The sequence below is a fragment of the Anabrus simplex genome, chromosome X, assembly GCF_040414725.1.
Source record: "Anabrus simplex isolate iqAnaSimp1 chromosome X, ASM4041472v1, whole genome shotgun sequence".
NCBI classification, from domain to species: Eukaryota; Metazoa; Arthropoda; class Insecta; order Orthoptera; family Tettigoniidae; genus Anabrus; species Anabrus simplex.
In genome coordinates this window covers 177,187,365-178,330,417 of record NC_090279.1, presented here as the reverse complement: position 1 = coordinate 178,330,417, position 1,143,053 = coordinate 177,187,365, and the positions used below count along the sequence as shown (strand labels likewise).

The following is a 1,143,053-nucleotide window of genomic DNA, read 5'->3' as shown; positions in this document are numbered from 1 at the left end:
CAAGGGAGGTGTTCAATACATTTCCAATTTCTTTGCAATTATTTAAGAAAAGACAACGTGAACATCAGATAGGGAATCTAACACCTGGGCGACTGTCGTAAATGTAGATCAATATTGACTGAAATTTAAAATTGATTGCAATGTTATCGATCCTGAGATTACCGAGGAAGTGGAGGCGCGGTTTCTATCACGTGACTGTCAGCTTACATTCGGGAGATAGTGGGTTCGAACCCCACTGCCGGCAGCCCGTTATTTCCCATTTTCAGCCCAGGCAAATTCTGGGGCTGTACCTTATTAAAACCACGGCGGATTTCTTCCCATTCCTACCTCTTTCCTGTCCCATAAGACCTATCTGTGTCGGTGAGACGCAAATTAAATTGTAAGTAAACATCAACAACAAAAGAGTTCATTACTCACTTCGATGAGGAAAGCAATAGCTAACTACCTCACTCCTCATCTTGCCTAGTATGCCTCGTTTTGGCGCAGCCATTGGTTTATGTATTTCTCCCATGACTGCACAGCCTTTGGTGGTGCTATCTGAGGATCCAACCAGCCTCTGGGGTGATGAACTGACAGACTCACTTCGAAAACTGTGTAATAAAGTAACCTTCTACAAACCTTATCCTTATTTTCTGAAATCTGTATCCTTTGAGAGCGAGGAGACATATTGCTTCTAATCTGGATGGACCTGCGATCAGAGATTAGGTGAATCAAAATCCTCAGCCTGTTTCCAATCATCCGACAGGGTCAGGAATGAAATGAATAAAAAACCGATCTAGCGGCCAGGATAGGAATTGTGCCGGCTGCCGAAGCCTGTTGCACTCCTCTAGGGCAATGATTAGTGACTGAGAGATGACATGAAGTTATATTAAATAGTGTTGTTGGAATGAAAGATGACAGAAAAAACCGGAGTACCCGAAGAAAAACCTGGCATACCTCCACTTTATCCAGAAAAAAATCGCGCATGGAGTGACTGGGACTTGAACCACGGAACGCAGCGGTGAGAGGTCACCTACTCTGGTAGGTACACAATCATATTTCAGTCAAGTTGTTGAAGTGCCAAAGTACTAACGTACAAATGCATGCTTGTTAATGTCGTTTTTAAACTAGGCGAGTTGTAATTATTCGTTTGTGGATTCACTTTAAGTGTTAGAACACCATGCAAAGCTCTCCATTGAAGGAACATTACTTCACAATGCGGCGAGGAAATTATTTTTACGTGCGGTCAGATACCTTTCTGAAATGCGAAGTGAAAATGGGAAGCAGATGAAAGATTTACCATTCAGAAACATGTGGATCACTACAGATACGCGGACATATAATTTATTCTTATAAATTATTTTCCACCTATTTAATACAGAAATAAAGAAAAAAGAATGTATACAATTTTTCCCACCTATTCAATACAGAAATAAAGAAAAATAAGAATGTATTGAATGGGTGGAAATTTTTATAAGAATAAATTATATGTAATCTCAATTCAATACAGATCAATCATAAATGAAATGTATTACCCTTCAGGTACGTGGTATCCAGAATATTAGTGGAATGCAACGATTAATTTATTATTATTATTATTATTATTATTATTATTATTATTATTATTATTATTATTATTATTATTATTATTATTATTATTATTATTATTATTATTATTATTAAGTAGTTTCCGTGGTTCACAGAGGAATAGGAAGAGCCTGACTTGAATGGCTGGACAAGGGATTACTTAAGGCAACATTTAACATAACAAATCTGGAAATTTTATTTCTTTCCTTTCTTAAAATTGAGAAATAGAAAATCTGATAGAATAACAAATTAAGGTAATAGGTTAATAATGAGCTCGTCGGCTCTAACAGTATATTGGATTTAGAAGTCCTGAAATCAGGTACAAAATCTAGTTGGTAATTTGTATAGAGAAGAGCATTATTGCTCCTGGCAGGTACAATATCTTGAAAGAGCAAGATTTGCTCCGAACAGGTACACTTCACAGGAGTCTGAGCTCAAAAATACGAGAGTCTAGCCTCGAAGAGACGATCAGTTTCTTATGGCGCACTTAAAATTGCACTAGGCTACTCATCGGGTGACACCACTTCAAAGTTTTCATCATTGCTCAACAATAGTAGTAGTCACTGTTCAAAAGTAGGAACTAAAACGAAGAACAGTTACCTTATGGATAATACAGAATAAACAGGGGCATAATTGCCCATACTACATGGCCTTAAGAGTAAAAGAAAAGGCAAGGAGACGAAACACCAGTACTCCTTATAGAAATTACTAAAAACCTAAGTGGGCTTACGGCCCGAAGATATAGAGGTTAATCCCATACTACAAGGGGGTGACTAAAGAAGGAACAAGATTTACAAAATTTAGAGTTTGAAAACTTTAGTCACCCAATGGCAAGTTTGAATGGGAGATGGCAGAGGGTCACCACTCTTCTTTCCCTTACATTACATATTTCCAGGCAGGAAATAGAAATAGACTCCGCAGACATCGCCGAAAATCCTACATTTAAACCACCAGTTTACAAAATTACATTAAAATAAAACGGCTAAAACCTCAAACCACCCGCAGACGTGTCACATGTTTAGGTAAATTCTGCCATTACCTTGTATCACTGAATGTTATTCAAGCAGGCCGCGCCCCTGCCTCCTAGGCCTCCGTCAAGTCACACTCCCAAGCACTGGAGCAATTGAGACAAGAAGGCGCTAAAGTTCCCTGCTCATGTAGTTCCGTAAGGGAATGCTTCCCGCTTAAATTGAATTACACTTTGCTGATAAGCCGAATTCCTGTACACAACCCAGGTTTTGACTCACTAGAGAACATATTTAAAAGCATTTGATATTTAGATTACAGTAGAGGAGGAACCAGCTGAAGTGTTGACTACTTCGGTCCATTTAAAAGAAAACAGTCTTCAGAAAAAGGTTTACCAATACCAAAATTGAAATTTCCTAAGTTCTAGGTTTGTTTCTAGCGCGTGAGAGTGAACTAGCAAACCGAAGTTAGAGTCACCTAACTGTAGAAGACAAAGTTATTTGGGAGTTTACAAGTTCAAGTCCGTTGGCTTAGATGGCCGTAGAGAAGGCGCGCAGTTTAAATAGCCGGGAAACCCCTGGTACAATTATTATTATTATTATTATTATTATTATTATTATTATTATTATTATTATTATTATTATTATTATTATTATTATTATTATTATTATTATACCATCATACACGTCATATACACAAAACACATCACACTACCATCCACCACAGAAACATGTAATACTGATGACGTCCCATCACACAACGTTGGCGTCAGGAAGGGTATTCAGCCGTAAAATTAGACCTAATCTACGGTACGAGCTGACTAATTAGTAATAGGACAGGAATACAAATGGCAATAATAATGTTACTTTCCCCGCGTGGGTGGGGCCGGTAGGTTATACTCATGGTATCTCTAGTCTGTCGTAAAAGGCGACTGAAAGGGGCACCAGAGGCTTTCATTTTTGTAGCCTGACATTGCTTCCACTTACTTGTGTCAGGCTATTCCCTTTCATAGTTCTTATCCGACCTCCCTTGGTCAATTGTTGTTCTTTTTCCGTCCCGACGGTATTAGGTTTCCAAGGCCTGGGAAGTCTTTCATTTTCAAGCCCTTTGTGTTGCTTGTATTTCTTTGGCCAATACATTCATTCCAAGCATTGTTATAACTTTTCAAATTGTCCCTCTACTTAGGATGGTTGCCCAGATGTACTTCCCCTTGCGGCCAGGCCCCGATTTCAAGTAGTTAGCGCCCTGGGCAAACAATATTTAGCCGCCCCTCTGCTCGTTTTCCTGTGCCTCTAAACAATAATTGTTTACAAATCAAATATTACAGTTTTCAAGATTATGAGTTTAAAAAAAACACATTATGCAAATACAGTTAATAAGAATGAGGCTGTTTTTATTTTTATTTAAAAAACCCGTTGGTTCAGTTTGATAGTTTGTATGTAAGTGAATAATTTTAGAAATAAGACACGTTTTCTTCACAAAATTTAAATATATCGATTAAATTCAGTTTTTAAAGTTAGAATAGTTTGAAGTGTGTTATATAGTCTAATAAAATAATTGGAATAATTTGTGTACTGTAAAAGTATTTTGAGTGTAATGAATTTAAGACGTAATTCACTCAGGCCATAATTACTCGATCCGCCGGCCGCCGCCCTCAAAAACTGGCGTCCTGGGCAAATGCCCAGTCCGCCCATTTGTAAATCGGGGCCTGCTTGCGGCCATGCCTTATAAGCTGTAGCGCTCCAGCACATTCTCTATTTGAAAAATAAACTACTTTAATAATATTATCTACAATCAAATACGATGCATTGAAAAAGACGTCAGCCAAAGAATAGGAAGTCGTTCATCTCCCCTCACAATTCACAATCACGTACCTCGTGCGCTCCTCGCCGGATGTTGTGCAGATCACAGCTCAGAGAGAATTTCTAAGCTTTTTTTTGCCAGAAAGCAGGAACTCTGCCTTTTACGCATGCATGCGTGCCCAACTTTTCCGATGTGCTGTGGAAACAACAGCCAAGACATCACTTCACAGCGATTCGTTCGACCACAGAGAGGCAGCACTGGTCACACTTGCATTTCGACCGAAATGAGGACGTGGCAGGCGACAGGCACCCTCTTGACTCAGCGATAGTATTTAAGAGGGGATCGCTCAAAGCAAACGGGAAAACAAGATACTATACAGGAAGCCATCAGCTGTTCCCACCAGGTCTTTTAATACCCCCAACTTGCCTATTCCGTAGCCGCATTTGTAATTAGTTTTGTATGAGGAATATGTATATGTGTTGAGGTTGTTCAGTATGGAAAACTCAGTGGAGAGCCTCTTGAAAACCGATATGTTTCTAAATATTTATATTTTTAGAGGGGGGGGGGGGCTACAGCACACAACTGATTTTTCTGCACCAGCCGCCACTGCCCTTAAGTCAACAGAAACTTGATAAACTACATTCCTTCAGACCATTTACAAATGAAACCGACCAATTACAGGGTGATGTATATGAAATACACGCATGAGTGTAAGTATCCATGAAACACACACTGTCCTTGAAATATACTGGTGATTCAAATTTTGCACAATGAATGATGATGTCATTACATAAATAATAATAGTCTGTATGAAGATACGATAATACGCTTCTGGGCTTTTCCTCGCAGAGAATTTTGCTCCACGTCTTCAAAAGATAATCTCGTCTGTTCATCCGTAAGACTTCTCTAAAAATGAATGAAAGTTTGAATCACTTGAACCGGCCTTGACAAACGGATCGACGCACTGTAATCACGGCCGACTGGATCCCTCGGTGCGCTCCCTTGCTAGAGCGACGCATCAAGTCGGCCGTGCTGTAATCGGAGTAGTTACACAGCACGACATGTAGCCCTGGCGGCCTAACTATTTGCGGTAGAAATGCATACTTCTTTATGGAAAAGTTATTGACTTTGTTGTCGATTTATCGTACTTTAGAGTTATGGAGAATGTTACACAGGTTAATACTTTTAAAATTATTAATCCTAAAGGTTACTTTCGTTGATATTTGCCAAAATAATGTCGTGAAATGAAACTACGGAGCTGACGTTCTGATATTGACTCTGATTGTCGATTTATCTTAATTTATGGAATAAAGGAATAATAAATAATAATAATGTTATTTGCTTTACGTTCCACTAACTACTCTTTTTACGGCTTTCGGAGACGCCGAGGTGCCGGAATTTTGTCCCGCAGGAGTTCTTTTTACGTGCCAGTAAATCTACCGACACGAGGATGACGCATTTGAGCACCTTCAAATACCACCGGACTGAGCCAGGATCGAACCAGCCAAGTTGGGGTCAGAAGGCCAGCGCCTCAGCCGTCTGAGCCACTCAGCCCGGCAGGGAATAAATGAGCATGCTACATTGGCTAATACTGTTAAAATAATTAATCCTAAAGGCTGCTTTCATTAGTATGTGCTAAAATAACGTCGTGAAATGAAGCTGCAGAGAGATAGAGTAGTCCAACTGACGTTCCGTAACTGTGAGGAATAATAGTAGGCCCAATCGCCTTTATTATCATGGCATTTAGATACGTAGCATAACTTACCACAATACGTTTGTCTCCTGATGTTAATCTTGAGATTAAGAGTCATTGTTCAATTAGAGTTTTAAAATTCTTCAAGTGCTGCTGTCAGGAAGAGGGCTGGACAAAACATAAAAGTCTTATTTTTTTTCTTTCTATATTTGTTGTATGGAAAACATAAATGATTTTGACTCAAACATGTTTAAATTTTAATTTCAATATATATTTTTTAAGATTACATTTCATTCATACCTTGTACTAGAATGTTAAAAACCGGGCGAGTTGGCCGTGCGGTTAGGGGCGCGCAGCTACGAGCCTGCATCCGGAAGATGCACTGTCGGTAGCCCTGAAGATGGTTTTCCTGGTTTCCCATTTTCACATCAGGCTATACCTTAATTAAGGCCGCGGCCGATTCCTTCCCACTCCTAGCCATTTCCTATCCCGCCGTCGCCATAAGACCTATCTGTGTCGGTGCGACGTAATACAAATTCATTGAGAGAAAGTATTTCGAGTAAATACAATGTAAACTGTTCATTGCTCAGGTAACAACACTTCATACGTTGGCCTTACCGCAGCGAGGGATCCAGTCGGCCGTGGTCTATAGTAAGTGGTACTCTCGTTCGCCACTAGATGGCTCCCTGTGCACAGTGTGAAACATCACGTGATGAGGAGAATACGAATTTGGAAAAAAAAAATCGAAACGAAACAATAACAGTGAAAGGACATGGCTGGCATCCACGTATTACTTAAGTGATAGATAGTGTCCCTGTTGAAATGTTCAGGACTTTTATGTATTTCCACAGATTCCCGTATAATCCCAGACCTGTAGCGTTTAGTGTGGGTAAGAGCTCGAACATCTGGTCGGCGGATGCAGGGTGAGTCTGGGCCCACAAGTGGCCACGGCTGGTCCGTGGTCCGACAGCTCTGCACTCTGACCGGCCAACTGAGCAGAGGAGGGGTGGCCACGGCTCCACCATGACTCTACGCCTCTGTATTCGGGAGACAGAGAGGTGCTAGTCCCCACCTTCGGCTGTCCTGAGAATGGTTTTTCGTGGTTTTCCATTCTCCTGCACTAAGCCGAATGCCGAGGCAATTCATAGTATAGGCCACGAACGGCAACCGCTCACTTTCTGCAAGCATTTCCTGCCCTGAGAGACGGCGTCACCGTCTAAGGCATCTCGTCCACTGGAAGCGGAAAAAAACTGCGATATGCGAGTTCGGATGAATCTGTGCGAAGCCTGTTCGTCCAAAATCGTGTGCGTAAGCTATCGTCCTTTGGCTGCTTATTCGGCCGATTTATTTAGTAGGTGTATGTGTGAGAGAGATGATGACGTCTCCTGTAGATTTGTATGATCTTTATGCATTAGATACACCTCTGCTAATGGGAAGAGGATCTCAGAAAAGGAGACGAGAGTGGGTAAATGATGTTATCGAAAAGACTAATGTTTGGTGAATTTCCACATATATGGGCTGATCTGGAAAAGGACGAAAGGCAGTACTTTGGTTATGTTCGCATGACATGTGAAACATTTCTATACATATTACAAAAAGTACAATATTAGCTTTTTTTAAAAAAGTACAGTAACTTTCGAGAAACTGCTTCATGCAATGTTCATTTTGAAAAGGAAAGCTGGAGAATTTCTCCCCTTCTGCTTATTTTTTCCAATTTTAACATTCATTTCCTAATTCCCAACCAGGCAGAGGAAATCTTCTCTTATCCCAGAGTATGTTTTGAAACAGCGAGAGGTAATAGAAATAGCGGAAATGATTCTCTCTCATCAGTGCGATAAAGCTTGTTTCTAGCGGCTACAGCACTTGGGAGTATGTGTGGAGTTTCGTTGTCAAGTCACAGAATGATAACATTTATCTGAAATGAGGAACTTAATCTTTATTTACTATAATTCGAACACTGGAGACAATGATTTATTATATACGACACTTTTAGAACATATTTTCAAAAAATAATCAGACGTAGGTATGAAGTGATCGGACGAGAAAATATAAATATTGCTGGAGTTTAAAAAAAATGAAAATTACACTCTGAACTTGTGTTGTAAGTGGTATAAAATGAATAAACCATATAAAATTAAATCTACCTGGCTCATCCATTTCTCTCGCCACCTCACTCCCTAACAACTTCTACACATCCCGCATGTGCTAATTAAACTCTCGCTGGTCCCACAAATACCTCCCATCTTGTACCAGAAGTATGAGCTTTTCAGCATCGATGATAAAATGCAGTTCTTCGGCCAAAAAATCCAAACCAATCTGGATAGTTTGCAGTTCACAGGTGTTTCGTGCGTTCACTGACGAAAAACACCGGTTCCAATGGACACAGTCTCGCTTGAATTTAGCGGTTTGGATCGTTCGGCCGTTTTCGTGCGTGTTCGTACGAATACGTCATCGCAGCTTTTCGCAGGTTTCCGCTTCCAATGGACGAGAGCCGTAAGGGGCCCGCCACCTCCTTCAAGGAATAATAATAATAATAATAATAATAATAATAATAATAATAATAATAATAATAATAATAATAATAATGGCGCCTGGTCTCCGGAGAGGTCTGGTGCGGGTCTTTTTCTCGTAGACGGCCTTTTAGGCGACCTGCATGTCTGTGAAGATGAGGGCCCTACCTAGGATGATTTCTAATGCTGAATATGTCACACATACCCAGCCCCCGAGCCATTGAAATTTAATAATTAAGGTCAAAACCCCCAACCCGGCCGAGAATCGAAACCGGGACCCTCTGGACCAAAACCCAGCACGCTAACCATTTTGCCATGGAGTCGGACAAGGAAGGAATGAAAACATGTCAGTAGTAGTCAAACATCTTGGAACGCAACATCACGACCCGTTGATAGGGCGTGATCAGCTATTGTTGATTTGTCTGGCTGGTTGAGACGGACATTACGTTGGTATTCCTTGATACGAGTACCAATGGAACCGACATGTTTGGCCAATGTATATCTTGCCGCAAGTACAGGAAATTTTGTACACCCCAGGGTGTATTTTATTTTGGCTTATTAGTAAGAGTGGTCCAGCCTTTGTAAGATAGACTCTTCAACGATGACGGGCATCATCTGTTATGTCCGACTCGTTGGCTGAACGGTCAGCGTACTGGCCTTCGCTCCAGAGGGTCCCGGGTTCGATTCCCGGCCGGGTCGGGGATTTTAACCTTAATTGGTAAATTCCAATGGCACGGGGGCTGGGTGTATGTGCTGTCTTCATCATCATTTCATCCTCATCACGACGCGCAGGTCACCTACGGGTGTCGAATAGAAAGACCTGCACCTGGCGAGCCGAACTTGTCTTCGGACACTCTCGGCACTAAAAGCCATACGCCATTTCATTTCATCATCTGTTATAAGAGTTGGCCGTGAGGTTAGAAGCGCGCAGCTGTGAGCTTGCATCCGGGAGATGGTGGGTTCGAGCCCCACTGTCGGTAGCCCTGAAGATGGTTTTACGTGGTTTCCCCATTTTCACACCAAGCAAATGCTGGGGCTGTATCTTAATTATGGCCACAACTGCTTCCATCCCACTCCTAGCCCTTTCCTATCCCATCGTCGCCATAAGACCTATCTGTGTTGGTGCGAGGTAAAACAAATTTTTAAAAAGTCTGTTATAAGTACAATGTACTTGCACGGAGAAACTTTATTTTACAGGAAAATAAAAGAGTACATAGTTGTATAACATTGATACACATAACTATTCAACATACTCACTATTCTTATCCAGGCATTTGTTCCTCTACACCAAAAAATCAATGTAGCAAAAAGAAATATACTTCCAGTCTCTGAAGCCACATCATGACGTTCAATTGCTTACTATCCTGATGCTTCATCAACGATCCGAAGAGATGGAAATCACTGGAGGCCTGGTCGGATGGTCATCGCTCAGCCCAGCTCGACAAGGTTTGCCTCTTTCTAGGTGAGCTGGAGAGAATAGAGCTATGTCAGTGTATGTCCTTGTTTTGTGTTGGGGTGCCGTGAGGCTCCGCCCCGCCTCACAGCCCGTGGTGACCTACCTGTTTGGACAAATGACCGACAAGCGAGTACTAACGCAGGAACATAGCCTAGTACAAGAGTACAGAATAACTTGAGGTGCAAAGGCTGGTCTTCTGCCAGCTACTTCCACCCCTCCGTAAAGGAGAAGTTATGAGAAACCTCCCTAAACCCACCAGGCAATCCCATATCTCCTTTCGGCACTGGTTACCCTGTCGCGGTCGTACCAAGTCATCCCCGGCGTTAGACCACTGCCGCTCAAGAGCCACTGTCACCCCCGGTCCATGGCCGCCTGCAAGGCTTTCAAGGTAGAAAATGGAGAAGTTAATAAAATAAAACAGAAATTTTGACGCGCGGCCGAGAGAGAATAAATAAAAAGTAGTCTTGCAAACGACCATGCGGATGGCCAGTAATGCGAAAACTCTTCCCAAAGAAGCTACTTCGCATACCCCCTTCAAATTAGGATATTAATGCAGCCACCACTTATAACATTAAGGACGGACCGCATAGAGAATGTGGTGCCGCTCGATTGTTGTCACAGCGATGGTGTGGTGAATATTGTTTTAAGAGGATGTACAACTGAGCAATCATCTCCGATAACACTAATCAGAGGGGGGAGGGGAAGTAGAAGGAATCCGACAATTAGAAAAATGAATGTATCGGCCAAAGAAAGACGAGGGCCACGACGGACGTGAAAATGAAAGACCCGCTAGAACTCGTGACCTAATACCGTCGGGGTCCGAAATGAACAAGAGTTGATCAACTGAGGTCGGGTAGAACAGATGAAAGTGATGAGTCTGGCACAAGCAATGCCAGGGCTCAGCTAAAGATCCCGTGGTCGCCAACCCCCGCTCCCAAGTTGAGTCCCTGGAGCTCCTTTTAGTCGCCTCTTACGACAGGCAGGATATATCGTGGGTGTTATCATTGACGGCTGGTGGTATCTGAAGCTGGGTATTGCGCCAAAATTTTTATTGTCACATTTTTATTTAAGAAGCTTATAAAAATAACAAGAAACTATTAAGTAATGAACTATATTCCTACTAGAACTGAAATTTAACTGGCAATTACAACACAGGAAATAAGAGGCTAATTTTACACTATAACTACAGTTACTCTTAATAATGTTATTGGCTTTACGTCCCTCTAACGACTTTTTACGGTTTTCGGAGACGCCGAGGTGCCGGAATTTAGCCCCAAGGAGTTCTTTTACATGCCAGTAAATCTACTGACACGAGGCTGATGCATTTAAGCACCTTCAAATACCACTGGATGGCCAGCCCCTCAACCGTCTGAGCCACTCAGCCTGGCACAGTTACTCTTGCCTCACTTGAATTGAAAATTTGGCCTCCTGTTTATCATTAAAGCAAGATGTTGAAAAAAATGATAATATTGTGGGTGGTCTGGTATGGCGAGCGATTTGGCCGTGCGGTTAGCGTCGCGTAGCTGTGAGCTTGCATTCGGGAGATAGTGGATTCGAAGACAACTGTCAGAAGCCCTGAAAATGGTTTTCTGCGGTTTCCCATTTTCACATAGGCAGACAAATGTTTTGGCTGTGTCTTAATTAAAGCCACGGTCGCTTCCTTCCAACTCCTACCCCTTTCCTATCCTATCGTTGCCGTAAGACATATCTGCGTCGGTGCATCATCGTAAAGCAACAATTTTAAATTTAACAAATGGAAATGTAATTACCTTTGCTAGAGGAGAGAAAGTAGGAATTAAGTAAACTCCGCAGAGTGGCGCAATCTAACGGGGATATTTGGAACTGTTTCTCGATAGGGGCTTGCTAGTCTCGTGCAACTCCCCGAGACCGATACTGGCGAGCATGCTACCTGATGCTGTGCCGGCTTAGGCTCGTCCCTGCTGAGGTACTTTGCGCCGCGCTGTCCGCTAGGGAGTGCCATAGGAAAGCAAACCCCCTGAGTTTGATTCGAAGCCGGCAGCGTTTATTGGTGCGCTGCGAAGCATTAGTACAGTGAACGACCAAAGAGGGTTGATTTTAATATGTTTTAGGATATATGACGTTTATTAAACTAAAACATTAGAAGAAAAGACGACAAATGAAGTGTAAAATTATTGGGAGTTGTGCAACACTGCAACAATACCACCGGCCCTGGGTGTTATTCTACTGCCCCCACCCACAAAGCAAGTTAAAGTATATTAAAGCTCCCACAAACTTTACGTTTGGTAGTAGAGAAATAGCCTCTGTGGTGTAGTGGTTAGCGTGATTAGCTGCCACCCCCGGAGGTCCGGGTTCGATTCCCGGCTCTGCCACGAAATTTGAAAAGTGGTACGAGGGCTGGAACGGGGTCCACTCAGCCTCGGGAGGTCAACTGAGTAGAGGTGGGTTCGATTCCCACCTCAGCCATCCTGGAAGTGGTTTTCCGTGGTTTCCCACTTCTCCTCCAGGCAAATGCCGGGATGGTACCTCACTTAAGGCCACGGCCGCTTCCTTCCCTCTTTCCTTGTCTATCCCTTCTAATCTTCCCATCCCTCCACAAGGCCCCTGTTCAGCATAGCAGGTGAGGCCGCCTGTGCGAGGTACTGGTCATCCTCCCCAGTTGTATCCCCGACCCAAAGTCTGAAACTCCAGGACACTGCCCTTGGGGCGGTAGAGGTGGGATCCCTCGCCGCGTCCGAGGGAAAAGCCAACCCTGGAGGGTAAACAGATTAAGAAGAAGAAGAAGAAATAGAGAAATAACTGATATGGCGAGCATCACATCTCGATTAGCATTCATCTCGGGCCTTCTGATTGTTTGACTATAAACTAACGAATAACATAGTGCAAGGTATATTGCGGAAATCATATTAAGAATGTTGTCAAGAAAGGTTACAGATCTCTTCACATAATTGTGAGAGTATTTAGGGAGGTGTAGTAAGGATGTAAGCCGGCCCCGTGGTGTAGGGATAGCGTGCCTGCCTCTTACCCGGAGGCCCCGGGTTCGATTGCCGGCCAGGTCTGCGATTTTTACCTGGACCTGAGGGCTGCTTCGAGGTCCACTCAGCCTACGTGATTAGAATTGAGGAGCTATCTGACGGTGAGATAGCGACCCCGGTCTAGAAAGCCAAGAATAACGGCCGAGAGGATTCATCGTGTTGACTACACGACACCTCGTAATCTGCGGGCCTTCGGGCTGACCAGCGATCGTTATTCTTGGCTTTCTAGACCGGGGTCGCTATCTCACCGTCAGATAGCTCCTCAATTCTAATCACGTAGGCTGAGTGAACCTCGAACTAGCCCTCAGGTCCAGAAAAAATCTTTCACCTGGCCGGGAGTCGAACCCGGGGCCTCCAGGTAAGAGGCAGGCACGCTACCCCTACACCAGGGGGCCGGCATTATTATTATTATTATTATTATTATTATTATTATTATTATTATTAGCCAGATCTGTGGTGTATTGGTAGCGTGCCTATCCTTCACTTCAAGGCCCCGGGCTCGTTTTCCGGCCACTTCAAGGATGTTAATTTTGGAGTGAGCAGTAAAGGTAGGAGATTTTCTCAAGCTCTTAGTTACAGGAAGAAAGCGCACGGTGAGAAGATGTCGCTATTGACGTAGTATACATAGACGAACACTGGTTTCCATGGTAACAGTGGTGGCAAGAAATTGACGACCTTAATTGCAGATAGAACCCCTGTCAAAAACCATATCCATGGTAAAACAAGGTCTGGATAAACTAGTGAAGATACCCAGGTGAAGGAAAGCATGAAAGACTTCAAGCAACGACGTTCTCAGTCTTAAATTCAACTTCTAAAGACTCCCTTATAAAGCTGCAGATCAACATGCATCGCCAATTGCCGCATAAACCAGTCGCGGTGTTAAGCCTTTTCTTATCGGTTTTATAGGCTTGAGCTATGTTATTACTGTCCTTGGAATGCCAACAAATGTCTTCTACTTAAAGAAACCTAGCGATAATGTAAGAGAAGGAAGGAACTCCGTTTACATGCTTGAATAAGGCCTCAATTTTGTTGAAGTGCTGCCTACGTGATGTGCTTACTTTATTCAAAAGAACAAAAAACTTCGATTTCCAAACAGGAAGTCGAAAATTTAAAAACAACGTGTCTTCTTCTGAAAGAGCAAGTTGATGCTGGAGTCACTTAGTCTACGTCATAAATGTCATACATACATCAACAATCTTCATTATAGACTCTAATGCCTTTCAGCGTTCAGTCTGCAAGCCTCTGTGAATTTACTAACCGACGTCACAATCATCTATTTGTAAATAGGTCTGTGGCCTCGCTTAGTTCGCTATCTCTTATCTTTAAATCGTTAGAAACTGAGTCTAACAATCGTCGTCTTGGTCTCCCTCTACTTCTCTTACCCTTAATAACAGAGTCCATTATTCTCCTGGGTAACCTATCCTCCTCCAATCGCCTCACATGACTTCAACATCGAAGCCTGTTTATGCGTACAGCTTCATCCATCGAGTTCATTCTTAACTTAACCTTTATCTCCTCATCCTGACTACACTCCTGCCATTGTTCCCACCTGTTTGTACCAGTAATCATTCTCGCTACTTTCATGCCTGTTACTTAACTTATGGATAATATATCCCGAGTCTACGCAGCTTCCACTGCAGTAAAGCAAAGTCTGTTTTCAGACCATGGAAAGACTGACTTCCTTCTCACTGTTAATCGCAACTGCGAGCTCGCTGCATTAGCTTTATTGCACTTTGATTCAAACTCACTTACTTGGGAGAACACACATCCTAGCAGTTGAAGTGCTCTACCTGTTGTAACTTTGTAGGCCTATACTAAATCTGACAAACATTTCACGTGGGTTTCTTACCTACTGTGTCATGTTAATCCCTGGGGGTAATAATTTCGTCGAGCACGGAGCTAACAATTGTGTTCCATATAACATCGATGTTGTGGATATTGGGAGACTTTACTTTCTTTTTAGCAAGTTTTTATTCTGTACCCTGAAGGGATACGGCGGGCCTCCTAGAGGGTAAAGCACTCTCTCAGGCCAAGGAGATTTAGAGATGATTTGAGGCGTGGAGAAGGTGAGTGGGTAACGGTCTACAAAAGGATCTGTCCCAGCATTCGCCTTGGTGCAGGGGAATGGTAAACCATGGAAAATCCTTCTCAGGACAGCTGACGGTGGGGACCAGCCCCTCCGTCTCTCGAAGGGTACTAGGTATTAAAACTAGCCACTGTTAAGCCGAAGCTTAGTCTACACTGTGGTACCTTACCTTTCATTCTTGGGGCCTTCATGCCTTTACCGTACTTTGCTTTCGGTCACAAGATGACTCACAGTTGCCATCCACTTAGATCTGAATTAGCCTTGCGCGTGAGGAACAGAATATAATTACGGTATCCCCTGCCTGTCATATGAGTTTTTTTTTTTACATACTTATTTATTTTATTATTTATTTAATCCTTTTACCCTCCAGGGTTAGTTTTCCCCGGACTCAGCTAGGGATCCCGCCTCAACGACAGTGTCTTGGAGCGTGAGACATTTGTTCGGGAATACACCTGGGCAGGAGTACCAGTACTTCGCCCTGGCGGCTTCACCTGCTATGCTGAACAGGGAGACCTTGCAGGGGGATAGGAAGATTGGAAGGGATAGATAGGGAAGAGGGCCTTAAGTTAGGTACTATCCCGCCATTTGTCTGGAGAAGAAGTGGGAAACCATGGAAAACCACATCGATGATCAATGAGGCGGGAATCGAACCCCTTTCTACTCAGTTGACCTCCCGAGGCTGAGTGGACCCCGTTCCAGTCCTCGTACCACTTATCAAATTCCGTGGCAGAACCGGGAATCGAACCCAGGCTCCCGGGAATGACAGCTAATCACACTAACCGCTACACCACAGGGGCTGACTATTTATTTATCTATACGTATATAACAGAGACGGCTAATTTTATTTTAACATTTTGTTTCCCGTTCTCAATACAATATTCAAATAAAATTAATAGAAAAAACTAACCGTAGGAACAGAAACAAAATTGTTAATAAATAATAGAATCATCACCATCATCATCATCATCAACAACAACAACAACGACGACAACAGCTCCCTCTGTGGATCAATGGTAGATTGTTGGCATCCGGTCGACAGAGGTATTGCCCCCTTCTTACCGGGCATAGCTCAGAAGTAGTGACCTGCGACACCTTAATTTCAGCGATTACTCCCCTTTCTACCTGTTTGATGGTTTCGTAGATGCCAGTAAATTTCTTACCCCAGTCTGATTTAGTAGCCGCGAGGTCAGCTGTATTATCCTCAATTTTCTCCTCAATGCTGTGGAAGTTTTTCTCTACCTCCTCCTTGTATCGGTCGAGTCCTTGTAGAATACCTGTCTGCACAGTCTGCCTCTCACTACATTCATTGGACATTGTTGACATGGATTTGGTGATGCCCGCTTGAATTTCGCCTTTCAGGTTGGAGAATTTCTGTTGAACGGACACGAGCTCGCTCTGAACAGACGCAAGTTTTCCGCTAAACAATTTAACATCCATGTGCAGCTTCCCTATATTTTCATCAGTCCTAGTCTGAATTTCCTCTAACGCAAGCTTGAGGTCCTGTTTCAGCTTAGCCTGATTTTCATTTAATTCGTGTTTTAGACTGGCCTGATTCTCACTTAATTCGTGCTTTAGGCTGGCCTGGTTCTCACTAAGTGCCTTTGTCACGTCCTGTTTCAAACTAGCTTGGTTTTCCTTAATTTTCACTTCTAATTGAGCCTAATTTTCACCAAGTGCCTCAGTCATGTCTAGTTTCAAACTATCTTGGGTTTCTTTAATTTTCACCTCTAATTTAGCCTGATTCTCATTCAACTCCTGTTTTAGTTGGGCCTGATTTTCACTTAGTTCTTGTTTTAAACTGTCTTTCAGATTAGCCATAGCCTCCTGGCTCCGGCGTTCCATATCTAACAGTAAATTCCGCAAATCCTCCATGATTACTAAATGATACAGACGGCAGTTCTGACAATGGGGAGCAGATTTCCAAAGATCCAGTTCATCAAACATGTGTGGACCCGGTTCACAACCTTAGGAGAAGATTCGACTTCAATTAAAATAATACTTGACTGTCTAAATTTAAGATTTTAGCTCAATATCACCTGAAATAAATTTCCCTATCCTTCATCAAGATTTTGTTCTGAACAATACAATACGGCCCTATTCTACCTTTAACACATGTGCTGTTACCCACAAACATTTGGGCAAATAAATGTCATGAAATTAACCTGTATAAAATTAATTTGTCGCCGCATCTTGGTCCTGCCCAACATGGGACACTACAAGATCGAGTCCTTGTATTGGAAAAGCCAATATCGGGCCCCTAAAGTTGGCCGCCAATCTTAACCTGCCCCCTTCTTACCGGGCATAGAAAAATATTTTACGTCCCTCAGGAATGTGATGAAGTCTGGATAATCACTTAATTAAAGAAGATGAAATTAACAACGTTGATAATGATAATATCGGCGGTTGATGTCTGAAGAAATTTGTCGACTACAAAAATGCACATAGAACAGGTCAAATATAAGCATTCGCCTTCATGGTTCATGAGTCACGACATTATTATTACTCAACTCCGCGTCTATTAATTAACACGTGCTCCACTTGAAGAAATTACGTTCAACAACACGTATTCTCCAAAATAAGACTCAATAAATGGATTTATGTCACAAACACACAGTAAATAATCCATCCTCAAGTCAATCAAATATAATAAATGATCCGACGAGAATCTGCCATATTCCAGGCTCATATTCATCCTAACTGAGCACACATTAACATCATACACTCAAGATCAAGCAATATTTAAACTCATGACCCTTATTCATTTATTTAACCCGAGATGAAAATTCGTTATTATTATTATTATTATTATTATTATTATTATTATTATTATTATTATTATTATTATTATTATTATTATTATTATTATTATTATTATTAGATGTGCGAGGTCTAAAATTCGCGGAAACTGGGATTCGACAATATGTCAGATGACACTAACACGCCTTAAATTACACATTAAGAAACTCTTACATAGAAATCCGGCGTAACACAATATGCCGTAAATCTGTCCCACACGACTTCCAAAAATATATTTTCAAAAACTAAATTGTTAATTATCGGTGAGGACAATGATTTTTAAACACACTAGACTATGAAATGGGACAGCAAGAATAACCGTAGAAGACACACACACGTTCTAGCTAAACTCATAGAGGTCAATAATCATCCACACACAAATGACAAAACTACCATCTCCCATATGAAAGAAGAGTCAAAATATTCAAATCTACTGCAAGACCAGAAGAAATATTATCACTAATGAATAAGAAAGCATTATGTCTACAAAGATGAACAGATAAACATTAGTAAAGTGTACTTAAATGAATGATGGAACTGGATCTTCGTCGATGGTCTGGAACATGTGGACAGCTATCTGCCCCTGGTCGCTCTCTCCCCATGCCGGAGATTGCCTACATTTTTAGCAGATCATCGTAGCCTCGGTGTTCCAAGTAAAGTTGTGGCAGGCTTCCTCTTCACAATGTAACAGCATCTTGAGACACTCGTTCCAACACGTGGCGATTTCTTCTTTCTTCTCGTGGAGTAGAAGCTGAAACTAACAAACAGTTTTAAAATATGCTCCACACACACACACGCGATGAAATTAGTGATGGAAAAATACGTAACTTGTATTAAAGAAATCTGCCGGGCTCGTTGATCCAACTATAAGCGAAAGGTGGCTGGTTTTACTGTCAAATAATTGATTTAAGAAGTAACCATCCCGGAGTAGACAGTGAATATCACGTCGAAGTTCACAGCACAACACAGCAAGATAAGAGCACAGCCAAAGAACGTAGAGAGCGTTTCTTCTGGAAACACGGGTTTTTATGCATATCCAGGGAAAGGGGTGTGGCACCATAATTGTCCGTAATTGGTCGACGTCTAACGTTCACTTCTCGAAATTACTTCTGCTTGAGATTTGACATGTGCTGTCCGCGTGTCCAGACGACCTTGGCCTGCACCCCCAGTGTGTCACGCGGGCCAGCTGATAGCTCCACAGAGAAAAATCAATGCATTTCTCCCCTGCCAATAAGACTGGTTTTGAACTGTTGGAGCTGTCCCCGTCATGCAGACTGGAGAATATTGCTCGCACTAATGAAATAAAATCTTACACATGCAAATACAATAAATGCTTATTGTAGGCCAAATTTGAAGGGGACAGTATATAGTCGGATATTCGAAGGGGGGAAAAAAGTTCATTCGACACTCCACGTCATACGATGTCGGCCAGTAGCGGCGATTGGAAATTAGAAGTGGGGGAGGGGTTGGGGTTTGGGGCACAAAAGTGTATAGACAACAAAAAGTACCCGGATCTTTGAGATATAGGAGGGAAGGGTGTTAGACTTCAAATTTCGTGGCAGAGCCGGAAATCGAACCCGGGCCTCCGGAAGTGACAGCTAATCACACTAACCACTACACCACAGAGGCGGAACAACCTTTACCTCTTTATAGAAATTCGCTCAGATAGCATAAAAAGTATCATTTTGTAGCTGTTTTTATTTTTATTTTGAAGTGGTACGAGAGCTTGAGCGGGGTCCACTTAGGCTAGGGAGGTCAACTGAGTAGAGGTGGGTTCGATTCCCACCTCAGCCATCCTGGAAGTGGTTTTCCGTGGTTTCCCACTTCTCCTCCAGGCAAATGCCGGGATGGTACCTAACTTAAGGCCACGGCCGCTTCCTTCCCTCTTCCTTGTCTATCCCTTCCAATCTTCCCATCCCCCTGCAAGGCCCCTGTTCAACATAGCAGGTGAGGCCGCCTGGGCGAGGTACTGGTCATCCTCCTCAGTTGTATCCCCGACCCAGAGTCTGGAGCTCCAGGACACTGCCCTTGCGGCGGTAGAGGTGGGATCCCTCGCTGAGTTCGAGGGAAAAACGGACCCTGGAGGGTAAACAGATTAAGCAGATTAAGGTAAAGGTTGACAGTCTACCAACTTTTATGCGATAATACAACAAAACTTTCACCAAAGGAACAATAAATACACATGTATTACAATTAAATAGAAATACGGTGTGATTATACAATTAAAAAGTCACTTAGTATTCGACTACACACTAACAAAGTAACAGACACTAAACAGTCCGGCTCCATGGCTAAATGGTTAGCGTGCTAGCCTTTGGTCATAGGGGTCCCTGGTTCGATTCCCGGCAGGGTCAGGAATTTTAACCACAATTGGTTACTTTCGCTGGCATGGGGGCTGGGTGTATGTGAAGTCTTCATCATCATTTCATCCTCATCGCGACGCGCAGGTCGCCTACTTGTCCTCGGACACTCCCGGCACTAAAAGCCACACCATTTTTTATTATTATTATTATTATTATTATTATTATTATTATTATTTAGTCACTAGATAGAACTGAACTCACATGGACTGGGTGAGACTGTCAGACTGTGCACAGCAAGCGCGTGAATTATTCCTACAGTATGTCCTAGATCTGTCCAGCCCCGCGGTGTAAGGGGCAACGCGTCCGCCTGTCACCCGGCCGGGTCGGGGGTTTTTAATTGTAAATTATTAATATCCCTGGCCTGAGGACTGGGTGTTTGTGTCGTCGTTGCTTTTCTCACGTTCAACACTTCACACTTCCGCCATTTACATAATATACGCAAGTTCCTTACATATGGTGCAAGTAGGGGCAAAAGATCTTCCTAGGTCGACACCCCGAAGAAATAGTATTTTTTTAAATGTCCCAGACCTTGGCGAAAATATACCCTTCCTGACATCGTTCCGCGGGTCTCCACTGCTTGCTGTGGCGCTGTACGAATCGGTTAGCCGCGATAAATGACATTTTCTACATATTTCCGCTAGTTTTTCTTAATAATTAAAGAAATTAAAGGAAGGAATAAGCTGAAAGAACAACAGGGTTTATATAAATTGATAGTTTCAAGCAGTTTCTTAATAACTGTTTGGTTTCTTCAGTCTGTCGATACTAAACAAAAAGTTTCAGGTGGCTAAATTGAATTTAAAATGTATCTTCTTCTCCACAAAATAGGGGGAGGAAACTGCCCCCCCCCCCCCGTCCCCACCTCTAATCGCTGCTACTGGTGTGGGCATGAAACACATCTCTGGTGACACATTTGGTGTTTACTCGACAAAAGTCATTAAAATTCAACCATAGACACCCAAGATAGATCCTGTTTACTCTGCAGATGCCGTCAAATTGAACTACTTGCACGGTAGCTGAGGCCATGCGATTATTATTAATGTTATTGTATTTACGTACACTAATTACTTTTCACGGCTTCCGCCAAGATGCCGGAATTTCGACACGCAGGAGTTCTTTTACGAGCCAGTAAATCTACCGACACGACGCTGACGTATTTGAGCACCTTCGAATACCACCGGACTGAGCCAGGATCGAACCTGATAATTTGGGGTCAGAAGGCCAGCGCCTCAACCGCTCAGTCCGGCTATTATTATTATTATTATTATTATTATTATTATTATTATTATTATTATTATTATTATTATTATTATTATTATTATTATTATTATACGAAGGCTTAACAGCACCCTTGAAAACGTTAGATTCGCCGGTTGGGGGCAAAGATAAGATAGTGTCTGGACTCTAGCTGAGACGATCTGCATCCATTTTTCGAGTTAATCAGTGTTCTTAAAGTGATGACATTGCCAGACAATAAATTACAGCTTCACGATTTTTTTTGTCTCGTTTTGCTGGCTTCCTATCCCACATGTATATCTTACTTTGATAACGAAACAGTCTACTTTCGCTTAACAACCTGCATGATGGTATAGAGGGCTTGATTATTATGTCACAAGTGTTTTGTTAGCAAGATAGCAGGGGAGCAGTGCAGAAGTATCCATTGCAGAGACAGCATCGTTCGATTTCCAGGTGAGTAGTAGCTATACATTCATACAGAGTTATTAAGAAGTTCCATAAAGAATTGAAATACCAATATTTTTCTCACAGTGATGATCATAATTTGAGTCCAAATGTTTAGGTTGTTAGAGGTTAGAATGCAAAAACATTAAAGCAAATAACAAGTATACTCTATCCGGACAACAGTTCTGCTATGAGATTTGCATAAACAGTAGGGTCCCAGCCTGTTAGTACCCCTAAAACTTACGTTACACTCGCTATACTATTGAACAGCGGGTAGACGACAGTTCCTACCATGTAAGTTGGTTTGCATTCTAACCTACAAATGCCAAAACAACCGATTCTAATCATAATCATCGCACGGCTCCTTGGCTGAATGGTAAACGTACTGGTCTTCGGTTCAGAGGAATGTGAGTTCGATTCCCGGCGGGGCCAGGAATTTTAGTCACGTCTAATTAATTTCTATAGATTGGGAGCTATACTCCGCACGGCCTTACTTCTAAATTGAAGTTTCGCAAAACAAATGAGCATCGCCTTCCCTCTGTTGCCAGCGCGCTACGCCTGCGAGAACAGCCGATGGAATATGACCGCGGTAAACAGCCCTTTTAAACTGTAATACAGTACTCAGAAAAACGAATGAATATGGATTGAAAACAAACTCACAAGACCTACACTTTCTAACAATATCTGGCACTAAAAGAGAATATATCATTAACAATAAAAGAGAATGAGGAAATAACACATCACTAACGGCTAATGGCTGGCACAGAAAGGAGGTTATGGCCTACAAGGGGAACACACTACTGATCTCAGAGTCACTGTAACCCTCCAACAATATGGAAAACACACTAAATACTGAAAGAAAATGCAAAAGATCGCGAACGGTACCGAATACCATACACGCTGAGCGAGATAGGTTAACCACGTGGCGAATGTAAATATTAGAGTTGGCAACTAGGTTTCGAGATCGTGCTCTGCCGATATAAATCGATATGAATGGCAGCTTGGGATTGGTTGGATGTCTATGCTTCAGCGCATAACCACCAGACAGAGCCAAAATCTGCTTAAACGTCAATTTAGAAGTAGAGCCGTACGGAGTATAGGCGTCTTCGTTCAATTCGCATGTACACTCCCGTATCCGAAGTGGGATAAGCAAAGACATTCATAAGTCAGCATTTGTGGGTCAAAGACCTCGTTCCCACGTGCAGGGAAACGATACGATTGCAGTAGTCAAAATGAAACATTCCTCGTGTTTGACAGCCATGTGCTCACATTGACATGACCCAGGGGCATAACGTTAGGGCCTGAAATGAAAGCAGGCCCGGGCATTTAAGGGGCCCCACAGACTCCTTGCAATATATGCCTGCATAATTGTGGTGATTTTAATTTATGACTTGATAAATTAGGTGAATCAAGTAAACACTTGCAATACAATATTAATCTATACATTTCCTAAGTAATAGCATAATGAGTGCATGACTCATTCACACACATGATTTCATGTCATTTTTGGAAGGCTTATCACTAGAGCCCGGATTTCCATGCACTATCAAATCTCAAAATATGCATGAAATTAATGCACTATCATATAGCAAAACATGCACGATAAACTGGAAAATATGCACCATCAGAATTCAGTTCCTTTTGAAACATTGTAAAACAACTAATTTGTCCAAATTGTCTTGATTTAAGCTCATCCGTTTATCTGTCAGCACATTCTTGAGCACAGAACATGAACTTTCTACGCCACAAGAAGTGACAGGTGCATACTGTCTGCGCACCTTTTCTGGATTTGGTCGACCTCGGCAATCTTCGAGATTCGTACTGGCAACCTTTGAAACACAAACTATGAATCGCTTATGCATCGCTGTACGACATCTGGCGTACACTTTACGTACTAGTACTGTTGTTATTTACACAGCAAAGCCGAACTATAGAATTCACTCTAGGAATGAGATTCGCATCCAGAAATGTTATATAATATTATGTAATGTGTGTGTGACACAGTTGTTGGCTTAAGATAACAAAGGTTTAGCAAAATTCATATCGATCGATCATATTATCGATTCAATTCAGATTTCATTTCCATTCAGTTGGCAGTACTACTGGAACCGGAATTGCTCCCTTCTTACTCCTCAAACCCGTACACAAATCTATCGATAAAAAGTGCGCAGATAATACTTAAATGAAGACGTTTGGGACAAAGTGAGGTTAAATTGTACGTCTTTTGCATTTCCACCATAATACGTCTTATATAAGCTTGACGAATTCAAAATCGGGATCACTTTGTTCAACTTATCTCTAGCTGCCGCAGCTACTTTTACGTGGGATGATGGCAGACACATTTGAATGTCCTCAATAACTGGTAATGATTGCCTGCTGCGATAACAAAGAGATGTGTGAGAGTTCCGGGTAGGAAAAACCAGGATAACAACAGAAGAGGGTTCAGTGCAACAAGTTTTGTTTTGTTCGTCTAACATAGACCAAAAAATGAGCCGTCAAATAATAATGCACAATTTACGATTCGATTTGTAACAGTCTATAACTGGGACAGCTTATTCCTAAGAATTGCATAGATCGACGTGGGGCCTTCCAGCTTACGTCAATGTTTACTCCAGCAATAGACAAGAAAGTGGTTGGTTAATTGGATTATAGGACCTCTACCTTATGTACTAAATTTCGTTGTCACATAGGATGTCAGGAATTCATTGTATCCGTCTCTCAGTAATAGACAAACTCTATAACGTGGAAACAGGGTCCTAAATTCTGCAAACCAACATTCATAAGTACACTATCATGCAAGTTAACATTATATATGTGCCAAAGTTAGAATAAAATCATATTATGCATTATTAAACGTCCAAATATTCGCTATTAAATCAAAAATCTTAAAAATATGCATTATGCATGAATTTACTCCTAAAAAGGTCAAAACATGCCGGGGAAAAAGAACGGATATTTGGAGTCCTTAAGCCACAAAACGAATATTTATAAAGTTTGAGGATTGTAACCAGATTATTTAAAAACAGGCATTTGCATAGAAATCTGGGCTTTACTTATCACTTATCAGAGACCGATCGTCCCACGCACACACGTCATATTTTTTAAGCCTGTTAGGGAATGGAGATTGGTAATTTTAATTTAATTTCCCTGTGATGTTTATTGATGAGGTGATGGCACATTTGGATGTTCTGACCATGACGGCATCAACTCTTATTAGGCTAGGTCACACTTGGCGATTTTATAGCAGCGAATAAGCTAGCAACGAGTATTCGGTGTTTAAATCGCTCAGTGTAATTAAAAAAGTCGCTACTCGTCGTTAGCCCAGCGAGAAGGAAAAATCTCTGCGAGAAGAGTTGGACATGTTTAACTTTTCTCGCTGCTAGCTAGTCACGTGATCGTCATGCAGCGACTCATCGCCTTGTGTGACAGCGTAATCGCTGATACAGGAAGTGCACAGTAGCTAGATGTTTTAGCTGAAAACACCTTATAAATATGCTTTCCAATGTTATCATTTAAGATGAGTAATATAAAATGGTCAGATGATCAGATAATACAATTTCTGGAGGTTTTACGGAAGTATGAGGCCCTAGCCGTGTTGATACACCGGATTCCGTGTGACCTCCGAACTTAAGCAACATTGGGCGTGGTCAAGATTTGGATGGGTTGCCATGCGCTGTTGGTGGGGGGTACGGGAATGAAGGAGCGGAAAGGAACTGGCCACCCAACCGTACGCAGACTCCGGCTCAAGCACACCTCTGCGGAGGTTCGGGCAGAACACACCCTTAACTTACCATAGGGTAAAAATATAAACAGTTTCACTGTAGCAAAACGGTGGCATATCAGTGTAATTTGAAAATAAATTTTATATTTCACGCCGTTGTCATTTAATCAGCTGCTGAAGTTAGCCAAACAGATTGCTTCGAGGAAGAATCCAAATGGGTTTTGCGAGGTGGTGTTGCTGGAAGCTCAGTCTGCATCCGAATTTCTGTCAAAATTCGTGAACTTCTCTTCAGCCATCACTGAAGGCTTAAGAATTCCAGTTCTACCCTATATGGATCAGACTCAAAAATGACCATACACACACCGGACGACTCGGGAGACAGTTTGGTCTTCCATTCACATCACAGCGAATAGCTAGATAAGGCAGCCTCAAATCAACGTCATAGAGCAGTGTTGCCAGGTCTACAAGTAAAAATCGGTAGATTGTACGTAAACAACTCGGGAGTTTTAATAAAAATTTCGGTAGTTTCTCGAGCACCGAAGTGTTGTAATGTAACTAAATTAAAGGAAGCAATAGTCATTTGAAGTTTTTATGAGAAAAATATATCATTTCACTCACTCGTACTCTCTAGCTATTCTATTTTTCTTATTCTCTTTCTCCCCATCTATTCATCAAGCGTAGAAATGATGTGCCAATTCTTAAGTTGTAGCAGGATGCAGATTTTATATTCTATATACGGGTCGGTGATTTCCCTTCGAATGATGCAATCAAATACAGTAGAGACAATACGCGACACTAAGCGAGATATCGAGGGGTAGCTATTAGAGCTCCCTCTAGCGTGTAGACCTGAGAACTACTGATTCTGCCATAAGAGCACGTGTATTTGTGTGTGAAGTTTTTGGTGTTATTTATGCGTTTTCAGTGAGTTGACATAATTAAATAGTAGCGTGTGTCATTCCTTGATATCTCCTCTCAACATGAGGGGAAAGGTATGTGCTGTGATTGGCTGCAGTAACTATGAAGTAGAGAAGAATGCGCGGTCTTTCTTTCGCTACCCTTGTGACAAGAAAATGTAAGTAATATTGTGTTTGCACATATATTCTTCCAGTGACAAAGATATTTTTGTAGTACTTCATAATCTTCTGACCTGTTCGACCCATATTTTAACTGGCTTAAAATATAATACGCGTATTTTATTGTATAGTGCAGCAGTTAACCTTCAATACCGATGTGGTGTTGAAGGTGTGATCTGTGGGTTTTGAAATGTCACAGAAGTGATTTGGATAAGGTGTACAAGAAAGAAGGGACGTTACGCTTATATAAGAATTATAGGATCTGTTCAGATCATTTCCAGGCCAGCGACTTTAAAAATCCTCCACTATACAGCCAAGGGTATGTTACATTTTTACTCTAATTGTACGCAAATATTCCTCAAAGCATCACTATCGACAACATTTCCATACTTTTCTTTCTTTTATCCCTCTTCTCAGATTAAAGCCGGGATTTTATAATTTTCTTTCTGTTAGTAGGCTTCATGTTAAGAGGAAAATTGTCCAGCTATTAAATGTTAATTCATTGCATCATGTGTGTAAGGAATGTGCCGATATTTTTATTGACAAGTGTCTTAATGTGATGATACAATGTTTTTAAATGAAAAAAAAACTCTAACCGTAAAAGTACAGGCAGGAATGCTAAAGCAAAAAAGTAATGCATAAATGAAAGATAAACCCATTTCACAGCAGTCCATTTCACATCTTGTTTATATGTCTAATTTCAGTCTTTAAATAATAACCTTTTAAATAATTCTTCATTCATTTATTCAGAATTGCTTTAGCAACTTCGAAGTTAATATCTCAATAATACTTTCTTTCTAGACGTATTTTATTTATCCATTTTCGTATATACATTTCCATTTATATTTGAATTCAGCGCGACTTTTCAGGTCAAGTCACTAGGAGCGCCACCGTCGAAATGTCTCCCATTTTAACAAGGCTAAATCTGTAAGTGTCGCGTATTCTCTTACTGTATTTGATGCAATCAAGCGTGAGTTTTGAGTTCAATAAGAGGGGAGAGATTACGTAATTCGAGCCTAAAATGAATGCGGGGAAGTACCTGACGAGTGATGTTATCAATAAAACGCCACGAGGAAAGAAGTTTTCGGCACAAATATATTATGCACCATTAATCGTTATTATTAATTTTCCTTAAATTTGGATCAGAAGAAATTTCGGAAGATTTTTTCGAGGTTTTTGGTGTGTTGCAAAAAAATCGGAAGATTTCCTGAAATTTCGGGAGACCTGGCAACACTGCCCTAGAGTGCCCTACCGTCCAATATTGTGGAGTGGGTGCTGTGCAGCAGTGCCGGCCCGTCGCATTTGTGATAATTATTATTGCTCTTACTTATGCAAATTAACTTTACACTAATGTTAACATTTAACTTACCATGCGTCCTGAATAATGTTTCTTATTTTGTTTTATGGTTCTTATAGACGAAAAACACACTAATATAAGGGTGGTACATAAAATTCAATCAGCGGTAATTCTAAAATTACGCTCGAAATCTAAACTGACGGGTGTTTCCTCAATAAGGACCAAAAAACCTAAATAAGAATCAACTGCCATTATACCAATTATATTTTTAAAGCATTCAACGAGTTTATAAATAAACAAAAGTTCTCAGCTCATCGGATAAAGAGGCAAATGAGGCAAGAGCCAGAAAATTAGACCTGGCTTACAAGGTAACACAAACGGCCGATATCCTACAAGGCCAAAATCCGACATTATATCTCAACAAAATCGGAAGGATTGTACGCTTCAAAGTGCCTTATATTTTTTTAAAGGGGAGCAGGGGAGCTGCAAGAACTCGAGAAGGAAAGGAAGATTTTGAGAAAAATTCTGGCACCGCAGAAGATTACTGATGGGACTTGAAAAAAAAAAAAAAAAAAAGAGAGAGAAATAAGGAGCTCTACAAGTACAGTGATTTCAGCCCCAGCTTACATTCTCTCTCTCTCTTTTTTTTTTTTTGCCATGTCTCTTACAGTCCGCGAAGAAACTTTTAGTGATATTTGGTTTTATGGGGGTGAGGAGTAAGATCAATCAATACCTATCTGCATTTAGGGCAGTCGCCCAGGTGGCAGATTCCCTATCTGTTGCTTTCCTAGCCTTTTCCGAAATTATTTCAAAGAAATTGGAAATTTATTGAACATCTCCCTTGGTAAGTTATTCCAATCCCTAACTCCCCTTCCTATAAATGAATATTTGCCCCAGTTTGTCCTCTTGAATTCCAACTTTATCTTCATATTGTGATCTTTCCTACTTTTATAAACGCCATTCAAACTTATTCGTCTACTAATGTCATTCCACGCCATCTCTCCGCTGACAGCTCGGAACATACCACTTAGTCGAGCAGCTCTTCTTCTTTCTCTCAATTCTTCCCAACCCAAACATTGCAATATTTTTGTAACGCTACTCTTTTGTCGGAAATCACTCAGAACAAATCGAGCTGCTTTTCTTTGGATTTTTTCCAGTTCTTGAATCAGGTAATCCTAGTGAGGGTCCCATACACTGGAACCATACTGTAGTTGGGGTCTTACCAGAGACTTATATGCCCTCTCCTTTACATCCTTACTACAACCCCTAAACACCCTCATAACCATGTGCAGAGATCGGTACCCTTTATTTACAATCCCATTTATGTGATTACCCCAATGAAGATCTTTCCTTATATTAACACCTAGATACTTACAATAATTCCCAAAAGGAACTTTCACCCCATCAACACAGTAATTAACACTGAGAGGACTTTTCCTATTTGTGAAACTCACAACCTGACTTTTAACCCCGTTTATCAACATACCATTGCCTGCTGTCCATCTCACAACATTTTCGAGGTCATGTTGCAGTTGCTCACAATCTTGTAACTTATTTATCACTCTATAGAGAATAACATCATCCGCAAAAAGCCTTACCTCAGATTCCACTCCTCTACTCATATCATTTATATATATAAGAAAACATAAAGGTCCGATAACACTGCCCTGAGGAACTCCCCTCTCAACTATTACAGGGTCAGACAAAACTTCACCTACTCTAACTCTCTGAGATCTATTTTCTAGAAATATAGCAACCCATTCAGTCACTCTTTTGTCTAGTCCAATTGCACTCATTTTTGCCAGTAGTCTCCCATGATCCACCCTATCAAATGCTTTAGACAGGTCAATCGCGATACAGTCCATTTGACCTCCAGAATCCAAGATATCTGCTATATCTTGCTGGAATCCTACAAGTTGAGCTTCAGTGGAATAATCTTTCCTAAAACCGAATTGCCTTCTATCGAACCAGTTATTAATTTCACAAACATGTCTAATATAATCAGAAAGAATGTCTTCCCAAAGCTTACATACAATGCATGTCAAACTTACTGGCCTGTAATTTTCAGCTTTATGTCTATCACCCTTTCCTTTATACACCGGGGCTACTATAGCAACTCTCCATTCATCTGGTATAGCTCCTCCGACCAAACAATAATCAAATAAGTACTTCAGATATGGTACTATATCCCAACCCATTGTCTTTAGTATATCCCCAGAAATCTGATCAATTCCAGCCGCTTTTCTAGTTTTCAACTTTTGTATCTTATTGTAAATGTCATTGTTATCATATGTAAATTTTATTACTTCTTTGGCCTTAGTCTCCTCCTCTATCTTGACATTATCCTTGAAACCAACAATCTTTACATACTGCTGACTGAATACTTCTGCCTTTTGAAGATCTTCACATACACACTCCCCTTGTTCATTAATTATTCCTGGAATGTCCTTCTTGGAACCTGTTTCTGCCTCAAAATACCTATACATACCCTTCCATTTTTCACTAAAATTTGTATGACTGCCAATTATGCTTGCCATCATGTTATCCTTAGCTGCCTTCTTTGCTAGATTCAATTTTCTAGTAAGTTCCTTCAATTTCTCCTTACTTCCACAGCCATTTCTAACTCTATTTCTTTCCAGTCTGCACCTCCTTCTTAGTCTCTTTATTTCTCTATTATAATAAGGTGCGTCTTTACTATTCCTTACCACCCTTAAAGGTACAAACCTGTTTTTGCATTCCTCAACAGTTTCTTTAAACCCATCCCAGAGTCTGTTTACATTTTTATTTACCGTTTTCCACCGATCATAGTTACTTTTTAGAAACTTCCTCATGCCTGCTTTATCAGCCATATGGTACTGCCTAACAGTCCTACTTTTAAGACCTTCCTTTCTATCACATTTATTTTTAACTACCACAAAAACAGCTTCATGATCACTAATACCATCTATTACTTCAGTTTCCCTATAGAGCTCATCTGGTTTTATCAGCACCGCATCCAGGATATTTTTCCCTCTGGTTGGTTCCATCACTTTCTGAATCAGCTGTCCTTCCCATATTAACTTATTTGTCATTTGTTGGTCATGCTTCCTGTCGTTCGCATTTCCTCCCCAATTTACATCTGGCAAATTCAGATCTCCCGCTACAATCACATTTCTTTTCATGTCGTTTCCCACATAGCTGACTATCCTATCAAATAATTCCGAATCCGCGTCAGTGCTACCCTTTCCCGATCTGTACACTCCAAATATATCAAGTTGCCTATTATCTTTAGATATGAGCCTTACACCTAGAATTTCATGTGTTTCATCTTCAACTTTTTCGTAGCTTACAAATTCTTCTTTCACCAGAATGAACACTCCCCCTCCCACCATTCCTATCCTATCTCTACGATACACACTCCAGTGCCGTGAGAAAATTTCTGCATCCATTATATCATTTCTCAGCCATGATTCAACTCCTATTACAATATCTGGTAAATATATATCTATTAAATTACTTAATTCTATTCCTTTCTTTACAATACTTCTACAGTTCAACACTAACAATTTTATGTCATCCCTACTTGATTTCCAGTTCCCTGTTCCCTTATCACCGCTCCCTAGGCCATCCCGTTTCCCTGAATGTACCTCCCTATTACCCTACCAAACAAATTTCCTAACTTATATGTACCACTGCGGTTTAAATGAAGTCTATCTGAGCGCAGATCCCTATCTCCTACCCACCCATTAGGATCTAGAAATTTCACTCCCAGTTTCCCACATATCCACTCCATAGCTTCATTTAAATCCCCAATCACCCTCCAGTCAGTATCCCTCCTACACAGAATTCCACTAATAACAATCTCCGCTTTCTTAAACTTCACCCGTGCTGCATTTACCAGATCCCACACATCTCCAACTATATGTTGGTACTTATATCAGCTTGCCTTACGTTGTTGGTACCAACGTGAAACACTACCACCTTCTCCTTCCCCTCCTCCCTCTCTTCTACTTTCCTCAACATCTGCCTCAACCTAATTCCTGGATAACATTCTACCCTGGTTCCTTTTCCTCCACACACTTTGCCCACATGTCTAACGATGGAATCCCCCATGACCAGAGCCTCAACCCTCCCCACCTTATCTGATCCCCTCCCCTCCTGGTCAGCCCTATCTTCTCTCACTGCTGCAGAAGCTACTTCCTCCTCCTCAGCTACCCCAGTTCCGGTAATACTGCCAACTGAATGGAAATGAAATCTGAATTGAATCGATAGTATGACCGATCGATATGAATTTTCTAAACCTTTATTACCTTAAGCCAAGAACTGTGTCACACCAAGGTCACACACACGCACACACACGCGCGCGCGCGCGCGCACACACACACACACACACACACACACACACACACACACACACACACACACACACACACACACACACACACACACACACACACACACACACACACACACACACACACACACACACACACACACACACACATTATATAGCCCAACATTATATAACATTTCTCGATGCGAATCTTGTTCCCAGCATGAATTGTACATTTTGGCATTGGTGTGTAAACAACAAGGAGCTAGCTAGAGCGACGCATAAAGTCGGCCGTACAACAAAAGTACTTTTTTTTTTAATAGTTGCTTTACGTCGCACCGACACAGATAGGTCTTATGGCGACGATGGGACAAGGAAGGGCTAGGAGTGGGAAGGAAGCGGCCGTGGCCTTAATTAAGGTACAGCCCCAGCATTTGCCTGGTGTGAAAATGGGAAACCACGGAAAACCATTTTCAGGGCTGCCGACAGTGGGGTTCGAACCTACTATCTCCCGAATACTGGATACTGACCGCACCTAAGCGACTGCAGCTATCGAGCTCGGTAACAAAAGTACTAGTACATAAAGTGTACGCGAGATGTCTCACGGTGATTCATAGTTTATGTGTCAAAAGTTGCCAATGCGAATCTCGAAGATAACCGAGGTCTACCGATTCAGCACTAGAGAGTCGAAGCATCGCCAAAAGTTTCGCGGACAAGCGAACTATCATCGTGCATGAGGTCTTTACTCCGAGCACGACATTAGGATCATTAACAAATAACATCATGTATACGTTATGGATTAGACGACCCATAACTTATCACATTTTTTAACGTTTTAAAACCTGCCAAAGGTGATAGTTAATACTATCCCACATTATTATGCCACACCATTTCATGAGGTGAAAGTGAGTATTATTAAACTGTCACAAAAATGCCGTAATGGACATGTCACTGAAACACGACACTTTCCCTCTTGTAGCATCGGAACAGGGTGCCCTCATATGACACAATACAGTAGTTGTATCCAGTCTATTGTATTTTGTCTGTTCTATGGATCAAAGAATGACAGGAGAAAGTCTGTTCTCATAAATGCCTTGAGTATGGAAGTGACTTTATCTGCAGGTGGCCTTGGATACATGTAACCGTAGGTTGCTTTCTATATGTCAAGAAAACGACCCGTTGTTTGAGCCTATTCGTAATTTCACAGCTGCGCGCCCCTAACCGCACGGTCAACTCAATCGGTTAGTTTTTACCTAAAATAATGAATTATTTATAGTAAATTCGAACTGAAGAGGTTGGTGTTGTCGTCGTAAAATCAGCTTGAATTCGAGAGAAAGTGCGTTCGAATCCCACTGTCGGCTGCCCTGAAGATGGTTTTCCGTGGTTTCCCATTTTCACACCAGGCGAATGCTGGGGTTGTACCTTAATTAAGGCCACGGCCGATTTTTTCCCATTCCTAGACCTTTTCTGTCCCATCGTCACCATAAGACCTATCTGTGTTGGTGTGATGTAAAGCCAGTGGTTAAAAAAAGGTAATACAATAATCAGCACCACCACTTGGATGGTTGGCTTTCTGTTTGTCGACAATCATCACCTTTGTCTTTCTTCAATTCATCTCCAGGTCGCATACGGCATTATTATTGATTTATTGTTTAACTAGCTGATGTACCCGTGCTTCGCTACGGGATTCTCAGAAAGACTGACTTTGTGGTTTTCCTAACCTGAAATCAACATAGGTCATTACAAAAACGTAAGTATGAATGTAGCGATTAAAAGCAATGCTATCATATAAAATACTCGATCAAATTGAAAGCCGCACGTTTTATCACTTTTAACGAACAGTGCTGCGATTGCGATTACATTGCGGTGCCAATCTAATAGTCCAAAGTTCCAGAGCTGGGATGACCAGGCCGCAGATTGCCATGAACACTCATCTGCCATTATTCCGCTAAATATGCACACTGTTCATTCCAATCAGTGCCTCAGAGTAGGGATTGAATAGCCCGAATGCTATGATGATACAGTGTGTTACGTACCAGTAGTATCAGAAAATTTATAAACCAGGGGAATGGCGTGCTAAAGAAGAAAGTTATCTAACTCCCCACCTACTTCCCATCAATATTCAGACAGGCTGTTACACTCTGTACGACTGGGTGAGTTGACCGTGCGGATAGCGGTGCGCAGCTCTGAGCTTACATCCGAGAGATAGTGGATTCGAACCCCATTGTCGGCAGCGCTGAAGATGGTATTCCGTGGTTTCCCACTTTCACACCAGTCAAATGCTGGGCCTGTACCTTAATTAAGGCCTAAGGCACTCCTAGTCCTTTCCTACCCCATCGTCACCATAAAACCTATCTATGTCGGTGCAACGTAAAACAAATAAAAAAAATACTCTGTACGCAGCAGTAATCCTATCTACCGGAGATGAGGGGCAACAGAAGGCACAAAGCACATCACGACAAACAATGGTCAATATAATGTTATTGTTGATCAATGTTATGAGCTTTCTATATTGTAGGTCTTCACATTTAGTTTTCTTTCGACTCTGTGATTTGTAAAATATTTTATACCATAAACTGTAGTTTCTTATTCTCCGACTTTACATACCAATTTTCATTAAATACTGTTTACCCATTTTCTCGTTACTCGGCGCTGATATGGACTTAGTAACAAAAATACAAATTCATGAATATCTTTGTGATCATAGCCAGTACGGTAACAATGCATAAGACATGAATAATAGGAAATGTAATACTATATAACCTTAGTTATGTAGCATTCATCGATTACACCTCTAATAAGAAATATTTGAGAATTACATTTTAGGCCTTCCCTAAACTACCATTTCACTCAGCGTGAATAAAATAATTTACAGCCTAGACTATAGCGACTTACTTGCTGACTTTGCATACCGATTTTCATCAAGATAGGACTACTAATAACAACAATATTTGATAATTAAATTTTAGGCCTTCCCCTAAACTACCATTTTTCTCAGCGTGAATACAATTATTGATAGCCTAGATTGTAGCAACTTATTGCCCAACTTTGTATACCCATTTTCTTTAAAATACGACCATTAATAACATAAATAGTTGAGAATTCAATTTTAGGCCTTCCCCTAAACTACCATTTCACTCAGCGTGAGTAAAATGATTTATAGCCTAGATTGTAGAGGCTCATCCCCCGACTTCACATACCAATTTTCATTAGACCACTAATAACATAAATAGTTGAGAATTAAATTTTAGGCCTTCCCTTAAACTACCATTTCACTCAGCGTGAGCAAAATGATTTATAGCCTAGATTGTAGAGGCTCATCCCCCGACTTCACGTACAGACAGAAATTACGGAAAAGTAAAAAATGCATTTTCTTGTTACTATGGACATGACTGATACAGAAATACCATTATTTTCAAATTCTGAGCAATGTACAGACAAAACTCTTATTTTATATGTATAGATGAGCTCCCCCATTCTCCACTTCAAATTGTATGCGACATTAAACAATTAGCAAAAGAAAAAGTCCTGTGTTAGTATTTAGATCCGATCATATTTAGTGTTAGACCAGTGTGCATTCTTTATGATCTCTATAATCACTAAAAACTTCAAGTTGAAAGTTAAGGTAAGCATAACATTGTTTTATTGGTTTCTAGTGAATGTTTTCTTCAAATATTATTTTTTCTCCTTTATTTAGGGCAACACTACAATGTGGTTCCCTGTGACAGTATTGCTTTTATACATTCCACAAACACTGAGCCAACAACAAAATAGCCTATCAGGAGCTACTGCTACAACTATACTGACAAGAAATAACTGTTCTACGATCGTCGCACTGGAACCACCAACCCTCAACACAGTGCTGGCATTCCGTGTTCTTCAAGCACCGCTGTTACGGTGCACCATCACTTTCCATGGGCCACAGAACGGTGGAGATTACAGACTACTCATTCAGCTGCTAGAGCTGGATCTGAACCCTGGTCCATTTGACTGTGAGTTGGGCGCGGTGAGACTCTACAGCCTGAGTCACGGGCAGCCTACACTCATGAGAAGGTGAGATAACAGCGGTAACTATTTCTATACGAGACCAGAATTGTAAATTATTATTATTATTATTATTATTATTATTATTATTATTATTATTATTATTATTATTATTTCTGAAACGTACACAATAATTTGATTTTTGGAGTGTTATAAGCTTACTGTGTATCACTGTATCATTTTAATATCGGAGATACCGAAATAGAATAATGTGTACTCGTCGTTGGCGAGTTATAGTTTCTGTAATTGTAGCGGGAATGCCATTACCATCTGGTGGAGATTAGTGGCAGCAGAAGCGACATGGCCCACTAGATCTCTCGCTGCGCTAGCTACAGCAGCGACGCATCAAGTCAGCCGTGGACAGAGCCAGTGCCGTCTGAATTATGACAGTTCAAACTGCGGTCAACAGAGCACACCTCAATATTAACATCGATATCAGTCATTGTATTCGCCTCCGTGGCTCAGGCGGCAGCGCGTCGGCCTCTCACCGCTGGATACCGTGGTTCAAATCCCGGTCACTCCATGTGAGATTTGTGCTGGACAAAGCGGAGGCGGGACAGGTTTTTCTCCGGGTACTCCGGTTTTCCCTGTCATCTTTCATTCCAGCAACACTCTCCATTCTCATTTCATAGCATCTATCACTCATTAATAAATCACTTTGGGAGTGGCGACCCCATCATACTAATAGCCTATATAAGATTCATTTCATTTCATCCCTGACCTGGTCAATGACTGGAAAACAGGTTGTAGGTTTTCATTTTTCATTTTCATCAGTCATTGTAGTGTTATCGTTAATACATTTTAGGGGCCTGAGCAGAGCCATCTACAGTTAAAGCCGGATGGTACGCTTGGCAACGCAGTACCTATGTGTCAAGCGGAGGCCGAGAGAAAAGGGGGTGTGTCCGACTTTGAATTACTTCATCCATATTCACCACATTTAGACCAATACGATGATCATGATAAATGCACACTTTTCGTAAAATGGTACTAAGAAACACACACATCAGTAAATGCATTCACTGAAGTTAGAAATACATATATAATATAAATAAAAACAAAACACTTAAGAACAGTACTCTCAAGCTCCATTATTGTGGAGCGTTGACAGCTTCCTCCGGTTAATGTTTTCATCCTCACTGCTAACATAACTCGTGTTCTTCATCTGCTTTCAACACTTATTTAACACGACATTGGAAAATGTGGACAATACACAATCTGTCGCACCATTATTGTCATGCCCACAATGACGGCGTTCAAACCAGAACTGTTGATTGTCACCTCTTCCCAAAACAGCTCAGGATAGAGAGAACAGAAATTCTTTATAATTTTCACAATCCAGGTAGTCTTCATATACCACTGTTCTGCAGACACACACAACACAATGTGATGGCACCACTAACCCGCCTCTCTGAAATACTTCAAAATAGGGATTACTCGTTTCATTACTCTGCAGGAGACCTAAACAAGTGTCACGGCTTATCCTTCTGGATATTGTCCTTAGTGTATACCTAGAAATGTACAGCATATCACCTCTGACATCTCAAAATGCTCACAAAAAAGTCACATGATAAAAGTGAGTCTAACTTGTTTATTACTTCCGTACTGAGCCCAATAGAATCTGTCTTGATGGAATCAGACACTTCTAATTGGCTACAGCCGAACCTCACTTTTCCATACCATCACCCCCACCACCGCAACCCTAGAACACCCTTAACCGTTATTTTCATCTCACTTTCTAGAACTTGAAGTGCAGTAACATTGTAGTTACAATAAGCTATAAGTACTGACTAAACCTTCTTTTTAAGTTATCACTTTGAAACTTTATTGACAGTAAATAATTTGCTTTCGCAGTTCCAAACGAAACTTTTTGAGTAACTCTTCTTCCTTTTAGTGCAAATAATAATAATAATAATAATAATAATAATAATAATAATGCTATATGCTTTACGTCCCACTAACTACTTTTACGGTTTCTGGAGACGCCGATGTGTCGGAATTTAGTCCCCCAGGTGTTCTTTTTCTTGTCAGTAAATCTACCGACACGAGTCTGACGTATTCGAGCACCTTCAAATACTACCGGACTGAGCCACGATCGAACCTGCCAAGTTGGGGTCAGAAGGCCAGCGCCTCAACCGCCTGAGCCACTCAGCCCAGCCCTTTTAGTGGAAAGTTGGAAATGTTCCCTTAAAATTATGAAGTAAGACAAAGAGTGGGCTTACAATGCTTACCTCACGATACTGTATGACATTGTGAAGCATTAACATTACAAGAATTGAAAACCAAAACCAAACCCCCTAGCACTACAGCCCTTGAAGGTCCTTGGCCTGCCAAGCGACCGCTGCTCAGCCCGAAGGCCTGCAGATTACGAGGTGTCGTGTGGTCAGCACGACGAATCCTCTCGGCCGTTATTCTTGGCTTTCTAGACCGGGGCCGCTATCACACCGTCAGATAGTGGACCTCGAGCCAGCCCTCAGGTCCAGATAAAAATCCCTAACCTGGCCGGGAATCGAACTCGGGGCCTCCGGGTAAGAGGCAAGCACGCTACCCCTACACCACGGGGCCGGCCCTTACAAGAAGTGGTTCCTACATAATTTAATAAATGCATTTAGTTGAGACCACTTTGATATTTTAATATTTAACCATCTGTTAAACATGCCATTTCTTTTACCAACACCTGATAACTATTAACATATACAGTGGCATTCATATCTTGGTGAATTTTGAGTAAATGGGTTACGTTTGGCATATCTTGTTTACCCTACTCTACATTTCCAGGCTCCTACCATCAGGATCTCTTCTTTTAACACTTTTCGATGACAAATATTTTGGCAAATTTGGGAAAATAATTGGACATGCATCAGGGAGAAGCTCATTAAATTTAGGTGGTAGTATGGTTACGTTGACTTTACTATCGCAAATTTTATCCCCCGTTGAAAAACTTTCGTGTGGGACATGTTTTAGACATGCGACTGAATCCTTCCTAGGTTCCCAATTATCTCGTTTAAAATGATAAATCCATTCTTGTTTTAATTCCTCGTCTGAAGGAAACCTAAACGAGGAAACAAAACCTTTTTTTAATGCTATAGTTGTTACGATACATGGGAACACATTTTCTGGGCATCTGCATAACACGAAACGTTTTATTAATAAGCCAAATTCAGTCCGCAACTTCACAGATAACGTTATTGATTTAACGTCCCACTGACTACTTTTACGTTTCTTTTGGAGACGCCGAGATGCCGGAATTGTCCCGTAGGAGTTCTTTAATGTGCCAGTAAATCTACCGACACAAGGCTGACGTATTTGAGCCTCAAATACCACCGGACTGAGTTGGGCTCAGAAAGCCATCACTACATATGCTTGTTCTATCACTTATCTTGTTATATATACTCGAACATGTCTGTCTGTTAGGTCATCAGCCCAGAGACTGGTTGGATCCTCAAATAGCACCACCAAAGGTTATGCGGTTATAAGGAAACCCCAAAAACCAATGGCAGCACCAAAATGAGACGTACTAGGCAAGATGAGGAGTGAGGTAGTTTGCCATTGCTTTCCTCACTGGATCAGAAAGTACTATTGCAGCACGACTGACCCTATGAGCAGCACCTTTCATAACACTCAGATGCACTAGTCATGCTCTGAATGTCATTACTCAGCACTACCCATACCCCAGCAACTTCCATATTGTCACAGCCATGGATGTTGACTGGGACTTCGGTGGAAGCTACACTTTACTCTGGCCTGTGCCAAGAGATGGATGCAAAAGTACTGCATCCATCAAGAAATGACAGCAGGCAGTACTCGAACATATCCGTGAAAAATTAAACGAAACACGCGACGAAGTTCACCAGACATCAACATGCACGGATAGATCCCGCGCTTTCACCTTGGCCTCCACTGGACGTTGCCAAACTTACATGACTCCAGCTTGTAACTGTAGTCGGCTATGGCTTGAGGCATTTTTGGTCATCACATTTTGTTTTCTTCCGACACAGCAATATTAGTGCATTCGAGGCCTGCGGTTTCAACCCCACCCCTCCTCACATTTTTGATTATTTTCCCCCTCATACCGAGCGAAACTGCCGTGCGGTTAGGGCCGTGCAGCTGAGAACTTGCATTCGGAAGATAGTGAGTTCGAACCCCACTGTTGGCAGCCCTGAAGATGGTTTTCCGTGCCTTCCCCATTTTCATACCAGGCAAATGCTGGGGCTTACCTTAATTAAGGCACGGTCGCTTCCTTCCCACTCCAATCCCATCGTCGCCATAAAACCTATGTGTGTCGGAGCGACGTAAAGCAACTTCTTAACAAAAATCTCATTTCGAATTTCATCCTCATGAACTTCCGGATCAATACAGATGCTGGTGATCATGCGGTTTGATCTTTTTTAAATCACAAAAACCAATAAAATCGCCAGATAGTTCGTTAAACATATTTTGCCGTCAGCGATGCTTGACGTTGATGAACTAAATAACAATCATCATCTTAGCATTTATCCCGCCTAATTGCATGGTCTGCTGACTTAACAACAAAATATAACAATCTGAATTCGTGAACATTTCCGTTACGATAGCCTGTGCGGTTAAATGTGTTAGATAGAAAAGACTGGAAATGAGACTTTCTATATTTTTGGTTATGTACACGTTAAAGATAGAACCAATATTTCTAAAGATAGCCTATGTGGAAGTTTGTGAAAGATAAACGCGAATAATTTATTATTCCTCTTATGTAAAGAAGCATGAATCATGAAAAATTGGAATTGTAATTTTCACAACTTTTGTCATGTACATTTCCTACACTGCATAGTGTAGCGTTTTCGCTACATAATCTTCTTCTTCTTGTAGTTCAGTAACATGTTGAAAGATGAGAAACCTAACTAAGTACGGTACATAATTATGTTCCAAAATTACTTGCTCCCTTGAGACAAGACTTTCACAACACAGAAGTAGGTACTGGTACGCGAGGAACGACTGTAATCTAGGCCTACTTAACTTTTTTGTCCAAGTCCAACATTCTGATCCATAGGTCAATATTGGCAAATAATATAATGTATAGGCCTGTATCATAATTTTTGCTTTGGTAGGATTTTTCCAATTCCTAATTATGTCTGATACAGACTAGGCCTACAAAGTAATAACATTTTGAGCAATTTCCTATCCTCTCCAAAATTTCTTCCTTGATGTTTCCTTTCCCAGTTAGCTTTAAATATTTCTTTAAAATACCAGTAATATCAATATTGGTGATAGTATAAGGTTATACAGAGTGGTCAGAACAAATATGTAGCCTACCGGGTTGGTCTTGCTGATAATTTGAAAAAATAATTTGATATCTTGTGCCGTTGTCATTTCATCAGCTGCTGAAGTTAGCTAATCAGATTGCTTCACAGGCGAATTCAAATGATTTTAGATTTTGATTTTTCATCATACTGTGTGCGGTAGATTTCTATTTCAGGTCTCCATTGGAAAAATATGTATATGCAGTTTGTGCCCAAGAAATATCTTTTTATGTCCACAGTTTGTTCCAATGATTTTTATAATTTTGTACTATTACTTACTGCAGTTCTGTAAATTTCCACGTGTCTCAAGCCTCCCATACATGTGTCTCAAACCTCCCATACATGTGTCTCAAACCTCCCTTACTGATATATTTGTCCTGAATGAGTAAATTAATATCATTATCATTATTTCCCCTTGTTCAGCTACTGCTGGGTCGGGGCATTTATGGCACTTCTCCACCTTCCCCTTTCCTTTTCCACTACCTTGTCCAGTCTAAATTTAGTCTTCTAATGCCGCTCTTCACTGATTCAATCCACCTTGTTCTAGGTCTTCCTCTTGCTCACTTTGCCTCCAGCATCTGTCTTGGAATTTTATTCTCTTCCATCCTCTCATTTAGCTTCCCTGCCACAACTTCCTTCGTAACATCTTCATTTCTCACTCTGTCTTTCCTATCATACTTCTTAGGAATTTCGTCTCACTGGCTTGAATTTACTCTCTTGCCTGCTAGTCAAGTCCAAGTCTGAGCTGCATAAATCAGTATGGGTACATAGTAGGTACATTTTGTACAATATCTCTTTAATTTTTCTTGGTACTTCTTTCCTCCAAACAAGTTTGCTTACACTTTGGTACCCTCCTGCTACTCTCCATGTCCATCCCAGCATTTTGCATTAATTCACTTCCTAGGTATTTAAAGCTGTCCACAATTTCCAGACTCTGACTTCAAATATTCACAGTACCCTTTCCTTACCTTTCCTCTCTCAACATAACCATAGTCTTGCTCTTATCTGTACGTTACTGATTTTCATGCCATACTTCTCAATTTTTTTGTTCAGTACAAAGGGCACTAGGAAAGTTTTGCAATGCGAGTGAAAGCTTTAGAAAATAACTTCCACCACACTCAATACACTTCTCCATACGTCGAAACCAGACACTGAACCAACTCTGCCACTTTTCTTCGGTTACATTTTCACATTCTTGATCCCATGTTGCCAGGAGCTCCTCGTCAGATGCAAAACGCCGCCCTTTCAGCTTCATCTTCACTTCTGGCAAGGATGCGAAGATCACATGGGGCAGGATCAGGACTGTATGGAGGGTGATCAAGCGCAGTCAACCTTGATCTGGCAAGAAAATCCATTGTTACACTAGCATGATGTGCTGGAGCATTGTCGTGATGCAAGAGCCAAGACCTTGGACGGAGCTGCTTGAGAGCCTGGATGACCTGAGGCAGACAAGTCTCACTGTACCACTTCGCAGTAACTGTCCTTTGTGTTTCTAGCACAACCCGAATCAGGATGCCCCGTTTAGTGAAGAATACTGCAATCATCCTTTTCTTCACTGACCCCGACTTTTGCACAGTCACAGGAGTACCCTCTTCAAACAGCCACACCTTGTTCTGGGATTTTGTTGGGACATCATAATAATAAAGCCAAGTTTCGTCATCTATCGATGCTATTGATGTTATGCGAAGTCCCATTTTCAAACTGTTTTAGCATTTTTCGGTACCATTTCATTTGATGTGCCTTTGTTCCTCTGAAAGTGAATGGGGCACCCAAAGAGAACAAACCTTGCTAACATGGAGATGGTCATGTAGAATTGAATGAATAGATGGTGCAGGGATGTGGAGGGTCTCTTCTACCTGCCGATATGTCAACCGCCTCTCTTGCTGCAACATTTTCCTCACGGCTTCAATGTTTTCCTCAGTCACTGATTCAGACGGTCGCCCAGAACGAGGATCGTCTTCAACCCCAAAATTTCCCCTCCGGAACTCTTTGTACCAGTGGAAAATTGTTGTCTGATGTGGACAGTCTCTTCCCAGCACAGGAGTCATTTCCTCCAGGCACTAATCAACAGTTAATCCATGAGCAAAACTATAGTAGATAATTGCGCGATATTCACCTTTAGACCACACTGACAACTTGCTTTCAATCCCACTGCTTGGTAACAACTGGTGTGAAGGTCGCGCCTTGATGTCTTCTAGACTGGTTTTCACCCCTTACCATAATAGGGGTGTCCAGCCAACCATTTTTGCGTATTGCAAAACTTTCCTGGTGCCCTTTGTACATCTAGTTGTTGTTGCACTTCTTTGCTGTTCTTTCACCACATTACATCATCATCTGCAAATAGCAGTATCTTCAGCTCTTCATCTCCATAGGCTTCCTTTACAATTTCGTCCATGACCATAATAAAAGAGGTAACACAGTAACACACACTCCCATCTTATTCCTAAACCATTCTGTCTTTCCAACTGGGGTCAGTACCCTGCTAACACAGTTGTCGTACATTGCTTGCACCATTTCTAACATTTCTCTTCCAAGTCTCTTTTTATCCATGTTTCCCAAACCTTCTCTCTGGAGACACTATCATATGCCTTTTCTATATCTATGAAAGTCATGACCAGATCCTTTTCCATCAGCTGTATCATGCTAAAGATGCTACAGATCTACCACTCCTGAAGTCGTACTGTTCCTCTTGTAACTCTCCTTCAATCTTTCTTCTCATTCTTCTTTCTAGTATCCTTTCCAGTATTTTAACTAGCTGCGATATAAGTGTGATTCCTCTATAGTTACCACAAACTTTCTTGTCCCCTTTCTCGAACACTGGTATTATCCCTTTTTCCCAGTCTTCTGGTACACATTTGTGTTTCCACATACACTTTAGTAGTCGGTACAACCACTGCATACCATAATTCACAATTACAATATAACTGGTTTGTTTTTGGACATTATAAATCTTCCCGCTAACTCATTCTTGGTTGCCAGAGTTTCGCCCCAGTGTGCCAATTTGGGTTCATCAGTTGGTAACTAGTCGTGCATCTCCGTAGGTGTGAAAGTTACCAAGTGATGAGCCCAAATTTGCCCATTGGCAACCAAGAAAGAGTTAGCTGGAAGATTTATAATGTTGAATAATGGACTAATTATATAGGTGAATTCAAATTTGCTTTGCGAGGTGGTTTTGCCCAATCTGCACATGGCCTAATACCAGCTCAAGAGCCATGCTGATAAATCAGTGTCAAACACAAACACAAACACCCTGGGTTTCAGCCGATGTCACTGTAGCGCACTTGCTATGGAGTGATCCTGTCATCTCAGAGGTCCATGTTCAAACCTCCTACCCTGGTAACATTTTTTCTTCCACTGATGCTCTCAAGCTGGTCTTAAGCCACGTGCAGATTTAGGAACACCGGCTTGCAAAACCCATTTAAATTTGGCCGTGAATCAATTTGATTGGCTAACTTCATCAGCTGATAAACTGACAACAATGTGAAATGTCAAATTACTCGTATTTATCAGAATGATCAATCCTCTAATGCTCATATAACCGGTTCAGGTTTTATCCAACCACCCTGTATAATCCAATCATTTGTGGACAGTATTTTCTTAAGAATTGTATGTTATCTATACTCATCCTTATTTCTTTTGTTTCAGTGTTTGTGGGGCTGAGAATTTCACTTCTGCTTTCTTACCTGATGAGAACGCTGCCATCCTGACGTACAGCTCAGACCGTCTGGCTGCTGGTACAGGGTTCACTGTACTCGTTCAAGTCATCGGACCTCCGCAGAATCAGAATCAGTATGGCAACAGTCAATATCATCATATAGCAAACAACTATTTGCTGCCAGCCCAAGGACAGCCTGCAAATGTACAGCCACAAACAAGTGTGCCAGACAACTTACTACCTCCTTCAGTGGTGAATCACACCCAATCTTCACAACAGTACCAAGGAGACTACACAACACCCGGTGGATATTATGTCCAGCCAGGGTATAGACCTACATCAGCTGAAGTACCTCCAGTCATACATCAAGCCCAAGGGAATCCATATTATGCATCATATAATAATTATTACCGCCCAACATCATCAGCACCAGAAATTAACTATCAAACATCAGTACCACTCACTTATCAACCTCAGGGATTTTATGGTAATAACACATTGCCATCTGGGAATTATTTTCAACAACTGATCAATTACTTTCAAACTTTAAGACAGGACAATTTACCACCCTCTAACTACCAGTCCACTCCAAGTTACTATCAATCACCAATAGGAAATACTTATCAGAAACCTACCCCTGCTAATTCTCAATACCAAAGTCCAGGGAATGATGAGGCCAGTACTCCAACAGGTAAACCATTTTATGTGACAGCGACTCCAGTTCCAGTGATAAACTACCAGTCAACCACTACTGGTTATTATCCAAGTTCTATTTCACGGAAAGATGACAGAGTTATTTCAGAGAAAGATTACAGTATCACTCCCCCATCAGGAAGATATTACAATATTATAACACTGCCAACAATAAGGGATTTTTACTATCAAAACTCTTACCAGCAAATTGGAAATTCCTACTCGAGTACAGTACCATCGTCTTATCAGAGTATCACATCTTCAAAAGATTACAGTATCCCATCAGTGTATCAGAGTACAGTATCACCAAATGGTTACAATATTCCCTCATCCTATCAAAGTACATTATCATCAAAAGATTACAGCCTACCATCTCACACCACCATTTCCCCACCAACGGTGACAACACCTAAATTTTATTATTCTAATTCAATTAAGGATTATAGTGTTACTCCTCCATCAAAGATATATCCAGACATAGTAACACATCTACCTTACTACCAACCATCTATCAGTTCAGTAACAATTAATCCATTATACCAGCCGCCAAGCAACCAGTATCAAACAGCGAAACCATATTACTTCCCTCCAGAAAGTACACCGACACCCTCCATAGAGACTGGATACTATCAGCCACCTTATCTATCTACCAATGGATATCAAACAATAACACCCAAGCCTTATTATGGTACCCCAACTCCAAGTTCCAACTACAAGCCAACAATTGGGTATGATAAAGACTGCAATGAAACTCAGTGGGTACCTGGGAAGTTAAGTCTTGGCAATTACTGGTCTCAGCAAGTTCCCCAGATTCACACGGCATATCATTTGTGACTGGGAAAGAATTCAAAGAACAGCTTATGATTAACTTACTGTAGTTGCCAATCTTATTTCAGTGTAGTACCAAGCATAGTGAAAAGAAGAATAAGTGTGTGAATTTCCTAGCGTTTACCAATGCACTATGGTTGTCTGACATGAAGCCGCGTCCACGTCGGGTAAGCATGGCTGCTGCGCTTACGCCAATCTCAGGTCTCAAGGCCTGACATGAAACATCGGTTCCATCCATGGTGATTATTGTGAACTAAGGTGCTGCTGTGAAGTTTCAAATCGGTAGTGCAATTGCTCTTTAGTTACACATTTACTGTATTGCATAATGAACAGTTTAATAATGAACACGCATCTCTTTCAGAGAGTTCGCACTCTTTATCACAAATATTGTTTGTAGCTTAGTGTAGTATCTGTTACTCGTGCTGTACCTACAAGTAGCTGCAACTTCTCGTGAGATGCAGATAGTAGCAATGGTGAGAGTCCCCACTGTGGGGAGTGGCGCCACTATCGTAACAGCTCTAGCCAGGCTTCAGTTTAGCCTGTCTTTTTGTGGAGAAAGTAGGTTCTTTTTGGATTTAGTATATTTGAAGTGTAAGACTGGGTTGCATATATTCTTGTAAATCCAATGGCAGTGAAAATGCTGAACTGTTTCATGCCATAATGTAAATATGGATATAAATCAAACAACAGTAAGCATTTTATACATATCATCCAAGGATGAGAAACTCTACAAGGGCTACAGCTATTTCAAGAAAATACACTGATGTGTAAATCGATTTGTGACACTTTGTGAAGGATCCTTTACTTAAAGACGACTCATCCGTTGCCATTTTTTTGTATGAACACTGTGCAATTCGAAATTATTATTTGTCATAGTTGTTAGTAGTAGGAAGTTTTAATTTTTTAAATTTTCTTGAATTTCCCCAACTAAAGGCTATTAGGTGCCTTACCGGTAGCCCATAATTAAAGAATTCTCAAATAAATACACACAAATCTGTATTAAAGGAAATAATTTTTCAAATAATGTCGCAATGTTTACCATCATTATCCTTTTTCTGGTCCCGCAAACTGGGCACGGATGTTTACGAGCCTCCTCCAGTTTTTCCTGCCCATCCACAGCTTCTACTTTTCGCTGCAAGGTCTTTGAAAAAAAATTTTCTCAACCATCATGATACCTCCTGTTGCCATAGGATGGGTAGCATAGAGATGTCCAATACTGCCTGATAGGTTTTGGCATTCATGGCTTGAAAAATTAAAAACCAGGGAACAAAAACCAAACCACAATAAACCAGCCCACACCCTAATGCCTCCTTTCACAGAAGGTGCAATTCGTTCCGATAAGCAACATTCACTTGGCATTTGCCAGGTTCATACACGTCCGTCTGACTGCTACAATGTGTAGTGTGATTCTTCACTCTACATGACGCTCTTCCATTGTTCTAGAGTTCAAAGGAAACATGTTTTGCACCATTGTAATGAGCAGTGAGCATTCAGTTTAATCAACCTGGGTGCATGTGTGCATTGCAGTGTCAATACTTGCCAAAGAAAGGTATAAGTACATGCCAACAGGAAGTCCATGGGTATGGTTTGTAATAAATCTTGCCAGTTTGATGTTGCTGCACATTGAAGGACTGGCAGTCCCTATCTGTTTTGGATCCCTTGGTCAAGGTGGGTTTCTCTTAACCCATAGGAGTTTCCTTTTCATCACTACATCACCCACTATGGTATCCAAAACTTGCCAGAAATCACATGGGTGGAATGACTGAATTGATGAGCTATGATAATCAAGCCCCTTTCAGCCTCACCATGTCAATAGAATACCTAGTGTGATCACTCCGCTTTCTTAAGCCCTTAACTGGGGAATAGTTTCATAATATCAACCAGCCAGTGGGTAATTATTCAACGCAACATGCACTTTGGGAAGGTTACAGCAGCGTGCATCAGATGTAAATACTCAACAGAAAAATATATTTTACTTAATTTACTTAAATTATTAGTGATATAGTAGAAATTCAATAGCATTATATTATTACCGTTATTCTTGTAAACCCGTAAATATACATATATATATATACACTGTGTGTTCATACAAAAGTGAATATAAAAAGTGTTCCTTTCATTATTATGACAACATTTTTCAAGTTTTCAGATATGCAACAATAGGTTATACATACTTTCTGGTTCATAGGTCATTTAGAAATTGCACACAGTGTGGTAAATACAGAAGCACGGGAAAGCACAAAGTGCCACGTCACATTCCTCACAGCAGTAGACAGTTTCCCGCCGCCTCTGGTTTGACAGGAACACAACATGTTTTCTTGAGTGATTCCTACTTCCGGTCTGTGGGTTCTAAGATATGAAGTGACGTGCGGTTAGTCGAACTGGATTTCCAGAAGTTCTCTCTGGAAGTTTTGGTTTCACTGTTGAATCACAGTACTTCTATGTCAGTTTTGATACCAGATTGAGACGAAAACTCAGTTGAGAATCAGTCCACGTTTCTTTTTGAAGAGACCAAATTAATTGAAAACAGCAATGTCCAATAAGTGCTGGAACATTTTCATGTAGTACTTCTTTAGTCTCCTCCGTGCCAGAGTAACTGGCGACGCACTAGTCAGACAAATCGACTCCTCCCGTTCCTTTGCTGTACTCTATACTCAGAGCAGGCTTGAAATTATTTCCTCTCTTATCTCGTAAAAGTTGAACACAGTTGTCATGGATGGTCCTGATCATATGAACATCTTTCATGTCTGCCCACTTCATTATCATCAGTTTGTTCTTGTACCTGACTGTAAACTCTCCCTTTTGTAACTTTAGAGTTGTCAGATCTTTGGGTACATCCTCCTTGTTTACATGTAAAGTGCCTGTGGCGTCTGTTTTCTTTTCAACCAACAAATCAAACAGTCGTGGAGAACAAGAGTAATTGTCCATATATAACCTATACCCTTTGCCGAGTAGGTCACCCATTAGTGACAGCACGACTTGGGAAAGCTTGTCAAGATTCTTTAGTTCAATACTGCTTCAGCTTGAACCTGTGTACAATTCGCAAAAGTTGAAGGACTCCATCCCAAACCGTGTACTTTTCTTTGGAATAAACTTTTTCCAGCCAAGGCGACCTTTCCACAGCAGACTCTCATCAATGGCAATGTTATGTTCAGAGGTGTAGGATGCTTGAAATGGCTTAATATTTTTCTTTTGCTAGTTGCTTTACGTCGCACCGACACAGATAGGTCTTATGGCGACGATGGGGCAGGAAAAGGCTAGGAGTGGGAAGGAAGCGGCCGTGGCCTTAATTAAGGTACAGCCCCAGCATTTGCCTGGTGTGAAAATGGGAAACCACGGAAAACCATTTTCAGGGCTGCCGACAGTGGGGTTCGAACCTACTATCTCCCGAATACTGGATACTGGCCGCACTTAAGCGACTGCAGCTATCAAGCTCGGTTTAATATATTTCAACACAAACCAAATTTTGTAGAGCTTTGGATTAGGGGCACTTTTCGGATCAAAACTTGCACTGTCGCTGAAGAGCAAGAATTTCGCTAAACAAATGAAATCATGATTCAGTCATGATCTCGGTAAAGAATGGAGTATAAACCAGTTTGTTTTTACTGAAAAACACCCCCATTGTTGGCTTCTGAACTATGCCTTGTAGTAAAAATAAGCCTAACAACAGTTTTATTTCTGAGCTATTAGTTGGTTCCCACTTTTTGTCATGACTTCTATTCTTCATTTTCCCAGCTTGAGTTTAAAAAAAAATTGATTGTGTGGCATATAAATTTGTTTGATCAGCAATTCGAGTACATAGTTCGCCAGTGAAAAAGCGGAACCCATTCCAGTACTATGTGTATACCTGCATCTCCAATGATAGGAAATCTAGACCTAGGCTTACTTGGAATGTCAGTCCATACAGTGTCACTTTCCACCACTTCTTCAGGATCGTCGTTTTCTGTGTCACTTTGCCCATCAGTGGACGCGTCACTGTCAGTATCTTGTAATAAATGTTCCACTATTTCGTCACCGATATAATTCAACATCTTTCCTAACCAAGCCATGTTCATGTCACACTGAATAGTTTACCACCATACACAATAAGTTATCAGAACATGGACAATGGAGTTCGCAGAACAACTGTATTGTAACGACAACAATTCGCAAATTTAGTAATTTCAATGTACACATACACAGATTCTTCAAAAATTTGGCGCGGCCCGTACGAGGCAACACGAGACAGCTGTCGGACTGCTGCCTAGGCGTGAACTACCCGACTGGCATGAGACCGGATAAAAATGAATAGGACCGCAATAATCACATCTAATATGAATGGAATAGTTTTAAATTATGATAGTAGATGGCAGAAGTGATTAAGAATAGCCAGACGCCTATAGGCAGCTAAACCCAACATAAGAACACATTTAGAATTACAAGAATGCCTAAAGGCATCAAACCCAATACTCGTGCGATAGCTATTGACGCCTTTAGGCGTCAAACCCAGTTAAGGGGTTAACATTGACGTTCGTGGCTCCGCCAGAGTGTGGCGCTGCAGTCACAACGAACCAAACGTAACAACACGGGCCAAATTGTCGACGAAGGTAAAACAGTGTGTGCGTTAAGTTAGGGTAACAATTTTAATGTCTATCGAGGTAATTTTTTATGACATTTTCCAAAAGTCCGTATTAATATCTGTACAGTGCTTTAAGTGTGCAATCAACTAGTTTTCTATTATTTCGAGAAAATTTCGTACCTGGTTGTAAATCGGGTTACGGAAGGAAGTCTGATCGTAGACTATTTTTTATACCGCCAAACAAAAATAATCTGTTTGCTAAGTGTACGAGAGTTTTTTTCCTGGAAAGATAAGCAATTGTCAGCGAAAAGCAGAATATGTGATCATTTTTCAGCAGATTTAATTAACTTATAAAGGCGGACTGTTTTGTTGTGAACAGTAAAAACACTGAATTTTGTGAGGTGGGAATTAAAACCAGGAGCAGGGCCTGATACTTTTCCAAATTTACCGAAATACCTATCCACCAAGGTAAAATCGCGAAAGGCACCCAATAGGAAAAGGAACAAAGGAAATATCGAGAGCATAAAGAACAAGAATCACGATCTGAGTGTAGCAGCAATGGCAACAGTGAGCGGTACGGTTTAAGGTCGGCCGAGTTGTAGTCAAATTTACGGCCAATCTAGTTCTCTTACCAATGCCCAAAAGCCAAGTCTCTCTCAAAGGGAGACTAAAGAATGCAACTTGTAATTTAATGCGAGCTATATGTCCCTTTCCTCAGTCAAACATAGGTTAATTTCCTACAGGGGCAGATCAAGAACACGGAATGTTTAATGTGCTCTGTTTAAAAAGTATTTTTTAAAGTATGTAAAGCACAATATTGCTTTCGCTTTTTGTAATGTTCCATTTATCTCGTGTCCAAAGATATTTCTTCGTGGGGACTGAGAACTCTCCGACAGTAATAATAAGTCTAAACAATTGGGTGTTGTATTATTTGCGTATGTGTAACGTCCACTAAAACAGCTGACCGTGTAGCATTGGTGATTGGCTCCACTAGTGCCGCTCTGCGGGAGCGACTTGAACTCTGCGAGTGATCTCACTCTGTATTCTATTCGTCATGGCCTCACTGAGCTCTCGTACATCCATTTCAACTGCTACATATAGTAAACATTTCTACCAAGCACCCACAGCCTTATACAGTATTTCACGACATCCTTGAGTGCCATACGGGATCACTCTACTTTCCTTTCAGGGGGTGCCTAGTCATTAATGGCAATACAGTGTTTCTACACACTCAGCTCTATGTTTTCATCATGATTTCCCATAGGCCAGTTTTAGCTGGGCTGAGAAAAATAAGGCTTCTTTTAACTTTATTCTATTTTTCGACCACTCCTCTGACATCAACATGTTCTAGTTCAGGTTGCATTACCTTACACCATCGTTCAAGAGGTCCCTACATAATACTCTGGGCCTTCCTCAATCTCTTTTCCTTTTCATTTACCACGCAAGCCTGAAGTGCATTTGTTATGTTACAACTGCTGCTCTGAATGGATCTTTATAGGGAAAAAATAAATGAAGAAATAAAAAGGAAAGGTTTTTACTAAAGGATATCAGTTTAGGAATATAGGGATTAACATTTCACTGATAATTCAGTAGAAAATAATTACACAGTGGAATTTCCATTATTTTCCTAGTCGAGATCCAATTAGTATTTCAAAATCTACAGAAGCATTAAAGGTCCAGATTTTGGTAGTGCTTCTCTAGTCATGGACAATATATTTTAAAAATGAAGGAATATTCTGAATGGAGATTTCACTGTATTTAACATTTCAAATGGGACAATTTCTGATCTTCACAATAAATATATTGGAGTAGCCATATTTTAAATATAATACAAATTACACCTCTGGCGCAACACGAAAAGACGATTTATTATAATACAAGACAAATGGATACTGGTTCATTCACACTTCATTTCCGAATTGACAAAATATATACACACATGATACACATACATTCTCACATTCGCTATCACATTATGGCGTCACTTTCTATCACAAAAAGTCAATGGCCTACTTTTCAGACCAACGAAGCAGACCTCTTTCTTTGATGTACTGTACACTTGAACCGTGCCCTTGAAGATTCTACTTTTGGGTCCCATGATCTGCAGTGAATATAGACTATAATAGATCCCTCACACTAAAGGCTATATTATGGCCCCATGAAGACATTACAATGTATACAATGAGACAAGAGGGTTGTAGGAGTCACAGTAGGTGAGCACCAGGGTTGAGCATCCTGCCTCACAGTTGACCACAAATACTACAATTGATTCTCTGATAAATGACAATTCTTGATTAATCATCTTCAGTCCCAGAATGATGAAAATTAATGTACATACAGAAATATTCTATGTGTAATTTTTTAAAAGATGGCACTGCAAAATGTGAGTGTATTGGGATAAAGTCATTATCACCCAAATAATACCTGAACTCCATCAGAACAATTCAGAGCTACACATGGTGCCAGTTACCTAGTTAGAAGAGAGGTGTAAATGTGTCAAGTATGGCTGCAAGTGCAGTAAGTTCTTGTTTTCGTTTGTACATGGCTACAGAAAAGCTGTGTGGTACTGAAGATGCAAAAAATTCAGGAAATACAGTGGTAAGAAAATACATCAGCTAAAGTTGAATTCATGACCGGCAAAAGAAGCAAAACTAGACTTTAAGAAAAAAATATTTCATGCTGGGCATTTTGCAGCCAAAAAGCGAAGCATCCGACCAACGAAAATAGGCTGCTCGATTATGTGAATAAAGAGAAGCAATATGGATATGCAGTTAGAAGTGAAATGTGCTACCTAAGAGCTTTACACGTAGCCCGGAAACAAGGCACGACTGTCATCTAAGCGAGCCAGAGCAGGCTAACATTTCACAAACTGGCAAAGCAGATCAGACACTAGTCTATTTTGAAATGTAACTTGGGAACACTGAAAGCAGTAAAAGGGAATCCAGAAGATTATGCCACGTTGCTTTAAAACAATATTTTACGTAGCATTCATTTTTGTAAATTTAACATTTAATAAAGCTAATTAAAAAAAAAAATCCCCTGCTAAGATAAGCATGTCTGGATTATTTTGCTTTTGGTAATTTAAAGCCTCCAATGAATGGTCCTCTGAAATTCTCTCTCTCTCTCTCTCTCAAATAATCACTACCCTTAATTCATTGAACAGTTATGTAAAAGATAAGACTCACAAAACGTGAATTAAGATCAGAGGTTCAAGCAGCGACAATCCTCAAATACTGAGGGTCAGGTGATCGTGATGCACAAGATACTTTCTTGAAAACAATGAAGAAAACCAGAAACAAACCACCAAGACGTAAAGACAATTATTAGACGTGGCACTATTTTAGTAGTATAATGAAGTAAAAGTCGTGTTACTGAAGAATGCTCAACTATTAGCCCAGAATTTTAATTTAGATGAACTTTGGCCACTACATTTAGATATGTTAATAGAACAGAAACAGTCATGTAAAGACCATTTTTTTCAGTCAGTTCAAAGTCGTTAATCAGAAACTCAATTGTAGTTTGGCCATGATGTGTTGAGGCTGCAACGTTGCATTCTAGGCACCCAAAAAGCCACCCCCTAGTGACCCCTCTCACTCAGAAGATAGGAACATAAAACGAAGGAGGTTATCGTGGATACTGAAAGGTACCAAAGCCCAATCCAAGGCCACGGTGAGTGTGAGTGGCAACTCGTGCAACTTCATATTGCATTTCCATTGAATTGAACAGTTCTTCTTGCTTCTTGAGAATGTCACTTCCTTCAGGATTTTGGGTACCGTTTGCTCCTCCACTACTGCTTGCTCCACCACCTGCAACAAGAGAAGTTCTTTCCTCAAATGTTTGCAAAGGGACAGAACTACAAGAAAAACACCTTGTTTCCGCATACTATTTAAATTTCTCAACGGTTTGAAGATCAACAAGGAAACAAGCAAATCTTAGCATAGACACCATTTCTCAAAGTTACTGCTCCTCAAAAATTTTTACGGTACAGAAGAACCCTGCTTATCTGGCTGAAACGGGGCTGGGTACGATCCAAATGACCATAAACACAAACTTTTTGAAAAAAACCCCCCACACAGTTTAGATACTTTTACAAATGCTATTAACAATAAAATGCAACAGATGTATCTAAATTTAATAACAAATCAGTACCTACAGTAGCTGCCTCTGTGGATCAGCGGTAGAGTGTCGGCCTCCGGATCCCAAGATAGCGGGTTCAAACCTGGCAGAGGTAGTCGGATTTTTGACGGGCGGAAAAAAGTCCATTCGACACTCCATGTCGTACGATGTCGGCATGTAAAAGATCTCTGGTGACGCATTTGGTGTTTACCCGACAAAATTAGTTAAATCTCAGCCACAGACACCCAAGAGAGTTTCGGTTTACTCGGTCTGCCATCTAGTGGGCCTAGAGTAAAATGGAACGTTGAAATTGACGAGCAGACAGCCAGAAGGCGTCAAATTGAAATGTCTGCACATGGTAGCTGAGGCCATACGATTATTAATATTACCTACAGTATAAATTTGACGTCATTTACAATACTGTACATCATTTTAATTAACAAAGGGGGGTTCTTGCCTACACCAATGGAATATCATCATCCTCCTCCTCTCCCGTTATCCACCTCCTGCTAGGTCAGGGCATTTATGGCATTTCTCCACCTTCCTTTTTCCTTCCACCATTCCTGTTTCATAATTTTGTCCCAGTCCAGATTTCTTCGTGCACTCCTCTTTATTGAATCAATCTACCTTGCTCTAAGTCTCCCTCTCACTCTCTCTCGAACGTCATCTCCCATCATCTGTTTTGGTATTCTTTCCTCTCTGTCTTCCATCCTCTTTACATGCCCAAACCATCTTAGTTTACTCCTATCAATTCTACTCTCCTAACGAAGTACTTGTCATTGCCCAGGTCTAGGCCGCGTAAGTCAATATGGGTGCATAATACTTTTTTTACATTATCTCTTTATTCTTCCTTGTTTCCGACAAAGTTTCTTACGCTGGTAGAATGCATTGCTCTGTTGCACCCTCTTACTAATTTTCACATCCAGCCTTGTATTCTGCATTAATTCACTCCCTAGATACTTGCAGCTGTCAACAATTTCAAGGCTTTGACCACCAATTTTCACAATGCCTCTCCCTTACCTACCCCCCCCCCCCCCGGCCCCTCCCAATATCATCATGGTCTTGCTTTTTTCTGTGCTGATCTTCATACCATACTTTTCCATTTTCTTCGTCGGTGCACCAAATTGTTCTAGTACTTCCTAGCTGTTTCTTTCCCGTATCACAATATTGACTGCAAATAGTAGTAACTATCTCCCTATTCCCATATACTTTGTCTCCTTTACAATTTTGTCCATAACCATTAGAAACAAAAGAGGCAACAGCACACTCCCCTGTCTTAGTCCAGTTTCATTTCTAAACCATTCTGTCTTTCCAAACTGAGTCAGTACGCTGCTGACAGAGTTTATGCATTGCTTGTACCATTGTTTGTCTCTTTTTGACCGTAGCTTACAGCTTGCTGCGCTGTCTGTAAGCTAGAGTTTGAACTATTTGCCATCATATGGAGTAGTAGGATCACTGATGCTGATGCCGATACTTTTTTTCCTTCCACTTTTACATTCACTATAACCATAAAAACAACCCATATACATGGGTGATCTTACGCGCATTTAGAAACAATCGTCAAAATGGCGTGCCCATGGCAAAGTGCCTTGTGTGGTGACAAAGTAAACACTTATACGCAGATTCATTTTTTGATGTACCACATGGGTGACAAGCCCTGGGAATTGTCATTCTGATCTAACAGTAGGCGACGGAATTTATAATCTTGACCATTTTTATAGGTCAACTGGTCGTATTGACAAAATACGATTTGTTACATGGGTCTACCTAGTCAATACTTATTTGTGACAAATTGTTATCTACACTTGTTCGCTGCCGTCGGTAGACGTTTATATGAGCTTCATGTATATTCGCTGTCATAGAGTTGGGTGGGAAGCCTGGCTGACTGATAATGGGAATATGGATTCGCCTTACACATTAGTACACCAATAGAAGAACATTTCAATGGACTGATACAAGAACAAAGCAAGGGACCGTGCAATAGAGAAGTGGTAAGACTATAAGAATTTTAAAATAGTGAACAAGTAAGGTTCTGATAGCGAACTACTATCTTATACCACGACAATTGTGTCTAATGACAAGCACAACATGCAATATAATATTATAACAGTGTACTGGTAATCAATATTTTAAAGGTCATTTATTTCAATTATTTTAGGAAAAGTGTTAATAGAATGAAAGGTTTCAATATGCTAAGAGTATTTCGTAAGAAGCCTGATGAAGGGATTAGAACAGAATCCCAAAATAAGTACTGAAGCAAATAAAATATAGATAATTTGTTGTGACAAGTATTGACTAGGTGGAGACACACATAACAGAAGTTATTATAGTAGATGACGGGTTATGAAAATTCTTGCTTTTATGCACCTTGCAATTCTTTGATCATTGATACAATAAAATTGTCGGCGAGATTATGAGTTCCAAACAGTATAGTCATGAAATATGAACTATCGCTAGATCTTTATTTCTTTAAACCTCATGTATTTAACAAAACAATATCGGACATGTAGAAGTCTGACTCCTTGGCTGAACAGTCAGCGTTGAGGCTTTCAGTTCAGAGGGCCCTGGGTTCGTTTCCTGACCGGGTCTGGGATTTTAATTGTGTCTTGATTCATTTCTCTGGCTTGGGAATTAGGTGTTTGTGTTTGTCCCAACACTCTTCTCTTCATATTCACAGAACACTTCCAACTACCACAGAAAAACGCAATGATGATTACATCCCTCCACATAGTGTTGGCGTTAGGAAGGGCATCCGGCTGTAAAATAGGGCCAAATCCACATGTGCAACACAGTTCACACCCATGACCCCCCAGGTGTGGGAAAAGCGGAAGAAATAGAAGAATATCGGATATATAGAACTATTCTTATCTTCATGGCGTGACAATTTCACTTGCTGATGGATACCAATATCTGCGATTAACTTCCGCCATTTATAACTAAAAATTGACAAAGCATTACACTCTGTATGTATACATAAGACAATGACAAAACTTATACATTAAACGTTGGGTGATGTGTTCATGAGCTATGTTGTGAAGTTTGATGTGTCATAAAAAAAGGAAAATTTTGTATCTGGTGATGTGACAACAGGTATGAATTCTTAAAATTAAAATTACTTCTAATGATGTTCACATTGGATGAAATAGTATTTTGATGAATATTAAATTTAATTAGTTGAGTCTGTGGAAAGTGCATCTATGAGAATTTCAGCATTCACATAATCATGTCACATGGGTGCTATCAGTTGAAACCCACAAATTGGGTATTAAGATGTTGCTGAGAAAATTGGCAGTTTTTTTCTCTGGAGAACTTAAATCGAGTTGATTGCCTGTGTTTAATCTGTAAACTTCTATCGTCTTCTGGAAATTTGAAAACTAGGTATGGTTAATTTACATTTGTTGAACCTCGTAGATGTATATATATTTCCGAATTGTGCCAACATGGGTTGCTGAAGATAGCTAACACATTCACTCCTGTATCTGACTTAAGTCTGATAACATTTTGCCAGTGTCTTAAGGTGTTTGGTGAGAAAAATTCCAAGCTTCAAAGTTCAGTATACGTCTTAGTTTACCAATAATTCGTATTTGGAGCTAATACCTCGACACTCATATGTGATATATATTTGAATTATTGCGATTGCTACGCTAAGCTTTTAACAATCAAAGACCGATCATTACTCATTTGCCTGGTGTGAAAGTGGGAAACCACGGAACCCAAATTACACGTAATGAATGTCCGGAGTTGGTGCTGGTTAGTTTTGTTTTAACAGTTCGGGGTCCTCGATCTCAGTTGGACAGCGTTAATTTTCTGTTCTGGTCCTATGTCGGAGCAGATCCAACAAGTTTAAGGTTATATATTTCGTACACTAGACCAAAAATGGCGGCAAGCTTTACGCAGTATACAGCCTGAGCAATTCCCTGTTACGTGCTGATATCTGTCTTGAATTTGTTTTAGCTGAGTTGCTTTTTCTTTGCAGATAGTTTGTCGCTGTTTCTCATTTGTTTACATATTTACTATCAACAAAGCATCCACCAGTTACGGCATGGAACCTGATGGTATTTACAAACAGTTGCATGACTGTGGTGATACTGATGATTTGTTGATGGATTATGAAAGTGACAGTAGTGTTCCCGAATCAGAAGGATTTTTCGAGTGAGGAGGAGGAATGATTGTCATTAATTCATTAAAGAAAAACTTTTTAGACTAGTTTCGATCGATTATACGATCTTCAAAAGTTTTTACAAGATAAAAATCTGAGAGAGAGACATGGCAAACTTATGTACAACTTAAAACGTATACACATGGAATTAAAATCTCGATCTTGTATGTATAGTCTATGAATACCGTATAATCCTGAATACCATCCACACTTTTCCCCTCCCGAAAATATTGCTTCTAAAAATTGGGTGTGGCGCGATACTTTACGCGTCTTAGGGAATGTTATATTTTTTAGTCTATTTTAGTTTTAAAGGTTGGCACTGGATTCAACCATGTCTTCCAACATCATTCGAAAAGAGTAAGTGGACATGTGTGTACCGTATTCTTCTCTGTTATCTATTTCATGTGATAGCGGAGATTTGTTCTATAACAAATGTGTGTAAAACTTTCCTAAAAGTCGGCTACAGTTTATAAGCTCAGTAAAATTATTTCTAAGTATGGAACAACCGTGAAATCGCACATCGGCACACTCTTGGTCGCCGTGACTTGGCAAGCAAGCTTCTCAGCGAGTGCTCCCCCAACCCCAAATACAATTTCACTTTTCTTTTACCAAAAGCGCTTGGCGGCAGTCAGTCTGCAGTCTTTTACTGTTAAGTGAAAAACTGAAAGTTATAAGCCGCTGGTAGGAAATAAGATATAGATGAATCTTTTATTCGAGATTGAAGAAAAGATTTTCTTTTAAACTTTTTTTTTTTTTGCTATTTGTTTTACGTCGCACCAACACAGATAGGTCTTAAGGCGACGATGGGATAGGAAAGGCCTAGGAATGGTAAGGAAGTGGCTGTGGCCTTAATTAATGTACAGCCCCAGCATTTGCCTGGTGTGAAAATGGGAAAATATGGAAAACCATCTTCAGGGCTGCCAACAGTGGGGTTCAAACCTACTATCTCCTGCTCACAGCTGCGCGCTCCTAACCACATGGCCAACTCGTTCGGTTTCTTTTAAACAGTAACGGGCAGAATGCACAGTTTCCTGAAATTGAAAGGATTCTGTACAACTATGAGGGCAGATCGGAAAGTAAAGCACAATAATATTTATCCCAAAAAGCTTAATATGTACCAAAACCGAACAAATCATAGATGAACTTACATCTTTGACCTACTTCTCTACATAGTCACCAAGTTTCCCAACAGATTTCTCCCATCGTGGTACCACTTTTAATATGCCCTGTTCGTAGAAGTCCGTTTGGTTGGAGTTTCGCCATCTGCGGACTGCTGATTTCACTTCAGCATCTGTCGCAAAGTGTGGCCGGCCAGGAATTTGTTCATGGGACTAAACAGATGAAAGTCCAATGGTGCCAGGTCCAGACTGTATGGTGAATGCTGGAGCACCTCCCACCCAAATTTGGAGAGTTTCTCACGAACAGGAGCAACAATATGGGGACAGGCATTGTCATGAAGAAGTTTGACACCGCCAGCATTAATGTTGCAGCGCTTGTCACAAAGGGCACGACGCAACTTAAAGTTGGCTGCAGCATACACAGTGGTCCCATGTTCAGCAAAGTCCACCAATAACACACCAGACATGTCCCAAAACACCATCACAAGCATTTTCCTATCAGATTGAGTCACTTTAAATTTTTTCGTACTGGAGAACCCGCATGTTTCCACTCCATAGAGGCCTGCTTGGTTTCGGGCGTGTAGTGGTACGCCCACGACTCGTCCCCAGTGATGATTCCTTTCAGAAAACAACACGTTAAGTGATCCATGCTTGTCATCATTCGCTGGCCCTTGTGGTTGTCTGTCAGCTTCTTAGGCACCCAGCGAGCACTAACTTTACGGAATTTCAACGTGCCAGGAACAATGTCATACACCGCACCATAGAAAATGCTGAACGTCTGCGATAAGGTTCGCAGGTGCACATGCCGGTCGTTCAAAATTGCTGCCTCAATGGCACGGACATTCTGCGAAGTTGAAGCTGTTACCGGCCACCTGGAGCGTAGCGAATCACTAAGGTTTACACCACATGGAGTCATTGCTACGGTCCAGGCAGTCATCCCCATAAATGCTGTGCATGTCCCTGTGAATTTCACTCGATGCATACCCTTTGGCCCACAAATATCGAAGTACAATTCGCTGCTCTTCACACGTGGATGACAGTAACATGCGCGCCATGTTTGTTTCGCAGTTAAGGCTTCTCTTGCTAGAGCTACACATGAAAACAAAGTACCCTCTGTAGTGCAAACTTCAAACTATATCGTTGTGAAATTTCAACATTCCACCTGAAATACCAGGGGAGAAAAAATATGATTGTGTCGTTAGTTTCCGATCTGAACTCGTATCTCTTGATAGCATTGTAATGCTTGCCTTTGATGAGCTGAGTTGTTGCCCAGTGATTCGACCATTCTTTGCAAGCCTGTTCCTTGATGTGGCTTTAAGTCTCGTATGTAACAGAAAAGTGGGAATTGGGATACGGCGTGTCTACCAAAATGCGCCAATTAAAAGAATTAGAAATCGCAAAAGAACTTTCTACGCCAGAGTTTAAAGCAAGCCGAGGGTGGATCAGAAATTTCTATAAGAGGAATGGACAGAGCATTAGAAGGCATACTACAATTTCATACTGTGTTCCTACTGCCAATGAAGAGCTTTTCCTTCCAGTGCCATATAATTTGGCAAAAGAAAAATTTACACCTGCTTTTCCAAATTGGAAATGCAGATGAGAAGCCTGTCTATTTTCAAATGCCACTGGACAGTACTGTGAGTGTTAAGGGTTCAAAAAGTGTTACCATCAGAACGGGTGGTAATGAAAAACAGAGGTGTAGAGTATGTATACTTATGTATGTATACTTGCTGATGGAACTAAACTTCTACTGGACATTGTCTTGAAGAAAGATGCTGACTGGCTGAAACGTGTTTGGCAACGTTGCTCTGGTGCATAGCTTGGATGGAAAAGCTTGCTTGTTATGGACAGCTACTGCAGTCACACAACAGAAGCTGTGAAGAAGCAAACAAAGGACGCAAAAACCAATCTAGCAATCATTCCGGGTGGACTGATATCTATGTTACAGCCATTGGATGTCTGTGTAAACCGTCCGTTCAAAGCAGCCTTGAAACAGCTGTATACCAAGTGGGGGGTGGCTGACAATCAAGCATCGACGTCAACTGGTCGTATTAAGCGCCCAGAAGTTCAACAGCACTGTTCGCAGGTAAGACGGCGTGGGATCGTATCTCTGGTGATCTTGTCCGGAAAAGTTGCCAGACTTGCAGTATTTCTAATGCTATGAATGGCAGTAAAGACGATATTGTGTGGGAAAGTAATGGTCAAAGTGATAGTGAAAGCTTCAAAGTTGGTACTGCTGATGACATGCTGACGATCTTTCTGTGATTGGCAACTTTTTGTGTGTGTGTGTTAAATAATTTATTGGGTATTATTTCAAGGACACTTAAAAACTATCTGAAACTATATTAAATTCGTGAAACATACGTAGTGAAATGACATTCTTGTTCTGTAGCAAATACTGTAAATAAATTTGAGTGAAACTTAAAAAAAAAAAAATTTGTCCTTTAAAATATAGGGTGCGGGTCTTATACAGAGGCAGGTGGTATGGTACGTTCAGTCTTGTATCTTGATGAACCATTAATGATAAAAATAATATTAACACTCAATCCACTGGACAAGTGTAAAAATGTGTCCAGGAACATGAGATGTGTGGACATGCAAAAATGCAGCTGAAGCTGCTGATCGTTGTGCTCCGGGTGGAGCGTCGAAGGATATCCTTAATGCATTGTCCAACACCTAGATATGACTATACTACTTTCAAGACCAGGATATCCCTTAGATTAATGCAGCAGCATTGTACTTTTAAAGAAGACTGCATCTTGACAAATCGACTGTAAGTTTCGAGAACCATGTCCTCTTCAAAATGAATAATCCACAACAACCTACAAAATGGGGGATAATGTTACATATCATTACCGATGCATTGAATGAGTTATGTTTTGTCCACGATTCCTTATTTTGGCTTGCTTACTACGCAAAATTTACGTTTCCCTGGTTTGACATTTGGCAGTAGAATAGTCTTTCTGCTGGTGACAGACATACTTCAAGTTACTCGAGCTGTAGGATATGCTGTGTTTACTGGCCGATTTTATACTAGGACGAAACTGGCAAACAAACTTTCGAAAAAGAAACTTCACTTTACTGAGAATATGCTATTGAAATGAAAGGGACTACTATCTCAATGATAGGAGCCTAAAATTGAAGAAGCATGAAATCCGTGCTCTATGGAATGAAGACAAGTTTATGGCATTTTCGTGTAAAGATTAAGTGCAGTGTGTCACTTCTTATTACATGGCAAAACCCAGCAATAACGGAGGCAGTAAGACAACAGGAATGGACAAGGAGAAAAAAGAATTTTGAAGCCTGTGGCCATTGTAGATCACACAAACAAAATGGGAGGGGTCAATCGTGCTGACTGCTCATCATAAGGTTTTGTTGTGGAGGAGGAAACTGTTCTTCTAGGAGTTGAAGGTAGCTTTAGTGAACAGTTCTCGCCCATTTAATTTCCAACCAAACAAAAAACCACCACTTAAAGTGAGTTACAAGTCTCAGGGATCAAGTTATCGTGGGGCTTGTGGGGGACATTAGGAACAAAAATGCTGGAAAACAGGGGCAACGGCAATGAAGAATTTCGACTGAATAGGCAGATACCCATCACAGATGCTCATGAGGACAATTGAAACTAAGGACTGTGCTGTGTGTTCAGGCATGAAAGTGAAAGGAGACAACAAGGAGACATTTTATTGTGAGATCTGCCCAGGGAACCCTGGACTGTACCCGGAAAAATATCAATGGTAATGTGTGTAACGTGATGGATATAAATTAATGTGCAGTTCATATTTTCGATGTAAAAATTCAGATTTTTACTTACGTATTTCTTTCCCATACTTGCCTAATGTTAAATTGGACCCCAGCTAGGTAACCATCCATTAAAAACAAAGTAAGTGCAAACAAAACTAAAGATAAAATAACATTCATTCAACAGGTGAATTTGAAAATCACTTTGAAAAATATGTTACTTGACAAATATTTAATTAAGCCAAAACAGGCACAAACATATCAAAAGTGAGCATGTTCCCTGAGTAAGAAAACACTCAAAATTTATATGCTCTTGATTAATCCACTCTCACACATAGTGCGACTAACGAGATCAATAGTATCATTGGTAATTATGAGTTCGAGTTTCTCCTACAGCCTAAGGTTCCGTCTTAGGTCAGGGAGATCGGCACACCTCAGGACTTCCCGGTTAATGTTCTTCTGCCCGAGTGCACTAAGCTCGGTAATTATCAGCCTTTACGAAAACGCGATTTTTTCTGTTACCGATATTTATGCACCCCAGCGATTATGTTGCATGCGATTGATCACCTTCGGTATCGTTTCCTCACTCTGTCCAGTAGCGAGTTCTCTCGTCAACATTCGAAGGAACTTCTGTTCTGTAAAGAAAATTCAGAATAAAAGAACTTTTTGCGTAATAAATGCATAAATAACTAGTCCAACAACAGTTGTACACTCGTTAAAAATAAAGACTGAGAAAACGATCACTTAATTTTGATGCTAAATACAGTAAAATACCAGTATAACAAAATTTTGGGGACCTCTGAAATTAATTTGTTATACTGAAATAAGTCAATTCTTAAGAACTCACATAGTATTATATCCATTAGTTATTGTTGTTTTTAGGGGTGGAACTACGAGGTCATCTGCCCTGTTATATCAGCTGCAGGATCTATATAACTTCAAAATACCATTATAATAATAAGAGTTACAGTACCCGACAGATGTTTTCAGAAAATCTATTTTTACATTGTACCAGCAAGTCTACACATTGTTCCAGAACATCATTTTTTGAAAAAGTCTGTGATTTTCTTCTGAACAGATCCAGACACAAAAGCTCGTTCCACCAAATAGTCACCAACCACTGCACATGAATTTAAAACAGAGTCTGGCACATCACTTCGTGACACAAGAAAATCTTGAAGGCTATGTGCCATGTTCGTTGCCTGCTAAAGAGTCAAGCTCTGTCGATCACAATCATTTTGGGGGTTGTCTTCCTCTTCCTCCTCATCACATGGATCTGTATCATTCATAATGTCCTCCACAATCTCCTCACTGGTGATTTCTTTGTGGACTATTACATCACTATCTACATTGATGTAGTCGCCGACTTACCGTAGATGGCACATCCAACGTTGTACACAAACGCTTCCAATTCTCCTCGGTTTCCACATAATCCAACACTTCACTTTCTGCGACGTCTTCTGTAAAAACTAAAGCAGTTTGTGATGATGCCTGCATTCAAGGATTTTCATGTAGCATTAAACATCTACATTGCTTCCAATATATTGATGTTAATGTCTCTATTCGTGGCAACGTTGCACAGCATTCGACGGACCACACGAGCTCGGTAATGCCGCTTTACTGCAAGAATTATACCCTGATTCAGCGGCTGTAGAATTGAAGTTGTATTTTGAGGCAAAAATAAAACTCTTACCTGCTCCAAATGGAGAGGCACACAATTATGAGAAAAGCAATTGTCCAATAATAGAAGAATTCTCCTCTTTTCGGCCTTCATCCGAGGTTCCAAGTCCAACAACCACTCTTTGAATAGCACAGATGTCATCCATGCCTTAGAGTTGTGCCTGTATTCACAGGGCAAATGTTGCACCCCCTTGAAACACCTTGGCTTCCCAAACTTCCCAATTATGAGAGGCTTCAGTTTGTCCGTCCCTGTGGAATTGGTGCACAAAAAAGCTGTGATACGTTCTTTTGAACGTTTGCCCCCAAAACACTTATTTCCCTTAAAACCAAGGGTTTTGTTCGGCATTAGTTTATAAAATAACGCAGTTTCGTCTGCATTATAAATGTCTGCCGGCGAATATTCTTTCAAGGCATCCTTTAGAGTCTCCAGCCGCCATGAAGACGCAACTTCCTTCGGGGCATCATTAGCTTCACCACTTATAATTTTGTGGGATATGCCATATCTCTCCCGGAACCTATGAAGCCAACCAGCACTACCCATAAACTCAGGTGACCCAAGCGAACGTGCGAAAGATCACGCACGCTCACATAACAGTGGGCCATTTATTGGAAGGTTTTTACTCAGCATTTCCACAAACCACGTATAGACGGTTTGGTCCACCTCTTCTTACGCTGTGGACCTAGGGCATTATTTAGACCGGTCCAGCTGTGGTCAATCATAGCATCAGCTGAATAAAAATCCAGGCTGATTTCTGCTTGTTTTCTCTTTCTCTCTTGGAGAACTACTACTTCTTGCTGCATATGTGAAAGCTGCATTCTTATTTTCAAATCTTCCAGTAAAAAAGGTTATTTTGGATAAATCTTGGAGATGCCCAGTGTTCGTTTTAGAAATCTGGCCTTTACATTTTCAATAGTTCGAAGGTCGGACACCGTTAGTATTTTCCAAGTAAGTTCCATACCATATGTGAGAACTGGGCGAAGCTTATTGGTTACACAAAAGCGATTGCCTTCTCGATCGCGTACGGTGCATATATGGAAAATGGCGATCATATCGTCTGAATAACGAAATAATGTAACAAGAAAAATGTTGCATAAAACAGGATGAATTTTGGTTTTAATTTGAGAATTATGGTCAAACTGGTAAAGAAAAGAGCTCAATTTTAACTCGTTAAACTGAAACTACGAAATTTGTTAAAACGAAATATTTTTAACATACAACAGATAGGGAAAAAGGAAGGGACCAAAAAAATTTTGTTATTCTGAAAATTTCATTATACTGGTGTTTGTTACAGCGGAATTCTACTGTACTGCAATTAAGTATGGAATACACCTCAAGATATGGCAGCGTGCATCATTGATTTCAAAGGTTAGTTTCCATTTTCTCGCGTCTGTTAAATTTCAGACAGGCTATTATCATGTAAATTTATAGCGAGAAGGGTATTTTCTACTAGCACCAGAAATACGTACGTATGTATTCACGATAAATATAGTACGGTTAAATTATGTTAGGCGACACTGTTTGAATACGAAAAACTGAAATGTTTGCCACAAAATGCGATCGATCATCTTCAGTGCAGTATAGTTTCTCGCTATGTGCAATTGCGAGATCTCTTGTAGACATTCAAAGGCGATGTTAGAGTTGATCAGTAATACCCGTCAACTGCTGTTCTCAAAAGGAAATTTGAAATGAAAGAGGATAACAAGTTTTCGTAATAAATGCATAAATAACATGGCCAATAGCAGTTTTTTACTTGTTAAAAATAAAGGCTAAAGTAAACAATCTCTTAATTTTAATGTTATATACTGAAATTTAGTAAAAATATGATACACCTCTAGATATGGCAGAGTACATCATTGATTTCAGAGGATAGTTTACATTATCTCGCGTTTGTTAAATTTCAGAATGGCTATTCCCATGTAAATTTTAGCGACGAGGTTATTTCTCTATTGCGTTCGAAGAAGAAAACAGAAATGTTTGCCACAGAAGCCTGTGAAGTGATACCGTATTTCTCCAAATCCAAAACGACAATTTTTTTTCTCAGAATCTCATGTGAAAAATCAAGGGTCGTCTTGCAGTCGCGGCCTTCGTAACTGCCGTAATAACCACGCTGCTACTTTTCAAACCCCCCCCCCTCCTTGCGCATGTACACAAAACTCTATATGTGACCGTCTCTTTATTATACATCGCTAGCCGTGACAACCGGTTGTACAGTGCCCTGTATAACGTCACTGGATCTCGGGAAATAGTGGAGAGAGAATGACATTCTATTAGCCTCTACAAAAACGCTTCTCAAATCTGCAGAATGGCATCAAAATATGCGAGCCATCTAATTCTTAGACAGGCCAGGCTACTCAGTGGCTAACTTATAATGCGTCTACTGTACCTGACTTAGTAAAATTAAGTTTTATAGATAGCAGGAATATTTTTGTGATGGATAGTCTTAAAGATACGTGGAACAGGTATTGCCAACAAATTTTCAACGGGTTCTCATTATGATGCAAATTTTAATTTAATGGTTATTAAACACTCGAAAATATATAATAATTGTGCAGCCGCACGAAAATATGGCATAGGCCTAACTAAAGCCAATATTTGGCGTCAGCGTGAAGGCAAAGATAGCTAAACATAGGTGTACTGTACAAAAGATGCATTCAGTGATCCGGAACAAGGACGCTTTACAGAAGTCTAAAATGAAATTGTGAGGTATGTGCACGAAAAACGCAAGGGCGGAATGGCCATACTGTGGTGCAATAAACTAGTTCATTGACCTTCAACGTCCACGATTAGGCCTATACATCGCTAGCCGCTGAAGTTGGCCGAACCTGCCAAGCGAAACGTGCGTGTAGCGGTAGCCGGTTATATCTGATGCTGACGAAAGTATCGTTACAGTTTTATAGACAGCAAAGAATATTTTCCTCACGGATCGCCGTATTGTAGAGATGCATGGAATAGGTATTACTGGCAAATTTTCAACGGATTCTCTTCGAATTTTAAGTTAATGGTCATTAAACCCACGGAAATAAAGAATAATTGTGAAGCCGCCAAAAAAAGGGGGGGGGGGGGAGAGGGGGCATAACGAAAGCCAATGTTCGGCGTCTAAAAATGCGTACTGTACAACAAAGGCATTCATATGATTGTACAAAGCACTTTTTGAGCCTGATTTAATTTTTTTGAAGGAAAAAGCAGGACTTGTCTTGGGATTCAGAAAAATACGGTACTGTAATTTTTTCAGAATGAAATTAAACACACACTTTCATGTAGCATCGGATTTCGAAAAATAACAAACAAGTAAGCCATAGTGTGGATATCATCCGCGGAAACACAAGTTTTGAACAAACTGATTGCCGTTTCATACCGATACAAAAATCGAATATAACGACAATCTGCTATAGCGAGTAAATTTTCAGCTGTGAATTCTCGCTACAATGGACTTCTCCTGTATTTTATTTATGCGTTCACAACCCAGAATACTAGAAATGATAAGACGTTTGTTATTGTTCTACATGAAAGGAGAAACTACAGGAAAATATCATGCTTGGAGACCCTGCTTCATTTTCTCAGAACTAAACAATAAGAGTTTTAATGATTAACATGCCAAGTAGTCAAAAATGTACTTACTTGGAGCTGGATCCTTGATTCCCATAAGTCTTTTGAACTTTGCTGTCATTCTTCCATCTTGGTCCTGTGCAAAAGTAGTTCCTTCCCATTTATTGTTTGATGCCGGAGCTGCAGGTTTGCTGGTGTCAACAGTAGCCGTTTCTGTCTTTGTACTCTGTGGACAAGAAAACTCCACGTAATCAATAAATTCCACTTGATGCAACATTAAAAACAGGATGAGCAAGGAAAGAGAGGTTATGCCACAATTTCATCACTCAACTTTATTATTGTATAGTTGAGCTTATTGTTTAAAGGGAATATACAACTGGGCAACCATCCCTTTCTAAACAATTATAAAAGGAAAATAGGGTAGTAACACACTTCAGAAATCAGGGCATCAGCAAAGGAAAGCGAACGGCTATGAAGGGTATGAAAATGCTCCAAGAGAATATAATAATATTAATAGTAATAATATTTGTTTTATGACCCACTAACCACCTTTTTAAAAGGATTCTGGAGATGTCAAGATACCAGAATTTTGTTTTGCAGGAGTTCTTTTACATGCCAGTAAATTTACTGACACCTTCATATTCCACCAGACTGAGCCAGGATCAAACCTACTAACTTGGACTCAAATGGTTAGTGCTTCTACCATCTGCATTACTTCGCCTAGCATTTTTTCTTTTTCATTTGCTTTATGTTGCACCAACATAGATAGGTCTCTCGGCAACAATAGGATATGAAGTGGAAAGGAAGTGGACGTGGCCCTAACTGAGGTGAGAAAACAGGAAACCATCTTCACAGCTGCCGACAGCGAGATTCGAACCCACAATCTCCCAAATGCATCCTGACAGCTACGTGACTCCGTTCCTAGCAAAGAAGGAGACTGGTGCAAATAAGGTATGCCAGATTGAAGAGTGGTGGTGGTGATTCCTGTTTTAAGTGGAAGTACAACTAGGCAAGCAATCCCTCTTAACAATAACTAGAGGACAAAATTGAAAGAATTCCACCCTTAAGGGAAAGGCCACAAGGGGCATGGAAGTGAGACTTCCTAGGCCTAGCAAATATAACACCCCCTGGGTTTGAAGAGAAAAAAGTCAACCAAGGGAGGTCAGACAGGAGAGATGAACGTGACGAGACTGGTACAAATGGGTGAAGAGCTGCCAGATGACTACGATCACCAACACATGCTTACCAAGCAGAGTATAAGGAGGTTCCTCTTACGATAGGCAGATGATACTAATGATGTGTTCCAGGGTACCAACCGTCTTAACAGTCAGTACTCTTTGTGTAACATTTGTTGGTTACTCTTGAGACATGGTCCAGGTCATTTCACCGTTATATTACTAACTGACGATATATCGTCAATGCCATTTCATGTTATAACTACATATCGCCAATGACCACACTAGATAAGACCAACTGGTGATATTTCACAAATGAAACGATCCTAAAATGTGTTTTAAAATAGTTGTTTATTCTGAAACATCATTTTTTGAGCTTTCTGTGATAGTTTATATAAATATAGCACCGATAGTACAGAACATACAGAAAGCAAGACTGGAGATGGTTCGGACATGTAAAAAGAATGGGAAAGGAACAGGTAGCAAGAAGGGAATTGGGAAGAGAAGTTAAGGGAAAGAGACCAGTTGGAAGACCGAGAAGAAGGTGGATGAATCAGATTTGGAAGGACATTAGAGCTGGATTGGATGTGGTGGAAGTAATGGAGCAGGAAAAGTGGAAGGATAGAAAGGAGTGGAGGAGGCTTGTTAACCACACCCGGCAACTGGAGTGGAACATTGATGATGATGACGTGTGAGTTATCTCGACAATTCAAGGAGGGGAAAACCTACCGTGCGAATATCAGAAATTTTTCTTCAAAATTTGGTAGCAAAATTTTGGTGTGTGGCTATTATTTGCATCAAAATTGGTACAGTGCTCTGGACCTACAGAAATCTGGAAGTTGACATTTATCCACCTGTTGTGTTCCCCACATAAGCAAAAAGCTTGCTAAATTGCTTTTGGATGTCTCTCACACCTGTTGCTTTAGTTCTTGGCCTTGCTCTCTACTTTCGCATGGAGTTCAAAACTAACATCTAGGTGTATTTTTTTCCACAAGTAGCACAAAAATGAACAGTCTCATGCAACCACCTTTGATTTTCCCATTGGAACAAATTGCACAATCCTGTGTGTTTCTGTCCTCCTAAAATATGGATTCCTACATAGTTTTTCACATGTATTACATGATGGACAACTATGCTTCACCGACTCTTGCACAGAATCTCTATCGAATTTCCTCAACCAATTATTCCCTTTCAAACTCCACATCAGAATAACACCCACGGTACTCCCTGCCTATCATAAGAGTCAACTAAAAGGGGTCCCAGGAGCTCTTGTTAGCGTGGACTGGCAACCACAGGGCCCTTAGCCAAGTCTGGATCGCTTCATAAAACTAACTAATAATATTACATAATACCAGAACTCATAAAAATAATTATTAGTTAATCAAATTCTGTTTCATAAAGATTTACACATGACTAATAAAATATCTTCACTCATAATATTAGTTCATTAATCAGCTGATACAAATTAAGGTTAGAATCTGTCTGTTGCATATGCTCTTGGTTTGTTTGTGTTTGTTCGTAGCAGTCGGCTAGTGCTTGACTACAACCGGCTATTAACCCATATGTTCAAAGAGGCTCACTTGATATTTTCATTGTTGTGACTTTGATACATACGAGAATGGATAAAAGAAGTGAAAATAATGTGAGAGAAGAAAGTTTCTTTGTTTAAAGGGATTGAGTTAAAGCCTCAACTATTTTGCACACTATATTTCACTCAGCGTAAATCAAACTATTTATGGCCTAGATTGTAGCGACTTATTCCACGACCGATTTTCGTTAAATTCTCTTCAGCCGTTTTCTCGTGATGAGCCTATATACATACAGACGGACAGAAATTACGGAAAATTAAAACGTGCATTTCCCCCTGTTACTGTGGTCACGACTGGTACGGAAATAACATTCTTCTTAAATTATGAGCAATGTACAGACAAAACTCTTATTTATATTGAGATAAATTACAATTAGTCAGAATTGTCTCAAATAGCTCCTAAAATCTCTAGAACAATCACTAGTCGTTATCATTGTAATTCTGTCACTAAATGACTAGAAAAGACTCCCATATCTAGCGACTAGTCTCTAGAATAGACTAAACTGATGCAAAAAGTTTCAAACAAATTTATTAAAAACCACCTTTCCAATACTTTACAATCTTTAAGTTTAAGATATAAATGTTATATAGATGTTAAAATGGGACATGTTTCGCTTAAACTTTGTAAGCATCTTCAGCCACACTTAATCTAAAGCTAAGTCAGGGCCCTGAACTGGGTTCCTCGTTAAATTATAATACATGCATTAATACAAGATAAAACAGTCATAAGAATCTAGTCTATGGAGAAAGCGATGCTTAAATGTAACAAAAATTCAATAATAGTATTATACGTACATGGAATGGATATTAGTGTTTGTCTAAAAATAATACAAGTTGATTATTTGTAGAATGATACAGTCAAAATGATCAAACATACAATTGGATGGTATAAATATGTTGATATTAATGAAGCGTGGATTAATTAAAATATTGAAAAATAATTCTTCGAACGTTGTTGAATGAGAATAAAGTACGTAGAATTACAGTAGAGATGTTAGCTCCAAGTAGTTGCGTAATAAGTTCAAAAGGCGATTGAAGCATCAGTGTGTAGAAGTGTTGTGATGTCTCTTTCGTAGAATAATTTTTTTTTTTTTTGCTAGGGGCTTTACGTAGCACTGACACAGATAGGTCTTATGGCGACGGTGGGATAGGAAAGGCCTAGGAGTTGGAAGGAAGCGGCCGTGGCCTTAATTAAGGTACAGTCCCAGCATTTGCCTGGCGTGAAAATGGGGAAACCACAGAAAACCATTTTCAGGGCTGCCGATAGTGGGATTCGAACCTACTATCTCCCAGATGCAAGCTCACAGCCGCGCACCTCTACACGCATGGCCAACTCGCCCGGTAGAATAAATAATCTTTGTATGAGATTGTAGTCATGAGCTGTCTTGCGTAGATTCAACAAATAGGGTGTTCAATAAAGCCTTAGAGGTGGAAGAATTCGTAATGTGACACGTGTTGAAGACTGAAATGTATAGGAAAAATAAATGTAGGTTTTGGAAACACAGAGAACATTCTAATAATGAATGGAAGTTTAGCAACGCTTACCCCCAGTGTTGTCAGAGAGGTGACTAGCCTTGTTGGTTGTTTGAGACGATCTGGCAGTCATTCTGCTACTACGTGTAATGTAGGGGTGTGTTTGTGAAGGTAGAGAATGAGTCGGGAGAGAGAGAGAGAGAGGGGGGGGGGTAGGCGGAGCTTTGAGGACATTAGGAGTAGGTGGAGTAGCGTGAATCGGTGACTTGGAAGTGGCTACTACTGCGGTAGGGAAGTTGTTAACGTGTTTATAATAAAATATTTTCATGAAATTATTGGTATTTATATTAAAGGCATCAGTTTACCCTGGTTGATGTATTTTATAATATGAAGGTCTTGTTCAATTGTGGTAAAGTTATGGCCAGTATCCTTCATATGATTGCTCATAGCAGAATATTTTCTCATAGTAGAATATTTTCTATGTTTTGAGGCATTGTAGTGTTCCAGATATCTAGTTTTGAAACTGCGTCCGGTTTGCCCTATGTACGTAAAAATACATTGGGCACATTCGGGTCTACAGATTCTGGAATTCGAAAATTTATTATGTATATTGAATTTGCGGTATTGGAGTTAAAAAATATATTACGATTTGTGTTTCAAGTTTTATACGCAATTTTGACATATTTCTTTAGCGGGTTGGTTATACGACATATAGTTCGGGTTAGTAAAGGTAAAGGCAGCGAAACGTGTTTTTTTATTTTTCAGGGGTTAATTTTGAAGCGGTTCTTAGTTTAATTTTAACTATAATTTTATTGACCATATCAGGTTTGTAGCCATTAAGTTCAGCTAAATCTTTAATATAGGCAAATTCTTTTTTTCTATTAGCATTAGAAAGTGGGATTTTTAGAGCCCTGTGAATTAAGCTGTAGAAAGTTGCTTGCTTATGAGAATGAGGGTGCAAAGAATCATTCTTTATAGTCAATGGAGCGGGCGAAGGTTTCCTATAAATTTGGAATATAAATTTATCATTAGCCCTTGTTAAATTTAAATCCAAGGAATTCAAAGAATTATTGGATTCATCTTCTTTAGTGAATTTGATATTGTCAAGGCTATTGAGGTACTTTAATATATTATCACTGTTATTTTGACGTTTGTCGATGATAGCGAATGTATCATCTACAAATCTCAGCCACAACTGAAGACCATTGATTCTGTTAATTATCTTATTAGTTTCTAATTTGTCATTGAAAATATTGGCAAGAATACCCAAAATTGGGTCACCCATTGCAAGGCCCTTTTGATGGTAGATTTTGTTGTTAAATGTGAAAAAGTTATTGTTTAGAAGAAATAGTAGATTGATGAATTCTTCTATTTCGAATTTACTTAAGTTATTCTTATTCGAAAGATTAGTTTTAATGATACTGGTAGTTTCGTTTATAGGTATATTCGAATACATGTTGACTACGTCATATGAAACCTTTATATGATTTGCTGTTAACTTAAATTTAGAGAGTTTTTTTTTTTTGCAAAAATCAATGGAATTTTTGACATCGGATGGTTATTAAACTTGAAAGTGTTTTGTCAAGAAACCACGTAAGATATTCTGAGACATTGTAGGTGGGGTTGTTACAACAATTTATGATAGCGCGCACGGGTACTATGTTTTTATGAATTTTTGGTAAGGCTTTGGCAGCTGGTCGCTTAGGATTCATTACTATAACTTTGTGGCATTCATGTTCTTTTAAAAGAAAGGAAGAATTTTTCAATAAATTCTTTAAACCTCGTTGGATTTTAGTGATTGGGTCTTTATTTACTATGGTATATGTGTTAGCAGAAAAGAAGTCTTCAGTTTTTTGATGTAATCATCTACTGTTGTGGAACCTTTATCTGCTTTTGTAACGATTATATTATTATTCTTAATTTTACTCTTTATCTCGTTAGCTGTTTCTCAAGAATCGGATCGGACTTGGACCTTAGTTCATTAGCTAAAGAAGAGAGTTTCTTTTTTATTTCGTATTCGACGTCATTTTATGAACGGGAAGTTTTGAAATATTGGACTCAATTTCGGCAATTGTGGTGATTAAATAGTACGTATTGTTAGGATGCTTCAAACGCCTTTTGACACTACTTGGAGCTAACAACTCTACTGTAATTCTACTTACCTGATTCTCATTCAACAACGTTCGAAGAATTATTTTTCGATATTTTAATTAATCCACACTTCATTAATACCAACAAATTTGTACAATCCAACTGTATGTTAGATCATTATGACTATGTCTCATTCTACAAATAATCAACTTGAACTATTTTTAGACAAACACTAATATCCATTCCATGTACATATAATACTATTATTGAATTTTTGTTACATTTAAGCACTGCTTTCTCCATAGACTAGATTCTTATGACTGTTTTATCTTGTATTAATGCATGTATTATACTTTAAATGAGGAACCCAGTTCAGGGCCCTGACTTAGCTTTAGATTAAGTGTGGCTGAAGATGCTTACAAAGCTTAAGCGAAACACGTCCCATTTTAACATGTATGTAACATTTATATCTTAAAGATTGTAAAGTATAGGAATGGTGGTATTTAATAAATCTGTATGAAACTTTTTACATAGCACGCGGGAACGAGAGATTGACAATCGATATACACGCCTCGATATACAGGTTTCAATAAACATCGCACATTCGCGCACAACTCCTGCATTAATAAACATCGATATTTCACTTGAAAGCGGCCAATGAGCAAAGGACTTCCAGACACTGGCGTGAAATATGTGAAATGGTGGGATTTTTACCCAATGAGTGCTACGCCCGCCTATAGGCGGGCTGACGCGGCCGGTCCACCAGTGCTACGCCCGTCTATAGACGGTGCGCGCGAATTTTAACTTTTTTGAGTTTCCCGGTTCATTTTCGAGTGCGAATTTGAACTCTGACATGTTCTGCCATCTATTGGGACTTATGTAGAGCTAACTGGTCAGAGATTATAGCTTCGGGAAGTAACTTACAGAGCTTTTTGTAGACGTCTGGAGTTCATCTGTGATGTAAACAAACATGGCGGAACAACAATTTATTTGCTGTTGCAGCAATGTTATTTCGGATCACAGAATCTTTCAGTTATTAACCACAGCGGAAAGTGATGATGGAGATAATCATTTTAAGGAATTGTTAAGCGATGTTGAAAGTGAGAGTGCCAAAAATTTTGTATGTGAGAAAGAAACAGAGCCTCCTAAACAAAAGAAGAAAAACACATTGAGTACAAAAGCTATTTTATCGCTAATTTTGTGGTGGATGGATTACTTTTCTTCACCAAAGTTTCAGGTAACTGAGACAGGCTCTGAGGGCCAAGCAGTGTTTGATGACAACCTGAAAATCATCATTTTAGAAACTTTTATGCCAGTGGAGTTGGTGCAGATAGGTGAACAAATCGGCATCACAAACAACCAGTAGAAAACATTTAACTATCACCACATTCCAGGTTTGGAAAGTATTTTAAATATCAACTTATATACTTCCAAGGAGTTACATGTATTAGTTGCCTACAGATTTTAGAAAATAATATTATTTTGGGTTCTTTACTTTGTATAAAGACAATGTTCGCATGGGCACATAAGTGTAATTTTGTTTTCTCTCAAAATAATATTGAACATAAGTGTAGGATTTTCCACTTGTATTTAGACTGATAAACAACCAACATTTATAAACATTTTAAGCTAATCCTCCCACTGACAAGTTAAAAATTGAGGCTTCTACAAAATTTTTACATGCGAATGTAAAAAATCAGCACTGAGGTACCAAACAGTCGTGTGGTAACTCAGCACTTAAAAGATTAAAACAAATGTTTGAAATTCACCAAAAAATAAGCTAAAAATCGGGAGAAATAATAGAATAATCGGGAGGTGGGAAAAACTGTCAAAAACTGGAAGTCTCCTGCCTAAATTGAGGAAGTTGGCAGTTATGCAGATGAAATGAAACGATATTGGAGAGTGTTGCTGGAATTAAATATAACAGGGAAACCGGAGTACCCGGAGAAAAACCTGTCCTGCCTCCGCTTTGTCCGGCACAAATCTCACATGGAGTGACCGGTATTTGAGCCACGGAACCCAGCGGTGAGAGGCAGGTGCGCTGCCGCCTGAGCCACGGAGGCTCTATTCTGCTATAGGTATGCCATAAAATTACTTATGGCACTACGCATAAATAAGTTTTAAACACTCTTTCAAACTTTTCTCAATCCAAACGTATGGTGCTTTGCAATTTATAAAATAAATATTATTCCACTGTAAGGCCTGTATTCACCAATGCGAGTAAAAGCTTTTAGCCTGGTTAAAAAAAAAAAAAAGCTAACAGTTAAATTTGTGTTTACCAACATCATGTCGGTTTAAAATTTTACCGGAGAAAGGTTGGCTGGTAAAACAGGAAATCTAAGGTAACAGCCTATCAAGATGGCACCTCGTACGCGACTGGAATATTAACTGAACGAGAAAATCACAGCGACTAGGAATATGAATAAGATTATGCAATAAAACGTCCTAGATGGATAAAAAGGATTCTGAAATACATTTTTGGTTATCTAAAGCTTTGACACTAACCATAATTGAACATAACCTGGAATTCCCAACACATAAGTAGCCCTGAGATGAATTCTCACCAGGTGAGTTGGTCGTGCAGTTAGGGGCGCACAGCTGTGAGCTTGCACCCAGGATACTGGGTTCGAACTCCACTGTCGGCAGCCCTGAAGATGGTTTTCCAGAGTTTTCCTTTTTCACATCAGGCAAATGCTGGGCTGTAAGGCCAAGACTCCTTCCTTCCCAATCATAGGCCTTTCCTACCCCATAGTTGCCGTAAGACCTGTGTTGGTGGGACGCACAGCAAATTGTATTTTTAAAAAAAAAAAGAAAAATAAATTCTCAATTATGGCTTTTATATAATATGGTAAGTGATTATGATTTTTTAATGAAGAACTAAAGAATGTTCCTTTTTTGAGTGAAATACACAATGTGTAGGCTATAATTTATTCTCTATGATATTAATGTTTCTGCCACAAAATTCAGTAATAATTCCTTCTTTTGGTTTAGTCAGTATAGCTCTGATACACACTGTATACAAAGCATACTGGAACAAGGCCTCATCTCAAATTCCTCTATCCATCAAACACATAATATGGCAGTATTACATGCTATTATAAATTGATACACATCAGATGCGGTTATAAATCGATGTACAATACTCATGGAACTACAAACAGCATCAGCATTGTTGTTATCCGTAAAGTCTGACTGACCTTCTCGACAGACCTTATCAGAAAACCACCTCAAGGCCTTCTGAAGGCTATCTCATTGTCGCTGGTAATCTCAATGTACATGTCCAGCACAGGAAGGAAAATAGTGTAGCCTATGATGGACATGGATATGGAGAAAATGATTTCAGCAAATCCTTAATTAGGGAGAAATACATAATCTAGACATCAACACAGGGTTAAAAACAGCGATTCACATTTCGTTATGTGCTAGAGTGGCACAATGGCAATATACACTGAGACCATGTGCAAGGGATTGCAAGCATTTGAAATGTGGACATACCTAAGTATGCTGAAGATACCTCATACACATAAAATGACCAATACAAAAGTTCTGCACTGTATGAACAAAGAACCAGAAATTCTCACTACCATCAATAGAAAAAAAACTACAATGCAATACTTTGATCATACGATGCAAAACAGTAAATACTACTACCTTCTACAAGTAATACTCCACGGGCAAATTTATCGTAAACATGGTCGGGACGAAGCAGAACATCAATCAACAAACAGCAGATAATGCTACTAATCATCAGCATTCTAGGAGAACATGGCACATGAAGAAGAATGATGGCAATACAAATCAACTACTTCCTTGTCAGACATTGAGATCTCAAAGATGTGTTAGATGTTTGAATTGTACTGTACAAATTATTTAGTTCCTTTTCCGGGTTGAACTACGTTGGTTTTTTTCTGTACATTTTGTAGCTTGCCGACGTTTCAAATACATTGCAGTATTCTTTGTCAAGGCAAACCCAGAAAGCTGCCTGGGAGACTGATTACCTCGGATCGAATAGGGGTATTTCAGTCGCCTCGACAAAGAATACCGCAATGTATTTGAAACATCGGCAAACTGAACGGAATGTACAGAAAACAACAACACGGTTCAACCAGGAAAAAAAAAAAAACCTAAATAATTCTACACACCGCGGAAGCTTCACTTCTAATGTACTGTACAAAAGTTGTGCTGCACTAACTACCAATCGTCTGAAAGTTAGAAAACGAGTCATCAAAAAACAAATAAAACCAATGAGAATCAAATTATGGCACTTCAAAGAGGAGGAGGCTGATGTCATAGCATGAATCACATTCCCACCCATTACCATACTTAATGAAAGCCAGAAGAAAGTGAAAGAGGCTGCTCACAAATCTGCAAATGCCACTCTTTGAACAATGAAGCCACATTAATGAAGGATAAACACCTCTACCTGTTCACCTGCCCTCTAAAGGAGGCTCTTGGCACTTGGTAGAGGGGAACCAATTATACTGGCGTTCATTCAGTCCGTGGACATGGTTGAACGTCTTACATTGTATTGTGCCAAAAAACTACCCAAGGTTTTCCTTGATGAATGGTTTAATTATGCTTCTATTTTGCAATACAAAGATCCTTATCTACTAAGTCGACAATATGGTATCATCTTCAGATGCACTTACGTGACACAACTAAATCACATTTGTAACACTGAAGCACAAGAAGTTTCTGTGTTAGTAGACCAAAAATTGTGTCCACATCAGACATGGAGTACTGTGTTTAGTGGACGTAATTTAAGATTGTGAAACAGAGGTTATGCATTTATTTGTATAAGTACTACAGAAACTGGAATGCAGACTTTTTAGTGGTTAGATTTTTCATCAAATTTGGTCAGAGTAGCCACTGATGTGGAAAACCAACACACTCCAACAAATATGCAAATTCTCATAAAAATCTTTTAGGTGCTAGTCAGGTAAGAAAAGTTCTGACTATGAGGTTCCTCTATCGGGTGTTTTTTAAATGATGTTAATGATAAGATATTTTAAGGTTACTTGTGTGTTTTTTCTTAAATTTATTTTTAAGACACATTTGTGTATTGACTAATGTGGACCAAAAGTATATTTTTCTTATACCCCACTTCTATCAAATAACACCAAGGGGTTTGCCAAAGGCTTAACATCTCAATTTGACAGATGAATTACCATCAACAGTGTCAAGTGACCTCACTCCATATGAACACTGTGGAGTTTTGGAATTGAATCCAGGCTTTTTTTGCTAGTGGCTTTATGTCGCACCGACACAAATAGATCTTATGGCAACGATGGGATAGGAAAGGGCTAGGAGTTGGAAGGAAGCGGCCGTGGTCTTAATTACGGTACGCCCCAGCATTTGCCTGGCGTGAAAACGGGAAACCACGGAAATCAAACCATCTTCAAGGCTGCCGAAAGTGGGATTCGAACCTACTATCTCCCGGATGCAAGCTCACAGCCGCGCGCCTCTAACCGCACGGCCAACTCACCCGGTGAATCCAGGCTTTTGGCACCCAATCCAGTGACTAGAAATTTTATACCATCACCTCTCCTAACCTGCTTGCCAATATTCTGATGGTGAATTTTTTTCCACCAACTCTGAACTGAATCTGCTAACCACACTGTCAAACCATACAGGGTTATTCTAAATGATTGTCGGGGTTTTGTGAATTTTTTTTTTGAAAACGTACCATTTTTATTGCTACAGTAACGGTTAGACAACTCTCAAAGTTTTCGAAACCGACTTTCAACCTATTAGGTCGTGTTACGTACATTTAGTACGTGTTGAAGAGATGTTAAGTACAGAACAAAAATGGCCAACCAGACACCAGTGGGATCCGAACCCACAACCTCCCGATTTCGCGTCGGTTGCTCTACCAATTGAGTTATGGTGGCCTAGGCATCGACTCTAGTACATAAGTTACCACCAGATGGCAGTAATAGCAGTGTTTAACAAAATGGCAGTTAGTGATAAGGAGAAAGCTTTTTGTACTCTTGAATTTCATCAACACCGATCCGTTACCAGAGTCCAACGCCATTTTCGGACAAAATACGGGAAGGAGCCTCCTTCCAACAACTCTATTCGCAGATGGTACGCACAATTTGTGGATACAGGTTGTTTGTGCAAAGGGAAAAGCAGTGGGCGTCCCGCTGTGTCAGAAGCGGATGTGAATCGGATTAGGGACGTTTATCTCCATAGTAATAAGAAATCAACTACGAGATGTAGCAGGGAACTGCAAGTTCCTCAAACCAGTATGGCGTGTATTACGAAGGCGCCTAAAGGTAAAGCCATATCGCCTACAATTGCATCAAGCTCTAACAGCTAATGACAAAGCCCTACGTTTCAAGCTCTAACAGCTAATGACAAAGCCCTACGTTTCAACTTTTGCATGGCATTGCAGGAACGGATTGAAGAATATGATGGTTTTCTTAACAGAGTAGTTTTTAGGGACGAAGCTACTTTTCATGTAACAAACAAAACGTTCGCATTTGGGGTGCAACGAACCCCCATTGTTACGTGGAACATGTGCGAGACTCTCCTAAGGTGAATGTGTTCTGTGCCGTTTCAAACACGAAGGTCAATGGCCCGTTCTTCAATGAACAGACAGTAACAGGGCTGACTTACCTGGACATGCTCACAGAATGGCTGTTACCCGAGTTAAGTGACGACAGGGATGATTACGTGCTGCAACAGGATGGTGCACCACCTCATTTCCACAGAGAGATTAGAGCATTTTTAAACCAAGAACTTCCACAACGATGGATGAGACGCGGAACGGAAGGTGATCTGATGCTCAACACTTTCCACCACGTTCACCAGATCTTACACCATGCGATTTCTTCCTGTGGGGATATGTTAAAGAACAGGTATTTGTTCCTCCTCTACTGGTGGATATTCAGGGAATGAAGCAGCGCATCCAAGCCGCCTTCGAAAGCATCACCGCTGCCATGTTGACTTGTGTGTGGGAAGAGATGGACTATTGAGTAGATGTGTGTAGAGTAACACAAGGCGCACATGTCAAGCTTTTGTAATGTATGCCAAAATAACTTTATGAGTTACAGTACACAATAAAACAAGATTCATATTCCTATGTCAATTGCACTGAGAGTCGTGAATTTTTCTAACCCCGACAATCATTTAGAATAACCCTGTACAGACTAAACGCATAAACAATTATGACCACCAGATGGGCTTTTAAACAGACAAAGCATGGATTTAAATCCTGCTCATTTTCTTGCTTACGTGCTCAACCTAATGGAAATCAACAACCTAGAGCTACTGCAACCAAGTCAAAATGAGAAGAAATTTAGACTTGATACTGACTGAGCAAATGTCATGGGATAGCAGAGCACTGATGAGCAGGTGTGTTGTCTGCGCACCACAGGTATAACGTGGAACGTCGTCGTAAGCCGACACTGCTTGAATGGAGTATGGTGGTCGGTGCCCGACGGATTGGAAGTGCAATTTCGAAGTGGAGCAGGAATTCGGATTCACACGATCAACTGTGTCCAACTGTTTCCTGGACCAGCCGTCCAGCCACCCTCGATATTTGAGACGGATTGTCAATAGTGACAGACGGGCAACCGTCCAACAAATTACGGCTCAATTCAATACGGGCCATGCTAGACACGTCTCCCAGTGGATAATCCGTAGAAACATGGGTACTATTGGGTGTGGAAGCCGGCGCCGCACACGGTGCCACTATTAACCCAATGACGCGCATTTGTCGCCAGTCACCAGGGATGGACACTGGAACAATGACGTAACGTGATATGGTCGGACGAATCACGATTTCAACTGCACAATGGTGATGGGAGGCACCATGTATGGCGCAGACCACATGAAGCGATGGATCCCACCTGCCTTGAAGGTGTGGTCCAGGGCGCTGATGTCTCTGTTATGGTGTGGGGTGCATTTTCCTGGTATGGAATGGGCCCCCTAGTTGTTCTGGAAGAGACTTTGAATGGTACGCGGTACGTTGAGCTGCTCGGAGACCATCTCCACCCATTTTTGGCCTTCCAGCACCCAGAAAGTTCTGCGGTGTTTCAAAATGATAACGCGCCGCCAGAACGCCCCCACGTCGCCCGGGAATGGTTCCAGGAACAAGCAGCGGAGGTCCAACGACTGCCATGGCCACCCAGGAGCCCCGATATGAACCCTATCGAGCATATCTGGGATGTAATGGAACGCAGGCTCCGTGCCATAGATCCTGCACCCATGAACAGACCAGCATTGGCGACCGCTCTGCAAACGATTTGGTGTCAGCTGCGTCCAGAGGACCTCCAGGGACTTGTCGACTCACTTCCATGGCGTCTCACTACAGTTCACAGGGCCAGAGGAGGCCCCACACGCTATTAAGTGACTACCCCATGACATTTGCCAAGTCAGTGTATAAATTAAGTTCTTTACTACCACTGATAGTGAAGTTCCAGGCACAATCCCCAGCATTTTATGAATGTAAAAGTGCAACCGAAAAAGTTCATCCTAATGTATTCCCCAATTACCAAATAATCTTGTCATCCAGCTTTAGCTAGTGGACATTATTTTTTTCTTCCTTGTTTCTTTTTCTTCTTAGTTCGTTCATTCAAAGCTTTTGGGAACTGAAAAGGCCTCCAAACTAGTATGTTCGAAGCGTTTAATCCCTGTGATAATACTTTTTTTTGGGGGGGTTCACAACAAAAACCTTTGCATCAAAAAAAAACTTCATCAGCTTGGTCTCATTGCAACCTATCTACAAAATACAATTTATTAATAACAATAACAATAATATCAGTAACATTAAATTATTAGTAACTGAAGAATCTGTTTTAATTTACTGATGTCATTAAGTGCAGTATGAAAGTTACTGATGTTGGCATCTCCATTAAGTTTGTAGATGGCAAGACAAATAGAATGTGCTGGATATAAATTGGAGAATGGTATTTCAGTTTTTTCTTCTCCCCCTCCCGTATGAAGGAATAAGCAAGCTTAGTATGTCCAGGTTTTAGACAAGTGTGTTTCTATTGCATTTTGTATTACTAATTGAACAGATTTAATCAATTTTAAGTATGACTATTGTTTAACAATGCTTTCTAATAGGCTTACATTAAATGTGTCACAGCATCGGTATATTAATATGAAAAGTAAGACTATTTTCCACCATGAAATATCAATGCAGAAAAAAGGCAGAACCAAAAAAAATTTAGTTTTAAGAAAAACAAAAAAGTTTTAAAACAAAGTGATTTGTTTTTCCAACCCTGCCACACTGTCACCTCACGTCAGTCAAATTTTTCACTGTGGGCAATGTACAGGCTCGTACGAACCATTTGCCTGGCATTGGCCATATCCAAACCCTCCCATCCGACTCCTCATATCTCCCAGCAGTCGTAGTGCTGGCTGGCTGGTTTTGTTTGCCTGGCAATTGCCACACCCAAACCCTTCCATATGACTATTCGTATCTCCCAGCACAATCATAGTGCTACCTGCACAATTAGTAGCAATATGGAATTCAGCAGGTTGATGGTATCACAGGATAATGTACAGTTTTTCTTTACCACATTCTTCAATGCTCGACAGTCCCTGTTGGTGGACACACACGGTTTTCTCACCCATGGTTGTTCTTTCCCATTTCCACTTCACAAATATAGGATGTCCCCAACAGTTGACTTGGGCATTTTGAGGGGGTGGAAAATGCCCAAACTGATTGCTTACGGACCTGACGACGAACAGCTATTCAATGTTGAAAGTCTGTAAGCAAACTTACTTCAGCCATAATGCAGATATCTCATAACAATGAAAAACATAAAGCAATAAGTCGGCGTTATAGCAGCAGCAGCATTTGTAGTGTCATCTAGGTTTGATTTTACGAGTAGAGAAGGTAGTTTGTATACTTTGATAACATAAAATTGAGAAACACTTCAAGAGCGTTTGAAACACTTCACGAGTGTTTACGTGCCCCGATCTCTGTCTCTTTACTATACACATATATTTTGCTCCTGTTAGCTTTCATTTACTTTAGTCTAGGAATTAGAAACTAGTTTTGCTATTCTAGACAATTTACTCTGAAATTATTTTGAGAACAAAACTCATGATTATTTCATGATGCTATAGATTAATTCATTCTATCACTTTTGTATCGAGCTGCAATAGTGAGCCTAACATTCAGAAATGAAAGTCTAATCCACAATTCGTAGTGGTTGCCTGTATGTATCTGCATTTCCTTACACCATCTTTCTAAATAAATGGAACTGTAAAACCATCACCAAGAAATCTATTAAATCTTTTCTCTATTTTAACTTCAATAAGAGAAGCAAACTCCTCTTAAAAAGACAAAATGCACCTAAGGAACTTACCGTGCAGGATACATAATCAAACACATTGTGACACGGTGCGAGCTCTCAGCCAATGGGGAATCCACGGCTGACTTTGCCTTGGAACAATGATGATGGGGCTGGTGTGCTAATGCAGGAGATATAAATAAAAGAGAAAAGAGATTTCAATTCAGCCCAAACCATTACATATAACATAACCCCTGCTGTGACACTGAACTAAGCAAGGAAAAACAAGCTACACTAGGGATAGTTACAGAAATTTCACTGGTTAAAATCACAACAACAAAAAAAAATCATGCAAGTCTTTCTAGGATGGAGGGAAGGAACAGTTTGAAAATTAGAGGGAATTAAAAAACAGGAAGGTTTCTTCGAATAAAATAGCCACTGAAAGTCTCCAAGCTGAATAGTCATCTGCATTCTTTAACGTAAACAACACATATTACAATTAAATAATTGTCTTATACGTCAACTTATATTTACTCGAGAATAATCATCCACATGGTTTGAATGCAGTATCAATTGGATAAAATCTTCTGTTGCATTACGCATAGTTTTTACTAAAATGCCAGGTATTAATAAAGAATATAATAACAGGTCACAATGAGGCACTGAAATCAGGTTTCAGATGACTAAGACGACAACACGGAACCTACAGAAGATGATGTGATCAACTCTGCATGACAGGATAACAGCGAGTCATCATGACAGATATTTGTCAAATAAAAACAAAAATATGTCTTTTGGGACATCAACTGTGTCTTCTCAAGTGGCTGATTAGTCCAATTCTAGATGGACAGACTGTTATAGTGACAGCGCACGCCAGTTGTATCAGTAGAGAATTGTAAGAGAGCACCATTGTTTTTCTTGCTCGTTCTATCCTGCGATTCCGTCTTTCAGACTCTAAGCTGCTTCCATTCTGCTCAAATTTTCAACTCCATCATATAAGATTTGGTGCCATTTTGCCTTATCTTTGGCTACAGTTTCCCAGTTGACAGAGTCAATTTGACATTTATTTTAAGATAACATTTCAAAATATCCTTATATCGTTTTAGCTGCCTTCAACAATTACACAGGCCATTCTTTAGTTTGCTTTGGGAAGAGTCTTTATGGCATGCGAACGATACGTCTAGACCAACGTAGTAGATTCCTAATTATCTTTGCCGCCTCCATACTTATACTGTAGTTATATTATAGTATTATATATATTATTATATTATAGTTATATACTTATATTCTTTGAGGATACTGAAGTTCATCCAATGATCTTACCATTTCATTTTCAATACCTTCTTCAAGCATTGTTGATGGTACCTCTCCAGGCATTTTAGGCGTCTTCTATAAGCGGTCCAAGTTTTGCAGCCATAGATAAGAATTGAAAATATAACAGCATTGTAGACAGAGCTTTGTTCCAACATTTATACCATGATTATGAAACAGTCCTTTTTTTAATTTTATATATTCAGCAAAATCTGATTACTAATCGTGATATTTGAGGTATTCTTATTCGAATTTGGCGCAGGCTGGTGTAGTATCTGATTCTTAGCAATACAGTAAAATGTCATTGTAACGAACGCCTTTCGTTGACGAGTTATGAATGGAAAAAAAAAAATGTATTGAGGTATGACAATCAAATGTGGTGTCATCAAGATTAAATGCAGAGTCACTGTCGCTAGGCAACGTACATAACATAGGTAGAGAACAAAATTCAAGGAGCCATTTTACGTTCAGGGCGTAGAAAGCCGTTTTTGGTCTTATATGGTGTGAGGACATAAGACGCTGTTCATGGTGATTCGTCCGTCGGATCGGGATGCAAAGTCTTGAGCTATTCGAGAGGAGTGGGCTATGTGCCGGCGCCAGGTATCATCCTCTTCATTCTTACCATCATATATCATTTATTTCATCTGATTAGGTTGACGTCATGAAAGTCATCCGGACGTAAAAACTCGCTACAAAGATTCATCTCACTTCATACCCAAACCCCGTACAGAAAGGGGACAAGGGCTGTACACGTATACATTTAGAGAAAACTAACGAATCTGCAAATTGTCAAGAGGTTAGGAGAGCTGAAAGAAGTTGTGATTACTCACATAAGATCAATTTTTATATTTAATGATTGGTTTTATGTGTTAGGCATACAGAACAAGCTGCAGATGCGAGACTTTGTCAGAGGGTAGACAATATATAAATAATGAAATATATAGACCAAAACTTGAGAACTACAGATTTCCTAGTTCGTTACTTTCGCTAGTTTGCCAGAGTGGAGACGATATAGGACACAAGATAGACGATAATAATAAACAAGGAATAATACATATATCAGTCAAGATGCCATTTTAAGTCCGTGGAACAGGAAGCCATTTTCCTTCGATCCATGATGCCTGTCTCTCTCATAGGTGGACACAAGTTTTCACCTATGACGCATGGCTGTGTCTAAGAGCAATTCTTGCACCAAGATATGAAGCTGTCAATGTCATCAACAAGCAACACTCTCATGACTTATCCGGTTTTCTATAAATTGAAAAGTCTATTGACACGTCATACAGATGAGGCTGTCAACTACACGACAGAGATTTTGAACAATTTGGAGTCACCTGGAGTACCCTCGGAACATCTTGGGGTGGCCGATTGTGGCACCGATTATCCTTCTCAGGAATATGAATCCTTCCCTCTGAAAAGAACACGGCTCTGAAACTGATGACGAATATTACTGAAGCCACCATCATGACTGAGCATGCCGCAGGCGAAGTAGTATTCCTCGGACTGCAAGTCCATTGAGTAGGAAGCCATTTTTGGTCCACGACACTAGGAGCAATCAGCCCGTAATATTTGGAAGGGAGAGAGAGAGAGAGAGAGAGAGAGAGAGAGAGAGAGAGAGAGAGTGTGTGTGTGTGAAGCCCAGTCAAATCTACGGCACACAGAGGTCTGAAATTTTGACATAGGACAATCGCTTAAAGCAGTAGGACTCCATCTTCGAAAACGGTGCTTTTGCCATTGTCAACTGTAGGTGGATTGCTCGAGAGTTCAAAAGGCAAACACAATACAGTATACATCTTACCTCCAAATGGAAGGACATTAATATAGTTTATCATTTTGCATTATATAACAGTCTTTTATATTGTTTTAATATTATTTGTATCATCCATCAACCTAGTATCTTAAGCATTGAAAGTAACAATACAATAAAAATAAAATAATGTATTTCATGCAATTTACGTCAAAACGATGTGAGTTAATAAATATGTTTTAATTTGCTTTTAAATAATAATTTAGAAACATCTAACGGTTGAATTAATAAATGCAGGCAAAGCCGCGGGCACATATTAGTTGATTATATGAGCCATGTTTTTCGCCATCTGTCACCATCCCCAGTGTTCGCGGATTCTGCTTCTCCATACACTGCCTGCTGCATGATATTGTGGCGTTCCTAAAAACGCTGAATACACGAGTAATTACAATTCACTCAAACCTAGCTAATATGAAGCACACTGAAGTGAGTGAAAGTGTGGAAAGCTACCCTGTATGTTCTGGAAACAGGTTCTATCATGTCGTGGATAAATGTTCAACTTAAGTTACTCTTGCAAGTTATGAATCTCATTAAGTTACTCTGTAAAATACTATTTTTTTTAAATGCACAGGCAGTTTTGAATTAAATCTGTGTTAAATTCAAGTGCAGTGGTTGCTGACTACCTTGAATATTCGTTTTCTGTCTGGGAGTGTTCAGGAGAAAATCACAGACTGTTTCAAAAAAAATAAAGTCAAGGAGATAATGTACCGATACAGGGTAAAATTTGAGATACTGAAAACTTCTTGCCAGTATCTGTACTTTATATCATTACTTCATGTAAATATATGTATCTTAATTTTCCTCTCATTTAATAAATACAGTATTAAGCTGTGTCAAAGATGGATCTCACGTCTTCTCACCGATGAACACAAGGGACATTTCCAATCCTCCCTGGCATTTTTGCAACGTTATGCCGCAGACGGCAACAGATTTCTGCGGCGAATCGTCATAGGCGATGAAATGTGGGTCCATCACTTCACCCCCGAAACGAAGAGAACATCAATGGAATGGGTGCACCCCTCATCACCACAACGAAAGAAGGCCAAGGTTCAACCTTCAGCCGGTAAGGTTATGGCGACATTGTTCTTTGACATGGAGGGTTTGCTGCACGTGGAATTCACGCTGAAAGGAACGACGATCAACGCAGCGTCGTATTGTCAAACGCTGCACCGGTTGTGTAAAGCGATTAAAGAGAAGCGTCGGGGGAAATTGAGCACCGGTGTGATTTTGTTGCACGATAACGCAACAACTCACAAGGCCCGCCAAACGAGAGAACTGCTGCAGCGTTTCAAGTGGGAGGTCTGGCAACATCCACCCTACAGTCACGACCTAGCGTCATGTGACTTTCATCTGTTCGGTAAGCTCAAAACGGAGCTTGGTGGTCGACGTTTTCAGACCGATGAGGAGGTGAAGGCCGCTGTCTCAGAGTGGTTGCAGAATGCTGGAGGAAATTTCTATGCATCCGGCATTGACAAGTAGGTTGTGCATTTGCAGAAATGTTTGGGGTCTCTTGGAAACTATGAGGAAAAGTGACGTTACAGTGTATGTCGTTATAGTCGTGTTGCTGTTGTATAGGTGGTGTAATAAATGGCTATAACTGGGAAGTGCAACTTATTTTTTGATCTGTCCTCGTTAAGACGTTTCTGCAGGGGACAACAAAAATGAACGTGTTAAGCGAGAAAACTTACTACCGAATATACTAATAAAAACTAACCGACAGGGATATGGAAACACTAGATATGATTTTTTCCGACATGAAGGAATTTTACATCGTGTATCCGCGATATAGTGAAAACTATATCCACCATTTTTCAAGATGAAAGGTAAGTATTAAAAGGTGTGAAAAACATGAGAGAACAAACGGAAACAATGTGTGACTGCGACAGAATGACTTTGGCCGTCATTTAGAAAAACATCAATCAACTTTTATTATAATCTGGGTCCACCTTCTTCAATACATATTTATGTATAATAAAAGTTGTAATCTTGGTTCAATACGGAAAAACAATGAAGTTTATTTAAACATCGACCAAGTCGGCTGATGATGACCTGGACTAGGGTCGAAACCGGTACCATTTCTAATTATTATTAAATGAGAATGTAATTCACTACATTTCTTATTCTTTGGTATTGAATAGGTGGAATCTCTTTATCAATTATTTCAATTTTAATCAAGTCGACCTCTGCGCGCTTAAAGATGCGGATGCCAGTCCACTTTCTAAAGGATTTTAAGTTTTCTTGATTAGAAAGGAATTTCACTTTTTCCGTATCCATACCCAGGCAATCAAAAGACAAATATGCACCACGCTACCCAATTTCACATGATTATGTTCCTGATGATGATGATGATGATTGTTGTTTAAAGGGGCCTAGCAGCTAATCCAGATATAGGCTACTGTATCACGTGCAAAAAACTTCACTGTAACACTCAACACAATATCAATTTCTAACTTCTGAATGGAATGTGAAATATAAACACAAATAGACTCACTGTGTTATTCATCAAACTTGCTGCTAACGGGCAAGCAAAATTGAGCATTCCTGAGGCTAACAGCTTGCTCTCCGAATGTGCAACTTATCCTGTGAAGTTCAAGAATTTATAGCCTTTTCCATAATCACGCAACTGTGGCGAAGGATCATACCAGAGTTGGAAATCACGTTTGCTTTACAAGGGATAGCAAATAACATTTTCAGGGCTAGGAAAAATGCGATCGTACTAAGCGGCAATATCGAAAATTTGTGACGCGGTAAACGAGGAATTTTTTATATAGATTTAATAAGATGAGAATTGGGACTTCGAATTTACGATGTGCTAAGCAGGAAAACAAGTTAATGAAGAACGTACTAACGAGGTTTCACTGTATAGCCTATTACGGAACTTAATTTAGTTTATACGTTGAATGCATAAGGTATAGACAGGGTACATATACTGTATTTTAAAAATAGGGGGACGGGCTTCAGTGCAGTAGTTACGTGCTTGATATGTTGTTCTTCTCAGACAGCCACCAAATAGGAAAAGTATAATCAATAATAACCATACGAATAAACAAAATGGCCACCATGTAGGGCACAATTTGAACTTCATCTACACTTTTAGAATCTTAATCTTAAAAAAAAAAAAAGCACCTGAAGATTACACCATCCAATATTTTAAAAAATTCATCAATCAAACATAAAATCACTTCACAAGCTTTTAAGTATAACTTGTTTAGAAGATCACAAGGGGATATGGAGATCTCATAAAACAAGAGTCCATAACAGCAATTAGGGGTAAATACAGCAGAACCTTATTTTTCCATCTCTCTATTACTTGCTCATTGGATTATCCGACAGCCTTTCCATTCTTTAACAATATGTCGTAATGTTGTCTCCCATGGTGACCACTCCATCAGAACCTTATGTTCAGTCGGATATGTTACTAGCTATGTGGCCTGCGCGTCTTCACCTAAACTTGCCATTTGCTCCATTATGCTGGTGATTCAAGTCGTCGTCCTGAAATCTTCATTTCAGACTCGCTATCCCTCAGACTGCACAGAGCATTTATTCTATGCTGCTGAATTACATTTTGACGCTGTCAAGGAATGTGTTAACATTTTCAGATCAAAGAGAACTACTGTTCTTAGGAGATGTATATAAACAGCAAGTCACCTAAGATAGTCACTAAAAATAACTTTTAAACCATTAAGTAATGTAAAGGACAAACAAGGCCCTTAGAGATATCGAAGATACAGTTTTTCTTATGTTATCACGGGTCTCATTATCGAAGTTGCAGGAATATTCCACAGTCAACATCTGCCGACATAACTGTACTAACTCAAAAAAGGGAAGCCACACTGTTTTTTATGCTACGCATTGGTCATCGACAATGAAAATTCAGAAGTGTAATTATTTGCAAAATCTGACAAGTATTTTAAGAAGAAAGATGTCTCAATCCAACAAGTACCTCAGAAAAAATTGAGTATCTTTAAATGTGTTTGATTGACAGCCAAAGGCTGTCCCATTCAAATGAAACAAGAGTTTCATCCTCCCTCTAATGTGCAGATAAATACACTACAATTTAAAACCTGGCATATATTCAATGTCCAGAACATCTGAAATTAAACTAAAATTGTATTTATTCGGTAATAACGAGCACGCATGCAAGACTTAAGTACATGATAACCAGGAAAATGCTTAATACTACATGTCAAGATAAAGTTGTCCTGTGTAAGCCATGGCAAATAAAGCTTTCCTTTACCCATTACCCAAGATATTATGAAATGTTTTAAATCGTACAAATACCCAACTACTTGCCTTCTACAGTCCGTAGTGCATTAATGAAACTTCAAGAGTTGCTAACTTAAAGAGAACTTCTGCATTAACGGAATATTATGAACATTCATGAGAAATTAAATGTGATGGTAATTTCAGAGAAGTGAAAGATGCACAAAGACAGATTTTAAGGAGCGAGACAAGCATGTTTGATATAGATGTTGATTTCCATAGGGAATCTGAAATATTTGTCCCGAATGAGTAAATTTATAATACCAATATAAGTGGTCCGTTATTGGACATTATAAATTTTCCAGCTAACTAATTCCTGGTTGCCAGCGTTTCGCCCCCGTGTGCTAAGTTGGGTTCATCAGTTGGTACATAACCCACTCACCAAGACGCGTGGTTAGTGCATAGCGTGGAGGCCACTGAGTAGGCTACTTGGAGCAAACGGTGAAACGCTGGCAACCAGGAATGAGTTAGCTGGAAAAATGTCCAATAATGGACCATTTGTACAAGAATGTTTATCAAATAGTGATGCGAATTATTCAGGGAATAATACCTGGAACGGACTAAGAAAATAAAAACCCCTAAAGCCCAAATGCATCTAATTTTCAAGGTAAAAATTCCCATTTAAGTAAATTTGCTGTTCACAGAGAACAGCTGGTGCACAGCACATATCATAAATGGTATTTCAAATTATCTTTAAAATGTACTGCGTTTATATGTTATGAAACCCTTCCCCATGTTCTTTGTTTCTGCTGTAAAGGGGGTCTATTGATATCATAGTGATAAACAGAAAGAACATTGTTGGCTTCAATAACGATCCAACTGTGAGGTTTGGAGGGAATACATAAACAGAAGAGGTTGATGCTGAAAAGAAGACACTACGAATCGTACCTGGAATATCTAGAGGAGAAATATAACATCCTGTTCCAAAATTGGGAGGCGAATGGTGAGCTGCTCGGTTCTCTAATAGTATCTAAACTCTGAATGAACTTCTTTCGGAGTTTTGGCATTAAGATTTTGGAACTAGACTATACTGCCACTAATATTCTCAGAATCTCTCTCAAAATTGTCAGTCACCATTTGAACAGCACCACATTACAAATGAAATAAAATGTCTCCATTTGGGGATGGCTGCCTCTTCAGCGAAATTTTGAAAAAATGATTCAATAAATAGACATTATGTTTACAAAATTAATTATGAGGCTGTACCTTCACATTAACCTTTGTCAAGGGAAGTTTCCCTTTTGGGATTTTCTCTCTATTTTATTAAAAGAAAACAACTGATTAATACATAGTAATAATACTTATAGTACAAAACAAAAACAAGGAGACTGAATTCTCCTGCGACAGTTTACGTCCCCAATATTTATAAATACTGCAGCCTACAATGCATATGAAGAAATATAGTAATTAAGTTCGGAACCTTCTCTGGAACGAACAAGTTCCCTTAAGATCAAAGCAGATTCTATTCCAATCATACTTCACCCCCATAATAACATATAGCCTAGAAACCTCCACAACAACCCAACAAGTGGACAGCAAACTACAAGCCGCAGAAATGAAGTTCCTACGAACTATGGTACAGAAGACAAAAAGGGACAGGGTAAGGAATGAAAGAATAAGGGAGCAAGCTGGTGTGTACCCATCCCTGAATGAAAAAGTGACAAGGGCCCGTTTGAAATGGTTTGGCCATGTCAAACGAATGGACGATGGAAGGACAGCTACACACAGTCGTGGCCGGAAAACGACCGGTAGGAAGACCTAGGAAGAGGTGGCTGGACCAAGTGAAAGAGGACATAGGAACAAGAGGAATCAGCTGGGATGTCGTCTTGAGAGAAGAGTGGTACATGGACAGACAGAAGTGGAGAGTGCTCGTAAACCACACCCGGGCAACTGGAGTGGAAAACTGATGATGATGATGAATTTTTGCAGAAAATAGCAGCACACCAGACGAGTAAATGTGTCATTCAGGGATGAATTACGTAGGTTCACAATACCATCCTAAACCTACAGTACATGGTGGTAGTGTCAGCTTCTGGATTCCATCATTTGAAGTTCAAACCTGGCAGTAGTATTCTATTTTTCTTAAGGGCAGAAATTACCGTATTTAACCATGTAACGCCTGCCCCCATATAAGACACGCAAGATGTTTTATCGTGGGGTAACAAATTAAAAAATGCAAAGTCTGTATTTGTACGATCTGTAAATGAACGCAGCTGATTTCCTTTAATGGTATATTCATTTCAACTTACAGTTCTTTATTGTATGCAAAACACCACATACAAAATGTACATGAAAATCACATGTTAACCAAGCATGGAAAGTATGAACACTACAACAACAATGAGAGGTAAAAGTGTTTATCTCTCTGTCTTGGCAATCTCTGTGATCTCAGAGAGTGTTAGGATGCTGTGGTTGAATCAACTGCAGTCTTATATTCCAGGATCCTAGTAAATAATTATGTCACAGGTTTTAACAGACCTTATGATGGATGCTATAATTCTGGACAATGGTGAACTTTCTGTTGTGCAAGCTACCCCTTAGTGTTGCCAGATATACAAGGCATGAGTGAAAACTTATTCTGATATTAAAAATATTAACCTTACATGTAAGCCCGCACCTTAAATAATTGTTAAAATTTTCTGAAGGAAAAAAAAGTGTGGGAGTTATAGGTAAATACTGTACTCCATTCTACACTTCACATTATACGCCTCAGTATGTCGGAAATATCTATCGGCATAATGTGGTATTTCATCAAAATTAGTTAAAATCTTAGCAACAGGTATCAAATACATTCCAATTTCTCTATAATCCATCGAGTTAAGCTGAATAAAAAAAAGCTTGTCCAGAGCAGCTTAGGCAATATTATTATTATTAATAAAAGGTAGACTTTCAGAACCACTGAATGACATTTTGGGAATGTTAAGTCATTACAATATATGACATTTTAGCCCGTATTGTCAACTTTGAACAGTTTAAAGATATTAACATTAAAAGTTCCCAGCGTTAACAGCCTAATTTTACCACACAATGTTTATTATCCCTTAAACAATTAATGGAACACATTTTAAGATTAGCAGCATAGAACCAAAACTGAACTGATAGTCATGTAAATGAATGATTCTTTTTTACTTGAACAACGATGAGATGTTTCAAATGGATTTCATGTCACCCCTTTGTTGTCAAATGGCACACTAAGACCATGTAAATTTGAGTTGTAGACATGTATACCACACCTGAAGATGTCCCCAAGAGGGACGAAACATGTTCCTATAACCTTGCTTTAATAATAAAAACTTACTGTAAAGGTAAAACTTTAAATGTTAATATATTTATGTTCGATGTTAGGTCATGTAATAATTACTGTACACAGATGCATTTCAAACCTGCAACCAGGATCCTCTTCAGAGCAATAACAAAGTTGAATGAAAACTGTTCATGACGCTGTCACTCCATAGTAACTAGACTCGAGACAAACACACTGGTAGAAGTGTAGTTCATTCCAGGGCCTTCTGAGTCAAGGAGAAAGATGCTGAGTTAACTATGGAGGGTAGCCATGATCTGCTCAGTATACAGCCAGCCGCCCCGTTGGCTAAAATTATTAGGGTGTTTAGCAATTTCTATCGCCTCATGAATGATTCTATGTATACATTCCTCATGAAAAATGACAGATGCTGCATCAAAAAAGATTTGATGATCATTATTTATGGCATGTACTGCCAGAGCAGACTTCTCTGGCTAGCAAGTACCTGCGATGTTCCTTAACCCCTTAACTGGGTTTGACGCCTAAAGGCGTCAACAGCTGTTGCACGAGTACTGGGTTTGACGCCTTTAGGCGTTCTTGTAATTCTAAATGTGTTCTTACATAGGGTTAGCAGCCTATAGGCGTCTGCCTATTCTTAATCACTTCTGCCATCTACTATCGTAATTTAAAACTAATTCCATTCATGTTAGATGTGATTATTGCTGTCCTATTCATTTTTATCCAGTCTCACGCCAGTCGGGTAATTCGCGCCTAGCCGGCAGCCCGACATCTGTCTCGTGTTGCCTCGTGCAGTCCGTGCTTAATTCTTCGTAAAGATTTAATTTGTGCATATGTGCATTGAAATTACTAAATATGCGAGTTGTTGTCGTCGTCGTTGCTGTTTCGATACAGTTGTTCTGCGAACTCCACTGTCCATGTTCTGATAACTTTTTGTAAATTGGTCTGTGTATTGTAGTAAACTGTTCCGTGTGATGTGAACATGGCTTGGTTAGGAAAGACTTTGAATTATCTGAGAACCCGCCAACCGGAAGTAGGAATCACTCAAGAAAACATTGTGTTGTGTGCCTGTCAAACCGGAGGCGACGGGAAACTGTCTACTGCTGTGAGGAATGTGACGTGGCACTTTGTGCTTGCCCATGCTTCCGTATTTACCACAGTGTGCGCAATTTCCGAATGACCTACAAACCAGAAAGTATGTAGAACCTATTGATGCATATCTGAAAACTTGAAAAATGTCATAATAATGAAGGGAACACTTTATATTCACTTTCGTATGAACACACTGCGTATATATGTATATATTTACGGGTTTACAAGAAAAACGGTAATATCATAAAGCAATTGAATTTCTAATTTATCACTAATAATTCAAGTAAATCAAGTAAAATATATTTTTCTGTTGAGTATTTTCATCTGCCGCACGCTACTGTACCCATTCCAAAAGTGTACGTTGCGCTGAATAATTATTGGGTTTACATGAAAAACGGTAATATCATAATGCTATTGAAGTTCTAATTTATCACTAATAATTCAAGTAAATCAAGTAAAATATATTTTCTGTTGAGTATTTACATCTGCCGCATGCTACTGTACCCATTCCAAAAGTGCATGTTGCGCTGAATAATTACCCACTGGCTGGTTGACGTTATGAAACTATGTTCCAGTTAAGGGGTTAACCCTAATTGCTACCTTCCTACATGTTTGATCAAAATACACCGATCCAAACCAGAAAATATATATATTTATTCTAACACAGTTTAAACCAATATGATCTTAAACAGATTGCAAGCAAGTGCCTATGATGAAGAAAGGCTTAAAAGATAGTCCTGATAGGGTGCCTACTGAGAATATTGCCAATATTATCAGTGACAGATCGTATGTATGGCAAGAAGGCCAGTCTCAAAGGAGAAGAATCATGTGACAATCTGCCTTTTTGCTTAGGATATAGCATTTCATCAATCTGTTTCATTGAATAGCACTTAGGAATGTTCTCTAGGAATTCAACTTTACCGGTAACTTATCCTACTCACTAACCTCCCTTGCTCAACTGATAAGGGTGTTAAAAGCACAGCACACTTTTGACAAAGATGGCAATGAGAAGTCCCATAAAGATACCGACCGTATCTATTAATATGGCTAAGTTTACGGTAAACGGAATGACCCAAAGTTCCGTCTAATTTCCTAGAAACCAAATCATCGAAGAGCGGCAAACATCCTCAATGCTCAGTCCCCATGATAAATTTAATGTTTGGAAGTATGCTGTTCAAGTGATCCAAAAGTATGGATAATTTGTATCCAACACGGGGCCAGATAACAAATGTGTCTTCGACATATCTCAACCAGATGGAAGGCTTAAGTAAGCAAAATAAAAGACAGCGCTATTCAAAATACTGCACATAGAAATTAGTGATGACGGGTACACACGCCAATCCCATGACAACACCATCCATTTGTTCATATATTGTACCATGAAAACAAATATGTGGTGGTCAGGACAAGGAGAAAGAATAGCAATGTCACCAGGGAAGATTTTTATCTGACAGAGACAAGGTGTCCATGATTGGAATCCTAATGAAGAAACAACATATCACCAGAACAGGCATGCAGATAGGATAAAATGCCAATAAATTGCAATGAATTTCTGATGGATGCATAATTACCCATTAATTGCAATTTTAAAAAGTAAACTTGAATTCCTAAAGAGGACATTCCTGAGCAATGGCTATTCAATGAAGGAGACTGATCAAGTGATCCCGAGCAAAAAGAGACAGATTGCTGGAGCCACCTGGCTTATCTTAGTTTAGCCAGGTTTTAAGGCCAGATGCCCTTCCTGACGTGATTTTTCAGCTGAAAATTGCAACCCGCGATCAACCAGAAAACCTCAGCTGTTTGGGTGGAAAAACAAGCCTCTACCTAAATCATGCCCCCTGCAGCCAGGAAACGGAAATACAGCAGTTATACCAAACAAATTTTTAAAATCACCAAGAAACTTTTCATTAAGAAAAGTGAACATAAAATATGGAATTACCATCATTTGCTATCATACAACAAATGCTGCAATGGCAATAACCTGATGTTATTGGTACCCAGCATGAAGTTACCACAATATTTTGAGGCAAAAGAAAACTACCCTGTTATCAAGTCACATTTTTGTTAGAAAAGTGACAACAGGATCACTGGGCAAAAGTTTGTCATTCATGCAATATACATTCCAGGACCATAACATTAGAACTAAACAGAATCAAACCACCCCATATTTTATCATGCATGCATGCATTCATTAAAACCAGAACTTGTAGTACCTGATGTGAATGACTCACCTTGTTTCCCCACAGTAATTTCCTCTTCTGCATCTGCTCTGCATAACGTGCAGGGTTCATAGCTGCCGGGTTGTAATACTTGGGAAGTTCGATGCCAGTATTTGACTTCACCTGTTGCACCTGTGCTTCAATTGAGCGCTGTAACAATTGCTGTGGGGTTACAGCTGGGGGCATCTCTGGAGCTCTGAGCTCAATGCCAAGCCGCTCTAGTACTGTAAAAGAAAGAAAACAATAAACATACATCTTCATTATAGACTGTACGCCTATCAATGTTGCGCCTGTAACCCTCGAATCAACTATCTGTATGCACCTCTATTAGCAAATAGCTCCGCGGCCTCATTTAGTTCTTCTCCTATCTCTAGATCATCATGATCACCCTTGGCTTTCCTTGCCCCCTATGATAAGAGTCCATTATCCTCCTAGAAAACCTATCCTCCTCCACCCGTCTCACATGACCGTAAAACCAAAGTCTGTTTATATGCACAGCTTTATCCATCAAGTTCATCCTTAGTATCCTCACTCGGAGTACCCCTTGCCACTGTTCCATTTGTACCAGCAATCATTTACACGACCAGAGTAAGGGAACTGGCTTCAGTCCAAACGTTGTTGTAGGAGGTAATGGACAATCCTTAGGTTAAGTAGAGAAAACTTTCTCAAAAATACTAAGGTGACAGTGGAGGACTACTACAATTACAATTTTATTTCACTTGTTCATACCATCACCATTATACGATCACTGAGAATTTTACACAAACAATATTTATATATACAGTAATATATACAGTGAAACCTCATTAGTGCATTCCCCATTAACACGTTTTTCTGCTTAACACGTCGTAAATTCGAAGTCCAGATTCTCATAGTATTAAGTCTATATAAAAAGAAAATACCTCACTTATCGCATCATGAAATTTCGCTGTAACTGCTTAGTACGATCACATTTTTCCTAGACCTGAAAAATGTTACTGTATTTGTCATCCCTTCTGAAAGAAACATGATTTCCACCTTGAATAAGAGACGGCACCAGTTGTGTGATTACGGGAAAAGGCCTGAACTTAACAGGATAACTTGTACGTTCATGCAGCAAGCCGTTAGCCTCAGGAATGTTCAGTTTTGCTTGTCGGTTAGCAGCGAGACTGCTGAAAAACAGTGATCCTATTTGTGAACGTATTTCGCATTCCATTCAGAAGTTAAATTTTTTTTGTCTGTTGAATTGTACAGTAAAGTGTAGTGAATATTTGTCGCATGATATAGTAGCCTATATCTGGATTAGGAACATAATCGTGTGAAATTGACTAACGTGGTACATATTTGTCTTGTTTATTTATTTACTTGTGTCCGAAGCATACTTAATCATACAGTTACAGAAAAGTAATAGACTATTTACAAAAATTAACAAACAAAGGAAAATTGACCAAATTTACTGTACATCTAGATGGTGTTTCTCCAAAACTGAGCCACACCTATGGCATTGTCATCAGCAAGCATTAAATCTTGCACTGAGCATGAAAAAGGGCAGAGAGGACATTGATACATGTGGTTCACTGTTTGTTCTTCACCACAGTCGCACTTGCTGTCCTCCGATGTGAAGCCCCATAACTTAAGTGAGGACTTAGCCCTGCCGACACCAGTTCTTAATCGGTTAAGGGACCTCCAAACACTCCAGTCTTCATTGTAGCCAGCCGGAAGATGTTCACGCGGCTCCATCCATTCTTGCTGCTTAGATTTCCACAAGGAAAGTCTTGCCCTATCTGGTGGTCCTTTCAAGGGCTTTGATGTCTGGAGAAAACTTTTCCTGGATTTCAGCCTACATTGAGATTGATGATGACCAAACACCGGGTGAGCTTCAACATTCTCAACCTTCAGTCGTTCTTGATCAGCAGCGACTTCTCGATGAATACTTGGAGGTGCAACGCCAGCAAGACAGTATAGCTTCTCAACAGGGGTAGGTTTCAGGCATCCTGTGATTAATCTACAAGCTTCATTCAGGGCAGGGTCCACAGTCTTGGCGTGGGATGATCTATACCACACAGGCGATGCGTATTCTACAGCAGAGTAACACAGAACCAATGCAGTGGTTCTAAGAACTTGTGCCTTTGCATCCCAGTTTGTACCTCTCAGCTTCCTCAGGATGTTGTTTCTGGCACTGACTATGTGTTTGATGTTGGAACAGTTTTTTCTCAAAGTGAGAGAGCGGTCCAGCGTTACCACTAGGTATTTTGGGGTGAAAGAATGTTCCAAGATGGTTCCATTCCAGGAGACATGTAATTTCCTTGATGCTTCTCTGTTTTTGAGGTGGAAAGCACAAAGCAGAGATTTTGACGGATTCGGCTTTAGGTGGTTAGCTTTGTAATATGTGCCTAATTCCTTCAGAGCGCTGTCAAGAGTGAATTCTACCTCTTCAAAAGTTTCACACTGGCAGGCTAGTGCAAGGTCATCTGCATATATGAAACTTCTTGTTTTGTTAGGGAGTGGTTGGTCATTATAATATGCTTACAATATTGTGATTTTTATTCCACCTTTTCGATACAATTTGTTTTATGTTGTTAGAAAATCTTAATGCTACAACACTATTTTATAGGGACATGTTTCGCTTGATTTCAAGCATCCTCAGCCTATATACTCATCTCAAGGTTAAGACCTGTCATTTTTGATTTGCTTTAACAAATTTTTGCTTAATTAATTCTAAAAGTAAGTAATAAAATACGTAAACAAAGGAATTTGTGAATACGTTAATAGCTTAACAATATGAATGACTATACTAAAATTGGAATATCCGTTAATTCTAAAGACATTGACGTCCAAAACACATTATCTTCAAAATGTTGAAAATTTGGCTAAAATTGTTTTCCTGAAGTTCTAGTTTATTAAAAACAATTGTAATTTGACTTCTATGTTAAAATTTGAGTCGTAATTTTTGTTAAAACTTATTGGTGTCTGAAGATTAAAATCTTGGATACATTGGAATTCTGCTTCAGGTATTAATTTTGAGGCTTGCTACTGTAATTTATTAGTTCTGAACAGTAAAATGCTGAATTAGGTAGTTCATCAAACTAGTCTTGTTTTGAAAATCAGATATTCCTTTGGTAGTAGTTTGTATTTATATGAGGGTTTAGTCAAAAGGGACGTCAATCCAAAATCTTGAGGTGTTGATTTGCTTCTTTCACAATATTTGAATGATGGTGCGTCCCTTTGACTGCTACTACAAAACTTCGTGGTATTTCTTACATTACGGTGACTTATCTGTTGTGGTTCAGCTCCTTGTGTTATACACATGGAAAAGCTTTTCCATATGTATAACACAAGGAATAGATAACAGTCACCACGTGGTTAACCTATCCCGCTCAGCGTGTATGGTATTTGGTACGCTTCGCGATCTTTCGCATTTTCCTTCAGTAATTAGTGTGTTTTTCATATTGTTGGAGGGTTCTAGTGACTGAGATCAGTGGAGTGTTGCCTTTGTAGCCCATAACCTCCTTCCTGTGCCAGCCATTAGCAGCGAGTGATGTTTTATTTCCTCATTCTCTTTTATTCTTAATAATATATTCTCCCGCCTTTGCTGGCAGGACCTAGAGTTTACAGTGCACTATGTCTTCTGGAATGGGCTAGAGCAATTTTGTTACTTTCATTGATCTGTCTCTGTCTTATCCTTGACTTTGACAATGTGAAAGTGACTGAGGTATGAGCGATGCTAGTAATGCCATTCCTTATGCAGCCAGTCCCTGCTATGAATGGTGTGAAAATGTTGCTTATAGGGTCGGTTGGTGCATGCATTTCTGTGGGCTTGGCAGACTGATTGTAACAGCAACTTATGGCTCGGCGAGGAAAGCAACGGGAAACTACCTCACTCCTCATTTCCCTATTACGCCTCTTCAGTGATGCCTAGGCCATCTATGACAGCTGATGGCAGAGCTGTTGAGGATCCAACCATCCTTCGGGCTGAAGACTGAACATGCATACAATATATTCCCTTATTAGTGTCAGATGTTAGTAAGTACGGTTTTTGTGAATTTGTTTTCAATCCATATTCATTAGTTTTTCTGAGTACAGTATTACATTTTACAAGGGCTGTTTACCGTGGCCGTACTGCATCAGCTGTTCTTGCGGGTGTAGCGCGCTGGCAACAGAGGAAAGGCGATACTCATTTGTTTTGCGAAACTTCAATTTAGAAGTAAGGCCGTGTGGAGTCAATTACTGAACAGGCTTCTTGAGAGTCAACTGGCAGTGGGAATTAGCTAAGAGCACATTGTGCTACAGCAAAGGTTGTGTCAACCATGCCTTGTGGGTTGGCACCAAGTCCTGCCAGAATATCCAGTGGATACACACACAAAACGTGGCGACTACATAATTTTTTCTTGAATGTTGCTTTGGTAATTGTAGGCACAAGTTTTCACTCCCCTTTCACAGAAATGCCATGGTGTGACTTCATTAACACTTCTCACAAAACCATCAATGACAGACATGAAAGTTCACAGTGGCTTTCCAAGAGCTGGGAGCATTCATTTGATTATTCCAGCAATTCAGTTTTTCTTCCGTAGTGAAAATTTTCAAGTCGGCAAAGAGAATTTGTTCGTGACTGCCATTTGTATTATTCTCCAACAGTCTCTCAAAACTTTGTCAAAAGGAAAACTGCTGACAGTTGCTTTCTTGCTCTTCTTTGGTACGTTCCAAATCTAAAATATTTCTAATGGTGCATGGCATCGTTTGAGGTAAGAGTTTAATTTCCTACGACAAAATTCTTTACTCGTGGAATGGATTTCTTTCAACATCTGATGAAAGCTTTGAATTGATGGTTTCTGGTGCCATTCTCACACATTGTTGACTACTCCCACAGAGGAAGTTGCATTGTATTGTTTAAAGGTTCATTATAAAAATTTGGTTGTTATTTACACCAGTCTGGACAAGTATATTCACTAGATTCTTGTTTCAGTCGTGTGGCAAGATCACAGCGATAAGGTTTCTTTGCATTCCCCATGCCAGGATGACTGTGCGACAACGGACCGTTGACTGCTTCTTTTCAAGACTTCAGATTATAATGTTGCCTCGCTGTACCCACTACACACGGGATTTCAAACGTGTTTAATTTCAAAAATGGAAATTTACAAAGATCAACATAAAAGAAAGTTTATCACAGTACTCAATGAAATAAGGTAAACTTACCTGTCAGTTTATTGGGTTTCTTGTCATAGCCTCTCCTACGATGATCCTTACTAGGCCTGTCCCGGCTACGGGACCTTCTATCCCTGCTCCGTGATCTCCTGTCTCTGCTACGAGATCTCCGTTGATCCCGGCTCCTTGACCTTCGGTCACGGCTGTGAGATCTCTGCCGATCCCTGCTCTTCGAACTGCGACAGCGCTCACGATCCTTTTCGCTACTGCCGCCTGATCTAGAGGAGCGAGACAGGTCAGAATGTTTGGAGTAACTTGAAAGAGAAGATGAATGACGGGACTGAGGGCTACGAGATCGATGCCTGTGGTCAGGAGAACGATTTCGCCTGGAAAATAAACAGGTTGGCAAAGTGAAGATATTTCTGCATTTATGTTTCAAGGAGTCACAAAGATAAGAATGTTTTGAACTTTCGAGTGATAGTGTTTACAGATGAGATGATCCAAAGGATTAGCAGCTAGTGTCCACCCGGGATCGCAGCACCTTTTCGCAGGGATTTTCATCACAAAATATTATATTTTCTGTGACCTGAAATCTCTGCAAAATATCCATCATCTGACAGACCTTTGTTATTTACTATGTTACATGAAAAATGTACACTCTTTATGAACACAATTATACACTTACACTTCCTTAGAAATAACACAAAGGAGGGAGTTGGCCATATTGTTAGGGTCACGTAGCTATTAGCCTGCATTACTGGGTTTGAACCACAATGCTGGCAGCCCTGGAGATGGTGTTATGTGGTTTCACATTTTCGCACCGGGCAGATGCTGGGGCTGTTCCATAATTAAGGCCATGGTCGCTTCCTTCCCGCTCCTAGCCCTTTCCTATTCCATCATCGCCAAAAGACATATCTGTGTCAGTGAGATGTAAAAAAAAATCCACACCACAAACAGAATGATCAAATATTATTACTGAATATAAATACCACCCCACCCAATAAAATATCTAATGCATTTGCAAATATATTTGAACAAATAAGGGATGATGTGTAAAATTTCGGGCAAATAAGCTTCCCCCTGTAGCAATTTTGAGTACCGTATAATCCCAAATAACACCCGCACTTTTTTCCCAAAAACATTGGTTCCAAATCTTGGGTGCGGGTCATAATCAAGCCGTTCATTCTCTTAAATATTTACAACGTTTACATGGAGAATTGAAATATATATTGAATATGGTTACCATACTCAATATACCACGTATAAACGGGCATTCAGGTCTTATTGTGTTTTAGTTGCGTTCTAGAAAACAAGATCGATTTTTTCTACATACGGTTACAGTGGCATGTAAACGCAAAACTTAATGTAATGAAATATGGTAAATCAAAGAATATGGGCAAATATGCAGTAAATATGAAAGCCGCTGCCGCGGATGCTCGATAGTCATTTGTTTCACAAGTGTTGCTGGCGCTGGATGCGCAAATGGCTATTCTTGCGGGATATCGTACTTTGCGAGAGTCGAGAGTGTTGGTTACGGAAGTCTACCTCGCTCGCATTTGAGTTCCGTATCTGTCCCATGAAAGTGCTGTCTCGATAGTAAGCGATGGATGCAAAACGGCGCCTGCGCTGATTTACCGTGCGACAGAAACTTAAAGTTGTAAGCGAAGCTGAAATATACAGAAATTGTGCCGTTGGCAAAAAGTACAATATTGATGAATCGTGTATTTGTGATTGGAGGAAGAAGGAAAAACTTCTAAAAAGTAACGGCGGTCACAGAGCGTTCCGCGGGTGGAGTGCAGTGTTTCCGGAAATTGAAGAACGACTCCACACATTTGTGATAGAAAAACGTGTTAGGATATGGTGTGTCTATACTGAAATGTGTCAAGTGAAAGCACTGGAGATCTCAAAAGAACTCAGAACACAGGGTTTTACTGCAAGTCGCGGATGGATCCGAAACTTTTATTGGAGAAAGGGGAGACGGCCTACGTCTATTTCACAACGTCTCCCTGGGGCGTATGAAAAAAAAAAATTAACGGCCTTTCAGCGTTACAATATTCATTTGAGGAAGCAAAATTCTTATTTGCTGTCGCAAATTGGGAATGCTGACCAGACCCCTGTCTATTTTGAAATGCCGTTGGAAAATACAGTGGATACGAAGTATTCTAAAAGTGTAACCATCAGAACAGGTGGTAACGAAAATCAACGATGCACGGTAATGTTGTGCATATTAGCAGATGGCACCAAACTCCCTCCATATGTGGTTCTGAAAAGGAAAACGCTTCCGAAAGGAAACTTGCCATCCAGTGTTATTGTTAGAACACGAGTCCGGCTGGATTGACAGTGCGTTATGTGAGGACTGGGTGAAGTGCGTTTGGCAACGTCGCCTGGGAGCTTTGTTAAAGAAACAAAACATGCTCGTGGTGGACAGTTACCGAGGACATACAACTGATGCCGTAAAAGATACGAGGAGGAAAGGAAAAACTGATTTTGTGATAATACCCGGAGGACTCCCTTCTATTCTACAGCCGTTGGCTGTGTGCGTGAACCGGCCTTTCAAAACTGCAACAAAACAGTTGTACACCGAATGGATGTCTGATGGTGATCAGGCGTTAACACCAACCGGACGAGTGAAGAGGCCTGAAGTGGGACTAATATGCAGCTGGATCAAGACCGCATGTGCGTGCATTCCCAACGATCTAGTGTCCAAAAGCTTTAAGAAATCTGGAATTTCAAATTCAGTGGACAGTAGTGAGGACAACTATTTGTGGAAAGATGCCACTGACGAAGGTTCTTATGGTGAAACGTCAGTATTTTCTCTATATCTCTTGACGAATGGAACAAAATGCACCAATAAGCCATTCCATTATGACCACCTCAACCTGGGAATATTTTGCACGCCTGGAGCGGGGAGACTAACACGTAACATGTTGGTGGTATAGTATATATGCAGCAGAGGCTGTCGTGCATCATCCGGAGTGACTGTGAGACCACAGTTTGAGAAGTCACCAATGGGTACAATGGTGATGAAGAGCCCAACATGTCTCAGCGCAAGGTTCATCGAACACCACTGTGCAATGGACTGCTGGAGTCGACCCAGTTGTAGCCCAAGGCTAAATGTGCTCCACTGAATGCAGGGCGAGGCAAGAGCAAAATCATAGCCACTGGACCGTGAATGATTGTAGAAAGGGTGTCCTGGACCGATGAGTCCAGATTCCCGATTTATCACATTGACGGCCAAGCACGTGTACAATGATTTCCATCTGAGTATACGGCACATGGTTGCACAGTAGAACAGGCAAGCTGATGGAGGTGTGCTGGGCAATGTTTTCAAGGGACACACGGGACCCATTATTCAGGTACACCAATCCATAACAGCTATCCAGTATCTATATGCTGTTGGGTACTAAGTTCATCTGTTCATGTCAGCAGTGTTAGTTGATAGTGATGGCCACTATCAACAGGACAATGTGCCACTCCACACTGCCAGGATCGTGAAGGACTGATTTGAGGAAAATGCTAGAGCATATGCTTTAATGCTGTGGCCTCTAATAGCCTCCATATGAAGCCCATTGGACATATTATGTGATTCGATTTGGAGGAGGAGGTTCGTGCTATATTTCCACAGTCCAGCAGTGTACGCTAACTGTAGGACCTGATGTTGCGCTTGTGGTACCAAAACACTTGAGGATACCTTCCACCACCGGAACTTCATCGCGCAATTATATGAAGTCCTAAAAATAGGGGAAATTGTAAGGTGAAGTTCTATATTATTATGCAATATAATGTATTGCTTTATTTATTCTATCATTTTACTTTGTCGTGTGTTGTTCCACCGCATTAATATAAGGTTTCTTTAGTCTTTAGAAAAAAACGTTCATATTTTATATCAATATTATGCAATATAATATATTGCTTTATTTATTCTATCATTTTACTTTGTCGTGTGTTGTTCCACCGCATTAATATAAGGTTGAAAAATACTTTCATATTTTATATCAATATTATGCAATATAATGCATTGCTTCATTTATTTTATCATTTTACTTTGTCGTGTGTTGTTCCACCGCATTAACATAAGGCTCTTTAGTCTTTAGAAAAATACTTTCATATTTTATATCAATAGTATAGGAGATTAGATAAAACTGTAGAATATAGTTTAGATATAAGTTTCACCATGTTAATTGTAGCTTATCTATCGTAGTTGCCACTGTAATTGGGATACTAAGTCCTGTAGTGTGCAATAAATAAATAAATAAATAAATAAATAAATAAATAAATAAATAAATAAATAAATAAATAAATAAATAAATAAATAAATAAATAAATAAAGTAAATGCCTCACCGAGCGGCCATGGTTCTGGAAGCAAAAAGTGGTCCTATATCGTATTATAGAGGCGGTCATAATATAAAGGCTCACCATTGTACATTAAACCTAAAGACTGCCGAGATCCAATGCGAGTCAATGCTCTGTGAATCATAATGCTGCCATGATCCGATCCTGTAAGGGCTTGTTTCCAAATGCAGTTTGTTCAGGTTTAACGCAACAGATGACTCGCATGTGCATGTTGGCTGATCCATGGTATCTCTAGCAAAAAGTAAAAGCCACTTCCTCTCTGACAAAGATATATAACATTCTTATTTTGTATTTTTTTGTGAGGTTGGCACATGTTGGCCATGTTGCCGAGCAAGTTTGTTTGGCGCAAGTATTGCTTTTATCGTGTTTTTGCGTATTATACTGTAAATTTGTGTACGGTAAGATAGTAAAATATTATTCCACGTGTGTGATGCAGACTTGGAATCAATGTTGTTAGGAAGTGACAGCGATATTTCTTCTAGCAAAGATAAAAACTGTGAGACAGTTAAAGTTCACGACACAGATACTAGGCCTACAGGTGTTACCCCTCCTCAAATCACTACTAATATTATTATAACTGATGCTGCTACTACAAATGACGATGGTGAAGATGAAGATTTTAGTGTTAAGTAAGATGCAGGTCAACTTGACGAACTTAACTTCAAATTTCAATTTCAAAAACTAAATTCATTTGGACAGTTTTAAACATACATATTTAAAACTTTTAACATTAAAAGACAACACAGTTAACTGATTCAAACATTTATGTGAAATAATTAAGAAAATGAAATACTATGCCAGTCAAATTGAGAAATTTAATTATAGAAACTGGAAATGGATAGTTCATTAATATGTTTTGAATATAAAGACCTAAGCGACAACAAAGTAAATCCCAGGATGTATACATGGATATATTGTGAATCATTAGAAGAAAATTCACCAATATAGCTTCAAAAGTGAGGAGAGTATAAAATTTTCAGTAAAACCTTACATTCGACCTGAATTTAGGTTGGCAGTTTTAGCAGTACTACATTATTTTAGTTTGGCAGGGAAAGGGTTAAACATCTGATGTTCTGGCAACACTTGCTATATTTACTCGCATGTATTTTGCCATCACATATATCACACCCTAATTTTTGAAATAATCTCCGCTTATATCACACATTGCTCTTCTTTCATGTGCAAGTATAAATATGACAAGGTACACCCAACAGCATGCAGGCCGGTTCTTGACTCAAAGGGCAAACAAAATCAAACCCCATGGCTCAACAGCCTCGAAAGGCTATGTCCTACCAAGCGGCCGATGCTCAGCCTGAAGAATTTCAGATTATAAGGCCAGGAATTGAACCTGGGGCCCCCAGGTAAGAGTCAGGCATGCTACCCCTACACCGCAGGACTGGCATTCAAAGTGCAACAGTCTCCTTAATCACCTGTAGCCTAATGAGTTAGATGGAATACGACACTATTGAACTGGATGCAATTTCAGTACAAGACCGAGTCCAGAGTCCCTCCTTTGATTTCAAGCACGACTTCGCCTATAAGTAGCTATGGAAAAGCACTGAAGGTTCAAAATTTGAGCATTCAATTTGTGGAGGAACGCTAAACATGCCACGGTCCACAATTTACTGTGAAGGAGTTCAATGTATGCTACAGGCGGAAACAAAAAGTTGCTCTTGAAAATGCCAACAAATCATGGGAAGCATTCCTTGGACCGAAAGAATGTTAAAATTAAATACATGACGACTGCTGATAGTAGGCAGCGCAGCTAAATGAAATCGGAAATGGCAGGGCAGCGTGGAATACTACAAACTTAAAAATACTAAAAATACTTTATGTTCAAGAACACGTTAAGGAACATAATAAATTGCCATCTACTATGTGAAATCATGAGACTTTTTTATCTTTAAAAAGTATTTTAATTCTAAACAATATCCGAGAAACCGGAACTGTGAAATGATGACTTAATTCTAATCAACTGACTTACTAATTTCTTGCATATACCTTCCACCCAGATTTTTAAGCAAATATGGTATTATAGCCATTAAAGTGCGCCTTCTTAATTGTAACTCCTGCCCTCTCGTTTGCACCATGCAAGATTTGGTGAAGGCCACACCAAATGATCGAGATCTCACCAAATTCTGGTCCGATATGATATAATTGTTACTTGAATGTACCTCTAGTATGTTTTCATCAGTTAGGCCCATTAATTATTTCTTATTCTTAATAATTCATATCATGTACTGCTTCTGATACGAATAAATAAATAAATAAATAAATAAATAAATAAATAAATAAATAAATAAATAAATAAATAAATAAATAAATAAATAGCCATTAAAATTGCGTTTATCCTTGTAGTAGTTAAATCTGACAAACTCACCACCGCTTGACCTATACAGATATAAACCTATTCACGAAAGTTTAATTTTAAGGTAAATGCAGTAAATCTTAACATTTAAATCTTCAATAAGAGATCTGTTAAGATGATCAGTTTCTCCTGTATGTTCTTCTAAAAGTCTAAAATCTAGACGAAGACAATGCACTTAAACCTTGCCCAGTACTAAATGGCATTGTTTCTTCCTAATAAAACACAAACCAACAAGTTGTGCAGTAATATCACAAAAAATAAATTCCCCTACCTTATATCTAAGTCTTTACTCCTTGACAGGTTCTTGCTCTGCCTTTCATGACTGCCACTCCGCCTGTCACGACTCCTGCTTCGTCGATCTCTCTCAGAGCGTCCACTCTTGTCTCTGTTGGGTCTGTCCAGGTAACGAGACCTCTCCTTGTCCTTGTCCCTGCTACAAGTCAAACCTCAATTCACCTTAAAGGGAAGATGGGCAAAGGACACTAAAGTACAAGGAAAATTGAATTACACTGCTGAAAGGAAAACATATAAAATTTAACATTACCTAGGTGAAGATCAAAGTGCCATGTTGAGAGATGCATAAAATCTTGCTAAACAAAGAAAGAGAATGCCAGACAGTTCAATTCTTTTAAATAACAGTCTCGATGGACTCAGTAAATGATAAAAGATGACCAAGAAAATTCTATCCATTTTTCACGCGAGGAAGACGAGTTCACAGATGCCGGCGGAAGACAGCCACGTAGTGGGAATGCAGCCAGAGGGAGGAGAGAGGCTTTATCCTTGGCCTGGGAATGCGAAGTGTGCAGTTATAGCTCGAGCAATGGCATAAAGAGATGGAAGTGTCCATGCAGTTGTTTATAATTAGTCATAGGATATAAATGTGGTTTTGATCCATACTGAATTGTGATCACAATAATAATAATTAATGTTGTATGGTCAATATAGTATTGAAAAAGGTGGACCATACGACATTAATTTAATAATTATAATAATAAGTAGTTCCTGTCGCTGCCACCCGTAATTGCTTGTCAGACTCCTAAAGCTTGTTAACACTTGCAGGCCCCTACTGGAATGTGTGCAACGTGTATTGAAGCAGAAGCAATCAGCATTGATCAATCGCAAGGGTGTACTGATCTTGCATGATAACACTTAGCCACGTAGCGCGAGTGACTGAGGAGACCGTACAGTGACTTGGCTGGGAGACCCTGTGCCATCAACACTACTACCCAGACCTAGCACCAACTGATTACCAACTTTTCATTCCGTGGACAATCACCTTCATGGGAAATCATTCCCCAATGAGGCCTGAGGGAGGAGGCATTTGTGGACCTTTTTGCAACCAAGACCCTGATTTTTATCGCCAGGTCATTGCACAGCTGGAGACACGCTGGCAACAGGAGCTGGATGCCGATGGGAACTACTCTGAGGATTAAAGGTACGCAACACTTGCTCTGTACAGTCTTGTGCCTGATGCTTAATGTACGGAACTTTATTGTTACCTTGTATTTTCAATGACAAGTCTGCACTTGTCCAAACAATGGTTACCAATGGAAATAAGAATGACAAAAGGTTGACATAAAATTCAGGTGTAATATCAAGTATGGTCAATTTCATGATATAGTCACATTGTTTCATTTCCATAAGAAGCAACAACTTTGAGGTAGAAGTTCATGAACACCAAGTAGTTACATAGGCTGGTTAAGACAGGGGAGAAAGAAACTATGAGATTATCAGCCAGGCGAAAAGTTCCAACCACTCGAAATCTGAGGTTATAAGCCAAGAAAAACAGAATGCATAGCATTTCTTAGCCCTCAAAATCAAATACCGTATTAATTCGTGTATTGGACGCCCCCCGCCCCGGTCTTTTCGAGACATAGAAAATGAAAAAAATAAATCTTGCATAGAAGACCCCCCTAACGTAATTAGTCAGAGAAGAGCAACAATTCTACTTCAAAGCGGCTACAAGCCTTATGCAACTCTGATGACATCACACAAATTTGTGAATAGTTTCAACCATACGACCCAAGAAATAAAAATATGCAAATTTTTATACAACACTTTTTCGCCTTGTCAATACTTTACGTATTTTATTATAACTAATTACTGTACATGTTTCGAGAGCTAACTAGCCAAAACATCAACATGGTGAAAACAATCAATTATGAAAATACATTTCGAAGTCACGCGGTACATCTGTATTTCATAGTTATGAAATGTCCGCCTCCGTAACGTAGGCCTACAATGTCTGCCAGCGTAATGGTTAGCACAATTATCTGCCGTTCTCAGTAGCCTCAGTTTGATTCTCGGTACCGTACTGCCAGATATTTACGAATGGCAGAAAGGTGGATTTACGGTAAAAATGGTACATGCAACTCCCTTCCACTGGGGGCCTGTCTAAAAAAGAGCTGCACCACCTCGGGATGAGAAAACAAGTTTACTTTAGTTAAAAAATATTCACAGTGGTTGCTAGGCCTATTAGTGGTGGTGGTGATTGTTTTAAGAGGAAGTACAACTAGGCAACCATCCTCTATATAACACTAATCAGAGGGGTCCGAAACTTCGAAAAATGAAGTTATCGGCCAAAGAAAGACAAGGGCCACGAAGGACGTTAAAATGAAAGACTCCCTAGCCCTCGCAAACCTAATAGCGTCGGGGTCGGAAAAGAACAAATGTTGACCAAGGGAGGTCGGATAGGATAGATGAAAGTGAGGAGCCTGGCACAAGTAAGTGGAAGCAATGCCAGGACTCAGCTAAGGCCCCCGTGGTCGCCAGCCCACGCTCCAAAGTTCAGAGCGCCTGGGGGCCCTTTTAGTCGCCTCTTACGACAGGCAGGGGATACCGTGGGTGTTATTCTACCGCCCCCACCCACAGGGGGATGCTAGACCTATTAATATAGGCAAGCGAGATCATTAACAATGTAATCGTTTAATACCTCGTAACTCGGGCCAATATAGGGTTTTTGGGAGAGAAGTAGGATTAAAACACGATAAAAACAATCCAATCACAATTGTTTTACTCGCCAACAGACCTAACAAATAATAATAATAATATCGATTTTTTTATGTCCCGACTTACTTGGAACGATTTTTGGATATGCCAAACAAAACATACTAGGGTATGCATTAATAAAAAATGGGAGACAACGAACGCACGAAATTAAACTTTATGCTGATAAAACGCCTGTTAGATGTCCATAAATGTGTCAAACTTTCCTGTTATTTATTTTTATTCTTTCAGTTGTGGAACTTTTGGCACTATCCGGGCGATAGCATACCTAACCTAAACAATGCAGTCTTATCTTATCTCATTTACAGCTGTTTACGTAAATCCTGATGTGATAAATGTAGAGAAAAGCATGAAATATACTTAAAAATAAGGGTCCGGCTTTCAACAGCCGCAGTTATCAAAAGAATGCTTCCAGTCACTATGTATTACATCCGGATATACAACTTGTAACATACGCTAGTTATCAGCTGGTGGTTTGGCATGCTTTCAACAACACGGTTGGGAATAGTTTCACACAGTTTGGACTCTAATAATCGGTAACAAAACTATTTTTAAGAGGTTCAGAAAGACGGGTCCTCGAGTGCTCTCTCTATTGCAGTGCATGGCTGACGAAATGGCAGTGAAGATGACGTTACTTGGAATGACGACACGCCGGTAGCAGGGAAGTTAGCGGTGGAAGACAATTAAAATGAAAGCAGCGATCAGGTTTACTTTGTGGTATGCCTACTGCTCAACTGACAGAGCCAAATGACCGGCCATCGAGTTACTTTGTATCAATATTGCATAATATGACAATACGATACCCTTATCCCTTTTCTCTACGGGGTCGAGTATGAAGTGAGATGAATCTTCGCAGTGAGTTTTTACGACCTTCCTGATGTAGACCTCATCAGAGGAATTAATGAGATGAGACGAATGAGGTGATATGAGTAACTAAAACATATTATATTTACTTTATATGTAGGCCTAAAAGTTGTGTTTACCATTTATTGACTTTTTACATTTAGAAATACAGTGGAACCTCGATTCTCCGCTTTTGGAGGGAACACAGGAAAAAAAAAAACTTACAACATGGGAAAATGGAAAATCCGGGAATGAATGAAACCATCAACAATTTGGCTAAACATCACAAAAATGAAATATGTATGCTTAAAATCTTACAAACGCCCTTAAACCAAACCAAACTACAGCCCCAATGGGTCTTCTGCTTACCAAGCGACCACCCTCGGTCCGAAGGCCTGCAGATTACGAGGCGACGCATGGTCAGTGTGACGGAATCCTCTCAGCCGTTATTCCTGACTCTCTAGACTGGGGTCACCATATCACCATTTAACAGCTCCTTAATTAAAGGTAATCGTAGAATGACTGAACCTGGAACCATCCCTCACATCCAGGCAAAAATGCCTGACCTGGCCAGTAATCGAACTCGGGCCCTCGGGTGAGAGGTGGGCAACTTAAGATACCGGGGCTGGCTTTTTCAAACGTTAATTACCGGTACGCGACTTAGAAATCTCCAAACTTCACATTCAGTTTTACTGGGCAAACTTCCGTCAGTTTCCTCTGAAAACTTCTTTCAGTTCAGCAATTCTGATCAGCCAAACTCTTCGAAAAATCTAATACCTGTAACGCCAAGCCAAACAACAATCGACCACAAGTAGTTTTTGATTCTCTAATATAAGAAAATAAAGCACATTAGATACAAAAGCGTCTAACATCATGGCGAAATCTGTTTTTTTAATCTTCCATTGTAATTTGGTCACCATCATACTGTTCCTAGTCAGTTTATGGAAATCTTGTACCGCGTAAATTAGGCCTACATCGACTTTTAAAGGTTATGTTGAACTTGAGAATATGGTTTCGAAGTATAAATCCTCAAGTTCTCGAATGCATTATATTTAGTTCTGCCAGTCACTAATCACATCAAACTGGAAAGAGAAAAATGATCATTAACACTTCCGAAATTACGATTATTCACGACCTTGAGCTCAGCTGGAAAGCGCGCTCGCTGTACATGTCGGCAACGAGTGCAAAATGGTACAAAGTTTTTTAATGTAATGTGCGCAAATTAAACGACTGTGGCTTTTATAACATTTTAACACAAAAACATGAAATTCCCAGTCTTATATTAGGACAAAAACAGTGATAGGCAATCCCAAAACCTCCCATGGCTTTACGTATGAAAGGTGCAACATCTGTTCTGGTCTCGATAAAATAATCGTATACGATAACATTTAAATACTAAATTCGTGTTACTTAAGAAGGAGCACTTTCAATTCCTGCCTGAGAGCCCAGTGACTATACAGTGCCATGAGGGAAATGCCGAAAACACTCGAAAAAAGTAAACACCTAACCCTGGACATAATGTAGACATTTTGCAAGTACGAACATTTGACGAAACTTGTTCCGTCTTCAAATAGAGCTGTCGAAATGCGCTCTGTCTCCTTCCAATTGTTGTAGGAACACTCTGCTTTATGATTTCCGAGGATTCTCTAAACAATACTATCCGAATGCGATGCTAAGATGATCCCTTATGCAAGTTCACCGCCGACTGCTTTTCAGGAGGCCTACAGTACTTCTTCAAATTACCGCAATGGCGTAACGCCAACACCACATCCGTAAGTATGCCGTAGCCGTCCTTTCGTAAGATATAGTTTCTTGAAAAATGCATGATCGAGGATTTAGCGTTCATGGGATTGAAATTTCTGGACGGTTGGTCCAGAAAATCGATTCTTCGAGGAACAGATAATGCGCGACTTTTAAAACGTGATTTAATTAGGATGCTCGCAGGACCACGTAATTTGAATGAATAATACGGGAAAACGTAGTTTCCGGCAACGTATAATCGAGGTTCTACTGTACTGCCTTCCAACGAAAATAGCTAGTATAACTCGTATACATTCATAGGTTTGTTAAAGAACAGTTTAGAATGTTTACATGTACAATTTATAGCTCTTCATAGCCTAGAAGTCATGTGTTAACTGCACAAAATTTGAGATCACATATTGGACCCCCCCTTTACATTTTCTGACTGGAAAAGTGGGGGGGAAAAAAGGGTCTAATATGCGAGTAAATACGGTATTAATAAGGATGGAAACAAACGTAAAGAGATGATTCAAGGAAGATCAGACAAAAAGGCTGAACAGAATACTCGGACAAGAAAGTTGAAGTATTGTACGATTCAGTTGGAACTCAACGGTTCATAATAATTTCACTGAGGTCGTGAAAACCTTACGGCTCTTCTAAGATGGTTATAAGCGTAAGAATTGAGACCATCTTCCGAAACTCTTAAATCCAAAATTAATGGGTTTTGGTATGTTATGTCATATTACTGGTGTATTAGGCATATTATTTTATCAAATTTCGAAGAAAAAAGAGAACAGCTCGACTAAAAATACTTTCAATTACAAAAATTAAATTATCCTTTTCAATATGTACTATGTACATTTGATTGTAGTTTTGCTGAACACATTGCAAAGGAGCAAAACTAACTGTATGGAAAATTTGTAACACATAAAATATCATTAGCACGGTAGATTTAAATCTGTTTTAAAAAAAGCCTTTGAGTAACTATATGAAGTGTTAACCAGCATTATGAGTCCAATGAGTGATTACCAGCCAGCATGTTATGGATGACTATATGGTGTGTCTGCATGAAGTTACATATTTAAATAAATTATAATTCTGGCACAGGACATGATCTGCATTTCTAGACCGACAACAATTGCTAATAGTGCTTTGAAGTGAGTGTACATGCTGGCTTCCCTGCATCGCAAGCCATTCCCTCGTCAGCATCATAGATGTAAACAAATGTCAGCATGCTAGTTGCTAGCGGTGACTGATGAGGAAAGTAGTTACACACTACGTACCAAGTACTACTTTTCTATAAATTACGAGGCCCGTTCAAAACATAAACCTAACTTCGAAAATATCATTCAAATGCAAAGTCTTCGTGGTTTCTGGTAAGTAGTTCTATGTGGCGGCATACAGGATCTGTCATATAAACTCAGACTGAACGCACGGTGTTTGTACTCTGTGCTACAGCGGCTGCCTTGCCCAGATTTAAGCATGTATACAATCTTATATGAAATCTTACCTTATAAAAGATGTTGGAAGTGTCGTCCTTCATGGGTTATACAGGCGCTGTATCTAGTAACCACATTCTGGCTGAAGCAAGTGAGTTTTGCCACTGTAATGTTTCTGATTTCATTCGTAATGTTTTCTTTCAGTTCCTCCAATGTGTGAGGATTTGTTCAACACAATTTTTCTTTCCATTTACCCCACAAGTATAAATCACCCACTGTTAGATCTGTAGAACGAGCAGGAAATAGGCCAGTACTGACCACTCTGTCTGCAAACACTTCAGAGATTGTAAGAAGGGGATCTCCTGCTGTATGAGCAGGGGCTGAATCTTGTTGAAACCACCCACATGACGGAAGAACTGCGTCAAAGTGTCATCCTGGTACCTCTCTGCATTTACCGTCGTCTTGAAAAAAATAGGCCCAATTATTTGTCTTGCACTAATAGGACACCAAACACCAGTCTTCCTATCATAATGAGGAACTTTGTAAACACCATTAGGATTTTCTGCACATCAATAGCAAGAGTTATGATTGTTCACACGACCATTAAGACGAAACCAGAACTTTTACATATGAAAATATGGTGTTGCAATGATAACTGTCTCACCATGCTAACAGCTGAGATTCAGTCTGGCGACTGATGCTTGCCAGGTCGAACAGGTGCAGGCTGCTTGCAAGGTCAAGAACTATGTGTGCACCTCCCAAACTGCAGCTGCCATAGCCCAGAGTACAAACACCATGTGTTCAGTCTGGGTTTATATGAGAGACCCTGTACTTCCAAAGTTAACTAGCCATCTGCTGTGCATTTCTGAAACAATTAATTAATCTCTCAGAAGCCGCTAGTTCACGATTATGCCGAGCATGTGTTGTGATTGTTGAGATATCTGAATATTACAAGTAGCATATCAATATTCGCTTCTGCTTCAAACATGGGAAAACTTTTACGAAAATACATCAAATGATCGGTAGTTTACGCTGATTTGCTGAGGCTGATTAAAGCATGGCAGACCAGGTCAAATGTGAAAGTGTTGTCAGTCTAAGACATCGAATGCCATGCACCATGAATTTCTACTGCTGTGTTAAATAGTGAACTTCTGGTATTATCTTGAATCAGTCTAAGACATCGAATGCTGTGCACCATGAATTCCTACCGCTGTGTTAAATAGTGAACTGCTGGTATTAAGTCTTGAGATATTTGAGAGAAAATGTCAGAATAAAAAGACCAGATATGTGGAGAAACAACTCCTGGTTCCTCCATCATGTCATCGCACCAGCTCATTCGTCAGTTAATTATTGAATTTTTTTATGAACGAGGACACAACTGTACTCCCACCAGTCATTTTTCTATTCCCCAAACTGAAATTAATTTTGAAAGGATGACTAGGTCAGTCAATTAAAGGAGATCAAAATGAAACTGCAAAATTGTCCACCTGGACTGCTTCCGTAAGTGGAAACAGTGCTGGGAGCATTCTATTAGCATGTTAATGTTGAGGTGTAAATTTGCTTCCTACTGGAAATGCGATATACATATTTCAGGTTGTAATGGGCAAGAAATGTGCACAATTTCATTCCTAGATGATAAAGATATATATTCTATTTTTAAAGTTACCATTTGTGTTTTCCCCTGTTGAGATGACATACTGTCAATAGATGGCAGTGGGGAATAATTTTCTTTGTTGTGGCAAACTGTCCTTTGTGTTATGAGCGGCATTCTATGTTTTCCTTGTAGTTTACAGTTGTTTGATAAGAATTCAATATAAGTTGTATTATGTATATCTGTGCCGAGAGAGCCATGGTACAATGGACTATTGAAGGTCTAATTATAATACTTTCTGAAGTGATGTAACAAGAGCATAAAAGAATGAAGCAGTAATACACTTGACGTACAAGGAATGACATCTTCAACGTGTTAACAGAGGAGGGGGAATACTCTGAAAGACACAAGGTAGCTAGGCTGCAGGTAAGCCCCCAAAAGAATAAATTTCAAAGTTCAGTTATTTTTTAAACAGACTTTATACTTAAAAAAAAGAAACTACAAGAACAACAGACATGCATTAATAAATCCAGTTTCCTATCATTATTTCACTAAGCTAGAATTAACAACATACCTGCTACTGTGTTTAATGAAGTCCCGAGTGTCTTGACGGTCTCTCCTGTGATCCTTGTCAAAGTCTATCTTTGAAGGTTGATCATTTCCTCTGGGTGATTCTCTGAGCCTTCTGTCGTCTCTTTCTGACTTTGGATCTTTAGGTAAAGAAGGTGTGGGAGACTTTTTGTTCATAAAACTGGACCTTTCCTTTAAAGACGAAAGATTTATTCTACGAGAACTCCCACCACTACCAGAAGCAGATGATGCCGAGCTCGAGCTTCTTGCTGAAGATTTCTCATCCTCGCTGCTACTATCGCTTGATGAATTGTTGTTGTTTGAGTCCTGAGCAACAAGGAGAGACCTTGAATTAATCCCACTCAGGGCCAAACATTTGTCTCATTTATCTAAATAATAACCAGATATTACAAACTTGAAAATATACCTATTTTGTTCTGGTAACTAATACCAATTTGGATCAATGCCACAAAGTAATGCACCTAAATTTGTTAGACCTTTGAATAACATTTTACGTATTACACTAGGCAATTGTGGAGTCTTACGTACATCCCATTTTCATTACAGTTATGTTTTCAAAATTATCATTATCATGATCCTAAAGAAAAATGATAACCTGATTCAGACATTTTAAGATCCATACAGTAACCAGATCAGTAAAACTTTAATTTGTTGTTGCTGTAGTTGAAGATATTTCTTTTCAGTTTAGACTGAATCTATAACTGAAGTTTTTCTGTCTATCAAAACTAATATGGGATCGATAAAATAAGGAAATACCTGAAAAGTAAAACATTAAAAACCAGATTAAACCTGAAAAATATATTTAATTAAAAACAGAACAAGATGTTTTATTCTTAAAAACATCAGATTCTTTCAAATCACACTTATAATTTTTATTGGATTTTTCTCTTTTTATTGCTACGGACGATGCAATGCAGCCCTAGCTGGATCAGTAAAGAGAGAGGAAGCACAATAGGAATACATCATTAAGATAAGTTCAAACATTCAACAATGATTAAAAGGGTGATTTATTAAAACCTGATATGTTCTTTCAAGAACAAAACATGTCATACTGTTTTTAATTCAATTATATCTTTTCCACATTCAATCAGTTACTGTTTTATTTGTCAGATATTTTCTAATTAATCCTGCATTTGTTGACCAACTACAGAACTTCGCAGCTACAGTTGAAACTTCCATAACACAAAATGCAAAGTAACTTAGAGGTCAATTTATTATAAAGTAGGCCTGACCCTTCAAGCTCTTCAGATCATGCAGTTTTCATAAAATGATTCAATCTTTAATGAAATATGTTATGTATATTGGAAACTGATAAATGCCCCATTTAGAAATTCAATACAATTGTCTTCTGTAATAAACGTCATTCGTTGTGATGTTAGGTAATGGGAGATTTAGTTGGTAATCAATGCATACAGCTTCCTTCATAACATCCTTCTGACTTGCCTTTCTTGCAGCACGCTTTCTTGATTAGAATATCTCTGCTCGTCTCAAATGAAGCTCCTGCAATATTTTAAGGGATTTTAGCTGTGTTGAAATACCATTCCTTTCTTCCGTAGTCAGACTACCATCCACTAGTCGTTTATTTAGTGCTTCAACTTCAGATGTATGTTTGTCACAAGTAGAACATGTATTAGACCTTGGGTAGCCAAAGGCTAAATTGAATTCAGTAATGAAAATCAGTCTGTATTTTTCATACGAGATCTTGATTTCAGGGTGTAGTTTACAGAACATGTCACACATTTTCTGTACGCTAAGGTCTTCAGGTAGATAGATTTTCGAAGAATTTAAACTGTAATGGCTCTTGCGACCCTTAAAAGAGGCCATATGATGAAGTATTGCCTTTTTTGCATGGTCATCTTCTTAGGTCTGTTATTATGTTTTCCCCTTTGGTATTCTGGTGCTGAATCCGTTGTCTTCAGTGAAGTTTGAATAGTGAACACTCTCGCCTTTGTAATGCCATGTGAACTTATGAAGCCCTTCCTGCACACTTCTACCTCTTCGTATCCATCCCCTTGTCTCATTCTAACTCTGTAGTGAAACGAGCATTCACGGAAATTAGCCTCATTTTCAGGACCCTTACAGTATCTTCGTTTAATCGGAATAATCGTCATGAGACCAGTTGACTTAGTTGATTGAACTGATCAGAGCTGACCTCATATCTGGAGAAATGTTCCGAAAACACTGAAGAGTCTTACATTACAGTCTGGTCCTGTTCCGAATGTTGAAGCACGCAGCTGTTTCATCATGTCCCTCATTGCTCCTAATGCCTTCTTTTTCGTTGTTGATTTTGATCCAGACGGTCTGCACCCATCTTCTTGTGACAAACTTTCTTATGGAAATTCTAAGTTCCCAAGGAGGGAATCAGATATTTTTCCACCAACAGAGCATGTCAAGAAACAGATCAGATATAAGGCTTTTCAGGCGATTGCTCTATTAACCAGTGTTTCGTCTTAGGTCTGACACTAGACTCATCAGAGTGGGATGTGTCAGACCCTACCCACTGACACTGGGGTGTATGCAGGTGAATTTATCAGAAGCCTATATAAGAGGCACAGTCTGATAACTGCATACGGGAGATCAAACTCCACAATGGAATTATTGCCCGCCTAGCAATTCCGAATGGAAATTCTAAGTTTCCAAGGAGGGAATCAGATATTTTTCCACCAACAGAGCATGTCAAAAAAGACGAAACGCTGGTTAATAGACCAATCGCCTGAAAAGCCTTACATCTGATATGTTTTTTTTACAAACTTTCTTCACAATTCTCATCCGTGTTTTCAAAATACTAATAATAATACTGTTAATGTTTTAGTGTTTGATCTACTCTCCTCTAACTCAATAATAATATGGTTTGTCCTATTTGTTAACCTGTAGCATTGTAGAAGGGTAGAGTATTGTAGTAATGTTTATTAGACAATGTAAGGTAAACCAATAATGCATTAATTATAATTATTGTATAATAAGACAGTCAAAATGTGGAAGTATGAACATAATAAGTCATGATGAGGGTTAGCTGGTTCTTCCCTTGAGGCGCTGTGGGTTAGCTGCTTTTTCCACTGGACACTGATTTTTCAAACTGCGATAACTTAGTGGATTGGCTTGCTTTTCAGGTTTGGTACTGGGGATATTGTAGTACTCTGAAGTGACTAACAGAGGGCGCAGAAATCCCAATTTCTGAAATTTTGAGGTTTTGCTGGTTTTTCCTTTGCGCCCTTATAGCTTCTTCTTATAGCTTCTTATAGCTTATAGCTTTTGTAGACATGGAAAAAGCTTTTGACAATGTTCAGTAAAAAAGACTGTTCAGAATTATGAAGGATATTCATTTGGACTGGAAAAAAAAGAAAATCAATACTAAACATCTACATCACTGAAAGTAATGAAACAGTATGCAAGGTGATGATCAGGAAAGGAGTAAGACAGGGGTGTTCCTCATCACCATTTCTATTTAATCTGTACATTGAAGAGGCCATGAAAATAAAAAACACCTGGCATTAAAATATATGGAACAACTGTACACTGTATTAGATTTGCCGACAACATTGCACTTCTGGCTTACAATGAGAAGACCATGCAGATCATGCTCAACAAATTATCATCTTAAAAAATTTCCAACATTAATGTAAATAAAACTAATGTTATGGTTGTAAGCAAATCTAAAATGAAGCCAGCAGCACATCTCAGAATTGGAAATATTTTAATAAAACAGGTGCACAAGTTCTGCTACTTAGGATCAGTTATTACCGATGACAACAGATGTACTGTAGGAATAAAAATAATTTTTCTGTGTAAGAAAGCCTTTGAGGAGAAGAAACAACTCTTAATAAATCCTTAGATACTGAACAAAAGAAATTGTTTATCAAAACATTCATTTGGAGTGTGCTGCTATATGGCTGTGAAGGATGGACTCTCTTGAAGGAGGACGTGAAACGACTAGAAGCAGTGGAAATGTGGCTATTGAGGAAGTTGACAAGAACTAGCTGGATTTAGAAGAAAACTAATGAAGCAGTGCTTAGAGAAATAAACACCTAGAGACATTTAATAACGATAAAAAGGAGAAAAGTGTCAGTTTTTGGTCACATTCTCCGGCATAATGACTTCATAAAGAACTTGTTTGAAGGCAAAGTGATGCAAAAGAAAGGCAGAGGGAAACCATGGAAGAAGATCGCTGAAGAGGTAGTTGAGATGATGGGGATGGTAAGGTTAAGGAGAGATGAAAAGAATCGCAGAGAGAAGAGATCAATGGTTGCAGTGACAAGGCAAAGCCTTTAGATAATGACAATGATTTAAGTTCTCTCCTAAGTGTATCTTTGTTTACACAAACCCAATATTTGTCATTTAACTCGTTATATAATATAGATGGAATGAAATACAGAGCATGCATGAATGACATTACAGTATAATATTGTATTAAAACTTTTTGCCTTGGTTTCTTGCACCGGAGTTCCATTCAAGCACATGGAAACAATGGTTGGTCTCATTCACCTAGCTTTATTCAGGCTGAAAAGTGACCTAGCAATAAGTCAATGAGAACGATTCTATACCTTCATTTCTCCCACTAGTTTACCCCCCTAGACTGTCATCTAATCTACCAGCGCCACTATATTCTTACCTTAAGAACGCAATGACAACCTATTGTGCAAAGTAGGGCCCAGCAACCAATTAGCAGCTTTGAAATTGGAGGAAAAGTACAACTCTCGTACTGTAACTGCTCATGGTTAACAGTATCGACCTTATTTGGAGGAACACTGTCCCAGAATTGTAATTAAACTTCTAACAATACTCGAGAGAAAGGCTACATTTATAGTACGCACTTCCTTTTTTGGGAAGTCGTCTTACGGTCAACAACATTAATAAATGCATTCAATATCTTATCACTCCCAGATAAACACACAGTACACAAGTAGATTTAAAATTTTACTTCACATAATTTCCAGTAAAATAATCAAGAAACATTCTTGTAACATCAGTATTAAATATTTGAAACTATTTTCCAAAATGTTACACTGATGCTTAGGGTGCATTACTTTTGGCTCACGATTAAGAAATAAACATGAATAATTGGATAGCACACCACCACTCAACTAAGCTGAAGTATGACAAAAGAAATGACAAAAATACAGAAATATAACATATGTAACATATCCATCCACACCTAGTACTTTAGGACTTGAGAGATCAAAAACCCAAGCACCTGCTCTATTATAAAGTGGCTGAATAACAAAATTTGAATTAAATTTTTCATTTTCGGTACATATTCCCAACTCAAGAATAAGGAGAAAGATAAAATTCTTTTATGTAAAAAAGCAGGCAGTTAGAAGTAAAGAATTTTGTAACCATTCCGTGTTGACTAACAAATTGTTATACAAAACTTTTTAATATAAAATATACTGAATTTTCCACCTCTTCAATGCTATCACATTTCAATTTTACGAAGGCATGGGTGGTCCATAATTCGTACTGTAGCTCCTAATTTCTTTTTCTGTACTCCAAGATTAAATTTGTGAAATTGTACCCTGCCTGTAGGTAAAATTCTAGCTATCTAGTTTTGGGAAAAAGAAAATTCTTTAGTCGTACCTCAGCAGTGTGAATGGAATTCAAAAGGAGTTTGTCAACCCCATAAAATCCTAATTGTGATCACAATCCATGTCATGTTTCAAAGCATTTACATTAACCCTCAGTAATCCAAGAAGTTTGGCCATCAATTCTTACAGCTAATTGTATTTATATTTATCTCAAAATGAAAGACACTTTACAATTACAGTGGAACCACGTATTGCGAGTAACTTGGTCTACGAGTGTTTTGCAAGACGAGCAAATATTATAAATAAATTGTGACTTGATAAGCGAGTGAGGTTTCGTGATACGAGCGTCACGATTACGTACGTTTTCACCTCCCCTGTGCCTTTGTTTTCCCCCTCCCCCTGCCACTCTCTTTCCTGGGAAAGTGTGTGTAATCATTTCCCGCGCTAGACTTCAGTTGGCCTACCTCGCTCGCATAGTCAACACCGTACGAGTGTACATGTTTTGTTTCTGTCATCTGTGATATAACTGTTCTGCAACGATGGGCCCTGTGAACGAAAAGAAGGCTAAAAAGGAATTAGGTCGGAAGAAGGAGATGATTACAGTGGATGAATCTGTTCAATGACAATGCAATGTCACATTTTCGTGAAATCCTCAAAAAGAGGCAAAAGCAACAGTCATTGGACAGGTTCCTCATTAAAGTTGCACAAAAAGAAAACACTTCCAATGAGCCAACCGATAGCAGTGATATTCATGCTACACAGTAACTCTTCTCATGTCATCTCTCGTCTCCCTCACACCAACAATGATTCTATTGTAAGGTAAAGTGCAGTTTAATTGTTTTACATTATATTTTGTTTTAGAAATGTTATGCGAATAAATGTTTTTGTGTTGTGGACGAATCATCTGAGTTTCAATAGTTTCTTATGGGAAAATTTGCTTTGATATACGAGTGATTTGGATTACGAGCATGTTGCCGGAACGAATTATGCTCGCAATCCAAGGTTTCACTGTACTATGAAGGAAGTGCAGAATTTGTAGATATGCCTTTCCTCCTTCACTCTCTGTATAGCATGTCCCAGAGCAGACACCGTAATGAAGGCCTAGTTTCCTTGAAGTTTAGAAGTGGATTTCTCTTCATATATTTTTGTCCAGTGTATTACTACACTGAGTACAATCCCTTGTAATCTGTGTGTGCTGTTGGACAAAGTGCGGCTTTTCATTAGTGGCGTATTGAGACGTGATTCTTGCCAGGAGTAAATAAAGGCTCAAATAATTCTGTAAATGGTTAGGACTCACTACAGCCTTCATAAACAAACTTACCATAACAGTGCTTAAAGGCTCCATTTGCATATTTAGGAACTGTGCTTATGGGACTCAATATATTTAATTGATTTTACCCAGACTTAATTACAAGTCCATTAAATGGCATATCCTTAGAACTGTACTAACAAGAGACTTTTTTTTTTTTGTTATTTGCTTTACGTCGCACCGACACAGATAGGTCTTATGGCGACGATGGGGCAGGAAGGGGCTAGGAGTGGGAAAGAAGCGGCCGTGGCCTTAATTAAGGTACAGCCCCAGCATTTGCCTGGTGTGAAAATGGGAAACCACGGAAAACCATCTTCAGGGCTGCCGACAGTGGGGTTCGAACCCACCATCTCCCGAATACTGGCCTCACTTAAGCGACTGCAGCTATCGAGTAACAAGAGACTTTCAGTGGTAATGTGTTGTGTGGCCCCATAGCCTACCTCAGTCGAATAACAAGGGGTGAAGGATTAATGTCTCCGTCTGATGGACAAATTACTATCAACAGCATCATGTGCACTCACTCCATATGAGCACTGCTGAGAGAAATGGAAGCAAGTCCAAACTTTCCGGGCACAATCTGCTGATTAGAAATTCTACCACCTCTCCCAACATTCAGATGGCAAAAAAAAAAAAAAAAGGTCACCAAGGGGACTTAAACTAACTAACCATGATGACAGACCAAAAAGACTTTGACAATCATGGTATTGATAAATTTCAAAGGGAAGAATTTTATATACATACCACTTTACATTGCATTCAGCTTAAAAAACAAAAAACAGTCATCTTTGTATTTGATGAGATTCCCAGGAATAAGATAATGTTGTTCTTGGGTTCTCCAACCACAGATAGATTCAGACCACTTGAAACAGCAGTATCAGCTTCAGCTTTTTAACCACCCCATTGAACATCTTCAGCTAACTCCTCCTGGCTTAGAACTTGGTAGCTTCATTGATGCCTAGCCATTGTTCAATGTCATTCTCACTGCAATTATCACCAGCTTGCTTCAAAGTTTCACTGAAGGCAGGCCTTTCAAAACCTCTAAAACTTCTAGTTCATTTCCATTTAATAATTATTTTCATTATCTGTCTTTGGCAAATTATGTTCCTTAAATCTGAATTCTATTGAATCACAGTTCAGAAAACCAAACAAAAATCATAGTCATCATCCTAAACCATCTCCGGTTTCCCAGGTTTGGTAGAAAATCACAGTGTCCACAGAAATGTTCTCTCAAGTTTTCCTGACTTTCCTTGACCTACTTAAAAAAATTCCCTGACTCACGAAAACTGAGTGACATGTCAATTCACCGAACAGCATGTTTTACAAGGAACAAAAAGGAAATTCCAGCCTCCACCATTCCCACAGCTGGCCTAATTCTCCCTCCACTTCCTTTTTTTCAACTATTTATGGAAAAACAATTACACTGATGGGCACTTTATGTATATATATATATAAACAAATTGTTTAAAGGAAACATGTAGGCCTAACATATACCTTTATCCTATCATTTCCAAGGAACAAAGTACAACTAACTTATTGATAGAGTAATTCAAATATGAAAATAAAATTATTTTACCACAGCAATCTAATACTATTCCATGTGGATTTAAAGCACTCTTGAGATCAAAAGCAATTAACTTGTGTTTCTAATGTAGGTGAATATAACGAATTCCAATCAGTCTAGGTCTATATTCAAAACAGTTTTCAAATCTGAAGAAAAATCAGTCTGACTTTGAAATCTTCTGAGGAAAGGTTCAACATTTCGCAAAATACTTCTAAAAGCACTTAATTTTGCCTTAAGTAGTGGATTCTTCACAACTTCCCTAAGGTAATGAAGGTTTTTGTTTCTTCTTTCTTTCAGTACTCTCTTTCACAGATTTGTCAATGTGATCATAATTGATCAACACAGCATCCATTTTCCAACCCCATCTTATTGCAGTGAACTTGTAAAGAAATGTGGTGCTTGTTATGTCTGCAGGGCCTTGAAAAGATTGTGCAGAGATCTGAAAAAATTAAAAATATCCCAGTCAATTTTGGAGATCCCAGTTTTCATGGCTCAATTCACTGTATGCAAACTTGCATATGCCTAGATCAGGAAGAGATTTGGCCTCGGAGTTTAGCACTTGCAAATGATTTTCAAGTTTCTTAATAAAACTGAGGTTAACATTCGGCCCATCCATTGAGACTTGCAAAATATTGCCTAAAGGTGAGTCCATGTATAAACACATCTAACAAGTGATCCATTGTTGCCCTGTCTAAAAACACACTATTCCAATACCTTGTTGCAACATTTTGACGATTTACATCCCTAAACCTTACACACAAGTCCAAATTGGACAAATTTGTCTAATGATTCATCAAAATAAACAACGTAGTCAGAGCACTGTTTAAGTCATTTTGCAAACTTGCTTTAAAATATGGGGCTATCCATTATTCATAACATGGGAAGCCTTAGTCTTGCCCATAGTAAAGTTTGGAGCAATTTTACTGTCTGGGAATACTGTTTTGAATGCTGCAGAGGTTTCATCACAAGAGTTGAGAAATATATTTCAGGTACAACCTGGAGAGCCCATATGGCTTCAGCTGGTATAACATCTTTATTCACACAAAGTCTTTAAACTACTTTGACTTGTTTCTGGCAATGCCAATTTCTTTGTAGCTGTGGATGTAGTGCTAACTCTTGGTTGCGTATCTTCAAGTGGAAAGACATTGCAAAGAAAGATATTGTTGGCTGGGAAGACTTAGCTTTCATGTATTTTATATGAGTAGGTCCTTTAGCATGAGAAGTGACTGCTTGTTTACCCATATTACCAAGTTTGAATGATTTACAACACACTTCAAGCTGCATTGTTTACTAATGTCCAACCAACCACTCAGTTTCTACTCTCTAGCCAAAGTTTATTAAATGTACACTGCTTATTAGCCATTGTCATGAGTTTCAAGAAAGTATCCCAAAACTGAAATAATAAAGAACATAAAAATGGTTGAAAAAAATGGCACAAGGGCACAACAAATATTGTAGTGTTATGCACTTCTTTTGAAAAAATACCTGAAAAGGAAATGCTACAATAGCCTGGGTTACAGCAGACTAGAGCCTAAAATTATCCCTTCAAATCCATCATCGGGGAAGATTTCCCTGACCTTCCACATTTTTTTGTCTATTTCCCTGACCAAATTTTCCCTCCATGACTTTCCAGAATGTGGACACTATGGAAAATATAAATTTTATATGGTTACTAATTGCATCTCCTTAGGTACTCTTTGTCGTTACGACAACCTGCACAAGCTGCAGGAACGTTTTCAAATAAATAGATAAGATTCTGTCCCTAAGAACTGCTACTGTCACATGCTATTTTTAAGAATAAATATGTGTGGGAAAAGTTGCTACAGCAAAGCAGAACAAGCAATTGTGATAATGGAACTTATCTGATAAACGATTACAAGGGTTAATGAATTGTGATTCACTTCCTTCACTCAAGCTCCAACTTTCATACTCATCTTGCAATTGCATGAGCCCGGTTTCATAGTAAACTGCTAATGTAAATGACAAGTAATCTTATTCAAACACTACACTTCAGAGCAATGGAACAAATGAAATTCTGTAACCAAAAGTATAAAATGATAAATATTGAGTAATTGCAAATGAAACACAACATTTGATGTGATCAGTATCTGTTTGAAACTACTGACGATAGTTCATATCAACAAAATAGGTGTTTATTTTCAGTTTAAATCACACTCATGCTCCAAGCAGTCACATTCAATCTCAGATATGATGAACAAGTTAAATTCAAACATCTAAATAACATAGCTAACTCTCAATAAACTTATGTTAATATGTCAAAAAACATAACCAGCAACATTCTATATCAAAATTGGAACTATATACACGAACTATAATTTTTTTTCTCTAAATCATTACCAAAGCAATTTGAGAAATTTACCAACAATATTTGGCTCCAAATAAGCAAGTTTAATATTATATAGAACTTCAGCCATACGGTAAGTAAATAATGTTTATCTTTGACAATGTATTTGTATTCTTCAATAATATTAAAGAACAAAAACTTTGATTCTTTTCTGCTTAGTAAAATATTTTTGATACAGCACATACCATAAAATGATTTGACCAAGGTGGTTTGATATTAGTCCAGATACAAATATCACAAGATCAAAAACAAGAACAAATTTAAAATTTCCAGCATCAAAAGGTTGAGCAAAGAAAAAATAAATACCGTATTTTCTCGCCTAATTAACGCCCTTGCATAATCCATCCCAATACTTTTGGTCCAAAGTGGAGAAAAAGAAATGATCCCGTATTTGACGCACCCACTTCTTCGAACATCCATCACGCAGTTCCAGATGTGTTTCGAAATAAAGACGTCAACTACTCGAGTAGCAGCCTTCCTATTCCAAATACTGGGCAACGTGCTGTTATCAGCCGGTAGGAAATACCACTGCACTAGTTCAGTGAGTGAATCAGCGCACAAGTAGCTAGTGACAGACACTATTCCGGTCTGGTGCAAACATATTTTATGAATGTTTCGGGTGCAGTACATGTGCTTTCTGTGATCTCAAAACTGTTTATTAATCTACAATGAGCAAGTATTCGAGTAATACGGCATGGTATAAACTCGCAGTGATCAGTTATGCCAAAACATACGGGAATAGGGCAGTGGCCGCAAGTATTCAGTGTCCAAATGCAATGTGCATTACTGGCGAAACAGGAAAGTGCACTTCAAGCGACTAACAAGTCTCTCAAAGCATTTTGCGGACCAGAAAGTGGCAAGTTTCTGCAAGTAGAGGAGGATCTACCTAAATATGTGATTTCGTTACACAAAGATGGATTTGCTGTTTCTCAGGAAATGTTGTATTTTAAAGGACGAGAAATAGCTGCTGCACACTGAATCAGGATTTTAAGGTTAGCCAAGGCTGGATGATTAGTTTTATGAAGAGAAATGGGCTCTCTCTTCGACAAAGAACAACATTATACTGAATGATTTCAACCAAAAATGAAGTGATTTTAACCGCTTTGTGATTCAGAAGCGTACATTTAAGGAATATTTACTCTCCCAAATAGGAAACCCAGATCAGATGTCTAAGTTTCGACATGCCACAAAGTCGAACAATTGATACGAAAGGTACAGTGTTATCGTACGCACTACAGGAAGCAAAAAACAATGATGCAATGTAATGCTTGCTGTAACAGCTGTTGGCAGAAAGCTGGCTCCTTATGTTGTTCTAAAATGCAAAACAATGCCAAAAGTAAAATTTCCGTGGGGGATCCACGTTCATATCCAGGAAGAAGGGTGGATGGACACGTCACTTGTACAAGATTGGATATGAACGATTTGGGGAAATCGAGCAGGGTCCCTCCTTCGATGCCCAGCACTTCTCGTGTTGGACAGTTTTCGTGGCCACCTCATGGAAGACATTATGAAGTTATTGGAACCCACGAAAACCGATTTGGCAGTGATTCCTGGTGGACTGACGTTGGTACTTCAACTATTGGACGTTCCGATAAATAAACCATTCAAGGACAATGTGCGAAAACATTATCAGTGCTGGATGGCGGAAAGTGTGCGCAAACTTTCCCCAACAGGCAAGATTCGGAAACCACCAGTGGAACTACTTTGTGAGTGGATATTGAGCGCTTGGGACATGATTTCTTCGAAGGTGATTGAAAAGAGCTTCAAGAAAACAGGAAACTCTAATTCGTTAAACAGAAGTGAAGACTTCTTATGGAGAGATGTGAGCAGTGATAGCAGTAGCAGCAATTCTTCCTCCACTGCTGGTAGCGAACTCAAAGACTGTACCCTATCGTATTGTCAGCTCATAACGGGAAGAGAACTTTCCAGTGTCAGTACTTCAAACCTGTGCCTCCTACTTACCTTATGTACCCTATCCAACTTTCAGAAAAAAACGCACGCCGTAATTTTATGCCAAATGACGATAATCGCACGAGTTGAACCAACTGTGTGTATATATTTGATGTATTCTTTTAAACGTAAATAAACTGTAAATATTTTTTAAAATATCTGAATTCCCTGAATAATTTATGCATCCAAAGTTTTTGCCTGTATTTTTTCGTCAAAAAAGTGTGTTAATTTTGCGAGAAAATATGATGATAAACATACCCCACGGTGCTACTACAGCCTTTATGGGCCTTGCCCTACCAAGCAACAACAGCTCAGCCTGAATGTCAGCAGATTATGAGGTTGTGCGTGATCAGTGTGACAAATTCTCTCAGCAGTTAATCAAGCAATCAATCACCACTGATCTGTGTGGCAGATTACCTATCAACTGTTAACCTCGTCTTAAATGATTTCACGGAACTTGGAAATTTACTGAACGTCTACTAGGGTAAATTATTCCAATCCCTACAAATTCCTTTGCCAAGAAACTAAAATTTTCCCCAATTTGTCCTCTTGAATTCCAACTGTGACCCGGTCTAGAAAAAAGGGACGTCAATTCAGAATTCTTACTTTTAGAAATGGCTATCTCCCGGATGCAAGCTCACAGCTGCACGCCCTTAACCGCACGGCCAACTCGCCCGGTCGCCGAGAAACCATGTGACCATGTACCATGCAGACATATATGGGAAGGTTTCAGACAGAAGAAAGTGCTCAATGGCATAACATGAGTACAACGATTATATGATGAAAACAAGAGTTGTGTCTAGGTCCAGGATGGAAGGTCACATTGGTTTGAAACGAAGAGTGGAGTCCAGCAACGAAGTTGTCTTTCAGCACTCCATGGCTGATGACCTAGATGTTATGCCCCTTTAAACAACAAGCATCATCATCATTCCTCTTCATAATCATAATGGATCAAGTTTTCAAAGCAGTTAAAAAGAAAGGATCCAACAACTAATGCCCTGATTTTTGCTGATGTAATGGTGTGGAGTGAGACGGATGTAGAAGTGCAAGCTAGACTAGATCTTTGACATGAAGCTTCTACAACCTTAGGTCTTAAAATAAGAAAAAACAAGATAGCTGGCTTGATGATGAGTAGAAACTCTCCAACAGTTCATCTAAGAATAATTGGAGATGAGGAGTTTAACACTACAGTACTTGGGTAGTGTTTTGTTTTCGGACAATACCATACATCAGGAGAATAGCAATAGAAAAAAGAAAACCTCCACATTCTATTCACAATGTACATCAAATACTTTGGGATGATAGGCCTACATTTCCATTAGTTTCCAAGATCAGCTTGTACAAAATATATCTGGTACCTATAATGACATATGCTCTGGAAACACTTGCTTGCTGCAGACCGTAGGAGTAAAGAGATTGCAATGGTATGGTATTTACATTAGATAATAACTATTTCACGTTTAATGGTAGAATTTACAAACAGAATGGCTTGGCGATGGGAGACCCTATTTTGAGTATCCTAGCCAAAGACTTTAATATTACTTATCTAGACTCACAGAGCGCGCTGGTGCTGTGCGGAAAATTGAATATCTTCGCGCGTAGCCATGTTGCGGGCACTTCAGTTTTGAATGCATGGTTAACATGTGGTGATGTTTACAGTTTCTTGTGTGTTTTTCATGGCGATTCCTATCGATTAGCGGATCTGTGTTTGTGTAATGTAATAAAGTGATAATCTGTAGTATTGGCAACTATTTTTAGTGATAAGTGCGAGCTTACATTGATTGGCGATATTAAAGGAGAGTAGGCCTAAATGAAGTCTTAAGTGGAGAAATATTCACGATGGTGACCTCTTGTGCAACTTCAATTGCACAAATCAGTATCAGAAAGGATCTGGTATTTCTTTTCACAAGTGAGTAGAAATTGAAATATTATAAAATTACCATAATCGAGAATGGGCTACAGAGTGGTGGATTCAGGGATGTATGGACGTGGCAATGTTTAGGCTTCTTCTTCTTCTTGGCGTTTTTCATTTTATTAGGGGCAGTTCTTAGGAACTAAACAGATATTCTGAAAAAACACACATTTTGTTCTTACAGACTGTATACCCGTATTAAAATTTCAATAAACACGGGCCTAGAATCCAAAAAATATGATTGATAAAGCTCGGTAATATTATCTATTTTTAGGTCAAATTACGGCTTCAGATTATTAACAATTATCAGAAAAATGATTTATTGATATCATTATCCATGTTTTCACATCTGCTTTATAATAAAAGAATTGTTAAGTATGCTGTTCCAGAGAAGTTTGACTAGGCTGACTCCTGCTTTGCACTAGCAAGCACTAATCAAACTACCTATTTAACTGTTATATTCATATATGCTCAATATTCAAGCTCCTTTGTCTTCTTCCTTATGTGAATCATAATGTTCCTGTAATAGAAAAATTAGAACAATTTTCAATTTTAATTTGTGCTTAGAAAATCTCCTTTCACTTCGAGTTTATAAAATCAGTAGGGCTAATATTGGTATTTAAGATGAGAATAGTATGAGAGGGAATTTTGCAACTTAAATGATATATTTTTCCTCTCTTAAATTTAACCAACTGGTAAAAATATATTTAATTCAGAGAAACTTAAACCAAGCTAGGTATTCTTTTCATTGTTAGATACATTTAGAATTATGAGGTAGAGTAGCACTACTGTAATGAGTTTCTTCAGGAAGAATATTTTCAAATGTAAAATAATGTAGTGAAATGTGAATGATTGCTGGCTCCACCACTCTGTTCTGAAATATATCACATGAGGTTCTATTTATGAAGCAGAAGAATATATTGTAATAAATCACTGGGATAATGTTCTATCATTGTACCAGAAATGGTTGAGGCAAAAAGGAGGAGATAGAAATATATACACTACTTTGATTTCAAATACATGGCTATTATTTTTAGACATATTGCTTACAGATTTCCATTGAATAAGCCTGAACTTCTGTCGAAGTGGCTTGTTGCTCTTAAAAGAGACAAGTTTGCTCCAACTTATTCGCATAGATATGTTCAATTCACTTCACAGAAGTAATTTTTTGGCAGTCTGAAGGGAACAAAATTCTGAAAGATGATGCAGTGCCAACACTGTTTGACTTTCCAGATCTACAAAAGGCACTTGTAGTTCAAGTAATTTGGATTAGATATTGTATTACTGCATTTTTTAATTTTTTAAAATCATTGATAAGGTTTTACTTATGGTAGACCCAATAGGCCTATGTATTTGTATTTTTTCAGACTGAAAAGACTCCCTGTAGGATTTTAAAAAAGGAAGTTAGATTTTGGAGAGACAAATCAACAGAATAACACCACAGATCCCAGTTCATGTAGCAGTTCAGTCAGTACTGTTACACAGTGCATTTCATCTGAGCACAATTATTTTAGTGCAGAAAGCCCCACAAGACATAAAAATCTCAGTATATCTCAGATTTTAGATAGCTATTTCCCAAACCATACAGAAATCATAAATGAAGGTATACTCTTCCTGATATACTATTTGACATCCTGGAAATAATAAAAAGAGAAAAATGGCATTCAGATGGAAATTAGTAAAGAGAGTAAAGTTACTTATGGTGAACAGTGGGCATTGGTTTTTTTTTTTTTTTTTTTTTTTTACAGATTTCTGCAGTCATGTACCTTTTCAACAATATGTTCATAGTACTGAATAATACCTGCTGTGATTACTCATCAGAAAAAAAAGATCTGCCATGAAACTTTCAATATTACAGATTCTTGCTTTTGATACAACTGTTTGTAAAAACTGTAAATATTGAAAGAATTGAAGGATTACTGATGTTCTCCAGTCTCCTAAGTCACAGGTAAAAGATTGTTTTTCTCCTCATGATCTGGAAATCATACTGAAGTCGTCAACTTCTGTGATTTGAAAATTTCTTGGTATTTTCATGAAAGCTTAACTGCTGAGTGTAGGATTTAATTGCATGTGTCTATTCCGAATATGCAAACATATCAGTTACAAACATGATCATTAAAGTAGGCCTAATATGAGCTACATATACTTTCTTGAAGATTATTAATTTAATGTACTGGTATACAATGCTTTCTGTTTTTGGAGAGTGTTCTCTAAATTTAAGACGTGTTTATCTATGTAGGTATATATTTACTATCATTAGTAGTGTATTTTTAAGTCTTCTTATCCAGTTTTCTCAATGTTGTTTTATTACATCTGTTACTTATAGGCTAGCTATCCAAATGATTTGTGGAGATTTGTTCAATAACAATGCAAATGTGTCCAGTTTGTATGCCTGAAGTATCATTTCCGTGTTATTACCGTCTTGATTCTTGTATATTTATTGCGTGTATTCATGTTAGTCGGTGTAGGCTGTGCCATTTATTATTAATGAATTAGGACCTGGGAATAACTAAGTTTCCCTGATGCTTGGAATGAAACATTTCCGTACGGATCTTCTGCTTCTGCTTTCTAAAGCGACACCTTTTAAACATTTTATTTTGGATGTATCTAATGAACATCTTTTCTTACCGTATTATCCTGTATTGCAGGAATAAAAATAACCCATCGACAGGTGTTTTCATTTGTGCGAAATTGAAGTTAATGCATGAATGCCATACTACAATCTCCTCGGCGAGCTGTGGAGTGCCCGCAACATGGCGATACGCGCATGGACAGCTCTTCCCCAGTCACACGCTACTGCGCAGCCAGCAGTGTAGGGCCTTGATCCTAGCCGATATCTATATGGATACGATTGAGCACACAAAAATTAAAACCAACATAAAAGGAATTCGTTTATGGTTAAGGTTTGTGGATGACACATTTGTCATAATTGACAAGAATGTCACCAGCAGTAATGAAATTAAACAAGATCAACCCCAACATAAATTTTACAAAAGAAGATGAAGAAGGAGGCTCTTTAAATTTTTTGGATATAAAAGTTACCCGATCTAACAACTCCTTTGAATATCAAATTTACAGAAAACCCACACACTCGTCAATTACAATAAATAATTCTTCATTACATCCTGGATCACATAAACAGGCATCTTTTTACAGCCTGATATATCGAGCCTTAAGAATCCCCTTATCTTCCATAAATTTAAGAACTGAATTAAATTATATAAGAAATCTGGCAGTAACCAATGGATATAAGATTGAAATGATAAACCGTCTGATATATGAGATCAAAAACAAGCTATCCACTAAACTCAAACCAGATAGGCCTAACAGAAATAAACATGCCGTTTTCACATATAATAGCCCAACTATCCACCAAATTACTAATACCTTCAACAAGTATAATATAAACATAGCTTACAGAACAACCATTACTACATAGAACATATTTTTCAATTATAATAAATAATAATAATAATAATAATAATAATAATAATAATAATAATAATAATAATAATAGCAAATATTCAGGTTCAGGGGTATACAGGTTGACATGTTCGCAGTGTGGTTTTTCATACGTTGGCCAGACTGGACGAAGTTTTATTACAAGATATATGGAACATTTCAATGCCGACAAACAAACATTCCGCTATGAGTACACACGTGAAGGAAACGGGCCACCATTTTACCTCAATAGAAAAAGATATGACAATAATAAGGAATACTAACAAGGAAAAACTACTAAATGAATTAGAAAATATTTATCTGGACAAAACATTTAATAAAGATCGCAACCTTAATGACGACACGGAGATTAAGAGTTCTTTATACACATTAATACCTAAGTTACTGAAAACAGTTATTCCAAATGAAAAGAATATTCTGAATACTTTAAAAGTTGTCAGTTCAATAACTCCACTTATCCCCCTGAATACTAAACCTACAATTCCCCCTCCCATACCAATACATATTACTCCGCCCAATTCTTCCTTCCGTCAACCCGCTCCCCTCCTTCCGCCACACCCATACAATACGCGTAGCAGGAACGCCAGTCAGACTAACGCTAATAACAGAACAAGATAGACACTCCACGGCATTCGAGTAAGTATCCATTTTTACGTAACCCATAACACTGTACAATAACATACATTATTTATACATACACATTAAATACGTTTTTATATTTCTTTGCAGTTCTAACCATTGAGATTTACACAACAATCTGGAAGATTACTGTTATAGCGTTAACCATTCCAACATGTACATCGGATAAATCTTCAACGTATATTCCATTTCAACGTATTCTCACCAATTTAACTCAAGAAATAACACCAATTGTTCATTCCTGACCTAATTTCTACAATAAGAACATATGTTTTTTACATATCTTTTTCTTCAAATCTGCTTGGAAAAATTAAAAGACGAGGATCCATTTCAATTCCAGACGAATGCCGATATATATTTTTAGACAATATTGTAAAAATTTACTACAATAGTTTTAACTTGTGTTTGTAACATTCGCGTCAAACTTTCTAATCATGATATCGAAAATAACTTTTCACATCACAACATCTCATTCCAATTTTATATGACCAATAATTGTAAACGTTCTTAGTTATAATTATTTGTTTTAAGGTTATCCATTGTGCTGATGATGCCCATTAAGAAGGGCGAAACATGTTCACAACCTTTCTATCATTTTAAAATATTTAATCACAAAATGTGGTATTGTAAGTATTAACATTAAATGTATATTTTGTAAATTGTATGTAATCACTATTGTCAATACGGACCAAAAATGAGATTAATGACTTGCAAGATAGGAACTGTGCCGGCTGCCAAGCCTATTAAATTAAAATCATTCCTGATATCCTTTTGGCTTTCATACTGGTAAGATACTCCTCTATATAAAAATACAGCAGATCAACTCTATAGGAAGTTGAGATATAGATCGGTAAACTGACCTCTAAAGACATTCAAGTTCCATTTATGGATTACAATGGGTAACATGAAATCACTTAGTTAAAAAAAATAACTGACAATCAAATACTTTGAGACTAATTCTATATTAGGGCACAAGGTTTGCAATGAACATATTCTGATAAAATTAAAATGTTATCTCAAGAGGACAATTTTCAATAAAGTAGTAAAGAAAACAGAGAGACAATAAAACTAGAGTACACTTACTTGGAGTAGTGTATCATGGAAATATTTCATGGTTTTTCTTAATTAGGTTACCTTTCTTCGCAGTACGGTACTCACCCCGGAGAGAGAGATCGTGTTGTTCAAATGTTGAATCGCACTTCAGAGCTCTGTAGTCAACTTTTGTTCCGCCTTGGTTGGCACCTCTGTCCATGATAGTATATTTAACAGAGGGTGTTAATACTTTACGAATATAACTCCCGTTTCAATTGTATATGATTTTTTTTAATATAACATGACATTAAATTCAGTACATTTGGTCTCATTATATAGTCCTTATATACAACATACACACATTCACTCTCTCAAAAAAGTTGTTATCTAACATTAAAACACACTTTCATTGACTTAAGATAGAGCAAGTTTTCTACAGCCAGTACTAAAATGTTTGAAATGGAGTAATTTAGTAACAAAACTATGATCCAACTTAAAAAGTAGTTCTTCCCAAAGATACCTTAATATTCAAAGGAAAAAGAATATGTTACCTACCAAATAACTTCCCACAATGACTCAAATGAGTAAAGGATGAACAAAATAAGTAAACAATTATTTCATTTTATTTTCCTTAGTGGATTCTGGAACACAGTTTTAAAGTATGTCCTAGACAATAGCTCAAACCTAATGAACAACTATCAAACTTAAGCACAGATGGAATTGTCTGTATTGGAAAGGGTGTCAATGTTTAGAGGAAGAGTAGAAAACTTCAACTAAGGATATCTGTACAAAGATGAGGTCATTTATCAGGTTGCCGAAGTTCAGTAACTTTAAACTATGCAAGCAGTTTTAACATTTTCCATGCTCAGGCGAGAAAAATGTAAATTAGTACACACAGTCCCGTGAGAATCTCAAAGAGGTTTCCATTTTATAATTTTCCTAACGGATGGCAACACTACACACGGCTTATTCTTAGATCTTGTATTTTCTATGCATTGTTGACTGAATAGTAACAGCTCTGTGCAGCTGTTTAGGTTAAAACTGCGTTTATTTGCATGTGGTGTTCTCTTGAAAAATTTTAAGGTTACTTTGTGATGGCGATTGTTTTAAGAGGAAGTACAACTAGGCAACCATCCTCCATACAACATGCACCAGAAAGAAAAAATGGAAGGGATAAGACACTTCGAAAAATGAAGGTATCTGCCACAGAAAGACAATGGCCTCAAAGGACTTGAAAATGAAAGACTCCCCCATGCCTCAAATGCTCCAATACCATCGAGGTCGGAAAAGCAAGAGTTGACAAAGGGAGGTCGAATAGGATACATGAAAGTGAGGAGCCTGGCACAAGTAGAAGAAATGCCAGGACTCAGCTAAGGGCCCTGTGGTAGCCAACCCACACTCCCAAGTTACGAGCCCTGAGGTTCCTTTTGGTCACCTATTATGACAGGCAGGAGATACCGTGGGTGTTATTCTCCCACCCACGGGGAGTTATTTTTTGAGATTCTTAATATATGTCCTCCATGGACGTTAACTTCCACAAAGCTTCTTTTATGACAAAAAGAGATGGTTGTTAAATTTTCTGTCTGTATAGGCACTGTAAATACAAGTATTCAGTGGCATAAAGAGACCGATTCAATTTCTACCAAGGAAAACGGTAGAATGACTGATTTTTCGTCACAATATGCAAATTAAACCCCAGGCTTTCCACTGTGGATGTGGCTTGCAAACTGGATGACAGTGGGGTGAATTTCTTAGTGACATATGACTGTCATATACTTCTAGAAGGAGGAAGGAAACTTCTAAAGCAACACCTTCGAACTAGAGAAATGAGCATGAAAAATCTTTTGTAGGCACACATTCATAAAGTGTGGACAATAGCAAACTTGAAGGAAGTTGGTTTCTCTGTTGAAAATCACTTCGAAGTGAAAGAGCATAAGGCTCAATACGTGCGCCGAACAAAGAGGACCCACGAATTTGAGCACATTTGCAAGAGACGGTACAGCCCATGAAGATGATGTTTGGGGGTGGTTTACACACGAAGTACCAGATAAAAAGGTATCAACAGAGCATCATATGGCACAAAGTTCGTCAATTGCAGGAAATTTTCAAGACGGTGACAGAAATCAACAAGACTTAGTGGAAGAAATTCTCCGGTGATAACATTGATGTATTAGGATGGCCAGGGAACTTCGCCAACATTAATCCCGTAGAAAATATGTGGACTACTAGCAAAAGGAGACCCATAAAACTTGACTGTTCCAGAAAAATATGCATATGGTCCTTAACTGGAGATTATGACGCTGAACGTAAAATGAAAAAAATGTTCGCTCAAAGCATATGGAATCTATGACAAATCTTCTAATGCACGTCATAAAACAGAAAGTAGGACATACTATCTATTAAGAAAGTATATTATAGGTATGTAACAGTTAAGTACAAAAATGCATATTATTGTGTAACAATTAATTTGTACAGATCTATAGATATAAAAAAAATTATGATACAGTAATAATAGGATAAAACAAAGCCTACAATGAAAATCCAAAGCAGTCACTTGCCTAAACAGTGTTATGACTGCACTGCTGTTCACCTTTAAACTAATGTAATTCCAATAATCATAATTGGAGGAAGAAAATTAAAAAGGGGAACCTAATCAATACTTGTATTACTTCTGATGAGTTACAATTGGTTAGTACATATTTTGGCTTATTTCAAGCCATCGTCAGCTGACTGATAACTGTTAATACAAATCACAATGAAATTTGTAACAAAAACGAGAGAAACACTGTGTGTATGAACTATGCAGCTGCCATTTGTTTTTTAACAACTTCCTAGAGTAAAAGTTGAGTCAAGGCTACCATGAGCTCCTTACGAGGATTACTTATGACTTACGCAGGAAGCCAGAATTTCATCATGTGGAAATGAACCTTTCAGAGTGCTACTCCTTATATCTGAGCTATAACAATGGGAATTTAAGAGATTTTGCAGCAGCAACTGATTAAATGTGTGTATGGTTGATTTACTCGTACAGGAAAACTGTTTATTGCACAAAGGAAATAAGCTTCTGCAGTTCACTTGTTGTCAAGAAGTTAATGTACACTTACAGAGAAAACAAAACTGGTGTCGTCAGAATATCAGATTGTTACTACAAATTAAAAAAAAAAAAAAAAAAAAAAGAGAGAAAGAAAGAGTTCACTACAATGACTTCAAATTACTATACAGTAAGTAGCGAAGTTGAAGCTGATACTGAGAATGAGGTTGAAAACTGTCCTAATTTGATCTCCAGTTTCAGCATCACTGCCTACAGTAAAAACTCACACTGAAATTCAACTAACATTTTTAATTTGATTCCTCAGTGGGTAGTGACAAGGAGCTTAAACCACTATGCGAGAAAGAGATTTGAATACAAAAACAAGAAAATATGTACTCTGTACTACTACTACTACTACTACTGTTAGATAAATGTTACTTACAGAATCAGTAAAGGCCCAGTTTCAACAACATCAGTTTAAAACACAACCTAATCTAGTTGAAAATGTTCAATGATTTAACAGTAGTGTATGTTAAAATCTAAGTATTTCATCAATCTAATGTGTCCGCTCTGATAGTCATGTATTTTGATGGCAGGGACTTTTGTGTGCTTTCATAAGTTTTTCTTTTTTTTAGATGCTACGTCAGAAAGGAGGTTTATCAAAATTAGGATCAAAATTGGCAACAGACTGAACATTGAAAAGAACTTGCATTGTAGTCTCCATACTACAGCCTAGAAGAAGACATAGCATTAGACACCTGACAAACTATTCTGCATATTGTTGCTTTGATACTTCAGCAGTGCCCCCTCCCCAATTATTTGAAAGAATCCTGTCGCATGAAACAGTCAACATGTGTTGGTAAAACAGGCCCAAAGTCTATAAGATTATATCCCAGCTGTCCTTATCACTGAAATAATAAGCATGTAAAGTCAGCACAATCAGTTAATCATTAAATCCACAAACATGCAGACTATTTTTAATCTGGTAAAACTCTCAGATGGATGTCAATTCAATTGAACTTTATTTTCATTTTGTCTCCAAGATATGAAATTTAAGTTATATACACACTGTACATTAATTAACTGTCCGGCTCCATGGCTAAATGCTTTGCGTGCTGGCCTTTGGTCACAGGGATCCCAGGTTCGATTCCCGGCAGGGTCGGGAATTTTAACCATCATTGGTTAATTTCGTTGGCATGGGGGCTGGATGTATGTGTTGTCTTAATCATCATTTCATCCTCATCAAGACGTGCAGGTCGCCTACGGCAAATCAAAAGACCTGCACCTGGCGAGCCAAACATGTCCTCGGACACTCCCGGCACTAAAAGCCATACGCCATTTCATTTCATTAATTAACTAGCTGCAATAATAATGGTAAGTAAAATACAAAAAAAGATAATGACAGGGTAAATACATCAATAAATGCACACTTATAATTATGCAAGTACGAAGAATGATAGATTATAGTACACTTATAAGTGTCGTGAAGCCCAAAATTCAATAGTCTGGATAGCCTTGTCAGTCCCAGGAAATAGGTCATTCAGTGTGAAGGCTTCATCAAGCTCTCTGCAAACCAAAAGGTGTTTTGGATCCTGCATATTTCCACAAAGCTCATCAGTGGCATAGCGCCCCACCTTTGGAGATTTTGATTGTACATTGGGACACACTAGTTCCAAGTTATCGAGCCCAAACTGCACAAGAAGTCTACTTGGCAAGCTGCACGTGACTATGAAATTGGTAGTGTTGTCTGTAGCCCTTTCTCTACCTTAACCTCATGGGTTGAGGTTAACATCCATGTATGGGATAATTAGGATCATTTTCCTGCTACTGCTTATTATTATTATTATTATTATTCTCAACTTCTGCTACTGTCCTTCCTCTAACGTTGGGATGTGATATGTCAATCGGATAGTAAATTTTAATGACATGAGTGGATCACACGCAGCCTTTTATAACATGCCTTGTTTCATTCAGAGCAATGTCAACTTGTTTTCTGTGAGTAGAATTTTGCCACACTGGTTCAGAGTATACTGTAGCAGAGAAACATAAAGAAGAGCAGATGTGTGGAAACATTGCACTGTGCTCTCCACGACATTACGCTAAACACACTGTGATGAGCACTAGGTAATGCAGTCATCAAAACCACTACACTGAATATGAGTTTAATTATTGGCATTCTTCCAGTATATATGTCGAACAAAGCGAGAGGTTGTGATTTAGTTTTAGTTTGTATGCATATATTATACCACCATTGGCCTGTTTACAGTATGACAAGCTCCTTGGCTGAATGGTCAGAGCTGAGGACCTTGGCTCAATTCCCGGTCGGATCGGCGATTTTAATAGTGTCTGGTAATTTCGTCTGCCATGGGGACTGGGTACTTGTGTTTGTACCAACAGAATGCCTCCTCATATTCACACAACACACCACACTATCAACCACCACAGAAACATGCAATACACCCCTTTACATAGGGTTGACATCAGGAAGGGTATCCAGCCATAAAAACAAAGCCAAATCCACAAGTGACACAGTTCGCACCTGCGACCCCACCAGGGTGTGGGAAAGTGGAAGAAGGAAAAGAGGTAGTTTATGAAACTTGTAAATGCTAAGACAACCAAATTTGATCACACTTTGCTCAAGTGTATATACACTTAATTATATTTATTTTTGCTATTTGCTTTACGTTGCACCGACACAGATAGGTCTTATGGTGACGACGGGATAGGAAAGACCTAGGAATGGGAAGGAAGCTGCCGTGGCCTTAATTAAGGCACAGCCCCAGCATTTGCCTGGTGTGAAAAATGGGAAACCACGGAAAACCATCTTCAGGGCTGCCGACAGTGAGGTTCGAACCCACTATCTCCCGACTGCTAGATACTGGTCTTGATTTATTATTTTCTCTTCTGTGATACATGCTGGATACTGGCCGCACTTAAGCGACGGCAGCTATGGAGATCGGTCACTTAATTATCACTATTGGTCAAGAAGGGTAGCTTCCAGTGCCACCACTGTTACAGGGTAGTTGATGTGCATTCGCTAAAAAAACACCCACCACAACCCAGCAACAATTCTGAAAATTCGTAACATAGCTTATTAAGCTTGCCTGATGGCCATGATCGTTAAAGCGCCAAGACTATGGTCTAACACTGCGGTTAGCTGCATCGAGACCCATTGGTCGAAAAAATTCACCAAACAGGACGTTGGCCAGCAGGGTAGGCGAGGTGGTGGTATACAATTTCTAATAACTAGATTGCGTGCCAAAACCCTGGATTCAATTACAAACCTCTCCACAGTGTCCACATGAAGAGAGAGCACATGATGCTGTCAATGGTGATACGTCTGTCAGATAGAAAAGTTAAGCTATGAGCAGATCCCTTGATGCTATTCGACAGGAGAAGGCTATGTTCCAAGACCAGTTTTCACCCTCTCCCTTCCTATCATGTATAACGCCATTCATTCCATCTCATCAACTCCTCTGAAGAGGTTGGCGGCAGAACAGGCATTTGGTTGTAGAAACTTGCTATGAAGATTCATCTCACTTCATACCTGACCCCATAGAGAAATAGGACATGGGCTGAACACACTACACTTTACCCTCTTTTATAATGAACATCTGAAGACACACAGCATATTGCAATATCTTAACATGTAAAAAATTTGATATGACAGGAAGTTTGGGTAAATCGTACAACTCTTCCCTTCTATTAGTTGTTGGGGAGTGAGTGTTCATTGCCAGAAAAAGACAACACCAACACACCATAAAAACATTTACATTTCCTTCCATAGAAAAAAATAAAAAAATGACTTCTTATCCCACTTGCTTTCATTCATTCTCTCTCTCTCTGAAATCACCAGCGTGACTATTTATTATACACCCCTGACGATTTAGACCAAAGGAGTCTCGCTATGAGCCATGTCTGTCTAGACAATGGACTGTGACTACCGAGACAACTTTTCAACAGTTGGTAGCATGCCTGATATACATATATGCTAACCTGCATTTCCTTTAGTACGAGTTCTTTCTATTTTTCCATGTGACATGTACACACAGTCTGTGCCATTAGCTTCCAGACCAATGGGTACTGGTACCCATCATGACCAAGGGCGATATTTTAATGTGCACTGATGCACCCGAATTAAGTCTAACCCTGTCGAGTAAATGGTGAGAAGTGAATACAAACACATGCCTTATCTTCTAAACCTTTAAGCTTTCCTTTGTTCAGCATATATGCTGTTACAAACAAATCAATCTTGGAAAAATAATATTCTCATATGCACCCCGTCCCTCTTAAAGTACTCTGGGTGTGCTTCCTTACTCAGATCTCATGTTTAAGCAAGCGAAAAATCACTCATTTTACCTTCCGCAGCCAAGCACTTGCTATATTCAGCTCTGCGGGTAATGACTGTCGTTTGTTTACACGCTCGGGAAGGATGTTGTCGATAGGCGTTTAGTGCTGCCAACCTCTGTACTTAGGAACGAATGAGTACTTCGATAGCTGGTGGTGGTGGTGATTATTGTTACATTGGTTAAACCTTTGGTCTGGATTGGTTCTTGCCGTGCGGACGGTTAGGATAGGATCTGGCGGTTAGAAGCCGCGAAGCGGCCCTAGGCCCCTAGTTTCGTGAGGAAACACGAGTCGTCTGGACGGAAGACGACTGGTCTGGACGGTTAGGATTCTTGCTGTGGACAAGATGATTGTCTGGACAGTTAGCATTCTTGCCGTGGACAAGACCATTGGTGTGGACGGTTAAAAGCCGCGAAGCGGCCCTAGGCATCTAGTTTTGTGTGGAAACAGAATTGGTCTGGACGTGCGGACGGTTAGGATAGAACCTGGAAAAGACCATTAACATATGTATTAAATTAAATTGCTACTGTTGTGTATTTCACATTGTTTCCTTTACATGGTGTTTTTTCTTTGTGCTTTTATTCAGCCGAGGTTGGTAACGCAATATATTTGTCACCAATGATGGCAATGATGTCACATTCTATTCATGTTGACCAATGAGAATGCAAGTAGTTTACTTTGGCCATGGCTGATGGCGGGTGCTGCTCTTATTAGCTTATAAAAGTAAATGTACTTCCGAGGGTGGGAATGGTGGGTTCCTAGACATCGCATTGAACATATCTCTCCTCTAAAATGAATTCCAAGTAAGATTTGTATTATTTTCGCTTCTTTATAATGTTATAAACTCTGGACTGCAGAAGAAAAAATCATACGGAAATGTGAAGTAACTGAGAGGAGATTCTTCCTTTATGCTAACCAAAGACCCACCTATCTGCCCCAAGAAGTATTCTTATGCATATAGACGAATTAAATGTGCAAAACACAACAATTTTCTATGATCCTATTAGCCAATTGTGATAAAGACATGTTTTCTATAGTCTCCAATATAACTTGCATCATGTCTGACCTCAGGGATACCACATTCTATGAAAAGGAAACTGTGAAGTCATTGCCATATGCCAGTGCTCTATCCTTGACGTGATTCACTTTACATATAGGACTATATTGGTTGATGGTTTGTTAGGTGGAGTGCATATTTGGAATAATTTGGTATAGTAGGAAAATAATATTTTACAATACCTGAAGCAGTAGAAAGGAGAACTTTCCTGCATGCTTACCAGAAACCCACTATCTTGCCCCCAAAAATATTCTTACTTACTTACGGTATATAGATTAATTGAAAGAGAGAGGGCCTGAAAGTACTAAATGCAGCCATTTTCTTTGTTCCTATCAGCCAGTTCTGATCAGCTGTCATAGAGGCTATGTTATTTTTTTGTCTGTAATACAGGTCGCATGATATGTAGCTAAAGGGTTACATCGTTTGGAGAAAACAAGGAAAGGGTACATATTTCAAACAGAAATGGCACGTAGTGATTACGATCGAGCCACATTGAATTCACATCAAGGCCAATCTCTGTCATGAAATAGTGGCACCTTTAGGGCCACATTCCCTTTGAGAGGCTGTTCGCACAGCAAAAAAGTCATTTAGTAGCTATAACCCATCTTCCGTGTCTGCCATGCAGTATCTTTATAGTAATTTAGTACTGTGTTTAATGTGCCGACATTGGCAAGCCTGTTGAGTGCATTGCGAGTGGTCTGTAACCTGTATTTTGTGACCAAGTAAGTGAAGATTTGGGGTACGATGCGCAAAGGTATCACCGAGATATCACTATAAAATTTGTCACAAATGGAACATAGCAATTGCTTTTACACATATCAAGTGAAAAATTCCTGGCACATTAAGAAATATTTCATTTTTGGAGTATATTATGTATGCGTACTTTACCACTTTACAAGTACATTTGGTGTTACGCTCACAGTGACACGTATGTCTTTTGTCTCACACGTTGAACAATTTCGTGTGTAATGTCTTTGTTCGCTGAAGTTCTTTGATCACGACGAGTTGTGGACTTGTGCCCTAACTGATTCATTAAGTTATTTATTGGTCCAGGGATCATGCTACTTCGGCAATAGCTTAAGGTCTTGTAATTTAACAATAACCTGTTCATTTGCCTCATCGAAAAATGAATACTGTTCACCTCCATTTTGCTTTTTGAACTAGCCGCTCTACTCATAACGGACAAAGATAATGAGAATCCACAGACATAGCACTCGCATTCCTCGGTGCTAGCCCTGGACCTCAAGAAAAGAACAAAAGACGGCATCAGCAGCGGAATACGACATAAACCAGTCCTGTCTACAAGCCTTAAGTATGTTTTCATATTTCTCAAATAACTACGGTATTTCTTAATGTGCCAGGAATTTTTCACTTGATATGTGTAAAAGCAATTGTTATGTTCCATTTGTGACAAATTTTATAGCGATATCTCGGTGATACCTTTGCGCATCATACCCGAAGATTTGCTCAATCTTGTAAACAGACCAACAGTCTATAACTCCCCAGGCCTAACCAAAGCAGACCAATGGTCTTGTCACCTGCAAACTAATCAGTCTTGTCACTGCAGATACTAGAGGCCTAGAACTCCTAACCATATCAAAGCAGACCAATGGGCTTGTAACTCACCACACCTAACCAAACCACATCAAATGTCTTGTCACTTCTGAACTCTTGAACAAAAAAAGCACAACTGTTAGTTTGTCACTTAATGCTCTGACGTTGGGAAGCCTGTTTAGTATATTGTGACAACTGAGCCATGCCATGCTGGATTTCTAAACCATCTTTTGCGATCCAGATAAGGAAGCTTTCCCCTCCTCTTAAGTAAATATATTAAAACATAGGCCAATTATCTTATCTGATATTTCGCAAGGACTTGTCAGTTTTCACTGCTGTGTTACCCACTGAATTAGGATCCACCGTACAAGAATTTTGAAGAAAATTAAAGCTGTTTTCGTACATCCAGAAAAAGGCATAGAAAAGCTAAGACTGTGCATGCTCCTTTAGTCACATGTACACTCAAGGGGAAAGATAAGAATGTATTTTAAACTTGCTAGACAGAAAAACAAACATCGATTAAGGTTCATATAAAAGGAGAAGGTAAGCTGAAATGATCAATTTGAAACATGACAGGTACTTAAAACATCAGAACCAAAAGGTTCATTAGTCTACGGAACTGCCTTAGAGCACGTTAATGTGCTGTATTTTAAGAAACGGTACTTAAAAGTTGAATGTCACATTAAATGAAAATTAACAATGAAAATGAAACCTAACCTTCAGCTGTGTTCAATGTGAATATTCAGAATACACCAAGGAATTAAGAGGCCTGAGATAAGAGAGATTCATCCATCAGATATTATTATACAGCCACCATCTTTAGGCTAATAAGAAATGCTAATACCTTAGTCTGGCATAAGAAGAACATTGCTTTATCTTCAATTTGAAGGAAAACAAAACAGAGTAAATCACAAATATAGACAAGTAAAAAAAAAAAAAAAAAAAGCAATGATATAACTATCAAATAGCTTAGGAACTAGTCTACTTACTTGTGAATAACACCAACAAACCATCCTTTACACAAACAAATAAAACAAAATCTATGAGATTACCCACTTCCTGCAAAAAACAAGACTAACCACTATCTCTAATAAATTTCTGCCTGCCTAATCATTTACAAATAATAAGCCTAGGCTTCTTGTATCTGAACATAATTATACAGGCACAATTTAGAACAACCTGTACAAAAGTCAATGTGTTACAGAATTAAAAGTATTTTTCTATTGGCCTGTAGCCTATCTGATTTTTCAAAAACTAAAAATATTTGAAAGCACAATATAGAAATTCGATCTCAGAAGTATTGCCCCTATCAATATAATCCTACCTCACTCATATCCATCTGAACGTTGTCGTAATTTGTATCATCACCACCGGGTCTTTCCAGTCTTTCCATCCTTCCTTGCATAGAATCCTGAAGAACAAAGCTGAATATTAGATATATAGCATATTCTCTTTTTTTTCACCAACTATTAATACTCGACATTATTATTCTTTAGTAGACATCAAATTAAATTATACCTATTTTGTTAGCAACATCAGTTGATTATAATCAAAAACTATACGTTGCATGTTATTACATCAACAAGGATCGAGGCCAACAACAACAACGACACCATAATCCAAAATATTACAAAACAGAGCCCAGATTATTGACAATAACAATACTTACCACAATATAAGAATGATGATTTCCTATATTTTGGTCAAAATCTTACCTTCATGTCTAGATAATTTTGGCTTCCTTCATCATCACTCCCGTAACTTACAAGAGATTCCATAATGGCGTCTCAACTTGGAACAGCAATTCAATGCCGCCAATATATGAATACTTCCACCGTCGAATAGGATAGGCGATATCTTTACCTGTTTTTAATGAGGACAGTTAATAGGTAGATAAACTAATTGTGATAATACATTCAGTTATAAATTTACATTACAGTTAACAGTACTGTTTTGTTTTACTGATAGAATAAAAAATGATAATATGGTGTTCATCTGCTGTCATGGAAACATTAAACAATCCTTCAGCTAACGTGTTTGTTGACATTAACCATATAAATTACTTATATTATTACGAGTTTGATTCCCGCAGTTAGTTTAGGTTAGCTGTGAATATATTTTTATTTATGTTGTAAATATGAATCCTCATCGCAAGTGGACGCTTTAGAGTAATTTACAGCAAACCGTTGGCGCAACTGGCAAATGGTTATCAAGGCCCTCTAGTAGAGCTTATACGGGCATCAATTACTTTTTTTCAACCAACCAATTAGAACATATTTACGAGATGACGCAAAGAAGAATTGATTTAGCTTTTCCGACGAGGCATCAAAAAAGAAAAAAAACTTTCGCTAGTAAAAACAAATACTTCAATATTAAAGTATTTGGTAAAAATAACCGACATTAACTAATATGGCTGATGGTAGATTTGCGAACATTGCAGTCCCCCAGTCCCTTGAATCGCGAAGAAATGTATTTCGGAGGTAAAAGTCATTAGATGAATTGAATGCTTTTGTGTCAAAAGTATAGCAAGCACATACATTCATTTTTTACGGCATCCCTGTAACCAGTGGCGGCGCGTGACTTTCGTCACTGGGGGTTCAACAGAAGGAAAATCCCCCCTTCAGTATCTCCTCTCCCCCCTGTCACCTGTGCCATGACTAAGTTCAAAGAATGGGCATAACGGTGAACATAATGTGCATGCCTAAAATCTTCCCTGATGAGAACTTGCACCCTGAAAGGAGACCACTCATTACATTTGCTCCATCGTAACCTTGTGAAATCAACTTATATGGATAATCCACAACTTCGCTCAAAGAAAATTTTAAACACTCTGCTATTGTCTTAGCATCATGACTAGAGGGTGAGAGGAAACTCCAGAATCCTTCAAATGGCTTACCGTTTGGAAGAACGATAACAAATTGTGCTGTAGTTGATATATCAGTGTTCTCATCTGTGATTACCAAAATGAAGTGCGCTGTGGTGATTTATTTATTTTTTTCTTATCTCACGACAGATTTCGTACATGCACGAAAGCGAATCATTCTGAATGTCTTTCGAGGTGCCTTTGAAAACAGTAGCTTTGGACAGATGGTCTCTTAATGCAACGTCAATTTCGGAACTAAAATTAACGAGGCCTTGAAATATGCCACGATTCGATGATTCACTTATTTCTTCATGCCCACACAGTGCCATCTCAAATGCGCCACAGAACTTTACACAGCTCATAACGATCTTTCCGTACTTCATCGTTGTCTCTTTCCACAGACTGCCTGTAAGCACAGTCAAATTACTGACGGTTATCGTGTCTTCCCAGGAGATCGAATTGTAACTGGGGAAGCATATGAGATTTAGAACTTTTGCGTTTCTTTACTTTTTTGGGACAAATGTCCTAAATGTACCACTCCGACTTTGGTCCAAGTCCCTTCGCCTTCATCAGTCATGATTCATAAGAAAAGGAAAACAAATCAACATGTTACTAATTTCGCACCCACAGATCCACTCGATCCATTCTGAATTTATGCACGATTTCATTACTTTTACCTTTAGGATGTCCGGCTCCATGGCTAAATGGTTGGCGTGCTGGCCTTTGGTCACAGGGGTCCCGGGTTCGATTCCCGGCAGGGTCGGGAATTTTAACCATGATTGGTTAACTTCTCTGGCACCCGGATTGGGTGTATATGTAGTCTTCATCATCCTCATTATGACGCGCAGGTTGCCTACGGAAGTCAAATCAAAAGACCTGCACCAGGTCTCCCCAGAGACCACACGCCATTATTATTATACTTTTAGGATGCCTCGTTATATCAAGATCAGGCATTGGACGTCCGGCATCCTTAATTTTAATCTTAAGTTGACACTCAAGAGAGAGAGAGAGAGAAGAAAAGTTTGTCTTCTTAAGTATCATATCACTGTTCAAACTCATTATGTAACTCCTTACCTTTCCCTGAAACAAAGATTATGGGTGCAACTACAGTGCACAAAAATACACCCACGGACAAAATATTGCAACTTCTTTATGTCCTAAAAATTAAGTTTCTGAATGGCACAACAGTGCAGAAAAACACTCACACGCTTGCACAGCGTACAGTAATATTACGAATTATGATAACTGTTGCAAAAATTTGTAAACACTAGCATCAGACTTGAAAAACACGAGTAAACTTTAGGGATGTATGTTCGCACTGTTCACAATGTTGGTAACATAATTTTAAGAACTTCTATGGCTAGGCAGTTACCGTTTTCATTGGTATTACATTCCCCCTACTCTTTGCCTCAGTGATTTTAAAGTTAATTTTCTCTCCAAAAAGTAATTATTCCAAAGAAGGCAAATGAATAGATGTTTAGTAAGTATTGATGTACAGTATTTGGGAAAAGGCATCAATTGGAATTTGGCAGTTTAATGTGACTGCTGGTAGTAATGATGCTCGTCAACAGTAGCGCTAATTATGTACACTACTTTTTGCTACGTAGATGAATTCCTGTAAGGGCAACAGATGGCAGGCACATACTTACCCCAACACCCCCGACAACACGACTTGAGAGAGTGGCATATTACGTATGCGTAAACCACGGATATCTGTTTCTGCGATATCCTGGTCTTGCCTACGTGCAGGCCGATGTCCCCCCACACCTCACCACTCCCTTCACCCCGGTAGGGACAGAGAGTACGCCTTCCAAGGGGGTTCATTTCAGACAAGTATCCAGCCACGGAACATGTGCAGTTCACATGAATTGAAAGCCAGTACGAGTATATTACGGATAGATGGGCTAAGCAAGAGCTTCGAGGTTGACAAGGGAGTTATAAATATTAAGTAGTTGAGTACAATTTGATATAAACTGGAGGTTCATTGCTCCATTGCGCTATACCAGAAACCGCTACTGCCTGTAACATTCAAATATTTATGTATTTAATAGCGCACAAATGTACATTAAAAATACATTAATCTTTCGCATATTCTAGTAAAGATTTTGTTCTGTTGCACTTGCTGAAATGATGGCGATCGCAATGTTTATCACACACACAATCTAGGGACGATTCATGAAAACCTGATCGCCGGTATAGACGATGGTGAAACCCTTGTACCGCCAGCCTATTCAAAGCACTTCCCATGTCATCATTTGGACCGGTCCAGCTGCGGTCAATCACAGCATAGTTGAGTATAAGTCCAGGCTGATTTCTGCTTGTTTTCTCTTTCTCTCTTGGAGAACTTCATCTTCTTGTTGCGTATATGGAAGCTGCATTCTCATTTTCAAATCTTCCAGTAAAAGAGTTTCTTTGGATAATTCATACGCAAGTCGTGACGGTGACATCTTGGAGATGCCCAGTGTTTGTTTCAGAAATTTGGCCTTTACATTTTCAGTAGTTCGAAGGTCGGACACCGTTAGTCTTTCCCAAATAAGTTCCATACCATACGTGAGAACTGGGAGGACCTTGGCGTAAAATAAGGCCATGAACGTGCCTAGCGATAGTCTAGTCAGGTTTATAATGTCATATGCTTCTGATGGCTGCTAAAGATCTTTCTCTTACGTGAATTCTAAATGAGATGACAGTAGGTTGTAAAGTGACACCCAGATATGAAAACGAGTTCACTATGTGTAGTCTACCCCACCACACTGTATTCTGTCACTATAGCTGCGATTCTCCCCCCTTTCCAGAAAACCATCTGAACATTTTAAAAATTTTATTTATCACAAGGCTGTTGTTGGCTACGTACAGTACACTTCAAGTTTGTCCATTGATCTTTGTAGCTCTTCCATGTTACTCGAACCTATAATAATATCGTCTGCATAGAGAGAAAGTACAACTGAACTACCGGTATTGTCAATGACCTGCATGACATCTGCTAAGGCTATGATGATGATGATGATGTCATCATCATCATCATCATTATCATCGAACACCATAACTCAGGGAAACGGAGTATTGCAGGGTGACCCTTTAAGCTCCCTCCTCTTCAACATACAAATATTATTGTATTTACTGTCATAAAGATAAAGGAGTTTATTAGCTAATTTCTCAATTGACATTATTTTACATGACACATATTATGTTGTTGCCCCCTTCCATTATGTTCTATCTATGGGAGCAGTATTTGCAATTACATGCCTGCAGAATCAAATACGACTAGTATGAGTCGGAACAAACGGTAGGCCTACCGGTAACTGTTTAGTGTTGTCAGTTGGTGAAATATTCCTTCAGTCATGATTAATATACCGTAACAAGATACCGGTATTGTGTCTTTATTCCTTTGCAAGATTCGTACGGCGGCGCTAACTGCCAATTTTGGGCAAGGAACATCAGCATTCAGTCATAGTTCAGCATGCTGAAGTTATTTGTTTTCAGTTCCTGACAGTAACTACTGTGTTTGCGAAGCACAATCTTTCACACCTTCCATTCTTGAACTGATAGGCTCACTTTCGAAGGTTCACTTCTCTCACCAGCGTTCTTGCCCATGTTCTTGCCTACGAATTGTCCTGTTGTCACTCCTCTCTCATGTTCAGCGCTCAGCACTGTAATAGACAAGACATCGACAGTTAGGTACCGTTAAGTTGAAGAAAAAGAATATTTGTTGAATAATGGTGTGAATTAACACAGGAAGTTAGTTTTGACCTTCGTCCACATCTCAATGCAGCCCTTGCCGGGCTAAGGACACGCTATCTTGATTTATCAGTTTCATTTTCCGTATTGACCGTTATCGTAAGTTATAGACGAGAAAGGTTCCACCTTATCAATACAAATTTATTTATACAAATATCTACAGTACCGGTTTCGACTCTTTGTACGGTATATTTCAGCTATTTCAGCTTCTTGAAGAATTTTTGAAAAAGTATTTTACGAGATTTCGTGAAGCCCATATCAGTGACTCTACGACTGGTTGTATGTTTAAGGTGAATTATTTATCTGGAATAATGTAGTAGTTATTATTGTATTAAATGCCCCTTTTATTACAAACCCAAGTGAAATACATACAGTAGGCTACATATAACAAATATAACTTGAACTACAATAAAATGATATACATTAAGTACGTAATGGTTAAAATTAACAATGTTGAGTCTTACTAATATACCGTACTAAAACTCAAGTGGTTCTTTGTAAAGAGTCGAAACCGGTACTGTAGATATTTGTATAAATAAATTTGTATTGATAAGGTGGAACCTTTCTCGTCTATAACTTAAGGACACGCTAATCGCCGCCTCTGTCGATGGATAAGTTTCCCCGTTAAGAGAGTCGTGAAAAGAAGAAAACCTAAACCAAAATTCATCAAAAATCTGTCAGTCAGTTATGTGCGAACTGTTGGCCCCGTCATACTATGGTTGGAGAGTCAAACGCAATTATTTTTAATAATTAACTACTCGTACTTTTATGATTTTCGGAGACGCCGAGGTGCCGGAATTTAGTCCCGCAAGAATTCTTTTACGTGCCAGTAAATCTACCGACATGGTGCTGACGTAGCCTACTTGAGCACCTTCAAATACCAAATACCGGACTGACCAAGAACCAAACCTGCCAAGATCAAACCTCAACAGTCTGAGCCATTCAGCCTGGCAGCAATTATTTTTCATACAGTAATTTGGATCGCTTGTTAGATTTTGCTTTGTTGGCTGAAGATGCTGAAAGGGAAGAACAAAGGCAAAATTGGAGTTTTTGGGTTGACAACATGTTTTATTTAGAAATGTAAATGATGAACTTTCTTAATTGTTTTAATCACCGTAGTGCCATGAAAATAAATTCGAGTGGGCATTACGAAATTTCAACAGATATTTCAGCTTGTTGAAGAACTTTTGAAAAAGTATTTTATGAGATTTCGTGAAGCCCATATCAGTGACTCTACGACTGGTTGTATGTTTAAGGTGAATTATTTATCTGGAATAATGTAGTAGTTATTATTGTATTAAACGCCCCTTTTATTACAAACCCAAGTGGAATACATACAGTAGGCTACATATAACAAATATAACTTGAACTACAATAAAATAATATACATTAAGTAGGTAATGGTTAAAATTAACAATCTTGAGTCTTACTAATATACCGTACTAAAACTCAAGTGGTTCTTTTATGACATAATTTTAAATACCCACGAATAACAATGCAACAACTTATGTAGGGCCTACCTAAAATGCTGGGGTTGTTCCTTAAGACCATGGCTGCTTCCTTCCCATTCCTAGTCCTTTCCTGTTGCATCGTCACCATAAGACCTATCTGTGTCGGCGGGACGGCATTTCGCGGTATGTCACAGGACTTAAGCGTTTTGAGCAGCCGCCAATAGCCACCCAAGTAGTCAGCCTGCTGTGTTGTCAAGACTTGGTCAAGACCGTTTCACAAGCGACTTGCCTACTGGTCGATGCTGTCAATACTGAACTCCTGATAAGTGGAGATAGTAGCCAAGGGTTTAGCAAATTAAAGTCCAGTTTTGTGGCTAGAGAGATAAAACGCTTGCCTTTGATCTGAAGACACCCAGTTCGATTCTCGGGATCTTAACCTCCTCGACCTCTTTAATTTCCTTGGGTTGGGAAATAGGTGTTTACGACGTCATCATGATTCATTTCATCTTTATTAGGTTGCCACTAAGCCTTTGCAAAAGCTAAAGGCCATGCGCAATAATAATAATAATAATAATAATAATAATAATAATAATAATAATAATAATAAATAGATCCCAGGGAATCACTGAAGAGGTGGAGGGAATATTTTGAACATCTTCTCAATGTAAAAGGAAATCATTCTGGTGGTGTTGCGAATAGCCAAGCTCATGGGGAGGAGGAAAATGATGTTGGTGAAATTACGCTTGAGGAAGTGGAAAGGATAGTAAATAAACTCCGTTGTCATAAAGCAGCAGGAACAGATGAAATTAGACCTGAAATGGTGAAGTATAGTGGGAAGGCAGGGATGAAATGGCTTCATAGAGTAGTAAAATTAGCATGGAGTGTTGGTAAGGTACCTTCAGATTGGACAAAAGCAGTAATTGCACCTATCTGTAAGCAAAGGGACAGGAAGGATTGCAACAACTATCGAGGTATCTCATTGATTAGTATACCAGGCAAAGTATTCACTGGCATCTTGAAAGGGAGGGTGCGAACAGTAGTTAGGAAAGAAGCTGGATGAAAACCAGTGTGGTTTCAAACCACAGAGGGGCAGTCAGGATCAGATTTTCAGTATGTGCCAGGTAATTGAAATATGCTACGGGAGGAATAGGCAGTTGTGTTTATGTTTCATAGATCTAGAGTTAGCATATCACAGGGTACCGAGGGAAAAAGATGTTCGCCATACTGAGGGACTGTGGGATTAAGGGTAGATTATTAAAATATATCAAAGGCATTTATGTTGACAATTGGGCTGCAGTGAGCATTGATGGTAGAATAAGTTCTTGGTTCAGGGTACTTACAGGGGTTAGACAAGGCTGCAATCTTTCACCTTTGCTGTTCGTAGTTTACATGGATCATCTGCTGAAAGATATAAAATGGCAGGGAGGGATTCAGTTAGGTGGAAATGTAGTAAGCAGTCTGGCCTATGCTGACGACTTGGTCTTAATGGCAGAATGTGCCGAAAGCCTGCAGTCTAATATCTTGGAACTTGAAAAGAGGTGCAATGAGTATGTTATGAAAACTAGCCTTTTGAAGACTAAATTGATGTCAGTAGGTAAGAAATTCAACAGAATTGAAAGTCAGATTGGTGATAAAAAGCTAGAACAGGTAGATAATTTCAAGTATTTAGGTTGTGTATTCTCCCAGGATGGTAATATAGTTCATTTATTCGTATCAGAAGCATACATTTTACATAACATAATGGTACTTAATAACATACATATCAAATAGTGTCTGCCCAGAATTTTGCCAAATCACGGGCATTAGGTGTTGCAGCCATCAAGTCCTCCATTATGCAACTTAAAGGACACTTGCTACAGTTCATGAAATGGGCTGTGGTTTGGTCTTCACCACATTCACATAGCCTGGATGTTCCAGGAAAGCCCCACTTTACCATATTGATTCGTGATCTACCAACCTCAGTGCGAAGCCTGTTCAACGATTTTCCCCTGTGGGTGGGGGCGGTAGAATAACACCCACGGAATCCCCTGCCTGTCGTAAGAGGCAACTAAAAGGGGCCCCAGGGGCTCCGAACTTTGGAGCGTGGGTTGGCAACCACGGGTCCCTCAGCTGAGTCCTGGCATTGCTTCCACTTACTTGTGCCAGGCTCCTCACTTTCATCTATCCTATCCGACCTCCCTTGGTGAACTCTTGTTCTTTTCTGACCCCGACGCTATTAGGTTTGCGAGGGCTAGGGAGTCTTTCATTTTCATGCCCTTCGTAGCCTTGTCTTCCTTTGGCCGATATCTTCATTTTTTGAAGTGTCAGATCCCTTCCATTTTTCCCTCTGATTAGTGTTATATAGAGGATGGTTGCCTAGTTGTACTTCCTCTTAAAACAATAACCATCACCACCACCTGTTCAACGATTTCCAAGTAGACCAATGTTTCTCATGTCCTGGAGGGAGATGTTCAATTGGTATCATCCAACCAGCAAGTTGAGGATTTCTAGTTCTCCAGAATCTCAACCTTGTGGATTGAGCAGATTCATTTAGATCTTCAGTTGTATTCAGGAAATTCCTCCTAGATCTCAATCTTTGGTGGGTAGGTTCATATTCTTACAATGGGTGTGCACATGAGGCAAGTGCTTTAGATCTCTCATTCATGGATGCAACTTCTCTTCTAATATCTGGTGTGGCGATTCCAGCCAAACAGTAGAATCTATCTCGTGGTGTTGGTCTCAAACAGCAAGTGATAAGTCGACATATTTCATTTAGAGAAATGTCAACTTGTTTAGCATGACTGGATCTTTATCAAACAGGGCAAGCATACTCTGCAGCGGAATAACAGAGAACCAGGGCTGTAGTTCTCATTGTCTTTGGATGTGTACCCCAACTGGTTCCAGACAACTTGCAAAGGATGTTGTTTCTAGCTGACACTTTCTGCTTGATGTTCATGCAGTCTTGTTTGTAGGTGAGAGCACGATCCAATATTACACCTAGATATTTAGGTGTTGGCCAGTGATCTAGTTTAGTATATTCCCATACTACCTGCAAATTCCTTGATGCCTGTTTGTTCTTTAAATGGAAGCCACATACCTGAGTTTTAGATGGGTTAGGCTTCAATTGGTTTCCTCTGTAGTAGTAGGATAGTTCAGAAAGAGCCCCTGATAACTTTTCTTCTACAACCTCAAAGCAGTTTGCTTGACTAGCAAACAAAAGAATGGTTTGCCACAAGGCAGTGTTCTCGCCTCTATGCTCTTCAATATCTATACGAATGACCAACCTCTTCCAGTTGGCACCAGAAGCTTCATATATGCGGATGGTAACATAGTGAGACTGAATCAAGTTGTAGTAAAGCTAATGGAGTCAGCTCACACTTGCGATCAACAGTGTTCTGTAAGAAGGAAGTCAGCTCTCGGACGAAACTATCTTTACATCGGTCTGTTTTTAGATGAACTTTGCTTTATGAGAGTGAAAGACTTGGGATATCTTATTCATAAGTTAGAAGTAACAAACATGAAAGTAGCGAGAATGATTGCTGTTACAAACAGGTGGGAAGAATGGCAGGAGGGTACTCGGAATGAGGAGATAAAGGCTAAGTTAGGGAGGAACTCGATGGATGAAGCTGTACGCATAAACCGGCTTCGGTGGTGGGGTCATGTGAAGCAAATGGAGAATAATGGACTCTGTTATGGACAGTAAGAAAAGTAGAGGGAAACCAAGATGATGATCGTTAGACTCAGTTTGTAACGATTTAAAGATAAGAGGTTTAGAACTAAATGAGGACACAGCACTAGTTGCAAATAGAGGATTATGGCAACATTTAGTAAATTCACAGAGGCTTGCAGACTGAACGCTGAAAGGCATAATGGTCTATAATGATAATGTAAGTACATATGTATGTATGTATGTATGTATGTATGTATGTATGTATGTTGTATGTATGTATGTATGTATGTATGTATGTATGTATGTACACTGACTGACAGAGCAAATGCAACACCAAGAAGGAGTGGTTCGAAAGGGATGAAAGTTGGGGAAAAAACAGAGACGGCATGGATGAATAATTGATGTTTATTTCAAACCGATATGCAGGTTACACAATGCGCACGGCATCGACTCAGTAGGATGTAGGACCACCGCGAGCGGCGATGCACGCAGAAACACGTCGAGGTACAGAGTCAATAAGAGTGCAGATGGTGTCCTGAGGGATGGTTCTCCATTCTCTGTCAACCATTTGCCACAGTTGGTCGTCCGTACGAGGCTGGGGCAGAGTTTGCAAACGGCGTCTAATGAGATCCCACACGTGTTCGATTGGTGAGAGATCCGGAGAGTACGCTGGCCACGGAAGCATATGTACACCTCGTAGAGCCTGTTGGGAGATGCGAGCAGTGTGTGGGCGGGCATTATCCTGCTGAAACAGAGCATTGGGCAGCCCCTGAAGGTACGGGAGTGCCACCAGCCGCAGCACATGCTGCACGTAGCGGTGGGCATTTAACGTGCCTTGAATACGCACTAGAGGTGACGTGGAATCATACGCAATAGCGCCCCAAACCATGATGCCGCGTTGTCTAGCGGTAGGGCGCTCCACAGTTACTGCCAGATTTGACCTTTCTCCACGCCGACGCCACACTCGACTGCGGTGACTATCACTGACAGAACAGAAGCGTGACTCATCGGAGAACACGACGTTCCGCCATTCCCTCATCCAAGTCGCTCTAGCCCGGCACCATGCCAGGCGTGCACGTCTATGCTGTGGAGTCAATGGTAGTCTTCTGAGCGGACGCCAGGAGTGCAAGCCTCCTTCAACCAATCGACGGGAAATTGTTCTGGTCGATATTGGAACAGCCAGGGTGTCTTGCACATGCTGAAGAATGGCGGTTGACGTGGCGTGCGGGGCTGCCACCGCTTGGCGGCGGATGCGCCGATCCTTGCGTGCTGACGTCACTCGGGCTGCGCCTGGACCCCTCGCACGTGCCACATGTCCCTGCGCCAACCATCTTCGCCACAGGCGCTGCACCGTGGACACATCCCTATGGGTATCGGCTGCGATTTGACGAAGTGACCAACCTGCCCTTCTCAGCCCGATCACCATACCCCTCGTAAAGTCGTCTGTCTGCTGGAAATGCCTCCGTTGACGGCGGCCTGGCATTCTTAGCTATACACGTGTCCTGTGGCACACGACAACACGTTCTACAATGACTGTCGGCTGAGAAATCACGGTACGAAGTGGGCCATTCGCCAATGCCGTGTCCCATTTACCGTTCGCTACGTGCACAGCACAGCGGCGCATTTCACATCATGAGCATACCTCAGTGACGTCAGTCTACCCTGCAATTGGCATAAAGTTCTGACCACTCCTTCTTGGTGTTGCATTTGCTCTGTCAGTCAGTGTATTATGAAAATGTCTTAAACCTTGCAATAGTTTTAATTTCATTTGACCGAGCAAGTTGGCCATATGGTCAGGGGCATACAGCTGTGAGCTTGCATTTGGGGAATAGTGGGTTCAAATCCCACTGTCCTCAGCCCTGAAGATGGTTTTCCATGGTTTCCCATTTTCACACCAGGCAAATGATGGGGCTGTACCTTAAGGTCACAGCTGCTTCCTTCCCACTCTTAGTCCTTTCCTATCCCATCCCATCATTGCCATAAGACCTATCTGTGTCGGTGCAATGTAAAGCAACTTGCAAAAAACACCAAAAAAATCATGTCATTCACATCAGCAGTCGCTGACATTGGTTGAAATATATAACAGAGCGCATTGCTTCCAAAATTCAACACAGATCGGTAAATGTTATTGCCATATGTGACAAATTAATTGGCTAGGCCCCACATGCACACACATTTCAGCCTTCTGTTTGGCCTGCACAGTTGAAGGCTGAAAGGCAAAACTCATGTATGACTTGAGTAGCCAGCCCATTTGTTTGGACTGTTGGACTGTAGGAAATCCATCAGTTCCACCTTGAGGACCGGTGGAACACTGTGTGAGAATACTGGCGAGCTAGGTGCTCCTCTTGTCTTGTTTCCTTCAGTACAATTTTGCATTGTGTATCATTTCTTAAGAATGTGGTATTCTGAAATTTGTACCGTTAATTTATAGTCTGTGATATGTTGACATGATTTAAGGAACTTGCTTTTCTCAAATTCATATCTTTTCTATATAAGGCCTAACAATACTTAATATTAGGTAGTGTATTTTCATCCGTATACAGTACAATCTTGATAATCCGACATATATGGAACCAGGCAACCGCCGGATTATTGAAAAATTCCAGATTATCAGGAGTTTAAAAAAAAAAAAAAATACAGATAAGTACAGTACATTTCTATTTCTGGAAAAAATAATACACAGGTTTTGGCTATGAAAAATAATCATTGATTGTTTTTTGTTTCTTTGATTTATACATTTTATCCAAAATGCACTCTTGTAACCATTTAAGCACCAGGACATCATCACTTGCGATGCCATTTTCTTCTGCCCATTGAGTGCAGACATTGAGAGCATTCAATACATCGCTGTTGGTCAGAGTTCACCGAGTAGAAACCTCCAAGTCGTCGTTAGATTCGTCATCTGTGGATCAAATTTTGCTGAGGATTTCTTCGCCAGACAGGGACTGAAAATTTTCCTCGCTTGTCCCGTGAAGCCAATCGGTGATATCTTCATTTATTAGGGTAACATCCACTTCACATTTGTTAGAAAACTCTTGCAAAAATTGGGAAGTCAGTTGTAAACAAGAGTTATCATCTTCAGAATGGTCAGCTATGTTTTCAGAATTGAAAGCAGGGTGTGTTCGCCAAACCTTTTTCCCCTCGAAAACTGGATAGTGTCACTTTTAACTTTGTTCCAGCTGTGAGCTAGATTGAAAACGATGTCTCTAATCTTTGTTTTTTTTTCAAAAAATATATTACTCCATCAGTTTGTTTTATTATATCAGAAAGGAGTGATTTTTTGTAATTAACTTTTATTTGCTGGATTACATTTTTGTCTATGGGCTGCAAGACTGGTGTCGTGTGCAGAGGCATGTAGAGGACTTGAATTTGCCTGCCTTTGGAATGTAGATCCTCTCCTTTAGGATGTCCAGGAGCGTTATCCAGAAGTAGCAAAGCTTTAGGAGGTATGATACGTGTTTCCCAAGAGCGCCAGATTATCAAGATTTTACTGTACTGGTATTACTCGAATCTTTAGGAAATGCTTGAAATTCTTAAAGCAAATCAATGAGAGTGAAATAGTTTCTACTCACAACATAGAATAATAATAATAATAATAATAATAATAATAATAATAATAATAATAATAATAATAATAATAATAATCTACCATGTGCAGACATTTAAACTTGAGGCCTTCTGGCTGTCTGCTCATCAATTTTGACGTTCTGTTTTACTCTAGGCCTACTAGATTGCAGACAGTGTAAACCAGATCTCTCTTAGGTGTCTGTGGCTGAGATTTGAATGAATTTTGTTGGGTAAACACCAAATGTGTCACCAGAGATCTTTTACATGCCAACATCATGTGACATGGAGTGTTGAATGGACTTTTTTCCGCCCTTCAAAAATCGGACTCCCTCTGCTGGGTTTGAACCCGCTATTTTGGTATCCGGAGGCCTATACTCTACCACTGATCCACAGAGGCAATATAGAATAACCTGATGAAACACATGGATAGTTTTATTTTAAAGTTATGTAAAAGTTGAAGTAAAACATGAGATTTTGACATTATCCTGTTGGAAACACCCCTGGAAATGCTGTTTAATGGCAGCACAATGGGTCGAACCTCCAGACGAACGTACACATATGCAGTCAGGGTGTGTGGGATAACCATGAGAATGCTCCTGCTGTCATAGGAAATTGTTCCCCAGATCCAGTGTGTCAATGCCACAGACAGGTGGAATGCAGGCACTCACCTGGCCTCCTCCTAACCAACACACGGCTATCACTGGCACCAAGACAGAGCCGGCTTTCATTGGAAAACACAATGGACCTCCACTCCATCGTCCAATGAACTCTCACTTGACACCACTGAAGTCGCAGACGGCGGTGTGTTGGGGTAAGTGGAATGCACGCCGCAGGGCGTCTTGATTGGAGTTGTCTTTCAAGTAACCGATTTCAAACAGTTTGTTGCATGACTGTGTTGCCAACTGCTGCTTGTCTTGCTGCTGCAGATGCAGTCCACTGTGCCACAGCCACACGTCAAATACAGCAGTCCTCCCTTTCGGTGGTGCCACGGGGATGTCTGGAGCCCGGTCTTCTTGCAAACGTACCTTTTCGTGACCACTGCTGCCAGCACATATGCACAGTGAAGATATTCCTGCCAAGTCGTTTTGCAATAGCACGGAAGGAAAATTTACCTTCACGTAGCCCTATTATACGGCTTCGTTCAAACGCAGTGAGCTGTTGACACTGGCCTCTTCATCGTCGTCGTAAGGGCATTCTTGACCCACTCATAGTCACTCTGTCCAATGTCACAGGTAACTAACTCTTTTGCACATTACAGCCCGTATTTAAAGCAAACCTGATGTGAAAATTCATGGGGCCGCTACTAGCGTCATGCTAATGCAATTTGCAGGAAATTTGAATCAATGTTATCTTTAAGATGTATAAACACGGCTACCAACGTTCGTTAATCCAGCACAACCCCTTCTTGGTGTCGTAATCTATGATCTATTGCCCTTCTTGGTGTTTGGATATTTTTTTCTGCCTGTGTATTATGGATTATAAGCTATAAATTTCACTTTTGTTCCGTATTGAAGTGCAATTCCATCAACATCATCATCATTTCCCATTATCCAGCTATAGCTGGGCAGGGGCAAATATGGTTCCTCTCCACTTTCTTCGAGGCACCATGTCTGCTTTATCCATATAGGCTATTGTTACGATGGGCTCGCCACACCCAAAGGTTTAAGTGCAATTATAAGAATAAATTGACAAGAGGGTCCACTTTTTCAATACAATACAATACATCAGTACAACATATCAAGTAAACGAGAGATGATATAATTATGTGTGTGTGACGCAGTTGTGGGTTTTAAATAATAAAGGTTTGGAAAGTTCATATCGATCATACTATTGATTTAGTTCAGATTTCAGTTCCATCCAGTTGGTAGTACTATCAGAACTATAATAAAAATCTTCTAGGCTATTATGCCGTGGTCCATTCCTCTCATTTCGTCCAGACGTTTCGACTACTGCTGCGGCCAGTGGGATACAGGAGAGAGTACCTACATGATGCCACAGAAGATGACTACCGCAGCAGTAGTCGAAATGTCTGGATGAAATGAGAGGAGTGGACCATGGCATAATAGCTCGGAAGATTTTTATTATACTGACACCGGCTGTGAAAGCCTTGATACTTTGATGACTATCAGAACTGTTCAAGCTCCCTCCTTGCCCCCCCGTCCCCCATAAAACTAAGTGTCACTGAAAGTTTCATGGATTGTAAACACTACAAACACTTAAATAAAATTATAAGAACATTGAAATACAGATGTGAGGAATGATTTTAACAAAACAAAATACTTTGTTTTGATTTGTTTTTAAATATTAATACTGCTTCCATTCATGTTTCTCTCAACTTTTTAAATGTTGTTGGGAGATCAGAAGAATGCATGTGCCCGGTGAGGCACGTGGCGAAGGGGTTTTCACCCGCAGAGCCAGTGACGCAATGGTTACCATAGCAACTGCGCTACTACCCAGGTGACTTTATACTATCTTCTACTGGCAGCTCTTCGCTGTTGTACTAAGGTAGTCCTATGTTAGGTAAAAAATTAACATAAATAAATACAGTAAGGAAAAGTTCATGCTTTTTAAAAGTCATATTAAAATCTTCAGTGTGTACTGTTATCCACTTGTCATAATATCCTCTTGATGTTTCATTAGTTAAAAGTCTGCTAATTGGATTAGGATTGGATTAATAGTTAATGTTAACTTTAACATTCACAACATCATTCTTGCTTCAATTTTAAATGTTTTTAACTATGATAAATGTCAATTTTTAGCAATCTAGTGAAGATGATCCAATTAGAATAGAAACATGTATAAGATGTAACAAATGTGAAATTTAAGTTCTTAAAATTCACATTATACCTAATAAATGTATTGAATAAGGAGGATATTATTTAGTGATTAATCACTGTTATAGTGATTTAAAGATTATCAGTCCATTGATCTGTCTCAGTCTTATTCTTGGCTTTGACGATATGAAAGTGACTGAGGTATGAGTGATGCTAGTAATGCCATTACTTATGCAGCCAGTTCCTGTTATGAATGGTGTGAAACGGTTGCTCATAGGGTCGGTTGGTGCAGGCATTTCAGTCTGTTTTGCAGACTGATATGTAATAGCAACTTCTGACTCAGTTTGGAAAACAACGGGAAACTATCTCACTCCTCATTTCCCTAGAATGCTTCTTCAGTGATCCCTATTCAATCTATGACATCTAATGGTGGGGCTCTTGAGAATCCAACCACCCTTCAGGCTGAGGACTGAACATACACAAAAATATATTCACCATTACAGTGGGAAGGAAAAAATAAGAGATGAAAATATTTGACAAAATTGTATAAGGTGGACTTTATTGACGATATTATAAATATGTAAAATGACATCCTTTAACGACTAGGAAAAATCACTATATAAAACATCTAAATAGTGATTGTCTAATGAAATATGAACATTTGTTTGATGTGCAGAGTTAAAAAAAATGCATTGTGCATTATAATAATTACAATATATTATTATTTTATAAACTCTGAAGATCATTTTTAATGCTTCTTTCTACATAGCAATTTTTTTCTTTCTTATTCTCTAAAATAGAATTTAAATTTCATGACCCTTCTTGTATGGAACATATCATATGTATTCAATATAGATTTCTTAAATCAGGAGTGCACTTTATTATGTTTTACAAAATCTTCTCATCTGGAACCATGAAAACTATAAGGAAAACAATTTTAACTCAAGATACAAAAATTCCTTTGAGATATCAAAAATTTGAGTTATAGGAGTTTTTTATAATTTTTTCTGTATTTAAACAATTTGCCATATATGAAGTTTTATCTCGGATTAGGTACCATAAATAAAAGTTGAAATTACGTTCAGTTCTATTTTTGTCTGTCTGTTTGCATATTTCTTACGACACCATGGGAAAACAGTTTGACAAGAATTTGTCGAATTGTAGCATACAATTTCTGGGATAGTTGGGTTGTGCGTTAGACTGTATATGAGGGTAGATCAGAAAGTAACGCACATTAATGTTTTTCCCAAAATGTTTAGTATGTACTAAAAACAAACAAATCACACAAATAAACTTACATCTTTGACCTACTTTCCTACAGAGTCACCAAGTCTCCCATCGTGGTACCAGTTTCAATATGGCCTGTTCGTAGAAGTCCGTTTGGTTGGAGTATAGCCATCTGCAGACTGCTGATTTTACTTCTGCATCTGTTGCAAAGTGTTGACTGGCCAGAAAATTCTTCATGGGAACAAACAGTTGAAAGTCTGACAGTGCCAGGTCTGGACTGTATGGTGGATGCTGGGGCACCTCCTAACCAAGTTTGTCACGAACAGGAGCAGCAACGTGGGGATGAGTATTGTCATGAAGAAGTTTGACACCGTCAGCATTAATGTTGCGGTGTTTATTTTATTTGTATGCAGAAATGGAGCAATATTAAAGAGGATACTACAGGGAACATCAAATTCCTCCGTTAATTTTAGCTGTAGGAAAAAAATTGTACGTAACTAACATTGTAGATAATGCCATTTCTGATGGTTTTACTTGTACATTGTTCTTGTACATTATCATATAATAACGGAGATGTTCACAAATTTAAATTTTTGTTATCGAGTCCATGCTGCTGTGGAAATATTGCTCAGTTGTTACGGTAAGAAGAATGGTGGGGGCGGAGGCTTGAGGAGGAACAAACAGTATTTTGGCAGAATGAAAGACTCATTAAGCAATGGGTGTCCTAAAAATGCTCCCAAAACTGTTCAACACTAACTTTGCACTGACGGACCAATTCTGCCATTTATTTCACAAATCAATTCTTTTAAGGGGTCCTTTATATACTGACAAAGTGGTATATGTTGTAGTTAAAAATTACTCGCATGGGAGCAGTATAAATTGAACTAACTGACTCAACGCTTCAGGACTTAGTGGTGTACATCAGCAGACATGGTACTTATTCTATCTGCTGTTTTGGAACATCAGAGACTTTCTTTTTATACTCTTAAAAAGGTCTCATAATATCTGTGTTACTGAGTGAGTGGCTGCACAGTTTTGATTACATAGCTGTCAGCTTGCATTCAGGAAATAGTGGGCTCGAACCTCATTGTGGGTAGCCCTGATGATAGTTTTCTGTGGTTTTCCATTTTCATACCTTCATCAAGGCCATGGTCATTTCCTTCCCACTCTTAGCCCTTTCCTATCCCATCGTCACCATAAGACCTAGTGTATCTGTGTTGGTGCGACACAAAGTAAATTGTTTTAATTTTTTTAAAATCTATGTTCTCCTGTTTTATTTTTTAGAATTTTATTAACGATTGATTACTCTTGTAACCATTTTCAAAATTTGTCACATTTAGCCATAAAAACATGCCTTATAATTTCATCTTATCTCATTTCTGACCCCCATATCAGGGAATAGGACTACAGGGCAGATATACTTCCAATTGAAACTGAAATGTAATAAAAAGGGAAGAAATATAAAAATATAAATTAAAAAATATTTAGTCACTGATTTGGAGTTGAAAAATAACAAAATATTGGCTTTGAATTTTTTTATATTAGCTATATTATCTTGTTTTTGTATTGTTTTCCATGTTATAAATCAATAATTTGCAAATCTCAATCATTAGTTGAAGTATGCTCTGTTCCTTCTGCTGCCACGTATCTTTACTAGATGATACTACTGCTGCGATTGTATAAAAACAAATCTGTCATTGCACTCCTGATTTAAATGCTTCATGGTCCATTATTATCATACAAAGTATAATTATTGTTGCAGCAGTTTTTGTCATCTGTCACAACCTTCTACAAAAAAAAAAAAAAAGAGTAAAGAGTAAAAATGAAGAGAACATAATACAGCAATTTTTATACAGTTCTCCTTATTATACATTATACTAATACAATACATAATAAAACCTGTCTAAGGAGTTACTCTTCAATGCATAAAATATTGTTGTTCTGGAGGTAATAAACGTATAATACAACTAGCTTGTAAAATTTTGGATGCAAAATGCAATTAAGGAAATGGCCTTTTTTTAAAGTCAATGTGAAGTGCAGTTTATTGTGAATTTTTGAAAATTAAGATTCTTCAGGGCATGTCCTTTGAGTATGATAACAAAATATGAGCTACTTCTGTGGATCAGAGGTCGAGTATCAGCCTTAGGGTTACCAAATACCTGAAATCGATCTATAAGTTCTAAACTTTGTTTCAGAATAATAAATTTATTATTATACTGACATCATAGTGCAACTTATTAAGAAATTTGTATTATATGAAGTCATTTCTTTTCAGTTTTGAGTCAGTTAATTTATAACAGTTTGGTTTAAGTGTTAAGATTTAGATTTGTAGCAATTAATGTTTTATTTGTAATTAATGATAAAGGATCTTAGATAATAAGGCAATTTTGCTTATGATGTAATCGCTGATGAAGAGAATGGCCATTTCTTGAAACATGTACGATCTATGAAAAGAAATGAAAATCCACTGCCTGTTTCCAGTCAGTTGATCGGGTCAGGAATGGAATGAATGAAACCCCCATCTAGCGGCGAGGATAGGAATTGTACCAGCTGCCAAAGCCTGTCTCGGTCTTCTGGGGCAATGATTAATGACTGACAGATGAAATGAAATGAAATTGGAGAGTTTTGCTGGAATGAAAGATGACAGGGAAAATCGGAGTACCTGAAGAAAAACCTGTCCCGCCTCTGCTTTGTCCAGCACAAATCCCACATGGAGTGACCGGGATTTGAACCACGGAACCCAGTGGTGAAAGGCAGACGCGCTGCCGCCTGAGCCACGGAGGCTCACTGAAACATGTACGTTCGATGATTGATTTAATTAACGAGGTTAAAATAAATATTGACAGGGTGGACCCATCAACAACCTGGTGTACTAATTTCCACAGTCCCAATGGGCCAATCTCATTCGTCCCACTCTGTCAGTAAATAATATATGCTGTAATCAACTTGGAACAATTTTGATAAATACAGGTTACTGTCAAAACCGAATGTGAATAAATGTAACAATCAGAAATTACAGATTATTGAGAAGCCAGAATGTGGACTGACTGAGTGAGATAGGATAAGTGAGAATAGGACTATTTGGGAATGGATGCAATATCCTATTGATGAGAAAAATGTTGGATGTCTTTTAGTATTGGACTATATTTTAGTTGGATGAAAAATCTAGGATGACATGCTACAAATAGTACAAAGACTTAAGAAATTAGTAGATAATTCACCTTTTCCTTGTATATTTTTTTTTTGCTAGGGGCTTTACGTCGCACCGACACAGCTAGGTCTTATGGCGACGATGGGATAGGAAAGGCCTAGGAGTTGGAAGGAAGCGGCCGTGGCCTTAATTAAGGTACAGCCCCAGCATTTGCCTGGTGTGAAAATGGGAAACCACGGAAAACCATCTTCAGGGCTGCCGATAGTGGGATTCGAACCTACTATCTCCCGGATGCAAGCTCACAGCCGCGCGCCTCTACGCGCACGGCCAACTCGCCCGGTTTTCCTTGTATAAATTGGGTGGTTTTTTATATCAGATAGAAAGATGCAACTATGCTCCCTCCATATATGAAGAAACTGTGGGAGATTCACTTGCCACTTACCATCACAGCAGACATTGGAAATGACCTCCAGAAAAGTAGGAAAAAAGCCTCCTTATCTTAGTCTGTATAAAGTGATGAACTAATTAGAATTTGACATTTCTGATCCTCGGATTTACTTATACAAATAGTTTTCTTTGTATCTGGAGGTTTTTATTCCGTTTTCTAAGCTGACATTTGAGATGAGATGAAGAGGGGTCACAGAAGTCCTTAGCAACAAAACAATTGTTAACATGCATGAAATCAAAGATATATTAGACTGTTAAAAGACCTACAAAACTATAAAGCACAGAGTGCTGGGCTACCACTAAATGTGCAGAATGCTCTTCCACATCATGGAAATGAGGATGCTTTGGTGGAGATGGGCATTTGCCTACTGGGAATACCACCATCAGGCATCGTATTTGAGTGGCACCAATCACCGAGAAGGTCTGTGAATGCAGACTTTGCTGGTATGGGCATGTTGAAAGAGCTACACCTAACACTGTTGCAAGGTCAATTTACCGTAGAGGTAACAATCCCACATTGACAACCTAAACAAAGATCTGCAGTCAACACACTACCAGATTATGAAGTTGACCCTGTGAAGTGGCATAACAAGATCAGCAAAGTAGACTGTGTACAAAAGGGAAAAATGCTAAGGAGAAGATGATTCTGATCTGACATATTTGGCAACCCTAATGTAAAACTTTCATAGCTATTATCAGCTTGCAGTTGGTCTTCTTTCAGGATATTTGTCTCAACAATAGCTTCTGCACTGTAGTTGAAACATCAACACATTTATAATATTAATGCAGCCTCCTAATAGAACACCATCACTTGTAAATTGCATTGCAGTTTGTACATTAAAATGAAAATGTACAACCTCTTTTCCAGTCATTGACTGGGTCAGGAATGAAATGAATGAATCATATATAGGCTATCAGTACGATGGGGTCGCCACTCCCAAAGTGATTTTATTAATGACTGAAATGAGAATGGAGAGTGTTGCTGGAATGAAAGATGACAGGGAAAACCGGAGTACCCGGAGAAAAACCTGCCCCACCTCCGCTTTGTCCAGCACAAATTTTACATGGAGTGACCGGGATTTGAACCACGGTATCCAGCGGTGAGAGGCAGACGCGCTGCCGTCTGAGCCATGGAGGCTCGCAGTTTGTATAATGAAAATGAAAATCCACAGCTAGTTTCCAGTCACTCGACCGGGTCAGAAATAGAATGAATGAAGTCCCCATCTAGCGGCAAGGATTGGAATTGTGCCAGCTGCCGAAGCCTGTTACACTCCTCCAGGGTAATGACTAACGACTGACAGATGAAATGAAATTATATTGGAGAGTGTTGCTGGAATGAAAGATGACAGGGAAAACCGGAGTACCCAGAAAAAACCCCTGCTTTGTCCAGCACAAATCTTACATGGAGTGACCGGGATTTGAACCACGCAACCCAGCAACCTTAGCCACAGAGCTCAGATTGTATATTATAAACATGAAAATTAAAAACTTCTTAGATAGGTTTTATTATATTCTACAAGCGTAACCCTACCTTTTCAATTAAACATTACCTCAGTCTCACCATGTTAGGATCAGGCTGCTTCTTTAGCAAGAGTACAGTATTTACTTCAGAAATCCAACCTTATGTTCCATAAACAACACCAGATTTCATGCATGTTGTATGTGTAAGCTATATTACGAAAAGTAATAGAAAAAAGCCACTTTTACTTTAAATAGTAATTTGAAGATATGTTCATATTTATGCAAAGGAGATTTCGTAACATTTTCTCTCAATAAATGATAGAGTGTAGAGAAAATCTTTTTCACATGAAAGAATGAATACATATTAAATGCAAAATGCTAATAAACATGAGAAACAAAGAGCTTAATTCAACAAGATGGCACCAGTTTACTATTACATAAGCCATTGACAAACAAGGATTACTATAATGTTTAGATGGATGGTTTCACGACCCAGACATTAACAGTCATGGTGACTCGAGGTTCTCTCCTGACAATGCAGAGCAAAGTTTTCACACAATGTGAAATTTTGGAGTTCATTCTCTTTGACATGGAAAAATTTCTAAAGATATCAGGTCTAAGTATTGATATAGCATAATGGGTTATGGTCACTTACAAAACTGACTGCTGAAGATATTTTGAACAAAAAATGTCATATGAATCTGTATCATATTATCAATTGTATCACCTTAGAACTTAAAGCTACAAAGAACATGTCTCCAAGCTCTCTCACAGAATCGCTACCAGGAATAACATCCTGCACAAACTTTGTGGCAGTTCCTGGGGAGCCTCGGCTGACTGCTTACTATTAACAGGTATTAGTCTTGTCTTCTCTGCAGTGGAATACTGTGCCCCAGTATGTAAGGAAAGTGCAGATGTACATAAAGTGGATACTAAGCTGAATGATGCCATGCGCTACATAACTGGTACTGTAATGTCAACACCTTGCCAGTGGTTACCCGTACTTGGTCATATCCCACCATCCCACCTGAGGAAAAAGGAAGCTCTGCTGAGAGAAGCAAAGAGGATCTGGTCCTCTCCCTCATTACCAGTTCACCAGGAATTTTTTCACCCATCGCCATGATGACTTCGGTCTAGGAGACCAGCAAGTGTACTGTCCGGCTGACTCTTAAGGGATAATTTTAATCAAAACCAGAGCTCGTGGGATGAGTGGTCAAATTCAACATCTGCAACTTGGAAAATGAAGGGATTCGACCTCCCAAGAAAACTATGGTGTCGCCTCAACAGACTGAGAACTGGGCATGGACGCTGCAATTTCTTCCGCCATAAGTGGGGTTGGATGGATTCTCCAATGTGCGCCATTTTTCATGGCACGTTATTCATTACTCGTGTTCTGGTTTGTACTCGAACCTGTATACCTGTTTTCTTTATGCTTGATTCAGTCACTTTACATAAGTCAATGTTTCCTACACCATCTTCAATTTCCAGGCCTTGCTTCCCGTCGTAATGATGCAGTAATGGTTATTCCTTGTTTTTTTCAATGAAATCGAGAAAAAAACAACAAGATGGACTCCACATTACACGAGACCACTTTTCTGATATCAGAAGGTTTTTAGCAGATTTAAAATATGAGTATCCCTATCTGACTATTTTAATTGTTCCTTTAGATTTCTCAGGTATGTGCATTTTATTCTATCTTTTTGGTACGTTCATTTTTACTTTACCCTTTGGTGCGTGCTGTTCTGTCTTTTGAACGCATGGTTGTGTGTGTGTGTAAATGTGTCGGGTGAGTTATTTGTTTATTTGATGTACAGTCCCTGTGCTTTGAATTTATGTGCCTCTATACTTATTCTTCGAATACATGAGTGTTGGTCATTCATGTCAGAACCTACATAATTGGATCTGTACAGACTGCGATCTTGGCCACCTCGTGTGTCTTGGTTTGCCTATTGCATGAACCTCATGTTTGATGCTTCTCGCTTCTACGGAATACTGTCCTTTATTTCGAGGCAGTCTGTTTTGGTAAACTGGTTTGATGGGGAGACCGTTGTGTGTGTAATTGGCCTTTGGAGGGACCATTGGCCTCGCGCCACATATTTATCATTGTGTTCAGGTGGATGGTTGTGCATGCGTGTGTGTTGTGTGTATGAATTGGACAGAGCAGAAGCCGCTCTACATTATGTATATTTTGCCCTTATTAATTCATGTAATGTTTATTTATATTGCTCCTCCATTTTTGCTCGTACCTGACCGGGCCTTCTGTCTGACTTATTTTGATAGCCGGCATTTTATTTTTTATTCCCGGTTTTCTTTTTCTTATTCTTCTGCTTACTTGACTGTTGATGTGCGCAATCTCATGGTTTCCAGCCATAACTGATTTTCTCGGCCCCCTTTGTCCCTTTTGACGCATGTTTTTTCTCCTTTCTGATGGGTCATCTAATGAATGCTATAATGAACTAAGGGTAAGAATATAAGTAAGTGAACATCGACCATGTGGGCGTCTTGGGAAAAAAATGGAGAGAGAAGCATGATAGTATTGTGTAATTGAACGTTTTAATTTGAGCTTTATTACCGTTCGCTATTTGGTGGGAAGCTTGGCCAAGAAAAACTTGGATGTGTATGTATTTCTTTTTAACATTTTTGTATTTCCTTTTAACATTTTCTATTCAATATCCTACTTGCATGTTTCATTGAGCAATCTTTAGTTTTCAATTTACTCTTTCAGTAAACTGGGAATGAAATGAAATGAAATGTCGTATGGCTTTTAGTGCCGGGATATCCCAGGATGGGTTCAGTTTGCCAGGTGCAGGTCTTTCTATTTGACACCCGTAGGTGACCTGCGCGTCATGATGAGGATGAAATGATGATGAAGACAACACATACACCCAGCCCCCGTGCCATTGGAATTAACGAATTAAGGTTAAAATCACCGACCCGGCCGGGGATCGAACCCGGAACCCTCTGAACAGAAGGCCAGTATGCTGACCGTTCAGCAAACGAGTCAGACAGTAAACTGGGAATTTGTATGCTAATTTGCTTTTGATTTACAGTAGCGTTAGTCCTTTAGTATTATTACCATTATTAAGGGACAGATCTCCAGTTCAAGGCTGATATGTCGTCGCCTTTCCCTATCACGATCACCAGACCTCGTGTTACTGAGTGCACTCGTTTTCTCGCATTTCCCGTATTCATTCTCTCTTTTGTCCTCTTTTTCCGGGATATGAGTGCGGGTATTAGCTCAAATGTGTGAAAGCAGTGAAGAGAAGTGGACCATGGACCATGTCATCCTGCGCTGCCCTCTTCATGCCTACTCCGGAAGCCCCAGTGACATGTTTCATCTTTAAGAAAATGTTGTAGAGGGGCTTAAAAACTTGCACCTGGACTTATGAATTTGTTGTTATAATCACCATACGACTAAATATGTAAATATTCTCAATACTTATAATTCGAAAGTTGTCAGTAAAAAGCATTTTTACTCAGTTCTTGCCATGTTAAGGGTAAAATAAAATGAAATACATAACAAAAATTCTTCACAAAAATAATCCTTTATTTAATTGGCTCATTGGTTTGTCATAAATTTTCACCTCCTGGACATCAGCTCAGCTGGCTACTTGGAGGTCACTTAATCATTTGAGGAGTGATGTTGGAAGATCTAGGGACAACCTCAAGAAGTTAGGGGGGGGGTTATTTAGGAAAACAGATAGAAGTTTGTGATTACAGGGAAAACAAACTAACCCACTCATGTATAATTGACAACTATACCCTGTCTCCAATGTACACTTCAAGACCTCGTTCAAGCGACCAAAGAGGGAATTGTTGTCGCTGATTATTGGATGGACTCAGTGTGAATATATGTGTAAAGTGCCATTTATTTTGTGTAATGTAATGTGTATGTTATGTTTATTTGTATTTATGTATATTTCTACTGTTCCTATTGCATCAATGCACTGAAATAATAATAATAATAATAATAATAATAATAATAATAATAATAATAATAATAATAATAATAATAATAATAATAATAATAATAATAATAATAATAATAATACACAGCCTGTTTCCAGTCATTTGACTGGGTCAGGAATGAGATTAATGAAGCCCCCAGTTAGTGGCAAGGATAAAAATTGTTCCACCTGCCGAAGCCTGGCAATGATTAATGACTGACAGATGAAATTAAATTATACTGGAAAATGTTGCTAGAATGAAAGATGACAGGGAAAATTGGAGTACCCGGAGAGAAACCTGTTCTGCCTCCGCTTTGTCGAGCACAAATCTCACATGAAGTGACTGGGATTTGAACCACAGAACCCAGCAATGAGAGGCCGGCATGCTGCCGCCTGAGCCATGGAGGCTATAATAATAATAATAATAATAATAATAATAATAATAATAATAATAATAATAATAATAATAATAATAATAATAATAATAATAATAATACCTGGCTCATGTTCAGAACCTCCAAGTATTTTGAATTCCTTAATTGCTTCATACAGAAATAGGAGTACTTGTTTCTTATGGATTAATAACAATTGTTATAAATGGCACCAATTCTTCAGAACACTAGTAGCTCCATCCATAGATCGGTGGTAGAGCATCAGCCTCTGGATCTCCAGACAGAGGGTTCAAACCTGGCAGAAGTAGTTGGGTTTTTGAAGGGCAGAAATGAAGACCACTAGACCTCCATGTCATACAATGACGGCATGTAAAAAATCTCTGGTGATGATTTAGCATTTACCCACCAAAATTCATTAAAATTTAGCCATAGATGTCCAAGAGAGATTCAGTTTATTATACCATTTAGTAGGCTTAGTGTAAAATGGAACGTCAAAACTGACGAGCAGGCAGCTAAGCGGCAACATATTAAAATGCCTGCATAAGGTAGTGAGGCCATACAGTTATTATGATTACTTCCAATAACAGGAACTAAAGGAAAATGAGTTTTACATACAACTTTCAAATTATCATAACTCTGTTGTAAGTATTGAAGGATAGGCCTACAGGTTCACATGATAGTTTTGTTCAAAATGTTTTCGGAAATCAGCTCCGTAAGTTGTGGTAAGCCCTTGCAAACCACTCTGAATAACATGTTTACATGAGATGCGAATCTGTATCAATTAAAACATTATTATAAGGTATTAACTTGTATATTTTTCACTCCTTGATTGTGTTTTTGCAAGCAAACATAACAAAAGGTAAAAATATTCATACCATACCAAAAGATAGAAATATTCCTTCTTTTTTTTTTTTTTTTTTGGCAGAAAATATTTAAACACAATATTCTGAGCAGTTTGAAAATTGAATCAGGATATTTTTTTAAAAACCTGAAAATTTAATATCTGATGTTTGGACACATGGAAAACCTGTTTAGAGAAAAAGAACCTCCTCATTTCTATGCAGCAATATTTTTTATAATACTTTCCACCCTTTCTTTTCTCTGCTGTCTCTTTCACAATGTACTTCAAGGATCAAACTGGCAGATGTAAAAGTTTATTTTGTCAACCTTTCTTGTGGGTGCCCTCAGAAGTACAACTAAGCTCTTGTTCTAACATGACAGCTAAACATTATAATATTAACATTACGGCCTTTTGAAGAGGCTGGATAACAACACTGGAGGAAGAATAACATGCAATAAGCTTTATCGTATCATTCTGATGTGTTGAAGAGATTGAGAAAGCTTATAAAATGCATGCAAGTTTAGAAGTCGTAAAAACACTTGGAATTTTTCTTAATATTTATAGTAATAATAATTACAAGCTGGTCCCAGACCAAGGAAAAGCCAACAATCTTCACCTGAATATATTACATTAAAAAACAACCAAAACCAGCATAGCTAATACTGGTTTTGGAAGATCTTACTTCACAATACCAGAAGTTTCAAACTGAAAAGTTCTTTCAACATAAAAAACTTTTAGAATTGTGACCCATTGCATGGAAAGGGATCTAAAGTCAGACTTTTTTATTTGTGAGATTTTTTGGTTCTAAAATTGGCGTAAGATACAGAGCATTTAAAGAAAAATGAGTTCATGATTCTAGGTGCAATACCTCAGAAGATATTAATTATTCACTGTTGCTATTACCGGGCAAGTTGGCAGTGCAGTTAGGACCGCGCAGCTGTGAGCTTGCATCTGGGAGATAGTGGATTTGAATCCCACTGCCTGCAGCCCTGAAGATGGTTTTCCGTGGTTTCCCATTTTCTCACCAGGCAAATGTTGGGGCTGCACCTTAATTAAGGCCACGGCCGCTTCCTTCCCATTCCTAGGCCTTTCCTATCCCATCATCACCATAAGACCTATCTGTGTTGGTGCAACGTAAAACAACAAAAAAAAAAAAAGAGCACTGTTGCTTTTAAGAAAAACGTATTATTTTGAGACAAACACAATTACAGCTTTCATTAATTTTTTTGAAGCAATTGTACAAAGTTTTTATGACATCGAGTGGCGAAGACTTGAACTGCTCTGTAACTGACAGGGTCTCTCGTAGTCTGCGCTATGGCAGCTGCAGTATGGGACCTGTGCGCACTAGTGCTTGACCTTCCAAGGAGTCTGAACGTGTTCGACCTGACAAGTATGATTAAAGTAAATACAAAATTTTAATATTCCACCTTCTCAATACTAAAAAATCATGTGATGTTTTTACAAAAACATTACAATGACATTAAAAGGTACTAGTTTCGGTCAACTGTGGACCATCATCAGCCTAGCCAAATTACAACAGTAAAAGACATAGTGATAAAAATAGTATGGAGAAATGAGAGGATCTAAAAGGATGGGATGGTGGTGGAATGACAGATAAAAGTGAAAAAACCGTATTTGCAAATAATGATAAAAGTAACAGAAGTGTTCACAATGACAAGTAAAATCATGTGAAGTCACGTAAAAACTCTTGATGAGATAGTCAGGTTGGCAGTTGCTCCTCTGTTGCACGATTGACAAATATAACTACGTATATGCTTCTAGAAAGTTGTAGATGTGAGTTCCACTTTTGCGTAGAGGGAAGAATTGTCCAATAAGACTAGCACCAGATTAAAATTGACAAAGTTGAACCTGTTCTATGGTGGAATTAAAGGGTTTCTGTGTTGAACAGAAGTCTCAGTTCAATCGGGACCCCAATGAACCTGGGGAAAGAAGATAGTATTAACGCGGTAATCGGATAGAGAACAAGCGAGGCACCGGAAAATATAAACGATGACTCACCTTGCGCTGCGTGGAACAAACTTGCTGGATTGAATGCATTCAAGTTTGTTCCACGCAGCGCAAGGTGAGTCATCGTTTATATTTTCCGGTGCCTCGCTTGTTCTCTATCCGATTACCGCATTAATACTATCTTCTTTCCCTAGGTTCATTGGGGTCCTGATTGAACTGAGACTTCTGTTCAACACAGAAACCCTTTAATTCCACCATAGAACAGGTTCAACTTTGTCAATTTTAATCTGGTGCTAGTCTTATTGGACAATTCTTCCCTCTACGCAAAAGTGGAACTCACATCTACAACTTTCTAGAAGCATATACGTAGTTATATTTGTCAATCGTGCAACAGAGGAGCAACTGCCAACCTGACTATCTCATCAAGAGTTTTTACATGACTTCACAAGATTTTACTTGTCATTGTGAACACTTCTGTTACTTTTATCATTATTTGCAAATACGGTTTTTTCACTTTTATCTGCCATTCCACCACCATCCCATCCTTTTAGATCCTCTCATTTCTCCATACTATTTTTATCACTATGTCTTTTACTGTTGTAATTTGGCTAGGCTGATGATGGTCCACAGTGGACCGAAACTAGTACCTTTTAATGTCATTGTAATGTTTTTGTAAAAACATCACATGATTTTTTAGTATTGAGAAGGTGGAATATTAAAATTTTGTATTTACTTTAAGCATAGTCTCAACTCAATACGGAACCTAACAATGAAGTTTATTACTTTTAATGACAAGCATGAGTCGCCAGTTTGAAACTCAGCTGTTAACCTGGTGAGACAGTTACCATTGTAACACTGTATTTTTGTATGTAAAAGTTCTAGTTTCATCTCAATGGTTGTGTGAACAGTCATAACTTTTCCTATTGATGTGCAGAAAATCCTAATGGTGTTTATGAAGTCCCTCATTATGATAGGAAGATTGGTGTTTAGTGTGCTGTTAGTGCAAGATGAATAATTGTGCCTATTTTTTAAGAGACGATAGCAAATGCAGAGAGGTACCAAGATGACATTTTGACGCCATTCTTCCATCAGTCAACGGAAGAAGAAAAATCACGTGGGTGGTTTCAACAAGATTCAGACCCTGCTCATACAGCAGAAAATTCCCTTCTTACAATCTCGGTAGTGTTTGCAAACAGAGTGATCAGCGCTGGTCTAATTCTCCCTCACTCTCCAGACGTAACCATGTGTGATGTTTATTTGTGGGGTAAACTGAAAGAAAAAGTTTATCGAACAAATCCTCACACATTGGAGGAACTGAAAGGAAACATTACGAATGAAGTCAGAAATATTACTCACTCGTATCAGCCAGAATGTGTTTACCAGATACAATGCCTGTATAACCCAGGAAGGATGACACTTCCAGGTACGATTTCGTATAAGATTGTATACATGCTTAAAGCAGGGCAGTCGCATGACACATAAGTTCGGCTGAGGCAGCTGCCATAGCGCAGAATACAAACACTGTTTGTTCAGTCTGAGTTTATAAGAGAAACCCTGTAGTTTGTTAAGAAGATCCATAGGTAGCGCAATGAGTCAAAACATAGAAATGCAGTTTTTACACCACAACACTTTTGTTCAAATTTCTAATACCGACTTTGTGTTCTCTTCCACACTACGGGTCACAATTACGGAATCTATTGAGGATTTTCTTGTCATTGAGAGGTTGAGTAGTTTCATAAGTGTTCTGAGAATGAATATAAAGGATTGTTTGCAAAGTTACCTGATAAACTGTATCTGATTTTAAAGTATCATTTTTCATTCTATCCATTTGATTACTGGAAACAAATGAAAGGACCAATATGAAAGAATTTATCAGTCTGTTGTAACTATTCATAATATAATTTAAATGTAGATTCAATATTAAAAAATCCATTAATGCAAGTTTAACTATCTATGGACCTGGAATGGTAATCGTATGTTCTACGACTTGTTTACGAGAACACTTAAAAGCAATGTCTCTGCCGACATCAATATTTTGTCTGTTCTTGTTAGTTGGTCTCAAATGTTTAATCCTTAGAACATCAATCATTATCTTTACCCAACAGAGCGTAATCTACCTTTACAAACATTCATGCACATCAGTCAGTACTGGTGTGTGAGAAATATGTAATTGTTGTGCAAGGTTGGGTGATCTTGGTGGCCATGTTAGTGGTTGATCATAATATCACATGGAGAAAGAGTAGAATGAATATGATTCACATATAGCAGCAATATTATGTAAATATTACACAGAAACCTATTATATTAGTGAAATAAATAAAGTTTTTCTAATGTGATGGAAATTGCTGAGATTATATTTCAAGACAGAACATGGGTGAACATAGATGTAAGATCATGTACTGTATATTATACAGAGTCAGTAATGGTATCAATTGTTTTTCAATTTCTCTAATTTACAGTTATGGACTTAATGTGAATGTTATAGATTAACAATAGCTAACAGATTTCAGAGATATTGGGGTGACAGTATTTTGTTCCATAACAAAATGTAGTGGGTTTTATAAGCACCTTTAAATGAGAACTGCAAGAGTTGGGATAAAATATGGACACAGATTTACAAGGATCATAAAAGACAAATCTTTGTCAACCTACTGAACAGCTAATTAGTTCTTCATTCGTAGGCTTACGTAGCGTGGGTTAATTATCTAATGCTGCTTCCATAGTGGAATGCATTACTGTATTTATATTGTCAGATATTTCACTCTTGTTATGATGTGATATTTTCAATGACAATGATAGAACTTAGAAAACCAATATTCATTCTTTACCTGCAAAGAATTAGGGTTGTAGAATATTATCCAATAAAAGAGTTCTTTGAAGTGTAAGCAAATTCTATGCTAATAGTATGTATTTGGCTTACATCATCATCATCATGTGGAGCAATTTCCAAGCACAGGCTGGGTCTGCTTGGAACATAACCCTCTCCATTGTTTTCTGTCCATCCACCACTTCTCTTCTGTCACTGTTGTCCAGTTCCCTCCTCTTGCCTTGATGCTCATCTTTACACCTTTCAGCCATCTGTCCCTCGGCCTTCCTCTAGGTCTCCTTCCCTTCAACTCTATTTCTAACAACTTTCTTGGTATCCTCTCTTCTCCCATTCTCTTAACAAGTCCATACCACTGCAGTCTTGATTTTTCTATGAAATCTTTTATTTTCATGTCTTTGTGGCCCTTTCCTTTCCTTTGCAGACACCCTCTTTTTTCAAAAGTTCACACCTCATGCATTGTTTTTCCTCTGGTTAACACAGGAGAGGATGGGTGCCTAGTTGTACTCCCTCTCAAAATGATAATCACAACCGCCACCACCACTACCATGAAGAAATTTTATTTCCTTCTGTTTAATTCAAAGTCTTGAAACCTACTTTCCCTGTAAAGAATTGTAATTTATTTATTTTCTTTTCTTTTTTCAAAACACTTCAATAGATTCAATATTCTCTCTTTAACATTACTGTTATTTTTTAGTTTGAAACTTCTGGTGAAACTTTCCAAGCAGTTTCCCTTTAACTAGAGTGTTGTAATTTAAAGCCAAAAGCTTATAACAATAATAATATTTATAATTACTAATATTAGAGTCAAGATGTAAAACATACTTTTTATTTTATTTTATACATTTTGATATAAACATCATGCACCCTATCACAACCTTCCTCAGCCCAAAGCTTGGTCGAACCCATTTGTGAAGCCATGTCTTCTTACCAACCAGATGAAACACTATGGGGAATGGCGCGGCTAACACTTGCAGTTACTTGTCCCGTAGGACTTAGCCTATATACAAGATATAACTGAGATGCCATTTGATATAAACCATTGATTTTTTTTTTTTGGTGGGGGCTTTTGGGTTAATCTGAAAACCAATATCAGACAGATAATTCCCAAATGTACTTCCAAATGCTTATAATTAAATAGATGATGTTATGTCGCAGCACTTGGACCAGAGTTCCCATAGAAATTTGGGATTATAAATTCATTTACAAGTCATATATAGAGGGGATATGAAAATATTGTTGCTTGCTGATGACATAGTGATCTGGGGAGTCAACAATATGGAAGTCCAAATCCAACTAGAGGCTTTAAATGACAATATTGAGAAATGTTTGTTTGTTTTTCCAACCCAACCCTTGTCCCGTTTCTCTACGGGGTTGGGTATGAGGTGAGATGAATCTGTTGTGGCGGGTTTTTATGACTGGATGCCCTTCCTGACGTAAACCTCATCAGAGGAGTTAATCAGATGAAATGAATGATGTGATATATGACACTAGGAAGGGAGAGGGTGAAACCTGGTGCCAGCACATAGCCTACTCATGTTCAATAGCATCAAGGGGTCTGCTCGAGGCTTAACGCCCCCATCTGTTGGAAGAATCACCATCAACAGCGTTATATGCCCTCACTCCATATGAGCACTGCGGAGAGGTTTGGAAATTAAGCCAGACGTTTGGCACACAATCTAGTGATTAGAAATTGTATACCACCATCTCCCCTACCCTTCCCAGCCAGCATTCTGATGGCAAATTTTTTTCGCCCAACGGCACTCGAACCGGCTGACCACGGTGTCAGACCGTTTAGACTTCAATGCCTTAACGATCATGGCCACCAAGTGGGCTAACAATATTGAGAAATATGGTATGAAAATTAGTGTGAAGAGAAAAACAGTGGTGATGACATGAGGAAAAAAAGAGAAGGAAAAGGAATCAGTAGTATCAGGGGACAAAACCTTGAGGTTGTTGAATGCTGTGAAATAATGCAAGATGCAATATTGGATAAGATCAGCGGAAGGGTACAAGTAGGGAATATATTCTACCAGAATGTAAGGAACTTGGTGTGGAACAGAAATGCAAAGAGACAATACCCCTATATTAATGTATGCTTCAGAGACATGCAGGATCTTCAGTCTTGATGCGGTAAGTTTAGGATAAGTATTGGAAAGGTAAAACACAAGTGTCAACGTTGTATAAAGACAGGAACAAGAAAAGAAACACAATGACAGGCAGATTAGGAAGAGGGAGCAATAGAAATAGAAGACAAGAACAATCTCCTCTCATTTCAAAATTGGATTGATATCAGAGAAATTAGCTGGCCACAATTCATGTTGAAGGCAGAAAAAAAAATTACACTGTTCATATCTGGCTTCAGATAAACTGTAATATTATCTTTAGATGTAGACTTTCACGACCACTAAATGACATAATATATGTAATAGTATCACTGCAATAAATTTACAAAGATATTCATATATACTTTGTTTTATGAATTATGATTATGATATGATGCAATAAAATAAAGTTAATATTGTTTAAATGTACAAAAATGTTACATTTTTTTGCATAATATGGAAAATTTCCATAAAATACAAAATCATGTCTTAAAGAAGAAAGACTTCATCCGGCTCTTTACCAGGTGGTAGTGTCCCGAGAATGGATGTGACTTTTCCATGTATTAGAGCTATGCTGATGTACTGAATAAGTAAAGCAGTTAATTGCATACCACTGGAAATCTGAGCAATTCATTGGCCAACCTCTTTGATAAAATTGAGGCAATCATTACCCCACGTACCACTAGATTCAATGGCTACTGGCACAATAAAGAATTTGTCCAACAAATCACTGTATTTTTTTCTTTTAGCAATTTCCGTATTCATGGCTCCACCTCCAGCACTCATTGATGAAAGGGGGAGATTGGACTGGCCAAATGTGTTGGCGCAGGTAAAATCCCATAGGAGAGATCTACCCCTTTTCGATGGCACAAGTGTCATTCTGTCTGGCTTTTCACCATCTGAATGGCAGCAGCCAGTGGGCTCTCTCATATAGAAGGAACATCTGCTGAAACCAGAGCTCACAAGATGACATCATTTATAGTGGAGTGGCAGATGTGCCTGCTTTTACTTTTCACACAGGAAAGGCCATGGAGCCACGTCGATCAACATAAGCACCACAAGCTGAGCATCAGTGAGGCTCGAAGACACCTGCTCCAAAACGTAAAGCCATAGCGATACGGAAACTCTCATTGGAAAGATGAAGAACAAGAGAAGGCGAAGGTAATGCATGGAGCCATGCACCAGGTTCAGGAGAAGAAGCAGTGAAAAGACGGGCTTTGTCTTGAAGACTACTAGTTGGCTGCTGCAGAAGCAAGTGGAGATGACTGATAAGAAGAGCATCCCAAGCACCTCCAATACTTCTTTTGCCAATTAAGCTTGACCATTGAGTCTGCTCTTGTTAGGGCACCATATTATATGAATTACACAACCTAACATCCCTAAAATTATATATTATCTTGAAATAATTACATGCATTTATTTTACAGGTTTACACAGAATTTTGAAAGAAATGTGGAATGCTCTGGTGAAAAATATGTCAGGAAATATCTGGGGTGATGGTATAATTGAACCAAATTCTCTTCAGAATTTTGTACTCATAACAAAGATAACCCCCCTCCCAAATATTGAAATTATCATTGAGAATTCAAAATATTTTCTCAATGATTGTTGATGGCTCATCAAATGACATCTCCAGTAATCAATCCCTTGTGCTACTTCACAGCTAACATAAAAGACACTGAGAACAGAAAAAAATGTAATCACACCAAAAGGCAAAAATTATATGAAATATTTAAAAAAATACAACCTTTATTGATGATTTACACAAGATCATTTGTAATAGTTCTAAAATACATACAGGTTCTTGATGCAAGGATTAAGAAGACTTCAGCCTATTTTAATACATCTTTTTCTCTCTAAATATATAGAGATAAATGGTTCTTTTAGCTTGTAATCTCAAAGCCACAGCCTTATATTAAGAGGTGATATCTCATGTTTGGTCTCTGAAGTTCTACGAATGAATGCAATGAAAATGGCGTCAAATTTCCCTATGGGAAAATAATGATCATAAGTATCTCTTATTATATGTCTCTTGATCATGGTCATCCATCAATAGTTGCTAAATTCAGATGACTGCCCAGCCATAAGACATAGTCTACACTGTTGCTAGGTTACACTTCTGTCACACATTTTGTTACATAATAGGTGGTGGTGATTGGTCCAAACAGTTGAGGCGCTGGCCTCAGGGGCATACCGTTAGGGCCTGCAATGCACATGGGTCCGGGCCTTTAAGGGGCCCTGCAGACACCTTACAAAAATATAGCCTAATGCCACTCTGCATGGAAATGGTCCAGGCACTTTTGTAGAATCAGTCTGAATAGTTTGCTTTACAATTGTTCACAGAGGAATTGCCATTTGGTTGCATCTAGGAGTGGTTATTATAGCAAAGCTGTAAACAGCAATGAAAAGTGATACCAAAATATCACATTTAATTGAGTCGTCTATTAGCAAAACTGGCCATCTCCAAACGGTTAAATTTTCCAAGAAAAAAAAAAAAAAAAAAAAAAAAAAAAAAAGTATCATATATAAATAACAAGATTTAGAATTATTTTTAGTTGCTTAATCACTTACAAATAGCATTGTAATGAATGTTACAGAATACCAATATTTTATTTGTATAATTATTCAGAATATTTAAATTTCAAATTTGGAGATGGCCGGATTTGCACCAAACGAAAGAAACTGAAGGAATGAAAATGTACAAAAAAAATAAATGCAGTGTAAAATCCAATGTATTTACACAAAATCAACTAGAATTATACATTAATTAATGCCACTGTGCTCACATGCATCTTCTGGAAGGTGGATGATGATGATGATGATGATGATGATTATGATGATGATGATGATGATGATTATTATTATTATTATTATTATTATTATTATTATTATTATTATTATTATTATTATTATTATTATCAATAAGTTCCTTGTAAACCTTCAGCACTTCTATGTTTCTCCTCTGAGTCCCAAAATGTTTAGTCAATGGAGATTTAACATCTTTTACCTAACTCAAATTTTTGATGAAGAAAATAAGCCGGTTAGAGGCCAAGTTTGCAGCTAATAGTTTGCTGTCTTGTGTAAAAGTGGACAGAGAACATATTCAACAACAACAACAACAAAAAAAGATTACAATTTTTTTGAAAATAGACAAGTAAATTTGAAAATGATACTTTCGTGATGTGTAATGCATCTGAGATCATATTAAGCACAATTTTTGCTGAGCATTAAACTTTTATCACACATTTACTCAACAACAATGTATAATGCCAATGAGAAATAGGTGTAGTACCACTCTGTCAGTTCAGTTTTAAACGAGCTTCCTTTGCATGAAGGCTATCAGTAGTGCTGTATCATTTGGTATCATTCACAGAGCATAGTTCTGTAGTTACCATAAAATGAAATCAATTTTAAGTACAAGGAACTATGTAGTGTATGGTTCAGCAGCTTAGCCATTAAACCATGGAGGAAGCCAAATAAAACATATTAAAACTATATTTTAATAATCTAAGAATAGTAGGTTGGGTTAGTTGGGTGTATATACGGTATTACATAGGATAGAGGGAATCCAACTTCAAACAGTTTCTTGTTTGCTCTGATCCACGATTTATTGGACCTGAATAGTTTTCCACCACATTGCCTCTCTGTGTACTAGACTCTAGTATCTTACAATTTATCACTTTGTATTATTGCAATCATTGCCTGCTGCCATTTCTTGATGGATACAGTACTTTTGTATCCATCTCTTGGCACAGGCCAGAGTAAAGCGTAGCTTCCACCAAAGTCCCAGTCTCATCCATAGCTGTGACAATATGGAAGCTGCTGGGGTATGGGTGGTGCTGAGTAATGACATTCAGAGCACGACTAGTGCATCTGAGTGTTATGAAAGGTGTTGCTCATAGGGTCAGTCATGCTGCAATAGCACTTTCTGACCCAGTGAGGAAAGCAATGGCAAACTACCTCACTCCTCGTCTTGCCTAGTACGCCTCATTTTGGTGCTGCCATTGGTTTTTGTGGTTTCCTTATAACCGCATAACCTTTGGTGGTGCTATTTGAGGATCCAACCAGCCTCTGGGCTGATGACCTAACAGACAGACAGACAGACATTATTGCAATCACTTCATTTGCATTTTTCTAAGTTTTATCTCTGCTGTTTGGTAATGAGTTTGGAGTAACCAAAGGGGGTGTGTGTGTTTGTTTGAAAGATGGTAGCAGAGCAAGGTTTCGATCCACGGACCTCTGGGTTATGGACCCAGCATGCTTCCACTGCTCCCTTTGTTTATATAATTTGACAATATATTGCATATTATCTACCTGCCAAAATTTAGTTTATATTAGTTATTCGTAGGTTTTACATTTTATTTGAGGGGGCCTGAATTTTTATTTTGGCAGACGAATCGTATCACATTCGTTATGCCCCTGGCTGGTTTGATCCTGGCTCAGTTTGGCAATATTTGAAGGTGCTCAGATATGTCAGCCTTGTGTCAGAAGATTTACTGGGACATAAAACAACTGCTGCGGGATAAAATCCCCGCACCTCGGCATCTCCGAATACTGTCAAAAGTAGTTAGAGGGACATAAAAATAATAATATTATTATTATGTAACATGATGCCATTTCATTACACAAGTTTTCGGATAACCCCAGTTCTAAGACATGTTATTGGTTTTACGTCCCACTGATTACTTTGGCTGTTTTTGGAGGCTCTAAGACATATTCATATAAACACCTTCATTGGTAGTAAGAAAGGAGCATTATTCTCGGATGTATGGTTGTCATGACAGGATGTTCCAAAAATACACTGTATACTTAACTGTAATAGGAACATTAAGGGAAAGGAAGGTAGGGGCAGCAATAAAATGAATGGAAATATTCAGTACCTGGCCTTATTACCATTCTCAAGCAAATGTTTTTTATATGTTTCTTTCGTTAAAAGCTCACATTCTTGTACATATACAACCTAATGTATATTAGTAATGGTACAGGGTACTGACACATCTTTGTGTCAATCGCCAATGATGAACATATTCCTAGTTGATAGCTTTACTTATACCTAGGGTCGCCGAGCAAGTGGCTGTGTGGTTTGGGTCACACAGCTATCAGCTTGCATTCAAGAGATAGTGGGTTCGAACTCAGCTGTTGACAGCCATGAAGATTGTTTTTGGTGGTTTCCCATTTTCATACCCGGCAAATCATGGGGCTGTACCTTGATTAAGGCCACAGTCACTTCCTTCTGTCTCCTATCCATTCCCATCCCATCATCGCCATAAGACCAATCGGTGTCGGTGCGATGTAAAGCATATTGTAAAAAACAAAAAACAAAACATAAACCTAGGGTCTGCTTTACCCCTTGATGTCAATATTAGCAACAGTGCGAGCAGTTACAAGTGCCTGAAGTGGTACAGTAGCCTATTATCTTTGAAGTGGCCACTGGCTTTGATTCCGCACAATTCTGCCAGTTGGCAGAACAGTCCTGCGGAGGCATTGTTGTTCATTGTTATGTGGATGTGAAAAGTGAGCATTGTGTGAGAATGAAGTTCTGTGTGAAGTTAAAAAGGCAGGCAAGCAAACCTAGGTAACATTATCCAACAGGCTTAATGGTGAGCAGAGTCATTATCATTAGTGGAACACAAGTTATATGAATGGTAGAGAGTCGGTTGAGGATGAGCCATGGTCTACAACATGTGCGGATGACGTGGAGCATATAAGGAACAAGCTATGTGTCAAACATCAATGTTTAGACTCATAGACAGCAGTTACCATCATCATCATCATCATCATCATCATCATCGCCGTCGTTGTCATCGCTGTCATCATCAGGACTTGCAGGCTGATATAAGTGGCAGTTGGTTTAATTATGTAATAACACTTTCTGACAGAGTGAGGAAAACGATAGCAAACTAATTAACAACTTATCTTTCAAAATTAGGTAATTATGACCATGAGTTTTTGAGGTTTCTAAACAATCACATAATCTTCAGTGGTGCTTTCTAAGGATACAACCAGCCTTAATATTTCTACCCCCCATTATTCCTCACGGACATAGAATCACAATTGATTCAGTGATCATAGTCTGTTCTTGATAAATATTATCACAACTGCGAAGAGGTAATAGTTAAGCATGAGAATATGCACACCAATTGATACTTGCGGACTGAGAAATTCTCAAGGATTGTGTGTTTACTAGCAGAATTCTAATCCTTGCATCCTGAATCTACCTATGCTAAACATATCTAGTCTAGAACAAATTTTCATCTCCAGATTTAGAATTTGTGCTTACATTTATAATTACAATGAGAGAACGCATAATAATATGTGATCATACACTGTGGTCCAAAAAAAGGAATTCCCCACATAATTATTAGTCACAAGATCTTTAAGTTAACAATAACATTACTAATTTTACTTGTTTCCCCAGAACTTTTAGGGAAAATGAATTTTGCATGTTAATACATGAATTAGAATCTCACAATAGTGAGGCTCTAATTCAATGTCAATAGACATTGCAATGTACTCTTACAGCTCTTTTCTGTATAATGAGATCTTGCAAGGGTTTTTCTCACTGCTGTTGTTGATTTTGAAATTGGATTGATATCAGGGAAATTTGCTGGCCACAATTTATGTAGAAAGTACTATATGCTGTCCAACTCTACCTTGAGTCAAACTGTAATATTATCATCTTGAAATATCTCAATAATGAAAGAAAGCTACAAGTAACATAAGGAAACATGGAAACTGTTTCATTTTTTATGTGGGGATAACTTTTTGGACTACAGCAGCATTGAAGAAATATATAACTATGATAAGTAAAGAATGAAAGGTACCATATTTGTTTTACAGCATTGGAGAGTTGTCGGTTTGTGAACTTGACCAGTATACTTCACAAGGACATGAGAAATTATTAATTTAGCCAAAAACCTGTGTACCGAGCTCAATAGCTGCAGTTGCTTAAGTGCGGCCAGTATCCAGTATTCGGGAGATAGTAGGTTTGAACCCCACTATCGGCAGCCCTGAAGATGGTTTTTGGTGGTTTCCCATTTTCACACCAGGCAAATGCTGTGGCTTTACCTTAATTAAGACCACGGCCGCTTCCTTCCCATTCCTAGCCCTTTCCTGTCCCATCGTCGCCATAAGACCTATCTGTGTCAGTGCGACGTAAAGCAACTAGAAAAAAAAAACCTGTGTGTGCTGGACATCTTACTACTGGCAAGAAAGAAAGGAGGAATGAATTATTTTTGAATTTTATAGTTTGTCAAAATGTTAACTAGAAAGGGGATTAAAAACAAAACAATTTAACAATAAAATGTGTGTAAGGTGTTCTTTTTGGTATTTTGCTGTACCAAAGTTTTGTAATGCTGTTGATTTTTTTATGAAAGAGCAAAATACTGACAGATTAACATGTTTGCAATGGAGTTCAATATTACTTTTCTTGTTGTAGTGGCGTGATTTGAGTGATTTGAACTTTGCGTGCCAGCTGCAAGATTGACAGTGGAGAGCGCCATATGAGTGCGATGGTGCTGCTGGCGTGATGTGAGCACAGCTTGGTGGAGTACTTCCACCACATGCGGGGGGATATAAAAGATGGTCCCCAGTTCAGAGAAGGGAGTTTGCCACTATGTAGCAGGCTGCTATTGTCTTACATACCCCACTACTGAAGAATTCTTGAAGGATTGATTATAGCCGAATTTGTGGTCGTAGTTAAGGAAGACTCTAAAAAACTTATGTTGATAGGCGAACAAATAGTCTGAACTGAATTACGTAGGCCATCCAGAAATTAAGTTTCCCTATTTATTTTCTTGTAAAGTAGACTATTTAGCCAGGAAATATGAGCATGCACAAAACATCTATGATGTAGAAATCATATACTGGCCGGACAAGTGCTTCCTGGTGTCCGTTGCGCAGCAAAAGTGGCTCGGGATGGTGGCTCATATTCTTTCCCCACCGCCTATGAGGTTCAGTCTGTGTTAAAGTTTCTATGGAAATTGCAATGGGCCATTCAAGACAAGAGGCATGGAATGTTTAGTGCAGGTATTGGATTTATCCATGTCAGTGTCCGCTCACATAAGACTTGGCACTCAGCAACTGTTCTGCAGGAGTTCGGCTGGGAGGTGTTTGATCATTTACCGAACAGTCCTGATCTTGTTTCCAGTGATTTTCGCCTTTTCTTGTTCCTCAAGAAATTCCTGACCTCCTGTCAGCATTGTCACACAGACAAAGAGCTGAAGATGAATGTCACACACTGGTTCCATTCCCAGGTGGCAGACTTCTACAACACCAACATACAAACGTTATCCCACAATGCTATTTTTTGCTATTTGCTTTACGTTGCACCGACACAGATAGGTCTTATGGCGACGTTATCCCACAATATGAGAAGTCTCAATTCTGCTGGTGATTATGTCAAACATTGCTGTATTGGGTGCCAATGAAGTTTTTCATGAAACTATGCTGTCTTTTTCATTTTAAATAGGGAAACTTAATTTCTGGATGGCCCTCATATATGTTACAGGCTAGTATTATTTATAATTATTTACATATTTTATGCCCACATTGGAGCACTTAAATCAATACATTTGAGTTAATTTCTTCTTTTTCTTCTCCCAGAACTTTCTCATCCTCTCCGATCTGGAAGCCCTTTGTGTGTCCGATATAGTATATTGTTTCTGTTCAACTGTTTTTAGTTTGAGACTTATGCTTTTGTTCTTCAAAATCCTCTTCTTTTTTCTGTCTTTACAGGCTAGTATATTACAATACGAGTGTAAGCCGGTTTTGCCATATAGGACAGAACAGATATTTTTTTTATTGTGAGAAAAGACAGTTTTCTTTTGCATTTAATTGCGTTTGTAATAAATTACATGTTGTATTAACTCTGTGTCTCTTGAATTTTGACACAGTACTTCTAACCTGCAATACTTTTGTTTTACGTCTTGTGGTAGATATAACAAAGTTACATCCTTTTAACAGCATTGACAGTATTTTTGGTGCTTTTCTGCCAGTTTTTTTTCCTTCATGTAAGTGATTGCCCACAGTGAGACTGGATATGTGCTATGGGTGGTACACACAGGATCTGCATCTTTTTCTCCATTAAGCAGTATAGTCCACTTTTCTTAATTAGTCTAATAATCATTAACACAGCTGGTAAGTCTTTAGAGATTTGTACACCCATCACATCTTCATCCAGCAGGCACTTGTATGTTTTATATATCATTCAAGTTCAAGGATGGGCTAAAATCCCTTGACATATGGTTTCACATGGTTTTGGGAGCTACTTCTCTTAGCTGTATGTCTCGCTGCTGCTAGGTGTGACTGACAGTCAGCCATACCCTACGACTCACTCTGGAGCCTAATGAAAAGAACTGAATTCCCCCTGCTACATCTGCTGAGAAACCAGAGAGATACAAATCAGCATGAAAGCATGTATATGACACCCTCTAAGAACAATGTGTGTGAATCATCTGAAATGTTTTCTGCTTGAGTTTTGGAATTTAGGTTTCATTTTGATGCAGGTTGGTAGATGCAGAGTGGATCTCGGCCCATAAGTGGCCATGGTTTATCTGTGGTCCACCAGCTCTGCACTCTGACTGGCCAACCAGGCAGAGGAGGGGTGGCCACGGCTCTCCCGTGGCTCTATGCCTCTGTATTCAGGAGATCGGATCATGGCTGGCCCCAGCCGTCGGCTGTCCTGAGAATGGTTTTCCGTGGTTTTCCATTCTCCTGCACTAAGGCGAATGCCGGGACATTTCCTAGTATAGGCTATGGCCCCCAACCCCCTCACCTTCTCCGAGCATCTCTTTCACCGTAACAAACCTCCCGGCCTGAGAGACGTCCGTCACCATCTAAGAGGCCCACCTCCCCCTTCGGGGGGGGGGGGGAATGAAAACATTTTAGTAGTAGTAGTAGTAGTAGTAGTAGTAGTAGTAGTAGTAGTAGTAGTAGTAGTAGTAGTAGTAGTAGTAGTAGTAGTAGTAGTATTTTGGTGCATTTGTGACCTTTTTGGCTTAACCCAATCACGTCATATGATGAACTGCGGTCGTGCGTGAATCAAATGACGAGCTCAGCAGTGATGCAGTGCCTCTCTTATCTTCATACATTAGATTCCCTTTGCAATATAATTTCTAACACACTGTAGAGACCTAGAGGCATGTACTGTTGGTAAACAATGCTGTCTGTATTTCTGTGTGACACTGAGATTGTTGAATAACAGTTTATTTTCATCGGTATCAGTATTCACAATGCAGTAGAACCGGGTTCGTGGCACTGACGACGACAGATTGAAAGCGCTTGTACGCATTGTTTTAGATGGCAATTATGACCATAATGACATTTTGTAAAATGAATCCAAGTTCGAAGATAGTGATAGTAACAGTGAAAGTAACTGTAGTGAGCAGAATATTGAAGAAAGTGAGAGTGAAAGTGCCATGCCAGGTTCTTCCAAATGCATGCGACCGGTGACACGAAAGAACCGTAGTGATTAGAAATTAGAGGAAACAATAATCCTGATATATATCCATTTTGTGGTTACAGTAGATTTTTCAGAAATACTTACGAAAAATGTACAGTCTGCCCGCCGTCCAATGTTCTTAGAGTGCACAGATCCACTCTTTTTGAAATTACTTCAAATGGAACGTTTGTATCACAGCTAGTTGTCACTCAAAGAACAAAGAATGGGTAAGTCATAACCTTCAATGCCATGAATGTGAAATTCGAGTAAATTATCTGCATTATGCATGTTTTTGTGTGACAGGTATGCTCAAATTACGGTCAGGAAAAGTAAATCTGATTCCACGGTCAACATTGCAGCCATTTATTGTGACTTGATTGGGTTAATAAGATAATCTTTTTAATTTTTTAAATCACTTTCAATTTTTTCTGCTGTATAAATAAATTTATTTTATTTTAATTTTTGTCTCCATTTCATTTGTTCAGAGAGAGGATGATTACTTAGTTGTACTTCCTCTTAAAACAACAGTCAATGCCACTACCACATTCTGTTTGAGTTTTACAGGATGTGAACTCTTAAGAAAACCAATTACATTTATTACTTTTTGAGATCTAATATAACTTAGATCCATTAAACAATGTATGATGTTTGAAGTTGTTTCTCTTAGCTTAAGCAATACACTGTTCAAGTTGACAAACTGATAATACAATATGTTCTCCCACTCTGTATATCACACATTAATCACAAGGTAAACCTGTCATGGAAGGTTCAAGTGGGCAAGAAAAGCTCCCTAGATCTTTGACTTGGTAGTAGTCAAAAGTTCCAGGACTATTATTACAAAGGCCATCATCAAACTGAACCTGAAGTCTTCATATAAGAGGCACCTTCATGTAGAGAGCACTTGTATGTTTTAAATATAATTCAATTTCAAAAATGGGTCAAAATTCCTCGACATACTCTATAGTTGGCATCAAAAAGATCATCTGGCCATAAAACCAGGCTAAGTACACATACTGTACTTGTTCTTATTCTTTCTTTGTTAAAATGGAAGCCTTTTTTTTTTTTCAGTTTCAACCTTTAAACTTGTAGTCTATCAAAACTAAAGCAAAATTAAGAAAACACTAGAAATTACCTGAAAAAACCCATTTAATTAATGATAGAATGCATCTTATCATCTACCCCATAATGAAGGGAAGTGTGTTTTCCTCTTACCCAAAAGTACTGAGTTCGATTCCTGTTATTTTCTAGTGTTTTCTTTCTGAAAAAAAATTGGTGGTAGGCTGTCACTATAATAACGGCCACAGGGTCTGAGGGTTTCGTAGACTTGCATATTAGAAATAAAAGACTGACCACGATGTATTCACAACAACTAACCTTCAACTGAATGTTCAAGTCAACACAGTGCCATCTTATAACAGAGTATACGTGTGATGTCACACATTTAGCACAAATTTTGCCTTAATTTGAAGCGCTATTTCATGTAAACTATGTTTCAAATTTTTGTGGAACAGGTAGCCCCCTCTTTTATCTGTCAAATGAGACATTAAACATAATCGTTAGTTAAATACTCTCGGTGATATACACGTTCTACTCTAACACTAAAAGCATCTTAATTTTTTTCCATGTACCCATTGTCAAGGAACGTAAGTCTACATTAAAACATGCAAGGTTATATTGACCAGGTTGTTGGAAAATGTGGCAAAGAAAGAAGGAAAGAAAGAAAGAAAGACAGAAAGAATGAACAACAGGGTGGGGACTGATAAGTCTCATAGTTTTTCCCTTTGTCAACAAACATCAGTGCTGCAATAAAAAGGGCTTTGGTACCGGCATCAACATTTTTCTTTAATGAAAAAATATTGAATGTGTTTAGAAATTTTTGCTGAGAATTATTGTACTGTAGCCCTGTTTACCAGTAGAGATCTCAACCATCAGCTCTGAGTTCGGTTGTTGCGATGCTATGTTTTCCCTGTCTTTCTGCATGATTTTGAAGGTTGGACACTCAGTCCTTTGTTGGAGAGGCAGACTGAAGCTTTCAAAATGTGCTAGTACAGAAGAATGTTTTGAATATCATGGGCAAAAAGGAAGACCAATGAGGGCATCTTCAGTTTATTAAAATTTAATTTAAAATTTAAATTTAATTAAATTTTAAAAAATTTACATTAAAAATTATACAAAACAGGAGGAGATTCTAACAACCATCAAAGAGCAAAAACTGAGGAACAAGGGCACATCATGTGAGGTGAACAATTTAAACTTCTCCAACTTGTCATCTAGGAAAAATTTCAAGGACGATGGTGTGTGGGGAGAAATTCCTGGCTTTAAGACTTGTGCCGCTGGTATGGGTGAACTTCTATTGAAATATTTTGAGCTGTTTTGTGAGTAATCATATTCGATTGGATTGCCAACCTTCATAGAGAGACGGCATCCTAAGAAGAAGAAGAAGAAGCAGAAGAAGAAGATGATTTGAAAATAATGGATGTTAACATAATAGGAACTTCATGGCGAGTACTGGCAGCTTATTTCAAGAATAAAAGAAATGTGAAAAATTATGATTGATTTTTTGCGAAACAAATTGAATTATTGGATATTCCTGTTATTACAACATAGATTAAAGAGGATGTTCAGGATATATACATCCCTTTAGGATAGAACTATGAATTTTTATCTAAGTCTTCTTAGTCTGATCATTTGGAAAGGGAAGATTTAAAAGAGATGGAAGAAAAATGGGCAGTTTTGTGGCACTCTCGCTACTTTCATGCCTCTTACTTCTAAGTTATGAATAAGATATCCTGAGTCCACAATTTTGACAACAGAAATAAGCAAGGCTTGGTGAAAAAAATAATTATGAGCTTCACATACATTCCTTCCTTCTGCCTCAAAATAAAATAAATTTTTAAAAAGCATTCCTTCTCCTTGATAAAATATTCTACAAATGACCATGGTGCTCTGCCACAAACCAGGTGTAAGAAGAATATAAGAATTTCCTTTGATGATGGCCCTTAAACTTAACAAATGGCAAATAAAAGAATATTGTATTTCAATCATACGAGTTATTTTAAATGATATTATAAGTTTATTTACATGAAATTTTAATATAAAATACCAAGTAATCTACTTTCATATTTATCTGGCATATTAAATATTTTTACCCAACCAGAATAATAAGAATTAAAGAAATATATAAAAAGTAAATATGTATATATTGGGAGAATAAAAATTATCTTTTGATGCTTCATCATAAATGAATCAACAATGAAATCAAAAGCTAACTTCCTTTCACCACATAAAAATATAATACCATATGATAAAAATTATTTATAATAATATGTACATTAACAGAGCACCTTCCTATGAAGGAGCAGGGCCTCAAGTTCTGTATAGAACTCTATTTATAGGGACATAACGTTGTCCTGGTACCAAGTGCTGGCCACACCCAAAGGGCCAGTGGAGGGCAAGAGGCAAGGCGAGGCGAATAAGGGGGCGCCTCACCCCACGCCTCATCTCTCCTCCTGAGCTGTGGCCGTCTTGCTGCTCTCTGGTGATGCAATCTCTCGTAATGCAGGGAGCGTGACATCCAGCGACATTTTCCTGGAACAAGAAGAAAATTGTAATACAAACATCAACCTTTAATATAAATACAGTATATGGAAGGGAACAATTTAGTGACAAGTTATATACAGAAACAGAAAGACAGGAACATGAATATACATGCATACATCTGCATTATAGACTGTTATACCTTTGAGCATTCAGTCTGCAAGCCTATGTGAATTTACTAACTGCCACAATTCTCTAATTTTTAACTAGTTCAGTGACCTCATTTAGTTCTATACCTCTTATCTTTAAATCATTAGAAACTGAGTCTAACCATCGTTGTCTTGGTCTCCCTCTACTTCTCTTACCCTTCAAACAGAGCCCATTATTCTCCTAGGTAGCCTGTCCTCCTCCATTCACCTCACATGACCTTATTCTGAGCACTCTCCTGTCACTGTTTCCACCTGTTTGTACCAGCAATCACTCTCGCTACTTTCATGCCTCTTACTTTTAAGTTATGAATAAGATATCCTGAGTCCACCCAGCTTTCACTCCCATAAAGCAAAGTTGGTCTGAAAACAGACCAATGTAAAAATAGTTTTGTCTGGGAGCTGACTTCCTTCTTGCAGAATTCTGCTGATCGCAACTGCAAGCTCAGTGCATTAAAGTAATTGCCACGTAAGGAAATACCCCAGAAAGTAAATATCGCCGCCCGATGCTCTTCTTTTCTCTTTTTTGTAATGGCTGATCACTGCTGCCAACATGCCTGGTTACATATTAAAATCATCAGACATAACCATAACAAACTAACCTCAATGTAAACACCGATAATGAATGTTTCCCTACCCTAGTAAATAATAAAAGATAAGATGAAATAAATCAAGATAATTATGAATATCTCCTCAATGAGGAATTAAGGAAATAAACACACTTTCTCACTTAAATTATCTGTCTTTATTTTGATATACAGTAGGCGTACTATAACCATATTCTTGAAAAGAGGGGCGTGTTAAACGATGCAATTTATTTAATAAGTCTTTGCAGTGTGATTTTCGAAAGTTTCAGACATCCAATGACTTCCCTTTCTTTTGCGCGAATATTTCCTTCTCTCTTCAATACCGGTAACCAGTAAGGAGAGAGATTATTGGGCATATTTTCAGCCTGCAGGCTGGTTATATCTTCAAGCTTATCAGGAAACATATAGGAATACTAATGTGCCAAGCTCCGTGAACGGAATTTAGGTCAGCTTTCAAGTTCACTGCGGATTTGAAAATAATAATGTTCTAAGTTATACTGCCAAAATTTCGCCCCGCAAGATTTATTTCATGTACCGGTAGATCTAGACATGAGACTGACGTATTTGAGCACTTTCATCATTTCACAGAAACTATGTTATTAAATGCATTATCCGAACATGCCACAATCCTACTTACCTGGTATTAGCCAAATAGATTTACAATCCCACAGAAAAAGAAAATATGCTTTAAATATTCTCGCAAATGTATCACTAGTGACTTTAACGGCGATGCGGTGGCAACACGCACTCCACGCTAGAGCAGTGATTGAACGTTGCCAACGTGCCAGATTAACGGTAAATGTAAGACGTCGTATCGGCAAGTAGGGTCCCTAAACTGTATGGTTACCGACACTGAAAAAGACCCAACAGCAAGAAAAGTCACTATAAATCAATATCTTAATATTACAGGGGAGAAAGGGTAAGGTTGCACCCTTAGGGTACGTCATTACACGGAGAGGACTATAGCTAGTGCACCTTGTGCACCTTGTTTCAGTCTCATCCTGATAGAACACACATCCTAAATACTTAAAATTATCTACCTTTTCCAGCTTTGAACCCCTAATTTACATTCACTTCTCTTGGATTTCTTACCTACTGACATCAATTTAGTCTTGGAAAGGCTAATTTTCATATCATACTCACTGCACCTATTTTCAAGTTCCAAGATATTAGACTGCAGGCTTTCAGCACAATCTGCCATTAAAACCAAGTTGTCTGCTTAGGCCAAACTGCTTTCTACATGTACACTTGCCTGAATCCCTCCCTGCCACTTTATACCTTTCAGCAGACGATCCATGTAAACTATGAAGAACAAAGGTGAAAGACTACAGCCTTGTCAAACCCCTGTAAGTATCTTGAAACAAGAACTCATTTTACCATCCGTTTTCACTGCAGCCCAATTGTCAACATAAATACCCTTGACTGATTTTAATAATCTACCATTAATCCCATAGTCCTCCAGTATGGTGAATGTCTTTTCTGTCTGTATTATCATATGCCTTCTTTATATCTACAAAACATAAACATAACTGTCTATTCCTCTCGTAGCATTTTTCAGTTACCTAGCACATACTGAAAATCTGATTCTGACTGCTCCTCTGTGGTCTCAATTTTATGAGTTACAGTCTTCCAGGATTACCAGGACATCTTGTGATCATTTAATATATTAGTTTAAACTGCAGCACTTAGTAGAATATTTTCCTCTTTACGTTCATTCACAGTCATCCTGATGCAGTTCAAGTATGTTTCAAATGTTGGTTTCTTACTGCAAACCATACTACTTAATGATTAGATTTCAGACAAATTATATGCTAATGATTTAAATGAACAGAGTGATAGTGCTAGGAATATGAATGTATAGGGTATGTCCAACCGTTGTCCCGTTTCCCTCTAGGGTCAGATATAAAGCGCGACAAATCTTTGTAATGAGTTTTTTTTTTTCCTTACCAATTGGCTTTATGTCGCACCGATACAGATGGATCTTATGGCGATGATGGGACAGGAAAGGGCTAGGAGTGGGAAGGAAGCGGCTATGGCCTTAATTAAGGTACAGCCCAGCATTTGCCTGGTGTGAAAATGGGAAACCACGGAAAACCATCTTCAGGGATGCTATGTAATGAGTTTTTGTGAATGGATTTCTTGATGTCCGTCTCATGAGAGGAGTTAGGGAGATGAAGTGAATGATGTTATATATGATTGTAGGAAGGGAGAGGGTGAAACCTGGTGTCAGCAAATAGCCTGCTCCTGTCAAATAGCACCAATGTTTCTGCTCAAGGCTTAATGTCCCTGTCCCACGGATAAAACGCCATCGGCAAGTTCATTTACTTCATATGAGCACTGCGGAGAGGTTTGGAATTGAACCCAGGCTTTTGGCATGCAATCTAGCGATTAGAAATTGTATACTACCACCTCCCCTATCCTGTTAGCCAACATTCTGATGGCAAATATTTTTTCGACCATGGGACTTATATAGATTTGATGCTTTAATGATCGTGGCCACCAGGTGGGCCTGTTAAGGATTTTTTTATTATTCGTGTCAGAGGTACCAATGTATACAAGGAAGAGATACTGAATGTATGTACTGAATATGAAAAATGTACATGAGCAAATTAATCGTAAATAGTTATGAAGGAAGCACTTGAAAAATTTAAATATGAAGTATGACAAATGGGAGAACATACATAAAAATCAAAAAGGAGAATGCAAGTATTACATGAAAATATCCACACTATATATACGTTATTTACACAAGTTGTGACCAGTATTTGGCTACACTGATGGCATTGTTTCCAGCCCGTGCCAATTCCAACCCTGTACATGAATCTGGGCATAGACGACAGTTCAAGAGATATCTAGAAGTCTGTTCCTCTCCACATTCTCACAGTGAGCCCATTTCATAAGATTGTCCTTAGATCTTGTAACGCTGGTCCGCAGTCTGTTTAACAACTTCCATATACACCATCCCTCTTCATGACTAGGTGGCAACTGTTCTTCAATTTCAACACTTCCAGATGATTTGGGTACCTTTGTTTCCATAGCTTAACCCTGGCCTTTTTTTGGGTCAGAATCAAGTGGAACAGAAGACTGTAGAAAACTCTTCCTGGACTTCAGTCGAGCTGGTGGTGGCTGATGTTCATGAAGGGGATGGGCTGAGATGCTGCAAATCTTTTGTCTCTCGATATCCACCTCACATCTAATATCAGGTGGGGCTATACCTGCAAGTGAATACAACTTCTGTGTGGGTGTTGGTTTTAAACAGCCTGTGATTAGCCTGCAAGTTCCATTCAAGGCAATGTCGACTTTCTTTGTGTGAGCTGATCTGTACCACATGGGACTAGCATATTCAGCAGCAGAGTAGCAGAGTGCTAGGGCAGTTGTCCTTATTGTCTGGGGATGGGAACCCCATCCAGAATCAGTTACCTTACGCAATAGGCAGTTCCGTGATGAAACTTTTGTCTTGAGTTTGGTGCAGTGCATGGTGAAGGTCAGCGAATGATCCAGGGTAACACCAAGGTAAACTGGAGTATTGGTGTGTTCTAGCTCCATTCCTTTCCAATTCACATGCAGCTTCCGCAGGGCTTCTTGTTCTTTAAATGAAAGGTGCACACATTAGGGATAAGAATATGAGAGTGATATTTAATATCGTATGCTTCATATAGAATCAGCTGTATTGGTCTACATCAGTGATTTATTGTGTATTCCTGTATTTCACAAGCAATCCTGGCAAATAAGCTTACCAAATTTCAACAATACAATCTTGATTGATTCAAAATTTTGTTTTTATAATGTCGTTCATTCTAACATTCTCAAGGAAAAAATGTGTAAACCATGAAATTTCCTTCTAGTTTGTCTCTTTCACGTGCCAGTACTATAATACTATCAGAAGAAGATATTGACTATGTTGACATCATTACTGATAAAAGCTTACCTGTCCATGAGAAGATCATAGGAACCAGGCGCAGAGTGTGACCGACCACTACGATACTTGTCCAAACGATTGTCACCATCTGTACTGTCCCGGCTGGGTCTGTCAGCTGAAGAAGAGGCTCCAGCACGACGTGGCCCAAATGGGTTCTGGAATGCACAGTAGATCAAATGGTAAATGAAATAAATTTTCAGATATAACCTCTCTCTTTTGGAATAATAATAATAATAATAATAATAATAATAATAATAATAATAATAATAATAATAATAATAATAATAATAATAATAATAATAATAATAATAATAATAATTATTATAATAATAATAATAATAATAATAATAATAATAATAATAATAATAATAATAATAATAATAATAATAATAATAATAATAATAATAATAATAATAATAATAATAATAATAATAATAATAATAATAATAATAATAATAATAATAATAATAATAAGAAGCCAGTGAATGCTTAGTACTCAATTATAAACTTGAAAGATTGGAATTACTAGGAAGAAGAATTATAAGAAAAATATTAGGCCCTCTAAAAACTACAGAATTTTGGAAATTAAGAAGTAATAATGAAATTTATCAGAACATAGAAAAACATATCTATAACAGTACAGATGAGGAGACGTATTGGACATATTTACAGAATGGATGACAATAGATTTACCAGAAAGATCTTCATGTATCTTTGGAAGAAAAAGTCAACAACCATCGGGATTCAAGAGATCAAAAAATACTTGGAAAGAAACATCAGAGAAAAGAAGTAATGGAAAGAGAAATTTTCAGGAAGAAAGTTTCAAAGATGGAAGGATTCCAAGGGAGGGAGGCAAAGAAAACCGGCACAAAGTGGTCTGAAGAAAGAAAAAAGAAACATAGTGAAACAATGAAGGAATATTGGAAGAAAAGGAAGGAACAACAACAAAGGATGAAGAATTGAAATTGAAACGTGGTCCCTAGTAGGCCCTAATGCAAGAATAAGAATAGTAATAATTAGTAATAGGGTCAGGCACAGCAATAAGCTCTATGATCATTAGGAAGACATAATATCATCCTTGAGGGAAAGGCAACTAGCCTTATGCGGCCACTAGACCCGCATGGACCTCTGCAGGTGCACCAACAAGATCTTCAGCACAACAGGTAGAGGGAAAACCTCCATGAACAAATGGATTACCGCAGTGAAATCAGACGGAAAACCACCTTCAGAGCTGCCAACAGTGGGATTCGAACCCACTATCTCCCGGATGCAAGCTCACAGCTGCGGGCCCCTAACCGCATGGCCAACCCGCCTGGTTCACCCCATACTATCAGGCTCTCTAATGGCTGAAGCCTGATAAACGTCGGCAGCCACACATTTTAACGATGGTGTTTAGAGTGTTAGCTGAAATTCAGCCACTGTCTATTTCTTCTAAATTCACTTTTTTTAATCATCATTTCACAACTGAAATATACGTTCAAGATCCTTTCTTTCTATTCCAGTGCACCAGACAAATAAAATTAATAGATCATGTGGTGACTGGTGCCAGATTATGGAATTCCCTGCCAGCTCAGGTTAGAGAAACTAGCCCTTTATCACAATTTAAGGTCACTTGCTGAGACTACCAGCTGAGGACAGCTGACTGAATTGTTGAAGTATAAATGTGTGCGTGCCTGAGGATTAGTCAGTTTTAAGAGGTTTGAATATTCATTAGTTTTTTAATTAATTTAGTAATTTATTTAAATTCATTTTAAATTCTATGAATTTATCTAGTTTTAACTATTTTAAGTATCTTAGCATTTTATTTAAGATTTTAATTAGTATGTGGTTAAGTGTAAGAGAGGGCCTCAAGCCCTAATTTTGCCACTGTAAAAAGGCACTGATAAATAAATAGATTGATAGATATAATGGACATCTTGGGACCAAAAAAACCCCTTCAGTGTTACGTCAATCCAAAAGAAACTGTGGATTACAGTTGTGCTTTTACTGTTACAAAGGAATATTGAATAATACAGATTATTAAAAAACTTTTTTGTCTAACTGTTTGACAGCTTACTGACTGTTCATGGCTAGCCTCCTTTTTATAGCTTGGGTAATGAGTACTGCAATATTTGCAATTTGGCCAGATATGGATTATTCTTGTTGCAACTCCCAGAAACACATGGGGAAACCAGATAAAGAGAACAATGCACAATGCCCTCCAGGCTGTCTGACTCCAGGAAGTACTGAAAGGGACTACCACAGGGCCAGCATGTAACACTACGTAATTATTGAATATATTGCATTTCATTCTAATTTGATCAACTTGTCTCAATTTCATCCTTGGCTTTGCGGATGTGAAAGCGACTGAGGAATTAGTGATGCTGAAATACTGTACCATGTCATATGCATCAGTCTCTGTGATGAATGGTATAAAGGCATCACTCATATGGACAGTTAATGTGTATATTTCAGTAGTACCATGCGAGCCACACAGGTATGAAAATATGAGCTTATGAGCTTAAGTATATGAAGTCCGAGAATATTAACTCTTCAATAACATTATATTTTGTGCTAGTGCTTCTCTGAGTTCAGCATTGTTGATACTTTACACACACATGAAAATATTCAGCTGCACAAGGAACACAGAACCACAGCATACAGTACGTGTTGAAATAACAATCCAAGTGAATGGCATCAAAGTAGATTGTGGATACCTTCCAAAGGCTCCAATACAATTCAAATCCAGACATTTCAACATAGTACGCCAGGCAGAGAAAAGGGCTGAATGGCCGGATGTGACAGGTTATGGATAATGTAGTTAATTACTGATTTAAATATCTGGGCTCCTTAACCAGCGAGGGGTCGCGTCCGGTCGTTTCAACCATTTCTGTTTATTTTGATCAATCCTTCCAAGAACACTGTTTATTACACTTCCTACCCCCTCAGTACCTTCCAACGGACACGTCGATACTTCTGTCAGACCACTGTTATCCCTCTCCACTCTTTCATTGAGTGACAAACTGGCTATCCGGTCGTTTTGTTTGCACGCGACTCCTCACGTTACCTGTTTTAGTTCTATTCAACAATACGCGACTCATGTCGTAGACTTATTTATAATGCGGAAAGTGCACTGTTATCATTCATTGTTGAGTAGAGGGAGAAGGAGCATTGTCTTGATGTGTGTTAAATGAAATTAAACATCATTTTAAAAGTATTTTCCATAAACAGAACTTGAATTTTTATTTTCAATTTCATCAGCAAAAGGCAATCTAATTATTATAATTACTGTATGTTAAAAAGTGTTTGCCTGTGTTTAAATAGTATTATCTTATATTAGTGGAACAATAAATAGTGTATTAAGTAAGTGTTTGGTGTTTTATTGGTTTCCGGTTGAAACGGCTGCACGCGACTCCTGACGTTACACTTGGCACGAGACCACTTGCGGGTTAATTAAGAGTTGATTTATTGAAGAATACAGATTTTAGAACATTTATGGCCTAACCATTTGAAATCTTAGGAGATTTCTTTAGCATAAATATATGAGGTCTGAGAATATTAACCCCTTAACTGGGGAATAGTTTCATAACATCAACCAGCCAGTGGGTAATTATTCAGCGCAACGCGCACTTTTGGAATGGGTACAGTAGCACGCGGCAGATGTAAATACAAAAAACAAAGACAAAACGCATGGTACTACAGTCCTTGAAGTGCCTTGGCCTACCAAGCGACCGCTGCTCACCCCCATAAGGCCTGCAGATTACGAGGTGTCGTGTGGTCAGCACGACGAATCCTCTCGGCCGTTATTCTTGGTTTTCGAGACCGGGGCCGCTATCTCACCGTCAGATACCTCCTCAATTCTAATCACGTAGGCTGAGTGCACCTCGAACCAGCCTTCGAGTCCACGTAAAAATTCCTGACCTGGCTGAGAATCAAACCCGGGGCCACCGGGTAAGAGGCAGGCACGCTACCCCTACACCACGGGGCGGCGTAGATGTAAATACTCAACAGAAAAATATATTTTACTTGATTTATTTAAATTATGAATGATATAGTAGAAATTCAATAGCATTTATGTTATTACCGTTTTCCTAGTAAACCCGTGAATATATACATATATACACAGTGTGTTCATACAAAAGTGAATTTAAAAAGTGTTCCTTCATTATTATGATGACATTGTTGAAGTTTTCAGATATGCATCAATAGGTTCTACATACTTTCTGGTTCATAGGTCATTCAGAATTTGCGCACAGTGTGGTAAATACGGAAGCAAGGGCAAGCACAAAGTGCCACGTCACATTCCTCACAGTAGTAGACAGTTTCCCGTCGCCTCTGGTTTGACAGGCATACAACACAACGTTTTTTGAGTGATTCCTACATCCTACAGCAGATTCTCAGATAATGCAGCGTCTTTCCTAACCAAGCCATTATCACGTCACACAGAACAGTTTACCATCATATAAAGACCAATTTACTAAAAGTTATCAGAACATGGACAATGGAGTTCGCAGAACAACTATATCGTAGTAACAACAACAACAACAACAACAACAACGACAACTCACAAATTTAGTTATTTCAATGTACATATACACAAATAAATTCTTTATGAAGAATTTGGCGCGGACCATACAAAGCAACACAAGACAGCTGTTGAACTCCTGCCTAGGCGCGAACTACCCGACTGGCGTGAGACCGGATAAAAATGAATAGGACAGCAATAATCACATCTAATATGAATGGAATTTGTTTTAAATTACGATAATAGATGGCAGAAATGATTAAGAATAGTCAGACGCCTATAGGAAGCTAACCCTACGTAAAAACACATTTAGAAGTACAAGAACGCCTAAAGGGGTCAAACCTAATACTTGTGCAACGGCTGTTGACGCCTTTAGGCGTCAAACCCAGTTAAGGGGTTAACTCTTTAATGACATACCTGGAAGGAGTGTTTTTTGAGCATAGTCTTCACTAAAATGAGTGTATCCAATTTGGGGATGGACTGAATGACCCTCATTACTTCCTCGTCTGTCACCTCGACCAGAGAACAGTTCTCCTCCTCGGTGGGAAGAGGACAGGTTCCTTGAGCTGTCACCCAGGGATGTCTCTGTGAAATAAACATACATTTGACTGGTACCATAAAAAAAAAGAAAAGAAAATAATAACATGGTTATGAGGAAGGGGAGAAATATACCAAGAAAGTGAAAGATTGATTGAGTCAGTGAAGAAACAAAGACAAAATTTTATGGACATCTGTTCAGAATGGACGAAAAGAGGCTGACAAATCAGATTTTTAAAACACTTGACAGTAGACCTAAAGTTTCTGACAAATGGTTCAGGGAGGTAAGAAAGGATTACATATCCACACAGATGCACACGAGATGCTGTCAGTTGGTACAATTGATTTTATTCAGATATATTCACAAATGAACACACACATAACCTTAATCACAGTATCAAAACACTTGACTTCGAGAATATCAACAAAGCTGCCGTTATTAAAAACAACTGCCAACACTTCAATATGGAGGATACTACTTTGAAACACAGTTGAAAATAGATGACTGCGTATTTCAATAGGAAGACTGCAAATATTGCATGTCAGCCCGGGATATTTACTTGCTACACCATAACTCTACTAAACAACAACTAACTTTTGCTGTCAAGAACGTCCCCTTATATATGTGCCTGGCCAGGCTTCTAGAAAGTTATGAATACGAATAAACAGGGTGGTCGTATGCAACATGAATTGGGTATGTGAGCGTTAGAGGGTTGGTCATACTGATAGGTAATTTTAAAAAACTTATGTCGATATCTCACGTGTTTTCATTTTATCAGCCGCTGAAGTTAGCCAATCAGATCGCTTCGAGGGCGACTTCAGATGGGCTTTGAGAGGCGATGTTGCTAAATCTGCACATGGCCTATGACAATCTTGAGAGCGCCAACAGAAGAAATACGAGGTGTGTTTTTTAAGTAAGGGCCGTTTGAAAATAACTACACAACGGAAGACTATTTTCAAACACCACATTTATTTGCAGATTCTACAAACTTTACTCTACTTTTCAACATACCTGCCAAGTTTGTTTTAACACTTACCATACCTTACAACTAAGTTTTGAATACCCTCCTCATAGAAACTTGCCGCCTGTTCCGATAACCAAGAGTTCACGGCCGTTTTCACTTCGTCATCATCGTTGTAGTGGTTTGCCGCTGAGGTGATGTTTGGCATCTGTCCTCACGAATCTTTGCTTCAAATGAAGCCGCCAAATCGTTTGTATTCCGAGAGGGGCGACCAGAGCGGGCCTCATCATGGATGTTGTCGTGGCCATCTGTGAAGTCTCGTACCCACTTACGCACTTTGCCTTGACTAGTAGCATTAGCACCGTACACTTCGCATATCTCTTTTTTTTTTTGCTAGTGGTTTTTTTACGTCGCACCGACACAGATAGGTCTTATGGTGATGATGGGATAGGAAAGGAAGGAGTTGGAAGGAAGCGGCCATGGCCTTAATTAAGGTACAGCCCCAGCATTTGCCTGGTGTTAAAATGGGAAACCACGGAAAACCATATTCAGGGCTGCCGACAGTGGAATTCAAACCCACAATCTCTGGGATGCACGCTCACAGCCTTGCGCTCCTAACTGCACGACCAACTCGCCCGGTCTTCACAAATCTGTTGGTGAATGTCTGCAGTAGACAGGTTCCTTGCACGGGGCGGGCGAGTCGATAATTTTGAACATTTGAGCAGGCACAGGCCAGAACCATACAGGTTAGCAACAGAGCTGCAACTGAGCACCATTGATCCCGAGGCATGCCGGCACATGACGCACAGGCTCGTTATTTAAAGATATGAACTTCATTAATGTTTCCGTATTCGAACTGAGATCAACGATACGATATCTATTAGGTTCAACTTTTCAATACTAATCAGGTACGTGTTTATGTTAGAAATACCTTTTATTCAACTTTGGGACCGGTTTTGACATATATAATGTCATCATCAGCCATAAAAAGATCACAATATATAAGCAAAGATACAATCTGTAACCGACTGTTCACACCATGTATCATGACAGAAGAGTAACACCAAATTTAATTATTAAGCCGTTACTCTTCTGTTATAATACATGGTGTGAACAGTCAGTTACAGATTGTATCTTCGCTTATATATTGTGATCTTTTTATGGCTGATGATGACATTATATATAAACTGTATATAGGATAATATCTTTTGTTTATTTCCACCTATTCAATACATTACAAGAAGTTGGCATTTACTTTAAAACATTATTTAGATGAGACATGTTTCGCCTCTCACTGTGAGGCATCTTCAGTCATTATCAAAAACCTTATTATTTTACCAGGCATCTGGTTAAAGATATTCAAAAAAGTGTTTGATGATTATAAGAGAGGTAAGATTTACGTGAGAGGCGAAACATGTCTCATCTAAATAATGTTTTAAAGTAAATGCCAACTTCTTGTAATGTATTGAATAGGTGGAAATAAACAAAAGATATTATCCTATATATAGTTTATGAAACTTTCAATACGGACGAAAAATGATTTTCATCACTTGACATGTATGTCGAAACCGGTCCCAAAGTTGAATAAAAGGTATTTCTAACAAACACGTACCTAATTAGTATTGAAAAGGTTGAACCTAATAGATATCTTATCGTTGCACAGGCTCGTTGCGATGAGTGCAAACTACTAGTGTCTACAACAAAACAGCCCTTACTTAAAAAGCACGCTTTGTAAACTTCTCTGGGGGAGGAACTTGAACAAGGACCTCCCTGTTGATAGGCTCAGCCCATAGCAAGCATGCTATGGTGGCATTGGCTCAAAGTCGTGGTGTATTAGTCTTTGATGCTCATTTATCTGTATGGCTCTCAAGCCCAACCAAGCCACGTGCAGATTTACCAACATTGCCTTGTAAAACCCATTTGAATTTGCCTACAAAGCGATCTGATTGGCTAACTTTAGCAGGTGATAAAATGACAACAGCATGAGATATTCGGCATCATTTTTTCAAATTACTTACAGTATGTGTATGACAACCGCTCCAATGCTCATATAATCGATTCAGATTATTTCTGGCCACCCTGTATGTATATGAATGATATGACTAGAGCCCGGATGTTTAGACTGTAATAGGTTAGAATGCAAACATACTAAAGCAAGTATACTCTACCCGGACAAGAGTTCTGTTATGAGATTTGTATAAATTGTATAAACTCCTCAAAGTTATGTTATCACGCAACACTATGGAAGAGCGGGTAGACAACTGTTCTTACCATGTAAGTTGGTTTTCATTCTAACCTATTACTGCCTAACATCTTGACTCTTGATATGAGTAAAGAACTGGAATCAGAGATAAGGCTTTATGTGGATGATACTATACCGTATAGAGTAGTAAATAAGTTACAGGTTTGTGAGCGACTGCAAAAGGACCTCGACAATGTTGTGAGTTGGACAGCAGACAATGGTATGGTAGTAAATGAAATGAAAAGTAAGGTTATAAGTTTCACCAAGAGGAAGAATCCTCTCAATTTTAATTATTGTATAGACGAGGTGATATTACCACATATAAGGAAAGTATTTCATTGGGGTTATCACATAAAGGAGTTCATAAATAAAGATCTTGCTCGTGGTTATGAGTAGAGCCCGGATTTGCATGCACTATCAAATCTCAAAATATGCATGCATTCATACACTATCATATGGAGAAACATGCACAATAAACTGGAAAATTTGCACTATAAAAATTCAGATCTCCAAATTGTCTTGATTTAAACTCATCCTTTTATCTGTCAGCACAGTCTTAAACACAGAGAATGATCTTTCTATGTCACAAGAAGTGATAGGTGCATACTTAAATGAAGACATTTGGGACAAAGGAAGGATAGTATGTCATTTACATTTTCACCACAATACGTCTTATATAAGTTCGACGAATTCAATATCAGGATTTGAATGGATCGCCGTGTTCGACCTATCTCTAGCTGGAAATTCTTAGTTCCTATGGAGGGAATTAGATATTTTTCCACCAACAGAGCATGTCAAAAAACAGATCAGATGTAAGGCTTTTCAGGCGTTTGCTCTATCAACCAGCGTTTTGTCTTAGGTCTGACACCAGAATCATCAGAGTGGGATGTGTCAGACTCTACCCACTGATGCTGGGGTATATGCCGACCTAAGACGAAACGCTGGTTGATAGAGCAAACACCTGAAAAGCCTTACATCTGATCTGTTTTTTGACATGTTTTATTGGTGGAAAAATATCTAATCCCCTCCTTGGGAACTTAGAATTTCCATTTGGAATTGCTAGGCGGGCAATAATTCCATTGTGAAGATTTATCTCCCGTATGCACTTATCAGACTGTGCCTTTATAATGGGCTTCTGATAAGTTCACCTGCATACAAGCAGGAATCACATTCAACATTTTACACTTCCACCATTTACACATAATATACACAGTTTCCTCACATATGGTGCAAGTAGGGGCAAAAGATCTTCATAGGTCGATGCCCTGAACAAATAGCACTAAAAAAAAAGAAAGGGTAGGAAAGATTGTATGAAGGTAAAGTTGAAATTCAAGAGGACAAATTTGGGCTAATAGGAAGCAGAGTTAGGGATTGGAATAATTTACCAAGGGAAATCTCCTTCAATGTTTAGTTTCTCAATGATCACCTTTTTTGTTATGGAGGGTAGAATACATAGACTGCTTCACAGTCTGAGGGAGAAAAAAGTTTCAAATCCATACCAACCAGATAATTCATTTCAACAATAACTATCACACGTTAAGTATTCTACATCAAATTATGTGGCCATCACCATGACACAGTCCCATTCAAAAAAATACAGATGGTATGTCTATTTGGCTGTCAAAATTTCTAAGACCGAGGAACTTGATAGCTTACCTTTATCTCAGGTAACGTCAGCCTTGTGCTAGGGTCCTTGTGCAGCATTCTCTCGATGAGGTCGCGCAGATCAGGGCTGATCTCTGGTTTCTCTGGGAAACGAAGTGGATCATTCTGAATCTTCTGGTACAGTGCTGGAATATTGTCTGAATGGAAGGGGACACGGCCATACATGAATGAATAGAGTGTGACTCCCATCGACCAGATATCTGATGCCTGCAATAGAATTATACTTATTATAATTATTATACTTATAGAATTGTAACAAGAAGTATGCAAAAAAACAAAACAAAAAACAACAACACAGAATCAAGTCTCTATTTACTGTATGTACGTCATTTAGATGGACCTAGTCTATATGTGCCACGGCTTTATTTCATTTTATTCCCCCTTAAAATGATAATTGCTATCCTCTCACCAAATTGTAAGTAGGTCTCTCGAGTAAATGGTGCTATTTTTACTAACAGGTACAGCTCTTGCCCATGGGCTTTGTTTCAGTCTGCAGAATGGACTTGTCCATCACAATCCTCTCTCCCCCCAGTAAGGGATGTTAATTCAGTTTGTAACAAGCTGTCCAGCTTAATATACTGTAGAATGCCAAGTTTTCTGTCTCATTTTATCTGTAAACAGTCTTGTGAACCCCTTCTTTCCTGTTAGCTTAGCTCACTCCACACACATTTTGGTGCCGCAACATAATGGCTGAGCTCTAGCCAGTGGTGGCTGCACGCTATGAGACTGGGATGGTTGCAAACCTGGCTAACAGAGAACATCATTGGAGCTACATACATCTGCTGAGGTTTTGAAATGGTATATATTGGTAAGAGAAGTCCTATGTATGTTCTCTGTAGTGTGACAATGTAACATCTGCATGCAGCCCTCTTATTAAAATGTTGGTTGAATTTAGCCAAATGAACACAATGGGTCAACCATGTTCCTGCCGACATAGCGCACTACAGTTTCTCCTGTTAAAAAAAGATGCTGACTTTGGCAAGGATGAAAACCATGATCATGGTGGATATATACATCATCATTATCATCATAGGAATTTATTTGTCAACGAATATATAGTAAATAAATACAATGTCATTTGGACATATTAATTGTATCGTCTCAGATGGCTGAACACTCCGATTCTGGATGCGCAGATTTTATTGCAGTGACAGCACACACTAGCTGTTGCAGCAGATGGTTGTGCAAGAACACCATCCCTTGCATTCGCTCGTTCTTTCCTAGTTCCAGTAAATACTGAGAACAATGTTGGAGCAATTACACAACCTTGCTTGACTCCAGTAGAAATACAGAAAGGGTATTGGAATGAACAGTAGCAAACATGCCGTCATGCAGTAGTCTAAGTATCTGTATGTATTTGTTTGGACATCCAGTAAGAGCTAGAATTCTCCATAGAGCTTCTCGATTAACAGAATTGAACGCCTTGACAAGATCTATAAAAGCCATGTACAAGGGTTGGTTTTGCTCTCTAGACTTTTCCTGCATTTGTCATGCACTGAAAATAATATCAATTGTACATCTGTTTGGCCTGAAACCACACTGTGTTTCTGGTAGACATATTTCAGTCGATGGCAGTAGATAATTGGACAATACTCTAGCAAGAATTTTTCCCGTTACAGAGAATAATGATATTCCTTGATAATTGTTACACAGAGTCTTGTTACCTTTCTTGAAGATAGTGATGATGCAAGCATCTCGTACATCAGCAGAGATTGTTCCCGTGTTCCATATTTCACAATCAGCACGTATGTATGCTGAATTAACAAAGAACCATCCTCCTTGAAGAACTTGGCTGGAATTCCATGTTGTTCGGGTGCCTTTTTATACTTCAGCTGTTGAATGGCCTTCTTGATCCTGAATTGGCTGTTGTGGAATATCAGCAAACACATCTTCCTCAACATGAGAGTTTCTGTTTAGGGGGTCTTGAAAATGTTCCTTCCAACGGGAAGCTATAGAGTCAGGGTCTTTATGAACTTTAGTACCGTCTTTGGATTTTAGACAATTAAGACCTTTGGTGGAGGGACCATAAATTGTTTTGGAAGCAATGAAGAAGGCACTAGTGTTGTTGGAGGTGATTAAATTCTCCATGTCCATTGATATGTCTATCCACCATTTATTCTTGATCATCCTGCATCTTTTCTAGACTTTCGTTTTGATTTGTTGATATCTCTGTTTCTTGGGAAATGAATTTGGATCATTTTGCCATGGCTTTCTGCTTTTCATCAATTAGGTCACATATTTCTTTGTCATTCTCCTCAAACCAGTCCTGATAATTCCTCTTATTAAAACCAACTGCTTCTTTGCCAGCTGCTATAATAGCTGATTTTAATAACGACCAGTGCTGCTCAATATCTCCTGGGTATTCATTTGGAAGTTTATCAGCCAATAGTACCTGATAGGCAGATTTGGTATTGTTGTTCCTAAGCTGTTCAGTAGTTAGTTTGTGTTTTATCGCCTTCCCCTGAATCTGTCATTTCTGAGGAAACTGTATAGCCATCATAGATTGAACTAAGTGGTCAGTCCAGCAATGATCAGCACGATTTTCATATAACCAAAGTTGTAGTGATATGACAATATTCTTGGGAAAGGGGCAGAGTGTTAATACTAGACTTTAGCATGAAGATCATGCAAAAACTGTCTTTTTATGTGCTTATAATGTACATATACAACAGTGGTACAAGTGTTAGCAAACACTGGAGTGCACAAGTTTTTATATAAATATGTTTTAGAGCTGGGAGTCATCCAAAAATGTGTGATGTGATGTTACCTAGCAACAGTACCTTGAGAGATGTACAGCTGATGGATCTTTACGTCATGTACGTATGTTCAGTCCGTCAGCGGTAACACTGGTGGGATCCTCACAGCTCTGCCATCAGCTGTCATAGATGGCCTAGGCATCACTGAAGAGGTGTACTAGGGAAATGAGGAGTGAGGTAGTTTCCCGTTGCTTTCCTCACCGAGCCAGAGTTGCTATTACATATCAGTCTGCCAAGCCCGCTGAAATGCATACAAGAACTGACCCTATGAGCAACATTTTCACACCATTCATAGCAGGGACTTGCTGCATAAGGATTGGCATTACTAGCATCGTTCATACCTCAGTCACTTTCATATTGTCAAAACCAAGGATACGACAGAGACAGATCTATGAAAGTAACAAAATTGCTCTAGCCTATAACAGCAGACATAGTTCACTGTAAACACTAGGTCCTGCCAGCAAAGGCATTGTACGTCATGGTCATCCATCAATACTTCGTATCACAGCCAGCACAGTTGCCAGGTAACATCGTGTCACACATTTTACTGAATAACATATTTATGATCCGGTATATGATTTTCCCAGAGGGAAATTTTGTAACATTCCCCCCTCCCCCACCCCACCCCATGAAAATGGGCTCTTTTTCATATCAGTTAAATCTTTTACTACAGATAAACATTTATGTGCCATTAAACGCCAACCATCTATGCTGAGAATCGATAATGAAACCATGAACACAGATGACGAGCACCTAGTGAAACAGGGCTATGCTACAACCTCAGCTGTATTAGCTCTGTGCCTTTCATGATTTTATTTCAAATGAATGAACAGTGCATGTTATTCTATAAGTTACTCACAGGTAGACTTTGCTCAGAAACAATTGGACCTACAGATATAATGTATGTTGTGGGCATCCACAGGATTTGTATATAGATGGAACGTGAATTAGATTTTAATAATAAATAAAATTAAGTCTGATAAAATATTAAAACTGGGGAACATGTAATAACCACGTGCTCATTCTTTCTTGAGCAATTTTACATTGAATACATGTCCTTTACCTTGCCACTAAACTTGCTGTTGTTAAGAGCTTCTGGTGCGAGAAAAGCTGGTGTCCCTGCCGTACTACTCAGTGAAGCGTCATTGCCATCAAATTCATTACACACTCCCAGGTCTCCAATCTGCACGTGACCATCTTCTCCCAGTAACAGATTGGACGGCTTGATGTCACGATGGATGATCCTCTGGTAGTGCACTGAAACAAGACATTACTAGAGTTTAGATATTTATGATATATTTTACTACTGCAAAATGTTTTCATTCCATATCTTAAAGCCACCACACACAGAGAGCTACCGGTAAATCTAAACTATGCTATGCAACCCAACAAAAATAATCACTCCGGTGAAGTTACATGGAATGGCACACACACACTGCTATGCTAAGCTACTCTAACTTTAAGCAATACCAAGCTAAATTTTACAGATCACCAAGGAGGCAATTTTCATAGCTGTAGCCTGCTTCGCACATGCGTACAATCACTTTTTTGCCTGGCATCCAGCATGTGTGTGGCTTTTGTGAATTACCTCAATGCAGTAGCTATTATATTGCTTTCTTTTTTGTGTGTGTTTGATAATTATCATGGAAGGCAGACGAAACACTTCTACAGTACAAACCATCAAATCCTCTTTGACAAGGCGAGTGTCATCGTGCCTTGTAAGGGAAGCCATAGAGATAGAGCTGTGCCCAGATAACATCAACAGAGAAGACGGCTTCAAGTTACCAAATACACGGAGACGTATACTCCAGAAATACATGCATAACACCACCACCACAGTACAGCGCGATGACCCCCGAGTCCAGTTAGTGAGGAGCCATGGATAGTATGATCGTGATTTCCATGTTCCTTTGAACTTGCTCACTGTCGGAGACTGACCTTCACATGCCCTGATGAAGGCCCTTGTAATTTGGTGGAAAGCTCGGTTTTGTTTAATACGGTAGATATAAATGGATTTAATCCAGTTAGCATCTTTATTTCAATCAATCAATATTTAAAGGCAAAGCCTGCCTTGTCGATTCACCATAGTCTTCTGTCTTCAGCTTATCATTTCATCTCACAGTGGGAACTACATCCAATGTTTTGCATCAATACTTGAAGGAATTGCTTCCTACGTCGACCTCTTCCCTTCTTTCCTAAGATCTTTCCTTCTAGTAGACTGGTTAGAAAGGTATTATGACATACTGTGTGTCCAATGAATTTAGCTGCTCTTTTATGTACTGTTATCATCAGCTGTTTCTTCTCCTGTATTTCTCCAGGGATACTTTCGTTAGTTCTTTTTTCAGTCCAACTGACTTTTAGCATTCGCCTCCAAATCCACATCTCGAACGCTTCAAGCCGTTTCCTATCCTGTTCTTGAATTTTCTGAGATTCACATCCATATAAGAGCACACTCCACACAAATGACGTCACAACACTTTTCCTATTCTCAATATCTAGATGTTTATTGGTCAGAAGATTTCTTTTGTTGCTTAATGCTTGTTTGGCAAGTGCTATTCTTCTTATTTCTTTGTCGCAATGGTTATCTTTATTTATTTTTATAAAATGAGCCGCAAAAGCCTACGTTCATTAATAAGCACACAATCAAGTTTATATAAAAACACCCACTAAGTTAAATAGAACAATTACACTGAATCGGCCTACAAACACATGCAGGCTGCAGAAGAAACAGACTACAAAGTACGTATGTAATTTATCGTGTGTGGTTTAGTGACGGTCAGGATGTGGGATGATGATCATAATGGGGCAGGGAGGTGAAACCCGGTGTCGGCAAGTAGCCTACTCCTGCCGAATATCACCAAAGCTTTACGTCTCCATCCGACGAACGAATCACCTTCAACACCATATGAGCACTGCGCAGAGGGTATGGAATTGAATCCAAGCTTTTGGCACGCAATCTAGTGATTATAAATTGTACACCACCATCTCTCCTACCCTGACCGTCAGCATTCTGATGGTGAAATTGTTTTCGACCAACGGGACTCGAACCGACTAACCACGGTATCAGACCATATAGACTTGACATCAGCAGGCGGGGTACAAAATATGTACTATGTACGCCGTACAGATGGTGTCGCACAATGGAGGGAGAATATTAGTAATCCACGTCACGATTTCACTAGGAGATTTTGTCCAATTTATATTTCTACCGCCAGTTTACAAATGATACCGAAATTGTACCCTTTGTGCCAAAGAAGAGACCCGACACAAGAATCTGTCTTAAATAATATGACTGAAGGAGGAAGGCAAATTTTTATTTGAATTTCACGGACCCCAAGAAGCCAATCCACGGACTCTAGATTGGGAGCTACTGCATTAAACTATAAAAATATGTCAAGCATTTCGTTATATTCCTTTCAAAATAAAAATACTTGATATGTCATTGTCAATTCTTTCACCGATTATTTTTTTCTAAAAATTAATTATCTTGCGCTTAACACTTCAGTTTTGCTCCAATCCTGTAAAAAATCTACTCACAGTACTCGATGCCCTGTATCACATCACGGAAGTAGCTCCAAGCCTTCTCCTCTGACAGCGGCGTGTCTGTGGGCACTTGAAGAACTTCTCCTCTCTCTAGCAGCTGGAAAACTGAAACAGAACATAACCATGTTATGCTGACTTCTTTGGGAAGACAGAATAATAATAAATTCACAAAAGCTTGCAGAATGAAAGCTAAAAGGCATCACAGTCTATAGTGGAGACGTATTATGTATGTATGTACCGGTATGTATGTATGTATGTATGTATGTATGTATGTATGTATGTATGTATGTATGTATGTATGTATGTAAACAAGTCAATAAGTATCTGCAATTTTCATCTGATTGTCTTTAGGTTGGCTCTATGGCGTTGTGTGCTCACCAGCCGCTAGATGGCACCGTTGTCTACGTCTGTGGTAGCTTTCAGCGTAATCAGATCAGTACAGCTTGCGCTGTTGTGATGTAAAGATGGCCGCGTCACTCCCTGTTTGCACCAAGGAAGACCAGCGTTCTGTAATCCGTTTCTTGTGGTCTGAGGGTATACCAGGAGCAGAAATTCATAGAAGACTTTCAGCACAATACAGGGACAATGTTTTGCCACAGCGAAGTACCATATTTACCAGGGGATTGAACAGTTCAAAAGGGTGACGCCAAGTGTGATAAACTGATATAACTTGAAAACAATATCCTCTCACCCATAGGTAAATAATGCAATTACTGAGCTCGAATTGTTATTATTATTTACGTAGTCGGATGATCGCATTGTTTGTGAGGTTATGTCATGAAACTTGTGCTGTATATAGATATGTATATGAGTTCAGTTAATGTAAGAACCTGTAATTAATAGCATATAATTTATTACCTGTGTATGTGATTTGTAATCCACTACAGTATTGTGAAACACTGTAACATCCAGAATGACACTAGGTAGACGAGAAATAATAATAATAATAATAATAATAATAATAATAATAATAATAATAATAATAATAATAATAATAATAATAATAATAATAATAATAATAATAATGTTATTTGCTTTATGTCCCACTAACTACTTTTTAAGGTCTTCGGAGACCCCGAGGTGCCGGAATTTAGTTCCGCAGGAGTTCTTTTACGTGCCAGTAAATCTACCGACACGGGGCTGTCGTATTTGAGCACCTTCAAATACCACCGGACTGAGCCAGGATCGAACCTGCCAAGTTGGGGTTAGAAGGCCAGCGCCTTAACCGTCTGAGGCAGTCAGCCCGGCAGACGAGAACTACGGAGAATATTTTTTACATTATATCTGGGCTTTAAGCACTCTAGAATTTACGAGAAGGTCTGTTATGGCGTATCTTTCTAAAAGCCTTGGCAGGTACATATGTAAGGAGGTGGTCTTGATAGTGGAGATGAGTTATTGTTTAGTAAGAGTCATGGTATAACAGGACTTGTGTTGTGGACGACATGCTTGTCAGCAGTCACCTGTTTCAAGGCTGTAATATCCATGTGCTCCGTGATAGGGAGTTGTTAAAATGGTGATTTGTTAATGATTCCGATGTGAGTGTTTTGTTTGTGACAACAGTTCATTAGGTTATATGTGTGATTAATGTGAAAATAAATAAGTGTACCAACTGACAGCATTTTGTGTGCGCCTTTGTGGATACAAGGGGTTACACGAGCGTGAAGGATGGGGAAAGAACACTTCGAAACGCAGCATCTGAAGAGTTTGAGCGGTGTGGACAGAGGTCGATTATCGGAAGGAGTTCTTTTGTTGCATGACATACCACCTGTTTGGTGCATTTAAAAATGCTCCGACCGGGCGAGTTGCCCGTGCGGTTAGGGTGCGCGGCTGTGAGCTTGCATCCGCGAGATAGTGGGTTCGAATCCCACTGTCGGCAGCCCTGAAGATGGTTTTCCATGCTTTCCCATTTTCACACCAGGCAAATGCTGAGGCTGTACCTTTATTAAGGCCACGGCTGCTTCCTTCCAACTCCTAGGCCTTTCCTATCCCATCGTCGCCATAAGACGTATCTGTGTTGGTGCGTCGTAAAGCCACTAGCAAAAAAAAAAAAAAAAAAAGAATGCTCCTATCAACAGGTGAAGGATGCGGTGCATACGTGGCTTCCTGCGTAACCAGCAGTAACTTTTTCTGCAGAGGGTATCAGAAAGCTTGTGAAACAGTGGACCATGCACATTGAAAAGCAGAGTGACTATATTGAAAAATGATATAAAAAATGAGTGTACTCTTTTTGTAATAAATTATTAAAATTGATTGCAGGTACTTATTGACCTGCTCCCGTGTATAATGCGAGTGTCGAGTCATAAGTCATGGCATTTATTTTTTTTTTCTCGCGAACAGAAGACAACACTGAAAATCTAAGATATGCATCGGAAATATAGGGCATGTACATAGACTATGCATAGTGCCGGAAGACAAATTCTGACTTCAGGAGATTCTCGTAGGAAAGTGACAGAACACAGGCCATCGGTAAACATTGTTTTATTATGGCATAGTCAGCAAATACTCAAGACTACGTACAAAGGACATGTCTCCACTGGTTACAGACCTTCGAAATAATCACCCAAGGTTTCCACTGTGCGTTGCCAGGGGTGGGGCAGACGCTGGATACCATTCGCTGCATGTGTATCTCTAACGTCTGACACCTCTCTCCGAAATGCTGTTACTGTGACCTTTTTATTAGCAAACCGGTGTCCACGTAATGGCTTCTTGACTTTGGGGATTAGATCATAGTCACACACCTAATGCTTCCCGCAGCTCTGCATGGCATTGGCATGCATTTCTGCCGCAGAGAACTGCTATTTCAATATACGATCGTTGCTCCTGCTTGTTGACTTCCATTTTGTGACGCTCTCACTCACACACTGAACTTGGGGGCATGCTTAGACCCACACTGTTGTTTACATACACCATCCAGTGGCATCATACGCAAGTACATATCGTACGTTTTCAAATGCATATCTTAGATTTTCCGTGTTGTCTCGTGTTCGCGAGAAAGAAAATAGTTGCTATGACTTATGACTCGACCTCCGTAATAATCATTACATGTAAAGGGAACAGTATTGCTGTTATGAAAACAGGGCTGCCATATCGAACGGCTCTGCTCAATAGCATCACGGAAAAACCGTGGCATATGTATTGGTGAAACTCAGTATTTAAGTTCAAAATAAAATAAGGAAGAGACTAAGCCGCAATTTTTAAAATCTAAGGTATAGAGATTGTAAAGGGGGAGGGGGCGGCTTATTTAAGTTTTTAGAGCAACATGGATAAACGACTACACATACAAAACCACAAGGCACACAGGGAGAAAATGGATAACAGATAATTTTAGTAATCTCGGGGTGGGGGATGTAGTTAATTGCATTTAATAAATTTTCCAAGGTGGTAAAGTGGTAAAAATGTGCCAAAAATAAAATGCTCTTAAGAAACGTAAACGAAATAACAAAACCAAGCGCAAATACAAATCATAGCGAATTCCTGTATCAGTTCAAGTCATGCCGTGACGGATCGCTGCACACCACAGCATCAAAATCTTCAGTAACATCTGTTGTACAGTACAAGAATATTAGAACACACACATAAATAATTACACTAATGTTCATAAAAACATAACACCTTGAAAGACTAGATTCATCCGGGAGATAGTGGGTTCGAATCCCACTGTCGGCAGCCCTTAAGATGGTTTTCCGTGGTTTCCCATTTTCACACCAGGAAAATGCTGGGGCTGTACCTTAATTAAGGCCACAGCCGCTTCCTTCCAACTCCTAGGCCTTTCGTATCCTATCGTCCCCATAAGACCTATCTGTGTCGGTGCGACGTAAAGCAACTAGCAAAACAAAACAAAAAAAGCACTAGAGATAGGAAGGTCATATTCACAGGACATATTCATTAGTATGTTCTGCAGAAACGATTAGCATTTCAGTCACCTAAGTTCAGCTATGTCTTCTTACCTAGTAGGCACTGGGTCCTTCATGGGCACTGATAACTTGTTCCATGCGTGATGGCATCGACGCGTATAAGGCGCGAATGGCGTCCTGGGGTATAGCCATCCATGCTGAATTCATCTGGGTCCACAGTTCATCTTTAGTGGTTGGCACCCGTCGTTTCAAGGTATCCCACACATTTTCGATTGGTGACAAGTCCGGTGATCGGGCGGCAACATTCTGACATTCTGTGACAACAAGAAGGCACGTGTTCGTGCAGCAACATGTGGTCGGGCATTATCCTGCTGAAATATGGCATCTAGGCTGTCGTGCAGAAAGGGTATGGCTACGGGTCGCAGGATGTCATTCACGTAGGTCACACTGGTCACAGTGCCCTGGACACGCACCAACTGTGATTTGGGGTTGTACCCAATAGCATCCCACACCATAAGGCCTTGAGCTGGCGCTGTATGTCTTGTGCGAATGGATTCAGTGTGATGCCTCACCCCTTGTGTGCGGGAACCAAAAGCGTCCATCATTTTCAAACAAACAGAATCTGGATTCGTCTGAAAACACTATCTGCTGCCATTCCTGTCACCAGTGACGTCGTTCCATACACCATTGTAGTCTAGCATGTTTATGCACATTAGTCGAAGGTAGGCGGAGAAGTGAACGACGCGCTGGTAACCCATACCGTAATGAACGGCAACGATCTGTCACTCCTGATAGTGTACGGTGTGTTACACTGTTGCGCCAGAGCCGAGAAGGACACAGATTTGTCCTGCAATGTCATTCGGAGGAGGTGTCGATCTCCTAGGGGTGGGGGAGCGTCTGAGTGGTGCAACCAGAACCATCTCGTCGTGTTCTACGGCCTTCTGTACCATTCTGTACACATCCATTGCACTGCCAACACACTTCGTCCCACACGAGCAGCAATTTCCCGGATGGATGCATCACGTTCCGTTATGCCAATAATTCGCCCTCTTTCAAACTCACTAATTTGACGGTACGGTTCTCTCATACGTCTGCGAGACATTTTGCACGTCTGATTAAGTCACACTGACCCATTACCTTCGGTTTATAGTGACAACGAGAGACGCAGGCACATTTTACTAGTCGGTGGTGGTGCGCCGAGATATCGATTTGGACCTTAAACCTGAGGGCCGACATGGTATAAATGCTAATCATTTCCTCAGAACATACTAATGTACATGTCCTGTGAATATGAACTTCCTATCTCCAGTCTTTCAAGGTCTTATGGTTTATATGAATATGAGTGTAGATGACTTCCCTTCATCGGTGATAAGCTGCCGGCGATTCGCAGCTTAACGGATTACGCATTACACGTACCAGAACCACTCAGAAGTAAAATAAAGGAAGGCAACAAAGTAATGGCTGTTCCCGCCATTGTGCTTTCTCCATGCAAATTTATTTATGAAATAGAAACGTTTAAGTAGTTATTTTTATAACTCACGGGCAAAATATGCGCCATCTATTTTCTTTCTTTCATAATGCAATATAAAGTACATCATAATATTCCTTAATCACAAGGAATTATGAGTGTTTAAGAGGAGGTGTGTTGACTCCTTGTAGGTTACGTAGTACAGTCATTAAGTTCTGAGACTTGACGCCTGGAGGACAGGTACCCACACGACTCTGTATGTTGCACACGATGCCGCATTACATGGTGTACACCTGCACAGAACCACATCCACCCTCCAGATAGTAGCCGTTGGCCGTTAACCTAAACAGAACCACATCCACCCTCATAATAGTCGCCGTTGGCCGTTAACCTAAACAGAACCACATCCACCCTCCAGATAGTAGCCGTTGGCCGTTAACCTAAACAGAACCACATCCACCTTCAAAATAGTCGCCGTTGGCTGTTAACCTAAACAGAACCACATCCACCCTCCAGATAGTAGCCGTTGGCCGTTACACAAGTTTACCAACGTCGGTATAGCTGCTGGAAGCACCGCTGAAAGAAATCACAATGTTTCGTCTCCAGTTTTTATCCGTTAAGAAACGTCGGATTATCATCAGAACTACTGATGAAGTCACCACAAATTGTCATGCGATCATCACGTTGCTCTTGCGACAGGATTCGTTGCACAATGTGCTGGGTAACACGAGACATGTTGAGGTCATTCGTCAGAATTTTGTGGCAAGTACCATGGCTAACCCCTATTGCTGCTGCGAGATTGTCTACTTTACAACTTCTTGGATCTTGCGTTGCGTTTGAACTGTTTGTGGCCGACCAGAACACACATCATCTTCCAAACTGTCCAGTACTTGCACAAAACGTCGGTGTCACCTACACACAACACTGCGACTCAATGCGTCCTCACCGTAAACCTGCTGCATCATTTCAAACGTTTCGGCAGCGGTTTTGCCTAATTTCTGGCAGAACTTGATGTTTGCCCGTTGCTCAAACTGTTACATGTCAAGGTCCGACTAGCGCATCGAAATCACCGTCACAACAATGACCGTACTTCTGCTTCCAGTGCATGCACTCAACTGTCTCTTGCAGGGACGAGAGACTAACTGGCATGGTACCATACCACGGCGCCAGCTATACGCTATAGTGCAGCACAGCGCCATTATGCGGTCAGTCTCAGAACTTAATGACTGTACTACGTATAAGAGCAATACTGTTTTCTTAACATGGAATGAGGTAGACGAGACGTGACGGTCAATAGGGTAAATATTTATTGCAGGATTTCCTTATATATGACTTTCTTTGTACTTTATTATTGTACAATTTTCTTCACGTCGCACCGACACAGACAGGTCTTACGGCAACGATGGGATAGAAAAAGGCTAGTATAGTGCGACTGAAGTGACCGCCTAGTGTGAACATGGGGAAATACGGATTATCATTTTCAGGGGTTCTGAGAGTGGGGTTCGAACCCACTATATCCCCACTGCAAGCTGATAATTACGTGACCCGAACCGCGCAGCCACTTACTCGGTGCACTCCTTGTACAATTACCTTTCGGCACTATTGCAAATTTAAAATATCGCTCTCTTGACATTGCAACATTTAACTGGCCATGGCTGAAAACCGGCTGAGGGAAATAGAGATCTTCACGTCGCTTGAGGCTTATTGATCGTGATACAAAATGCCTCTTGAAACATGCCTCAGCGCTCTCATGGTTCAGATGGACTTGAAGTACTGGCAAACGCTTTGGCCAATCCGAATGATGCATTTTTCTTTGATATTTTAAAATATACAAGACATTTTTATGCTTTTAAAGTCACTGCGAATCTTCAGGCCAAGAGCTTTCCGTCAGAATGCTTTATGATGTCAATTGGTTCAGCCATTCTCTCAGACTCGCGGTAACAAAAATCAGCCTAGTGTTTTAAATTCTGGGTGTTTCACTCAAAGTGGGCGCAGCGCAGCGGGTGAGCTGAAGGTCAAACGAGCACATGGCAACTCGTTGAGCTTGGGCTCGGGAGAGCGCCCATATGAATCGCATGTAAATAACAAGCACACATAATAGCGCATAATCAAGGTAAACTAATTTCTTACCTTGTCACAGAAGCTGTTGAAAATGTCCTCCACTTGCATTTACACATTTCTGGCTTCATCTAAGGAAATTTTGATTCATAGGCGCTAGTTCATCTACCGAGATAGCCACAGTTTCTCTCGTGATATTTTGTTTTAGTTCGTCTAGAGTGTGAAAACGGGAGTGTTGGCGGCAGTAACTGCAGAGAGGGTAAAAGGGCCTATAGGTTTTGAAACCAAAATCACGGGACAGGAATATAGGAATGGCATTCTCGTACCATATTTTAACAATTGACGAACAATGAATGCCAATCTGGATATTTCCAGCACGACTCGGCAACCGCGCTTACGGCTAACGAGTCATTAAGTTTAATTGAGGACATTTTTGACAACAGGGTAATTAGTAAACCATTGTAGGCCGCAAGATCCCCAATCTTACGGTTTGCGATTTTTATTTATGTGAAAATTTGAAAAAAATAAGGTTTATGCAACAAACCCTCACACTCTAGATCAGGGTCTTCGACTTCACTTGGTTGACCAGAGTGCAGACCCCCACCCCTCGATTTGGAGCAATAGCGCTGTCTCTCTCTTTCCCCACGCCTGTCTCGCTCGCTCCGCCTGTCTCCCCCTTCCTCACTTGCTCCGTAGAGCTCCAAATCCGCACCGAGTTGAGCCGAGTTGAGCCGAGCTTAGCCGAGTAGCCCAGAGACGAAGCGTTGGTGCGAGTCGAGCCGAGTGGGACCGATGCACTGTGCACAGGAACTCTACGCCTCAGTTTGCATGCGTGAGAGTTTGGGCGTTTGAGAGGCCCTGCTCTGGATATACTCAAACAAAATATCACGAGAGAAATTGAGGCTATCTCGGTAGATGAACTAATGCGAATGGATGAAAATTTCCTTAGATGAAGCCAGAAATGTGTAGATTCAGGTGGAGGACATTTTCAACAGCTTCTGTGAAAAGGTGAAAAATTATTTTACTTTGATTATGCCTTTATTATCTGTGCTTGTTATTTACACGCGCTTCATACGGGCGCTCTTCCGTCCCGAAGCTCAGCGAGTTGCAATGTGCTCGTCTGACCTTCAGCCCGCCCATCTATCCGCTGCACTGCGCCGGCCGGCCGGCCGGCCCCACTTTGAGTAAAAGACCCTGTAAATAGATGATGATAATAATAATAATAATAATAATAATAATAATGGCGCTACAGCTCTAATTGGCTTTGTCCTTGTTCTACCAAGCGACCGCTGCTCAGCCCGAACAAGGCCCGCGTATTACCAGGTAACGCGTAGTCATGGAGACGAATCCTCTCGCCATTATTCTTGGTTTTCTAGACCGGGACCGCTGTCTCACCGTGAGATAGTTTCTGAGTTGTTCTCACCAGTAGTGGTGATTAGAGAGGAGGGAAAAAGGGGGGTGGGGTGGGAGTTGCTCCCCCCACTTTGTGGAGAAAAATTAAATTTTTATTCCATTTTAGCCACTTGAAACTAGGAATTATTAAAAAAGGCAATTTGTACAAACCGCGTTCAGCTAATTATTTTCTTTAATTTCTTGGATTATGAAGAAGAATACTTTGCGGAAATACGCATAAAATGTCGTTCGTCACGGCTAACCGAATTGTACAGCGCCACGGCAAACAGTGAAGACCCGTTCAGCAATGTGTAGCATGTTCTGCGACGAAGGTTAGCAGGGGTATATTTTTGCCAAGGTCACCCGCTTGCCGTGCGCATTCGTCAGTCTAGCAGTCTCAGTCAATGTGTCTATTCAGTTCTATCTAGTATTTGTAACTTTGTTAGAGTGTAGTTAAATACTAAATTATTTTCAATTGTATAATCACGCCATACTTCTATTTAATTGTAATACATGCGTAATTGTTGTTCCTTTGGTGAAAGTTTTACTCGCGCACTTAACTTGGTAGACTGTCAGCCCTCTCAAAATTCGCTCATAGCGCAAAAAAAAAAAAAAAAAAAAAAAAAAAAAAAAAAAAAAAAAAAAAAAAAACTTTCAATTTTGATGTCTGCCCCCCCCCCCGCGATTTTACTTGGACCTGGGTACTTCTTTTTGTCTATACATTTTTGTGCTCCCCCCACTTCTAATTTCCAATCACCGCTACTCGTTCTCACGTCGGCTGAGTAATCTTCGAACCAGCCCTGAGATCCAAGAAAAAAATACCTGACTTGGCCGAGAATCAAACCGTGAATTCGTGGGTAAAGGCAGGTTTGCTTCTCCTAGCTCCATGCGGCTGACTCAATAATAATAATAATAATAATAATAATAATAATAATAATAATAATAATAATAATAATAATAATAATAATAATAATAATGATGTCCGCCTCTGTGGTGTAGTGGTTAGTGTAATTAGCTGCCACCCCCCGGATGTCCAGGTTCGATTCCCGGCTCTTCCACGGAATTTCAAAAGTGGTACGAGGGCTGGAACGGGGTCCACTCAGCCTCGGGAGGTCAACTGAGTAGAGGGCGGTTCGTTTCCTTCCTCAGCTATCCTCGAAGTGGTTTTCTGTGGTTTCCCACTTCCCCTCCAGGCAAATGTCGGGATGGTACCTAACTTAAGGCCACGGTCGCTTCCTTCCCTCTTCCTTGTCTATCCCTTCCAAACTTCCCATCCCCCCCCTGTTCAGCATAGCAGGTGAGGCCGCCTGGGCGAGGTACTGGTCCTCCTCCCCAGTTGTACCCCACGACCAAGAGTCTGAAGCTTCAAGACACTGCCCTTGATGCGGTAGAGGTGGGATCCCTCGCTGAGTCCAAGGGAGAAAGCGACCCTGGAGAATAAATAGATGAATAATAATAATAATAATAATAATAATAATAATAATAATAATAATAATAATAATAATAATAATAACAACCTTACATCCCACTAACCACTTTCACGGTTTTCGGACACACCGAGGTGCCGGAGTGTAGTCCCGGAGGAGTTCTTTTACGTGCCAGTAAATCTATCGACTCGAGGCTTACGTATTTGAGAATCTTCAAATAACACCGGACTGAGTCAGGATCGAATTTGCCGAGTTGGGCTCGGAAGGCCAGCACCTCAAACGTCTGAGCCACTCAGCCCGACGATACTTTCTTATAAACCGTAATATACTGTTGAATGTTATCTCCGTTTTGCCTACATATCTGATTTCATTCTTCTAGTTGTTCTTTTCTTTCTCATCTCTGCAGTCTACTGTTACATTTATCTTCCTCTATTTGAATCCACAGTTTTTAAATTACGTATTATTTAAACATCCTGTTTCTCTTCTCAGACTATTCTTTTGCACACTGTGTCATATTTATTTCGTGCTTTCTCTTCTAAGACCGTTCTTACAAATTAACTTCATAACTAAATGCATTAATTTGTAATATGCACCACTGTGAAAGTAATTTAATCTAAAGTAGTAGCAGTATATTTTTTATTGTATTATAAACTCTCTCTTGTTTGAAATCCTAAGTCTAAATTGGATTGTTCACTGCATTCTTCAGTTTATATTGTCATTTGTTGCATTTAACTAATGTTTAGTAGTGAAATTCTTATTTGTATATTGTAAACGTTGTAATTTGCTGAAATCCTGTAAAATAAATAAATACATAAATAAATAAATAAATAAATAAATAAATAAATAAATAAATAAATAAATAAATAAATAAATAAATAAATTCGATGATAACCCTTTTCTTTTGCGCGTCAACTTGAGACATTTCTTTTTTTGTGTAAATGCGCTTGGGTTCGCATTAACGATAATAGAAGAGGAGTAGCCGTTTTGTAAAGGTCAGCTCTTCGCTTGGGAAGTTGAACAGCTGAACCATATTCTACTCAACTCCCTCCAGCTATTGCCTTTTAAAACTAGCCCTTTTTATTCTCCAGTTTTATGTCTTCTCAAAATGGAAACTTTACGAATCTTGAACTCTTTTCTTTGTTCTTCGTAACCTCTCTTAATCCAGGATCTAACGTCTGAGGCGAATGTGCAGATACGCTAGAGAGGTGGATAACTGGGGGTTTGATATTGCGTCACTGAATGATTTTCTTTACAGGTCGTGATGCGAAGCATAAGGGAAATTAAAATATGAATGTCCCATCCTGGCCAAGAACTTAAAGAAAAAGGTTCTGACATTTTTGTCCATGAAAAATTTCACTGCATCTCCAATAACCGCAGCATTTGTTGAATAGAAATCACCTTTAGACGAAAAGACCCTTCAGGCAAGCAACTCAATGTTGAAAACATCCTATGGATATGAGCTACGAATTTTATGCAAATAAAATGTAATTAAGTATGAGAATATATTCTTTATATTATTCCTAAAAATTACAATTTTTCTTAATCATCGTTATCCGGTCGATTTCATTAGTAGTTTGTCTTTTTCTGCCACTACGAGCGCTAATGTGAGTCAGTGCATTGCTTCATTAAAGCATCACTACGAGCGCTAATGTGACTGAGTGCAGAGTTTCACTTAAACCCTTCTAACTACGTACGGTGTGTACAATTTTCAAAAAATAAAAAAAGAACGCCTGAGGGTATTCAATCAAGGAACACATTACACAAAGAATTATGCAAATAAGTTAATTTGGCTAGGATTTTAATAAAAAAGAAAACGAGTATAACAACAAGCGATTTTAGGCTGCTTTTCCGGAACTGCATTTAGGCCGGAAGTGATTTTAGATTTTCTTAGTTTGACAGAGCTATCCAAAACTCACAATTTGAAACCTTTCCTGACCCTTTAGGCCTTCAAATTTCGGCACAATTGAGGAAATTGCTTAATATTACGTTTTTCGTTGTATGGGGCCTCTATAAGAAATGTTTTGAACATTTAAACACGCGGTAGCTGTGCGTGGTACATTCGCTAGAGTTATGTGCACTATCTGATGAAGAGTATTTGGACACCACTGTACACTAGTAAACAACAAAAAAATCACACATCGTAACAGTGTAAAGGGAGGCAGGGAGGTTTGTATTGTTCAGTGAGACTACGGAACAGCAACCATGGTAGGTCGGGTGAGCTTGACTTTCAATATGGGGTAATCACTGGTTGCCCTAAAAGCAAGAAATCTGTAAGGGGCATTTATAACTTTACGAATGTATCCAAGCTGACTGTCAATGATGTAACTGTAATGTGGAAGTATGGAGGTACAACGACAGTACAACCTCGATCTGTCGGCTACATTTACTGACCACCCAGGCACCAACGAACGAGAAATTCGCCGGTCATCGGTAGAAAGAATCATCACGGAATTTCAAAGTGTTATCAAGTACAGGCAGACCCATAATTGTGCGTTGGGGATTAAAAAGAATAGGGTTCGATGGTTGAGCACCTGCATATAAACCAAATATTTCGCCTCTTAATAAAAAGGGATCCCCTGACGTGCGTAAAGAGCGACTCAGCTAGACAATGGACCAGTGGAAACAAGTAATTTGGAGTGATGAATCATGTTATAAATTGTGGCAATCTGGAAGGGTCTGGGCATGGAGAATGCCCGGGTAATGCTATCTACGTAAATGTTTAGTACCAACAGTGAAGTTTGGAGGAGGTGCCATTATGGTATAGGAATGTTTTTCATCCTATGAACTCGGCCCTCTACCAGAATTGCATCAGTGTAAACGCAGAAGAATATCAATACATTCTGAATGCTTTCGTACTGCCTAGCGTCCTTCACGCAACCTCAGTACCATGGCTTATTATTTGCATCGTCAGCATCTACGCGCGTTTTGACTGCCCTTTGTTTATTTCTCGCAGACGACTCGCCGACGTCTTGATCTCGCGCTGCACAAGGCTGCCAACATCTCTACTTAGGAACTAGACCATTGGTCTGGATTGGTTAGGATAGAGCCTCGACAAGACCATTGGTATGGATTGGTAAGAGTAGGGCCTGGACAAGGCCATTGGTCTGGATAGATTAGGGTAGGGCCTGTACAAGACCATCGGTGTAGATAGGGTAGGCTAAGGCCTGGACAAGACCATTGGTCTGGATAGGTTAGGCTAGGGCCTGGACAAGACCATTGGTCTGGATAGGGTAGGCTAAGGCCTGTACAAGACCATCGGTGTAGATAGGGTAGGCTAAGGCCTGGACAAGACCATTGGTCTGGATAGGTTAGGCTAGGGCCTGGACAAGATCATCGGTCTGGATAGGTTAGGCTGGGGCCTGGACAAGACCATCGGTCTGGAGAGGTAAGGGTAGGGCCTGGACAAGACCATCGGTCTGGAGAGGTAAGGGTTAGGGCCTGGACAAGTCCATTGGCCTGGATAGGTTAGGCTAGGGTCTGGACAAGACCATCGGTCTGGATAGATTAGGGTAGGGCCTGGACAAGTCCATTGGTCTGGATAGGTAAGGGTAGGACCTGGACAAGACCATTGGTCTGGTTAGGTTAGGGTAGGGCCTGGACAAGACCATTGGTCTGGATAGGTTAGGGTAGGGCCTGGGCAACTCCATTGGTCTGAACAGGTTAGGGTAGAGCTTGGACAATACCATTGGTCTGGATAGGTTAGAGTAGGGCCTGGACAAGTCCAATGATATGGGTACAAGGAAAGGGGGTCTTGGGGCGTAAGCCCCCAGGTTACAGTCGTGAAGTGACCTTAGGCCTCAAGTTTTCTGTGTAAAAACTGATTAGGGTAGGGCCTGGACAAGACCATTTGTCTGTATGGGTTAGGGTAGTGGGCCCTGGACCAAAATTAGCCTTCATTCTTGCCTCACTCTATGTGAGTTAGTGGTGAGAAAATGAAATACATCTTTCCTTGCTAGTTGTGAAAAACTTAATTAATTATGAATGCCGGATAGTAGAAAAAGCCTACTACATTGCTTCCGGTAGATAGCGCCTCGAGATCGAAACAGCTGTGCATCTCTCCACTGTTGAATGACTGTATTATACACTGTTTCCCTTACAGGTTAGATTTACTTGTGCTTTTTTTAATCCGCGGGTTGGTAACGCTATGTGCTTCTGATCATTGATGTGAATGACGTCGCAACGTATTTTACGTCAGCCATTAGCAATGGAAAATGGCGTGTATTAGGTTATAAAAGTAAATGTACTTCCTGGGGGTAGGCTGGTGGGTCTCTAGACACGGGAATGAACATATCTCTTTTCTACAAGGTACTCCACGTAAGTTTTGCATGCTCTCTACTTCGTCAGCTCATTACAAAACTTGCGTGAATAGGTCTGGAATTTTACCAAAAATCAGTTCAGTGATCACCATTGTTTATATACTTGGGGACAAAACATGATGCCCTCAGTTCCTGGAAGCGAGCTGGAAGCCAGCTGTCAATCACACCCTGCACCCTGCTGAGTGAACGAGTTCTAAGTGATCCTTGTTTGGTGTGGAGATGTTGCCAAACCACTTTCTTCAGTCTTTACCCTTTCTTCGTGTGGAGCGCACTAGACGATTTGACAACTCCGGCTACAGTAGACGTAGTAAATCCTATAAGCCTCTAACAGACACCGGGCTGCCGCTGGAGAGTAGTGGTGTGAGGCGTGGTCGTCACATTTTGTCTTCAAGTAAACCAACATGATAACGTTCCGAGTCATAAACTCTGTAAGTCAATGGTTTAAGGATAATAATATTCTGCAACTGCATTGGACCGCCCAGAGCCCCGATCTAAACCCAATAGAACACGTGTGGGATGAGTTAGAACGGCAACTTTGCTCCAGACCCCACCGTCCAACATCAACACGTTCTCCGACTACGACTCTTCGGGATGCCATTCCCATGGAAACGTTCAGATACCTGGTGGATGATAAAGGCAAAAGGCGACTACTAGAGATTATGTTACCCGCAAACTCTGTGTCCACTTTGACAGTAGCGGCGATTGGGAATTAAAAGTGAGGGGGTGGGGGTGGGTGGGAGGGGGAACAAAAATGTATGGACAACCAAAAGACCCGGGTCCAAGGGATATAGCGGATGGTGTAGACATCAAAAATGAAAAAAATGCTATGTTTTGATGCTCTGTGAGCAAATTTCGATAGAGACAATCAATCAATCAATCAATCAATCAATCAATCAATCAATCAATCAATCAATCAATCAATCAATCAATCAATCAATCAATCAATCAATCAATCAATCAATCAATCAATCAATCAATCAATCAATCAATCAATCAATCAATCAATCAATCAATCAATCAATCAATCAATCCTGATCTGCATTTAGGGCCGTCGCCCAAGTGCCAGATCCTCTATCTGTTGTTTTCCTAGCCTTTTCTCAAATGATTGCAAAGAAATTGGAAATTTATTGAACATCTCCCTTGGTAAGTTATTCCAATCCCTAACACCCCTTCCTATAAACGAATATTTGCCCCAATTTGTCCTCTTGAATTCCAACCTTATCTTCATATTGTGATCTTTCCTACTTTTAAAGACACCACTCTACTGATGTCATTCCACGCCATCTCTCCACTGACAGCTCGGAACATACCACTTAGTCGGGCAGCTCGTCTCCTTTTTCCCAAGTCTTTCCAGCCCAAACTTTACAACATTTTTGTAATGCTACTCTTTTGTCGGAAATCACCCAGAACAAACCGAGCTGCTTTCCTTTGGATTTTTTCCAGTTCATGAATCAAATACTTCTGGTGAGGGTCTCATGCACTGGAGCCATACTCTAGTTGGAGTCTTACCAGAGACTTATACGCCCTCTCCTTTACATCCTTTTTTTTGCTAGTTGCTTTACGTCGCACCGACACAGATAGGTCTTATGGCGACGATGGAATAGGAAAGGGCTAGGAGTGGGAAGGAAGCGGCCGTGGCCTTAATTAAGGTACAGCCCCAGCATTTGCCTGGTGTGAAAATGGGAAACCACGGAAAACCATTTTCAGGGCTGCCGACAGTGGGGTTCGAACCTACTATCTCCCGAATACTGGATACTGGCCGCACTTAAGCGACTGCAGCTATCGAGCTCGGTCCTTTACATCCTTACTACAACTCCTAAATACCCTCATAACCATGTGCAGAGATCTGTACCCTTTATTTACAATTTATGTACAGGTTGACAATTTACCAACTTAAGTGAGGTAATAAACGTAATATACAATAAAACTTTCAGCAATGGAACAATAGTTACGCATGTATTACAATTAAATAGATGTATGGCGTTATTACACAATTTAAAAGTAATTTAGTATTTGACTACACACTTAACATACACTGAAGATGGTTTTCAGTGGTTTCCTATTTTCACACCAGGCAAATGCTGGGGCTGTACCTTAATTAAGGCCACGGATGCTTCCTTCCTGCTCCTAGCCCTTCCCTGTCCCATCGTCGCCATAAGACCTATCTGTGTCGGTGCGACGTAAAGCAAAAAAAAAAAAAAAAAGAACTACACAGACACACTGAGAGAGATTGCCAGACTGACGAATGCGTGCGGCAAGCGTGCGACCTTTGCAGAAATATACCCCTGCTACCCTTTGTCGCAGAACATGCTCACGGACGACTTGATGCGTCGCTCTACCTAGCTCCTTATAAGGAGCTCCGCGGGTCTCCACTATTTGCTGTGGCGCTGTAGAATTCGCTTAGCGAATTCGCGACGAAGGACATTTTGCATTTTGTGCCTGTTTCTCGTAAGTACTTTAGTATTTTTCTTAATAATTGAATAAATTAAAGGAAAGACTTAGCTGAAAAGACAACAGGGCTTATACAAATTTTTTCTTAAATAATTCCCAGTTTCAGGCGGCTAAAATGGTCCCCACCAAGTGGGGGTGAGGGCGACTGCCACTCCTCTCCTTCCCCTAATCGCCACTACTACAATTTGAAGTAGGTGTCCGGATACTTTTGATCAGATAGTGTGCATGAACCATTTCTCGTGTATTGAAATTAGAAATGACACATTTCCTCCGTCTTAGATAATAACTTCTTTAAGATAAACTCTTATGAAGTCCTTTCTGAGTGGAGAAGTATTTGAGCAGCACAGACAGAACCTTACCTAGGTAGAGATGATCTTCTTCAGGATCGTCCAGCACCTCCACTAGTTTCACGATGTTGGGATGGTCCAGCTTCTTGAGGATGGCGATCTCACGATACACCCGCTCCAGAGGGTTGTTCTGTCCACCAACTGATCCTGCTTTGCGGCTGGGGGCCATGCGACCTGAAACACACCACCCCTGATCACAAACTTTGATTGGAGAAATGTCCACAAGAATTCACTTATACATCCTACTGAACTTACGAACTACACTGCCTGACAGAAAGAAACCAGACAGGTAGAACGGTCACCAGAGTGTCCGACTCATTGGCTGAATGGTCAACGTTGACGGCTTCGGTTCAGAGGGTCCCGGGTTCGATTCCCGGCCGGGTCCGAGATTTTAATCGTTCCTGCTTAATTCTTCTGGCCTGAGGGCTTGGTGTCTGTGTTTGTGTTCATATTCATATTAAGACAACATACTACACTACCAACCACCGCAGCAACAAGCAATAGTGATTACATTCCTCCATATAAGGTTGACGTCAGGAAGGACATCCGGTCGTAAAACAGGGCCAAATCCACACGTGCTACACAGTTCGCACCCGCGACCCCACAGATGTGGGAAGAGTGGTAGAAAAAGAAGAACAGTCACCAGAGTGCTTTAGTGTTGTTACCAGACCTGGTAGGATATATAAGGGGCGTGGACAGCGTCAGATGTTGAGTGATCACTGAAGGGCAGGGAGATGCCGCGTACTCGTGTGGACAACGCAATCAGCACCTGCCAGAGTTTGAAAGGGGCCTTATTGTGAGCCCCTATTTGGGCGGCTGATCGAATCGTGCAATATGCAGATATGTGGAGTGGTCCGGTGTTGGACTGCATGGGAACATGAGGGCAGAAATACACGTCGCCAAGTTTCCGCTCTACCACGTCTGATCATCGCAAGGGAGGATCACCGTATTGTGCACCAGGCACATCGCAACCCCTTCACACATTACATTAGTAGTGGATTTATTGAACCATGCAGGCCTTCGCCCAATACAGAGCTCAAATCCATTATAGCCTAAGCCAAAACACCCATATAGAAATTGAAAACAAATTGATGATAAATTGAGAATAAATGGCCAACGCTACTGGAGTGCCGTTGGTCCTGTGAATTAATCTAATCTACCGATATAAATACTATACAGGCTATTGTCAGTGTAGTGGACTCCTCACGCAGTGCTCACCGCGCTCATGAATCTGGTGCTAAGCAGATGTACGGTGATTGCCAGGGCCCGCGAGGTTGCTCACGAGACTATAATAATTATGGACTAAAAAGGATAGTAGTGATAACTCCTCCCAGCAGTGCTGACTACTGGGGAAGCCAGGTGCTGACCAGTTAACTGGGAAATGTTACGCAGCCTGCTTAGGTAACCCCTTCACACCTGCGTCTGACATCTGAGAACAAGTAATGGGCTCCCTGCAACATTCTCTGTCATCCCGCACAATTGGTCGGACTAGCGAAATACCGTCCCAAGCATTGGCTGCCGTTTGGAGTGGTGCCGTGACCAGGAAGAATGGACTGCTGATGAATGGCGTCGCATTGTGTTCAGCGATGAATCGCGATTCTGCACTACCCCGGATGGGCATCGTCTTCGAGTATGGCGGCGACCTTGGGAGAGGTACCATTCTTCCAATGTTTTGGAGAGGCATTGGAGTGTTATTCCTAGCGTCATGGTGTGGGGAGTCATCGAGTATGACTTCAGGTCACGGCTGCTAGTGATTGTGGGAACTCTGACTCCACAAGGGTACGTCACGGACATCCTGTGTCCTCATGTGTTACCTCTCATGTGACAGCTATCGTGCTGCCATTACACCCCTGCATTTCACCGTGTATTGATGAGACTGTTTGGGCACCCTTTACTGTGACATGTATATTTCATTTGGTCTGAATTTGTAATCATATACTCCTGCAATGATGAACTACCTGTCACATCGCTTGTAGATAAAATGACTTTGTGGATGTAGCATACATTTTCCGACAGTGTACATCAAGGAAACACATTATCTTACCTGATGATGATGATGATGATGATGATGATGATCATAATGATGAATGTTTGTTGTTTATAGTGGCCTAACATCTAGGTCATCGGCCCCTAATGGTACGAGATGGATGACATGATATGATAATTAAAATTTTAAAATGTATCCACTGACTAGAATTTCAACAAATTATGATGAAATACGATTGTGAGTTTAAAATAATCAGTGGATCTAATTCGCAATGCCTTATTTTTCGATAAAATGATGGAAAATATAGATTATGGTAGAATAAGACATGGCATTAAAATGCAATAATATAAAACATGCAAACTAATATTAAAAACGCACATTAAAATATTCAAACACAAACTAAAACAGAGTCAATATAATAAAACATAGTAAACAATATTATACAGACTGATACTAAATACAGTACTATGTTTATATACAATGAAACAACCTACTATCCCTCATAAAAGGGATGACGTGGTCTGCTGACTGTTCGTCATCTCGGGAGTTTTAGACTACGGCGCAGATCGGCCAGGGCCACGTGCTCTGTAAGGATGTGTCCCACGGTAAGATGATCACTGCAAGTACACACCGGAGGGGGTTCTCCTTTCACTAAATAGGAGTGCGTTACTATACCGTGGCCGTTCCGAAGACGACATAGTACCACCGCTTCCCTTCGAGAAGCCCGAAGGGAAGTCTTCCATACCTTCGTTGTTCCTTTTATCGCACTTAGCTTATTTGGCAGTGAGGTGGCCTACCACTCCATTTCCCGATGGGACATAACCAAATGTCTCAGCTTGGATGGAACCTTGTAAGGCAACGGGGGTAATGTAACAGCCTCCTTGGCAGCGTTTTCCTTTACACCCATGTGGCTTGGGAGCCACATAAACGTGATTCTGGTGCCGGCATCCCAGGCCCTGGATCCGCTGCACCAGAGGGTGCGGACGAAAACATGTATCAATAGATTGTAGCAAGCTCAAGGAGTCGGTACACAATTATCTTATTTATAATTTCACAAGTGCTGACCAGAAAGGCTGGCAATTAGACCCTCCCAGCACGAGTTTGTCACACGTCTTTGACGTCTTCTATTGTGGATCATCCCTAGTGTAATTCCAACTTATTCTGTATTCCTCTTGACTTCTTCTACCTAGTTCGAGGTGGCCTTTAATCTCAGGAGTATCTCAAGATCCTCTTCGTCAGTCGTTTGTGATGCATTCTTACTAGGTGTCCGTAGAATTTTAGCCTTCGTTTCCACATTGTCTCCGTGAACTTTTAAGTGTACTTGTAGATCTTCTCCTTTTTCCTTCTCTTCCAAGTCCTATCAGTAGTCTTCCGAGGTCCAAGAATCTTCCTCAGATTATTATTATTATTATTATTATTATTATTATTATTATTAAAAGAAATTCTTCGGGTTCGAATTTTTGTGTAGTCTAATTACTAGTGAGAGGAAAGAGGAAGAAAGAAAGAAAGAAAGAAAGAAAGAAAGAAAGAAAGAAAGAAATGAAGGAAGAAAGGAGTAAAGGAGAGCGCAAGAAATTTTATGTTCTAGAACACGGGTTGTCAATTTGTAAGGGCTCGGGGACCAAACTGGAAACCTTAGTCATGATCGCGGGCCGCACTTGATAATTAGGCTAATTTTCGTAACATTCTGCAAATATAACAGAAGTGCCAGTATGAAATAATATGCTTAGTTCAATTGAAATGAAGGTTTGATAATTTTAATTGCTTTAAGCACAATTGCATAAAAGAGTGAAATTTGGATTTTAAAATTTTAAAAAATACAAAATAGTATATTCACATAAAAGAGGACAGACTTTGTCCTATAAGGGGTATAAAATGTAATATACTTTTGAACGAGCTACGAAATAATTTTTATAACTTTGTTCACATTCTTTTTTAAAATGCTCTCGCGGTTCGCAAAATATGGCTTCGTGGGCCGCATGCGGCTCGCGGGCCGCCATTTGGTAACCCCTGTTCTAGAAGGTGGGGGCGCGACGTAAAACGTTTGTGGAGAACTGCCATAGGGGCTCAAGTTGAACGAAGCAGAGCCTACACGATAGGATGAAGTAACATTTGCTATTTGCTTTACGTCGCACCGACACGGATAGGTCTTATGGCGACGATGGGATAGGAAAGGCCTAGGAAAGGGAAGGAAGCGGCCGTGGCCTTATTTAAGGTACAGCCCCAGCATTTGCCTTGTGTGAAAAAGGGAAACCACGGAAAACCATCTTAAGGGCTGCCGACAGTGGGATTCGAACCCACTATCTCCCGGATGCAAGCTCACAGCTGCGCGCCCCTAACCGCACGGCCAACTCCCCGGTAAGATGAAGTTCACTGCCCCTTCTCACCTCTAGCTCTAATTCTCATGAATCTCTTCTAAGCAGCATCAATTCTGATTTCGTCCCTTTTCTTCGACTGTCCATTCTTCACTGCCGTAAAAGATAACTGGCCTGGTTGGTGTTCTGAATTGGTATCACTACACATAATAATGATGTCAAAGATAAAGAACTTCATTAGAAGGAAAGCAAGGTTGTTCCATTCCCGAGTTATACGGATTCATTATGTAACATAAAATTTAATAAAGTATTAATTTAAATCAGAACAAATTTATATTAATTTCACTGCTGTATTTTACTTGTAAAAGAATTAATTAGCTCTTTGTAGGGCTTGCAATTGTAATGGCTTCAACGAGGTAATTCTATTAACGTCAAAATAGAATATTGAGGTCTTTTCGTTATTATCGTGAAATAAAGGGCAGCGGCATTAAATAAGTTAATTTCAAACCAGTAATTATGAGGGGTCATCATTACCATCATTATCAAATGATCCTATGTAAAGCACATTGAACAACAAGTATTTACCAAGTCTTTTCGTTATTATCGTGAAATAAAGGGCAGCGGATTAAATAAGTTAATTTCAAACCAGTAATTAGGGGGGTCATCATTACCATCATCATCATTATCAAATGATCCTGTGTAAAGCACATTGGACAACAAGTATTTACCAGCGGTGGTGGTAGTTCGCAACAGTTTCAGCGTCATCTAGCGAAAGGATTTTTTAGGAACCAATAGATTAAATGGAAAAGTATTTGAACAAGGCGCAAATACCATCTAACCGCTCTACAGATATGACGGTGAGTTGCATAACTTTTAGGGGTTCTGATAGTTCCGATCGCAAATCTTACTGCAGGGTGTTGTATGTACAACTAACCTAACTCTTATAAAACCTTCAGTTATTATGTTAACACGTTTTAATTAGAGATGTCGATCAATTAAAAACTTTGATCGATTAACCGAATGCCTTTAATCGATTAATCGCTCGATTAATCGAATTTTAATCGGGTTCACACAGTTTCGTTGATAGCTTTATTTAAACTTAATGGTAGAGTGTGGGTTGGACACCGAAAATTGTCGTACTTCTCTCTCTCTCAACTTCTAGAACGATATTTTTTTGCACTGTCAGTGGAAACAGCGACAACTTCGTCTACCAGTCCTCATTCACGAACTACATCTTTAAAATCTTCTGTGGTTTTCTCTTCCAGGTTTAACGTTTAATGTTGAATTACGATACTCGCCATTTGAATCAATCCAATGAGCTGTAACCCCCAAGTAGCTACGCTTAAATATACAAGACCAAAAATTCCCCGTGAGACTGATTCATCTAATAATTTGGCCTTTCTACGTCATAACTTTTCATTTAGGTGTGTGGGTGTTATTTTTATCGTATCTCTCGAGGGATGATGGTAAGTGATAAATGAGAGTTTCCCGTAAAACCTCTTCAGTACCACGATCAAAAACAATGAGACCTGCTGTCATCCACAATCCACTTTTATTAGTAATTTCAGTTTCTGTATTAGAAGACACAGGCTTCTCTATTGGATGCTACAAGTTGACTGAGAAGATGAACTAGTAGAGACAATGATAGATGCAGGTATACTTTGGAAGTAGTGAATATGTACAGTACTTCCATCATAACTTAACAATTTTCCGCACTTCTTAAACAAACACTGTTTTTCTGTCTGTCACTTTACAGAAATCATTTAGTTTAAGTCCGAAAATTTCACAAAATTTTCCTCGCATCGGTTCATAAGCCATGTATCGGTAACTGAAGTTCACAAATACTGAATGCGAATGCTCTTCTGAATAACAACTACACACGAACTGAGGTTAAAGTTGTCACATTTTCTACTCTGCCTTTCTAGTAATTGGTATATGTCCATTCGCACATTATCTGGAAATTTATTAATGAGAGTCTGTTCAAGTACCTTCCCCACATCTATCCATTATGCTGCCTGCCTGTTTTGTAAAGGTCTGCATCTACACTACATAGCCTGAACCGTATGTCATTTCCAATAGTTTGTAAAAGCAATGGTTATAACTCTCGTTTTTCAAGATATTAATTAAGGACGTATTCTTGTTTTTACCTCCCTGAATATGAACATGAGCTTACTTTAAAGACCAGTCAGTCATACAGTAGATGAGGCTAGCACACCAAATCACAAAACAACAATGTAATACACAGATTTTGTGCCAAGAGAACCAGTTATTTTTCCTCTATCATCCTACGATTTTATTAGGTCCGATGAATCGACTAAAGCACATTGGTCGGTTAATGGTATTTTTAGATTAATCGGTTCGATTAATCGATTCAATCGACAGCTCTAATTTTAATTATCCTTCATTAAATGCTAAGTGCGAATATTCCCTGTAAATTTGTATAACCACAAATGCGTATTGTGATTACGTACAACCTCAACATCTTTGTAGTCTAAAACTGTATACAAATCTGTAATATTCGTATGTTAACTGTATTCCGCTATGATTTTGAATGTATGGAGGTTTGTGGAGACTTACCATGATATTTTGTTATCCAGATACTTGCAGAAGCTTTAGGAATGTTATAGATAGAGCCCGGAAGTTCAGGCATTTATTTTTGCTAAAATAGACAGGCAAATAAGCACCTAACATTTTGGAAATGAGCAGTAAAATAATGAAAATATGCATTTATAATGACAACAAATTGGCACTAAAATAATAGAGATACTTTAACATAAGCTATGTAACACACATCTGCATCACATTTTAGTACTTAATCTTACATCCCCCTGTGGGTGGGACGATAGAATAACGTCAAGGGTACCCCTGTCTGCAGTAAGAGGAGGCGACTAAAAGTATGGTTTGGCGCCCACCAAGCTGCCCCCAGCTGAGTCTAGCTTTGCTTCCACTTACTTGTGTCAAGTTCCTCTCTCTCTCTCGCTCTCTCTTTTACCTTTCCTGTCTGACCTTCCTTGGTCAACTCTTATTCTTTTCCGACCCAGACGGCAGTAGATTTGCGAGGCGCAGGGTGTCTTTCATTTTCACTATCTTCGTGGCCCTCCCCTTTCTTTTGCCGATATCTTTCTTTATTTCTCGAAGGATCGGACCTCTTTCATTTTCTTTCTGATTTGTGTTAGTAGAGCATGGTTACCAAGAAATTCTTCCTCTTAATACAATAATTACCACCAGCACTTAATTTTACGTACCAAGGACCTGGAGGTTTCAGTAGAGATTTGTATAATATGAAAATATCGTTCATGGTAAGTGTTATTTTCATTTATTAAGTTAAAATGAATTTTTATTTATTATAAATACAGTACGTACATTAAGGTAAGGGTGTATTCTGCTCAAAGGCAGGTCCGAACTTCCGCAGATGTATGCCTGAGCCGGAGTTTATGTACGGTAGGGTGGCCAGTTCCCTTCCACTCCTCCATTCCCTTACCCCCCCCCCCGCCAACAGCGCGTGGCAACCCACCCAAATCTTGACCACGCCGAGTGTTGCTTAACTTCGGAGATCTCACGGGATCCGGTGTTTCAACATGGCTACGGCCGTTGGCAATACAGTACATTGGAATTATACTTTCTCTTTCCATTGATTCATTTTATAGGGTGCATAGTCCGGCTCCATGGCTAAATGGTTAGCGTGCTGGCCTTTGGTCACGCCACAGGGGTCCCGGGTTCGATTCCCGGCAGGGTCGGGAATTTTAACCATCATTGGTTAATTTCGCTGCCACGGGGGCTTGGTGTATGTGTCGTCTTAATCATCATTTCATCCTCATCACGACGCGCAGGTCGTCTACGGGAGTCAAATCAAAAGACCTGCATCTGGCGAGCCGAATTTGTCCTCGGACACTCCCGGCAATAAAAGCCATACGCCATATATACAGGGTACATAAATAACAGCAAAAAATATCCACATAAACTCTAAAAGGCAAAAGAGGCAAAAATAATAACTCGTCCTACTTTTCCCAAACGTACGGAAATATGTTTGTTTCTATGTGACACTTTAATATACACACCGAGATTAAAAAGGCATTTTGCCTAACTTCCGGGATCCAGTTATAGATTCCTGCATGTGTGTTTGTAAACTGTAATCGTACATTCGAGTTTTATCTACTCTACTCAACTGGCCAGTTGTTCGGGCGTGTTCCATTGTAAGAACATTTCCAGAAGTCGATACATCTAGACTGTTTGTCGAACTGAGCTGACAGACTGAGTCAGTGTGTGTGTGTGTGTGTGTGTGTGTTATAGCGAGCAAGTTAGTGGAGTGGTTTAGTCTTGCCTTGTGATGGTGAACTGAATGATCAGTGTGAGGACGTGTTAATAAATAACTGAACTTGTCAGAATCGAGACCTACACATTTAGACATTAGAAAAATGGGGTGTGTTAACTTGTTTTTCCGCAGCAATGGAAAAGGATACTAAGAGAAAACTTAGTATGACAAACACATTACTCCTTAGTAATTCTTATTCTTTTTCTACCACTTTTTCCCACACCTGTGGGGTCGGGGGTGTGAACTGTGTCGCCCTGCTTTACGACCGGATGCCCTTCCTGACGCCAACCCTATATTGAGGAATGTAATCCCTATTGCGTGTTTCTGTGGTGGTTGGTAGTCTGGTATGTTATCTGAATATGAAGAGGAGAGTGCTAGGACGGACACAAACACCCAGTCCCCGAGCCAGAAGGATTAATCAGAAGCGAATAAAATCCCCGACCCGGCCGGGAATCGAACCCGGGACCCTCTGAACCGAAGGCCTCAACGCTGACCATTCAGCCAATGAGTCGGACATTACTCCTTCGTAATATGCCTACATACTTAGAAATCATATAAAGCTATACCATAATATATAATTCATTATTCAAAATGACGGTGTATCATGGCCACAATTTTGCCGTTCCTCTGATAATTTCCAGGCACATGAATATTTTTCTATGATCCTTTTTCATTATGATTACTAATGTTACAGTTACTGTAATCAGTGAAGTCCATAAATTATAAATACATTTTTTTCATGAACTTATGTTCAAGTATTTTTTAAAACTAAACCAATGAAGATAATTCCTTGAGTCCTTTTAAGCACGTCGGGACCAATAACAAGGAAGTAAGTAACACAATTTAAATAATATATTATACTATTTCATCTTCCATCTCCCTGTAGTATTATTTTAATTTCAGACAGAACATTATTTAGTTCTACAAATAACTTAACTGCTTCTGCCCCGTGTTGAGACTTCAAATCCTGAAGCGTTGAATCCTAAATACAATTTAAAGGAATGTTTGTCAAAGATCTTAAGGATCTTCAATCAAAAAATATTTTAAATAAAGGATTTTTATTTACAACAATGTTCATCTAAGGTTTTTATGGATACAACTGTTAGTTTCCACGAACTTCATCATTAAGAATTTTAATTAACAATTCACACCAATTTTATTGAATATGTGACTCGAAACGTTAACAAAGTTTGCTAATCATTTTAAATGTCCTTGTATATAAAAGTGTTTTTAATTTCTCTTACCAGTCTAGTAATGTCATTTTTATATCTGATATATTGTGCAATTTATTCTACCTGATGATGTCCCTTAGGGGAAGAAACATGTACTAGATTTAATAAATTATATATGTATTGAATAGGAGGACCGCTTAAATATAATATTTATATTATTCTTAAATATCTTGATTTACTCAATGTACATAGCTAATTAATTTTAGTACATATACTTTATTTATTTATTTATTTATTCACGAAGCACAAGATACAGCTACACTGAACAAATTTCACTTGCACTCAAACAGACTATTTAACAAACGTAAACTTTCATAATAAAATATAACAAACATAACAAAATATAACAAGATCAGTACACAGCCTACTAATAACAACTGTCCAAATCGAAAACCATGAGAATGTCCATGTTCCTAGCCAAGTCGTCGTGGGTCAAGATGACGGTATAATCCCTTCATATCAACTTATCTTTAAGATACTATTTACACACCTCTCGAATACACTTTTATTTGATGATATATCAAGCTCTTGTCTCCTATTAATATTGTTAAAGAGTGTTGGGAGGCAGATTAGGAAAGATCGTTGAAGTATTGAGTGCTGAGTGTGGGGAATGTGGAGAAGGTCTTTGATTCTGGTGGAGCGGGAAGGAACGCGGAGAGAGAAGAGTGAGACGAGATGTTCCGAGCGCTAATGCCCATTTAAGATCCCGTGAAGGAAACTCAGGTCAGCTACCTGTCGCCTGATGTGCAGCGGTGACATATTAATTGCCATTAATACCTGCTGCGTAGACAGATTTCTGAGCTTGGGGTTTCTGTTCCTTACAATTGCAGCAAAGAAGGACACTGCTCTGTCTAACTGCTTAGTATTGGAGGGGGAGGCTGTTGTCCAAATAGGAGAACAGTAGTTTAAGAGAGGTTGAGTGATCATGAGGAAGAAGTGACGAAGAGCAATGGGGTCAGAAATTTCTGTGAAGCGATAGAGAATGCCTAGTAATTTCATAGCCTTGGTTGTATATGTTTCTATATGGGTCTTAAATTGTAATTTTGTATCGAATATTACACCTAGGTCACGCTGTTGCGTAACCACTGTGATGGGCTTGTCGAGTAGGTAATATGATGTCGGTAGAGGAGATTTACGTAGTGTTCAGAGAAACGGTTCTGAAAAACCGAAGTTACGGGAAAAGAGTAACAAACTTACCGAACTTTTGGTATTAACTCCGAGAGTATTGGAGATATTAACAAACATTTTGCACTCTTATAAAGATAAAAGTTCAATTTTAAATGAAAGAAATAAATAAATTGAAAATTCGCATTTTTGGTAGGTCAAAGGTGTTGGTTCCCCTCTTAATAATGTCGCAGTGTTGCTTATAATTTTGTATAACTGTGTAGTCGTTAATCGAACTGAGTAGGAGCTGTGTGTTGTAAAGGATAGACTCAGTGACAGTAAAGTGATTTTCCAATCAGGAAGTGAACGTATCTCGTGTGATATTTATTTACACAAATAAAATCGCATTGAGAAGGATAGGAACTGGTGTCTGGATAGAAGACACTTGTGCCTTGGTTAAATACGTTTGGAATCTGTCGTATTCGTACCTAAACATCCTTTCCCTATATTTACCCAATATCTTCTTTGAATTAATTATGGGAAGTTCTCGAGGTTGGCCTCATTTCTCTTCCCCTTCAGGAGGTGTCCACCGGAGTGAAACCTAAGGATGACGGTATTCTGGTATACCTACTTAGGTTGTCAGCCAGTTGAATACGACTATCAGTTACAGTAGCTGATAGTCTCATCTTTTGGAATATTTCTTCATTATTAAATGATAAAGGGGCGTGCTTAGTTCAGTAGTTAAGCTGCTGGGTTCCCACCCAGAAGGGTGAACTTGAATCCCGGTTAATCCTGGGCTGACATTTTCATCTCGTGTATGAGAACTGGAGAAATAAATATACAGCAACCAATACGCCAGAGCTCAATGACAGAGAAAGGCAGGTACATGAATAGGATAGAGAAGCACCAGTGGGGGAGACAAGAGAAGAGGACACTGAAAATATTAGCTGAAGAAGAGGAGAGAAGGAGAGAGAGGATGAGGTGGTTCTGGGAGGAAAAGAAAAAAAAATCAAATCATGACAAAGCTGCCCGTGGTTTTACAGAGGCCGTAACGAAAGAAGAAGAAGAAAAATAAAAATGGTATAAAATAAAACGTTTAGCCTTCAACTATTCTATGGCGTGGCCCCCGGTTCACGGTAGCTGTGCCGCACAGTGCTGAACAGCTGTGATGAAGACCTGGTCAAGATCACTCCATACATGAATACACACATCTTCAGTGTATGCCTTTCAAGCGTTCAGTCTGCAAGCCTCTGCGAATTGTCTAAACGCCTCCACAAGTCTCTATCTGTAGCGTCGTTTAATTCCAAACCTTATAGTATTAGATAATTTAAAACTGACTTACCATCGTCCTCTTGATCTCCGTCTACTTTTCTTAACCTCCATGAACGAGTCCATTAGTGTTATATAGTCGTAATATTAAAAGTTAGGTTCTGACAGTTCTTAGAGGGGGGGGGGCATTTACTGCCAGCCTGGGCTATGGTTGCCATGGAAACGTGGGCGAACCCACTTCGGTTGCCATGGAGATAAGCCTGCCGGCCGGCTCGTGTTGCTTGGAGTTGCCAAACCTCTCATTCCTGAATTACGAACGACAGAACACAACGGTCTGAACGAACGAACAAGTGAGGCGAAAGCGAGGGAAAGGAGAAAGGAATGTAGGAATATGGCAACACCGTACAATGCTCTTCCCTCCTGATCTATCTGTTAAAACGCTTCTTTTAATGTTACCCCACCGCCGGAGCCGGTTTATGCGAACAGAGTAGTTCCAGTCAATTCAGATATAACTGGAAAAGCATTCTGGCCTTTCTGAGGTTGTCTAGAGGGCTGGAAATATACCATAGGAGTTTAAAGAATTGATTGAAATTAAACACAATGTGTACATATGTGTTAAATGTTACAATTTGTCAGTATTTTCTTTTGGTACATCACTTCGTTGTTCTTTTTTTTTACCAGTCTTTGGCAAGTGTGCTGATGCGTTGTGTTTGTTCAGTACAATTCATCAGGACAGGTCATTCCGCAGAGACGGCAGATACATTCTTCGTTTGACGCCCTAGGAGTTTAACGAAGTACTAAAACATTGACGGTTCTAGGCGACGAACGGATGGGGCAGTGACCATGGCTTTAATTTATTAAGGCACAACCCTAGAATTTGCCTGATTTGAAAATAGTAAACCACGGAAAACCATCTTCGAGGCTGCCGACGGTACCAATAAATTGATTGACTCAGGTCTGTCTTTCATAACACCTTTGAATATGAAACAACTCTTCGAAGCCTCATTACATTTAGCACGGAAGACGAGCTTCAAAACAACCTTGGAACAAAAAAAAAAAAAAATGCAGTGCTCAAACAAAATTTGACTCACCGAATATTCCTGCTTTCTTCAGTAGCTTACGTTTCGACAGGATTTTCATCGCCTGTAAACAAAAGAGAAACATGTTACTCTCGTCTAAGGCTATTATTAAAATCCCAATTTTTGCTTGAAGACAAAATAATTTATGAGTGTGTTGTACAGAATGCCTCAAAATGATTTACTCGATCTCCATTTGAAACACTGGAGTGGCGAGAGAAACTCGTAACATTTCTGATCAAGGGAATGGAGATTTGTGATAGTCTGTAGAACGCAGCAGCAAGGGCATCTTATGGTTAATGAGGAAGCAGTTCAGAAATACAAGTGTTTAAGAATAGCAAAGTAGAAAGATCACCTTCCTTATCGTCCGGCTCCACGGCGAAGCAGTTAGCGTGCTAGCCTTCGAGTTCGATTCCTGGTAGGGTTGAGGATTTTAACTTTCATTAGGTAATTCCTATGGCTCAGGGGCTGGTTGTTCGTGCCGCCTTCAGCATTAATCTTAAGTAGTGTCCTAACCTCAGTTACATGGAGGTCGTCTGTACGGTGTTAACTTACACTGCCACACATGTTCAAGGCTGCGACATGTAAATCCTCGATAAAAAGAAGGAAAAGAAGAAGAAATGAAGAGAAGACGAAGTAAAAAATGAGGGAATGAAGAGAAGTACCGGTAATAAAAAACTTCAAGTAGTGAAGAAGAAAGAATTGGAAAAGTAAAGACGTAAAGGAATTAGTGAAAAAGAATAATGAGTAAACGAATCAGTTAAGAGCAGAAGAAGAAGAAGAAGAAGAAGAAGAAGAAGGAGAAGAGGAGAAGGAGAAGTAGAAGAAGTAACGAGGAAGAAGTGGAAGATACAAAGAGAAGCAAAAATGAAATGAGAGTAGCAGTAAAGGAGACGAACAATAAATAAAGAGTAAGAAATAAATAAAGAATTCGAATTATTGAAATACACATGAATAATAATAATAATAATACTAATAATAATAATAATAATAATAATAATAATAATAATAATAATAATAATAATTGTACCGGGCGGTACACCTCCACGCCGCTTATTTAAACCTTGCGCCAGTTGAAACTCCCCTACTGGGAGAAGTCTGAACTTTGTCTTATGTGTTAATTTTCAAGTTACCCTGAAGATGCCACTACTTGGAAATTTTGAAGTTTCTGAACTGTGTTGTTTTCGATGTATTTTTGTTTTGCTTGTAGTAAGAAGTGTGAACATTCTCTTCTAGAGGACACTACTGAAGAACTACAACGGCGCACCCTAGTGCGAAGTGAAAGAACTGTTTTTTTTGGAGAAAATTTAATTTCAAAAGTTTGTTCTTTGCTAAATTTCTTTCAGTCATTGTTTAAGTTGGCAATATTAACTCTTTCTTTCCCCTTGTTTTGAATTTAGCCAATCCCGAATTTCTTTAATAAATTTTCCACCAATAATGTGTTTCTTCTTCATCTTGTGTAGGGGTTTTCTTTATCCACCAATAAAATGTTTGTGGGCGGGTGTTTTCCTTCCTGAAACGCCTCGAACTTTCTGCGAGAGTATATAAACTGCTGATTTTAGGGTCTCCGGGCCACTTCAGTACCATCTTTCAGTGTGTAAAGTACATAGCAGGGGGCGGGAAGCGCCTCTTTCTTCGGGGAGCAGTTCAACACCAAGGTAATGGCCTTTTAATAACTTCTTTTCTTGCTAGCTCAGCAGTTTAACTCTCGGGGCGGGTCCGAAGCGTCTCTACCATGTAACTTTCCTTAAAATGTAAAGACTCTTAGCCTCTATTCTCTTTCAAAACTACATATTGGGATAGAGAGTGCTTAACCCTCTCGATCTCCCACTCATATTGTTCTGAGGTGAACTTATTTTTCTCAACCTATTCCGTAACAGTAATGTAAATTGTTTCTTTCTTAAGTCACCTCTTTAGTATGGGATTAGCCCTTGCATTAGCGGCCTAGTGCCAGATTAGGGTTTTAAACAAGTGTATTAGGAGTGCTGATCGCCTCCTCTCAATTGTTATTTTAGAGGTCAAGTAATTAACCTTTTTCTCACTTAATAGACCTCAGTAGGTTGGGTATATTACCCCTGAGTATATGTCCTTAGAGGACAACTTGAAGGTGGAGTTTGGTGTGGCTTTTGATAGGCTTAAAGTTGAGAGCGAGTGGCTCTTTTTCGAAAACTGAGTGTTGTATGCCTCGAGGAGGCTTTACTGTGTAATTTGGAGCAAGTGCTCCTGGGCTTGATTGGGGTCTTCTGCCCCTTTGTTGAATTCTGTATATCGTAAAGTTGGGCTAATTGCTCAGAATTGTGTGTCTGGCTCTCGGAGCCCAAATCCTGTAATGGTACATTCTCGATTAGTGGTTTTGCTACTCTGTACCTGCCATTATTGTTATTTCTTGTTTTTTGCTAAGAAAATATAACCTTGTTAAATTTTACATTAACTTTAATTTCGTAGTTTGAGACCCGTTCACACCCGCACCTTCTTTCACCTCTAACTACCACGGAAAACTCCGTAATAATAATAATAATAATAATAATAATAATAATTGAAGAGAAGACTAAGTAAAATCATGGTATGAAGAGAGGTATCGGTTAGTGAAGGAGAAGGAAGTAGAAAAATTAAAAAGAGGAAGGAATAGGAAGAAGAAAAGAAGAAGAAGGAGCAGTAAATAACAATCAATGAAGAAACGTAGCGAAGAAGAAGAAGAAGAAATAAAGAGAAGACGAAGTAAAATGAAATGAAGAATAGCAGTAAAGGAGACGAAGAACAATAAATAAAGAATACGAATAAAGAATTTAAATTATTGAAAGTGACAGAGTGAATAATGACAGAGTGAATAATAATAATAATAATAATAATAATAATAATAATAATAATAATAATAATAATAATAATAATCTACATGCGAGGACATATCGCTCCGTAATACAAGCAAATTAAAATGTTTTACATGTTCTACAGAAATATAATAGAGTTTAAATACATTACAAACAGGGGTATTTTTTAAACGCAACCCTTAAAAAAGAAAAAGTAAAGAACACGGAGGCTTCCTTAATAGCTACGAAAGAAAGTCTGTAATGTAAATATTCTTGGAGTGAGCCCCGTTATGAGGTTTGCCTTGCAGGGGGCTTTGGAATGGGAGCTGTGAATGTTATTTGCATAAAGCTTGCGGTATTATTTCATGGCCCTCTGAACACCTTCACCCACACTCTAGTTCAAGACCGCTTTCATTTGTTAGGATGGAGGTTTACGTGCGCTCTCGTTCACGGGGGATATTAAAGAAACGTAGCCTCGAGATAACTCCCTATTGTGTAACTTTTTCAAGAAATAAAACGCACTCTTCTTTGTCTACAAAATAACAATTCTGTTGCACCATACTTCCTGCGTTAGTTCGGAGCTAAATTCTATTTTCATATGATGAGATTCTGCAGAAAACATTGTGATTACAGAGGTGGAAAATGAATAAATAAAAAGACACGGGAGGCCGCTTGAATTACTGTATTTAAGTGAAACTCCTGACGTGTTTTTTAAATTAGAATTCTAACACCTCAGGCTCAAGCTTCTGACGCTGATTCGTTCTGCAGAAATAATTTTGGACTCATTCGGACCCTTGCTGAGTAGTTCCCTCCTGTGTACCATTCCTAATAGCGTGTAGAAGAAAGTGTGCGCTTAGTTTACCTGCTACAGTGGTTCTGCCGCACAACGGCGCTAACTACGCTAGCCGATCACAGCATTACGCTCTGCAGTATACGATGCTACAAAAAAAGAAGTTATGTTTGTACAAACATGCCGCCTTTCTTATGCAGGACCCTAGGTAATTTCCTCGCCAATCTAATACGGGGGCTGTAAATCAAGTAACGGCAACGTAGTCCAGACAATGGCGGAGACCGGGAATGCGCAAATAGGTGGCGCTGTTGTCGATGTGTAGCGTGTAGTTGACGGACATCTGCTTAGGAGTGTTGTTGCTGTGTGGCGTTGAAGTGAAGAGTGTCGATTTCACCGCTCTAAAGCATGTTTTCAAAAGCGTTCGTGGATTAAAATCGATGTTGCCAGTAGCAAGAATGCATCAGAATGTTATCGTGGATTACGTGAAGTCTGTGGTGAGAATGCATTACCTTTTTTTGCCCCCTTACAAGTTGCTTTGCGTCGCAGATATACTGCCGGCCAAACGTTTCCAGACAAAACATATGTATCCGCACGTATATCTTTAATGGTTGTTTAATGACAGAATATATTACTGTAACCAAGTTTCGAAGATTTTCGGGCAACGGTGACAAGTTTATGGTCGACGTTCAACACCTACAGTGAGACATGGAGGGGACTCTGTGATGGTGTGGGGTTGTTTCACATTCAGTGGGGGTTGGTAGACTGCACCGAATTCAAGGGAACACTGGACAAAAACGGCTACAATTCCATCCTATCTCGTTATGCTCTTCCGTATGGATAGCAACGTGGGTTTGTCCTCCAACAAGACAATCACCCCAGACAAACGTCTCGCTATTGTATGAATTATCTACAAAACAAACAAAACTCTGAGGAATTGCTTTTTAGAGGAATGGCCGCCCCAATCCCCGGACTTAAATCCAATTGAGCTGCTGTGGGAGGAGTAGGATCGGCAAGTCCGAAAAGAGAGAACTTCTTCATCGGAAAAGTTGTGGAAAATCTTGCAGAATGCCTGGCAAAGTATACCTGTATGAGTGTTAGAAAAACTTGTTCTGATAATGCCGAGAATTGTTAAAAGGTACTTGCAGCAAAGCGCTGTTTCTTTGATGAGAAACGAGTGTGATGTATTCTGGCGATCTGTGGGAGTTAATGTGTGCATATTGCCTACTTCTTCCTCAGATGCAATGTAAAGACGTAGTTTTACTGTAAATATTATTTTTAGAATATATATTTGCCAATTCCTTGCATAAGTATGTTGTTTTCTTTTAATCTCACTCGATTCTTTAACAGTTCAATGCTTCTCCGTAAACTTTTGGCCGGCAATGTAGATCTTATGGCGACGATAGGGTAGGGCCGTGGCCTTAATTAATGTACAGCCCAGCATTTGCCTGGTGTGAAAATGGGAAACCACGGGAAACCATCCTCAGGACTGCCGACAGTGCGGTTCCAACCCTCTCTCACCCGAATAAAAGTTCACAGCCGGGCGCCCGTAACCGCCCAGCCAACTCACTCGGTGAATACTTAACCGTATAGGATGGTTGCATGATGGGTCAAGGCGTCAAGCTCTCATTGCAACGGTGGCATCGGAAGGTCTTGGAACATCCTCCGTACTCACCAGACATGAGTCCTTGTAACTTCGACCTGTTTCCGATGTTGAAGGAACATCTCCGAGGCAGCCGATGCCTTGACGTGCCATCTGTTCTCCGCGCACTAGGGCGCTCCCTCTCTGTCATCAACAGAGATCGCCCCACCTGCCAACGGTCCCCAACGGCTTCCCGACCTTTCGCAAAAGGTAGTAGACTTTGCGGTTGATCACACTGAAGTAATACAATGCTATGATTGTACGTGTTAGTTCATTAAATATTGCGTTTCATTAATGTTGCCGCTACTTTATTACAGCCCTCGTAAATGCACATAAACACATTCCAAGACATTAAATTCAGCTTCAGACGCAGAGAAAAGAAAAATACAAGCTATGTTTTTATGTTATTTAATAAATAAATAAATAAATAAATAAATAAATAAATAAATAAATAAATAAATAAATAAATAAATAAATAAATAAATAAATAAATAAATAAATAAATAAATAAATAAATAAATAAATAAATAAATAAATAAATCCGTCAATCAATCATCTGCATTTATGCCAGTCGTCTAAGTGGCAGATTCCCATTTGTTGTCTACCTAGCATTTTCTTAAATAATTGCAAAGAATTTGGAAATTTATTGAACATCTCCCTTGGTAAATTATTCCATTCCCTAAGTCCTCTTCCTATAATAAATATTTGCCCCAGTTTGTCCTCATATTGTGATCTTTACTACTTAAAGAACACTTAACCTTATTCGTTAATTCATATCATTCCCCGCCATCTCTCCACCGACAGCTCGGTACATACCACTTAGTCGAGCAGCTCGTCTCTTTTGTCCAAAGTCTTCCCAGCCCTTAGTTTGTACCATTTTCGGAAATCACACAAAACAAATCACGCTGTTTCTAGTTCTCGAATCACGTTATTCTAGTGAGGGCCCCATACACTACAATCATACTCTAATTGTGGTTTTAACAGAGACTTCCTATGCCGTCTCCTTTAAATCGTTACCACAACCTATAAATACCCCCATTATCGCATGAAGAGATCTGTAACCTTAATTTACAATCACGTTTATGTGATTACCCGCAGTGAAGATCTTCCCTGATATTAACGCACAGGAACAGAGTGATCAATGCAATGATTAAAATTTTTCTTTTTGGTTGAACTCAAAACCTGACTTTTTACCATCAGACCATTGACTGCTGTCCACCTGACAGCATTGCTGAGGTTTTTTGTCATTCTCGCACAATCCTGTAAGGTACTGAAGGCCGAAGTGTGGAAATTACAAAGCTGTTGTATTAATTTAAAATTCTGTAATATCTGAAGCCCTATATTTTAAGTTTAGACTCACAATCAGTTAATTAATAACTGTTAGATTCTTCAGTCTGCCGAAATTAATTTTGAATAAATACATTTATAAACTATATGAAAAAGAAGACATTTGATAACATAATTATATCTGAAGAAGAAAAGATTTTTTGGCAAAATTACAGAAAAATAATAATTATTTTAATTTAAAAATGAAGTTGTTAAAACTTGAAGTTGCTTGTTGAAATCTGAGGTATTAAGGAAATGTAACAGTGATTCAGAAAATATTACCTTATTGGGATATTGCAGGCTTTTTTTTCTCGTGGTATAGTTTGATCCATTCTTGACTTAACTGTACTAATAACTATGCTATCAATACATAATTTTCTAGGTTTACCATTCATTTAGATGTGTCGTGTATACTCTAGCCTGGGTAACAGTCCTGCTATAAGATTTGCACACACATATTAGGGGCCCGGCTTATTGGCACCTCTAGAATTCATGCTACTCTCACTACATTACGGAAGAGCGGGTAGCTTCCTACTGGCCAAAGTATAGTCGTAATATTGGAAGAAGATTTCTGACAGATCTTAGAGGGCGGATCCATTTACTGTCTGCCTGTGTGAGGAGAAGGGAGGAGGAACACGGTTGCCATGGAAATGATACTGTTGGCCGGCTCTTGTTGATTGGAGTTGCCAAACCTCTCACTTCTGAACACAGCGGTCTGAACGAATGAACAATTGAGGCGGAAGCGAAGGGAAGCAGAAAGGAATACAGAAATGTGGCAACACCGTGCAATGCTCCTCTCTCCAGCCCTACCTGTCAAAACGCTTCTTTTAATATTATGGGTATAGTTAGAATTCGAACCTATTACTGTCTTATCATATAGGGGTTATTAGCAATATCATAGGCAAAACATTTGTACCCCTCTAGTCATTTCCAAGTAAACCCCGTTGATAAACGCTACTTTAGAGGGACTGGAAAGGCTTTACTGACGGTAAACAGAAGAAGTAGAAGCTTCACTAAAATTAAGAGAATTATTTTCCCCACACATTTGCATCAAGATGAGTTTGAAATTCATTTAACAAAACCGAAAGCAAGACTCCCACACGCAGTATATTTTTCAATTATTCTATTCGCATATGGATTAATTCAGTTTTGTTTTATTGCACGGAAAGTAAAACAAATTATGTTTCATGGAAAGAAAGGAGAGAGAGAGAGAGAGAGAGAGAGAGAGAGAGAGAGAGACTGAAATACCGAGTAAATTAAAAAAAAAAGAGAGATCCACACCCACGTTCCAGTCCGACAGTGGGATGGTAATTGGAAAGCTGAATAGAACGATACAGCACAATACCGTTGTAGAGTAATTATATATGAAATTTACAGCAGGCTCCTATTACAGACTAATTTCAGTGTAACTAATCGATCAATTGTCTATCTCCGATGTGATGTAGGCTAGACTTCTAAAAGAACAGGATAATTTTGTGACACACTCAGCAAGGTAACCCAGGATTTAACCATGGCGTGGTCCTTGTTTGAGATCCACGTAAAGTCGCGTCGCAGGCATGGGAAGCTGAAAACCACAGGTGGTACTGGCTGTGTATCCATGATGTGGCATCTTGATAGGTGGTTATCCCGTAATCTGTGCGGTGGGGCAGGAAATTTGCATGGCTTTATAGCTGCATTTAATTTTGTTTTAATTAATTATTTTTTCATGGTCTGTTTATTAATCTACAGCAGGGGTTGCCAGACTTTCAGAATGGTGTACAACTAAACTGACAATCATGTATTCGCTGTATCGCTAACACCGCACGTTGTTTTTAGAACTTAAATTTAAAATCCCACTATTTTATTTAGTAACTAGTGATTATAAACTTAATTACTAAAATTGATTTTTCTTATTTTCGACTTTGGCCACGGAAAGTAACACTGTACATTCATTCTGATCCTTATTTTATTGTATTGAAATAGTTCTTTATCCTTTAAATTCGCTGTTTCCTCTCTTGTGTCCAGATGTTATTACCTTTCCTCTTCTTCTTCCCCTGGAAACTTTTGTATCATTCTTCAATTATTCTGTTCGCATATGGATTAATTCCGTATTTCTTGCATTATATCGTCTGTTATTCCAATATTCGTCATATCTTTTTTTTTACTTCTTGAATCCACTGTTTGCACTTCTTACTCATGGAAACATGGTTAAACATTCATTTTGCCAATCTGCTGTCATTCATTCTCATTATGTAACCAAAAAAAATTCTACTCTTTCTGATCTTGTCTGACACGGATTCATTTTCTTCGTCCCTGTATAGATATTTATTCCTCCTATGTCCAAACTCCCCTTCCTCCGTTTTCAATGGTCTCAAGATTTTCTCCAATATTTTCCTTTCCCCTTTTTCTCTCTCTTCTATTTCACCGGTTTTAATAGAGAACAAGCATTCTGTGGCATACTGACTCCCTGGTGTTGGGGGTGGTTGTGATTACTGTTTTAAGAGGAAGTACAACTAGGCAACGATCCTCTGTATAACACTCATGAGAGAAAAAACTCGAAAGGGATCCGCCACTTCGAAAACTGAAGGTATCGGCCATAGAAAGACAAGGTCCACGAAGGGTGTGAAAATGAAAGACTCCCTAGCCCTCGGAAACCTAATAGCGTCGGGGTCGGAAAAGAACAAGAGTTGACTAAGGGAGGTCTGATAGGACAGATGAAAGTGAGGAGCCTGGAAAAAGTCAGTGGAAGCAATGCCAGGCTTAAGATAAGGGATCCGTGGTCGCCAGCCCACGCTACGAAGTTCAGAGCCCTTGGGGCCCTTCTTAGTCGCCTCTTACGATAGGCAGGGGATACCATGGGTGTAATTCTACCGTCCCCACCCACAGGGGGCACAGAATCTCTGGTTTGATTACTGTGCTGTAGCGTTTCATTTTAGTTTTCCTTGAGATATTCTTTTTTTTCTTCTGCAATTTGCTTTACGTGGCACCGACACAGATATATTCTATGGCGATGATGGGACAAGGAAGGGCTAGGAGGAGGAAGGAAGCGGCCGTGGCCTTAATTAAGGTACATCCCCAAGCATTTGTCTAGAGTGAAAGTGGGAAACCACGGGAAAACATCTTCAGGGCTGCTGACAGTGGGATTCTAACCCACTATCACCGGAATGCAACCTGATAGCTACGCAGTCACTGGATCGGTATTCTTCTTATTGTAGGTATCTTTAATCAGTTAGTATGTTAGTTCCAGTTTTCTTGTTCCTGATCTGTTCGCTTCCTTTTCGAGTCCATTAATCTTAATTATTTCGTCTAGGTATTTAAATTTATTAACCTTGTTGATTTCCTGTATTCCATTTTTGGTGCTGCGGGTGAAACTCTAATTTAGATCACGAATGAAATGGCGTATGGATTTTAGTGCCGGGAGTGTCCGAGGACAAGTTCGGCTAGCCAAATACAGGTCTTTCGATTTGACTCCCGTAGGCGACTTGCACCTCATGATGAGGATGAAATAATGATGAAGCCAACACATAAACTCAGCCTCCGTGCCAGCGAAATTAACCAATCATGGTTAAAATTCCCGACCCTGCCTGGAATCGAACCCGGGATCCCTGTGACCAAAGGCCAGCACGCTAACCATTTAGCCATGGAGCCGGAAAATCCTAATATTTCTTTCAGAAAGTTCATATGTTCTAAGGCAGTGTTTATACTTCTAGAGAGGATTTCTATGTCATCAACGAAAGCCAAACCGTTTACACCAAGCCCTTTGTGGTTTGAGTCTTGCCTTATCTCATGATGGAGTCCCCATTTTTTTAGTTTTTCTTCCCATACTATATACCTTTTCCTGGGCCCTACTGAAAAGAATCGGGGAAAGTCCATCTGCCTGCCTGACACCGGTCCTGGACCTTGTGTCAGTGAAAATGTAGCTAACTATATTGGCTGATTTTGTGTCATTGGAATAAATGGGAAAGGTCAGATTTAAGAAATCCCGAAGAGAGAAAGAAAAATGATTATAAAAATTCTAGGCTCAAATATAAAAAGCGGAGAGGAGACTCAAATCTAACAAAGAATTGTATCAAAGAACAGAAGGAGTGGTTGAATTCTTCAGAAAGAGGAAGATAGACCTAAAATGGTTTAGATATGTGAAGTTGGAATTGACTAAGATGGGGGGAGGCTGTTACGGAAGAGGACAAAATGGGCAGAAATAAATTTAAATAACTCGTCAAGAAGTTCCGTGGTTTCCAGGAAACTGGGGAAACACTAGTGAGAGAAAGGAAGGTCCTATAGAGAAGAATAGAAGAAGGAAGTAGGAGAAAGGAGGGAAGGATACTGGCAGAGAGAGAGAGAGAGAGAGAGAGAGAGAGAGAGAGAGAGAGAGAGAGAGCAGAATATGTTAAAAATAATGCAAAGATTGTCAAGCGTGGTCAATAGATGATCGAAACGAAATAATATAATAATAATGTGCTGAAAAAGTTGGGATATAAATTTAATTTGAGGAAACTAAGTTCATTTGTACTAGATTCAATATTTAGAAATTAAACACAAAATACGGGCAGATAAAACAGTTTCCACACATCAAATACCTTGGTGAAATTGTAGAACCAACAGGCTTAGAAAAGGAAGCACAGAAAGTTTGCCTAAGGGAACTCAAGAGAGCGTACTGGAGAACATGCGATATTTACAACAAAAAATGCACGTTCACAAAGATCAGGCACTACACTACTGTGAAGCGAAACTCTGGTATTCAATAGAAAAAGGGATCTAGAGAACTTTCTGAATGAACAACAAAAGATCATGAGAAAAATTATTGGTCCAGAAAGAAACTAAAGACGGATACAAACTGAAATCCCGTCAGTCAACAGAGAAACTATCCAAACTGACAGCAGATATTAGGGAATTAATATTGAAATTTCATGGACATGTTGAAGGACTCCCAACAACAAGATGATGACATACAGCAGAAAATTAAAGAGTACACCATGGATCCAGGAAGTCAAAAACGACTTGGAGAAAGCCCAGGAAGATGTATAAGCAGCCAGAAAATTAAGTTCTAAGGAGACCAGGAACCAAATGGACTGAAGAAAGGGAGAGAGTCCACGGAGAAAAAATGAAAGCCATATGGAAGACAAGAAAGACGAATCATAAAAGCACTGCGTGATCCAACGAGGGCTATACACAAATAATAATAATAATAATAATAATAATAATAATAATAATAATAATAATAATAATAATAATAATAATAATAATAATAATAATAATAATAATAATAATATCATCTACCCATGTTGCGTACCAGCAACCGAAGCCTCGTGTACCAGTTACTGGTACGCGTATCACAGTTTGGGAACACCCGATCTACAGGGACCATCAAACAAAAGTTTACGACGAATAGATGGAATGGACAGGTTGTATATTCCCCCTTCTCATGGGACGATTTAGGAGCTACGTGGCAGGACATTCCGTATGTCTTTATTTCCCTCTTTTTCCCTCTCTCCCTCTCTCTTTTTTTCCTATCAATTTATTGTAAGATATGTTTCATCCTACTCTTCCACCGGCTAGATCTCAGAAGGTTGTACAGCACCACACACCTTGCAGACGATATTGCACTGGAAAGACACACACACAAACCGAACACGATTTGGAGATCTGTTCCGAACTATTGGACAATTTGCTCAACGAAAAATGTAAACTGAAAATAAATCCGAATAACATGAAAGTAATCAAATGTACCACATACGGAAAAGGAAAGACAGGAGTCAGGTTGAGTGGGGAAAATCTGCCGGAGGTGAAAATTTTCCCTTACCTTGGCAGCTTAATTTCATCTGATGGAAAGGCTGAAAAGGAGTTAAGAAGCAGAACAACAAAAGACAAGGAAGCCTTCTATAAGAAAACATCATTGCTGACATCTAAGGCAACAAGCAGGGATGTTCGCAAGCAATATATTAATTTTTTTTTATGGAGTGTTGGTCTGTATGGGTCAGAAAGCTGAACTCTGATGGAGAGGCGCCCCATTCTAAAATACCCTGGACCAATAGGGTAAGCAATGAGTGGTTCTGAAAAGTTTGAATGAAAAACATCAGCTGGTAAAAAATTAGAAAGCAGAAGGAATGGATTCATTGGTAAACTGTTAAGAACCGTGCACCAATCTGAAAGAGTGAAGGTTGGAGGCCAGAAGAAGAGGAAGACCACGAAAAGAATTTACGATGGACATTAAAAGTGGACGGCCGTGTACAATTTGAAGGAAGTTAGCACGGGAGAGAATGCCTCTATCGTGAGAATGACAATGCATGTAAGGTTGAAGAGATAAAGAAGAAGACCTCGGCTGCGTATGTCGTAACATGTATAAAATGTCTTGCACAGTATATTGTTTCCTTAAGAGTTTTCTCCCTCCCCCTGTGGGTGCGGATATGTTTTTCGTAAGAGGTGATTGAAAGGGTAACTCCTACGTGCTCACAACTAGAGAGATCAGATTAACCATCTCGGGATCACGAACTGATTGTGACATTATTTCCGTTATTTTGTGTCTGGCATCTTTAGTTTCCGACCATATTTAATCTCTTCCTTTCTTTTGACGCCGACGCTATTAGGTTTGTGAGGCCTGGGAACTATTTCATATTTACACGCTTCGTGAATCTTTATTTTCTTTTACGATACCTTCATTCTTAGATGGGATAGACCTCTTCTTATGATTAGAATTAATTAAGAGGGCATATTGAAAAAAAAATGAAATGGAGTATGGCTTTTAGTGCCGGGCGTGTCCGAGGACAAGTTTGGCTCGCCAGGTGCAGGTCTTTTGATTTGACACCCGTAGGCAACCTGCGCGTCGTGATGGGGATGAAATGATGGATGAAGACGACACATACACCCAGCCCCCGTCCCAGCGAAATTAACCAATGATGGTTAAAATTCCCGACCCTGCCGGGAATCGAACCCGGGACCACTGGGACCAAAGGCCAGCACGCTAACCATTTAGCCATGCAGCCGGACAGAGGGCATATTAAACGATTACCATCAGTTATTAATCAGTAATCACTCACTATCACCTGCATTACCCCTGTCATGCATCACTGTCGGCGTATGCAATCCGCGCAACATGGACGTACGAATAGTTATCTACTCATTCTACCTCACGGCGATTACTTGCGAGATTTTTTTACCCAATCAGATCTAGGTAGTATTCATTACAATGTACGTAAATATGTTATCTTTGTTTATAATGATTACACTCACTTAATACGTCTTGAATTTTTATTCTTTACATATTCATGGACTTGTTTGTTTCGCCTTGTATGGTTCTAAATATCAGGGCTTATTGAAAGCAGCTTTCAGGGCATTCGTGGATCTAGAAAAGGCATTCGATAATGTTCATTGGACGGGGATATTTGCGTTTCTGAAGGTGATAAAGAAGGATTATATAAAATCTGTACGAAAATCAGTCTGTGATGGGCTATGAAAAAAGAACCAGTAATTCAGAAAGGAGTAAGGAGAGGCTGCAGTTTGTTCCCTCTCCTTTACAATGTTTATATACAGCAGGCGGTAAAGGAAATCAAGGAGGGACTTGGAAAGAGATTCACAATGTAAGGAGAGGAAACCAAAACTCTGAGATTTGTCGATGATATCGTTATTTTATTTGAGTCTGAAGATGACCTGGAGAAACTGCTGAATGGTATATGGACAGAGTCTTGGAGAAGGCGTACAAAATGAAAATAAATAAATCCGAAACAAAAGTAAGGGAGTGCAGTTGAACGAAGTCAGGTGATGCAAGAAATATTACATGAGGAGATGAAGTCTTAGTTGAAGTAGATGTATATTGCTACTTCGTTAGTAAAATAACTAACGATGGCTGAAATAAGGAGGACATAAAATGCAGACTAGAAAAAAAGAGGCCCTCCTTAAAGAAAAGAAACCACTTTTTCCTTTGCGATAAAAACAACAAAAACCATAGCGCAACAACTCCGAAGGGCCAAAGCCTATTAAGCGACCGCTGCTCAGCCAGAAAGATTATATGGTGTCGTGTGGTCAGCACGACGAATTATCTCGGCCGTTATTCTTAGCTTTCTAGACCGTGTTTGCGAAAATCAAATGATCATAAATAAGTCTCCCGGTTATGGCCATCCATTAATGCTTGCTAATTTCAGATGACAACCAACCATAAGACATAGGTAAACGTTGTCTGACCATTCATCCATACCTTACATCACTGCCTGCACGGTTGCTATGGTTACACTTCCGACACACATTTTGTCACGTTACGTTAAACACGTTTTCCGATGACCCGTAGATATAAGATATATTTATGTCTAAAGAGATTTGCTCACTTTAAACATAGATATAGGAATTAGAAAGATGTTTTAGAAGACTTTCGTCTGGAGAGTGACACTGTATGGAAGTGAACAATACCTAACTCAGAAGGGAAGAGAATATAAACTTTTGAAATGTGGTGTTACAGAAGAATGCTGAAGGCGATATGAGTAGATATAATCAAGAATGACCAGGCGAGTTGGCCGTGCGTGTAGAGGCGCGCGGCTGTGAGCTTGCATCCGGGAGATAGTAGGTTCGAATCCCACTATCGGCAGCCCTGAAGATGGTTTTCCGTGGTTTCCCATTTTCACACCAGGCAAATGCTGGGGCTGTACCTTAATTAAGGCCACGGCCGCTTCCTTCCAACTCCTAGGCCTTTCCTATCCCATCGTCGCCATAAGACCCATCTGTGTCGGTGCGACGTAAAGCCCCTAGCAAAAAAAAATCAAGAATGAAGCGATACTGAATCGAATTGGTGAGAGGATATCGATTTGGCTAAATTTGACCAGAAGATGATTTCTTGACTAACAGCGCAGTAGATTACATAAACAATCTAGATGTTAGTGTTTGTTTAGAGGCTCTCGCCATTTTCTTTCTGTCTGTTTTACGTAGCACCGACTTGGAGAGGTTTCATGCTGGAGTGGAGACAAAACAGGACTTCATTAAGATGTTCGAAATTTTAAATTCCTTCGTATTTATGCAGTTTTTTTTACAAGTTGCTCTACGTCGCACAGAGACATACAGGTCTTATGGCGACAATGGGAAAGGACAGGGCTACGAGTGAGAAGGAACCGGCCGTGGCATTTAATTGCCTGGTTTGAAAATGGGAAACCACGGGAAACCATATTCAGAGTTGCCGACCGTGGATCTCCCTAATACTGGATACTGGACGCACTTAAGCGACTGCAGCTATCGAGCTCGGTTTAGACAGAAATAAACAAATATTTCCAAATATTGAGTGTGACTTGATAGAATATGATGTTCTTTTAAGAATGAGACATATCATTCTTTGTTTAAATAGTGTGTATTCCTTGTTTATCCCCTCAGCGACGGGGAACATTTGAGTGCTGCTTTACCCAGCGTGCGAAGGTGATTCAGTTGCGAGCACTAAGAAAATGCAGTGATGTCTTTAAAAATTCACTGTTACAACCGTTTAGCTCAGATTATTTCCAAGTGTTTACAGTAGAGACCCAAAAGGATGTAGTTTGTATTCAGTAACTTTATATTTACCTTTTAGTGCAGTAAGGAGAAGAGGTCCGCCTCTGTGGTGTAGTGGTTAGCGTGATTAGCTGCCACCCCCGGAGGTCCGGGTTCGATTCCCGGCTCTGCCACGAAATTTGAAAAGTGGTACGAGAGCTGGAACGGGGTCCACTCAGCCTCGGGAGGTCAACTGAGTCGAGGTGGGTTCGATTCCCTCCTCAGCCATCCTGGAAGTGGTTTTCCGTGGTTTCCCACTTCTCCTCCAGGCAAATGCCGGGATGGTACCTAACTTAAGGCCACGGCCGCTTCCTTCCCTCTTCCTTGCCTATCTCTTCCAATCTTCCCATCCCTCCACAAGGCCCCTGTTCAGCATAGCAGGTGAGGCCGCCTGGGCGAGGTACTGGTCATACTCCCCAGTTGTATCCCCCGACCAAGAGTCTGAAGCTCCAGGACACTGCCCTTGAGGCGGTAGAGGTGGGATCCCTCGCTAAGTCCGAGGGAAAACCGAACCTGGAGGGTAAACAGATGATGATGATGATGAAGGAGAAGAGACCTACATTTTGCATGAAATGAAAGTGACGTTCTTTATTTGCGTGGATTGTCTCTCAATGCAATGAAAATTAGGGTAATCGTTGCCTTGCGAACTTTAAGAAGAAGAACCGTGAACAATAGTTCAGAGATTAATTTAGCATACATCTCATTAGTTCATGAGAAAGAGAGGATATATTTTGGCGTGTCATGTCGTCCATTACTTGGCCATGTCCTACCGTTCCTTATGTTATGCGTCCACTCTTGCTTTGCTCAGTTCAGTCTGGTGTAGTGCTGTTTATCATCTGATTTATTGAAACTTAATTACTTCCCTTTCATTCAAAATGCACCGTGCCATGCTTCTGCGCCACGCAATATCGTATTTCAAACTGACAGCGAGTCAAGTAATTACCAGTTGTAAGGGGTTACAAGGCGTTCAAATTTTTTTTGCACCGACGATGGGATAGGAAAGTGATAGGAGTGGGAAGTAAGCGGCCTTGGCCTTAATTAAGGTACAGACCCAGCATTTGCCTGGTGTGAAAATGGGAAACCACAGAAAACCATCTTCAGGGCTCGAACCCACTATCTCCCAGATGCAAGCTCACAGCTGCGCGCATCTAACCGCACGGCCAAATTACCTGGTGTTGAAAGAATTTTAGAAATCCAACCAGATGATGTCAACATTCATATCAGTGAAGAGATGGCGATTTATACTATCAATATACATATGGAAACATGCTGTAATGAAATATACATCCGCTAGACTGCAGCAGAAATCTAAGCCTACATGTTCTCAAGCAGAAAGAGGTCAGACTATTTCAAACACTTTAAAAAGAAAAAAACACCACACTGATTTGGACTGATTCATACATACAAGGATGGCAGAGATCTTCTCCTTCAAATATATACCATTTCCATCTCGACAACTGTAAAACTTTAAAAGCTGGAACAAAATGTAATTAGGCCTGCAGAAGTCTACACCACGCAAGGAGATCGGTGTCAAGGGGTTAAGAGTGTTTTTTACAGGTACAGTATATCATAGTGTAATATTGATATTGAACTTGTGGGTTTGGCAGAATGGAATGCTTTTGAATTACATTTAAATGAGGGGACACTGGGAAGTGTGGCTTCCTTGTTAAAATGTCTTGTAATATGCATTGCGCAGCATCAATAACAGACACTGCCAGTTATAACATAAATATTGTGAAGTTATATTCAATAAAATGTGCATTAGATCTGTTCAAACAGAGCTCAATGTAGTGACATTACGTTTCAGGCAGCTGAGGGATATATTATTATAGCAAGCGGAACCGTGTCCTAACTTTGTAAGCGTTATTCATGCGAGCGTTGCAGCCGACCATGGTTTACTGTTATAGGAGGCTTAGCAAATTATGTAGCGTGATATTATAACAAGGCTATGTCATTCAAAACGGACAGGAAGTTTGATAGGCTATGTATGGTGTGAGGGTACTGAGGGTACAACAATGCTCACTGATAAAACAGACCAACCTGTGCTAGTGCACTGGAGTGGCATTCAATTCTGATAACATTACCCGGTATGGTGTAGGGTTACCGACTGTAACGAGCATTGGAAGGGTATAAAGTAAGAATATCATCATTAAGGCCCGAATTTTATGCAGTAACAGGTTAGACTGCAAACTAATTTGGTTAGCAGGAAGTGTCGGCCACCCACTCTTCCATAATGTAGCAAGAGTAACATAAATTATAGGGGTTCTGATGGGCCGTACCCCTAATGTTTATGCAAACCCCGTAGCACAGTCGTTGTGAAGGTAGTCTATACTCGTTACTCGCTTCAGGAAGTTTGCATTCTAACCTATTAATGCATAAAAATCCGGGCTCTAATCATCATATAGATGGTTTAAAACCCGAGAACTGGCAATGTTAATTCCTGTGGTGGCAGTCATATCTGACAATTTTACTTGTATAAATAAAATTCAGAATATCCGCAAGATATGAAATCAATCTACGAAGTTTTATTTATGTACGTAAAGCTAATACACTGAAGACTGTCGTGGTAAAACGAAATTACATAAATGTTTTGACTAGAAAAATGTACAGACTGCTGAAAAAGTGTAATTCCTAAATTCAAAATAATAATACAACTTTCAATCATATGCAAAGAAAACTGGAACATGTCACAAACAAGCTGAGATATACAGATTGTCAATAATGTATCTATAATGTACTAGAAAAAGTTTCATCATTCTGAGAGGAATATTCTTGAAAATATTAGGAAATATGTATTGGCATGCAATCATTGGAGGTGCGCCCTTAGACCACGTAGTTATTAATTTGTTTATTTATTCATTTATTTATTATGCCTTTGTAGGTGGCGATGTTAGGGCTCTTGGCCCTCTCTTAAACTTAACCACTGTAGTGATACATCATATAGAGCAAAGTTTGAGTACATAATATTACATAGTAAATAATAACCTAACAAAAATTTACATTACACTTTTCTAACTCACATTCATTCGATCTTCCAGTCATACAAGTTAGTCATCTGCATTCAGAAGGTAGTCTCGGCAAGCTGTATTAAATTTAAGTAATCTGAGGTGGAATTTCTGACACTGACAGGCAGGGAATTCCAAAGTCTAGAACCCGCCACAACAAAGGAATTGTTGTACATAGAGGATCGGCGAACATGAATAGAAAGTGAGGAACCTGAGCGGGTATTACCGCTGTGGAAGGAGGACAAATACTTAAGCTGGGATGAAATGTATAGTGATCTGTCTTCAGAGAGCAGTCTGTATATCTGTATCAGTATGTGATACATTCGTCGTTTGTCAGGTTTCAGCCATGAAATTCTGAAAACATTACCAGGTATGGTGTAGGGTTACCGACTGTAACGAACATTGGACAGCTATAAAGTAAGAATACCATGATAAGTTACTTTAGGGAGGGTCATCATCACTTCCACTTTCCGATGTTCGACGCTAAGAAACAGCAGATATACATTCGAAATATGACTCTGAGTCTGTCGGTTCATTCCCAGTAACCTCAGTCAGAACAGTTACTCTCATCTTCCAACAAATTTTTCACTATTTCATGGAAATTTTTCGTAAATAAGTGATGATGATTATGCTTGTTGTTTAAGGGGGCCTAACGTCCAGATCATCAGCCTCCGTAAAGAAGTGAAGATGGCATATAGACACGCACTGTACTAAAGTGTATATAATAAATCAAATAACAGTACACATACAAAAGTAAATAACTCGCACCGAATGGAAAAACTATGAAATAAGATGAGATTAAATAGCAAAGGGGAGCCCGTGTATGTTTGTCTAAAGAGGTTGTAAATATGAATGAAACTGAAGTCACGGCTGCTGCTAAAATCGAGAACGACAATAAGTAGACTGTCATGACATCTGTTGAAGAAATGAGGGAATTACGAGAAGAAATACGAACATGTTCGAATATTCGACAGTGCCGTTACAGCAGGGACCAAAGTGCATTAATTATTTTTAGTTTGCGTTTTCATGATGAAGAACACTCGTACGTATTGTGGTTTATCATGGAATATTTTTAGTGAATACTATTCTAATCTTCTAACATTCAACGATTGATCATTTCTGCCTACTGGCCATGGGTACGTACTGCAAAGCGCAAGTATACTTGAAAGACCGTTGGTCTGTAATGCCTCTGAGGTTACGCCAGAGGTATTCCTGAAGCCTGTGGTAACTAGACGGGGAGGGTCCAAGGAAAATAAACGGTGCTTGGTACACGTGGATGTTGACGTGGTGGTAAGAGTAACTTCGGATGTCGGGCAGTTTTGCCGTCTGTTACGTAAAAAACCCAGAAAACATCACTGGTATATGTGTTAGATTTACTGTGACGTTGAATAGGCGATAGAGAAAATTCACTATTGAGGTTGAAAATAAAAATAATCCACAGCCTGTTTCCAGTAATTTGACCGGGTCAGGGTTGGAATGAATAAAACCCCCATCTAGGAGCGAGGATAGGAATTGTGCCGGCTACCGAAGCCTGTCGCACTCCTCTGGGGCAATGATTAATGACTGACAGATGAAATGAAATGATATTGGAGAGGTAGGTAAGGGTTATTCTGCCCGAAGGCAGGTCCGAACCTCCGCAGACGCGTTCCTGAGCCGGAGTTTACGTGCGGTAGGGTGGCCAGTTCCTTTCCGCTCCTCCATTCCCTTACCTCCCACCAACAGCGCGTGGCAACCCATCCAACTCCTGACCACGCCCATTGTTGCTTAACTTCGGAGATCTCACGGGATCCGGTGTTTCAACACGACTACGGCCGTTGGCCATATTGGAGAGTGTTGCTGGAATAAAATATGACACGGAAAACTGGAGTACCTGGAGAAAAACCTGTCCCGCCTCCGCTTTGTCCAGCACAAGTCTCAAATGGAGTGACCTGGATTTGAAGCACGGAACCCAGGGGTGAGAGGCAGATGCGCTGCCGCCTGAGACACGTAGACTCTTACTATTGAGGTTAGTAGTAGTAAATACTGCATAAAAATGCGCCAGAACTCCAACGACCTCATATGGGATCCTCATGCACGAGATGGCTAAAGTGAGCCAAGTGATTTTTTTAAAAACAGAGCCAGTCAGTCAGCAGTTACCTGTCCGGCTCCATGGCTAAATGGTTAGCCTTTGGTCCAAAGGGTCCCGGGTTCATTCCCGGCCGGGTCGGCGATTTTAACCTTTATTGGTTAATTCCAGTGGTTCGGAGGGCTGGGTGTGTGTGGCGAATTCAGTATTAGACATCATCCTAGGTAGGGCCCTCATCTTCACAGACACGCAGGTCGCCTAATAGGCCGTCTACGAGAAAAAGACCCGCACCAGGCCTCTCCGGAGGCCATACGCCATTATATTATTACCACTTATATGTTGCCCAAGTGGCAGATTCCCTATCAGTTGTTTACTTATTCTTTTCTTAAATGATTTAGATATTTATCGAACATTTCCCTTGATCAGTTATTCCATTCCCTAATTCCTTTTCCTATACAGAAATATTTGCCCCAATTATTGTCCCTTTGATTTCCAAATTTATCTTCCTACCATTAAAAGTTCCACTCAAGCTTATTTGTCTACTAAAGTTATTCTTATGCCACCTCTCTACTGATAGCCTGGAACATAGCGCTTAGTCGAGCATCTCGTCTCCTTACTCCCAAGTCTTCCCAGCCGAAAGTTTGCAACATTTTCGTAAGACTACTGTTTCATCGGAAATCACTCAGAACAAATCGGGCTGCTTTCCTTCGGATATTTTCCAGTTCTGGTAACAAGTAATGCACTGGTATACCATTCTCTATTCGCGGTGTTACCAGAGGCTAATATACGTAGGCAAGCCAATACGTATCTTAAATTTTGCTCTAATTGTCTTTAGGTTGGCTCTATGGCACTGTGTGTTCACCAGCCGCTAGATGGCACCGTTGTCTACGTCTGTGGTAGGTTTCAGCGTTATCAGATCAGTACAGCTTGCGCTGTGTCGACACGAAGATGGCCGCGCTACTCTCTGTTTGCACCAAGGAAGACCAGCGTTGTGGTCTGAAGATGTACCAGGAGCGGAAATTCATAGAAGACTTTCAGCACAATGCGGGGACAACGTTTTGCCACAGCGAAGTGTTTACCAGTGGATTGATCAGTTCAAAAGGATGAGGAAAGTTCCGGGCGTCCATCTGCAGACGTAACTGATGCTAATATTGAACGAATGCCTGATATGATCCTGAATAACAGACGAGTGACTGTTGATGACATGCACATTAGCCATGGTTCTGCATATGAAATCATGCCTAACAGGCTTGATTTTCACAAAGTCTCTTCGAGATGGGTTACAAAGAAGCATCCTGCATACGGTACTGATCTCGCCCCGTCGGATTGCCATTTGTTTGGTCCACTTAAAATGCTCTAAGAGGCCGTCGATTCAGCTCCGATCAACAGGAAAAGGAAGTGGTGCATAAGTGTCTTGCTGCGCAACCAAAAAACGGGTTTTGCAGAGGCTATCACAAAGATTCTGAAACGGTGGACCATGTTCATTGAAAAGCAGGGTTACTATGTTGACAAATGTAATAAATTCATTTTGTAATAAATTATAAAAATTGATTGCAAATACGTATAGACTTGCCGTCGTACATTCACATTTACATCCTTACTACAACCCCTAAATAAGCTCAAGAGTTGATGACTCCAAACGAAAGCTTAAAGCACGCTACTTCTTTTGACAAAAGGAACCATCCGGTATTTGTACTCCTCTTTTAAGGAGATTTTTTTGTGGCATAAGGTTGGTAGTATAATGTTTCACAATCCAAAGGGAACTATCTAAGAAAGAAAATGCCTTCTTCATTGCATTTCGTCTATATTGTACCCTAAGGGGCGAGGTACCAATATAGAATAGCAGAATAATCTCAAAAATATTCTAAAATTCGTCTCGCCAGTGCGTCACTACTTTTATGAGGAATGACAAGCAACATCAGGAGGAAATGTTGGAAATGACCTCCTTCTTCCTATAGACACAGCCATACCCGTCGCTCCATGCTTCCAGCAGTTTGCAGCAATATTTACTCATCTATTCCATTGATTTCAGTCATGATATTGGTCTACATATCTTCAGTTGCTCATGGTCGACTTTGATATACTTTATCATTGGGATAAGACCTCAGAAAATAATCTGGTGTCCTTAAGTCCGGCGATCTTTGTTATCATATACAATTTCATACACAACTTAAGTGTTTCCAGTGCTTAACACTACAGCTTACAGTACTGTAGATTGAACTTACTACTAGCTTAAAATTACAAGTGATAATAATGTACAATTAAAATACAGGTTATTACTAAAAACAACAACAACAACAACAACAACAAATACAACAACATGAGTACAACCAACAATTCCCTGGAAAGAGAATACTACAAGAAATTCTAAATCAAGCAGAAAATCACAAATTCAGTGCCCGTAATTTACAACTCTTACTTTTCACTTTACACTAGCACTGATGTTGTTCTTAAATGACTTGATACCGGAAGGGAATGTATCAAAGACTGCAGCAGGTAATTTATTCCAATCCCTTATGGTCCTGTTAACGAAGGAAAACTTGCCCACATCCATAAGTCCTAATTTTATGTTTGTTATCATTTCTCAATAAGTAGGAGGGAGGTTCCAACGTATTCCTAATACTACTCCAGGCAGTCCTTCCCGTATATCTCTTATAAAGACTACATAGGCGAGTAGTTCTTCTAGTTCAAGACTTTCGCAATTAATGGTATTCCTCCTATTCCCGGTTACGACACGCATCGCTTTCCTTTGAACTTTTTGGCCGCCACTAATTGTTGTTGATGACGATTATGATTATATTGTTGTTTAAATGGGCCTAACATCTAGGTCATCAGCCGCTAATGGTACGAAATGAAACGAAATGTAATGACAATTAAAAAGTCCAAAAGCATCCACTGACCAGAATTCAAAACATAGTGACGAAGAATGAATGGATGGATATGAATTTAAAACAATCAGTGGATCCGTCCCGTAATGCCCCATATTCCCAGAAACTAGCGTTAAACAATAGTATTACTGACCAAGGGACTGCTTCTAAAGCACAATCCTGAATCGATGATGCTTGTAGACTAAAGGGGTCCAAATTCCTGGTCATCGGCCCCTCATAATGGTACTTATCGCTAGGAAAGTCGAACCATGTTATTTGTAATGTTCCGGTACTAATAAAAAGTAGCATAGACTCGCGGTATTCCACACATTATGGTACTACTCACAAGTATTGTACGTCGCACAAGTAACGCGGACCTATGGTGTTCCTCACATACTCCTGATGCAAACAAATAGGCGGAACACCTTGACTTTGCACGTGGACACAGACGTAGTTGATTGGAGAAGCAACCGTCGCACTAACTCGACTGTATGCGAGCTCGAAGCAAAGTAGCACGTCGCATTAATTTAATTTTATTACATTTAGAGAGTTTGGAAGAGTACGTAATCATATTAAAATATGGTTGTCATATATACCGGTATATAAATGCCTTTTTAAATATAAAACAGTGATTAAATAACGAGAAATGAAGGCACAAGGCGTGGTGTAATACAGGAAGTCTTCTCGAAGTGAGGGAAAGTCCCAAGCTGTACAGAGTGGAGATAAGGTGTTGCATCTTGCAGCAGCAGTCAGTGTCAGTATTGATAGTGAGAGAAATGGAGCAAGAGGTAGGACCATCGCGTGTAGTGAAGCACAAAAGAGGAAAACCGTTCAGAAGTGACCATAGGCAGTGCATTGTGAATGTAATCAACAAACCAAGTGAACAGAATCTAGTTTTAGTCATTTATTCAGAAGTTCAGATCTTCGCACTGTTGTCGTATGCGATGCGCAGCCCTGGACGTCCGAACAGGAGACATTGACGGGGTGGAGGTCAGTACTACACGCTCAGCGAATCACAACTCTTTCTTTGGCGGAGGCAAGGGGAAAAATGCTAAATGGACGAAACTGCTTCGAAAAGACTTAGAATTTTTTGAAATCAGATCCCAAAGATATATTAAACAGGGGTAAATTTAGAATGTTGATCAGAACATCCGACACTCTCCAGTCACTGTCAGCTAGACCATTGCGTCCTGGAGTGGGAGCGAAGTGGACTCAGGAAAGGAAAGCAACCCACAGTACAGATGAAGGAATACTGGGCTAAGAGGAAGGCTCACCAGAGTTAGGAACCACGTAGTCCAAGGTGAACAACGAAATGAGAAGAAGAAAATGAAATAATATGCAATGACTGACACGGGTATATGAATACACTAGAGATGAAGATGATAAGTGTGTTAAAGGGAAACGAGAAAAATGTGTGCGAGTCGGACTGGGAGGGGGGAAAGGACACACTTTTCTTTTCATTTTCATCTCGAGCCTATTCTTCTATCCTTCTCAGTCATTGCATTTCCTATTCTTTACTTCTTCTACCACATTCCTTCCCCCTCGTCTTCGATTCACCTGATGACATTGCGGTCTATTTCGCAATGCACCTATGTATTGACCAGCACACATGTTAATTGGAGTTTAGATGGCGTCGTCTCTTCCCACTCTGAAGGCTAGCGCATAGTGAGCCATCTGGTGACGAACGAGAGTACTACTGCAGTGGTTAAGGCAGGTCCAGAAGGAGAGAAAACTGTATCAAACAGTGCTCAGCTATCGGTCATCTGGTAATGGACCAAGAAAACGCAGCAACTGTAGAGGATGCGAGGTAAAAGAGAACATACACTAACAACTGTCATAAATGAAGTCTGAATGTTTAGACAGTAATAGGTTAGAATGCAAACCAACTTACCTGGTAGGAACTGTCGTCTACCCGCTCTTCTGTAGTGTAGTGAGGGTAACATAAGTTTTAGGGGTTCGAATCGGCTGGGACCCTACTGTTTATGCAAATCTCATAGCAGAACTGTTGTTCGGGTAGAGCATGCTTGTTATTTGCTTTAGTACGTTTGCATTCTAACCTATTACAGCCTATCCACGCTCTAATCATCAGTAAATGCGACTGTGTCTGTAAATATTTGTTACTTTTTATGTCTGCCATGGGATAAAACGGCATGTATAGACAAGTAAGTGATGGTGATGAAAAATTACGGGAAAATGGTTCTCAACTAACTTAATATTTTTTCCTCACTCATAACAGAGAACATATATAAATGGGAATATTTCTCTGCTGGCACTCGGAGTACGGCTGAACTGAAGGTAGAAATGAAACCTTGCCCCAAAGCTGTATATTTGCACGACACATCTGTGTGCTGTACATTTTAACGAGGGCGCGTGGGCGAGCTGGATCTCCCTTTCAAACAATTGCTACCCTACTCAAACTAACCCCAGCCAATCACGACTCTTCATTAGAGCTGGCACAAACAGCACCGTTTGATCAACTGCACAGAATCCCATTGCCATTCTAACAGGCAGCTCGGTTTATTTTTTGTTTCGCGCGAAGTAGAGATGGCCATTGCGAAAGCGAAATCCTTCAGCGTACTGGTTCATAAATAAATACGTATATCTACAATGATGCACCCGAGGCTATTACATAGGTAATACGTAAAAGGAAGAAGAGGAAGTAATTAAGTGAGACGTAAGAAAAATACAAAAAAGGAAGTAAAGGTTAAGTGAAAATAACATATGAGGGCGAATGAAAGGTGCAAGGAAGAAAGCCAAAATGTGAGAGCTATTGTTTTATAGTGAATCTAACACACGAACATTTTCGATAACAGGGAAGGGAGAAGGGATAACGGAGAGAGAGAGAGAGAGAGAGAGAAAGATGAAAAAGGAAATCTGGTATGGTACAAATCAACGAGAAAGAAAGAAGAAAAATAGAGGAAATAAGTGGTGGAAGACAGATAAGAAAGAAAGGGGAAGTTGAAAAAGAAGGAAAAATATCAAGAGATGATGAAAGATAGTGAAGGAGAAGGAAATGGAATATAAAAGGTTGGGAAGTGGAGAGAAAGTAGGAAAGGAGAAAAATAAATAAATAAACAAATAAATGCAAAAACACGATGGGATAAAGGAAGAAAGATTACAACGTAAGATATAAGGCAAACAATAAACATAAGTAAATGGAAGGATATAAATAATTCTGCGCGGGAACGCAATGTACGACGAAAGGATATTAAGACTCAAATAAAATTAAAAGGGATTCAAAAGATGGAGGAAATAAATGAAAGGGGAAATAGGAAATTGATGAATCAGGGGGGGGGGAAGAGAGAGAGAGAGAGAATAATTTGCTGAGATATAAAGCAAGAAAAAAGAAATAGAAGAAATGGAAGAAGTAAGTAGTGGATGGCAGATGAGAAAGAAAGGTGGCATTAAGAAAGAAGGAAGAATTATGATGAAATTATGAGAGTGGAGGACGATAAAGGGAATATAGAAGAATGGGGAAGTGCAGAGGATAAATTGAAAAAAATAAATATAGAAAAAAAAACAAGATGGAATAAAGAAAGAAAGACAGACAGATTACAACATCAGATATAAAGCAAGAAATAAATAAAGGAAAATAAGTGAGGGAGGATGAGCAGCACAAAGGAAGAACAGACGGGGTGCTTGTAATGGATGAACAAGATAAAGAAGGGGAAGTGATGAGGAAGGGCAGATGCAGGGAAGGAGAGAAAAACAAACACAGAAGGATAAAGAAAATACGGGAGAAAGAGAAAGGGAGAAAATTAGGAAACTAGGAGTAGTGTGGTGATGGTGGCAGGTCTTGATTTAAGAGATAAAAGAAAGTGATTATCAAACATTTATTATAGGAGAAGGACACTGAATGCTTCGAATTTTGACAGTATTGGCTATAGAAATGAATGTAAGGAAAATAAAAGCCTCCGCAGGTCCCGAAAACTTATAAAGTCGGTGTATACTACGAAAAATCAGAAACACAATATGAAGAAGTGGAGGCCACCACATTATCCGACCGCTTATCGCTTCAAATCTTATGAAACTAGGTGTTTTCCACATGGCTACGCTATGGGTGTTATTGGATCACTTCCTAACGAAGATATGCGTCGGCGTTCACATGTCTTGTCCTGTTGATTTTGCGGTGATGGTACTGTTCAGTCTTCATACGTTGCATGACCATGCTGCTCCTTATATGGGACACCCATGATAATCTCAACACAGGCCGATAGCACTCCATACGGCTTAAAAGCTTCGATCAAATGACCTGAGGGACATCAACACTGGCTTCTTACCACGGTGGATGTAGTTCAGATCTCGGCCAATGCATACCGCTTTAAAATGAGAATTTACGTCCCTTTGGTTCGTATTCTACCTAAGACTAAAGGTTCCTGTGCTATGATCAGGACCGGGCGAGTTGGCCGTGTGGTTAGGGGTGTGCATCTGTGAGCTTGCATTCGGGAGATAGTGGGTTCGAACCCCACTGTCGGCTGCCCTGAAGATGGTTTTCCGTGGTTTCCCATTTTCACACCAGGCAAATGCTGGGGATGAACTTTAATTAAGGCCATGGGCGCTCCCCCATTCCTAGGTCTTTCCTATCCCATCGTCGCCATAAGACCTATCTGTGTCAGTGCGACGTAAACCATATATCTATGATCAGGATATCAGCAATTATGTAAAACTGTAAGTTTGCTTGCCTTTTTCAGTCATTACGTCTAGTCTTCATGTATCTGCACTGTACATCAACACTAAGAAGACTCAATTAGTTTTAAACTACAAACGGTATTTCACATGCAGTTGAAAAACGTCGTGCCTTTTCAGTGCGAGTGCTGATTTCTTCAGTATGAATCATACATCTCTTATTTAGGCAGCATCGATTTTTCGTACCCTTTACAACCTGTTTTTGAGAGTCCTGTCTTCTCATGAAAACGAAAATCGTCGTTTTCATTAAGTTAAGTCGCACCTCCAAACGTTTGATTGACGATCTACCGTACTTGGTTTTCTAGCCGATGAAGTCGCTCTGCACTCTCTATCAATAACACTGTATCATCTACGTGCCCGACGTTGTTAATGGCTATTCTATTGGTTGAAGAACCGTCACTTAAAAACTGGAGTTTCGCTGAACAAATTGCTCAGAGTATACTATAAATAGTAGGGGAGACAGGATACACCCCTGGGGAACTCCTCTATAGATATAGAATGAACTTCGTATATGATATAGGGCCCGATGACCTTCGATGTTAGGCCCCTTAAAACAACAAGCATCATCATCATCGTCATCATCATCATCATCATCATCATCATCATCATCATCATCGTATATGATATTTTTCTCTCACTAGTGTTTTCCGTCTTTCGTACTCTTTTCTTTTCTTTACCAAGGGTAAGAATGTTTCCCCTTTCTCCTATGATTATTTTGATTAATATTTATTTTAGGAACTGATAATACGGTTACACTCCTTTAATAAATAATCACTACCATATTATCACGCTTATTAGTCATTAATTCTATTTCTTGCATGCTAATGCCAGATGAAAAATAAAGCCTGCAGAGTAATATTTAAAACTACCGATACTCTCTGTATTCATTACTTCTGTTACTCCTGTTATAATTAGACAGTTCCTTAGTCGGTCTCACGAGGCTGAGATAATACCGTTCCGGCCTTCATTCCAGCGTTAAAAAACTTAGACTGGCTGGAAACTGAACATGGGAGTGTCGCTTAAGAGGAGATAACGATGTCCCAACACGATGGGAGTGTCAAAAAGGGGAATTGAGGCAACGGCACGTGTTGTTCCCGGGCGGTCACCCATCCGAGTATTGACAACATCGAGTGTTGCTTAACTACGTGACCGGCATGGAACCGGCGTTTCAACATAGTATGGCCACTGGCATCACCTGCTGATGATATTATAATATACTTTGTAATGCCGTTATAAGTGGATTACAACTCTGTCAAATGCATGTATAATAAATAAATAAATAAATAAATAAATAAATAAATAAATAAATAAATAAATAAATAAATAAATAAATAAATAAATAAATAAATAAATAAATAAATACTAAGGATAGCTGTCTTTTTCGGAGCGAAACATTCGGGAAATAGTGGTTCGAATCGCGCTGTCGGCAACACTTGAGATGATTTTCCGTGGTTTCCTCTTTTCACACCGGGCAAATGCTGGGGCTGTACCTTAATTAAGGCCACGGCCACTACCTTTACTTATCCTAGTCCGTGCCCATCCTTCCATCGATGAAAACCTTCGATGTGGTAGTGCGAATTTAAACAAGTAGCAAAAAAAAAAAAAAAAAATCTCCGATTCAGCAATAAATGAGAGTTAGGCAACCTATACACAACGTTATCCAGGAATCCAATATAATCCTCATCTTGTAAGAGGGAATGCTGTGAATTATTACGTTTCTATAGAAACACGAGAACGAACACATTAATAATTCGATGTTTTTTTTGTAATATGCTGTAGGATGAATGCAACCAACTTGTTTAATTTTATGACGCAAGCCTTTGTGTAACTCACATCCGGGTAATTTTAATCCCATCCCATTTGGATGCTTTGTAGTTTATAGCTGCGTCGTTCCCATCTCTCTGATACAAGTTGCGATACAATGAACAATGCAATTATTATACAGTGTTAAGCCGGCTGGATTCAAAGCCTGCTGAAACAATACGCATCAAGCGAGCACCTCTAAATGAAGCTGTGTGCTATATGGACCAGTATCAAGGATGCCTTTGATGAGTACTTAGCTAAAAAGTTGTCTTCTCAACTAAATGAAGATATGTTCTTGGCTGCTGTTAAGGCTTAAGGGTATGTACACTGGTGGTAATAATACTCGCAACAATATCACAAACAAAAGCCCCAAGTGAAATTTATGTTACGAATGAGACACGGACTGGTTTCTAAGATTAATTTAATATGAGACTACAGGACCCATGCTGTTGCTCATATAAAGTTCCTTGATATAAAATTGGTCTATGCGTTGCCCGAATACTTTTAGGACTTATATTATCTGCAACTATCCAGAAAGGAGTGTGGCAAGTTTGCAGCTTGTCCCCCCTCCTTTTCAATGTTTGATGGTGATGCTTGTTGTTTAAAGGGGCCTAATATCTTGGTCATCGGCCCCTAATGGTACGAAATGAGACGAAATGTAATGAGAATTTAATAGTACAAAATCATCCACTGCCCAGAATAAAAAACGTGATGATGAAGAATGAATGGATGGATATGAATTTAAAAACAATCAGTGGTTCTGACCAAAAAAATATCATAAACATTAGTGTTACTGACCATGGGACTACTTCTAAAGTACAATCCTGAATCGAGGATGCTTGTTGTCTAAAGGGGTTAACAATCCAAGTTAACGGTCCCTAATAATGGTACTTATCACTAGTAAAGTAGAACCATGGTATTTTTCAGGTTGCGGTACTCACGTATTCCACGTATGGTACTACTCACAAGTTTTGTACGTCGCACAGGTAACGCAGACCTATGGTGTTTCTCACATATTAGCGCAACTCATAGGCAACGCAAACCCATGGTGTTCCTCAACCAAATGTACTAATCACGGGTGCCGGCATTCTCGTAGTATTCCTCATATAGTGAGTACTAATCACAAGAAACACCCAGAACCATGGTGTTTCTCACAATGGTACTACTGTAATCACGGGTACCGGAAACTCTGTACAGATTCACCATCTGTTGCTGCTAATCACAGCCTATTGTGTACCTAACATAGTAGTACTACTCGCAAGTAAAGGTGACCCATGGTGTTCGCCGCGTAATGGTACTAATCACAAGTAGTTTCATTGATCTAACACAATCATCCTTTGGTCGCCCCTTTTAGTCGCCTCTTACGACAGGCAGGGGTACCGTGGGTGTATTCTTCGTCTGCGACCCCCACCCACAGGGGTTTTACAATATTTACGCAGGATAGGCAGTGAAGGATAGCAAAGAGGAATTTGGAAAAGGAATACAAATCCAAGGAGAGGAAATCAAAACCCTGAGATTTGCCGATGATATTGTTATTTTATATGAATCTGCAGAAGATCTGGAGAAATTGCTGAATGCTCTGGGCAGAGTCTTGGGCAAGGAATACAAGATGAAAATATGTAAGTCGGAAGAAAAGGTAATGGAGTGCAGTCGAACGAAGTCAGGTGATGGAGGTAATATGAGATTAGGAAATGAAGTCTTTAAGGAAGTAGATGAATATTGTTACTTGGGTAGTAAACTAACTGATGATGTCAGAAGTAAGGAGGACATAAAATGCAGACTAGCACAAGCAAGAGAGGCCTTTCTTAAGGGAAGAAAATTGCTCACTTCGAACTTTATATAGGAATTGTAAAGATGTTTTTGAAGACTTTCGTCTGGAGTGTGGCATTGTACGGAAGTGAAACATAGACGATAACTAGTTCAGAAAAGAAGAGAATAAAAGCTTTTGAAATGTGGTGCTACAGAAGAATGCTGAAGGTGAGATGAATAGATCGAATCACGAATGAAGAAATACTGAAACAAATTGGTGAGAGGAGATCGATTTTGCTAAATTTGACGAGAAGAAGAGATAGAATGATAGGACACATCTTAAGACACCCAGGACTCAGTTTTGTTTTGAGGGAAGTGTAAGTGTGTAGGGGTAGACCAAGGTATGAATATGACAAGCAGATTAGAGCAGATGTAGGATGCTGCAGTTACGTGGAAGTGAAAAGTTTAGCACAGAATAGGGTGGCATGGAGAGATGCATCAAACCAATGCATGGGATGTCGGCTCAATCAACAGCAGAAAATCCATAAGGTAAAAGTAGGTCGAGTACAGACGACACTATTCGTCACCTGCTAAATATTATGGACTAGCTGTTACCCACGGCTTTTGTAATTTGATAAAAAGTGATTGTTCCTCAGTATTGCAGTAAGACATTATCTGAAAATTCGGAAAGTATGAACACTCAGAGAAAAATGACACGTCTGTAATATGCTAAGCTTTTGAGATATACTCTAGACATATTCATTTTCAAAGTTCACCAGCTTTTTCACTTCTTTTCACCCGCTTAATTGGATTTTCTGAAAACAAAGTACGTGTTTCGTTATTTTTACAGGAGATCCAAATACCAATTTTCACGTCTGTAACATCTTCAGTTTTTGGGATATAAGTATAATCATAAAACGAACTCGACCATTTTTTACAATTTGTTTTACGTCACAAAAAGTAAATACGTGTTTCCTTATTTTTTAAGGAGGTTCCAAGTATCAATTTTCACGTCTGTAAACTGGTAAGTTTTGAGATATAGATATATTCATTAAAAATTCCCCCCTTTTCACTCCCTTAGCGTCGGAATATCCCATAATCCTTCCTTATTGGGCATCTGCACTGTATTATAAATATATCCCCAAAATTTCATTTCTTTATGTCGAGTAGCTTTGATTCAGAGATGATGAATTAATCAGTCAGGACATGTTATTATATATATAGTTCCCGACTGAGATTTTGCTGAATTATATATGCTAAAACATTATGATATTTGTCCTGGAGTGTTGTCATTCTGGAGAAATGCATAGGTCAAGTATGTGAAATAGTGCCACTGTTCTATTCGTGGTGGCATGTTTAGTCAATCTGATCTGTGGGATTTCACTTAATACCAGCGCTGTAACCAGTGCGGAGACGCATCCGGTTTCTGTCACCACACACAAACACACACACAGTGAGGGACAAGCAGGCAGGAATGTGGGCCAGTGTCTAATCGAACGTCATGTGATCGATTAAACGCTCTCGATAGCCTGCCAACGCCCCATAAAGCTAGGCGAGCACTCACATGTGTATGTGTCTAGTTAAGGATGTCAGAGTGAAATTATATCTGGCAGAAATTCAGATGATGATGATGATGATGATGATGATGATTGTTTAAAAGGGCCTAACAGCTATGTCATCGTCCTATATTGGTATGAGGTGCAATGAAATCAGATGATAATGACAAGATTCATTTCTAAGATATGATAATTAAAACTTCAAAATGTACTCACTGTTTAGAATATAAAACGACATACATACGTACATACATTATCATTATAGACTGTTATGCCTGTCAGCGTTCAGTCTGCAAGCCTCTGAGAATTTACAAAAGGGGCGCCACAATCCTCGATTTGCAACTAGTATTGTGGCCTCATTTAGTTCTATACCTCTTATTTTCAAATCGTTAGAAACCGAGTCTAACCATCGTCGTCTTGGTCTCCCTCTACTTCTCTTACCCTCCATAGCAGAGTCCATTATTCTCCTAGGTAACCTATCCTCCTCCATTCACCTCACATGACCCCACCACCGAAGCCGGTTTATGCGTACAGCTTCAGCCATCGAGTTCATTCCTAAATTAGCCTTTATATCCTCATTCCGAGTACCCTCCTGCCATTGTTCCCACCTGTTTGTACCAACAATCATTCTTGCTACTTTCATGTCTGTTACTTCCAACTTATGAATAAGATATCCTGAGTCCATCCAGCTTTCGCTCCCGTAAAGCAAAGTTGGTCTGAGAACAGACCGATGTAAATATAGTTTCGTCTGGGAGCTGACTTCCTTCTTACAGAATACTGCTGATCGCAACTGCGAGTTCACTGCATTAGCTTTACTACACCTTGATTGAATCTCACTTACTATATTACCATCCTGGGAGAACACACAACCTAAATACTTGAAATGGTCGACCTGTTCTAACTTTGTATCACCAATCTGACATTCAATTCTGTTGAATTTCTTACCTACTGACATCAATTTAGTCTTCGAGAGGCTAATTTTCATACCATACTCATTGCACCTATTTTCAAGTTCCAAGATATTAGACTGCAGGCTTTCGGCACAGTCTGCCATTAAGACCAAATCGTCAGCATAGGCCAAACTGCTTACTGCATTTCCACCTAACTGAATCCCTGCCTGCCATTTTATACCTTTCAGCAGATGATCCATGTAAACTACGAACAGCAAAGGTGAAAGATTCCAGCCTTGTCTAACTCCTGTAAGTACCCTGAACCAGGAACTCATTCTACCATCAATTCTCACTGAAGCCCAATTGTCAACATAAATGCCTTTAATTGATTTTAATCTACCTTTAATTCCATAGTCCCCCAGTATGGCGAACATCTTTTCCCTCGGTACCCTGCCATATGCTTTCTCTAGATCTACGAAACATAAACACAACTGCCTATTCCTCTCGTAGCATTTTTCAAGTACCTGGCGCATACTGAAAATCTGATCCTGACAGCCTCTCTGTGGTCTGAAACCACACTGGTTTTCATCCAACTTCCTCTCAACGACTGATCGCACCCTCCCTTCCAAGATGCCAGTGAATACTTTGCCTGGTATACTAATCAGTGAGATACAAAATGATACAAAAAAGGACTATGAACCCAAAACAGTCAGTTATCCAGTTCACAATTCCTTATTTTCAGAGATGATGCTTGTTGTCCAAAGGGGCCCAAAATCCAGGTCACCAGTCCCTCATAATAGTTATCACTGGTAAAGCAGAACCACTGTCTTCCTTCTTTAGCGGTACTAACCACAGGTAATGTAGACTCATGGTGTAATGTAGACACCCGGTATGTCCAAACACAATGGCGCCACTGACAGGTAACATAAAAATCCATGGTGTTTACCTTCATATCATGAACTTACCTAATTTTAAAAACTCCACTACCGGGCGAGTTGGCCCTGCGGTCAGGGTCGCGCAGCTGTGAGCTCGCAACCGGGAGATAGCGGGTTCGAATCCCTCTGTCGGCAGCTCTGAAGATGGTTTTCCGTGGTTTCCCATTTTCACATCAGGTAAATGCTGGGGGCTGTACATTAATTAAGGCCACGGCCGCTTCCTTCCCATTCCTAGGCCTTTACTTTCTCATCGTCGCCTTAAGACATATCTGTGTCGGTGCGACGTAAAGCCACTAGTGAAAAAAATTGCCTACTAATGTCATTCCACTGACAGCTCGGGACATACCACATAGCCGAGGTTTTCATCTCCTCACTCTCGACGCACAGGTCTGCCCTTCATTTGTATGAAGGAACAGCCATAATATTCCTCCACGTCTAATTGCTAGCTTCAGGTACTTCATCTAACATTGTATAAACAGTCCTAATATATTTATGATCAAATATCATCCACTCCTCTCGTATGTTTATTCTGGGAAGTAGAGAACTTGGAGAGCAAATGTACTACTCCAGCAAGTGCGTGTATTACTTACATAGTGGGTATCATCCTCTTCGTTGTACGCCAGCTTCACGATCCCGTACGAGCCCTGGAACAACAAGACAATGTTGGTAAGACAGTATTACATCCACGAGGCCGCAATGTCTGCACTACTACTCTCATGGAATCATCTGCAAACATTTCGCTTCTATGACACAAAAGGACCGACAAGGAACATATCAAGAAGACTGAACACTTTATAATATTCCTTTTCCGTCTGTATAAATAAATAAATAAATAAATAAATAAATAAATAAATAAATAAATAAATAAATAAATAAATAAATAAATAAATAAATAAATAAATAACAGAACGTTTTGCCTTTCAGAGTTCAGTCTGCAAGCGTCTGTGAATTTACTAAACGTCGCCACAATCCTCTATTTGCAACTAGTGTTGTGGCCTCATTTAGTTCTATACCTCTTATATTTAAATCTTTAGAAACTGAGTCTAACCATCGTCGTCGTGGTCTCTCTCTAGTTCTCTTGCCCTCCATAACAGAGTCCATCATTCTCCTAGGTAACCTATCCTCCTCCATTCGCCTCACATTTTCCCAACACCGAAGCCGATTTATGCGTACAGCTTCATCCACTGAGTTCATTCCTAACTTAGCCTTTATTTCCTCATTCCAAGTACTGTCCTGCCATTGTTCCCACCTGTTTGTACCAGCAATCATTCACGCTAAAGATAGTATCGTCCGGGAGCTGACATCCTTCTTACAGAATATTGTTAATCGCAACTGCGAGCTCACTGCATTGCCTTTAATGCTCCTTGATTCAATCTCACTTACCATCCTGGGAGAACACACATCCTAAATAATTAAAATTACCTAATTGTTCCAGCTTTGCGTCACCAATATGACGTTCAATTCTCTTGGATTTCTTACCTATTGACACCAATATAGTCTTCGAAAGGCCAATATTCATAATTCGTTGCAACTATTTTCAAGTTCCAAGATAGTAAACTGCAGGCTTTCGGCACAACCTGACATTAAGTTGTCAGCGTAGGCCAGAATCCCTTCCTGCCACTTTATACCTTTCAACAGATGTCCCATGTAAACTACGAACAACAAAGGTGAAGGACTACAGCCTTGTCTAACCCCTGTAAGTACCCTCACTGTGATCAATTGTCAACATAAATGCCTTCGATTGATTTTAACACTCTACCTTCGATCCCATAGTCCCCCGAGTATGGTAACATCTTCCCCCCCCCCCGTGCTCTGTCATATGCTTTCTCTGGATCTTCTTCTTCTTCTTAATCTGTTTTCCCTCCAGGGTCGATTTTTCCCTCGGACTCAGCGAGGGATCCCACCTCTACCGCCTCAAGGGCAGTGTCCTGGAGCTTCAGACGTTGGGTCGGGGATACAACTGGGGAGAATGACCAGTACCTCGCCCAGGCGGCCTCACCTGTTATGCTTAACAGGGGGCCTTGTGGAGGGTTGGGGAGTTTTGGATGGGACAGGCAAGGAAGAGGGAAGGAAGCGGCCATGGCCTTAAGTTAGGTACCATCCCGGCATTTGTCTGGAGAAGTGGGAAACCACGGAAAACCACTTCCAGGATGGCTGAGGTGGGAATCGAACCCACCTCTACTCAGTTGACCTCCCGAGGCTGAGTGGACCCCGTTCCAGCCCTCGTACCACTTTTCAAATTCCGTGGCAGAGCCGGGAATCGAACCAGGACCTTGGGGGGTGGCAGCTAATCACGCTAACCACTACGCCACAGAGGCGGTTCTCTGGATCTACGATATATAAACACAAGTGCCTATTAATCTCGTGGTATTTTTTAGTTACCTGGCGCATGCTGAAAATCTGATCCTGACAGCTCCTCTGTGGTCTGAAACCACACCGGGTTTCATCTAAATTCCTCTCAAACTCTGTTCGCACCCTCCCTTCCAAGAGCCAGTGAATACTTTGCCTGGTATACAATCCTTCCTGTTCCGTTGCTTATAGATAGGTGCAATTATTGCTTTTGTCCAATCTGTAGGTACCTTACCATCACTCCATGCTAATATTATTACTCTATGAAACCATTTCATCCCTGCCTTCCCACTATAGTTCACCATTTCAGATCTAATTTCATCTATTCCTGCTGCTTTATGACAATGGAGTTTATTTACCATCCTTTCCACTTCCTCAAGCGTAATTTCACTAACATCATTTTTCTCCTTCCCAATAGATTGGTTCTTCGCGACACCACCAGGAAGGTTTCCTTTTACGTTGAGATTTTCAAAATATTCCCTCCACCTTGGGTCTATTATATGTTCACCCGAATTATCCAAAATGCCGTAAATTTTTTTCCATCTCTTCCTAAGGTTCTCTATTACTGTTCAAAAAGGTTTCCCCACTGCTTGACCTAGCCTTTCCAGGTTATTGCCAAAATATTCCCACAACTTCTTTTTGGATTCAACAGCTATTTGTTTCGCACTATTTCTTTCATCTACGTACGATTCCCTATCTTCATCGGCCCTTATTTGGAGCCATTTCTGATAAGCCTTCTTTTTACGTTTACAAGCTGGTCTCATTTCATCATTGCAGCAAGATGTTTGCTTTTCCCCCATCTTTACACACAGTTGTTCCTAGGCATTTCGTTGCTGTTTCTACTATAGCATCACTGTATGCCACACGCTCTGTTTACATAAAAAATGAAATACTTCAAGAAAATGGTTTAAAAATCTACTGTAGAAGAAAAGTTACACCAGATGAAAAGAGCATAATGGTATCACTAAGGATTTTTACAACGAGAAATAACGAGCGAGTTCACCTTGCGGTTAGGGGCGCGCAGCTGTGAGCTTGCGTTCGGGAGATAGTGGTTCGGACCACATTTTTGCAACCCTGAAGATAGTTTTCCGTGGTTTCCCATTTTCACACCAGGAAAATGATGGGGCTGTACCTTAATTAAGACTAGGGCCATTTTCTTCCAACTCCTAGGCCTTTCCTCTTCCATCGTCGCCATAAGATCTGTGTCGGTGCGGCGTAAAGCCAACTGTATAACACTAAACTAAACTAAAATAAAATCATTTCTTAACTCTGGAATTTACTGAGAGGTAGGAGGTATTTCTTGCTTCTTCGTGTTCAGCTGACTTTAGACAAAGTTTAGGTATAAATAAACGTTTATAATATGTTATGACACAATCTTGAAGACGAATATGTATATGGCATGCTATCTTGAAGCAAATTAATCACGGTAATGGGAAAATATTAAAAAAAACTAGACAATATACAGATTAGAAAGAACGCTTTGCGCTATTTTTAAATAGCAATGTGTTCTCATCATTTCATGTGGCACGCAATGTTTCTGAGGTATCTCAAACGCTTCTGCAAGGTGCTAAGATAAAGATAAGATTTTTTAAATAAAACTTTCATCACGTCATGTGAGCGTTTTATAGGCCCTACGGAACTTCGAGTCAGGTCCGCAGTAGGCCTTAGACCTCTGTTATGCTCGGACACAGGTGGCTTTGAAGTCACTCCAGTGAAGAAGTTCACCAGACACTGGTAAATTTAGATCCATTTTAAAAGATATCATTGACAAGTGAGGACCTACTTTTGATACTTCTGCTTATAACGTTATTTTATTGATTTCTAAATGAAACAACATTCATAAAAATATGTCGAAATTTATGAAGAATTGAAATTTGCTGTCCACAAATCGGGATGCTATTTGCGAAATTAAGTATTCCTAAATATTCTTGTCTGGAACATCCTTGTCCTCAAAATCGGGTAAGAAATACACCATAATCGAATCGAATCGAATCGAATCGAATCAAATCAAACCATAATAATAAATTCACTACCCTCAAGTCGAATGCTATTTACGAAATTAAACATTTCTAAAATATTCTTGTCAGCAACATCCTTTGTGTCAAAATCGGGTAAGAAATACACCATAATGTGATCAGTCGTCCAGGTGGCAGATTCCCTATTTGTTCTTTTCCTAGCCTTTTCTTGAATGATTGCAAAGTAATTGGAAATTTATTGAACATTTCCCTAACTACCCTTCCGATAACCGGATATTTGCCCCAATTTGTCCTCTTGAATTCCAATTTTATCTTTATATTGTGATCTTTCCTACTTTTAAAAACATTACTCAAACTCATTCGTCTAGTAATGTCATTCCACGCCACCTCTCCACCGACAGCTTGGAGCAGCTCGTCTCCTTTCTCCCAAGTCTTCCCAGCCGAAACGTTTCGACATTTTTATAACGCTACTCTTTTGTCGTAAATCACCCAGAACAAATCGAGTTGCTTTTCTTTGGATTTCTTTCCAGTTCTTGAATCAATAATTTCGTTCATTGCGTTTATTTTTTCATTTATCTCACTGTACTCGTCGTTTGCACTGTTCCAGATTACGGGGTGTTTTTAAACTTGGGATATGAAGTCCTCTGTATTGACTTCCTTAAGCAAAATCTTTCATCTTACCTCCGGCAATGCTCTTCTTCATAAAGTTTCCCTCAGCCATCATGAACACAATTGAAAACAACAACCTATTTTGAGAAGAGCACGAGTGGAACTGATGGAGGAGTAAGCGGGTTGTTAGTGGGGAGTGGGTCAGAACCAGATTTCGCCACCAGTGTCCTAGGATAATAGGCTACATTTGAAGCAATGCCCGTCGTGTGTCCCCGGACTCGTCCGCCAGCCAGACACCAGTTTCTGGTGGAGCCTCCAGTGTCTGTAATATAATAAGCTCCATATAACCCAACGTCTACGTCAACTGGTGTCACCACAAGTGTCCTAGTATAATAGAGGCTTTATGTTCGGAGTAAGACAACTGCAAGGGCGTCATCTACTGATGGCGCTTTTGGATTTTGAGAAAGCATACGATCGTGTGTGTAGAAACAAGGAATGGGAGACCTTACAGAATAAAATGTGTCGAGAAGCAGACAACAGATAGAGTGAGGGAGATATACCACGAGAATATTCGTTGTGTGAAAGTAGGAGAGAGAACAGACTGGTTTGATAAAAAAAAAATGGATTAAGACAAGAAATTGTTCTGTCACCTTTCCTGTTCACTGTAGTAATGGACGAGTTAATGACCAAAAAGTGGCAAAGAAAATTTGGGAAGGAAAAATGAAAGTGATGATGTTTGCAGATGACTTATTAATTCGGGGAAAAAGGAAGAGGATATCCAGGAACAGTTAGATGCATGGGAAGAGGAGGTGAAACAATATGGAATGAAATTTAATGCCAAAAAGAGCGAGATAGTGACCACAACTAGAAAGAAGGAGAGACCTCCGAGAGGGATAATACTTGGAGGGGAACAGCTTAGGAAGGTAGGAAGTTTCAAGTACCTCGGAAATATCATAGAGGAAAGTGGAAGAAATGATAAGAAAACAATTGAGCGTGGAAGACAAGCAGGAGCGTTCCTGAAAGGTGTCAGAAGCCTGGTTTGGAGCAAGGATAACCCTCAGAGAAGCAAAAGTGTGATATATAGGACGCGCTATATATCTGTTCTAACAAAGGCATCAGAAACTTGGGTAATGAGGCAGAGAGCCGAGACTAGGATATAGGCAAATGAAATGAACATTCTGAGAAGAAGGATAGGAGTGACAAGAATGGATAAGATAAGAAACGAGAAGGTTAGAGATATAATAAAAGAAGAGCCACTACAGAATAGGATAGAGCCATCTAGACTTAGATGGAATGGACACATGAAGAGAATGACAGAGGAAAGGCTACCGAGGAGGATGCACGAAATGGAGATAACCGAAGAAAGCCAAGAGGAAGTTCAAGAGACAGGTGGATGAAAGGAGTGGAGGAGTGTGTACAGACAAGAGGACATGGAGATGCTTATGTTCCACGCAGACCAACAGCTGGAAACGGCATATGATGATGATGACGGAACTTAAAATTAACAATTTAGAGGAAGACAATTAAAGAACCGGAACAGTCTGCGAAAGAAAGGGTACGTCGTATGGCCAGTTTATCGACATGAAGGAAAAGGTGTAGAAATTGTTTCCGCAAGTTCCCACCTGCCAACATGTGAATTATAAAAGAAGACGAATGGCCAGCTCCATGGCTAAATGGTTAGCGCGATGGCCTTTGGTTCAGGGGGTCCCGAGTTCGATCTAGTTCTTGTTCTCAGCAACTCGGAAAAGAGTTTTGCCTATTGAATGAATAATTAAAAATTGAAAAACTCTTATCTCCAGTAGTGTATAACTGACTGCAAAACCCAGAGTTATTATTAAATATATGAGTATTTTTGACATGCCTGTCAAATTATTTCAAAAATAATGAAAACTTTACCACAAGGGGCATTTTCCACGCAACATATAAAACGAAACATTATCTGTTAATAATAAATTAAGTGCGGCCAATATCCAGTATTCGGGAGATAGTAGGTTCGAACCCCACTATCGGCAGCCCTGAAAGTGGTTTTCCGTGGTTTCCCATTTTCACACCAGGCAAATGCTGGGTCTGCTTAATTAAGGCCACGGCCGCTTCCTTCCCACTCCTAGCCCTTCCCTGTCCCATCGTCGCCATACGGTGCGATGTAAAGCAACTAGCAAAAAAAAAAACTAATTTACTTCAAATTTTGTGCGGTGATTTATCTTATTAATAAATGCTTGTGTTTCAGCTTTGATTATGATAAGTGTTAAATTGTAGAAATTCCCTTAAGAGGAAGAACAACTCGGCAAACATCGTCTATTAACCTATAAAAACCTTAACATCTGTAAGCTTTATTTATAATCCTATTTATGTGATACTATGGACGTATTCTTCGCAAATGTTGTGAATATGTTCGTGTCTTAATCCTAAAAAGTCAAAAATTCAAACGAAATGAAATGGCGTATGGCTTTTAGTGCCGGGAGTGTTCGAGGACATGTCTTTTGATTTGACACCCATAGGCGACCTGCGCGTCGTGATGGGGATGAAATGATAATGAAGACGACACATACACCCAGCCCCCGTGCCACCGAAATTAACAAAATATGGTTAAAATTCCCGACCCTGCCGGGAATCAAACCCGGCACTCCTGTCGCCAAAGGCCAGCACGCTAACAATTCAGCCATGGAGCCGGGAGAAATTTCAAATAGCAGGTTAACATTCTGTACCACCGATACGTTGCATTTACAGGACAGAGGGAGACGAGAATGAACGGTCGTACTGTTCTTGAACAAGCGCCAAACGTGTTACAATGGGTAAACTAACCTGCATGTTTGAGAGCAGTTGTATAATAAATACGCTTTATGCTTACAACCTTTAATCTACAGAAAGTTACTGCATGAGTTTTATGAACAACGCCTGACCTATTTCCTCGCCCTCTAAATTGCAGCTTATCTGTGCGCGAGGCACGATTACATTCTGAGTAATTTCTCTGTATCTAAATGACATCTGAAGGACATTTTAACAGGGCTTTTTGTTACCTCTTCTGTGCTATTCGAGGTAAATATAGAAGGCGCATGCCGTGTATATGTATATTGCACACGCGAGATTATATAAGCGATATTCGGACAAGGAGCACAAACTCCGCTAGTTTTTATTACGATACAAGGTTTAAAGGCATACATGACCAGAGAAGTGTCTGTCCGAAAGGTGGTAATCCCACTTAAGTTTGGACAGATACCTTTGATCAAACAAAAATGTATTTTATGAATTTCTTTTAATTAAAATTGAAAATTTCTCTTTATAACAGTGCAAAATTTTTGTTAATATCTTCAATACTTTCGAAGTTATGATACAAAATGTGAAGCTCTGTCACCCATGAAAGCCCTTTATCGGTAAGTTTGTTGCTTAACTTTTGATTTTCAGAACCGTGGAAGTTTTTAAGATATTAAGATGAAATTTTGCATGCATGCATATTCCATACAGAAGATTGTATATTATAATTATTGAGCTAGCTTCATTGGTTAAGTTTAAAACATTATTTCAAGTAAAATTAATGGAAAAATAATAATAATTTCGTGTGGTTATTTCTAGCCGAGTGCAGCCCTTCTAAGGCAGACCCTCCGATGAGGGTGGGCGGCATCTGCCATGTGTAGGTAACTGCGTGTTATTGTGGTGGAGGATAGTGTTATGTGTGGTGTGTGAGTTGCAGGGATGTTGGGGACAGCACAAACACCCAGCGCCCGGGCCATTGGAATTAACCAATGGAGGTTAAAATCCCCTTAACCACTCGACCACCGCGCCACAGTCTCTCGCTTGATGGTACCTGGCATCCTAAACCTCTCGTAACATTTTTCGACATTTTAAAAATAACTTTTTTTCGAATTTTTTAAGAGTTGCTCGCTATTACTTTGCCAGTGGGTTTTTGTGATTTAGTACTACCAACCTACAAAGTTTGAACAAATTCGGTCATGCGGACATCGTGACCTCCCCTTGCAAGTTTCCTTTTAGAGTTCATTTCTATTGCTGTGGCAAAAATTTAATACACCCCATATTTCTATGTTCAGAGGCGTAGTTCCTCCTTAAAACAAAAATAAAACACAATAAAATATTTATTTCAGTAGTTGATTATAATCGAATGTCTTGAGCAACTCAGAATAGAAAGACGCAATTCCTTAAAAAGTGTATCATATCTGATCATAGGTAGGTTCTATGTGCCTTTTATTGTACGTTTCTTGGGTTTTCTCACAAATTTATTAAGGTAAAAATAGAACAGATACTCCTCATTTGAAGTATATGGGAAAATTTGAGAAATAGGCGAGTTGAAGATCTTCATTTTGGTATATGTTACTTTGTATTTCACATGGAAAATTATTTAATACAAAGGATTTTGCGTTTGTAACGGCCGTAGCCGTGTTGAAACACCGGATCCCGTGAGATCTCCGAAGTTAAGCAACATTGGGCGTGGTCAGGAGTTGGATGGGTTGCCACGCGCTGTTGGTGGGGGTAAGGGAATGGAGGAGCGGAAAGGAACTGGCCACCCTACCGCACGTAAACTCCGGCTCAGTAACACCTCTGCCGTGGTTCGGACCTGCCTTCGGGCAGTATAACCCTTACCTTACCTTTGCGTTTGTGTGCATATCTCTTAGTAAAGTGATACCACCACTTATTCATAAACTTAAAAAATTGCTTATAGGAACGATGGGACATGAAAGGGACAGGAGTGGGAAGTAATCGACCGTGGGTAGACTCCACTAAGGTACTGCCCCATCATTTGCTTGGGTTCGATATCCCAAAACTTAACAGACACTTTGTTGTTGTGAGATGGACTGCAGGCAATGGTATGTCGACAAACAGGGTTAAAAGTCAGGTTGTGAGTTTCACAAATGGAAAAATGTCCTCTCAGTTTTAATTACTGCGTTGATGGGGTGAAATTTCCTTTTGGGGATCATTGTAAGTATCTAGGTGTTAATATAAGGAAAGATCTTCATTGGGGTAATCACACAAATGGGATTGTAAATAAAGGGTACAGATCTCTGCACATGGTTATAACAGTGTTTAGGGGTTGTAGTAAGGATGTAAAGGAGAGGGAATATAAGTCTCTGGTAGTACCCCAACTTGAGTATGGTTCCGGGATTACTTGATTCAGGAACTGAAAAAATCCAAAGAAAAGCAGCTCGATTTGTTCTGGGTGATTCCGACAAAAGAGTAACGTTACAAAAATGTTGCAAAGTTTGGGCTGGGAAGAACTGGGAAAAGAAGACGAGGTGCTAGACTAAGTGGTATGTTCCGAGCTGTCAGCGTGGAGATGGCGTGGAATGACATTAGTAGACGAATAAGTTTGAGTGGCGTCTTTAAATGTAAGAAAGATCACAATATGAAGATAAAGCTGGAATTCAAGAGGATAAAGTGGGGCAAAAATTCATTTATAGGAAGGGGAGTTAGGTACTGGAATAACTTACCAAGGAAGATGTTCAATAAATATCCAGTTTCTTTGAAATCATTTAAAAAAGGGTAGGAAAACAACAGATAGGGAATCTGCCACCTGGAGGACTGTCCTAAATGCAGATCAGTATTGATTGATTGATTGACTGATCCATAAATCGTTCCGCTTGCACCGAACGGAAGGCAATGGACGACGAAGTGTCTGTTGCTGTAACTCCCGAAATGTTTATTTTCAAAAATACAATTTTTCTTGTATATTTTGTGTAAGAAAAATCATTCTGACGTAATTTTAACCGGCATTTAACCTAATTGGAAATTTTAGAATCACATAAAACACATCTAAAGCCAAATGTAAAATGGTACTACATATAAAGTGAGTTGTAATTAGCACTGTTGTTCTGATTGATGAACTGGGGTCAACGAGATTTTTTTTGCTGCTAATTCCATTAAATGGGCAACGAGGCTGTACAATTTATGAACTGTGCATAAAAATGTTCCCCACTTCGTGAAATTAGCAGTTACACTATCTGCACGCAACATATATTCGCAAATGTGTTTGCAAATTCTAAACTTGTCATCATGCTGGAATTGAATTACAGAGTTGTAAACTAAAATTATATCATAGCATATAAATAAAGGAAGGATAATAACCGGATACAAATGTGGAGTGGGCATTGTTTGCAAATCTGTTTTGTTATGTTGGACACTACGACAGCCCATAAGGCAGGACTGCAGAATTGCCAATGTATTTCAGCAATCGAGTTCACACAGAAAAATAATATAATTTAGATTCACAGCTTAATAATAATAATAATAATAATAATAATAATAATAATAATAATAATAATAATAATAATAATAATAATAAATATAATATTACTAATAATAATAATAATGATAATAATAATACTAATAATAATAATAATAATAATAATCATGGCGTATAGCGTCCAGAGAGGCCTGGGGCAGGTCTTTTACTCGTAGACGGCCTATTAGGCGACCTGCATGTCAGTGAAGATAAGGACCCTACCTAGGATGATTTCTAATGCTGAATACGCCAGACACACCCAGCCCCCGAGCCAATGGATTTAATAAATTAAGGTTAAAATCCCCGACCCGCCCGGGACTTTCTGAACCGAAGGCCAGTACGCTGACCATTCAGCCAACGAGTCGGATTTGATGATGACGCTTGTTGTTTAAAAGGTCCTAACATCTAGGTCATTGGTCCTTAATGGCATGAAATGAGACCAAATGTAAAGACAATTTAAAATTACAAAAGTCATCCACTGACCAGAATTCAAAACTTTACTGTGAAGAATGAATGAATGAATGAATGAATGAATGAATGAATGAATGAATGAATGTATATGAATTTATATAATCAGCGAATTCAACACACAATATTGAATGTTAAAAATAATGAGCTGTGATGCTTGGAACCGCGTTTGCTGTTAGAACCAAGATCCTTAAATCGGTTGCAAATTTCGAACCTGTGAATGACAGATTGTCTATACTCACAATTAAATGCGCGAACAAAACCTACGCCCTAGTTAACGTACATGCTCCTACAAACGATAAGAACAAGTCTGATCCAGACGAAGTTGATAATTTCTGGGACCTACTGGATGAAAAATTAAACAAAGTCCCCAAACACCATGTCAAGCTTCTTTTGGGTGACTTAAATGCCCAACTAGGTCGTGAACAGAAGTACAAGAAAGTTATAGGAAATTACCCTGCTCACAAAAGAACCAATCCCAACGGCAAAAGACTGGTGACCATTTGCGAAAATCACAACCTGCAGGTCATGTCAACCCACTTTCGCCATCTACCCAGAAAGCAAATGACTTGGCGTTCTCCCGTCCAAGCCCTCGGAGAGTTCCAAATTGATCATGTTGCAATCTCCAGGAGAAACAGCCCTGAGATTATGAATGTCAAGGTAAAGAAAGGCATCAATGTGGCCTCAGATCATTATATGTCTCTTATCAAATTCAAACCAATTCCCGCAAACACAAGGAAGACAACCAAACAGATCACACGCTTCGACAATGATAAACTTCGGCAAAGGGTCGAGGAGTTCCAGGAGAAGGCTAGACCAAATGACTGTGACTTTAACAACGCCAAAAGTCTCCTTGTTGAGGCCGCCAAAGACGTTGCAGAAATCAAGAGAAGCAAAAAGCATGCCTGGTGGAATGGTACCTGCGAATCAGTCCTCCAAGAAAGACTCAATGCGTGGAAACAGTACTACTCTACGAAATCAGAAAATGATTGGGAAACCTACAAAACCTAACGTGCCCAAGCAGCTAGGGTGTTCAGAACTGAGAAACGTAAATACGAAAAATCTCTCATTGAAAAGATAGAACAAAACTTTAGGAAGAATGAAAGCAGAGAGTACTATAGAGCCTTCAAACGCAAACTCACTAGCTATAAACCACCATCTCTATGCTTTGAGCGAAAGGACCGCTCACTGGCGACGTCAAATGAAGAAAATTGCAGCATTCTGGCAGACTACTTCAAGAATTTACTTAATTGCTCTAAACCGCAAAGCCCCATTGAAACCAAGGAACCCTTACTCAGGTACCCAGATTCCAGACCACCCGACAGAGATGAAATCAAGCGCCACATTGCCCGTCTCAAAAATAACAAAGCGCCGGGGGAAGACTCAGTAGTAGCAGAACTATGGAAATATGCCCCAGAGGAATCACTTGATATCTTGCAAAAGCAAATAGAAGAAATTTGGAACAAGGAGACCCTACCCGAAGATTGGAAAATATCTTTGATCCATCCATTACACAAAAAAGGCAGCATGAAGAACATCAACAACTACAGAGGAATATCTTTGCTACCCGTGACTTACAAAATTCTATCACTTGCCATCCTGGAGCGTTTGGAAGCACAAGTCGAACATCAAATAGGTGAATACCAAAGAGGGTTCAGAAAAGGTCGCTCAACAGCTGAACAGATCCAAAATCTCAAAACGATCATCAGATATTGTACACTAAGGTCCAAGCAGTATGTGTCTGTCTTTGTGGACTTTAAGAAAGCGTACGACTCCATTGACCGGGAAGTCCTGCTAAACATCTTAAATGAATTTGGAGTTGATTTGAAACTGCTGGCATTAATTAGAGCCACTCTGACCGATACAAAATCCAAGGTGAAGTTTCACGGATGTCTCTCGCATTCCTTTGACATCAAAACAGGAGTCCGACAAGGTGATGGGCTATCCCCGATACTCTTCAACTGTGTTCTTGAAAAGATAATCAGAACCTGGCGGGTGAGATTACAGGAAACCAACTACAGTCCATTGAGAATAGGAACCAAATCTAAGGGGATAGCAACAGACTGCTTAGCATTTGCCGATGATGTTGCTGTTCTCTCAAACGACATAGAAACCGCTAGAGCTTAAGTTGAAATTTTAAAGGAAATTGCCGAACAAACTGGTTTGCAGATATCGTTTGAGAAAATAGAAGTAATGACTAACATCAAAGAGGCTCCCCCAAAACTCCATACAAAATACGGGGACATCACCCGAGTAGACAAATTCAAATACGGGGTGAGATCATCATGAAAAATGGACTGGACAAAGAAGCACTTCAGGAGCGAGTACGCAAACTGGAAATAGCCTACCAAACATCCCGCACAATCTACAACAAAAAATGCCTTTCCCAAAACACCAAGATACGTCACTATGAAACAGTTCTGAAGCCAGTAGTTCTATATGCAGCCGAAACCCTGTCTCTACCAACAAAGAACTCCTTGAAGAACTGGATAAAGGAGAACGCAAAATTGTGAGAGGAATCTTGGGATCAAAGTACATAAATGGAGTCCATCAAAAGAGATCCAACAAGGAAGCCTACAGCAAAATAGAGAAAATTACCGACACAATCAGAAAAAGACGGGCACGATTTTACGGTCATCTGAAAAGAATGGACGGAAGAAAGTTAACTAAAGAAATATTTCACTTTTTTGATTCAAACCCCAAAACCACAATTCCCTGGTTTAGAAATACCAAAGAAGACCTTCAAATGCTACATATCTCAGCTGAAGACGCCCTTAACACAGATCTCTTCCGCAAGAAAATATTGACGAACGGACTAAACCGAGACGAGCAACCGAAGAAAAGACACCGTGCCCCTTGGACAGAGGAGCGTATCAGGCCCACTCACAAAGAATGAGGGAAATTTGGGCTCTAAAGAAGGCCAAGTTCAGTGTCAAATGCAACAAGACTTAACGTGGTCCTTGATGGCCCCAGCGAATTATATATAATAATAATAATAATAATAATAATAATAATAATAATAATAATAATAATAATAATAATAATAATAATAATAATAATAATATTTTATAATGTGGTAGTAAATCCCATCTGTTCTGTACGCCTCAGTATCTCGTGATGGCCAGGAAAAGATCTCTCAGGAAACTAAAACTCAAATAAAGGATAATCCTGAGCAGAATACTGGGACACGAGATCCGGAACATCCCGCATGAGTCCATACATGACCATCCAAAGTTTCGGCAAGCCATGCAGCGGGGATTTGTTCCAACGTCACTTACGAGTAGGAAGAACACAGAAACCAGCGGGCTTACGTGGACGGAGGGTAGAAAGCTGGTCCACAGTCAGAAAATGAAGGAATAGTGGAAGAGGAGAAAACAGAAGGCGCTTGTGACGAGAAGATGCGAGCCCCGTGGTCCTTAGTAGGCCCAAAAGACAAATAATAATCATATTATTTTCTTTACGTCTCACTAACTACTTTTATGGTTTTCGGAGACGGCGAGGTGCCGGAATTTTGTCCCGCAGGGTTTCCTTTAAGTGTGAGTAAATATACCAACACGAGACTGATATATTTGAGCGCTTTCAAATACCACCGGTCTGAGCCAGGGTCAAACCTGCTCAGGAGGCCAACAACTCAACCGCAGTAGGTTCGTGGCACTAACAAAGGTCAATTCCGCGCCTGTCTTCTATTTTCCGAACCAATTTTATTCTGTCCACGCGGTACGTAACATTTTAATATTAAATTGATTTACCAGTGGATGCTTATAATCCTGTTATCTAGCATTGAATTACAGACAAAGCTTCATAAAACATGTTCGCAGTGTTCATATTTAATTACGAACAACAACAAAATTAATTTAGTTGTATGCAAGTCTATAGCAGGACAGGCGATAAATAAATCCTCTCTTTGTGGAGTTACGTACGCTGATTGGCCTTTTATTTCTGCTTAGTGGATGGCTTATATTAATGAATGTGTGAACAGGTTCCAATTAATTTCAAATATTGTTTGTTTTAAACACAATGTGCAGGCTCTATTGAAATCAGACCATTTACTTGCGAGATAGATGTGAATAGAGTATTGGAACTGACGGTTACACTGCGCTTGCCACGCATTGCTCTATAGGTGGAATTATCCACATCTATATAAATACAACCTGTGACTTACTGTCCTTCGAACTAGTCCCCTCCCATAGCTATGCACTGCTGAGATCGGCGATACATGTCCTGGAAACTTTGCTTCCTTTGGGATTGTGTTCAAAAGCCTCGTCATGTTTCGTTGGATGTCCAGGAATATCGTCAAATCTCTTTCCTTTTAAAGCGAGTCTGAGTCGAGAGTTTTGGTCTCTGACCTTTTTCCGACGAGGGGATTCCGGAGAACGCCATTCCAAAGTTTGCCGTTTCGTTTCAGGGCCGTACCTGAGACACCAGATTTCATCCTCAGTAACGATACACTTCAAGAAATTTGGTGTCGCATCCACCGTTTCGACAAAATCCTGTGAAGCCTCTAAACGTGCCTGCTCCTAATCGTCAGTCAAGTGATGTGGCACAAGACGAGAACACGTTTTCCGCTCCCCTAACTTCTGGGTAACGATTTGTTGCACGGATTCACGGTTAATCTGCAGTTCATCCGCTATCCTGCGCACAGTTAATCGCCGATCGTTCGCGATTAATGTCCTCACCTTCTCACTGTTTTTGTCAGTGACGGCGGTCGCCGGTCTTCCGCTACGGGGGTTGTCAAAAAAACGTTCCCGGCCTCCTCGAAAACGAGCGAACTACTCGAACACACACTTCAAGGACAGTGCTTGATCTTCATAAACACATAGCAGATTGCATGCGTTTCTTTCGGTGTCTTGCCAAGCTTAAAACAAAACTATACATTGATCTTTTGGTTGTTCATGTTCCTATTCGCAGTTCAGAACCAATGCACTAAACAGGTCCTACACGGCACACACACGGGACTCAACTGAACAACGTTGGGAGCAGGTGGCCAAACCCTGCTGCTACGCAGCTGCAGCGGTGTGTGTCACCAGTGTTGCCGGATCAACCGTTCTGACTCAATTCACCGAACTTTATTGTCACAGGTTATATATAAATAACATTGTAGGGGATCCGCTGTCTGCAATTTAGTTCTTTTTGCCAATTTTTCAGATATTTATCCGTTTTAGGTCAAGTAAAGACAGTCAACAGATTCAAGAGCAGATCCAGAAGTGGAACGAAAAACTAACAGCACATGGACTTCGACTCAATATCCAGAAAACTGAGCAGATGGAGTGAGGTCTGAAAACAATTAAAATAATTCAGATAGATGGCCAAGATTTCAGTGAAGTACAGGATCTCTTCTTATGAACCCAGACCAAGCGCACGGCTGAAAGAATAATTTCAGTTTTTTCGACAACAACGGCTCCTAGTTTTGCTAATAGACTAGGTCCAAAATTAAACTCTTATTCAGCAACTTATTTATATAATTTAGTGAAGTTTTGGAACCCTGTATATAAACATCGCTCTTGCGAGAAACTTCTGGGAATCTGGTAGAGATATGAGTTTACAGAGGGGAGATTTTTATTACAAAGTCTATAAAATGGAACTGATGTCTATAGATACTCCTTGACAGCTCGAGGCGATGATACACTTTATTTTTCTTTTTATTCTGTGCAGACGGCTGGAGAACGTGTTTAAGGTGGCTCTGGACTGAATAGAGTCTCTAGCAGAGGGCACGCTGCCTGCATGCTGCTCCTCGTGACAGCGTGGAAGCTCTCCACGGGACAAGAGGATTACTTTATATATTTGATGAATGGCGAGAGAAAACTGAGGTAGAAAGATCAGGAGGTTGAGGGGATAAAGATAAAGACCGAAACATAAAAAAGAACCAACAGTTTTAGTTCTTCAGGCAAGCAACTCAATGCTGAAAACATCCTAGGAGTATGAGCTACGAACTTTTGGTAAATATAATATAATAAAGTATGAGAAAATATTGTTCATTTTTCCTAAACATTGCAATCCTTTTCATAAACATTGTTATCCGGTCGATTAGATTAGCAGTTTGCCTTTTTCCACCACTACGACCACTAATATGAGTCAATGCATTGTTTCGCTTAAGCACCACTACGAGCGCTAATATGAGTCAATGCATGGTTTCGCTTAAGCACCACTACGAGCGCTGATGTGAATCAATGCATTGTTTCACTTAAGCACCACTACGAGCGCTAATGTGAGTCAATGCATTGTTTCACTTAAGCACCACTACGAGCGCTAATATGAGTAATGCATTGTTTCGCTTAAGCACCAATACGAGCGCTAATGTGAGTCAATGCATTGTTTCACTTAAGCACCACTACGAGCGCTAATGTGAGTCAATGCATTGTTTCGCTTAAGCACTACTACGAGCACTAATTGGAGTCAATGCATTGTTTCGCTTAAGCACCACTACAAGCGCTAATATGAGTCAATGCATTGTTTCACTTAAGCACCACTACGAGCGCTAATGTGAGTCAATGGATTGTTTCGCTTAAGCACCACTACGAGCGCTAATGTGAGTCAATGCATTGTTTCACTTAAGCACCACTACGAGCGCTAATGTGAGTCAATGCATTGTTTCACTTAAGCACCACTACGAGCGCTAATGTGAGTCAATGCATTGTTTCGCTTAAGCACCAGTACGAGCGCTAATGTGAGTCAATGCATTGTTTCGTTTAAGCACCACTACGAGCGCCAATGTGAGTCAATGCATTGTTTCACTTAAGCACCACTACGAGCGCTAATGTGAGTCAATGCATTGTTTCACTTAAGCACCACTACGAGCGCTAATGTGAGTCAATGCATTGTTTCGCTTAAGCACCACTACGAGCGCTAATGTGAGTCAATGCATTGTTTCACTTCAGCACCACTACGAGCGCTAATGTGAGTCAAGGCATTGTTTCGCTTAAGCACCACTACGAGCGCTAATGTGAGCCAATGCAGAGTTGCACTTAAGCCTTTATAACTACCTTCAGAGTGGACATTTTTCAAAAATAAGAAAACGCCGGAGGATGTCGAACTAAGAAACACATTACAAAAAGGATTATGTTAATATTTAATTTGGTTAGGATTTGAATAAAAATGAAATCGAGTGAAGAAACACGCGATTTTAGGCTGTTTTTCCGGGACTATATTTAGTCCAGAAGTGATTTTCGAAATTTCTTTTTAGTTTGGAACACCTATCCAAAACTCACAATTTGAAACCTTTCCGGGCTCTTTGACCCTTCAAGCTTCGGCACAACTGAGGAAATTGCTTAATTTTACATTTTTCGTAGTAAGGGAACCCCTACTTTTTCTGCTAAGAAATTAACGTTAAAAAACACATACAACTATCATGCTGAGCAAGTTGCTATACTGACGCCCCTTGAGAAGTTACGAGACAGACAATATGCGTAAAAAATCTGACCTTTTAGGAAACAACTGTAAGCACAATAAATTGGTGGAAGAAAGACAAAGTATTTTACGATATCTTCAGAAAGGAAACTGCATCAAATATTTTACATGAATCCAGGCTCATGTTGACAATGAAGGAAACGAACTTGCAGACCATCTGGCCAAACAAGCTGCAACAAACCTGGACTTAGAAGTGGTTTAGAATTGAGCACCTATCTGCACAATAAAACAAGACCTGAGGAGGAAACCATTCGACTGTGGGAGAGCGAGGGGTGAAAATACTACAAACGGAAGCATAACAAAATCATACTTTCCTAAGGTACTGAAAATTAAAATAAAACTAACAAGGGGGCATTCCCTACGCGTCATCACCGATTTCGCTCAAATTTATAGAACATGCAGGGCTTGGCTGGAAAGGAAATTACTCGAAGTGGGAACTCCAGATGGCCAAGCGTATAGAAAATAAAAATAAAAATGTTGACGCGCCTCTCGCAACGTATAACCCACTTACTTTAACCCGCACGTCGAGCAGCTGTTGACGTAGCGGTAAGAGCTGGGACAAGTAATTCGATAGTCGAGGGTTCGAAATCCCGTGTGGAGACCTTTTTTTCTATGGATACGTTGTGGTTGTATTTATGGTTGTAAAACTGCGGCATTTATGACGTGTGCTAGATGGAGAAATAATTATTGTTTCCCCTTTCTACGATAAATATCATCCCGACACGTGTAAAGCATCGAATGTCAATGAATAAAATGATTTTTCATGTACAAAGTCTTTCCTTATGCTCTTTAATTACAATCCCTTGTTGAAAGGTGTGACAATGAAATCCCAACTTTTTTACCTTTTCTATGCCTTTTGAGTATAAATAAATAAATAAATAAATAAATAAATAAATAAATAAATAAATAAATAAATAAATAAATAAATAAATAAATAAATAAATAAATAAATAAATAAATAAATAAATAAATAAATAAATAAATAAATAAATAAATAAATAAATAAATAAATAAATAAATAAATAAATAAATAAATAAATAAATAAATAAATAAATAAATAAATAAATAAATAAATAAATAAATAAATAAATAAATAAATAAATAAATAAATAAATAAATAAATAAATAAATAAATAAATAAATAAATAAATAAATAAATAAATAAATAAATAAATAAATAAATAAATAAATAAATAAATAAATAAATAAATAAATAAATAAATAAATAAATAAATAAATAAATAAATAAATAAATAAATAAATAAATAAATAAATAAATAAATAAATAAATAAATAAATAAATAAATAAATAAATAAATAAATAAATAAATAAATAAATAAATAAATAAATAAATAAATAAATAAATAAATAAATAAATAAATAAATAAATAAATAAATAAATAAATAAATAAATAAATAAATAAATAAATAAATAAATAAATAAATAAATAAATAAATAAATACATAAATAAATAAATAAATAAATAAATAAATAAATAAATAAATAAATAAATACATAAATAAATAAATAAATAAATAAATAAATAAATAAATAAATAAATAAATAAATACGTAAATACGTAAATAAATAAATAAAAAAATAAAAATAAATAAATAAATAAATAAATACAATGAATTATTCACCTCTTTGCTTAATTGGAAAATGAATAACATAAAAGTTGAGAGGACAAAAAGTCTCCACACGAGCAGTCGAACCCTCGACCACCGAATTACTGGGGCGAGCTCTTACCGTTACGCCAAAAACTGCTCGACGTGTGGGTTAACGTAAGTGGCTTATACAGTGCGAGAGCCGCGTCAACATTTTTATTTTTATTTTCTATACGCTTGGTTATCTGGAGTTCCCACTTTGGGTACTTTCCTTTCTAGCCAAGCCCTGCATGTTCTATAAATTTGAGAGAAATCGGTGGTGACGAGTAGGGAATGCCCCCTTGTAAAACAGCTATGACAACAGGAGACGGAAAATTTGATGAATACTTCTCTACAGAAGACCCTACATGTGTATGTGTTGAAACAGATAATCAGACATATAGAGTGTATGTTATTCAACTCCGAGAGATGTGAACTTTGTAGATGTGTAAAAAACTCAGTGGGTTACTGGCCGGTGGAGAAATACTAACTCGTGTTAAAACACCTAAAGGAATTTCTAAATTCGTAAACAAAATAAATTTTGATATAACATGCAAGTAGTTAATACTGGCAAAAGACCTATGTCTTTAATATTGTATGTATGTATGTTCAGTCCGTCAGCGATGTCGCTGGTGGGATGATTATAAACACACACTCTCTCTCCATCTCCCTTTCTCTGTCTCTCTCTGTCCACAAAACGCAAGGGTTAGATTTTCAACATATAGGCTTGGTTGAGCGGTTAAGCGTGAGAAGCAGCTCAAGAATGTGCACATAACAAAGTAATGAAAAACAAGTCTCAGTACATTGCTACACACAAAAGGCGCGGCTTACTAATTATTAACTTACAACTTTATGAATAATAGTTTTATAGCCCATTATAGAAGATAATCAGAAAAAATCTCTCTTCATATGATTATGAAGATATTTAGCGGTAAGATGAGAGGGCGTATAAGACACTAGCGAGACTCTAGTTGCAGTATTGGGCCAACATCACTTGATTAGAGAACTGGAAAATATCCGAAGGAAAGCAGCATGATTTGTTCTGGTCGACTTCGGACAAACGAGTAGTGTTACGACAATGTGACGAACTGCTGGACTAAGTAGTAAGTTCCGAGCTGTCAGATGGTGAGGAGTTACATTAGGAAGACATTTCTAAATAACGATCAGTTTTCATATTGTAAATACTCAGCTATGCTTGTTTTTAATTAGCTCTTAAAATAAGTTATTTTTAAGAAAGTAAGCTATTGTCGACGGAGGTGCAATGGGCTTGTGTATCGCCATTCGATTAATGAAGCGAATGTTCAAAATGTCCACCTCCTTCGTTAAAGGAAATCTGAGCACGATGGAGGAGACACATTCTTGCACAGTGCGAGATAAATGTGGTAGAACCTACCTACAGCCTTCAGTTTGAAGTCCCGACAGCTGTAAGTCGTTCTTCTAGTCAAAAGTGCGCTATTATTTGGTTGAATGGATGTAACTTATCTGTCAAAGGCATCGCATAGTCAACATATAGGTTCAGTATGAAAAGTAGCAAACGTATTAGGGATTTTAAAGGGCTGTACCCCTGATGTTTATGCAACTCTTTAAACATGAGCGTTGTGCGGTCTTCCATTCGTTGAAATCTAAGCTATTATAAATAAAAACCAAACCCAAACCCCATGGCACTACAGCCCTTGAAGGGCCTTGGCCTACCAAGCGACCGCTGCTCATCCCGAAGGCCTGCAGATTACGAGGTGTCGTGTGGTCAGCACGACGAATCCTCTCGGCCGTTATTCTTAGCTTTCTAGACCGGGGCCGCCATCTCACTGTCAGATAGCTCCTCAATTCTAATCACGTAGGCTGAGTGGACCTCGAACCAGCCCTCAGGTCCAGGTAAATATCTCTGACCTGGCCGGAAATCGAACCCGGGGCCTCCGGGTAAGAGGGAGGCACGCTACCCGTACATCACGGGACCGGCTTTAGCTATTATAAATCCGCTCTCTAATTCCAGAGTCCGGATTTTTAGGCACTGATAAGTCAGACCGCAAGGTTACTTAAGCGAGTAACAAGTGTACACTACCCTGTACAACAGTTATGCTATGAGATTTGCATGAACATTATTGGTACGGCCTATAGAACTCCTCGAATTTATGTTACTCTTTCTACATTATGGAAGAAAGGGTTGCACGACACTTCCTACAAACCAAAGTAGTTGGCATTTCAACCTATTACCGCCTAAAAATCCGATATCTATTTAGAACTTTCGGAATAAGTTAGCGCGCTTCGTTCGCTGTAGCCGTTTGACATGTGAAAGTCGCAAGTTATTCTTGCTTTCTAATGCATGATTTCTTAATGGCTCATACTGTTTGGCTCAATTTCAGGAGACTCGTATCTACGTGGATTGGTGAGGAGGACTGCGCAATGTTCCTCCATGTCTTCAGTAGAGATTCTGATCTCCTTAGAGATATGGTGGTATGTTGCTTAAGACAGGTAGCCAGTATGTGTTGATTGGACGAATACAACCAGTAATTGAGTATCTATTTTTAGTATGAGCACTGTTGAAGACCAGATTTCAGCAACGGAATAACAAATAGCCAGAACAGTAGATTGAAGCACCGAAGCATTTGCTCCCCACGAGGTGCCTGTTAGTTGATGGAGTATGTTATTCCATGTTTTAATCTTGGCAGCAACATTTGAAATGTGAATGCTGAATGTCAGTGATCTGTCTGTCTAAGGCTGCTCCTAAGTATCTGAGTGTGATGCAGTGTTGAAGGGCCTGTCCTCTAAATGTGATGGTTGGCTTCAAATCAGCATATCTCTTTGGAGGTGGAACGTAGTAGATACAAACAATTTCTGAGGGTTAACTTAGGTATAGCAGCGTTAAAAATAATCATATAGCTTCTTCAGTCCACGCAATTGCTTCCTATGCTTCAGTAACTTTGGACTTGACATGCCAAAATAATGTCATCATCATAAATGAATTTCGTAGACTTGGATTCTGGTAAGTCATGTGTGAACAAGTAGAAGAGCATAGGAGCTAAGAAAGATCCTTGTGGAAGCCCATCGTTTAGGTTATGTACTTTACTTGTTGGATTCTCATCGAAAACATGAAACTAGCTATTGCTAAGAACTTTACTGATAATTGTATTTATTTTTCTTCTCACTAAGTACGTTAAGGTTTCTGGAGACGAAATGTGCAGAAATGTTGTCCCGTAGAAGTTGTTTTATGTTCTACCTTCTGAGTCTAGGTTGAAGGACTTTTGGTCAGTATTTATTTTTATGGTGTTGGATTATGGATACAGAGATTTTATTCTATTTTATTCTATTTTAGCACAGTGTATCGCGGACACAAAGTATGAAGAAAATCGACGTCTTTCATGTAAAAAAAAAACAAAACAAACAATGAAATTTTGTCTCCTGATTAAGCAGCGCAGAAATTCAGAACTTAGAGTTAATCATGCGAAGAATCAGGTACTTCCTCCCACATATAATATTACAAGCAAAAATTGAGAGGAAAGAGTGTAGCACGCCGGAGAACATGGTTGGAAGACATAAAATAATGTTAACGCATTAGAAGGAAAGTAATCAATTTTTACACCTGTGTAGTTCAACTGAAATACAATTTTCATAATAATAAACTCCTAGATTTAAAATGAGATAAAGCTTTTCTACGTGGAACAGTTTAGCATACGGAATGAGCGTATGAAAAGAGCTGTATTTGAAATCCTCTTGCCTTTATTGCATGCACTTGTGAAGCACCGGAGAAAGATAAAAAAAAAACAAGAGAAAAGAGCATCAAAGAGGAACTCTAAGTACTGAGCTAATTCAAGTTTTCAGCTGAATAAACAGAGCCCCCTAGAGTCGTTCTGCAGCAGGTGCAGCTATTACAACTCATCCTCAGCTGCATCAAGGAGACGGAGGGAGAGATTGTACAATTACGCTTCTTCTTACTGTCACAGAAGGATTTTGAATTTAAATGGAATAATGAGAAATATAGTTTAGAGCACACAAATATTACAATAACGCGTTTTGTTTCTGATTAATATAAAATGGTACTAATGAGAAACAAAGTTCAGTTCAGCTTCTGGAGAACATCCACCGCATTTATTATTTACAGAGCGGGAAGGGCGGGGAAGATCAGGGGCATCGTAACAAGGTTTTCATTTAAATAGCAGCACAGTAGCGTCCGCATCACTGCATATACTACTATTAATATCATTATTATTAATAATAATAAATGTCATATCCGTCCCCACCCGTCTTCCGTTTTGGATATGTTTCCGAGCATATGTATACTTATTTTATAAGGCATTTCAATTCAAGTTTCTTGCAGATGAGCCTGTTACTTCTTTGCCATCGCATTTTCAAATATTGCAGTGTGTGCCATTTATTTGTGCGAAACTCTAAAAATAAACTTTATAGGAATAAACCTCACACTGTAGAGGAAATGAAGGGGAATGTTTTACACTGTATTAGGCGCCTATTATCTGAGAGATACACGGCGGTAATTATTTGCTGTAATTTGAGCTTGATTGAGGTTAGAAGCCCACCTCCCCTCCTAGATTCCTATCTCTGAAGTGGTGACCCTCCAGTAGTGCTGTGGCCGTCATTATCTCACAGATACGACTCGAGTAAATTTGTAGAGTATTCATGTTTATTTCTAATGCGTTCGATTTGCTGTGAATGAACTGATTATTGTTTGTGCTAGTACTTTCAGCTTAAGATCGTTTAACATTGAAAATGAAGATGATTTGTAAACCTGTATTGTGTTCAGCAAGTTGTTTGTCTAGTCAGTAAGATTACAATCTCAGGATCCTGAAGACTGTGAAAAGAACAATCAGATAATTAGTTTAATTGTTTCGAATATGCCTGTGTATTTCTCATTATTTCAATAAACTTTAAAGTGATATGTGAATGTTTACTTTCCCCCCCATCTTTTCATGCAGTTATTCCTAGGCATTCCTTTGCTGTTTTTGCTAGAGCATCCAATTATACCACCCATTCTCCTTCTATATCCTGAACCTGCTTACTGCCTATTGTTTGAAACTTTTCACTAATCATATCCATGTATCTCTCAGATACGACGCGAGCACTGATGCTACTTTATGGACGCGCCCAATGCAGGGTTAAGCAGAAATTAGGTCCATTACAGAAGAAAATTTTACTGTAGCTGAGGCGAGGTCTTCGTTCAGCTGACTTCCACAGAGATGACAGACGCGTAACAACCTTTCCCCTTTCCCACTACCTGCCTAGAAGTTTACATTAATTTGTTTCTTTACTTTAATGGTAATGATCTCTTTAATAGAAGAGTCCCTGTTGAGTCACAAGCCAGTATCTAATTGCTCGATCATTAAAGAGTGGAGTCCATTAGTTTAAAACGTCTAGACACAAAAGATCATAAAATATGATAATATTTTCCTCCCAAATGCAAGACTTGGCTAATTAATGGGGGAAGTTTCCTGTCTCTTCACCTCCCTCTTTCCGCTGTAGTTGCAGAGAACGTTATGAGTAGAATGCTTAAAGCGACAAAATGTACTTGAGAAAGTCACTGCCATAAAATGAATAATATCTTTCCACAGTGAATCTTGCACGATAGCATTAATACGATTATATCATGTTATATTAACTTTGACCCTCCATTGAGGAGAGGATTACAGGGTTCTGGATAAAAAACAAATTAACGAATTTGCTGAAGAATCACACACCCGTATATTATGTGCTCTATTTTCTTCTTTTTTCGGAAGAACACTGCCTATACCATGCAGAGAACACACTACAATCGGCTTCTCAGGTAAGAGACCTAGATCGACTGTAAACTGACCTTCCCTGCTCACATCGAGTCCATAAAATCCCGAGCTATGCGTAGCCTAGGCATTCTTTACAGGTTCACTGAAGTTAATGATATTAACGCCTTAAAATTATACTATACTTTGTCTCCCATATTCTCCCCATTATTGACTTCTGTTCCCCTATTCGGTCCTCATCTGCTATCACAAACCATCTCAAGTGAATAGTATTTTTAACGTTATCACTTGTATTGTTAAGACTCGAAATCCTATTTTGAAGATCACAACCAAATTCAACATCTTGATCTACCTGGGTGTATCTGAAATGAGAAGCAGTTTACAGTTCTCCGATGTGTGTTACCTTGATAAGATAATCAATGACTGTACCAAATGCAATACTCTTCCGACATACGTCTATACGCAACCGGCATACTCTTCATGCGACCTGTCCACGCCTAACCTTACAACAATGCTCTATCTTTCACCGTCTCCCTACCCTTGGCAACACATTAGCCGATACGCCGATACTGACATATTCACACCTTTCGCATCCTTCAAACACAAAATTAAAATATTCCTTTAAAGTCCTCTCCAGGTTTCCATTTTCTTCCGCCTTTCCAAACGATGACCTTTCTTCTAATAATACTATCTACTTTTACGGTTTTCGGAGACACCAAGGTGACGGAATTTTGTAGCGCAGGATTTTTTACGTGCCAGTAAATTTACCGACACGAGGCTGACGTATTTGAGCACCTTCAAATACCATCGGACTGAACCAGGATCGAACCTGCCAAGTTGGGGTCAGAAGGGCAGCACCTCAACTGTATGAGCCACTCAGCCTGGCACCTTTCTTCTTGTGTAACCGAGCCTTGCCAGTTATCGCTGCCATTGTTATTGCATTGTTATTTATTTACTGTTGATACTTAATATTGTTGTCATGCCGATTATCATCTTATTATACATTTAAATTTGTTATATTATTAGAATGAAATTGCCCTCCATAGGAGGCTGTTACCAACCGTCCGACCGACCGACCGACCTAATAAATAAATAAATAAATAAATAAATAAATAAATAAATAAATAAATAAATAAATAAATAAATAAATAAATAAATAAATAAATAAATAAATAAATAAATAAATAAATAAATAAATAAATAAATAAATAAATAAATAAATAAATAAATAAATAAATAAATAAATAAATAAATAAATAAATAAATAAATAAATAAATAAATAAATAAATAAATAAATAAATAAATAAATAAATAAATAAATAAATAAATAAATAAATAAATAAATAAATAAATAAATAAATAAATAAATAAATAAATAAATAAATAAATAAATAAATAAATAAATAAATAAATAAATAAATAAATAAATAAATAAATAAATAAATAAATAAATAAATAAATAAATAAATAAATAAATAAATAAATAAATAAATAAATAAATAAATAAATAAATAAATAAATAAATAAATAAATAAATATTTTGCTTTACGTCGCACCGATACAGATATGTCTTATGGCGACGATGGGAGAGGAAAGGCCTAGGAATGGGAAGGAAGCGGCCGTGCTCTTAATTAAGGTACAGCCCCAGCATTTGCCTGGTGTGAGAATGGGAAACCACGGAAATCCATTTTCAGCGCTGCCACTAGTGGGTTTCGAACCTACTATCTCCCGATTACTGGATACTGGCCGCAAATAAATAAATAAATAAATAATAGTAATTTATGGCATAAGAGATTAGAATAGTTTTTAATGTTTAGAAAAATTTAACGATTTCTTTGAGGTAAATTATACAAATCCGTTCCTGTGATGTAGGGGCAGCGTGCTTGCCTTTTAACCGGAGGCCCCGGGTTCGATTCTCGGCCAGATGAGGGATTTTTACCAAGATCTGAGGACTGGCTCGAGGTACACTCAGCTTACGTGATTAGAACTGAGGAGCTATCTGACGGCGAGATGGCGGCCCCGGTCTAGAAAGCGAAGAATAACGGCCGTGAGGATTTGTCGTGTTGACCACATGACACCGCGTAATCTGCAGTCCTTCGGGCTGAGCAACGGCCACTTGGTAGGCCAAGACCCTTCAGGGCTGTAGTGCCATGCGGTTCGTTAGTAAAATGAAATAGATCGCGCATTGTAAGGGTACTAAACGGAAATATTTACTCCTGAAGAAGTTCTGATCGGTACTCACACTGCTGCGACGTCGTTGGTTTCCAAGAAGTCAGTTTACTTATATTTAAACGGATTTTTTCTTGACGTAAAGTTTGAGAAGTAAATTAAATTAAGCAGTTTATAACTGTTAATTAAAATAATTTAATTCAATTCTAAGGTTTAGGTTAAGGACGACGAAGTGAAGAGTGTTTTTAATTAAATAATCGTCTATCAATAAACCAATCGGACACACAACAAAGGGAGTATAAAAAGGGGCAGGGAACAATACGGAATCGAAGACACAAACAACAGAAAATAAAACTATGCAACAGAAAACGAACGAGATAATAAACAAACCAGAAATAAATAAATATATAAATAGAATGGATATGAAGACAAACAAGCGAACAAATGAGGGGTGCAGAAGCAAAACTCACATTGTCCACTTTTCATGATTTACGGCAAAGCTGAAAAAACTCTCAAATGTGCACACCTGTACGAATCTTGCTATATACGTTTCCTTTTATATCTTGAATGTGATAATAAATGACGGACTGCATCTTTTCTTGTGGAATGTTAACGTGAAGGCGGCAAATTACATTTTAAGTTTGGAGAATGTGTGTTTTGTTCCACGTTTTTGGATAATGTGAGTTATGCATCACAAGGCTGTGGATAATGCAAGTTTTGGTACAAACATTCTTATGTTAAGGAGGTTATACGAAGCTAAGAAACAGGATTAAAACAGCGAACAGAAGCAAATAAATAAAAGAAAACCGGACACTTGGAGGAGAATAATAATAAAAACACAGTTTATTAAACGATAATGCATAATTTGGGAAATTTTATCTTTATGAAAATAGAATCTCTCATGAAACCTGCGAAGGTCTTAAGCTCCAATTGTACGACATAAGAAGGCCCCCTGACTGTGATTGCATTCTGGAGACTTTGATAGGTAACCTCTTTGAAGAATATATGGAAGAAAACAAATTCAAAACATGTAAATACGAAAAGTTGGAATAGTGAAACCTTCTCTTAATATTCCACCACCAGAGCAAGAATGTGCACATCGAACTCATCTCATTCGTTTAGCCTTGTTTCTTTTCCAGTTAGATTGATCTCTACACCTCTTCCGACCTCTTTCCTCTGGAGAACGTTTCACACTTTCTTCCATTTATAACCCTTATTTTGGGGAACTATTTATCTTAATTCAATAATTGATGTACTGCTGAAGCCTTCACCTAACAACATGACATAACCTGTAACATAATGTAAACATGGGATAATCACAATGCACTCGGAAACAAGTGTATAATAACAACATGATTGGTGTAACCGGAGAGTGTGACTTTTGCTTCGTGCTGGGAAGTGGATAATGTGAGTTTTGCAACTAACTCTGACTTTCAGAATGATTTTATACAAGTAAAATGTTAGTTTCGCTACAAGTTTTTCATTGGAAATGATGCCCATTAGGGTAGAGAACATGCCTTCACACAGAACTCAATATTGAGAAAAAATGGAGAATGTGAGTTTTGCTTGTACATCCCTCAAATATGACATTTAACAAAGATATAGGAGAAAAATATACAATCACCATTATCTTGAGGCATTTTCAGCGTGCAGCACAGCCTTGGTAGGCCCTTAAGGAACTTATGAGCCACGCGTTACACATTTTCGGTCCAGTCCTCACGGGTTAAAGACTAAAATTAAACACGAGCAATAATGAAGAATAAGGATGCATTTGATTTAAAATTGCTCTTTGCGTGAGATCCCTTCTGACTGTTTGTAAGAAGATAAAAATATATTTACATTTGATATTTTGGCTTTGTATTGAATATTAAGAATTTAGCTTTTGATGAGCTTTCAGCTTTTCCATTTGAAATGAAGTCGGTCTCTAAAAGAATGAATGATGAATCGCTCAGTTAGATCTATATATAAAGCTAAAGATGATGGATGGAGATCATAACCCTCTTAATTGCGGATGAATGTTCCTGTTCTGCATGCCATCATGGCCCCCTGTTTGGAACACTGCCACAAGGAGGAGATGAAATACGCATTGCGACGTGCTGTCAAGGCCTGCTGAAATCGTTAGTGTCTATCCAGGCAATAACCATCCATTATACTGTGCTTTCTGATTACTTCACACTTGCTCTAATTGCACTGTTGTCACCTCTTTGGTAAATGATATCCCGAGTGAAAGCTAACGAGCAAATGAGATGCCAGATGCATATTTGACTGAATATCATACTGCAGATGTAGAGAATTCTGATATGTATGGGACATCCAAAGGGCATTGAAAGATCTCAGGAGAGATAGTTACGCTTTAAAACAAATAATACGACCTTGTTTGTGCCTCTTTGGTTTAAAAAACTAGTAGTTTATTTGGAATAGAGTTTCGTCTCTTTCTACTGCTGACATGCGACATAATTTTTTTTCAAAGACAATTAAATCCTCATCCTTCCTGTGAAACATGTTCTATTCGGACAAGTTACGTGCGCCAATCTACATCTTTTGATCATATATATATTATTTCAGCAGTATAGATCCCTTTTGCGGCGCTCATAAGTAACCAATCGTGACAAATGAGCATTCAAAAGAAAGATAATATACATTAGGAGTGACGAATTGCACTCTGCATGATGACATTGCACGACAATTTCTAAAAAAAAAAGAGTTTAAAAATTGTACGAAGTGTGCGATTTGTAAATGCTCTTGCTGTAGAAACGTACGCGTCATCATTACTGTCAACTTCACATTTTGACCGCTGGGACGCCTGTTTTATGTCATTATAACGTGTTGTGATTATCAGTTAAAAATAATTACAGTAAAACCCAAAATTACTTCCGGATCATTCGTTGGTATAATAATGCACTCGCATTTGCTTCCGTTCAAGTGGATACCATAAATGTTTAAAAAAGTCAAAGATTACATTAAGTGTTAAGTAAGACTGTATAATATTGTACTGATTTGTGTATTCCTTAGTTCACCAGGGGATACTCCACCACGTACTTTATGAACATGCGAGATTTCTCGCATGGGTCCCCTAATTTTACAAAATTTTAAATACCGTATGGGGTTTCTTGACCGAGGGAGTAAAAGTAATTGGTGGCAGGCTGTCTCTATAGTAACGGCCGCAGGGATTTGAGGGTTTTGTAGACTTACCTATTAAATTGTTTTCTCTGTTTCAATTTGTCATAGTAACGCCTATTACGCTCTTTTCATTTCGTTTATTTTATTTCTTCATAATTCACTCATCTCGTTTCAACTCTTACTTTTGCACGTTTCTGCGGAACCCTAATCATTTTTTTCTTTAAAATTATTAAATTTGTAATTTTATACAACTGACCTCCGACTGAGCGCACGAGTCAACACAGCGCCATTTTCTACAGCCTGGATTTTTATACATTAATAGGTTAGAATACAAATTTACTGAAGCGAGTAGCAAATATAGTCTACCTTCACAAAGATTATGCTATGGGGTTTGCATAAATATTAGGGGTACGGCCCATCAGAACCCCTACAATTTATGTTACTCTTGCTACATTAAGGGAGAGCGGGTGGCCGACACTTCCTACTAACCAAATTAGTTTCCAATCTAACCTGTCACTGCATAAAAATCCGGGCTTAACTTGTAACTGAGCATACGCGTGAAATCACATATTTAGCACACATTTTGCCTTACTTTGAAGCGCCATTTCTTGAAAACTACATTTCAGGTTTTCAAATTTTTCTTGATACAAGTAGGTTCCTATTTTATCCATCAAATGACATATTAAACATAATAGTAAGTTAAATACTCTCAGCGATATATACGTTCAACCCAAACACTAACAGCGTCTTTAAGTTTCTTTTTTCCATGTACTCGTCGAGGGGCGTGAGTCCACGTTAAAAATGTGTCACTTTTCGTTTTACAGGGTGTTTCTTTATTCCCATTACAGACTTCGAGGGCTTGTAGAGGGGACCAAGACGGTTAAGTTTAGCATAGGAACTTGTGTCCGGAAAGGTTCCGTCTTCCCGCTACCCCTAAAAACACAACCGCACACGTTCAAATCTCCCGCATTGTCACCACCACTGACTAGAGTACGTACGTCAGTGAACGACCACGTGATATCTCATACCCTTACAGGTTTGTTGACATTCCATGCCATTCCGTTGAGTGTGTGATCCACACGGAGACGTGTTGTACCTGCTGTTGTGCTTGTGATCTTACAACAGTAATTCTTTGCTACATACACAGCAGTAAGCTGTACGTACAGTACTGTACTTCCAACGATTTGCGCAATAGTGGATAGGTCGTAGCGGCCTGATATCTTGGCCTGCACGTTCACCCGACTTGACAGCTGCTTTCATTTTTCAAATTCTAGAATCAAGTAATCATGGCGAGGGTCCCATACACTGGAACCATACTCTAACAATTAAATACAATTTTTCAGTTGAATTGTTTTTTTACAGTATAGTACAATTCCGTTTTAATCTTTCTATGTTTTGAGTATTTGTTTGTTTTTCATTCGTCGGCCCTTATGTCGGAAAGTTGCTTTTTCTCTCTTGATATTGCAGACTACTGCAAACATTCACTGTAAAATTCATACCCATCAGGAACATATTTTGATACCTTATTTATATCACATATTTTGTCCTCATCAATTGGAATTTTCCCTTTGTGAACATATTCATTTGGATGACTGTTGAATTGAGCACTGACTTAATTTAGGCTAAAGGTATGCTCTTCAATTCCTTCAATAAAAATATATTTCCCTTCACATAGTTGTCAAATATGTTTGATTAAATGTACTCATTTGAGAAGTTACCTTCTGTTCTGTACCATGATCTCCATCCAGAGTAAAGTTACAGATAATTCAGAGATCATGGATGTCAAAGGGAATTTGTCAAAAATGGAAGATTTTAGCATTAGTTCTCTATACTGTTCAACCGTTTAATAATCGTTTTATATGGCCGAAGTCCCTATTCACAACAATGTTGAAGTCACAATCCTAGAACTTATTTATTATAACATAAAAAAAGAAAAAATGATTGCCATCTGTGGTTATAGTTATTTACGTATCTCAGTAATGTACAAAAGGAAATTTAAAGGTCCAATTATAGAACCCTGTGGGACCCGACCTCTTAATTGTTACAGGATCAGATAATGTTTCACCTACACTAATTCTCTGAGTTCAGTTTTCTAGAAATTTAGCGACTTATTCAACCATTATTTTATGTAGCCTTGTTCAGGTATGTGGGAGTATTGTTTGATATTCTGTCCATTATTGTGTTCTTCTGACTGGCCTTTCCCTAAATACCTCAAGTCGGCACACTGTACGGATTTACTCCAGCTTTACAACCAAATGCCCATTTACTAATGCATGTTTCTGTGAAGATTTGTAGTGTGATGCGTTCTATGTATAACGAAAATATGATTTAAGACGAACATGAAACCCAGCCTCCGAGCTAGGAGAATTAACCAGACGCGCTTTAATATCCAAACCCTGTCAGGAATAGAACCCGGGTCTCTTAACACCAGCATTCTGACAATTCAGCCAAGGAACAGCGGACTGTTATTATTATTATTATTATTATTATTATTATTATTATTATTATTATTATTATTATTATTATTATTTCGATTTGGCCATTTCAGGACCATATGAAACATATTTTTTCTCCTGTCCTCCCAAAACTTCATCTTCTCTCGGTGTTGCTTTCTTTCTTCCATCTATTTACTGCCTTATTTCATCTCGGCTTTGGAAATTTACCATCAAATATTGCTTTCCTAAATTCTTTCCTATTTGCAATTTGTTCTTTTTTTTAAATGTCGAGTAATTAAAGGAATGTTCTTCGGCTTTTTTGATTTCTTTTAGCAGTTGCTTTACGTCGCACCGACACAGACGTTCTTATGGCTACTATAAGATATGCAAGGACTAGGAGGGCAAGGAAGCAGGTGCGGTCTTAATTAAGGTACAGCCCCAGAATTTGCCTGGTGTGAAAATGTGAAACTAATGCAAACCCTCTTCAGAGCTGCCGACAATGGGGTTCGATGGCTCTATTTCCCGGATGCAAGCTCACAGCTGCGACACCCTAACCGCACGGCCAACTGTCTCGGTACCTCTTTGAAAAATGTTAGTTTGTTTTTATTGTTCATTCATTGATGACGTTCGGTCAACTAAGGACCATGTCATTTCAACTGTCTCCTTGCCCAGTACTATCGCATTCGTTGGCGATGTTCCTTTCTTTCCTCATTCCGCGCCTTCCCTGTTTTCAGCTTCGGCTTTTCTTCGAAATAAATAAATAAATAAATAAATAAATAAATAAATAAATAAATAAATAAATAAATAAATAAATAAATAAATAAATAAATAAATAAATAAATAAATAAATAAATAAATAAATAAATAAATAAATAAATAAATAAATAAATAAATAAATAAATAAATAAATAAATAAATAAATAAATAAATAAATAAATAAATAAATAAATAAATAAATAAATAAATAAATAAATAAATAAATAAATAAATAAATAAATAAATAAATAAATAAATAAATAAATAAATAAATAAATAAATAAATAAATAAATAAATAAATAAATAAATAAATAAATAAATAAATAAATAAATAAATAAATAAATAAATAAATAAATAAATAAATAAATAAATAAATAAATAAATAAATAAATAAATAAATAAATAAATAAATAAATAAATAAATAAATAAATAAATAAATAAATAAATAAATAAATAAATAAATAAATAAATAAATAAATAAATAAATAAATAAATAAATAAATAAATAAATAAATAAATAAATAAATAAATAAATAAATAAATAAATAAATAAATAAATAAATAAATAAATAAATAAATAAATAAATAAATAAATAAATAAATAAATAAATAATCCCGAATTTTTATGCAGTAACAGGTTAGATTGCAACCTAATTTGGTTAGTAATAAGTGCCGGCCACCCGCTCTTCCATAATGTAGCAAGAGTAACATAAATTATAGGGGTTTTAATGGGCTGTACCCCTAGTGTTTATGCAAACCCCATAGCATAGTCGTTGTAAAGGTAGACTATACTTAATGCTCGCTTCAGTAAGTTTGCATTCTTACCTATTAATGCATAAACATCCTGGCTCTAATAATAATTTCACGTCCCACTAACAAGTTTTGACGGTTTTTGGAGACGCCGAGGTGCCGGAATTTTGTCCCATAGGAGGTCTTTAACGTGCCAGTGAAACTTTGCTGGCACGAGGCTGACTTATTTGAGCACCTTCAAATACAACCGGACTGAGCCAGGTTTGAAAGTGACAATTTGGGGTTAGAACGGCAGAGCTTCAACCGTCTGAGACATTCAGCCCTGCTTGGAAACTCAATATGGTCTTGAAGTTTCTTCTTAAAGTGGATTGCGTTCCAACGAACCTCTTGTGGATGTTTTTCTACCTCGCTGAACCAGGTCCCTTTGGTATTATCTTAGAAGTTAGTGTAAGATCCACTTGGTTGAACTTGCAGGTCTTACTTTGTCACATGACCACAGAAAGTAATCCATCTTTTCCGCATCGTATCGGTTATCTTTTCTACGTGAAAATAGAGTTCGTGTTTGTGCCGTCTTCTTTGTTCACCTTTGTCTTTGATGGGGCTCAAGATTTTCCTAAGAATTTATTATTATTATTATTATTATTATTATTATTATTATTATTATTATTATTATTATTATTATTCTTCTTTCGAATGGGCCACCAGAGGACCACGTGCCAATTTCAATTCCTTCTTCTTTGTTCTTTCCTTTTCTTCCAGTACGCTTTCATCTGTTCACTATGTTTCTTCTTTCTGTCTTCAGACCACTTTGAACCAGTCTTTTTTACTTTCCTACCTTGGAATCCTTCTATTTTCAATACTTTTTCCCGAAAGCCTTCTCTATTATTTATTTCTTCTGTTATTTTATTGTTTTTTTCTAAATCCTTTCTTACTTCATTGACCCAGCTTGTCGTTGATTTCTTACTCCACAAATATCTGAAAATCTTACTGGTTAATCTACTATCTTGCATTCGATATAAATGTCCAAAAAACATGTCTCCTTTTTCTCATTACATCTGATATATTTTCTATTTTTTGATATATTTCAGCATTACTTCGTAATTTCCAACCTTCTGCTGTGTTTTGTGGGCCTAATATTTTCCTCATGATTCGCCTTTCTAGTATTTCTAGCTTATCTAAATTATAGTTTAATGCCAGACACTCGCTTGCATATAGGCAGTCTGGCTTCACTACTGTGTTGTAATGCCTTATTTTTGCATTTTTGGATAGGCATCTTTTATTGTAGATATCTTTGGTGACACCATAAGCTCTCTCCATTTTATGTACCCTCTCCTCTACTGCAGAATTTTCTAAACCATTTTCTTGGATTATTTCTCCTAGATATTTGAATTTTTTTACCCTCTCTATTTGGCCAATATCTGTTTTCAGAAATTTTGGTGCATCCCAAATATTTGTTAAAAAATTTGTTTTTTCTGCAGAAATTCTTAAGCCAGTTCTACTGGCGATTCTTTCCAAGACATTTACTTGGGTTACAGCAGATGTCACATTTTCATAAACTATTGCAAAGTCATCTGCAAATGCAAGACAATTTATTTCAATCCTTTTGTTTCCTCTTCCTAACCTTATCGGTGAAATGTTGAGTTCAATAAGTTTTTCGTTCCAAATTCTCACTATTTTCTCTAGGACACAATTAAAAAGAATTGGGGATAGTCCGTCGCCTTGTCGTACACCAGTTTTTATTTTGAAAGGCTGTGATATCTCTCCCAGAAATTTCACTTTAGAGACTGTGTCTGTAAGTGTTTATTATTATTATTATTATTATTATTATTATTATTATTATTATTATTATTATTATTATTATTATTCATCGTTAGGTCCACTAAGGACCGCGAGATCTCAGCTGTTTGTTTTCTTGCGGGCCCATCATGTTTTCATCCTTAAGGAGTGTGCTTTTTTCCATGCATAAGAATGGAGATGCTTCAGTCGGGTTGGGATTTCTTCTTGATGGACCTCTCTAAGTTTGTGTTTGAGTGGTACTCGGAGTTGAATGTCTGTTTCTGAGATTCCATACTTTAAAAGGCCCTTAACTAAGGAAGAATCGTTTTGAGACTTCTTAAGTAGGATAACAAACGTTTACAGATTCTTTCAGCTGACTACCTGAGGAGGTGAGCGTAAAAAGTTATCCTTCTTTTCCGGATTACTCTTGGTGTTTTTTCGGTGTGGGCGAATATTTATAAGTTGCTCCGAAGTCTGTAAAGACTTTATTTGAGATTGGGACCATGTGCATTTCGTATAATTCTTTCCTTAATTGCCAGTTTTTCACTCACGCTATGTGTTTGAAGTGTAAAACATTCTACTGCATATGATGTTTCAGGTTTAATCACAGTGTGATGATGTGGAATTTTTGCATTTCGCGAGATATACCTTTTCCTATATATGTTTTGAATGAGTTGGAAGGCTGTTTAAAACTTGTTTCTTCTTCTTAAGACGTCGTCTCCAAACGGAGGTAGACGATCCACAAGGCCAGCTCTGATCTTGACGTTGCAGCCATGCCATGTGAATTTATTGGAATATCTCTCAGGATCTTTAATGCAGTGGTTTACCGTTGCCTTCTGCATCCTAATGCCGTTGACCAAACTGGTTCCTCCGCCTTTGGGAACAATTTCTTGTCCCCAGGACAATAGAGTGCCCTTACCGATACCCGCTCATCCACTCTCAAAGAGTCTGTTGGCACTTGGTATAGGGGATCTCCTTATACCGGGAGATAATCGGTCCCTTCATTCGTTAGCCACCTGCATATAAAATATAATTTTTATATGCAGTCGTTGCTCCCTCTCTACCACGGGGAGGTGAATGTCAGGATTTCACCGTCATTGAAACAAGGACCAAATGGCATTTCCTTGTATCACAATCGTTGGATTCAAAATTATTATTACTGACCGGATTTTTATGCAGAAACAGGTTAGACTGCAAACTAATTTTGTTAGTAGGAAGTGTCGGCCACCTGCTCTTCGATAATGTAGCAAGAGTAACATAAATTATAGGGGTTCTGATGGGCCGTACCCCTAATGTTTATGCAAACCCCTTAGCATAATTGTTATGAAGGTAGACTATACTTGCTACTCGCTTCAGTAAGTTTGCATGCTAACCTATCAATGCATAAAAATCCGGTCTCTAATTATTACGTTCACACAGCCTCGTATAGAGCTTGGCCCTTCTAGTGCTTTTCCCTGTGTACCTCATACAGTTGTAATGCGCGCTATGGTGAGAAGAGCTATTTCCGTCGTTGCATGATCCCGGTAACATACAGCTGTCACTGCCTGAGTGATATCGACCTGTGAAAGGAAGGATAAAAAAAAGAGCACACACACACTCAGCGACTATCGCGCTTAACGGTCTGGAGTCCTCTCTCACGGTTCTGCAACAGTAAGCACGGCTCAGGGTATTTTGGAGAGGTTTCCTGATTACAGGTTCATCACAACGAGGCTGTTGTGCCCGCGTTTCCTCGACCTTGGCGTGCGAGATTTAGTCTAAAGGATTAACTCGCACACCTTAGAGGAATGAAGATAAGATACCGTAAAATGTGTATACTTTTTATAGTTCGTAAGATGAAACACTGTTTGAGAGACGTTACAACGCCAGAAAACACATAAAATACAATAAAATACATACAACTCTTTAAAGTTTGTGTGTGGGTAAGTAGGAATGCACGCGTGTATAATTTAATGAAAATTTTATTTAATGTACATGTTGTAAGTAAGAGTTTGTTAAATTGCATGGGTGGGGGTGACTGTGAGGTTGTCATACGTCGTTTCTCATGTGATATCCAGGTGGGGGAGTTTCCATTGCAATGGCAGAAACTCCTTCTCTACTCTCAGTCACAAAAGAACTCTCGCCGACTGCATTATTTAACATGACTATACCTCGGATTTTTAGGTGGTAATAGGTTAGAATGCAAAGTAATTTGGTTTGTAGGAAGTGTGATGCAACCCGTTGTACCACAACGTAGGAAGAGTAGCATAAATTCGAAGAGTTCTATAGGCTGTACCCCTAATATCTATGCAAATCTCATAGCATAATCGTTGTACAGTGTAGGGTATACTTGTTACTGGCTTAAGTCAGTTTGCATTCTAACCTATCAGCACCTAATAATCCGGACTCTAAACATGACTAATAAGGGTCCCAGGCGTACATATTCCTCCCATTTTTCTCACTTTTTCTATCACCACATGCCCCACTTTGAATATGGCGTGATAGTAAATAGCTTGTGTTTTAACCGAAGGTACAAGCTATGTGAAGAGAATCCACAGCCTGTTTCCAGTAATTCGACTGGGTAAAAGATGGTATGAATGAAGCCCCCATCTTGCGGCGAGGATAGAAACTGTGTCGGCTGCCGAAGCCTATCGCATTCCTCTGGGACAATGAATAATGACTGACAGATTAAATGAAACGATATTGGAGAGTGTTGCTGCAATGAAAGATGACAGGGAAAACTGGAATACCAGGAGAAAATCCTCTCCCTCCTCCGCTTTGTTCAGCACAAATCTCACATGGAGTGACCGGGATTTAAACCATGGTGAGGGCTGGCGCGCTGCCGGCTGAATCACGGAGGCCCTGTCCGTCCAGTGATTTTCACGTGAAAAAAATACAGACGACAAACGTACAATATACGATTTTCTGATTTGAATTTACTTGAATTTTATTTATATTTAAAAAGTATTTACACATGTTTACAAAAATTACGCCATTGAAATCACCACCATTTCCTGAAGCGAGTAGTATAATTTGTTTCGTAGCCATATTGCTGGCAACATCAGGAGTTCGGGATAGAATGTACTGCCTCGCGCTATGACCAGTGCATTCAATCCGACATCGGACATTACTACGCTAGTGCCACTTAGCGTGACCATTGTTTACGCAGAAGTAGTATACAGGAGGAGTGGGATGTGGAAGTTCATAGCTAGATGCTGCTATCTCTATCAGTGTATTTTGTCATTTTGAACTGGAAGAAAGAAGAGATTTGCTGCAGTATAGTTAGCGCCAAAAAAAGCAGGTGAAGTCCGTGCAAAGTCTTTGAACATTGATAGAGTTAAGCAAGCCATAAGAACCGTGCGCCGCATTTAAAGGAAACTTAGTACCTTGCTTCTCGTTATTGAGTTTCATAAATTTTTCACAAGCCAGGGACTTAATTGATTCTTCCATGCGGCGTACTTTGGAGACCACATCAATAAAATGTATGGTATAATGTGGGGTAAATACTGTGCCGCAGCACATATATCTTAAGAGCGAGAAATCTTTGAAATTACTCACAGAGTATTGAATCATAGATAACAGAACCTTACCGGCCAGAGTTTTAGCTAAAATATTTCACAGAACTGTTTTCGCAGACGCAACAAGAATATATAGCAGTTGGATATTTGTGTCCGTCTCTGTGGTGTAGTGGTTAGGGCGATTAACTGCCACCGCTGGAGTTCCTGGTCCGATTCCCGTCTCTGCCACGAAATTTGAAAACTGGTACTACGGCCGGAATGGGGTGTACTCAGCCTCGGAAGGTCAACTGAGTAGACGGGATGAGATTCCCATCTCAGCCATCCTCGAAGTGATTTTCCGTGGTTCCCCATGTCTCTTTCAGGCAAATACCGATGTGGTATCTAACTTAAGGCCATGGTCGCTTCCTTCCCTCTTCCTTCGAATCTTTCCGTCCCTTTGCAAGGCCCCTGTTCAGCATAACAGGTGAGGCCACCTGGACGAGGTCCTGATCCTCCTCCTCAGTTGTATCACCGACCCAATGTCGCACGCTCTAGTACACTGCCGTTGAGATGATAGAGGTGGGATCCCTCGCTGAGTCCGAGGGAAAAACCAACCCTCGAGGGAAAACGGATTAATAAATAAATAAATAAATAAATAAATAAATAAATAAATAAATAAATAAATAAATAAATAAATAAAGACAGAAAGAAGGAAAGAAAGAAAGAAAGAGAGAAAGAAAGAAAGAAAGAAAGAAAGAAAGAAAGAAAGAAAGAAAGAAAGAAATGATATTTGTTTTTTTATTATTTAATATTCATTTCTACTGTATTCATTTCTACTCCTATAATTACTTTCATTTTATAACAAATTGCAATATGCCATATGCTAAATAAACAGAATTTAATTTAAAAGTCGTGGAGGAAACCAGACAATTGAAGTTGATATAAATGAATGGAAATATTTATAATTAAAGGAATAATTTATTCAGTGGTTGGAGCTGGCTAAAGCTGAGCATGACAGACGACAAATGGATACAACTCATTAATAAACTGTCACGAAAGAATGTTATTTTGTAACAGAGAAATAGTGTGGGTGAACTGAAGCTAGTGGTTGATGAGTAACGAAATAGAGAGTTAGACAACTCTTACTTTTATCTTGTGATACATTCCTTAAAAAAATTCTAGATCCTTCAGCGGATCAGTGGCAGAGTGTCAGCCACCAGATACTGAGGTAGCGGGTTGAAACCTGCCCACTGTAATCGGATTTATGAAGGGCGGACAAAGGTCTATTCGACATTCCATACTGTACGATGTCCGCATGTAAAAGACCTGTGATGACACACTTGCTGTTTACCCGACAAAAAAGTTATAACTGAGCCATAGTTCACCAATCGGAGGTCTGATTTACTCCGCCATCTGGGAGAGTAAAATAGAACGTCGGAATTGAATCGCATGCAGCCTAACTGGCATAAAATAAAAATGTCTACACATGCTAGCTGAGACCATATTTATAATTCGTTATGCCCGAAAAAGGAGGGCGATTGATCCTGTTTAGCTGATCTCCTTGCCTTTTTTCCTTCTCCCAAAATCTCTTCATATTCTCGTTTTGGCATTTCGTGTGATCTTTCGACTAGATTTTGTTGGTGATAGTGCTTGGGTGGTCTGGAAGGCGGTGATTGCCGGCTAATTTTCTGAACTTAGTTTTGGCTAATACTAAGTCATCTCTGATGCCTATTTCCTGGAGATCTTTTCCAACTTAGAGCAGCCAATTGCTTCCTTTTTTTACATTTTCATTGATAGGGCAAGGTTGAACATTTTTCTGGTCAATCTCTTATTACTCACTTTGAGAATATGACTATAAAATTTGAAACTAGTTTTTAAATTTTCTGCTTTAGGTCGCACCGACACAGATAGTTCTTATGGCGACGATAGGATAGGAGGGAGCTAGGAGTGGGAAAGAAGCGACCATGGTCTTCATTTAGGTACAGCCCCAGCATTTGCCTGGTGTGAAACCACCACGGAAAACCATATTGAGGGCCACTGACAGTGAGGTTCGAACCCGCTGTCTCCAGAATAAAATCTGGTAGCTATACTCACATGACATTCAGTCCTTTTAGATTTCATCCCTAATGACATCTGGCAAACTGTGGTGACAGAACTTTGATATCTTACTTACTTCCGCCATTTGAAACTGGATGCAGAGTTGCCAACTTAGCCACAAATTTTAGAAAACCCACTAAGGCCATTATGGCAACTTTGTTTTCCTAACTGGGCAATTTCTGGTCATATTTATTTTGGAAGGTTTTATTTGCGGTTTTCAATGCAGAACAACAAGTTTTAATATTTTTAGTTTAGACATTTTGTGAAATAATTCTTAAATTAATGATAATGGCTATGCAATGTCTGCAACAGTGCAGATCAGAAAAAATAATTCTTTAGATTTCTGTGTACCTCTAGACCTGTTTTTACAACAATACACCATCTCCGTAAAAATTCTCTAAATAACTTTTAATGTTGATTTGAAACACAAAATGTACTTCAAACCTTATACATTAAGCCCTTTCCCATACATATAAGTGTTAGAACTTATGAAAATAATAGTTTAGATATGAAATTATGTTTTTCAGTTTTATATTTTTCTCTTTCTTGTAAAGGTTAAATTAGATTAGATATGAAATATTGTTGCTTTCTCATTGTAAATATAACGTTAAAATAGTTCAGATATTAGGTTATTAGATTGATCTGAAACATTGAAAAATAAACACATGTAAACAATTACCACTGTAATTGGGATTAGAAATCTTGTAGTGCGCAGTAAATAAATAAATAAATAAATAAATAAATAAATAAATAAATAAATAAATAAATAAATAAATAAATAAATAAATAAATAAATAAATAAACATTAGTAATTGAGCATCCCTGTTTTATGAATAACCACCCAAAATTCTAATTCGAATTTTCACCTTTGTTGTGAATGAAATGAAAAATTACAATTTGTCACATGACACCTAGGAGAATCCAATAAAAAGTGTGCAAATTAAAATACAGTTGAAAATTCAAAATGGCTGTCTTAACGAATTCGAAATCCTCTGAAAAATATCACTGCTGAGTGTGAATATTTAAAAAGTGTTAAAAATTTTATCGTAGACTTAGCTTTAGAAATCAGGAAGGGGAATCATTCGAAAGTGTGTAAATAGGTCTTTCACAACCGACAGAATTCAGGGTAGAATTTAATCAGCATGAAGATACTGCAGCGGAAATTCCCTATTTAAAATTGGTGTCATTTGCTCTTTTGGCTCTAACTTTACCTCTTTCAAACACAGTCGTCCAGCGTGTGTTCAGGCTGGCTATCACCATACCAAACAAACTAAGAAACAAGAGGTAACGTTTGGACTAAGTCGTGTGGAAACATGTTTTTACATGAGGTTGCGTGAGAATTTCTTCGAGTACTGGGCGAGTTCGCCGTGCGGTTAGGAGCGCACAGCTGTGAACTTGCATCCGGGAGATAGTGGGTTCGAACCCCACTGTCGGCATCCCTGAAGATGGTTTTCCGTGGTTTCCCATTTTCACACCAGGTAAATTCTGGGGCTGTACCTTAATTAAGGCCACGGCCGCTTCCTTCCAAGTTCTAGGCCTTTCTTATCCCATCGTTACCATACGACGTATCTGTGTCGGTGCGACGTGAAGCAAATAGCAAAAAAAAATCTTCGAGTTTTGAAGTAAGTGGAACTTACAAAATCAGCGGACCCCAAGTGCTTCAGTAAGAAGTTCAGTGGAGGGGTGATTTATAAGAAAATTAATGATAAGAGGGGACAAAGAACAACCCTGCTGCACTCCTTGCTGGGTAACTCTTCCCCTTAGTGTCCCTCGATTCTTATCACTGCAGTTATAAAATACATGGGCGAAACGTTATAATTCACAGTTCATTACAGGAGGTTTAGATTTCTTTATTTGTTTATTGTTTCCTGTACTCTCTCTCTCCAAGAGTGTGCCTTAAACACCATCTCGGAACTCAACAGAGGTCGGTGAAATTTGGGAGTGCATAAGAGCGATAGTTTCATGTCGTTGGATTTTTATTTTTATTAAGTGGATATCTTGTTCTTAGCATGCCATCACCCTACGAAGGTTGGCGATCCAATTGATTAAGATAACTCGAAAGATTTCAATGAAAGTTTGTCCACAGTAGTGGCGCAAGTCTTTAAGCCAGAAATTTCTCCGTCCCTCCACAGATCGTTTCCCCTCCATGATGTGTTGGAGAAGTTTATATCTTTCACCTCTCATGATGTGTACCTAAGCTTTCGTTCCTTGCTGATTTTTAGAAGCTATTTTCTGTTATTTAAGAAGTTGAGGGCTTCCTCATTAGTCGAAGCATTCTTCTGTACAAGTAAATTTCGAAAGCTTCAATTCACCTCTCCAGCAAAGGGCTGAGCCTCCGGTCTTCAAAACCATACATAAGGGCAGGAAAAGGGAAGGGAAACATAGCATTGCAGCATACGAACTTGGAGCTGATGGTTGATATCCTCTGGCTTGCCCAATTCTCAATCACTATAGTTCCAAGATATTTGAAGGATGATCCTTGCTGAACAATTGTGTTGTTGATGTGCAGGAAAGATGCCTGCTCAGGTGTTTTCGAAAATACAATCAGCTTGGTCTTGCCAATATTCATGAACAGACCAAATGCAGCTTTGATCCTTACAATGTTATTAATAATTTGATGATCAGTAAGGTTACTGACTAACACAACGCTATCATCGACAAAGCAGATGTTATTAATAACATTGCCGTTTATTCTTATCCCTAGGTTAACATCCTCGACAGTCTCTCTGAACACAGCCTCAAAGTAGGTATTAAAAAAGGAGAGGGGAGAGGACACAGCCATGTGGCATGTCTCTACGTATTGCTATGTCCTCAAATGTGCGTATCCCTCTATTTTGACCTCTGCTGTTTGGTTCTGGTAGAGCTGAGTGATGATATGTAGATCAACAGCATCAACACCAGTAGTTTTTAAAACCTCAGTGGTTATGGTAACATTTAAAACAAAATTTTCATTGATGTATTTTTCTCCTTTTCCCTTAAAATATGTGTGTGTGAACCTTCACTATTTTGTGATTTACAACCATACATAAACGATTTGCAAGTTCTTTCTGGCCATTTAATCTAACAGATTTAGCTACTTTTCATCATCAGGCGTTTACAACACTGCCTGGATGTAAATTTTTAGTTAAAAGCTTGGCTTATATACTTATTTAAATTGTCCTGACCTCCTTTATCATCGCGCAAATTGCTTACACCCTGTTTAGGTAAACACGGATGGATGCTCTGATTCGTCGGCGAATTTGTAATGTTTCTGTTTTAATTAACGTGGGTGAGAATGGTTGGTAACTCTCGTTTTAACTCTTTGAAGCAATAATCATTAGTACAATGACAAGCCCCGTAAAAGTACAGCGCTTCAAATGTCAAGTGGTGTGAGCTGTACAGCCATCCATGATCAGGGTCCCACTCAACATTGAAATAGCTTTAAGCCTCTCTATGTTCAAGTGTACTTTGGAGCTAGTGGATCCTCTTCTCTCTCTGAATATCTGGCGGATATAGCCAGTTTAATTATTACTATTGTAGTTGTTTTAAAGTTTCCAACAGTACCGTATTCAGCAAAACGGGACTGTAGTAAAGTAGGGATTTCATATTAAGTAAATTGTTTGGCTGGGAAACATTGAGTATTAGTGCCCGGGTCAAATCGATACCGTGAATTTCTATGTGATGGTGTAATATTTTAATGCAAAGCTCAGCCCACTGTAAATTGTAGTATTCAGTATTTACAGTGGTAAGATTATAATTAGTAATTGGACCGCTCAATCAATTGTAAGTCATAGTGTAAAATTTTGAAATACTTAGGGTACGTGTGTGTGTGTATGACAGTGTTGTAATGTTGTAGTAAGCTCGACCTATAGTATTGTAAGCCGTAGTAAAATACTTAAGTTGTATGCGTACTGTCAGTGTTCATTGCCACCAGGATATTTTGCCTGGTGTGAAAATGGGAAACCACGGGAAACAATCTTCAGGAAGTGGCATAATCAGACCTACACCTACTTTCTGTCTACCCATACTTAGCCACATGCCGCCTCCTTCTATGCAGCGGGGAAGAGCACTTGTATGGGAGTACAAGTCCTACAGAAAAATCCTCATCTCCCAGTTCACATAGACATCCCAACCAACAGTAAAGGATGGCTTCGATCTCGTCACTCACCCCTTCAAACTGCAAGATTGTTAGTTGGCACCGGCATTTATACTAATGACTGATAGAGACAGACATGCCAGGGAACAAATTAAGATACAGTGCATATCATTCAAGCCACCTGGCTTTGAATTGCAACGCATGATCTGGTCGGTTCTTGACCGAATAAGAACCAAACACTGGCAGCTGTGCCGATTTCCTACACAAGTGGAAGAAAATAGCTTCTGCAAGTTGTGACTGTAGCGCTGAAAAGTAGACTGTTCACCATATAGTTCAAGAATGTATTTTGATGGCTTTCCCTGGCGACCCAGCAGAGTTCCTGGTTATGACGGAGGGATCAATAGACTACATTTGCGGCCAGGATATGTTTGCGATTTTATTATGAGTAATTATTGTAAGTAATATTTTTAGTGATGTAGGCATACGCTAAATAATAAAAAAATCTTCATCGCTGTCGATTGTGGGGTTCGATTTTGCTGTGTACGGATTGTAGAAAAATTTCGAGAACAGCGTCTTTAAGGAGCGTCAGATAAATTCACATTATCACCCGTAATTAGTCCTAGCTCCTATGCCGGTTATTGAAAGCTTAATGCTAAAATACAGTTAAAATCAAACTTGTGTGTTTTTAATTTAAAATATAAATTTTCTTGGAAAGTGATATTCAAATTTAAAAAAGGAGTAAAGTTTCCCTTCCGAAAAATCAAACTATCATAAATATGTGTTACTAGCAAATGTACTCCCGTGCTTCGCTACGGTATTCTACATTGTATACGGATATCGAAGTAAATTATTGCACACGCAGTGAATAAGATGTTTTTAAATTGCATGTCTTTTAGGGTTATCCTCACGGGGAGGTCCCCCATACGTTGTTTCCAACGTAAATTGCGAGTTGCGGGGTTGTGATTTTAACGGCAGGCTCACTTGCCTACTGCCATTCACAATCGAGCTGGGAAGATTTCATTATAATGGCAGGTCCACTTGCCTGCTGCCCGGTCACAATCGGTATGGGGAGTTTCCGTTACAATGGCAGGCCCCCTTTTCCAGTTCCAGACAAATTACAGTTGAGGAGTTTTTATTATAACGGCAGGCATCTTCTATACTGCCAGTCAAAATTGAGTTGTGCTCTTATCATTATAATGGCAGAAATTTTTTCCTAATGTCAGTCAGCTTACTGCCAGTCATACCGAATTGGTGAGTTTCCATTATAATAGCAGGCCACTTTGCCTAATGCCAGTCACATTTTAGATGGGTAAATTTGTTTATAATGGAGATCACCCATGCCTAATGCTAAACACAAACGGATAGGGGAGTTTTGAACAAAATTGCATGCTCCCTTGCCTCTTGCCCATCAAACCGAGGAGGGAATTATTCATTAAAATGGTAGGACCTCCTTATTAATGCCAGCTACACAGGGGTTGCAGAAGGACCCCATTCCTACTGCCAGTCAAAGTCGATATGGGGACTATTGATTACAATAGCAAACGCCCTCCTGCTGACAGTCACTATCGATTTGTAAAGTATTAATTACAGTGGCAGGCACACCCTTTCTAGATTGCTACAAATCGACCTCAATGAACATATATAGATCGACATACGAAAGTATATGCCTGTTTAAAATATAGCAGACCTTCATTTACAGGTTAACTGCTGCTAAACGGTACGTCGTATAGACAAACGGATTGCTCCAGATGATGCCACATTTAGCGGGGTTAGATTGAGTTGGAAACGATGAATAGGGCGAAATTTCCCGGATACTTATGTGACAGCTAGAAACATAATCTGGGTCACATACGTCTACTGGATGGGCCAATGTTCGTGCTGAATTTGATGATTCTATCTTTCCTATAAGTGTGTCAAACTATGATTTATATGTGTAGAATAAAAAAGTGCAAAATTCGCATACAATCGAGAAATATAGCTAACGTGTAAGGTATAGAGATACGACAAAATGTAACAGGGCCAATGTTGTAGATCTCGGCATGTTAAGTTCGAATGTGCCATCCGTTTTGGGATACGACTTACCTTGTAACTACGAAACACCTCAAAACGAAGGTCTGCACCGTCATTAATATTGTCTCCATATTTCGATATTTTCCAGGGATAAACATTGAAATTGAAATTGAAGTTTTTTCCGTCGGTTTCAGACTGAAACCTACAATTTTGCCAAATTTCTGTTTTATAGCTCATCTAGCAGTTTGTGCCACCATCTTGATTCGGGGAGGGAGTAAAAATCAGGACTTTCATCAAACTAAAGCTAAAACAATATGCACACGATCATTACTACACCTGAAAGGAATATCTGTACGAAACATTCGCCAAAATAGTCAATGTACAGACACGGTCGTAACGATTTCATTTATATAGGTAAGAAATCTGCTCCGCGTGCAACACCTTTTGGTCCATGTCTACTGCGACTTAGACTATAGAACCGTCTGTTAATGATATCTCCCTTATTAATCCTCCTTCGAAATGATACCCATGAGAAAAAAGTTTTAGAAATTGATTTCCTATCAGGATGGCAGATTTCCATTGAATTTGAATGTGTACATTTTGTGGGAATTCAAAATTCACGGTTTCGGTTTCGTATAAACCCCCAGTAAATTTAGGTATTCAGAAATAACATTGGCCCTAACACGTATGCAAGGACAGGTGGATTCTAAATATAACGTTTGGTAGAAATATATCCAGTAGTTTTCAAGATACAACAGCTCAGAAAAACAAACAGAGAAACAGACACCAAAGCTAACAATTATGCAGACGATAATTATTACACCTGACACGGATAATTGTACGAAAATTTCGCCAAAATATTAAATGTACAGACACACGGCCTAAAATTTTTTATTTATCTAGACAAGTCTCTGACGTGTCCATCCATCAGCGGTTGGTAGGTAACAACGCGTCATACGTTCTGTATGTCCGACTCGTTGGGTGAATGGTCAGCGTACTGGCCTTCGGTCCAGAGGGTCCCGGGTTCGATTCCCTGTCGGTTCGGGGATTTTAACCTTCATTGCTTAATCCCAATAGCTCGGGGCTGGGCGTTTGTGCTGTCCTCAACATCCCAGCAATTCACACACACCACACATAACACTATCCTCCACCACAATAACACGCAGTTACCTACACGTCAGATGCCACCCATCCTCATCGGAGGGTCTACCTTACAAGGGCCGCACTCGGCTAGAAATAGCCACACGAAAAAACACGTTCTGTATCGCTAATTTCAGATGACCACCAGACATGACATATTTATATCAATAATCGATATTTGGTCCCCTTTTCCTTCCTAAGAACATTTTCAGTACATGAATTCTAACCTAATGTTATTCTAGGGCAACTGAAGATGGTCTAATAAATCCGAAACATGCACTGTTATTTTAAATCTATGTTTTTGCAATCTTGAATTGCGAATAATTTTGAATGTATGAATTAGATTGAATAATTACACTGGTTTTTAAAAGATACCATAATCCTCAATACAGAAACATAATGAAATTCAGGCATATGGTATGTTCTAGAAAGAAAAGAAAGAACTAAAATAATCCAATTCTTTATCTAATTTTTGAGTCAATTCCTGGTGTACTCAACAGGATTTTTGACATCACAGACGTAAGTTTCCTCAGGGTACTCTACGTTTCTTGTATCTTACCGATTGTTGAATACCCGTATCTAGTCTCGTCCATTTCTGCTTCTTCATATCTCAGCCACCTTGACCGTGTACAATCTTCATTCTGTGCTATCGTCAGAGCCAAGGTCGCAACTTAAGCACTATTTAAGTGCTTGGGAAACTAAACCTCAAAACTCTTTCTGCTCCGAGGAAAGTAACCGTCCTAAAGCTGCTATATATACCGGGCGAGTTGGCCGTGCGCGTAGAGGCGCGCGGCTGTGAGCTTGCATCCGGGAGATAGTAGGTTCGAATCCCACTATCGGCAGCCCTGAAGATGGCTTTCCGTGGTTTCCCATTTTCACACCAGGCAAAGTCTGGGGCTGTACCTTAATTAAGGCCACGGCCGCTTCCTTCCAACTCCTAGGCCTTTCCTATCCCATCGTCGGCATAAGACCTATCTGTGTCGGTGCGACGTAAAGCTCCTAGCAAAAAAAAAAAAAAGCTACTATACAAAGCAGCTAATGGTCTATATACGGTAGATCTCCAAATTTAGTTTCCTTATTCCCCCTGCACGTCCCATCCCGGAGTACCAGAATGAAGACACTATTCCATATTCCCGCGTTTCTCTCACCCAAAGGTCCTTTTCTGTATGCATTCCAGCATTGTTTAATACTTTATCTATCAACCTAGACATCTTCGTAACTTTTACTACCTCCTGTCATGATATTTCTCATATAAATTTTTTTCTTGGTATTTCCTGTTTCTTCTCCTGTATTTACTGTATATGTATTTTCCTTTGTTAATGTCGTTGTTTACGTACCTATCTATTATATAGGACTGCACAGTTTTTATTGTGTATATTTGTGTCCTTTGTAAATATTTAATATCTATTGTACATGGCTCGGATCTTTGTAATTCGGCGTCATGCTGTTGCTGATAATAAATAAATAAATAAATAAATAAATAAATAAATAAATAAATAAATAAATAAATAAATAAATAAATAAATAAATAAATAAATAAATAAATAAATAAATAAATAAATAAATAAATAAATAAATAAATAAATAAATAAATAAATAAATAAATAAATAAATAAATAAATAAATAAATAAATAAATAAATAAATAAATAAATAAATAAATAAATAAATAAATAAATAAATAAATAAATAAATAAATAAATAAATAAATAAATAAATAAATAAATAAATAAATAAATAAATAAATAAATAAATAAATAAATAAATAAATAAATAAATAAATAAATAAATAAATAAATAAATAAATAAATAAATAAATAAATAAATAAATAAATAAATAAATAAATAAATAAATAAATAAATAAATAAATAAATAAATAAATAAATAAATAAATAAATAAATAAATAAATAAATAAATAAATAAATAAATAAATAAATAAATAAATAAATAAATAAATAAATAAATAAATAAATAAATAAATAAATAAATAAATAAATAAATAAATAAATAAATAAATAAATAAATAAATAAATAAATAAATAAATAAATAAATAAATAAATAAATAAATAAATAAATAAATAAATAAATAAATAAATAAATAAATAAATAAATAAATAAATAAATAAATAAATAAATAAATAAATAAATAAATAAATAAATAAATAAATAAATAAAGGGTCGCAAACATGATGATCATCTTACCTGTCCGATGGCATCCATGAGCCGGTACTGGTTGAGCTGCATGTATCCTCCTGACTTGTCTATGCTCACTCTTCTACTCTCCTTCAAGGGTGGTTTTCTCCTTGTCTGACGGGGAGAGCCGTAAGGTGAGAAGGGGATGTTCGGGTAGATGGGACGCGATGACGACTGACGCTGTTGTTGCTGCTGCTCAAAACCTAGACTGCGCTGGTGTACCATAGCGGCAGTGCTGCCAACTGGTCTCGGGCTAGGAAACCTCTCTTCTGCTCGGGAAGGCTGCGCGGACACGATACCCTCCTCCTTAATGGGGGAGATTGCTAATCGGGGGGATTTCTCTTCGGAGGGGCGGTTGGAGAACACTTGATTTGTCGTTGAAGATTGTGGCGGTGTTGTGCGTGGCGTATTTATGGACAAATTAGCGATGGAAGATGAGAGTTTCACCTCTTCGGTGCTGATGGTGTTTGCTGTGGCGGTGGTAGTGGTTGTTGGCTCCGTCATGGCAACACCACCCCGCGGTGGTACTGGGGGTGCTTCCTGCGTTTGCGGACTGGGCTCTTCGTCCACTGCGGCATGACTGGAACAGAGAAAGAGAAAATAATGATTATATTAATAAATAACAACAATTCACAACTGTACAAATCACTTCCATTTATTAGATAGTCTTAACCCTTTAATTCTTTTGTACAATGTAAAATAATTATACCTTTAATCCTTTTAGAATCAAGCACCTTGGATTGGCGTGTGGTGAAGAAACCAAGGCGTATGTTGAATTGTCCTTTCATGAGCCCATTACATACTTTATAAGCAATTAATCGACATAATTTTCTTCCAAAATGCTGAAAAAACTATTCTTTTCTCTCAAGGAAATTAGGAAACGAGGTACTGTGGAAGAGAGGACTATTAAAAACACATTTTCGTTTATGTCGTCAGCTAGTTATTCTTTGTTGGGTGCGAGTAGATGGAAAGGATGAGAACTATGCTTTCTTTATCACTTGTTTCAGAGGATACCACCCGATGAGGAGGAAAATCTCAATTTACTACACTGGCGGGGGAAAATGATCTGGCTTCGATGTAGTATTTTCCTCCCATCAGAAAAGAAATCCTCCCTCCTCGCTGACTGAATTTGAAAAAAAAAAAGTATTTTATTTAGTGAGATGTAGGAGAATCTTTATTCTTTAGAAATAATTTCTAGTACTGAGTAGGTGTAATATTTTTTAAATTTGGAAAAGGTCGAAATATAGTCTTAAACCATCTAATAAGTGAACGAAGGGCCGAGGGTGTGTTCGGCTTTTTGGTCCTCATGACCTGTTTAACCACTTGACGCTGACCTCCATTCGTCGTATAGATCTCCTTTTCTTCACATGCTGTCGACCTCCGTGTTTAATATAGACCCCTGTAGGGCTAAATTCATTTAGCTCTAGCTTGTGAAGTTTTAAAATTGTCGGGATGGAAAAGGTATAACTGTGAAGGCGAAGATCGCTCCCTTCATTATGTGTATGAATCAGTCCAAATCAGTGTTTCTATTTTCCTTTATAAAGTGTTTGAAATAGTATGACTTCTTTCCGCTTGAGAACATATAGGCCGAAATTTCTGCTGTATTCTAGCGGATGTATGGTTCATTTCAGGATGTTTCCATATGTAGATTGATAGTATCTATTCATTGATATGAAAGTTTACATCATCTGGCGAGGATTCCTATAATTCTTTCAAGGCCTTGTTACCTTGTACAACTCGTAATTACTTGACTCTCTGTCACTTTGAATCGCGATATCGCATGGCGCAGAAGGATGGAATGATGTAGTTTTAATGAAAGAGAAGTGATTAAATGTAAATAAATCAGACTACAACAGCACTGGAGCCCGGATTTTAATGCGTTAATAGGTTAGAATACAAACTTACTGAAGCGAGTAGAGAGTACAGTGTACCTTCACAACGATTATGCTATGGGGTTTGCATAGACATGAGGGGTACGGCCCATCAGAATATATGTTACTCTTGCTACATTATGGAAGAGCGGATGGCCGACACTTCCTACTAACCAAATTAGTTTGCACTAAACAGCACTACACCAGGCTGAACTGAGCAAAGCGAGAGTGATTTCGTAACATACAGAATGGCAGGGCATGGTTCGCGGGGCCAAGTAATGAATGACAATACACGCCAAAGTATACGCCATCTTCTACATGGATTAATCGTCCAATTAACCTGGGATTTGTGCTAAATGAATCTTCGAACTATTGTTCCTGGTTCTTCTGCTCAAAGTTCCCGACGCAACAATCACCCTAGTTTTCAGTGCATTGAGAAACAACCCAGGCGAATACACGAACGTCACTTTTACTCCGTACAAAATGTAGAATGTCTCTTTTCTATTACCACACTATAAGGCAATTAATAAAGTTAACGAATGTAAACTACGTTCTTTGGAGTCCCCGCTGTAAATATCTGAAAATGTTCTAAGCTAAGCTATTGTAACAGTGAATTTTTAAAGAGATCGCTGCATTCTCTCAGTGCTCACATCTGAGTCGCCTACATCCACTGGGTAAAGCGGCACTCAAATGTTCTCCGTCAATCGTCTGAGTAGGAGAAATCTCGATTTGGTCGTTTTATCTATTTTGCTTATCTGAGATCTAACAGTTAGAATACTAACTTCGGTCCGTATCTTCCAATTAGATTTCAACAATGAGACTCTCGTCATCTTCAGCAATGTTTTGTATTGTAATACGGTACTTCTAATCTAGAGAGTGGAGTTTCTGGAATATATCTCTGGGCCTCCCAACCATATAGCAGTATGGACTTAATACATGCTAAATTTTTTTTTGCTAGTTGCTTTACGTCGCACCGACAGAGATAGGTCTTATGGCGACGATGGGACAAGGAAGGGCTAGGAATGGGAAGGAAGCGGCCGTGGCCTTAATTAAGGTACAGCCCTGGTGTGGAAATGGGAAACCACGGAAAACCATTTTCAGGGCTGCCGACAGTGGGGTTCGAACCTACTATCTCCCGAATACTGGATACTGGCCGCACTTAAGCGACTGCAGTTATCGAGCTTGGTCACATGCTAAATAAATACTTCTCTTAATGTTACTAGAGATGTATATTTATTATAAAACTTAGGTCTTATATTAACCAGATGTGCCTTTGCAGGGCCTGTTCTATATTCGCTTCCCATATCAGATATCTGTTCATTGTTAGGACGAGATATTTGCCTTTGTTGATCCAAGACAGTGGGATATTGTTAATAATGAGATGATAATGTCTAGGCTTTCGTTTTGGATAAACTGAGTTTCGGGGCGCTGATTTTAATTTAATCTGAAGCCATCACTTCCAGAACAACAATGCGGAAAAGGGCAGCCCAGTTTTTTATTTTCGAGGTGTGAACAGCTTGTCGTCTCCCTACTACTGTACTTCCTCTCCCTGGAAAACGGAAAGGTCATTTACATATAAAACGAAGTGGGGCGGAGAGGGCTCCACTCTGTGGGGCGCCGGCATGGAACGAAAGAGTTGTGGACTTTTCTCCTTCATTACCATCGTAAAATTTCCTAATGGATAAATGGATAGTATTATTTTGACTTATATGGAATTTTAATATAGGTCCAAACGTTTAGCTATTACATTTTGTGGTCAGATGGTGTCAGAAATTTTCCCTAAGTTGAAAAATACCACTGACACGCTACGCTTAAGATCAAATGTCTTGTGGGATACTGATATGCCGAAATCGAAAGATATGGAATATCATAGAATTTTTCCCACCCTTAAAATATGCGGCTACCTCTGACAGGTTTGAATCCACAATCTTGGGATCCATGATCCGACACTCTACCTGCTGGTCCACATAGGGTGCTATATGATTATTAGAGTTCTGGTGTTTGGGCAGTAATACGTTATAATGCAAACTAATTTGGCTTGATCTACTCTGTTCCCCAATTCTTCGTCTTCTTCTACCGCTTTTCCCACACCTGTGGGGTCGCGGGTGCGAACTGTGTCGCAACCCTATATAGAGGGATGTAATCACTATTGAGTGTTTCTGTAGTGGTTGGTAGAGTAGTGTGTTGTCTGACTGTGAAGAGGAAAGTGTTGCGACGAACACAAACACCCAGTCTCCGGGACAGAAGAATTAATCAAAGGCGATTAAAATACCCGACCCGGCCTGGAATCGAACTCTGGACCCTCAGAACGGAAGACCGCAACGCTGACCATTCGGCCAATAAGTCGGATTCTGTTCCCCTATGTAGCGAGAATAACAAATTCTAGGGGTTCTAATAGAAAGGCCCCTGATTTTTATGCAAATATCAAAACAGAACTGTTGTGTAGGTGGAGTGTACTTATTACTCGCTTCAGTAAGTTCGAATTCTGACCTGTAAAAAGTAAAAAATCCGGGAAATAATAATCGGTTTGTTCCGAGGTTTCGGTTACTTGAAGCCTTCATGGCCTGTATGCAGAATATTTTGCTTTGCTGATTATGTGTATTTAAAATGTCTACGTAACACTGAAAGGGAACATAATTTCACTATTAGGAATAAATCAAAGGAATATTTTCCTTTTGAATCTATACATGCTCCCTTTATTCCAGAAAACTTCTGTAGATGACATGCACGCTTTTGAAATGGCCTCCTAAACTGTAACAGAAGCCAAGCGTTGAAAACTATCTGTGCCGGTCAGTCGTAGAGGTTTAATTTCCTATAGTGTTGTTCATAATCATCAGACCCAGGATTCTTATGCAGCAATAGGTTGGAATGCAAAGTAATTTGCTTAATGGGAAGTACCCTCGGTCCCACTCTTCCGTAATCTACAGTAGTGAGAGTTACATAAATCCAGGAATTTTGATGGTCCGTACCCCTAGTATTTATGCAATCCTCATAGCATAACTGTTATGAGGGATAGTCTATACTTGTTACCCTCTTCAGTAAGTTTGCATTCTAACCTATTACTGCATAAACATCCGGGCCCTAATAATCAAATTTTAAATTACTAGGGCTGTAAATAAAGTAGGTGGAAACGCGGTGCAGGCACTCGCAGCATATCAGGTACTCGCAAGTAGGATATGGGAAGCGATCAGGTGGCGCATCCAGAAAGGAGTGTTGTTGCTGTGTGGCGTTGAAGTGAAGAGTGTCGGTTTCACCGTTCTAAAACATGTTTTTAAAAGCTCATTAGCGTTCTTGGATTGAAATCGCGGTTGTCCGTGAAAAAAATGCATCAGACTTTTATTGAGGATGTGTGAGCATGTGGCGAGAGTGCATTAACGTACAGGTCGGTTTCATGATGGGCCGGGGCATTTTTCGCGGGTCGGAATGAGATAGCGGATTCGCACCGCATAGGTCCATTCCTCAAAAGCAGATTGACATCGTGAATGGTCTCGTTTCCGAAGAATATCCGTGGTCTATCCGGGAATAATTCTTAGAAGTTTGTCTCAGTCATCAGACGGTGTAGGCCACACTGATGAAATGTCTTAACGTGAGGAAAATTGCGTCCCGTTGGGTTCCACATGAACTCGCCGACGTAGAGAAATGGTATACACTGGCTGGCATCCACCTGAACAGATCCCACAAGGAGGCGCATTTCTGCTCTGTATTGCATACGAGCCTGAATTAAAGCGTCGGTCGAATAACGGCGTCACCCAGGTTCGCCAGGTTCACAGAAATTTCGACAGTACCGCAGTTGGGTGATGCTTATCCTGATTGTGGCATACGAATACGAGGGTGTTATATCTTACGCATGCTGTGCCTGAGGGGCAAAGCGTCAACATGTTGTCAATATCTTATTGCAAACGTAGCATTGGGATGTCTTAGAACACTCTCCACACTCACCAGATATGAATCCTTGAGACTTTGACATGTTTCTGCCTGACGTGGCATCTTTACTCCGCGCAGTAGGGGTCTCCGTCATTGTCATAAACAGAGGACGCCTTTACAACGGTTCCCTACGGCTTCCCGACATTTGGCCAAACGTAATAGTTGCTTCGGATGACCAAACTGAAGGAATGTAATGCAATTGTACTTGTTAGTTCATTAATTTTCGCGTTTTATCAATATTGCCGCTACTCGTATTTACGATGCCCATTTCGTATGTCATGGCTGGAGCCCAGATTTTTATGCATTGATAGGTTAGAATGCAAACTTACTGAAGCGAGTAGCAAATATAGTCTACCTTCACAACGATTATGCTATGGGGTTTGCATTAGCATTAGGGGTACGGCCCATCAGAACCCCTATAATTGATGTTACTCTTGCTACTAACCAGATCAGTTTGCAATCTAACCTGTTACTGCATAAATATCCAGGCCATAGTTCATGGCAAACCTGTTGTAGTGTATCCTTCGGTAGGTCTAATGCGTTGATTACGATTCCCTATCGTTTGAAATGCTTTCCCGCGGTACAATAACGTACGAACTGGTAACAATGTTGGAGACGGGATTAGCATGCACAGAGTAGCCATGCCTAGCAGTAAAATTATCATACAATGTGTCATGAATTACCTAATTTTCACTCGGAATAAATAAAGGTTAGATTTAGTTTTCCATTTCTAAACGACTGTCAGATCACGCTTCAAAAGACAAACGCCCCAACATCTATCACTTAAATACAAGGAAAGTATTTAAAAGTATTTTACATCCTCAAGTCGGGCGTAGAAATTGATCTATGATTTATTCAAAAAATTGATCACCACTTCTTCAACAAACTGCTCATCAAGGTTGGTGTCGACTCAAAATTAATGCACCAGTTATTTTCTTCCCTTCCTTCCCTTGCAGCCATCAGTGCTAATGCAGTGTCAGATCGTAACTTCTTTCTGCAAGAGGTTTTTGAATATTGTGAGTACACTCGTTTAACAGAATCAATAGAAAGGGCATGGAAGAGATGGAGGTAGGTCTCCGGTTCTAAATTGGAAAATTTTGATTCCTCTGCAGAGTTATAATATCGAACGCATTCTTTCAATATTCTTGAACAACTTTCGAGTAATCTAAATCTAGTCTGTAATATTCAAGTAAAGTCTGGTATTTCCACTCAGAATCTAGTTGTTGCATATAAACTGGTTTCTTTAATACTGCTCAGATACACATTTTACCTCATTCTTGCAAACACAACTCTTGCATTATTGAATACTACAATGTGTGCATGATTTTACGACATTGCGAAATAAAGTAAACTCCCCGGTTATTCGGCTGATAAAGTGGAGAACATGCACGGAAAATCAAAATACACGGATAATTCAATGCCATTAAAATTAGTGGACTAACTTGTCATTCTCTGTACACACTGCTTTTTTAAGATGCTATTTGTTCGGGGCGTCGACCTATAGAGATCTTTTGCCCCTACTTGCACCATATTATATGAACCTGCGTGTAATTGAAATTGAGGAAGTGTACACCGCGGGGCGGATTGTACACACTGTATTTCTACAAACTGTTTCAACCCTTTATTTCTTTCTTGGACCAGAGTCGTATTCTTCATGAGTAAGCTTTTGAAAGTTTTACATTTTAAAGATCCAACACTATCACTGTTCCGACCCAAACCTCCAGCGGTTGTTTTCTAAAAAAATGGGGGCATTTTGTACAGTACTTCTATTGCATAATCATCAGTTTCACATGAAACGTACAATGTAAAAAGAAGCGGACCTAGAACTGACTCCTGCGGCACTCCATTCTAAAAAATATTTCCGCCAACTTAGGAATCGACTATTCCTGCTCCAAATCGTTTTTGCTCCACAACAATATTTTCTTTAACGTTAAGACAGTATTTTAATATTTTTTGCCATGACGAGACAACATTGAAGATATGCAGACTGATGAAAACATAAAAGTTCAACTTTTATAGAGACGCTAGACCGATAACAACGGATACGGTGCTCTATTGTAAGCTCATTCGTATTTAATTGTTGACGCAGAAGCTACATTTCTTAACAAGTCTACTTAAACAACGCACAGTCAAATCATGGCACTGTTGCTTACGTAATAAAACATGCAAATGATACGGATGGTATTTAATAAAATGTATGCTTTTGAAATGTACAGATGGCAACATTTTACATTTTCACATACTGGGTGTCTCAGGAGGAATGGTCAAGATTCAGGACATGGCAGGAACGATCGTTTGAAGCAAAAAACTTCATATGGACATATGCCCTATTCCAAATGGAACACATTTAAAGTACATTTGTTTCTGGGCTAGTTGCGCGCACAGATGTTTCTCACCCACCAAACTCCTTTGGCGATTCGAAATGGGTACAAGTTTCCCGCACATAATGTTCGCCATACACTTGTTTGTGGGACAGTGATACGTGCAGAAAGTCGCCGTATGCTGGCAGTCGGACTACGCTGCACCATTTTAACAATGTGTTGCTGCTCTTGTACAGGTTGTTGAACTACACGTTCAGACGAAAAATACCTGTTTCACTTAATGTGCTGAAAACTGTGGTAAACAGTCTATGACCAGGAATTCGAAGTGTCCGAATGTGCCGACAGTATTCTTCGACAGAAGCAGGAGCACTACCATCAAGGAAGGCATAACCATACACCATATCTGCATATTATTCACTGGTGTAGGTGTGTGAAATTTCAGCCAGCGCGCGTACAAACACAATTAAGCAATGCTTCTCTGTCTGAAACTAAGTCACTCACAACACGCCATGGATTACTAAGCGTTTAGCGAGCTACCTTAATGGTAGAAAGACATCCCGAGCAAAGAGTTTGAAAACAAAGAGTTTGAAAGCAACGAGGTAGGTTGGGATAGAATAAAACATGTTGGATGGGTAAGACACAGATATCATTAACGAAAATGCAAAAAGAAGTGGACCTAGAACTGACTCCTGCGGTACTCCACTCTTAATAATATTTCATTGTATTTGGTGAAGCGTTGGCAACAGTAAGCTTACAATGACTTGTAGATGCTTTTCTTTGCATTTGCTGCGAACCATTAACCCAGAAAAAATGTAATTAAATGTGTTCTATCACGGAAACTATTCGGAATAAAGCACATGTCCAAATGAATATTTTTTGCTTCAAATGATCATTCCTGTCATATCCCTGAATATTGGCAATTCCTCCTTGGACACCCTGTATAGATGAACACTGGATCAGTTAAATGTGCTCAATCCGGTGTGGGTGGAGTACTGTAGTAGCCTAGCTTTGTCTTGTTCGTTAGAGGCTATAATTTTCTCCACCCTCTTCCTTTATTGCGCTTCTTGGTAGTTATATTCACTGGTATTTCCCGTGATATTTCCTGGCCCAACTATTAATATGTATCTGCAGTACATTAACCGGAGAAGGTTTTGTGAACTTCACTTCTTGAACTTGACATTTCTACGCGATAACTCAAGGGATTTTCCTACCACTACCACCACCACCTTACTCCCACGCGAATCACCCCCACCTCCACGATTAAGCTTACTAGCACTACATTTCTTGGAGTAGGGTATTGATACAATTCCCATCTAATCACTCGTTATGCTCTAGTCAGAGAAGAATAAGAAGCCACTGATGTGTAATGTTCTCGTCCCATTGAAAACCCAGCCGTGAATATTTAATTGATTGGTTGATAGAATGATTTTGTCAAAGTTACTTTTAACGAGACTAATTTAGGAGATGTTTTATTTGAATACATTTTGACAAAAATATTCGTATTTTTTACGAGTAGAAGTATAGCGATTTGGATATACCACTGAAAAGGGATAAGATTATGAGGCATTTCTAGGCGCACTATGAACTAAAACCGGCTACCAGAATAACAGATGGCCCAAAGATCTCTAGAACAAATTTCGCATGGATGCCGAGATAGAGACGAGGGTTCAATTTGGGGCCCAGGAAGCTAAACGGCTCTAAATCAACAGATTGTGGACTTTCACATGAAAATTACAATGTAAAAAGAAGTGGACCTAGAACTGACTCCTGCGGCACTCCATTCTTAAAAATATTTCCTTGTTCTTTTTGAAGCGCTGGCAGCACTAAGCTTACAATGACTTTTAGATGTTTTCCTTTGCATTTGCTGCAGCGTCTGTATTTCAGTGGAGCGGCTGCAGTAGTCGTCTGTTCTCCAGGTTAGTGGCGGCCTCATTATCTGCTTGAAGAGAGGATGATTATATGGGGAAGAGGATGATGAAGCTGGAGACAGAGTGTAAATGAAGGAGTGGGAGACCGAGAATAAGGTAGAGGTAACTAACCTCTCAGGACTTTAATAATGAGAACAACATACATGGGCACTGGACAGAGTGAAAATGATGAAGGCCATAAATCACAGCGTCCTTGTATAAGCCCTACATACACTCTACCCCATCAATTGCCGAGGTTACGGATAGTGGAAGCTTTTATCTTCCACCCTTCCAAGGGCCTTCATGGCCTGTACGGAGATGACTTTGCTTTTTTATGATACTTTTTATGTTTATCAGTTGCGAGTGGTTGTAACATATTAAATTATTTTCGAATGGTCCCTTTTAATGTGACCCTTTCAATCTTCTTGTCCAGCCAGTGAAGCTCCCTGAGAGGAATGGTTAGGGACCTTGGCGTACAACGTCGAAAGTTCCAAGACTTGATTAGCAGTGACTCAACAGCGAGCTGACTTTGTTGGTTGTGGTATGCTCTGTCTCTTCTAGTGCCACTTACCTCCGCAGGATAGCATTTATTCTTCTTCCATGCCTTATCCCACTTTCTGGGGTTCGGCATTAATTCCTCTTCACGGCCGGATGCCGTTCATGACGTCACTATTGTGGGTTTCTGTGGTGGTTTATAGTATGTGTGTAAATATTAAGACAAACACAAACACCCACTCCCCGAGCTTGAAGATTTAACCATTGTTAAAATCCCCATCTCCGCTCGGAATCGAACCCCGGAACCTCTAAACCGAAGTTCACAACGCCGCCCATTCAACCAAGAATCTGTTCGATGGCATAACAGCTGCAATTACAAAATCTAACCGGTCAATACGACAGGCAACAGTAATAGGTTAGATTTCAACGAGTAGAAAGCTTCTTCTACCCCACACATAAGTTCATTACGGACAGTTTCATAAGTAGTTAAGTTTTAAAAGGGCGCAGCCCCTAATGTTTATGCTACGCTTTAAACATGAGAGTTAATTACGAAGATGCATAAATAGTTGGGGTTTTAAAGGACCGAGCCCCTAATGTTTATGCTACTCCTTAAACATGAGAGTTCATTAGAGGAGTTGCATAAATATTTGGGGTTTTAGAGGGCCGAGCCTGTAATGTTTATGCTACTCTGTAAACATGAGAGCTCATTAGGAAGAGTTGCATAAATTTTTGGAGTTTTAAAGGGCTCAGCCCCTGAATTTATGCTACTCTTTAAACAAGAGCGTAGTGCAGCTATCTGTTAGTTGAAATGCAAGCTATTGTTGTACTTGCAAATCCGCTGCCCAGAAATGATAATCACCATCAGCAATGAAGCATTTACGTACAATCGAGCCGTATATCGTCTTGATTTAATATTTTCTTCGCTGCTTATTATATGTTAGGTCACTTTAATTAAAATACTTTCAGCATCCACACAAATGTTCCAAAAATATCATTTTTAAAGCGTATCATCATATTGTGCTATATTGATTACCTGCTAACATCTCAGTTACCATCGTAAAATGGCGTTATCTTTCCCTCTCTACGGTAGTCTTTGCGAATTATATATTAGAATGCTTCTTTCCTTATGTGTAGCCTCTTGAAGAAAATGGAACAGCAATCCTCCCAGAGTAATGTACGTTATCAGCCCAGATGCACCCTATTAAGTACACCGCATGCAAGAGAGGAAAATATTTCTCAGCTTCTCATTTTGTAAGCTGCTTATACTGCGGGATGTTGCGAGAGTACTGGGGACTACAATCTTACGGCATTGTTCACCAGTCTACCAACACATTCAGTACTACGGCACGGATATTTAGGCACTTAAGGGTTAACACGCAAGCTTACTGGAGCGAATAACAAGTATTCGGACAACACTTCTGCTATGAGTTTTGTATAAATAGTAGGGGCCCTAGCATGTAAGAACCCCTTGAAGTTATGTTACTTTCGCAACAGTAGGGAAGAGCAGTCTAGAAGACGCTTCCTATTAGCCAAATTATTTGCGTTCTAACCTATTACAGATGAAATACCCGGGTTCTACTCATTTTACACTGCAATGCTCTTTCAGCGTTCAGTCTGCACGCCCCTGTGAATAATCTGAGAGCCTGCACAACCTTCTAATTGCAACTAGATTTGGGGGTCTCCATTTAGTGCCCTTAAATCTTTAAAAACCGGGTGAGTTGGCCGTGCGGTTAGGGCCGCGCAGCTGTGAGCTTGCATCTGGAAGATTAGTGTGTTCGAACCCCACTGTTGGCAGCCCTGAAGAGGGTTTTCCGTGGTTTCCCCATTTTCACACCGGGCAAATGCTGGCGCTCTACCTTAAGGCCACGGCCGCTTCATTTCCACTTCTAGCCCTCCTGTTCTCATCGTCGCCATAAGACATATCTGTGTCTGTGCGACGTAAAGCCAAATGTAAGAAAAAATCATTAAAAACTAAGTTGAACCATCATCTTCTTCTGCATCTTTTATCCTTTATAACAAGTGTCCATTATTGTCTTGGGCAACGTATACCACCGTATTCGCCTGACATGATCCCTCCAGCGAAGATGCATTTTACACACACCTCTATATTCCTATATTTTTAATATTCATGGATAGTTATATAATTTCTTTGCACAATTTTCTCAATAGTTTGGAAAAAGAACTACAGTAAAACCTCCATAAGACTGTTCCCGTTTATTACAACATCCCGGTTATAATGCGCTTTTTCATCAATGTGAGGTCTAAGACGAATGATTTGTAGAGCTAACGCCTGAAAGGCCTTACATACAATTTTTGAAATGTTCTATTGGTGGAAAAAAAATCTAATTCCGTCATTGACAACTTTGTCTTTTCCGTAATTAATAAAAATTCTTGGACGGAATATACTAGACTGATTTGAGGCTGCTCTATCAATTGGACACATGACACTTTAAGCAATATTTTGTTTGCAGTAAGGACCTAGACGACATTTTTCGTTGACACTGGATGTCGCATGATGTACAGGATGAGCAGTTTTTGTTTCGACTGACCGTACCTACACACTGAAAAAACGAAGTTGAAAATATATTTCGAAACTGTACCTGACGAATTCCTAGTAAGACAAATGGTGTAGTCTCCTTTACAATGAGAATTGTATTGTTTAGTTTTACTCACTTAAAACGCAGTATTCATATGAACCCTTGACCAGAGTGTTATCGAGGTTTCAGTGTGTATAGTAAACGTAATGCCAGTTGTGGATTTATGAAAGAGGACTGTACAATACGCTTGAGTCTTTTCCACCGCATGATCTTGGTGCACTCTTCGCAGGGTTAGACGTGATAAAAATCCATGGCTGGCTGCGAAACGATTCGAGGAACTTCTGTACCAAAGGACGCTACGCTGATCTTTCAGCGAAAGACCTGAAAATATACCCTAGTTACTATAGAATCTAAAGTGTTTCTAACAGTAGATCACTTTGAGTCTTCAAAGAATGTGTACTCTTCAACTAATGAAAAACAAAAGTTATGTGCGCTGAGGGGACACTCAATACCTTCTTCCATTACCTCCACCTATTTGCTGCTAGCTCCAAAGGCTATAAACCTCTTACTGATACTATTTACCTAGAGTGTTTACCAGGGAACTGGAGAGACTGAAGAAAAGTATGCGTGAGAAAGATTACTCTGGGTACAGTACATTTACACCGCGGTGGATCAGAATACAAATTACGTGTAGAGAAACCAATTTCTTAAGGATATGTCATTAATACAAGCGGAAGTACCTCCAAGAAATCTTTTACTTTTTTACAACTGGCTTTACGCCGCACTGACACAGGTGAACTTATGGCGACGATGTAATAGAAAAGGCTTAGGAGTGGGATGGAAGCAGCCGTGATATTAATTAAGGTACAGGCTGATGTGAAAATGGGAAACAACGATAAACCATCTTCAGGACTGCCGACGGTCGGGTTCGAACCCACTATCAAACGGATGTAAGCTTACAGTTGCGCGCTCTAACTGCACGGCCAACTCTCCCAGTGTGTTAGGTTTTAATAATAGTGTTATTAGCTTTACGTCCCACTAACTACTTTTACAGTTTTCGAGACGCTGATGTGCCGGAATTTAGCCTGGTAAAAGTTGTTTTACTTGCCAGTAAATGTACCGACATGGTGCTGACATATTTGCGCACCTTCAAATACCACAGCGCTGAGACAGGATCGAACCTGCCAAGTTGGGGTCAGAAGGTCAATTAGGATTTGCCATGGTCATCTTCAACGTTGTCAGATGTGAATCAAAGAGTTGTTTTTGAGATTAATTTGTTAATAAAATATCACAAACTTTTCACTCTTGCTCCGGGTATATTAAAAGTAGACTTTATCATTTTGACAAATTGTTGTTTATAAGATAAGGACGCGAATGGTAAATTTCTCTAATGTTGTAAAGCGAACAGATAAAAGTTACAGAATTCTTCATATGGTTATAAGCATATTTAGGGGTTGTAGTAAGGATGTATAGGAGAGGGCGTTTAAGTCTCTGGTAGGATCAAAATTCGAGTATGGCTCTAATATATGGAACCCGCGCCAGGATTACTTGATAAGAGAACGGGAAACGAACCGTAGGAATACAGGCAATTAAGCAACATTGGGCGTGGTCAGTTCTTGGATGGGTGACCGCTTGGGAACACCACGTGCCGTTGGCTCAATTCCTTTTAGGGGCAAAATATCTCCTTACGTCGACGCCCCGAATAAATAGCATTTAAAAAAAGAAAACAGCTCGATTTATTCTGGGTGATTTACACAAAATAGTCTTCTTCCGACTGTGCCACACTTGTGGGGTCGAGGGTACGAAATGCGTAGCACATGAGGGTTTGACTCTGTTTCAGGGCCGGATGCCCTTCCTCATGCCAACCGTATGTGGAGGGATGTGATCGCTATTCTATGGTGGTTAATTGTGAGTTGTGTTGTCTGAATATGGAGAAGGGAGTGCTAACACAAACACCCAGTCCCCGAACCAAAAGGATTAATGAAACGCAATTGAAATCCCCGATCCGACCGGGAATCTAACCCGGTATCATCTCAACCGAAGGCCTCAACGCTGACCATTAAGCCGACGAGTATTTCCGACAAAATATTAGTGTCACAAGAATGTTGCAAACTTTCCGCTGGGAAGACTTGGGAGTGTCAGCATCAGTGGAGAGATGGTGTGGAATGACATTAGTAGACGAATAAGCTTGAATGGAGATTTTTAAACGTGGGAAAGATCATAATATGAGGATAAAAGTTGGAATTCAAGATGACATATTGGGGAAAATATTCGTTTATGAGAAGACGACTTACAGAATGAAATAATTCGTCACGGGATATTTCCAAGTTCTTTGACATCTTCTAAGACAAAGTATGTAAACCGTCGACAGCGAATATGCCACCTGGGTGACAGTCCTATATGCAGATCGCACGAAAATACGCTGTTCAAAACTAAATTCAGAAGCCGTGAAACGCCCTAAATTGATCAGATACTACTGTATAATGCGGCTCCAGGGCTAAGTGGACTTCGGTAAAAGGGGTTGCTGATTGGATTCCTGGACGATTTTGTGAAATTCGACCCGAAGGAGAAATAGAATGATAGGACACATCTTAAGGCACCCCGATCTTGTTCAGTAAGTTTATCGAGGAAGTGTAGGCGGTAAGAACGGTAGCGGTAGAGCAAGGTATGAATATGACACGCAGATTAGAGCAGATGTAGGATGTAAGGTAGTAGATACGTTGGAGTGGAAATGTTAAAACAGTATAGGGTGGTATGGAGAGCTGCATCAAATCAGTCTGTTGATTTGTAACCAAAAACAACAATAATAATCGAAATTATATCTGCTAAAGTATGAAATTCGGGGATCATGCGTTCATTCTTTCTCTGAACGACTGTAATATTTCCTACATATCCTCGCGATAGAGTGACTCGTTTATCTTTGCCAGATACCACTTTCTCCTTTTTGTTAACTGTATTCGTTTTATTTCAACGGATAACCAACCTTCTGACGTTTCTCGTTATGTACTACCTCATCTTAAGTCTTCTTGCAAAGCCTCCTAAAATCTCCGTCCTCCTCCTCCGCAATTTGTTCTCAACCAGACTCCAGTCTATTGATCGCCTCGTTGTTAAGACCGTGGCTCGATCTGAATTTGTTTTCCGTCCCTCATTTGTTTCTCGCTATGATACTCTATCAAGAATGACCAACTGCCCTGAGCTGGAGTAGCGTAATATTATTATCGCTGTTTTAGAACAATATTTCTTGTTCAACAATTAGCACGCCGTCTGGATCCTGATTTTCTGTTATTCTTAATCATTCATGTCAGGATTTGAAATCTTTTCTAAAGAAGAATGATTTAGTATAGCTATCAATAAGCTAATGCAATTAAATGAAACGTACGTCGTCACCAAATATGCAGGCTGTAACTAAGTTACTGGACCTTAAAGACCTATTTCTCATACGTAGAAGATGAAGATGATGATTATGCTTGTTGTTTAAAGGGGACTAACATCCAGGTCACTGGTCCCTAATGGTACGAAATGAGACGAAATGCAATGACAATTTAAAAGTCCAAAATTCATCCACTGACTAGAATTTAAAACGTGATGTTAAAGAATGGAATAATAAATATGAATTTTAGATGATCGGCGGAGGTAACTAACAATACTGAAAGTTAACAATAACTTGAATATCGACCCACTGGCTAGAATTCAAGAAGATGACGGTAAACAATGATTATGACCTTAAAACAATCAGTGAATCTGACCCGCAAACCCTCACCTTCCCAGAAACTATATTGAAAAATTAGTATTACTGACCAAGGGACTGCTTAAAAAGCACAATCCTGAATCGATGATGCTAGTTGTCTAAAGGGGTCCAAAATCCAGGTCAACAGCCTCTCATAATGGTACTTATCCCTAGTAAAGTAGAACCACGGTATTTCTCAAGTTGCGGTACTAATCAAACTCACAAGCATTGTAACGCAGGTAACGCAAACGTATGGTGTTTCTCTAATAATGGTGCCACTCATAGGCAACGTAAACCTGTGGTGTACTAATCATAGTGACTCGAACCATTCCGTGGTGTTTCTCACATAGTGGGTACTAATCACAGGCAACGTAAGCCCTGGTGCTCCACATATAGTGACACTAATAACGGGTACTGAAAACCCACGGTGACCCAGACGCTATTGCTACTATTCAAAAACCTATTGTGTACCTAACATAGCGGTACTACTCGCAAGTAAAGGCAACCCTTTGCTTTCCCCGCCTGATGGTACTAATAACAAGTAGTTTAATGGTTCTAATTCAATCATCCCTTGGTCGCCCTCTTTAGTCACTTCTTACGACAGGCAGGGGATACCGTGGGTGTATTCCTCATCTGCGTCCCCCTCCCATAGGGGCCACACGTAGAAGAAAATATGTTTTATGGAAATGGGTCGGAAACGATTTATTTCTATGACAGAACTCATGCAGTGGTGACTCGTGAAGTTTTATATATAGGACGGCCACTTTATAGTTTAAATACAGACACGGATAATATATGTCTAAAATACACTGCTACCTCGATATCTCGAATCACCTCGGGAGCTAAATTTTATTTCGAGTTATCAAATTTCGAGATATAGATAATGCCGTTTTGGAGCTTGTATAGCACATAATTGAAACATATGTATCTACGGGCTTGTACTGAATACACTATTTTTAACAGTATTTAAAAGTATACAAACAAACTCTATTTAAGAGCATCATTTTAATTATAAACTTTATTATACAAACTTTTTAGAGGACAGGATACAGGAGTGAAACAAGGAACATACATCGGTTAATACATTTGGGAAAAAAATGTTAGTCTCTTCTGTTTGTTACAGTTAACCTTTTGCCCCCCTTCATGTTGCAACATCTCGTCAATACCACGCAGCCGAGATTCGTAAGTGGAGTTTATCATCCGCTATTTTGTGGATTGCTTTCATAGGTGACCGGTAATTAATTCACACCCAAGAAACAGCGATGTTTCGCCGATTTTCAGAGTTGATGGTGATCTATCATCAAGTTTTTAAAGTCTCCAAAGGTGTGGGACAAGGATGCATCTTATCACCTCAATTGTTTAACATCTATGGTGAATATATCATGAGGCATGCCCTCGACAGTTGGGAAGGAGGATTTTCGATTGGTGGGAAGAGAATTAATAACCTCCGTTTTTGCAGACGACACCACACTTGTAGCCAGCAGTGTACAGGAGCTTGTCGAGATAATGGATCGTGTACAATAGGAAAGTCACAAACTTGGCATGGAAATTAATTGGAAGAAGACAAAACTAATGATTGTCAACAAAGGTGCAGAGATTCAGCTGCCACAGCACGTTAACAATCACCAAAGAGTCTGTCAGTTTCCTTATCTTGGTTCAATAATCGAGGATAAAAGTGGCTGCGAAAAAGAAGTCAAACATCGCATCATTCTCGGGCGTACAGCTATGGCAAAATTAAAGAAGATCTGGCAAGATAGAGCAATATCTATGAATACGAAAAAAATATTAGTCCATTAGCTTGTGTTCTCGATCTTCCTGTATGGATGCGAAACTTGGACCATAAAAGCTAAGGTCAGGAACCGAATCAACGCCTTTGAAATGTGGTGTTGGTGAAGGATGTTGCGAATACCGTGGAAATTGGAAATACAAGAAAGTTTATGCCAAGTTGTGTACCAGAGAATCCTGCAATTCTTTGGTCACATTATGAGAAGAGAGGATGACAACCTGGAAAAATTAATTGTCCAAGGAAATGTTTCTGGTACAAGGACACGAAGACGGGTCGCAAGAAGATGGGTTGATCAAGTAAGAGAGATCATGGACTTACCATGGAGAGTTACTGTCCGGAAAACGCAAGTACGTACAGAATGGTATCAGCTTATAAAAGAAACAACAAAGTCCTTGGGCCACGATACTCAGTCATGAGTGGAACGACTGGAGAGAGAGAGAGAGAGAGAGAGAGAGAGAGAGAGAGAGAGAGAGAAGTTTTAGTGTTTCGGTTCCCGTCATATTAGCTCCCAGCATCACTGCAAACCTTTCTTTACTTGTTAACTGTTCCGCACAAACCAAAAATGCTTATTGCAGAGGAAATGTTTGCTTCGAGAAATCGAATTTTGAGTAACAGAGAAATTAATACACATGATGAATAGCACAAACGGACGGGAAATTTAAGTTACTTTAAGATGCTGAAAATTGGAGTAATGGAGGGTAAAGATATCGCGGTTCGACTGTATAAACATTCAAAGAAAATGCGCAGAAGACACTTAGGTTTAGCTTATCATCAATACTTTTGTCACATCTACTGATCTTTCTTTACCTGCAGCAAATGTCTCCATCATAGCTAGCGCAATTTCACTTCTCAATTGTCAATGCGCTTCTGAGGAAGGTCTTTATTCTATTTGATGTGAACAAACATCTTTCTCTCTACATAGCAGTCATTGATATGGCTGTTCGAAAATGGCACGTTCGAAAATACAAGTCAGTGAACGGTGTAGCTTTCCTTTTTATTCCAGACAACTAGCTGCTACCGTTCTCGGTCACGGTTTGCTTGTGACCGAGGCTCTCTCATTACAGCGGGCCTCTTCTCGAAGAGATATAGCCAACGGCAACATTTTGGGACTTTGTACTTTTAACGACTGCCCTACAGGCACGTGGGGGTGTGATCGGGAGCTGATATATACTATTTTAGACTCTATTCTAAAGTCAGATTTCGAAGTTTACAAGTAATAGTCATCTTTCTTATGAGATTAAAACTGTCTCCTCATGTGTATAATATAATGCGGTAGTATTCATGTTTATTGTAAGGGTAGATGACGCTGTGATCTTATGGGGTGGCCGCATCTGTCTTCAAGTGTCATATCCGGTCACCCAGATGTTGGCGATCATCCTGGAGAAAGCACTCCTTTATTTAACTAACTTCAAGTGTTGTTCGGTGTTGTTGATGCAAGGCCAGGCTTTGATGTTTGGGAACCATGACATCGGTGATCTACCAGTTACTCGCTTGCCATCTATCTTTTCTTGTAAAATGAGGTGTAGAAGCCCGTACCTTGTACCTCGTAGAACATAGCCTGAATACGCTCTATTCCTGGCTTTGATGACGTCTGCTAGCTCATGATCAGAACTGGCCCTTCCTAACACTCCATTATTTGTTACAAAAAATCTGTCTAGATTTTTCTGAGCGTTCTCCTATGTAACCACATTTCAAATTAGCTCATGGGGGAAGCTTTGACAGACCAGTTCTCTACACCATATAGCTGTGTTGATCAGACATAACATTACAACAACTTTTTTCCGAGCTTGAAGTTTAGGTTATCACTACAAAAAATGATATCTTTTGGAAAGACGATCTGGAAATATCAGTGCGGCATCTGATCTCCTTTTCTGGGTCCAGATTGTCTGTTATGATGCTCCAAAGGTATATGAACTGACTTACTGGTTCAATGCTTTGATTATTTAATGAAAATGAGGCATCTTCATGGTTGCTTCTACTAAATACCATGTACTTGGCTTTTGTAGTACTGATGTGAAATGAATTCTACTGAACAGTCCTTGAAGACATTCAATGGTGTGACGTATAATTAGGGTGTCATCTGAATATCTAATATTGTTTACGCTACCTCGTTTAATTTCACATTTAGCTCATCTTTGAAGATGTGATCGGTATATAGGTACATTAATCGTGGAAAAAACACTGGAACAGAACGCACCAACATACCACATGAAACTCCTTCGTACACCAATGTTCAAAATGCCCTCGGTTCGCATTGATAAATGCATTAACCCGTCGTGGCAATGACATGAGCTCTTCCCAGATTCAATAGGACAGTGGGGTGATGCTATGTCAAATAATACAGCTTTGAACTTCGGCCGGTAAGATCTAACATTTGAGGTTCGACATAGTGCGAGTGTCATAAGAATCGAGGGGTTTGGAAAAAAGGAAACACCAACCAATTTTTAATGTTTGTATAGAACGGACAGTAAGAGTAATCGAAAAGGAATTTGGAAAGGGAATGACAATCGAAGGAGAGGAAATCAAGGCTCTGAGATTATGTTATTGTTATTTTACCTGAATCTGCAGAAGATCTGGAGAAATTGACGAATGGTATGGAAACGCTTTTGGGGGAAAAGTACAAGATGAACATAAATAAGTAAAAAACAAAAGTAATGGAGAGCAATCGAATGAAGTCAGGTGATGCAGAAATGTTAGATAAGGAAGTCTTGAAGGAAGTAGATGGATATTGTTACTTGAGTAGTAGAATAGCTAATGATGGCAGAAGTAAGGAGGACAAAAATGCAGACTAGCACAAGCAAGGAAGGCATTTCTGGAGAAAATATATTTACTTACTTCGAACTTTGATATAGGAATTAGAAAGATGTGTTTGAAGACTTTCGTACTTAGCGTGCCATTACATGGAAGTGAAATATGGACGTAAACTAGCTCAGAAAGAAAGATAATAGAAACTTTTGAAATGAATGATAGAAAAATGCTGAAGGTGAGATGGATAGATCGAATCACGAATGAAAAAACACTGAATCGAACTGGTGAGAGAAGATTGATTTGGCTAATTTTGACGAGAAGAAGGGATGGAATGATTGCAAAACATCTTAAGGCACCCAGTTCTTGTTCAGTCGGTTTTTGAGTGAAGTGTAGGCGGTAAGAATGGTAGGTGTGGAACGAGGTATGAATGTGACAAGCAGATTAGAGCAAATGTAGGATGAGTGGTTAAGTAGAAATGAAAATATTAGCACTGCTTGGAGGAGAGTAACATCAAACCAGTCTATGGAGTGATGAGTCCAAAACCAACATTGTCAGTAATTTCAAAGCATTCTCCCCCTTGATGACATGTGTGCTGCGGGACAGTATTACTCGCACAACATTATCACATCGCTCTATGTGCTGCGGGACAGTATTACTCCCACAACATTATCACATCGATCTATGTGCTGCGGGACAGTATTACTCCCACAACATTATCACATCGCTCTATGCGCTGCGGGACAGTATTACACCCACAACATTATCACATCGCTCTAAGTACTGCGGGACAGTATTATTCCCACAACATTATCACATCGCACTATGTGCTGCGGGACAGTATTACACCCACAACATTATCACATCGCTCTATGTGCTGCTGGACAGTATTTTTCCCACAACATTTTCACATAGCGATTTTCGCAGGCGCATTGACGATATAGTCATTTTTCCTGTGCACGGTAAACTCGTTTTAAGCTTACGGCGATGACATGTGGGTAGTAGACAGAGCGATATGTACCGTAAGGGTGAGGGCCAATACTTTAAATGACTGAAAAGCACACTTAATGACATTTTCTTTGTTAACAGCAGAAAGGCTCTCTAATATGACATTTGGTGAGGCAAATATAGTGTCCACAATTAAACTGACGTTATTCAGCGCGGTACAGCATGGACTGTAATGATCACGTGAGTCTGAAATTTTGTATATATGCTAACTTAGCAATTCGCTCTCGAATTATACCAAATCAATTATTAGTTCCATTTCTTGCAACCAGGAGAAAATATGGCGCTTCAAGCAGTAAAAACGTGCAATTTTCCCTAACTCTGACATCAGAAGGTTCTCCCGCTAGACTCTTTCCCATCCTCGAATTACCGAAAACACATCGGTGCGATAGTAAATCATTAGTCAAAAGAAATTAAAAAAGGGAAATTCATCTGTATTGAGTAATAAATAAGTTACAAGATCGTGAGCAACTGAAAAATGACCTCGATAATATTGTGAGATGGACCGTAGGCAATGGTATGATAATAAACGGGGTTAAAAGTCAAGTTGTGAGTTTCACAAATAGGAAAAGTCCTCGAAGTTTTAATTACTGCGTTGAAGGGGTGAAGGTTCCTTATGGGGATAATTGTAAATACCTAGGAAAGATCTTCATTGGGGTAATCCTATAAATGGGATTGTAAATAAAGGGAACATAGTTCTGCACATGGTTTACTTGATTCAAGAGCTGGAAAAAATCCAAAGAAAAGCAGCTCGATTTGCTCTGGGTAATTTCCGACGAAAGAGTAGCATTACAAAAATGTTGAAAAGTTTGGGATGGAAAGACCTGGGAGAAAGGAGACGAGTTGCTCGACTAAGTGGTATGTTCCGAGCTGTCAGTGGAGAAATGGCGTGGAATGACATTAGTAGACGAATACGTTTGAGTGGTGTTTTTAAAAGTAGGAATGCCCTCAATATGAAAATGAAGTTGGAATTCAGGAGGAAAAATTAGGGCAAATATTCGTTTATAGGAAAAGGAGTTAGGGATTGGAATCATTTACCAAAGCAGATGTTCAATAAATTTCCAATTTATTTGCAATCATTTAATAAAGGTTAAGAAAACAAGAGATAGGGAATCTGCCACCTGGGCGACTGCTCTAAACCCAGATGAGTGGTGATTGATTGATTGATTGACTGTTTGATCGAATATGCGATCAATCGAATGTCTAAAAATTCAGCGATCGTAAGAAAAAGCAACAGTTATGAAAAGAGACGTACGAGATTTCTGCTATATGTTTGTTTCTCCAGGACATGAAAATGTTTTCAGAGGCGAGAGTACAACTACATGACAAAGTTTGTGCTGACAGAGGTTCAAATTACACTTTCACCTTGTTCGACATACGGAAGGGTTTATCCCGCCAGGAGCGTTCATCACATCCATTAGTGGAGTCACCGCTCATTTTACCTCGTAATTAGTCACCCATGTGTTCGTGGAAGAACGTACTAACGTCCATAACATGTTCTACATTGTTCCTAATACGAACGTGTACTCTACATTTTTCTTTATTTAACTTTAACCTCAAAAGTGCCACTCTTCCATATTTTCGACAGTCTGAGCTGATGTGTAATTCATTGCCAAAATGATATACACTTACAGCAGAGCATGTTTGTGACCTTGACTGACAACTATTGTTTGTTTCTGAGTATGCACATTTCACCCGTGAATTTTGGACCTAGAATTTTTCTCATTATTTTGAGTTCTTGCATCTTAATATCTTCTATGTCTGTTTACCTGTTCGCAGGCTATAAATACATTCTGATTTGCTGTCCATATATTGTATTAAGTTATTGTGTAACAATAGAGGGAATGCAGAACTCATCTGAGTTTGCATTTTTTCCCCCTCATGTATCTTGGTACTTGATTGTTAATGGTGAAAACATTTCTTAGCAGATAGAAAAGGGGTTTCCATACTAAGAAAAACGTAAAATTAAGCAATTTACTCAATTATGCCCAAATATGAAGGGTTAAAGGGACCAGAAAGGTACTGTCCCGCAGCACTTAGAGCGATGTGATAATGTTGTGGGAGTAATACTGTCCGGCAGCACATAGAGCGATGTGATAATGTTATGATTAAGAAAATGACTGTAATTTTTAGGAATAAGTAAAGAATATATTTTCATAATTTATTATATTTTATTTACCTAGACTTCGTTGCACATATTCCTAGGATATTTTCAACATTGAGTTGCTTGCCTGTGGATTTTTGTAGGTAATGTTTTCTCGAATTCTTCTTCTACGTGCATACCTTGTCCAGTTTCTTTACGGGGTCGGATATGAAGCGAGATGAACTTTGAAGAGAGCTTTTACAACCGGATGCCCTTAGAGAGGTCAACATCATCATAGGAATGAATGAGATAAAACGAATTACGTGGTATATACCAGTAGGAAGAAAGTCTAGTCCCGTCGAGTAAAACTAAGGGGTCTGCTCAAAGTTGAACGTCTCCATCCGAGTCATGTGCCCTCACTCTGTATGAACACCGTGGAGAGGTGTGGAATTAAATCCAGCTTTGTGGCATGCAATCTGAAAATCCGCAGCCTGTTTCCAATCATTTGACCGGGTCAGGAATGGGATGAATGAAACCCCGATCTAGCAGCAAGAATAGGAGTTGTCCCGGCATACCGAAGCCTGTCGCACTCCTCTCTGACAGTTGAAATGATATTGGAGAATGTTGCTGTATTGAAATATGACAGGGAAAACCGAAGTACCTGGAGACAAATCTGTCTCGCCTCCACTTTGTCCAGTACAGATCTCACATGGAGTGACCAGGATTTGAACCACGGAACTCAGCGGTGAGAGTCCAGCGCGCTGCTGCCTGTGCCACGGAGGCTTTGGCATGCAATCTTGTGATTAGAAATTGTTTACCATCACGTTTCTTACCCTGCGGGCCAACATCCTGATGGTGACATTCTTTCGACGATTGTGACTCGAACGGGCAAACCATATAATTTGGATTTGACTCCTTAATGTTCGTATCGGCGTGCTAAGGACCACGTTCTTTCAACTGTACTCTCTTCGTTTTGATCTTTGCCCAGTGCTTCTTCCTTCCTTGCCGGTGTTACTCTTTTCTTTCCTACGTCCACGTCTTTCCCTCTTCAGCTTTGACCTTTCTTGGAAATCCTGGTGGTCTTTAATTTATAGACCACTCTGTGGAGTGCGAGAGAATTTATTTAGCTGATGCTGATTTTTCTTCTCCCAAAATCTTTTCATCTGGGCACTGAACATTTTACTCAGTTCTTCAGTCCATGATTTATTGGTCCTGGTATTCATTTTCTCAACAAAATAATGGCTGTTGACTGCTTTTTTGAACTGGAGTCGATCTTGAACAATTTCTTGTGGGATGCCAATTTCCTGAAGGTCCTTTTCTATTTCACTAAGCCAGTTGTTCTTGACTTTCATTGACAGAACAAAGTTGAGAATCCTTTTAGTGAGCCTGTCGTTGTTCATTCTGAGAATGTGGCTATAGAACTAATAAAAATGTTATTTGCTTAACGTTCCACTAACAACTTTTTGGAGGTATTCGGAGACGCCGAGGTTCTGGGATTTAGTCCCGCAGGAGTTCTTTTACGCGCCAGTAAATCTACCGACACGAGGCTGACGTATTTGAGCACCTTCAAATACCACCGAATTGAGCCAGGCTCGAACCTGCCAAGTTGGGGTCAGAAGGCCAGCGCCTCAACTTTCTAAGCCACTCAACCTGGCACCCTAGTCGCCTTTTCCTGATGGTGTAGGTGATCTTCTCAGAACGCTGATAAAGCTACAGAGACTTCCATTTTTCTAGATCCCATCTGAGTAGACTGGACCAAAGATTTTTCTCAATATCTTCCTCTCCTGTTTCCCTATGTCTTCAGTAACTGATTTGCCTCCAATGAAAAAGGTTTCAGAGGCGTATAGTGTTTCAGGTTTGATAACTGAGTTGTAGTGGCTTAATTTTGTGTTCCTGGATATTGATTTTTTAGTTTTATCCCTTCCAGGTGCGCCTATATCCCTCCTGTAATTTTGAGATTCTGTCCTTATTTGCTTCACGATTCAAGCCTGATGGCCGAATTAAATATCCCAAGTACTTGAACTTATTCACATGATTAATTTTGCCGTATTTAATCTTTAAAGATTTCTCACAAAGATAACGAGCAGATCCTTCCATGCACTGAGTTTTTAATACGATATCTGGAGCCTGGTCTTATCTACAATTTCATTACGTTTTTCAAGGTCCTGAACTGCTTCTTGTCTGTTGTTAGAAAGAAAAGCTAGATCATAAGCGAAGGCCAAACACTGCAGATGAATTTTATTTTTGCGTAGCCGACAAATAGTTATTCACTGTGTGTCATTTTCGGATATCCTGATAACTTTTTCAAGTGCAAGATTGAAAAATAACGGGGAGATAAGCCATTTCCTTGTCAAAGTCTTGTGGGGCCTAACATCGAAGGTCATCGACCCCTGTGGTAATATCAAAAGGGTATTTTATTTATTATTATTATTATTATTATTATTATTATTTATTATACCACTGTCCTCGTAGATTTGACGTTTACCGTTTGTTTGGATACGTTAGTTGCCCCGCTGGAGAAGGCCATATTTTGTCATGATATACACGCAGGTTCCAGCTGGCGTTGCCTTTTCAGATTTATCGATCTTTAGGAGAGCCACATGGCGCGGCTCCAGCTCGTCTTTTGTTTCACTCTAAGTATGTGTAGGAGGCCAGACTCTTCCTTTCTCTCCAATCTCTCCTAATATGATTTCTCATCCTTTGGCTTGGAAATAGCTTATTTCCTCCGCCTCCTCCTTTACTCATATTGAAGGGGAATTGTAATCACTGAAATGATTCTTTGGTAGCTTTTTAAAGAGATTCTCTTCGACGTACTTCATTCAAGTGTACTAACGCTTTAATGAGGAACACTGTAGACGGCCAAAGAAGATGATTTGTACCAAAGCTCTTATAGATAAAAAGAGGTTGAAAAAGAGATTTATTCTCTCAGATAAAAGGCAGAGAAGTACGAGTATTCTTTTATATGAATTTATCTTCCTTCCATGGTATAACCTGCTGATCTGCAGAAGAGTTTTCAAAATATTTCAGAGTGGAATACGTCAGGCAATTCTAACTCAGTGTTTGAAGGTTGAAGAGCCCCATCTCTGTCCCGTGTCTGCCCAGGGTTGTCGCCTCACTGTTCTCTCTCGCTACGACTGTGGTGATGTAAAAAACGCACTCTCTTGGTTCAGTCAGCCAGTCAGTATTGATCTACATTAAGGTCCGTCGTCAGGGTGGCAGTCCCAGTCAGTTGCTTACCTACCTCCCCTTAAATAAATTCAAAGAAATTGGAAATTTACAAAATAAAAACCGTTGGTAAATTATTCCAATCCCTATCTCCTATTCGTATAAGCGAATAATTGCCCCAATTTGTTCTCTTGGATTCCTTGTGATCTTTCCTACTTTTAAAAACACCACTCAAAATTTTCGTCTACTGATGTCATTACACGCCAACTCTATTGACAGCTCGGAACGTACTACTTAGTCGAGCAGCTCGTCTCCTTTCTCACAGTTCCCAGCCCAAAATTTGTAACATTTTGGTAACGCTACTCTTTTGTCGAACATCATCCAGAATCATCCATTTCTCAAATTAATTAATTAAGTAATCCAGGGCTATGGTCCCTTACGATGGAACCATACTCCAACTATGGTATTCCAGAGACTTATATGCTACATTTTACATCCTTATTACAGGGCCTAAATGCCCTCATAACCATATGAAGAGACCTGTAACCTTTATTTACAATCCCCTTTATATTATTACCCCAATTACGATATTTATTTATAATATTAACACCTAGGTACTTACAGTAATTAAACCTAAGAGGACTTTTCCCCTTGGGGAAACCTACAAACTGAATTTTCATCCTGTTATCAACATACCAATGCCTGGTGTCCATATTACAACATTGTCGAAGTGTAGTAGTTCATACTTTTGTGTCTTATTTATTGTTCTATTATCAGAAAAAAGTGCATATCACATTCCAATTATTTACTCACATCATTTATGTACATAAGAAAATTTAAAGGTCTAATAATACTGCCTTGAGGAGCTACCCTCTATATGATTACAGCATAAGGTAAAGTTTCACGTACTCTAGTTCTTAGAGTTCTATTTTCTAAAAATATAGCCAGGCATTCAGTCACTCTTCTGTTAAGTCTAATTGCATTCACTTTTATCATTATCCTTCTATGATCTGTCCTATTAAATGCCTTTATTAGGCCAATCTCGGTACAGTCCCTTTTACCTGAATCTATGTACTTTGGGGTATCTTGCTGTAATCCTAAAGATGAGCTTCTCGGGAATAACTTTTCCTAAACGCGAACTGACTTTTCTATCCAACCAGTTAGTAATTCCACAAAAGTGTCTGATATAATAAGGAGTGCTTTCTCAGAGGTTACAAATAAAATGACAAGCGGACTGACCTATAATTATCCGCGGTATGTTTATTACCCGTTAGTTTATACACAGGGGCTACTATAGCAACTCTACATTCATTTTGTATAGCTCCTTCATGCAATCAGTAATCATATAAGTAATTCAGTCATGGTACTATGTCTCAACCCATTGCCTTTAGTATATCTCCAGAAATATTATCAATTACACCCACTTTTCTAATATTTATCTTTTGTAAACGTTTTTTTATGGTAGGTAAATTTCAATAATTCGTTAATATTAGCCACCTCCTCTACATGGATATTATTTATGTGACCATTAATCTTTACACATTTATGACTGAATACTTCTGCCTTCATTAGGCCTAAATCCTCACAAACACACTTCCCGTGTTGATTAATAATTCCTGGAATGTCCATTTTGGATTTCACTAAAATTTGCGTGACTAACAATTATGCTAGCCATCATGTTTCCCCTTAGCTGACTTCTTCACTAGAGTCAGTTCTATTAAGTTCATTCAGTTTATTCTTAACTCCACAACCATTTTTAACTATTTCTTTCTAATCTGTATCTCCTTAGTCTCTTTATTTTTTCTATTATATAGCGGGTATTTACCATTCCTTACCATATTTAAAGGCACATACCTGTTGTCATACAATCCTTTAAACCTATCTCATAGCGTTTTTTACATTTTTATTTACCATTTTCTATGGATGGCAATTACATTTTAAACATTCTTTCATGCCTGTCTTATCAACCACATAGTAATACATAATAGACCTACTTTTACAACCCCCCTTTCTACCGCATTTACATTTAACTACGTACTCCTGCGCAATACGGGGGATTGGTCTAGCCTAGTCTGAAAATATATATTTCTGTTGCCATAATACATGATAGGGCTTCGAAGTAACCCAGTTGTTTAGTTGTTGTTTTCTGTGTTCACGGCTGTTGAATTGCAGCAGAATGGAGAATAAACAATTCAGTTTAGGAGTATCTACCTCTTCTAGCGATCTTTTCTAGGGAAATGTCGGGTGGCGATCGCGGGGCCACCTAGCTGAGTTTGGCTTTGCTTCCACTTTCTAACGAATCTCCCTTTATTAACACTTATTCTGTTCCAACCCCGGCAGCATTAGATTTTCGAGCTTTAGTAACAACATTCAGAGGTCCCAATTTGTAGACTTAAACGGTAGGTTTTAGGGAAAATTTTATTGGCCCGTTAGACGTTAACTCCTCATTTCTACAGTACGCCTCTTCAGTGATGCGTAGGCCATCTATGACAGCTGATGGCGGAGCTGTTGAGAATCCAACCAGTATTCGGACTCAGGACCAAAAAAACAGACGGTACCTGTTTAATAAGCTCTAAACAGAGTCTCAAGTAGGATCGCTAGTGCTAATGGTTCATTAAATCATCCAATAAATTATAATTGTGCAATAAATATTTATTGCTTCATTAAATTTCACTTCATATGCAATTTGCTAACATTAAGTGTTCAAAGGAATGCCGCCTACATCAGATTCATGCATTTATACCTTTGCAGTGCTTTTAAGTATTACAAAGTCAGTTAAATTGATTATTTTACTGTTATTGTTGTTTGTCCGTACATCGTAGTTATTGCTTATTTTTATATTACAGAGGAGCTTATCGTTGATCCTTATACAGATACTGTGCTTCCAAGGCTATGAATTTTTTTGAAACGAGTCCATTCCTATAGAAGATTGATGGTGATATTGATTTTAAGTGCCGTTTTATGTTGTCGAAGGAAACTGTAATGGATCTGTTACATGTCATTAGTACAGCCCGGATTTTTATGCATTAATAGGTTAGAATGCAAACTTCCTGAAGCGAGTAACAAGTATAGACTACCTTTACAACGACTATGCTATGGGGTTTGCATAAACATTAGGGGTACGGACCATTAGAACCCCCTATATTTTATGTTACTCTTGCTACATTGTGGAAGAGTGGGTGGCCGACACTTCCTACTAACCAAATTAGTTTGCAATCTAACTTGTTACTGCATAAAAATCCGGACCTTAGTCATTAGTCCTGAAATCGAAAACAAAGCAGTACGCAGAAGGCCGTATCTACAACGAATTAAATAGTAATTACCTGCGTTAATATGCTACAGAGGCATTGCACATAATTGTTGGTGACCACATAAACGCTCACAAATGTACAGTGTGTCGAATAATTAATCGTGTGACAGCTAGTATTTGTAGGCTTCGAGACAGTTATAATCATGCCGGACGGAAAATTTTACGAAAAGAAATGTAATAATTTTATTTATTTCGTAACTTTTCAAATATAATTGGGGCTTTGGAATGCAGCCACATGCTAATTCAAAATCCTGGTGGAAATGAAGGAGAAATGTTCATGATGAAGTACTATATTTTATTATGGCAAAACCAGTGCATTGAATACTGAGAAGAGATGATTTCAAGATTGATTTATCTATTGTTTCATATCCAGCGCCTTCTATATTCTACAGAGAAAAGAAGCTTCAGCGCGATATACTGTCTTGCGCAACGATCATTCGCCAAGTTCCAAGATCCATTACTTTTTTTTTTTGCTAGGGGCTTTACGTCGCACCGACACAGATAGGTCTTATGGCGACGATGGTATAGGAAAGGCCTAGGAGTTGGAAGGAAGCGGCCGTGGCCTTAATTAAGGTACAGCCCCAGCATTTGCCTGGTATGAAAATGGGAAACCACGGAAGACCATTTTCAGGGCTGCCGATGGTGGGATTCGAACCTACTATCTCCCAGATGCAAGCTAACAGCCGCGCGCCTCTACGCGCACGGCCAACTCGCCCGGTAGATCCATTACTAAAGGCTCATTTAACTAGTGAGGCGTTAAGCGTGTTATGTGGAACTCTCGAACTCCAATACAGTAAGGATCCAATAAGTAACGGAGGAATAGTATTTATTTAAAAGTACATGTACTTGCAAGTGTCTCCGTGCCTCAGGCAAAGCGCGCCGGCCTCTGACCACTGGGTTCCTTGATTCAAATCCCGGTCATTCGATGTGAGATTTGTGCTGGACAAAGCGGAACCGGGACAGATTTTTCTTCGGATACTCCGCTTTTCCCTATCATTGTTCATTCCAGAAACACTCTTCAATATAAACTCATTTCATCTGTCAGTCATTAATCATTGCCACAGAGAAGTGCAACAGGCTTCGGCAGCCGGCAAATTTCCTATCCTCGCCGCTAGATGGGAGCTTCATTCATTCCATTCCTGACCCAGTCGAATGACTGGAAACAGGCTGTGGATTTTTCACGTGTTTTTGCAACTCACCATAAATATTTCATAACGATATTCAAAGCCCCTTATTTACAATATTATGGTTTTTGTTACGCACCTAATTCAGAGGATTCTGCTTGCAAATTAAACCGACAGTTCTAAACTGGTTTTAATTATGACAGAACTATTTCACATACCGTGATATGAACTCAGGATTTGGTAGTGGAAGGTTGATTGTGTATGACAACGTATAATGTTGCTTGGGTCATCAGTCCATAGACTAGTTTTATGCAGTTCCCACCCTATCCTTTGATAACCATTTAATTTCTACGTAACTACCACATCCTACATCTACTGTAATCTATTTTTTTATATTCATACCTTGGTCCATCCCTAGCGTTTCTATCGTCTACACTTCCATCAAAAATCTACTGAATAAGACCTGGGTGTCTTAAGATGTGCCCTATAATTCTGTCTTCTTGTGGTCAAGTTTCGCCAAATCGTTCTGCTCTCACCAATTCGATTCAGTATCTCTTCATTTGTGGTTCGATCAACCCATCTCACCTTCAACATTCTTCTGTAACACCACATTTCAAAAGCTTCTATTCTCTTCCTTTCTGAGCTAGTTATCGTCCATGTTTCACTTCCATACAATGCCACTCTCCAGATGAAAGTCTTCAAAAAAATCTTTTAATTTATATATAAATGTTCGAAGTGAGTAAATATTTTTTTTTAAAAACGGTCTTCCTTGTCTCTGCTAGCCTGAATTTTATGTCCCCCTTGTTTCTGCCATAATTAGTTACTCTGTTGCCCAAGTAACAATACTCATCGATTTCCTTTAAGACTTCCTTTCCTAATCTAATACAGATGCATTTCCATTTATTTAGGAGCAACATCCTTTATTTAGTGGCTGCCGCTAAGAACAGGGTAAAACATATCAAATTTTATCTAGACATTCTAGTAATTGAAGAAAAGTAAATTATATAAGGAAATAGTATAATTAGTGCGGAATTTCAGAGCTGTAGAGGTGGTGTTTCAGGATCTTGATGGAGCCTCAGAGGTCGACAGTCACAATTTCGGGGATGAGCTTCATTGGAAGTTGGTAGCGCTTCCATGTGGCGACGAAGTGAGGAGGTACGGTACCACGAGCTCCGACCATTATCCGTATTATTAAAATTTTCTGAATGCGGTATTTAGATTTTTACTAAGGGATAGTGGGTTTGTATTTTTTAATCGTTTCTATATTGACCTCCTATAGCTGACCGCTGTATCACGAGGCTTCATTCAATTGCAATCCATTACATTTGTTTTGGATTTATTTATTTTCATCTTGTTCTCCTTCTTCAAGACTGTCCGGCTCTTTGGCTAAATGGTTAACGTGCTGACCTTTGGCCACAGGGGTCCCGGGTTCGATTCCCGGCAGGGTTGGGAATTTTAACCATCATTGGTTAATTTCGCTGCCACGGGAACTGGGTGTATGTGTCGTCTTCATCATTAATTTCATCTTCAATTTCATCTTCATCACGAAGCGCAGGTCGCCTACGAGAGTCCAATAGAAGGACCTGCACCTGACGATCCGAAATTGTCCTCGAACACTCCCGGCACTAAAAGCCACACGCCATTCAGCAATTTATCCAGATCTTCTGCAGACAGAGATAGAATAACAATATCATCGGCAAATCTCATAGTTTTGATTTCCTCTCCTTAGATTGTGATAATATCATACCAATATTGTTGACAATCATAATGATCAGTGGTTGTTAAAATGGGTTGTAAAGGTGACTGGGAGTAATTTAAAGTGACCTCTTTGGTCGCTAATATTAATACATCTAGGAGGACGCTTCATAACCTCACTTTATTCTGACCATTAATTTTTTTCACACTTGAATCATCTACTTGAAATCCAAGGAAAAAGAATGCTCCATTTCTTCTCGCTTTTTTAGAACCAGGTAAGGTCATGAAAGAAGAAGCTATATCTCGTAAAATTATATGGCTCCATCCAATACGCGGTGCTCAAGGATAATGTATTTCTGATGTCTTCCTTTTTTAAAGTCACGTTCGGCTGACGTCTTTTGTTTTATTTCACTGTCCTTAGTTCCGTTCCTCACCGCTGCATGGCGTGACGGATGTGATGTGACGGGAACAGTGGGAGATAGAATAATGCATGATGTGGTAGGGAAAGCCTTGGGGCGGAAAAGAGAGCACTGTCTGATTTTATAGCTGTAGCAAGCAGGAAAAGAGGACGTGCAATAATGGAAGCTTCTTGTGTGATTGTAATAAAGGTAATGATATCATCCACACGGCAGTTCTCTTTTTTGAAGATCATGGAGCTTTATTCCTGGAGCAGGAAGTTCACTTCATAAATGTCACACGTAATCTGTTATGTAATGTACATATAATTTTCTGAACATCTTCTAAGATTTTAATTTGATTTGTACTTCCTACAATGATAGGCTGCTCAAATCTGACGAAGGCTGGTTTGATCCTACACAGCTCCGCAAAGAGCTGTCATAAATAGCCTAGGCGTCACTGAAGAGGCGTAGTCGGGAAATTAGGAGTGAGGTAGTTTCCCGTTGCTTTCCTCACCGAGCCAGAATTTGCTATTACATATCAGTCAGTCTAGTCTAAGCAAGCAACAGGTGCAGACGTGGGGAGTAGTGAGTGCTGAGAGTCATGGTTGGAGTGGAGCAGTACCGGGCGGCTATTCTGAACTGGATGTGCAGGTAGAAGGAGACCACGGAGAGGACGCCAAGAAATGACGTGAAGGGGAAGACGGGCGAGGTGATACTGGTGGCGTCGGTAATAGCTGCGCTTCTGGTGATCGGGGCTGGGGTGGAATTAAACCCAGGCCCGAATGCCAGCGGCAACATGAGCTGGGAGGATGTGTAGAAGAATCGGGAGGTGGTGAAAGAAGTGGTAGAAGACATCTGCCCCACTGCTATGTTAACGGAGTTGATGGAAGCCCTGCGCAAGTAGCAAGAAAAAATTAGAGACTGGATGAAAAAGAATAAGATAAGAAGTAACGAGAAAGAGATTAAGCTGTTAAGAGAGAAGGTTAAAAACCTAGAAGAGGTTCTTAATTTGGAGAGAGAGACAGTAGCCAACATATCAGTTTCCCAAGCTCACCAACTGACCCTATGAGCGATATTTTTACACCATTCATAACAGGGACTGGCTGCTTAAGAGCTGGTATTACTAGCATCACTGATACCTCAGTCACTTTCATATTTCAAAGCCAAGGATGAGACTGAGAGAGGTCAATGAAAGTAACAAATTTATTCTAGCCCATACCAGAAAACATAGTGCACTGTAAACACTACATCTCGCAAGCAGAGGCATTAGTATACCGTAATACTTACATTGAATGTATGTTCAATCATCAAGAGTTTTCCGGAGTTAATCCTTATCGTATGCAGTACCATAAAGGTGATTTGTAACAATTTGGACGGAGTATTTAATGGCCAAGCGGCTAAATCCCAATATAGTTTCTTGGGATTTGAAAAACTCGACTAAGAACTTTCATATGATTCCTCTTGCTCTGATGAAAAGTCCTACAACCCTTATACAGAAGATTTTGTATGATTCTTTGAAGTAGTTGATCGTTGCTTTATAGATGGCTCACTTCTCTTACCCCTGCTGGCTGACTTTAGTCGACCTCACATCTAATGGTGGGGTCTAGAATATATTCGAAGTCCTTTTCTCGGTCGATTGCGATTATGTAATATATTCTCCGGTTGCTTCCACCGTCAGGAATACATGCCACCTTGTTTCTTCTTCTTGTTTCGTTGAGGCCCCTTGGACCACGTGGTTCCTAACTCTGGTGAGCTTTCTTCTTAGCCCAGTATTCTTTCATCTTCGCACTGTGGGTTGCTTTCCTCTCCTGAGTCCAATTCACTCCCAATCAAAGACGCAATAGTTTAGCTGTCAGTGACTGGAGAGTGTCGGATGTTCTGATCAGCATTCCAAATTTATCCCTATTGAATAGATCATTAGGATCAATTTTTAAAGTTCTAAGTCTTTTCGAACCAGTTTCGTCGATTTAGCATTTGTCCCCTCCCCTCTATATATGGTATTGAAGATTATTAGGGTCAATATTTTGTTGTCCATTCTGTCTATGTCACAGTAGAAGACAAGCCTTCACCTTCTCATGGCTGATGTTATGCTCTAGAAATGTTAGTGAAGCTCGTTGTTATGCCTGATTCTGTATTCATCTTCCTCTTTAATGGAGCCCATGATTTTTACCTCAGGACTTTTCGCTCTTTCAGTTTCAAATTCTTGATTGTCTCTTTTGTGAACATGTTCAAGCATTCTGAGGCATGCCGTACTGAAGGTCTTACTATGGTTTCATAGTGACAAAGTTTGAGGCGAAGGGAAAGGAATTTTGGACTTGTAAATGTTCTTACAGGGATGGAAATCTCTCGCCAGTTCGGTACACCTGGCTTTTATGGATAGATCCTCACTAACGTTCGAGGTTATCCATTCTCAGAGGTATCTGTGAGTGTTATTTAAGATTTATTCACTTATTTTTTATTTATTTATTTATTTATTTATTTATTTATTTATTTATTTATTTATTTATTTATTTATTGAGGGTAAGAGAAGCAGAGGGATACCAAGACGACGATGGTTACACTCAGTTTCTAACGATTTAAAGATAAGAGGTATAGAGCTAAATGAGGCCACAGCACTAGTTGCAAATAGGGGATTGTGGCGACGTTTAGTAAATTCACAGAGGCTTGCAGACGGGATGCTGAAAGGCATAAGGGTCTATAGTGACGATGTATTTATTTACTTATTTAAGGGGAGTATCAAACGCCTATCCTGATCATGTTAAATTTAAGAGATTTACATCCTGATTTCTCTGGAACTATCCAAGGTAATATGTGTATATTTTGCTAGGATATAGAATCACATCTAGTACATTTAATGATCTACTTTCTTGGTTCTAGCTTTATTAAAATCAGGCTAAGGATTTTTAAATCAAGTTCATACATTTTTAAGTTTACTTAATTAAAAAAAAATATATTTATGATCAAACTATGTGTCGTATCATTACCATTGTAGATCTGTATAAAATAAACAATGCTGTTAATGAGAGAGAAATATTTCAAAGCTCTAACCTAAGTAGGTTTTGAGAAAATGGAAAATATTCACGGAAAAATGTAGTTTATCAGAAATCACACTTGAAAGTGGAATGCCACTAACATAACGTGGATGGCAACACGTTTATTACCACACAAACACCCAGATATACAGTAATATGATAGCAACCAATGTAGCCGAGTTATTCTACGTCAGGTTTACAATAAATCAACATTAACATAAATTACCGCCTTCTAGAGCAAGTAGTTCCAGAGATATCTTGTCTTAACTGAAAAACTGAACACGAAATCTGGAGAAATGGCTTATGCAGTAACATATTACTTTTAGATTTATAACTACTTACATTCTTCCGAAATCAATGAAACATACATAAATTTAAAGAGGAAAGTCCAAATAATAGCTTTCCATAAAAAGCCAAAAATAACATTTTTTAAACCCATACCACTCAACTGAAAAATAATTTATCAAAATACTCCATGTAGAGACCGGAAGTTCAAGCAGTAATAGGTTAGATTGCAAATTTACTGAAGCGAGTAAGAAGTATAGCCAATAGTGCACAACAGTGATGCTATAGATTTGCATAAGCATTACGGGCACGGCCTAGATTGCAAACTTACTGAAGCGAGTAAGAAGTATAGCCCATAGTGAACAACAGTGATGCTATAAGATATGCATAAGCATTAGGGGTACGGCCTATCAGAACCCCTGGATGGTATATATCTTTCTTTACATAATAGAAGGGCGGACTAGACGACTCTTCCGGATTTTTAGGCAGTAAAAGTCAGAGTGTTAAGTTATTTGCTTATTAGGAAGTGTCGCTCAATCCGCTCTTCATGAATGTAGGGAGAGAAACAAATTCTAGGGGTTTTGATAGGCCATACTTCCAAAATTTATGCCAAACTCATTCCAGGTGTATACATAAGTCTTTCCCAGTTTCACTAAGAGATGGTGCCAGCGAACAGTACGCAGCACATGAATTTGACACACACGTCAGTTTGTTCGGCTGACATTAATATACCAACACACACAAGTTGAGTCCGCCAAACATTAGCGTCTGTGTTGTATCGTTCAGTGATCATGTCGACGTTTGTACCTGAAAAAACAACATTTGCGGCACGCATTTCTTTTCTTATTTAATCAAAAGGAAAAGCTGCAGATAGTTATCATTTGCTGGTAGAAACATTTGGTGAACACGCTCCATCGATTTGAATATGTGAGACATGGTTTCGACAGGGTAAACGTGGTGATTTCAATGTGAACGACAGTGCGCGCTCTGGTAGACCACAAAAGTGCGAAGACGAGCAATTAATGCACAACGCTATCGCCAACAAATGATTAATTTAATCACGCATTGATCGAAATGCGACCGGAATGGGCCAGAAGATATGGCAAAGTGAATTTGTTACACGAAAATGTGCCGTCTCACACATCAAAACAAGTGAAAGACACCTTGAAATCGCTTGGATGAGACATCCTTACTCACCCGCCGTACTCTCCCGACCTGGCACCATCTGACTGGCGCATCAATGGGGCACACGCTCGCTGAGCAGCTCTTCAGCGATTTCGAGGAAGTTAGAAAATAGCTCGACGAATGCTTTGCCACGAAAGACAAGCAGTTTTTCTGGCCTGGTATTCATAACTTACGTGAAAGATGGGCGAAGTGTGTAGAAGCCGATGACCAATATTTTGAATAAACAAAAAAGGACCTTCCCTTGAAAATTACGTGTTTTCTTTACCACAGAAACGGAAAAACTTATGCATACACCTGGTAGCTTAACCGTTGTGCAGTTGTGTACACTTGTTACTCGCTTCAGTAAGTCTAACCTATTAGTGTCTCAACATACGGGATCTACTCATGAATTACTCGACTTCCCAAAGTTCAAGCCATTCATCTGTCGCGTCGCAAATCCCTTCACTCTACGGCGTGGAGCTTGTGAGGAGCGAAAGGAAACAAAATGAAATCTGTGGAACGTGACGAAGAAGTCCTTAACATTCTCCTTGCGCACCACGTACCGGGTTTCCAATGTAACTTCTCTCGTATATATTCGAGATTTATCATTTTAATTTGTAATAGAGCAGTAAGCGAAACAGCTTATGACTAAAGCCCGGATTTTTATGCAGTGACAGGTTAGATTGCAAACTAATTTGGTTAGCAGGGAGTGTCGGCCACCCGTTCTTTAGTAATGTAGCAAGAGTAACATAAGTTTTAGGGGTTCTGATGGGCCAAACCCCTAAGGTTTATGCTAACCCGATAGCTTAATCGTTGTGAATGTAGACTATACTTGCTACTCGCTTAAGTAAACTTGCTTCCGGGCTCTACTAATGACAAACATTTCGATTTATTCAAGTTTGGTGATGTGTAATTATGCTTTGGTAAATTAATAAATCAATTTGGGACTCAAATCTAGACTAGAACAGGCTCAACCTACTCCATAACTTGTGACATCAGAGCTCATTTACGGCTCTGCAGAAACAAAACAGAGAAAGCAACTGAGCAACTGAGGGGAAGGCTGAAAAAATGCATGTGCGAGAGTAACAGTCAGCGGTAGACAAAGTTGACTCTGCCCTACAATTGGAGATAATCGACTTGCCGTGTGATAAGGATTCAAAATTCAGATAAGTACAGAACATACACGACAACCCCCCGCATTATATTTATTACTAGTGGTCTGTTGTAGCAATAGCTGCGAACAAAAACTAAAAACGAAACTGATAATAAATAAATAAATAAATAAATAAATAAATAAATAAATAAATAAATAAATAAATAAATAAATAAATAAATAAATAAATAAATAAATAAATAAATAAATAAATAAATAAATAAATAAATAAATAAATAAATAAATAAATAAATAAATAAATAAATAAATAAATAAATAAATAAATAAATAAATAAATAAATAAATAAATAAATAAATAAATAAATAAATAAATAAATAAATAAATAAATAAATAAATAAATAAATAAATAAATAAATAAATAAATAAATAAATAAATAAATAAATAAATAAATAAATAAATAAATAAATAAATAAATAAATAAATAAATAAATAAATAAATAAATAAATAAATAAATAAATAAATAAATAAATAAATAAATAAATAAATAAATAAATAAATAAATAAATAAATAAATAAATAAATAAATAAATAAATAAATAAATAAATAAATAAATAAATAAATAAATAAATAAATAAATAAATAAATAAATAAATAAATAAATAAATAAATAAATAAATAAATAAATAAATAAATAAATAAATAAATAAATAAATAAATAAATAAATAAATAAATAAATAAATAAATAAATAAATAAATAAATAAATAAATAAATAAATAAATAAATAAATAAATAAATAAATAAATAAATAAATAAATAAATAAATAAATAAATAAATAAATAAATAAATAAATAAATAAATAAATAAATAAATAAATAAATAAATAAATAAATAAATAAATAAATAAATAAATAAATAAATAAATAAATAAATAAATAAATAAATAAATAAATAAATAAATAAATAAATAAATAAATAAATAAATAAATAAATAAATAAATAAATAAATAAATAAATAAATAAATAAATAAATAAATAAGGAAAATATACTGAACTTCGGAAGACAATTTATTTGCCTTTAAACTTTCACTTTCACTGTGACTATCCATATGGAATTTCTGAACCTTGGTAATTTATTTTCTCAATGGATACTGTTTGCAGGACTTGAATATATCACATAAATCTGACCGTATAATGCTAGACAATTCTCAGTAAGCAGTAAATCTGAAATGTACGTATGAATCATTCTCTGAATCTCAAAACAGTAAAGGCCTAATCCTGGAACGTGATTGGTGTTAGCATAGAAGGTTGCAAAGGACATTCTATATTTATACAGCCTTATATGGTTCACAAAATCATTATCATGAACCATCATACATTTAAGTAAGTCTTTTACTTGAGGTTGTGGAAAATAAACCAAACAACTGTAGCAGCACGAATTAAAATGACCATTGAGCATTTCCGCAGTACTTGGCAGTGCATACAGATTTCATTTAATAATTCTATACTGAATGCTTCAATGCAAGTTTAATAATAAAGGGCGTTTTGAAATAGAGTATCCTGAGATGGATTTATTTCTGTTTCTCGCTTATTAGAACCAACATGGAGCAACATCTAGCAGCCTGGTGACAACTTAATTTCACAGAGCCATCTATCAGACTAACATAAAATGATGTGCATAGACAACTTTCATAGAGCCATCTACCGGCGAATACAGTGAACTGCAATGACCTTATCATTGTATTGTTTGAATAAATGACTGCTTTACGCAAATAAAGGACTTAGTGAAATAAATTATATTTTTCTAGTAGTACTGAGATTACCTTTCTTTTGACGTATAACAGGCGTTAGTTTCGAGGTTTCCTCACAATATTGTATTACACATTCATATTATATATATATATATATATATATATATATATATATATATATATATATATATATTTTATTCAGTACTAGCAGTTTTCCGCGGGACCCGCTCATTATATTATTATTCCCCCCTCCTTATTTCTATTTCCCCAGCCTTCTGCTCCAAGTACGTTCTTATATCCCTTCCTTTCCATACCTACACGGGTATTCAAGTCTCCCATTACTATATTGTTTTGACGATTCAATTATCTCTCCAGGGTAATCTTTGTCCTGTCCCTCAGAGAAGCAGAAGAGTGTTATACAGGACGTAGTATGTACCTATTCTGACGTATACAGCAGGAACTTGGGTAATGAGGCAGAGTGCTGTGATTAAGATACAGGCAAGTGAACTGAAATTTCTGCGAAGCAGGATATGAGTTATTATTATTATTATTATTATTATTATTATACTCGAGTCGAAAACATACAAATTTACAGTTAACGTACAAGTTATTTTGAAGTACACAATATATTACACATGCCCAGTACTTTGAAGTGTCCAATGCGCTCTGAGTGGCTTGTGGGAGATCATCCTCTGTGCAAGATGTTGAGCACCCAGGGCACTGACGCATATGGCTCGTGATTTGTTCTTGTCCACTTTGACACTTTGTATCTCTTGTGCTGAACCCCCATTTATTCAAGTTATATAGAAGGTATATCAAAACCAAAAGAGAAACTGCTAGAAGATAATGTGCAGGAAGAACGAGTGAGATGTATTTTGCGCATGTGCTATGAGTGACAAGAATGGATTGATGAAAAAAGGAAAGGTTAGATATATAGTAAAATATGAACCACTAAAGAACAGGATAGAGGCATATAGACTTAGATGGTATGGACACATGAAGGGAATGACGGGCGAAAGGCTACCAAGGAGGATGCATTGAGTGGAGATAACAGGAAAACGACGAATAGAAAGACCAAGAGACAGGTGGATAAAAGGAGTGGGAGAGTGTGCACAGAGAAAAAAAAGGACTGGGCAAGATTGAAGAGGAAGAAGTGGTGGGAAGAGAAGAGGAGATGAAGATCCAAGCAGACCTGGCAACGAGCTGGAAACTGAATATTAAGATGATTATGATGATGATGATGATTCAGTACTAGCAGGTCACCGCTCACAGTTTGTCATGTTATTTAATCATGTCTTCGCGGATGTACTTCCAAAGTTTCGAGCTGAAATAATATATATATGAACTGTTGTGGTAATAGACCAACAAACGCATGAAAATACGTCAAAAACAGAAATTGAATTACATTTTGTTTTTCTGCAATTTGGCACCTTTAAAAAACTTATTGCGAATTACTGGTATCAATTCGTTAACTTTATATACCTCTTCTAACTGCGAACTCATCAATCCAGTGCCGTAGGGTAAACAATATTTCGTGTCATACAATTTGTTGCGTAAATGTATAAAATCCTATGAGTTCCGACCCTGGAGCAAGCTACATAGAATTGGCCATGATAGAAACATGAAGTTTCCAAATTAATCCCTGATATTAGTTTATTAGTAGAGCCCGGATTTGTATGCATTGATAGGTTAGAATGCAAACTTACTGACGCGAGTAGCAAGTATAGTCTACTTTCACAACGATTATAATAATATATTTAATAGCGCACAAATGTGCATTAAAATACATTAATCTTTCGCATATTCTAGTAAAGATTTTGTTCTTTTGTTGCACTTGCTGAAGTGATAGCGATCGCAATGTTTGTCACACAACATACACACACAATGTAGAGATGGTTCATGGAAGCCTGATCGCCGGCATAGACGATGGTGAAACCCATGTACCGCCAGCCTATTCAAAGCACTTCTCATGCCATTATTTGGACCGGTCCAGCTGCGGTCAATCATAGCATCAGTTGAGTAAAAGTCCAGGCTGATTTCTGCTTGTTTCCTCTTTCGCTCTTGGAGAACTTCCTTTTCTTGCTGCGTATGTGGAAGCTGCATTCTCATTTTCAAATCTTCGAGTAAAAACGTTTCCTTGGATAATTCATACGCAAGTCGTGATGGTGACATTTTGGAGATGCCCAGTGTTCGTTTCAGAAATCTGGCCTTTACATTTTCAATAGTCCGAAGGTCGGACACCGTTAGTCTTTCCCAAATAAGTTCCATACCATATGTGAGAACTGGGAGGACCTTGGCGTAAAATAAGGCCATGGCTGTGTCTAGCGATAGTCTACTCGGGTTTGTAATGTCATATATGCTTCACAACGATTATGCTATGGGGTTTGCATATACATTAGGGGCACCGCCCATCTGAGCCCCTACAATTTATGTTAATCTTGCTACATTATGGAAGAGCGGGTGGCCGACACTTCATACTATCCAAATTAATTTGAAATCTAACCTGTTACCGCATAAGAATGCGGGCCCTATTTATTACTTTCTGCGATTGACCTCGATCCTTGTTTAGAGTCATCGCGAAAACTTCATTGCACTGATATACTGTAGTACAAACTCATAAACCAGCAACAGTTCCTATCACTAAGTAAGAAGTTTTGATTTCCCCTGATGATGAAGTTGAGGTGAACGATACAGACTAGAGTTTCCAATCGCTGCAATCTAAGGCTGAAACCAAGTCTATACATGCTGGAATACACATAGTCAAGAAAATACGCAAAAAAGGCATTGTTTTAGAATTAATAATAAGCGAATAGGAATGGAAAAGTATGGTACATGAGAGTGGAACAATGCAATGATTTTTAGGAGAAGGAATTTCTGGATTGTACCATAGAGCAAAATACACTTTTAAAGTAATCTATCAGAACAGTCCTCTAAGACCTAAGCAATCATTTTTGAGGCATCGTAAATGGTTGATGTTAGAGCCTTAAAATGTTATTTTCGGGGTCCCACTCGGATATACCGAGTAGATTTTACTCGTAGTCAAGGGCATACAATAAGCTATGTCCTGTCCTCCTACGAAAACTTCCTATTTTGCCTATTTTAGTGATTTATTTTTTGTGTTCCTTTACAATATGGAGTTCAAATTAAGGTACTAGAAGAGAAGAAAATATTAGCAGAGGAGTACGATAAGGCTGCCTACTGTCACCATATCTCTTTAACCTGTTCATGGAAGATTCATTTACAGAAATGAAAGGGCATACTCAAGTGTGAGCTTTAAAGGTATTCAGGTGCACAGTACCCAATTTGCAGATGACAATGGTATCTTAGGTAATTCTGAAAAGGATTTGTGTAAGTTGCTAACAACATTCAACAAATACTTAGAAAATTTTTAACAAAAAATGAATATAAAGGAAACAAAATTAATGATGGTAGACCAAAAACCTACAGGTAGAAAAAACTTAAAATTAAATAACACACTAATAGAACAAGTCACAGAAATCTCCTATTTGGGTGGTGTAATTACCTCCGATAACTAGTCCCTTTCGGAAATCAAGAAAAGAACAGTTGTAGAAAAACAAGGCTTTCGAAATATATTAAAAAAACTTATTGCTAAACAACCATCTCAGTTTGAAGACCAGAAAATCATTTCTCAAGACCTTTGTTTGGAGTGTGCTACTGTATGGGTGCGAAACCTGGACATTACGGAACAGGATGAAACAAAACTTGAGGCTGCAGAAATGTGGTTTTGGAGAAGAATTACAAAAACAAGTTGAATGGATAATAAATAAACGACCTAGTTTTAAATAACGTAAAAGAGGATCGGTGTTTATTGAATACGATAAAGAAAAAAAAAAAGTTCCTTAGACACGTACTGAGACATGACTCTTCTCCAAACCATTATTGAAGGTAAAGCACTGGGAAAGAGATCCAGTGGACGACCAAGCGAGTCATACATCAGGAACTGGCATGTCGTTCATATAGCAACATGAAGAAGTTAGCAGAAGATCATCAGATGTGGCTACAGCAACAAGGCATTGCCCTTAGTAGATGATGATGATGATGAAGACGACCCGTCCGAGTACCTCATGCGACTTGATATACGTAGGTCGAGTCATAAGTCACGGCAAGTATTTCTTTTCTCGCGAACAGGAGACAACACGGAAAATCTAAGATATGCATTTGGAAACGTACGGTATGTACTTGCGTATGATGCCACTGGATGGTGTATGTAAATAACAGTGTGAGTCTAAGCATGCCTCCAAGTTCAGTGTGTGAGTGAGAGCGTCACAAAATGGAAGTCAACAAGCAGGAGCAACGATCGTATATTAAAATAGCAGTTCTCCGCGGCAGAAATGCACGCTAATGCCATGCAGAGCTGCGGGAAACATTCGGTGAGCATGCCATGTCCTATAGAACAGTGGCGAGGTAGGTGGAGACGTTCAAAGGGAGTAGAGTATCAATCGCCGATTTGCCTCGCCCAGGCAGTCCAGTGTCCATGGACAAAGCTGTACCGCTGGCAACGCACAGTGGAAACCTTCGGTGATTATTTCGAAGGTCTGTAACCAGCGGAGACCTGTCCTTTGTACGTAGTCTTGTGTATTTGCTGTCTATACCACAATAAAACAATGTTTACCAATGGCCTGTGTTCTGTCACTTTCCTACGAGAATCTCATGAAGTCAGAATTTGTCTTCAGGCACTGTGCATAAGTACATGCGCTTTGTTTCCAAATGCATATCTTAGATTTTTCGTGTTGTCTTCTGTTCGCGAGAACAAATAGTTGCCATGACTTATGACTCGACCCTCGTATATTAAATTATTTATATAGTGAAGTGTATAAGCTGGAATATCTCCATGTAAGATCTTGTAGCCAACATATTGCGTACAGTTCTTGGGAAACTCAGAGCCATTACAAGAAGGTACATGTAAAATGGAAATTTGCATGGGTCTTGGAGGGTAATACAATTGACGTGGCAACTCCGAGCAAGTCATCCCTGTAGCAAGCAATCTGTAAGTGGGGATCTCTCTCTCGGGATTGGACAGCCATTACCCACGTTATGTTCGTCACGACAATTTGTAGCATAAAGGTGTATGTTTGCATAAGGGTGTGTTCGACGCGGTCAGATATCCAATACCAAGCATCCGTGAAAAAACAAGCGTGCATTGTCTGATCTATCTCTGCATCCATCTGTCTAGGGATGGGGGTCAGTGAATACTATAGTTGATCTGTTGGTATTGATATCTGGTAGCCTTGTGCTATCTGGACTATATGTCGTCCTCTGTCTTGTTTTCTCCCGGTCTAGAAAGCCAAGAATGACGGTCGAGAGGATTCGTCGTGCTGACCACACGACACCTCGTAATGTGCAGGCCTTCGGGAAGAGCAGCGGTCGCTTAGTAGGCCAAGGCCCTTCAGGGGCTGTAGTGTCATGGTGTTTTCGTTTTTACTTTACAGATTAATGCACATGATCAAGAGATGAATAATGCAGCGACAATTGCGAGGAACATTTCTTTGGCCCAGTTGATGGCATTCTGCACTTCACTTTACCGGGCGAAGGGCTCCGTTTTCTTCATCCCACTAACCTGTCGACTACCTTTGAATCAAACATCACCTTAAAGCAGATGGGCGCTCGTCTAAAGATTATATTGACGACCTGTCAACTAGTGCTGATGGGTATGTGCTCGGCTTGGAAGGTGATGGACAGGCTGGGACTGCCATAAAATTATCCTCTATCAATGAGAGGGGATGTATAGCGCGTGTCTCAACTGTATTTCAAATAAATAAATAAATAAATAAATAAATAAATAAATAAATAAATAAATAAATAAATAAATAAATAAATAAATAAATAAATAAATAAATAAATAAATAAATAAATAAATAAATAAATAAATAAATAAATAAATAAATAAATAAATAAATAAATAAATAAATAAATAAATAAATAAATAAATAAATAAATAAATAAATAAATAAATAAATAAATAAATAAATAAATAAATAAATAAATAAATAAATAAATAAATAAATAAATAAATAAATAAATAAATAAATAAATAAATAAATAAATAAATAAATAAATAAATAAATAAATAAATAAATAAATAAATAAATAAATAAATAAATAAATAAATAAATAAATAAATAAATAAATAAATCAATCAATCAATCAATCAATCAATCAATCAATCAATCAATCAATCAATCAATCAATCAATCAATCAATCAATCAATCAATCAATCAATCAATCAATCAATCAATCAATCAATCAATCAATCAATCAATCAATCAATCAATCAATCAATCAATCAATCAATCAATCAATCAATCAATCAATCAATCAATCAATCAATCAATCAATCAATCAATCAATCAATCAATCAATCAATCAATCAATCAATCAATCAATCAATCAATCAATCAATCAATCGTCAATTTTTTGAAAGAAATATCAGAAAAATTTGGACTACAGATATTTTTTAAGAAGACTAAATTTATGAATAACATTGGACATTAATCTCCAGATTGTGAAAAAATCTATTGCTATTTGCTTTACGTCACACCGACATAGGTATGTCTTATGGCGACGATGGGAGAGGAAAGGCCTAGGAATGGGAAGGAAGCGGCCGTGGCCTTAATTAAGGTACAGCCCAGCATTTGCCTGGTATGAAGATGGGAAACCACGGAATACCATCTTCAGGGTTGCCGACAGTGCGGTTCGAATCCACTATCTTCTCATTACTGGATATTGGCCGCCCTTAAGCGACTGCAGCTATCGAGCTCGGTGTGAAGAAATCGACAGGGTAGAGAATCTTTACGTACTTGGGGAAATTATTCCAATGAATGGTAGAGACAAAGAAGCAAATAAATCAAGAACGAGCAAATTGGAACAAGCTTACCAACTGAACGAAATGTGCAGGGGTACGCTTTCACAAAGGAGGAATCTCAACCCTCCCTGGAGAAGCACTGTACAAGTGTCAAGAATGTAATAATACATTTTAGCGAATTGTTCTCGAAAGACACAATTGCATCCACTCTTAGGTGAGATTCTATAAGTGCTCATCAAGCAGTAATACGTTCTCATGAAAGAAAGTAGGAAATAACCTACATAATAATGTTCTTCAGGACCTGCTCACCTGATGAGATAAACTAAGCATTATCCCTGCGTTGCAGGAGGCCATATCCTTTAGGGGATTTACAAGGCTATTTATTTTATTTTTTACAAACCCACCAAGGATACCTATAATAAGAAGAGTCTCTCCTTTAAAACTAAAATCAAGCACTACAACACGGCAATTAAACCAGAACGTCTCTCTGCTACAGAGTTTATGTTCTCCATAAAAACAGGAGAAATAGAAGAGCTAGAGAAAAAGGAAAGAAAATTCTACGAAAAAATTGGGAACCATTAAAGGCTGAAAATTGGGAGTTCACACATAGGAAAAATGAAGACCTCTACAAGAATGAAGAAACTGAAAAAATGTGCGATAGATCAGGAGGAGGAGAGTTAAGTTCTTTGGTCACATAATGAGGACGGATAATGCCAGATCCACAAAACACATTTTAAATCATAATAGCAGGTCTAATACAGGAGAGTTTCCAGAAGAAAAGGAAAGAAAGAACGGAACAACTTATGAGAAGAAGAGAGGAGGAAAAACACAGTGAAATAACGAAGAACTATTGGAAAACAAGGAAGGAAGCATAAAACAAACCCAAACGAATGCAGTGGGTTAATTTACGTGGCCAATATCGAGAAAAGAAATAGAAGAAAAAACGAACACTCGGTGCATTATATTATATTATATTATATTATATTATATTATATTATATTATATTATATTATATTATATTATATTATATTATATTATATTATATTATATTATTAGGCTATCATACGTTAACATGTATCATTGTCTCCCAGTCTGGCTCCATAGCTAAATAGTTAGCGTGTTGGCCTTTGGTCACAGGGGTCCCGGGTTCGATTTACGGAAGGATCGGGAAGTTTGACCATCATTGGTTAATTTCCCTGGTACTGGGACTGGGTGTATGTGTTGTCTTCATTATCATTTCATCCTCATCACGACGCGCACGCCGCCTACGGGAGGCAAATGAAAATACCTGCACCTGGCGAGCCGAACCCGTCCTGGGATCTCCCGGCACTAAAAGCTATACTCCATTACATTTCATTTCATTGTCTCCCAAAAGTAAAATTCAGACCATATTAAGTTTTGATGACTGTATAATCGAATTCTAGAACTACGGACTCTCGCACAATGTTGGCACACACTGTCTTGGGTAGGTACTGTTCCTTGAGGGTTGATACTTCAGCTATTCATACGCTTTTTCCTAGCATTGAGTATGTCGGCCAGAAGTTTCCTCCGCTGTAGGTTAAAGGATAGACGCCCTTGGTGGCCCAAACGATGCCATTTTGGACAAGTGAATGTCACAACCTCCCAATTTTCAGGGTCAATTTGACATTTCCTTAGATTCGCCTTCAGAACGTCTTTATAGCTTTTTTGTTGCCCGGCCTTCAATTGACAGTACATGATTTGTTTTGGGAGACGTGACTCAGGAATACGAATTACATAACCTGTACAGCGAAGGTGGTGTTTTATCATGAGAGCCTCAACGCTGGTTGTATAAGCTTGCTCTAAAACACTTACGTCAGTGCGTCTGTCTTGCCATTTTATTCCTAGAGTTCTCCTAATGCAGAGTTGATTGTTTTTTTTTCAGATAAAGTAAGTGTCTTCTGTATGTAACGCAAGTTTCACAACAACAGCTTGGTTTACAGATGGCTTAGTTTGAGTATTGATGTTACGGTTGTCAAACACTCTAATTCGCGTACGGCCATAGGCTGCGTTGGCACATTTGGGACGACATTGAATTTCAGCGCCAATGTTCGCATTTATTGAGAGGCGACTTCCCAGATGAGTGCTCAGACAAAAGAAACTTTGGAATATTGTTCGAAACATATAGAAACAACTTTCTACTTATGTACCTCCCACCTATCCGCAAAGATGAATCTGATGGCAGAGCAAATTGCTCTACTAAACTATTGTAGTAGGTCCTGAAGTCCAATATACTGAGTGATTGGCCATTATTCACTACGCGGAGGGAAGAGGGGTGGAGATATTCAAATATAGGTAATTACGGTACGAAAGAACCATGGCATGAAATTTTGTGCGCACCTTTACGAAGTACATATAATCAATAATATTAAATTTCAAAGCAATGAGTTAATTAAATCTTCTTCAATTATTATTTTGTGATATTTAGTTGTGTGTTACTGAAAAAATTTCCTTGAGACAATTTTGGTTTCTATGACTTCAGAATTTGATAATGGTGTTTAAATACATATATATTTCTTTTTTTTGCTAGGGGCTTTACGTCGCGCCGACACAGATAGGTCTTATGGCGACGATGGGATAGGAAAGGCCTAGGAGTTGGAAGGAAGCGGACGTGGCCTTAATTAAGGTACAGCCCCAGCATTTGCCTGGTGTGAAAATGGGAAACCACGGAAAACCATCTTCAGGGCTGCCGATAGTGGGATTCGAACCTACTATCTCCCGGATGCAAGCTCACAGCCGCGCGCCTCTACGCGCACGGCCAACTCGCCCGGTAAATAAATACATATATAAACATAATTAAAAGTGTATTTCTCCTCAAATATGAATCACACTAGAAATATTTGAATTTCTGGTTTGCTACTTTCGAAATCAAGTGCATGTAACGTTGCTTGCCATCAACAAATATAATTCTTTATAAGTATGTTTTGTTAGTTGAGGATATTATTATAACTCCAGAAAGTTTCATATCAATCAGACGAGAACTGCAGCACACGGAGGTTTTAGCAAGAAGCAAAGCAATGAAAAAATGAAAGATGAGAAAAAGGCACCTGTAGTTTTGAATACATCTGTTATTTTTGTAATATTATGAGATAAACGGTGGAATATCGTAAAGCGCTGACACCATACCACTGTCATTTGTCAAAGCTTGGAACCAAATTCAAGCAGAAACGACAAAATATGCAGTAAAGTGCCATGAGTGTGAGGTGAGCGTGGCAGACATACTCACACGGTAGCCCATCAGAATGTCCGTACGGTACGGCCTTTCAAAGTGGCAGAACTTGAGGTATTCTGCCATTTGCTGATAATAGAAGAGTTGATGTTACTTTTTAACAATAATTCCGAAAATCGATTTTTTGTGAGGAAATCACGAAATTTCAGCTATCGGCCCCTTTAGGGCCCTTTCACACGATCCACTGCTTTCCACTCCACTCCACTCCACTCCACTCCACCAGGGGTGTAGAGAAAGGCCGGTAGCATTCACACGAGACACTTCGTGTGGCGCAACCTCCGTCCACTCTCGTCAACAGCAGGCTGCTGTCAACCGGCCTGAAGTGTCTTCCACTCTGGGCGACCGGAAGCTCACTGAATCAGATTAGCTCGTTCAGATGGTTAACACTGTGTGCGCCACAAGTTTGAAGATTTCATTTCAAAATGTCGGTTCCATTCATAGATACTGAAAAGTTAATAACAGAAATACAAAATCGTCCCTGTCAGTGGGATTAACGAACGACAGACTATTCAAATAAAATAAAAGGCTTCAAATGTGGAATGAAGTTTCCCATGAAGTGATTCCACTTTCTGCCGAACTGGACAACTCCAAAGAGAGAGAAGTTGATAACAATAGTATAGTAATAGGCTATATGTGTTATATGTTAACTATTTATTCGATATTACAATAACATGGGCCATTGAAAAATAATTAATCAAGGCTTTTAAGCAGTCTTCATTTCAAAAGAACTGCTTCCAATTAAATTACATAATAACATTTTCTTATTCGGACCGAACACGATAGCTGCAGTCGCTTATGTGCGGCCATTATCCAGTATTCGGGAGATAGTGGGTTCGAACCCAACTGTCGGCAGCCCTGAAGACAGTTTTACGTGGTTTCCCATTTTCACACCAGAAAAATGCTGGCGCTGTACCTTAATTAAGGCCACGGCCGCTTCCTTCCCACTCCTAGCCCTTTCCTGTCCCATTGTCACCATAAGACCTATCTATGCCGGTGCGACGTAAAGCAACTTGTAAAAAAACAAAAAAACAATCTTATTCGTGAGAACTACCAGTGTTTTATTTACAGAAGGTAGGTGTAGGCAGCAAGGCCATACTGGTAACTCACTGAATCAGTCGTTCAAACGGTCAACATTGTGTGCGTCACAAGTTTGAATTTTTTGTTTCGAAATATCGGCGGAATACATTTTCTCGTGTTGGTGCCCTGACGCTGTAAACTTGCTTCAAGGATTGACAACAATTCAAACAAATTCCCTCTCATACGAAAGTAATTAAAGAACATTTTTAGATCACTGGTACGTTGATCTAGAAGAACGATGAGCTCCTCGTTCTAGGTGATATGAATTCAATGGATGGACCAAATGAACCTTAGCACTGTTCTTTCACATCAACCTTCTTTTCGTAAGAATAAAAATCCTAAGGAAATGTGTGCGTCCATGAACCAGATTCAAACCGAGACGCAAACATGTGGTGGGGACGAGAAGTTGCCGGCAAGTTAACGGAAGTGGACAGCAAGTAGACCGTGTGAAAGAGCCCTTAAAGCCAAATGTAGAGCTGCAATAAATTTTTAATTTTCTCGCCTATAAACATAAATAAAACTGAAATGTCTGTTTGTAAAGTCAAAATAACAGCATTTTACCAAGTTGATATTAAAGTATATCAATTTGTACAAATTTTGTCTGTCTGTCTGTCTGTTCGTTCCGGCTAATCTCCGAAATGGTTGGACCGATTGTGACGGGACTTTATCTGGCACATAGCTGATGGTATAAGGAGAAACGTGGCTACTTTTAAAGTTTTAAAAACATTAGAGAGGGCGGCGATGGGGGAGATATAAAATTTGTCGTACAGGGACGAGACAAAGATCTTTTTAAGCCTTTTGTCGCAAAGAACACAACTCGGTAAGCCTTACTGGCCCGATGTTTTAAGGTCCTAAAACCAAGCATTATTGAGATATTGGCACCACACGACCCCTGTTCTAGGAATCCGATAAAGAAACGACCACCTACCGTAATCATGGCAACGCCAGCTCAAGGATTCCACAGCAGCGCGATTTGTCATCCCAAATTGGTACACATTTGTAAAAGTTACGAAATGTCTGATCAAACAAGCACATTCATTAATATTTATATTTGTGGTACTGTCTAGCGGCAGTATACTTACACTATAATATCAAAACATGACAAATAATTTCTACGTACTTAAATAAGTACGGCAGTGATACAAATGACGTCACTCTCTTTTGATACTCAGGCACTACTTATATTCGCCAGACTGAGACATAATTCACTTATTTTTGAATGAAATTGTTTGTGTATTCCTTGTATTTGGCAGCCTCTGTTGTGTGTGTCCTCCGCGCCTTTAAGCGCCGTAGCCCGCCCGACATGGATGTTTCCAGAGACCACGAGGCAGACTGCAGTGCGCTGACGTGATCGTCTGTGACGTCAGCCAGCGCTATAAAAGGAGCAACGTTTCTCGCCTCTCTAGGACTCCCACAGTGTCCAACGACCACACTACACCGCACGGCAAGTCAGACACGGTGGCACCCTCTTAAAAATGTGTTCTGAACAGGTGGACTGATTTCTGGCCGTGAGGTGTCACCTCTGGACATTGCCTCATTCATCCTGCATCCCGTAGCCACGTCGAACACCCATCCAAGCATTCTGCTATTCACACAAGTCCCCTACAGTGCTCCGACTGCAATCATAGCATTCTGCTATAGATGAACATAAACGCAAGTTACTTGCAAGTTATACGCCTCCTGTTAGCATTCTGCTAATACGAACTACCTCTACAAGTTCCACTTGTTATTATACATGACCGATAGTTTTCGACTATCAAGAACATTCTCTCATTTGAACAGACTGTCTCATCAAGACAAGATTGAATGTATATAGGACTCTCAATTTGTAAAAATGTAAATATCCTCCAGGCCCTCAGCCTACTATCTTATATTAACATTAAACGTGTGCAACTTCACAAGCTTCAAGAAAAGTTTCGTTATATTTCACGTACATATTGTATAAATATGTTGAAGCAATAAAATTTTATGTTGTGCCTTGTATATAAAGTTCCTTGCAAGCAACAGCCTCCGAGTGGAGGAAGATTTTGAAAATAAATAAAAATAACTAAAGCCAGTTTTTGACAACCCGTACGAAGAACGGGTACTTCCGCTAGTTTGTTAAATATTTTTAAATAAATATGTTACGGGCATAGAAAGCACGTCATTTCTTCGATTATGGCATTCGAATCCTATGGAATCAATAGTGGCGATCATTACTAGAGGTGCGCTAACCCGATGGATATTGTAATAACTTTAGCGACTATATGTTCAGTCCGTCAGCGATTCCGCTGGTGATATCCTCAATAGCTCTGCCATCAGCTGCCATAGATGGCCTAGGCATCACTGAAGAGTCGTACTAGGGAAATGAGGAGTGAGGTAGTTTCCCGTTCTGTCCTCATCGAGCCAGAAATTTAGCGACTGTGGAGGTGATATTAAACCTTTTCAACCAACCACGAAGCTTGTGAAGTATAATCGGCAGGCAGAGGCGCTGTTGGAAATTGTAGCTGAAGTGCCGTCATTACAGAGAACAACTTTGTAAAAGTTCAGCCCACACACTCATGTACAGAGCGATAGAAATATTTAACTTCCACCTCTACTTTTCCAGCAAGGGGGAGGAATATTTATGCATCACACTCGACCGAGTTTAAGTTCGTTACGGGTCTGCTAACTTTGAAGTGGTTTCCTCGTAAGCCTGTAGTAACACACATTAAAAAAAGTATTTCCACAATTCAACTTCTGCTCGGAGCTAAAATATAGCTCAGACGGTAGAGAGCAGGATTTCTGATTTCAAATATGACGCGTTAGATTATAGTACAGATAATCTGTATTTTAAAGAGAATACTCCGGGACAAAATTCCGGCACCTCAACGACTCAGAAAAACGTCAAAGTAGATAGTGAGATGAAAAACCACTATTAGTTTGACTTGCATATTGGGTCAAGTGTATTTATACATGTTCAAAATGACGAACTACATGAAGCGGATAATAATGAGAGAATGAATCATCAAAAATTTTCAAACGTACTTCTCCGCTTTACGGGAAAGCACACAATCATGCAAATGCTTCAGGGCTTAGAAAACAAGAGAGCGAGTACAGATTTCTTTGGATGTTCACCTCTTAGTAGCCACTAACGACATGCATGGGCTACTCCATCCACAGGAGAGATGAAGAGTCCCAATAACTCAAAAGAAAACTGAGTGTATCCACAAAGAATGGCATGGCTAATGAATTGTGAGAAAACGAAGATATTCTAGACCTTTTAAATATAATAAAAGTGAAAATCCTTAGCCTGTTTTCAGTCATTCGATCTGATCAGGAATGGACTGAATGAAGCCCCCATCTAGCGGCGATGATAGGAATTGTGCCAGCTGGCGAAGCCTGTCGCAATGATTTATATCTGACAGATGAAATGAAATTATATTGGAGGGTGTTGCTGGAATGAACGATGACAGAGAAAACCGGAGTACCCGGAGAAATCCTGGCCCGCCTCCGCTTTGTCCAGCACAAATTTCATATGATGTGACCGGGATTTGAACAAGGAAATCCAGCGGTGAGAAGCCTTCATCTGAGCTATGGAGGCTCTCGTAAATAAGATGCAAACCTAAATATTAATCATAATTATTAGCCAGCCTTGTGGTCTAGAATATGCGTGTACAATGTGCTAATGTGCAAGATGGCCGCTATACATTGTTCTTATGGGAATAACCGATACTGGGCGTGCGAGGTGGCACAGGGTGTAATGTGCAAGATGGCCCTCGGGTCTTTTTCCGTCTCATGTACACAGCGACAGACTTATGACGATAAGATATTTTCTCAAACTCTTACGGAGGTTTGAAAAATTATTACACTCAAAGGAAATGTCACAAAATAAACGAGCCTTATTTTTAGTTTTCGCCCTCACTTGTATTTCCAATTCGCACCATGAAACTTCCTACCTTTGAGTCAAATGTTAATCCGGAATACGTTTTGTGAAATACGTTTTTTAAAAATATTACTTTGAGATTATATGTTGCCGGCCCCGCGGTGTAGGGGTAGCGTGCCTGCCTCTTACCCGGGGGCCCCGGGTTTGATTCCCGTCCAGGTCAGGGACTTTTACCTGGATCTGAGGGTGTTTCGTGGTCCACTCAGCCTACGTGATTACAGTTGAGATAGCGGCCCCGGTCTAGAAAGCCAAGAATAACGGCCGAGAGGATTCGTCGTGCTGACCACACGACACATCGTAATCTGCAGACCTTCGGGCTGAGCAGCGGTCGCTTGGTTGGCCAACGCCCTTCGTGGTTGGTGTGCCATGGTTTTTTTGAGATTATTTTTTCCTATTTGCTCAGCAGACACGCTTTTAATGTCAATTTCCAAGAGTCTGTATAGTACAATAAATATCACAACGCACAGTGAATTATATCAACGCTCAGGTAAAACAAAATATCACAGAATAAGTTCCTGTGATTCTATTTCATCTACTTACCCTCAAAACAGAGATTAGAAATAATCAACAATGGAATTAAATATTGATATAAGTGTCTACGTTAGGTTCAGTGGTATCTCTGATGTAATTTCAATAAAATATGTTGTGTTATTTAATTGTCTTAAAAACAGACAAGTGACTCGTCGAAGAATTCCATTGCAACACAAATACACTTTTATGGTCATTTCTATGGACAGAGAGTAAACAGTAGTTTAACAATGGAAATAATCGAAACTGGTGTTGAGTCTAATATTTTTCACATATCTGTAGTTAAGGAAAGAATACGCACCGTGAGACCTAGAATACATAGACGAACATTTGTTTTTATAGTTACCATTGTGTCAGGAAATTGGCAATCATTCCCAATATACACCCAGCGCAAGAATGTCTGCTTCCTACCTGGACGCCCCGTGTTCATCTCCCGGCCATATCAGAGATTTTTAAAATCAGAATCTAAGGGGTGGTTCGAGATCAACTCGACAAGTGTGAGAGGAATTCAGAAATCATCGAACGGTGATATAATGATGGCGACTTAAAAAGCCAAGAATAACGGTAGGGAGAATTCATCGCGCTGATCGGGCGTCATCTAGTAATCTGCAGAACTTTGTGCTGGGCAGCAGTGTGTTGGTAGGCCAAGATCCATCAGAGCTATAGCGAATTGTGGTATAATAATAATAATAATAATAATAATAATAGTGGTATAATAATAATTATAATTATAATAATAGCACTATTTTCAACAAAACGGTTGGCGGGTTATATTGCATTATGCCTTATCCAGTTTTGGAAGTTGTATAACCAAAGTGAAAGTTTCATCTGCCAGCCTCAAGTGCTCTTCACTTGGCAGCGTGGGTTGGCGACCACGGGGCCTTTAGCTGAGTATGGACATTCCGTCCACTTATTTATACTTAATTATACCTTAATTAAGGCCACAACGTCTTCTTTCCCATTCCTAGGCCTTTGCTATCCCATCGTCGCCATAAGACCTATCTGTGTCGGTGTGATGTAAAGCAACTAGCAAAGAAAATATTTATACCAGGATCAATTCCAGTTAAAAAAAGCAGTCAATAACCATCATTTAGCTGATAAATTGAATACTAAGACCAATCAATCATGGACTGAAGAAGGGAGGAAAATGTTCAGTGCCCAGATGAAGAGATTTTGGGAGAAGGAAAAAGATCAACATCAACTAAGTTCTATCGCGCTCCACAGATGGGGATAACACTATAAAATATTGGTATTACGTCCCACTAAATACATTTTTATGTTATTCGAAGACGCAGAGGTGCCGCATTTTTGTCCCACAGGAGTTCTTTATAGTGCCAGTCAGTCTAACGTCTCGGGCTTGACGTATTTGAGGAGCCTCAAATACCACCGGACTGAGCCAGAATCGCTCCTGCCAAGTTAGAGTCTTAACCGTCTGAGCCACTCAGACAATTATAATAATCCCCTCCACTACTTTTGTCTGCCAGTTTTCTACTGATAACTGCCCGATACAGGCGATAGGGAATCATAGAAGAAAAGCTAGTTGGTTTGTCTGATTGCTATTGATTTTAGATGGAGCCAGTGAGAGAGAGAGAGAGAGAGAGAGAGAGGGAGGGAGATGATTGCATTATGCATGTCCCAGTAAAATAGTTTAATTGGATCATAGCCAAGAGAGGTAGATGAGTACATTCGCCGCTCGACTGGTAATAATAATTAGACAGAAACGGCGGCGGCTGGTTAATTAAATTACATTTTATGGATGGCTCTTCTTTACTGCCGCATTTCTCTCTCGTTAAAGGAATGTGGTGGGAATAAATCTAGAACATTAAAACACACCGCAGTTTCCTTCCTTCGAATGAGTCCTTATAAGGTGACAACCGGCTGTGTTACAGAACATGGTTAAATTAATTTGTAGGGTCTTAGAGAAAATGGAAGGCTATGTATCACAACGTACAGGCATCATGAGAATCTTGAGAAAAATAATAGGACGAATGAAAACAACAAAACAAGGGAAAATTAGGAGTTATAAGGAAATATATCAGAACATAGAAAATATAAGAGAAATATAAGAAAAAGGAAATTGCTAGCTTTTGCGCATACTAAATCTATATAACTGATGATTAGAGCCTGGACTTTTATGCATTAATATGTTAGAATGAAAATTTACTGAAGCGAGTAGCAAGTATAGTCTACCTTCACAACGATTAAGCTATCGGGTTTGCATAAGCATTAGGGGTACGGCCCATCAGAACCCCTATTATTTATGTTACTCTTGCTACATTGTGGAAGAGCGGGTGGCCGACACTCCCTGTTAACCAAATTAGTTTGCACTCTAACCTGTCACTGCATAAAAATCCGGGCTTTATAAAAATGATGATAAAACAGTGACCAAACATATATTCAAGTACCTTTGAGAGAAAAAGTCAACAATGTGCTGCATACAAGGGGTCAAGAAAGATTTATAGCGAGATAAAATAAGAGAAGAGGAAACTATAGAAAGAAAGAGAAAATAAAGTTTTATGAATGGAAGGATTCCAAGGAACAATGAAAAGGAAACCCGGTGTAAATTGGTCCGAGGAGAGAGGAATAAAGCATAGTGGAATGATGAAAGAACACTGGAAAGACCGGATGAGGAAACAACAAGGAAGGATGAAATGAAATTGAGACGTGGTGCCTCGCAGGCCTTATCGTGAAGAAGCAGAAGAAGGTCCAGGCACCGTAGAGATGGGCAGCTTCAAGTGAAACGCTACAAGAAATGTAAACTTATAACTCTCTCCTGTCCCTCTGTGCCAAGTCCTGTAAAGCCAATAGCTTTCTACTCTATATACGGTGGAGTGTCCAGTCATGACGCAATCGAAGTGGAGATTGCCTAATGTTGGCGAATAGTGACTGCAGGTCAAGATAGGAAAGGAATCGGTCGGGGCCTTAATTAAGGTACAGCGCTAGCATTTTCTCGATATGAAGAACTATCTTCAGGACCGCCGACAGTGGCGTTCGAACCCACTACCTCTCGAATGCAAGCTCAAAGCTGCAAGTCCCTAGCCGCACTGCCAACTCGCGCCGTGAAAATGAAGGATCCTGCGTGCAAACTCCGCTAGAGTCGTTTGTGTAACATCATACCATCCACACTGATTGAAACCAGAAACGTTTGTGGTGACGAAGGACATGTACTGTCTTTATTACAGGGTCACCAACACCACACTATGAAAACTCCCTAATAAAGTTTTAAAATTCTCTAACTCGTTACAAAATACATCCAGATTTTTGAATTGTTCAGTCCGTAGACTGGTTTGATGCAACGAAATCTTGTGGTATCCTTTCCATTTCTAAAAAACTCCTACATCCTACATCTACTCTAATCATAATCATACTCATACCTCCGTCTAACCTTACCGATTTTACCATATACAACTCCATGAAATACAAATTGAATAAGTCCTGGGTGTCTTGCGATATGTCCTGTTATTCTATCTCTTCTTGTAGTCAAATTTCAACAAATCGTTCTCTCCGTTCGTGATTCGATCTACCCATATCACATTCAGCATTCACCGGTAACACCACATTTCAAACTCTATCGTTCTTTGTTTCTTTATTTTTTCCTGAGCTTCAGTAGTTATGGTTATCGTCCATGGCTCACTTCCATACAAAGTCACCAAACTTCAGAAACATCTTTCTAATTCCTATTTCAATGTTGAAAGTCAGAAAAATTCTTTTCTTAAGAAAGGTCTTCCTTAATTGTACTAGTCTGCGTCTCATGTCCTTCTTACTTCTGCAATCAATAGTTATTCTGCTGCCCAAGTAACTATATTAATCGTACTTCCTTTAAGGACTTCATTTACTAATGTAATATTTCCTGCATTACCTGACTTAGTTCGACTGCACTCCATTACTTGAGTTTCAGATATATTTATTTACAAGCAAACCTACCCGTGCTTCGCTACGGTATTCTATATTGTATACGGATTTTCCCGCAAATTATTGTAAAGGCAGTGAGTAAGATTATATTAAATTCCTTGTCTCTTAGCGCTATCCGAGAAACTAAGCAGGGAGGACACCATACGTAGTTTCCGGTGTTGATAATGCCAGGCCACATTTCCTGCTGCCAATCACAACCGAGTTCCAGAGTTTCTATTATAACGGCAGGCTCACTTTGAGACTGCAATTCACTGTAGAGATGGAGAGTTTCCATTATAGAGACAGGCCCCTTTTCCTAATGCCAGTCACAATCGAGCTGGAGAGATTTGATAAATCGAGAAATTAAGCGCTATCTAACGTACCAACAACCGAGGCGCGACAATTGTCCTATGTATTTTGTAATATGACTTACCGTTTAGCCACCAACTACCCCGAGACGAAGGTCTGCACCGCAATTAAAATGCATCCATATTTCGATATTTTCTTTAGGCAAGAGTTATACATTTGAACAGCTTAGAATTATTTCCCCAAGGAAAAGGGTGCCCAAGTTTCGGGAAAACGCACTTGCATACATACGGAGTAATTACAGAAGAAAGTAATACAGTTAAGGAAGTTGAAATTAATAGAAAATAGGATTATAACTGAGGACAGCCGTATAGGATAAATATGTAAATACCAAGTGGATGTATTGGAAAATAAAATGCCTCTCAGTAAATAAGAAGGCAGTAACAGAGGAGAAATTTAGGTGCAGGGATTCTTAAGTAAACAGATAAGAAGATTACTTATGGTGTTATTACTTAAGCCTAAAGAGGCAAGGCAGAGGCAAGAAATTAAATCGGAAAACAGAAGTAGAATAGAAATAGAGTAAAAATTATAGCAAATGCAAGAAAACACCTTACGGCGTGAAATGATGTGCTACACTTCGCGGACTGTTCAAATATTAACAACGCCCCTTAGTGCTATTCGAAGACGATTTTAACCTTCAACAGTATTCCGCCAATATTCCGCAGAATGGCCGATTGGCGTCTCTCTCGGTTTCTGCCTAAGGAACAACCGCAAGTTTACAGAAATTATGACGAAAATGGCAGTACGTTACTTCCTTGCTGGCAAGCAGTCATAGACGTTGGCATGGTAATCTGTAGGTTCGTTGTTGCTCTGTCGGTCACTCAATGCCCAGAATGAGAACCGCAGGAAATAGTAATTTTCTCCGTCATTTGAAGAGTAAGCTAAATTATGTACATAAGAAAAGTTGTTTACAATGAAGAGACGTTTCACATATAGTCCATGGATTTTACAGAAAACCAACAGTGTAAGCGAAAATGGAAGAAGAATGTTCTGGTGTTCCTATAAACCCCCCGACTGTTCAGAAATTTTTAAATCACATGCATACTGAAACCTTCCTTGGGATGCATATACTTTATATATGAAGTTTGGTCGAGATCTATCCCGCCGTTTCGTAATTGGGGGGGGGGGGGAAACAGGCAAACAGACACGAAAAATAAATACCTATACTCAATACGGTCTTGAGTTGACCTAAATCGGATAAATATCTGGAAAATTGGCAAAGCCAACAAATTTGCAGGCAGCGGCCCCGCTACAACTTTATTTACATAGATTTTTCATCTTGTACTTCTTCTCCAAGATTGTGTCGATACCATTCATGAATTCTTTCAGGTTATATTGTTGTACTACTTCTTCTATTTGATTCACAGGATGTGACCAAGAAAACAACGTAATACAATTCATTCATACATTTAATATCACAACGAGCTGTGTTGGTTTATAGGAAGTCCAGTTTATCTCCAGACTAAAATTACCGCTCATACACTCAAGGGTATTTCCATGAGTAATGAAAGCTAAGCCTCTTCCATTTTAGAAATCAATACAGTGCTCTTCCGGGAACGTAATGGCCTCTTTAATTTCACGTTACGAGCTCTGTAGGAGAATTCTTCACGCTTCCTCTGCCCACTATTTTAATGGACTTTTCCTTCAGGCGGCTATGCTTGGGAATGTCAAACATTTGGCGCCGTCACCAAGCTCTGGAATGCTCCATAGAGCCTTCTGCAGACAATGGTTCATCACAGTTCTCCACGTTACGTAGACCAGTCTCCATTTTGGCGCTAAAATTGTTTCATGAGTTGTAGGGAATAGATACATCTATCAAAGGTAGTACAGGTGACCCAAAAACCAGATAACATTTGAGGAAGCAATACTCATGGAATATTGCAGGTAGAGAGGTAACAATTAACACACATGATTGGCATGACATGAGGTTTTATTGACACCAAAATATACAACAGAAAATGATCAACAGATGGCGCTTCATTCAATACACATGCAATTATTAGCATTATATTCGAGGCTTAGCGAATACGATGTTCTTTATACGAGGGTAATCCAAAAAAAATTAAGTCTCCTATTTTTTATAAATACATAGATGTGATTATTTCTACAATGGTTTGCATCATTTTACACTTTGAATATTTAGCTATTTTTTTTTTTACATAATCACCATTTCGGTCGATGCATTTTTTGTAGATGCTGTGACAGTTTTTGTACGCCCATGTCATACCAGTTCGCCGAGATGCTGTTCAGGAAGTTGTGAGCGGCGTTTCGGGAGGCCTCAGGAACCACTGTGCAGAGATCATCCAGGGTGATCCGCCGATCTTCACTCATGATTTGTTCAACCTTCACGACTGTCTCGATGGAAATTGACGTTTTCCCGCTCCTTGGTTCGTTCGTCCTGAATTTTAGTCCAACCAGCTGCAAACTCTCTACACCATTTACATCCATGAACGACTCGCCATACACTTCGGTCGATTGACGATGGCTTTCAATCGGTTGAGTACCTTTTGCGTTCAAAAACCGAATAACTGTGCGCACTTCGCACTTGGCGGTAACATCCCATGGGAGCTCCATTCTCAACGGCTGCCAAGCCAAGCCTGCGCATGTTTATATGCGAGCGCGGGAAACACTTCACAATATTGTGATCAACAATCACACAAACAGAGTTCTGTATTTGAAAAAGATAGGAGACTTTATTTTTGGGATTACCCTCGTAATACATGCTCGACATGTCGGCCGTCATTCATCAATAATATCTGTAGTCGAGGAACAATATTCTGAACAACACTGTACAGTATATCCGTAGGTATGGTGAGAAATTGCCTTCGGATGTTGTCTATTAGCATCCCTAATGAGGTTGGACGATCTTTGTAGACTTGCGACTTTAGGTAACCCCACAACCAATAATCACACGGATTGAGGTCGGGAAAATGGGGAGGCCAAGCATAGGATGCTGCGATTGCATGCGTATCTGACACCCTATCTACTACTAAAATGTTTTCATTCCTTCCCTGAAGGGGGAGGCGGGCCTCATAGACGGTGTCGGAGTCTCTCAGACCGGGAGATTTGTTACGTTGAAGGAGATGTGCTAACAAGGTGAGGGAGTTTGCGGCCGTGGCGTCTACTAGGAACTGTCCCCGCATTCGCCTTAGTGCAGGAGAATGGAAAACCACGGAAAACAAATCTCAGGACAGTCGACGGCGGGGACCTGTTACTTTCCGTCTCTTGAATGCTGAGGCGTAGAGCCAGGGAGAACCGGAGCGACCCCTCATCTGCTCGGTTGGTCGGTCGCAGTGCAGAGCTGTCGGACTACGGATCAGCCATTGCCACTTGCGGGCTGAAGCCCACTCTGCAATCGCCCTCTCTCCAGGTTGTTCCTTTTATACAATGCACTGGTCTCATGTGGCATTACAGACGTGTTGCTATCCAGCGCCAGGCCTGGTTGTGCACTTGTTGTTGGTGTTAATAAAATCCCATTTCATGTCAAGCATGTGTGGCCATTTGTACCTGATGTGATGCTTTCCAGCGCCACCTGTTGGCTTGTTTGTGCGTTCGTTGTTGGTGTCAATAAAACCCCATCTCATGTTAAGCATGTGTGGCCATTTCTACCTGACGTGCTGCTGTCCAGAGCCATCTATTTTCCTATTTGTGCACTCGTTGTTGGTGTCAATAAAACCCCATCTCATGTCAAGCATGTGTGGCCATTTGTACTGACGTGTTGCTGTCCAGCGCCATCTATTGGTCATTTTGTGAACTGTATTTCGTTGTCAATAAAATCGCATACCATGCCAATCATGCGTGTCAATTATTACCCCCCTTCCTCCAATATTCCGTGAAGTATTGTCTCGTTAAATGTTAACGGACTTTTGGGTCACCTTGTACTTGTCGCTTTTGAGATACATTTTAACATTCTTATGTTTTTTGTCTGGAGGAGTGTTAACCCGGAATTAGCGTGCACAGAAAACCGTCTTCGTGGTAACCATGCTAACCAGTGTTAGTCATTTTTCTATGCTAAGTCCCTCTGCCTTCTATACAGTAGGTATTAAGATACGCGCAAAATCATTTCAGGGCTTTGAACCCACTCTTTACTGATTGCAAAGTGATAGCTACGTGACTCAAGGCACGCAGCCACTTGCTCGGTAATGAATAAATAAAGCTATATATTAAGAGTTTACTAAAAACAGCTTTGGCAAATCCATTCGTCCGTTCTAGTTTTTGTTTCATTCTCTTCGGAATTACCTGCCGATGAATTATGAGACATTGATAGGTATCTAAATTCAGCGAACATTGTGTAATCGTAACATCAAATCATTATATGAACACTCCAATAACCTGCAATACGTTCTGTACTTAGCAGGTTGCTGAGCGACTAACACTTTCATTAATATTCTGATATATGTGATTTTCATCCTTAGAAATGTCTAAAGCCCGGATTTTTATGCAGTGACAGGTTAGATTGCAAACTAATTTGGTTAGCAGGGAGTGTCGGCCACCCGCTCTTCGATAATGCATAAGAGTTCTGATGGGCCGTACCCCTAATGTTTATGCAAACCCGATAGCTTAATCGTTGTGAAGGTAGACTATACTTGCTACTCGCTTCAGTAAATTTGCATTCTAACCTGTTAATGCATAAAAATCCGGGCTCTAGTAATGTCACTGCGTGCTGCCATATTTGATTACTACCTGTCAAGCCAGAGATTATACACTTTCTCTGATCAAGGAAGAGTACTCATCGCTGCTAGATACTCTTTGATTCTCCAACCTTTCCCGATTTCCAAATACATTCAACAGATGGCAGAGTGTTCTTAATAACTTACATGCTGTTGAAAGAAAAAACGTCTACGTACAAACAGACCCCATCATGACTTCATGACATATGTCTTAGATATTAACTGAGAACACCTATCGAAGTATAACCTAGCTACACTAGAAAGAGTGAATGCCATGAACATTTCTCTGCCTAGAAAAAAAAACGCTTCTTTGAGACTAACCTATGAGCCTGCGATATAACCGTTCTATATAGAAGAACTGCGATTAAAATTAAGATTGCCCTCCACGACACAATACCAAGTTTTACATTAACTGAGGGATAGAAAAAAATATATGGATAGATCTTTTGCCAAGCAGAGGAATGACGATGTCACAGTGGATGAATTCTGACTACGAACTGTGGCATACCAAAAGGCACTTCATATTAAATGTTCATAAAACCACTGGAATAGACAGGCAAAACAATGTGACTACAACATGTATATCAATACGAGATGTATGACCTATTTATAACTAGAGCCCGGATTTTGATGCATTAATAGGTTAGAATGCAAACTTACTGAAGCGAGTAGCAAGTATAGTCTACCTTCACAACGATTGTGCTATGGCGTTTGCATAGACATTAGGGGTACGGCCAATCAGAACCCCTATAATTCATGTTATTCTTGCTACATTATGGAAGAACGGGTGGCCGACAACTCCCAATAACCAAATTAGTTTGCAATCTAACCTGTTACTGCATAACAATCCGGGCAACGAATGCTGGGAGCAGCACACGTCCTCTAGTAAATAAATAAAATGAATTAATTAAATAATTAATGCCTCCTTTTTTAGTTAAGAAGGTATATAAAATAAAGGTTAACTAAAACAAAAGGATTTACATTTTTTCAATCAAATAAACAAGATATTACTTCTCTCAAACTATTGCTCTTCCGACTGCTTTTAAGATCATAAAGGAATGAAAGGAGCTTCGTAAATTCCAGTCGAATTAACAATCTTAAGCAATGAATACATCAGAGAAGGTCGTTAGAAGTCTTCTATCATTTAAATATGTCGGGTGTTGTAGTAGATAAGTTTCGTAAAGTCGAATCAGTCTTGTGAAGACAGAATTAAGTGTACCACAATAAGACAATTCCTCGCTTTAGCTGCGGGGTGTAATAACGAAGAACAATACATGGCAGACTTTCTAAGCCATCCGTGGCACGAAGTTGTTGGAAGTTTCTCCGCACACACGCTGCAGAAAGGGAATTCCCCACCAAAGCCTCCTCCCAAGGTTTTATTGTAATACAGAAGAGGATCGATTATGATATTCTTTTTCTCTTTTGCCGAGTTAGCTCTCTCTGTCATGAAAGAGAGATAGCTAGAAAGGGGCAGGGAGAAAGCGCTCTAGAAACTTTCTAGGCATTTTTCCATGGCCTCCTCTACTTCCTCCCTACATAAAGCGATTACCAACCATAAACGATGGTAGCTGCAGTGCAGGGGGCTCTTTTTCTTTCTTTTTAAACGAGCAATGATTTACTAAGGAGGCGCGACAATTCTTTCCGACCCACTAATAATTCTTCCTAGGCAAAGGCTTATAATGGATTCGGTCTGAGAAGATCTTATGCAGGTAAGCTTATTGCCGTTCCTTGCTTGCCTTCAGTACAAGCTAGCAGAGTATTAGAGACAATTTTAATGTTGAAAAAAATTCTTAGTAAACAAAGCGGAAGTCCCCATACTACGAAAACCGTAAAATGTCCTCAATTGTACCGAAAGTTGAAGGGCTAAGTGGTCCGAAAGAATTTCAAACTGTAATTATTGCAATGCTATATCAAACTTAAAAAAAAAATTGAAAATTACTTCCCGCCTAAATGCTGTTCAGGAAAACAGCCTAATAACGCTTGTTTTTATTGGTTTTCTTTGCGATTAAAATCCTAGCTAAATTAACTTATTTACAAAATTCTTTCTATAATGTGTTCGTTGTTTCAATACTCTCAGGCGTCTTTCGATTTTTTTGAAGAATGTCCACACCGAATGACGTTATAAGGACTTAAGTGAAACTCTGCATTGACTCACCTCAGCGCTCGTAGTGGTAGAAAAAGGTAAACTGCTAATCTAATCGACCGGATAACGATGATTAAGAAAAGGACTAAGTTTTAGGAATAAGAAAGTAATATATTCTCATACTTTGTCATATTTTATTTACCTAAAATTTGTAGCTCATATTTTCAACATTGAGTTGCTTTCCTGTGGAATTTTTTACCATGGATATGTTTTTGGACTGGGTTCTATCTGGAATTAACATCATTAATTTCCCGACACAATTGTAACCATGGCAACCAGTGTTCGCCTATACAGAGTGCCCCCAGAAGGAGTGGATTCAGGGATATGACAGGAACGATCATTTGAAGCAAAGGAGCTTAATATGAACCTATTCCCTATTCTGAAAAGGAATGTGCAGTAAATGTGTACTATCTCGGATTATGGCATATGTCCATATGAAGATTTTTGCTTCAAATGATCCTTCCTGCCCTGAATAATGGCCATACCTTCTGGGACATCGTGTAAGGTAGATGGGCCAAATTTTGTCCCTGCACCTAATTTCGTCCCCCTAGAGATTTCCAGTTTGCACGGTTGGTACCTAACATTTAGCTGTGCGCACAGGCTTAACGTCATCTCGTTGTCTTGCTGTGAGAGTTGGTTGTGTGCACCACGTTTAGTTTTCCCTGTACAAGGAGGATTCATTCTTCATGCTGAGCTGAGTCAGTGCAGCATTCAAATTAAGAACCTGGTATTCCTAGAGTGAGCTCTGATATTTGTATGGAATAACGGATTGCACTTCACTCGTGTAGTGTAGTTCCTGGCGTGTAATAGCTACAGTGAGTACTGCAGCCGCCATTATAATAAATTGGGGAATGTTCGTAATTTGGTCCCCTTTCATTTTATTTGTTATTTATGAAGTTTACTATTTTTCATATGGAAAAAACGCAAGCAGTGGGTAAGGATGCCATGAAAAAGGCTATTAAGGCGGTGAAGAACAAGAAAATGGGTTACAAACGTGAAGATAAATCGTTTAACTTTCCACGAGCAACGCTGGAAAACAATGTTAAAAAGAATATCAAGAAAACATTCTTCATAAATGGCTTTTAAGTAATTCATTATAGGGAAAGTGTTTGGTAAGGTTAGAAAGGGAAAATATATTAAAATTAATTGTTTTTCATAAATTTGATGGGGGACGAAATTACGAACACATTTTTGGTAGTTTAGTTCTTTGAATTTATGTCAAATATTGACTAACTTACGCAATAACGATTTCATTGTAACTTGCCCGTAAGACGAGAATCTATTTAGTAATACATATACCAATTTCTGGTCTTGTCCATAATATTCCTGAATTTCTACAAGTCCAAATCGGCCAAGGGGAAGAAATGTGAGGCCCCCTATCCTATATACTAGGTATGATTTAAGGAGGAAGATGCAGCTTTCACGCAGGTGAAACAATTAATCTTTTTCAACAGCCGTTAAGCAAATAATCGTGACGTATTACTACAGTATATGTTTGCTATTCTTTTTAAAGTTTATATATCGGGATAAAATAATATCTTCGCCTTTGTCTCACTGCAAATCTCGCACCTGCTATGCGGTGAGAGAGATTTAAAAAAAGGCAGATTTATTACGGCTAACATTTGTTTCCCTGCTCAAAAAATAACGAAATAAAAACATTGAGTCATGTAACACCAGATTGAATTATTGAAAAGATATAATTCACATATACTGTGGACCCGTGTGAGAGAGCGGATTCTGGACTTTGTGAGACAAACAATGGAGGATGATCTAGATTTAGGAACACAATATAAATTCAGCAAATATTCAGTATATTGAGAGAGAGAGAAAGAGTTTTAGAGGAAGGTACAGTACGAGCGGTGTCCGGAATGTTGCGGTCACTACAAGTAATGGAGAGCAATTGAAACTTTATTGCATTAATATATATATTATACCTGGAATGCAGACATGGACCGAGTATTTTCCGTGTTGTAATTCACTTCTTTTTCACTTTTATCAAATTTTTCTTTTTCTTCCTTTCTTAATCCGTTTCCCCTCCAGGTTTGGTTTTTCCCCATGGACTCAGCCAGGGATCTCACCTCCATCGCCTCAAGGGCAGGGTCCTGGAGTGTAAGACTTTGGGTCGGGGATGTAAATGGGGAGGAGGTCCAGTACATCGCCCAAGCTGTCTCATCTGCTATGCTGAACAGGGGCCTTGTGGGGGATGGGAAGATTGGAAGGGGTAGACAAGGAAGAGGGAAGGAAGTGGCCATGGCCGTAGGTCAGGTACCATCCTGGTACTTGCCTGGAAGTCCGGCTCCATGGCTAAATGGTTAGCGTGCTGGCCTTTGGTCACAGAGGTCCCGGGTTCGATTCCCGGCAGGGTCGGGAATTTTAACCATCATTGGTTAATTTCACTGGCTCTGGGGCTGGGTGTATGTGTCGTCTTCATCATCATTTCATCCTCATCACGACGCGCAGGTCACCTACGGGTGTCAAATCGAAAGACCTGCACCTGGTGAGCCGAACATGTCCTCGGACACTCCCGGCACTAAAAGCCATACGCCTTTTCATTTCATTTGCCTGGAAGAGAAGTGCGAAACCGCGGAAAACCCCTTCGCGAATGGATGAGGTGGGAATCAAACCCCACTCTACTCAGTTGACCTCCCGAGGCTGAGTAGACCCTTTTCCAGCACTCGTACCACTTTTCAAATTTCGTGGCAGAGCCGGGAATCGAACCCAAGCCGCCGGGGATGACAACTAATCACACTAACCACTATACGACAGAGGCAGATTGAAATTATTCTTCGTTTTCCGTTTCCTTTTCCGTGTTTCCTCTCTTTTTTCCTTCTGTATCTGAGAATGTATTGATCAGGAATTTTTCCTTCAGACTGTAATTGCAGGGGCTAAATTTATGGCTTTCTGACTGCGGATAAAACCTATAATGAGGTTAATTCTTCTTATGATACTACCAGTTTTTTTAACACTTGTGGGATCGCGGGTGCGAACTGTGCCGCACATGGGGATTTGGGCATGTTTTAAGGTCAGATGCCCTTCCTGACACCAATTCTATGTAGAGGGTTGGAATCACTAATGCATGTTTCTAGTTGGTAGTGTGATGTGTTTTCTGAATATGAAGAGGAGAGTGTTGGGACGACCACAAGCACCCAGTCCCCCAGCCAAAAGGATTAATCAGACGCGATTAAAATCTCCAACCCTGCCGTGAATCGAACTCGGGACCGTCTGACCGAAGGCTTCAACGCAGACTATTCAGCCAAAGCTATCGTAGGGCACTCGAACAACTTTTTCTGAAGTTATGATTTTCCTTACAGTTTCATTTCCTATCAGAAGCATAACTCCACTCCATACTGCTCCTTCACTTTGAAATCGCAGTTCTTAGGGCGTCCAGCATCTTGCAGGTTTTAAATAGAAGCCTGTTGATCATTTTAAGGGTTTTCTTTGAAATAAAAGCCTACATATTTACTGGCAGCTGTGCGACGTAAAATTCAGGCAGTGTTTCAAGTGGCACAGTTCTTTAAAGAAGATCTTTCTACACTTTAGTTGAGGTTTTAACAGATGTTCTCTTTTTGTAACAATTTCTCTGACCACGTTTATGTCCATATTTCTTTTCTTTTCAAATCATTAGAAACTGAGTCTCACCATCGTCTTGGCCTCCCACTATGTCTCTTATACTCCATGACGGAATCATTTATTTTCCTAGATAACCTATCCTCCTCCATTCACCTTACACGACCACACCACCAAACGCGCTTTTTCATTCATAATTGATTTTGGCGAGCTATGGACCACTCTTCATGACTTCAGTTTTCTTTTGCGCCAGTATTCTTTCATTACTTCAGCCGTCCAATGTTGTTTCTTCTTGGTCGCTGTTTCTGGCTCTAGGAACCCCACAAATGTGTGTATCTTGTTTCTGAAAGTGGATATCTTGATCTATGATGTTCATTTCTTGCAGATCCTTCTTGGTGTTAACAAACATACTTCATAAGTGTTGCTTTCCTATTGGGCTTGTTGAAATGATTGTAAAGCTTTATATTGAATCTGTCATCGGGCACTAGAGTGGTCGCGACTCCGTGTTCGTCGTAATCATCACACTGTCTCTCCCCCACCGAGTCCTTACTACATCTTCCCCATCTTACCTTTCTTCGCGATTCCATTATTTTTCGAATGTGTATAACAGAGGTACAAGGGCTCAAACATCAAACTTGTTCGTCATTTCTCACCATCGAACTTCTGTGTTTGCCGCCCGAGAATGGAACCGTTTACTGGATGACGTCAGAGGAATACAAACCACTGGGTCATTTAAAGGAGCGTTAAGAAGGACAGCAGGATAGGAGTGAACTGTGCATTCCTGGTCTTTTACTGATTGTGATAGTGCATTATTATCACTAGCTATTATTTTTCTCCTTATTATTATTATTATTATTATTATTATTATTATTATTATTATTATTATAAGTATGTATATCTCACTGGGGTGGAGTTTTATCTCTGTTATAAAGTATTTAAGTTGTCTTTAACTGTGCTATACTTAGTATTAATTACGGTAGTGTTAACTTCGATTCTATGTACAATAATTGGATCAGTGTAAGAGAAGGCCTGACGGCCTTAACTATGCCAATATAGATATTTATCTATCTAAATACGTCCGAAGAATTTAACCCGTCATTTGAGTATCGTATCTGAAAACCTGATGCATTTTAAAAATTAACAGACGATTTCTTATTTATTTCTCAGCAGTGGATATTATCTCATATAAAGTGGGTTTCTTTAATAATTTTGTCATCCAAGTTTATTTTTTACTTGAACAACCCTCAATATAAAAGTTGCCATTTTATGTTTAGTTCAGCAAATTGCTGATGCACGCCACCCTAATCTATCGATCTCTCTCCCTCTTTCAAAAGAAAGCCATTGTGTTGAAGAATGTCACCAACAAACTTTACTTTCTTCCGCTTTAACTTTCACAATGAGGTTTCTACTTTCTTCCATCTCTCTCATCAAACCCCTATTGCTCTTGACCACTGATCATTTTTCGGATTAATCTTTTCAATATCCGTATTTTTTAAAGCCTATAATGCCAGAAAATTAATTTAGGAAAGGAGTTTGGAATCTCCTCTCGTAAGTGTTTGTTTTTTAATAAATGTCTTTCAGAAACTTTCTCTTGACGTACGAATGTGGATATTTCGTAGCAAGTGATTATGATTTTCTATTATTATTATTCACCAATCCTTTATGTATAGAGCACGTCACGTCCTTTTAATGGCTCATCACTGCTGCCAACTCGACTAGTTACATATTGAAATCACCAGACATAACTATCAACAAACTAACCTCAATGCATCAATAATGGAGGTTACTTTACCCAATGAAATGATAATAAATGATCAATCAACGTATTCATAATTAAGTCGGTTTTCAAGATTAATTAAGGAAATAAACACTCTGTCTCACCCTCACTCAATTTAATATTATGTATTTCTGCCTTTATTTTGATATACACATTACTATAGCCGTATTCTTCGGTGTTTGCCTGGTGTAAATAATTCAGCTCCCTTCTTGAAATTTGCTATAACTTATCAGTAAAGCCCGGATGTTTATGCAGTAACAGGTTAGACTGCAAAATAATTTGGTTAGTAGGAAGTGCTGGCCACCCGCTGTTCCATACTGTAGCAAACGTAACATAAATTATAGGGGTTCCGATGGCTCGTACCCCTAATGTTTATGCAACCCCCATAGCATAGTTGTTGTGAAGGTAGGCTATACTTGCTACTCGCCTCCGTAAGTTTGCATTCTAACACATTAATGCATAAAATTCCGGGCTCCACTACGAGCAGACTGAAGAGAAACCACGCTATAACAAGCAAATATATTACATGTACATATTCCGTGAGTCAATAAAAATACACAAAGGCTGTAACAGTAACTGCAAACCGTACCAAAATTGTGACAAGATAAGGTTAGGTTAAGCTAGGCTGGTAACGAAATATCCTTCCAGTTGAATTGAACTGATCTTTACAGAGAAGGTATTGTACGTTTCCTTTTCGGAGGAGTTCTTGCAGATTTTTCTTGCTTCTTAGACATCCTAATCGAAAGTATTAGACGAAATAAGACGGTAATTACTAAAATGCTGTGTATCATCATTTCACACCAACTGTGCTATTAAGTACAATATTCGAACATGCCACAATTCTACTTACCTGGAATTACCCAAAGAGAGTTAAAATACCACAGAAAAAGAAAACATTCTTTAATTAGACCCTCAAATGTAACACTAGCGGTTTCAACAATACGGAAATGACAATACGTAATTCTCGCAGATCAGGATATAAACCATCACTGTTCAGTGCCAACGTGCCAGAATAACAGTAACTGTAAGGTGTCGTATCGGCAAGTAGGGTCCCTAAACTGTATGGCTAGCGACAATGAATCGAACTCAACAGTTAGAAAATAACTGAAAATCACTGTCTTCAGTATTAACAGGGGAGAAAGAGTAAGGTTGTACCCTTTGTGTATAGGTTTACGTGCCAGGAATTATATAACAATTTTTTTGTTGGGACGCGTTCCAGACTTTGAAAATAAATAAATAAATAAATAAATAAATAAATAAATAAATAAATAAATAAATAAATAAATAAATAAATAAATACATAAATACATAAATAAATAAATAAATAAATAAATAAATAAATAAATAAATAAATAAATAAATAAATAAATAAATAAATAAATAAATAAATAAATAAATAAATAAATAAATAAATGGTAGACAAAACATCTTGTCTCTTTTCGTTCTAATTCATTTGTGATTGACGTTACATGCTATAGCTGCTCATATGTCTTATAAAATAATAACGATCTACTTCTCAATTAGTGAAACTGAATTTGCAAGAAGAAACACTTGTAGAGTAAATTTTTTTATTATCATCACCAGCGCAACTTCCAAAGGACCCATCCCATTAATCATTTTTCCATGACAAGCGAGTCATTTAGGTTCAAGGTTACATGCATCATTTGTTCCGTATGTGAATTTTATTGAATTTTACACTTTGTGTTATGAACCTACACATTTTCCTAAAATTTTCGCTTCCAGAGCTGTTTATATATTTACCATTCTCTAGGGCTAATACTGAAATATTTCCTTTTTCCTCCTTTCTTCTGTTATTTCCATCTTCCGAACATTGTCCTTTTGGCTATGATTATTATGTCTTATAGCGACGATGGGAAGGGAGCGGCCATAGCCTTAATTAAAGAAGAGCCCAGCATTTGCCTGGTGTGAAAATGGGAAACCACGGAAAACCATCTTCGGCGCTGCCGACAGTGTAGTTCGAAACAACTATCGCCCGAATACAAGCAAAGTTTATAAATATTGAACTTAAGTGTACTTTAGAAATATGAAAGTATACGGATAAAAACCAAAAGTAAAGTCACCTTCGTACAGATCCTTAGAAGGGTGGAAGGTAAACTTTCTACGCGTGCCGCCATGCCCTCAAGAATTAATCTGATACTCATTTTTGGTGTACGTCCGACAATTTGGCTCAATGGTCAGCGTTGAGGCCTTTGGTTCAAAGGGTCACGGGTTCGATCCCCGGCATGGTCGGGGATTTTGGTCGCGTCTCTCACTTCGCCCAAAAACTAACTGAACAAGTTGTGGGTGTCTTAAGACGTATCCTGTCATTCTACCTCTCCTTCTGGTGAACTTTGACGACATCGTTCTCCTCGCACGAAATCGATTCAATATCTCCACTTTCGTGAGTCTTTTTCATTGTCATTGGCACTAAGGATCTCACCAAGGTATAATGATGACAAACAGATTAGCGTACAGGTAAGCAGGAGTTATGTAGAAATGAAATTGTGGTACAGGATAAGGTGGCTTCATCAAACTAGTTTTTGGAGTGATGGGCCAAAGGTCAACAACGTGAAGATTAATGCTATTATCATGTATTTGAGTGCTAACTTCATTTGACGCTAGAGTGTACTGTATACCAGGTGTATGCAGAAGTTTTTGCCAGTTTCTGTGGTAAGGCAAAGACGTAATTTTCAAGGGAAATGAACTTTTATTTATTCAAAATACTGGCCACCGGCTTCTACACACTTCGCTCTTCCTTCAAATAAGTTATGAATACCATGCCAGAAAACCTGCTTGTCTTTTGCGGCAAACCATTCGTCGAGTCATTTTCCAACTTCCTCTAAATTGCTGAAGTGCTGCTCTGTAAGCGCGTGTCCCATTGTTGCGAAGAGGTGGTAGATGGTGCCAGGTCGGGAGAGTACGGCGGGTGCGGAGAGGATGTCTCATCCAAGCGATTTCAAGGTGTCTTTCACTGGTTTTGTTGTGTAAGATGTGTAATTAAATCACTTTGCCATGTCTTCTGCCCCATTCCGGACGTCATTCGATCAATGCGTGATTTAAATTAATCATTTGTTGGCGATATTGTAAGAGTTCATAATACACAATACCGCTCTTGTGGTCTGCCAGAGCGCGCTCTGTCTTTCACATTGAAATCACCATGTTTAAATGGTCGAAACCATATCTCACATGTTCTAATCGATGGAGCGTGTTACCATATGTTTCTTCTAGCAAACGATGACATTCCACAGCCTTTGTTTGATTAAATAAGAAAAGCAATGCGTGCCGCAAATGTTCTTTTTCAGGCACAAACGTGGACATGATCACTGAACGATACAACACAGACGATAGTGTTTGGCGGACTCAACTTGTGTGTGCTGGTAGGTTAATATGTTTGTGTCAAATTCATACGCTGCGTACTGTACACTGGCTGCATATAACTGGTACACCCACTGAGGTAGGCAACAGGTAGAATCAAAATAATCTTGCTACGTGTAATGCCATGTCATACTAGCGAACCTCTACATTCTCTCATTGACTCTCGATTCATGTGTATGTGTGTCACTTTCCAATGCTTCAAACACACACAATTCGAATCCTTTCTGCTAATCTACAATGCAAATCTGCCAATATCACGGAGGTTCTTTGTGAGAGTGCAATATCACAACGATCTGAAGTGAGAGTTGGGGGGAGAGACTAGGGAGGATTTATCTGTACCAGTGTATCAACAAGCAATCGCTCTGAGCCATGGAAATTAAATACCTCTGTGTTAGGATAAACACGAGCTAAAGAATCTAATAACACCAAGAATAACAGCGCTGGAACGAGATTCCAATTAGCAGTTCATTTCGCAGTGGAGTGCCATCGAAACTTTAGAATTTGTACTCGGATGACTGCAATGCTTATGTATCTACATGTGAGTGTTGTGGATGACAGAAATCTCGGTGGCAGGATATTGTAACTTAACCTTTTGTAAAACGATTACAGAAATGTTGGCGAAGGAAACAAAGTAGAATTTAAAAGAATGCGTCACAGTTCAACAGACGAAAATATAATTTGATGTTATGACTCAGCCATAGGTAGCGGTTTCACTACCCTCAGTAACATTATTCCATTTGATACATTCAGGATGTAACATTAAGTTATGGCCAAACTTTCAGGGCATGTTCCTCACAAGTAGAAGGAGAAAATATGTTATATGTGCATTGGTCAGGAAACGCTTTGTTTCAATGTTAGAGCTAATTTTCTACAACTCTACATAGTAATCGCCAATTGTATCTTGTTGATCCCAGATGTGAATATTTCTTTCTCAGAGTTATTAGGTACTATCCACTCGCCTAAGTACTTAAACTAGTCGGGCCGTGTGATTTTCCTATGTTCCGACTTGATATTAGTTACAAACTCCCTTTCTTTAAAGGAGATCTGGACGCCAGCCTTTGCTTTTTGAGATTTAAGTTGGTTGACTTGTTTTGCAGCAGTATATAGGGAATCAGAGAACATTGCAAGATCATCTGCAAAAGCTAGGCCGGTTCTCTTCTATCTTATTCCAAGTCCATCTCTTTGCGTCAATCGTGAATTATTTTCTCCAGTAGGCAGTTGAAGAGTAGAGGGGATAATCCGCCTCCCTGTCTAACACCTCTCTTGATTTCGAAGATCTTCAACATCTCTCCCCAGAATTTCACTCTAGAGGTCGTCTTGGTTAGGGCCTGTTTGGTGATTGCTCTCGTTTTGTTGTACCCATTTTCTTTATAATTTGGAGAGTGTGTGTTGATCTATAGAATCGTAGACTTTTTTGAAATCGACGAAAGTAACCACAAAATACTTATTTCTGACATTCATATATAAAAGAACATCTGAAGATACATGATCTGCTTTACACATGACTGTCTTCATAAACCGTTCTTGATCTTAGGCCAATTATGAATCGATTTATTATTATTTTCCTTCTGTTTCTTTGACGTCTGAGCCTGCTGAGTATCACGCGTTTCGTATCTTCTTGTCACATGGGGCTTCCGGTGTTTCTTGTACCAGTATTCGTTCCTTTTTTGGTTGTTCGCCAGTTTTCCTTCCTCCGTCCATATGTAAGTGCTAGTTCCTCTATTCTTCCTACTAGTAAATGTTGTTGGAAAAATTCCCCGCTGGATGCCTTGCCGAAACTGTGGGCAGTCACGTATGGATTCATGTGGGATTTCCAGTTGTTCCAGATCTGACTTGAGCGAAGAGTTCCACTTGTTCCTGGATGCCTTCTCTCAACCTGCCACTGCGAAGAACCTGTTGGTAAGTCTGTAGGGGTTCATGCTGGTTAGGTGCAAATAGAAGTCCAGGCGACGTTTTTCTGATGTTTGTATAGATCATAGTTGTGTCGATTTCTGTAGATGCCACCCTCTTCTCGTAAGGGTCCCAGTTTTCTCCTCAGGATCTTCTTTTCTTTCAGTTCCAGCTGTCTGAGAGGGACTTTCCTTTATTCTTTTTTCGTTATGCCCAATTAAGAAGCGCGTTTTAACTTCTAAGCTTGGTCTGTCTGCTTCACATTATTCTCATCCTTCTCCTCCTCCCAAAACTCTCCATGAATTCACTGTGATATTTTCTCCGTTCTTCTGTCAACTGTTTTACAGTATTCGTTTTAGCTTCTTCTTACGAATGAGTGAATCGCAACCAGAATTCCATATTATTTACGATTTTTATAGTGTCATCTGTATTGCTTCTTTCTTGTAATTCCTGCTTAATTTCTTCCAACAGTTGATCTTGACCCTCTTTGAATTATTATGTAAGTCAAGTCGAGAGGAGCCTGTGAAGTAACATTCAGTGAAAAACACGAGAATTGAAGTTGTTTGCAACATGAGAGTTACTTCCCCTACTGTTAGCAGAGGATCGTATTCCCCAGAATTAGATTAGTGAGAGCTGTATTTAAGGAGGCTTTTAAGAATCAAATAACGCTACAAGGAGAACAAGTGGCTGTAATTGGTAACTAAATCCCTTGTGTACTTTTCTAGGGATACAACTTCGACATACTTCAGAGAACGGCCAAGTTCCAGTCAACTATAATTTAATTACTAGTTAATTGCTACCAAAGGGAAGGAAATCTGATCTTAGTACTTTTAACTTTCTGCACTTCATAGAGATTATAGGTGGAGTTATTTAACAACTGCCACGGAAAATAAAGCTTTTTAAGTTACGAGTCAGATGCTTACGTTCGGAATTTCGAAAAGTGTATCGCAAAGTTATCACTTTAGTGGCTGCAGCGTACAATATTTTATTTCATACTAGCTATAGTATCTAACTGCCCAGCTACTTTCCACCAAAATTCAGGCAAGCTGTTTTACTCGAGGTGCCGCAATAATTCCATCTGTTGCATGATGATGATGATGATGATGATGATCTTTGTAGTTTTTATGGGGCCTAACAGATAGATCATCGGCCTCAAATCGTACGAGGTGAAATGGAATGACACGATAATTATAACTTCAAAATGTATCCACTGACTAGAATCAAAAACGAATTATGTTGAAAAAATGACAATGAATCCAAAACAATCGGTGGAGCCAGTTCACAATTACTTATTTTTGGACATGATGCTTCTTATCCAAAGGGGTCCGAAAATCCAGGTCACCAGCCCCTCATAATTGTACTAATCACTGGCAAAGCAGAACCATGGTATTCCTTCTATTGTGATACCAATCACAGGTAACGTAGACTCATGGTGTTTTTCGCATGGTGGTACTAATCACGGGTAACGTACACTCATGGTATTCCTCGCACGGTGGTTAGACTCATGGTGTTCCTCATATGGTTGTACTAAACACATATAGTCTCGTGGTTCTAATTTCGTCATCCTTTGGTTTCCCCTTTTAGTCGCCTCATACGACAGGCAAGGAATACCGTGGGTATATTCTTCATCCGCCTACCCCACTCACAGGAGACCCATCTATCGGAGTTGATTGGCAGCAGAAGAGACAAATCACGAGACAACAAATGTCAATATAATGATATTGTTGATCAGTTTTATAAGCCTCCGATATTCTTGGCCTCATTTAATTTTCTGGGAAATTAGAACCTCTAATGGAAAGGCAGTCCTTCCTCATTTCATGAATCTCTCTTGTGTTATCTTTGAAGCGATCGTTTCTCTACGGATGTTTTTCTATTTCTTATAAATAATAATCATCTTCACAATTTTCCTTATCGATGCGGACTGATGACCATGCCGTTTTACTCTTTAAGGCAATGATAACAAAAACCATGGCCAATTAACATGATTAAATATTTCCATGTCCGCAATGCTCAGCGTTGATATGGACTAAGCAAGAAAAATATAAATTCATTTATTACATTATTATAGCCTGTAAGGTAAAATTGGATGAGACAAAATGATTGGAAACTGTATTCTCTCACGACACCTCATAATCTTTGGGCTGAGGAGCGGTCGCTTGGTAGGCCATGGTCCTTCGGTGTTGTTGCGCCATGGATTTCTTTTCGCTAAAGCCTAATATTGTTTTTAAATATTCATTTCCACCTATCTCAAACGAATGGGGTAGAGTGTCTCCAAAGACACCAGGGAAAATGTCGAGATATAAGAAAGGGAGGAAGGCACATGGTGAGCAGGATTTCCGCTTTCACGTGCCCTGCTGAAATATGGAATGGTGAGAAATTTGTGTTTGACAGCTGCTATATTAGGAGGGGTTCTTCCTTATGGGCATCAGGAGAAAGGGTCGGGCGTGTTATCCTCGGGAAGGTGGCTCCTTTTCTCACCAGGGGTAGATAACACTACCGGGCACTAGTTACAGGCGTGGCCCTTGCATGTGGAATGGTTTTCCGCCCGTGTAAGGAGTCACAAATTAAGGTAGATTCATTCATAAAACCACCCATGCATTTATCCATCGACCCATGGAATGCTCTTTCGGTGGTTATCCGTGACTGGGAGAGAAGTGTTCATTCATTCATGCATAACAATTCAGTCATGGAATCATTCATTAATTAATCATTGATACATTCATGTAAGCATATGCACAGTGTCTGTTGAATATGGAGGAAATCTCTGTACATACTTATGCAAATAAATAAATATTCATTTTCAATTTTATCGTTGAGAATGTATTGAGGATATATTAATTTATGTGTATACATTTCTAGAGTTTCTAAGATATTTCATTTATCCCTTTTGGATGTGCGTGTAAAATGGTAAGCCAATTTTGAATATTTGATACTTCATGTCCTGTAAATCGGTTAGAGCAAAAACTGAATATCATCATTTCGCCAGCTGACAATGGAGGCTAGACTCTGAAACGCGGTGTGAAGAAAACTGAATAAAAATTAAGACTGGTAACGGATTTAATTATTTATAAAGATTTAATTCACAGCCACGGACAAAGCCTGAACAAAAACATTACTATGTTTAGGACGATCGTTTATTTTATGCTGCTTCTGATTAATATGCAGCGAATTGAAGGGTAGAGCTGGGAAAGATACAACGCAGCCATCTTACTGCAACCGTTTCGGGAAAACAAAGGTTGTTGTATCAAACCGTTGCAAGAAAATAACAGTTTGCATTTGCATCGTAGGTCTGTTGTTGCGTTCTTCACCAGCACTGTTTCGCAGTTTCACAACCGGTACGTATGTAAAACCGTCGTTCGTAAGCATTGCTTTCTTGAAAACAATAGGAAAAATCTAAAATAACTCGCAGGTCAGGTAGGCCATTGAAGAGAGCTGTGCTGCTATTGGCCGATGTGTGTGACGTCACCGAGAGCGAGAATACAGCTCTACGCCGGATTCAATGGCTTGAATGTTGCAAGGTACAGTTAGCCGAGTATATTTTGAGTTAATCCTGTTAGGTATTCTAACTTCACTCGACTCAGTCATGAAATACAGAACTAATGGATCCTTAGATGAAGTAACATTAAAACTAATACGAAAACATACGACTTCAAATCCCTGCCTGTAATGAGAAAGACACTCTCACATTGGCTCGGGCGGTGGAATGCTTCTCTTCTGAACGCAACTTAGCAGGTTCCAGGTTCGATCCTACCTCAGTCCGGTGATGTTCGAAGGTGCTCATATACGCCAGCCCCGTGTCGGTAGATTTACTGGCACGTTAAAGAACTCCTGCGGGCCAAAAGAATGGCACCTCTGCGTCTCCAAAAACACTTTAGCTGATAAATCCAAATTTGAACACAATACACAAAGGAATGTTTTTCACAATTGTTCATAGGTACATTTTAGAATGTTGTATTCCCTAGGAAAAAAGGTGTTATCATTTTGTAAGGTTTTTTCGCTCAGGGTGTTTGGAAAGTAAATTTTATGAAATTTTGATATATGGAATGGTTATTCTGTATGACTGTTATATACGTGAATTAATTCAATTCGTATAAATCGTCGCTGCACAGGCAAAACCTAGTATTCCACAAAATCCTCTTCCTATCCATTATTCTACGTAAGATTGGTCACACCTCCCAACCACAAATGGATATGCAGTTCATTAGAACAACTATCCTTGTGTTCATTTTCGTGTGCTAACGTGTAAAGGAAATTGAACCGTACTGTATTACGCCGTAGTAATGTATGTTTGTATGACCTATTTAGTAATTCAGTAATTCAGGTTCATTTTCGTTTACCCGTAGCATAGGAAAACGAAAACAACGAAAATAACTGTTCTGATGGATTGCATATCCATATGCGGAAGGGAGGCGTGACCAGTTTCAAGGCGGCACTCCGGAGATAGAAATCAATATTTGGGTCATTTTGGTGAAATTCTTTAATTACTGAAATAAAAAGGATTGAATTTTTTCTTGTCACAAAGGTATTCCATTGAATTAAAACAATTTATTATTCTAATAATGCTTTGTTTGCCAAATGTAATTTTATTTTTAAATCCCATTTTTCTCCAATAATATTCTGCCAAATGAAACGGAATGTGTATGGTATATGTATCACAGCTATATTAAGAAGCCTGCGTGTGAAATTTTTGATTACAGAATTTTTTCACGTAGTAGGGATTTTTAAGTCCAAAATTTTAGAACGTAAAAATTACACTAACTTTAGTACGTTTTATCTCCTTATATAAATTATGTACATAAAAATCGATACGTAGTGCTTTTAAAATAAGTATTATCTACCTAATTTGAAATTACATTAATATATTAATTAAATTTCATGAAAAAAGGGAATTAAAATTTTAAAATGAAATTAATTTTATAAAAATTATTAAATATATATGAAAGAAATATTCGTGATATCTGTACTTTTATGTGGGTGATATTCCAAAAATGTTCCGTGAAAATCCATGCATTAGATAAAATATATTTTTATGTCCGGAGTGTCGCCTAAAGGATAATAATGGATGCAGCAAGGATATCATCTTGAGATGTTGGCGTGGTTGACTCACTGCCTCATTTCTATCCATAATTTGCAACGTTTTATGAAACTATTGTCTGAGCACAACTGTTTCGGCAACAACTGTTGTCCAATAGCTACTGTTTTGCTCAGCATGATTAAAGGGACAGTTCCCAAGAATATGGCTCATAGTTTCCTTGGCATGGAAAACCATTTTGACTACTGCTGACGGCGGAGTTCGAACCCACAACCTCATGAAACTACGCTCACAGTTACACAGATTTGCCGAATCGAATAGCATTGAGATAAAATTGAGATCAAAAGATAATTAGACAATATTTTTTTGTTATAAATTTTAGCTTTTCAAGTCTACAAAAAAAGAAACAATTTAATTAAAATAGATTTTTCAAATATAATACTGTTACCATATGTTTTCCTTTTCAGATTGTTTATGCATTTTTACTCAAAATTACTTTAGGCAGTTATAAATTAATCGGAAAGAGTTGGCTTCAGATATTGCAAATTAGACAGGACGTCACTAAGAATCTACTATATTTCTGACCGTGCTGGAGAATAGATAGTGCTATTCCACTGAGCTACAATTCCCTTTGTAATGGGCTTGTTAATCACAATGTAACAATAACAGAAGCGGTGTTAGCGGCCAGTGAAAGTTGACACCTGCAATGCGCCATGGCTTGGCGCTCGGCCAGAGATGCGAGTGGGACAGTAGGAGATGCCACAAACACTTGCCAACCATCCCAAGTGGAGGAGTTGCAGAAGTGTAGAAATGCACTGGATGTATAAGGAAATACTCCACAATAATCAAATAATAAAGCGGATCAGAATAATTCTAACAGAAGTAAACTCTCTAATTTGCAATTTTCAACATGAGACAACAGGGCGAAATTAATGAAACGCAGTTTTAATGACGATGATGATAATGCTTATTGTTTAAAACGGCCTAACACATAGATCATCGGCCCCTATTGGTACGAGATGGACGGACATGATAAGTAAAATGTTAAAATGTATCCACTAAATAGAATTTAGAATAAATGATGATTAACAATTGTTGTGAATTAAAATAATCAATGGATCTAATTCGCAATGCCTTATTTTCGGTAAAATGATAGATACATTATGGTAGAATAAGACATTACCTTAAAATGCAATAACATATCATGCAAATTCATATTTCATAAAACACAGACTAAAACGGAGTCAATAAAATGAAACGTAGTAAAAAGTAATATTTTTTATTTATTTCGTATCAGAGTGTTGAGGAAACTTAAAATATAAATAAGGCATTATATACAAACAGCCCGACTCGTTGGCTGAACGGTCAGCGTACTGGCCTTCGGTTCAGAGGGTCCCGGGTTCGATTCCCGGCCAGGTCGGGGATTTTAGCCTTAATTGGTTAATTCCAATGGCACGGGGGCTGGGTGTATGTGTCGTCTTCATCATCATTTCATCCTCATCACGACGCGCAGGTCGCCTACGGGAGTCAAATAGAAAGACCTGCACCTGGCGAGCCGAACCCGTCCTGGGATATCCCGGCACTAAAAGCCATACGACATTTCATTATATACAAACAAAACAAAGTAAATTTTATGTCACAAAACATGTTTCACACAATGTATGCCTAGAAATCGACAACAGAAATTCCCTCTTCAGTGGCTTGAATCAAGTCTTGAAGTGTACAACGAACAGGGTAGGACTGACAGTCATACAGGTGTTGAGTAGTTTGTTGCTCTCCACAATCGCAGAAGTCTGACTGATCTTTCATATAACCCCTTTTTTTAGGTTATCCTTGGATTTACCTACTCCACTCCTCAAACGATTCAGTGCCTTCCAGGTTGTCCATTCCAAATGATGACCAGGGGTTGGAGATTCGGAAGGCACCATTCAAACAGAAAGATGCTCCATTTTTGTTCGCCACATATCACTACAATAATATAAAGACTAAGGATAAATACTATGTTTATAGACGATTAAAGAACACACGATCCTTCATAAAACGGATGACAAGGTCTGCTGACTGCTCGTCATCTCGTAGGATGATGTAGATTGTCGCCAGTGGTTTTAGACTACGGCGCAGATCGCCCAGGTCCACGCACTCTGTAAGGATGTGTACCACTGTACGATGATCGCCGCAAATACACAGGGTTCTCCTTTCAATAATTAGGAGTGCGTTACTATGCCATGGCTGATCCGAAGACAACATAAAACCACTATTTCTCTTTCAGAAGCCCGAAGGGATGTCTTCCATATCTTCGTAGTTCCTTTTATCGCCCTCAGCTTATTTGGGAAAAGGGTGGCCTGCCACTCCATTTGCCAATGGGACATAACCAAATGTCTCAACTGAGAGCGAATATCACTGGCCGGAACCTTATAAGGCAACGGGGGCAATGTAACAGCCTCCTTGGCAGCGTTATCGGCTCACTCGTTTCCCTCTACACCCGTGGCTTGGGAGCCACGTAAACGTAATTCTGGTGCCGGCATCCCAACACCCGGCCAGCAGGTCCTGTATCCGCTGCATCAAAGGGTGTCGAGGGAAACATGTATCAATAGATTGTAGCGAGCTCGAGGAGTCGGTACACAGCAGAAAGTGCCGGCACCCATCGGGTAGCGTGTACCGCAGAGCTTCACAAATAGTATAGAGCTCTGCTGTGTACACTACAGACTTCCGGTAAAGGAAAAATGCAGTTTTGCCAACATAATTTATCAGGTGTGACTCAATGTGTTCGCTCTGCCTAGAAGATATTTAGTCATTCCTTTACAGGCAGTTTAAAGGATATATGGATCAAAGACTTCCTTTAAAATCACATTTTGAATATTGATGAAAATTGGGAGCTGAAGAATGATCGTTACCCTAATTTTGATTGTTCAGGTACTCGATTTTAAAATTTCCATTTATGGCTTTCGTCCCTTTGAGCCAAGCAACCAACAAAGTACATAAATGCAAAAATACATACATTTGAGTGCAAATTATGATAGTGCCGTACTTTTTTCAAGTTTACATGTACTGTAGCTTCACGATTACCAGTTACTTTCATGTGAACTTAGACCTGTAAATCATCTGCGTACAGACGATATTTACAATGTTCAATATTTGATGAAATGTCATTAATACAGAGGGGGAAGGAAAGAGGAGAAATTATTGAACCCTGAGGGGCACCTATATCAGTTTACTTCCGTATAGATGTTTATTTTTACACAATGTAAGCATGCTTTTCAAAATTTGACAGAAACTACAAGTTATTACACGGTTGAAAAGTTCAACACCATCCATACCTCAGCACCCATAAATGTGGAATCTGCACTTTGGTGTGGCCTGTGCTGGGTAGCAGATAATTTGTTAGGAAGGAAGCAATTATTTTCGGTGTCAACTCAGTTAAATGTAACCCAAAATATTTTCAGTCTGACCAACACACATGTTCAATACACAGTAATTTTTACCTTAAAGCATACCTCGTAAACAAGGAATGAAATAGGGTACTTACTTTTGCACAAATAATGTTTCGTTTTTAAAGGAACATCATCAGATTCTGTCATGACACACTCAATATTTTGAAATATTTAAGTTTATTTCTGTCCAAACCTCTAGGAATTTGGAACTTACCTTAATGAAGGCTTGCTTTGTCTCCAATGCAGCATGACAATGTCACTGTTTAACAGTTGTTTTACAGGTACGGTATGTTCAAAGGTAAGGGGTTTACTCTGCCCGAAGGCAGGTCCGAGCCTCTGCAGAGGTGTGCCTGAGCCGGAGTTTACGCACGGTAGGGTCGCCATTTCCTTTCGGCCCCTTCATTCCCCTACCCCCTACCAACAACGCGTGGCAACGCATCCAAATTTTGACCACGCCCAATGTTGCTTAACTTCGGAAATCTCACAGGATCCGATGTGCGACAGAGTGAAAAGCTTTTAGATTACATTAAGTGCCACCTGTAAATCATCTGCATATAGACGATTTTCAGAATGTTCAATATTTGATGAAATGTCATTAATATAGAGGGAGAAGAGAAGAGGGGAGATGATTGAACCCTGAGGTGCACCTATCTCAATCTGTTTCCATAAAGATGTTTTTATCTACAATGTAAATATGCTTTTCAAAATTTGACAGATAATGCACGTTATTACACCATACCTCAGCAGCCACGACTTTACAAAATGGTATCTTAATTTGAAGAGAAAATAAACAGAAATGCACTTCATGATACTATACTGTTCCAGTACTTCACTGTAATATATGTTATACTGCAACTTTTGTGAAGTCATCCAATCAGTTGACAGTTCAGATTTCAAGGCATTCACAGGATAGAAAGCAAATTTACTGGAGCCAGGGTGGGCAAATTAAAACTTGGCCAGGAAAATATTCACAATAGGACTGACGAGGGATTGTGCCTCATTAATGTCCGGGAGAACTTTCTATCCCAGGCAATAATGGAAACCGTGATTTCGAGGCATCAACCAGTTGCTGTCAGAAGTCCGCCCCTGCGCATTTCCTGCATGCTCTGTCTGGAGTGCGTCGCTGTGTCATTACGTGTGAGTGAGTGAGTGAGAGGAGAAGACGTGTTTACAGACCAGTTAAATGCAACACAAACTGGTGCTTACGATAAGACAGCGCGTGTTCATTGTCCCGTGTTATGTAAGGCACAATTCTTTGAAAAACTTGTGCGGAACTGATTTCGCAAGAGTTTAAGACTGGAAGTGTTTTGGCAAATTCTACAACGCAAAACTCAGTGGAAAGTGGCGTGAAACGGACTCTGTAGTGCGTAAAAACCGTAACTATCTGAAAAAAGTTCGAACATCAGAAAAGGAAAGCATGGAATGAAGGCAGACAACATCTCAACGCTGTTTATCTGTAGGAGTGGGAATTAACAGATAGTCGTGTCGAAATGTAATAAGAAAAGACCTGCACCTGTATTCTTACGAATTTACTGTTCTGCACGTGTTAAAGCGTCCAGAAGAACCTTTGCGTGTTGAGTTCTGTTGATAGTTTCTGAGCGAAGTGGAATCAAGACTTTCGGATCCCCAGTTTTTCATTTCTTCAGATGAGGCCATTTCCAGCATCTTCTGTGATGTTCATTAACAAGGGTTAATGCCGCATCAGTCCTATTGTAAATATTTTCCAGGTCAATTTTATTTTGCCCGCCCGAACAATAGCAATAGCATAAACCTTAGGGGTTCAGACTATCATAACCCCTAGGAGTTATGCTACTCTCGTTGCATTAAGCAATAGCGGGCTAGGTGACACCTTAGTTCACTCTAACCTATTACTGCCTAAAACGTCGGGCCCTACTGATGAGGTGGGGCGGGCCTCCTAGTGGGTGACCCACTGTCTCAGGCCAGGAGATGTGTTTCGGTGATTTCTGGCGCGTAGAAGGTGAGAGCGGAGCGGTCTTGGCCTATAAAATGAATTTTCCAAGTGTTCCCGCATAACAAATAAACGCGCACGATTTTTTAATGATTCGGTTAACCCGGAAATTCGGAAAGAAGGGGCTCTAGTGTAGTTCAAAATTTATATATTGTCACTCATTTCAAAGCTAAGTGAACACAACTTTTGATACTCTCAGTTAAAAAAAAAACTTATTGACATTTATTTCGTATTTAAGAAGAGAAATACACTGACTGACAGTGCCAATGCAACACCAAGAAGGAGTGGTTCGAAACGGATGAAAGTTGGGGAAAAAACAGAGACGGCACGGACGAATAATTGATGTTTATTTCAAACCGATATGCAGGTTATACAATGCGCACGGCAGCGACTCAGTAGGATGTAGGACCACCGCGAGCGGCGATGCACGCAGAAACACGTCGAGGTACAGAGTCAATAAGAGTGCGGATGGTGTCCTGAGGGATGGTTCTCCATTCTCTGTCAACCATTTGCCACAGTTGGTCGTCCGTACGAGGCTGGGGCAGAGTTTGCAAACGGCGTCCAATGAGATCCCACACGTGTTCGATTGGTGAGAGATCCGAAGAGTACGCTGGCCACGGAAGCATCTGTACACCTCGTAGAGCCTGTTGGAAGATGCGAGCAGTGTGTGGGCGGGCATTATCCTGCTGAAACAGAGAATTGGGCAGCCCCTGAAGGTACGGGAGTGCCACCGGCCGCAGCACATGCTGCACGTAGCGGTGGGCATTTAACGTGCCTTGAATACGCACTAGAGGTGACGTGGAATCATACGCAATAGCGCCCCAAACCATGATGCCGCGTTGTCTAGCGGTAGGGCGCTCCACAGTTACGGCCGGATTTGACCTTTCTCCACGCCGACGCCACACGCGTCTGCGGTGACTATCACTGACAGAACAGAAGCGTGACTCATCGGAGAACACGACGTTCCGCCATTCCCTCATCCTAGTCGCTCTAGCCCGGCACCATACCAGGCGTGCACGTCTATGCTGTGGAGTCAATGGTAGTCTTCTGAGCGGACGCCGGGAGTGCAGGCCTCCTTCAACCAATCGACGGGAAATTGTTCTGGTCGATATTGGAACAGCCAGGATGTCTTGCACATGCTGAAGAATGGCGGTTGACGTGGCGTGCGGGGCTGCCACCGCTTGGCGGCGGATGCGCCGATCCTCGCGTGCTGACGTCACTCGGGCTGCGCCTGGACCCCTCGCACGTGCCACATGTCCCTGCGCCAACCATCTTCGCCACAGGCGCTGCACCGTGGACACATCCCTATGGGTATCGGCTGCGATTTGACGAAGCGACCAACCTGCCCTTCTCAGCCCGATCACCATACCCCTCGTAAAGTCGTCTGTCTGCTGGAAATGCCTCCGTTGACGGCGGCCTGGCATTCTTAGCTATACACGTGTCCTGTGGCACACGACAACACGTTCTACAATGACTGTCGGCTGAGAAATCACGGTACGAAGTGGGCCATTCGCCAACGCCGTGTCCCATTTATCGTTCGCTACGTGCGCAGCACAGCGGCGCATTTCACATCATGAGCATACCTCAGTGACGTCAGTCTACCCTGCAATTGGCATAAAGTTCTGACCACTCCTTTTTGGTGCATTTGCTCTGTCAGTCAGTGTAGATAGCATTAATAATGAGCGTCCCTGTTCTACGGCAGGGCCTCTCGGAGTGCATGCAGCGGTGCATTGCGCGGCGCAAGGTGGATAAGAACGACTTCGCTAGTTTGACCAGAGTTCAGACCCCCACTCCTCGATTTTGAGCAATAGCGTTCTCTCTCTCTGTCTCTCTGCCAGTCTCACTCGCTCCACCTGTATCCCCATTCTTCACTTGCTCTGCAGTCCGGCTCCATGGCTAAATGGTTAGCGTGCTGGCCTTTAGTCACAGGGGTCCCGGGTTCGATTCCCGACAAGGTTGGGAATTTTAACCATAATTGTTTAATTCCCCTAGCACGGGGACTGGATGTACTTGGCGTCTTCATCATCATTTCATCCTCATCATGACGCGCAGATCGCCTGCGGGAGTCAAGTCAAAAGACCTGCACCAGATCTCTCCGGAGGCCACACGCTATTATTATTATTATTATTATTATTATTATTATTATTATTATTATTATTTGCTCCGCAGCGCTCCACCATCCGAGCAGAATTGAGCCGAGTTTAGCCGAGTCGCCCCGAGACAAAACGCTGTTCCAAACCGAGCCAAGTCGGAACGATGCAATGTGCACAGAACCTCTGCGCCTCGGTTTACACGCGTAAGATTTTGGACGTTTGAGAGGTTCTGTTCTACGGGATGAATCGAAGTCACTGAACACAGCCTCTGCATTTAATGTGGAAGTAAAAATAAGATTTTTTGCAAGTTGCCTTACGTTGCACCGACACTGATAAGTGTTATTGCGACAATGGGATATGAAAGTGCCATGACTGGGGAGGAAGCGGCCGTGGCCTTATTTAAGGAACAGCCCCAACATTTGCCTGGTGTGAAAGTGTGAAACCAGAGAAAGCCACCTTCATGTCTGCCGAAAATGGGGTTCGAACTCATTATCTGAATGTAAGCTCAAAGCTGCGCGCCCCTGACTGCATGGCCAACTTGCTCAGTAAAACTAAGACTAAAATGTAACCGAGGAGAATGAAAAACCAAGGAAAACCATTGTCGGATAGTACCGGTGGGACCAGCCCCTCGCCTCCCGAATGGAGAGCAGTAAAGCTGTGGCCACTCTTATCCGAACCTATTCTGCTCGCTGTCCAGCTAGTTTCAAAAAATGTGTATGGAGTAAATACGTCTGTCACGGATCTGTAGTATGCAGTATACCTTAGATAAAAAGCTTTGAGTTTCCTTTGAACGAGGTGACATTTAGTGCAGGAAAAGAGTTCTTGATCTTCGTCCCAGTACGGTGAATAGTCAATTCCAGTTCCGAAGAAAAGGCTTGGACAGCAGCGATATTCCCACCTATCAGGTTCCCTTTATCACGGGCTGGTACAACTTTAAGACATTTTTCGTACACCAGTATATACTAATTATTTATCCGAAATTAGTTTTCTTAAAAACAGGTCAATCTCAGCATATTTCCCTTCGAAATTCCTTCAGCGTTCAGGTAGCCTATCTTTCAATTCGAATTCAAGAAGAATATAGAATTCATTTATTTTCACCAGAGTCAGTTTAACCGAAATTGATGAGGCCGATGGTGGTTAATTTGAAAGCAAAACCGTTTACCACGTGTAAGCATAAGTCTTTTCCGATTTCACTAAGAGATGGCGCCAGCGAACAGTACGCAGCGTATGACTTTGACACATACATCAGTTTGTTCGTCTGATGTTAACCTACCAACACACATAAGTTGTGTTCGCCAAACACTAGCGTCTGTGTTGAATCGTTCAGTGATCAGTGTTGACGTTTGCACAACAAACATTATTTTGCGGTACGCATTGCTTTGCATGTTTAATCAAAGGAAAAATGCTCGTTTGCTGGTAGAAACACATGTTGAACACGCTCAATCGATTAGAACATGTGAGACATATTTTCGACGATTTAAACATGGTGATTTCAATGTGAAAGATAGTGCGCGCTCTGGTAGACCGCAGAAGTGCGGAGACGAGCAATTAATGCACAACGCTATCGCCAACAAATGATTAATTTAAATCACCGAAATTGGCCAGAAGACATGGCAATGAATTTTGTTTCCACACCCGCCGTACTCTCCTGACGTGGCACCATCTATCACCTCTTCGCATCAATGGGGCACGCGCTCACAGAGCAGAACTTCCAGCAATTTAGAGGAGGTTGGAAAATGTCTCGACGAATAGTTTGCCGCAAAAGACAAGCACTTTTTCTTGGCATGGTATTCATAAGTTACCTAAAATAAGCGCGAAGCATGTAAAAGCCGATGGCCAATATTTTGGATAAATAAAAATTGAATTTTGCTTGAAAATTACGTGTTTTTTACTACGATAACCGGGAAAAATTATGCATGCACCAGGTGAATTGGAGTAATTGAACTCCAAAACTACTACAAGCACTAATTTACTGTATTAACTCCCTGAAAGTGGAGTAAAATAAAATTTTTATTTCAAAAGAAAAGAAAATATGTTAGGATATCGCTACAAATACAGTACATTGTAGGTACGTCTGCGGAAACCGCAACGTAAAATATTTCAGCTTAGAAATTTGGCCGGCAATGTTCTGTCGTTTAAGGTTCAATAATGTGAATTTCAAAGAATTTTCTATATTTTTTGAAAACTCTTCCTGTGATGGCGCAGTAAGTGTGTAAAGGCGAATGTGGCTTGGTATATGGCAAAGGATAATTGACCATCACGCCACTGAAATTCGTTAGGATATCTAACAACCGAAAGCGTCAGGCGCAGGAGGCTCGCCCAGAATGTGCTGCGGGTCAGTATTTATCCCACTACATTAACTCTGTGGTTTCTGCAGCAGGGGCAACGGCGATATATCATTTAACTCAAGGATATAAAACACTGGGGATATTGTATAAAAAACCGTTCCAATAAAACAAATTTTATTTCAGCTTGTGAAAAAACTGAAATTATCTTTTGCTCGAGATGAATGCTTCTTAGCAATTCGAACTGTAAGACGTTTACTCAGAAACAAATCAGCATCGGAAGTTTCATCTTGTTGTTCCATGTCAACCATGAAGTCTTCAAAGATTCTAGTGGCTTGTGGGCGATTTCGTCCTTCCTTTTCTTCATCAGACGGATGAAATGAAATGACGTATGTCTTTCAGTGCCCGGAGATCCCAGGACGGGTTCGGCTCGCCAGGTGCAGGTCTTTTGATTTGACTCCCGTAGACGACCTGCGCATCGTGATGAGGATGAAATGATGATGAAGACAACACATACACCCAGCCCCATGCCAGTGAAATTAACCATTGATGGTTAAATTTCCCGACCCTCTCAGTATCGAACCAGGGACCCCTGTGACCAAAGGCCAGCACGCTAACCATTTGGCCATGGAGCCGGACAACAGACGGATCACCATCGTTATCAGAGCTCAGACCAGTTGTCTGATGACAAATACAATACTGTGCATTGTGTATATATTTTCTGTTGTAAAGTGTAAATTAACGTTAGTGTTTCTACCCATTCTCGTATTTAGCAGTATTGTATGATAAAAAGTTCGTTAAATAATCTTTCACAAGTGCTTTTCCAATGCTCCCATATCAACTACGACCACGCATGACTTTTTAGCTATTTGGGTAACTTGGAAATCTGTTAACTTCTCAGAGTGGGACGACTTTCAATACCTGGCTACCCTGTGCTGTGGGAGGAGTAGAGCACCAATCATGCCATGAGTTCAAGCTTTTAGCTAATCGGGCGTAAATGACAAGCGGTTCAATGAATTTTACCAAAATATACACTTTTTTATTAGTCCGACTCGTTGGCTTAATGGTCAGCGTACTGTCCGGCGGTTCAGAGGGTCCCGGGTACGATTCCCGGCCGGGTCGGGGATTTTAATCGCTTTTGATTAATTCTTCTGTCTCGGGGACTGGATGAATGTGTATGTACCAACACTCTCATCTTCATATTCAGGCAACGCACCACGCTACCAACCACCACAGAAACACGCAATAGTGATTATATCCCTCCATATAGGATTGGCGTCAGGAAGGGCATCCAGCCGTAAAACGGAGCCAACTTCACATGGGCAACGAAGATCGCATCCGCGACCCCACACGTTTGGGAAAAGCAGTAAAAACAAGAAAAAGAAGATTCACTTGTTTATTAGTACATACACACACAAACGCCATAATTTACTGGAATTACCTAAGGTCAGCGAAGTGGAGGAATCTTCTGATGCTTTCAGATCTAAGAAGAGATATGGCTGATCCAAATATAGGAGAAGTAAGATTTCAATACAGGTTTCTGTACTATGCTGACTGACATACACAATGCACAAACCACATACATTTCATCCACAGTAACCGGTACACATTCATTTACCCTCAGTCAGAACGGAAATAACATACCGTGTGACTGCATGCGATGCTGAGCATAAATATCTGCCTGTTCTACTATCATTTTTACGAAATCGACAGTAGAAACAACTCAAAATTTTTCACACAGGATATAAGCAATTCTTTGCAGCGTTCTAAGACACTTAATCTGCCGTAAAAATTTCCCTTTGCCCTTTGTAATTATCATGTCTTCTCACACAAAATCACCATCAATAACAATATGGGCGATATTTTCCCGTGCATCAAAAGCAACATGAATGTCACGATCACTACTTTCACTCTCAAATCCTGTATCCTATCTCTTGTTTAATGAAACTAACATTTATGTGTACTCTTTCGGTAAAACATCAGTAATTTTCGAATTCGCGATCACAAGAAAACTTTTAGCTGCCATGATGTCAACAACAGAACTTGTTGGTTTTTCAGACGCGATATATCATATGTAATTGATAAAATCTTGATAAAAATACGCATGAAATGAAGGATCCATGCTTCGTCTATAGATATATCTTATTTTATTTGTAATAGTACAAGAAATATTCGCTAGAATAGACCACAAACAGAAGCTGTTACGCGCGTGCAATGTACGGCACTCCACGTTGAGTGGTTAATTGGGAGTCTGTTAATAAGGACTTTAGTGTAAATCAAATGTATACGTTGTCACCCATTTCTAGGCTAACTGAACACCATTTTTGAAACTATCCACGGTCCCAAAATATAACCTAAAATAATCTTTTTAATTAATTAAAAAAAGAGAAATAGCTAACTTTCGTTGTGAACATTACTGTCCTACAGGGAGATTCGAAAGTTACTGTACAGACTTTGTGAGCTTAATGTAGAAGTAAACGTTAAACTAAAATATTATGAACAATTTTTTCTAAGGTTACTTTATTCAAGAATTATGTAACACAAACAAAAGGCATTCCTTTCAGAGGTTATTCATTTAGGGATCACAAACTGAACTAAGCTACTGCACATTGTGGAAACTTAGAGATGCATTGTACCCGGAGTGGAATTCCACCTACAGCTATTTGAATTAAGTGAAGTTTTATATCAACAAAAATCACTCGTGCATTGCATAAGTGGCTTAGAAATTTTGTGCTTTTGACAAAAAGTAGGCGAGAATAATGATGGAGTTCGGGAGATAAATATTGACACACAAACACTTATTCGAACTTAATTACATTGACGTTTTTGTAGCAGATACCAAGCCCACTTTTGAGCATGTTCGGCAGCCCCGATAATGTATCAAATTACCACCTTCAATCACTTGCTGCCTACACCATGCTAGTAATATATTAATTTTGCTTTGATCTCCCAATATCATATTAGCATTATGAACATTAACATGAAATTACATTAAGCAGTTATATCGCTGTATCATGTAATAGCATCATCCTCAATTATAACCGAATACATGACGATCCATGTTATTCAATTTATAAGTCTCATTTTGTGTACATATCCCACAGAGTGCGAGTTCATGTATAGGACTGTTATGGAGAAATGAATTTATTAGCCTGTGTGTTAGGTGACCACTTCGACATCCGTTTATATCTATAGCTGCTGCACCTGTCTCCCACTTAATACTGTATGACTATGATTGCATATCTGTCGCACCCTCATATTGTCACGCAAATTCTGAGGTATGTAGGTGGCAACGTGCTTGCTGGCGCTCTATGGTCTTAGCAGGTCAATCATTCTTTCATTACTGCTGGTACTGCATACATCTGACCTTTCTACAAACAAAAGTGTCAGGTTAATGTTCAAAAACACAGACAGTTATATAAAACCATTAAGCCGTATTGGGATGATTTCCACAGCAACTCTGCAGTGAGTTTCTTTCACCCACGGCATAGCAAGAAGCATGGTAATTCCAACACTTTTGGAGTTGTGCTAAGAGTCAGAAAGTCTAACAAGAGTCGACCTGTCGCTCCAGCTGTTCTCGAGCTATGAAGTGTTAGGTTAGGGCCTAATTCATTAATTCCTCCACATGTGTGTGTAATACAGGAAATGGTTTTATGTATGGTAGTTATGTGGGAACAGAGTCATGGAGGGGAAGTCGTTGGACGATTTATAACAATTTTCAAGTGTACACCCTCCATATTAAGATACTGTGCGGAGACTCGTAAACAACGTAAGAGGAACAGGTGTTTTACTTGACAAGAAGCGAAGGGTAAACAACGCTTGCTAAATGAGGGGAAAGTAAAGTAAATTGCAGAAAAATTAGAACATATGCCTGTAAAATTCCTAAGACGACTTGGACAAGGAACCGTAGTTGCGAAGAGAACAACATGGCGAGGTACGGAACATATAAGGAGAGAATTAACCTGAATTATGGAGGAAGAAATAATGGGTGTGGATGGGAGCTTCCTAACACGATGCCAAAAGTATGTATGTATGTATGTGTAGGAACAAAATATTTCAAATATCTTCTGCCATAAAGTACGTGCTTATTTTAATCAATAGGGCCCAGATTTTTATGCAGTAACAGGTTAGATTGCAAACCATTTTTTAAAAGTAGGAAGTGTCGACCACCTGCTCTTTCATAACGTAGCGAGAGTAACATAAATTATAGGGAATCTGATGGGACGTACCCCTAACGTTTATGCAAACCCCATAGCATAATCGTTGTGAAAGTAGACCATACTTGCTACTCGCTCCAGTAAGTTTGCATTCTAACCTATTAATGCATAAAATCCGGGCTTTATTAATTACTTTAACTGTTATGTCATGTCATGCACGGGAAAAGTGAGGAATGTACCGTGCTTGTTGCTTTGCCGTGAAGCGGGGAGTGATCAGTGAAAGGCAGGCAGGTCGACACCGAGCACCCGTCGGACGCCTGTTGAGATGAACATCCGTACAAAGTTAGTTACTGGATTTTGGATTTAATTTCATCATAATCATCAAGTTTTTGACTTATAGAGAAGTCGGTCCTGCTGAGGAGTTGCATTAATTCTCAACCGAGAGGAACATTTTTATCTGTTTGAGTACACATGAACTTGCCCCTGTAAGGAACTTGTTTCTGATGGTGATGATGATGATGATGCTTGCTGTTTAAAAAGGTCTAACATCTCTTTGAGGATACATGAACTCGCCCTCGTGAGGAACTTGTTGTTTATTTGTTTGAGGATACATGAACTCGCCCCCGCAAGGAACTCATATATCTGTTTGAGGATACGTGAACTCGCCCCCGTGGGAAACTTGTATATCTGTTTGAGGTTGCATGAATTCGTTCCCGTTAGAAACTTTATCTGATGGTACACGAATTCGCCACCGTGACGAACATTTTTATCTGATACATAAACTCGCCTCCATGAGGAAGTTGTTTCTCTGTTTGAAGGTACATGAATTCGCTCCCGCCCGGAATTTGTTGACCAACTTGAGTCACACTACAGCACATAGCAGTTTCAGTACTTCGAATGAACGAGCGCCACAAAGTGTGATGGTTTCCCAGTCAGACGTAAGCATGGAAAAACGTTATTTATAAACCATGATTCGTACGTGTTCTAGATGTCCTTACTTTTAAATCCTGAAGGTATCACATTTGAAAATATGCACTTGGAAGGACATTAAAATATATTATTTAGGAAATAGGATGTGCTCTTTAGGAGTACAGAATGTCCCGTTTTTATAAAATCGCTGTTGTTATTCCCTGCCTTCTTGAATATTATGATACATCTTTCAAAAATGATTTCTGCTTGAGAAAATCAATTTACACCACCGTCGATATTCCGTTATGTTTATGTGTTCTCCCACAGTGCGTGAGTTAATATGTAAGACTATATGAATACAGAAAAGCAACGGAGAAGAGCAATTATTATCGAATGTATTAGGTGTCTACTTCCACATCCGTTTATATTTCCGACTTCATCTTAAAATATACCTCTTCTCAATTATTCTTAACGTTACTTCAGTCTGAAAGTATTTAGTGAATTTCAGTGTAATTCAAGATTTTGTAGCACGACAAATACAAATTCCGCTCAAGCAAAAGTTTGCACGATTAACATATATTCATTAGTATTCAGGAAATTATGTTCAGATTTTTAAATTGTCTAGAAAGCTCCTGTACGTTTATAAATATTTAACTTGTGGATATTTTCGCACCAATATGAGATAAAAATTTTGAAAAAATACAGTTCATCGAATATTTAAGTGATTACAAATAACTTAAATAAATTAATGGACAGCATACTGTAGAATCTTTACGGTAGGTTTCCTTTAGGGAAAGTTCTTTTTTCCCAATCGTTACCTTTCAAATAACTCTTCTACCTTGTGCATGTACTGCTATTTATTAAAAAATAAATTACCTGACTCCGGGAAATGATCATAGAGCATGCTGTTTACATAAATGAAATACAATATCATGTAAGATTTCATGTAAATTACTTTCGCTATTTTTGAGTTATAATTAAAATCGTGTGTAAAAGTAAAAGTTACAGAAAATTCGCAACGGACATATGACAGAGTAGGACGTAGCGAGTGCCATACATGTACATTCTTAAGTTGTGGTGGTATTTAAAGAAATCAATTTCTTATAAAGGTAATGTATATGAATTTTTCATTTTATATAAATGCAGAGTTACTGTACCGTACTGGAAAATATGTAGCCGCAGAAATCTTTGTCTGACTCACCTGAAACAAGAGAAAGAAATTATTAAATACTGTACATTACATACATACATACATACTTACATACATACATACTGAACCTATAACCTTTGAGCCATAAGGAACCAGTGTCCTAAAGCTGTGAACTGCATGAGATTTGAATCGAGCGGGAAACCATCAAACGGTGAGCGGATGATGCAATAACTCTCCCAGTGATGTCACGATCTCAGCTAGTCTGCGATAAGCTTACGTACAGCGTGCAACGGGATTGTTTGTTACACTTCAGTAATTGATCTGTTTAGTGCGTTTCATGGGTTAATAATCAAGTGTTGAACAGGGTACGCATTTTTGTGTGCTGTAGATTTTTAGTTCCACAGCACAGGGAAATTTTTATGTCTCAAGGCGTTGAATATCAGAAACTGAACAGGAATATCATCACACGCTACAATGCTTATCTATAGGATGAGGAAGAGTATTTTTAACACTTTGTAGTGTGATCATTTTGATTGTTGATATAAATATGTTTTAGAGCTGGGGCTCATTCGAAAATTTGTGTAACGAAATGGCACCATGTAACAAAACATGTGTCGCAATATTACCTAGCAACAGTACATTGAGAGCTGCACAGGCCATGGATCAGTATGGCATGGCCATCTATCGATACGTCACATCACAGCCTGCACGGTGTCACACATTTTATTAAAAGACGTACTTATGATCATTTTAATGTACCCAAAGGTAAATTTAATAATTATTATTTTCCTTATTTTACTCTTTGACAAACCTTGAATTATTTTCAACCTCGATTGTTACTACGTGTTTGTTTGGAGAGATGAAGTCATAAATGGCTATTGATTAAAAGTAATCAGTGCCTTGATTATCAATATACCGTCAATCCTAGCTGCTTCAATTAAAATTTGTAAAGTTGTTCAGAAATTGAGAGCGTTCCTTAGCTTCGTATTATAGAGTCCAGATTTTAGGTACTCGTAAGTTAGAATGCAAACTTACTTAGCGGGTAACAAGTGTACACTACCCTGTACAACGCTTATGCTATGGGATTTGCATAGACATTAGGGGCATTGCCCATAGAACTCCTAGAATTTATGTTGCTCTTGCTACATTATGGAAGAACGGGTTGCAATACACTTCCTACAAACGTAATTAGTTTGCATTCTAACCTAGTACTGACTAAAATTCCGATGCCTAATTATTATCGAATAGATGCTGTTTGGTTCCAGATAGTCTAGATTTTCCATTCTATCTGATGATGTCCTTTTAAAAACGAAACATGTCTTTCTTTGTTTAATAGTATGTTTTTACAGGAATGTTATAGTGTAAAATTTATATTGAACTTGCGTGTTCGACAGACTGAAAAGCTTTTCAGTTACATTTATAATGTTTGTACAGGCGTTCAAATACCAATATAGCTCAATTGATATATTTTTCCACCCAGTATTATCAACTCCCACTCTCTGACTTGTTACAGGTAACTCAGTTCTCTCTAATATCTACCATTCATCTCTCTTGTACATATGAGGTCTTTTCTTTTTTGTTTGAGCTGCCCACTGATGGCGTCATGATAGGATGTACGCAACTAAGAACGAAAAGCTCTGACGGAGTGAAGTTCAATACCAGCGTAAAATTTTATAATATGCAGCTGTCAGGAGAATAGTTTGGTAGAGTGGGCTGTTTTACGTGGGAAGTAATCATTTGGTAGTAGGCTGGAATTGTTGTTGAGGACAACTCAAAACCACTTCTAGAATTACAATCCACGCAAAACAAACGAGATAATAATAATAATAATAATAATAGTAATAGTAATAATCACACACCGCACTGAGATTACACAATATAGCATCAAAGGAAGGCCTCCAGATATCCTACGAAAAACCCAGCACATGGAAAATCTACGTAAATATAGCAAGAACACTCCGCTAGAGATAGAAAATGGCACAATTTAACAGGTGTCCTCTTTCAAATACCTTGGAGAAATTATATCGGGAATAGACAGTAGGGCCAACATATGAAGAGCCATCAAATCCATAAGGCGTACAAAACTAACGTGGAATTACTACAACAAGGGAGACATATGGCGTAATACAAAATTTCGACACGGGACAGCTGTTTTAACGGAAGCCTTATACACCTCAGAAACCATATCCCTTGGAGGTCACTCAAAATTATAGAAAATGAAATTCTCCGTAAAATTTATGATCCCAAGAGAGAAAATGGAATGTGGATTAACAGAACAGTAGACCTCTACTCATTAACTGCCAGGTTCGCCGATTCCGTGCCCAAGAGACGCCTGAAATGCTATAACCATGGACAGCGACAGGCTCACCAAAATTTTATTTAAATTAATAAAGTCAAAAGAGGTCAAAATAAAGTGGCTACAATAAACTAAGGCGGACCTCCAAGAAATGAATCATGGGCGATATCAAAGAAGATCGTAGAGTACAATAGTAGCCAAGAACATATTTATGGAGAAAACTAAACAGAAAACTGGTAGGAAGTGCTCCACAGAACGCAAGATACAACACAGTGCATTCATGAAGATATTTCGGGAGGGTAAGAAGGCGAAAACCATCAGGCCAACGAACAAGTTAAACGCGCTATTTGAGTGGGCATACCGAAGTAATAGTAAGTGATAATAATAAATCACATGCAATCATAAAATAGGCACTGACAGACACAAAGTCCAAGGTTATAAATTCATGGGAGAATTCTCAGATCCCTTTGAAATCCAAAAAGGAGTTTAGGACAAAGAGACGGAATCTTCTGTTTACCCTTCAACTGCGTCCTTGAAAAAGTGTTACAAGAATGGCGCAAACAAAAATTATTTCCAAAATTCACCAAACATGCACATTTTTCATAGGAAAATTAGTGACAGATTGCCTAGCATTTGCAGACGAGTTAGCAATCTTTAATAGAGACATTTCAACAGTCCTAAAGCAATGGCAGTTTACGAAATATGCTTGCTTTAAAACTGCCCCGAACTGTAAATTGCACCCTCAGTTATCTTCCTTCTCTTACGCACAGCGTAGGCCTATTAAAAGGTAAATGTATTCCAGCCGTATTATTGAAATCGTGGTCCGAAAGATCTTTGAAGCTAATTTTGTCTGATAGATTGAGAGAAAGCGGTGTGTACTAGCTCTATATACGCTGAACCGCTACCCTTTCAATCCGGCATTTAGTGCTTTACCATTAAAATTTAAATCCGATTTTTTTTCAAAATGGCAACCCTTCAGTCATTACTAGAGCCCGGATTTGTATGCCGTGACATGTTAGACTGCAAACTACTTAGTTAGCAGGGATTGTCGGCCACCCGCTTTTCGATAATGTAGCAAGAGTAACATAAATCATAGGGGTTCTGATGGACCATACCCCTAATCTTATGCAAGCCCAGTAGCATAGACGTTGTGAAGGCAGTCTATACTTGCTACTCGCTTCAGTAAATTTGCATTCTAACTTATTAATGCATAAAAGTCCGGGCTCTAGACATTACTCACCTTAAGTACACTGTTAGGATTCTATAGAGACTTTCTCGATCTGCATTCCACGCCCAAGTTATTTTGCTCTTGTGCACCAGCCCACAAATAAGAAAAAAAGAAAACATTTGAAAGAAAAGTGGACATATGCCGTTTGGAAAATGACATTCAGTTGCGAGTTGGTGGGCTGTTTTCTATCCTAATTTTAATGTATCATAACTTGTGATCATTGTAAGACACTTATAGGACATGCTGTATACCCTGCTTCTGTTCTTCACGTACAACTGTACTACAATGATCAGCCGATACCCCTCCACGCTACTTCAGTCTGTGGAATGCATTTGCCATCACTACAGCACAACTTTCCTAATGGAACTAACTTAATTTTGTACAGAAATGCTCTCAGATCGAACGGAATACAACCGCCCAAACTTTAACTCCACTAATAATTCACCGCTTTTAATTGAAATGTCAATGAACAAATGAGGTTCAGTTATTGGCCTTCGCAATAGACCGCAAGTAAATTAAAGGTACCTACATCTTCCACCATAGGCAAGCTTTGTTTGAAGTTCTGTCCCTTTGGTCAGTCGAAGTATATAAGGCTACTGAGATGTAGTTTAGGAACACTTAATGGCAAAACTTTGTATTTATTAACGAGGACAGAATACTTATGTATTATTAATCAGTAAGTTTCGGAAGTTAAGGAAATATCACATTTATTTCTTCAGTTCATTTTACCCGAAATTTGTAAAGTAAGTGTGAATGACAGGCCTCTGACCCCCATTTAAGGCGATTTTAGGTTGCACATAACTGCATATTTCGGCCATTTTTATTGTTCTAGTCTTTAATTTACTAATTGTAGTGATATAAGGTCATATTTGGTTAGTATATATATTCAGCATTTTTGTATAAATTGAGGAGTCGTTAAGGAGGTAAGTGTTATCTGCGTCAAGTTTCAAGCACAGGATTATGGAAATAGATAGATTTTTCCTTCTTTCCCGCAACAGAAAGTGTAGCAGTTTCAGAAGACCTGATTCCAAGGAGGAGCTGCTGAACGGAGGTCCTTTAGCATATCTTTCTGAGCAGGTTACATTGCGACACGATACGCGTGAGATCAGGGAACGTGATGATAGTGTGTTTACGTCTTTGAATCCCTCCAGAAGCAATTGGCAAACAAATAAATTTCTTGTTATCTCACGTCCAGTTCTTCCTTGAAGAGTCCAGTTAAACCTCCCTTCCCCTTTCAGTGCCAACGAATTTCAACAGCTTGGCCTCAATAAATTTCCCGTTAGGCAATGTGTTTTGACTTTTAGCGCTGCCAAAATAAATAAATAAATAAATAAATAAATAAATAAATAAATAAATAAATAAATAAATAAATAAATAAATAAATAAATAAATAAATAAATAAATAAATAAATAAATAAATAAATAAATAAATAAATAAATAAATAAATAAATAAATAAATAAATAAATAAATAAATAAATAAATAAATAAATAAATAAATAAATAAATAAATAAATAAATAAATAAATAAATAAATAAATAAATAAATAAATAAATAAATAAATAAATAAATAAATAAATAAATAAATAAATAAATAAATAAATAAATAAATAAATAAATAAATAAATAAATAAATAAATAAATAAATAAATAAATAAATAAATAAATAAATAAATAAATAAATAAATAAATAAATAAATAAATAAATAAATAAATAAATAAATAAATAAATAAATAAATAAATAAATAAATAAATAAATAAATAAATAAATAAATAAATAAATAAATAAATAAATAAATAAATAAATAAATAAATAAATAAATAAATAAATAAATAAATAAATAAATAAATAAATAAATAAATAAATAAATAAATAAATAAATAAATAAATAAATAAATAAATAAATAAATAAATAAATAAATAAATAAATAAATAAATAAATAAATAAATAAATAAATAAATAAATAAATAAATAAATAAATAAATAAATAAATAAATAAATAAATAAATAAATAAATAAATAAATAAATAAATAAATAAATAAATAAATAAATAAATAAATAAATAAATAAATAAATAAATAAATAAATAAATAAATAAATAAATAAATAAATAAATAAATAAATAAATAAATAAATAAATAAATAAATAAATAAATAAATAAATAAATAAATAAATAAATAAATAAATAAATAAATAAATAAATAAATAAATAAATAAATAAATAAATAAATAAATAAATAAATAAATAAATAAATAAATAAATAACGGTGTAAGTTTTCCCGATTGAGCACTAATTCAATTTGGCATACTTCCAAGTTCTGTTCTTGACCTTCCTCTTCTAAATCATATACATTATTGATATTTATTTATTTGCTTTTTAAGTACGGCGTTAGGTCGCCTGTCCATCTCTTACGCTTAACCACATTTACAGTACTTCTCTGCCGATATATTACCTAATAATTTCGCAGAGTTACATTATGCTAACACATACGCTCTCTCACTCGCATTTACAGCGTACGGTACAATAACCAATATGAAATTATATTGCTGAAACACACACACAAAATAAATGCACACATTACACACCTACCAACTAGGTCGACATAAACCAGACAAAAACAAAGTCTACGGCCATTCACACACTCAGCTGTACAATACACATGTCAGTGTGTAACTTTCAACAGGTAAACTCGGTAGGAAGAGTTGCATAAACAGTAGGGGTTTTAAAGGTTCGTGCCCCTAATGTGTACACAACTCTTTAAACAGGAACACTGTGTGGCGTAGGAGAAGTTTTCGATTCGTCGTAATCTAAGGTATTAATGCAAACCAATCCGCTCCTTAGTTATGACAAAGGAGATGGGTAACTAAATGCGTGATCTTGGCAAGATCTCTTGAATGTGTACGCCCCAAGATCACGTTTAGTTAATGAATCACTAGAAAGGAATTCCAAATTCTGGAACCGGTCAAAGTGAAATAACTATTATACGTTGATGAATGGGAAGAGGAATTGCAAGGATAGAACCAACGCGAGTGTTACTGTTATGAAAAGAGGAGACAAAGTGAAATGTACTGAAGCAAGTTGCTACGTAGGAGTTCATGTTGAGTTTCTGGACCATATGTTTCATGTAACCGTGAATAGAATCACGAAGGTAAAGCCGGGAATTAAAAAAAGGAATTGTATAATTATCAGGGAAGCGGCTCACTACAGAGGTGGGAGAGAAAGAGGTTACTTTCCATTTCAAGTTTATTATTAAAAACCACAGAGCAGTAATGGTACACTGGATATAACATCTCTCAGTAAGAATGATTAGATCATGATGTCAACAGTTATAAAAGGCCAGCTATGTACTGGTGTTGATTTCTTCAAAAAGGTTGGAATGTTGAGTTTATGTCCATGAAGACTGCAACAGGAGTTGACATTCTGTAAAGTAACGAAGTCTATGCCCCAAGATCGCGTTTAATTAAAAGGAAGATAAACCTCAAGCCTAATTAAAAGCACACAAAGTCGAAAACGAACTGAACACAGAGCCATAAAAATGTGCGTTAACGGCCAGCTGAAGGAAGTGACTCGCAGAAGATTACGGACCATCTGGAGTTAAGACTGGAGATTTGCCATGAACGAGACAATTCATCTGTTGCATCGTGCGCTATAATTTATGAAACTAGATATTACAAGAGCATTAGTGGTGGATGGGCAATAACACACACACAGACATCAACTCTTTCTACAATATTACGCAAGACGTTACAGTTCATAAAGAACTTAGGGACGTACGTACTTCTACAGTCAATAATTTTGTAGACTGGCGCCTACAATGTAAGCAACAGTATACACTTTGGTACTACACGCGTTTGGACGTGGTTTCACCACTTGTTGAAGACACCCACCACAGCACTCCTTGAACACCCGACATGTCGCGCAGTTTCCAAAACGCACAGTCTTGCTTGTACAGCCGGCCAGGCAGGTTGTCTGGCCGGGCCCTGCTAACTTGACGAGGACGGTAGTGTGAGTGTTTGTTCATTTGACGTTGCAGTTATTGAACAAGTACAGTTAGGAAACATGGCATCCAAAATTACGCGGCAAAACTCCCTGAAAGTTGTATTTGGCAAGGAGCAACAAGGACCAACAGCCCACGAAATTCACCAGTGGATAGAAGATGTTCTAAAGGTATGTGATGATGAACTACAAACAATTCAACTAATTGGAAAACAGAATGCAGCCTATCTCAAATTTAATAATGACAGAAGCTACCAGAAGTACTTACATTCCTTTAGAGGTACAAATTCTCTTACATTAATGAATGGCGATTCAGTAACAGTTCCAATCATGCCCGGTGAAATAGAACTTATCACTGTACGCTTAATGAATATACCGCCGGAAGTACCAAACGAGCGGGTACAGTACGTATTGCAGAATTATGGCAAGGTACAACAGATAGAAAACCAGAAGTGGTCAAACAGATACCGCTATCAAGTCGATACAGGAATAAGGGTAGTTCAGATGTCAATTGAAAAGCCTATTCCTTCAACCCTCAATGTAGCGGGTTATGAGGCATACAGTCGCTCGCGTAAGTATTCGTCCATGTGTCCTTTTCATATACTGAACACCAAAACTGCATTAAAAAGCTTCGGATACGTTCAGAAACAAATACGCAGTGAATACGCAATATATATGTAGTATAATACCGGCAGAATATACCTCTTGCACGTCAGTACTCTTTAATAATAAAGAATGAGTGTGGTTGGGCTAGGAAATGGCAACACAAAAGTATTCGTCCGCCTTGTGCATTATCTTGTGTAACGAACACAGCATTGAGGAAGGGGGACACATCACCAAGATCAGTGCATCAGTGATACGGACAGTGTCGGTGAGACAACATCTAGTGCATGCCCCGAGTACGATGGGGAAGATAAGGAAACGAACTGTTGTTGAACGCCAACAAATTATCCAACTCCACATACTTGGTAATTCGTGAAGAGTAATTGCTGAAAACCAGGAATACCGCGAACTACAGTCGCAAGTATCATTCAACGATACAAGACCATTGCAACTTAATCAATAGAACAAGAACTGGGCGGTCGAAGAAGCTGACAACACGCGAAGAGCGAAGCATTATACGCACCGTCCAGAAAAATTCCCATGTGTCTGGACCTGTGCTTCGAACAGAAGTACAAACCTCCACTGGGAGGAACATCAGCACCGACACCGTACGACGTGTGTTACACAGAGCTGGTTTGCAGGGGCGTACTAGCCGGAAGAAGCCCTGGATAAGTGAGGTGAACCATAAGAAGAGGCTGGCGTTCGCCAAACAGTACGTTATGAAGCCACCAGCATTATGGAAACGCTTGTTGTTTACGGACGAGGGCAAATTCTGTTTATTCAATTGCTCTGGAAAGCGACGTGTTTGGAGAAAGAAGAACGCCGAGCTCCAAAGTCAAAATCTGCAACCAACCGCAAAATATAGAGGAGGTTCCATAATGGTATGCGGGTGTATGTCGGCGGCTGGGGTAGCCAACTGCCATATAATATCTGAACGGATAGATAAGATGGTATATTTGAGTATATTAAAGCAACACTTAACACCCAGGGTGGCAAAATTAGGTCTTAGTTATGGGTACTTCTTCCAGCAAGATGATGACCCTAAGCACATTGCTCGTGTTGTTAGGGAATGGCTACTCTACAATTCACCTCATGTGCTGCAGACACTACCCCACTCCCTAGACTTAAACCCCATACATCATTTACGAACGGAATTGAAATGTACACTGAGTAAGCAGCATATTCTAAATTTAAAAAAACTCTGAAGCAATACTTTATGGAAGAATGGCACCAAATAGGCCCGGAAGTGACAGAAAAACTGCTGACATCCATGCCGAAACGCCTTCAAGCCGTGATTGGTTCCAAAGGACGTTCGACACACTACTGATATTTAGAAAATGACTGAACATTCCTTGACTTCTTATTGTGGACGAATACTTTTGCAACGTGACTTTTCTGCAAGCAGTGTGATTGTTTTTTATTTGTTCCAAATGCCAGTACTTAGGGTGGTATAAATTATGTCCTGAGATGTTCAGATGGCAAATAAAACATACGATTACTTGTTTGCAATTAACTTCTTTATTATATTGGTGCTACTGGCTATTGTCCTCACATGAAGAGCGCGGACGAATAATTTTGCGAGCGGCTGTATGTAACCTATCCCGGACAGGAGCAACATTGTTTTTCATGTGGAAGTTGTTCTCATATTCGGACTAATTGTCCCACTAGATTTACTAACAGCAAACCATCGACGGCATCTAGATCACGCTTCACATTGAGCGATCTATTCAAACCTCCCTCATTTGACAGTGCGCGGTCAGATAGAGAACCCGCTCTCACGGATGTAAACAAACCAACGTCCGTGCAGAGCAGGGTAGCGAACGATGCAGTGGAAAGTAGCACAGATAGCAACGTCAACCCTACAACACCTGGCTCAAGTCATGACAATAAGTTAGAACATATGGACATAGTAAACACACTAGTGTTAACAGCCGATTCACAGGATATAGCTAACGCACCTGCAGGGGACCAATTTCCATTACCTTCAAATGACTGTACAGACTCAGATACCGTATCAGTAGAAGAAACATTAGATATCAGGGACATGCACGTATCAGATAAAAGAATCATAGAAGAAAATAACGCGATCACAAACACGCTGAGACAGGAAGACCAACAACTTGATACAATGCCCATCACTCTTCAACCTTTGACAAGGTCTGAAGCTGAGAGCCAGCGCCCTCCGGAAAGTACATTATCTTCGTCTGATATGGATAGGTCTGTGATCACTGAACAGCATCCTCCCACTCTCGGATCGTGGAACAGTCAGATGGACCTGGAGGAGGAAGTATTGCGGAGTGAGGACTCAGTAGCGGAAATATCGCTTGATGTAACAAAATGTAACCCCGGTCAGCAAAAAGTAAGCAAGTTAGCTAGTAAACAACGAAACCATCCGTATAAGACAGGAACGAGTAAGCAAGGATTACCTCCCCCGACTATGAAGAAATAGTTTGACAGAATATCAATATGTGGACTGCATTCTATTTTTCTCTCTGTTGTAGTGTCATGACCCTCACACTAACAGTGGGGACAGTCAACTTCAACAATAATTCATCACCAACTAAAATGCATGCTCTGCTGAAATTTCTACAGTGTCATGATATAGATCTTGTAATGCTACAGGAGGTCTCCATCAATGATTTTTCTTCAGTATTAAACTATAATGCCTATGTAAATACTGGTAGTGATAACCTAGGTACTGCTATCCTTACTAAGTCAGGTATTGAACTGCAATCCATAGAGAAGCTTCCCTCTGGTCGTGGAATGAGTGGCAGATTTCAAGATTACCTGTTTTACAATGTTTATGCACCATCTGGGAGTAATAAACGCCAGGAAAGGAACGAATTCTTCCAGTCGGACTTAACATATTTACTTCGCTCCTTGCCTACGCATTATGTGATGGGGGGTGATTTTAACTGTGTACTGCGTGCAGTAGATTGTACAGGTCCCTTTAAGCCGAGCAGCAGCTTACAGACTTTAGTTACAAATCTCCAAATGTGTGATCCTTGGGTGCTAAAACATAATACCCCAGGATTTACTTTCTTTTCTTCAAATTCAGCAGCAAGACTGGATCGATTTTATGTTCCTCAAAATATAGCTAATGACATAAGTCGTGTAGAAGTAGTACCAGTCACATTTTCTGATCATGAAGCTGTTATCCTACGTATAAGATTAAATATAAACTTTATACCTAGAGGACGCTCTTACTGGAAGATGAATGTAACCTGTCTTCAAAATTCTAGTATCCTTGAAGAGCTGAAATTGCTTTGGTCAGAATGGAGTAAAAGAAAGATTAGATATCAAGATTGTGCTGATTGGTGGGATCGGTATGCAAAGCCGCAAATAAAGTATTTCTTTAAGCGAAAATCTTACGAACTTTATCAAGACGAAGAACGTCTAATAAACCTTTATTTTAGGTGTATTTATGACTTACAAGAAAACTACCAGCCATCACCAGAGAGAAGAAGTAAAATCAACCGCTATAAAGCAAAAATACTTTCTATATATCACAAACGACTGCAGGGACTCAAAATACGCAGTCGGGTCAACGAACCAATCGAAAATGAACGGATAAATCTTTATCATTTAATGAAGGACTTCAAGCGCCGCAGATCATCTCTCATATTGAAAGTTCAGGACCCAGAAGGACAAGAGTACATAACACAACCGACTATAAGTAAGGCTTTCGATTCCTTTTATCGACAATTGTTTGATGCCGAGCCCACCCACGACAATGAAATTATTTTTTTTGCTGACTGTAAGCCTCCACCGCTCAGAGAAGAGGATAACTCAAGCCCTTAATGACCCATAACCAAAGAAGAGGTTTTAAAAGCGATATGACAAGGGAAGAGCTCAAGAACACCTGGGATTGATGGAATACCTCAGGAATTTTACTCTACCTGCTGGCCGATAATTGGAGAAGACCTCACCTGCGTCCTGAACACTGTGTTACAGAGGAAACAACTCTGTGAATCACATCGTCGAGGGATTGTTGTACTGATAAAGAAGTTCTCTTCAGCTATCACTGTCAATGACTATCGCCCAATTACCCTCCTTACTTACGACTACAAAATATTAGCCAGAATTCTCGTCAACAGATTACGACCATTATTATCCTCCATCATTCACCCTGCACAACACTGTGGAGTGCCTGGACGAACAATTTTTGATGTTACCTGTTCGCTGCGTGATTACGTGGCGTCCACGGAACGCACTCATTCACAGAGCTTACTAGTGTCCTTAGACTACCAGCGTGCGTTTGACAGTGAGAATCATCAGTATCTGCTAAACTGCTTAAAATGGCATGGTCTTAGTCTCACATATATCTCTTACATTCAGTGCCTATACACAAACGTATCTGCGATTTTGCAAATTAATGGCTTTCACACTAAAACCATTCCCATTAAGAGGTCAGTAAAACAAGGATGTCCGGCTTCGATGGTGCTGTTTACCTTGGCCATAAATCCTCTCATTTGCAAGCTGCATAAAGAAATAGGAGGAATAACACAAGGAAGTGCAAAGCTCGCGGTAGCTGCTTACGCGGATGACGTCAGTGTAATATTATCATCGGATAACGATATACTCCACATGCGAAATGCTCTCGTACAGTTCAGTGCAGTATCTGGGTTGTCTATTAACTATCGTAAATCGAAAGTGATTCCGCTAGGAGACTGGGCATCATTACCTCAACTCCCACCGCTACAAACGGTAGAATCACACAAGATACTTGGAATACATTACACTCGAAAGACCAGTGACATGAATCAACAAAACTGGGGACCTGTTGTCAACAAGATAAAAGTCTATGCAAAAGAACTCTACTGCCGAGACCTCTCTCTAATCCAAAGGATCTGGACTGTCCACACATACCTTCTATCACAATGCGGGTATCTTGCACAAGTACTACCATTGCCTGCAACGTTTGCTAGACAGATAATATGTGCTAGTTCCTGGTACATATGGCGTGGCAATATCTTCCGAGTACCGATAACTACCTTGTGTCTTCCACCAACAGCTGGTGGACTTGGGTTGGTAAACGTCATCATTAAATGTCAAGCCCTCTTCTTGAGTCGTGGAAGAAAAATAGAAATGAACCAACGGAGCTTCTCATCTGCTTGGCTGAAACACTGGTCTACTGTGACGGACTTGCGCAATCCACCTGATCTTCGGATTGTCCCGTCTGCCCTGAAGTCTCTCCGCATTTATTTGCAAGAATGGTGCTATTTGACGGAAGCCAAGTTCGTATCAGAAGTACAATTAACACGTCGGGTTTATGCTGATTTATTTCGTCTAACACCTACACCACTTATGCGTTTATTTCAACAAGTGCCTTCGAACACTGACTTTAAACAACTTTGGACAAACATTAGTGCCCCTCATCTCCCTGCTAAAGTGCGATCTACATGGTATATGGTAGTCCATGACATTGTACCCACAAAAGAACGGCTATATCGAATACGAATGACTGATTCGGACTCCTGCTCATATTGTACTCAACATGACTCAATACTTCACAGACTGACCACTTGTATGAGGGTCAGACCGGTGTATATGCAAGCCAAAGTGTTTATTCACCAACTGAACTTCACAATCAATAGAGATGACCAATTCATAAGACCAGATTACCTCCTTACCCCAATGACAAAGCACAATTCTTCACTATGGATAATTGGACACACTATCCATTTTATAATGACTACTGATGGACAGCTGGACAAGGAACTTTACGGTGCATACCTGAAGAGAACAAGATGGAAGTTTGTTGCTCCCCGAGTCAACGACGTGTGTGGACATTATCTAAGTGATTTGTGATAAGTAGTACTTTGTTGTTGACGTCTTTGTTTGGTTTTGTTACAGGAATTACGAAAGTGCCACAGGAATTTCGGATACATTACGGACTCTAAAACCTCAACAGAGAGAAATTTGAACACAGTACAGTAATGTCTTTGTCTAGAATACTCTGTGAAACTAGTTTGTATCACTTCTTAGGTGTGTCTAACATGTACCACGTAAACAGCGTTTTTAAAAAGACAATCCAGTCCGTACCAGAATTACAGTATTTCTTTGAAGATGTAACATTAAAAAATCTGTAATTTACTTGATCAATAAATCTATTTAAGAAAAACGCTCGCGTCGAGCCTCCAAGCCATCACAATCTGCGCTCGGTCAAACTCAGATAGATCGAACGCCTTCCCCATTCTTCACACGGACAGCACGATCTCTGATACTACATGCACTGTGCGTGTGTCTGACTAGTAGTCATTCCTCGTCCGGCTGCATGGCTAAATGGTTAGCGTGCTGGCCTTTGGTCACAGAGGTCCCGGGTTCGATTCCGGACAGGGACGAAGTACGATGAAATCTAAAAGCCATTTATCCGTGCAAGTAGGAATTAAGAGTTGGTCGTGTCGAAAGATTATTAAAAAATACCTGCATCTGCATCCTTACAAATTTTCCCTTGTGGAAAAATTAAAAGGTCCAGATGAAGCTTCACGTATGAAACACGCGCAGACATTAGAGAGCAACCGATTGGTGCATCGAAATCACGGCTTCCAGCATTTCCTGTGATGGGCAGTTCTTCTGTTCATTATCAAGGTTCAATTCCGCGTTAGTTATACATATTTTCCGGTCAATTTTACTTTGCCCACCCGGCATGTACAGTGCGTTTGCTTACGGTTGGGGCCGGGAGAAACCTCGCTAGCCACGGGCGGGCTTGAGACGCGCCAGTCAAGGTCGAGAAGGCGGCAGTTGTAAGCCATCCAGCTGTGCAGCGTGTGTGTTACACAGTGGTTTGGAATGCAACAGGATAAACACCCGCTTGAACAGAGAGTTGTTATGTACGATACATTTGTAAAAACCGAGTCATGTACAGAGGTCGCAGACAATTTGCAGCGAAAACATCCCTGTGCTCCAATTCCGGGTTGAAAATCTTTTAGACGACTTGTTAACAAACTAAGGAAATGCTTCAATTCCTAAGTGAAGAATTGGTGAAATCTCTGCATCATTCACACGCTCTCCGAATAAATCTCAAAGACGTGTTTAACAGGAAGGTAGTGTTTCAAAAGTATTCGTTTTTACTGCCACTAGACTTCTAAAATTAAAACCTAACAGCGTGCATATCGGCCTAGAGACGATGAATGAATGAATTAATTCATTCATTAATTAATTAATGTGTCTTGGTAGCACTATAATATAGACAGCGTAGCATGCAGATAGGTGTATCTCACCCGACAGCGTAGCTAGTGGCTGGCAAGCGATGTTTCGACCTTGACTGGCGCTTCTCAAGCCAGCAAGTGGTTAGTGCCAGGCAAGCGAGGTTTCTCCCGGCCCCACCCGTAAGCGAACGCACTGTACATACCAAAGACTTTAATATTACTTATCTGGGCCGATGACCTTCGATGTTAGGCCCCTTAAAACAACAAGCATCAATATTACTTATCTAGACTCAGAGAGCGCGCTGGTGCTATGCGGAAAATTGAATATCTTCGCGCATCGCCATGTTGTGGGCACTTCAATTTCGAATGCATGATTAACACGTGGTGATGTTTAGAATTCCTTGTGTGCTTTTCATGGTGATTCCTATCGATTAGCGTATCTGTGGTTGTGTTATGTGATGATTTATAGTACTGGCAACTATTTTTAGTGATAAGTGCGAGCTTACATTGATCGGCGATATAAAAGGAGAGTAGGCCTAAGTTGAGCCGTACGCGTAAGTGCGGAGTGAAGAACTATTCGCGATCATGACCTCTTGTGCAGCTTTCAACGGTACAAATCACTATCAGAAACGATCTGGTATTTCTTTTCACAAATGACTAAAAATTGAAATGTTATAAAATTACTATAATCGAGAATGGATTATAGAGTGGTGGATTCAGGGATGTATGGACGTGGCATTCTCAGTGTTTAGGCTGCTTCTTCTTCGTCTTGGCGTTTTTCATTTCATTAAGGACAATTCTTAAGAACTAAACTTCTATTCTGAAAAAGCACACATTTTGTTCTTATAGACTGTGTACCCGTATTAAAATTTCTATAAACACGGGCCTAGAATCTGGAAAATATGATGGATAAAGATTGATAAATCCATCTATTTTTAGGTCAAAATATGGCTTCAAATTATTAACAATTATCAGAAAAATAAATTATTGATGCCATTTTCCTTGTTTTCACAACTCCGTTATAATAAAAGAATGTTAAATACGCTGTTTCAGAGAAGTTTGACTAGGCTGACTCCTACTTTGGACTAGAAAACACTAATCAAACTACGTGCTTAATTGTTATATTCATCTATGCATGATATTCAAGCTCCTTTATCTTCTTCCTTATATGAATCATAATGCTCCTGTTATACAAAAGTTAGAATACATTTTCAATTCTAATTTGTGCTCAGAAAATCTCCTTTCAGTTCAAGTTTATAAAATCAGCAGGCCTAATATTGGTATTTAAGATGAGAACAGTATTAGAGGGAAATTTGAAATCCTAAATGATATATTTTTCCTCTCTTAAACCTAACCGACTACTAAAAATATATTTAACTTAGAGAAACTCAAACTAAGCTAGGCATTATTTTCATTGTCAGAGGCATTCAGAATTATGAGGTAGAGTAGCACCAGTTACAAACATGTTCATTATAGTAGGCGTAATGTTAGCAACATATTATTTTTGAAGATTATTATTTTAATTTACAGGTATACAATGTTCTTCTGTTTCTGGAGAGTGTTCTCTAATTTTAAGACATTTCTTTATCTACCTAGGTATATATTTGCTATCATTAGTAGTGTAATTTGAAATCTTCTTATACAGTTTTCTAAATGTTGTTTTATTACGCCTGTTACTCATGGACTAGCTATCCAAACTATTTGTGGAGATTAGTTCAATAAGAATGCAAATGTGTTCAGTTTGTATGCATAAGTATCATTTTCGTGTTATTAACGTCTTGATTCTTCTACGGTATATTTATTGCGTATATTCACATTAGCCGGTGTAACCTGTGCCATGTATTATTAATGAATTAGGACCTGGGAACGGCTAAGTTTCCCTGATGCTTGGATTGCAACAGTATTAGACGTTTACCGAATATTAATGCGAAGGAACACACAGACTTTCATACTTCACGGTCCACTTGTACTATTCAGACCTCAGGATTATTGCTCTGTATAACTTCTGCTTTTGATTTAAATTTAGGTTTGGTTTGCGAACTGACGGGAATTTCCGTACAATCTTCTGCTTTTTAATACGGCGCCTTTCTAACATTTTATTTTAGATGTATCTGATGAACATCTGTTCTTACCGTGTTATCTTGTATCGCAGGAATAAAAATAACCTGTCGACAGGTGTTTTCATTCGTGCGAAATGTAAGTTAATGCATGAATTCCATATTACAGTCTCCTCGGCGAGCTGTGGAGTGCCCGCAACATGGCGATACGCGCATGGACAGCTCTTCCCCAGTCACACGCTACTGCGCAGCCAACGGTGTAGGGCCTTGGTACATACGTGTGTTTTATTGGGTGAGGCAATAATTTCACTCCGCGCAACCACGAATATTCGATTGATAAATCTGCCGAGATAAAGCTAAGTCAGAGAAGTCACCGAGATCCCTGCAAATAAGGATTGAACAACACAGTCCGCTGTTCATTCAGTGTATAACTATGCTATATAGTGTATAGTGGATAAATCCAAAGCCTGTTTCCAGTCATTAGTCAGGTCAGGAATGGAATCAATGAAACACACATCTAGCGGCGAAGATAGAAATTGTGTTGGCTGTCGAAGCCTGTCGCATTCCTCTGGGGCAATGATTAATGACTGACAGATGAAATTAAATTATACTGGAGAGTGTTGCTGCAATGGAATGCCACAGAACACCGGAGTACTAAAAGAAAAACTTCCCCGCCTTCGCTTTGTCCAGCACGGATGTCACATGGAGTGACCGGGATTTGAAACAATGAATCCAGACATGAGAAGCCAGCGAGCTGCCGCCTCAGCCACTGTGGCTTCATAGTGTATAAGTTATTGAAACATCATTATTTTCTCGAGCATAATAAAAATTACAAGATAATAAACGACTATTAATATTGAAAACATTTCTTAACAGACAAAACGTAAAATTAAGCAATTTATTCAACTGTGCCAAAAGTCGATGGCCTAAAGAGTCCGGAGATGTTCTAGATTTTGAGTCTTAGATAGCTCTATTAAAACTAAAAGAACAAAATTCGAAACTCACGTCCGGCCTAAATGCAGTTCCGGAAAAGCAGCCTAAAATCGCCTGTTTCTTTACTCAAATTCGTTTTGATTCAAGTCCTAGCCATATAAACTGATTTACATAATTCCTTCTGTAATGTGTTCCTTGGTTCAATACCCTCAGGTATTTGTTTATATTTTGAAAAATGTCCACACCGAATGTAGTTATAAGGGCTTAGTGAAACTGTGCATTGACTCCCATTAGCGCTCGTAGTGGTGCTGAAGTGAAACTCTGCATTGACTCACATTAGTGCTCGTAGTGGTGCTGAAGTGAAACTCTGCATTGACTCACATTAGTGCTCGTAGTGGTGCGAAAGTTAAACTCTGCATTGACTCACATTAGTGCTCGTAGTGGTGCTGAAGTGAAACTCTGTATTGACTCACATTAGTGCTCGTAGTGGTGCTGAAGTGAAACTCTGCATTGACTCACATTAGCGCTCGTAGTGGTATTGAAGTGAAACACTGCATTGACTCACATTAACGCTCGTAGTGGTATTGAAGTGAAACTCTGCATTGATTCACATTAGCGCTCGTAGTGGTGCTTAAGTGAAAATCTGCATTGACTCACATTAACACTCGTAGTGGTATTGAAGTGAAACTCTGCATTGATTCACATTAGCGCTCGTAGTGGTGCTTAAGTGAAACTCTACATTGACTCACATTAGCGCACGTAGTGGTGCTTAAGTGAAACTCTGCATTGACTCACATTAGCGCTCGTAGTGGTGCTTAAGTGAAACTCTGCATTGACTCACATTAGCGCTCGTAGTGGTGCTTAAGTGAAACTCTGCATTGACTCACATTAGCGCTCGTAATGGTGCTGAAGTGAAACTCTGCATTGACTCACATTAGCGCTCGTAATGGTGCTGAAGTGAAACTCTGCATTGACTCACATTAGCGCTCGTAGTGGTACTGAAATGAAACAAAGCACTGACTCTCATTAGCGCTCGTAGCAGTAGAAGAAGGCAAACTGCTAATCTAATCGACCGGATAACGATGATTAAGGAAAGGATTGCAATGTTTAGGAATAAATGAAGAATATATTCGCATACTTTATGATATTTTATTTGCCTATAATTCGTACCTCATCCATAGGAAGTTTTCACATTGAGTTACTTGCCTCTGGAATTTTAAGCATGTATTGCATTTTCTGTGATTTCTTAAATTTGAAATCTCATTTTGCAGATACACTTGTGAAATTATTTTAGAGAACCAGAAGGTCGTCAGTAAGAAAAAGTATTTAATACTGCTTCACAGAAACGCTTGATTGTTTGCCGATATAGACGGGCGTTAGATAGTTTCATACAGTAATAAGGGACTCTTCTGAAGCCCATCGTCGGCAGGCCAGAAAGTGATTTCTCTGGTTTCGCGATTTGTCACCAGGAAAACTGTGGGGATATACTTTAATTAAAGCAGATTTTCCATCCTTGCGTCGAAATTGTATTCGCAGTACGCAATACTATTGGAGAATTTAACGATAAGATGTAAAAAGGCGATGCTATCTTCACAGCGTCTATCCTGCGAAGTTAAGGAGTGGCTCAATTAATTTACAATGGGAGGATTAATGTCGTTTAATATCCTCTCCGTTTAACTCCTTAAATTATTTAGACCGCTACCTACATTCCTTCGTCTGCGCGCTATCGAACGGTTCAAGGCGAGATGCTCCGGTAATAGAGAACTGACATCTCAACCTCCAACACTGAGATGTCACGAGATTACACAGGGTGTTACGAACGTCAGGTGAAATATACTGAAAATATTAATGACAAAATTTTAGCTTTACACTGTTGTTAGGTTATGAAGCGGAGCTTAGAAGAAACTGCGGATATAAGCAAAAATTCACAGTTCTAGCCCTTCAAGCTCAATCTTGAAAACATCCTAGGGGTATGAGCCATTCATTTTAGGTAAATAAAATATAATAAATCATGAGAACATAGTCTTTATTTATTCCTAAAATTTTCAACCCTTTTCTTACTCATCGTTAATCGGTCGATTAGATTAGCAGTTTGTCTTCTTCTACCACTAAGAGCGCTAATGCTTGTCAATTAGGAGCTTAATTTAAGCCCTTTATTCGGTGTGGATATTTTTAAAAAATCTAACACCCCGTTAGGGCATTGATCCGAGGAACACATTACATAAAGTGATGTGTAAATAAGCCAATTTGGCTAGGATTTGAATAAAGGAAAACGAGCAAAGAAACAAGTGGTCTTAGGCTGTTTTTCCGAAACTGCATTTAGGCCGGAAGTGACTTTCGAAATTTTTTTCTTTAGTTTAATGACGCTATCGAAGACTTAACATTTGAAAGCCTTTCCGGGATATTTAGTTCATCAACTTTCGGCAGAATTTGTGTGCTAAGAAATGTTTTCAAAACTAAAATATCTAATATCATTAGAGGAATGGAGGGAAGGAAATCAATAGAATAATAATATTATGTTTACGTCCCACTAACTACTTTTCCAGTTTCGAGAGACGCCGAGGTGCTGAAATTTAGTCCCGCAGGAGTTCTCTTCACTCGCAGTACATCTACCGACACAAAAATGACGTATTGAAGCATCTTCAAGTACTAGCGGACTGAGCCAGGATTGAACCTGTCATGTTGGGGTCGGAAGGCCAGCGCCTCAACCCTCAATCGGGATTCTTAGTGGTCATTTGTGAAACAGGAGGGAAGAGTACTCATTCATTATTTCATTCATTCAACTAATTGCAAGCCATCCTAAATGTTTAGCCATATTAATATTTTCTCTCCATGGAATTGCTTGTTTTACTCTGGTTGTTGTTGTTGTTGGGTAACTATGTTTTAACTTTACTTTATTATCACTCTACTCTCAGGGACCATTGCCACCGCGATATTTCCCAGTATGGCGATGTATTTGTTATAATAATAACAACAATAATAAAATAATAATATCTGGCCATTTTGGGAATTAATTTTAATTTTAGGTACTTTTCGTCAACACGTGTTGGCAACACTGCACGAAACACATAACAAAACTACAGGGCAGTTGACAATGTCTAAATTAAAGTGGGGCTCACCTGAGAACTATGAAAACAGATCGTCGAAGTACGTAATACGAAGATGTACGTTAAATTTAGACAAAACAGGTCTCAGAGGTGAGTGATTAAAGTAAAGAGACATACCTGTGAATTATGCAGCCAGCATAACAGGGGTCAATGACAGCACTCCGTAGTAAATCGAGTGACGAAGCGTACGCGTTATTATTAATACAGTAGGGAGTAATGGTTTGCCTAGGAGAATGGCTGCCATTTCCGCTGGTGCATGAACAATTCATACCTCTCCGTCGCTTCGGCAGATCGAACTCGAACTTTTGTAGCTAGCAATGTGCTGAGCAAAGAAGACATTGGAAAATGAAATTATCTAGCCTAGTGTTTCTCAGGCTACTATCGCTGACTGGCATATAGGACTTGGAATCCAGTCCGTTCATGCATTCATTTATTCATCATTTCTTTCATTCATAATGGTATGCTCAATTCAGTCCATAGAGAAAATCACTCATTCATCAATAAATGCTCTCTCTCTCCTGTCAGTGGTTATCCGTGACAGGGCGAGAAGAGTGTTATTCATTCTCTTATTAATGAACGATCACAATTCAATCATGAAAATCATAAAAATCATAACCAGTTTCCATTGATAATGATTATGCTTGTTGTTTAAAAGGGCCTAACATCTAGTTTTTCAGCCTCGAACGAGACGAAATGTAATGACAATTTAAAATTCCAAAATGTATCCATTGACCAGAATTCAAAACTTGATGATGAAGAATGATTATGAAATTAAAACAATCAGTGGATCCGAGCCACAATGCCCCGCCTTCCTAGGAAGGATCAGTACATGCTGATCATGATGCTGCTTCCAAACCACAATCCTGAATCGATGATGCTCGCTTTCTAAAGGAGTCCAAAATCCACGTCAACGGCCTCTCATAGTGGTACTTACCGCTAGTAAAGTAGAACCATTGTATTTATCATGTAGCGGTACTAATCATAAGTAACTTAGACTCACAGTGTTCCTCACATAATGATAGTAATCACAGGTACTGTAAAACCCATCCTGATTCACCCTCTGTTGCTAATAATCAGAAACCTATTATGTACCTAACAGTGCTACTGCTCGCGAGTAAAGGCGATCCATGGTGTTCCGCGCATGATGGTACTAATTACAAGTAGTCTCATAGTTCTAATTCAATCATCACTAGCTCGCCCCTTTAAGTCGCCTCTTACGACAAACAAGGGATACCGTTGATGTATTTCTGTCTGCGTCCCCCACCTACAGGGGTGTCAAATTCTATCAACTCACATTCAAATATTTAGAAAAATACAAACATTTATGCTCATTTCTGTTTAAATATTTAGTAACTTGAATTCTGGAACTTGTCTTAATGTATTCCTCTTTTCTGTCTATTCTAGCGAACTTTACAAAACCAAAAATTAGGAGATTTTGATACGAAAATCAGGAAAAATCAGAAGATACAATGGGTCAAGGCTGCTTATTCTATATGTTTTGCGCAATACAGGAGTACTATGTTATAAATTATGACACTTATTGTCTCAAAACCCGACTGTTGCTAGACGAGGCTACAAGGCTAAAAATTGCACATGTCCATTCCCTCACAGAAAGTATGTGAATGAGATGACCGGTCTTTGATAGCCTTCCGAAAATAGTGTGACCTTCTGCTCCACACTTGTGAATCAATCATGCACTTAGATGCCATTACTCAGCAAATGCATAGATTAATATATTGCATCACGCACCCGCGCGATTATGCGAAGAAGAGTTTGCTATTTTTATCAAGTAATAAGTTAAAATTCGCAAGAATGTTCTCCAGATGGCTACTAAAATCTTTTAAAAAAGTCACTGATCACTATCATTGGAACAAATCTAGCGACTAGTCTTTAGAATCGACTAGAATAATGTGAACGAATATGAACAAAACACGCGAGAACGAGATATTGACAATCGATATACGCGTCGCGATGTACAGGTTTCAATAAACATCGCACATTCGCGCGCATTTCTGGTATTAATAAAGGTCGATATTTCACTTCAAAGCGAACAATGAGCTAAGGATCTCCTGCCACTGGCGTACAAAGCTGAGGTGGCGGGATTTGGAAACAAATGTTCGAAATACACCAAAAATAAGCCAAAATCGGGAGAAATAATAGAATAATCGGGAGGCTGGAAAAACTGTCGAAAATCGGGAGTCTCCCGCCTAAATCGGGAAAGTTGGCAGGTATGGAAGGATCTTCGAGGGTTAACCGTAAAGGATACAAATGAAATTCATATAAGATATTCTGATAGGTGAAACAGCATGATGTCACGCCTCTGGAGGTGCAGATTAAATAAACTGCAGATTAGGTAACTTCAGATAATTAAAATAAACGATTGAAGATCAACATTATGAATAACATGTACATACGAACATTCTCCCTGACAAAGAATGATATAAAAATTCTAGATTAGGTAACATTGTGATGTCAGATACATCTAGTCCTTAAATGGAAATGCTACTAAAAATTTCATCAAGTTCAAAGTTTGCCATGGCTTATGCTCCAAGCCTAGTATATTCAGTCAACCTTCAAAAAAGAGGTGTGAGATGCACTGTCATGTACTTTAAGAAAGTAGAACATCGTGATTGTGAGGACAGAGGGGAGAAAACAGAAATAATAAAATAAAGCAAGAGAAAGAGAAAAACAGAACGTAATACGATAGCTCCCAGAAGCCTGCAGGGAAGTCTCAGGACACACATGGTATCGACACTCTAGGCTCGCTCCAGTGCTTGAAAGACGGACAGTTCATTTGTTCTGTAAAACAGAAGGACTCGCTTGTTACGTCGTGTGTCCCAATAACAGAAAAACGCAAAGAGTTTACCAGGTTTCTTAGATATTCACAAGATATCTAAAAGACAGATCTTGTATTAAATATCTTCAAAAGTATGACTTAATGACGAAAAGAACATTATAATAAATGTTACTGTTTTGTTCACGTCCTACGAACTCCTTTTACCGTTTTATTCGGAGGAAAGGAAGATTTAACCTATCCTTACACTGAAATTCACCGAGCGAGTTGGCTGGGCGGCTTGGGTTTCGTAGCTGCGAGCTTCCATTTGCGAGATAGTGGGTCCAACTAGTGATGGAATAATCGAATACTTTTTATACTGGAATATCCGTCTCGTTGGCTGAATGGTCAGCGTACTGGCCTTCGGTTCAGAGGGTCCCGGTTTCGATTCCCGGCCGGGTCGGTGATTTTAACCTTCATTGGTTAACTCCAATGGCTCGGGGCTGTGTGTTTGTCTGTCCCAACATTCCTGCAACTCACACATCACACATAACACTATCCTCCACCACAATGATGGGATACTCGAATACAAAATAATCGCTTATTCGATTAGTTCATGTTATTCGATTAATCGATTTTATTTCCCATTCAATTATTATTCTATTATTCATTCGAATGAGTGAGGCAACTGAATAGTGAATGCTTTCGAAATAATCTAATTACTCATTTAGTTTCAACATATGGAGACACGTTTTAAAAATCGAATGAGTTTCTAGTATCATTCAGTTGTATCGCATTGAATATTCGGAAGCGTCATGAATCAATTTTTCGGTTTACGTGTGTCGGATGAATAATCGATTGAAATAATCGAATAAACGAACTCTTACCAAAAATAGAAATACGCCCTTTTTAAAACGTGTCTCCAAATGTTGAAACTAAATGAGTAATTAGATTATTTCGAAAGCATTCACTGTTCAGTTGCCTCATTCATTCGAATGAATAATAGAAGAATAATTGAATGGGAAATAAAATCGATTAATCGAATAACATGAACTAATCGAATAAGCGACTATTTTGTATTCGATTATCCTATCATTAGCTCCAACTTCACTGTCGGCAGTCCTGAAGGTGATTTACAGTGGTTTCCCAATTTCACACCAGGAAAATGCTGGGGCTGTACCCTAAATAAGGCCACAGTCACTTCCTTCTCACTGCTAGTCCTTTCCTATCCCATCGCCGCCATAAGATATATCTGAGATTCTGTAATCAGGATGAATTTCTTGAATTTGTTGAAGAACAAGAGTTGACCAAGGCAGGTCGGACAGGATAGATTAAACAGTAACAGTCATGACAGTAGCGAGGATAATTCAGGTACTTGTAAGTGGAAAGCAACAAATAAAGAGGAGTTAAGAACTAATTCTTTAAACCTCGATGAATAAGGTGCAGGTGTTAGATCACTCTGAGTAATGTATGCGAACCCTACACATTAAAGTTTAAAAATAATGAGTCGAAATATTTTAATAAACTGAGGTTCTTCTTCTTTCGGTGCCTATCCGTTTCGGATGTTGGCGATCATGATGGCTATTTTCGTCTTGTTTGTGGCACAGCGGAACAGTTCAACTGATGACATATTGCACCAGCCTCTAAGATTGTCAAGCCAAGATATTCTTCTTCTTCCAGGACCTCTTTTGCTGTTGATTTTCCCCTGGAGTATTTTTTGGAGTAGGTTGTATCTATCTGTGTTGCGCATTATATGTCCCAGATACTGCAGCTTTCGGCATTTCACTATCTTGATCAACTGAGGTGTTGTGTTCATCCTTCTCATTACTTCCACGTTTGTAATTCTCTGGGTGCAAGATATTCTCAGGATCCGCCTATAAAGCCATGTTTCAAAGGCCTCCAGCTTCTTCTCTGTGTTTTTATTGAAGGTCCATGTCTCTACACCATATAAAAGAACAGAAAATACATAACAGTGCAGAAGTCTGATTTTAGTCCCTAAAGTTAGATTGTGGCTTTTAAACACATTACTCATTTTCTGGAACACACTTCTTGCTTTTCCAATGCGTACCTTGACTTCTTGTGAGCAATCCCAGTCTTCATTTATTATGGTTCCAAGGTATGTATATTGTTTTACCCTTTCTATACTCTTTTGATTTATAACCAAGTTTATAAACCGAAGTTACTAACCTAATATTATCAATTTAATACAAAATAAATTATGTTTTTTAATTATAGCCAGTACATAAAGCACAAAACAGTCACAAAAGAAGGTTCCAAATTCACTTTTCAGAAATGACGTTTTTCCCCCATACATTTCATCCAATGCAGCTTTGTGTTCCTCACGTACCGGCCTGTTTCAAACACCACAGAAAACTTTGGTTTTGTGGTCTTTATTCCTCCGACAGGCATAGTATCTTCCTTGAGATCCAGAAGGCCTCTGAGTTTGAGCTCTGACTGGAACGTCCTTACCTAGCTGCTCTAAAAGTGCTCCCATAATAGATACAGGGATACCTTCCACCAGAGTCATTTCTCCATCCATGGAACCATCAACTGCTCTCGTAATATCGTCATCTTTACCTCCTGTGGGTGGGGGACGCAGACGAAGAATACACCCACGGTATCCCCTGCCTCTCGTAGGAGGCGACTAAAAGGGCCCCAAGGGCTCTCAACTTGGGAGCGTGGTTTGGCCACCAAGGGGCCCTTAGCTGAGTCCTTGCACTGCTTCCACTTACTTGTGTCAAACTCCTCACTTTAATCTATCCTGTCTGACCTCCCTTGGTCAACTCTTGTTCTTTTCAGACCCCGACGCTATTAGAGCATTCCAGGCCTAGGGAGTCTCATTTTAACGCCCTTCATGGCTCTTGTCTTTCTTCGTCCGTTACTTCATTTTTCGAATTGATGGATCCCTCCTTTTTACTTCCTTTTTATCTTTGTCCACCCCCTGTGGGTGAGGGACGCAGACGAAGAGTACACCCACGGTATCCCCTGCTTGCCATAAGAGGTGACTAAAAGGGGTGACCAAGGGGTGATCGCATTAGAACCATGAGACTACTTGTAATTAGTACCACCATGCGGGGAACGCCATAGTTCGCTTTTACTTGCGCGTAGTACCACTATGTTAGGTACAAAACAGGTTTTTGATTAGTACCACTATATGAGCGACACCATGGTTATGGCTTGCCTATGATTAGTACCCACTGTATGAAGAACACCACGGGATAGTACGAGTCCTTGTGGTTAGTCCACGAATGTGATGAACACCATGGCTTTGCGTTGCCCGTGAATGGAGCCACAATGTGCGAAACACCATAGGTCGGTATTACATGTGTGAATTTCATTACCTGTGTGGAATACCGCGAGTCTAGGCTACTTTTGATTAGTACCGCAACATAACAAATACAATGGTTCTACTTTATTAGCGACAAGTACCATTATGGGGGGCCGATGACTTGGATTTTGGATCCCTTTGGGCTACAAGCATCATCGATTCAGTATTTTTTTTTTTTGCTAGGGGCTTTACGTCGCACCGACACAGATAGGTCTTATGACGACGATGGGATGGGAAAGGCCTAGGAGTTGGAAGGAAGCGGCCGTGGCTTTAATTAAGGTACAGCCCCAGCATTTGCCTGGTGTGAAAATGGGAAACCACGGAAAACCATTTTCAGGGCTGCCGATAGTGGGATTCGAACCTACTATCTCCCGGATGCAAGCTCACAGCCGCGCGCCTCTACGCGCACGGCCAACTCGCCCGGTCGATCCAGTATTGTGCTTTAGAAGCAGTCCCTTAGTTAATAATACTACTGTTTTACGTTAGCATCTGTGAATGTGAGGCATTACGGCTCGGATCCACTGATTGTTTTAAATTCATATCCATCCATTCATTGTTCGTCCTCACGTTTTAAATTCTGGTCAGTGGAGGAGTTTGCAATTTTAATTTATCATCATATTTCGTACCATTAGGGGGCGATGACTTAGATGCTAAGCCCCTTCAAACAATAAGCATCATCATAATCATCATCATCAATATCGTCTTCAATTTTTTCCGTCAATAACTCGTTTATCTCACTGGCTGAGAGATTGTTTTTACAAATGTTTGCCATTCCTGTCTTTTATTACACAATTATATCACGAAAACATGTGCAATGTGTATACAATTGCATCTGAAATGCTTAGTCGGAAATGATAATAAACAGTTCAGTGTAATTGTACAAGAAAAAGTATCACTTCAAGTAATGTGGGGTGAGAAGTTGTCCCAAGGTCACTGTTCAGACAACTGATAAACACACATAGCCAAGTTCACAGTAGCACTGACTACCTGCTAGTGAGACAAAGAAATGGAAGATGAAATAATTCAGTGCTAACAACTTCAAACTACCCCAGAATAAAAATGCTCTGAGGTGTGCTGCACCCCGCCTTACTCATCGCAGTAACTCGCCGAAAAATTTTGGTGATGGAAGTATGAAAAAGCATCATTAAGGTACAGTTCCAGCATTCGCCCGGTGTGAAAATGGGAAACCACGGACAGAAACGAAGGAAGGCCTTCGGTATTGGTGGATAAAGCCTATGTTACGAATAACCTTGATGGAAAAAACTGTACGCACTAGTAGAGCCAAATGAAATGAATAAAAGAGGATAGGTTTACCAAAAAGAATAATGGAAGGAAATATTTCAGGGTAAAAGTTGTAGAGATATACGAAACAATAGTATCTACATGGTATAAAAGAACATGCATATTATTATTCCTCAGCTTTTCCCTAATCCTAATTAGAGGTCACTGTTTCTAACATTCCCTTTCCATTTCTACCCGTCGAGTGCGTCATCATAGGGTAGTCTCTTCTCCCTCATAATATCTTCTGTCACATAGTTCTATCTCTTCCTCTTCTTCCCACATAGACCTCTTCTCTTCTCATAATAGTGTCCAATCCACAGCAGTATTTTCACTTGTACACTTCCACAACACTGCATGACTCTCGTATATCTCGTTCCGTATTCTATCTACGCGGGTCGTTCCCATCATCTAGCTCAAAATCGTCATTTTCGCCACATATAGCTTTTTTTCGTGGAGTTACTGTACTGGCCATGTTGCATTGTTCCATATCGTGGCTGGCTTCACAATCGGTTTGAATACCATTCCCTTCATTCTTTTCCACGCCCTCCGGTCACCTTTCACACCTGTCATCTTCCAGTTTCACTTTCCAGTCTGAATCCTGTTGCTGATTTCTCTGTTCCATTCCCCCATTACCTATGACGTACGAACCATGATAATCGGCCCCTTAGTGTCCTTACATTTCCACCTCTGCTTCCCTTCCAAATCGGTTGTATTCTGTTTTCCTATTCTAATCTTCTTCATGTACCTCTCTCCATTGCTCCCATCATCATCATCATCATCATCATCATTAAAGCCCGGATTTTTAGTCAGTAATAGGTTAGATTTCGAATTTAATGAAACGGGTAACAAGTGAATCCTACCTGCACAATGGTTATGTTATGAGGTTTGCATAAACATCAGGGGTACTGCCGATCAGAACCCCTACACTATATGTTACTCACGCTGCATTACGGAAGACCGGGCTAGTAGACACTTTCTAATAACCAAATATTAGTCTGCATTCTACCGCATTCTATCCTATCACGAGGAGGTCACAGGTCTGTTGTATCGACCTGTGCTCACGTTTCTCAGAAGTCTAATATTTCGGTCCTCCGTGTGTGTGTATATGTTTGTGACTGATGAAAGGAGTTGTTACTAATTCACTATCCACTTGAACTGTTATCGAGTTGAACCTGTTACAGAGAACACAATAGTCTTCAAAGTATCTGCTCACAGCTGAAGTAATTCAGGAAACATAAATGTTTCACCGATGGGTTTCCACGATCGAAGTTCCAGAAGTGAAAGTGTGTACTTAGTCTATAAATATTCGAACACTTCTAGTCCAGCTGGATCAGAAATACAATATTACGAAGGTCACTCTGAAAGCAATGTACTACATTCTTTTACAAGCCAATTTCCATTATACTTTTCTTATTTTTATACAGTATGTGGTAAAACAGAAGACTCTGTGGATCAGGTGACAGCGTGCTGGCCTCTTACCGTTGGGTTCCATGGTTCAAATCCCGGTCACTTCATTAGATATTTTTCTCCGCGTACTTCGGTCTTTCCTGTGATATTTCATTCCAGTAATAGTGTTAAATATCATGTCATTTCATCTGTCATTTATTTATTTATTTATTTATTTATTTATTTATTTATTTATTGCACTCTGCAAAGCTTAGTGTCCCAGTTACAGTGGCAACTACGTCAGATAAGCTACAATTAACATCGTGATACTTATATCTAAACTATATTCTACAATTTTATCTAATCTCCTATAATATTGGTATAAAATATCGAAGTATTTCTAAAAACTAAAGAACTTTATGTTAATATGGTGGAACAACACACGACAAAGTAAAATGACTAAATAAATGAAGCAATACACGTACAAGCACAATATTATAGAACTTCACCTTACAATTTCCCCTATTTATAGGACATCATACAATTGCGCGATGAAGTTCAGTTACAAACTCACGCAATGGCCGACTGAAGTTAAGGCTATTAATTTTCTAAATGGCACTGTTGAAGATACTACAGAGCCTGTTTACCGGAGAGTTATCATGGGCACACGTCCTGGTTTTTCATTTGAAAATGTTTTGTTATTTCTGGAATTGAAGCGAGGTACATGGAAATTTAAGATAGACAGAAATGAAGGATTATCAAGAGCATATTTTATCATTTTAAAAATAAATGTTACTGCATACTTCCATCTGCGAATTTCTAAACTGTCAACTCCGAAATTTAAAAGGATATCACCATAGGGTACCACACGGGGATAGCCGTCAGTTTTTTATATTGTAAGTATTTAAAAAATCTTTTTTGTAATTTTTCAATCTTATAAGACATATGATTGACACCGAGGGCTCCAAACGATGCTGGCATATTCTACTGTTGGTCTTACTATGGTATTGAACAGATGAATGCAAGTTTGTGTGTTTTTGAAGGGTTTTATATTCAGGATAATGAATCCTAGGATCTTGCACGACTACTTTCAGTATATGCGAATTGAATGTAACCTCGTGATCGAATAAAACCCCGAGGTTTTTCATCTCGCAAACCGATCGTAAATCACTGTCACCTAGCTTGTAAGTGTAGTCGACGGGAGTTTTCCTTCTGGTGAACGACATCGATACACATTTTTCTACATTTAAGTACAGTTTATTTTCAGTTGCTCATTAATCATTGTGTTAGGGGAGTGCGTCAGAAGTCGGCAGTCGGCACAATTCCTATCCTTAGCGCTAGATGGGGGTTTCATTCATTCCATTCTTGACCCGGTCGGATGACTGGAAACAGGCTGTAAACACAGTTTACTCTTAATAGCTATTCTGACAACGTATATCCCTCAAGTCGTTGTAAGTTTAGGGCCTTATAGTTATTTCTTTCAAAGAGTAAATAGCTAAATTGCTGGATAACGATTTGAGAAAATGTTATTGGCTGTCACTCTATGTGGGTATGGTCGATAAGTCTAGGGGTCAGATAAGAAGCGAGAGAAAGCATTCACACCGGGTTTCTGCGGGCGGTGCGGCAAGAAATGTCCGGCCAGAGGAAGAAGCCATCACATCTTTCATTACGGATGTCGACGACGAATGAGGATGTCTGGGGGAAAGCCCAACTCCTCATGGAATAAATTGCTCGGCTCAACATGAGAATTCCCTCTCGCGCAGGTGAGCTGCCAGATTAAGTACGTCGTTGAAGAGAAAAATACGCCACTAGATGGAGCTCCTCCTCAATGACGAGCGAAATAGTCCAACGGATGAATGTTGGTGTCAAAATTTAGTTTCCACTTCCACTTCAAGCTTATTACTATTTACTAAGGGCACTATGGAAGCGTAGTCTTCAGAGAAACTTTCGGAGGTTCCGATGATGATGATGATGCTTGTTATTTAAAGGGGTCTAACATCTAGGTCATCGACCCTTAATGGTACAAAAAGAGACGAAGTGTAAAGACAATTTAAAAGTTCAATATCATCCGCTGACCAGAATAAAAAAGTGATGATGAAGAATGAATGGATGGATATGAATTTAAAACAATCAGTGGATCCGACCAAGAAACTATCAAACATTAGTATCACCAACCAAGCTCTGCTTCCAAAGCACAATCCTGAATCGATGATGCTTGTTGTCTAACGGGGTCCAAAATGCAGGTCAACGGCCCCACATAACGGTACTTATCGTTAGGAAAGTAGAACCATGGTATTCGTCGTGTTGCGGTACTAATCAAAAGTAGCGTCGACTCACGGTGTTCCACACATTATGGTACTACCCACAAGCATTGTACGTCGCACAGGCAACGCAGACCCACGGTGGCGTTCATTATAGCGGTACTACTCATAGATAACTTAGAACCATTCTGAATACAGGGGAAACAACACACTGCAGTGCAGCCCATGGCATATTCTCCCGCACGGACATTATAATCACAGTGAACACCCAGATCCATGGTGTTCCTCACAGAATAGTACTATTCCTACGCAACGTAGACCCATGGTTTTCCTCTAATCCCTTGGTCGTCCCTTCTATACTAGACTTAACTAAAGTTGGCGTCTGACAGGTAAGGTTGGAGGGAGGAGCATTGCACGTGCCATTTCACGATGTTGCCACATTCCAGCATTCCTTTCTACATGCTCTTACCCCTCGCTTCCGGCTCACTTGTTCCCTCCTTCATTCTGACCGCTGTGATCTGTTGTAGACTACCTGGCCAGACGGTGTCGTCCCACTTGCGATCGCTCTTATACAAACAATCAGGTTCTTATCAGTGACAGTGACAGGTTTGGCAACTCCCAGCAAGACGAGCTGCCCTGAAGTGTTATCTCCATGGCAACCGCAGTCGCCCCACCCTCGTTTCCATGGCAACCACACAGCCACTCCCTTTATCCCGCCTCGGCAGGCAGTAAACGGACCTCCCTCTAAGAAATGTCACACGCCAACTGTTATTATTAGCAGTATAGTAGCCTCTTACGACAGGCAGGGGATACCGTTGGTGTACTCTTCGTCTGCGGCCCCCACCCAAGGGGGTTGCTGATGATATAACAAACGAGTTTGTGGACACTGCGGCGTGATGGAGTGGTATAGGTTCGAGTGTCAGTTTTTGGCAGTGTTTCGAAATTGGGACTGGAAAGGAGGTGGTAAAATTGACGATACATGTAGGGAGATAAGCACAAGGAGTATATTCAAAGAAGAAGGCATGAGGCATGAAGATTACGGCGATTAGTGAGCTTTACCATCGCAGGATATAACTGCGTATTTTCTACTGCAATAATGGGAAGGGCTGTAGTTTCAATATACCCCACTTGTTGGTAATTACATGCTAGCCTCAACCAGCGACCCAATAACAAGCGGATTCTCTCTGAAGAGCTGATTACACATAATCGAGTGGCATTTGCGACCAGCGAAAGACAAAAGAATACACCAAACAATGGTAGTGGCGAGGGTGGTAATTAATGTCGTCCCTCGATGATTGATGGGTAGGATTCACGCCAGTGGTGCGTGACACGCAATATCCCACACAGTGAAAATTATCATGAACAAAATTATAATAATGGATCGTGGCTATTGTTCTTGGATTTCAAATTAACACACTTCATACATGCACTCACATTCAATTTATGATGTTCAGCGTTCATTTCGGGAGCCTCGACGAATAAATAAAATAAATTAAAACAAATTAAATTGAAACAAATATAAAAAATTAAAATAAAATAAAATAAAATAAATAAATAAATAAATAAAAAAATAAAAAATAAAAAATAAAATAAATAAATAAATAAATAAATAAATAAATAAATAAATAAATAAATAAATAAATAAATAAATAAATAAATAAATAAATAACAGGAAAAGGTGGATTTGTAGATATTCAGGAGGGAGGGAAAAATGTTAAGAAAAATTCTGGGCCCATATGTGACAAATGGGGAGAGGAGACTCAAATCTAACGAATAATTGTATCAAAGAACAGAAGGAGTGATTGAACTGATGAGAATATATTATGATGACGAATATGATAATGATAATAATTATGATTGTTGTTTAAAAAGGCCTAACATCTAGATCATCGGCCCCTAATGGTACGGAATGTAATGACAATTTAAAGTTCCAAAATTCATCCACTGACCAGAATTCAAGATATGATGATGATGATGATGATGATGAATGATGATGATGATGCTTGTTGTTTAAAGGGGCCTTCCGTCTGGGTCATCGGCCCAAGAATGAATGGATGGATGGATGGATGGATGGATGGATGAATATGAATGTAAAATAATCCGCGGATCCAAATCACAATATTAAAATTTTAAAATAATTCCAAAATCACACCACTGACTAGAATTTTTTAAAAAGATGACGATGAACAATGGTTATGAATTAAAAAAAAATCAGTGGATCCGGCCAGCAATTCCCCACCTTCCCAGAAACTAACTTAAGACTATTGTATATATTGACCAAGGGACTGCTTCGAAAGCACATCCTGAATCGACGATGCCTGTCGTCTAAAGGGGCCCGAAATCCAGGTCAACGGCCCCCTCGTTATGGTACTTACCGCTAATAATGTAGAACAATGGTATTTGGCATGTAGCGGTACTAATCACAAGTAACGTACACTCACGGTGTTGCTCACGTAATGGCGCCACTCACAGGCAATGCAAACTCATGGTGTTCCTCGAAGCGCAGACTCATGATGTCCATAACCAGATGCCGATACAACCCAGTGAGGATAGCCTATTTTTTTTTCTCTCCTTGTGGTGCTCCAACGGAGCCTGGACAGAGAGGAGCCTCCGCCATAGTGGCGAATACTATACACAGGCACTGTGAACCCATATTGATCCACCCACAAGGGTTGAACTAATATAGAGGAGAAGGTTACAGTTGTGTGGATACTTATTGAGGATGGACAGTAACAGACTAACGAAGAGAATCTTTGAATTATTCAGGAATAGGAAGACAGAACTGAAATGGTTTCGAGAAGTGAGGTTGGACTTGACGAAGATGGGGGATCCGGAAGTTTACACAATGGACATAAGTCAATTTAGACAACTCGTCAAAACGTCTGTGGTTTCCAGGAGACTGGGAAACACCAGTGAGAAAGGAGAGGTCCTGTACAGAAGAGCAGAAGAAGGAAGTAGAAGAAAAGATGAAAAGATCGTGGTGGAGAATAAAGGCAGAGAAGGCAAAAAATACTAAAAAGTTTAAGACGCGCGGCTAACTGGCTCGGTAAAGTAAACGATACTACTGGCTAATGCAAATTGCAAGACACCTCCAGGAAGTCAGCATCACATGCGAAACTGTGCATACATATCAGTACATCATCATCATCATCATCATCATCATCATATGTCTAAAGGCATTACCTTGTCTATGCAACCAAGGTTCTTTGTCCTCAGCTTTTCGTTTCATTTCATAATAAGAACCATAATGGAGATTCTGTGCCATGTCTTCACAGAATTTTTTCCTCGGAAGTACTCTGCCATCCTTCCCAGTGAGTTTTCCTTCCAGCAGATTGGTAAGAAAGTTATTATGTTTCATTTTGTGGCCAGTGAATTTAGCTCTTCTTTGTATCCTTAGCATCAGTTCTCTCTTCCCGTGAATTTCTTGCAGAACGCTTTCTTCTTCTTCTTCTTCTTCATCCTTTCTTCATGGGGCCTCCATATATTAGTTCCTAATTAGCGTCGACCTCTAAGATCTTTTGCTACCATCTTTTTCCTTTATTCCCACCTAGATATTCCTGCTCCCTGCACAAAGCTGCAGGTTGTTCTTATTGGGTCTTCTTGGATTTCTTCTCTCTCTTCACCTGGTAGTAATAGAGTGGAGAGTTTGATTCTACCGAGAGCCTCACATTCGAAAAGGATGTGTTCAGCTGATTCCTCTGCTTCATTGCATTTCCTATATATGTTGTCTCTTATAAACTCCAATTCTTTGTAGGTGTTTCTTCAGATGGCAGTGTTCCGTCAACAGTTCTACTACTCATCTTATATTTTCTCTGATGAGTTTCAACAGTTCTTTAGTATGCTTCTTGTTTGGTCCTTTTATCAGTTCCTTTGCAAGACTGCATCCTGGAATATTTTTCCACTTCTCCATTTGTTTCTTTTGTACCCATTTTCCTATGTAGTGTCCATAGAAAATCCCGCATACATGTTCTTTTCAATCCGTTTAATATGTAACATTCGTCACCAGAACGACATCTCAAACGCTTCCAGTCGTTTCCAATCCTGATCTCTGATTGTCCAAGATTCACAGCATTTATTCCTAATTACAAAATCTAAATTTCCACTGATTAAAAGATTTGTCTTCTTACTCAACGCCTGTTTGGCCAGCGCTACTCGCCTTTTGATCTCTTTGCTCCACCTGTTGTCATTGGTGATCAGGCTTCCTAGATAAGGGAATCAGGTGACTTCTTCCACTATCTTGGCAGTAAGCTTGATGCTGGTGTAAATTCGTTCAGGACGTTTACTCACAACTAATACCTTGGTCTTCTTAACATTAATGCGTGAATCCGACAATGCTAATGACGATACATTCAACTTCGTGCACAATTCTTTCTCGGAGTCTGTTACAATTGCTATGTCATCTACAAATCGAATGCATTGGATACGGTGTCCATTTACTTTTACTCCTTTGGTCCAACTTATTTATGGCTTCATCAATGAATACATTAAAAAGGTACAGTGAGAGAGAGCAGCTCTGCCTAACAGCTTTCCTGATTTTTGCTGTCTGGATACTTCCTCTGATATCTACCATCCTGGTCTGTCCTTCATACCGTCGCAGTATCAGCCTCCTGTCTTTCCGGGCCAAACCTGTAGCGTTAAGAAATTTTAAACGGTTTGTCCCAACTCACGTTATCCAAAACCTTCTCTATATATACAAATGATACAAAGGTGTTCCTATTCATCTCCAGCCTACTTTATAATGTTGTCCAGAGAGCTAATATGCCTCCTCTTTTACTCATCCCTGTCCTAAAGCCGAACTGATCAATTTGTAAATTTAATTTGTTATTTATCCTGTTTTTATTATTGATAGTAGTTATTTAGATGTATGAAAGAGCAGAATTATGGTTCTGTGATCGGAACTTTCTACACTACTTCCCTTCCTAGGTATCATAACAGCTTTGCTTTTGACAGGTCTTCTGACGTTCAAATAATCACAAACTAGCGGATAAACTCAAAACTAGAACAGATAAAACTGGATAGAATAATGCAAGAAAACTTTCAGCGAGAAGATAAAGAAATTATGGGAAAATTAGAAACCAAATACATTAAGCTAAATAAGTTTATCCGTGTTCCTCATTTGGGCACAAAGACGCAACAAACAAACAAACAAACAAACAAACAAACAAACAAACAAACAAACAAACAAACAAACAAACAAACAAACAAACAAACAAACAAACAAACAAACAAACAAAACAAACAAACAAACAAACAAACAAACAAACAAACAAACAAATCAATATTGGTTACATCCACGCAGGGTGAAGCGAGAAATCGTGGTATCTGCGTACATTACAGCCACTTGATACGGTGTCAGTTCAATCTGTAACAAGCTGTCGAGCTGGTAACTAGATCGCCTTATGGGTGCACTCTCTGAACTGAACATAGTTTCTCTCGGCTTATTTTCCACGTTGTTATTCCTAGTTGAGGAATCTTAAATATTACGTGATTACGGAGTAGAGTTTTGTATACTATCATCAGATATATACACATAATGGTAATGGCTGATGTTTAAAGTTTATTGAGTGTTTATTACTGTGGTAACGAGTTTGTTCTGTAACATACGTTTGATATTAATGTAAACATTGATATTTTCACGGCCCGTACATCATATGGGCTTTTGGGCTTATGCCGTGTCAAGAAAACAAGATGGAACTATTTACGTTTCGCAGAGAATTTTGTTTCACGCCTTCAGAAGAAAATCTCGACTGTTCCCGAGGAAGCTGCGGAAATACGTAAAAAATCCTAACAATATTTCAACTACCGCGCGAGTTGTCTGTGCGATTAGGGCCGCGCAGCTGTGAGCTTGCATTCGGGAATAGTAAGTTCTAACCCCATTGTCGGCAGCCCTGAAGATGGTTTTCCGTGGTTTAGAATTTTCACCCGGCAAATGCTGGGGCTGTACCTCAATTAATTTTTTTTGCTAGGGGCTTTACGTCGCACCGACACAAATAGGCCTTATGGCGACGATGGGACAGGAAAGGCCTAGGAGTTGGAAGGAAGCGGCCGTGGCCGTAATGAAGGTACAGCCCCAGCATTTGCCTGGTGTGAAAATGGGAAACCACGGAAAACCATCTTCAGGGCTGCCGATAGTGGGATTCGAACCTACTATCTCCCGGATGCAAGCTCACAGCCGCTGCGCCTCTACGCGCACCGCCAACTCGCCCGGTGTACCTCAATTAAGACCAGGGCCGATTTCTTCCCACTTCCCAGAGCAGAGTTATGATTCTGTGATCGGAACATTCTACACTAGTTCCCCTCTTAATTATTATTATTATTATTATTATTATTATTAAAAATACATCGAAAATGGGAACATCCCGGTGGCAATGGTCATTTACAGTAGTGTAATAATAAATTACAATTAACATAGTAAAACAACAACAACAACAACAACAACAACAACAACAACAACAAGAGTACAAGAAGCAATTCCATGGAAAGAAAATATTACGAGAAGTACTACTAATTTAACGTTCTAAATCCAGTATCATAAACGTTTTGCTTTTTGGCAAATCGACTGACCTTCAAATTATAAAAACTAGCTGATAAATCCAAAACAGCGAGAAGATAAAGAGATATCTCATCGTCGCCATAAGGCATATCTGTGTCGGTGCGACGTATAGCAAATTCTAAAAAAATTAACAAGGGCACTGGCTATCAATTAAGTAATACGTAGTTGCCAGCCATTAAGGATTTACGTAAGGTAGTTCTCTTTCCTGTCCTTTGTATACTGTTATTTCGTTTCGGTGTTTATTAAATTCGTACGTTCGTCATCACCAGTTGGTTTATTTCAAGCTATATCATACTTTCAGCCCCAGGGGCTCTAAACTTTGGAGCGTGGGTTGGCGACCACGGGGCCCTCAGCTGAGTCCTGGCATTGCTTCCACTTACTTGTGCCAGGCTCCTCACTTTCATCTATCCTATCCGACCTCCCTTGGTCAACTCTTGTTCTTTTCCGACCCCGACGCTATTAGGTTTGCGAGGGCTAGGGAGTCTTTCATTTTCACGCCCTTCATGGCTCTTGTCTTTCTTTGACCGAATTCTTCATATTTCGAAGTGTAGGATCCCTTCTATTTTTCCCTCTGATCAGTGTTTAATAGAGGATGGTTGCCTAGTTGTACTTCCTCTTAAAACAACAATCACCACCACCACCACTGTCATACTTTCATAACGTGTCTACACCGGTTATGTCCCTCCCCCTTCCTGTCACAATGTACCACATCATCCTCTGTTTTTCTCCACATACTTTCTTTTCATTCTTCAGCTCTGTTCTATTCTATGCTGGCGTCTTTCGTTGTATTTTATTTGATTAGTTTCTCTTCCTTTCTTCTACCACATTCGTCATTGATTCGTCTGATGTCCTCTGTATTACTCCTCCCGCACACGCGGTGTGATGGAACATCTTAATTGGAGATTAATACTGCCGTCAGCTCCCGCTTGGAGCGCTGTACTAGCATACAGCGAGACATCTGGTGACGGACTAGCATACCATTACAAGCTCCAACGGTAAAACGGTCTTAAATTCAAACTCTCATTATTGTTGAAGGCTTCCTCCTGTACTGACAAGATGCGGAGCAAAATTCTCTGTGAAACATAAAGCGTTCCCCCTTGTTTTCTTGACACCGAATAAATCTAAAAGTCCATATCGAGTCTATATTTTTGTAAGTTTATTGTTTAGACTATTCCATTTTCTGTGAAATTTGTCAAGTTCATTTCAATAGCTTTTAAACAATTTTCTGTACTGTTATTTGCAATATCAGATGTAGTTGATTATTTTGTGCTTTCAGTTCGATTTGTTAATGCGAAGGAAGTAGTAATTCGGCTGCTAATTCAGGCAAAGCAGTAACACGAAGTCTATATTTGTACAAGACCGAGTTTGCTGTCTCATTCTCTCTGTCAGCACTCCCTGACTCCACTCTATTTCATATACGAACGCAACCGGACATTCAAAAAATTTTACTGCAAATATCTCCGGCTGCTTCTGAATTACGCCAAAACAAACGCAAAGACGTAACGTTGTTCCCACTGCATTTGACTAGCATTTTCACCACGAGCTCCGCCCGCAGTGTATCATGTTGTTCAATGATAACGGCACGGATGTATTTACTAAGTTTCGAGGCAATCAAAAATACACATGAACTGTTGTAATAGAATGCAATATTACATCATGTAGAGGAATGGAGAAACTATAGTACATATCACTACGAACGCTAATATGGGTCAATGCATTGTTTCAACTAAACGCCACTACGAGCGCTAATGTGAGTCAATGCATTGTTTTACTTAAGCACCACTACGACCGCTAATGTGGGTGAACGCAGAGTTTCACTTAAGCGCCACTACGAGCGCTAATGTGGGTCAACGCAGAGTTACACTTAAGCGCCACTGCGAGCAGTAGTGTGAGTCAATGTATTGTTTCACTTAAGCACCACTACGAACGCTAATGTGGGTCAACGCAGAGTTTCACTTAAGCGCCACTACGAGCGCTAATGTGGGTGAACGCAGAGTTTCACTTAAGCGCCACTATGAGCGCTAATGTGGGTCAACGCAAGGTTTCACTTAAGCGCCACTACGAACGCTAATGTGGGTCAACGCAGAGTTTCACTTAAGCGCCACTGCGAGCAGTAGTGTGAGTCAATGCATTGTTTCACTTAAGCACCACTACGAACGCTAATGTGGGTCAACGCAGAGTTTCACTTAAGCGCCACTACGAGCGCTAATGTGAATCAATGCAGAGTGTCACTTAAGCGCCACTGCGAGCGGTAGTGTGAATCAATGCATTGTTTCATTTAAGCGTCACTGTGAGTGCTAGTGTGAATCAATGCATTGTTTCACTTAAGCACCATTACGAAGGCTAATGTGAGTCAACGCAGAGTTACACTTAAGCGCCACTGCGAGCAGTAGTGTGAGTCAATGTATTGTTTCACTTAAGCACCACTACGAGCGCTAATGTGGGTCAACGCAAGGTTTCACTTAAGCACCACTACGAACGCTAATGTGGGTCAACGCAGAGTTTCACTTAAGCGCCACTACGAAAGCTAATGTGAGTCAATGCAGAGTTTCACTTAAGCGCCACTGCGAACGCTGGTGTGAGTCAATGCATTGTTTCACTTAAGCACCATTACGAAGGCTAATGTGATTCAATCCAGAGTTTCACTTAAACGCCACTACGAGCGGTAGTGTGAATCAATGCATTGTTTCACTTAAGCACCATTACGAAGGCTAATGTGATTCAATCCAGAGTTTCACTTCAGCACCACTACGAACGATAATGTGAGTCAGTGCAGAGTTTCACTTAAGCACCACTGCGAGCGCTAGTGTGATTCAATGCACTGTTTCACTTAAGCACCACTACGAGCGCTAATGTGAGTCAGTGCAGAGTTTCACTTAAGCGCCACTGCGAGCGCTAGTGTGATTCAATGCACTGTTTCACTTAAGCACCACTACGAGCGCTAATGTGAGTCAGTGCAGAGTTTCACTTAAGCGCCACTGCGAGCGCTAGTGTGATTCAATACACTGTTTCACTTAAGCACCACCACGAGCGCTAGTGTGAGTCAGTGCATAGTTTCACTTAAGCGCCACTACGAGCGCTAGTGTGATTCAATGCACTGTTTCACTTAAGCACCACTACGAACGCTAATGTGAGTCAATGCAGAGTTTCACTTATGCCCTTACAAGTACTTTCGGTGTGGAATATTTTAAAACATCAAAAAGCGTCTGAGGGTATTAGACCAAGGAACACATTACAGAAAGTATGATGCAAATGAGTTACTTTGGCTAGGATTTGAATAAAGAAGAAAACGAATAAATAAACAAGCGACTTTAGGCTGTTTATCCCGAACTGCACTTAGGCAGGAAGTGGGGACAGGCTTAGTCTGCTAAGAAATATTTTCAAATTTAAAACGTACTAATGAGGATAATGTACAAGAAATAAACTATATGATCCTGTTATGTTCAAGAGAATGCAACTCAAAGACGTAAAACGTGAATTGGATGGGAAGCCGTGTTCTCTAAAAATCCTGCATATTTCTAGGAGTTGGCTCTTCGAATTCCTCACGTTAGGTATTAGCAGTTGTGTCAGACGCTTCCAATTCCACCACCAAATTCGTCGTTTATCAATAAGTTTCACTGAATTCTAGAGTCTACGTGAGACGTAGATTAACACGTTGAGCACAGCAGTGGATATAGGTTTCCGTTACCGTATGTTAAAAACAAAGTTTATGTCCACTGAGGAAAATTAAAAGAAAAATCAAAATAATTGGCGCCCAACGTGTCAACGATTTTTATTAGCGAATGCAATAGAACGCATTGCGGTCAAACAATACAAGCATTAATCAATAGGGTAAGAGGTAAACAGCAGGTGACTACAGATTATCAGCCACGTTCATGGTGTGCTGCGGGACGCGGCACGTCACTCCAGGGAACAGATCCTCTGGAAGATGTAACGAGACACTAATTGGGAAGAGGCTGCATGACCTGAGTCTAGGGTAAGGGATGGGGTACGGGAACAGTAGAAATAGAAGGGATAGGAAGAGAAACGGAAAAAGGAGGAGGAAATGTAGTCAATCACGAGAAAACAGGAAGTTATTAAAGACAAAATTCGAAGAAGTGACAGGAAAATGAATAATTATGAAGTGTAAGAATAATAGACAAAATAAGGAATAAAATACAGGAAGAAAAGCCAAAATACATTTTCACAAATTGAATGCACTAAATAAAAAATAAATAATGTTAGAGAAAGACAGCAGAAAGATGGGGAGGGCTAATGTGGAAGTGACAACAGAAATGACGAAAGAAAATATAAAGGCGGAATAGAAGATTTGTAAAAAGTGCAACTAAGATATAAATAAATAAATAAATAAATAAATAAATAAATAAATAAATAAAATCAAAATATGAAGAACGAACGAACGAGAAAGAAAAGGAATGAAGAAAAATGAATATAGTGAGGAAAAAATGGAAAAACACAAATAAAATATTTTCCGAAGAAGGAAGAATCATAATGCGAAATAAACAAATAAATAAATAAAGATATATTGACTGAGAAGAAAAGAAAGGGGAACGAAGGAATAGAAGAATGTATAATTTTCAAGAAAGGAAGAAACAAGATTAATGAAAGAGAGACGTATAATCAATGAAGGGAATATCAGTAGATAGAAAGAAATTTAAACGAATGAATGAATGAAACATAAATGGAAGGAAGGAAGGAAGGAAGGAAGGAAGGAAGGAAGGAAGAAAGGAACGAAGGAAGGAAGAAGAAACATGCAGATAAGATTCACTTTACAGTCAGCTTACTGAAATAAATAAATAAATAAATAAATAAATAAATAAATAAATAAATAAATAAATAAATAAATAAATAAATAAATAAATAAATAAATAAATAAATAAATAAATAATCTTAATATATGTAAGTGCTTTCAAATATCTTGCAAGTGGAATAAATGAAGACTTGAGATGCCATTTAGGAAGTGAACCCTTTTATCGCTATAGTGAAGGAAGCGTTCAGTAAGTGGAAATTAATATGAGGCAAATTAGATAAACATAAAGATTAGATAAAGTGCTTTGTTTGTAGTGGATACTGAGAACAGAATATGAAGAAAAAGGCTAGAAGGGTTTGAGATGTGGATATGGAGGGCAAAAGGTAGATGGAAATAGTGTGAAATAAAAATGTATTGGAAAGAGTTGGTGAGAATTTGTAAGTTATAAGAGCAACACAGAACAACTGGTTGGGGCACTTATTGAGACGGAAGTTTTTGTTAACTGAAGGACTGGAACGATTAGTTCGCGGAAAGAGAAGGTCCAAGGTGATAGATGACATCAACGAAGGAGGAACTCACAAGGATCTGAAGCGGATGGCAGAAGACAGGAGAGCATGGAGAGCTACCGTTTAAAAACCTACCTGATGATGATTATGATGATGATGATGATGATGATGCTGATGAAGATGACAATATCATTTAAAATATTGACATGTCCATGTTAACCGAGGTTACACTTTTAGTGACTAGGGAATTGATTCTTATCTTAATTATTATATGCGTTTGGGGCCATTTGACACCACGTTATTCAACAGTCGCACATTAGTGGAAACCTCCTTTGAGTCCAATTTCTTTGCGTTCTTTCTCTGGCAGCCTGTCTTCTTTCTTCTGTCCATCCCCTGTTCAGTATCTGTTCGTCATGTAAGCCTCTGAAGCTGTCCATCTCTGATCTATACAGGATTTCGCAAAGGTTCGTTAACATTTGACGAGGCAATACGTCACGGGATATTGGAGGTAAGAGAGGTAATAATTGACACACATGATTGGCATGACATGGGGTTTCATTGACACTAAGTCAAAGTACACAGAATGATCAACAGATGGCGCTAGATAGCAACACGTCAGGTACAAATGACTACACATGCTTGACATGGCATGCGGTTTTGTGACACCAACAAACGAGCTAACAGATGGCGCTGGACAACAACACGTTAGTAATGCCGCATGAGAACCGTGTATGGCATAAAATGAGCTGTCGTGAGAGAGGGCGTCAGATGCGCCTGCAATCGCGGCATGTTGACATTACCAGAAAGGGCACTGTTAGTGAAGCTTTGTTTACTTTATTTTGGTGTCAATAAAACACCATGTCATGCCAATCATGTGTGTCAATAATTCCCTCTGCACCTCGAATATTCCGTGAAATACTGTCTCGTCAAATGTTAACGGACTTTTGGATCGTCCTGTACTTTGTTCGGTTTAGGATGTCTTTCCCAATTTAAGACAGACTGCTGAAGATCGTCTCTTACCTCCCTAAATCATTTGTTGGAACCTTCAGGTCTAAAGTGTTTTAAAAGTATGTTTTGTCTGCTTCTCGTGCATTCTAAACAAATATCCATAAAATTTGATTCTTCTTTTCTTCCTTCACGAAATAAATCTCCCTTTTTTATTTCGAAGTAGTCTTTCTCACCTTGGTGGGTTTGTTCGCTAAATTCCGACAGCCTGTATAAAGACATGTCAGGCACTTCGCCAGCGTTCCTTACGAGAATCGTCTGTTTCTTCCAATCTACGCTTTTCCGTTCCTTATTTTTAAGGTTATGGCACGAATGAAATGTGCGGGAAACGAGTTTGGAATACGAGATGAGGCCATTTCTATCATTACATCGAGACCATATGGATATTAAAAAAAGAGAAGACGAAATGGAATGGAATAAGGGAGAAAGAGGAGAAGGAGGAGATAAAGAAGAGTTCGATAGACATTTATTGCACTCGACTGACTTCCTAACGAGCTATGTGGAAGAGCATTAACTCCCTAGCGGTCGAGCAGGATCGAACACGGGCGATATATCGATTAGACTGGGCCACGAAACCAAGTTCTGTACGCACTGTACACATTACCTCACTTCCAATGCCGCCTGAATGGCAATGAATAAGGTAAAGCAAAGCCTGCATCATTTTCCACTACTAATTAGGACGAGGATTTAATTAATAAGTATTATTTGCTACGGACTGAACGAGCTGCGCGCCATATTTTAAGATGGTGCTAGGCTAAAAACGTTCAATTGTGCTACACATAATTAGTAGTGGAGTGTCTTCTTCTAGATAATTGCTTAAAACCCGGTGGAGATCGTCATACAGTCCAAATCGGTTACAGCGACTCCGAATGCACCGCCAATTAACAATAGTTAAAGGTAACAGTCGTAAAAACAGCTTTTTGTTGCTAAAAATATCATATCTCAGACATTCCATTGTAAGGGGTGTTCGAGTTGAATAGTTGAAAAGGCAAATTTTAGAATGAACTAATCGATTCAAATCTCATCTGTTGCAAACGATAGCTCTTACTTTTGAGTGTACACTGGGATATTGTTTTCTGAAATAAAACTTTTCCCAGTATTTTAAAATAAAAAAAACATACTGTAACGGGTGTTACACAAATGCAACCCACTTGTTGAGATAGATGGTGAAAATCAAACTCTGCTACATGACGGCTAGTATAAGCTTTCACATTTTAATGCAGACCAAGATACTTTAGGAAAACTAAAGATATAATTTAAATAAGGACAATCACTCTCTTTCTTGTTATTTAACTAATTTGAATGTAACGGGTGTTATAGGAATTATAGCGGGTGTTACACATTTGGCCGAAAACATTATAACTGAGGAAAATTGGCAAAATGCTTATCAGATTAAAGGAGATGATAATGTATAGGGACAAATTAGAGTAGGATTGTATGTTTAAATGAGTAAATTAAGCATTAGGGCCAGTGAAAAAACTGAACAACTTCTTAAGATATTGAAACTCATTGTATTTTAAGAGTTACTAGCAGTTTCCCGCTGGCTCCGCCTGCAATGTACAAAGTATGGTGTTGTTCGTTACTATCCTCACGGATGTATTTGCAATGTTTCGAGTTAATGAAATAAAGCACAGGATCTGCTGTGGTAATAGAATGTAATATTATGTCAACAAAACACTTGAAAATACATCACGCAAAGAAATTGAATTAAACGTTCCTTGGAACAACACTACGCGCCTAACTGTTCAAAAGTCCTTCAAAGACCTTCGTCATGGAGACAAACGTACTCATAACTTTTCTCAGAATCTACTAATTTAAGTAGTTATTACCTCAAAAGAAGGCGCTTGATCCACTGAGTGTTTTAATTAAAATGAACTGGTACCTCAATTAGAACGAAAGAGAGAAAAAATCTTGAAGAAATGAGACGTCAAATTGAATGTGCACTCATAATTTTCCTCAGAATCAACCAATTTGAATAGTTAAGAGCTGAAATGAAAGAGCTTGATCCACTGAGTGTTCTTGTGTCAAAACAAACTCCGCTTCTCAATTAGAACCAATGATATGATTGTTCAAAGAGATAAAAAATCGATAATCAAATAATTTGGGGAAGGCGGAAGGTAAGTAATTTATAGTACCTAATGACAAATCTGTGCATGAATACCTTTCAGTAAAAAATATGAAGGAAATCGACCGGATAGTGTGGCCGGACTGACTGTAGTTTTCATAAATATAGATTTATTATGAAATGCACTTTAGAATCATATTTATAATTAGAGAGACACTTGAGACAAATGTAGCACTAATATTTTTTACGAATTCTACTTCTTTAATTTGAAATCTCAAAAAATATTGATTTAAAAATATATTCATCACAAGATGTGGCCAACTGTAATATGTACTGTTGAAATAGATAAATATACAATAATTCTTTGATAGTTTAGAAAAATATGCCAAGGTTGCATTTTTCATGGAATCCATGATCTGTAAATTTTAGACTCATTACTTACATGGTTAACGGAATAAAGTTATTATAGGGAGATGTCGTCGCTTCGTGTGCACAAGCGTCGCAGTCTCCAAATGTTTTCTCTTCTGCATGGAGTTCTAAACTCAGGTGTACCGAATTACCCTTGATCAAACTTTAATTACTGCTCCTCATATCATAACCACGATACGCGATCTGGCTCCTCCTTAACTATATCTCGCAGTCACTCAAGGGCTTACAACTGCTCCTTTGTAACCACTGCCGCTATGCTGTGGAATATCCTCCCCGCTAACATTAGAGATTTGCGTTCTCGTAGGAGAGGATTTAAGATGGATTACCGAAATCACTTGCTGAATACTTCCAGATGACTTGTAAGGGGAGTGAAGTGTGAATGAGCATATTTTCACAAAAATTAGAAATGCATTTGCTAGTTATAGGTTTTTATTGTAATTCCTTCTTTTATTGCTACTCTGGAATTGGCTTTACGTCGCACCAACACAGATAGGTCTTATGGCGAGGAGTGGGAAGCAAGCGGCCGTGGCCTTACTGGTACAGGTGTGAAAATGGGAAACCACAGAAAACCATCTCCAGGGATGCCGACTGTGGGGATCGAACCCACTATCTCCCGGATGCAAGCTCACAGCTGCGCGCCACTAAACCCGCAGCCAACTCGCCCGGTTTTATTTATACTATTGTTAGTTTTATAATTATTATAATTTATTGTGCATACTATAATTACTTCTATTTTTACTTTTTACTATTAGTTCTACTATATTTGTTGTATTTTTAAAATTACATTTCTGTTAAATAATTTCATAAATGTTGTGGTTAAGGGTAAGAGAGGGCACTGAGCCTTAACTTCACCGCGAATAAAGAAGAATTACTTACTTATTTAATTTCTTCAAAAAGCACAAATGAAATAAGTAGTGTATTTGCAATACAGTATCTGTAGCACGGGACTGAGAGAGAGAACTTTCTTCTAATGTTTACACAGTACGTACAACAAAATGTCAGCAAAATGTTAAATAAAAAGTAAGAAAATAAGTAGGAAGACTGTAAATTGATCAATAATGTCTCACACGGTCTTGGCTAATAAATGAGAGGTTCTATTTTTTCTTCTTCCAAATCGTAGAAGTTGTTGTTTGTGATACATCCCATTTGTTCGCGAATCTAACGTTTGTTTCCCCACTTTGTAATCGCCATATTATTTGTGACTTTTCAACATTAAACAATTTCAATTTAATTGCAACATCTTCCCAGCGATGCTTGCGTTGACTTTTTAATAGGCAGATTGATTTGAAATCTACAATGTATTGAAAACGAGAGTTTGAAAGTAAGCTTTACATTGTTGTCTTCAATCATTAAACGCGCAACAAATAAATATCAATAGTGGACATTATAGTCGATAGAATTCTCTCAAAACGTGATAAAATACGCTGTTTTATACATGTTGTAATAAGCGATCTCGTAATAAGCGATGTCATAATAAGTGATGCTTAAGCGATATCTAAATGCAAAGTTTATATAAGATCATTAGATTTTGCCGTTACGTCGTAAAAAGCGGTTTCGACTCTATCTTTAAATGATGAAATGTAAAAGATCTCTACTGGCACGATCAGTGTTTGGCTGACGTAATTAGAAAGTCAACAAATGGACACCCAATTGAATTCTGGTCTTTCTGTCGTCTGGTAGAGTAAAAGAGATCATCGAAATTGGCAGACAGACAACCTAATGAACGTTACAAGGATGTTTTTTCTTGCTAGGGGCTTTACGTCGCACCGACACAGATAGGTCTTATGGCGGCGATTGGATAGGAAAGGCCTAGGAGTTGGAAGGAAGCGGCCGTGGCCTTAATTAAGGTACAGCCCCAGCATTTGCCTGGTGTGAAAATGGGAAACCACGGAAAACCATCTTCAGGGCTGCCGATAGTGGGATTCGAACCTACTATCTCCCGGATGCACAAGGATGTTTGGCAGAATAGGAATTGGTGGGGGTATACTTAGATGAAGAGATTCCGAACAAAGATAAGAAAGTGTGCAAGAAAGTAAAAATTATAGTGAAATATATTGAGAAGCAAAAGATTACAGCAGGTTATAAAACTAAAAGAAAATATTCGAAATTCTGTGAAATTATCCAAGAGAATCAATAAAGAAACAAAAGCTCCTAAACAGAGATGTAAGTGGTGTGGTATGACGCCTAACGGAGTTAAACGTAGTAGCGTAATTAACTTTGTGGACTGGCCATCCAGTGTCACTGTGGTGCACTGCAGCGGAGAGTTCACACCACAGGATATTGCCGTGACAATTCACCGCTAGTCCCAGCAGGAGGCTGTTGCGTGCATACAGTATAAGCAGAACTACGGTCTCTGTTGTGAATGGTAGTTGAATGTCTGCGGCGGAGCTTGAGAATGTCGTAGTTTGAGCAACGGGAACGTTTCAAGTTCTGCCAAAAATTAGGCAAATCCGCTAGATCTCCACGGCGGGAGAAAAACGCAAAAAGGAAGGTCAACACACTATGTGATCCGTGAACAGTTAGCGCTAATCCACGAACATACATACTGACTGTAGTACACGAGTGTTCGACGTATTGCCTACGCTGTAGGAGCCAGTCTCCGAAGTTATAGTAATGTTGACAGCACAAAGAGACAGTTCCCATGCCAAGGTTTTTTTAGCGGTTTGAGATTTAATCCCTTCCCCGATTAGAAATTGAACCCGAGGGCCCAAAGATCAAGACGCTGACCTGACTGGTGTCGTGCCGCGACTAAAAACAAAGTTGCTGCTCGCCGAAGCCTCTCTCACACCTCCGAGGCGATGACAAATGAATAAATATTCATGGAGTGTTACTGGAATGATATTTTGTAATATCTGAAGCCATTTCTTCTCAGTTTCGACGCAATTTGTAACTGTTAGGTTCTTCAGTCTGCTGGAACTTATACATTTATAAATGATCTAAAAATAGAAAAAATACTGTAACATACTTTATTTTACATTAAAAATGCCCCACTAAAGCCCATAAGAATTCTCCCCATAATAAAACTCTGAAACTTTATAATAAATTGAATACATATAATGTTGATGATTTTTTATATGAATCAAATCAATTTTGCATTGGCATGTGATACATTCCTATAAAACAAATACTGGTGAATATTATCTCCATTTACTGTACATGTCTGATTTAATTCTTCTAGTTGTTCTTTTATTTCTCTTCTTCTATTTGAATCTACAATTTTTAAATGACCTATAAATTAAATAATTTCTTTCCCTTTTCAGAATATAATTTTACATTCTGTGTCATGTTTAATTCGTACGCTCGTTTCTAAGACTGTTGGTGTAATTTAACTGCATAAATGAATGTGTTACTTCTCATTATGCACCATTGAAAAAAATATTTTATTGTAGCAACTGTATATTTTTTATTCTATTAAAACTTTCTCTTGTATGGGATCATCAAATATAAATTGGGTAGTTCATTCTTTCCTTCAATTTGTGTTTTATTTGTTTGTATTCAGTTAATGTTTAGTGTAATTATGTATTGTAATGTGTATCATGAACATTATAATTAGGTGTAAGCCTGTTATGTTCATCAATAAATAAATAAATAAATAAATAAATAAATAAATAAATAAATAAATAAATAAATAAATAAATAAATAAACATGAAAAGAAACAACTTCTTTTAAATAGAATATGTTAATGTTTGAATTGAGCAAAGTGTGAATTGAATTAAAGTGTTGCTTGTAAGACATTACGTTTAATGATAACTTACAAATAAACTCTAGAGTGGTCAAGTCGCTGCATAAATTCAGAATATTTACTACATACAAGAATATTCTAACCCACATTCCAGACCTTTAAGTCAGAGGAACCTTCTATGGAATTCACTAAGTGCTAATTGAAAACGTGTGGAACGTTGTTCATAAATTAACTACTGCGTATAGGGGTGAATAACTTAAATGTGTGTGGTCATTATATTTAATTCAGTTATTTATTTTTCGCTTAGTTGATACGTTTATTTCTTGAAAAATACTTTCGAAATAGTGAAGAACCTAACAGTTATAAAAATGGAATGATAGTGACATGAGAAACCGGAGCTTCGACAAGAAGCACCCAGCCTCCTCTATGTCGAACGCATATTTCACATGGAGTCATGAAGATGTGAGACCTTGACGGAACAATAAAATGCTGGAGGGATTGGAGAATATAACTTAATTACTTCAGTGAGACGTGCATCTTAATTAAGTAGATAACTACACAGACAGACAATTAATGTGAGTTGTATGTTGAGAATGCAGAGAGACTGTTCTGATGAAACGAAGCTGTGTTCCAAGGAAGGAAGAGTCCCAGATATCGTAACTCAACACGTCAAACTTCCTGTCTCAAGTATTTCTTCGTGTCAGTTAACATCACTCCAGATAATAAACTTATTTTGTGATCCGGGCAAATGTACTGTATATATTTATTTTCTTTGTATACCAGTGGAACGTTCTCTTTTCTATGTTCTCAATAGGTAACCCTTGTCGGAATTTTGTCCTGGAAACTGTTTTATCTGAGCACCTTCAAATACCACTGGAATGAACTGGGATAGAACCTGCCAAATGTGGTCAGAAGGTCCGGCATGAATCGTTGTACCAAAGAAAAATATATCTCGTTCGACTTAACCAAATCATAATTAAATTAGTACCACAACCGAAAATCGCTCTCACTCACTGAAATATATTTCACAAAATTTCCCCACGGTTATCAGTATTATACATCACCCCTTGAGCTCCAATTTTTGTGCAGTAATAGGATAGAATACAATATTTTAGCGAAATGAATACCTCCTTGGCCGCTGTACAGTTATGCGGGCTAGATGATGCTTGCTATTTCCTTCAATAATTTAGCATTCTGAGCTAATACTACATAAATATCCTGGATCTAACCATCACATTTAAAATGCATTACATTCTCCAACTTTCCCGTTCTCCGGATAACAAGGTGCATCACGCTCCCGAGGCAATTTTTTTCAACTACTTCCAATTACCTAAATGTACATTTGACGTTAACAAATGTTTCATTTATAGGAAAGCTCGTTCTATCACGCGCCAGAACATTCATAACTAGTAAAGCATACGATATGGTAAAACTTCCCCAGGGAGTAATGGTGTAATAGTACTTAGTAGACATCGGATGGTTGGCGGTAATAACTTATAATGTAAACTAATATGTATGGAAAGGCTTTAAGGTAGAAAATATGGTTAGAAAAGGGTGGGGGGAAGGTTCTATAAATACATTTAAAACGGTGCAAGAAAGGTGTTGATGAAATCAAGTTATTAAAGCTTAAACCAATTACATGAACTCTCCCTATCCCATTTACTGGGTTCTAATAATTAAGAAACATTTTACATTGGATTGCACACAACATTTCAATGTTTTTGACACCAAGTCAATGGTGCTCTGAGCTCAATATATCTTTGTATACAGGGTGTCCCAAAAACTCTGACAACGCTTAGTATGTTGTGCGGGAAGGCAAATTCTGAGTCGTATAAAGCTTCAAGCAAAACAACTGTCTTGTGGTGTCCTAATTTTGCATCACGCGATATGACACTCTTGTTGTAGTAATTCCACGTTATGGAGTTTAGTGTCTCTTTCTACGTTGGCACTACTGTCTTCTTTTTGCAACTTGCTTTACGTCGCGCTGACACAGATAGGTCTTATGGTCTATTTTCAAGAAGGAATCCATATCCACAAACGCACGGTTTAGATGTTGTATCGCTTCGAAATGTGTGATTGGTGTGTGTTCCACATGTCGTCAATAAACCCAACATGAGGACTACATCGGGCTCATTACAAACGGGGTTTGAGCTGTGTACCTCCTATGTCATTGCAGAACCTACATCTTCGGTGCTGAGCCTTACGCACATGACCCAACGCGTGCGGATGTATTTGAAGAATTTCAATCGCTCCGTGGACTCGAGTAATAAGGTCCTTTGCTGACGTTTCAGGAGTGCCATAGGCCATACTCTTCATATGACCTACGTGGAACATTCCGGCTTCTCTTAGTCGTCTCTCGATGGCCGCGAACGTGGAATGATGTGGGGTACGTCTGTTTGGAACACGTTCCGCATACAATCTTGCAGCAACTCCACCATTGCAATCCGCTTTGCCGTATGCAAGCAACATGTCGGTCATTTCCGCAGCTGTGAACTGGTACATGTCGCACTGCTATTAACAGCGTTACTGCACTGGCGGACTACAGTACACAAGTAACGCAGTAGGATGCGCATCAACGACTGTGGAGGAATGTAGAGCACGCGCAAGAATGTTATTAGGCTGAAGTCGTCCATCCGCAACACACAGATGTCTAAAGGTTTGCATACTTTCCGTATTAAGACACCAAATCGGAACAAATTGTCACAACCGTCCTCAGTCTTCGACGCTCTCCAGCACCCAAACCGTGCTTTTCCGGACAGGGGCTCCTGCTTGAAAACCGATCGGTCCGCCATTCCGCACAAAATACTAAGCCTTGTCGGCGGTTTTTGGGGACATTCTGTATAGAGAAACTATGCTCGATATGTACAGAGGTCAATGGAGCATATCCTGTCAACATTCAGAAAGGGAGTTCAAAGTTGTAAAGGTTTCCACATTTATCTGAGCCACTCGGCCCGGCTAGTCTTGGTTCCCTTTCTGGGTTTTATATATACAGGGTGGTCGGAAAGAAGGTGAGCCGTATATATAAGCGTTAGTGTTGGTAATCCTAAAATATCATTTGGGAAAAGTAATTCGATGTCTCCCATCGTTGTCATATCATCAGCTGCTGAAGGTAGCCAATCACATCACTTTGCGGGCGATGGGTGCTCTAAAGCAGATCTTAAACCACGTGCTGATTTAGCAACACCGCCTCACATAGTCCATTCGAATGCGCCTGCGGAGCGATCTGATTTGCTAATTTCAGCAGCTGAATAAATGGCAACAGTGCTAGATATCGAATTAATTGTTTCAAAATATTTATCAGTATGACATACCGTCTAACAGCCACATGCCCAGTTCACGTTATTTCTGAGCATTCTGTATATGAAATGAAATGGCGTATGGCTTTTAGTGCCGGGAGTGTCCGAGGACATGTTCGGCTCGCCAGGTGCAGGTCTTCTGATATGACGCCCGTAGACGAACTGCGCGTCGTGATGAGGATGTTATGATGACGAAGACGACACATACACCTAGCCCCGTGCCAGCGAAATTAACCGATGATGGTTAAAATTCCCGACCCTGTCGGGACCCCTGTGACCAAAGGCCAGTACGCTAACCATTTAGCCTTGGAGGCGGAGACCCTGTATATATTTGCTGTTTATTTTAACGTCACACAAACATGTCGGAGGTTTTGGGCGGTACAAGGTTTGGAAAGGGCTAGGATTGAAAACTTAGTGGCCGTGGCCCTATGTAAGGTACAACCCCAGCATTTTCCTGGTGTAAACTGGGAAACCACAGAAAACCATCTACATGGTTTTATATAGTAAAATCAAGAGTTACAATTATGAATTTTCAGATGCATCTTATTTTACTAAGAAAAGGAGTTTAATGAATATCGAACACGGGATACTATCAGAATAGCCTTACTGTACTGATGCGTCCTTCAGAAAGCTCTACTTTAAACTCCACGCAAGCAAAGTGGTAGGCGCACAGAGTGAAGAGTTTGTGCACTCCTCCTCTGCATGCATCTGAGTCATATTTCTTTAGAAGAATATTAATGATTATTTCTGCAGTATGTTGATTGAATTCTGGTTATATTCTGTACAGAAATTCGCAAGGATGACGCGGATCCTGCAATCAGAGACCCGCTGTTTGTTGCCGTGACACCACAAGCGGGAATGGCGTAGCTATAATGTTTAATGAATGTCAAGCACGGGAAACTGCTATCAGAATAGCCTTACTGTATTGATGCGTCCTTCAGAAATCTATAAGCAACACTTTGCTCTCCAGGCAAGCAAAGTGGTGGACGCACAGTGTGAAGAGTTTGTGAAGCCCTCTTCTGAATACATCTGATTCATAATTCATTCGGTTAAATTAACGTATCTTTATAATAATATTAATGATTATTACTGGTGTATATTGACTGAATTTTGGAAAGTGTCTGTACAAAAAGAGAGCAAGAGGGACGCAGATCCTGTAGGCAGAGACCCGCTGTTTGTTGTGGTAGCACCACAAGTGGGGATGGAGTAGCCATAACCCTACTTTTAGCTCGAAGATTATTTACATACTAAACACGGGCTAGTATTAAACACACTCCGCTTCTACATTTAGAATAGATTTACTCGCTCCACTTCCTAACAGTTTACATCGAGACACGGAACTTAAAGATGAAACATGCGAAGAAATATCGCAGACACAATGTTCTCTCCCTGACCATAACCTGGTTAGGTCTCCAAGAACTTCGGTGGATTGGAGCTCAACCAGACGAGAATGAAAGATGTGAATTACAGCAGAACATTGAAAAGTTTAAAGTAGTCTATTAACATTGCTGGATATTCAGTGTTGAAAAATATATCTGTTGTTTTTATAATACAGTTTGTACAAAAAGATAGCAAGAGGTACGCGGATCCTGCAGCCAGAGACTCCATGTTTGTTGTGATAGCACCAAAAGAACTTCTATGGCCACCCGTTAAGAATGGATGACAAGAGGTTTTTTTTTTTTGCTAGGGGCTTTACGTCGCACCGACACAGATAGGTCTTATGGCGATGATGGGATAGGAAAGGCCTAGGAGTTGGAAGGAAGCGGCCGTGGCCTTAATTAAGGTACAGCCCCAGCATTTGCCTGGTGTGAAAATGGGAAACCACGGAAAACCATCTTCAGGGCTGCCGATAGTGGGATTCGAACCTACTATCTCCCGGATGCAAGCTCACAGCCGCGCGCCTCTACGCGCACGGCCAACTCGCCCGGTGACAAGAGTTTGACTAATAATTTTTTACCATACTGAAAAATAGAACACATATGATAAGTGGTTCGGGGAGGAAACTAAATGTTGAAAACACCCCAGGGATATGAGCTACAAATTTAAGTAAATATAAGAAGGTATGAGAATATATTTATTGTTTATTCCTAAAAATTAAAATCCTTTCATTAATTATCGTTATGCTAAATGGCTAAATTGTTAGCGATCTGGCCTTTGGATCAGAGGGTCTAGGGTTCGATTCCCGGCCAGCTCGGAGATTTTAACCTTAAATTGTTAATTCCCTTGCCTCGGGGGCTGAATGTTTCTGCTGTCCCCAACATCCCTGCAACTCACACACCACACATAACACTATACTCCACCACAACAACACGCAGTTACCTACACATGGCAAATGACGCCCACCCTTTTCGGAGGATGTGCCTTACGAGAGCTGAGCTCGGCTAGAATTAGCCACACGAAATATATTAATATTAATCATCGTTATTCGGTCGATTAGATTAGATGTTTGTCTTTTTATACCACTACGAGCGCTAATGTGAGTCAATGCGTTATTTTTCTTAACCACCACTACGAGCGCAATGTGAGTCTACATTCGGTGTGGGCATTCTTCAAAAAATGAAAACAACGCCTGAGGGTATATAAGTTAATCTGGCTAGTATTTTAATAAAAAATGAAAACAAGTAATGATACATGCGATTTTATGCTGTTTCTCCAGAACTGCATTTAAGCCGGAAGAGATTTTATAAAATTTGCTTGTTTATTTTGATATATCTGTCCAAGACTCACAATTTGAAAACTTTTCGGGCCCTTTAGCCCTTCAATATTCGGCACAATTGAGGAAATTGCTTACTTTTACGTTTTTTATGGTATGATGATGATGCTTTTTGTTTAAAGGGGCCTATCATCTAGGTCATCGGCCCCTAATGGCACGATATGAGACGAAATATAAGGACAATTAAAAATCCCTATGCGTCCACTGATAAGAATTTAAAACGTGAGACCGAAGAATGAATGGATGGATATGAAGTTAAAACAATCAATGGATTCGACCGTGCCCCACACTCCCAGAAACTAGCGTTAGAAATAGTATTACTGACCAAGGGACTGGTTCTAAAGCACAGTACTAAATCGATGATGCTTGTAGTCTAAAAGGGTCCAAAATCCAGGTCATCGGCCCCTCATGATGGTACTTATCGCTAGGAAAGTAGAACCATGGTATTTGTCATGTTGCGGTACTTATCAAAAGTAGCGTAGACTCGCGGTATTCCACACATTATGGTACTACTCACAGGTAATGTAACGCACACATGTAACAGAGACCTATGGTGTTCGCACATTATGTCGCTATTTACAGGCAGCGCAAATCTATGGTGTTCTTCACGTAAGTGGACTAACCACAGGGACCCGCACTATCCCGTGGTATTCCTCACATAGTGGGTACTAATCACAGGCAAGGCAGAACGATGGTGTCGCTCATATGGTGGTACGAATCACAGGTTCTGTAAAATGCATCCTGAGCGCACACTGTCGCTACTAATCATAAACCTATTGTGTACCTAATATAGTGATACTAAGAGTACGCGCAAGTAAGGGCGATGTATGGTGTTCCCCACGTGATGGTACTAATAACAAATAACAAGTATTTTGATGGTTCTAATTCAATCATCCCTTGGTTGCCACTTTTTGTCGCCTCTTACGACAGGCAGGGGATACCGTGGGTGTATTATTCATCTGCGCCCCCCACCCACAGTGGGTGACCAGCATTTTGTCTCGGGGTGAATCGGCTATCCTCGGCTCAACTCCGCTCTGATGGTAGAGCGCTACGGAGCGGGGGAGACAGGCGTAGGGAAAGAGAGAGACAGCGCTGTTGCTCAAGATCGAGTATTGGAGGGTCTGTACTCTGGTCAATCTAGCGAAGTCGTCTTATGCACCTTGCACCGCGCAATGCACTGGTGCATGCACCCTGAAAGGCCCTGCTACAGATGATTGGTAGGGCCACCGTTTGGTGTTGAAAGGAGACTTCTGCAGTCCACAGCAAGGCTGTGCTCTGCTTTGTGAAATCTCCGCGTGATGTTAAGGGGCTCCGATAGGGTGGTAAATGATGACATTTTTGGCTTTTTTGCTGATTGTTGATCTGTGGAACGTCCTTTTTAATTTGGTGTATATTACATACGTATTTCTAACTTAGAAATGCTTTAAATAAATGATTTAATAGGAAGCAGTGGGGCGTGGCAGTCTTCTCAGCATTGCGTCAACTGATTCTGCACCGAACCACGGACTCTGCCCCAAAGGAACTGATATTTGATGCCATCACAACAAAGCACAAGCAGCAGTGAAAATATTTGTACACAAGGATGGATTACAATAAGCTGTCATAGAGGAACTTAAGCCTATTTTCAGAGATTCATCTGATGTACAGTTACCGAAATAATGTTTACATGGTCGTGCCCAAAATCAGAATGAGTGCATCAACAGTGTTATTTGGTCAAGAAATCCAAAAAGAGTTTTTGTTGCAATTAATGCTATTCATTTTTGTGTTTACGATGCTGTCATGAATTTTAACAATATAAACTCGTCAAATTGTGAGGCATTGAAGAAACTTAGTATTAGTGTTGGCTATCATACCGTACGAGCCATGTACAAGCTTGACAAAGAAAACGAGAAAGCATTGAGGGAAGTGGAAAATGAGGCACGAGAGAAGAGATGAAAACTGGAGATAAGGCTGGAAGAAACCTATCAGGACGATCTAGATGACCCAAGTTATGGTTCTGGAACGCACTGACACTTTGATAGCAGTTTCCCGTAAGTTTACTTTTTGAAAGATTTAGTGTACCTTTTCTCTGCAACTACCTGAATGAACTTCCCTAAACTTTTACAGCCTTGAAAGTATGCTTCTATGAGTATTTGTAAACAGAGATATTGCATGATACCTCATAGTGTGTGAAGTATTGACTGTAGAATACCTCCAAAAGTGCAAAACAATTGGAGTATAAGAAAAATTCTGCCAAACGAAACAGTACTTTTGGAAATCTCTGTGTTAAAATATTAGAAAAACATCATAGGTTCAACTTAGATTTTCAGACATGTACCTTAATTAGTTCTTGAGAAAAGGTGCAATGCATTTTGTAAAATATATGTGGGAAAGATACACCATACCGGAGCCCCTTAAATGGAGACATCTGATGTGGAAATTCTCGACTATGTGGTATGTTTCGATATGTCAATGGTGAGTTGGCGTGGAATGACATAAGTAGAAGAATAAGCTTGAGTGGAGCTTTTAAAAGCACGAAAGATAATTATTTCTACATATATCATGAGAGTTTTATCTGTACGTTGCTTAGAACTGAAAACGAATGGTATTTCTGTATCTTTCGTGTCCACAGTAACAAGGAAATGCACTTTGAATCTTCCGTCATGACCGTCTGTATGTATGTACGACTTTTTTTTGATATTTGCTTTACGTCGCACCAACACAGATATGTCTTATGGCGACGAGGGGATAGGAAAGGCCTAGGAATGGGAAGGAAGCGGCCGTGGCCTTAATTAAGGAACAGCTCCAGCATTTGCCTGGTGTGAAAATGGGAAACCACGGAAAACCATCTTCAGGGCTGCCGACAGTGGGGTTGGAACCGACTATCTCCCATTTACTGGATATTGGCCGCACTTAAGCGACTGCAGCTATCGAGCTCGGTGTATGTACGATCATAACGAGAAAATGACTAAAAGGAATTCAATTAAAATCACTATATAAAGTCGGAGAATGAGGCAATGCAATCTAGGCTATAAATAATTTTATTCGCTCCGAGTATAATGATAGTTAACGTATGTTATTAATAGTCCCATCGATAACTATTATATTTGTGTCTTACATTTTTTAAAGTGTCTTTACGTCGCACCGACACAGACAGGTCTTATAGCGAATATTGGATAGGAAAGCCCTAGGAGTTGGAACGAAGCGGCCGTGGCCTTAATTAAGATACTGCGACTCAATTTGCCTGGTGTGTAAATGGTAAACCACGGAAAACCATTTTCAGGGGATACGAACCCACTGTCTCCCGGATGCAAGCTCACAGCCGCGCGCCTCTAACCGCACGGCCAACTCGCCCGGTTTATACATTTTTTAACGTACCGGCTATGATAATAGAGATATTCATGATTTTTGAGTTTTGTTATTAAGTCCCTATCAACACTGAACTAAGAGAAAATGGGTGAACAGAATTGAATGAAAATCGGTATTTAAAATCTGGGAACAATTTACGAGAAAATGGGTGAACAGTATTTATTGAAAATCGGTATTTGTAGTCTGAAAATAAGGTACGAGAAAATGGGTGAACAGTATTTTATGAAAATCGGTATTTGAAGTCTGAAAATAAGGTACTATAAAATGGGTGAACAGTATTTAATGAAAATCGGCATTTGAAGTCTGAAAATAAGGTACTATAAAATGGGTGAACAGTATTTAATGAAAATCGGTATTTGAAGTCTGAAAATAAGGTACTATAAAATGGGTGAACAGTATTTTATGTAAATCGGTATTTGAAGTCTGAAAATAAGGTACTATAAAATGGGTGAACAGTATTTTATGAAAATCGGTATTTGAAGTCTGAAAATAAGGTACTATAAAATGGGTGAACAGTATTTTATGAAAGTCGGTATTTGAAGTCTGAAAATAAGGTACTATAAAATGGGTGAACAGAATTTTATGAAAATCGGTATTTGAAGTCTGAAAATAAGGTACTATAAAATGGGTGAACAGAATTTTATGAAAATCGGTATTTGAAGTCTGAAAATAAGGTACTATAAAATGGGTGAACAGTATTTTATGAAAGTCGGTATTTGAAGTCTGAAAATAAGGTACTATAAAATGGGTGAACAGAATTTTATGAAAATCGGTATTTGAAGTCTGAAAATAAGGTACTATAAAATGGGTGAACAGAATTTTATGAAAATCGGTATTTGAAGTCTGAAAATAAGGTACTATAAAATGGGTGAACAGTATTTAATGAAAATCGGTATTTGAAGTCTGGGACAGTTACGAGAAAATGGGTGAACACTATTTAATGAAAATCGGTATTTAAAGTCTCAGAATGCGGTACTATCCTTTAGGCTATAAGTTATTTTTATTCACGCTGGATGAAATTGTAGTTTAGGGGAATGCGTCTGAAATTTAATTTTGTAACTACCGGTACATGCAGTGTGTCAAACATGTATTTGTGCACCCAGCATTTTATGTATAACTGTAAATAAAACACAATGTTGCTATTACAAATTATATTGGGTCATTGCTTATGACCAGCAAAGAAATAGTACGCATTTGCAAGTTTTAACTAACAAACATTACAAAAAGAAAACAAAACAACGTAATATATAATGTAAAAGTAATTGCACACTAGCTTCTATTCAGAAAAACGTTACGTTTACTCCACTGTATTGCACGCCGAAGCACTAGCGGTCAATGCATGTTTGTATCTAGAACGGTGAACATGAGTCCCAAAACAAAAGAGCCTTCAATATCTCTGCGAGATAGAAATGTGTGGTTACGTCAACAAGGCAGACGCTGTCGTGAAGTAGGAATAACTGTAAATATCAACTATTCCACTGTGCGTTACGTTGTTAAACGACATGAAGAAACCGGTGACACAGTGAATTGGCATCCATCGGGTCGTCCGCGAGCACTTACTGATAGGGAGCACAAGCAAACTATAAGGCAGGTGACAAGGAACCCCTTTACAAGTGCTCAAACATTAGCTTCACATATCGCCACAACATCTGGTAAACAACAGACAATATGAAATGTATTGCACAGCGCACAATTGCGCGTTAGAACCCGTCTAAAGAAGCCCATGGAGTTTTGGAAAACACTCATTTTCTCCGATGAAAGTAAGTTCACTCTTTTCGGGTCTGAGAGAAAAGGCTTCGTGTCTCGGAAAGCAAATAGTGAATTCTGTTCAAAGAATCTGCGACCTACTGTGAAACATGGTGGTGGCAACGTCATGATTTGGGCATGCATGTCATACAATGGAGTTGTAAATATGACGTTTAATGATGAAAAAATGACTGCAGAGAAGTATGTTCAGGTGTTGCGAGATCAAAATACAAAAAAGAAAGTATAGAGGTTCAACCTTTCCAATACACTGTTATTAAGTTGTACCAATATTAGGTTACAGCAAGGTAAATTTGGGACCGGTTTAGACACAAAAGAAGTGTCATAATCAGCCGATTAAGAGAACGGGGTAAAGGGACTAAATCATAAACAATTATAAACACACATAACAAATATAAGACGTTATTCAAGTCAGAATGATGTACGTAGAAATATCAACACTTTTTATGAAGAAGTAAATTCAGTTACGTTCATTTGTAACGTGATAGTCTTGTATATTCCTGTTGTGCTGTAATCACGTAAAAAGACGTTGAATCGATAGAAAATAACGAGTTAAAAAGCTTGATCCAACATAAAATCTTGAGGGATGACCCGTTAAAAGACTGACCTTGAGAGATGCAGTTCGTGTACAGTTGTTGCTAAGTAAGGTCTTATAGGCAATTGTTCTCTCGGCACGTTGAAGAGTGGAAAGCGATCTACATGAAGTCTTAGGATACCGTGTAGGACTTAAAGTTCCTCAGTTCGATGCGGATATATGAAGCTTAAAGGAAGGAGACTTAAATAGAAATGAAACAAGGGGTAAGAAATTTAGAACAAGTTAAATTATGAGGCTCACCTTTATCAGCGTGCCATGAAGCAAATCAGGAGGTAAGGAATAAGTAGACTTAGAGGAGGGGTAAATGAGAGTTTGTGAGCGGGTGGTGGGGAGGGGGGAATTGTCTAAGTTGGACCAAGGGGACTTTTCGGAAGGGGCAAGTAGCGTGAAAAAGTGTTGTGAAAGATCGATCGACTACATGTCAACTTGAGGTTATTCGAAACTTAGATGAGGAAGTCGAAAAGGTTGTTTGGCTTCTCAGCAATATCATTCAGGTTAATGTTGGGATTGAAAAATTGATGAAGGTGTATAAACAGATTTCAGTGATATCAAGGAGAGCGCCATTGTTTCAATATCTTGGTCTATCGTAGTGAAACTATGTTTTACGTCATGCATATATTGCCCTACTGCCGAAAATCTGTTATATTTTCTTGCATTATCGTGTTAAAAGTATCTAATTTTGAAGTTGCGACCAGTTTGTCCTATGTAAGAAGAGTTGCAGTTATTGCATTTAAACCGGTATTCGCCTGACTTTAAAAAGACAGTTTTGTTTATTGAATTAGAGTTATGCAATACTTCCAAGCTTTTTGAAGATATTAGACGTTTACATTGAAGGTAAATGTGGAGTAAGCAACTGGTTTAAAACTCTCTTTTAAGAGTGTTGTTTTTGGATGGTGTTTAAATTTGTTAGTTAATAGGTTCAATAAGAATCTGTTATAACCATTGGATTTGGCGATGGAGTGGATGATATTTAGTTCGTTAAGTTATCATTGGACAGTGGTATTTTGAAAACGCGGTTAACTATGCTGTTGTATGAGGCGAATTTATGGTTTTATGAGTGTGAAGAATCTTGTATTATGGTATTAGTTGTTTGTGTGGGTTTTCTGTAAATCATATATGATAATGAGGATGGTAGCCTGTTTATCGTTTTATCAAGAAAGTTGACTGATTTGGCAGACTCAGTTTCAAGGGTGAATTTAATGTGTGGATCGATCTTATTGAGGTAATTCAGAGTGGAGGTTCCATTAACAATTCTATCATCTAGGATCACTAAAGTGTCATCTACATACCTGGCGCAAAATAATATGTTTAAGGTCGTCCTTGTTATCGGTGAAAATATGTTCCAAAAAATCTAAGTAAATCTTCGCTAAGATCCCTGAGGCTGGTGAACCCATTTCCAAGCCATATTGTTGATAAATTATATTGTCGAAGATGAACAAAATGTTATTGACTACTAATTTTAAGATGGTTATAAAATCATGCATCTCTAGTTTCCTTAGGTGTCAGTAAGGGTATCTGGTTGTAAAACAGGGCCAAATCCACATGTGCGACACAGTTTGCACCCGCGATCGCACAGATGTTGAAGTCGGGTGAAGAAGTTGTTGTCGTTGTTGATGGTGATGATGAGGAAGTTTCCGTTTGAGTACGTTGCTGCAGCGGATATGCAACGTAGCGCGACTCTGATGTGGGTATGTAAGCACGCACATATAGGCAAAGGTATTAGTGTGGCAGTCGTGTCTTGCCGAGGTGCGTGCGTTAAATGAGGCCACTTGAACTTTGGCGATATTATTACCAAATGCGTCCAAACTGGACCGACGTGCTATTGTTCTATTCTTGGTTTCAGAAGAACAAACACCGATGGATATCCATCGGAGAATGAAGACTGTGTATGGGGCTGAATGTCTGTCGAATCCCACCTTTGGTGCGCCAAGTTCCATGAGGGTCGCGTTTTGACTCAAAGCGGACGTCGATTTGGGAGGCCAGACTCATCCATTATGAACGGCAAGCTGGCGGTGGATGAGGCCTATAGTCTTCATCACATCACATCTCATGCGATTACCACGCCTTCGTTTCTCTCAAAAAGCCTTGAAGTTCGACGCCTTCTGTCGGACGTAGATCTGCAGCAGGCGGCTACGGACTTCTTCACGCAGCAGGACACAATGTTTTACCACACGAGGAAGTTCAACCTGGTGCGTCGGTGGGATGAGAGCCTCAATGCGCACGGAGATTTTGCCTGATTGGCATCCCAATTCAGAACTGCCCGGACTACGAACGGAAACGTTTTGATCGCCCCTTATGTTTACGAGTTCTAGAATATATTTCGTTTTTTCACAATTCACGAACCGTACCATTCTGCTGTCGACGCTTCCATTCTTACATAGATTTATCAGAACTATTTACCTCCCCATGGATGGAATGAAACGAGGCGTTATCAGCGCCCCCTGTATGTCCTAAAACCTATCTAAGGTATTTGATAGCGTAGATCATGAGAGACTACTGGCAAAAGTGAATGCAATTGGACTAGAAAAAAAAGTGACTGAATGGGTTGCTATATTCCTAGAAAATAGATCTCAGAGAATTAGACTAGGCGAAGCTTTATCTGACTCTGTAAAAATTAAGAGGGGAATTCCTCAAGGCTGTATTATTGGAACTTTATGTTTCCTTATATATGTAAACTAGCAAGGTACCCGTGCTTCGCTACGGTATTATACTGAAATTTATAATTGAATGCTTATTGTTTTAGATATATAATTCGCGATCTGACACGTTTTCAGCGAGAATCCACCAAAATTCCCGATCTGACTCGTTTTCTATTAGATTACGGCACGTTTCCTCCCATTTTTCAATCTTCCTTTCCAGCAATCGATTTCGTACTTCCCGGGCCAGCCTCAGGTATTCTTCCCGGTCAGTTGGGTCCGTAAATCTTTGCCATACCGTATTTTCCTATAATCATTTTTAATCTGGATAAAATCCTTCAGGAGATCCAGCGTGGTGTCATATTGGGTGCCTTGGCGGCACTGAACCCGCGGCCGGACTGCATTCTTAGTCATTACCCGTCCAGGAGCCGTTTCCAGCGCGGTCCGCACATTTGACGACGGTCCGGAACATTATTATTATTATTATTATTATTATTATTATTATTAATGTTATTTTTATTCTTCTTCTTATTATTACTATTATGTGTTGCTGGGATGAATGATGACAGGGAAAACCGGAGTATCCGGAGAAAAACCTCTCCCGCCTCCGTTTTGTCCAGCACGAATGTCACATGGAGTGACCGGGATTTGAACCACGGAACCCAGCTGTGAGAGGCCGGCGCGCTGCCGCCTGAGCAACGGAGGATCCTTATAAGTACATTAAGAACAGTAAAATCAATTGGTCTCACCTCCTTTTACACCCCACCGCCGTTAGTTTTTTCTGCCAAGCCCCCCCCCAAAAAAAAATTGAAAGAAGGCGTGTTCCTTTATGTTTAAGGGAGATTCCAAACACCAATGTTCACGTCTATTACCTTCAGTTTTGAGATATAAGTATCCCCATAAATATAATTTACTTTTGTCACTTCATTTCAAACTACTACAAGTGAATTTTCCCGCAAAAAATACTTGTTTCTTTAATAGTGAAGGATCTTCTAAATACCAATTATCACGACTCTAACTTCTTCACTTTTTGATTTATGTGTCCTCATGAAAGGAATTCAACTCCTTTACACTCCCGCCCCCCAAGATGGTTTCCCCCCAAAACGCGTTTTTCTTTGTTTTTAAAGGAGATCCAAATACGAATTTTCACGTCTGTAACAACTTTAGTTTTTATTAGATGTATATATTCTCATAAAATTAAGGTCAATTAATTTTTCAATTCTTTCACCCCCCTCCCCCCGCTTCATTGGATTTTCCGAGAATACGTGTCTCTTTACTTTTAAAGCAGATTGCAAATATCAAATTTCACGTCTGTAACATCTTCATTTTTAAGATATCAGTAGCCTAATTAGAAAAATTTCAACACAATTTTCAGTCACTTTCACCCCCCTCCACCCAAGTGGTATTTCCGAAAATTAAAAATACACGTTTCTTTATGTTTAATAGAGATAAAAATACCATTTTTCACTTCTGTAACATGCTAAGTTTTTTTAGATATACTGTAAAAATTCTCATTTTAAAATTTCACCCCTTTTGGGTTCCCCTTAAGTAGAGTTGCCAAAAACAAATCACCTATGTTTCTTTACATTTACAGGAGATTCCAAACACCAACTTTTTACGTCTGTAACATTTTACGTTTCCAAGATAATCTTTCAAAAAATTCACCCCAATTTGTCACTTCTGTTTAACCGCCATTAATAGGATTTTCCAAAAACTAAAAAAATACGTGTTTCTTTATTTTTAAAGGAGATCCCATATACAAATTTTTAGTTCTGTAATATCTTCCGTTTCTGAGATATATGTATCCTCATTAAAGGCATTCAACCCATTTTTCACCCTTTTACACCCCTCCTATTGGGATTTACAGGAAACAAAAAAATACGTGTTCCTTTATTTTTAGAGGAGATTCTAACTACCAATTTTTACATCTGTAAATTTTAACGTTTTAAGATGTAGACACATTCATTTTAAAAATTCATCCCCCTTTTCACCCCTCAATATTTGGATTTTCCAAAAACAAAAAATACGTATTTCTTTACATTTAAAGTAGATCCCAAATACCAATTTTCAGGTCTGTAATATCTTCAGGTTCTGAAATATAAGTAGCCTCATTAAAGGCATTCAATCCATTATTCGTCCTTTTACACCCTTCCTATTGGGATTTTCCGAAAACAAAAGAATACGTGTTTCTTCATTTTTAAAGGAGATTCTAAATACCAATTTTTACATCTATAAACTGTAACAGTTTTGAGATATAGATACACTCATTTTAAAAAATCACCCCCTTTTCACCCCCCATTAATTGGATTTTCCAAAAACAAAAAAAATATGTGTTTCTTTATTTTTAAAGATCCCAAACACCAATTTTCAGGTCTGTAATATCTTCAGTTTCTGAAATATAAGTAGCCTCATCAAAGGCATTCAACCCATTTTTCACCCCTTTTCACCCCTCCTATTGCGATTTTCCGAAAACAAAAAATACGTGTTTCTTTATGTTTAATGATGATTCTAAATACCAATTTTCACATCTGCAAACTTTAAAACTTTGGAGATATAGATTCACTCATTTTAAAAATTCACCCCCTTTTCACCCACCCATTAATTGGATTTTCCAAAAACAAAAAAATACGTGTTTCCTTATTTTTAAAAGAGATCAAAAGTACCAATTTTCAGGTCTATAATATCTTCAGTTTCTGAGATATAAGTACTGGTATCCTGATTAAGGGCATTCAACCCATTTTCCCCATTTTCACCCCTTTTCACCCCTCCTATTGGGATTTTCTGAAAACAAAAAAATACGTGTTTCCTTATTTTTAAAGATGATTCTAAATACCAATTTTTACATCTGTAAACTTTTAAACTTTCGAGATATAGACACACTCATTTTAAAATTTTACCCCTCTTTTCACCCCCTTAGCGAAGGAATATCCAAAAATCCTCTCTTAGCGAGCACCTGCATCTTAATATGAATATATCCCCAAAATTTCATTTCTTTACGTCCAGTAGTTTTGGCTCTGCGATGATGAATCAGTCAGTCAGTCAGGACAAGTTATTTTATATATATAGATAGTATGATTAAAGAAGTGGAATCAGAGATAAGGCTTTTTGCAGATGATGTTATTGTGTACAGAGCAATAAATATGTTACAAGATTGTGAGAAGCTGCAAAATGACCTCGATAATGTAGCGAGATGTACAGTAGACAATGGTATGATGAGAAACGAGGTTAAAAGTCAGGTTGCGAGTTTCACAAATAGGAAAAGTCCTCTCGGTTTTAATTACTGCGTTGATGGGGTGGAAGTTCAATTTAGGGAGCATTGTAAGTACCAAGGTGTTAATATAAGAAAAGATCTTAATTGGGGTAATCACTTAAATGTGATTGTAAATAAAGGGTACAGATCTCTGCATATGATTATGAGGGTATTTAGATGTAAAGGAGGAGACATGTAAGAATCTGGCAAAACCCCAAGTAGAGTATGGTTCCAGTGCATAGAACCCTCACCAGGATTACTTCATTCAAGAAATGAAAAATCCAAAGAAAAGCAGCTCGATTTATTCTGGGCGATTTCCGACAAAAGAGTAGCGTTACAAAAATGTTACAAAGTTTGGTATGGGAAGAATTGGGGGGAAGGAGACGAGCTGCTAGACTAAGAGTATGTACCTAGCTGATAGTGGAGAGTTGGCGTTGAATGACATTAGTAGACGAATAACTTTGTGTGGTGTTTTTAAAAGTAGTAAAAATCACAATATGAAGATAAACTTGGAATTCAAGGGGACAAGTTGAGGTATATAGTCGTTTATAGGAAGGGGAGTTGGGGATTGGCATAACTTACCAAGAGGGATGTTCAATAAATTTCCAATTTCCTTTTAATCATTTAAGAAATACCTAGAAAAACAACATGTAGGGAATTTGCCACTGGGCGACTGCCCTAAATGCAGATCAGCAGTGATTGATTTATTTATTTGAGGCTACTACGAGGGGAACAACCAAAGACCATGTACTCGCTTTCTCGTTTTCTAAGCCAGAAATAATATCCATGTTAAGAACGAACACATTTTTTCACCAAGTTCTCTGACTTCTATCATTAAATTATCCGATACCGCAAGGAATTGCGACCTCGTTATTCAGTACATGAAGGTTAATTAACTCAAAGTACTTCAAGTTTCTGGGGAGAGGAAATTACTGTAAACGAGAATGTACAAATTCCTCGCACTTCAACAATCCCTTAGTTGTAAAGCTGAAGCATGTCTTCAAAACTTTTGTAAGTCAACAAGTAGGAGCAAACTATAGACTCACGCAACAACGGTTTTCTGTTTCTCAAGATAGAAACACTATATAACACCGTTAACGAGATTCCACGATCTAACTATGAAGAGTAATAATTCTGAAATGAAGGAGCTAACAACTTTGAAACAATCACTTGTTGCTTTGAGGTCGTTCCCACAACATGCTCTCACTTGGCTTTTGTTTAAAGCGGACGTTAATTACGATATAAAACTTGAAAATATCATCGCAGTCCTGTGAACATTTATTACTGCTAATAATAATAATAATAACAATAATACTAACATTAATAATAATAATAATAATAATAATAATAATAATAATAATAATAATAATAATAATAATAATAATAATAATAATAATAATGAGAAGAAGAATAGGAAGAAGAAAAAGGATCAAAATCTTCCGAGGAGAGTGAAAAAAGACAGAATGAGCAGTTGAAGGAGTATTGGAGGAAGACGAAGGAACAACAAAGGATGAAGCATTGAAATTGTCACGTGGTCCCTAGAAGACCCTAACGGAGAAATATATAATAATAATAATAATAATAATAATAATAATAATAATAATAATAATAATAATAATAATAATAATAATAATAATAATAATAATAATAATAATAATAATAATAATAATAATAATAATGTTAGAGGACCCGCACTGCTCTGCAGCATTCGTTATAAATAGGTCAGGTAACTCGTCTTGATAGTTCTATCGTACTTATATTTCAATTTATTTTTTCAATGGTTTTATGAATATTTAATGAGAAGCGCGTTATTGTATGCCGCAGCTCGTAGACAGGATTCATCCATTCCGACGTGATCATGCCATATATTTTTGTAAAAATCTATCCATATGTTCGTTTTTTCATCCCGCAGTCCTAGATGTAAAGCTTGGTATTGTGTCGTAGAAAGCAATGGAATTTTTAATCGCAGTTCTTCTATATAAGAACGGTTATGTCTAAAGCCCGGATTTTTATGCAGTAACAGGTTAGAGTGCAAACTAATTTGGTTAGTAGGAAGTGTCGGCCACCCGCTCTTCCATAATGTAGCAAGAGTAACATAAATTATAGGGGTTCGGATGGGCCGTACCCCGAATGTTTATGCAAACCCCATAGCATGATCGTTCTGAAGGTAGGCTATACTCGCTACTCGCTTCAGTAAGTTTACATTCTAATCTATTAATGCACAAAAATCCGGGCTCTACACTTATGCCTTGTGAGCTCATAGGTTAATCTTGAAGGATCGTTTTTTGACAGGCAGAGAAGTTTAAAAAAATACATACCCTTCATTCTTTCTATTGTAGCTAGGTTACCCTTCGACAGGTGTTCCCAGATAATGTCTAAGGTGTATGTCATGATGGGGTCTGTTTGTACGTAGACTTTTTCTCTTAGCAGCATGTAAGTTATTAGGAACGCTCTTCGGTCTGTTGAAAATATTTGGAAGCTCGGAAAGGTTAGAGAATCAAGGAGTATCTAGCAGGGAAAAGTATCTTTCCGTGATCGGAGGAAGTGTATACTCTCTGGCTTGACAGGTAGTAGTCAAACATGGCTGCATGCAATAACATTACTAAGGATGAAAATCACATATATCAGAATATTAATGAAAGTGTTCGTCACTTAGCAACCTGCTGAGTATAGGATGTATTGCGAGTTAGGGTAAGCCTTCGCCTGCAATTACTGGAGTGATCATTTAATAATTTAATTGCATGATTACTCAAATTTGGCTGAACTTGTAGACCTATCAGTATCTCATAATTCACCGGCAGGTAATTCCGAAGAGAATGAAACAAAAATGAAGCATATCGAACCAATAGAATGGATGGACGGAAATTACAAAGCTGGTTTTAGTAAATTCCTCTAATATAATAATAATAATAATAATAATAATAATAATAATAATAATAATAATAATAATAATAATAAAAGAAAATAGTTTATAAAACTCCGCTGTAGATGAAAGGATACACAATATGGAAAGATGATACTTCAAAACTAGGAATATCTACAACACATTTTTTTAAATCTAAGAACTTCAAAATACAACACAGTAGTCAAACTGGAATGCCTATATGCGAGTGAATGTATAATTATGAATTACAAGCTGTATACATTAGAAGTACTGGAAAGAAGAATTATACGGTAAAACAAGTGCTTTCTGAAAATCAAGTAACGATGAAATATATTGGAACATGGAAAAATTTACAGAAACAATACAAACGTGGCGAGTGATATTTTAAAAATAATTATACAGAATGCATGACAACAGGTTACAGATATTCAAACATCTTTGGAACCAAAAGTCAACAATAATCTTGAATGACGAAGTCTTGAAAGATTTGGAAGGAAACAATGTAGGAGAAGAATGAAGATCAACAAAGAGAGATCTTTAGGAATAAAGTGTTAAAATATGGAAGGATTCCAAAATCAAATTGGTCGGAGAAAGGGAAAAGGAGAGATAGTGAAAAAATGAAGGAGTATTAGAGGAAAAAGAAGGAACAACAAAGGATGAGCACTGAAACTGGCACGAGGTTCGTAGAAGACTACTAACGGTAATAAATAAATAAATAAATAAATAAATAAATAAATAAATAAATAAATAAATAAATAAATAAACAAACCCGTTTCGACTACAAGCATACTCGATTCCACATCGTGCTATACAAGCAGTCCCTTGGTCAGTAATACTGTTATTTTGTGCCAGCTTCTGTGCATGTGAGGCACTGTGGGTCGGATCCACTCATCGTTTTATATTCATATCCGTCCATCCATTCATTCTTCGTCCTCATGCTTTGAATTCTGGTCAGTGGAGGATTTTGGACTTTTAATTTGTCATTTCATTTCGTCACATTTCGTACCATTAGGAGCCGATGACCTCGATGTTAGGCTCCTTTAAACAACAAACATCAATAATCAATCAATCCAAAATAATGGAGTGCAGTCTAACGAGGTCGGGTGATAGAGGAAACATTAGATTATGAAATGAAGTCTTAAAGAAAATTAGATGGATACTTTTACTTGGGTAGTAAAATAACTAACGATGGCAGAAATAAGATGAACAGACTATGCAGACTAGCACGAGCAAGGAAGGTCTTTCTCACGAATAGAAATTTGCTCACTTCAAATGTGGATATAGAAATTGTACTGGATTAATTTTGCAGGGTAATAGACACATTAGTCAATTTTTGAAGAACTTCGTCTGAAGCTTGGCATTGTATGGAAGTGACACATGGACGAAAACTACCTCAGATAGAAAAGAGAACCTTTTGAAAGGTGGTGTTACAGAAGTATCTTGAAGGTAGAAGGTTAGATCGAATCACGAATGAAGAAATACAGAATCCGAATTGTTGAGAGGAGAACTTAAATTTGACGAGAAAATATAGAATTATAGGATGCATCTTAAGACATCCAGGACTTGTTCAATTGGTTTCTGAGGGAAGTGTAAGTGGTAAGAACGGTAGGGGTAGACCAAGGTATGAATATGACAAGGAGATTTTAGCAGATGTAGGATATAGTTATATAGAAATGAAATTTTTAGCACAGCATAGGGTGGCACGCAGAGCTGCATAAAGCCAGTCTACGGGCTAATTGAACGAAAAAATGAGAAATATGGCATGAAAATCAGTACAGAGAAAAGCAAGACTATGGTGATGTCGAGAGAGGAAAGGCAAAGAAAGGGCAGTGTGGAAATTGGAAGCCAGAGTCTGGAAATTGTGGACAGCTTTAAATATCTACGATGCGAATTAATGCAATATGCTAGGGTGGACATGGAGAATTTTTTTTGCTAGGGGCTTTACGTCGCACCGACACAGATAGGTCTTATGGCGACGATGGGATAGGAAAGGCCTGGGAGTTGGAGGGAAGCGGCCATGGCCTTAATTAAGGTACACACCCAGCATTTTTTGCCTCTCAGCTGACAATATGTTCTTGATCTTTTTATTTTGCGTTTCTCGGAACAACTTGAATTTTTCAAACGTAGCTCGAAACATATATCTGTTCCAGATCTCTTTAGATTGATGCCAACTTTCTTCATGTCCTTTATATCGTTTCTTCTAGTCATTTTACAGTAGCTTTTATCTTGGTGATATATTTAAAGAATTTATTCGTTAGTCGACCCTTGTCCATTCTGGTCAGGTGCCCATTAAACCTCAGTCTCCTCTTACGTATGATATATACGATCTTCCCTAACTGACTGCAAAGATCTTCATTTCTGCTCTTCCTCCACGAACCATAATTCCTTCTCTTTCGAGTTATAACATTTTCCTCAATATTTTTTTATTTCATCTCTCATCTCTCTGTTTCTCCTTTCTTGTCCAGTAACGAACATTCTGAACTGTAGTGCCCCTCTTATATGACAACCGTGGTATAGTGTCTAATCTTTGTCCTGTAAGATATCATCTTGATGTATTTATTCTGCACTAATTCACAGGCCAGGTCCATCATTCTGGACCTTCTTTTATTTGATTCTCTATCAAGGCCATTCACCAAGATATTTAAATTTATCAAACCACTTGGCATTCCAATAATTTGTTTCCAGATGCTTTCTATATCATGTTTGAATTCCATGTACTTTGTGGGGTTTTTTCGTATAAGTTCCTGAGTCCTATTTTCTCTGTAATTTATCAAGAATAATTTAAGCTTTCTATTTACTTTTAGCCGGCCCCGCAGTGTAGGAGTAGCGTTCCTGCCTCTTAACCGAAGGTCCCGTGTTTGATTCCCGTCATGGATTTTTATCTGCACGTGAGGGCTGGTTCGAGATCCACTCAGCCTACGTGATTAGAATCGAGGAGCTATCTGACGGTGAGATGGCGGCCCCGTTCTAGAAAAAACAAGAATAGCGGCCGAAAGGATCCGACGTGCTGACCACACTGCACCTCGTAATCTGCAGGCCTTCGGGCTGAGCAGCGGTCGCTTGGTAGGCCATGGCCCTTCGGGCCTCTTGCGCTATGGATTTTGGTTTGGCGAACGCTAAGCAATCCATCTTCAAACCTTTATTCTTTGTACCTAAAGAGAATGCTTGTATCTTTTTATTTTATTTTGAGGTTTTCGCTAATGTACTAATTCTTTTCATGCAGGTCGATAGCCAGTCTCCTTGCCTGACTCCTGTTTTAATTACCAAGGGCTCCGACATTGCATAATGAAAAAGAACAATTATTTAACAACCTTCAACAGGCAGAATGTAGAAAAGGATACTGAGTGTAACCATCGTCGTCTTAAACTCCATCTAGTTCTGTTACCCTCGATAATAGAGTCGATTGTTCTGCTAGGTAACCTCCTCTTCTCCTTTCGCCTCACATGTCCGCACCACAAAACGCGGTTTATGAGTACAGCATCATTCGTCGAATTCATCCTAACTTAGACTTTATCTCCTCACTGTTTTTATTATTATTATTATTATTATTATTATTATTATTAGGCCTATTATTATTTTCGATGAGGCTTGCTAGCGACCACATGTCAATTTCAATTTACCCTTCCTTGTTGTATCTTCTTCCGTTATTTCCAGTATTCCTTCATCATTACACTATGCTTTATTCTTCTTTCCTCAAACCACTTTACACCGGTTTTCCTTTCCATTCTTCCTTGGATTCCTTGTATTCTTGAAACCTTACTTCATAGCATCTCTCTTTCTATAGTTTACTCTTCTCTTCTCTTATTTTATTTTATTATAAAACTTTCTTAACCTCTTGTATGTTCTTGAATATCTGTTTTGTCAATTTGTTATCATCCGTTCTACAGATATGGCTTCTGATATATTTTATATTTTTCTGGTAATTTTCCTTTATATTTCTTAATTCAATCACCACTAAACTGCATTTAGGGCAGTCATCCAGGTGGCAGATTCCCCATCTGTTTACAAAGTCTTTTCTACAATAATTAATTTAATGAACATATCCCTAACTCCTCTTGCTATAAACGAATATTTTTTCCGTAGTTTTTCCTCTTCAATTCCAACTTTATCTTCATATTGTGGTCTTTCTTACTTTTAAAAGTCCACTCAAACTTATTTTATACTAATGCCATTCCACGCCATCTCTCCACTGACAGCTCGTAACATACTAGTCGATCAGCTCCTCTCCTTTCTTGAAATTCTTCCCAGCCCAAACTTTGCAACATTTTTGTAACGCTACTCTTTTGCCGGAAATCACGCAGAGCAATTCGAGCTGCTTTTCTTTGGATGTTTGTCAGTTCTCGAATCAAGTAGTCCTGGTGAGGGTGCCATACATTAGAACTATACTCTAGTCGGTGTCTTATCAGAGACTTGTACGCCCTCTTCTTCACATCCTTACTGAAAACAATAAATAATCTCCCATCCATGCATAGGGATCTGTACCCTTTATTTAAAATACCCCTTGTGAGACTACCCTAATGATTAGAGTCCGGATTATTAGGTACTGATAGGTTAGAATGCAAACTTACTTAAGCCAGTAACATGTATACCCTACACTGTACAACGGTTATGCTATGAGATTTGCATAGATATTAGGGGTACAGCCTATAGAACTCCTTGAACTTATGCTACTCTTCCTACATTGTGGTACAACAGGTTGTGTCACACTTCCTACAAACCAAATTACTTTGCATTCTAACCTATTACCACCTAAAAATCCGAGGTATACTAATGATTATCTTTCCTTATGTGTGTGTGTTGGGTAGTCAGCCCGAAGGTTGGTTTGATCCTCTGCAGCTCCGCCAACAGCTGTCATAAGTAGCCTAGGCGTCACTGAAGTGGAGTACTAGGGAAATGAGGAGTGAGGTAGTTTCCCGTTGCTTTCCTCACCGAGCCAGCCGTTGCTATTACATATCAGTCTGCCAAGCCCACTGAAATGCATGCACCAACCAACCCTATGAGCGATATTTTCACATCATTCATAACAGGGACTGGCTGCATAAGGAATGGTAATACTAGCATCACTCATACCTCAGTCACTTTCATATTGTCAAAGCCAAGGATGAGACCGAGACAGGTCAATGAAAGTAACACATTTGATATAGCCCATGCCAGAAGACATAGTGCACTGTAAACACAACATTTCGCCAGCAAAGGCATTCTTTCCTTATATTAACAGCTATGTACTTACAGTGATCCCCATACGGAACCTTCACCCCATCAACGCAGAAATTAAAACTGAGATGAATTTCTCTGTTAGTGAAATTCATAACCTGACTTTTAACCCCGCTTAATGTCATACCATTACCTTCTGCTTTCCATTGCTCTTTTGCTTTTATTGGATCTAGGATTTTTCTCTTTGTTCTTCTTTCTTGTACTTCCAAGTTTCTATATTTCAAAACTTGACATTCGCTTGCGAGAAGGCATTCTGGTTTCAGCACTGTATTGTTTTCCTTTTTGCTAGTTGCTTTACGTCGCACAGACACGGATAGGTCTTATGGCGACGATGGGATAGGAAAGGCCTAGGAATGGGAAGGAAGCGGCCGTGGCATTAATTAAGGTACAGCCTGGTGTGAAAATGGGAAACCATCTTCAGGGCTGCCGACAGTGGGATTCGAACCCATAATCTCCCGGATGCGAGCTCACAGCTGCACGCTCCTAACCGCATGACCAATTCGCCCGGTGCACTGTATTGTACTGGCTTATTTTATTATATTTCGATAAGCACTTGTTGTTGTAAAAATTCATAGTGATGTCGTTATTCTTCTTGTTTGTTCGTATCGGCCTAATAAGGATCACGTTATTTCAGCTGTCTTCTTTGGGTTTTTATCTTTGGCCAGTTCTCCTTCATTCGTTGACGGTGTTGCTCTCTTCTTTCCTCCGTCATTCCACGGCATGGTGCCAGTATTATTATAATTACACTTCTTCATATCTTGTAGTAATAAGCGCAGGTTAACATAATAACAGGGGTGCATTGTGTCGCAAGCCTTTGCATTCTGTTTCATACATAATGCAGCGTTTTACAATTCATTCCATTAGAGTGTATAAAGTATTGAATTAAAAACTCCATTTCATCAAAAGTTGATTGAGAATATTGAGCTCTAAAACGTGGTAGCACAGCTGGTGCTTTGGAGCAGAGGTTTAATGAATAATTTGAAAATCAACTTTAGAACGAGTTTAACAGCAGCTGGAAGTGTATGAAAGACACTATGTAAACGGAGTGTTCAGGGGATTTTCATACAATCTGCTCACGTTAGTGATGAAACATTGGTGCGGCAGTGGAGCGTAACAATGTATGATAAAATATTTATGTCGTCCTGAGATTAAAAATTCGAATACTCCCCGCAATAAACCAACATTGCGCGTATGTCAGTGTTCCAGTTGTAAAATTTTTATTTATATTACTATGAACTGCAAGTCAAAGTTGTCTCCTGAATAAAATGTTCGGATCACTGTGGGGAAGTAATCCTGAAACCACCCGAACTTCTGCAATGGCGCTATGTTATTCTGGAGAAGAGTATGCCTGTCATGTTTAGTATAGTTTGTGTTGTTGCACGGATGCTAAACAGGTGGATGTAGCTCTTAATTAAACCTGTATAATTATAACAGGCTGCTTGAAATCCACTCCTGTTGAATCGCGTTACCATCTCCTATTCGAAGAGACGTACAGTAGTTACCAAGAAGGAAAGAGAGAAGTGGAGCAGGAAGGAACCAATCTTTTGCGTGGGTACGAACCGCAACGACTGAAATCAAGGAAGTGCTTCCTTAGAACAACCGTTGAGACAGCTGGGTAACAACTCTGGAAGACTGCGGCCTTCCCTCCCACTGGGTGGGGAAGAATTTCAGAAACTTTGCCTCCTGGCCATAACGAACAATAGCTGACTTGGGAGTCCCTGAATAGACTGAGATCTGGAGTGGGCTGATCAAAGGTTTAATTTAGCAAGATGGGGATATTCTGGTAAGAATGATATTCAGTGGGAATGCGGATAAGTCCAGACTGTACAACATTTGCTGCAATGCCAACTGTGTCGAGCCTCCTGTTATCAAGAACACCTTCATTACTTCACAGTAAATGAGCTTGAAGAAGCCAAGTCCTGGTCATACGAAATATAATATTTGAACTGCGCCTTATACTGTATGTTTCTGACAAGAGAATAAAATAAATTTATGTTATTGTGATATGGGGAAAGCGCGCGATCTATCTGAGTTTGACCTAGGGCAGATTGTGATGACCCGGAGGTTCAACACGAGCATTTGGGAAACTGCACGACTTGTTGGGTGTTCGAGTAGTGCTATGGTGAGTGTCTTCAAGAAGTGGCGAAACCAAAGTGAAACCACGTCGAAGCGTCGAGGGGTTGGACGGCCACCCCTCATTACTGATGTCGGACGTTGTAGGCTGTGCAGACTGGTAAATCAGGACAGGCGGCGAAATGGGTCGGAACTAACATCAGACTTTAATGCTGGGCAGAGTACACGTATGTCTGAACATACAGTGCACCGAACACTGCTAAGGATGAATCTTCGCGGCCGACGACCGATGCAAGTGCCAATGTTAACACTACGAAATCGGTAACTACGACTGGAATGGGCACGTGACAATCGTTACTGGGCGTTGGCGCAGTGGCAGAGCATTCCATAGTCTGATTCCTTCTTCACTATGCCAATGGGAGGGTGCGAATCCGTCGTGTTCCAGGGGAATAGATCCTTGACACCCGTACTGCGGGACGGAGACAGGCTGGTGGCGGTTAAATTATGCTCTGGGGAACATTCACGTGGGCATCAATGGGTCCAGTGGAGCTCGTGCAAGGCACCATGACAGACGAGAAGTATCGTGCACTGGTTGCAGACCACGTAAACCGCTTCGCAACGATCATGATGCCCAACGGCAGTGGAATTTTTGAATAAGATAATGCACCATGTCACAAAGCCACGAGTGTGACGGAGAGATTCGAGGAACACAGTGGCGAGTTGCAATTGATGTACTGGCCCACCAACTTGCCAGATCTTAACCGGATCGAACACATCTGGGATATGATAGAACGTGGTGTCAGAGCTCATCGCCCCCCCCCCCTCCCCGGAATTTACGGGAATTAGGTGACTTGTGTGTGCATATGTGGTGCCAACTGCCTCGGGCGACCTACCAAAGCCTCCTTGTTTCCATGCCAAGACGCGTCGCTGCTGTTATCCGGTCGGTGGTCATAATGTTCTGGCTGATCAGTGTATACCTTAACTGGGTGGCCATCTTGTAATGACGTCATTCCCACTACTTTAGCTCAGAAGGTCACTATTTGTGGACTCACCCTGATACTTTAAAACAATATAGAAACCATTATCGTACATGTAATACTTCATAAGATGTACATATACTCATTTTTGTCCGGAGAACACGACCCAATCTGAATGAATGACGAATAGAAAGACAAGAGCTGACCGACAATATCATTGTGGTCAATTATTTTCTTTTATAAAATATCAATCAATAACGTTGATTGGATCTAGCTATTTTGAATTCTGAAGATCGGGATTATCTACAATCTCTACACAAAAATCTCTATTCATTCATAAGAATCGATGACTATGAAAAAAGCAACAATACCTAAGGGAGCGACGCAAGTCTGCAGTTTGTATCCCCTCCGTTTTAATGTTTATATAAAACATGCAGTAAAGGAGGGGATGTTGTTGTTATTATGACTGAGTCTGCAGAAGATATGGAGAAAATGATAAATGGCCTCCCGACTCGCCAGACCTTAACCCGATCGAATAGATGTACTCTTTGGGAAGGAGTACACGAAGAAAATAAATACATTTAAAACAAAAGTAATAGAGTGCAGTCGAACAAAGTCACGCGATGGAGGAAATTTTAAATTATGAAATGAAGTCTCAAAGGAAGTAAAAGGATATTGTTATTTGGGTAGGAGAATACCTAACAATGGATGATGTAAGAAGGACATAAAATGCAGACTAGCACAAGCAAGGAAGGACTTTCTTAAGAGATATATTTGCGCTCACTACGAACACTGAAATATGTTTCTGAAGACTTTCGTCTTGAGCGTGGCGTTGTATGGAAGTGAAACGTGGACGATAATTGGCTCAGAAAGGAAGAGAAATTAAGTTTTTAAAGGTGGCGTTACAGTAGAACGCTGAACGTGGGGTGGATAGATACAGAATAGAATTTTGTGAGAGGAGAACCATTTGGCTAAATTCGACCAGAAGAAGGGAGGAAAACATAGGACACGTCCTATGACACCCAAGATTTGTTCTGTTTGTTTTCGAAGGAAATGTAGGCGGTGAGAAAGGAAATAATACATCTGTCAGAAGAAAATATCTTAGGATTATCATGTTAGAAATGGAAGCTTGTATATGTAATTCTTTGACATATCCTTGAAGATAATAGGATATCGATTATTAACGCTTTATTTCTTAAAATGTTTTATTCGTTGCATCATGTTAGCATTGGAATTTCGAATGTAAAAATTACTTCCCAATTTTTCGTTCAAATCTATTTATGTAATATTTCTATATTGTCTTAAAAGGACAGCATTTCTAACTGTTCTAAAACGTCCCACTCATTTAAAATGCTAAAATTCACTCTGTAGATGTATTATAATGTACGTTGTGATGATCATTCAGTGTATTATATACATCTCTGAGCAAGTTATCGACTTGCAAAACATTGCCAAATCGATCAACATGTTATAAAGGGCCCTTTGAAGTGCCACAACCGTGCTTTATTTTTTGTTTGTTTGAAGAGCATACAAGTGAGAGGAGCATCAGGCTTGAGTTCACTTGACTTGGTCTCCGACAAGGCCCTCTGAACACACGGCGTGCCCTCCCGGCCCTGCTACGTAGTAGAGAGTTGCCACAGCAACCAATAGACAAGTTCCGGCTTCCTGCCTCCCCGAATATACGGCAGCAGAGCGCGACGCTAAAGCTGGCACACAATGAAACTTTTCGCAATAAACGTGGAGAGTTGCACACCCATGAATACAAAATACTGTTGTAAAGTTGACAGTGAAAAAGGTTGATTATTTGACATTCTAATTTTCCTAAACAGAGCGTTCGATTTAGAAGTGTCACGACACATTAAGAACAAGGATCGACATTATCAACCACTAATTTACTGGGGTAGGTAAAAAAAGGTTATCCAAGAAATGTACCTCGGGGCAGCACTTTCAAAACACCAGATGACCCTCCAATCCCGTACTTTCTACTTACAAGTGCCCTGCATACACTATTGTTGAATGGGTTGCCTAGTCACTGGTTTACACAGGAGCGCTAAAATGTGCTGTATTTCGGATGTGAAACAAAACGCAGTCATTTTACTACACACATTCCGTAACAGGGTGCATTTTTAAACACGCCAAAGGTATAGAAAGTAAATTTTAATAAATCATTAATTTATTCACGTACAGACACTCGAATCTACCAAAAATGTGCATGTATATGCCTTGAACGATCCATAAGTTCTTAATTGCAACTCTGACAGGCGAAATACGTGCATTTTTGGAAACTCCTTCGCATACCACCTGCGTACTTCGGCTGCATCACCGAAAAAATATTTAGCTAGAAGACTTGGTTAGGGACAAATACTTCCCAGAATATTCAGAAGAATGCAGGTTCTCCATAGATTAAAATTATGTATGTGTATTCGTCGCTATTGAACGCACCGTGCCATCACAATTTGCCCTCTAACAATCGCGGAGATATCTGCGTCTTTTCCCATTCTGACGTCAGAGACACTGCTAACAACAAGCCTCTAGACCTGCCATATTATATATATCATATCATATCAACATATGAAACTTACTCTTTCCACTCCAGGAGCGCTAAATATTCACGGATCGGGGTGGTCAAAATTCAATTGCTTACCGGTGTTTGGCCACTAGTAGTGAATAATTAGTTATGTACTCAATCAGAGAGAATAACAATAACGTAGGTTACCAGAAAGTAAAATATGTAGTCCATAAATTGAGAATCTGTTATAGATCAACTCAAATAGTTGGAAGCTCTTTTATAATTAAAATTAGTTTTTCTCAAACTCAGCTTGTGGTGACATTCTATTTTGCACTCCAACCAGGAGAGAAGGCAACTGCTGTGCGACACTCTTTCCAATCTAATCAGCCTATATCCATGTCCGACAGGGTGCTACATGCTACCAACATGGGACCAGCAATATAACCGTCCTACCAAATCTATTGTGCGTTTGATCTGTTATTCAAATTATTCAACCCGTTTTATTTCATTTAATTTTATTTTCACACATCTTTCCATGTGTTTAACTTGTTTGCCAGTAAGTGTACAATACAAGTTAGTGATCGTTTAAGACGGAAATTTATGAATATGGCTCAACCGCGACATAAAAACTTGAATACTTTGTCCAGCGCTAACTTAATTCCATAATAAACACCAAATGGTAGGAGTACAAATCCATTCTCACAGTTCTTAAGAAAGCGTAGCTTAGGAGTTCGGAGGCCAAAATTGTCGGCCATTAGATGATGATGATGCTTGTTGTTTAAAGAGGCCTAACACCGAGGTCATCGGCCCCTAATGGTACGAAATGAGACGAAATGAAATGACAAATTAAAAGTCCAAAATTCTTCCCTGACCAGAATTCAAAACGTGAGGACAAAATATGAATGGATGGAGATGAATTTAAAACAATCAGTGGATGCGACCCGCAATGCCTTACATTCACAAACCTGACGTAATACAATATGATTACTGACCAAGGGACGGCTGCTATAGCATAACACTGAATCGATGATGCTTGCAGTCTAAAGGGGGTCCAAAATCCAAGTTATCGGCCCCTCATAACGGTACTTATCGCTAGGAAAGTAGAACCATGGTACTTGTCATGTTGTGGTACTAATCAAAAGTAGCAGAGACTCGCGGTATTCCGAGCATTATAGTACTACTCACAGGTTATGAAATTCGACATATAATACAGACCTATGGTTTTTCTCACATTGCGGCGCCATTTACAAGCAACACAACCCTATGGTGTTAAGCACATAAGAGTACTAACCACAGGGACCTTCCTCTATCCCGTGGCGTTCCTCATATAGTGGGTACTAATCACAGGCAAGGCAGAACCATGGTAGCTATCATCCCATGGTCCTGCTCATATGGAGGTACTATTCACAGGTACTGCAAAAGCCGACCGCACGGTGCTCCTGTGTGCTACTAATCACAAACCTATTTGGTACCTAATATAGTGGTACTATGCGCAAGTAAAAGCGACCCATTATGTTCTCCGCATAGTGGTACTAATCACAAGTAGTTTCATGGTTGCAAGACAATCATCCCTTGGTCGCCCATTTTAGTCGCCTCTTACGACAGGCAGGGGATACCGTGGGTGTATTCTTCGTCTGCGTCCCCCACCCACAGGGGGTTGTGTATTTGTCAGCGATAGGTACTTTATTTCCCTCAAGTCCACCGGCAAGCCGGTTAGGACCCCCCTATCCGCCACCTGCGACGCGCCACGTGGAAGTATCACCTCTCCCCTTGCTACGCCAGCGTGGTAGGTTCGTGGATCGGCCATTAGAAGGTCCCAGATATTTAGGCAGTAATAGGATTAATTAATTTATCTAGTACGAAGTGTCGTCTAGCTCGTTCCTCCGTAATGTACAGAGAGTAACAAATTTCTAGGGGTTCTAATAGGCTGGGCCCCTAATATTTATGCAAATCTCATAACACAATGATTTTCCGGGCTAGCATACACTTGTTAATCGCTTCAGTAAGTTTAGATTCTAGTCTATAAATGTACAAACATCCAGGTTCTAGACATTGGTTTTGATGGATAGGGCATGTAAATCCTTTGTGGTGAAATTTCACTCGAGGAACCCTATCACAAATTGTAAAGACATTATTACGCAAACAGCGATTGTGAGAAATATAAACATTCAAACCCGGAGAACACTTATCATGGATCACCGATTCTTGTTTGAACAAGTACCTCTCAGATATGATGAGATCAAATGACAAGCCCGCAAACTTCGTCAGACCCATGAGCTCATCTTCCTTTGTGGATCGGCGGAAGAGCGATCATTCAGCGTCCAGGAGCCCGACCTACATCAGAACTGTGCCAGAGAAAATAATAAAGAAACATTTCACATGTGGCAGAACATAAAATACAATTGATAAAATATGACGGCTCCCCAGGGTGTCGTACGGTCTTCTGAGATGCCTTGTGAGAAGTCTGGTGAGATTAAAATCGTACGTCATACTATGAATTCTCTCTCTTTTTTTGTTCTTCCGTAGTTTTGGCGTACAACTATATTTTTTCGCTTATTCCTGACCGCAGTGTATCAATGACATTGGCAATCGGGTGTCACGAGTAGGGCCACGGTAATGTCGTGAAACAATCGCGCTCACGTGATCAAACGTTATGTATTTCTTCTTTTCGATGTTAGCCATCTAAGTAACCCTGTGCATTCACCTTGACTTCATATAGTTCTTCATCCTTTCACCTTGCTGTTTCCTCCTCTCTTCTCACCGCATATTATTGTTAGCTCTTCTCTTCTCATTCTCCCGGACACTATTGAAATTTTGTATCAATCTTCTGGAAGTTGTTCTGTCTTCTTTCATATCGCCTGTTATTCCAATCCCTGTCGTCTATTTTTTTACTCTTAGCAAGCAAGCAATCAAGCAAGCAAGCAAGCATTTATTTATTTATTTATTTATTTATTTATTTATTTATTTATTTATTTATTTATTTATTTATTTCTGCTCCAAGTGGCTTACAACTGGTGGCAGCATAAAAATGCACAATTCAAAAAACCACAGTGCACAATAAAATGAAATGAATGTACTGATTTTGGATGTCAAGCGAAGATGAAAATAATAATGGCGATGAACCCTTATATGAAATTATATTTTCAATAATACTTTTGCTAACGACAAATACGAGAAAATATTAATAAAACCCAATAACTTAGTAAATTCAAAATAAAATCAAACCGCTATATTTCCGTAATAATAATAATAATAATAATAATAATAATAATAATAATAATAATAATAATAATAATAATAATAATAATAATAATATCGTGCGAGTTGGTCATGCGGTTAAAGGCGCGCAACTGTGAGCTTGCATTCGGGAGATAGTGGGCTCAAACCCCACTGTCAGCAGCCCTGAAGATGGTTTTCCGTGGTTTCCCATTTTCACACCAGGCTAGTGCTGGGGCTGTACCACGGCCGCTTCCTTCCCGTTTCTAGCTCTTTCCTGTCCCACCGTCGTCATAAGACATATCTGTATCGGTGCCACGTAAAACAAATAGCAAAAAACCTTATAATTATAAAATTAATAACAACAAAGCCTTAATAATAAAATTAAGTTTATATCAATAAAATAAAATAACACTACTACTGATAATTAAGATGAGGTAAAACTGAATACATTCGATTGAATATGTTGGTGGTGTGTTGGGAGTATCAAGGCATGTACAGTAAGTCCATGGTACACAATTTTGAGTAAAAAAAGGTGAAAAAAACCAGTCAGACATTGAAAAATGTGTAAGTAATCACAAATTCAGTGTCCGTCCGTATTCCCTAGTTGCCATTCATGCTCTTGAAAACATGGTTACACACCGGTGTTGTTAATCTGATGTATGCGACCATAGATTTAATTCTCCCTTTGCTGACTGTGTCTGTCATCCTTTTCTTTTCTTCGTCCTTTTATATATCTTTATAGATTATTCATTTATTTATTTACTGTATACACACTTGAAATGGGCATGTACTAAATTCCTCCAAATTTCACACTTTCTAATATAACATTTTTGTAATTATTAAGTATGTCTGGTATATGTGGGTATTATTAATTTTTGATGCATAAATAAATTATTTACATTGGGAATGTGACCGTTCTGTCATAAAATATGAACTTTTTCCTAACCATCAGTGTTTTATTTTTAAAATTTACTCTCAATTTTAGCTCGGAGCTTGTACACTTGTTTGATGTACTATGCTTTGTTTCCGCCAGATGTCACCACCTTTATTGTGTTTCCGAAAAGCAAAATATTGCGCGTAAATTTTTAGCACGAGCTAGGCTTACCAAATAAATTTGTGTTCATCCAGTGATAAAAATAAAGCTTCCAGTTCTAGAAGGAGTATGCAAAGCAATAGAACATTTCATGGAATACAGTTTTTGAAACCCCACAAGGATAATAGTGCTACAATCAATGTAAATAATTTGGACCACCTTCGTTGTACAAAAATGTGCCAGAAAGATTGATCCAGTTGTATAACAAAGGACTAGGTACCGGAGAGGCTTGAAGAGGATGAAGGAAGCCAAACAGCTACCAAGGAAAGAGTTGTGTGTGAACCAGGGGATTAATGATGGGAATGAGAAATGTTTGTTTACAATTTGTTTTACGTCGAATCGCGAAGGAAGCGACCGCTGTCTAAATTAGGCATAGCCCCAGCAGTTTCCTGTTTGAAAATGGAAATCTCGGAAAACCACTTTCAGGGATGCCGACAGTGGGGTTCCAAACCCACAATCTCCTCAATTGAAGCTGACAGTTACGCGACCTAAACCTCGCACGACTCGCTCGGTGAAATATCCTTGCATGTAATTTACCGTATTTTTTTAGCATTTTCATTTCTTCAAACTGCAATAACCTTGGATTGAACAGAGGTATTTCCATGTTTTTGTTTTAAATTTAAACTTACACATGTACGCATGTTTCCTACTACTGCGGGGTGGTGGGGAGAATACTCTTGAAGTTGTAATTTGAATAAATCTGTTAATCTGAATTCTGAAGGAAGTTAAAAACATAATTTTCCTTTTGAAACTCTTATTTATAAAAGAAGTAGCTGATGTACCCGTGTTTCGCTATGGAATTCTACATTGTATACAGAATTTATTGCAGGTTAGGTAGAGGCCTGCTTGCCTACCATCAGTCACAATCAGGTTGAGAAGTTTTCATTATAGTGGCAGACACTCACTCCCCACCTGCCTTTTAACATCCTCAGAAAGACTGTCTTAGTGGTTTACCCAACTGAAATGAACATAGGTCATTACAATGACTTCAGTAGGAATGACACGATTAAAAGCAATGCTTTCATGTGAAATACTCGATCAAATGAAAAACCACACATTTTCTCACTTTTAACGAAAAGTACTACTCTGACAATCTAACAGTCCAAGGTTACAGAACTGGAATGATCAGGCCGCAAACAGCCGTGAACTGTGAACACTCTTAGTCTTTTTTCGGAGGGGGAGGGTCGAATAGTGGAAATTTATAGGGCAAAAACTATGCCCTTTTATTAATCTGTTTCCTAGGAGTGCCCGATGAGTCGGAAAATCTCAGTTCACCACACTGGCGGTGGAAAAATCTATCTAACTTTGGGGCAATTTTTTCCTCCAAGCTAGAGGAGAAACCCCCTCTTCACTGCTAAACTATATACAGTATATAAAATAGTGGACCCTTGCGCTTCTCCACAGCAGGTCAGATAACTCATCTTGATATGCCTGTCGTATTCATATTGCTTTTCCTGCCCATTTCAATAATTTTATGAACATTTAATACCGATAATATAGTTTATGGATTTTCTAAAAATAAAAAATAAAATGTTTATTTTTAAAGAAGATTCCATATTCCAATTTTAACGTCTGTAACATCTTCAGTTGTACGATCCCGCCCGTATGTGTGTCTTACCCTACAGTTTTCTTTCCCAAACCGTAAGTCATAATATGTTTACCATTCTGATTTGGAGCGAACTTTGACTTAAACGGCATTCAGAGTGTCACAGTAAATCTCAGCTACCCCAAAGAATATGAATTCGTCACTAATATCCTCATTTTCGGATTTTTAAGTTTCACACCCTTCCTTTAGGGGTGCTAGGGGTTTCTTGCCCCTACAGTAATTTTTCCAGATAAAAGCAGAAATACGTTTTAAAGAACACGTCATAATCTTCACATACTGCTGAGTAGGCAACCCGCTGATCAGACTTGTCTTGAGGATTGCTTATCTTCCCCTATTTTATTTTTTACCCCTTAGTGCCGAACTACCAATCAGATTTCGTCAAGACCACTTTATAATCCCTCTCAGATGTAATAAGAATAGACTGTGAAAATTTCGGCGAAATCGGTCCAGTAGTTTTTGAGCCTATTAGCTTCAAACATACCAACATCCAATTATATTCATACGGTAGATTAAACACAAATACTAGGGGAATTCCCTCATACATGGAGATAGTTTCTCTTGAAGTTTTATCTTGAACAACAAAGTGTAAATAGCAACACATTACATAAATACACACAATTAAAAACTGTTATATATAGAATTATGGTTGAATCTGCGTTAGTTTGAAGGTTACCAAACTGTTGAAAAATGAGCATAGCCTACTCTAGAATGCAATATAAAAATATATACAATAATAATTAGATTACAATTGTTTACGCAGGAATAAGTTAGAATGCAAACAATTTACGTGGCAGGAACTGTAGTTTACCCGTTCTTCCATAATGTAGCGAGAGTAACATAAGTTTTAGGGTTTCTTATACGCCGCGAGCCTGCTGTTTATGCAATTCTCATAACAGAACTGTTGTCCGGATGGAGCATAGATTTTATTTGCTTTAGTAAGTTTGCATTCTACCCAATTACAACCTAAACATCGGACTCTAATAATTAGTGTTTTACATGGAAGGAATGTAGAGTATTCCAGTGTAATTGATGGTTTGTCAGAGCGCTAAGTCTTGATAACTTGACCGCTGTAAAACTTCTTTGGACGCTCTGATGAAGTCAGCATCCGACCCACTGAAAGCCCTACGAGGGAACTCGAATTATACTGTAATGTGGTGAGCTATGCGGTTCTCCACCACACAGCCACAGCCTGGGGACGATCACATACCACGCTGTGCACCACTGACCCACATCTTCCATGACCAGCTCCACGTTCCCCGAGGGAGATCCAGGCTCTCAGGTGGAACCTCATTGCTCTTCAATTGATGGAGATAACTAACTAGCTAATCACAGAGCACAATTTGCTGATAGACAAATGAAGTCAAGCAAATGATTCAATTCCTATTTATGATATAGTTATTGTCGTACAAATATGGATCAGATCTCAAACGATTTAACATCTGATTAACACAGATATTTTGGCGATCCAAGGATGAAAAACGTACAGTCTGTAATCCTAATTAAAATGCACCCCCAGCACTTTCTGCTGTGAAAATGTGAAACCACGGCATACCATTTTCTGGGCCACCGAAGGTGGGAAACGAGCCCACTGCATCCAGAATGCACACCAATAGGTACACCTCGAAACCAAACTGCCAACTCACTTTGTCTCACTGTTTCTCATAAATTCATATTTATATCTTCTTCTTCTTCTTGTTCAAGTGCCATATCCGGTCCCCCAGACGTTGGTGAGAACCCTGGAGAAAGCATCTCTTTCTTTAGCCAACTTGAAGAGTTGTTCATTGTTGTTGATGAAGTCGAGTCTTTGATGTTTTGGTGGTCTACCAGCTCCGCCTTCTATCTTTCCTTGTAATATCGGGTGTAGAATTCCGTACTTTCCAACCTTGTGTTTTCCTGGCTGTGATTATGTTTGGCAGCTTACGCACAGTTCTAGCTCTCATTAACGCAGCATTATTGGTTACAAAAACCTGTCCAGGCTATTCTCAGAATTCTCCTGTGTAAACACATTTCAAAGGACACTAATCTGTTCATGGAGGAAGCTTTGGCAGACTAGGTTTCTACTCCATAAAGCAGTGTTGACCAGACGTAACATCTAAACAGGTTTTGCCTGAGTCTGTGGTTTGGATTATTATCACAAAGGAATGACCTAATCTTTTGGAAATATGATATGGAAATCTCAATACCACGTCTGAACTCTTTTTCAGGGTTCTCAGATTTATATAGTGTACTTTAATCTACCGTAACTACAGGATTATCCGCAGAGTTCTGTAGCTTAACTATAACGTTAGAAAATTACATCTTGTACCACACCAGCTCCGCATCACGCTAGCTTGACGAACACTCTGCAAATGGGGTGAACTGACGTAGTGAAACCTCAAAAATCAATTAAACGCATATACCTTTAAAACAGAGCGTTTAGCAACGGGCAATTGCCGTATAAACTTCTTGATTTTTCGCGAGGAAACTAGAGATAAGAGGAAGAATATCGCAGGCCAAAAGCCAAAACAGAATTGTCATCAAACCTGTGTGTGCAAATGGTACAAGCAAGGTTACAGCGAGTAGTATGGTGTGGTATACAGGGTATCTCTTAGAATCCCATACTGAACTCACTGTGGTTTTACTCTGCGCTACGGCAGCTGCCTCAGCCGAACTTACGTCGCGCGCGGCCGCCCTGCTTTTAGCGTGTTTTCTTTAAGCGATTTGCTAGCAGGACCTAGTGTTTATAGTGCACTATGTCTTCTGGTATGGGCTAGAGAAAAATTATTACTTTCATTCACCTGTCTCGATAATAATAATGCTAATTGCTTTACGTCCCACTAACTACTTTTACGGTTTTCGGAGACGCCGAGGTGCCGGAATTTTGTCCCGCAGGAGTTCTTTTACGTGCCAGTAAATCTACCGACACGAGGCTGACATATTTGAGCACCTTCAAATATCACCGGACTGAGCCAGGATCAAACCTGCCAAGTTGGGGTCAGAATTGGCCTGTCTCAGTTTCATCCTTGGCTTTGACAATATTAAAGTGACTGAGGTATGAGCGATGATAGTAATGCCATTCCTGGTGCAGCCAGTCCCTGCTATGAAAAATGAAAACCTACAACCTGTTTTCCAGTCATTGACCGGGTCAGGGATGTAGTGAATAAAGCAGATATAGGCTATTAGTACGATGGGGTCGCCACTCCCAAAGTGATTTATTAATGACTGATAGATGCTATGAAATGAGAATGGAGAGTGTTGCTGGAATGAAAGATGACAAGGAAAACCGGAGTACCCGGAGAAAAATCTGTCTTGCCTACGCTTTGTCCAGCACAAATCTCACATGGAGTGACCGGGATTTGAACCAATGTATCCAGCGGTGAGAGGCCGACGCGCTGCCGTCTGAGCCACGGAGGCTCACCTTCCTGCTATGAATGGTGTAAAAACGTTGCTCATAGATTCGGTTGGTGCATGCATTTCAGTGGGCTTGGCAGACTGATATGTAATGGTAACTTCTGGCTCGGTGAGGAAAGAAACGGGAAACTACTTCACTCCTCATTTCCCTAGTACGCCTCTTCAGTGATGCCTACGCAATCTATGACAGCTGATGGCAGAGCTGTTGAGGATACAACCAGCCTTAGGGCTGAAGACTGAACATACATACATGCACTCTTACAGTATATGAAATCTTACCTCATAAAAGGAGATGGAATTGTCCTCCTTCCAGGGTTATACAGACATGGTATATAGTAACCGCATTCAGTCTGACGCGACTGAGCTCTGCCACTGTAATGTTTCTGATTTCATTCGTAATGTTTTCTTTCAATTCCTCGAATATGTGAATATTTGTTCGATATACATTTTCTTTCAGATTGCCCCACAAGTAAGAATCACAGCCTGCTATATCTGGAGAACGAGAGGGAAATAGAGGAACACTGATCACTCTCTGCAAAACTTCCCGATATTGTAAGAACGGAATCTTCTGCTGTATAAGCATGGGCTGATTCATGTTGAAACACAATGTTTCTTCTTCCGTTAACTGATGGAAGAACGGCATCAAAATGTCATCTTGGTACCTCTCTGCATTTACTGTCGTCTCGAAAGAAACAAGCCCAATTATTCGCTTGCACTAACAGCACACCAAACACCAGTCTTCTTATCATAATGAGGGACTTCATAAACAACATTAGTATTTTCTGCACGTCAATTATGATGAAACCAGAATTTTGACATACTAAAATATGGTGTTGCAATGATAACTGTCTCACCATGTTAACCCTTTCGCACTCAGCGCGCCGATCTATTGGTGCGAGAGGTTATGGCGAAAACGCTCACGGCGCCGATACATCGGCTCTGTCTTATTTACGGATTTTGGTCATTTGCGTAGCTGTTAAATCGTAACAGTTGATCGTGACGGTACCTTAAAGCGTTGAATTTGCGTTTAACTCAACAGATATATCCACCAGCCCTACAAAATATTTTTATTTTCGACAAATGAAATCTGTTGACCGTGAATGTTTATGTTGTGGTTATTTGAAGTTGTTATTGCGTGGATCTGTTTTGATTGGCTTATGAATACAACAAGTTGATTTTGCTATGAGTTTTGTTTATAGTTTATTTCGTTCCTTTGGTATATCGTGTGTTCGATGTACTTCGTAAACTACAATTTTACTCCTTTTCATAACTCCGTTGTTGCACGTGCTTGCGTCATCTTTTTATCGTAATGGCTAGGCCATATTCAAGGCCGAATGAAGCCGATATCCTTGAATTTTCAGATGATTTAGACAGTAGTAATGACCCTCTTTTGCCGAAAGTGATTCCCGTTATGTGGGAAGGGACACGGTCGTAACCACTCACCGTGCATCGGACCGCGAGGACCTGACATCGATGCCCGTTACATGTACACTGAATAACTTTGTGCAATGCTTCATGAGTGAATTGCAGCACACACATCATATTGATATCAAATTATTCAGAATTAAATGTTCTTTCATTCACGTCTAAGCGTAAAGAAGGAAGACGCAACAATGTCTAATTGTTCTGTCATTGAAAACAATAATTTATTTTTTAAAATTTGTTTTCGAAATTTAATAATTTTTTGGGGCTTAACCAATAACAATACGTGCAAAGTATATTCATTTATGAAATGGTCATAGTTTCCTGTATTAGAGTGATTAATTTTATTTCAATGTGTGTTAAACTCTTTACGTGTTGAATTTTTGTAATTTGCTTCGGAAAATCACAAAAATTAGTCTGAGTGTCTTCGAGCAAACACCTGCATATAGGCTGAGTGCCAAAGGGTTAACAGCTGAGATTCAGACTGGCGACTGATGCTGGCCAGGTCGAACATATCAAGGTCTTGCCGAAGTTCAGGGTTTATAAGAGAGATCCTGTAGATGAGTGAATAAATGGCTCTGTAACGGAACTACCGGGTCATCCCAGATCCCCTGTTATTTATGCAATAATAGTTCAGAATGCAATGTTAGCGTGTACAACGGTTCTGCAATGAGATCTGCATAAACATTAGGGGTACGGTCTATTACAATAACGCAGCCGACGGCCATTGGGCTATATCACAATCAAGGCTCATAGGATTGATTCTACGTATCACAATAGTTCGTAAGCTAATTATTGGCTTGGGCCGATGACCTCGATGTTAGGCACAGTTCACAAACACAGCTCTCATTTGGTAGATGAGAGTACTTATTCATGCACAGTTCATAGTGAAAACCATCAGCGTGTGACAGGTCGTAGTTCGTTACATTTCTGTCGTTAACATAGCATCTGTTGCGTAGAATTCACTCCAGATTTCTCTTCTGATTCGTCGCCATCTTCAAGCACTTTGTTTGAGTTAGCAGTAGATCTTCGATTATGAAGGATTCCCCTGCTAGTTCATAGGCCTGTCTAGAAAGCGCATATTTAGACAAGCAGAGAGTAGCTTTTAAGTAGCAGGCTTTAACTTTCTCGAAGCTGTTTAGGTCTTTCGTTGATACCTTTAGCCAGAACATTTCGAGTCCATGTCAGAATTGGCACTATCTTGGCTAAAATCGTTTCATGGCTGTTCCTATTTATAGTTGTTGGATGTTATTTATGTCTTGTATTGCTTTGATTATTGCGATTGATCTGTCTTTCACATGGGCTTTGAATGCGGTAACTGTCGTTTGCAGGGTCTTCCTTCTTTCTGTTCCTACCGTTTGTCCCCACACCTGTGCGGTCACGGGTGCAAACTGAGTCGCACATGCCGATTTGGCCATGTTTTACGGCCGGATGCCCTTCCTGACGCAACCCTGTATGGAGGGATGTTATCACTATTACGTGTTTCTGTGGTGGTTGGTAGTCTGAATATGAAGAGGAGAGTGTTGAACCGGACACAAACACCCATTACCCTAGCTAGAAGAATTAATCAGAAGCGATAAAAATCACTGACCCTGGCCAGAATCGAACCCGCTGACCTTTCAGCCAATGGGTATCGTTTGCAGGGTAATGCCGAGATATTTGAAGGTGTTTACTATGGCGAGTGGGTTTCCCTTGTATGTTACGTTGTCCTGTGTTGCAATTATTCCTCACAGCCTGAAGACCATTTTAAACCCTAGAATATACGTTACTAGTGACCTAGTGAAGGTAGTGATCTCATGCAAGAGCTGACTAGACGATACTTCATACCCCTTTCAGACCGAGTACGCACAATTGTGCGGGTTCGTATTTTAGTTATCCCTGACCGTATTTGATGTTTTTTCGACGCTATACCGGACTGCAGTGATTGTGCAGGACACGTGGCGTGTATTTCAATTGATTTTAGTATGCGCTTGACCGCCAGGGCGAAGGAAGAAGAGTTTAAAAAGCACAGTTGATCGGCGAGATGGCAGGAAGCTGTAGTGCCGAAAGTAAGCATTTATTTACTGCGTTTATATTAATCTAGAAGCTTTACAGAATACCGGAATATATTCAATGAAGTGTGTACATTGGTTAGTGAACGTAAATTTTGAAGCTACACCATCGTACGTGATACAACGGGGTTTTGAATTTTGATACGCACAATTGTGTGGGTCCTGTTTTTCGGATGTTAGTTTTTATTTTGTAAAATAAACTATTAATATGTGTATTGAGGAGCATTTTAGTCAGTTCTTGACGTACAAACAAAAATTCACACATCCAGTTTTCTTTCAGGTCTGAAAGGGATACAAGCCAAATTATTCTCTTTCTTTTTTTTTTTGCTATTTGTTTTATGTCGCACCGACACAGATATGAAATGAAATGTCGTATGGCTTTTAGTGCCGGGATATCCCAGGACGGGTTCGGCTCGCCAGGTGCAGGTCTTTCTATTTGACACCCGTAGGCGGCCTGCGCGTCATGATGAGGATGAAATGATGATGAAGAAAGCACATACACCCAGCCCCCCTGCCGTTGGAATTAACCAATTAAGGTTAAAATCCCCGACCCGGCCGGGAATCGAACCCGGAACCCTCTGAACCGAAGGCCAGTACGCTGACCGTTCAGCCAACGAGTCGGACGACACAGATATGTCTTATCGCGACGATGGGATGGGAAAAGGCCTAGGAATGGGAAGGAAGCGGTCGTGGCCTTAATTAAGGTACAGCCGCAGCATTTGCCTGGTGTGAAAATGGGAAACCACGGAAAACCATCTTCAGGGCTGCCGACAGTGGGGTTCGAACCCACTATCTCCCGATTACTGGATACTGGCCGCACTTAAGCGGCTGCAGCTATCGTATTCTCTTTCTCTTTCGTCACCCAGCGTAATCTGAACTAAACGTTGCACATTAGGTAGTGGTAACATAATCCAAGAATGATCAGTTGTCATAATGGGGTCCCAAGTCAGTACTCCTGACCCTCCGAGAAGTTGAACATTTTGAAAATGTCGGGCGCATTATATTGGGAGCTACAAACACAATTTGATGAGGATATTCCTCTCATGATAACTTATTTCAATACAGGGACACATGTACGTGAATCATTTTCAAAAACGTATATTATTATTCTTTGATGTTTCAAAATAAATTTAGTTTGCACACGTTAGGAATATTTTTAGTCCTAAATGTTGGTTTTAAAAATGTCTGCACTAACTAGCCACGCCCCCTTTGAATGTCAAGCTCTTCACGTGGGTATCAAGAAGCAATGAATGAGGGTGAATATTAATCTCATTAACATACATTTTCTTACTCCGTTATTGAGACCATAAAACCTGTGAAGGTCACCTTAGTGACTAAAGACTGTTAGAAAAATGCTGACATGGACAAACACAGAACACTAATGAGAGTTTCGCCCTCACTGTATTTGGGTACGTGTGCCAAAAAGGGTTTTTCTGGGCCTTTTGTAGGTGTTTTGGATGCATTTATCTGTTTCATCCAGGGATCAATTTTAGAGTCCTTAGGAATGTCTTCCGGGGAAAATATGGCCCCAGAACTAACTGAAATTGATCGTCATAGGATAAGTAAGGCTGATAGGGCCATATTTGAAAGCTATAAGGAAGCCAGAACAAACAGGAGGAATAGGAAACGACAGCAGGAAGATGAACGTGTCTTTAGCCATGAGGAATATGGTGTTAGAGTGCACTGAGACTGTACAGGTTGTTCATAAACTTATATTTTTACTTCGAAGGGCTTTTCTGTAAAAGTTTATTTTTAGAATTTTTATTTTACTATCCCTGTATTCGTTAATGTTAGGGCAATGAAATGTGGCACACAGCTTTAGCGTGCCTTTGTCGTAAATGTATACCACAATCATGAGTGAAGTTCTTTATTTATAAAAGAGTTGGCCATAAAATAAGCAACGGAATTTACTAATATTTGAATAAAAATTTCTGACCTTCCCCCCCCAAAAAATATATACTATTCAAATTTCTTGATTTTAGTGTTCTTTGTAGATACAGTGAGTCGGCAGGCGCGCCCAGCCTATCTACCTCCCGTTGACTCATCACTGCCCGCTCCGCGGAATAACAACAAGGACAACACTTTGCTCACTTTATCCGCGCATGACATGAGATAACAATTAAAATTAAGAAAATAAGACTTTAGAAAGTCAGTAATTAATAATTAAGAAAATAAGTTCGGACATTACGACAGGAGATGTTTGAAATGTTCTCCTCCTGCATACTTGTATGGATTTAATTTTAACATATTCGTAACCCTCCATGTTGAGCTCTTCGAAAACCCGGCTTCCTGTTCAAGTTGTCTTAGGGATTTTGTAGGGCTATGTTTCAATATTTCTGCGATTCCATTTACTTTTTTTAACACGTCGCTTCTTATCGGGTAAGGCAACAGGTCCTCTATATTTTTGTACGAGTTTTCGCACGGTCCTTCTATGCGAAGGGCGTACACCTGGAAATTGTGTCACAATCGCATAACGACTTCCCTGAAAGACTCTGTTTTCACATAATAATCCACATAAATACCCTTCCCTCTACCGTGTACACACGTGGAGGCATTGTGAGAATTATACCCCGAAGTAACACTTCACAACTGAAGAACAGTTGGAACGACAGATCAACACTTAATACACATTCTAAAGTCGGACTTGAACTGCGAAGTGCGGGTATTCCCGTACTGTCGCCGCGCTGTTTGACGGGAAGGGATGAGTTAACGCGAGGCAGATAAGCTAGGTGCGCCTCCCGGCCAACAGATGAGAGAAACGTACTGTACATGCTGTGAGTACAAGGTGTAAAAATATCATTCATGTCACATGAGTAGTTTCTAAGTTTACCCTTCAGACAGCTAGAAGTGAAATGGCAGTCTTAAAAATCATCGCAAAAGTAAATTTTCATTAAAAAATTAACACTGAGGTATAACCAGTAACTATAAAAACACAGTACAACCGTGAATTGCTCTCAGGCACAAAATACATCAATTGGCATCTTTGCGGACACGCTGATCACGAAAATAACATTAATATTTTCATCACCTAACATTGTTGAGGTATTTGTGTTGCACTCTATGGCGGGACTCTTACTTTCTTGGGGAGCGGAAGGCGCTTTTGTCTCCCTGTCTCGGTAACTTTGTTATTTAACCATCTCAGTTTTATTATTCTAAATGAATTTTAATTACCCGGAGGCCCTGAGTTAAATTCCCGGCCAGGTCAGGGATTTTTATCTGGACCTGAGCGCTGGTTCTGGGTCCACTCCGCCTACGTGATTAGAATTGAGGAGCCATCTGACGGTGAGATAGCGGCCCCGGTCTAGGAAGCCAAGAATAACGGCCGAGAGGATTCGTCGTGCTGACCACACGACACCTCGTATTCTGCAGGCCTTCGGGCTGAGCAGCGGTCGCTTGGTAGGCCAAGGCCCTTCAGGGGCTGTAGTGCCATGGGGAAAAAAGTAATGTTAAACCCCAAGTTGCCTATTTCCTTAATATGAAAGAAGCATATGAGAGTATGGAAACAAATCTTATGGCTTTGAACTTTACAAAAGCAGGGTGGCAGATTTGAATTTGAATTTGAATTTTGAATTTATTGATCATGATTTACATGCCACTGAGACTGAAAAGCCCCTTTATGCAGCGTCTTCTTATAATACAATGCAGATTTATGAAAACAGTAACTACATTTTTATAATATTAAAGGGTGCATATCTAAAAGAGACAGGTATGCTAACAGGAATGCAGCCAGAATGCACTAAATATTTGTTTTATCTGTGAGTGGACCAGTCGAGATAAAGCGTAATAATTATGAAATTAGAGTGGTCATAAAAAAAAGTGAAGTATTAGGACAAAAATGTTTTAAAAACGTGCCACTTGTTGATGTCACCCAAATAACTTCCCCCACTTTTGCATATAAAACTGCGGTTAATGAAGACATTTTTTAAGGCGATAGACACGCCAGGAAGAACATTTTAATGTTTATGGGGAAAGTTTCAAATGTTGAGTGAAGTAAAACTAAAGGAAGGCATCTTTATAGGGCCACAAATATACGATCTCACACATGATTCTGTATTCGAGGGGACTCTCATTCCTGTTGAAAAAAGGCTTAGCTTGGTTTTAAATCGGTTTCTGTGAAGTTTCTGGGATTCTATAGACCAGAAAATTACAGATATATGTTGAAAGATTTGTTCAGTTTTAATAAGGTAAGTATTTTTACTAGTCTTAATTTAAAATACAATTTTAGAATACTTAATATATTTCTCTTGTTGTGTACTTTGGATTACGCATGATTTGGGTTGAAATTATGCCAAATATAATAATAGAAATCCGCAAATAAACGACAGTGAACTATATGGCCTACGCAGTATATTGCGGGAAGTTCATCATGTCCTCTCAAATAACGGTCTTGGTGATAGAGAGAAACCGAGATTCAAAATCAGCATGTGCTAATTAACTATAATCGCATATTTTCATTTCTGAGAGCGATAGAAGTTTATATTTGTCGTACTGTGAAATCTAAGAACAATGTACAATGTTCGGTCATTTCACATGAACATTTTTGTCCATCTTGTAGAAGTTTATCTGTCGAAAGTATGATGACAAACACAGCGAATATTCACTACTTTATTATGGTCTTCACAGGCATGTCCCGTTAAGAATATCCTCTTACGAGTTTAGGGGAGGAGAAAGCATTTCTCAAAATGTTATCAATTTAAAAAAACTGAACACACTCCTCTCATTTCTGTTCATGTCCGGGAGAGAGGTAATGTTTCATGTTAATGCACTCCTTTATTACTTCCCCAAGACGGGAATATGACCTAGCTCAACCCGAAGCGCATTGGAATTCAGTTATAAATAATATCGTATTGTTACTTGCTGCATGCAATATGTTATCTGTGGGTGGCGTGAACCGCTAGACTTGCATGTTGGCGAGTTAGTGCACGGAATAAAGTAGTTAGACAGCTGAGGTTGAAAGTTCACTATACGACACCTGATGTTCTATCAATAGTTATCGTCTGCTTTTGAGTCAAATGAGACGGTGTTATTTCTTTTATAAGACAAGACTGTCAGAGAAAAATATTCTCTACTAGCGCAATGGTTTAGAAAGTAGCCTATTTCCATTAAGGTAAATCCGGGACAGATGCCGCCCCGGTAGAGATGCCACATACACTGTAGCTAAAGGTTCCCATCGTTACAGCTAGATGGCAATATGTGCGGTTTTTCAGTTCCTAAGGAAGAACTACTGTCTGCGAGTGTGACGAAATTTGCTCGTATATTACACCAATTATAGCCGATATCATGAGGCGAGTACATGTTTCCTCCTGACAAAGTTTTTGCGTGTGTTAATTTATTGTATATTAAGTTAGCTTCAAATGCTTAAATAAGACGTTTTTAGTACAGTAGACGTCAGAAACATAACTGTAGTTGAGAGTAAGCTAATTTTGGGCCATGATAGCCTTGAGGTGTGAAAACAGGAGGGTGCGGCGTCTCTCCCTGATAGTTGGCCTTCGGGCTGAGCAGCGGTCGCTGTGCAGGCCAGAGCCATTTCAAGGGTGTTAAGTGCCGTGGGGTTTTATATAAAACAGTGAAGAATCCATTGCACATGCACATTTATAGTAAATCGAAATTAAAAAATGATTTTAATGTTGTAAATTATCACATAGATTTTTTTCCATTGAATGATTATATTATGTGGATATAATTGTCTTGTAGTACGTTCTAGTGTTCGGTTATATTAAAGTTGAAGAAATTGGCTTAAATTTGATTTTGTCATTAATTATTTTACTCGCGGCATCTCTCCCGAGCAAAGTCGGCATCTATACCGGGATCCAGGGAGAGACGCCGCAGATGCAACAATTCCTTTGTTCACTCCTTTATCCCATTTACTTTCAATTGCCAATATTTTGTTCATCCCTGATCAAATGTACATGTTTTCAAATGGTAGGTCTATGAACTTTCAGGGCTGTTTTCGTTCCATGAATTGGGCCCGCCCACTGAGTTGACCACCATCATGAACTAGCATGTTTATTTAAAAATTCTGAATGATCCGATGTTTCCTTTTAGTCAACATCTGCAGGATCAGTATGCTATTGATACCCCAATTATTGAAAGTTCATCGGGCTAGACGAATATGTGACTGGTTTTATGAACACTCGCCCACTCTATTACATTTAGACTGACCTGCAAAATCACCTGACTTGAACCCCACTGAAAATATTTGCGATATGTTGGAACTGCGGATAAAACGCCGACATCAGCATGTCCAAAATTCAGTGGTATTACGCGACCAAATCCTCAGCGAGTGGCTTAACCTGGATGCGCCGTACCAGCACGACCTTGTGGACTCGCTTCCTAACCGAATCCAGGCGGTTATCAAGTCCAGAGGTGGACTTACACTGTATCAAATGATACTTGTAATGGTTTCCCTAGGAGTGAGTAAGTTTTTGTCCGAGGAGATTACGATCCGACACACTGAAAACTATGGTCTTCTCCATCATATCCCGCAAGGAAAGATAGTGGACAGAACGATCTTGTGGTTGGGGAACTTACGTCAGTGGTTCGGCCTTTCTTCTTGAGATTAGCAATCAATAGGATGACGTGACCAACAAAACTACGAACTTCTGGTTACAGACATGGTCCAAGAGGGGATGTGTTCGCTTCTTGTAGGTCCATAAGAGCAACACTGTTTTCCTAACGTGGAATGAGCTGTAATCACAGGCAAATCCCAGACTCATGATGTTCCTCATATAATGGTACTAATGGTACGAACGTCTTCCCATGGTGTTCCTCACTTCACGGTACTAACCACGAGTAATCGCATGGTTCCAATTCCATCATCCCTTGGTCGCCCCGTTTAGTCGCCTCTTATGACAGAAAGGACATGCTCTGGGAGTGTTCTTCGTCTGCGTTCCCCACGCACAGAGGTTGGATAAATTCAGCCTTAAAATATTTGTAAAGTTGACTGATTAAAAAAATAAACGGTGAAATCTAATTCTGAAACATCATAAACTGAGTGAGGATGAAAATATACAAGTACTTACATGAAATAATTCATTCTGTAAAGCTGCTATAACACTCACTTATTCAGCAATATACAAGAGTAATTATCTTGATGCGAGACTGTTTGGATTGTATATTTACTTTTCCATAGTGTAGTATAATAGAATGTTTAACAACGCACAGATTATATGAGATTTTATGTGGGTTTCTTCGTAACTTCAATAAATACAACACAACCGTTTAGAACGAAACAGTAAGGCGAGTTCCTCTTCCTTTGATTATCACAGATGGCTTAGACATTTTCACTGCAAATTTCCTTAAATTTAACACACACAAAAATATCAATTGATGGATTTTACGTAATTGTTTGCTACACCATATGACCATGTGAAAGTAATTTGCTAACGGGATATACATTAAAATTATACGATGTAATCACGAATTTAAGTACCGTATATTAATAGATGCACAAACACGCACTTTCTTACGTTCTCTAATTTTCTTAGTTACATTTCACCGACATAATACTTATCAGCAAGAACTTGTGTTACACTTAAGAATTTACGCAATGATTACGGTAATATTTCGCGACTCTTCCACTCACGTAAAAACATCTGTTCTTACACGCATCATATATTTGAATAGAAGATATGTGCTTTATGATATTGAGTTAGAATGAACTTCGTTGACAGACCTTTTCCTGTTATCAGGGCGAAACAGATGGCTTAGATTAAAGCATTTAATCGCTAAATATTATCGCTAAGTGATAATACGTTTACAAGCATTCTTAGGAAATGTACTACGAGCTGATAAGAGGTTATCCGACCTGATAATACTCAGATTGAATAACATGCTTCAAATGCTATCAAGGTCAAGTTTTGTACGCTAAAATAACTTATTATTATTGATGATGTAATATTTTGGGGATTATTTAGTGTATTAAAGTATATAACCACACTCAACGCGCGTTTTGAAACATAATTATGTTGCCTTTCTTCATCAAGAGCAAACAGAAAATGGAAACACGACGCATCAATATCGCGGTTGAAATTGTCTGGGTGTTTACGTATTTCAACCTCCTCCCTGATGATTCTGGGGGGATTTTGTTTTTTAAGGGCAAGAACATCCACTCCTTGGAACATGACATCATGATCAGGTGTAAACATGATCATCAACAGCTAAATTATCAGGTTGGTTAAGTCCGATACACCTATTATATTCCTTCGTTATCGAAGTCTGCCCAATATAAACCTTGCCACAATTACAGGGAATTCTGTAGATACACAGTTGTTACAATTTAGGCAAAATGTCTTTAGTTGATCGCAGTAGTTGCCTAATCTTAATTGAAGTTCCAAATATAGTTCGTATATTGTACCTATGTAAGATTTTAGCAGTACGATCCGCCGTGTTACGTATGTGAGGTCGATAAGCAGTTCCTATTAATATTATTAATATTATTAATAACTAACTATTGCACTGGTAACTGACGGATTGTACTGTACACCTGCCGCAGTAACAGACAGGAACGTAGCGAGAATGATCGCTGGTACAAACAGGTGGGAACAATGGCAGCAGTGTACGGCACTCAGAATGAGCAGATAAAGCATACGCGAGGAACGCACTCGATGGATGAAACTATACGCATAAATAGGCTTCAGTGGTGGGCTCATGTAAGGCGAATGGAGGAGGATAGTTTACCTGGAAGATGAATAGCCTATGGTACGGGGGGTAAGAAAAGTAGAGGGAGGCCAAGATGACGATGGATAGACTCGGTTTCCAACAATTTAAGGATACGTGGTATAGAGGCCAGAGAATTGTGGCGGCAGTTAATATATTCACAGAGGCTTGCCGACTGAACTCTTACGGCATAACGATTATGTTCAATGTCTCAATTAACAGGTAGAAGAGGAGACTACTTGTTGAAAGAAATAAAATTGTAAATCTGAAACTAGTATTCATGAAATAGTACTTGAGAATCAGGCAAAATTAGTGCTTAATATGTGACGTCACACGTACACTCTGTTATAAGATGGCGCTGTGTTGACTCTCGCGCTCAGGTGGAGGTTAGCAGAAACAGCGAAATCAACTATGCGAAACCCTCAAAAACCCTGCGGCCGCTACAATAATGACAGCTTATTACGAATTACTTTTAGAATAACACCAATGGGACATGGTTTCGTCTCTAAACATCTTAACTCAGTAATTACAAAGTCTTAGAAGAACCATAATTTTAAAGACAATGCAACAAATTTTATAACTTCTTGCCATTTCTTAAGATCCAAACCCATACCCTTATAAGTAAATTTTTCACTTGGATAAACACTTATTAATACATTTTTAATTGCATGTATGTATTTGAAGTGTGTGTTTCTAACAGTGGCAGTTTGACTAGAGTCTACAGACTAGGACTGCAAGAAGACTAATATATGTTATTGAATAAATCATTTATTGTTTTTTAGGAAAGCATTCGCATATTTGCTATTTACTTTTTGTTCCTTGAATGCCTGATGATGTCTCTTATATATGAAACATGTCCCATTGATGTTATCCTTAAAAGAGGAATGAATAATTCCCTGCAAGCAAGCAAGCAAGTAAGCAAGCAAGCATATAATTAATTAATTAATTAAGTAATTAAATAATCGATCAATAAAGTACGTTAAAATTAAGTATGTAATTAAATAATCGATCAGTAAAGTATGTTAATAATTAAGTATGTAATTAAATAATCGATCAATAAAGTATGTTAGTAATTAAGTATGTAATTAAATAATCGATCAGTAAAGTATGTTAATAATTAAGTATGTAATTAAATAATTGATCAGTAAAGTATGTTAATAATTAAGTATGTAATTAAATAATCGACCAATAAAGTATGTTAATAATTAAGTATGTAATTAAATAATCGATCAATAAAGTATGTTAATAATTAAGTATGTAATTAAATAATCGATCAGTAAAGTATGTTAATAATGTAATTAAATAATCGATCAATAAAGTATGTTAATAATTAAGTATATAATTAAATAATCGATCAGTAAAGTATGTTAATAATTAAGTATATAATTAAATAATCGATCAGTAAAGTATGTTAATAATTAAGTATGTAATTAAATAATCGATCAATAAAGTATGCTAATAATTATGTATATTATTATTAATTGATGCCGCGTCTGTGGTGTAGTGGTTAGCGTGATTAGCTGCCACCCCCGGAGGTCCGGGTTCGATTCCCGGCTCTGCCACGAAATTTGAATAGTGGTACGAGGGCTGGAACAGGGTCCACTCAGCCTCGGGAGGTCAACTGAGTAGAGGTGGGTTCGATTCCCACTTCAGCCATCCTGGAAGTGGTTTTCCGTGGTTTCCCACTTCTCGTCCAGGCAAATGCCGGGATGGTACCTAACTTAAGGCCACGGCCGGTTCCTTCCCTCTTCCTTGCCTGTCCCATGCAATCGCCCCATCCCTCCCCAAGGCCCCTGTTCAGCATAGCAGGTGAGGCCGCCTGGGCGAGGTACTGGTCATTCTCCCCAGTTGTATCCCCGACCCAAAGTCTGAAACTCCAGGACACTGCCCTTGAGGCGGTAGAGGTGGGATCCCTCGCTTAGTCCGAGGGAAAACCGATCTTGGAGGATAAACAGATTAAGAAGGAGAAGAAGATTAGGTAAGTATAAATGAGCCCATTCCTTCACCAGGGAAATTCATCTAAAACAGCCATACAATAAATTAAAATACCTTCAGTACGTCAGAAAATTAAAAATGGTTTGTCACATTTGTCTGCAATCCAATATGATCGTCGTACGAAATTCCCTTTCAGCCTGTATTGTCAGTCTATATTTGCTGTGAGAAAAGGTGAGCACATGTTATTCAATATTTGTAGAAGAACTGTCAATATCCGGCTTACCATAGATATTGGCTGTAGGCAAGCCCGTAAAACCAACATATCCTAAAGATTCTTTTTACGCCAATAAAATCGTTTCGGTATTAGTTCGCAGCCGGCCGGCTCTTGTACAGCACGGACGCTATTGTGCTTTAAAGAAGAGCGAACGACACTCCGTTCCTTTGATACCCACTCCCGCCCTTATTTCCAGCAAGAGCAACACTCACTGACTTGATCTAATCTCCTATGGAATTCTCCTGAGATTCTATTGTTACGCTTGAAATAGCAAGTCTCCTTCTAGAACGCTAGGGAACAGACCGATTTCTTCATTACTGTTTTTCTTCCCTCTTCTTACCTTCTTTATTTTTCCTTTCTTTCACTTGATCACAACGCAGTATTCGTTTCATCAGTATCCTTAAATGGAGTCATGAATGAAATATTGAACGTCTATATTATTAAGATATAGCGTGATTGGGAGACAGGACTTGGAATCCAACCCATTCATTAATGCTTATTCGTCTACTAAGTAGCCGTGTTGAAACACTGGATCCCGTGAGATCTCAGAAGTTAAGCAACATTGGGCGTGGTCAATATTTGGATGGGTTGCCACGCGCTGTTGGTGGGGGAAGGGAATGGAGGAGCGGAAAGGAACTGGCCATTCTACCGTACGTAAACTCCGGCTCAGGCACACTTCTGCGGAGGTTTGGACTTCCCTTCGGACAGAATACTCCCTTACCTTTACGTCTACCAACGTCATTCCACGTCATCTGTCCCATGACAGCTTTGGACAAACCACTTAGTCAACCAGTTCGTCTCCATACTCTCAGGTCTTCCCTTCATAAAGTTTGTAACATTTTCGTAATCACCCAGAACATATCGTGCTGCTTTCCTTTGCATCTCTTCCAGTTCTCGTATCCGGTTATACTGATGAGAGTCCCATACACTGGAACAATAAGTTACCCTAAATGGTCTTACCAATGACTTATACGTCCTCTCCTTTACATCCTTACCCCTATTTTAATCCACCTGATGACACTTATCACCGCCAGTGACTTCTGGAGGGAATACTTCATATATGCTGTATATTTACGTGCATTAAGCACTGAAGGAAGTACAGAAATGCAGATATACGACAATGGATGTATATACGGTAAAAAAATCTGTCTGTATAATTAATAATTGTAAACAGAAATTGTGGTAATATACACACAACCAAACTAAAAAAAACAACATAGATTTTTTTATATAATGTTGTGATGGTGCATCGGAAATGTTATCATCAGAGAACCTATACATATGGCTGGATGCCGCGGGGTGGGTTTGATTAGCAAGGCCACCTGCAGCGTTCCTACATGTTGTCATAGTAACCACACATGGTCAGCTGCACAGCTAGGGAACAGGTAATCCATATTAAGTGGCGAGCAGTACACCACAACCTCCCTTCAACCAGCTTTGAATTGCCGCAGATGTCTCTCAAAATGAGAGTTTTTATCGAAGAAGTGGTATTTATCCTCATCCATACTTAGTAAAAGCAAAGCAAAGTCACCTCCGTATAGGCCATGAAGGCCCTAGGAGGAGTGGAAGGTAAAGGCTTCCACCATTGTTAACCTCGGCACGTGATGGGGTAGAGTGGTTAGTTCTACGCCCGGCCGTCTTTGCCCCCAGGAATTAACCTGGTACTCATTTTTGGTGTAGGCTAAGTGAACCTCAGGGCCATATGCACCTCCGGAAGTGGAAATCTTGTTTCTTAAATTTTACGACTTCCTGACGGGGATTCGAACCCACGTCCTTCCGGGCGAACCGAGCACGCCTTTACCGCCTCGGCCAGGCAGCCCCTCTTCCATACTTAGTAATTAAACAAAAACAAAGCAAAATAAATAAATAAATAAATAAATAAATAAATAAATAAATAAATAAATAAATAAATAAATAAATAAATAAATAAATAAATAAATAAATAAATAAATAAATAAATTAAATCCTTAATTGTCCCTGGCAATTACGTGATCTTTCAGCTACTTTCTCGCAGAAACGAGCTTGAATCGAATCCCTGTTAAAACAAGTGAAAATTTTGAAAATGAAATGTCTTTCCCAATATCTTGAATTCCAGATAAAAGGGAACATGTCAAAAATTTCAACATTAACTGTGTAAAACTACAAAGTTGTCGCTTGCATTCAAATAGAATAAAATCAAATTATAATTAAATTAATAACTGGTCATAAAGATGACAAAACTGTGTTCAAGACCCGAAAATGAACTGAAAGTGAGTCGTTTAATTAAATTCAAAAATTAAAGTTTTTCAAATTTAAAAAATATAAATTTTAATGAAAATAAAATTTTTAATCCCAATTTCAGTTAAAATCAATATTAGCACTGGAATACAAATTTAAAATTACATTCCAGCCCCTCAAAATATTGTGTACGTGATGGCAAAGTAACGGAATCGAACCGATGGGCAGCTACCCAGCAAACCACTGTGCTAACCTACAAGGTGACCGAGGTTGATACAAGTCTTAAATCACCAGCAAAAGGTGTGCATAATATTTGCAACAACTGAGTTAATTTTTATAAGTAGACACAGCATGTGCGAACGTCTGCGATTTGGACGGCTTCCTCGATCGGGTTCGAGTCCACGACTTAGGGGTCACGTGTTGGATAGTCTGACTCTGATTCACTACATGAGTTATTGATAAGGGTGTTTTAGAGTTGATGAGGGGAGTTTCCACAATAGTGTTCATGTCTACTCGTTCTTCTTTCTAGTCTTTTCCCTAGATTTACTGCTGGATGCCCTTCCTATGTGGAGGGATGTGTTGTCATTGCGTGTTTCTGTGGTGTACTTGTATCCATATCTGCCGTCGTAGCTTAATTGATTATTGACGCTATTACGAGGGCCTTTCAGAAATTAAGTTCCCTATTTAAAACAAAAAAGACAACATGGTTACACAAAAATCTATATTGGCACCCGATAAAGCAATGCTGGAGCTGTCAATTTGTCAAATCGTGAGATCTTCTTTTTTATGCCGGTGTCGTAGAAGCCTGCCACTTGGGAATGGAACCAGCATGTGACATTCGTCTTCAGCTCTTCGTCCGTGTTAAAATGCTGATAGGAAGACAAGAATTTCTTGAGCTGCAAGAAAACCGCTGGGAGCAAGATCAGGACAGTACGGTGGATGAACGAACACCTTCCAGCCGAACTCCTGCAGAGCAGTTGCTGAGCGCCGAGCATTGCCAGGGATCAGCTGAGCATTCCACGCTTCATGTTTTGCATGGCCCATCGCAATTTATGTAGCGACTTCATCACAGATCGAACCTTGCAGGCGGCGGGAGAAAGAATACGAATCACTGCTGCTACGCTACTGACACCAGGCGGGACTTGTCCGTCCAGTATATGATTGCTACGTCATAGCTCTGTGACGCATGCTCATATTTTCCGGCTAAATACATTTTCATTACACGGAAAGAAGTAGGGAATCTTAATTTCTGGATGTAATACGTAGCTTTCGTCCGCGGAGATAGAGGTTCGTTTCCAGATACTACCAGAGACTAATGGGGGACCAACACCTTTAACGACTAAAAAGCACACTAAATGACATTTTGTTTCTCAGTAGCAGAAAGTGTGATTAAAATGAAATTTGATAAGGAAATATACACAATTCTTTCCCAGCATGGCCATAAATGGATATGTCACAAAGTGCATGTCAATAAAAAAAATCAAGTATTCAAAATGACAGCTGTATAATGCACACGCATTTACCATATTCCTTATAACATTAATGAATATAAATATTTTAAAACACTATTTCTACTTTCTTTCTTAATCTGTTTACCCTACAGGTTATGCTTTTCCTTTCGGACTCGGCGAGGGATTCCACCTCTACCGCCTTAAGCGCACTGTGCTGGAGCGCCAGACATTGCGTCGGGGATACAACTGGGGGGGGGGCAGTACCTCGCCCGGGCTGCCTGACATGAAATGCTGAACAACAGCCGTGTGGAGGAATGGGAAGATTGGAAGGGATAGGCAGGGAGTAGGTAAGGAAGCGGTCGTGGCCTTAAGTTAGGTACCATTCCGACATTTACCTGTAAGAGAAGTTGGAAGCCACGGTAACCACTTTGAGGATGGGTGAGATGGGAATCGAACCTACCTCTACTCAGTTGACCCCCGAGGTTGAGTCGACTCCGTTAAAGCCCTCGTAGCACTTTACAAATTTCGTGGCAGTGCCTGGAATCGAACCCGGCCTCCAGGGGTGGCAGCTAATCACGCTAACCAATACACCACAGGAACGGACACACTATTTCTACAATCTAATTATCAAATGCGTATCTACAATCCCTAGTAAAATAAGTGAATTATAGTATTAACATTTTTTATCCAGTACAATTTTATCTTCAAAAATTTTGTTCAAATTTCCACCAATAATTTAAATTTAAAATCAGAGCTTCATTTCTACAACGGGTTGTTCTTCTCTACCCTGTTCAGAAGTGAACACATTCCTTCAATGCACCCACTCATGAAGTCTATTACCTGGAAGCGGTCGGAAAGGCGTTCTCTGTTGATGAAACCGACGGAGCACCCTACTGCGCGAAGTACAGATGCCACGTCAGCAAATCGGCGGCCTCCAAGGGGTTCTTACAACTTCGGAAAGAGGTCAAAGTAACAAGGATTCATGACTGGTGTGTATGGAGGATGTTCCAAGATATTCCAATTACACCGTTGCAATGCGATAGAGCGATCGTCTCGCAATATACTTAGACGTTTTCGCCGCATATCGCTCCAGAAATCAGCAATAGTAGTCGGAATTGACGGCTTGTCCCTCAGGCACAACATGCCTAAAATAATAGCCTCGTAATCGTATAATTAATTTCATGTGGCTATTTCTAGCCGAGTGCAGCCCTTGTGAGGCAGACCCTCCGATGAGGGTGGGCGACATCTGCCATGTGTAGGTAACTTAGTGATATTGTGGTGGAGGATATTATCAGTTGCAGGAATGTTGGGGGCAGCACAAATACCCAGTCCCCAAGCCAGGGGAATCAACCATTTAAGGTTAAAATCCCGACCCGGCCGGGAATCGAACCCGGGACCCTCTGGACCAAAGGCCAGCACGCTAACTATTTAGCTATGCATATGAACTCGTAGTTGTATGACACAATCAGTATAAACTTCACCCGACTGGGCACCTGTCGAAATTTCTGTGGACGTGGCGAACCTTGGTAACGCTATTTATTCAATTGATGATTTAATTCAGGCTCGTAGGGTGGATACCGGTACCATTTCTGTACGTCGATGAGTTGGTGTAAAACCCAACGGGATGCATTTTCCTCATGTTAAGAGTTTTTGTTAGTATGTCCAACAACGTTTGATGACTGAGACCTCCACGGATAATTCCCGGAGAGTCCATCGATGGACTACGGAAACGAGACCACTCACGATGTCCGTCTGATCTTGAGAAATGTATGGCCGACCTGTGCGGTACAAATCCGCAGCCTCAATCCGACCCATCGTGCAACCATCCTACACGGTAATGCATTCCCACCACAGTCCTCATGTAATCCTCAATAACATTCTGGTGCATTTTTACCTCGGGCAACCTCGATTTTATTCCACAAACGCTGCTGATCACCTTTTGAAAACGTGCTTTAGAGCGGAAAAATCGACACTCTTCACTTCAACGCCACACAGCAACAGTACTCCGAACTGGATGGCCGTCAAATGCACACTACACATCAATAACACCGCCACCTGACCTCTCTCATATCCTACTTGCGCATGCCCTATCTCCTGTAACTGTCTGGACTACGTTGCCAATACTATATTTGCATCTCTCATATTTATGTACCTGATGAGGTTCTAAATATTATCTACAAGAGCGTGTTGTAAGAGACACATACACTTGTGAGCCACCTTAATTTAACAATTTTAATTCTTGCTTACGAAATCCTGTACTTCACGTAGTTCCATATACATGAATAGAGTCGTATATGTACGTTACATGAAAAATAGAAATTGTTGTATTCAACTGAACGGTAGAAAATATTTATCCTGCCGCTCATTAATTTCAGTACACCATGACTTGTCTGGTATTTCAGATATGAACACAAAAGAACATTTATTTCTCCAAAAATATAATTATGTAAACTTAAACATATAAAAAACAAACAGAATAATTATATTTTACTTTCATCCAAGTATCCTCCCTTGTATTTAATGACTGTCTCACAAACCCGAGACATGCGATCAATCAGTTTTTTGTAGGTATTTTGAGTTTGTATGATTCCACACATGCTTAACTATATTCCAAAAATGTTCCTTGCTGGATATATGAACTTTCCTGTTATGTCTGTCCACTTCATTCTGGACCATTTCAATGGGATTACAATCTGGGCTTTCGGATGGCAAGACCATATATTTCAATACTTTCTGTTTGTCCTTTGATGCAATGTACTTCTTGCAGAACGCTGACCTATGTTTTGTGTCAAGCAAACCAAACCCTATGGCGCAACAGCCCTGGAGGGCTTTGGCCTACCAAGCGACCGCTGCTCAGTCTGAAGGCCTGCAGGTTACGAGGTATCATCTGGACGGCACGACGAATCCTCTCGGCCGTTATTCATGCCTTTCTAGATCGGAGACGCCATTTCACCATCAGATAGCTCATCAATTGTAATCACGTACGCTGAGTGGACCTCGAACCAGTCCTCAGGTCCACGTAAAAATCCTTGTCCTGGCCGGGAATAGGGTAAGAGCTAGGCATGCTACACCTACATCGCGGGGACGTCTGCTTTGGGTCATTATCCTGTTGTAATGTGAACCCGTCCCCTATTAAGCGCAAACCACATGGTATTGTTCGATACTGAAGTATGTGGTGGTAGTGCTTCTGATCCATACATCCTTCTTATTTTCATAATGTGTCCAAACCAATCTCTTGCAAAACACCCCCAAAGCATAATAGAAGTCCCACCGTGTTTGAATGAAGGTAGAACGCACTGCTGGGCCACGTTTTCTCCTTCACGGCGGCGAACACAAATCCCCCTTCTTGTTCCAAATATCTCGAACTTCCATTCATCTGTGAACAACACTTTCTTCCACTCTCAGTGTGTTCAATTACGATGTTTTGTAGCTGATTCGAATCTCTTACCTTGAAAGACTAGAGATAGGAAGTTCATATTCCCAGGACATGTGCATTAGTATGTTCTGAAGAAATAGTTGCCATTTAAACCATGTCACGCCTCAGGTTCAAGGTCCACATTGATATATCTGCGCACCACCACAGACTGGTAAGATGTGCCTGCGGCTCTCATTGTCGCTATAAACCGAAGGTAATGGATCATTGTGACTTGAGCAGACGTGCAGGATGCCTCGCAGATGTATGCGAGGACCGTACCGTGAAACGAGTGAGTTTGAAGGTGGGCGCGTTATTGTCATGAGAGAACGTGATGCTTCCATCCGGGAAATTGCTGCTCGTGTGGGACGAAGTGTGTCGGCAGTGCAACGTGTGTGTACATAATGGTTCACTGAAGGCCGTAGAACACGATGAGATGGGTCTGGTCGCACCCCCCCCCCCCTTGAATATTGACACCTCATCCGCATGCCTTTGCAGGACAGATTTGCGTCCTCCGCGGCTCTGGCGCAACAGTGGAAAAGTATAACACATCGTTCACTATCAGGTACGCCTTATACGCGTCGATGCCATCACGGAAGGAACAGGTTATCAGGAATGGCAACATATAATGTTTTTGGACAAATTCAGGTTCTGTTTGTCTGAAAATGTAGGCCGCATTTTGGTTCGCCGCGGACAGGGGAGAGGCATCACATTGACTGCGCTCGCACAAGACATGCAGCACCAATTCAAGGCCTTATGGTGTGGGGTATTATCGGGTACAACCACAAATCGCAGATGGTGCGCGTCCAGGGCACTGTGATCAGTTTGACCTACATGAATGACATCCAGTGTCCCGTATTAATACCCTTTCTGCACGACACCCCAGACGCCATATTTCAGCAGGACAATGCGTGGCCACATGTTGCTGCACGAACACAGGATGTCAGACTATTGTCCTGGCCCGCCCTATCACCCGACTTGTCGCCAATCGAAAATGTGTGGGGTATGGTGAAACGACAGGTGCGGCGCTGTGAACCAATGCCAACCATCAAATATGAACTGTGGAACCGTGTTAATGCAGCATGGATGGTTATACTCCAGGATGCCATTCGCGCCTTATACGCGTCGATGCCATCACGCAAGATACAAGTTATCAGTGACCATGGAGGACCCAGTTCCCGCTAGGCAACAAGACACATGCTGTACCTAGGTGACTGAAATGCTAATCGTTTCTGCAGAACATACTAATGAACATAACCTGTGAATGTGAACTTTCCCTCTCCAGTCTTTCAAGGTGTCCTGTTTTTTATGAACGTGAGTGTATTATGTATCCGAGCAATACTTGAAGTTCACAGTGGACGTCACAACACTGCAGCGAACTCCAGAGGTGCATCGAATGGTCCTTCAATTGTCAACTAGGTAAACAAACATACCAGTTCATGTTGTTGTTCGAATCATCAGTCCATAGACTGGTTTGATGCAGCCCTCCATGCCACCCTATCCTGTGCTAACCTTTTCATTTCTACGTAACTATTGCATCCTACATCTGCTCTACTCTGCTTGTTATATTCATACTTTGGTCTACCCCTACCGTTCTTACCACCTACACTTCCTTCAAAAACCAACTGAACCAGTCCTGGGTGTCTTAAGATGTGTCCTATCATTCTATCTCTTCTTCTCGTCAAATTTAGCCAAATCGATCTCCTCTCACCAATTCGATTCAGTATCTCTTCATTCGTGATTCGATCTATCCATCTCACCTTCAGCATTCTTCTGTAACACCACATTTCAAAAGCTTCTATTCTCTTTCTTTCTGAGCTAGTTATCGTCCATGTTTCACTTCCATACAATGCCACGCTCAAAACGAAAGTCTTCAAAAACATCTTTCTAATTCCGATATCAATGTTTGAAGTGAGCAAATTTCTTTTCTTAAGAAAGCTCTTCCTAGCTTGTGCTAGTCTGCATTTTATGTCCTCCTTACTTCTGCCATCGTTAGTTATTTTACTACCCAAGTAACAATATTCATCTACTTCCTTTAAGACTTCATTTCCTAATCTAATATTTCCTACATCACCTGCCTTCGTTCGACTGCACTCCATTACTTTTGTTTTGGACTTATTTATTCTCATCTTGTACGCCTTACCCATGACTTCATCCATACCATTCAGCAACTTCTCGAGATCTTCTGCAGTCTCAGATAAAATAACAATATCATCGGCAAATCTCAAGGTTTTGATTTCCTCTCCTTGGACTGTGATTCCCTTTCCAAATTTCTCTTTGATTTCCTTTACTGCCTGTTCTATGTAAACATTGAAAAGGAGAGGGGACAAACTGCAGCCTTGCCTCATTCCTTTCTGGATTGCTGCTTCTTTTTCAAAGCCCTCGATTCTTATCACTGCACCAGTTCATATATCTGTTATTTATATACACAACATTCTTTTGGGGCAATATTGCATCTAGGTATATACCAACACATGTTTATAAGTGTTGTACTATTCCTTTAATTACTTAAGCGTAACCATGGTATTATACCGTATCTACCGGGAATTAGATGTAAATTATTAGGTTATTGAAATTAATGAGCGATAGGGTATATATTTCATAAAACTCGCTACTTGTTGTTTAAACACCTTCAGGAGATATGATGATCATATATTTGAAGTTCACAAAGTATAAACTGTTCTCTCTAAACCTGTATGAGAGAAGATGTTAAAACAGTGTATTTCTCAAGGGGTTGTCTAGTCGATGAGGTAAAGACACGCTTGGATGACCCGCAATTACGCGGGCTCTGTTCACTCTAACAAACTTTGCCCTAAGCACGGTGAAGATGTAAGCTCTGCGCCAGACCACCTCAATCCCTAGGTACTTCTTTATGTTGTGGACGGAGTGAAGGCTTGAGTGCCTAGCGAAGAATTGAACTTAGAGGATTTCAAATTAATCCAGCAAATATTTACCATATTCCCTAGAGAGTTCGTGGGTTCATATACTGAGGAAACTATCATAAGAAGATAATGTAATTTGAGGAAAGGATGAGAGCGGGTTGCGGGAAAAGCTTGACAACTAAATAAGAAGATTTGACATTGAGGAACGAGAATTAGTTTCTAGAAAAGCGATACGACGGGGATGACAAGATGAAAGAAGGAAGGTAAGAGAAGAGAAAAGTAACGATTCGTGACAAAGACTTTGAAGTTATGGATAACTCCTGGAACAAAGGCGGAGGATTAATGGAAGATTTAAAGCAAGGTAAGTTCGACTCCGTCTGGTTCGCACCTATATTTTTCCCACGTTACTGTATGGAATAGAAGGATTTACACGTTTCCAGGCTCTCTGAAAGAGACAGGGCACATTAAAATGAGGGTGTACAGACGAATGCTTCGCATTTCGTGGACGCACAGAGTCCGGAATTTCGAAGTGTTTGATCAACTGGAAAAGAAGACTGAAGTCATGTTTTCTATCAAAGAGGAGAATCTGGAATATTTCGGCCATATAATGTTGAATGATATGTTCACCATCCTTCAAGTTGTAACACAAGGAAGAATAGAAGGACGTAGGTGACCTGGCAAACGACGAACTCTGTGGCTGAAGAATGTACCTGTTCCATGTCGCTGCATCCAAATTCAAGGTCACCAACATTCGCTAGAAAATGGCACATTAATAAGAAGGTTGGGCAGTCTTTCATTCCTGATGCAGCAGTTTTGTATCTCCAGCAACTTTCTGCGATGTCTTGAGAAATCACAATGACTTTCTCTACCCAAGTTGGTGTCCTCCAGGGATCGGATTTGCCTCACCTGCTGTTGATCCTTTACAAGGGCATGGTATTAGCGGACATTCAAGCACCTTGCCGAGGGAGGCGGCTATACGCCGACGACGTTTCCATTACTAGCGAAGAATGTTGGGATCTTCAGGAATATACCAAATCGAGGGAATCGTAACATGCAAAACACGGACTGCGGCTAAACATCAAGAAAACAGACTACTTGGAGACAGATAGCACCATCTAAATTGATGGCCAGGATCTAAACAAAGGTGGCTCTTTCACCTGTGCGGATAGCGACACACTTCCATACACCTGTGTCATTTCCATTGCGGCCTAGCAAAAGTGGAGGCAGGTCATTGAATTCATCTGCAACCTCAAAATACTCACAAAGGTCTTATAAGGTCGTGTGCCCAGTTGCCCTTTATGGATTCGAATGTTGGCCGGTCAACATCAAGCAGGATCAAGCTTTGGATATCATGGAAATACGCCTGCTCCGACGGATGAATAATGATTCCCGGCCTGTTCTTGTAGTGCGTAAATGCGAGAGGCTTGTCCGTGTTGTACGCAGTAATGGACAGTTTATGGCCAGAAGGACGCTCTATTTGAGAAAATATAACCGAGCCCCAGCGCGACCCAATAAACGATAGGTAGATCCGCTGAAGGAGGACACAAAACTCTTCAGGGTCACCCCAGTGATGCCCTGGATCGTCAGAAGTGGCGATTAGCATGTAGAAAAGCGGTCGTTGAACTTCGGTGTAACCACGGCAACTCATGGTCGAGTATGTATACTAGGTCAGTAGCGTCATCTGCGCATTGCTATAACAACGGAAGCTTTTATAAGATTTCTTACGTTGATATCTCAAAGCAAGGTCTTAGTTCGATTCCAGACTATTACGAATTTCTATACGAGTTGCTTCTACCTAAGCAACACCCACTAATGTGGACGGAGGAAATATATTTATACCTTGCACTGGGCATTGCACAGAAACCGATCACTTTGTTGAACGACGAACACGCCGAAGAGATTTTGCTCCCTAGTGTCTACCACGATAAACCGCGTGCATTCATGATCGAACACGTCACTCCGTTTATGATGGCTACGAATGAATCCCGAGCATGTCCTCTACATGACGATAGGGACTATTGGTGTCCATTTGAGCGAAGGTTTGTTTTCCACTTTCAAAACCGTCGGTGATAGAGCAAGCATTACTCGCGCCGACATGGAAGACAACAAGAAGTTCTTGGAGGGCTGTATCCAATGGGATCTCTCGTCCTCAAATCGATAGCCAGCTCGATACAGTACTGGATGTAGCGGATGAAGGACTTTTTGCGATAATCCATGAGCTAGGTAAACCCATTGTATTCTTAATTTTGAGCATAGACCTCACCAGGATTACTTGATTCAAGAACTGGAAAAAATCCAAAGAAAAGCAGCTCGATTTGTTCTGGGTGATTTCCGACAAAAGAGTAGCATTACAAAAATGTTGCACAGTTTGGGTTGGGAAGAATTGAGAGAAAGAAGAAGAGCTGCTCGACTAAGTGGTATGTTCCGAGCTGTCAGCGGAGAGATGGCGTGGAATGACATTAATAGACGAATAAGTTTGAGTGGCGTTTATAAAAGTAGGAAAGATCACAATATGAAGATAAAGTTGGAATTCAAGAGTACAAACTGGGGCAAATATTCATTTATAGGAAGGGGAGTTAGGGATTGGAATAACTTACGAAGGGAGACGTTCAATAAATTTCCAATTTCTCTGAAATCACTTAGGAAAAGGCTAGGAAAGCAACAGATAGGGAATCTGCCACCTGGGTGACTGCCCTAAATGCAGATCAGTATTGATTGATTGATTGATTGATTGATTGATTGATTGATTGAAAATGATCTCGCTATCTCATCTTCTAATCCCACAAACATATCCATGATGCTATGCTTTCCCGCTTTCCACCAAATGTTGAATTTTCAATTTTAACCTTAAAAATCCCCCAATTATTTATCTTTCAAATTCCTTTATCACTTTTGCACTAACGCTGTTTTTAAAGCTCTCACGATCATCAGTCGTATTACTCATTACTAAGTGGCGTGACCCCATTGCTTTGTCTCTAGAGAGTTACATGCTTCATAAAGTGTCGCCATCCAACTCGATCCTCAGCTTTTCTTAGGACATTCTGAAGGGAAAGGCCTGTTATCTTCCGAGCTACCTGACTGCTGTCCTTCAACGTGGTCTTCTACCTTCTATGTTAGACTTTTCCTGGTTGCCTCCACCCCTCCTTAAGATACGTCCAAGGAACTGAAGTATTCTTTCACTGACACGTGTAGACAGACGTTTCATTATCTTCAGCACTTTAATGATGCATTCAGCTTTGTCCTCTCGGTCCAAGCTACACGTAGCATTCTACTCCAATACCACGACTCAAAGGCATCGATGTGGTATTTGTCCTTAGCCTTGACGGTCCATGTCTCACAACTGTAAAAGAACACGGAAAATACTAGTGCTTCAACTAATCGAATCTTCGTGATTTTGGATATTGCCCAGTTCAGATCTTAGTTAACTCATGGCTGCACATCCCAGGACAATACGCTTCTTTATCTATTTCTCGCAATTTCCTGTGTCACTTATACATGTCCCAAGGTAAACAAGGTTATTAAAAAACTCCAGTCCCTTAAAGCTCTAAATTGCTTAGAATATTATTAACTCATTGCCATGCATAAAATGTTCCCTGCGACAGAGTTCTTATCAGATTCACCTGAAATATTCTGACAAATAGAGCCCGGATTTTTATTTATTAATAGGTTAGAATGCAAACTTACTGAAGCGAGTAGCAAGTATAGTCTACCTTCACAACGATTATGCTATGGGGTTTGCATAAGCATTAGGGGTAATGGCCCATCGGAACCCCTACAATTTATGTTATTCTTGCTACATTTTGGAAGAGCGGGTGGCCGACACATCCTGCTAACCAAATTAGTTTGCAATCTAACCTGTTACTGCATAAGAATCCGGGCTTTACTGTTAAAGTTTCAATATGTACAGGAATTAAAAATGCGTTCTGAATTTTTTAACAGTTAAATATTACCTTCATATTCTTTTCCCTGAAATAGCACCAAACTAGAGTTTTGCCAATTATATGAATAATGAAAAATTTAAAACTTATATCTCCAATAGTTAATAATAACAACTTTGCGTTTTGGAGGCAGTTAAGTATATGAGTATTTTAGACAACTCTGTAAAATTACAATCCAGATATATTGAAATCTGTGCCACAAGGAGCATTTTCCATGCAAAACTTAAACAATAATTTGTTAATAACTTTGCAAAAAATTAACTAATCAACTTCAAATTTTGTGTGGTGCTCTATCATATTAATATCTGCTTGTGCTAAGAGGTAAACTGTAGAAGTTCCAAATCTCAGTCATGACTCCCCTTAAGAGAGTAACCCGGTATTGGAACGAACCGATTGAGGAGCCCTACGTAAAAAATCAACAGTACATCGGTAACGTACATGTGGCAAATTTACAAGCTTATGTAAGTTACGAGCCATTTAACTTCAGATGAGGGTAAAATAAACACTCAGGTTGAATGTTCGTAATTGCGAACAGTAGGTAATAATTACCAAAGGGGATCCTTTATTTAAACAGAAACAGAGAGACATGTTTACGCAAACAAATCCTTTGTGGAAGCGACACACACACACACACGCACGCACGCACACACATTTAAATGAAACGTGTGTTCTGGAGCAGAGTGGGCTTCCTGGAAATAAACAGACGTGTACTTCCATACTAGGACTGTGTTTGGAAAGAAATTCACGCTCGAAAAGGCCACAATCTACAATCCTATATGAACGTTGTAGCTTCTTGTCAAAGTCTGATACTTCGATGCTTTAGAAGCACGTTGTTCAAAGTCCAATTTATCTCATCTTACGGTAGAAGCGATTTCATTTTTGGACCGTCAGTTTACACCTTATTTACTGACACAAGTTGATCTTGTGACTTTATTAGGTTGGTATGTAATTATAAGATGTATTAATGAACAAACCATTCAAAACATTAGAAATTAATATGTCACAATGACGTGATGATGGTCATACAGCAAAATGACTAGCAGATATAAATGTGTTTAAAAGATGAAGGATATAGAAAATTCATATTAGTTATATTCATTTTAACAAATAATTGTAATTCACAATTATTTTCAGTTTCTGACATCATTGATACAAGTTTTACTTCAGGAATCAGTTCCATACCTTTCCGTCTTCTAATGAGAAATACTTGTAAAGTGACTTAATGCCCTTTACCTTTTTAATGCATTAATTTTACGGCTTACAGTGCTAATTAGAGCTTCGGTAGCTCAGGCGGCCTCTCACCGCAGAATACCGTGTTTCGAATATCGGTCACTCCAGGTGAGATTTGTGCTGGACAAAGCGGAGGCGGAACAGGTTTTTTTCTCCGGGTACGCCGGTTTTCCCTGTCATCTTTCATTCCAACAACACTCTCCATTATCATTTCACTTCATCTATCAGTCATTAATCATTGCCGCAGAAGAGTGCGACAGGCCTCGGCAGCCGGCACAGTTCCTACCCTCGCCGCAACTTGGGGGCTTCATTCATCCCATCCCTGACCCGGTCATTGACTGGAAAACAGGTTGTAGGTTTTCATTTTCATTTTCAGTGCTAATTACTTTTGATTGCTTACAGCGCTGCAGTTTCCAGGGCTGGACTTCATTCCCACCATTCGACAACAGATTCATCACAAGTGGTCTACGGAATGGGAAACATATCAGCTTCACAAAAGTAGAGCCTATGCTCTCGTGCAACCCAACATCCTTCCTAAGCCATGGTATTATTAGTTTCATCGGTCATGGGGTCTAATGGTTTCAGGAATCCGAATGAGGATAAATCATGGCTCATTCTCTTCACATCTACATAGCACAGGAGGTTTGGATTCATCACGCTGTCAATATCAGTATGCGGAGGATGACGATCTCGAAGCTTCTCGAAGCTATGTCATCTTACAAGTACCGTTTCCGACCAGCGCTGCATTCGTGTTGCAAGGTGAAAACATTTCAGTTCTCAATGCTCTGTTGGACCTTCTGAGAGTCGCGGATATGAGAATTTTACTTTGTGCTCTTCGTATTGTTCCCAGTGTTTTCTTTTTTCTCCCCCCCCCCTCTCCTCCCGTAAAACAGCCCCAGCATTTGCCTGGTATGAAAATTGGAAACCACGGAAAACTATCTTCAGTGTAGTTTTGTGTACTTGATGAATGTGGATGATTTGGTTTTTAATTATTGTAAGTACTTTGCACTGACAATTCATATTCCTGTAGGTGTGTTGTTAGTGTTTATTGTCCACCAAATGTTGTTACAACAGAGGTCAATAAAAAAAAATACTTTCGGTTGTTGTAAACTTGCAGCAGAGTTACAGGTCGTCTTAGTGTGCACTAATATGTTAACGTCCTTGAAATCACTATATTGAAAATGAGAATTTGCATTTCACTGAACTACTACCTTTTTTGTATTGTATAGGCTTTAATTTTTAGTATGGCACTTTGTTTAGATTTGATTTAATAGCAACTGATTTTAAATCAAAATACATTTTTTTTGCTATTTTCTTTACGTCGCAACGATGGGAAAGGAAAGCCCTAGGAATAGCAAGCAAGCGGCCTTGCCTTATTTAAGGTACAGCCCCAGCATTTGCCTGGTATGAAAATGGGAAACCACGGAAAACCATCTTCAGGGCTGCCGACAGTGGGGTTCGAACACACTATTTTCGAATGCAGGCTCACAGATTCGCGCCCCTAACCGCACACCCAACTCGCCCGATGTAAAAAAAAATTGGCACCATTTGGCTACATTTGAATTTATTATTTGACCCACATTTCAGAATGGCGCTGAAGGCAGACAATGGACTATGTAGTTCCAAATTTCTTATGTATCCTTCTGTATATCTCTTTACAATTGGCTTAACGTCGCACCAATACAGATAGTTCTTATGACGACGATAGGATAGCAAAAGTCTACGAGTAGGAAGGAAGCAGGCGTGGCATTAATTATGATACAACCCCAGCATTTTCCTGGTGTGAAATGGTGAGACCACGGTAAACTATCTTCAAGGCTGCCGACAGTGGGGTTTTAACACACTATCTCCCGGATGCAGGCTCACAGCTGCGTGACCCTAACATTACGGCTAACTCACACAGTGTCGTTCTATATCGCGGCATGTTTATATTTCCAGAAAACGCACTGTCAGTGAAGCTTTAAGTACTTTATTTTGGTGTCTATATAAATTAATACGTCTCTACCGCCAATATTCTGTGAAGCATTTCCTCGTAAATTGTTACCGGAATTTTGGGTCACTCTGTATTGAAGGTTATAACGTAATTTACGTATGTGATGAATTTCGTGCTAAAAAGGATTTAAAATGATGGCTGACTAAAGACGGAAAATGGATTTCAAACACCTGATAATATTGCTCTCTCTCTCTCTTTTCCGGCCAATTTCGGCTGAAAAATCTGCTCTCAGTGTTTCAAAAAAAAAGAAACAAAAACAGAAGAACAAAAAATCGGGATATATATTTTTGGATTTTTGCTATTGTAACACAAACATACCTATATATATTGTTTGTTTTTACCTCAATACATCTCATTTTGAATATTCATAAGAGCACGGAACACAGAAACAATTTACATCCCTTTAACAGCAATACCTACAAACGTGACCGTGTTTTCTTTTGTTTGACATCACTGTCACAGCCGCCTGTTCTAATTACATTTCTCTTGTTAACGCTATAAAAGGCATTGCCTACAGGTGGCTTTACCTTGTTCTCTCGTATGAATGTTGTAATCAGAGCGTCTGTGAAATACGGATACCTTTATACCTTCTCTGACAAACACAGTGTAATTAGTGCAAATATTCGTCAAGTTCTGTCAGATACACTAGAAATTATTTATCAAGAACACATAGATATTCAACTATAAAATTTCACGACCGCATTGGAATCGAAACAGACTTTCAACGTATTAGGTCGTGTTACGTACATGTAGTACGTGTTGAAGAGATGTTAAGTACAGAGCAAAAATGGCCAGGCGGACACCAGTGGGATCCGAACCCACAACCTCCCGATTTCGCGTCGGTTGCACTACCAATTGAGCTATGGTGGCCCAGGCCATCTTTGTTCTGTTTGAAAGGATCTGAGCTACAGGTCTGGCACTGCTGCTAGCACACTGTAGAGTGCGTTTAAGTCGCCCGTTGTGGGGCATGTCAATGAATATTGAATTTTCACGCGAAATCGGGAGGTTGTGGGTTCGGATCCCACTGGTGTCCGGCTGGCCATTTTTGTTCTGTACTTAACATCTCTTCAACACGTACTACATGTACGTAACACGACCTAATACGTTTAAAGTCTGTTTCGACGGTAAAATTTATTTTTCATCGCAAGATGAAAAAACTCTAGTAGCAGGTTACCCAGACGCAATTCATCACAGGGATTGGGTAGACGTAGTACCGATCATACGACAGTCTCTTTCATCTTGCCAAAGTCAAAACTGAGACAGACAGGTCAATGCAAGTAACAAGTAATAGAAGGGAGAAAACTGGACTTAGAGGATTATATAGAGATCATACAGGAGAAGCTGGATGGTGGGGGGGGGGGGGAATCCGTGAGAGGCTTCAGTTTGAAAATAAGTATACGACCTGACTGACAACAAGTATAAATTTAACGGGATTTTGGCAGAAGAGATTGAGGTAAATTTTCATTCTTTCGGAAGGGCAAGAAGGAGTGCAACAGTTTACCAGGGAAAGTGCTTGAACTTTTTCCAAAATCTGTACAGATAAAGAAGAAAAGAATAAACATCAACAAAGAAAAGAAATGTTGGAGGGTATTCCACCTTTGCAGGTCTTCCTTTCTTTATTCGCCCTGTCTGTGGAGAATGTATAGCAGAATTAGGGGACGGATGTACAGCGGGGACATTCTAGGGCCCTGGGACCGCTACAGGAGCCGTGAAGGCCCTTCAGGAACTCTGATAAGCGGTGGCAAAATGGACTCTTGTTAAGATGCAACAGGTCTTTATGCTTGTTACAGTAGGTACCTAAATGGGTAAAAAATTAATTGTAAATTTAAATCTTATAGCAGTTATGTAGTATTATTTGAAGTGATTCTACATACTCTATACGAGTTGAATATGTGAGTACAGAAGATACAGTCTAGCTCGAGCGGTCGAGGAGAGAGGTTGCGTAGTGAAGTGCGTGCTGTAAACATGGTCGGCATTGAACAGTACCGGGCCGCTATTGGGAAATGGCAGGCAAGGCAGAAGAAGGAGACCAGGAGTGGATTGGTGATAAGTACGGACGGATTGAAAATGAGTGAAGCGGTGCTGGTGGTGACAGTGATAGCAGTGCTACTGGTTATTGGGGGGGTGGAAGTAAACCCAGGCCCAAATACCAGTGGAAAATATAGTACGGAGGATTTGGCCGCACTCAGGGTGGTTGTAAGTGAAGTTATGCAGGAAAAGTGTCAATGGGATAAGGTGCAGGAAATAAAGGACATGATGGAGGAGCAGAGAAAGGAGATAGGGAACATGAAGAAATGGCTTGAAACGAAGACAGAGGAATCGAGCAGGAGAGTGGTCAACAACGAGAAAGAAATCGAGTTATTGAGAGGGGAAGTGAAACATCTGAAAGAGGAGGTGATGAAGATGAAGAAAGAAGCGGAGGGGTACAGGCAGGAGAGATTGAAAAAAGCCATATTTATATATGGAGTTGAGGAAGGGGCGAGAGAGAGCAAGATTGAGCTGATATATAAGGTGGTGGAAGTTATACGTGATGCAATGAAGATAAACTTTAGTGAGATAGACATAGATGATGTAGAGAGAGTTGGTAAAATCAAAGGTCGGAGGCCAATTAGGGTTAAATTGTTCTCAACCTTATTGGCAGAAACTGTGTTAGGTAACAGCAAGAATTTACAAGGGCTGAAAATAGGGGTGAAAGGAGACATGGGAAGAGAAGGAAGTGAAAATATGAAGATCTTGAATAGGCACCTATGGAGAGCGAGGAACCAGGGGCTAAAGGCCCGAATAAGAGGTCTGAGGTTGGAGGTGACAAACGGGCGATGGGTTAGAGTACATTCAGTGACGAAGCTAAAGGAAATGGACGAAAACGAGAGGGTTGAGGGTGGTGAGAGGACAAGGCAAGATGGGAAGAAGAAAGAAGAAAAGAAGAGGAGGAGGGACGTGGCAGGAGAGCAGAGCACCTCGGAAGAGAATGGGCAGTGCAGCCGGGAGACAGAAGATCAAGATAGTGAAGTGGACGGTGAGAGTGAGCAGCAAGAAACTGGGAGAGTAGAGTGTAGAGGTGCAGTGAGCAAGAAAGGACAAAGGAAGGTGGATTCAGAAGTCCAAAATAGTGAGGGGGTGAGTGGGGGTGAGCAGCAAGAAGGGGTGAGAACAGGGTGCAGTGGTGTAGTGAACAAGAAAGGTCAAGAAGAGACAGATCGACAAGAAGGTAAAAAAATTATGAGTAAAGTCAGAAGTAAGAGCTTAAAAGACATATGGGGAAAAGTACGTAAAGGGATGGAGGATACAGAGGGAGAGAGGTCGATAAATACTAGAAGTATGAATAGAGGGGGAGACCTAGAAGGGAGGGAGGGAAAGTTATAACTATATTGGAAGATAGGATGTGTGAATATTGAGGGACTAAGGAACAAATTAGGAAACAAGAAAGTTCGGGAAGTAATTGAAAGTTTTGATGTTGTGGCACTCTTGGAGACGTGGTTGGAAACAGGGAGGGAGATTTCATGGAAGGGGTTTGAGATAAAATATAAATATAGAAGAAAAGAGAGGAATAAGGGACGAGCACCAGGAGGGATGATAGTTCTAATTAGGGAAGAAATTAGTGAAAGAGTAGAGGATATAGAGACCGATATGATGGAAACCATATGGCTGAGATTGAATTTGGGAGGGAGTGAGGGAAGGAGGAAGAAAATAAATCTAGCTTTTGTTTACTGCCACCCTAGTAATTCAGCATATGCAAATAAATATTTTTTGAAGAGTTATTGGTGGATATTGGTAGGATAAGGGGAATGTATCCAGGTGAGGAGGATATGTTGTTATTTGGGGATTGGAACGCGAGAATAGGAGAACAGAGCCCAGTTTATAGTAGGGAGGATGGAATGTGTTTGTTGGAAAGTAGAAGGAGTGAGGACAAAATTACAAATAGTTATGGAGAGAAGCTCCTAGAGATGTGTGCTGTGGGAAATTTGTATATTCTGAATGGGTGGATAGAGGGTGACAGGACGGGGAAATTGACATATGTTACGGAGAAGGGGGGTAGTGTGATAGATATGGTTTTAAGTTCGGAAGGGATGATTGAGGAAGTTGTAAGTATGGAAATAGGAGATTGGATTGAATCACACCATTTCCCGGTGAGAGTACAGAAGATATTATGAGTAGAATTTTGTAAAAATATAAATATAATAAGGACCAGCTGTGAGTTCAACAGAAAATTTTTTAGTGTAAATTATATAGTTCTGTACTTAATGAAAGATTCTTTACTTTTGAAACTTAAAATTTAGGGCTTTATGATATATTTTTGTGTATCATTTGTCCCTCCCCTACAAACCATGTGACCTTGCTGCGGTGGGGAGGCTTGCGTGTCCCAATTAAGCAGATAGCCGAGCCGCAGGTGCACCCATATCGGATGGGTATCTGTTGAGAGACCAGACTAACGAATGGTTCATCAAAAGGGGGGCTGCAGCCTTTCGGAAGTTGCAAGGGCGGCGGTGGAGATGATAGGCTGATATGACCTTGTAATAATACTCAACATGGTTTAGCTGTGTTGATACTTCTACAAGGCTGAAAGCAACGGGAAACTACGTCCGTAACTAACTACCCAGGACATGCAGCTCTCTCTGTATGAATGATGTACTGATGATTGCTTCCTCCCGGTAAAGTATTCTTGAGGTAAACTAGTCCCCCATTCGGATCTCCGGGTGGGGACTACACGAGAGCGGGCGATCATCAGGAAGATGAGAGTCGGAGCATGAAATGTTAGAAGTTTGAATCGTTGTGGTAGGTTAGAAGATCTGAAAAGGGAGATGGATAGACTAAAGTTAGATGTAGTTGATATAAGTGAAGTACGTTGGTAGGAAGAACAGGATTTTTGGTCAGGCGACTACCAATTTATCAACACGAAATCAAACATGGGAAATGCAGGAGTTGGTTTCATAATGAAGAAGAAAATAGGGAAGCGGGCAAGCTACTACGACCAGCATAGTGAAAGACACCAAACCAATGCCCACCACAATAGAGCAGGTCTATATGCCTACTAGTTCAGCGGATGATGATGAAATCGAAAGAATATATGAAGAGATAGAAGATTTAATACAATATGTAAAAGGCGACGTGAATCTAATTGTGATGGGAGGTTGGAATGCAGTGGTAGGCCAAGGAAGAGAATTCGGATTGGGACAAAGGAACGAAAGAGGAACTCGGCTGGTTGAATTCTGCACTGATCATAATTTAGTCCTTGCCAATACTTGGTTCAAACACCACAAACGACGGCTGTATACGTGGACGAGACCCGGAGACACTGTAAGGTATCAAATAGACTTCATTATGATTCGGCAGAGATTCAGAAACCAGGTGTTTGTTGGATTGCAAAATTTTCCCAGGAGCAGACGTGGACTCTGCTCATAACTTGCTGGTTATGAAATGCTATCTGAAGTTGAAGAAATTGAAGAAAGGAAGGAATGCAAAGAGATGGGATCTAGACAATTTGAGAGAAAAGATTGTGACGGACTGTTTCAAGGAACATGTTGCACGAAAAGTAAATGAAAAGTCTGAAGGAAACACAACAGAATAAGAATGGACAGTCGTGAAGAATGAGATCTCTAGGACTGCTGAAGAAACGTTAGGAAGAAAGGAAAGATCATCTAAGAAGCAATGGATAACTCAGGATATACTAGACCTGATTGATGAACGACGAAAGTTATAGAATGCAAAAATGAAGAAGGCAGAAAAAATACAGGCGATTAAAGAATGAAGTGGATAGGAAGTGCAGGACAGCTAAGGAAGAATGGCTTAAGGAGAAGTGCGAGGTTGTTGAAGATTGTATGTTCCTAGGAAAGGTAGATGATGTATAGAGGAAAATAAGGGAAACCTTTTGAGAAAGGAAAAGTAGGTGTATGAATATTAAGAGCTAGATGGAAAGCCACTTCTAGGGAAAGAAGACAAGGTAAAAAGATGGCAGGAACATATCCAACAGTTGTATCAAGGTGAAGACGTAGATGATACGGTTCTGAAACAAGAAGAGGCTGCTGATGCTGATGAACTGGGAGAACCAATTTTGAGCTAATAATTTGACAGAGCTTTGAGAGACCTAAATAAGAACAAGGCACCTGGAATTGATGACATTCCCTCCGAATTACTGACTGCTTTAGGAGAAACCAGCGTGGCAAGGTTATTCCATTTAGTGTGCCCGCACCGGCTGCAAAATTTTAACACGTATTATTTACAGAAGAATGGAAAGACAAGTTGAAACTGAGTTGGGAGAAGGTCAAATTTATTTCAGAAGAAATGTAATAACACGTGAAGCAATTCTGACTTTACGTCTGATCCTGGAGGATCGAATATTGATAAATACAAGCCCACGTACATGGCGTTCGTAGATCTCGAAAAGGCAGTTGACAATGTTGATTAGACCAAGCTATTTGAGATTCTGAAGGTGATCGGAATCAGGTACCGAAAACGAAGGATTATCTGTAATCTGTATAAAAATCAGTATGCAGTGATGAGAATCGAGAACTTTGAAACAGAAACAGCAATCCAGGTGGAGTGAGGCAAAGCTGCAGTTTGCCCCCCCCCCCCCCTCCTTTTCAATGCTTACACAGAACAGGCAGTAAAGGAAATCAAAAAGGAATTTGGAAAGGGAGTCACAATCCGTCTATGAAAACCTTGAGATTTTCCGACGATTTTGTTATTTTATCTGAGACTGCAGAAGATCTAGAGAAATTGCTGAATGGTAAGGACAAAGTCTTGGGTAAGGAGTACAAGATGAAAATAAATAAGTCCAAAACAAAGTGATGGAGTGCATTCGAACGAAGGCAGGTGATGCAGGAAATATTAGACTAGGAAATGAAGGCTAAAAGGAAGTAGATGAATATGGTTACTTGGGTAGTAAAATAATTAACGATGGCAGAAGTAAGGAGGACATAACATGCAGACTAGCACAAGCAAGGAATAGCTTTCTTAAGAAAAAAAAAATTGCTCACTTCAAACATTGATATAGGGATTACAAAGATGTTTCTGAAGACTTTCATCTGGAGAGTGGCATTGTATGGAAGTGAAGGACGATAACAAGCTCAGAAAGAAAGGTAAGGGGAGGTTTTGAAATGTGGTGGTACAGAAGAATGCTGAAGGTGACATGGAAAGATCGAATCACGAATTAAGTGGTACTGAATCGAATTGGTTAGAGGAGATCGATTTTGCTGAATTTGACGAGAACAAGAAATAGAATTATACGACACATCTTAAGATACCCAGGACTTGTTCAGTTGGTTTTTGAAGGAAGTGTAGGTGGTAGGAACGGTAGGGGTAGACCAAAGTATGAATATGACAAGCAGATTAGAGAAAATGTAGGATGCAATAGTTACATAGAAATGAAAAGGTTAGCACAGGATAGGGTAGCATGGAGTGCTGCATCAAACCAGTCTATGGACTGATGACTCAAACAACAACAACAACATAATTTTTCAGCAAAATTGACAACTCATTTACAAATAAGCTGATTTTGAATATCACAAAAATAATTTACATGCAAACCCCTAAAACTCCCAGGTGATTCATCTATAGTTTCACTCAAACCTTTCATCCTTTGCACTCTCCAGTCGATAATAAACAGCAGCCTTGAGCTGTGATGAATGACTTCCTACACAAATATGTTAACTATCTGGACAGAATAAGGAGCGGAAACCTGAAGTTAAGATATCTGCTTTCATAATCTTGAATAGTTGAACACTTAACGTAAGACCACAAGCTGATAAACTGACGATTTGAGTGGCTCGTTTCACTCCAGTTACCTAGCATTTCTATTTCCATTCTGTAAGGCCAAAGTATATTCGCATACGGCGTACATAATAGTCAGTGGAATCTTCGTAATTTTCTTCCAATCCTCTTCAAAATTAGCAATACGATCGATGGTCTAGACACGTCATGAAGCAAAACGACCTTCCACAAGGATTCTGTAAGTTTCTAAGTGTAAAATACTGTGAACTGGAGAACTGGTATCATGATCAAGTCAGCTCTACTCTAAACAAGAGCACACTTACGGCGTTCATTTTTGATCTTACTTCTTTTGGAACCTGTTTCTCTTAATCATATAGCGAAACCCATCTTAAAGCTTCTGCAAGAGGTTGGATACTTAAAGGAAAGCCATGCACACTAACATAGAGAAGCGAATTTAGGATGAAAAGTTTTGAAGTACACCTGGTGGCCCACCAGCGCTGTACGTTCTGCTTGTAAGTGTCCTGCATGCAGTAATGATGGATGGGATGTCTAATAACAGATTTTCACAGGGGTATTACGTCAGAATACGGAGAAATAACAACCGGCCACTTACTGTACATTCCTGAGCGCTTAACGTCTAATGTACCCCCTTCCGTTAGTAAACCTCTTTCCGAACGCTCTATAGAACGCTGATATTTGGTACAATTGCTCTCAACATATCGGCAATGACTGGTGTGTTCACAACGATGAATACACAGACATAATTTTAATCTTTGAAGAATCTTGCCAAAATGCAGCCGAAGCTCGCGGACGGTATGCACAAGAGTTTACAAATAGCTGCCTGCCTTATATACGCGTATTTCGCCGAACAGAGTTACAATTAAGAGCTAATGGATCGTTCAAGGCACGTACCACATACAAGAAACTTTTTACTAGAATTGTATGTCTGTACGTGTATAAATTAAAGAATAAAGTTCATTTTCTGCATATTTGGCGTATTTACAAATGCACCCTGTTACAGAAAATGTGTAGTGAAAAGATTGCTATTTGTTTCTGATCCGAAATAGAGCACGTTGTAGCGCTCCTTTGTAAACCAGCGATTAGGCAACCCACTCATCACTAGTGTATGCGAGACACTTAAAGTTGAAAGTACGGGGCTTGAGGGCCACATGGTACACCGATATATACTCCGAGAGATATACGAGCTAATAGCAGCATTTTTTCACTTCCGTGCCTAGCAAGTGGCGTAAATGGAGGACACACAATGCCAACTGTCTTTCGTTCAAAATCCAACTTCTGCTGCTTCGCTCCTTGAGATTTCTGTCTCTATATCGGGACCTCGACTTTTGTCTCTCGATATCTGGACCTTAAGATCAAAGTCGAGTGTCCGATAATTTTGCACGTGGATTGTCAATTATCTTTCAGGAAATTTCGGGACAGGTTTTGATAAGAGTTCATTCAGATTTCCCTTGCAATCTGTTTTATTGTTTTTCTCTCTGTTGACAGTATAGGCGAGAATGATTAAGTATCTTCGACTGATGATTTGCTTTCAAACTGCAGAAGGATGAAGTGCTTACCAGCTGTAGCACAGTTTTTTCAAAATTTTGTAACCGTTCACGACTAAATAATACATATATGATGAATATTTACCATGTTGTAATGAGTTATACTGCACCGAATATTCAGTTTCCATCAAAGAAGTTGTCATCACATCACTCACCTGAAACAAGGAGAAATATAAACATAGACTAAAACCTACAACTAGGAAAGTTACATATATTACAACACTCATAGAAGTAGCATTTAAATAATTATGAATTATTGATATCGCTCTCGGAAAGCAATTCATAAATGCATGATCCTTTATTAAATAATGATCAAATTTTTAAGAATCCAAGCAGTTACCCACGAGTTAAAAAATCAAGTATGCATATTAACTTTTGCAACGAAATTACATTGGCACTCAAATACAATTTAATTAGGATTTATATGCCCCTTTAGTTTAAACATTTTAATGATCTGAATTAACAACATACTCTAGAATATCGAAGTTATCCCTATAGAAAATAAAATTTTCTACTCATTACAGTATTAATTGTTTTAGAAAGATTAAATTACTACACATAAAGAAAAGAGTCTGGAACATATTGTTCATACAAATACAGTCGACACCGTTTACTACGACATCGCTTTTAACGACGTACTGGATATAACGGCGAAATATAGCGGTCCCGTCTCAATCCTATATAAACAGTGTGTTTAAAAACTCGCTTAATGCGACGTCGCTTATTACGACGTATCGGCTATAACGTCCAATGTTGATTTTTGTCTGTTACGTATTTGGGGATTGCTGACAACAATGTAACGCTTATTATTACAGATTTCAAATCACTCTGTTAAATAGTCAAGGCGAGCATCACTGTGACGACGTCACAAAGTAAAAGGAAAGTGTTCAATATTGTAGAAAAGTCACACATAATATTGCGATTAGAAAATTGGGAAAGAAACGTCAACCTCGCAAAGGAGTTGTGTGTATCACACTGAATGATTTCTACAATTTCCTCGCAATCCTACTCTATAAATATACTGTTCTATAAATACAGTACTTCCTTCAGTTACATTTCTAGAGATTTAACTTAATTCTGTTAATTAACCGTTTTAGTGTGCAACCAAAAAAGTACAGATGACATTTTTAATTATAGAATTTATTGCAGCCAATGGTTATATATTACAAGAAATCTATATATATAAAATAAGAGTTTTGTCTGTGTATTGCTCAGAATTTAAAAAGGATGCTATTTTTGTAAAGCTCGTGTCTATAGTAGTAAGGAAATGCACCTTTTAATTTTCCATAATGTCTGTCTGTCTGTCTGTCTGTCTGTCTGTCTGTCTGTACACGCATCTCGAGAAAACGGCTGAAGAGAATTTAACGAAAGTCTGTATGTAAAGTCCGGGAATAAGTCGCTACAATCTAGGCTATAAATAATCTTATTCACCCTGAGATAAATGGTAGTTTAGGAGAAGGCTTAAAATTTAATTCTCAAATATTTATGTTATTAGTGGTCCTATCTTAATGAAAATTGGTATGCAAAGTCAGGAAATAAGTCGCTATAATCTAGGCCATAAATAATTTTTTTCACGCTGAATGAAACAGTAGTTTAGGGAAAGCCTAAATTTTAATTCTCAAATGTTTATGTTATCAGTGGTCCTATCTTAATGAAAATCGGTGTACAAAGTCGGGAAATAAGTCGATACAATCTAGGGCATGAATCATTTTATTCACGCGTAGTGGAATGGTAGTTTAGGGGAAGGCCTAAAATGTAATTGTTAAATATTTGTGTTCTCGTTGGTCCTATCGACAAATACTACATTACCAAAGTTATATAGTATTAAATTTCCGATCATTTAAGTCTTATACATTTTTACCGTACCGGCTATGATAACAGAGATATTCATGAATTTGAATTTTTGTTGCCAAGTCCATATCAGCGCCAAGTCAAGAGAAAGTGGGTAAACAGAATTTAATGAATATCAGTATGTAAAGTCGGACAAGAAGGAACTACAGTGTACGCTACAAATAACTTCGTAAGCCGCCTTAATATCACAGAGTCGAAAGAAAACAAAATGTGAAGGCCTACAATGCAGAAAGCTCAATAACATGACATTGAGTCATTGACCATTGTTTGTTGTGATGCGCTTTGTTTCTTCTGTTGCCAGTCATGTCCGATAGATGGGATTACTGCTGTTTACCGATTATTTTTAACTTGCTTTACGTCGCACCGATACAGATAGGTATTATGGCGACGATGGGATAGGAAAGGGCTAGGAGTGGAAAGGAAGCGGACCTGGCGTTAATTACGGTACAGCCGTAGCTTTTGCCTGGTGTGAAAATGAGAGACCACGGAAAATAATCTTCAGGGTTGTCGACAGTGGGTTTCGAACCTACTACCTCCCGGATGCAAGGTCACAGCTGCACGCCCCTGACCACATGGCCAACTCGCACGGTCGTACCGAGTGTAACAGCCTGCCTGAATATTGGCGGGAAGTTAGATAGCTTTACTCTTTAGCATGCCATTCCTCTGGCTTATAAATTTCCTGATACTACTGGTACGTAATAAACTGGTTCATCATAGCATTCGAGCTATTCAACAGAATAAGGGCTGAGGATTGCTCACGGCTGTCTGCGGCCTGGTCATTCTAGCACTAGAACTTTGGACTGTTAACTCGTCAGCGTAGTGCTGTTCGTTAAAAGTTAGACAATGCCCGGTTTTTCATTTGAGCTAGTCGCATAATTCTTTCAAGGACTTCCTCTTCGGGCACTCATCGAGATGGTATCGACCACAAGTATTATCGCAGAGTGAGCATACACTTTTCACGGTAGGTGCATGAAACTTGGTTGTGTGGCAGACTTTATGGTGAAAACCGTGTACCGCAAATCTAATAACAAGATGACGTAACTCGTAGTTGGTAACTGCCTATTCTCTGCTGATCATAGCGACAGAAGAGTAAAAGTTATTCCAAATCTGTGCTTTCTTCCGATAATGATCTTGCAGTAGTTCTTGATAAGGCGTCGTAGATAGTGGTGACAGGCTGAATCTCAGGTCTTCCAAGAACATTGGTTCTCGACATAATTCATCGACCAATCTTGATGGTGCCCACTTAGAGACAAAAAACACCCTTTTCAGAAATGTAGCCTTAAGCTTCCCGATACTTTTCAAATTAAATTTAGTGAGATGTTCCCATGTGAAATGAAGTCCATATGTGATTACTGGTTTCACTTTTTTTGTTGATACAGATGACATTTTTAGCAAGAAAAAAAATCGGGTTGTGCGACTATTGGCTATAACGAGCGTTTCGGTGTCGTTATAGCCGATTTCGACTCTATAATGCACTACTAAGCAAAATTGTATGCAAATGCTTTGAATAGTTATTGAATTATGATAAGTATCATATGTGATATGAAAATTAAGGAACATGAGGAACAACAGTATGGGAGAGTGGGAAGTAGTAAGTGATCCTCATGGATTCTTACAAACATCTGTTAGCGGTAAAGTTGCGGTCTCCCCCATTACAAGATCAGAGCTTCAAACAAACAGAACAATCATAATTTTTGAAAGGGGAAAGAAAATGTCATTCGACACTCCATGTCGTACGATTTCAGCTTGTTAAGGATTTCCGATAACGCAGTTGGCGTTCACTCGAAAAATATAATGAATATCGAAGTTAAAATGCAGATTGATTTGGTAACTAGGAAGTGTGGTCTAGCCCGTTCTTTTGTAATGTAAAGAGGGTAGCATGAATTTTAGGAGTTTTAATGGGCCGTACCCCTCATGTTATGCTTTGCGTTTTGCATAAACCGTTGTGCAGGGAAGAGTATACTCGTTACTCACTTCAGTATGTTTGCATTCTGATCTATTACTGCCTAAATGTTCGGGGTCTTTATAGTATAAACCGTAGAGATGTTCGTCATAAATACAGAACGTTGTGGGTTCGAATCTCACTAACATCCAGTTGTCTTGGGTCGGCTTTTCCCTCGGACTCAGAGAGGGATCCCACCTCTACCGCCTCAAGGGCAGTGTCCTTTGGGTCGGGGGGATACAACTGGGGAGAATGAGCAGTACCTCTCCCAGGTGGCCTCACCTGCTAGACCGAACAGGGGCCTTGTGGAGGGATGGGAAGATTGGATGGGACAGGCAAGGAAGAGGGAAGGAAGCGGCCGTGGCCTTAAGTTAGGTATCATCCCGGTATTTGCCTGGAGGAGAAGTGGGAAACCACGGAAATCCACTTCCAGGATGGCTGAGGTGGGAATCTAACCCACCTCTACTCAGATGACCTCCCGAGGCTTAGTGGACCCCGTTCCAGCCCTCTTACCACTTTTAAAATTTCATGGCAGAGCCGGGAATCGAACCCGGACCTTCGGGGGAGGCAGCTAATCACGCTAACCACTACACTACAGAGGCGGGTATTATTATTATTAAAAACCCAGCAGAAAGCGGAAAAAATTTCTGTAACTCCTTAACTGTTAAGGTTAATTTCTGAGGACATTTCTTATTGGGTTTCCCAACCCAGAAAACTAGAAATGTTTAGAGTCAATGAATTCCATACATTTAACTACATAGATCTTTTAATATCTTGAATGGATAATGGCTGATTTGATGAAAGCTACTAAAAGCTCTCCCTTTGTTTTGAGTTGGCGGCGGAACTGAGCATCACGAAGGCAATGGCGAGTGACATGACATCTGATATTTATGACGTAACCTCACGAGATTGCGACGTAACCTGGCATATAGCAAGTAGTATTCAGTCAGTACGGTTTAGGCTGTACTAAGAGGAGGATGCGATTAGCACAAGTTCCAGTTTAAAGAGCTAACAAACAACAAAATTCCAAAGAAAAGTCACAAGATTACTAAGATTAATTTAAAAAATGGAATTCGAACAAGAATTTAGAAATGGAATCCGCACCTTTTCTCTGTCAGCAAAATCTACACAAACACTTACATATTTTTAGATTTTGTAAAGAAATTGTCAAGAACATTTCTTTCTTGAATAAGTTCTGTTTTATACAATGGTCTAGATTGTTAATACTCGCATCCGGGGGACAGTGGGTTCAAACCCCATTGTCGGCAGCCCTGAAGATGGTTTCCCGTGGTTTCCCATTTTCACACCAGGCAAATGATGGGGCTGCACCTTAATTAAGGCCATGGCCGCTTTCTTCCCATTCCTAGGCCTCTCCTGTCCCATCGTCGCCATAAGACCTATCTGTGTCGGTGCGACGTAAAACAAATAGCAAAAAAAACATTGTTAATATTTAACATAAAATATTCAAAAGAACCTTTTTTTACAGTAACCCTTAATGGAAAATGGTAAACCACGGAAAACCACATTCAGGGCTGCCGAAAGTGGGGTTCGAACCCACTATCTCCCGGATGCAAGGTCACAGCCACGCGCCCCTAATCGCACGGCCAACTCGCCCAGTAATATCAATTTCAATTTTTTACTATAATGGCGTATCACTCGCCTTTGAAGGAAATGCCAATTTTTGACCATAATGGACTTCTTCCCTTTATACGTAATGTACATTTGGACAATAACGGAGTACGTCTCCCCTTTAAGTGAATACCAGTTTTTGACCATAACGCAGTATCTATCACCTTCATGGAAACATGTATTTTTGTCCATAACGGAGTAACTTTCCCCTTTTTGGAAATGACATTTTTGACCATAACGTAGTACCTTTACCCTTTAAAGAACATATCAATTTTTTACCATAACAAAGTACCTGTACCCTTTTGGGAAATGCCATTTTATACCATAACGTTGTACCTCTACCCTTTAAAGAAAATGTCAACTTTTGACCATATCGTAGAACCTTTTCTCTTTCAAAACAATGTCAATTTCTGACCATAAGGGTATACCTCTCCCTTTTGAAGAAAATGCCAATTTTGACCATAACGGAACACCTCTCCCTTTTAAATAAAATTTCAATATTTGACATGAAGGGAGTACCTCCCCCCTTCTTGGGAATGACCATGTTTGACCATAACGAATTACCTCTCCTGTTTAAAGAAAATGTCAATTTTTTACCATAAGGGTCTACCTCCCCACTTAACCACAACTGTGAATTACCTCCCTCATTATCATCACCATCACCATCATCATCATCTTACACTCTGACGCGCAGGACGTCCAGGGGAGTCAAATAGAAATACCTGTACCAAGCCATCCGAACATGTTCTTGGACACTCTCCGCACTAAAAACCTTACGCTAAATAAACTGAATAAAAACAACTCCCTTTTAATGAAAATTGAAATATAAATTCGAGGGAAGTAGAGATCCCCTTGCCTATTATAAATATATCTGTACTTTTAACAACTATTCTAATTGCATGATTCATGACGTGAACACGATCATGGCGGCAGCTCCAGTAATTTCCCCTGCCCGTGTCAATAATATACGAATCGATATCAGCCTAGCCACCGTTTTGTTAAAGCACACAGTCTTTCGCTTGGGAATTCCACAGTACAAACAAAACAACATGGCTCGTCCTGAGGGTCGCAAAACGGCGGGGCAAAGTGATTCCACAGGGTTTTGAAGTTCAGTCGTATGTTGTGAAGTACAGTTTAGATATTGAGCCTTTGTTTGTCAGGGGAACCTATGTTGAATGTTTTAAATATTAGAAGATGGATGGTAATAATTAGACCTCGGATTCTTCTTCCCCTTCCAGAACCTCTTCATCCTCTCTCACTCTCTTTCTCTCCCGTTCTTCAGCTGATATTTTCAGTGTCTTCTTGTCTTCCTCACTGGCACCTCTCTATCCTATTCTTGTACCTTTCTCTGTCATTGAGCTCTGCCATGTTGCTTGGTGTATATGTATTTCTGCAGTTCTCTGTCCCTTCCACCTTGATCCATATCTCAGTCCAATACTTCCGGAGTTCGAAAACCCACTTATAAGGTCTCTAATTTCAGATGGCTACCAGCCAGAAGACATAGCCAGCACGGTTGCTAGGCAGTGTTTTCTGGCCATCCATTGTCTGCACAGTTGCTATGGTTACACTTCCATCAAACATTTGTTCGCGCCACGTTACACACATTTTTTGATGTCTCCTGACACAGACTGTCCAAAGATATATGTATATATATAACGCTAACGTGTAGGTTTCACAAAACTCAAGCTCTTAAACCAGAGGGATATAAAAGGTGCAGTTTATACCAAAAATCTTCCAAACCGTCTCAATAGTACAGGGAAAACCTTGCACTTATTGAAATGTCAATGGAAATACATTTCTTTTCAAGATCAAATCATTAAACTATCACTCCAATAATTGCAGACGGAGGCTTACCCTAACCCGCAATACAGTCTGTACTTAGCAGGTTGCTAAGCGACTAAGACTTGATAATGGAAGAATACTATTCGAAACCGACTTTCAACCTATTAGTTCGTGTTCCGTACATTTTAGTACGTGCTGAAGAGATGTTAAGTTCGTTCGTTCGTAATCTGTTTACCCTCCAGGGTCGGTTTTTCCCTCGGACTCAGCGAGGGATCCCACCTTTACCGCCTCAAGGACAGTGTCCTGGAGATTCAGACTTTGGGTCGGGGGATACAACTGGGGAGAATGACCAGTAACTCGCCCAAGCGGCCTCACCTTCTATGCTGAACAGGGGCCTAGTGCAGGGATGGGAAGATTGGATGGGACAGGCAAGAAAGTGGGAAGGAAGCGGCCGTGGTTTTAAGTTAGGTACCATCCTGGCATTTGCCTGGAGGAGGAGTGGGAAACCACGGAAAACCACTTCCACGATGGCTGAGGTGGGAATCGAACCCACCTCTACTCAGTTGACCTCCCGAGGCTGAGTGGACCCCGTTCCAGCCCTCGTATCACTTTTCAAATTTCGTGGCAGAGCCGGGAATCGAACCCGGACCTCCGGGAGTGGCAGCTAATCACACCACAGAGGCGGACAGAGATGTTAAGCACAGAACAAAAATGGCCAACCGGACACCAGTGGGATCCGAACCCACAACCTCCCGATCTAATAGGTTGAAATTCGATTTCGATTACAATGCGGTCGTGAAAATTAAATATTCATTGATTTGGCCCTCATCGGGCGACTTAAACGCTCTCTACGCTGTGATGGTAGTAGTACAAGACTGTAGTTTAGATCCTTTCCAACAGAACATAGATGGCCTAGGCCACCATAGCTCACTTGGTAGAGCAACCGATGCGAAATAGGAAGGTTGTGTGTTCGGAAACCAGTGGTGACCGGTTGACCATTTTTGTTCTGTACTTAACATCTCTTCAACACGTACTAAAATGTACGGAACACGACCTAATAGGTTGAAAGTCGATTTCGATTACAATGCGGTCATGAAAATTCAATATTCGAAGAATACTATTCTTTGCTATACACCCTTTGATTTTCTGACCTTTTCCAGCTTCTGAATATATTTAACAGATGGGAGAACGTTCCTAATAACTTACATACTGCTAAGAGAAAACCGTCTAGGTACGTACAGAAAAACCTACAACCTGTTTCCCAGTCATTAACCGGATCAGGGATGGAATGAATGAAGCCCCCATCTTGCGGCGAGGACTGGAATTGTGCCGGCTGCCAAGGCCTGTCGCACTCCTCTAGGGCAATCGTTAATGGACTGACAGATGAAATGAAACGATAATGGAGAGTGTTGCGTTGTCCAGCACAAATCTCAAATGCAGTGACTGGGATTTGAACCACGGAGCCCAGCGCTGAAAGACCGACGCGCTGCCGTCTGAGCCACGGAGGCTTCTTACGTACGTACAGACGGGAATGTGCAGTATTAAGTCGACCAGCCTTCTGTATGACCATTAATAAAACGCAGAAAACGCTTGAAAATGTGGGCAGTCTATTTATTGGAATCAACGACCAATTGTATGTTGCACTATCTCGGGCAAGATCGTTTGAAAATGTTGAAAAGTTCGAAGCACAGGGAATATTATATGGAACTAAGTGTTATAAACTAAATTACGAGCTATGGGGAACTCTTGAATGAATGGAAGTGGAAGAAATAAGAAATATAGGGCGAATTTTATGTCACTGATGCCCTAACAACGACGGAGTGGACAAAGAGTGGATACAAACTGAGACACTCAGTAACTCGTTTTGCCATACATGGATTTTTTTTTGCTAGGGGCTTTACGTCGCACTATGTCTTATAGCGACGATGGGATAGGAAAGGCCTAGGAGTTGGAAGGAAGCGGCCGTGGCCTTAATTAAGGTACAACCCCAGCATTTGCCTGGTGTGAAAATGGGAAACCACGGAAAACCATGTTCAGGGCTGCCGATAGTGGGATTCGAACCTACCATCTCCCGGATGCAAGCTCACAGCCGCGCGCCTCTACACACACGGCCAACTCGCCCGGTATGCATGGATTTCATCACAAGTTTTGCCGACTCCAGAAGTATCACGAGTCATCGGCAGTGTGGCATATACAAAGCTCTTAGATGCAAAAAATTGAAGTTTTCTTTGACTGAACTAAGCACATATTAAATATGTACACATGTATTTGTACATCTGTATAGTTCATCGTATCACTAATTACTTTATGTATATGGCCATTGGCTGCAATGAAAAAAATGCTCTTAAGAGCATTTATTCTTCTCACAATTGTTATCAAATTAGTGTGCATCCCAATAAACAACAATTGTTCATAATATAAGGTTGGAGTGATGCCTGTTGGATGAACAAATATAAACCATAATAAATGTCTACGTAAGTGCTTCATCGCCGGGAGTATCAGCATCGTGGATGTCGCATGAATTGAACACGTTTCCAATTCCAAAGTCACCTGTGAGTGAATTTAAAGACGGCAGCCCTGAAGCGGCTCTTATTTCCTCTACAAACCTCTCTCAAAGCACGGCCTGCTTTACAAAGGAGTCAATTTAAATAGATGCGAGGATGTAGCAGAAAGGATTGGGGAGGAGGAGGAGGGAGGGGTCCTTAACAGTAAGTCATACAACAAGTACATGTTGCCCAGAGATACGACGGAGCTAAATTCAAATATTGTAACAAGCTGTTGCTTCTGTAGGAAAAAGAGGAGGTGGAGATATAATCCAGGAACTCTTATTCATCTCTCATACATTATACTGGGAAGTTAAAGATGAAGTGAGGAAAGATATTCTACAGAATATAAAAGCTTTTCAATTACTAATTCACCTTTTAATGTTAATGTCTTGGAATCGAATTGAAAAGCAAGCTTGCAAATGAACGTACCTGTTAATATCGTGATTATAGTCAAAGTGTCTCCAGTCTTACATGTGTGCTGAAATCGTTATTATAAGTGTGATGATTATGATGATTACTGTTTAAGGGGCCTAACACCTAGGTAATCGGTCCCTAATGGTACGAGGTGCATCGAAATGAAACGATAAATTAAAACTTCAAAATGTATCCACTCACTAAAATATTAAACGAATGATGGTGAAAAATGACCATCAATCCAAAACAATCAGTGGATTAAATTCACAGTGCTTTCTTTTCTGCGATGATGCTTGTTATAAACAGGGGTTCAAAATCCAGGTCTCCGGCCCGTCATAATAGTATTAATCACTGGTGTATTCTTCGTCTGCTTCCCCCACCGACAGGGGTACTCGAAGTGTCTCCTATAGTGGTACTAATCACAGGTGGCGTAGACTCATGGTGTTCCTCGCATTGTGGTACTAATCACCGGCAACCCAGACCCATGGTGTTCCTCACATAAGGACACCACTTGCAAGCAACGCAGACACATGGTGTTGCTCACATAGTGGGACGTATACTCCTGGTACGACTCGTCTAGTGGTACTACTCATAGGTAACGCAGACCCTTTCTGAACACAGGGGAAGCGACACATTAAAGTGGATCGTACGGCACCTTTTCTCGCATAGACATTAGTCGGCGCAGCCCGCCTCCCTGCTTCGGTGAGATACACACGATGGTACTGACAACAGACAACGCCAGGACCCGTGGTGTTCCTCACATAAGGGTACTACTTCTAGGTAAGATAGATCCACGGTGGTCCTCACATGGTGATACGAATCGCAAGTAGTTTCATGGTTCTAATTTCATCATCCCTTGGTCGCCCCTCTTGGTCGCCTCTTACGACAGACAGGGGATAATGTAGGTGTATTCTTCGTCTGCTTCCCAACCGATAGGAAGTGTCTCCAGCCTTTTATGTCTGTTGATATCGTGATTATAGTCAAAGCCAGGGGCGGCCGTACCTTATGTGCTGAAGTGCTGCAGCACATTGCCTATTGGGAAAATAAATTACTTTAAAAATATTATCTACAATCAAATACAGTGCATTGAAAAAGGCGTCAGCCAAAGAATAGGAGATTATTCAACTCCCCTCTCAACCAGGTAACTAGATGTGTGCTCCACGCCGGGCGCTGTGCGATCACAGCTCAGCGACAATTTCTAAGCTTTTAGCCAGAAACCAGAAACTCTGACTTTTGCGCATGCGTGTCCAACTATTCCGACAGGCTGTGGAAACAATAGCCAAGACATCACTTCACAGCGATTCTTCGTTCGACCGCAGAGAGGCAGCACTTGCATTACGACCGATATGAGAACGTGGCAGGTGGCACCCTCTTGACTCAGCGATAGTATTTAAGAGGGGATCGCTCAAAGCAAACGGGAAAACAAAATACTGTAGAGCTGTTCCCGCCAGGTCTTTTAATATCAAAGAGGATAGAAATCTACCAACTTGCCTATTCCATAGCCACCTTTGTAAATCGATGAACTATATAAATTTTGCTTTTGATGTTTGCAAAATAAGGACATGATATTGTGATTTTCTTTAATTAAAAATGTCTATTCTTAATACGTAGACGTTCACGACCACTAAATGACATTATTACAATTATTTGGGGATATTAGGTCGTGTAATAATAAATAAATACCAGCTGACGCGTTTCGATCCTGCGACCAGGATAGAGACTCAAGATAGAGAGACCCTGTCAGAAATATAGTTCATTCCAGGGCCTCCAGAATCACGGAGAAAGATGCTGACGAGTTAACTGTGGAGGGTAGCCATGATCTACTCAGTATATAGCCGTCAGCTTTGTTGAAATTATTCGGGCGTTTAGCAATTTATATCGCCTCACGAATGATTCTGGAAATAAAATGTTTCTCTTTACAAATGACAGAAGTTGCATCAAAAATTATTTGATGGTCACTATGTATGGCATGTAAATGTCACTATAAAGCATAACATGTAATTTTGCATTACGACGTTGCTGGTTTTATTTCAATGATGTTGGTAACATTGGGAAGTTCTGTTTTTTGTGCGCTCACGCCAAGTGTTTAAGTTCGTGAATATTTTGCCATTGCAGGTGTTATTGTGTGTTTAATTATATAGTTTTTTACTAGGAATTTGTATATGTGTTGGGGTGGTTTGCGTGTATGTGTTAAGTGTGGAAAACTCAGTGGAGAGCCTCTTGAAATCCACATACCGGTATGTTTCTAAATATTTTTTGGAGGGAGGATGGGTTACAGCACACAACTGATTTTCTGCACCAGCCGCCACTGGTCAAATTGTCTCCAGGCTTACATGCCAGCTGATATCTTGATCATAGTCACTTAGTCGAGCTGTTCACCTCCTTACTTCAAAGTCTACCCACCCCAAATATTGCGATATTTTTATAACACAGCTCATTCGTCGGAAGCTACAACAAATCGTGCTGATTTCCTTCGGATTACGGCCTAATGAAAATCTATATTTGTACCTCGGAGAATCGTGGGAGCTACAATGGGCGCGCTTCGACATCACCAGGGTGATCAGTATCAACATTCATTTTCTAGCACAGGGATACGAGATGTGCTTGGCTGCACCTCCATTAATGCGGAAATCGCCTCACAACGCTCAGTCACCTTTAATTTGAGATGCGGTTGATCAGATTTTTGACGCTCATCATTGGTGATTTTGACTTTATGGAATTCTGGCGAGCCGCTCTATCCTCCTCTTCAATGCCCTTTCGATCATTTTGAAGCCATTTATTGATCACATGTCGCGAAATTCTGCGAATTCGCACGTATTCACATCACATTTTGAAGCCATTTATTGATCACATGTCGCGAAATTCTGCGAATTCGCACGTATTCGCATCACATTTTGAAGCCATTTACTGATCACATGTCGCGAAATTCTGCGAATTCGCACGTATTCGCATCACATTTTTTCTCTCAAATGTTTATCATTTGATTTCTTTTTGGTCTAACATTTGTGGAACTCACTGAAACGAATTGAACGGCACATCACAAGACGTGCTACTGGAACCTTGAGTTACACTTAATGTTAGTAGCTTAAGATGGCGGCGATAAAAGAAGTGATGACGCCATATTCAGGACATTTTTGTTACTCTCACCAATCAAAAATCCCTGTGGGTGGGGGTGGTAGAACACATCCATGGTATTCGTCGTCTGTCGTAAAGAACGATAAAAAGGTGGCCCAGGTACATTCATCCTGATTGGCCACCACGGGTTTGAAGGAGAGTCTGACATTATTTTCACTTACTTGTGTCAGGATGCTCACTTTCATCCATACTATCCGACCTCCCTTGGTCAAATCTCGTTCTTTACCGACTTCCAAGGTAGTAAGGTTTGCGAGAGCTTGGGAATATTTCGTTTTCACGCTCTTCGTGGCACTCATCTTTCTTTGGCCGATACCTTCATTCTTCGAAGTATCAGACCCCTTCCTTTCTCCGACTTCTGCTCCTTTTTCTACTGCTTTTTTCCATACCTGTGGGGTTGCGGGTGGATGTGGTCGTCTTTTACGGCCGGATACCCTTCCTGACGCCAATCCTATGTGGAGGGATGTAATCACTACTACATGTTCCTGTGGTGGTTGGTAATGTGACGTGGTGTGTTGTCGGAATATGAAGATGAGTGTGTTGGGCCAAACACAAACAACCAGTCCCCGAGCCAGAAGAATTAATCACTCGTAACCCTCTGAACTAAATCTCTGAATGCTGGTCATTCAGCCAAGAAGTCGGACCTTCCTTGCTCCACCTGACTGGAGTTAACAGAGGATGGTTGCGCAGTTTTACTTTCCCTTAGAATAGTAATATGATCACCACTCCCGGATACGTTACTGTATTTATTCTGTTATATTGTTCTGAAAGGGAATAGTTACTGACATATGTCTTGGGCCTTTGTACGTAATAAGCGTTTCTCAAGGAGAGAAACTAGAAACCTTTCAGAGACGGTGTTGCGAGGAGATTGCTGAAAAAGAGACGGGCAGATCGAATCACAGGTGGTGAGGGAACGATAACATTGTAGTCGCGAAACTTGAGCTGAGGAAGGAATAGATTGACAAGACATTGCTTCCGACACTTACTCACTTTCTTTTGGATGAAAATAATCGTATATCCTGTAGGAATGATGGAAGTTAAGTAGACCAATGCAAAATATGCTTATTTATTTATTTACCGGTATCTCTTTATGTATTGCTGGGCTGAGATGCTCATACGGTTGAGGCGCTGGCCTTCTGAGCCCAACTTGGCAGATTCGAGCCTGGCTCAGTCCGGTGTTATTTGGAGTTCAAATACGTCAGCCACGTGTCTGTAGAGTTACTAGCACGTAAAAGAACACCTGCGGGACAAAATTTCGGCACCTTTGCCTGTCGAATACCGTAAAAGTTGCTCGTGGGACGTGAAGCATATAACATTATTATTATTATTATTATTATTATTATTGTGTCGACCCTGCTTGATTACGCAGTGCTTTTATTATTCGCCTTTTTGGTCTTCTTGGAACTTCATTCTCTTGCTGTATTACCCACCTGTTTACTTTTTTACGGAACAGACTTCTGTCTAATATTCCTGATATATATATGGGCTTTCTTCAGGTCTAACTTCTTTGATCCATTTTAGTATTTTCAATTTTCTGGTCTATGTAACAACATTATTTATTTATTTACTTATTTTTTATTTATTTATTTTATTCATTCACACCACAAACAGAATGTAACTACAATAATTATCTTAAGCAAGGTATAGTTTACATGTACTCTATAAAAAATAAATTTGAACGATGCATAGGAACCAACTTGATGATGATGATGCTTGTTGTTTGAAGGGGCCTAATATACAGGTCATCGGCCCCTAATGGTACGAAATGATGTAATAATTTTAAACTTCAGAACCATCCACTGATCTGAATAAAAAATGCGATGAAGTATGGATGGATATGAATTTAAAACAATCAGTGGATCCGACCCAGAAACGACTATAAACAATATATTAACAATATATAATATAATATAATATAATATAATATAATCCGTGCCCGGTTAGCTTCCGTGGGGGTCACGCACTGAACTGAGTAAGTGTTTGGCATAACTTCACGGAAGACACTGGGGCGGGGGGCCTCAACCCCGACACGGCGCGTCCCATATGGCTGATAGGGAATGTTCCTGTAGATATGCAGGACAGGTGTGAATAAGGCTTAGCCAAATAAACACCCGCGGATCAACTGAGGCAAAAAGGTCTGCAGTCAACGGTCTCGATGGCGGATGAGGATATTTCCCAACGGCTGAGAGGGCGGAAGAACTGGCTCTACGGCTAACAACCGTAGTTCTAACCACGGACAGAGTAATCTGTCCCACCAAGCATTACCATGAGGTAACATTATGCATGATGGAAACACTTTCAAGGAAAACTACCCCAGGTGGTACCCAGCAATGGAAATCCACCGTCGCACCAGGCGGCGCAAACAAGCCTTCGGATTCTGGGGAGCTTGTACCAACATGCAAGATGGAGTCGGAGCCATCTGGTAGCCAGACTGATGACGTACTAACGACAAACACGACTAACCTAAAACAAAATCTAAGGACAAAGAAACATCACTATTTTGGAACTATCAACATACAGACTCTACTTAGGACGGGGAAATTAAAACGGACTTTGGATGAAATGGAAAATCAGAATATTCTAATACTAGCAGTACAAGAGACGCGTTTTACTAATATTAATACGTTTGATTCAGAAAATTATAGAATCTTTAAGGGTAAACCTGGACGAAAAATTGGAAGAAATCTGCAGCAACTTGGCACAGCATTTTGTGTAAACAAAAGGGTTATTGACTCCGTAACGGACTTCTCTTCTCCTTCTGATAGACTCTCCACTCTAACACTGAAATGTGCAAACAAGAGATACACACTATTCAATGCACACGCCCCCATAAATGAAGACAACAGAAACAATCCTGATAAGGTGAAAATATTCTGGGATCAATTGGAGAATGAATTGCTAAAGACGCCAAGCAATCATGTCAAAATTCTGATGGGTGACTTCAACGCGCAGGTTGGGAAAGAACGTCAGTTCCGAAAAATAGTGGGTGGTTATCCAGCTCACACCAGAACAAATACGAATGGGAAGAGACTTATTGACTTATGTGAGACATTCGATCTTAAATTAATGTCCACGTACTTCAAAAGACTGCCAAGGAAAAAGAAAACGTGGTGCGCTCCACGGAAAGACCTAGGTGAATATCAACTGGACCATGTTGCAATTTCAAGGAGAAACACTAAAGAAATTATGAATGTGGTAGTACGGAAAGGAGCCAATCTTGACTCTGATCACTTCTTGACCCGCATAAAATTCAAGCCGTTACCGCTAAACAAGAAGAGACTCTCTCCGAATGCGTCAATAAAAGTAAACCATGAAAAACTTCAAGAAAACAGAAACGACTTTCAAAGACGTATGCGGGAGAGGAAAATGGAGACTTGTGAGGATATTCGAGAGAATATGGCTAATATAGCTAAGGATGTTGCACCATTGCGACGAACTCGCAGACACCGATGGTGGACTACAGACTGTGATGTAGCAATTGATAGGAGAGCTGCAGCCTATAAAGCATGGTACGCAGATAAAACAGAAGATAAATTTGAGACATACAAGGAGGTACGCAAACAGACAGCAAAGATCCTGCGGCAAGCCAAAAGGAATCAAATATCTGAAGAAATTCGAAGTATTGACACAGAATTTAAGAAGAACAATACTAGAATCTTTTATAGGACCTTTAAAGAGCACATACATGGATATCAACCATCTACCATGGGATTTCGAAGGGAAGATGGAAAATTGGCAGTGAATAAGAATGAAAATTGTGAGATATTAGCTAAATATTTTGAGAAATTGTTGAACTGTGAAAAACCTAAAAATAAATGGCCAAAAGAGGATCCAAAGCAACGGAATGAAAACTCAATACCCCCTGATGAAAAAGAACTCCGTGAAATAATTACAGACTTAAAGAACAACAAAGCTGCAGGGGAAGACTCTGTCACAGCAGAGATGCTGAAAAGTGGTGGAGAAATCGCAATAACAATTTTAAGGCGAGAAATGGAAAAAATATGGGAAATGGAGGTAATCCCTGAAGATTGGAAAAATGCTATCATTCATCCTCTACACAAAAAAGGAGATAGAGCAGATCCTAACAACTACCGCGGCATTTCCATCACATCTGTAACTTATAAGACACTCTCTAAAGCACTACAGAGGAGACTTGTGGAACAAGTGGATCATCAACTAGGCGAGTATCAAGCGGGATTTAGGAAGGGAAGATCGTGCGTTGATCAAATCTGGAGTCTGAAACGTGTACTAGAGAATCATCTCTCAAAGGATCTGGTAGTCGTTTTTGTAGACTTTAAAAAGGCGTATGATTCAGTCGACAGGGAAGTGCTATTCAATATACTAGTGGAATTTGGAATTGACGCCAAAACAACAGCAATTATTAAGCAGACTTTAACTGGGACACATTCGAAAGTTAAGTTCATGGGAGAGAACTCCAAACAGTTCGAAATTAAAACAGGAGTCAGGCAGGGTGATGGATTGTCACCAATTCTTTTCAACTGTGTGTTGGAGAAGATTATCCGGGAGTGGGAAAAAGAACTGGACAGAAAAGGATTACTTAACCAAGTATACATTGGAGGGTCAAAAAGTGGTGTCATGATTAATTGCCTTGCCTTTGCTGATGACGTTGCGCTGCTATCTAGGAATACTGACACAGCAATAGAACAGCTGAATGTACTAAATCTACAAGCAGAAAAAGCAGGACTACAGATTTCTTTCGAAAAAACTAAATATATAACAAACATCAAAACAGCCCCTCGGTACCTGAAGACAGAACACGGTAAAATAGAAAGAGTTGATAGCTTTAAGTATTTGGGTGAAATAGTGCAATTGAAAACAAATGAAAGAGAAGCAAACAACACCAGACGGGAGAAAATGGCTGCGGCTTTTCGTAGGACATATCCTATATACAAGAAGAAAACCATCTCCAGACGAGCTAAACTAAGGCACTACAATACAGTGATTAAAACGGAATGTCTGTATGCTAGTGAGTGCCTCCAAATGACAGGAAAAGCGGGACTGAGAGAAGCTGAGAAATTTGAAAGAAAGATCCTTCGCAAAATAATGGGTCCAAAGATTGTGGATGGACAGTATAGGCTGCGAGGAAGGGAAGAACTTTACCGAGACAATGAAAGGCTAACTGAGTGCATGAGAAAACGGAGACTTAAATTCTATGGGCATTTATTTAGAATGGATGAGAAGAGACTAACGAAAAGGATTTTCACAATACTAGACAGCAGACCTAAAGTGTCGGACAAATGGTTCAGGGAGGTGAGAAAGGATCTCAGACAGGTAGGACTAAATTCGGAAGACATCTCAAACCGAACAAAGTTTAGGTCAGTGATCGACAGATTTCAGGGATTCCATGACGAACCAAAACTTAACCGTGGGTGGACGGACGAAAGAAGACAGGCTGCCAGAGAGAGGATGCTGAAGTTCTGGGCTGTGAGGAAGGCTTCCAGAAACATGTAATTGTTATCTAACGTGGTCTCTAATGGCCGTAAACGAATATATATATATATAATATAATATAATATAATATAATATAATATAATATAATATAATATAATATAATATAATATAATATAATATAATAATAGAATAGAATGATAAATAATAATAGAAACGACTATAAACAATATATTAACAATATATAATATAATATATACAATATATAAACAATAGTATTACTGACCAAGGAACTGTTTCTAAAGCACAATCCTGAATCGAGGATGCTTGTTGTCTAAAGGGGTCCAAAAATCCAGGTTAACGGCCCTTCATAATGGTTCTTATCGCTAGTAAAGTAGAACTATGGTATTTGTCATGTTGCGGTACTAATCAAAAGTAGCGTAGACTCAAGGTATTGCACATATTATGGTACAACTCACAGGTAATGATATTTGCCCATGGTGTTTCGCACATTGCGGCGCCATTTACAGGCAACGCAAACCTGTAGTGTTCTAACCACAAGGTCCGACTCGTTGGCTGAATGGTCAGCGTACTGGCCTTCGGTGCAGAATGTCCCGGATTCGATTCCCGGCCGGGTCGGGGACTTTAACCTTAATTGGTTAATTCCAATGGCTCGGGGCTGGGTGTGTGTGGCGTATTCAACATTAGAAATCATCTTAGGTAGGGCTCTCATTTTCACAGACATCCAGGTCGCCTAATAGGCCATCTACTAGAAAAAGACCTACATCAGGTCTCTCCGGAGGCCATACGCCATTAAATTAATAACCACAAGTACTCGTACTATCCCGTGATGTTCCTCATATGGTGGTTATTAATCATAGGCAAGGCAGAACCATGGTGTTGTTCACCCATGGTGTCCCTCATATAGTGTTGCGAATCACAGGTACTGTAAAAGCGAACTCTATTGCTACTAATCTCAAACCTACTTGGTACCTAACATAGTAGTACTACGCGCAAGTAAAAACGAGCCATGGTGTTTCCCCGCGTGGTGGTACTTATTACAAGTAGTCTCATGGTTATAATTCGATCATTGTTTGGTCACCCCTTTTAGTCGAATATTAGGGCAGGTAGGAGGTACCGTGGGTGTATTCTTCGTCTGCGTCCCCCACCCACAGGGGGGTTTTGTGTTTGGTCCGCGAGAGGTATTTTATTTCCCTCAAGTCCGCCGGCAGGCCGGTTAGGACCCCCCTATCCACCACCTGGGTCGCGCCACGTGGGAGTATCACCTATCCGCCTGCTACGCGAGCGTAGTAGGTTCGTGGGGGAACAAAATTAAACTATGGAAAGTGACATGCACCTTACATCTTCTTCACGAAATCCGTATGGTCTTCTTTGTTCTCCGCAATCATAGTGGCCTTACTCTGTTTCAATCAATGCTGCGCATTACAAATCATCTTTCTTTCTTTCTTTCTTTCTTTCTTTCTTTCGTAATATGTTTACCATCGAGGGAGGGTTGGTTTCTCCCTCGGACTCAGCGGGGGATCCCACCTCCCGAGGCTGAGTGTACCCCGTTCCAGCCGTTATACCACTTTTCAAATTTCATAGCAGATCCGGTAATCGAACCCGGGCTTCCGACGGTGGCAGCTAATCTCACTAACCACCACGGCGTCGCGAATCATCATTAACGTCTCAAAGTCCCGTTTACCATCCCTAAAGGGAAACATTATTGCATTTTGTATGAATGAATTAAAGCCGGCAATGAACTAATACACAGTGAATTACATGTGTACATTTCCAGATTACAAGTTGGTAGAACTAATATTTCATGGATTTGTGCGTGCTTGGAAAATATAATTGATTGCACAAGTATTCTGCAACCTCCCAGTTTATAACGCGAAAAGAGCTAACGCCAAGTTCTAATCAGTTTATATAGCTGCCTAACCATTAAAATGGGAAAGAGATAACATTCACAGCTCCGGGCAAGGGAAGGATTTCAGACTAATTGCTCTCGATATGTACAAATTTTACTGCTAGCGTGAACAGAATAGCAGTGGAAAAGTTTATTTTAATCCTCTCAGTCGCCCAATTGCAAAACTGAGAATGTCCATGCAAATGAAATTTATAGGATGTGAAAAACTTCTAATTTCCTATTGTCTTTCGCGATGAAGATGAAGGTCTTATATCCTCCTGGCGTTAATCGTGGAGTTCTCTGAATGTTTCCTTACAATTGGCTTTACGTCGCACCGACACAGATGGGTGTTATGGTGACGATGGGATAGGAAAGGGATAAGAGTGGGAAGGAAGTGGGCGTGGCCTTAATTAAGATACAGCCCCAGAATTTACTTGGTGTGGAAATGGGAAAACATGGAAAACCATCTTGAGGATTGCGGGCAGTGCAGTTCGATCCCACTATCTCCCGAATGCAAGCTCACAGCGGCGCGCCACTAACCGCACGGTGCTCTGTAATATTGAGCCATATTTTCCTGTTCAAACTGAATCATGCTTTTCCGATATACTAAGTTTTGCCACTATATTTCGGATATAAGTTACCTAGTTTTGCTTCGATGTGAACGACTACGATGGGCGTTTGGTTTTGAAGTAAAGGTTTAACCTTGGATTAGGAGCTACGAAGACTGAGATTTGCTTTTACCTATTTATATATGCATTAAAAAAGTCCGTCTTGTGGTATTGATCGTTAAGGCGTTGACATCTAAACGGCTGACATCGTGGTTAGTCGGTTCGAGTCCCGTTGGTAGAAAAAATTTTCACCATCAGAATATTCGCCGGCAGGGTGGGGTAGGTGGTGGTATACAATTTATGATCACTAGATTGCGTGACAAAAGCCTGGAGTAAATTTCAGACTTCTCCGCAGTGCTCATATGGGGAGAGAATATATGACACTGTTGATGGTGGTTTGTCCGTCGGATGGGGACGTTAAGCCTTGAGCAGACACCTTGATGCTATTTCACAAGAGTAGGCTATGTGCAGGCACCCGGTTCACCCTATCTCTCTCTCTTCCTGCTATTATGTATCACGTAATAAATTTCATCTCTTTTACTCCTCTGATAAGGTTGACGTCAGGAAGGGCATCCGATCATAACAAAACCCGCCACGACAGATTCATCTCACCTCATACCTGACACCTTAGAGAAGCGGGACAAGGGATGGACAAAACAAACAAACAAACAAACAAACAAACAAACAAACAAACAAACAAACATAAAGAGACATTGCATTAGGGCTAGTGAACTTTCAACTCTCATCATTTCCTGATGTCCAGTTGATTCCTTCGTAGTCCATATTTAATAATAAATATTATTGTGTTTTTATATCCCAATGAGTACTTGTGATGGTTTTCGGAGACGCCGAGGTTCCGGAATTTAGATCCGCAGGAGTTCTTATACGTACCAGTAAATCTATCGACACGAGGCTGACGTATCTGAGTATCTGAGCACCTTCAAATACCATCGGACTGAGCCAGGATCGAACCTCACTAGTAGGGGTCAGAAGACCAACACATCAACCCTCTGAGCCACTCACCTCGGCATTGTCCATATTTTTCGAGTAATTTTTTTTTAACTTCATTTCACTTCACACATGTACAGTAGTTCAGTGTCTTCATCCGGTATCTCAAACTCTGATTCACCACCACCATCTCCATTTCCATTTCTCTGTTCTTCCGCAAGGTAATTGTAAAACCTAAGGGAATTATTTTCCTTCCAGTATGAGCCAGAATATTTCTGTAACAGGTAAACCATATCCTTCACCCTGGGAGCGTTTAGTGGTTTATCAATACCAAGCCTTTGAACATTTAAGTTGTAATTTTTTCCCTGTTTACAGATACCATTTCCTTTTCCGATATTGTTGGTGAAAGTGTAGTGAACCTCTCTCTTAACCGTGGCATTACTTAGCTTGGACCTTTGAATAAGGATTCGTTCAGCAGGGGCAAATTTGAAATGTCATTTTCCTGAAGGTTTGATTACCTGTGAAATTGCCCCTTTCCACTTGACATTACCCGAACGAAATACCCTGCCATAGTGGCTGCATTGCAGCATTTATGAAAGTACAGGGTGATCCAAAATTCTGTTAACATTTGACGAGGCAATACTTTAAGGAGCATTTGAGGTAGAGAGTTAGTAATTGACACACATGACTGGCATGACATGGGGTTTTATTGACAAAAAAAGGTATGTGCAGCCGAGCGCCCCCTCTTCCGGCACGATGGAATGCACACGATGTTACTAATCTCAAGTAGTCTCATGGTTCTGAGTCCATTATCCCTTGTTCTCCACTTTAAGCCACGTCTTAGGACAGGCAGGGGATACCGAGAGTGTATCCTTCGTCTGTGTCACCCTTGCTAAATTATATCAACTATATGATTCGATTAGAAATTAGAACCCTCCCTCAATTTTCTAAAATTCGACGTCGCCCTCTGATCACTGGACAACATTCTCTTGCACTCTGTACACACCATGTGCCTGTCGTTGCGGAGTAACTATTTCACAGAGCAAGTTCTAGGTACGAACGTGCTTCACGTGTAAACCTAGTTATTACCACAACATACAAGGCTTTAAATGAGATTACTCTATTCTCAGGAGGCTGTGCCATGAAGGAACTAGCTCGTACTGGTCGATTTATTGCCCGGAAGGTTGTGAATTTTATATACTTCTCTGTTAAGTGAGATCCACTGAGGTCTAGTTTGCGCAAAAAACTTAGGATACAGAATTAGACTGTCAGGCTGGAACGTACGACGTAGCTGAATTCGAACTGGCAGATGAATTTAAAAACTAAAATATAATATATATTAGAAATTTGTCCATTTGTTGAGCAGCAGGTTAGACATCTACATAGCGTTCAAAAGAAACAGAAACGAATGGAATAGAATAGAATTCTCCCATCCCCTTTTTCGGATCGCCTAAAACTGGGGAGAGATAATTTATTTACTGCAATACATTTAAGAGGAAAGCAACGGGAAACTACCTCACTTCTCATTTCCCTAGTACGCCTCTTCAGTGATGCGTAGGCCATCTGTGACAGCCGATGGCGGAGTTGTTGAGGATTCAACCAGCCTTAGGGCTGAAGACTGAACATACAACAATACATTTAATCGATGCATGCATTCTATTGTTATTCTTGCAATTATGTCATTACTAGAGATGGGAATTATAAGCAAGAATACGTTATAATGCAAACGTATTTGAACAAGGCGCAAGGTTAATCCAGCCACACTACATTTATGGCGGTCAGTTGCATAAATTTTAGGGGTTCTGATACCTCCGATCGCTAATATTTATGCAAACCTTTCTGCATAACCGTTGTGCGGGTAGCAGACACTTGCGCCTTGGTTAAATACGTTTGTAAACTAAGTAATTCGTGCCTATAATCCCTATCTCTAGTAAGTATTATTACATTTTATATTACACTTAATCAATGTTTATGTTTATTCCACAAATTGAAAACAGTAAATAAGTAAATAAATTGCCCTATGAATACCCCATGGGCTCTGGCCTCCTGCATTATTTTAATACTGTCTTAGACGCAGCTTCTGGGACAGACATTTGTCTTACCCTTCATTATTTTCGTTACTGCTGTTTAATTTATCCTATTTTCTTTTATTAATTTTTTAACTTTTATCGAGCCCGTATATCGGATATGACACATCAGGTCTTTTATTGTTTTCTGGCTCAGAGAACAAGTGTAGATTGTGGTGACCTGTTGTATTGTATTAGACGAATTGTGAGTTTTATATTCGTAACTGTTTTGCTGTTTGCTGTTCAGAGGTATAGGAGGCAGCACGGCGTAATGATCAAAACTCTGTATAACCCTGGATATATCTTCCAAAAATGTCACCAATAGAACCCCATAAAATACAGATTATCCCAAAATTCTGCTGTTATATCAATGCCTTATTGTGACCCTTAAGATCACCGCACCGGGCTGAGTGGCTCAGACGGTTGAGGCTCTGGCCTTCTGACCCCAACTTGGAAGGTTCGATTCTGGCTCAGTCCGGTGGCATTTGAAGGTGCTCAAATATATCAGCCTCGTGTCGGTAGATTTACTGGCGTGTAAAAGAACTCCTGCGGGACTAGATTTCGGCACCTCCGCGTCTCCGAAAGTCGTAAAGGTAGTTAGTGGGACGTAAAGCCAATTACATCATGATTACCATCAAATCTCTCCCAGAACCCCCAAAGCGATCTTATTGGCTAACTTCAGCACGTGATAAAACTACAACTGTGCGAGATATTGAATAATTTTTTAAAATTATTTATCAGAATGAGCCAACACTCTAAAGATCATATTGTTTCGGACCAACCTGTATATAGCTTTTACAACGATGAGCTGTAAAATTGTGTTTCATTTCATAACGGAGCTTCATAATTCATTTGTTTGCACTCTACGACTCACCGTCCGCAGCCCCCTATAATGCTGAACAATGACGCATATAGATCGGCTTAATGACCACATTCATGTTGGCTGTGGTTAAGTTGATAGTTTTGATATGTTCTCATCAGAGAAACTAATTACAATTGAATATAAAACAAGTACGGTATATTACGCATTCTCTTTGATTTTAATATTCCACATACATAAAGGGAGACCGTGACAATGCACATGAATAAAAGATTTACGTACGTACAATACTGCATTTCATATCGACGGTAAATATATGGAAAATTGAAATGTGTTCAGTGTCGAGACCTGGAGTTAAGCTGACTGATAACTGACATTTGAAACGTGGCTCGGTTATGCGCTATACTTGTGTCGTCATATGCAATCCTCTAGGTGGGGCTCCTGTACAAACAAGAGTTTTCCCTTGCATTCAGATGTTACAACGCTGTCAAGGTCGGTTTCTTCCCACCCCTAGTCCTGTTCTAAGACCTCAGAATGTCTGTATAATAATAATAATAATAATAATAATAATAATAATAATAATAATAATAATAATAATAAGTAGATGAAGAAACGAATTTTCAACAATATTTTCAAACCCAAGATTATTGGGCATCTACCAGTGTCTCAATTTCAAAAGAGAAAATTGACACTAAACAATCGTGAAAACTTCCGATCATCATCAGCATTATCATCGTTTAGGAATCATTCCAGCGGGCTGAGAAGGATTTCAGTGCAGTACATGCCTCCATCGAACTCTAACATTATAGACTTCTTCTCCTTTAATACCTTTGTAACATTGCTCTTCTGGTTAAAAGATCATCTTGAATTTGGTCTAACCACTTTTTTCCGGGACGTCCAACAGGTCTGTTCCCATTTTTTGACTGAGGTGTAACTCTCCAAGTATATATGTGTGGCATTGTAATGGGCGATCCATCAATTTTTCGAAAATTATTAGGAGGTGGACCTGACATGTTTAAGTAAAATTATTATGAGGTGGACCTGACATGTTGAAGTAAAATTATTATGAGGTGGACCTGACATGTTTAAGTAAAATTATTATGAGGTGGACCTGACACGTTTAAGTAAAATTATTATGAGGTGGACCTGACACGTTTAAGTAAAATTATTATGAGGTGGACCTGACATGTTTAAGTAAAATTATTAGGAGATGGACCTGACACGTTTAAGTAAAATTATTAGGAGGTGGATCTGATATGTTTAAGTAAAATTATTAGGAGGTGGATCTGATATGTTTAAGTAAAATTATTAGGAGGCGGATCTGATATGTTTAAGTAAAATTATTAGGAGATGGACCTGACGCGTTTAAGTAAAATTATTAGGAGGTGGACCTGACACGTTTAAGTAAAATTATTAGGAGCTGGACCTGACGTGTTTAAGTAAAATTATTAGGAGCTGGACCTGACATGTTTAAAGTAAAATTATTAGGAGGTTGACCTGACGTGTTTAAGTAAAATTATTAGGAGGTGGACCTGACATGTTTAAGTAAAATTATTAGGAGGTGGACCTGACGTGTTTAAGTAAAATTATTAGGAGATGGACCTGACATGTTTAAGTAAAATTATTAGGAGATGGACCTGACACGTTTAAGTAAAATTATTAGGAGGTGGATCTGATATGTTTAAGTAAAATTATTAGGAGGTGGATCTGATATGTTTAAGTAAAATTATTAGGAGGCGGATCTGATATGTTTAAGTAAAATTATTAGGAGATGGACCTGACGCGATTAAGTAAAATTATTAGGAGCTGGACCTGACGTGTTTAAGTAAAATTATTAGGAGCTGGACCTGACATGTTTAAAGTAAAATTATTAGGAGGTTGACCTGACGTGTTTAAGTAAAATTATTAGGAGGTGGACCTGACATGTTTAAGTAAAATTATTAGGAGGTGGACCTGACGTGTTTAAGTAAAATTATTAGGAGATGGACCTGACATGTTTAAGTAAAATTATTAGGAGATGGACCTGACACGTTTAAGTAAAATTATTAGGAGGTGGATCTGATATGTTTAAGTAAAATTATTAGGAGGTGGATCTGATATGTTTAAGTAAAATTATTAGGAGGCGGATCTGATATGTTTAAGTAAAATTATTAGGAGATGGACCTGACGCGATTAAGTAAAATTATTAGGAGGTGGACCTGACACGTTTAAGTAAAATTATTAGAAGGTGGACCTGACATGTTGAAGTAAAATTATTAGGAGCTGGACCTGATATGTTGAAGCAAAATTATTAGGAGCTGGACCTGACATGTTGAAGTAAAATTATTAGGAGATGGACCTGACATGTTGAAGTAAAATTTTTAGGAGGTGGACCTGACATGTTTAAGTAAAATTTGTTCGCCTTTTAATGTTCTGACAACTCCTCTTTGTCCGGAACGGATCCTGCTTCATTATATTTGACCTCGTATTTTTCGAAAACGAACGCGTTTTGACCTACACCCATCTACACGAGTTACTGTTGAGTGTCCCCCAACAGGTACACTGAAGCTCGTTGAAATCGATTGGCCGCAGGGTCCCTCCTTTGTAAACGCAATTTCAGATAGGTTTCCGGCAGTAGCGTATACTGAGGGCTACCCAAACCTAAGTTGAAAATGATGGAAGTCTAAAGCACATTATAATGTAAGTATCTGACACATTATTCCACTTAAAATACTTGAAAGCAGTGAGAAAAAACGTTGCCGGTATTTCTAAAAGGTATCCGAGACTGATATCGCAGCCCAGACTCTCGTCCTTCTCCCCTCTACTAGCCCCGCGCGGCTTGGTGGTGTGTAAGTAATAGGAGCGGGGACCGGGGGGCGGTATGTATGCTAGGCTTCGGTCCGTGTATAACCATGTGTTTCTCATCGTATATACTTCCTCACCCCATACTTCTGACTTAATTATATAGATTACAGAGTGCTGGCATTTCAGTTCCGTTTACTTCTACATCTTTGTAGGAAGACACTGCAGGTCTGCTGTTATAGGAGTAATATATTTTTTAATAGCTAGATCTGCTAAAATGAAATACAGTCTTTAAGGTTCTCTTTTGTTGGTTGGAATCGAACCCGTGATCATGGGTCGGACACCACGCTGATCTCCCGAGGAAGCTAATAAACCAGTGAACGATGGGTACGACCGCTGCAAAATTCTGCATTTGTATTTAATAATAATAATAATAATAATAATAATAATAATAATAATATTTTGCTATTTGCTTTACGTCGCACCGACACAGATATGTCTTATGGCGACGATGAGATAGGAAAGGCCTAGGAGGTGGAAGGAAGCGGCCGTGGCCTTAATTAAGGCACAACCTCGGCATTTGCCTGGCGTGAAAATGGGAAACCACGGAAAACCACCTTCAGGGCTGCCGACAGTGGGCCTCGAACCCTCTATCTTCCGATTACTGGATACTTGCCGCACTTAAGCGACTGCAACTATCGAGCTCGGTAATAATAATAATAATAATAATAATAATAATAATAATAATAATAATAATAATAATAATAATAATAATAATGGTGCATGGCATCTGTATAGGCTTGGTGGTGTCCTAATAAGGATAAAATGAATGGCGAAGACGTTATAAACATCCAGTCCCCATGCCAGAGGAATTAACAGTATGAAGGGGTTTGATTCTAAAAATTGATCCGGGGCCATCGGACCAAAGGCAAACATTCTATCCATTTAGCCACAAAACCGGACTTTAATTTGCTAAACCTTAGGCTACTATCTCCATTGATCAGGGGTTGAGCATTGACAGTAGGCGAGGCCAGAGTAGCCTTGACAATACAGCAGGCTTCTCCGTTGGCTATTGGCTGCAGTTTAAAACGCTGAAGCTTCGACGTTCAGTAAACCAACCATCGAAAAGGTGTAGGTAACCTAAGTCTACTGGTAGCCCACGTCTTGATTCCAGCATACGCCACTGGTTTCCGGATACTTTTGATCAGGTAGTGTGGTGGTACACATATTCCCTATCCATGTAACAGTCAGTATCCATCACTGACGAATTTCCCATACATGCGACTGATGCGTTACATCCCTTGTATTTTCAACAAATAATAAATATTACTTGCTCATATTTTTAATGGAAGATGTTTACATAAATTTCAAACGCACAGTTATCGATACTCGGAGATGGATGAAACGAGAGTCGCTGGCTAGAGACTGCTACTAATTGCCTTGTTGTTTGTTGATCTCTTTCGCGGGGTTGGAATGCGGAACAAACAGTCACATCCGTCAAGAGGGCGGTGCAAGGTGGATTCCTGTAAGTTATCGCGTGTGCCGGGATTTATTTGCTATTTCGTAGAGTTCTTGCTTGCGAGTGATTCTTTTCTTGTGATGATATATGACAAATGTGTATTGTTGTAATATAAATGATTCAGTTTCGTGTGCTTGTAGTGTAAATATAAAACACAGAAAATGCGGGAATGATGCGAGTTTGAAATGACATCACACCGACCGGAGAGTAGTTCAGTAGGCATGATGTAGGAGCGCCAGGGTCGCGCGTTTCTACCGGGCAATCCAAATTGAATTCCAACCACAGTGTAATTAAACTATTATTAAGAGAACCATTCAGTATACTTTATTTTACGGAGAAAAGCAGAATTGTAATTAAAGGACAACCACGTCCATCTCCTGAGTTGTAACTACACAACTTAAGTCGTGTGTTCTTCATTTCAACAGAAATATTTATAAAACAGACCATTGGATTAGTGGATGTGAGATCTTAAATAAACATTTATGTTGGCCTTGTTTGATGTTTTCTCTTGAAAAATGTATTTGGAATGACGGTCTGTTTGCGTTGATGTTTGCAATTCTTTTTCAGGTTATATCCCCTAAACCAGAAGTTAGAAGTCGCTACTGTTTTCCCACCTACTTCCTTTGTTGTGTAAGAACACAAAAGTTAAAGCTCATTATTACCTACTAAAGATGTGGTAGAAGTTAGTGCTAATAAGAAGTGATATAACAAGAAAAGAGGCTATACTAGTGGTAACACGAGCAAGGCCCCGACACTGAAACCTTTAAGCGGATTTCATTCAGCTATTACACTTGATATTTCATTTCCTTCCTCTTGTAAGGGAACGTTAATGAAGTGCGGCTAAACAAAGCCTCCTGAACAAAGGCATCTCTTCCATCAGCAGCCTGTCACCTTCATTTGTTTATTGAGTAAAGCAGTAGCAAGCGAAGCCTGCCTTCCCCACCGCGCGCCCGCCTGTCACTTGTTTCGTAGCATCGCCTCGCCTCGCGTCGTGTCGTCACCAATAACAGAATAGCTCCGGAGATTGCCGGATGTCATCTGTGTATCACCTGATTGGTGTGTTCCGGAATTATATAACAGAGAGCCTGTCAATATTAGAGGAGATGGAGTACACCGTGTAGGAAGCTCTCTGATTATATTGCAGAAGACGTGTGAACATTTATAATTCCTACTCTAGGAGAGCGAAATTATTTTCTGGATAATGGAGAAAGAAATGACAGAGGAGTATCACCTTATGAGAGAATGAAGGAAGACTGAATAGGGAATATAAAGGGTGGTCAGAGACAGTGTAAACTGGGTATATGTGATGATTAGGGCCCGGATGATTATGACAAATCATATTTCTTTGCATGGAAAATAAAACTTAAGAATGTTTTATCTATGGTGACTGAAATTATGCAATTTTTACGGATCATATAAAGTCATATTTTGGCTTTTCAACGTTTTTTGTCATTTTCAGGTAATTTTTCATATTATGGTCATATATCTCAGTGAATTTTCGTATATGCCTCATACTTTTATCTTCTTTATTCCATTTTCGCATACCTGCTTGCGGTCGTCTAAAAGACGGACTTTTCACGCCTCCTAATTAATTGTCTATAATTTCTTACCATTATATTTCTTAGAAATATACAGGGCGAAGCGAAATTCGCGCACTTGGGCGTCGCAGCGCGACTCCTCACATGCCAGCAATAAAAAAATGTATCTCACAAAAGATTGTCCTGCAAGTATATCCGGCAGAAAAAGAACGTTGAAAAGTGGCAATCTGGCAACACTGTAACCACATGTAGGGTAACTACCTCTGTAAGCACGTATTAGCCGTGCTGTACGGTTGGTGCAGTGGATAGAGTTTTGGGTTAGCATGCAGGAGATCGAGGGTTCGATCCTGGGCTGAGGCGCGTTTTTTATTTGCTAATTTCCGTCGGACATTACATACTGTAATACAGTAAGACACCGTTTCTTAGGTCACATGTGTCCTAGTAACGCTGAACACGTTGTAACGCATCTAGTAGATGAAGTGGTGCGAATAAATTCACGTCCACCACGTGGAAAGGGCGTCTTTCAAAGCTGACCTATGAAAACGAATGTTCGTCCATTTCTAGGATCGTAGTATGTAGTAAGTAATTCGTCTTTATTCGTGGAGAAGTTAGGGCTTAAGGCCCTCTCTTATACTTAACCACAATATTTAAAATAATTAACATACATACAGTATAATATTTAAATACAACAATTTTTTTAAAAAATTATATAGTACTAATAGAAAATATGGAGATTGTAATAAAAAACAGTATAGAATGTACAACACGACAATGTAAATGTACATGATAATAAATATAAATCTAACACTAGTGATAATAAGAGGCGTAAACCCAGTAAAAACCTATAACTAGCGAATATAATTCTACTTTTTATGAAAATATGCTCATTCACGCATTCATTCACACTACACACATCGAAAAGTCAGCTAGGAGTATTCAGAAAGTGATTTCGGCAATCCATCTTAAATCTCCTACGAGAACGCAAATCCCTAATGGTAGCAGGTAGGGTATTCCATAGCCTCGCGGCACTGACTACAAAGGAGCGGTTGTAGGTCCTGGAGTGACTGAGAGATATTGTTAAACAGGAGCCAGATCGTGTATCGTGGTTATGATAGGAGGAGAGGTAATTAAATTTTGAAGAGAGATAATTCGGTACACCTGTGTTTAGAACTCCATGCAGAAGGGACAACATGTGGAGACTGCGACGCTCATGAACACGAAGCCATGACAACTCCCTGTAATAAGGTGAAATGTGAGAACCATATCGCAGCTTAAATATGAATCGAAATAAGAAACGCCTCAACCCAGGATCGACCCCTCGACCTCCTGCATGCTAACCGAAAACTCTATCCAATGCACCAACTGTACAGCACGACTAATATGTGCTGACAGAGGTAGTTACCCTAGATGTGGTTACAGTGTTGCCAGATTACCACTCTTCAACCTCCTTTTTTTTGCCGGATATACTAGCAGGACGAACGTTTGTGAGAGACATGTTTTTTTTTATTGCTGGCATGTGAGGAGTCGCGCTGCGACGCCAGAGTGCGCGAATTTCGCTTCACTCTGTATATTCATGTGAATTAGGAGTGTAAGCTGTATAGAAAGCGACAGATGCGTAGAGAGCGACAGAAAGGTGAGCCTCAATTGAACTCTTAATGATTTGACGTATTTGAAATATGCTCTAATAACATCCACCGATGTTGAGCGGTATTTTCCCCGTTCCAAGTCAATATTGCGTGAATTGTAATTAATTAATTAATTAATTGTAATTATTTCTGATCGAGCATCAAACTTAACATTTATTTCATTTTGTGCAGAGTCGAGAGTTACCTGTGGATTGAGTAATTAAATCAATTGAAAATGCTGCATAATAATAAAAATTAATTTTATTACTTATTTGTTGTAATGAAATGTGCTATTTTTTAAAGTATATTTTCAATATAATGTTAATTTAAACAGCTGTAATATTTTGAATATTTCGAAAAAGTTACCAAAACATTTTGTCATATTTTAATATGTTTTAAGGTTATAAATGCTTACATATTTCTAACATTTTAAGGTCATAAACATCCGGGCTCTAGTGATGATGATGATGATGATGATGATGATGATGATGATGATGATGGACGGCGACGATAAAGTGGCTGTGAACTTTGAAGTAACAAGAACAATACAGAAATATAGTTTTTGTAATACGGCAGCTTGCACAATATTTTTTCTAGCCGTTATTGGTACACATACCAAAGTTTGTGAACCCCTGTCCTAACCCACAAAACTGATCAAAAATAATATTACATTCTTGTTATCTGAAGAATGCTCTGTCTTCATCTGATAACATTACTGGTGTAATTACAGAAACTAACCTGTCGACCATGGGATGGCAACAGTTAGTATTTATTATTATTATTATTATTATTATTATTATTATTATTATTATTATTATTATTATTATTATTATTATTATTAAAGTCCACTAGGGAGCACTTGTTCCTTTTGGATGCTCGCTTTCTTTCCCAATACGCCTTGAGCCCTGCTATTAGCTTGTTTTTCTTTCTTTGCTGTGAAAGAAGTTTGCGAGATTTAACATCCTTTGGTAGGCGAGACCACGAGTTTACCATTTTACAAAACTAGGGGCGGTCTGCGACATCAGTATCAGAGATAGTATTTATTTAGTTTGGACTTCAATGGTTTAATAGTATAATTCAAAGATGATCTTTCTTTGAGTATTTCAGTCTAATAGACTGGTTGGCCCCTGCGATGAGTGTTCTCCAACTGGGTCAATCCTGTGAAGTATGTTTTTTTATCTGCATAGCTCCTGCATCCTGATTTCACAAGAAATGTCTTTCTTCGTCTTCTACGAGGACGTTTCCCTGATATTTTATGTTTCAAAATTTACATCAACACATTCCTATGTCGACGCCTAGCCTATGCTCCGTCCAAGAGAGTTGTCTCTTCCTAATCTGGCTCAACAGCTATCTCTTTCCTTTGGTCTTCTTCTCCACTTAACGTATTCCTTGCAGTCGACGCCAACGCCACATCTCTAAGGCTTCTAGCCTCTTAATATTACTCCTTGTTAACGTCCAGTTCTCAGCAATATACAGCGCCACGGACCAAACGGACTGTTTATCTCTTTTCTACTTTCAATAGCGGCCACTGGGAATTAGAAGTGTGTGGGGGGGGGGGAGGAGGGAGGATGTACCGACAACAAAAAATAACCGGGTTTGACGGATATAGCGGACGGAGCGTATGCACATCAAAACGGGGTAAGTTTTTGATGCTCTTTGAGAGAATTTCGACAGAGAGGTGAAGGTTGACAGCTTACCGACTTAAGTTTGGCAATAATGCAAGATTTTTAAAAGATTTTGATTCATTGCTATACAATAAAACTTTCGCCAAAGGAACAATATTACACATTTATTACAATTAAATAGAAGTACAGCATGATTATACAATTAAAATCATTTAGTATTTGACTACACGCTGAGAAATTAACCGACGCTAAAGAGTCTCCCAGATTGACGAATGCGCATCGCGAGTGGTGAATTATACCTCAGTGTCCACGAGCTTGGCTAAAAATATACCCCTGCTACCCTTCCTCAGACCATTTGCGAAGCTTCCACTATTTGCTATGGCGCCATACAAAATTGTTAGCCACGACGAATGACATTTTGTGCGTATTTCCGCTAATAATTTTGTTAATATTTAAATAGAATAAAGGAAAGAATCAGCAGGTAAGGCAACAGGGGTTGCACAAATTGTTTTTAATAATTCCTGTAATTCCTGGTTGCAGCCAGCTAAAATGGAATAAAAATGTAAAGTTTTTGCAAAATGTTGGGGCGGAGGGGGGGGGGGACTACCCCTATTGTCCCCTTAATCGCCGCTACTGCTTGCTTTGCTATTGCTATTCATGTTTTTCTTTCAGTGTGTCACTGAAGGTTTTCTGTTATGATCTGGCCAAGGTATTTCAACTGTGCTACCTGTTGTACAGGCACACCGCTGATCATCACCTGCAAGAGTTCCTACTAAACATCATGACTAGAGCCCGGACTTTCATGCATTTATAGGTTAGGATGCAAATTTACTGAAGCGAGTAGCAAGTATAGTCTACCTTCACAACGATTAAGCTATAGGGTTTGCATAAACATTAGGGGCACGGCCATCAGAACTCCTATAACTTATGTTACTCTTGCTACATTATCGAAGAACGGACGGCCGACACTCCCTACTAACCAAATTAGTCTGCAATCTAACCTATCACTGCATAAAAATCCGGGCTTTAACCATGACTTTTGTTTTATTAATATTCATTTTTATATCGAATTCTTTAGACTTTTCTTTCAGCTTTAAGCAATATTTTGGATACAAAAATTAAAACTCTTGGCCGAGCGAGTTGGCCGTGCTGTGGGAGCATGCAGGTTCGGGTTCGAACCCCACTGTCGGCAATCCTGAAGATGGTTTTCCGTGTCTTCCCATTTTTACACCTGGAAAATGCTGGGACCGTACCTTAGTTAAGGCCACGGCCACTTCTTTAACACCGTTAGCCCTATCTCCCCCATCGTCGCCATAAGAGCTATCTGTGTTGGTGCGACGTAAAGCCAGTTGCAAAAACAGATTAAAACACTTGCTTCTTTTATCTACCCACAGAAGAGCGCGTTGTAATTGCTAGATGCCACGAAACAGTATTAAAATTCCTCTGCAGAGTGCAGTGGTTCCCCGCTAGTGCCTTTATGTCTGTGTTAAGAAAATTAAACGAAATGCAAATTTTCTTGACCCGTGTTAAAAGTAGAAAATTTCTCAAAGCAAATATTTTCCTTCTGCTTCAAACTTCACGTTCCACTGCATCGAACTGTGAAGTGATGGAAATTCTTCATTGTCACTGCCTCTCAATTATACAATGAACTTAAACTATATGAAATACAGCAAAGTAGTGTCTAAGCTCAGGAAATAAGCCTTGAATACCGCTATTTGTCCACTTATTAATCCATACAAGTGAATTTTTATCAACTAATTAAATATTAGGAAATACCATAATCTCGTAGATATATTTTACATGTGTAGTTGTATTCTTAATTCATAATTCATTCATTCATTCATTCATTCATTCATTCATTCATTATGAATCTACAGGACACATCCTTTCCCACGCCTGGCTCGCTAGCTTCGCCTGTCTCCCTCTTCCTCACTTGCTCCGTAGCGCTCCAAATCCGAGCCAAGTTGAGCCGAGCTTAGCCGAGTGGCCCAGAGACGAAGCGTTAGTCCGAGCCGAGCCGAGTGGGATCGATGCACTGTGCACAGGAACTCTGCGCCGCAGTTTGCACACGTGAGACTTTGGGCGTTTGAGAGGCCCGAATATACACTATTAAAAGGTAAAGTAACAAAGTATAATGTATACATATTCCTCATTTACACATCATTTCACTACCTGGAGCATTCTTCCACATATTCACATAAGGTAAATCCGGGACAGATGCCGCCCAGGTAGAGATGCCACATACACTGTAGCTAAAGGTTCCCATCGTTACAGCTAGATGGCAATATGTGTGGTTTTTCAGTTTCTAAGGAAGAACTACTGTCTGCGATTGTGACGAATTTTGCTCCTATATTACGCCAATTATAGTCGATATCATGAGGCGAGTACATGTTTCCTCCTGACAAAGTTTTTGCGTGTGTTAATTTATTGTATATTAAGTTGGCTTCAAATGCTTAAATCAGACGTTTTTAGTACAGTAGACGTCTGAAACATAACTGTAGTTGAGAGTAAGCTAATTTTGGGCCATGATAGCCTTGAGGTATGAAAACAGGAGGGTGCGGCGTCTCTCCCTGATAGTTAGCCTTCGGGCTGAGGAGCGGTCGCTGTGCAGACCAGAGCCATTTCAAGGGTGTTAAGTGCCGTGGGGTTTTATATAACACAGTGAAGAATCCATTGCACATGCACATTTATAGTAAATCGAAATTAAAATATGATTTTAATGTTGTAAATTGTCAGATAGATTTTTTCCATTGAATGATTATACTATGTGGATATAATTGTCTTGTAGTACGTTCGAGTGTTCGGTTATATTAAAGTTGAAGAAATTGGCTTAAATTTGATTTTGTCATTAATTATTTTACTCGCAGCATCTCTCCCAAGCAAAGTCGGCATCTATACCGGGATCCAGGGAGAGACGCCGCAGATGCAACAATTCCTTTGTTCACTCCTTTCTCCCATTTACTTTCAATTGCCAATATTTTGTTCATCCCCGATCAAATGTACATGTTTTCAAATTATGATCGATGAATTTGCAACAATTTTTAAAGTAAATATACCGAGATATAACAAAAGACATAAAAAGTGCGGCAACTCTCCCGGAATTACCCTATATATTGTGCTTCCTAACATAACATAACATAACATAACTCCCTAGATTTAATGTGTCCTAGAATCTGTACAAAGTGACACACATTATTATAGTTTGTGGTGTGTGATTCATCATCTCTCCAAGGTTGGCACCCCTGCAGTTGGCAGGTCTGCTTGACCTTGAGAGGGTGCCAGTGCTGTTTGTTTTCTCTGTTCTCCACTGCACGCACGCCTGGACTGAACTGAGGGATTATGCCCACATGTTTTATCAAGCACTCAGCCTTTGACCTGTTCCTACGCTCGTGCTAATTTAAGACAGAACACGTCATTGCCGATAAATATAAGATTTCATAATCACCAAAATCATCAGTTTCGGACAATAACCTCAACAAATGCACATGTTAAATACAGAATAGAACTATACAACTAGCCACTGATTACCTTAAAAGAAAGAAACTATCACCGAAAATAATATCCAGTAAATAAACTCGTAGATACATAAAGCAGAAACAGCTAACACAATTCTACTCCGAATATCACAAACGCGACTGAGAGAAAGCCAACCCGCGTGGTGATAGCTTCCTTAAATGTGGCATCGCTGTTATCGTTGCCATAGCAACTGATCATTTTCGAGGAGCGTTAGTCAACTTTTTCTCGCCGATGACGCTAAATGTCAGAGTACAACTCTCGTGGGTCGTAGTATACTGTAGTTTGTGAAGGTTAGCTGCAGTAGTAGGGTGACAGACAGGTAGATCATAGGTTAGTATAGGTCTTACTAGTGTCAGGTAAGCAGTCCGTATAGTATTCGACTTGCACCCACGGAGACTTCTGTACATAAGACCGAGCATCCTGGCAGCTTTGCATCTCACTTCCCCTGTTTGTGTGTTCCATTTTTCCATTCATAGTTTCGACTCGCTCAACACATACATTATTAGTGTTATATAAAACATTATATTGTGTTTTGAGACCTACTTTAAATGTATGTTAGGCTTTTATTATGTGGTCTCTTCCTTGTTAGTACAGTCTACGTTTTTGAAATGTTAAAAGTAACATAATTAGAGTCCGGATTTTTAGGTACTGATAGTTTAAAACGCTGATTTACTTAAGCGAACAATAAGTATACACTACCCTGTACAGCGGTTAAACTATGAGATTTACATAGATATTAGGGTACGGCCTATATAACTTTTTGCATGTATGTTACTCTTGATACATTGTGGTACAACGGGTTGCATAACACTTCTTACAAAGTATTTTACTTTGCATTCTAACCTATTGCCACCTAAAACTCCGAGGTCTAAATATAATATCCTAGATGTTCAGTTTTTAACTTTTATTTGTCGTCAGTATAAAAATGTATCTTACGCTCTTTTATGTAATCTTGTTATTAGAATTTGTAAATTAATTAATACATTTATGTCCCGGTGACAGTTGGTTCCAGTCAAACGGACCTCTCGCATTACTTGTAATTTATTTTAAGGGCTGCTCTCTACTATGTCCATCCCTGCTAAAAACTCTGAACTCTGAAATATTTTGATAGTTTTTTCGTCTGTGGGTAGATGGCTCTGACATCGGTATATAAGAGACCTCTTGAGGGTAAAACCCCAACTAATCCTGAAAGAATCTTAGTACAAAAGAAAGAAGTAAAATTTCTGGAAACATTGAATCACTTTAGGCCTTTTCAATAGTTAAGTTACCAGAGTTTCGACCCAGTGTAGCAATGGATTCATCAGTTCGATGTTTTCAACTTTTGCAATCCATGGAATTAAATTACGATTTCCTTCTGGGAACTTAATTTTTGATAACATTTCTTGAACTTTGCTAGTTTAACTTTGAATATTTCTTGACTGCCCATTCAAGCCAGGTGCTTCCTATTCCTCTCTGAGTCACGGAAACACGGTAACAAGTTTATTGTAATGTTATTAACAAATAATATTTAATTTTGATATGTTGCATGGAAACTGCTCCTTGGAGCACATATATACATACTTTTCAGCCATAATTTGACAGAATTGTCAAAAATACTTATATACTTAATAATAAATCTGGGTTTTGTAGTTAGGTATAAACTGTCGGAGATAAAACATCCTCATTTTTCATTATTCATAGAATAGGCAAGAAATTGGTTTGGTGCTATTTTAAGAGTAAAGAAATGGAAGATAATATTCGACTGATAATAAAATACAGAACTAAGTTTAATTTCTGTACATAATGACACCTTTTCTGAAAATTTCCGGTGAATCTGGTAAAAGTTGACACAAACAGCATTTTGTAGATGGCAAAGAACATAATATATATTTAAGCTAGAAAATGCAATTGCAAATTTTAAGAAATATACTTGCTTAATACTTCTCTGGACTGTGAGTTTTTCCTCAGACTTGTGTCTCCTCTTATGCACAGCCTAGGTTACTAAAAGGTAAATATATTCCACCTGTATTATTCAAAAGGTAGTCCGAAAGAACTTTGAAACCAATATTGTGCAAATGCGCCAGACTAAGGGGCATAGGCTTGCTTTATATACATCGTGCCGCTACCCTTTAAACCCGGCATTTAGCGCTTCAAAATAGCGTTAGGGAAAACTTATAATGGAATTTGAAAGAGGAAGAATTGGGGTATCTTTAAGGTTAAAATTGAAAATTCGATATTTTGGTCAAATATTGCAACATTTCAGTTGTGCATCGATCATGTCCAAAGTAACAAGAAAATACACTTTGTAATTTTCTGTAATTTCCAACTGTTTGTCTGTCTATCTGACACTATGTTTGTATATACGCGCATCACGAGAAAACGGCTAAAGAGAATTTAATTAAAATCGGTATGTAATGTTCGGGAATAAGTAGCTTCAATCTAGGCGATAAATAATTCTATTCACGCTGAGCGAAAGGGTAGTTTAGGGAAGGCCTAAAATTTAATTTTCAAATATTTGTTATTTGTGGTCATATCAATAAATACTACGTAATTAAAGTTATATGGTATTACATTTTCTATCATGTACACTGACTGAGCAAATGTCATGGGATAGCGGAACACTGATGCGCAGGTGTGTTGTCTGCGCACCACACGCCCCCTATGCCAGCGGCAGTTGTTGTATAGGAGACCTTGTGAGCAGTGGCTGTGCATGTGACAGGTGTAATATGGATAGTCGTCGTGAGCTGATACCGTTCGAACGGGGTATGGTGGTCCGTGCCCGATGGATGGGAAGTGCGATTTCGGAAGTGGTGGGTGAATTCGGCTCCACACTATCAACCGTGTCCAGGGTGTATCGTGAATGGTTGAATGCGGGTGTCACCGTCCACAAGAGACGAACGACCGGCCGTCCAGCACCGTCGATGACCGTGACCGGCGACATCTGAGACAGATTGTCAATAGTGACAGACGGGCAACCGTGCAACAAATCACGGCTCAATTCAACACAGTCCGTGCTAGACACTTCTCCCAGTGGACAATCCGTAGGAACATGGGTTCTATGGGGTATGGGAGCCGGCGCCGCACACGGGTGCCACTGTTAACCCAACGCCATAGGGCACAACGACGCGCATTTGTCGCCAGTCACCAGGGATAGACACTGGAACAATGGCGTAACGTGATATGGTCGGACGAATCACGATTTCAACTGCACCATGCCGATGGGAGGCACCGTGTATGGCGCAGACCACATGAAGCGATGGATCTCGCCTGCCTCGAAGGTGTGGTCCAGGGCGCTGGTGTCTCTGTTATGGTCTGGGGTGCATTTTCCTGATATGGAATGGGCCCCTTAGTTGTTCTGGAAGAATGGTATGCGGTATGTTGAGCTGCTCGGAGACCATCTCCACCCATTTTTGGCCTTCCAGCGCCCAGACGGTTCTGCGGTGGTTCAATATGATAACGCGCCGCCACATCGCTCCCACGTCGCCCGGGAATGGTTCCAGGAACATGCAGCGGAGGTCCAACGACTGCCATGGCCACCCAGGAGCCCCGATATGAACCCTATCGAGCATATCTGGGATGTCCTGGAACGCAGGCTCCGTGCCATGGATCCTGCACGCACAAACAGACCAGCATTGGCGGCCGCTCTGCAAACGATTTGGTGTCAGTTGCGTCCAGAGGACTACCAGGGACTTGTCGACTCACTTGCACGGCGTCTCACTGCAGTTCGCAGGGCCAGAGGAGGCCCCACACGCTATTAGGTGACTATCCCATGACATTTACTCAGTGTATGTCTTGTACATTTTTGCCGTACCGGATGTGAAAACAAAGATATTCATGAAATTAGATTTTTGTTGCTAAGTCCATATCAGCGCCGAGTCACGAGAAAATGGGTAAACAGATTTTAATGAAAATCGGTAAGTAAAGTCGGGGAATAACGAACTACAGTCTACGCTATAAATACTTTCATAAGATGCCCTAATATCACAGAGTCGGAAGAAAACTGAATGTTAAGATCTACAATGTAGAAAGCTCATAAAACTGATCAACAATAACATTACATTGACCATTGTTTGTTGTGATGTGCTTTGCGTCTTCTGCTGCCACTCTCATCTATGATAGAATTACTGTTGCGTACCGAGTATAACAGCCTGCCTGAATATTGACGGGAAGTAGCTGGGGAGTTAGATCTCTCTCTCTCTCTTCTTTAGCATGCCAATCTTTTTTTTTTTGCTATTGACTTTACGTCACACCGACACTTATAGGTCTTATGGTGACAATGGGACAGGAAAGGGCTAGGACTTGGAAGGAAGCGGCCGTGGCCTTAATGAAGGTACAGCCCCAGCATTTTCCAGGTGTGAAAATGGGAAACGACGGAAAACCATCTTCAGGGCTGCCGACAGTGGGGTTCGAACCTACTATCTCCCGAATACTGGATACTGTCCGCAATTAAGCGACCGCACCTATCCCGCTCGGTGCCAATCTTTTACTCTGGTTCATAAATTTTCTAATACTACTGGTACGTAACACACTGGTTCATCATAGCATTTCAGATATTCAATCCCTACTCTGAGGCACTGATTAGAATGGGCAATGTGAACATTTAACGGAATAATGACAGAGGAGTGTTCGCGGCTGTCTGCGGCCTGGTCATTCCAGCACTGGAAATTTGGACTGTTAGATCGGCAGCGTAGTACTGTTCATTAAAAGTGAGGAAATATACGGGTTTTTCATTTTATTGAGTATTTCATATGATAACATTGCTTTTAATCCTACTGACGTCATTGTAATGATCTATATTTACTTCAGTTGGGAAAACTGAAACGTCAGTCTTTCTGAGAAATCCGTAGCGAAGCACGGGTACATCAGCTAGTTTCTAGTAAATCATCAAATATGGAACAGATTTCCACCGGCATTCCTTTGGTAAATGAAACAATATTTGCAGCAGTGTGCTGAAGATATTACACTGTTTTGACAGCCCCTGTTTCCGTAACCAGATTACTCCCTTCCACCCGAAGAGGCTCAACTAAATTACGAGGTAGGAGTGTAGCTGGATAATAATGCACGGTTGGAAATACAAGACTGGTTAACAAACTTCAGCATGATACTTGTAAAGTCACGAGAAGGGGTAATGATTTCATCAGGTAGACTCAGAACAATAACAAAAGCTTCTGTAACTTTATGGGTGAATAACGAGATCTCATTAGGACACTAACATAAAAAGTTACACGGAGTGTAAAGGAATTGGTATTTGATGGGCAGATGAATCGAAACTACGGGATGTTTAAGCTGTAACAGGTTAGAACGCAAACTAATTTGCCTAGTAGGAGATGTCTCCTACCCCGTTCTTCTGTAATGTAGTGAAAGCGACATAATTTCTAGGGGTTTTAACAGGCTGCGTCCCTATTGTTTATGCAAATCTCATAGCAGAACTATTGTCCGGACTAGAGTTCACGTGTTACTAGCTTCATTAAGTTAATAATAATAATAATAATAATAATAATAATAATAATAATAATGATAATAATAATAATGCCGGGCGGAGTGGCTCAAGACGGTTGACGCGCTGACCCCAACTTGACAGGTTCGATCCTCGCTAAGACAGGTGGTATTCGAAGGTGCTCAAATACGTCAGCCTCGTGTCGGTTGATTTACTGGCACGTAAAAGAACTCCTGCGGAACAAAATTCCAGCATTTTACAGTCTACGAAAAACAAAAAAATTCGTTAGTGGGACGTAAAGCCAATATTCTTATTAAGGGTTAGATCAGGCATGTGCAGGCTTGGCTCGCTAGAACAACCCGCGAGCAGCCACTTACCAGTGCGCCAGCGGTGACCTGCGGTCTGACAATAACAAACCGTACTTTCTCGCTAAAATCTTGTACTCGTCGATTCACAGTCCATCTTGATAGGTTTACTGATTCATATTGTTTTATCAGATTTGAAATACATTCTTCCTCCCCCATTTTAAACAACCTTTCATCACATCTCCATCTGATGAACTTCGTAATGGTAAGAGAAATTCTGTAGGAGAGGCGGACGTCTGGCTCATTGTTTATATTTACAATGTCATTGTCCTGAAGATAATCAGAGTGATGTAAACGTACCATTACTTCAAATAATTCGTATATATAGAAATTTCAGGTTTTAGATTTTTAATAATCATATTTATTACCAGCTGATGTACCCGTGCTTCGCTACGGAATTCTAAATTGTATACAGAATTTTAGGTAGCTCTTAACGTTACCCTAGAAACGCGACGGGAGGTCACCAAACATATTTTCTCATACGAAGACTGAGTTAGAGAATTTTTCACTGTAATGGTAGACCCACTTACATACCATCAGTCACAATCAGGTTGGGGTGTTTCGAATATAATTGTGGACCAACACTCTCCACTTGCCTTTTTACATCCTCAGAAAGACTGTCTTAGTGGTTTTCCCAACTGAAATGAACATACATTACAATGACGTCAGTAGGAATGGCGCGATTAAAAGCAATGCTTTCATATGAAATACTCGTTCAAATGAAACACCACACATTTTCTCATTTTTAACGAACAGTACTACGTTGCCGATCTAAGAGTCCAGAGCTGGAATGACCAAGCCGCACACAGCCGTGATCCGTGAACACTCTTCGGCTTCTTTCGTCGGGTAGAGGGTCGAATATTGGAGACTCCCAGGGCAAAAACTATGCCCAATTACCAATCTGTTTGCAGGAGTACTCAATGAATCAGAAAATATTAATTCACTACATTGGCGGCGGAGAAACCTATCTGACTTGAAGGCAAATTTTCCCTCCAAGCCAGAAGAGAAACCCCCTATTCACTGCTAATTTGGAATAAAATGAATGTAGAATTTAATAAAAGTGATTAGAAAGAAGCTTTTCTTAAGAAACTGCTCTTTTCAGGGTTGAATTTTGAGTTATTTAGTGAATTGTGGTGCTATAATTTGGAATAGGCCTAAATTGTTATTCTGTACCAAGCCATACTACCACTACTACTACTACCACCACTACCACTAAGTGAGGCTCTGTCTAAGGCTAGTATATTCGGTATGCAGCAGTAATCCCATCTATCGGAGTTGAGAGGCAGCATAAGAGACAAAGAACATCACAACAAACAATGGTCAATGTAATGTTATTGTTGACCAATGTTATGCACTTCGATATTATAGGCCTTCACTTTTTTTTCTTCCGACTCTGAAATACCACTCTTATCATAGTCTGTACGGTAAAACTGAATAAAAGATAAATGATCGGAAATTGATTTCTCTATAACTTTTTTATGTAGTACTTTTCGATAGGAGCAATAACACTGGTATTTAAAAATTACCTTTTAGTTGCCTTCTCTTAAACTACAATTTCATCCGGGATGAATAAAATTGTTTATAGGTTACACTGTAGTTTCTTATTCCCCAACTCTATATACTGATTTTCATTAAATTCTGTTAACCCAATTTCTCGTGGCTCGACGTTGATATGGCATAGCAACAAAAATACAAATTCATGAATATCTGTGTTATCATAGCCGGTACGGTAAAAATGTATAATACATAAATAGTCGGAAATTTAATTCTATATAACTTTGGTTATGTAATACTTATCGATACGACAACTAATAACATAAATATTCGATAATTAAATTTTAGGTCTTCCCCTAAACTACAGTTTCACTCATTTTAAATAAAATGTTTCATAGCTTAAATTGTAGTGGCTCATTCTCCGACGTTGCATACCAATTTTCAATGAAATAGGACCACTAATAACGTAAATATTTAAAAATTATATTTTAAGTCTACCCCTAAACTACCAATTCACTCAGCGTGAATAACATTATGTATAGCCTAGATTGTAGCGGCGTATTCCTAGACTTTGTATACCAATTTTTATTAAGATAGGACCACTAACAACATAAATATTTGGAAATTAAATTTTAGGGCTACCCTTAAACTACCATTTCTATCAGGGTGAATAAAGTCACTTATAGCCTAGGTTGTAGCGACTTTTCCCCCGAATTTCCATACTGATTTTCATTAAATTCTCTTTGGCCGTTTTCTAGTGATGCGTGTACATACATACATACATACAGACAGACAGACAGACAGACAGACAGAAATTACGGAAAAGTAAAAAGTGCATTTCCTTGTTACTGTGGACATGACCGATACAGAAATGCCATTCTTTTCAAATTCTGAGGAATGTACAGACAAAACTCTTATTTTATATACAGGGTTATTCACCTAACATGTTACACGGAAATAACTTCTAAACCATTAAAGATATCCGCATTCTGTTTTCATATTCGTAAATGGTACGCAGGGTCTTGTAAAATAACGTGCTACTTAGTCTCATGCGGTGATTAACAACAAAGATATTGATACTAACGCCATATTTTTAAATGGAACGGCACACATTCATACAGCTGATTTAAAAGTTCATCTGCGTACAAGTTCAAATATGCAAGTATTTTCAAAATCGGACAATTACTTTTTGAGATATAAGTAAGACCAAATGTGCTGTTTTGCATGCCGCATCAGACGGCGTAAAGTCGCGCAATGACATATTGAGGCGCGAGCAGTTTCCTGGGAGTGAGTTCAGCCACAGAATGGATACCAGGCATGTAAGCACCTCGTACACATGTGATGGGTTTGCAATGTGTGTATGACAGACGAACACATGACAGGACAGAAAGGGTTGATGTGTTTAAAAGGAATAAAATAGTACTTGGCCTTGAAAGGAACGTAATGAAAGCTGTAAATGTCATTGGTTTTAGTGTACAGTTCATACTACTCTACGAGTTGAGAAATAAACATAACACAAAACACCGGAAGAGCCCCTTCTAGAAAAGCAAATGTTCATAGCTGATCGTGGTGAGATGACAGCAACACTATTATTTATGTTTTATTTTACAGGCATTAATATCCGCAGAGCTCCAGCGCGACTGTAGTAGCGTGCATTCAGGAGAGCGTACGTTCGAGTCCTGCCTCGCCCAACCTGAAAGTGACTTTCATGGTGTCCCATCTTCAACACCAGGCAAATACCGGATAGGTACCTTTGTGATAGGCCACGGCCGACTTCCTTTCCAAATCCTTCCCATTCCCATCCGTGAGAAAAAACGCTAAACTGAGCGCAACCTATTACATGTCAAAACAAAACAATACAACTTTAATCTCCCTTCCCCGTTGTGTGTTCGCCAGTTATACAATAACGTTGCACACCCAGGGTATGTTACGGTACATCACATTATGTTCACAGTACATGTCTTGTATCCGTTCTGTTGCTGGAATCAAGGCCAGGAAGCAGCTTGCGCCTCAATATGTAATTGCCCGACTTCTCGCCGTCTGATGCGGCAGCAAAACCGCGCATGCTCTTCTTATTTGTATCTCAAAAAGTAATTGTCCGATTTTGAAAATACTTGCATATTTGAACTTGTACGCAGTTGATCTTTTAGGCCAGCTGTATGAATTTCTGCCGTTTCATTCAAAAATGTGGAGTTAGTATCAGTATCTCGGTTACTAATCATCCCATGAGAATAAGTAGCACGTTATTTTACAAGGCCCTGGGTACCATTTACGAATATGAAAACAGAATGCTGATATATTTAATAGTTTAGAAGTTATTTCTGTGTAACATGTTATAATGTCTTTTTAGGTTGAATTTATTGAGTTTGTTCAAGGTTTTATGACAAATTACACATTTTGCCAACCCTTGAGCTTACATAAGCCGGCCGCGTGCTGTAAGGCTAGCGTGTCTGCCTCTCATCCGGAGGCCCCGAGTTAGATTCCCGGCCATGTCGGAGATTTTTCCCTGGATCTGGGCATTGGTTCGAGATCCAATCAGCCTACGTGATTAGAATTTAAGACCTATCTGATGGTGAGATACCGACCCCGGTCAAGAAGGTCAAGAGTAACGGCCGAGAGGAATCGTCGCGCTGACCACACGACACGTCGTAATCTGTAGGTCGCTTTATAGGCCAAGACCCTACAAGGGCTGTAGTGCCATGGGGTTAGTTCGTTTTTGAGCTTACATTAATAAGTACAATACTTCCCACTCTTGTCAAAACGACGACGAAGTCGGGAGTCCCCGCTTTGAACCTTCCACAGTAAACTCCATTTTGTTAACTGAGACTAACTATGAATGCAGCCTACAGTCCACAGTGCATGACAGCACAGTGGAGTGCGACGTCATACCTCTGTGCCAATGCAAAGTGCCCGCTGCCAGTATCCCAGCATCTGCACATCACTGCGTTAGATAAATAGAAACAGAAAAGTATTTCCGAGATAAATATTATACATGAAAAAGTTTATATCCATCACTGTAAGGAAATGTATTCTAGGAACAAGTCAACTTTCCTTGAAACGCTTGTTCTCGTTTTGAGAGCGACAAAAGAGACAACCGCATTCTGTAGTGAGTATGAGTAAACAATTGCACGGAGAGAGGTGAATTCCCTGCGTACCATACGAATGTACACTTCTTCTTACGTCAGAGAGAGACAAAGGAACGGCGAGGTGCGCACTTCCAAGAGGTGGCTGGTTGAATGAACAAAGGCAAAGCTCCCTCTAGTCAACGTACAAGCTCTACGTCCGTTAAATTAGCGGTCGTGGCTTGCATAAAGCCACAGGTGAAGTCCACAAGCACAAAACTTCGCCTACTTCCCGAAGTAAATTATTAATTTTCCTCTTGTGATGATATATTTCTCGCGACCTGCGAGAGTAATTCTACCTTACCTACAGGTGAGAATCAAAGGAGATGGAAATGAGATTCAGTCCCTTGGCTACCTACTGATTGAAGTACAGGTAGTAACATTATTTTACGTCCCAATAACCATACTTTTCTGTCTGATGTCATTTCTTGATGGATACAGTACTTTTGCATCCATCTCTTGGCACAGGCCAGAGTAAAATGTAACTTCCACTGAAGTCCCAGTCAACATACATGGCTATGACAATATGGAAGTTGCTGGGGTATGGGTAGTACTGAGTAATGACATTCAGAGCATGACTAGTGCATCTGAGTGTTATGAAAGGTGCTGCTCATAGGATCAGTCGTGCTGCAATAGTACTTTCTGACCCAGTGAGGAAAGCAATGGCAAACTACCTCACTCCTCATCTTGCTTAGTACGCCTCATTTTGGTGCAGCCATTGGTTTTTTGGGTTTTCCTTATAACCACATAACCTTTGGTGGTGCTATTTGAGGGTCCAGCCTGCCTCTGGGCTGATGACCTAACAGACAGAACTACGTTTACTGTTTACGGAGATGTTGAGATGTGAGAATTCTGTTTTATTGAATAACTAACAACACTGGCATACTCTCGTTTACATAAATTATATCCTATTCTAAATGCTCATCATTTTTGTACAGAGCATTTCTCCGACCAGTTTGGCGAGGAGCTTAAAGGTCGATTCACACATCTCCGGGACGTATCCGTCCTTTCCGACATGAATATTTCACGTCTGTTCTCACACTTCAGTTCCGCGCAGTTATGAGTCGGCAATTAAGTGTTAGATGATGAGGTTTTTTTAAGTGATGATTAACTGTTAATGATAGCTATAATTTTGGATGAAGAGGAGAAAGGAAGAAACAGTGGGTTCATTTTATATGGAAACGCAGTGGTTAGGAAGGAGAGTTTTCTGCTCTATATAAGTGCTTGAAAGACGACGAAGTAAAATTTCATAGATATACTACATTTGCTTTTAATTACTTGAAAAATTAAATAAATGAAATCGTTGATTAATTTTAATACCCGTGACTTTGTAGGTTGGGGGCAGAAAGTGCCTTGCCGCGCCAAAATCGTTGCCTTTGTACAGACAGACTGATTTCCTTGATCTTAAAAGCAATAAGTGTTAGTTAAGAACCTTCAGCTTCCATTTTCTCGCCAATTTCTTCCTATATAGGCTTCTTCAAACCACTATCCATATATTTCGAATCAGCTAAATTATATAGAAAAGAGTGTACCTTCCCCTTTAAAGAATCATCATCATCATCATCATCATCACTAATTCAATCAGCAGTTCGTCCTTCATTTTAGGAGGTAAAGAACAGTTCAAACGTACAGAGATAACCTCAGTACTCGAAGAAAGCAGAGAAGCAGGAAGGCGGGAAGAGAGAAATCACGTCCGTGAAAACAAGAAAATATCGGTGTCCAGCGAATACGTATTGCCGGCACGGATCACGGGGAAGCACTGAAAGTCATGGCGAATGACGTCAACGGAAGTGTAAGAACTCATCCCTTCGTTTACATGGCCACGATATTTTATTTTCACGGAAGATGCCGTCACGTCACGGAAAGCACCGCCACGTCCCGGAGATGTGTGAATCGACCTTAAAACAATCAACTCAACAAACTAAAAATTTTATACAATATAGTGTGCACCGCATGTTCAGTAGGGTATCACGCAACACGCAACTCCACAACGAAATGGGGATTCTACCTCTCTGAAAATTTATAAAGAGAATAGCCAAAACCTTCTTCAGCCGAAGTGATGCAGTCGCAGGCGTTGTGCACTGTCAAGTCACGTCGTCCAACGAGGATTACCACAAGATACTTCTCAATAACTCATCCGTCACTGACTTACTTGACTTATTTCCTGTTAAGTGGAGCATAGGGCGTCAATGAACTTCCGCCACCAGGCTCTGTTTTATCCATCCGGCTTCTATTCATTGATGTTTCTGTAATAGGTTAATCTCGGGCGTGTAGGTTATTGGCCTTCAGCGCCCAAAGCCTGGTGAAGGGGCTGCCTTCAAAGTAGCCAGGCCTACTGATTTTATGTCAGGGTTTCTTCCCTTAGCCTTTGAAGTTCCCACTTCTAACTACAAGGCAGCAGTTCCTGTTCTATTTTCCCCCGAATAGGAGGGTTGCCTCTTCCGTCAGTTCCACCGTTCCGAAGTCCCTCTTCTCCGCCTTCACTGCCATTGTGGTCTTCACCGTAACCCTGGCAACGTGATGACTACCAGCCGCGTCAGCTGGACCAAGGTGTTACTCCTCTATCACTCGCCCTTTGTCCAGACTTGTGACAGGCAGAGCCTGGCTTCCCAAATATTGGGCCCAGGTTGATGGGTGTTTTCAAACACAGAGGATTCAAATTAAACCTATCAACACATTATTCAAATTGTGAACTAGTAACTCGATCCTGTGTGAACCGATTTCTTCTCAGTGTTCAATGAGTTAGAGGAGCCAACACGGCGAACCTCAGACCTACAGAATAATTATTCTCGAGTGCTTGTCACTGCCAATTACTTCTGTTCTTTCTTTCCTTTTTAATGCGTGTGTTTATTATGTGTGTGAGATTATTAAGTATTCTTTACATTCTGATCTGTATAGCAAAAATGCTGATCGATCAATAAATAAATGTTTAAGAAAAGATAATTTTGCCACACATATTTTTTTTTACAAGCCAGTGGTTCTTTTTCTTCTTTCTTATATCGGAAACAGTTTTTTCTTCAGTTTCGATGGTGATGATGATGCTTGTTATTTAATGAGGCCTAACATCTAGATCATCGGCCCCTAATGGTACGAAATGAGACGAAATGTAATGACAATTTAAAAGTCCAAAATCATCCACTAACCAGAATTCAAAACGTGATGATGAAGAATGAATGGGTGAATATGAATTTAAAACAGTCATTGAATCTGACCTATCCAAAAAAAAAGTATTACTGACCAAGGGACTGCTTCCAAATAATAATCCTGAATCGATAATGCTTCTTATCTAAAGGGGTCCAATATCCAGGGCAACGGTCCTTCATAATACTACTTCTCACTAGGAAAGTAGAACCATGGTATTTGTCATGTTGCGGTAATGAACAAGGAATATTGGAATTTTTACTAAAAAGGCCAAGATTAAAACCAAATAAAACATAACATTAAAAACTTTTACATTTTTTAACAAGCTTAAATCCAAATTACCATAAATTCTATACACATTAAATAATCCTACTACCAAGGGTAATGAAGCTAATAGAGTATAAAACAATAAGGGTAAGGTAAGTGTGTATTCTGCCCGAAGGCAGGTCCGAACCTCCGCAGAAGTGTTCCTGAGCCGGAGTTTACGTGCGGTAGGGTGGCCAGTTCATTTCCGTTCCTCCATTCCCTTACCCCCACCAACAGCGCGTGGCAACCCATCCAACTCCTGACCACGCCCAATGTTGCTTAACTTCGGAGATCTCGCGGGATCCGGTGTTTCAACACGGCTATGGCCGTTGGCAGTATAAAACAATAAATACACTCAAAAAGTAGTGTAGACTCACGGTGTTCCACACATTATGGTACTACTCACAAGTAGCGTACGTCGCACAGGTAACGCAAACCCTGGTGTCCCTCACGTTACGGTGCCACGCATAGGCAACGCAAACCCATGGTGTTCCCCACATAGTGGGTACTAATCACGGGCAACGCTGACCCATGGTGTCGCTCATACAGTGGTACTAATCACAAACCTATTTTATACTTAACAGTGGTACTACTCGCAAGTAAAGGCGATCCAAGGTGTTCCCGCGTGATGGTACTAATCAAAAGTAGTTTCATGGTTCTAATACAATCACCCCTTGGTCTCCTCTTTCAGTCGCCTCTTACGACCAGGCAGAGTATACTGCGAGTGTATTGTTCGTCTGCGTCCCCCTCCCACGCGGGCTTCCTTCAGTTTCGACATAATTATGGTATAACTAGCTTCTGGCCTTATACCAATGACAAAGCAATTCACCACCTCGCACTCTTTGCTGGACAAGTTAAGAGGGATGACGTACTACTGGATCATTTCTTTTAACTACGGCCCAGATGCTTATGACATGTACTCATTTTCTTGATATTCTTTCCATGGAAAATAGAAGTTAAGCATGATTTTGTCTATGGTGACTAAAATTACGCATTTTTCACGGGTGATATAAAGTCTTATTTTGGCTTTTGAACGTTTATAGTCATTTTTCAGTAACTTTTCATATTTTGGTCATATTTCCCCGTAAATTTTCGTAGTTTTTCATACTTTTATTTTGTGTACCATTTTCTGTTACCTGCTTACAGTCGTCTCAGAGACTGAATTTTATCTATTTTAATTGTTGTCTGTATTTTTTTTAACCATTATCTTTCTTAATAATAATAATAATAATGTTATTTGTTTAACGTCCCACTAACTACTCTTTTGCGGTTTTCCTAGACGCCGAGGTACCGGAATTTAGTCCCGCAGGAGTTCTTTTACGTGCCAGTAAATCTACCGACACGAGCCTGACGTATTTGAGCACCTTCAAATACCACCGTACTGAACCAGGATCGAACCTGCCAAGTTGGGGTCAGAAGGCCAGCGCCTTAACCGCCTGAACCACTCAGCCCGGCATTATCTTTCTTAGAAATGTATATGTATGGGAATTAGGAGGGTAATGCTGTATACACAGAGACAGATGCGTAAAAACCGACAGAAAGATGAGCCTCAATTCACCTCTCATGATTTGACGTATTTTTCAAATATGCTCCTGTAACATCCTGCATACTTGAGCGGTCTTTTCCACGTTACAAGTCAATGTTGCGAGAAAATAGTTGTTCCTAATTGAAAACTTTAAAATTTATGTTATTTGCTATTGTAGTTCATTCCCATCGCCCATACAAATGTGACATTTATTTCATTCTGTGCAGAGTCGAGAGTTACCTCTGGATTGAGTAATTAAATAAATTCAAAATACAGTATAATTATAAAAACAATATTATTACTAATTTTTAATTATTATTTATTGTGCTAGATTTTAAAATAATATTTTGAAAATAATGTTAATTTAAACAGCGGCAAGATTCTGAAGATTTCGAAAATGTTCTCAGAAAGTTTAATACATTTTAGGTCATAAATGCTTACATACTTCTAGCATTTTATGTCATAAACATCCGGCCCCTAGTTAAACGTTCAAGTATTATAGGGTAAGAACAGAATTTAAATACAACCTGTGAAAATAAAGTTCGGTGAATGAAGTCAGAATGGTCGATCCGGCAACACTGGCGACACACAACGCTGCACCTGCGTAGCAGCAAGTTTTGACCACCTGCTCCCAACGTTGTTCAGTTGAGCATCGTGTGTGTGCCGTGTAAGACCTGTTTGACACAATGCGTGTTTAGTGCGTTTGTTCTGAACTGCGAACAGGGACATGAACGACCAAGAGATCAGTGTGCAGTTTTGTTTTAAGCTTGGCAAGACACGAAAAGAAACGCATGCGATGCTGGTACGTGTTTTTGAAGATCAAGCACTGTCCTTGAAGTGTGTGTACGAGTGGTTCGCCCGTTTTCCAGGAGGCCGGGAAGCCGACAAGCCGAAGACCGGCGAAAACATTGAGAAGGTGAGGACATTAATCACGAACGATCGGCATTTAACTGTGCACATGATAGCGGATGAACTGCAGATTAAACGTGAATCCGTGCGACAAATCGTTACCCAGAAGTTAGGGAAGAGGAAAACGTGTTCTCGTCTTGTGCCACATCACTTGACTGACTATCAGAAGCAGGCACGTTTAGAGGCTTCACAGGATTTTTTCAAAACGGCGGATGCGACACCAAATTTCTTGAAATGTATTGTCACTGAGGATGAAACCTTGTGTCTCAGGTACGATTCTGAAACGAAACGGCAAAGCATGGAATGGCGTTCTCCGGGAGCCCCTCGTCGGAAAAATGTCAGAGCCGAAATGTCACGCATCAAACTCGCTTTGAAAGGAAAGAGATTTTACGATATTCCTGACATCCAACGAAACGTGACGAGGCTTTTGAACACCATCCCAAAGGAAACCTTATTGCAAAGTTTCCAGGATGTGTATCGCCGATCTCAGCAGTGCATAGTTATGGGAGGGAACTATTTCGAAGGACAGTAAGGTCACTGTCGTGCATTGTTCATCTATGTTGATAGTACAGGTCTATTCACCGATCTTTATTGTCACAAGTTGTAGAAATGTTTTTACACTTGTTAAAAAAGTTATCAATTCATAATACAGGGTGGTCGAAAACAACGTGAACAGAGTTTGGTCACTCTAATAAATAGTTTGAAAAAAATTACTACGATATCTCGAGCCATTGCCGTCTTATAATCTGTTTAATTTCGCCAATCAGATCGCTTCGCGAGATAATTCAAATGGGCTCTGCGAAGTGATGTTGCTAAATCCACACGTGAATTAAGACCGGCTTAAGGGGGTCTAGAAGATTTAAGATCTAGAAAAGTCATTTGATAATGTTGATTGGACAAAGCTATTTAAGATTATGAAAGTGATTGGGATCAGATACCGAGAACGAAGAATTATCTACAATCTGTATAAAATTCAGACTGCAGTCATAAGGATCTAGGGCTTTGAAAAAGCAGCAATCCAGAAAGGACTGAGGCAAGGCTACAGTTTATCCCCCTCCTTTTCAATGTTTACATAGAACAGGCAGTACAGGAAATCAAAAAGGAATTTGGAAAGGGAATCACAATTCAAGGAGAGGAAATCAAGACCTTCATATTTGCCGATGATATTGTTATTTTATCTGAGACTGCAGAAGATCTCGAGAAGCTGTTGAATGGTATGGACGAAGTCTAGTGTAAGGAGTACAATATGAAAATAAATAAGTCCAAAACAAAAGTAATGGAGTGCAGTCCAACCAAGGCAGGTGATGCAGGAAATATTAGATTAGGAAATGTAGTCTTAAAGGAAGTAGATGAATATTGTTACTGGGGTAGTAAAATAATTAACGATGGCAGAAGTAAGGAGGACATAAAATGCAGACTAGCACAAGCAAAGAAGACCTTTCTTAAGAAAAGAAATTTGCTCATTTCGAACATTGATATACGAATTAGAAAGACTTTCGTCTGGAGCGTGGCAATGTATGGAAGTGAAACCTGGACGATAACTAGCCCAGAAAGAAAAAGAATAGAAGCTTTCGAAATGTGGTGTTACAGAGAAATTCTAAAAGTGAGATGGATAGATGGATTCATGAATGAAGATATACCGATTGGAATTGGTGAGAGGAGATCCATTTGGCCAAGTTTGACGAGAAGAAGATATAGAATGATAGGACACATCTTAAGACACCCAGGACTTGTGCAGTTGGTTTTCGAAGGAAGTGTAGGCGGTAAGAACGAAAGGGGTAGACCAGGATATGAATATGACAAGCAGATTAGAGCAGATGTAGGATGCAATAGTTACGTAGAAATGAAAAGCTTAGCAAAGGACAGGGTGACAATAAGGGCTGCATCAAACTAGTCTATGGTTGACGACTCAAACAACAACAACAACAACAACAAAAACAGCAATAGAAACTTGAATTTCCCTTTCAGGTGATATAATTTAATTATTTCATAATTTTATATTTTGCAATATTTATTCTATTATTGCTCTGTAATCTCAGTTATTTATTCTATAGAAGTGTATTCTTTAGATTTATAAGGAGAAATAGCGATGGAACACATTTTTGTAATTCTGGGACACAAAATATATATGGAATAGGTCTAATCAGTACAGCTTAAAGTAAGTTCATATCATGCATATTAGAGACCATGAAGACATGAAATATACTAGGAAACCACTACAAATTCTGTAACAGTTCTTATGGTTGCCAAAGGGTTAAGTGAAGTGTTCAAAGTGTCGTCCTTGCCCCCGCATGCAGGCCTGTACTAGTCGCCAGATTGAGTTTCGAATTCTTTCAGACACACCTGGATCATTTAAAATTATTGTCAAGCATTTACAAGTCATTGTTCCAATTTATTAATCGTGTTGACCGGAGTGTCCTACACTCCACCTTCAAGGTGACCCTTAACGCAAAAATCCAGAAGGTTAATTAAAAACAACTATACTTTCAACAAAGTATCTCATAACTTTTCTTAATGTTGTATTGGTACCTTTTCCTAACTAGGATGACAGCTCTTACGCGGACCAATGTTTACTAAGACTCTTTTGTATCAAGTATCGTGTACTTAGAGCTGTTAATTATGATACGCCATATATTTGTCTCTTATTTTCCTTATGTTTATTGGACTCTATATTTACCTTTCGCTTCCCGCATGAAGACTGAACATCCGCCAAAATGACCTCAAAGTAGGCCGATGTCTGCACCCTCGATGAAACAGCTGCGAGAAAAGAAGCAACTCGTTGACTTCTGAGATGAAAAGAGTATAGAAAAGCTGGGATTATTAAGGAGAAATAGTCCATCGATTTCAAGACGGCAGAGAGATTATCCTTCTTACTTCATATTTGAAACACCATTTGTTGCCAACAGTTCACGAACACAACATTTCATTTGCATACCCGAGATTGTTAGTTAGGAATTTTGCGTTTGGAATTCAACAGGCTGGTTCGTTGACCGGATATAGGAGGATGTTCCAATTTTATTACCTGCAACTACTGTGATTTTCCCAGCCGACCTCTCCCTTTCCAAACAAACTAAATTAAACGACTGACATTTAAAAAACAAAACAAAGCAAGCCCTTCAAGCAAGCATCTCAATGTTAAAAACATTGTAGGGATATGAGCCACCAATTTTAGGAAAATAAGATAAAATACAGTATGAGAATATACTCTTTATTAATTTCTAAAAATTACAATCCTTCTTCTGATCCTTATCTGATCGATTGGATTAGCAGTTTTCCTTTTTATATCACTACGATTGATAATGAGAATCATAGCACAGTTTCACTTAAGCTTTTATACCTACATTCCGTGTGGAAATGTTCAAAAATCAAAAACTCCTGAGTTTATTGAACCAAGAAGCACATTACAGAACGAATGATATGAATGAGTTAATTTGGATAGGATTTGAATCAAAAGGAAAACGAATAAAGAAACAAGCGATAATATATACAAGAAAAAGGAATGGCCCGATTACCGAACCTTGGGCTACTCCTGTTGTTACTTAGTTTGCATTCTAACCTATTACTGCCTGGACATCCGGGGTCTAATTATGTGTCATGATTAAGCTAGCTTGGGTAGAATTGAATAGTCGACTAGAAAAATCCTGTTACTTAATCACGGCCCAGCATTCACGTGGAGTAAGGGGACAGTTTGGAGATAAACAGATCATTTTTACCTGCTACAGACACAACAAAAATCTGTATGTAAAAAAATATTCCGGAACTGCATTTAGGGCGGAAGTGATTTTCGAAATTTGTTTCTTTAGAATCACAATGTGAAACCTTTCCGGGCCCTTTAGCTCTTCGAGTTTCGGCACAATTGAGGAAATTGCTTAATTTTACGTGTTTCGTAGTATGGGGACCACTACTTTGTCTGCTAGGACAATTTTCATTCACAAACTAAATAGAGGAGGGTGGGGCATGTGAAGTCTGCTCCATAATCATTACTACATCATCACGTAAGTTTCTAACATCACCTGAATATCAACGATGGCACTCACAAAATTTAGTGAAAATCGGAGAGTGCTTAATGCTTGCTTAACTGTAAGAGAACTTCATTTTTCATCTCATGGGTTTCGTTTGTTCCAGAATATTTTAACCTCCAAATATGCGTGAACTAAGATGATTTTGCGTAATGTCCCAGGGGGAATTTTTTAAGATCATCCTGATATACTTAACGGCTGGAATTAATTTTGTGTCGGGAGCAAGTTCTTGCACATTGCCTTATGAATATTCAATACCTGCGGTAGAAGCGAGACCCCCCCCCCCAAGTTTCTTAGTGAACTTCGGTGGTTTGAGACGATCAAACACAGCTGTGACCTTTTAGAAGGCAGGCACGTGCTGAAGATATTGCTTGCAGGCAATCGTCAAAACTGAGTGTACTCTTCAGTACATATAACTGTATTTTCAATTGTGAAAAGATACGATAGTAAAACATTTCCTCAAGGACACTGAATGCCATAAAAAGAATAATATATTCACAAAAGATTACAAAATATCTAGAAGAATTTATAAATAAAAATTAATGCTTTGAAGGAAACTTAAACAGCATAATTTCGTCACTATTTTACATGAACAATGATCTGTTTATGAAATTGTTTAGGTTATTTATTTATTTATCCGTGTCCGAAATCACTACAATATATTTAAAACTTCTCTATTTACACTTTGTTTTTCCAGTATTCAACTGTCGAGAAGGCACATTCATTGGCTTCCACCAAATCCATCATACTACATGGTTTAGGCAGATTTCTACAGATGAGAAGGTGTCTATGATCTTGCTTTTCACCACACTCACACAAATCTTGATCACCATAACCCCTCCTTTTCAGGTTGGTTTGAAAAAGTGTCAGTCCAGATCTTAATCTGTTAAGTGTCTTCCAATGTCCATACTGAAGATGATATCCTGCAGCTGGCTTCTCTTTCACGTCCCATAATCCTACAGGCGACTTCCTTCTCCAGAGTTCCTTTCTCCGAGATTCGGCTGATGATGGGATTGACGTTGTTGTTTGTAGGAAGCTCTTCCTCGATTTCAATCTTGATGGGTGGGCGTGAAGTCCAAACATTGGATGTCTTGGATCTATTGCTTTAGGTGGAAGTAAAGAAGAGAAATATTAATGTATTGGCCCTACAGAAGAAAAGAATACGTATAGGAAGTGATGTAATTTGGACCTGCGTGTGATTTGGACCGATAATATTTTTGGTATTTGAATGTTTTGTCACTCCCTGTCTGAGGCAAGGTCAGCAAAATAACCGAGGGTTGCTTTCTCCCTGGAAGTTCTTTTGCTGATGGATTTGCGGTTGAAGTGGGAAGAGAAAAAACGCGTTAACACTCACATTTCTTGTAAGCTTATGCGGCGACAAGTCCTAAGTGTACTGTGAAATAGGTATTGCAGCCAAGAGGGTGTTTAGCTGTTACAAGTACTAACGAAATATCTGGGTAAGTTGTAATACAGTTTCATTCATATATTTTAAATACTTCGAATATTATTTAGTTGTTCATTAAATCTTTGGATGTCGTGTAATTTGGACCGTTGGAAACAATTGTAATAATTACGTTTCTTCCTGGTTTTACTGGTGATTATAAAATAAATATAATATGAGACCGGTTTCGCGGTGTAGGGGTAGCATATATTCCACATAACAGGACACCCCTGACTTGTTTCCCGACCAGGACAGGAATTTTTACCTGGATCTGAGGGATGTTTCGAGGTCCACTCAGCCTATGTGATTACAATTGAGCAGTTACCTGATGACATTTTATGTGACAAGTATTATGATTACGATTGGATTCAGTGCAATTATTGCAGAAAGTGGGCCAAAATTCAGGATGAATTATTTTGTCATTGTCCTGCATACCAAACTAATGACTACAATTCATAGTGTTGTATTTTACTGCTTAGTATTTCATAGTAAATTCATTAAATAACTTGTAAGTGTTTATATTTTCCTGTCCAAATTATGCAATCACAAATTTTCGAATAAAAAGTAATTTTAAACAAATTCTGAAGATAATATTACAATTTATTTCCACCAAATCATTTGACACATTGTACTAATTCTTCTTCTTGAGTATTCAATCCATGAATTGGTCTGACGCAGTTCTACAGTCGTCTCTACTCATAGCTTTCCTCTTCATCTCTTCACAGCTTCTGAATCCTACGTCAGATATGATTTTCTGTACATATTGTAAGGGTGGTCTTCGACGATATGATTTGCCTTCAACCATTCCCTCCAGTACCGTCTTCAACAGGCTATTGTGTCTCAAAGTATGTCCTATCAGTCTAGTCCTACTTCTCTTTATACTTTTCCATAAGGTATAATTTTCCTCCACATTCTTAAATACTTCAGCATACTTTACTTTTTCTGTCCAGCTAATCTTTATCATTCTGCTATAACACAACTGTTCACAAGAATTTAATTTCATTTGTTCCTTCTTTTCCAACTGACCATGTTTCGCAAGCATAGGGGGAAATGCTCCAAAGATACGCTTTCAATAATAATTTTCTTGTTTTAAGATTAATTGAATTTTTAGTGAATAAACGTTCCTGTTTGTGAAATGCTAATTTGGCTTGTAAAATTCTACTTTTTATTTCCTTCTTGGTTCTTCTATCTTTGGTGATTTTAGTTCCGAGATATTTAAATTCTTTAATATTTTCCAGTGTTTTGTTGCGCACCATTATTTCCAAACTTCGGTCTGCTTATCTATCGCAGACCATAACATTCTTCCTTGTCTTACTTATTGTCATTCTGTGTTCATTACCTATGATTTACTCCATTTTTACTATTATGTGTTTGAAATGTTGTTCACTCTCTGCAGCTATGGCAATGCCATCTGCAAATCTAATCATATTTATTTGTTCACAGAGTATTCTTATTCCTGTATTCAAATCCTCTCGAACCTTATTCAAAGCATCCTGGATGTAGGCATTAAAAAGCATGCAATACAAAGCACAACCTTGTCTAACTCATTTCCTTATTTTTGCTTCCTCTTGTTCATTTCCAATTTTTATTACTGCAATTTAATTTGTGTACAAATTTCAAAAAAACTATTCATTTATCTCGATATGGGACTCATATGATTCGAAGAATTTCAAAACTTTTGTACTAATTATCGTGTAGAAATAATAATTAATAATAGTAATAAAGATCAACAGAATTATGGTCATTTAAAGTTAAGTGGTCCAAATTACATGGGCATCTCCTATTATATTTGGTTTTCATACAGTATAGTATAGGAACTTTATCCAGATATTCGGAATAATAATTCTCGCATTTTTTACAGACTGCGAGAGAAATGGCAGTTAAGAATAGAAATGCTGTAAAAGAATGTAATGTCCGTTCTGATAAAACTGGACCTACATATAGCATATCGTCAGTGGACCTAGGAAAACCGCAATGTGATAATGTTTCAGCTTAGAACTCTGATCAGAAAGGTTCTGTCATCTAAGGTTCAGTATAGCATGAACTGCATCAACGACTTTTCGTTTAAGTGATTCATGTGCTGCGGGTAAGTATCTCTCCCCTTAAAATGGCTACAAATAGGTCATTCGAGGTCCAATGATGTATATATTAATTGTTACACAGGAGTTTAATATTTAAATATTACTACCGAAATATGAACAACATTTCTCTAGCTTCAAATTAAAATTAAAGAGCGAAAATGTAGTATATTCCATAAATTAATTTGCAGAATGTTATAAACAGGATAAATACTGTATAAACAATATTCATAAAATCTGTGTAGAATAATGGAATAATCATAAAATTATAATATTAGTTTTTTTAAAATAATTTTTGTTGGGAATTGCGGTCTTTAATAATTTTATTTCTTACAATATTCTTTGATTGATCGGATATGAGATTCTATAATTTAGTAAGAAATTAAAATGGTATTTATATCGACGATTCACATTTGAGAAAACTGACAGACATAATAGTTAGGGCGTCGAATTTTGTAGAGCAATAGGTTCTAATCTTATTTCACTTATCGAGGGAAAATACCAGATAAGTCATTTTTAAAAAATGTTTGCAGTAACTACTAAGGTCAATGCTCTATATTTTGACACTAAAAATATAATAATATCGTCATATTATTAAAGGAATACCCACATTTTATTTCCAGCCTATTCAAGAATAGACCTGTAAGAACGAAATAACTTGAGTTATCTTGTTAGTATTCTGAATATTATTAATAAAAGTGTCTTCAACCAGATATGTCAGTTTGTCTTTGTCTTCTGTGTAGTATACTTTCTGTTGGTATTGTGAGGGTGGATATTATTGTCTTATCAATGAGTTATTGGCAGTGAATTTAAACAGTTGCCTTTGTTAACGAGAGCTATTAAATCTTACAAGCTAACAGTACATAAATCTGACTTACACCACTTTGGTTTTGGCTGGTACACATCAGAAATAAAAGACTGATCAATACAGGACAAGTCTCTTTCATTGAAGATCCAAAACAGATACTCCATTAAAATTTCGATTTAAACAAAATTAAACCATAATGATGATTTAGAAAGATGTTTCAAATAACGCACAATGATTTGACAACATTTTGTGAATTCACTTATTTTATTTTTGTTAAGAAAAAGGCTTCCGCTTGGCTATTCCCTGGGACGAGTGATTTACCATATGGTTACATTTCTCCAGCTCGCTTCACTTTTCTGTAAAGAGATTAACAAATATTAGGAGTGCCGTATTTAGAAATAAAACCGTAAAATTATTTAAATTTCCTTACACAGCCATAGCCGGGGGGACAAAATATGTCTTTCGGATCTAACACAACCTTCCATAAAAATTCAAGGCTTAATAATATCTAGGATGATGTTACGTGTTGAGCGATGAAAAATCCAGAGTTATTTTTTTAAATGCCACCATCAATGGGTGCTTCGGAGTTGACAACAACGTCCAGCAAATCCTTACATCGTAGAGATATAAAATTATTTTTTCTTAGTCTTGGAATATCATATCTTGTTCACTGGTAGGGTTTTAAATGGCACTGTTTGAACTGTCTAGAAGTTGGTATTACTAATCCTTTACACGCTAAGGAAGTTAGGCCCCTGTATCTTACTCATCAATTTCTCAAAATTGTAATACACAACGCAATATGCAAACCCGTGTTACGCACAATCTCGGGTTATGCAAACCCGCAGCACATGTCGGACGTAGGTGTCGTGTTATGCAATCCCGCAGCACATGTTTGTGTCACGTGTACACTGTTTTCAATAGCACTTAGGTAATACAATTTATATTATTAAATACCCATCATTCAGTTTCATTCCGGAGGACATCGTGATGTGTTCGACACAGTAAACTTACCAGCACTGGCCCAACCAAACGGTATCGGGTGTTAATCTCAAAAATGTTGGACAGATTAGTTTTGAACTGGAATACTGCTTGGTTGCATGTACGAACTTATTCATCCATAGCCAGGAGTGAAACAGAACCTGAAGATTTAATGACCTCGGAATAGTAGGAAGAATATGGAGGATACAAATGTTCGGGTGGTGCTACTAAAGTATATCAAGATTTATTTGCATTTACTACATCAATTTTGGTGGAAAATGATAACCTGGGAATCGTTAACTATTGAAAATGACTTACTAACGTATGTTCTTCACAATGTGGCGAGTCCTACTATTCTATTTTCAGTTATTGGGGGCGTCTACACAAATGGTTTAAAGTAGTTTTATTAAATGATTTATTATCATCGTCTTACATTCATCTCTTTGTCCTTCTGTGGGTTCGGGGTTGCGGGTGCAAATTGTGTCGCGCATGTGGATTTGACCTTGTTTTACGGCCGGATGTCCTTCCTAACGCAAACCTATTTGGAGGGATGTGATCACTATTGGGTGTTTCTGTGGTGATCGGTAGTGTGTTATGCTGTCTGTGTATGAAGAGGAGAGTGTTGGGACGGAGACAAAAATCCAAGCATCCGAGCCAGAAAATGTAATCAGACGATATCACCGACCCGGCCGGGAATCCAACTCGGGTCACCCTGAACCAAAAAGCTTAACGCTGACTATTCAGCCAAGGAGTCTGGCAGTTTTATCAAATGCTATCAAATAATGAATGGTTTCGAAGCGTTTAATTATTATTAGTACTATTATTATCCTGGTTCGTTGTGGCCAATCAAGGACTGCGTTTGAACTGATTAGCACTTTTTTGGTTTTTCTTCTTCTCTTCCCAATATCTCTTCATCCTCTCGCTGTGTTCCTTTTTACGTTGTTCAGTCCAACCTGTATTTAGTCGGGTGGGAATTACAAAAAAAAATTGTGTTAATGAATTATTATTCTGAATTTTATTCTAACTCGAATGGTTTCTTCATTAAGATCTTCCCTGATTTCTTTTAGCCAATTATTGTGATCGCTCATTGATAAGGCTAAGTTTAAAATTTTCTTTACCGGGCGAGTTGGCCGTGCGCGTAGAGGCGCGCGGCTGTGAGCTTGCATCCGGGAGATAGTAGGTTCGAATCCCACTATCGGCAGCCCTGAAGATGGTTTTCCGTGGTTTCCCATTTTCACACCAGGCAAATGCTGGGGCTGTACCTTAATTAAGGCCACGGCCGCTTCCTTCCAACTCCTAGGCCTTTCCCATCCCATCGTCGCCATAAGACCTATCTGTGTCGGTGCGACGTAAAGCCCCTAGCAAAAAAAAATAAAAAAAAATAAAAAAATTCTTTGTGAGCCTGTTATAATCCATTCCAAAAAAATGTAATCGTCTTTTCCTGATCGCATCTGTGATTTTTCTGTAACTTGATAGATTTAATGTGATTTCTATATCTTCCAAACTCCATTTTCTCACTTTGGTCCTAGGATTTTCCTGAGAATTTTTCTTTCTTGTTTTTCGAACATCTTTACTCGATATATGATGTCAATTATAATAGTTTCAGATGCATAAAGTACTTCTCTTTTAACTACTGTGTTATAACGATGTAATTTTGCCTTTTTTGATACAGTTATTTTATCTAATCCAAGTAATTTTGTATGCTCTTTGGCCTTTTTCAATGCTTTCCTTGTTAGCTTTCTGATTTAACCCTGTTGGTTCAATAATTTCACCTAGATGGTTAAATTTGTCTACTCGAGCGATATTTCCATATTTGGGGATTAATGGTTGATTGTTGAAACCTGATTTAGTACCTTCCATATGCTTTGTCTTTTCATAAGAAATTTGGAGTGCAGCTTTGGCTGCTATTTCATCGAGTTTTCTACTGACTGGACTGCTTCCTGTCTGTTATTAGATAGGACAGCAATGTCATCAGCAAATACTAGACAAGTAAGGTGAATTTTATTTTGGATACCTCTACTAATATTTATATCCTTAGTTTCAATTTTTCCTTATCCTAATCACTTTTTCCAAAACTGCTACTATTATTACAATTATTATGGGAAATTTTCCTCGAGGAAATTCTTGTACTTGACCGTAAACCTACTGAAACAACACAGCACCTTCAGTTACCACCAGACTAGGCAGAGTTGAACTCGCAAACTAGGGTAAATCCCGACAATCAGTAATAATTTATAAACAGTTTACAGTTTGTAATGTACATCGTCGTTGCTCCTGGACAAACCCCTATGTGATAATGTCGTGGCACAAATACTGACCCGCAGTACGTACGGGAGTTATAAGTAAAGTAGTAGCAATATTGACAGAACGCAATTAGTGATGAACTAACAAGTACGACTGTATTACATTCCTGCAATATAGTCACCTGCAGAGTCTAAATTCTGTAAGCCATTGCGGACGTTCGCAAGGCATTCTCAGTCGAAGACAGCGACGGGGCGCCCTACAGCATTGGAGTACAGATGCCACGTCCGGAAATTGGTGGTCTGCGAGATTTTCCTTCAACTTCGGAAGCCGGTCGAAGTCTTAAGGATTCTTATTTGGTGAGTACGAAGAGTGTTCCAAGACCTGCCAATGCCAACGTTGCTTGACACTGCTTTGCGGCATGATAACGTGCGTTGTCATGCAACAAGATAGGGCGATCGTCTCGCAATAAATGTGAATATGGGGATATCGCTGCAGAAATCGGCAATGATAGTCGCTGTTGACAGGTTGTCTCTCAGGCGTAAGAATATCACCCTGTTAGTCGTATGCTACAATCATCATAAGTTTCAGCGATCTGGGTTTCTCTCGTAATTCCAGTGGATGTGGCGAACCTGGGTGACGCAATCCATTCGATAAGCTTTAATTCAGGCTCGTGGCCACATCTCATCAATGACAACAATACGCTGCAGAAATGAGTCTCCTTCGTTGCTGCATCTGTCCAGCTGGATGCCAGCCCGTGCATATCGGTGCCATTTCTGTACGGCGGTGATTTAATGTGGAACCCAACGGGGGGCAATCAATGATGTACAGAAACGAGACCACTCACGATGTCAATCTAATCTTGAGGAATGGCAAGCAGACATGTGCTCTGCAAATCCGCAGCCTCATTCCGACCCACATGAAACGCTTTGGCACATCGTGACACCGCCCTATACCGTAATTCATTCTCGCTACAGGTTTCACGTAATCCTCTATGACATTCTGATGCATTTTTGCCACGGGTAAACTCGATTTTAGTCATCGAACGCTGATCACCTGTTAATAACGTGCTTTAGAGCGGTGAAATCGACACTCTTCACTTCAACGCCACACAGCAAAAACACTCCCAGCTGGATGCCCGTCAAATGCACACAATACATTGACAACAGCGCCATCTGACGGCTCCCATATCCTATTAGCGCACGCCCGATCTCCTGCGAGTGTCTGGACTTTATTTACAGCCCTCGTATTTACAATGTGCTAGACTCTAGAGGCAAATGAAACCAGTATATTTGCAATAAAATATTATTCGAAACGCCATGGGAAAGGGAAGTATACATTTTACGAGTCGTTTAGTGCCCTTTAAGAATATGAAAACAGACGTCGATATCTTTAATGAGTCTACACATAATTGTGTTGGACTTCATAATTGATTTTCTAATACCTTGGCGTTAATGGAAGTAACAGACGACATAAAAAAGGACAGATTCCCAACACTTCTCCAAAAAGAATATCACTGAATACACACAAGTCAATCAATAGAGACACAGCAGAATATCAACTTCCACATTTGAACGCGGTTCACAGTTGTTGATAACTACGAAGTTCCCACAGTGACCGTAACATGAGATACGGTTGGTTAAAATGTCATATAATGTCAAGTAAACCAATATCACTCTATGTTGTTAGGGTTGGGGAGAAATGTACACCTGTTTTGTTGTATGGAGTCGTCTCTACCAGTGGATTGAGTGGTATGTGTGCTACATAGCGGACAATTTATTCTGTCAAACAGTCCATTATAACTAGTTTCTGTAACAACAGGATAGTATCAGCAAGTGACGGGTAATTAACTTGTGAAGAAAGAGCTTTCAGAAGGATGTATCGATGGAGAACGTGGCTTAAATGGCTGACGTCCAGTTCCGTTTCAGGACGCGAAAGAAAGAAGTAAGTACATTTATTTATTTATTTATTTATTTATTTATTTAGAAACACCCGATGGAGGACAATTTTATACTAATAATATAACAAATTAAATAAGTATAATAAGATAACAATCGATATAAACAACAATATTGTGTATCAACAGTAAATTAATAACAATAAACTGTAACAATAATAATAATGTTATATGCATTAAGTCCCACTAACTACATTGAAGGTTTTCGGGGACGACGAGGTGCCGAAATTTAGCCCCTCAGGAGTTCTTTTACGTGCCAGTGAACCTATCGACGCGAGGCTGATCTACTTGAGCACTCTCAAATACCACCGGACTGAGCCAGGATCAAACTTGCCAAGTTGGTGTCAGAAGGTCAGCGCCTCGGCCGTCTGAGCTACTCAGACCGGCAACAATGTAACAAGCAAGGCAACGATACCTGGCAAGGATCGGTTACAGAGTTAGCAAGAAGGAAAGACGTAGGATGGAAGGACGGAAGAAAATGGACAGCTGGAGAGGACTTCAAAGGAATCTTTTAATTTTTTGTTTCAAGGATGCGAAGGGTGTGAACATGTCAGTATCGGTTAATGAGTTACCAAGAGTAGGAAGACGAAGGAAGATAGAGCGTCGTTGTCAGGCCCCGCGGTGTAGGGAGCAACGCATCCGCCTGTCACCCAGCGGCCCCGGGTTCGATTCCCGGCCGGGTCAGAGGTTTTTAATTGTAATGATTAATATCCCTGGTCTGGGGACTGGGTATTTGTGAGGTCCTTAATGTTCTTTTCCTCACACACAACATTCCACACTATCGCCATTCTAATTACACCCAGGTTCATACAATATGGTGCCAGAAGGGGGGAAAAGATCCACATGAGACGACGACCCGAAGAAATGGTTAAAAAAAGGGTTAGGCTCGGACGGGACACATGATGATCATGCCAATTGCGTGTTGGGGGGAGGGGGGTGAAAGAACGTTTACAGGGAAGTAGACTTAAGGTAATCGCCCACTGCAGGGAATTGCGCCGCGCCGCGCCGCGCCGAGCGGAACTAGCTTGTGGAACATTCCAGGGGTCATTTTCCGAGACTTTTCGCCCATACAGCACACCTCACCGCGCCGCGTCTCTCCACTTGGAAAAGTGCAGCTCACACAGAAAGATAAGTTCCAGTTCCGAGGAGGACTTATTATTTGCAGTTGCGCTACTTGCAAATGAGGAAGAAAGAAAAGTTTGGGTCCACAACATTTATGAGAAAAGGGAAACGTACGGAGAGTTTCACCATTTATTTCCTGATCTACCAAAGGACCGAAGTAAATTTTCCTACTACTTTCGGATGTACCAAGAAAAGTTCTATGAACTATTGAACCTAGTTAATCCGTGTGTACCGAGCTCGATAGCTGCAGTCGCTTAAGTGCGACCAGTATCCAGTATTCGGGAGATAGTAGGTTCGAACCCCACTGTCGGCAGCCCTGAAAATGGTTTTCCGTAGTTTCCCATTTTCACTCCAAGCAAATGCTGGGGATGTACCTTAATTAAGGGCAAGGCCTCTTTCTTCCCACTCCGAGCCGTTTCCTGTCCCATCGTCGCCATAAGACCTATCTGTGTCGGTGCGACGTAAAGCAACTAGCAAAAAACGAACCCGTGTGTAGAGCGAGAAAATGCCACCTTTCGCCGAGAAAGACGTACAATGCACAATACCACTAATCGCGTGAAGGTACGAGCGTGCTGGCACTAGTCGAGGACTCACGAGGACTGCCGAAACGGCACGAAACCACATTCCTACCGTTATTCCTTCCCTCTAACCTCGCCCACACAAGCGCGCCGAAAGGAAAAAGTTCCGTTCCAGAAACCTGAAGACTTCTTGCGCGGAAATTCCACAAGCTTGTTCCGCGCGGCGCGGCGCGGCTCCTTGCAGTGGGCGTTAAGCCATTTCATTTCACAAGAAGCAGACCACGGAAATTTCTTCCCGGCGGCGCTGCGCGGCGCGGCGCGGTATAGTGGGTGTAGTTCCTCGCCAATAGGTACATAAAGAGAAAAAATTAAAGCGCTTTTAGTATTTGCGTAGAACGAGTATATCCCCGATAGTATTTAACTTACGATTTTGTTTAATGTCTCAATTGACAGATAAAAGAGGGGGCTACCTGTTACAAGTAACAAATTCAATATCTGAAACGCAGATTTCCTAAAATAACGCTTCAAATTAAGGAAAAATTTGTGCTAAATATGTGACGTCACACCCATACTCTGTTGTAAGATGGCGCTGTGTTGGGTCGCGCGCTCATTTGGAGGTTAGCTGTCGTTCAGAATACATTGTGCTCAATTGTATACAATAACAAATTTAATTTGACTAGGATTCGGTTAAAACGTATAAAAAAGAGATGAAACGAGAAACGTGAAGGGTGAAGGAATAAAATATATGAAACTAAAAGAGCGTAAACAGGCGTTACTATGAGGAAATGAAACAGCAAATACAGTTTACAGTAGGGATCCCTTAAATCATGTACGTATCTTACTTCTCATATTACAGACTTATACTAAACCAAGTTATTACTCATATTCAAACTGTACTACGTTCTGTTGAATGAAATGTATTATGCACATAATATTTGTCTTTTATTTCTAATAAGTAAGACTACGAAACTCTCAAAGCCCCGCTGTAGTTATAATAGTGAGATACGACCGGAATGTATAGTATTATTTTACAAATTACTTTACGTCGCACCGCTCCACATACGTTTTATGGCGAAGATGGAATATAAGAAAGAGCTAGGAGTGGGAAGGAAGCGGCCGTGGTCTTAATTAATGTACAGCCCCAGCGCCTGGCGGTGTGAAAGTGGGAAACCACGGAAAACCATCTTCAGGCCTGCCGATAGTGGGGTTCGAACCCAGTATCTCCCGAATGCAAGCTCACAACTATGTGCTCCAAACTACGGGGCCACATGCTCGTTAAGGATGGAAATTTTAAAGTACGAAAGATCATACGATGGAGATAAAATTGAAATTCAAGAGGAAAAATTGGGCAAAAAAATACTCCACTATACGAAGAGGAATTACGGACTGCAATAATGCATCAAGGTTCGGTAGAGAGTGCGTTCGAGTCCCATTGTTAGCAGCACTGAATGTGGTATTCCGCAGTTTCCTATTTTCACACCAGGCAAATGCTGGGGCTGTACCTTAATGAAGATCACGCCGCTTACTTCCTAGACACATCACTTTTTTTCTCATCGTCACCATTAAGACCCATCTGTGTCGGTGCGACGTAAAGCAAGCTGTAAAATAAATTATATTTTCATATTTACCGAAATAATTTAAGAACAGTCTACGTAAACAACAGATAGGGATTCTGTCATCTGGGCGACAGTTCCAAATGCAGATCAATAGTGATTGGTTTTAGGTGATTGACCGAACTCCTACGCGGCAAAATTTCTGCAACTTGGCGTCTCTGAAATTCGTGCAAATACTTGCGTAAAGCTAATAATTAAAGTTCGAATTTTTTGGTAGTAGTAGGTTAGAATGCAAGCTTACTGAAGTGAGTAATAAGTATAGTCTATACTACACAACGGCCGTGTAATGTGTCTTGCATAAACATAGGAGTATGGCTCTTCAGATCACCTATACAACCTATATTACTCTCGCAACATTACAGCATGCGTCCACTTCCTAACAACCAAATTATTTTGCATTCTAACCTATTTCTGCCCAAAATTCTGGGATCTACTAAATTATATATTAAAAACGTTTACTAAAACTTTCTTTGTACAGCGCGACCGGCCGTTCTACTAGACCGATTTTCTTCATTCTCTTTTTTTTTCTCTCCGGGATTGCCTGCCCCGTGAATCATCCGACTTTGATAGTTCTGTAAGTTCGGTGAACTTTGAGCAATCCTAAAATCAAATCACTAATTGGCCACTCCAATAATTGCAAGCGAAGGATTTGCCTAGCCTGCAATGCATTCTGTACTCAGCTGGTTGCTGAGCAATTAACACTTTCATTAATATCCCAATATATTATGAGATTTTCACCCTTAATAATTTGATTGGATGCGGCTATGTTTGATTACTACCTGTCAAAACAAAGAGTATACACTTCCTCTGATCATGGAAGAATACTATTCTCTGCTAGATACTCTTTGATTCTCTGAACTTCCCCAATTTCTACATGCTGCTAAGAGAAGACAGTCTACGTACGCACATATGGGAAGGAATCATGTCGACTAGCCTTCTGTATGACCATCAATAAAGCGCAGGGGTAAACTCTTGAAAAAAAAAAAATGGGTGCCTGCTTACCCGAACCAGTATTCAGTCATGTGCACTATCTAGGGCAAGATCGTTTGAAAATGTTAAGGCGATAAAAATCGGAATTTTGGTCATTTTGGTGACATACTGAAATCGAAAGGTTTGATTGATTGATTTTTCTTCTCACGAAGTTATTTCCGTGAATTAAAACAATTTCTCACTGTAAAAATGCCTTGTTTGCCAATTGTAATCTTACAACTAAATCTCATTTTTCTCCCATAATATTCTGCCAAATGTAAGATAATTAATATGGTATATATATCACAGCTGTATTAAGAAACCTGCGTATCGAATTTTTGATTGCAGATTTTTTTAAGTAGTAGCGATTTTTGCGTCCGAAATTTTAGAACGGAAAAATTGCACAAACTTTAGTACGATATTTATATAAATTATATACCGATACGCTTTTAAAAGGAGTTTTATCTACCTAATTACGAATTTACATGAACATGTTCATTACATTTCATGAAAAATGGAATTATTTTTTTTAAATATTTTGGAAAAAGTATATGAAAGAAATGTTCATGATATCCCTACTTTTTATGTAGGTGATATTCCCACAACGTTTCGTGAAAATCCATGCATTAGGTACAAATATATTTTTTATCACCAGATTTTCGCCCGAATGTTCGAAGCACAGTGAATTCCAGGGTCAGTAATATACAGATCCACATCAGTAGTACTGTAATGAAATAGCTGGATAAGAAACAGAGAGCTGTGTTTGACGGTTTATGAAGTTTCTGATTCGTGTTCCAAGAGCTCGACATCCATGACAGACGTCATAACCTCGAAATGCATTTAAGCATCAGTGTAACGCGTCGCAAACATCAAAGGGTGCAATGAAATGCGTCAAGTGTTCGTGTTTGTGAGCAATTAGAGGCTGAAATTGAACTGCGTTTGTTTGTGATGATGTTACATCCAATCTGCATATACATCACTTACAATCCAATTTTTTCTTCACGTTTACACAAGTAGTTGGAACACACACACACACACACACACACACACACACACATTCCGTATTAAGGGAGCAAACTTTCTTGAAATCATTCCTTTCTTTAACTCTTAATCCTCTCACTGTGCTCCTTTTTAAGTTGTTCAGCCCATCCTGCATTTAGTCGGGTGGGCTATACAGAAAACTTTTGTTTGTGAATTAAGGTTATTAATTTTATTATATCTTGAATGGTTTCTTCATTAATGCCAATTTAATTTATGTATTCACTGATTTGTATTAGCCAGTTATTGTGGTTTTTCATTGATAAGGCCAAGTTTAAAATCTTCTTTGTGAGCCTGTTATTATTCATTGTGTATAAGTGACCATATAATTGTAATCGTCGTTTGCTGATTGCATCTGTGATTATTTCCGTAACTTGATAGATTTCGTGATTTCTTTTTTCATCCAAATGTTATTTTCGCACTTTGGTCCTAAGATTTTCTTGAGGATTTTACTTTCTTGGTTTTCGATCTTCTTTATTCGAGATCCGTCACCAATTATAATAGTTTCAGATACAAAAAGTGTTTCTGTTTTAACTACTGTGTTATAATGACGTAGAGTTGTTTTATAGAGTTCTTTTTGTAGAGTTCTTTTATTGTATGCTCTTTGGAGTTTTTCAATTCTTTCCTTGTTAGCTTTCTGATTAACCCAGTTGGTTTTATAATTTCACCTAGATTCTTAAATTTATCTACTTGAGCGATATTTCCATATCAGGTGATTACCGGCTGATTCTTGAGGCCTGACCTAGTCCCTTCCAATACTTTGACTTCACATAAGAAATTTGGAGTCCCGCTGGGGCTGCTATTTTATCGAGTTCTTCTACGGACTGGATTCCTTCCCGTCTGTTGTTAGATAGGATAACAATATCATCAGCAAATGCTGGGCAAGGATGGTGAATTTTGTTTTGAATACATCTACCAATAACTTTAGTTTCATTCTGCCATATCCTAAAAACCTTTTTCCAGAACTAAATTAAATAGTAAGGGAGATAATCTGTCCCCTTTTGTCATTCTTGGTTTGATTTCAAATGCTTCAGAAATTTATCCTAAAAATGTACTTCAGACGGTTTAGGCGCTGGCTTTCTGACCCCAACTTGGAAGATTCGATCCGGGCTCATTCCGGTGATTTTTGAGGGTGCTCAAATACGTCAGCATCGTGTTAGTAGATTTCCTGCCACGTAAAAGAACCCCTGAGGGACTAGATTCCGGCGTCTCGGCGTCTCCGAAAACCGTAAAAGTAGTTAGTGGGACGTAAAGCAAATTATTAATATTATTATTATTATTATTATTTATTATTATTATTATTATTATATTTTTCTTATTTGCTTTACGTCGCACCGACACAGGTAGGTCTTATGGCGACGATGAGGCAGAAAGGGGCTAGGAGTGGGAAGGAAGCGGCCGTGGCCTTAATTAAGGTACAGCCCCAGGATTTTCCTGGTGGGAAAATGGGAAACCACAGAAAACCATATTCAGTGCTGCCGACAGGGGGTTCGAACCCACGATCTCCCGAATACTGGATACTGGCCGCACTTAAGCGACTGAAGCTATCGAGCTCGGAATTGTTAAAATTTACTCTCGATGTTGTGTCGGTCAATGGTTGCTTGATCAATTCTCTTATAATAATAATAATAATAATAATAATAATAATAATAATAATAATAATAATAATAATAATAATAATAATAATAATAATAATAATAATAATAATTGCTTTCCATAAATTTTGAGAAACGCTTAGAATCTCGCAGTAAGTGTGTGCCATATTCTGTCCTGCCACTGAACGTAACGGCACGGGTAGCTTCCTCGTCCAACTTGGACTACAAGGTAATTCTGAGACTGGTATTTGAGGCATGTCATGTATTCCTCTGTATTTATTTTTGCCTCCGTTTGTTATAAGCTTCCTCATGCGAAACAGTACAGTAGGCTATTTTATATATCACAACCAAACTGGTAATCAGACAGCAATCCATAGAAATGATTGTCAAGGCCATGTGAAATATTTTTTCTAATATGTTGCTTTAGAGCGTATCTCCCTATTTGCCTAGCAGTGCCGGTCTGTGGACGCCTGCAATAAGGGTATATACTGCCCCGCTAAGCTTCTTTCTCTAAGCCGGAATATTGCGCAACGAACTGCCGGGAATTGATGCCTCGATGAACGGTAAGTGTTTTGCGGATCAGAGCTGGCATTGAACTGGGGGCTGTCTGCGCTTTTAGCTCAGCGATCTTCCTAGTAAATACGATTTCTGATCGAACTCTCTCTAAAACGCTTTTCCGGGCTCGAAACAACAGGGATACAAGAAGTAAGAATAAGTTCGTATGGCAGACCCTGCGACAAGGTAGGGTGGCATATCACGTGATTATGTAGTTGCGTGTTGGAGGATAGACTGCTACAACTGAATGTACTATAGGACACGTATCTGAAATAATCGATCATTTCTTCATGTACGTCTCTGGTAAGACTCCAACTAGAGTATGGTCCTAGTGTATATGACCCTCACCAGGATTACTTGATTCAAGAACTGGAAAAATCCAAAGAAATCGATTTGTTCTGGGTGATTTCCGACAAAAGAGTAGCGTTACAAAAAAGTTGCGATGTTTGGGCTGGGAAGACTTGAGAGAAAGGAGTCGAGCTGCTCGGCTAAGTGGTATGTTCCGAGCTGTCAGTCGAGAGGTGGCGTGGAATGACATTAGTAGACGAATAATTTTGAGTGGTGTCTTTAAAAGTAGAAAAGATCACATTATGAAGATAAAGTAGGAATTCAAGACGACAAATTAGGGCAAATATTCGTTTATAGGAAGGGGAGTTTGTAATTGGAATAACTTACCAAGGGAGATGTTAAAAAAATTCCAGTTTCTTTACAATCATTTAGGGAAAAATTAGTAAAACAACAGATATGGAATCTGCCACCTGGGCGACTGCCCTAAATGCAGATCAGTAGTGATTGAATTGGGATTGATTGATTGATTGATTGATTGATTGATTGATTGATTGATTGATTGAATATCAAGTCACGGAAATGTAAGTAGCGGATATAGTGTGTAAAAGGCAATTACAATTCTGCGGACACCTGCACAGAATGGATAACAACAGGCTGACAAAGAAATTTATAAACCTAGCGCTATCCCTGATAAACAGTAACAATTCAGTTAGTGGATATGAACTAAGGTGTAGAAGAAATTGGTATTGTCGAGGAAACGATTGACGACAGAACACAATTTAGAAGCTTATTAAGCTAGCACAAATTCGCACAAAAACCTAAACGAATATAGATAGGATAGACAAAAGAACGAACAATCGCACTCAGGTTCAGGCCTTCAATTGCCTACACATAAGGTCGATATGGTGGTGAAAATTTCCCCTTTCAAAATATTTTACTAGGAAACTCTGAACGAAAATATCCCCTTCTTGGAGGAAATTCTTGTGCAAAACGAGAGTGTGGGACGATCACTATTATCATTGTCACCTGTCGTTCAGGAACCCCTATATGATAATAAAGGAGGGTCTCTGCAGCTAAGAAGAATATGATGGACCTCTTACCCCATGTACCTCCCATTCATCATCACTTCTTCAAAAATCCCCCAGATGAGATTATTACAAGGTCAATCGATATTGTAAACAACGAACAAGATCATAATGATGAATTCAACTGTGCTGTGGAAAAGTGTTAAAAAATCTCTTTGAATTAAATTATGTTACAAGAAGAGTCTTGCAATAGTAAAATTCGTCATTATTTTAACAGTGATCAATCTTTGAGCTCTTTGTGCTTCAAACACTCAAATACATAAAAAATTAAAGGAACAATTAGAGATTAAAATCATGAGAAGAATCTTAGGGCCAAGAATTAACAATGGGATACATTACCCTAAACCAAAATCGTAAATATTTTTTAACTATCTAAACTTACTGATACAATGTAGAATGCGCCGAATTAAATTTTTAAGCCATTTCGAAAGAATGAATAACAACAGAATTACCGCACACACATTTTTTTGCAAATCAAACGTACGATATCACAGTGGTATAAGCAAGTGGAGAAAGACCTCACTGAATTAAGATCAGCAAAATCTCCAGAACAGAAATGTAATAGGGAAAAATGTTCACACAAGTAGCTTTGAGGAAGACGAGAAGTAACCGATACGGCGTACTTGGTCGTAGGAAGAGAAATTACAACCATGGATGAAAATGAAGAACTGGGCAAGGAGGAAAGCTAACAAATGTGACCCATTTTCGCAGAAGAAGAAGAAGAAGAAGAAGTTACAAGAACAAATAATAGTCGGACTGTGTTGTCTATTATAAGGTAAATTGAAATCTTCATTACACTGTTTAAATTGTAACTTCTGTTTCAACAAGTAAATTAAAATTCACAACTGCAGTGAATCATGTCAATTTTTTTATCAAATGAAATTGATCACCAGGGTTTATAACTTTCTCATTTTATATGTATTCTAAAATTTTAGTTAGAAAATATCCTAGCTATAAAGCATTTCTAAAGTTAATTTAAATTTCCAGGAAATAGCTATTGTACCCTGATGAGATAGGCCCTAGTTTCATGATTTGATTTTGATATGAGAAATACAGATATAAAGGAATATTAAATGAATACAGTGTCAGTTTTGTGTGGACGGGATAATTTCAACATAGCTAGACATATCGCGACTCTCAGTCGCCACAGTAAGCTTGTCATTAAGGGGGAAAATGTTTCTTGGCCAGAAGATAAGAGGATTAAAGCTAGAGCTCACAACAACGAAGTAATGACTTCGAGGAAGTGAAAGAGTATATATTTCGGACCAAGGGCGAGCGGATGTATCACCAATACCGAGAATGTGACGTGCCAGTTTTCCCACGCCCGAGGCATTTGGTGTTGTCAACGTTACAAGGAAGAGATTTCAAACTAACCGAAGCGGTGTTGACCAATGAGAAAATTTATCACAGGCCCGCAGATAAACCAACATAAGAAAAACTCAGAGTGAACTCCAGTTAGCTTCTCCGATAACAATAATTAAATTATTCCAACCACATAATTGAATAGAGGGGATTTTTGTGATATCGTTCCCATGTTGATTAATTGTAATCGTAATAAATTAAAGTAATGAATTCGTGGAAATGACCCACGCTATCTTGCCATTGGTCGAGATGAGCACGCCATCAGGGACGCCGAGTTAGCGCGCGAAAGGTGGAGGACAGAAATTAAGTGATATTTCCATGATCACCGAACGATAGGAGTTCAGAATACGACACATGAATGTGTATCGCCAGTGTATTAAGTAGGATAAAGCAAGAGATCCAAATCCGCCTGCATATGCCGATTTAGGATAACCAACCCCCCTCTCCAGGAGTTGACCGCGGATGACCCCGGCGGGAAATCATATCGTCCATAAAAGTCCAGAAGCGGACCTCACATCACTCAGTTCTTACCAGTCACCAGTCGTGTCAGTCGTAATGAAGTAGTTGAGACTCTGACACGTTGACTCTGTAAGTCAGTACCTCGGGACGCATTCGAAGTCAGTTAAAGCTGAAAGTGCGTGAATTATTAGGAGAATGAATACGAACAGTGAAATTATCCATAGTACCGAGTGTAACTAATCAGTACAACTGTATGTTGAATTTAATCAATGTCATGTGATTAAATAATAAATAACTAACGGAACGCCGATAGTACCTTCGGAAGGCAGTGTGTGGAGCCTGAAGTAAACACCTCAAGATAGACGGTGAATAACTATCCGAGCAGGGAACCATAGGAGCTAGGCGATTATCAAGACAGCTTAGAAATAAACCAGGAAGTGCCGGTTGAAGACGCGATACGCGCCGGTTCAAATGAACGACATTTCGTCGTAATGTGCCACGACGTGTGTTTCGGGCGTATATGAAGATTATATTGTGCGAGTGTCAGGAGTCTAGGAGCACCTATAAGTGTTTTTTTGTTATTAGTATTCCTGTGTAAAATAGTGTAATAAGGTATTAATCATGGGTAGTCACCCAGAAGTGTTTTATTGTGTTAAATTTGTATTGTGCGACATGATGGACGAGTAGATCACCATGGGGCCGTAAGGCCTATATCTCATCTGCTACGAGACAATGGAATTCTACATAGGAATGAGTACACAATTTTGATATTGGGGGATGTTATCGCGACTAAACGGGGTTCAGTGTAAATTAATTATGGTTACTTAACATGGTCCGCTTCCCGAGTCCATGATTTTATTTTTTTGTTAGACGGACGAACTAATTTATATTAACGTAATAATGGGTTAGATTAATTAATTTGAGTACTTGTTTGTTGTATATAATGTAAATATGGGATATATTTCTTTCAATTAATGCATGCTGTTTGTAATACTTTGAATTAAGTTCATTTCAAGTGTTAAATTCTTTTTTTGTGCCAACCCATTTATTTGAATTTCATTCACTGCGGTGATCATTTGTATTTTAATTAGGAATAATTTCTATTAGACAGCCAGATTATGAAAGAGCCAGAGTATGTAAGATTTGTGTTGCGTACGGAAGGTCATTAAAATACTAATAATAATCATGTTTGTGTGTTGACAAAGGAAAGTAAAATATTAATAATAATAATAATATTTGTGCGTTTGCAAGTTACAGTATAATAATAATAATGACAGTGCTTCGCGAGTTAGCCAGTGCAAATATAATAATCAATGTGGAGATGACATGTAGCGTTAAAGACTTTCATTCGCGTAGTCAGTTTGATTTTACGTAAATTTTTGATTTTACGTTTTTGGACTTTAATTTAACCATTAAAATTTTGTTTAAAAGCGATATCGGCACGTGAATTAGAATGGTCACGATATGTTAAAAGCCCAGAATGATTTGAGCCCATATTTAGAGTTGGAAGTCATGAGGGACGAATATCCGGCGTGAAATAAATTGAGCCGTATTGTTTGTAATGATGAAATAGATGAGTCTCAAGGCCTAAGATGATATAAATTCATATGCCGGTGTTATTAGTGGTAGAATCCACGCACCGAGGATTATTTTATGAATTAAATGTTTGAAGAGTTCCGATGAAAGGAAATGGACTTCAAATTTGAAGGAATAGTTTAGCAATCGCCGGCATTGGAGGTATTTGCCCAGCCGCGATGTGCCATAGGTTGTGAGATGTGTCTTGGGAGGACAGGTGTCCCCATATAAAATTAACGGCAGTACGAAGTTGAAGGTACGGTCCCGAATACCGTGTTGTCCCGACCAATATAAAGCAGATCTTAGTGGTTCATAACGGGATTTAACATATGTGACTAAATTCTAAAGAGTGGAAATTAAAATATCATCTTTCCATTTTTAATAATAATAATAAAAATAATCATACTCCAAGTGAATCTTGTCTTAAATCAAGTGCTTAGTGCCAGGATAAATCGGAATTGTAAAAGGGGTTATGCGTTAAACATATTAAGAGTGGACTACCGTGTAACAGGCGAAATTAATTTTTTTAATTAATAATAATAATAAATAAAAACTAAGCTACTTTTTTGTTTTTGAAGAATTTACTTTTTTATATTTTGGACATAATAATGATGTTGGGAGTTGAAATGAAAGATTTGAGATTTTTAACTAATAATAATAATAAATAAAATATTTGAAGAAGGAGGAGAAGAATAACCAATGAAGCTACTTTTTTATTTTTATTTTTTTGATGAAAATAATAAGAGCGAGAAGTTGAAGTATTATAGCGAGGATGATTACGGGTTACGATAATCACGATTTCCAATAATAATAATAATAATAATAATAATAATAATAATAATAATAATAATAATAATAATAATGAAAAGTTGCAGGAGCAGAAGATAAAGAACTTGCAATAGTCATTTGAGAATAATAATTATGATGAAAGGAAATTAAGATATTTAATGGGCGATGATTCATTGTTACGAATATAGTAATAATAATAATAATAATAATAATATTTATGAGGAGGCTGATCATTATATTGTGCGGATAAATTAGGAGGAAGAACGACCCTTCGTTTGAAACGTCGGCAAGGGTTGGCATATAATCATCCCGGATGACAAATGATAATAATCAAATACAGGATTATAATTGAAATTAATGATAATAATAAAATTAATTGATGGTAGTCAAAGAATATGATAATGATCAGATAAAGAATGGTAATGATATTATTTAATAATCATAGGAGGATATGATAGGGACAGTCATCCTGTGTCGAACTGCTCTGAACCAGATGTTGGGTTTTCACGGGGAGATCGTTAGCAGTAGATACGTAAATAACCCACGGACGGCACATGTTTTCATGGTCAGAGCATAGTAATGAACTTTTCCGTACGTCTTGTCGTATTGACAAGTGTAAATATTAAAGTAGCTTTTGAGTTAATGAACTCTACCTGGTGTGTTTGTGAATCTGGAAATAATAGGCTAGAGTTTGTCCGTATTATAAATTCCCGTTTTTTCGAGGCGATAACATTTTCTACGGTGGGTGTCCGGCTCACCAGAATGTACATACCGGAAGTGTCTCATGTCCAAACGGAACGAGGAGACGACAGTAAAAAGTTACTGTCGTGCCTTCGTCTCCGAAAGAAGATCTCCAGCGGTGAAACGTCCAATCATACGGATGTGAATTCGATCCCCAGTAACAAATTGGGGCGAATTCACCAAATGTTTTACACTACCAGAGTAGTGAGGTAAAATCCAAGTATTATGTCATTTATTTTTCAGGATTAAAGTGTCCCAATGTAAAATTGTCATCATGTGTAGTATGCAAAATAAGTGAATAAATTGCTCTTCATTGCAATTTCAATAGGAAACAGTTTCCATATCTTTTCATTGTAGTTAGTCCAGTATGCCCATGGAATTTAAGTTGTCACTTCCCAGTCCTATTGTGGAGTCAAAAATTTGTATCCATGAATGAGTCGTCCCCCGTAACCTTAAATTTGCATGCCCCGTTCATCCCTGTGTTCATTTGATGCGCCGATATATATTTTTTGATTTTCTTTATATAAATTTTTTTAATCGTTTTCGAACTGATCACCCCTGAGATAAATGCTAGTCTGGGACTCAGGAGGTGGGCGGGTGCACTATGTACCGGAAACTTTAGGACTCAATTTCTGTAAACTTTTCCAAACGGACCTTGTTCAGTTTAGTTGTGAAGCCCCCAATTAGAAGTGATATTAATGCAGTCGTGGCGGTTCTTTTTCTGGCTGCAGAGATTAAAATACTTAGCTTTTACAACAGTATGTATACGCTAATGCAAACAAACTCCATCGGGAATCAATCCTGCCCAATTGAGCAGAAAGGGGGGGTCTAACCATTTACCCCGCATAACATGTAATTTAGAATCATCGTCACTACTGTGAGTTGCGCGACGAAGTTTGGGACTAACAATGTAAGGGAGGCTTACTTCCTTATTCACCTACGTATGATGGAGTTGTGAGGAACTTTCACCGTTCCGAGAGAAGCTTCCTTTACAGTCAAAGGGAGACAACAAATTTTCCCGGGACCCTTGTGTCACAGAAGTTTTCATAAATACACCAGCACAACAGGAGCTAATAATAGCCCATACACAAATACGGAGCGGGGAGATGAAAGGGAGAGTTCGGTATTTGATGCTGCCGCCCAGCCATCAACCCCCACGCAACCTCTCCTCACACTATAGGTAATTCTATTGAAGGAGCATTTTGGCCATGGATACTGAATACTAATATCCACAGGTTGTTCAGAACTTCCTCCACGTGTAGCCTTGAACTCCTTTGAGCTTGACTCAACTGAACTCATCACTGCTCTCTTTTAGGCAGCAATAGAACGCCCCCTTGTATCCCGTTACCCTGCAGTACTCATCTGCATGAATGGTTGCATAAATGACAGGAGTTCAAGGATGGTTTCCCATCGAGCAACTTGGCGTGCGGTTAAGTGTACGCAGCCCTTCAGCCAGTCGTCATTTCACGGGTAACTATACATTATTTCTACAGTGTTAGTATACGGTTAGAGAGTTGAGGGATTAAAATATCTCTTGAAATGAGTTTCAGTAATCAGAGTTGTCTTCGCGAGGAGCACAATTATCCTCTTCTTATAAGGAAGTATTTGCCCCAATTCGTTCACTTTAATTCGAATGTTATTTTAATATTATGATCTTTCCTATTTTTCAGACTAGATTCAAGTTTACTCGTCTAATAATGTCATTCCAGGCCATCTCACCACTGACAGCTCCGAACTTATCGCTTAGTAAAGTCCAAGGTTGACAATATTTTCGTAACACTATTCACTTGTTGGAAATCACCCAGAAAAATCCTGTTGTTTTCTTTTATATTTTTTCCTGTTCTTGTATCCAGTGATCCTGGTGAGGGTCCCATAAACTAGAACGACCTGAGGTCTTACTAGTGTCTTATACGCACTCTATTTTACAACCTTACTACAACACCTAAATATCCTCATAACCAAGTGAAGGGATCTGTAATCTTTATTTACAATCCCATTTATGTGATTACATCTTATATTAACACCTAGGTACTTACAGCTTACAGTGATCCCCATAAGGAAATTTCACCCCATCAACGCAGTAATTAAAAATGAGAGCACTTCTCCACTTTATAAAACTTACAACCTGACTTCTCATTCCATTTACCATCAAACCATTGTCTTATCTCCATATCCCAAACTTGTCGAGATCTTTCTTTGCAATAGCTCACAATTCTGTAACATACTTATTACTCCATTCAGTATAAGAACACCCAAAAAAAAAGCTCTAGCAGTGATTCCAATTGTTTCCTCATATAATTTATATGGAAATAATTATGTATATAACATAAATAATGTATCAAGTAGTTATTGTAAACGAAATGCCGTGGAGCCTCCGGAGAGGCCTGGTGCAGGTCTTTGATTTGACTCCCGTAGGCGACCTGCGCGTCGTGATGAGGATGAAAAGATGATGAAGACGGCAAATTAACCAATTATGTTTAAAATTCCTGACCCTGCCGGGAATCGAACCCGGGTCCCCTGTGACCAAAGTCCTGCATGCTAACCACTTAGCCATGGAGTCGGACACAAGTAACTGTAAAAACTATTTGTAAACAATCCGGAAATCACTAATAGTGATGGCCACTTTGAGGGGTTCACAAGGATTGTGAACGAAGTCCAGTCTTGATACATTTGAAGACAGTACATTCGTAAGTTATCTGAAACGATGGTCTAGTCACTGTCAAAGTGAAAGAAATCAGTAATTCAACCTCAGGACCAAGTTGTTGTTAAGTTTGTCAAAGATGTGTGAAGGTCATTTGCTCACAGACATAGCGACTTAGTCCATACTACATTTTCAGTTTGTAAACAAGCAATTTCTTGTAGGAGTGATTACGAACTTTTAGGCAAATTGAGGAGAATATGTTTCTGGTTCATCATTCGAATTAGAGCGGGTCAAGCGTTACCTGATCCTGTGATCATTAGGAGGGGAGTTCCTAAAATCAGTACTATTTGACCTTTGTTTTCATATATATAATATGATATGAATAAAGAGCTTGAATCAAAGATAAAGCTTTCGACCGATTATGATGTACTGAATAGAGTAATAAATAAGTTACATGACGAAAATTAGATGATTGAGAGTTAAAAGAGAAGGATAGTAGGCAATGATATGATGATAATCGGGGTTAAAAGTCGGGTTGTGAGTTTCACTAATAAGAAAAGTCCTTTCAGTTTTAATTACTGTGTTGATGGTGTGAAAGTTCATTATGGGGATCACGCTAAGTACTTAGCTGTTAATATAAGGAATGACGGGAGTATATAGGATGTAGATCTCTTACGTGGTTAGTAGGGCATTTAGGGGTTGTAGTATGGATGTAAAGGAGAGGGCGTATATGTCTCTGGTAAGACCTGAACTAGCGTATAGTTCCATTGTATGGGACCCTCACCGGTATTACTTGATTCGAGAACTGGAAAGAATCCCAAGGAATGCAGCCCGAATTTTTCTGAGTGATTTCCGACAATAGAGTATCGTAAAAAAATGTTGCGAAGACTGGGATGGGAATACTTGGGAGAAAGGAAACGAGCAAATCGACTAAGTGGTATGTTCCCAGCTGTCAATTGAGAGCTGGCGTGGAATGGCATTACTTGATAAATGAGTTCGATTAAGGCCACGGCCGCTTCCTTCCCACTCCTAGCCCTTCCCTGTCCCATCGTCGCCATATAACCTATCTGTGTCGGTGCGACGTAAAGCAACTAGCAAAAAAAAAGTTCGAGTGGTGTTTAAAATTAAGAATGATCACAATATGAAGAACAATTTGGATTTCAAGAGGACAGTCTGCGGTTACTATTCCTTTTTAGGAAGGGTAGATAGGTATTGGAACAATTTACCGAGGGGTATGTTCAATAAATTGCCAAATTCTTTGCAATTGTTTAAGAAAGGGCTATGTAAAGAACAGATAGGAAATCTAGCACCTGGGTGACTGCCCTAATAGCAAATCATGTTAAGTAATTCTGTTACTTTACTGCGTATTATAAGTGAAATAGGTATGTGTATACCTTCGGGATACATTATTTTATTTATTGTATTTATTTTCCGGTTATTGTTTTAATTTTGGATTTATGTTTATTTCGGTTAAAACAGAAGGTGGCAGAGATTCTCGTGACATTTCTAGTCTTTTCCTAAAACAACTTCAAGAGAATGTATCAAATATGAATAACATTATGCTACTGCAACTAATCAAGAACACAAGGGCAATTGACTATAAATGCATGATCTGTCAACCTTTTCTTCCAAACTCTGGAGTTATTGTAGCAGCAAGTCGCAAGAAAGAATAAATTTATGTTCCAGAGGACTGCAAATAAATTATCACAAACGCAAAGAGCGGAAGTCCTATATTTAATGTCACTGAAAGCACCTTTCAACAAGGGTCCTACCACAATCTACCACAAGTAGTAAGGAGGACACAGATAATTAGTTGGATGAATATCAGATGATTGAGAATTAAGCCATGTTATCCCTTCGAATACACATCAAAGAAACATTAATTAAAGATGATACTCCTCGAAAAATCAGTGTGGGAAAAAAGAATTACGGTCGAAAGTTTCTCTTAATATCTTCTGTAAACCAAGAGAAACTGCACTTACATCTAAAGGAGAACACAGTGACTTAACAAGAAGGATCTGACGGATCTCCTTACATAAATTCCACTGATTCAACATTGATTCCTCAAGGATCTTCCAGTAGAGACAAAAAATAAGCTCCGAAATAATATTCGAGGAGTAGGAAAAGCTGAAGAGATTTTCTACATTGATTGAAGGTAAATGGTAAATTATTTTGTCTAATTCATACAGTTTGAAGAAAAAATTAAAACTATGGTTTTGAAGTCATTAAAATTTGACTTTCTTCACTCATATTGTTTAAATTTCTTATTCAGAGTTCACTTTATATTTCCTTCCAAGTGGAGTGTTTACAACCATAATGAGCCATGTCCAATCTTGTGGGAAAGTATGTTAAATCAGACAAGAAAATTAATTTCTTATTTCTATGTGTATGTCAATCAAAGGGTAAGTAATTTAGAAATAGATTACTATTTTTGGTTCCTCATTATCACTTGAAGGTAATAATTTTATAATGCCATTTTGAGGCTTGATTTCTTCAGTTAATGTTGTTCGGTTTAGTCCAACCCCTCATCAAAACCCCTATCTCCTCACGCAGGATTTATTTTTTAACCCATGAATTCCTATCTCAAATTGTTCATTACAACATCCCCTTCTTTTCTGTTTACGTTCTACGCGATTTTACTGAAATTGTCTTTGTATACATGTCAGTCAACACAATGATGATAATAACAATAATGTTATCTTAAGCTAGTAGTAAGCTAAACCTATAGTATTGCAAGCCATAGCGTTAAGCACTGGATATAATCAAGATGTGTATGATTTTGCATATGATGATGGATTTAGAATGTTAAACTAGTAGTATTTATTGTCATATTTTCTTTCCATGGAATTGGATGTTGTTGTTGTTGTTGTTGTTGTTGTTGTTGTTGTTGTTGTGTAATTATGTTCTAACTTTACTTTATCATCAGGCTGGAGTCCGGATTTTTAGGTACTGAGAATTTAAAATGCAAATTTGCTTAAGCGAACAACAAGTATACACTATCCTGTACGGTGGATATGCTATGAGTAGAGTCCGGATTTTTATGCAGTAATAGGTTAGATTGCAAACTAATTTGTTTAGTAGGAAGTGTAGGCCACCCGCTCTTTCATAATGTAGCAACAGTAACATAAATTAAATGGGTTCTGATGACCAGTATCCCTAAATTTTATGCAAACCCCATAGCATAATTGTTGTGAAGGTAGAATACACTTGCTTCTCGTTCCAGTAAGTTTGCATTCTAACCTATTAAAGCATAAAAATCCGGGCTCTAGCTATGAGATTTGCATAGATATTTGGGTACGGCCTATATAACTCCTTGAATGTATGTAAGTATTGCTACATTATGGTACAACGGGTTGCATGGCACTTCTTTGAAACCAAATTACTTTGCATTCTAACCAATTGCCACCTAAAAATCCGAGGTCTAACCATCACATTACTGAAAGTGATCATTGCCGCCGGGGTATTTCTCAATTGCGATCTATTTGTTAATAATAATAATAATAATAATAATAATAATAATAATAATAATAATAATAATAATAATAATAATAATAATAATAATAATAATCATCATCATCATCGAAAGAATTCCGAGAAATAAATGTTCATTTCCCAACTAATCTTTCTAATAAATTATCACATTATCTTTTTGAAACTGTAGCGTGCATTAATGCATGGAGTTTGTTAGTTTGGGGTCTTACCTTATCTTGAGACACATGTCTTGGTCACGACGAAGTGAAACACCACCGCACACACTTGTCACGTTCCACCATGCTGACCGGATGTCTTACAACGACGTACTCTCGCGCATTGCTCTACAGCTACACTGACATTAGTGGGCGTCGCGTCCCGGTATATACCCGGTGCTGCGGACGGCGGCGAGCCTGCGCACTAAGTCGCTATGGAGACGAGCTACTGGACACCCTGCCTTACCACAGAGATAATTAAGGAGAAGTGGGTGGGGGGAGGAGGGTACAAGTACCCTCAAAGGAGATGAAGAAACGTTAAGTGGTCACTGATCAGTCACGATAGAGGCGTCCGCTGCTTGGACAGACGTGACAAGAGCTCCCTAGCGGCGTCCCCATGAGAGGAGAGAACAAATTGGTACGATCAGACGAGAACTTGGAGGAAGATATGGAAAACTTAGATTAAAGTATTAAAGTAGTACACGAACCAGAATACTGGCAAGAAAATTATGAAAACATCTTCTTTCTGACCTCTTTGCATTATCTTGGGTCGGCACATCAAATATTAAATCCAGATTTACTGTGGACTACCTGTCCTGACGTCAACACAATGTTCTTTCTTTCTTTCTTTCTTTCTGCGCTAGGGTCTTCTATGGACCACGTGACAATTTCAAAGCCTCATCCTTTTTAGTTCCTTCTTCTTCCTCCAATCATCCTTCATCTGATCACTATGCCTCCTTTTCCTCTTCTGGGGCCATTTTGAGCCTGTTGTCTTTCCCTCTCGATCTTGGAATCCTTCCACTTTTAACATTTTTTTCTAGAAATCTGTCTCTTCTTTTCCCCTTATGTTTTTTTTCGAATCTTTCTTGACTTCATGTATCCATGTTGTTGTTGCTGACTTCTTGTTCCAAAGTTATTTGAAGATCAGTTTGGTTAACCAGTTGTCATCCATTCTGTATAAATATCCAAAAATATATCAGTCGCCTCCTACGCATTGTATTTGTTATGTTTTTTTATGTTCTGGTGTATTTCATCATTACTTCTCGATATCGAGAGTTCTGTAGTTCTTAGCGGATCGAGTATTTTCCGAAGAATTTTCCTTTCTAGTGGTTCTAATTTATTCAGCTTGTAATTCAGTACTAGACATTCATTCGCGTGTGGGCATTCCGGTTTGACTTCTGTGTTGTAGTATTGTATTTTGAGGTTTTTAGATAAAAACTGTTTGTTGTAGATATCACTAGATATGCCGTATTCTATTTCCATTATTATTATTATTATTATTATTATTATTATTATTATTATTATTATTATTATTATTATTATTATTGTACCGGGCGGTACACCTCCACTCCGCTCATTTAAAATGTGCGCCTGTTGAAATTCCTCTGCTGGAGGAAGTCTAAACTTTATTGACAGTATTAATTTTCTACCGTCTCAGAAGATGTCACCACGTGGAAAATTTTGAGTTTTTGAACTGTGTCATTTTTGATGTGTTTTTGTTTCGCTTGAAGTAAGAAGTGTGAACTTTCTCTTCTAGAGGACACTACTGAAGATCTACAATAGTGCAACCAAGTGCGGAGTCAAAGAACTATTTTTTTTTGGAGAAAATTTAATTTCAAGAGTTTGTTCTTTGTTAAATTTCTTTCTATCATTGTTTAAGTTGGCAATATTTACCCCTTTCTTCCCCTTGTGTTGAACCTAACCAATCCCGAATTTCTTAAATTAATTTCTATCCAATCAGATGTATCTTCCCCCAACTTGAATCTGTTGCGGGGTCCTATCCAATAAAGAGTTTGTGGGAGGGTGTTTTCTTTCCCCTAACGCCTAGAAACTTCCGCGAGAGTATTTAAACTGCTGATTTTTGGGTCTCTAGGCCACTTCTATTCCATCTTTCTGTGTGTTAAGTACATAGCAGGGGGCGGGAAGCGCCTCTTTCTTCTCCAGCCGTTCAACACAAGGTAATGGCCGATTAATAACTTCTTTCTTTGCTAGCTCAGCAGTTTAACTTTCGGGGCGGGTTCTAAGCGTTCAGCCATGTAACCTTTTCCTAAAATGTAACTACTCCTTTCATATATTCTCTTTTAAAACGACATATTGGGATAGAGAGTGCTAACCCTCTCGAGCTCCCACTCACATTGTCTTGAGGTGAACTTATTTTCTCAACCTATTCTTCGTTAATGTAAAACAAATTGTTCTTTTCTTAAGTCACCTCTTTAGCATGGGATTAGCCCTTGTATTAACGGCCTAGTGCCAAGTAGGTCTTAATCAAAGTGTATTAGGAGTGCAAGTTCGCCTCCTCTCAAATTGTTATTTTAGAGGTCATTTAATTAACCTGCTTTTCTTTTAATAGACCTCAGTAGATTGGGTATTTTACCCCTGTGTTTATGTCCGTTGAGGACAACTTGAAGGTGGAGTTTGGTGTGGCCTGGGAGAGGCTTAAATTTTGAGAGCGAGTGGCTCTTTTGAAAATTCTGGGTTGTATGCCTCATGGAGGTTTTTCAGTGTAATTTGGAGCAAGGACTCCTAGGTATGAATGGGGTTTTCTCCCCCTCTGTTAAAACTTGTGTTTGAGGTAAAACTGAGCTGATTGCCCAAGCATTGTGAAGTCAGGGCGCGAAGCCCAAATTCTGTAAATATTGTAACTAACCCCTTTTGAATTGCTACTTTGTACCTGCCATGCTTGTTATTTCTTTGTTTTCGAAAAGAAAATATAACCTTGTTAACTTTTAAATTAATTTTACATTGCACTATAATTTCGTAGCTTGAAACCCATTCACACCCGCACCTTCTTTCACCTCTACCTACCACGGAAAAGTCTGTAACAATTATTATTATTAGGGCCCGGACGTTTATGCAGTAATAGGGTAGAATGCAAACTTACTGAAGCGAGAAACAAGTAGAGTCTACCTGCACGACGGCAATGTTATGAGGTTTGCATATACCTTAGGAGTTCGGCCCATTAGAACAGCCGTCAGTGACGAAAACATTGAGAAGATGAGGACATTAACCACGAACGATTAAGTGTGCGCATGATAGCGGATGAACTGCAAATTAACCGTGCGACAAATCGTTACCCAGAAGTTATGGATGAGCAAAACGTGTTCTCGTCTTGTGCCAGATCACTTGACTGACAACAAATTTCTTGAACTGTATTGTCACTGAGGATGAAACCTGGTATCTCAGGTACGACCCTGAAACGAAACGGCAAATCATTGAATGCAGTTCTCCGGGATCCCCCTCGTCGGAAAAAGGTACAGCCGAAAAGTCACGCATCAAACTCACTTTGAAAGGAAAGAGATTTGACGATATTCCTGACATCCAACGAAACGTGACGAGGCTCTTCAATACCACCCCAAAGGAAGCCTTCTTGCAAAGTTTCCAGGACATGTATCACCGATCTCAACAGCGCATAGTTATGGGAGGGGACTATTTTAAAGGACAGTAAGGTCACTGTCGTGCACTGTTCATCTATGTTGATAGTACAGGACTATTCACCAAACTTTATTGTCACAGATTGTATTTCAAAATTTTACACTGACTTTCAGTAGACTGAACGTTCCAATTACTATTGAAAATGAAAACCTACAACCTGTTTTCCAGTCATTGACCGGATCAGGGATGTAATGAATGAAGCAGGTATAGGCTGTTAGTACGATGGGGTCGCCACTCCCAAAGTGATTTATTAATGAATGATAGATGCTACGAAATGAGAATGGAGAGTGTTGCTGGAATGAAAGATGACAGGGAAAACCGGAGTACCCGGAGAAAAACCTGTCCCGCCTCCGCCTTGTCCAGCACAAATCTCACATGGAGTGACCGGGATTTGAACCACGGTATCCAGCGGTGAGAGGCCGACGCGCTGCCTTCTGAGCCACGGAGGCTCTTCCAATTACTATTATCTTAGCATTATAAATACAACACTTTCATATGCAAATTCACACATACCTCAAATAATTCAGATGCGTTGATACTACAATTTACAGTGAATTGAGCGTTGCAATGAAATATGACACTATCACAAAGAAATTCACACACAATTCACAGAAGGCTGGAGTCTATTCTTCAAGCTACTTGCATTTTTGGGAAAAGGCTCTATGTCAGCTGCGGGTAATGCAATTCAATCATCAGTTCCCAGATTTACAAACAAATATTTACCATAGTTAGTTTCTTGCGATCATCCTTTTACTTTATGGGGATAATCTGTCCTACTTATGTAACAGGGCTTTTCTAGTCGACTGTTCATCTCACCCCAAGCTGGCTTATTCGTGTAGGCATTATACATCGCACATAACCGTGTTCTTTTTCTTCTAGTTTCCAGTGCCTCCCATCATACTTGTTACACTATTTCTAGGATTGAAATCGTTAAGCATGAATCTAGCAGCCTTTCACTGTACCATCTCAAGTTCTTAATGTCTGCTGTTTGGTATGGATCCCATGCGGTTGCTCCATATTCCAAGACTGGCCAAAAGGTTGATATATTGCCCTGCGCCTTGTGGAGGGAAATATTCAGTATTGCGTGTAATACACAGTTAAACTCCTCGCCCCAATCGAGAATCGAACCCTGAACCCTGAGAGCAATGCCTACTACGACGAACATTCATCTAAGGTAACAGGCATCAAGAAATAGAAAACGGATGAGGAAAAAACAAGAAAGTAACTTGAAGGAAGAATAAGAATATAATTTAGGACGATGAAGGCGTGGAAGTGTTAGAAGTGTGAATCGAAGATGACAAACAGGAAGGAGTGAATAGAGTATGAATGAATGTGAAAGCAGGATGAAGTTGAAACACAGTGAAAGAGATAGTCGTGAAGAACGACAATAATAAGTAGTAGAAGAAGAAATATAAGAAGAATAATAAGTTGAAAGAGTGATCAATTGCTCTGGCTGTACCTTAATTAAGGCTATGGCCGGTTTCTTCCCAATGCTAGCCCTTTCCTAACCCATCGTCGCCATGAGACCTATCTGTGTCAGTGTGACGTAAAGCAACTTGTAAAATGGGGAGAATTTGAGAAAGAAGAAATTGAAGTAGTACACAATGTGACAACATGTGTGAAAAAATAGGACAAATATGAAAAGGAGCAAGATAGATGATAACTGTACACATGTGAGAGGAAAACGAAGTTGTGCCTCGCTGAATGGCTCAGGCGGTTGAGGCGCTGGCCTTCTGAATCCAACTTAGCAGGTTCGTTCCTGGCACAGTCCAGTGGTATTTGAAGGCGCTCAAATACGTCAGCCTCGTGTCGGTAGATGTACTGGCACGTTGATGAACTCCTGCGGGACTAAATCCCATCACCTCGGCATCTCCGAAAAGCATAAAAGTAGTTAGTAAAAACTCAGTACATGGAACGATCTGCTCGTTATCTAGATGGAAACCTCTAAATGTGAAATTCGGCAAAATTAATCGAGTGAATAACTTCAAATACCTACGAGAAGAAATTCAGCCATCAGGCTTGAATCGTAAAGCAAATATCGAGAAGATCTCAATATTATAGAAGACCTATAGATAGATCTGGAACATATATATCTAAAAATAACAAATATCCAGGAACACAAAATTAAGACATAACTCAATTATCAAACCTGAAGCACTACGTCTTGGAAGCCTTGAACATAGGAGACAGATTATTAAAAAAGAGAAACAGGAGAGGAAAATATTGAGGAAAATCTCTGGTCCAGTCTACTCAGAGGGAATCTGGATAAAACGGATATCTTAGGAGCTTTATCAGCATTCTGAAAAGATCACCGACACCATCAGTGAAATGTCGATTAAATTTCTACGGCTACACTCTCCGAATGAACAATGACAGGCTCACGGAAAGGATTATCAACTTTGCTCTCTCATTGAAAGTCAAGAAAAACTGGCTTTGTGAAAAAGAAAAAGAAATTCAGGAAATTAGCATCTCACAGGAAATTGTTCAAGATCGACTCCAGTTAAAAAAAGCAGTCAACAACCATCATTTTGCTGAGAAAATGAATACCAGGACCAATAAATCATAGACTGGGGAACAGAGGAAAATGTTCAGTGTCCAGATGAAGAGATTTTGGGAGAAGAAAAAAATCAAAATTACTAAACAAGATCTCTGTAAAGAGAGCGAAGTTGTAAAATGGAATTGTACAGGAAGGAGAAGGAGGAGAAGACAACGGTGAAGTAGAATATAATCAAAATGAGAGAGAAATGCAAGCGGGAACACGGCATTATGGAATAGGAAATGGTAGTATAGTAAGACAGTTTGGAATGGAAAACGAAGACGCAACAAGGCACCATATGAGGAAGAAATAGGAGATGGACATATTAAAGAAGAAGACGAGGTGAGAAGAAGTAGAAGATTATGAAGTGATGACAATCATGATGGTGATGACATAGAAGAAGCAGTTCATGATAAAGTAGGGAATTATGATATTTTAATATATTTAAAACAATTTTCTTTACGTCGCACTGACACTGATAAGTCTTACTGCGACGATGGGTTAGAAAATTGCTAGGTGTGGGAAGGAAGCAGCTGTGGCTTTAGTTAAGGTACAGTCCCAGAATTTGCCTGGTGTGATAATGGGAAACCGCGGAAAATCATCTTCAGGTCTACCGGCAGTGGCGTTTGAATCCACCATTTCCTAATAGTAAGCCAACAGCAACACGATCCATATTGTATAGTAAATTCACTCCGAACGCCAGAAGTGACACAAAAGTTGACAGGTGAAGTATAACACAGGAGGCGGGAGCTGGTGAACCGAAATTGTGAGCCCCTGTAATAAATAGAGACCGGACTTTCAGGCAATAATATATTAGAATGCAAACTTACTGACGCGAGCAGGAAGAATACGCTAGCCTGCACAATAGCTGTGCTATGAGATTTGCATGAACATTAGGGGTTCGTCTATCAGAGCCCATACGATTTATGTTACTCTCACTACATTATGGAAGAGCGGACTAGACTATACTTCCAAATAAGGAAATTAATTTCCATTCTAACCTATATTGCTTAACATCCTGGAGTCTAGTAATAAACAAACATTGAACTCAAGGGAGCTGACATTGTGTCACCGAGTTGCTCGTCCTTAATCACCGACAGATAATGTTCTCTCGGCAGTGCTGGCTTGTTACAAAGAGGACACGATAGCAGAGTCTGGCTAATTTATATCAACTAGGAGGAGATTGTCTTCATGAAGTGGGTAATAAAACAAGCGTTTAATTCGCCTCTTAAGGACAGTCTTGGCACAGCATGGGGCAATAAAACAGCTACTATCAGCATAAACTAGAAATACAGTCTAGAAGGGAGTGTTCTGAGCAAAATGTGACAGATTCTACCTATCAATAGCAATCCCTCTGGCACTTCCCTTTTGTGATTTATTCTTTTCTTAATTTTCTGGTTTGATTTCAATGTTTCTTCTTCCATGTCGTTCAATTTCTTCCTTCATTCCGTCTTTCTTTTTTCTTTATTTTCTTACTTTTCAGGTCTAATTCCTTCCTTACGTCTTTCTTATTTCTTCCTTCCGTCTTTTTTTCTTTATTTCTTTCTTCCTCTCCTCCTTTACGTTTCAGGTCTAATTCCTTCCTTCCTTCCGTCCTTCCTTCCTTCCAGTTTTGGTCTTATTTCATCTTTCCTCTTCCTAGTTTTATATCTTACTCCTTTTCTTGTTTCCTTTCTTCTACTTCTGTTACAATTTTTCTTTCTCTTTTTATGACTTCCTTCCTTTGTTTCATTATTTGCGTCCTGATTTGTTTCCCAAGATCCTTCGTTGTTGTGATCCTTTGTTCATTATTCCTTCTGAATTAATTTCTTCCTCTTTCCACTTTTCGACATCTCTCTCTCTCTCTCTCTCTCTCTCTCTCTCCTTGAATTCCTTATTTCATTTGCGATTTCACTCCGTTTTCTTATTCGCATTCTTCATGCCTACGTTATTTTTTCTGGGATTTCTTTTTTTCTACGGTCCTCTAGTCCTCTTTTCTTGTCCTCATTATTTTTATTTCCTTCCTTCGTGCCTTCCTTAACGCTTCTATAATTATTTTTTCTTCCTTCTTGCCTTTCTTTCTTTCTCTCTTTCTTTCTTTCTTTATTTTCTTCTTCCCTTGGAGTAGTAATGGATTACAGACAACCAGTGTTGTATAGGGAATTCCGTCACCATTAACATTTTTTCAATAAGAGATTACTCATAATAAGCTCCAGACGGCTTTCAGTAATTGTAACACTGGTGATGTAACTCTCTAGCCGTAGGTACGTTCTCAATTGTCTTCGAATTCCTTGTTTGTTTACAGAAAATGCAAGGAGCGATAAATATGCAATATTATAGCATATTTCCGTAGGAATCATAACACAATACAACTTGTGTAAGGTTCTGCCTCCCTCCCCCCTGTAGATCTCTGCTCAAATGTCGGGCGCTGTATTGCGATATGTAGATTCGAACCTTCTAAAAAGTTCATGAATCGTGTATTTTAAAGACCTTTTATCATAAGGATCTAGTCCAGTTTTACGGATGGATGTAATTTCTAATGCCGCGCTAGTTAGAGGGATGTACGATTATTAACTATTGGACAAGGATTTCCATGTTCGAGTTCTTTTTTATTACATTATTTGGCTAGTTAGAGACCGCTTAGAGGATAATACCATGATATAGTATCTTTCTTTTTCTTTTCTTCCCAGAAATTCTTTATGCCCCTGTCCCAGCGATAAAACGTCGAATTTGAAAAACCGAAAAATAAACAGATGTGATTTGTCACCCTGTAATTCATTACGTCGTCTGTGATCTTCAGTATTTGTAGATCCCATCGTATCTGTCCCAGCGTATCGGTGATGTTTCAATTTGGAGATGTAATGAAACATGTTCTTAATTAGCTTGTCGTTGTTCATTCTGTGAAGGTGACCATAAAATTGTAGTCTTCGTCTTTTAATTGTGTCTGTAATTTTCTCTATGTTGCGGTAGAAATCTTCATTTTTCCCTTCTTCTTCTTAATCTGTTTACCCTCCAGGGTTGGTTTTTCCCTCGGACTCGGCGAGTGACCCCATCTCTACCGCCTCAAGGGCAGTGTCCTATAGCTTCAGACTCTGGGTCGGGGATACAACTGGGGAGGATGACCAGTACCTAGCCCAGGCGGCCTCACATGCTATGCTGAACAGGGGCCTTGTGGGGGGATGGGAAGACTGGAAAGAAAAGATAAGAAAGAGAGAAGGAAGCGGACGTGGCCTCATGTTAGGTACCATCCCGACATCCCACTTCTAGGATCGTTGAGGTAGGAATCAAACCCACCTCCACTCAGTTGATCTTCGGAGGATGAGTGGACGCTGTTCCAGCCCTCGTAATACTTTTCATACATTTCGTGGCAGAGCCGTGAATCGAACCCGGGCTTCCGGGGTAGCAGATAATCACACTAACCACTACACCATATTTTTATTCTGTTGGGATACCAAAGTTTTCCTAAGTATTTTCTCCCTTTCTTTTCCATTCCTCTTGTTCATCTCTTTTATTCTGATCGATATAATACCTCTGGTTTAAAATTACAGTTGTGTAGTGCCATACTTTTTGCATGGAACGATACCGATCTTCTGTTGTAACGCTGTTGAGTGAGTTTATAAGCCATGACCATCTTTGCAGCGTGTGTTATCCAGACAACATCCACTCTTCCAGATATTTAACTTTCTCAACTATTTGAATACAGGTGCAAGTTATACTAACTATAAAATACTTACTGCAGAGCGCATATCTCTATGATATGGTATTTTGAGGATTATGTTAGCTGCAGCCTTGGTCGTGATGTTACGAATGGCTGATAACAACTGGACGTATTCTCTTAGATAAGACAGTGTCTGCTTGTATATTAATTTGCGCAGTAGACGCAATGGATGAATGGCTAAGACGCTGGGTTAGTTTAAGGCAATATAGCTCATGGAATGCAGGATTAATATGGTGGAATTTTGGTATGTTCATTATGAAGTGAACGCAAGCATTCTGAGTTCTCTGAAGTCTATTACAGAGGGCGCCATTTAGTCTGCCTTACACGACGTTACGATAGTCAGAGTAGTAAACACTGAACAAGTATGAACGTGGGCTCGTGCAGTAGTGACAGACAGACTGGTGAAAGAAAGATTCCACACTATTCTAGGTTCGCAATGTACACAAGAAATGCATGTCTGAGACAGAAGCCCTAATCCTACAATAATCCATGCTTACAATCACGACATGTGGCAGGTACAGAACGTAACTTCCTGGCCTTCTGACCCCGATTTGGCATGTTCGATCTTGACTCAGTCTGGTGGCATTTGAAGGTTCTCAGATACGTCAGCCTCGTGACGGTAGATTTACTGACATATAAAATAACTCCTGCGGGACTAAATTCAGGCACCTCGGCGTCTCAGAAAACCGTAAAAGTAATTAGCGGGAGATAAGCGAATAACATCATTATTTTTATTATTAATAGAACATAACTCCCGCATTCCGTGAGCTAAATTGGCTTAAACTAAAACAGCGTCGTAGGTATCATTTGTTACTTCTACTCCACGAAATAATCCACAACAATCAGACACCCTCTTATCTAATAGATTCTTTCTTGTTGCTCTCAACCATTCATAACATCCCTAACAGATCACGGATCCGCAATAATAATCTGCAATAATTCCTTTGTTGTCAGTACATTTTTCACATGGAATTCATTGCCCAGTGACCTAAGGGACACCCTATCTGAATCGGTATTTATAAGAAATGTTGTATCAGTACTTGCACGGATCAAGTTCGGTATAAAGACATGAATTCTGTTTTCCTGGTTTGTTATTTAATTCCGTGTGTCACTAATCTTTGTTAAATTTGTTTTTATTCATGTATTTGGACAACTTTCTTTATCCTGGGTTATTTTATATACAATTTTCGTTCCATTAAAGTGCTTTTATAACTATGTGTACAGTCTGGTACTAGAGTGTGTGTAAGTAATACGCGTAATATATTGTTAAAGTGTATGTACGTACGTCTATGGCATGGTTTGGTAGAATAACAGGCTTCATAACCTAAGTCACACCACGGAAATAAAATAATAATAATAATAATAATAATAATAATAATAATAATAATAATAATAATAATAATAATAAAATCTCTTCTGAGTACCCACGGCAAAATCTTGAAATTGGAAAGTTTCAGATACCTTGGTGAATGTACTGAATCGAACAGTGCTGAGAAGTTCGCTGTGTTAGTTTGAAACAGCCTTCCGACTCAATCAAAACATAAATAACAAAAAGTCTACATCTCGAAATGCAAAAATTAAACTGTAATTAGACCTGAAGCATTATATTTAGCAGAATGTTTTACAACTTGGAACCCACAATCTGCTTGAAAAACGGACAATTAAGGAAAGGAGAATTATCCGAAAACTTCTTGGTCCTAACCTCAAAGATGGTGTTTATAGACTTCGGAGTAACTTATTGCCAGCTGAAGGAATATGTAAACGTTCGTTATCCCAGTTCATAAGTCTCAAAACAATTCCTCCTTGGTTGGTGGGGATCGATAAGTATGGAATCAGAGAAACAAACATTCAACTCCGAGTACCACTCAAATACAAACTTAGAGAGGCTCACCAAGAAATCCCAACGCGACTGAAGCATGTCCATTCTGATGCATGGAAGAAAGCATACTCCAAAAGAATGAAAAATTGGTGGTCCCGCAAGAAGACAAACAGTTGAGATCTCGCGGTTCTTAGTGGCCCTAACGATGAAGGAGAGAGAGAATAAGAAGAGGATGAATCATGTCTGCCGTAAGATGTCATACAAAAGTTTTTTGTGAACATAGCCCTAAAGTCATGCGAGGGCGCGTTTTTATTTGATATCATGTAATCTCTACCGCACGCATTAATACTTCCAGTAGAGTCATTCTATAACGTAAATCAAATGCATTAACTAATTCAATGGTTCCCGGCATTTAAATGGAAGGATTTCATAAGCGTGTTCATCGAGGATACGGAGCTCCTTATAATTAATTTTCTCCTTCATTCAAAACACCAATTTCTTAACCGTTAATAATTCTCCATTAACTAACAAGCCAAATGTTTTTCGGCGTAAAGTACACGTTTCAATGTCTTCCAACTTTGTTGCAAGTTTTCGAACTTGGCGATCTTTCTCCGGTGGATTTTAACGCTGGCTTATTACCTATTTCAATATTCCTTCTACACTGTGCGTACACTCACACTAGAAGCTTGAACAGTCGGCTTCGGGTTTTGATAACAATGTATGTTGTCACGCATTTCCACAGAGTGTATCACAATTAACAGCGCCAATTAAAACAGTTACAGTATATGTACACGATACTTGAAGCAGAAAAGTCTTAGTAAACATGGGTCCACAAAATGAGCCACTTCCGAGATAATTTCGAATAATAATAATAATAATAATAATAATAATAATAATAATAATAATAATAATAATTTCTCAGGTACTATAATAAATGAGGAGAATGTTTTCCAGAATTCTGAACGGATTTCAGGAGATTTTCCAGCTGCATTCATGAAATATTTGGCCTATAGTATGCCTTACCACTTCCCCTTTACATAAAATCTTTGACCATTTGACGAGGTAAACAGAAATGGTGAGCGCGAAACGAAAGAGATGTTTGTTTAAAGAAAAAATACGGGACTCTATGTGATATTAGTAATTCTGCAAGTAGTGAATGATTCGAATATTTTTTAGGGTGATGACCTCGTTGGTATTTCTAGTGAACCTGAAGAAGCAACGGTGAGGTAGATGTAGAATATAAGCTTGTGTGGAAAATAGTCAGCCTTGAAATACAGGACGATCTAATATAATTCCACTTACTGGAAATCCTAGTGTAACGGTTTAATCATTACCACAGGTGAGTGTGATTGTCAGTTTTGAGATATTTTGAACGAATGATGATGTAAGTTCGGCAGTGGGCGAAACCAATTCTTATGCTAAAAAGTGCGTTTAGAAACTTGTAAATAAATCTCCGCATACAAGGCCTCAATCTTGGACAGTAACGAACTCTTGTGAAATTCAGCAGTTTATTGGGTTAGTTTTGTTCACAGGAAAAATTAAAAACAGAGATAAATACGTATTTGTTACAATACAATACTCAAAAATACCACTAAAACACCAAAGGAAATGTAGATGAAATGTAAATAAATTGTAAAGTAAGCTTGTAATAACAATTGAAGATTATACTAGTACAGTCAATAAGTTCGTGGATTGGCACCTACAGTGTAGGCAATACGGCGTACACTCATGTACAGTTAATAACTTCTTGAACTGCCACCTACAGTGTAGGCAACACACTGTACACCTATGTACATGTTCGTGGACTGGCCCGAACAGTTCAAGGATCACATAGTCTGTTGGCCTGTCTTTTTGCGTCTTTTTCCCGTCGTGGTGATCCGGACGATTTCAACTTGATCATCTCAAACGGATTTACCTAATTTTTAGCAGAACTAGAAATCTGCCGTTGCTCAAACTATGACATTCTAAAGTTCCGTCGCTGGCATTCAACTAGCCTTCACAACTCAGACCGTAGTTCTGCTTATACAGTATGTATTTAACTACCTCTTGCTGAGACTGTCACGCCAACATCCTGCGGTGCAAACTCTCCGCTGTAGTGCACCACAGCGACACTAGACGGCCAGTCCACGAACTTAATGACTCTACTGCATAAGAATGTGTCAGCGTCATTTTACCTTAATAGCTGCCATTAATTCCTTGCTTCCTAAAACTTAACCTAACCTAACCCCATGGTACTACAGACCTTGAAGAGCCTCGACCTACCAAGCGACCGCTGCTCAGCCGGAAGGCCTGCAGATTGCGAGATGACGTGTGGTCAGCACGACGAATCCTCTCGGCTATTATTCTTGGCTTTCTAGACCGGGGCCGCCATCTCACCGTCAGATAGCTCCTCAATTCTAATTACGTAGGCTGAGTGGGCCTCAAGCCAGCCCTCAGATCCAGGTAAAAATCCCTGACCTGGCCGGGAATCGAACTCGGGTCCCCCGGGGAAGAGGCAGACACGCTACCCCCACACCACGGGTCCGGCTATTCCTTGCTTCCTACAAATATATAATTTACTATTAAGAAATTATCCCTTCAATTCAAGTGCAGCTGGCACCTCCTGAACACATGGTCGTGGAATCACGAGGGGTTTCGGGCGGAGAGATTCAGAATCTTTAGAGCTGTCTTATAACATCACAAAAACAATTGAATCTGTAAATATTTCAGTGCGCGGAAAGGATAAAGATATCGAACACAGCGAGCCATCGCGTGCATTTATTTACCTAGGCAAAGAGCACGCTATTCCACTGGCTGGAGCGAGCTATCAAATTTGGCTCCTCACTCATGTTGAACCATTAGCTTTTTGGCCTTGAAATATAGCAAATTTTCCATTCCTTTAATTTGCAGTAAGAAACTAAGCTGCTGATTAACTCGGAGTTAGTTTAATTATCTGAAAAGCTGCCAAAAAAAAAGGAAATCAATTTACAGGAGAATGAAATACTGAGATTTAAAAAAATAAAATAATTGTAATAATAATAATAACAACGGTGACGTGTACTGAGGGCTACCAAGGCTATCGGTGAAGTCCAAACCTCATATGAGAACGATAGAAATCTAGAGCACATTATAATGTACGCATATTGTTCCATTTACAACACATGAAAGCAACGAGAAGAAATGTCGCACGCATTTCGGAGAGCAACGCATCGGAAACTGATTTTGCAGCCCAGTATCTGCGTCCCACTGGGCGATAGGTGCCTGACCGGGGGAAGGTGCGAGGGCGGATAGCTGTGCTACGTTTCCCTCCGTCATATCGCCATTGCCAACTAAGGACCATGCGTTCCTCATCGTATATGCTTCTTCACTTCATACTTCTCACTTAATTATATAGATAACGGAGTGCTAGCATTCACTTCTACATCATTCTACGAAGACACTGCAGGGCTACTGTTATAGGAGTAATACAGTTTTCTTTTTATAGGTAGATCTGCTGGAACGAAATGCAATCTTTCATTCTCCTTTGTTGGTTGGAATCGAGCCTGTGTTCACTGATCTCCTGAGGAAGCTTATAAAGAAGTGAACGATGGATACGACCGCTGGTAATGCTGCAGAATTGAAGTAATAATAATAATAATAATGCATGGCATCTGTATATGCTTGCTGGTGACCTAATGAGAATGCAATGAATCGCGAAGACATCATAAAAACCCAGTCCACAACCCAGAGGAATTTACAGTACCTAGGGATTTGATTCTGAGAACTGAACCTGGGTCATCGGACCAAAGGCACGCATTCTATCTACTTAGCAACAAAGCCGGACTTTAATTTGCTAAATCTCATGCTACCATCTCCACTGACCAGCTGTTGAGTATTGGCAGTAGCAGAGGCCAGGGCAGTAGCTTATGAGACAGCCCTGACAACACAGCAGGCTACTCCGTTGGCTATTGGCTGCAGCTCAGAACTTTTAAGGATTGACGTTCACTAAACCAACCATCGAAAAGGGGTAACCTCAGTTCAGTGGTAGACCATGTCAAGATCCGAGCATACGCCACTGAATAAAGAAGAGCGCAAAATTGTGAGAGGAATCTTGGGATCAAAGTACAGACATGGAATCCATCAAAAGAGATCTAATGAGGATGTTAATAGCAAAATAGAGAAAATTACCGACACAATCAGAAAAAGACGGGCACGATTTCACGGTCATCTGAAAAGAATGGACGGAAGAAAGTTAACTAAAGACATGTTTCACTTTTTTGATTCAAACCCCAAAACCACAATTCCCTGGTTTAGAAATACCAAAGAAGACCTGCAAATGCTACATATCTCAGCTGAAGGCGCCCTAAACAGAGATCGCTTTCGCAAGAAAATATTGACGAATGGGCTAAACCGAGACGAGCAACCGGAGAGAAGACACGGTGCCCCTTGGACAGAGGAGCGTAAGCAGGCCCACTCACAAAGAATGAGGGAAATTTGGGCTCTAAAGAAGGCCAAGTTCAGTGTCAAATGCAACAAGACTTAACGTGGTCCTTGCTGGCCCCAGCGAATTATATAATAATAATAATAATAATAATAATAATAATAATAATAATAATAATAATAATAATGGTGGATTATGGAAAATGAGACGAATTTTCGAACATACGATCTAAATGAAATCTTCATTCATTAATGCCTTTTGTTGTATTCATCCAGGAAGCAGATCGTTAAGTACTTTTTAAAAGACGTGATGTTGGAAGAATTCATTCACTGTTGTTTTGTATATCAGCTCGAGTAGAATCCTCCATACATGGATGTCCAGCCGTAAACTCTACTGACCAGAAATGTGCATTATTTCGTTGTTCGGTCCGAAGCTTCATTAATTAATATTGCACTGATATATTGTGCCTGTTCCTTATACTAGCCCGCTGAACATTTGCTCGCACGTAACAGTCCTGCTACACCATTTAAATGTTCACAGTGCGCTTGGACTTGACATTTCAATGAAAGCAAATAGAGCGTGGGCTGACAGACAGCACAGTTGTAGGTGAGCGTGTGACCCCGATATATTATTGACATTTTATGTAATGAATGATTACACCGATCGCGGCTGTCACATCTGTTAGAATTATCAGTATTCGGTGGTCAATATACATGAAAAATATCATCTTCTTGAGCAGCTGCAAGAATGTGCTTTCCAAGGCGCTTCGGCGAAATGCACAGCATCGAAAAGTCCCGTCCCCCTCGGAATTAGGGGAATAATGATGATAATTACGATGATGACGATTACGAAGTTCACGGGTTCCTGATGACACGAATTGAAGAGGTAATTCGCAACTTATCCATTTAATTAACGGAGAGGTCCGCTGCAGGTCATTCGAGGCGACCTGCGCATCTGTGAGAATGGGGTACTACTTATGATTAATTATAATGCTGAAGGCGACACACAAACACACCCATCCCCCGAACAATCGGAATTAGCCAATGAAGGTAAAAATTCACAGTTGTAGCCCTTCAGACACGCAATTCAATGTTGAAAACATCCTAGGGATATGAGCTATGAATTTTAGGAAAATAAAATATAATAATGTGTGAGAATATATTCTTTACTTATTCCTGTAAATTACAGTCCTTTTTCTTAATCGTAGTTACCCAGTGGATCAGATTAGCAGCTTGTCTTTTTCTACCACTACGGGCGCTAATGAGAGTCAATGCAGAGTTTCACTTAAGTCCATATAGCCACATTCGATGTGCACATTTTTCAAAAATCAAAAAACACCTCAGTGTATTGAACCAAGGAAAACATTACAGAAAGTATTATGTTAATAAGTTAATTTGGCTAGGATTTGAATAAAAAAGAAAACAAGTAAAGAGAAAAAGTGATTTTAGGCTGTTTTTCTGTAACTGCATTTAGGACGGCCGTGATTTTCATTAGTTTGATAGAGCTATCCAGGACTCAAAATTTGAAAACATTCCGGGCCTTTAAGCCATTCATCTTTTGACACAATTGAGGAAATTGTTTATTTTCACGTTTTTCCTACAATGGTGACCCATACTTTTTCTGCTAAGATATGTTTTCAACATTAAAATCCCCGACCCAGCCTGGAATCGAACTCGATACCCCTTGGGCCAAAGACAAGCACGCTAAGAATTTATCCATTTATTATTACGAATTCGTATATACATTTAAAATAATCAGTAGATCTGATCCAAAATGCATTACTTTATTTAAAATTTAACTCATATATATCGTAACAAGTTAAAAGCTAACCCCCGTCCTTGTGGGTCAGTGGAAGTGTATCGACATTCAGATTCCGCCGATATCGAGGGTTCATACTCCGCAAAAGTAGTTTGATTTTTGAAGGGCGGAAAAAATTTCACGTGACACTCAATATGGTACGATGTCGGCAAGTAAAATATCTCTCGTAACACATTTCGTGTTTACCCGACAATATTATTCATTTAATTAATTAATTAATTAATTAATTAATTTATTTGTGTCAAAAGCCTGTACAAAATGATCCCCCAATTACGATGGACATTATAAATGAATGAATGGACTACATGATTACATTGTATTCACACATTTATTAATGCATAAACAATCTTTTCGCCTATTCACGGATAGCCACCAACTGGATGGAGAGAATTCATTAATGAGTGAAGGAATGAATGAAATGAATTGAATAAATGCTCTCAGCCTACCACAGCGGAGGAGAGAACATTCCATTCTGACTGATTGAATGAATGAATGAACGTTCTCATTCAATTCACATTGACTTCTTACATATTACAGCGTAAACGTCCGACTCGTTGGCTGAACGGGCAGCGTACTGGCCTCCCGGGTTCGATTCCCGGCCTGGACGGGGATTTTAACCTTAATTGGTTAAATCCTACGGCACGGGGGCTGGGTGTATGTGTTGTATTCATCATCATTTCATCCTCATCAAGACGCGCAGGTCGCCTACAGGAGTCAAATAGAAAGACCTGCACCTGGCGAGCCGAACCCATCCTGGGATATCCCGGCACTAAAAGCCATACGACATTTCATTTACTGCGTAAACATCCCGGTTCTAGTCACCACAAACTCTGCCAGTGAATGAGTGGTGAAAACAATAAAAATACTAGGAAGGCGAATTCGATCTGTAAATGACGAACTTTAGAAGTGGCGAAATTGCTCGTTCGTTTTGGGAAGGTTTCGTGTGCTCTTCTTGCGAAGCTCTGTCGAAATATTGAAGTCCATTTCTTTCAGAATTGGTTGGAAGTTGTATCTGGTAGTTTAGCCCAGTGAAAGTCTGCACTATTCGTTTTAAGATCAAAGCGGTAAGGACGCGTTGCAAAGGCCTCCTTGTTAGAAGAAAACAGCCTTAGAATATTTTTCATTTCCACCCGCGGACATGTTTCCTAAAAGTACAGGGTCTCTCTTAAAAACACAGACCGAAGGCACGGTGTCTGTACTCTGCGCTATACCAGCTGCAGTATGGGAGGCACGCGCATAGTTCTTGACCTTGCAAGCATGAGTCGCCAGTCTGAATCTCAGCTGTTAACATGGTGAGACAGTTATCATTGCAACACCGTATTTTCGTATGTAAAAGTTCTGGTTTCATTATAAATGGTCGTGGGAACAGTCATAACACTCGCTAGGTGTGTGCAGAAATCCTAATGGTGTTTATGAAGTCCCTCAGGATGATAGGAAGATCGATGTTCGTTATACTGTTAGTACAACACGAATAATTGGGTATATGTTTTTACGAGACGACATTAAATACAGAGAGGTACAAGGATGACATTTTCACGCCGTCTTCCATGGGTTAACGGAAGAAGAAAAATCGCGTGGGTGGTTTCAACAAGTTTCAGTTCCTGCTCATACAGCAGGAGATTCCCTTCGTACAAACTCGGAAGTGTTTGTAGACAGAGTAATCAGTGCCGGTCTATTTTCTCCTCGTTCTCCAGATCTAACAGTGTGTGATTTTTTACTTGTGGGGTAAACTGAAGGAAAAAGTGTATCGAACAAATTCGCACACACTGGAAATGAAAGAAAATATAACGAATGAAATCAGAAACATTACAATATCAGAACTTACTCGCGTCATCCAGAATATGGTTACTAGTTACAATGCCTGTATAACCCAGGAAGGACGTTACTTCCATCATCTTTTATAAGGGAAGAGTTCATATAAGACTGTATACACGACTCAAGCAGGACGGCCGCGCGCGACGTAAGTTCGTGGACTGGCCGTCTAATGTCGTTGTAGTGCACTACTGCATCACACGATGTTGCCGTAACACTTCTTCGCTAGTCCTAACAAGAGAGAGTTGCGTGCACACGGTATAAGCAGAACTACGGTCTCTATTGTGAAGGGTATTTCAATGTCAGCGGCGGAGTTTGAGAATGTCGTGGTTTGAGCAATGGGCAAATTTCAAGTTCTGTCAAAAAATTAGGAAAATCCGGTACCGAAACTTTTGAGATGATGAAGCCGAAATCACCCGCATCACGGCTACGGAAAAAAGACGTGAAAAGACTACGTGATCCTCGAACATGTTGACTGTAGTACGTACACAGGTGTACAGTGTGTTGTCTACACTGTAGGCGCCAGTCACGAACATATTGCCTGTAGTATGTACATAGGTGTACAGTGTGTTGCCTACACTGTAGGCGCCAGTCACGAATATATTGACTGTAGTATGTAGCCTGTCCAAGGAGCGTGTTATTGACTAATACATGAGTGTACGCTGTGTTACCTGCACTGTAGGCTCCAATCCACGAACGTATTGGCTGTAGTAGAATAAATGTTAAGTACTCTCTAGAAAGGAAATAATTTCTCTACATTTATCTTACGGAACGTAATTGAAAGAACTCAGTGGGCCTGCTTTAACACATTTTAATATTATTAACCAACGAACACAATCCATTAGATTAGTAATATGCAAACATTGTTGCATAATTTTCTTAAGAATGATTGCAATCTATTGTCTAGTGAAGCGCTTGCTTTCTGCTACTTTCATATAATACGGAGGTCAACGCAGCTCTCTGACCTTTATATCCTCCAGCCCACAACTCACTATTTCTTGAAGTTGTTCTTTCTATTTTCCTCTCTCTAGTTTCCTGTTTCAAAAGTTGTATTGCTCTGCAGGTGCGAAGCGCAGATGAAACACGATTCCCACGATCCAATCTATGCGAAGAAGTATCATCTGTACCTGTCTTTAACGCCTTAGATCTTCTTATGCAAGTGATATATAGATTAACTTGCAAATAAAACAACTATCAGCTCAAAAAACATAAAATAATAATAATAATAATAATAATAATAATAATAATAATAATAATAATAATAATAATAATAATAATAATAATAATAATAATAATAATCAGCTAATAAACATAATGCATTTTCAATTTCATCTAAATCATATTTTCCTCATTTAGCTTGATTTATCAATTTCTCTTCTACTCTTCCTTAGGTACTCCTGCCATTCTCTACGTCTGCTTTCGCTTCTCTACCCATTTATATCTTTATACTTTGGTAATTATATTCTATTTACGCCGCCATAAGACCTATCTGTGTCAGCGTGACGTAAGGCAAATTGTAAAAGAAGTTTAAAAAATTGCCACTCGTTTCTTCCTCTCTTTCTTTATTTCTTTTTCATTTTATTCCTTTCTTTCTTCCTTCCGTGTGTACCATTTTTAGTTCTGTAACTCTCTTTCTCTGTTCGTTATTTACATTTCACCAATCCAATATTCTTCATTTTTTGTATTTATTCATATTCCACATCACTCCTATTTCTTCCAACCTTGTATACTTAATATTCTGTTTCCTAATCGTACTTTACGTTATTTAATCATTTCAATCCTTCTTTCCTTTACTCTTTCTTTCAAGGTTTTCCTTTTTGTATATATTGCATTATTTCCAAATTTATCTCCTCTTTTAATTATCATTTTTCTGTATATTCCACCTACCCTTTCTCTTCCACTTTGATTATTTCCTCCATTATGCTCTCATGTTTCTTCCTTCTGCCATCTCAATCGCCTTCCTATTTTATTTTAATGTTGAAAATATTTCTTGGGAGGCAAATTAAAGGTCCCCATACTAAGAAATACGTAAAAATAAGCAATTTCGTAAATTATCCCGACAGTTGAAGGGATAAAAGACCCTTAAGTGTTTTAAATTTTGAGTCTTAGAGAGCTCTGTCAAACTAAAATAACTAAAATCACTTCCGGCCTAACTGCAGTTCCGGAAAACAGCCTAAAATCGCTGTTTCCTTAAACGTTTTCTTTTTAAATTAAATCCTAGCCAAATTATCTAATTTACATTATTTCTTCTGAAATGTGTTCCTTGGTCCAATACCCTCAGGCGTTTTCTGGTTTTTGAAAAATGTCCACACCGAATGTAGTTATAAGTAGAGCCCGGATTTTTGTGCATAAACAGGTTAGAATGCAAACTAATTTGTTTAGTAGGAAGTGTCGACCACTCGCTCTTCCACAATGTAGCAAGAGTAACATAAATTATAGGGGTTCTGATGAGCCGTACCCCTAAATTTTATACAAACCCTACAGCATAATCATTGTGAAGGTAGACTATAATTGCTACTCGTTTTAGTAAGTTTGCATTCTGACCTATTAAGCATAAAAATCCGGGCTCTAGTTATAAGGGCTTAAGTGAAACACTGCATTGACTCACGTTAACGCTCCTAGTGGTTGAAAAGGCAAACAGCTAATCTCATCGACCGGATAACGATGATTAAGAAAAGGATTTTAATTTTGAGGAAAGAATAAAGAATATTTCTCATATTTGATTAAATTTTACTTGCCTAAAATTGGTAGCTCATATCCCAAGGATGTTTTGAACATTGATTTGCTTGCCTGAAGGGCTAAAGCTGTGGATTTTTCCTTTCATTCATTTATATTAGCTTATTATTCAAACTTCTACCTCTGCTTGCATCTTTTAATACGTTCTCTCATATGCAAATATCATCGATCCTTCCTCCATTACATTTGGCACGCCTGTCTTTCATATCTCCGTTGTGAAACTTCGTTGTCCACACAGGAACATACATCCCATGCTAGAAGCCATATTACTACACTGAATGTAAATCTGATTTATAGTAACAAGCTGGTAACTTCAAGAATGAACCATTTTTATTTAGTTACGACGGGTAACTGGAATGCAAAATGAATTTTGAATACAAATATGAAGCAGTCCAGTGAGTGGAAATTAGGACACGGTTTTGTTGGGAGACAGCAGAATGGAACAAGAGGAGAGTGGATTGGTCGTAAACTTAGAAACGCTGTTTTATTGACGACTGGACTACGGGATGACGGGGAGAGCAGCAGAGCAGATTTAAACAAAATGGCCTCAGAGGCAGAATAAAATTATAGAAATTACGAGGAAAAGAATTGTTCACATTAACGAATACGAGGGAAGATACATGTATCCGGAAGCTTAATTTCTGAGAACTAGAGTAGGCGAAGCATTATCTGATCATGTAGAACGATTAACATGAGCGTCCCCCAAGGAACTAATATAGGACCCTTATATTTCCATATGTATATGAGTAAAATACTAGGGTTAGAGTTAAGGAATTTTTCAGCCGGTGAGAACCGTGTCACTCATGGGGATTTGACCGTGTTTGCTGTGAGATGCCCTTCCTGACACCAACAATATGTGGGGGGATATAATCACTATTGCGTGTTTCTGTGGTGGTTGGTTTCTTAATATGAAGAGGGGAATCTTGGGACAAACAGAAACACCCATTCCCCTAGACAAAAGAATTAGCCACAAGCGATTAGAATCCTCGACCGGGCGAGTTGGCCATGCGGTTAGGGTCGCGCAGCTGTGAGCTTGCATCCGCGAGACATTGGGTTCGAACCCCACAGTCGGCAGCTCTGAAGATGGTTTTCCGTGGTTTCCCATTTTCACACCAAGCAAACGATGGGACTGTATCTCAATTAAGACCACGGCCACTTTCTTCCCACTCTTAGGCCTTCCCTGTCCCATCGCGCCATAAGTTGTATGTGTGTCGGTGCAACGTAAAGCAAATAGAACAAAAAATCCTCGATCCGGCCGGGAAATTAACCGGATCTCTTTGAACTTAAGACCACAATGCTGATCACTCAGCCAAGGGGTCGGACTGATGATGATACACTCTATAGAGCAGCAAATAAATTTCAAGAATTTGAGAGACTGCAAAATAAAACCTGGAGAATATTATGAAATGGACAGCAGACAACGGTATGACTGTAAATGGGATGAAAATTCAGCTTGAAAGTTTCACCTAGAGGGGAAGTCCTCCCGGTTTTACTTACTGTGTTGATGGGCGTGAATATATCTCACGCGGATGTCTCAGTACCTGGGCGTTAATGTACGGAAGGATAATTAGAGTAATCATATTTACAAAGTTGAAAATACCGTTAACAGAACTCTTCATATGGTGATGAGGGTATTTTAGAAGTTGTCGTAAACCGAGCTGAGTGGCTCAGACGGTTGAGGCGCTTGCCTTCTGACCCCAACTTGGCAGGTTCGATTCTGGCTCAGTCCGGTGGTATTCGAAGATTCTCACATACGAAATTCTCGTGTCGGTATATTTGCTGGGACATAAGAGAACTCCTGCGGGACAAAATTCCGGCACCTCTGCTTCTCCGAGTACCGCCAAAGGGGCCTAACATCTACGTCATCAGCCCGTGATGGTACGAAACGGAATGACAATTTATAAGTCCAAAACTCATCCACGGACCAGAATTCAAAGCGTGATGATGAAGAATGAATGGATGAACACGAATTTAAAATAATTAGTGGATCCAGCTCACAATATTGAAAGTTAAAAACAATTACAAAATTAATTAAAAAATAGACGATGAACAATGATCATGAACCTAAAACAATCAGTGGATTCGACCCGCAAATGGCCCACCTTCCCAGAAACTATATTAAAATAATAGTATATACTGACCACGCTCTGCTTCCAAAGCCCAATCCTAAATCGATGATGCTTGTTGTCTAAAGGGGTCCTAAATCCAGGTCAACGCCCCTCGTAATGGACTTACTGCCAGGAAAGTAAGGACCATGGTAATTCTTATGTAGCGGTACTGATCATAAGTAACGTAGACGTACGGCATTCCTCACATAGTGGGCACTAATCACAGGCAACGCAGACCCCCGGCGACGCTCATATAGTGGTAGTAATCACAGCCAACGCTCAGACCAATGGTGTTTCTCACATAATGGTACTGACCACAGGCATCGTAAGCCAGTGGTGTTACGCATATAGTGGTACTAATCACGAGTGCTGTAAAACCGATACTGACTCACCCTCTATTGCTACTAACCACAGACCTATTGTGTACCTAACATAGTGGTACTACTCACAAGTAAAATCGACCCGTGGTGTTCCCCGCGTGATGGTACTAATTACAAGTAATCTCATGGTTCTAATTCAAGAATCCCTTGGTCGCCCTTGTTAGACGCCTCTTACGACAGGCAGAGGATGCCGTGAGAGTCTTCTTCGTCTGCGTCCCCCACTTACATGGGATTGTGCGTTTGGTCAACGAGAACAATTTTATTTTGCTCAAGTCAACAGGCAAGCCGGTTAGGACTCCCCTATCCGTCACCAGGGGCGCGGCAAGTGGGAGTATCACCTCTCCCCCTGCTACGCCAGCTTAGTAAGTTCATGTACTATTTAGTGGGCGTAGGAGCAATAATACTATTCATTCATTCATTAGGTGTTGTAGTATGTATGTAAAGGAGAGGGCATATAAGTCGCTGGTAAGACCACAATTAGGTTATGTTTCAATTGTATAAGACCCACGCCAGTACTTCCTGATATGGGAACTGGTAAAGATCTAGATGAAAGCAGTACGATATATCTCGGTTAATTTCGACAGTAATAAGAATAAGAATAATATTAAGAATTAGAATAAGAATGCCTAATTTTACAGTTTTTGCAGACACAGAGTTACCGGAATCTATTCCCGCAAGAATTAGCTTACTGTGCCAGTAAATCTATTGACACGAGGCTGATGAATTTGAGCCCCTTCAAATACCACCGGACTGAGCCAGAATCAAACATGCCAAGCTGGAGTCAGATGGCCAGAGCTTGAACCATCTGAGCCACTAGCCCGGCAACTGACAAAAGAATGGTGTTACGAAAATGTTATAAATATTGGGATAGGAAGACTTAGGAGTAAAGAGATAACCTGCTCGGCTAAGCTGTATTTTCCAAGCTATCAGTGGCAGGATGGCGTGGAATGACGTAATTACTTAACTAATCTATAACTTCATTGGAAATAACTTAATTATGATCACTGTATATTTAAATTCAATGTTTTCTGATGTTGCAGTGAAATTCGTGACTATACCTCGGATTTTTAGATGGTAATAGGTTAGAATGCAAAGTAATTTGGTTTGTAGGAAGTGTCATGCAACCCGTTGTACCATAATGTAGGAAGAGTAGAATAAGTTCAAGAAGTTCTATGGGCTGTACCCCTAATATCGATGCAAATCTCATAGCATAACCGTTGTACAGTGTAAGGTATACTTGTTACTTGCTTAAGTAAGTTTGGATTCTAACCTATCAGTACCTAATAATGCGGACTCTATTCACGACTTTCAGATGGAGGTATTTATAGTTTCAGTACCACAAAGTACCAAATCCATATTTTGTCTTGCAAATATTTCTTAAACTGCAAATATTTTAACAGAAATACTTTGTACAATAATGCATTAGCTCGATCTGAACATAATAATGAGGGGCGTCCAGCTAGGGGCTATTATTGGATCTTTATATTTCCTTATATATAATTTAATTGACATTTTATATTCTAAACGGTTTTCCTCTGTCCAGTATAATTTTTCTTTTGGAATTAGCACAATTTGATAAAATAAGCTTCTTAAACATGAAAATGTTTGTGAGATAGGATAAATTCAATTCAACAGTTTTAAGAATATTACCTGGCCTGATTGCTTTCCTTCATCTGTAACGTGTTAGTCAATCATTCCTACTACAATTCACGAGAACAAAATTCAATTCCTTCAGTGATTACTCTCTCAGTGTTTTGTATTCCCAAGTTTCACGCATTTTCCTTTCATGTATAATAGCAAGAACAAAGATACCTCTGGGGTAATCTGTAATTGTTTCTCACCTCTGTGCTTTGTGGAGATGTTAGCGATTCTCAGAGCAAGAACAACATTTGCAATGTAGACGAGCGAGTTCCCGAGATTAGTTCAACCTAGAAAATGAGGCCAAACCACGACAGATTAAGGCGCAAAGCTTCTTTTCCTTTCTTTTATTGTATGTCTTATATGACCTCCTATCTAGAAGAGAAGGGGAGCAAAGGCTGGACTTCCGTTTAAAGACGTACAGTATCTGTGTTTTAAATGGTTGTCCTAGATGTGCAGTGTGTGTCAGGCTATAAAAGACAGAAGAAAGGGACTTTGTTGTCTTCTTCAGACACGAGGAGCTTTACCGAACGAGATGCCACATCAGTTCCTTTCATCTTTCTTCAACAATATTGCATGTCACTATTTCCTTTTCTCCTTTTCTTCGAGTCCAGTGGCATATCCCGTGGGACCAGTCCACCGCTCCAAGCCCCCTACTGTGATAAAACACGCACGGTTGCCAAGGCGATCTTTGGAAGAAAGAGAACTATCCAGGCCATCTGTATTACACAAACGCTCGTCTTGCAAACTGCGTCTTCTGATGATAAGGGAGCATATACACGGTCCCAAAGATGCACTTTGGAGAATACCAGAATGAGATTCAAGAAGATGACAAGTACAAAATGTTGTTGTTGTTTGAGTCATCAGTCCATAGACTGGTTTGATGCAGCTCTCCATGCCACCCTATCCTGTGCTAACCTTTTCATTTCTACGTAGCTATTGCATCCTACATCTGCTCTAATCTGTTTGTCATATTCATACCTTGGTCTACCCCTACCGTTCTTGCCACCTACACTTCCTTCAAAAACCAACTGAACAAGTCCTGGGTGTCTTAAGATGTGTCCTATCATTCTATCTCTTCTTCTCGTCAAATTTAGCCAAATCGATCTCCTCTCACCAATTCGATTCAGTATCTCTTCATTCGTGATTCGATCTATCCATCTCACCTTCAGCATTCTTCTGTAACACCACATTTCAAAAGCTTCTATTCTCTTTCTTTCTGAGCTAGTTATCGTCCATGTTTCACTTCCATACAATGCCACGCTCCACACAAAAGTCTTCAAAAACATTTTTCTAATTCCGATATCAATGTTTGAAGTGAGCAAATTTCTTTTCTTAAGAAAGCTCTTCCTTGCTTGTGCTAGTCTGCATTTTATGTCCTCCTTACTTCTGCCATCGTTGGTTATTTTACTACCCAAATAACAATATTCATCTACTTCCTTTAAGACTTCGTTTCCTAATCTAATATTCCCTACATCACCTGCCTTCGTTCGACTGCACTCCATTACTTTTGTTTTGGACTTATTTATTTTCATCTTGTACTCCTTACAAAATATTCCTCTCGTATCTAGAGAAGATTCATAACAATATTAAGGAACTACATCGTCTACCAAGTACACATAAAATATGTAGGACATGTTATTGAAGTTTTATATTCACGTTCTAAACTTGGAAAGCAACTTACGTAAAAGAAGGAAATAAGAAAAGAAGCGAATGCACATACACATATTTTAAAAGTGGAGAGCTTTTAAAAGACCGAGCAGTGTAAACATGGGTCATCGATAAATCCTTAATATCATCTACACTACTTGAACAATTTTTGTGAGATTCTGAAGTATTGTTTCAATTAATTGTGGGTATATATACATCTGTTCAATTAAGTAGGGATTGATTGATCCAGTGAGCCGTGAAGGAAGTTTACAATAAAGGAAACACCGTCATTTAGTGTACGCTTTTCTTGAGATCTACATGACACAGACTCAAATACTGGCACACAAAATTAAATACACGTTCTCAATACTCCGTAGGTGATTTTTAGTTATTGCATTTATGGCGGATTTTATTTTAAAATAATTAATCGAGCAAATCTGTTGAGCCTATTAAAACAATTTTTCGTTCGTATATAATGCTTATACCTCGGATTTGTAGATGGTAATAGGTTAGAATGCAAAGTAATTTGGTATGAAAGAAGTGTTATGCAACCCGTTCAACCAAAATGTAGGAAGAGTAGCATAAATAAATTCTAGAAGTTCTATAGGCTGTACCCCTAATATCTATGCAAATCTCATAGCATAACCGTTGTACAGTGTAGGCTATACTTGTTACTGGCTTAAGTATGTTTGCATTGTAACCTATCAGCACCTAATAATCCGGACTCTAATAATGATTATCTCAATAATAATCATTACTATTATTGCTAATGATATCAAGGCCATTCTGCTACAGTGTATTTGCTGGTATTTGTTCAGTAATTGAGATTTTTCGCTTATACACTTTGTAGTTCCCGAGGAAAAGGTGTAGAACTGAAGCAAAAAAATGGTATTTTGAGAAAAATGAGGTTGAAGTTCGAGTAATAACTTGCGCGCGATTTTAAAACATTCCAGGCCAATAATCATCTTCCTCCTCTTCATTGCTCTTCTTTTATTATCTGTTTATTATTCTGAATTCCATAGTTCAATATTAAGCTTCACTGTCGGCATAATATTTGTTTTCTCGGTCGATTTCTCTTTCTCTGTTTTTACCGTTCCTAACCTTCGGACGCAGGCGGAGTTGTACAGTATCTTACTCAGTAATTCCATCAGAATTAGTTTCCTCACATGCATATTTCTTCCGAGATGGTGCATGCTGGATTCCACGAAATTTCCGTTTGGAAAACACATTTTACACTTAGAAAATAAATCACAAGCAGAACACACATTACTGAATGCAATCAAAATGAAAACCAAAGAGGATACGATATTTAATCATAAACATTAAGAAGGCGGGAGAACAATTGAAGATCGTTAAAGCAGATTAAGACTAGCCAATGTGACTAACAGAATAATCCCCGGAGACAACAAACTTTAACCCTCTCATTAACACGAAGTAGAACATGAATATTGTTGGGAAAAAATAATAAACGGCGTGGCATTACAAGATCGAGACGTATCCATGGTTACATTAAAATATTTATAATGACCTCAAAAATACTCCCCTAAAGCCTGGAGTTTTATGCAGTAACAGGTTAGATTGCAAACTAATTTAGTTTGTAGGAAGTGTCGGCCACCCGCTCTTCCATAATGTAGCAAGAGTAACATAAATTATAGGGGTTCTGATTGGCCGCACCCCTCGTGTTTATGCAAACCCCATAGCATAATCGTTGTGAAGGTAGACTATACTTGCTACTCGCTACAGTAAATTTGCATTCTAACCTATTAATGCATAAAAATACAGGCTCTGCTAATAATAATAATAATAATAATAATAATAATAATAATAATAATAATAATAATATGTAATTGCAGTAATCGTGGGAAAAATAGATATTTTGGTCATTTCACACTAACCGGTTCCCTTAAATTTACACATCTCAAGAGCAGTTTGAATTAACTGACGTCTGAAATTGCACAGGTACAAGCTTGTGAAGTACATACCCATTATTAATTATACAGGATGGTCAGGAACATCGTGAACCCGGTATATGAGCCTTAGAGTGTTGGTAATACCGATAAGTAATTTGAAAACACTACTTCAGTATTTCACGCCATTGTATTTTTTATGGGCTGCTGAAGTGAGTCAATCTGATCGCTTCGCGGGCGAATTCAAATCGGCTTTGGGATACGGTGTTCCCAAATCTGCACGTATCGCGCGAGTTAGCCGTGCGGTTAGGGTCGCGCAGCTGCGAGCTTGCACTACGGACATAATGGGTTCGAACCCCACTGTCGGCAGCCCTGAAGATGGTTTACTTAGTTTCCCATTTTCACAGAAAGCAAATTCTCGGGCTTATTTATTTAAGGCCTCGGCCGTTTCTTTTCCATTCCTATCCCTTTACTGTCCTATTGTCGCCATAAGACCTATCTGTGTCGGGGCGACGTAAAACAAATTGTAAAAATATATACGAGGTGTACCATAATTACTAGCGCAAATTGAAACAGCTGTGTGTGTTGTTGTTTGAGTCGTCAGTCCATAGACGGGTATGATGCAGCTCTGCATGCCACCATATCATGTGCTAACCTTTCCATTATTGCATCGTACACTTGCTCTAATCTGCTTATCATATTCACACCTTCGTCTGCCCCTAACTTTCTTCCCTTAAGATGTGCCGTGTCATTCTCTCTCTTCTCTTCGTCAAATTTAGCCAAATCGATCTCCTCTCACCAATTCGTGATTCGATCCATCCATCTCACCTTCAGCATCCTTCTGTAACACCACATTTAGAAGGCTTCTATTTTCTTTCTTTCTAAGCTAGTTATCGTCCATGTTTCACTTCCATACAATGCCACGCTCCAGAAGAAAGTCTTCAGGAACATCTTCCTAATTCCTATATCAATGATAGAAGTGAGCAAATTTCTTTTCTTAAGAAAGCTCTTCCTTGCTTGTGCTAGTCTGCATTTTATGTCCTCCTTACTTCTGCCATCGTTAGTTATTTTACTACCCAAGTAACAATGTTCATCTACTTCTTTTAAGTCTTCATTTCCTAATCTAATATTTCCTGCATCACCTGCCTTCGTTCGACTGCATTACATTACTTTCATTTCGGACTTATTTATTTTCATCTTGCACTCCCTACCCAAGACTTCGTCCATACCATTCAACAGCTGTAAGTACACGATATTAGAAGCTAAAAACTCTTAGTAAACCTAGGCGCGCAAACCAACCGAATTTGTGGTTACCGGTCACCAGTGACTTGACTGTGTGTAAACATCCCAGTTAGGAAAATATACTAATACAATATTAAGGTAAGTTATTAGCAGAGCCCTGAATTTTATGCATTAATAGGTTAGAATGCAAAGTTTCTGAAGCGAGTAGCAAGCATAGTCTACCTTCACAACGATTATGCTATGGGGTATGCATAAACATGAGGGGTGCGGCCCATCAGAACCCCTATAATTTATGTTACTCTTGCTACATTATGGAAGAGCGGGTGGCCGTCACTTCCTACTAACCAAATTAGTTTGCAATCTAACCTGTTACCGCATAAAAATCAGGGCTTTAGTTATTAGATACATTGGTAGAAATTCAGTTGTTTTAATGAAAAGGAAAACAGTATTATTTAATATGTTATAGTTAGAACTGATCAGGTGAAACAATTCTGTTATCTGGGTAGTATGATAACAGAGGATAATCGACGCTTCCTGGAAGTAAAGAGAAGAATGGCATTGGCAAAACAGGCATTTATGACTAAGAAAATATTTTTACCAGCACACACATGAATATAGATGTCAGATAATTATTTCCAAAGTCATTTGTATCCAGTACACTTCAGTATGAAAGTGAGAGTTGGACTCTGGGTAAAATAGAAAGGAAACTACTTGAAGCTGCTGAAATGTGGATATGGTGGAAAATGATCAGAACGAGCTGGAGAGAAAGAAAAACCAACCTGAAAGACTCAAGGGAGGTGAGAGAAGAGAGAAGATTATTAAAGGAAATAGAAAACAGGAAATTAGAATTTATTGGACATGCCATCAGACCACAACACTTTCATCACTAACATTCTTGAGGGCAAAGTGGTGGGAATAGAAGGAAGAGGAGGACTTAGGATGAAGTATTTGGACGACATCATGAAGAAGTTAGGTTGTGAAAATTACATGGAACTGAAACGAACAGCCAATGAAAGAAGAGAGTGGTTGCATCGACAAGGCGTTAGACTTTAAATATTGGTTGACACGTTACAATGTCTGTACCGTGCACTTAATCGTTGTTAAAAGAAATGTTCTACGACCGTATTCTTTTACACTAAAAACAAGCGCACTTCTACCGATGTATCTAATAACTATTCTTAATGTTGTATTGGTACCATTCTCTTAACTAGGATTACGTTTTCACACAATCAAGTCAGTGGTGGCTGGTAACCACAAATTCTAAATTATCTCGCAAACGGCTCGTTTGAGGTCCCATGTTTACTAAGACTTCTTTGCTTCTAGTATCGTGTACTTAAGGCTGTTTCAATTTGCGCTATTAATTATGATACACTCTGTATTCTCTGTATCTAAAATGTGTCCCAAAAAACCGTTAACATTTGACAAGGCAATACTTCACGGAATGCTAAAGGTAGAGTGGTCATAATGGACACACACATGACTGCATGACATGGTTTTTTGACACCAAATTACAGTAAAAAGTATGACCAACAAATGGCGCTTCACACTGTACACAAGCAATAATTAGCATAACAATCGATGTTATCAAATAAGATGGATGTTCTTTATAACACACGCTCAGCATGCCAACCGTCATTTATCAATCAACAATGCCTGTAGTCGACGGACAATGTTGTGAACAGCACTGTACAGCTTATCCGTAGGTATGGTGAGAAACTGCCGTCGGATATTGTATTTTAGCCTCCCTAATGAGGTTGGACGCTCGCGGTAGACTTCCGACTTCAGGTCACCCCACAACCAATAATCACTCGGATGAAGTCGGAGGACAGTGGAGGCCAAGCACGACATTGCAGGCGCATCTGACGCCCTCTCTCATGAGAGCTCCTTTTATACCGTACATGGGTCTTATGCGGCATCGTGTTTCTGTCCAACACCATCTGTTGGCTTGCTTGTGTACTCGTTGGTGTCAATAAAACCCCATGTCACGGCAAATATCTGTGGCCATTTGGACCTGACGTGTTGCTGTCCATCGCCATTTATTGGCTATTTTGTGTATTTTATTTTGGTGTCAATTAAACCGTATGTCAAGTCAATCATGTGTGTCAATTATTACCTTTCTGCCTCCAAGATTCCGTGAAGTATTGCCTCGTCAAATGCTAACGAACTTTTGGGACATTCTGTACATCCGCTTAAGACCAGCTTCAGAGCCATGGCGAGAAATCAGCATCAAACACACACGTAGTCTGTGGGTTTCAGCCGGTGTCACTATCGCGCGATCCTGTCAGCTCGGAGCTCCGTGTTCAAATCCATTCCTGGCGAATATTTTTCTGCGATTGTTACACTCAAGCCGGTTTTAAGCCACGTGTAGATTTAGCAACACCGCATTGCAAAGTCCGTTTGAATTCGCCAACTAACTTCAGCAGCTGATAAAATAAGAACGGCACGAGATATTGAATTATTTCCTTCAAATTATTTATCACAATGAGCAATCTTACAACGCTCAAATACACGGTTTACGTTGTTTCCGATCAGTCTCGAGACTGTTCTATCTTTCAGTATACAGTCTGCAAGCCTCTGTTAATAAATTAAGTCCACAAATTTTATCTTTAAAGCATTTAAAACTGGGCATAAACATCGTCACCTTTATCTCCATTTTCTTGGGTAACATACCCTCCTCCATTCCCTGGCATGACGAACCTCGTTTTACAGGTACAACTACTTTCAGGAAGTTTGTTCCTGATCTTGTAATGATTAAGAGGTAAGGGTGTCCCTCAAGGCGCTGTCATCGGACCCTTATAATTCCTTGTATATATAACTGATATGAGTAATAAGCGGGAACCAATCATAAGGTTATATGCAGATGATGTTACACTGTATAGAGTAGTAAATAAGTTACAGGAGTCTGAGCGACTAGAAAAAGACCTCGACAACAATTGTGAGATGAATAGCAGACAATTATACAATGGTAAACGGGATCAAAATGTCAGTTTGTAAGTTTCACCGAGAGTAAAATCTTCGGATCTTTTGATGGGATGACAGTAGTTCATGGTTATCACTATAAGTACTTAGATGTTAATATAAGGAATGATTTTCATTGGGGTAAACACATTAACGGGATTTAAGAGAGATTACAGATCTGTTCACATCGTTGCAAGGGTATTTAGGGATTGCATTAAGGTTGTAAAGGTGATGGTGTACAAGTCTCTGGCAAGACACCAATTGCAGTATGGTTCGAGTGTATGGGACCCTCACCAGGACTACCTGATACGAAAAGTGGTAATGATCCATAATAAAGCAGCTGCAGTCGTTCTGGGTGATTTCCGACAAGAAGAGTAGTGTTACTAAAATGTTGCAAACTTAGGGCTGGGCAGACTTGGGAGTAAGGATATAAGCTGCTCGACTAAGCGGTATGTTCCGAGCTATCAGTGAACAGATGGCGTGGAATGACATTAGTAGGCGAAGAATCTTGAGCGGAGCTTTTAAAAATAGGAGATATCATAATATGATGATAATGTTTGAACAGCCAACTCACTCGGTGCGTATTATTATTATTATTTTATTTTTATTATTATTATCATTATTATTATTATTATTATTATTATTTTAGCGTCGCTCTAATTCCCCAAATGTTTTCGACTACACAAGGATGAGAAAGAGCTACGATTGGGAAGGTAGCGGCTATGGCCTTAATTAAGATGCAACCCAGAATTTCGTTCGTGTGAAAATGGGAAACCATGGAAAATCACCTTAGGGCTGCCAACGGCGGGATTTGAAACCACAATCGCTGACTGAATGTTCAAAGCTATGTGACTAACCGAATGGCCTATTATTATTATTATTATTATTATATTATTATTATTATTATTATTATATTGTTATTTTTATTCCAATATCTAACCTAAGCAATACCATCAACGACCTAGTAGTAGTTCCCCCTTTAAGGATCACTGTGCATCAATATTTCTCTTCAAAGATCAGTAGATTATAATTTCTTTTAAAACTGCAGTACTAAATTTGCATTATCCATTTCTTTATTACACAAAAGGCAATAACTGGAGTTCTCATTATTTTTATGCCCCAGGGCACCTTCAGTCCCGAGCAATTCGCGTGTTTAAATAGCTCTCGAGTTCCTATGCTGTATTCCGCCCACATTATTATGATTAAACCATATCTTTATTGCATTTTATATCAGCACATTTATTGCAGAAATATTAAATTAAAGGGGAAATATCCTTCGTTCTAATTCGGAAACATAAACATTACCTTACTTCCTTGAATATAAAATTTATAATTTTCACCTACAAGGTGTATAATCTAAAATAATAATAATAATAATAATAATAATAATAATAATAATAATAATAATAATAATAATAATAATAATAATAATAATAATAATAATAAAAATCTGCTCTTTTCGTAGCCCTTTCTTAAATGATTGCAAGGAAATTGGAAATCTATTGAATATCTCCCTTCGTAAGTTATTCCAATTACTAACTCTCCTTCCTATAAACGAATATTTTCCCCAATTTGTCGTCTTGAATTCCAACTTCATCTTCATTTGTGATCTCTCCTACTTTTAAAGACACCACTCAAACTTATTCGTCTAATGATGTCATTCCACGCCATCTCTCCACTGACAGCTCGGAGCATACTACTTAGTCGAGCAGCTCGTCTCCTTTCTCCTAAGTCTTCCCAGCCCAAACTTTGCAACATTTTTTAACGCTACTCTTTTGTCGGAAATCACCCAGAACAAATCGAGCTGCTTTTCTTTGGAATTTTTTCAGTTCTCCAATCAAATAATCCTGGCGAGGGTCAGATACACTTGAACCATACTCTAGTTGGTGTCTTACCAAGGACGTATATGCCCTCTCCTTTACATCCTTACTACAATCCCTAAACTCTCTCATAACGATGTACCATTTATTTACAATCATATTTATGTGATTACCCCAATGAAGATCTTTTCTTATAATAATAGATACTTACAGTGATCCCCAAAGGGAACTTTCACCCCATCAACGCAGTAATTAAATCTGAGAGGAACTTTCCTATTTGTTATACTCACAACCTGACTTTTAACCCCGTTTATCAACATACCACTGCCTGCTGTCCATCTCACAATATTTTCGAGGTCATTTTGCAGTTGAAGTTGCTCACAATCTTTTAACTTATGTATTACTCTGTACAGAATAACATCATCTGCCTTATCTCTGATTCCACTTCTCTACACATATAATTGAAGTATATAAGAAAACAAAGGTCCAATAATACTGCTTTGAGCTATTCCCTTCTTAATTTTATTACAGGGACAGATAAAGCTTCGCCTACTCTAATTCTCTGATTCTGGAGCAAAAGAAAGGAGGTTGATTGACGATGATTGATGTTTCTTGTTTAAAGGGGCCTAACATCGAAGTCATTGACCCCTAATGATACGAAATGAGACGAAATTAAATGACAAATCAAAAGTCCAAAATCCTCCACTGACCAGAATTCCAAGCGTGAGGACGAAAAATGAATAGATGGATTGCTATGAAGTTAAAACGATCAGTGGATCCGACCCACATTGCCTCATATGCACAGAAAATGGCACAAAACAATATTAATACGGACCAAGGGACTGCTTTTATAGCATGATGCTGAATCGATTAGAATATGGTCCTTCTCGAAACGGGTCCAAAATCTAGGTCATCGGCCCTCATAATCGTATTTATCGCTAGAAAAGTAGAACCATGGTATTGTCAATGTTGCGGTACTAATCAAGAATAGCGAAGACTCGCGGTATTCCATACATTATGGAACGCCTCACAGGTAATGAAATTCGCACATGTAACACAGACCTAATGTATTTCGCAAACATTGCGGCGCCCTTGACAGGCAACCCAAACCTATGGTGTTCATCACCTAAGTACTGTATTAACCACAGGGACTCGTAGTATCTCGTGGTGCTCCTCATATAGTGGGTACTAATCATAGGCAAGCCAGAACTATAAGGTCCTTCATGCCATGGTGTCGCTCATATAGTGATATTAATCACTGGTACTGTAAAAGTCAGGGGCTGCCTGGCCAAGGCGGTAAAGGCGTGCTCGGTTCGCCCGGAACGACGTGGGTTCGAATCCCCGTCAGGAAGTCGTAAAATTTAAGAAACGATATTTTCCACTTCCGGATGTGCATATGGCCTGAGGTTCACTCAGCCTACATCAAAAATGAGTACCACGTTAAATTCCTGGAGGCAAAGGCGGCCGGGCGTAGAGCTAACCACTCTACCCCATCACGTGCCGAGGTTAACAATGGTGGAAGCCTTTACCTTCCACTCCTCCAAGGGCCTTCATGGCCTGTACGGAAGTGACTTTGCTTTGCTGTGCTTTGCTGTAAAAGCCGTCGTACCCACGTTTGCTACTAATCACAAACCTACTTGGTACCCAGCATAGTGGTACTACGCGCAAGTAACGGCGACCCATGGTGTTCCCCGCGTGGTGGTTCTAATCACAAATAGTTTCAGGGTTCTAATTTGATCATCCCTTGGCCGCACCTTTTAGTCGCCTCTTACGGCAGGCAGAGGATACTGTGGGTGTACTCTTCGTCTGCGTCCCCCACCCACAGGGGGTAGATAAAGAGAAAAAAGAAAAAAGTAGTGATCCGTCACTTCGAAAAATGAAGTAACGGACGAAGAAAGGCAAGGGCCACGAAGGGCGTGAAAATGAAAGACTCCCTAGGCCTCGAATAATCTAATACCGTCGGGGTCGGAAATGTTGACCAAGGGAGGTCGGACAGGATAGATGAAAGTGAAATGTCTGGCACAAATAAGTGGTAGCAATACCAGGACTCGGCTAAGGGCCCCGTGGTCGCCAACCCACACTCCCAAGTTGAGAGCTCCTTGGGCCCCTTTTAGTCGCCTCTTACGACAGGCAGGAGTTACCGTGGGTGTATTCTTCATCTGCGTCCCCCACCCACAGAGGGTAAAGAAAAGAGGCTGAAAATGGTCAGAGAAGAAGTCATAGTGAGCAGAGGAAGGAGTATTGAAGGAACAACAAAGGATGCAGCATTGAAATTTTTACGTGGTCCTTAGAAGACAACAACGGAGAAAGAGACATAATAAGAATGAACCTAATAAGTTTCAAAGAAAGTGTCATGTAGCAGTAAGCTTTAATTCTGGAGATTATGAGTTCGTATCTCACCGTCAGCAGAATTAACGATCGATTTATTTGCAGCTCTCTCACTTTCGTGCCTTAACAAATTAAGGCGGCGACCGTCTTCTTAAAATATAATATGTTGCAAGATTTTCGACCTATTTATTACATGTATAAAACATTAAAATATGTCATTATGCGGCGTGCCACAAGTCATTCCCCTGTGGGTGGGGACGATAGGATAACACTCATGGTATCCCCTGGCTGCCGTAAGAGGCAAATACAAGTGGCCCCAAGGGCTCTGAACTTTGGAGCGTGGGTTGGCGACCATGGGGCCCTCAGCTGTGTCCTGGCATTGCTCCCATTTACTTGTGCTCAGCACCTCACTTTCAACCATCCTATCCGACCTCCCTTGGTCAACTCTTGTTCTTTTTCGACCCCGACGCTATTAGGTATGCGAGGGATAGGGAGTCTTTGATTTTCATGACCTTCATGGGCATCGTCTTTCTTTGGCCGATACCTTCATATTTCGAAGTGTCGGATCTCTTCCATTTCTTCTCTTTGATTAGTGTTATATAGAGGATGGTTGCCTAGTTGTACTTCCTCTTAAAACAATAATCACCACCATCGCCACCACCACAAAAGTCATAGGTTGGCCATGCCTTGCCTAGATTTCCATGGGTTCATTTTCAACCCTCAAGACTGTTTCCTGCAAATCTTCGCTGAGGTTTAATGTTCTTGAATACTCTTATCAAGCACCAAAAAGTACACTTAACAAGTCTATCCTTTGAATAAATCGTTTGCGTACGGGCTTGTATAAATGTAAAAACGATCAAAAATTTACCCTGCCATTCCTTTGGTCGAATATTGATCGTGAGCTTGACATGGTTCCGTTAATGGTATACACAGCTGAAATCACCCATATAATGAGACAGGCCCCGGTATTCTGTAACGAAGTCCGCCCGGACGCCATTAGTGACGTCAGCACGCTATGGATATAGATTGCTGCGAGATTGGGTTTCAAAAGATCGTTTTCTATATATATGACATCGTATTTGTGTCTGCAGCAATATAACTTGGGATAGTTTATTACAGAATTGTCAGGAATATCCGATACATTGGCTCTGGAAAACCTCAGGTGTGGACATACCCAGCCATTTCTTCAAATTATCGGGTCACCGGGCGAGTTGGCCGTGCGCGTAGAGGCGCGCGGCTGTGAGCTTGCATCCGGGAGATAGTAGGATCGAATCCCACTATCGGCAGCCCTGAAGATGGTTTTCCGTGGTTTCCCCATTTTCACACCAGGCAAATGCTGGGGCTGTACCTTAATTAAGGCCACGGCCGCTTCCTTCCAACTCCTAGGCCTTTCCTATCCCATCGTCGCCATAAGACCTATCTGTGTCGGTGCGACGTAAAGCCCCTAGCAAAAAAACAATATCGGGTCACGACGTGCGTCTTCTGTCAGGTGCTCTTCTGCCTTCATTCTCCCCTTGCAGCAGACGTTACTTTTTATGGTTTTTGATAACGTGATATATACGAGGGGGATCAAATACAAACGGGATTTTATTTTTTATTTAAAATCATTTATTGAAAAGCTCAAGGTAATTGCGATTTATTTTTCCACATAGTTTTCTGCTTTGGAAATGCATTTCTTCAGCGTATGAGCAGCTTTTTGATGCCCTCATCGTAAAAAAAACCAGGGTCGTGTCACCAGCCAGTTGCGCACAAAGTCTTTCACACTCTCGTCACCTTCAAGTCGTTGCCCTCCTAGAGCTTCTTTAAGCGGTCCGAACAAATGGAAATCGCAGGGTGATAAGTCCGGGCTGTAAGGAGGATGATCAAGAGTAGTCCAGTGCATTTCCTGTAGCTTGGAGACAATTAGAGCTGCAGTAAGGGGCCGCGCATTGTCGCATTGTGATGATTGCTTGACAGCTCCCATAACTGATTCCGACTTGTTATGCAATTTATGATACTCTCGCCCGTCGATCGTCGGCAATAATGGCTTTAGCCACACGAATGTTTTAGTCTGTTAGGACGGCGATCGTGTTGCTGATTTTCCACATGTTCTCGTCCTTCCTTGAACTTTTTATTCCAGGCAAACACACGCGTCCTTGACAAACTATGCAGTCAATCTTTGGCAAGTTTCCGTCGCTGTAACTGTTTCATGAGCAAGAAATGTTATAATTATGCGTTTCGCAGTGGATGGGTGCACCTGTTGCTCCGACATCGTGAGCATTACTGACGAAACGGCGGGAAAGATCTAACAGCACGCTTTCTACACTCCTAAGGGTCCCGCCTAAGCATAGCAGAAGTGCGGAGACAGTCCTGCCAACTGTTGATGTTCAGGAATAAAAATCCCGTTTATATTTGATGGACCTTCGTACTTGGTTGCTCGCCATCGCCGTACTTTCTACTTGTAAGTGTCCCGCGTGCACGAGCGATGAATGGGAGGTCTAATAACTGATTTTTCACGGGAATTTTTCACGTCATAATACGAAGAGAATACAACCGGACGGCCACTCGCTTCCTGTTCCTTAGTGATACCCGTCATGTGCGCCCCCTTGCGTTAGTAAGCCTCTTTTGAAAACGCATAGAGACTGACTTGACTTAATTCCTTAAACTCCTGCTGAGGAGCATAGGGCCGAGACAAGGTTTCGCCATCTGGTTCTGTGATGTGGCGTGTGTTTCAACTTTCCCCAGGTATACCCAGCTGCTCAACCTCTATTAGTACGTTTACATGCAGGATTCAGATCGATCTGAGTACACTTCCCGTATTGAAAACGCCATGTAAACGGGGACTCAGTTCGGATTGAGTCTCAAGGTCGATACGGTGAAATCTAGGATCGTATCATACTCGGTTCGAATTGAGTTCCATGTGAACGCGGATCGTATTGAGATCGTATTGAAAACTACTGCGCACATACTCCATGTTTGTTCTGACTAAATCATCATCATCAAAGTTCTGTCGAAATAACAAATATAATAAGCCAGTAAATATATTTACTTGTATAAATGATCAGCAACTGCAATCATATTGTAAGAAGACCAGCCCTTGCGATTAACAAAATCACCATAACCTTCTATTGGGGGGTAAAATTGGAATTGTGCGATCCACCTACTGCACCAATTATATTTGGAATACCACACATACTTTCAAAACTGAAAGTTATCTCCTGGGCTTCTACTGCATTTGGCGTTTTTAAATTCTAAGAGGTGATATCGATTTTACTACGATTCTACATTGTTCATATACGTCGATGTTGCCTGGCGGATTTAATACGGTAAGTGTACTCAAATCGATCTTAATCCCCATGCACAAGTACTATATCTCTACTGATTTCCTCCATGTCACCATAGGCCTTCCTTTCCTCTTCAGCCCCTGGAGATTCCACTCGAGAGCTTGTTATGCAATGCTGTCATCAGCTCTACGCAGTGTACGGCCAATCCACTGCCACTTTATTTTCTTAATCTGCTGTTCAATCGGTAATTGGTGCGTTTTCTTCCACAGCTCCTCATTTGACACCACTTCTGGCCAGTATATCCCTAAGATGTTTCGAAGACATTTGTTCATAAATGTCTGCATCTTCCGTGTCAAATATTTGGTCACTTTCCAGGTTGAACATGAATAAAGCAGCACAGACTTAACATTGCTATTGAATATCCGCAGTTTTGTTCTTATACTGATTTCTTTAGACCTCCATATAGGACGGAGTGTTGCGAACGCACCCTTAGCTTTGTTCAAAAGGCTGGTCACATCTTCATCTGCCGCTCTGTTCACCGTTACAATGCTTCCTAGTTAGCAAAAGCGATTCACTCTCTCTATAACATGCCCATCCATTTGCAAAGGAGTGTTATTTCGGTTTTTCAATCGCATTTCCTAAACGCATAGTCCTAGGCTGGTATTGGTACAGCAGCACTATAGTTGCTGTCGCCATGTCGACAATGGCTGGTGTTACAAATTATAATCATATTCCGTCTATATTGTCGACCTTGGCTGTCTATGTCAACTGGTGATGGAGTTCTTGGGGATCCAAACTTCCTCTGGGTTTAACAAACACAATATCTATATACACAGCATATCAAATTAGATGTATGTGTGCTATATGTCTTTTCACGAGAGTTTAATCCTGATGTAAACATGGTATGTCCACGCCTCCACCTAAGAGAGTTGTGATTCGCTGAGCGTGTAGTACCGACCTCCACCCAGTCAACGTCTCGTGTTCGGACGTACAGGGCTGTGCATCGCATACGACAACAGTGCGAAGATCTGAACTTCTGAATAAATGACTCAAACTGGATTCTGTTCACTTACTTTATTGAACACATTCACAATGCACTGTCTATGGTCATTTATGAGCGCGTTTCCTCTTTTGTGCTTCACTACACGCGATGGTGCTACCTCTTGCTCCATTTCTCTCACTATCAATAGCGACTCACTGAGTGCTGCCGCAAGATGCAACACCTTATCTCCACGCTGTACAGTTTGGGACTTTCCCCCACTACGAGAACACTACCTGTATTACACCACGCCTTGTGCCTTCATTTCTTGTTATTTAATCACTATTTTATATTTTTTAAACATATATATTACCGGTATATACTGTATGACATAGCGAGACTTCCTCTCGCCTGGAGGCCCAGGGTTCGATTCTCGGCCAGGTCAGGGATTTTTATCTCGACCTGAGGGCTGGTTCGAGGTCCACTTAGCCTACATGATTAGAATTGAGGAGCTATCTGACGGTGAGATGGCGGCCCCTGTCTCGAAAGCTCAGAATAACGGTCGAGAGGATGCGTCTGCTGACCACACGACCCCTCGTAATCTGCAGGCCTTCGGGCTGAGCAGCGGTCGCTGGGCAGGCCAAGGCACTTTCAAGGGCGTTAAGTGCCATGGGGCTTGCTTTATCTTTGGTTTGGTTTTATATATGACAACCATGTTTTAATTTGATTACATAGTCTTCCAAACTCTCTAAATGTAATAAACTAAAATAAAATAAAATTAATGCGACGTACTACTTTCTTTCGAGCTCGCATACAGTCGAGTGAGTGCGACGGTTGCTTCTCCAATCAACTAGTTCTATATCCACGTGCAAAGGCGAGGTGCTCCGCCTATTTGTTTCATCAGGATTAAACTCTCGTGAAAAGACGTATAGTACGTTCTGACATAGCTCTCGAACGCACGAAGAAATCAACCCCTAGCACCCCTAATGGTAGGGTTTGGACAGGGAGCAACATTTAGAAATAATCGAAAATGAGCGATTATAGTGTCAAATCCGCAGCTTTCTGGGTCGCTGAAATGAGTTGAGACGTTCGAAAAACTATTAAAGTCGAAGTTCATCCCCTATAGGCGTGGAAGATGGAAAGGGTTGAAAAATAAACTGTCCAAAATGAACGAGTTTATGGATGTTTTCAGCAGAGCTCTCAGTCAGACTTGGTACTCAGGACTTACCAAGGAAAACATACAATGGGGCTAAGATAGTGTCGAATCCATTGTCTTCTGAGTCAGTGAGTTGTTGTGACATTCTGGACGCCATCTAAGTCCAAGTTCAGCCCTCATCGCGACTTAGAAAAGGTGAGGAAAATGACCGGGATGAGCTTTGAATTCATAGTTTTCTGGGCCTGTAGGCTAGCTTGCGCCATGTACCCCATACTTATACCGCGACGTGTAAGTGCATTCAGTTGACACTTCTTTTTTATTACGTATTTCATTTCGATTAAAATCTGGGCCGCACACAAGAACAAAGTTTAACGTGAAACAAAAATGTAAAATTAAACACACAAAAATAACTCTAACACTACAAAATCGTTCGAAATATATAAAGCAATGTCATAATAAAGAAATCTACCAAAAAATAACCTCACACGTAAATAACAGGTAATACAAATCCCAAGAATAAATGTTCAAAAAATACCCGGGCAGCACCGCGTATTACGACTAGTATAATATACAAGCTGTTTAATTCCGAAAATGACAGAGAAATTAACATTGCTAGTTCTAAGCTATTCCATTTTGTTTGCTAGTGGCTTTACGTCGCACTGACACAGATAGGTTTTATGGCGACGTTGGGATAGGGAAAGGCTTAATTAAGGTACAGCCCCACCATTTGCCTGGTGTGAAAACGGGAAACCACGGAAAACCATCTTCAGGGCAGCCGAGAGTGGGATCCGAACCCACTATCTCCCGGATGCAAGCTCACAGTTGCGTGCCCGGAACCGCACGGCCAACTCGCCCGCTCCAAGCTATTTCAGATCCTGAAGATGATCGAGATCAGCTACCGAGGATTCTCTACAGTATGTACAAAAATCAGTCTGCGGTGATAAGAATCGAGAGCTGCGAAAATGTGCCAGCAATCCAGAAAGGAGTGAAGAAAGGCTGCTTTTGATCCCCTCTCCTTTCATCTATTTTATTTATTTATTTATTTATTTATTTATTTATTTATTTATTTATTTATTTATTTATTTATTTATTTATTTATTTATTTATTTATTTATTTATTTATTTATTGTCTTGTTTTATATGGCGGGACTCAGGTCATGAAGCCTGCTATTCTGTCCGACCATAAATACACCTACATGAAGAGTTAAATATACACTCAATATGTTATCTACAATTTAATATCTTAAGGTAGCAATTAAATGTTTTAATCCTACTAAGTTATGAATAATAATTATTATTTATTAACCAGGTTTGACAGAGTCTCTTGAAGCGGAGGTGGTTTAACACGCTCCTAATTTCAGCAGGTAGGGAAATCCAAATTCGACTGGCGGCGACTACAAATGATCTGCTGTAGCCAGTTGAGCGGTGAATGGGAATGCTTAGTACTGAGGTGGATGATGATCTGGTAGGAATACTAGAAGGTGATGCTAAGTAATGGAATTGTGTGGCCAGGTATTCAGGAGTGTTATGGTTCAGTATACGATGCAAAAGAGTAACAATGTGTAAATTTCGTCGCTCTCTTAAGCGTACCCATGGAAGTCTAGGCATTACAGGAGAAAAACAAGAGGAATTTGGAAAGGGAACCACAAACCAAGTACAGGAAATAAAAACTATGAGATTTGCTGATGATATTGTTATTTTATCTGAGACTGCAGAAGATATGGAGAAGTAGCTGAATGGTATTGACAGAGTCTTGGGAAAGGAATACAAGATCAAAATAAATACGTCCAAAACACAAGTAAGGGAATTCAGTCGAACGTAGTCAGGCGAAACAGGAAATATAAGATTAGGAAATAAAGTCTTAAAGGAAGAAGACGAATATTGTTACTTGAGTAGTTAAATAACTAATGATGGCAGAAGTAAAGAGGACATAAAATGCAAACTAGCATTAGCAAGGAAAGTCTTTCTTAAGAAAAGGAATTTCCCCACTTCGAACATTGATATAGGAATTACAAAGACGTTTTTGAAGACTCTCGCCTGAAGCGTGGCATTGTACGGAAGTGAAACATGGACAATTACTAGCTCAGAAAGAAAGGAAGAAAATACCGTATTTACGCGAATAAGCCCCGCATATTAAAAAAAATTGAGGCACGAAATTGGGGTGCGAGTTTTATTTGCGTCAATGTTGGAATTTTTTTCAAAATGAGCCTTCCTAAAGTAAGGGTGCGGGGATTATTCGGTGGCGGGGATTATTCGCGTAAATACGATAGTTTGAAATGCGGTGTTACAAAAGACTGCTGAGAGTGAGATGGGCATAGCGAATCATGAATGAAGAGATACCGAATCGAATTCGTTAGACGAGATCGATTTAGCGAAATTTGACTAGAAAAAGAGATAGAATAATAGAACACATCTTATGACGTCCAGGACTTGTTCAGTTGTATTTTGAGAAACGTGCAGCGCAGGATAGGGCGGCATTGAGAACATCAGACTAGTCTATGGACAATGACAACAGTTCCAAATTTACGAGCCACTCTAAATCATCAATTATTTCGGAAATGAGAGGGCAACACCAGAATTATTCATCTATTACAGATTCAGCACGAATCACCACATGACATTTCCAGTGAGCGCAGCTCCCAATATTTCAGAATCCCTATCATCCGCTGCAATGCTGGTGGTTTGCCAGGAGTCAATTCCGAACGCACATTTCAACGGGAATGGGCCAATTATCACTTGAGGTCACCAAACACATAATTTCCGCAGCTATTCCAGAGGGTAATTAATAATTCATAATTTCAGAAAGCAATCACGCACGTAATGTTAGGTGAAACTAGAATACTATTCTCCAATTGATTTGCAGGTGAAAAAGCAAAATGAAATTGATTAGCATGATTAGATGTTACGACTGAGGGCATGTAAAATGTCCACGGTATCTCCTTTCCTGCCGTAAAAAGGAGACGATAGTCGAGTCTGGAATAAATTAAATTTTCATTTACTTTTGGTCAAGACTCGCTCTCTTTCCACTCCAAAGTTTTGCAAGATAGAGCGGGTCTAAGTTTCACGCCCTTTTTTTGCCGATCCCTTCATTCTTCAAAGTGTCGGACGAGTGTCCATCAAAAAATCTTATAATAAGGCACTACACTGCAGTGGTGAAACCGGAATTCCAATATGCAAGAGAATGCCTGGTATTAAACTGTAGATTACAGTAGCTAAACTTAAGGTTCTAGAAAGGAGAATCATTAGAAAAATCTTAGGACCTGTGAAAAGAACAGAAGTATGGAAATTAAGATCTAATGATGAAATATACAGGAACATAGAAAACCTAATAGAAACCATAAGGAAAAGGATATTGCAACTTTTTGGACATATTTACAGAATGGATGATTCCAGATCAACAAAAGGAATTTTCAAGTACCTTTGGGACAAAAAGGCAACAACAGGCTGGATTCAAGAAGTAAAGATAGACTTAGAAAGAAATAATATAAGATGATGATGATGATGATGATGTTTGTTGTTTAAAGGGGCCTAACATCTAGGTCATCGGTCCCTAATGGCACGAAATGAGATGAAATGGAATGCAAAATTAAAAGTAAAAAATCCTCCACCGACCAGAATTCAAAACGTAAGGACGAAGAATGAATAGGTGGATGGATATTAATTTAAAACAATCAGTGGATCCGACCCGCAATGTCTCGCATTCACAGAAACTGACGTGAAAAAACAGTATTACTGATAAAGGGACTGCGTCTACAGCATAATACTGAATCGATGATGCTTTTAGTCTAAAGGGGTCCAAAATCCAAGTCATCGGCCCCTCATAATGGTACTTATCGCTAGGAGAGTACAACCATGGCATTTGGCATGGTGCGGTACTAATCAAAAGTAGCGTAGGCTCGCGGCATTCTACACAGTATGGTACTACTCACAGGTAATGAAATTCGCATATGTAACACAGACCTATGGGGTTTCGCATACTGCGGCGCCATTTACAGGCAACGCAAACCTATGGTGTTCATCACATACGTGTACTAACCACAGGGACGCGCAATATCCCGTGGTATTCCTCATATAGTGGGTACTAATCATAGGCAAGCCAGAAACATGGTGTCGCTCCTAAAGTGGTACTAATCACAAACCTATTTGGTACCTGACATAGTACTACGCGCAAGTAAACCCGACCCATGGTGTTCCCTGCGTGGTGGTACTTATCACAAGTAGTTTCATGGTTCTAAAGAAATCATCCCTTGGTCGCCCCTTTCAGTCGCCTCTTACGACAGGCAGGGGACACCGTGGGTGTATTCTTCGTCTGCGTCCCCCACCCACATGGGGTTGTGTGTTTGGTCCGCGAGAGGTATTTTATATCCCTCAAGTCCGCCGGCCAGCCGGTTAGGACCCCCTTATCCGCCACCTGGGATACGCCACGAGGGAGTATCACCTCTTCCCCTGCTACGCCAGCGTAGTAGGTTCGTGGTTCCCAGGAATTAACCTGGTACTCATATTTGGTGTAGGCTGAGTGAACCTTAGGGCCATGTGCACCTCCTGAAGTGGAAATCTCGTTTCTTAAATTTGTAGACTTCCTGAAGCGGAATCGAACCCACGTCATTCCGGCTGAATCGAGCACGCCTTTACTATCTGGGCCAGGGAGCCCACGATAATATATTGACAGGGCTGAGAATTTTTTAAAAAAATGCTATTTGTTCGGGGCGTCGACCTAGAGAGATCTTTTGCCCCTACTTGCACCATATGAATATGAACCTGCGTGTAATTGCAGTGTTGAATGTGAGGAAAGGAACGTTAAGGACGACACAAACACACAGTCCCCAGACCAGAGATATTCATCATTTACAATTAAAAATCCCTGACCCGGCGGGGAATCGAACCCGGGGTCGGCGGGTGACAGGCGGGCGGGGCCTGACTAACGAAACTATACCCGAAGTAGATGCATATTGTTTTCTAATGGGTTAAGGCAAGGCAAGGGAATAATGAATATACAAAGATACTGCACGTGATCGATGAAGCCTGGAGAATTTACAGACGTCCAGCGCACAGAACAAGGGAAGAAAAACGGTTAAGTAATGAAACAAGAAAGTGAGCGGGACTGACTGGGATAGAGAGACAAGACCTCGTCCAGTCAAAGCAATCTGGATAACGTTAAATCTTAACGAAGTTTGCGGTTCTCTAATCGTGTTGCTTGTTCACTAAACTTGTCAGTGAGTAGAATGAAATCTTTGCTGGTACAATTTAAATTCCTCTCCACAGCACTCACATCGGGGTTGCCAAACTAGGGTGGAACGAGGGCATGCGTGGGCATGGGCCAGATCTAAGAGCACTGTGGTTTTACTCTGTCCACTGTGTAGCTAACATTGCACAGTGACCTGCTGTCCCCCACGATCTGATTCATCCATTTCAACTATCGGACCCCTTTCGACGTATGAACAGATTTTATAATGTGGTGTATCTGGTTATTATTAGCGTATGGTGTCCGGCTCCATGGCTAAATGGTTAGCGTGCTGGCCTTTGGTCACAGGGGTCCCCGGGTTCGATTCCCGGCAGGGTCGGGAATTTTAACCTTAATTGGTTAATTTCGCTGGCACGGGGGCTGGGTGTCTGTGTCGTCTTCATCGTCATTTCATCCTCATCACAACGCGCAGGTCACCTACGGGTGTCAAATCAAAAGACCTGCATCTGGCGAGCCGAACATGTCCTCGGACACTCCCGGCACTAAAAGCCATACGCCATTTCATTAGCGTATGGTACAGTACACGTCCACCTCTGTGGTGTAGTGGTTCGTGCGATTACCTGCCACCCCCGGAGGCCCAGGTTCGATTCCAGGCTATGCCACGAAATTTGAAAAGTGGTACGAGTACTGGAACGGGGTCCACTCAGCCTCGAGAGGTCAACTGAGTAGAGGTGGGTTAGATTCCCACCTCAGCCATCCTGGAAGTGGTTTTCCGTGGTTACCCAGTTCTCCTCCAGGCAAATGCCGGGATGGTACCTAACTTAAGGCCACGGCCGCTGACTTCCCTCTGCCATGTCTATCCCGTCCAAACTTCCCATCCCCCCACAAGGCCCCTGTTCAGCATAGCAGGCGAGGCCGCCTGGGCGAGGCATTGGTCATCCTCCCCAGTTGTATCCCCCGACCGAGAGTCTGCAGCTCAAGGACACTGCACTTGAGGCGGTAGAGGCGGGATCCCTCGCTGAGTCCGAGAGAAAAACAGACCCTGCAGGGTAAACGGATAAAGAAGAAGACGATACATTACACAAAACAACACAAATAAACAGCAGGCCCACTAACATACATTCCTTACTTACTTACTTACTTACTTACTTACTTACTTACTTACTTACTTACTTACTTACTAGGTTGGCCACACAAACCGTAGTTGGTTTTTGGTCTCGGCAATTAGCCTCCTCCACCTTTTTCGATCAGTGTATTGTTCTTCGGTTAGTCCCATTCTGTTCATATCCTCTCTGACCCCATCTATCCATCCCAATAGCGGTCTTCCCTTTGCTCTTTTGCATCTGATGTTTTTTTCCACCACCTGCCTGGTTATCTGACCATTTCGACGCATTAAGTGTCCATACCACTTCATCGTCCTCTCTTTAATCACCGCCACAATGTCTAAACATTTGTACAATTCCTGAAGATCTAGGTTTCTTTCTTTTCCTCCATTCCCCTCTGTCCTTCACTGGTCCAAAAATCTGTCTCAGCACAGCATTCTCAAATGTTATGAGTTTTCTTTCTGTCTTTTGGGTCAGAGTCCAGGTCTCTGCTCCGTATAGGACCACAGGTTGTATTACAGGCAGGTTGATCCTTATCTTCGTTTGTCTGAATGGAAGCCGGGACTTGAGCAGCTTTCCGACTGCAAACCTTGACCTGTTTACTGCTTGAATTCTAGCCATTATTTCTTGGTCTATCTCATTCCTCTCACTGAGTAATGCCCCAAGATATTTAAATGCTCTTACTCTTTCAAAGAATTCTCCATCCACATCTAAGAGTTTGTTATTGTTTTCTCTGCTCACTACAAGGTATTTGGTCTTTTACTAACATACATTATAAGTACAAAATATAGACATTATAACAGCTGAAAGAATCATGGAATAAAAGGGTGTTCAAAGATTTAGATATAAATTTTCTATGGCCTCAGTAGAAGCCATTACGTACTTCTGTGTTGATGCAACGAATGCCGTGGCAACACATTCGGTGACAATATGGTTGACTGTCTGCCTACCTGCATCACAGTCAGAGGGTGGGAAAGAACTCTTACCCTACTTAAGCATCATTGACCGGGCGAGTTGGTCGTGCGGTTAGGGGCGCGCAGCTGTGAGCTTGCGTCCGGGAGATAGTGGGTTCGAATCCCACTGTCGGCAGCCCTGAAGATGGTTTTCCGTGATTTCCCATTTTCACACCAGGCAAATGCTAGGACTGTACCTTAATTAAGGCCACGGTCGCTTCCTTCCCACTGCTAGCCCTTTCCTATCCTATCGTCGCCATAAGACCTATCAGTGTCGGTGTGACGTAAAGCAACTAGCAAAAGACATCACTGATCGACGTCTCTCATGGTTAGTACGGACTCTGTTGAGGGTTACCCATATCTTGCGCCGTAAATCAAAGCCAGCTGAAGATTCTTCAAGTTAAACAACATCTGGCATTGAGTCGTAGCTACACGGATCCACTCTTGATGATGACAATTTACAAGTTCAAAACCATCCACTGACCAGAATTTAAAAAAAGTGATGAAGAATGAATGAATGGATGGATATGAATTTAAAACAATCAGTGAATCCGACCCAGAAACTGCCATAACCCTTTCAGACCTGAAAGAAAACTGGAGGTGTGAATTTTTGTTTGTACGTCAAGAACTGACTAAAATGCTCCTCAATACACATATTAATAGTTTATTTTACAAAATAAAAACTAACATCCGAAAAACAGGACCCACACAATTGTGCGTATCAAAATTCAAAACCTCGTTGTATCACGTACGATGGTGTAGCTTCAAAATTTACGTTCACTAACCAATGTACACACTTCATTGAATATATTCCGGTATTCAGTAAAGCTTGTAGATTAATATAAACGCAGTAAATAAATACTTACTTTCGGCACTACTGCTTCCTGCCATCTCGCCGATCAACTGTGCTTTTTAAACTCTTCTTCCTTCGCCCTGGCAGTCAAGCGCATACTAAAATCAATTGAAATACACGCCACGTGTCCTGCACAATCACTGCAGTCCGGTGTAGCGCCGAAAAAACATCAAATACGGTCAGGGATAACTAAAATACGAACCCGCACAATTGTGCGTACTCGGTCTGAAAGCGGTAAACAATATTATTACTGACCAAGGGACTGCTTCTGAAGCACAATCCTGAGTCGAGGATGCTTGTTTTCTAAAGGGGTCCAAAATCCCGGTCAACGGCCCTTCATAATGGTAGGCCTACTTATCGCTAGTAAAGTAGAACCATGGTATTTGTAATGTTGCGGTACTAATCACAGGCGCCGGTATTCCCGTGGTGTTTTTCACAATTGTATTAATCACGGGTACAGGAAACCCAGAGTGAACCACTCTCTGCTGCTACTAATCACAAGCCTATTGTGTACCTAAGACAGTGGTACTACTCGTAAGTAAAGGCGACCCATGGTGTTACGCATGTGATGGTACTAATCGCAGGTAGTTTCATGGTTCTAATAAAATCATCGCTTGGTCGCTCCTTTTAGTCGTCTCTTACGACAGGCACGGGATGCCGTGGTTGTATTCTTCATCTGCGTCCCCCACCCACAGGGAGTGTTTCCAATCTTGTTGCCATTCGGTTTTCGGATTATAATCCCTCCTAACAAGATCCTGTGCACTTTGAATACGAGGATATATTGATTCCAGGCGTCTAAATCTGATGTTAATATCTTCATGGCTCGGGAGATCAGGTTTGGCAATATATTTTTGTATTCTTTAACCAAGGTACTCAGTTTTCTAATTCTAGGTGCGTCTATGTGGCTGAGAACAGGCAACCAGAAAAATGGAGTATATTTTACTGTTCCACTAACAACACGCATTGTTTCATTCAGGACTGTACCTGTTTAACATGAGAGCTGTTTACGCGATTTGGGTGCAAGGACAATTTTTATGTGGTTTGTTTGGTTTTATTGACAGCTCTTATGCTGACGCTGTGACAGGAAAGGGCCAGGACTGGGAAGGAAGCGATGAGACTTTGCCTGGTGTGAAAATGAGTAAAACTTCTTCAAAACTGAGGACAATATGGTTCGAGTCCACTATCTCCTGATGCAAGCAAACAGCTTACGTGGTACTAGGAAAAAATGTATGACCACTGCATATTGTTGAGAAATCAATGGGCCAAAAATGTGTTTGTCGTCTCAAATTTGGGGTAGTGATTGATTTCCTGATGGAGAATGCATTTTTAAAAGATGGAGCACTGTGCTATAAGGCCAGTTCATCAAGATATCATTGACCTTCCACCTCTCTGCAGACACAGGAAAGGCGCGTCACTTCTGGGCTACCCCTGTTTCAATTTGACACGTCATATTGGTTTTTAAAAACTCACCATTTCATGCCTAACTGCGAGCTTTCAAAGAGACCGTCCCTAACTCAGAGAATAGACGCTGTCTCCAATTACAATCGAACAGAATATACACAAATTCACGTAGCAAAGGAACAATGAGCACTTAACTTTGCAGGTACATCGAAACTGATTGTAGTACTTTCCATGTCCACCCCAGTGATGATCACATTGTCAGGACAAATGAACTAGAAGAAGTTATCCTACAGAGCTCAAGGTGCTATGACAGATATCCAACACAATACTTCTGATCCAGCAACAATCAGCTGATGCTCCTCTCCATTAGTGCGAGGGGTAACAGAGAATTGCGGCACAAAACAACGGCCACCCTTACAAGTTCATAGTTTCACGATAGCCCTGATCACAAAGATGATAATTCCCAACATTAGAAACATTAGAAACATGTATGTCACAAATACATATACACTGACTGACAGAGCAAATGCAACACCAAGAAGGAGTGGTCAGAACTTTATGCCCATTGCAGGGTAGACTGACGTCACTGAGGTATGCTCATGATGTGAAATGCGCCGCTGTGCTGCGCACGTAGCGAACGATAAATGGGACACGGCGTTGGCGAATGGCCCACTTCGTACCGTGATTTCTCAGCCGACAGTCATTGTAGAACGTGTTGTCGTGTGCCACAGGACACGTGTATACCTAAGAATGCCAGGCCGCCGTCAACGGAGGCATTTCCAGCAGACAGACGACTTTACGAGGGGTATGGTGATCGGGCTGAGAAGGGCAGGTTGGTCGCTTCGTCAAATCGCAGCCGATACCCATAGGGATGTGTCCACGGTGCAGCGCCTGTGGCGAAGATGGTTGGCGCAGGGACATGTTGACAGAGAATGGAGAACCATCCCTCAGGACACCATCCGCACTCTTATTGACTCTGTACCTCGACGTGTTTCTGCGTGCATCGCCGCTCGCGGTGGTCCTACATCCTACTGAGTCGATGCCGTGCGCATTGTGTAACCTGCATATCGGTTTGAAATAAACATCAATTATTCTTCCGTGCCGTCTCTGTTTTTTCCCCAACTTTCATCCCTTTCGAACCACTCCTTCTTGGTGTTGCATTTGCTCTGTCAGTCAGTGTATTATCTTTTGTCAGGGATTTCTAGTATCCTCGAAGATGTCGGTCGCACTTTGTGGCGAAACCTCAGTAATCATTAAAAAGTTTAAAAGCTCGGTCTAAAGAATAATTTATATAGTTTTCTTTGCTTTTGGTATACTAATGAATTAGGGTCAGGTTGTTAGTTTATATCGCTATCGTAATGAAAGCCTCAAGATCTTCAATTTTCTGTCGAATTCGATCCTCAGGGACGTGACTTTTCATTTTTCTATCTCATCCAATGGCTGGTATATGAATCATGCGGCGCGATGCTAGTGACGAAGTTACTCCGTTATCACGTCCCACTTTTCTCTTTCTTCCTCTTAACTCCAGTGAGCTTTTTTCTCCCTCTTAGCCTAGTATTCTTTCATTCTAGCGCTATGGATGTCTTTTCTTTCTTGAGTCCACTTCACTCCTACTCCTGGACGCAGTGATTTGGCTGTTAGTGACTAGAGAGAGTCAGATGTCTTGATTAACTTCCTGAATTTTTTCTGGATTGTATATGTCAATGTTATCAATGTTTATGTACTGTAGGTCTTTCCGAACTAAATTCGTCCACTTGGCATTTGTTGCTTTCCCTCTAGATACAGTGTTGAAGAACATTGAAGTGAGTCTCTGGCTGTCCATCCTGACGATGTGACCATAGAACATTAGTCTTCTCTTCCTCATAACTGTTGTAATGCTATCTATTTTACTGTATAGGTCCTTTAATAGGGCCCATACTTTATCTAAGGATCTTTCGCTCTTTCATTTCCAGTTTTCTGAGTCGTTCTTTCCGGGTCATGTTTAGGCGTCAGTACAGATGGTCTTACTACGTTATTGTAGTGTCTAAGTTTAAGATTCAAGAAAAGGGATTTAGTCTTGTATATGTTCTTACAAAGATGATAAGCTCTTTCTAATTTAGTTCATCTACTCTTCATTGCAAGGTCCTCATTAATATTTGGGGTTATCCATTCTCGAAGATATTTCAATGAGTTGGCCTTTCGTATTATTTTGTCCCCCAAAGAAATGAAGTTGGGTGCTTCTCTGATGTTGGTCAGAAAATCTGTTTTGTTGACTTTAGGTGCTATGCTATTCCTATGATTATTATTAGGCGTGATCAAACAGTTCCGGTTTGAGGGCGTTGCTGCAGCGTGACTCCGATATGGGTATATAAGTACAGACATGTTGGCAAAGGAATTAGTGTGGTAGTCGTGTCGTGCCGGTGCGTGCGTAAATTATGGAGACGTTATTCCCAAATGCGTCCAAACAGGACCAACGTGCAGTTATTCTGTTCAAAAGCAAGTTACTTCTTATAGCTTCTGCAACAATGATGCTAGTTTTAGAAATGCTGAAAGCGCAAAGCAGTCCTATAACGACCACACCTAATGAAGCGAGGATAAGACTTAGTTCCACATTTTTCTTTCAACGCAAAAATAACTTTGCTCAAAGGATACTGGCAGGATGTAAAAGCTGCCAGACGAACAAGACACATACACTGAAAATGGGATTGGTTGTTAACACGCAGTTCGTAGAGGATCTTTTTGAAAAACCAAAACGAAACAAAATATTTGCTTATGTTGGTTACCAATATACAAACAACCACTAGTCCTGTACAACGACTATAAGCGGATATCCGCGTGGCCTCAAATCAACTGTTGGACAGAGTAGGCTATGGAGTAGTGGCCTGCGTAGCCGGCCGTGCTAATTCAAGCATAGGAACTTCAAAGCGTTCTGTAGGTCGCGCGAGTTAATTTCCGAAAGAAGTATTTTAGCCATTGTGTTATTCTTGGCTCATTTATCGTGTTTGAAAAATTTACGTAAGATCGTTGATTCCCCGATACGCGCCCTTCCCTTGTAAGTCTTCAATTTGTTAAATAAGAAAAAAGAGAGTTTCTCAAAATCAAGGAGAAAACTTAAGGGAAAAGATTTCTGGGGAGACGGAGAAATCCCTGACTTAACCATTTTGATAATAATTTCGTGTGGCTATTTCTAGCCGAGTGCAGCCATTCTAAGGCAGACCCTCCGATGAGGGTGGGCGGCATTTGCCATGTATAGGTAACTGCATGTTATTGTGGTGGAGGAAAGTGTTGTGTGTGGTGTGTGAGTTGCAGGGGTGTTGGGGACAGCACAAACACCTAGCCCCCGACCCAAGGGAATTAACCATTTAAGGTTAAAATCCCCGACTCGGCCGGGAATCGAAGCCGGGACCCTCTGGACCAAAGGCCAGCACGTTAACCATTTAGCCATGGATCCGGACAACCCTTTTGATGCCTGGATGTAATGTAGTGGTTGTGCTAAAAATGCCAAGACAGTTTTAACGAAAAGGTACACACTAAGGAAACATATTTTCCTACTTACAATTTTGGAAGTAAAACCCTGTTCTCTTTTTCCATAGCACAGAGGTGTGTAGAGAACATATGAATGTGACCGTAATTGGATTAGAGTTTCATCTTCTTAATTTAGAATTGTCCGAAATTTTTATACATTTTTGAAAAACGTTAATTTTAAATTTCACCTTATTTTGCCGTTTATAGTATATTTTCTCCATGGGTATGATTCCTTTGTGAGAATATTCAGCTAATTTTGAATAAAAAGGTAATTTTTTACGCATTTCATGATAGTATTTTTGAGATTTTTTTTTTTTCAAAATTATGCACGCGCAGGTTAAATACACAATAACGTCTTCTTTACTTCTAACATTTCTCAGTCGATGAATTATACATTGCCTATTTTAATCATCATTCATTAACAGTAGAACCCCGTTTTCTCGGATGACACATGGTAAATATTTTGGGAAGTTAAATGTCGAGATAAAACTTCACAAACTCTGTTAAGCAAAGGTGCATACTGTATATTAACATTAAAATGTTTACATAATGTCACTCATTGTATAAAATCAGTGATTTTCTTCTGAATTTACTTCGTGCAGCGTTGTTGCGCCACCGTTTAATTAAAAAGAAATCAGCTGGTGTGGATTTATTGCTTTGTTCAACAAAGCGCAAAGCAAACTGAAATAATTAAACAATTTTTTGTTACTACTGAACTGAATACAACATTCAGTAATTTTATTACAGTACTGTAATTAAAGCGCGTGGTGTTGTATTTTAATAACAATTCGAAATCAATCTTACCTCCACTGCATTAAATCCATCATCTATTCTAATGTAACTCGATTCTCAGAACTGCTATTGTCAAGGTCGGAGTCGTCTACATAATCTTCATGACGAATAATACAGTAATGACCCTAACCCCATGGCACTACAGCACTGAAGGGCCTTGGCCTACCAAGTGACCGCTGCTCAGCCCGAAGGCCTGCAGATTACGAGGTGTCATGTGGTCATCACGACAAATCCTCTCTGTCGTTATTGCTGTCTTTCTAGACGGCGAATACAATAATACTAACAATAACAATTATAATAAAGTAATAATAATTCCTGCTTGCTCAAGAAAAAATGTATGATGGAACAAACCAGAGGGTAAGAAACTGTTTTGTTTTATGCTACACGCGCATTCTGGCACAAGTCATAATATAAAAATTGGGTTTGGCTAGTAGCTCTCAGCACATATAGCAAGAGAATTACTAATATCGACGGCTAAGAACGAGAGGGTAAAAACAAAATATTAAAATACAGTTTTGCCAGAACATTTCGGTTAAGCGGGGTTCTACTGTATACTTATCCATCCTTACACTGATGAAAATAAATAAACAAATGTACAAAACAAACGAGATAAACCAGTGACACCAAGCGGCATAGTGCAGGGCTACCATCGTGAAACATACAATGCATCTAGAAAAAGCTTTTATGAAACTTTACTGATAGCGAAATCGCATGTTATCGATATTTTCAGAGAATAAAAGCTTCAATCTTTCCGGCAGTATTACTTATGCTGCCATCGTGCAGCAGGAATTTAAGATACAGGCGAAAGTAAAACATGGCCGACAGATCGGCGCGCGGCACTTTTAGCAGCAGCTCCAGGGCTGATAGATCGGTCGTCTGGCACTATAAGATATATATACCTCCGCCGCTGGTATTGACAAACTTCCATTGAAATCTTTCGAGCCGCTATTTCATGAGTTATCATTAGAGTCCGGATTATTAGGTACTGATAGGTTAGACTGAAAACTTACTTAAGCCAGTAACAAGTATACCCTACACTGTACAACGGTTATGCTATGAGATTTGCATAGATATTAGGGGTAAAGCCTATAGAACTCCTTGAATTTATGCTACTCTTCCTACATTGTAGTACAACGGGTTGCATCACACTTTCTACAAACCAAATTACTTTGCATTCTAACCTATTACCACCTAAAAATCCGAGGTATAGTTATCATAATCAATAAGATCGCAAACCTACATAGGGAGACGTCGTCCTAGGAAGAACTAACATCCGTGGATTAAGCTGAAATTGACGGGAGCTGAATTACAGTTAAAGCAATATATTACGACTGGAACAGGCAGAAACTAAGCTAATATTTTAACTAGAATTCATTTAGAGCGTCTTGGCAAATATCATTGAAAGCTCTCTCTACAGCTAATGACTTCTTTTGTGAAATGTAATCCTCTAGAAGAGATGTCAAGTCAGCGCAATAAAACCGTTCCTCCTCCTTTGTCGAGCACTTGTTCTTAATGTGTGTGACTTGGGCGGGCTGTGTTGTGGGAGGCGTGCTTGAGCGGTGGTGGCCTTGGACCTCACGGCCTGCTGAAGAGCTGTCCTCGAGTGTGCTCTCCAAGAGTACTGTACACCGGGGACTCTAGAAGCGGGGGAGGATAAGAGAGTCGCGAAAAACGCCGAGGTTTATTTTGTAGCGCGCCTTTACCGGAAGTACGTATTGCGAGTGAAGACAGCTGGTCAAAAGGCTTACGGAATATTTCACATGCAAGTTGAGATCCGTCAAGCATCTGCTTGGTAGGTGCTGCTTTTCAGCATTTGTCCGTCCGTACGTTCGGGAGGATTTTAAATTTCTGTTTAACTGTCTGATATTAAATAGTAGGCTAAAATAAATTTTGTCGTGCGAGTTGGCCGTGCGGTTAGGGGCATGCGGCTGTGAGCTTGCATCCGGGAAATTGTGGGTTCTAATCCCACTGTTGACAGCCCTGGAGATGGTTTTCCCTGGTTTCCCATTTTCACACCTGGCAAATGTTGGGGCTGTACCTTAGTTAAGGCTACGGCCGCTTCCTTCCAACTCCTCGGCCTTTCCTATCCCATCGTCGCCATAAGACCTATCTGTGTCGGTGCGACGTAAAGCCACAAGCAATAAACGTTAATGTTGACAACTTTTCATAGCAGAGAAAGTAGGGTCGCCATACTACGAAAAAAGGAAAATTAGTCAATTTCCTCAATTGTGTCGAAGGTGAGCCCTTGATACCTATATCAAACTATATATAAAACACAAATTTCGAAAATCACTTTCGGCCTACATAGAATTTCTGAAAACTGCCTAAAATCGCTTGTTTCATTAGCTAGTTTTCTTTTTTATTCAAATCCTAGCCAAATTAATGTATTTACATAATTCCTTCTGTAATGTGTTCCTTAGCGTTTTATTGATTTTATTACAATGTCCCCACCGAATGTAGTTATAAACGCTTAAGTGAAACAATGCATTGATTCACAGCGCTCGTAGTGGTAGAAAAAGGCAAACTGCTAATCTAATCACGGCCGACTTAATGAGTCGCTCTGCGCAGCTACATTCATAACAATGTAAGACATTCTTAGCACTCTTAAAATTCATAAGAAAGAAAGAGTAAGAGGTCAGTCGAGGAGTAAATAAAAACAATATTATACCAAAGAGAGACAGCCACATTCAATATCATTTCGAATGTAACCCAGATAGTTCGCTTTCGGACATCATAGTTTCACAGTTTCTTGCACAGTTCTTAGAAAATAATAACAACAACAATTAAAAAACACGTCAGGGAAAATTATGGTAGCGTATTAAGTAGATCCTCTATTTAAAAACTGACAGAATGGGGAATGTGTAACAAATTTCTAATAAGATATGTGAAAATAAACATGACAGTTTGCCGCTCGCAAAGGCGAATCGCATGGATGTCGAAGCGAAGCCTTTCAAGGAAAGAATTTCCTTCTTTTTTAGAATTTGCTTTACGTTGCACCGACACAAATATGTCTTACGGCGATGATGTGTCAGGAAAGAACTAGGAGTGGGAACGAAGCGGCCATTGCCTCAATTAAGGTACAGTCGCAGCATTTTCCTGGTGTGATAAAGGGAAACCAGGGAAAATCGGCTGCCGGCAGTGGGGTTCGAACTCACTATCTCCCGGATGCAAGCTCACAGATACGCGCCCCTAACCGCACAGCCAACTCGCCCGTTGATCCTCTATTTACAAATGGATAGAATGTGTAATGCTTAACAAATTTTTAATAAGATATATGAAAATAAACATAACTGTTTGCCACTCGGAAAGGAGAATCGCATGGACGACGGAGCAAAGCTGTTCACGGAAAGACTAACCTTGTAGTTCTTGATACTGTCTTGTTAATGTACAGATTAAGAATCGTGTTCAATTGAGACCCCAAGGGGAAGTCTCTAATTAACGAGTAGTATAATAGGACAGTTCGGGCGATGCCTCCGCCGCCGAGCTCCCAGTGGCCCCCTCCGCCTCCGCCTCACGGGTGGCCCTCCCAGTGGCCCCCTCCGCCTCCGCCTCACGGGTGGCCCTCCCAGTGGCCCCCTCCGCCTCCGCCTCACGGGTGGCCCTCCCAGAGGCCTCCTCCGCCTCCCGCGGGAAATTTGAATTGGTAAATAAAGCCACGTGCTTTTTGACAGCTGTCATCCGCCATCTTTGAGCGCTGTGCTGCTCTCTTTCGTCACCTGTCATCGGCAGTGCTGCCATCTTGACGGGCCTAAACCTTAGTGCTACCAACTTAACCTCACTAGCGTGAGATAAACAAAGTCACGTGCTTTTTTGACAGCTGTCATCCGCCATCTTTAAAGTACAGAGCACCGTGCTGCCCTCTTTTTCGCAGTAGCTGTAAATTCGTCACCTGTCCTCCGCAGTGCTGCCATCTTGGCGGGCCTAAACCTTAGTGCTACCAACTTAATCTCACTAGCGCGAGATTTGAATCGGTAAACAAACCCATGTGCTTTTCTGACAGCTGTCATCCACCATCTTTAATCAACAGAACACCATGCTGCCCTCTATATCTTTGAAATGTGGTGGCGGATAATTTGAAAAATGCTTTTTGATAGCGGCCATCTTTGAGCACCGTGCTGCACTCTATGTAGTAGCGGCAATTTGAAAACTTCTAAGTGCCCCTGTTTGATCTATAGAGCACAGCGCTGTCCTCTTTAGCTACTTACCTTTGAAATGTGGTGGCGGATAATTTGAAAAATGCTTTTTGACAGCAGCCATCTTTGAACACCGTGCTGCCCTCTTTAGCTAGATACCTGCGGTGGCAGGCAATTCCACATGACAGCAGCCATCTTTAATCAAGAGAGCACCGTGCTGCCCTCTATGTGGTGGCGGCAATTTGAAAAATTCTACATGCTCTTGTTTGGAAACAAACCCACGCGCTTTTTTGACAGCCGTCATCCGCCATCTTTAATCAACAGAGCACAGTGCTGCCCTCTTTAGCTAGATACCTTTGAAATGTGGTGGCGGCAAATTCCACGTGCTCTTGTTTGGAAACAAAGCCACGTGCTTTTTGACAGCTGTCATCCACCATCTTTAATCAATAGAGCACTGTGCTGCCCTCTTTAGCTAGATACCATTGAAATGTGGTGGCGGCAAATTCCACGTGCTCTTGTTTGGAAACAAAGCCACGTGCTTTTTGACAGCTGTCATCCACCATCTTTAATCAATAGAGCACTGTGCTGCGGGCAATTTCGTCAGCTGTCATCCGCCATCTTTAATCCACAGAGCACAGTGCTGCTCTCTGTAGTAGCGGGTAATTTGAAAAGTTCTGTTAGCTGTCATCCCCCATCTTTGAGCACCGTGCTGCCATCTTTAGCTAGATACCTTTGAGGCGGAAAATTCCTACGTGCTCTTGTTTGGAAACAAACTCGCGTGCTTTTTGACAGCTGTCACCCGCCATCTTACATCGCAAACCTCAGTGCTACACTCTTTAGTTGAAATATGGTGGCGGATAATTTAAAAAGAAAAATTCTACAGCAGCCATCTCTCGACGCTAATTGCACAAGATGGTGGCTATACATGACTCCTTAAAGGTGCTTATGCAAGATGGCCGCTATACATAGGTTCTTATGAGACTCCCTTGGGATGCTTGCGTAAGATGGCGGTTATACAAGGCTCCTTATGAGACACCCTAGGGATGCTTGTGCAAGATGGCGGTTGCTCTTATGAGGTGGCTTAAGGGTCCTTGCACAAGATGACTAGAGACGCCCTAAGGATGCTTGCGCAAAATGGCGGACGCAAGATGGCGGCTATACACGACTCCTTATGAGACGCCTTAAGGGTGCTTGCGCAAGATGGCTGCTGCTCTTAGCTTAGAGGCTAACGTGTCACGCTTGTTCGATTCATTAAATTTGGGGCTTAAATGCAAAATGTTAAATATCTCGAAAACGGTACATCGTAGAGCAAAACGGACAAAAATTTTCTGCCCAATACCTCGGTTCGCAGTACGAGGAACATGATAGCATAAGTCTAATGATGAGATCGACGGTTCGGTTCCTACTTAGGCCCTTTGGCATTCACTCTGTTTTAGCTTGTATTGAAGCAAGTCTTCGTAACATGATCAGGTCTAGCTATGGTAGAGAGTATAACGTGCCGTGCAGGTTCGATTAATTAAATTTAGGGCTTAAATGCAAAATGTTAAATATCTCGAAAACGGTGCATCGTGGAGCAAAACGGATAAAATGTTTCCACCTGATACCTAGGTTTTCAGTATCAGGAACAAGAAAAAACATAGTCTAATGATGAGATTGACGGTTCGATCCCTACTTAGGCCCTTTGGCATTGGCAGCTATCTAATTCTACAAGATGGCGGCTATACATAGCTTCTTATGAGACAGCTTAAGAGCGCTTGCACAAGATGGCTGCTGCTCTTATGAGACTCCCTAGGGGTGCTTGCGCAAGGTAGCAGCGACAAGACGGTGACTATACACAGCTGCTTATGATACGGCCTAGAGGTGCTCACACAAGATGGTGGCTGCTCTGATGAAGTAAGCTAGCTTTGCATCATGCAGGTATCTTTACAGCACTAAACCTCATATCTTTGAAATGTGGTGGCGGGTAATTTGAAAAATTCGACGTGCTTTTTCATAAGCTGTTAAGGCCTCCTCTTATGTCAAGGCATAGCTCCATCGAACAAGTTTAAACCTGCATCGGGATAGCTAGAGTAAGCGCGTGCTGCAGTGATGACGTCATTATGCATGTTTAGACTTGCAAATCACAGAAGAAACGTAACACGGCTGGAATCGAAGGCTGCACTCTATGCTGTTAACTTTATCATGTGATCGAAACATTGATTGAAGTATTTAGAACACGCAATAAGTAGAACCAAACACTGTACTCGATACAACATGTCAGGGGATATCTTTGTTCTAAGAAGATTAGTTTACCGCACATTCCTTGGCTAAAGGGCTAATAGGCTAAAGGGCTAATGGGCTAAAGGGCTAATGGGCTAAAGGGCTAAAGGGCTAATGGGCTAAAGGGCTAAAGGGCTAAAGGTGCAACAACCTCATCGATCGCTATCAGGAAGAACGCTTGTACTTTGTTAAATGTAGAAAATTAATCTTTATTTGTAAATGGTTTCATGTTCAGAACAAGGAATGGAACCTAGGGGTTACGTCTTACCTAATAAAATCCCCGAGGTGCGATGAGTTACGTTTTTCGAACTAGTGTTTGGAACACTGAACTTTTCAAGATGATAGCAGAGAGTTTAGCAATGGTCTGTTGTTGGATTATAAATTCCGCGCTACAACATGCATAAGGTAGCAGCCTTGAGGTTTACCGCCGTAAAGATGGCAAGAGTGAGGTTAGCAATGTTCCGTTGTTGGATTTTAAATTCCGCGCTATAACATGCATAAGGTGGCAGCCTTGAGGTTTACCGCCGTAAAGATGGCAGCAGTGAGGTTAGCGACGCTCTATTGTCCTTCAAAGTGAGGTTAGGGTTCGTCAAGAAGACAGCTGTCAAAAACGCACGTGGCTATGTTTACCAAACAAGAGCACATGGCTGTGACGTCACGGTCATGTAATCAATCCTTAGCTCGACGTCGTTAAGAGCAGCATTAGGATTAGCTATGTTTATAAAACTTGGGAACAGAGCAGCAGTATGAATAACCATGTTTTAAAGCGTGTACACATCACCTATCGATTTTACATGCATCGACTTTCGTACTAAACTTCTTCAGCTAGATTGTGCTGCTATCTTAGCATAACCTATACACATAAAATTAAAGTACAATGAATAGCCATGTTTCAAAGCGTGTACACATAACCTATCGATTTTGCATGCATCGACTCTCGTACTTAACTTCTTCCGCTAGATTGTGCTGCTATCTTAGCATGACCTTAAAGTACAAAGAATAGCCATGTTTCAAAGCGTGTACACATTACCTATCGACTTTGCATGCAACAAATATCGTACTAAACTTCTTCCGCTAGGTTGTGCTGCTCTCTTAGCATGAACTTATAGTGCAAAGAATAGCCATGTTTCAAAGCCTGTACACATCACCTATCGATTTTGCATGCAACAAATATCGTACTAAACTTCTTCCGCTAGGTTGTGCTGCTATCTTAGCATAACCTATACCCATGAACTTAAAGTACAATGAATAGTCATGTTTCAAAGCGTGTACACATCAACTATCGATATTGTATGCATCGACTCTCGTACTAAACTTCTTCCGCTAGGTTGTGCTGCTATCTTAGCATAACTTATACACATGAACTTAAAGTACGAAGAATAGCCATGTTTCAAAGCGTGTACACATTACTTATTGATTTTGCATGCATCAAATATCGCACTAAATTTCTTCCATTAGATTGTGCTGCTATCTTAGCATAACCTATACCCATGAACTTAAAGTACAATGAATAGTCATGTTTCAAAGCGTGTACACATCAACTATCGATATTGCATGCATCGACTCTCGTACTAAACTTCCTCCTCTAGATTGTGCTGCTACCTTAGCATAACCTATACGCATAACCTTAAAGTACAAAGAACAGCCATGTTTCAAAGCGTGTGCATATTACTTATTGATATTACATGCATCGACTCCCGTACTAAACTTCTTCCGCTAGATTATGCTGCTATCTTAGTATAACTTATACACATGAACTTAAAGTACAAAGAATAGCCATGTTTCAAAGCGTGTACATATTACTTATCGATTTTGCAAGCATCGACTCTCGTACTTAATTTCTTCCTCTAGATTGTGCTGCTACCTTAGTATAACCTATACGCATGACCTTAAAGTACAAAGAATAGCCATGTTTGAAAGCGTGTGCATTTTCCTTATTGATTTTGCATGCATCGAATCTCTTACTAAACTTCTCCCGCTAGATTGTGCTGCTATCTTAGCATAACCTATACCCATAAACTTAAAGTACAAAGAATAGCCATGTTTCAAGGCGTGTACACATTACCTATCGATTTTGCAAGCAACAAATATCGTACTAAACTTCTTGCGCTAGATTGTGCTGCTATCTTAGCATAACCTGTACGCATGAACTTAAAGTACAAAGAATAGCCTTGTTTCAAAGCGCGTGCATATTCCTTATTGATTTTGCATGAAACGACTATCATACTAAACTTTTCTTATTAGATTGTGCTAAAATCGTGTACGTGTGCTGTTATCTTAGCATAACCTATCGATTTTACATGCATCGAGTATCGTACTAGGCTTCTTCCGCTAGAGCATGTAGCAATCGCTTTTGTGTATCCCTAACCTATGTGCATGAACTTAAAGCAGAAAGAAGAGCTATGTTCTAAAGCGTGTACACATCACCTATCGATAATGTATGTATCGACTATCGTACTAACCTTTTTCTGCTAGAGCGTAAGACTATCGCTTGTGTGTGCACGAACTTAAAGCATAAAGAATAGCAATGTATAAAAATCTTGTAAACATGACAGCAGCATTAAGTATAGCCATGTTTAAATGCACGTACACATCATGTATCTATAATGCACGCAGTACTAAACTTATTCCACTAGAATGTACAAAGTTCGCATGTGTTTGTGCTGCTATCTTAGCATAGCCTATGTGCATGAACTTAAAGTACAAAGAATAGCGATGTTTAAAAATCTTGTGAACATGGCAGCGGCAAGAATAGCAATGTTTAAAAGCGTTTTGATAATGCATGCATCTTCTACTAGAGCGTGTGACCATCGATTGTATCTGGTGCTATCTTAACATAACCTATGTACACGAACGTAAAGCATAAAGAATACTTATGTGTAAGTGAACATAGCAGAGTGTTAACTACGTAGGTGTAGACATTGATCGTTTCATGCTGACGCAGCATACCACATGACCGTGACGTCACAGCCATGTGCTCTTGTTTGGTAAACATAGCCACGTGCGTTTTTGACAGCTGTCTTCTTGACGAACCCTAACCTCACTTTGAAGGATAATAGAGCGTCGCTAACCTCACTGCTGCCATCTTTACGGCGGTAAACCTCAAGGCTGCCACCTTATGCATGTTATAGCGCGGAATTTAAAATCCAACAACGGAACATTGCTAACCTCACTCTTGCCATCTTTACGGCGGTAAACCTCAAGGCTGCTACCTTATGCATGTTGTAGCGCGGAATTTATAATCCAACAACAGACCATTGCTAAACTCTCTGCTATCATCTTGAAAAGTTCAGTGTTCCAAACACTAGTTCGGAAAACGTAACTCATCGCACCTCGGGGATTTTATTAGGTAAGACGTAACCCCTAGGTTCCATTCCTTGTTCTGAACATGAAACCATTTACAAATAAAGATTAATTTTCTACATTTAACAAAGTACAAGCGTTCTTGCTGATAGCGATCGATGAGGTTGTTGCACCTTTAGCCCTTTAGCCCATTAGCCCTTTAGCCCTTTAGCCCATTAGCACTTTAGCCCATTAGCCCTTTAGCCCATTAGCCCTTTAGCCAAGGAATGTGCGGTAAACTAATCTTCTTAGAACAAAGATATCCCCTGACATGTTGTATCGAGTACAGTGTTTGGTTCTACTTATTGCGTGTTCTAAATACTTCAATCAATGTTTCGATCACATGATAAAGTTAACAGCATAGAGTGCAGTTTTCGACTCCAGCCTTGTTACGTTTCTTCTGTGATTTGCAAGTCTAAACATGCATAATGACGTCATCACTGCAGCACGCGCTTACTCTAGCTATCCCGATGCAGGTTTAAACTTGTTCGATGGAGCTATGCCTTGACATAAGAGGAGGCCTTAACAGCTTATGAAAAAGCACGTCGAATTTTTCAAATTACCCGCCACCACATTTCAAAGATATGAGGTTTAGTGCTGTAAAGATACCTGCATGATGCAAAGCTAGCTTTCTTCATCAGAGCAGCCACCATCTTGTGTGAGCACCTCTAGGCCGTATCATAAGCAGCTGTGTATAGTCACCGTCTTGTCGCTGCTACCTTGCGCAAGCACCCCTAGGGAGTCTCATAAGAGCAGCAGCCATCTTGTGCAAGCGCTCTTAAGCTGTCTCATAAGAAGCTATGTATAGCCGCCATCTTGTAGAATTAGATAGCTGCCAATGCCAAAGGGCCTAAGTAGGGATCGAACCGTCGATCTCATCATTAGACTATGTTTTTTCTTGTTCCTGATACTGAAAACCTAGGTATCAGGTGGAAACATTTTATCCGTTTTGCTCCACGATGCACCGTTTTCGAGATATTTAACATTTTGCATTTAAGCCCTAAATTTAATTAATCGAACCTGCACGGCACGTTACACTCTCTACCATAGCTAGACCTGATCATGTTACGAAGACTTGCTTCAATACAAGCTAAAACAGAGTGAATGCCAAAGGGCCTAAGTAGGAACCGAACCGTCGATCTCATCATTAGACTTATGCTATCATGTTCCTCGTACTGCGAACCGAGGTATTGGGCAGAAAATTTTTGTCCGTTTTGCTCTACGATGTACCGTTTTCGAGATATTTAACATTTTGCATTTAAGCCCCAAATTTAATGAATCGAACAAGCGTGACACGTTAGCCTCTAAGCTAAGAGCAGCAGCCATCTTGCGCAAGCACCCTTAAGGCGTCTCATAAGGAGTCGTGTATAGCCGCCATCTTGCGTCCGCCATTTTGCGCAAGCATCCTTAGGGCGTCTCTAGTCATCTTGTGCAAGGACCCTTAAGCCACCTCATAAGAGCAACCGCCATCTTGCACAAGCATCCCTAGGGTGTCTCATAAGGAGCCTTGTATAACCGCCATCTTACGCAAGCATCCCAAGGGAGTCTCATAAGAACCTATGTATAGCGGCCATCTTGCATAAGCACCTTTAAGGAGTCATGTATAGCCACCATCTTGTGCAATTAGCGTCGAGAGATGGCTGCTGTAGAATTTTTCTTTTTAAATTATCCGCCACCATATTTCAACTAAAGAGTGTAGCACTGAGGTTTGCGATGTAAGATGGCGGGTGACAGCTGTCAAAAAGCACGCGAGTTTGTTTCCAAACAAGAGCACGTAGGAATTTTCCGCCTCAAAGGTATCTAGCTAAAGATGGCAGCACGGTGCTCAAAGATGGCGGATGACAGCTAACAGAACTTTTCAAATTACCCGCTACTACAGAGAGCAGCACTGTGCTCTGTGGATTAAAGATGGCGGATGACAGCTGACGAAATTGCCCGCAGCACAGTGCTCTATTGATTAAAGATGGTGGATGACAGCTGTCAAAAAGCACGTGGCTTTGTTTCCAAACAAGAGCACGTGGAATTTGCCGCCACCACATTTCAAAGGTATCTAGCTAAAGAGGGCAGCACAGTGCTCTATTGATTAAAGATGGTGGATGACAGCTGTCAAAAAGCACGTGGCTTTGTTTCCAAACAAGAGCACGTGGAATTTGCCGCCACCACATTTCAAAGGTATCTAGCTAAAGAGGGCAGCACTGTGCTCTGTTGATTAAAGATGGCGGATGACGGCTGTCAAAAAAGCGCGTGGGTTTGTTTCCAAACAAGAGCATGTAGAATTTTTCAAATTGCCGCCACCACATAGATGGCAGCACGGTGCTCTCTTGATTAAAGATGGCTGCTGTCATGTGGAATTGCCTGCCACCGCAGGTATCTAGCTAAAGAGGGCAGCACGGTGTTCAAAGATGGCTGCTGTCAAAAAGCATTTTTCAAATTATCCGCCACCACATTTCAAAGGTAAGTAGCTAAAGAGGACAGCGCTGTGCTCTATAGATCAAACAGGGGCACTTAGAAGTTTTCAAATTGCCGCTACTACATAGAGTGCAGCACGGTGCTCAAAGATGGCCGCTATCAAAAAGCATTTTTCAAATTATCCGCCACCACATTTCAAAGATATAGAGGGCAGCATGGTGTTCTGTTGATTAAAGATGGTGGATGACAGCTGTCAGAAAAGCACATGGGTTTGTTTACCGATTCAAATCTCGCGCTAGTGAGATTAAGTTGGTAGCACTAAGGTTTAGGCCCGCCAAGATGGCAGCACTGCGGATGACAGGTGACGAATTTACAGCTACTGCGAAAAAGAGGGCAGCACGGTGCTCTGTACTTTAAAGATGGCGGATGACAGCTGTCAAAAAAGCACGTGACTTTGTTTATCTCACGCTAGTGAGGTTAAGTTGGTAGCACTAAGGTTTAGGCCCGTCAAGATGGCAGCACTGCGGATGACAGGTGACGAATTTACAGCTACTGCGAAAAAGAGGGCAGCACGGTGCTCTGTACTTTAAAGATGGCGGATGACATCTGTCAAAAAGCACGTGGATTTGTTTATCTCGTGCTAGTGAGGTTAAGTTGGTAGCAATAAGGTTTAGGCCCGCCAAGATGGCAGCACTGCCGATGACAGGTGACGAAAGAGGGCAGCACAGCGCTCAAAGATGGCGGATGACAGCTGTCAAAAAGCACGTGGCTGTCAAAAAGCACGTGGCTTTGTTTACCTCGCGCTAGTTAGGTTAAGTTGGCACTACTGAGGTTTAGGCCCGTCAAGATGGCAGTACTGAGGTTAGCGATGCGTTGTTGTCTGTCAAAAAGCACGTGGCTTTGTTTACCAATTCAAATTTCCCGCGGGAGGCGGAGGAGGCCTCTGGGAGGGCCACCCGTGAGGCGGAGGCGGAGGGGGCCACTGGGAGGGCCACCCGTGAGGCGGAGGCGGAGGGGGCCACTGGGAGCTCGGCGGCGGAGGCGGCGCCCGAACTGTCCTATTATACTACTTTAACGGTATCGGTGCGGTTTAATATTTCATGTAACCAGATTTGTTTGTCACGCCATGTCTGCTGTATTTATTACATAACTTAACTGGTTCGTCCCTAAGACAATAATATTTATTTGTATTCAGTTGGGTTTTCTTCCCTTTTAGTAGAAGTCTGTCTACAAATATTTTGTAAACATTTTAATTTTTACCTTTACAGTATCTCAAATGGGCTGCCCATTTTCACTGAGAGTCTGCATTTAATTTTGCGTTACGTCGTACTGACACAGGTAAGCTAAGTCTTATGGCGATAATGGGATAGGAAAGGGATAAGAGTGGGAAGGAATCGGCCGTGGCCTTACGTAAAGTGTGAAAATGGGGAATCACGGAAAACCGTTTTGAGAGCTCGCAGCAGTTGACTTCCAACTCGATATCTTCCGGGTCCAAGCTCACAGCTGCGCGCCCCTAACCACACGGCGAACTCAGTCCATAAATTTATTACTTAAAATCAGTTTCGGAAGACTGAATAACTTGACAATTATAAAATACCTGAGTCAAAACGGATAATAAATGGATTCCGATATTACAAATTATTTTAATTCGGAAACATTTTCACTTTCGACTATTGTCATTACCCACTTGATTTTCTATCCAATATCACGCTCCACGCAAACTTATCAGAAATAGATCTCTAATATTTAAAACATTGCTCAGGTTCTCAGTCGCACTGGTTCATGACTAAGTACGTGGTCTGTCAGTTAATGGCAGCAGTCGAAGGGTCGATATGGTAGCATTCAAGAACACAACAAGAACTTTCAGTTTTGATCCTACCGTTTGGTTCGAGCACAACAGTATTCAGCCCAACGAGCACGATTGCTGCAGTCCCTTAAGTGCGGCCAGATCCAGCATTCGGGAGATATTGGGTTCGAACCCCATTGTTGGCATCCCTGAAAATGGTTTTCACTAAAGCTGAAACATTATAACAGTGGAACACTGCACACATTTCACGTGGTAAAATCAGGGGCGGCCGTACCGCATGTGCTGAAGTGCTGCAGCACATTGCCTGTTGGAAAAATAAATTAGTTAAAAAATATTATCTACAATCAAATACAGTGCATTGAAAAAGACGTCAGCCGAAGAATAGGAGATTATTAACTACTGGTGCGCTCCACGCCGGGTGCTGTGCGATCACAGCTCAGCGAGCTTTTAGCCAGAAACCAGGAACTCTGCCTTTTGCGCATGCGTGCCGAACTTTTCCGATACAAAGAGAATATGTTCGGATACGCTGTGGAAACAACAGCCAAGACATCACTTCACAGCGATTCTTCGTTCGACCACAGAGAGGCAGCACTAGCACTAGTGACACTTGCATTACAACCGATATGAGAAGGTGGCAGGTGGCACCCTCTTGACTCAGCGCTAGTATTTAAGAGGGGATCGCTCAAAGCAAACGGAAAACAAAATACTGTAGAGCTGTGCCCGCCAGGTCATTTAATAGCAAAGAGGATTGAATAGTACCAACTTGCCTATTCCATAGCCACATTTGTAAATCGATGAACTATAAAAATTTTACTTTTTATGTTGTCAAAATAAGGACATGATATTGTTATTTTCTTTAATTAAAAATGTCTAGTTTATAAATGTCACTATAAAAACACAACATGTAATTTTGGATTACGCCCTTGCTGGTTTTATTTCAATGATGTTGGTGGCATTGGGAAGTTCTGTTTTTTGTGCGCTCACACCAAGTGTTTGAGTTCGTGAATATTTTGCCATTGCAGGTGTTATTGTATGTTTAATTATATAGTTTTTCTATGAGGAATGTGTATATGTGTTGGGGTTGTTTGCGTGTTTGTTCAGTGTGGAAAACTAAGTGGTGAGCCTCTTGAAAACCACATGCCGGTATGTTTCTCAATATTTTTATTTTTTCGGAGTGGGGATGGGTTACAGCACACAACTGATTTCCTGCCACTGGGTAAAATACGTCAGTGATAGGTGTCATTGTTAACCAGACAAGTGAACTAAACTTACTTCATTATTGTTATAATGGTAATGAAGAGACGGGTGGCAAAGTCAAGAACCTTCCTGCAAAAACAGAAAAAAATTTAAACACACTAATATTCCCTAGGCAGTTGTGTTTATGTTTCGTAGATCTAGAGAAAGCATATGACAGGGTACCGAGGGAAAAGATGTTCGCTATACTGGGGGACTATGGAATTAAAGGTAGATTATTAAAATCAATCAAAGGCATTTATGTTGACAATTGGGCTTCAGTGAGAATTGATGGTAGAATGAGTTCTTGGTTCAGGGTACTTCCAAGAGTTAGACAAGGCTGTAATCTTTCACCTTTGCTGTTCGTAGTTTACATGGATCATATGCTGAAAGGTATAAAATGGCAGGGAGGGATTCAGTTAGGTGGAAATGTAGTAAACAGCCTGGCCTATGCTGACGACTTGGTCTTAATGGCAGACTGTGCCGAAAGCCTGCAGTCTAACATCTTAGAACTTGAAAATAGGTGCAATGAGTATGGTATGAAAATTATTCTCTCGAAGACTAAATTGATGTCAGTAGGTAAGAAATTCAACAGAATTGAATGTCAGATTGGTGATACAAATCTAGAACAGGTCGATAATTTCAAGTATTTAGGTTGTGTTTTTTCCCAGAATGGTAATATAGTAAGCGAGATTGAATCAAGGTGTAGTAAAGGTAATGCAGTGAGCTCGCAGTTGCGATCAGCAGTATTCTGTAAGAAGGAAGTCAGTTCCCAGACGAAACTATCTTTACATCGGTCTGTTTTCAGACCAACTTTGCTTTACGGGAGCGAAAGCTGGGTGGACTCAGGATATCTTATTCATAAGTTAGAAGTAACAGACATGAAAGTAGCAAGAATGATTGTTGGTACAAACAGGTGGGAACAATGGAAGGAGGGTACTCGGAATGAGGATATAAAGGCTAATTTAGGAATAAACTCGATGGATGAAGCTGTACGCATAAACCGGCTTCGGTGGTGGGGTCATGTGAGGCGAATGGAGGAAGATAGGTTACCTAGGAGAATAATGGACTCTGTTATGGAGGGTAAGAGAAGTAGAGGGAGACCAAGACGACGATGGTTAGACTCGGTTTCTAACGATTTAAAGATAATATGTATAGAACTAAATGAGGCCACAACACTAGTTGCAAATCGCGGATTGTGGCGACATTTAGTAAATTCTCAGAGGCTTGCAGACTGAACGCTGAAAGGCATAACAGTCTATAATGATTATGTATGTATGTATGTACTAATATTCCCCAAGTATATACAAACTGGGAAGGAATTCCTTGTGCCATGTAAAATGTTGCAAAAGCTTTGTTTCTCGAATTACAACGAACGAACCTTTAAAGGCCTTTTTCCTGGAATTACAAATGGGATTAACAGACACTATTAAATATTTCTCAAATTACGTGAGACATCACCGCTTTTCCGCTTCGCTCCAGTTGATCCGCGGGGGATTATTCATCAAGATTTTATTCACATCTGTCCTATACTGGGAAACGCCGAGTCGTGGTAAAACCTAAACAACCGCGTAAGCCGACTAACGGCTTAAGAATATTCTCGAAGATGGATTTACATTTCACCTGAGCTCACACAAGGAACTCTACGAAACGTTCGAAGGGAAATCAGTGAGGAGGAGGAAGAGAAGACTGATGTTTTATGAACATAAAAAAATACAGACCAATGATTAGCAGACGCTTTTGCTATTTATATTTCTCCCCACACGTGTTTTAGCAAACCTTTGTTTAGTTCTCTAAAAATTTTACCAACAGAAGTTTTGTCCATATTGCCCTACACAAATTTTCCAAATGCATTTTTTAACTGTTAGCTTTACGTCGCACCGACACAGACAGGTCTTATGGGGACGATGGGATAGGAAAGGCCTAGGAATAGGGAGGAATCAGCGTGGCCTTAATTAAGGTACAACCCCACCATTTGCCTGGTGTGAATATGGGAAACCACGGAAAACCATCTTCAGGGCTGCCGACAGTGGGGCTCGAACCCATTATCTCCCGGATGCAAGCTCACAGCTGCGCGCCTCTAACCGCACGGCCAACTCGCCCGGTACAGATGGGTCTTATGGCAACGATGGGATAGGAAAAGTTTGGGAGTGGGAAGGAAGCGTCCGTGTCCTTAATTAAGTTACAGCCCCAGCATTTGCCTGGTGAGGAAATCTGAAACCACGGAAAATCATCTCCAGGCCTCACGAAGGTGTTGTTGAATCCACTGTCTCCCGAATACAAGCTGACAGCTACGTCAGTGTATTTTCTTTTTGTCCTCGAAGCTTTTTACCAGCACACATTTCTGCAAACAGATTGTTTAGTCCACCGATCAGATCGTGGTGTTTCTAAGGTGTACATAGTTGGAATGTTTGAATACCTAGAGGACGTGCACCGTTACGATGGATGGACCAGATCAAGAACTTGACCAGGACGAGCTTACAGCAAGCAAGTCACCATGCCCAGAGCAGAGACTTCTGGAGAAGATTACCAAAAGAATCGCCGCGTGATGCCACTACACCCGTACTAAGGGTTGGACTAAAAGAGAGATTTTACATCTAACATCTCAATTTTCACGAGATAAGTTTTTTTCTAACATTTTCAGTCATGTTATGGCAAAGATGGTATCTTCTGCAAAAGGCAAGGACATGTTAGAACATTCTGATAACAGATACCACAACCATGGAACAAAAAAGGTGGCAAATTTCTCCTTGGTAAAAATCAATTGATCATAAATATAGGTTTCAGTATGAGAAAAATCAAACTGCCAACGAGTAATTTATTTGCATTTAACGAATTTTTTTCCGAGAGACATCTATATGGAATGGGGAGAGGACAAGTGTAGGATTCAGTGCATCGAAAGGGAGAAAATTACTCAGCGCTTATGAAACTACCAAGACTGAAATATTAATTTCTCTAGAGGATGGCGAGATCAACCTTCTGTATGTCTCTTAGTCATGGCCATCCATCAATACTTCACATCACAGCCTGGAAGATCACATCATCGACCCTCTGTACTCTAACGCCCCTCTTTGAAAATATGTCTCTAATTCACGGCCATCCATCAGTACTTCACATTACAGCCTGCAAGATCATATTGACCCTCTGTATACTAACGCCCCTCTTTGATAACATTTCCCTCAGTCATGGCCATCCATCAGTACTTCACATCACAACCTACACGGTTGCTAGGTAACATAGCGTCACACATTCGCATTGTTCATTTCAGTCATAAGGTATATTTATATCAATAATAATATTAATATTGATTTCCAAACCTAGTCTCGTTTCTCTACGGAGCCCGGTATGAGGTGAAATAAATCTGTCGTGGCGGAATTTTTTGACGAGATGCCCTTTCTGTCGTCAACTTCATCAGAAGAGTTAATGAAATGAAATGAACGACGTGATATATGATAGTAGGAAAGGAGAGGGTAAAACCCGGTGCTGGCACACAGCCTAGTCCAGTCGTATAGCACCAAGGGGTCTGCTTGAAGGATTAACATCCCCATCCGACGGACAAATCACCATCAACAGCGTCATATGCTCTCACTCCATATGAGCACTGCAGAGAGGTTTGGAGTTTAATTCAGGTCCTTGGCACGCAATCTAGTGATTATAAATTGTATACCACCACCTCTCCTACCCTGCTGGCCAACACTGTAAAGGAGAAAATTTTTAGACCCACGGGACTCGAACCGGCTAACCACGGTGGGAGACTGTTTAGACTTCAACGCCTTAACGATCATGGCCACCAGGCAGGCTATGATATATTTATGTCAATAATAATAATAATAATAATAATAATAATAATAATAATAATAATAATAATAATAATAATAATAATAATAATAATAATAATAATTGTTACCGCTTTTTTGTGGTAGGTAGAGGTGACAGAAGGTGCGGGTGTGAACGGGTCTCAAACTACGAAATTAAAGTTAATGTAAAATTTAACAAGGTTATATTCTCTTTCCAAAATTCAGAAATAACACGAAAGACAGGTACAGAGTAGCAAGGCAGTAAAAGTACAATTACAATATTTACAGGATTTGGGCTTCGAGCCCCAACCTCACAATTCTTGAGCAATTAGCCCAGTTTTACCCCAAACACAAGTTTCAACAGAGGGGCAGGAAACCCCATTCATGCCCAGGAGCACTTGCTCCAAATTACACAGTAAGGCCTCCTTGAGGCGCGCAGAAAAACAAAATTTTCAAGAAAGAGCAATTTGCTCTCAAAATTTAGGCCTGTCAAAGGCCACACCTAATTCCGCCTTCAAGCTGTCCTCTAAGGACATATACACAGGGGTAAAATACCCAACCTACTGAGGTCTATTAAATGAGAAAAAGGTTAATTACATGACCTCTAAAATAACAATTTGAGAGGAGGCGATCTGTACTCCTAATGCATTTGTTTTAAAACCTAATCTGGCTCTAGGCCACTAATGCAAGGGCTAATCCCATACTACAGAGGTGACTTTAGAAAAGAACAATTTACTTTACATTAAGGAAGAATCGGTTGTGAGAAATAAGTTCACCTCAAAACAAAATGAGTGGGAGCTCGAGAGGGTTAAGCACTCTCTATCCCAATATGTAGCTTTAAAAGATAATAGATGCTAAGAGTAGTTAGATTTTAGGAAGAGGTTACATGGTAGAAACGCTTCGGACCCGCCCCGAGAGTTAAACTGCTGAGCTAGCAAGAAAAGAAGTTATTAAAAGGCCATTACCTTGGTGTAGAACTGCTCCCCGAAGAAAGAGGCGCTTCCCGCCCCCTGCTATGCACTTTACACACTGAAAGATGGTACTGAAGTGGCGCAGAGACCCTAAAATCAGCAGTTTATATACTCTCGCGGAAAGTTCGAGGCGTTTCAGGAAGGAAAACACCCGCCCACAATCATTTTATTGGTGGATAAAGAAAACCCCTACACAATATGAAGAAGAAACACATTATTGGTGGAAAATTAATTAAAGAAATTCGGGATTGGCTAGATTCAAAACAAGGAGAAAGAAAGGGTTAATATTGCCAACTTAAACAATGACTGAAAGAAATTTAGCAAAGAACAAACTTTTGAAATTAAATTTTCTCCAAAAAAACAGTTCTTTCACTTGGCACTAGGGTGCACCGTTGTAGTTCTTCAATAGTGTCCTCTAGAAGAGAAAGTTCAAACTTCTTACTACAAGCAAAACAAAATTACATCGAAAACAACACAGTTCAGAAACTTCAAAATTTCCAAGTAGTGGCATCTTCAGGGTAACTTGAAAATTAACACATAAGACAAAGTTCAGACTTCTTCCAGTAGGGGAGTTTCAACTGGCGCAAAGTTTAAATAAGCAGCGCGGAGGTGTACCGCCCGGTACAATAATAATAATAATAATAATAATAATAATAATAATAATAATAATAATAATAATAATAATAATAATAATAATAATAATAATAATAATAAAAGAAGAAGAAAATGCGGCTATCTGAGTCAATACATTAACAGCTAAAAATATTTCAGCATTCACTTGTGCCTGTATTTCTCTTCAGATATCTTAAGATTACACATCCACCCGTCTCCCCCATGCCACGTAACGTACTCCAGGATTCAGTTTTTATCAAAATAATTTGAATCCCTTAGTAAATTAACTTTCTTAGAAATCTCTGAGTAGGGCATGTACCAACTCCTTGAGTCTTTTATTAGGTCTTGATTGAAGGTTCCAGCCCCATGGCCTCCTGTAATGAAACAGGCGAGCTGATTACAGAGGACCTTGCTCAAAGCACCGCCCTCCTCTCCGTTGTACTTACGTGTGGTGTGCGGACACGTTATTTTTATTGCGTCACGGACCGTTCTTTCGTTTTCTTTTGTGACTCGCTTAGAACGTTATCATTTTTTCTTTCTTCGCCGTTCCTTTTATCGTCGACGTGAAGTACATACATTGTTTTTTTATTACATTTATTATGTTTACGATTCTTTTTATTATGCTACTGTATACAACAAAGAGACTTGTAATCTACAAAACCGATTGAAAATTTTGATAGAAATATTCAAGCAATTTTAATATTCAAAGAAGACTATACCGGTTGACACTCCGCATCTATTGATATAATGAAGTTCTGCAAAACCTAATACTGTAGTGCTTAATCTAACATTTCTCCCAAAAAGAAAAAAAAAATGCGATTCGTCCAATGTCTTTCAGGGAAGAACTGTATAATTGAAAACTAGTCTCATTCTTTTGTTAAATAAAAGAAATCCCTGAAGTGTTTTATTGTGTCTCATGGCTAAATTTCTTGCAGTTGATCGTTTAAAGCATGAATGCAGGCCACAATGAACCCAATGCAATGGACAAAGAAGGGCAAGAAGAAATACAACAAAGATGACAAAATAAGAAATTTCAAAGAAAAATCAAAATCACATTCAATAATTGGCAACAATACGAAAAACTGGAACATAGGATATTTTTACCCCGTCACCATCATCACATCTACTAAAAGCAATGTCTTCTCGCTGTAGCTACATCTGACGATCTTATGTTAGCCTCTTCATGTTGCTATATGAAACACATGGCAGTTCACCGATGGAGTTCCTAACGTATGACATCCTTGGTCGTCCCCTGGGTCACTTTCTCATAACTTAACGTTCAATGATAGTTTGAGAAGAGAGTCGTGTCTCAGTACGTGTCCAAAGAATGAGCACCATGGAATTCAGCCTGTCAAATCTCTGAAAACTTCTGCACGTACTTCCGAGCCTGCGTATATTCGAGATATCAAAAACCGCGGTTACAAATTTATCATAAGGAAAGGGTTTTTGTCGTATGGATTTTAATGTCTGAGGGCATATTCCGCTTACTATACCCGTAATATTAGAAAAAGCGTTTTGAAAGATAGTGCTGGAGGGAGGAGCATTGCACGGTGTTGCCACATTCCTGCATTTCTTTCTCCTTCTCTTCTCTTCCGGCTCACTCGTTCGCTCGTTCAGACTGATGTGTTCTATCGTACGTAACTCAAAAGTGAGAGGTTTGGCAACTTAAAGCAACAGGAGCCAACCAGCTCCATGGTAACCGCAATGGGCCAGCCCTCGTTTCCATGGCAACCATACCTTCTACTCCCATCTCCCCACTCAGGCAGTCAGTAAACGGACCTCTCTGTAAGAACTGCCAGAACGTATCTTTCAATATTACGACTATAGTACTGTAGTTGCTTTTCCCGCGTCACCCCCTGGCGTTGAGTTGCATGTGCCGCTGTGTGTCTATGGGTGTTGGTGTATGGGCTACGTATGGAAAGGAGGCGGCCGTGGTCTTCAGAAAGGTATTATTCCGGTATTTGCCTGGAGCGGAAATGGGAAACCACGGAAGAACCTTTCGGGAATGGCCGACGGGAAATTCGAAACCATTTGTCTGCCGGATACACAGATAGCAATGAAGAGAATATTGATTTAGGAGACAAAGAAAAACACCAGTTGGTGTTGATGTTGATCTTTCGAGAAACAAAACGTGTCATTTTGCCTTTAGCTAAAGGTAACTTTTTCAGGAATAATATGTTAATAAATGTTTTTTTCAGCTATTTTCAAAATTTATGTTATACTGAATTTGTTTCGACAGACTGAAGAAATTTGCAATTATAAGTTAAATAAGTTGAAACCGAATAAAAGTGGCGTCATTATATTTTTTTAAAAATATCTTAAACTACCGTGAGAATTGCATTTAAAAACCACAGGACACGGAAAAAACGCTGTTCAACACTTAATTCAGAGGCCAAGAAACGCACTAAACCAATCAATTACTGCTGTGTAAGCAGTTGTACGCTCTACGGAAGCTTATCGCAAAATAGCCGAGAGCATGACATCACTGGGCGAGCTATTGTATATTTAATCCGAAATATCGGTGTGGGCGTTGTGAGGATGTTCAAAACTTTTAGTAAAAATCATAATATCGCGTTACAATGGTCGATTTATCCTAGTGGGGATGTTGTGACCTCCAGATTTAAAACCAGGACAGCAATCCTCTCCCAGGATTGAGTCTGAGCGAAGGAACGTAGGAGGAATGACAAGGTAATTGAACGAGTAAGGTAACTGAATAGAGGAATAATATTCCAGCATTGAAGCTCCCCTAGAGTTAACAGAAATACGATGTAATCAGTAAGGAAGACTCTCGGCGCCAAGGATGTTTGAATCAGCACAGGGGGAATGTACCACTAGCATAACAAATTCTCCGCAGCACCCTTGCTATCCCTCGCAGCAGGTCAGCAGCATATAGCAGTTCTTTTGTTGCGAATGAAGCTAGAATATTAAACTCTCTCCCCCATAAATTCAGAGCCATAAATAGCTTAAATTACTCTAAGTCGTCTTGCCGCGAGCATCTCCTCGATGTGTATCCCCATATTGAGTGAACCTTTATGAATGAATGTGTCTTTGTGAATATACATTTATAGTGCTTATGTTATTTTATTTTGCGTCAAGTTACTTCCAGTTTACAACCGTAGTTCTAAGATAAGATTAAGAATATTTTTCTCATATATATACGGTTAACTAAGAGTGGTTAAGTGTACAAATGAAGACAATAATAATAATAATAATAATAATAATAATAATAATAATAATAATAATAATAATAATAATAATAATAATAATAATTGTAAAGGGTCTTACGCCTCAATGCCGCGCATTTAAAATACAGCGTCTAAATGAACTCCTCTAGTGCTAAAACAGAGAAAAAGTGAAACTACACCAACTTAGAAATTTACTCAGAAGATGTCACCAAAGAAATAAGATGTAATGTTGTTATTGTGAAGTTTCCCGAACTGACTGTATTTCTACCAGTTTTGTTTGCTATCTAATCAAGAAGTTTGGATATTCATCCACAGATGACAGTACTAAAAACTATGAGCATGCACCCTAGTGCGAGGTATAAGAACTTATAATTGGAAGAAGTTTTGTATTCCTAAGTTTTTTTTACTGATTGATGTCCATTTATTTTTGGGTTGACAATATTTCCTTTTATTTACGCCAGTTTTAAATCTAGCCAATCCCTAATTTCTGTAATTAATACTCCGCCTATCACCGCCTTCTTCTTCGATTCTGAGTGTAACTTTCAAAGTGACCAATAAAAATGAGAGGGTGTGGCTGGTGTCGTCTTGAATGATCTCGTACCTTCCCTGAGGGTTTATAAACGTCTCTTGGCCAATTGATCGTCATCTTATTGAGAGTGTGCGTCAAAGCAGGAGGCGGGCGGCCTCTTTCACCGGTCAGCAGTACATCAACAAGGTAATGGCCACATAACATCTTTCATTATTGCTAACTCCGCAGTTTAAGCCGAGGGAAAGGTCCGGGTCATTAACAATATAACCCACTTTTCCTAGATATGTAAGTTTCTGCCGGCTAATGTAAAAACTTAAAAATATCTTTAACTGTAAACCGGGGATAGAGAGTGGTGTACCCTCTCGAGCTCCCCTTCATCCTGGTTTGAGGTGACTACGTTTTGTAACTGTTTTCTTCCTTTCCGTAATGCATTAATGTATCCTTATACGAGTCACCTTAGTAGTTTGGGAATATTTTCCAGGGCCATCAATTTATATATTTGAACATATTGGAGTTTTCCGTCAAAGGAAAGAGTGTCCAGGTTTCTGGATTAGCACTCGCATACATACGGAGTAATTAAGGAAGAAAGTAATACAGTTAAGAAAGTTGAAATTAATACAAAATAGGATTGTAACTAAAGACAGCCGGATAGGACAATACCATGTGGATGTACTGGAAAACGAAGTGAAATGAAATATCCCACAGAATGGTAGCATGACGTTTCTCTCGCCTTCTACCCAAGGAACAACCACAAGTTTACAGGAATGTTGACGAAAACTTCCCTGCTGGCAAGCAGCCATAGACGTTGCCATGGTAACCGGTAGGTTTGTTGTCGGACTGTTGGTCACTCAATGCAGAGGATGAACCCCAGAAAGTAGTAATTTTCTCCGTCATTTGAAGAGTAAGAGAAATTATTTTCATAACAAAAGTTATTTAAAACGATGGAACGTTTCATACATAGTCCACAGATTTTGCAGAAAATCAATAGTATAAGAAATAATTGAAGAAAACTACTTGATTTTCCAATAAAACCCCAGTCTATTCAGTGATTTTTAAATCATATGCATATGTATACCTTCCCCTGGATAATTATACTCTAAACATGAAGTTTGGTTGAGATCTATCCAGCCGTAATGGTGGAACAGCCGATAAAACAGACGCGAAAGCTAAAAACCACTGACTAGGTCTTGAGTTGACCTAAATCGGATTAAATATATGAAAAATTGGCAAAACAAACGAAATTACAGACAGCGGAAACCCTACAACTTTATTTATAAAGATTCCCGTTCTATTCTAACTAAACTTTATGTATACAGAGGGTACATCAAAATACTCACCGAGGAATGTCTCCGATCTTGGGAGGACGACCTCGTCTGCAAGACTCGCCCCTCCAGCTGCATGCGGCGGCTGCTGTAACAAAGAAAGAGACATTAAATATGGAGCATAATATAACTTGAGTGATGGATGAATTGCTCTATTAGTAATTTGTAGACTTTGTGCTACGCAGTGTAAAGAATAAGAACTGTGTAGGGCTGTTACGTTCAAGAAGTTCTTCTACTTCGGCTTTATCGTGAGTAGAGCCCGGATTTGTATTCAGTAATAGGTTAGAATGCATAGTTACTGAAGTGAGTAGCAAGTACAGTCTACCTTCACAACGACTATGCTATGAGGTTTGCATAAACATTAGAGGTACGGCCCCATCAGAACCCCTAGAATTTATGTTACTCTTGGCACAATACGGAAGAGCGGGTGGCTGACACCTCCTACTAAACAAATTAGTTTGCAGTCTAACCTGTTACTGCATAAAAGTCCGGGCTATAATCAGGATACACCCAAAGACTTACACCCTCCTGCAAATAATTATACCAGGGAAGATCAAGGAGAATAAATATCCTAGGAGATTCCTCAGGTCTTTGCTGGAGAACCTGAGACAGTGGTTCGGACTATTGACTACTTTTCTATTCCCTGTAGTCATCGTTAAAAATTAGACAGCCATAGTGATCGCCAAAGTCCGAAGACGGATACGGAAACAGAAGAAGGAGAGGAAGTAGAAGCAGAAGAAGAAGACTTTGTGCCACGCAATGAGGAGGTATTGATCGTGAAATGTACAGAATAAGAACGCGATGCAGACCTATAAATCCAAATTTCTAACCTTGTATACTTTAAGTGATTTTTGTCGACGTTTTCACAGGAACACATTCTTATATCTGTTAGTAATACGACAAGTCTCCTAGGTCTTTTAATGTTCAAAACATTTCTCAGCAGTCATAGTATGGGTCCCCATACTACGAAAAACGTAAAATTCAGCAATTTCCTGAACTGTGCCAAAAATTGAAGGGCTAAAGAGCCCGGAAAGGTTTCAAATTATGAGTCTTGGACAGCTCTATCAAAGTATAAAAAACAAACGAATTTCGAAAATAACTTCCGGCTTAAATGCGGTTCCGCAAAAAATAGCCTAAAATCGCTTGTTTTTTTACTCGTTTACTTTTGGATTCAAATCGTAGACAAATTAACTTATTTACAAAATTCTTTCTGTAGTGTGTTCCTTGGTTCAATACCATCCAGCGTTTTTAAATTATTTTGAAAAATGTCCACACCGAAGGGCTTAAGGGATACTCTGCATTGACTCAGATTAGCGCTCGTAATGGTAGAGTAAGGCAAACTGCTAATCTAATGCATGGGATAACAATGATTAAGAAAAGTATTATAACTGTTAGGAATAAATAAGGAATATATTATCATACCTTATTATATTTTATTTTCTTAAAATTCATAACTCATATGCCTAGGATGTTTTCAACATTGAGTTGCTTACCTGAAGGGCTAGAACTTTAGACTTTTTTGTTTTACAATTTGATTTACGTCGCACTGACATAGACAAGTCTTATGTTGACGATGGCATAGGAAGAGACTAGGAGTGGGAGAGAAGCGGCTGTGGCCTTAAATAAGATGCAGCCCCAGCATTTACCTGGTATGAAAATGGGAAATCACGGAAAACCATCTTCAGGGCTGCCGACAGTTGGGTTCGAACCCTCTACCTCCGTAATGCAAGCTCACAGCTGTCGCCCCCTAATGGCGTGTGCCATATGTCATTTATCAAAAAAAGAACTCCAAACGTATACGGACAATACATGGAATAATCTATGGATAACTAGCTAGATTAACATGGGATCATATTTTAACACTGTTTATGTCACTACGTGAAAAATTTGGATCATATTTTGAGAGGTTTAGAATCAATATCTTTTTTTTTTTTGCTATTTTGTTTTACGTCGCACCGACACAGATATGTCTTATGGCGACGATGGGAGAGGAAAGGCCTAGGAAGTGGAAGGAAGCGGCTGTGACCTTAATTAAGGTACAGCCCCGGCATTTGCCTGGTGTGAAAATGGGAAACCACGGAGAACCATCTTCAGGGCTGCCGACAGTGGGGCTCGAACCCACTATCTCCCGATTACTGGATACTGGCCGCATTTAAGCGACTACAGCTATCGAGCTCGGTAGGAATCAATATCCAGAAGCCCTACACATGTACCTGTGAAATGCCACAAACTGTTTATCATCCTTAATTTGACTGTCCCATTTAAAAAAAGTAGATATGAATTAGTAATACACTTAAATATGTATCATATACAATATCAAGCATCTCTTAATGCTTTATTTCATAAAGTTACTGTTACAAAGCGTATTCTAATATTTTCTATTTTATTTACAAGTCATCCCAGTTTTATGTTTTACTTGTTTCTTATGTACTAATCTAGTTTCTGTGATCTGTAGTCCTAATATAGCACGAGTAAAATAGGGTTTCTACTATGATAATCGATAATAATGATATATCGGAATTGCATTTTTAAGGTGATAGTTACCTCCGTCAATGCTATCCTTTCTTTTCGGGCGTAGCACAAAATTACAAAAACTAAAAGTACGGCGTGGTTTGGGGGTCCGGAATATGCAATGAAATTGTACTACTAATGCTTTGAACGTTTATGCTTTGTTACAGAACGTCACTTACGAAATTTCCATATCGTGGTTCTTGGTGTGACGAATTTATTCTTTAATTCTGGCAGAAAGTGGTCACTGCCTATGAAACAGATACTGCAACTACACTATGTTCAATGTGTTAGACTCGAGGAGTCTGTGATTCTATGGTATTTTCGAATAATTGCAGCTAAAGAACTAACTGCTTGTGTAGCTTGTAAATTGGTCTTGATAACATATTGACTTAATACAGGATGACTCAAAAGTCCGTTAACATTTGACGAGGCAGTACTTCACGGATTATTGGAGGTAGAGATGTAATAATTGACACACAAGATTGGCATGACATGGGGTTTTATTGACACCAAAATAAAGAATTCTATAGATTTGTGTGCATACAATAACGACTGTACTTAGTATTGAGGATTTTTAATAATATGTTTTAGAAACTTATTTAATAAATTTGACCGATCTTCCTCTTTAAACCAGGAGGCGGACTGCTTTTAGAAAACTCTGAGGTTCGTCCCGTAATTTCATGGAAAATTTATTTGTACAGCTTTAGCAACTCACTCCTGAAATTTATGCAACACTTCCTCAACTACAATCCTGGCCTTCCGCCTCATGTGATCTATCACGCAAGGAATGGGAGGAAAACACATTGTCAGCAAGTTTCCTGTGGGATCCGCTATTTGACCACACGAGGCGGGGCTCGTAGTGGTGTCTACGCGTTAGACGGGCGGTTTTCCTTGCCAGGGGAGATAGTACGACAAGCCAGTTCTTTTAATTTAGTTTTAGGAAGTAGAATAAGCTAGTTAGGATGTTAGAGTAGCTTGTAGTTAAGGTGGCGTCTCGCATGTGGTACCGGATATCCGCGCATATGTGGGATGCTACAAATTAGATTTAATAGATTGCAAATTTAGACATAGGGGCCAGTAGTGGATTGTTATCTTTATTACCTAACCGATGGTATGTACTATGGTGGAAATAAGGAAATGTATGTATGTATGTATGTATGTATGTATGTATGTATGTATGTATAACTACAATCCAGGCGCTTCAGCTGAACATGCGTTGTTTTCCTATTTTTGTTACGTCGAACCGACACAGACAGGTTTTATGGCAATAGGATGGGACACAGTAGGAATCTACCATGGCATTAATTAAGGAATGACTGGTGCGAAAGTGGGGAAACTACGGAAAACCATCTATAGGGTTCCCGACAGTGTGGGTCGAATCCACAATCTCCCTAAACCAAAGCTCACATCTCAAACACACCATTAGTAATTTTAAAAATATAAATTTCATTCGTGTGTCGTTCACGGCCCCATTAGTTTGACTAAACAGATTCATTCAACTAGCAAAATTAATAAATGTGTTAATGTATTAAAATATATTTTGCATTTTAGAATAAAAATGAAATGGGCATTATCACGATTTCATTAATACAGTGAACAACAGAAATTGCTGAATGGTGTAGATACAGTTTTGGAGAAGGAGTAGGAGAAGAACATAAAATAATAAATAAATAAATAAATAAATAAAAATAAATAAATAAATAAAGAAATAAAGAAATAAATCTAAAACAAAATTAATTGAATGCAGTCGATCGAAGTCAGGTGATGCAGGAAATATTAGATTAAGAAATTAAGTATTCACGGACGCAGATGAATATTGTTACTTGGGTAGTAGAGTAAGCGATGATTAGGGTCCGAATGTTTATGCAGTAATAGGGTAGAATGCAAACTTACTGAAGCGAGTAACAAGTAGAGTATACCTGCACGACGGTAATGGTATGAGGTTTGCATAAACATTAGGGGTTCTGCCCATTAGAACGGTAATGGTATGAGGTTTGCATAAACATTAGGGGTTCTGCCCATTAGAACGGTAATGGTATGAGGTTTGCATAAACATTAGGGGTTCTGCCCATTAGAATGTTTATGCAAACTTCATACCATTACCCTTCTAATTGGCAGAACCCCTAATGTTTATGCAAACCTCATACCATTACCGTCGTGCAGGTAGACACTACTTGTTACTCGCTTCAGTAAGTTTGCATTCTACCCTATTACTGCATGAACATCCGGGCCCTAGTGATGATAGTAAAAGTAAGTAGGACATGAAGTGCAGACGAGCAGAGGCAAGGAAGGCATTTCTTAAGAAAAGACATTTTCTCGCTTCGAACATTGATAAAGGAATTAAGACATATTTGTATAGAAGAGAAACATGCACGGTAACTAGCTCACAAAGAAAGAGTATAGAAAGATTGGAAATGTGGTTTTACAGATGAATGTTAAAGGTGAGTTGGGTATGCCGAATCACGAATAAAGAGATACTGAATCGATTTGGTTAGAGGAGAACGATTTCGCTAAATTTGACCAGAAGAAGAGATTAATTTCGTGTGGCTATTTCTAGCCGGGTGCAGCCCTTGTAAGGCAGACCCTCCGACGAGGGTGGGCGGCACCTGCCATGTGTAGGTAACTGCGTGTTATTGTGGTGGAGGATAGTGTTGTGTTTGGTGTGTGAGTTGCAGGGATGTTGGGGACAGCACAAACACACAGCCCCCGAGCCACTGGAATTAACCAATGAAGGTTAAAAGCCCCGAACCGGCCGGAAAACGAACCCGGGACCCTCTGATCCGAAGGCCAGTACGCTGACCATTCAGCCAACGAGTCGGACAGAAGAAGAGACAGAATGACGGGACACATCTCAAGACACCCAGGACTTGTTCAGTTGGTTTCTGGTGGAATTGTAGGCAGTAAGAACTGTAGGGGTAGACCGAGGTACGAATGTGGCAAACAGATTAGAATTGACGTAGTAATTATGTGGATATGAAAAGTTCAGCTCAGGATAGGATGGTTTAGAGAGCTCCATCAAACCAGATTATGGACTGCTGACCCAACAAAACAACAATACACGCACGATTAACACATAATTAAAAGTTGTATATTATATGTATGAAAATAAAACCTTATCAATTTTATTTCTCTAAGGATAACTGGAGTAGAAGCTTCGGAAGTGTCGAAAAATTTAAACGAATTTTTCTCGCAGTTTGGAAAATATTTTTTCACATAATCTTGATTCTGGAACTTTCCTGCATTATTTACGTATTTTAAAAAACTCAAGTTCATTTTTGCTTATTTTGTTTGATTTCACGTGGAATACCCCTTTCACTAAATAAGTTCGTTCTTTACACAGAAGCCTGCCATCTATTTGTTTGCAAGAGCGCCGTGATATACACCAATGCGCAACACTTCCGACGTCTTAGTAGAGCGAGTTGCCGTTTGCCCCCTAGAGGGGCAGACCGGCCGCCCGCTGTGGTAAGATGACGTAAGCCAGTTGACGTGGCTACGACATGTCAGAGGAGTAGGTCCATTAGCGCGGCACTCAACAGTCGCCCAGTGAACTACATAACCTTACCTCCCCCCTATGGTTCCTCTCACTTCCACGACAGCAGTAAACAAACCAGTGCAGCGCTTGAAAGTCTCTCGTCATCAATCAGACTAAGCCTTGAATAGAACTGGGAAATGCTTCCTTGAACTAAAAATAGCAAAGATTTAGCACCAAACACGATAGTGAAAAGCGATAAGACGTTTACTTGGGAGCGAAGTTATTTGGAGCACATCTACCGGCTTGCAGTGGTAACAGGTAGTTGATCTGGTCATCAGCCCATAGAATGGAAATACTTAATTCTTCTTCGACAGGCATTTCTGCCCACAGTATCACGTGCACTAACTCCGTATGGGGGCAATATTTTTGGGCAATATACACCCTATGTAATAGTAATAATAATAATAATAATAATAATAATAATAATAATAATAATAATAATAATAATAATAATAATAATAATAATAATAATAATAAATGTACCGGTTGGTACACCTATACGCCGTACATTTGAATTTTCCGCCCTAAAGTACTCCTCTACAGCTGAAACTCTGAACTTTAAAACTGAATTAATTCAACCGTTTATCTGAAGATGTCACTGTGTTAATTTCGAATTGTGTTTGTTTACTAATTATCAAGAAGTGTGGACATTCTCTCACAGATGTCTCTACCAAAAACTATGATCATGCACCCTGGTGCGAACTGAAGGAACTTTTATTGGAGATATTTTGTATTCATAAGTTGTTGTCTTTACTAAATTTCGTTCTTTCGTTGGTAGGTTGACAATATTAATCCTTTCTTTCCGCCTGTTTTGAATTTACCCAATCAGTAATTAATTTCCCTCCAATCACAGGTTTCTTCTTCATTTTTGACTTGTAACATTTAGCCTACCAATAAACGCATGTGGGTGTGTCTTAATTACTCATGAAAGGTCTCGAATCTTCCACGAGGGTATAAAAGCTGCTGATTTTCTGGTCTCTCGGCCACTCGTACAACATCTAGCTTAGTGTATGGAAGAATAGCAGGAGGCGGGAAGCGCCTCTTTCATCAGTCAGCAGCCCTTCAAAAAGGTAATGGCCGTTTAACATCTTTAATTTCTTGCTAGCTCAGCAGTTTAATCCTCGGGGAAGGTCCGAAACTGTTTTGATGTAACCTATACCATTTCGATGTAAAATTTTCATGTTACTTTAACTGTAAATCGGGGATAGAGAGTGCCTTACCCTCTTGAGCTCCCCTTAATTTTGATCTGAGGTGACTACGTTTTCATAACCGATTTTCTTCTCTTTCCTAATGTATTAAAATTTTCTTATACGAGTCACCTCCCCGATGGTAGAGACATCTAATGTTTAAAAGTCCATGTATCTTGCTTTATATTAGTTTGAGATTCCTAGCACAGATGGCCTCCTAGAAGGCGCGCAGTTCAACGGGACGGAGAAGGTGTACCTCTGGTATAATAATAATAATAATAATAATAATAATAATAATAATAATAATAATAATAATAATAATAATAATAATAATAATAATAATCATACAGCCTCAGCTATCGTATGTAGACATTTTGATCTGATGCCATTTGGGTTGGTTGCGTGTGAATAGTGACGATGCGTTTTATCAGATGGCAGAGAAGCAGACTTCTGTTCCGTGACCTATCACCAAGTTTTAATTGATTTTGTTGGATCAACTGCACAAGTAAGTGTTATCAGAGATGGTGGTGTTGGTGGCGGTGGGTAATTATGATTTAATTTTACATTATTATCATCACACTATTGTAAGCGATCATTGGCACCCGGTTGTTTCCCGTTTGCGATGTATTTGCTACTAATAATACTTTGTGGATAAAAACGATCTTCCCAATCGCTTTCACAACTAACAAATGAGCTCACCAGGGAAGCATTCTTCTTAAAAGAATCTGCGCTATGAATCAGATTTAATTCTACCATCCACATCTGCATAGAATTGTATTATACAATAACTCGAGGGCAAGAAGGAATATATATATATATATATATAGCACTGTTGCCGTCATGACAACCGATTGGAGAGGAGCTTCATAATATGAACTCCGTCACTCTCTGCTCCGCTTCGCCTTCCGTGGTTATCAGACAAGATTTTCAAAACGAAAAACTCCCGTCACCCAGATTTAGATTGCTTTGTGAACTGTGCGGAAAGGTGTACGTCAGATATCAATCTCACCGACGGAATTTTGTAGCAAGTGACCTACCTATATTGCACTTAGACCTATCCATTGTTACTTATATGCACATTCTGCGTAATTAAATTTTTAATGATGTTGTTTAATGAGGTTAACAGCTAGATCATCAGCCCCTAATGGTACGAAGTGCAACGAAATGGCACGATAATTGAAACTTCAAAATGTATCCACTGACTAGTATCTAAAATGAATGATGAATAAAAGCCCATAAATCCAAAACAATTAGTAGATCCAGTCCATAATTCCTTATTTCCAGAGATAATTCTTGAGGCGTGTCCAACATCCAAGCCTCCGACCCCTCATAATAGCACTAATAACAGGTAATGTACATCCATGGTATGTCACACATAATGGCACTACTCACAAGCAACGCAGACCCATGGTGTTTCTCACACAGTGGCACTACTCACAAGCAACGCAGACCCATGGTGTTCCTCACACAGTGGGACTAATCACAAGCAACGCAGACCCATGATGTTCCTCACACAGTGGCACTACTCACAAGCAACGCAGACCCATGGTGTTCCTCACACAGTGGCACTACTCACAAGCAACGCAGATCCATGGTGTTCCCCACACAGTGGCACTACTCACAAGCAACGCAGATCCATGGTGTTCCTCACACAGTGGGACTAATCACAAGCAACGCAGATCCATGGTGTTCCTCACACAGTGGGACTAATCACAAGCAACGCAGATCCATGGTGTTCCTCACACAGTGGGACTAATCACAAGCAACGCAGACCCATGGTGTTCCTCACACAGTGGGACTAATCACAAGCAACGCAGATCCATGGTGTTCCTCACATAGTGAGACTAATCACAAGCAACGCAGACCCATGGTGTTCCTCACACAGTGGGACTAATCACATGCAACGCAGACCCATGGTGTTCCTCACTGAGTGCGACTAATCACAAGTAACGCAGACCCATGGTGTTCCTCACTTAGTGCGACTAATCACAAGCAACGCAGACCCATGGTGTTCCTCACATAGTGGGACTAATCACAAGCAACGCAGACCCATGGTGTTCCTCACATAGTGGGACTAATCATAAGCAACGCAGACCCATGTTGTTCCTCACTTAGTGCGACTAATCACAAGCAACGCAGACCCATGGTGTTCCTCACATAGTGGGACTAATCACAGGTAATATAGACCCATAGTATGTCACATATAATGGCCCTCCTATTGTGGTACTAATCGCAAGTAATGTCGACCCATGGTGTTCCTCACGTAATCACATGGTTCTAAATACATCAAGACTTGGTCGCCCCTTTTAGTCGTCTCCTACGACAGCAAGGGGATATCGTGCGTGTATTCTTCATATGCGTCCCCCACCCACAAGGAGTAATAAAATATGTATTATAAATGAAACATTATTAATATAATTTACATTTTTATATTTCGTTGCAGGAAATTAGACACCCTTAACTGGAATTGAACGTATGAGTGTTGAAAAAATAAAGCTTGTTTATTTGGAAGTTGGAAAGACATGGGGAGTCATTTACGTATCTGGAAGAGGTTAAGGCGGGAGAATATCTCCAGTGTCTGCATCTCCGCAGTGCCACTCAGTGTAGGCTATACAGCCGTTATTATGTAAGGCTTACAAGGAGGGAACTAAAGTATAATGCATTAAAACTTTCTAGAGTGTAGAACATGGAAAAAGGTGAATGCGTGGTACGTCACACAAGTTTACAAACTTTATAGAATTAAATTATAAGGCTTTCTCTCTCTCTCAGCTTCTGGCATTTACGTACATAGAAGAGCTATGTATATACCAGGTGTAAATTAAAGTACGGGGCATGCATCACTTTAAACAGCCTGACGTATTATCAAGGGTAATAAAACGAGTGTGTTTCATCTTGTTGATAATTTAACGAAAGCGGATAACGAGAAATTATCTATAATAAATAAATAAGCGTGGGGTTCCTCAAGGTAGTAGTATTGGACCTTCACATTTTTATGTGTATAAATAAGATGAGTATAAAATTGGAATCACAGACTAGGCATTTTGCAGATGATGTTATACAGTATAGAGTAGTAAATACGTTACATGAATGTGAGCGACTGCATAAAGGTCTCGACAGAGTTGTGAGATGGACCGTGGACAATGGTATGGTGGTAAATGGGATAAAAATTAAGTTGTGAGCTTCACCATGAGGGAAAGTCCTCTAAGTTTTTATTAATGTATTGATGGGTGAAAAATTACTCACTGGGATCACTGTAAGTACCTCATTGGGGTAATCACATAAGCAAGATTGTAAAGAAAAGTACAGATGTCTGTACATTGTTGGGAGGGTAATATTTAGAGTTTGTAGTAAGGATGTACAGGGGAGGGCATATAAGCCTCTGGTAACACCCCAGCTAGAGTATGGTTCTAATTTATGGGACCCACACCAGGATTTCTTGATTGAATAGGTGGCTAAATTTCTAGAAAGCAGGTCTCTAACGAATAAGGGTTAGGTTCCTCAAGGCAGTAGTATTGGACCTTTATATTTTATTATGTAAATGATATTAGTATAGAATTGGATTCACAGAAAAGGCTTTTTGCAGAAAATGTTATACAGTATAGAGTAGTTAATAAGTTGTATGGATGTGAGAGACTGGATAAAGATCTCGACAATGTTGTGAAATGGACAGCAGACAATGGTATGATGGCAAACGGGGTGAAAAGTCAGGTTGTACGTTTTTGCCATAAAGAAAAGTCCTCTCACTTTTAATTATTGTGTTGATGGGAAGAAAGAACCTCAGGGGGATCAGTATAAGTAGAGCCCGGATTTTTATGCATTAATAGGTTAGAATGCAAACTTACTGATGCGACTAACAAGTATAGTCTACTTTCACAACGATTATGGTATGGGGTTTGCATCAACATTAGGGGTACTGCCTAATCTCAACCCCTATAATTTATGTTATTTTTACTACATTATCGAAGAGCGGGTGGCCTACACTTCCTACTAACCAAATTAGTTTGCAGTCTAACCTGTCACTGCATAAAAATCCGGGCTTTAAATATAAGTATCTAGGTGTTAATATAAGGAAAGATTTTCATTGGGTTAAATACATTGTAAAGCAGTGCTATAAATCTCTTCATATCGTTATGAGAGTATTTAGGGGTTCTAGTAAGGATGTAAAGGAGAGTGCGTTAAAGTCTCTAGCAAGACTCGAATTCGAGTATGGTTCTAGTGTGTGGGGCCCTCATCAGAGTTACTTCATCAGAGTTACTTTTTCCGAGAACTGGAAAGCAGCACGCTTTGTTCTGGGTGATTTTTCGACAAAATATTACTTTTCGAAAATGTTGCAAACTTCGGGCCAGGAAGACCTGGGATGTTCCGAGCTTTCAGTGGAGAGATAGCGTGGAATGACATTAATGGACGAGTAAGGTTGAGTAGAGCTCCCAAAATTAGGAAAGAACATAATATGAGGTTAAAAGGTGGAATTGAAGTGGAGAAATAAGGGCAAATATTCATTTATAATACGAGGAATTAGGGAATGGAATAAATTATCCCGAGAAATGTCTAATACCCACACATTAGAAACCCTTCAATATCTGCGAAAGTACTCGTCAGATTTTCGAAATAAACACATCACTCAATTTGTTGCTCGATTCTCAATTATGTTTTTGGTTGAAATTGGTATAGCCCCATTTAAAAACGGAGTTGCTACCTGTTTCTCAGTAACTACTGTACGTATGCGACCGAATGGAATAGGACAGTACTTTATGAGCCATTTAGTACAATTTAAGAGTTTGGAAACAGAATATCTATATGTTTAACGGATCAGAAGAAATTTTAGGTGGTCAGCTTAGGTGAATCATTCTGTATAGTGGCTCAAAGACAGAATGAACTCAAGGCATTGTATATTCCTCGCATTTAATACTTCTAGAGGAGTTAATTTTAATTATCTGGTGATGACGGAAGTCAGTTTGTATCGCCATATATAACGCCTGGAAGGCATGCATACCAACTTAACAGCGTGGACGGACAAGTTGCCGGCTTAACTCCTGGCCATACCAGTGCAGGAAAACCTGTGTTACGATGCTGTAGAGTGGGCTCTCCCCTACCCAGGCTGAATATTTCTGTTGTACGAATTAAAATGCGAACGGAGTTAATTCTCCACCAAATATTATCAAAATATAATTCACTTCCATTTAGATAAATACCTTGCGTATACCCACAAAAGAAAACTATTTTATCTATAGCTTCAGTTGTTTGTGAGAAAACTCTACCAGCGAGGAACTTACATAATACCATGCTAATATTCTTTCTTTAGTAACTGTACATGTAGTTTTCCCTAAGGGGAGGGGCAGGGGGATGGATGAACACGTCATTACTAGAGCATTAACTCTACTCAGGGGGCCATGTTCAGATAGGCATTACCATACAACATGTGTGCTCAGGAGACCATGGATCTATTCGCAATATGTCTTCCATGTCCCTATTCAGAGGAACATTGTACTACATAATCTATACTATTAATAAACATGAAATGGTGTTTGTTTTATGTTTGCGATAGGTTCGTAAATTACTGGGCCTATTGAACTGGAATTTATTAATAATATAGGTTAAAATTCATAATTACACAAGGGAAAATTTTTATTTTGATATATTTCACCGTTTCGAACTAGTGGGAGATTTTATCGGGTCAATCACAAATTTTGGAAGTGTTTACCCTACAACAACTAAAATAACGAGTAAACGGTTCGACCTATCAAAACGCCACAGTTCTAGCCCTTCAGACAAGCAACTCAACATTGAAAACATCCTAGGAATACGAGCTACGAATTTTAGGCAAATAAAATATACTGCAGTATGAAAATATATTTTTATTTATTCCTAGAAATTAGAATCTTTTTCTTAAATTCATCGCTATCCGGTCGATTAGAGTAGCAGTTTGCCATTTTACCGCTACGAGCGCTAGTGTGAGTCAATGCAAAGTTTCACTTAAGCTCTTAAAACTACATTAGGTGTGGCCATTTTTAAAACATCAAAAACAAGCTTGAGGTTACTCAATCAAGGAACACATTACAGAAAGAATTATGTAAATAAGCAAATTTGGCTAGGATTTGAATCAAAAAGGAAACTAGTAAAGAATCAAGCTATTTTAGGGTGTTTTTCCAAAAACAGTATTTAGGCCGGAAGTGATTTTCGAATTTTTTTTTTGTTTCATAGAGATATCCAGGACTCACAATTGGAAAAGTTTTCGGGCCCTTTAGCCCTTCAACTTATGGCACAATTGAGGAAATTGCTTAATTTTACGTTTTTCGTAGTATGGAGACCCGTACTATGTGTGCTAGGAAATTTTTTAAACATTCCAAATCAAGTGTACCGCGTGGCCTTGAATTTTTTTTTACAAGAAACGTCATTACATTTTCTTCTTAACTAATGGTTTTGGAGAAAGTACAGCTTTCTGTGTTTTTGCTTTGTTTTGTACTTTTCACTAATGAATAGGCTACTCATTTCGCGCGTAAGACTTTGTTCGTGTGTACAGGCGAGCTGAAGAAAGAGCGTGCTATTCTGCGGAAAGCGTTTGGAGACTACAGTTGTAGTATAGAGAGTGCTAAGCGTGCTAATCCATATTTGTAAACTTTATTTATGAGGCCAATTTCATCATCATTATCATCATCATCATCATCACCATCATCATCATCATCTTGTATGTATATTCCGTGTTTCTACACTTTTAATATTGGGTTGATTTAGCGTTCATATATAGTAGGTTTATAATTCAAAATTCTTTCTTCATCCTTATCTACAGAACCCGTGCCTCAATTGCGCCAGCTTTACTTGTTTGCACTAAGTGATCCCCTGTCCATCCACTCAAACCAGGCGGTTCCTATGCCTCTGCTACCCACGGAGTGCGGTAACAAGTGGTAGCAGAGCGTGGTTGAATGGGTCTGGACAGAACCTCTTGACTATTTCCACTAAATTTGGTATTCGAACACTAGAAATTCTTCATATTTCCTATTTATCTAAATTTTGTCCATACTACCATTCATCATGTCTGGCACCCAAGACGTTCTTGGTATTTATTTACGAGCACGGTTGCAACAGACGCGTCCGGATTAAAGGACTAGTTAGAGTTACCTATTTTTTGCTAGTGTCTTTACGTCGCACCGACACAGATAGGTCTTATGGCGATGATGGGATAGGAAAGGCCTAGGAGTTGGAAGGATGCGGCCGTGGCCTTAATTTCGGTACAGCCTCAGCATTTGTCTGGTGTGAAAATGGAAAACCACGGAAAACCATCTTCAGGGCTGCAGACAGTGGGATTCGAACCCACTATCTACCGGATGCAAGCTCAAAGCAGCGTGCCCCTAAACTCGCCCGGTTTACCTATTTCTATTCCCGATTATGGAGAGAAGGAAGCTGGTGAGTCATTATACACGATCGCCTCTAATATCACCGATCTTGCTTCTGTTAGTTTCTTGAAGGAAGTGAAGCATTCTTTAACCAAATTAAACATGTTCAGACTAGGCTGTTTCGTTTTTGTAACAGCTTTACGTGGCGTGCTTTCGAGTGTCCCGAGGACGGAAACCGATGAGAAAGTCGTAAATATTACCTACAGGAGCGTGTTGTAAGACACGCACATACTTGCCGGCCACTTCAATTCTTGCTCAGCTAGTACAGTTATATACAATAGTAAACAGTACTGGCATCTGTCATTTTTTGGTGAAATTGGAGAGTAAATCATTGTAACTCTGAACAATGACCTGATAGCACTGATAGTGTCGTTCGTTTTATCTACGCCAGATACCTGTAAAATTATTCAGTGGCAAACCTTGATTTCCTTCTTTTTATGAAAGTGAAGGCCATTCCTTTTCAGATTCGATTTAGTACATCTAAAAACTCTGAGGTTTCTCAGTTTGTCAAAAATAATTGAATACGTGAGATTAAAAAGGAAAATATTCCACTTTTTCGTTAAATTAAACTCAGATAGCCATTATGTAGCTTAAATGCAGCTGCATAAAACGTTGTGAGAATCAACGAATTTCTATGGCACTGTTCGGTGTTGAAGTTCAGAGTGAATTTTAAAATGAAAACACTTCTGGAATGCTTTCTTTCTTAAACTCAGCTTGTATCGAATTTGCTTTTGAAACGCTAGGGCTGGGCCATTTAGAATGCATGCACCGGTGCATTGCCCGGCGCAAGGTGCATAAGACGACTTCGCTAGGTTGAGCAGAGTGCAGACCCCTACTCCTCGATTTTGAGCAATAGCGCTCTCTCTCTATCTCTCTCTCTTTTCCTACGCCTGTCTCCCCATTCCCCACTTACTCTGCAGCGCTCCATCATCCGAACAAATATGAGCCGGTCTCAGTCGAGCTTAGCCGGGTCACCCCGATACTAAATGCTGGTCCAAACGGAGCCGAGTCGAACCGATGCACGCTGCGCCTCGGTTTGCACGTGTGAGATTTGGGGCGTTTGAGAGGCTCTGTGCTACGAGAATATGATAAAATTATCACAGAAGCAAAAAGAGATAGCAGCTTTATTTCGTGTTCACACACTACTAAATGAAGATATTAAGGACTGCGAAAAACAACAAAAACAAGTGGTCGGCTCATTTTAAATAAATCAGAGAGGAACCAGGCTATGTTTCAATGGAATATTTTCCTTTTTAATCTCACCTATTCAATTATAATTTAGATCTCTGGAGTCTACTTGTTTGTCTTGATAATGGTGGTGATTATTATAAGGAACGATAATAGCTCTTTTTAAACTCTTAATCAGTATAGAAAGAGTGAGTAGGCCTACCGGGAATTAATTAGAGACCGAGTAAATTCGGCAATCAAGGCAATGTATGACATCCTGCATCCAAACAGAATCTCCTTAAAGATGACTCTGAAATTGTTTCAGATGAAGGTAACACCCCTTGTGGCATACGGTCTGGACATCGTCTGGCCATATCTAAAGAAGGAACACTTAGCGCTGTTAGAAAATGTTAAAGCGACTTTCTTGAAGAAGGTTTTGTGGGTTTGAGAGTACAGTCTTTCACGACTGGCTTACGAGCTGACAAAGGATCTATTCTACACCGAAAAACTTTGTCTCCAAATGCCTCTACAGTCCACTTCAGGATACGAACGAGTATTTCAAGAATTACAATTGAAAAGAAGAACATATGGAGAGACTTTTATGCCACTGAGGCAATGGATTATAAGGACTGGATGCACAGAAGGTACGACTTAAGACAGAGTCGCCACGTTCGATGGTTTTCATTATAAACTTTTGTGAAACAAAAAGCTTCCATGAGCCAGGACCGGACTGTGTCTGTGATCGCTGTGCAAATCTTTGTGAACGATACCACGCAATGTACTGCAAACTCCGGAATGAATCCTGGAAGAAATTCTGTTCTGACGACAATTTAATATTGTGATATTTCGGTGCTATGTTGGAATTATAATACTGTGTGTAACTCTTCATTCATAATGGTCATTGGTTAGAATAAATGTTTCCCTCATTAATGTTTGCAGACTCTTCGCACTAGCAAACCCAGTGAGATAAAGGAGGAAAATATCCCACTGACGTTAAATTGAGTCAGGAGCCAGAATATTAATACTACTAGGTCTGCCTGTGTGGTGTAGTGGTTAGTGTGATTAGCTGCCACCCGCGGAGGATCGGGTTCGATTCCCGTCACTGCCACGAAATTTGAAAAGTGGTACGAAGGCTGGAACGGGGTCCACTCAGCCTCGGGAGGTCAATTGAATAGAGGTGGGTTCGATTCCTACCTCAGCCATCCTGGGAGAGATTTTCCGTGTTTTCCCACTTCTCCTCCAGGGAAATGCCGGGATGGTGTCTAACTTAAGGCCACGGCCGGTTCCTTCCCTCTTCCTTGTCTATCCCTTCCAATCTTCCCATCCTCCAAAAAGGCCTCTGTTCAGCATAGCAGGCAAGGCCGCCTGGGCGAGGTACTAGTCCTCCTCCCCAGTAGTCCCCCGACATATAGTCTCACGCTCGAGGACGCTGCTCTTGACATTTTGATTGTCCAATATCTTCATTTTTCAAAGTGTCGGGCCCCTTCCACTTTTTCCCCTCTGATTAATGTTCATAGAGGATGGCTGCGCAGTTTTACTCAATCTTAAAACAATAATCACCACCATCACTCCCATTCATAGGTCTGCAAAATGATGATGATGATGATGATTGTTGTTTAAAGGGGCCTAACACATGGGTATCGGCCCCTAATGGTACAAAATGAGACGAAATGGAATGACAAATTAAAAGTCCAAAATCCTCCACTCACCAGAATTCAAAACGTGAGGACGAAGCATGAATGGATGGATATGAATTTAAAACATACAGTGGATCCGACCCGCAATGCCTCACATTCACAGATGCTTTTAGTCTAAAGGGGTCCAAAATCCAAGTCGCGGCCCCTCATAATGGTTCTTATCGCTAGGTAAGTAGAACCATGGTATTTGTCATGTTGCGGTACTAATCAAAAGTAGCATAGACTCACGGGATTCCGCACATTATGGTACTACTCACAGGTAATGAAATTCGCACATGTAATACAGACCTAGGGTGTTTCGCACATTGCGGCGCCATTTACAGGCAACGCAATCTTGTGGTGTTCATCACATACGTGTACTAACGACAGGGTCCGCACTATCCCTTGGTGCTCCTCATATAGTGGGTACTAATCACAGGTAAGTCAGAACCATGGTGTCGCTCATATAGTGGTACTAATCACAAGTAGTTTCATGGTTCTAATACAATCATCCTTTGGTCGCCCCTTTTAGTCGCATCATACGACAGGCAGGGGATACCGTGGGTGTATTCTTCGTTTGCGTCCCCCACCCACAGGGGGTTGTGTGTTTGGTCCGCGAGAGGTATTTTATTTCTCTCAAGTCCGCCGGCAAGCCGGTTAGGTCTCCCCTATCCGCCACCTGAGACGCGCCACGTGGTAGTATCACCTCTCCCCGTGCTACACCAGCGTAGTAGGTTCGTGGTCTGCAAAAAGGAATTTTTGGTCAGCTGTTTTGGATTAGACGAAGGATTCTTACGTTTTGTGGTGGAATGAATCCAGGAATGAGAACCGTTTTTCTTTCCTGGGACGTCAGGTTTTCGAACAAACGGGTGGCTGCTGGGATATGAATTACTGGCGATAACCATAAATTATATTTTAATATTCATTTATTGATTAGTGTTAAATTTTGATCATCCGAAACGTAAAAAAGAAAGAAATAATCTGGAGGGTAAACGGATTAATATAAAGAGGAAAGAAAGAAAGAAAGAAAGAAAGAAAGAAGGAAAAAAGGGAAGAAAGAAAATAATTATTTTATTAAATCCCCTGTTCCCATTTTAAGAGTTGACAGTCATAATGCCCGCCTCTGTGGTGTAGTGGTTAGCGTGATTAGCTGCCACCCCCGGAGGCCCGGGTTCGATTCCCGGCTCTGCCACGAAATTTGAAAAGTGGTACGAGGGCTGGAACGGGGTCCACTCAGCCTCGGGAGGTCAACTGAGTAGAGGTGGGTTCGATTCCCAACTCAGCCATCCTGGAAGTGGTTTCCCGTGGTTTCCCACTTCTCCTCCAGGCGAATGCCGGGATGGTACCTAACTTAAGGCCACGGCCGCTTCCTTCCCTCTTCCTTGCCTATCCCTTCCAATCTTCCCATCCCTGAACATAGCAGGTGAGGCCGCCTGGGCGATGTACTGGGCATACTCCCCAGTTGTTTCCCCCGACCAAGAGTCTGAAACTCCAGGACACTGCCCTTGAGGCGGTAGAGGTGGGATCCCTCGCTAAGTCCGAGGGAAAAACCGAACCTGGAGGGTAAACAGATGATGATGATGATGATGATGATGACAGTCATAAGTAAATTTAGTTGCTTCTCTGCCTTTCTTTCCCGTGCGTAAGCCTTTCATAAACATGCGGGTTAAATATGTTTCGTAATTCGTAACCATTGGACTTTCGTAACTTGTCAACAAGCACCATCTCGCGTCATATTGGCGAACTCTCTAGCTGAGGGCTATCTAGTTTATTGTCAGTCTGCTTGGTGGCAGCACTATCGATTAGAACAGCCGTGCTACCTGTCGGGAAGCTGAGTAACCTTTAATGTGGTCACGGGCAAGGCCACTTGGATCATGCGCGTGATATGACATGTGTGTTTCGTAGAAGGGGGCGTGTTTCCGGGAACTTAGAGAGAGACTAATGTTTAGGCGTTCCGAATTAAAATTCCACTCGTTTCTCATTGACGGCGAACAGATACAGTCTTACTGATTGTTTATGCAAGCAGCTCTTGTTTGCTTATGGCCAGAATGCTGTCTCACATGTGTGTTTTATTGCATGCTTTAACGGCCTATTTACTGACCTAAGCTAATACAGTGCCAGAACAAATATTTCTACTCCTAGACACGGAGCATACTCAAGATGATATCAGCCAATCAAAACCGGGTAATAATTATAACTTTTGTTTACCAGTAATAGATGATTTTCTTCTTCTTCTTTATCTGTTTACCCTCAAGGGTCGGTTTTTCCCTCGGACACAGCGAGGGATCCCACCTCTACCGCCTCAAGGACAGTGCCAAGGAACTTCACACTCTGGATCGGGGATACAACTGGGGACGATGACCAGTACCTCGCCCAGGCGACCTCATCTGCTATGCTGAACAGGCGTCTTGCGGGGGGCTGGGAACACTGGAAGGGATAGACAAGAAAAGAAAGGAAGCTCAGAAGCGAAAGGATGAAGAGATTCTGGGAGAAGAAGGAGAAGAAGAATACAAAGCCCTAAGTTCAATGCGGTACATAGCCGGCCAAAATTGGATACAATAAGAAGAAGAAGAAGAAGAAGAAGAAGAAGATGGCCTTAAAGTAGGTACCATTCCGACATTTACCTGGAGGAGAAGTGGGAAACCACGGACAACCTCTTTCAGGATGACTGAGGTGGGAATCGAACCCACCTCTACTCAGTTGACCTCCCGAGGCTGAGTGGTTCACGTTCCAGCCCTCGTACCACTTTTTAAATTTCGTGGCAGAGCCGAGAATCGAACCCGGGCCTCCGGGGGTGGCAGGTAATCACACTAACCACTACACCACAGAGGCGGCAATAGATGATTTTAAGAATTCTACTGATGTGATTTATCAATAGCACGTCAAGCGGATCACTTTAAGTTTCTAGGTGTTAATATAAGGAATGATCTTCATTGGGGTAATCACACCATTTTTCTTATTCTTATTCTTCTACCGCTTTTCCCACACTTGTGGTGTCGCGAGTGAACTGTGTCACACATGTGGATGTGACCTTATTTTACCATCGAATGCCCTTCCTGACGCCAACCCTATCTGGAGAGATGCGCGATTACAATCCCCAACCCGGCCGGGAATCGAACCCGGGACCCTCTGACCTTTTTTTTGGCTAGTTGCTTTACGTCGCACCGACACAGATAGGTCTTATGGCGACGATGGGACAGGAAAGGGCTAGGAGTGGGAAGGAAGCGGCCGTGGCTTTAATTAAGGTACAGCCCCAGCATTTGTCTGGTGTGAAAATGGGAAACCACGGAAAACCATTTTCAGGGCTGCCGACAGTGGGATTCGAACCTACTATCTCCCGAATACTGGATACTGGCCGCACTTAAGCGACTGCAGCTATCTAGCTCGGTACCCACTGAACCGAAGGTCTCAACGCTGACCATTCAACCAAGGAGTCGGACAATGGGATAATCACACTAATGACAGGTTATAGCTCTTTTCACATTGTTATGAGGATATTTAGGGGTTGTAGTAACGATGTAGTCCAGCCCTGTGATGTAATAGTTAGTGTGATTTCCCCCTGTGGGTGGGGGCGGTAGAATAACACCCACGGCATCACCCGCCTGTCGTAAAAGGCGACTAAAACGGACCCCAGTGTCTCTGTACTTTGGAGCGTGGATTGGCGACCACGGAGCCATTAGCTGAGTCTTGGCTTTGAATCCACTTGTGCCATGCTCCTCTCTTTCATCTATCCTAACGGACCTCCGTTGGTCAACTCTTGTTCTTTTCCGACCCCGACGGTATTACGTATGGAGGCCTAGCGGGTCTTTCATTTCCATGCCCTTCGTGGCTCTTGTCTTACTTTGGCCGATACCTTCATTTTTCGAAGTGTCGGACCCCTTCCATTTTTTTTCTCTGTGGTTAGTGTCATATAGAGGATGGTTGACTAGCTGTACTTCCTCTTAAAACAATAATCACCACCACCACCACCAAAACTTAGTGTGATTAGCTGCCATCCCCGGCTCTGCCAGGAAAAGTGGTAAGAGGGGTGAAACGGGGTCTCCTCAGCCTCGGGAGGTCAACTGACCAGACGGGGTTTGATTTCCACCTGAGCTATCCTCTAAGTGTTTTTCCATGGTTTCCCACTTCTTCTCCAGGCAAATGCGGGGATGGTACGTAACTTAAGGCCACGGCCACTTCCTTCGTCCTTGCATATCCGTTCTAATCATCCCCGCTCCCTTCACAGGGCCCCTGTTCAGCATAGCAAGTGAGGCCACCTGGGCGAGGTACAGGTCCTCCTGCTCAGTTGTATCGCCGACCAAATATCCAACGCTACAGGTCTTGCCATTGACGCGGCGGAGGTGGGATCCCTCGCTGCCTCCGAAGGAGAGACTAATCCCGGACGGTAGACGAAATAAGTAAGAAAGAAAGAAAGAAAGAAAGAAAGAAAAGTACGGATGTGAAAGAGAGGGCGTAATAAGTTCTGATAAGACACTAATTACAGTTTGGTTCCAGTATATGGAACACACACTAGGCCTACTTGATATGAAAACTGGAAAATATCTAAAGGAAAGTAACACGATTTCTTCTGAGTGATTTCCGACACAGGAGCAGTGTTACGAAAAATTCTGCAAAATTTGGCCTGGGAAGACTTGGGAGTAAGGAGCCGAGAAGCTAGGTTAAGTGGTATGTTCCAAGCTGTCAGTGGAGAGATGACGCGGAATGACATTAAAAGACTAGTGCGTTTGAGCGAAGCTTTTAAAGGAGAAAATATCATGATATGAAAATAAAATTAGAATTTAAGAGGACAAATTGGGGCAAATATTCATTTATAGGACGAGGAGTATGGGTTTGGAATAAATTATCAAGGAAAATGTTTGATAAATTTCCAAGTCCTTTGAAAATATTTAGAAAAAGGCTAGGCAATCAATTGATAGGGAATAAGAATTTCGTGTTTTACGTTATAGGCTAGTGTAAAATAGGAAACTATGGAAAATCACTTTACCGGTGATGGGGATCGAGTCAACCACCCCCTGGATGGACTTTTACAGCGCAAATTTTTTTTAGAAATATTATATCATATTGGAGAGTAGACTACAAGAACAGAGCAAAATTACAGTAATGAAATCAGCAGCTCCGTCTCTGTGGTGTAGTGGTTATTATGATTAGCTGCCACCCCGGAGGCCCGGGTTCCATTCCCGGCTCTGCTACGAAATTTGAAAAGTGGTACGAGCGCTATGACGGGGTTCACTCAGCCTCGTGAGGTCAACTGAGTAGGGGAGGAGGGTGTGTGTTCGATTCCCACTTCAGCCATCCTCGAAGTGGCTTTCCATGATTTCCTACTTCTCTTCCAGAAAAATGCCGGGATGGTACAATACTTAAAGCCACGGCCACTCCCTTCCCTCTTCCTTGTCTATCCCTTTCAATCTTCCCATCGCCCCCGCAAGGCCCCTGTTCAGCATAGCAGGTGAGGCCACCTTGGCGAGGTATTGGTCCTCCTACCCAGTTTTATCCCCAACCCAAAGTCTCGCGCTTCAGGACACTGCCCTTGAATCGGTAGAGGAGGGATCCCTCGCTGAGTCCGATGGAAAAACCAACTCTGGACGGTACCTTCCTTCCCCCATGGTACTACAGCCCTTGAAGGGCCTTGGCCTACTAAGCAACCGCTGCTCAGCCCGAAGGCCTGCAGATTACGAGGTGTCATGTGGTCAGCACGCCGAATCCTCTCGGCCGTTATTCTTGGCTCTCTAGACCGGGGCCGCTATCTCACCGTCAGATAGCTACTCAATTCTAATCACGTAGGCTGAGTGGACCTCGAACCAGCCCTCAGTTCCAGGTAAAAATCCCTGACCTGGCCGGGAATCGAACCCCGGGACTCCGGGTAAAAGGCAGGAACGCTACCCCTACACCATGGGATCGGCCCGTGGACGGTAAACATAATAAAAAATAAAGAAGAAAATGGTTCATCCCACGGAATTTATTTTTGGCTGTGTATGTATGTTTGGTCCTCATCCCGTAGGCTGGTTGGATCCTCAACAGTTCCGCCATCAGCTGTAATACATAGCCTAGGCATCACTGAAGAGGCGTGCTAGGGAAATGAGGAGTGAGGTAGTTTCCCGTTGCTTTCCTGTTGCTGTGAAGGGTAAAATTAATAAGATAGCGATTACTCGTGCTAATTTACTAGGAACTGATCGGAGAATAGCGCAAGCTAAGAGAAACTATCAATTCTTCTTCTTTTTCTACCGCTTTTCCCACACGTTTCCCTATATGGAGGAATGTACCGGTAATCACTATTGCGGGTTTCTGTGGTGGTTGGTAGTGTAGTGTGTTTTATGAATATGAAGAGGAGAGTGTTGGAACAGGCACAAACACCCAGTCCACGAGTTAGAAGATTTATTCAGAAGCGATTAAAATACCCCTCAGCCTACGTGATTAGAATTGAGGAGCTATCTGACGGTGAGATAGCGGCCCCGGTCTAGAAAGCCAAGAATAACGGCCGAGAGGATTCGTCGTGCTGATCACACGGCACCTCGTAATCTGCAGGCCTTCGGGATGAGCAGCGGTCGCTTGGTAGGCCAAGGTCCTTCAAGGGTTGTAGTGCAATGGGGTTTGGTTTGGTTTGGATTAAAATACCCGACCCGCCCGGGAATCGAAATAGGACCCTCTGAACCGAAGGCCAGTACGCTGACCATTCACCAAACTAGTCGAACAAAGAGAAAATGTCACTCGGGTTGAATATTTGAAAACAAAGTTGAATCAAGCCATATTGCAACTCAGTGGCGAAGCAGCTTAAAACCGTAAAAAATATCAAGCTGATGGTGGTTTACTGTTAATATACATTCCGTCATATAATACTGAGGTCGTTATTAATTTCAGACAAACTTAATTATACAATTTCCGTCTACGCTGATTCTCAGAACATCAAGCCATAACCTTAGGATAATGGAAGCTATTCAATTATGAGGTCCCACTCCACGATGCGTGCGCTTGTCCAATCAATTACAACACTCTTTGACTAATTTCTGTCGCCTTTAAGGCGCCTCGCATAGCTCAGGTGGCAATTAAATGCGTTTTATTATTCATTGCCAGCTGCAGCTGCCGGCCGTAAAGCAACGAGCTCGCAAACTTTTTTCTAGCATTCCGATGTTCAAGGCTGATGACCAAGAGGCTCATGTTCCATTTCTTCTACCCTCGCCTGCTAATGACAAAACCGAGGTCGAATCTCACGCTAAACCACACTAGATCTTGACATAATTACAGTCCAGAACAAGGTGGACAAGATCGGTCTGTTTGCATTCCTGGAATTAAATAGTATTTAATCTCTTAATGACATGCTAGAGAACTTGTTCTAACACCACAGCACCTCTCGAACCAAACACCAGCAAATATGAAGTTTGCTGATTTCACCTAAGCTACAAAATAGCTAACAAGGAGTTAAAGGTGTACATGGTCAACCGGAATTGAGACACAATAGATACCCTAAATGTTTAGGGGTCACATGGGGACAAATTTTTGGTGCCTCTGAGTCTCCAAAAATTTAAATTAGTTACAGAGACGTAAAACCAAAATAACAGTAATAATTTTCATCATTGGCTGCTGAGAGCATTAAAATCACTTAATGAGGTGGGTGAATCAGTGGACCTTTCTCACTTCCGTCTAAAATCAGACGTGCTCTAACAACCTCATGAATGTAAGCTACCGGTACTCTCTGTAAAATACACAAATATGCGTACGTAAATATCCCTAGATGTTGTTTAATCATGACAATTATTTAAGGAGATTCATTTTTTTAATTAATTTATTTATTTATTCATTTATTCATTTATTCATTTATTCATTTATTCATTCATTCATTCATTCATTCATTCATTCATTTATTTATTTATTTATTTATTTATTCTTTTTCTCTTAATCCCTTTACTCTCCAGGATTGGTTTCTCCCTCGGACTCAGCGAGGGATCCCACCTCTACCACCCCAAGGGCAGTGTCCTCGAGCGTTAGACTTTGGCTTGGGGATACAACTGAGAAGTAGGACCAGTACCTCTCTAAGGCGACCTCACTTGCTATGCTTAACAGGTGCCTTGTTGGGGGATGGGAAGATTGGAAGGGATAGACAAGGAATAGGTAAGGATAATCCGTCACCTTAAGTTAGGTACAATCCTGGCATTTGCCCGGAGGAGAAGTGGGAAACCACGGTAAACCATTTCCAGGATAGCTGAGGTGGGAATCGAACCCACCTCTACTCAGTTGACCTCCCGCGGCTGACTGGCTCAGACTGTTGAGGCGCTCACCTTCTGACCCTAACGTGGCAGGTTCGATCCTGGTTCAGTCTGGTGGTATTTGAAGGTGCTCAAATACGTCAGCCTCGTGTTGGTACATTTACCGACACGAGAAAGAACTCCTGCGGGACTAAATTCCGGCACCTCGACGTCTGCGAAAACCATGAAAGTACTTACTTGAAGTAGTTACTTGAACGTAAAGCAAATAACATTATTATTATTATTATTATTATTATTATTATTATTATTATTATTATTATTATTATTGTTATTACCGGGCGAGTCGGTCGTGCGCGTAGAGGCGCGCGGCTGTGAGCTTGCATCCGGGAGATAGTAGGTTCGAATCCCACTATCGGCAGCCCTGAAGATGGTTTTCCGTGGTTTCCCATTTTCACACCAGGCAAATGCTGGGGCTGTACCTTAATTAAGGCCACGGCCGATTCCTTCCAACACCTAGGCCTTTCCTATCCCATCGTCGCCATAAGACCTATCTGTGTCGGTGCGACGTAAAGCCCTTAGCTAAATTTAAAAAAAATATTATTATTCAAATTTCGTCGCAGAGCCGGGAATTGAACCCGGGCATCCGGAGGTGGCAGCTTATCACAGTAGCCTGAACACCATAGAGGAGGACATTTATTTATTTATTTATTTTTATTTATTTATTTATTTATTTATTTATTTAGTTGCAAATATGTGTATATAAAGGCGCTGCCTGGCCGAGGCGGTAAAGGCGTGCTCGGTTCGCCCGGAAGGACGTGGGTTCGAATCCCCGTCAGGAACTTGTAAAATTTAAGAAACGAGATTTCCACTTCCGGAGGTGCATATGGCCCTGAGGTTCACCCAGCCTACACCAAAAATGAGTACCAGGTTAATTCCTGGGGGCAAAGGCGGCCGGGTGTAGAGCTAACCACTCTGCCCCATCACGTGCCGAGGTTACGGATAGTGGAAGCCTTTACCTTCCACTCCTCCAAGGGCCTTCATGGCCTGTACGGAGATGACTTTGCTTTTTTTTATGTGTATATAAACGTCTCTGGGTTTAGTTTAAACTTGTTTATTATTTTAGGACATTAGTGTAATTTATTTAAGGTGTAGGCCTATTCATTATAAATATTGTTCTACTGATCATCTATAATTGGGCAAATAACCTGTTGATGATAAATAAATCTATCTAGAACTTTGCCTTAGAAACAACACCTCCAGAATGTTGCTGCAAAAGTAAGAACTCGCATTTAGATAATTCATACTAAAGTACGTGGAACAACATGGGGATCTACGGCTGCAACTCTGCGATGCTCAGCTCTGGGGTTGGTGTGTTCGACTGGCGAATACTGTCCTGCTGTCTGGTAAACAGTGCCCCCACAAATATCGTAGATACTGAACTGAACACCAAAATTCATCTCATCACTGGCACAATCAAATTTACTCCCGTACAGTGGTTATCAGTGTTAAGTCACGTTCATCCTCAAGATTTCAGAGGTAAAGATGTTCTCCTAAGAGAATTCAACAAAAGAATGAACAATCCAGAACTGCCGATACATAATGACGTCGGTGACGCAAATACTAATCGCCTGCATTCAAAAACACCTCCAATAAGTAATGCCATGAACTTCAGGAACAACAGCTACGAAAGTTCCGTTGAATGGCCGAAGAGGGTCAACGACAAATACTACTCAACAATGCCTCCTGTGAAGAAGACGCCACCACCTGGTCTCAACCTCCCTCGTAGACTATGGTAAAAATGAACAGGATTCGAACCAACCACGGGAACTGTGTACGTTTCCGCTACAAGTGGAACAGAACTGCAACACCTGAGTATGACTACGGTGCTACACAACAGAAGATCCAGCACATCATCACCGATTGTAAGACAAGAATGTACAACTTGTGACAAAGTTCGGTGAATAGTCCTGTACTATCAACATAGATGAACAATGCACGACAGTGACCTTACTGTCTTTCGAAATGGTTCCCTACCATAACTATGCACTGCTGAGATCGGCGATACATGTCCTGGAAACTTTGCAAGAAGGCTTCCTTTGGGATGGTGTTCAAAAGCCTCGTCACGTTTCGGTGGATGTCAGGAATATCGTCAAATCGCTTTCCTTTTAAAGCGAGTTTGATGCGTGACTTTCGGCTCTGACCATTTTCCGACGAGGGGCTCCCGGGGAACGCCATTCCATGCTTTGCCGTTTCGTTTCAGGGTCGTACCTGAGACACCAGGTTTCATCCTCAGTGACAATACAGTTCAAGAAATTTGGTGTCGCACCCGCCGTTTCAACAAAATCCTGTGAAGCCTCTAAACGTGCCTGCTTCTGATCGTCAGTCAAGTGATGTGGCACAAGACGAGAACACGTTTTCCTCTTCCCTAACTTCTGGGTAACGATTTGTCGCACGGATTCACGTTTAATCTGCAGTTCATCCGCTATCATGTGCACAGTTAAATGTCGATCGTTCGTGATTAATGTCCTCACCTTCTCAATGTTTTCATCACTGACGGCGGTCGCCGGTCTTCCGCTACGGGGGTTGTCAGAAACACATTCCCGGCCCCCTCGAAAACGGGCGAACCACTCTTACACACAATTCAAGGACAGTGCTTGATCTTCATAAACACATACCAGCATCGCATGCGTTTCTTTCGGTGTCTTGCCAACCTTAAAACTGTACATTGATCTTTTGGTAGTTCATGTTCCTGTTCGCAGTTCAGAACTAACGCACTAAACAGGTACTGTGTCAAACAGGTCTTACACGGCACACGCACGATGCTGAACTGAACAACGTTGGGAGCAGGTGATCAAAACCTGCTGCTACACAGGTGCACCGTTGTGTGTCGCCAGTGTTGCCGGATCTGACTTCATTCACCGAACTTTATTGTCACAGGTTGGATAAAGGCAGTGCTAGTGACTTTGCTCTCCCGATCCCCAGAAATTATGGACTACATCCAACATTTAGATATGCATATATAGAAGTGTAGATCCTACCTAATACAGACACCGTATCTCTAGCCATACGCTAAATAAAATAGACCTTTCGATGAATAAAGGGGTATAGCTATAATTTTAAGAGCCAATTGGCCAAGTCTCGAAGAACTCAGAGGTGTTTGGGATATATAGTGTGTGATAATGTTATCTTATCTGAGTCTGTAGGAAATCTAAAGAAATTGCTGAATTGTATGGACAGAGTCTTGGAAAAAGAGTTAAAGATGAAAAAAAGTAAGTTCAAAAGAAAAGTAATGGAGTGCAGTCGAATGAAATCAAGTGATGCAGAAAGTATTAGATAAGGATCGTCGCCATAAGACCTATCTGTGTCGGTGCGACGTAAAACAATTTGAAAAAAGAAATTAGATAAGGAAATTTAGTCTTGAAACAAGGATATGACACGCGAGCACCACTTCTGTCGCACACCATACTAACATATCTGAATGTTTTCAACATGTAGTGGATAGGTTGAAAATCTTGCAACATAGCATATTTCAATATTACGCTTTAATAAAGAAGTAAGTCAGAATTAATACTTTGGTCATATTTCTTTTTAGAAATGTTACTAGGTTAAAGAAAAAATATATCCTATTCCTAAAATATACCTGTTTAAAAATTTCTAGTGATCTTTGCAAAATAAAGCCATGCCAGTTTTTGTGATAATTTTAAAGAAACATAACCGATGGCACAATGGACAATAAAAAACAACTAACAAGACCCTAACTGACACGCTAGTCGGCAAAGGTTTGCCATCCCTGTCTTAAAGGAAGTAGATGAATATTGTTACTTGGGTAGTAAAATAACTAACGATGGCAGAATTAAGGAGGACTTAACATGCAGACTGGCGCAACCAAGGAAAGCCTTTCTTAAGAAAAGAAATTTGTTCACTTCGAATATAGTTATAAGACTTTCAAAGATGATTTTGAACAATATCGTATGGACGATAACTAGCTGGGAAAGAAAGAGAATAGAAGCTTTTGAAATGACGTGTTACAGAAGAATGCTGATGGTAAGATGGATAGATCGAATCACGAATGAAGGGATGCTGAATCGAGTTGGTGCGAGGAGATTGATTTGGCTAAATTTAACGAGAAGAAGCGACAGAATAATAGGACATATCTTGAGACACTCAGGATTCGTTCAGTTGGTTATTGTTGGAAGTGTAGGCGGTAAGAACGGTAGGGGTAGACCAAGGTACCGTATGAATATGACTGTTGTGTGTCCTTCGCGCTCCTAGCCCTGCGCCAGCCAGCATCGCGCACGCCGCAGCTTGGATTATGCGAGACTCTACGAGACGACTCCAGTGCGCTTGCTTGTGAAGTCAGTCTGCACTATAAAAGGAGCACCTGGCAGCCACTTAGTAGGACTCCCCAGTGTCCAGCACTAGATTACACTGAACGTCGAACACGGAGGTTATCCCTCTTAAACATGTGTCTCGGCCAGGTGGACTGAATTCTGGTTGTATGAGGTTTCACCTCGGGCCACTGCCTCAGTTCCCGTTCCTGCAGCCACGTCGAGCCCCGATGCCTGTATTCTACACATCCTCAGTCCTCACTCAGGTTCAGACACTATACTCCGCACGGCCTTAATTCTAAACTGAAGTTTCGCAAAACAAATGAGCATCACCTTCCCTCTGTTGCCAGCGCGCTACGCCTGCGAGAACAGCTGATGCAATATGACCGCGGTAAACAGCCCTTGTAAATAATAATACAGTACTCAGAAAAACGAATGAATATGGATTGAAAACAAATTCACAAGAACTACACTTTCTAACAATTTCTGGCACTAAAAGAGAATAGATATATTATTAACAATAAAAGAGAATGAGAAAATAACACATCACTAACGGCTAATGGCTGGGACAGAAAGGAGGTTATGGCATACAAAGGGAACACTCTACTGATCTCAGAGTAACTGGAACTGGAACAAACACACTAAATATTAAAGGAAAATGCAAAAGATCGCGAACCGTACCGAATACCATACACGCTGAGCGAGATAGGTTAACCACGTGGCGAATGTAATATTAGAGTTGGCAACTAGGTTTCGAGATCGTGCTCTGCCGATATAAATCGATATGAATGGCAGCTTGGGATTGGTTGGATGTCTATGCTTCAGCGCATAACCACCAGACAGAGCCAAAATCTGCTAAAACGTCAACTTAGAAGTAGAGCCGTACGGAGTATACATTAGATTCTCTAATTGTGAATATTCATGTCATTTCATGACAAGCCAATGGAATTAACTGCATTATGTTAGTAGGAACTTTCATGACGAGTTACGCTTATAAAACCGATAGTTTTCGACCATCATGAACTCATCAAGATAGCTTCGAGTCTACAAAAAAGTTGCTGTGTATAAAGTGTACATTTCTACAGACTCTCAGTCTACTATCGAGATTAATTACTTGCGAATTTACTCAGCTTCAAGAAAAGTTTAAGTTAAATTCATGTATATATTGTATAAAGTCATATTAAAGCAATAAATTTATGTTGTGTTCCAGTATACCTTATCTTGTATACAACAATGACAACCAGATCAGAGCAGATGTAGGATGCAGTAGTTACGCAGAAATGAAAAGATTAGCACAGGATAGGGTGGCATGGTGTCTGTAGACTGCTGACTTGAACAACAACGACAAGGGTAAAGTAGGCGAAACTTTCAGGACATATTCTTCACATGTAGATGAAAATCTATATATCTATATGAGAGGAAGTCCTGACTGGCTCATAGACACCCAGCGAACACCATTAACTCTAGATACATTAACTTTTAAGGAGATAGGAGTGTAAAGAAGTGATAAGAAAGGGTTTTACAAAAATTTTATTTTAAAGAGTTAAAATGGGGGTATATAAGAAGTTCACATTTTTTTTCAAATTTCTCGGCAATGAAAAAATCACAACTCAGATTTTCCCCGAAAACAATACTCATGTAAATAACTAAAATATGTCTGCATTTAATGAAATTCGAATTACAGGGGTGCAAAGTGTTGGACATGCTTATATTCGAAATTGATCTCTTTTTTCTATTTTTTCGCCAACGAAATTTTCTGTTTTCGCACTAAATAATTATTCATAAAAATAACTAGAATATAATTCCAGATTTTTTTGAAATTCGAATTACAAGGGTTGCAAGGTTTTAACAAGGGTGTATTTAAACAAAAAGTTTGTATTTTTTTTTTTACAAAATTGACTTACGTCTCAAGAACACGGATAGGTCTTAGAGCAACGATGGGATAGGAGTGGGAAAGAAGCGGAGGTGGCCTTATTTAAGGTACAACCCCAGAATTTGCCTAGCGTGAAAATGGGAAAATCCATCTTCAGGGCTGTCGTTCTCCCGCAAAGAAGGGAGGTCATTAGGCGAAAAAGAAGAAGCCCCTTGCTTTAAGTAAGGCTTGGCTCTGTTTCATCTTCTCCTTAAAGGAGACTTGGCACCAGGGACCGCTGGCTGCTGGACCAAGGGACTAACCTGTGGCCCAAAGCCTAAAACTAGTGGACCCGAGCCGCACCAGGGAGTGGCAAGAAAGACTGATCCCCATAATAAATTACAAACGCAAGGAAAATGGTTATGACTGCATGACACATATTCCTAACAAACACACACACTGGACTTTACCAGCCCACATCCTTGCATGTGCTATCAAAAGATGTCAGGTTTTACATGCAGGCTCTTGCTCTTTCCTGCCCATGTGGTTTTCCCCCTTACCCTTAATACCACGCCTTAACACCCCCTTACCAACACAAACCTTGTCTGGTATAGTTGGGGACAAAACACGACGGCCTCAGTTCCTAGAAGCGAGCTGGAAGCCAGTAGTCAATCACACCCTGCACCCTTCTGAGTTAACGAGTTCTAAGTGATCCTTGTTTGTCTAGGAGAGGCTGCCAAACCACTTTCTTCCTCACTTTCTGTAGTATTTTACCCTTTCTTCGTGTAGACTGCAGTAGCCGATTTGGCAACTCTGGCTCTAGTAGAGGTAGTAAATCCTATAAGTCGCCAATAGACACCGAGCTGCCACTGGAAAGTAGTGGTGTGAGGCAAGGTCGTCATGATTTGTCCCCAACTATAACGCGTCTAACGTGCAAACAGGCAGGTACTCCTGTAGTACCTTTCCCACTCTTCCGTGCTATCTCTTTTCTTACAATAGCACGTCCGAGGCAATGTAGATTGAGCTGATTGCCACGCGGGGTGGAGCGGCTTCGGGGCCCCCCACTGAAAAAAAAAAAGTCTACAGTAGAGTTCGGATCCACTATTTCCCGGATGCAAGCTCACAGTTGCGCGTCCCTAACCACAAGACCAACTCGTCCTGTATTTTCCATTGTATTCTCCACTGTATCCTCGTACTAACTAACTAACTAACTAACTAACTAACTAACTAACTAACTAACTAACTAACTAACTAACTAACTAACTAACTAACTAACTAACTAACTAACTAACTAACTAACTAACTAACTAACTAACTAACTAACTAACTAACTAACTAACTAACTAACTAACTAACTAACTAACTAACTAACTAACTAACTAACTAACTAACTAACTAACTAACTAACTAACTAACTAACTAACTAACTAACTAACTAACTAACTAACTAACTAACTAACTAACTAACTAACTAACTAACTAACTAACTAACTAACTAACTAACTAACTAACTAACTAACTAACTAACTAACTAACTAACTAACTAACTAACTAACTAACTAACTAACTAACTAACTAACTAACTAACTAACTAACTAACTAACTAACTAACTAACTAACTAACTAACTAACTAACTAACTAACTAACTAACTAACTAACTAACTAACTAACTAACTAACTAACTAACTAACTAACTAACTAACTAACTAACTAACTAACTAACTAACTAACTAACTAACTAACTAACTAACTAACTAACTAACTAACTAACTAACTAACTAACTAACTAACTAACTAACTAACTAACTAACTAACTAACTAACTAACTAACTAACTAACTAACTAACTAACTAACTAACTAACTAACTAACTAACTAACTAACTAACTAACTAACTAACTAACTAACTAACTAACTAACTAACTAACTAACTAACTAACTAACTAACTAACTAACTAACTAACTAACTAACTAACTAACTAACTAACTAACTAACTAACTAACTAACTAACTAACTAACTAACTAACTAACTAACTAACTAACTAACTAACTAACTAACTAACTAACTAACTAACTAACTAACTAACTAACTAACTAACTAACTAACTAACTAACTAACTAACTAACTAACTAACTAACTAACTAACTAACTAACTAACTAACTAACTAACTAACTAACTAACTAACTAACTAACTAACTAACTAACTAACTAACTAACTAACTAACTAACTAACTAACTAACTAACTAACTAACTAACTAACTAACTAACTAACTAACTAACTAACTAACTAACTAACTAACTAACTAACTAACTAACTAACTAACTAACTAACTAACTAACTAACTAACTAACTAACTAACTAACTAACTAACTAACTAACTAACTAACTAACTAACTAACTAACTAACTAACTAACTAACTAACTAACTAACTAACTAACTAACTAACTAACTAACTAACTAACTAACTAACTAACTAACTAACTAACTAACTAACTAACTAACTAACTAACTAACTAACTAACTAACTAACTAACTAACTAACTAACTAACTAACTAACTAACTAACTAACTAACTAACTAACTAACTAACTAACTAACTAACTAACTAACTAACTAACTAACTAACTAACTAACTAACTAACTAACTAACTAACTAACTAACTAACTAACTAACTAACTAACTAACTAACTAACTAACTAACTAACTAACTAACTAACTAACTAACTAACTAACTAACTAACTAACTAACTAACTAACTAACTAACTAACTAACTAACTAACTAACTAACTAACTAACTAACTAACTAACTAACTAACTAACTAACTAACTAACTAACTAACTAACTAACTAACTAACTAACTAACTAACTAACTAACTAACTAACTAACTAACTAACTAACTAACTAACTAACTAACTAACTAACTAACTAACTAACTAACTAACTAACTAACTAACTAACTAACTAACTAACTAACTAACTAACTAACTAACTAACTAACTAACTAACTAACTAACTAACTAACTAACTAACTAACTAACTAACTAACTAACTAACTAACTAACTAACTAACTAACTAACTAACTAACTAACTAACTAACTAACTAACTAACTAACTAACTAACTAACTAACTAACTAACTAACTAACTAACTAACTAACTAACTAACTAACTAACTAACTAACTAACTAACTAACTAACTAACTAACTAACTAACTAACTAACTAACTAACTAAATAAATAACTAACTAACTAACCTAAATAACTAACTAACTAACTAACTAAATAAATAAATAACTAACCTAAATAACTAAATAAATAACTAAATAAATGAATAACTAACTAACTAAATAAATAAACAAACAAACAATCAAACAAATAACTAAATAAATTAAATAAACAAACAAACAATCAAACAAATAACTAAATAAATTAAATAAACAAACGATAGTAACGAGATATGGGAACTGTATCAGCTTGTCTCAACGAAAGAACACATCACTACTGCTTCAAAACCCACCAAATCCGTAAACGTCATGAAACGGGGTCAACGAACTGAGAGTGATGTTGGTTTTGATGAATAAGAATCGATTTCATGAAGGCAGAAGAGGCTGACAGAATTGGTAGGCAAAAAAAAACAAAAACGAATCCTGGCAGGCAAGTAGTAGTCGATATATTTTTGTTCACGGCTCGCTGGTTGCGAGGAGGCAAGCGGGCTCGCAGCGTGTGCACTGCTACCTCGATCGTATGATCACTTTAACCTCCTGTCCGTTGCTAACTAGGTTAAGGATGATGCATTCTTCAAGAGCGGTAGTTCGTTGACACTTCCTCGGAGTAACGAACAAGCCAATTACACCTGCCAGATTATGTGGAACTAGGGGCTTAATCCGCCATGTAATGAAAGCAGGATATCCTATTCGGTACTACACACGGTCCGTGATGATCGGTGATTTGACATGTAGGAGGTTGCATATTTTCAATTATAATAATTACTTTTATAAAAATGCGTAAAAACTATTATAAATGTAGTCGAGCTATGGTACCGTTTTTAGTTGACAAATATTTTAAATTCTTTCTTTCTTTCTTTCTTTCTTGATCCATTCACCATCCAGCGGTCCCTCGGACCTCTAACGCCTCAAGGGCTGTGTCCTGGCGTGCTAGACTTTGGATCAGGGATACAACTGGGGAGGAGGACCATTACCTCTTACTGCCAGCCTCACCTGCTATGCTGAAGAGGTACCTTGTGGGGGGAAAGGGAAGATTTTTTACAATTTGTTTTACGTCGCACCGTCACAGATAGGTCTTATGGCGACGATGGGTTAGGAAAGACCTAGGAAGGGAAGGAAGCAGCCGTGGCCATAATTAAGGTACACCCGGGCGTGAAAATCGGAAACCACGGAAAACAATATTCGGAGCTGCCGACGGTGGGTCTCGAACCCACTATCTCCCCGATACAAGCTCACAGTAACCGCACGGCAAACTCTCCGGTAATGGGAAGACTGGAAGGGATAGACAAGGAGGAAGGAACGAAGCAAGGAAGCGGCCGTAGCCTTAAGTTAGGTACTACCCCGGCATTCGCCTGGAGGAGAAGTGGGAAACCACCACGGAAAACCACTTCGAGGATGGCTGAGGTCAGAATCGAATCCCCCCTCTACTAATTCACCTCCTGAGGCTGAGTGGAGTCCGTTCCAGCCCTCATACCACCTTTCAAGTTTCCTGGTAGAGCTGGGAACCGAACCCGCTCCTTCAGGGATAGCAGCTAATCACACTAACCCCTACACCACAGAGGCGGACTTGAAATATTTTACTGTTCAAAACTGAAATATGTAACTCGCCTATTTAGCGAAGGAAAAACAAAACTTTACTTCACACTATGACGTAACTGTCTTCTTCCTGTACTCAAAACTTTACTTCACACTATGACGTAACTGCCTTCTTCCTGTACTCAAAACTTTACTTCACACTATGACGTAACTGTCTTCTTCCTGTACTCAAAACTTTACTTCACACTATGACGTAACTGTCTTCTTCCTGTACTCAAAACTTTACTTCACACTATGACGTAACTGCCTTCTTCCTGTACTCAAAACTTTACTTCACACTATGACGTAACTGCCTTCTTCCTGTACTCAAAACTTTATTTCACACTATGACGTAACTGTCTTCTTCCTGTACTCAAAACTTTATTTCACACCATGACGTAACTGTCTTCTTCCCGTGCTCAAAACTTTATTTCACACTATGACGTGACTGCCTTCTTCCCGTGCTCAAAACTTTACTTCACACTATGACGTAACTTCCTGTACTCAAAACTTTATTTCACACTATGACGTAACTGACTTCTTCCTGTACTCAAAACTTTACTTCACACTATGACGTAACTGTCTTCTTCCCGTGCTCAAAACTTTACTTCACACTATGACGTAACTTCCTGTACTCAAAACTTTATTTCACACTATGACGTAACTGACTTCTTCCTGTACTCAAAACTTTATTTCACACTATGACGTAACCGACTTCTTCCTGTACTCAAAACTTTACTTCACACTATGACGTAACTGCCTTCTTCCTGTACTCAAAACTTTATTTCACACTATGACGTAACTGTCTTCCCGTGCTCAAAACTTTATTTCACACTATGACGTAACTGCCTTCTTCCTGTACTCAAAACTTTATTTCACACTATGACGTAACTGTCTTCTTCCTGTACTCAAAACTTTATTTCACACTATGACGTAACTGTCTTCTTCCCGTGCTCAAAACGTTATTTCACACTATGACGTAACTGTCTGCTTCCTGTACTCAAAACTTTATTTCACACTATGACGTAACTGTCTTCTTCCCGTGCTCAAAACTTTATTTCACACTATGACGTAACCGTCTTCTTCCCGTGCTCAAAACTTTATTTCACACTATGACATAATTGCCTTCTTACCGTACTCAAGAGAGTACGGAAAAGGGCTCTTTACCGTATTCTAACTTCATCACTGTTTTTATTATAAGTCACCTCTGATTGGTTGATCTCCGCTTCACAGTAATGTAAACACTGATAGAGAGGTATCATGAATCAAGGAACATCAAACCGAGCGAGTGGCCACATGGTTCGGGCCAAGTTGCATTTAAGAGATAGTGGGTTCGCCCCCCACTGCCACAGCCCGGATCACCGTTTTCCGTGGTTTGCCACCACTGCTTATTCACCGTTTGTTTGGAATTTTTTGTTACCGCTGAAGTTGTGAAATTTTTTTCGTGAATTGCTGCCCCATTAATAATAAATGTTCGCATTATTAATTTGCCCTTGCATTTACCAGTCTTCCAGCCAACCTATATTTCCTATTTGTACACACTCGAGGGGATGGAAGTGAAATGATTAAATTTGTGTACTTCTCGGTATTTTCTGACAGTGCATTATAATTATTTTTTTATCTACACATGATATATGGATGCTTTCATTTCGTAAATGAAATTCTGCAGTCTGGCTTTCAATAGAACATATTATTTCACATAGCATGTGGTTCCTTTTTATGGTGTAATAGTGTGGCTTCTTCATCGTACGAGGTTATGCTCTGGATTAAACAGTTATGCCATACAAATACTGCGTATCAGGTCATTATAATACACAACGTAATAACAACTTGAAAATAAAAATAAATGAAGTACAATAATGTATTGGGAATGAAAATAGGAATAATAGTATAATCGGAGGGAAGGGGGATGGTAATATAAGGGGGATGAGGAGCGATTGTGCGCCATAACGTCGGAAGTACTCCGCGCTATTCGAATACGGATTCAAGTAACTGCTAGTTCACCCTCTTGGTTGGCATCGAAATTGATTATAGAATCTCACCTCTGTCTTATTATAGCCTCTTTGAAATGCACATTATTCTTCTTCTTCTTTCATAGAATTTAGTCCTGCATTGTGCAGTGTCCGGTTTTAAACACGCCATCCTCCACTTCCTGCTGTCAAGGGCGTCAGCTTCAATGATGCCTAAACGACGCATATCTTCTTTGATGTGCAGTCGAACCATCGCTTCTTGGGACGACCTCGGAATGGAGGGCTGTATGTATCGTTGAGTCTTCATGGCTTCAGACAACATGACCATACCATCTAAGTCGTGCTTCTCGCATCTTCTCTGAGATAGTTGCCACTCCCAATCGCCTTCGGACATCTTCATTTCTGACATGATATAATGTTGTAAGACCCACCGACGAACGTAACACCTCCACATCATGTCCATGCTTCTTAGTTGTAGGTCAGCACCGACCCATAGAGTGCAACTTGTCGGACCATGGATTTGCCACACAGCACACCAGTCACCTCACGCCACTTCAGCCGTGTAGCATTTACTCTGCTCGGGTGGCTGGTAATGTCTTTCCGTCTGAGGTGATGAGTGATCCAAGGTACTTAAATTGGTTGGCCCGTCGAGGCGAATGGTACCAGCAGTCTGCAAGGCACGTTGCACGAAATCGGTTTTAGTGATGTTAAGGCGCAAGCACACACAGTCATGTTTACCAAAATTTTTATTAAAATTCCTATTGTTTTTAAAAGTTTAACGAAACATGAACGTAGTCCAGACAGACACAGGAGATCGGGCATGCGCAAATAGGATATGAGAGCGGTCAGGTGGCGCTGCTGTCGATGTGCAGTGTGCATTTGACGGCCATCCATTTGGGAGTGTTATTGCTGTGTGGCGTTGAAGTGAAGAGTGTCGATGTCACCTCCCAAAAGCATGCTATTTACCTTTTTATTTATTTATTTATTTATTTATTTCAAAAGGGACACCTTTCCACGGCTCATAATGGGTCCTCCAAGCCATTTTATCTCTAGATATGATAATAAACTTTTGTGCTTCTGCTGTGTAAGAAAACGCAGTGAAATTCTTTACGTTTCGGCAGAGAACTTCTATCCGCGTCTTCAGAAGAAAATCTCGTCTGTTCACGAGCATGATTTCCCTAAAAATGAAGGTTTGAATCTAAGAATGCTTTAACCTTAGAATACAGATGGTTGATGTAATCTTTCAGGCTGTGATGTGAATATACGAGGGAAGTAAATACAGTAGTGGCAACGTAGTCCAGACAGACACAGGAGATCGGGCATGCGCAAATAGGATATGAGAGCGGTCAGGTGGCGCTGTTGTCGATGTGCAGTGTGAATTTGACAGCCATCCATTTGAGAGTGTTATTGCTGTGTGGCGTTGAAGTGAAGAGTGTCGATATCACCTCCCAAAAGCGTGCTATTTACCTTTTTATTTATTTATTTATTTATTTATTTATTTATTTATTTATTTATTTATTTATTTCAAAAGGCACACCTTTCCAAGGCTCATAATTGTGCAGTACAATTAATTACATTTGGTAACAGAGATGAAATTTGAGTACTTCAGCTTTTAGGACAAAATATACTATGCAATGAATTCTAATATTAAAATATCGTAGTGATAGAATCCAAATACTAAATCAGTTCTCTGTAGGCTAGACATTATTACTTTTAGAAGATTAACAAGGTTGGTTTAAAGATTAGCAATTTAGTAGCTTCTCGAATATGCCCAGGAACGCTATTGAATAACTTTACAGAGTAATGCCACAAAGAATTAGTGCCATACTTAGTAGACTTTGATGATTTACAGTAAATTTTGATAGATCTTTTTGTACCTGTATGAATGTATATCAGAATTCAAGTTGCACAGTGTTGGAATGAGCTTGTCTACAACGTATTTTTTAATTTATACAAAATAAAAGCTTCTTTACGAAGACCATCTGGAGGTAACACATTACAATACTGGTATATTTGTATGGTTGGTGTTAAGGTGGGTAGGTTGAAGAGTATTTTTAGTGTTCCTTTCTGCAAGACTGATTTCTAAAAAAAAAAATGTTCTTTGTTGCAACATGCCCAGACATGAATCATGTAATTCAGGTGGCTTTTAATTAGGGCATGATAAATACTCCTCAACAGTCAACGAGAAACTTTGTATTTTAATCGGCTGAGTACACCAATAGCAGGAGTTATTCTATCACAAAGTATTGTGATGTGATTCTCCCATGTTAGTGACTCATCTATGCTAAGTCCCAGAAATTCGGTTGCTTGAACTCGAGGTAACACCTGGCCGTAAAAAATAAAGTAGATATCCAAAGGAGATCTAAATAATGGTTTGTGATATATGATAGAGTTAGTTTTAGTATGATTAATTCTTAGTCGGTTATAGTAAGCCAAGTCTGAACTAAAATTATGTCATGTTGCATGTTTTCTTCAAGATTATGAATACAATTCCCTGTGTAAAAAATACATTTGTGTCATCAGAAAATAATGAGAGTCTGCCAAACAGCGCTAAGTTCCGGATATCATTCACAAATACAAGAAATAACATTGGTCTTAGAACAGAACCTTGAGGCACACCGCATGTTATAGTCTGTAATGTGCTTTCTGCTCCCACTACTACGACGGTGTTTTTCTTACGGATGCTGTGCATGAGGGACAAACCGTAAACAGTGACTACCATTGCCGATTTCTGGAGCGACATCTACGTTCCGCTATGCGGCGCAAAATGCACGTTGTCATGTCGCAAACAATATCAAGCTCTTATTGAAACGGTGATGTTGGGAGGCCTTGGAACACACTCTGTACACAACAGACATAAATTCTTGTGACTTCGTCCTGTTTCCTAAGTTGAAAGAACCCGAGGCTTCCGATTTCCTAACATGGCATCAGTACTCCACGCAGTAGGGCACTCCGTCGCTGTTATCAAGAACGGTCCCAATCGGGTTTCCGATATTTGGCATTTGACTTTGCGGGAATCTAATGTAATTGTTTTTGTTAGTTCATTAAATACTGCGTTCTATCAATATTTCCAATACTTTGCTTACAGCCCTCGTAAGTGGATGGCCATGATTCAGAGACATATTATCAAAGAGGGTCATTAGAGTAGAGATGGATGATGTGATCTTGAAGGCTGTGACGTGAAATACTGATGAATTGCCACGACTGAGATACGTGTTATAAAAGAGGGGCGTTACAGTATAGATGATCGATGTGATCTTGAAGGCTGTGATGCGAAGTACTGATGAGACATACAGAACGCTCTTCTATGAAAGAGGCCTCATCTCATCACACTGTACATAACTGATTATTTCACTGGTGGTAGTTTCACAGGCCCTGAGTAAGTTTCCCCCTTTCGATGCAGTGAATCCTACGCTTGTCCACTCCCCATTCCACATAGCTCTCGGAAACGATGCGTTAGATGTAAATAAATTAATCAGTATCAATTTGAATTTCCTATATTTAAATCTATATTTATGATCATTTGATTTTCACAAAGGGAAATTCGACATTTAAAAAAAATCGAAAGTCCTGGCAACACTGTTACAGCGATATGTTGAGTGCCTTGAAGAATTGGACAGCGTGATCGAGATGTAAAAGGCAGTGATTTTGTTTAGGCGGAGTCATGGTGTATACGCATCACAATACTAAGTCTAAGCAAAGCCACACCTACCCCTCAGCTATCAAGAACTCCCTCAGTTGAAGTAGTTATAACAAAGCTGGTACAGACGAACTTATAATCCTGGTACAGATAAAAAGGGAATTTATTAATAATTTTCGAGGATAATTTACAGATAATTTTGCTAGTAAAAATTTTAAATTTCATGTGGCTCTTTCTAGCCGAGTGCAGGCCTTGTAAGGCAGACCCTCCGATGAGGGTGGGCGGCATCTCCCATGTTTAGGTAACTGCGTGTTATTGTGGTGGAGGATAGTGTTATGTGTGAGTTGCAGGAATGTTGAGGACAGCACAAACACCCAGCTCCCGGGCCATTGGCATTAACCAATGAAGCTTAAAATCCCCGACCCGACCGGGAATCGAACCCGGAACACTCTGAACCGAAGGCCACTACACTGACCATTCAGCCAACGAGTCGGACATTTTGCTAGTTATCAATAGTTATTGCTCGCAATATTCGTCATTAGAAATTTAGGATGTAGCGCTAACTTGCTTCTTAGTAGATGTTATTTCGCATTAGGAAAGTCAAGCTCACCAAGCCAGTTACATATTTGCTAGTCGATCTGAACGGTCAACCCATCGAGTGTGGATATTACATCGAAAAACTTCGAAAATCGCAATCTCGTGGAGAAAGTTCTACGAAAACGCGGCAATAAACTTTGTGTCAAATGGCTTGGATTTAATTCTAATTTTAATTCGCGAATTAATCCATCAGAATTTGTCTACGTGCACCTATTGAGTAAAGGTCATATTTTTTCTTTCGTTCAGCCATCGACTGCCAAAATGTTTTGCGTTATATATAGATAATAAAATGTATTCATATAATCAGAATTATCTATACCAGATTATCCTTCAATTCAAACGATCAAACATCAAAATTCCAAATTTTAAACATTTCAAAAGATGAAATAGATTGGTACCCTAATACCAAATTTGAAAATTACAAATTAAAAAATTACAACAAATAAAATGCGTTGGCGCTCTAATTCCAAAATCGGATAATTCAAAATCTAAAACTCCCCCCAAAAATTTAGTTGACCTCTTCCAAATAGCAAAATTCCAAAAACTCCACAAAATTAACTAATTGACTTCTATAACACCGAGTCTGTGACAAGAACAATATATAAAATATTGACTCCAAAAACTCTTACAAAAAATTCCAAAATCGAAGAATAAAATGTGAAAAGTTTAAAATCTGAAAATCCAAAAATCCTCCAAAAATTAAATTCACCCCCATTCAAAATCGGAAAATCAAAAATCCCCTTATCCAAATTTGAGGCGGAGGCAGCCGCTGCACTCCTAAATAGCTCCTACTCCAGCTTCTGATTTCTTTTACTTCCTATATAGAAATCAAAACCATATTCATCCTTTATGAAATAATTACCTACAAGTTTAATTCACCGTGAACATCGCACGTATCCTAACAATATTTTGAAGAATTATCAGCATTATGTTACGTATCTAAAGGTCAAACGGTGATAAACCTTTGATGTCCAACAAACATCCTATGCTCCAGTGAGTGGCTTCAGTTCGCCTCATCGCCCACTAGGCCTTGTCAAAGAGCCAGCCTGGTTAATAATACACATATATATAAACGTGTCCGTCTTTGTGTTGACTCACTCGTAATAATGGACATTTGAATTGACTATCTCAGGTTTCATTTCTGGTTCGCTTGTCAAGGAAAGCCATAGGATCTATAGAACAGAATACAGGTGTAAACAAGATGTGTGTATGCAAAGTTCTTGTCTGGTTTCCTCGAGGCGCATCACCATTGAAGTGTAGTAGTCGTATATTTTTTCCGGTATAGGGAAAAGCATAGAAACATAGACATGGTTTCTCTGGCTTAGACGAGGGGAGAGCGAGTTCATATCCACATCTCTGCTTTTCCGTGTAAAGGAGAAATGTTCGAGGACAACGTTCAATTGGATTTCAATTTACTACGGGAACCGTTCGAGAAATATCGCATGTACATAAAGTATGCGGTGGAGTAGCCCCCTCATGAACTAAGGAATACACAAATCAGTACAATATTAGACGCGCGTATTTTCCCACAGCAAGAGTATTTGCAAATCGCACACTTCGTACATTTTTCAAACGTCTTTCTTAAAGAAATTATCGATATTTATGAAATGAGATGGCAATTTATCACTGCTAATGTCCATTATCTTTCTTTTAAATGCTAATTTGTCACGATCAGTTACTTGTGAGCGCCGAAGAAAGGATCTTTACTACTGAAATAATATACATGATTAGCTAGAATTTACCACAGAGGACAATGATCTCTTTTGTGTAGCATCCATACAGCAAAACAAAGAAACACAGCTAAATAAATACGGATTGCAAATTGATTGATTGTCACATAAAAGCTTTGTTTGATGCTTTAGATAGAATACGGCAAGGCTTACAATATAACGACACTTTAATGAGTGGTTGCACTGTGTCATTTTCTGGAAATTATCGTCTTATACTACCAGTTGTAGCAAGAGAGATGAGAGCTGATGAAGATAACAAATCAGAACAATTATTACAGGGAAAAGGGGAAAATAAAAGTAAATTCTGAAGTTTGAAATCTGAAGAACGTAAACATTATAAATATTAATTGCTAAAAATAATATGCAGTGATTAATAGAGCTCACATATCTAGGCTGTCATAGGTTAGAATGCAAACATACTAACGCAAATAGCAAGTACATTCTACCCGGACAACAGTTCTGTTATGAGATTTGCATAAACAGTAGGGTCCCGGCCTATTAGAACCCCTAAAACTTATGTTACTCTCGCTACAGTACGGAAGATCGAGTAGACGACAGTTCCTACTAGGTAAGTTGGTTTGCATTCTGACCTATTATTGCATAAACTGATTAACCTGATGTATTACAAACACTGAAATTAGTTAACTTGGTTGCAACAAGGAGTTATGCTGCCAATAGAAAGGAATTAATTTACAGGGGAATGAATTTACTAATATTAAAAAAGAAATCAATAATAATAATAATAATAATAATAATAATAATAATAATAATAATAATAGACGCGTATACATATTGAGATGATTTAGCGAGAATTTCGTCATTAATTGCAAGTTTTCCCTGAAGATGCCATTAGGAAAGCAAAACTCACCAAGCCAGTTACATATCTACTAAAGGATCTGAACGGTCAACCCATTGAGGGTGGATTTTACATCGACGAACTTCGAAAAACGCAATCTCGTGGAGAAAGTTCTACGAAAACGCGGCAATAAAGAAAATACTGGGGCTGTACTTTAATTAAGGCCACGGCCGCTTCCTTCCAACTCCTAGGCTTTTCCTATCCCATCGTCGCCATAAGACCTATTTGTGCTGGTGCGACGTAAAGCCACTAACAAAAAAATAATAATAATTGCAAATTCTTGTAATAGAGTCCAACGGTGTACAGTTTTAATAAAGTTGTATTTCATTTCCGCGAAGGAAAACAATAAAATACTAATGAAAATTGAAAATCACATCCTTTGTTGGAGTGAAATATGACAGGGAAAACCGGAGTATCCAGAGAAAAACCTGTCCCGCTTAAGCTTTGTCCAGCACAAATCTCACATGAAGTGACCGGTATTTGACCCACGGACCCAGCGTCGAGAGACCTGCAAACTGCCGTCTGAGCCACGGAGGGTTTACAATAAAATAATAATGAAATGAAACTAAAAATTTATATATACATGAATAATAATAATAATAATAATAATAATAATAATAATAATAATAATAATAATAATAATAATAATAATAATAACAATAATAATAATAATAATAATAATGGTGTATGACCGCCGAAGAGGCGACCTGCGCGTCTATGGGGATGCAGCCGTAAGTATGATAATTCTATTGATGAAAACGGCACACACACACAGCTCCCGAGCCATCGGAATTAACCAATGGAGCTTAAAATCCCAGACCATGCCGAGAATCAAACCCGGGACCCCCTGTTTCAAAGCCAGCATGCTAATCATTTAGACATTGAGCCGGATATGCATACATTAATGTACAGACATAAGTTTGGATACGTTAGTTATACTGAGTAATGGACGGTGATAGGATGTGGTAAACCACGGAAAACCACCTTCAGGAATGCTGATTGTACGGTTCGAACTCACTATCTCCCGAATGAAGCTCGCTTGAATAATAATAATAATAATAATAATAATAATAATAATAATAATAATAATAATAATAATAATAATAATATTATTATTATTATAAATTGAAAATCACATCCTTTGTTGGAGTGAAATATGACAGGGAAAACCGAAGTATCCAGAGAAAAACCTGACCCGCTTAAGCTTTGTCCAGCACAAATCTCACATGAAGTGACCGGGTTTGATTCCCGGCAGGGTCTGGGATTTTAAGCTCCATTGGTTAATTCCGATGGCTCGGGAGCTGTGTGTGTGTGTGTGCCGTCTTCATCATTAGAATTATCATACTTACGGCCGCATCCCCATAGACGCGCAGGTCGCCTCTTCGGCGGTCATACGCCATTATTATTATTATTATTATTATTATTATTATTATTATTATTATTATTATTATTATTATTATTATTATTATTAGGTTTACTCAACAAAATCTTGTGATGTCTAGAAGAAATATTGTAACGACATATCTTCCCACATAGGGTGATAATGGTTCGGAAGTAATGTATATAAAGTGCTACTTTTCTTAGCCTCAGATTCATCGAACAGACACTAGAGTGGAGGTTGGCTAAAACGTAAACAACGATGCATTGATGGAAAATATTTACAGCACGGCGTATGTTTATAAGGACTTCAGAGGGAGATGTAACCCGCAGTACACGTGGAGGCTCTTGATGTGTGTCAACTTGAAGCTGTTTTATTCTCATGTGGCAGACAATGTGGAATATGACGATAGAATATTTTCGTTGCGGCTATAATGTTTCAGGTCAGAACTCTCACTAGAAAGGTTCTGTTATCTAAGGTTCAGTATCGCATGAGCTATGTAAACGAATATTCATTTTAACTGACACGCGTTTCGCAGGTCAGTATTTCTCCCCTCAACATTGTAACAGCGGCATTTCGAGGTGCAATGAAAATTAAAATACGAAGTCCCCATCTAGCGGCGAGAATAGGAATTGTGCCGGCTGTTGAAGCCTGTCGCAGTCTTCTGGGGAAATGATTAATGACTAACAGATGAAATGAAATGATATTGACGAGTTTTGTTGGAATGAAAGGTGACAGGGAAAAACGGAATAGCCGGAGAAAATCTTGTCCCACCTCCGCTTTGTCCAGCACAAATCACACATCAAGTGACCGGGATTTGAACCACGACGATACTATAAAAACCAAACGAAACTTCATGGCGCAACAGCCCCGAAGGGTCATGGCTTACCAAGCGACCGCTGCTCAGCCCGAAGGCCTGCAGATTACGAGGTGTCATGTGGTCAGTACGACAAATCCTCTCGGCCGTTATTCTTGGCTTTCTAGACCGGGGCCGCCATCTCACCGCCAGATAGATCCTCAGTGGTTATCACGTAGGTTGAATGGACCTGGAACCAGGTCTCAGATCCAGGTAAGAATTCCTGACCTAGCCGGGAATCCAACCCGGGGCCTGCGCGTAAGAGGCAGGCGCTCTACCCCTACGCCGAGGAGCCGGCAACGACGATACTACTACTATTAAATGTTTTCGTTCCTCTCCTGAAGCGAGGAGGAGGGCGTCCTAGACTGTGACGCCGTCTGTCACACCAGGAGATTTGTATCGGAGAAGGAGATGTGTGGTGAAGGTGAGAAGGCCTATACTAAGAACTGTCCCGGCATTCAGGTTAGTATAAAAGGTTGGAAAACTAAGGAAAACCATTCTCAGAACAGCCGACGATAGACCCGTGGCCATCCCTCCTCTGCTCGGTTGACGGGTCTGAGTGCAGAGCAGTCGGACCATTAAGTAAACTCGTATCCTCGCCCCGAGGTGGTGCAGCTCTTTTCAGGCACACCCCCAATGGAGGTGAACTGCATGTACCATTGTAACCACATACCAGCCCTCTTGCCATTCTTAAAAATCTGGCAGTACTCGGAATCGAACCTGGGCCCCCAAGGACGGCAGCTAATAGTTCTAAACGTTACGCTACAGAGGCGTCGGGAAGAGATCCGTTTTGCTTCCGCGGACCCGACGATATGAACCACCTTAACAGTAAAGCGGTACAGCCCCGACGTGGCCCCTAGTGATTTCCATCTCTTCGGACGTTGAAACAGCACCAGGGTGGTTGGAGATTTAATGACGATACAGCCGTTCATTATGTCGTCGTGACGTGCTTCCTTCCATGCCCACACTGATGTACCGTTCGATAAAGTGCTTCAACAAAAAACGGCGACTGGGTTTAACAATAATGCTTATCAATGCCCTACTAACATGTATCCTATGCATCAACAAAATGTTCTGAATTATCAATTCAATAAATCATCAATCAGCGTCCGGATGTTAAAGCTGTAATAGGTTAGAATGCAAACATACTAAAGCAAAGAACAAGTATACTCTACCCGGACAAGAGTTCTGCTATGAGATTTGTATAAACAGTAGGGTCCCAGCCTGTTAGAACCCCTACAGTGCGTGTTACTCTCACTACACCACGGAAGAGCGGGTGGAGGGCAGTTCCTACGAGGTAATTTAGTTTGCATTCTAACCTCATACTTCCTAACATGCGGACTATAATAATCATTAATATGTATTTAGGGCTGTAGTCCAGGTGGAAGACTCCGTATCAATTATTTATTACCTTGCCTTTTCTTAAGCGTACCTGTCTGTGAAGACGACAGTAAAATAGTGGAAAATCACTATTTTTTTCCATCAATATTTGGACAGATAGACTTATTCTAGGTGGACAAATATTATCATGTGCAATGAATGAACATTGTAGATTGTTATTAGCCTATTAATTATTGGTTATACTTCAAGGTTCATTTTTTTTACCACATCTTATTCCTTGCAATGTTGTTTAAGACTGCAAATACACTTCAAACTGTCGGAAGGGTAATCTCGGAAACTACTCATGTGACATGAATTATATTTTTACTACTACTACCACCACCCACAGCACGTAGCTACAAAGCAGACTAGAATCATATTTGGTAAAATAGTTTTTTGTACGAAAATTTCAAATTTTTCTATTCCAATTTTTCGTAAATTTTGTCAAATATTTTATTGCCCTGATTTTCATAAATAAAGTGCTGCATTTATGATTGTAGTTTACGTTTAAGGTAACTGTGCATTAAACAGTGTATCAAATTTCAATCGTCCATCATTAATGGTGCAGATATTTTCAACTTATATATTTTACTTTGAGTTACCCTCCTGTAAAATTGTATTTTTCGATGATCCTACCACATTTAGAGATCAAGATTATGTGGGGAATGCGATGATTGAACTGCTTCCATCAGCGAAAGGCAATCGAGGACGACCCAGAAGACGATGGACAGACAGAAACAGTGGAGGCTTGTGGGAGAAATGGTTCAGGACAAGAGAGTTGGATTAATCATGCTGAAGAAGAAGATAATGATGAAGATGTTTATTACCGGGCGAGTTGACAACGCGGTTCGGGGCGCGCAGCTGTGAGCTTACATCCAGGAGATAAGGGGGTTCGAACCACACTGTCAACAGCCCTGAAGATGATATTTCGTAGTTTCCTATTTTCACACAGCCAAATGCTGGGATTGTACCTTACATAAGGCCACGGTCGCTTTCTTCCTACTTCTAGCCCTTTCCTATACCATCGTCGCCATAAGGCCTATCTGTGTCGGTGTGACGTAAAGCTGATTGTAAAGAAAAAATATGTTTATTGAGCATGATATGAGAATTAGCCTTCCCAATACCAAAGTGATATTAGTAGGGAAGACGCCGAAGAGAACTGGATGTCAGGTTGGGAATACAAAGTTGGAACACGTAGATAATTTCAAATATTTAGGATATGTATTCCCTTCACGATAGTAGTATAGTAAGTGAGATTGGATCACGGTGCAGGAAAGCTAATGCAATGGGATTGCAGTTGCGATCTGTAAGAAAGAAGTCAACTCACAGACGACACTATCATTATACCAGTCTATTTTTAGACAGGCTTTGCCGGATGAGCGTGAGAGCTGTGTGGATAGAAGTAACAGACATGACATGACAGTACCGGTACCGAGAATGATCACTGGTACAAACAGATGGGAACAATCGCAGGAAGGTACTCGGAATTATGAGATAAATAATTTGGGAATGGACTCAACTGATGAAGTTGTACGCATAAATCGGCTTCCTGAGTGTGGTCATGTGAGACGAATGGAACAGGAAAGGTTACGTAGGAGAATAATGGACTCGGTCGTGGAAGGAAAGACAAGTAGAGGAAGACCAAGACGAAAATGGTTAAAGTTAAGTGGTATGGAACTAAACGAGGTCACAGAGCTAATTACAAAGGAATCGCTTGATGTCAAAAGGGGACTTCTGGCAATTTCTAAATTCTACAGCAGAAGGTGGTGGTGATTAAAGCCCGGATGTTTATGCAGTAACAGGTTAGATTGCAAACTAATTTGGTTCGTAGGAAGTGTCGGCCACCCGATCTTCCATAATGTAGCAAGAGTAACATAAATTACTGCATAGGGGTTCTGATGGGCCGCAACCCCTCATGTTTATGCAAACCCCATAGCATAATCGTTGTGAATGTAGACTATACTTGCTACTCGCTTCAGTAAATTTGCATTCTAACCTATTAATGCATAAAAATCCGGGCTCTGGCCTGATGATGATGCTCGTTGTTTAAAGGGATATAGCATCGAGGTCATCGGCACATAATGGTACAAAATGAGACGAAATGTAATGACAATATAAAAGTCCAAAATCATTCTCTGACCAGAATTCGAAACGTGATGAAGAATGAATGGATGAATATAAATTTAAAACAATCAGTAGATCCGACCCGCAATGCCCCACATTCCCAGAAACTATCGTAAAAAAATAGTATTACTGAACAAGGGACTCATTCTAAAGCACAATCCTGAATGGATGATGCTCGTTCCAAAATCCAGGTCATCGGCCCCTCATAATGGTACTTATCGCTAGTGAAGTAGAACCATGGTATTTGTCATGTTGCGGTATTAATCAAGAGGTAGCGTAGACGCGCGGTATTCCACACATTATGATACTGATCACAAGAAATATAACACGCACATGTAACGCAGACCAATGGTGTTTCTCACATTGCGGCGCAACTTACAGCCAACGCAAACCTAAGGTGTTCCTCACATAGGTGTACTAATCACAGGGACTCGTACTAACCTGTGTTGTTCCTCACATAGTGGGTACTAATCATAGGCAATGCAGCCCCACGGTGTCGCTCATTTAGTGGTACTAATTACGGGCACTGTAAAACCCATCCTGATTCAAACACTATTGCTACTAATCACAAACCTATTGTGTACGTAACATAGTGGTACTACTCGCAGGTAAAGGCTATCCATGGTGTTCCCCGCGTGATGGTACTAATTTCAAGTAGTCTCCTGGTTCTAATTCGATCATCCCTTGGTCGCCCCTTTTAGTCGCCTCTTACAACAAGCAGGGGATACCGTGAGTGTATTTTTACGCCTGCGTCCCCCACCCATAGGGAGTGGAGCAGAAGGAAGAAAACTGTGTAGATGATGGAAAACGCCAGTGCATGATGTCTATACAAAATGAAAAATAATGTAATTCATAGATTTTGAAAAAAACTCTTGGTTTGGTGCAGATACATCAAATGGAATAAAGTTTGGAACTTTGAATGCCAACTTCAACAAAACACACAAATAATTATAAAATGTATTGTTACTGCTTTCGAAAGTTGTAAGTCCAATTCTCAGTGTGAACACAGAAGCCATAATGCCAGACTTAATAGCAATATTAAAATGAAATACGATCCAAAAATCATTAAAACACAGAAAGTAATTCCAACAACAGCACGTCAATGTTATGAAATACAATACTGATATTATACAGGTCTACAGCAGATGACTCCATTTAACATCTCTCAGAGATTTCACAAGCACAGCCTTGGTGAGGACTAGAGGGGTCTCCTTTCACTATCAAACGGTGGTCCTACCTATCATCTGTAGTATCGAATGAAAACCACAAATCCTGCAGAAGTCCCCTTTCAACATCAAGCGGTTCAAATATAGGATTTTTGAGGCATTTAGTAAATACACAGAAGCTTGAGAACTGAACGCTGAAGGGCATACATTTCTACAATGAGCATGTCACCTGAAATAAGTGGTTCGCATGAGATAACTCAGGCTTAAAATCTAGTTATAATAACATTGTGCCTGCGCCGTACCGCCACTGTCTCTGAAGGACAGCAGAGAAATGAAAGAAAAAAGCGAAATCTGGGTGGCAGAGTAGTGAATGTAACAAGCTTCAGGCACTTGGTTGCTAATGACAAAGGAGTAATTTCTTCGTGGCTTATACGAGAGGTTTTTTTTAATAACCTGGGGAAAAAGGAGCAAGAAAGAATGGCATGGAGAGCGTAAGACGGACGACGTAAAGAAAGGCAATGAATGATATGACGAAAGAACTGCGTGCGTTAAGAGTTTTACTTCTTTCTATTTCGTGGTCATTAAGTTCCAGGTATTGTGTGATTTTAATGAGCGGTCACCTCAACTACACCACCTTGACCCCAAATTATTGTTGACATACGTTCTAACGTTATCACGTATTATGTACAGAAGATTGGAAAGACAAGTTGAAACTGAGTTGGGAGAAGATCAGTTTGGCTTCAGAAGAAGTGCAGGATCACGTTACTTCAGATCTTAGAGTACCGAATTAAGAAAGACAAGCCCAAGATCTAGAAAATTCATTCGATAATGTTCATTGGACCAAGCTATTTGAGATTCTTAAGGATGCCGCTATCAGATACCGAGAAATAATTATTATATCTACAAACTCTACAAAAATCACTCTGCAGCGATAAGAATCGACGGCCTTGAAAAAGAAGCAGCAATCCAAAAAGTACTAAGAAAAGGCTGCAGTTTGTTCCCTCTCTTTTTCATTGTGTATATACAACAGTCAGTAAAGGAAATCGAATAGGAATTTCGACAGGGACTCACAATCGAAGCAAGGAAAATCAAAACTCTGAGATTTGCCAATGATGTTGTTATTTTACGTCAGCCTGCTGAAGGCCTGGGAAAATTTCTGAATTTCTGAATGGTATGGACAGAGACTTGGAGAAGGAGTATAAGATTAAAATAAGTTCATAACAAAAGTAATGGAGTGCAGGCGAAAGAAGTGGCGTACGTAAGAAGGACATACAATGCAGACTAGCACAAGGGAGGGAGGCCTTTCTTAGGAGAGAAATTTGTTCACATCGAACACTGATACAGAAAATAGAAAGGTGTGTTAGAAAAATGTCGTTTGGAGCGCGGCTTTATATGGAAGAAAAACACGGACGATAACTAGCCGAGAAAAAATAAAATAACATTTTTTGAAATGTGGTGTTACAGAAGAATGCTGAAAGTAAGATGGGTGGATCGAACCACGAATGAAGAGATACTAAATTGAATTGGTGATAGGAGAACAATTTGAAAATCTTTGACCAGAAGGCATAAAGTGACAGGACACATCTTAAGACACCCAGAACTTGTTCAGTTGGTGATTGAGGGAAGCATAGGCGTTACAAACCTGAGGATACTCGTGTAGTCCCATTGTGCCGTCAGAGCTCCCTCAATCGCTACCAGACATGACCTGAAGTCATATCCAATGACTCCTTACACCATGACGCCAGGAGTAACATTGCTGTCCCTCTCCAAACATTAGAAGAATGGGACCTCTCCCCAGGTCATCCAGGATAGTGCAGAATCGGCGATTCACCGCTGAACACAATGTGAAGCCATTCATCAGCAATCCATGCTTCCTGGTCACGGCAGCACTCCAAAAGGCAGCCCACGCTTCGTATGGTATTTCGCTAGTTCGACCAATTGTGAGGGATGACACAGAATGTCATAGGGAGTGCATTACTTGTTCCCGGATGGCAGGCGATCCTCCCTTGTGGTGGTCAGACGTGTGTCGACCGGAACCTTGACGACGAGTATGCCTGCCCTCACATTCTCATGCAGTCCAACATCGAGCTACTGTCACATTCGAATGCCCCACATTGAGGCTCCTTTCAAATTCTGTCAGGTGCTGATTGCGCTGTCTGACACGAGTACAGGTCCTTCACAGTAATCACTCAATGTCCGACGCTGTTCACGCTGCTTATATTCCCTACCAGGCCTGGTAACAGCACTAAATGATGAACAACGCTAATGCACTCTGTGGGCCGTTCTACTTGTCGCAGAGAGTTGCCACTCTAATCATTTACATACCCGCCGATATGGTGTGTATGAGTACCAAGTTACATTTACATCCTGCCAATTTTTCTGGGCGCTTCAATTTTGTAATGTTGATAACACTTCTTAGAAGGCAATGTAGAGGTCCCCATAAAACGAAAAACCTAAAATTAAGCAATTTCCTCAACTGTACCGAAAGTTGAAGGGCTGCTAAAGGAACCGGAAGGGTTGTGTGTCTCGGATAGCTCTATCAAACAAAAAACAAACACACATTTCGAAAATCATTTCCCACCTAAATGCAGTTTTGGAAAAACAGCCTAAAATCGCTTCTTCCTTTACTCCTTACCCTTTTGATTCAAATCCTAGGGAAATTAACTCATTTACATAATTCTTTCTGTAATGTGTTCCGTGGTTCAATACTTTAAGTCCTTTTTTGATTTTTTGATAAATTTCCACACTAAATGTAGTTATAAGAGCTTAGGTGAAACAGTGCGTTGACTCACATTAGCGCTCGTACTGTTAGAAGAAGGCAAACTGCTAATCTAATCGACCGGATAACGATGATTAGGAAAAGGATTGTAAGGTTTAGGAATAAATAAAGAATATATTCTCATACTTCATTATATTTTTATGTACCTAAAATTCGTAGCTCATGCACCTAGGATGTTTTCAACATGCCTGAAGGACATATTTTCTTTTTGTCGGGCAGTGTATTTTCCTTGATACAATTTCCAGTTGCAGAATTCTGAGCATATTCTTTCTGTTGTTGTTTGAGTCATCAGTCCATTGACTGGTTTGATGCAGCTCTCCATGACACCCTATCCAGTGCTAACCTCTTCATTTCGACGCGACTACTACATCCTACATCTGCTCTAATCAGCTTGTCATATTCATACCTTGGTCTACCCCTACCGTTCTCATCACCTACACTTCCTTCAAAAACCAACTGAACAAGTCCTGGGTGTCTTAAGATGTGTCCTATCATTCTATCTCTTCTTCTCGTCAAATTTAGCTAAATCGATCTCCTCTCGCCAATTCGATTCAGTATCTCTTCATTTGTGATTCGATCTATCCATCTCACCTTCAGCATTCTTCTGTAACACCACATTTCAAAAGCTTCTATTCTCTTTCTTTCTGAGCTAGTTATCGTCCATGTTTCACTTCCATACAATGCCACGCTATATACGAAAGTCTTCAAAAACATCTTTCTAATTCCTATTATCAATGTTTGAAGTGAGCAAATTTATTTTCTTACGAAAGCTCTTCCCTGCTTGTGCTAATCTGCATTTTATGTCCTCCTTACTTCTGCCATCGTTAGTTATTTTACTACCCAAGTAACAATATTCATCTACTTCCTTTAAGACTTCATTTCCTAATTTAATATTTCCTGCATCACCTGCCTTCGTTCGACTGCACTCCATTACTTTTGTTTTGGACTTACTTATTTTCATCTTGTACTCCTTACCCAAGACTTCGTCCATACCATTCAGCAGCTTCTCTAGATCTTCTGCATTCTCAGATAAGATAAAAACATCATCGGCAAATCTCAAGGTTTTGATTTCCTCTCCTCGGATTGTTAGTCCCTTCCCAAATTCCTCTTTGATTTCCTTTACTGCCTGTTCTATGTAAACATTGAAAAGAAGGGGAGACAAACTGCAGCTCACTCCTTTCTGGATTGCTGCTTCTTTTTCAAAGCCCTCGATTCTTATCACTGCAGACTGATTTTTATACAGATTGTAGATAATTCTTCGTTCTCGGTATCTGATCCCAATCACCTTCAGAATCTTAAATAGCTTGGTCCAATCAACATTATCGAATGCTTTTTCTAGATCTACGAATGCCATGTACGTGGACTTGTCCTTCTTGATTCGATCGTCTAAGATCAGAAGTAAAGTCAGGTTTGCTTCACGTGTTCCTACATTTCTTCTGAAGCCAAATTCTTTCTATGTAGGACAAATATGATAATCCATTCGTATCTCGTCCTGTAATACAGCTGGCGATATAGCCTTGATGAACAATTCAAGGTGGTAGCACTCATTTGGAAAAGACAATTGACATGTAATGTTGGTACGTCATCCTATGAGAACTATCGCAGACACGCTTTTACGATACATAATGCAGCACGGCACACACTACGTAAGATTTCAATCGTATTATACTGTCGAGCAAGGAAATGTAGAATTTCTGTCATATCATGGCCTACTGTAACCGTAGTAGCCATGGCAACCGATTGTGTTATGAATGTCAGTCCAGTAATTAATGTTCCAAGCGTCCGGTTAAATTATCTACTACAGCTGTGTTTTAAAATTGTATTAAAGGGATATCTGGCCAATGATGAACTTAGAACAGGATGAAAGGTTTTTAGTATGTTATGAGCATCAATCTAGTTTACTCCTAGTACAGTCGCAAGCGAACAGCTTCGAAAATTGATATTAAACTATAGGACCCGTACTGCTTCTCAGCATTCATTATGAATAGTGAAGATTAATATTGTTGTTTAATGTAACATAACAACTAGGTCATCGGCCCCTAATGGTACGAGGTATAACGAAATGAAACGATTAAACTTCAAAATGTATCCACCGACTAAAAAAAAATTACTTACCATGAATGCAAAACAAACAGTGGTTCAATTCACAATGCCTCATATTCTGAGATAATAATAATTTCGTGTGGCTATATCTAGCCGAGTGCAGCCCTTGTAAGGCAGACCCTCCGATGAGGGTGAAAGTAAACTCGTGTCCTCATCCTGAGGTGGTGCAGCTCTTTTTAGGCACACCCCCATTGGAGGTGAGCTGCATGTACCATTTCAACCAGATACCAGCCCTCATGCCATTCTAAATTTCTGGCAGTACCGGGAATCGAACCCGGGCCCCCGAGGACGGCAGCTAATAACACTAACCGTTACTCTACGGAGGCGGACTATTCTGAGATGATGCTTGTTGTCCGTAAGGGTCCAAAATCCCGATCACTGGGGGAGTTGGCCGTGCGGTTAGAGGCACGCGGCTGTGAGCTTGCATCCGGGAGATAGTGGGTTCGAATCCCACTGCCGGCAGCCCTGAAGATGGTTTTCCGTGGTTTTCCATTTTCACACCAGACAAATGCTGAGGCTGTACCGTAATTAAGGCCACGGCCGCATCCTTCGAACTCCTAGGCCTTTCCTACCCCATCATCGCCATAAGACCTATCTGTGTCGGTGCGACGTAAAGACACTAGCAAAAAATAGGTAACTCTAACTAATCCTTTAATCCGGACGCGTCTGTTGCAACCGTGCTCGTAAATAAATACCAAGAACGTCTTGGGTGCCAGACATGATGAATGGTAATATGGACAAAATTTAGATAAATAGGAAATATGAAGAATTTCTAGTGTTCGAATACCAAATTTAGTGGAAATAGTCAAGAGGTTTTGTCCAGACCCATTCAACCACGCTCTGCTACCACTTGTTACCGCAACTCCGTGGCTAGCAGAGGCATAGGAAGCGCCTAGCAAAAAAATCCCGATCACCGGACGCTCATAATTGTACTAATCATTAGTAAAGCAGAATCATGTGGTTCCTCCTATAGTGGTACTAATCACAGGTAATGTAGACCCATGGTATGTCACACATTATGTTAACACACACAGGTAACAAAGGCCCATGATGTTCCTACTACTCACAAGAAACGTATACCCAGGTGTTCCTCACTTAGTGGAACTAATCACAGGCCGCGGATACTCATGATAGTGCTTGCATAATGGTACCAATCATAGGAAATTTCCAACCTGTGACAATAACGTTCGGTGAATGAAGTCAGAACGGTCGATCCGGCAACACTGGCGATACACAACGCTGCACCTACGTAGCAGCAGGTTTTGACCACCTGCTCCCAACGTTGTTCAGTTGAGCATCGTGTATGAGCCTGTTTGACACAGTGCGTGTTTAGTGCGTTGGTTCTGAACGGCGAACAGGAACATGAACGACCAAAAGATCAATGTACAGTTTTGTTTTAAGCTTGGCAAAAACCCTAAAAAACGTATGCGATGCTGGTACGTGTTTATGAAGATCAAGCACTTTGAAGTGTGTGCACGAGTGGTTCGCCCGTTTTCGAGGATGCCGGGAAAGTGTTTCTGACAACCCCCGTAGCGGAAGACCGGCGACCGCCGTCAGTGACGAAAACATTGAGAAGGTGACGACATTAATCACGAACGATCGACAATTACCTGTGTGCATGCTAGCGGATGAACTGCAGATTAACCGTGAATCCGTGCGACAAATCGTTACCCAGAAATTAGGGAGGAGGAAAACGTGTTCTCATCTTGTGCCACATCACTTGACTGACGATCAGAAGCAGGCACGTTTAGAGGCTTCACAGGAGGATGAAACCTAGTGTCTCAGGTACGACCGGATGCAATCTCACAGCAGCGCGGCCCTAACCGCTCGGCCAACTCGCCCGGTAAAAGCTTTTGTGAACCCAACAAAGTGGTACTACTCTCAAGTAAAGGCATCCCATGGTGTTCCCAGCGTGATGGTACTAATCACAAGTAATTTCATGGTTCTAATACAATCATCCCTTGGTCGCCCCTTTTAGTTATCCCTTACGACAGACAGGGGATACCACGGGTGTAATCTTCGTCTGCGTCCCCCACCCACAGAGGATGCGAATTATTTTGTCAGTATGACCACGCCTCTAACTCTCATATATCCGCTTCACATTTGTTTCGACCATCCTATATAGCAGAGTTCTGGCACACAGTAATAACATGAGGAAGGAGATGGCGAACACTGGTTGCTTGGTTACCACTGTGTCGGGTTTCCTCTCTACGCTAAATTGATAACGGTTATTCCATATAAACCCCCTATAAAGCCCAAATACATATCCATGTTGACAAGCAATCGCTATGATAGGGTGTTCCTTTCCATCGTGTGTATATTGTGCCAGTAGAAATGGATACACTGATATAATGATGTAATTCTAGAATAGCCTTTCCGTGTAGCAGGCTCTAACTTTCGCTCGAACGGTTTCAAATTGCTACTGGCTTTAACGTAACATAATCAAGGTCTCTTGTTCTATACCATAGAAAAGAAGTATGGAAATTAAGATCTAATGATTAAATATACGGGAACATAGAAAACATAATAGAAACCACAAGAAAAAGGAGATCGCAAATTGTTGGACATATTTACAGAATGGATGATTCTGGATTAACAAAAAAAGATTTTCAAGTACCTTTGGGACAAGGAAAACGCAACAACTAGCTGGGTTCAAGAAGTAAAGAAAAATTTAGAAGGAAATAATGTAAGAGAAGAAGAAACTATGGACAGAGAGATTTTTATAAGGAAGGAAGGAAGGATTCCAAGGAAGATTGAACAAGAAACCTGGTGCGAAGTGGTCAGAGGACAGAAAGAAACAGCACAGTGAAATAATATTGGAAGGGACGGAATAGAAAGCAACAAAGTATGAAGAATTGAACTGAAATTGGCACGTGGTCTTTAGCAGGCCTCATCGGAAAGAATAATAATTACAGTTATCTTTTTTTTAAATCTTTACGTCTAATTTCTTACGTAATCTCGACAATCACCTCGATGTGTGTAGAACAAGATTTTCTTTCAAAAAGCCCTCAATTTTTATAAACTGTATGAAGTGAACTTGGACGTTCGCACACGTAATGTGTTTTCTCTTCTAGCACAATGTTAAGGTTTTATATATTATACAGTATATGAATCCGAAGTCTGGTTATGAAATACCAGGCGTACATTTTGCAGTCGATGCCTAGCTGATGACATTAACGGCCGGAGGCGTGCGAACAAGTATAAATACTGTGGAAGAATTTTGTGGAAAAAGAAAGGCCCTTAAAAATCAACATTTCTAAGACGAAAGTCTGGATCTGTAAAAGATGGAAGAAGACGAAGAAAGGAGTTTATAATGTAGAAATTACCAATAGATTAGAAGATGTGGGAATATATATTTACTGTAGCAAATGATGGGAAATGGGTTCATAAGATGTTCATCACGGATGTAACAGGACAGTACTTGAATTAGGGAACGCACGCTGTGTTCTTGTCTTGCTGTACCCTTGAAATCTTGCCATACTGTAAGGTTCACTCAGAACAAGAGTTCATGGCATTAATTACTTTACATTTTCTTGAAGACTGCTTGTAAAATATGTTAAAATTTGCATAATAAAAGTCGGTATCAAACACAGTACATCCGAAATTTGAAATATACGTACTAATCTCAAATAGTTGCAAATATACATATAAACGCAATATTAAAGTTCGTCCAGTTTTACCTTCAATAGCACTTCCTTGTTGGTTTTGGAGGTCTACATATCGACAAAGAAAATATGCATTCGCTTGCATATCTGATGTCTTTTGATGACTTACTAAAAACCAGACTAGCCCAATTACCTCTCCCATGACCAATTCATATATATCATTGCTAAATAAACAAAAATACAGCAAGACATTTTAAAACACGTACCCGGCTATGAGCGGAACGTGCAGGGCGGGGGGGAGGGCGCTCAGAGAGTGAAGAAATGTATGGAATAAATTATAGGAATAATAAAACACTATTTTGGATGGTAGCTACGGCTTTGTCTTTACCCTGTGGTACACAGACGTACTCAACCAGGTCGACAACCAGTTCCAGCGGACGTTGCATCGGCTAGTGCAGCAGGCCTTGATTTGCTGACATTGGCGACAGAAAATGGAGCCAAGGAGAAACGATGACAGACAGAAGCTGACACAAGGCTATCGCTCTAGCAGTGACAGGTTGTAAAGTTATGCGTCACTGTAGTATCTACCCATGCACTCAGCATTCAAGATCAGAAACATCTGCATTTCAAGATGTAAAGTGCATACCTTTCGTGGTATAAATTACGGTCACTAACCAGAATACACTCGAGCAGCAGTAAGATAACGTCATCAGACAGATTACTACGACAACTAACTGACATTATAATAGTTGGGGATTTAGTGGTTCGTGGCGTAGTTATTGCAAGCTGGAGCGATTAAATCTTGTAACCAGATTGACTTCAGAGCAGACACAATGAAGAATAAAATCGTTAATGAAAATTTTCACTGCATAGTAAACACCTGGCGAGAAAAATAAAGCTGGATCGAAAAATATTTATAAGACTTACGCAGAATTGACCTCTGTTAAAGAAAAAGAGAACTGACCATTACTGGAAATGCTGAAGGTTACATAGACGAAATGTATCCACGAAATGTCACTGTAATATTTGTGCCAAATGGAATAAAATAATTCATTTTACTCAAATAAAGTGTAAAATCAGCGGTAAATTAAGAAATAGTATGAAATATTTTACTTGCAGGGAATAATATGGATTCATGCTTTACTACCTTACAACCGTTTTTTCTGCTACGTCGCAGCGCTTCCGTACGTGTTTTGTTTGTCTCACACTTTCGTGTGTGATGTCTTTGCTCACTGATGTTGTTTGAAATAATTAGGTGTTGTTTTCTTCATGTTGCTCATTCGTTTTGTGCCCTAACTCATTCATTAAGAGATATATTTATTGCTGCAGGGATCATGCTATTTTGCAGTTTGAACTGCGCGCGCTAGTCATATGGACAAAGATAATGACAATTCACAGACGAAACACTCCCATTCGTCGGTGCAAACCCTGAACCTCAAGAAAGAAACAATAGACGGCACGAGCAGCGGATTACAACATAAAAGAGTCCTGTCTACGGCCCGTAAGTACGTATACATATTTCTCTAGTAAGGACGGTATTTCTTAATTTACCGCGGATTTTTCACTTCATTGGTGTTAAAGCAATTATTATGTTCCCTTTGGGACAAATATTACAGTGACATTTCGTGTATACCTTTGGTCTACATTACCAATGCTGAAAACCAGGCCCATGTCTTACTTTTTTTGTTTATAATTGATCCGCATTTGGAACTGTCGTTCAGGTGGCGGATTCCTTATCAAATGTTTAACTATTTTTAAACGATTTCAAAATATTGGAAATGTATTGAACTTTTCCTTTGATAAATTACTCCAATCCCTAACTCCTCCTCTTACAAGGAATATTTTCCCCATTTGTCCTCTTGAATTCTAAATTCATCACCGAGTTATTACCTGTCCTAACCAATCGGCGAACAAATTTGGTCGAAAAATCTGCGGACGAAATGCGGCGTCATCAGGCGTATAGAAAAATGTAAGTACCTTGGTGATATCGTCATGAAAATGGGTTGGACAAGGAAGCACTTACGGAACGAATACGCAAACTTGACATCGACTAACAAGCGTCACGCACGATCTACAACAACAACAAAAAGCCTTTCTCAGAATGCTAAGATACGACACTATGAAGCGGTTCTGAAGCCAATAGTTGTGTATGCATTCGAAACCCTACTACCAGAGTTGTGACAAACGGTTATTTTTGTGTAACTGCTACACCTGTCACTGATACAAGAAAGTAACTGTGAAAAGTAACAGTTAAAAATAACGTCCAACGTTACTCACCTTTTATTGGCGTACCCCCGAAATCCAATTGTTTTGCCCTCGTACCCCAGAAATAAGTGAAAATTGCGATTAATTATACAAGAAATAACAAGTGATTGTTATTGGATGCTAAAAATATTAATTATAATCACAACATCACCATTATTATTAAAACCATGATCTTACCGGGCGAGTTGGCCGTGCGCGTATAGGCGCGCGGCTGTGAGCTTGCATCCGGGAGATAGTAGGTTCGAATCCCACTATCGGCAGCCCTGAAAATGGTTTTCCGTGGTTTCCCATTTTCACACCAGGCAAATGCTGGGGCTGTACCTTAATTAAGGCCACGGCCGCTTCCTTCCAACTCCTAGGCCTTTCCTATCCCATCGTCGCCATAAGACCTATCTGTGTCGGTGCGACGTAAAGCCCCTAACAAAAAAAAAAAACCATGATCACCATCATTAACACAAACATGATTATCATCATGATCGTCATCATTAACATCATCGTCATCATCATTATCAGCATCATCACCATGATCATCATGTGATCATCATCATGACCATCATCATCATCATGATCATCGTCGTTATCATCAACATCATTATCATCATCATAATTAACATTATCATGTCCGGCCCTGCGGTGTAGGGGGCAACGCATCCGCTTCGCACCCGGCGGCCCCGGGTTCGATTCTCGGCCGGGACAGGGGTTTTTAATTGTAATGATTAATATCCCTGGCCTGGGGACTGGGTGTTTTTGACGTCCTTAATCTTCCTTTCCTCACACACAACATTCCACACTATCGCCATTCCAATTACACGCAGGCTCATACAGTTTGGTGCCAGTAGGGGCAAAATATCCACATGGATCGACACCCCGAACAAATAGCAAAAAAAAAAAAAATTATAATTATCGTGTTCATCATCATCACTATCATAATCATCATTAACATTATCGTAATCATCATCATCATCATCATCATCCGCAGCTTATCCTGCTTGCTCAGTGTCTCTGCACGCACTGGGGTATAAAAGAGCTATGGCCGGGGATTTAAGATCGCATGCCCTTCCTGACACCGGGAATCAAACCACGGTCGCTAAGTTGCTATACCACCCAGTTCCCCAATAATTATGTATCGTATTATAATCGTTGCTGGGCAAAACAAACCTCGTTAACTACTTCACAGTAAAGTTTCCAGAAGAAGTCCAAAACTGGGCGGTCAGCAATGGCTGGAGAACGGTTCCTGGAATTTCTTTGCTTAATGATAGTCCAATTATTCGACCATTGGAATCTTCTGTGCCCTTCTCAGGCAAGCTTTCACTAGACAGATATACATGGTTTTCTCGTGAGTGGAAATGTGAGGTTTTCATTGCCTAGCAATTACACACACACACACACACACACACACACACACACACACACACACACACACACACACACACACACAAAAGTATAATTATTATTAATACAACAATTACTACTGTACTATTTAGACTGCTATTGGAAAAATGTAAGTGAATGAGTGGATTTCGAAACAAAAGATTTAAAAAGTAGCAATGTAGCATGAGAAGGCATTTTTGCACACCTGGTGATGATAATTATTATTACGATGCTTGTTGTTTAAAGGTGCTTAAACATCTAGGTCACCCGCCCCTAATGGTACGAAATGTAATGAAAATTTAAAAGTCGAAAATCATCCACTGACCAGAGTTCAAAACGTGATGACGAAGAATGAATGGGTGAACACGAATTTTAAAAAATCAATGAATCTGACCCACAATGCCCCATCTTCCCAGAAACGAGCACTAAACAATAGTATTACTGACCACGCTCTGCTTCTAAAGCATAATCCTGAATCGATGATGCTTGTTGTCAAAAGCGGTCCAAAATCCAGGTCATCGGCCCCTGATAATTGTACTTATCGCTAGGAAAGTAGAACCATGGTATTTGTCATGTTGCGGTACTAATCAAAAGTAGCGTAGACTCGCGGTATTCCACACATTATGGTACTACTCACATTGCAGGACCATATACAGGCAACTCAAACCTATGGCGTTCCTCACATAGTGGTACTAATCACGCGTACTTTAAATTCCATCCCTGCTGCTACTAATCACAAACCTATTGTGTACCAAACATAGTGGTACTACTCGCAAGTAAAGGCGACCCATGGTGTTCCCCGCGTGATGGTACTAATTAAAAGTAGTCTCATGGTTCAAATTCGATCATCCCTTGGTCTCCCCTTTTAGTCGCATCTTACGACGGGCAGGGGATACCGTGGGTGTATTTTTCGTCTGCATCTCCCACCCACAGGGGGATGTCTGTTTGGTCCACGAGAGCTATTTTATTTCCCTCAAGTCTGCCGGCAAGCCGGTTAGGATTCCTCTATCCGCCACTTGGGACGCGCTACGTCAGCGTAGTAGGTTCGTGGTTTTACATATCTTTTTTTTTTTTTGCAAGTTGCTTTACGTCACACTGACACAGATAGGTCTTATGGCGACAATGGGACAAGAACGGCCTAGGAATGGGAAAGAAGCTGCTGTGGCCTTAATTTTTCAGCATTTGCTTGTGTTAAAATGGGGAAACCACGGAAAACCATCTTCAGGGCTGCCGACAGTGAGGTTCGAACTCACTATTTCCCGGATGCGAGCTCACAGCTGCGCGCTCCTAACCGCACGGACAACTCGCCCGGTGGATGGATATTGACTTGGATTTATATTCCATGACAGTCTGAAAGCCATTTTTATCTTTTCCAGCATTATTATTATTATTATTATTATTATTATTATTATTATTATTATTGATGGGGCCTTCTAGAGACCATATGTAAATTTCAATTAATTCGTTCTTGTTTTATCCTCTGCAGTTCTTTCCAGTGTTCTTTCATCATTACACTATGCTTTATCCTTTTCTTTCTTCCTTAGAATCTTTCCATTCTTAACATTTTCTTTTTTTTTTAAATCTCTATTTCTATAAGTTCCTCTTATGTTATTTTATTTATTTCTAAACCTTTCTTGACCTCTTGTATCCAGGTCGTCTTGACTTTTCCTCCGGAACGTAGTTGAATATCTGTTTCGTCAACCTGTTATCATCCATTCTATAGATATCTACTAAATGCTCTCTCTCTTTTCTTACTGTTTCTGTTATATTTTCTATGTTCTGGTATATTTCCTCATTACTTCTTATTTTCCATTTTTCTGTTGTCATTGGTACTAAGATTTTTCTCGCGATTCTTCTTCCTAGTACTTCAAGTTTATCTACACTATAGTTCAAAACTCGGCCTGGAAAGCGAAGATAAAGACCACACGACACCTCGTAATCTGCAGGCTTTCGGGCTTAGCAGCTGTCGCTTGGTAGGCCAAGGCCCTTCAGGGATATAGTGTCCTAATTAGGTGGAAATGTAGTAAGTAAGCCGTCTGGCCTATACTGACGACTTTGTCTTAATGGTAGATTGTGCCGAAAGCCTCCAGTCTGATATCTTGGAACTTGAAAATAGGTGCAATGAGTATGGTATGAAAATTAGCCTTCCGAAGACTACATTGATGTCAGTAAGTAAGAAATTCAAAAGAACTGAATGTCAGCTTGGTGACACAAAGCTGGAACAAGTAGTTAATTTTAAGTTTTAGTATGTGTGCTTTCCCAGGATGGTAATATAGTAAGTGAAATTGAATCAAGGTGTAATAAAGCTAATAGAGTGAGCTCGCAATTGCGATCAACAGTGTTCTGTAAAAAGGAAGTCAGCTCCCGGACGAAACTATCCTTACATCGGTCTGTTTTCAGACCAACTTTGCTTTACGGGAGCGAAAGCTGGGTGGACTCAGGATATCTTATTCATAAGTTAGAAGTGACAGACATGAAAGTAGCGAAACTGATTGATGGTACAAACAGGTGGGAATAATGGCAGGAGGGTATTAGGAATGAAGATATAAAGGATAAGTTAGGAATGAACTCGATGGATGAAGCTCTACGCATAAACTGGCTTCAGTGGTGGGGTCATATGTGGTGAATGAAAGAGGATAGGTTACTGGGCAAGAACCCTAGCTCCAGAATTGTTTCTTTATCTGTGATTTTATATTTGTATAGTAGGAATGTAGACGTTATGTTTTTTAATATCTGTAACTGAAGTTGATATTTCTGACACCGGGCGAGTTGGCCGTGCGGTTAGGAGCGCGCAGCTGTGAGCTCGCATCCGGGAGATAGTGGGTTCGAATCCCACCGTCGGCAGCCCTGAAGATGGTTTTCCGTGGTTTCCCATTTTTACACCAGTCAAATACTGGGGTTGTACCTTAATTAAGGCCACGGCCGCTTCCTTCCCATTCCTAGGCCTTTCCTGTCCCATCGTCGCCATAAGACCTATCTGTGTCGGTGCGACGTAAAGCAAAATAGCAAAAAAAAAAAAAAAAAAAAAAGGAAGATACTTCGGCCACGAATAAAGAAGAAGAACCTAGGAGAATAATGGACTCTGCTATGGAGGTAAAGAGAAGTAGAGGGAGACCAAGACGACGATTTAAAGACAAGCACTAGTTGAAAATAGAGGATTTTGGCGACATACAGTAAATTTTTAGAGGCTTGCAGACTGAACGCAGAAAGACTTAACGGTCTATAATGATGATGTATGTAAGTTATGTTATTATTATTATTATTATTATTATTATTATTATTATTATTATTATTATTTGAGTTCTTTTCCACTTATTAGAGTTTTTTCATCTTTAAGATTTATAATTAACACCGTTGGTCCCTCACCAGATATACGCAGAGATGGAATGCACCGACATTATTTTATAACAAGCACCCCCCCCCCCCAAAAAAAAACGACGGAAATGAAGTGAATCCCTGAAACAAGGTTCCAACCGTCAGCTTAGTAGGAGCTCCTGACCCAGCAATTTGTTCTGTAAAGAACGCTGGACAGACCAACAACTTGTCTGGAGATCGACTGACAATGGCAACCAATACATTATATCAGCTGATTACTCAGCATATCTCTTCACTTATTGTTTAGAAGACATGATAGTTCAACAAGGACTTCTTTACAGGTGGCCAGGAGGTGTGTTGTGTAGAGGTCATGGCAAACTGGTGTGCTGCAATCCCCCTTGGGGCCAAATCCAAGGCCACATAGTAACATGAACTGGAAATCTAGCGTGAGGTACAGCCAAGCACGTGGAGAAGAGAGAGAATACTGGAACCCGATAATTAAGTCGAAGCTTTTGAAATCAGTTCCATACAATGCCACCTAAATCAAAACCGACCGCCCAGTGAAAGCAGAGCCACTGCCTTCGTAATGTCCAGGCCGTATTGTACCTCTGATGACGTCACGCTTTGGGGGGAACTTGAAGGCGATACGCATACGCTCCGCTTGAATAACACACTCGTTTAAATTACTTAAAGAACTGTTAACACCTTATAAAACCAAAATCTATCCTCAAACATTTGTTAATTCTGACATACAATGCATATCCTTCTCCGTAACGTTCATTTCTCGCGTATATACGTTCGTTCGCGTGAGTACAGCCTAACACTTTGAGACATATTCTTGCGATTTTATTCATTTTCTGGTCAACTGGAACATTCACATCATACACACCGACAGAAAACATGCAGCCAATTACCATTACTATTTATTACAAATATAAATTATTGCTGTACCTCACTGTTTCCACTCCATGAACACTGCAGCTTTCCTGGATCTCTTACAGGAAGTTACACCAGTATGGAGTAGGTCTGCTCTCTTTGAAGCACTTTGTTGAATACACAAGTCGGTGTGAATTTTGGAAAAGTTACTTAAAAATATATTCACCCAAATATTTATATGCCTACACTGTTCGGCCAGGTCTTCCAATTTCTTCCCGCAGTCACAAATGACTAGGGAATCAGCCAACTGCATTGACTCCAAAGCCAGGGATTTTTTGACACACTTAGGATTGTCTGAATTTAGAAATACCATCTTATTATATCTGACACCAACACACAAAATACTTTGTACACCTCAATTCCAAGTTCTATTGACATGTCTGATGGATACTTTAAGCTCCCTCGATTTAGGAAATTCAGATATCTTACTTCTGGAGGCAATTCATAAATAAGATCTGAATCTGTCAGAAGATACGATTTACATAAATCACACTGCTGTTTGACACTAATTTTTTTTTTCTATTTGCTTTTCGTCGCACCGACACAGATAGGTCTTACGGTGAAGATGGGACAGGAAAGGTCTAGGAATGGGAAGGAAGCGGCCTTGGCCTTATTAAGGTAGATCCCCGGCATTTGCCTGGCGTGAAAATGGGAAACCACGGAAAACCATCTTCAGGGCTGCCGACAGTGGGGTTCGAACCCACTGTCTCCCGAATACTGGATACTGGCCGCAGTTAAGCGACTGCAGCTATCGAGCTCGGTGATGCTCATAAATAAGACTTGCATTTTCAAATACACCAGATAAGCCGTAGGTCTGAGTACATAAAAATATAGGGCCTACCTAATGTTACCCATGTTTATGACATAATAAAAAAAATTAACTCACCATCTGGACGGGACACTCTTATTTCTCTCAGGATGTGTTTTCACACAACTGTTTTGTGATTAACTATTACATTCTCCCTGGGAATAGCCTTCTTCCATAACTTAACTCGTTCTTCATCAGAAGGAAACACTAATACCGGAGTGTACTCTCCTTGTTTATAATTGGCTTTGCAGCCAGACACACAGCAACGCTTAGGCATGGTGATTTCCCTCACTGATCATCTTAATTTAAGTATATACAATTCGTGGTTAATAATAAACCACAGAATGCACTAACTCAATTAATTTTACACTATGAATATAACTTTACGCTAATAAACTACAAAATTAAAACACTGAAGAACGATCTTCTTAACCTATAGCTTCACATAAATGCACGCTGACACTAAGTTTTCTTCACTAATTAACGACTTTCCACTTAATAATGCAGTCGATGACGACTCATTCTCACATATATCTGAGTGAACACGCGGCCATCGTTAAAAATTTCAATAAAACTGCGAAAATCTATGTTTAACTCTACTAACTCAAGTGCTAAACTTCCCCCCTAATGATCAGCTGATTGCTTTCCCGCGCTCGTTACACTACGGCCTGGACATCACGAAGGCAGTGGCAGAGCCCTCTAAAACAGCCTCGCTACGGAAATAGGTGTAGTGCCTTACGAAACAGGTTCTTTGCCTCAATCAGTGTCATCTGAATTAAAATTTATATGCACGTTAGTAATGGAGAGAATTATTACTTCACAGTTTAGCATATCGTGCGCACGCTGGTAGAAACATTGCAAAGCAATACAGGTTTGGAATATGCGTGATACACACAAAGGTAACGGTAGAGCAAGATTTATTTGTAAAAAAAAAATATATATAATTGGCTTTGGTCTTATGGCAACGATGGGATAGAAAAGAGCTAGGAGTGGGAAGGAAGCGGCCGTGGCCTTAATTGAGGTACAGTCCCAGCATTTGTCTGGTGTGAAATGGGAAACCACTGAAAACCATTTTCAGGATTGCCTACAGTTGAGTTCAAACACACTTTCTCCTGAATACTGGATACTGGCCGCACTTAAGCGACTGCAGCTATCGAGCTCGGTAGACAGAGGAAAACATCTTATCAGACAAAATAGGGGTCTCCATACTATGAAAAACGTAAAATTAAGCATTTCCCTCAATTGTGCCGAAAGTTGAAGACGTAAAGGGCCCGGAAAGGTTTTAAAGTGTGAGTCTTGGACAGCTCTGTCAAACTTAAAAAAAAAAACAATTCGAAAATCACTTCCAGGCTAAATGCAGTTCCGGAAAAACAGCGTAAAGTCGCTTGTTTCTTTACTCGTTTTGTTTTTTATTAAAATCCTAGCCAATTAACTTATTTACATAATTCTTTCTGCCACGTATTCCTTGCTTCAATACCCCCAGGAATTTTTTTATTTTTAAAAATTTCCATACCGAATATTTTTTTAAGATTTAGCTTTACATCGCACCGACAGGTAGGTCTTGCAGCGACTTGGCCTTCATTAAGGTACAGCTCCAGCATTTGCCTGGAGTGAAATTGTGAAACCACGCAAAACCATCTTCAGGGCTGCCGACACTGGGGCTCGAACCCACTATCTTCCGGATGCGAGCTCACAGCTGCGCACCCCTAACTGCACGGCCAATTCGTCCGGTCCGAATATAGTTTTAGGAGCTTAAGTAAAATTCTGCATTGACTCACATTAGGGTTCGTAGTTGTGCTAAAGTGAAACTCTGCATCGACTCACATTAGCACTCGTAGTTGTGCTAAAGTGAAACTCTGCATCGACTCACATTAGCGCTCGTAGTTGTGCTAAAGTGAAACTCTGCATCGACTCACATTAGCACTCGTAGTTGTGCTAAAGTGAAACTCTGCATCGACTCACATTAGCGCTCGTAGTTGTGCTAAAGTGAAACTCTGCAATGACTCACATTAGCACTCGTAGTTGTGGTAAAGTGAAACTCTGCATTGACTCACATTAGCGCTCGTAGTTGTGCTTAAGTGAAACTCTGCATTGACTCACATTAGCGCTCGTAGTTGTGCTTAAGTGAAACTCTGCATTGACTCACATTAGCGCTCGTAGTTGTGCTAAAGTGAAACTCTGTATTGACTCACATTAGCGCTCGTAGTTGTGCTAAAGTGAAACTCTGCATTGACTCACATTAGCGCTCGTAGTTGTGCTAAAGTGAAACTCTGCATTGACTCACATTAGCGCTCGTAATTGTGCTAAAGTGAAACTCTGCATTGACTCACATTAGCGCTCGTAATTGTGCTAAAGTGAAACTCTGCATTGACTCACATTAGCGCTCGTAGTTGTGCTAAAGTGAAACTCTGCATTGACTCACATTAGCGCTCGTAGTTGTGCTAAAGTGAAACTCTGCATTGACTCACATTACCGCTCGTACTGGTAGAAAAAGACAAACTGCTAATCTAATCGACCGGATAGCGATGATTAAGAAAAGGATTGTAATTTTTAGGAAAAAAAGGAATATATTCTCATATTTTATATTTTGTTTACCTAAATATCGTAACTCATATCCCTAACATGATTTCAACATTAAGTTGCTTGCCTGAAGGGCTAGAACTGTGGATTTTATGATACAATCCAAAGATTTCTACAGTGCTCGTCATCACGTTTAAGAGAAATACAATCTTTCAGCTGCTATGAAGATATCAATTTAATCCAGTCATGGAAGTTTGTTGATTCAATCAACTCGGGAACTGTGTAATAAACCGTATGTTTACAGTACGAATAGTAAGTGCAAAGAAGAAACCATAAAATGTCCTTTCCCAGTCAGACTAACATAAATCATTATATATTGTTATGCCTTACGGCGTTCAGTCAACAAGCCTCTGTGAATTTACTGAACGGTATTTGCAAGCAGCACTTTGACCTCGTATAGTTCCATGCCTCTTATTTTTAAATCATAAGAAATCGAGTCTAACCCTTCTACTTCTCTTACCCTCTATGACCGGGCGAGTTGGCCGTGCGGTTAGGGGCGCACAACTGTGATCTCGCATCCGGGAGATAGAGGGTTCGAATCCCACTGTCGGTAGCCCTGAAGATGGTTTTCCGTGGTTTCCCCTTTTACACACCAGGCAAATGATGGGGAATATACCTTAATTAAGGCCACTGCCGCTTTCTTCCCATTTCTAGGCCTTTCCTGTCCCATCCTCGCCATAAGACGGTGCGACGTAAAGCAAATAGAAATTTTAAAAATTACCCTCCATGACCGTGTCCACTGTTCCCTTAGAGAATCTATCCACCTCCACTCGCCTCAGTGACCCCACCACCGAAGCCAATTTATGCATATATCCATCGAGTCCATTCTTAGCCTTTATTTCCTCCTGCCACTGCTCCTACGTCTTTATGAGTGTGATTATTCTCTCTACTTTCATGGCTATTAATTCTAATAGGATATCTCGAGTACACCCAGCTTTCACTCCCGTAAATCAAAGTTGGTCTGAAAACAGGCCGATATAAAGATAGTTTATTCCAGGAGCTGACTTCCTTCTTACATAATGCAGTTCATTACAACTGCCAGCTCACTGCATTAGCTTTACTGCAATTTGATTCAACCTCGCTTATTATACTACCATCCCAGGAGAATACATAAGTTTATCCTTAATACTCGAAATGATCTACTGTTCCAGTCTTGTATTCATAACGTGACATTCAATTCTTTTGCGTTTCTTCCATATTGACATCACTTTTTTTCAAATTCGAAGATATTAGATTGCAGGCTATGAATAGTCTCCCGTTAATACCAACTACATTTCCACCTAAGTGAAACACTCCCTTCCAATCTATACCTTCCAATAGATGATCCATGTAAACTATGAACTACAAAGGTCTAGAGCCTGTACGTATCTTCATGCAAGAACTCATTCTACCGCCAATTCTCACTGCAGTCCAATTGTCAAAATAAATGCCATTGATTGCTTTTAATAATCGCATAATCCATCAGTACGTCTGGAATAAGCCTCTTTTAGATCTGCTTAACAATAATTTAACCACCTAGTTCTTTCATGGAATTTTTGTTACCTAAAGCATACTGAAAATCTGATCCTGACAGAAAATACCAGACGCTATTAGCAAAAGACGATTGCAATTTTATGGTCGTATTCAAAGAATGGGCATTGAAATTCTTACAACAATGATATTTAATTAACCCTCCTCACTAAAAGTAAAGAAGAATTGGATAATCGAAATTGAGAAAAGGCATCATCAAGAAACCAGCATAACAGACGAAATTATATGGGACAGGTCAAGGTTTAAACGTTGGTGAATACACATCATTTCCACGAAAAAAATCGAGATGAGAACTAACAATGCATGTAAGGAAGAACGGAAGAAAAATCAGAGCGAGAGGATGAAGAGATTCAAGGAAGAGAAGAAAGCAAATTCTTCTGCTAAATAAGTTCAATCCCGCTCCTTAGTTAGACACAACGTTGTGGGAAAAATTATCTTCCCTTGGCGAAAATCAAATGATCATAAATACATCTCCCGATCATAGCCATCCACCAACACCTGCTAATTTCAGATGGTAATCAGCCATAAGACAGCCTACACGGTTGCTAGGTAACATTGGGCTTCCATCCATACGTTACACAAGAGGCTCCACGGTTGCTATGGTTACACTTCCATCACTATAACTTCCGTAACACAAATTTTCAGACGACCCCAACCCATAAGACATATGTATGTAAAAAGAAAAGAAAAGAAAAGAAAAATCAATTCATTAATTCTTTTGCCACTGATCTGCATTGAGGGCTGTCGCCCAGATGGCAAATTCCCTGTCAGTTGTTCACCTAATAGTTTCTTAAAGGATTTCGAGGAAGTTGGAAATCTATCGAACACCAGTAGAGTCCCGGCCTGTTAGAACCCCTAAAACGTATGTTACTCTCGCTACACTGCGGAAGAACGGGTAAGCGACCAGTTCCTACCAGGTAAGTTGGTTTGCAGTCTACCCTATTACTGCCTAAACATCCGGACTCTTCTTCTTCTTTTTCTTCTTCTTCTTCCGCTTTTCTCACACCTGTGGGGTCGCGGGTGCGAACTGCGTCGTACGTATGGATTTGGCCCTGTTTTACGGCCGGATGCCATTCCTGAACCAGCCTTGTATGAAAGGATGTAATAACTATTGCGTGTTTCTGTGGTGGTTGGTAGTGTAGTGTGTTGTCTGAGTATGAAGAGGAGAGTGTTGGAACACACACAAACACCCAGTCCCCGAGTCAGAAGAATTAATCAAACACGATTAAAATCCACGATCCGGTCGGGAATCGAACCTGAGACCTCTGAACCGAAGGCCTCAACGCTGACCATTCAGCCAATGAGTCGGACAAATATCCGGATTCTAATAATAATAATAATAATAATAATAATAATAATAATAATAATAATAATAATAATAATAATAATAATATTTTCCGTGTGGCTATTGCTATCCGGTAACTGTAAGGGAGGCCCTCCAACGAGAGACAGTACAAACAGGCAGTCCCCGAGCCAAAGAAATTAGCCATTTGAGTGTAATACTTTTGACCCGGCTGGGAATCGAACCTGGGATCCCTTTAACCAAAGGCCAGCACACTAACCATTTAGTCCAGATACTAGTTGAAGGAAGAACAGCTCCATCATCATCGTGTATAGCCTAGGTAGTTATATCAGTGGATCAGTTGTAAGTTGTCAAGTTCGCGAGTTCGGTCCTAGCTAAGACAAACGATTCTTAAAGAACGGTCAAAAATATTAAATTGAATTAACTCAGTCATATTATCCAGCCAGTACATTACGCTTTCATTGTCAAATAGAAGCATAATCATAATAATGTAGAAATTGCCAGGCAGGCCAGAAAGATGGCAACATTTCAGAAGGTGAGGTTTCTTTTCAAAACTCCTATAACAAGGGGAAGGAGAGGGTGATAAAATTATTTCATTATTTTTGTTTTATCGAATTTAGAATATAAAATTATGTATTCGTACGAATTTCGCACATTTGAGCTCAATAACTCCGCGAGAGAAGTCGACTTCAAGAATGATGTCACGAGAGTACCGGTAACAATTTTGGTTAGTAAGAAGTAATCGAAGTCCTTAACTAAGATTGAAAGAAAAATCACTCCTAATACTTAATGTTTTTACAGCTATTTCATGGAAATACAAACAAAAATCGATCTTAAAGTCTAACTACTTATTTAAAAGGTTAGTACATGTTCGTTCTTAGCATATAGAACATCTTCAGCTAAAAAAGCAAATGCGAAAATTAATACATATAATTAAAACACTGATGGTAAAAATGAGGTTGGAAATGTTTTCATGTTATGTTAAAACACATAAAATATGTTGATGTTCATAAGAAAATCTACGTGCATGAGTAAGACGTGTTTGTACAAAGTGAAGCAGTTTTTCCTCAGATGTTAGAAGATTCCAGGTACGAGCAGACCTTGCGTAAAATCCATTTAAATATGAGGTGGTTCTGGAGAATAGAGGGACAAGAGTAACTCCTTAGCCTCTCTTAACAGAGCGGTAATTAAGCTGCAGGCGGTGGAATGGGGAGAGATGTGTGTTGTCTGTCAGGCTACGTCTATTTGTGTACATAACGAGTTCACTGGTGGCAATGACCTGGCTGTGGTTAAAGGGATGTGTTTGTTAATAAAAGGTTTCAAATTGCGAGTCCTGGATGGCTAAAAAAAATCGAAAGTCACTTCCGGCCTAAATGCAGTTCCGGGAAAACAGCCTAAATCGCCGTTCCTTTACTCGTTCTTTTTAATTCAAACCCTAACCAAATTAACTTATTTTCATAATTATTTCTGTAGTGTGTTCCATGTTTCAATATCCTCAGTTGTTGCTTTTTTCTTTCTTTGAAAAATGTCCACACCGAATGTACTTATAAGGACTTAAGTGAAACTTTGCATTGACTCACATTAGCGCTCCTAGTGGTGCTTAAGTGAAACAATGCATTGACTCACATTAGCGCTCGTAGTGGTAGAAAAAGGCAAACTGCTAATCTGATCGACCGGATAACGATGATTAAGAAAAGGATTGTAATATTTAGGAATAAATAAAGAATATATTATCATACTTTATTTTATGTTACCTATAATTCGTATCTCATATCCCTGGATGTTTTCAACAATGGGTTGCTTACCTGAAGGGCTAGAACTGTGGATATTTTTTCAACTTGCATTACGTCGCACTGACAGAGATAGGTCTTAAGGCGATGATGGGACAGTAAAGGGCCAGATGTGCAGTCCCAGCATTTGTTTCGTGTGAAAATGAGAAACCACGGAAAATCATCTTCAGGGCTGCCAACAGTGGGGTTCGAACCCACTATTTCCCGAATGCAGACTCACAGTTGCGTGCCCCTAACCACACGGCCAATTCATTCGATCAGAGTCCTGAGTGGTGGTTATTGTTTTAAGTACAATTGGGCAACCATCCTCTATTAACACTAATCTGAGGGGAAAATTGAAGCGGCCCGATACTTCGAAAAATGAAGGTATCGGCGAAAGGAACATAAGGGCCACGAAGGACGTGAAAATGAAAGACTCCCTAGGCCTCGACGACTAATGCTGTCGGAGTTGGTAAAGAACAAGAGTGGACCAAGGGAGGTCGGATAGGATAGACGAAAGTGAGGACCCTAGCACAAGTAAGTGAAAACAATGCCAGGATTCAGCTAAGGGCTCCGTGATCGCCAACCCACGCTCCCAAATTAAGATCCCCTGGGGACCCTTTTAGTCACCTGTTACTATAGGCAGGGGATACAGAGGGTGTTATTCTATCATCCCCACCCACTCTGAGTCCTGAGTATTGCCGGAGGTACCCTAGGGAATTCACAGACAGGTCCTACTCATTTGGACAACTGGCTGTCAACCAGGCTTTGCATGGTATGTGCAGAAGAGTTTGAATATCCTACCACAATTGGGTATCAAATCTCTTACATATCCGCTCTGAACGCAATACTTTATCCATTTTTCCATCGGATAATACATGCACATTTTCATGGTCAGGAACAGAAAGCATAATAATTTCAGAATGTCCGCAGCGCGTTTGAACATTTATATGATAAAAATGTGTAGCTGTGGTGTATGTACAGAGAAGGAAGTGGCCTTGGCCAGTGTGGCTGTGTGTTAGGTAATACGGAAACCAAACAACAATCAGCATCCCGAGGCTAAGTTCACTGGGCCAGCTGGACCGCTCTGTTCCCAGTTTGCACATGTTTACTCAGATGACCGCTTATCAACAACTCTGTACTTTTACACAGATAAACACGAAGCAGAACATTAGTGGCCATGTAACAGAACATCAATATGTTGATGCAGATGGCTATCAGTATATTGATTCGCGTGGGCTTGGAGTAGGACAGCAATATAATGTTGACTCAGGTGGTCACCGAACTGAATGTTAGTATGTTTACTAAGATGGCAATGGTTCAGGATGTCAGTATGATGATTCAGGTGGTCATAGAACAGGGCATCAATATGTTGATTCAGGTGGTCATAGAACAGGGCATCAATACGTTGATTCAGGTGGTCATAGAACAGGGTATCAATATGTTGAGTCAGGTGGTCATAGAACAGGGCATCAATATGCTGATTTAAGTGGTCATAGAACAGGGCATCAATATGCTGATTCAGGTGGTCATAGAACGGGGCATCAATATGTTGATTCAGGTGACCACAGAACAGGACATCAATATGTTGATTCAGGTGGTCATAGAACAGGACATCAATATGTTTATTCAGGTGGCCATAGAGCAGGGCATCAATATGTTGATTCAGGTGACCATAGAACAGGACATCAATATGTTTATTCAGGTGACCATAGAACAGGACATCAATATGTTGATTCAGGTGGTCATAGAACAGGGCATCAATATGTTGAGTCAGGTGGTCATAGAACAGGGCATCAATATGCTGATTTAAGTGGTCATAGAACAGGGCATCAATATGCTGATTCAGGTGGTCATAGAACGGGACATCAATATGTTGAGTCAGGTGGTCATAGAACAGGGCATCAATATGCTGATTTAAGTGGTCATAGAACAGGGCATCAATACGTTGATTCAGGTGGTCATAGAACAGGGCATCAATATGCTGATTCAGGTGGTCATAGAACAGGACATCAATATGTTGATTCAGGTGGTCATAGAACAGTACATCAATATGTTTATTCAGGTGGCCATAGAGCAGGGCATCAATATGTTTATTCAGGTGACCATAGAACAGGACATCAATATGTTTATTCAGGTGGCCATAGAACAGGACATCAATATGTTTATTCAGGTGGCCATAGAACAGGACATCAATATGTTTATTCAGGTGACCATAGAACAGGACATCAATATGTTTATTCAGGTGGCCATAGGACAGGACATCAATATGTTTATTCAGGTGGCCATAGAACAGGACATCAATATGTTGACTAGGTGGCCTGCGTTATATAGGCATTGTATCTGGTAACCACTATCTGGTTGACGCGAGTGAGTTCTGCCGGTGTAATGTCTCTGATTTCATTCGTAATGTTTTCTTTCAGTTCCTCCAATGTATGAGGACTTGCCCGGTACACCTTTCCTTTCATTTTACCCCACATGTAAATATCACACACTGTTAGATCTGGAGAACGAGGCGGAAATAGATCAGCACTGATCATCTGTCTGTAAACACTTCCGAGATAGTGTGAAAGCTTAATTTAACTTCATTTACATGAATATACTTTATAGATGCACAGAAATTATAAAATAATGTGACACTTCGCTAATAATTACAACAGTCTGGATCTAGAAACTTACTTTCACTTGCTGCGGTTGTTGGATGAATGGGACGGATGGTGGTGTTTTCCAAAGACCAGAAGCGTAGTCACTCGAAGCCGAAGATCTGTTTCTAACTTCGTTTTCATTTGTGTGCGAGCAGAAAAGGTACACTCACACAGGTATGTTGTCATGAAAAGCATTAAACTCAGTATTTCCTTTCTAGAAACTGTAGGATATAGGGGATGTCAGACACAAAAGTCGGTCAGAGACGTCGAGTTATGATATCTTCATCGAACTTCCTGGAGCCAAACATGCCACTCTATCTGATTCTCCACCCATATCAATTCAATTTTCACTTTCTCTCTGCCTAGAAGCTTCGGCTAGTTGACCTTCCTAATAATAATAATAATAATAATAATAATAATAATAATAATAATAATAATAATAATAATAATAATAATAATAATAATAATAAAGGTATTGGCTCTACGTCACAGTAACTACTTTATCAGCTTTCGGAGATGCCGAGGTGCCGGAATTATGTCCCACAGAAGTTGTTTTTTACGTGCCAGTAAATCTACCGACACGAGGCAGTATTTGAGTCAGGATCGAACCTGCCAAGTTGGGGTCAGAAGGCCAGAGCATCGACCGTCTGAGCCACTCAGCCCGGCAATTGATCTTCCTCAAGGTAGAGCAGTTCATGTTTAGGTTCAAAGAAGGGATTCTGATCCAGGAGATTTTCTCAACCAGAGGCGGAATATATGGCCCGAGAATGGATACTAGCAATTCCAAGTGTCTCGCTATTAAATCACTTACACTACCTTGTAGTATTTCTTCTTTCGCCTCTGCTAACTTGTACCATCTATCGGCCAAGTTAAGAGTCACATATACTGTATGTAAGTTATACAAGAGTGAAGTCATAGTTAATAAATTTAGAATGACTAGGGGATCCGTCCGAGAAATCTCGCATGTTGATAAAGTATGTGGTGGAGTAGCCCCCTGGTGAACTACTGATGAACTAAGGAATACACGCAACAGTACAATATTAGACAGTCTTACTTACAACTTAATGTAATCTTTGATTTTTTTAAAAAACATTTATGGTATCCGCGTATACGGAAACAAATGCAAGGGCAAAGGTATGTTATATTTTTACTCTAATTGTACGTAAATATTCCTCAAAACATAATTATCAAAAACATTTCCATGTTATTCTTTCTTTTATTCCCCTTCTCCTATTAAAACCGGGATCTGTACCAATACAGAATATCCCAAAAAGTAAAACATGAAATGCTACCGACCCTTTCAAAAGGGGTAGTCCTTCCAAGAGAAAGAGACAGGAATGTGCCAATATGTTCATTGACAAGTGCATTAATGTGATGACTAAAGCCCGGATTTTTATGCAGTAACAGGTTAGACTGCAAACTAATTTGATCAGTAGGAAGTGTCGGCCACTCGCTCCTCGATAATGTAGCAAGAGTAACATGAATTATAGGGGTTCTGTTGGGCCGTACCCCTCATGTTTATGCAAACCCCACAGCATGGTCGTTGTGAAGTTACACTATACTTGCTACTCGCTTCAGTAAGTTTGCATTCTAACCTATTCATGCATGAAAATCCGGGCTCTAGTGATGTCACAATCTTTTTTAAATGAGGAAAATGACTAATTTAACCGTAAAGTTTCAGGTAGGAATGCTAGTGCAAAAAGAGTAATGCATAAATGAAAGATCAAGTCCTTTCACAGTAGTGCATTTCACATCTTGATTATATGTCTAATTTCAGTCTTTAGATAATAACCTGTTAAATAATTCTTCTTTCATTTATCCAGAATTGCTTTGACAGATTTGAAGTTAATATCTTAATAACAATTTCTCTCTAGAAGTAATTTATTTACCCATTTCAATAAGTGAATTTGTAATGATATTTGAATTTAGCGCGAATTTCCAGGTCACACCACTAGGAGCGCCAATTACGAATTGTCTCCCATTTTAACAAGGCTAAATCCGTAAGTGTCGTGTATTGTCTATACTGTCCGACTCGTTGGCTGAACGGTCAGCGTACTGGCCTTCGGTTCAGAGGGTCCCGGGTTCGATTCCCGGCCGGGTCGGGGATTTTAACCTTAATTGGTTAATTCCAATGGCACGGGGGCTGGGTGTATGTGTTGTATTCATCATCATTTCATCCTCATCACGACGCGCAAGTCGCCTACAGGAGTCAAATAAAAAGACCTGCACCTGGCGAGCCGAACCCGTCCTGGGATATCCCGGCACTAAAAGCCATACGACATTTCATTTCATTGTCTATACTCTCATTTATGGCTGTCAGAGTACTAAATCTACTCGGGTATACAGGAAGTCCTTGAAAAAGGACCAGTATTTACGGAGGAGGCAGGGGCGCATTCGAACTGAGCGAATTCTGCCTGCCTCAGATAAACTTGAACACTCAAACTGAGAAACTTTCTATTCAGGTAAGGAACACATCTGGTCCTGCTGCGTTTGTTTGTTATATTAAAAATAAATTGACAATATTGCAGTTAGTGCTATTTGTGAAGTGTCTTTAACACTTCTTATGATGGAAGCGTCATACAAACTAGTTTCCAATTTGTAGGCTTGTAACAAATTATCACCTAAAAATAGTTTTCAAGGCCCATATCAGCGTTTCGCTCAGTTCGAGTGTTTGGATTTAGATGAGGCGGTTAGTATTAGCTCGATTTGTGTATGCCGGGAGGTAGCACGCAACAAACGAAAGAGAAAAGGTTCTATAAACAATGGTCGTAGGCCTAAACCCAATATATTCGGAGTTACGGTCCGTTGCCACTACTACCATCAATGCTCACCATGCCTTTGAACTACTCTTCACAAAATGTGACCACCATCCACTTCAATTCAGCGTTCCACACTACGTCGCATGGAATCACACATTCATTGAACACACCTGGCTGTTGCCAGCTTACATCACAGGCACTGAACATGCGTTCTCATAGTGTATCCACATCACATTCACTATGGTCTTTACATACCCCCGTAGCAAAAATTCCGAAGGGTTAAGGTCAGGCGAACGCGCAGGCCAGCCAAGGTATTGGCCCTCCCTGACCGATACACCACTCATGAAAGACCCGTTTTAGGTGTCGCCTAACCCTAAGATGAAAATGGGCTGGTGCTCCATCATGCATGTAAATTTCGTGACCTTCATTGTAGTGCCATGATCGGTTTTAGTGGTTTCCCTAGAAACGCATAAACTTCAGTGGTGATTTGAGAATGTAACCAGCTACTACGATGACTCCAGTGGTATGGCCATGTACTGCGGATAGCGCGGATAGCTGTCACCAGCATTGACTACAGTTTCACCGTCCGCGAAAAACACCGAAGCCCCGCAGCCAATTAAGGCAAAGATCAAAGAATAAATGACGGACAGTCGCGCAAAGCATTGAAAATCAACTGAAGGACGCAACTAGGCAAAAGCTCATACGATAGAGCTAAATGAATGTAGGGAAAATAAAATCAACGAATCAATCAATCATTGATCCCCATTTAGGGCTATCATCAAAGTGGCAGATTCCCTACCCGTTTTATCTTAAATGATTTCAAAGAACATAAAGATTCATCGCGCATTTTCCATGATAAATTATTCCAACCCGTAATTCCTATTCCTATAAACGAATATTTGCTCCAATTAGTCCTCTTGTATTCCAGTTTTTCCTTCATATTGTGATATTGTCTACCTTTAAAATATCCACTCAAGTTTATTCAACCAGCAATGGCGTTCCACGCTTTCTGTCCATTTATGGCCCGGAACATACCGCTTAGTCGAGCAACTCGTCTCCCAACTCCCAAGTCTTTCCAGCTCAAAGTTTGCAGCATTTTCGTAACATTTCTCTCTTGTCGGAAATCACCCAGAAGAAATCGTGCTGCCTTCTTCTGGATCTTTCCCAGTTCTCGAATCAAGTAATCCTGATGGGGGTCCCATACCAGATATTTACATGCCCTCTCATTTACATTCTTACTACAACTATATAACCGCTCTATGTGTGAAGAACCAATCTCAACTCGCCAACGTCACCAATCAACTCGCTGGCAATTGCAGACTACAGAACCATCTATACATAATTGGAATCAGTGAGAATCCTTTCTGTGTCAGATGTCACAAAGCAGATGGAATTGTCAAGCACATACACTGAGAATACGAAGCCTTAGCCATGCTAAAAGCTAACACTCTTGTGAGTCGCTTTATTGTCCCCCTAATCTCCCCTTTAGTAGACTCGCAGCGTTTATCAATAAATGAAGAGTTATTACACAGGGAGACTGAAACGGGGGAACCGCAATAGAACTAATTGGTTGGAATTCAATGTTATGTAGTGGCCTCTCCCCTTTTTAAACAAACCTACACTACTCTAAAGGGTCTCCAGGTTCTTGTAGCAATACTGAATGTTCTATGTCTGTCTTAATACCGGCAGGACCACGCAAAAATACATAATAGGGTATAGGGGCCAAAATATCCAATACAAATAAATATAAGGGAAGGAATTACTTTACTTCTTTTTTCACAAGTTGCTTTACATAGCACAGACATAGATAGGTCCGCCGGCAAGCCGGATAGGACCCCCCCTATCCGCCACCTGGGACGCGCCACGTGGGAGTATCATCTCTCCCGCTGCTACGACAGCGTAGTAGGTTCGTGGCTGAGGAAAAGGAACATGTATTAAAGGAATTTAACATTGGTGAGCTAGGCGGCTCCATATCCCCTTATATTTATTTTCCCCGCATTGCTCTAATAATAAGCTCGCCGAATAAAAGTCAGTCACCCTAGTACGCACGCACAGATGGACCGTTAAGCTTGTACAGCCGGCCGAGCGAACGAGTACTGTGCTCAACCGCATGGGCACTGCGTCTACGTGAGCAAGGTAGTGTCTATCAGTGAGCCATTGATGTTTCAAGCGGACAGTGTACTTCAACATGGGAAAATGTAACGATGCGACACAGTGGAAAAAAAGGGGCAATAGTGTTTGGCCGTGGCCATGTCCATACGGTGCATGAAGTTGCTGGATTTGTTGGCGTTTCACAGCGGACTTTTCAACGTGTCTACAAGCAGTGGTGTACTACATGTGGCGACGAAACACGACGTCAGAATTGTGGCCGGGAAAAGATCCTGACTGAGAGGGACCGGAGACGCGTTTCACGGCTTGTGAATCAAAATCGCTTCCAAACCCAACAGGAATTCCTGCAGTCAGGGAATGAAGGTCCATCCCAACCTGTTAGCGAGAGAACATTGCGACGGGAACTGCATGGAATCAACATTTGGAGTTGATCACCTTGCAAGAGGCCATTGTTCACACAGGCACATAAAGTTGCGTGTATTCAATGTGTTAGAAATCATCAAACGTGGACAGTAGCTGAGTGGCGAGATAATGTGGTCTGATGAATCACATTTTTGGCTATATTCCAGTGACGCACGTCGTCGAGTGCACCGAAGGCCAAATGAAGCATTTCATTGTGGAAATGTGCAAGGTCAGGTTCAAGCCAGAGATGAAGCCCGCACATTGAGGTGACCACTAACATGAACCAGCATGTTTTATTTAAACATTCTGGATGATCTGGTGTTTCCTTCCAGTCAACATCTGCGTTTTGATTATGCTGCTGATAGCCCGATTTTTCAGGATGACAACAGCACGAGCTGGACGCGTATGTGATTGGCTTTATGAACACTCCCCACCCCTATTAAATCTCGATTGGCTTGAAAAAACCTGACTTGAACCCCCATTGAAAATCTGTGGGACATGTTTTGGAACAGCGGGTGAAACGCCGATATGAGCATCCACGCAATTTGTTGGAATTGCGTGATCAAATCCTCAGAGAGTGGCTTAACCTCGGATGCGGCGTACCTTCACAACCATCTGGACTCACTTCCTAACCGGATCCAGGCGTTATCAAGTCCACAGGTGGAATTACACGGTAGTAATAATGTTGCTTGTAAATTATTTCTGCAGGGGTGACTAATTTTTTATCCAGTGAGCTTATTACAATGGTTTGCTATGTTCTGTCTGGTGTCTTCTAATCTCGTTTAATACCTCAATAATGGTTTAAATTTCAGGTTCATTTACGATTTTATCTTTCTCCTTCCCATTCGTATGTTTCACTCTGATCTTACAATCTGTTAGTAAGAGAGCCACTTCCATATCTTTATTGCATAAAATGCATCGATTTTCCTTAGCTTTTGACTTATAGCTTTATTTATATATAATCCCATCAGCCACCAAATTAACCATCTCTTTTCGCTTTTTGTTAACATTTCAGTCCTTACTCCCATACTTTTTACTTATTTTACAAAATTCGACAAGTTTTCTCCTGCTATTATATCTATCCTTATTGTTTGTCTTTCACTCTTTGGACCACCATTTTATACAACACCATATCATCCCTTGATAAATGTATTTTCCAATGGTTACCCCATTCCTATGGCATCCAGTAGTTTCTGATAACGTCCTGGACTAGCGCTCGTAACAGCTGTTTCTCGTGCACGCAGAGCTATCGGTCCGCTCGTGACATTGACATGTCTGATCTACCATAATGGATGTGTACACGCATGCACAGAAATGGTGTCCCACTCCAGTACTTAAAAGGACGGGAGAGGATGAAGTGGTAGTGTTGAAGGGCACTCCCACAGAAAAGGAGATGATGATGATGATGATTGTTGTTTAAAGGGGCCTAACATCGAAGGTCATCGGCCCCAGAAAAGGAGAAGAAGGGATTGAAAGTGTATAATATTACTGACGGCACAGTGGGGAATGTAGTGATACACACACTTAACAGTCTTGTAGCCGGCTATATACCTGCAGCAATGCATTAAAGTTCCTTATAGGGATCATTGTAAGTACCTAGGTCTTAATATAAGAAAATATCTTCAAAGGGGTAATCACATAAATGGGAGTGTAAATAAAGGGTACAGATCTCTGCACATGGTTATGAGGGTATTTACGGGTTGTAGTAAGGATGTAAAGGAGAGGGCATATAAGTCTCTGGTATGATCCCAACTAGAGTATGGTTCCAGTGTATGGGACCCTCACCAGGATTGCTTGATTCAAGAACTGGAAAAAATCCAAAGAAAAGCAGCTCGATTTGTTCTGGGTGACTTCCGACAAAGGAGTAGCGTCACAAAAATGTTGCAAGGTTTGGGCTGGGAAGACTTGGGAGAAAGGTGACGAGCTGCTAAACTAAGTGGTATCTTCCGAGCTGTCCGTGGAGAAATGACGTGGAATGACATTAGTAGACAAATAAGTTTGAGTGGTGTCTTTAAAAAGTAGGAAGTATCACATTATGAAGATAAAGTTCTAATTCAAGAGGACAAATTGGGGCAAATATTCGTTTATAGGAAGAGGGGTTAGGAATTGGAATATCTTAACAAGAGAGATGTTCAATAAATTTTTAATTTCATTGCAATCATTTAGGAAAATGCTTGGAGAACAACAGATAGGGAATCTGCCACCTGGGCGACTGCCTTAAATGCAGGTCAGTATTGATAGATAGACTGATAAGGGGTGCGCCGTGCTTTCTTTATATCCGGACACCATTTCTTTGCATGCATGTACTAGTTCGGAGGATCACATCGGTTCATTTATTGCTGAATGACATTACCAGTGTGCATGACTGTGTAGCTATATTAAGACTGGGTTAGCTTCTAGGGCATGTATAGAATATTTAAACGATACGGTGAATGTTAAGGGGGGGAAATATCATTACTACCCAGACTAAAGTTACTCCTTTGAAATTTCCTTCAATGTTCCAGATAAAATTTATTGGGTCTTAGCATGAATGCACACAAACACACAGATAAACAAAAATTAGAGACAACATTGGGAACTAACAAAGTCTTTCATTTTATTGTACGTAATACCCTGCTCCTGAATGAAATGTACTGGAATTCGGTTAAGAGTGTCCTGTGTTCGGTTCAGGAATTTTGGCCACATCTACTTAATTACCTTCAGGAGACACGTGCACGAAATCCTTCGAAACTATTATTAATTTATTATTTTTGCTTAAATTTCTTCCTGATTATGTTGGGAAAGGTGTCCTAAGAAGATTTATTTGAATTCAGTAACGAAATTTCTAATACATGCGCGTCAGGTGTCACGCCCCCTTTTTAAAGCATCTTTACGTTTGTTTTCTCAGTGCCACAATTAGGAGTATTGAAGAAGGCCAATATCCCTTGTACATTACTTACATATAATGATACATGCAGCAGAAAACTCATAGAGATGAGAATAGAGTAAATGAAAGCCGACAACCTGTTTTCCAGTCAGTGACCGAGTCAGGGATGTAATGAATCAATCATATATAGGCTATTAATACGATGGGGTCGCCACTCCCAAAGTGATATATTAATCAATGATAGGTGCTACGAAATGAGAATGGAGAGTGTTGCTGCCGGATAAAAACCTGTCCCGCCTCCGCTTTGTCCAGCACAAATCTCACATGGAATGACCGGCATTTGAACCACGGTATCCAGCGGTGAGCGGCCGACGCGCTGCCGTTTGAGCCACGGAGGCTCTAGAATAGAGTACAGGCAGCTAAAATGAAATTCTTGAGAATTATGGTACATAAGACAAGGGGAAATAGAGTGAAAAATGAAGACATACGAAAACAGGTAAGTGACAAACTGGAACAGAACACACTGAGGTGGTCTGGACATGTCAATCAAATGAAAGAAGAAAGACTGCCAAGACAAGTGCTGGAAAGACAGATGACAGGGAAGAGAGAACGAGTCAGACGAAGATAACGATGGGTGGTCTGGCTCAATCACTAAATGGTTAGCGTGCTGGCCTTTGGTCTCAGGGGTCCCGGGTTAGATTGCCGGCAGGGTCGGGAATTTTAACCATCATTGGTTAATTTCACTGGCGAGGGGGCTGCGTGTATGTGTCGTCTTCATCATAATTCCATTTTCATCACGATGCGCAGGTCGCCTACGGGAGTCAAATCAAAAGACCTGCACCTGGAGAGCCGAACATGTTCTCGGACACTCCCGGCACTAAAAGCCATATGCCATTTCATTTAATTTCATTTCAACGATGGATGGACTCTGAAGAACAGCAGAGGGCAACGAAACCTGGACTGGAACACAGTGTTGGATGAGGAAGTGGAAAGGAACCATATTTGCTGGAAGAGAGAAAATGACGATGGTGAAGAGATAGAGTGACGGGACACATCTCAAGACACCCAGGACTTGTTCAGTTGGTTTTTGAGGGAAATGTAGGGGTAATGCTATTTGCTTTACGTCGCACCGACGCAGATAGGTCTTATGATGACGATGGGAGAGAAAAGGCCTAGGTATGGGAAGAAGCGGCCGTGGCCTTCATTAAGGTACAGCCCCAGCATTTGCCTGGTGTGAAAATGGGAAAACACGGAAAACCACCTTCAGGGCTGCGGACAGCGGGGTTCGAACCCAATCTCTCCCGGATACGAGCTCACAGCTGCGCTCGTAACCGCACGGCCAACTCGCCCGGTAGATGTAGTGGTTACGTAGAAATGAAAAGATTAACACAGTATAGGGTGGAACGGAGGGCTGCATCAAACTAGTCTATAGATTGATGTGTCAAACAACAATGTAGCCCATTATAAATGTTGACTACATGAGCGAGGCACGCTAAGATTGACTCATTTGTGGCTACGTGACGTTCAACAGACAGCTCAGCACTACTCGTGATGCAAAACCTCTCTCGTTAATCAAGTTTGAATTCATTAAAAGCTATTGCTCGCAGTCGGGATGAATGGCTCAGACGGTTGAGGCGCTGGCCTTCTGGCACCAGCTTGGCAGGTTCGATCCTGGCTTAGTCCGGTGGTATTTGAAGGTGCTCAAATTCGTTAGCTTCATGTTGGTAGATTTACAGGCTCAAAAAAGAACTCATGCCGGACTAAATTCCGCGACTTAGGCGTCTCAGAAAACCAAAAAAGTAGTTAGTAAGACGAGAAGGCAATCAAAAAGTTGTTTATTTATTTATTTATTTATTTATTTATTTATTTATTTATTTATTTATTTTTGCTTGAAAACCATGTTGCTCGCTTTTGCATGTTTTGCAGTATGCATAAAGCCGATAATAATATGCCGGCCCCGTGGTGTAGAGGTAGCGTGCCTGCCTCTTACCCGGAGGCCCCGGGTTAGATTCCCGGCCAGGTCAGGGATTTTTACCGGAATTTGAGGGCTGGTTCGAGGTCCACTCAGTCTCCTACGTGAATAGAATTGAGGAGCTAACTGACGGTCAGGTAGCGGCCCCGGTGTAGAAAGCCAAGGGTAACGGCCGAGAGGATTCGTCGTGCTGACCACACGACACCTCGTAATCTGTAGGCCTCCGGGCTGAGCAGCGGTCGCTCGGTAGACCAGGGCCCTTCAGGGCTGTAGTGCCATGGTGTTAATAAAGCCGATAATAAATAAACCTTCTTTCCTTCTTTCTTTCTTTCTTTCTTTCTTGATCCGTTTACCCTCCAGGATTGGTTTTTCCCTCGGCCTCAGCGAGGAATCCCACCCCTACCGCCTCAAGGGCAAGGCTGGAGCGTGAGACATTGGGTCGGGATAGAATTGGCGAGGAGGACCAGTACCTCGCCCAGGCGACCTCACCTGCTATGTTGAACGGGTTCATTGTGGGGGAGGGATAGGAAGATTGGAAGGGATAGTCAAGGAAGAGGGGAGAAAGCGGTCGTGGCCTTAAGTTAGGTGCCATTTCGACACCTGCCTGGAAGAGGAGCGGAAAACGACTGAAAACCACTGGGCGAGGTACTGGTCATCCTCCCCAGTTGTATTCCCAGACCCAGAGTCTGAAGCTCCAGGACACTGCCCCTGAGGCGGTAGAGGTGGGATCCCTCGCTGAGTCCGAGGGAAAAACCGACCCTGGAGGGTAAACAGATAAAGAAGAAGAAGGAATTACCAAGCAATAGCAGCAGACTATTACTCTAATGACAAAGTATAGAATATTCGAGAACCTGCCTTTCTATTAATCAAATAATGTGACACTAATGCTTGCAGAGCAATAAGGAGGTTTGATAAGAGGAAAATATGAGGACGGAATACGGTTAGGAGCTCTACTTTATACGGTAAAACTTTCTATTCTGGTACATTCACGTACCACAAAGGAGTTTTGAGCAGCAAACTGTTTCCAGACAGGGAACTGAAAAACAAATTCCGATAAATAAGTTCTAATTCGCATTTCCTCCCTCAAAGTCAGAAACTAGACTCACACAACATAACAGACCACAGAGAAAATTAACTCAAAACTAGAAGAAAAGTCCGCCGCTGTGGTGTAGTGGTTAGCGTGATTAGCTGCCACCCCGGGTTCGATTCCCGGCTCTGCCACGAAATTCAAAAAGTGGTACAAGGGTTGGAAAGGGGTCCACTGAGTAGTGAATTCGGTTCCCACCTCACCCAAACTCGAAATGGTTTCCCAAATGGTATGGTACCTAACTTAAGGCAACTTCCTTCCCTTTTCCTTGTCTATCCCTTCCAAACATCCCATCCCCCACAAAGCCCCTGTTCAACATAGCAAATGAGGCCGCCTGGGCGAAGTACTGGTCCTCCTCCCCAGTTTCTTCCCCGACCCAAAGATTAAGAAGAAATAAAGAAGACTAGAAGAAAAAAGGAAAGGAAAGAAATACAAGAATGACATCCGAGAAATAGCTTAACGGGGCACGGATGCCCGATTTAATCAGGGGATAAGCCCAAAGAGACTAGAGGAAAATAAAGCTGGACGCTTAAACTTCGAAAACATTCCTAGCCGCATTTGGAGAAAAGCGTCGGGAATACCGACGATAAACTTACACAGTTTGCTTACGTCACACTGACAGATTGTAGCGCCGATGGGACAGAAAAGGCCTAGGAGTCGGAAGGAAGCGGCCGTGGCCTGAATTAAGGTACAGCCAAAGCATTTGTCTGATGTGAAAATGGGAAACCGCCGAAAACCATCTTCAGGGCTACCGGCAGTGGGGGTTTGTACCATTATCTCGCGAACGGTATCCTTATAACATGCTTACGTAAGCCTGACATGGAGAAATCACAATTCCTTAAATGACTCGGATAATCCCTGTATAATTTAGTTGAAAAAGTAGCGTCAAATTTCCCTGTGGAAAAAATCAAATGATAAATATGTCTCCTGACCTTGGCCCTCCATCAACGGTATCTAATTTCAGATGACCACCAGCCATAAGACACAGCCTGCAAGGTTGCTAGGTAATATTGCCTGGCCATCCATCCATACTTTACATCACAGACTGCAAGGTTGTTAGGTAACATTGCCTGGTCGTCCATCCATACCTTACATCACAGTCTGCACGGTTGCTTTCGTTACACTTTCGTCACAAATTTTGTTGCATGACACTGTTTCATTACACAAATATTCGGATTATCCCCAGCTATAGACATATGTATGCCATAACTTCAAGATCCTAAAACAGGTACATTACAGGTCAAAAGCTGTAAAATATATTCCACAACCAGGAGAAGAATCGCAAAGATACGAGGACAAGTCAGTAAGTATCTGAAATCAATTTTTATAGAGCCTCCGTGACTTAGGCGGCAGCGCACCGGCCTCTCACCGCTGGGTTCCGTGCTTCAAATCCCGGTCACTCCATGTGAGATTTGTGCTGGACAAAGCGGAGGTGGTACAGGTTTTTCTCCGGGTACTCTTCCCTGTCATATTTCATTCCAGCAACACTCTCCAATATCATTTCGTTGCAGAGGAGTGCGACAGGCTTCGGCAGCCGGCACAATTCCTATCCTCGCCGCTAGATGGGGCTTCATTCATTTCTTTCCTGACCCGGTCGAATGACTGGAAACAAGCTGTGGATTTTCAATCAATGTTTATAATTCATTCAACATAGCCACCCTGCTTTTCAATGCACATAGTCCACCGTTTCAGAAGCTTCCTGATACCCTCTGCAAAAAAGGTTTTAGATTCCGCAGCATGCCACGTATGTACCTCTTCCTTCACCTGTTGATCGAAACTTTAACTAATGTGCTAATGCTTTGCCACGTCATCAACAGTCACACGTATGTTATTTAGGATCATATCACACACTTGTTCAATATTGGCATCAGTTACGGCTGCAGATGGACGCCCGGATCTTTCCTCATACTTCGTGCGACACCTTTTGAACTGTTCAATCCACTGGTAAACATTTCGCGGTGGCAAAACATTGTTCCCCGTATTGTGCTAAAAGTCTTCTCTGAATTTCCGCTCCTGGTACATCCTCAGACCACAAAAAAAAAAAAAAAAAAAAAAAAAAAAAAAAAACAGGTTACGGAACACGGTTCTCCCTTGCTGCAAACAGAAAGTGGCGCTGCCATCTTTACGTCGCAACAGCGCAAGCTGTACTAATCAGATAACGCTGAAACCTACCACAGACACTTCCTTCGTGAAGTACAGGCCATACTGTAGCAAGCGCGGGAAAGCAATCAGCTGATCGTTAGGGGGGGAGGGGGAGGAGTTTAGCACGTGAGTTAGTTGAATTACATGTGAATTCTTCGCTGTTTTATTGAAATGTTTAACGTTGGCTGCGTGTTTACTCCAATATAAATCAGTCTGAGGCTTTGCCGACTGTATTAATAAGTGAAAAGTCCTCAATTAGTGAAGAAAACTTAGTGTGAGCGTGTAATCATGTGAGGCTATAAGTTAAGAATATCGCTCTGCCGTGTTTTAATTTTGTGGTTTATTTGTGTAATGTTATATCCCTAGTGTAAAATGAATTGAATTAGTGCATTCAGGGTTTTATTATCAACCTCGATGTGTATATAATTGAATTAAGGTTATCAGTGAGAGAAATCACCATGCTAAGAGTTGCTGTGTGCCTGGCTGCAGAGCAAATTATAAAGGAGGAGCGTACACTCCAGTATTTGTGTTTTCTTCTGATGAAGAAAGAGTTAGGTTATGGAAGAAGGCTATTCCCAGGGAAAAATTAATAGTGAATCACCAAACAGTTGTGCACCAACCAATTTATGCATTCTACCATTTTGAAATATCATAGGCAATGGAACAGGGTTATTCCATGAAAATAATTGCATAGATATTATTTGCTGTTTAAAATACTACTTTTCTGAAACAGTAACTGAATTTCATGACAGTCACTCACGACAGGCAGGTGTTAACGTCGATGTTATCCTACCGCCTCCAACCACAGAGGGCGGGTAACTGCCCTGAATGCGGATTAGTGTTCATTGATTGATTGATTGATTACCGCCTGGAAGCAGATCTGGGGATCAGTATGTTCCACACTATTTTTATATTTGTTAAATATTTAGTGGATTTAAGCATTAGTTCGACTTTCATAACGTTATATAACGTAACTACATGGCTGAAAATTATCGCAACATGTTTTATATGTTTTGTTATTGTTGGAGGTTTACTCGTAACCTTTCTTGTAGGTACTGAATTGGTGGTACAGAAATAATTTACATTTGTAGCATATTATATTGGTAATTGATTGCTTGTTTTCTATCAGTGTGTATGATGTGAATGTTCCAGTTGACTAGAAAATGGATAGAAACGCAAGAATATGTCCCAAAGTGTTAGCCTGTACTCACGGAAACGAACGGATATACGCGAGAAATAGAACGTTACGGGGAAGGATATGCATTGTATGTCAGAACTAACAAATATTTAAGAATAGTTTTTGGTTTTATAAGATGTTATTAATAGTTTCTTAAATAATTTAAACGAGTGTGTAATTCAAGCGGAGCGGATGCGTATCGCCTCCAAGTCCCACCCAAAGCGTGACGTCATCAGAGCTACAGTACGGCCTGGAGATCACGAAGGCAGTGCCACAGACGTAGACAATGCTGCCATCTAGTGGCTGGTGAGCACACAACGCCATAGAGCCAACCTAGAGACAATTAGAGCAAAATGGCAGATACTTACTGTCTTGCCTACGTAGTTCTAGTCTCCACATTTTAAAGATAGCTCATGCCTCTTGACCCGTCAGCTCACACGATGACTACAAGTTCACTTTTATAAGCAGAGAAGAAATTAGCTCGCTGCTGATTGGGTACAGTCAGTGCCATCTTAAAAATTCGAAAAGACCACACACTTCTAGCCCTTCAGGCAAGAAACTCAATGTTGAAAACACCCTAGGGATATGAGCTACGAATTTTAGGTGAGTAAAATATAAAAAAGTATGAGAATCTATTCTTTATTTAACGTAAAAAATTACAATACTTTTATTAAGCATCGTTATCCGCTCGATTGGATCACGGCCGACTTGATGCGTCGCTCTAGCTAGCTGGAGTGCAGAGAGGGCTCGGAGCGCAGCGAAGGATCCAGTTGGCCGTGACTAGATTAGCAGTTTGCCTTTTTCTACCACTACGAGCGCTAGTGTGAGTCATGCAGAGTTTCACTTAAACACCACTACGAGCGCTAATGCGAGTCAATGCACAGTTTCACTTAAGCACCACTACGAGCGCTAATGTGAGTCAATGAAATGAAATTTATCACGGTTTCGCCCAATTCAGAGCCGGCCCCGTAGTGTAGAGGTAGCGTGCCTGCATCTTACTTACTTATCCGGTGGCCGCGGGTTCGATTCCCGGCCGGGTCAGGGATTTTTACCTGGACCTGAGGACTGGTTCGAGGTCCACTCAGCCTACGTGATTAAAAGTATGCTGTATCCTTATGTCACAATTTTTCTTCTTATTATTATTTTCCAGATGTCGCAAGATCGCAGGTACAACCACGCCAGAGGTAGTCGGATGTTTGAATGGCGGAGAGAAGTCCATTCGACACTCCATGTCCTACAGATTTCGGCATGTAAATTATCTCTGGTGACACATTTGGTGTTTACCTGACAAAATACATTAAAACTTTGTCCAGTTCTATGTCCAGATGCCCTTCCCGACGCTGAACCTCTGTGGAGGGTCGCATTCAGTATGATGCATTTCTATAGTGGTTCGTAGTCTGATGTGTGTTGAGTATATGACGAGATGTATATTGATGAATTTAATCAGAAGTGGCCGGAAAACGAAGCCAGGACATTCCGAATTGAATTCCGGGACGCTAACTATACAACCAGGAAGCATGACAACTTGTTTTTCATTAAAATGAATATCCACAGCCTGTTTCCAGTCTTTCGACCGGGTCAAGAATGGAATGAAGCCCCCATCTAGCGGCGAGGATAGGAATTGTGCCGGCTGTTGAAGCCTGTCGCACTCCTCTGGGGCAATGATTTAATGACTGATAGATGAAATGATTTTCGGGAGTGTTGCTGGAATGAAATATGACAGGGAAAACCGAGGTAACCGGAGAAAATTTTGTCCAGCACAATTCTCATATGGAATGACGGGGATTTGAACCGTGGAATACAGTCGTGAGAGGCCAACACACTGCCGCCTATTGTATGATGGCTCCTTGATTTTCATCATTATTATTATTATTATTATTATTATTATTATTATTATTATTATTATTATTATTATTATTATTACATGAAGCAGATCTCTCCAATTCAGTGCCCTTTTTAATGTTGAGAATAAGTTGTGTCAGGAAATGCAAATAAATGATGTAACAAAATCAATTTGTAGGTCGACGTGAGAATCACATCTTGGCGTCTTGTCGTTCTGACAAGCGTGACAAAGACGGACGCCTCTAGAGACGCTATGCCTGTCAATTGTTTCCTCGCACAGGGAGAGGCAGTGAAGGCAAATCACTTATACAAACTTCCAAAGTCGCGTCACCCTCAGAGGAAACACTTAAATTACCTTTTGTTCGGGGAATTTCAAGAAAGATACTTGTTTCAAAAGTCGCAGCCAGCCAAGAAACAAAGCTAAGAGGGGAAAAAAATTCTAGATGATGTCACAAAGAGTTGTAAGAATATCTTACGTAAAACTGTTTCTATAACGAATCACAAAGCTTCGTGTGGAAAAACAGTTCACACATTTCGTAACGAATTTACAGTTCTGCGGTTAAATTATCAACGGAAATGTTTTTGATACTAACTCATCGACAGATCAAATTGTTCTATTAAATTATTATGTTCGTACCATCAGAACCCCTAATTCAATTGTAATTAAAATTTATGCACACATATATATACCCTGCCGCTCATTAATTTCAATACACCATGAGTGTTATCTTGTATTTCAGATATGAACACAAAACGAAATGTATTTCTCCAACAGTATAATTATATAAAAGTACTTAATACAAGGAGAATAGTATTTTTTTTCATAAAGTTATCCTACCTTGGATTTAATGACTTCCTCACATACACGAGGTATGCGGTCAATCAGTGTTTGTAGATATTTTGAGTCTATATGATTCCTCACATCCTTAACAACGTTCCAGAGATGTTCCTTGCTAGATACATGCGCTTCCATGTTACGTCTGTCCACTTCCTCCCAGACCATTTCAAAGGTATTACAATCCAGGCTTTCGGATGGCCAGACCATATCTTTCACTACTTTCAGTTTTTCCTTTGATGCACTGTTTTGGATCATTATCCTACTAAGCGTAATCCACTTATTATTGTATGATACTGAAGAACGCGGTGGTAGTGCTTCTAATACCGAGAGCGATAGCTGCAGTCGCTTAAGTGCGGCCAGTATCCAGTATTCGGGAGATAGTAGGTTCGAACCCCACTGTCGGCAGCCCTGAAAATAGTTTTCCGTGGTTTCCCATTTTCACACCAGACAAATGCTGGGGCTGTACCTTAATCAAGGCCAGGGCAGCTTCCTTCCCACTCCTAGCCCTTCCCTTTCCCATCGTCGCCACAAGACCTATCTATGTCGGTACGACGTAAAGCAACTAGCAAAGTGCTTCTAATATATACATTCTTCCATTTTTACAATGTCTCCTAATTTGTCTCTTGCAAAACACCTCCAAACCATAATGTATGTTTGATGTGTCGGTAGAACGCACTGCTGGACCACCTTTTCCCCTTCACATCGGCAAACAAATTTCCTCCTTCTGGTCTCTAAAATCTCGAACATTGATTCTTCTGTGAATAACATTTTCCTCCAATCTTCGCGTGTCCAATTACGATGTTTTCTAGACCATTCGTGTCTCTTATTTTTATTTATGGACTTCAAAATCAGTTACTTTGCTGCCACACATCCTTTCAAGCTGGCTTCAATCAGTCTCCTTTTTGCTGTTGCAAAATACATTTTTTCTTGTTCAGTTCTACCAGTTCTGCGCGAATTTGTGGCTGTTTTGAACCCATTTCTCTTACTAGTAATTCTGATGAATTTATCATCACATTCCGCTGTTTTACGAGGTTGCCCCGGTCGTGGTCTGTCCTTATTGCTACATGTTGTAGTCTGGCGGTGAAGGGTGTATTGCACTCCTCCTATAGACACGCCACATTGTTTCGCAATTTGGCGAACTGATAACACTGCAGCACGTTTTTCTATAAATATCTCCACAATTGGAGCCATAATAAGGAACTGAAACGCAGGAAGCAAGTAGTATGCATCTTAGCAATGCTTGAAGTTCACTGCGGACATCACAACAACAGAGGTGCATCGAATGGGCCTTCAGTCGACAACTAGGTAAAAAAAACATACGAGTTCAGCTTTGTATTGGTTATGTTCACAACATTATTTTGGGAGTAATATTGCAGCTACATTAAAACAAACCCATAAACCTGACATGTTTACAAATGTTGTGCTATGACTTTGTTTGCTCAAGCGTAACCATGGTATTATACTGTGTATGTATGGGGAATTAGTTTTAAACTATTAGTTATATTGAAATTAATGAGCGGTAGGGTAATTGCAGTTAATCTACAAGATACAGTGGTTAAAATTCTAAATGAAATTATCTCTCAGTGCTACCAGAATTGAAAATCAACGAATTCCTAAGCCTTAAATTTTCAACTGAAGTTAAATTTTAGAATTAACTATTGAAGTGCGTGATTTTAAATTAAGCGCATGCAAAGAAGAATGCACATGTAAAAAATATTATCGGTGTAGTGTTTGAAGTTCCCTGTCGTTTTCTTGACGTGACTCGTTGAAATCAGTCACTACAAGTGTTGGGAGATAAGTAACAAATAACCTTGAAGAAGGTTGGAATAAAAGTCCGCAGTTCGCCAAAAGTAACTTTTTTTCCAATTTACCGATTTGTTTGTCCAAAGGAGGAGTTACAAAGTCGAGTCGATGTTTGCGAGGTGGGTGGTAGCTTCGTTTTCCCCTGGACTTTACTACCCGCCGTATCATCCTTCACGCAGTATGCGTGAGTAACAAAAAAGAAGCATTTCTAAGTACATCACTGCACTGGTGTTGTACACATCACTTCACTGCGGCTTCAGGACGTATTTTACATGCGTTACGTGTAAGAAGCTATTTCTAGCCTGGTGTAGCCCTTATAAGTCAGACCCTGCGGCGAGAAATGTGAGAAGTATAGAACCAAACGAGGCCACAGAACTAGCTACAAATAGAGGATTGCGGCGGCGGTTAGCCTGAAATGAAGATGTAATATAATTATGTAAATAATTTACTGGAAAAGTGTATTTAAAGAAATAAAATCAGCCTTAGCGTGAATCCGTGGCATATACGTACATTGATGTACATAAAACCCAGAACACCTTGAACGACTAGAGATAAGAAGTTCATATTCACAGGACATGTGCATTAGTATGCTCTGAACAAATGATTAGCATTTGAACCATGAAGGCCCTCAGGTTCAAGATCCACATCGATACCTCGGCGCACCACCACCGACTGGTAAAATGTGCCTGCGCTCTCGTTGGCTCTATACACCGAAGGTAATGGATCATTGTGACTGTAGTAGACGTGCAGGATGCGAGAACCGTACCGTCAAATGAGTGAGTTTGAAAAAGGGCGCATCATTGGCATGAGAGAACGTGATGCATCCATCCGGGAAATTACTGCCCGTGTGGGACGAAATGTGTCAGAAGTGCAAAGGGTGTGTACAGAATGATTCACAGAAGGCCGTAGAACACGACGAGATGGGTCTGGTCGCACCACCCAGATCACCCCACGAGAAGATCGACACCTCATCCGAATGGCATAGCAGGACAGATCTGCGTCCTCCTGGGCTCTGGCGCAACAGTGGAACAGTGTAACACATCGTACACCATCAGGAGTGACAGTCCGTCGTCATTTATTACGGTCTGAGTTACCGGCGCGTCGTCCACTTCTCCGCCAATTTTGACTAATGTGCATAAACATGCTACACTGCAATGGTGTATGGAACGACGTTACGGGGGACAGGAATGACAGCACATAGTGTTTTCGGACGAATGTTTGTTTGTTTGTTTGTTTGTTTGAACATCATGGCCGCATTTTGGTTCGCCGCACACAGAGGGCGAGATAACACACTGACTGCATTCCCACAAGATATACAGACCAACTGAAGGCCTTATGGTGTGGGGTGCTGTTGGATCCGACCACAAATCACAGCTGCTGCGTGTCCACGGCACTGTGACCAGTTTGACCCACGTGAACGACTTCCTGTGACCCGTAGCCATACCCTTTCTGCACGATACCCGAGACGCCATACTTCAGCAAGACAATGCGCGAACACATGTTGCTGCACGAACACGTGCCTTCTTGTTATCACATGACGTCAGACTGTTGGCCTGGCCCGCCCGATCTCCGGACTTGTCGCCAATCGAAAATGGGTGGGATATGGTGAAACGACGGGTGCAGTGCTGTGACCCAGTGCCAACCACCAAAGAAGAACTGTGGAACCAGGTGAATGCAGCATGGATGGCTATACACCAGGACGCCATTCGCGCCTTATACGCGTTGAAGCCATCACACATGGAACAAGTTATCAGTGCCCATGGAGGACCCAGTGCCTACTAGGCTACAAGACACATGCTAAACCCAGGTGATTGAAATGCCAATCGTTTCTGCACAACATACTAATAAACATGTCCTGTGAATATGAACTTCCTATCTCTCTAATCTTTCAAGGTGTTCTGTTTTTTATGAACATGAGTGTATTTGCTATATTTCTTCACCCACGCTAGTGCCACTAAGCCTGATTCATTCCGAGAAAATTACGGCGGACTTTTAGGATGGCTATACACCAGGACGCCATTCGCGCCTTATACGCGTTGAAGCCATCACACATGGAACAAGTTATCAGTGCCCATGGAGGACCCAGTGCCTACTAGGCTACAAGACACATGCTAAACCCAGGTGATTGAAATGCCAATCGTTTCTGCACAACATACTAATAAACATGTCCTGTGAATATGAACTTCCTATCTCTCTAATCTTTCAAGGTGTTCTGTTTTTTATGAACATGAGTGTATTTGCTATATTTCTTCACCCACGCTAGTGCCACTAAGCCTGATTCATTCCGAGAAAATTACGGCGGACTTTTAGGAGCTGAATCAAGAGATTTATTGCGGCAGTGAATCGTTAGGTAACCAATCAGATAATGAGAACCCAGCTGATCACGAAAAGGGCAAGCACTTAACTTCGATTTTTAGTGCAGTCATTACAGGATAAATATTATCCTCATTCCGTTTCATTATCCTCTTATGAAGATAGACGTATGGGTTGATAGGAAGTAATGAGATGAAACTTTATAAAGAATACCTTCAAAGATCAAGCTAATATTCATTTTCTTTCATTAATAGCACGATATCACGAGAATGTATTCATAATTTCAGTGGTTAAGTCCTCATATAACCTGATAAATATTAATCAAACTAATCGATGGCCCCTCGTTTAATCCTATCATAACGTAAGAACGTCATTATTGATTACGCAGATGGCTTTGCTCTTCGCCGCCTGATAACGCTAATGTTGATTTATAATTTGACAAACAGACGTCTCCACAGGTAATGAAAGATTTACGGTCTTATAGTCTTCTCTCCTTTTTTAAATTGAAAATTATACGACATATTTGTTCTATTATTCTTAACAATCATCCTCCGCTTGTTAAGTTTTAAAAACTAGCGCGAAGTGACACGAATTTTGATGAGAACTACGTCGCAGAGAAGATGTTATATCCAGAAAAAAAGTGAGAGAAATGCGTAAATGACCGGTCGGCCCCGCAGTGTGGGGGTAGCGTGCCTGCCTTCTACCGGACGCCCGGGGATCGATTCCCGTTTAGGTCAGGGAGTTTTACCTGGATCTGAGGGCTGGTACAAAGTCCACTCAGCCTACGTGATTACAATTGAGGAGCTGTCTGACCCTGGTCTAGAGAGCCAATAATAACGACAGAGAGGATTCGTTTTGCTGACCACACGACACCTCGTAATCTGCAGGCCTTCGAGCTGAAAAGCGGTTTATTGGTAGGCCATGGCCCTTCGAGGCTTTTACGCCCTGCCATGTGTTTTTGTTTTCGGTGAAAAGCACCTCTCTTTACAAACGAGATTTAAGAACTTAAGAAGTTGTAATAATTTAGATATTGACATTTGATTTGACAATCTATTCACTAAGAAATACCTTCCTAATGTTACGACGCATACTACAACGAAAGAGCACGAGTCTTCTTCTTCTTCTTCTTCTTATCCTTCTTGTGATTATTATTATTATTATTATTATTATTATTATTATTATTATTATTATTATTATTATTATTATTATTATTATTATTATTATTATTATCTTGAAGTAAGTAGACTGAGTCTATCATCGTTTGACTAGGTCTACCTCTTTCGTCGCCAAACCGTTTTTTACCTAGGAAACAGATCCTCCCCCCTCCATTAGGCTGACATGAACCCCAACCATCGATATTAGCCCATACGGTTCATACGCCAATAATAATAATAATAATAATAATAATAATAATAATAATAATAATAATAATAATAATAATAATAATAATAATAATAATATTTCTGCGTCCCACTGCCTATTTTTGAAGGTTTTCGGAGATGCTCACGAGCCGTAATTGTGTCCCGCAGGAGTTCTTTTACGTAGCAATAAATTTACCGACACGAGGCTGACGTATTTGAGTCAGGATCGAACCTGATAAGTTGGAGTCAGAAGAACAGCGCCTCAACCGTTTGAGACACTCAGCCCGGCATTATTATTATTATTATTATTATTATTATTATTATTATTATTATTCATTCTCTATCGCTTTTTGCGGACACCTGTGGGGTCGCAGATGCGACTTGCGTTTCACGTGTGGATTAGGCCCTGTTTTACTGTCGGATGTTCTTCCTGACGCAAGCTCTATGTGTAGGGATATAATCACTGTTGCGTATTTCTGTGGTGTGTTGTGTGAATATGAAGAGGGGGGTATTGAGACAAAAACAAATACTCAGTCCCAGAGACAGAAGAACCAGACGCGATTAAAAACACCATTTCAGCCGGGGATTCGTACCCTAGACTCTCAATGCTGACCATTCAGTCAAGGAGTCCTGCGAGTATTTCGATGGAAATGTTTCAGCCGTTTCTTAATGTAATTTTGTATTTTGGTGGTTTAAAGTTAGGACCATCTGCGCAGTCTTCTGACTCTATTTCTATTCCCTACTGGGAAATATTTAATGTAAGGGAGCACAAGTGGTGACCCTCAGTTGTCTCCCCTTCAACTTTTGAGTTGGGTGACTAAAGTTTGTAACTAAATCTTGAAAATCTTGTCTCGGCTTTTAAATTTTCCACCTTTCGTCACCCTTTTGAGTATGGGATTAGCCTGTGTGTCATTGGGCCACTTCGGTTCTCGTCTTTCCAGAAATTTATTTAAGGAGTCCTGGTGTTTCGCCTCCTTGCCTTTTGTTAATGGCCTGTTATATGTTTCTTTTTATTCTTAAGGCCTTGTAGTATGGGCATGTATGTCCCCGTTTATTCCGTATAATTCTCAGGGTAACTTTGTCTGCGTTTTGGTTACCTTTGGGGGCAGTACTAAACCTGCCTTTTCTTTTTATTCTTACGGCCTTGTAGTATGGGCATGTATGTCCCTGTTTATTCCGTATAATTCTCAGGGTAACTTTGTCTGCGTTTTGGTTACCTTTGGGGACAGTACTAAACCTGCCTTTTCTTTTTATTCTTACGGCCTTGTAGTATGGGCATGTATGTCCCTGTTTATTCCGTATAATTCTCAGGGTAACTTTGTCTGCGTTTTGGTTACCTTTGGGGACAGTACTAAACCTGCCTTTTCTTTTTATTCTTACGGCCTTGTAGTATGGGCATGTATGTCCCTGTTTATTCCGTATAATTCTCAGGGTAACTTTGTCTGCGTTTTGGTTACCTTTGGGGACAGTACTAAACCTGATTGTGTGACCTTGTAATAAATAAGCCTACCATGGAGCAAGTGAAGTCACCCTATGGGTTGCCTAGTGTAATTGAGAGTGTAAAAGCAACTGATTGCTGTTTGAGGCTAGCCTCTTGTATTTTGGAGCAGAGAATCTTTTAAATTGTACCCGTAAGGATCAATTATGCTCCTTCGTATGTAATTTAACGACTGGGACTTTATCCCAAGTTATTTTGTACCTGATTTAGGACTTCTAAGTTCAATACATTGTTAGAGCTGAGAAGCTCGTTCTTAACTGTTTCTATTGTTCTTTGTTATTCGAGTAAAGTTTCTATCTCTCAATTTTATGAAAGGAAAAAATAACATTTCCAAATTTGTTAAAAGTAAAAGTTGCTCTAAATAATTCCCTGTGCTGCCATTCAACCCAGATGCGTCCTATCCCTCTGTGAGGCACCGAATTACCGGAATAATAATAATAATAATAATAATAATAATAATAATAATAATAATAATAATAATAATAATAATAATCGACTCTTAGGCTGAATGGTCAGCGTAGATTCCTTCGATTCAGAGGGTCCCAGGTTCAGTTTTCGGCCGGATAGGGGATTTTAATGGCGTCTGATTAATTATCCTGGATCGGGGACTGGGTGTTTGTGTTTGTACCAACATTTTCCTGTTCCTATTAAGACAACACGCCATACTACCAACCACCACAGAGACACGTAATAGCGATTACATTTCTCAACATTGGAATGGCGTAAGGAACGGCATCCAGCCGTGAAACAGGACCAAATTCTCATAGCTACCCCACTGGTGTGGGAAAAGGAAAATAATAATATGATGTTAAATATCCCATCAATTGCTATGAAATTTCTGTCTTTTGATATGTCTGCTTATCTACTCGTGTGGATTATTTGCTTTTAAGTGCTACTGAGCACCAGTTGATTGCATCGCGATTCGAACTTGCTGCCTTGATACTTTCAGAATACAATATTGAAGGAATAAAACTGGTTCCAATTCAACCTAAGAAACCTCACAATATTCCGCACAACCCAACAGTATGGCCCCTTACAACTAGAGAAGACTTTCGGAAGATTTGCCATAATTGCTAAGTGGAAAATATGAAACGTAGAAGCGTTAACAATATACATCGTGTCTCCATCGCTATTCACTCATGTTATGGAGTATCAGATATGTTTTGTTTTGTGATTTTCTCGGGGGCTTTGTCACATTCTAAGCCTTCTGTAAACTGAACAGACTTACGTGAACACCCCATTAACACTAAAGTGGGGAATATAATATTACATAAAATGTAAGTACTATCATGGTTCCAGCTCACTGACTGAATGATCAGTGCCGGGCTGAGTAGCTCAGACGGTTGAGGCGCTGGAATCCAACTCGGTAGGTTCGATACTCGCTCATTCCGGTGGTATTTGAACGTGCTCAAATACGTCAGCCTCGTTTCGGTAGATTTTGGCACGTAAAAGAACTCCTGCGGGACAAAATTCCGGCACCTCGGTGTCTCCAAAAACCGTAAAAGTAGTTAGGTAGTATTGAGTTTGGTGTGCAGGTGGCAGGAATGTTGGGAACATCAACCGAGATGATCTCCACAGAAACTCTCCATATAATTAGTTATCAGCTCTTGTCAAACTTTCATCTTGTGGACTGTCGTTTTAGCAGAAATTCTCTCCATACGAGAACCTACCGTCTGCCGCCGTTCAGACTGTAAAAGGCCAGACGGAATGACACCTGTGCCATTGAAAAGGGGTAGATTTCCTCCTGTGCTAGTTTATCTATGCCGACACATTCGCCTGACCTTCCACTTTCATCAATGAGTGCTGCCACGAGAGAGAAAATGTTGAAAGAAGAAAATACAGTGATTTGTTGGACAAATAGCCATTGAATCCAGAGGTACGTGGGATAACTATCACCTCAATTTTATCAAAGAGGTGACCAATAGATTGCTCGTATTTTCGGCGATACCTGATCAATAATGTTTCATGTTCAAGGCACCAACGTAGCTTTACAGCTTGGGAATATTACATCTATTCTCAGATAGCTGCCACCTGGAAAGGAGCTGGATGTTTTCCTTAAGTCATAAATTTAAATTCTATGGGAACTTTAAAAATATGTATTGTTTAATCCTCTATTTATAAAGATAAAATGTCGATAATTGGTCACTGTATCGTAAAAGATATACAATAAAAGGTTTATAAATGACATTGCAATTCATTAACGTTTTCCCTGTAAAACCAACCTAAAAATGTGTTTTGGGGTTTTCCTTATGAACGCCTTCCTGCTAATTCTTAATATTGAAAACTTTTCTTGGCAAACAAAATAGGGGTCCCCATACTACGAAAAATTGTGCCGAAAGTTGAAGGGATAATGGCCCGAAAAGTTTTCAAATTGTGAGCTATATCAAACTAAAAAAATCAAATTTCGAAAATTACATCCGGCCTAAATATAGTTCCCGACAAACAGCCTAACATCGCTTGTTTATTTACTCATGGTTTAATTATTCAAATCCTAGCCAAATTAACTTATTTACATAATTATTTCTGTAATGTGTTCCTTCGTCCAATACCCTCAGGCGTTTTCAGATTTTTTAAACATGTCCACATCGAATTTAGTTATAAGAACTTAAGTGAAACTGTGTATTGACTCACATTAGCACTCGTAGTGGCAGAAAAAGACAAACTGCTAATCTGATCGGCCGAATAACGATGATTAAGAAAATGATTGTAATTTTCAGGAATAAATAAGGAATACATTCTCATATTTTATTATATTTTATTTGCCTAGAATTCATAGATCATATTCCTAGGGTGCTTTCAACATTAAGTTGCTTGCCTGAAGGGGTAAAACAGAGGATATTTTTAAAAACTTGTAGTTAATATCCTACTAAACAATGTCATCGCCCTGCTGTAACAGACAAACTGCAGACGACAATTAAATTGGACGCGACATACAATAGGCCTGTATTTGTCCATTCCGACATAATATATCTCCATCTTCATTGTGAATAAAACTATCTACCAATATGGCGGTGGGCGCATCATTGTACATTTATTCTGTTCACCTTCCTCTTTGCTTTTCTTTTTCTTTTTTTGATAGTTGCTTTACGTCGCACCGAGACAGTTAGGTCTTATGGCGACGATGGGATAGGAAAGGCTTAGGAATGGGAAGGAAGCGGCCGTAGCCTTAATTAAGGCACAGCCCCAGCATTTGCCTGGTGTGAAACTGGGAAACCACGGAAAACCATCTTCAGGGCTGCCGACAGTGGGGTTCGAACCCACTATCTCCCGATTACTGGATACTGGCCGCACTTAAGCGACTGCAGCTATCGAGCTCGGTGGTAGATAATTTTAAGTGTGTTGTGTGTTCTCCCAGGATGGTATGTCAAGGTGTCTTGAAGTTAATGCAGAGAGCTCGCAGTTGCGATCAACAGTATTCTGTAAGAAGGAAATAAGCTCCCAGACGAAACTATCTTTACATCGGTCTGTTTTCAGACCAACTTTGCTTTACGGGAGCGAAAGCTGGGTGGACTCAGGATCTTATTCATAAGTTAGAAGTGACAGACATGAAGGTAGAGAGAATGATTGCTGGTACAAACAGGTGGGAACAATGGCAGGAATGTGCTCGGAATGAGGAGATAAAGGCTAAGTTAGGAATTAACTCAATGGATGAAGCTGTACGCATAAACCGGTTTCGGTGGTGGGGTCATGTGAGGCCAATGGAGGAGGATACCTAGGAGAATAATGGACTCTGCTATGGAGGTTAAGAGAAGTAGAGGGAGACCAAGACGACGATGGTTAGACTCAGTTTCTAACGATTTAAGGATAAGAGGCCACAGCACTAGTTGCAAACAGAGGATTGTGGCGACGTTTAGTAAATTCACAGAGGCTTACAGACTGAACGCTGAAAGGCATAACGGTCTATAATAATAATGTATGTATGTATGTATGTATGTTTACCTTCCTTACTGGATCAATTTGTGTTATTAGAAATTCTGGAACATTTTTTTTATATTTGTCATATTTTTTTGTTTTTCTACAGAAATTCTTAAACCTGTTTTGTTGGCTATTTCTTCCAGGAGATTGCTGCATTTTTCAGATTTTCTGAAAGTATGGTAACATCATCTGCAAATGTTAGACAGTTCTTTCGTCCCTTTGTTGTTGGTGATAGCTTCTTCTTCTCATCATTATTATTATCATTGATGATATATTATAAAATATGTGTTCCCGATTGTTTTCCAATATCTACACTCTATCTTCGCAAAGGCAGGCCATCATATTTTGTGTTGATGCGGAAGCACCCGTACAATCTCCTTGTTACATAAACATCGCTATCGTTTCCTGTGTTCGCTTCTTTTCCTTTGTTTTTTGTTTGTTTTTCTTTTCTTCTTTCAGAGGGCCTTGGAAATACGAGATATTAAAAACAGGAAGCATAATAAATAATGTAATATCTTCTCCGAATGACGTTTATTCTATAATAACATGTCGTTTTACAGGCTGTTATCTCGCCTTTCTTAGGAGGTCACACGATTTCTTAAGAAAGAGCGCAAATTTTTTTTTCACGTCACGTGACGGATTGTGACAACTGACTGTCGCCTAACCTTAATAGAGCGGGATTTAGCTTGTTTACACTAAAGTGCAGGGGGCTTAGTAAAGGAGCACATGCGAGGATTCCTGGTAAAGCTCACTTTAAGTTGAATGTTTCGATTTAAACCGCGAAGACTTTTTGCTGGAGAAGGGAATATCAAGGTATAAGTGTACTTAAAATACAAGGAGTAAGTTAAATAATTTAGTTTAAATAGTTAATGAACATACTCTTGAAAGAGCTCAAGTGGAGAGTATCCCTGCAAAGCGGAGCATGTATTTATTTTGATTTGCTTTTTAATTTTCCAATGGTTTTAACTACGCTTTTATTCTGTTCACTGCGTGTTTTTCTATTTTTGTGTATTAGCTTTTAAGTTGAATAAAATACGTAGGTATCCTGGAAGAAAGACCTAAAGATTGAAGGGCATTATTGAGGCTTAGAATAAGTTATTTCAATCATTCGAACATTTTGAACAAATAATTCTTTTTTTATACCCGACATAAAAAATCTCGCAGAATTCTTTAAGTGCATGGTTGCCAACTTAATCATTATGTAATTTTGTAAATAGCTTCCCGACAGATATTTACGAGACAACAGGAAGCAAAGGGACAGACTTAAACGCCCAGTCCTCGAGCAAAAAGACATAATCAGACTCGATTGAAATCCCCGACCCGGTCGGGAATTTAACTCGGCACCCTCTGAACCGATGGCTATTATGCTGACCATTCAGCTAAGGATCCAGATAATAATCTCGTGACCTCGTTCTGAGGTGGTCCAGCACCTTTCAGGCACTCCTCCAATGGAGGTGAGACGCATGTACCATTTTAATCACGTACCAGCTCTCCTATCATACATAAATCTATGGGAATAACGGGAATCGAACCTAGGCCAGCGAGGACGGCAGCTAATGATACTAACCGTTACGCTACTGAGACGGGCATAATAATAATAATAATAATAATAATAATAATAATAATAATAATAATAATAATAATAATAATAATAATAATGTCCGCCTCTGTTGTGTAGTGGTTAGTGTGATTAGCTGCCGCCCCCGGAGACCCGGGTTCGATTCCCGGCTCTGCCACGAAATTTAAGGGTGGTTCGATTCCCACCTCAGCCATCCTCGAAGTGGTTTTCCATGGTTTCCCACTTCTCCTTCAGGCAACTGCCGTGATGGTACCTAACTTAAGGCCACGACAGATTTCTTCCCTCTTCCTTTTTTTTCTTTCTTTTCAATCTTCCCATTCCCCCCACAAGGACCCTGTTCAGCATAGCAGGTTAGGTCGCATGGACGAGATACTGGTCCTTCTTCTCCGTTGTATCCCCTCGATCAAATTTCTGTCCTTGAGGCGGTGGAAGTGAGGTACCTCTCTGAGTCCAGAAAAACCAAGCCTGGAGGGTAAACAGATTTAATAATAATAATAATAATAATAATAATAATAATAATAATAATAATAATAATAATAATCATCATCATCATCATCGCCTGTTAGTTCATGCTGGTAAAGGATTTGTTTCGTTCTCATTGTGAGTTTCAAAACGTCACTGAAATTCGTTTTGTATACAGATGTTATTGAAGTTCACAACTGCTACCTGATGTTTGCGTAACTCTACGAACCAGATTCTGAAACTTCAGCTTCTTCAGGAATGTGCAATCCGGCTCTAAATGATATAATCTTTCGGGTAGTGTAATTATATTGTTAGAACACACTTTGTCAGAAAGAGAAATCAGCTGGCTTGATGGATTACATTTCCGAAGGCCGGCCGCTGATGGAGTATCAAAAACCATGTGTGGAGGTATGTTACGCTGTCGGAGATAGATGAGGCACTGTCCTCATTATATCCGGTGTGAGCAGAGGGCTTTGGGCACACTACGATCCAGCCTAGTGTTGTTGGTCTCCATGGAAACGAAAGAGGGGAAGAGTGGGGGGGGGGATTGTTAGTCAACAAGTCCATAATGAAGTAGGCACTGCTTCACGTGGGCTGAATAAATGATTAGGAAAACACGAAGTAATCCCCAGGCTGATTGGTTCCGAACAATGAGGTGGTGTTGCCTCAGCGCAAAATATAGGCCACCTTAAAGTAGTAAATAAACATAGCTTCTAAAAATAGTTGAACTTTGGCCTACAAGATATGAACTTGCCGAGAATGTAAATGAGAAAAATTACTGTCCAAATCGTGATTTTTATTTCATAGGATAATTATCACAGACATATCAGTATCTGGATAGCTGACAAGGAGAGGCTGGACCCTGCGCCCAACCAATTTCAACGAGCTTCAGTGTACCTGTGGGTTTAGGGGACACTGAACAATAACTCGTATATAAAGGTTTAGGTCCAAAAGTTTTCGAAAAAATTCAGGGCAAATGTCACGACGCAGGATCTACTTCGTACCAAATGGAGGTGAATTAATACTAAAAGGCGAACAAATTTTACCTAAACATGTCAAGTCCGCAACCTAATAATTTCCGAAAAATTGATGAATCCCCGATTCCAATGCAACGCATATATACTTGGAGAGTTACATCGCTCTAAACCGGAGTGCTGGCCGAATGGTCACAGTACTTATCTGTGGGCCTCGACGGCGTGAGTTCTAGTCTCGTCGGAATTAATCACGGAGAGATGAATCCTCATGAAGGTAAACCAGGTTTACTTTTTGCGAAAAATATGGCCCGAAAGAAATGTGCGTGTCCACCTCTGTGGTGTAGGGATTAGAGTGATTAGTTGCCACCCCCCGGAGGCCAGAGTTCGATTCCCGGTTCTACCACGAAATTTGAGAAGTGGCACAGGGGCTGGAACGGGGTCCACTCAGCCAGGGGAGGTCAACTGTGTAGAGAAGGGGTTCGACTCCATCCTCAGCCATCCTAGTCCTTGGTTTATGACTTCTCCTCCAGGCAATTGCCGGGATGGTACGGGCTAGCGTATCTGAGTACCTTCAAATACTACCTATAGATTGAGCCAGAATCCAATCCGATAAACTGAGCTCATAAAGACAACGCTCTAACCACCTTCGAATATCACTTACGAAAGAAAACAGCTTTTTTAAAATATAATTTTGCTTTAAATCGCAACGACACAGATAGGTTTTACGGCGACGATGGGATAGGAAAGGCCTAAGAATGGGGAAAGAAACGGGTGAATTGGATCCGGTGATTTTCGTTTCACGATCATTTTCCATCACCCAATGTTCCAGCTTTGCATCACCGATCTGACATTCAATTCTGTTGAATTTCTTACCAACTGACATCAATTTAGCCTTCAAGAGGCTAATTTACATACCATACACATTGCACCTATTTTCAAGTTCCAAGATATTAGACTGCAGGTTTTCGGCACAATCTGCCATCAAGACCAAGTCGTCAGCATAGACCAGACTGCTTACTACATTTCCACCTAACTGAATCCCTCCCTGCTACTTTATACCTTTCAGGAGATGATCCATGTAAACTACGAACAGCAAAGGTGAAAGATTGCAGCCTTGTCTAACACCTGTAAGTACCCTGAACCAAGAACTCAATCTACCATCAATTCTCACTGAATCCCAATTGTCAACATCAATGCCTTTTATTGATTTTAATAGTCTACCCTTAATTCCATAGTCCCCCAGCATGGCGAACATCTTTTCCCTGTCATATGCTTTCTCTAGATCTACGAAACATAAACACAACTGCCTATTCCTTTCGTAACATATTCAAATATTTGGGACAAACAATTCATGAAATTGCTTTGGAAAAATCCGTTGTAGAAGAAAGGATACACAAGATGGAAAGAGCATACGGTATAACTAGGGATATCTACATCAAAAAATGTATCTAAAAGCCTCAAAATACAGTAGTCAAACCGAAATGCCTATACGCGAGTGAATCTCTAGTGCTGAATTAAAATAAATTAGAAGTATTGGAAAGAAAAAATTATACGGGAAATAATATGAAAATCAATAAGTAATGATTAAATATACCGGAACATAGAAAGCATAACAGAAACAATGCGGAAGAGGCGATTGGTATTGTTTTTTTTTTTTTTTGGACATTTATACAGAATGGATGAGAACAGGTTAAGCAAACATATCTTCAAATATCTTTGGATCTTAAAGCCAACAACGACCTAGATTTATGAAGTCAAGGAAGATTTGGAAAGAAACAAGATAACGGAAGAAGAAGTAACAGAGAGAGAGAGAGAGAGAGAGAGAGAGAGAGAGAGAGAGAGAGATTTCTAGAAAGGAAGTGTTAAAAATGGAAGGATCCCAAGGTCGGAAGGAAAAGAAAACTGACTCAAAATGGTCCGAGAGGAAAAGGAGAGGTAGTGAGCATATGAAGGAGAATTGAAGGAATAAGAACGAACAACAAAGAATCAAGCAATGGAATTGTCACGTGATCACTAGAAGACCCTAACGGAGAAAGAAATAATGATAAGAAGAAGAAGTAGTATACTTTGATTCCATAATGCTAGTAAGTTGAAGATAGAAGAGTGATTGACTTTAATCTATCTCAATAGCACAACTAAGTTATTTAGCTTTAGACGTTGCCTCAAGATATTTTCTGGCTTCTCCTTTACCCGCCTTTACCCAATTTATGAAAGGTTTTCCTCAAATACTAGACAAAAAAAAACTCAGTTTGGCGAAATCCCTCAGGTAAATAATTACAAATGCTTAGGGGAAATCGTCAACCATCCGGATTAAACCGTGATGCAAATCTCGGAAGGCTAAATTAAAACATTATAAGACTGTAATTAAGCCTGAAGCATTATGTGCTTCAGAAAACTTGATCACTGGTGACAGATCACTAAATAAAATGTTATAAAAACAAGAAAGGAAAATATTTGTCCCTGTATGTTTAGAAGGGTCCGCCTGTCACCCGGCGGCCCCGGGTTCGATTCCTGGCTGTGTCAGGGGTTTTTGATTGTAAATGATTAATATCACTGGCCTGGGGACTGGGTGTTTGTGTCGTCCTTAACGTTCCTTTCCTCACATTCAACACTCTACACTTCCTCCATTCCAATTACACGCAGGTTCATATCACATGGTGCAAAAAGGAGCAAAAATCTCTATAGGTCGACGCCCCGAAAAAATAGCATTATAAAAAGTGTTTAGAAGAAGTGTGGATGAAATGGAGATCTCCTGGATTATACGAGAATTCTGAGAAAATATCAGATACCGCCAGAAAAAGACGAATTAAATTCATATTCAAGGAATGCACAATGAATGACTTACTACTGTAATATATAGACCTATATATTGCTAGTTGCTTTACGTCGCACCGACACAGATAGGTCTTATGGCGACGATGGGATAGGAAAGGCCTAGGAGTTGAAAGGAAACAACCGTGGCCTTAATTAAGGTAGAGCCCCAGCATTTGCCTGCCGTGAAAATGTGAAACCACGGAAAACCATCTTCAGAGCTGCCGACAGTGGGTTCGAACCCACTATCTCCTGGGTGCGAGCTCACAGCTGCGCGGCCCTAAGCGCACGGCCAACTCGTCCGGTTAAGAAAAAATATTTAAAAGGTATTTAATTATGCTTCCTCACTAAAAGTCAAGAATAATTGGATAATCGGAAGTGAGAAAAGACCTTCAAGAAATCAGCATAACAGGTGTTCTATGGGTCAATCCTAGCTTTAGAACGTTGGTGAATAAACCCAAGATGGGAACCACCATAATTTGTTTTTTTAATGCTATTTATTCGGGGCGTCGACCTAAAAAGATCTTTTGGCCCTTCTTTACACAATATGTTGTGAACCTGGAAATGGCGGAAGTGCCAAGTGTTGAATGTGAGGAAAGAAACATTAAGGACGACACAAACACCTAGTCCCCAGGCCAGGGATATTAATCATTTACAACTTAAAACCCCTGACCCGGCCGGGAATCGAACACGGGGCCGGACAACCAGCACAATACACAGCGGGAGATGAAGAGATTCTGGAAAGACAAGAAAGCAAATTCATGTGCTATGTATGTTCAATTTCACTCCTTAGTTGGGCACAGCATAATAATAATAATAATAATAATAATAATAATAATAATAATAATAATAATAATAATAATAATAATAATAATAATACTCTGAAACACTGATAACTGGGGCAGATCACTGACTAAAGAAACATGTTTTATAGCAGAATGTCCAGTTGGGTGATCCACTGTATGGCTTCCTCTGTTGGTTCCAAGAATACTCTATTATTATTATTATTATTATTATTATTATTATTATTATTATTATTATTATTATTATTATTATTATTATTATTATTATTATTATTATTCCGTGCGCTGGAACAATTCAGACAGGAAAACAAGAGAATTAATCATGCAAACAGTAACATACATCACTTCAAAGATTAAATTCTTAGTGGAGTCCGGTAGTAAGGATATGGGTTCTCCCTTCTGTTCTTTAGTCTTGTTTTAGAAAACTAATAAGCACTTGGGGAAAATAAGTTAAAAGGAATAACGCTTGACAGACTACGTGAAAACAAAATTCATTTACGGTATTCAGTCTTCGCTGATGACTTGGCAGTCTTGTCCAATAACAGACAGCAAGCGACTGCATCCATTGAAAAAACTCCATGAAATTGCATCCAGAACAGGACTCCAGATCTCATACCAGAAAACTCACTACATGGAAGGATCTCTTCCATACCTGGACGGACAACCTAATAAAACCCAATTTGGCAAAATAACTCAAGTGTCTAAAGTCAAAAACTTGGGAGAAATCATCCAACCTTCAGGACTGGAAGGTGGAACAAACGAAGAAAGGATTTATAAATCGATAACGCGAAATGCAAAATTTTCGCCCTACAACACTGTAATCAAGCCTGAAGCACTATATGCACCTGAAACACTGATAACTGGGGGCAGATAATTGACTAAAGATGTAAAAAAGCAAGCAAGAAAGAAAACTCATAAGAGAAATTTTATGACTAGTCTGTACAGGGTAATATGGATGATCAGAAAATTTCTTTACTTATACCAACACTCAGAGAAAATCTCAGACGCATTTAGGGAAAGACGGTTGAAATTTTACGGACATGTTATCAGAATGAGTAATTAGAGACTGGCCAAAAGAATTCTGAACTTTGTCCTATCAATGAAAGTAAAAAAGAAACATTAGCTGCTCGAAGTTGGACAGGATCTTTAGGAAATACGCACCACAAACAGATCAAAGTTCAGAAAATTAGTCGACAAATATCGCCTTGCAGACCATCCAAGTACTATCACCAACAAAACCTGGTCAGAAGATCGCGACAGTCAGAAGATGAAGAGATTTTGGGAGAAGCAAATTGGAACGACATCAGCTAAAACAGTTCAGTAGAGCTCCTTACATCGGTGTTATTGCTGCCATGCGGTTCAGCAGTTTAATTTGTTTTATAGCTACGTTTCATCTTTGTAACGTTTTGTTGTTTAGTTTGTATAAATACCTGATGAATTACAGAGGATAAACTCCCTGATGGGTGTACCATACTTCCGATCCACCTTGCTTCCCCTATGGTTATTTTCCTGTTCCTAGACCCGAATGCTAGTACCTTCTTAGAACCCAACAGTGAGAGGCCGGCGCGCTGCCGCCTGAGCCACTGAGGCTCTTTTCTGTTTATATCCGCTCGAAAATATTACTTTTGAATAACTCTATAGAAATCAAAGGATTTATACGCTTTGTTTCTATCTTTTTTTTTCCTATTGGCTTTACGTCGCACCGACACAGATAGGTCTTAGAGCGGCCGTGGCCTTAATTAAGGTACAGCCCCAGAATTTGCCTGGTGTGAAAATGAGAAACCACGGAAGACCATCTTCAGGGCTGCCGACAGTGGGGTTCGAACCCACTATCTCCCGAATACTGGATACTGGCCGCACTTAAGCGACTGCAGCTATCGAGCTCGGTTTGTTTTTATCTACCGAATGTCCAACATATGAAGCTGTTCTTTGTAAGACAATACGAGAAATTTTGTAGAAATAAATGAGACACTTGTTGAACCACGTTCTCTGTGTCACACGACGCTTGTTGACATTGTGGTTTACATGCTTGTATTTCATCGGCTGCTGTGTGAAGCCCTACAAACACTTTAACTGCTGCCAGCAGCTTCCAGAGAAGAGAAGTTTGAAACATGTGTCACTGACAGGTTTCTCAGCTGTACCCGGATGAACTCTGTTAACATCAACATGTGGCAGACAGCCCCGACCCACCTCGTAAAAACTACAGCTGGGACAATAACATGCACAGTGATTACAGCCATCACGGATATGCCTCGTTAAAAATAATATCTCTCTTATTAAATTACTGTAGAATGCCTTTGTCTTTTAAATATCGACCGTATTTCAGTTGTGCAACGCAAAGTGCTACGCACAGACTTTCCATAGTTAGAAAAGCAAGTAAGACACTACTTCATTGCAAACTGTTATGTTGTCCAATAAACCATCTGTGAACTACTTAAGTGCCTCCAAAATCCTATAGTTGAAACTAGCCATGCGACATCATTCATTTCCGCAACGGTTACCTTTATACAGGGTGAAGCGTACTTCGCGCACTCGGGCGTCGCAGCGCGACTCCTCACATGCCAGCAATAAAAAAATGTCTCATACAAAATTGCATCTTGCGAGTATATCCGGCAGAAAAACGACGTAGAAGAGTAGCAATCTGGCAACACTGTAACCACATGTAGGGTAACTACCTCTGTCAGCAGAAGTTAGTCGTACTGTACAGTTGGTGCAATGGATAAACTTTTGGGTTAGCACGCAGGAGGTCGAGTGGTCGATCCTGGGTTGAGGCGTATGTTTTTTATTTCGTAAATGTAGTCCAAGCCGCCTCTGTGGTGTAGTGGTTAGCGTGATTAGCTGCCACCCCCGGAGGTCCGGGTTCGATTCCCGGCTCTGCCACGAAATTTGAAAAGTGGTACGAGGGCTGGAACGGGGTCCACTCAGCCTCGGGAGGTCAACTGAGTAGAGGTGGGTTCGATTCCCACCTCAGCCATCCTCGAAGTGGTTTTCCGTGGTTTCCCACTTCACCTCCAGGCGAATGCCGGGATGGTACCTAACTTAAGGCCACGGCCGTTTCCTTCCCTCATCCTTGCCTATCCCTTCCAATCTTCCCATCCCCCTACAAGGCCCCTGTTCACCATAGCAGGTGAGGCCGCCTGGGCGAGGTACTGGTCATACTCCCCAGTTGTATCCCACGACCAAGAGTCTGAAGCTCCAGGACACTGCCCTTGAGGCGGTAGAGGTGGGATCCCTCGCTGAGTCCGAGGGAAAAACCGAACCTGGAGGGTAAACAGATGATGATGATGATGAAATGTAGTCCAGGTGGTATGGTATCTGGCACCTTAATCGTCAACAGCGACTGCAGCGTTTCCTCTAGAAACCATTTGCACTTACATACTACGATCCTAGAAATGGACGAACAATCGTTTTCATTGGTCAGCTTTGAAAGGCGCCCTTTCCACGTCGTGGGCGTGAATTTATTCGCACCACTTCATCTACTAGATGTGAAACCTGTTTTCTTTGTACCCTCCTCCAATGGTCCCATAGATTAGTACCAAGTATTATTCTTGCCTCGTTCAGGTCCATTACATTTCGTTAGGGCCTGACGTTACCAGTAGGCCTAGCAACGTGCTCTGCGAATAATGTCCAAACTCGGTTACAATTTGTATGTGTTATCACCATGGTCCCAATAATTCTGCCTTTCAACATTGTGTCTGGTTACCGCATGCTGTTTAGTACGTATCTCAATGCATTATTATTATTATGTTGCAAATGTAGGATACATGTGACCTCAGAAACGGTGTCTTACTGTATTACAGTAGGTAATGTCAGATGGAAATTAGCAAATAAAAATGCGCCTCAACCCAGGATCGAACCATCGACCTCCTGCATGCCAACCAAAAACTCTACCCACTGCACCAACTGTACAGCACGGCGAGAATGTGCTGACAGCGGTAGTTACCCTACATATGGTTACAGTGTTGCCAGATTGCTACTCTTTAACGTCCGTTTTCTGCCGGATATACTCGCAAGACGAAATTTTGTGAGAGACATTTTTTTATTGCTGGCATGTGAGGAGTCGCGCTGCGACGCCCGAGTGCGCGAATTACGCTTCACCCTGTATAATTGTCGTATTATCGTTGCCTTAAAAGGCCCCCATACACGATCAAGCAATTTGCACAACAAATGGTTTTGCACAAATATTTTGATGGTGTATAGCACGGATTGACTTGTTGCACAACTGTTTGAAACAAATCGGGAGAGACCGAAATAATTAGCGCAACACACTCTGCTTGACAAGCGGTTTGAACGTCTATGGCAGTAGAGATGGGGAATCTGATTCATTTAGAAGAACCGATTCATTTAGAACGATTCACCAAAATGATTCGTTCATTTGATTCGTTCATTCCATTACCACGTGACGGAGAGGTGAAAGCGAAACCATGGACTCAGATGAGCCATTCTGTTAGGTTCTTTATAACTGCTGCTGCTTTACAAGTTACAAGATGTGAAATGTTCAAGGTAATTGCTAGGTTTTTAACAAGATTAATATCTTTCTTCAGAAGTTACAGTCGAAAAATACTACACAACTGTCTGACTAATCCTTTCCAATCTTAAGTAGCTACCATTCGAAATTATAGACAATCGAATTAGAAATGCATAGTAGATATGAACATTTTTGTGGCTATGTTACACACGTTAGTTCACAGCAGTTCACGAGAACGATAACGGGGACCTTCAAGTAAACTTAACCTAAAATTTCGCAACGAGCTGGAAGTTGAGGGTATATTACAGTTCCGTGAAGTGTGTGGCTTGAAACAACGTGATAATTTATTATTTTAAAAAAATCCTGTACGGTTAGGTTAGGAGTTCCTTTTTTTTCTAGTTGCTTTACGTCGCACCGACACAGATAGGTCTTATGGCGACGATGGGACAGGGAGGGGCTAGGATTGGGAACGAAGCGGCCGTGGCCTTCATTAAGGTACAGCCCCAGCATTTGCCTGGTGTGAAAATGGGAAACCACGGAAAACCATCTTCAGGGCTGCCGACAGTGGGGTTCGAACCTACTATCTCCCGAATACTGGATACTGGCCGCACTTAAGCGACTGCAGCTATCGAGCTCGGTGTAGGTTACGAGTATTGGACTTGCGAGCCGAACTTTTAGTTCAGGTAAAATAAAAAATAACAGAGTCGTTCTTCACAAGTTGTCATTGATTCAAGAAATGGTGGATACCCGATTTGGCGATATGAATCAGAACGAACGAGGAACCAAGGAACGAGTTGCGGCTGCCAACTCCCGATTCAGCTTTCGATTCACAAACGATTCGATTCATTTCGTTCACTGAATCATGATTGAATCGTTCAGTGCAATGATTCGTTCATTATGAATCACTTGTTCAGAATCTTCCCATCTCTATATGGCGTTGTTTGATGATAGTTGGCCATGAGAAGACCTTTCTTGTATCTAGCTGAGTCCGGTTCAGTATGGCGACAACAAAAAACGTTAATAAAGATTTCTGGCGAGAGTTCATCTCAGTTTATTGCGAGTTGCCTGAACTGTGGAAAGTGAAGAGTGAGGTGTATAAAAATAGGAATATGAAGGATGAGACGTGTGAGAAACTGGTGGAGAAGGTGAAGGAGATTGATCCCAAAGCAGATAGAGCCCTAGTGCGTACCAAAATTAATACCCTTCATACTTCGTACCGTAGAGAACTTAAGAAACTCAATAGCAGCAAAACATCCGGTGCAGGAACTGAAGATGCGTGTATACCCAATTTAAGGTATTTCATCGATATCGGTTTTTTTTCGAGGGACTAGGAGATTCAAATGCAAATTCAATCGAAAATAGATTTGTAATATATTGCAGAACTTATTTTTGGCTCTGCTACTAAACGGTCACGGCTAAAATCACATCTCTTCTTCATTCCTTCATCCATATTCTCTGCTTTGTTTTTCGCTTTGTTGTTTTCTTTCCCGTCAAACAAGCAATAATTATCACAGCGCAAGCAGTTTCTGTGTCGCACATCCTCTCCCGAGAATTTCAAAACTGAACTGAGGTTTGCACAAACCATTGCAACGTGTATGTACCAAAGTTTGCACAAACAGGACGTTGCACAAATTCTTTGTTGCGTAAACTATTTGATCTTGTATGGGGGCCTTTAGGGTACAAATATGCCGAGTGGACTACTCCTCACACTCAGCGCTCATAGTTTTGCTCATCACTCATCATTCAAAGACGCACCTATCGGGTGAAGGACCCTCCCTCTTTCTTCATTAACGAGGAAAGGTTTTCCATCCAGTTATGGTTGTGCAGCATTCACGAGAAGATCGCGTTGCGTTCTTTAAATTTAACCTTTTTAATGAAAATATTCGTAGTTCTATATGTACATAATGGTTTAGTACAGTAACAGTGATGCTGAACTTACGGTAGCAAGCAAACTGTCCTTGATTTCAAGTTCTGACAGAAAGTTCAGCGCGCATCCAATTAATAAGAGAAGAACAGAAATTCGGTGAATTCAACCATTTAGACCAGCAAGTGAAAACAAATTATCAGAAATTCCATGACTGTTTAAGAATGGCAATGCAGACTTCGGTTCAGAAGGTCCCAGGATCGACCCGGTCGGGGATTTTAATCGCGTGTGATTAATTCTTCTGGCTCGAGGACTGGTTGTTTGTGTTTGTCCCAACACCTTCTTCTTCATATTCAGACAACACACCACACTAACAACCACCACGTAAACACGCAATAGTGATTACATCCTTACACATAGGGTTAGCGTCAGGAAGGGCATCCGGCCGTAAAACAGGGTCAAATTGACATGTGCTACACAGTTCGCGCACGCGACCCCACAAGGTGTGGGAAAAGTGGTAGAAAAAGAAGGATGAAGACATTTCGATATTTGCTAAAAGGTGGTGGTGGTGATGGTTACTGTTTTAAGAGGAAGTACAATCAGGCGACCGTCTTCTTCTTCTTCTTCTTCTTCTTCTTCTTCTTCTTCTTCTTCGTCTTCGTCTTCTTATTCTTCTTCCCTTCTTAAGACGCCGTCTCCGAGCGGAGGTTGGCGATCTACGTAACTAGCTCTGATCTTGACAGCGCAGAATGGAATGCCACTTCTGAAGTACAGCAGTGCCATTTTCGAAGGTCTTTCAGCCATGAATTTCTTCTTCTCCCAACAGATCTCTTCCCCTGTATCTTCCCTTCGATAATAAGCTGTAATAACTGATACCTCTCACCTCTCATGATATGTCCTAGGTATTGCGTTTTCCTCTGTTTTATGGTGATCAGTAGTTCTTTTTGCTTTTTCATCCGACGAAGGACCTTAGCATTTGAGATTTTCATTACCCAGGATATCCGCAAGAGACGGCAATACAGGAACATTTCGAAGGCATCAATACGTTTTTCTATGATTAAATCCAGAGTCTGGCTTTCACATCCATATACGAGAACAGAAAATATATAGTAGCGGATCATACGAATTCGTAGTTGGGGACTGAGATCTGACCTCACAAAGAATTTCTTCATGGCAATGAATTGTTACCACTACCACCACCACCACCACCACCACCACCACCTTTTAGCAAATATCGAAATGTCTGCATCCTTCTTTTACTACTACATTTTTCGAACCTTGTGGAGTCGCGGGTGCGAACTGTGTCGCACATGGTCATTTTGACCCTGTTTTACGGCCGTATGCCCTTCCTGACGCTAACCCTATTTGTAGGGATGTAATCACTATTGCGTGTTTACGTGGTGGTTGTTAGTGTGGTGTGTTGTCTGAATATGAAGAAGAGGGTGTTGGGACAAACAACCAGTCCTCTATATAACACTAATCAGAGAGATAAATGGAAGAGATTCAACACTTCGAAAAATGAAGGTATCGGCCAAAGAAAGGTTTTTTTTACAAGTTGCTTTACGTCGCTCCGACTCAGATAGGTCTTATGGCGACGATGGGACAGGAAAGGGCTAGCAGTGAGAAGGACGCAGCCGAGGCCTTTATTAAGGTACAGCCCCAGCATCTGCCTGGTGTGAAAATGGGAAACCACGGAAAACCATCTTCAGGGCTGTCGACAGTGGGGTTCGAACCCGCTATCTCTCGAATACTTAACACTGGCCGCACTTAAGCGACTCCAACTATCGAGCTCGGTGCCAAAGAAAGAGCCACGAAGGATGTGAAAATGAAAGACTCCCTAGGCCTCGAGTCCTCTAATACCATGGGGGTTGAAAAAAGAACAAGAGTTGACCAATGGAGGTCGGATAGAGAAAGTGAGAAGCCTGGCAGAAGGAAGTGGAAACTATGCCAGGACTCAGCTGAGGGCCCCATGGTTGCTAACCCACGCTCCCAAGTTACGAGCCCTTGAGGCCCCGTTTACTCGCCTCTTACGACAGGCAGGGGATACCGGGGCGTTATTCTTATTTGTTAAAAGGAATTGAAGGCAATATGAAACTACGGAAGTACAGCAAATATCATGTCAACCCTATTTCCATTCAGGAAAAACTAGTCATTACAATACGGTAAACAGTAGTAATGAAATATAGTCCGTAATTTATCGAAAGATTAAATTTGTAGAGTATAAAGATAACATTAAAAAATAGCCTAGTAATTTAATATTCATATTTTACCTTCAGTGAATAAGGGCCGATAATAATATGAGTAGGCGGCCGTGGCCTCGTGCCAGCCAATCACAGAGCAGCACTCAAGAAACACATCACTCCAAAATCAAACCGATTTGATTCTTGAGGGAGGAGCGGAGAGAAGGGAGATGGGTGAAGTGCCTGCATGAACGCTGAGTGAGGAGTAATCCACACGGGATGTTGGTACCCCTTAGTCTGCCTCTGCTTTCCTTACCCTCCATGACACAGATATATTTAATGGCGATGATGGGATAGTAAAGGGCTAAGAGTGGGAAGGAACTCGCCGTGGCTTTAGTTAAGGTACAGCACCAGCATTTGCTTGTTGTGAAAATGGGAAACCATGGAAAACAAACATCAAGGCTGCCGACAATGGAGTTCGAATCGAATGCTCGAATCGAATAACTCCCACTATTTTCCCAGATCCTCATGTCTCAAAAAATATAGTTTTTCAGACTACAGAACGGAATATATAGCCTTCACATTTTAAATAAGGCTTTAAAAAATTTGTTTCCAAAAATATGTTTATAAAAATAAAACCAATGTAATTAGTTGAATATATTTGCTTTACATTTCACTAACTATTTTTTGACGGCTTTTCGGAGACGTAAAGGTACCGGGAATTTATCCTCCAGGAGTTCTTTTACATGCCAGTAAAGTTCCACCATCAGCCGTTATAGGTGGCCCAGGTGTCACTGAAAAGAAGTACTAGAGGAATGATGAGTGAGATAGTTTCGCGTTTCTTTCCTCACTGAGGCAGAAATTGCTATTGCATATCGGTCTCCCAAGTCCACTGAAATACCGATCCTGTGAGCAACATTTTCACATCATTCATAGCAGGGACTGGCTGCATAAGGAATGCCATTACTAACATCGCTCATACCTCAGTCACTTTCATTTTGTCAAAGCCAAGGATGAGACTGAGACAGGTCAATGAAAGTAACAAATTTGTTCTAGCCCACACAAGCATTGTGCAGTGTAAACAATAGGTCTTGCCAGCAAAGGCACAATTTCCAAAGCCAGTATATCTTTAATGATTCCGGAAGTATATGAAGCTATATATATATTGCTCTGAAAGATTTCATACAGACAAGGAAAAATACAAATACATATTGGTTACAATATTATATATAAGCAATTGTTTAGCAAAACGAATATTATCAAAGGTTTATTGCTTTTAAATTTCAGTGAATGCACATCTAAAACCTATCACAATAATTAATTTGGGACAATGTGGACAGTGATAACCGGATATCTCCACCCTCCCCACGACTTACAGTAGATGAACGCCACAGTTTTGAATTCCATTTGAGGCAATTGGAACTACTTCTATATACGAACATTTGTTTCGAATTGGTCGCTTAATAATTTTTAATAGACATACAAATATGAATTGGTATGCGCATATTGTCTAATAGGCAATTCACGATAAGGGAACTATAAGGAAAGAAAGAAAGAAAGAAAGAAAGAAAGAAAGAAAGAAAGAAAGAAAGAAAGAAAGAAAGAAAGAAAGAAAGAAATCTTCCTCTGTGGTGTAGTGTTTAGTGTGATTAGCTGCCACCCCCGGAACCCCGGGTTGGAGTCTCGGCTCTGCCACGAAATTCGAAAAGTGGTACGAGGACTAACTGAGTAGAGGTGGGTTCGATTCCCACCTCAGCCATCCTCGAAGAGATTTTCCGTGGTTTTCCACTTCTCCGGGTTGGTACTAAATTTAAGGCCACGGGATCTTCCTTCCCTATTCCTTGCCTATCCCTTCCAAATCTTCCCATCCTCCCGCAAGACCCCAGTTCAGCAGAGGAAGTGAGGCTGCCTGAGCGAGGTACTGGTACTCTTCCCCAGTTGTATCCTCCGACCCAAAGTCTCACGCTCCAGAACATTGCCCTTGAGACGGAAGAGGTGGGATCCCTCGCTGAGTCCGAGGGAAAATCCAACTCTGGGGAGTAAACGGATTAAGGAATGAAATAATTACATAAATAAATAGAGATATCGCACAGATGGGAATAACATACGGCAGAACAACTTTTAGGACATTCAAACAAAAATTTCAAGGGTTTTCAGGATAAAGAAAAGAATCACTCACCACTGATCTGCATTTAGGGCAGTCAGCCAGGTGGAAGATTCACTATCTGGTGTTTTCCTACCTTTTCTTAAATGATTGCAAAGAAATTGGAAATTTATTGAACATCTACCTTGGTAATTTATTCCAATCCATAACTACCCTTCCTATAAACGAACATTTGGCCCAATTTGTTCTTTTGAATTCCAACTTTACCTTAATACTGAGATCTTTCCCACTTTCAAAATCACAACTCAAACTTATTCGTCAATGAATGTCATTCCACGCCATCTCTCCACTGGCAGCTCGGAACATACCACTTCGTCGAGCAGTTCGTCTCCTTTCTCCCAAATCTTCCCTGTCCAAGCTTTGCAACACTTTTGCAACGCTACTCTTTTGTCGAAAATCACCCAGAACCAATCGATGTGCTTTTCTTTGGATTTTTTCCACTTCTTGAATCAAGTAATCCTAGTAAGGATCCCATACACAGGAACCATACTCTAGTTGGGGTATTACTAGACGCATACATGAAGAACTATCCCTACTACAAGCCCTGAATAACCTGTTAATCATGTGCAGAGATCTGTACCCTTTATTTACAATCTCATTTATGTGATTACCCCAATGAAGATCTTTCCTTATATTAACACCTAGGTACTTACAGTGATCCCCACCGAGCTCGATAGCTGCAGTCGCTTAAGTGCGGCCAGTATCCAATATTCGGGAGATAGTAGGTTCGAACCCCACTGTCGGCAGCCCTGAAGATGGTTTTCCGTAGTTTCCCATGTTCGCACCAGGCAAATTCTGGGGCTCTATCTTAATTAAGTCAACGGCCTCTTCTTTCCCAGTCCTAGTCCTTTCCTGTCCCATCGTCGCCATAAGACATATCTGTGTGAGAGCGACGTAAAGTCAATAGGAAAAAAAAAACAGTGATCCCCATAAGAAATTGGCACCCCATCAATGCAGTAATTAAAACTGAGAGGACTTTTCCTATTTGTGAAACTCACAATCTGACTTTTAACTCCGTTTATCATCATACAATTGCTGTCCATCTCACAACATCATCGAGAGCAAAGAAGGAACGGAATAACATCCGGACAGAAGAGAGGAAAAACGCAGCGAAATAGTGAAGAACTATTGGAAAGCAAGAAAGGAATCAGGAAGGAAACTGAAATGAATGCAGTGAGTTATTGTACGTGGTCCTAGGATGGCCCAACCAACCAACCAACCAACCAACCAACCAACCAACCAACCAACCAACCAACCAACCAACCAACCAACCAACCAACCAACCAACCAACCAACCAACCAACCAACCAACCAACCAACCAACCAACCAACCAACCAACCAACCAACCAACCAACCAACCAACCAACCAACCAACCAACCAACCAACCAACCAACCAACCAACCAACCAACCAACCAACCAACCAACCAACCAACCAACCAACCAACCAACCAACCAACCAACCAACCAACCAACCAACCAACCAACCAACCAACCAACCAACCAACCAACCAACCAACCAACCAACCAACCAACCAACCAACCAACCAACCAACCAACCAACCAACCAACCAACCAACCAACCAACCAACCAACCAACCAACCAACCAACCAACCAACCAACCAACCAACCAACCAACCAACCAACCAACCAACCAACCAACCAACCAACCAACCAACCAACCAACCAACCAACCAACCAACCAACCAACCAACCAACCAACCAACCAACCAACCAACCAACCAACCAACCAACCAACCAACCAACCAACCAACCAACCAACCAACCAACCAACCAACCAACCAACCAACCAACCAACCAACCAACCAACCAACCAACCAACCAACCAACCAACCAACCAACCAACCAACCAACCAACCAACCAACCAACCAACCAACCAACCAACCAACCAACCAACCAACCAACCAACCAACCAACCAACCAACCAACCAACCAACCAACCAACCAACCAACCAACCAACCAACCAACCAACCAACCAACCAACCAACCAACCAACCAACCAACCAACCAACCAACCAACCAACCAACCAACCAACCAACCAACCAACCAACCAACCAACCAACCAACCAACCAACCAACCAACCAACCAACCAACCAACCAACCAACCAACCAACCAACCAACCAACCAACCAACCAACCAACCAACCAACCAACCAACCAACCCTAACCTAACCTAACCTAACCTAACCTAACCTAACCTAACCTAACCTAACCTAACCTAAACTAAACTAAAAACTAAACTAATTGACTAACTAAACAAATAAATAAATAAATAAGCGTATATTCTGCCCGAAGGCAGGTTCGAACCTCCGCAGAGGTGAGCCTGAGCCGGAGTTTACGTGCGGTAGGGTGGCCAGTTCCTTTCCGCTCCTCCATTCCCTTACCCGCCACCAACAGCGCGTGGCAACCAATCCAAATCTTGACCACAGCCAATGTTGCTTACTTTCGGAGTTCTCCCGGGATCCGTTGTTTCTACATGGCTACGGCCGTTGGCAAATAAAACTAAAACTAAACTAAACTAAACTAAACTAAACTAAAATAAAATAAAATAAAATAAAATAAAATAAAATAAATAGCCCGCCTGGTGGCCATGATCGTTAAGGCGTTGAAGTTTAAACGGTTTGACACCGAGGATAGCCGGTTCCAGTCTAATTGGTCGAAAAACTTCACCATCAGAATGTTGGCCGGCAGGATGGGAGAGGTGGTGTTATACAATTCCTAATCACTAGAATGCGTGCCAAAAGCCTGGAGTAAATTTCAGACTTCTCCGCAGTGCTCATATGTAGTGAGGGCATATGACACTGTCCGTCGGATGGGGATGTTAACCCTTGATCACACCCCTTTGTGCTATTCGACAGAAGTAGGCTACGGGCCAGCACCGCGTTTCATCCTCTCCCTACCTAGTGTCATATATCACGTCATTCATTTCATCTCACTAACTCTTCTGATGAGGCTGACGTCAGGAAGGGCATCCAGTCATAAAAAGCCGCCACGACAGATTCATCTCACCTCATACCCGACTCCGTAGAGAAACGGGACAAGGGTTGAATAAATAAATAAATAAATAAATAAATAAATAAATAAATAAATAAATAAATAAATAAATAAATAAATAAATAAATAAATAAATAAATAAATAAATAAATAAATAAATAAATAAATAAATTTATTAATTAAACAAACAACTCCACTCCTTAATAATCATTTCGTGTGGCTATTTCTAGCCGATTGCAGCCCTTCTAAGGCAGACCCTCCCATGAGGGTGGGCGGCATCTGCCATGTATAGGGAACTGCGTGTTATTGGGATGGAGGATAGTGTTGCAGGGATATTGGAGGTAGCACAAACACCCAGCCCCCGAGTCATTGGAATTAGCCAATGAAGGTTAAAATACCCCGGCCGAGAATCGAACCCGGGACCCACTGAACCGAAAGCCAGTGCGCTGACAATTCAGCCAACGAATCGAACACTCCACTCCCTTAAGCAGAGCATTCACATATCCGGTATTTACACTTCCCCACGCAAGTGTGACAACTCGATCTGTGACACTGTCAAGGTCGCTCGCTGGTTCCGTGTGTAACTCCGGGTAAGTGTTCTGAACGCAAACCGCTTACATGGCGTGTCAAGCGGTGTAGACAAAACAGAACAGAACGGAACGGAACGGAACGATATTAGTGATGACAAAATAGCTGCACGCTTAACACAAGAAGAATTCTATTGTGACATATTTAGTTCCGTGTCGCACATGTTTACCATACAGTAAAATGTTTGTGCAGCTGACTCGCTGCAACCCACACAATGCATTGTGAGGCTGTCGCGGCTAGACAGTCGGGCAAACGGGGAAAGAAGAACTGAAGGATTATCATGATTTGTGTATCAGTGGCGGTGAATTTGTTTTAAGAGGAACTATAACTAGGTAACCAACATCTGTCAGGTATAAAATACACTGGAAACTGAATTTTTAAGCCTCATTAAGGCCGAATTAGTCCGGCCCCGCGGTGTAGGGGGCAACGCGTCCACCTGTCACCCGGCGGCCCCGGTTTCGATTTCCGGCCAGGTCAAGGGCTTTTAAATGTAATTATTAATATCCCTGGCCTGGGGACTGGGTGTTTGTGACGTCCTTAATCTTCCTTTCCACACACGCAACATTCCACACTACCGCTATTCCAATTACACGCAGCTTCATATAATATGGTGCCAGTAGGGGCAAAAGATCCACATGGGCCGACGCCGCGAACAGACAGCATTTCAAAAAAAGACCATATTAAGGGCAAATGTCTATAGAGATCACTGTAGAGTAGTGGGTAATCACTAGAGCCTGGATTTTTATACATTAATAGGTTAGAATGCAAACTTACTGAAGCGAGTAACACGTATAGTCTACCTACACAACGATTATGCTATGCGGTTTGCATGAACATTAGGGGTACTGCCCATCAGAACCCCTATGATTTATGTTACTCTTTCTACATTACTGAAGACTGGGTGGCCTACACTTCCTACTAACCAAATTAGTTTGCAGTTTTAGCTGTCAGAGCATAAAAATCCGGGCATTAATAGTCACTATTGTTGCCAGCACATTTTGGACAGAAACATTTATTCTAGGTGGAAAAATATCATGTGCAATGAATGAACATTGTAGAGTGATATTTGTGCATTAGTTACTGGTTATACTTTATAGTTCATTTGTTATGACAGTTTACTCCTTGCGATGTTTTTCTTCTTCCTCTACTTCATTTGTTTACCCTCTAGGATCGGTTTTTCCCTCGGACTCAAGGAGGGATCCCACCTCTACTTCCTCAATGGCAGTGTCCTGGAGCTTCAGACTCTGGGTCGGGGATATAACTGGGAAGGATGACCAGTATCTCGCCCAAGCGGCCCCACTTGCTATGCTGAACAGGGGCCTTGCGGGGGATAGGAAGATTGGAAGGGATAGACAAGGAATAGGGAAGGAAGCGGCCTGGCCTTAAGTTAGGTACCATACAGGCATTTACCTGGAAGAGAAATGGGAAACCACGTAAAACCACTTCCAGAATGGCTGAGGTGGTAATCGAATCCATCCCTATTCAACTGACCTCCCGAGGCTGAGTGAACCCCGTTCCAGCCCTCATACAACTTTTCAAATTTCGTGGCAGAGCCGGAAATCGAACCCGGGCCTCCGGGGGTGGCAGCTAATCACACTAACCACTACACCACAGAGGCGGACGATGTTTTGAAGACTGCAAATTCACTCCAAGCAGTCCGAAGGGTAAAGTCGGCAACTACTCATGTAATATGAATTACAATTTTACAGCTACAAAGTAGACTACAATGATATTTGGTAAAATAGTTTCTTTGCAGGAAATTTTCAAATATTGCTATTCAAATTTTCTCAAATTTTGTCTAATATTTTATAGCCTATTATTGATAAATTTAACAGTTCTATTCCTGATTTTACTTCACGATTAAGACAATTTTACAGTAAAACAGTGTGCCAAATTACATTGGTATATCATTACTGAGATAATGCACTTATATAAGTTTTTTCTTTATTGCTTTATGTAAAAGTGTATTTTAATGTTGAAACATTATTTCTTAGTAGACTAAGTAGAGGTCCCCACACTACGAAAAACGTAAAATTAAGCAATTTCCTCAATTCTTTCTAAAGTTGAAGGGTTAAAAGGCCCGGAAAAATGTCAAATTGTAAGTCTTGGATAGCTCTAGCAAACTAAATAAACAAATTTCGAAAAATCACTTCCGGCCTAAATGCAGTTTTGGAAAAACAGCCTAAAATCGCTTTCCTTCATTCTTTTTCTCTTTCTTTCTTTCTTTCTTTATTTCTTTACTAGTTTTCTTTATCATTCAAATCCTAGACAATTTAACGGTTTTTTACATAATTATTTCTGTAATGCCTTCCTTGGTTCGATGTACACACCTAACGTAGTTGTAAGGGCTCAAATAAAACTTTGCATTGTCTCACATTAACGCTCATAGTGGTAGAAAACTGAAAACTGTTAATCTAATCGACCGGATAACGATAATTAAGAAAAGGATCGTAATTTTTAGGAATAATAAATAAAGAATATATTCTACTACTTTATTGTAATTTTTTTACCTAACATTCTTAGATGATATCCCTACGACGTTTTCAACGTTGAATTGCTTCCCCATCCAGGGATTTCTTAAGAATATTAATTTTACGATCCCTGCAACCATTAATCACAGACAAATGAAATTCGGCACATTTTAGTAATTTTCTTAAAAATATACTATAATCAGGAACGCGCCTCTTCGTTTATGAAAATGAGGGCAGTAACATTTTCGAATAATTTATGAAAATTTGAATAACAATACTTGCAACTTTCTTGAAAAACTGTTTTACCAAATATCATTATTGTAGTCTCATTCATATCACATCAGTAATTACCGACTTTACCCTTCCGACAGCTTCGAGTGAATATGCAACTTTAAGAAACATCGCAAGGAATAACCTGTTATAAAAAAATAGTTAACCATGGCGTATAACCAGTAACTTTCTTTCTTAATCTGTTTGCCCTCCAGGGTTGGTTTTTCCCTCGGACTAAGCGAGGGATCATACATCTATCACCTCCAGGGCAGTTTCCTGGAGCGTGAGACTTTGGGTCGGGGTATACAACTGGGAAGGAGGACCAGGACCTCACCCAGGCGTCCTCACCTGCTATGCTGAACATGGGCCTTGTCGGGCATTGGAAGACTGGAAGAGATAGACACGGAAGAGGGAAGCAGGTGGCTGCGGCCTTAAGTTAGGTACCATCCCGGCATTTGCCTAGAGAAGAAGTGGAAAACCACCGAAAACCACTTCCAGAAAGGCCGAGGTGGGAATCGATTCCCCTCTACTCAGTTTACCTTCCGAGGCTGCTTGGACCCCGTTCCAGGCCCAGTACCACTTTTCAAATTTCGTGTCAGAGCCGGGAATCGAAGCCGGGTAACTAACTAGGCCCTACACCACAGAGGCGGACGAAATAAATAGATAAAAATGAAATATGGACTCGACTTGGAAGCACTTACGGTACGAAGACACAATCTACCAAATTTCACGCACAATCTACAACAAAAAAATGTCTTTCACAAAACACTAACGCCCGGTTTCGGGAACGTGAGATATCGAACCCATAGCGGTATCGGATGGTTAACTTATCGGATGGGTAACTCGTGTTTTTGCGTTGCATGAACGTAAGATGCATCAACTGTTTCGATAAACGACCCGCTATTTTAGAGGGCCCTGAGCAAGAGATATCTAGTCGCTAAATTAGCCAGTGCATGCGCATAGCGTACTGTATATCGGCAGTTAATTCACTGTTTTTGTTCTTTCTCATATCTTTCGACGAAGTAGTTCGAGACGTGATTAACGTTCTATAACGACGACGATTATTATGATCGTCGACCTAATATATTTTTTATGAGGTACAGTGAGGATGAATTGAAAGACAGATTCAAGCCAAACAAATATACTGGCATACCTTTGGTTGAGGTTATAGGCGACAATCTACGTCCCGTAACAAAAGGTTTTGCATTGTCCCCTCTTGATCAAACATTAATCACCATACGCATTTATACTACTGAGTCTTATCATATTTGTATCTGCGACTGCATTCGTGTCCATGAAAGCACTGGTAGCAGTAACTGAGTATAAGATAATTACACATTTATAGTTGTATACTGTAGGCCTACTTACATAGGCAATGGCCATATACTTTTATCGTGGGATTGCTTTTAATTAACGATATAACACTACAAGAAACTAACAGTTTATGCCAGTTAATTACGCGATGTTTACCAGTAATCTGTGGTCAAACAATGTGTATATTTTGGAATAACATTGGATAGGTACGGTGTGTTTATAAGACTCAGTGCATACTGGATCACGCGTGACGTGTTGCTAATGTGTATATTCCGTTAGAAATCCTCAAACAATGTCACATTCTTCTGACTGACCTAAAGCGCTACGAAGCTGACACCCATGCCTGAAAGAACTAGTCGGAATACCAATTTTATGCAGCACGAAAAACGCAAATAAGGCGCACTACTTGTGCTCATGCGCCTGACAATCTAGAGAACACATCTAATGCACAAAAGCAAAGCAGTATGAGGGGTGGCATCTATTGAGTAGTTATGAAACTTGATCAATGAGCCAACAGTTAGAAGTTCGATAAGCCAAGATTTATCGGGTCGACAAGTGTAACAAATCAATAGCTATCGGACAGATATATCACCATTCCATAAATGGAAATGGCGTATGGCTTTTAGTGCCGGGAGTGTCCGAAGACAAGTTCGGCTCGCCAGAAGCAGATCTTTTAATTTGACCCGTAGGTGACCTGCGTCGAGAAGAGCCCCGTGCCAGCGAAATTAACCAATTATGGTTAAATTTACCGACTCTCAATCAATCAATCAATCAATCAATCAATCAATCAATCAATCAATCAATCAATCAATCAATCAATCAATCAATCAATCAATCAATCAATCAATCAATATTGATCTGCATTTAGGGCAGATTCCCTATCTGTTGCTTTCCTAGCCTTTTCCTAAATGATTTCAAAGAGTATGGAAATTTATTGAACGTCTCCCTTGGTAAGTTATTCAAATCCCTAACTCATCTTCGGGGAATCGAACCCGGGGCCCTTGTGATCAAAGGCCAGCACGCTAACCATTTACAAATGGAGCCGAACACCATTCCAGAAACCGGGAATTAGACTATAAATCGAGTCTGAAGCAGTAGTTACGTACGAAGCCTAAACCATATACCTAAATGCCAATAAAGGACTCAACGAGGAACTGAAGAACAAAGAGAGCAGAATCATTGGGGGAATCATGGGATCCAATTACAAGTATGGCATCCTCCAAAAAAACCAACAAGGAATTCTATAGAAAAATTTACAGACGCAGTCCACGAAGGATGGGCACGATTTTATGATCGCCTCAAACGAATGGACTGAAAACAGATTGACAAAGAAGTTCTTTCACTTTTTTTATTCAAAACCAAGGAAACACCAAAAAAGAAGGCCTACAAGTGGTATAAATCAAACCAAAAGACGCGTTTGACAGAGGTTTTTTCGAAAATGAAAGATGATGATGAGCGGGCTAAATCAAGACGAAAAGCCGTAAAGAAGATACGGTGTCCCTTGGACAGAGGAACGCCAGAAGGACCACTCAGAAAGAATGAGCGAATTTTGTGCCCAGAGGAAAACAAATATCACTGCCAAATATACTAAGACTTAACGTGGTCCTGGATGGCCCTGGGGAATAAATTATAATGATAAATAAAATTAATTCCAATTAATCTGTCATTTTGTGGTGATATTATCGCCTGCTAGGATGAAATACATATACACTGACTGACAGAGCAAATGCAATACCAAGAGGGAGTGGTCAGAACTTTATGCCAATTGCAGGGTAGACTGACGTCACTGAGGTATGCTCATGATGTGAAATGCGCCGCTGTGCTGCGCACGTAGCGAACGATAAATGGGACACGGCGTTGGCGAATGGCCCACTTCGTACCGTGATTTCTCAGCCGACAGTCATTGTAGAACGTGTTGTCGTGTGCCACAGGACAAGTGTATAGCTAAGAATGCCAGGCCGCCGTCAACGGAGGCATTTCCAGCAGACAGACGACTTTAAGAGGGGTATGGTGATCGGGCTGAGAAGGGCAGGTTGGTCGCTTCGTCAAATCGCAGCCGATACCCATAGGGATGTGTCCACGGTGCAGCGCCTGTGGCGAAGATGGTTGGCGCAGGGACATGTGGCACGTACGAGGGGTCCAGGCGCAGCCCGAGTGACGTCAGCACGCGAGGATCGGCGCATCCGCCGCCAAGCGGTGGCAGCCCCGCACGCCACGTCAACCGCCATTCTTCAGCATGTGCAAGACACCCTGGCTGTTCCAATATCGACCAGAACAATTTCCCGTCGATTGGTTGAAGGAGGCCTGCACTCCCGGCGTCCGCTCAGAAGACTACCATTGACTCCACAGCATAGACGTGCACGCCTGGCATGGTGCCGGGCTAGAGCGACTTGGATGAGGAAATGGCGGAACGTCGTGTTCTCCGATGAGTCACGCTTCTGTTCTGTCAGTGATAGTCACCGCAGACGAGTGTGGCGTCGGCGTGGAGAAAGGTCAAATCCGGCAGTAACTGTGGAGCGCCCTACCGCTAGACAACGCGGCATCATGGTTTGGGGCGCTATTGCGTATGATTCCACGTCACCTGTAGTGCGTATTCAAGGCACGTTAAATGCCCACCGCTACGTGCAGCATGTGCTGCGGCCGGTGGCACTCCCGTACCTTCAGGGGCTGCCCAATGCTCTGTTTCAGCAGGATAATGCCCGCCCACACACTGCTCGCATCTCCCAACAGGCTCTACGAGGTGTACAGATGCTTCCGTGGCCAGCGTACTCTCCGGATCTCTCACCAATCGAACACGTGTGGGATCTCATTGGACGCCGTTTGCAAACTCTGCCCCAGCCTCGTACGGACGACCAACTGTGGCAAATGGTTGACAGAGAATGGAGAACCATCCCTCAGGACACCATCCGCACTCTTATTGACTCTGTACCTCGACGTGTTTCTGCTTGCATCGCCGCTCGCGGTGGTCCTACATCCTACTGAGTCGATGCCGTGCGCATTGTGTAACCTGCATATCGGTTTGAAATAAACATCAATTATTCGTCCGTGCCGACTCTGTTTTTCCCCCCAACTTTCATCCCTTTCGAACCACTCCTCCTTGGTGTTGCATTTGCTCTGTTAGTCAGTGTACTTCACAACATGTAATGTTCCCTTCAATCACGCTGAAATGAAATTGGGAGAGTTACGTTTTATTCCTAGGTCAAAAGAAATATTAATTCCAAAGCTAATTCAGCTTCAAACACACCGTTCTCCAGAAACATTTCACAAATTGCCCAATCAAGAAACTGTATTTCAGATAAAATCAATTCCGTTCATGTTCATTTTAATATAATAACAACAGGATTATCACTTAGCAGGAGAACACAAAAACGCAAGTCCCATGGGTAAAGTAAGTTAATCGGGATATAGAAACGTGTGGAATCAGGGCATAAGACGTTCGAAAAAGGCAAGTCTTGAGATGAAAAGTTGCGGAGGTGAAGGATCTGTCCCACGAGAAAACGAGAAAGAACACAGTAGGCTACTCTCGACAGAAGATCGACCGCGAGTAAGTCAACGGATGAAGGAGTACTGGCGAAAGAGGAAAGAGATAGAGAACTTGAGAAAATGATGGAAACTGTTTAACTGCGAACTATCTGTGGCTGAAACTAAAATAATAATAATCATAATAATAATAATAAGAAGAAGAAGAAGATGTCTGCTCTCTCATTTCCAACAGTTCCATCATGACATTCTACCCAACTAAAACTTATATGCAAGTTGCTGAATAAGATTAAATTCCTAATGTTCGAGGCTAGTGGGTGTAGATCATACACAGCTCAAAAAAATTAGGGGAACATATTTTTGAACGTATGCCACGCTCCGCAAAACAAACCCTCACACCCAGGTATATTACCAACTAAGCCTTGATTCTTTACCGATGAAGTATACAAAATAGCATCAACGGATTCGCGTTCACTTTCAGAACACAAACGTAAATGTCGAAATTGAGACGAAAACAGAGTGATAACAGTCCTCCAGGGTGGATTTTTAACACAGTTGGAGAGCTTCCGTATGGTGTATGTCCACCACAGCTTGGCACCTACGTGGCCTCCTCGGTGTAAGCCGACGGAGGTCACGTTGCGGTGTCAGGTCCCATTGTTCAATGAGAGACTCTTCGAGGTCTCAGAGAGTCTGTGGTGAAACAGGACGCCCACGAACACTTCTGTCAAGACTATCCCACACATGCTCGATGGGATTAAGGTCGGGACTCACTGCTGGCCATTCCATCCCTTCAATGTCCAGTTCTCGCAAGACAGCTCTGGCGATGCACGCTACATGAGCCATGGCATTGTCGTGCATGAGTACGAATTCAAGGCCAACACCGTATGCAGCAACCGACACATGCTGTAGCAGTATCTGCTCGATGTACCCCGCAGCGGTAAGATTACCACGGACGACGACAAGATCCGTACAGCCATCAATACTGATGCTACCCCACACCATCACAGAACCTTGTCTGAATCAGTCGTCTTCCTGGAAAACATTTGGCATGAACTGCTCACCACGGCGTCTCCATACACGTTGACGTCCATCACGCTGTGTCAAAGGAAATATGGACTCGTCTGTAAACAACACGTCTCCATTGGCGAAGTTGCCAGTTGACGTTGGTACGGGCAAACAGAAGGCGAGCTGCGCGATGTTGCTGTGTTAAATAAGACACTCGAACAGGATGTCTGAGTCGTAAGGACACTTCTCTTAACCTGTTCCTTACTGTCTCGTCATACATCGTGACTCCAGTGACCTTTCTGAGGTCTTGTTGCAGTTCTCTGACAGTTGCTGAACGACGCTGCAACGCACAGATGGTCAGATATAGGTCATCCTGTGGGGTTGTAATGCGTCCACGACCTTTTCCAACCCTCCTTGTGAACTGGCCTGTCTCATTGTAGCGATTCTACAAGGGTTGAATAACTGACGGAGAGACATTGAGATCCAGAACAACAGGAAGAAAAGAACATCCTTCCTGGATCAAAGTGACGGCCCTTGCGACTTGTACGTCGTTAAGATGTCTCACGGGATGTGCTGATTGACGTACAACGTGCTCAAATGACCGCAGTAGTTCGTGTACCTCACAATGACACACGGACGCACCGCTATTCACTTTGTTTTGAAGGGTCATCTGAGAATCTAATGCATGGCTATGCCTAGAGATGGAGCATAAGTTCGATTTGACATACCCTGAGTAAATAAGGTCCCAAGGTATGCTGTACGACCATTGGAATAACTACCAAACAAAAATTCACATTACAAAACATTTTCCCCTAATTTTTTGAACTGTGTATTTGTCTCTTATGGCGGTGATGGAAGATCGAGAATTACTCGGTATTTGAGCACTATAATTATGTTGTAAGCACCACCGTACTGCTTGTTTTATAGCAAAGAGGTCTGCTTGAAAATGCTGGTAGAAGGTGGTAACTTGTACCCCTTATTCAAAATGTCTCAATTATTAATATGCAGAACGAATGAGCATCGTACATAGATCGTTTTGAGGTCTGTGGCAGTTATCCGAGACCCGTCACTGTATATGAAGCAGTGTTGTATATTGTTGCAGAGGGTTGCCTGCAAGCGCTTATCGTTCAAATATCATGACGGGACATGTCACACGAGAGTTGTTCTTTCCAACCGTTCATCAAAGTTTTAACTTCAAAATCCTTCGAATCCACGTTTATACTCGCACAGTTTATTACTGGGCATGGTAAATTTATAAGTTATTTTCAACGGCGTAAAATACAATCACCAGAGAGATACCTTTGTAAGTGCCAATCAGAACAAACTATACCCTTGCTCCCCGCCATTTTCTGACATATTTGTGAAGAGGTGTTGCACTTCAGCCTTTGTCTGTTCCTTAGAACAGGTTTTTAACTCCATGTAATATACTTGGCAGTATTTTGTTCTACTACGTTTCACATTTCTTACCTCTCAAACCGCAGACAACGAGTCGTTATAAATAACAAGGCTTCTCAATGGGCAATGAAACACACATGAGTACCCCAAGGTTCTGTACTTGGTCCATTGCTTTTTATTTTGTACATAAACGACATAGAATCTCGATTAAGATATTGCAATTATCATATCTCCAAATATATTGTCACACAAAACTGGGATATATTCGCATAGTAACTGATAGAGTGAAAGCTAAAATACACTAGTGTCCAAAAGTTAAGCATAAGTTACGAGTAAGCAGGGCAACAGGAAATAGACCGAAAATCGTACGACTTATGCACCTACCAACCTTACGTGTTCGCTCTGTATAGGAAAGGATTGTTCCTTGCTTTGACTAGAGGCGTGACCGCAAGGTAAACACAGCCAGTGCCTGCGCCCCATATTCCCTCAGTCGTGTCTGCCCTGTTATAGTGTGCGGAGTATAGCCTCGTGGTGAACGTGACAACATAATGGCACAACGACGCCATTTGGACTCCATTTTGCAGGGTAGAATACTCTGCCACCTGTAAGCAGACCAGGCACAGACCGAAGTCACCGTATCCTTGCATGTGCCACAAAGTGTCATTTCCAGGCTTTGGAGACGATTTCTAGACACAGGAGATGTTAGTCGTAGACCAATACAAGTTCGACCAAGGGTAACCACTCCACAGCAGGACAGATATCTGGCCTTAACCGCCCGACGAAATCGGAATGCACCTGCAAGACAATTGTCGGCGGAGCTTGCAACCGTCTCAGCGGTTGCCGTTTCCCGGCAAAATGTGTACCGGTGGCTCAGAACAGCAAGACTGTCTGCCCGACGTCCAGCAGTGTGCGTCCCGCTCACTCCAGCACAGAGACGGGCCCGTTTACTGTGGAGCCGTCAACATCGAAACAGGACCCTGAATGAATGGAGGCATGTGCTCTTCACAGATGAATCCCACTTCGGTTTGCAGAACGATTCCCGTCGCACATTAATCTGGAGAGAATCGGGTAGCCGATTCAACCACAGGAACACCGTGGAACAGGACCAGTATGGTGGTGGTAGCGTCATGGTGTTGAGCGGCATCATGTTAAATGGCCGTACGGACCTCCACATCTTCATGGGTGGTCCGAGGAACACTGTTAACGCTCGGAGTTACAGGGATAAGGTACTGAGGCCACATGTTCGACTCTTCAGAGGTGCAGTTGGTCCAGACTTCCTCTTAATGGACGATAATGCCCGACCACACCGCGCTGCTCTGGTGCTTGAATTTCTGGCTTAAGACATTCATCCCATGGACTGGTCAGCGAGCGCTGCGGATCTGAATCCTATAGAGCATGCCTGGGATGCATTGGAGAGGCGAATTGCATCCAGTCAGCCTCCACCAAGGACCTTCCAAGACCTTCACATTGACCTTTCGGGGAATGGGATCGACTGCCACAAGAGCTTTTAGTCCATCTGATAGAGAAGCTGCGAAGCATGTGTGGCCGTTAAGGGTAACCATACACCCTATTAACAGCATATTTTCTTGTGGAAGACATTGCCAAGTTTTGTTAGTTGATGTCAAAGGTGTACCTTAGCTAGCTATCAGAACCTCTCTGACACCGTTTTTTTGGACAAGTTGTGTGACATATGTGTGAGTCAGCTTCCGTTTGTTCAACAATCCGTCTGACAGTCGTATCAGACGGTATGGCCTCGTTTAGTGATTATGCTTAACTTTTGGACACAGTGTCTTATATTCTTATAAACTATAGCCCCAACATACTTTAGGTAAATAGGGCTAACTTCCTTGTATAATAATAATAATAATAATAATAATAATAATAATAATAATAATAATGCCATTGATGCTTTCACGGCCCGTACTTATATACATGATATATGCTTTTGGGCTTATTCCGTGTCAAGAAAATATGGTGAAATTCTTTACGTTTCGCAGAGAAATTTGCTCTGCGTCATCAGAAGAAAATACCGACTGTTCATGAGAAAGGCTTCTCAAGGAATAAGATTTGAATGTATACGTTATAATAGAAGTGGAAGTGAGCCTCCGTGGCTCAGACGGCAGCACTTCGGCCTCTCACCGCAGGGTTCCGTGGTTCAAATCCCGGTCACTCCATGTGAGATTTGTGCTGGACAAAGCAGAGGTGGAACAGGTTTTCCTCCGGGTACTACGGTTTTCCCCGTCACCTTTCATTCCAGCAACACTCTCCAATATCTTCTGTCGGTCATTAATCATTGCCCCAGAGGAGTGCGACAGGCTTCGGCAGCCGGCACAATTCCTATCCGCGCCGCAAGATGGGGGCTACATTCAATCCATCCCTGTCCCGTTCAGTAACTGGAAAACAGGTTGTACGTTTTCAATAGAAGTGGAAGTGGTACGCTCATTCGTCACCAGATGGCTCACCGGACGCGTTACAGTGCTAGCGTTCGAAGCGGAAGCTGACGGTACGAACAGAATCAGTCTGAGAGGGAGTCGCATAACAACAGGAGTACATACATATAGAAGTATGACATAGATACAAGCCTGGGATGAAACTGCTGATGATGTGGAACGTACGAACTTGTAAAACACCGAAACAGAATAACAATAGTGAAGGGACAGGAAGGGAACTACCTATGTAAATCCTTAATGGCTGGCAACCACGTATTACTTAATTGATAGCCAGTCTCCCTGTTGAAATTGTTAGGATTATACGTATTTCCACAGCTTCCCGTATAATCCTGGACCCGTAGTGTTTAGTGTGGGTAAGATCTCGAAAAACCTGGTGCAGATCTTTTGTAATGACGCCATATGGGCGACCTCGGCGTCTGTAAGTGTAGGGTCCTACCCGAGGTAAATTCCAATGTTCACGACAGCACAAACAACCAGTCCCCGAGTCTTAGGAACTAATCAATGAAAATTAAAATCCCCAACCGGATCGGGAATCGAAGCCGGGATCCCTTGGAACTAAGACAAGAATGAGCAAAATAAGTAAACACATTTGGGATGCTCTTTGAGCCTTAATATGATTTTTCATATATTATATGGTTTTATACATAAAAAACCCTCACTATACTTCACAAGAAGGGCAGTCGGCCAAATCTAACGTGGATATGATTGGCACCAGTAGTGGAGGGACAAACAAAAATATTTACTGTATGGTTGCAATTAAAAGGAAATAAGATTAAATCAAGATGTTCTATTTTCATAAAAGGTGAAAGTTTCGTAAATTTAAAGTATTGAAATCTTTCTCCTATTGTTGATTAGGAAAAGGAAAGTCATAAAATATCTACTGTACAATACCATGGCTGCATTAACTTCCTTCCATGTCATCCATCGTCCGACTTACCTGAAAGAGACAAGAAAGATATGTCAGTATAAAAGCCAAGAAAATAAACCTTAGGAAAACCTAGTTATTCATTATTAATAGAAATATTCTAACAATGAGCGTACACAAAATTCCTGACAGTTATTGACATAACATTCAACAAATGCCTTGTACAGCGAATAGTGCCAACAACCTAGATTAAAAATACTGTTCCAAGGTCGAAACTGTATTAGTCATTGGGCTGTAGAGTTTACCGTTGAAACCTTTGCACCCTTTCAAGTAGATACATTGGTATCAGGTGGGGGGTGAAATAAAACTGGCACGGAATTGACCCTTCTTAAAGAACATCACAGAAGATGCTGGAAAATACCTCGCCTGAAGGAATGAAAAACTGAGCATCCAAAAGTCCTACCTCCACTTCACTCAGAAGCAGTCGGCAGAACTCAACACGCGAAGGTTCGTCTGGACGATTTAACTCATTCACAGCCCGTTGGGTGAATGGTCAGCGTACTGGCCTTCGGTTCAGATGGTGGTGGTGGTGGTGATTATTTTATAAGAGGAAGTACAACTAGGCAACCATCCTCTATATAGTACTAATCAGATGGAAAAAATGGAAGGGATCTGACAGTTCGAAAAATGAAGATATCGGCCAAAAGGAGACAAGGGCACGAAGGGCGTGAAAATGAAAGGACTCCCTAGGCCTCGGGAACCTAATACCGTCGGGGGCGGAAAAGAACAAGAATTGACCAAGAGAGGTCGGATAGGATAGATGAAAGTCAAGAACCTGGCACAAGTAAATGTAAGCAATGCCAGGACTCAGCTAAGGGCCCCGTGGTCGCTAAACCCACGCTCCCTTGTTCAGAACCCCTGGGGCCCCTTTTAGTCGCCTCTTACGAGAGGCAGATGTCGTGGGTGTTATTCTACCGCCCCCACCCACAGAGGGATCGGTTCAGAGGGGTCTTGGGTTCGATTCCCGGCCGGGTCAGGGATTTTAACCTTAATTGGTTAATTCCAATGGCTCGGAGGCAGGGTGTGTGTGACGTATTCAGCATTAGAAATCATTCTGGATAGGGCCTTCATCTTTACAGACATGCAGATCGCCTAATAGGCCGTCTACGAGAAAAAGACCCGCACCTGTTCTCCCCGGAGGCCGTTATTATTTTAACTAGAGCCCGGATTTTTATGCGTTAATAGAATAGAATACAAACTTACTGAAGCGAGTAGCAAGTATAGTCTACCTTCAAAACGATCATGCTATTGGGTTTGCTTAAACATTAGGGGTACAGCCCATCAGAACCCCTGCAATTTATGTTACTCTTGCTACATTATGGAAGAGCGGGTGGCTGCCACTTCCTACTAACCAAATTAGTTTGCAATCTAACCTGTTACTGCATACAAATCCGGAATTTTGCACAACAATACATTTGTAAGGATACAGACGTAGGTCCTTTTTGATAATGATTCGACACGTCGACCCCTTAATTCCCACTTGCACAGATAAACGGCGTTGAGATTTAGTTCCAGGCTTTCCTTCACTCGAGCAATGTTTTCTGGTGTTCGAACTCTCTTCCGGAGAGTTACGGCTTTTATACGCCCGTTTCACGCCATTGTGCTACTAAGTTTTGCATTGCAGACTTTGCTGGAGGTTTTGTCAAAACACTTCCAGTCTCAAACTCTTGGCCAAACAATTCCACACAGGTTTCTCACGAACCGTGCTTCGCATAACACTCGACAATGAGCACTTGCTGTTTTATCGTGAGCACCATCTTGTGTTGAATTCAAGAGGTCACTAAACACGTCTGTTTCTCTCAATCACTCACAATAATAACACAGTGACGTACTCGGGAGATGTGCAAGTACAGCAACTGATGGGTGCATCGTAATCACGGTTTTCAGCATTTCCTCTGATGGACAGTTCTCCTGTTCGTTAACAAGGGTCAATTCCGCGTCAGTCTAAGAAATATTTCCCAGCCAGTTTTATTGTTCGGCCTGATCAAAGACGTGTATAAATTAATGTATGTTTTAATGTTTTTAAATCGCGTCATATTCTTACCACAAATCCGAAAGTTCTTCATGCTTCAGTGACCACCTTCACTATCCTAAGGAGTGAAAGTGAGCTGTCGCTCTAATAGTCCCGACGTCTTTCCATTATGTTACGGCTCTCAGGTCGTCGCACCCTAACTTGCAAATGAACAAGGTGTTCGCTTTACTTCGGGTGAACGACATTGATACACATATTAGAAAGTTTAATGTATCCACAAAGACACACACGAAATGCTGTCAGTTCGTACAATTATTTTTATTTACATGTAATTACAAATTAAACACACACATAACCTTAATCGCCATTTAAAACAACTGCCAACACTTAAATATGGCGACTGTATTCACTGCATGTCACGAGTCACAAGTATATTCTTGCTACACCATAACTCTACTGAACAACAACTAACTTAACACTAACAAACTTCACCGTCAAGGTCGTCTTTTTATATATATATATATATCCTGGCCAGGTTTCCAGAAAGATATATTACAATCAATACCTTCTCGAAAAGTCTAGAGTGTATTTATATTAACTGAACTGATATGAATATTTACATATAGCACATGTTTCATGACATAACCTCACAAACAGCGCGATCACATCGTATGTACATATGATGTGCTAATAATACTAATACTAAATGGGTGTAACCCTCCATAGCCATACATACAAGTAATAATAATAACAACCATAATCGTGAAATAATAATAATTCGAGCTCGATATTTGCATTAATTACCCACGAGTGAGAGAACATTGTTTTCAAGTTATACCTGTTATCGCATTTGCGTCACGTTTAGATATAATTTATTTTCTATCGTCCAGTCCGTTGTGTGTGCCTAGAAGCAGCGTATGCAGTTAAAGTAATTTGATTATTATTACTATATTATTATTATTATTACTATATTATTATTATTATCGTTTAAAGGGGCCTAAATCCAGGTCATCGGCCCTGAATGGTACGAGATGAGACGAAATGTAATGACAATTTAAAAGTCCGAAATTTATCCACCAGAAGTCAAAACTTGATGATGAAGAATGAATGGACGGAGGAATATGAATGTAAAATAATCAGCGGATACAACTCAAAAGATTTGAAGTTAAAAAAATTCCAAAATCAATCCACTGAATAGAATTAAAAAAGACTACGATGAACAAAGATTAGGAACATAAAACTATCAGTGGATCCGACACGCAATGCCCCACCTTTCCAGAAAATTTTAAAACAATGGTATATACTGACCAAGGGTTTGCTTCCAAAGCGCAATCCTGAATCGATGATGCTTTTTGTCTAAAGGGATTCAAAGTTCAGTTCAACGGCCCCTCATAATGGTACTTATCGCTAGTAAAGTTGAACCATGGTATTTTTCGTTGGTCGTAGACTCACGGTATTTTCCGCATAGGCAACGCAAACCCATCGTGTTCCTCACATAATGGTACTAATCACAGGTAACGCAGACCCACGGTGTCACTCATATAGTGGTACTAATCACAGATACTATAAACCCATAGTGATCCATCCACGTTGCTTCTAATCTCAAACCTATTGAGTACCTAACACAGTGGTACTACTCGTAAGTCGATCCATGGTCCGGCCCCGCGGTGTAGGGGTCAACGAGTCCGGCTGTCACCGAGCGGCCCCGGGATCGATTCCCGGCCGGGTGAGGGGTTTAAAATTGTAAATGATTAATATCCCTGGCCTGAGGACTGGGTGTTTGTGTCGTCCTTAACGTCCCTTTCCTCACATAAAAACACTCTACACTTCCACAATTCCACTTATACGCAGGTTCCTCTCAAATGGTTAAAGTAGTGGCAAAAGATCTGTAGAGGTCGACGCCACGAACAAATATCTATTTAAAAAATTAGTCGATCCATGGTGTTCCTCGCGTGATGGTACTATACACAAGTAGTCTTATGGTTCTTATTCAATCATCCCTTGGTCGCCCCTTTTAGACGCCTCTTACGAAAGGAGGAGAATACCGTTGGTGTATTTCTCATTTGCGTCCCCCACCCACAGGGGGTAAAACCATTATTATTATTATTATTATTATTATTATTATTATTATTATTATTATTATTATTATTTACATCGCTACTACAGCCAACTACCTACCTCTCTTTCTTAGGATGACACCTTTATGTTACATTGTAACCAAAGCTTTATCAACCTCAAGCTCCTTTACAGTCGTTCTTCCACCGGGATGTTCCGCGGTTTAGCAGGTTCTTTTTCTGGATCATCTCTCAACTCCACAACTTTCTTTCTAAAGATGGTCTAAGTATATCCTTCGAAAAACCCGAGATCATGTGTACTGATCCACCTTCTTGTACCATTGGATGTCGACTGTCATCAGGGCGATCTGGTTCCTATTCTCAGCAACTCGGAAAAGCCTGGGAGTACTGAGCTCATACCATTCCCGTAGATTTGGTAGCCAGGATCTTCTCGTTCCTTCAATGTTACCTTGTTAGATAAGCTGAAAGGGTCTTTATTTATCATTTCGAAATATGTGGTCTAAGTACTCAAGCGTCTTCTTTTTGATATTGTGCTTGACTTCTAGCTCTTTGTTCAGGTATTGGAGTACTTCAGTGTTACGTATTCTGTCAACCCATGATATTCTGAGAAGGCGTCGGAAGCACCACATTTCAAAAGATCGACATTGTTTAGTGGTGCTCTCTGTTAGGGCCCAAGTCTCGGAACCATAAGAAAAGACAGAAAATACATAAAAGTGAAGTAAACGGAAACGGGGATTGATCTTAAAGTCGCCGAGCTGAGTGGCTCAGACGGTTAAGGCACTGGTCTCCTAACCCCAACTTGGCAGGTTCGATCCTGGCTCAGTCCGGTGGTATTTGAAAGTGCTCAAATACGACAGCCCCGTGTCGGTAGATTTACTGGCACGTTAAAGAACTCCTGCGGGACTAAATTCCGGCACCTCGGCGTCTCCGAAGACCTTAAAAAGTATTTAGTGGTACGTAAACCAAATAACATTATTATTATTATTATTATTATTATTATTATTATTATTACTATTATTATTATTATCTTAAAGTCTCTGTTACAGAAAAGTTTGCTTATTTTCTTGAATGCAGTCCTCACCAGTTCTATCCGGGACCTAATTTCAACAGCATTGTTCCAGCTGTGATCATGTACGCTGTCGAGATACTTCTTCAGTGATCCACCAGTAGTAAATAAAATAACAATAGACGAACAAGAAATCAAAGTTGTTCATAAATGTAAATACTTAGGATAAATCGTAATACAGCTTGAATAATAGAATAAATAAATTGAGCAAAGCAAATTACTACTATCAAGACTACATACAACATCACCTTATTGACTATGTAAGTAAAATCAGTTTATTAATAAACCCAAATAAAACTCAAGTTATTATTATCGGTACCATTTAAAACCTATATTCCCTATAGTGTTTCCCGCATAATGGCGGCACTCACAGGCAACGCAAACCCATCGTGTTCCTCACACAATGGTACTAATCACAAACGTGCCATCACAGTCCAGCTCCATAGCTAAATGGTTAGCGTGCTGGCCTTTGGTCACAGCGGTTCCGGGTTCGATTCCCGGCAGGGTAGGCAATTTTAACCATGATTGGTTAATTTCGCTGGCACGGAGGCTGGGTGTATCATAATTTCATCCTCATCACGACGCGTAGGTCGCCTACGGAAGTCAAATCAAAAGACCTGTATCTGGCAAGCCGAACTTGTCCTCGGACACTCGCGGCACTAAAAGCCATACGCCAGTTCAGTTACTTCTGCACAAAGTACTTTCCACTAATACTCCCAACTATCTGTCCATATTTTTTCTTACCTCTCGTCCTATCATGAATACAATACAAGAAAGATCTGGCTCCTCTCTTGCCATACCTGTAAACCGCACTGCTGTGTACAACCGCTCCTTCATAATATCTGTGTCTAGGTCATGGAATTCGCTACCTGCGAACATTAGGGACAATCCTTCTCATCTCAAGTTTAAAGTGGCTTGACGCGAGCATTTGCTGGGTAGATCCCGCTGACTTGCTGGATAATTGTTGAGTGAATGAAGGAATGAATGAGATGAATGAATGGATTACTGCAGTTACATCATTTAAGTGTGCGTTATTTTGTGTATTTTAAAATTGAGGATTCTTTCATTGTTATTGTTCCGGGGTATCTGTGGAACAGCAGAGGTGAAAGAAGGTGCCGGGGTGAATGGGTCTAACTACCAAATCAAAGTTAATATAAAACTTAAACAACAATAACACTGGTATGGCGATTTAGAACCAAGACTTATAAGGATCCGAGCTTTCAACCTTTAAACATTCTTGGGGTAGCAAGCCCTTATTTTACAATTCTAAGCTCCTAGTTCAACTTTAACCAAGCAACAAGTTGTTAAAGAGGGCAGAAAACCCCTAATACATGGAGCATTTTCTCACAATTAGAATATCAAGCCTCTCTGAGGCACTTTTACAACACATGAAAAGAGCTGACACGCTCTCAGTTTTTCACGCCTATTCAAGGCAACACCAAAAAGGTCTTATACCTTCTGGCCTTCCGTGGCCTAGCTTACAAATAGAAACAGGGGTATCTCGTACCCAACCTACAGGACCTTCGAGTAAAAGGACTAACCGTTAAATAAATGGCCCAAACAAAAGGAAGGAGGCGGATACTTGCACTCCTCTATGTAGCTTCTTAAAACCTAAACGGTACGAGGCCGATGAAACAGGGGCTATTCCCAAACTATGGAGGTGACTCGTATAAGGATTATTTAAGACATTAAGGAAGAGAAGAAAATCAGTTACCAAAACGTAGTCACCACAAACCAAAATGAAGGGGAGTTCAAGAGGGTAAAGCACTCTCTATCCCTGATTTACAATTAAAGATATTTACATAAGCCGGCAGAAATTTACATTACAGAAAGGTAGGTTACATGGCAAAAGTTTCGGACCTTTCCCGCGGATTAAACTGCTGAGCTAGCAAGAAAAAAGGATGTTAAATGGCCATTACCTTACTGAAGACCTGCTGCCTGATGAAAGAGGCGCCTCCCGCCCCCCTGATTTACAACCACACATTTAGTTAGACGTAGATTAAGTGGCCGAGAGACGAGAAAATCAACAGTTTATAAACCCTCGGGGAAAGTTCGAGACCTTTCATGAATAACCCCCAGGTTTTTATTAGCTGCATTAAACAATTACACACAAAATCGAAGAAGAAATACGGGATTGGCTGAAAATTAATTACAGAAATTATTGATTGGCTAACTTCAAAACTGGCGGAAGAAAAAGGTAAATATTGCCAACCCACAAAAGAATGAACAAAATTTAGTAAAGAAAAAAACTTATGAGCACAAAATTTCTTCAAAAATGTTCGTTCACTTCGCAGTGACATCTATGAGAGAATGTCCAAACTTCTTAATAAATAGTAAACAAAAACAAGTCGAAATTCACACAGTGACATCTTCAGATGAAAGGTTTAAGTAGGTCCCGTTTATGTTCAGTGTTTCTCCAGTAGAGGAGTTCCAATTGGCGCAAGATTTAAACGTGCGACGTAGAGGTGTACCTGCTGGTACAATTATTATTATTATTATTATTATTATTATTATTATTATTATTATTATTATTATTATTATTATTATTGCTATTAATATTATTTGTTTTATTTGTATTTGAAATTATAAGTAATGTAAATATATACTCATCTAGTGGTTAAATATAAGAGAGGGCCTTGAGCCCTAACTTTAAAGGCATTATCTATCTATCTATCTATCTATCTATCTATCTCAAGCAACGGCATTTCTACAATAGTTTTAAACAATAAAATCATACCCTAGTCTACTTCAGTGACTAACCTGGGACTTATGACTCAGACCCTAAATTTGACTTTACATGTGATAAGCACACGTAGAAAAGTACTTAAATGCTTATATCCTCTGAAACGGTTCTGTAACATATTCTCGATTCGACTTAAAGTACAGGTAATTCGCTCTCTGATACTACCTATATTTGACTATTGTGACAATGTGTTGACTGAAATAATCAGCAACAGTAACAAGAAACTGGACCGGAGCCTGAACAGCTGCGTAAGATATACCTTTAATTTGCGATATGATGCTCATATATCACTTTATTATGAGGAGCTGTCGTGGCTTCGGGTGTACCAGCACTGTGAACTTTACATGTTATCACTTCTGCACGAATACTTTCCACTAATACTCCCAACCATCTTTCTTCGCCATTTTCTTACCTCTCGTCCTATCATGACCACAATACGAGATCTCTCTTCTCTTTTGATATACCCACAAATTGCACTGCTGCTTACAACTGCTCCTTCGTAATCTTTGCATCCCAGACATGGAATTCACTACCTGCGAACATTACAGACAATCCCTCTCATCGCAGGTTTAAAGTGGCTTGCCGCGAGCATTTGCTGAGTAGATCCTGCTGACTTCCTCGATAATTGTTGGGTGAATCAAGGAATGAATGAGGTGAATGAATGCATTACTGTAGTTACCGTCATTTAACTGTACTTTACTTCCAGTATTCTACAATTAAGAATTCTATTATTATTATTATTATTAATATTATTTGCGTTTCTAATTGTAAGTTATGTAGCTGTATAGTCTTCTAGTAGTTGAGTGTAAGAGAAGGTCTTGAGCCCTAACTTTGCCACTAATAAAGCCATTATCTATCTATCTGAACATATATCAAACAATATATCCATATTAAAATATATTCTCATTAAAATAATAATTACCAGAAAGGAGTAAAACCCAAGAGGATGAAGAAGCAGGTTTCTTACAATTTAAGAGCAATGGCCTTGCCGTTCGAAGTCCATAATACATAACAGATCACCTACGCTCCATAATGTGTTCACGCGAGCTACAACTGTAGAATCTGTTGGCCTACTCTGTCACTATCAGTGGACATTCTCCTATAGAGGTCTCGACCTCGGCGGTTTAAAGTCTGCGCTAAACCAGACTGCGTGCCGAAACACACGCTGAACTCGGCTGATGGAAAGTTTTTACAACACTCATCACTTCCTATTTTAAAACCTACACGGTGCCTATTCTATCACGAGAATCCTCACACTTGCCGAGGAACTATTTTAATTGTCAGATTTTATACTGATATTGGTGAGGTGTTTTAAGGTGTCGAAGGATGGACCTGCAGGTTTTTTAAATATGGACGTATCGCAGAAAGTTGAATAACTTACGGGTATACGGCTATACAAACCACACTGCTGATGATTGCACCAAGAAAAATGTTAAAAATACGTGTGTCAGTTCAAAAAACAGAATAAAAATTTCAAAGTTCAGCCCTTCAGGCAAGCATCCTAGGGATATGAGCTACGAATTTTAGGTAAACGAAATATAATAAAATACGAAAATATATTTATTTATTCCTAAAATTTACAATACTTTTCTTAATCATTGTTATCCGTTTGATTAGATTACCAGTTTGCCTTTTCTACCAGTAGCAGCGCTGATGTGAGTGAATGCACAGTTTCACTCAAGCCCTTGTAAGTACATTCGGTGAGCACATTTTTCAAAAAAATCAAAAAATGCCTGAGGGTATTGAACCAAGGAACGCATTACAGAAAGAATTATGTAAATAAGTTAATTTGTCTAGGATTTGAATCAAAAAGGGAACCAGTAAATAAAGAAGCGATTGTAGGAGTTTTCTCCGGAACTGCATTTAGACAGGAAGCGATTTTGGAAATTTGTTTTTTAGTTTGATAGAGCTGCCAAAAGCTTACAATTTTCAACCTTTCCGAGTCCTTTAGCCCTTCAATGTTCGACACAATTGAGGAAATTGCTTAATTTTACGTTTTTCGTAGCATGGGGAGCCCTACTTTGTCTGCTAAGAAATGTTTTCAACCTTAAAGGACGAAGCTGATGACTAGGGCCTGTTCGGCTGTAATAGGTTAGATGACGATGCTTGTTTTTTAAAGGGGCCTAACATCGAAGGTCATCGGCCCGTAATAGGTTAGAATACAAACACACTAAAGCAAGTAACAAGTATACTTACCCGGTCAACACTTCTGCTATAAGATTTGCATGAACATTAGTGTCCCGGCTTTCCAGAACCCCTACAACATATGTTACTCTCGCTACACTACGGAAGAGCGGATAGTCGACAGTTCCTACCAGGTAAGTTTGTTTGTATTTCAACCTATTACTGCCTAAACATCCGGACTATACCGATGACCAGTTTTCTCCCGGATAGGGGTCATTCTAATGAAGGAAATGCAGTATAGAAACTAAAGTGAGATAACCTGAACACTAATTTTAAACGTTCAAAGAATATTTGAGTCCAGTGTGGAGATGAACTGCTCAACTAAGCGGTATGTTCGACCAATTTCCAAGTATTTTGAAATAATTCAAGAAAAGAGTAGATAAACAAATGATCAGAAATCTGCCAGCTGGGCATAAGACTGTAATAATCTATATAAAATAAGAGTTTTACCTGTGCATTACTCAGAATTAAAAAAGGAATTGTATTTCTGTATCGGTCGTGTCCACAATAACAAGGAAATATACTTCATAATTTTCCATCATGTCTGTCTGTCTGTCTGAGAATGTAATGAAAGTCGGTATGTTAAGTCGGGGAAAGAGGCACTACAATCTAGGCTATACATTATTTTATAACCGGGCGATCTGGCCGTGCGGTTAGAGGCGCGCGGCTGTGAGCTTGCATCCGAGAGATAGTGGGTTCGAATCCCACTGCCGGCAGCCCTGAAGATGGTTTTCCGTGCTTTCCCATTTTCACTCCATGCAAATGCTGGGGCTATACCTTAATTAAGACCAAGGCCGCTTCCTTCCAACTCCTAGGCCTTTCCTATCCCATCGTCGCCATAAGACCTATCAGTATCGGTGCTACGTAAAGCCACTAGCAAAAGAAAAAATATTCTATTCACAATGAACGAAATGTTAGTTAAGGGGAAGGTCTAACATCCAATTCTCAAATATATATTTTATTAGTGGTCCTATCGATAAATACCACATAATTATGTGGAATTAAATTTCCAATCATTAATATCCTACACATTTTTACCGTACCCGCTATGATAACGGAGGTATTCGTGCATTTCGATTTGTGTTGCTAAATCCGTATCATAGTCAAGCCACGAGAAAATGGGTGAACAGAATGTAATGAACATCGGTGTGTAAAGTCGGAAAATAAAGCAATGCAGTATGGGCAGAGACTTGCGATTTTTCCGTTTGCAATGAGACCGTCTTTTAAAAACTATTCCCTAAAATCCTTGGGAAACAGCAGTTACATATACATAACGTTGTTAACAATTCGAAAATTGGACAGATTTATTGTGCGAAATAAAACGAAATGAGACAAAAACGCCAATATGTCATCTTTATAAATTTGTATATGCATAAGTGTTTAGTCCAGTATTTATCATGTCGATTCAGCACTAGAGGAAAAACTGTAATCTATTCCATTCTTTAAAATTGAAAATGATTCAGTGATACAGACGGGTACAGTGAACTTCAAGAAGGAACTAATCAAATTGCGAGATGGAAAAATAAATATTATGAAAGTTCTGATACTTTGCTTGACAGTCATCCTAAGGGGTTAGTGGCAGAACTCTCCAATCAGTCTGGTTAACCATGTGCTAATGTTGACTGAACGTTTCTCTTCTTGCTACTCAGGAGTTTTGATCGACTTGCGTTGCAACAGGAAAGTGACAATGTTCTCGTTTGACAGTTAGAAAAAAAATATTATGTACTTTTCTTACAGTGATAATTGAATGATAAAAATGTGTGTGTGTCTTTAAACTACATATACTTCTTTAATCATTTATTTACATGAAAAAGTACCTTTAAAATACCAAAATATGATAATAACATGATTAAAAAAGAACGCGAAATTCTTAAAAAGTAACGCGAAATTCTTCAAATATTCTTCAAAAATTATCCAAAAATAACCCCAATTTCCACCAAAAAATAAAACGAAAAATGCAGTTCCCTAAGTATAGTCTATAAATTACTTTATTCGTATCGGATGAAATTGTAGTTTAAGGGATGTAGCGTAAAATTTAATTTTGAAATACCTATGTTATTATACAATTTAATAAAATCGTATTACTTCATCTAGGATTCTCACAGGGTAGAATTCCATAGCGAAGCACGGGTACAACAGCTTGTCATCATCATCATCATCATCATCATCATCTGTTTACCCTCCAGGTTCGGCTTTTCCCTCGGACTCGGCGAGGGATCCCACCTCTACCGCCTCAAGGGCAGTGTCCTGGAGCTTCAGACTCTTGGTCGGGGGATACAACTGGGGGAATGACCAGTACCTCGCCCAGGCGGCCTCACCTGCTAAGCTGAACAGGGGCCTTGTGGAGGGATGGGAAGATTGGAAGGGATAGGCAAGGAGGAGGGAAGGAAGCGGCCGTGGCCTTAAGTTAGGGACCATCCCGGCATTCGCCTGGAGGAGAAGTGGGAAACCACGGAAAACCACTTCCAGGATGGCTGAGGTGGGGATCGAACCCACCTCTACTCAGTTGACCTCACGAGGCTGAGTGGATCCCGTTCCAGCCCTCGTACCACTTTTCAAATTTCGTGGCAGAGCCGGGAATCGAACCCGGACCTCCGGGGGTGGCAGCTAATCACGCTAACCACTACACCACAGAGGCGGACACAACAGCTTGTAATACTCTAAATTCAGATCACTGGTGTTCTATTTATTTATTTATTTATTTATTTATTTATTTATTTATTTATTTATTTATTTATTTATTTATTTATTTATTTATTTATTTATTTATTTATTTATTTATTTATTTATTTATTTATTTATTTATTTATTTATTTATTTATTTATTTATTTATTTATTGATAAGTTACTTATCTTATTTGGTCAAGAAGGAGTAGGATAATAATTGGTTCCGCAAAAAAAAAAGAATAGTGTGGTGCATTAAGTGACCCTCGTGTGTTAATGTGGTTTAGAAGTTGGTACGTAGTGATCAGGTTTTGCATGTTCGGTTTAGATTCAAGTGAACATTCGCTGTTTTGAGTTGAGCAGAGTTTCCCGTCAACTTGTTCACCCACCAACTAACCACAGTCATATAAGCGAATAACTGAAGCCTGAACGGACAACCCACAAGGCACATTCACACAGATTCTAGATTACGTATTAGCCCAATCACGTTTAAACCCGCGAGAGCTGGTGACCGCAATATACCTCGCAAGTCAAGCTGCTGTCATTTAGGATTTCAATGAAACATTGAAACATTGTATGTGACCGCAGAGGTCGAGCACAGTGCGTGTTCAACAGAGTTTTCAACCCATCGAAGCACATAAATTCTGCTAATGCAAAAACTGTTCTGCTACTCACCATTAGTTTATTGAAAATCTAGTTTAAATATTTATTTTTAAAATCGCGCGAGTACATGTTCTCAGCGACGCGAAAATACACAAAATCATAGATATACAGAGTGAACCGAAATATGCGCACTCGGCCGTCGCAGCGCGACTCCTCACATGCCAGCAATAAAAAAAATGTCTCTCACAAAAGTTCGTCCTGCGAGTATATCCGGGAGAAAAAGGACTTTGAAGAGTGGCAATCTGGCAACACTGTAACCACATGAAGGGTAACTACATCTATTAGCACATATTAGTCGTGCTGTACAGTTGGTGCAGTGGATAGAGTTTTGGGTTAGCATGCAGGAGGTCAAGGGGTCGATCCTCGGTTGAGGCGTATGTTTTTCATTACGTAAATGTGGTCCAGGTTGTAGGGTATCTGGCATCTTAATCGTGAGCAGCGAATAAATTAACGCCCACCAATGAAAACGAATGTTCGTCCATTTCTAAGATCGTAGTATGTAAGTGCAAATGGTTTCTAGAGGATCCGCTGTGAGAGGCTCGATTTTTACTAGCACAGTATTTCGGAATTATATTCATCTTTAGGTAAGATAGTGTGGCATAAAATTTTTGCTGTTAAATTTGCGCTGATATATAGCTTCTTATTCTTCTTCTTTTTTCCAGAAAATACTAACGATGAGTCACCGAGCTAGTTACCTACTCTTTTGTTCAGGGCTCAACGATACAGTGATTCTGAAGATATTCTTCGAATTCTGGAGGAATAGGGGAAGGAAGAAGAGGAAGTAACATTTCTAGATTTGTGTTATTAAAAGAAAGATACAAATTATGTACATACATAGATTTAAACCTCTTTTATAGTTCATGTATGTTTTTCTATAAAAACCTATTTTTTGGGTGAGATAGTAGAGAAAAAACTTGAAGGGCTGAAAATGAGTTATCGTTTTACTAAACAAAAGAAGATGGTGTACGTCATAAATATCTCTGTGATTGTGAAGTTTTGTCAGAATTGCAGTCCTGATTATTTTTAAGCGATGCGGGTGAAGTGGAGAAAGTGGTTAATTATAATTTACACGAATGTACAATACACGTTTTCATTTTGCTCTTCGCTATAGACGTTGCAGCTTTTTTTAAATTTATGGTCCATATTGAGGTATAGAACTGCTTTCACTTGGTACGAGATTTTCTTAAGCTCTTAGTTACAAGAACAAAGCGCACAGTGGAAAGAAGACGCTACTCACCTGGTACACATAGACGAACACTGGTATGGGGAAACTGGTGATGCTTTCTAGACAGTCTCCCAGCCCAAAAGCATCTCTATTATACTGAATTCAAATGCCTTTAATTCCTTTTTTTGCAAATACAAGATTGTGGAGGTGCACGCAGAGAAGCTTGCAGACTGAGCACAGAAAAATATAATTAATTAACTATTTAACCCGTTACAAGCGCAGGAACTAAATCGTGGTCCATTTACTATCAATAGGTTCTTATAGAGCTCGATTGTTTAGGCAGTAATGCCTTAGAACAGGGCCTCTCAAACGCCCAAACTCTCACGCGTGCAGAGCGAGGTGCATAGGCTCTGTGCACTGTGCATCGGTACGCTTCGCCTCAACTCGGCTTGACTCGGATGGTGTAGTGTGCTGAGAGCGACGAAGCGTTTGGTGGTAGACGACGTGTTTATCAGTGAAATAGACAAGCGCACGACAACAACATAATAATGGAGCAACCTGTTTCGAAGAAAGCAAAGACTTCCGAAAGTCCATTTCAATCGAACTGGGAACTTTCGTATTTTTTTTGTTTTTGTTTGTTTGTCGTGACGATAACGCCAAATGCTTAATCTGTGGGACGATAATTACATGCGTAAGAAAATCGTCTATTGAAAGACACTACAACAGACTACATTCGGAAAATTATTGTGAAATCATAGGAGACGTCAGAGAGAAAGAATTAAGGAAGTTGGAACAGCGTGAAGAAGAGCATTCTATATCCACAAATGAGGTTTGTTCCAGTACTGTAGCATTTCCATTTTGGTCACGGGTTCTGCATTTTCTTAAATTATGTTTACATTCCTCTCAAACATGTATGTGTATTTCTAATTCACTTTTTTAATTTTTTTAATAACACTGGTAACCTTGTCCCATACAACTGTCGTCTCCGCTCACCACACGTAAACATTTCGCAGTGGGGGAGAAACAGCAGTGAAGGTGAGGAATGCGGAGACAGGCCGAACGGGGTGACAGGTGTAGGGAGTGAGGAGTGGGGGGTCTGCACTCTGGTCAACCAAGCGAAGTCATCTTTTGCACCGTGCACAGTGCATGCACCACGCGCATGCACCCTGAGAGGCCCTGCCTTAGAATGTAAACTAATTTGCCTTCTATGAACCGTCGTCCACCCGTTCTTCCATAATTCAGCGAGAGTAACATAACTTACAGGGGTTCTAAAAGTCCTGACCCCTAATGTTTGTGCAGATCTCATAGTAAAATTGCTATGCTAGAGTATACTTATTGTTCGCTTGTAACCTATACAACCCTAAACATGCCAGCTCTAGTTCTTAAATAACAATTCCAGAGAGGCAATATGGAGTGTTGCGTTTTGAGATACAAGGGGCCTTTTGTCAGAGCTCAAACAAACAGACCTTTCATCGCTGACCTACTGCATTGAGCAACGCCAGAGACAGCAATCACAATCATTATTCTGGAGATCCACATTGCAACATAGCTCTAGGGAGTGTATTTATATTAGTAGACAGTTTATGTTAACATAATAATAATAATAATAATAATAATAATAATAATAATAATAATAATAATAATTTTTTACAATTTGCTTTACGTCGCACCGACGATGAGATAGGAAAGGGCTACGAGTGGGTAGGAAGCAGCCGTGGCCTTAATTAAGGTACAGCCCCATTATTTTACGTATAAGGCGTGATCAAAAAGTTTCCGTTAGAGGGTGATTCTGCAGCGGACATGCAGCGTATCACGACTCCGATGCGGGTATATAAGAACGGACATGTTGGCAAAGGGATTAGTGTGGTAGTTGTGTCGTGCTGAGGTGCGTGCGTTAAATGCAGCCACGTAAACTATGGCGAAGTTATTACCAAATGCGTCCAAACAGGACCAAAGTGCTGTTAGTCTCTTCTTGGCTGCCGAAGCACAAACACCAGTGGACATCCATCGGAGAATGAAGACTGTGTATCGGGCAGCATGTCTGTCGAAAACAGCGTTGTGGAATGGTGCACCAAGTTCCGTGCGGATCTCGTTTCGACACAAGACGCCGGTCGGTCTGTGAGACCAACCTCATCCATTACGGACAACAACAAGCGAGTACCCGCCCTATAGTTCTGATCTATCCCCATGCGATTGTCACGCCTCCGGTCCCCTCAAAACGACCTTGAATGATCGACACTTCCTGTCTGACAAGGATGTGCAGCAACGGTTACGGATTTCTTCACGTAGCAGGACACAGGTTTCACCACCAATCTATCACTATCTTCAACTTGGTGCGTCGCTGGGAATGCTCACGGCACCCCCATTCGCGTTATAGGTATGATGTACACGAATGAAACTGGAATTGGCTATTTTCGATCATTCTTTCAAGTCACTCCCTCCTAACCGCCAAACCGTAGAGGTGATAGGGGTGTTTAACCCCCACAGTATTCTTCTCCAGATAGTAAGTCATAGGGGTATCATGTTTGGTTGAGAGCTATGCTGAAACATTCACACATACGTCCATAATCTCGGTCATTTTGGACATTTTAGTTTCTCACTCCTCATGCCGATGGAGACTTAAACGGCTTCCGGATTGTAACTATTCATCACCGAGACCCCTAAAACGATGGATTCAACACTAATATTGGTATTTTTCGATGTTTCCTAATGTCACTCCCTCTCAACCCACAACCGTAGGGGTGCTAGGGTGTTTTATCTTAGTAGTATTAAAATGACCAGAGTTATATTAAATCATAAGTGTACCAGGTTTGGTTGAAACAGCAGGTTTGCCTATAGACGCCTGTCATTTGTAATCGTTCAACTTCACCAATATCTTTACGTGAAGATATTGCTCCTTAACTGTGCGCAGCCCACTAAGTACAGGCATTTAGTAATTTGATTTTTAGGATTACTCAAAGTAGACTGAATTTAGAGACCTTTCAATGCCTGATGATTCACAGGTAGTTATTCCGGACAGACTGTACAAAGCTGTTTTTATTAAACTTTGTTTAATATGTAGATGATGATGATGATAATAACAATAATAATAATGTTTCGTGCCAGCCTCGTGGTAGCCCCTTTCGGTATTTCCAGGAAGGGGCTGATGACTCAGACGACCTGGAATCTCCTAGCCGACCTGTGGGGTGGGGCGGGACTTTCCGTCTATTGTTCTCGGCGACCGGCTTACCTGTGAGTTTCTTTGAGATTTAACGGGAATGTTCTGGTTCCAGTGACATCGTGAAATTTCTGGATCAAATTACGCGAGCTATAAAAAGGGCAGGCTAGCCGCGGGGAGTCAGTCAAGTGTTGGACTCCGAGGTGGAATCAGTGAGTTGGTTTTCGGTGGCTGGGCTCAGGGCGACAGAAGTGTTCCACCCAGATCCGAACGAGGAACTGTGGTTGTACTGTCGGAGTGTCCAGAAAGTAGGCTGCATGGGAGACGGCGTACGGGACAGAAGACTGTGTACTGCCTTAGAGAACTGAGTGTGTGTGTACGTCTGTGGATTGAGGACCGTCGTGAATCAGCGATTGAAGCAGTTATCGTGAGTGTGAGGATAATTGGACGTGTGTTAATACTCGCTGTTGTGAGTATCGTCCTGCTGTTGGATACTGTTGATCTGTTGCTGATTGTTGTTCATTTCATGTGACTCTGTGAAGTATCGGGATATCATCGGAGTCGAACCGACAAACAGTCGTCGTGTGCTGTATAGCCAGGGGCACTGTGGTCAAATCCAACTGTCTACGCACAGTGGCTGTGGGAAGTGACTGGACTTGGGGGAAAGTGAAAGTAAGGATTGGTGTCCCAGGTAAAAAAACGGGCTGGACACTTGCTGCGCCATAAGGTAGAGAGATTTGTAAATAGTGTGGCCATTCATATCTGGTTAGAATGGTTTGTGTTTAAATAGGTGTGTGTCCCTTTATTAAGTCATCCTGAAATAAATTAGAGCAAAGAAACAGATGGATTTTTATTCGTATTAATATTAATATTATCGTGTTGACTCTGAGAAGGCGTGGTGCAGGTCTTGTAATTTGTCTGCAACGGGCGACCTGCGAGCCTGCGTGTGGTATGATGATGTAGAAGGAAGAGCGTGAAATCCGGTACCGGCACATAACCTAATCTTGTCTAATAATACCAAAGAGACTGCTCAAGGAATATCGTCCCCATCCGACGGACAATGCACTACGGAATATCGCTCTGTTGACTTCAGTGACGAGAGTAAGTTCTACCTGTATGCAAGTGATGGACATACATGTGTTCGGCGTAGACCTAGTGAGTAGTATAATACAGGGACTCGGGCGCCGCCACCGCCACCGGGCTCCCAGAGGCCACCTCCACCACCACCACAGCCAGAGGCCTCCCAGATGCCTACTCCACCACCACCACAGCCAGAGGCCTCATCCACCACCCGCGGGAAATTTGAATTTGTAAACAAAGCCACGTGCTTTTTGACAGCTGTCATCGACAACAACGCATCGCTAACCTCAGTACTGCCATCTTGACGGGCCTAAACCTCAGTAGTGCCAACTTAACCTAACTAGCGCGAGATAAACAAAGCCACGTGTTTTTTTGACAGCCACGTGCTTTTTGACAGACAACAACGCATCGCTAACCTCAGTACTGCCATCTTGACGGGTCACCAACTTAACCTAACTAGCGCGTGGTAAACAAAGCCACGTGCTTTTTGACAGCCACGTGCATTTTTGACAGCTGTCATCCGCCATCTTTAAACTACAGAGCACTGTGCTGCACTCTTTATCGTAGTAGATGTAAAATTCGTCACCTGTCATCGGCAGTGCTGCCATCTTGGCGGGCCTAAACCTTAGTACTACCAACTTAACCTCACTAGCGTGAGATAAACAAATCCACGTGCAGCTGACATCCGCCATCCTTAATCCATAGAGCACAGTGCTGCCCTCTTTAGCTACTTACCTTTGAAATCTGGTACGTCACATCTGTCATCCGCCATCTTGTATCGCAAACCTCAGTGCTGCACTCTTTAGCTAGATACCTTTGAAATGTAGTGGCGGCAAATTCTTTATGCTCTTGTTTGGAAACAAAGCCACGTGCTTTTTTGACAGCTGTCATCCGCCATCTTTAATCCATAGAGCACCGTGCTGCACTCTTTAGCTACTTACCTTTGAAATGTGGTACGTCACAACTGTCATCCGCCATCTTGCATCGCAAACCTCAGTGCTGCACTCTTTAGCTAGATACCTTTGAAATGTAGTGGCGGTAAATTCCACGTGCTCCTGTTTGGAAACAAAGCCACGTGCAGCTGTCAACCGCCATCTTTAATCCAGAGAGCACCGTGCTGCCCTATTTAGCTACTTACCTTTGAAATGTGGTACGTCACAGCTGTCATCCGCCATCTTGCATCGCAAACCTCAGTGCTGCACTCTTTAGCTAGATACCTTTGAAATGTAGTGGCGGCAATTTGAAAAATTCTTTATGCTCCTGTTTGGAAACAAACCTATGCGCTTTTTTGTCAGCTATCATCCGCCATCTTTAATCTAGAGAGCACCGTGCTGCGCTCTATGTGGTGGTGGTAAATTCTACACGCTCTTCTTTGGAAACAAACCCATGTGCTTTTCTGACAGCTGTCAACCGCCAGAGAGCACCGTGCTGCCCTCTTTATGCCGGTGGAAAATTCTACGTGCTTTTTGACAGCTGTCATCCGCCATCTTTAATCAAGAGAGCACCGTGCTGCCATCTTTAGCTAGATACCTTTGAAATGTGGTGGCGGTAAATTCCACGTGCTCTTGTTTAGTAAACAAAGCCACGTGCTTTTTTGACAGCTATCATCCGCCATCTTTAATCAATAGTGCACTGTGCTGCTATCATGCGGGTAATTTCGTTAGCCGTCATCCACCATCTTTAATCTACAGAGCACCGTGCTGCTCTCTGTAGTAGCGGGCAATTTGAACAGTTCTCTTACTTGTCATCCGTCATCTTTAATCAACAAAGCATCGTACTGCTATCTTTAGCTACATACATTTAACATGTGGTGGCGGATAATTTGAAAAAAAACCTCCGTAGCTATCATCCACCATCTTTATTCAACAGAGCATCGTGCTGCTATCTCTAGCTACATACATTTAACATGTGGTGACGGCAATTTGAAATTATATCTAGATGCCAACTTTAATCAACAGAGCACCGTGCTGCTATCCCTTTGAATTGTGGTGACGGATAATTTGAAATTCCGTTAGCTATCATCATTAAACATTAGTGCATTCGCTAACCTAACCTCTCATCTACTATCTTGAAGGAGATTATACGACAGCTCCTCTACCTCCTGCTCTTCCTCCTCCTCCTCCTCCCCTACCACCTCCACCTCCTCCTCCACCTCCTCCTACTCCTCTGTCAAGGCATAACTTTATCGAACACGCATCGCGAAGGCAAGAGTGTGCAGCGATATGCATGTTTAGACTTGCGGATTACGAGAGAAACATAACAAGACTTGAATCGAACACTGCACTCGATGTCGTTAACTTCAACATGTGATTAAAACATTGTCTGGTGTGTTCAGAACACTACATAAGTAGAATCGAACGCTGTACAACATGTTAGGGGATACCTTTGTTCTAAGAAGATCAGATTGAAACATAACAAGACTAGAATTGAACACTGCACTCGATGTCGTTAACCTTAGCATGTGATCAGAACATTGATTGATGTGTTCAGATCACTAAACAAGTAGAACCGAACACTGTACAACATGTTAGGGGATACCTTTGTTCTAAGAAAATTAGATTGCAAAATAACAAGACTAGAATCGAACACTACACTCGATGTCGTTAACCTTAACATGTGATCAGAACATTGATCGATGTGTTCAGATCACTAAACAAGTAGAGCCGAACACTGTACAACATGTCAGGGGGTACCTTTGTTCTAAGAAAATTTGATTGAGACATAACAAGACTAGAACCGAACACTGTACTCGATACAACATGTTAGGGGATATCATTGTTCTAAGAAGATCAGATTGAAACATAACAAGACTAGAATTGAACACTGCACTCGATGTCGTTATGCTTAACATGTGATCCGATACAACATGTTAGGGGATACCCTTGTTCTAAGAAAATTAGATTGAAACATAGCAAGACTAGAATCGAACACTGTAAGAACATTGTTTGATGTGTTCAGAGCAAAAGTACAACTTCAATGATTTACCTAGTGTAAAAATCAAAAACACACACTGTGCACATATCGCATAGATATCTCGCCTATCACTTGCCTAGTATGAAAAATCAAAAACACACTGTGCACATATCGCATAGCTAACTCGGCAACACTTCAAATGATTTGCTTAGTACGAAAATAAAAAAATCTATACCGCGTAGCTAACTCGTTCATCGCACTGCTAAGACGCTTAGTAATTGCAAATACACTGATATATGTCATACGAAAATCAAGAAAGCAAACTGCGTAGCCAACTCACTCGGGTCACTCGCTTAGTAATTGCAACAGGACTAGAACACTGATACACGTTACTCTTTTTTCTCGGAACACACACACACGGATAAGAATGTTCGGAGATACTACATACTTACATGTTTAAAAAAAGGGGATGAAAGATCATAAATTATATGTACACATGTTGTCTCCTCCAAGTTGTAAGACGAAATAGACGCAGTACTGCGAGTTTCCGCTCTAGCTGGCGAACGGGAGTAGCATGATATCTCAGCAAAAAAATACGCGTGAGCTTGCATACACGCAAGTCAGACACAATGATGGATACCGCGATTCAAGTCCTGGCAACGTATGCCGTCAGGAAGGGCATCTGGCTAGATCATGTTATGACGATCGCGCAGGTACCTCGCCTAGCATTTGCTATTTTTACGGCTTCCGACAGTAGGAGTTTGAACCTGCTATCTCCCGAAGTAGCGGGAATGATTGCGGGTACAAGAGTGATGAGGGTGATTCATTTGTCGGATGGAGGCGTTAAGCTGTGTACAGGCTTCTTTGGTAGGAGTAGGCTATGTGCCGGCACTGGGATATCTAGTTATAAAACCCGCTACAACAAATTTATCGCGTATACTGCGATTTAAAATCCTAGTCAGGAAGGGTAACCGGTCGTAAAACTATGGTGTATGATATAAGATGCGGGGTGTGCAAAAAAGCCAGCATTAAGTAAGGGCTGTTGATAGGGGGCGTTAAACCTTGTGCAGACTCCTTCGAAAATTATTGTGAGTACAAGAGTGTTGAGGGTGATTCATTTGTTGGATGGAGGCGTTAAGCTGTATGCAGGCTTCTTCGGTAGGAGTAGGCTATGTGCCGGCACCGGGTTTTACCCTCTCCCTACGGTAGTATATTACATTCTTAGGTAGTTTCGAGGGCGTGCAAAAAGCCAGCATTAAGTGAGGGCTGTTGATGGAGGGGTGTTAAACCTTGTACAGGCTCTTTCAACAGGAGTAGCCTACATGCCGGCGCCGTGCAGGCTCTTTCGATAGGAGTGGGCTATATGTTGGCACTGTGTTTTAACCTCTCCGTACAATCATGATATTTTATGTTAGGAGCTTACACGGGCTGAATGCTACTCAGCTAAGAAGACATTCCGTGAGTTACAAGTAGCTTATCACCACGCAGTGTCTTCGATCAAGATTACTACAGCCGGAAGATGCGTGTACAATTTCAGCCAACACATGCATTCCGCACATCGCTCTGAATGAGTGCGCCGATACAACTTCAAAGACTGTGGAACAAAAAAAATGTAACCTATAGCCTACAGTTTGGTTTAGTGTGCATGCCTCTCACCCGGTAGTCTCGGGTTCGATTCTCTTGGGATTAAAAATATGTTTTACAGATTTTAAATCGCAAGAATTTGTTTTAAGACTAGTTGCCCTTCCTGACGCAAAACTGGCAGTATCTAGCCTCTTACATCATACACTATTGTTTTCAACCGGTTGCCCTTCCTGACGTCAAAGAACTTCGATTAAGAATCTGTTTTACAACTAGATGCTCTTTTTAACACGAGAATCGGGAATTTACAGCTAGATGCTCTTCTTAGATTTTAAATCGCTGTATCATGAACTATTGTTTTACAGCCGGATGCCCTTCCTGACGCAAAACTAAGATTTTAAATCGCAAGAATTTGTTTTAAGACTAGTTACCCTTCCTGACGCAAAACTGGCAGTATCTAGCCTCTTACATCATACACTATTGTTTTCGACCGGTTGCCCTTCCTGACGTCAAAGAACTCGGATTAAGAATCTGTTTTACAACTAGATGCTCTTTTTAACACGAGTATCGGGCTTTTACAGCTAGATGCTCTTCTTAGATTTTAAATCGCTGTATCACGAATTATTGTTTTACAGCCGGATGCCCTTCCTGACGCAAAACTAACATTTTAAATCGCAAGAATTTGTTTTAAGACTAGTTGCCTTCCTGACGCAAAACTGGCAGTATCTAGCCTCTTACATCATACACTATTGTTTTCGACCGGTTGCCCTTCCTGACGTCAAAGAACTCGGATTAAGAATCTGTTTTACAACTAGATGCTCTTTTTAACACGAGAATCGGGGATTTACAGCTAGATGCTCTTCTTAGTGCAAGAAGTAAGCTTTTAAATCGCTGTATCATGAACTATAGTTTTACAGCTGGATGCCCTTCCTGACGCAAAACTAAGATTTTAAATCGCAAGAATTTGTTTTAAGACTAGTTGCCCTTCCTGACGCAAAACTGGCAGTATCTAGCCTCTTACATCATACACTATTGTTTTCGACCGGTTGCCCTTCCTGACATCAAAGAACTCGGATTAAGAATCTGTTTTACAACCAGATGCTCTTTTTAACACGAGAATCGGGGTTTTACAGCTAGATGCTCTTCTTAGATTTTAAATCGCTGTATCACGAACTATTGTTTTACAGCCGGATGCCCTTCCTGACGCAAAACTAACATTTTAAATCGCAAGAATTTGTTTTAAGACTAGTTGCCTTCCTGACGCAAAACTGGCAGTATCTAGCCTCTTACATCATACACTATTGTTTTCGACCGGTTGCCCTTCCTGACGTCAAAGAACTCGGATTAAGAATCTGTTTTACAACTAGATGCTCTTTTTAACACGAGAATCGGGGATTTACAGCTAGATGCTCTTCTTAGTGCAAGAAGTAAGCTTTTAAATCGCTGTATCATGAACTATTGTTTTACAGCTGGATGCCCTTCCTGACGCAAAACTAAGATTTTAAATCGCAAGAATTTGTTTTAAGACTAGTTGCCCTTCCTGACGCAAAACTGGCAGTATCTAACCTCTTACATCATACACTATTGCTTTCAATCGGTTGCCCTTCCTGACGTCAAAGAACTCGGATTAAGAATCTGTTTTACAACCAGATGCTCTTTTTAACACGAGAATCGGGGATTTACAGCTAGATGCTCTTCTTAGATTTTAAATCGCTGTATCACGAACTATTGTTTTACAGCCGGATGCACTTACTGACGCAAAACTAAGATTTTAAATCGCAACAATTTGTTTTAAGACTAGTTGCCCTTCCTGACGCAAAACTGACAGTATCTAGCCTCTTACATCATACACTATTGTTTTCGACTGGCTGCCCTTCCTGACGTCAAAGAACTCGGATTAAGAATCTGTTTTACAACCAGATGCTCTTTTTAACACGAGAATCGGGGTTTTACCGCTAGATGCTCTTCTTAGATTTTAAATCGCTGTATCATGAACTATTGTTTTACAGCCGGATGCTCTTCCTGACGCAAAACTAAGATTTTTAAATCGCAAGAATTTGTTTTAAGACTAGTTGCCCTTCCTGACGCAAAACTGGCAGTATCTAGCCTCTTACATCATACACTATTGTTTCCGACCGGTTGCCCTTCCTGACGTCAAAGAACTCGGATTAAGAATCTGTTTTACAACTAGATGCTCTTTTTAACACGAGAATCGGGGATTTACAGCTAGATGCTCGCCGGATGCCCTTCCTGACGGCATAAGTTGCCAGGATTTGAATCGCGGTATCCATCATTGTGTCTGACTTGCGTGTATGCAAGCTCACGCGTATTTTTTTTTTGCTGAGATATCATGCTACTTCCGTTCGCCAGCTAGAGCGGAAACTCGCAGTACGGCGTCTATTTCGTCTTACAACTTGGAGGAGACAACATGTGTACATATAATTTATGATCTTTCATCCCCCTATTTTTATTTAAAATGTAAGTATGTAGTATCTCGGAACATTCTTATCCGTGTGTGTGTGTGTGTGTGTGTTTCGAGATAAAAAAGAGTAACGTGTATCAGTGTTCTAGGCGTGTTGCAATTACTAAGCGAGTGACCAGAGCGAGTTGGCTACGCAGTGTGCTTTCTTGATTTTCGTATGACATATATCAGTGTATTTGCAATTACTAAGCGTCTTAGCAGTGCGATGAACGAGTTAGCTACGCGGTATAGATTTTTTATTTTCGTATTAAGCAAATCATTTGAAGTGTTGCCGAGTTAGCTATGCGATATGTGCACAGTGTGTTTTTGATTTTTCATACTAGGCAAGTGATAGGCGAGATATCTATGCGATATGTGCACAGTGTGTGTGTTTTTTTTATTTTTTACACTAGGTAAATCATTGAAGTTGTACTTTTGCTCTGAACACATCAAACAATGCTCTACCGGGCGAGTTGGCCGTGCGCGTAGAGGCGCGCGGCTGTGAGCTTGCATCCGGGAGATAGTAAGTTCGAATCCCACTATCGGCAGCCCTGAAAATGGTTTTCCGTGGTTTCCCATTTTCACACCAGGCAAATGCTGGGGCTGTACCTTACTTAAGGCCACGGCCGCTTCCTTCCAACTCCTAGGCCTTTCCTATCCCATCGTCGCCATAAGACCTATCTGTGTCGGTGCGACGTAAAGCCCCTAGCAAAAAAAAATTCTTACAGTGTTCCATTCTAGTCTTGGTATGTTTCAATCTAATTTTCTTAGAACAAAGGTATCCCCTAACATGTTGTATCGGATCACATGTTACGCTTAACGACATCGAGTGCAGTGTTCAATTCTAGTCTTAATATGTTTCAATCTGATCTTCTTAGAACAAAGGTATCCCCTAACATGTTGTATCGAGTACAGTGTTCGGTTCTAGTCTTGTTATGTTTCAATCAAATTTTCTTAGAACAAATGTACCCCCTGACATGTTGTACAGTGTTCGGCTCTACTTGTTTAGTGATCTGAACACATCAATCAATGTTCTGATCACATGTTAAGGTTAACGACATCGAGTGTAGTGTTCGATTCTAGTCTTGTTATTTTGCAATCTATTTTTCTTAGAACAAAGGTATCCCCTAACATGTTGTACAGTGTTCGGTTCTACTTGTTTAGTGATCTGAACACAACAATCAATGTTCTGATCACATGTTAAGGTTAACGACATCGAGTGCAGTGTTCGATTCTAGTCTTGTTATGTTTCAATCTGATCTTCTTAGAACAAAGGTATCCCCTAACATGTTGTACAGCGTTCGATTCTACTTATGTAGTGTTCTGAACACACCAGACAATGTTTTAATCACATGTTGAAGTTAACGACATCGAGTGCAGTGTTCGATTCAAGTCTTGTTATGTTTCTTTCGTAATCCGCAAGTCTAAACATGCATATCGCTGCACACTCTTGCCTTCCCGATGCGTGTTCGATAAAGTTATGCCTTGACAGAGGAGTAGGAGGAGGAGGAGGAGGCGGAGGTGGTAGGGGAGGAGGAGGAGGAGGAAGAGCAGGAGGTAGAGGAGGTGTCGTATAATCTCCTTCAAGATAGTAGATGAGAGGTTATGTTAGCGAATGCACTAATGTTTAATGATGATAGCTAACGGAATTTCAAATTATCCGTCACCACAATTCAAAGGGATAGCAGCACGGTGCTCTGTTGATTAAAGTTGGCATCTAGATATAATTTCAAATTGCCGTCACCACATGTTAAATGTATGTAGCTAGAGATAGCAGCACGATGCTCTGTTGAATAAAGATGGTGGATGATAGCTAACGGAAGTTTTTTTCAAATTATCCGCCACCACATGTTAAATGTATGTAGCTAAAGATAGCAGTACGATGCTTTGTTGATTAAAGATGACGGATGACAAGTAAGAGAACTGTTCAAATTGCCCGCTACTACAGAGAGCAGCACGGTGCTCTGTAGATTAAAGATGGTGGATGACGGCTAACGAAATTACCCGCATGATAGCAGCACAGTGCTCTATTGATTAAAGATGGCGGATGTTAGCTGTCAAAAAAGCACGTGGCTTTGTTTACTAAACAAGAGCACGTGGAATTTACCGCCACCACATTTCAAAGGTATCTAGCTAAAGATGGCAGCACGGTGCTCTCTTAATTAAAGATGGCGGATGACAGCTGTCAAAAAGCACGTAGAATTTTCCACCGGCATAAAGAGGGCAGCACGGTGCTCTCTGGCGGTTGACAGCTGTCAGAAAAGCACATGGGTTTGTTTCCAAAGAAGAGCGTGTAGAATTTACCACCACCACATAGAGCGCAGCACGGTGCTCTCTAGATTAAAGATGGCGGATGATAGCTGACAAAAAAGCGCATAGGTTTGTTTCCAAACAGGAGCATAAAGAATTTTTCAAATTGCCGCCACTACATTTCAAAGGTATCTAGCTAAAGAGTGCAGCTTTGAGGTTTGCGATGCAAGATGGCGGATGACAGCTGTGACGTACCACATTTCAAAGGTAAGTAGCTAAATAGGGCAGCACGGTGCTCTCTGGATTAAAGATGGCGGTTGACAGCTGCACGTGGCTTTGTTTCCAAACAAGAGCACGTGGAATTTACCGCCACTACATTTCAAAGGTATCTAGCTAAAGAGTGCAGCACTGAGGTTTGCGATGCAAGATGGCGGATGACAGTTGTGACGTACCACATTTCAAAGGTAAGTAGCTAAAGAGGGCAGCACGGTGCTCTATGGATTAAAGATGGCGGATGACAGCTGTCAAAAAAGCACGTGGCTTTGTTTCCAAACAAGAGCATAAAGAATTTGCTGCCACTACATTTCAAAGGTATCTAGCTAAAGAGTGCAGCACTGAGGTTTGCGATGCAAGATGGTGGATGACAGCTGTGACGTACCAGATTTCAAAGGTAAGTAGCTAAAGAGGGCAGCACGGTGCTCTCTGTATTAAAGATGGCGGATGGCAGCTGTCAAAAAAGCACGTGGCTTTGTTTCCAAACAAGAGCATAAAGAATTTTTCAAATCACCACCACTACATTTCAAAGGTATCTAGCTAAAGAGTGCAGCACTGAGGTTTCGGATGCAAGATGGCGGATGACAGCTTTGACGTACCACATTTCAAAGGTAAGTAGCTAAAGAGGGCAGCACTGTGCTCTATGGATTAAAGATGGCGGATGACAGCTGCACGTGGATTTGTTTATCTCACGCTAGTGAGGTTAAGTTGGTAGCACTAAGGTTTAGGCCCGCCAAGATGGCAGCACTGCCGATGACAGGTGACGAATTTTACATCTACTACGATAAAGAGGGCAGCACAGTGCTCTGTTGTTTAAAGATGGCGGATGACAGCTGTCAAAAAAGCACGTGGCTGTCAAAACGCACGTGGCTTTGTTTACCACGCGCTAGTTAGGTTTAGTTGGTACTACTGAGGTTTAGGCCCGTCAAGATGGCAGTACTGAGGTTAGCGATGCGTTGTTGTCTGTCAAAAAGCACGTGGCTGTCAAAAAACACGTGGCTTTGTTTATCTCGCGCTAGTTAGGTTAAGTTGGCACTACTGAGGTTTAGGCCCGTCAAGATGGCAGTACTGAGGTTAGCGATTCGTTGTTGTCGATGACAGCTGTCAAAAAGCACGTGGCTTTGTTTACAAATTCAAATTTCCCGCGGGTGGTGGAGGAGGCCTCTGGGAGGCCTCTGGCTGTGGTGGTGGTGGAGTAGTCATCTGGGAGGCCTCTGGCTGTGGTGGTGGTGGCCTCTGGGAGCCCGGTGGTGGTGGCAGCGCCCGAATCCCTGTATTATACTACTCTAGTGAGTGGCCTATTCCAGAGTGCATTCGCACAAGATACACAGGTCCCACCCCAGGCTTCATGGTGTGGAAGGCCATCACGTACAACTCCCGGTCACACGCAGGGCAGTGTTGCCAGGTCTCCCGAAATTTTAGGAGTTCTACCGATTTTTTCAACGCACCAGTAAACCCCCAAAAATCTCTCGAAATTTCTTCTAATACAAATTTAAGGAAAATGAATAATAATAATTGTGCATAATATATTTGCGCCAAAAAGCTCTTTCCTCGTCTCACTATGTGACGTTTTATCGATAACATCACTTGTTAGATACTTCCTGCATTCATTTTAGCCTCGAATTACGTAATATCTCCCCTCTTATTAAACTTAAAAGTCATGCTTGACTGCATCATTCAAGGGGAAATCAGTGATCCACATATAGAATAGAAAATCTGCATTCTGCTACGACTTCAAAATTGGCAGTCAATTTCTACGCCTGATGAATAACTACATCTACAGCAAGACTGGGGGGAAAAGGAAGAAGAATAAGAAGAGAATGGCCAAAGAGTTCGGGTGAGTGAAATTGTAAATGCTCCTCATAATAACTTCAAATGACGGTTGCATTCTTTAATTCAGTTATAACTAAAGCCCGGATTTTTATGCAGTAACAGGTTAGGCCACCCGCTCTTCCATAATGTAGCAAGAGTAACATAAATTATAGGGGTTCTGATGGGCCGCACCCCCATATTTATGCAAACCCTACAGCATAATCGTTGTAAAGTTAGACTATACTTGCTACTCGCTTCAGTAAATTTGCATTCTAACCTATTAATACATAAAAATCTGGGCTCTGATTTTAACATTTCAGTGCTCGAGAAACTACCGAAATTTTCATTAAAACTCCCGACATTTTTATGTAGAGTCTACCGACTTTTCATTTGTAGTCCTGGTAACACTGCACGCAGGATAACGTAACTAGTGACCGTCACATTGCACAGGTTGTTGTTCCTGTGCTACTGCCATTTCTTCGACAGGAAGGTGGTGTGCTTCTTCAGCAGGACAGTGCTCGTCCACATGCAGCTGCTTCGACGCAACGTGCTCTGCGCAGTGTACAACAACCGCCCTGGCCAACAAGATCGCCAGATACCTCACTAACTGAACACCTATAGGACATGTTGAAGCGGGAACTTACGCGTTTTACAGAGCCTGCAAGAACCATGGCCGAATTGCATCAAAAGGTACGAGATGCTTAGGACAATCTATCGCAGGCTGCCATTCGGCACCCTTATAATCGTTCGCATGCGCGAATACACGCCTCTACTGCTGTCAGAGGTGGGTACACTGTGTATTGTTGCAACTTTTTGGGCACCTTTTACTGTGACGTGGTGTTTAATTTCATCTGAATTTCTCATCATATATATTTCCGCAATGATTAACTACCTGTCTCATCGCTTGCGACTAAAATGACCCTGTCGTTGAGGATATTGCATGGTTTTTTTGGCAGTGTATACATTTTTATGAGTATCTTATGTTGGTGCGAGTTTGGCCCCACCTCACCCTCAAGTTCCACTTCACCTTTTGAGGGTTAGTATTCGCAGTCGTTGAAATTAAACTATGGTTCTTTTCTGTGAAGGAACTTAATTTTTCACTGCATAATTTTTCCGAATCAACGTATTGTCCAATACTGAACTTGATCGGTTTCTAGACATTTTCAGGGAAGATTGAAATTCAGTTCCCCCTCTATCCCTTTTTTATTCTTCTTTTCCACGCCTTCATTGACTTGTAAAAGTTAATAAGTTAATGTTAGAGCGAGCAGGAAGGTTCGTTTTCAATAGGACCCTCTCGAGACTTAGTGAATCCAATCTTGAGTACATCCTTTGATGTGGGATAGCGCACGGAGAGCAGAGTGGTTGCCTAGTAACTGTAACAGAAGAAAAACGCGGCGCTCTTGGTGTCGTCAAAGTGGTTCGAGACATGCACTTCATGCGACAAATTTCCTTGACCGATTCGTTATCAGAATGAAATGGACAATTGAACGCTGAAAGGCTTAGCCACACTAGACCAAATGGTGAGGGACTGTCCTGCTCGGGTTTGTGAGATAACGCCGTGCGACGTTGTCTCACAATGGATGAAATTAAAGATACGTTCGACAGACAATTCAAAACTTAGTCATTTATTTATTTATTTATTTATTTATTTATTTATTTATTTATTTATTTATTTATTTATTTATTTATTTATTTATTTATTTATTTATTTATTTATTTATTTATTTTGCTTCAGACAGGTGTGAAACACGTAGGGCCTATACTAATTTATTTGTGTGTGAGTCATCAGTAAATAGACTGGTTTGATGCAGCCCTCCATGCCATCATATAGTGTGCTAAACGTTTCATTTTTTCGAAACTACTGCATCTTACATCTGCTCTTATCTGCTAGTCATGTCCATACCTTGGTCAACCCCTACCGTTCTTACCGCCGACACTTCCCTTAAAAGCCATCTCTTCTTCTTCTCGTCAAATTTAGCCGTATGGATCTTCTCTTACAAATTCAGTTCAGTACCTCTTCATTCGTGATTCGATCTACCCATCTCACCTACTAAGCATTCTTCTATAACACCACATTTCACAAGCTTCTATCCTCTTCTTCCTGAGCTAGTTATCGTCCATGTTTCACTTCCAAACAATACCAAGCTCCAAACGAAAGTCGCTTCAAAAATATCTAATTCCTGTATCGACGTTCGAAAAGAGCAAATTTCTCTTCTTAAAAAAGCCCTTCCTTGCTTGCGCTAGTCTGCGTTTTATATCGTCCTTACTTCTGCCACTATTAATTATTTTACAACCTAAGTAACAAAATTCATCCACTACCCTTAAGACTTAATTTACTAAGCTAATATGTCCTGCATCACCTGACTTCGTTTGACTGCCCGCCATTACTTTAATTTTTGTTTGGGACTTGGGACTCCGTCCATACCATTCACCAATTTCTCCAGGTCATCTACAGTCTCAGATAAAACTATTATATTACCTTAAATTAAATAAACAGGAAAAAGTGAAATTATATTAACTCCGATAGAAATTCTTGTAAAAATAAAGTGAGACATAAACTATATACAAGATGGCCCAGCAGCCCCGTACTTTCTACTTATAAGCGTCCCGCATGCAATAACGATGAATGGGTGGTCTAATCGCTGGTTTACAAAGGAGCGATACAATGTGCTAATTTCGGATGTGAAACATTATATTTTATTTATGCTATTTGCTATACGTCGCACCGACACAGACAGGTCTTATGGCGACGATGGGATAGGAAAGGCCTAGAAATTGGAAGGAAGCGGCCGTTGCCTTAATTAAGGTACAGCCCTGGCATTTGCCTGATATGACAATGGAAAAGCACGGAAAACAACCTTCAGGGCTGCCGAAAGTGGAGTTCAAACCCACTATCCCCGAATGCAAGCTCACAGCTGCGTGCCCCTAACCGCACGGCCAACTCGCCCGGTTTTTAAGACTATGATGGACACGACTGTTTATTCTTGCGGTGGTAAAACCTTCATAAGATGGCAAACACCGTAAATTCGCATTATTGTCTCATTTAGTTTTATTTCGTGACATAAAGCTGACTAATTTATGAATTGTTAACAACGTCATGAATAGGTTACTGTTTCCCAAGAATTTTAGGGAATATTTTTTAAAAGTCGGTTTTATCGCAAACGCGAAAAAACGCAAGTCGCTACCTATAAGAAAACCTAAAAGTATCTTAAAATATGGGCGTCAAAATGCTATCCAAATTCATTCATAATGTTGGTTTTAATTAGATAATCAAGAAATGTAATGATTAAAAATGCAAAATTCTGGTGGTATACAAACATATAGTGCAAAAATATATGAACGAAACACTTCTCTCAAACATTATATACTTTTAGATTAACATAATTTTTAAAAAAAAAGAAATTCTGTGTTTGATAAAAATTGCAGAATTTGAAATGAAATCTTTTTTCCACCTATAATGAATTCAGCGAACCCGCAATGGAGATCCTGGAGAAAGAAACTGACATTAGTATAACTCGAATATTTGGCTTAACCACATTAGGGTTAATTGGAATTCGGAAACGTTACCTCAGTTAGCTTTGCAATATATTACAATAGTCATCTCCAGGTTTTAAGGTGTAACAGATCGTCGGCTTTCAGACAGCACGTTGGAAACCATCAAGAAACTCCTTTCCACATCACTTTAAGCAAGTGAGATCTTCTTCCTCTTCAAAAACATTCACATCAAAATTTTCTCTTTTCAGTATCTCCCTTGTCTTGCATATAATGTGATGAGATGATTTCTGTTGTTAAAAGGGGCCGAACAGCTAGGTCATCGGCCCCTAATGGTACAAGGTGCAACGAAATGAAAATTAAAACTTAAAAATCTACCCACTGACTAGAATCTAAAACGAATAGTGATGAGAAAATGATCGTCAAACAAAAACAATTAGTGGATCCAATTCACAATTTCTTAATTACTGGGATGATGGTTATCTCCTTTTTTTTTTTTTTTTTTTTTTTTTTTTGCTATTTGCTTTGCGTCGCCCTGACACAGATAGGTCTTATGGCGACGATGGGATAGGAAAGACCTAGGAATTGGAAAGAAGCGGCCGTGGCCTTAATTAAGGTACAGCCCCGGCATTTGCCTAGTGTGAAAATGGGAAACCACGGAAAACCATCTTCAGGGCTGCCGACAGTGGGACTCAAATCCACAATCTCCCGATTACTGGATACTGGCCGCACTTAAGCGACTGCAGCTACCGAGCTCGGTGGTTATTATCTAAAGGCGTCCAAATTCCAGGTCACCGGCCCCTTACAATGGTACTTATCACTAGTAAAACATAATAATAATAATGTTATGTGTTTTACGTCCCACTAACTACTTTTAAGGTCTTCGGAGACGCCGAGGTGCCGGAATTTAGTCCCGCAGGAGTTCTTTTACGTGCCAGTAAATCTACCGACACGGGGCTGTCGTATTTGAGCACCTTCAAATACCACCGGACTGTGCCAGGAACGAACCTGCCAAGTTGGGGTTAGAAGGCCAGCGCCTTAACCGTCTGAGCCACTCAGGCCGGCACTAGTAAAACAGAACCATGGTGTACTCTACAGTGGGACTAAGCACAGGTCACGTATACTCATGGGGTCGTTCACATAGTGATAGTAATCATAAGCAATGCAGACCAACGGTGTTCCGCAAATAGTGGTACAATGCACATAATTTGATGCTCCTGGTTTATCTCAAGGACTAGTTTATTTTCATTTATTTTCTTCCTTTACAGATATAGTTTTAATATATGTATTTACAAGAGAAAAGGCGTTTAAGAGATGATGGATGAAGTAATGATCATTCGAATTGAGAATGGGTAGTAAAAGTATATTAAAAAATAGGCGAAGTTGTAAAAAAACTCGTTAAGATGTAAAAAAAGCTCAAAACTTCAAATAAGCCAGAAAACGCCGGAAAAGGAAAAAACCACAAAACAAACCCTACCATTTTCTAGTCTACAGTGACCCTGAATTAACATATATTATGTTGGGTTCGTCTTCGGACACTCGAGAAGAAAAGGATTTGTCCTTAACTTCCGAGCCCTAGTTGCGTAGCGCAAATATGCTGTCACTCTCTTCCCTGCACAAGGGCGAGATACGAAGTCCGCGACATTTTCTGCTGTAACAGAACTTCCAAGACAAACTACCGTTTGTTGCTGTCAGACTCTCAGATAACAAACCCACTAACTTGTAATTTAACTTCTCGCACAAGGAGAAATTCTACACTTTACTTCCTTACATCCTGTACAATATTTCATTCTCTTGGCTTCCCTCGCGTTATTTCATTCCTTCCGACTCAAAGAGATACGTACTGTATTCGGATCTTGTTCGATACTTGAGCCTGATGTCTCGTCGTCTGCCTGTACGTGACATATCTCGCACGGGGGCGCCGCCGGAATTACTGTGGCAGGATCGAGCAGGCAGTGGAACTCGTGCTACTGTCGCCTGGCAGAAATCTTCATTACACAGAGCTTTGGAAATGTATGTGAACAGAACTGATAACCAGTTTACTTTTGTTCCTTTTTCGGACAGCCTTTAGATAAAGGGGCATAAATAAATGCAAAAAAGAAGCAGAATGAGTCACAGAGGACGAAATATTAATTGCTTCTGCCAATTAAAAAACGTTATCTACAGATACGATGAAAAATAGGTTTCCTGGATCCTGGATCAACTGATAAAAAGTATAGGTCTCTATAAGAACGATTTGCACATACTCTAACCTCTGCCAGCACATTTCGAGAGTAGAAAGATGGAAAATAAAATACGTAACTTGATGACCCTTATTGTTTCCCAACATCTGGGACTTCGGTGCCAAATAAATAAATAAATAAACAAATAAACAAATAAATAAATACTGCTGTCATTCAGCTTTCAGTCTGGAAGCCTCTGATTTTTTCTTCCGAAATTGGCCCACTCTGTACCGCATAGAATTCAATTAAATTACCTTCTCTTCTCTTCTCTTCTCTTCTCTTCTCTTCTCTTCTCTTCTCTTCTCTTCTCTAATTATCTGTTTGGTTCTCCATTTCATTTTATATTTTATTTTATTTTATTTTATTTTATTTTATTTTATTTTATTTTATTTTATTTTATTTACATGGCGTGACTCAGACTATGAAGCCTGCTATTCTTCCAGACCTTGTCTTATATTGTACACACAGTTCAACAATATGTTACACATACACACTATTATATCAAACTGTACACTGTTCTAAAAACACATTAAAGGAAAGATGATGATGATGATGATGATGATTATGATGATGATGATGATGATGATGATTGTTGTTTAAAGTACCTAACATCTAGGTCGTTGGCCCCTAATGGTACGGGATGGAACGAAAAGACATGAAAATTAAAATATTAAAATACATCCACTGACTAGAATTTAAACAAATTATGAAGAAAATGATTATGAAATTAAAATAATCAGTGTATATTTCGCAATGCCTTATTTTCTGATAAAATTACAGAAAATATAGATTACAATAGAATAAGATGTTGCCTTGAAGTAAAATGATATATACTGTAGAAGTTAACATAACACATTAGAATACACAAAAACACACTGAAATAGAGTTAATGGAATAAAAGCGTAGTTAACAAAAAAATAAACACTAACAGATCATAATATAATTTTATTAAACACATTGTGTACAATGCATTAATTAATTAATTAAACAAAATCAGCATCATTTGCATAGTGTGACAAAGTTAATGTCCTGTCTTTGCACTCAATGATATGATACGTGTTGCATGATCCTCCACATATGGTGCACTGACATCTGTCGGTGAGGCTGTGGTATCCCTTGGTTGAACATATTCGGTGATGTAGTCCGTGGGCTGCCACTCTCGTATATAAATGGCGGAGTTGGTAGTTGGCCTTTTTCCATTCGTTGCTTGTCATCGCTGGGGTGGTGAGGAGTCCGGGATTGATGTCCCTAGCTTTCTGTCGCTTGTCTTCTAGGAATCTGGTGCTTTGAGGTGTTGATATCAGATTATGAGCTTTCATCAGGTCTTCTATAAAGAAGGTTGTGTCTGCCAGGATATACGTTATTCTGTTTTGCGTGTATGTTGAGACACAGAGCATTCTTTTCAGGTAGGCTGTTTAATTCCCTCTAATCGCTTCAGATTCGAGTATGTGAGGTGGTTCCATATAAGCTGTATGCCGTATGAGGCAATGGGAGCAATCTTTATGTCGAATAGTCGCAAGGCTGTTGTGACGGATAGTAGATTCAGTTTCCTTATCTCGAAAGTCGCCTTTATTGCTCTTGCAGCTCTGTCTTCAATGTGCTTGGAAAAGGCATGTCCTGTCACTTGCAGTGTGAGTCCTAGGTACTTGTAGCTTTTGACTATTTCTAGTACTTCTTCCCTGCAAGTCAATCTATCAGTGTTCACCAAATTTCCTCCTTTTCTGAATTTCATTATTTTTGTCTTTTCCCTATTTATAACTAGGTGAATTACTCATGTTTCGCTTAGACATAGAAGTACCGTGTGTTGTGTAGCCTGTAAATGGCAAATACTGTTAAAGCGAGGATTGGTTTAACAGATAATGCACTTTTATACGCGACCAAAAAGCTACTAAACCAAACCAAACCCCAAACCCCATGGCACTACAGCCCTTGAAGGGCCTTGGCCTACCAAGCGACCGCTGCTCAGCCCGAAGGCCTGCAGATTACGAGGTGTCGTGTAGTCAGCACGACGAATCCTCTCCGCCGTTATTCTTGGCTTTCTAGACCGGGGCCGCTATCTCACCGTCAGATAGCTCCTCAATTCTAATCACGTAGGCTGAGTGAACCTCGAACCAGCCCTCAGGTCCAGGTAAAAGTCCCTGACCTGGCCGGGAATCGAACCCGGGGCCTCCGGGTGAGAGGCAGGCACGCTACCCCTACACCACGGGGCCGGCCATCAAAAAGCTACTATCTCTCATAAAACGAACGACGAGGTCAAAAGGAAAGAAAAATGAACGTATATAAAATAATCCAGAATAAATAAAATTGTCCTAAAGCATCAATAAACCCAAATTTCTTAAAACTTAGCGACACTGAATGAAATAAAACAGAAAATTAGAATTAATGTATTTACACTCAGCTTGTTCTATCAAAGTACCAACATTTGTTTTAAAATACCCGTTCAGACAAGGTGTCCCTTAGGTCATTGTACTCTTCAAATGATTTTAGATTAGATTCTTCTTCTCAACTCTCTTCTATCGTGGATCGTCTCTAGTGCAATTCCAACTTCTTCCACATCCCTTTTGACCTTTTCTATCCACTTGGAGGTCGCCTTAACCTCATGATGTATCTGAAGGTCATTTTGATTAGACATTTGTCATCCGTTCTTACTAGGTGTCCGTAGAATTTCAGTCTTCGCTTCCGCATTGTGTCCGTGAAGTTTTCAGTGTCCTTGTAGAGGTCCTAATTTCTTCTATTCTTCTAAGTCCCATCAGCAGTCTTCTGCGGTCTCAGAATCTTCTTTTCCTTCTTCTCGAGTTCTTGCAGCGTTTTTAGTTTGAAGTAAGACACTGGGAAGCGTACTATCCTTCCGGTTTTATTATATCGGATTTTGACCGTGTAGCATATTGCCCGTTTGTATACCTGTTCTGTGTTCGCTTGTATGCCAGATTTAATTTTCCGGCTCTTGTCTTGTTTGCCTCTTTATCCACTCCGCTGGGTTGGATCCATTCTCCTACGTATTGGTACGTCTCTCTCCTTTTAATTTTCTCGTATTTTACTTCCACTTTTTGCACTTTGGGGCTTTTACTCCATATAGCCTATTCCGGGTTTTTTCATAGTAGAATTAAAGTCCCGAGTTTTCGATTAATTCACACAGTTTTTTTTACAGCGTTATGCCCATCTGTACAGCACGACAGAACATATTTATGTGGTGTCGATTTTTCTTCTTCCAAAATCTCTTCATTTGGGCACAGGACATTTTCCTCTGTTCTTCAGTCCTGGTATTAATTTTCTTAGCAAACTGGTGGCTGTTGAGTGCTCCTTTTAAAGTGGAGTATATCTTGAATACTTTTCTGTGGGATGCCAATTTCCTGAAGGTCTTTTTCTATTTCACTAAGCCAGTTTTCCTTTCATTTAGAGAGCATCGTTGAGAATACTTTTGGTGAGCCTGTCATTGTTCATTCTGAGAATGTGGTCGTATTAATATTATTATTATTATTTATAATAATAATAATATAGATTTATAATATATTTGTTGGTTCTTCTTCTTCTCTTTCCAATATCTCTTCATCCTCTCGCTGTGTTCCTTTTTCACTGGTTCAGTCCATCCTTTATTTAGTCGTGTGGGCTTTACAGAAAATGTGTGTTTGTGAATTAAAGCTCTGGATTTTATTCTATCTTGAATGGTTTCTTTATTAATGCCAGTTTCATTTAGGTCTTCACTGATTTCTCTCAGCCAATTATTGTGATTTTTCACTGATAAGGCTAAGTTTAAACAAAATTGTGAGCCTGTTATTATGCATTTTATGTAAGTGACCATAAAATTGTAATAATCATTTCGTGATTGTATCTGTGATTTTTTTTCTGTAACTTGATAGATTCCATGTGATTTCTTTCTCATCAAAATTCCATTTTAGCATTTTGGTCTTAAGATTTTAATGAGGAATTTTCTTTCTTGTTTCTCGATCATCTTTAATAGGGATCTGCCATCAATGATAATAGCTTCAGATGCATAAAGTGCTTCTGTTTTAATCACTGCCTTATAATGTCGTAATTTTGCCTTTTTTATATATAGTTCTTTTATTGGATCTGTTCCAAGTAATTTTGTATGCTCTTTTTGAAGTTTTGCAGTTCTTTCTTTGTTAGCTTGCTTATTTAACTCTGCTGGTACAATAATTCCACCCAGATACTTAAATTCGTCTACTCGAGTGATATTTCCATGTTTGGTGATTAATGGTTGACTGTTGAAACCTGATCTAATTCCTTCCATTTACTTCGTCTTTTAAAATTTAATTCTTTGTAATTTGTTTTCTCTTCCGCTTATTCCAATATTATTTCATCCTTTCACTATGCTGTTTCTTTCTGTCCTCGGACCACTTCGCACCAGCTTTCTTGTCCAATTTTCCTTGGAATCCTTCCCTCTTTCTAAAAATCTCTCCGTCCATAGTTTCTTCTCTTATATTATTTCCTTCTAAACCTTTCATTACTTCTTGAATCCACATAGTTGTTGTATTTTTGTCACGAATGTACTTGAAAGTCATTTTTGTTAATCTGGAATCGTCCGTTCTCTAAATATGTCCAAAAAATTGAAAAATCTCATTTTTCTTATGGTTACTGTTATGTTTTCTACCATTCTGTATATTTTATCATTATATCTTAATTCCCATACTTCTATTTACTCAGGGCCTAAGATTTTTCTCATGATTCTCCTTTCCAATATCTCAAGTTTATCTAATTTATAGTTTTGTACCAAACATTCACTTGCATATATGCATCCCGGTTTCACCACTGTAGTGTAGTGCCTTATTTTAAGATTTTTAGATAAGCACTTTTGGTTACAAAAATTATTTGTGATACCATATGCTCTTTCCATCTCGTGTACCCTTTCTTCTACTGCAGATTTGTCTAAACCATTTTCTTGAATTATTTCTCCCAGATATTTGAATTTTGTTACTCTGTCCACTGGACCAATATCGGTTGCCAAAATCTTCGGAGCGTTCTTTATGTTTGTAATAAATTTTGATTTTTCTACGGAGATTCTCAAACCTGTCTTGTTGGCTATTTCCTCCAAAAAGATTGATTTGTGTTGTTGCACTTGGTTATGTTTTCTGACAATATAGCAAAATCGTCTGCAAATACTAGGCAATTCATTGCAATGCCTTTGTTTTTTCTCCCCAAAGTTACCTGAAAAATGTTATGTTCTTTAAGCTTTATTATTATTATTATTATTATTATTATTATTATTATTATTATTATTATTATTATTATTATTATTATTTGATGGAGAGTTCTACAAAAATGTTCCATCATTCACTACTGGCACGTCACAGCCACAACATGTAGCTAGGTTATCTCCACCAGGAGTGACCTGCTATATTTACTCGAAGAGTGCAGACTTGCCATGCAGCGGTGAGTGACGTTTTGACGCCCCTGTATTCGATCAAGGAGTTGTGGAACAAAAGTTGAGGAACAAAGTTCCAGCAAGAAAAATTGAAGAAAAATGCCTTGTGCGAAGAAAATGTGATTGCGACTGACAAGGTTCACCAGACTCCCAGCAGGGATCCGTGCACCTGCGAACAAACTCCAAACAGCCAGGGACACCGGAGATTTGATCTACCGGCTAATACAAACGTGTCGAAGTGTAAACGAAGTTCACGCCACGCTTATCAAGAAACCAATGACGGGATTCGTATTTTGATCTTGCTGAAGGTATGGAGAAGCAACGAGAAACAGAAAAAATTAAGACGTCATACTGTTACGTCCGATAACTCCCTGATGAGTATTCACAGCGTGAGATGGAACTAAAACTCACAGCCAAATAAATTACATGTCATACCAGACTGCCCGTCTTGTTTCACTGCACAAATCGGAGAAGGAATATTCACCATATGACTGAATTATAAATACAGCTCGGATTGTTATGCATTAATAGGTTAGAATGTAAACTTTCTGAAGTGAGTAACGAGTATAGTCTACCTTGACAACGACTAAGCTAGGGGTTTGCATAAATATTAGGGGTACGGCCCATCAGAATCCCTAAAATGTATGTTACTCTTGCTACATTGTGGGAGAGCGGGTGGCCGACACTTCCTACTAACCAAATTAGTTTTTGCAGTCTAACCTGTTACTGAATAAAAATCCGAGCCTTACTGATAACAGTATAAAATCAATCACGATGGGAAGGTTAAATGTAATCAGTGCTTATTGCAATAATTTTAGCTGCTCATGTTTCTGAGCCTAGATAGATATTGGTATAATAAAGAACACGACAGGAAACTCAGTTATAAACAAAGATTATTCAGCTCAGCTTATTCCATTTAGTGTGTAATATGTATGATATAGGAGAAGAGCCATCCGATTTTCGGCAGAAGTTACCTAATCCCAAGGAAGTCGGCGCTGACAAGTGTGAAAACTACAGCAAAAATAGTTTAGTATCTAATATACATCATCATTATAGACTGTTATGCCTTGTAGCGTTCAGTCTGCAAGCCTCTGTGAATTTACTAAACGTCGCCACAATCCTCTATTTGGAACTTGTGCTGTGGCCTCATTTAGTTTTATACCTCTTAAATCGCTAGAAACTGAGTCTAACCATCGTCGTCTTGGTCTCCCTCTACTTCTCTTACCCTTCATAACACAGTCCATTATTCTCCTAGCTAACCTATCCTCCTCCATTCAGCACACATGACCCTACCCCCGAAGTCGGTTTATGCGTACAGCTTCACCCATCGAGTTCATTTCTAAATTGGCATTTATCTCCTCATTCCCAGTACCCTCCTGCCATTGCTCCCACCTGTTTATACCAGCAATCGTTCTCGCTACTTTCATGTCTGTTACTTCTAAATTATGAATAAGGTATCCTGAATCCATCCAGCTTTCGCTCCCGTAAAGCAAAGTTGGTCTGAAAACAGACCAATGTAAAGATAGTTTCGTCTGGGAGCTGACTTCCTTCTTACAGAATACTGTTGATCGCAACTGCGAACTTACTGAATTAGCTTTACTACACCTTCATTCAATCTCACGTACTATATTACCATCCTGGTAGAACACACAACCTAAGTACTTGAAATTATCGACCTGTTTTAGCTTTGTATCTCCAATCTGACATTCACTTCTATTGAATTTCTTACCTACTGACATCAGTAGTCTTCGAAATGCTTGTTTTCATACCATACTCATTGCACCTATTTTCAGGTTCCAAGATATTAGACTGCAGGCTTTCGGCACAATCTACCATTAAGACCAAGTCGTCAGCACAGGCCAGACTGCTTACTAAATTTCCACCTAACTGAATCCCTCTCTGCCATTTTATATCTTTCAGCAGATGATCCATGTAAGCTACGAACAGCAAAGGTGAAAGATTACACCCTTGTCTAACCACTGTAAATACCGTGAACCAAGAACTCATTCTACCATCAATTCTCACTGAAGCCCAAAGCCTGAAAAAGACCAACACTTATTATTCATAGAAGAATGGAAAGACAAGTTGAAACCAAGTTGGGAGAAGATGAATTTAGCTTCAGAAGAAATGTAAGAACAAGTGAAGCAATCCTCAATTTACGTCTGATCTTAGGGGGTCCGAATTAAGGACAAGCCCACGTGCATGGCGTTCGTAGATCTAGAAAAGGCATTCGAAAATGTTGATCGGACCAGGGATTCTGAAGGTGATTGGGATCAGGTACCAAGAAAGAAGATTATACACAACCTATATAAACAAACATCTGCAATGATAAGAATCGAGGGCTATGAAAAAAAAGCAGCAATCCAGAAAGTAGTGAGGCAAAGCTACAGTTCGTCCCCCCTCCTTTTTGAATGTTTATATAGAACAGGCAGTGAAGGAAATAAATGAGGAATTTGGGAAGAGATTCACAAGCCAAGGAGAGGAAATTAGAACCCTGAGAATTGCTGATGATATTGTTATTGTTCCTCACGTAATTATACTAACCACAAGTAATCAGTAATCTCATGGTTCCAATTCCATCATCACTTGCTCGCCCCTTTTAGTCGCCTCTTACGACAGTTAGGGGATACCATGGGCGTATTCTTCGTCTGCATCCCCCCAAACACAACACACAGAATTTTTGTCGTAAAATAACAGACGATGTTTCTTTAATTCGTTTCATACCTGCCAACTTTACAAAACCAAAAATTAGGAGATTTTGATATGAAAATCAGAAAAAAATCAGGAGATACAATTGGTCAAAGCTGCTTATGCTATATGTCTTGCTCAATACAGGAGTAGTGTGGTATATACTGTAACACCCATTGTCTCAAAACCCAACTGTTGCTATACGAGGCTACAAGGCTAATAATTGGACATCTCAATTCCCTCACAGGAAGTATGTGAATGAGATGATCGGTCTTTGATAGCCTTCCAAAAAATAGTAGAGCTCATGCTCCACACTTGTGAATCAATCATGCACTTAGATGCCATTACTTAGCAAATGCATACATTAATATATTGCATCACGCGCCCGCGCGATTACGCGAAGAGCAATACTATTTTTATCAAGTAACAATTTAAAATTCACCTGAACTGTCTCCAAATGACTCCTAAAATCTTTTTTAAGTCACTAATCACTATCTTTAGAATTCTGCCACTAAATTACTAAAAAAGACTCCAAATCTAGCGACTAAGCTCTAGAATCGACTAGACTAATGTGAACGAACATAAACAAAGCACGCGAGAACGAGAGATTGACAATCGATATACGCGTCGCGATATACAATTTTCAATAAACATCGCACATTCGCGCGCATTTCTCATATTAATAAAGGTTGATATTTCACTTCGAAGCGAACAATGAGTGAAGGATTTCCGGCCACTGGCGTACAAAGTTGAAATGCCGGGATTTGGAAACAAATGTTTGAAATACGCCCAAAAATTAAGCCAAAATCGGCAGAAATAATAGAATAATCGGTATGCGGGTAAAAGTGTCGAAAATCGGGATAGTTGGCAGGTATGGTTTTAACCGAAAAAAAAAATTTTCCGGTCGTTTCGGTTAAAAGGTGTTTCAGTTAAGTGTTTCGGATAACAGAAGTTATATTATGCTTGTAATGATACATGTTACTTGTGTTTTGCTATGCTATTACGTCGCGCTGACTGCGGAAAAGCTTACGGCGACGATGGGATAGAACAGAGATAAGACTGTGAAGTAAAAGTCCGTGGCTATAAATAAGGTACTGCGAGCTCGATAGTTGCAGTGTCTTAAGTGCTGCCAGTGTCGAGTATTCGGGAGATAGTGGGTTCGAACCCCACTGTTGGCAGCACCGAAGATGGCTCACCGTGGTTTCCCATTTTCACACCAGCCAAATGCTTCACTGTGGACCGAGCTCTCAAGTGTACTTCATGAAGACTAAGTCCGGAATGTGAGCGATGCGATGTGTGTGTCTCGAGTTTGCTTGTCTTGTCTAAAGTGTTTGCTTTCAGTTGGGTAAGAGCTAGTGAAAGCAGTGGGGCAGCCGCTCATACTCCTACATCGAAATATCATTTGCATTCAACCCCTCGAGTTATTTTAGACATCTCCTGTTAGTCACAAAGTACGAGGTGAAAATCAAATATCAACGTCCTCAGGGTTCGTAATAATCTGTTAAGAGCCTCTTATTATTATAGTAGTAGTAGTAGTAGTAGTAGTAGGAGGAGGAGGAGGAGGAGGAGGAGGAACACCCTCTTGTACCCCCACCCCATTGGGAGAAAAATGTGAGGCTCCACACGTAAATAATAATAATAATAATAATAATAATAATAATAATAATAATAATAATACCGAGCTCTATAGCTGCAGTCGCTTAAGTGCGGCCAGTATTAGGGAGATAGTCGGTTCAAACCCCAGTGTCGGCAACCCTGGAGATTGTTTTCCGTGGTTTCTTACTTTCACACCAGGCAAATGTTGGGCTGTACCGTAAATAAGGCCGCGGCCGTTTCCTTTCCACTCCTAGCCCTCTCCTGCACCATCGTCGCCATAAGACCTACCTGTGTCGGTGCGACGTAAAGCAAATTGTAAAAAAAGGAATAATAATAATAATGTCTGTCTGTCTGTCTGTTAGGTCATCAGCCCAGAGGCTGGTTGGATCCTCAAATAGCACCACCAAAGGTTATGCGGTTATAGGGAAACCACAAAAATCAATGGCAGCACCAAAATGAGGCATACTAGGCAAGACGAGGAGTGAGGTAGTTTGCCATTGCTTCCTCACTGGGTCAGAAAGTGCTATTGCAGCACGACTGACCCTATGAGCAATACCTTCCATAACACTCAGATGCACTAGTCGTGCTCTGAATGCCATTACTCAGCACCACCCATACCCCAGCAGCTTCCATATTGTCACAGCTATGGATGAGACTGGGACTTCGGTGAAAGCTACACTTTACTCTGGCCCGTGTCAAGAGATGGATACAAAAGTACTGTATCCATCAAGAAATGGCAGCAGGCAAATAATAATAATAATAATAATAATAATAATAATAATAATAATAATAATAATAATAATAATAATAATAATAATAATAATAATAATAATAATAATCTCTGGAAATGAATAATTCGACATTATCAAACTGAAATTAGACCTGAAGCATTATATCATTTGCATTCAACCCCTCGAGTTATTTTAGACATCTCCTGTTAGTCACAAAGTACGAGGTGAAAATTAAAATATCAACGTCCTCAGGGTTCGAAATAATCTGTTAAGAGCCTCTTATTATATTATTATTATCAGTAGTAGTAGTAGTAGTAATAACAGGAGGAACACCCTCTTGTACCCTCACCCCATTGGGAGAAAAATGTGAGGCTCCACACGTAAATAATAATAATAATAATAATAATAATAATAATAATAATAATAATAATAATAATAATAATAATATAATAATACCGAGCTCTATAGCTGCAGTCGCTTAAGTGCGGCCAGTATCCAGTATTCGGGAGATAGTGGGTTCAAACCCCAGTGTCGGCAACGCTGGAGATTGTTTTCCGTGGTTTCTTATTTTCACACCAGGCAAATGTTGGGGCTGTACCGTAATTAAGGCCGGGGCCGTTTCCTTTCCACTCCTAGCCCTCTCCTGCACCATCGTCGCCATAAGACTACCTGTGTCGGTGCAACGTAAAGCAAATTGTAATTGTATTAATAATAATAATAATAATAATAATAATAATAATAATAATAATAATCTCTCGAAATGAAAAATTCGACATTATCAAACTGTAATTAGACCTGAAGCATTATATGCAGCAGAATATTTAACACATCGAACACACAGCCTGCTTGAAAAAGGAAAGGAGAATTATCCGAAAAATTCTTGGTCCGAGTCTCAAAGATGGTGTTAACAGACTTCGGAGCAACTTAGAAATATACACCCTCACTGAAAAGATATCAAACATAATCCGGGAAAGAAGGATAACTTTTTACGCTAATCCCTTCATATTTCCGGCTGAATGAAAATGTAAAAGTTTTTTTATCAGAAGTCTCAAAAGAATTCTTTCTTGGTTTGTGGAGATCCATAAACATCTTTTAAAGTACGGAATCTCAGAAACAGACATTCAACTCCGAGCACCACACAAACACAAACTTAGACAGGTTCATAATGAAGTAGTCCCAACTCGATTGAAACATGTCCATTCTGAGGCATGGAGGAAAGCACACTCCAAAAGGATGAAAGCCTGGTGGGTCCGCAAGACAACAGTCGAGATCTCATGGTCCTTAGTGGCCTTAACGATGAATAATAATAATGATAATAATAATAATAATAATAATAATAATAATAATAATAATAATAATAATAATAATGTCCCCCATGGTCCGACTCGTTGGCTGAATGGTCAGCGTACTGGCCTTCGGTTCAGAGGGTCCCGGGTTCGATTCCCGGCCGGGTCGGGGATTTTAATCGCTTCTGATTAATTCTTCTGGCTCGGGGACTGGGTGTATATGTCCGTCCCAACACTCTCCTCATCATATTCAGACAACACACTACACTACCAACCACCACAGAAACACGCAATAGTGCTTACATTCCTCCATAGAGGGTTGGCGTCAGGAAGGGCATCCGGCCGTAAAACAGGGCCAAATCCACATGTGCGACGCAGTTCGCACCCGCGACCCCACAGGTGTGGGAAAAAGCGGCAGGAAAAGAAGAAGAAGAAGAAGAAGAAGAAGAAGAAGAATGTCCCCCATGGCACTAAAGCCCTGAAGGGCCTTGGCCTACCAAGCGACTACTGCTCATCCTGAAGGCCTGCAGATTACGAGGTGTCGTGTGGTCAGCACGACGAATCCTCTCGGCCGTTATTCTGGGCTTTCTAGACCGGGACCGCTATCTCACCATCAGTTAGCTCCTCAATTGTAATCACGTAGACTGAGTGGACCTCGAGCCAACCCTCAGATCCAGGTAAAAATCGCTGACCTGGCCGGGAATCTTACCCCGGGCTTCCGGATGAGAAGCAGGCACGCTACCCCTACACCACGAGGCCGGCATGATAATAGTAATAAACTTTTAGTATTAGAAAGGCGAATCATAAGAAAATATTGGATCAAATGAAAACAACAGAACAATGAAAATTCAGAAATAAAAAATATACCAGAATATCGAAAATACAACATTAAGACATCCTGAGTTCAAAGTTGATCTCAAAACACAGTTTCGTCCGGGTGCTTACTTCCTTATTACAGAATACTGTTGATCGCAACTGCGAGCCCATTACCTTTTCGGCACCTTGAATCAATCTCACTTGCTCTACTACAGGGGTTTCCAATTGGCGGCCAGCGGGCCGCATGTGGCCGGCGAAGCCAAATAATGCGGCCCGCGAGAGCATTTTAATAAATAGTGTGATGAATAGTTATAAAATAATGTAAAAAATTCATTAATATTTATATTCGTTATAGACCCAAGTCCGAACTAGTTCATTCTTTAGTATTTTTTCCTCTTTTTAAAAATTCACTTGATCTGAATGGATTATTTTTCGTTTTAAAAAAATTTAAAATCCAAATTTCAAATGATAATGATTGGTTTTTACGTCCCACTAACTACTTTTAATGATTTTAGGAGACGCCGAGGTGCCGGAATTTTGTCGCGCAGGAGTTCTTTTACGTGCCAGCAAACCAGTCGACACGAAGCTGACGTATTTGAGCAACTTCGGAATGATCTAACATCGAACCTGCTAAGCTAGCTTCAGAAGGCCAGCGCCTCAACCATCTGAACCACTCAGCCCGGCTTCAAGTTTCAGTCGTTTATGCAACTGTAAAATAATATTTTACTTAAGTAATTAAAATTATCAAAACTTTATTCCCATTGACTTATGCTTATTTTATAATGGCACTTCTATATGCAAAATTTTACGAAAATTGGCCTATCATTCAAGTGGGGCCCGCGAACATGACTAAGGTTTCCAATATGGCACTCGAGCCCTTACAAATTGGAAACCCCTGCGCTCCTACCATCCTCGGACAACACATATCCAAAATAGTTGAAATTATGTACCTGTTCCAGCTTTGTATTCCCAACCTGACATTCAACATTTTTAGGTTTCTTACCTACTGGCATCACATTAGTGCTGGTAAGGCTAATTATCATATCATACTCATTGCACTAATTTTCAAGCCCCAGGATATTAAATTGCATACTCTCATCACATTCTGTCATTAAGACAAAGTCGTCGGTATAGGGCAAATTGGTTAGTATATTTTCACCTAACTGAATCCCTGCCTGTCGCTTTATATCTTTCAGTAGATGATCCATGTAAACTATGGATAACAAAAGTGAAATACTACAGCCTTGTCTAAATCATGTAAGTACCTTGAATTAAGAATCCATACTGCCGTCAATTCTCGCAAATGCCGAAATTTCAGCATCAGTGCGTTTGATTGCTTTGAATCATCTACTCTCAATCCCACAGTTCTCCAGAATGGCTAATAAATTTTCCCTGGGTGGTCTGTTATATGCGTTCTCTACATCTCATCTACGAAACAAACATAGCATTCTTCAGTTACCAGGTGCATACTGAAAATCTGATCCTGACAGCCCCTCTGTGGTCCGATGATGATGATGCTGCTGTTTGTTGTTTAAAGGGGACTAGCATCTAGGTCCTCGGCCCCTAATGGTACGAAATGAGACGAAATGGAATGACAAATTAAAAGTCCAAAATCCTCCACTGACGAGAATTCAAAACGTGAGGACGAAGAATTAATGGGTGTATATGAAGATAAAACAATCAGCGGATCTGACAGGCAATGTCTCGCATTCACAGAAACTGACGTGAAATAATAGTATTACTGGCCAAGGGACTGCGTCTATAGCATAATATTGAATTGATGATGCTAAAGAGGTCCAAAATCCAAGTCATCGGCCCCTCATAATGGTACTTATCGCTAGGAAAATAGAAGCATGGTATTTGACATGTTGAGGTACTAATCAAAAGTAGCGTATACCCGCAGCATTCCACACAGGTAATGACATTCGCACATGTAATACAGACCTATGGTGTTCATCACATACGTGTACTAACCACAAGGACTCTTACTATCTCGTGGTGTTGCTCATATAGTGGGTACTAATCATCGGCAAGCCAGAACCTTGGTGTCGCTCCTAAAGTGGTACTAATCACAGGTACTGTAAAAGCCGACAACACACTCTTTTGCTACTAATCACAAACCTATTTAGTACTTAACGTAGTGGTACTACGTGCAAGCGACCCATAGTGTTCCTCGCGTGATGGTATTAATCACAAGTAGTTTCAAGGTCCCATTACAATCATCCCTTGGTCGCCCCTTTTAGTGGCCTCTTACGACAGGCAGGGGATACCGTGGGTGTATTCTTCATCTACGTCTCCCACCCACAGAGGTTTCTGTGGTCTGAAACCACACTGGATTTCATCCAACTTATTCTCAACCACAAAAAAATATTTTCCATCGCGTAGATGTCAGCTTGCTTCCGGAAGGTAGTGTGCTCGCACCCCATTGTCGGCATCCGTGAATATGGTTTTGAGTTTCCCATTTTCACCCCAGGAAAATGCTGCGATTGTACCTTGGTTAAGACCACTGTCGCTTCCTTTTCACCCCTAGCCCTTTCCTACCCCATCGACGGCATAAGACCTATCTGTGTCAGTGTGACGTACAGGAAGATCATTCCTAACCTAACCTCATGGTTCTACAGCCTTGATGGACCTTGGCCTACCACACGACCACTGCTCAGCCCAAGGCTTGCAGATTACCACGTTTCCTCCAAAGAGGCCTGGTCCATATCTTTCGAATACATGTCTGTTAGGATGGGGCCCTACCTAAGATGAAATCTAATCCAGAAGACGGCACATACACACAGCCCCCGAGACATCGGAATTAACAATTAATGTTATAACCCCGACCCGGCAGGGAATCGAATCTGGGACCCACTGGACAAAAGGCTAGCATATAAAACATTTAGCTATGGTCGTTATTCCTGCCTTTCTAGACCGGGGGCGCTATCTCACTGTCAGATGTCTCCTCAGCCACACGAAGAATAAGTGGAACTCAAAGCAATCGCTGACCTGGCCGGGAATCGAACCAGAGATCTCCGTGTAAGAGGCAAGCACGCTACTCGTGCATCACGGACCAGGCCGTTGTCTTCACGGAGCCAGAAGTTAAAAACACAGCTAATTTACATTATATGACGTTCTGAATATCAAGTGCAGAACCGCGGACAAGAAGCGATAAAACAGAGTCTATAAATACAGCACGAAGAACCTCGTCCTCTGAATTTATCTGCAGGCGTGCATGCTCTTCGCCTGAAATTCCTCTTTAGCTTGCGATATGCTAGGTCATACAAGTTCACTACACTAAGACAGACGGAGGAATGCAGAACAAAGTCTAAATGCTATTTAGTATCACAGGGTTCAGTTTTTTTCATCAGATTCAAAACATGATGACAGCTGTCCAAGTGATTACAAATCCCATTATTATTTAAGAGAGGGGCAACGTCCAACACTACCGGAACAAAACCACTTCAATGTCTTTGTCATTAGTGCCCGTCTTGTGGGAGCGGAGCAGCACACAACAACTCACAATATTAATTTCATACTATGATGTACCTGCTATGAAAAATTAACAGCGGTCCAGAAACGAGTGAGTCAAGGCTGCATTTTTGTGCCCTTTCGTTTTCAATGTTTACAAAGAAGAGCGGTAAATGAAATCAAAGAAGAATTTTGAAAAAAATCACTATCCACGAGAGGATGTTGTTACCAGGTGTATGCATAAGTCTTCGTTCCCTACAGACATTTTCTTATTTTAGGATTTGTTTTACGTCACAGCGACACAGACAATTCTTATGGCGACGATAGGATAGAAAAGGGCTAGGAGTGTGATGGAATCAGCCGTGGCCTTAATTATGGTACGTCCCCGGCATTTGCCTGGTGTGAAAGTGGGAAACCACGGAAAACAATCTTCAGGGCTGCCGACAGTGGGGTTCGAACCCACTGTCTCCCGGATGCAAGCTCACAGATGTGCGCTCCTAACTGCACGGCCAACTCACCCGGCAGACATCATTTTAGTCTTGGGTAGGCTGATTTTTCATATCATACACATTGCACCTATGTGTGTTACACATATTTTCGTGTTCCAAGATATTCGATTTAATAATAAAAATAATAATAATAATAATAATAATAATAATAGTTCCTTCCTCTTTTTCCACCGCTATTCCCACACCTGTGGGGTAGCGGGAGAGAACCGCGTCGCACATATGGATTTGGCTCTGTTCTACAGCCGAAAACCCTTCCTGACGGAGGGATTTAATCACTATTGCGTGCTTCTGTGGTGGTAGGTAATGCCGTGTGTTGTGTGAATATGAAGAGGAGAGTGCTGGGACAATCAAACACACCCAGTCCCCGAGCTAGAAGAATTGCTGAGAAGCGATTAAAATCCCCAACCCGGCCAGGAATCGAACCCAGAACCTTGTGAACCGAAAGTCAGTATGCTGACCATTCAGTAACGATTCGGACAATAATATTATTAATAAAGAGAGAAACATTATACGGAAAATATTCGAACCGCTAAAAACTACAGAACTCTGTAAATCAAGAAGTAATAATGAAATAGCCGCCTCTGTAGTGCAGTGGTTAGTGTGATTAGCTGCCTACACCGAAGGTCCGGGTTCGATTCCCGGCTCTGCCACAAAATTTGAAAAGTGGTACGAGGGCTGGAACGGTGTCCACTCAGCCTCGGGAGGTCAACAGAGTACAGGTGGGTTCGATTCCCACCTCAGCCATCCTCGAAGTGGTTTTCCGTGGTTTCCCACTTCTCCTCCAGGCAAATGCCGGGTTGTTACCTAACTTCAGGCCACGGCCGCTTCCTTCCTTCTTCCTTGTCTGTCCCTTCCAATCTTCCCATTCCCCCGCAATGCCCCTATTCAGCATATCAGGTGAGGCCGTCTGGGCGAGGTACTGGTCATCCTCCCCAGTTGTATCCCGACCCAGAGTCTGAAACTCCAGGATACTGCTCTTGAGGCGGTATAGGTGAGATCCCTCGCTGAATCTGAGGGAAAACCGGCCCTGGAGGGTAAACGGATAAAGAAGAAGAAGAAAACAACATATATAATTCGGAAGATGCGATTGATATTTTCTGGATATTTATACAGAATGGATGACAACAGGTGCCAAACAGATCTTCAAATATCTTTAGAACAGGAAGTCAACAACAACGTCGATACATGAAGTCAAAAAAGATTTGGAAAAAAACAACATAAGGGAAGAAGAAGCAACAGAGAGGGAGAGACAGACTTTTAGAAAGGAAGTGTTAAAAGTGGAAGGACCCCAAGATCGCGAGGGAAAGAAAACAGACTCAAAATGGTCCGAGGGGAGGAAAAGGATGCTAGTGAGCAGATAAAGGAGTATTGAAGGAATAAGAAGGAACAACAAAGGAGAAAGAATAATATCATCATCATCATCATCATCATCATCATCATCATCACAGCTGCAATATTATTTCTTCATTCCTTCTTCAGCTATTGAATTTATGATAAGACGAAGTGCTGATATTTCGCCTTGAAATGTCCTAGCAAACCTAGAGATTCGTATATTTCGCAGTCAAGATTTTCTAGGAATTCGATTTACAACCGTGAGGTCCATAGCTCAGCGCGGCCAATGGAAAGTGTCCCATAGCTGATCATTTGCCTAGCTAGCAAGTTAAGATTTACTTACTCTTGATATGGAGTGTACGTGCATTATGCTGATGTTCTTTTTGCTGTAATTTGTGGTCTGTTTCTAGATCAAGATGATATTGATTGGTCCATCGAGTTGGGCGCGCCTGGCACACACAGTACAGCAGGTAAAAGTGTTCTTCATTAAAGGTCGCCGCTGATGGTAAGTTCGCGTGTTGCTCTCTTCCAGCGTTGTGACTGTAGTTGGCCTCTCGCCTGACAGATGTCACTCCACCGCTCGTCTCCCAAAAGGGGAGAGATGAAAATTAGGGAGCGGATTTCAGTGAGTAGAAAGCTGCTTCCAGCCCGCACGTAGTTCAGTAGGAAGAGTTCCATAAAGCGTTGGGGTTAAATGGCCGAGCCCCTAATGTTTATACTACTCTTTAAACACGACCGTTGTGCGGCCTTGTGATATCCAGGCCATTTATTCTTACAAATCCGCTCCCTAATGAAAATACTGTAGAGTCTCAACTGAGGCAAGAGAGGGGTGGAATAGGGTAAAGCCTGTTGTACAGCAGTCAAATTCAAGACTTCACATGATTGTTCAATATTCACACGTTTACTTGTCAAATCGCTTAGAATATCAGAGAAGTCTTCAAAAGCACTGAAAATGAATTAGAACATGTTCTAATAGCTGGCAGATTTTCCAAACTTTTGCTGACAAAATTGACTGATGGAATTCGAGTACTAATGGTGTGTGGTGCGCGCTACGCGCTCTTGTTCGCGCCGAGCCTGCTTTTATATGCCTGGTGATGACGTTGTAGCTGATGAAGGAACGTTGGAGTTTCGTCTTCTAGAATGTCCAGGGGGACACAAGGCGAAAAGCACATGCCCTCGAACCGTCTGGGAGGTCCCCGGCCTGACTCAGTCTTTCATTCCTGGAAATACCGAAGGGGCTTCCAGTCACATGAACGCGTAACAATACTTTCAAAGACATACAATTAACGTATTTCAGTTCCTTTATATTTCTGAGCATAGATTAATAGGACTACCATACAGTAAGCATGGACCTTATATATGTTAAACGAACGTGGGCATAAGTACTGTAGACTGGATATCACAAGAAACGAGACATTAGATAGAGGTATTTTCAGAAGAAGGATTAAGGAGTCCGGGAGGGTTCCAAGAGAAAAAGCAGAAGCAAAGGAAATATGACTGGACGGGAGAAAGAAGGAGAAAACATAGTGAAAGAATTAATATATACTGGAAAGACAGAAAGGCTAGGAGAGGAAGAAAGTCATGAAGTTGCTTCATGCAATCCACCGCTCATAAATTTCAAATAATAATAATAATAATAATAATAATAATAATAATAATAATAATAATAATAATAATAATAATAATAATAATAATAATAATAATAATAATAATAATCGCCGGGATCAGACGGTTAAGGCGCTGGCCTTCTATCCCCAACTTGGCAGGTTCGATCCTGGCTCAGTCCGGTGGTATTTGAAGGTGCTCAAATACGACTGCCTCGTGTCGGTAGATTAACTAGCACGTAAAGGAACTCCTGCGGGACTAATTTCCGGCACCTTGGCGTCTCCGAAGACCGTAAAAGTAGTTAGTGGGACGTAAAGCAAATAACACTACTATTAATAATAATAATCATCATCGTCATAAGGTCTAGTACTGAACTACAAGTTGAGTAAATTAGAAATACCGGTAGAAGAACTATACGGAAAATACCCTGTCTGGTAAACACTGATTTAATGGAAACTGATGTTTGAAAGGGATAAAGACTAATGAAGTGGAAGTCAAAATGATAAGATTTGCTGATAACGTAGCTGTCATTGAGGAGAACGAAGAGAAACTGGAGAATGCATCAGCAAGATTGGACAAGATAATGAGAGAGAAGTATAAAATTAAAACGAAGAAGACAAATTATGGTGTGCAACCGCCAACATACTGCAGTCGACATTAGAATAAATGATATGCCACTAAGACAAGTTAATACCTTCACGTACTTAGACAGTAAAATCACTTCACATGGCAAAAATTCAACCAACATAAAGAGCAGAATTGCACAGGTAAACGTCGCCTATTACAGGAAAAGTGTGCTGCTTACATCAAGATATCTCAATGTGGAGACTAAAAAGATAATTATAAAGCGCTATGTCTGGTGTGTGGCCTTGTATGGCTCACAAACGTGGGCTATTGGTGGATGAGATAAGGCGTTTGAGATGTGGTGCTGGATGAGGATGGAAAAGATCTCATGGACAGAAAATCTCACAAATGAAGAAATTCTTGGAAGAATATTCGTAAACAGATCTATCGAGTGAGTCTGCCATGCGTTAGGAACGCGCAGCAGTGAGATTGTATTCGGGAGATAGTGGGTTTGAAACCCACTGTAGACAGCTCTTAAGAAGATTTTCAGCGTTTTCCCACTTTCACACCAAGCCAATGCTGAGTCTGTACCTTAATTAAGGCCGCAATCGCTTCCTTTCCACTCCTAGCCCTTTCCTATCTCATCGTTTTCAAAAGACCTGTCTGTGTCGGTGCGGTGTAAAGCAACTTGTTAAAAAAAGCACAGTTCTAGCCTTCAGACAAGCAACTCAATGTTGAAAACAGCCTAGGGATATGAACTACGAATTTTAGGTAGATAAAATATAATAAAGTATGAGCATATATTCTTTATTTATTCCTAAAAATTACAATCCTTTTCTTAATCATCGTTATCCGGTCGATTAGATTAGCAGTTTTGCCTTTTTCTGGCACTACTACTACTACTACTACTACTACTAATAATAATAATAATAATAATAATAATTGCGTGCGGCTATTTCTAGCCGAGTGCAGCCCTTGTAAGGCAGACCCTCCGATGACAGCGGGCGGCATCTGCCATTTGTAAGTAACTGCGTTTTATTGTGGTGGAGGATAGTGTTTTGTGCGGTGTGTGAGTTGCAGGGATGTTGGGGACAGCACAAACACCCCCGAGCCATTGGAATTAACCAATGAAGGTTAAAATCCCCGACCCGCTCGGGAAACGAACCCGGGACACTCTGAACCGAAGGCCAGTACGCTGACCATTCATCCAACGAGTCTGACCAAGTAAACTCGTGTCCTTAGTGTTGCAGCTCTGTTCAAGCACACCCCCAATGGAGGTGAGCTGCATGTACCATTTTAACTACATACCAGCCCTCCTGCCAATCTTAAATTTCTGTCAGTACCGGGAGTCGAACCCGGGCCTCCAAGGACGGCAGCTAATAACACTAACCGTTACACTACGGAGGCGGACGCTGATTTGAGTCAATGCACAGTTTCACTTAAGCGCTTATAACTAAATTGCGTATGGACATTTTTCAAAAAAAATTAAAACCGCCTGAGGGTATTAAACCAAGGACATGTTACGAAAATAATTACGCAAATAAGTTAATTTGGCTAGGATTTGAATAAAGAAGAAAACGAGTAAAGAAGCAGGCGATTTATTGCTGATATTCCGCAACTGTATTTAGGTCGGAAGTGATTTTGCTTTCTAGTTTGATCGAGCTAGCCAAGACTCACAATTTGAAATCTTCCAGGGATCTTTTAGCCCTTTAACTTTCGTGACAATCGAGGAAATTGCTTAATTTTACTCTTTTCGTAGTATGATCTGCTAAGACATGTTTTCAACATTTAAAAGAAAAAGAAATAAAGGTGTTTATTATGAACAATAAGAAAGAGAAAGGAGCACAATAGTTTTTATAGTATTTATTGAACATAACAGGCGATTAGCCCCGATACATGTTCACAATTCCCCTTTCCATGCACAAACTACTAACAACAGAAGAAAAGAAACTCGAGACTCCTTGGGCATGCCATGAGGTCCATCAGATACTCCGGAAACGTGACACTCCCAAGGGAGGGTGATCACTAGAGCCCGGATTTTTATGCGTTAATAGGTTAGAATGTAAACTTACTGAAGCGAGTAGCAAGTATAGTCTACCTTCACAACGATTATGCTATGGGGATTGCATAGGAATCAGGGGTATGGCCCATCAGAACCCCTACAATTTATGTTACTCTTGCTACACTGTTGAAGAGCGGGTGGCCGACACTTCCTACTAACCAAATTAGTTTGCAATCTAACCTGTTACCGCATAAAAATCCGGGCTTTAGTGATCACAGCAGTCATCCTCAGTCTCTACATGCCACGTCCATCGTCTTCATTTAATATTAAGAAACAAAATAAATAAAAAATAAAAAGATAATAATATTACTAATAATATGAGAAAGGATAAGCTAGCTAACTACCTGCTACTACTGTCCTACTGGAGATAATAGTTTTTATAATTAACGGCATGGAAGGAATAATTAAAAGACAGCGAAAGAAGAGGAAGACCACGGCTGTAATACTCTAGACAGATCAGAGTAGATGTAGGAGCAGGATCATATGAAGAGATTGACAGATTACTGATAGGAATGGAGGAGAAGGTATGCTGCCAACCAAACTTCGGTTTGAGAATTGACAAGAAGAACAACACTGATTTTTAGAGGTTGCCAACTTCAACGCCGAATCTTTAATGATCTCACGTTCCAGCAATGATGTAACCTGTTTGTCATTCTCCGAGGGCGACAGAAAGACTACGAGCAATAAACTTTTGATGGCAAATTCCCCGTTGGCTTTACTCTCTGCGCGAACTTTATAACCGACCACGACTGGTACTTCGAAGCTCATTAGGTGTGATTAACGGCTGACATGTCCCTCAAGCTCTAATGATTCTCGTGTTGCTGGATTTTTTTTCTGTTAAAAATATTATCGGCGTAATTAATCACACTCCCACTTACATTGCTGAGACCAGCTGTGACGCGCTAGAAGTGGAGGTGGAGGAACATTTCTTTCTTTCTTTCTTTCTTTCTTTCTTTCTTTCTTTCTTTCTTTCTTTCTTTCTTTCAGTACAGACAAGGTCAAAATGATTGTTGTTTTAAGAGGACTTGTACGTGAACACCATAGCAAATGCTCCAATATTTGCTTATATTCAAGCTACTCCTACTACTGAAATATACAATGCATAAGATTATAATTAGAGTCCGACTCTTTAGGGAGTAGTGGGTTAGAATGTAAACCAACTTACCTCGTAGAAACTGCTGTCCACACGCTCTTCCGTTGTGTATGGAGAGTAACATAAGTTCTAGGGATTCTAACAGGCCGGGACCCTACTGTGTATACAAATCTGATAGCAGAACTGTTATCCGGGTAGGATATACTTGTTATTTGCTTTAGTTTGTCTGCATTCTAACCTATTATAGTCTAAACATCCAGGCTCTAGTTATAATTATTATGATAATTTCACTGTACCTACAGAAGTATTTTAAAACCCGTAAAAGTTGTGCTTTCTCACTTTTGTTATAAATTTTTCAATGAGTTTTTGCAACATTCAATACATTTTGTCGCCCCATGAGTTAGTACATGTATCTCATCAATTAATATTATTATTATTATTATTATCATTATTATTATTATTATCTACTTACTTCCTTACTTACTTATGTCTTTTTCTTAAATTTTACATGTACAATCTAGGAGTGGTAGGTGGAGAAAGGGCCAGCCCCATATTCACGGAAGTGCCTCCATCCTCACATGTACTGTATGTGTACATCAATTCTACCGAATATTTACATATATGTAGACAATTTTAAATTTACACTTCAATCACTGTACTCTTAGAATAATAATTATCCTGATTAATGCTATACATTTTCATGGTATAATAATAATAATAATAATAATAATAATAATAATAATAATAATAATAATAATAATAATAATAATAATAATAATAATAATAGTTTCTGAGATATATGTACCAACCCATGAAGTGACAAAATTTATTGAGTGTTACAAAACCTCGTTAAAAATCCATAACAAAATGTGCCGTTTCATTGTTCTGAGAGTAATTACGCAGAGTAGAACTGCATGCGATTACCGCTAATGAAATTAAATAGTACGCATAAGATGTAACATCAAGGAAATATGGAAATGCACGGAACAGTTACGATCAGAATCCTAGTGGCCGTGAGCGAGACAAAGTAATGGTCGAAATGTTAACGCCAACACTTAGAAAAATAAAATCGAATTGAACGCACAATGAAAGAAAAAGCGCACGCAAGTTAGCTGCAAGAAGAGCGATTCGGAAGGAAATACACCAAGGTTATAATATCAACTAAAGGACAAAGAGATAGTATACGTTTATACGTGCAAAATATATATAATTTTAATATTAAAAATTAAAAGAATTTCATTGAATACGAAAAACACGGCAAGACTCACCCAGTCAAATCATAAGACGAGGGCATTGAACAGAATTCGGCTTATAAGAAGAAAGATTCGACTAGAATACACAATTTTAGTTAAAGAAATACAACTAACAATTAAGTTGAGATATATACGTGAAACTAAAGTAGACATATTGAGAAGTACAGTGAAATTCAATGAAATGTCGTATGGCTTTTAGTGCTGGGATATCCCAGGACGGGTTCGGCTCGCCAGGAGCAGGTCTTTCTATTCGACTCCTGTAGGCGACCTGCGCGTCGTGATGAGGATGAAATGATGATGAAGACAACACATACGCCCAGCCCCCGGGCCATTGGAATCAACCAATTAAGGTTAAAATCCCCGACCCGGCCGGGAATCGAACCCGGGACCCTCTAAACCGAAGGCCAGTACGCTGACCGTTCAGCCAACGAGTCGGACGAGAAGTACAGTGAAATTATCGTAATAATTATAACCTTGTGCATTCTAAACTTAAGCGGCAGGAGTACCATGAATATAAGACACACTCATTTATATCCTCACTCGTTCCCCTGTATACACACTTGTTCACAAGCATGGATACACACTCGCTCATATTCAACGGCATTTGCACACATCACTCTTGAAATTCTAATCTATACACGTTATACACATCACCAGAGCCCGAATTTTTATCCATTAATAGGTTAGAATGCAAATTTACTGAAGCGAGTAGCAAGTATAGTCTACCTTCACAACGATTATGCTATGGGGTTTGCATAAACATGAGGGGTGTGGCCCATCAGAACCCCTATAATTTATGTTACTCTTGCTACAATATGGAAGAGCGGGTGGTCGACACGACACTTCCTGCTAACCAAATTGGTTTGCAATCTAACCTGTTACTGCATAAATATCCGGGCTTTACGACATCACATATGGGTTTCTCTTTACATACACATTGTCTTTACTGCGTGGAGGAAGTGAGGAAGAAGAAGCAGTTTTACTTCAGATGGTAGAAGATGCCAGAGAGAGCAGACCGTGCGTAAAATCCATATAAATATGAGGTTGTTCTGGCGAATGGTGGAACAACAATAACTGGCCTCCCTTAACAGAGCAGTAATTAAGCTGCAGGCGGTGGAAAGGTGTATGTTGTCTGTGTCAGGTATTTCTTAAGGAAGGCTACGTCTGTTTGTTTACACAACAAGTTTACTGGTGGAATGACCTGGCTGTGTTTATGTGTTTGTGTTAATTATACGCTCTCCTCGTGAATGGAGACCTTCTAATTTCCTCATATTTTCTGTTGTTGGGTGCCAGGAAGCAAGACCATATACAGTAGTAGTATCATATGGGCCGCACACTGCTGTGCAAAACTTAAGGACGAGACAGATAAAGAAACGTAACATATAAACTACACGGCGGAAATGAATGAAAGTGTGGTAACATGTTGACAGAGGTTTCCCATACGTGCATCGAAAGATGGCGTGAGGTCAGCGTGACTATATCGCCAAATGGGTCTGTCCCCACAGAACAAGGCAATTGAAAGAAGAGAAGAAGACAGAGTGAGTCAATCAGCCAGCTGTTACGGTGTACTGTGGTGGTGTTATTCATGGTCTGGAGACAACATTTGGATGACTCTACACGGGAAAGACTCATCCAGAAACTGGAAGAAGGACGAAGTGTCACGAGTGTAGCCCAGGAGTTTGGTATTGCTCCCAGCATTCTTTCACGTGCATGGAGAGCATTCCGAACCATAGGCTCTGCTACCCGAAGGAGAGGAGGGGGTCGACCGCGGTCAACTACAACAGCAGATGATCGGTATATTGTGCAACAGGCAAGGGGAGACTCACATCTAGTAATGTAAGGAAGGCACTGGCACCAGAGACGCCACGGTAAGCACAGTACCACGATTTAAGTGGCACTGCCATAAAAATAAATCCGTGAACCGTTTACAAGAATAAAAAGGTTCGTCACGTGAATATTGACCTTATTTATAGCGTTAGAAAGGACAAGAACACACATCAAGCAAGTCTGCTTTTACATGAGCACATCGAAAAATATGGCCGGCACTGGCGGTTGGCACTGTTGCCGAACGAAGCACTATACTATTGTGTGTGGCCACGTGACTGCCTCGTGCCAACGGCACGGCAGGTACAGGCCAGTGCTTCTCAAATCCGTGCCGGTGTCAGTGGCAATGCGCCAGAACAGATCGCTTCTACATTACTTACCGGTCACCCCGTCCTATGCTTTATTATCTCTCGTTATATTCGTTATATTATCGATTGTCTTGAATTCCGTGTCAATGGCAGATAGACGAAAATCTAGGAGGGTGGAACTATTTCACTCCAGATGATACAAACCAGTACATAGCAGTGTGAGATATTTTTAAATCTTTTATACCGTTCAAATCGACGATAACAAGTTTAAAACGGCAGACGCCTTAATAGCTAGGCAGGTGGATCCGTTAAAATGGCGGTTGGGAAGAAAGCTTCAGTATCCCAACAAGTACTATTTAGCTGTCCAGAAGTTGTGTGTTGTAGCAACATCCACGCCTGCCGAAGGTGTGTTTCGAAAGCTGGTCAATTTTTCGCTAACAGACTGTCAGTGAATGAAGTGAAAAAAAATACTGTTCTTGAATATGAATGGAAAACATATTTGAGGGTTATTTTGTAGTATTTTGCGTGTAAATATTAATATAATTTGCGGCATATCTATGTGTAGTTCCTTTTCTTGTCAATACATGAAGAATAAACGTTTTTGTACGAGTGCAATGAATAAGTACTCATCGTGGCACTGACAGTGCCGCAGCACCGGTGTTTTGGCACGGTGACGCGTTCGGCACTGGCACTGGCAATGTGCACATCAGTGTCAGCAGATGCACTGGAATGTGCATTACTACTCACGTCAAACAACGGGTGCAATTGCAACCACATTTAACTGGATTGCAAGGCAACCAATCTCACGCTCCAGAGTGGTATGGCAACTGCATGGGGGTGGTTTGTTTGCTCGACGACCATTACGTTATGTTCCGTTAACACCCGCACTTCGGTGGCACTGTTTGCGATGGTATCAAGAGCATCAGGTCTGGACCGACAAGTAGTGCGGTCGCTTGCTCTTCTCAGATGAGAGCAGATTCAGTCTGAGTAGCGATTCTAGACATACCTTCATCTGGCGATAGGGGCGAACACGTAATGCACCTAGGAACATTGTCGAACATGATAATTTTGGTGGTTCAAGTGATATGGTGAGGGGAGGCATAATGGTGAATGGGTATAACGAACTCCCAATCTTTCAGGACCACGTTATTGTGACATCGAACTCTTTCCACCTGTGCATCTTTTCAGGGGTGTATTCAGCCCTGAGGACTTCACTTTTATGAATGAAAATACACGACCGCATCCAAAAGCGCAGGTGGAGGAGCTCTTGGAACGAGAAGATATTCGGTGACTGGACTGGCCTGCCCACTCCCCCGACTTAAATCCCATCGACCACATGTGGGACATGTCCACATGCACCAAAGACCATGCAACAGTTGTCAACCGCGATGGTGGAGGAACCGAACGCCCTACCACAAGAACTCCTTACCAATCTTGTAGCCAGCATGGGAACACGTTGCAGAGTATGCATCGCTATCGTTGGTTATCACACACTCTTTGAAGAACTATGTCCCTTCTTTTGTGATGTCCATTGTCCATCATGAGTCGCATTGATTTACGTGTAATGTATTACCTCTGTATGCAAGTGTAATTTATATTCGTCTCATCGCATATTCCTTTTAGCTGCTTGCAGTACCATACCGTAGCAGTTCTTGCTATATATGGTTCAAGTTTCATCGCGCTATGTTACTTGGTAGTGTCTCACCTCTTACAACAGACAGGGGATACCGTGGATGTATTCTTCGTCTGTGTCCCCCACCCACACCACAGGGGTTTGATGGTCTTAAGAGTTTGACTATGGAATAATTTAGCACTGTAAAAGTCGCCTGTTATCTGAGATATACGCAGTAGTTATTATTTGCTGTAACTGGAGCTTCCTTGAGGCTAGAAGACAATCTCATCTCCTAACTTCCAGTCTTGGAAGTGGTGACATCCAGTAATTTTGTAACCTTCAAGCAATACAAATGTCACGAGCTGCTTCCAGCTTTATCTCACAGATACGACGCGAGTAAATTTGTAAAATATTCATGTGCAACCCTAATGCGTTTGATTTGCCATGAATTAGCTCATTATTGTTTGTGCAAGTGCTTGCAGTTCACGATCTTTTGAAATTGAAAGGAAAGTTGTAGACGATATGTAAAACTATTGTGTTCAGTGAGTTGTTTGACTAATCTCAGGATCCTGAAGGTTTCCCTCTATGGTGAAGTGGTTAACATAATGATCTGCTACCCCCTGCAGGCCCGAGTTCAATTCCCGGCTCTGCCATGAAATTTGAAAAGGGGTATGTGAGCAGGAACGAGGTCCACTCAGCCTTGGGAGGTTAACTGGGTAGAGGTGGATTTGATTCCCATCCTCGGAGTGGTTTCCGTGGTTTCCCACTTCTCCTTCAGGCAAATACTGGAATGATACCTAACCTAAGGCCATTTCCTTCCCTCTTCCTTGTCTATCCCTTCTAATTTCGCCCCTCCCACGAGGCCCCTGTTCAGCATAGCAGGTGAGGCCGCCTGGGGGAGGTACCTGTTGTATCCCCACGACCCGAATTCTCATGCTCTAGCACACTGCCCTTGAGGCGGTAGAGGTGGGGACCCTCGCTGAATCCGAGGGGAAGCATATTGGAGGGCGAACAGATTAAAGAAAGAAAGGAAGAAAGAAAGAAAAGGCTCCTGAAGACTGTGAAAAGGAACAATGATATAATCAGTGTAATTGTTTCAAATATGCCAGTGCCCTTTCTCAATATTTCAATGGATATGTTGTAAATAAACATTAAAGTTAATTTTATGTTGGTTTCTAACTTCCACAAATTATATAGGGGGATTATGTATCTCTGAGATACGACGCGAGCACTGATGCTACTTTTAGGATGCGCCTAAGGCAGTGTTAAATAATGTAAGCTTTTAAAGACCTGCCACAGTAAAAGCAGATTTTATTTCGTGAAACAGAACCTAAGTTCGTAAATGCTACCGTAACAATGCGTGTAAGTACCTTCAATACCGAGCAAATAGCTGCATGGTTTGAGCCGCGTAGCTATGAGCTTGCATTCGGGAGATAGTGGGTTCGAACCCCACTGTCGGCAGCTGTGAAGACTACTTTCTGCAGTTCCCCATTTTCACACCAGTCAAATGTGGGAACTGTACCTTAATTAAGGTCATGGTCGCTTCCTTCCCATTCCTAGTTCTTTCCTATCCCATCGTCAACATAAGACCCATCTTCGTCGGTGCGACGTAAAGTTTAAAAAGTTTGAACATCTTCAGCGGTATAACTGAAATAAATATTTATTTTAAATAATTGATACCCCTGTGGATGGGGGCGGTAGAATACACCCACGGTATCCCCTATATCTCGTAAGAGAGACCTAATCGCGATCCCCTAGGGCTATTAACTTGGGAGCGTGGGTTGGCGACCACGGGGCTGAGTCCTGTCATTGCGTCCACATACTTGTAACAGGCTCCTCCCTTTCATCTATCCAATCCGACATCTATTGGCCAACTCTTGTTCTTTTCTGACCCCCGACTATTAGAGCATTCGAGGGCTGACGAGTCTTTCATTTTCAAGCCCTTCGTGGCCCTTGTCTTTCCTTGGCCATTATCTTGATTTTTCGAAGTGTCGGAGCCCTGCCTCGGATTAGTATTAACAGAGGATGGTTGCCCAGGTGTACTTCCTCTTAAAACAATTATCACCACCACTATCTCTATGTAATTGATATTCGGATATCAATAATAACAGTTTCCACAGATTTCTCTAAGGTTTGAAGAGCAAACGTTCCGAACTTGGATGTGAAATATGTTGCATCGAGTGAATGAATTTCAGAACAATCTTTCGAACATCTCTACTACAGACCCATAGGTCTACTGCCATGTTTCATTCCTGGAAGACCTCATCCTTGCTCTAGAAGAACGATTTTTTACACCTCCAGGACATCACCTCGCCTCAGCAATTAGTCATCCTTCGCTTCTCTGATGTTCCGTCCGTTGTGTCATCTTCTACAAGGAGGACCTTGGTAACCCACTCGAAGATCTAGTTAAAGCGGAGTGGCCCTTGTGTGTACAGAAGTGGCAGTGCGGCGCAGAACTCCCAGCAACAGCCATGGATCCGACTCCATGGCTAAATGGTTAGCGTGCTGACCTTTGGTCCAAAGCGTCCTGGATTTGACTCCCGGCCAGGTCGGGAATTTTAACCTTCATTGGCTAATTCCGATGACTCGGGCTCTGTGTGTGTGTGTGTGTGCGTGTCGCATTCAGCATCACAGATACTGTAGGGCTCCATCCCCATAGACGCCGATACGACGTCAGCTTGAAAGACCTGCACCAGGCCTCTTCGGAGGACAAACGCCGTTGGTTGAGCCATGAATGAACTAGAAGCCTGCTTTTCATCACAGTTCCCCAACAATCATAATTTTCTCTACATCTTGGTCATCTTGCCCGTGACCACAGAAAGAGTTGAGACTCCTCAAAAGTTACATGAGGAGCACCAGTGCTCAGGACAGACTCACCGGATTCTCCTGTACTTACACCGCAGTACAGGGTAACCAAGTCCGAAATAATCACCTTTGTAGAGTCGCATGCCCGGAGCCTTAAGTTAAATTTATAGGGGAGTTTATTATTTTCTGTTAATATGTACTAAAATCTCTTAACGGCATTTCGGGTCTGCCCCCACCCTACGAAAAACATCCAATGTATAGAATACAATACAGTCCAACACAATATAATACAATACAATAGAATCCAATAGAATAGATTAGATTGCAATACAATGCATTACAATACTATCCAATAAAATTAAATACAACACAATACAATAGAACGTAATCAAATAGAATAGAAGACAATACAACAGAATATAATAGAGTCCGACTCGTTGGCTGAATAGTCAGCGTACTGGCCTTCGGTTCAGAGGATCCCGGGTTCAATTCCCGGCCGGGTCGGGGATTTTAATCGCTTCTGATGAATTCTGCTGGCTCCGGGAGTGAGTGTTTGTGTCCGTCTCAACACTCTCCTCTTCATATTCAGACAACATACCAATCTACCAACCACCACAGAAACACGCAGTAGTGATGACATCACTCCAAATAGGGTTGGCGTCAGGAAGGGAATCCGGCCGTAAAACAGGGCCACATCCACATATTCGACACATTTCGCATCCGCGACCCCACAGGTGTGGGAAAAGCAGTAGGAAAGGAGGAAGAAAATTTCAATACAATACAATACAATACAACGGAATACTCCCATCCCCCAGTTCCGGATCGCCTGAAATTCTGGGGAGATCATTCATTCATTCATTCATTCATTCATTCATTCATTCATTCATTCATTGCAATTGGATACATACATTACATTCTTCTTTCACAGTTATTTGACCATTACTACACAAAATACAATTCATTTTGTCCTAGAAGTTAACAATGTTATGTAGTCTAGGACAACATGTATCTCACCGTCCTTAGCTTATTGAGTGCTTACTTTCATGACACATATTTTATAAAGTTATCCTACAATTATAACATACATTATGACTGAATTGAATGAGTGGGATGACTGCATGAATTGCTAAGTGGATGATCTGATGGTTGAATTTCAGTCGTGCATGAACGAATGAATGAATGAATGAATGAATGAATGAATAACATTCTTCTCACCCGGTCACAGATAGCCACTTAGTGGGGAGAGAGCATTGATTGATTGATTGATTGATTGATTGATTGATTGATTGATTGATTGATTGGGTGAATGACTTGGTGGACTCTATTGAACATTCCATTACGATCAATGAAATACCGTCTGCCTAAATGAATGAGTGAATGGATGAATGACAGTGCGCCTGAATGAATGGACTGGATTCCAAATCATCTCCCCCAGTCGTGGATGGCCGCGAACTGGGGACACAATTTCATGAATTATGAATTGATGAATGGATGATTCCATGATTGAATTTTGTTCATGCATCAACGAATGAGAAAGCACTCTTCTCTCTTAGTCACGACATCCTGGTTATTGGCCTGCCTTAAATGTCTCACATTGTATATGTGCACAGGAAAACTTACATGGTTCCAATAATTTATCTTAGACAGCTGAGTAGTTACCCGAAAATTAAACAAATAAAATGGTATTTCCGACTATTCTAACATCTGGTTGAAATAGCAGTAATAAATTCTTGAGTTCTCTATAGAAAGGTGAATGAAGCTAAGCAATAAAATTATTAAAATAAAACTTCACCCAGAAGAAAAAGTCATCTTGTACAAACTGTGTTTCAGATTTAAAAGTGGAATTCGAAGCTAGGGAGACCAAAAGGAGAACCTAACATGAAAGTTGGTCGGGCCCTCCAGCTGATGGAGGTAACGATTCCTGAGACCACTGTGGAATGAAAAACACACAACATGCAAGTCACGCATGAGAAATGTAAGGTTAAACTCTGTCCGAGCAGAGAAAATATTTCTTTCAAGGCTTTTGATGCTAATTGCTTTCGCCTGAAAGAGTGAAGTAAATACCAACACCAAAAATGTTGTTGATTAATGAGTATGGAGATTCCCTAAGGCTGAAGTGCGGTAGTAGCCTCTGTAGCAAATTGCACTGCTTTACATAAAAACAAAACATTCAAAACTCAACATATTCAACTTTGGAATGATACATATTCATTATAGACTGTTATGCCTTGCAGCGTTCGGTCTTGGTGAATCTTCTAAACGCTTTGACAAGCCTCAGTTTGAAAGTAGCTCTGAGGCTGTTATGAGATTTGCATAAATATTAGGGACGCGTCTTATTAGAACCCTGGGAGTTATGTTAGTATCGCCACATCACGAAACAGCGGACTAGACTACACTTCCTACTAGCGAAATTAGTTTGTGTTCTAACCTATTAAGGTCTAAATATCCAGGCTCTAATCGCCTGCATCTTTAAATCATTAGAAACTGACTCTAACCATTCTCTTCGCCTCCCTCTGTTTCCCTTACCCTTCATGACCAAGTTCTCCTAGGTAACCTATCCTCCAATCACCACACACAAATTTATACTTTTAATATTAAAAAACTACGAAAAACGTAAAATTAAGTAATTTCCTCAATTGTGCCGAAAGATGAAGGGCTAATGGGCCCAGAAAAGTTTCAAATTGTGAGTTCCGGATAGCTCTATCAAACTAGAAAATAAATTTCGAAAATCATTTCCGGCCTGAATGCAGACCCGGAACAACAGACTAAAAACTTTCGTTTCTTTACTCGTGTTATCTTTTATTCAAATCCTAGCCAAATTAATTCATCATCATCATCTGTTTACCCTCCAGGGTCGGTTTTTCCCTCGGACACAGCGAGGGATCCCACCTCTACCGCCTCAAGGGCAGTGTCCTGGAGCTTCAGACTCTTGGTCGGGGATACAACTGGGGAGAATGACCAGTACCTCGCCCAGGCGGCCTCACCTGCTATGCTGAACAGGGGCCTTGTGGAGGGATGGGAAGATTGGAAGGGATAGGCAAGGAAGAGGGAAGGAAGCGGCCGTGGCCTTATGTTAGGTACCATCCCGGCATTCGCCTGGAGGAGAAGTGGGAAACCACGGAAAACCACTTCCAGGATGGCTGAAGTGGGAATCGAACCCACCTCTACTCAGTTGACCTCCCGAGGCTGAGTGGACCCCGTTCCAGCCCTCATACCACTTTTCAAATTTCGTGGCAAAGCCGGGAATCGAACCCGGGCCTCCGGGGGTGACAGCTAATCACTCAAACCACTACACCACAGAGGTGGACGTCAAATTAATTAATTTACATAATTCATTTTGTAATGTGGTCCTTGGTTCAATACCCTCAGGAATTTTCAAGATTTTTTGAAAAATGTTCACACCGAACCTGTGCTCTGACTCACATTATTGCTCGTAGTGGTAGAAAAAGGAGAAATGCTAATCTAATCGGGCCGGTCCCGTGGTGTAGGGGTAGCGTGCCTGCCTCTTAGCCGGAGACCCCGGGTTCGATTCCCGGCCAGGTCAGGGATTTTTACCTGGACCTGAGGGCTGGTTCGAGGTCCACTCAGCCTACGTGATTAGAATTGTGGAGCTATCTCACGGTGAGATAGCGGCCCCGGGCTAGAAAGCCAAGAATAACGGCCGAGAGGATTTGTTGTGCTGACTACACGACACCTCGTAATCTGCAAGCCTCCGGGCTGTAGTGCCATGGGGTTTGGTTTTTTTTTTTTTTTTTTGGCTAATCTAATCGGCCGGATAATGATGATTAATAAAATGATTATAATGTTTAGGAATAAATAAATAATATATTCTCGTACTTTATTATATTTTATTTACCCAAAATTCGTAGCTCATATCACTAGGATGTTTTCAACATTGAGCTGCTTGCTTGCGGATATTTCTAATAGGGAAACTTAATTTCTGGATGACTCTCATAATCATAATAATGTTTTTCATTTAACATCCCACTAACAATTTTTACGGTGCCGAGGTGCCGTTATTTTTGTACCCTACGAGTTATTTTACATGCCAATAAATCTACCGAAACGAGTCTGGCGTATTTACGTACCTTCGAATGTCACCGGACTGAGTCAGGATCGAAGGGCAAAAATCTCCGGTCTGAAACTATTCATCCGTCAGTTCTTCTTCCTATTTTCCCACATCCTGCACATGTGGATTTGGCCCTGTTTTGAAGCCGGATGCCCTTCCTGCCGCCAATCCTATGACTATCTATCTAGGTGTTCTGCCTTATGGCAGGTCTTGTCATGGGATGAACCTCTTCCACTGTTGCCTGTCCTGCGCCAGGTTTTTCATGTCCGAATATTTATTTCCTTGGATATTGTCCAACATTTGATATTTTTTCCTTCCTCTTCCTCGTTTGCCTTTCACCATTCCTTCTATTCCTTCTTTCAGTAAACAGTCCCTCCTCAAACAATGTCCGATCCAGTTCATTTTTCTCCTTCTAATGGTTTGTAACATACTTCGTTCTTCTCCAACTCTTCGTAATACCTCCTCATTCTTTACCCGATCTTCCCATTTCACTCGTTCTATTCTCCTCCATACCCACATCTCTAGTGCCTCCAATCTTCTCTAATCTTTCTTTCTCAATGTCCAAGTCTCTGCGCCATACAGCGCTATGCTCCAAATATAACACTTAGCAAGTCTTTTCCTCAAATCTTTGTTTAGTGGTCCACAAAATAATTTTGATTTTTTCCTAAAGCCTTCTTTTGCTATGACAATTATTTTCTTAATTTCTGTTGTGCAATACATATCATCTCTGATCATACTTCCAAATACTTGAAGTTACTGACTTGCTCTATTTCTTCTCCTCCTATACTAACATGACAACTTCTACCTTTTCCTCCAATTATCATACTTTTGGTCTTCTTCTTATTAATTCTCATTCCATATTCTTCTAGTTTCATGTTGAGTTTACCTAACATTTGTATCATTTCACGTTCGCTTTGTCCTATCACAACCATATCATCTGCAAATCTTATACATTCTACTCTCCTACCTCCTATTGAGTACTTCTGTGGTAGTTGGTAGTGTGGTGTGTTGACTGAATATCAACAGGAGAGTGTTGGAACAAACACAAACAGCCACTCTGCAAGCCAGAAAAGTTAATCAGCCACGATGAAATGAAATGGCGTATGGCTTTTAGTGCCGAGAGTGTCCGAGGACATGTTCGGCTCGCCAGGTGCAGGTCTTTTGATTTGACTCCCGTAGGTGACCTGCGCGTCGTGATGAGGATGAAATGATGATTAAGACGACACATACACCCAGCCCCTGTGCCAGCGAAATTAACCAATGGTGGTTAAAATTGCCGACCCTGTCGGGAATCTAACCCGGGACTCCTGTGAACAAAGGCCAGCATGCTGACCATTTAGCCATGGAGCCGGACGTCAGCCACGATTAGAAACCCCAACACGACAAGGAATCGTACCCGGGACCCTCTGAACCGAAGGCATCGACGTTGACCATCCCGCCATTATTATGATGATTATTATTATTATTATTATTAATTTTATTCTTTTGCGACCATTTGATACGAGATTAAGCAATAATCACACGTTACTGAAAGCCTTTGGAGCTCAAAATCTTTGCATTCTTTCTCTAGCAGCCTGTCTTCTCTCCTACGTCCATCCCCTCTTCAGTTTATGTTCGTCATGGAAGCCTCTGAAGTCATCGATCACTGATCTATACTTTGTTCGGTTTAGGATGTGTTCCCGAGTTAATCCAGAGTGCCAAGGACCAAGAGGAATGTTTTCATTCCCCTTTAGGGAAGGGGCGGGCCACCTAGAAGGTTACGCCTTCTCTCTGGCCAGGAGATTTGGCGGGGTTTGGGGATTTGTTCGTGTTGGAAGATGAAAAGGGGAGCTTTGATTTGGAGATTTGGAGGTGTGGCCTCTTGGCTAAGGGGTGCAGCGTCTGTTCTCTGCTTTTTTATTATGCTTGTGTTACAGATACATGAATTTGGTTTACAATATGAGTTACAATGATTCAGAATGAGGTACAATACAGTAGTTTAGAATTTATTGTTGGGAGTTAGGCAAGAGGAACTGAATGATTTGTTGATATAGGGAAGAGAAGTTGAGCAGGGATGTAAGTAGTACATGGAGAAGGTAGGAACGGCTGTGGGGGTTTGGTAGGTGGGGTTCGGGGTTGTTCGTCATGGAAGCCTCTGAAGTTATCGATCACTGATCTATACTTTGTTCGGTTTAGGATGTCTTCCCGAGTATATCCAGAGTGTTTAAGATGCTGTCTTACCACCCTGAACCATCTGTCGGAAACTTTCGATCTGCTAACAACTGTTTTAGGAATCTGTTTTGTCAGCCTCTTCTCGTCCATTCTAAATAGATATCCATAAAATTTGAGTCTTCTTGTTTATCTTGTTGCCATACAGTTAGGTAACGCTATTATTTGTTCTTCGTATCGGCCTAATTTGGACCACGGTAAATACTTGACTTGCTGGTAATAATAATTTCGTGTGGCTATTTCTAGCCGAGTGCAGCCCTTCTAAGGCAGACCCTCCGATGAGGGTGGGCGGCATCTGCCACTTGGCGGTAACTGCGTGTTATTGTCGTGGAGGATAGTGTTATGTGTGGTGTGTGAGTTGCAGGGATGTTGGGGACAGCACAAACACCCAGCCCCCGGGCCATTGGAATTAACCAATGGAGGTTAAAATCCCCGACCCGGCCGGGAATCGAACCCGGGACCCTCTGAACCGAAGGCCAGTACACTGACCATTCAGCCAACGAGTCGGACGACTTGCTGGTTAGTCTTTTTTCTTTCCCCCAGAATTTCATATTTCGCTGAGGTACCTCTTCCCCTTCTCTGACCAGATGTTCTTTCATTTTGCTTTTCCTGGAGCCCCTTGAATTTATCAGTTTTGGCCCGAAACATATCTCTATTAAAGATTTCTTTTGGACTGATGCCAACTTCCTCCGTGTCTTTTCTTGTTTCTTTTACCCATTTAGTAGTTACTTATATTTTGATGATGTAGTTTTCTTTTTTTGCTGGGGGCTTTACGTCGCACCGACACAGATAGGTCTTATGGCGACGATAGGATAGGAAAGGCCTAGGAGTTGGAAGGAAGCGGCCGTGGCTTTAATTAAGGTACAGACCCAGCATTTGCCTGGTGTGAAAATGGGAAACCACGGAAAACCATTTTCAGGGCTGCCGATAGTGGGATTCGAACCTGCTATCTCCCGGATGCAAGATGATGCAGTTAAGACTTCAGTCTCCTCTTAAGTATTGTGTCTGTGATCTTCTCTGTCGGTCTGTACAGATTTTCATTTCTCCTTTTGTAAGATATCGTTCTCTCATTTTTATCTATTCTGCACTAATCTATAGCCTAACTCATCTTTCTGGCCCTTCCCTTATTTGCTTCTTTATCAACCCCATTCGGCTGGATCCATTCACCAAGGTATTTAAATTTATCTAACCACCTGTCCTTCCCATACTTTGTTTCCAGATGCTTTTCTTAATGTATTTATTATTCATTATGTTTGAATTCCATGTACGGGCACTCTATCTTTTCATATGAGATCCTGAGTCCACCTTTCTCTGCGATTTCATACCATATTTCTTCTTCTTCTTTATCTGTTTACCCTCCAGGGTCGGTTTTACCCTCTGACTCAGCGAGGAGTCCCACCTCTACCACCTCAAGGGCAGTGTCCTGGAGCGGGTGACATTTGGTCTGGGGATACAACTGCCCAGGCGGCATCACCTGCTATGCCGAACAGGAGCCTTTCGGGGGAATGGGAGCATTGGAAGGGATAGACAAGGAAGAGGGAAGGAAGCGGCCGTGGCCTTAAGTTAGGTACCATCCCGGCATTTGCCTGGAGGAGAAGTGGGAAACCAAGGAAAACCACTTCCAGGATGGCTGAGGTGGGAATCGAACCAACCTCTAGTCAGTTGACCTAACGAGGCTGAGAGGACCCCGTTCTAGCCCTCGTACCACTTTTCAAATTTCGTGTCAGAGCCGGGAATCGAACTCAGGCCTCCGGGGGTGGCAGCTAATAACACTAACCACTACCACTACATCACAGAGGCGGACTTATATAATTTTTCAAGTAGTAATAGTATTGCAGGCCCCGCGGTGTAGGGGTAGCATGCCTGCCTCATATCCGGGGGCACCGGGTTCGATTCCCGGCCAGGTCAGGGATTTTTACCTGCATCTGAGGGCTGATTCCAGGTCCACTCAGCCTACGTGATTACAACTGAGGAGCTATCAGACGGTGAGATAGTGGCCGCGGTCTAGAAAACCAAGAATAACGGCCGAGAGGATCCGCCGTGCTGACCACACGACACCTCGTAATCTGCAGGACTTCGGGCTGAGCAACGGTAGCTTGGTTGACCATGGCCCTTCAGTGGCTGTTGTGCCATGGTGTTTGGATTATTATTATTATTATTATTATTATTATTATTATTATTATTAAAATTATTATTAAAATTATTATTAAAATTATTATTAAAATTGCATTGCTTTTACTGCCTTCTAAATATTTTAATGAATTTCTGAGATTCCGAAATGCCGGAATGCTGTTCCATAGGATATAGGGTACAGCATATGAGAATCTTCAAATCTCACTGCACTAACCTGAGATTGAATCCGCTAATATGGGCTGATAAGACCAGCACTTCTATCATCGGAAGCACTCGACTCGTGCTACGCACACAACTCACCCGGTGGTCTCATAATACTTGTGAAGATCTGTCCTGGCGACATTGGTCTTTGTTTACTCTGTGCTAATTGACCAATTAAGACACAATACTTCGTTACTACGGAAACACACTTGTCTTTCGCTCCCACTGGCTGTCTCGTTTGGAATTCTTCCAGGACAGAAGATGCTCTCCTCAATGTCGTTAAAAGAGGCTTCCCTATAATTTTGTCATTATTTCTCTGGATAGTCCTTAATATGGCAATGAAAGGAACTGCCTACTAAGAAAGAAAAATTACACCTCATTAGTGTTGTCTCCAATTAGAGTATCTAATAAATGAAGAAACAGGTCCTACTTCCTAGTCTAGTGGCAGATGATTCCCATGATTAAGGTAAGGTAAGGGTTATTCTGCCCGAAGGCAGGTCCGAACCTCCGCAGAGGTGTTCCTGAGCCGGAGTTTACGTGCGGTAGGGTGGCCAGTTCCTTTCCCCTCCTCCATTCCCTTACCCCCCACCAACAGCGCGTGGCAACCCATCCAACTTCTGACCACGCCCAATGTTGCTTAACTTCGGAGATCTCACGGGATCCGGTGTTTCAACACGGCTACGGCCGTTATTCCCATGATTAAACACTAATAAAATATGTTATGAAACGGGCCTATAATGGCACTGGTATTGTTTTTGTTGTTTGGTTCACGAGTCCATAGACTGGTTTGATGCAGCTCTCCACGCCACCCTATCCACTGCTATTTCTTTTCATTTCTACGCCACCCTATCCACTGCTACTTCTTTTCATTTCTACGTAACTACTGCATCCTACGTCTACAGTATTTCTAATCTGTTTGTCATATTCATACATTGATCTACCTCTACCGTTCTTACCGCCTACACTTCACATAAAAACCAAGTGAACAAGTCCTGGGTGTTTGTATTCGGAGGATAGTGGGTTCGTACCCCCGACTGTCGGCAGCCCTGAAGGTGTTTTTTCCGTGGTTTCCTATTTTCACACCAGGCAAACGCTTGGGGCTGTACCTTAATTAAGGGCATGGCCGCTTCCATCTCATTCCTAGCCCCTTCCCATCCAATCGTCGCCATAAGACCTATCCGTGTCGGTGCGACGTAATGCAAACTGTAAAAAATAAATTGTTTTCTAGAATAATTGTAAAAGCTGTGAAAAGTATTGTAATTGTTTTTAGAATTTGCTTTATGCGGCACCGACACAGATAGATCTTATAGCGACGATGTGATAGGAAAGGGCCTGGAGTGGGAAGGAAGCGACCGTGGGCTTAAGGTACAGCCCCAGCATTTGCCTGGTATGAAAATGGCAAGCCACGGAAAACCATCTCCAGGGTCACCGGCGGTGGGATTCGAACACACTATCTCCCGAATGCAAGCTCACTGGTACACGAACCTAACCGCACGACCAAATCACTCTGTGATCGTAATATTAAGAAATTCTTGAGCACTAATTCATATCTATATAAAAGGTAAAATTGCATTATGAGCGGAAATATGTGGGAAAATTAAGGATAATGAACCGATATTGCTCAGAAATAGACCTCACAGCCTGGTGACAAGTATTTCCTGCTGTGTAGTAGGCGTATATCACAGATATAGCAAATTACAGAACCAGCTTTCGGATGTAAAGTTATTTAAGGCACTGAATGTTGTAATAAGAATAACGTATTGAACACTATATTAAGGAAATGTTGGGCACTAATTCATGTCGCTATTGAGGGCGAAATTCCGGTAACAGACGTTGATAGTGTGCGTAGGAAAACGAAGGCTAATAAACTGATATAGCCAGGAAACGACCTTCTGAGACTGGCGATTCATGAACTTCCTGTTGTGTGGCATATCACGGATAAAGCACATTATAGAATTCTTTATCGTATGTAGAGCTCTTATTTTTATTCAACTGTTTCCTGGTGTGTTACTCAACAGGAAGTGCGAACAGCTGGTATGAACAGTTGTCATTTGACATGATGACAGTAATGGTGTATACCACAATTCCCCATTCTCTCTCATGTAATGGGATTTCCAAGATACCGTCCCCCTGAGATGGAAATGGCGTATGGCCGGGAGTGTCAGAGAATAAGTACGGCTCACCAGATGCAGGTATTGATTTGACGCCCGTAGGCGACCTTTGCGTCGTGATGAAGATGAAATGATGAAGACGACACATACCAGCCTCCGTGACAGTGGAGTTAACCAGTTATTTTTTAAAATGCCTGACCCTGTCTGGAATCAAATCCGCGAGCCCTGTTATCAAAGGCAAGCACACTAACCATTTAACTGTGTAGCCGGACACCATCTCCATAAAAGAAGGGTTGTGATGCCAAACTACTCAAAAGCTTTATTTCACATAATACCCATTCTTTTGAGAGAAAAGAACGCGAGGTGGATTGTTTTAGGTCCACCCGATAGACGTATGTACATAAAAGTGTCTCGTGGTATTGTAATTGTAAATTAATTAAAAAATTGATTTTTTCAGAGCGTTTTACTTATTTATTCAGGAAAATTCGCATTTGGACAATTTTTAGCAAAGGTCTAAATTTTATAGGACAATGGTGACTAAACGTTTTCCTCTCGAATTCAACGATAGATCCCACTTCTACCTCCTCAAGGGCAGTGTGAGACTTTAGGCCGGGGATACAACTGAGGAGGAAGACAACTACATCTCCCAGATAGCCCCACCTGCTATCCTTTACGTTAGGTACCATCCCGGTATTTGCCTAGAAAAGCAGTGGGTAACTACGGAAAACCATTTCGAGCATGTCTGAAGTGGGAATTGAACCCCCTCTACACAACTGGCCTCCGGAGGCTGAGTACACCCCGTTCCAGCCCTCGTACGACTTTCCAAATTTCGTGCCAGAACCCGGGCCTCCGGGGGTGGTAGCTAATCACACTAACCACTACACCACAGAGGCGGACACTGAATGTTGCAATACTCTAATTTGGTTATAAAGACATTTCTAGCACGCTCTTACGTAATGTAGTGAGAGTTACATAAATTCTAGGGGTTTCTGATGGTTAGTACCCCTACTGTTTATGCAAACCTCATAGCACAACCGTTGTGCAGGTTAGGCTATACTTGTTACTCGCTTCTGTAAGTTTGTATTCTGACCTATTACTGCCTACTAAATATCCCAGCTTTAATCGTTTGTTTCTACAAGAGGTCAGCACTGCAGGCTCAACTTCAAGACGGTCCCGCAAACGTCTCATTTGTTCCAGAGATTTTGTCTTATTCGATTCCTTATCTACTCTAATTTCCTCCTGCACAAGTTTTCTATAGCATTTTACCGGCTTATTAGTCATAAAACCCAGTTGTTCAAGCAATCTAGTCCGCTCAACGGTTCTGCTAACAGATTTTCATAAACATTAGGGGTAAGGCCTATTAGAACCTCAGCAAGTAATGTTACTCTCGCTCCATTACGGAAGGACGGACTGGACGACATTTCCTACTAGGCAAATTAGTTTGCATTCTAACTTAATATTTCTTAAATATCCGATGTCTAGCATATATTTCGACATTTCCATAAAGTACGTCAAACAAATTGTAAATTTTCACATACAATAGTCTACCTTCGATGAATTTCCAAACTTAAGTACCATTCCCTGATACCGGGTCGGGGATGAGGTGACCAGAAATTGTAAGGCATGTTTTACGAAGGGATGCCCTTCCTGACGCAAACCTCCGTTCAGCAGCTAAAGAAAATTAAATGAATGGTAGTGAATGGAATCGGGTAAGGAGGAACCGGTTGCGGCGTATGAGTAGGAACTGTCCGGGCATTTTCCTGAAAGTGAAAACGAGAAATCACAGGAAAACTTTCTCAGGACAACCGACGATGGTGTTCGAATCCACTTCCCTCGCGAATGCACAACTTGGCTCCATAGTCGAAGCACATTAACCCCGCTTATTTCCAATAATAATAAGAAGAATAAAAAGAATGAGAAGAAGAAGAATAGTAGTACTCGCCAATTCTATTCAACTGTAAGAATTGTAAGGATTTGGAATGAAAAACTGAAAGAACATAAAAATTCGCCAATAACTTTAGGGAGAAAAATCAAAGGTGTTAAAATTATTTCCCTAGCATTTTGCAGACGATTTTACTATACTTTCTGAAATCCTGACAGATGCAACAGCACAAATCACTCTCTTGGAAGAAATAGCCAACAAGACAGGTTTGAGAATCTCTGCAGAAAAATTAACAAGTTTATTACAAACATTAAAAAACTCTCCAAATTTTTTTGATGACAGATACTGATCAAACAGCGAAAGTTAAGAAGTTGAAATACCTGGGAGAAATAAATCAGAAAAATGGTTAAGAAACGTTTGTTGTAGAAGAGAGGTTACACAATATGGAAAGAACGCATGGCATTGCTAAGAATTTTACAACAAGAAATGCTTATCTAAATAGTCTAAATAGTTTAGATATATGGGAAGTAGTAGAAAAAAGAACCATGAGAAATATTTTAGTTCCAATAAAAATAACATAACAATGGAAATTAAGAATTAATATACCAGAACGTAGAAAATATAACAGAAAACAATCATAAAAGGGGGATTGGATTTTTTTTTTTTGCTAGTTGCTTTACGTCGCATCGACACAGATAGGTCTTATGGCGACGATGGGACAGGGAAGGGCTAGGAGTGGGAAGGAAGCGGCCGTGGCCTTAATTAAGGTACAGCCCCAGCATTTGCCTGGTGTGAAAATGGGAAACCACGGAAAACCATCTTCAGGGCTGCCGACAGTGGGATTCGAACCCACTATCTCCCGAATGCAAGGTTGGATTTTTAATGTTGATAGCATTTTCTAGCAAGGTAGTGGTTCCCTTACTAGGAAAAGCGTAAAATTAAGCAGTATTTCCTCAATTGAGACAAAAATTGAAGGGATAAAGGGCACGGGATGTTTTCAAATTGTAAGTCTTGGTTAGCTCTATCAAACTAAAAACACAAATTTTGAAAATCACTTCCGACCTACATGCAGTTCCGGAAAAGAGCCAAAAAGCGGCTGCTACTTTACTCATTTTCTTCTTAATTCAAATCCTAGTTAAATGAACTTATTTGCATAATTCTTTCTGTAATGTGTTCCTTAGTAGCGGTGCTTAATTGAAACAATGCATTAAGTCACATTAGCGCTCGTAGTGGTAGAAAAAGCAAACAGCTAATCTAATCGACCGAACAACGATGAAGGAAAGGATTGTATTTTTAGGAAAAAATAATATATTCTCATACTTTATTATGTTTTATTTACCTAAACTTCGTAGCTCATGTCCCTACGATGTTTTCAACATTGAGTTGATTGCCTGAAGGGCTAGAAGTGTGGATTTTCTGGACCTATCCATAGAATGGATTATAACATATTAACGAAATAGATATTCAAGTAGACTATCTTAGGGAGAAACGAGATTTACACTTACGGAGGTGCATATGGCCCTGAGGTTCACTCAGCCTACACCAAAAATGAGTACCAGGTTAATTCCTGGGGGCAAAGGCGGTCGGGCGTAGAGCTAACCACTCTACCCCCATCACGTGCCGAGGTTAACAATGGTGGAAGCCTTTACCTTCCACTGCTCCAAGGGCCTTCATGGCCTGTACGGAGGTGACTTTGCTTTGCTTTTATCTTAGGGAGAAAAAGTCAACAAGAAGCTGGATTGAAAAGGTTAAGAGGCTTCAGAGCCATCCCATGAAATGGGCATCAAACACTATCAGTAGGGAGGTCCTTTATTAAATTCCTCCCCTGGAGAAGTTTGTTTATTCTACGGCCGGATTCATCAACGTGGGTTAAGCCTTAACTCCGAGTTATACAGTCTTAGCTCTGAATTTGACTATTCATTCTGTTTCATCAATGAGGGTTACTCTAACTCTAGGTTAAGGCCGGAGTTAATTTAACCCGGTGTTAAACTCTTAACTCCAGGTTAAAAACAAAATGGCCGCCATAAAACATGCGTTTGATACAGAGTTGCTTCATTTAGGTTTGTTAAATGGTGTTCCTAACAGAAATAGGCCTATGATAAGGATGAACGACTTCCAGGATCTATCTGAAGAATAATTTCTGAAGAGGTATGTACTGTCTTCAGTAAAGTCGTCGATGAAATTCGCGAACAGTTAGAATACACACGTGACCGAAACAGGCCTGTCTCTCCTGTACTGAAGGTATTGATTGCATTAAGGTGGTTTTTTTTTCTTTTGCTAGGGGCTTTACGTCGCGCCGACACAGATAGGTCTTATGGCGACGATGGGATAGGAAAGGCCTAGGAGTTGGAAGGAAGCGGCCGTGGCCTTAATTAAGGTACAGCCCCAGCATTTGCCTGGTGTGAAAATGGGAAACCACGGAAAGCCATTTTCAGGGCTGCCGATAGTGGGATTCGAACCTACTATCTCCCGGATGCAAGCACACAGCCACGCGCCTCTACGCGCACGGCCAATTAAGGTGTTTTACCACAGCGTCGTTTCGTATAACGGTCGGAGACAACAAGGATTATTTTTCTCTCAATTGTCAAGTAATCAGTGATTTTAACCTCAAAATTCATTATATAGTTGCAAGATGGCCTGTAATAATAATAATAATAATAATAATAATAATCGTATGGCCTCAGCTACCGTGCGCTGACATTTCAATTTGACGCCATCTGGGTGTCTGCTCGTCAATTTCGACGTTCCGTTTTACTCTCGGCCCACTAGACGGCAGACCGAGTAAACCGAAACTCTCCTGGGCGTCTATGGCTGAGATTGAATGAATTTTGGTCAGGTAAACACCAAATGTGTCACCAGAGATCATTTCCATGCCGGCATCGTACGACATGGAGTATCGAATGGACTTTATTCTGCCCTTCAAAAATCCGACTACCTTTGCCGGGTTTGAAACCGTTATCTCAGGATCCGGAGGCCGACACTCTATCACTGATCCATAGGGGTAGCTAAGATGGCCTGTAATATGTCCTTTTAATTACTAGGCCCTACTACTAAAATGTTTTCATTCCTCCCCTGAAGGGGAGAGGCGGGCCTCTTAGACGGTGACGCCGTCTCTCAGGCCGAGAGATTTGTTACGGTGTAGGAGATGCGCACAGAAGGTGAAGGCGTTGGCGGCCGTGGTCTATACTAGGAACTGTCCCGGCATTTGCCTTAGTGCAGGAGAATGGAAAACCACGGAAAACCATGAGGCCAGCCATGAGGTCCACCCCTGTCCCGTCTCCCGAATGCAGATGCGTAGAGCCACGGTAGAGCCGTGACCACCCCTCATCTGCTCAGTTGGCTGGTCAGAGTACAGACCTGTTGGACCACGGACAAGCCGTGGTCATTTATGAGCCAAGACCCACTCTGCATCTACCGAAGTTCTTTTAATTTTACACCGTTGGTCTTCTTGCATTCTATAATGCGTTGGTACTTCGTGGCTAATTCATTAAGTATTTTTTTTCTAAAGCAGAAAAAAATTAAGCCTTTATTTATCTTCTGAACTTCGCCCATTTTTTGATCACTGCAATCAGTTCTATCACGATCACGAAAGAATAATATCTACCACGGAACTGAAGAAAGAAAACTAAGTACCGCGCAAGAAATGAACAAAAGAACCACGCATGAAGTGTGTTCATAACTTCTGATTTTTAGTAAATGCCTCCTTGACTGGTATGGCAGCTGTTTCCGGCGAGGATTAATACGGTGTTAGTAAACGCTCTGCCGAAATAGCTTGATGAAACACGTGATCGTAAGAATGAGTTAAAATATTAACCCAAAGTTAACAAACCCACGGTTAGAGTATACTTAACCAACGGATAGATTATATTTAAGCCAAGGATAGAGTATATTTAACCAACGGATAGTGTATACTTAACTCACGGATAGAATATATTTAACCCGCGGTTAGAGTATACTTAACCCATGGATAGAATATATTTAACCAACGGATAGATAGACTTAACCCACGGTTAGAGTATATTTAACCGACGGATAGTGTATATTTAACCCACATTGGAGTACACTTAACCTATGGATAGAGTATATTTAACAAAGGATAGAGTATACTTAAGCCACGGATAGTGTATATTTAACCTACGGTTGGAGTATACTTAACCCACGGGTAGAGTATTTTTAACTAACGGATAGATAGAGTATATTTAACCGACGGATAGAGTATATTTAACCGACGGATAGAGTATATTTAACCGACGGATAGACTATTTAACCCCTGGTTAGAGTGTACTCAATCCACGGAGAGAATATATTTAACCAACGGATAGAGTATACTTAACCCACGGATAGAGAATATTTAACCCACGGTTAGAGTATACTTCACTCATGGTTAGAGTATATTTAACCGACGGACAGAGTATATTTAACTCACGGTTAGAGTATACTTAACCCACAGAGTATATTTAACCAACGGAGGAAAGCAATGGCAATCTACCTCACTCCTCGTCTTGCCTAGTACGCCTCATTTTGGTGCTGCCATTGGTTTTTGCGGTTTCCTTATAAACGCATAGCCTTTGGTGGTGCTATTTGAGGATGCAACCAGCCTCTGGGCTGATGACCTAACAGACAGACAGAGTATACTTAACCCACGGTTGGAGTATACTTATCTCACAGATAGAGTATATTTAACTCACGGATAGAGTATACTTAACCCACGGATAGAGTATATTAACCTACGGATAGAGTATATTTAACCAACGGATAAAGTGTACTTAACCCACGGTTAGAGTATATTTAACCGACGGATAGTGTATATTTAACCCACGGTTGGAGTACACTTAACCCACGGGTAGAGTATATTTAACCAACGGATAGAGTATACATAACCCGTGGTTAGAGTATATTTAACCGACTGATAGAGTATAGTTAACCCACGGTTAGAGTATACTTAACCCACGGTTAGAGTATACTTAACCCACGGATAGAGTATATTTAACCAACGGATAGAGTGTACTTAACCCACGGATAGAGTATATTTAACCAACGGATAGTGTATATTTAACCCACGGTTACTACAGAAGTGAGCTGCCGGCGGTTCACAGAGCAAGGGACTACACGAGGCTTGTACCAGAGCTACACAGAAAGAAAATGAAGGAAGGCAACGAAACGGTGGCTTTCCTGCCTTTGTGCTTCCTCCCTACGAATATAGGGCCTACCTTTATGAAAAATAAAAAGTTATGTAGTTATTTTAATAACTCACGGGCAAAAATACCTCATTATTTTTATAATACATTACAAAGTACAGTATAATATCCGTTAATCAGGACGAATTATGGGTGTCTCAGAGGGGGTGTGTTCACTCCTTGTAGATCCGTAAGAGCAATACTGTTTTCTTAAAGTGGAATGAGCTTATAGCGCCGGGTTAACAACCTGAAGTACTGTGTCTATAATAAGTCGATAATTTCGTGTGAAGTTCTCCTACTGCGAGATGGAGAAGAGTGATCAATAGCTTCCTGGTAGATCACGATCCTCGGAATTGAGAGAAGAGAGAGAAAGAGAGATTGTACGTCTAAACTATGTGAGTGAGAGGAACACTTAGCAGACTTAATTAACACAACACAGTGTGTGTTGTGACATTTCAAATTTTACTGGCTGACCTGTCGTAACACTTCCATACTCACAGCTGTAGTGTTGTCCAGCTCGTAACAGCTGTTACTATCCTCTAAACTAGCGGTAATCTCCTGTAGACACAACACTCTTCCTGCTTTTAATCGTCTTCAAGAGAAAACAATCTTCTCTCTTGGTCACTAACTGCAGTGTCGTGAGATAACACATGCATATGTGAGATTTATGTTTTGTTTTAGTTCCCCTAGGTGATAGTGATTTATGAACAGCTACTGTTCTTGCTAGTGAAAGGTGTACAGTACTATGTCTGTTCTCGTAACAGGTGCGGCTTCCCCGAAACGATAGTACACAAAATACAGTGGAACTTCGATATCTTGAATCACCTCGGGAGAAAAATTTTATTTCGAATTATCGAAATTTCGTGATATAGAGAACACCGCCTTTTTAACATGAACAGCACATAACTGAATTATACGTATCTACCGTGTTATCTATATAAATGAAGTTGTATGGGGTCCGCTGTCTGTAATTTCGTTTGTTTTGCCAATTTTTTAGATATTTATCCGTTTTAGGTCAACTCAAGACCGAATCGGGAGTTTTTATTTTTCGTGTCTGTCCGTCTGTCCGTCTGCCCGTCTGTCCGTCCGTCCGTCCGTCTGTCCGTCTGTCCGTCCGTCTGTCCGTCCGTCTGTCCGTCTGTCCGTCCGTCTGTCCGTCTGTCCGTCCGTCTGTCTGTTCCACCATCACGGCGAAATGACTGGATATATCTCAACCAAACTTCATATTTAGATTATACTCATCCCGACGAAGGTTTTGATATGCATGTATGTATGTGTATGTTGGGTATTCAGCCCGAAGGCTGGTTGGATCCTCAACAGGTTCACCATTAGCTGTCATGGATTGAATTTGAATTGAATTTGAATTTATTGATCATGATTTACATGCCACATGTCTTCTCATAATACAATGCAGGTTTATGAAAACAGTAACTACATTTTTATAATATTAAAGTATTAAACTAAACAAGAAACTTAAAAAAATGAAAATACAGATACCAAATCCAGTAAGGTTAAGACATACATTATATAATAAGTAAGAAAGTAAATCATTAAGCCCTTCTGTTATTTTGGACTACATGGGTTTAAAGAATATAAAGTTAAAGCAGAGAAACAATTTTCTTCGAAATATACATATTTCTGATTTTTCGACACAAGAATGCCTGATCTCAGCCTCTTGCGTACTCCTCCAGAAAGATAGATATTAAGAACTGCTTTAGTTGGGTACAGTTAGTGTTATTTGCGAAACGGTGAAGATTGCCTAGGTGTCACTGAAGAGGCGTACTAGGGAAATGAGGAGTGAGGTAGTTTCCCGTTGCTTTCCTCACTGAGCCAGAAGTTGCTATTGCACATCAGTCTGCCAAGCCCACTGAAACGCGTGCATCAACCGACCCTATGAGCGACATTTTCACACCATTCATAGCAGGGACTGGCTGCATAAGGAATGGCATTACTAGCGTCACTCATGTCCTAGTCACTTTCATATTGTCAAAGCCAAGTATAAGACTGAGACAGGTCAATGAAAGTAACAATTTTATTCTAGCCCATACCAGAAGACAGAGTGCACAGTAAACACTACATCTTGCCAGCAAAGGCCTTCGATATGCATATCATTTTAAAATCTTTGAATAAACGGGTGGTTTATAGGAAAACCAGAAAGGTTTTCCTCCATTTTCTCTTATTTTCTGTAAACTCCGTGGACCGTATGTGAAACGCATCTTCCTTATAAACAACTTTCGTTATGGTAATAATTTACCTTACTCTTCAAATGACGGAGAAATTTACTATTTTCTGCGGGTATCATGCTGTGCATTGAGTGACCGACAGACCGACAACGAACCTACTGGTTACCATGGCAACGTCTCTGACTGCATGCCAGCAGGGAAGTAACATATTGCCAGTTTCCTCATCATGCGTTTAAATTCGTGGTTGTTCCTTGGTTAGAAGGCAAGATTGCGTCAATCTACCATTCTGCGGGATATTGGCGGAATATCGTTGGAGTTTATAACCGTCCTCGAATAGCTCAAGTAATAACACCATTAGTCGTCTTATTATATGTTTACCTAAGAATCCCTGCGCCTAAATTTCTCCTCTGTTACCGCTTTCTTATATCCATAACTCACACCAGCATAATTTATTGAGGGGCATTTGATTTTCCAATACATTCACTTGGTATTTACACATTTGTCGTCATCCGGCTATCCGTAGTTATAATCCATTTTCTATTAATGTCAGCTTTCATAGCTGTATTATTTTCTTCCGTAATTACTCCGTATGTATGCGAGTGCTAATCCCGAAATCTGGTCACTCTTTTCTTTGAGGAAATATTCTAAGCTACGCAAATGTATAACTTTTGGCCCAGGAAAATATCGAAATATGGATGCAATATTAACGACGGTCCAGACCTTCCTTTCGGAATAATTGGTGGCTAAACCGTAAGTCGTATCACAAAAGATCGCGTTTCAATTTGGAGAGATCTACAACTTTGGTCCTATGTCTTTTTGTCGTATTTCTATCCCTTATACTTTAAATAGAGCTATATTTCTCCATTTCAAGTTTATTTTGCACGTTTACGCGTATATGTTATCATTGGGCACACTTATAGGAAAGATAAAACATCACATACGCCACGCACGTTGACATGACTAGTGGCCACGTGATAGCCAAATTTTATGATTCTAGCTGTCACATGAGTATCAAAAATATAAAGTAGTATGTGAAAACTGTACCAAATTTCACCCCATTCAACGACTAACTGAATGTAACCCATAAATATAGGAGATACGAGAAAATGTCATAGGACCAACCATGTAGAACACTGAACGAGTCGTCTGATGGTGAAGTCCGTTTGTAGGTGCAATTTAATATAGTCTTACTCACTGCATTTACAGTAATTTAGGGAGAAATCCGTATACAATGTAGAATACCGTAGCGAAGCACGGGTACATTTGCTAGTACAGAATACATTATATTAACACTATTTAAAAATATACAAACTATTTTACGGCATCACTTTAATTATAACTCTTATTACAGTAACTTTTTTTTAAAGACAGGGTACAATACATACAGTAGCGAAACAAGAAACATAGTAAACATAGTTCGGTAAACATCTTTGGAAAAAAATGCGTTCGTCTTTTCTGTTTGTTACTGTCAACCTTTCCTCCCTTGATACTTCTCGTCAATACCACGCAGCCGAGATTCTTAAATGGAGTTTGTCCTCCGCGACTTCGGGGGTTGCATTCGTACGTGACTGGTAATTAATCACACCCGAGAAACAGCGCTGATTTTCCGATTACTAGAAGTTTTAGTTTTTCGGTTCCCGTCATATCAGTTCTCAGCATCACTTTAACCCTATCTTTACTTGTTAACTCTTCCTCACAAACCACAAACGCCGTATTGCACAGTTAATGTTGCACAAAATACGAGTTCCAGAGCAGTTTTTGCTTCAAGGGAGGAAATGTTCCCTTTCGAGAATTCGTGTAATCGAATTTCGAGTAAGAGAGAAGAAGACAAAGAGCCGAAAAGTTGAAGTTACTTCGAGATACTAAAAATTTGTATTCGAGTAACGGAAGTTCGAGATATCGACTGTTCGACTGTATAACAACCACCAGTGCCTAGTTGGTCCTAGAAACATTCCGACACATACCTCCGCACCACTTTTCCAAAAACAAATGTACATTAAATGTTTTCTGTCTGGGAAACCAATCGGGATAGGGCATATGTCCAAATGAATATCCTTGCTTCAAATGATCTTTCCTGTCATATCCCTGAATACCGGCTATTCCTCCAAGATGACATGTCCTCAAACTCCGGGACCTGCAGATTATGATTAAGGTATCTCAACAGTACTTGCAGTGCAACCTTGTGTCTGTCTCCTCAAATAGCACCACCAAAGGCTATGCAGTTATAGGGAAACTGCAAAAACCAATGGCAGAACCCAAATGAGGCGTACTAGGCAAGATGAGGAGTGAGGTAGTTTGCCATTGCTTTCCTCACTGGACCATAAGGTGCTACTGCAGCACGACTGATCCTATGAGCAACGCACCTTTCATAACACTCAGATGCACTAGTCGTGCTCTGAATGTCAATACTCAGCACCACCCATACCACAGCAGCTTCCATATTGTCACAGCCATGGATGTGACTGGGACTTCGGTGGAAGCTACACTTTGCTCTATCCTGTGCCAAGAGACCGATAAAAAATACTGCATCCATCAAGAAACGGCAACAGGCGGAGTACAACCTTATATTATTATTATTATTATTATTATTATTATTATTATTATTATTATTATTATTATTATTATTATTATTTTACTACCGCATTTCCCACACCTGCATTGCACATGTGGATTTGGCCCTGTTTTACGGCCGGATGCCCTTCCTGAAGCCAACCCTACGTGGAGGGATGTAATCACGATTGCATGTGTCTGTGGTGGTTGGTAGTGTGGAATGTTGTCTGAATATGAAGAGGAGAATGTTGGGACGGACACAGACACCCAGTCCTCGAACCAGAAGAATTGATTAGAAGCGATTAAAGTCCCCGACCTGGCCGGAAATCGAACCCGGGACCTTCTGAATCGAAGGCCAGTACGCTGACCATTCAGACAACGAGTCGGACCAGTACTTCTAGTACAGTAGTCTACCACTATTCGCGCCCCTAGCTCTATTGTAAAATGAGTAATATAACGTGTTCTCTCTCTCTTGACACATCCGCTCTGGTATGTGGTTTGGTGTTTCCTGGACGAACTGTCCATTGACATGAGATATTGTGTAACTGCTAACATTAGAGAATGCTTTTGCAACATTGCCATCACTACCTGTAGAAATTACACTGCGTTCCCTTTTCAATTGGCGGATGTTCTAAGTAGTGATGGGCTGAAATAATCGCTTATTCGATTATTCTATTACACTTCCCATTTCATTATTTTTCGATTATTCAATGGAATTAATGAGGTAATCTAATAGTGAATATTTTTTCCCAGCCGATCATTTTTTCGATTATTCATTCGAAACTCCATTGGAATGAATGAGGCAATCGAATAGTGAATATACCGTATTTACGCGAATAATCCCCGCACCCAACCTGTTCGAAGATTGATACTAAAACAAATGCCAACATTGACTTAAATAAAACCCGCACCCCAATTTCGTGCCTCAATTTTTTTTAAAAAAATATGCGGGTATTATTCGCGTAAATACCATATTTGCCATCCGATTACTTTTCCGATTATCCTTTCAAAACTCCATTCGATTCAATGAGGCAATCGAATCGTGAATTTTTTCATTCGATTAATTTTTCGATTGTTCATTCGGAACTGCATTCGAATGAAAGAGGCAATTGAATAGTGAATGATTTCGAAATAATTGAATGATGAATGATGTCATTAATTCACTAATTTAATTATGAACATTTGGAGATACGTTTGAAAAAAAAGGCGTATTCTATTTTCTATTTTTCATAAGAGTTCATCTATTCGCTTATTTCAATCGATCATCCATCCGACACACTTAAACCGAAAAAATTGATTCATGACGCATCCGAATATCCTGTGCGATGCAACTGAATGATATTTGATTCTCATTCGATTATTTTTTCGATTATGTATTCGATTATGTCAATAATCGGATGGAGGTTCCTCGATTATTAAAAGTATTCGATCATCCCATCACTAGTTCTAACCTCCTTATTTTGAAATTTGAATATCAGCCTTCCTAAAGTTCGGGTGCGGGGATTATTCGGTGGCGGGGATTATTAGCGTAAGTACGGTTATATTCACTATTATTAATTCAACCGTTAGATGGTTTAAGACAATTTAATTATAATCAAAAAAGAACAGGTGTATAAAAACACATTGTTTTTACATAAATTACATTATTTTTAAACTAGTAAATGTACCCGTGCTTCGCTACGGTATTCTACCTTGTATACGGATTTCTACATAAATTACTGTACGCGCAGTGAGTAAGATTCTAATAAATTGCAGCGCTATCCGAGAAAAAAGAGGGAGGACATCATATACCTTGTTTCCGCGTTGGGGAGTTTTGATGATAACGGCAGGCCACATTTCCTAACGCCATTCACAGTCGAATTCGGGAGTTTCTACTATAACGACAGACTCAGATGCCGTTTACAATAGAGATGGGAGTTTTCATTACAAAGACAGACCCATTTTCCTAATGCCAGTCACAATCGAGTTGGAGAGATTTGATTACAGTATAATCCAGAAATGCAACTCTACCTAACGTATAAGGAATCTAGATACGACAGAAAGTCTTAAGACCAAAGTCGTAGATCTCCCCAAATTGAGCGGCGAGTGTTTTACCTATTTTGTGATGTGACTTGCCCTTTAACCATCAACGACCCGGAAACGAAGATATGCACCGTCATTAAAATTGCCTCATATTTCGATATTTGCCGGAGCCAAGGAGTTATATATTTGAACATCCTGGAATTTTTCCTCAAAGAAAAGAGTGTCCAGGTTTCGGGATTAGCACTCATACATACGGAGAAATTAAGTATGTAATACAGTCAAGAGAGTCGACATTAATTGAAAATAAGATAACTGAGGACAGCCGGATAGGACAAATTTGTAAATACCAACTGGATGTATTGGAAAATGAAATGTCCCTCAATAAATTGTCATGATATGAGTTACAGTTTTTAGAAAGCGGTAACAGAGGAGAAATTTAGGCGCAGGGATCCTCAGGTCAACAGATAAGAATATAACTTACGGTGTTATTACTTTAGCCTAAAGGGGCAAGGCAGAGGCAAGAAATTAAGTAGAAATGGAAAAGAAATACAGTAAAAATTATAGCAAATGCCAGAAAACACCTTGCGGTGTGAAATAATGGGCTACACTCCGCGGTACTCTTCAAATACTTAGAGACACCGTTAGTGCTATTCGAAGACCAATGTAACCTCCAACGATATTCCGCAAACATCGTGCAGAATGGCAGCTTGACGCCACTCTCGCCTTCTACACTAGGAACAACCACAAAATGATGACGGAAATGGCATTACGTTACTTCCCTACTGGCAACCAGTCAGAGATGTTCCCATGGTAATCCCTAGGTTCGTTGTCGGTCACTCAGTGCAGAGCATGAAACCTGCAGAAAATACGAATTTTCTCCGTAAATTGAAAGGTACGCAAAATTACGTAGTACATATCAAAAGTTATTAAAATGAAGGGAAGTTTCACATATAGACCACAGATTTTACAGATATCGATAGTATAAGAGAAAATGAAAGAAACCTGCTCTGGTTTTCCTATAAACCCCCAGGCTACTCAGCGATTTTAAATCATATGCATATCTAAACATTCCCCTGGATGAGTATACTCTAAATATGAAGTTTGGTCAAAACCTGTCCAGCCGTTTCGACGTGATGGTGGAACAAACATGCAACAAAGCTAAAAACCACTGATAGTTTAGTTTATTGCCTTTCTTATATGGCGAGGCTCAGGCTATGAAGCCTGCTATAATGACAAACCATATTATGCAACACCTTTATACAATTTACAGAATAATGTACATAAAATCATTTTTACATAATATATTTCTAAAATCACTAAAATTAATTTACTTAACCTCTATAATTGTGTATGCTTACTGATAATTAAGAACTAAATATTACTTTGTTACGCTATTGAGATCTACTTTTTATGTATTTGAGTACCACATTAAACATTTCCCTTTAAATAGCCTGACCTGAAACGGATAAATAACTGAAAAATTGGGAAAACAAATGAAATTACAGACAGCTGACCCTCTACAACTTTATTTACATATATATTGTTACTTTCAACGCTTAAGATGTCGGGTTGGTAGAATGATATTAAAATTAAAACAATATAAACGACCATATTCTTAAACTATTTTTCCTTATAGAGCTTCTGGATAGACTTAAGTTTCCTTTCACCGGGCGAGTTGGCAGTGCGGTCAGGGGCACGCGGCTGTGAGCTTGCATCCGGGAGATAGTGGGTTCGAATCCCACTGTCGGCAGCCCTGAAGATGGTTTTCCGTGGCCTTTGCTGTCCCATTGTCGCCATAAGACCTATCTGTGTCGGTGGGACGTAAAGCAACTAGCAAAAAAAAATTAAGTTTCCTTTCATTTGGAGCTGAAGTGTATAGTGATTTTGCCCTTAGAATTCTTGAACAACAAGCAACGTTTCCAAAGATTGAGCCTTGTTGATGAATGTAACAAAACTGAAAGAAACGGGGAACTGCAGACGTCTGAATTGAAACAATATATCCGACGTGATATTTGAATCTCAGGAATAATTACTACGTCACCCGCGGCATGTTCGGTCAGGATGGTGTCTTCAATAATATTCGGCATCACTTTCTTGACTTATAGTCATGTTCCATTGCAGAGGGAAGGAGAATTCGCATTCCTGAGAAGAATAATCGGTGCCATAATCTTCAGCTCCAAGATGTTGGAGGTACTCCAGGTCACTCCAAGTTGTTCAAAAGCTCTGTCGAGTAGTATTACATGTCGTGTCGGTTGACTTACAAATTTGTGGAACACCAAGTAATTCTTGTAAAAGTTGTTTGTTGATGAGGTTCACAGTTTCATTTCTCGGACCAAGAATTGTTCTTTGACACAGCCAAGTGAATGAAATGAATATTGGGTAAATACTGAGCTTTACCCATAAGATTAATAAATGAAACAATTTCAGATCCCTGCTTGCCATAGATTTTAGTGGGTATGGCACACGTACACACAGACAAACAGTTCCAGATATTCCGTATTGAATATGGCTCCTCGTGTCGGGGACCGAAAATGGCTTCGTACGCCATGGACTTAAAATCGCTCCTTGACTTGCATTGCCTATATTACTTACGTTGCCTACCTACAATGAATCAAAGCATTTAATGCTGATGACAGCACGTTGGATTGTCATATTCCAGCGCATGTTTCCCGTCAGTTTTTCGTTTATAACTCATCATCGGAAGCGAAGTCCGACTCGTTGGCTGAACGGTCAGCGTACTGGCCTTCAGTTCAGAGGGTCCCGGGTACGATTCCCGGCCGGGTCGGAGGATTTTAACCTTAATTGGTTAATTCCAATGGCACGGGGGCTGGGTCTGTGTGTTGTCTTCATCATCATTTCATCCCCATCACGACGCGCAGGTCACCTACAGGAGTCAAATAGAAAGACCTGCACCTGGCGAGCCGAACCCGTCCTGGGATATCCCGGCACTAAAAGCCATACGACATTTCATTTCATCGGAAGCGAAAATTAGAAATCCGGGTTCGAGGTACATTTCGACCCCCTTCCATCTATATTTAAAATTTCAGATCTATCTATTAATTAGTCTAATAGGCCTTTTACAGAGCACGTTGAATCAATACTTCACTTCTTGCTATGTTCCTCCTTCCTCTGCGCCCACATCTGTTTCATTCGTCCTAATCTGTTTTCGGAGCTGTTCTATGTTTTGTGGCTGCTTCCTTTTTCTTTCTTGTTCATTTCTGAAGATCACCTTTTTGAATTTTGTCCCTAAAAACTTCCTATAATGTGTATCCTTAATGTCAATGTTTGCTTCTTTGAGATCATTTCATGTTTGTGTAAACCATGCTGGTTGTACTTCAAGGTTTATGATTTTCATAAAAATGTCTTGTCAGTCTGTCATTATTTACTCTTTTCAAATGTCCAAGAAACGACGGTCTTCTTTTTCGTATAATGTGTGCTATATTCTGCAACATGTTCGTAGATTTCTTTATTAGATCGTGGCCTGTTATATTCTATTTCAGGGCCGATGACCTAGATGTTAGGCCCCTTTAAACAACAATCATCATCATCATCATCATCATCACCACCGTTCTGTCTCTTTTATCCTTGGGCTAAGAGTCCTTCTAACTAGTCTTCTTTCTATGTTCATAATATTGTTTATTTCACCTTTCCGCTATGTTTTAGCGTTTCTTAGACGTTTGTTATAAATTCTGTCTTTGGGAAGGAGATTTGTTAATTTACTTTCCCTGCTTCCTCTATTAAGTTTTCGTTTTGGATTTTGGCGTTCTCTGGTGTGTCCGTAATCAAGGCAATATCACCCGCGAAAGCCAAGCAGTGACTGAGAACGGCAAGTGGATCAATTTGAGATAAGGAACCACAGTTCGGAAAAGTTAGAGTCAAAAGTTATTTTATTTTTTTTTGCTAGGGGCTTTACGTCGCACCGACACAGATAGGTCTTATGGCGACGATGGGATAGGAAAGGCCTAGGAGTTGGAAGGAAGCGGCCGTGGCCTTAATTAAGGTACAGCCCCAGCATTTGCCTGGTGTGAAAATGGGAAACCACGGAAAAACATTTTCAGGGCTGCCGATATCAAAAGTTATTAATAAAGCCCGGATTTTTATGCACTAACAGGTTAGATTGCAAACTAATTTGGTTAGTAAGAAGTGTCGACCACCCGCTCTTCCATAATGTAGCAAGAGTAACAAATTACAGGTATTTATTGTATTGTGGTTAAGTGTAAGAGAGGGCCGTGTGCCCTAACTTCACCACATGAAAGAAGCCATAATAAATAAATAAATAAAGGATTTTGATGGGCCGTTCCCCTAATATTTATGCAAACACCGTAACATAGTCGTTGTGAAGGTAGACTATATTTGCTACTGGCTTCAGCAAGTTTGCATTCTAACCTATCAATGCATAAAAATCCGGGCTCTAGTTATTAATAATCCAAGTCATTTAACGTCCGTCCGTTCTTGACAGACGCAAGTGTGTCAGAATTTCGTCCCTGTGTAGTTCTTTAACCTGCTGTCCGGCTCCGCGGCTAAGTGGTTAGCGCGCTGGTCTTTGGCCACAGGGGTCCCGGGTTCGATTCCCGACAGTGTCGGGAATTTTAACCATCATTGGTTAATTTCGCTGGCACGGGGGCTGGGTATATGTGTCATCATCATCATCATTTCATCCTCATCACGACGCGCAGGTCGCCTACGGCCGTCAAATCAAAAGACCTGCACCTGGCGAGCCGAACATGTCCTCGGACACTCCCGGCACTAAAAGCCATACGCCATTTCATTTTTTCTTTAACCTGCCGAAGGCCAACAAGATGGGGTTGTCGCCTTTAAACACCCAAAAAAGCCACCGACCTCAGTCGATCTTCACTTTCCTGCGTATGTCCTTTTCGCCTGAAGCCTGTTTCACCAGAGACGGAATGCTAAATAGTCACAATAATCATGTTTGGGCTGATGAATATCCCCACGCTACAGTTGTGAAGAGCCATCGGCACAAACTTTCAGTCAACGTGCGGGCAGGCATAGTCCGTGATTACGTAATAAGCCCGTTTCATATTCCTCCCCGCCTAAATGTAGCAGTGTACAGAGTGGTGTTCAGAGATGTACTATCCACGTTCCTTGAACACATCCCACTTGACCTTCGTCAACGGATGTGGTTCCAACATGACGGGCATTCGCCTCACTTTGGACTGAGGCTCGTAAACACCTGGATCATACATTCCCTGCAAAGTGGATGGGAAGAGGAGGTCCTGTTTCGTGGCCTACTCGTTCACCTGATCTCATCCTAATTGATTTTTTCTTGTGGGGCCATGTGAAAAGCCTTGTGTATGAGACACCTGTCGAGACTGAAGAGGATCTCTTGGTAGGAATTCTCACTGCCCGGGACGCTGTTCAAACGACACCGGGGATATTCGAACGGGTACGACAGAACTTCATGCGACGATGCCATGACTGCATTGAAGCAGGGGGGAATGTTTATTGTAAATGGCGCAGCTTGTGAAATTTGCGCCGGTAAACGGACTTAAATGACTAGAATTTTGCTTAATTTTTTAATCTATCGTTTTCGGAATATGGTTCCTTATCTCAAATTAATCCATTTGCCACTCTAGATCATCTCTGAAAATGTGTAACACCATCACGGATACACGCTGTGTATGTCATCTTTCTGATATACCAATTAAATGCCTTTCGTGTCTGATTTTCTAAAATTTCTAATCACCTTCTCCAGAGCACAGTTAAAAAAGTAAAGTGACGACCCATCACCGCGGAAATTTAGGTAGCAAATTAATTTTGCTTCATTGCTGGAATATTCTTAAACGTACAGTGATATTATGATTGCATTCTGTTAGCAACTACGTAGGTTCTGGATCTTGAGCCTTGGTAACAGGAGAGCGCTTCTCTGTCTCTCATCCATAATTTATCGAACACTCCCAGTTGAACTGCGGAAGGCAACATCTCTGAGCTATCTATACACCCAGCTTGGCGAGCAGATTATATCTGCTAAATTCCTCTTGACCTTAAACCGCCATCATAATCCATTCGATTTTCACTGCTTTCTATAGGTACTTCAACGGTACACCACTTCACTCCCCGTCAACATTTACATAGAGGCTCCTGTCAATATCCAGTAATCCCATACATCATAACAGAAATCTCTGTATATTCTCGAAAGCACACCCCTAATGCACACTGATACAGCCTCTATTATCAGCGGTAATTAAGTGCAATGGGTGAAATTGTTAATTGACAGAGATGGATCATCCGCACAACAGTGGAATCATGATGGATCGTGGCTGGTATCGTAAAGCTAAGTGAGACACGCTGTAAGGTACAGCAGAAACAGTCTGATGCGAGATCGCTTTTGGCTATCAACATTGTCCTTCTTTTTTACAATTCGCTTTACCTCGCACCGACACAGATAGCTCTTATGGCGACGATGGGACAGGAAATTGCTAGGAATCGAAAGGAATTGGCCGTGGCCTTAATTAAGGTACAACCCCAGAATTTGCCTTGTGTGAAAATGGGAAACCACGGAAAACCATCTTCAGGGCTGCCGACAGTGGGGTTCGAACCCACTATCTCCCGAATACTGGATACTCACTGTCTTTTTAAAAATCTCTTAGAACTACATCGCTTATTACAAAAGGGCCCATTTTTATTAATTTTCGGAGGAATGTATCGACTATAACGTCCAATGTTGATTTAATGTTGGAAACATCTCTCAGCAGACAAAGTAGAGGTCCCCATACTACAAAAAAACGTAAAATTAAGCAATTTCCTCAATTGTACCGAAAGATGAAGGGCTAAAGGCCCCGGAAAGGTTTCAAATTGTGAGCCTAAAAAGAAATAACTTTCGAAAATTACTTCCGACCTAAATGCACTCCCGGAACAACAGCCCAAAATCGCATGGTTCCTTACTCGTCTCTACCGAGCTCGATAGCTGCAGTCGCTTAAGTGCGGCCAGTATCCAGTATTCCGAAGATAGTAGGTCCGAATCCCACTGTCGGCAGCCCTGAAAATGGTTTTCCGTGGTTTCCCCATTTTCACACCAGGCAAATGCTGGGGCTGTACCTTAATTAAGGCCACGGCCGTTTCCTGTCCCATCGTCGCCATGAGAACTATCTGTGTCGGTGCGACGTAAAGCAACTAGCAAAAAATACATACTCATCTTCTTTTTTATTCAAATCCTAGCCAAATTAACTTATTTACATAATCTGTTTACCCTCCAGGGTTGGTTTTTCCATCGGACTCAGCGAGGGATCCCACCTCTACCGCCTCAAGGGCAGTGTCCTGGAGTTTAAGACTTTTGGGTTGGGGAATAAAACAGGGGAGGAGGACCAGTACATCGCCTAGGCGGCCTCACCTGCTATATTGAACAGGGGCCTTGTGGGGGGATGGGAAGATTGGAAGGGATAGGCAAGGAAGAGGGAAGGAAGCGGCCGTGGCCTTAACGTAGGTACCATCCTGGCATTTGGCTGGAGAAGTGCAAAACTACTTCGAGGATGGCTGAGGTGGGAATGGAACGCCCTCTACTCAGTTGACCTCCCGAGGCAGAGTGGACCCCGTTCCAGCCCTCGTACCACTTTTCAAATTTCGTAGCAGACCTCCGGGGGGTGGCACCTAATCACACTAAGCACCACACCACAGAGGCGGCACTTATTTACATAATTCTTTCCATAATGTTTCTTGGTTCAATACCCTCAGGCTTTTGTTTGCTTTTTGAAAAATGACCACGCCAAATGTTAAGGGCTTAACTTAAACTCTGCACTGAGTCACATTCGTGCTCGCAGTGGTTCTTAAGTGAAACAATACGTTGACTCACACTTAGCGGTCGTAGTGGTGCTGAAGTGAAATAATACGTTGACTCACATTTAGCGCTCATAGAGGTGCTTAAGTGAAACAATACGTTGACTCACATTTAGCGCTCGTAGAGGTGCTTAAGTGAAACAATACGTTGACTCACATTTAGCGGTCGTAGTGGTGCTGAAGTGAAATAATACGTTGACTCACATTTAGCGCTCATAGAGGTGCTTAAGTGAAACAATACGTTGACTCACATTTAGCGGTCGTAGTGGTGCTGAAGTGAAATAATACGTTGACTCACATTTAGCGCTCGTAGAGGTGCTTAAGTGAAACAATACGTTGACTCACATTTAGCGCTCGTAGAGGTGCTTAAGTGAAACAATACGTTGACTCACATTTAGCGCTCGTAGAGGTGCTTAAGTGAAACAATACGTTGACTCACATTTAGCGCTCGTAGAGGTGCTTAAGTGAAACAATACGTTGACTCACATTTAGCGCTCGTAGAGGTGCTTAAGTGAAACAATACGTTGACTCACATTTAGCGCTCGTAGTGGTGCTTAAGTGAAACAATACGTTGACTCACATTTAGCGCTCGTAGTGGTGCTGAAGTGAAATAATACGTTGACTCACATTTAGCGCTCATAGAGGTGCTTAAGTGAAACAATACGTTGACTCACATTTAGCGCTCGTAGTGGTGCTGAAGTGAAACAATACGTTGACTCACATTTAGCGCTCGTAGAGGTGCTTAAGTGAAACAATACGTTGACTCACATTTAGCGCTCGTAGTGGTAGAAAAAGGTAAAATGATAATCTAATCGACCGGATAACGATGAATTTAAAAAAAGGATTGTAATTTTTAACGATAAATAAAGAATATACTCTCATACTTTATTTTATTTTATTTACGTAAAATTCGGTAGCTCATATCCCTAGGATGTTTTCAATATTGATTTTCTTGCCTGAAGGGCTAGAACTGTTTATTTTTGTTTGTTACGCGTTTGGGGTTTGCTGACAACAATGCAAAGCTTATTTTCCAACTCTCATTTTCAGTAGATTGTAGATTTCAAATCAGTCTGTCTCTTAAATAGTCAATATACCAGGCGAGTTGGCCGTGCGGTTAGAGGCGCGCGGCTGTGAACTTGCATCCGGGAGATAGTGGGTTCGAATCCCACCATCGGCAGCCCTGAAGACGGTTTTCCGTGGTTTCCCATTTTCACGCCAGGCAAATGCTCGGGCTGAGCCTTAATTAAGGCCACGGCCGCTTCCTTCCAACTCTTAGGTTTTTCCTATCCTATCGTCGTCATAAGACCTATCTGTGTCGGTGCGACGTAAAACCACTAGAAAAAAAGTCAATACTGCGAATATGTCACTAATGAAACAGAAAGTATTTAATATTGAAGGATTAGAAAATGGGGAAACAAATGTCAGCATTGTGAAGGATTTTGGGTGTATCACACTCAACAATTTCTACAATTTACAGGTACAGAGAGAACATCTCAATTATCGGCCGAGTGCGATATTCTTGTTCAATTTATATTATTGCTTCTACTTTCCTCACTTATTACATGAGAAAAATATCAAAATTAATAAATGAAGAATTTATAAGTTAATTCTACAGCATTTGGTAACAAACGGAAAGGAAAACTTACTATCGATTATGTGTCAGAGAGAAATGAACTGAATATTGCTATATTACAATCTATATTCTTAGACGTACTCTGTAAACATTAGAACAAAAGTTCCCCTCACCCCCACTCCATTAATACTGTACTGCAAATACAGTACTTATTTCTCACATTTTTGTTTAAGTTTTACAGATATTACATTTTAGCAACAACAAAAAAAAGGCTGGCTAGTGCGACTATCGCCTATAACGACCGTCAATTGGGGGTCCCTTCGGAGTCATTATAATCCGTTTCGACTGTACTTCCATTCGTATTTCTCTTTCATTCCTATATCCTCTGTTCCTGGATTAAACCCTGCGAAAAGTGGACGCAATGCTGAAGATTACCCGCCACTTCCTCTCTTAATCGTATGTCAGAATGCTGGAAAGAATGATTCATGGCAGGATTTCAAGCACAGTCTTCCAACTCATACTAGCGGAGCAGGATGGATTCAGACCTAACAGAAGGTGCTGCGATCAGGTTATGGCATTCGCCAGTCGTATCGATTAAGATTTACAAGGCAACAAACACTACCAATGGAGATTTGGAGGACTTTACATCAGCATATCGCACAGTTTGTCGACTAGGAATGTTCATGAAATTGTTAAAGATAATTCCCCCTAAGATCCTTTCTACTTTTCTCAGCACTATGCTGTGAAATATAATATTCAAACCCTATTTTAATGGCAGTATGTGTAATAATTATACTTCAATGACGGATTACCACAGGGGTCAGTTCTTTCTCCCCTTATTTTCATCATTTTCAATGTTGACCTACCAGCTACTGTAACAAGAAAATTTAAATAATCTAGATTATACAGCTCTGAGTGCCTAGTGCCTAGTCCACAAGTTTCAAAACAGCTGGAAACTATATTTCGCAAGATATCCGTAAACTAAACATATGTTTCAACCCCGAGTGATTTGACAGTGCGAGGTCGAAGGAACGGAATGGGCTCACAGGGCATGTCTGTACATTATTTTCTTTCAAATTCGCACTTAAATTCTAATTTCTCTATGCAAACTGGGATTAGCCTTTGTTTAATTGGGGAATCTGATAAACCACACGTAGGCTGTGTATTAATTTCCTACCCCATATTTCTTACGTAGAAAGATTTCAACGAGTTACTTCGAATGTGCAGGTGGCGTTAATCATTTTTATTGGGTATCTGATGAAGCCCACATAAATTGGCTCCTTTTTCTTTTTTCTTCTTCTTCTTCTTGCCAGAGCTAGTCGAGTAACGCTGAGGATGGAAACCAACTTAATGATTTTTGTTCTGTCGCTTGCAACTCTGAAAATTCGTTCGATCGTTCTGATGCCTGTCCATTGGACCCCGTCATCGAGCCAATATATTCTCCGTCAGCCAACTAAATTCCGACAATAAATCTTGCCTTGTCGAATGGTTGAATGTTCTACATGAACTGGATCTCCCATTTATAGGGATCACAAACTATGAGTAAATAAATCTCTCTTTCTTGACTTATTAACATGTATTAGTTGAGGACAAAAATCTACTAAACATACCTAGTTACTTCCTTCAGAGATAAAGTAGACTGGTACCTTGCAGACAGCAGTGATGGATTGCCAATACTCACCTAGAAAAAAAGAAGAGAAACACATTAACACACATAATTCAGCGTTCCTTCGTATGTGAAGCCCTGGACGTTCCAGGCCTCAGTCTAGGACTTACGTCTTTTGTCGAGCCGGAAATCGTACCCAGCACTCCTGAGTAACAACAATGTTCATATATTCACAAACAAAAAGCGGTGTTCTCTAAATAGCCTTGCGTTTGAAAAAATAGAACATTTCTGGACATACAGAAATAAAGTTATTTTACTGCTCTCGCAATGTACACTTGCACAGAAAGAGAATGCGCGTATGGTATTGTAAGTTCGTCGCATTAATATTTTGTTAATAGTGGCGGTGGACTTTCAAGAGCACATTAGCACGTCAATGTCGCTTCAAACGCATATTTATGCATTCACGGATAATTCAAAATTGTTTATTGCTTGTTTCGACCTGATTTTATCAATCAATGGAAAGCATTCGACTTACAATATATAGAAGCTTCGTTGCACTGAGAGCTGTTCGTTTCGACTGACAATGCAGGGGAGCACAATGGAGATTGTGCTACAAACCTGAAGACTGTACGCATGCGCATGGAGATGACGTAATGGTTTATGTATAGATAACCTCATAAGCGAGGAGCACGTCAAGGTATGTGCCTTTCGGTCTACAACCACTCTCAGGAAGAGACAGTATTGCAGTTGACCATAAGGGTCGACCCCCTCCCCTGTTACTGTTGGTCGCAGCCGCCCAGAAGTTACTATTGTTTTACCGTGCCGGAAAATTTCGCTAGTAATTCTGGATAGGTGTTTGTAACTGCGGGAGAAGTTTGCTTTAGGTTGAGGGTGTAGAATCGATTCAAGTTGAACCATGCGACTTTGCCGCGGTGGGGAGGCTTGCGTGTCCAAATGAAGGAGAAAACCGAGCTGCAGGTGCAACCATATCGGATGGGTATCTAACGAGAGACGAGACTTGGCAGCAATTCTGAAGTTGCAAGGGCGTCAGTCTAGATGATTGACTGATATGTCCTTGCAATAACACTCAGCATGGCTTAGTTGTCTTGATACTGCTACATGGTGGAAAGCAACGGGAAACTACAGCCGTAACTAACTCCCGAATAGTATGGGCGCAGTCTTGAGTGTGGAGTATAAGATGAAAAATAAAAAAGTCCAAAACAAAAGTAATGGAGTGCAGTCCAACGAAGTCAGATATTCTATCAGGAAGTTAAGTCTTAAAGGAAGTAGATAAATATTAAATTATAATATTTAATATTGAACAAAATGTGTACATACGATTTCACTGTCAATACAAGGTTTCTCCTTAACCATAAGGAGACAGAGGAAGTGTTCTTAGTGTGCAGTCGAACAGGTGGTACAGTGAACAATGTGAGCCGCAGATTTCACAAAACAGTCGCTGGGTACCAGGTGAAAACCTTTCTTATTACAAATACGGTGATGAAAGCCGTGAATTGCTCCTCTCGTATAAAGGTGACGTAGCTCTAAATTGGCTGATTTCCACTCGTCATTGTTCATGGCGGGAGTATTAAAGAATTCTGGGTCTCTATCTACAGTTTTCTGGAGTCGTTCGTCCAGGAACCTTTTTGTTGCTGGGGTTGGTGTCAGATTATAAGTTGTCATCAAGTCTTGCATGAAGGAAGATGTTTCTGCTAGCTGGTATACAAGTTGACTTGGTGAAAACTTTGAAATACAGAGTGATCTTTTATATGTACATGGCTTTAGTTCTGTCCAAAGTTTACAGATTTCTGTATGAAAGGTACGGCCATGTTATTTCAATTGCATACGATGCTACCGGTGCAACTTTGAGCTTGAATAATGACACTGCTCCTCTAAGTGAAAGGGATTTAAGATTGCGAATCTCCATTGCAGTTTTTACCGCAGCCACTGTTCTATCTTCAATGTACCTTGTGAAAGTGAATCCAGTGGCTTGTAGAGTCAACCATAAATATTTGAAAGATTTGACTATTTCTATTGTTTGGTTACCGCAGTTAAATATATCCGTTGATAAAAGTCTCCTTCGTCTTATTCTGGTTTATATGCACATCATTCTTTTGAGACCATCCCACTAGTCTATTAGGAGCTTCCTGTAATGAGCTATTGTTGTTCTCAATATAAGCGTATCATAAATAGATAAAGTAGATAAATATATACAAAGTAGATAAATATTATTACTTGGGTAGTAAAATAACTAACCGTGGGAGAAGTAAGGCGGACATAAAATGCAGACTAGCACAATCAATCAAGAATGGCCTTTCTTTAGAAAAGCAATTTTCTGAATTGGAACATTGATACACATGTTTTTGAAAACTCTCGTCTGGAGCGTGTCGTAAGAAAGTGAAACATGGACGATAACTAGCTCAAAAGAAAGAGAGTAGAAGGTTTTAAAATGTGGTGTTAACAGGAGAATGCTGTAGGTAATATGGATAGATCGAATCACGAATGAAGAGATACTGAATCGAATTGGTGAGAGAAGATTGATTTGACTAAAATTCACACAAAGAAGAGATAGAATGATATGAAGTCTTCAGCTCGTTGCCCGATTTGTGGCAGGGTGAGGAGTGATTCTACCACCATGGCAATGTTCCAGTTGACAGCCATTTCTGTGCGTGAATATTCTCACGGTAAACCGCATAAAAAATGTTCTCTCCCCAGCTGATGACTGGATGAGAAGGGTGTTTATGAAACCATGTATCCACCAATTCCTGTAGGTATTCATTTATTCATTCAGTTCATTCAAATGTATGTTATTATTATAGGATTCCGTTAGAGTATGTGTAATAATACATGCAATGTAGTCTTTAAAAAATTCACAATTCTAGCCCTTCAGGCAAGCAACTCAAAGTTGAAAACATCCAGGGATATGTGCTACGAATTTTAGGTAAATAAAGTATATTATTTATTTATTCCTAAAAATTATGATCCGGTTGATTTGATTAGCAGTTGATTTTTCTACCACTACGAGCGCTAATGTGAGTCAATGCAGAATTTCACTTAAACCCTTATAACTACCTTCACTGTGGATATTTTTCAAAAAATCAAAACATGCCTGAGGGTATTAAACCAAAGAACACATTACAGAAAGTATTATGTGAATAAGTAAATTTCACTAGGATTTCAATCAAAAAGAAAATGAGTAAAGAAACAAGAATTTTAGGCTGTTTTTCCGGAACTACATTTAGGCCAGAAGTGATTTTCGAAATTTGGTTTCTCAGTTTGATAGTGCTATCCAAGGTTCACAATATAAAACCCTGCCGGGCCCTTTAGCCCTTCAACGTTCGGTACAATTGCGGAAAATGCTTAATTTTATGTCTGTCGTAGTATGCTAAGAAATGTTTTCAACATTAAAAATTAATACGAAGATATAAGTTTAGGGAGTAAACAAGAAGAGAAAACTATCAAAATTAATAACTGTTCTAGTCACACTTAATTGATTGGATTTACTGTAATAAAATCCCGCCAATGAATGTCGCTCCAATAGTTAACATTCACTTCAACAAGGAGATAATGTTAGGGGAATGCCCAATAAACCTGTATCTTATGCATATGAACTCTGTCCTTTTATCTTTCGTAAGACTGTGGCGTTGGAAATAAAGTGCATTCCCACTTCCTGTCGTGCTGCTGAAGCGTGTCAAGTGAACACTATTCAAGGAGCAGTGAATCAGCATTCAGAAGTAACACAACGTAACATACCACAAAAACACAGAGAGAGAGAGAGAGAGAGAGAGAGAGAGAGAGAGAGAGAGAGAGAGAGAGAGCGAGCGAGAGAGAGAGAGAGAACATTACATGTCTTACGGTATCGGCACGTAAATAATCTTTGGTGAAATAAAAGGCATGAAATAAATAATAAATAAGACAACCCTTCCGACCTCCCCCGGTGTTTACTCGACAAAATTAATTGAAACTTTAGTAAAGGGTCGCTCAGCAGAGTACCAGTATCTCTACCTCCTCGTAAACTAAGAGTGAATGTCTAAACTGAAAAGCAGGCAGCCTAAATGGCTTTAGAAAGAAATTTTCTCACAAGGTAATGGGCACGCAGATTTTTTGCTTTCATTTCGGCCGTCTATGGACCAAATTTGACGATCTTTGCTGTAATTCTAGCCTTCTCTCCCTGTCTACTTTTTTCTTCTGTGTAGATCTCTCTTTGCTCACTAGTGTCCTGGAAACTACCGAACTTTTGGGCAAGTTGTCCAAATTTTCTTCTGTCCATGATGTCGTCTTCCGGATCCCCGATCTCCGTCAAGTCCAACCTCACTTCTGGAAACCATTTCAGTTCTGTCTTCCCCTTCCTGAAGAATTCAAAGATTCTCACCGTCAGTCTGTCACTGTCCATCCTCAACAAGTGTCCATCGAACTGATACCTTCTCTTCCTCAACAATTCAAACACTCCTTCTGTTCTTTGATACAATTCTTTGTTAGATCTGAGTCCCCTCGCTCCATTTTCACATTAGGGCTCAGAATTCTTCGTAGCATTTTTCTTTCTCAAGTCCACCTTTTCCGATCATTCCCAACGTTTCTGCTGCCTCGTCCTCCTCTGTGGTGTAATGTTTAGTGTGATTAGCTGCTACCCCCAGAGGCCGGGGTTCGATTCCCGGCTCTGCCACGAAATTTGAAAAGTGGTACGAGGGCTGGAACGGGGTCCACTCAACCTCGGGAGGTCAACTGAGTAGAGGTGGGTTCGATTTCCACCTCAGCCATCCTGGAAGTGGTTTTCCGTGGTTTCCCACTTCTCCTCCAGGCAAATGCCGGGATGGTACCTAACTTGAGGCCACGGCCACTTCCTTCCCTCTTCCTTGTCTATTCCTTCCAATATTCCCATCCCCCCGCAATGCCCCTGTTCAGCATAGCAGGTGAGGGCGCCTGGGCGAGGTACTGGTCCTCCTCCCCAGTTGTATCCCTCGACCCAGAGTCTGAAGCTCCAGGACACTGCCCTTGAAGCGGTAGAGGTGGAATGCCTCGCTGAGTCCGAGGGAGAAACCGACCCTGGAGAGTAAACAGATAAAGAAGAAGAAAAAGAAGTCTACATGCCTCACTTTGGCCCTATAAGATAGACCCTTTTTGTTGTAGGTGTTCCTCGTCAGTTGTAATGCTATTCTTATTTTTTCTCCCGCATCTTAACGGCATTTTTTCCGACCCATTCTCTCTTTATGTTTCTCCCAAATACTAAAAGCTATTATTATTATTATTATTATTATTATTATTATTATTATTATTATTATTATTATTATTATTATTACCGTCCAGTCCCGTAGCTTAAGGAAATGAGTAGTTTTACGTGGAAACCAAAACCCGGAATTTTACTTTTCTTCTCAAATATCCCACATATGTTGGCCGGTATTCGAACCAAGAAGCCAGTGACTATGTTACTCAGCCTCCGTTAAGCAGGTGTCTTAGCCAGCAGAACAAGGTGACGTGCCTCTTGACCTCAAGAGTCAGAATAATTCCCCGGAAAGTAAGAATGGTCAGGTTCTTCCCCCAGTCGTGCTGAGTCATTTAGTTCTGTATTTCATATCTCTAGTTGAGCTACTCAATTTGTGGTAAAGAACCTAACAGCATTAATATGATAAAGTGGTTACGAAAATTCAATAGTCATTGTTGTTGTTTGAGGCATCAGTCCATAGACTGGTTTGATACAGCCCTCCATGGCACCCTATCATGTGCTAACCCTTTTATTTATTGATAACTGCTGCATACTACATCTGCTCTCATCTGCTTGCCATATTCATAACTTGGTCTACCCCTACTGTTCTTACCCCGTACACTTCCCTCAAAAACCAACTGAACAAGTCCCGGGTATCTTGAGATGTGTCCTCTCATCCTACGTCTCTTCTCGTCAAATTTAGCCACAACGATCTTCTCTCACCAATTCGATTCATTATCTCTTCATTCGTGATTCGATCTATCCATCTCATCTTCAGCATTCTTCTGTAACACCACATTTCAAAAGCTTCAATTCTCCTTCTTCCTGGGCTATTTATAGTCCACGTTTTACTTCCATACAATGCCACGATCCAGACGAAATTATTCAAAAACATCTAATTCCTCTACCAGAGTTCAGAGTGAGTAAATTTATTTTCTCACTAGTCATTACTATTATGAAATTGAATGTATTTCAATCAGGTAACACATTTCAAGTTCGGATCTGTATAGGTCGAAGGAATCTATGATGATGGGCGACTGAATTCAGAATGGCTTTTACTGTGCAGCACTCACTTTCACCCTGATGACTGAGGTGATGTGGCGTGGCTTGGACTCCATAAGACACTGGAAGCATCGGGGAGCTATATTAATCCACCTCCACTGCACAGCCCTACTTAGAAGCTCGAGTGAACCAGCTTACCTGTCCTCTTCTCCTCCCCAAAACTCATCCTCTCGCTGAGCTTCTTCCTTCGTTCTTCTGTCCAAGTTATAGCAACTCTGGTGTTGGGTTTGTCTTCAAACTGGTGATTGACAATTATGGTTTTGAATTTACATCTCTCCTGTATAATGTCTTCCGATATTATTATTATTATTATTATTATTATTATTATGATTATTATTATTATATGAATTGTATTGTTCCTGGGATGCTGACGTTCAGTTAGGTAACTGAAATTCAATTCCGACTACCTATGCAGGGGCACCACGAGCAGGAAGCATGTAAATTAGCCACTTATTGGTCACACCACATTTAATTAATTTTCTATTTATGTAGAGCTTAAATCACATCGTTACCTGCCATCATCAGAAATGATTAATGATTAATGATTATAGTAGAAGATTTGTTATTGTCCTGTATAATTTTAAGTATAATGTATGTTTCTGACACGATTAAATAAATAAATATATTATTATTAGTATTCATCTCAATGGAAACTCTTCCAGCCGGTTATGAAGAGTCGTGGTCTTCATGGGAGAGTCTGAACAGGCTGCGGTCTGGGGTCGGTCGATCTAAGGACAATATGAAGAAGTGGGGTCTGTCTGAAGAGTCAACCCTCTTTGCCTGCGAACAAGAAGAAACCATGGCGCACCTCCTTAACTGCAACTCCTGCCCTCTCGTTTGCACCATACAAGATTTAGTGAAGGCCACACCAAATGGTCGAGATCTCGCCAAATTCTGGTCCGATATGATATAATTGTTACTTTGAATGTACCTCTAGTACGTTTTCTTCAGTTAGGCCTATCTAATTATATCTCATTCTTAACTAATAATTTATATGATGTATTGCTTCTGATACGAATAAATATTATTATTATTATTATTATTATTATTATTATTATTATTATTATTATCATTACTCGCTAATCACCCAACTAGGGACCACGATAAGATGCATTATACATTCTGGCATTTACTCAGTTTTCACCGGGCGAGTTGGCCGTGCGGCTAGGGGCGCGCAGGTGTGAGCTTACATCCGGGAGATGGTGGGTGCGAACCCCACTATCGGCTGTCCTGAAGATGGTTTTCCGTGGTTTCCCATTTTCACACCAAGCCACCTTAATTAAGACCACGGTCGCTTCCTTCCCACTCCTAGCCCTTTTCTATCCTATCTGTGTGGGTGCGATGTAAAACAAATTTTAAAAAACCTTTAGTTTTTGATTGATCCAGTAGATTTTTATTCACGGCTTTCATCCGACCACTTTGCACCAGTTGTCCACTTCACATCCCGCAAGGTGCCAAAAGCCACAATGTGTTTTTTTTTTCTGAAAAGGTCTCGTTTGTACGCCTCATCTGGTTGTAGACCCATTTCTTCGCGGTCTTTCTTGACATTAACCTACCAGGAAATTGTTGTTTTTGGTTTTGAGTTAAAATTATAAAAAATGCGTTTTGTCCGTCGAGAGTCGCCCATCCGCCCTAACTGACCATAGAAGCGAGCCCTGCATTTGCGCATTGTGTCCGCGATGTTCTGTATTTTAGAGTAGATTTCTTGTCTGGATTTTCTTATGCACAATCCGTTTTTGTAGTTTGGGCCAAGAATGTTGTGGAGAAACCTTATCTCTTTTTGCTCTAACTTAGCGAGTGCACATTTCTGAGAGAGGATAAGCCATTCTGGCGCATAGAGCGATGCCGGTTTGACGACAGTGTTATAATGGTGAATTTTGATATTTATAGAAAAACACCTTTTGTTATAAACGTTTCGGGTGGTTTGGAAAGCTACCTCCATTTTCCTTGCTCTGGACGCTAGAGTCCCTGTATTCAGTCCGTTTGATTGGATCCACTCACCAACGTATTTAAACTTATACACGCAGTTTATTGTTCCATATTATTATTATCACATAAAATACGTGACACACCTATAGTGCAGTAGGAATAAGTGAAGAAACGTCTTGGTGTGGAACTTATGGCAACAAAAATGATTCTTATTTAAAAGGTAGGTAACACGCTTCTAATCAACCTAATTAAAATATAAATCCGTACTGTCGCACAAAACGCGCTTTTTTACTGCCGTCTTCAAAACATCAAAAATTGTAAGAAAAACATCATACGTGGTATAAAATTACAGGAAATTTCATGCTGGAAAAGAATCTGATATTGGTTTTTAAAAGTAAAATATTTAAAAAGAGGAAGTAGGGGGAAAATGACGAACAGTGAATACCTACATGACCCTGAGCGATCTGGAAATTTTGAAATGCCCTTACAGACAGTCGAGCATATTTTACCATTTCTTTGGGACTTCAGGTCATAGTAATTATGCTAAATGCTAAAAAATAAACCTTCGAAAAATGCCGGGAACTAAAAACAACGAGTCCAGAACTCTGCAAAACCAAATCTCCTGGCCAGAGAGAAGGCGTTACCTTCTAGGTGGCCCGCCCCTCCCCTTCGGGGAGGGGAATGAAAATCTTCCTTAGGTCCTAGGTCCTCTGCAAAATGCTGAATACAGGGCATTTTACTGTCCGAAGAAAGGATAGGAAGTGGTCTGGTGGTTGGACCCATATGTACATTGAGCAAACTCTCGTGAAATGCACTAAAAAGTCGTTCTTATATAACACACGGAGGAGGAATGACAAAGTCAAGATGTAACTTGGATTTTGAGCCGTTCTAAAAGCGGTAAAGTAACATGTACAATGAGTGTGCTGACCAGTGTTTCACGTATTCGTAGTGAAAAACTTATTTAAGTGATGCAAGGATGTCCAGAGATTTCAAAGTTATAAAAGAATTAATGCAATTTTTTACAGAGCACAATCCATTTACTGCTTCGCAAATGATTTATGGAATACTTTTAACTGCACATGGCAAGCAGCACGATTTGTTCTGAGTGATATCCGTCAATATTTGAGCTGGAAAGTTTTGGGCGTAAGGAGACGAGCAGCTCTGCTAAACAGTACGTTCCGGGCTGTGTGACGAGAAATGCTATGGAATGGCATTAGCAGACGAATAAGCTACAGCGGAGATTTTTAAAAGTAGGAAGGATAAAGTTGGAATTCAAGCGGGAAAATGGGGAAAATATTCGTTTATAGGAAGGAGCATTGCGGACACGAATAATTTCCCAAGGGAGATGTTCCATACATTTCCACCTTCTTAAATGTAATAATTTAAGAAAAATCGTGTAAATAATTAGCAGGTAATCCGCCAACAACGCGACAACCCTAAACGCTGATCAATGGTAAATGAACGTCGCACTAACGCTTGATAGATTTTCATGCTGACGAACCTGAATAATCCACTATTGATATATCACTAATTTACTGATGGACCAAGTTCTTCTCCCTGGGGACCTCTTTTATTCCTGTTGGTATGCGAAAGTTGTGGAGATGGAAAGGTAGAGAACCTTTCATTAATAAGGATACAGCCCTGGTAATTGCCTGGTGGAAAAAAGTGAAAACCTTGGGGAACAATATTTAGGAATACCGAATGTGAAGCTGGATATCACTATATTCACGGCTGTATAAGGAACGTACTCGATAGAGGGTGGCAGTACTGTCACTTGTGATTCTGAAGACAGCAGTGGAATAATTGATCGTCTGTCTCATAATTTGATGACTGAACGAGACGACGCGCTCAATAAAACGTCTGTTCGTCGTAAGACTCGACTTCTCTCTTGAAATAACTTCCAGACTAGTCATATTATCAGTTCCTTATCTCTTAATTGGTTCTCCCCCTAATGAGCTCTCTTGGTTCTTATCAACATTCTTACCACGTATCAGACCAAGGATGGGCTAAACTCTTCTTCCTGCCCTGTGCAGCCAACAGTAGTAAACAGTCAGAATTGATGCAGTCGATCAAGCGCAGTTAATATATCATTACACAGGTGACTCAGAAGTCGATGTACTAGCGCCTTACTAACAGAGTATACGCAGAAAAATATTTCAATAAATACAATTTACTTACATGAATGACAGAATGACAGGTATGTTCTGCGATTTCCTTCAACCGTGTCACTGATTCATCAACTTAAGTTAATTTATACTGTATATTCCGCCTTTGCTGGCAGGACCTAGTGTTTACAGTGCACTATGTCGTCTGGTATAGGCTAGAGCAATTTTGTTACTTTCATAGATCTGTCTCTGTCTTATCCTTGGCTTTGACAAGATGAAAGTGACTGAGGTATGAGCGATGCTAGTAATGCCAATCCTTATGCAGCCAGTCCCTGCTATGAATGGTGTGAAAAGGTTGCTCATAGGGTCGGTTGGTGTATGCATTTCTGTGGGCTTGGCAGACTGATATGTAATAGCAACTCTGGCTCGGTGAGGAAAGCAACGGGAAACTACCTCACTCCTCATTTCCCTAGTACGCCTCTTCAGTGATGCTTAGGCCATCTATGACAGCTGATGGCAGAGCTGTTGAGGATCCCACTAACGGCATCACTGACGGACTGAACATACATATGGGTACATACTGTGTGTGTGTATATATATCCTCGTATTATTTTGATATTGCATCAGTATAAATAAAACTACGTTATGCTACATCTACATCAATATAAAATTTTATTTTATTATATTTAATGCTCCGTATTTTTGCAGTTAACTCCATGCAAAAGCGACTTCAATTTCACATCAATATATGAAAATAAAGAGGAGGCGGGACAGGTTTTTCTCCGGGTACTCCGGTTTTTCCTGTCATATTTCATTCGAGCAAAACTCTCCAATATCGTTTCATTTCATCTGTTATTCATTAATCATTACCGCATAGGAGTGCGACAGGCACCGCCAGCCGGCACAATATTCCTATCCTCGCCGCTAGGTGGGGCTTCATTCATCCCATTCGTGATCCGGTCCAATAACTGGAAAAAGGCTGTGTATTTTCATTTTCATATAAAAAGAGTTTTGTCTGTACATTGCTCAGAATTTATAAATAATGGTACTTCTGTGTTGGTCGTATCCACAATAACAAGGAAATGCACTTAGTAATTTTCCGTCATGTCTATCTGTATGTATGTATGTATGTATGTATGTATGTATGTATGTATGTATGTATGTATGTATGTACGCACATCACGAGAAAACGGCTTGAGAGAATTTAATGAAAATCGGTATTTAAAATCGGGGAACGAGGCACTACAATCTACGCTGTAAATAATGTTATTCACGCTGAATGAAATGGTATGGACGCCGAAATAAGAGAAAATGGGTGAACAGAAATAAATGAAAACATGTATGTAAAGGCTGGGGATAATGTAACGCAGTCTGGGCCATAAATAATTTTTATTCACGCTGGATGAAATGGTACGCAGTTTATAGGAAGGCACGGGAGTCATGAAAAAGGAAGGACTGCCTTTATATGAGATGCTCTAATAACCCAGAGTCGGAAAAAACTAAATGTAAAGGCCTACAATATCGGAAGCTCATAAAACTGATTACCAATAACATTATATTGACCATTGTTGTGATGTGATTTGTCTCTTCTGCTGCCACTCATCTCCGATATATGGAATTACTGATGCGTCCCGAGTAACACAGCCTGCCTGAATATTGGCGGAAAGAAGCTGAGGAGTTAAATAACTGATTGCCCCGCAAACAACGAGTACCACAGCTAGTTAATACTGCAAAGAGACATTATCTGTTTATCAGTATAAAATCGAATACCACGTTATTTTAAATGCTAAAATTTGCTAAATTTCAAATCTATAAACGATACAAAATCAAAATTCAAAGTTTCTAATTTCAAAACGCTAGAAATCACCGCTCCAATAGCCGTAATATTTAAAAAAGCATTCTGACAGATAGGGCTGGAGGGAGGAGCATTGCACGGTGTTGCCATATTCCTGCATTCCTTTCTCCTTCCCTTCGCTTGCGGCTCACTTGTTGTTCGTTGGTTCAGACCGCTCACAAGTGAGAGGTTTGGCAACTCCATGCAACTTGAACCCGGCCAGCAGGCTTATCTCCATGGCAACGGCACGCCCACGCAACCATATCCCCTACTCCCTTCTTCCCACGCAGGCAAGCAGTGAACGGACCTCTCTCCAAGAACTGTTAAAATGCATCTTTCAAAATTACGACCATAATAGTAGGATGTCTTTAATAATTTTTGGAAGGTTGTTACATGTAGACCCTTGCGCGGATATACAAAATAATATATCCATCCGCACTTCCTTGATCCGCATCCGCGAATGGTTGTCCGCATCCGCAAAATGGTTATCCGCGGATATTGTAAATATTTAACTACAGTACATTACATCCAAGGTATTGAAACAGACGGATCTATTAACATAATAGAACGGGCCTGACACCTGTCACCAGAACCCCTGCCGTCACATGGTTATGAGGGATTTTCTCTTGCCACAATGGAAGCTCAAAGGACAATATGAAGAAATGGGGCCTCCTGAAGGGGGATAAGACCCTATGTGAATGCGGCTTGGTACAAACGACAAGGCACCTTATTAATTGCCCTCTATGTCCTGTTAAATGTACAGAACTTGATCTGGCACAGGCCAATATCAGTGCTGTTAGCGTGGCCAAATTCTGGGCCGATATTTTGTAAAGTTAAGGTAAGGGTTATTCTGCCCGAAGGCAGGTCCGAACCTCCGCAGAGGTGTTCCTGAGCTGGAGTTTACGTGCGGTAGGGTAGCCAGTTCCTTTCCGCTCCTCCATTCCCTTACCCCCCACCAACAGCGCGCGGCAACCCATCCAACTCCTGACCACGCCCAATGTTGCTTAACTTCGGAGATCTCAGGGGATCCGGTGTTTCAACACGGCTACGGCCGTTGGCGATATTTTGTAAATAACTGTTTAATTTTATGTAATATTGTAATTTCATATATTTTATCTAATTAGCAATCTGCAATTTATATTCTGCTACTGACACGAATAAATAAATAAATAAATAAATAAATAAATAAATAAATAAATAAATAAATAAATAAATAAATCTTGCCACAACTACGGGCGTATTGAACTTTATTCCTTCCTTCCACTAACTATGGGCCTGAGTCAGTTAGGCTTAGATCACATTTACGGCTGTACGGTCTTAAGGCTCTTTTGTATATCACTACTCTCCCACCAATGTCAAGGGTCGCCTACCTACAAGCAAAAACAAGAGTATGCCTGAGTTAAAATCAATAAACGTCATTTTTAGAAATTACCAGCAAAATTATCCGCATTTCCATACAGTTTGTATCCGCCAGGACACTAACTTCGTGTCCGTGCAGGGCTCTGGTTATATGCGCCACACATACAGCTGTAACTCCACACACACTATACACATATTTCTATGATCTTTTGTACTCGAAATAGTCCATACTCGACATGTTTACCATTTCTCGTCTAACACACTGTATATGGCAATCCTATTTAGTAGTTGGAGATTACAGTGGAGGACTGTAACTCGCTGACGAGTATCAGACATACTCCCAGCCAAGCGCTTAGTGTAAACAAGCTACCATATTATTGCTAGCAGATTTAGTCTATCTGTTGCTCTCTTGCGGTTCACTAATGAGGGCGATGGCGTCATACCACAGAATGCAAGGTGGTTGCGGCTGAACTCTCAGCGTAGTTCCCGAACAATGGTCACTTGTTCAAACTCGTAAAGGAAAACACTCAGCATTTACCTCGTTGATTCCATCCATAATGGTTACAAGTTTCTTTACGGATTATGCTACTGACATCGGGATCATAGATACGTTCAGCTGCACTCCGCAAGAATAGTGTCAAAACTCAAAAATTGAACATTGCCGTGAACAGTTAGTTTAAATATTTAACAGGATAAAATATTGTATCAGGCTATTTCTACATAATAATGATTGTTGAGAGAGCTGAGAAATTAGCAAGCACAGACATCTTCAAGGAATTGGTTGTCATTTCCAGTTCAGATAGAGTTAAGCTCCAGAAATTAAAAAAAGAACAGCTATGGCCAAAAAGGCTCGAAAGTTGAGGAAAAAATAATAATTCTTTTCTCGAGTATCCGAAGACAAGGTCCAACATAATATACGTTCATTCTGGGTCATGGTAGGCCAGAAATTGATGGGTTTTATTTGCACTTCCTTGCCTTTCTCAGTGTTATTTGCTTATAAGTCATCCTTTACACTTTCTTAGGTCTCAACGGGTTTTTCTTGCAACTTCGCCTTCCTTCGGCTACATTTGTACTGCCCACTCTCAGTTCGAATCATCGTTAGTTCATCCATTACTTCTTAAACCTCTTTTCTGAAGTAAGATATTATAATCATCATTCTTTCATGTATTAGTCCTAGAGAAGAACTGTTACAGTCTACACAAAAGATTTGAATTTTCACGCCATCTCTTCCTGGGACGTCCCAGAGATCTCTTCCCATCGGGGCAGTAGTTTAGGAATGCTTTGGGGATCCTGCTTCTGTCCATCCTGTTTAGGGGTTCTAGCCAATTTCTCTGGTTTTCACAGATGTATTCCAATACAGATCTGCCTTTAAGATCATTCAGCACTTCTGTATTTCTTTTGTGTTCCCGCTTACTGGCACCTGCTGTTCGACGCATGTATTTCATTTCAGCTATAGTTATTCTTCTCTCATCACATTTCCTCACGGACCACGCTTCACTTCCATTGCTAGGCACAGGTCTTGCCAAGGTTCTGTAGATTCTTGTACGGGTGTTTTTTTGAACTAATGATGGTCTAAAAACGTTATTGATGATTCCCAAACATCTGTCGAATTTGGAGATGTCCAGTTATTCAAAGAAAGACAGTTTGTAGCCGAGGTATTTAAAATCATTTACTCTTTCCAGAACGTTTTATTTAAACAGACCTTGCTCCTTACTGGTTCTTTGCCACAGAAACCCATTATCTTAGGCTTCTCGTGGATATTTCCGTTGAGTACTTTTCTGAGATTAAGTTTAGGTTATACATTGAACGCTGTAAATCATCTTCGGAGGTGGCGACCAGCACTAAGTCATCTGCAAATAATATTATATCCAGCTGTAGATTTCTGTTAATGCGGATGGAACCATGTCTTGTTTCTCTAAATTCTCGTATGAGAACATTCATATTGATTATCAACAGGAGAGGGGAAAGATCGTAACCCTGTCTTACTCCTGTGCTTATTGTTTTCCACTCTAATAATTTATCGTTGACCTTTACGGAAATCGGGTTATGTTTGTAAAGGTTACATATTATGTTCTGTACCATCTGTTGTGGGGTGTGATCAGATATTAAAATATTAAGTAAGATATTGCGGTTTACTTTGTCAAAAGCTTTTTTGAAGTCCACAAAGGCAATATGTGTTTCTACATCAACTTCCCTGTGTTTTTCTAGAAGGATTTTCATTGTGAAATAGCCATCGCAGCAAGATGCTCCCTTTCTAAATCCGAATTGTTCGTCTCCCGCAATATTCTCATAGTGTTTGTATAGTTTATTTTTAATGACGTTGGCATGCATTTTATAAACCAGAATTTAATAAACATATGCCTCTGTAGTTTTCACAATCATTTGTGTCGTCTTTCTTGAAAATGAAAATGGGTATAACTATTGCCTAATTCCAGTTTTCAGGTGGGTCTTCTCCTTTCCAAATTCTATTTAGGAACTTTCTTGGGAAGATTCTCATGAATATTTGAATAACTCCAAATTTAAGCCCTATTCTGTAAGGAGTAGTGATGTGGATTCCATAACCTCTCCTACCCAAATCTCAACCTCACCTGCCCGTGGCGCAGTAACCTGCTTTTACAGACAAGGCTCTGGGGACTGAGTTATGGCTAGAGCCCGGATTTTTATGCATTAATAGGTTAGAATGCAAACTTACTGAAGTGAGTAGCAAGTATAGTCTACATTCACAACGATTATGCTATGGGGTTTGCATAAACATTAGGGGTACGGCCCATCAGAACCCCTATAATTTATGTTACTCTTGCTACATTATGGAAGAGCGGGTGACCGACACCTCCTACTAACCGTATTAGTTTGCAATCTAACCTGTAACTGCATAAAAATCCGGGCTTTAGTAATGACATATTTGTCCCGTTTATGAAATGGTCGTTCTATCTCGTTACCGCTGAAGAAGAGACTAATATCTACTCTGGTATATTCAGTTTTCGTCTATGGAACCGAGGCGTGGACTCTTTATGCTATAGACCTGAAAAAAATCGATTCTTTTGAAATGTAGTGCTGGAGAGGAATGTCATGGATACCTTGGAGAGCATTTCGCACCAATGATTCCCTTATAAATGAACTCAACCTCAGAAACAGATCATAATCAATATGTGAACAAAGAATTTTACAATTCTTTGGATACATTATGTGACGTGGGAATAAAAGCACAGAAAAATCCACAGTTCTGTTCCTTCAGGCAAGCAACTCACTGTTGAAAACATTCTAGGGATATGAACTGCGAATTTTAGGTAAATGAAATATAATAACGTATGAGAATATATTCTTTATTTATTCCTAAAAATTACAACCGTTTCCTTAATCATCGTTATCCCGTCGATTAGATTATAAATGTTGCCTTTTTCTACCACTACGAGCGTTAATGTGAGTCAATGCAGAGTTTCACTTAAGCCCTTAGGACTACATTCGGTGTGGACATTTTTTGAAAATCAAAAAACACCTGAGGGTATTGGACCAAGGAACACATTACAGAAAGAGCTATGTAAATAAGTTAATTTGGCCACGATTTGAATCGGAAAGAAAACTAGCAAAGAAACAAGCGATTTTAGGCTGTTTTTCCGGTACTGCATTTAAGCCGGGAGTGATTTTCGAAATTTCTGTTTTTAGTTTGATAGAGCTATCCAAGACTGGCAATTTGAAACCTTTTTGAGCTCTTTAGAACTTCTTTCGGCACAATAGAGGTAATTGTTTAATTTTACGTTTTCTGTAGTATGAGGAGTCCTACTTTGTCTGTTAAGAAGTGTTCTCAACATTAAAACTGATAATTCTTTTAAATGCTCCCGGCAAGAGAGATCGTGGACGAGTTCCCACACGATGGTCGAACATTATTAAGAATATAACTAGGTTGAGCACCTTCGGTGCAGCACGTCTGGCCGAGGACCGCAAGAGATGGACACAACCGACTAATAGCCTCCTCTGAGATGAGGATCCTCAGAATTGAGGGAACGATAAGAGAGAGAGAGAGAGAGAGAGAGATTTCCACAGGATAAAATGTATCATATATTACATCACATTTTCACAGAGTTTCAGTTAAATCACAACTAAGAAGTGTCAATGTTATTAACTGATAATTTTCAGTGGAACAACTGCATTTGCGATTTTTCGAAATAAATAAATAAATAAATAAATAAATAAATAAATAAATAAATAAATAAATAAAAGAGGAAAGAAAGAAAGAAGGAATTTACACTTATGACCTGGGCTAGGATTTTCGTGACATATCATTTTTCGTGCCACGAATTGTTTAGTAGTCATTTTACTTTGAAACAGACGATCCTTTATGAACATTTGTTCTCGGTGACGGGCGTGCCACCTGTTGACACTCTCTGGAAAACAATCAAGTGAGCCATAATTAATGTTAGTTTCACACCTGAGTTACAATGAACTGAACCGCGAGAGAACGTATCTCCCTCTTTTTGTCTCTGGCTACCATGGAGGACTCCACCCAGCTGCTACGGAAAAAAACTAGGTTAGTTGTAACGTAATCTGTCACGACCAGAACGAAACTCTGGTCTTCTTACGTCCTAGTGTAAAAACTGACTACCAACGCATTTTTTAAACTGTATTTTATTTCGTGTCTCTATCTTGACCAAACCACCTAGTTTTAAATACCCTATATGTTTCCTTCTGATACTTTTATATAAAGTATTAATTGTTCATTTTTTACATCTTCTCTTTTCCAAATTGTTTCTCCTGTTGGGGGGAGGTAGAATAACATGCACGGTATCCATTACCTGTCGTAAGAGGCGACTAAAAGGGGCCCCTGAGGCTCTTAACTTGGAAGCGAGGGTTGACGACCAAGGGGCCCTTAGCTGAATACTGGCATTGCTTTCACCTACTCGTGCCAGGCTCCTCGCCTTAATTTATACTATCCGACCTCACTTTGTCAACTCTTGTTCTTTTCGAGGCCTGGGGAGTCTCATTTTCACGTCCTTCATGGCCCTTGTATTTCTTTGACCGACACATTCATTTTTCGAATTGTCGGATCCCTTTATTTATTTATTTATTTATTTATTTATTTATTTATTTATTTATTTATTTATTTATTTATTTATTTATTTATTTATTTATTTATTTATTTATTTATTTATTTATTTATTTATTTATTTATTTATTTATTTATTTATTTATTTATTTATTTATTTATTTATTTATTTATTTATTTATTTATTTATTTATTTATTTATTTATTTATTTATTTATTTATTTATTTATTTATTTATTTATTTATTTATTTATTTATTTATTTATTTATTTATTTATTTATTTATTTATTTATTTATTTATTTATTTATTTATTTATTTATTTATTTATTTATTTATTTATTTATTTATTTATTTATTTATTTATTTATTTATTTATTTATTTATTTATTTATTTATTTATTTATTTATTTATTTATTTATTTATTTATTTATTTATTTATTTATTTATTTATTTATTTATTTATTTATTTATTTATTTATTTATTTATTTATTTATTTATTTATTTATTTATTTATTTATTTATTTATTTATTTATTTATTTATTTATTTATTTATTTATTTATTTATTTATTTATTTATTTATTTATTTATTTATTTATTTATTTATTTATTTATTTATTTATTTATTTATTTATTTATTTATTTATTTATTTATTTATTTATTTATTTATTTATTTATTTATTTATTTATTTATTTATTTATTTATTTATTTATTTATTTATTTATTTATTTATTTATTTATTTATTTATTTATTTATTTATTTATTTATTTATTTATTTATTTATTTATTTATTTATTTATTTATTTATTTTGCTCTGATGAGTTTTAATAGATGAGGATTGCCCAGCTGTACTTCCTCTTAAAACAATATTCACCACCACCACCTTTTTCAAATGTTTCATTATTTACTCAAATTTAACCCAATAAATTGGTAAATAAACTCCATTGTTATAAAGTAGAAGGAATAGATGAAATTAGACCTGACATGGTGAAATATAGCGGGGAAACAGGGATGAAATGGCTTCATAGAGTAATAAGATTGACATGGAATGTTTGTAAGCTACCTCTTTATTGGACGAAACTAGTAATTGCACCTCTCTATAAACAAGAGAACAAGCTGGGCAATGATAATGAGTAATGACTGACAGATGAAATGATATTGGAGTGTGTTGCTAGATTATTATTATTATTATTATTATTATTATTATTATTATTATTATTATTATTATTATTATTATTATTATTATTATTATTGTCGTCCGTCTCTGTAGTGTAGTAGTTTAATGTGATTAGCTGACATCCCAGGAGGCCAGGTTTGATTCCCGCCTTTGCTACGAAATTTGAAAAGTTGTACGAGGGCTGAAAAGGGGTCCACTACAGCCTTGGAAGGTCAACTGCGTAGAAGACGGGGGCGAGGGTTCGATTCCAAGGTCCCTGTTGAGCATAGTAGGTGAGGACGCCTCGGCAAGGTATTGGTCCTCCTACCCAGTTGTATCCCTCGACCCAAAGTCTCACGCTCCAGAACACTGGCCTTGAGGCGGGATGCCTCGCTGAGTCTGCGGGAAAAACCAACCCTGGAGGGAAGCGGATGAACAAAGAAAGAAAGAAAGGAAGAAAGAAAGAAAGAAAGAAAAGAAAGATTGTTGTTGTTGTTGTTGTTGTTGTTGTTGTTGTTGTTGTTGTTGTTGTTGTTGTTGTTGTTGTTGTTGTTGTTGTTGTTGTTGTTGTTGTTGTTGTTGTTGTTGTATTTTAATACCGGGGCCCAATTTAGCGAGAAGTGTATGATTTCGTTATATTTGCTACTCTCTGAGTTTCACATTAAACAATATGATATCGGATCCATCCCGACACAACAGATTCCGGTACATGTTTAACTTTTTGTGATGAGTGTAGTACGAAAACGATGTGATAAAACAGAGGGCTTTGTATAAGAAACACTTGTTTAACACGTGCCGAGATGTAGCTGTCATGATGAGTGATGGGACAATACGTTCAGAAATAGCAGATAAAGGTTTTCAAAAAAGAGAAGTGTAATTCTATCCTGGGATATAGAACAATAGACACTGTTCATATTATGCTAACACCAGTAGTAATTCGAAACTGTTCGAGCGAAAGCTAATGCCTGCTGTAAGTAGAGGCTATTCTAGAGTTACGTCATGCCAGTATACACTTCCTACAGTGATCAGTTACAGTAAACAGCCCCCTAGTACTGTACAAGCTCAAGTGAAAGGACGAAGCACATTATTGATGATGATCTATGATCATATTTGGTGTATCGGGCGAGTTGGCGGTGCGGTTAGAGGCGCGCGGCTGTGAGCTTGCATTCGGGAGATAGTGGGTTCGAACCCCACTGTCGGCAGCCCTGAAGATGGTTTTCCGTAATTTCCCATTTTCACACAAGGGAAATGCTGGCTGGGGCTGTACCTTAATTAAGACCACAGCCGCTTCCTTCCCATTCCTAGGCCTTTCCTGTCTCATCATCGCCGCAAGACCTGTGTCGGTGCGACGTAAAGCAAATATAAAAAAAAGAAGCATATTTGTTGTTTAAAGGGGTATAACAGCTAGGTCATCGGCCCCTAATGGCCCGAGGTGAACGAAATGAAAACTTCAAAATGCATCCACTGACTAGAGTCTGAAACGAATAACGATGAAAAAGAAGATCGTTAAACAGGAACAATCAGTGGATCCTATGGTGTTCCCCCTATAGTGGTGTTTTAAGTTTATTATCACTTGTAGTGTTAAGCACTGGAAATACTTCGGTTGAATGTGAAATTGTATTTGTAAATTCTGGATTTAGAATGTTACATACCGGGCGAGTTGGCCGTGCGGTTAGAGGCGGGCGGCTGTGAGCTTGCATCCGGGAGATAGTGGGTTCGAACCCCACTGCCGGCAGCCCTGAAGATGGTTTTCTGTGATTTACCATTTTCACACAAGGCAAATGCTGAGGCTGTACATTAATTAAGACCACGGCCGCTTCCTTCCCATTCCTAGGCCTTCCCTGTCCCATCGTCACCGTAAGACCTATCTGTGTCGGTGCGACGTAAAGCAAAAAAAAAAAAAAAAACCAATGTTACACTAGTAGTATTTCTTGTCGTATTTTCATTTCATGGAATTGCTTGTTGTAATCTATTTGTTGTAGTGGTGTTTTGGGGTAGCTAGGTTTTAACTTTACTGTATTACCACTTGTAATGTAAACCAGTAGTAAGCTCAACCTATAGTATTGTAATCCGTAGTGTTAAGCACTGGATTTTCTTAAGTTGTGTGTGAATTTGTATATGATGCTAGATATAGAATGTTAAACTATTTAATATTTCTCGTAATATTTTCTTTTCGTGCAGATGCTTGTTGGGCTTTTTTGTTGTAATGTTATTGTTGTTGTTGTTGTTGTTGTTGTTGTTGTTGTTGTTGTTGTTGTTGTTGTTAGGTAATTATGTGTTAACTTTACTCCATTGTCACACTACTATAAGTGACCATTGTCACGGGGATATTTCTCAATTGCGATGTATTTTTTAATAATAATAATAATAATAATAATAATAATAATAATAATAATAATAATAAATCACAGCTAACGTAGGCTCATGATATTTCTCGCATGGTGGTACTAAGCACAGGTAATGTAGGCCCATGGTATGTCACACACAATGGCACCTCTCACAGGTAACAAAAACCTATGGTGTTTCGCACATAAGGGTACTACTCACAAGCAACGCAGACCCATGGTGTTTCTCACATAGTGGGACTAATCACGGGCCACGTATACTCATGGTGTAACTCACATACTGGTACTAATCACGGGCCACGTATACTCATGGTGTAACTCACATACTGGTACTAATCACGGGCCACGTATACTCATGGTGTAACTCACATACTGGTACTAATCACGGGCCACGTATACTCACGGTGTAACTCACATACTGGTACTAATCACGGATCACGTATACTCACGGTGTAACTCACATACTGGTACTAATCACGGGTCACGTATACTCATGGTGTAACTCACATACTGGTACTAATCACGGGCCACGTATACTCACGGTATTGTTCACATAGTGCTACTAATCACGGGCCACGTATACTCACGGTGTTGTTCACATAGTGCTACTAATCATAGGCAATGTACACCCACGGTATATCACACACTGCGGTAACGCCTACAGGCAATACGAACACATGGTATTCCTCACATAATAGTATTACTCTCAGGCAATGCAGACCCATGGTTTTCATCACAGAGGTACTTATCACGGGCGCCATTCAAACCCATGGTTTTTCTCACAAAGTGAAGTCAACCAAAGTGGTATTACTCGTAGGTACCGCAGGCACATTCTGAACAGAGTGGAACCGACCGATGGAATGCACACGATCACACTTATCATAAAGCCCAGACCCGTAGTGTTTCTCGTATAATGGTAACTGCTCCTATGTAACGCTGACCAATGATTTTCCTCGGAAGGTGGCACAAGTCGGAAGTAACGTCGACTCATGGTGTAGTGGTATTAATCACAAGTAATCGCATGGTTCTGATATCATCATCCCTTGGTCGCCCCTTTTAGTCGCCTCTTACGACGGACAGGGGATACCGTGAGTGTATTCATCATCTGCGTCCCCCACCCACAGGGGGTTATGTGTTTGGTCAGCAACAGCTATTTTATTTCACTCACGTCCGCCGGCAAGCCAGTCAGGCCCCGCTATCCGCCACCTGGGACGCGCCACACGGGAGTATCACCTCTCCCCTTGCTACGCCAGCGTAGTGATGGGATACTCTAACACAAAACAATCGCTTATTCGAATACATTTCCCATTCGATTAATTTTCGATTATCCATTCGAAACTCTACTCGAAAGAATCAGGCAAACGAATAATGAACATTTTTTCCATTCGGTTATTTTTCGATTTTTTCTCATTATCCATCAGAAACTCCATTAGAATCAACGGGGCAATCGAATAGTGAATATTTCCATCCGATTATTTTTTCGATTATGTATTCGATTAAATACCATCGGATGGAGATTATTAGAATTATTCGAATTATCCCATCACTACGCCAGGTTCGTGGCATTATTAGTGACTGAATGAATAAATCAATGATTGATCTGTATTTAGGCTTGATAATTTATTCCAATCCCTACATTCCTTTTCCAATAACACAATACTTGCCCCAGTCTGTCCTCTTGAATTCCAACTTTATCTTCACATTGTGATTTTTGCTCCTTTTAAAAGCTGAATTCAAGCTTATTCGTCTACTAATGTCATTCAACTCCATCTCTCCTCTGACAGCTCGTTTCCTTTTAAGAAAAATAATTGAAATTCTATTTGTTCTGGGCGTCGACCTGTAGAGATATTTTGCCCCTACTTGTACAATGTGATATGAATCTGCGTGTAATTGGAATGGAGGAAGTGTAGAGTGTTGAATGTAAGGAAAGAAACGTTAAGGACGACACAAACACCCAGTCCCCAGGCCAGAGACATTAATCATTAACAATTAAAAACCCCTGACCCAGCCGGGAATCGAACCGCGCCGCCGGACAGCTCGTCTGACAGCTCGTCTCCTTACTCCTAGCCCAAAGTTTATAACAATTTCGTAACGCTACTCTTCTGTTGGAAATCAAACCAAACCAAACCAAACCCCATGGCACTACAGCCCTTGAAGGGCCTTGGCCTACCAAGCGACCGCTGCTCAGCCCGAAGGCCTGCAGATTACGAGGCGTCGTGTGGTCAGCACAACGACTCCCCTAGGCCGCTATTCTTGGCTTTCTAGACCGGGGCCGCTATCTCATCGTCAGATAGCTCCTCAATTCTAATCACGTAGGCTGAGTGGACCTCGAACCAGTCCTCAGGTCCAGGTAAAAATCCCTGGCCTGGCCGGGAATCGAACCCGGGGCCTCCGGGTAAGAGGCAGGCACGCTACCCCTACACCACGGGGCTGGCTCTGTTGGAAATCACCCACAACAAATCGTGCTACTTTCCAGAACCGGTGACAAGGAGGGGAGGAAGGGGGGGATAGGGCAGTTGCTCAGGGGGCCGGGCCCCAGAAAATGAATTGAAAATAAAAATTGTAAGTTTAATTACCAATAAGAATACAAACATTTGAAGAAAATAGCACAAAATTTGAACTAAAATGATACCAAGGTGATTCCACAAATCCTTGGTGTAACTTTGGAGCATTTTTGAAGCAAATTTGGTTCAACAGTGGTGTTGACGGTAAAGAAGGTTCAAAGAGAAATTTTGGTGTATTTTCGGCTCTAACTTGGCGCAGAAATTATCTGATGAATGTACTTAATTGTTGGCGTAACTATGGTGTAAAATGTCACTTCTCTGGCACCAAATTTGTTGGTAAACATAACGGCGTGAGGCCTCCGAAAGTGTCTTTTGATTTGACGCCCGTAGGCGACCTTCGCGTCGTGATGAGGATGAAATGATGATGAAAACGGCACATACCCCCAGTCCCCGTGGCAGAGGAATTAACCAATTATGGTTAAAATTCCCGACGCTGCCGGGAATCGAACCCTGGACCCCAGTGACCAAAGGCCAGCACGCTAACCTTTTAGGCGTGGAACCGGACAATCCCGTTAATGTAATTACCCCAATGAAGATCTTTCCTTATATTACGGCCTAAGAACTTACACTGATTACAGAGAGGTCTTTTTTTACCCTATAAACACAGTAATTAAAACTGAGAGAACTTCGCCTCTTGCATTCGGGAGATATTGGGTTATAGCCCCACCGTCGAACACCTTGAAGGTCATTTTACGTGGTTTCACATTTTCATACCAGGCAAATGGTGGGACTGTGCCTTAATTAAGACCATGACCAATTCCTTGCCACTCCTAGCCTTTTGATATCACATCGTCGCCATAAGACCTATCTGTGCTGGTAGGTCCATAGTTGGGGTTCGAAACCACTACCGCCCGAATACAGACTGACTGCAGCACGCCCCTAAATAATAATAATAATAATAATAATAATAATAATAATAATAATAATAATAATAATAATAATAATAATAATAATAATTGTACCGGTTGGTACACCTATACGCCGCACATTTGAACTTTCCGCCTTAAAGTACTCCTCTATAGCTGAAACTCTGAACTTTAAAACTGAATTAATTCAACCGTTTATCAGAAGATGTCACTGCATTAATTTCGAATTGTTTTTGTTTACTAATTATCAAGAAGTGTGGACATTCTCTCACAGATGTCTCTACCAAAACTAGGATCATGCACCCTGGTGCGAAGTGAAGGAACTTTTCTTGAAGATATTTTGTATTCATAAGTTTGTTCTTTACTAAATGTTGTTCTTTCATTTGTGGGTTGGCAATATTAATCTTTCTTTCCGCCAGTTTTGAAATTAGCCAATCGTAAATTTCTGTCATTAATTTTCAGCCAATGGCGTCTTTCTTTACCAATGTCGATGTGTAACTGTAAGCTACCTATTAAACGACTGTGGGTGTGTCTTAATCATTCATGAAAGGTCTCGAATCTTCCCCGAGAGTATAAAAACTGCTGATTTTCCTGGATCTCCGCCACTAGTACAACATCTAGCTTAGTGTATGGAAGTATAGCAGGGGGAGGGTAGCGCCTTTTCCTTCGGGCAGCAGCTCTTCAACAAGGTAATGGCCGTTTAACATCTTTCTTTTTTCCTTGCTAGCTCAGCAGTTTAACCCGCGGGGCAGGTCGGAAACTTTTAATATGTAACCTATAACTTAAAACATGTATTTTTTTTCCATCTTCGTAAAACTTCATATATCTTTAAATGTAAATCGGGGATGGAGAGTGCTTTACCCTCTTGAGCTCCCCTTCATTTTTGAGTTGAGGTGACTATATTTTAGTAACTGATTTTCTACTCTTACCTAATGTGTTAAAATTTTTCTTATACGAGTCACCTATATAGTGTGGGAATAGCCCCTGTGTATCGGCTTAGCGCCACGTAGGTTTTAACAAGCTTTCATGTAGGAGTGCTAGTACACGCCTCCATTCATTTTGATATTTTGGGCCATTTAATTTATCTGTTCCATTTCCACGAAGGCCCAGTAGGCTGGGTACAAGATACCCCTGTTTAATTCTTATAAGTTGTGCCTTGATGGCAAGCGATCGTAATGTATGGTATGGCCTTGAATAGGCTTGAAAGATTGAGAGCGGGTCAGCTCTTTGTGGTATTTTGAAAGGTGCCTCTGGGAGGCATGACATTTGATAGCTGGGAGCAAGTGCTCCATAGTATTGAGGGAATTTCTGCCCTTTTCTAAAATATGTGTTTGTGAGCTGAGAGCTCAGGCCTTGCAAAACTTGGGGCTCGGAACCCAGAACTTGTTAATACCCGAAACTCGGGTTTTCGTTTGTAAAATTATACCTTGTACCTGATTATTGGATAGCTGTTGATCATTCTTGTTAAAAAAATTTGAATTTTATGTGAAAATTGTTAAGTTTTGAAAATATAACCTTTATTGAAATTTTAATTCATCTTTCGGCCTTGTAGTTAGACCCATTCCAGCCCGCACCTTCTTTCACCTCTGCTGTTCCACAAATACCTCGGAACAATAATAATTCCTAAGTAAACAAGCAAGCTATAGGGGTGACTGTTGATGCCATGATCAAAGCCAGAGAACCTCAAGATCCATGTGAATCCGAAACAAAGTTATGTCAAATTTCATTTCAAAGAGTCCACGAACATTCATCGGGTTTCCAACCGCGACCAGCTTGGTTTAAAAGCCAGGAAGGACACCATCTGGCCATCATGACCCAGGTTCCCTCAAAATGCACTTGTAACGCAACGAACTTGTTTTGGTTTCGATCATCAGTCCATAGACTTGTTTGATGCCGCTTTCCATGTCACCCCATCATGCGCTAACCTTTTCACTTCTACGCAACTACTACATCTGCTCTAATCCGTTTGCCATAGTCATACCTTGGTCTACCACTGCTGTTCATACCACCTTGACTTCCTTCAAGTCCTGGGTATCTTAATAGCCTATGTGCCCTATCATTCTGTCCCTTACCCTGGTCAAATTTTCCCAAATCGTCCCCCCTCCCTCTCACCAGTCTGATTCAGTATATCTTCATTCGTGATTATATCTACCCATCTCACCTTCAGCATTCTTCTGTAACACCACATTTCAAAAACTTATATTCTCTTTTTCTTTCTGAGCTAGTTTTCGTCCATGTTTCACTTCCATACAATGCCACACCACAGACGTAAATCTTCAAAAACACTTTTCCAGTTCCTATATCACTGTTCGATGTGAGTAAATTTCTTTTCTCAAGAAAGGTCTTCCTTGTATGTCCTCCTTACTTCAGCCATTGTTAGTTATCCTACCACCCAAGTAATAATATTCATCTTCTTCCTTTAAGAATTCATTTTACCGGGCGAGTCGGCCATGCGGTTAGGACCACGCAGGTGTGAGCTTGCATCCGGAAGATAGTGGGATCGAACCCCACTTTCGGCAGGCTTGAAGGTGGTGGTTTCCCATTTTCACACCAGGCAATTAAGGCCACGGCCGCTTCCTTCCCACTAAGACCTATCTGGGTCGTTGCAACGTAAAATTAATAATTAAAACAAACATTCTCTAATCTAATATGTCCAGGAAAAATGAACTTGAACTGGCCTTCCAAATAACGAAAGATACATACAAGAAGAAATCTCTTTCATGCGGGTCTAAAATTAAACTATAAAACTATGATCAATTCAGAAGCGCTATACGCAGCAGAAATACTAGACATGAATTTCAGAGGCCAGACGGAGAAAATCGAGTTACGGAAGCGAAAATTTTAAGAAAGACCATAGGACCAAAATTTCAGGATAATGCACATCAAGAATGGAACATTCTACAAGAAAATTGAAAAACTCTCAGATACTATGCGAAGAAGTAGGATAATTTTTTACCGTCATCTTCTCAAAATGAACAAATGTTTGACTTCTTCCATAACCGCGAAAATCCCAACTGGTTTAAAGAAACTGAAAAAGACTTGGCAGAATGAAAAATTGCAGTAAATTCACTATTCCGCTGAACAGCTAAAGTAATACCTAAAGACGAACATAATTATAAGGTTCCAAGACAAACCTACATTAAAAACCAAACCTATTATCTCGGAAGATGAGAGGAAAACAACATCAGAAAGAATGAGGAAATACTGGTCACTAAGAAAAGAACAACACACAGATAAGTGATTGTTTCAATGTATTCCGAAGAGGATGAAACGAAAGAATCAGAATTTCCTCCATCACTTCATTTCGCTCGACTTCACCCCATTAATTTTGTTTTGGATTTCTTTATTTTCATCTTATTCCTTCACCAAGACCATGTCCATACCATTCAGCTTTTTCTCCAGATCTTATGCAGACTCAGATAAAATAAAAACACACCGAGCTCGATAGCTGCAGTCGCTTAAGTGCGGCCAGTATCCAGTATTCGGGAGATAGTAGGTTCGAACCCCACTGTCGGCAGCCCTGAAGATGGTTCTCCGTGGTTTCCCATTTTCACACCAGGCAAATGCTGGGGCTGTACCTTAATTAAGGCCACGGCCGCTTCCTTCCCACTCCCAGGCCTTTCCTGTTCCATCGTCGCCATAAGACCTATCTGTGTCGGTGCGACGTAAAGCAAGTAGCAAAAACATACTCTTAAATACTAATCGACTCCTCCGAAATCCAATCTTCCACCCTCTCGTACTCAGGCAGCAAGTAAGTGCATTAACAGTTATGATTCCCTAAAGATTAAAAACCAATAAACTTCGCCCGAGACTATCCATTAACCCTGTTACATTTTAATTAACTACTGCAGAGCGTTATGAAACAGGAGGCTTAGAATTAGTAAACCTGAAACGCTGCGCATTTCGAAGTCGCCATTAAAATTAATGCAAGATAGCTTTTATATAACAAGCAGAAGACGTCAGGAAGAGATTACATAAATGTCAGCAATGGCATTAGTTTAACAGGACGTCTTTTAAGGGGAATTATTGTAAAACATTTCCTGTGTTAGGTGAGCAGTGATGTGACAATGTATAAATTGCTTGCTTCTCAGTGGGAAATGCAAGGAGGAAGTGGCAGAGATTCAATATGCATCTTCATTATACAGGCTGATCTGAAAATCCGGTAATATTTGACGAGGTAATATTTCACGGAATATTGGAGGCAGAGAGGTAATCAGTGCTGGATTAAGGTGTTTGGGGGCCCTGGGCTATTTAAAAATGTGGGGCCCCTTCTTCGTAACAACACGTAAGACTAGCATACTGAAGTCGTTATAGAACTACTTCCACTTTAATTGATGAATAGGGAAGTGTTGAAATAGACTATAATTTTTCTCTATTTTTCATGTTAATATTTCATAATGCCAAAACATATTTTACATTTGTCTCATCATCACTATCAAATCGACATACAAAACAGAACTTACATTTTTTGGCACCACTAAGATTTTTTTCTATCTATTTTACAAGAACATTACAGTTGTAACTTAGGAATGGTTCAATAATCAGAGGTGAACTGGAAGTTCTCTTCCTGATGCAAAGATATAGTATAGCATGTGCATTCAACCGTGGTTCCCCTGTCCCCTCCCGTCCCCCTTCCCCCTCTGCCCGTACTCGCAAGCTGCCAGATTTAAATTTTCGTCAACAATAAACATTACAATAATTACAGTGCGTAAGTAGCGAGGATTAGTGTCTCCGGACGGTAATTGATTCTAGCAGTGATGAAATACTAACGCGGATAGCTGATAAGAAGGAAGGGTGAGTGCGTGTTCGATATTTTGCGAGCGTAAATATTCATATACATGCACGGAGGTGAAGCAGCAGGCCTTTTTATACAATTTTAGGTTCGGGCAAGGGCCGGGGCCCCTTGGCACGCGGGGCCCGGGGCTGCAGCCCCTTTAGCCCTCCCTTAATCCGGCCCTGGAGGTAATAATTGACACACACGATTGGCATGACACCGGGTTTTAAATGAACACCTGTTCCCACCTGTTTGTACCAGCAATCATTCTCGCTACTTTTATGTCAGTTACTTCTAACTTATGAATAAGATATCCTGAGTCCACCCAGCTTTCGTTCCCGTAAAGCAAAGTTGGTCTGAAAACAGACTGTTGATCGCAACTGCGAGCTCACTGCATTAGCTTTACTGCACCTTGATTCAATCTCACTTACTATACTACCATCCTGGGAGAAAGCACATCCTAAATGTGTTAAGAATGTTAAATTAGTAGCATTTCTTGTAATATTTTATTTCCATTGAATTGCTTGTTCTACTCTAGTTGTTGTAGTGGTGTTGTTGGGTAGTTAGCTTATTTTTTACTTTCACTTTATTATATCACTTGTAATGTTAAGCTGGTAGTAAGCTCAACTTATTGTATTATAAGCGGTAGTGTTAAGCACTTCAAATATTTAACTTGTGTGTGAATTCATATACACTGACTGACAGTGACAATGCAACACCAAGGAGGAGTGGTTCGAAAGGGATGAAAGTTGGGGAAAAAACAGAGACGGCACGGACGAATAATTGATGTTTATTTCAAACCGATATGCAGGTTACACAATGCGCACGGCATCGACTCAGTAGGATGTAGGACCACCGCGAGCGGCGATGCACGCAGAAACACGTCGAGGTACAGAGTCAATAAGAGTGCGGATGGTGTCCTGAGGGATGGTTCTCCATTCTCTGTCAACCATTTGCCACAGTTGGTCGTCCGTACGAGGCTGGGGCAGAGTTTGCAAACGGCGTCCAATGAGATCCCACACGTGTTCGATTGGTGAGAGATCCGGAGAGTACGCTGGCCACGGAAGCATCTGTACACCTCGTAGAGCCTGTTGGGAGATGCGAGCAGTGTGTGGGCGGGCATTATCCTGCTGAAACAGAGCATTGGGCAGCCCCTGAAGGTACGGGAGTGCCACCGGCCGCAGCACATGCTGCACGTAGCGGTGGGCATTTAACGTGCCTTGAATACGCACTAGAGGTGACGTGGAATCATACGCAATAGCGCCCCAAACCATGATGCCGCGTTGTCTAGCGGTAGGGCGCTCCACATTTACTGCCGGATTTGACCTTTCTCCACGCCGACGCCACACTCGTCTGCGGTGACTATCACTGACAGAACAGAAGCGTGACTCATCGGAGAACACGACGTTCCGCCATTCCCTCATCCAAGTCGCTCTAGCCCGGCACCATGCCAGGCGTGCACGTCTATGCTGTGGAGTCAATCGTAGTCTTCTGAGCGGACGCCGGGAGTGCAGGCCTCCTTCAACCAATCGACGGGAAATTGTTCTGGTCGATATTGGAACAGCCAGGGTGTCTTGCACATGCTGAAGAATGGCGGTTGACGTGGCGTGCGGGGCTGCCACCGCTTGGCGGCGGATGCGCCGATCCTCGCGTGCTGACGTCACTCGGGCTGCGCCTGGACCCCTCGCACGTGCCACATGTCCCTGCGCCAACCATCTTCGCCACAGGCGCTGCACCGTGGACACATCCCTATGGGTATCGGCTGCGATTTGACGAAGCGACCAACCTGCCCTTCTCAGCCCGATCACCATACCCCTCGTAAAGTCGTCTGTCTGCTGGAAATGCCTCCGTTGACGGCGGCCTGGCATTCTTAGCTATACACGTGTCCTGTGGCACACGACAACACGTTCTACAATGACTGTCGGCTGAGAAATCACGGTACGAAGTGGGCCATTCGCCAACGCCGTGTCCCATTTATCGTTCGCTACGTGCGCAGCACAGCGGCGCATTTCACATCATGAGCATACCTCAGTGACGTCAGTCTACCCTGCAATTGGCATAAAGTTCTGACCACTCCTTCTTGGTGTTGCATTTGCTCTGTCAGTCAGTGTATATTATTATGATGCTGGATTTAGGATGGCCGGGCTGAGTGGCTGGCCTTCTAACTCCAACTTGGCAGGTTCGATCCTGGCTCAGTCCGGTGGTATTTGAAGGTGCACAAATACGACAGCCCCGTGTCGGTAGATTTACTGGCACGTAAAAGAAGTCCTGCGGGACTAAATTCCGGCACCTCGGCGTCTCCGAAAACCTTAAAATTGTAGTTAGTGGGATGTAAAACAATTATTATTATTATTATTATTATTATTATTATTATTATTATTATTATTATTATTATTATTATTATTATTATTATTATTATTGGATTTAGGATGTCAAACTAGTAGTATTTCTTTTAATATTTTCTTTCCATGAAATTGCTTGTTGTACTTTTGTTTTGTTATTTTGTTGCTGCGTAATTATGTTTTAACTTTATCCTATTATCACACTACTGTAAGTGACCATTGCCACCGGGACATTTCTCAAGTGCCATCTATTTGTTAATAATAATAATAATAATAATAATAATAATAATAATAATAATAATAATAATAATAATAATAATAATTACTTCGGCAATAGTGAATCCATCACCTTCGGTTCCAAATCAGATTCACAGGTTCTTAAGTCTGCTGAGTAGGAGGAGGGTTATAGAGGACCTTCCAGCCATTCCCCTGTGGATGGGAGCGGTAGAATAACACGCACGGTAACCCTTTCCTGTCGTAAGAAGTAACAAAAAAGGCCCCATGGCCCTTTAACTTGAAAGCATGGGTTGGCGGCTACGGGGCCCTCCCCTGAGTCCTTGGATTGTTTCCACTTACTTGGGCCAGGATCCTCACTTTCATCTATTCTATCTGACCTCCCTTAGTCAACTCTTGCTCTTTTCCGATCCCGAAGGTATTAGGTTTCCGAGCCCTAGGGAGTTTTTCACTTTCATGCCCTTCGTGGCCGTTGTCTTTTTTGGCCGATACCTTCATTTTTCGAAGTGTTGAACCCCTTTCATTACTTCCCTCTGATTAGTGTTAACAGAGAATGGTTGGTTGCCCAGTTGTACTTTCTCTTAAATCAATAATCACCACCACCACCACCACATCGAGGGTATATATCAGTCACCTGAAGAATAATAGGAGGGGTCCGCAGAAGGCGTTGTCGCATCAACGTGCCGTTGCATTGAATCCTAGATCCTTGATATTTCCCTGGAGTATCCTGTATCAGTGTTAACAGAGAGGAATTTGAACATTTCTTGTAAGGCAGAGTTTCATGTGATATGCTGGTACGTTCCATTCCTGTGTGTTTACAACTTGTTTTACGTCGCACCGACACAGATAGGTCTTATGGCAACGATGGGAGAGGAAAGGGCTAGGAGTCGGAAGGAAACTGCCGCGCGCTTAATTAAGGTACAGTTCCAGCATTTGCCTGGGGTGAAATGGGAAACCACGAAAAACCATCCTCAGGGCTGCCGACAGTGGGGTTCGAATCCACTATCTCCCGGATGCAAGCTCACAGCTGTGTGGCCCTAATCGCACGGCCAACTCGCCCGGTAATGTAGGATTTTATTAGTGATTTAACCCCCATTAGGAAACACTTATCACTAGTTCCTTTTGCATACTCGCTCTTGTTCCCAATACCTCTTGACCCCTGCTATTAGTTTTCGTTGATGATGATTGTTGTTTAAAGGGGCCTAACAGCTAGGTCATCGGCCCCTTATGGCACGAGGTGCAACGAAATGAAAATGAAAATTTGAGAATGTATCCAGAATGTATGTGAAACAAAAAAAAATCAGTGGATCCAATTTACAATGCCTTAATTACTGGGATGATGCTCATTATGTAAAGGGGTCCAAAATCCACTTCACTGCCCCTGATACTGGTACAAATCACTGGCAAAGCAGAACCATGGTGTTCCTCCTATAGTGGTACTAATCAGAGGTAACGTAGACCCATGGTGTGTCATACATAATGGTACAAATCACTGGTAAAGCAGAGCCATGGTGTTCCTCCTATAGTGGTACTAATCAGAGGTAACGTAGATCCATGGTGTGTCATACATAATGGTACAAATCACTGGTAAAACAGAGCCATGGTGTTCCTCCTATAGTGGTACTAATCAGAGGTAACGTAGATCCATGGTGTGTCATACATAATGGTACAAATCACTGGTAAAGCAAAGCCATGGTGTTCCTCCTATAGTGGTACTAAACAGAGGTAACGTAGAACCATGGTGTGTCATACATAATGGTACAAATCACTGGTAAAGCAGAGCCATGGTGTTCCTCCTATAGTGGTACTAATCAGAGGTAACGTAGACTCATGGTGTGTCATACATAATGGTACAAATCACTGGTAAAGCAAAGCCATGGTGCTCCTATAGTGGTACTAATCAGAGGTAACGTAGACCCATGGTGTTCCATACATAATGGTACAAATCACTGGTAAAACAGAGCCATGGTGTTCCTCCTATAGTGGTACTAATCAGAGGTAACGTAGATTCATGGTGTGTCATACATAATGGTACAAATCACTGGTAAAACAGAGCCATGGTGTTCCTCCTATAGTGGTACTAATCAGAGGTAACGTAGACCCATGGTGTGTCATACATAATGGTACAAATCACCGGTAAAACAGAGCCATGGTGTTCCTCCTATAGTGGTACTAAACAGAGGTAACGTAGACCCATGTTGTGTCATACATAATGGTAAAAATCACTGGTAAAGCAGAGCCATGGTGTTCCTCCTATAGTGGTACTAATCAGAGGTAACGTAGACCCATGGTGTGTCATATATAACAGTACAAATCACTGGTAAAGCAGAGCCATGGTGCTCCTATAGTGGTACTAAACAGAGGTAACGTAGACCCATGGTGTATCATACATAATGGTACAAATCACTGGTAAAGCAAAGCCATGGTGCTCCTATAGTGGTACTAATAAGAGGTAACGTAGACCCATGGTGTGTCATACATAATGGTACAAATCACTGGTAAAGCAGAGCCATGGTGTTCCTCCTATAGTGGCACTAATCAGAGGTAACAAAGTCCCATGCTGTCCCCTTGTGTTCCCCGCGTGGTGGTACTAATCATGGTTCTAATCCAATCATCCATTGGTCGCCCCTTTTAGTCGCCTCTTACGACAGGCAGGGGATACCGTGGGTGTATTCTTCGTCTGAGTCCCCCACCCACAGGGGGTGGCACATTTTCTAATGGGACACCCCTTCCCATGACTTTTGGCCAATCAGGCCCGGTTTATTCAACCTGAGTTAACATTTAACTGCATGTTAAAATAATTTAACAGTGAACTTAACCAAATTGGCATTTAAACTAACAATCTCTTAAACTCTCAATTAATTTAACTACCCAGGTTCAAGCAGTTAAATTTGCTGTTAGCTCAAAATATGGCAGGTGCAGAAGTTCTGTAATTGGAATAATATGATAGGCCTTTTCCAGAAAGATAAACAGAAGAGATGATTTTAATACAATTCTTCTTCTTCTTCCTCTTCCTCTTCTTCTTCTTCTTCTTCGTATTTTTTGGTATTTGCTTGCGCGCTACGTCTAGCCACTGGTGTGATTTAAATATTGCTAACCAAAAACTAATAAACGGAAGTACGAACTATTTAGTAGGAGAAGTTGTTTATTTATTTTAGAATTAGGAATATGATATCCTTCTACGGTTAGTAACAAGACAGGTGGTCTAACATTCTAAGGGGAAGGAGATTGCAGGCTAAGGGCTCTATTCAGGATCAGAATTCAGGACAGGTGTCTGTGCGAAATCGGTACGAGTCACTCCAGGTAGAACAGAGGGAAGATGAGGGACAGGGAACTTTTGCTGAGATGTGTGGAAGTAGGAGGAAGGGAAAAGGTAGGAAAGGGAAATGTAGAGCAGAGGATAGGAAAAGACAGGTGGAACAGGGTCATGGGAAGGAGAAAAGGGTGGAGGAAGTAGCTTCTGCAACAGTGAGAGAAGATAGGGCTGACCAGGAGGGGAGGGGATCAGATGAGGTGGGGAGGGTTGAGGCTCTGGTCATGGGGGATTCCATCGTTCGACACGTGGGGAAAGTGTGTGGAGGAAAAGGAACCAGGGTAGAATGTTATCCAGGAATTAGGTTGAGGCAGATGTTGAGGAAAGTAGAAGAGAGGGAGGAGGGGAAGGAGAAGGTGGTAGTGTTTCACGTTTGTACCAACAACGTAAGGCAAGCTGATATAAGTACCAACATAGTTGGAGATGTGTGGGATCTGGTAAATGCAGCACGGGTGGAGTTTAAGAAAGCGGAGATTGTTATTAGTGGAATACTGTGTAGGAGGGATACTGACTGGAGGGTGATTGGGGATTTAAATGAGACTATGGAGTGGGTATGTGGGAAACTGGGAGTGAAATTTCTAGATCCTAATGGGTGGGTAGGAGATAGGGATCTGCGCTCAGATGGCCTTCATTTAAACCGCAGTGGTACATATAAGTTAGGAAATTTGTTTGGAAGGGTAATAGGGAGGTACATTCAGGGAAACGGGATGGCCTAGGGAGCGGTGATAAGGGAACAGGGAACTGGAAATCAAGTAGGGATGACATAAAATTGTTAGTGTTGAACTGTAGAAGTATTGTAAAGAAAGGAATAGAATTAAGTAATTTAATAGATACATATTTACCAGATATTGTAATAGGAGTCGAATCATGGCTGAGAAATGATATAATGGATGCAGAAATTTTCTCACGGCACTGGAGTGTGTATCGTAGAGATAGGATAGGAATGGTGGGAGGGGGAGTGTTCATTCTGGTGAAAGAAGAATTTGTAAGCTACGAAAAAGTTAAAGATGAGACACATGAAATTCTAGGTGTAAGGCTCATTTCTAAAGATAATAGGCAACTTGATATATTTGGAGTGTACAGATCGGGAAAGGGTAGCACTGACGCGGATTCTGAATTATTTGATAGGATAGTCAGCTATGTGGGAAACGACATGGAAAGAAATGTGATTGTAGCGGGAGATCTGAATTCGCCAGATGTCAATTGGGAAGGAAATGCGAACGACAGGAAGCATGACCAACAAATGGCAAATAAGTTAATATGGGAAGGACAGCTGATTCAGAAAGTGATGGAACCAACCAGAGGGAAAATATCCTGGATGTGGTGCTGATAAAACCAGATGAGCTCTATAGGGAAACTGAAGTAATAGATGGTATTAGTGATCATGAAGCTGTTTTTGTGGTAGTTAAAAATAAATGTGATAGAAAGGAAGATCTTAAAAGTAGGACTGTTAGACAGTACCATATGGCTGATAAAGCAGGCATGAGGCAGTTTCTAAAAAGTAACTATGATCGGTGGAAAACGGTAAATAAAAATGTAAACAGACTCTGGTATGGGTTTAAAGAAATTGTTGAGGAATGCGAAAACAGGTTTGTACCTTTAAGGGTGGTAAGGAATGGTAAAGACCCACCTTATTATAATAGAGAAATAAAGAAACTAAGAAGGAGGTGCAGACTGGAAAGAAATAGAGTTAGAAATGGCTGTGGAAGTAAGGAGAAATTGAAGGAACTTACTAGAAAATTGAATCTAGCAAAGAAGGCAGCTAAGGATAATATGATGGCAAGCATAATTGGCAGTTATACAAATTTTAGTGAAAAATGGAAGGGTATGTATAGGTATTTTAAGGCAGACACAGGTTCCAAGAAGGACATTCCAGGAATAATTAATGAACAAGGGGAGTGTGTATGTGAAGATCTTCAAAAGGCAGAAGTATTCAGTCAGCAGTATGTAAAGATTGTTGGTTTCAAGGATAATGTCGAGATAGAGGAGGAGACTAAGGCCGAAGAAGTAATAAAATTTACATATGATAACAATGACATTTACAATAAGATACAAAAGTTGGAAACTAGAAAAGCGGCTGGAATTGATCAGATTTCTGGGGATATACTAAAGACAATGGGTTGGGGTATAGTACCATATCTGAAGTACTTATTTGATTATTGTTTGGTCGGAGGAGCTATACCAGATGAATGGAGAGTTGCTATAGTAGCCCCTGTGTATAAAGGAAAGGGTGATAGACATAAAGCTGAAAATTACAGGCCAGTAAGTTTGACATGCATTGTATGTAAGCTTTGGGAAGGCATTCTTTCTGATTATATTAGACATGTTTGTGAAATTAATAACTGGTTCGATAGAAGGCAATTCGGTTTTAGGAAAGATTATTCCACTGAAGCTCAACTTGTAGGATTCCAGCAAGATATAGCAGATATCTTGGATTCTGGAGATCAAATGGACTGTATCGCGATTGACCTGTCTAAAGCATTTGATAGGGTGGATCATGGGAGACTACTGGAAAAAATTGAGTGCAATTGGACTAGACAAAAGAGTGACCGAATGGGTTGCTATATTTCTAGAAAATAGATCTCAGAGAGTTAGAGTAGGTGAAGTTTTGTCTGACCCTGTAATAGTTGAGAGGGGAGTTCCTCAGGGCAGTGTTATCGGACCTTTATGTTTTCTTATATATATAAATGATATGAGTAGAGGAGTGGAATCTGAGGTAAGGCTTTTTGCGGATGATGTTATTCTCTATAGAGTGATAAATAAGTTACAAGATTGTGAGCAACTGCAACATGACCTCGAAAATGTTGTGAGATGGACAGCAGGCAATGGTATGTTGATAAACGGGGTTAAAAGTCAGGTTGTGAGTTTCACAAATAGGAAAAGTCCTCTCAGTTTTAATTACTGCGTTGATGGGATGAAAGTTCCTTTTGGGGATCATTGTAAGTATCTAGGTGTTAATATAAGGAAATATCTTCATTGGGGTAATCACATAAATGGGATTGTAAATAAAGGGTACCGATCTCTGCACATGGTTATGAGGGTGTTTAGGGGTTGTAAAGGATGTAAAGGAGAGGGCATATAAGTCTCTGGTAAGACCCCAACTAGAGTATGGTTCCAGTGTATGGGACCCTCACCAGGATTACCTGATTCAAGAACTGGAAAAAATCCAAAGAAAAGCAGTTCGATTTGTTCTGAGTGATTTCCGACAAAAGAGTAGCGTTACAAAAATGTTGCAGTGTTTGGGTTGGGAAGAATTGAGAGAAAGAAGAAGAGCTTCTCGACTAAGTGGTATGTTCCGACCTGTCAGCGGAGAGTTGGCGTGGAATGACTTTAGTAGACGAATAAGTTTGAAAGGCGTTTATAAAAGTAGGAAAGATCACAATATGAAGATAAAGTTGGAATTCAAGAGGACAAACTGGGGCAAATATTCATTTATAGGAAGGGGAGTTAGGGATTGGAATAACTTACCAAGGGAGATGTTCAATAAATTTCCAATTTCTTTGAAATCATTTCGGAAAAGGCTAGGAAAGCAACAGATAGGGAATCTGCCACCTGGGCGACTGCCCTAAATGCAGATCAGTATTGATTGATTGATTGATTGATTGATTGATTGATTGATTGATTGATTGATTGATTGATTGATTGATTGATTGATTGATTGATTGATTGATTGATTGATTGATTGATTGATTGATTGATTGATTGATTGATTGATTGATTGATTGATTGATTGATTGATTGATTGATTGATTGATTGATTGATTGATTGATTGATTGATTGATTGATTGATTGAAGTGTACATTTGTTGGTTACATTTATTTATCACGGTGACACGGGGTTCTGTATCTTCACGCCAGTGTGATGTATCACAGCGTCTTACTACAACACACAAACATGATCAGATGACAAATAATGGATTCAGGATCTTTCCTATTATATCGTGATATTCCAGTCTTGTTTGACTTGCTAATGTCAGTATGCACATTGAATTCACTACAAATTTTCTGCCAAGCGTTCCGTTTTTATGAGTTTCGACTTGACAGTTAGCCGGAAGTCAGCCGGTGGTGCCAAATTGTCACGAATACAAACAGCTGATTTACGATACAAAACACGAACAGAAATGTAAATACTGGAATATAAGTCCATAATCGCTTATTCTTTGTAGCAACATACATGATTCACGAAGATCAATAATGCACAACACATTTAGGATAAGGCTACAAGATAAAAATATGTCAATGCTCGAACAGATAAATCGTGAGAAAATTAAATTTCTACTCACCATGTAGAAGATCTCGCGTTTCTGTTAGATTCAGTTTCCCGTAACGAAGGAAATAATCCTACAAAGCGAATATACCACGCATTTCTCAGTCACTATCGGCATTGTCATCGTCTGCACTCTCGCTTGACCCTGAAGAGATCATAAAGTCTTCAACATAATCGTCTGAACTACTTTATGCCCGTTCTTTCTGGCTATCCACCACATAAACTGGGAACTGGGGCTTGTTTCGTTTCGAGAGATGCATAAGATCCCCCTTCCCCATGTCATCGCGAACCGAAATATTATGCTTCTTCAACCACTTAACCAACTCATTCTTTCTAGCCGCCATTGTTGGTGCTTTGTCAAGAATGACTCCCTAACATTACAAACAATTTCCTGGGCCTGGCTCCTTAGTGGAATACCTCGTCCGAAGGGCTTTCTTCTATTGGGAGCTTCATCCTTAAACGTAGGCGTCGACATGACAGAATATCAAATTCACACACGGGCCTAAAATTAACCTACTATATAACTACCGAACAAAATGTTAAACTAAGCTACTATATAAAATAGATCACCTGTTACACACTATTTACTACAATATAACGCGCTATACTATTAAAAATACTAAACAATACATTCATAAACTCTGCACTGCTAAATATAAACGAACAACAACCTAGCACAAAGACACACAAAGACCGCGAAAAGAACTGAGCACAATACAACACACAGCTGATAGCACGTGGTTACAGTAAACAACGAATCGACAACACTGCTAACCGCAACTGGAGTCTAATGCCGGCTTTACATTTACGAGTAACTCTTATACGAGTAGGCTACTCGGACTGACTCGGATAAGAAATCGTAAATGTAAACGATGACTCGTACGTACTCGTAGCTCGTATACGAATAGCAATCAAAGTAGAGAGGCTTCCGACTTGCATCCGAGTTAGACTGTTTTAAAAATGGCGGAGACTAAATACTGCAGGATGTCACGTGAAAGTCCGGAGGAGTTCATTAATTTATACTACAGAGCGGAGTGCCTGTGGAATGTTAAGTGTTCTCAATATCGGGACATCAATGCGAGAAATAAGGCCTATGAAGTTAAACATAACTACTGATCTAGTTAAAAAGAAAATCAACAACTTTTGGAATGAACAAGGAAATAGTTGAGGCTGATATACGCGTCAAGAATTCTAATGATTTGAAGCTATCTCCAGTAGCTAAAATTCTGAGTCATTGCCAGTTGCAGCTGAGAATTGATACAACTTCTCATCTGAGTGTTTTCTTTGGGGATATCAGGGGCAACCTAGAAAAAATTAATTACTAATAATATGCCAGTATTTAGCATATCGGTACCGGTATTATAAAAGTCATTTCGTCCACTTACCGAAAGGTACAACATTTCAAATGTACTAAAATCCATCCTTAAGAAGTCTCTATAACCATCCCCTCCCTCGTTTAATAAATCAACTAGTAAATGTTCCTGTATTCCAAAAACGGGTCTTTTCTTCAAGGATTCTTTAACCCAAAAGCTCCTGACTTTTTTCGCTTCATTCTGTTGTCTTGTTTTAAAACACAACAGCAAGATACCAGCCATAGTAAGACGTTTTCGTCTGCTTGGAGCCATATTGGAAACTGTACTCTTATACGAGTAAGCACCATAAATGTTAACGCGTTTCCTACTCGTATTCGAGCGCTCGTATAGGAGTTACTCGTAGCGATCGACTGTCTATGATTGACTGTTGATGAATTCACTTACCCTCCGCCAAAAGGAAGCGCTCAAACGTCAAGTCGAAACTCATAATAACTGAACTATAGCTTTGAGCACGTATCCAATAGTTTGCTTACTTTCTATAATAAGTATATACTAGAATTAGCTTACAGGTTAACCCAGAACAGATACAACAAAAGAGCAATATCACAAGGGTAAAATTAGACACTACAACAGTGGTGAAGCCAGAGGGCCTCTACGCTTCAGAGAGCCTGACAAACGGTGAACTTCAAGATCTCGAAAAAATGGAGAGGAGAATCTTAAGGAAAATTTTAGGACCACAGAAAAATGCTGACGGGGAGTGGACGAATATGAAAAATGTTGATCTTTACAAATTACACCGAAAAAATCACTGTGACTATGCGAAAGCGAATGCTAAAATTCTATGGGCATCTAGAAAGAATGGATGAGAAACGGTTAACTAAGGAAATGTTCAAGTACATCACTGGACTGAAAGCTTCGACTAAGTGGGCAGAAGAGTAAACAGAGATACAATATAAAGTGGAATTACAATGGATATGATTCACAACAGAAAAGAATGTAGAAGCCGAGTGGATAGCATCAAAATATTCCAGGAGAAACCACCAAAATGTAGCCCCAAATTGCTCATATCTGAGAAAGAAAGGAAGATTGGAAGATTAGAAGTAAAAGGATGAAGTGGTTCTGGGAGAAGAAGCAGTAGAAGAAGCCTTAGGTTCAATGCGGTTCATAGGCGGCCAAATTCGGAAAAAAGAAGAAGGTGTATACTTGAGAATAGTTTCCAAAAGAAGAGAAAATTCAACCACGCATTCTCTTCTCGCCTTTTTTCATATTTGTCTACAGAGCAACAGGAAATTCACGGTCAAGACAAAAAATTCTAATAAATCTTGACTTCACGCGTCTTGGTTTACAGCTGTTTTTAAAGAAAAGCGCATCAGAGCGCGCTCAAAAACTGCATGGTTCTGCCACTGCCTTCTAGATTCTCACTCATCGTGACTCTTGTGAGAGTTAACAGCGTGTTAGCTAGCAATTCTGAGAAAATGTTTGGATAGAAACGCAAGAATCTTAACATGCTGCTACATTTTAACGCCAGTGATAGAATAAACCGGGCCTCAATGTATTTTCTCCTACGTGTCATGAAAGTTCGGCCCGTGCCTTATTGTCACATCCGTCATACACAGCCGTACCATGACGTTGTCCACCCCGGTCTCTTACAGTCTCTCAAGCCTAATGGTCCACATCCAACTCATACATGCGGAGAAACTATGCAAGTAACAATCTCGCTCAAAGGAAAGGAAATCAGAAAATATGGATGACTATGAGATATATCGCATGTCAAATGGAATAAAAAGATACGTACTCAGTGAACAGAAAGCGAAGTCACGAAATTAATAAAGGAGATAATGGAGTGTTCAAGCAAACCCATTCAAAGCCTACCGCTTTCAATTTGTTTCCTCTATGGAATTGGCTTGTTGCCATTTTGTTTCCTTTTTAAATAGAAACGATACTTCATTTGTCAGTGGAATTGAATTCTGTATGAGTGTGTGTGTATGGAGGGCCATCTAAATTGCTTTACACTGGGAGTGAAGGGGGCCTTGGAGCAATTTATACTTCCTACTGGGAATGCTGCCAGCTATCAAATAATATGGCAGTGTATTGGAAGAAATGAGTGGCTTTATAACCCGCGAATAACATTCTGTTGCCCAGAAAAATAGTTCTTTGTCCCGTTTGCTCAGAGAGGAATTCTGGGTACTGATTTATGTTTCAACACGAAGTGATTTGGTGACGCGGTACAGGTCGTTTAACTGTAAAGATGAATTCTGAAGCTTGTAGATTTGAACCTCACTGTCGACAATGCTAAATTGCTTCCCTATTTTGTCACCAGCTAAAGAATAAACTCCCGATAATCAGATTTGCCGGTTATTCTGCATCCCATAATTATTAAAATAAAATAAAAAACATAAATAAATACACTGTAGTGTACAGAAGATCTGAAGAAATTGCAGAATGGTACGGACAGAGTCTTGAGGAAGGATTACCAAGATGAAAATAAGTCTGAAACAAAAGTAAAGGGCCGGACTGAGTGACTCAGACGGTTGAGGCGCTGGTCTTCTGATCCGAAGTGGCAAGTTCGACCCTGGCTCAGTCCGGTGGTATTCGAAAGTGTTCAAATACGTCAGCATTTATTGGCACGTAAAAGAACTCCTGCGGGACAAAATTCCGGCAACTGGGCATCTCAGAAAACTGTCAAAAATATAGTTAGTGGGACGAGAAACCAATATTAGTATTATTACAAAAGTAATGGAGTGCAGTCGAAGGCAGTCAATTGATGCAGGAAATATTGGATTAGGAAATGAAGTCTTAAAGGAAGTAGTAGCTGAATATTGTTACTTGGGTAGTAAAATAACCAACGATGGCAGAAGTAAGGAGGGCATAAAATGCAAACTAGCACAAGCAAGGAACGTCTTAAGAAAAAGAAATTTCCTTACTTCCAACATTCATATAGAAAAAGACTTTTCATCTGAAGGACGGCACTCTATGAAAGTGAAGCATGGACGATAACTAGCTCAGAATGATAATACAAGCTTTTGAAATGTGGTGTTACAGAAGAATTCTGAAGGCGAGATGGGTAGATCGAATCATGAATGATGAGATATTGAATCGAATTGGTCAGTGGAGATCGATTTGGCTAAATTTGACGATTGGAAGAGATACAATAATTATAGGACACATCTTAAAGACACCCAAGAGGTGTTCAGTTGGTTTCTGAAGAAATAAGTATGTTAGGGCTCGACCAAGGTGTGATTATGACAAAGAGATTAGAGTAGATGTAGGATGTAGTAGTCACACAGAAATGAAAAGATTAGCATAGAATAGAGTGGCATGGAGGCTGCATCAAACCAGTCTATGGACTGAAGACTCAAACAACAACAAAAATAGTGTTTCTGCTTTCAAACTAGGATTATATAAGTAGAGGGTGTTAAAAATGTAGCTTCTGTGACTGCGAAAAAATTCCGCGCCAGATGACAGTAGATTACCGTATCCATTATTGTCGGTCTCTGAAAATTGAATAATCGAGCTCGATAGCTGCAGTCGCTTAAGTGCGGCCAGTATCCAGTATTCGGGAGATAGTAGGTTCGAACCCCACTGTCGGCAGCCCTGAAGATGGTTTTTCGTGGTTTCCCATTTTTACACCAGGCAAATGCTGGGGCTGTATCTTAATTAAGGCCACGTCCGCTTCCTTCCCACTCCTAGCCCCTTCCTGACCCATCGTCGCCATAAGACCAATCTGTATCGGTGCGACGTAAAGCAACTAGCAAAAAAAATTGAATATTTCTGTTACTCATCCGCCTGTATGGTCTTCAGTTGTGTCTCGTCATGGCATAAGAAGGTTAAAATATTGTTTTAACAATAAAACGAACATTGTTGCAGGGGGAAAAATTCGAGAAGTGATAGTCGGCTGCTATTATCTGAAGGCAGATTATGCAACAAGTGTACTGTATAACCTGTCCGCAATTTTAAGAAAATCTGAGTAGTGGACCTTCACGACGTACAAGTCTCAAAAAAACGCCTACAGATGAAGAATTATACGTCGCAATTCTACGACTGTGGTGCAGCAAAAACATATACTGGGTGGTCGCAAACAACATGAGCCGAGTATATGAGCGTTAGAGAAATGAACGTCTCCAGGGGAGGGACTTGGCATTGGCTGAAATCCACGGTGTGTTAGCGTTTGATACTCATTTCTCGGCGTGGCTCTCAAGCCCGAGCAAGTCACATGTAGATTTAGAAACATCGCCTCGTAAAGTCCATTTGAATTCGCCCGCGGAGCGATCTGATTGGCTAAACTCAGCAGCTGATAAATTGACAACAGCACGAGATATCGGCGTAACTTTTTCATATTACTTATCAGTATGACCAACACTCTAACGTTCATAAATACTCTGTTCACGTTGTTTTCAACCACCCTGTATATACATTTTTCCGCTACATGGAAAAGTATAGAATCATGGAGAGAGCGAGAACACATGTTTTGCTTGTTCCCCTCTCTTAGTAGCCTTTTACGACATTCAGGGGGTACAGATAATGCATTAATTCAGTCCACCCACAGGGAAGATAAAAAGAATTTCGATAAAGCAAAAGAAATAATCTACCATCAATACGTCCAACAATATGGAGACTGATCCAGCACACAACATTCCCATGCCATGTCACAAGATAGCCTCCACCTATCAGGATCTACGTCCAGCAAAATGGTCGCACATTAGCACACGATTGTATGGCCATAAATATTCGCAAGATACGCATTATGAGAAAAATTCTGCTGCCTTGTATAAGGGTATTTGCAGTCACCAAGCTCCCTACGGCCTAAACCTAATTCACACGGTGCCAACCTGCGTGTCATGTGTGCTAACATACAATAAAATAAAGGCCATGACGTGCACATGATTCCCCGCCAGATCTTCTCAATCTTTCTTCCTTGGATATCTTTTCCTATTTTACATGTCTTCTCGTCATTTCATTTTCTCCTGACCATGGCCTCTGTCTTGTCCCTGAGCAACAAGTCGAGTAGCTTTAATTGTATATAGAAAAAGAGGCGTGAGCTGTGATTTTAAATACCATAAGCTCTGATATTAAATAGCCGCTGCTAAGAGTTTTAAACATGCCCGAACGACTGAACTAATATAGTTTCATGATAGAAGAATGGTTGGGCAATCTGCATATTCTCTTTCAATGTTGTGCATCTAAGGACAACGGAAAATAACCCTGTGCAATCATCTTGATCCTTCTTTTCTTGACTTCCAATACTTCTTCATCCTTTCACTTTGCTGTTTCCTCCTCTCTTATGTTATTAACTTTCCCTTCTCCTTCTCCTGAAAATTCTTAAAAGTGTGTATCAATCTCCTGAAAGTTGTTCTATCTTGTATTATATCGCCTCTTACTCCAATCTTTGCCATATCTGTTTCCTTTACTCCTTGTATCCACTGGTTGCAATTCTTTCTGGCTGGTTAAACACTCGCTTTGTCAATCTGCTGTTATCCATCCTCATTGTGTGACCAAAAATGTAATTCTCTTCTTTCTCATCGTGTCTGACATCTTTTCACTTTCTTCGTCCTTGCATAGATCTTTATTCCTCCTATGTCTAAATTATCCTTCCTTCGTTTTCAATGGTACCCAGATTTTTCTCAATATTTTCCTTGCCCGTCTCTCTCTCTCTCTCTCTCCCTCTGTCTCTCTTCTATTTCACCGGTTTTCATAGATAACATACATTCTGTGGCAAACATACTCCCTGGTTTGATTACTGTGGTGTAGTGTTTAATTTTCCTTGAGAGTGTCTGCTTATTGTAAGTATCTTTACTGAGTTAGTACGCTAGTTCCAGTGTGCTTCCTTGTTGAATCCAGTAACCTGAATTATTTCATCTAGGTATTTAAATTTAACCTTGTTGTTTTTCCCGTACTCTGTTGTTAGCACTGTAGGTATATTAAGGGAAGTCGTAAAGGTCCAAATGAGCAAATTAGGAAATTTTCACTTTATTTTTACATTTTATTAACGTACGAATCACCCTGTTTAAGTTGGCATTTCTTTCACTGAAATATTTGAATATTTACTATGTTATATAATTTTATTTTAATATATTGGTTCACTTCTATTTCAAGGTATATTTTGTGCAATGTATCACTGATTTACACATATCTCAGGGACTATTCACTCTTGAAGGCTGTGATTTGGCGTGTTTTGACCAGAAATATCTGTTCTGTTAGTTGATCCCTCTGCTTAAGCTGCAATCACAAGATGCAGTGTTGTTTTGGCGGAGAATTTTAAAACTTCTGTTCTGCAGTAGGTGAGTTAAACCGAAACATTTAAATGTAATTTACTCAAAATCACTTTTTCCGAAACAAATGCTCCCTTTTCTCAGAAACTACTGGGTTCATTTCCATGAAATGTTTATCAAATGTTTGTAATACTGTTGTGGTAATATGGATCTACTTTGGTTGACATTTCTTAAATAGTTTATTATTTAAAATAAAATATCTGCAGAAAAATTTAAATCGGGGAATATAGTTTTTTTAAATCATAACTTTCTTCGTGGCACATATTTTAAAGCTATTCTACATCAATGTATGCAAAAGACATAAGTTAACATCATATTAAAAAGGCATCTTTCTACAATCAATGGTTACTGAGAAGAAGGTTCAATTATTCAGTTATTTTAACATTGACGAGATATAGCTTTACTCCTCCCCTTAATAAAACTTTTTTTAAACTATTCTTTTCAGAGTCAGTAAATTTTAGTCATATTTCCCCTTAAGTACGACGAAACTCATACCAATAATCGTTATTCATTTGGTCGCTCTGAAGTATTCTTTTAATTATGACAGAGGACTCATAATAAGACAACATCGACAAGACAATATGAAATAGTTTCGTTGTAACGCACATAAAAGAAAAACACGACAAGGAAGCCGGAACATCTGTTAGGGAAGAATGTCATTACACATATTTCACTCAACGTCATTTAATATGTTGGGAGAAGACAGTGAGGCAAGCACAAATTACCGTATTCTCACAGGAAGAACAGATAACAACGGCACTCTGAGTACAAGCAGGAACGTAGCAATTATTCAGCACAGTAATTAATTATATTAATTAACTAGCAAGACACCCGTGCTTCGCTACGGTATTATACTGAAATTTATAATTGAATGCTTATTGCATTAGATAAATAATCCGCCGAAATTCGCGATCTGACTCGTTTTCTGCGAGAATCGACCAAAATTCCCGATCTGACTGGTTTTCTATGATTTTACGGCACGTTTCCTCCCACTTTTAAATCTTCCTTTCCAGCAATCGATTTCGTACTTCCCGGGCTAGGCTCAGGTATTCCTCCCGGTCAGTTGGGTCCGTAAATCTTTGCCATCTTTTCCTATAATATTTTTAATATGGATAAAATCCTTCAGGAGATCCGGCGTGGTGTCATATTGGGTGCCTTGGCGGCACTGAATCCGCGGCCGGACTGCATTCTTAGTCATTACCCGTCCAGGAGCCGTTTCCAGCGCGGTCCGCACATTTGACGACGGTCCGGAATATTATTATTATTATTATTATTATTATTATTACTATTACTATTATGTGCTGCTGGATTGGCTGATGACAGGGAAAACCGGAGTATCCGGAGAAAAACCTGTCCCGCCTCCGTTTTGTCCAGCACGAATGCCACATGGAGTGACCGGGATTTGAACCACGGAACCCAGCTGTGAGAGGCCGGCGCGCTGCCGCCTGAGCAACGGAGGATCCTTATAAGTACATTAATAACAGTAAAATCAATAGGTCTCACCTCCTTCTACACCCCACCACCGTTAAGTTTATTTACCGCCACCCGCCCCCACCAAAAAAATTAAAAGAACGCTTGTTTCTTTATGTTTAAGGGAGATTCCAAACACCAATGTTCACGTCTATTACCTTCAGTTTTGAAATATAAGTATCCCCATAAAAATAATTAACTTTTTTCACTTCATTTCACAATAATCCCCCCCCCCCTTAAGTGAATTTTCCCGCAAAAAATACTTGTTTCTTTAATAGTAAAGGATCTTCTAAATACCAATTATCACGACTCTAACTTCTTCAGTTTTCGATTTATGTGTCCTCATGAAAGGAATTCAACTCCTTTACACTCCCGCCCTCCAAGATGGTTTCCCCACCAAAACGCGTTCTTCTTTGTTTTTAAAGGAGGTCCAAATAAGAATTTTCACGTCTGTAACAACTTTAGTTCTTATTAGATGTATGTATTCCCATACAATTCAGTCAATTAATTTTTCAATCCTTTCATCCCCCCCCCCCCACTTCATTGGATTTTCCGAGAATACGTGTTTCTTTACTTTTAAAGCAGATTGCAAATATCAAATTTCACGTCTGTAACATCTTCATTTTTGAGATATCAGTAGCCTAATTAAAAGAATTCATCACAATTTTCAGTCACTTTTACCCCCCCCCCCCCCCCACAACCCAAGTGGTATTTTCGAAAACTAAAAGTACACGTTTCTTTATGTTAAATAGAGATAGAAAATACCATTTTTCACTTCTGTAACATGTTAATTATTTTTTAAGATATACTGTAAACATTCCCATTTTAAAATTTCACCCCTTTTGAGTTCCCCTTAAGTGGAGTTTCCAAAAACAAATCACCTATATTTCTTTACATTTACAGGAGATTTACACCCACTCTTTACGTCTGTAATATTTTAAGTTTCCAAGATATTCCGTAGATATAGTCTTTCAAAAAATTCACCCCAATTTGTCACTCCTGTTTAACCGCCATTAATTGGCTTTTCCAAAAACTAAAAAATACGTGTTTCTTTATTTTTAAAGGAAATCCCATATGCAAATTATCAGTTCTGTAGTATCTTTCGTTTCTGAGATATGTGTATCCTCAATTAAGGCATTCAACCCATTTTTCACCCTTTTACACCCCTCCCATTAGGATTTACAGGAAACAAAAAAATACGTGTTCCTTTATCTTTAGAGGAGATTCTAACTACCAATTTTTACATCTGTAAATTTTAAAGTTTTAAGATGTAGACATACTCATTTTAAAAATTCAGCGCCTCTCCTTTTCACCCCCCAATATTTGCATTTTCCAAAAACGAAAAAATGCGTGTTTCTTTACTTTTAAAGTAGATCCCAAATACCAATTTTCAGGTCTGTAATATCTTCAGGTTCTGAAATATAAGTAGCCTCATTAAAGGCATTCAACTCATTATTCACCCTTTTACACCCTTCCTATTGGGATTTTATGTCTACAAAAGAATATGTGTTTCCTTATTTTTAAAGAAGATTCTAAATACCAATTTTTACGTCTATAAACTTTAAAAGTTTTGAGGTATAGATACACTCATATTAAAAAAAATCACTCCCTTTTCACCCCCCCCCCCCCATTAATTGGATTTTCCAAAAACAAAAAATACATGTTTCTTTATTTTTAAAGGACATCCCAAACACAAATTTTCAGGTCTGTAATATCTTCAGGTTCTGAAATATAAGTAGACTCATGAAAGGCATTCGACCACTTTTTCAACCTTTTCCACCCTTCCTATTAGGATTTTCCGAAAACAAAATACACGTGTTTCTTTATTTTTAAAGGAGATTCTAAATAACAATTTTCACATCTATAACCTTTAAAAGTTCTGAGATATAGATACACTCATTTTAAAATATTACGCCCTTTTCACCCCCCCCCCCTTAATTGGATTTTCCAGAAAAAGAAAACACGTGTTTCTTTATTTTTAAAGGAGATCCCAATCACCAATTTTCAGGTCTGTAATATCTTCAGTTTCTGAGAGATAAGTAGCCTCATTAAAGGCATTCAACCCCTTTTTCACCCCTTTTCACTCCTCCTATTGCGATTCTCCGGAACCAAAAAAAGACGTGTTTCTTTATTTTTAATGAAGATTCTAAATACCAATTTTCACATCTGCAAACTTTAAAAGTTTGGAAATATAGATTCACTCATTTAAAAAATTCACCCCCTTTTCACCCTCCCATTAATTGGATTTTCCAAAAACAAAAAATACGTGCTTCTTTATTTTTAAAAGAGGTCAAAAGTACAAGTTTTCAGGTCTGTAATATCTTCAGTTTCTGAGATATAAGTACCGGTATCCTGAAAAAGGCATTCAACCCATTTTTCCCCATTTTCACCCTTTTTCACCCCTCATATTGGGATTTTCTGAAAACAAAAAAATACGTATTTCCTTATTTTTAAAGAAGATTCTAAATACCAATTTTTATATCTGTAAACTTTTAAAGTTTTGAGATATAGATACACTCATTTTTAAATTTCACCCCCCTTTTCACCCCCTTAGCGACGGAATATCCAAAAATCCTCTCTTAGCGAGCACCTACATCTTAATATGAATATATCCCCAAAATTTCATTTCTTTATGTCCAGTAGTTTTGGCTCGGCGATGATGAATCAGTCAGTCAGTCAGTCAGTCAGTCAGTCAGTCAGTCAGTCAGGACAAGTTATTTTATATATATAGACTAGCAAGATACCCGTGCTTCGCTACGGTATTATACTGAAATTTATAATTGAATGCTTATTGTTTTAGATATATAATTCGCCGAAATTCGCGATCTGACTCGTTTTCTGCTAGAATCCACCAAAATTCCCGATCTGACTCGTTTTCTCTTATTTTACGGCACGTTTCCTCCCATTTTTCAATCTTCCTTTCCAGCAATCGAGTTCGTACTTCCCGGGCTAGGCTCAGGTATTCTTCCCGGTCAGTTGTGTACGTAAATCTTTGCCATCTTTTCCTATAATCGTTTTTAATATGGATAAAATCCTTCAGGAGATCCGGCGTGGTGTTATATTGGGTGCCTTGACGGCACTGAACCGGCGGTCGGACTGCATTCTTAGTCATTACCCGTCCAGTAGCCGTTTCCAGCGCGGTCCGCACATTTGATGACGGTCCGGAACATTATTATTATTATTATTATTATTATTATTATTATTATGTGTTGCTGGAATGGCTAATGACCGGCAAACCGGAGTATCCGGAGAAAAACCTGTCCCGCCTCCGTTTTGTCCAGCACGAATGTCACATGGAGTGACCGGGATTTGAACCACGGAACTCAGTTGTGAGAGGCCGGCGCGCTGCTGCCTGAGCAACGGAGGATCCTTATAAGTACATTAATAACAGTAAAATCAATTGGTCTCACCTCCTTCTACACCCTACCGCCGTTAAGTTTATTTAGCACCCCCTCCCCACCACATAAAAATTAAAAGAAGGCTTGTTTCTATATGTTTTAGGGAGATTCCAAACACCAATGTTCACGTCTATTACCTTCAGTTTTGAGATATAAGTATCCCCATAAAAATAATTTACTTTCTTCACTTCAATTCACACTACTCCCCTCCCCCCCCCCCCCTAAGTGAATTTTCCCGCAAAAAATACTTGTTTCTTTAATAGTAAAGGATCCTCTAAATACCAATTATCACGACTCTAACTTCTTCAGTTTTTGATTTATGTGTCCTCATGAAAGGAATTCATCTCCTTTACACTCCCGCCCTCCAAGATGGTTTCCCCCCAAAACGCGTTTTTCTTTGTTTTTAAAGGAGATCCAAATACGAATTTTCACGTCTGTAACAACTTTAGTTTTTATTAGATGTATGTATTCTCATACAATTAAGACAATTAATTTTTCAATTCTTTCACACCCCCCCCCCAACCCTTCATTGGATTTTCCGAGAATACGTGTTTCTTTACTTTTAAAGCAGATTGCAAATATCAAATTTCACGTCTGTAACATCTTCATTTTTGAGATATCAGTAGCCTAATTAAAAGAATTCAACACCATTTTCAGTCACTTTAACCCCCCCCCCCCTCCACCCAAGTGGTATTTCCGAAAACTAAAAATACACGTTTCTTTATGTTCAATAGAGATAAAAGATACCATTTATCACTTCTGTAACATGTTAAGTTCTTTTAGATATACTGTAAAAATTCTCATTTTAAAATTTCACCCCTTTTGAGTTCCCCTTAAGTGGAGTTTCCAAAAACAAATCACCTCTGTTTCTTTACATTTACAGGAGATTCCAAACACCCACTTTTTACGTCTGTAACATTTTACGTTTCCAAGATAATCTGTAGATATAGTCTTTCAAAAAATTCACCCCAATTTGTCACTCCTGTTTAACCGCCATTAGTTGGATTTTCCAAAAACTAAAAAACGCGTTTCTTTATTTTTAAAGGAGATCCCATATACAAATTTTCAGTTCTGTAATATCCTTCGTTTCTGAGATATATGTATCCTCATTAAAGGCATTCAACCCATTTTTCACCCTTTTACACCCCTCCTATTAGGATTTACAGGAAACAAAAAAATACGTGTTCCTTTATTTTTAGAGGGGATTCTAACTACCAATTTTTACATCTGTAAATTTTAAAGTTTTAAGTTGTAGGCACACTAATTTTAAAAAATTTACCCCCCTTTTCACCCCCCCCCATTATTTGGATTTTCAAAATACGAAAAAATACGTGTTTCTTTACTTTTAAAGTAGATCCAAAATACAAATGTTCAGGTCTGTAATATCTTCAGGTTCTGAAATATAAGTAGACTCAATAAAGGCATTCGACCCTTTATTCACCCTTTTCCACCCTTCCTATTGGGATTATCCGAAAACAAAATAATATGTGTTTCTTTATTATTAAAGGAGATTCTAAATACCAATTTTTACATCTATAAACTTTAAAAGTTTTGAGATAGATACACTCATTTTAAAAAATCACCCCCTTTTCACTCCCCCCCATTAATTGGATTTTCCACAAACAAAAAAGTACGTGTTTCTTTATTTTTAAAGAAGATCCCAAACACCAATTTTCAGGTCTGTAATATCTTCAGTTTCTGGGATATAAGTAGCCTCATTAAAGGCATTCAACCCCTTTTTCACCCCTTTTCACTCCTCATATTGCGATTTTCCGAAAACAAAAAATACGTGTTCCTTTATTTTTAATGAAGATTCTAAATACCAATTTTTACATCTGCAAACTTTAAAAGTTTGGAGATATAGATTCACTCATTTTAAAAATTCACCCCCTTTTCACCACCCCATTAATTGGATTTTCCAAAAACAAAAAAATACGTGTTTCTTTATTTTTAAAGGAGATCAAAAGTACCAATTTTCAGGTCTGTAATATCTTCAGTTTCTGAGATATAAGTACCGGTATCCTGATTAAAAGCATTCAACCCATTTTTTCCCATTTTCACCCCTCCTATTGGGATTTTCTGAAAACAAAAATATACGTGTTTCCTTATTTTTTAAGAAGATTCTAAATACCAATTTTTACATCTGTAAACTTTTAAAGTTTTGAGATATAGATACACTAATTTTAAAATTTCACCCCCCTTTTCACCCCCTTAGCGACGGAATATCCAAAAATCCTCTCTTAGCGAGCACCTACATCTTAATATGAATGTATCCCCAAAATTTCATTTCTTTATGTCCAGTAGTTTTGGCTCGGCGATGATGAATCAGTCAGTCAGTCAGTCAGTCAGTCAGTCAGGACAAGTTATTTTATATATATAGATGTTCGCGCAGCTACCATCCACCGCTACAAGGATTGGACGGTCTACAAGCAGTGTTGCTGAAAGAACGGTTGATACTGTCCGTAAGCTGGATGAACCTCGCCACATCGCTGCATATACAGAGTGGTCTGAAACAACGTGAATCGCGTATATGAGCATTAGAGGACTGCTCGTACTGATATATAGAGTGAACCGAAATTTGCGCACTCGGGCGTCGCAGCGCGACTCCTCACATGCCAGCAATAAAAGAAAATGTATCTCACAAAAGTTAGTCCTGCGAGTACATCCGGCAGAAAAGGGACGTTGAAGAGTAGTAATCTGGCAACACTGTAACCACATGTAGGGTAAAAACCTCTGTCAGCGCATATTAGTCGTGCTGTACAGTTGGCGCAGTGGATATAGTTTTGGGTTAGCATGCAGGAGGTCGAGGGGTCGATCCTGGGTTGAGGCGTATGTTTTTTATTTCGTAAATGTAGTCCAGGTGGTATGGTATCTGGCATCTTAATCGTCAACAGCGATTGCAGCGGGTCCTCTAGAAACCACTTGCACTTACATACTACGATCCTAGAAATGGACGAACAATCGTTTTCATTGGTCAGCTTTGAAAGACGCCCTTTCCACGTCGTGGGCGTGAATGTATTCGCTGTTGACGATTAAGGTGCCAGAGACCATACCACCTGGACTACATTTACGAAATAAAAAACATACGCCTCAACCCAGGATCGACCCCTCGACTTCCTGCATGGTAACCCAAATCTCTGTCCACTGCACCAACTGTACAGCACGACTAATATGGGCTGACACAGGTAGTTACCCTACATGTGGTTACAGTGTTGCCAGATTGCCACTCTTTCAACTTCCTTTTTCTGCCGGATATGCTCGCAGGACGAACTTTTGTCAGAGACATTTTTTATTGCTGGCATGTGAGGAGTTGCGCTGCGACGCCGGACTGCACGAATTTCGGTTCATTCTGTATAGTTTGAAAAAAAAATAGTTCGATATCTCGCGTCGTTGCGAAGTGGCGGTGTTGCTACATCTGCAGAACTCTTAGGCCCCTTTCACAGGATCCACTCCTTTCCACGGCACGCCACTTCTCAGACACACTTTTTCTTTGCTGTGTACTTCCGGCAACTTGCCGGCAAATTCTAATCCCTACCATATCTTTTGCGTCTCAGGTTGACTTTGGACCATGAACGCGAACGTTAGTTATCCTTGGGATTTATATTCTTACGAAAACTAGGGTTTATTGTGTCCATCCACTGAATTCATATCGCATATAGTTTTCTTCTTCTTCTTCTTCTTCTTCTTCTTCTTCTTCTTCTTCTTCTTCTTCTTCTTCTTCTTCTGTTTACCCTCCAGGGTCGGTTTTTCCCCTCTCGGACTCAGCATGGAATCACACCTCTACCGCCTCAAGGGCAGTGTCCTGGATCTTCAGACTCTGGGTCGGGGATATAACTGGGAAGGATGACCAGTACCTCGCCCAGGCGGCCTCACCTGCTATGCTGAACAGGGGCCTTGCGAGGGATGGGAAGATTGGAAGGGATAGACAAGAAAGAGGGAAGGAAGCGGCCGTAGCCTTAAGTTGGGTACCATCCCGGCATTTTCCTAGAGGAGAAGTGGGAAACCATGAGAAACCACTTCCAGGATGGCTGAGGTGGGAATCGAACCCACCTCCCGAGGCTGAGTGGACCCCGTTCCAGCCCTCGTACCACTTTTCAAATTTCGTGGCAGAGCCGGGAAACGAACCCATGCCTCCGGGGATGGCAGCTAATCACACTAACCATTACACCACAGAGGCGGACTATAATTATTTTCACGAGATTTTAATCCTGATGTAAACATGGTATGTCCACGCCTCCGCCAAAGAAAGAGTTGTGATTTGCTGAGCGTGTAGTACCGACCTCCACCCCATCAACGTCTCGTGTTCGGACGTACAGCATACGACAACAGTGCGAAGATCTCAACTTCTGAATATACGACTAAACCTGGATTCTGTTCACTTAGTTTATTCAACACATTCACAGTGCACTACCTATGGTCACTTCTGAGCGGTTTTCATTCATTTTAGGGTTGGCAATATTTATCCTTTCTTTCCGCCAGTTTTGAATTTAGCCAATCACGAATTTCTCTAATTAATAATAATAATAATAATAATAATAATAATAATAATAATAATAATAATAATAATAATAATAATGCTATTTGCTTTACGTCCCACTAACTACTTTTCGGTCTTCAGACACGCCGAGGGGCCGGAATTTAGTCCCGCAGGAGTTCTTTTACGTGCCTGTAAATCTACCGACACGAGGCTGACGTATTTGAGCACCTTCAAATACCACCGGACTGAGCCAGGATCGAACCTGCCAAGTTGGGGTCAGAAGGCCAGCGCCTCAACCGTCTGAGCCACTCAGCCCGGCAATTTCTGTAATTAATTTTCGGCCTATCACAGGCTTCTTCTTAGATTTTGTGTGTAACTTTAAGGTAACCAATAAAGTGAGAGGGTATGATTTATAAACTGCGGATTTTCACGTCTCTTGGCCATTTGATTAACATCTAATTAAGTGTGTGTGTGTGTGTGAAGCAGGAGGCGGGAGGCGCCTCTTTCATCAGGCAGCAGTTCTTCAGCAAGGTAATGGCCGTTTAACATCTTTATTTCTTGCTAGCTCCGCAGTTTAACCCGAGGAATAGGTCCGAAACTTTAACCATGTAACCTACTTTTCTGTAAATGTAACTTTTGCCGGCGTATGTAATAACTTCATAAATCTTTAACTATGAATCGGGGATAGAGAGTGATATACCCTCCCGAGATCCCCTTCATGTTGGTTTGAGGTGACTACGTTCTGTGCCTGGTTTTTTTTTTTTTTTTTTTTTTTGTAATGTCTTTAATATCTTCTTATACGAGTCACCTCCATAGTTGGGGAATAGCCCCTGTTTCATCGGCCTAGTGCCCTTTAGGTTTTAAGTGTTCATATCTAGGAGCGCAAGCATTCGCCTCCTTTCATTTGTGTTTCGGGCCATTTAATTAACCTGTTCTTTTCCGTTACGGCCCAATAGGTTGGGTACTAGATACCCCTGTTTCAAATTGTAAGTTGTGCCTTGACGGCAAGTGATTGCATTTTCTGATATCGCCTTGGAGAGGCTTGGAAAACGGAGAGCACGTTAGCTCTTTTTCAAGTGTTGTAAAAGTGCTTCTAGGAGGCTGGATTTTGTAAATTACGGATCTAGTGCTCCATTGTATTGAGAGATTTCTGCCCTTTTGTGTCTTTGTAAATCTTGAGCTCAGTGCTCAATAATTGTGAAGCGAGGGGCTGGAAGCCCTGATTACTAAACAGTCACTAAATTTTGGATTTTCTTGCTTTGTCTAAACTTGGCCATGGTACCTGATATGTCATTGTTATCTCACTAAGTGAAAAGTTGTTAAAGTGCTGTTGTTGATTTCCGAAAACCTAAAGAAATATAACCTTTGTTAAAGTTTTAATCAATTCATGAATTTGTAGTTAGACCCATTCATCCCTGCACCTTCTTTCACCTCTGCTGGTCCACGGGTAACCCCGAAATAATAATAATAATAATAATAATAATAATAATACAATAATAATAATAATAATAACATACATACGATACATTAAGCTATGCGCATAAACAATTATTTCTTTCAAAATAAAAGTGCAATGGTAGAGTGAAATGTAAGTAACCGATGTAAATAAAAGCCTAATTTTATTCCGTTGTGGAATCCAGGAGAGGAAAAAGGCCAGCTGAACGATGAGCGCGCCATTCTACGGAAAGCGTTTGTATTTTGCTGTTGTCATTCTTGAGAGTGCTAAGCGTGCTACTGTATTCCATATTTGAGAACTACTGTGGGCTCTAGTTTATTCAACCATTTTCTTTATCATCATCGTCATCGTATTATATTGTTCGACTCGTTGGCTGAACGGTCAGCGTACTGGCCTTCGGTTCAGAGGGTCCCGGGTTCGATTCCCGGTCGGGTCGGGGATTTTAACCTTAATTGGTTAATTCCAGTGGCATGGGGGCTGGGTGTATGTGTTGTCTTCATCATCATTTCATCCTCATCACGACGCGCGCAGGTCGCCTACGGCGTCAAATAGAAAGACCTGCACCTGGCGAGCCGAACCCGTCCTGGGATATCCCGGCACTAAAAGCCATACGACATTTCATCGTAAATTTAAGGACATCATTGGAATGTAAAGTCTCTGAGGCTCAGGTGGCAGCTCACCGGCCTTTCACCGCTGGGTTCCGTGGTTCAAATCCCGGTCACTCCAAATGAGATTTGTGCAGGATAAAGCAGAGGCGGAACAGGTTTTTCTCCGGGTACTCCGTTTTTCCCTGTCATATTTCATTCGAGCAACACTCTCCATTATCACTACCTTTTTTTTTCAGAATTTGTTTTACGTCGCATCGACGCAGATAGATCTTCGGCGCCGATGGGATAGGAAAGGCATAGGAATGAGAAGGAAGCGGCAAAATGGGAAACCACGGAAAACCATCTTCAGAGCTGCCGACAGTGGGGCTCAAACCTGGATGCAAGCTCACAGCTGCGCGCCCCTAACCGCACGGCCAAATCGCCCAGTTCACTACAGGATTCGGCAGCCGGCACAATTCCAATCCTCTCCGCTAGATGGAGTCTTCATTCCATCCCTGGTCCGATTAAACGACTGGAAACAGGCTGTGGATTTTCATTTTTATTGAAAGTACTGGAGAGCGATTTTTTAAATTTTTATTTACAGATTGTAAATAATTCTTCTTTCGCGGTATCTGATCCCGATTACATTCAGAATCTCAAAACTTGGAAAAGACAACCAACGTGCAGAAATTCCTCGCAGAATAGGTATGAGTTGGATAGCATTCCGAAAACTAAGATTCATCCTGACCAATAAGGATGTTCCAATTAACCTGAAGACCAAGGTTTATAATTCGTGCGTGCTGCCAGTTACTACTTACGGTCTGGAAGGCAAGTGCTCGCGAGCTTCAGCGAACACAACGAACCATGGAGCGACAGATACTAGGGATCAGCCTTAGGGATAAGATCCGTTTAGAGGACATCAGGAGAAGAACTAATGTAACAGACATCCTGGAGAGAGTAGCAAGACTAAAATGGGAATGGGTAGGACACGTAGCTCGACAAGACTACAACAGGTGGACCTCTAGGATTGTTCACTGGAGACCATGGGAACACAAGAGAGTCATCCAGAAGAGATGGCTCGATGACATAAAGCTGTTGTCTGGAACACGCTGGTTCCAAGTGGCTCAAGACCGAAGACGATGGACGCATGTGGAAGAGGCCTATATCCAGCAGTGGATTGAAATAGGCTAGAAAAGGAGAAGAAGAAGAAGTTCTATGATCCATATTTAGTGTGAGCTTATAATTCACATTTCTTTTTGCGCCATTAACCATTTTAATCCTTGCTCATAAATCCGTACTACTGGTCCAGCCGAAAATCGAACACCAAGCCTTCTGAACCGAAAGTCAATATTCTGACCATTCAACCGAGGAGCCGGATGAATACCTTATTTTAAAAAAAAGCCAGCAACGATTATTAAACCAGATTCCATTGACCGCCCGTCTAATTTAGCGGCCGATGTGATTGAAAGCCGCGTCCTCCCCACACATACGCCATTAATGAGAGAAGCTGATCTGCAGAGTGTCCCGCATCCAATTAAACAGATTAAAGATTCGCGCACTCTAATTTTAATCGGATATATTCCCAGGATTTTAAATTAATCTGCCCATAAAGAGCATGCATTTGCGGTTTGTGAGCGGCATTTTGCTCTCCCAATTTTTGCAATAGAGATTAACACTTTTAAATAGTCCTTGGATGAGAGCTCAAAAAAAACTTTTAAGTCTCATCATAACCTTAGAACAAGGTGACAAGTTGAGCGATTCAGTCACCGGATCTAGCTGTTGAAAATACAATCTTCTTCTTCTTCGTCCACCTCCGTGGTTAAATTGATAGCGTGCTGGCCTTCGGTATAGAGGGTTCAGGGTTCGATTCTCGACTGGGTCGGAGATTTTAACCTTCATTGGTTAATTCCGATGGCTCTGGAGCTGGGTGTGTGTGCCGTCTTCATCATTAGAATTCGTCATCGATAGAACCCACTCCTCACAGACGTGTAGGTCACGACCTGCGCCTGTAAGGCGTCAATTCGTAAGACTTGCACACCAGATCATTATTATTATTATTATTATTATTATTATTATTATGCCGCTTCTTCCAACACCCGTGGGGTCACGGGTGTGAAATGTGTCGCACATGTGGATTTGGCCCTGTTTTACGGTCGGACGCCCTTCCTTACGCCAACCCTATATGGAGAGATGTAATCACTATTGCGTGTTTCTGTGGTGGTTGGTAGTGCAGTGTGTTGTGTGAAGATGAAGAGGAAAGTGTTGGTACAAACACAAACACCCAGTCCCCGGGCCAGAAGAATTACTCAGAGCCGATTAAAATCCCCGAAATGGTCGGTAATCGAACCCGGGACCATCTGAACCGAAGGCATCAACGCTGACCATTCAGCCAATGAGTCGGACATTATTATTATTATTATTATTATTATTATTATTATTATTATTATTATTATTATTATTATTATGTGCGTATGGACCCAATGGATCACGCAAAGCTCTAACGATTCTGTTTTCTGAGTTGCCAAACAGCTCTCATCCTTTCTCCGTGGATCCTTTTTCGTTCTTCTGTCCACTTTGCTCCAGTCTTCTTTTTCACTTCGTTCTCTGGTTGCACTTTCTGTCCATTTTTTTTTCCTATAGAGGTTTATGTCCGCAGTGTCAGTTGAGTTCATCTGTTTTTTGTTTTCAGATCCTTCTTCACTTCCAATACCCATGGAATATTTTTTAGATGTTCTATGTAGGTGAGAATCTTGTGTGTCAGTCTACTTGCCGGCAGTCTGCGGACGTGCCCATAAAATTTCAGACGTCTTTTGCGAATGTCTGCTACAATGTTGGAAAGCTCTTCTGTCACTTTGCGTGGCCTCACTCTACAACCATGCTCTGTTTTTCGTGGGCCGAGAATTTTCCTCAGGATTCTTCTTTTTTTCTTTTAAAATGTTTCCTAGGTCACCTTTCCCGTTGAGTGTAAGGGTCTCGCTGGCATATAAGACTTCGGGCTTGATTACTGTATTATAGTGTCTGATCTTTGCATGGCGGGACATGCACTTTTTATTGTATAGGCTATGTTGTGAACCCTACCGTAGGCTTTCCGAAATTTTTGTAGGCGAATTTTCTGGGCAGCCTTCTCGCCTCCCGTTGGTTCAAGTATTTCTCCCAAGTACTTGAAGTGTGGTACTCGGTTGATTTGCCCATATATCGTGTTCAAATTTTGGATGTCAAGTTTTGACCAGAAGAACTTGGTCTTTTCAAAGGAAATTTGTAAGCCAACCTTTCCATTACACTCGCTAAGGGTTTCAGTTTGTTTAACGGCTATGACTACATCATCTGTCACTATGGACAGATCATCTGCAAAAGCGAGGTAGGATATCTCAATACCGTCTTTGGGTCGACCTAGTCGTATGGGACGCCAGTATCCTATGTCCTTCAATGCCTTCTCCCACTCGCGGATGACTTTGTCTAGGACGAGGTTGAAAAGAAGCGGAGATAGGCCGTCACCTTGTCTGACGCCAGTTTTATTCGGGAATGGTTCAGAGATCTGCCCCATGAATTTAACTTTGGAGATAGTGTCAGTGAGTGTTGTCTGGATGAGGTTGGGCGTCTTGGAATCAAGCCCCAGTTCCTCAAGAATAACGAAGAGAGACTGTCGATCAACCGAGTCGTACGCTTTCCTGAAGTCAACAAAAATGCAGATGACCGGTTTGTTCCTCAAAGCTTTGTATTTAAGTGTTGCCTTCAAGTTGAATATTTGTTCTGCACACGAGCGACCAGGGCGGAAGCCTGCTTGATATTCGCCAATACTTTGTTCCAGTTGTTCTTGCGTTCTCTTCAAAAGGCAAGCTGAAAGAATTTTGTATGCCACTTGGAAAAGAGATGCCCCTGTAATTGTTCACGTCAGTCTTATCTCCCTTTTTGTGTAATGGGTGGATGAGGGCGCACTTCCAGTCCTGAGGTAATTCTTCCTATTGCCAGATATCTGTAATGATTTGAGTGAGTTCCTTGAGGGAGTTAGGTTCAAGATTTTTCAGAAGTTCCGCAATGATGCCATAACCTCCGGAGATCCTATTGTTTTTAAGTTTGAGGATGTGGCCGCGGATTTCTTCCTCTGTTGGTGGTGGAGAGTCTGGGAAAGTGCGCCTTGGGGTTTCTTAAGGGAATTATTATTATTATTATTATTATTATTATTATTATTATTATTATTATTATTATTATTATTCGCCCACCGCTTTTCTCAAACCCTGGCTAAGTCTTTTCTTTCTTTCTTTCTTTCTTTCTTTCTTAATCGGTTTACCCTCCAAGGTTGGTTTTTCCTCAGACTCAGCGAGGGATCCCATCTCTACTGCCTCAAGGGCAGTGTTCTGGAGCGGACTGGGTCTGGGGATACAACTGGGAAGGAGGACCAGTACATCGCCCAGGCGGCCTCACCTGCTATGATGAAGAAGAGCCTTGTGGGAGAGAGGATGGGAAAATTAGAAGGGTTAGACAAGGAAGAGGGAAGGAAGCGGCCATGTTGTTAAGTTAGGTACCATTCCGATATTTGCCTGGAGGAGAAGCGGGAAACAACGGAAAACCATTTCGAGTATGGCTGTGGTAGGAATTAAACCCCTCTCTACTATGATCGTCTGACGGGAAGTCGCGTGCATGCGGAGTAAGGGGTGCGGAGGGTAAGCACGGCTGTTGCGCAAGCCCAAATCTCAAGTCTCAAGGCCTGATAATGAACATCGGTTCCGTCCGCCATGATTCTTGTAAAACTTAGGTGCTATTGTGAAGTGCAATTGCGCTTTAGTTACACATAAGTACTGCATAACGAACAGTTTAATAATGAACACGCATCTCTTTCAGAGAACTCTCACTGTTTATCACGACTAATCTTTGTAGCTCAGTGTACTATATATTACTCGTGCCGTGTCTACAAGCTGCCGCGTCTTCTCGTGAGATACAGATAGTACTCAGTTGACCTCACGAGGCTAAGTGGACCCAGTTCCAGCCCTCGTGCCACTTTTCAAATATCGTGGCAGAGCCGGAAATCGAACCCGGCCCTCCCGGGGGGGGGGGGTGGCAGCTAATCACACTAACCACTACACCACAGAGGCGGACACAATTGATGTTTTAAAATCAATTTACCAGACAGAACATTAACAGACGAAAACTGACAACGATTTTTCAAAAAACATTGAACAAAGCTATTCGTGTAGTAATCGCCAATGGACAAAAAAGAAGTCATCGGGATCAGTGCTGCCAACTCAGCAGATTTTCCGCTAAATTTGGCGGTTTTTAAAATAGAACAGCGGATACATTGTACACTTACCAGACAGTGGATTTTTGACGGATTTTCAAACTTCTTTCAACGATTTTCAGCGGTAACAACATCACCTTTCATCACCAGGTGAAAAAAATAATATAGAACTTACTACGGTATAATAGTCTACTTCAGGGCCTCTCAGGGTGCATGCGCGTGGTGCATGCACTGTGCACGGTGCAAAAGACGACTTCGCTTGGTTGACCAGAGTGCAGACCCCCCACTCCTCTCTCCCTACACCTGTCTCCCCGTTCGGCCTGTCTCAGCGTTCCTCACCTTCACTGCTGTTTCTCCCCCACTGCGAAATGTTTACGTGTGGTGAGCGGAGACGCACAGTTGTATGGGACAAGGTTACCAGTGTTATTAAAAAAATTAAAAAGTGAATTAGAAATACACATACATGTTTGAGAGGAATGTAAACATAATTTTTAAAAATGCAGAACCCGTAACCAACAGTACTGGAACAAACCTTATTTGTGGATATAGAATGCTCTTCTTCAAGCTGTTTCAACTTCCTTAATTCTTTCTCTCTGACGTCTCCTATGATTTCACAATAATTTTCCGAATGTAGTCTGTTGTAGTGTCTTTCAATAGACGATTTTCTTACGCACGTAATTATCGTCCCAGAGATTAAGCATTTGGCGTTATCGTCACGACAAACAAACAAAAAATACGAAAGTTCCCAGTTCGATTGAAATGGACTTTCGGAAGTCTTTGCTTTCTTCGAAACAGGTTGCTCCATTATTATGTTGTTGTCGTGCGCTTATCTATTTCACTGATAAACACGTCGTCTACCACCAAACGCTTCGTCGCTCTCAGCACACTACACCATCCGAGTCAAGCCGAGTTGAGGCGAAGCGTACCGATGCACAGTGCACAGAGCCTATGCACCTCGCTCTGCACGCGTGAGAGTTTGGGCGTTTGAGAGGCCCTGGTCTACTTAATCCCGTTGTATTTAACTTATGCTGCACACTACGACTCGTTTTCTAGACCAGCTCTGGTCCACAGCTTCGGTCAGAATTTGTTGCATCATTACTGTATTCTTGATGAGCCGGGTAGTGTCGTGTTTGATATCGTATTTCATTTGAGATTAGGTTAATTTTGGTACGTCAATCTGTAGAAAGAAAAGGTTAAAAAGTAGTCAGATATTTCGTAAAGAGTGGTTACATAATTAAACTTTAAAATACTAGTTGGTTGAGCTTCCCAAAGATCCTAAATACGGACGTAGAATCTGTTAGCTGTACAATATGAATGCCGAATTGTTTGACATTATTTCTTTCCGCAGATATCAAAAACAATGAAAACACTAATGAACTTCCGAAACAGATTTGAAAATTTCCGTACGAGCTTTGCTGCTGTGAACTGCCAGCATATATTTTGAAAAAGAATACCACCATATAGATTCATATGAATCCACAGGCCCTCAACCCAGCACATCTGCTTTAGAACAGTGCGGGCAGGAGTAGATGATGACCTCCTGTTCTGAAACTGGTGAGTGTTGAGTTAATCTCTTGTATTAAAAAAAGCTGGTATGTGCTATTTTGCTTTAGTTCGAAATTTAGCGGAATTTAGCGGATTTTCAACTAAAATTTAGCGGAGAAAAGATTTATGTGTTGGCAACACTGAGCGGGATTTGAACACGGGGCGCAAAAGTGTCGCGGTAAAAGCCACTGCGTCACGCGCTAAAAGGCACATAAGGTATGTCGGAAACTTCATCCGTCATTTTTTCGAAAACGGGCGAGTGTCTACGGATAAGCCGAAACATGTGTTCGCTAATTTCGACCTGTCTTTTCTGAGCAAAGTTTCTGGCAAATCGGATTGTTACGCTTGGCAGTGTACAGACTTCTTGAGACGGGTCAACAAACAGCTTGAATGGCGAGCTTCTGAAAGTGTTAACCACGACAGGTGAAGGGGTCGATAAGATAGAAATCAGTCTCACCAAGTGAATGGTGTCGAGAAATTTGACCGTGACACATTAACCTGTCTGGGGAGAGAACAGTACTAAATATAAGTCTGAAGGTGACCGACCGGTAACAGAAGAGGTGCACGGCCTTCTATATAACAAGCGAATTTCCATGACCATCAGATTATAATCAGAGCTTTCTATCTGTGACAGCAGTGGCTTGCGTTTATACGTACGTACTTCTCTTACATGGATGTGGCCAGGTGGCCATGAAATACAGCGCCCTCCCTCTCCACCCTGTCAAGCAGGAGAGCTATTCCGGGCTTATGAGACGGGAGCATGCATGGAGCAGGTTCGTCATTGTATTGTTACTTAATATAAGAACTGTCTCCTTTAAGGGAAGTCATGACTGAAATTCGGAACTTATACAATTTTCCACTTACCCAAACCAAACTTAAAACACAAGCACGTATTAATAAGATACAGCCCCAAACAACATTTGAGGTAAGTAAGTAAGTAAGTAAGTAACATTTATTTTTCTCCCGATCTTACAGTTTTACAACTTAATCGATCTCAACGGAGAAAAATAGAAACCAACAATTAGAAAAACCAAGCAAAACTAGGAAAAATTACAAGCAAAAACAATCGAACCAAGACAACATCAGACAATAGATTAGTAAATTGGTTCCAAAGTTATTGACAATAATTGTTAATGGTGAAAACATTTCTTAGTAAAGAAAAGGGGTCTAAACTACGGAAAACGTAAAATTAAGCAATTTTCTCAATTGTGCCGAAAGATGAAGGGCTAAAGGGCCCGGAAAGGTTTCAAATTGTGAGTCTTGGACAGCACTATCAAAACAAAAAAACAATTTCTGAAAATCACTTCCGGCCTAAATGCAGTTCCGGAAAAACAGCCTAACAAATTAATAAACCACCATTTTGAACAAAACACTGCTACGAATAATAATAATAATAATAATAATAACAATAATAATAATAATAATAATAATAATACTGCAACATTAGCATGTCAAACAACTACCAACACAACAAAATCACATGAGTTCACGACTTTCACTAGGAACTCTCCCTAACAAGTCAACTCCAACTCCCAAGCCTGCCTCTTTATATATGTTGCCTGGCAAGGCTTCTAGAAAAGTATGACACAACATGTTTTCTCGAATTTTCTCAAGTCTCCAATAACCTATTTAAAAATGAATCGAACATTCAATACAGCTCTAGTTACAAGATGCGTTGTTCTGGACTATTACCCTGCGTTACACAACATTACATTGGATTTGTACATCATACTTACAGGTAACAATAAATTATATACTATTAATTCCGTGCTCCTACATTAAATAAACTCTTAGTAATATACATACAGCAGACGTGTCGTGACATAACCTCACATGTTTTGTTACACAAGGCACAAATAATAAATGCTACGACCACGATTTATACCAAATAAAGTCCGCACATAACTACGTAAATAATAATAACAATAATAATCCTCCTTCTCCTTCTCAATCCGTTTACCGGGTGAGTTGACCGTGCAGTTAGGGGCGCGTGGCTGTGAGCTTGCATCCCGGGGATAGTTGGTTCGAACCCATGTCGGCAGCCGTGAAGATGGTTTGCCGTGGTTTTCGATTTTTAATTAAAGCCACAGACACCTCCTTCCCGGTCCTACGCCTTTCCTATCCCTTCGTCGCCATAAGACCTATCTGTATTGGTGTGACGTAAAGCCAATTATAAAAAAGAAATCCGTTTACCCTCCAGGATTGGTTTTTCTCTCGGACTCAGCGAGGGATCCTACCTCTACCGCCTCAAGCGCAGTGTCTTGGAGCGTGAGACTTTGGGTCGGGGGATACAACTGGGAATGGGGGCCAGTACCTTGCCCAGACTGCTTCACCTGCTATGCTGAACAAGGACGTTGTGGGGGAATGGGAAGATTAGAAGGTATAGGTGGTAGTCGAACCCACCTCCACTCAGCTGACCTGCCGAGGCGGAGTGGAGCCCGTTCCAACCCTCCTAGCATTTTCGAATTTCGTAGCAGAGTCGGGAATTGAACCCGGGCCTCCACGAGTGGCAGCTAATCACGCTAACCACTACACCACAGAGGAATAATAATAATAATAATAATAATAATAATAATAATAATAATAATAATAATAATAATAATAATAATGGCCAGTTCCTCTGTTCATAAAACCCCCCTAATTCTAAGGAGCCACTGAGTTCCTTTATATAGATTGTGAGACGCCAGAATGCCGGAATTTTGCCATGAACAAAGCTACTATAACATTACAGAAAATATGTGTAAATGCCACCCGTCTCTGCCGGGTTCCGATCTCATAACCTTGAAAATTGGGAAACTATGCAGCCGGGAACACACACAGGACAGCGGAGGTCAATTCAGGCGGGGCAATTTTCCATGACAGCCGGAAAATACTGCTTATGGAGATGACACACTGTTCTGTTCTGCTGAATCCCACAGTGACTCTTGACCTACATCCTATAAAAGCTAATACTTATATCAACAAGCGTTTGTTGCAATAAATTGTGTCCTTGATGTTATCGTAGAGATAAACTGTTTACTACCGAATGGTCCATTACGCCTCCATGCTTCAGCAGTTCTCTATGCCACAATATAAAGATTAACAGTCGTTTCGCAGTATCGCAATGCCTGCTAACTGTTGTATTCCTTTTTTTATTTGAAGTCTGAACATTTCGTTGCTTGATATCCGATAATCACGAACTGAATACATGGTTCTTATTTAAAAGAGGAATAAAAGCTCCCCATTTCTTTTTTTTTCCCAGTAGATCTAACTGAAAGGCGAAACTATCCAGTACACTCAACCTCAGACATACTTTATCTGCTTATTTATTCATTGAAATAATTCACACCGGGCGAGTTGGCCGTGCGGTCAGGGTCACGCGGCTGTGAGCTTGCATCCGGGAGATAGTGAGGTCGAATCTCACTGTCGGCAGCCCTGAAGATGGTTTTCCGTAGTTTCCCTTTTTCACACCAGGAAAATGCTGGTGTTGTACCTTAATTAAGGCCACGGCCGCTTCCTTCCAACTCCTAGGCCTTTCCTATCCCATCGTCGCCAAAAAACCTACATGTCGGCGCGACGTAAAGCAACTAAAAAAAACGAAATAGAAATCATTCACTTCCCGTATTTCAGTAGAAATACCGTCTGCCTTCGTAGCGTAACAGTTAGCAATATTAGCTGCCGTCCTCGCAGGCCCGGGTTTGATTCCTGGTACTGCCAGAAATTAAAGAATGGCAGGAGGGCTGGTATGTCGTTGAAATGGTACATGCAGCTCACCTCCATTGGGAGTGTGCCTGAAAAGAGCGACACCACCTCGGGATGAAGACACGAGTTAAAAATTAATAGTAGAATATTTCATTACTATTATTATTATTATTATTATTATTATTATTATTATTATTATTATTATTATTATTATTATTATTCTGAACTTAGATCTGTCTAATACAATGTCATCTGTGATGCCTATTTCCTGACATTTTTTCCAACTTCAAGCAGATTTTTTTAAACATTCATTGATAAGGCAAAGTTCAGAATTCTTTTCATCTGACTCTGATTACTCATTCTGAGAATATTTCCGTAAAATTTCAAACTTCTTTTCCTAATAACATGTCTGAGACTTTTCTCCGAGTGTTGATATAAATCATGAGACTTTCTTATCATCCAGGTGCCCACTGTTCAGACTGGTCCAAAAATTTTCCTTAAGATTTTTCTTTCCGATTGTCTACATCTTTAATCAATGATCTGCCCTCAATATCAGTGTTGGGGTTTATTTCCTGCTTCCCTTATTGTATTCTAATAGTTCTTCATTATTTCACTGTGTTTTATCCTCTTCCCTTCTGTCCAGATGTTATTCCGTTCCTTCTTTTCTTTCTCTTGGAAACCCATGAAATTTTGTATCAATCCCATAAAAGTTGCTCTCTCCTGTATAATCTCTGCTGGTATTCCATTTCTGCCAAATTTCTCTTTATACTTTACATCTACTGCCTGCCTTTGTTACTCTTGTTTTGTGAGTCAGGCATTATCCATCCTCATTATCTGACTAAAGAACTTAACTCTCCTCTTCCTGATGGTATCAGTCATTCATTCAGTCTCTATTTTCGTATACGTCTACATTCTTCCAGTGTCTGAAGTTTCCATTTTCAGTCTTTAATGGGGCCCAGATTTTTTCTCAGAATGTTCGTCTAACATTAATCTACCAACACACACAAGTTGAGTCCACCAAACACTAGCGTCTGTGCTGTATCGTTCAGCGATCATGTCGACGTTTGTGCCTGAAACAGAACATTTGCGGCATGCATTGCTTTTCATATTTAATAAAAAGAAAAAGGCTGCAGAAAGTCATCGTTTGCTGGTGGACACGCTCCATCGATTAGAACATGTGAGACATGGTTTCGACATTTAAACGTGGTGATTTCAATGTGAAGACCACAGCGGTATTGTGTATTATGAACTCTTGAAGCGCGGCGAAACCGATAATACACAACGCTATTGCCAACAAATGATTAATTTAAATCACGCATTGATCGAAAGACGAATGGACCAGAAGACATGGCAAAGGGACTTTGTAACAGGACAATGCGCCGTCTCACAGAGCAAAACCAGTGAAACACACCTTGAAATCGCTTGGATGGGACATCCTTCCGCCCCCGCCGTACTGCCCCGACCTGGCTCCATCTGACTATCACCTTTTCGAATCAATGGGGCACGCGCTCGCTGAGCAGCTCTTCAGTAATTTCGAGGAAGTTTGAAAAATGGCTCGACGAATGGTTTGCCGCAAAAGACAAGCAGTTTTTCTTGCATGGTATTCATTTCTTATGTGAAAGATGGGCGAAGTGTGTAGAAGCCGATGGCCAATATTTTGAATAAACAAAGAATGAATTTCCCTTCAAAATTACGTGTTTTCTTTGCCACAAAAACCAGCAAAAACCTATGCATACACCTGGTATCTAAGATATGGTAGGCGGGTGGTCTATAAAAAAGGTCCTAATGAGAACACTTAGTCAATGAATAAGACAGTCAAATGCAATCATTTACAGTGAACTGTAATCTACTATATTAAAGTGTTTCATGACTGTTACAAGCATGCACAGAAAGATTATGGTAGGGCAATTGTAAAGGTTCAGAAATTCCATATTTATAATCACAACGAAAGTGTAAGTTTAAAGGCAAATGAAAAGTGTATTTTCCGTTACTTTTCTTAGGAGCACTGCACGTGCCATTTCACGATGTTGCCACATTCCAGCATTCCTTTCTACATACTCTTACCCCTCGCTTCCGGTTCACTTGTTCCCTCCTTCATTCTGGCCGCTGTGATCTGTTGTAGACTACCTGGCCAGGCGGTGTCGTCCCATTTGCGATCACTCTTATACAAACAATCAGGTTCTTATCAGTGACAGTGACAGGTTTGGCAACTTCCAGCAAGACGAGCTGTCCTGAAGTGTTATCTCCATGGCAACCGCAGTCGCCCCACCCTCGTTTCCATGGCAACCACAAAGCCACTCCCTTTATCCCGCCTCGGCAGGCAGTAAACGGACCTCCCTCTAAGAAATGTCAGACATCAACTCTTATTATTAGCAGTATAGTTTCATTTTAAGTCCTTGTTTGCAGCAGCGACAGGCCACTACTTATTATTTATTCTCATTTACTCCTCCAGTTTAAGAAAAGTATTCTCTACACATGGTTCAGATTAACGTAAATCTATTGAGAACAGATTCTGCTTTTATTAAATGACACTATTCATTAACAAACTATCTTCAGCAATGTGCACTGCAGGTGTTAGTACCTCCCCGTGTTTTGCCGGGCTTATTTCACCGATATAATGTTCGTTCCCAAACACGAGCCAGCCAGCATACCGCTTGTTGCCACAAATCATACCAGTGCTGTTTGCTTTTCACGATCGTTTGTGGGGAGAGTAATTGTGTTACGAGCTGAATACCTTTCATGCAGTATGTTGTTTGAGCAGATAGCAAAGCAGCGGTAGAGCTGACGAATTTATGTGGACGACTTCAGGATGTGTTTTGTGTTATCCTGCAGCAGTTTATACAATGCGAACCACCAGGCTTAGGTCCTGACATTTAAGCAGACAAGCCTTGAACTGAAACACAGTGGTGTAACAAGAATATCATTCATCGAGGCATACCACCTACTTGTTAGCTACCTATAACAGTAGTTTTTAACCTTTAACCTATCGCATCTTTTATTTCAATTTGCTTTACGTGAAAATAGGAAACCACGGAAAACCATCTTTAGGGCTGCCGACAGTGGGGTTCGAATCCACTATCTCCCGGATGCGCACCTTTCTTAGTAACCTAACTAATTTCAGGACTTTGTGTGCGTGGTATACCTATAAATTGAATTGGTTCATAAAGAAAGGGCATCAATCACATTCTTTTCGAAATTGAATTAACAGTGAATTTCTCATCTTGAATGGTCATCACATCGTTTTATAAAAATCCATCCAGCCTCTCCTTCACTGTGATATTCTGATTGGAAAGTTAGCGTTTTGTAAAGGAAGGGCATCGGTCCGGACTGGAGCCCTACTTTTACGAAATGCCCATAGAGACGCTAGGTGATTATCAGAGCTCAGAGGAGGACACAGAAGATTTCGTCTCATTTCAGTAACCCTTCATCATCCTGAGACCAAGAACTTTGTTATATTATAATATTCTAACATTTTTCTATGAAAAATAAAAGGTTGTATGGCAACTTTGAGTGGTTAGATAAAGCAATTCAGTTGTAAACCTCTTTTACACAGAAAGGTCATCAGTAGAGCCCGGAGTTTTATGCATTAATACGTTAGAATGCAAACTTACTGAAGCGAGTACCAAGTATAGTCTACCTTCACAACGATTATGCTATGGGGTGTGCATAAATATTAGGGGTACGGCCCATCAGAACCCCTATAATTTATGTTACTCTTGCTACATTTTGGAATAGCGGGTGACCGATACCTCCTACTAACCAAATTAGTTTCCAATCTAACCTGTTACTGCATAAAAATCCGGGCTTTAGACATCAGTTCACAAGATTTAAAAAAATCTGTACAATTCAACTTCTGATGATAAATTCATGAAATATGTTCAGAGGAATCCTAATATGCATTCTCTATTTAACAGGAACAATTTTTATATTTCTATTATGATAGCAAAATGTCCAGACAGTTTTTCTTGATTTCCCAACAATTATCTTTTTTTGGCTAGTGGCTTTACGTCGCACCGACACAGATAGATCTTATGGCGACAATGGGACCCAAAAGGCCTAGGAGCTGAAAGGAAGGGGCCGTGGCCTTAATAAAGGTACAGTGGTGTTCAAAATTAATAGTAATTTACATTCAGAAAGTTTCACCTCTCTATTTGAGGGTTAAACATCACAAGATTTAAAACTCAGTTCGAAAAACCGCGAAAAACATGTAACTTTCTGCAATTGTTATACGTTCTCTTTGGAAATTCGCATCCCTCGAGTGCGATGAGTGATGCTTCTAATCTGGATGGGCTTGCGATGGAGGTGAGATGTATTATCACTGTAGTGAATATAAATTCACATTTTGACATAAATAGGTCTTCGGCTGGGGGCCATCCAAAATTTCGTGTAACGTTAACGCAACAAAACGTGTGACGGAAGTACAACAATCGCAACCGTGCAGGCAGTGATGTAAGGTATGGATGCATGGTCAATGTTATCTATCAACCGTTTAGACAGTGATGTAAGGTATGGATGCATGGTCAGACAGTGTTACCTAGCAACCGTGCAGGAAGTGATGTAAGGTATGGATGCATGGTCAGACAGTGTTACCTAGCAACCGTGCAGGCAGTGATGTAAGGTATGGATGCATGGTCAGACAGTGTTACCTAGCAACCGTGCAGGCAGTGATGTAAGGTATGGATGCATGGTCAATGTTATCTAGCAACCGTTTAGACAGTGATGTAAGGTATGGATGCATGGTCAGACAATATTATCTCGCAACTTTAGACAGTGATGTAAGGTATGGATGCATGGTCAGACAGTGTTACCTAGCAACCGTGCAGGAAGTGATGTAAGGTATGGATGCATGGTCAATGTTACCTAGTAGCCGTGCAGGAAGTGATGTAAGGTATGGATGCATGGACAGACAATGTTACCTAGCAACCGTACAGGAAGTGATGTAAGGTATGGATGCATGGTCAATGTTACCTAGCAACCGTACAGGAAGTGATGTAAGGTATGGATGCATGGTCAATGTTACCTAGTAGCCGTGCAGGAAGTGATGTAAGGTATGGATGCATGGACAGACAATGTTACCTAGCAACCGTACAGGAAGTGATGTAAGGTATGGATGCATGGTCAATGTTACCTAGTAGCCGTGCAGGAAGTGATGTAAGGTATGGATGCATGGACAGACAATGTTACCTAGCAACCGTACAGGAAGTGATGTAAGGTATGGATGCATGGTCAATGTTACCTAGCAGCCGTGCAGGAAGTGATGTAAGGTATGGATGCATGGACAGACAATATTACCTAGCAACCGTGCAGGAAGTGATGTAAGGTATGGATGCATGGACAGACAATATTACCTAGCAACCGTGCAGGAAGTGATGTAAGGTATGGATGCATGGTCAATGTTACCTAGTAGCCGTGCAGGCAGTGATGTAAGGTATGGATGCATGGACAGACAGTGCTACCTAGCAACCGTGCAGGCAGTGATGTAAGGTATGGATGCATGGTCAATGTTACCTAGCAACCGTGCAGGAAGTGATGTAAGGTATGGATGCATGGTCAGACAGTGCTACCTAGCAACCGTGCAGGCAGTGATGTAAGGTATGGATGCATGGTCAATGTTACCTAGCAACCGTGCAGGAAGTGATGTAAGGTATGGATGCATGGTCAATGTTACCTAGCAGCCGTGCAGGCAGTGATGTAAGGTATGGATGCATGGTCAATGTTACCTAGCAGCCGTGCAGGAAGTGATGTAAGGTATGGATGCATGGTCAATGTTACCTAGTAGCCGTGCAGGCAGTGATGTAAGGTATGGATGCATGGACAGACAGTGTTACCTAGCAACCGTGCAGGCAGTGATGTAAGGTATGGATGCATGGTCAATGTTACCTAGCAACCGTGCAGGAAGTGATGTAAGGTATGGATGCATGGTCAGACAGTGCTACCTAGCAACCGTGCAGGAAGTGATGTAAGGTATGGATGCATGGTCAATGTTACCTAGCAACCGTGCAGGAAGTGATGTAAGGTATGGATGCATGGTCAGACAGTGCTACCTAGCAACCGTGCAGGAAGTGATGTAAGGTATGGATGCATGGTCAATGTTACCTAGCAACCGTACAGGAAGTGATGTAAGGTATGGATGCATGGTCAGACAGTGCTACCTAGCAACCGTGCAGGCAGTGATGTAAGGTATGGATGCATGGTCAGACATAGTTACCTAGAAATAAATAAATAAATAAATAAATAAATAAATAAATAAATAAATAAATAAATAGATCACTACTGATCAGCATTTAGAGAAGTCACCCAGATGGCAGTTCCCTATCTGTTGTTTTCCTAGCCTTTTCTTAAATGATTGCAAAAAAATGGATATTTATTGAACATCCTCCCTGGTGAGTTATTCCAATCCCTAACTCCCCATCCTGCAAATGAATATTTGCCCCCAATTTGTCCTCTGGAATTCCAACTTTATTTTCATTTTGAGATCTTTCCTACTTTTAAAGACACCACACAAACGTGTTCGTCTACTAATGTCATTCCACGCCATCCCTCCACGGATAGCTCGGAACATACCACTTAATCGAGCAGCTCGTCTCCTTTCTCCCTAGTCTCCCCAGCACAAACTTTGCAATATGCTACTCTTTTGTCGGAAATCACCCAGAACAAATCGAGCTGCTTTTCTTTGAATTTTTTTCCAGTTCTTGAATCAAGTAATCCTGGTGAGGGTCCCATACACGGGAACCATACTCTAGATGGGGTCTTACCAGAGACTTATGTGCCTTCTCCTTTATATCCTTACTACAACACTAACTACCCACATAACCATGTGCAGAGATTTGTATCCTTTATTTACAATCCCATTTATGTGATTACCCCAATGAAGGTATTTCCTTATATTAACCCCTAGGTACTTCCAATGATCCGCATAAGGAACATTCACCCCATCAAAGCAGTGCCATTGATGGATGGCCATGATGACCATGAACGGAGGACATATTTATGACCATTTGGTTTTTGCAAAGAGAAAATAGGTTTCTTTTCCAGTGTCCGAGTACTAACATACATATACTGTACTGTACATGCTTGTTAGTTTCTTCTTGCACAGTGCGAGTTTAATTTATTCGTGTGTGAATCACTTGCAAGTATTACAATGCCATTCGTTGAAAGAAAATCATGTCACAATTCGGTGAGGAATTTTTTTTTCTGCAGAAAGTCAGATAAGTTTCTGAGAAATATGCAAAGTGAAAGCGGGCAGCAGATAAAATATTTATTATTCAGCAACATGTGGGTCACGACAAAGAGAATATCAGTCAGTGGATTGCATAATATCCGAATAATGACGATATAATAAGAAGCAAACTAAAGACATTTCCGTAGAGGCAATGCAGGTCGTTGGAGGGGTGGAAGGTAAAGGCTTCCACTATTCGTAACCTCAGCACATGATGGAGTAGAGTGGTTAGCTGTACGCCCAGCCGCCTTAGTCCCCAGAAACTGGTACTCACTTTTGATGTAGGCTGAGAACCTGAGGGCCAGGTGCACCTCCGGAAGTGGAAATTTCGTTTCTTAAATTTTACGAGTTCCTGACGAGGATTCGAACCCACGCCCTTCCGAGTGAACCGAACACGCCTTTACAGCCTCGGCCAGGCAACCCCCATGACCAGTGGTGGTGGTGATTATTGTTTTAAGAGGATTACAACTAAGCAATCATCCTCTATATAAGACTAATCAGAGAGAAAAATCGAAGGAAGGGATACGACACTTCGAGAAATGAAGATATCGGCCAAAGAAAGACAAGGGCCACGAAGGGCGTGAAAATGAAAGACTCCGTAGGATTCGCAAACAAAATACCATCGCGGTCGGAAAAGAACAAGAACTGGGAAGGAGAAAGGTTTGGTACTATTCCAGCATATGCCCGGAGAAGAAGTGGGAAACCACGGAAAACAACTTCGAGGATGACTGAGGCGGGAATCGAACCCCCCTCTACTCAGTTGACCTCCCGAGGCTGAGCGGATCCCGTTCCAGCCCTCGTACCAATTTTCAAATTTCGTGGCAGAGCCTGGAATCGAACCGGGGTCTCCGGGGCTGACTGATATTCGTACTACATCAGAGAGGCGGAATTATTATTATTATTATTATTATTATTATTATTATTATTATTATTATTATTATTATTATTATTATTATTATTATTATTGTCACCTGCCAAATTGTCACCGGTCGCCATTGTGATTTGACATATAAATAAGGCAAATACTTTACACAAAATCAACCTTCATCAATCTCTTACATCCTCTGCGCGTCATATACTGCCGTTCTGCCTCAGTGGTCTTCTCTCGCGGTGTTGAAAGCGATAGTGACGCAAGGCTGTCATGGATTGCCTTACCAGGCCGCTAGTGCCATATTCATCGTCCCATAACCTTGGATCAGACAGAGCAATCTTCGCGAATCTTTCATCGTTTTGTCCCCCTCGCCGCGCTCTTTTTAAAATGTATAATTTGATTGGCAAGCATTGAATGGTTACTAATACAGAAATCGCCAAATAAATTGTTGCAAGTTCACACTCACTTATTAACAAAAGTTTCTTGTATTCACTCACGTATCCTATCCAACCTCTCTTGGTCAACTCTTGTTCTTTTCCGAACCCGACGGTATTATGTATGAGGGACTATTCATTTTCACTCACCGAGCTCGATAGCTGCAGTCGCTTAAGTGCGGCCAGTATCCAGTAATCGGGAGATAGTGGGTTCGAACCCCACTGTCGGCAACCCTGAAGATGGTTTTCCGTGGTTTCCCATTTTCACACCAGGCAAATGCTGGGGCTGTACTTAATTAAGGTCACGCCCGTTTCCTTCCAATTCGTAGGCCTTTCCTCTCCCATCGTCGCCATAAGACATATCTGTGTCGGTGCGACGTAAAGCAAATGGCATTTTCACGCCCTTCGTGGCCCCTGTCGTTCTTTGGCCGATACCTTCATTTTTCGAAGTGCCGGATCCTTTCCATTTTAATGCTGAAAACATTTCTTAGCAATGTAGGGGGCACCATGAGCAATTTACTCAATTGTGACCAAAGTTGAAGGGCTAAAGGGCCCGAAAAGTTTTCACATTGTGCGTCTTGGATAACTCTATCAATAAAAAATAATTTCGAATATCATTTCTGGAAAATCGGCCTAAAATGGCTTGTTTCTTTACTCCTTTTTCCTTTTTATTCACATCCTAGCCAAATTAACTTATTTACATAATTCTTTCTGTAATGTGTTCCTTGGATGAATGTCCTCAGGTGTTTTTTTCCACACCGAATGTAGTTATAAGTGCTTAAGTGAAACTCTACAGTACATGAATTCACATTAGCGCTCATAGTGGTGGAAAAAGGCAAACTGCTAATCTAATCGACGGATAACGATGACTAAGATAAAGATTGTATTTTTTAGGAATAAAAAAGAATATATTCTCATACTCTATTATAATTTTTTTACCTAAATTCGCAGCTCATATTCTTAGGATGTTTTCAACATTGAGTTGCTTGTCTGAAGGGCTAGAACTGTGTTTTTCTCTCTCTGATTAGTGTTATAACATAGAGGATGGGTGTCTAATTGTACTTTCTCTTAAAATAATAATCGCCACCACTATAATGTTACTGAAATTTGTTAACAATACGCGATCAGAAATTTTTATATTGGCCAACAAGTTCACACTCTACGGAGTTCCGTCTAGTACTGAGAGACTGCAACATCGCATGAAATGTATAATTATGTCTTTTACCGAGGCCTTCAATTACCTACTAACATCAGAATATCGAATGTGCCATCTACAGCGTGTTACAATAACGTAGGTCAATCTTTCAGGACACATTCCTCACATACGAGAAAATATATCATATGGACATGAGTGAGGAAACGCTTCCCCGGCCTCTAAGCTCTCCAGACCTGAACCCACAACACTTTTATTTGTGGAGGCATTTGAAAGCTGTTGTGTGTCGAACCACGGTACGAAATATGGAAAGTCTTCGTGCCGTATTTTTTAGGGTTGCGAAATCATACTCTGTAGAAATTCAGTAACCGCTGCGTAGGTTTTATAGAATTATAATGAATTTGAAATAGTTAAAATCTTATGTGGAATACCTTGTAGAGGAGAGTTGTATTCACTGTGACAGCCAGGAACCCACCCGCCAGCCCCCAGAATTTCATATTTACTTTTATAACCTAATGTAATTTACCACCCGCCATTAACCATTCCTGATGCACGCTGTAGCATTTCCATTGGCTGTGATATAATCTGATATGACGGCATTCCCAGCAATCAAGACAAATACATTCCGCTACCAACCCGCGCACAATAAAAACACAACAACATGCGAAACAATAACAAATTATCCGTTTGTCGTTAACTGCACGGAAACAACGGATGTGTTAGTGTCAGCTTTTCGCCACTGACGAGGATAGAAAGCGCTGCTATCGCCCTACGGACTACCAGAGGCCCTAACCTGGGGGCTTACGCCCTCAGGCCTCCTTTACTTTATCCCAATCCAATGGTTTTGTCACTAACCCGCCGTTGCCAACCAAACATTTACGGTTTTCAACCCTCTTTGTACGAATAAATATTTTTTTATTATTGGAAATGTTCAGATTTTTTACGCAAATTTAATGTTTTCTCCTTTCTGAACATACTTTATTTCCTGGACATCTATGACGTGGCCTCCATTTCCCCAGCGGACTCCCAAATTTTCAATGTTGTGATTCACCTTTCGGTTGGTTTCAGATCAACCAATGAAACGCCTGAATAGTCTTGACACGTAGTAGTTTTCACAGTCCAACTCTTATGTTAGATGAGCCCACATCGAACTCCGCCAATCGTTTCTTAAGCAGTGAAGTGTCGTGATTCATCAAACGTGTAACAGTGCAGCGTCTAGTTTTAAATCTTACGGATAATGTGACTTCATCAAACTTATGAATAATATTGCGATGTACTAACAAATTCTTTTGCGTGTCAGTCCAGTGTTTCAATCTCGAAGAAATAATCAATGAAAGTTTTATTGGAAAAAGTGGAGTTTGTGTTGGAGGTAGGAGAGTAGAATGTATAAGATTTGCTGATGATATGGTTGTGATGGGAGAAAGCGAACGTGAAATGATAAAATAGTTAGATAAACTCAACATGAAACTAGAAGAATATGGAATGAGAATTAATAAGAAGACCAAGCGTATGATAACTGGAGGAAAAGGTAGAAGCTGTCATATTAGTATAGGGGGAGAAGAAATAGAGCAAGTCAGTAACTTTAAGTATTTGGGAAGTATGAGCAGAGATGATATGTATTGCATGACAGAAATTAAGAAAAGAATTGCCATAGCAAAAGAAGGCTTTAAGAAAAAAATCAAAATTACTTTGTGGACCACTAAACAAAGATTTGAGGAAAAGTGTTATATTTGGAGCATAGCGCAGTATGGCGCAGAGACTTGAACATTGAGAAAGGAAGATGAGAGAAGATTGGAGGCACTAGAGATGTGGGTATGGAGGAGAACAGAACAAGTGAAATGGGAAGATCGGGTAAGGAATGAGGAGGTATTACGAAGAGTTGGAGAAGAACGAAGTATGTTGCAAATCATTAGAAGGAGAAAAATGAACTGGATCGGACATTGTTTGAGGAGGGACTGTTTACTGAAAGAAGGAATAGGAGGAATGGTGAAAGGCGAACGAGGAAGAGGAAGGAAAAAATATCAAATGTTGGACAATATCCCAGGAAATAAATATTCGGACATAAAAAACTTGGCGCACGACAGGCAAGAGTGGAAGAGGTTCATCCCATGACAAGACCTGCCATAAGGCAGAATACCTAGATGATGATGATGATGATTAAATGTTAAATAAGTAAAGATACGGTTAACTCCTTATTCTAAAAGTAAAGCAGGTCCTTCAACACTCAAAAAATTAAACATTTCTGTTAAAAAAACCAGAAGGAAACAAAAGTACAGGAAGTCATTATCCAATATGTGACGAAAGGGCAAAATGTAGGCCTATATGGTGTATTTTCTTACTTCAAGTAATACATTTCAGTTAAGTATTCCTATTTTATATTATTGCTACTTCCTTTTATCGCACGCATTCTATTGAATGTTAATGTATTTGAATATTAGTACTGTACGGTTCATTATTTATGATTGGTTTTCCAATTTTCGGAGGTTGACAACGCTGCACTAACCGGACATAACAAATCCAGACGATGGCTTTGTCACTAGCCGGCATGTTAATTCAGCTTTCCGCTACTGTCCAAGATAGAGTGCACTCTTATCGCCCTACGGAATGCTAGAGGTGCAACAGCCGCTTCGCAGTTCTAACCAAGACTTGCGCCCCCAGGCACCTCCCCCCAAACCCCCATCCACCTATTTTTTAGCACTAGCTCTTAAGTTCAAAAGCCGGCAGCCTCGTGCACGGCACAATCACGTCGGCCGCGAAAAGTTCACGAGAAAGAAACAAAGGACAGTGCAATCGCGCATACATGTCTGTACTGAAAAATGGCTGCAGATACTCAACTTACACGTTACTTAAGAGATATATCGGCAAATCCATGGTTACGAGCGTAGCAGTCGCAACAGTAACATTTTTGATGATTGTTAAGAAAATATAATTATCACCAACCTGGAAACAAGACAGCTGTACTTGCTCAATTATCTAACCGATTAAACTATTTTCTACTATGTGTTGAAACACGGATCCCGTGAGATCTCCAAAGTTAAGCAACATTGGGCGTGGTCAAGATTTGGATGGGTTGACACGCGCTGTTGGTGGGGGGAGGGGTGTGCAAGGAATGGAGGAGCGGAAAGGAACTGGCCACCCTAGCGTACGTAAACTCCGGCTCAGGTGGTTACAGGAGTGACAGGAAAATGGAATAACTTTTTTTGTCTGTCAAGTTCAATGTCAGATTTCTGTGAATATTTTCGATAGAAAGAGAACATTTAATGTTTGCTTTACGTCTTATGGAGACGATGGGATAGGAAAGGGCTAGGAATGGGAAGGAAGCGACCGTGGCCCTAATTAAGGTACAGCGCCATCATTTGCCTGGTGTGAAAATGGGAAACCACGGGCAACCATTTTAGGGCTGCCGACAGTGGGGTTCGAACCCACTATCCCCGAATGCAAGCTGATAGCTACGAGACCAAAACCGCGCGGCTACTTCCTCAGTAAAGCATTGTTTTTATACAGGTACCCATGGTCTTACCAGTTTTGATATTAGTAGCAATTACTCAGTAATGAATATTCATCTGAAATACAGTATTAATTTTGTAAACAGTGGTTACAGGTGTGACTTACATCTTAAACTACGCCTTATTTTATAGCCAATGTAACATTATTTTCAATATATTGAGGTTAGAAAGGGTTCTTTCATTACATTTTATTTGAAAGTCATGTGTTGCCTGCTGTTCAGAATTCTTGTTTGAGGTAACTGATAATTGTGACTTCAAAGCTATTTCACTGGAATATAAATATATTCCGGGTTGAGTGGCTCAGGCGGTTGAGGCGCTTGCCTTCTGAGCCCAACTTGGCAAGTTCAATGCTGGCTCAGTCCGGCGGTACAGTATTTGAAGGTGCTCAAATACATCAGCCTCGTTTCGGTAGATTTAATGGCACGTAAAAGAACTCTGCGGGACTAAATTCCGACACCTCGGTGTCTCCGAAAATCGTAAAAGTAGTTAGTGGGACGTAAATCTATTATTATTATTATTATTATTATTATTATTATTATTATTATTATTATTATTATTATTATTATTATTATTGAAATATATCCAAACTTTTCCAGTCTACCAACCTGTCAATGATTCCCCAAAAAATACTTTTAGGAACAGCGCATGTTTTCGCAGTGGATAGAACTAATTCAATGGAAAATTAATCATTTCAACTGAAATAATATTAAACTAGAGACATTTATTTACTGTACATGTTGAGGTACAGTAGATTGTAACACCAAACGTCCTATATTCTATTAATTTGTTCATATCAGCGTCTATTACCGGAGGTCATTTTGAACATTTCCTATAACAAAGACGTTCAAGTGGCATGCTGGTACATTCTGTTCCTGTGTGTTTCGCATGTAGAGTTGTAGAAAATGAGTTCTTTCACGGAAATTACGCGTTTCCGGACCTATGTCCATATAACATAACTTCTTCTTCTACGTGTGAGGAATGTGTGCTGGAAGTTTGAACTACATTATTTTTACACCCTTTTTGACAGAAACAGCGTGTGTTAACGCCAGCAGAGTGAGGCGTTGTCATGTTAGAAAGTTCAGACATATGTGGCTCTATAAAGAGAACACTGAAAGGGAGAACTAAGTAAGACAGACGATTAAAATTGTATTGTGTCTATTCCAACTTTAGGGGCTGCCTGGCCGAAGCGGTAAAGGCGTGCTCGGTTCGCCCGGAAAGACGTCGGTTCGAATCCCCGTCAGGAAGTCGTGAAATTTAAGAAACGAGATTCCCACTTCCGTAGGTGCATATGGCCCTGAGGTTCACTCAGCCTACACCAAAAATGAGTACCCGGTTAATTCCTGGGGGCAAAGGCGGCCGGGCGTAGAGCTAACCACTCTACCCCATCAAGTGCCACGATTAACAATGGTGGAAGCCTTTACCTTCCACTCCTCTGTATGGAAGTGTCTTTGTCTTTTGTCTATTCCAACTTTTCTTTAGCGAAGTTAAACTTGGGTTCTCAGAAACAGATATTACAGCTCGATAACCGCAGCTAAGACGATCTTATTTCTTTAAGGGCAGACGAAGGTTCCTCCAGGCTTGATATTTCTTTAAGGGCAGTCGAAGGTTCCTCGAGGCTTGATCGTTCATGCAGTACTTGAAGAACTCTGTGTCACACCTCTTATGGACATGATTCAGAGTTATAAACAACGTTAAGTGAACATGTTGTGTAGAAGTGAACGGTAGTCATTGCGAAAACAGGAAAAGACTCGTCTTGAAGCAACTTGAAGCAAGACAAGAATGAGCTGAACTAAAAGTGATACAAATTTGGAAGTACTAAGAGAAGTCAAAGAGGGGAGGAATGTGTTCAAAGAAATGGAAAGAAGGAAAATCAAATTTACAGGACATACGATTAGACACAACACCTTTATTACCAATATATTTGAATATGTCCGCCTCTGTGGTGTAGTAGTTAGTGTGACTAGCTGCCACCCCCCGGAGGCCCGGGTTCGATTCCCAGCTCTGTCATGAAATTTGAAAAGTGGTACGAGGGCTGGAACGGGGTCCACTCAGCCTCGGGTGGTCAACTGAGTAGAGGTGGGTTCGATTCCCACCTCAGCCATCCTAGAAGTGGTTTTCCGTGGTTTCCCACTTCTCCCCCAGACAAATGCTGGGATGGTAGCTAACTTAAGGCCACGGCCGCTTCCTTCCTTCTTCCTTGTCTACTCGTTCCAATCTTCCCATTCCCCTGCAAGGCCCCTGTTCAGCATAGCAAGTGAGGCCACCTGGGCAAGATACTGGTCATCCTCCCCAGTTGTATCCCACGACCCAATGTCTGAAGCTCCAGGACACTGCCCTCGAGGTGGTAGAGGTGGGGTCCCTCCTGAGTCCGAGGGAAAAACCAACCCTGGAGGGTAAACAGATTAAGATAAGATATTTGAATATTCAGAAGAAAAGAAGAGGCCGGCTTAGAAACAAATTTAGAAGAGATCAAGGTAAAAATGTGATTCGGAAATTACGTGACGATGGAAAGAGAGGTGAAATAATCCGGTCTTCCCTGTCATCTTTCATTCCAGCAACACTCTCCATTAACATTTCATTTCATCTGTCAGTCATTTATCATTGCCCCAGAGGAGTGCGACAGGCTTCGGCAGCCGGCACAATTCATATCCTCACCGCTAGATAAGGGCTTCATTCATTCCATTCCTCACCCGATCAGATGACTGGAAACAGGCAATGGATTTTCTAATCATTTAAGAAAATAAATAGCTTTTTAAAAATAATTCCTACATTCAACCGGCTAAAATGGAATAAAAGTATAATGTTTTCTCAACAAAGTTGTGGTGATGTGGGGGAGACGGGGGGGGGGGGGAATGCCTCGCCCCCTCTAATCGCCATTACTGATTATTGGAAGTGGCGAGACTCAGTACTATAATTCGTCCCAGCTGGTGCTCCATTAAGAAGTTTATTCTTGTTAGTGGAAGAAATAATTATGCAGCCTCACACCCATGTCATTAAAAAGAACATGAATAGATTTCTTTTATGTCTGGGCTTTGGAATAGGAATCAATAGCAGTGTTTTGGAAATATCTGCCGTTAAAACAGAAGGTGTGGTAGGCCTAGATTAGATAAACACTCCCATGACATCAGACGAATTTCCAATTCAGGTAGGCTGCCGCTAATGATGTAACATTCACACCGAGAATAATAATAGTAAATAACTTTCTTTACCTTATCCCAGCTACTTCTTGGGTCACTGGCCAGAAACTCGTTCATAATGGAATTTGGCTATAAGTTAAGGTCGTATTCGCTTCCCGACACAATTTTTTGTTTGAAGTGAGAATTTCGACCTGGGATCCACCAGGTACTGGAATCTCGGTAGTCCCTGTGTAAAACCAGCAGCTAAGCAACTGTGCCTAATCACATTTCTACTCCATAATAATAATAATAATAATAATAATAATAATAATAATAATAATAATATTGTTTTCGAATGGGTCTACTATGGAGCACGTTAAGCATCATTCATTTACGGTTCTTCCTCTTTCGATCGGCCCAGTACTTCTTCATCCTTTCGGAGTGGGCTTCTTTACGTTCTCGTGACCAGTTGTTGCCGGTCCGTTTTTTGCTACTTTGATCTTGGAATCCCTTAATTTTGTTGATGATTTTTCTGTATTCCTGTCTGTTGTATATTGCCGGCTGTGATATATTATATTCCTCCATATCCTCCTTGACCCCTTTAAGCCAGCTAGTTTGTGTCTTCCTGTTCTCCATGTATTCCAGAATTCGCTTGGCTGTTCTCTCTGGTGGCATTCTTTTAATGTGTTCGTAGAAGCAGAGTCTTCTCTTCTTGAAGGATGTTGTGATTTTTTCGGACCTTTTGTATAGTTCCTCATTTGGTCGCAGTCTAAATTCTTGACCCACTTTCCTGGGCCCTAGTATCTTCCTCAAGATCTTCCTTTCATTATAGACGGTTATGCATTTCAGCTTTCAGTCCACAAGCGTCTGTCAATTTACTAAATGTCGCTACAGTCCTCTAGTTGAAACTAGTTCTGCAGTCTCATTTAATTCTATACCTCTTATCTTTAAATCCTTAGAAACTGAGTCTAACCATCGTCGTCCTGATCTCTTTACTTCTCGTATCATCCATAGATGCCTTCGTTGGCGAGATGTAGTGCTTACAGTACAATATGTGTCCTGGTATGGGCTAGAATAAATTTGTTACTTTCATTGACCTGTCTCAGTCTCATCCTTGGCTTTGACAATATGAAAGTGACTGAGGTATAAGCGATGCCAGTAATGCCTTTCTTTGTGCAGCCAGTCCCTGCTATAGATTGTGTGAAAGGGTTACTCATGGGGTCGGTTCGTGCAAGTCGTGCAAATATTTCAGTGGGCTTGGCAGACTGATGTGTAACAGCAACTTCTGGCTCGGTGAGGATAGCTGTGTTTCATGGGAAACTACATCACTCCTCATTTCCCTAGTACGCCGCTTCAGTGACACCTAGGCTATCTATGACAGCACTTGGCGGAGCTCTGGAGGATCAAACCAGCCTTCGGGCTGAAGACCCAACATACATACATACATACATACATACATACATACATACATACATCATCCATGGCAGAGTCCATTATTCTCCGGAGTAACTTATCCTCCTCCATTCGCCTCACATGACCCCACCAGCGAAGCCAGTTTATGTGTACAGCTTCATCAATTTTCATTCCTAACAGCCTTTATCTCCTTATTCCGAGTACCCTCCTGCCTTTTTTCCCACCTGTTTGTACCAGCGATTATTCTCGCTAATTTCATGTCTGATGCTTCCACTTCTTTTTCTTTCTTTCTTTCTTTCTTTCTTTCTTTCTTTCTTTCTTAACCCTCCAGGGTTGGATTTTCACTCGGACTCAGCAAGGGATCCCACCTCTACCACCTAAAGGGCAGTGACCTGGAGCGTGAGACTTCAGGTCGGGGGATACAACTGAGAAGGAGGACCTGTATCTCTCCCAGGCAGCCTCACCTGCTATGCTGAACAGGAGCCTTCCGGGGGGGATGGGAAGATTGGGAGGGATAGACAAGGAAGAAAGCGGCCGTGGCCTTAAGCTAGGTACCATCCCGGCATTTACCTGGAGGAGAAGTGGGAAACCACGGAAAACCACTTCTAGGACGGCTGAGGTGGGAATCGAACCCACCTCTACTCAGTTGACCTCCCGAGGTTGAGTGGACCCCGTTCCAGCCCTCGTACCACTTTTGAAATTCCTTGTCAGAGCCGGGTATCGAACCCGGGCTTCCGGGGTTGGCAGCTAATCACACTAACCAGTACACCACAGAGGCGGCGCCCACTCCCATAAAACAAAATTGGTTTGTAAACAGACAAACGTGAGTTTCATCCAGGAGCTGACTTCCTTCTTACAGAATACTGTTGATCACAGCTGCGAGCTCGCTGCATTAACTTTGTTGCATGTTAAATCAATAATAATAATAATAATAATAATAATAATAATAATAATAATAATAATAATAATAATAATAATAATAATAATAATAATGTTATGTTGCGTTCAGTGTCTCTTCAACTAAGTTATTATTGGTCTTACGAAACGCTAAACGGCCTAAATTTTGCACTAAAATGGCCCTTTAGTATGTCCGTGAATGTACCAGATACAAAATCGTCTGCGCTAAAAAATGCCTGAATTATTGAGGAATGATGCCCTGGACTTCTGCTTTGTCAGCAGGAGCGTGGATTCTTCTCGGAAAACAAAAGTCATGCTGAATGACTGGGATGGTAAAGCGCTGACCTTCTGAGCCCAGGTTGGTGGGTTCGATTCTAGGTTAGTGCAGTAGTATTTGAAGGTGCTCTCATATGTCAGCCTCACGTCAGTTAATGCCATGTAAAAGAGCTCCTGAAAGACCAAATTTCGGTATCTCAGAAATCCGTAAAATTCATGACATATTATGGTACTTTGTAGCCGGGCTGAGTGGCTCAGACGGTTGAGGCGCTGGCCTTCTGACCCCAACTTGGCAGGTTCGATCCTGGCTAAGTCCGGTGGTATTTGAAGGTGCTCAAATACATCAGCCTCGTGTCGGTAGGTTTACTGGCACGTAAAAGAACTCCTGCGGGATTAAATTCCGGCACCTTGGCGTCTCCGAAAACCGTTAAAGAGTAGTTAGTGGGACGTAAAGCAAATAACATTATTATTTTATTATTATTATTATTATTATTATTATTATTATTATTATTATTATTATTATTATTATCATTATTACTTTGTAGATGTAGCTTGTACCACAAATTAATCTAATCCAGGGACTTAAGTTTCGACTTTATTCAAAGTCATAATCAGGGCACAAATACAAGAGAAAAAGATGCTAATCTTTTGTTGAATAATTAAAGACACCATATAGAATATAATTATAATCTTGCATGCTAAGGTACGTAAACATTAAATTATAAAACTCAAGCATACCTTCGAAAGTGTCCGGACATTTCTTACCAGGGACACGAATTTATTTTTCTGGAAATCTCATAGCACCTAGTTCACCTGCGAAGGGTTTTCGCGTAATTCCCAAACATTTACGCCTGGACAATCCCCACACCACTTGATGTCAGATGACTGATATAAAACGTAAGATGGGAATTCCTTCCCAAGTGAGCCAACTGTATGAATAATTAAGTGGTCTGAAGTAAATGGAAACCTGTGATCTTGCTTCAGAACTCTCTCATATTCCCAGAGCTTGCAATGAATCTTCCCATGATGAACTTGCTCCACGCTTGGATTTTTTAAAATACACCAATAACACACCAAAATAAAGAACCTACGTGGCTCAAGCCTCTCACTGCTGGGTTCCGTGGTTCAAATCCCGGTCAGTCCATGTGAGATTTGTGCTGGACTAAGTGGAGGCGGGACAGGTTTTTCTCCGGGTATTCCGGTTTTCCCTGTCAAGCTTCATAGCAGCAACGCTCTCCAATATCATTTCATTTGTCATTCATTAATCATTGCCGCAGAGGAGTGCGACAGGCAAAATTCCTATCCTCCCCACTAGATGGGGCTTCATTCGTTCCATTCCTGATCCGGTCGAATGACAAGAAGCAGGCTGTAGGTTTCATTTCATTTCAACAGAAAGATAATTTAAAAAAACTAAAAACTAAAAAGGACGAGAGCATAACCAAAGACAAAATTCTGTGTGTCTGTTAGGTCATCAGCCCAGAGGGTGGTTGGATCCTCAAATAGCACCACCAAAGGTTATGCGGTTATAAGGAAACCCAAAAAACCAATGGCAGCACCAAAAATGAGGCGTTCTTGGCAAGATGAGGCGTGAGGTAGTTTGCCATTGCTTTCCTCACTGGGTCAGAAAGTACTATTGTAGCACGACTGACCCTATGAGCAGCACCTTTCATAACACTCAGATGCACTAGTCATGCTCTGAATGTCATTACTCAGCACTACCCATACCCCAGCAAGTTCCATATTGTCACAGCCATGGATGTTGACTGGGACTTCGGTGGAAGCTACACTTTACTCTCGCCTGTGCCAAGAGATGGACGCAAAAGTACTGTATCCATCAAGAAATGACAGCAGGCAGAGGCAAAATTATAATGAACTATATATGAATATTTTGCCAAGCCCGCCTGGTGGCGGTGATCGTTAAAGTGCTAAAGTCTAAACGGTCTGACTCCGAGGTTAGCCGGTTCGATTCCCGTTGGTCGAAAACATTTTCACCATCAGAATGTTGGCCGGCAGGGTAGGGGAGGTGGTGGTATACAATTTCTAATCACTAGATTGCGTGGCCAAAGCCTGGATTAAATTCCAAACCTCTCCACAGTGCTCAAATGGAGTGAGGGCATATGACGCTGTTGATGGTGATTCGTCCGTCGGATGGAGACGTTAAGCCTTGAGCATACCCCTTGGTGCTATTCGACAGGAGTAGGCTATGTGCCGGCACCGGGTTTCACCCTCTCCCTACTATCATATATCACATCATTCATTTAATCTCATTAACTCCTCTGATGAGGTTGACGTCAGGAAGGGCATCCGGTCATAAAAAACCCGCCACGACAGATTCATCCCACCTCATACCCGACCCCGTAGGGAAACGAGACAAGGGTTGGACAAACATGTGAATATTTTGCCAGTCCAAAGCCTGTGGCGGAGATCAGGCAAGTAATCATGTTTTATCTTATTGTCTTGTCTTGTGGATTATATTAAAAAGAATATTAGTCGTCGTCGTCGTCCTAATCTGTTTTCCCTCCAGGGTCGGTTTTTTCCTCGGACTCAGCGAGGGATCCCACCTCTACCGCCTTTGGGTCGGGGGATACAACTGGGGAGGATGACCAGTACTTCGCCCAGGCGGCCTCGCCTGCTATGCTGAACAGGGGCCTTATGGAGGGATGGGAAGATTAGATGGGACAGGCAAGGAAGAGGGAAGGAAGCGGCCGTGGCCTTAAGTTAGGTACCATCCCGGCATTTGCCTGGAGGAGAAGTTGGAAACCACGGAAAACCACTTCCAGGATGGCTGAGGTGGGAATCGAACCCACCTCTACTCACTTGACCTCCCGAGGCTGAGTGGACTCCGTTCCAACCTTCGTACCACTTTTCAAATTTCGTGGCAGAGCCGGGAATCAAACCCGGACCTCCGGGAGTGGCAGCTAATGACGCTAACCACTACACCACAGAGGCGGACAAAAAGAATATTAGTGTTGGTTATAATAGCAGTTTTAGGGGGGGGGGGGAATATATTAAGTTGAGTTATCTTTCCGTCACCTTCTATGATTTGTTTAGCAAATACTTCAAAAATACTAGCATTAGTTGTTAGAGTATTGGGGGGTTGATTAGGATATGGGATTTCTAAATTTTCTTTATTTTATGGTTTATTGTCGTTGAAGATATTTATATTATCTAATTTTTTAGGTTCATTATGATTTATAACCTTTATTAGAACTTACGGGACCGAGCTCGATAGCTGCAGTCGCTTAAGTGCGCCAGTATCCGGTAATCGGGAGATGGTGGGTTCGAGCCCCACTGTCGGCAGCCCTGAAGATGGTTTTCCGTGGTTTCCCATTTTGACACCAGGCAAATGCCGGGGCTGTACCTTAATTAAGGCCACGGCCGCTTCCTTCCACTTCTCAGACCTTTCCTATTCCATCGTCGCCATAAGACATATCTGTGTCGGTGCGACGTAAAGCAAATAACAAAAAAAAAAAAAAAAAAAGAACTTACGGGGTAAGCTATTTGCCTTTATTTTTTGGAAAACAAATTTTTAAAATAATGGAGGATTAATTGAACAAAATAATTGGTATGCCAATACGGGAATTAATTACAATTCAGTAAAAAGGCGGTTTCATCCATGTTCTCATGATAAGCAGCTATTTTATAGCACCACCGCCAGGTGGTCTATCATTATGTCTCAACAAATTAATTATTCAAAAACTGAATCGATATCGACCTTCTAAATCACCGACGTTATGGCGAAGTAAAATTGAACGGGTCATCAGCCATTTCCGAGAGGAAATATTATACCACTACTGATGCTATTAAAAGATTACAACAATCACCAAAGAGTTTCGCTAACGTTTCATTGATTATAACGGTATATCTGTACGTCTCTCTGATCTCGCCAACGGTAAACTAATTGCATTCACCCCATCAGTCAATCAATCACCACTGATATGTATTTACGCAGTCGATCAGGTGGCAGATTCCCTATCTCTTGTTTACCTAGTCTTTTCTAATAATTGCAAAGAATTTAACAATTTACTTGAACATCTCCCCTGGCAAATTATTCCAATCCCTAACTCCTCTGCCTGTAGGCCTAAGCGCAAGTTGTCCCAGCCCAGGCTTTGTAACATTTTAGTAACGCTACTCGTCTGTCGGAATTCACCCAGAACAAATCGAGCCGCTTTAAAAAAAAAAATCCCAGTTTTTGAATCAAGTAATCCTGGTGAGGGTCCCATACATTGGAGCCATACTCTAGTTGGGGTCTTACCAGGGACGTATATGCCCTATCCTTTAAATCTTTACTACAACCACTAAATACCCTCATAACCATGTGGAGAGATCTGTACCCTTTATTTGCAATCCCATCTATGTGATCACCCCAATGAACAGCTTTCCTTATATTAACACCTAGGTACTTACATTGATCCCCATAAGGAACTTTCACCCCATCAACGCAGTAATTAAAACAGAGTACGTTTTCCTATTTGTGAAATTCACGACCTGACTTTTAACCCCGTTCATGTCCGGCTCCATGACTAAATGGTTAGCGTGCTGGCCTTTGGTCACAGGGGTCCCGGGTTCGATTCCTGGCAGGGTCGGGAACTTTAACCATCATTGGTTAATTTCGCTGGCACGGGGGCTGGTTGTATGTGTCGTATTCATCATCATTTCACCCCCATCACGACGCACAGGTCCCTACAGGCATCAAATAAAAAGACCTGCACCTGGCGAGCAGAACTTTTCCTCGGACACTCCCGGTAGTAAAAGCCATACGTCTTTTAATTTTTACCCCGTTCATCATCATCATCATCATCATCATCATAACAGTGCCAGCTGTCCATCTCACAACATTGTCTTTTTGCAGTTGGCAGTGAGATTGGAACACTTGGTCACGATTTGGGCTCCTGTCCATTTAATGACACAGTACGGAATTCACGACACCATCGTATAAGATCTATGTCTGCTGAAGCCCTAAGAGGAAAGTATTATACAGTCTACGAGGAAGTACATGGATTGTCTCAGGCTGGAACTTTTTTTTTTTTTTTTGCTTTACGTCGTACCGACACAGATAGGTTTTATGGCGACGACGGGACAGGAAAGGGCTAGGAGTGGGAAGGAATCGGCCGTGGCCTTAATTAAGGTACATCCCTAGCATTTGCCTGGTGTGAAAATGGGAAACCACGGGCTGCCGACAGTGGGGTTCGAACCTACTATCTCCCGAATACTGGATACTGGCCGCACTAAAGCGACTGCAGCTATCGAGCTCGGTTCAGGCTGGATCAAGCCGCCGGATTGACATGATAGCTATACCACCGGGCTCAAATAAAGGGTTCATAATACACCCCATAATTATAACTGAGGCATCATCCACTCAACCACATGATGTATACAAGAAGAAATACGATATAAACAGTTTTTAAAAAATAGGGGAACATGTTTTGTAACGTCTGGTATGTGAGCGTTAATTTGGTAGATGGGGTTCCAATGGTCGTAGAGCATACCTTGAGACCTTAGCTAGTCAGGGTATGTTAAATCGAAGTTACACTCCATCTGTATGCGTAGCCATGCATTAAACTGTCAGGTGACCCTTCAAATCAAAGTGAATGGCGGTGCGTCCGTGTGTCGTTGTGAGGTACACAGACTACTGCGGTCATTTGAGTACGTTGTACGTCAACCAGCACATCCCATGTGACATCTTAACGAGGTTCAAGTCGCAAGGGCCGTCACTTTGATCCAGGAAGGATGGACTTTTCGTCGTGTTGCTGTGGATCACAATGTCCCTACGTCAATTATTCACCGCTTGTGGAATCGCTACAATGAGACAGGCCAGTTCACAAGGAGGGTTGGACAAGGTCGTAGACGCATGACTACCCCACAGGATGACAAATATCCGACCATCTGTGCGTTGCGACGTCGTTCAGCAACTGCCAGAGAACTGCAGCAAGACCTCAGCAGGGTCACTGGAATCACGGCGTCTGACCATACAGTAAGGATCAGGTTAAGAGAAGTGTCCTTACGACCCAGACGTCTTGTTCGAGTGCCCCGTTCAACGCAGCAACATCGCGCAGCTCGCCCTCTGTTTGCTCGTACCCACGACAACTGGCAACTTCGCCAACGGAGACTTGTGTTGTTCACAGACGAGTCCAGATTTCCCCTGACACAGCGTGATGGACGTCAACGTGGTTGGAGACGCCGTGGTGAGCAGTTCATGCCAAATATTGTCCAGGAAGACGACCGATTCGGACAAAGTTCTGTGATGGTGTGGGGTAGCATCAGTATTGATGGCCGTACGGATCTTATCATACGTGGTAATCTTACCGCTGCGGGGTACCTCGAGCAGATACTGCTACAGCATGTGTTGGTTGCTGCATACAGTGTTGGCCCTGAATTCGTACTCATGCACGACAATGCCAGGGCTCATGTAACGCGCAACACCAGAGCTCTCTTGCGAGAATTGGACATTCAAGAGATCGAATGGCCAGCAGTGAGTCCCTACCTTAATCCCATCGAGTATGTGTGGGATAGGCTTGACAGAAGTGTTCGTGGGCGTCCTGTTCAACCGCAGATTCTCCAAGACCTCGAACAAGCTCTCATTGAAGAATGGGACCTGATACCGCAACGTGACCTCCGTCTACTTATACGGAGCATGCCTCGTAGGTGCCAAGCTGTGATAAATTCTCGTGGAGAACATGCACCACACTGAAGCACTCCAACTGTGATAAAACTCCACCCTGGAGGACTGTTATCACCCCTATTTGTAATTGTAATTGTAATATTCTGCAATCGCATATAATACGGCCGTAATACACCCGGAATACTTTTCTTTCTTTCAAATGGTATGGATTGTTTTATCCTAAATATTGTTGTTATTGTTGTTGTTGTTGTTGTTGTTGTTGTTGTTGTTGTTGTTGTTGTTGTTGTTGTTGTTGTTGTTGTTGTTGTTGTTGTTGTTGTTGTTGTTGTTGTTGTTGTTGTTGTTGTTGTTGTTGTTGTTGTTGTTGTTGTTGTTGTTGTTGTTGTTGTTGTTGTTGTTGTTGTTGTTGTTGTTGTTTGAGTCATCAGTCCATAGACTGGTTTGATGCAGCCCTCTATGCCACTCTATCCTGTGCTAACGTTTTCATTTCTACGTAACTATTCACTCCTACATCTGCTCTAATCTGCTTGTTATATCCATACCTTGGTGGGCCCCTACCGTTCTTACCGCCTACACTTCCTTCAGAAACCAACTGCACAATCCTGGGTGTCTTAAGATGTGTCCTATAATTCTCTCTCTTCTTCTCATCAAATTTAGCCGAATCGATCTCCTCTCACCAATTTGATTCAGTCTCTCTTCATTCATAATTCGTGGCGCTACACACTCCAGATGAAAGTCTTCAAAAACAACTTTCTAATTCCAATATCAATGTTCGAAGTGAGTAAATTCGTTTTCTTAACAAAGGCCTTCTTTGCTTGTGCCAGCCAGGATTTGATGTTTTCCTTACTTCTGCCATCGTTAGTTATTTTACTACCCGAGTAACAATATTCATCTACTTCCTTTAAGACCTCATTTCCTTATTTAATATTTCCTGCATCACCTGATTTCGTTCAGCTGCACACCATTACTTTTGTTTTGGCCTTATTTATATTCATCTTGTACTCCTTACCCAAGACTCTGTCCATACCATTCAGCGATTTCTCCAGATCTTCTGCAGTCTCAGATAAAATATCATCAACAATTTTCAGGGTTTTGATTTCCTCTCCTTGGATTTTGATTCCCTTCCCAAATTCCTCTTTGATTTCCTTTACTGCCTGTTCTATATAAACATTATCGACTGATACATATTTTATTAAGTAATTAGTAGGCTATAATCAACCTTTTATGTAGGCTTGTCTTTTTGGCAGCCTCCAAATGGGAGAATCAGAAATAAATGCACTTTATGTTCAATCCTAAATATTATTAAGTCATTAACTGACAGTTCGCAGGTAGGCAGCCGGTCAAGTGCTAAATTCACCTTCGACAGAGTTAAAGAATGAAGGTTTGATGTCAATACAAGATACTAACAAAGGAAAATCGGGCATCAGAAGTAAGCTAATCGGTGGAACTAGACAATTTATACATCACAGTGTGGTCAGGAAAAGAAGTCTGTTCATTTACACATGTTTCTTGCTTATTTTTTTTACACACTTGTGGAGTGCCGGATTACCGATTAGGCACTGCAAGGGGCCCCAAGACAGCAGGTCAAATTTAGACCCCATAACAGCGACTATGTGATCTGGAGATGAGTTAACGAACAAATTTGTGAGTAGTTTCTAAATTATAATGGCGAGCTGAGCTCCTTTAAAATAATGTTTGTCATGCGAATAACACTTATCTTTGATACAGAAGTTACCATAGTTGATGCATAAGAATGTCTCTAGTGACCACTGTCCGAATTTCCTTCGGTGTCGTACAACCTATTTTCTAAAACAAAATGCAATCAGTATTTTCAAATGTCAGGACAGTATTGAGGATTTATAGGAAACAAATTCTTCTGCTGAAAGGACATCTTTCAATTCAAACTACTTAAGGGTTATCATTGAACTTCAGTGTTACAAGAACGACTAAATTCTATTCCAATTATTTCTACTGAATATGACACCTTGCCCCCTCCTCTCCTCCAAAAAACCTTTCAATATATATATATATTTTTTTTTTTTTTTTTTGCTAGTGTCTTTACGTCGCACCGACACAGATAGGTCTTATGGCGCCGATGGGAAAGGAAAGTTCTAGGCGTTGGAAGGAAGCGGCCATGGCCTTAATTAAGGTACAGCCCCAGCATTTGCCTGGTGTGAAAATTGGAAACATCGGGCGAGTTGGCCGTGTGGTTAGGAGCGCGTGGCTGTGAGCTTGCATCCGGGAGATAGTGAGTTCGAATCCCACTGTCGGCAGCCCTGAAGATCGTTTTCCGTGATTTCCCATTTTCACACGACGCAAAGACCGCTTCCTTCCAACTCCTAGGCCTTTCCTATCCCATTGTCGCCATAAGACCTATCTGTGTCGGTACGACGTAAAGCCACTAGCAAAAAAATATGGGAAACCATGGAAAACCATCTTCAGGGCTGCCGACAGTGGGATTCGAAGCCACTATCTCCCGGATGCAAGCTCACAGCCGCGCGCTCCTAACCGCACGGCCAACTCGCCCGGTATCCTTTCAAAATAATCAGAATCATTTCATTACAAAAATGTCAAGAAAGAAAGAGAATGTTTAAAGTGACAGTTTACATTTAAGATGTTCTTTTCTGTTTTCTAGTGCCGTATTCTATTGCTTAAGTAGTGGTAATGATTATTGTCTTACGACGAATTACAACTAGGCAACCATCGTCTATTAGCACTAATCGGAGAGAAAAAATGGAAGGGATCCGAGAGTTCGAAAAATGAAGATATCGGCCTAAGAAAGACAAGGGCGACGAAGAACGTGAAAATGAAAGTATCCCTAGGCCTCCGTACGTAATAGCGTCGGGGTCGGAAAAGAGTCGGATACAATAGATGAAAGTGAGGAGCCTGGCACAAGGAAGTGGAAGCAATGCCAGGACTCAGTTAAGGGTCCCGTGGTCGCCAACTCACATTCCCACGTTAAGAGCCCCTAGGGCCTCTTTTAGTTGCCTTTTACGACAGGCAGAGGATACCGTGGATATCATTCTACCATCCCCACCCGCAGGGGGATATATTGCTTAACCATCTTAATATTTTGTAATACTGTCTTCCTCGTCCACCTCTGTGGTGCGGTGGTTAGAGTGATTAGTTGCCGCCTCCGGAGACCAACGTTCGATTCCCAGCTCTGCCATGACATTTGAAAAGTGGTACGAGGGCAGGAAAGGGGTCCACTCAGCCTCGGGAGGCCAACTGAGTGGAGCGGGGGGGGGGGGAGGGGGTTCATTTCCCTCCTTAGAATCCTCCAAGTGGTTTTCCGTGGCTCTCCTAATGCAAATGCTGGGATGGTACCTAACCTAATGCCACGGCCGCTTCCTTGCCCAGCCCTCACAAGGCCTCTGTTTAGCATAGCAGGTGAGGCCGCCTGGACTGGGTACTGGTCCTCCTACCCAGTTGTATCCCAGAGCAAATTTGTTACGATTCAGGATACTGCCCTTGAGGCGATAGAGTGGGATCCCTCGCCAAGTCCGAGAGAAAAGCCAAACCTGACGGGTAAACGGAATATGAAAGGAGAAGAAGAAGAAGAAAAAATTAAATACTGGGTAGGAGGTCTTTGTCAAGGGGACTCAACCGACTCTAGGCCCTTATACTGTTTAACCCGGCATTGCACTTCAGTATTTTATATGTGTTGAGTTATTTATTTCTTCAACCGTGTTGTTGTTTTCTGCGCACTTCGTACAGTTTACAGACGTTTCGATTACATTGCGTTTTCATTGTCAAGGCAACTGACATACCTGCAGTACACCCGTAATAGAGGAAGACATTTTAAAATCGGGACGAAAGAACATATTAGATCATTGAAATTAATAAAGTCCACACAACCGCAATTTGTCAAATATCTTATTTAGAAAAAACAGTCATTTCTTCAATCCGGATCAGCACCTCAAAATTCTTTATATCGAAATAAAGGGGAGCATCCGTGGCTCAGGCTGCAGCGTGCCGGTTCAGTGGTTCAAATCTCGGTCACTCCATGTGAGATTTGTGCTAGACAAAGCGGAGGCGGGACAGGTTTTTCTCCGGGTACTCCGGTTTTCCCCGTCATCATTCATTCCCGCAACACTCTCAACTATCATTTCATTTCATCTCTTAGTCGCTAATCATTGCCCCAGAGGAGAGCGACAGGCTTCGGCAACCGGCACAAATCCTACCCTCGCTGCTAGATGGGGGCTTCATTCATTCCATTACTGACCCGGTCTAATGTCTGGGAACAGGCTGTGGATTTTCATTTGATGTAAACTAAGGATGGCTTTGAATAAAGTTTTTGTTTTGTATTTTTTACAATTTTGCTTTGCATCGTACCGACACAGCTTATGGCGACGATGGGATAGGAAAGGGCTAGGAGTGGGAAGGAAGAGGCCGTCACCTTAATTAAGGTAGAGCCCTAGCATTGGTCTGGTGTGAAAATGGGAATCCACGGAAAAACTATCCTCAGGACTGCCGACAGTGGGGTTCGAGCCCACTATCTTCCGAATGCAAACTGACAGCTGCTTGACTCAAACTACGCAACCACTCGCTCGGTAATTTACAGACCGATGACTGAAACAACATTATTATTATTATTATTATTATTATTATTATTATTATTATAAATTAAGGCAGCCTCCGTGGCTCAGGCGGCAGCGCGCCGGCCTCTCACCGCTGGGTTTCGTGGTTCAAATTCCGGTCACTCCATGTGAGATTTGTGCTGGACAAAGCGGAGGCAAGACAGGTTTTCCTCCGGGTACTCCGGTTTTCCTTATAATTCATTCCAGCAACACTCTCCAATATCATTTCATTTCATCTGTCATTCATCAGTCATTGTCCCAGAGGAGTGTGAGAGGCTTCGGCAGCCGGCACAATTCATATCCTCGCTGCTAGATGGCGGCTTCACTCATTCCATTCCTAACCCGGTCGAATGACTAGAAACAGGCTGTGGATTTTCATTTATAGATTAAGGTTTTCTCGTCCGCCTCTGTGGTGTAGTCGTTAGCATGATTAGCTGCCATCCCCGGAGGCCCGGGTTCGATTCCCGGCTCTGCCACGAAATTTGAAAAGTGGTACGAGGGCTGGAACGGGGTCCCCTCAGCCTCGGAAGGTCATCTGAGTAGAGGTGGTTCGATTCCCACCTCAGCCATCCTGGAAGTGGTTTTCCGTGGTTTCCCACTTCTCCTCCAGGCAAATGCCGGGATGGTACCTAACTTAAGGCCACGGCCGCTTCCTTCCCTCTTCCTTGTCTATCCCTTCCAATCTTCCCATCCCCTCGCAAGGCCCCTGTTCAGCATAGCAGGTGAGGCCGCCTGGGCGAGGTACTGGTCATCCTCCCCAGTTGAATCTCCGACCCAGAGTCTGAAACTCCAGGACACTGCCCTTGAGGCGGTAGAGGTGGGGTCCCTCGCTGAGCCCGAGGGAAAAAGTCGACCCTGGAGGGTAAACAGATTAAGAAGAAGAAGAAGAAGAAGAATGTTTTCTCAAAACACGAAAAATAAAGATAACTTGTCTTGCTTCAAGAGGAACAAGTCCTGAAATATATCAAGCCGAAGGAAGTTCAATTAGAGTAACGTTCAATCAATCCCGAAATGTTTAAAAAAACATATTCCACCAAATCTACGTTCTCGATGTCTAATTGCAGAAGTCATTATCAAAAAAGAATTTTGATTTCGAATATTATGTCTCATGATTTTTGAGGAATTGGTAATAAACAAGTCTTTCACAAACCCTTCTAGTCACAAAATAAACAAAAGGAAAATCCGCGGTTAAACCCATATTGGCTTTACGTCGCACCGGCACAGATAGATCTTATGGCGACGATGGAATAGTAAAGGAGTAGGAATGTGACGGAAGCGACCGTGGCCTTAATTATGGTACAGCACCAACATGAAAGTCGTAAACCAGGGTCTTTAAGGCTGCCGACAGTGGGATTCTAACCCACTTACTGATGATGATGCTTGTTGTTTAAAGGGGCCTAACATCGAGGTCATCGGCCCCTAATGGTACGAAATGAAATATCAAAAAGTTCAAATTCATCCACTGACCAAAATAAAATAAAAAATGTCATGAAGAATGAATAGATGGACATGAACCCAACCAAAAACAAAAAACAAACAAACAAAAAACAGTGGATCAGACTCAAAAAGAAGGTAGTTAATTAGAGTATTGCTGACCAAGGGACCACTTATAAAACATAATGATGCTTGATGTCTGAAGGGGTACTAAATCCACGTTTAAGGCCCCACAGAATGGTACATGTCGCGAGTAAAGTAGAACCATGGTATTTGTCATTTTGGGGTACTAATCAAAATATCGAAGACTCACGGTGTTCCACACAAGATGGTACTACTCAAAAGTATTGCAATTCGTACAGGGAACGTAGACCTATGGTGTTTCTCACACAATGGCGCCACTCATAGCCAACGCAAACCGGTAAGGTTCCTCACCTAGGTGTACTAGTCACGGGCGCCGGTATTCCCGTGGTGTTCCTCACATAGTGGGTACCAAACACAGGCAACGCTGACCCACGGTGCCGCTTATATAGCGGTACAACTCACAGGCTACGCCCAGACCCGTGGTGTTCCTCACATGGGTACGACGCACGGGTACTGGAAACCACCAGGCCAGGCTTTTTACTGCAACTAATCACAAACCTATTTCGTACCTAATTTAGTGGTACTACTCGCAAGTACAGGCAACTCATGGTGTTCCCCGCATGATGGTACGAATCAAAAGTAGTTTCATGGTCCTAATTCAATCATCCCTTGGTCGCCCCTTTTAGTCGCCTCTTACGACAGGCAGGGGATACTGCGGGTATATTCTACATGTGCGTCCCCCACCCGTAGGGGGTAGTGTGTTTGGTCCGCGAGAGGTATTTTATTTCCCTCAAGTCCGCCGGCAAGCCGGTTAGGACCCCTGTATCCGCCACCTGGAATGCGCCACGTGGGAGTATCACCTCCCCCCCTGCTACGCCAGCGTAGTAGGTTCGTGGAACCTACTTACTCCCGAATGCAAGCTGACAGCTATGTGATGTAAACCGATCAGTCACTTGGTCGGTATGCATGATTTTAAAGTGTCTTTCTTTCGTCGCGGTTCAATTTTAACTTGTTTTCACTCAAAATAAATAAATACATAAAACAAAGAGATGATTACCGCCATCGAGGTGTGCTTGTAAATCACAACATCATCAAAGTTTTGAGAAAGTTCAAATCTCATCAGCTTATTTGCGTGGCTGTGCAAGCACATAATAAGCAGGGTTTTTGGAAGAAAGGGAAATAAAGAATTAAAAGGCGAACGCTCAACCTTTAAAGAAACTTAGAGAACAAAAAAGTAAAAAATATATTTTACCATGACCCTGGTGATCTGTGTGTGTCACCCACCTCCTGGGAGATGGATGGTGCGTGGGGTACCGATACCGGTGCGTTCCTGGCGCTCCTCTGTCGGTCATGTATGTAGTTTTGTTTAATTTATGTTTTATATATAATATGTTTAAACGTATAAAGAGTGTGATTACAGTATGATGTTATATTTTGCGCGTGTGTATGCTTATGTGTGATGTAATTTTTACTATGGCCTTGAAGAAAGAGCGGCATGGGTCCAAGGCCGGGTGTGTATTCTCCCTCCATTCAACCTACGACACTGTATTTACATACAGCTTGGGTCTCATGTTTTCATTCGCACCTGAATTCATGCTGATCCATAAAGGTCGCGGCCGGCATTTCACTGGCAGATTGTTAAATCTAATTGGAGTGGTAAAAGGTGAGTGACTGACGGCTATTTTCTCCACACCTGTTCCCAATCTACGATCATTTATATAAATGCTAGGTAACACATTACAATTATAACCTCTGTGCGAGGATTATAGGTTATTCATTCAACTATTGATTGGTTAGTAAAATAGATTTAATATTAACCAGTGATATTCGTAAATAAATTACTTCATGCAGAAATTAATTATGACACTCACTTTCTATAGTTGCCATGGTGTCTCGTCTTCCTTTTTCAGCTTCAGCAGTTGTAGACGTTTCAAAAAAAAACACTATTTCAACTTTTAAAAATACACAACAAGAACTTGGTTCAAGAAACACAAATTAACAACTTTTACATCAAACTCGAGCAGTCTTTATAGCCTGGCACACGGAATGCAGCAATTACAATAAATTGATCACGGATCTTTATGGAGATCACTTTTAAAAACAAAAACACTAGAACGACACAAACCGAAAGAAGGAGAAAAAAATCCGCAACAAACGATCGCAAGAAAACACTGCTTTGCAAAACAAATGGCTCTGTTTTATTGACAGCAAATGTTATGCAGTGCTCCACACGATGTTTCTTTGCTTTCGCGCGCGTACTTCCACGCCGCGTGTTAAAGAAGTTCCCTAAAGCGGCTTCAGACGGCCGTGCTTGCCAACAGCCTGCTGGCTTACAACTGCTGTTGCTGGCGGGCCTTGACAGCGCTAGTGGGCCGGCAGCGTGTAGGTGGCTTTGACAGGCGTAGAGGGGAGGGAAAACACGAATGGTTCTTGGAGAGAAACAACACAAGCGCAACCCGGCGGTCATATCACGAACTTTTTATCCACACTCGTATGGAAAAAGGAAGAAAACAAAAGCATTCAAACTGGAGCAGCCTGTATTAATCATAATAAATCAATCGTGTTCTAAACCATATTTCAACACTGCTGTATGGGGACACATTAATAACAGGTTTAAAATTTCAACTAGATGCCCTAATTTGGACAGGAAGCGTGCGAAGATACTTTTTATGTTACAATTATTGTGGTCACCTTTCATTTTGTTTCCTCAGGTCAACTGCCGCTTCAGAGCATACTAGCCCGACTGTCTCTCGAATTTTAAAGTACAAAACAACAGATGGTATTGGAGATGATAATTATTGTTTTATACACGTTGATATAGCGACTAGCCGAGGCTTGCTCGGTTTACTCGGACGAACGTGGGTTCGATTCCCCACCAGGAAGTCGAAAAATTTAAGAAACGAGATTTCCAGTTTTGGAGGGGTGCCTGACCCCTAAGCTTAGCTCCGTCTACACCATATCCCCTGTGGGTGGGGGCGGTAGAATAACACCCTCGGTTTCTCTGCCTGTCGTAAGAGGCGACTAAAAGGGCCTCCAGGGGCTCTCAACTTCGGGAGCGTGGGTTGGCGACCACGGGGCCTACAGCTGAGTCCTGGCATTGCTACCACTTACTTGTACCAGGCTCCTCACTTTCATCTATCATATCCGACCTCCCGACGCTATTAGGGCATTCGAGGCCTAGGGTGTTTTTCATGTTCACGGCCTTCTCTGAGTAGTGTTATATAGATAATGGTTGCCTAGTTGTACTTCCTCTTAAAACAATAATCACTACTACCAGCTCTACCACCACCACCACCAACACCTACACCACAAGTGAGTACCAATTTAATTCCTGGGGGAGGGGGCGTCGATGGATGCAGAGTGGGTTTCGGCCCTTGGGTTTCGTCCCTTAAGAGGTCACGGCTTGCCCGTGCTCCAACAGCTCTGTACCTTGACCGGCCAACCGAGCAGAGGAAAGTTGGTGACGGCTTTACTGTGGCTCTACGCCTCTGCATTCGGGAGACGGGCCTGGGGCACAGTGCCGGACTTCACTCTTGGCCCCACCCGTCGGCTGTCCTGAGAATGGTTTTGCGTGGTTTTCCATTCTCCTGCACTAAGGCGAATGCCGGGACAGTTCGTAGTATAGGCTACGGCCGTCCACCCCCTCGCCTTCTCCGCACATCTCCCTCACCGTAACAAATCTCCCGGCCTGAGAGACGGCGTCACCGTCTAAGAGGCCCGCCTCCCCCTTCAGGGGAGGAATGAAAACGTTTAGTAGTTAGTAGTAGTATTCCTGGGGGTAAAGGCGGCCTGAGATTGAGGTAACCACAGAGGACACGAAAACCGTACGCCAGATAAAAAATGGACCGTACAGGGGAATAACTTAATGTAATCGCTTTATACTTTATACCTACGACAACTTTCACTCTACACTTTTTTGTCCACATTTTTACTTTTAAAATGGGTGATTAATAATTATGTCCGGCTCTGTGGTGTAGTGGTTAGTGTGGTTAACTGCCACCCTCGGAGGGTCGGGTTCGATTCTCGGCTCTGCCACGAAACTTGAAAAGTGGTACGACGTCGGGAATTGGGTCTACTCAGCCTTGGGAGATCAACTGAGTAGATGAGGGTTCAATTTCCACCTCAGCCATCCTTGAAGTGGTTTTCCCTGATTTCCTACTTTTTCTCGAGGCAAATGCCGGGATAGTACCTAACTTAAGGACACAGCCTCTTGCTTCCCTTTTCCTTAACTAACCCTTCCAATTTTCCCATCCCGCACAAGATCGCTGTTCAACATAGCAGGTGAGGCCACCTGAGCGAGTTACTGGTCCTCCTCCCCCGTCTCAACACTGACCAAATATCTCACACTCCAAGACACTGCCCTTGAGGCGGTAGAGGTAGGATCTCTTGCTAAGTCCGAGGGAAAGCCAACCCTGGACAGTAAACTGATTGAATAATAATAATAATAATAATAATAATAATAATAATAATAATAATAATAATATAGCTGCCACCCCCGGAGGTCCGGGTTCGATTCCCGGCTCTGCCACGAAATTTGAAAAGTGGTACGAGGGCTGGAACGGGGTCCACTCAGCCTCGTGAGGTCAACTGAGTAGAGGTGGGTTCGATTCCCACCTCAGCCATCCTGGAAGTGGTTTTCCGTGGTTTCCCACTTCTCCTCCAGGCGAATGCCGGGATGGTACCTAACTTAAGGCCACAGCCGCTTCCTTCCCTCCTCCTTGTCTATCCCTTCCAATCTTCCCATCCCTCCACAAGGCCCCTGTTCAGCTTAGCAGCTGAGGCCGCCTGGGCGAGGTACTGGTCATTCTCCCCAGTTGTATCCCCCGACCAAGAGTCTGAAGCTCCAGGACACTGCCCTTGAGGCGGTAGAGGTGGGATCCCTCGCTGAGTCCGAGGGAAAAGCCGAACCTGGAGGGTAAACAGATGATGATGATGATAATAATAATAATAATAATAATAATAATAATAATAATAATAATAATCAGACCGGCATACCTTTACGCTGCAGAAACACTAGCAAAAACGGAAGTGTCGGTTGAGACAAAGGAAAGGAAGTTTGCCACAAAGATATTGTGTCCTAAGAAAGTGCCCGACAGTTTTGTCTTCCGCTGATGTTAAACAAAGAACAGTATGCGAGAGTCAAAAAATCACCACTGTTATGAAGAAACTAAAGTTAACCTTTTATGATCACCTGAAGAGAATGAACTCGGGGAGTCCGGTTCCATGACTACATGGTTAGCGTGCTGGCCTTTGGTCACAGGGGTCTCGTGTTCGATTCCCGGTAGGGTCGGGAATTTTAACCATCATTGGTTAATTTCGCTGGCACGGAGGCTGGGTGTAGGTGTCGTCTCCATCATCATTCCATCCTCCTCACGACGCGCAGGTCGCCAACGGGTGTCAAATCTAAAGACCTACACCGGCATCTGGCGAGCCGAACATGTCCTCGGACACTCCCGGCACTGAAAGACATACGCTATTTTATTTTCCAAATTAAAACACACCACCGGTTAGCGGGAAGAGATACGATGGTGTCTACAGAGATTGAACATCGCAGATGACATCATAAATAACAGGGTGGTCTTCCGGCGACAGATCACTTCTGACAGTAGCGGCGATTGGGAATTAGAAGTGGGAGGGGGGGGGGGCAAAAATATACCCGGGTTTGTGGATATAGGGGGGGGGGATATATACATCAAAATTGAAACAAAGAAGTAAAGCAACAAAATGGTAAGTATTTTTAATGTTCTCTGAGCGAAATTCGACAGAAAGGTAAAGGTTAACAGTTTTACCAACTTAAGTGCGGTAATAGTATTTTTTTGAAATTGTTATTACATAATATATATTCATTTTCAATGCGACTCGTTGGCTGAATTGTCAGCGTACTGTCCTTCGGTTCAGAGGGTCCCGGGTTCGATTCCCGGCCGGGTCGGGGATTTTATTCGCATCTGATTAATTCTTCTGGCCCGGGGACTGGATGTTTGTGTTTGTCCCAACACATTCGTCCCCATATTCAGACAACACACACCACACTACCAACCACCACCGAAACACGCAATAGTGATTACATATAGCGTTGGCGTCAGGCGGTAAAACAGGGATAAATCTACATGTGCGACACAGTTCGCACCCGCGATCCCACAGATGTGGGAACATTGGAAGAAGAAGAAGAAGAAGAAGAAGAAGAAGAAGAAGATACAATAATACTTTCACCAAAAGAAAAATATTACACATGTATTACAATTAAATAGAAGTTCGCCGTGATTATACAGTTAAAATCATTTAGTATTTGACGACACACTAAGAAACTAACAGACACTAAAGAGTCCATGACCTTGGCAAAAAATATAATTACACGTGCTGCAATAGAATAAAAATGTAATGTTTTCTCCACAAAGTGGGGGGGGGGCAGACCGTAAAACTAGGCCCTGTGTAGTTAGGCTCCTCCATGTGGTTAGGTGTGCTCTCTTATGCGAATCCCCATTGCCCTACTACTCAAAATACCGAGCTCGATAGCTGCAGTCGCTTAAGTGCGGCCAGTATCCAGTATTCGGGAGATAGTAGGTTCGAACCCCACTTTCGGCAGCCCTGAAAATGGTTTTCCGTGGTTCCCCATTTTCACACCAGGAAAATGCTGGGGCTGTACCTTAATTAAGGCCACGGCCGCTTCCTTCCCACTCCTAGCCCTTCCCTGTCCCATCGTCACCGTAAGACCTATCTGTGTCGGTGCGACGTAAAGCCACTAGCAAAAAAAATACTCAAAATGACGTTGCGAGAATACCCATTGCCGTACTACTCAAGATGGCGTCGGGAAGGGCATCTAACCGTTAAAGTGAGGTTAGGCTCAACCAAGATGGCAACTGTTGACGTCGGGAAGGACATCTGCCCGTAAAACTGAGGTTAAGCCCCCTCCAAGATGACGACTATCCTCGTCGGGAAGGGCACCTGCCCGTAAAACTAGACTCTGTGAGGTTAGGCCCCATCAAGATGGCGACTGTCCACGCGGGGAAGGGCATATGCCCGTAAAACTACGCCCTGTGAGGTTAGGCCCCATCAAGATGGCGACTGTCCACGTCGGGAAGGGCATCTGCCAGTAAAACTGAGGTTAGGCCCCTCCAAGGTGGCGACTGTGAGGTTAGGCTTGCTCTCATAAGCAAAATCCGCCTCGGGAAGGGCAACTGACCGTAAAAGTGAGGTTAGGCCTCTGCAAAATGGCGTCTATGAGGTTAGGCTTGCCCTCTTATGCACAATCCGCGAATCAGCATAGCCCTACTACTAGGGCTCAATGACCTCGGGTGGTGACTCAGCACAAAAAAATGGTGACGCCATGGTTTGGAACATACGTTGCTGTCCTACTAACAGACACTAAAGAGTGCATCACCTTGACAAAAATATACACATGCTACCATTCTTCACAGCACATGCAAAGTGTCCACTACATGCTGTGGCGCTATACAAAGCGGATAGCCGCAACGAACGACATTTCTTTGCGTATTTTCGCTAATAATAATTGTGTTAATAATTAAAGAAAAGATTTTCTGTTTTTGCGAGGAGCTTTACGTCGCACCGACACAGATAGGTCTTATGGCGACGATGGGATAGGATAGGCCTAGGAGTTTGAAAGGAAGCGGCCGTGGCTTTAATTAAGGTACAGCCCTATCATTTGCCTGGTGTGAAAATGGGAAATCACGGAAAACCATCTTCAGGGCTGGCGACAGTGGGATTCGAACCCACTATCTCCCGGATGCAAGCTCACAGCCACGCGCCTCTACGCACACGGCCAACTCGCCCGGTAATTAAAGAAAATAAAGATAATAGCTGATAACACAACAGCGCTTGTACAAATTGATTGTTTTAATAATTCCTACAATTCGTAGTTTCAGATGGCTACAATGGAATAAAAATGTAATGTTTTCTTCAGAGAGTCGGCGCGGGGGGCAGACTCCCCATCGCAACCCCTAATCGCCGCTACTGACTTCTGGGAAATGTTCGCTTTTGGAAATTCCCCGTCAACCTGGGAGAGTGATTTCAGAGGAACAGAGGCGGTGTCGTCCTGATTGCGAACAAATGGGTACCTGAAGGGGATGATTTGGGTTTGACACACGTTAATGAGTCGAGATTGCGGCCAGGCATGAAGTGGAGGCACTTAAGCGAGAATATAATGCACTTGTTTCCAAATAAACTGACTATTTCACCTCTTATGTATTATTTTGAATAATAATAATAATAATAATAATAATAATAATAATAATAATAATAATAATAATAATAATAATAATAATAATTGTACCGGTTGGTACACCTATACGCCGCACATTTGAATTTTCCGCCTTTAAGTACTCCTCTACAGCTGAAACTCTGAACTTTAAAACTGAATTAATTCAACCGTTTACCAGAAGATGTCACTGTGTTAATTTCGAATTGTTTTTGTTTACTAATTATCAAGAAGTGTGGACTTTCTCTCACAGATGTCTCTACCAAAAACTATGATCATGCACCCTGGTGCGAAGTGAAGGAACTTTTCTTGAAGATGTTTTGTATTCATAAGTTTGGTCTTTACTAAATGTTGTTCTTTCATTTGTGGGTTGGCAATATTAATCTTTCTTTCCGCCGGTTTTGAAATGAGCCAATCGTAAATTTCTGTCATTAATTTTCAGGCAATTGCGTCTTTCTTCCCCAATAATTGTCTGTGGGTGTGTTTTTGTGGATCACAGAGATGAAAGAAGGTGCTGGTGGGAATGGGTCTATTTACGAGAGTCAAAAATTAATTTAAAACCTTAAAATAAAGGTTATATTTCTTTTCAGATATTAAATTTTAACAAAATCTTCACTTGGCGAAAGAACAAGATTTCAGGTACAGAGCAATTTTGGTACAAAACAGAAAAACCAAGTATTGGTAATTTACAATTTTGAGCTTCAAGCTCATAATTTACAAAGTTTCTAACATCGCTACTGTTGCGTTTAGTTAGATAAACAAAGAGAGATATCTCCCAAAATACAATTTTCAAGAGAACTTTGCTCCAACGGTTACAATTTACGGCCTTCTAAAGGCACCACTCAATATTACACAAATATCTATTACATTACAAGAAAAGAGCTTACATCCTCTACATCTTCTACCAAGGAGACAGCGCTCCTGAACTCTTACAGCCTACTCAAGGCAACCATTAACTATTACAAGTTGGAAAAGAGCGTCTTTGTTCAATAAAATTACACTTTCAGTCCTCTCTAGACACAACGTACAATTTGCAATACCATACTAATTACTTTTAAAGTTTACACAGGGGTATCTAGTACCCATACTACCGGGCCTTCGTGAGGCTAACCCCAAGCTACTGAGGTGGCTAGATGGACAAGTTAAATTACAATTTACAAGAAAAAAGTAGTTACAAACTCTTAGTCACCTCAAGATTAAATGAAGGGGAATTCGAGAGGGTAACGCACTCTCTATCCCCGATTTATCGTTTAAGTCTTAACCTTACAAGAAATTTTGAATGAGAAGGCAGAAAGTTTACATTTTAGGAAATTGACTGTTCCCCTCGAGTTCAGCTTGCGGAGATAACTACAGAGATAGAAAACTGGTGGCCATTACATGGGCTGATGTTCTGTCTGCCGAAGAATGAGGAGTCCCGTCTCCTCTCTTGGCACACACACTCAATAACGCGGCGATCAGTAAGACAACTTAACTCGAAAAAGCGACAGCTTTTATACCCGAGATGAAGCTTCGAGAAGGCCCTGGACTAAATCCGGACACACCCTCTCATTTTATTGGACAGACAAAGAGTTACAAGAAGCCTATGATTGGCTGAAAAATAAATACATAGAATTTCTGATTGGTCAGACTCCAAAGCTGGCAGGATGAGAAGGAAGTGTTGCAAACCTTGAAGTATCCAAAATAACGAAAGTCAATTCAGTTAAGAAAACCTATAAACACAAAACTTCTTTAAATTTCTAGTTATTCCAGTTTGCACCAGAGTGCATGACCTGTTCCTTAATAGAGACATCTATGGAGAAAAGTCCAAATTTCTTGAAATACTTGTTGCAACCAGTGATACATCATAACAAAACAAAGAAATCCAGTCAGTTTAGGAATCTTCAAAATAACATATTACTCTATCACTTTAGTTATGACACCTGTTGATCTTGCACTAGGTGTTTCAAATTTTGTATGTTAGATAGCGGTCTTCTAGGCGCTTCATTTAAATGCACGGGGATGAGGTGTACCTCCCGGTACAACAACAACAACAACAACAATAATAATAATAATAATAATAATAATAATCAATATTCTAAAGGCTAATCCCTTGTCGATGCAACCTCTCACTTCTTTTATTGGCATAATTATAATACCGGGCGAGTTGGCTGTGCGATTAGGGGCGCGCGGCTGTTAGCTTGCATCCGGGAAATAGTGGGTTCCAATTACACTGTCGGCTGCCCTGAAGATGGTTTTCCGTGGTTTCCCATTTTCACACCAGGCAAATGTACCTTAATTAAGGCCACGTCCGCTTCCTTCCAACTCCTAGGCCTTTCCTATCCCATCGTCGCCATAAGACCTATCTGTGTCGGTGCGACGTAAAGCCACTAGCAAAAAAGAATAATAATAATAATAATCTATTAATAATACAACTCTCGCCAATCCAACATAAACAATTACCCCTCTAGTTACGTTATACAAATAAAAAAAGATAATCTTCTAAATGGTAAGATTACCTCAAACTAAACTATTAAACATTTTCAATAAGATTTTTTTTTAAAAAAATATGGTTACGTTATCTAAAACATCCCAATGTACCAGTTAATGTTAATACTACTAGAACAAAAATTACATATGAGACTGTTTTGAAAATTGTATCTGTTTTATGTATCTTACGTCAACACTAATCATCATCATCATCATCTGTTTACCCCCCAGGTTCGGCTTTTCCCTCGGACTCAGCGAGGGATCCCACCTCTACCACCTCAAGGGCAGTGTCCTGGAGCTGCAGACTCTTGGTCGGGGAATACAACTGGGGAGTATGACCAGTACCTCGTCCAGGCGGCCTCACTTGCTATGGTGAACAGGGGCCTTGTAGGAGGATGGGAAGATTGGAGAGGATAGGCAAGGATGAGGGAAGGAAACGGCCGTGGCCTTGAGTTAGGTACCATCCCGGCATTCGCCCGGAGGTGAAGTGGGAAACCACGGAAAACCACTTCGAGGATGGCTGAGGTGGGAAAAGAACCCACCTCTACTCAGTCGACCTCTCGAGGCTGAGTGGACCCCGTTCCAGCCCTCGTACCACTTTTCAAATTTTGTGGCAGAGCCGGGAATCGAACCCGGACCTCCGGGGGTGGCAGCTAATCACGCTAACCACTACACCACAGAGGCGGCGTCAACACTAATCTCTGTTCGCAATCAAGACACATCCACAGAGGCAGGCGATCAGCCGTAGATTTTCAGTAGTGAATACACCACACCACATAGGGTTGGCGTCAGGATGGGCATCCGGCCGTAAACATGGGTGGTGTCTGTTTGAAGTGAAGACTAGTATCAGCACGTCTTAGGAGTTTCAGTTTTATATTCGTCTTGAAAAATGAAAATCCACAACCTGATTCCAGTCATTCGACCGGGTCAGGAATGGAATGGATGAAGCCCCCATCTAGCGGCGAGGATAGGAAATGTGCCGGCTGACGAAGCCTGTCACACTCCTCTGGGGCAATGATTAATGACTGACAGATGAACTGAAATGATATTGGAGAGTGTTGCGGGAATGAAAGATGACCGGCAAAACCGGAGTACCCGGAGCAAAACCTGTCCCGCCTCCGCTTTGTCCAGCACAAATCTCACATGGAGCGACCGGGATTTGAACCACGATATCCAGCGGTGAGAGGCCGGCGCGCTGCCGCCTGAGCCACGGAGACTCTTTATATTCGTCTTAGGGAGATTAAAAAAAAAGAATTATTTCAGGAACGTTGTCGGGGTAACTTTGCACATTTCTTACGGAGTACGTTGTTTTCTTTTATAATTTGCAATCAAACTATACCTCAACCATTCATATAAGATCTTTAGTTCTAGAGCTGTAAGCCCCAACGTCAGGACACGATTTTCTTATACTAAGCTTTGATGTATCTAGCCTGATTTTAAAGACGTTGAAGGAGTGAGATACTATCACCTTCCTTGTTGAGTAACTATTCCTCTACTTTGCATAGCGAGGACAGAAGAATGAAGACGTAAAGAATGTTGTACACTGGGCGGTTTATGAAGTGTGCAATGTTTGTCGGTCCGCCTTGTATACACACTCCGCCTTCTGTTTATACAAGTCTTACATATCCCTCTGACATTTCCATACAGCTGAAGTCGCCCACATGTTTCGGGATTATGAGGCAGGCATTTTGCATGGTACCTCTTCCAGGAATAGGTGGAGATGGATTCTTTACACTCACAGGAAAAGGTTAAAGATAACGCAGGGTAGCCGATTTTCATAGAGGAGAAACACACCGTGCCAGATTACTAATTTCACTCAAAACATTTCACTCTAAATCACAAAGTAATGGCAGAAGTACTGCAGTCTTATTGATGCGACCCGTGAACAAACTACGAAACTTCAACGGGCACTGAACTCTGGTCTTCGATTTGCTTTTAACTTGAGTCATGATGCACACATAACCCCTAGCTACACAATTCTTTCCTTACTGAAACCCGACAGACGACTAAAGTTATTTTCTTTACGTCCCACTTTTACGGTTTTCGATTGACTGAAGTTTCATATACTTACGTTGATATATCGAACTCCGAATGACAATCTACCCAAATACATTTCTTCAAAATTCCATTTATTGTCCTCATTCCACAGATCTAGAGCCTTCGTGGCTCAGGCGGCAGCGCGCCGGCTGCTCACCGCTGGATACCGTGGTTCAAATCCCCGTCACTCCATGTGAGCTTTGTGCTGGACAAAGCGGAGGCGGGACAGGTTTTTCTCCAGGTACTCCAGTTTTCCCTGTTATCTTTCATTCCAGCAACACTCTCCATTAACATTTCATCCCCTCTGTCAGTTATTTATCATTGCCCGAGAGGAGTGCGACAGGTTTCGGCAGCCGGCACATTTCCTATCCTCGCCGCTAGATGGGGGCTTCATTCATTCCATTCGTGACCCGGTCGTATGACTGGAAACAGACTGTGGATTTTCATTTTCATTCCATAGATCTGGAATTTCCCTCGCTATTCCCGTCAACCACTCTTCAATGTAAAATAGATCCTTCGTTTTGGCTGGGTCACGACTTTGGAATTCACTTCCAGCTGCTGTCAGCAACTCTCAGCAAGACAATATCAAAATTTAAGGCTGCATGCAGGGATTAACTGTTGAATACCGCTTATTGTTTCGTATTAATTTAATTTAATTTCTTGTGGCTATTTCTAGCCGAGTGCAGCCCTTGTAAGGCAGGCCCTCCGATGAGGGTGGACGGCATCTGTCATTTATAGGTAACTGCGTGTTATGTGTGGTGTGTGAGTTGCAGGGATGTTGGGGCCCGGGTTCGATTCCCGGCTCTGCCACGAAATTTGAAAAGTGGTACGAGGGCTGGAACGGCGTGCACTCAGCCTCGGGAGGTCAAGTGAGTAGAGGTAGGTTTCCCACTTCTCCTCCAGGCAAATGCCGGGATGGTACCTAACTTAGGGCCACGGCCGCTTCCTTCCTTCTTCCTTGTCTATCCCTTCCAATCTTCCCATCCCCCGCAAGGCCCCTGTTCAGCATAGCAGGTGAGGCCGCCTGGGTGAGGTACTGGTCATCCTTCCCAGTTGTATCTCCCGACCCACAGTCTGAAGCTCCAGGACACTGCCCTTGAGGCGGTAGAGGTGGGATCCCTCGCTGAGTCCGAGGGAAAAACCGACCCTGGAGGGTAAACAGATTAAGAAGAAGATAAGCTAAATGCATTAAAAAAACGGCAAAAATGTGAGTGTTGGTGAAAACGTGATACGTATGATAAGGAGTACCTGGTTTGAATGGTGATCCTTGTCAGGTGCACTCTGCGATCCGAAAATGTCGATAAGAACCGGCGTCAGACCTGCTAAGATGTATGAAGCAGAATGCTGGAGCACCAAACAACTAACTGCACGTAAATAACATTAAAATGTTTTAGAAGGGCAGGAAGTGTCAACCGACTCAACAAGATCCCAAATAAATGCTACATAAGAGGTTCGTTTAAAGCGGCCCCGATAACAGAGGAACTCAAGGAGTGCCGCAAGGAATGACATGGTCACGGAATGTCCTATGCCGTCAAAGAAGCGTACTTAGCATACCAGATCCACCCAGAGGAAAATACAAGCCGATTGTGACGTGGTGTAGGAACATAAGAGTACAGTAAGGCCATCTACTCACGGAGCTACTCATTAGTAACTGATTGGTATCCGAAGTTTCCGGCCGCGTACTTGAGTGACACTTCCTGTGTATTTCCTGGGAAGCCACCAGTTAGTAACTAGTTTGTAATCAGTTCCAGGTGACTCGCAGAGCCAGTCACCAGCGAGTTTAGTTTCTCAGTTCCCAGTGATCAAGTGCCTTTTTACGATGGCGAGCGAACAAGTTTTCAACGTAAAGTTAGTGGGAATATGAAAAACACCCCGTACCGTACAATTGTATGCTGAAGGATTACGCAAGAAAGGACATTACGGAGAATGCATAGAATTATTTTCTAAGCTTTTAATTTTTTTTTTGTTTGTAAAAATTAAGTTCACTTTTCTTACCTGAGAGTTATTAGCACACTTTCCTCAGCGCTCACACATTCTCTCACATTTGTATTTCGCTGTCGAATGGCACCACCGGGCGAGTTGGCCGTGCGGTTAGAGTTGCGCAGCTGCGAGCTTGCATCTGGGAGATAGTGGGTTCGAATCCCACTGTCGGTAATCCTGAAGATGGTTTTCCGTGGTTTACCGTTTTCACACTCGAGGTGCCGTAATTTTGTCCCACGGGAGTTCTTTCACGTGCCAACAATTTATAGCGCCACACACGTTTCCATAATATTTTGACTGCATTTTAATCAGTACAGTGGTTTTACTTCAGATACTGACAACACGAACACTGTTCACGTAGTGAACCACTATAAAAATATTATGTATCCGTGATCCGATATACAGTAAATACGTAGAAAGAGACAAAAATGTCGGTCGGTCGGTCGGTAAGTCACTTGCTTTCGTGGCTTACGCTGCGTGAACCATCAACGATAGACCCCAAGTGTAAGCGGACGAAATGTAGAGCATAGAAACCTCTACAAAAAAAAATAGTCCGCGATGGCACATATCTATTTCCAACCGGCTGCCCTCTAGAAGCGATTTTATGCTATAGTCCGCGGTAAAAAATATAACTTCTTAAAATTAAATAAATATTTCGATATTATCCTCGAGTTCCTCATCAAAATAAATTGTTTGACCACCTCCAGTATTTTATAAGGATTACAACAACCTTATCAGGACATTATTTGCATGAATGGTTTAGAAGTTCTGACCATTTTAGACTGCAGTGGTAATACGTGTCTACTGGACGGGCGAGCGCTGTGTCTGTCACCGTACAGTAGCTTCGTGTGTGGAGCCGAGTTACTATTCAGTTACTAACCAGTTTGTGACCCCGGTTACAAACCAGTCACGTTTCTAATGAGTAGCTCCGTGTGTAGAGGGCCTAAGAAACAAGGATCGCCAATTTACCAGCAGTGGCAACACAAAATTGAGCAACGTAGCGCCGCAGTACGACGACATCAAGCCACAAATGAATTGAGAAAAGGGAAAGTAATAATAATAATAATAATAATAATAATAATAATAATAATAATAATAATAAAATCAGAAGGCTAACATAGAATTGAAAAAATTCAAAATTACTTGGAACTGATAAAATAAAATAACTATATAAAAAAAGCAAAACTACGTCATTATAACACAATAGTTAATACAGAAGCATTTTATTCATCTGCAACTATTATAATTCGTAGCAAATCTCGAATAAAGATGATCGAAAAACAAGAAAGAAAAGTCCTCAGGAAAATCTTTCGACGAAAATGCAAAAATGGAATTTGGATGAAAAGGAAATCACATCAAATCTATCAAGTTACATAAAAAAAAAAATCACAAATACACTCAAGAAACGACGATCACAATTTTATGGTCACTTATATAGAACGGATAATAACAGGCTCACAAAGAACATTTTAAACTTAACCTTATCAATGAAAATTCACAATTATTGGCTAAAAGAAATCAGTAAAGGCTTAAATGAGATTGGCATTAATAAAGAAACCATTCAAGATAGAATAAAATTAAGAACTTTAATTCATAAACACAAATTTTCTGTAAAGCCCACTCGACTAAATACAGAATGGAAAATTCAAACACGCTCCTTAGTCTGGCATAGAGAATCAAGAAAATAATAATAAAAATGAAAATCCACAACCCGTTTTCATTCATTCGATCGGTTCAGGAATGGAATTAATGAAGCCCCCATCGAGGGTCGAGGATAGGATTTGTGCCGGCTGCCGAAGCCTGTCGCACTCCTCTGCGGGAATGATTGATGTCTGACAGATGAAATGAAATGATATTGGGAAGTGTTGCTGGCATGAAACATGATAGGGAAAACCGGAGTACTCCGAGTAAAACCTGTCCCGCCTCCGCTTTGTTCAGCATAAATCTCATATGGAGTGACCGGGATTAGAACCACGCAACCCAGCAGTGAGAGGCTGGCACACTGCCATCTGAGCCAAGGAGGCTTAACACAATTTTGCTTATAGAATGAAATACTGGGGAGGGGGCATTCGTGCACATCATCCTCTGGTTTTCTCCACATACTTGCTTTTCATTCTTCAGCTCTGTTCTATTCTATCCTAGTGTCTTTCGTTGCATTTTTTCTTTACGTTTAGGCCATCTACAGACCACGGTGCTTGTGTTCTAGCTGTGTTTTTGTCGTCGTCTGCCCCTTTTGGCTTACTGGATTGTGTTCTTAGCGGGCTCTTGAGCTTTCCTGTTGGCCCAGTATTCCTTCATTTACTCGCTGAATTCTTTCCTGCGCTCCTCTGACCAATTCCCGGCTCCTCTGTGGCTAGCTGATGTAAGGGATGTTAGGAAATGTTTAGTTTTGACCATTAAACGGTATGCATTCCCGGCTTGATTAACATTAAGCTCTGCAAGATCTTTGTCCACTTGCTTGGTCCAGGGGAAACAAGTAGCTTTGCCTTTATTAGCAACCTTGAAGATCTGATAGGATAATCTATTAGGATCCATTCTGTGTAGGTGTCCATAGAAAGTCAGGCGTTTTCTTCTGATGATATCTATGATGTTTTCTTGATGCTGGTAGAACTCATTGTTGGGTTTGTACCATCGCCTTCCATCTGGTAGGATCTTTGGCCCTATTATTCTGCTCAGGAATTTCCGTTTTTGCAGTTCGAGGGCTCTCAGTGGCGTCTTTTTAGTTAGGGATAGGCATTCTGCTGCATAGAGGACTGATGGTCTCACTACTGCATTATAGTGTCTCAGTTTTACATTTTTTGATAAATGCTTTGAGGCATACAGTTTTCTGCAGGCATGGTAGGCCTTGCGCAATTTGATTTTCCTTTGTTCAAGAGCCATCGTTTCACTTAGATCCTCCGATATCAACTCTCTAAGGTATTTCACATTTTTAGCTCTCTTGATGTGCTTTGTGTCACTGACTCCCATTGTTGTAGGGGCATCTTTGATGTTGCTGATAAACTTGGTTTTTCCAATGTTGATCAAGAGACCCGCTTTAGCTGCTATACAGTTCAGTATTTGAAGCTGCATAGTGGCCTCATACATGTCGTTTGCTAATAAAGAAATGTCATCAGCAGAGACCAGCCATGGAATCCTCAAATTGTCTGCTTTGAACCCCGTCCTTAATCCGGTGTTATCAGCTAATGGCCTGTTCCATTCTCTTACGATCTTTTCCAGGACACACTTAAATAATATGCATGAGATACCATCTCCTTGCCTCACCCCTCTTTTGATTGTGAAGCTCTCTGATAACTGACCTGTAAATTTAACTTTGGAAGTGGTGTTGTACAGGGTGGTTTGCACCAACCTATTAATTTTTTCGTTTAGTCCCAGTTCTCTTAAAGTGTTGAAGAGTGTTATTCTATCCACGGAGTCATATGCCTTCTGAAAGTCGACTAAGATAGCTACACTCTGTCGGCATCTTTTCTTGCTATATTGAAGGATGGTCTTTAGATTTTGTATCTGTTCAGCACAAGACCTTGTAGTTCTGAACGCTGCTTGATATTCTCCTAATTCTTTATCCAGTTGTCTTGTTATGTGCCGTTACAGAATCTTGGAAAAGACTTTATACAATACTGCAAAGAGTCATATTTCTCTATAGTTGCTGGAGTCTGTTTTGCTTCCTTTCTTGTGGATTGGGTGGATAACGGCTGATATACAATCATCTGGACTTAGTCCATATGTCCAGGATTACTTTGTGTATGTGCCTAAATGTTTGCTCACCAGCTTGTTTCAATATTTCTGCCACTATTCCGTCTCCTCCAGGGGCTTTGTTGTTCTTGAGAAGTTGAATGGTCTCTTTGACTTCTTCATAGAGGGGAGGAGGGATGTCTTTAGTGTCCGGGTTTGCTGGTTCTCTAACTGGGAAGCGCTGCGCAGGTTCTTCAGCATTCAAAAGTCCTTGGAAATAATCAGCTAGGGTCTTGATGCGGTCATCATCACTGAGGCACAGTGATCCGTCTATTCTCTGGAGGTGTAAAGTTTGGAGTATGAACTGGATCGTCTGTCGTTTTAGACCTTTTTATAAGTCCCTAGAGTTGTTTCTTACAAAATCCTCCTCGGCTTGCTTAATCAGTTCTTTGTTGTATTTCCTTTTCGCCCCTCTCATGATGCTGGAGGTGTTCTTTCTTTGTGTAATACAGGCTTGTGGGTTGGCTTAGTTTTTATGATCATTCCATTTGAGCCATGCTAGTCGCCTGGCTTCTATAACCTCATCGCATTCGTTAGACCACCATGGGTGCTTGTTTCCTTTAGGTCTGTTGGGGATCGTCTTCTGAGCCGCGTCTATTATAGCATCCCGAAGTGGATCCTATTTTGTTGTGGTGTTAATCCTATTGATGTGTTGGTTCAGACTCCCTTGGTAACTTGCATTGTCTTCTTTAAGTATGGTGATATCAAACCTAGGAATCTTCCTTTTCTTCATAAGCATAGCCTTTGTGCATGACGAATATAAGAACAAGTGTGAGGACTCCTCGAGTTCAAGAGCGCCCCGCCAGGCAGCGCTAGAGTGGACAAGCTCCACAGTACCGATCAACTAGTCTTAGGAATGACGCCAGAGGGAACGTATTACTATGTAACTGATACGTATACACTCTTTCTTTTAAGAAACCATGAGATATTACAAATAAAACACCACGTCAGGGTACAATGGAAATAAGAGCTAGGGCCTTCATCACATGTTGAGGAAAGCACAGGTTACTGGAGTGTACATATACAGATACATAACTCCCAGCATATTAAAACAAATACCCATGGACTATTTAAAGGTAATATTCTATTTACTAACTCAGTTTGTCGGTTACTGGACTTTCGAAAGTTTGCGTGGATGTTCGAGATTGTAAATTAACCATTCACTATAAAATTATCTGATTTTACTATTAATCGTCAGAGAAACGAGCATGACACATTCTGTTATTACGCCTTAACTCAGTATCCTTCCATAGAATAGCTCTGGCCTATTTTTTAAATTGATTTCTATCCTTCGGTGGTGAAAAGCATATTATCAACTACTCTACCATAGCCTGGCTTACAGCCAGGCACCAAACAGTACGACAAGCTGAACTATTAAATAAATTAAGCCACATAAAATACACGCTTGAAGTACACAACACACAATGAACCGGGTTTAGGAACGGAAACAAAGAAATTTCAGCCCATTCACTCAAATATCTCGACAATAACGTCTCCCGGCTTGCCGGATCTACTGGAGTACGTGTTGGATGTAATCGTTTGCAGTGCTTGCAGTGGCAAGCCAACAAACTACCATGCTATAACGGCTGAGTCCTCACACTTGGTCTTATATTCGTCATGCTTTGTGGTTTCATATTCATCTTAACCATGGACAGGTAATGATCGGAGTCTATGTTAACTCCTCGTAAAACCTTCACGTTCATAATGTCGCAGTGGTGCTTCTTGTCTATTGCTACGTGGTCAATTTGGAACTCGCCCATCATGCTGTTTGGGCTGCGCCATATCATGGCCTTCCTAGGTAGGCGCCTAAAAGCCGTAGACTTCAAGAGTAATCCATACTTGGTGCAAACACTGATTAGCCGTTCCCCATTCTAGTTGGTTCTCTTACGAGCGGGGTATCATCCTACAATGCTGATGTTCTTGTCTTTCAGGCTGTTATTAAGTTTTCCGGTCTTGATCGGGGAGTCAGCGTTGAGGCTTTCGGTTCAGAGGGTCCAAGGTCGATTTCCGGCCGGGACGGAAATTTTAATCGCGTCTGATTAATTCTTCTGTCCCGGGGACTGGATGTTTGTGTTTAACTCAACACTTTCCTCTTCATATTCACGCAGCAAACTACACTACCAACCACCACAGAAATACGCAATAGTGATTATATCCCTCCATAAAGGATTGGCATCCGGCCTTAAAACAGGGCCATATCCATATGTGCGGAGCAGTTCGCACCCGGGACCCCACAAATGTGGGAAAAATAATAATTATTATTATATTCGTGAACAAGGCCACTAGGTCTACGCAAAGTACAGTACTTAGAGGCATGTATTTGCCTTCTTTTGTGTTCATATTTCTTTCATTCTTTTACTGTGGGCTTACTTTCTGTCTTCAGACCAGGCTGTTCCAGTTTTCTTCTTTGATCTTTCCTCTTGGTCAATTTGACATTTTCTGTTTTTTGGATCTGAATATTACCCTGTTTAGAAGATCTGCTGGTGAATTCCTGTCTGTTTCAGATCGGTTTTGATTTCACAAATCAATTTCATTGTGTCTATTTTGGCTTTACTACTGTTTTCACAGAATTCAACTATTTGTTTTATAAGTCTGTCCGGATGCATTCTTTTAATATGTCCATAGAATATCAACGTGCGTTTTAATATTTCTCTGTGAATTTTTGTGTATTGTTTGATTTCTTGTCTGCCTCTAAGTCGGTATTGTCCGTCTGCGAGTTTTGGGCCTAGAATTTTTCTTATGTTTTTGCGTTCGTTTTTTCAGTGTTTTCACTCTCTACTTTCCTGTTAAAAATTAGCGTTTCTTACCCATAAATATATTTTGGTTTAATGACTGTTTTATAATGTCTTAGTTTTGTGTGCTTCGAGGTACGTATTTTAGGTTAGTCGATATGCAGCTTCCATCTTTTGGCATTTAACTTCATTGGCTTTTGTTTAGACTCCATTTCCTGAATTTTTTCACCTAGATTCTTAAATTGTGATACTCGTTTAATTTTTTCACATTTTGTCCCCAGAGTTTTGGTGCTTGTTTGTTATTATTTCTTCTTTCTCCGTTAGGATCTAGAGGACCACGAGACAATGTCAGTCTTCCATCTTTTCTTGCCCTTTCTTCTTCCTCCAATATTCCTTCATCTATTTACTATGGCTCTCCTTTTCCTCTGCTCGGTTCATTCTGACACTGTTTTCTTTCCCATCTGGCTTAGAATCCTTCCATTTTTAACACTTTCTTTCTACAAATCTTTCTCTATGGCTGCTTCTCTTATACTGTTTCTTTCCAAATCTTTCTTGACGTCATGAATCCAGGTTGTTGTTGACTTCTTGTTCCAAAGATATTTGAAGATCTATTTGGTTAACCCGTTGTCATCCATCCAAAAAATATAAATCGCCTCTTCGGCATTGTTCATATTATATTCTCTATGTTCCGGTATATTTAATTATTTTTTCTTTTTTTTTCTTTACAAGTCGCTTTACATCGGATCGACACAGATAGGTCTTATGGCGACGATGGGACAGGAAAGGGCTGGGAGTGACAAGGAAGTGACCTTGACCTACTAAGTTATAGTCCCAGCATTTGCCTGGTATGAAAATGGAAAAAAACGGGAAAACCATCTTCAGGGCTGCCGACAGTGGAGTTCAAAGCCACTGTCTCCCAGATACCGTTCTTCATATCTTCTTGATTTTCAGAGTTCTGTACTTTTTAGCGGACTGAGTATAATTTTTCTTTCCAGTACTTCTAGTTTAGGGGCTGCCTGGCCGAGGCGGTAAAGGCGTGCTCGGTTCACCCGGAAGGACGTGGGTTCGAATCCCCGTCAGGAAGTCGTAAAATTTAAGAAATGAGATTTCCCCTTTCGGAGGTGCATATGGCCCTGAGGTTTCACTCAGCCTACACCAAAAATGAGTACCAGGTTAATTCCTGGGGGAAAAGGCGGTCGGGCGTAGAGCTAACCACTCCACCCCATCAAGTGCCGAGGTTACGGGTAGTGGAAGCCTTTACCTTCCACCCCTCCAAGGGCTTCATGGCCTGCACGGAGAAGACTTTGCTTTTTACTTCTAGTTTATTCAATCTGTAATTCAGTACTAGACATTCACTCGCATATAGGCATTTCCGGTTTGACCACTGTGCTGTAGTGTTGTATTTTGAAATATTTAGATTACACTTAATTAATTTCGTGTGGCTATTTCTAGCCGAGTGCCGCCCTTTTAAAGCAGACCCTCCGATGATGGTGGGTGGCATATGTCATGTGCAGGTTACTGCGTGTTATTGTCGTGGAGGATAGTGTTATGTGTGGTGTGTGAGTTTCAGGGATGTTGGGGACGGCACAAACACCCAGCCCCCGAGCCAGTGGAATTAACCAATGAAGGTTAAAGTCACCGACCCGGCCGAGAATCGAACCCGGGACCCTCTGGATCGAAGGTCAGCACGCTAACCATTTAGCCATGGAACAGGACAGATAAACACTTTTTGTTGTAGATATTCCTAATTATACCGTATGCTCTTTCTGTCTTGTGAATCCTTTCTTCTACAGTGGACTTTTCCAAACTATTTTGTGGAATTGTTTTCCCCAAACATCTGAATTTGTTTACCTTCCTTATTCGACCAATTTCTGTTATTAGAAATTCTGGAGCATTTATAATATTTGTCATAAGTTTGTTATTTTCTACAGAAATTCTTAAACCTGTTCTGTTGGTTATTTCTTCTGAGAGATTGCCTTGTATTGCTGCATTTTTCAGGCTTTCTGAAAGTATTGCGAAATCATCTGAAAATGCTAAGACAGTTTATTTCAGCACCTCTGCTCTTTCTTCCCAGTGTTACTGGTGATAGCTTGTGTTCTTTCAGTTTTTCATTCCAAATTCTTACTCTTTTCTCCAGGACAAAGTTGAATAGGAGTGGAGTGTATTAAATATGCCTGTATTTATTCTGAATGGTTTAGATATCTCACCCATAAATTTTACTTTTGATATAGTGTCTACGAGGGTTTCGCGGATTAGGTTTGCCAATTTGGTTTTAACTCCGAACTCGCGGAAAATTTTTATCTGGAATTTCCCTATCAACAGAGTCAAAAGCATTTTTTTAAATCTATAAATGATACTTCTAGGTATTTGGAGTTCATTAATCTGTGGCGGATTATGGACTTCAGGTTGAATAACTGTTCTGAGCAAGATTTGTCCTTTCTAAATCCACCCCGATATTCACCCAAATGACTGTCAAGGGTTCCTTCTACCCTGCTTAATAATATCGTTGAAAATATCTTATAAGTAGAGCCCGGATTTTTATGCATAAATAGGTTAGAATGCAAACTTACTGAAGGCAGTAGCAAGTATAGTTTACCTTCGCAACGATCATGCTATGGGGTTTGCATAAACATGAGGGGTACGGCCCATCAGAACCCCTATAATTTATGTTACTCTTGCTACATTATGGAAGAGCGGGTAGCCGACAGCTCCTACTAACCAAATTAGTTTGCAATCTAACCTGTTACTGCATAAAAATCCGGGCTTTACTTATAAGCCATATTATTATTATTATTATTATTATTATTATTATTATTATTATTATTATTATTAAATTTGCTTTACATCGCATCGACACAGATAGGTCTTATGGGGACGAGACATAAACAAAATACGAGATAAAAGTGTAAAGTGTACAGAGGAAAATTAGAATTTTATTTATGTAGATCATCTCTTTGAGAGGCTTTTCACGCCTCTATTTCCTCAAATCGTATGCACTCGGGCATCGCTCCTGTACCGTGCATGATGACCCGAGCAGTGATAGAGCACGCACGCTATCTAGCGTATTGTGGAGAGCCATCCAACTGTGGTAACGTGTGTGATAAGTTGGCAGCCGACACGCCACAAAGGGGGTACAGACTGCCCACCAAGTTCGGCTACAGTGATCAGCTGGACTTAATGTGCGGATATCACAACCAGAGAATAACTACAGTGTATACAGCCGTGAAACCTGCTCCAAATAAACTCAAACGAAGTGATTGGACTGGATAATATTTTAATCATAATAATGATAAGAAGAATATATCGTATTTGTATGGTATACAGAATGTCCTAATATATACTCACCCCTGGAATGACGATAAATTCAGTGTTTGTTAGTTAATATTAAATAGTTAAAGGTTAATATTTTAATTGAATACTGTTTAATGTAGGAAATTAAAGTAACCACGTCCATGAAAGAAAGAAAAGAAGTCTAGTGTCCGCTGCAGGTTTGAAAATGTTCGAGCTGATGACACAGCTGGTATCTTGGACCAATTAAGTCAATAACATTATGAGACATGCATTTGGAACTGCAAGACCTTGTCTTACAATTTCACCTTTCAACGCGTTGATTGTTGTGGGTTTTGCGCCATGAGCATCTTTGATGTATCCTCTTAAGAGAAGTTCATTGGTCTGAGGTTGGGGGAGCCCGCAGGGAATTTAACACTACCTCTTCGCCCAATCTATCTGTTCGGAAATGTGGCACCAAGATAAGCCCTGACTTCACGATGGTAGTGGGGGTGGAGCTCCATCTTGCTATAAGAAAGACTCCTCGTCACCAAACGTTTCTGCGATGCTTGGACTAATGGATTCCTGCAGCAAGTTTAGGTAAACTTCCCCAGTGACATTTTGGTAAAAAACAAAGAATGGCCCTAGGATGCCCAATACAGACATTCCACCCCACAGGGTAACACCTGAGAGGTCCACATCGTGGTCAACAGTTACATTTGGATTTTCAGCCACACGGTTGTTTTTCAGGCCAAGTCCAGCGGACATAGCGCAGAAGGTGTTGTACGTCTATCTATCTATCTATCTATCTATCTATCTATCTATCTATCTATCTATCTATCTATCTATCTATCTATCTATCTATCTAAATAAACCGTAATGGCCGTGTGTCTGTGCACTGACAATTTGACGAAATTTTCGTACAGCTATCCGTTTAAGGGGTAATAATAACCATCTACATACGTTTTAGCTTTAGTTTCCTGAAAGTCCTAAATTTTCTCCCCCTCCCCCCAAATCAAGATTGCGGCACAATCTGCCAGACGAGCAAGAAAATTGAAATTTGGCAAAATTATACGCTTTAGCCTGTAACCGACGGAAAACTTCCAAGACCTTCACTTTTTATCCCCGAAGAATATCGAAAGATGCAGGCAATTTTAATGAAGTTGCAGACCTTCATTTCTAGGTATTTCGTGGCTATAGGGTAAGTCTTATCACAAAATGGATGGTACACACTCGGTTCAATTTGGAGTGATCTACAACTTTGATCCTAGGATCTCTATCCCTTATACGTTAGTTTGTCTCTAGTTCTCGATTGTAAATAAATTTTGCACTTTTTACACGCATAATTCATACTTTTAATCACTTATGGGAAATATAGAATCATCAAAGTCTACACGAACATTGGCCCACCCAGTAGCCATATGTGAGCCAAATGCTATGTTTGTAGGTGTCACATAATTATCCGAAAAGTAATGCACAGTGAGAAACTGTTACCCAAATGTCACCCTATTCAACATTTCTAACTCATTCTGACACATGAATAGATGAGATACCAGAAAATATCATAGGGCCAGTCATTTAGACCGCTAAATGTTGCGTCTTATGGTACGATCTGTTTACCGTTTAGCAGCAGTTACTCTGTAAATGAAGGTCTGCAATATAGTAAACATGCATATACTTTCGTATGTCGATCTACATATTCAGTGATGTCGATTTGTAACGATCGAGAAAGGGTGTGTCTACTACTATAATCAGTACTCCCCACATCGACTTTGACTGGTAGTAGGAATGAGGTCTTTCTCCAACTCCTGTGTAACTGGCATTAGTAAGGAGGGTCTTCCATTGCAATGAATAATTCCCTTCTCAATTTGACTTGCAGAAGGCAAAGGAGCATGAAATTTTGTTCATAACTCTCTTACCTGATTGCTTTTTGGTTGTAGACAAGGGTGGCCACCATTATAAACAAATGTACCCATCTAAAATATGACTGGCATTAAGCATAGTGGCCTGCTATAATGGAAACTCAGCAGTTCGGTGTGACTGTCAGTAGGAAAAGGGGCCTGTCGTTATAATTATATCAACATAACTCAATTTGACTGGCAGTAGGAAAGGTGCCTGCCATTATAATAAAAACTCCTCAACTGCAATCTGTCTGGAAGTAGGAAAAGGGTCTGCCATTGTAACGAAAACTCCCCAAATCGACTATGACCGCACAGTAGGCAATATGGCTTGCCATTATAATGAAAACTTCCCAATTCGATTGTGAATGGCAGTAGGCAAGTGAGCCTGCCATTATCATCACAACTCCGCAACTCACATTTTACGTTGAAAACAACGTATGCGGACCTTCCCATGCTGTTTCTCGGATAACGCCGAGAGACATGCAATTTAAAAATTCGTATTCACTGCATGTACAGTAATTTACTTCGATATCAGTATACAATGTAGAATACCATAACGAAGCACGAGAACATTTGCTACTTTGAGTAATACATTTGTAAACTTTCTGCCAGAAAACACATGGCAACAGTATTATATTTTTAAAAAAGCTTAATTAAAATAGAATGACATGTTCGTTCTTTCTCAGATTCTATCAAATCACACTCAACTATTTAGAAATGGATAAACATTTTTGTTTATTTCTGTTAAAATAATTGGGAACTTAAAATCTGGTTAGAGTGGAGAGAAAAGAGGACTTCATTTAGATACGTTCCATTGACATGTCAGAAGAATACATCTCTAAACCAAGTTTTATGATGACCCTTCGTTAGCTTGTCAGATCTGGGAGCAGTTACATGAAAAGTCTCTCAGAAGCCTCTAACAATAATAGTATTATATTTACGGAGTCTAGAATGTCTTTCGTTGTCTCCAACGAGTTTCCACTGTTTTGACTGACGTTTCGTCTAGGTCACAGTAAAGTCGCTTGCACACAGTAACGTCATCGAAGGCAGATGTTTCTCACAATACGTATCTTGCAAATATTTATGCCCTTTAAATTGTGTGCTAAATCAGCGACCATTTTGTTGGACGTAGATCTTGATCGGTGGGGCTATCTTGTGACATGACACGAGAATGTTGTGTGCTGGGTTAGCTTCCATATTTTTTGATGTAGATCATGATTAGAGCCCGGATTTTCATGCATAATAGGTTAGAATGCAAATTTACTGAAGCGAGTGGCAAGTCTAGTCTACCTTCACAACGACTAAGCTATCTGGTTTGCATAAATATTAGGGGTATGGTCAATCAGAACCCCTATAATTTATGTTACTCTTGCTACATTATGGAAGAGCGGATGGCCGACACTCCCTGCTAACCAAATTAGTTTGCAATCTAACCTGTCACTGCATAAAATTCCGGGCTTTAATCATGATTTTATATATTTCTTTCGATTTATCGGAACTCTTTTTTTATCTCCCCTGTGGGCGGTGTCAAGGAATGATACATTCTCTGCACCTCCTGCATGTCGTAAGAGGATACTAAGAAGGGAAAAACCAAATATATTGCACATACTCGTACTCTTGTCTTCTAAGTGCAAAAACATATCAATGATTCTACGCTTTTTCGTCAAGCGGAGAAAATGTTCGAGTACGAAACTTTTTAAATTGATGTTTCTGGATTTTGTATTTTTTTTAATAGTGAAGTTAGGAAGTTGATTGTTCTGTTGGATTCTTATTCCTCCGTGTATTGTAGTTTTATGTGAAGTCTGGCTATTCTTTTGTTGTGTTCACACGTGCCATTCTATCATTGTATACTATGAAAATAATGAGTACTAAACCGACTGGACTTCTGCATTTCATTGTGATTACAGTGGCACTTGGAAGAGCAATAATAAAAACACTGGTGACGCGCGCAATGAGATTAGCATACCTCAAGTTACAGAGTGATAGCGAAATGTAAATAGCAGAGGGATTTTAAATGCAATGGAAGCAATTCCCTCTTGTAGGGCATTTTAAATATTCATGAAGGACGTTCCAGAATGTTTATTCATAGTGTTTAATGAAATCAATTCGCTACTAAAGCTTGTGTGTGCCCTGTTACATTTAGCGAAAAGGGATTTAAACTTATAAAAGACAAGGCCGTCACCGATACAAGCCACCAGGGGCTTAACGTTAGGGCCTGCAGGGCCTGAAACGCAGGCGGGCCGGGGTCCTTTTCCTTGCAAAAAAAATGATATAGAGTAGGTAAGTTCGGGAGAGAAGGCACACCGGGAGAGATGGCGCATGGTAGGCCAGTGCGGCATTCGCCCGCTAGATCGCATGACCATTGCTTCCCGTGTGTACAGTGTGTACGTGAGAACCAAAGCCATTTGTTGGATGTCACATGGTGCAAGTGATTTAGCTTGAAAACGTGGATATTTCTGACAAGTACGTCTCCTCTACCTTCAAAGTTTTGCTAATGCATGATATAAAAGCCCACTGATTGGGTTGTTCAAGCTAAATTAACTTTGCATTGCCACAGACAGGTGACTAGGTTAGTCAACAACTATGCTGGTGTGATTTGCGCCATGTTGGGCCGACACAGTTCCTGGAGCAGCGTCTCTCCCCAAAGGTCGGGTGAGATGGCGCAGTATCCTTTGAATTTATGACTATAATGTGTTTTCATTCTCTGATCTCTTTTTTAATCATATGTAACCTGTATGTATTTTGTGTAATTCTATATAAAACTATACTAATTATGGAGAAGAGAAAGCAGCTATAGCCTAACCGAAGTTTGTGGTATATGCCTATAATGCAACTAAACTTAAGAATATTTCCAATAAAAGAGAAATCTCAATGAACAAAAAGAACAAAGTGCAAAGAAAAGCTGCAACCATTGCCACAACGAGGAAAAGTAGGAAAGCAATCGAACCTAATTCCAAAGAAGCAGTTAAAATGATTCAAGATAGGCAAAGTAATGTAATATCTGATGATTCCAACAAGTGTGTGGAATGCTGGGAGAACAATTATTTGACAAAAAAGAACGACGATTGTATTAAGTGTAACAAATAGCTGCATGAATCGTGTTGAGTGTATAAGAATTTGTGTAATGATTGTGTATGAGAGAGAGTAAGGAAGAACATATCCGAAAAGGACTGTGAGTTAAATAATTAATTGATTAATTAATGGCCAATTAATAATATACAAGTGATTGTAAATAAGTTATATAAATTTATTAAACTTGTAATCATATTTTATTTCAAACTTACTTTCCTCCCTAGCATATGAAGTACATAACATCATCTCTAGGGAAGAGATGGCTCAAGTGACACACCTTCACATAAAGGAGCTCTTTCGGTGATCTACTTAAATTAAGACCATTTCTTTTATAAGGCAGTGAGGAGAGATATAAGCAATGAAGTCTAGCATAAAAATAAGTTAGTCGAAATCTTGGCGAAGACTTGCTGCACAATCATTACAAAATCCACGCCATCTCTTCCCGACTTACTCTACTGTATATCTAGCGTAATGCCACTCTGCACGGAAATGGTCAGTCAGTCAGTCTAAATAAGTTTGGTTTACAATTTTGTACGCAGTGGAATTACCATTTTGTTGCATCTAGCAGCAGTTGTAAAACAATGCTTGCAGCTCTGCTCCTCACCAAAGTCCTGCATCAGATTATTTAAAAAATAGTTACAGCAATACAAAATTGACACCAAAAGATCGTATTATGCACAAATTTTGCATAATATTTAACTTTAATCACAAATTTATGTGGCAGTGTATAATGCTAATAAGTGTATATAGTAAGACGGTTTGATATTTTTCAAACTTTATTTATTAAACCAATTTTAAGTACGAACAAGTAACTGGTGAATGTTTCAGAAGTTTTGCCTTTAAACCACGCAGACAATCAAATAAAACACATCATTTTTTAATAATCTTACAATAGGGAATAATAATTTTGTTTATATAATTTCACAATATATTGCATAATATTTACCTGATGTAATTAAATGTATATTAGAGATCCATAGGTTTTCATTTTATCTGAGGGGGCCCGTATGACATTCGTTACACCCTTGCCAGCCACGGATATCATCATCATCATCATCATCAACCAGGCACAACCCATCTCTTAGCAGGTCGTCCAACAGAACGACTTCCTCTGGACAAGTATCGTAAAATTTGCATTGTCCCTTTCCCTTTCCATCCTGTTCACCTGGTTCCTCCAGTTCTTCAGGTACCTTCCTACTAACACGGGTTCTACCTTCATTTCTTCCATCACTTCCTCGTTCTTCTCGTGTGTCCTGCTGTAGGTCTCACGAATCTCATTTCAGCAGGAGTGATTCACGTTACGTCTCTTTTCCTGATAGTCCAGCTACACTTCAGTACAAAAGAACTGGTTCGGCTAGTGTTCTTTAAATGTGTGTTTCACTGGACTATAGGTAGTTTCATCGCCGAATGGTTCTTTAAATTTTACAATGTTGTTATTGTTGTCAATGGGAGTAGACAAGATAGTTGAAAGAAATAGTTCTTGTTATTTCTAGGACGCCATCTCCCTATGAAGGTTGGCGATCCAATTGATTATGATAACTCGTGAAACGGCGGTTTGAAAGATTTCAAGGGATGGAGGTTCGTCCATACCAGCAGTGAAGGTCTTTAGGTCAGGAATTCGTTTTTCTTCAATATTTCCTTCGATGATGAATTGGAAAAGTTTATATCATTCACCTCTCATGATGTGCTTCATGTACTTGATCTTTCCTTCCTTGATGGTTATTAGAAACTTTTAATGTTGAAAATACTTCTTAGCAAACAAAGTAGGGGTCCACATACGTAAAGTGAAGCAATTTCCTCAATTGTGCCGAAATCTGAAGGGCTAAAGAGCCAGAAAAGGTTTCAAATTGTGAGTCTTGGAGAGCTCTATCAAACTAAAATTTATTTTCGAAAATCACTAAATGCAGTTCAGGAAAAACAGCCCAAAATCGCTTGTTTCCCTACTCGTTTCCTTTTTGATTCAAATCCTAGCCAAATTAACTTATTTACATAATTATTTGTGTAATGTGTTCCTTAGCTCAATGCCCTCAGGGGTTTTCAGACTGGAACAATGCACTGAGTCACATTAGCGCTCGTAGTGGTGCTTGACTGGAACAATGCACTGAGTCACATTAGCGCTCGTGGTGGTGCTTGACTGGAACAATGCACTGAGTCACATTAGCGCTCGTAGTGGTGCTTGACTGGAACAATGCACTGAGTCACATTAGCGCTCGTAGTGGTGCTTGACTGGAACAATGTACTGAGTCACATTAGCGCTCGTAGTGGTGCTTGACTGGAACAATTCACTGAGTCACATTAGCGCTCGTGGTGGTGCTTGACTGGAACAATGCACTGAGTCACATTAGCGCTCGTAGTGGTGCTTGACTGGAACAATGCACTGAGTCACATTAGCGCTCGTAGTGGTGCTTGACTGGAACAATGCACTGAGTCACATTAGCGCTCTTAGTGGTGCTTGTCTGGAACAATGCACTGAGTCACATTAGCGCTCGTAGTAGTAGAAAAAGGTAAACTGCTAATCTAATCGACCGAATAACGATGATTAAGAAAAGGATTGTAATTTTGAGGAATAAATAAAGAATATATTCTCATACTTTATTATATTTTTTTTACCTAAAATTCGTAGCTCATATCCCTAGGATGTTTTCAAGATTGAGGTGCTTGCCTGAAGGGCCAGAACTGTGGATCTTTTCTTCTTATTTAACAAGTTGAGGACTTCCTCATTGATCTTCCTTTCTACCCAGGATCTTCCATGCATCCTTCTGGACAAGTACATTTCAAAATCTTCAATCTGCCTCTCCGCCAAAAGACTGAGCGTCCAGCCATACAGAAGGACAGGGAAAACATAGCATCGCAACATCCGAATTAGGAGCTGAAGTTTGAGATTTCTACTGGTTAATAGGGCCATCATACTGTGCAATAAATGTTTTCATGCCCAGTTCTGGGTAAGATTTCATTCTTGTGATCGCAATGCTCACTCACTATAGTCCCAAGATATTTGAGGGAAGACACTTGCTGAACAGTTGTGTTGTTAAAATGCAGGGAGGCCTGCTTTTTCTTCTTCTTTTAGAAAATACAAGCAGCTTGGTCTTGCCAGTATTCATGAACAGATCAAACGCTGCACTGAATCTTAGGATATAAGGTTCCTGGCTAACAAAGCGGATGTTATTAATGACATTGCCAGTAGGTTCTACTGGCTTATTATTCAGTGTAATTTTAAAGGAATCTGGTTCTTTGCCCTTGAAAGTGAGTGTTTGTTTTCTTTTTCAACCGATATTTGCATGTCATATCCATCGCTACTCTACTCAAATGGTGCACTGTAAGTCTTTCTCTTAAATGGTTCGCAAAGAAGTTATAGATAAGGGCTTACAATCAATCACTTACCACTGATGTGAATTTAGGTCTTTTCTTACATGATTTCAACAAAAGTAGGAAATTTTATCAAACATCTCCCTTGATAAAGAATTCCAATCATTAATGTCTCTTTTTATAAACGAAAATATGTCCCAATATTTGTCCTCATGAATTACATCTTCATTGTAGGATTTTTCCTACTTTTAACAAATCCACTCAAGCTTCTTCCTCTGCTAAAGTCTTTCCAAGTCATCTCTTCACTGACAGCTCGAAACATACCGCTTAGTCGAGCACTCGTCCCTTTACTCCCAAATCTTCCCGGTGGAACGTTTGCAATATTTTCGTAACGGTACTTTTTTTTCGGAAATCACCCGAAGGAAATCGTGCTGCTTTACTTCGGATATTTTCCAGTTCTCGTATCAAGTAATCCTGGTGTGGGTCCTATACACTAGAACCGTACTCCGATTGGGGTCAGACTAGGACTACTTGATACAAAAGGAAATTGTTATCTTATCCCGTAATGATAAATATAGGGGTCCCGCAGGGGAGAATTATTGGACCTTTATTTTTTCTTATATATACAGAGTGTATCCGAGTTATACAAACAAAAAAACTCTTCGTGTTACGTTAAGAACGAAAAATTTGCAATGGCATAAAATCACATTTTTGAGCTCTCCTTCCCCCTCCCCCATCTTGGGATGTGAATACCTTTTATAGTTTTATCTGTATTGTCATACTTTCAAACGCCTGAACTTCCGGGCTCTAGTTCTTCTTCTTCTTCTTAATCTGTTTACCCTCCAGGGTTGGTTTTTCCCTCAGACTCAGCGAGGGATCCCACTTTACCGCCTCAAGGGCAGTGTCCTGGAGTTTCAGACTTTGGGTCGGGAGATACAACTGGGGAGAACGACCAGTACCTCGCCCAGGCGGCCTCACCTGCTATGCTGAACAGGGGCCTTGTGGGGGATGGGAAGATTTAATAGGACAGGCAAGGAGGAAGGAAGGAAGGAAGCGGCCGTGGCCGTAAGTTAGGTACCATCCCGGCATTTGCCTGGAGGAGAAGTGGGAAACCACGGAAAACCACTTCCAGGATGGCTGAGGTGGGAATCGAACCCTCCTCTACTCAGTTGACCTCCCGATGCTGAGTGGACCCCGTTCCAGCCCTCGCACCACTTTTCAAATTTCGTGGCAGAGCCGGGAATCGAACGCGGACCTCCGGGGGTGGCAGCTAATCACGCTAACCACTACACCATGGAGGCGGACTCATTGTTAATTAATTTATTTATTGTTTGATTATTTTCCCTCTCCTTTGCATCCTTACTACAGCGCCCAAAATACCCTCTTAACCGTATGAACTATAACCTTTATTTACAACTCGTTAATATGATTAGCCAACGACTGTAGCCGTGTTGAAACACCGGATCCCGTGAGATATCCGAAGTTAAGCAACATTAGGCGTGGTTAAGATTTGGATGGGTTGCCAAGCGCTGTTGTGGAGGGTAAGGGAATGGAGGAGCTGAAAGGAACTGGCCACTCTACCGTACGAAAACTCCGGCTCAGGCACGCCGCTGCGGTGGTTCGGGCAGAATGTACCCTTTACCTTTTAATATGATTACCCCAATTACTATTTTTAAGCTCAGCACTAAAAATGGGAACGTCCACAGGATGTAACAGAAAACTTATTCTCCTTCCTCAACTTCCCTCGCCTTTTCCCAGTTAATTAGAGTCCACACTAGTTGACTATTAAGCCCAATTTTACGGTTAGTTGCCTCTCTTGACGCCAACCTTGTATGGAGGGATGTGTGTGTTTGTGTGTTGGTTGATAGCGTGGTGTATTCTGTGCAAATGAAGTTCCGTGGAAAGAAGAACACTAACACCCAGTTCTTGAGCTGGAGGAATTAACCCGACGTGGTTAAATTCCTTAGCCTGGCGGAAGATCGAACCCGGGACCCTCTGAACTGAAGATATTTACGCTGATAATTCACCCAAACGGCCGGTCACAGAATGTAACAAAAGTCCACAGTTCTAGCCCTTCAGGCAAGCAACTCAATACTGAAAACATCCTAGGGATATGAGATACAAATTTTAGGTAAATAAAATATAAAGTACGAGAATATATTCGTTATTTTTCCCTAAAATCACGGCCAACTGTATCCCTCGCCCCGCTCCTTATACCGACCTTGTCAATCGCTTGTGAAGCCCAGCATAAAGCTGTAATTAGTAAGTTTCACCATAATGCCGCTGGAGCGCTGGCCTCCTAAGTCACTGACAGGAAGCTCTATAACGCAAATTACCGCATTTCCAGTTTTATTTATATTGTTATATTTATATTGTTTTGCTGTTGTATAAGTGCAGCAAATGTTCTTTTTCAGGCACAAACGTTGACATGATCACTGACGATACAACACAGACGCTAGTGTTTGGCGGACTCAACTTGTGTGTGTTGGTAGATTAATGTCAGACGAATAAACTGACGTATGTGTCAAATTTATAAGCTGCGTACTGTTCGCTGGCGCCATCTCTTATTGAAACCGGAAAAGACTTATGCATTCACCTGGTAATGGCCGATGAATCTAATCACACCCTGGAGCAACCAACTGTCATGAATACCTGGGCTCATGAGGTCAAGTTGTGAGTTTCGTTAATACGAAAAGTGTTCTCAGTTTTAATTACCGCGTTGATGAGGTGACAGTTCCTTATAGGGAATCACGATACGTACCTAGGTCGGCGTGGCGACAGGAAAATACGAGCCTGGCACCTAGGATTTTCTGACATTTCTTTTCCCAATTTTTATCTGGCGATCGGGATTTTCGAGCCCTGAAAATGACCACCACTTCATTGAATCAGTCAGGTATTGTTTAGGAAAGCAAATGAATAAATTTCCCATCATGTCATCCCTAAAATTCCCAGACTTGCCTAGAACCAGAACCAAAGTTCCTATTGAAACATTGTTGTACTTCTTCCCCTTTGTGGGCTACTTCGCTTTCTGCACAATCCTTCAAATCAAACTTATGATCTCAGAAGTAAGGTCATCGTACAGGATACAATAATTTCGTTCACCATCTAATGAATTAACTATCTCCTTATATAAAATGTGTTGTCAATTCTGGTTATGTTACGTAACATACGGTGCGGGCTGGTATTTACTTTCGGTCTGTGGTGAGTGTTCGCTTTCATCAGGTCGGTGCGGGACAAAGCGGAAACATCAAATAATTGCCCCCGAACCCGCATGAAAAATATCACACACATACTTTCGCTTATAGACCACACCCTGCTGTGTTAACAAGCCTCATTCCTCGTGCTTCATTGTGATAGTGTTAATCTCATTACCGCGTGCCCATCACATGTTTGGAATCAATAAACTTTAACATGTCCTATCGTCAGTGTTCAAAATGCCACATATGAAACATCTTGCAAATAGAAATTTTCAATTAGTATAGCTGTTTTTTTGGCATTTTATTTTATCGGTATGAAGTTACATATAGAAAGAAATATAGTAGGATAAACACAATAACACATCAGTGTCAGAAGGAAGAACAACAGAAAGAAGAGACAAGGATAAACACTAAAACGCTACAGGATAAGGATAATTTCCACATCTTCTGTCTTCATACATTCCTTTCCAGCCGCCGTTTCTGTTCTTAGCATAACAAAAATTATAAACTACCCATAGCTGTCTAAGAAATGATACATAATTAACGATGGTGAATTTTTACAATAGTGATACTACGCGAAATGATTGTGAAAGTTTGCACTTTTGTACTTTCATTTTTCACGACCTGTTAAACCACTTTTTAATGTTTTTGAAAAAAAAGATATTTCCTTCAAATGCGGAATCTAAATACTGGTACGTAAAAATGTATGTGTATGTGTTACAACATAGCCTTGGCATGCATTTAGCAATTTCAACCAAACTTGGTACACATATGACTTACCATCTGGGAAAAAAGTACCATGGGGGAAAAAAATCAGTCTTCGTTTACCTCGGTGTTACGTATTTTCTCTATAAAAGAGAACACCACCAAGAAATGTCGATCTTTTGAGATGTGGTGCTACGAACGCCCGCTCAGAATATCATGGGTTGATAGAATACGCAACACTAAAGTACTCCAATGCCTTAACAAAGAGTCAGAAGTTATGCACAACATCAAAAAGAAGAAACTTCAGTATTTTCCCATATCATTCGAAATTATAAATATAGACTCCTTCGGCTTATCTTGCAAGGTAAAATTGAAGGAAGGAGAAGTAGGGGAAGAATGAGAATATCTTGGCTACAGAATCTGAGAGAATAGTACGGGACCAGTACCCCCACTCTTTTCCGAGTTGCTGAGAACAAGAACCATTTCGCCCTCATGACAGTCGACATACAATGAGAATATGGTACAAGAAGAAGTATGTTCCAACAAAGCCCTGGAATGCATTTAGCAATTTCAACCATACTTGGTTCACACATGACTTACCATTTGGAAAAAATACCGTGGGGGAAAGGCACATCTCGCACCCCTAGTGGGGGTGAGGAGGTGAGATGTAAAAATACTCGAAAACGGCAAATATTAATGACAAATCCATAGGTATTGGGGTTTCTGAGATGAATGGTGACATTCTAGATGTCATCCAAGTACACGTTCAGACCCATCGGCATGAAGGTGAGAAAGGGTGAAAAAGAAACTGTTCAAACTGACCGAGATTATGGATAAATGTTTGTATGTTCCAGTATAGATCTCAACCTAACTTGGTACATATATGAATCACTAAAACCAAATCAAACCAAACCCCGAAGGGCCATGGCCTACCAGGCGACCGCTGCGCATCCCGAAGGCCTGCAGATTATGAGGTGTCGTGTGGTCAGCACGACGAATCCTCTCGGCCGTTATTCTTGGCTTTCTAGACCGGGGCCGCCATCTCACAGTCATATAGCACCTCAATTGTAATCACGTAGGCTGAGTGGACCTCGAACCAGCCCTCAGATCCGGGTAAAATTCTCTGACCTGGCCGTGAATTGAACCAGGGGCCTCCGGGTAAGAGGTAGACACGCTACACCTACACAGCGGAGCCAGCCACGTATAAATAACAATCTGGAAATAATACTATGGGGGTAGAACACCCCTAACATCCCTAGGGGAGGGAGTGACATGTAAAAAGGATCGAAAATGACCTATATTCATGTCAAATCCACAGTTTTCGGGGTCGCTGATTGATGACAGTCCCAATGGCAGTTGGAATCGTGATCATCATATATATAGTGACACGCGTTTGATGTACTAGTAGATGTCGTGACATGGCATGGGAATGTTGTGTGCTGGATCGGCTGCCATATTGTTGGACGTAGATCTTGACAGGTGGGGGCTATCTTGTGACATGACATGGGAACATTGTGTGCTGGATCAGCAACCATATTGTTGGACGTAGATCTTGACAGGTGGGGGCTATCTTGTGACATGCCATGGGAACATTGTGCGCTGGATCAGCAACCATATTGTTGGACGTAGATCTTGACAGGTAGGGGCTATCTTGTGACATGACATGGGAACATTGTGTGCTGGATCAGCAGGCATATAGTTGGACGTAGATCTTGACAGGTGGGGGCTATCTTATGATATGGTATGTGATTGTTGTTTTCTGGATCAGCAGCCATATTGTTGGACGTAGATCTTGACAGGTAGGGGCTATCTTGTGACATGACATGGGAACATTGTGTGCTGGATCAGCAGGCATATAGTTGGACGTAGATCTTGACAGGTGGGGGCTATCTTATGATATGGTATGTGATTGTTGTTTCCTGGATCACCAGCCGTATTGTTGGACGTAGATCTTGACAGATGGGGGCTATCTTGTGACATGCCATGGGAACATTGTGCGCTGGATCAGCAGCCATATTGTTGGACGTAGATCTTGACAGGTGGGGGCTATCTTGTGACATGACATGGGAACATTGTGTGCTGGATCAGCAACCATATTGTTGGACGTAGATCTTGACAGGTGGGGGCTACCTTATGATATGATATGTGAATGTTGTTTCCTGGATCACCAGCCGTATTGTTGGACGTAGATCTTGACAGGTGGGGGCTATCTTGTGACATGCCATGGGAACATTGTGTGCTGGATCAGCAGGCATATAGTTGGACGTAGATCTTGACAGGTGGGGGCTATCTTGTTACATGGAATGGGAATATTGTGTGCAGGATAAGCTGACATATTGTTGGACGTAGATCTTGACAGGTGGAGGCTATCTTGTGACATGTCATGGGAACATTGTGCGCTGGATCAGCAACCATATTGTTGGACGTAGATCTTGACAGGTGGGGGCTATCTTGTGACATGCCATGGGAACATTGTGTGCTGGATAAGCTGACATATTGTTGGACGTAGATCTTGACAGGTGGGGGCTACCTTGTGAGATGCCATGGGAACATAGTGTGCTGGATCAGCAGCCATATTGTTGGACGTAGATATTGATAGGTGGGAGCTATCTTATGATATGGTATGTGATTGTTGTTTTCTGGATCAGCAGCCATATTGTTGGACGTAGATCTAGACAGATGGGGGCTATCTTGTGACATGGCATGGAAATATTGTGTGCCGGATAAGCTGCCATATTCTTGGACGGAGATCTTGACAGGTGGGGGCTGTCTTATGGTATGCGAATGTTTTATGGATCAGCAGGCATATTGTTGGACGTAGATCTTGACAGGTGGGGGCTATCTTGTGACATGATATAGGAATATTGGGTGCTGGATAAGCTGCCGTATTGTTGAACGTAGATCTTGACAGGTGGAGGCTATCATATGATATGGTATGTGAATGTTGTTTTCTGGATCAGCACCCATGGAGGCTATCTTATGATATGTGAATGTTGTTTCCTGGATCAGCAGCCATATTGTTAGACGTAGATCTTGACAGATAGAGGCTATCTTATGATATGGTATGCGAATGTTGTTTTCTGGACTATCGGCCATATTGTTGGACGTAGATCTAGACAGATGGGGCTCGCTTGTGATATGACATGGGAATATTGTGTGCTGGATAAGCTGCCATATTGTTGGACGTAGATCTTGACAGCTGCCATATTATTGGATGTAGATAATTATAGGTGAATCTTGTGATATGACATGTGAATGTTGTGTGCTGTATTAGTTGTCATACTGTTGGCAGTAGATCTTGAGAGGTGGGGCTATCTTGTGACATGGCTTGGGAATGTTGTGTGCTGGATAAGCTGCCATATTGTTGGATGTAGATCACTATAGGTGAGACTATCTTGTGACATAACATTTTGCAATGTATCAGCTGTCATATTGTTGGAAGTAGATCTTGACAGGTGGGGCTATCTTGTGACATGGCATGGGAATTGTGTGCTGGATCGGCTGCCATATTGTTGGACGTAGATTTTGATAGGTGGGGCTATCTTGTGACATGGCATGGGAATGTTGTGTGCTGGATCAGCTGCCATATTGTTGGATGCAGATCATTATAGATGGGGCTATCTTGTGACATAGCATGGGAATTGTGTGCTGGATCGGCTGCCATATTGTTGGACGTAGATTTTGATAGGTGGAGCTATCTTGTGACATGGCATGGGAATGTTGTGTGTTGGATTGGTTGCCATATTGTTGGACGTAGATCTTGTGACATGATACGGAAATGGTGTGTGCTGTATCCGTTGTCATATTGTTGGAAGTAGATCTTGATAGATGGGGCTACCTTGTGACATGACATGGGAATGTTGTGTGCTGGATCAGCTGCCATATTGTTGGACGTAGATCTTGATGCTACATATTTCTTTCGATTTATCGGCACACTTTATCTCCCCTGTGCTGGAGTGAAAGAATTCATTATGTACATGTCGTAAGAAGGGAACCACCAAGGAATCTGTATTTGCACTCTCGTCTGCTAAGTCCAAAAATACATGCATGATTCTATGTTTTTCCATGTAGCGGAGACATTTCTTCATATTTTTACAATGTTAGTTTCACTTCTTTGGATAGGTTTTCAGTGGATAGGATGGTCCTCTACTTGTTGAATGCCACATTGGCTTGGGAGATTCTGCTATTTATATGAAGTATGCTTTGTCCGTCTGCTGCAATTTAAGCGCCCTAGATGTATTCTCTCTTCTCCTTCTCAACCAGTCAGACAAGTCAGCAATAGCTGAGCACTCCCTATCGTCGGGTCATGATGCCGTGTTCCACGATTTGCGAGATCTTACCGACACAAAACACTACAGGTCTAGGAGTTTACGGGAAGCTGTGGAAATACGTGATTGCCAGCCTTTGAACATTTACGTAGGTAGTTCTCTACCCTGTCCTTGCTCTACTGTTATTTAGTTTCAGTATTTTCCAAATTAGTACGTTCGTCATCACCAATTGCTTCATTCCAACGGATATGCCCCGCCCCCTCTCACACCGTCTCACATCATCATCATCATCATCATCCGCTGGACTTCTCCACATACTTTCTTTCCATTCTTCAGCACTGTTCTATTCTGTTCTGTTCTTCATTTTCATCCACCGAGCTCGATAGCTGCAGTCGCTTAACTGCGGCCAGTATCCAGTAATTGGAAGATAGTGGGTTCGAATCCCACGGTCGGCAGCACTGAAGATGGTTTTCCGTGCTTGCCCATTTCACACCAGGCAAATGCTGGGGCTGTACCTTAATTAAGGCCATGGCTGGTTCCTTCCCACTCTTAGCCCTTTCCTCCTGTCCCATCGTCGCCATGAGACATATCTGTGTCCGTGCAACGTAAAGCAAATAGCAACAAAAAAAAAGTAAAATCAATGTCCCAATAAACTGTTCGACTGTATGTCCACTTATTCAAAATATTTATTTCCTTGCCACCAAACGACTACACCGAGATTCGATTTTGCAACCATGAGAATTGCCATTTTACTATTTTTTTCTGTGTATGAATTGACCCCTCAGATTCAAAATCTCCTTATTCTTTCTTAATCTGCTTACCCTCCAGGGTTGGTTTTTCCCTCGGACTCAGCGAGGGATCCCACCTCTACCGCCTCAAGGGCAGTATCCTAGAGCGTGAGACATTGGGTCTGGGGGTACAACTGGGGAGAATTACCAGTACCTCACCCAGGAGGCCTCACCTGCTATGCTGAACAGGGCCTTGGTGGAGGATGGGAAAATTGGAAAGGATAGGTAAGGAACAGGGAAGGAAGCGGCCGTGGCCTTAAGTTAGGTACCATTCCGGCATTTGCCTGGAGGAGAAGTGGGAAACCACGGAAAACCACTTCCAGGATGGCTGAGGTGGGAATCGAACCCACCTCTACTCAGTTGAGCTCCCGAGGCTGAGTGGATCCCGTTCCAGCCCGCGAACCACTTTACAAATTTCGTGGCAGAGCCGGGAATCGAACCCAGGCCTCCGGGGGTGGCAGCTAATTTCACTAACCACTACACCACAGAGGCGGACCAAACTCTCCTAATTACGGAAGTAAAATAATGTTCCCTAATAATCGAGAGAGAAAGAGTAGGCTGTTATGACACACTTCAATCTGTGCGGGTGAAATGAAAATGTGCTATCACTTCCGGCGCGACCCGCACTGCACTTATTATAAAAGAAGGGGGCCATGGATTACGAGTCATTAGTAGAGGAATCAACTGTCGTACAGCTAAACAGAAGTGAAGCATGGCTCGTGGTTGCATATTCGTGCTGGTTTGTGTTCTGGTGGTGAGTAACATTTTGCCTCTCAAAGGTTTTACACGATTTTTGGAATATAATTTAGGTTTCCTCACTCCTTAACATAAGGAAGTCAAGGCTGATCTCGTCAGAGAAATATTTTCTACCGTTATTATATTAGGTACAGAAAACCGTCCAAATTTTAGACACTAAAGTGCTCTGCTTATTTATTGTAAAGTTAATGCTAAATGCTTTTCTTTTTTATTGGTAAGCTTAGAATAAGTTAGGTAAGGTTAGGTCTTCTCACTATTCAAATTAAGGAAATCACGGCCGCTCTCAAGACATAAATATTCTTCTTCCTAATCAGTTTACCCTCAAGGATTCGTTATTCTCTCGGACTCAGCGAGGGATCCCACCTCTACCGCCTCAATGACAGTGTCCTGGAGCGTGAGACATTGGGTTGGGAGATACAATTGGGGAAAATTACCAGTACCTCACCCAGGCGGCCTCACCTGCTATGCTGAACAGGGGCCTTGGTGGAGGATGGGAAAATTGGAAAGGATAGGTAAGGGAGAGGGGAGGAAGCGGCCGTGGCCTTGAGTTAGGTACCATCCCGGCATTTGCCTGGAGGAGAAGTGGGAAACCACGGAAAACCACTTTCAGGATGGCTGAGGTGGGAATCGAACTCACCTCTACTTATTTGACCTCCCGAGGCTGAGTGGACCCCGTTCCAGCGCTCACACCACATTTTGAATTTCGTGGTAGAGCCGCGAATCGAACCCGTGTCTCCAGGGATGGCAGCTAATCACACTAACCGCAGAGGCGGTCGATATAAATATTTTCAGCCGTTATTTCTTAGATAAAGAAAACTCATCCAAATTTTATGTTATCAATTTTTCTACTTATTTATTGTCAAGTTAATGTTAAATGCCTCACTTGTCAGGTTAGGTCACTCTTCAATATTTAGAAAGAGACCCGATTAAGTTTTTAATAATTAAGTTTTCTGCGTCTTATTGTAAATTATTTATGAGTATTGTTGATGTTACTCGGACAAATTGATGACGATATCTGTTTATGCTTCTTATGTTAGATGTTACGGCAACGCTTCTTATTAGATTAGGTTAATATATCAAGATTTTATGGACTTGGCTAGTTTGGTGATTCTAAGGTTTTCGGAATGTTACTGTAAATGTAATGATCAATGCTTTTGCGTTAGGTTAGATTATATTTCTCTTTTAAGATAAGATGCCTTTGCTGGCAGGACCTAGTGTTTACAGTGCACTATGTCTTCTGATATAGGCTAGAGCAATTTTGTTACTTTCATTGATCTGTCTCTGTCTTATCCTTGGCTTTGACAATATGAAAGTGACGGAGGTATGAGCGATGCTAGTAGTGCCATTCCTTCTGCAGCCAGTCCCTGCTATGAATGGTGTGAAAATGTTGCTCATAGGGTCGGTTGGTGCATGCATTTCAGTGGGCTTGGCAGACTGATATCTAATAGCAACTTCTGGCTCGGTGAGAAAAGCAACGGGAAACTACCTCACTCCTCATTTCCCTAGTACGCCTCTTCAGTGATGCCTAGGCCATCTATGACAGCTGATGACAGAGCTGTTGAGGATCCAACCAGCCCAAGGGCTGAAGACTGAACATTTAAGATAAGATATACTCGTCTAAATCCTTGCTGACAGTGGACAGATGACGTGGAGTGATATTGGTAGACGAAACTCCGCCTCCGTAGCGAAACAGTTAGCCGTGCTCGGGGGCGCGGGCGCAATTCATGGTATTGCCAGAAATTTGAGAATGGTAGGAGGGCTGGTATGTAGTTAAAATGGTACATGAAACTCATCTCCATTGAGGGTGTGCCTGAAAAGAGCTAAACGACCTCAGGGCGAGGACACAGATGTGTTTACTACCTTGGTAGACGATTAACTTTAATTGGATGTGTTAAAGGGAGGAATGTACATACTAATTACGAAGATAAAGTTGGAATTTAATAGGATAAACTGTGGCAAATATTGATTTTTTGGAAGAGGAATTAGCGAGTGGGGCAATGTATCAAGGGAAATATTTCATACATTTCCAAGTTTGAAATCATTTAAGGACTAAAAAACAATTGACAGGGAATCTGCCACCAGGCTGACAGCCCTAAATGTAGATCTATAATGATTGAATTTGGTGACACTTTTATTTTCTGTGGATTTAATGACCAACGATCTTCGGCTAGGTTAGGTTGAGTTAGACTGATTTTCCATTATTATTATTATTATTATTATTATTATTATTATTATTATTATTATTATTATTATTATTATTATTTCGAATTGGCCACCTGAGGACCAAGATGTTCAACTTCTCCGCTTAGAGAGGGACTTGATGTTTGCTCGGTAGTAGCGCATTCTCTGGCTATGTTTCTCCCTTCTTTCCTTTATCCAGGGAGCGCCTGTTTTTATACAGGGTGGCCTGTCCTAAAATCCCTTTTTCTGTTTGATTCTTCTTCTGAGAAGTGCTCGATTTCTGGTGTCATTCTCAGTTACTCCAAGTTCCTGTATGCCTTTCTTCACTTCTGTTAGCCATGGTGTCCCTATTTTTCTGTTCTTCCAGTAGTTCAGAAGCCGGCAGGTCACGCTAGCTGTGTTCATCCTCGTGGTATGTCCATAGAAAGTCAGACGACTGTTCTTTGCAACGTCTGTGATTTTGTTCAGTATAACTGTACAGCGTCCGCCTCTGTGGTGTAGTGGTTAGCGTGATTAGCTGCCACCCCCGGAAGTCCGGGTTCGATTCCCGGCTCTGCCACGAAATTTCAAAAGTGGTACGAGGGCTGGAACGGGTCCACTCAGCCTCGGGAGGTCAACTGAGTAGAGGTGGGTTCGATTCCCACCTCAGCCATCCTGGAAGTGGTTTTCCGTGGTTTCCCACTTCTCCTCCAGGCAAATGCCGGGATGGTACCTCACTTAAGGCCACGGCCGCTTCCTTCCCTCTTCCTTGTCTCTCCCTTCCAATCTTCCCATCCCTCCACAAGGCCCCTGTTCAGCATAGCAGGTGAGGCCGCCTGGGCGAGGTACTGGTCATTCTCCCCAGTTGTATCCCCGACCCAATGTCTGAAACTCCAGGACACTGCCCTTGAGGCGGTAGAGGTGGGATCCCTCGCAGAGTCCGAGGGAAAAGCTAACCCTGGAGGGTAAACAGATTAAGATAGCAGATAACTGTACAGCTCCTGGTTTGGTCGCCTTCTGCACTCGCCATCTATTTTGAGAGGTCCTGGTATCTTTCTCAAGATCTTCCTCTCCTGGACCTCCAGTATGCCCACAATCCTTTCCTGTTCAGTATCAGGCATTCTGAAGCCTATAGGGCTTCAGGGCGGGTAAATTTGTGGTAGTGCCTCAATTTGGTGTTACGAGAGAGACATTTTTGTTTATTATTATTATTATTATTATTATTATTATTATTATTATTATTATTATTATTATTATTATTATTATTATTATTATTATTATTTTGTTTGTTGTTTGTCCAACCCTTGTCCCGTTTCTCCACGGGGTCGGGTATGAGGTGAGATGAATCTGTCGTGGAGTTAATGAGATGAAATGAATTATGTGATATATGATAGTAGGGAGGGGGTGAAACCCGGTAGTCCTGTCGAATAGCACCAAGGGGTCTGCTCAAGGCTTAACGTCTCCATCCGACGGACGAACCACCATCAACAGCGTCATATGCCCTCACTCCATATGAGCACTGCGAAGGGGTTTTGAATTTAATCCAGGCTTTTGGCACGCAATCTAGTGATAAGAAATTGTATACCACCACCTCCCCTACTCTGTCGGCCAACATTCTAATGGTGACAATTTTTTTTGGACCAACGAGAGTCGAACCGGTTAACCTCGGTGTCAGACCATTTAGGCTTCAGCACCTTAACGATCACGACCACCAGATGGGCTATTATTATTATTATTATTATTATTATTATTATTATTATTATTATTATTATTATTATTATTATTATTCCAGTGTCTTTCCATTTCTGGATGATGGCAATGATATTTGGGAACTTCATTCTGTCAGAGGAATTCCACCAGCTGTTCTTATTGATATCCATTCTTGTATGACATTGAGATAAATTTTTTCTCTTTTTCCTGAGTTTATTTTGTCAACTAACTTGCCTGAAGAATTAGCTGAAGCATTTCGTATATGGGATTCCTCATTCAGAGGCCTATATACGATGTTTCTCTGTCTTTAATTGCCTTGACTAAATGAATGATACTTGTTATTAGATTTGGCTAAGTTCGGATAGATCATTTTTTAAGTTAACTTAGATTCACCTAAGTTTTTGATAATCAGGATTTCTCCTTTTTAAAATGTAACTAGAGGACCCGTACTGATCCACAGTATTCCTTATAACTAGGTCAGATAACTCGTCTTGATATGCCTGTCTTAGTCGTATTATTTTGTCTGCCCTTTTCAATGGTTTTGTGAACATTTAATAAGAAGCGCGTTATAGTATGGCGCAGTTCGTAGTCAGAATTCATCCATTCTGACGTCATGGTGCCGTCTGTTTGGTAAAAAATTCCATATATTCGCTATTTTGTTCTGCAGTTCATGCTGTAAACTCCAGGGCCTCTCAGGGTGCATGCACTCTGTACGATGCAAAAGACGACTTCGCTTGGTTGACCAGAGTGCAGACCCCCACTCCTCGATTTGGAGCAATAGCGCTGTCTCTCTCTTTCCCCACGCCCGTCACACTCGCTCCCCCTGTCTCCCTCTTCCTCACTTGCTCCGTAGCGCTCCAAATCCGAGCCGAGTCGAGCAGAGTCGAGCAGAGTCGAGCGGAGCCGAGCGGGACCGATGCACAGTTCACGGAGCTTTTGCGCCTCGATTTGCACACGTGAGATTTTGGGCGTTTGAGAGACCCTGGTGTAAAGCTTGGTATTGTGTCGTAGAAGGCAATGGTATTTTTAATCGCCGTTTTTCTATACAGAACGATTGTTTTGTGAGCTCATGCTGTAGGTTAGTCTCGAAGGAGTGTTTTTTATTTTATTTTTGCCAGGCAGAGAACTTTTAAAGATACATGGCCTTCACTCTTTCTAGTGTAGTTAGGTTATCCGTCGATAGATGTTACCAGATAATGTCTAAGGAGTGTGTCATGATCAGGTCTGCTTGTACGTAGACTTTTTTCTCTCAGCAGCATCTAAGTTATTGGGAACGCTCTGCCATCTGTTGAATATATTTAAGCCGGGAAAGGCTAGAATAGGGGCGGCCGGTGGACTGTTAGGTCAGGGAGGCGGCCACAGTACCTTTTCACATACCTCTTTCTTGACAACTTTGACAGAAAAGAAAGGAGCAAATTGAGATCTTAAGGTAGCCCTTATCATCTGTTTTTGCCATTTGGATATACAATGATTACATTTAAATTGATACCATCACTGAGGACCTGAAGTGAAAATTACGTATATATAGGAATTAGTCAAGCTTTATTTGCCGAACTAGATTAACTGCAAGTAAATAAGTCCCTTGGAAAAGTAATTGCTCAGAGCTATGATGGTTCGAATATGATAAGAGGGCAACACACAAGTGTACAGGCAAGAACGAAGGCCGTGTAGGCCTACAAAAATGCGTACTTTGTTCATTGCTACGCCCATCAATTGAATTTGATTATTGAGTGCTGTGTAACCCAACAAAGAAAGGTTTTTAAAATAACAATTTGAAAGGATTTTGCACGTTTTTCTCCAAATCATCCAAACAGACAGTCGCATTTGATGAGATCGTTTAGAAACGAGTCCCGAAAATTTCCGCAACTAGATGGAATTTTAGGGCAGGATGCGTAACAACGGTTTTTGTCTCCAAAAATTAACTGAGTAAAGATTTTGGATGACAGTAATGGTTATTCTGGATGTCTAAGAGAAATCTCGTCACATATCAACTGAAAGCGCGCGGAATAGATTGAGTCTAAAATCTCGTTCTGTATAGTTTTAGATAGTCCCAGAAAAACACGACTATTATCTTTTTTTCAAGGTACCCCTTTAAAGTAGAGTCTAGCTCGACCATTCAACTACGCAACTCACGAAAAATTCTAGGATTATCGGATTAACTGGTTTCATTGTGTCCTCGCAGTGCGAACTCAGATTTTTCACAAAACTTAATGCAGTCAATCAGTGTACTGAGATTGTAACGGTTTTTCGATACGCCCTCATCTATATATTACATTTTTTTATGAAACTAAAGTCAATCAGTCCGGCCATTCTATGCAGTCGATTTCCTTCATTTTTTAAACTGAAAGGTAATCATGCACAGATTTGTCATCAGGTACTATAAATCACTTAACTTGGGCCTTCCTCAATTTATTTGATTTTCCAATGTTTTGTCTCTTTCAAGCAATTGGTTCAAATTGAGGTACAGAGTTCGTTTTGACCTAACAACACTCAGTGGATCAAGCTCGTTCATTTTATCTCTTAACTATTCAAATTGGTTGATCCTGGGTAAAGTTATGAGTGCACATTCAATTTGACGTCTCATTTCTACAACATTTTTTTCTCATTGAAGCAATCATATCTTTCGTTCTAACTGAGGTACGCAGTTCGTTTTGGTCTAAAAGGACTCAGTGGATCAAGCGCTTTCCTTTCGGGTAATAACTACTTAAATAATTGGTAGCTTTTGAGAAAATTTATGAGTACATTTGTCTTCATGACTAAGATCTTTGAAGGACGTTTTAACAGTTCGGCGCGTAGTGTTGTTCCGAGGAACGTTTAATTCAATTTCTTTGTGTGATGTATATTCAAGTGTTTTTGTTGACATAATATTACATTCTATTACCACAGCAGATAATGTGCTTTATTTCATTAACTCGAAACTTCACAAATACATTCGTGAGGATAGTAACGAAAAACACCATACTTTGTACATTGCGGGCGGAGCGAGCGGGAAACTGCTAGTTGAACTGTTTACTTTTCAACCTATACGCACTATATAACTGGCACCTGATGTATACCTTCAAGCATCGTGAACTGAATACTATTGTTTTTATGTAGAGCCCGGATTTTTATGCATTAATAGGTTAGAATGCAAACTTACTGAAGCGAGTAACAAGTATAGTCTACCTTCACAACCATTATGCCATAGGGTTTGCATAAACATTAGGGGTACGGCCCATCAGAAGCCCTATAATTGATGTTACTCTTGCTACATTACGGACGAGCGGGTGGCCGACACTTCCTACTAACCAAATTAGTTTGCAGTCTAACATGTTACTGCATAAAAATCCGGGCTTTATTTATATGTTTTTCATTAGATTTATGTTTTTTAACTCATTCAAGAGTTTTAGGTCCGTAACACCAGTGAATGTCCACGCGAAATCACGAAAATTCATAACCGAACTCATGTAGCAAAAGAACGCATTTTTTATCTGACATCTACACAACAAGTGTGCATGCTTGCACGATGTGCGATTTACTTTAACAAGGATTCTGAACCTGTGTAACATTTAAATCGGGTTTCGGACGTCCTAGGCTTTTCAGTTCTAATTCACTGTCAAAAGAAAGGCGTTCGCTCTTGAAAATAGCGTCCACAAAATTCATTTTCAAAACCAGGAATATTTAATCACCCTAAGATGTAAACATTGTCAGAATAAGTATGAAAATTAAAATTTACAAAAGGAAATACATTTAAGTTTTAAGCACTGTGAGTACAACTCACCAGCATGACGATTCGTCATGTCACCAGCTTCAACTCTAGACCACAGCAGCAATATTATTATTATTATTATTATTATTATTATTATTATTATTATTATTATTATTATTATTATTATTATTATTATTATTATTACTAATAAACATAGATAAAGAAATTGCTACGACATTACTATCACCATAAGCGGTTCCAAATCACAATCGCACCGGTAAATTAACACACACTACATTCAAAGCTTAATAGCGTACAGAATAATCACCACGAAGCACGAACATAAAAGAAGATTACAAAGAGTACAACTACGGACCAGTATCACTGCACTCATTCACGCCTTCCGCACGAAAACGAACTCGCTCACTGCTGCCAACCCTCACGAAACGGGTGATGCAAGCCAGAAGCTAGTGTTACTTCTTCGCCATTGCAATTTGAATCGACATTCCTGGTCTCAAATCTTACATTTCATTATCATTCATTATTATTTTTCGTCTTCAAATGTAATACAAAATACGGCAAACAAGGTCATGAATTATTATCTAATGTCATTATATGCAGCCATGGCTGGCACATGCTCGTAGAGATGTTTGAGAAGATGCCTTTACTCGTACGGACTCTGCCGAGCTTGAAGCCTCTTCCCGCACCCTTCGTCCCTCCGAAACCGTCAACCGGCGTGCTTTTCCCCTTACATCCCTCACCCCTCATCGTCACTATATCCCGCGATGTCCTGGGACGGAAGCTTGAAAGTCCGTGCCTTACCTTCAGCCTGAAAGCATTTACCAGCGAACTGAGCGCTAAGTTCGATATTGCCTTACAGTCTTTCTTAGTGATGATAATTTACAGTTTTACGATGACATGTAATTTTCTTAGCGTTATTCGAGTCCAGTTTTTGACATCAAATATCAAGAGAAAGTAAAAAAGAAAGCCTTTTGGTTCTCTAGGGAGGGCACGGCCCGAGAGGCCTTACGGGCCGGCCGCTACTGGGCTAGAGAACCAAGAGTATCTATCTAAGAAATTTCACTGGTAGGGGACGGCCTGTCGTTGGCTTTGATTCATCTCGTGAGTGGATTCAATCTCGAGTCAGATCAGTAAATTTTAGTGTGTTTAGATCTGATAACTCTGTGCCATTGAATTCTGAGAAGTTAAAAAGCTCACTGGAGTTCAAAACAGAAAAATAAAATTATTGATGTATAAATAGAAATGAATTTCTGGATCTCCCTTTTAAGACGAGACGTCTCCTCTTTGTAGTGTGGCATGTACTAAATCCGGCTTCTGGAAATAACTTCGTCAGTAACAGAACTTTGAACATGCTAGCAGCATCATTATAGGAGGGAGGCTTTGTCACAACTCCATATAGTTGGCCATGCTCTAGAAACGTATTGTATGGGTATGTTTGCTAGTCGCGGAATTGTAAGGGGGCTTTGGAAACACATTCCTTTGTAGCTCATTACGAAACGTCTTTACAATTTTACCATTCTAACAACTCTTTGTGTATCCTTAATAAGGGTTTTTTTTAATGTCTACATTTAGCGAACGTGATTTAAAGAGAAGTCTGTCTTTAAAAAACATTGAAAACAAACTTCCGATGTACCGTACTGACGTCTATTAAGATCACTGCTAGTTATAACAGGCGTCAAATAATAATAATAATAATAATAATAATAATAATAATAATAATAATAATAATAATAATAGTCCGTCTTTGTGGTGTAGTGGTTAGTGTAATAATTACACTAATTATTAGTTGCCAGGAGCCTCCGTGACTCAGACGGCAGCGCACCGGCCTCTCACCGCTGAGTTCCGTGGTTCAAATCCCGGTCACTCCCTGTGAGATTTGTGCTGGAAAAAGCGGAGGCGGGACAGGTTTTTCTCCGGGTACTCCGGTTTTTTCTGTCAGCGGGCGAGTTGGCCGTGCGGTTAGGTTTTTCCTGACACATTTCATTCCAGCAACACTCTCCAGTATTATTCCATTTCATCTATCATTCATTAATCATTGCACCAGAGGAGTGCGACAGGCTTCGGCAGCCGGCACAATTCCTATCGTTGCCGCTAGTTGGGGGCTTCATTCATTCTATTCCTGACCTGGTCGAATGACTGGAAACAGGCTGTGGATTTTCATTTCATTAGTTGCCACCCCCGGAGGCCCGGGATCGATTCCCGGCTATGCCACGAAATTTGAAAAGTGGTAGGAGTACTGGAACAGGGTCCACTCAGCCTCGGGATGTCAACTGAGTAGAGAGCGGTTCGATTCCCACCTCAGCCATCCACGAAGTGGTTTCCCTTTTTTTCCAGGTAAATGCCGGGATGGTACCTAACTTAAGGCTATGGCCGCTTCCTTCCCTCTTCCTTGTCTATCCCTTCCAATCTCCTCATCCTCCACAAGGCCCTGTTCAGCATTGCAGGTGAGGTCGTCTGGGCGAGGTACTGGTCCTCGTCCGCAGTTGTATCCCTGACCAAATGTGTCACGCTCCTAGACATTGCCCTTGAGACAGTAGTGGTGGGATCCTTCACTGAATCCAGGGGAAGTACCAACCTGGAGGGTAAACGGAGAATTAAAAAGTACTCCATAGTATTGGTTGATTCCTTTTGTATGCCTTTTGCATACCTTGATCTATTTTCTACATAATTTCATGCTTATTTAAACATTTATAGTAGCGTGAGGTGAGTTTTTGTAGACAGACGGCGTAGAAGTTTGTTGCCTACGAAGAAAACCATTTCTGAATCGTCGCTTTTACATCGTCGTCGGTGCGAAAACGCTTGTCACGGAGGAAGTTCTTGAGAGAATAATAATAATAATAATAATAATAATAATAATAATAATAATAATAATAATAATAATAATAATATCTAGCGCTGAACTACAAGCTTGATAAATTAGAAATATTAGAAAGAATAATTGTAAGTAAAATACTGTATTAGGTCCTCTAAGAATTGCAGAGTTTTGGAAATTAAGAAGTAACAATGAAATTTACGAGAACATAGAAAACATATCAGAAACAATAAGAAAAGGGAGATTGCTATTTCTTGGACACATTTACAGAATGGATGACAATAGACTAACTAAACGAATCTTCGAGTACCTTTGGGAAAGGAAATCAACTACCACCTGGATTCAAGAAGTCAAGAAAGATCTGGAAAGGAACAACATACGAGTAGAAGAATTATTGGAAAGAAAGATTTTTTAGGAAGGAAGTCTTACAAATGGAAGTATTCCAAGGGAGGAAGGAAAAGAAAACAGGCACAGTGGACTGAAGACAGGAAGAAGAAGCACGGTGAAACAATGAAAGAATACTGGAAGAAAAGGAAAGAACAACTAAGGTGGAAGAATTGAAATAGTAACGTGGTCCTTAGAAGACCGGAATGCAAGGATAATTAATAATAATAATAATAATAATAATAATAATAATAATAATAATAATAATAATAATAATAATCTGGGCGAGTTACTGGTCATTCTCTCCAGTTGTATCCCACGACCCAGAGTATGAAGCTCCAGGACACTGCCCTTGAGGCTGCAGAGGTAGGATCCCTCACTGAATCCGAGGGAAAAACCAACCCTGGATGGTAAACAGATTAATAATAATAATAATAATAATAATAATAATAATAATAATAATAATAATAATAATAATAATAATAATATTGGTTTTATTTTCTAGTAACTACTTTGACGGTTCTCAGAGACGCTGAGATGCCGGAATTTTGTCCCGCAGGAGGTCTTTAATGGGCCATTAAATCTACCAACACGAGGCTGACGTATTT

General features: G+C 40.1%; 2 protein-coding genes across 5 annotated transcripts; both read right to left on the bottom strand.

Moving 5' to 3' along the window:
- Positions 1 to 53,226: 53,226 nt before the first annotated feature.
- Positions 53,227 to 152,859, bottom strand: LOC136886335 (arginine/serine-rich coiled-coil protein 2). Of its 4 annotated transcripts, XM_067159071.2 has the most exons (9): positions 152,783 to 152,859; positions 152,392 to 152,478; positions 141,205 to 141,290; positions 121,310 to 121,632; positions 112,388 to 112,549; positions 105,446 to 105,780; positions 100,286 to 100,497; positions 69,815 to 69,968; positions 53,227 to 55,190 (listed from the first exon to the last, which is right to left on the bottom strand). In XM_067159071.2, exons 4-9 carry the CDS (start codon positions 121,480 to 121,482, stop codon positions 55,009 to 55,011), a joined length of 1,218 nt encoding a protein of 405 aa, XP_067015172.1. In that variant the 5' UTR covers positions 121,483 to 121,632; positions 141,205 to 141,290; positions 152,392 to 152,478; positions 152,783 to 152,859; the 3' UTR covers positions 53,227 to 55,008. The 4 variants fall into 4 exon arrangements, with proteins under 4 accessions (XP_067015172.1, XP_067015169.1, XP_067015170.1 ...); XM_067159068.2 differs by lacking the exon at positions 141,205 to 141,290 and having other exon boundaries at positions 152,783 to 152,853; XM_067159069.2 differs by lacking the exon at positions 141,205 to 141,290 and having other exon boundaries at positions 105,446 to 105,672; positions 152,783 to 152,853.
- Positions 152,860 to 201,053: 48,194 nt separating this feature from the next.
- LOC136885912 (calcium/calmodulin-dependent protein kinase kinase 1) lies at positions 201,054 to 1,091,576 on the bottom strand. The gene is made up of 12 exons (XM_067158603.2): positions 1,091,126 to 1,091,576; positions 743,979 to 744,051; positions 340,985 to 341,555; positions 289,159 to 289,212; positions 252,992 to 253,043; positions 239,694 to 239,855; positions 222,363 to 222,473; positions 219,889 to 220,082; positions 216,061 to 216,276; positions 211,081 to 211,248; positions 206,169 to 206,314; positions 201,054 to 201,498 (listed from the first exon to the last, which is right to left on the bottom strand). Exons 1-12 carry the CDS (start codon positions 1,091,139 to 1,091,141, stop codon positions 201,408 to 201,410), a joined length of 1,854 nt encoding a protein of 617 aa, XP_067014704.2. The 5' UTR covers positions 1,091,142 to 1,091,576; the 3' UTR covers positions 201,054 to 201,407.
- Positions 1,091,577 to 1,143,053: the final 51,477 nt, after the last annotated feature.

Coding starts and splice junctions, on each gene's coding strand:
- LOC136886335 (XM_067159068.2), bottom strand. CDS start 152,845: ATGGAATCTCTTGTAAGTTACGGGAGTGATGATGAAGGAAGCCAAAAT. Junction 112,550..121,309: donor TTCATTAAACACAGTAGCAG/GTATGTTGTTAA, acceptor TTTGACTTGTAG/CAGGGACAAGGACAAGGAGA. Junction 55,191..69,814: donor AATCAAGGATCCAGCTCCAA/GTAAGTACATTT, acceptor CTCTTGTTGCAG/GTGGTGGAGCAAGCAGTAGT.
- LOC136885912 (XM_067158603.2), bottom strand. Junction 289,213..340,984: donor TCATGGATGCCATCGGACAG/GTAAGATGATCA, acceptor TTGTTGTTCCAG/GGCTCGTACGGGATCGTGAA. Junction 239,856..252,991: donor GAAGAAAGCAGGAATATTCG/GTGAGTCAAATT, acceptor GGTGTGTTTCAG/GTCGCATGGCCCCCAGCCGC.